Source organism: Dermacentor variabilis, chromosome 2 (assembly GCF_050947875.1).
Source record: "Dermacentor variabilis isolate Ectoservices chromosome 2, ASM5094787v1, whole genome shotgun sequence".
In the NCBI taxonomy this organism is placed as follows: Eukaryota; Metazoa; Arthropoda; class Arachnida; order Ixodida; family Ixodidae; genus Dermacentor; species Dermacentor variabilis.
The window spans coordinates 233,647,895-234,801,327 of NC_134569.1; the positions used below are offsets into that span (position 1 = coordinate 233,647,895).

Below are 1,153,433 nucleotides of genomic sequence, written 5' to 3' on the forward strand. Positions count from 1 at the left end.
CGGTCTATAATTTTTCAAGTCTTTGGCGTCCCCTTTCTTAAGTATTAGGATTATGTTAGCGTTCTTCCAAGATGCCGGTACGCTCGAGGTTATGAGGCATTGCGTATACAGGGTGGCCAGTTTCTCTAGAACAACCTGACCACCATCCTTCAACAAATCTGCTGTTACCTGATCCTCCCCAACTGCCTTCCCCCTTTGCATAGCTCCTAAGACTTTCTTTACTTCTTCTGGCGTTACCTGTGGGATTTCGAATTCCTCTAGGCTATTCTCTCTTCCACTGTCGTCGTGGGTGCCACTGGTACTGTATAAATCTCTATAGAACTCCTCAGCCACTTGAGCTATCTCATCCATATTAGTAACGATATTGCCGGCTTTGTCTCTTAACGCACACATCTGATTCTTGCCTATTCCTAGTTTCTTCTTCACTGTTTTTAGGCTTCCTCCGTTCCTGAGAGCCTGTTCAATTCTATCCATATTATAGTTCCTGATGTCCGCAGTCTTACGCTTGTTGATTAGCTTAGAAAGTTCTGCCAGTTCTATTCTAGCTGTAGGGTTAGAGGCTTTCATACATTGGCGTTTCTTGATCAGATCTTTCGTCTCCTGCGATAGTTTACTGGTTTCCTGTCTAACGGCGTTACCACCGCCTTCTATTGCGCACTCCTTAATGATGCCCATGAGATTGTCGTTCATTGCTTCAACACTAAGGTCCTCTTCCTGAGTTAAAGCCGAATACCTGTTCTGTTGCTTGATCCGGAATTCCTCTAGTTTCCCTCTTACCACTAACTCATTGAATGGCTTCTTGTGTACCAGTTTCTTCCGTTCCCTCCTCAAGTCTAGGCTAATTTCAGTTCTTACCATCCTATTGACTTCCATACTCACTGGTTCAGCGCGCTTAGTTTGCACGTTTTCTAGAACTTGCACTCTAAAGAGCAGCATTTGATTGCCCTTGATCAATTCATTCATGGATTTTTGTAAACGGTCCAGCGAGCGTTGCATCGCTGCCTCTGCCGTGGCAGTTTCTTCGGCTGCCTCCTGCGAGGACGTGGCCCTACATTTAGCAGTACGCGCCTGTGCTTCTCCGTTTGCCGAAGAGAACTCTTGCCTTTGTTGTAAGTTTGCTTGCCGAAAGGCCTCGAAATCGGCCTTCATCTTTTGGATTTCTGCCTTGAGGTTAGCGTTTTCTTGCAAGAGCTGTGTTACTCGGGGGTCTTCCCTATGCTCTGGCAATGTTATCTGTGCACGCCAAAGTGCACGCCAAAGTGTTATCATCAGTGCACGCCAAAGTGTTCCATCTGCGGGGGTCCTCACCTCACTGCGGACCGCAAGTGCAAGCAGCGATTCCAGCTGCCTTACATAGTGACACGTGTACTTATCTTTATCGGGCGACCACGATTCGCGCTTAACAAACGTAATCGCACAGCGAGGGACGCGCCTGCATGTATCCGACGTTTCTGGAAAGTTATCGACGCTTCTACCCGGCTGTCTGTTGTCGCCAAACCTTGTGTTATCTGATTCCATCGCGTAACGCGAATGCCCAGGCAGCACACCAGCAATGGTCCAACCATGGCCCAATGCTGGCAGAAATTGGTACCAATATTGGACCAATGTTGGCATATTGGCAAAGTGCAACCCAATCCAATGCTGGCCCAGCGTTAAAGCCAAGATGGGACCAATGTTATGCCAATGCAGCAGCCATTGTGCTGCCAGCGTAGGACCAGCGTTAAAGCCAAGGTTGGACCAATGTTATGCCAACGCAGCAGCCATCGTGCTGCCAGTGTAGGACCAGCGTCAAAGCCAATATTGGACCAATGTTATGCCAATGCAGCAGCCAGCGTAGGACCAGCGTTGAGCCATATCGTTGCCGTTATTAATGCCAGCTTTGAGCCAATGCAGCAGCCATTGCGCTGCCAGCGTAGGACCAGTGTTGAACCATATCGTTGCCATTATTAGTGCCACCTTTGAGCCAATGTCCTTTGCATGACGAATATTTTATATACGCTGGCTCTAGAGCGCGCAGCCATTCTTACCGCAAACGTTTTGCTAGCGGCATTTTTATAGCAATTGTCCCCATACCATCTTCCTCAATAATAGCTAGGAAAGCTCCACAAAAAGATGTTAAGAAGCAGAATTCATCTATACTTGCAGCTAATAATAAAAGAATACTGAAATTGAGTTTTATGACAGTTTATTTGCCAATAAATTTTCACAAACAGGCATTTTCCGTGGATGGGTGACGCTCGGTTATCTTCAACCAGTTTATTTACAGGCACTTCCCTCAGGATAGGAATTGGGCAAGGTGCCGAGGACGGTGGGCTGGCCAGGGGTTTCAGGGCAGGGAGCTGACGTCGGTAGGCAGGTTGGTCAGTGCTTGGATGACGGCGGGCTGACAGGCCCCGAGGACCACGATAACGCGGTGGTTTCTTTGAAATTGCTACCACTTCCCATAGCGACTTCACCATTACTTGGAGGAGATACTTGCACTGTAAAATAAGAAGCAATATTATCAGAGATGTTGGTATGACAAATGTATGCGGCAGTGTTTTCACTTGAAAAATCGCTATACCGCAACAGTACTATAAGTCTGAGCAGAGAGTTCGAAGGGGTGAATCAAGAAACTTTCTTGCAAGATATTTGTCAGGTAACGCTTTTTAATATTTCGACATATATGGCATATTTCGTAAAAGGCGTAACAGAATATTTAGAACAAACATAAAATGCGCAGGATCCGTCCGCCTTGTTTACACTCCACATCTAGTCAGCGTAGCACTTTATAATTAAAAAATTGCAGCAAGACCTACTACAGCACAAAAAGCCTAGTTTCCGACTGTCTAGACACAATGCGGCCTTCGTGCGAAATTTTTAATGTGAAAACCGAGTACTTCCGTCAGGAAGCACTGGCAAAAGAGGCATTTATTATACGAAAAGAAAGAAATACTGCCGACTGGAAATGATGCTTGACCTAGAACAGTGAGAAGAAGCGCGGTTCCTCGGTATGACTAGCAGGATCAGGTCGGAATCAGGCAGGATCAGGAATTTGGGTGAAATTCACAGAGATTTATACGTGTTCTACTCCAGGCACTATTCAAAAGCTGCGAAGAAAAATTACCTATGTAATTACAGGCACTCTACATTAGCCAGGGCTGTTTCAGTAATATATATATACCGCGTGATATTGCTCCTTATAAAACTTATAACATGCGCAAAACAAATTCACTCACCATTGTAAGATCCATGCTTCTGTGTGTCCGAGTTCACCCCACATCGAAGACGGTAGCCACGAGCGCCAACTTTTTTCTAGTTGTTCTTTCGCATATATTAATTCTAACACACACAAAAATTCGTCGCCACTTTGCTGCGTATTTCAAGATGTAGGCTTCTCAGTAGGAATGACGACCGCAAGCGAGCATTTTTCACGATAGGAATGCGCTGACAAAAACGAACAAGACGGCAAGCACTCGGGCGGTGTTGCACCCAGTCGGCGTGCTAGCGATGCCTAGAAGGAAAAATTGAAAGGAAAGGGTGAATGAAGAAAACGCTGTAAACGCCACTCCCCCCCCCCCCCCACCTGGTCTAGCCCGACCGCGTTTTATGGGTGGCAGCGACGGAGGGAGACGAGGACAATAGTGACCTCGCCACTTTCCTCCGTGCTTCCGAAAGCAGCCAATTCGACACAGGAGCTTATAGCTATCTGAGCGCTTGACTCATAGCATTGACCAGGCTCACGTGGGTGCGTGTGGGAGAGCCAAATGGGGGCTGAAGGACGGAAAGTTAGGTAAAAAAAATTCCGGAATGCGCCCTGCCAAATACAGGCAATGACAAGAGGTTGTTGACATGGGAAAGCCAAAACCTGCAATTAACTTTTTTTGTCAGGGGCATTCATACAAGGAGCTTACTACACATGCACGAACAAACAAATATATTGGAATAGGAGCATGATGATTATGTGACCGCAACATACCGTGCATGCTAAACCAACAAAACTTTCAATAATACATATGCGCTCCATCTCGATGCAATATAAAATCGTTCCACCAGCTCTGTGGCACTGTAATTCTCGATTCTCCTCAGGATCCTGATCCTCCAAAGCCGCGCAGCGTACATGCAAAATGTACAATGTGCAGGCAAATTCGCAATACAGTTGCTTCTTATGGAAAGCTCATGTTCCCATGCACGATCAATAAAGCAGCGGCGAATTTTATGCGACTTCCCCTGCTTGCAACGTGGTGCACTGGCTTTTCTCTTTAGGGGGCGCATTTCGGTGAAGGCGAAGAGCAAAAATGGCGGCGTACCATGCATGACATGGGAGAACCACACGTGGTTCCACAGGTGGTCGCAGCTTACAAACATATTTCTGGTTCCTGCGCAGTGTGCCTGTGATCACTACGTTAGTTTTCAAAACACGTTGTTCAATCTCAGCAAGTCGTAGAACACTAAAAACCGACAAGGCAAAAATTGGCTTATTACGGGCCAATGCCTCCAAAGAAAGTCTACAAGTAACCCATATTAGCAAATCCGTACGAAAGTCGGTCCGATAATTCCCGCCTTGTTGAACGGCAGTGCCAATATTGTTTACTGACTGTGTCATGTCGCCCAACATTGGATCTCTATCAGAATGGCACAGCCAATATTGTTTACTGACTGTGTAATGTGGGCCAACATTGGATCTCTATCAGAATGGGACAGCCAATATTGTTTACTGACTGTGTAATGTGGGTCAGCGTTGGATCTCTATCATAATGGCACATCCAACATTCGCGCCACACTGTTAACCTTAGGCCAACATTGGGCCAGGAACCAGAATGGCGCTGCCAATATTGGAACCACGATGTTAATCTTAGGCCGTCATTGGGCCAGGAAGTGCCAATACGTTTCCAACGTTGGCCCGACCTGACGTGCCGCCTGGGTGGTGTAGAACATTGTGGAAGGCACACGGGTCCGAACGATTAGTCTGGAACATTCGACGACTGCTCTATAAAAGGCGACGCGCTTGACCCGCTGATCAGATTTCCGACGATCGCCGACCGTGTTCGCCGCTATCGTTGTGCTTTAAGTGTAGCCTGTTTTGTGGCACTAGGTTCACCCAATAAAAGCTAGTTTTGTATTCCACCGTACTGCTTCTTTCTTCACCGTCACTACCACTTGACATCTGGTGGAGGTGCTTTTCGTTCATGTACGGGACGCCCCCGACAAGCCGTGATCCCAGCCCAGACCGCAAACAGAACACCAACGTAGTCCCGGACCACCCAGCAAGCCGCCGTCTTCAACAGCTGCCCCCGGAGCACGGACTTCTACCTGAGAATACCAAGAAGATTGTGGCCAAGGCAACCCCAATGGCAGCCCCAGCGTCCCCCATCGTGCTGTAGCAGCCCAGGGAACCACCGACGTTCCGCGGTTCCACATTTGAGAACCCGGAAACCTGGCTGGAAACGTATGAGAGGGTCGCTACGTTTAACAACTGGGCAAGCGACGACAAGCTACGACATGTCTATTTCGCATTGGAGGACGCCGCCCAGACGTGGTTGGAGAATTGAGAAGCCACCTCGACGACGTGGGACCTCTTCCGAAGCGGCTTCCTGCAAACATTTCAAAGCGTCGTGCGAAAAGAGCGAGCCCAAGCTTTACTGGAGACAAGAGCGCAGCTGCCGAATGAGACGATCGCGATCTTCACTGAGGAAATGAGCCGTCTGTTTCGCCACGCCGGCCCCGAAATGTCCGAGGAGAAGAAAGTACGTCTACTGATCCGTGGTGTAAAAGAGGAACTTTTCGCCGGTATGGTAAGAAGCCCACCGAAGACCGTCGACGAGTTTCTTCGTGAGGCGACGAGCACCGAGAAGACACTGGAATTGCGGAACCTGCAATTCGACCGACGCACCAAGCCAACAAGCTACTCCGGAATTCAATCACTGGCCACGGACGATCTATGCGAGACCATCAGGGCAATTGTGCGCGAAGAACTGCGCAAGGTCTTGCCATCGTCGCAGCCTCAAGTGGCCTCGATCGCCGACATCGTGAAAGAAGAGGTGCACCGATCGCTAGGAGTTCCTGAACTGCAACCACAATTATCGCAGCCCCAGCCAGAAGCGATGACATACGCCGCCATCGCACGCCGTCCAGGTCCCCCTCCGCGACCACGCCAGGGCCCTGCAACGACGCAATTCCGTCGTCCACCGCCGCCGCCGCCAGCACACCCACCCGTCGCCCAGCGCACCTACGCGAGGAAGACGGACATTTGGCGCGCCCCCGATCACCGCCCGCTCTGCTACCACTGCACCGAAGCCGGCCATGTGTACCGCCGATGCCCATACCGCGACCTGGGATTGCGAGGCTTCGCCATCAACGCACAGCGCCCGATGGAAGGTGAACGACCTCGTGACATCGCCGACTACCTCGCCGCTACTCAGTGGAGCACTCGACGACCATCGCGTTCGCCATCACCAGGCCGCTACTTGTCGCCGCAGCGCCGACCATACACTGGCCCAGCCCGGGACCGGTCAGCGAGCCCATATCCGGAAAACTAAAAGCAGCAACCGATGGAGGTGCGGTTGCTGTTCGTCGAACTGACGAAGATCCTCCGCCGCCGACGAAGACGACGAAGAAACGATCTTGACGACATAACAACGACACGCCGCCGTCCCGACGAAGTCAGGAAGGCAAGACTACACCGACGAACGACGACTTGACGACGCGACGTTCCAACTTCAGTTCAACACAACGCAGCCGTGATCCGACGCCACGACCTGACCGCAGCGCCAGACAAAGAACCACCGACCTCGACGTGCTTCTGGACGGTCACGCAGTCACTGCCTTAGTCGACACAGGGGCCGATTACTCCGTAATGAGTGGACACATCGCCGCCCAGTTGAAGAAGGTTAAGACTGCATGGGAGGGCCCCCAAATTCGGACCGCTGGAGGACACCTCATTACGCCGACTGGAATCTGCACGGCAAGAATTACCATTGATGACCGGACTTACCCTGCCACCTTCGTTATCCTCCAACAGTGTTCACGAGACGTCATTCTCGGCATGGACTTCCTGAATGAACATGGCGCAGTCATCGACCTGAAGTCGAAATCGATAACGCTGTCACAAGATCAAGCGATACCGCCGGAGAGCTGTCGTAGTCACCACGCCTTGAGTGTGCTCGAAGATCAAGTGAGCCTCCCGCCGCGTTGCAGCATTATTATTTCCGTCGGCACTGAAACACCCGCTGACGTAGAAGGCGTCATCGAGGGCGACCAACATCTACTGCTCGACCATGAAATTTGCGTCGCAAGAGGGATCGCTCGACTCCACGGAGGGCAAGTGGAAGTTATGCTAACCAACTTCAGCCAAGAGTTCAAGCACATCAACAAGGGCACGACAATCGCATACATCGAGGAAATTGTGGAAACCAGCAATGCATTTGTCCTCTCGGATTCAGCCGCATCTACCCAGATGAGCATTATCCCCGAACCAGACTTCGACGTGAATCCAAGTCTTCCTATGAGTAAGCAGCAACAGATCAGAAGTCTTCTCAGACGATACAAACACTGCTTTTTGACGTCACCGAGCATTCGACAAACACCAGTTGCAAAGCATCGCATAATAACCGAAGAGAGCGCTCGACCACTCCGCCAGAGCCCTTACCGAGTTTCGACGCGAGAACGTGAAGCTATTACGCAACAAGTCTATGAAATTCTGCGCGACGACATCATCCAGCCGTCGAAAAGCCCGTGGGCCTCTCCTGTAGTCCTGGTAAAGAAAAAGGACGGAACCCTACGCTTCTGCGTCGATTATCGTCGACTGAACAAGATCACGAAGAAGGATGTGTACCCCCTTCCACGGATAGACGACGCATTGGATCGGCTCTGCAACGCTAAATACTTCTCGTCGATGGACCTCAAGTCTGGCTACTGGCAAATAGAAGTAGACGAGAGAGATCGCGAAAAGGCTGCCTTCATCACGCCAGACGGCCTCTACGAGTTCAAGGTCATGCCATTCGGACTATGCTCGGCGCCTGCAACGTTTCAGCGCGTTATGGACACGGTGTTAGCCGGACTGAAGTGGCAGACGTGCCTTGTTTACCTGGATGACGTCGTCGACTTCGCCGGAAATTTCGACGATCAGCTAAGGCGGCTTGAGACAGTGCTAGAGGCCATCATGTCATCAGGACTTACACTCAAGCCGGAAAAGTGCCGGTTCGCTTACGATGAACTTGTGCTTTTAGTCCACGTCATCAGCAAATGTGGTGTCCGCCCTGACCCGCGAAAGACAGCTGTTATCGCAAAGTTCCCGCAGCCATCCGACAAGAAGGCAGTGCGCAGATTCCTTGGCATGTGTGCCTACTATAGGCGCTTTGTCAAGGACTTTTCACGCATCGCGGAGGCGCTAACACATCTAACCAAATGTGATGTCGCGTTCAAGTGGGAAACGCCTCAGGCCAAGGCATTTCAAGAACTCAAACGACGCATGCAGTCGCCGCCGGTACTTGCACACTTCGACGAGGACGCCGATACCGAAATCCAAACTGACGCCAGTAGCCTAGGCCTCGGTGCCGTCCTAGTCCAGAGGAAAGAAGGACTTGAAAGGGTGATATCGTATGCTAGCCGGTCGCTGTCAAAAGCGGAAAGCAACTATTCTACGACTGAAAAGGAATGCCTCGCCATCATTTGGGCTACAGCTAAATTCCGCCCTCACCTCTATGGCAGGCCATTCAAAGTCGTCAGTGACCATCACGCACTGTGTTGGCTAGCAAACGTAAAGGACCCTTCAGGACGGCTGGGGCGGTGGAGCCTCAGACTACAAGAATATGACGTCACGGTAATATACAAGTCCGGAAGAAAACACTCCGACGCCGACTGCTTATCGCGCGCCCCGATCGATCCCCCGCCGCAAGCCGACGAGGACGACGACACCTTCCTTGGGATAATAAGCGCGGAAGACTTCACTAAACAGCAACGAGCCGACCCGGAGCTAAAAGGCCTCGTCGAGTATTTGGAAGGGAACACCGGCGTTGCCCCTAGGGCATTTAAGCGCGGGTTGTCTTCGTTCACGCTACAAAACAACCTGCTCGTGAAGAAGAACTTCTCACCAGTCCGCGCCAGCTACCTTCTTGTTGTACCGTCAGCGCTGCGTCCAGAAATACAGCACGCCCTACACGACGATCCAACCGCTGGGCACCTCGGATTCTCCCGGGCGCTGTCGAGAATACAGGAAAGGTATTACTGGCCGCGTCTGACCTCCGACGTCGCCCGTTACGTCAAGACATTCCGAGACTGTCAACGACGCAAGACACCACCGACAAGGCCAGCAGGATTACTACAGCCGATCGAACCTCCTCGCCGACCATTCCAGCAGATTGGGATGGATTTGTTAGGGCCGTTTCCGATATCAACATCCGGGAATAAGTGGATCATCGTGGCGACAGACTATCTCACCCGTTTTGCTGAAACTAAAGCTGTACCAAAAGGCAGCGCAGCCGAAGTGGCGAAATTTTTCGTGGAGAACATCCTGCTGCGACATGGTGCCCCAGAAGTCCTCATCACCGACAGAGGAACGGCTTTTACAGCAGAGCTCACCCAAGCCATTCTGCAGTACAGCCAGACAAGCCACAGGAGGACAACTGCCTGCCATCCGCAGACGAATGGTCTCACGGAGCGCCTGAACAAGACCCTCGCCGACATGCTAGCAATGTACGTCGACGTCGAACACAAGACGTGGGACGCGGTCCTGCCGTACGTAACCTTTGCGTACAACACGGCGGTGCAAGAAACAACACAGATCACGCCGTTTATGCTGGTTTACGGCAGGAACCCGACGACGACGCTTGACGCCATGCTGCCGCACGTAACTGACGAAGAGAATGTTGACGTCGCTAGCTATCTCCAGCGCGCCGAAGAAGCCCGACAGCTCGCCCGCCTGCGAATCAACAGCCAGCAGAGGACCGACAGCCGACACTACAACCTCCGACGACGCTTCGTCGAACACCAACCTGGCGACCGTGTTTGGGTCTGGACCCCGATACGCCGACGAGGACTCAGTGAGAAACTACTCCGACGCTATTTCGGGCCCTACAAGGTCATCCGACGTATTAGTGCTCTTGACTATGAGGTCGTGCCAGACGGCATTTCGCATTCACAGCGGCGCCGCGCACGATCTGAAGCGGTCCACGTGGTGCGCCTTAAACCCTTTTACGGACGCTGACAAACTTCGCCATTTTTGTTCTTTTCTTTGCTACGAGTGCTTTTGTTTATTACCTTCGTTTGTTTGCAGCATCGGATCGATGCTTTTTAAGAGGGGGGTATTGCCACGTGTACTTATCTTTATAGGGCGACCACGTTTCGCCGCTTAACACATGTAATCGCACAGCGAGGGACGTGCCTGCATGTATCCGACCTTTCTGGAAAGTTATCGATGCTTCTACCCGGCTGTCTGTTGTCGCCGAACCTTGTGTTATCTGATTCCATCGCGTAGCGCGAATGGTGTAGAACATTATTGAAGGCACGCGGGTCCGAACGATTAGTCTGGAACATTCGACGACTGCTCTATAAAAGCCGACGCTCTTGACCCGCTGATCAGACTTTCGACGATCGCCGACCGTGTTCGCCGCTATCGCTGTGCTATTAGTGTAGCCTGTTTTGTGGGCACAGGTTCGCCCAATAAAAGCTAGTTTTGTATTCCACCGTACTGCTTCTTTCTTCACCATCACTACCACGTGACAATAGTACGACAAAGACGACGACGGCGCAGGCGCGCCAAGATGTCACAGGTGGCCCAGGAAGTTCGTTCACGTGACTCCAGTCTCACAAGCGCGCCTGGACGTGCGCGTTCGCTGACGCCAGCGGATCGTCAACGCAGCCTCTCCAGAGGGCGCCCTCGGTCTCGCTCCAGAGACCGCTCACACTCCAGAGGGCTTTCCCGCTCCAAGGGGCGTTCCCAATCCCGGGCGCGCATCCAGGACCTGAACCCTCATGGGCGGACCGAGTAAAGTCCAAGACTGACAAGGCGCCAAAAAAAGGTAACGCAGATAACATTGCCAGAGCATAGGGAAGACTCCCGAGTAACACAGCTCTTGCAAGAAAACGCTAACCTCAAGGCAGAAATTCAAAAGATGAAGGCCGATTTCGAGGCCTTTCGGCAAGCAAACTTACAACAAAGGCAAGAGTTCTCTTCGGCAAACGGAGAAGCGCAGGCGCGTACTGCTAAACGCAGGGCCACGTCCTCGCAGGAGGCAGCCGAAGAAACTGCCACGGCAGAGGCAGCGATGCAACTCTCGCTGGTCTGTTTACAAAAATCCGTGAATGAATTGATCAAGGGCAATCAAATGCTGCTCTTTAGAGTGCAAGTTCTAGAAAAAGTGCAAACTAAGCGCGCTGAACCAGTGAGTACGGAAGTCGCTCCAGCGGCAGCTAGAGAAGCTACAGGTAGCGTCCTAGAGGCCCTCTGAAGCCTTAACAATGGCGGGCCACATTAAAGAATTTGTCATATGGCAGTGGAACTGCGCCAGTTTTCAGAGGCGAAAGGCACCACTGCAGCAATTTATCGCGACACAGTCGAACAAACCGCATGTTATCTTACTACAGGAAACTAGAACTGAAATTAGGTCATTTCCAGGTTACCGAGCTATGTCGGCAACCGGAGAGGGCGAACTCGGCCTGGCGGTCCTAGTTGCAAGGAAGTGTTCCTTTCAAGAGCAGAAATTGCAGTTGGGCAACACGAGGGCGGCGGTAATATTTATCGAAATCATTCACGGCAGCTGGCTTAAAAACAGCGTTTTCATTTTAAACATTTACAGTTCCCGGAGAGACCGTCACCAGGCATTCTTGTCGATTATAGCTAAGGCGGCGGCGAAAGCAAGGGATGCTCCACTTGTGGTAGCTGGAGACTTTAACGCAACGCATCAAGCGTGGGGTTATATGAGACACTCCCCTAAAGGAATAAATCTCCTTCAAGTGGTTAGAAACTGCTCATTAGAGCTAGTTACGGACCCAGTTTCCCACGCGCATCGGTAATTCAGTCTCGCGGGACACCACGCCGGATCTGGCCTTCGTTAAGAATGCCACCTCTGTTAGTTGGCACAATAAGCAAGAAAACCTGGGAAGTTACCATTTTATTGTGGATATTTCTCTGGAAGTTGCTGCAGCCCCCCTTAGGGCTTTCACCGTAGTAGACTGGGACACCTTCCCTAAACGCCGGGGGCAGGACTTGGAGGAGTACGCGTCCTTCAAAGATCTCTTAAGGAGAATGAAAGAGGACGTCAAGGCTGTTACTAAAACAGTCGAAACTGACTTAGAAGTAAACAGGATGGATGCTCACTTGGCGCACCTGGTAGAGGCCAAAAACTCCTTACTCGCCAGATGGCAAACGCAGAGGCTCAATAGGAAGCTGCGTAAGAAAGTAGCGATGTTAAATAGTGAAATCGAAGCGTATTGCCAAGAGTTGAGCAAGCAGCAATGGAACGAGGTTTTCTCGGCAGTTGACGGACAGATGCGTACGGGAGGCAAATGGAACCTCCTGAAGCAACTGTTAGATGACTCATAATCCAAAAGCAATGAGGGCCTAGCTATTGATAGAATAATTCATGATCTTAAAGGAAAGGGGCTAACAGATGTAGACATACTTCAGAGCCTAGCAGACAGGTATCTCCCCGTAGGCCCCACGGGGAACGAGGACTACCCAGAGTATACAGGCGAACCCATGGAGGAGCTTGGTGCCCCGGTGACTAAAGCGGAAGTCAGAAAGGTGCTACTTGAGCTAAACGGCCTCTCAGCACCCGGGCCGGATGGCATTTCCAACAGACTCCTGCATAACCTCGGTGAGAAATCAATCGAGAAGCTTACGGAACAGATAAAAGGCACGTGGGAAACTGGCTGGGTCCAAGAGGACTGGAAAACGGCCTCTGTTGTGCTTATCCCGTAATCAGGTAAAACACTCACACCTGAGAATCTTAGACCAATCTCGCTCACGTCCTGCGTGGGCAAGGTGGCTGAGCATGTCTTCCATGAGAGAGTAACGAGATACATAGAGGAACAAGAACTGTTCCCGTATAACATGGTAGGCTTCAGGCCCTCTCTATCCGCGCAAGATATCATGCTTCTCATCAAAAGGCAGATAATCGACGTGAACGCCAGGGATGTCAGAGGCATTTTAGCGTTAGATCTCGCCAAAGCCTTTGACACCATCACACACAGATTCATTCTGGAATTCATCTCGCACCTAAACTGAGGGAAACGCTTTCACGCTTACGTCAGCTCTTTCTTAAGGTACCGTAAAGCCACTATTAAAATCGGTCAACTAAGATCCGACGAGTTCAAGTTAGGGGCTAAAGGCACTCCGCAGGGTGCAGTGATATCACCCCTTCTTTTCAATATAGCGATGAAAGGCCTCTCGGAAAAACTGGCTAGGGTCGAGGGTGCGAATCATGCGCTCTATGCGGACGAAATCACCGTTTGGAGCGGTGGGGGCCCGAGGGGGCCGTGGAGCGTGCCTTTCAGGAGGCCTTGGATATTACGGAAGAGTACTTAAAAGGGACGGGCCTTTGTCTATCACCTTCAAAGTCAGAACTACTGCTTTATAGACCGGATCGCAGGGGCAAGAGGCACTCTACCCCTCTCGAACAGATTCCTATTAACTTATACGCTGAATCTGGTCAGATGATCCCTAGAGTCGAATCGGTCAGGATTCTAGGTCTGATCCTAAATGCAAAGGTAAGCAACAATCAAACTGTTGTCCGCGTCAAGGCAAAAACGGAAAACATGCTCCGATTAATCACAAGAGTCTCGAACCGCAGAGGCGGCCTCAGTGAGAGCAATCTCCTTAGGCTGTATCATACGTTCCTCATGAGTCACATAAACTACGTAGCATCGGCGCTCAACTGGTCCCGCTCGGAGGAGGCCAAAATTGATGCGCTGGTGAGAAAAAGCATTAAACACATACTGGGAATTCCCACTAGCACCAGCACGGAGAAGCTCCTACAATTAGGGGTTCACAATACCCTGACGGAGGTAATCGAGGCTCAAAGAACGGCACAAACCGTCCGCCTCTCGTCTTCGAAGGCAGGCAGAAGCATATTAATGTCCACAGGTTTAGCCCCCTTGGCGGTCGACGAGACTGCCATCATGCTCTCTCACACCGTTAGGGCAACCTTTCAAGTTAGCCCTTTCCCTCGGAATGCACACACCCAATATAATACAGCTAGACGCAAGGCACGAGCCCGCCCTCTCATTGACTTTACGCACAAAAGCCTGCAATTAACTACCTATGTAGATGCTGCCCAGTATGGGCGCACGGATTCATTTGTAGCTGTTGTAGCTGATCCTCACGGGAAAATCCTCAATGCAGCTTAGTTAAGACACACCGCGGTAGCCGCGGCTGAACAGGCTGCCATCGCGCTAGCTATGAATGACCCCTCGCGGCCTTACATCTTCACTGACTCGAGATCAGCCATACGAGCCTTTCTATCTGGCCTAATCTCGAAAGAGGCGGTGGCTATAATCAAGCAAAGACCGCCTGATGCTGTTCACACTATCGCATGGTTCCCGGCGCACATGGGAACCAATGTACATTCCAGCAAACCCGACCCGAATGAGCTAGTTCATGACCAGGCGCGAGGTCTAACTTTCCGCAATGGTCCTGATACGCTAAGCAGTCGGGATTGGGAGCATAACTCTGATCCTCTACTCTCTTTTAATGAAACAGTTAAACACTATCAGCTTGGGCGCAGGCACTTCCCACTGCCACACCCACAGCTAACTAGACCTCAATCTTTCACATTGAGAATGTTACAAACGGGATCTTTCCCTTCGAGAGGAAAGTTTAGCCGCTTTGCTCCGGACATCGACCCACACTGCCCCGAGTGCAATGAAGAGTATTGCTCGTTAGCACACATGCTCTGGCAATGCTCTGCGTTACAAAACGCATCTTTTAATAAACAAGAGGACTGGGAAGAGGCCCTTAAAAGCGGCGATCCCCAGGACCAACTAAGGGCTGTCCAAAGGGCCCGCGAACGGGCGGAGGACCATGGTCTTCCGGCCCCAACGTGGGAGCGGCCCGCAACTACGACTTAGTAGTTCCTTAGGACCTTAATAAAGTTTGTTGACTGACTGACTGACTGCTATTACTTCCCGAATTGAAATATGTATGTAGCCAAAGCAACATGAATTCGAAGCAGGCAAAGATGGCTCGAAGCTACTTTGCATCCCAAAAATAACTTCTGTTCCAACCGTACAAAAGTGATGGTGATGGATTCTTCACTTCAGCTACGCCTTCCCGACAGTCGGTGCGACAGAACCATGTTCTACAAGAAATTACATCGCCGCTGTCGCTTCTTCTACTGCATGCTCCAATCTCACAACCCATGCCATCGCTGGAAGACAGCCGCCCGGTGAGCCCTCGCTGACGATGGTTTTTATAATTTAGAGGCATTCCCTTTGAGACTGGGAAGGGATTAGAGCGCGCAATGGGTCACTAGGCTGCCTGCGCTAACCAGGCAACATATGGATTTTTATATGCCTAACATTCTGTTCATATCTCCTTAAAACCAGTATATCCACCTTCTATAGTTAGTTGCCTGCGTCTGTAACCTGGCCGGCCCTATAAATCTCTTCCCTCTTTTATTGTTCCGCCCATATTCTAAGCGTATCTTGCTTATCATAACTGCTGGCCATTTAATCCTTCTAACCGCTTCACATGCGAATGCTTCTGGAGGGTGGACGTTTTCTACGGATCTCACTGGCTGAATACTTTTGTATTCCATGTGGATCGCAGAGTTTTCTCTCGCTTTTAGCTGCACCACGCACATGCCTATTCCTGTTGCGATTAGTTGCTGCGGTATTTCTTTTTGTCCTTGGGCAACCAGCCTGGGCCTGAAATAGCAGAGCACAGACCGGTGTCTTATAGTAAAGATTGCCATCCATAATTTTTTCTCGTCTTTCTTGTAAGTCCCCATGACCTCCTTTGTTTCTATCCTTTGCATCCAATCTATTGTCGCTGTTCCTGTCATTTTTTATGACTGGTGGTAGTCTGTGTACATTTTCAATTACTTTGTAAATGAATGTTATTCACTTGACTTATTCCCTCCATTCTGTGTCCACGCTACGCAGGCTAACCACCCATATATTTTCACCTATGTTCCTGAGTATTTGCTCAAATTTGCTTCAAGAGTGACTTCAAACGAAGCCTCAGCGAGGTCTTACCGCAATGCCTCATTTGTGGTTTTATTAGATGCCGACACCAGCGCTACCTGCGCAACTGTCATTTCCGACCTCGGTCCAGCACTGTCTGCTACACTTTGGCAACAGCAACAGTCCTGTGTGGCCACGCACTGAACCGTACATCTGATCCGTCCAGGCACTGAAACTGTTTCCCTATGACTGATCCTGCTCTCAAAGTGTGGTGTGATTCCTGTCAGACCTACACGAACACACCTGGACCCACCTAACACCGGGTGCGACAGGATCTGTTGGTGCTGTGCAATATTTCAAATCACTGCATCCGCTTCATCTACTGCGGGCAGAATTCTCATTGCTGTGACGATCCGTCTCCTCGCTGGAAGGCAGCACCCCAGCGCTCTACCATTCGTCCGCGCGAGCGTCACCTGCTCGAGCAGGCCCCACACAGTGGCGAGTTTGTTGTCCTTTCGAGTGATGGCACCGCAATTGTAAACTACGCTTCATAGGAACCACAATTTTTGTTTTAAAACTGTGCTCTACTGCGTATGCCGGCCTCACAAATTTTCGTTCGCGGAAAATTTATACAAGAGTGTACTAAAAATAACCAACAATTTGCTTTTGTATCTTTGCGATTGCAAGCTGAAACAATCCGTGTCCATAGTCTAGCCAATTGTGCCTGCGTTCTTGCCTGGTGGGGCTTCACGCCCGCTTTGTTCATCATCGTTTGAATCAGAAGTGCGGCATGCGATGTTTGCTCCAGGTTTCCGTGCTTTCTGAAAACGCATGCGAACCAAAAATTTTGAGCGCATTGTAGAAGCGGCTCAAATACCCAGAACATATTCAGGGAAGATAATTAAGGCGTTGCTCGTTTTAAGCTTCAGTTTCACATCGCCCAGGCTGCAGTGTACCGTATGTATTCTTCAGTATCACCACCGATGTAGCACTTTAAATAATTTGTGCTTACCTTTAACATGCTGTTTCAATACGCTAATGCCGTTTTGAACGAGTGTTTATTGGCAAAAAATGTATGGACTTAAAGTGCAAGGAAGAGTAGAAATTGTTCTCAATAGAGCAATCACAAGGCAAGATCGCAAGTGATCCCAGAACAACACAGCAGTCGACATGCAGAAAGCACTGATGTCAGATGGAATGCGCGCAGATACCTGGTAAGTGTTATATTGCATTGTAGTAATTCACTTGTGGCTGCTGCCAAATGCAGCCTGTATTTCCCGTGGCTGCTACGTGTCATCAGTCATAAATTCCACACTACATCATGCCTTGCTTTTGCAGAGTTATTTGTGCTCCAAATGCTGCACGAAACCAAACCACACTTATTTCCTGTTTCGTACGCTTAGAGTCTTGTGAATAAATGTATAAACAGTCATACCAAGGACAAGTAACCTCATATTGTTCCTCTATAAAAACAAATAATGTAAATTATTATTTGAAAACTTATCTTCGCCGATACCTCTGGCATTTACAATAATTAGGCTGCCTGCTTAATACATTTCTTTACCCCATATGTTGCTTACAAAAGATGTAAGTTTTATTTATTCCAGAGCAATTCTCGCATAGCTGAAACTTCCTAAGCGCGTTAACCACAGAAACGATATACACAAATGTGATACAAGAATATGTGCTGATTAAACAAAAAACTAGCGTATTAAATGTCCCATCTTGATAAAGTGCTCGTCCCAAAGAAAGATTAAAATTGGATATGCATGAAAGTGCTTCATCACACAACACGCACCAGTGCATCCGGAAACTGAAACCGGAAGTAAAGCCGAAAGGTGGCCCGGATTCCACCACGACTTTCGTGAATGCAACATTACCACTGCTGCGTATGCATGCACTGTTCACGCTGACACCAGTGGCCAGATGAGGACAAGAGTATTGTTCTGTGCCCTTTAAGCTCCATGGGAGCTTCTACTTGTCAGCTAAGTGTTCTGAGGTTCAACTGTCAAGGTCAATCTGTGTCGAGCAGTACTGTCTACACTTTGGCTTTTGTGGCAGGCAGCCCTAGGTGGTCGCGCACTGAAACGTATATCGGAACCTTCCAGCTTATTCAGGGGTGGACTCTTATAACGATTCGGAAGGCGAATAGTTCAGTTTGCACCATGCCATTGGTCAGAAGTGTGCATACTTCACCGGTTGTCAGAGCCTGTGGGGTGGCAGAGTGAATTATGAGCACGTCACGCATCTGCCAACCATTTCCAAAACGAACCCTAAGTTGGCTAGGAGCGGCACCGGCAAAGAGGTAGTTCGTTTGGGTTCAGTTGCTGCGGCTTGGCTGTTGGCTTGCGACCATGGTCGCATGCGCCGGCCGGGCTACTCCGGAGGCGTCTTTGCAACTGCTAGCAGCTACAGCGGCGCGTGGCTTTTCCAGAGGCGCCCGAGGTATGCGCGCAGCTGGAGTAAGAGCGGGTGCGAGAGATAAAATTTGGGGGCTTTTGTTCCAATGCAGAGAAAGGCAGGGAGGTTAACCAGAGGCAGTTTCGGTTGGCTACCCTACGCAGGGGGAAGGGTTAAGAGGGTAAAAAGAGAAACACAGTGGAAGGAAGAGATAGAAAGAAAGAGAGACAAGCACGAACAAAGCGCGTACACTACAGAGCGATATGGGGCGGCATTCTTAGAGTCTGTCTTGAGGCCACGTAGACCGCAGGAACCTTAATAAGACGAGTGAGGACTTCAACGCGGATGTTCTTTCGGATCATTGGCCTAAAGCTTTTAGTTCTGATAGTGGACGATTGTCCAACTGGCCCAGTACTCTGCACATCACTTGTCTCTGAGCACTGTATCGTGGGCAGACACAGATAATATCTGTGAGCATCTCGTCGATGTTGCATGTGTCGCACGAGGGGCTGTCGGCCATTCCAATGAATAAAGCATATGAGTTTGTAAAGGCAACGTCTAGCCACAGATGGTAGATCATGGTCTGTTCACGTCGTGGTAACCCAGGCGGGAGGTGCATGCGTATGTCCGGAGACAGCGAACGCAACCGACACATGGTGAAAACATTTGAGTCCCACAGGGGCAAAGTATAATCCCGGGACATCAATCGCAGCCCAGCCGCAGCGTCTGTTCGCGAAAGCGCAATGAAGACTCGTTGACCACTTTCATGTGCAAAACGGGCGGCTTCATCAGCGTGGTCGTTCCCGCTGACGTTACAATGTCCTGGAAGCCACTGAAAGATTATGTGTCCCTTCTCATGGCTTTGATGATATATGTGCCGAATTTCTGAGGCCAGTTGTTCATTGGGTACATTGGGCATGCTGATATTGCGGAGCGGGATAGAGTTTACGCTCTGACGCTGGCTGCCGGCGCGGTGAAGCAGGTGAAACATAGTTAAAGGATGGCCCCATTTGGCGATCGCTGTGTCTAAGGGTACGTCGGACGTACGCCACTGCCAGAAGCGAAAGGTATGTCGGACAGACTTTCTCGCACCTCTGGCTCTAGTGATGACTAAGTCATACTAGAATAAACCTTCCTTGTGCCTTACGGCTCTCTACCTTAAAAATATCACTGATTTTCTCGGGGATACAGTAGGGGCCGTATTAGAGGCCGGGCCTGCTCTGCTGGAGCAGTATCTGCGCTCATGGCAGGCTTTTTGTACGCTGTTGTCCGCGACTTTTCAGGAACATTTTTGATTCGGCCTCTTTTAGGGACATAAACGCACAGCGCCTTAGCAACCGCGGTTGAACACGATTGGCTGAAACGCCTGAGGCGACGCCTTGACGTCACGCCGTGAGGTTTACTGGCTTTGCGTCTCGCCCGCATTAGGTAAGATTAGGTGAGGTTAGAAGGGTGTTAGAGTGGTACGGCGTTTTCTCACATTGCTTACGACGTGAGGATAATTGCCTTGGAGTCTCGCCTTCGTTAGGTTAGCGTAAAAGGCGTTAGGGGTGAGCGGCGTACTCTCATGTGGCTGCAAGGGTGGCGAGCGGCTCCGGCGGCATTTCAGCCAGTCACTTTCAACCATGGTTGCTGAGGCGCTGCGTCTTCTTGATCTTTGACATATGCAGCCGGGCCTCTAATACGGTCCCTACTGCTCCTTCGGGAAAATCAGTGACGTTAGTTTGAAGGTAGCTTGCCGCAGAGCGCGAGAAAGGTATAATCCGGCATGACTGATTCAGCACAATTGCCGCAGGCGCGTGAGGATCTGTCTGACCAAGCCATCACCAAATGGGACGACAGCGCCCACTGCATCACCTGTTTCACCACAGCAGCAGCGAGCGTCCGAAAGTAAACAAACTCGACGCCACTCTGGAATGCCGGCAGGCCTAGCGACAGACGAATACAACACGAGTAAAGAAGCTTCTCCTGCATACTGCCTAGGCACTCAGATATTCAAGGAAGAAAATCTCCCACACTTCCTCCCTCTAAGCCGCTATATCTCGCCCATGCGCACAAACGTCTGGTGCCTCCGGAAATGCCACGCCCTGCTCGTACTTACTAGAACTTGTAAACTCGCACTGCGTAGATACGCGGGCGCCGAGCGAGCGTGCGTTGGTTGCATGGGAGACTGTCACTTACCCCTCTTGTTTGCTTGGCGTTGCTCTTTTGTTGTTGACGATGGCAGGAAGTGCGATATGCGTTCGAATAGATGGCGGAAAATTATTTGCACGGTCACTGTCGCCTTTCCAAGCAGACCTTCTACAGGCTACGCTACGAGCTGGAGGAGACTCGGGTACAAGCGTAACAGTGGGCATTAAACACAGAGGAAGGAATTGGGCGCTGTGGTTCATCGCCACCGGCTTGCAGCTTTCAGAGTTGTGTTGCAAGAGAAACATTAATTGGAACGGCCTAGATATCTGTTACCAATACTGTCGACGAAGATGTTCTCGCAATTACCGCGTTGTATTGCAAGTAACATAGCGCAGTAAGGACCAGGGACAAGTCTCGGGCCGGTAGAAGGGCTGAGTAAGCTTTTCTGCGAGTACCGCTGTCAAATACAATACCAAGGAGAACTTTGCATGGCGTGATCGAGTTCCCCATGCTATCGCCCCCATCCACAGCTTGCACATCTCCCTTCAACAGCCACAAGTGTCCCATGCACATCGCCGATACCGCAATGTTGCTGTGCCGGCGAATCGCACCAGATCCTGGAGCCGCAAAAGGATTACTCAGAAAATCGATCAGCGTGGTAATGCACGGGTCAAGTAGTTGCGCTGTTGCCAAGCCCATGGTACGGAGTAGTAAAATAGTATCTAAATTCGTGTTCTTTCTACCTACAATCTCCCAATATTTTGTGCCAGAAACACTGTCACCAACGAGGTCATTCGTAGTAGCCCAATGAGCAGTACGTCAGCATCAACTCTTGCTTGTCAGTGCACGTAAAAGTCGTTATTTAGTTGACTGCAATTAGCCATATGCTAGAAAAGTCATGCGCGTAAATTAAATTGGCTTAGTTTTCACAGAGACAGTAGAAGCACAGGACACAGGAAAATACGCAAACAACACTTTTATTTGAAGAATATTCGCAGTTGTAAGTGGATGAATATGTAAGGCAACACTCCATGGTCGGTACAAATGTCTGTTCACGTGAAAACAACGCGCATAAGAAAACCACTTCACAGGTTGAATTACGTCCGCACAGACGAGTAAGATGGGAGTAAAATGCCATTGCCAGCGACTACCGTTTAAGATGTCGTCCTACCTGCACCAGTACACTTCAAGATATAACAAGCACTAAAACGCTCTCGAACAGATATACTTGGAAGCCATGCGTAAAACTCCCACCAAAAACCAGGCGTCTTCCCTTTTGCATTCGTTTTCTATACCTTTCTGCGCCGGAACAGGCGCAGCTTTACTTTTCTCGTGCATTTATTTTATATGCATTCTTGTCACGCTCAAAAAAAGTCGTAAAATTTGGAGCCACCTAGTCTTTCTTTGCTTAGTGCAGAAATAAAGGAAACCTATGAACAACGTCGCATTGAGAAATTATCAAATATGCCAATTATAAGTTATTTATGACGATATGTTTAAGTCGTGAGATATAATCGTCGTCTAGTACCATTACAGTACTGAATACTGGTAACGTTTGAGGACTTCGCCGGTAGGCCCGCCAATTTTAATCGCTTACAAGAGGAGCAATTACTACAAATATATTTACATCTATGAATTAAGCAGCAAAAATTTGTGGGTTTTAGGTTTATACTACACGAATTTGTCGTACGAGAGGCATAGTTAGGTTGCTTGGACTTGATATGGACTAGAAAATATTGATTTTCATGTTATCAGGAGCTCTTCTTGAAAGATCCGTTCAAGTTCGTATGCACTGAAACATTTATTGACTAGAAGTTTCGTATTTTAGATATTTCTGCCCATGCTTCTAAAGGGGTACTCCAACGGGAATAATAAAGGTGCACTGTAAAGTTATGAGACCTTTTAGCAATGAAAAACCTGTTCAAGTTGGTTGTGGCTCCTCGCAACGTTCGTCGTTACGCTCTAAGTGGTAAGTAGAACGCGAACAATTTTATTGATAACAAGTTCACAAACCTTTACGTCAACTACTGGGTTGGTATCTCTATTCAACGTTTTTTTTTCAGTATCAACGCTACCGCTTGCTACGTTCTCGATGGGCGATATTGTGACCATGCCTACGCACACGAAATGTCGGCAAGTGCTGAAAACACCTGTTTCGTAAAAATACCTGTTGTGCCACTTTTTTTAGATTTTCATCTTTGTTAGAGTTCAGCAGCTTGCTAAGTGTGCCTTCATTGCGTGTAATCTAATGCAGCATGGTCGACTGTTTGAAGCCTGAAGTTTGATGTTTATTCATAGAGCAGCATACATTCATAGACAACCCGCCCACCCTGTGTGCCAGGTTTTAATAGGGCAGACATATAAACTTGCTTAAATTGAAGGATGTACAAGAATAACAGCAATTGAACTACAACATTACCTTTGGGAATGCCCTAATCCCTTCAAGCGTTATTGTATTTATGACAAGTGATTGCATAGCTTTGATTTAACAATGACATACAAACGCTTCCTGCCAGTTGTAGATTCATGAAGTATTGATGAGAAAGAGCAATACTCTGCTTGTGGACCTTGTTCACCATGCCATTATGCCATGCCACGTCAATGTGAGAAATAATCCTAGCGCTATATACACTAACCAGCAGTAAGCTATTTTCAACTTTTGCGTCGTCAGTTCACAAAAACATAACAATGAATGCCTCAAGTTCTAATTATGTCCACGTACCTAATATAACCCTATAATCATTTGCTCTAATCCTCAGAATAAAGACCGTAGACGAAATGGCTGCCCTGCTGGGAAATTAGACAAAGGGCTTTGCCTTTCAAAGTGTTTTTAATGAAATATACACGAATACATTTTTTTACCTAAAGCTCTACGCTACTGTAAGTATGCGCAGGAAAACTGTTTTGCGTGGAGATCACCACTTTTTAGAATTTTTTTTAGAAATCAGTACCACCAGCATAATTGCGGTCTCGCAGCTGCCGTTGGCAGCAGGGCTTCGAAATAATGCAGCTTTGTTATACGCAGTTCACGCGATAGTACCATCCCCCTCTCAACTGGCTTGCTCAGTATGCGTCTCTGAAATAATTCCTTTTACCAGTTTTTTATGCCACAGACTAGCTGCTACTCAGATTTAAAACTCTTTCGGTGTTGTGTAGGAAACAAAATTCATGGGTAAATAAGCTGCGCTTTCGAAAGTTTATTATTTTCTAGGTATTTAACCATGTGATCAAGGTTATACTGGTATATCCATTTTATGTGAACCGCCGACAGCCTCAGAGATCCATGCTGTATGATGTTTGTAGTCGGTCCGCAAGTATTTCGCCTTCGCAGGTAACGACGATTGGATGCATGCATTTATGCTGTATGCATATGTACACACGTCGTTATTCATCTATGTATTTAGTGTACTGAACTGAGATTACCTAAAGTAGCTGACACTACCTCAAATATTGCTTGATAAAATAAATTATCTTAAATTATCGTGCTCTGACTAGACAAGTGGTAGCTGTTCTCTCTGCTATAGTTTCAAGTTTTGCAGCGCAAGCAAATATTTCATCCACTTTTAGCGGTGTCACGCCGGCCCTGTCTATCCACGCTTCACATAGGAAGAACCTTGAAATAAATGTGTATAGTTTTGAAAAAAATTTATGTGGTCTTTTCACAAAATCATTCATAATATGCTGAAGCTTAAGGCGCACCACTCTGCTTACTTGGAATGCATTGTGCTGAGTTTAATGGGGAAGTCATTGCTTCCTTTATCAGTCAAGGCAACATTTAATACCTTTAGAAAATCCTGTCATGTGGCATTACTCTTTCAATAAGATAGACACGTCATTCCTTGGCCTATCCGCCAATATAACCAGGTCTACACGCCAGCACCTTCTCAAGGATTGGTCCTCCCGTGGCATTTTCAAAGGACAGCATTTCTTTGTTCTTCTCTCACCACGAACTACAATGAGTACTTGTGTATAACGTGACATTGAGTAATCCCAACAAGGAATAGGAGCGTTATCACAAAGCCTTTGGCTCTGCTGTGGTGGACCGGACCTGCCACTCTAAAGTACGAGGGTTGTATTCCGAAGCGATGGAAATCTTAATGGGAAGGCACGAGCAATGTTCGGGCGCCGGTCCATGGTTATGGCTAAACAATCGCCCTCAGACAACTCTAGCACAAACAGGGTCATGAATGTAGGTGAAACACTCTTATACAGCTACACTTTCTTACCACGAGCCAAGCGTCAGTGCCTCAACGAATATGAAGGTGAGCTTCACGGCAAAACAGTTACGGAAAACGGCTCTCACAAAACACGTAATGCACAGGTCATTGGGTTAAAACAGTACGTATTGTCTCCTTGGACAGTGCAAATTTTCGATGACATTAACTGATTACACAAAATTAAAGCGAGATCTGGCAAAACTGGGTCGTAATAAAGCAGTAAATACTAATGTTATACAAGCTAGCAATTCACATGTAAGAACCCACAAATGATGCTCTGCATTAGACTATTTGCATGCATAAGAGACATCGCATGAGTAACAAGTGTGCTTAAGAAACACATATTTATACAAAAGCTTCGTATAGCGTGTTTCGCGAACAGCAAAGAAGCAAAGCTTAAAAGAAACCTTAATGATAGAACACTGGAAAGGCGATATAATAACAAGCGCAGACAGAACACTGGACAAAACGCCAAGATCTCCATGACACTACGGAAGAAACAGCATAATCAAAATACTGACCCGAGCAACCACACTAATGCATATTATTTGCTGCACAGTACAAACCATACCGAGAGGATGCAAACATCACAAAAACCATGGTGGCTTTCAACTGCGACGTGTAATTCACCTGTACCGTGGCGCTTAGGCAGCTGCATATTGCAACTACCCAGATTTAGATCATTAAAACTATGGTTATTATTCGCAGCAAAAGGACCACTAGCCCCGCACAAGACCTATAGTATTAAATCTTGCGAAAAGAAACTATTACTGCTTGCTTCATGAAAGCCTTACATTATCAACTCCCTAAGCACGCGCTATTACTTAGTATCGCAACGACCAACTAACTGGTCAAGATCATTATTCTGTCATCTGCGTTTGAATTTGCTTACTTTCCGGTGGCAAAGGTGCCAACCATCGTGTTTACCTACTTCATATCGATTTCAAGGATAGATCTTAGCACAGCTTTGCTAGTAAATCAGGGCTTGTATGTAATGTGCTCCTGATCAAATATAGCGCAGCTGTTCTATATCGACAGCCTATTTTGGAAGGCACTGTGACTACTTAGGGCTTACTGAATTTCGCTTTCCCAATGAAGAGATGGCTAACATAACTTCAATTATTTCGAAATGAAAAACGAAAGGTATTACCGTGTCATCAGAACCTATCAGTTGCACAAAAAACGATGCTGAAATCTTATTCGTACTATGTGTTTTATTAAACGAAATATTTCCATCAAATAGTGTGTCCCCGGCATAAGCAGGACAATATAGCTAAACACCGTTGTGAGAAACGTTACTAAACTGCATCGAGAAAATAAACAAAATCCGATAATTAAAACTATTGCATATGACGCATTCGAATATTGTTGTGCTTTCTGAAAGTAAGTTCGGAGCTGCCACCTCCCAATACCTATGAGTTAATGCTAGTAATCGCTTTAAATACGGTCAAGTCTGCGATTAACGTTGCACTTTATTTGTAAGTGTGTGATGTATGATATATGCGACGAAAATTTCGTTTGCGTGGATAACTTTCACTAAAGAAGAAGGTGGAAATTCACATACAGAGCACATAATTAACCAAAGTTTTTATCCAAAAAGAATGTTCTTCACGCTAGAAATTTTAGCGCCAGCTTCTCGTAGACTGTAAATAGGAACACTCATCGATCAGTAGACATAGGCGTTTGCATTAAATACCTTCATCAGTATAATTGCAGTTCTACTTTATGACTTCAGTTCTGCGTTATCTCGCCCTGCTTACCTACGATATCGCGTGCGACGGGTGATGCTTGTACGACAGTGCAATTTATTTACTCGTGCCTTTTGTGTAGGAAATAGGGCACCGTCTCGCACACGCTTTGCGTCTTCTTAAACAACCTACGTTTTGCAACAAATTCAGTTAATCGTACTGCAGCATTAGCAGTAAAACACAAAAATTAACATGCGACTGACCTTAGGTGGATCACCTTATAGTTTCATCAGAGTAGTCACGTACATACTTGAAGCCAGGCGCATTGATTCTGTAACCTTCAATTTTCAATTTTACGCAGATAAGGACAGTTCTTTCAACCTTATTGCACGCCAACAACATTACTCGCAACACCACAGGTAAAACGAAAGGAAATTTGCCCAGACTACAACGTTCTTCTTTGAGGGTTGAGCGGCTTTTGCAGTGGTTAATTTGACATTTTAACTTTTCGTACAGCGGAATGAGTGGAGTATCGATTGTTCCTTTTATTGCTCATGTCTTCCACGGAAGCGTCATTTGACGGTCGCGTGCGAATGGCTATACCATCCCACAGTGATGCCATCTTATTTTTTCCCGTATCCTTAAGTCGTACTTAAAGTTCAGCAGCCGGAAATTGTAACCCAAGCTACTTGTGAGTGCACTGCCAGCTACACAGATGTTTCCAAACACTGAAATGCCGTTTTGCTTATTAAAGCAAAACTGCGCTTCTTCCGTATGAAAGAAGAAGTTCTGTTTATATCTCTAAATTTTAGGCTGGCACCTTTTTGCATTCTGATCTGTTCCTTTAACAGACTGACGAGACAAGCGTATCACTGGTACGAACACAGCATTACCTGTAAAATTAGCCGCTTGGCTGGCACCTCAACTACACTCGAAGTCTTGCCTAGCCGATTAAAATTATTATGATTGTATTCAACATTTTGTATATGATTTGACGCCCGCCCCAGGGTTATTGTTTCTGAATGAGTTTTTGCCATTGCACATGAAGTGCAGTGGTGGTCGCACATCAATTTCTTTGCGTTGCGAGTCGGCGCCCTCATCCTGAGAGGAATGCTCAAAGCAGCGTCTCCAGCATCGCGGTGCCGGACGCCAGAGCAACTCCAATACGTGACGACCCGGAACGCGGCAGCACCACCAAACAGGCGGCGGTCGAGTCGCCGCCGCCTCGCCGCGGCTACCTAGCGTCCACTCCGCAGTCGGTGGCCTCCAGGTCGTCCTCGTCGTCCGCGTCGTCGTCGTAGTCGTTCACCACGTCCTGGATGAAGCTGGGCTCGGCGAAAAAGCTGACCGAGCCAGAGCGCGGTGAACACGAGCGAGGAGACGTTGAGCGCGAACCGGAGCGGGGGGAGCCCGACCGAGGGCTGGGAATGCCGGGCACTTGCAAGATGGCGGCCGTGGCGCCAAAAGTGACGCGGCTGCTGCGACGGGAACTGCCCCCGGCGAGGGACTTTCGCTTGCTAGACGCCAATTCTTTGGCGAAATCCAGCTCGTCCTCGTAGTTCTCTCCCGATGAAGATGACGAAGACGAGGCTGCGGGTCCCGCCGTTCGCGGGTCTTCCTCGATGTTGTTGGGAGGCCGGGAGCTTGTGTCGCCGGACGAAGAGTCACGCGAGAAGAAGGAAGGCCTCTCGCCCCCACGGCCCGGGATCTCCAGGCGTGCCGCCCGCATCCTGCAGTAAGGCATTGGCTATTCGTTTAATCGACACCAGAACAAATTTTGATTATAGTCAACAGAGAAACCAGTAGAAGGCACCAAACAGCGATTTCGCTAAAACGTCTTCCCAAGAGCGCACTAGTGACAGAACAAAATATTATTCTGCGGTGGCTTGGTGTCTGCCATCCCTTGATTTAACTGGAATGCAATTGTGTAAATGTTAAGCTATTCACTAGATCTCTCGCTCCTTTTTGAGAAATGTTGGCGTTGACTATAAGAGAATCTTGCTGTCAGTGATGTCAATTTTACAATTGTTTCATAAGTTACCTACCGATGTATGCAAGGAACTTTGGCGCCACCCTACTAAGTTCGAGGTCGCTGGTTTGATCCCGGCTGCGCAGGGTCCATTTCGATGGGGGTGAAATGGAAGAAAACACCCGTGTACTTTGAATAAAGTGCACGTTAGAAACCCAGGAAGCAAAAATTATTCCGCAGTGCCCCACTACTTCGTCACTCATAATCTTATAGCACGCGAAAATTGTCACGTGAGACCCTAAAATTAATTTTTGTTTCACCACTGAAACATACGGAGCGATAGTGTTAAAATATGCATAAAAACATTTTAAATTTGCTTCACTGCCATCGTTCCTCTGACGTTGGCTCGAATTATGGCGGCTTCCTTGTACATAAGATAGTGTTGGAACTATTGCCTGCTCGAACGCGAGTCTGTTGCACTTAATATTCTGAAAGCATCTGAACCACCTTCAACGGTGTTATTTGCAACGAACTTGAGAAAATTCGTTGAAGCAAGGATTCCTTCTGCCTTTATTATTGTTCATGCTTTGTGTAAAGTGCATAGAAGGACGATTGCAAAACAGTGAATCGGGTTTTGTCTTATCTTACATACGTAATGGGCAAAAGGTGCATCATAAGGTCCTCTAGATTAGGTATGCGGGCGACACTGTGCTACTACAGGACGATACAAAAGACCTACAGAGACTTGGGAATATGCGGGGTAATGGCTATAAATCAATGTCTTAGTTTAATAGAGATAAATCGATAATTACGAACTTGGCTGAAGAGACGAGCAATGGCGTGGCATCAATTGAACGGCAAGTCATACCCATATTCAAGCAATATAAGTAGCTTGGTGTATTCATAAATGAAGAAACTACCTATACTAAAGCATCCACAATGGTAATCTAAGAATGAAATGGAAGCGGAATGCAGCAGTGAGAATACATAGAGCACTTTGGAGCTACAAAAATATTGAAGGTGGTGTGAGTAATCTGGAAAGGAACGATTGTGCCTGCGCTACCGTTGGAAAATGGCATTGTGCCTTTAAAATTAGGCATCTAGTCGGGGTTGGAAGTACAGTGGTCGGTCGGACCAGAAATGAGGCAGTCCAGAGAGGCATGACTTGTGCCCCCTTTTGAAGTCAGGAAAGCACGGGGAAAAATTAGTTTTCAAGAAAGACTCGGGAACGAGGATACAAATGAAGAGGTGGCTAAAGTGCACAAATATCTATACCTCAAAAGCGAAGACACAGAATGGAGAGAGAATTTAGTCTGCGTAGGAGATTCGTCAAACGAAAACCGCTGCTCTTCTGTCAAAAAGACATTCACTGGGTGTTTCTTCCTTTTTAAATTTTGCCGAAGGTTTTCTGCTTTCTCCCAGGCGTTTTTAACGGCCCTAGTAAGTCATACGTAGCAACTTCATCCAGATATTCCGCAGAGCTCTCCCTCCCCCCCCCCCCCCCGCCACTGTGTTTCGCTTGCCCATTGATGTATATGATAGTTTCTTTTTAGCCCCGCAAGTGTCCTGCGTCGTCAACACAGAAACATTAAAGGGTGCCTAAACCGCCTCTTGGGACTACATCCCATTGTTATTCCAGCAGCCTTGATGACACTTCGAAAACATTTTACCTCGCTAATGGCCAAAGCATCGTACGTAGTGCGCAATCTTTGATACCCCAATATTATGTTTCAAGCATGTGAATACGAACGCTTAGAGTTTAGTAGCATTCATCGTACGTTGTAGTTTTCAGCTGTATATAGTTAAGCAAGTAGCTTCTAAATAATTAATATGCTAACTAGGTATTCGCTCATTTTTTTTAAATATTTGCACAAATCTGCTCTACACAGCTAGAAATCATGTTGAGCAAGTTCAAATTTTTCTTGAAATGCAACTATGTAAGGCAATACAGAGAAGAATCATAAATAGGCGCATCCTATATGGAATTTTATGGCTGCAATCGTTGGTGTACATGCCAGCGCTACTAATCACTATGCGCTAATTTTTAAAAAAACGCAGGATCCATCAAAAACGACTGCGAAGGTAAGCTTTATCATTGGAATGATGCGCTTGCCCGCGTATACTTGTTGTGTACAGGATATTTGGGTAGCGTTTGCGGTTTCATCACCCCATTCTGCAGAAAAGATAGTCCTTAATTAGCCCATCGGCGCCTGTAATAGGGGTTGACAGCACGCAAGTCCACCACAGTTGGCACTCGGTGATAAATTCACTGAATTAAGACGGCAAGCTGGGCGAGTTGGTGATTGAACATGTTCCTATGGGTGGGCAGCGCAACCCGGACGAAGGACGAGAGGAAGTACACAACACAGAGGAAGTACAGTCTGCGCTCGTGTTGTGTACTTCCTCTCGTCCTTCGTCCGGGTTGCGCTGCCCACCCATAGGAACATGATAAATGCACCCCAAAATTTGTTTGAGCCAGAGGGTGCGCCCTGTGTACCGGCGCATTTGAAGCGGTGGAGAAAGTCCGACCACGAAACTGGGAAAAAAAAAGGGCGGAACGCAGGTGCCCCTCTTCTTTGGAAGATGTGATTTGTAAAGCTATCGGGACTTCTCCGCCTTTGGCGAGATTTAACTTTAACAAAAAATTAAGTGCATGGTGAGAACCACACTATCCTCATCAGCTGTCACACGCCATGGTGGCTGTATGGATATGGCATTGCGCGGCTAAGCACGAGGTTACGGGATAAAATCTTGCCGAGCCGGCAACGCTTCAATGGCGGCGAAATGTAAAAAAAAAGCCCGTGTGCCGTGCATTGCGCGCATGCGTAATAAGTAATCCGGAGTCCCACACTACGGCGTGCCTTATATCAGAGCATTGTTCTGGCACATGTAACTGTGGAATTTCATTTATATGTCACCTATCAGCTCTCGTGGGATACTTCTGTACTTATCGCTGCTCCGTACCACAGAGGAAAACACGCATGCAACATACTGATTAAGGCATTCGTCTTTAGCTGCATCGTCATAAACAGCGCCGTCTCGTGAAATAAGAGCCGGAATACCCACTGCCGTTTTTTCAATTCATTTCACATGCTTCCGAAATTGCTCGCGGTCGTCGTTTATGACCGACTGGCAATATTCCCTAAAGGCGTATTCAGGTAAGCGAACGGTCTTCTTTATTTCTGACGTAGCTGTTTCTAGCTTCTCCCAGTTATAGCTCATTCGTACTAGACGGAAAATACTATGAAGTCTTTGCCTCATCTGCAATGCTTATAAAAATTCAAGGCTTACATCGCCTTTGTCTTGCATTTTTGACATTGCACGGTATTTATTTATTTATTTATGCCACCATTCGCAAAACGCCCCTGCAAGGGATAGGCCTTGGGGGATTGGTTGGTTTAATGAAGGAAAATGTTTTCTATAGTGTCCTTGAAGTTCGCCGTTCTGAAGTGGTTTAGCGCTCCTTCCAGCCGATCATTTCATTCATTTGCTGTTTGAGCAGAAAGAACCAAAAATCGGAAGGAATGCGGGCGTGTGGAGTATATACAGCTCCCTGGAGACTGATGCGTAAGACTACCGATGTACTGCAAGCATGCAGGTTTACTAGCCGATTAGTGATCAAGCTTGTCTTAAAGGCCCAGCCTTGTAATTCTGCGTCATTGCTGTAAGTTGAGAAGGCCACGTCGAAATTTTACGTTAGAGGCACTGCTGCAGTGGGAATAATCATTATAAATAAACCTCGCTTCACGGTTTAGATACATTTGAGTGCGCTATGAAGGATAGATACCTGAGAATCTCGGACTGCGCACGCGTGTTTTTGTCTGCTGTCGATGTTGTAGCAATTACTTTTTGGACAAGTCCATACTTCATTTTTCTTTTTACGAAGAGCTTCTGTTGCAAAAACGTAATTATAGCGATCTAAATCCTCATTTATCATACCAACCAGTGCTTTCGAATAGTTATGCAAACGTCTAGCCACACTGCGCCCTTAGCTTACATGTGTAATTTGTATTTAACATAAACAGCACTGTGCCAACCGATTACAGAAATAACCACCATAGAAGTCACCAACTTAGGTTGATTTTTTAGCAGCAGATCCAGACCATTATCCAGAACAGCAGATCCAGAACACGTACAGCCACGAGAAAATACATCATTATGAGCTGTATCTTTGACTAAATATGACAGCTTTAAATGAATTATAGACGGCTTGATCAACTCAAGAAGCGAAACTAAGTACGTCATCTTTGTTTTTAACGTTACAACAACTTAGCGCAAAAAGTCACAGGCCTGGGCGGAACGCGCATCACAGTCACAACATAAGCTGGATGCGTCTCCATAGAAGCTACAGTTTCAGCAGCACGCACTAGAGGGTAGCGGCGAAATATGTTCCCACCATTTTCACGAGAACGATCTCAACTGTCCACCTGGCGTCGATGGCGAGTTGCGGCTTGTGCTGCGGCTTGTCCTGCCCCGTGCACAGCGGTCTGCTAAACCCGATGTTGCCTGCTTGCGGCCACGCACTCAACTCTACGATTCTCTTCTTCACGAGTGGCCTCTACCTTGCGAGGAGGTGCCATACTGTGTACGGAAGAGTAAACACAGGTACCTAGACTTCGTGGCGCCCATGTCGCATCCGTTGAGTCGCGGCACGTTATGTTGCTGTTGATTACGACGATCCTAATGATGGTTTATTGGTGTCCCCTTCGAAGCGGGGTGGTGACAAATAGTCCCATAGACTGCTCGAGTTAACGAGGTGCAGCTACATGCAGCATGCAACTGCTGTATCCAGTTGCTACATGTGGGGCCACCTGGTGGAATATAATAGAACTGTAACGCAAATTTTGTACGTATCAATGCTACATGGCGCTGCATTTCGCATCGCGTGACAAATGGCACGATATGACGCTAATGATGATAATTATGAATATTTGCCATTCCCTTTGAAACGAGATGGAGACAAACAGACACTTAGCATATTTGTGGTAATCATCTGTAGATTCTGAATAAAGGGAAAATCAGACATCCACCCGTTCGTAGCAATTGCTACAAAGGAAACCCATACGGGTTCCTCGAAAGAAAAGCCTCAAGTTGGAGAAAAGAAAGGCGGTAGTCCCGGGTTCGAGTCCCGGACCAGGACGAATTTTTCTTCAACTTGAGGCTTTTCTTTCGAGGAACCCGTATGGGTTTCCTTTGTAGCAATTGCTGCGAACGGTTGGATGTCTGATTTTCCCTTTATTCATTACTTCTCTCCACCTTGCGGGTTCCCGCAGAACGACCACGTCAAGCTCTTGCCTTTGCTTCGTGTTGTCGACAAATTCGACTTCGCCCTGCCATCTGCTAGCCGCCTGGTTAGCTCAGATGGTAGAGCGGCTGCCGCGGAAAGGCGGTGGTCCCAGGTTCGAGTCCCGGACCTGGACGAATTTTTCTTCAACTTCTGGCATTTCTTTCGAGGAACCCGGATGGGTTCCTTTTGTAGCAATTGCTACGAACGGGTGGATGTCTGATTTTCCCTTTATTCATTACTTCTCTCCGCCTTGCGGGTTTCCGCAGAACTACCACGTCAAACTCTTGCCTTTGCTTCGTGTTGTCGACAAATTCGACTTCGCCCTGCCATCTGCTAGCCGCCTGGTTAGCTCAGATGGTAGAGCGGCTGCCCCGGAAAGGCGGTGGTCCCCGGTTCGAGTCCAGGACCAGGACAAATTTTTCTTCAACTTGAGGCTTTTCTATCGAGGAAACCGTATGGGTTTCCTTTGTAGCAATTGCTGCGAACGGGTGGATGTCTGATTTTCCCTTTATTCATTACTTCTTTCCACCTTGCGGGTTTCCGCAGAACTGCACCGTCAAAATTTGTAGATTCTGGCTCGGCAGACAACCGAATCGCCGAGTCGGTACCGACGGAGATGCCCATGGCGGGTGACTGTGACGGGAGAGGCTTGATAAAATGAGGGCCATTGCTAGTGAGAAGAAGAATCAGCGAGTAGATCAATGTCGGAGACTCGCGAGATTCTCTTTTCTCTGAGCGAGAGCATGAAGCAGCGGAGCGAGGCCTCTCGCACCTCCAGGGCAGCATGCTAGCAATGCAAGACAGGTACAATCTGAAGTCCTGCAAAATATAATTGTACCTAGAGAATGTGGTAGCTCGAATAATTGGCCCGCGGGCGCTGTTGCTCCTGGCAACGGCCTGGGCCAGTTAGAATGTCAGGCCTTCTCACGCAGTTAGCCCACAATTCAACCACAGCCACAACAATACGGCAATGGAACTGCAGGGGGTTTCTCCCACAAGAAAACCCCCTTGCAGCAATTTATTCGCTCACACGCGGACAAACCGCACGTGGTCCTGCTGCAAGAAACACTAGCCGAAAGCGTCGCGCTACCCGGCTACCAATCTGTCGCGAAGCACGAATTAGGAAGAGACGTCGCTGTCCTGATAAACAAGAACCGTCACACGTCACACTCGACCTCCAAATGTTGCAGAGCAAGATCAAACACATCATGATCGAGTTCATTCCCTAACCCGCCAGCAGGGGCAGCCTCTTCATGTTGAACGTCTACAGCAGCCCAAAGGACCTGATACAGCGATTAAGGACTGTAGTCTGCAGGGCTGCGCAGCTTGCCAGGAACTCCCCCTTTGTCATTGCAGGCGACTTTAACGCTCAGTATCACACCTCGGGCTACCCGTATGGCAGTGTCATGGTGCGGCATTATTCGATTCGGCAAAGCCCCCATCAACGGGCACCAAAAGGTCGTAGGAATATGAACCAACGAGCAAGACGGTTATAGCCGGCCATGCGGGTAAGCCACCGAAAGAAGTCGAAGGCAGGTTTAGAGATTATTTTTTGTTGTTGTTGGCGCGACTGTGACGTCCTGACGGCCTTCTGTAGGAATCCCTCTATATTCTCTGCCACTGGCCAGCATTGAGAAGCTTCCTAAGAAAGCAGGGGTGCGAATACTCCGAAATATGGGCTCTCTCTGTGAGGATCAACGAGTTTCTGACAGTGCATGTGTGCCGATAGCACCGTATAGCCGGCTGCCATCGTTGCTCCTGTGTTTGTGAACGAACAATAGAGGCCCGGCATGGGCTCAAGGGTGTGCGTGTGTAGTGCAATACAAGTGCGCGATCTTTCAAAGCACGGGGCAATCACCCGTTCTCTCACCCCTAATTAAAAGGGGCGTGGCGAAGACCTTGGGAGGAGCCGCGATACAAATGGGTGAACTTGATTAGATCATCACCAATATCTGCCGTTCCCCAACACAGAGAACAAGGAAAACGAGAAGTTATTCAAACGCAGGTTTTAGATCGAGCTAAGCAGTCTGGAAGCTGAGCCTACAATCTGCTGAAAAGCTTCAAGGGCCTATTGCTTCCAGTATTGCTTGGACCACCTAGCCGCGTCTGAACTTCGAGTTACTAGTTGACGCAAGAGACGAGAAACGAACGTCTGCAACGAAGCTCACGGTAGCTCCCCTCAAGTTAGCTCAACCTGCTCGAAGGAAACGTCAGACCTGGACTCCCGGGAAATCGAGCCCAGCAATCGCATCCACCGCAGCGAGATCGGCTTGCCAGCGTTCTTCCGGAAAGCTCTGTCGTCGACTCCAGGCTTTATGGACTTGCTGCTGGTGCCTCGCCATGCGTATGCCATCATTTGTTTTCTTTTGAACTTTGTTTAATTGATCACCGTTCAGTGCATTTTGTGTAGTGGTAATTTCTATATCCACTGTTGGCTGTTCGTTGTATTTCTTTTGTCTTCATCATTGATCTAGATTAAGTGCATGTGTGTTAGTGTTCTTGTGTTTTTTGTTTCCTATAAATTGTGGGTCGCTGTCAGTCGAGAAATGCATTTTTTTTCTTTTTTCCTCCCGACTCTGACTCGTTCGCTGTGTTTGCTTGAGTAGAGAACGACCAGCGGGCTTGTATACCCCGTCGACGACTTCGCGCCGACGGCGAACGGGTGACAAGCCACGACAGATAGCCACAAACGGGAGGACTTTGGGGAGAGGTGCTCAACCTGGACCTGATACTCGTCACTGACCTGTCATTCCCTATCAGATGCAGTACGCCGGCCAGCAGGGATAAAACTCTGGACCTCTCTTTGTCGAAGGAGCGGCGGAAGCTAAGTGGGCCAACCTCAAAATAGACCTGGGGAGCGACTACTACATCCTTGCCATAGGCTTGCGGGTAGAGCAGAGAAGAGTGCGGAGGTGCTGGCTCACGAACTGGGGACAAGTTTCGCAAGATTAAGGAAGAATATGCGGAAGATGTGTAGGTAAAGCCTGATCTGGAACGCTGGACTGAACAGATCGGAAGAGATATCGAGGCCGCCGCCAAGCAAGTTAGCATGGATCTCCCGGTCGAGAAGATGGATAACAGGCTCACCCATCTGCTCGATGCCAGCAGTCCCCGCTGTCCAGGTGGAAGGGGCAGCGTCTCTCACGAGAAAGCTCTGAAAGAACATTGCCGAAGTCAACAAGAAAGTAGAGCCCCATTGTATGGTCCTCTCCAGACAGCAGTGGGACGATGTCTACAATTCGATAGACGGTCACATGCGCGAAGGGGCGTCTTGAAACCTCTCAAGCACTTGCTAGACGAGACGAATACTAAGTCGAACCAACGAAGTACGATGGCACGCATTTTGCACTCAGTCAGGCAAGAATCCTCGGACAACAAAGTCCTAGAGAAGCCGGTGAACAAGTAGCTACCGGTGGTTTCTGGCCCTGCGCCTACCCCCTCAAGGTTTACGGGGGCTCCGACAACCCGTAGCTGGACGCGGAGTTTCGGGTTGAAGAAGTCAGACGGGCCCTACACGACTTAAGCAGCGGACCAACCCCCGGTCCGGACAAGATCACGAACAAGGCCCTGAGGAACCTGGGCGACAAATCTATAGAGTACCTGACCGAGATCGTAAACCAGGCGTGGAGCAGCGGCAAAGTTCCGAGAATGTGCAAGAGGGCCACCACCATCCTCATTCCCAAGCCCGGCAAGCCGCCCAGTCTCGACAATCTCAGGCCCATCTGGCTCACTTCGTGTGTGGGCAAGGTGGCCGACTACGCAATCCACAACAATGTCTCCCGGTAGTTGGAAGGCAAGGACGTCTATCCCCACAACTTATTCGTGAGAGCGGGCCTTTCAATACAAGACGCCATGAGGTTCATCAAGTATCAGGTCATCGATCGCAACACGAGAGACACGCGAGCCATACTTCGCTCGGACTTGGAGAAGGCCTTCGACCACATCCTACATTCCTTTGTGTTGGGAACGATCTCGAGGTTGGGTTTCGGCAAACACTTTGATTACTTTACGAGAACTTTCCTGACGGACAGAGAAGCCATCCTCCAAGTGGGAGACTTCGTGTGAGACTCGGTTAGGTTTGGTTTTAGAGGGACGCCACAGGGGTCAGTCGTATACCCGACCCTTTTTAATCTTGCCATGATCGGTCTATCGAGGAAACACTCCAAGGTCGACGGCATTTAGTACACGATATATGCAGACGACGTCACCATATGGTACAGCGGTGGCAGCGACGGACGATTACAGGCTCCGCTTCAATAAGCCATCGAGGCCACAGAAGACTACCTGAGACCGACCGGCCTCCGATGCTCACCGCCAAAATGAAAGCTACTACTATACAGGCCCAAGCGCAGGGGCCCTAAACCGAAAGGTTGGAGGCCTATGGAGGACATCGGCATCACTCTAAGGACAAGTGAGGACTCTCCTCCCCAGGGTGGACTCTCGCAGGGTTCTGAGTATGACGATCGAATCGAACGGCTCCAATAACCAGACGGTACTGAAGCCCACCAAGAAAACGGACAATGCCATCAGGTTGATAAGAAGAGTTACCTATCGGCAGCAAGGAGTGAGTGTGGACAACCTCATTCAATTGGTTCTTGCTTCGTGATGTGTCACTTTACCTACGTCGCGGCCATGCACAGCTGGCAGAGGTCGGAACGGGACAAGCTGTGCGCGTTGATCAGAAATGCGGTCAAGAGAGCCCTCGGACTGCCCATGCGAACGAGCTCGGAGCGACTACTCCACTTAGACAGGCACAATATGCAAGAAGAGATAGCAGAGTCACAGGAGAGGGCGCAGGTTACTAGACTCGCTACCACCAGTAACAGGAGAAACATCCTGAGAGAGCTTGGAGTTCCCCCATCGGAGATCATGACCAGTTTCTGCAGCATACCTCGAGAACAGAGAGAGCGCATTATTGTTGCCCCTATTCCTCGGAATGTCCACCCTGAGTACAATGTGGACAGACAAAGGGCTAGGGCTAAAGCCCTCCTGGAAGAGGCCGGCGCGCGCGCCCGGAGTTGCTGTTTCGTCCATGTAGCCTGGTACCCTGAAGGAAAGTTGTTCGCTACAGTGAGCGTCGATCAAGAAGGGAAAATCACGAGCTCCTCGACGGTCCTGATGACCGCAGCTGAGGCTGCGGAACAGGCAACAATAGCGTTGGCCCTGATGGACGATGGGAGAACGACGATATACAGCGACTCAAGATCGGCGGTCCGAACATTCGCCAAGGGCCCCGCCCCGAAACCGGTCTTGCGGATCCTACGGGACAAGGAAATCAAGCAACACACGATCGTCTGGTTCCCCGCTCACATGGGACAGATCATGCGCACCCCGTCCAAACTCAACCATTTGGCTCACAGAGCTCCACGAACAGTCGTCGGCCGCGTAGCTCTCACATGGCGCAGTGCTGAGGTGCCCGACAAAAGGGATCCCCACGTCTCATGCAACGAACTCAGAAAGTAGTTTTATCTGAGGAGGTGGAAGTATCCGCAGCGGCAGAGTAAATTGAACAGACCTCAGGCGTTGACACTCATACTCTTGCAAGTCAGGGCATACCCTAACCCTGTCCTCTTACACGGGATCTATCCCGAAATTCAAACGTCCAAAACTGAAGTGCTGTCCGTACGCATATCTACACCTTCTCTCTCCCTTCTTTCTCTTCCCCTTCTCCCATCCCCCAGTGTAGGGTAGCCAACCAGACTATTGACTGGTTAACATCCCTGCCTTTCCTGAATTCTCCTCTCTCTCTCTCTCTCCAACACTTGCATTCTTTACTCAGACTTTGTCAACTTAGGTCATGTGCTCTGGATGTGCCCCGCGTTACGGGGTGACGAAGATGTTACATCGTCCAAGTGACGTCCAAGTGCGTCCAAGTACCCATTGCCGATTTTGAATCCCAACTATGGGCAGTCCAACGGGCCCGCGACGTCACGGAGAGGCTATGTCTTTCTGTCCCGACGTGGGAGCGGCACGCTACGTGCACGTTACGATGGATCTCCACAAAGTGTTAAATCCAACCATCAATTTTCTTCTTCAAACGTTCTCCATCTGCCTTGTTCCACTAGCTATGCAACTGCTACATGGCATGTCACCTGGTATAATAATATGCAACTGCAATGCAAAGCGTACATGTATCGAAGTTGCGTGGCACATACCTCACATCCATTAACAAGTGTCAGGATACGATGATAAAGAAGATGATAACGACGAGGACGATGAGGATAATTTATTGGCATCACCTTTCAAACGGCACGGTGACCGTCACCTAGCCTGGTTGATTTAATCAGATATGCCATAAATGTTCTTCTTTATAGCAATTTTTATACATCTCCATAATTTCCTGTTTTATTCCTCAACACTTATATACCTACCTTGTACCGCTACCTATGCAACTACTATATGATGTGCCATTTGGTGGAATTATATGCAATTGCAATGCAAAGGGCGCCCGTATAGACGCTACGCTGCACGCATCTCAAATCACAAGACAGGTAGCCTTATTTGATGCTAATGATGATGGTGATGATTCATTGGCATCCCCTCTGAAACGGCGTGTGACATAGTCGCATAGCCAGCTTGATTTATTCAGGTATACAACAAGTTCGAGGACACTTAAACTTCGCCTTTAAGAGGTAGCTATAGCTCGGGCCCAACTCCCACGTCGCCTATTCAAATATATGCAAAAATCAAAAACGCTTTTCTGAAATAACGCTTGAACCGATTTTGATGAAAGTTGTATTTGAGAGAGAAACTTAAATTCTACTGAATGTTGGTAGCCTAATTTCGATTTAGGGCCTTAATTATATTATGAAAAGGATCTTCAAAAATTTGAACGTGTGAAAAAAAAATAGACGCACGAAGTTTATAAATTAATAGCTCTCCGTTAAAAACAGTTATTGCGGCTCTGTAAACGGCATCCATTAGGTAATTCAAAGTGGACAAGTTTGGTATGTCAATTTTTGTCTTGCGTGAATTCGCTACGTTGTGTATAAGCGTTCTGCAAAAGCTGTATTTCCGTATTACTACATTTTTTTGGATTCATGTGTAACATATCAATTTTGCCGCTTTAGATGTAATATCAGCTCCAGTTCACTGAATTGTGAAATCATTTTTCCTAGCTCAGTTAGAGAGCGTGAACTTGATAGTTTCGTTTTCGAAGTTTCCGATTTTGGCCATTTCTGAATGAAAATTTCACGATCTAAATCGAAAATTTGAAACCAGCAGTCACTAGATTTTAAGTTTTTCTTTTAAATGCAACAAAACTCTCCAAATGTGGTGCAGTGATTGCTGAGAAAAACGGAGTCTCCTTTTACATGTATTTAGATAGGGGCACCCGAGCTAAAGCTCCCTTTTAAAAGGGAGCTTTAGCTCGCGGGGCTTGAAAACGCTATAGCGTTTTCAGGTCCCGTTGACGCCGTCACTGACACCGGATATTGTGCGGCACGAGGCTCGGTAGAAAACTAGTGGGCCAATCCCGGTGGCAGTGCAGGACAGAGCAATGGCTCATACCCCTGTAAGGCGGAGGCTACAAGCAGTTAGTAGAGTGAATGGCTCAAACCCACGTAAGCAAGAAAGAAAGGGGCCTGTGTATGAGTTTCCGCGTAACAAAATAATGCTTTATCGTGTATTCGAATCATTTTCTTCTATATTCAAATCGCAATCCGACGCTATCTTGTCTGTAGGTTGCGTGTTAGTCGGACTTTACAAATTTTGTAGCGCATATTACTTTGAGAAATTGAATTGGTTCATTAGCGCCTCTGCGTCACGCGGAGGACCTGCACGGTTGTTTTTCTGGATGATGTCTTTATGACACGCCGTCGCCGTCATATGACGTCGCTGTCGGTGGCGGACGCCGACGACGGATTTTGTGCGACACGGTGTCCATATCGCTATCGCAGAAATGCATGGTTCTTTTCATTCCTGTATTTTTGTATACATCCTTATAGTTTCTCCCTGAAACGTTCCGTGTCTGCATTGTATCTAGCAACTGCTGCATGGCGCTCCACCTTGTGTGCTGCAACGCAAAATGTGTACTCGTTATGGTTGCGCAGGGGTTATGATGTTGGACTGCTAAGTACGAGATCGTGGCATCACATCCAGGCCATGCCGGCCGCAGCTCAATGGGAGTGGAATGTGAAAACACCCGTTAACTCACATTTAGGTGACAAAAAGAAACCCACGTGATCCAAATTATCCCGAACTCCCCCACTACGGCGTGCCTCATAGACGGATAGTTGTTAAGGCACGTAAAACCCCAGAATTCATTTTTCCCCAAATTGTGTACGTATCTATCCTACGCGGCACTCTTTCACTCCTCGCAGGCTACGAAGCATTTCAAGGGCATGCTTCCACTGCAAGCAATGGCGTGGCTCAGTGGTAGCGTAGCTGATTCCAGCGCAGCGGGCCCGTGTTCGATACCGGCCGGAAGTGTGTTTTTTCTCATTTCCGGCGATAGCTGCGACGGACACCGGCGGCGCTTGCGGACAAAATCACCAACTGAAACAGCTATTGGGATGAAGCAATAACAGCTTGCGTTGTAAAATGAAATATTGCCCTTATTACGCTGGCGCAGTCACTTCTGGCGAACAACCTGATTTGCCTTACCATTATAAACATACTTTGTGCCAATAAACAGCAATATATGGTACCGAGATATCAACTTATCGCGATCCATTTAAACGAATCTGCGTTATCCTGCAGCTGTTTGCTTTCTGGGCGCACTACGTCTGAAAAATTCGTCAGATGCAGCATTCAGACTACCATTTAACTTAATATTGTTGCTTAATGTTGACTATTTCCTTTGCACGATGTAAACGTTTTATAAAACGTTTTTACTATTTATAAACGTTTTTTACTATTTAGAAACTTTCCAAGGTAGGGACAATGTTCAATGGCTTGATTTTGTAAGCTCAACTTCGATCCAAAAAATTTAATGTTTCCCACTCAGGAACTGCATCCGCTTCAAATATATTTTTATATAACGTCATACAAAATCCCAGCGCCGACTTCTGTATTCCTGATTTTCGACTTCCAACCAATGACTCGATGAATCGACACTGTTCACATTATTTCTTGGACTCGTTGAATCTTGCGCAAAGTTTATTGAATCTTCAAAACTGATTCCAGTTATGTGATGCGTCTGCTCACGTTATCTATGACATGCCTAATCTCCACCCGTGTTACTTTATTAGAAGCAAGTATGATTCAATATATCCCTGACCACCAAGCAGCAGCTGCCAAGTCTCCTGCATTGTGGGTCCCAGTTCAACATCAACGTGACCATATAACAGAAAAGAATAAATTAAAAATTAAAAGCATTATTTTGTAAGAGACACAAATCACATCTTGTCTTTCGCGTAAGTTTATCGTACTCCTCTGCACATAAGGGAGTGTTTGGAGTGAAAACAGTTATTCTGTGCATGTCGCATGAACAATAATCTCTCCACTGCCAATGACTGATGACAGTTTACGATACTGACAAATGCTATTATTTCAGTGCTGAGTACTCAGCTTTGACCCATATTCCCTTGCACTTTGATCGTAGCTTCAATAATGAAGAATTCTAATAAAAAGTCTGCTTCAGACGTCCTAATTGTGGAAGTGAACGCAGCCAGTATAGAAATCAGCGCACTTTGTTATGACTTCTGTGTCTAGCACTACTTTCGAAGTAGCCTGTACTTCATCTTAGATTATATTTGTTTATATTATTTTATTTTATTTTTATTTATTACGTACTGCAGACCATTGGGTCCAAGCAGGTGGATAGTTTTAAAAAAGAGTCATAATACAAAAAACGACAATACAAACTGTTTGAAAAAAATTACATAGATAATAAAACACAAAATATCAACAATGGAATCTGTTTCAAGATTAGTGTAATAAAATATAATGCAACTGAGTACAAAACAACATCGGAATCTGTTTCTAGATTAGTGCATTAATAGTGCTACAACAACAGATGTGAAATGGTGCAACAGTGATATTTCGGTGTGGTAGGAGAGACTAAGATGTCTGGATTACTTCGTTCCAATATAAGACCATGCGTGGAAAAAAGGACTGCTTATAAGTGTCAGTTCTAGCAAAATAAGTGTTAAATTGTTAGGCTGATGGTGCCTTGTGGGTCTGGTTAGTAAGGGCGATAGGTACGGTGATGGATCTATCGCAAGCTTGTGGTTAAAAAGCAGTGAAAGGAAGTCGATTCGGAACTGTTTTCGACGCAAACGTTTGGTCCCTTCATTTAGGCAGCTATTCTCCCGTGGTAGAGACTTATAAAGAACACAGTAGCAACACTGTAAAAGACGAAACTAACTTTTTTTGGGCAAACCTGAGACCTCAAAAGCAGGCTACACCTAAATAACGGCGACATCGGTGAACACAGACGGCGATTGTTAAAATATGATCAGCGGTTCAAGTGCGTCGGCTTTTGTACATCAGTGATCGAATGTTCCAGAGTAATCGCTGGGACCCGTGTGTGGGTCCCAGCGATTCGAATGTAGAACGTAGCGATGTAGCGATGTAGCGATGTAGAACAAAGTTCTACAGCGTTGGCGTCGCGCATACATGCAATCAGATTACACAAGGTTCGGTGACAGACAGCGGATGGAACCATCGATAACATTTCAGAAACATCTGACATGCAGGCCCATCCTGCGCTATGCGATAACATTTGTTAGGCCGTGAAACTTGGTTACCCGATAAAAATAAACATGTACACGTGTTGATACACCCCCCCCCCCCCACCTATTCAAAAGCACCGACCCGATGCCGCAAACAAACGAAAGTAATAAACAAAAACACCCGTAGCAGAGAAACAACAAAATAAGGAAGTTCGTCAGCATGCGTGAAAAGGTTTAAGACGCACCATGTGGACCACTTCAGATCGTGCGTGGCGCCGCTGTGAATCTCATAGTCCTGATCTCAGGACGATCTCATAGTCCTGTTTGCCAATACCTCGGCTGATCTTGTATTGTCCAAAATAGTGACGCAATAGTTTCTCATTGAGTCCTTGTCGGTGTGTCGGGTTCCAAACCCAAACACCGTCGCCAGGCTGGTACTGGATATAGCGTCGTCGGAAGTTGTAGTGTCGGCTCTCGGTATGCTTGCTGGTTCTTGATCCGCAGGAGGGCGAGCTGTCGGGCTTCTTCGGCGCGATGGAGATAGGTCGCGACGTTAAGATTCTCTTCATCGTAGACGTGCGGCAGCATGGCGTCGACAGTAGTCGTCGGATTCCTGCCGTAAACCAGCTTGAACGACGTGATCTGTGTTGTTTCTTGCACCGCCGTGTTGTTAGCGAAAGTTACGTACGGCGGGACGGCATCCCAGGTCTTGTGTCCGACGTCGACGTACATTGCTAGCATGTCGGCGAGAGACTTATTCAGGCGCTCCGTGAGACCATTCGTCTGCGGGTGGTAGCCAGTTGTCCTCGTGTGGCTTGTCTGGCTGCACTGCAGGATGGCTTGGGTTAGCTCTGCTGTAAAGGCCATTCCTCTCTCGCTGATGATGACTTCTGGGGCACCATATAGCAGCAGGATGTTCTCGACGAAACTTTTCGCCACTTCAGCTGCGCTACCTTTCGGCATAGCTTTAGTTTCAGGGAAGCGGGTCAGTTTGTCCGTTGCCACAACGATACACCTATTTCCACATTTTGACGTCCAAAACGGTCCCAACAAATCCATCCCGATCTGCTGAAAAGGTCGGCAAGGAGGCTTAGTTGGCTGTAGTAATCCGGCAGTTGGTGTCGGTGGTGTCTTGCGTCGCTGACAGTCTCGGTATTTCTTGACGTAACGGGCAACGCCGGTGGTCAGGCGCGGCTAGTTATACCTTTCCTGTATCCTCGATATCGACCGGGAGAAACCGAGGTTCCCAGCGGTCGGATCGTCATGTACCGTGCGTAGTATTTCTGGACGCAATGCTGAAGGAACAACAAGAAGGTAGTTGGTGAAGACTAGTGAGAAGTTCGTCTTCACATGTAGATTATTTTTAATCGTGAACGAAGACAATCCGCGCCTAAATGACCTAGGGACAACGTCGGTTTTCCCTTCTAAATACTCGACGAGGCCTATTTAGCTCCGGTTATTCTCGTTGTTGTTCAACGAACTCTTCCGCACCTATTTTTCCAAGGAAGACATCGTCATCCTCGTCGTCTTGCGGCGGTGGGTCAATGGAGGCGCTTGATAGGCAATCGGCATCACTGTTGTCGTCAAGACTTGTAGATTAGAGTGATGTCATGTTCTTGCTGTCGAAGGTTCCACCGCGCCAGCCATCCTGAAGGGTCCTTTGAATTAGCTAGCCAACACAACGCGTGATGGTCGCTGACGACTTTGAATGGCCTGCCATATAGGTGGGCGGAATTTTGCTGTAGCCCAATAGGTGTCAAGGTATTCCTTTTCAGTCGTAGAATAATTGCCTTCCGCTTTTGAGAGCGACCAGCTAGCGTAAGCTATCACGCGTTCAACTCCATCTTTACTCTGGACTAGAACGGCACCGAGGCCTAGGCTACTGGCGTCAGTGTGGATTTCTGAATCAGCGTCCTCGTCTAAGTGCGCAAGTAACGGCGGCGACTGCATGGGTAGTTTGAGTTCTTGAAATGCGTCGGCCTGAGGCGTTTCCCACTTAAACTCGACATCACATTTAGTTAGATGTGTCAGCGGCTCCGCGATACGTGAAAAGTTCTTGAGAAAGCACCTGTAAGAGGCACACTTGCCTAGGAATCTACGTACTGCCTTTTTGTCGATGGGCTGCGGGAACTTTGCGATAACAGCTGTGTTTTTCGGGTCAGGGCGGACACCACATTTGCTGATGACGTGGACTAAAAGCAGAAGTTCATCGTAAGCGAACCGGCACTTTTCCGGCTTGAGTGTAAGTCCTGATGACTTGATGGCCTCTAGCACTGTCGCAAGCCGCCTTAGCTGATCATCGAAATTTCCGGCGAAGACGACGACGTCATCCAAGTAAAGAGGAGAGTTCTGCCACTTCAGTCCTGCTAAAGCCTTGTCTACCACGCGCTGAAACGTTGGAGGCGCCAAGCACAGTCCAAATGGTATAACCTTGAACTCATAGAGGTGGTCTGGCGTGATGAAGGCGGTCTTTTCACAATCGCTTTAGTCGACTTCTATTTACCAGTAGCCAGACTTGAGTTCCATCGACGTGAAGTATTTACAGTTGCTGAGCCGATCCTATGCATCGTCTATCCGTGGGAGAGGCTATACGCCCTTCTTCGTGATCTTGTTCAGTCGACGATAATAGACGCAGAAACGTAGGGTTCCGTCCTTTTTCTTCACTAAGACAACAGGAGACGCCCACGGGCTTTTCGACGGTTGGATGATGTCGTCGCGGAGTATTTCGTCGACTTGTCTTATAGCTTCACGTTCTCGCGTCAAAAGTCAGTAACGGCTCTGGCGGAGTAGTCGAGCGCACTCTTCGATTATTATGGGATGCTTTACGACTGGTGTTTGTCGAATCCTCCATGACGTCGAAAAGCAGTGTTCGTATCGCCGAAGCAGACTTCTGAGCTGTTGCTACTTAATTACGGGGTGACTTGGATTTATGTCGAAGTCTGGCTCGGGAACTACGGTCGTCGGGGTAGCTGTGACAGAATCCGAGAGGACAAATGCGCTGCTGGTTTCCAGGATTTCCTCTATATATGCGATCGTGGTGCCCTAGTTGATGTGCTTGAACTCCTGGCTGAAGTTTGTCAGCAACACTTTCATCTTTCCTCCGTGCCGTCGAGCGATCCCTCTTGCGACGCAAATTTTGCGGTCGAGCAGTAGACGTTGGTCGCCTTCGATGACGCCTTCTACGTCAGCGGTGTTTCGATGCCTACCGAAATAACAATGCTGGAGCGAGGCGGGATGCTCACTTCATCTTCGAGGACACTGAGGGGTGGTGACTACGAGGGCTCTCCGGCGGTATCGCTTGGTTTTCCTACAGCGTTACTGACTTCGACTTCAGGTTGGTGATTGAGCCGTGTTGGTTCAGGAAGTCCATACCGAGAATGACGTCTAGTAAATACTGTTGGAGGATAACGAATGTGGCTGGGTAAGTCGGCTCATGTATGATAATTCTTGCTGTGCAGATTCCAGTCGGCGTCATGCGGTGTCCTCCACCAGTTCGAATTTGCGGGCTTTCCCATGCGGTCTTCACTTTCTTCACCGGGGCGGTGATGGGTCCACTGATGACGGAATAATAGGCTCCTTTTTCTACTAAGGCGGTGACTGCGTGGCCGTCGAGAAGGACGTCGAGGTAGGTGGTTCTTTGTCTTGCGTTACAGTTAGGCCTTGGCGTCGCATCACGTGTGCGTCGCGTTGACCTGTGGCTGGTACGTGGCGTCGTCAGATGATCTTTAGTTGGCGTATTTTTTGCTTCCAGACTTCGTCGGGACGGCGGCGTGTCGTTGTTATGTCGTCGAGGTAGTCTCTTCGGAGTCTTCGTAGGCGGCGGAGGATCTTCGTAATTTCGACGAACATCAATCGCACCTCCATCGGTTGCTCCTTTTAGTTTTCCGGGTATGGGCTCATGGACCAGCCCCGAGCTGGGCCAGTGTGTGGACGGCGCTGCGGCGCCAGGTAGCGTCCTGGTGACGGTGACGGTCGTTGAGGGCTCCACTGAGTAGCGGCGAGGTAGTCGGCGATATCACGAGGGCGTTCACCTTCCCGAGGGCGCGATGAGACCCTCTCGTACGTCTCAAGCCAGCTTTCCGGATCTTCGAATGCTGAACCGGGGAAAGTGGGAGGCTCGCTGGGCTGCTGCAGCACGATTGGGGGCTCTGGGGCTCCCAGTGGGGATGACTAGGCGGCGATCTTCCTGATCGTCTCAGCCAAAAGTCCGCGCTCGGGGGGCAGTCCTTGCAGCATGCGGCTACCTCCCCGGTTCTTGGCGACGTTGGTTTTGTCTTCCACGTTCCTTAGATCACGGCTTTGTGGGGGAGTCCGGTACATGAACGCAAATCACCCCCACCAGATGTCACGTAGTGACGTGTAAAGAACACAGGAGCATTAATGTGAAAGACGAAACTAACTTTTCTTGGGCGAACCTGTGCCCTCAAAAGCAGGTTATACTTAAAGAATGGCAACAGCGGCGAACACAATCGGTGATCGTCGAAATCTGATCACCGGGTCAAGCGCGTCGGCTTTTCTACATCAGTGATCGGATTTTCCAGAGTAATCGCTGGAACCCACGTGTCTCCCACAAAGTTCTACAGGGTTCGCGTCGCGCATACATGCAATCAGATTACAGAAGGTTCGGTGACAGACAGCGGATGGAACCATCAAAACATTCCAGAAACTTCCTATACATGCAGGCGCGTCCTGCGCTTTGCTATAACATTTGTTAGGTGGTGAAACGTGGTCACCAGATAGAAATAGTCATGTACACCTGTCAATGAATCGAGTTTAATTATTAGATGTTTGGGTTTCATCTTGCCTTGCTCAGGAATTCCTAAAAATTAAATTATGGGGTTTTACGTGCCAAAATCACTTTCTGATTATGAGGCACGCCGTGGTGGAGGACTCCGGAACATTAGACCACCTGGAGTTCTTTAACGTGCACCTAAATCTAAGTGCACGGGTGTTTTCGCATTTCGCCCCCATCGAAATGCGGCCGCGTCGGCCGGGATTCGATCCCGCGACCTCGTGCTCAGCAGCCCAACACTATAGCCAGTGAGCAACCACGGCGGGATTAGGAATTTTTGACATTGCAATCGTATTTCTAGTCTAATATTTTATTTATACGCCTTGTTTGCTAATTGTGCCAATAATGTTGAACAGATATATTTGCGAAGTTTCCCCAAAGCATATTCTTATATACATGTACCCTGTTTCCTTCAAATGGAGTTTGTTTACCTTTATTACCCTGCAGTGGTAATAAAGGTAGACAGATGATGATGGTTGTGGCCGATTAAGCGCGAACATGTTGTATGCCGCAGTATTAAACGTAAATAGCGCTTACTTTGCGACTGTAGGGGTTAAATTGTGACTTGACATCATGTGGCGCACGCTTTGACAAGGTGGTTTCTATGTTTTTTATTTTCACATGTTCTAAAGCACTCTGCCATAATACTCGGTTACCTTAAATGTTAACGCCTCTATTCCTGAACACTCATTGATTATCAGTAAATGAGAGGTCATGACGGCTAAGGTGAAAGCACCCTTTTTAAATTCCAGAAAGACGATAGGTAATAAAATTCCGTTCTGTGTTCTTGCATCACCGATGTCCGTATACACAAAGAAGCATCCATTTACCACGGAGTATACTCTCCTCCCCATTTTTTATTTGAGTTTGAATAATGTTCATTTTCTACACGAGCTGATAACGTTGTAAAATATGTCACGTGTCCCGAAAGTCAAGCATAGCGTCTGTTCGCGTTTTCTCGCGGCTAGGTATACTTCTGAAATTGTGAGCTCCTGCTACTCGCTGTAGAATCCATGGTTCCCCTACTGAGAATGTCTTAACGAATCCTGTGTTTTCTTTTAGGTTAACCAATTACTCTCTTAAAGGACACCCCGAAAAAAATCGAAACAAATCCATAGGTTAGGGACCATATCTAAAGCAAACCACATTTTCCATTCCATTAGGCACCCATAAATAAGTTTGCATTCTCAACCGGCACATTAGTTCATCGACAGCTCTCACGGACACTGATACCTTCATTATACCACGTGCACTGAAAAAGTAACACCTGAATCTGCAGTCGTCGGATGTGGCACCTTTCTCTCCTCCTCCTCCTCCTCCTCCTCCTCCTCCTCCTCCTCCTCCTCCTCCTCCTCCTCCTCATCATCATCATCATCATCATCATCAGCCTGGTTACGCCCACTGCAGGGCAAAGGTCTCTCCCATACTTCTCCAACAACCCCGGTCATGTACTAATTGTGGCCATGCCGTCCCTGCACACTTCTTAATCTTATCCGCCCACCTAACTTTCTGCCGCCCCCTGCTACGCTTCCCTTCCCTTGGGATCCAGTCCGTAACCCTTAATGACCATCGGTTATCTTCCCTCCTCATTACATGTCCTGCCCATGCCCATTTCTTTTTCTTGATTTCAACTAAGATGTCATTAACTCGCGTTTGTTCCCTCACCCAATCTGCTCTTTTCTTATCCCTTAACGTTACACCTATCATTCTTCTTTCCATAGCTCGTTGTGTCGTCCTCAATTTGAGTACAACCCTTTTAGTAAGCCTCCAGGTTTATGCCCCGTAGGTGAGTACTGGTAAGACACAGCTATTATATACTTTTCTCTTGAGGGATAATGGCAACCTGCTGTTCATGATTTGGGAATGCCTGCCAAACGCACCCCAGCCCATTCTTATTCTTCTGATTATTTCCGTCTCACGATCCGGATCCGCCGTCACTACCTGCCCTAAGTATATGTATTCCCTTACGACTTCCAGTGCCTCGCTGCCTATTCTAAACTGCTGTTCTCTCCCGAGACTGTTAAGCATTACTTTAGTTTTCTGCAGATTAATTTTTAGACCCACTCTTCTGCTATGCCTCTCCAGGTCAGTGAGCATGCATTGCAATTGGTCCCCTGAGTTACTAAGCAAGGCAATATCATCAGCGAATCGCAAGTTACTAAGGTATTCTCCATTAACTTTTAACCCCAATTCTTCCCAATCCAGGTCTCTGAATACCTCCTGTACACACGCTGTGAATAGCATTGGAGATATCGTATCTCCCTGCCTGACGCCTTTCTTTATTGGGATTTTGTTGCTTGCTTCTCTCATCGGTTGCATCTATTTGTATTAGCACGGATGTCACGCTAGTTAGGCTTTAGAGAGTCATTCTAGTACATTGTGCTGACAAACAGGAGCGTAATCTCAAACCAAGGTGTAAAATCACAACCTACTGTGAACGAGTGCGACTATGACATTCAGGTGGAATTGCAAACCCACATGCAATGTGCAGCTCTCGCAAGAACAAGTGACGGCAGATGCATCAGTCCATCAAATCTTCGGCCTCTTGCCTCCGCTTGATTCTTCTAAAAAGGAAGAAAAAGAAAGCAAAAATAGGCATAACGATAAACAAAGCATATCAACAAACTAGAGAGAATAGAAAAGCAACGAAAATAGATTGAAAGAAGGGTGGTTGATTTCGCACAGGTATTACGCAAACTTATGGGAGAAAACTATCAGGAAAATTGAATATATAAGTGCTATGGAGCGCCTTATTGGTGGAGTGAATTCTTACAGTATTAATATTGTTACGTGTAGAAAGACACAGAAGAAAGAGGCTATTTACAGGCTATTTACACTGGACTGGAGCCATAGCGCCAGGCCGACATTCACTCGCGCCAAGGGCACCGACCCACTTCGTCGTCGTTCTCGCGGCGGCTCGTCTCTCGGGTATCTACCAATAATATCGTAATACTACCCCCCGGCGACAAAAGTGCCGTCACGGTGCTTTTAAATATCCAAGGCACGTGGAGAGTTGTAGGGCTTGAGTCGGGTGACGTGGACAATGTCACTGGTTGTCACACCGGAGGACGTAGCGGGCGCGGCTAGAACAATTTCATAGGTGACATCGGTCACTTGGCGGAGCACGCGATATGGGCCAGTATAACAGGAAAGCAGTTTCTCACAAAGGCCAACTTTACGCGATGGTGACCAAAGCAACACGAGGGGGCCGGGCGCAAAATGGACATCACGGTAAAGGAGGTCGTAGCGTCGCTTCTGTTTGTCTTGAGAGATTTGTAGACGACCGCGCGCAAGTTGACGAGCATGGTCAGCACGGGCAATTGCATCACGGGCATAAGCGCTAGTTGAAGCTGTGGTGGACGGAAGCACGGTGTCTAGTAGTAGCGTCGGTTCGCGGCCAATTCGGCGGACATTCACTCGCGCCAAGGGCACCGACCCACTTCGTCCTCGTTCTCGCGGCGGTTCGTCTCTCGGGTATCTACCGATAATATGGTAATAATATATAATTTTTGGGGCAATAATAATTCAACTTTCACACCTATTTCAATGAGACGTATCTCGCGCCTGATAAAGTGGGCAGAAAATTAGAACGCACACAGGTTGCTCTATCTTCGTGTTGTCGTTCGAGTTTCCTGTACATGTCTGCTATATATTTTTGTCAGGCTATCTCTATTTGTCACTAGGCTCAAACGAACTGGTAAAACAGGCTCAATAAATTGTGTGTTGCGCTCTATGCGTCAAAGCAACAATAATTTTACTGTGTAATTGGAAACTCATAATTAATTTCAACCACATGATTGCCACGTTACCTACTGTTACTCCCTAGATAACACGGACACGTGCCCTCATACACGGGAATTAGGGCCATTTCGTTCAATTTCATTTTTTCTCCACCATGTGGCATATGGACCTATACAATTCCAAATTCCATCCATGACGTATACGCCATGAGGCAAAACTAATGAAAACGCAATAAAAAGAAGCACAGACACACCCCGTACTCAGAAATGCAACTTAAGTCGAAGCGCGTGCTTGACTTGATTTAGGTGACGCCAGGTGTTAACGTGCCCGAAGACGCTCACTGCGTTTCTTTCGACGCGTTCACGATAGGCGCCGCTTAGATCGAGTCAAGCATGGGCTTCAACTTAAGTTGCATTTCTGAATACGGGGGTCAGACTATTGCTTCACCTTGGTACTTGAAAACTAGCGCGCTTATGTATCAGCGTTATCTGGAAGACGACCAGCTACTTGCTCTACTTTCAATGAATCAAAAATTTTGCTAGACATCTGGCCGGAGAGCTAGTCGGCAATCCCGAGAGATGTCTGCCCGAGATAACGGCTTCCGGAAAGCTTCCGCTCTGGAGCGTATTTTTTAAAAATATTTATGGAGCACACTGGCCACAGGCCCGCGTATACGTAAGAGTGATGTTTAATGGATTTCCTATAGAATCGGCGCAATCCATTAAGCGGAAGCTTTAGCTCGGGCTTCGATGCCGCCTACTCAAAGAGATGTAAATTGCAGGAATGCTTTTATGAGAAAACTGCAGAACGGATTTGAATAAAATTTCTTGCAATTTGGAGACAAAACTAAATTATAGTGACTGCAGCAAATAAAATTTTTGTTTAGACAATAGAATTCTTTACAAGAATTACAGGAAATTGGTAAATCTGGAGAAAAAAAACAAAAGCAAGCATGAAGCATGAACTCAGCCATCAAAAACAAATACCGCGTTTCTATAAACTGCATCAGTTGTGGCAGCAAAAGCGAGCATTTTTTGCCTGCATTTACAATTTATGTGAATTTGTTACAATATCTGGAAGGGTTTTGAAAATGCCACATTCACAAATTATTGGTACATTTCAAGGTGACGTATGATTCATCATTGCTGTTCGCTTTAGATTTATTATTAGGCACAGTTTGCAGAATTTCGATATCTTTTTTAGTTGCTGAGATACATACATTTTTATACTTCTGGCTCTTTTCTTTATTTGGAAATTTTTTAAAAGTTTCGGTAAGAACGTATACAGCCTAATTAAAATATCGCTTCTAGAAATCACCACATCTTAGCTTTTCTTCAAAATTCAACATAACTCATTCAGGCTGGAGGCAGTGGTTGCTCTGAAAAACGAAGCCGATTTCTTGTGTATGTAGATAGGAGCCTCAGAGCTAAAATTTCTCCATAATTTAGAGTTACAATAATAAACTTGTTGGTGGGATATGTTTGTAAAAGTGCTCGGTAAGGAAGAAGAGGAAAGAAAGGGAGGCATGCACGTTAATAAGAAGAGTGTCTGGCGGGCTAAAATTACTAAATACCGATTTCTAGAATTCCACAACTCTTATACTAAATTATTTACATGGTATCTCAGTGTGCACCGGAAAATTGCAAAGCGCCACTTTGCAAGATGCATTGCAGAACTTTGTTTCTGCTCTAATTATTCTTAACATAGGGATGTAGTATTATCAAGGCACAGCTCGACAATCTAAGAAACGTACAGCCTGTGGGCGAGCTTACAAAATGCAGCAAAATTCCCAGCGAAGCTGTTTCTGTAGAGCAGTTGTAGTAGAAATTTTAACACCAGTAAGGTTAATGCACAGCTTAAAGCTTTGCCTGCATATGATCTTGAAAAGTATCCATGCTTGAACTACGCTGCTTCCCCATCGAAAGCCAGTGACCCGTCACGTTGTCCCCATGCGGTGCGCTGGCTTAGTTGCTATCGTGTGGCGCTGCTAAGCACGAGGCATCAAATACCGGCCCCGACGACCACATTAGATTAGGGCGAAATTCAAAAACGGCCGCGTCCAGTGCATTGTGGGCATGTTAAAGATCCCCTGGTGGTCAAAAATTATTTCAGAGCCCCAACTAGGGCGTGCCTCATAGCGCTTGTATAACGCTGTAATTACCCGACACGAATGACAATTTGCGCGCAAGCGGAACCTAAGAGGCGCCGTTTCCAAAAATATGGAGTCGTTCCCTACTTCACCTCAGCGAGGACAATGGGGTGCCTACTATGTGTCTCGTATTGCGTACTGACGCGTGTATTCTATGCAGAAGACAACGACGATGGGGGCAATAACAGACTCCGTGTAGTGGGTTACTGAGATTGGGCGAGGACGAAGAAGACGTGCCTCGGTTCTGTTTGTTTTGGAATAGGTTGTCCTGTTGTTCTTCAAGAACGTCTCCCTGTCTTCTGTCCGCGTTGTACCGCGACACTGGTGGAGGCGCTGGGTACTGAACTAGCCTGATGCTCCGGAGTCCTTCTGGGAGTCGTTCATCTAGCCCGGGCGCATTTTCACCTGTTTCGACACCCGTGCATTGCTTTAGTCATCGACTGCTAGGCCTTGCCCCGTAATTATAACCTCTTAAACCACCTCTCTACATGAGCTGCACACATCTCGCAATGGTCGAAACCAGCCCCCCGCAAGCACCTTAAAGAAGCCGGTTTCCCAGTCTACAACAGGTAACTGTTCTGCATCAGCTGGTTACGATTGCTATCGCGGTGCCGTCCTCAAACACATTGAAGACTGGCTTGACAACTATGAACGCGTCGCACAGATTAACCAGTGGACTGATCAGCAAAAGCTCTCCCACGTCTATTTCGCCCTTGAAGACAATGGCCGTATATGGAACGCGAACCGTAAAGCTTGCCTATAGGCAAGCTTCACGGTTCGCGTCTTTCAGTATACTGGAAGACTACAAATGAAAATTGCAGCGTGATATGGGCTGGACACGTATTGTAGTGCTGGACGCTCAGAGTAAAATTGTATATGAAGAATCACTGAGGAATAAGGAAGAAAGAAAATTGCATCGGAGAGTTTTCATATATTTGTACATAATTCAGAAGGAAGGAAAAGAAATAGGAAGCATACATGCAAGTATACGACCGTTATGGTGAGCAACATGACAACAAAGAACGTCGAGCTAAAATTCAGAGAGGCTGAAATAATGTCATAGATGGCAGAAATGAAAAAAAAAAGCTGCTATGAGTCACTATAGTTAAGAGGAAAAAACGAAATCACTAAAGAAACAATTTATGATCACTCAAGGGGAAATTCAACACATTTAGAAGCTCGATCCGGATGTCTTCGGACACGAACTTATAAAGCGAGATACAAAAAGGAAGAAGCGTGTGCTTGCTGCAGCAAAGCAAGGGAAACGGGAAATGATAGAGCATGTTTCATTAGAATGTGAAGACGTCTGCGCAGCGGTTGATGTAGGCACCTCTGGCCTCCTTAAAGCCATTGGGTTCAGCGAGAGCAGGGAACTGCATTTATTTCTTTATTCAATCAATCATATGCACCTTCGGCGGTGATATGGTACCTCCTAGCTCATGGTCATCCCCAGACGCAACGCTGCTTCTAGCGACCCCTTTTCAGCGCAGTGCTGTAACGTTATCGGTGGGCCACCCTATGAAAGAAGCGCCACAGGAATTTTCAATCTGTCGCCAACGTTGACGGGGAACTGCCATAGCACTGACGGGAGCAGTGTTCTTCATCGTGCAGGACCTTCTAGGATTTGCCGTAGTATCAACTACTGTTCGTTTTGTCTACTTTCGCTGCGTTATTCGGCCACAATAAAATCCTCTCTATTTCTTCGTGTTCCTCACCTCTTGTCAGCCAAGTGGATTTGAAAAAAAACTTGCCAAAGTAGCCAGCCCTATTCAGTTTCAAACGAAGCAAAAGTGACCGCCTGTGAACGAAGAGAGCATTTCATTGGATGGTTGGAGCTCTACTTGTGATTGTCCGATGTTTACATCGGTGGTTACGTGTATGTGACGTCAGAACCCTGGAATAAAAACAATTTGGACTGGCTGCACGGTATACGGCCCATGTCGCGCACAGCAATGAAGACCGTGGCGTGGCGGCACTCTGAAAAAGAATGAACAATAATGCGAACGTTTATTGAAATGTGTAAGCCTTTTTAGGCATACCCAAAGAAAAAACTCATCCTTCACGTAAGACTATCGCGCTCAAGGTACGGCCCGCAGCATCGAGCGAATTCACCTTCGCGCTGCCTCTCAGTTTAAGGCCAACCAAGCGGCGACACTAGCTCTCGGCGCGCTCTGTCCGCGTCGCCGATCGCTTTCGGGGCAGTGCTCGCGCGGCCGCGCCATACGTCGCCGGAGTGCGGGTGTTAATGTTTCGACGCCGATGGGTAAGGCGTAAAGAGCCGTAACGTCTTATAATGGCAAGCGAAGTACCTACAGTATTTTGCTTGCGCCATCAATGCACCTTACGCCACCGTCCGCATTAGTCCCTGTCGCCGCAGCACTGTCGCTTATACGGGTCGGATCAAGTTTCCTGACAGTGATAATGACACCGGGCCGCGTGGAGGTGAACACATGTCACAATGCTTACGCATACCCAGGCAACTCGCGCAAGAGTTTCTGGTTTACTTTATGTGAACCAGTAACTCTTGCACCGGGGCGGTTCAGTTTATGTGAACCACTCCGGCGCATTGTAGCAAACCAGAAACGCTTATGTTGTTGCTTTCCTTGCTTCCCCTTTATTTATCTCTCTTTCTCTTGGCTGGCACCATGCACTCCTCCGGAGGCTTGTGTAAAAGCAAGACATCGTACTCTTTATTTCCGCGAAGCGTGGGGATTGTCCATCGAACTACCTTAATTATTGGAAGAATCCCAGCCGGTGTAGTTTGTTGATGTGGCTATAATTCACAGAAGTGCGAAATAGCGTTGCGTTAGAGGGCTAGTATAACAGGAGCTGTGCTTTTAGACGGAGCACAAATTCAAGACAGCGAGTCATGGAATTTGCACGTTCAATTTGGCCACAAAGCAGCAGTTTAAAGTATATACTTTGGTGCGCAAGCGAAAGCTTTGGGTGAGCCGCTCGCTTCTTGATTTTCCTGCTGATTGAGTCCAGTGGAAAGGAGGACCAAGTACATCGTTGGTACAAATGGGGTAGTATGCAGACACATAATCTTCGTATCATGGAATGCCAAAAGTAAAATCTCATGGAAAGTACTGAGCAAATATGTACATAGATTGGCGGCTGAACTTTCTGTGTAGCCAAATAGAAAAAGCGCCATTCCGAGTGGAGTAAAAGAACCAGAAAAACGCACGACAAGATACTACGCTACCAGGTGAAGAGGGTTAAACTTCGACTTTATAATAAACTTAAAGTTACAATATGTCAAAGTACAGCGCACTACGGTTCGAAGCCCTAGTCTGAAACGCGGTATTAAAGAAAAGTTTTCTTATGACAACATCACATGTACAGCATCTTGAAGTAACCCCGAAACTATCATAGAGCATATTTTCTTAGCCTTGCGCAGCATTCGTTCTCGATGAGGACGTAGTAAATCTTCCAGTGGTCTTAAATATTATGGGTGACAGAGGTATGGATAAAGAACCTAAGGAGGAAAATAATAGAAGAGAGGTGAAATATTGGTAGTGAGCAAAAATGGAATACACAGACTTTATTTTAGGGGAAAAAACTCCGTGAGGTTCAAGAGTTTGCTAATAAAACCAGAGATAATAAGCGCAGGTGACCAATAAGAATAGAAAGGTTCGTTTCATCCAAGCGAACACTCAGCTTGAAAGAGTATGCTCACTATATTCATCGATGCGTCTGTTCATCTGTCCACACTCTTCGTTAATATGAATTGTGATAATGAGTAGGGTTGAAAACTTAGCTAGTTGTTGGATATTTACGCAAATACTTGGGGACAGCGCAGGGAAGAAAATGGGATATTAAGATAACACAGGTCTATTAAGGCCTAATATCGATCACGACGAAATTAATCCCCAAAAAGCCATTTTTGGTGCAGATTATTATTTTGTGGAGGAAATCATCCCTTAATCAGCAGGGCAACCTTGAAGAAGAAGCGATGTGAGTTCAGTCGCCGGATATATAAAACGTCACCAGTATATTCGCTGACAGTCTCGGAAAGAAAGGCAGAGGATAGAAGTAAGCACGAAATCCTGTGGTAAAAAATTTAAGTGAATAGAGTGATTCAGACAGTGGATATATAATGTCGTACATTTCCATGTCACAATATGCTGTAAACATGAGAAAGTGACGTCAGCGAAATATTCCTGCGAATGCGCATGGTAGTAGCTGCAGCACAGCCGGGACCTGGAATGCAGCCGCCAATTAATGGAGTGTTCTTTCTCGTTTTAGCAATGTAGGACGAAAGCACAGTTGACTTCGATGGTAATAAGAGTGCAAAAAAATGGCACTTTTACCCGAACAACTAAGCACTGACGATGATCACAAAGTTTGGTTTGCGCTTGCACGAAGGAAATTCTGTGAGTCAATCAGGCTGAAGGGGTGGGTTAACGGGACAGGGTCGCAGCGATCGCAGGTTGAAAGATGTTGCAGCATGAAGCAGCTAACACTATAAAATCAAAAGTTTCGTACTGTTCAGGTAGATTCAAGCCTGGTTATCACGAAAGTACAAATTACACTTTTTTTCTTTCATAGGATCACAAGCGACCGCGATCATAGAACGTCTCCTAATTCTCAAGCATGTTTTTCCCTAATGCACAATTTCATCTCGCAAATAGTAGTTTTCAGCTTAAGAAAAAAACATTGCAGCACTTTGCAGTAGCTCTTCTGAGGGGCTCCCGAACTTAAATGCTACGACCTGCTCAAGCGTAACTCTCATCCGCACTCAAAGCGGAAAAAGAAAACGCCTTGATGGTCTAAACGAAAGCTGCAGGATGGCAATACAAGTGAAACAAGGCTGTGCCTACGCAGCAGGTGCCAGAATGTCAAAACTTACACGGTAAGCATTAGTGCTTATTTACGTAGTGAAGCTTCTGCTGAATATATCGGTAATCTTGATTACTTGATGACATCAGTCGAAGCGCGGTGTCTCGCGCTTCTGCTGGATTTGCCACCTCGCGGGGCAGGCTCCTCAAATCTGTAAGCGCAAAACTGCTTGACGTGGTGCTGACTTTTTCAGCAATTCTTAGTCGGCAAAATTTACGCTCATAATGACGTTTGTTGTGTCGCATGTCGTTCCGCTAAATTAGTACTATTGGTTTTAATAACGACCCTGATTTACCTAGAAAGCTCCACTGCTCATCTAAAATAGAAAGGTACACGCCATCGTCATATGACGAACACATATTTGTTTTCATAAAATGCGCAAAATCGCAGTTGCTGTTGCCCATCACGCACGTACCCTCCTCCACGAAGCCTTCTCATGTGCTCCTTACGTCGCAGCCTCAGCGCCCGGTAGCGCAACGCACAGATCACAGCCAGAGCCACGATCGGGAAGCAGATCACCGAAGACAGAATGGGGATCAGCACGGGCCGAGCATCCAGGGACACTGCACAGAGAAGATAGAAGTCAGTCGTGCTTGGGGGTATTCAGAAACTTAGGTTCCCCAACGCAACTTTCTTTCAAGCGTTATACACCCATATTCTGGCGGGTCATTTAGCGTATAAACAATCCGATTCTGAAGCAACTGAAATTTATTTGCAGGGTTTAACGCTTGGAAAATGGAGTTGACGTATCAAAAAGGAGTATTTGTTCTAAACAATAAAAAAAGAAATCAGCTGCCTTTTATCGCTAATTTTCTTTGGGAAGCTGCACAGTCAACACAAATGGTGAAAGGAGAATTGAAAAGGAACGCTGACTCAGGTTTTATTTTCTTGTCAAGCTATAGAACGTGCCTTCAGTTAAGACAAGGAGTAAGTTGGTGACAACATTAGATTCAGTTCATACGCTCTCGATGTGAAGAAAAATCACCACGAAAAGTAAACTTTATAGCGTGTTTGCAATACGAATTTTCGTCACAGTTCTTTTTTTTTCAGATACAGTGAGTTTTGGAGCTAAATGTTTACCAGCATCTATAAACAGGACTCCGAAAAGTGCTAAAACTTGACTTTGGTGCGTTGGTTTTCAATTAGTAGAAACGCAGTGCGACTGGGAAGAAGATAGCAGGGCACCACAACCGAGCACAAGCGCTGTGTGACAATTACACATTTCCAGCAACTGAGTTGTGTGATAGCGCTTGTACTGAGCTTCGGTTTTCTTTTGGTGTCGGAGTCGTGCTGCGTTTATACTAATTAAGGAATGGCTGGTGGTAGGTGCAGGGCTGGGAAAACATACTTCCAAATTTTATATCATACGAGCACAAGATACCGAGGCCATAAGCATTTGAGATTTCAATATAAGATACCAGAGGACTAATTTTGTGAGACCGATACCTGCCATTTCAATCTTGAGATACTTCGATGAGGAGCAGGAGGGATAATCTTTATTTGTAAAAATGAGCTGACGATACATCGATGAAATCCTAAATTTATAATTATATATTACGCTGGCCCAGAAGTTCTGGAGTTGATATTCAAGTTGAAATTTCTACAAAATTAAACAAGAAATGAACAAGAACTCAATCAATAATGCATTTTCCGTTGTTGTTTACAACGTTGTTTATATTGTTGTTTACAATGTTGAGCAAACTGGTCAATGCCTAGACGGTAGAAATCATCTGGTTTCCACTCAAAGAAATTGTCCATGCAAGCCTGCAATTTCATGGCGCTATGGAACGAAATGACCGTCCCTGAAGCTTTTAGACCAATGTTGAGCCATCCTAAATGGCGTCATTCCTTCGCCATACACTTCACAGATCTATCCAGTTGCGTCTTTGGCTTTGGCACCTCGAATAAACACAACAAGAAGAAGGTGTCGAAAATGCTCTTTTTTTGTCGACTTAATACTCCTTTTTTATAACTTAAAAAGAACAAAAAAATAGCAAGATTCATAAATTAAACACACTATTTTGGAGGGCATATAATTGTCTGTAGAATCATATAAAACTCTTTACCAACAGATTTTCTTTTACGCGGATAATTACCGCTTAAAAAAAGGCCAGGACTTCCGGCCAAACGTAGTAAGCTCCCTTCTTGGGGCTTGTGCATGTTTCTGACAGTTCACATTGCAAATTTTTTTAGTCTTAACGACAGAGGATGTTGCTTTCGAATTTTCCATATTAGCGGCACTTAAGCATGTTTTCCGCATTCTAACCCGGTAATATATCATAATTCCACAGCGTTAGATAAGGCCGGCAGTATCTACATCAGTGCAAAGTACCTTATGTGTTTCTGATACGTGGCCTATATGATCAGCACAAGGCACTGCGCAGCAGGCCATTCCGGAAGTGGGTGGACGTGTGATTTTTCAACCTGTTTACCTCGTTTCATAATAATTACGCATCACGATTCTGTATATGCACTAAATGTGTAGGCCTGTTTTCCTCGGATACACCTGCATATTTAAAGCAAATTTTGAAACGCTTATAAAGGAATATTGCGGGACTTTCCTCAGCGGCAATCAAGCAAGATATCCGTGGTGTTATATTTGGCTTCAGCTTGCTCCTGCTGCTATTGCGCCTGCTTTGTACGGGTATTGTGGGAAGAGTAATGTTTGCGTATTTGCATAGAATTAAACCCAACGTATGCGCTCACGTAGTCTATATTCCATACGTGTATAGTCTTCTTTTTTCCTCGTGTGTGCGTGGCATACTTCGTCGCGTTTCTTCTTGTACCTGTTTGGTGCAAGTATAATGAACACAGATCTGTGGGTGCAGAAGTAAGAGACGTAATTAAGTGGTTTCACGTCGTGGACACCCCGTACTGGTACGTGATGACTGGCTTCTCGTTGTCTTGTGGTAGGTACGTAGTTGTCTGTGGAGGGTGTTAGACTGGCGCATATATACCGTTTTACACCGATACGCTTAATGTTCGCGCCAACAGTGAGTCGTTATCCCGCCACAACTGCGAACTACCGTATAGCGCGCACACAACAGGTTTAAACTGTGCATTATCCCTATGTATTGGAAAAGTGTTCAATACCGAGTCAAAGACCGGCCAGATGTTGCACTATCTCTGGGATCTGCGCGATATTTTTTGGTGATGGATGGGGGGACAGAAGTTTTGGACCCACTGGCCCTATAATGCTAGGCAATAAACTTCAGCGGATCCTTCGCTTATGTTGGTATCTGTCTTAAGCGAATGCTTCTTTGGTGTCCGCGCAAATGTTATAGCAAACGTTCTGCAAACATAAGGTTTATGACGTAAATATCTGTCCAATACGACACAAATGAGATGTAAGCTTACATGCTTTTTTACAGCCGGTATCTTAGTTCTGCTGCTGACATGGTATTCCATTCTGTGTAATGCAACGCTCACTCTATGCCCGCCTTGGCGCCATTTTGCTCATTATTTGCTCCACACTCAGCTGTTTCGGTCGCCGACATCTTCACTTCTTACATCTTGTTCTCCTTCTCTATTTGGGCGCGTGTCGAATGTCATATACCCAGTGACGCATTTCGTCTACACGGCAACACAGTGGCCGCAAAGGGGTCGGGAAGGGAAGAAAAAAAAAAGGGGACTTAAACAATACATCGTGCCGCAGACTTTCTAATACTAGTAGCATTTTCTGTGGGAACGCCACCCAGTTTGCCGTATATATCCATGTATGTATGTATTTCCGCAGACAACCATTTCTCATCAGTTAGGGTCACGGGGCGGACCAATGTCAAATGCCTAGAGGAGGGCCACTGTGCTCAGAGAAGTGATCATAAGTAACAGCTAGAATCATTAGTTATGTTGCTCAGGGTATGTGGTATTCTTCAACGACCCTCTTTGACGCAAACTTGGATCACAGAAATGTGCCAGTGTGTGTGTGCCACTCAACAACAAACCTTCTTGATTGCATATCCATGACTGGTTATGTGTCACTTAGTATATGCCACCTTTCATAAATAATCATATCATAATAGTTATGCAAAACATAGCGTCAATAATTACCCACCGACCATTGAAGCTACGTACCATTTTATTGCTAGTAGTATTAAAATCATCATTCATCTCTAAAGGGTGAACTCGCCGCTGTTTTATTTTTAGACGGCAGCAAACGCGCCTGAATGACGAGAAACGTACAAGATTTGCACGAATATTCACAGTCTGCGTAATTCAAGGCGAAAATTGAAGTTGGAAGGAGACCTGTGTATGCTTCCGATTATGGTCTTGCAGGAGGCGCGTCTTGCTAAAGTCAGTATGTTGACTATGATCACCGTGCTGAGTTCTTCGATAATAAACGTTAAACATTTGCTTGCAAAAGGTACAGTTGACCTCCAATTTGCCGCCTTAGACAACCTCCCTGCTTTACTGTTGTGCTACTTTATAGTATCATGAGAGGAAATCAAATCACACAAGGTGGAGAGAATTCACCGATTAAGACTGTTCATGTATTCGCAGGGCATCGAAGCATATTCATCCAGAAATAAATGAAGATGCAGTTATCACATCCACGGATTTGGAGTATCTATGAATGAACCTGTTGTTCGAGACGGTAAAAGCCGGTTGATGCCATAGATAAACGCAAAGTAAGACCCTAGTGCGAAAGCAGGCTGCACGTTCCGCTCTACAACCTCTCACACTACTGGCTAATTGTGACGGCAGCCATAATGTTCTGACTCAGGGTATGCACATCATACTACATGGTAAAGTGCACAACAAAATAATTGCAGCTGCCACGGAATAATTTGGCACAAGTGCCATTTGAAATGACGTCAATTTGAACAGCATGGCGGCTCTTCTATATCTGTGTTGGCTGTACTAGAATATGGCACGCTCTACTGGGTTCTTTTAGCTGCACCAAATTTTAAAAATTATAAAAATATAAATCACGGTAACGTTATTTAGCATTCGAGTGTACGGATCGGCAGCCTCTAAATATGGAACAATTTCCACAATTACGTGCGTAATTAGCGAAGTTACGATAATTAACTTTATAATTATCAACACTAGGTGGCTACAGCAAATGACTACTTTGGGCGCCGTCCTCGACCCTACCTATCCCAACGATCAACTTTTAAATAGCGGTGTTCATGTGGGAGCTACGCGAACAATTAGTTCCACTTGGCAGGCTCCTTCAAACCGAAACTGGCTGGCAATAGAGCGCCTGCAAAAGAGCGCCTGGCAAAAGAGTGCGTCTCCGGTTTACTCATGCCTTTGTAGCTTGGAGCTTCATTACGTGCGACTGTGCTAGTGCTTTCCCGCGCGTGTAGCTGCATTCGTAAAGTGTGCAGTATAGAAATCCTCAGCAACATGCATTGCTGTTGCTGAGCAATTACGAAAACTGGAACACAAATATAGCATCTAAAACATCGATGCATTTCGCAACATTATATACGTCCCCGTTTTACGAAAGTGGTGCAACACAGTGTTTCTGGCAGAAGGACACGCTGTATTTTGCAATTACGATGCGCCCCTGAGGCAAATAGTTACAGCTTAATTAAAGAGCGCTTGTTGTTAGATATTATATTTGCAATTATTGCGGAAATTATTACGCCCAGTCGCTGAAAAAATCCTTGGTAATCTAAAATGGTTATTATCTCTCGAACTGGTACTTTTATTATTCAGAAACCAGCGTTAAAGAAACATGCGATGTGCAAAGTTGCATAAACTTGCTATATAATGCTGTCAAACATGCGTTGAATGATTTTACGTTCGTGTTACTTATTAGCGAGTGCTGGTCCCATTTATTTTTTGTAAACCCCCTTTCTTGCATTTCGCATACTATCACCCCGGCCCCCCCCCCCTCAACCGCACCTTATTCTCTCAATACAGTAGGGCCGGCACTCCATAGTCATTAATGTTGCAAATGGGGGAGTTTATAGACCGCACTGCATTGCGCATTGTTCACATTTACTGCCGTGAGTAGTTAATAAAAATATGAGCTAACAGGAAGTCGCAATTATTCGCTATGCTTTGCTGGTTGTGGGCATGTTCGTGGATTTAGCGACATCTTTATCTTGTAACCTATGCTGCACAATACATCAACCGATGTATCAAAAATGCCGATGCCGGCATCGAGCTTGACGATTTCATCGCGGTACAGGTACTAGACACCCAAAAATTGTCTTAAGATAATTGGTAACATACACGTATCTTCGATACGTGTATGCCGAGCTCGGTCGGTGGCGTATATGCATAGTGCAAGTACCGTTTCCTCATAACCTCGATAGCTCCCGGGGTATTTCGTCACCATTTGCCACGTATCGACAGTAACACTCATCTCAAAGAGACTCGTTCCAAAGGTTTCTTCTCTGCCATAAGGTACTCAAGCTAGGCGAAGGATACCAAAGAACACAGCGATCGTTTTGAGCAGCCAAGTGACATAAACAATTGAGTCTTTCTTTTTTCTATCAGTTACGCACCATGTATGTCATTTTTCCTCGATCTGTGCCTTGAGAAAGAGAACATTGCTCGTATGTATATCAGCCGAGATGAGGCTCATAGTCAACAACGCAAACGAATCTCGCACACCAGAACAGGCGGAGCTATTCGCATGCATCTGACGAACCTGGATACCTGACGACTTTATGTAGTGACACTAGCAAAATAATTCTGGAGTTTTACGTGTCAAAATCACGATCTCATTATGAGCTACTGGGTATTGGGGGACTGCGGAATAATTCTGAGCACCTATGGTTGTTTACCGCACACCAAATGCACAGTGCACGGGTGTCCTTGCATTTCGGCCTCATAGAAATTCGGCCACCGTGGCCGGGAATTAATGCCCAGGTCTCGGTCTGAGAGCGCAGCACCAAAGCTAGTACGCCAAGACGGCGGGTTCATACCTGGTAAGAGGACATTGTCCGGCTTCTCTTATTTTGTTTGAGAACGATATTAAGGAAAATATGTGCTCTGGAACTCCGTTCCAAGCCGTTTCTCTAATAGCTGGAAAAGCAGGGTGGCAGGAGGAAAGGTATGCGTATTCAGCACATGTTAAATATTGATGACAACTCTGAGTCAGAGTAAAGCATATGTGTCACTTAGCGTGACACACAAGTCGGAGGGTGCATATTTGTGAATTCCCAATCCGCAAGCAGTGCTGTGTGCACATTTCATTGTTCATGTGATGCATACACGAAAAAGATTGGTTCACATCAGAGGCATAGATAACTGCAAAGCGGAAGGTAAACATCAAGCGCTCTTATTGTTCACATGTTGAATCTCTGATTCGTTTAACGCCAGCTTTTCACAGCGATACTGTTATGCGCTCATTCCATAGCCGTTTCGGTTGGCGATGATGCCCATTGCCGCCGCCTGCTCCACCGAGTCCGGTGAGCCTGCCGGGAATGAACCTGGGCCCGCTGCGTCTGAGTCAGCTACTCGATGACCGAGTCAAGCGACGAAACATGGGCGCCGCGCAGCGTTGATACGTGCATATTTTGCATCGCAGTTGCATATTATTGCTCTATGCAGAACACCATGCAGCAGACGCACATGTAGCGGTACGAGGTGGCTAGAGAAGGTTTGAGAAAGAAAAACAAATTTAAGCATATGTATGTAAAAATGCAGTAAAAACATGTATTTTGCACCTGATTGAATCAAGCAGGCTAGGTGAATACGTCCACACCGCATTTCAAAGGGGATGCCAATAAATCATTCCCGTGATTAATATCGTATCGTGCAGCTTGCCTTGCATTATAAGATGAGGGCTGCGTAGCATCTATACGTGTGCCCTTTGCATTGCAGTTACATTTTATCACAACAAGTGTCACAGCATGCAGCATTTGCATATCTAGCGGTACATGATAGATAGAGACGTCTTTATGAAGAAAAAGAAGATTACATAGATGTACAAATATTGATTTAATGAAAAACATGTATGGCATAGCTGATTAATTCGAGCAGGCTAGATGACTATTTGTGACTGTTCCGTTTGAAAGGCAATGTTATTGAATCCCACTCTGTGGGGTTGAAGATTAACATGCAGAAGACAAAGATAATTATCAATAGCCGGGAAGGGTACAAGAGTTCAGGATCGCCAGTCAGCCTCTAGAGTCTGTGAAAAAGTACGTTTACCTAGGTCAATTACTCGCAGGGGACCCGGATCATCAGAATGAGATTTACAGAGGAATAAAAATGGGTTGAAGCGAATACGGCAGACATTGTCATATCTTAGCTGAAAGCTTACCGTTATCATTAAAAAGAAAGGTGTACAATCAGCAGAGTCTACCGTTTCTAACTTATGGGCCAGAAACTTGGAGATTGACAACAAAGAAGCTCGAAAACAAGTTAAGGATCGCACAAAGAGCGATGGAATGAAGAATGTTAGGCGTAACGTTGAGAGCCAGGAAGAGAGCGGTGGGTGGATCAGCGAGCAGATGGGATACATTTTTATTGACATTATGAGCAAAAAAATGGAGCTGGGCAGGTCATTTAATGAGTAGGTTTGATAACTGGTGGGTAATTAAGGTAACAGAATAGGTGCCAAGAGGAGGCAAGCTCAGTCGAGGACGACAGAAGACTAGGTGGGGTGGTTAAATTAAGAAATTCGCAGGCGCTACTTGGAATTGGTTGGCGCAGAACAGGGGCAATTGAAAATCGCAGGGAGAGGCCTTCGTCCTGCACTGGACATAAGATAGGCTGATTATGAAGATGATGCCATTAAATTATAATCATAATCATTAGCATCGTATAGTACCATTTGACACGCGATGTCACATGCTTGCCGCGTAGCGTCAATGCGCACAAACTTTACATTGCAGTTCTGCTATATTCCACCAGGTGACCGACAGGTAGCAGTCGCAATACCATTTCAATGCTCCAGATAGCTAGACCTGCTTACCTCAAGCAGGCTAGGTGACTATTTGTCACCACTTCGTTTCGAAGAGAATGCCAATAAACCATCACTATTATCATCATCAGCAAGAACAACAGCAACGTACCGTACCTCCGATGGGTACGACCCATCTTTTGAGGCAACAGCAACAACATGGGTTAAAGGATGTGGCATCTACGCCACATAGTATGGATAGCTCTGTTTACGATTCGGTACACGCTATGGCGCCTCCTGGTAACGATATGACCAGATGCTGAAGAAGCGAATTGTAGAGCTGGTTACGCGGCTGCAACCAGGCAACATCGGGCTGAGCAGGCCGCTGTGCAAAGAGCAGGACAAGCCGCAGAACAGGTCGCAGCTCGCCATCGGCGCCGGGCAGACAGTTCAGATCGTTCTCGTGAAAACGACGCCAAGAGACTTCACCACGAAGACCCTGTAGTGCATGGTGCCGAAAATGAAGCTCCTATGGAGCCACTCCTCCAGCTTACGCTGTGACGGTACTGCGTTTGCCGAGCAGGCCTGTGACTTTTTTCAATGAACCTCTTGTTCTAGGATTGATTATTCACTTCGTAATCGCGATAAATACGCCTATGCTAATTCTCAGTTTTCAGCATTATGTCCTAATATTTTAGGCGTGCATCAGGGCCCGTTTCTTGGTGCTTGGGTATTGATAAATTTTATCATGGAATTTTACCGCAAAATTGGTTTCTGAGTTAGACTTTTCACAACCAACGGCATCACTTGTCGTTTAAGAAGCACACTGTCGTGTTCTCTCTCCTTTCAAATTGAACCTATGAAATTTATACATAATGTGAAAAATGGTCGACATTCCTAAACTCGAACAGAACATCGCTGCTTTCCCTTTACCGCCGGCAATGCTACTCAACATGACAGCGATGAGCAAAACGAGAGCAAGGTAAAGCGAAAGCCAGTATCACAGGGCTATTTACAAATCCGAAATTTCCTTGACAATTACGTACATATACAAAAGCATATACCTGTAGTTAGTACCGACATGATATTTTCACACGATGCACGTGAGAAACGGTGCTGACTACATTTTTGATAAGCTGCGTCGCACCATTTGCCTCCGACATAGGTATGCGCTACAAACAAGGACATAAAGGAGAACGTCGCCAGCGTAAATTACCCTTCCTCACTCATCCATGCCTTCTGAGCGCCTTGAGTGCTAACTTTTTTGACGTAGAAGCAACATATATCATTTTAAGCTGATGCGCTCCTGACTGATTTATTTTTGAGGCAGAACGTGTGCTGCTTGTAAAAGGAAAGCACAAAATCCCGCTGCACTTAAAGTACATTCTATAACATCCCGGTGCCATGGACCGTCATGCTCGCAAGAGGTGTGTAGTGAATTCGGGCATGCCAAAAGCGCCTTCAACTCTGTGTCGCTTCAGTGGGCGTACAGAATGGAGCAGCCGTCCGGACCTAGCATCGGCCGGGCGTTCTATCGCCTTAGTTATTGCGTGCAATGAACGTAAAACTATACAAGCTTCGAGCAATGCAGAAAGACATGCCCTCGCAAGATCGGGCATTATTAGGGCGTTTTCGAAACATCAACCAATATGTCCATGACATTTTCGACAGCCAACTGGTTTGTAGTTATGTGTTTAGGAATGCGTACCGTTACAGCAGAGGACGAAATTATGGACATTTAAACTACCGGAAAAAGATCCTCATACAAAAAAAAAAGATAGTCTAAACCACTGAAAGCAAAAGTACTAGTTGCATTCTCCCACGAATCATTCAAGCCTCTAATCAGAGTCAGAATGCGAGACCGATGCACGCAACTGCTTTGAACATCGACAAAATGATGCATGAAGAGGACTGGCGAACGCACCCTGAGCAGCGAGACGCTCGTTTTCCGTAATCGATGAAGCGCGCGGAGTCCCGCGCCTTTTATCCCGCAGACTGCTGAAATGGCCTCGTTTGATGTTGTTACTTGACGGCGTTTGTCAAGAACAGAACGCGACATTGCCTTTCGGGGAACTGCACACGCCTCTTCTCAAGGGCCCATCTATTGACGCTTTCCTGTTCTTCACGGTGAAGAATGCCTGGATGTGCTCGAGTCGTCTAGCTCCGAGCAAAGAGCACATCTTTTTATAACCAAGGCTAACTTAAATATGAAAAAGGCAAGCTGTGAATTCTTGCTACGCCACCTTCGCTTATTTTACTTTTCAAAGGATCAGAGAGCTGTTATATATAGTGGAGCAACGAGCTATTGAACCTCGCTTTTGTTTCTTTAGTTCTGTTGTATCTCTTCAATGAAGAGTGTATATAATATTACTCCAAGATACAAATGCCTCTTGTCAAGAAACGTTATTGCTAAAGAGCAGGGTAGTCTCATGAGCAGGGTAGTCTCCACTTTCCTAAGTCTACGGAGTTGCTATGCGTTCATCGATGACAGGATGCGCAACTATGCAAAAAGAGTAACACGCACCGTGTCCGTGCCATCTTTCATCTGTGTATTAGTGTAATTTAAAGGGAATAGATGTCTATGGTATTCTGAGCCGTTTTTTTGGGCGGTGAATGGTAGTCAGTGGTTGGTGGTCGAAGGTTGACGGTCAAAGTTTCATCGCTCATACGGAGACGCCAATGCAGAAGGCAACTGCAATCAGACAACCGAGTTGTGGAGTGCGTTTGGCGTTCATTTTGACGCGACAGCGTTAAGGTCTCTTGTGTCGCAGAAAATCTGGCATCGGACGTCTTGTCGGCAAAACTAATTTTGCAGTACTCATGCCCAAGCCTTCCATTTGGCGCAAGGAAGTTCCTGAAGTAATTGCATTTCTCAAGTTAAAATGCGCCGAGGAACTGCAAAGTACGAATTTCCCAAAACCCACAGACATGAGAGCGGAGAACTGTAATTTGAATTTACGAGAAAACACATTTCTATTACCAGAAAGTTCAAACAAACCCCTTTTTCAACGTTTCTACCATAGATAGACCAGCCACGGCGTCCGCAATTTGCCCGTTATGGTACACGACAATCTTTGAGCCCACGGAGCGGTACGCCCGGTTCCTTGCAAGACCTTCACATGAAGCTCGCCTCCCCGCATCGCGGCCCGCGCAAAAGGCCATGTTTCTACGAGAAAGCCTACCTTCGTTCGGCGCCTGCGTTACCCGGTAATCATTACGGTTACATAATCTGCACTTCCTGGGAAACGTGAGAAGCAGTCATGGATCTTTGAATGCTATCGTGTTCCACTCTTACATGCGAAGCTTAAGCGCCCTCCACGTTTTCCATGTGCTAAAGGTTTCAGAGACGTATGTGCTGTCCACATAAGCTTGCCCCGCAGATATGCTGGCTTGAACAGCTCTGTTCTCGACAGAATCGGGTAAAGGAAAAACAACCAATACCTAATAACATTAGCGATACGAATATAAGACTTCTAGCGCATTCTTCGCTGCTACATTTGTAGTTGGCTTACATTTATCGTTATCGTCAGTGGTTCCAGAACATTTCTTCATGACCATGCTACTCGTTTAAGCATTGAATAACGCCTATTAGCTAGTATGAAGCAGGCATGGAATATCCAGCACTATGTGAAATTTGTACACGGTCCGCAAGCTGCTTCACAGAATTTCTTAGATCTGAATAATGTTAAGAATTACTCACTTCATTAAAATCTCATACAAAAATTTCACAGGCATTTGAAGGATATGGAATGTTGTAGACTCGATGCAGGATATCTCTATGTGCAAAGCCACAAAACAATGTCCCTTGCTTTCTCTATATGGCCATAGATGCTCTGCTAAACCCATGGAATAGGTGACGTATGATGTATCCCGGACAAATCCCGATGGTAGCAATATTGGTGGCTGTGTGTAACCTCTCCGAATTCGATCGAGGAGCACATGCGGCGGCGGCTGCGCATGGTGCGGCCGTGCGGGCGCTAGCTTGAAAGGATCTGCGATGGGGAAAGAGGGCTCCGAGTACCGATAGCTTAGTGCGCGATGTGTTCTCGCTGCTTAGTTGGCGTTGAAGTGACAGGCAGCACGAAGGTCACTTAGGTCGCTGCTGCTGCAGCGCTTCCTCGCGCGACCGCTTTTTGACAGCGAGTTTCACGGCCATCGAGTGAGATGTGTTCATGTTTGCTTCTGCTCAAGTGATGCCATGCTTGCTAATTTAGTTAGTAGACGAATGTTTACAAGTTGATACTGCCTATAAAACCACTATCCGTACTTCGTATAGTTGTCTAATACTTTGCTATGACAATCGATGGTTCTCCTTTAGGGCGACACTTCAGGACTTTTTTGCCACACGTACACGGCAAGAGCTGGGGAGGTCGCATTATTTGTAAAAGGTAGTGTATTTCGAACGAATTTATATGATTGCAAAAATATTTGTCCTATCTATGGAGAATTTTAGCCTAATATATTAAGATGGGCGCCAGCTTTTAGCGAACCGCAGAATACGCTTGAGAAATTAAAACTTGAATAATCCCATGTTTTCAAATATCTGTATTGACTAAATTAAATTCTTTAACAGACTGGTATTATTGCTGCATGGTATGTCCGCAACGTGCATGGATACACATTGCGTAAAACGAAAAAAGCCGCAATGATAGTCGAGAAACGAAGTCCTAGCTTGCCTTTGCACTCGTAAAAACGAGGATTTTTAATGCCATATTTAAAATGATATTATACAAGAACTTCGGCCCTCTCTTATGATAATTAGTGCAAAAAGTTCATAAAACAACCATCTTGGTGGGCCTCTCATCTACTGCACCTGAACGGCTGCTCACCGATAACTCCGTGGTCACCGATAATACGCCCATTCAACGTCAGTTCATTTCAGAAAATAAACACAAAATCCACTTTAGTCGCAGTTATTCGTTCTTACTGTGGAAAGAGGAAGTAACTAGCTCACTAGCTAATATATCACAGGTAATAACTAGCTAATATACGACAAATTAAGGGCACAGACATCATTGGACCCTTAGTGATCGAGTCCTTAAGAGAAACTTTTATTTCGGGCCTAGCTCCAATGCCGCCGATTCAAATACGGGGAAAACACAGAAACGTTGTTCCGAGATAACCCTATGGCCAATCTCAATGAAATTTGTTAAATTTATGGAGAACTTAGTTAGTAGTTATATTTAGTTAGTTTAGTTAAATCTATATTTTATAGGGAAACCGAAATCCTAGTGACTGCAGGAAGCAAAATATTGATCTAGACATTAATTTTCTTACAGCGACTTTCAAACACTGTAAGTGTAAAAATATGGAGGCCCGAAGTTTACAAATTTTCTCTCTGCATGGAAAACAGACATCGCCCTTCTGTAAGCTGCATCTGTTAAAGCATCTAAAGTGGACAAATTTGATCTATAATTGCACAGATTACAAGGATTTGTTACAATGTTTACAAGCAATTTCCAAAAGTCATACTACCTTTAGAACTCTGTATTGAACAGCGGTGTAAGTTGCAGCAATTTTGTCCGCTTTAGATCTACTATTAGGTGCAATTTACAGAATTGCGAAATTATTGTCTAATGCTGAGTTATGACGTTGTAAACTTTGTAGTTTAGTTTCCTAACAACTTGCGATATTTGGAAATTCTTACGAAAACATCAATGCTTAAAGTAAAAATACTCTTCCAACATTCACTAGATTTCAACTTTCTCTTTTAAATCAAAGCTCACCAAATTTAGTGCAGTAGTTGCTAAGACAAATGATTTCTCCATTCCCATGTACTTGATGGGAGCCTCTGTGTCAACGCTACCTCTTAAGGGAAGCTAGCAACCCGTTTAGAAAAACGCTTACTTGAAGCTGCCATTAACGTGGAATTCGAACACTGCCATTTTTAATCGGACGACTGCCGCTATATAAAAACAAACAACACCGATATGCTTACCAAAATGACCCCTAGTTTTAGTAATATTCTCAGGACACCCTTATAAGTCTGATTCCTTGAAAATTACTTTTTCACATAACCAACATTTGACGGCCGAATTCTCGACGATCGCTCATAGGGGATGTAATTAAGAATGGTTCTTGCACTTTATCGCAGTATTATATGGCCTAAACTAACCCTTTTGCTTAAATAAACGCAAGTTTCTTCACAGAAGCTCACTCGGCCGCGGCTTTCACATTACACTAATATAATCTCGGCTTCATAGTTACTCTGCATGGCACTCTGTAACCAGCATTTACATCGAAGCTGTTTAGCGCGACTAGAAGTGCTCGAAAGCGAGCCAGCTTTGATGGCTTTCTAAAAAATCTACATAACTCACGAGGTGTGTTTCTTGGTAAAATATGACTAATTATAGGATAACTATGCAAGAATAGTTCGATGTATACTCACCAGTTAAGCCACAAATGAAAATTGCTACACCCTCGACTTTGGCCGGTATACAAGCGTTATATGAATTGTTTCAAAAGTTTTTCTGGGTGCCGGAGAGGGTTGAAAACGGCAGAGATTTTATATTTTTGGCACATGAGGCTTGAAATGCATAAATTATTTATGTGTTATAAAAATATTTGCTAAAATCGCGTTTTACTCAGTTTTATTGCCACATACACAAAAATGAAATTTGATGCCCCGACTTCCTCGGTTGGCTATGCGAGGCACGCTGTTTGTATTTTGTTGAAGTGGGAGCATTTTGAGACAAGTGATAAGTGATTGATTTGAGTAGGTTATTTACAGATTTGGTGTACAGCTACTTAATAAAGCGTTTCACAGTGTCATGCTGCCGTTATCCCCACTGTTTCCTAGGGTAAAAAAAAAACAGCGGCGCTAATGCCAGCATTATATTTAGTATAAATAACTGGAATTGAAATTGTGGTGCGTAGCCAAATTTACTTGTTCAAGGTTTGAACAGATGTGTTGCAAATAATTATTATACCTCAGCTGTTTCAATATTTCCATGTGTGATACGATTATACTTGGCTTCTCAGGTGTAGTCGATGAACTATACAAGCCACTTTGTTTATATTTGGTGAGATTAAGAATCAGGTTATGGGAAATGTGCACGCAAAGTTTGAATTCTATGATTTAGTCATGGCTTTTGTAATAAATTACGTATGCAAGTGTTTCGGCGCACTACGAGTTTGCGCTACTCGTAAAAGAAGGACAGCGCAAAATTTCACCAAGATACCCCAGCGTAACCTACAAAGGGCACTAATATCAAATTCAGCGAACCTGGGGGGAACGCTATCGGAAATGAGTATGCGAAGTTACACGCATATGGATCACATACAGCTGCTGCTAAAGGTTCCTGTATCAAGTGCTCGAAAGTGTCACGTTGGCGTTTTCTGTTATGTTTCCCAATGTCCTGAGAAAATTCTGCGTTCCAGATAAATTGCGTTCTATAGAAATGCACGGAATTTAAACTGTAATTTTTCCCGGAGTAATCTCATTCTTGGCTTTGGATGATTCAAATATTCAGTCACCCTTACTTTTTTTTCGATTTTTCGTGCGTCATACGATGTTCGCCTGATGTTTTCGGTGAAATAAGGAAGGAGCTTATATGTGTTTTGCGACAGTAGTGACCAGATAATGGATGACGTTTAGGTAAAGTTAAAAGTGGGCGGGTCATTTGGGGCTTGGGCAAATGATTACGTGCGCAGGTGCTCCGGATCATTATGAATGTTTCTTCCGAGTGGCGTAGAAGTAAGTCTCTTGTCCTCACCCAACTATAAATACCACACGATCAATATTTGCGAAAATGGATGGAGCACTGTGAAAAATGGCTCAGTCACTTGCTTCTGATCCTGAATTCTTAAAAATTCTTAATCAAGCGCTGAAAATGTCATGACGCCTTCCATTAGCTATACTTCATAATATCCCAACATAAATGCACGTTACACTAGGTTTTCTATTTCACGGTCATTGCAGGTTTGAGTTGTGGCAGGACTAAGCGAAAGCGTTGCAAATAAATACTGAACACGCTTTTTTTTCCCGCACATTTTCATGGATCATACGACGTTCATAAATCCTTTCTCTGGTATGCTCGGTTAGCTAAACAAGACACTTTGTTTATAGTTGGCGAAATTAAGGGGCCCGGTTATGGAGGTTGTGCACGGGATACTCAACGCGTGCGATCCACTTAAGGACTATGCTGTAAATTATGTATTCAACCGATCCAAAGCATTATAAATGTGCATTTTATAGCGCTGCTGAGGGAAATGTGAACGAGATCACAAGAGCAGATATTTGGGCGAGTGGGTACAGATACGGGATGGAAATAAAGAGCGCAACTTTAACGCAAAATCAAATATAGGTAAAATGGGGCGAGGGGGCGGGGGGGGGGGAAGGGCACACACATTACGGGTTACGTTCTGGTGACGTAAATTGCGTGGGGGTGAATTACTGCTTCCTTAAAGATTGCTTAAAAAGTGCTGCCAATTGTTACACGTGGGTCAGGTTTCGAACGGAACCGTCATAAATACAGCTAGCGTTTTCAAGTAAGTGATTTTCTCGTAGATAACTGGAACTCTTATTTTGACTTGCCAAAATAAGAACCTTGTAAGCAGCAAGTAAGGAAATTTGTCTGAGAGGCCAAGGGAGCCTGCTGTGATATTTTTTTTTCGCTGTTGACATTAATACCGAATTTTAAGGAATTCTGCAACAGGAACCAGCCGCTGTATGAAAAGAAGCGACTACTCTCCATGACATGCAGTTGTTGGGATGCAAGAATAAAAGCAACGTACAGGACACTGCTGACGCAGAAGTGCTCGCTCTGAATTGTAGGTTCATCGTGCCGCCAGTGTGTGCGTGCCACTTTCAGAAGCTACTGGGAAAAACAAGTAAATTCGAAAAGAAGACACACAGATATACAAGTGTGCGCCTAGCGCTAGCAAGGAACCAGACGGAAACATCTTCGATGGTGTGCTCTCATAGAGATTTTTTTCCCCTCGTAAGAAAACTCTAGCACCCGCCAGAGGCAGCTGATATGATTCTACTCCTTCAACTGAACCCTTTCTGTACTGGGAACAGGTCTACTCTTTTAACTATATCGCTAAATAATGCTTGTATAATTCGCAGGGGAAAACTAAAACGCGCAGTGAAATATTTAGCATCAATTTACAAACTATCTAATGATTCAGTTTAGGGCACATATCACGATAGGTAAATATAAGCCTACATGTTCTCATGACACACTCCCTTTTACCAAGTCTTCAATGTAGTCCAAGTTTTAATATAGGTAGCCTTCAAACTTGCAACAAAGTGCGATTCTTCCACCTCCATTCAAAGAAATCTAAGTAGCGCAATATACACGTGAATAGAACGCCAACGTTTTTTTTTTTTTTTTTACTATCTGGAGGCACACATCCTTAAACGCATGCAAGCGCAGAATTTGATTTGGGTGACAGAACAAACATTTCATTTTAAATTACGGCGTACACGTGACTGCTTGGAACACAACGATGGCTTAATGAAGCGCTGTAAACTTATTCATTCCCCCAACAAGTTTCGTCATTTTAGCTTCTTTTTTCCAGGGAAACTGAGTAGTCTGAGTGTTCTGAGTGAACTATTAAGCTTTACGTCACCCTTCTCCGTGTCCCGCATTTCTGCTTAACTAAAGCGTCTTGCGTAATTGTCAAATTATATTAGTAATCAAGGGTCGCTTTACATGAATTCAAGTCACGGTAGACGAGCAGCGTGATATTGCGCTACCATCATAATGTGGTCACCGCGGGCAGGAACGAAACCTCTGGCATCGTGTCCAGTGCTAGAACGCCAAGGACACTAAGCGCCACGGCGTCATAAGCGCCGCGGCACTTATGGGCTGCAATTGGAATGCTGCGTTTACATTAAACACCAAAAATCTAAGACAATGTTGATCAAAAAGTTTAATTTTAGTGCCAATAAACAACGTGCAGACTCCTTTTAAAACTTAGTTTACAGGAAACAGTAATTACGCTATTTCATGAACAGGTTTGTTAGTGCCACTGCATATGAATTACTAGCGAAAGTTGCGCTTAAAATAAATTAACACAAAGACAGTAAAACGCTACGTGAGTGACAGCGATGCTTTTAGTTCGCAGATTTATAAGATGCGAAGTGACTCACGCATTGTCCCATAAAAACATGTTCTACCGGTGTATTGCAAATCAGTATTTCTCGCTGCAGGTGAAGTACACTCATGTGATAACGCATACGAAAAGCGGGTCGCAGACAGACACGCCCCTCCACTTTTTTGTTGGGCAAGTTTCGTTCCAATGACTGGTTTGTGTGGCAGGAGTACGTACTTGTTTTGTAGCACGCTGGTCTCAAACCTCTATATCCACTAATGGCTTTGTCCGCATTATAAACACAAAAACAAAACGCAGGTGGTCAATTTACTACGCCTCACACAAGCACGTTTTCAATTAACCGCGATGACACTGTCTACCGCTGCCGTGGTTGCCAAAACGCCCCGTTGCTTACACGCTCGCAGTTCGGCAACACTGCTTGACGCATTTGGGGCAATTAAACGTCGTGTGCGAGAACTTGTGGCCGCCACCCCTGTGTTCGCCTGTGTCACCCGTTTTTCTCTCTCCCCTGCTTTCTCCTTAGTGTACCAGGCTAGCGTCTAGCAACAGGCCTCATGCGAGTGTCGCTTTCGGTTAAAATATGGCATGTGTTCTACTTCGCGCAAAAAAAAAAAAATCAAGTTTCGCTATTGTTAACTAGGGTTAACCAGCAGCGGCTGTTAACCACGAGGCTAATAGGTCCAAACGGAAGATCTGCCGAAGCAGCTTTTCGTGAAAATGCTGTGACACACTTTATGAAGCGGAGGTGTTGCGTGTGAATTCAATGTTATATACAATGACCTGTTTGGCCTATGACTTGTACTTTATCATGTGCCTCGATTTGTTGCAATTGCTTTAGAACATTTACGATGCAAATTCTCTATAGCGTCCAGTTGCGAGCAGACCACCCGATTAAAGAACACATATTCTCATATTCACAGAATCCCGAGAAACCATAGCGATAGTGCAAGAGTTTCCCGTTGATGTGTTTCAAGCAGTGCATCTGTGTGGAATATACTCTTGTTTTTTTTTTTAACACTGATAGTCAGCTGGTCGTTTTGGAACTCTCCGCAACACATCATAAGGAGGCGTTTAACGCGATTAGCCATGTCTGCCTACTTCAGTCGTTTTTTGCCTATCTCTGTATCAACCTGTCTAGCCTCTTGCGCCGACTCAGTGCACCAAGTCATGTTCCAGCTTGGGCCATTAGGTAGGTGGTCGTGGTGCTGTCGTGGTTTTTCTAGCGTCGTCATTCCAGCTTCGTGACTACACTCTCGTTATCCCGTAATCGCCCTCCCTCTACGCCAACCGTTGCTTAATAAATTGAACTAGCGTTGTCTAATAGCTTGAACCACTCTGTTTGTGCTTGTGGTGATGATGCCATTGTGGTCGTTCTATCGCCGTCGCTCCAGCTTGGATGTCGTCTGCGCCATCGTCGTGTTACGGGCTTCCTGATACCATAGTCCTTACGCCATTGTTGTCATACAGTCACAGTCATTCCATTTTCCTCATGTCATTATCATTTAGTCGTTGTCATTGTGTCGTTCTCGTACTGTCATAATGCATTTCTTGCCATACCATTGTCCTGGAACTCTCGTGGTTGTTCATTCGTCGTCATTATAAATCGCGACGCGTCTCTCATCACGCCATTGTCGTCACACCGTCGTCATGCTGTCGTTTTACCACAGTCGTCACTTCAGCAACGTCATCCCATTGTAGTCGTGTCATCATCGTCATACCACCTTTGTCGTTCCATCGACATCAATGTTTCTTCGTCATTCTATTGTAATGATCCTGTAGTCATTCAATCGTGATTATGCCGGCAATATTAAGTCACCATCCTCATTGCGTCATTGTCACATACTCGCAATCATGCATCTGTCGTCATATCGTCGTGGTCGTGCCATCTACGTCTCTCCAGATTTGTCATCTCACTCCCATCTCATAGCTTCGTTGACATACAGGTTTCGTCACACCATAGTCGCATACTCTTGTCATCACGTTAACCCTATATTTTTTTCATGTCGTCGTTATCACTGAGTCGTCTTCAGATAGTCGCTATCATGCATCCGTTGTAATACCATAATCATCATGCCGTCGTGATGACTCCATCGTTGTCAACCCAGCTTCGTCATCCGGTTGTAGTGATATACTTGTCGACTTCCCATTGTACTCATTTCGTAGTTGCCATGCTTTTATTCTTGAAAGACCCCTCACCAGGTCTGGGCATTTTGAGCTGACAAGCGCAGAACATACAATGTACGATAACAATCGTGTCTGCAAATTATTACATCGCTACGCGCCAGGGAAAAGTCTAAAATTTCAAACCCAATGTCGTTCTTCCTTCGGTTCGCGGCCGCCGCGCTCCAAGCCAGAGGAGGATGCACTCGTTCTAGTGCGCCTACGTACATGAGTTCACGCTGTGACGTCACTCATGTTGACATCTGACCTAGAGAATTATTCAATGCAACATCTCTTACTTCTGTCATGTGTCGCTTCAATAGGCAAATTAAACTTTAGAGAAATAATGAAACACAAAAACTGAATGTCTGCATCTTTTTCTTTCACTTCACACCGCAGCCAGAGAGATGTGCTTCCATTTCATCTGCTTGTTCCTACCTCGAACAGTCGCGCGCGTAGACACCGAAAGTGTCTCTTCTTCTACCGTGTTCCAGCGCGGGATCATGCCCTGTGATCCGTTATGTATGCCTCTATGTTCGTGTAGCTCTGAATTATACCGCTAGTCAGGTTCCCTCGTGTACAGCGCGCAAAATCGTGCGCTGCGCGAAACGAGACACAACAGCTCGTGCGCGCCGCGCCGCAAGAAAGCGAGGAGAAAAAAAATCGCAGTTGCACATGAACAGAAGGGAATTCCCAGTGCCACACGATAAGCTCAATAGAGCGCAAGCGGTGACTCTGAGATTGTTGCAGACAAGAGCTTATTCAAGTCCAAACTATATTAACAAGCTATATCCTGAAAGAGAGGTACTAATCAATTGCGAGAAGTGTAGTGGCATCATTAGTCTTGATCACATGCTTTGGCAGTGTCCTGTGTCTTTCACAGACTGTGATAAGGACAAAGACTGGTGGCGGCGAGTCCTACGCAGTGGAGTTCTTTCAGGTCAAGTGCAGGCCGTCCAGAAGGCCCACGATACGGCGGTAAAGTTAAACCTTACTGTCACGACGTGGGAGCCGCCTGAAGATCAACCTAATGGTTGATCTTGAGGACATAAATAAAGTTTATGATACCATAGCATACCATGCCATACCATACCCGAAAGGGGAAGCACCCATTGCGATAGAAGATTAGTAGATAGCTGTGTCAAGTAAGGATAGTGGTTTTATTGGCCGTATAAGCTTGTAAACACCCGCTAATATTCAAATTTACAAGGATAGAATATGTAAGCCTGACTAAACGAGGATCTAGAAAAAAACAGAGACACAGAGACAGCGCTGTCTTTGTGAGTGTGCTTTTTGCACGTCGTTGTTCAGTAGCACTTACACATTCTTTTTTTGGATTCAGACCAACTAGCACGCCAACGTGTTTTAACTAAATTGACCACCATGGTGTCACGGGCGCGCAGGTAAGCATGAAATCCCCTCACTCGATGAGCGCGTAAACTCGCTGTCAAAATACTGGAATGAGAAATTGCGGCAGCTGCAAGCGAATAGACCTTTATGCATCCATCGCTTTAACGCGAACTAAACGTCCAAAGCACAGCGCATACGAAGCTGCCGGCACTACGCGCGCACTGATGATAGTGATGATAGTGATTTAAGGAAAGGAAGGACGCTTGATTCTGCAACCCGTGAGGGAGCACGGCGAACATCGCAGATCACTTTGAAGATTAGGCCCGTGCTGGTGCGCACTTTGGCCACGTCGCAGATAGCTTTCAAGACATACGAGCGCCGGCAACGCGTTCCTACTGCGTGCGCGAAAAGGCGTCTAGTACGGCGTCCACGATTCACGTGGCCAACGCCGTAGAAAACGCCGCACTTGGCTCCACTATGTACGGAGCGACGGGCGAGGCATCGAGGCACCCTAGCTGCCGCCGGAGAACGCCCCTCCTCCCTCAATGAAGAAGAAGAAGATGATGATAGTGATCTAAAGAAAGGAAAGACGCTTAATTCTGCAACGCGCGAGGGAGCACGACGAAGCGTCGTCAGGGGAGAGGGAGTGGGAAGTGAAAGACAATAAAGGAAGAGGGTGGGTGTGGCCTAATAGACACCACTACGCACGACAGGTGGCTGTCCTCAGTAAATCGGCCAGCGCTGTAGCGGGCGCTTACAAGGTGTCTATGCCAGTGGAATTTATATATAAACTCCAGCACGCTTCGCAACGCAGGGAACCGGGGGCACACCGGGAACAGCAGGTCAGTCTCTGTGGCCGCTGGAAGGCCGTGGCGTCTGTAAATGTAGATCACTACGGAGCGTTCCTGCGCCAAGAATGGGCAGGCACAGAGAAGGTGCTCCAGAGTCTTGGGGTCCCTGCACCTCTTGCAGGCAGGTGACGTTGCGCGGCCCTTGGCGTACAGCCAGCCTGCAGTCCTGGTGCAGCCAGTCCGCAAGCGCAGGAGCGTGGAACGGTCTCTTCTGGAGAGGCCGTTCTCTGGAAGCGGCTTGGTGTCTCTGCCGCTATCCACTCAGGGGTCCGGGTGAATGGAGGTGAGCAGGCACCGTAGCCAATACCTCGAGTAGTCCGAAGCCGCTACCACTCTGGTAACCGGGACTACATCATGGTGGGCAGCTTTGGCGTAGGTATCCACCTCCTCCACCACCCCGACATGAGAGGGCAGTCAGTGAAATGATATTGGGATTCTGGCAGTGGCTAGAGCCGTTAATTTGGCAAGCAGCAGCCAAAATTCCTGCAAGCCCTGCCCGCCATGGGTTGACGAGGGCCCGGAGCGCTGGCTTGAAGATGCACACCACCGCCGCCGGCTGCTGTGGAGGATGCTCAGCAAGGAGGTCGGCAGCCAGGTGCAGCCCCGCTTCCTCGCTTGACCCAACTGCCTCGCGCGCGACAAGAGAGGGAACGCATCCGGGCCTTTCTCACGCACGCGAGATATCTGCTATCCACTCTTGACCCAGCATCAAGAGTTCTTACGTTGACCCAGCGTGCGGGTGCAGTGGTAGTGATTCAATCCCTAAATAAGTAAGTCTCTCGCTTTCGATATAAAGTTTCAATGCGCTTCGCTGCTCTCCAATTGTGCTTGATGCTGTTTAGAGTCTGACGCTCCGCAGGCACTGACGCGCGAGCTCTACAAACGTCCTGGTGTTTCAGCCTTTAGTTTCGAAGCGGCAAAATTGACGAGCTCAACCTTTAAAACACTGCATGCGTGCTCTGCACGTTGTTGGCTTGCCACCCACCGTTGGCGAAGTTTCTATTATTGTACGATTATCATTACCTTAAAAGGAAACTGTGCGGTGCATTGCGAAGCAGGACAAGGGACACAGAGAAATGAGGACAAGCGCTTACAGCGGACTGAAATGTTATTGTCCCATACAATCCTGTATATTGAAATAACAGAAGAAACCTAAAAATATCACAGTCATTCCACTCTGTGATGGTGGATCACTAGCGGAGCCCTTTATATTTATTTATTTATTTATTTATTTATTTATTTATATGGTGATAATTATGTTGATTGAAGATAAAAAGCAAATACCACAACGAATTTCGTTGTTTCATGATTTCTTGTTGCTTTATTACATTCCGTACTCAACGTTTATTTTTAATTTTTATAGTTAGTTTCTTTGCTTTTTTGCATTTATTATTTTGAACTGGGATAAGGTTGCGTGGTTTGCCTGTAGAGCCCGTGGCATCAAACCGCATCCCATACTAAACAGTGTCTTTTGTGGTTTTACTTTTTTATTACGATATTTTTTTATCACAACACGGTTTGACAGTTCTCCCTATTAAACGCAGCCGTGGCATACCCCGGCGATGCGCTTTTGCTTTATGCTTCAGCTATTTTAGCTTTGGCGTGGCCGCTATATTGTTTGCCTATGCGCACAAACCGCCGGAACCGAGCGTATAACAGCTCCGTTGTAAAAATAAAGATGCCGTCACGTCTCTCTGGTCGCACTTGCGTTGGCTAAGAATTCCAACAAAACTAGCCCACCTTTTAAACCTTTTAAAAGGAAGGAAGGAGTGATGACGGCGTGCAGTAAGCTTAGACGGTGTGAAGAGAAATGTGGAAGCGTAGAAAGCAGCACAGGAAACGGGCACAAGGATTCAAGATAAAGGGGTGATATCAGTACCAGTGGCAACCAACACTCGAGCAGAACATAGAGGCATAGCTTGAGAAAGACTGCCGCAAAACGGAGACAGCACACGTTTTGCACGGGGAAAACTGATGACTGCGTGATGAAACGACAGGAAGTCCTAGCTTATAATGATGGCATGAGAGCACCGGGGAAGAAGGAACAATTGAATGTCGTATAAACTCTGTTGTTTAACGACCCGAGCGATGCATGTTCCTAAAGGCCTAATTGGCTCAGCGCATGCTGTACGTATCAAAATGGCAGAAAATGGCGTTACTAGTTTTCGAAGCGTACGGCGAAGCTTGTTCGACACGGCCGGACCCGTGTCGACAAGCACGTGAATGCCGATTGCTTTGGCATAAATTATAATTACGTTGACAGGGAATAAAGGAGGCTTGAGCAGTTCGATTAAACCACAGTTTGTTGCTCCGGAACTGCGCCTTTTTAGGTTTCCTCTTGCACGGCTAGAGGACGACGGCTAATGGGGAAAGTGAACATCGACATAGAAATTGGGACCGACGAGTGTTGAAGCTTTGGGGAAGAGGAGACGAGCGATCAAAGTGCGGATCTTATGGAGCATAGCGGGATGGGGAGTCGGGAGCGTTCCCTTGATGTCTCGCATAATCGGGAGGGTACCAGCCCTGCCGTCGGCAAGACAGTACACGTGGTCAGCGAAGCCACACGCCAAGCAGATTGACCAGTTGCCCTGGGTACACCACGGAATGAGGACAGGATAGCCAGGTTTGGCTACATATTGCTAAGTAGGGCGTAGGGGCTGCAGAGGCGCGCAGAAGCCGCTTCTCGGTGTGTAGTTGGCAGCTGGAAAAGACGACGCGTAGAAGCCGCTTGCGGGCGCGTAGTGTGCAACTGCAGACGCAGGTCTTGGCCTGGCGACGACGGCAGCATACGTGAGCGGAACTGAGGCCGGACGTGACTGTTTAGCGAGTGCTAGTGCGTCGCTGCCTTATTCATCTAAGACACATATGCGTTTCGGGGATAAACAGGACTGAGACGCCTGGACGGCAGGCACAAGTGATAGTCGGCAAGCGCCTTACTCATGAACGAATTGTTTGATTTGGTCGAAGAATTAGGAATGGGCTGGAGCAGCACTGGAACTGTCGGTTAGCGCCAAAACCGTCCGGTGCAACAGTTCGGCGCGCACTAAGGCGCGGTTTGCAGAGTTCGCCATGGTTCTGGCCCAGGCTAATGACCTCGTCAGCCTTCGTGCATTTTTCGCCAAGGGCATTTGGAAGGAGTCATCCTCTACGCATTTCATTACATTCTTTATCTTTTCATTCTCGAGCATAGCGCTATTAATGCACCAAAAAAGGCCAAGTACATCTTCAATGTAACTTGTGGTTTTCACCCTTTTGCTGAGCGCCACCACAGAACCAGGTGGAAAGGTCGAATTCATGATTCTAGAACGAGAGATTGACGACTCCAGAAAGATAGAAGATGACCTTAGTAAGTTTCGCTGTGCCATCCCATTTGTTATGCGCACTAACGCGGTCGTAGGACGACAGCCCATCCTCCACGTCCTGGTCTCCGGTGCCGCTGAAGACAGTAGGATCTCATTGACGTAGACCACCGGAGCCGATGACAGGGGATGCCCGAGGAGGATCGGGTCGCGCGGCACTCTCAGGCATGGCAGAAGCGGGAGGGAGCATTCGGCTGGTGAGTTCGAGGTCTGCAAAGGGCGCAGCAGCTCCACCATTTTTGTCGAAAGGTGTTCTGGGTTAACTAATGAAGCCCTATGAGAGCAGACCACCAGTGAGAGGTAACACAGCCAAGACAATGCAGAACAACTTGTCATCGTCCTCTTTCTCGGAACAGTGCATACTGCTTGTTCTTCTCCAGTACAATATGAAGGATGTGAACTTTTTTGTTAATGCAACCATGACTGAATGCTTTTTGATGCATTTCGCACCCCATAGCTAATTTTCGAACTGCATTATTTTACTCTTTCTTTCCGCAATGTGAAGACATTTCTTATAAAAAAACCTAGCCACTCTCTTCTTGCTTGCCATTCCTATTCAGGCTACATTATCTTACGCAACCTTTATGAAAACCACTGCCCTAAAGCCCCACTCAGCTTGTCCCAGTCTGGTCAGAACAGGTGTCGTCTTTCTTCCTCTCCAGTCAACCTCACCTGTACATCACTGTTTTGTCTGCGCGGCTTCTTGCCATTATTGTACAATCAAAGTAAAAAGAACACGAAGAAAAGAGAACTATGAATTTCTGCTTGCATAATAATGCTTTCCAGAAGAGGGTTGTGCCGCCGAAAAAGACAACACATAGCAAGCGAGACGGCTGCCCACGCAACATACAGATGTCGCGCGTAGTGGTATAATGTATCATCATGGTATCATAAATACAGAGAGCATGCTTCTACTTGTTTCCAAAATTATGAAAACACTGTATACGCTTTAAATGAATATCGTAACACCTTAACTATCACAAAAAATTCGGCAGAAGCCATCTCACGATGACTGTCAACGGTAATGCATTTAGCATTGAATCAAGATAGCAACACAATGTATTGCCACCACCGAAACGAGTAATGTACGAGGCGTGTATTGCAGAGCGATTCCTCTTTCGCGCTTCCCTAAGAACAACTCGGTGCCATATACCGACATCACTGTGAAGCCTGCGCCTGGCGTCCGGAATGCATGGCGCGCCGGAGCGTGCGGACGCTGAGAAACGCGTCATGCAGCGAACGTGCTCTTCTCTCGCGCTTATTTCTAGACACGTTGCGCCATCTAGTACCACTGCCGTGAAGTCTGTGCGTGGCCTCCGAGACGAGAAACGCGGTGTGCCGGTCCCTGCGGACGCTGAGGATTGTTCACTCGCTTGCCACAGACTAACCCGCGTAGTCATAAATGCGTCTTAACTTGAAGCCCATGCTTGCCTTTATATAAAGGACGCCTATGAAAGGCGCCGAAGGAGACGCAATGAGCACCTTCGACACGTTTACGCCACACATCATTTAGATCAAGTCAGGCATTGCCTTCAAGTTAAGATGCATTTGTGAATACGGGGGTAAGTAGTGACTCAAGTTGACGAGAGGTTCATTGAAGAGCGCCACATACCCAGTGCATTCGTGGCGCAGCTCACTAAAGTGTTGGGCTGAAAGACGTTCGTTTAAAGTGACACATACCCAACAAATCTGCCCTGCAGCCTGCTAAAGCGTTGCGTTGCTGTCCTTGAGGGGACTTTGTGACGGGGGTTCGATTACGCTCAGAATCGAAGAAGTATAAATTATAGTTTTCGTCATTGTAGTCTGCCACAGTGCCTGTGACACATACCTGGTTACTCAAGTTGCCATCCAAGACGGTCATTGAATAGTGACATGCGCCTACTGACACATACGTAGTGTCCCAAGTTGGCATCAAAAATGTTCATTTAACAGCACAGACGGCGTGCCATATATCCAGTGCACCAAGCCAGCGTGAAAAATGTTTGTTAAAGAGCAGCACACATTGCGACATACAAGGTGGTCCAGCTCAGTCCGAGTGTTGGTTTTGAACCCTGTTCCCTCAATACAGCCACCCGATGCGCTAATTAGTCATCCACGAACCGCCCATAGACACATGTACATATATGTGAGGAAACGGCAAGGTATAAACATATATTACAAACACACATAGCCGAGTAAATTGCTCGGAGTACCCTAAGAATGTAAAACGTGTCTACATGGCAGTGCTACTTGCTTTCAAACAAAACGAAATATGTTATCGAATGAACGAGCAGCGCGTTGGATAGGGCTGTTGGAACAAAGCTGTGGGTTACTGCTCGATGCTTGAGTAAGTGGCCGCGGAAATTTGACGCCAGGAGATTGTAATAATTTCAAAATGGAATATTTTTACAATGTACCAGGTATGCTCGAGACAGCAACGGCAGCCGAGCAGATTTCAAGTGACGACAGATGACAAAGTCAAACTAGCAGCAACTGTTTGGGAGTGTCTGATGTGAATCAAAAGCGAATGTTGAGAGTGCATTTGTCTCGGGTGAACAGAAAGCTCGCTGTGATGGTGACGTGTGCGATCATGAAACGCGAAAGCCGGTGGGCAGCAAACTGAAGAAGACCACCTCAAAATTTCACGCAGACACAACATGCGTCTAGGTTTTGTTAAAGATATCTAGTCTTGGCCATCCATGTTCCTGCATTTATAAACAAGGTTCCAGCACCACATCGTCGTGCTATACGAAGAAAAGCAATCTGTAAATAATGAAGGGATTACAGCGTCCAAGCGAAGTGAGCTCATTTTAATCCAGCCAGTAAGAGGAAGGGCGAAGCAGCTTTCTTTCGAAGACTTACACACGACACCAGCACCGCATAAACATTGCCTCAGCCGAGTGCAACAGCATAAACAACGTTCCGCTGACTTGCGCATCGCGTTTCCCTGAGACCACTATGCAATTCGTTCAAGTGCGAAGTTTGCTTCAAGTGCAGCTTTCAAGCAGCGCTTTGTCCGTTCGCGCGCACTTCAGTGATGGGCTCGCAGTCGTCTAGACTAGGGAGTGAACGAGCGTGAGTGGCAACAAGCTACACCTGCAGGAAAATTGCAACAAAAGAAAGAAGTCGGAACGATGCAGCACCTTGCAAAAGTGCTTGCGCGCAGCGGGATCGAAAGTGTTGCAAGGAAAGTACGCCAGGCAAGAAAATGGTGCAGCGCTTAGATCCTCCTGATGTCTCCTCGGAACGTGCCGAGAATTCAGTCGTCACACGCTACCGCGCCATTAGTAGCTTTAGAAAACTTTGTTCCATGCTAGACGGCAGTGCTGAGTTCCACGCAGGAGATGCTGCGCTGTCAGTGCTAGTCCATAAATTTATCAATGTGATGTCATGAAGAATATTATTTGCAGTGAATTCGACGTAACAGGTCAGGTGTTGTCAGTTATTTTATGCAGCCAACAACAAATCTTATCCGAGAAATGTATGTGTGATCTTGATTTATATAAGAGCTCGCCAGTGGGAGGGGGTGAAGGCTTGTCACGGATAATGTCACGTTGTAGTGACCACCAAGAACGCAGTAGCAGAACTGCTAATAACGAAAGTAACTTTTATTGAACGAACGTGTGCCCACAGAAGCAAGTCACCATCAAACCACACAGAAAACGGGGAGCACAGCCGGCGATCGTCGAAAATCTGCTCTGCAAGTCAAGGGCGTCAGCTTTTATGTATACATTTATCCTCAAAGGTTCCAGAGTAATCGCTGGTGCCTCCGTGTCTTCCATAAAATACTGCGCAAGTCGCGTCGCGCATACAATGAGACTCCACGAGGCTCGGTGACAACAGACAACGGATAGAGCCATCAACAACAGTCCAGAAACTTCCGATACGTGCAAGTGCGCTCTGCACTGAGATATTACGTTTAACATTTGTTAGCCTGTGAAAAGCGGTCACTGAAGGAAGATACACAAGTGAACGTGTCAGTAGTGACAGAAAATAAAATTTTTGAATATTTGCGCTAGGGATGGTCGTTTATTTTTTAATTAACGATTAATTATTCATCATCTTAAAAAGCCTTCAGTCTATTATTCGATTTCGATGTAGAATTTTCCATCTATTATTTCATTTAACTTAAGTTTATGTCGGGCGCTTATAAAGGTTGAAACAGAGTTACCTATTTGTGTAGGACCCTATTTATATGTTTGAGAGCTGGAACCATGTTTGAAGCACCAGTGTAAGACGTTTGATAAGGCATAATCTCTAATTTGTTGAAACCTAAATATACTTGACGATAGTGGCTTTTGCATACATAAACGAAACGTGCTCCAAAATGATACTTATTGCCGACATAAATAAGGTGTGAATTCACTAGTGAATCTATAGTGAACAAGAAATAAAAAAGGGCAAAAGTGAAACGTGAAGTCCAACTTACACATACAAGAAATAGCAATATGCATACGGGGAAAGCAAATTTCTGGCTCAGGATTTTCAGTCACTGGCTCTTTTCTACAGAGCGAAGGAATGTCAATTGGCTGGGATGTTTGGGTGAAACAGATTCCTTCTTTGAATGGACACACAGCCAGCATGCAGAATAGATGCTCGGACGCTATAGATTTGCTGCAATCGATAGGAACTCCATCGCTATGTCAAATAGATGCACCAAACCGGCACGCATGCTGTGCCACGTCTTTAGTGGACTGGGAGTGGCCCGATGGCTAACGAATGGATTGCTACAGTATGCCTTGAATTGCGAGGGCATTTTGAGCCTCAGTTTTCGCCTGGCGTGGAGGCGTGTGCGGTGTGGGCCACGAGAGGGGAAGCGCTCGGCTCGGCATCACTCGGCACTCCGAAAACAGGCGACAGTCGCTCCAGCACTGCCGCACAGTCACTCCTCGTGAATCGTCATTCCAAAACGATTTGAAAATTTTCGCGCCACTGGAATTGGAATTGGAAAACCAGTGGGAGGCTCTGCTGGTGACGCAAGACCCTGACAGCCAGCTGCGGTTGGTGAACAGGGCTCGGGCGGCGGCAGCGAGCCATGGCTGCCTGGACTGAGGAGGTCACCCACCTTTGGGCACAGGAAACCTGGTCGAGCAATAAAGTTGATTTCTCTCTCTCTCACTCCTGTCAAACTATGCAAAACTATACAAATCGAACACATCTGATTGATTAAGTTAAATAAATAAAAGCAGACATTCATAAAGAATAATCATTTTGCGGGTTACAGTAGATAGAATAATTGATTAATCATTAATCCACATTAGCAACCCTAATTTCCGCTGGTAACAAACGTAATATAGTAACGAGGCTAATGGGATTGAATTCAACCTTAATATTGTATCGGGGTACACAGGAGTCGATAGCTGAAGCTCGATTTATTTTTTAACATTAGAACAAAAAGTGTCGTTGAAAAAATTCGGCACAACCTATCTCATGACGACTGTTGATGGTAATGCGTTTAGCATTCGATCAACCTACCGATACAACGAATCGCCACCTTCGGAAGTTATATATGAAGCGTGAACTGGCAGCGGGACTGCTCTTTCTTGCTTCGTTTGTTGTTGTTGTTGTTTACTGAGATCTCCTTCATACCGGGACGGTGAAAAATAGACACCTAGCCTGCTAGAGCTAATTTTGTATGCTATTCTAGTATTTTTCATATGCATCTCTTCATTCTTTTTTATATTTCCCAAAAGTTATCTAATGTTCACAGCTACCGATGCCTGTAACAGATTTGGTCGTATCAATCTTTGCCTGCTTGTTTTTTCACCAATACCTTAAACCTCTATTGCCTATGTCAACTGCTGATCGGTTGATTCTGCCATCCACATTAAATCAAAGCGCTTCGGGAAGGTCTACGTTACGAACGGTAGATGATTTCGCGTCCCATTAGGGTGTGCTAAGTGGTCGCCAGGTCACCTTCCCTAACAAAACTCGGTGTCGTCCAGCTGGGAGGCCGCAAAGCGTGCGAATGGTTGCGCAATGTACGGCGCGCAGGTGGGCGAGGACGCCGAGAAACGCATGACGTAGTAGCGGAGTCCTTTCTCGCACTTAATTCTGGACACGCCGCGCCATATAACGGAGCTGCTTAGGAGCCTGTGCGAGACCTCCGAGACAAGAAGCGTGGCGCCCCCGTGCCTGCGAATGCTGTGGATTGTTACCTCGCTTGCTGCCCATTCAGTCGCCCATATTCAGTGACCCAAGTTGGTGAGAGGTTCACTCAAGAACGGCACATACCCAGTGCGTTCATGGCGCAGCGCGCCAAAGCGTCGGTGTTAAAGAAATTCTCCTAAAAAGGGCACATACGCAGTGCATTTGTTTTGCAGCCTGCTAAAGCGTCTGGCTGCTGTCCTTGAGGCGTCCTTGTGAGGTTGGTTCGATTCCGGTCCACATCGCATAAATTGAAGCGATCGTTTTTTTTTTTTTTGTTAATATAGAGTGGAACAGTCCCAGTGGCACATGCTTATCTTCTCGAGTTGGCGCCCGAAACGTTCACTGAAGAGTGGCACGCACGTACAGGCACACGCCCAGTGACCCACGCTGGCATCACAAACGTTTATTGAAGACCAGCACAGGCCGGGTGGCACGTACCCAGTGCTGCAAGTCGGTGTCAGTTTCTTCAGCGGTAGCTGCTTTGTACCGCATCCCCCGTGACCCACTTAGGCATGAAAGACGTTTGTAGAAAACCGGCTCATATGTGCACATTGCCATACAGTTAGTGACCCAAGTTGTTCGGCAGTTCGTTCCGAACCCTGTTCCCTCAGCGCAGCAGCGTGATCCATTCGACTCCGGACAACCCAGTGACTCGAGTAGTCGGGAAAATGGTTAGGTACAAGCATAGATAGAAAGCTGGATAGGCGCACACACACACACACACACGCGCACGAACACACACACGCGCACGCACACACACACACACACACACACACACACGCGCGCGCGCGCGCACGCACGCACACACACACACACACACACACACACACACACACACACACACACACACACACACACACACACACACACACACACACACACACACACACACACACACACACACGCACGCACGCACGCACGCACGCACACACACACACACACACACACACACACACATCCCCCGAAAACTGCGCGGGGCACCCTAATAATGCGAACGCTTTAAACGCGTAGGAGTGCATACCACAGGAATTGCTGAAACCCTGACTGGCAGCTTACTACTGTTGTCGAAAACAAAAGTGTGCAATTATTGCATTCTATCATGTGAGGCAGAAACTTGCAAGCTAAGAAAAAAAGTGCCAGAGAACACGCTTAGGACAGTTTTGGGTCATATTTGGCGCTTGCGCCACAAAGCACTATACCCATCATGCTTAGCCAAATGGGGATGGCAAAAAGAAATATTGGTTCTCCCGCAATCGAGAGTAGATGTAAGCATGAAATGGCTACCGGCAAAGCAGTTTAGAGATCGTTCTAACAACAATCTTAAAATGGGTGCAGTGAATGTTCGCAACGGCACACCCCAACACACCACAACTTACCAGGCCATACTGTGCACTGGACCGTATGGACGCAATAGTTTCCTGTCACAGACAGAACCTCAATGCAAGTCTCGTCTCGGTCAAACAGCCATCCGTAGTGCGCCGAACACTACAGGCTTGGATTTCGCGGACCGGTGGCGTTGAAAAGAGCACGAGCAACTCTGTCTCATCTACAATAGATGCCAATCAAGTGTAAAGTGTCCTGTATCTGCATTTTGCACGTCGGCCTATTGGAAATGACAAATAAAGCTTCAGCGTACAACAAGTTACAGCTTGGGTGATATTGTGAACAAACAGCAGCAAGAACTCGGAAGCATTATTTTTTTTAATTTGTTTGGGAAGTAACTAGCGTATGTAAAGCAGTCTTGGCTAGTTGCTCGGCTGATTGCGTTTTTTCGCACAACTTCCGCGGATGTCCTTGTTTGAGTGCCCGGATAACGGCTCCGGATAAAAGCTCTGGCTTTTGTCTCAAGGTCACTTGAAGGATGCCGACAACGGGAGCTAAAAACATTTCATTCTTAAAATGTTAGGCGTAACGTTTAGAGATAGGAAGAGAGAGGTGTAGATCAGGGAGAAAATGGGGATAGCTGATATTACAATTTACATTAAGAGAAAAAAATTGACCTGGGCAGGCCATGTAATGTGTTAACCGGTGGATCATTAGAGTTACACATTGGGTGCCAGGGCAAGGGAAGCGCAGTCGGGAACGGCAAAAAAATTAGGTGGTGTGATGAAATTATGAAATTTGCAGGTGAAAGTTGGAATAAGCTAGAGCAAGATAGGGCTCATTGGAGATCGCTGAGAGAGGATTTCGTCCTGCAGTGGAAGTAACTACAGGCTTAGAATGATGGCGACAATAATGACGCTGACACAAACACGTGAACATACATGGATAGGCTGGGAGATAGTAAGCCCCAGAAAAATTCGTGAAGTATCCTAAGAATGCTAAAGTCTCTATATTAAACAGTTTTGAGATTTTTTTACGATTACCATTTTTAGAGCACATCGCGTAATTTCCGTGGGCTTCCTATATATCAATCTGTTGCGCCCACCGATGCATCAACGCTTTGGTTGGCACTCGGAAGAGAATAAAGTTGGGCGGCGCATGCAGAATGCGTAAGCTCGGCACGCAGAGTGCAGTTCTTTTTTCTTTTAATTCGGGACCATTCGGGAGCCCTTAGGCTTAATACAAATGATGTTAAAAGTCCTCAAACAGATTGGACTCGTGCAAAAAATCTAGGAGAGAACGATGATGTGGTCCATGAATCCAACGTTCAAGGCCGGGTGCGAGGCCAGGCGGAAGGCCTCTTGCCTTGCGGAGACGGCTTAGATGAAATTCTGGGCAGGTCATAGTAGGTGTATCACTGTCACATTTTGGATTTCTGAGTTACAAAATGGGTACGATGAGCCGTAAGGACCCTGTTATTGTTGTGGCCAGAGAGGGGTCACAGACGGGGTGAACGCGACCCCGACACGCAGCCGCGTTAACGTAACCTCCTCTCGGCAGGTTAACCCACCAGGCAGGTCTGACCCACACGGAGGTATGAGAGCTCGTGTGGTATGTCGGAGGTTTTCCTTTTCCCGGATTAGTCGTCCACATGCGTCTTCAGGGAAATGTGGAAATGGGTATGTCGTAATCTGTGGGTGGGTTGCCATGTCTGCTTCAAGGAGACCTGGCAGGGCTTCTCGAGGCACACACTGGACGGAATGCTATCTGAGAATAGAGTGGACCCAGATACCCTACGTATGTCGTGGATGGCTTGTATAGAGCCTGTGCGAATGATGAGCTCAGGGTATCGAGCAGCTTGAACAGTTGGTAGCAACGCGACCAAGCTGTCTCGTATGGCAGCAAGCTCGCCAAGACAGGCCGGTGGTGCACGTCTGGCCTGCTTCTGGTATCAATGGACACACGAGAGCTGTGTGAATCATGGTGCCATTAACACTGGCATTAGTGTAGGCTACAAGAGTCGCATCGTCTTAATTACCATCGGTGCGACGAAGGCGGCAAACTTGGGCATTCGCCTGGCGAGGAACCGGGCTATACAGACGACCAAGAGGATTATTGTCACTTAATCGTACGGAGCTACATCGGGTCTCGTAGGTGCTGGATTGTCTATTTCGTCTCCCATGTACCGGGCCAGTGAAGCAGCCGAGCTGAAATTTGATGGCTTTAGGGCGCGCACGCATCGACGTTGGTGCACGAGTTCGTCGATAGTGTTGAGTCGGGACTCGGCCTGTAGGGTTCGCAACGGAGCGAGACGTGGTAGTCCCGTTATGGCCCGCATGGCTTCGTTATTAATGACCTCAAAGCGAGCCCATTGTGCCTTCGTGAAATCATGAAACTGCGCTCTGCAGGCAAGTCGTGGCTGCAATACAGAACGGACAAGAAGGCGAGTCATGCTGGTGCTCGCTCCGCCAGATTTCTTCGCAACCCGACGTATCAACTACATTGTTTCTGCGGCCTGTTGCTTTGCATTTTTCACCCATGGTCCACCCAGATCCGGAGGAATCCATTTCAAGGCCGAGTTCACGGAGAGTTGAAGCCTCGTGTAGTGGTTGCTGACCCAGGGTTAACTGAAGAGGCCGGAGTACCAGTAGACGGCGCCCATACTTGTTCGCCACTGATGTACGTCATCCTGTCCTTAGAAATTTCAAGCCCTATCTGAGCACACTAGTTGTGCGCCACGTTTAGGGTCACTTGAAGCGCTCGTTCTTGGTGGCACATTTCCGGATCAACTGACCAGACAGTGATGTTATCCGCGTACATTATGTACTGTGCGTTATGTATCGTCGCTAGCTTCCAAGCTATTGGAAGGAGAGCAATATTGAAATGAACTGGTGTGAGCACAGACCCTTGTGGGAAACCCCGATGTGCGAGGAACTGACCTGCTGCTTGGCCAGCCAGGCGAATGGAGAAGCTGCGAGCGCGCAGGAAAGCTTCGACGAATGTGCAGACACGGCTAGGCAACTGAAGCCAATGGAGAATTCAAACAATTGCTTCATGACTCACATGGTCGTACGCCCTACGAATATCCATTACCAGAACGGTGTGAATTCTTCGGGAGCGGCCTCCGATGAGAACCATAGAAGTTAGGTACGCAAGGCCATCCTCTGAGCCTAGAAGAGGAGGGAACCCGATTTGGCCAGGATGATACGATGAGTACGGCTCGAGCCACGATGTAATACGTGTCGCGAGCATACGCTCCATCAGCTTGCCTAACATTCAGGTTAGTGCTATTGAGTGCATATGAGCGACATTATCTTGGGATTTTCCGGTTTGGGGAATAGAAACCATTTCTGCATGCCGTTAAGAATTGGGGATGACTCCTGTAGCCCAAGCTTCGTTTATGACCCCCAACAGCGCTTCAAGAACGTTGCCTTCCGTCTTTTTATAAAGTTCATACGGCAAGCCATCCAGCCCTGAAGCCTTGCATGTCTTCGACAGGTCGATGGTCGCTAAAAATTCCGCCACAGTGAAGACAGCTTGTACAACCCTCGATGTCGGAGAGCGTAGGCGGCGTGCCTGTGCCCGCGGGAAAGCAGTTTTGAACAACGAAAGGAGGCGGTGCTGTGTCCAAAGCCGGAAAAAAGTGTGGGCGACAGTTTCTGCGAATACTGCTGGTGTCTGGTCCGATGCTACCAGGGCTCAGGCTGCGGGTTCCGGAGGGCGATGACCACGTTCCATTACTTGGAAGGTGCGCAAAATAGAGGCATTGCACGACGAAGGTCCGAGAGAAGAGCACCAGTCCATCTAGCGGCCACGTTTTAAGCGGTGTTCATGGCGCCGAGCTACTGCAGTAAGGAGTTGGGCCTCTAACCGAAGGGCATTTGATGCAGGTTCACTTTCTGATGCAAGTTATGCTTTGCGGCGCGACGCCGATAGACGCAGAAGTTGCAAATCAGGAGCGGTTCGCGACTCATCTACCCAAGACATACGTGTTGCCTCAACTAAGGCCGCCTTAAGACAATGGGACAGGTCCCACATGGAGTTGGATACAGTGCTTTCTGATACCGCCCTGTATCGATCCCAGTCCACCACTCGACATAGTCGGCGGAGGTGGTCTGTTCCGCCCGAAGATAAGCCAAGGTGACTCGCATGATGGTCGCTACCCCAGCAGTCGTGTTCACATGACCACGAGATGGTCGTCCTTCCTAGACACTAAGCTAAGTCTGGTTAGTGTGGCGGCGCGCGAGGGTGGTCACGCCGACGAGTAGGCGAGGACACATCATTAAACAGAGTGAATTGGGCGTCCATAAATGTATCCAACACACACGTACCATACGCACTGGAAATAGGATATCCCCATGTGATGTGGGGCGCGTTAAAAGCTCCTGCTACCATAATGGCGCCACCAGGATGTTTCTGTCGTAGGTGAGCCAACCAGCCGAGACAAAACGGAGCCGCACGACCGCTGTAGAGGCGGACATAGTACGAAACGATGATAACGTCCGTGCGTTGGAGACGAACCAATACGAGCACCACTTCTTGCCATAAAGTACGCCACCATGAAAGATCCACGCGGGTCTGATGAAGAGTGCATCTTACATAAGCTGCAGTCTTTCCTGGAGGAACATCGGGCGGAGCACTCCTACGATCCAGCATTGAAGGCGATGAGTATGCCACAAATCGTGAAATGGGTGGCAGGCCGTTGGATCTTGATGCAGTGGAGCCGAAACACGCAGCTTCCCATATCTGAGACGCTGACGCAGCTCTCAACCTCCTCCACGATGTAGCGACAATTCCACTGTAAGATGCATTCTGGCACATTTGAAGACGTAGAAGCCATCATAGGTTAAGATTGGCCAGTAAAACCAAGGTGAGATGCTGGAGCTGTTGCGCCACGAATCGCAAGAGCTCTTGGGGTGAAAGAGGTTCAGACACAGATGCCGGGTTAGGCATATGAGCAGGACGAGACGTCGACGACGAATGCGACGACCACGCTCCGTCATGACGACGCCGGAGCACTGTACGGCGTTCCTTGAGACGTTGGATTTCCTTTTCAAGGGTGGCCTGGCGAGCGTCGATCTCGAACTCTTCGTTTGCCAAAGGAAGCGGCGTGTCTTCTATCGATTGTGATGCCCGTTGTGGCCGTGAAGTGGATGACCTAACAGCTGCGCCATATGTAGCAGTGGCAGCATCGTCTTGTTGCTGTACTTGCGACAGTGTCCTCTTCCAGCGAGGCCAGAATGGCGTGACGGTTGTACACAGCGACTTGTTTCATTCATGGATCTCGAGGGGTCCTTGCTGGCTGTCGAGACCGGCGTTGTCAAGCCTTCAACTTCGTAGAACACGTCGTGAAAGTGATGTCATGATCGCTTGTTTGGCATAGGCCGTATCTAAACGATGCTGACTGTTGAGGCTCCATGGTGTCCTCATTGGGTGGGTAGAGGCAGGATGAGTTCATGTGTCCCTGTCTAAAGCAAGAGTACGGAAGCCTTGAACGAACGCGGTCACAGTACGCAGCCGTAATACAGGATACGTTCAGGTGGGGAATTAGGATCTTGAAGCGTGATTAGGCACGTACGACCGCTGCCTAGGTAGCGAGCAGCCACGACCTTGTGTGTGGGTCACGATAGTTCCTGCAGGAGCCTCTCGGCTTCTTCGTCAAGGTCAATGCCATTAACCACGTAGCGTCTTAACTCGGTACCACTGGCGAGGTACGCCTGGACTAGAAGGACACATTCATCCGAGACTTGTATTTGTTGCAGTTCTTCGAGTTTATAAACTAGTTTCATAGCAGACACCCATACTGAGACCGTATTGGTAGGTTTGTGTAGAGTAAAACTTTGAAATCGGGAATTCTTGAGGCAGTCGTCCAGAGCCGCTTGAATGATACGGTTGGGCAGAGTGGACATGTGATATCTAGCACGAGGCTTGATAACCACTTCGTACCACGATCTCGTTGGTGACTCCGGAGAAGTACGTGTCGGTCGTGCGGGCAGGCCTTGTGATGAGCGAGGTCTTTTCGGGGCTGCTTGAACTACATTTTCGACCGATGGAAGGCCACTAGCTTCCTTTGTTCTCTTGGCCGAGGTGTGCGCCGTGACAGCAGCGCTGTTCTGCTCCATGTTGGTGGTATCCATCCTCAGGGTACCGTCTTCGCACGTTGCACTTGTCCCCACGAAGGAGATGCTCCTGGCTTGGATGCCAGTTGTATCGGTAATGTTCCGCTCCCTCGACGCTCCGGGCAACAGCTTGGCTACTCCGCGCCGACGCGGCGAGTGCCGCGGGGGCACTCGCACTGGTGAAGCCGCTCAAGCACTCGAGCTGGGCGACGCAGCAGGAGGGTGTAGATGTCGACGGACCTTGTAAATAGGCGCCAGTAGTAATTGCGAACCGCCAAAGCGGTCCATAAACAACAGGCGTCCAGTAGCGGGGAAAAAACCAGCAAACGGGGCGAAAATCCGGAGCTACGGAAAAACACGTCCGAGCTGAACAAGCGCTGGAACCCCCCCCCCCCCCCCCCGCCGCCATTGCATTTCTGAAAGACTGCCACGTGGGTGGCCGAAGCAGCCAGTGAGCTCGCCGCCGTTGTCCTTCGACCAAAAATTACTGTAGAGACAACGGCACTGCTCTTGGGCCACCGTCACGACGTCCTACCAATCTCACAGCTATAGATCTAACTAGAAAGCAACAGTTTGACTGGCTTAGGTCGCTAGGCACATAGGCCCACTACAGAAGTAGAACTACGAAGAGCAAAAATCCAAGCTGTCTTAACGTTTATGATAACGCAACACAACAAAGAATGTGCAAAAATGCTGAGGCACTATAAAAATGATATCTTCTCTATTTATTGTGATCTAGTACAACAAAAGAAACCAAAATTTAGTTGGCCGTCCCCACTGGGTCCAAACAAATTACGGGACATTCTATCGGAATTCGGGATAGTCCTGTTAAATTCGGGACGGTTGGCAACACTATTCTGGTTTCGTGCACCATCTCATATCGGCGCCTCCAACACCACCGGCGGCGATCATCACGCCAGCATTGTGAGATTGCTGGCTATTCCAGGGCACCGTTCCTTCTGCTCAGCAGGATTGGCCTTGCGTGGTGCACCCACATGTCGTACCATTGCAAGGTGAAAGATTTCATGACGTGTTCAAGCGCAGCGCAAAACGCAGCCATCGCTGTGAAAGCCTCGCCCTTCGGGTGAGACCGATATTTCGGTCGGTCGGTCGGTCGGTAACCATTTTTCCTCAAACTTTACGCACTTGGTTGTCCATGGCCTAATTATTAGAGCATCGAGCCGCGGTGATCAGGGAACGGGGCTCGCAACTAATCATCGGGGTAATTTTATTAGCTTCGTCACGCCACTTGCTTTACTTGGCATGAAACTGCTTATGGTCCAGTTTTCAAGTACGCTTCTTTCACCCCAACTTGGATCACTCGGTATGGAAAATCGGTATGTTCTGCACTTCAATCAGCCTTTATTGTCAATTTGGGTCACTGGTAATGGCCTACTGAGCCTGTGTCGCTCTTCGCTGAACCTCCTTACAACTTGGATAACTGGGTTTGTATGCGTTACTCTTCAATAAAAGTGTTTCACGCCAAGTCGAACCACTGGGTATGTGTCTAGGCTAGCTTGAGTCACTAGCTTAGAGCAACTTGGTAAATGCCGCTCTTCTGAGAACCTCTATGAGGCCAATATGGATCGCTCAGTATGATTCACTAGGTATTCGTCTCTATTCATTGACGAAAAAAAATCATTTAAATTTCTTCGCTAGTTGGTGAAGCGAAGCCGCGCCATATGTATTCAGACAATCTTATCCGTATATATGTACTTCTATGCGGCGGCGCTGCATGGCGCTTTGCCTAAAAAGGGAAGCGCAGGGAAGGAGCCACAAGTAATATAGGTATCATACATGCCTCACATATGAGGCGTTTCGGTGGTTGCAATACAGTGTCTCAATACATTACCTTCATTTTAATCGCATGAAGCCCTATATCCATTGCGAGCTTGGTTCTGCGAGATTTTTTTTTAATATTGACATGATATAGACCGAAGTAACTTGGCAAATACCGTTAGTTTAAGCTGGAATATTTCTTCGAAGTAAGTATACCAGCAATATTTTCCTTCAGCCAAATTTTGAATAATGGATCACAGCGCACGATAAACTGACTGGAACTCACAGGTAAGAACTCTACATAGCGCTCAGTGCAACTGGTTTATTGTCACGCGAAGCGATGGTAAAAAAACAATTCGACGCATACGCGCGCGCAGAAACAACAACAAAGCCAAGATGATACGTGAAGCCCCTCCTCGATAGCGGCGAAAAATCTCGTGGAACTAAAGCCACATCACATGCAAAACTAAATAAAAGGAAGACTGCACTACGAATTTACTCTACAGACCAAGTCCCCATGTGAACCGACAGCCTTGAAACAACCGTAATTGGGTCACTATGCCTAAAAAGAGGGCGCTCCTTATCCCTTAACAACTGGCTTTGATTCACATGAGATTTTCCACCGCTATGGAGTGGCTTCACTTATCATCTTGGCGTTGTTGTTGCTTCTGCGCGCGCCTATGCGCCGAATTATATATTATGAAGGAGATATACTGGGGTTCGTACCGACCGCTGGTTCTAGAATGCACCGAACACAGTCCCAGAGCTCGAGCCTCTGCTGCGCGCTTGATGCTGCCGATGCTGCTGACTCTGCGCTCCCGTTCGTTGTCTTCCTTACAATGGCCCCGCGGAAATAAAGGAGCCATCCTGGCGACTTAGTTTTCTGGAAGGACGGTAGAAGGGTGATACGGCTTTAGACGCTGAACGTGAACGACCTGGCGGTTACGACGTCGCATGTGGGACGGCGGCGTTAGCGGCTCTACTAGATAAATAACGGGTGATGCACTCTCAAGAACGCGGTATGGCCCGTCGTACTTCTTAAGGAGTTTTGAAGCGAGCCCAGGCGTGTGGTGTGGCACTAATAACCAGACGAGAGCACCCGGGAGAAAAGTGCGAGTCTAGAACCGGGCGTCGTGAACGGCTTTCTTACGGTTCTGGTCGTCCGAGGTGAATCGGCGGGTCAACTGGCGACATTCTTAGGCATGTCTGGCGGCTTCCGAGATCGGCAGGCATTCGGAAGGGTCCGGCCTGTAGGGCTGAATGATGTCGATTGTGTGCGAAGGATGACGGCCGTAAAGAAAGTAAAAGGGTGAAAATCTGGTAATGGTCTGAGTTGCAATGCTGTAGGCGTAGGTGACAAACGGAAGAACTAGGTCCCAATTAGAGTGATCAGGTGATACATAAATGGCGAGCATGCCACCAAGAGTTCGATTAAAGCGTTCCGTGATATATTGGTTTGTGGGTGATAAGCAGTGCATTTACGATGAACAATAGCGCATTCAGCAAGCAGTTGTTCGATGACTTCAGATAAGAAGGCGTGGCCTATGCCGCTTAAATGTTCACGTGGACTTCCATGACGAAGGAGAAAATGGCGAAATATGAAATTGGCGACCTCCTGCGCTGTAGCATTTGGTAGAGCAGCAGCCTCCACATAACGGGTTAAGTGGTCTACCGCAACGATTATCCACATGTTGCCGGTAGGAGTCAACGGAAGTGGCTCGTAAATATCTATGCCTACGCGATCGAAGGGTCGGGATGGGCATTGTAAAGGCTGGAGTTCACAGGCGGAGTTGTGCGGTGGCGCTTTGCGGCGTTGGCACTCATGACAAGAGCGGACGAAGTTTAGAACGAAATTGTACATTCCCCGCCAGTAATATCGGTGTCGAAGTCTTTCGTAGGTCTTGAAGACTCCCGCGTGGCCACACTGAGGGTCGACGTGGAACGAGGAGCAGAGCTCTGACCGCAATATTCACGGAATGACGAGTAACCAGGTGCGTCCCTCTGGGGCATAGTTGCGTCGATACAGTAGCTGGTCTCGAATAGCAAAATGAGGAACTTGGCGCCGAAGCGTACGTGACGCTGGAACTTTCGACATATCCGTAAGAAGGCCGAGCAGAGAAGCAGTCCAGGGATCATTACCGTTGTGCAGCAGTGATAGTGTCAACGTCCAGAGAGGACAACGTGCACTAGCAGGAGGAGTCATGACTGGCCTTCGGGGGAAGCGGCGATCGGGATAGCGCCTCAGCGTTGGAGTGCTTTTGCCCGGAACGGTAAACCACGCGGATGTCATATTCTTGGATTCGCAATGCCCAGCGGGCAAGGTGGCCCGATGGATCTTTGAGCGCCGACAGCCAAAGTAGTGCGTGGTGGTCGGTCACTATGTCAAAAATCGGCCGTATAAATATGAGCGAAACTCGCCAAGCGCCCAAACAATTTCCGACCACTCCTTTTTTGTAACGCTGTAATTGGTCTCCGCCTTGGTCAACGTGCAACTCGCGTATGCGACGACGTATTCTACGTGGCTAGGTTGACGCTGTGCCAACACAGTGCCAAGGCCTACACCGCTTGCATCGGTATGGATTTCGATTGGCGCTTGAGGATCAAAATGGCGAAGAATGGGTGGCGTCGTGAGAAGACGGCGCAAGGTTTTGACGGCGTCGTCACACTCTGGAGACCATGAGGAGAGATCTCTAGCGCAACCAAGAAGCTGCGTGAGAGGCGATATAATTGACACAAAGTATCGAACGAATCGCCGGAAGTAAGAGCAGAGGCGGATGAAACTGCGTAGCTCTTTCATAGTGGTAGGTTTTGGGAACGCAGTAACAGCACGTAGCTTCTCGGTACCCGGGCGAATGCCCTCCTTTGACACGACATGGCCTAAGATTGCGAGCTGAGGAACAGCAAATCGACACTTCATGCAAGTTAAGTTGCAATCCGGCGTTGGTCAAGTTCGCACATCCACGTTCGAACGTTCGGACCACGTTCGGACATCCTTCTCATGATTTCTGAACCAGAGACTGGCCACGCCCGCGAGGTAGAATGATACGTAAGCCAGCTTGTCCGAGTCATTCCATTTGTTGTGAACGCTCACCCGTTCGTAGGACGACATACCCTCTTCAACGTCGTTGTCGTCGGTTCCGCTGAAGATGGGAGGCTCCCGCTGGCGAACAATGTCAGCGCAAAGGACGGGTGGCGATGGAAGAGTCTGGTGGTTGGCGTCCGACATGGCAGAGGGTAGCATCTGAGAACAAAGTTCCAGGATAGTAGAGTGGCACGTTATCCCGCATTGCTCCACCGCTTATAAAGGAGATTTATTCGGTTTCGTAGCAACCGCTGGTCCTAGAATGCACCGAGCACAGTGCCCGAGCTCGAGCCTCTGCGGCGCGCTTGATGCTGCTGTTGCTGTTGACTCTGCGCTCGCGTTCGTTGTCTTCCTTACAATATTTACAAACGCTTCGCGTGGCAATAAACCAGATGCAGTGAGTGCTTTGTATAGTCTTTACCCTGCAAGCCTCTGTCGATTCATTGTGCGCTGTTATTCAATAGATATCTATAACCAACTAGCCCACTAGTTCGTTCTGAGCAAATCTTGAAGTGGCAGCCTTATTTCCAGATTGCGCCTACGACTTTATTCCTTGAAGCGGTAGCGTGTAATATACCTAAAACACAGAGAACATATTGAAGTCAACTCACCTCTTCTAGCGCCTGCCACGATAGTGTTATCAGAAAGTGTTATATGGGCAGAGAGGACCGCTGATGACATTACACAACTCAAGCACATTACTTAGAAAGATGGATAGATAATTTCTTTGAAAGAAAACAGACCAGTCGGGCTGAGCTAACGCGCTCTAGTTAGCTAGTCTGCACAGGGGGAGGGGGAACGGGGACATAAAGGTGTGATGCGAGAGGATGACGCAGAAACAGGGATGCTCAATGGTGAAAGCAAGTTCAACATTCTGGTGATAAACATTAAGAAATATCATCCATGAAGCCACTATCGGCTTCCGTATCTAGTCTGTAGTCGCTAGTTCAAGTGAACCTAAAGATAAAGGCGCTAAGACGAAGGTCGTGTGCGGGCCTCCCCTGCGTGAACAGCACAAGCGCCAAACAAAAGCTTTACAGCATGTAAAGAGCTGCGATAAGCGGCTTCAGCACGGCGAGCACTTGCAGGGCACTTTTAGCGGCCGGTTTCTGGAGACCATCGAGAAACGCATGCTTTGACTCTACCAGGTGCTTCAGTATTTTCTGAACGCTTTCCTTCTCATTGTGTCCACCTGCTTGCTTGCCCGTATTATCAGCGGTTTCATTGCCCCTATAATTCTCGGTTTCATGGCGCAAAGGACCACTAGGGCCCGCTTGCATTGCCGTGGGCCTAGAGGACACCAAAGGCTATTCAATGTCCGTATCAGCCAGTGGAGCTGAACATTCGCCGCGTGCTGTCATCGACCTTCAATTAGCAGTAGGCGCCATCACCGTCCTCGATGAACGCATAGGCAGAGGTGGCCTGCGCGCCGCTATGTAGTTCTTCTGAAATGGTTTTGTGATGCTTCTTACGCGAGCGTTGGTCACTTTGGCGAGTAGATTCAGCAGCCCCTTTAGGTGAAGATTGGTCTCTTGCCATTTTTCGAAGAACACGAACTTCTTGTTTCATTTTCGGGAATTCCTTCGTAGTCGCTTCGTGAGAGCCAGTACCGTTCGGGACATTTAAATGAAAACGCTTCACAGTCGGCGGTATTATGCTCTCCGCCGTAACGCGAGCAGGTGGCTTTACTTCTACAAACAGCGGTCACGTGTCCAATGTTTAGACATTTCCAGCCCTGAACAGGCCTTGGAACGAATGGTTGTACACGGTGCATCACATAGTCCACTTTGACAGACGCTGGTAATGTCGAAGAAGCAAATATTAACTTGGTATATCGGGAGTTCCTCAAGTGGTGAATCTCAAGAATGCACACCAATGACCCCAAAAGACTCTTGAGGTCCGCATACCTGATTTCAAGCTCCACGTTGGAAATCACACCAGTCGTTGTCTCCTTCTCGTTAGTAATGAAGGAGAGGACGGTGATTGCGCTTAACTGTGTAATGGTCTTTAACTGACAAAAATATATAGTTGAAATATGTAGTGGATCTGAAGATCCTCATGAAAATACTTCAGGTCAAACACTTTCCGCACTCCACGCTCCTTCGAGTGCCGAAACCGTCAAAATCGTGAACTTTCGAGCACCACAGAAATCTGTGTAGCAACATTAAAGCGAACTTTGGGTGAGTGGAAATGACAACTTTGCGTGCTGACATGAACAGCAATAAACAAGAATATGCTTCGTATAGTTAGGTATGCAGCTGGCGTTTTCATTTTGCCGCCTTCAAACATCAGTGAGACGGTACCTACCACATGGCTCGAGCTATTTCCGATGTCACGTAATGCAGGTGCCAGGGCGATCTTCAGGTTGCTCGAAAATGCTTGATGCTATAGGGCCGGAGCTCGCGACATATATTTGTGTGTGGTAAGTATGAGCTTACGTGACAAATACATACAGCTTATGCAGCATAATAAACGGAGTAATGGGCGTGATGAACAAACGCTTCAGCTGGCATGACGAGCGACAATATCGCACATTGGAATAGGACATTGTGCAGACTGTGCAGATGGCAGAATGGAGCAATACGCCAGAAAGCAACGCGAGAAATTGTGCACAACGAAAGACGCCCTAGAATGTGCCTCTCCGTTTCCAGGTCAGCCAGTTTGCGTTACGTTTAAGTGATTACATTAGAAAAACATGCTTACGTTTTGAGCTAGAGCACTTTGGGCACCTGGTTGCGCCATGGTAACACAAATCATTTGCAGGCAGTTAAGCCTACTTGCAAGTCTACTTATTGGGCTCCTATTCGTGTTTCACTAAGACGTGGTAGTGTTGGTTAGTGGTGTTTGCCGCATGCCACATGAAGAAAAAAAATTGCTCCTAACGGGGCAGTCGGCGTATGTAAAGCCAAGAATGCAGAACGGACACAAAATTTTGGCACGAGTACACCCTCGCAATTATATATATATATATATATATATATATATATATATATATATATATATATATATATATATATTGTTACGCCCACAAAAGGCGTTACTTTGAAGCCGGGAAGAGTTAGAAGCGATGACCTTGATCAGCTGAGCGCCTGTCGAGATTCAGCCAGCCAGCCACACGTCGTCTTCTTCGTTCACCACTCTTCGGTGCCCTCGCATACTGTTTGTTGAGGCGGGACCCCACTATGCACCTAAGAGCGTCACAAGATATATATATATATATATATATATATATATATGTTCATCTTAAAGCTTTTTTGTGCACAAACAGGGACGAAGATTAGGAGCAACACGAGGACGAGTGCTTTCTGGCAACTGGTTTTATTTTTGAAGAACCATCTGATTAAATACCCACAGATCTGTGCGATCTAGTCAACAGAGCACGCCTATAGCGCATATAAAACCCACACGTCTGCGTGATCTATTCAAGAGAGCACGTCTGTAGCACATATAACACTTGTGATAAAAAGACGTGGACCAAAGCCACCCAGTCAACATAACAGTAAGGGGCATGAAACCACCATTTACAATAAAATGCGTTAAAGATGTGATGATAGAAGCAAATTTTCTTCATCCAACAATGAAATAGAAGGATTGCTGGTGCATTTCTCTTTTTGTTTTTCAATATAGTGTGCTTCCACAGTTTCTCTGTAGCAATGTCCACAAATCGCGCAGATCGCGCAAACCAACAGATCGCGTAGATCTGTGGGCTTTATATGCGCTATAGGCGTGCTCTGTTAAATAGATCGCGCATATCTGTGGGTATTTAAGCAGGTGGTTCTTCAAAAAAAAAAAAAACCAGTTGCTAGAAAGCGCTCGTCCTTGTGTTGCTCCTATTTTTCGTCCCTGTTTGCTTGCGCACAAGAAATTTTAAGATGAACCTGTTCCAACTAGGCCGACTCGCAGTTATATATATATATATATATATATATATATATATATATATATATATATATATATATATTATTGTAGAAACAATGTCGGGAATAGCAGCACAAAGAATGGCGCCAAATGAAAACAGAGGTCCTCACGTTTCTTGCTACCAGCGAAGAAGCGTCCCTTTCTTTGTAGACGTTTTATGTCCGTAGAAAAATTTCATTCACACTTAAAGTTGAAACTCAAAACAATATAATTAATACGAATCTCGAAACCATGCTTTGGCTGAATACATGCAGTGGGTGCGATTGCGGGAACTGGAAGCACATCATGGACGTCTGGTTTTCGACACTGCCTATTACGACGACACGACAACGAAGACTCCGACACGGGCGAAGTTTGTATGGCAATTCATAAGTTGCGGACCCAGAATGAAATCATAGTGGGAAAACAACGATGTAATTTCTTTTCTGGTGACTTTTGCTGCTGTGTCAATGTGTTATGGCACGTTGCGAGTGACCCCATCAGCAGCTACAAGAACGCAGCAAGAGCTACGACTATAAAAGGAATGCCTGATGGCTCCAGAAAAAGAACCACAAATTGTGAAATTCTGTGCTTCGCCCTCTTAGCTTTGAAGCCGGTGGGAAAATAAAAGCTACCCTTTTTCGAAAGAAGGCCGCACTTGCCTATCTTATTTTGCAAGCATCTGCCTGGCAATCGCGGCAGAACCGCACACTTCGTCTACCGCGATGCATCCATCGAGCAAAAACTAGGACTGTGCAAAACAGAAGACAACCAATCTTTTTACCTTGCTTTGTTACTAAATTACAGAAATGCAAAATGTTGGTATTAAAGTTTTACGAATTGTTACCTTATAGAAAAAAAAAACAAGTGAAAAGAATTACTTTTAAGCAGAGTTGCTCTGGCCTTTCAGAACATCGGCGGGACACAGAGGATTTGATAGTGAATCTGGCTTCTCCCAAATACTCGCGCTCACTGAAACTTGTGTAAAATTAGGTAACAGCTAAGGGCTAATGTACTAGCTCTATGTACTAGCTACTCGCGCTACACTATCATTGAGGTGAAAGAGATTAGCCTGTCAAGACGTTTTCATAACGGCTTGTGGAAGTTATCCACCAAAAGCAGCTGCGTAAGTTCTACCAAAACAGTAGTCATAGTGTTGGGCCGTTAAGCACGACGTCACGGGATCGAGGCCCTGGCACGCAGCCGCATTTATATGCGCGCGAAATGCGAAAACACCCGTGTACCTATATTTAGGAGCACGTTAAAGAACTCCAGGTGGTCCAACTTTCCGGAGCCCCCCACTGCGGCGTGCCTCATATTCAGATCATGGCTATGGCATGCAAAACCCCATAATTCATTTTTTTCTAACATTAGTCACAATATCAGCCATACTGACTTACACGGCAAGCACGTCGACTGCAACTTCATTCGAGTGGTTCTTCACGAATGACGCAGATCTTATTCCATGCTCAAGTTGAAAATATTTAGTGACCAAGGAATTGAAACTGATTCCTTATCGTCTGTTCACTTGCTCATGACAAGGAAAATAAGTATGGGAACAAACACAGGACTAATGAACATAACAATGCAAACTAAGAAATGCTTCCTTATTCCTGCGGAAGGAAACTCTCAAGTTACTCAAGAACACCTCTGCCACATTGTTCAAACAGTTACGGAAGAGTTACTCTCAGCACTGCAGCATATTCTTCCTTTCACAACCCACATCGTACATTGTGCAGAGAAGATTAGTTATGATGCAACATGACAAATTTATTACACGATGTCAAGATTTCAAACAGTACATTCGTGTTGTTTGCTTCATTAGAAGCACGGGTTCGACTTATCAGGCAATTCATAGCTTCACAGGTAAACTTATATTGTTACGTGAAGCTGAAGCCGAATACTATATACAATTTATTTACAGGTAAGCTCACGGAGGCCAAAATGGCGACGCTATATCAAACATGCACACACGTCGTCTTCGTCCTCCTCAGTGCAGCCACACTGGGGCGGCTATTCCGTAGCATCAGCCCCGGCTGTAGAAGCACCGTCCCGGTGCTTAATCTACACATCCGCGGTGAAAGGTCTGTGGTAGGGTGCTGGTCTTGCCACGTCAACGATATCACTTGCAGCTGATGATGACGCTGAGAGATCGGCGGGGATGATTTCATACGTGACATCGGTTACGTGTCGTACCACGGTAAGGGCCAGTGTAGCGCGACAGCACCTTTTCGGAAAGGCCCATACGGCGAACGGGTGACCAGAGAAGCACCAGAGAACCCGGAGAAAAGTGCACGTCACGATGGTGGCAATCATAGAGGCATCTCTGATGCTCCTGTGAGGGCTCGATACGGGAACGGGCGAGCTGGCACGTGTGGTCGGCATGTGCAATCGCGTCGCGGGCATAGTCAGTGGCGGAACGTGTGGCCGAGGGCGGCAAAGTGTCCAAGGGCAACACGGTTTCTCGGCCATATAGGAGATAGAACGGTGAATAGCCGACGGTGTCGTGACGCGATGAATTATACGCGAACGTCATATATCGTAAGTGAAGATCCCAGTCGTGGTGGTCGGTCGCAACGTATTTGGAAAGCATGTCGGTGATGGTCCGGTTGAGGCGCTCCGTGAGGCCGTTCGTCTGGGGGTGGTAGGACGTGCTGAACTTGTGCGCTGTCGAGCAGGAGCGGAGGATGTCCTCGACGACAGCCGACAGAAAGCTGCGGCCACGTTCAGTGAGTATTTGCCGCGGAGCACCGTGCATTAAAATGATGTCATAGAGCAGAAAGTCAGCAACGTCAGTAGCACAACTTGTCGGGAGGGCTCTGGTGATTGCGTACCGCGTAGCATAATCGGTAGCGACGGCGACCCATTTATTTCTGGAGCCCGAGAGAGGAAATGGTCCAAGAAGGTCTAAACCAACACGGAAAAAGGGTCAATCGGCTGGAGACATCCAGCTGGAGGTTTGGAGGGCTTCTTCCAGCGCTGACGGGGCTCACAAGCGGCATCGCAGCGCCGCACGGAGCGGGCGAGACCCGGCCAAAAGAATCGACGGCGTGCACGGTGGTATGTGCGCGAGACGCCCAAGTGTCCAGCCAAGGGAGCATCCTGATGTCGTTGGAGGACAGTCGAACGCAGGTGCGATGGAATGACCAGCAGAAGGTCAAGGCCGTGTGGATTGAGATTGCGGCGGTATAATGTCCCCTCGTTAAGGAGAAACATCCGGAGAGAGGCGTCGCCAGGAGTTGACTCCAGACGGTCGATGAGGGCGCGTAATGAAAGATCGCGCCGTTGCTCGTTGCCGATTTGAAGCAACTGGGACACAGAGAAAACGCATGCGAAGGCGTCCGCATCAGCCGGTTTGTCGAAGGGGTAGCGGGACAAATAATCGGCATCCTGGTGCAAGCGTCCCGTCTTATATACCACGGAGAAGGTATATTCTTGCAGTCGTAAGGCCCAGCGACCGAGACGTGCCGTGGGGACCTTGAGCGAGGATAGCCAGCAGAGAGCGTGGTGATCAGTGATCACATAGAAGGGGCGTCCGTACAAGTATGGACGAAATTTCGCAACAGCCCACACAAGAGCGAGGCACTCGCGCTCTGTGATTGAATAATTGCGCTCGGCGGGTGATAGAAGTCGGCTGGCGTAGGCTATAACGCGATCATGTCCATGCTGACGCTGTGCTAACACTGCTCCTATGCTGTGACCATTGGCATCAGTTCGAAATTCCATTGAGGCAGACGGGTCAAAATGGGCCGAGATTGGAGGCGTGGTAAGGACAGTAGTCAGCTGTGAGAAAGATGCGGCATGGTCAGGACCCCAAGAAAAAGGGGCGTCTTTCTTCAAGAGGTCGGTAAGGGGATGTGCGATGGTCGCAATATCCTTCACAGAGCGCCGGAAATAAGAGCACAGCCCTACGAAACTACGAACGTCCTTGGTAGACTTCGGAACAGGAAAATTCGCAACGGTGCGAATTTTGTCCGGATCGGGTCGCACGCCTCTGGCGTCTACGAGGTGTCCAAGGACGGCGATTTGGCGGCGAGCGAAATGACATTTTGACGAGTTCAACTGGAGACCGGCGCGACGGAATACGTGAAGAATAGTTGAAAGACGGTCTAGATGCGTGTCAAATGTGGGCGAATAAACGATGACGTGGTCCAGATAGCACAAACAGGTGGACCACTTGAACCCCTGAAGCAAAGAGTCCATCATTCGTTCGAAGGTGGCGGGCGCGTTACAGAGACCGAAAGGCATCACCTTGAACTGATAAAGGCCGTCAGGGGTAACAAATGCAGTCTTCTCTCGGTCCATGTCATCGACGTATATCTGCCAGTAGCCGGACCGTAAGTCGATAGAAGAAAAATAGGTGGCACCGTACAGGCAGTCTAGAGCGTCATCAATACGTGGCAAAGGGTGCACGTCCTTTTTTGTGATTTTGTTCAGGTGGCGATAATCTACACAAAAGCGCCACGTTCCATCCTTCTTTGTGACAAGTACGACGGCAGATGCCCAGGGACTACAGGAAGGCTGGATAAGGTCCTTTGCGAGCATCTTTGTGACTTCCTGTTGGATAACAGCTCGTTCCGACGCAGAAACACGGCATGGACGTCGGTGAATAAGGTTCGGATCGCCAGTATTTATGCGATGGGTCACGACGGACGTTTGACCTAAGGGTCTATTGTCAAAGTCAAAAATGTCGCGATAGCCTTCAAGAACGCGGCAAAGAGCTTCAGCTTGAGCAGGTGTAAGGTCAGAGGAGACCATCTTCTTAATGTCGACATCAGTACCGTGCGATGACGTCACGGTATGGGCTGAGCTGTAACGATCTTCCACTGTGAATGGCTTGACCTCATCATCCTGCAAAGCGCGAATTATAGCCAAGGAGATCCCCTGAGGCAGAACTCGCGCGGTTAGCGCGAAATTGACAAGTGGAATGCAGCTGCGGTTGCCAGTAATTTTCAGCAAAGTGTGCGGCACGGTAACACCATGTGTAAGCATAACGGCCGGAGTTGTTGCGGCCACGTAATTGCCGTCAGGTACAGCTGGAGAGGACAACAAGTCGACGTGTGTCACAGAGCGAGGTGGTAGGCGAATAAAAATCTATGCAGCTCAGATGGCTTGGAGGTGGGTCCACAGGGTCGGCAAGGAGAGGCAAGTCAAGGCGAAGTGAGCCGGCCGAACAGTCAATGAGGGCAGTATGACGGGCAAGAAAACCCAGACCGAGAATGAGTTCGTGAGGGCAATGCTCGATGACGGGGAAGAGAACGACGGCGTGTCTCTCAGCAATGGTGAGTCGGGCAGAACACATGCCAACAATAGCGACAGTCCCTCCGTCGGCGACTTGTACAACTCTGTTCGGGGCAGGCGTAAGAACTTTCATGAGCCGACGGCGAAGAGCATGACTCATAATGGACACATGCGCCCCGGTGTCAATCAACGCGCACACAGGAACATTGCCGACGAGAACATCCAAAATATTCTTGTTCGTGGGTAAGGTTAAGCGCATATTTCGTGCCAATATCGTCAATGTAGCTTCACCTCCATAAGCTGCACTGTCTAGTTTCCCGGTCGAGGGTGCGGCGAGTAGGTCGGAGAAGGAGCACGGCGTGACGAGGGCGAGCGAGATTGGCGGCGGGAAGGAGAAGGCGAGTGAGAGTAGCGGGGTCCTGTCAAAGATGTCGCAGGGTCAGATGATGGAGCGGGCATAGAAGGGGCGAAGGAAAAGGATGCGCTAGAGGGGCGAGGGGGGTAATCAGGATAATAGCGCGCCGGAGAAGTCCAGCTGCTGCGGCAGTGGTGAGCGACATGTCCAATGCGTCGGTAGTTAAAACAAATCAGCTTGTCGTCCACGGTTTGCCATTCGGAGGGGTTGTACTGTCCATAAGAGGAGTAAGAAGAGCGCTGTGGGGACTTGCATGGAGACAAAGGTTCCGAGCGTACGGAACGAATGGATTGCACGCCGACGTTGGACAACTCTTGACGGACGACGGCCTGGATCAAGGAGATTGCCACAGGAGAATGATCAGGTAACGGGAATGGAGGGGCCGCCGGTTGTGCCGCTTCGACCTCACGACGAATGATACGGGTGAAGTTGTCACATCGCGACGGCTGGCGGAAGAGGTCGTCACAGAATGACGTAGCAGCTGTTTTGGGAAGTCGCGTGATGTGCTAGGATACCCGGCGGCTTTTAGCATGCTCGAGACGGCGGCACTCCTTGAGGAAGGTATCGATGCTTGTAACGTTCGTGAACACCAGTAAACTGAAGCCGTCGTCAGCAATGCCTTTGAGGACGTGATTAACCTTATCTTCCTCAGTCATGTTCAGGTCAGCCTTGGCACAAAGGGCCAACACGTCGAGAATGTACGACACGTAGGACTCGGTCGACCTCTGTACACGTGTGGCAAGGGCTTTCTTGGCGGTGACTTGTCGACCAAACGGATTGCCAAAAAGGTCGCGTAGCTTGTCTTTGAAGAGATCCCAGCTGCAAATCTCCTCTTCGCGAGTCTGGAACCACGCCAATGGAGCTCCGTCGAGGTAGAAAAGTACGTTGGCAAGCATAATAGTCGGATCCCACCTGTGACTGGTGCTGACACGTTCGTATAAGCACAGCCAGTCGTCAACATCAGGACTGCCGACTCCGTTGAAAACAGCAGGATCCCGAGGTGGGGAAACGTCGACGTAGGTCGGGGCTGCAGGAGGAGATGCTTGCGTAGATGAAGTGCCGCCAGCAGGAGCCGAAGTTGCATTGTCGCCGTTGCCACCGCTGCGAAGCCCCATGACGGGTACGGGTAAGGTCCACCTCCACCAAATTAATGTTACGTGAAGCTGAAGCCGAATACTATTTACAATTTATTTACAGGTAAGCTCACGGAGGCCATAATGACGACGCTATATCAAACCGGCACACACGTCGTCTTCGTCCTCCTCAGTGCAGCCACACTGTGGCGGCTCTTCCGTAGCAATATTATACCTACCTCATAAACCTTTATAAGCAGAAACCATAACACACTACGCTTAATGCATAGAATGAAATATAGTGATCTCTCTAAGTAGCTCTCCGCGTGTGTTTCAGCATGCTCTAGTGAATCACGAATAGCAAACCTTAACCTAGGCCACAGACTCCCCATTACATTCGTCTTACTAATAACGTTGAATGTCGCGATGGCCGCGATGAAAATCAAACTGCAAGAAACGCAGCGGAGTCGGCACTTTCAGGAAGATAACTTGACGAATCGTTTGACGTGTTTTGCCTCAAAAAATGGACATAAGTACTGAACCAAGCCAGCGTCAGGTAAAATTAGAAAGTCTTTCTTTTCGCACAGGAATTATAGGCGGACGCCCTAAACCATGAAATTCCAAGTGAAAATCTATGGAAGACAAACATTGCTTATCTGTGACGGCTGCAGCATCACGGTGATGATCTACACCAGTGATTAGATAGGTTGATGAAGGCAAACAGAATTTAGCAAAATTTTCTTTCATTAAACAAATGGCTTGGCCTCTTATGCACAGGCTTAATAATTGTCCTAAAATATTTACGTTTTAGTTTTTATTTTGCAGAGACCATCAGTTTAACTACTCTGTAACTAACCCCCGTATTCTAGAACACTCCTGCGCTCTACACTCCGCCTCCACTCCAGAAAGTAGATAGTAACGCCACTCCTCGAACAAAGTGGTCGCTGCGCTTCATGACCATTCAAGACAATTCATGATAAATGTGGCGTCTTTATCAGTCGAACAGATGCGCTGTGCTAACTTCGGTGGAGTGGAGAAAGAGCTTCGAGTCGAGGATTGTTTGAGAATGTGCAGGTAAAGAACTCATCTCGGGCAATTGCAATTGCTGACAGGAATACGTCTGGCAGAAAACAGAAAAGACAACTACGAGAAGGTGCGACGCGACCAAACATGTAGGATGAATCCAGTATCGGGTGCATGCTCTACCAACCCTGCGTGGCCCTCTTTCACGGAGCGTGCATACAGCATAAAATGCAATATACGCTACATGATGCTTCAGGGCTAAGGCAAGGGCTGAAGTGCTGGCGGTCAGCCTACCATCCCATACCCCAGTTCCCAATGGCAAAGACGCCTAAAATAAAACAACTCTGCGATAGGGCAATACTCTTAATAGGTGAGAGTCTCCCTTCCAACGCACACCACCCACACATTTCAGAAAAAGAGGGATATGTGCTATACGCAAGCCTGACATAGTTAAAGTCGGTGCTTGGGCCTGCGGTCGTTGCTGTTTGCGTCATGTCACTATGGCGAGGGTTACTATGTTGTAGCGTTACTCTTCGACAACGCCGTGATTAGTCTACATGCACGAAGATGGACGTATGAGCAACAAGCATAGAGTTTGCGTAGTCAGAGAAAGTCGAATATAAAAGAATATACTGTTGCATAGTCAGGACGCTATCGCCAAAGTAGTAAACGATGCTAAGGCGCAACAAAACTGTCTGTTGTATCAGGACAACAGCGGCAGCCTAGAAGTAAAACCAGCGGAGAAGGGGAATTCCTCTTTCTTTTTTTTTTTGAGGGTGAGGGCATGCTATTTGCAGCGGTTCAAAAGTGACTTCGCCCAGAATTATTATCCTGCTCTCTTGTTCTCCAAATGGTAGATTGTGGGGAATATTAAAATCATTTATGCCGCCCTAAATTTCCAGGAATACAATATTCTTCCTGTTTTGTCTGATGCTGGCGAATCTGCTCTCACTGCAAGAGTAGTTTATTCAGTGAAATGCACGGCTTTATGTATATATTGGTGCCATTCATTCTCGCCATGTTTTATAACGACGGACGGGCTGGTGGTGACTCGCTATCAGAAACAGGATCCGGCATGGCACAGCACGCATTATCAGACTACCTAATGAAGAAAGTATTTAAACTCTGGCCCATCCGTCGCTGCGTGCCTTCAGCGTTTTTTCAAACATCTAGTCTCTTGGGACAAGCCTCTCACAAACTCACTGTGAGTAAAACGGAGAAGCAATACGGTCGATACCGTAACTGACGAAATCTGATGTTTCGAGCTTCAGTCCAAATGTTTCAGAGTCACCTCGACTTCGGGTATACCTTAAAATGCCAAGCATTCAGTGTGGCAGAAACTCGAAACCATCACCTAAATATTCTTAGAAGCTAGACGCCGAAGCCAGGCCTACGTGACCAGGGTGGGTAAGACAGACAAAGAAAACGAAAGCCATGGTGAACCAAGACCCGCAGGGGCCATTCGCCATAATGAAGAACTTCGTGTCGTTTCTCTGCCAGACTATCGGATCAGGTGGAAAGCAGGAAACGTGACAATATTACGACAGTCGAGCCCGCAGAAGAGGGTTGCGCCATACGCACACTGTCGTTGGAATCCGCGGGCTGCAGGACAATGGACAGTGCAAGTATCCATGATGGCTCGGAGAAATGAGATGTCAGTGAGGTTTATAAAGATGGCAATAAGAAGGATTAGTTAAGTAACCAGCTGGAAGTTACACTAGATACTCATAAAAAAAGACCCACCATGGTTGCTTAGTGGCTATGGTGTTGGGCTGCTAAACACGAGGTCGCGAGATCGAATGTCGGCCACGGCGGCCGCATTTCGATGGGGGCGAAATGCGAAAACATCCGTGTACTGTAAGATTCTTCGGACGATCTCGCTGCTGCCACCATTTGTTAGAGTTGTCGGACAATCTATGAGCTCTAGGCCGATCTCACCGTTGCCATTCAGATGTAAGATTTGGCAGTCGTAGCTGTAGGAAGGAGCTTGACTCTTCGTCGGGACTTAGGAGAGCAGGATTTATTTACATGTTATTTACAGCTGAACATGAGATACATCGACAGTCTAGCGTGACTCCCAAATCGAGCCCACAAGACGAGCATACAGCGAACAGCTTACGAGCACACAGCTCACGAGTACATTTCGAACACGACAGCGAGCCCACTCTAGCAGCCGACAATCGCTGCTTATATGAACTCCGCTCGACGTCATAGTTCGACGTCATTGAAGATGACCCGCCCTTTTGGAGGAGGAGGGCTCTCGACTTGAAGGAGGAGGAGGGCTCACACACACGCCCATACACACACACGCACATAGGTGCAATGGTACGGAGCCGACGTCAGAGGGGCTTCGTCGAACTCGGAGCCGTACCGGGTGGCGCGACCGGGTAGCACATTGTCTGGTGTCTCGAAAACGCATGGGGAGGTTCCGCGAATTACCTCCCCTTGAGAACTCCCCTGAGCTGACCCCTCGCCACGTGGCTGCCGGTTATCCGCAGTTCTCTGAAGTGCGCCCGGTTGCGTCCCGGTTGGATTGGTGCATCGGGCTGAAATAACTGCAGGCGGATCCTAACAGTACCTACATTTAGGTGCACGTTAAAGAACCTCAGGTCGATCTTAACACCTCCTCCATGGCCCGGGAAATCTCGCCTGGTCAGTGCTGGCAACCGCTGGGAAGGAAGAGAATGGCTGGCGAGCAAGACTCTGGCTTTGCTCTCTGGAACCCCTGCGCACTTGGTATGCCTTCAACCATCTCACAACAACTGGCACAGAAGAGTCGACCCGGCGACACAACACCACTCAGCGTGCAAACGCCCGGAATCAGCTGTTAATCCACCAGGATTCCTATCAAAATTTCAATGCAAGCCACTCAAATGGAAATACCAAATTTTGCCCCAAAATTTTGTGCCGCCAAAGCGAGCGTTCACGTTCCCCTTGAGTTCGACCAAACCTGACTGTCGTGGTGCACAAGAGCAAAGGTTTACGCAGAACTAAAGCGAAGGCTCTCAAATACTAATACCCAAACATAACTTAAGCAGCCTAAGTTCAGGAACAGCCTCTTCTTATCCTATCACAGTGGCGTACTTATCTCATGTACTGTTGCCACTGAACCGTCTGGCCAACTCCACAGGTACGTAATCACAATGGCGCTAGCTTTGTGGTCTCTTTTCAGAACGCGCACTTGCGTCATACGTAAGCATTTCATCACGCTTACTCACATTTGTTCCTTTAGTCTATACAGGACACGTGCCTTAAAGGAGCACGTAAACTTGCGTAACTTACGCAACTCAGAGGAACCTTTAAACAAATGTGTCTTCTAATAACTCGTTCGCTGCACGATAACTACAGAAGTCGCAATACGGCTGCCCTAAAAACACACGAGCAACCCAGTCATAAACGATCTGCTTCCTTCCGTCCGCACAGGACACGCGCTAATGGAACTACGGACTCTTAGTGCAAATCACGCACTTACTGAAAATCTACGCGCTTAACCTTAGTAAATTCAAAAACACTTTAAAAAAAGAAGGTTAACTAAAACACACGCGCGTTACCATACGCCTCTCAACGATAACATTTACTCAGGTTACTCGCAAGCAAAAAAAAAGAAAGCCTATTTACTCATTAACTAACAACTCGCCAAACTACATGTTTACTTAAAACGCGTCTTTCAACTCTCGGAGCTTCTCAAACAAAACATAAACAAAGCCCATGCCTTATATACTGAAAGAAACTGCAGTCTTAAATCACGATATTTTACAAATGCTCAAAAATAAAACAAAACAGCATTTTCTTTCTTCTACGGAAGTTCCCTTGGCCTCACTTTCCAAACGCTTACGTCTGACTCATACTTTGAGCCGTACCCGAAGAGGTCGCGGTCCGAAAGCTACTCTGGCTACCGAGGAACAACAAAAGGGCTGACTCACTATCAGCTCCCCCAATACGTTACAGTCCCCTGCCAATTTGCGTCCTGGCGCCCCGCTTTCATCACGAACTCGATTGACCGCGTCGCTGCTCCCTATCACCTCGTTTCCTCTTGCCACCTTGCGCTCCCTCGCCCTACACGCTGAGCTTTGAGTAGAACGACGGAACGACGAGGAATTTAACTGCCCCGTGCCCTTTGTCCGCGCCCGTGCAGAACATTCTTCTCGGTCTCTCTTTGACCGGTGGCTCGAACGCGCTTGATGCGCACACGTCGTCAATGACGACCGCACCTTTCTTTTCTCCGCGCCCTGCCTTTTCGCGCCTGTCGCCGTCTTTGACTTCGCTACATTAGCCACCGCCTTCCGATCTTTACGGCGCTTCTTTCTGCGGCGCTTTCTCTTTGAATTCTTTTTCATGCCGTCATCTGGTGGCTCGTGCTGGCCGGTACACATCTCGTCGGCCCGGATCGGTCTCTTACCCGCACAATCTGAGTGATTCTTAACTAAATCCCGCCTCACTTGGTTACCTAGAGAGGCGGAGAGCCGCACCGATCCCTGAACAATGCAGTTGTCTTCCTTTTAGCTACGGAGCTCGCCATCCTGAGAACTACTCTCAACTGCATCGTCCAGCTCGCACTTCACTTTGGCACGCAGATCCGACTCGACATGGGTGCTCGCATCTGTCAAGTCCGCAGTATTCTGTACCTCGCTAACGACCTCGCTACCATGAGATGCGACGCACACGCGCGGTAACTGTACCAAATTGTTCGCAGCTGGCCTAGCTGTCTCTACAGCCCTCTGTTGGCACACTACCTCGTCGCTCTCACTCTGGCCTTTAAGGGCCTCTGTTGCCACTAAGGCATCGTTAGCTGCTAGCACTTCGAGTTTACATGCGAACGTGCTGCTAGTATCGCAGATACTGCTACTTCTCTCGGCTTTCTACTGAAATCTACTATTTACTTCCGGCCATTTTCGCTGCGCCAAGCCTACAGATTTCTCAAGCCGTTGTTGATTTGGTTCGATTCCCTGCTCTAAACCTTGAATCTCATTGTTCAATGCAGCAACGTACTGCCTCGTTACTTCTGCTAGGCCTTCTTCCAGCGAAACCCCTTTCAGTTTCTGCCTAGCTTCTTCCTGTTTTTGCCTAAATTCATCCTGTTCTTGCCTAATTGCTTCCTGTTCCCGCTTCTTACTTAGAATTTGTTTGCCCATTTCTTCTATGAATTTCAAATTATTCTCGCTTTCGAGAATTGTCTTACGCATTTCTGTTTCCGTCAAATCCTCCTCTATGTCTACCTCCATCTCCTCACACAACCACAACAGGTCAGCTCTCGCCAAACATATTAGGACCATGTTCGCTACTTTACGCTTTGGCTCTGCTGTCACACAATACTTGCTGCGATACCCACGCAAATCAGAATACAAGTAAAAAATCCCCAGCGAATCAAATCCAAAAACACAGAGAAATTGAAGCACGGGAAATATTACAGCCAAATCCAAACGCCTACCCACTGAAGTAGCACCATATCACCAGTCCTTCTCCGCCGTATCCAGTCAGTTGCAAGAGGTGGTCAATCTCAAGTCGCCTCCAACTTGATAAGGATACCGGTCGGTCACCATGTGCCAACGTACGTCAACTGCCATTGCTGTCTCCGAGTCGTAGGCCGATTATGAGCCGTAGGTCGATCTCACCGCTGCCAACCAGATGTAGGATTCGTCGGACGATCTCGCCGCTGCCACCATTTGTTAGAGTTGTCGGACGATCTACGAGCTGTAGGCCGATCTCACCGCTCCCATTCATATGTAAGATTTGGCAGTCGTAGCTGTAGACTCTTCGTCGGGACTTAGGAGAGCAGGATTTATTTACATGTTATTTACAGTTGAACATGAGATGCATCGACAGTGTAGCGTGACTCCCAAATGGAGCCCACCAGACAGCATACAGCAAACAGCTTACGAGCACACAGCTCACGAGTACATTTCGAGCACGACAACGAGCACACTCTAGCAGCCGACAATCGCTGCTTATAAGCACTCTGCTCGACGTCATAGTTAATTCAGGTCATTGAAGGTCATAGTTCACGTCATTGAAGATGACCCTCCCTTTTGGAGGAGGAGGGCTTTGACTTGAAGGAGGAGGAGGGCTCTCACACACGCACACATACACACACATAGGTTTAATGATCCGGAGCCGATGTTAGAGGGGCTTCGTGGAACTCGGAGCCGTCCCGGGTGGCGCGACCGGGTAGCGCATTGTCTGGTGTCTCGAAAATCGCATGGGGAGGTTCCGCCAATTACCTCCCCTCGAGAACTCGCCTGAGCTGACCCCTCGCCACGTGGCTGCCGGTTATCCGCAGTTTTCCGAAGTGCGCCACCATCCCGGTCGGATCGGAACATGTGCAGCGGGCTGAACTAGCTGCAGGCGGATCCTAACAGTACCTAGATTTAGGTGCACATTAAAGAACCTCAGGTGGTCGAAACTTCAGGAGTTCTGCAGTACGATTTGCCTCATAATCGGAAAGTGGTTTTGGCACGTAAAACCCTCTAATTTAATATTCATAAACAAAGGAATAGAAGCGTTATAATTTAAGCGAACTTTACAGGGTTTGGATGTCATATAGATATAATACATGACTATAATATTCATGCGCACGTACGCAGCACGTATGATTTAGAAAATAATTTTCGAAGATATGTATAAAACATAGTTTGCGGTAATTCAATTAAGGAATAAAAATGACAAACAAGAGCCCGTTCGAGGTAGCAGCGTTACACGGTCGTTCCGACCCATAAAAATGGACCCACATCGCTTCCCCTTTGACAAGTGTAGAAGCTATGAAAACATTTCGTACCTTCAGGAAATAGGTTATAACCGTCAACAATTATTGTCGGCGGAAACGAATAGCCGAAAGCTTCTAGAAACTATTCGCTTTCGGTGTTCGTCAAGGCCTATATTTGTTTCATAGAGAATGTTTAGGTAGGATTTCTTGTTTTATTTCGTAATTTTGCTGTAAAGAGAGCCGTTAACGAGCACAGTTGCAGCGGTAGTGTAAATAATGATGCATCTAAGCCATTTCGTCATATTAGTGTTGTCTCCAGTGACGCAAGCGCTGACGAAGCCGGTGACTACCCCCTCCCTCCATCGGAGCCCTATCTCGCAACCACCAGAGAGGGAAAAGGCGGTGCGAGAATAGGAGGGCATTTCTCGCTAGTGCTTCACCATGTACCTCAATCTACGGACGTCCAAAAGCTCTCGCGTAACTGCTCGTGCATCTCGAAGAGCTAACACACTCGGTGCTATGTGACGAACGTGGCGGTATAAGTCTCACCTCCATCCACCGCCAATTTCTGACCTCCGACCAACAACTACTGACCAACACGAAAACGCATGCAAGAGCCGAAGAAAGCTATCTGCTTTACATCATTTGTGTGCGCCGAAGTGGAGATAACGCCGAAAGGGGTCATGAAAAGGAATGGAAGCAAACTGTTCTAAAGCGCTTGGATGAAAAAAGGGTGGCGCCGGAAACCGCAGACTCGAATGGTGACGGAAGCTTTGTCCTGCGTCATTAAGCTCGGGACACTTATCCCTCTGGTACCCTTTCGCACAAAACAGCAGACGCCAAAGGTCGAGGCTGGTTAGTGAGTCTTCTGCCTTAGAGGATTCATTGCTCGAACCTTCCAAGGAGTAAAAGAGGGCCCCTTGCGACCACATTGGCCGTTGCTCGATGCTGCCTTGACGACTCGGCACAAGAAGGAAGAGGCCACGGTGCTAATTAGGAAGAGTGCTTGTCGGCACGCCTGCAATTAGTGGCTTGCTTTCACTGCGGCTGGTCGCACCGGCAGCCCGCGGTCAGTTTCGCGGCACAGGTGTCACCTCTGTGAAAAGACAGCTGCTGGCAAGGCTGTACCTAATATATCTACTGCTAGTTGGTGAAAACATTGTAAAATCCGGTCTGAATGCGCAAGAAATTTAGTGAGCCACGTGTCTTTTTCAAAGCGAATAAGTTCCATAAAGTTATCGGAAAGAATCTCATAGCCCAGATGAATATTCTTTGCATTTTAGTCCACACAGCTGGCAACTAGGAAAGCAGAAAGGATGTGACGGGTACGGGCTGGAATGGACAACGCTTGTCAGTTACATAGGAGAGCTCACAAACCAGAACTTCAGGCTGACAAGCGAGGAGAGGCATTGTTGCGGTCTTCATCAACAGCATTTTCATTAGGTTTCTTCCAAGCCTCGCCGTTCTCGTTTCCCGACTGAAGCGAAAGGCGCAGCGCACACGAAGCAGGACAAACGAAGGGCACGGACTACACAGACATTTGGCGCAAACCTACAACAACGATGTCTAATTGCGGGACTACAGCCATTATATACGTATCATTCAGCGAAATAGAACACGTGCTCCTGGCATCCTGACAACGCCACTTGTGATATGTATAAGACGCACTGGCATAAAAAAATATGCCATGTGCATACATTTCCACAATAAGATGATGATTTGCTGATGCAAACGCCACCAAAGATGGCGACGTGATGTGCTTCAGGGATGAGCCTAGTCATCTCGTTAATGCTTTTTCAGAGAATCTGAGCACGTGTTCCCTTGACGTCGAGTGAAAAGTATATGTATGCTGTGATCCTGCAATAAAAACTCGATGTTCAAAGTTAGCACCAAATCTGTGTCTGGAGTGTGTCGTTATTTTGTCTTTTTTCTGGTGCGCTACGCCTTTTGATTCCATCATGCTACACCAAAACGCCCAACGTGCAACATTGTTCAACTTTTGTTTCACCTCCCAATTATGAGATAGTTTTGTTCTGCGAAGGTAGTATTAAAGTGTTTTTATCGCAACAGTTTCAGTTTCTAATTTTATTACTCAAATCATGCCTAGTTCAGTTTTCCACTGCCTAGAAAACTACCACATCGTATAAATGTCATATCCGGTGCGAAAGTAACATGAAAACAATCTAGGTCTCGAAATTAACGAGAAACTATCGTGAAATGGGAATATTGACTGTTGCATCTGTATATGAATGTTGAACAGCAATCACTACACGTGTTGTTTAAGATAAAGACAAAGATTATAAAGCAAGTCACAACAGCGCAGTAATTGGTCGTTCACATGATTTGTCGTTTTTTTTTTCCTTTTTAGCGATACTCTAAAGCTGACATTAAAACAATTGTGGAGATGGCACGAGCTGTGGTAATCTATGGGATAGGATGCGTCATGCAGGTTAGGCGACGCATCAGGCATCAGTAATGCCGGCTATTCTTTACATTCTAGGCCCTTCTGAGTAAACTCAAAAATAGCGTGATTGTTTCGAATGTCAGTTTTTTTTTTTGAGTAAAGTGCAGTTATGCGGCATTAGGGTTTGGTATTTACATTTCTGCATGTCAATCCTGTCTGGGTAAATAAAACTGCATATTTTGGTAAGACTTCAAGTGTATAGCAATCTTTTGTTCAACCTTGCTTTACATTGCTCGCACAGCACATGCATATTCTGGCACCACTTGTGAGTGACATCAATGGTTGGTTTTAAATGAAGCTTTCATAACAGAAAGCATGAAGCAGGCAGCAATTATGAAAATTATTGTGAAGCGTAAATGGGCTGGCCTTCCAGGATATACAAGATAAGACATGAATGAATCCATGTCACACTAGTCTTTTGTAGCCCTGGCAAAGCACAATTGCCCTGATTGTCGGTTTTATATTAACCCGTTTTTCTTGGTGTGGGTAAAATACAAAAATGTTGCTTTTTAACTAAGATTGTTAGAAAAAGAGTTGCGCGACAATCTTTCTGGTACTGCGGGACCAATACATAGTACGCGAAGTTTTTGGTGCTTTCGCGTGGGTTTCTTTAGAAAGTAACAATGCAGTACATTCGTTGTTATTCATGTCTTCAATGTTGTGGATGACAGCGACTGAACGGCTGACAATAGCTAGTGCATATCTCTCTTGCTAGCGTTGCCATTGTGGTACGTGGACTTCCTCATCTATTGCATGTTGACAAAATTCAGATGCAGTGTTGATAAACTTGTAGTTGCAGTGTGCAGCTTACGCACATTATTAAAAGCTGGATGGATGGATGCTATGAGCGCCCTTTTTGATACGTGGCGGTGGGTTGCGCCTACCACGCTCTTCTTATTAGTTTGCTCAATGTCCTACCTACATATAAAAAGAAAAAAAACGAAAAAAGGAACGGAATTCCCAGCATCAAGCTTTCTTAACCATTATTGGGAACTTTGTTTTTGTACGTCCCCGTGAGTGATCTCCCCACTTTTCTGCCACCAAACTTCCAATCGCCTCTTCCTCATTTTTGTAGCGGACATGTTTACTTTCCCCTTGCTGTCGCTGAACCCAAGGGCTTCAAGCAGGCCAGTAGAGCCCAAACAGACCACTGAGTAGACATCTTTGGATTATAATAAAACATGTTGCATCGTTTCCATAGATTTACAGCAGCATGTACGTGCTCCTTCTTCGTTGTACCTCGTTTCATAAGGATGTGCTCTAAGGCGTCATGATCGCCCTTTAAGAACTAAATAGCGTCCCTTTGAGTTATCATAAAGTATTTCTTTCCTGATTTCGTTTTTTCTTCTTAGGTAGTTACTCAAAGCAGGTTTATTTTCCATTGGCGCCGTCCATGAAACTGTCTCAGTCTATCTGACTTTGCGTTTGACGTGCTTTGTTGCCATATTTCTTAGTGAGCCTCTCGCATATTTGCTGGTAAGCTTCCTAGCTCTTTTTCTCTACTGTGAGTCAGTGTTTTTCCCGTGCAAATATCTGAACACTCTGGCAACCGATTAACTATCTTCCATATTCCTAAGTTGTTGTGAAAAATCAATTTTACCGTCAGCTTCGCTCACTTCAATACTTGTCCGGCCCATGAAAGGGCCAAATTGTCACAAGCCCGAGTGGAGCACCAAGCTAAAGAGAAAGCCCAAACGGCTTTCACAGAAAAAACGCTTTGTAGCTCAGAAAAAATCCATCCGGGTCCGGGAGCCGAACCCAGAGCCAACGCCTTTCCGGGATGGTCGCTCTACCATCATAGATAACCAGGAGGCTAGCAGATCTCAGCTCGAGGGCGAATTAATCAACAACTCGCCGCACAGGGACAGAGAATCCAGCCCGTGTCACCCTGCACAGCTTCATTTGTAGTGCTCGCGTGAGCGCCCGATGCTGGGCGTCCGATTGACATTTGCATGTCATTGAGTCATGATTGCGCCCTTATTTCAAGCAAACAACCGCATTTCCCAATGTAAGTCTGCAACCATTACACCTTTCGAGATCTGCGTTTTCTGTGATGTCACTATTATTTCTCCCTGGGAGTTATCAGTCAGCATCTTGTGAGCCATTTTTTGCCTTATCTACTCTCGTTTCTGCGTGACTTGTCACATTCTACACACGAGGCTTCAGATAAGATCACACCAACTATCGCAAACACTAAGTTAATTTGAAGTAAAATGCCATATGAGTGCGCATCTAGACGCAGCTATGAGACACAAAGTGCTTTAGCCAAATAGCTCCACGAACAAGCGGAGACACTAACTATAACTTTCTTGGGTGTACGCATCGACGAGTTTGCAAATCATAATCGCCTAGGTACAGTCCGAAATGATACGAAGCACTAAATTGAGAGTGGTGCTTTGTGCGTATGTGCTTACTTTGTGTCTAGTCTCTGTGCAGGTTGTACGCAGCGGTTCACTGATTACAACGCGTACTGGTGTGGCATGAGGCTAAAATTGCCAAAGGCCTGACCATTGGCACGGAGGTTCCACTGTTCAGAAATGTGTCTTTACGTTTTAGTAAAAGCTACGCATGTTATTCAATAGGTTTGCGAAAGTTTGAAACAGTAAAGTTGTAACGACTTCCAAGGAAGTGAAGTGGTTTGCGTGAAAGAACACCAAATGTTTGCTCCCTGTCTTATACTCTATTTTTTTTTATCCAGACACACGCACGCCATGTAGCACAGAATGACAGACATTCCGAAGAGAAGAGGTACCGCCCTGAAACGCCTGGCAAATTGATTCGAGCGAGGCTTAAAATAAGTAATGAGTGAGTCCTGCTGCTGTGTATAGCGTACGCTGCAGTCACTAAGCAGCTCTTTCTTGTTTTAACGAGGGAGTGCTAACAAAGCTCGGTGATTCCTTTATGAAATTAAACTACTCGACTGGATCACCGATTACTTAGATGTGAGCTCCCATTTTGCAAGCTATAAACACGAAAACTAAACTACTGTGAAAGTGACATTGTTCATTATTTAATTAATAACACTGTTGAAGTTGATGATAAAACTTCTTTTAAAATCAGCTTTTGTGCCAATAACTGAGTCCTGTATTCTAATGTCACTAACATACGTGACCAGCACGTCCTCAACAACGTGTTTTCTTTACTCTAAATTAAGCCATAAGTGGCAAATGACAGTTTATGTAGATAAAAGAAAGGCAGTAGCAATTACTTTTTCAAAGAAAAACGTGCCTATGAAATTCGCTTATGGCAATACATGCAAAATAAAATATGTTAATGGGTTCAAATGTATGGGTGTTACTTTAGTGTCCAACTTAATATGGCCGAAACCTATCGCAGTACCAGCCGAGAAAGCACTATAAACGATGGGTTAGTTGAAGCACGCCTTGACAGACTCAGCTAATGAGTGGACGTTAACGGCATAGAAGGCTCTAGATCAACGCCTTTAAGAATGTGATTTTATAAATGCACACGGCATACTCTCCTCTCCATGCATACAATATTGCAAAGCTTGATTCCATTCATAAAAATACCATAGCATCCATCTATAGTCGCTGTGAGGGTAACTTCGCGCCACTCTCGTGCGCTCACCATTTATAAAAAAAATTAAATTATGGGGTTTTACGTGCCAAAACCACTTTCTGATTATGAGGCACGCCGTAGTGGAAGACTCCGGAAATTTTGACGACCTGGGGTTCTTTAACGTGCACCTAAATCTAAGCACACGGGTGTTTTCCGAATTTCGCCATCGAAATGCGGCCGCCGTGGCCGGGATTCGATCCCGCGACTTCGTGCTCAGCAGCCTAACACCATAGTCACTGAGCAACCACGGCGGGTGCTCACCATTAATAGCCTGAATCATCGCAGCAGAGGCGTGCGCGTGCGAGAGGCTTATCGCAGCGCACAAGATTGTTCCTGCGTCTTCGCAAATTAAAGCGCCTATCATTCTGATAGGTTATTCAGCCCGTCCAACTCGACCCGATAATACCTCATATATTGTGCCGTTTAGATGTCAACTGAATTGTTATGTATAATTTTTTTTCCATCCAACAACCGAGCTATGCAACAGCCCCAATGGCGCCGTTAGCAAATTGCCAAACAAAGCACTTGTTAAAGAGCTACCCAGCCACATTTATGTGTGCGCCCTCATACGTTGCTGCTTTGCTGTTGTACTTGTCACTAATATTTTATAAACTATGCTTTGATTTATTTGTCCCCACCTGGGCCTAGGTTTGCGTAAGTCTCGTTGTTATTGCCATTTCGTGTTTTACTTCTTCAGTTTTTAAAAGTTGTATTGTTCCTTCTGTAGCTCCTCCAGCTATGTATTAAGAAAAGACAGCAGTATGCGTAAACAAATAAATATAGCAAGTTACCGAGTAAACTTCGATTAGTTACCACCACTACGTTTCAAAGGACGTGCCATTAAATATCTTCAACATTATGATCGACCTGCCTACTGGTGTATCTTTTTACAAGCAACAACAGGCGCCTGCAGAGTATGTTGGCGCTAGCAAGCGTGCGAGTCGCCCTACGCTGTAATAACTACGCCTTGCAAGTGTTGAGGGCAATACCGCAAATCAGGGAACAAGCCGAACTTTCCTATACTGCACCCTGGTCAAAGGAAGAGCAGAATGATAAGGGAAACCAGTTCACTACGCATCTGGCTGATCAGCCATACTGGCGGCGTACGGAGACAGTAGTGGCACGTCTTTTTCTAGTATGAATCTCTCTGATTGAAAGACACCAAGACTTATCTGGTTTATTTTGTTTGTTACTGAAATTACGAGGATAATAAGTTTGTTTGTCTTCGGATTTTTTTTTCGGGCTCAACGTCACAAAATGAAATCCATATTTAGGCGCCAGCAGCAGGTATTTTGTGCTCACAGACTTCACCGCGCGCAATGAGCACTGCGTGCAAACTGGTTCATACGACAAGGAGGAGCAACTCACAGGATTCGGAATGTGAAAACCATGGCGTTGGTGCACCGTTTTCTCATTATGGTTGAGAGATAAAGAGATAGTGGGGGCAAAGGGGGGTAGCCGATATTGTAGTCGACATTAGGAAGAAGAAATAGGCTTGGGCAGGCCTTATAATGCATACAACAGATAACCGCGGGTGTATTAGAAAGGTAAAATGGGTGCCACGGCAACGAAGGTACCATCGATGACGGCACAGAACAAGCTGGTGTGACTAAATTAGGAAATTTGCAGTCATAAGATGTGGCCGGCTGGTGCCATAGAGGGGTTATTGCAGAACGCCGGGAGAACCATCGTACTCCAGTAGACATAGGTAGGCCGATGATGATCACCGTTTCGTCAATAAAGAAATCTCTTTGCATTTCATCATGTAGCCATAGTGAGCGCGACGCCAAACAAGCAAACATTGCAAATAGGCAACGTCAAGAGAAACAAAATCAACAAGCCTGCGAACTAATCCGTTCGCTGTTTGTCGGAGGACCGGGAGGTTTGCAGTTGGATATCAGCCACCGGACAGAGTATTTTGAAACTACACGACACGTGTGTTTACTTACTGGCGCACGTTAACTTATACGAGCAGGCGGCTGTCTGGGCGCTGTATGCACGTGTAAGCTGATTCCATCGGATTTACTTATAGTGTACATAAACCGAAACTTCGGTGCCTCATTTATATTTATTCAAGGCATCACGTTACCATGTGATTTTCTGTTTGTTTTTTCTTTTCTTTTCTTTCTGCTCAGGGTGTCTCCTTCTGGCGCGAAGAACGCACGAAGCCAAGAAGCCATGCAGTTGCGCTCATTATTTCGAGGTCTCGAGTTTGATCCCGGCTGCGGCAGCCGCATTTTGATGGTGGAGAAATGAAAACGCTCGTATGATTACATTTAGCTGCATGTTAAAAAGCTCCAGGTAATGAAAATTATAGCGGTATCCTCAACTACGGCGTGCCTGCTAATCATATTGTGGGTTTGGTACGTAACATCCTAGAATGCAGTCATTTTATGAAATATTGTTAAAAGTAAGAACGTGCTGAAACTAATGAATCTTGACGTCCTACATATGTGTCTATGTTCAAGCTTAGCTACGAAGTATATGCTCCTGCACTGCGTGTCTTTAGTGGCAGGTTGGCCACGTTCAGATAGGGGCGGGATTAGTATTGACGCGTGTACTTATCTTTATCGAGCGACCACGTTTCGCCGCCTAACAAATGTTATCGCACAGCGCGGCACGCGCCTGCATGTATCTGAAGTTTCTGGAAAGTTATCGATGCTACTATCCTCTGTCTGTTGTCGCCGAACCTTGTGTTATCTGATTTCATCGCCTGACGCGAATAGTGTAGAAATTTGTGGAAGGCACGCGGGTCCCAACGATTAGTCTGGAACGTTCGAAGACTACTGTATAAAAGCCGACGCGCTTAACCAGCCGATCAGATTTTCGATAATCTCCGGCTGTGTTCGCCGCAGTCGTGATTCTTTCAGCGTAGCTTGTTTTTGAGGGCACAAGTTCGCCCAATAAAACGCTAGTTTTGTCTTTCGCAGTTGGGCTGCTTTCTTCACCGTCACTACCACGTGACATCTGGTGGAAGCGCTAGTGCGTTCATGTACCGAACGCCCCCGCAAAGCCGCGATCTGAGCCCGAAGCCCTAGGACAAAACCAACATCCCCAAGACCAGCGTGCTAGCCGCAGACTGCAAGGACTGCCCCCAGAGCACGGGCTTCTACCTGAGACGACCAAGTAGATCGTGGTCAGGACAATTACAATGGCTGCCGCAGCGTCCCCCGTTATCCTACAACAACCTCAGGACCAACCAACCTTCCATGGAGCAGTGAATGAAGACACGGAATCATGGCTGGAGACCTACGAACGAATCGGAACTTACAACAACTGGGACTCCGACGACAAGCTCCGGCATGTATACTTCGCCTTAGAAGACGCCGCCAGAACGTAGTTTGAGAACAGGGAGTCGACTTTGACAACATGGGACCTGTTCCGTAGCGGCTTCCTGCGCACCTTTACAACCGTCGTGCGAAAGGAAAGGGCCGAAGCTATGCTGGACGCCCGAGGGCCGCCACCTAACGAGAACGTTGCCATCTTTACGGAAGAAATGAGCCGTCTGTTCCGCCACGCCGACCCGGATATGCCCGAGGAGAAGAAAGTACGCCTACTTATGCGTGGTGTGAAGGAAGAACTTTTCGGCGCAATGATACGAAGCCCACCGACGACCGTAGAAGAGTTCCTTCGCGAGGCCACCAGCATCGAGAAGACACTCGAAATGCGGAACCGACAATTCAACCGCCGCACGAACTCTACCAGCTACACAGGACTTCAATCTCTAGCCACCGACGATCTGCGCGAGACTGTCAGAGCGGTCGTGCGGGAGGAGCCACGGAAGCTATTCCCGTCATCACAGCCTCAAGTGGCGCAAGCGATGACATACGCCGCTGTAGCCCGTCGTCACGTTCTTTCTCCGCGCCCACGGCAGGACCCAGTGACCACACAGTTCCGACTTCAACCGCCACCCCCGCCGCCAGCACGCCAAACTGTCGCCCCACGTGGCATTCCAAGGAAGACTGATGTTTGGCACGCCCCCAACCACCGTCCGCTTTGGTATCACTGCGGAGAAGCCGAGCACATCTACCGCCGATGCCCATACCGGAAGATGGGACTCCGAGGGTTCGCCGTAAGCGCGCCGCCACCACACATTGGCCAACGATCTCGCGATATCGCCGACTACCTCGCCGCCACTCAGTGGGGCCCTCGACGACCGTCCCGTTCAGCGTCACCAGGCCGCTACCTCTCGCCGTAGCGCCGACCATACACCGGCCCAGCCCGGGGCCGCTCTGCGAGCCCATATCCGGAAAACTAAAAGCAGGAACCGATGGAGGTGCGGTTGCTGTTCGTAGAACTGACGAAGATCCTCCGCCGCCGACGAAAACGACGAAGAGACTATCTCGAAGACATAATAACGACACGCCGCCGTCCCAACGAAGTCAGGAAGCCAAGACTACACCGACAAAAGACGACTTGACGACGCGGCGTTCCAGCTTCAGTTCAACACGAGGCAGCCATGATCCGACGCCAAGACCTAACTGCAATGCCAGACAAAGAACCACCGACCTCGACGTGCTTCTCGACGGCCACGCAGTTACCGCCTTAGTGGAAACAGGGGCCGATTTCTCGTTAATGAGTGGGCACATCGCCGTCCAGTTGAGGAAAGCTAAAACTGCATCAGAAGGCCCGCAAATTCGTACCGCTGGAGGACACCTCATCACGGCGACTGGAATCTGCACGGCAAGAATTACCCTTCATGACCGAACTTACCCAGCTACCTTCGTTATCCTCCAACAGTGTTCACGAGACGTCATTCTAGGCATGGACTTCCTGAACCAACACGGCGCAATCATCGACCTGAACTCAAAGTCGATAACGCTGTCGGAAGATCGAGCGATACCGCCGGAGAGCTCTCGTAGTCACCATGCCTTAAGCGTGCTCGAAAGTCAAGTCAGCATCCCACCTCGCTCCAGCATTGTCATTTTCGTTGGCACCAAAACACTTGCCGACGTAGAAGGCGTCATCGAGAGTGACCAGCATCTACTGCTAGGCCGTGAAATTTGCGAGGACAGAGGGATCGCTCGACTGCATGGAGGGAAAGCCGAAGTGTTGCTGACAAACTTAAGCCAGGAGTTCAAGCACATCAACAAGGGCACGACGATCGCGTACATCAAGGAAATTATGGAAACCAGTAATGCGTTTGTCCTCTAGGATTCCGCCGCATCTACCCCGACGACCATGGTTCCCGAGCCAGACTACGACATTAATCCAAGCCTCCCCGTGAATAAGCAACAGCAGCTGAGAAGTCTGCTCCGACGATACAAAGGCGGCTTTTCGACGTCATCGAGGATTCGGCAAACACCATTCGCCAAGCATCGCATAATCACCTAGGAGCGCGGTCGACCACTCCGCCAGAGCCCTTACCGAGTTTTGCCGCGACAACGCGAAGCTATAAGAGAACAAGTCAACGTAATCCTGCGCGACGTCATCATCCAGCCGTCGAAAAGCCCGTGGGCATACCCTGTTGTCCTGGTGACGAAAAAGGACGGAACCCTACGTTTCTGCGTCGATTATCATCGACTGAACAAGATCACAAAGTAGGATGAATACCCCATACCACGGATAGACGACGCATTAGATCGGCTCTCCAACGCAAAATACTTCTCGTCAATGGATCTCAAATCTGGCTACTGGCAAATAGAAGTCGACGAGAGATATCGCGAAAAGACCGCCTTCATCACGCCAGACGGCCTCTACGAGTTCAAGGTCATGCCATTCGGACTGTGCTCGGCGCCTGCAACGTTCCAGCGTGTCATGGATACAGTGTTAGCAGGATTGAAGTGGCAGACGTGTCTTGTTTACTTGGATGACGTCGTCGTCTTCGCTGGAAATTTCGATGATCACCTTAGGCGGCTTGTGGCAGTACTACAGGCCATCAAGTCATCAGGGCTCACTCTGAAGTCAGAAAAGTGCCGCTTCGCTTATGATGAGCTTCTGTTCCTGGGCCAGGTCATCAGCAAGTCTGGAGTCCGCCTCGACCCGCAGAAGACAGCTACCATCGGAAAGTTCCCGCAGCCCATCGACAAGAAGGCAGTGCGTATATTTCTTGGCATGTGTGCCTACTACAGGCCATTTGTCAAGGAGTTTTCCCGCATCGCTGAGCCGCTGACACAACTAGCTAAATGTCACGTCGAGTTCAAGTGGGAAACGCCACAGGCCGACGCATTTCAAGAACTCAAACGACGCATGCAGTCGCCGCCCGTACTTTTGCACTTCGACGAGCACGCCGATACCGAAATTCACACTGACGCCAGTAGCCTAGGCCTCGGTGCCGTCCTTGTTCAGAGAAAAGATGGACATGAACACGTGATAGCTTACGCTAGCCAGTCGTTGTCAAAAGCGGAAGGCAATTATTCTACAACCGAAGAGGAATGCCTCGCCATCGTTTGGGCTACAGCAAAATTCCGCCCTTACCTAGATGGGAGGCCATTCAAAGTGGTCAGCGATCATCACGCATTGTGTTGACTAGCTAACTTAAGGGACCCTTCAGGACGACTGGCGCGGTGGAGCCTCAGAATACAAGAATACGACATCACTGTAAGCTACAAGTCCGGACGAAAACACTCAGATTCCGATAGCGTATCACGCGCCCCCATTGACCCTCCGCCCCAAGATGACGAGGATGACGACACCTTCCTTGGAGTAATAAGCGCGGAAGACTTCGCTCAACACCAACGAGCAGACCCGGAGCTAAAAGGCCTCGTCGATTATTTGCAAGGGCACACCGACGTTGTTCCTACGGCATTTAAGCACGGATTGTCTTCGTTCACGCTTCAGAACAGCCTACTCGTGAAGAAGAACTTCTCACCAGTCCGCGCCAACTACCTTCTTGTTGTGCCGTCGGCACTGCGTCCAGAAGTACTGTCAGCCCTACCTGACGATCCGACCGCTGGGCACCTCGGTTTCTCCCGGACCCTATCGAGGATACAAGAAAGGTATACTGGCCGCGCCTAACCGCCGATTTCGCCCGTTACGTCAAGACATGTCGAGACTGTCAGCGACGCAAGACACCACCGAGAAGGCCAGCGGGATTACTACAGCAGATCAAGCCTCCTTACCGACCTTTTCAGCAGATCGGGATGGACCTGTTGGGATCGTTTCCGACATCAACGTCCGTAAATAAATGGATCGTAGTGGCGACGGACTATCTTACCGGCTTCGCTGAAACTAAAGCTCTACCGAAAGGCAGCGCAGCGGAAGTGACGAAATTTTTCGTCGAGAACATTCTACTGCGACATGGTGCCCCAGAAGTCCTCATCACCGACAGAGGAACAGCGTTTACAGCATAGCTCATCCAAGCCATTCTGCAGTACAGCCATACAAGCCACAGGAGGACAACGACCTACCACCCACAGACGAATGGTCTTACGGAGCGGCTGAATAAGACCCTCGCCGACATGCTAGCAATGTACGTCGACGTCGAACACAAGACCGGGGATGCCGTCCTGCCGTACGTAACATTCGCTTTCAACACGGCGGTGCAAGAAACAACACAGATCACGCCGTTCAAGGTAGTATCCGGCAGGAACCCGACGACGACACTAGACGCCATGTTGCCGCACGTCACTGACGAGGTGAATCTTGACGTTGCTACATATCTCCAGCGCGCCGAAGAAGCCCGACAGCTCGCCCACCTGCGGATCAAGAACCAACAGAGGACCGACAGCCGACGCTACAACCTCCGACGACGCTTCGTCGGCTAGCAGCCCGGCGACCTTGTTTGGGTATGGACCCCGACACGACGACGAGGACTGAGTGAGACACTGCTGCGACGCTATTTCGGACCCTACAAGTTCATCTGACGTATTGGCGCACTGGACTACGAGGTCGTGCCCGACGGCATTTCGCATTCACAGCGGCGCCGCTCAACATCTGAAGTGGTCCATGTGGTGCGTCTTAAACCCTATACGGACACTAACGAACTTGTTATTTTGTTGCTTTCGTTGCTACGAGTGCTTTTCTTTATTTCCTTTGTTTGCAGCGTTGGGTCGATGCTTTTTATGAGGGGGGTATTGACACGTGTAATTATCTTTATCGAGCGACCACGTTTCGCCGCCTAACAAATGTTATCGCATAGCGCGGGACGCGCCTGCATGTATCCGAAGTTTCTGGAAAGTTATCGATGGTTCTATCCGCTGTCTGTTGTCGCCGAACCTTGTGTTATCTGATTTCATCACATGACGCGAATGGTGTAGAACTTTGTGGAAGGCACGCGGGTCCCAACGTATAGTCTGGAACATTCGACGACTACTGTATAAAAGCCGACGCGCTTGACCCGCCGATCAGATTTTCGGCGATCGCCGACTGTATTCGCCGCTGTCGCCATTCTTTGAGTGTATACTCTGTTTTTGAGCGCACAAGTCCGCCCAATGAAACGATAGTTTCGGCTTTCGCAGCTGGGCTGCTTTCTACACCGTCAGTACCACGTGACAGCATTGTTACGTCCAAGCGCGTAAAAGGGACGCGTGGATCGAGAAAGAAAGAGGAGAACGAAGAGTGTGCAGCGGCCATTCCTGTTGTTCGAAGCCTGCCGTTCCTGCTCTCGCACGCCTAAATAAACCCCTTTTCCCCGTGCTTGTAACAAATTGGTGGAGGTGCGGGGTACACCTCGTAACCACGGAGCCTACGCTGCTACAACTTCGCCGAAGCCGTCGACTTGCCGGACTTCCGCCACCATCACCTGACATGACTGAATACGCCTGCCAGATTCCCGAAGGTTCTGACGCGGCTTCAAGGCCAGCACCTGGCGTTCCGTGGCAATACTACCGGGTGCCACTCACTTTCGGAGGAAAAGCCGGAGAACATGTCGACGAGTGGCTCACAAACTACCGAAGGGTGAGCCGATCTAACGGTTGGAGCACGACCGCACAGTTGTCAAATGTTGTGTTTTCCCTTACCGACACAGCACTCGTCTGGTATGAGAATCACGAAGACACGCTCACTTCATGGGAGCTGTTCGTAGATGAGCTCAGAGCGTGTTTTGGAGACTCTAGCACAAAAAAGAAACGCGCCGAACAGACGCTTTCGCAAAGAGCTCAGATTCCCGGCGAGACCTGTACGACTTATATCGAAGAAGTGCTGAAACTGGGCAAAATAGTGAACTCACAAATGTCTGAAGAGGGCAAAGTTGGACATTTGTTGAAAGGGATAGCCGAAGACGTCTACAATTTTATGATCGGCAAATAAAGCGTGGATTCCGTGTCTGACGTCATTCGCCACTGCAGGACCTTTGAGACGCTGAAGATGCGACAGATAATACCGAAGTTTGGTCGCCTGGCTAATGTCACAACGGTGGCAAGTGTAGACCCGAGTTCGTGTGCTGACCTTCCATCGGCAGATTGGCAGTACGGCATTACGGCAGTACGACAATACGGCAGATTGTTCGCGAAGAGTTGCTCCATCGGGAAGAGATGTACCGTTGCACACCCGGCATCGCTGGTGCGTACTTACCACACGAGATGCGAAACACGGCCGTTTCGACCGCATGGCAACCCACGGTTCACTCAGCGACCGTCGAATATAGGTCTACCCCACAAACGAGAGGGACCCTAAGCTATCAAGATCATGACTACGACCAACGCCCTCGCCGCACGCACGCCTCCGGGCGGCCGATGCCTAGCCATGATGAATGGGACCCACCTGCTGGCTATGCAGTCGACAGCAACATGCGTGACTACGTGCAAGAACATCGAAATTTGCGGCATCTGCCGGTGTGTTTTCAATGCGGTGTCGCGGGCCACATAGCGAGATTTTGCAATCGTCGCCCAACAACGTGGAATCGTCGATCGGGGTCTTCAACAAGGACCACACCTCCTACGAGGACAACTCAACAGCCATGCACCACCTCTTGGTCAGCTGGCGTCCCTCCTGGCAACGATTACTGGCAGAGAAGCTTCCGGAGCCGCTCGCCGGCATCTGACAGGAGTTAGACGCCACCGCCAACTTCTCGTGCACCGCGTTTACGGCAATCTCCATCGCCAGTGCGCCGCTCAGCCTCGCCTTCACAACCAGAAAACTAGCTAGCGCGGCCGATGGGGGTGAGGTCGCTCGACACGTGCTATCGACAGAAATGCCCCCTGCAGTTGCTATGATCAAGAACAAAGTGCATGTACTAGTTGATGGTGTTCCTACAATGGCTTTACTGGATACCGGGGCAACTGTATCCGTAATGAGTCTCGGTTTTAAAGGTCGGTTGGGGCGCAAAGTTGTATTTCCGTGGGACCAGGCTGCAACATTTTGTGGAGTGAGCGGCGAGTCGTTGCGCCCTGTTTGTGTGTGCACTGCTGAAGTGTCCCTGGCTGGTGGAGTTTTCGCGACGGAGTTTGTAGTTATTCCCCGATCGACGCACGAAGTGATTTTGGGCATCGACTTTTTGCGGAAGTGTGGAGCGACCGTTGATTGTCGCACGGGGGAAGTTTGCGTCGATGACCATGTTTCATCCGGGCTCTTAGAGGAGACTTGCAGTCAAGGTGAACTTTGTGTGTCTGCAGATACTGTTGTGCCTGCGTCCACCTCGGTGTGCGTGCCGGTTGTATGTCGCGGTGAAGTTCCAGGCAGTTTCGATGCCTACGTAGAGCCAATGCATCTAAATTGTGTGAAGAAGAACGTTTTGTCCCTCATTGTGTGGTATCCATCGGCAACGGGCGTGCTGGCTTGTGGACGGCCAACTGCTCGGCAGAACCCGTCCTGCTTCCAGACGGCTTGAAACTCGCCTAGTTTACAGAATACACGTCTTCGTCCGTAGCCGTACTAACAGACTCGCCGTGTGAACCTGCTGACCCTCGCCTAGTCTCAGACAAAAAGCTTCTGTCTATGATAAACAAGTCGCTCAGCACAAGGGAGCGCCATACCTTGGTGGATACGCTTTCTAAGCATCTATCAGTGTTTGACTTTGCGCAGCCGGACAAAGCGTTCTCGATTCCCGAGTCACGAACGCGCCATACTATCGATACGGGATCTGCGCGCCCGATCAGGCAAAAGCCTTATCGCGTGTCGCCTAACGAGCGCAAGATAATCGGGGAACAAGTGAGTGACATGATGAAAAATGGGATAATACAAGAGTCCTCGAGTCCTTGGGCAGCTCCGGTCATACTCGTCATAAAGAAAGACGGTAACTGGAGATTTTGCGTCGATTATCAAAGATTAAACGCCGTGACTAAGAAGGATGTCTACCCGCTGCCCCGGATTGATGATGCAATTGATTGCCTTCATTCGGCCTCTTATTTTTCTTCAGTGGACCTGCGCTCAGGATATTGGCAAATCCCGATACACCCGACAGACAGCGAGAAAACAGCCTTCATAACCCCGGATAGATTATTCGAATTCAATGTGATGCCATTTGGGTTGTGCAACGCTCCAGCAACGTTTGAAAGGTTCATGGACACCAGTCTGCGTGGGTTAAAATGGAACATCTGTATGTGCTATCTTGACGACGTTGTTATATTCGGGCGCACATTCAATGAGCACAATACGCGCCTGGATATTGTCCTCGACTGCATCAAAAACGCCGGCCTGGTTCTGAACTCCAAGAAATGTAAATTTGGTGACCGTCAAACCCTTGTGCTGGGTAATCTTGTTGACAAAGACGGTATCCGTCCTGATCCCCTCAAGACGGCAGCTGTTGAGGCATTCAGTGCGCCGCAGTCAGTGAAGCAACTTCGTAGTTTTCTGGGTCATTGCTCTTACTTTCGCCGATTTATTCCTGGTTTTGCTGACGTTGCTTATTCTCTGACAAATCTGCTGCATAAAGACGCACGGTTTGAGTGGACACCCGAGTGCGAGTCTGCATTTCGTCAGTTGAAGTTCCTGCTGACCTCCCGACCTATCCTTCGCCACTTCAATCCTACTGCGCCGACAGAAATCCACACAGATGCTAGTGGCGTCGGTTTGGGTGCCGTCTTGGTCCAACGTTATGACGACCGTCAGCACGTGATTGCTTATGCAAGCCGCTCATTAAGCAAACCTGAACGAAATTACACGGTGACAGAGCAAGAATGCCTCGCTGTAATCTTTGCAGTTCAGCGATTTCGCTCGTACTTGTACGGACGCCCTTTCCTAGTCGTCACAGACCACCATTCCCCGTGCTGGTTTGTGAATCTTCGCGACCCTTGTGGTCGCCTTGCGCGCTGGGCTTTGAGGTTGCAGGAATATAACTTCACTGTTGCCTACAAGAGTGGCCGAAAACATGCTGACGCAGACTGCCTTTCCCGTATGCCGCTTACTACGACGGACTGCGACGCAGACGATTTTGATCATCTCGTCGCTTCTGTGACATCCGCTTTTCCAGAAATCGATGCGTTCAAAGCAGAACAACGGACAGACGCCAAATTGGAGCCACTCTTCATTTCTGCCCATTCAAGTGCAACAAGCAGCTACTGTCTACGTGACGGGCTCCTGTACAAAAGGAACTACTCAAGCACGGGTGCACGCTTCCTTCTAGTGGTGCCGGAGCGCCTCCGGCCAGCAATCCTTCAGGCTATGCACGATGACCCTACCTCCGGTCACTTAGGCACTGTGCGCACCCTTTATCGCATTCAAGAACGCTTTTACTGGCCCCGGATGCGACATTCGGTTGAGTTGTATGTCGCCAGCTGCAGACAGTGCCAACGTCGGAAACGCCCAACCACTGCCCCATCTGGTCTCCTTCAACCAGTGCCGCCTCCCAGCTCACCCTTTCGGCAAGTTGGAATTGATCTGTTAGGCCCTTTTCCAAAGTCATCTAAGGGGAACCGCTGGATAATTGTCTGCGCCGACTATTTCATGCGCTATTGCGAGACGGCGGCTATACCATCAGCCACCGCCACCGAAGTATCGCTCTTCTTACTTCACGCTATTGTTCTGCGACATGGACCGCCTGGTGTTATTATAAGCGACCGGGGACGTCAATTCACGGCGGATATCGTGTAAGAGCTTGTGCTTTTATGTAACTCGCACCTCAGGCACTCGACGCCGTATCATCCGCAAACGAACGGCCTCACTGAGCGCACTAATCGGACAATCACAAATATGCTTTCCATGTATGTTGCGTCCGATCACAAGAATTGGGATGAAGTTCTACCGTTTATTACTTACGCCTACAACATCGCCAAGCACGAGACAACCGGCTACAGCCCCTTCTTCCTTCTATATGCTCGGGCGCCCCGGTATACGCTAGACACTGTCCTTCCTTTTTACCACCACGACAATCCTACGGTCGCCGATACGCTATGCCTTGCTGAAGAGGCTCGGAGACTTGCGCGTCTGCGGACTTTGGCATCACAAGAAAACTCCAAAGCCCGCTACGACATCGGCCTGTTGCATATCACCCTGGTGATCTCGTTTGGCTTTGGACTCCTACAAGGAAGCGCGGTTTGTGCCAAAAGCTGCTGGCAAACTACGATGGACCGTATGTTGTCATCGACAAAGTCAGCGAAGTGACCTATACTCTCGCGCGCCTCACGAACAATGGTAGACGTTCTGCTAGGACACAAGTCGCGCATGTAGCACGGTTGAAATCATGCACGCCACGACAAGCTTGTTGACTCGCCCAGTGGGCTTTGTCTGCGAGGAGAGGTATATGTTACGTCCAAGCGCGTAAAAGGGATGCGTGGATCAAGAAGAGAAAGAAAGAGGAGAACGAAGACTGTGCCGCGGCCATTCCTGTTGTTCGTAGCGTGCCGTTCCTGCTCTCGCACGCCTAAATAAACCCCTTTTCCCCGTGCTTGTAACAGTATTGACGGTACACTTCGGGTCCATGCGGATACAAATTCAAAAGGATTTCGCACTGAAGGGTGTCATGACTGAGAAAAATAAGGGGAAACCGAAAACTCCTCTCGTGGTATATATATGAAGAAATGGAGCCTGCTTTCAATTTTTATAATTAGTGAGACACAGAAGAGACGCATTTGGCCTAATACTATGATTAAGACGTCAGGAGGCACGGTTCTGTCGAAGGTTTTTTGGTAAAGGCCTTTCTTCTACGTCCCAAGGCTAAAATGAGAAGCACCCTTGCGATTCATACGTCAATAACAAACCGGTTCTACATAATGCTGCAACATGGAGGAATGCTCATCAAAGGGAAAATTTGTCACGCAACCGAGAGCAGAATAAAAGTACCAACGGAGCACATAATGGCTACAAAGAAAACGTCGCAGCGGAATAAACATTCGTTTTAGCTCCGAGACCGATCCAGGCACATACGGATTTCTATAGGCAGTCGTTCTAACATCTGAGCTAAGCAGAAAGTAGCAGGTGCTAAAGCGATGGCATCTAAATTGACTACCAGATTCGCAGGCCGAGAGGAAATCGAAGATCAGTGCTTGGAAAATCTAAAAGAGAAAGAGTTTGTTGAAAAACAAAACTCGTCACCCAGCCTAGAGTAGCACGATGCTACGAAATACATCCACACGGATGGCGCCATGCTACCCGGTGTTGGTTATGAAATCTCACTATTGCGATCTGCTAGACTTTGTTTGCTCAGATGTAAAGCGACCTCACAGAAAAGGCGAGACGACTGCGTGCGGTACAACCTGCGGAAGAGGACGATTTCTTTTTTCAACTGGGAAAGTTTCTGAGAAACCTTTACGAATTTTCTGCCTTCCTTCGTGCCAATATCGTGTCAATAATGATAAGTCCGGCCGTTTCACAAACATTAGTAGGATAGTAGCTTGCATTCGGATGCATTAATTAACACTATCAAAAATCTGTGACTGTAAACATTGACACGGAGTCATGTCCATGAGAACGCCCATGTTCCGATTAGACTCCCAACCGCATAAATAAATTAAACGTAGATGCCTGCCAACCAACCTTTGTTCGTGCGGTGATCATTTTGTTTTGCACTTGTAGATGTAAGTGTTTGAGCATGTGAAGATAAATTCGGCGTTTCTATCCTTGCAGAAGACTGACGTTCCACGACTACTGCGACTATTTCTGGCGTTCCGTCACAAACAGTGATACAGCTTACATTTTCAAATGCAGTGGCGCGGCTGTCACCTCCATAGCCCGTGAAGAAGACGACGGCTCACGTGCAAGTAGCGCTGGAAAGAAACGCGCTCGCGCGCTCGCCTGAGTGGCCACGTCTAGCTGATGCTCCTACAAAGCATCGGCACCATTGCTGACCGCTTTAACAAAACTATGGCCGTGCCGGCTAGCTCTTCGAGCCCACTTCCTTAAATTGGTAATGCCGAGCGACTGAGACCAGCTATGTAAGCGCAATGAAGCCACTCTACCAGCGTGGCAGTGACGTCTCCCCACGCGTTCCGGCAGACGTCCCACAGATGTGCAGTGACCGCGAATTGTACATCGACATTCGGAACGTATGGTTCATCTTGCTGGGCTACCACTTCCGCACGAACAAGTGACCAAAGTGCTGTTGCGATACTACCGCGCGCAGCGGATGCCGCCAGAACTGCGTTGCAGGCTCCTGTAGTGGCTCTCCGATCCCGACTTCTATGAGGAATAGCGGGCAGCCGTCCTTGATCCCTCCACCACTTCGAGCCCTAAGTGTCATCTTTTTTTAGAGCTCCGATACATTTGTTTTTGCCGTGGGAACAATTACCTCACACCGCGATCAAGGCTCACTCACCGGCTCAGCCATACCCAAATTTTGCTCACGCTGGCAAAGTGCCACCACACGCGCAATCTTCGCGATGTCTTCAGCGATCGCCACAGTCCTAACGTCTGCGCCACCCCATATTTGCAGCCAATACAAAACAGGTGAGCCTTCCGATTCTCTGTACTCGTATCTCCCGCGGATGCCTTCGCTACAGAAGTTTCTCAGGTGCAGCTCTGCCATCTGATGTCATCACCTCGAGAACCACTTTTACATCAACAACGTGAGTGACCAACAGTTGCACTATCTCCGTGCAATTCGCGAGCGGCCAGACTTTCTTCTTTTGGGGGCTATGACTTCCACTTGGCTCGGACATCTACGATAAGCTGCGGGAGGCCTTAATTTCGCACTACAGCATTGCTATGATTGCGCTTTGCTCACAATATACGCCACGAATACTGCGTGGTACATCTCTCTGGGATTGTCTGAACCCGGCGCTTCCAACAATGGTAGCATCTGCTTTCCGCAGCCCTCTGACGAAAGTACTGGCAAATTGCGCAACAGTCGAACAGTGGCTGGGTGGAGCACACTATTCCGAGACCAAAGTCTTGGTGACCAGAATTCGCCATCCTGCACAATAGTGCCTGCACCTCAAACAGCGACGCACCGTTATTATGCAAAGGCACCAGGAGCGTAGCCAGGGGGGGGGGGGCTTATGGGGCTTCAGCTCCCCCCCCCCCGAAATCTTTCGTGCTCGAAAACAACCCCCGGCGCCGGAAATCATTCTGGATTTTGTCTAGAACGTTTTTTTCGCGCTCTAAAGGACAATGCAAGCAGCGAAGTCCCATGAGACCAAGCGTTGTCGTGGTTCACTCGCGCCATTATGTCACATAAAGGAAATACCAACATTTTTTTTTCATCTGCGCCAAAGCATCCATGTCAAGACACTAAAGCCAGCGAAGGTAACTACGTTCTTATTTATTTTTTCAACTTTGACTTTTACGCGAGAGGACCACATTGAGCCTCTTCAATTTTTTTTTGTACACGCTACTCACAGTCTGCCAGAGCCAGCCAGAGCAAATGCATTCTTCTCGTGTTGCCTCGACCATTGCGCGGCGCACTTCGGTGTGCGTTCGGTTTTCTCTGGCCGAATGCATTTTCGCATAGCAGAGTTTTGTATGCTTTCTAGCTAGCAGACGAGAAAAAGAAACAATGGTCGCTCGCCGCCATCACTGTGGGGACTCGACGGATTGCACCGCGTTCGCTTGAGCGCAACCTCTTCAGAAAGTGTTGCCTCGCCGGTTTAGGATACCGAGCAGTGTGTGCATGGTTTTCGGTGGACCAAGCGTCTAGCATTTTCTTCGATATTCCTTTGGTAGCCACATTAGGTGCCCACAGTAAGCATTCGATTGTGGCCGACAGACTTTCCTTTGCGTTTTTCCATTTCAGCGCCCCCGCTCCACAAGAGGAAAAAAAGAAAAACATTGTTGGGGCGCAGAGAATTGTCGCATGGCGAAAGTTCGATTTTGTCACTTCTTTTGCGGAAAGTATTGGGCGATGGGACGCTTTAATTGCCGGATATTCTTATTATATTATTTCGATAGAAATTATACGGACACTCAGGCGTATTCCTGTCGTCGCCGTCGCCCACATGTTTCGTATAAAGTCCAAGGGCGTTAACATAGTGACCGTGCGCCGCATGCTATATGTGCGAGTAAAAGCGTGTGGGGGGGGGGGGGGGGATGGTTGAACCGTCGATGATGGCTCAGTCTTGTTTGCGCAAGGGAGAAAACGAAGGAGCAAGTGCCTTCCGTCGCGCGCGATACATCGGGGGCAGTGGATAGAATGGGGGCGGGATCTAGGATTCTGTGAATCTGTGATTTCACATCTTCATTTGCCTTGTTTGAAATATTGCATACAGTGACCTTTTTCTTAAATACGTAGATTGATTGGACACGTATACATATAATTAGAGGTGTTGTTGCGGGGTTTTGTGTATACGTGCAGTGAACTTTGTTTCCAGTGACACTTTCTTGCCCTTTATCAAGCTGTATCTTCGCATCTATATATTCTATTGTATCTTCGCGTTTATAATGTACGAGGGCGAGTCAAATGAAAGTGAGCCTACCCACCCGGCACGAAAATCGTTCGGTTCATTATCTGCGAGGCATGCGCGTAGCACACAGGCATCTCTCATTTAGAAAAGTGACACGTAGGTGGGAGGATAAATGTTCTTTAATGATCTCATACACTGGGTTTAAATAGTTGCGCGACGTAATCGACGCTCCAGAAGTTGAGCAGCGTGGTACCGTTAGGTTTCTGACAGCTGAAGGTGTTTCCCAAAAAGAAATTAGTCGACGTATGGTGCCGTGTACATTGTACATTGCATTTCATTGGCCAATGTGAAGCGCTGGAGTTAACGTTTCAAAGAACGACGTGAAAGTTGCAAAGACGATCCGAGACCGGGCCAAAGCCATCGTGCAATCACCCCTAACAAAACTGCAAAGTTTGATGAGCTGATGAGACAAGAACGACAAGCATCGATGAACTGGCAAAGCGTGTGAACATCAGTCACGGTTCGGTTGACGCCATAATTCATGAACATCTCGATTATCGGCTCTTGTGTGGGCAATAGATGCCCAAGATTTTGAACCACCGCCAGAAGACGGAGAAGTTCGGCGCCCACATTACTCATCTGATCCGGTATCACAATGAGGGTGACGATTTTTTGTATGCAATTGTGATCGGGGACGAACCATCATGTCACTACTACGAGCATGAAACACAACGGCAGAGCTTACAGTGTAAACATTCGAATTCACCACCGCCAAAGAAAGCAAAGGCTGTCATTTCCGCCGGAAAGGTGTTGTTGACTTTTTGTTCGATCGTCAGGAGCCATTACTGATAGAATTCGCTATATCTAGAGAGACTATCAATTGTTTCCGATATTGCCAAAGGCTGTGTGTCGCAATCAAGAACAAACTACGTGGAAAATTGACGTATGGGGTCATCTTGTTCTACGACAATGCCCGTCCCCACGTCGCTGGTGTGGTTAATACAAAACTGGCAAAGTTCAAGCGGAAACCCTGCAACATCCGCCATACATCTCAGGCCTGTCGCCTTGCGACTTCGACATCTTAGGGCAACCGAAAAAACAGCTCAAGGCAACCAGATTCGTGTCGAACGATGATGTGAAAGAGTCAGTTCCAGTCTTTTTGAAGCGGCAACCCAAGGAGCTTTATGAGACGGGAGTCACGCGACTCGTTAGTCAATGGGACAAATGTTTAAATACTCATGGAGGCTACTTTTAAATAAAGTACCCCATTTGTCATATATTCGCATTGGCTCACTTTCATTTGACTCGCCCTGGCATACTTTGCAGAACTCATGCTTCTTATACGTGCTCTCTGTTGCGACTATAATTTCGGTGCAATTACTAACGATACACGACCGCTGACAGCTGCTCCTTCGTAATACATTAGAACAAATGACAGCGTCATTGAGCTTTTTCACTGGCCGTTGCAAATGTACAAGAATGTAAACAAGGATCTTGAATGACAAAGTTTCATTAACATATTCGTCCTCAACTTGTTCATTTCATGCCGTTACATTTTTCATATCAGCGGAATGCACTGCTTTGCTGATTTCGAACTGATATAGTTCTAAATTTCGTGTGATATTTTTTAGTTAATAAATAGACAAATTACTTGGAAGCATTGATACCAGTTATTCGGGCACAATTTTTGACACAGACGAGTATATTCTTTTATGAAAAAAATACAAATTTTACTTGTATTGACAGTGGGTAGCGTGCAAGAATTCGTTTGCAGCATCTTTGGCAATAGCAGTGCAGTTATTATTCATGTATTTGATCCCTAGACAAATTTTTTAAGAGGAAGCTATAGCTCGGGCCCAACTCCGATGCTCCTATTCAAATACGTATAAAACGCACAAACGCTTTTCTGAGATGACCCCTCGATCGCTTAAATGACATTTGTTGCATTTGAGAGAGGAAGTTGAATATAGTGCCTGTTGGAAGCGGAATTTCGATTTAGGGCCTGAACTTTGTTTAGAATATTTTGAAAAATTCATAAGTTCGAAAAAATAGAAGCACGACGTTTACAAATTAATGCCTCTGCATCAAGAATAGATATCGCGGTTCTGTAAACGGCATCCATTAGACCATTCAAAGCGGACAAATTCGATATGTCAATTTGTAGCTTACGTGAATTGGTTACGTTATGTAGAAGGGTTCTGCAAAAGCCGCATTTCCATAATACTTAATCTTTTTTACGTTCATGTGTAACATATTAATTTTGCCCGCTGAAGATGTACTGTTATATGCAATTCACAGAATTATTATGTAATTAATCGTCGTGGAGTTACAGAGTTTCTTCGTGCACCTTTTGTACATACTTCAATTGTTCTTCGCGCAAGGAGGCGAGCTCAGTAGCAACGCGAGTATCGCCTCCAGAGCCGGTGAAGAACAACGCGGCTCACGTGCAAGTAGCACGAGATAACACGCTCGGGCGCGCAGGCTTCGCGCCTGCGTCTATCTGCGCCTCGTGGAAACCATCGCAACGATGGCTGGTCGACTGAACCAGACCTTGGATACCCCTTTTTTCACCCGCCTCCCACATAATCTATGGGGAAAATTTGCTTTGGAAGTTCCGGAACGGTAGTAAAGGCCGGAGCGCTGCGGGACAGCACGCGAACTTATTAAATAATATTTATGTATTTATTTATTTATTTATTTATTTATTTATTCAACTGAGATGTAGAAAATTTTACTCAAGAAGAGTGTGTTGGGAGGCTAGTGGGTAAGACATATTTTTGAGAACTTAAACTGCGCTAAGGACGAGACTCGAAGTAGAAGACAGGACACAGCATTCGCAAACGCATTTACGTTTCCGATAATTGCGCTCCAGTATGCGCAGGTTGACGATGAATAGCCAGGCAAGGGAACAAGAGTTCAGGATCACCAGTCAGCCTCTAGAGTCAGCGAAGGAGTACGTTTACCTAGGTCATCTATCCACCGGGAACCCTAATAATGAGAGGAAAATTTATAGAAGAATAAAAATGGGTTGGATTGCATATGGCAGACATTGTCAGCTCCTGACTAGAACCTTACCATTATCATTGAAAAGGAACGTGTACAATCAGTGCATTTTACCAATCCTGGCATAAGGGGCAGAGAGTTGGAGGCTCACAAAGAAACTTGAGAACAAGTTAAGGACCACGCGAAGAGCGATGGAACGAAGATTGCTAGGCATAACATTGAGAGGCGGAAAGAGAGCGGCTTGGATCATAGAGCAAATCGATATAGACGATATTCTAATTGACAAGAGAAATAAATGGAGCTGGGCAGGTCACTTAATGCGCCAGTTAGATAACCGTTGGAAAATTACGGCTACACAATGGGTACCAAGAGAAGGGAAACGCAGTCGAGGACGGCAGAAGACTACGTGGAGAGATGAAATTAAGAAATGCGCTGGCACTAGTTGGAATCGGTTGGCGGAGGACAAGGGTAATTGGAGAGCGTAGGGAGAGACCTTCCTCGTGTTGTGGACATAAAACAGGTTGACGATGTTGTTGCTGCTGCTGCTGATGATGATGATGATGACGACGACGACGACGACGACGATGATGATGATGATGGACAGGCTGCGCATCTAGCATTTTAGTGCAGAATATGGAAATGTAAAATATAATTAAATATTTGGCGCGTTTAATAATGTTATTCCCCAGGAGGCAAACCATATAGACGTCAAAATATGGACTGCTTTAACAGTAAAGAGTGGCTTTCGTTACAGAAAGTGCAAGCTTAGTATTTCAAAATTGGTTGATGTTCTAAAGCGTAGCTTTCTTTGCGAACTCTCCTAACCTTTACTGGCCATGGCAGGTGAATGGGTCAGTGCTGGTGCTGGTGATTTTATTGTCTTGCTGATTATTAAAAACTTACAGAGGTAGACATACGAAAGACGTAGAAATAGAAACTCCCACCACACGCGCTGACTCACACTGATGTTTAATGCAGCTATGGAAAAATACATATATAGAAAGTGGACGCATCGCGCATGTCAAGATGAGGTATAAAAACAGCATGCATATAAGGCGCGTGTGAATATCGATTAGTAAAAGTGAATTCTTTATTATGTAGTAATACGGATGGTTGGCTTACACACAGCGCGGAATTTTTGGTGATATGATAGGCTTCCGAGATTTCTCTTCTGGTTTGGTTAAGGTGACTAAAGAACATGACTGTGCTTTCGAAGATGGGAAGCGGAGACGGTGTAAGGCAACTATCCGTATTACTACAGGATAAAGAATTCAATTTTACTAATCGATATGCACACGTGCCTCAGGTTCATGCTGTTTTATAGCTCATCTTGACATGCGAGAAGAGTCCACTTTCTATATATGTATTTTTACCTGCGTGCATTAAACGTCTGTTATGAGGGAGCGCGTGTGATGTCCGTTTATTTTTCTACGTCTTTCGTGTTTTTAGCGCACTAAGTTTTCATTAATATGCGTTACCAACTATCCCACCCATCCATCCGTTTGTCTTACTGAATAGCTCAAACCTAGGAGAGAGAGAGATAAAACTTTTATTGTATCCAAATGAGGCTAGAGAGAAGGGGGTAAGGGACAATCCTCCTCCTTCCTTCTCAGGCGGCTGCAGCAGTACTAACAAACTATTTCGCGCCTTATGTTGGGATGCAACCTCCGCCCCCAGCACAGCATGCCGACGTTCTAACCATTATGCAGAAATCGTAAGTATACGTGCCCTGCCAACGGCCACTAGCTCTTAGATATGATCGCTGCCTGTAGAACATAATGAAGATTTCCATGTTATGGCAGATACTAAAAATAGGAGATTCGCCAAAAAGAGTGTGATACATTTAAAACCAATAAGAAGAAATAAATGAATACAAGACAATATACAGGTTGTCTCATTCTGGAACACGGATTCGTGAAAGCACATGCGCGCGCTTCAGTTTCCTTTACGCCAAAGACGCAGAAATCAAATGGGCTACTTTAAAGCATTTCATTAACCACTCCAAGAATTTACGTTCAACGCTTTTCATAGATTCCGAAATGTACATTTGATCCGCATACTTGCCAGATTTTCTTTCTTCTTTGTACTAACCGACGCTCGTCCCGGACTGAGAGAACGTGGTTCCCAATGGTATGGGTGTCACAGTGGCCATGACTGCAGTTCACTGAACACGTGGCTACAGTGGTTACACTTCCATCTGCAGTCTAAGAAAAAAGGGGGGAATGAGGTATCGAGGTGAATTCTATTGGGGAGTACGTAGCTTGCCACAGGTATTCGCCCTTCAAGCCAGGAACTGCGAGGGAAGCAACTCTTGCAATACATATAATAATTCGTTTAAGGATTAACAGTGCTCTTCCATGTTCCTCAAAGGAGCAATACTCCTGAAAAAAAAGAAGCAATGAACGATTTTACTGCCATATTATCATAAAAAATGGCCAGGCTTAGCTTGGTTAAGCCAAGAATGCGTTGCATATTGCGCGGTCAGGTAGTGGCTGCGGCCGCGCGCGACCGCGCCAGTTCGGGCCCAGCTTTTCCTCCGTGACGTCACGCGCCTGTGCAGCGCCCCTAGCGGGAGGAGCGGGAGTCAGGTGGTGGCAGCGGCCGCGCGCGACCGCGCGAGTTGGGGCCCAGCTTTTCCTCCGGCTGTCGTGACGTCACGTCATGTGGTTGCGCTAAAGGTCAATGGTGGCTGCCCGGCCGCGCCCAAGGGCTGAACTGAGTGATTGCAATATGCAACGCATAAAACTATTGGACTGGAAAAGGAATTCACCAACGAATACGATACTCCCTAATGCTAAATTCGAGCGTAGCTCTATACGTGCTTTAATTAGGCGATATAATGGCCGGTGCGTACTATCTGCCTCGTGCGGCACGTTCCGAAGGAAGCGAAGTGTGGCGCGTCTGCCTCGCTAATCAGGAGATCGCGAGAGGCAGCTCGTGGGTGACGCGTGGCTGCGACTCACAGCAGCCGCCGCAGACGGAGCTGCGCTCATCAGCGCTTAGTTTCCATACAGACGACGTGCGCTACCGGGGCGCCATATCGTAGCCATCGTCGCCGCACAGTCCGTCTTGTATGGCACTACGCTTTTTCTTCGCACGCATTCATCTCACCAATGACGAGAGTAGGCCTTCGTCGCGGGTAAGTCGCCTCACCAATGTCAGCGGCGACAACACCAAAGGCAGCGTCACATCGAGCCTTACTCGTAGCCGCTTGCCATTACCTGTTGCAGGAGCGGTGATCCCCATTACACACGCTGGTTCCGCGGATTGCCCTAAGCAGCAGACGCTAAGGACGAGCGTAGCCCTCCCTACTACATCGAACACTGGCCCACCCTCGGAACGCAGATGAGATGGCCCGCGCGGCTGCGGATGCCGTGGCCACTAGTAACTCAGCGCTCGCGCAGGCCATCTCTCCACATTTTCACACAATTCACCGTAGATACAAAGTTGCATTTTAACGTGATGACCATTCATGGCCTACTTCAGGCGTTTCCAGACAATATATATATATATATATATATATATATATATATATATATATATATATATATATATATATATATATATATATATATATATATATATATATATATATATCCCATTACGTTAACGTAGTGCCCCAAGATGGCTTTGGACCTTTAGGTAAGATAGGAGGCCGCAATGCCGCCGTGGTCGTTTCATCTTCGTCATTCGAGATTCGCTATCTCACCCTCGTCATGCCGTCATCGGCACGTCCTCTACGCCAACCCAGTGGCCCAATTTTGTCTAATAGGCTAGGCCACTACGTATGAGCCCATGCTCGGTCCCGCGCTCGGTGTATGAGCCCACGCTGTGGTCGTGATGCAGTCAATGCCGTTGCGTCGTCGTCCTTCCAGGTTTGTCATCCGACGGTCATCATGCCATCGTCCTCATACAGTCGTCATGCATTCCTTGACATACCGTCGTCGGGATGTTGTGGCGCTCGTTCCTTCGTCGTCACTCCAGCTTCGTCAACGTACTTTCGTCATGCTGTCGTCGTCACGGTATCTTCGTTATAGTTTTTGTGATAACTCGTAACACCACACCATCATCGTCATGCACTCGTTGTCATCCTATTATACTCATTGCGTTGTCATGCTATCTTCGTCATTGTGTCATCGTCATTCGTCCTTTGCCATACCATCGTTGTGATGACGTCGGGGTAATTTTATCGTCCCCATTATCAACTTCGTCTTTCCGCTTTTTCCATTCCATTGTCATCATTCCAATGTCGTCACGATAAAATTCTCGTCCAACCATTTTTCTAACTCCATCGACGACATTTCTTATCCCTTATTCATCGTAATCATGCTATCGTTCTTCAGGTTGCTGCCCGTTGAAGACGGGCAGGAACCTGCTCATCTTGACAGAGACCTGGCTGACTGATAATATAAGCGACGCTGAAGTTCTTTGTAACCTACCTAACTTTGACCTTTTCCGCACTGATCGCACAAACTCTCGAGGGGGTGGCGTCCTTATTGCTACTAGCAATAAGCTACAGTGTTCCCACATAAACATCTCATCAGACCTTGAAATATTATGGCTCATTTGTCGCGCCACACCAGTATCTATATTAATTGGCGTTTGTTATAGACCCCCTCACAATAGCCCCGAACTCCCCCGTAAACTGCACAACATTTTAAACGAACTTAAAACTAGACACCCTAAGGCACACATTCTCCTTTTTGGGGATTTTAACTATCCTGGCATAGATTGGTGTGCCCCTAATTATCCTATTTTTAGACAGGATGAATCCCGTGAATTTATGGATGTCTGCTTAACTTTTAACCTAGCCCAACTAGTAACCCAGCCTACACGCATCGCCGGAGATACTGCTAACATTCTTGACCTCATACTATCTAGCCACCCCGACAGCCTGAACGCTATTACTTATCTCCGTGAAATCAGCGATCATAAAGTCATTCATGCATGCTTTAACTTCACCCCAATAACAAAAGCAACTTGCCAAAAAACAATTTCTCTCTACAACAAAGGAAACTATGAGGCCTTCAACGCGGAATTAGAGGCCTTTTTTCCATCATATCAGGGGTAATTTGACGAACAAGACATCCACACAAATTGGTTAATGTTTAAACATAAAATGAATGAATTGACTAATAAATATATTCCCAAATGCAGCTTCCGCGCTAACCACCACAAGCCATGGTTCACCAAGACTCTGGGAAGATTAGAAAATAAAAAGAAACGCCTTTTCGGTAGTGCTAAACTGAGCAGAACAGACTGCGCATGGGAAAAATATTACGCTGCTGAAGAGGCGTATTTGGTCGCAGTAAAAAACGCTAAACGTTCCTTTTACCACATCGATTTGCTAAACATACTTACAGATAACCCGACTAAATTCTGGCAGCTTTTAAACCCCCAATCTTCGCGCGTTGTTACCCTGACTGACGATTCTGGACGTGTTATTTCAGACGTTGAGTGCGCTAACATATTTAATTCTGCCTTTGCATCTGTATTCACTAAAGAACAAAAACCATCACCCCTCATGACAGCCAGTGACCCCACAATTGCAATGCCAGCCGTTACGTTCTCAGAAACCGGCATATCCCTTCTTATAGATAAGTTAAAACTTTCTTCATCTACCGGCATTGATGAAATCAACACAAAGGTCTTGAAAAACACTCGCCACACGTCTGCCAAGTTTTTATGCTTGCTATTTTCGCAGTCCATTTCTACAGGTATCATACCCCACGACTGGAAAGTGGGGAAGGTCGTCCCAGTCCACAAGTCGGGTAAAAAAGATTCACCACTTAACTACCGTCCCATATCACTTACCAGCATACCCTGCAAGCTCATGGAACACGTCATTTACTCTTTAACAATGCAGTTTCAGGACTCAAATAATTTCTTTCATTCATCACAGCATGGATTTCGTAAAGGTTACTCCTGTGAGACTCAACTAGCCATTTTCGTTCACGACCTGCATGCCAACCTTGACGCTAATCTCCAAACCGACGCAATCTTCCTCGACTTTGCTAAGGCATTTGACAAGGTACCCCGTAACCGCCTATTTCTGAAACTTTCCAGCCTAAACTTGCATTGTGACATACTAGCATGGATAAAAGAATTCTTGACTCACCGCTCCCAATCAGTCGTCATTAACAAACAAATGTCTAACTTACTACCAGTTTCCTCAGGGGTACCCCAAGGATCCGTCCTAGGGCCTCTCTTGTTTTTAATTTATATTAACGACCTACCTCAGAAATTAGATTGCCATATTCGGATGTTTGCCGACGATTGCGTTATTTACAAAACAGTTACTGACACCTTTAACCAACAATCCCTACAAAATAACGTAAATCTGGTAGAAAACTGGTGCAACGACTGGCTAATGACACTTAATATAAACAAATGCAAATATATATATTTCCACCGTCACAGTAATCCCCTCCTGTCTCCCTACACTATCTCTAACGTCCCTATCGACCCTGTCCAATCATATAAATATCTCGGTGTTCATCTTAGTCATGATCTTACGTGGAATAGCCATATCGCGAATATTATTTTATCTGCTAACAAAACGCTTGGCTTCTTAAAGCGTCATCTCCGCTCTGCCCCCCTGCATGTTAAGCTACTCGCATACAAATCACTAGTTCGACCAAAATTAGAATACGCATCGCCCATCTGGTCCCCGAAACAAGTATATCTTGCTAATTCACTTGAATCAGTTCAAAATAGGGCAACTAGATTCATTCATTCCTCGTACTCTTTGGATATCAGCATATCATCTCTGAAATCGCAGTCCAACCTACCTACTCTTGCACTTCGTCGCCAAATTTCTAGTTTGGCCTTATTTCATAAATTCTTTTATTCCGAGCTATCACAGGAACCCTACATCTGCCCTCCCCCACCACGTTTCTCTCTTCGCACCGGACATCAGCAGCAGGTGTCTCGACCACGAGCACACACAAAAACTTTTGCTTCGTCATTCTTCCCCCGGACTGCTTGCGACTGGAACGGCCTTCCCCAGGAACTTGCTGCCATCACATGCCAATCTATGTTCCTTAACCAAATTACGCGGGCGCTTGCATCACAATAATCATTTTTGTCTGTATAACTCGTTCAACATTTTTCTGTTTACTGTTGTTAACCTATATGTGTCCCACCCCTTATGTAATACCCTCACATGAGGGTCTTTAAGGAAATAAAGTGAAGTGAAGTGAAGTGAACTGAAGAATCATGATTATTTCGTCGTTTCATGCCCTCGTCGCCATTGCGTTCCCGTCACACAGTTGCTATGATGCATCTGTTTCCCAAACAGTCGCCGTCAAGTACCTGCCGTCGGGTCATTGTAGAGCTCGAGCCTTCATCACCTGTTTGTCGTCATCGTCGTCCCATCATTGTCGCCGTACACTCGTCATCCTCCCATTGTCCTCATGCCGTCATCTTAACGACGTCGTTGTTACGCCATCACCATTATTTCAGAATTGTCACGTATCTGTCATCATGTCGTCGCCGTCGTATCGCGCGTGTCGCTTCATCGATGCCAGCCCTTCGTCATACCATCATCGTCACTTCGTCGTCGTCATACAGTCGTCGTCACCCCACTATCCTCATACCGTCTCGTCACGCTGTCGTCATTATGCCGTCGTAGTCATATCAGAATTGTCATTTATTGGTGGTGCCATCGTTGTCACACTGCCTCTCGAATTTCATTGACGTCATTCCTTCGCCTTTCCATCGTTGCGACACAGTCGTCGTCGTGCCATTCTGCTCACGGGCGATCTTGGCAAGCGAGTGTCTTAAGCAAAGTGGACCGATAACGGAAACAGTTTATGTCCCTATAGTCAAAGCAACGAATGTGTCAGAATGAGCACTACATATTTTATACAAACATTACCTCAGCAAAACGTTGTGTCGCTTCATTGCTTGACTGCTAATCGCACTATTGTCGACAATCATCGTAAGATGCATTCTACCTTTTAGCTATTTTGCCGCTAACATATGCGACGAGTGGTCGTGCAAATATTTAAATGCTCCCCCGGTTCACAGACTTTTACGATGATTGTTTGTCACCTACCCCCATTCGATTTTTCTAATATACCCGATGGTGGTATTCGAACCAGGGCCCTGCCTACGGTACTTATTAAATTTTACTTGTATAGGCTATGTGTTTTATACAAGCCGCTAATATACCGTATAGAAACACTCTGGGAGTTTCCTGATATTAGTATAGAAGCATGCTTGTAAAGGGATTGGTTTGCGTCATCTCCTGTCCGAGCTTTCCTAGCCTAATATATGCAAATATGCGTGGCTGCTTCATTATTGCCTAAACCAAGAGATGCAAGCCTCTCCGGCTTGAAATTGAAGCAAACAACGGGTAGGTAAATATAATTGCTTGCGTTATTCACAAGCCCTTGTTTCTTTCGCCTCATTGCACCGAGAAAAAAATGAATCTAGAAGATAGAAATACTTGATTCAATCACTGTACCAAGGAGGATATCTCTAATGAGCAAATTCAGGTCCTGTAAGTGGTTAGCATTACAGATAAGTGCTTTCTTTGTCCTATCAGGAGGGGCTAAATTATGTGGTAACTGGAGCAAAGCACCTGCAAGTAATGAAAATTGCTGCTTTCTTGTGAATTGCCGCCCTCTAATAAATGTGTCGGGGTAAATGAGAGTAACTGCAAACTTCTCCAACAAAATACGTTTTATTCCCTCAAGGGACTAACTGTCCCCGATTACCACCGTGTCTGTGACTATACACCTCTCGGCCACGCATCTATAGCTTCACTATCACCACCAGTACTTGCAGAGCCGTGTTACTCCACTTGACATCCTCCCAGCCCTACTTATTATTACTGTGGCTATCGAGCGCACACCTTCCGGTTCTGTCGAAGGTGCCAGCAGTGAACGTCGCGGCTACGCTCCTGAGGAACGAACTAACATCCGCCTAACCGTAAGTTACCAGCGGACGCCCTCCCACTTTTGCAACAATCTCCTGCCGATACTGCCGATATGCCTAAAACAGCGAACCTCCGCCCACGCCACTTTCTCCCCCATCGTCACTCAGTTTCACCTCTTCGGCCCGCCTTTAACTTCCTTGACGCCTGCTCCGAAAACTCGAAGCTTTAGTTTTGGGAGGGAAAAGTGCATGAGTCAGGCAGCCTACAACGCCCACAGAGCGACTGTCGAACCATTTATTATAGATTGTAGAATGTTTTCACCGCGAAGCATATATTGATACTTGGTGCCGCAATTTTTAACACTCGTGCTGATTTGTGCGTTCAAATTTTCAATGCTCGCTAGTCGGGAAGGTAGCTACGGGAGGATGAACGGTAATAGTTACTCTCCAAGCCCTTCACTATTTTTCCCCATGTCATCGAATAAAGAGACGGTAACAGTAGTGTTACCAGGTAGTGAGGCACTGGAAGTGGTAAGGGAATACATCTACTTAGGACAGGTAGTGACTGCTGATCCGGATCATGAGACTGAAATAATCAGAAGAATAAGAATGGGCTGGGGTGCGTTTGGCAGGCATTCTCAGATCATGAACAGCAGATTGTCATTATCCCTCAAGAGTAAGGTTTATAACAGCTGTGTCTTACCAGTACTCACGTATGGGGCGGAAACCTGGAGGCTTACGAAAAGGGTTCGACTTAAATTGAGGACGACGCAACGAGCTATGGAAAGAAGAATGATAGGTGTAACGTTAAGGGATAGGAAAAGGGCAGATTGGGTTAGGGAACAAACGCGAGTTAATGATATCTTAGTTGAAATCAAGAAAAAGAAATGGGCGTGGGCAGGACACGTAATGAGGAGGGAAAATAACCGATGGTCATTAAGAGTTACCAAATGGATTCCAAGGGAAGGGAAGCGTAGCAGAGGGCGGCAGAAAGTTAGGTGGGCGGATTAGATTAAGAAGTTTGCTGGGACAACATGGCCACAATTAGTACATGACCGGGGTAGTTGGAGAAGTGTGGGAGAGGCCTTTGCCCTGCAGTGGGCGTAACCAGGCTGATGATGATGATGATGATGATGATGATGACGATGATGAGGAGGAGGATGATGATGATGAACAGTAGTGTCTCCCAAATGCAGAAAATGGTTCTCGCACGCCCCGACGAGGGCCTACATCATCTACGAGGTCGCCGTTACTCGGCGCCGGTCTCCGCTCGCCGTTGCCGGCTCGCTGGGTCCCTCCCTTTCGAGCGCCCCGAGAACCTGCCGGACTGCCCAGAGCTGTTCCTCTTGGTCGTAGCTCTTCGCGGCTGCCTCGAGCCGTGGTGGGATCATTTTTTATCTTGCTTCTTCTGGATTTTCAACGCAGTGCCACAAGATGTGCGTGCAATCTGTCGTCTCCCTCCGGTAGACTCTGCACTTATCGGTCGAGTATGTCTTGTGCTACATGCGATGCATCAGTCCCGGGCTCGAAAGCGATCCGGTCTGGAGCTGTCTCAGTAGTACCGCCTAAGCTCGACTCAGCCTCGAGTGTGGGGGTGGGAGAGTCCTGCGACCCAGGTGGTAGGTCTTCGTGATTTCGTTGTAGTTGTCATGCGGTCCTTGATTCCGAACCATGTCGGACAGTCTGTCGCCGGGGTGCGGTTGGTTAGCGCTCGCGCCGCTGTGTGTGCCGTCTCATTGGGGTTCTCATTGCGTTCCGACGCGTGGCACGCGTGCGCCGGGAACCACTTGAGTCTTACTTTTCTGTTTTGCAGTTTGGCCGCTCGCAGTACGCGCTCAGCAGCCCTGCAGATTTGGCCTCTGGCGAAGCTTCGTACCGCATGTCTCGAGTCACTCAGCACCATGTGGCAGTCTGCGTCGGCGATGGCCAGGGCGATGGCTACATCCTGCGCTTCTTCCGCTCCGGCGCTTCTCACGCTCGCTGCCGTCCTCGTGGCGCCGGTTGACGCATGTATGACGACCGCTGCGAAGGCGTTCCGTTGCTATTCGGCCGCGTCCACGTACCGCGCGTGCTCGTCGTTGGCGTGCTGGTCGATGAGAGCCTTGGCCCTCGCCGCTCTTCTTCCCTTGTTGAACTCTGGATTCATGCTCTTCGGTAGGGGGTCCATTCTGGTCTGCCGTCGGAGCTCTTCGGCAACGGGGATCTTCATCTTCACCTCGTTCGAGCATCCTTATTCCCAGGTTGTCAGTATCTTCCTCCCGGCTTTAGTCATGGACCGCCGCTCAAGTTGAGAGGTCTGTTGTGCTTCGGCTATTTCTTCGAGCGTGCTGTGTATCCCGAGTTTTAAAAAGCGGGTCGTGCTCGTGGACTCGAACAGGCCTAGCGCTGTCTTGTACGCTCTTCTGATGATCAGGTTGGTTTTGTTACGTTCGTGTTGCAGCAATCTGTGGTAGCCTGCAACGAACTCGATGTGGCTGATGATGAAGGATTGGACGAGCCTAATTGGGCTCTCCTCTCTCATGCCAGCCTTCCGGGAAGTCACTCGTCTAAGGAATAGAATCACGTTGGCCGCTTTTGCCGTGAGACGGGTGATGGTTTCAACGTTTCTTCCGTGCTTTTCGATGACCATGCCTAGGATTTGGTTACAATTCTGATTTTTTCGTATTCGCGTTCTGATGTCTTGTCTCTGCCGTTTTTGGCAATTGGGAGTATCACAAGCTCCGATTTGCTCGGCGAACATCTCAGTCCGATGCCTTCCAGCTAGTCTTCTATTTCGTCGACGGCGGCTTGCTGCGCGCCCTCGATGTGGGCGTCGCTGCCACCTGTCACCCACGGCGTGATATCGTGCGCGTAGAGGGTGTGCCTCACGTCTTCGATGTCCGCGAGCTTTTCGGCCACTCCGATCATTACCAGGTTCAACAACATCGGCGAAATGACCAATCCGTGTGGAGTGCCGGTTCTCCCGAGCTTCTTCTTTTGCGTCTGTTGGTTGCCGGCTCGTGGCTGGGCGGTCCTGTCCGTGAGGAAGTCCTTCATGTAGTTGTAGGGTCATTCGCCCATGTTGAGTTTGGAGACTTGGGACAGAATCGCCGAGTGTTTCACTTCATCGAAGGCGCACTGCAGGTCGAACCCTAGGGTCGCTTTGTTCTCGTGGGCGCTGCCGCCATCATCGATGATTTGGTATTTGAGCTGCAGCATCGCGTCCTGCGTGCTTAGGTGCTGTCTGAAGCCGATCACCGTGGCCGGATACAGCCCTTCTCGTTCCAAGTAGTTTTGACACCTGTTGAGCAGGACGTGCTCCTGCACCTCACCCACGCTGGACGTGAGCGAGATGGCCCAGAGGTTTACAAAAGTGTTTACATGTGCAACCCAAACTATTCTACCAGTATCGCTGCTAATGGTGATCTGTCCGAGCCGGTGCCTATACGTTCGTTGTAATACTGGTGTCAAACGCACCCCTCTGATCGCGATCGAGGCCGATCCGTATACGATTTCTTGGTCGCGATCAAGAATGCTCGCTGCTACACAATCCAAGAATCTGGATCGAGTTATCATCGTCTGCTGATTGTCGGCAACCCTCAGTAAAGTATAGCAGCTTGGCTACAAATTCAGATTGGCAAAATGTTAATTAGGACATCATTTCAGTTTTACCGTTTACTATTTTTTGATAAAAAGCGGTTTCTAAGTGTTTATTTATAGAGCTGACTTCACTTTTTGTTTTTGGTTATACTGCGCTAGAGGGCGCAGATATCAGCTGCGATGATACGGATCCGGATCCCGTCAGATCAGAATCACAAATGACCGTGCAGAAACACTCGATTCGCATCAAGCTCAATGCTGGTCAGCCCCGATCGCGATCAGAAGTGTATGTGTCACACAGGTATAAAACAGGCTTATTCGTAATAGCCACTTCTATTTGCTCTTTATTTAGAGCCAATGCGCATGAGCTTTCTAAAGTGCAGTAACATTCATGGTCCAAACATTTTGGGCAACAAACTATTGATTATTCGCTCACGCAGACCACCTCAGACAAACCGAGCATTGGCAAAATTTTATCATTCACTGAAAAAAATTTGTACAGTTTCTGATGCTCTGAGAAATTGGTCATAGAGCTCAGGTCCTTCGTTTGGTTTATGGGGATCTATACTGACTCATTTTGATGGTATAGAATGGACAAGCGCACCACTTCAATATCTTGGTGTTATTTTTGATGAATATAAGCTCGGTGCACATTTCTGGCGAGAACATGTACCTGCACTCATACGCCATGCTGATAGTCTTACTCCACGGTGCCTTCTATATTTGGCAGGGGGCGGCTAGAACCTTGTATAAAGTTACAAAAATGATTTGTGTACTGCATACGCTTCATTGTATAAGGAATTGCATTCGACGTTTTCACAGAACAGGCGCTATTTTTGTGTCCTACCTACGAGCCTATGAGGTCAAGAAACATCTTCAGCCTAGTCTCCTCCATCTATTTGTGCGACAAATTGATTTTGGTTTCTTCTTTTATCGCGATATTTCACACCTCGGATTAAGATCATTCACACAAGGTAATTTAGTCGATGCTTTACACAACGTGATAGTTTGATCCCAATATTCTGAGCGCCCTTCTTAGTGGGGTTTTGTGTATGAAGTACAATTTGGCGTACAGTTCCTCTTGGTTGAGTTTTCTGCTGAAGATCTCTACATAATAACCATATAACCATGTAAAGGTTTATTAGCAGTGATTTCCCTGCCTCCTGTTTAGTGCTCTCCATTCTCTTGTCTTCCTGTGCATAGAGTACTTCAGCGACTCCATAAGATGCCTTCATCCCCATGCATAAAATTACTTTTCCGTTAATTACGTTGTGGCACGCTACAGCGAAAACTTCGTTGCAAAAAATATTAGGACAGAGTGCATCTTACGATGGATTGTCGACGATAGTGCGATTAACAGTCAAGCAATGAAGCGACACAACGTTTTGCAGAAGTAATGTTTGTTTAAAATATGTAGTGCTCATTCTGACGCATTCGTTGCTGTGACTATAGCGACATAAACTCTTTCCGTTATCGGCCCACTTCCTTCTAGATTCATTTTTCTCTCAGTGCAATGAGGGGAAGGAAACAAGGGTTTGTGAATAATGCAAGCAATTATATTTCACCACCCGTTGTCTGCTTCTATTTCAAGCCGAAGAAGAGAGGCTTGCAACTGTGGGTTTAAGCATTAGTGAAGCAGCCACGCATATTTGCATATATTAGGCTAGGGTAGCTCGGACAGGAGATGACGCAAACCAATCCCTTTACAAGCATGCTTCTATACTAATATCAGGATACTTCCAGAGTGTTTCTATACGGTATTGTGGCAGCTTGTATAAAATACATAGCCAATACATGTAAAATTTAACAAGTACCGTAGACAGGGCTCTCGTTCGAATACCATCATCGGGTATATTAGGAAAATCAAATGGCGGTAGGTGACAAACTATCATCTTAAAAGGCTGTGAACCGGGGTAGCATTTAAATACTTGCACGACTACTTGTCGCATGTTAGCGGCACGATAGCTAAAAGCACTATTCCTGTTCGCATCAGTCTTGACTTGTGCGAACATTACGTTTTTAGTGCTGGATGCTTGCATGTTAGCAAATACCTTGAGGGCGTGACAGAAGCACTTTTAATGAAAAGTTACTGGCCTTGCAGGGATCTCTAGCCATAACGAAGTATCGGAGTACTACCATAACGCCCAAGACCGAAAACATCAAGTTCCCATTCCGGTGTAATGGAGCGCCCGATAGTAAAAAATGATGGATAAAAACATACAGGACCCAAGTGCTGCCCCGCGACAACGCTGCATTTGAATCAAGCCATTCCAACAAGCCCAACTTTCAGTCCTTCTTGACCTCTTTTTTTGGCGATGCCGTTATGCACTGCAATTACAGAGGTGGTCCATGCCTGATTATTTAGGATCGGTGACAGCACACGGAGAAGGATAACGATTTATATATACACTGATTGTTGTCGCTGGTCGCCATTCTCATTATATATATACAATAACCTAACGGGAGCTTCGCAGTTTGTTTTGGCTTGTTGTAAATTTGTTCTCTTTATATACTTACTGTTTGAAATGTCCCCTTACTTTATGCCGTAACATAGGGCCTGTAAGGTTCTTTTAAATAGATAAATAAATAAATAAGTGCGCTCACCTGTGGGCCTCGGGATGCGCAAGTCGTGCCCCTGTAATGGAGGAGTGGGCATCGTAGTCGACTGCGACTCGGCGCTGGCCATCACGGTGGTGGCGACGGAGCTGGTCCCGGTTGTATCGAGCCCACCGCCGATGTCGTTGACAGTCCGGTTGCGAGCGGCTCGCATGGCCAACACGCGGCGCCTATGCGGACCGCCATGCCTCCATCACGGCCTCAGCGGCGACGGCTCACCGGGCGGGCGGCGCACTCGCCTGCGACTCGGATTACGGCCGAAGCGATGCATTCGCTTGTTCGGAAACGCGCAAGAGCCTCTGTGTTCCCCGCACAAAATAGTACTCAGGTTCAGCGCTGGGCGATGGAGGCAAATGCACCGCCGCAACACAATCACCGCCGAAAGACCACGTGTCGCGTAGGGACCGGCAGTGATGGCTTCTACTTCTTGCAGCTGCGCTGAAGTTTCCAGAAAACGTCTTCGCTGGATTCAGAGCTTGGCAACTGACGCTGTCCTTGGTTTCATGTCCGCGAGGAGTGACACCGCAAGAGCCACATCACGAAGCTCAACTAAATCAAACATGCTTACGCGAAAGACCATTAGCGAGTTGCTTCTTTGTCAGTATTCAAACTTAACGTAACCATTCAACCTATGGTCGCAGACACTGCGTTCAATGATTCCTACGTTCGGCCAAACACGTTACACTGTGACCAAACGACCAGCTGAACGGTGGAGCTCTCGCACAACGCTTTCAAGAGAGGGCCTTGCCTTGTCTTTTATCTCAACGACTAATCCACTTGGTTCCGTCGGACCTACATACAAATAAATCTGCACCGCTATGGTTAGAGTTGTAAATATTTGCTTTTAGGCTAGAAAGGGAAGCACTTTTAGAAAACACGGTGTGGCAGCTCTCAAACTGTTAGCCGAGCACGAAAGTTGTCGTCGTAAGTGCTCGAACTTAGCTTGGCTTTAGTGTCTCGCTTAGCGTTTTCCTGTGGGAGCCTACAATTTATATAGCAATGCACTCTAAGTTGAAGTTTGCTCTCTACCGAATTCTAATCTCATTTGAGTGAAATCCCTTTTAGTCTTTCTGCTTAGAGCGTCGAGAATGTACAGGTCGTTGAAGGTGCGCCTGCGGACGTTAGTGGCTGAATTTAGGCTAAAGCGTCAGACGGCCATAAACTGCGCCATTGGAAAAGCTGTACGAGATAAAAAACTTGCTTGGCAGTGCAGCAAAATTATCTCGAGAAAGGGCACTAGACGTGGCGCCACCTGCGTCATCAGCCTCGGTGCGAAATAAGCTGAGCAGCACGCAGCACGAAGATTGATGCGATGCTCTCTTGCATTGTTGCCGTTCTAGCGAAAGTTACGCAAGTCGCTGTTGTCGTAGCCAAATCCAAAGCTGCACTGCAGTGGAGGCATCTTTATCGCCCAGCATCCGTTTGCTTCGACCTGCAAATATAAGGAGAGAATTTAAATAAACGACTAGTTTATTATTACAATGCAGAAATAACGTTTATGCAGGTAGCACACAGCTTCAGCATGACGCGGCTGTAGAAGTGAGCCTCTAGTCAAATGGTACCGAAAACCCGCCGTGGTTGCTCAGTGGCTATGGTGTTGGGCTGCTGAGCACGAGCTCGCGGGATCGAATCCCGGCCACGGCGGCCGCATTTTGATGGGAGCGAAATGCGAAGATAATCGTGCATACTTAGATTTAGGTGCACGTTAAAGAACCTCAGGTGGTCGAAATTTCCGGAGTCCTCCACTATGGCGTGCCTCATAATCAGAAAGTGGTTTTGGCACGTAAAACCCCATAATTTAACTTTCTTTAATGGTACTGATAGTACAAACCCATGAAACTTGAAGAATAGCTTGATGCTCCACAAAGTGTAATACAATTTAAGGTGATGGACTTTATGTGAACAAACCGGAAGGCATCTGTACGACTTCGTAAGCAAGCCAAGGCGCCTGGTATTGTAGATACGATACACCCAAAAAAGGTGTGTCGGGCAGGTAATGTAATGTATAGAACAAATAATCGGTGATGCCTCAGAATAAGCAATTGTATAAGAATGAAACGGAAATGCAGTCGAGAATAACAGGGAATTAGGTGAAGTAATCAAGATAATATAATGAGCAGAACCAATCGCACAAATTCCGACGGTAATGCGCTTACATATGAATAAATACACAGGGCGTTTATTAAGCAGCACAAAATTTATAAAATTGCATGTTGCACATAACGCAGTTCTAACCCTTGAGCTAAATTACTTGTTGAGGCGGCCTCTACTTCCACGAGAAGTGAAAATGATCAATTGAATAACTAACTTAGTTACACTAACTCACTTTTTAAAGAATTAGATTACGGCGCGTATTTCATTCTACGAGTTGTAGCCAGCGAGTTAGCATGGCATCTCTCCTTGTAACGAATTCTGAGGATGGCACACATTTTGAGATATGCGGCGTCAAACCTACGGTAACTACAATTATAATAAAAATAAAAATAATACTAATAATAATATTATTAATAGTCACTTTTCATCACCACACTGATGAAGGACGAAGTAGGTAAAAGCTACGCTCCGAAGAGGCAGCTTGACAAAGGCCTGCAGCTACCTTTACAAATCAGTCAAATCAGTAAGCAGCGGCATTAACAATAACATGCAACACACAGCAAAAGAAAAAGGAAAAAGAGACATACAGAGGATATCTTAATTTCATAAGCGGACAAAGCACAAGAACAAGTACAAGGGTTACCAGAAAAGCAACACGATTTAAAAACCTAGCATATGCAGTTTTCGCAATTCGATCGCTGTATACTACAGAAAATCTATACACGTTTTCGCGTATTTATTGAATAGCGTAGGCGTTATTTAGGGTAACTTATCTTTGGAATACTTTCTTTCCGTGGTTATAACTTTCGAAATTTATTGATATCTTGTGTTAAGTCATGTAATGTTTTGCTGTAGATGTGAAAGTTCATCTAGAAAATGTCGAGTTTCTTTCACTTCGCGCCTAGGCGTTACGGTTAACTTAAGGTGTAGAGGTAGTGGACAGGTAAACTTCGAGCCTGCTGAAACAATTCACCCGTGTGGGCATTACACGGTAAGTTTAGCATTATTCTGATATATTTCTTTGGCGTCAGGTATAGTTCTTGCAAGTTGGTATATATATATATATATATATATATATATATATATATATATATATATATATATATATATTGTTACGTGTAGAAAGATAGACACGGAAGAGGCTATTTACAAGATATTACACTGCACTGGAGCCAGAGTAGAAGGCCGACATTTTCTCGCGCCAAGGGCACCGACCCACTTCGTCGCCGTTCTCGCGGCGGCTCGTCTCTCGGGTATCTACGGATAATATCGTAATACTACCCCCCGGCGGCAAAAGCGCCGTCACGGTGCTTTTAAATATCCAAGGCACGTGGAGAGTTGTAGGGCTTGAGACGGGTGACGTGGACAATGTCACTGTTTGTCACACCGAGGGACGTAGTGGGCATGGCTAGAACAATTTCATAGGTGACATCGCTCACTTGGTGGAGCACGCGATATGGGCCGGTATAACAGGAAAGCAGTTTATTACAAAGGCTAACTTTACGCGATGGTGACCAAAGCAACACGAGGGTGCCGGGCGCAAAATGGACATCACGGTGACGGAGGTCGTAGCGTCGCTTCTGTTTGTCTTGAGAGACTCGTAGACGAACGTACGCAAGTTGACAAGCATGGTGAGCACGGGTGACTGCATCACGGGCTAGTTGAAGCAGTGGTAGACGGCAGCACGGTGTCTAGTAGTAGCGTCGGTTCGCGGCCATACAAGAGGTAAAATGGGGAAAAGCCGGCAGTTTCGAGACGCGAATAGTTGTATGCAAAGGTAATGTAGGGTAGAGCCAGGTCCCAGTCACGGTGGTCGTCTGAAACGTATTTGTATAGCATGTCTGTAAGGTTGCGGTTCAAACGCTCAGTGAGGCCGTTGATTTGAGGGTGGTAGGAGGTAGTAAACTTATGCTGAATGGAGCAGGGCCGCATGATGTCGTCAATGAGTTTCGCCAAAAACCTACGGCCACAGTCTGTTAGCAATTGACGCGGAGCACCATGCATCAAAATGATATCATGTAGAAAGAAGTCCGCAACGTCAGTTGCGCAAATAGTCGGAAGAGCGCGGGTTACGGCGTAGCGGGTCGCGTAGTCAGCTGCGACTGCAACCCACTTGTTTCCTGATGTAGGTTCCGGAAATGGGCCGGGAAGGCCTAAGCCAACACGATGGAAGGGCTCGGCAGGGATGTCGAGCGGCTGCAGGTAACCAGCGGGGGGCTGGGAAGGCTTCTTGCGTCGTTGGCAAAGTTCACAAGCGGCGACGTAACGTCGTACGCAACGGGCAAGGCCCGGCCAGAAAAAACGGCGACGTACACGGTCATAGGTTCGAGATACGCCGAGGTGTCCTGCCGTTGGTGCGTCGTGGACCTCTGCTAGAACGGTTGAGCGAAGGTGTTTAGGTATGACAAGTAGGAACTCAGAGCCGTCCGGATGAAGATTATGACGGCACAGAGTACCGTCGCGGAGGACGAAGAGGCGTAGAGCGGCGTCGGCCGGAGAGTGCTCAAAACGGTCGATGAGTCCTCTGATGTTGGCGTCACGACGTTGCTCGTCGGCGAAATGAAGCAGCTGCGACACAGAGAATACACAAGCAGCACTGGTAATATTGGAGGAGTCAGGATTGTCAACAGGATAACGCGACAAGCTGTCAGCGTCTTGTTGCAGGCGGCCAGACTTGCAGACCACAGAATACGAAAATTCTTGTAGTCTCAAAGCCCATCGACCAAGCCGGCCTGTAGGATCTTTTGGGGATGAGAGCCAGCAGAGAGCATGATGTTCAGTGACTACGCAAAAAGGGCGACCGTAAAGGAAAGGACGGAACTTCGCAACCACCCAGACTACAGCAAGGCATTCTCGTTCCGTAATGGAATAGTTGCGCTCCGAATAGTGCGGAGGCGGCTCGCATAAGCAATAACGCGATCCTGGCCACGCTGACGCTGGGCTAGGACGGCACCTACGCCATGACCGCTGGCATCTGTACGCAATTCTGTAGCGGCTACATGGTCTAAGTGGGCGAGAATGGGTGGCGAGGAGAGAAGAGTGACGAGGTGAGAGAAGGCGGCGGCTCCTGCAGTACCCCACGAGAATTGTACGCCTATCTTCAAAAGATTAGTGAGGGGTCTAGCAATTGCCGCAAAATCTTGAACAAAACGACTAAAGTACGAGCCTAGCCCGACAAAACTTCGAACGTCTGCGGCTTTCTTCGGAACCGGAAAGTCTCGGACAGCGCGACTTTTGTCGGGATCAGGCTGTACTCCGGAATCATCAACGAGGTGGCCCAGAACAGCCATTTGGTGGTAGCCGAAACGACATTTCAACGAGTTAAGTTGCAGCTTCGCCTTTCGAAATACATCAAGTATAGCTGTCAGACGCTCAAGGTGAATGTCGAACGTGGGCGAGAAGACGATGACGTCGTCGAGGTAGCAGAAACATGTGGACCATCTGAAACCACGGAGCAAGGAGTCCATCATACGCTCAAATGTGGCACGGGCGTTGCATAATCCAAAAGGCATTGCTTTAAATTAGTGTAGGCCATCAGATGTGATGAACGCTGTTTTTTCTGTGTCCATATAGTCAACAGCAATCTGCCAGTATCCAGAACGAAGATCGATAGAAGAGAAATAGCTGGAAAAGTGGAGGCAGTGAAGGGCGTCGTCTATACGTGGGAGCGGGTAGACGTCCTTCTTAGTAATGTTGTTCAGATGGCGGCAGTCTACACAGAAGCACCACGTGCCATCCTTTTTGTTAACCAACACTACAGGTGACGCCCAAGGACTGGAAGACGGCTCAATGATGTTTTTGTCTAGCATTTTGTTGACTTCGCTTTGAATTACTCGGCGTTCCGACGCATAAAGTCGATACGGTCGTCGGTGAATCGGAGTAGCATTGGTAGCATCGCCAGTAAGAATCCGATGCTTGACCGCGTGCGTCTGGCCTAAAGGGCGATCGCGGAAGTCGAAAATATCTCTGTAGGACGATAATACTTGGTAAAGGTCTTCAGCTTGCGCAGAAGGCAGGTCCGTCGTAACCATTTTCTGTATCTTGAGATCGGCGGCCGAGGCTGGCACGATGGGCCTGCTAAGCTCGCAAGAAGCATCGGTTGATAACGCTGCCACGTGATGGTCGCCGAGACAATCAACGTTGGCAAGGCAAATACCTTGCGGTAGAATTTGCTTTGCCAATCCAAAGTTAAAGATAGGTATACGAGTGCGGTTCGCAGTAATAGTAAGTATACGGTGAGGCACGGTAACGTTATACTGTAGTTGAACGTCGGGCAGAGGAGTGACGAGGTACTCGCCATCAGGGACTGGTCGGGAAGACAAGAGTTCAATATAAGCTATTGACTTTGGCGGCAGGCGAATAAAGCCGGTGGGGAGTAGGCGGCACTGGGGTGCGTCAGAAGGTTCTGCGAGAATCAGCAACTCAAGGCGAAGGGTACTGTAAGAGCAGTCAATAAGAGCAGAATGCACGGAGAGAAAATCGAGGCCGAGAATTAGGTCGTGGGGGCAATGAGCAATCACGGTGAAGAGGACAGGGGCGTGGTGACCGGCAACGCTGACTCGTGCCGTACACATGCCGATAATAGGCACAGTACCGACATCCGCAACGCGGACGACGCGTGCCGACGCTGGGGTCAGGAGCTTTTTGAGTCGTCGTTGGAAGGCAGAACTCATAATAGAAATATGTGCGCCTGTATCGAAGAGTGCAGGGACAGGATAGCCGTCAACGTCAACGTCAAGAAGGTTTTGGTTCGTTGGTAACGCGAGAAGAGGATTTGAGGGCAGGGTCGACAACGCAGCTTCACCTCCAGAAGCTACAATGCCTAGTTTTCCGGCTGGGTCAGGGAGGCGATAGGCGGCGATGAGAAGCGGTGGTGTTGGGGCGAACGAGACTGACGGTGTCGAGGTGAGGGCGAGCGGCTGTAGCGAAGGTTTGGAGCAGCGGCATCACCAACAGTGGGTTCATGGCGGGTGGCATAGGGAACAGAAGGTCCAAAAGTGCGGGAATAAGTGGCGGCGTATGTCCGAGGAGGTAGTGGCCAACGGTTGCGGCAGTGACGAGCGACTTGGCCGATGCGACATCAGTGGAAGCAGATCGGCCTGTCATCAGGCGTACGCCATTCGGACGGCTTGCGGCGAGATATGGCAGAAAAGGACTGTCGGGGACGTGGAGGGCCGGTCGAGAACTGGGGAACTTTGGGTTGAGACGTTGTACACACGGAGTTCAGACCCATGTTCACAAATTCCAGTCTGACTGCGGCCTGAATCATCGCAATCGTGGCTGCTGGCGGATCGGGAGGCGTCGCGGCGAAAGCTGGCGGACAGGTGGCCTCGAGCTCGCGGCGAAGAATACGGGTGACGTCGCCACAGGTGGTAGTCTGACGTGGTCGACCCTCACATGTCGACGTAGCAGCAGTGTTGGGTAGCCGCGTGACCTGGTGTGTGATACGGGGGCTCTTAGCCTGTTCAAGGCGACGGCATTCGTTAACGATGGCGTCGATTGTCTAGACGTTTCCGAAAACAAGAAAGTTGAAAGCGTCGTTGGCGATGCTTTTTAGGACATGTGACACTTTATAAGCTTCAGACATAGCGTCGTCAGTTTTTCGGCATAGAGCCAAGACGACGAGGATGTATGAAACGTACGGCTCTGTAGATGTCTGAACAGGAGACGGCATTCTCGCGGTAACCTTGCGGCAAGTGGGGTTGCCAAACAGTCCCCTGAGCTTTTCTTTGAAATTGTCCCAACTGGTTATCTCGTCGCCATGCGTCCGGTGCCACACGCGTGGGGTGCCGCCGAGATAAAAGATGACATTGGCGAGCATGATCGTTGGGTCCCACCTGTTATTAGCGCTGCCATGTTCATATAGCTTGATCCATTCGTCAAAGTCCTGTCCCTCCAGGCCAGAGAACACACCAGGGTAGCGATGTTGGGCAACCGTGATGACGGGAGCAGTCGGACAAGCCGAAGTCGTTGCAGAGGTGGTCACGTATACGGAAGGCATGGTGACAAGCTCGATGTACCGACCACTCCGGAGTTCCGTGGCGAGGACGGGGATCGGTTACCTCCACCAGAATGTTACGTGCAGAAAGATACAGACGGCAGAGGCTATTTACAAGCTATTTACACTGGACTGCAGCCAGAGCGCCAGGCCGGCATTTTCTCGCGCCAAGGGCACAGACCCACTTCGTCGTCGTTCTCGCGGCGGCTCGTCTCTCGGGTATCTACCGATAATATCGTAATAATTTATATATATATATATCATCATCATCATCATCAGCCTAGTTACGCCCACTGCAGGGCAAAGGCCTCTCCCATACTTCTCCAACTACCCCGGTCATGTACTAATTGTGGCCATGTTGTCCCTGCAAACGTCTTAATGTCATCCGCCCACCTAACTTTCTGCCGCCCCCTGCTACGCATCCCTTCCCTTGGAATCCAGTCCGTAACCCTTAGTGACCATCGGTTATCTTCCCTCCTCATTACATGTCCGGCCCATGCCCATTTCTTTTTCTTGATTTCAACTAAGATGTCGTTTACCCGCGTTTGTTGCCTCACCCAATCTGCTCTTTTCTTATCCCTTAACGTCACACCCATCATTCTTCTTTCCATAGCTCGTTGCGTCGTCCTCAATTTCAGCAGAACCCTTTTCGTAAGTCTCCAGGTTTCTGCCCCATATGCGAGTACTGGTAACACACAGCTGTTATACACTTTCCTTTTGAGGGATAGTGGCAACCTGCTGTTCATGATTTGAGAACGCCTGCCAAACGCACCCCAGCCCATTCTTATTCTTCTGGTTATTTCAGTCTCATGATCCGGATCCGTGGTCACTACCTGCCCTAAGTAGATGTAGTCCCTTACCCCTTCCAGTGCTTCGCTACCTATCGTAAACTGCTGTTCTCTTCCGAGCCTGTTAAACATTACTTTAGTTTTCTGCAGATTAATTTTCAGACCCACCCTTCTGCTTTGCCTCTCCAGGTCAGTGAGCATGCATTGCAATTGGTCTCCTGAGTTACTAAGCAAGGCAATATCATCAGCGAATCGCAAGTTGCTAAGGTATTCTCCATCAACTTTTATCCCCAATTCTTCCCACTCCAGGCCTCTGAATACCTCCTGTAAACATGCTGTGAATAGCATTGGAGATATCGTATCTCCCTGTCTGACGCCTTTCTTTATAGGGATTTTGTTGCTTTCTTTGTGGAGGACTACGGTGGCTGTGGAGCCGCTATAGATATCTTCCAGTATCTTTACATATGGCTCATCTACACCCTGATTCCGTAATGCCTCCATGACTGCTGAGGTTTCGACTGAATCAAACGCTTTCTCGTAATCAATGAAAGCTATATATAACGGTTGGTTATATTCTGCACATTTCTCTATCACTTGATTGATAGTGTGAATATGGTCTATTGTTGAGTAGCCTTTACGGAATCCTGCCTGGTCCTTTGGTTGACAGAAGTCTAAGGTGTTCCTGATTCTATTTGCGATTACCTTAGTAAATACTTTGTAGGCAACGGACAGTAAGCTGATCGGTCTATAATTTTTCAAGTCTTTGGCGTCCCCTTTCTTATGGATTAGGATTATGTTAGCGTTCTTCCAAGATTCCGGTACGCTCGAGGTTATGAGGCATTGCGTATACAGGGTGGCCAGTTTCTCTAGAACAATCTGACCACCATCCTTCAACAAATCTGCTGTTACCTGATCCTCCCCGGCTGCCTTCCCCCTTTGCATAGCTCCTAAGGCTTTCTTTACTTCTTCCGGCGTTACCTGTGGGATTTCGAATTCCTCTAGGCTATTCTCTCTTCCACTATCGTCGTGGGTGCCACTGGTACTGTATAAATCTCTATAGAACTCCTCAGCCACTTGAACTATCTCATCCATATTAGTAACGATATTGCCGGCTTTGTCTCTTAACGCACACATCTGATTCTTGCCTATTCCTAGTTTCTTCTTCACTGTTTTTAGGCTTCCTCCGTTCCTGAGAGCCTGTTCAATTCTATCCATATTATAGTTCCTGATGTCCGCTGTCTTACGCTTGTTGATTAACTTAGAAAGTTCTGCCAGTTCTATTCTAGCTGTAGGGTTAGAGGCTTTCATACTTTGGCGTTTCTTGATCAGATCTTTCGTCTCCTGCGATAGCTTACTGGTTTCCTGTCTAACGGAGTTACCACCGACTTCTATTGCGCACTCCTTAATGGTTCCCATGAGATAGTCGTTCATTGCTTCAACACTAAGGTCCTCTTCCTGAGTTAAAGCCGAATACCTGTTCTGTAGCTTGATCCGGAATTCCTCTAGTTTCCCTCTTACCGCTAATTCATTGATTGGCTTCTTGTGTACCAGTTTCTTCCGTTCCCTGCTCAAGTCTAGGCTAATTCGAGTTCTTACCATCCTATGGTCACTGCAGCGTACCTTGCCGAGTACGTCTACATCTTGTATGATGCCGGGGTTCGCGCAGAGTATGAAGTCGATTTCATTTCTAGTCTCACCATTCGGGCTCCTCCACGTCCACTTTCGACTAACCCGCTTGCGGAAAAAGGTGTTCATTATCCGCATATTATTCTGTTCTGCAAACTCTACTAATAATTCTCCTCTGCTATTCCTAGAGCCTATGCCATATTCCCCCACTGACTTGTCTCCAGCCTGCTTCTTGCCTACCCTGGCATTGAAGTCGCCCATCAGTATAGTGTATTTTGTTTTGACTTTACCCATCGCCGATTCCACGTCTTCATAAAAGCTTTCGACTTCCTGGTCATCATGACTGCATGTAGGGGCATAGACTTGTACCACCTTCAATTTGTACCTCTTATTAAGTTTCACAACAAGACCTGCCACCCTCTCGTTAATGCTATAGAATTCCTGTATGTTACCAGCTATTTCCTTATTAATCAGGAATCCGACTCCTAGTTCTCGCCTCTCCGCTAAGCCCCGGTAACACAGTACATGCCCGCTTTTTAGCACTGTATATGCTTCTTTTGTCCTCCTAACCTCACTGAGCCCTATTATATCCCATTTACTACCCTCTAATTCCTCCAATAATACTGCTAGACTCGCCTCACTAGATAGCGTTCTAACGTTAAACGTTGCCAGGTTCAGATTCCAATGGCGGCCTGTCCGGAGCCAGTATTCTTAGCACCCTCTGCAGCGTTACAGATCTGACCGCCGCCGTGGTCAGTTGCTTCGCGGCTGCTGGGGACTGAGGGCCGGGGTTTGATTGTTGTATTCATATAGGAGGTTGTGGCCAAGTACTGCACCAGGGTGGCCAATCCTGCTCTGGTGAGAGAGTGCGTTACCGGTTCTGGTCACCGGGATCAGGCCGCACTCCAGGCCTGTTTGTGCAATTTCTCAACACACGGTTTTTTTTTTTATTTCCCGGAGGAGAATTGCGTGGCACCGGGATTTGAATCACGGTCCTCTTGCACTGGAGACAGATACTCTACCGTCCCCGCAGGAGTTAAATTAAAAATTGAATTATGGTGTTTTGCGTGACAAAAACCACTTTCTGATTATGCACGCCGTAGTGGAGGACTCCGAAAATTTCGACCACCAGGGGTTCTTTAACGTGCACCTAATTCTAAGTACACGGGTGTTTTCGCATTTCGCCCCCATCGAAATGTGGCCGCCGTGGCCGGGGTCCGATCCCGCGACCTCGTGCTCAGCAGTCTAACATCATGACCACTGAGCAACCACGGCGGGTCCCGCAGGAGTTGTACGCCTGATTTAACCTACAGTGGCGCCCTATTTGATCAGTCAAGGTGGACCAATCTGAGCTCGGTTATACCGCATGGATGGCACTCGGCTAGAGAACCTGGTATTTATGACCTGCACATGTGTGGCCACACATAATTGAGGATATATAATTTTTTTTTTTAGGAGGGTTTCCGTACAGTGATAAAAGGAAGGAAAATACCTTTAAAAAGAAAGAAAAAAAAAGGAACATAACATGTGATTTGAACTCGTGATCCTTCAATGTTGCCCGGAAAGGTAGCTCAGTCGGTTGGTTCGTCAAGCCAGCGGTTACTTTCAAGCGCTATAGCTCCTGCTCCGAGCCTCATACTTATGTGGAAAGGGGCTGGTGTTGTCCGCGACAGTCGATTTCTGAGTGGTTGGAAGGCATAATTTCTTGGAAAAATGGCCGCCAGAGGAGCAGCGTGAACTCGAGCGGCTTTAGAGACTAGGAAAACTGCCTTAAAGTATTTAGAATTGAGGGGTAGTTTCGTTAACAAACTATAACACGGCAATCAGCACTCGAATATAATTATAACCCTAATAATAATTGTAAATATTCATCTCATCTATAGTATCTAAAGCGCGCGCTGTTTCTTGCCTCTGCGTGTAGTATTTAAGAGAGCCAGTTTAAGGGCGGAGAAGAGGGAAGGAAAAGAAAGCAAACTTGCAGCGCCGTGGTTTTAAGGCGCAACCGTGGTAGAGAAACGGAAAGGCGATATAAGCATGCGTGGCCATGATACGCACACGACAAACTGCCTTACAATATTTAGACTTGAGGGGAAGCTTCGTTTACAAACTATAACACGGCAATGAGCACTCGAATACGAGAGAAATAATTGAGACGTGGAAAATTCCCTTGAAATAAATCTGGTTTGCGAGACAAATGCTTGTATGTATTGAATCTCTTAAAAGATGAGGGGGGAAATATGCGCTCACCGAGAGGGCATCGTCCGTACGAGACCACCACCAGGCTCCTTACGGGGATGTGGAGAGCTTCGCGGCCGGAACGAAGCCCCCCCTCTCCGCCGGCCAGGCGTGGAAAACGCGCTTTCCGATCGCTCAAGGTTGCGTAGGAATAGTATAGTTCTAGCGTCTAGGAAAAGTTTTAACAGGTGCGAGGACGGCACGCATAGCGTGGGAAGCTAGCCGCCGGAAAAGCTATCTTCGAGAGCTATTCTATATTATATTATATTATACTTCGAGAGCTATGACTGATGCTTTTCTATATATATGTATTCATCTCATCTATGCGATCGCATGCGCGTGCTGTTTCTTTGTCTCTGCGTGTAGTAGTTAAGAGAGTCAGTTTAAGGGCGGAGAAGAGGGAAGGAAAGGAAAGCAAACTTGCAGCGCTGTGGTTTTAAAGCGCAACCGTGGTAGAGAAACGGAAAGGCGATATAAGCATGCGTGGCCATGATACGCACACGACAGACTGCCTTACAATATTTAGAATTGAGGGGTAGTTTCGTTAACAAACTATAACACGGCAATCAGCACTCGAATATAATTATAACCCTAATAATAATTGTAAATATTCATCTCATCTATAGTATCTAAAGCGCGCGCTGTTTCTTGCCTCTGCGTGTAGTAGTTAAGAGAGCCAGTTTAAGGGCGGAGAAGAGGGAAGGAAAAGAAAGCAAACTTGCAGCGCCGTGGTTTTAAGGCGCAACCGTGGTAGAGAAACGGAAAGGCGATATAAGCATGCGTGGCCATGATACGCACACGACAAACTGCCTTACAATATTTAGACTTGAGGGGAAGCTTCGTTAACAAACTATAACACGGCAATGAGCACTCGAATACGACGAGAGAAATAATTGAGACGTGGAAAATTCCCTTGAAATAAATCTGGTTTGCGAGACAAATGCTTGTATGTATTGAATCTCTTAAAAGATGAGGGGGGAAATATGCGCTCACGGAGAGGGCATCGTCCGCACGAGACCACCACCAGGCTCCTTACGGGGATGTGGAGAGCTTCGCGGCCGGAACGAAGCCCCCCCTCTCCGCCGGCCAGGCGTGGAAAACGCGCTTTCCGATCGCTCAAGGTTGCGTAGGAATAGTATAGTTCTAGCGTCTAGGAAAAGTTTTAACAGGTGCGAGGACGGCACGCATAGCGTGGGAAGCTAGCCGCCGGAATAGCTATCTTCGAGAGCTATGACTGATGCTTTTCTATATATATGTATTCATCTTATCTATGCGATCGCATGCGCGTGCTGTTTCTTTGTCTCTGCGTGTAGTAGTTAAGAGAGTCAGTTTAAGGGCGGAGAAGAGGGAAGGAAAGGAAAGCAAACTTGCAGCGCCGTGGTTTTAGGTGGCGGTAATTAATACAGAAACGCCACGTGCCATCTTTCTTTTTGACGAGCATGACTGGCGACACCCAAGGACTCAACGAGGGCTCAACAATGCCTCTGGCGAGCACCTTGCTTACTTCCTGCTGAATAACTTGCCGCTCTGCCGTGGACATGCGGTAGGGTCGGCGATGAATAGGAACAGCATCACCAGTGTTTATCCGATGCTTAACAAGGGACGTCTGACTAAGTGGTCGATTGTCAGTGTCAAATATGTCGTGGTAGGAAAGCAAAAGGTGATATAGGGTGGCTGCTTGGTCAGGTGCGAGGTCTGAAGCGACAATGGGACGTAATAGGCCGTCAAGGTTCAAGGCATCCTGCGGGTAATCGGGAGGATCTGGAGACGCGTTGGCTGCAAAAGCAGCGACGTGGTCGTCTGTCACTGACCGGAGCGTGGCCGCTGCTATACTTTCAGGTAACACTTGCTTAGTCAAATCAAAATTGATAACGGGGAGACACATCCGATTAGCGGCAAGGGTTACGACGGAGTGTGGCACAGAGACGTCGCGCGCCAGGAGGACATCATGAATAGGTGCGACGACATAGTCGCCATCAGGCACGGTTGCCGTTGAGGCAATTCGATGAAGGTTAAGACTTTTGGAGGCAAGCGAACAAATGCGGTAGTGCAGAAGGTGTTCGGTTGTTCGGGGTGAATGTCTGAAAGAAGAGGAAGCTCGCGGCAAAGTGTACCTGTGGAACAGTCAAAGGCAGAATGCGTCGTCAGAAAGTCGAGCCTGAAGATTAGGTCATGAGGGCAACTGGTCAGCACGGTGAACAGGACTGGAACCTGGCAGCAAGCAATTCCTATGCGAGCAGTGCACATACCCCTGACAGCAAGAGTGGTGCCATTGGTGACGCATACGGCTCGAGTGATGGCAGGCGTAAGAACTTTTTTTGAGGCGACGACATTGGTTAGCGCTCATTATGGACACTTGGGCTCCAGTATCAATTAATGCCATCAACGGAACACTATCTACGTCTACTTCAATTAGGTTCGTGTTGGTGAGGACCGTCAATGGAGGATTCGGACAGGACAAAAGTGATGCAGCACTACCTCCAAGAGCTGCATGGCCTAGTTTTCCGTCCGTCGGTTTGGCGAGAAAAAACGGTGAGGTTGGGGTGACAGGGAGCGAGGGCGTTGAGGCGACAGTGATCGCGCAGAGTAGTGGGTGTCAGGGGCATCAGAAGTAGGGTACAGACGGCGAGGTGAATAACGGTGAGCGTCGGCGTATGGGCGAGGAGACGGGGAAAAGGAGCTCGAATACGGCGACGTCCAGGACGAGTGGCGAGCGACGTGGCCAATACGGAGGCAACGAAAGCAAATGGACTTGTCGTCCGGAGTTCTCCAGTCGGCAGGGTTGCAGTATCTGGGAGGGGAATACAGATACTGCAACCCTGCCGACTGGAGAGTATATATATATATATATATATATATATATATATATATATATATATATATATATATATATATATATATATACATGCATACATACATATATAGCTATATATATATAATTCATGAACACCGACTTCGTGAAATATATGCAGCAACAAGGGATATTCCCTCAGCTTACCACTGCGTTACAACTACACGCACTCGCGACAAACGCCACCAGTAATCTCCAGCGGTAATGCAGTCGTGCAGATTGCTCTGCTCGATCAGTTGGTGAGCGTGGTCAGAGAAACGGCAAAAATATAACACAGCTGCTGCAAGGTGACGTTGTTTGGGAGCGTGGCCCTGAAAGCAAGCTACCTTCTTTTATGGGAAGTACGGCTATCTCATGACACTTGACATTGGATGGATTGCCGTCAGTAAGAGCTTAGAGATCCTTAAGCACAAGTGACCATTTCGTGCACGGGGTAATTTCATACCTGGGAAAGCCATTGCAACACCCACGATGTCCTATTTTCAGTTTCTACTGTTGGCCTTATTTGTCCAACCACGTCTTCCCCAAGGTGCAGAAGCACCTTGCTTATACGCCCGCTGACCATTTTACACAGGACTGCGTGGAATGCAATGTGGACTCTTCTTTTTCCGAAGGAGGAGTCGTTCTCTTTGCTGAATGTCCCGCAAAATACTGCAGTGGGATTAAACGCTGCAGCACTCGTATTGGCTTACTCCAAATCATCTATCTTTAACAGCGGCACGTACTTAACTCCCATATTTATGTAGCTTAATATACATGTGTATGTGCTTAGTAACTCAGGGGACCAATTGCAATGCATGCTCACTAACCTGGAAAGGCAAAGCAGAAGAGTGGGTGTAAAAGTTAATCTGCAGAAAACTAAAGCAATGTTTAACAGTCTCGGAAGAGAACAGCAATTTACAATAGGTAGCGAGGAACTGGAAGTGGTAAGGGAATACATTTACTTAGGGCAGGTAGGGACGCCGGATCCGGATCATGAGACGGAAATAATCAGAAGAATAAGAATGGGCTGGGGTGCGTTTGGCAGGCATTCTCAGATCATGAACAGCAGGTTGCCATTATCCCTTAAGAGAAAAGTGTATAATAGCTGTGTCTTACCAGCACTCGCCTACGGGACAGAAACCTGGAGGCTTACAAAAAGGGTTCTACTTAAATTGACGACGACGCAACGAGCTATGGAAAGAAAAATGATGGGTGTGATTTTAAGGGAAAGAAAAGAGCAGATTGGGGGAGGGAACAAACGCGAGTTATTGACATCTTAGTTGAAATCAAGAAAAAGAAATGGGCATGCGCAGGATATGTAATGACGAGGGAAGATAACCGATGGTCATTAAGGGTTACGGACTGGATTCCAAGGGAAGGGAAGCGTAGCAGGGGGCGGGAGAAAGTTAGGTGGGCGGATGAGATTAAGAAGTTTGCAGGGACGACATGGCCACACTTAGTACATGACCGGGGTTGGAGAAATATGGGAGAGGCCTTTGCCCTGCAGTGGGCGTAACCAGGATGATGATGATGATGATGATGATGATGATGATGATGATGATGTATTAGCACCGTATTAGCCCTGAACTCCTCCTACAGGGGTACTGCGAGCACCAGTGGCGTGACATCAGGGCTAGTACTTGCGTGTTTAGTCTGTTACAATGCTGGCATCGTATACGAGCGCGCGTGCACAGTGTTTTTGTTTATTCACTCTGGTTCTCTATGCTAGAACACTTCTGACAGTCCTTTTCGAATAGTTTCTTTTCTGGTAATTTCGTATTCAAAAATTTTGTAAAAAGGCGCAAACAGTTTATTTCTCAAAGGGAGCGTTTTCAGTGCCGGCCGCCGAAGCTCTGTGCAGAACGTTGCGAACTCGCCATCCGTGTCTGTAAGCAGCCCAGGTGCGGCATTTCAGGTTGATCAAAACACAAACGTGAAAAACACTTTAAAACGATTGACTAGGAGACGAGAGGAATAATTGCTGAGGCAACAGCATGTAACAAATGCTTGCTACATATGACCTCTGCAACATTTACATTGATTCTAACCAGCATAACATGTTTTACATGACTAGTGTTCCATATGGCAAAATATCTGATTTCCGCATTTGTGGACTGAAAGGTCCTGCAGTCGCACGAGTACTGAACTAGCCTAAAGTCGAGATCCTTTCGGCGCAGTTTGGTGCGGACAAATTTCCTTACAAAAACATACGTAATTCAATGCGGGTTATTATAGGAGGCAGTAACTTAAAGGGACCCTAAAATAGCTTTGGCAATTTGATACAAACGTACTGAGCCGTTAGGGTAATTACTTCTGATCATTAAGTGACGCATATAAGAACTGCGCGTAAAGCGAAGCATTCATTGTAAGATTTTAAATTTGTGCATCGCTGTCGATGCGAGCGGCGCTGCACCGCCGAGTTTTCCGCTGCTACGTCGCCACCTGAGTAGACGGCGCACACGATGCCAGTGAGCGAAGCTATCCGATTGACTTTACCTTCCGCTTCGCGGGCCATTAAACAAGAGACAGGCGGTGGCCATAGCCCCTCCTTTAGAAACAAACGTTCCCAAGTCCACTAACAATGAATCACTACGCATCGGAAATTTATGCAGACAAATGTAAATTCTGTAATAACAGCGCGGACCTGAGCCACATGCTCTAGGCCTGCCCGAAGGCCCTCATGAGGGTCGAATTCCTAGACGGACGGTGGTGGCGGACCGCGCTCCTCAGCTCCGACCCAAAAAAAACAGGCACGCTTGATCCGGCAGGCCAAAGACGCCGCCAGGCCCCACCGGATCATGGCCGACGTCTAGGTCAGGTTCCCCCCTCTCCTGCAAGCGGCAGGGGGGGGGGGGGGATGGGTCCCAACCTACACGCAACGCAACCCTTCTGCAAAGTTTGTTCCTCCTCCTCCACTATAACGGCATGCAAATCGCCGGTATTTTAAACCTGACGAACGGCACGAGATGGAAAACAGCCACGCATGCACGTCCTAGTCGTCATCTCAACGCATCCACCCATCCCCTAAACAGGCATGCGCAAGCATCGAACCTTTCATTTGATCTGACGTTCGATGTATATAACGCGATAGGGTTATAGATGCGCATTGAAAGGTTACGTATATGCAAGCTTGAAAATGGCACGGAAGCCACAGTGCAAATAAGAAATATGCAAGACTGCTGTCTGGCGATCAAGATCGCTCAGAGGGATAGCAGTGACCTCTAAGATGATGGCGCTGGACCTTCACTAAGGCCTGTCTATGGCACTGAAAGTTATGAAATGATTAATCTGTACACCACTAAATTGTGACTAATGCATGTTCCGTGTTTCTTTCTTACAATTCAGGGCTGAGCCGCGTCTCACGCTCGGCCCACCGGTTGATTCGGTACGAAATTATCACAGAAAAGACTAGTACGTCATAATATACCAGCAGCACAGTACAAAAGATATTTTCCAGGCAGCACATGAGCGATTGCTTGCTTACCGACGGTTAAGCAAAAACCCAATGTTTTTTTTTTATTGTTACCGACTTCATAAACACACGCATCACATTTCAACAGACATCTGTACTCGCCATCTCCATACTTTATCCTTGCCTTTCCTTAAATGACCGATTCTTCTGCTCACGCCTATGTTCATTTTTTGCTTCTTTTGTCCGTTCGTTATTTTCTTGATTCGCTCATTCATTCGTTTCTATTGTTCTCTGATCGAACTTCATAAAATTTATGCAAAAGACGGCGATCAATCTTACTGCCGCCTTAGGTCACGCATCTTACCTAGTCACGCCCAAAAATATTTTAAGTGAGCAAGGTACCAAGAAGAGAGACGAGTTCCTTTCGACGTATTCTAGGGGTGGGCCAGTTTTACTAAAGCCTGCTCAAAAGGAGAAGAATGAGCAGAATACTGAAGGCATAAAAACGGGTAAGTTAACCTGTGAAGTGTCTTTCCAAATAGTGCACAGCCCTCGCGAGGAATCGCATTGTGCTCTGCCAACGGGCGGGTGCTGGTTTTGAGGAGAACTTAAGAAACTTTAATCTCCTTAGTTCCGTACTTCCATAAAACAAAAAGAACGAAAACCCAAGGATGGAGCATCAAGCCCAGAAATCCCCAATCACCTCATACCATTTTCCCCCCTTTTTAGCCACAATAGGCCATGCCTAGAAGCCAGGAAAAGCGCGCAGGGAGTTGTATTTTCAATTACAAAGAGCTTGCAGTTAGTCACGGTTTTTTTTTCTTTTTGCCCCAAAGTGCTTTCGTTGGTGCGAGCCTCCATGCAGGTTCTCGACGTTTGCACAATAAATACAATTTCGGTGCGCGGCTTTCAGAAGGGAGCATGCTTTCCGCGCGAAAAACACTTAAGCCTTTTCTGGCGCATTTTCCGCCAGTTTCTATCGGCCTGATGGTAGCGCAGGGGCTCCGGGGAAAAAATAATAACGGCGAAACAGCTATCCGTGGCACGAAGTCTCGTTCAAATCACGCGCTGTTGGGTTGGGTTTTTCCGGCCAGTGCAAGCGCAAGAACCGAAGTCGTTTGTTCAGGAAGGACACCGGCGTAAATTGTGGCGCGCCGTGCAACTTTCACTATGCTCATGGTTTTCTGTTTGCTCTGCCGTATCATTTATTCATGGTTCTGAAATACCATTCGTTCACGTTCTGCTGCCAAAGTTAGCAAGAAACTTTCGTAGCCGAGGGAACGCTTTTGTGCTGTACCGCTGAAACCTCGAAGACATTCACAGCCTCCCCACCACTGCACAGAGGTAATCGGCTGGCCGGAGGACGTCACCTGTAAGTGTGCACTTCTTGCGCCTGTGCGCAAACAATGAATGGAAACGGCGAAAGAAATGGCAAAGCGCCATAAGCCGATCCCGTGACTCGTCCCACGAAAAGCCGGTTGCTGCCGTACCTACTTTCCGCTGCACTCCCGAATCCACTTATAAGCTACTTCTCTAGTTTGAACTGTGCATTTCTTTTGGCAAGAGAACTTCATCTCTTTTTTGCCTAAAGTTTCATTTTTATCCTTCGTGGCATGGCTGAGAAGATGCCTCTGGCAATATAGGATATAGGGTTCTGCGCCATTATTTCTACCGCTATATATGGTAAAACTAAAAATAGTGCGAGGTGCAAGTGGACATCACGTCAGAAACTATATATATAGAAAATTCCTTCGCTCGGAGCTCATTTTCGTTGTTTGAAGTTGTGCGGGGAAAAGAAACAAAACCTGTCATTTCAATGTGTTCCTCTGTTATTGGTGCCAAACTTCGTTGGTTCTATATTTTCGCAAGTTTTTTTCTTATATTCAAAGAAATTTTCATCACTCCTGAACTCAAAACAACACTTACAAAATGACTTTGGACTGTCTATAGAAATTCTATAGATTTTTTATATAGTACCTTGCTTTCTATAGATTTGTACTTTTGCTGATACAAAGTCTATAGGCTGTCTATAGACGAAAGTCGATAAAGTTTCTATTTCTTTTTGTCTAGTCGCAGTCTATACCCCGCCTATAAAAAAATGTCGATAAGGTGTTCGTTTCTTTTTGTCTACTTCCCCTCTATAGACTACCTATAGACGAAAGTTGATACAGTCTCTATTTCTGTGTATTATTTGTCTATAGACTTTCTATTGACGAAAGTCAACAAGGTTTCTATTTCTTTCTGTCAACTCGCAGTCTATAGACTGTCTATAGAGAAAGGTCAATAAGGTGTCTGTTTACTTTTTGTCTACTTCCCCGCTATAGACTACCTATGAACAAAAGCCGACATAGTCACTATTTATTTTGGTCATTCTTGATCTTTAGACGTCCAATAGACGACAGTAAATAACGTCTATATTTCTTGTCTATTCGCAGTCTACGTAGTTCATCACAAACACGCACATGCGCACATTCACGTACAGCCCCCTTCCCCCATATATCTATATGTATGTATATATATATATATATATATATATATATATATATATATATATTGATGCGCGACCGGCCGCTCGAGCCACATCTCGTGTAATCGCGGGCTTCTTCACGCTCCCCGAAAACACTTCTATGGATCACGTGTGGAGCAACAGTAAGCTGTATCAGGAGTATCTCATGTAGCTCTACAATTTTATCATTGAGAATTTTCATCTATATATAATAATTGAGAAATTAAAACTAATCGCCTAATCAGAGGGAGTGCAAAATATAATCTGAGTATCTCCAAGCCACGGCAAACATTACTTTGGTTCTCTCCAGCTACGTAGCATTTGAATATATTAAAGTCTGGCTCAAATTAAGTGAAAAACCCCGTATACGTCTTTGCAATTAGAATTATTTTCGACGGTTTCCTCTACCACTGCTGGTGAACGCCATAGGGTGGGACGTCACCAAAGGTCATGTTAACTTGTGCGAAAAGCCCGTATACCGATTCTGGTAAGGAGTGAGATGAAGTAGAAAACAGTCGCTACTATAAAATTCGTATTGCAAGTTTACATGCCGTCTATAGATTGACAATAGACAAAAGTCGTTAATCCCGGCCCAACCCGTGTGGGCTGTAACCAAGCGCAGGTACCGGTGGATAATACCAAGCTGCGTTTGATATAAGCCACTGAAGTTGTACACTGCTGAGATTGCTGTAGAGCAGACATAGTGTATACCTCCGCTTCTGCTGACCATATGATATGATCTACGTGATCGCTGTCCGCAATCCCAAGACAGTTTTCACAGTTGTCATAGCATGACTTTTGCGGCAGTAGAATAAAGAAAGCGAGAGGCCGATCCAATCGTGATGATAGATGCCATGAACGCCAACTTTAACTACAAGTGGATTCCAAACAGGCATCAAGCTAACAGCACAGAGAATCGTAATGTCTGTAGCTGACAACGTGGGCTTTGTGAGTGTGCGATGAACCGATGCAGCGCATTTGGTGTGCGCGTTGTGTGTCGTCCGATTCTCCGATACTTTTCACATTGTCCTGATATCTCAGCTGCATCACTAACATCGGGTGGCTTTTGGTTCACTCGTATCCTGCACTATAAACTCATGAAAGTTTGTGATTCACTTAAAATATGTGCCAAATTCTCTGAGCCCACCCAGTATTTCGCAGGCGGTATGCCTGCGCCACCAACGCAAATCAGTACGTCATTGCTGTAGTGATTGCTTTGACTTATCACCAAAACAGAAAGTTGGCACTAAAAAAACGAGCGGGCATCACATTTGGCGGTACGCGGGAAGATATGCCACAAATGCACTGTATTACTCATCGTCGCTGGCGATAATGCAAGCGCCTGAAGGGCCCTGTAACAGCTTTTACAAAATGCGCATTGATCAATGTGTGCGTTCCAGTCTCATACGATAGCCCACAGCGTTTGTAATACAACTTGCCAGCGCATTTGCCTCCTCTATGAAAAAAAAAGAAAGGGGAAAACAAAAGCAACCCGTTCAGCGCGCATGACGCGCAGAGAGGGAGAAAGAGACAAAAAAATGAAAAACGAAAAGGCGCTGAGACTTCTCGGAGCGCGCACGTCCTCGACGCGGAGCTGCTGCGCATGCGTCATGGTGGTGCGCCATCTGTAGGCGTTAATTTGGATTTCCAACGAGTGCGCCAGGCACATAAACGCTTTTTGCGGTGTCTGCCTGAACCTTGGTGTCTGTGTATGCGTATCCTCTTTGTTGCATCACCCGTCAACTACATTGAACGGTAAGCCACGGTTTTAGCAAAGGTGTTTTCCGTCAATAGCGCATGATTAGGTGAGCGCATTTCATAGTGCGAACAGGCTGCACGTAGCACAGGTGACTAAGGCCTAGTATCGGTTTGTCGTTTTCATGATTTGGTAACGCGCTCTTGTTCTCGCTTCTACTATACGGAATGTTTTACGGCAAGCGATCGCTCACGCTTGTTAATTTCAGCGTGATAGTTGATGTACGTAAAAAAAAGAAAGTACACCATGTCTTAACTTGATACTGAGCGGCCACTAAGCGGATTGTGTGTGTTGAGCAGCCAGTGTGGTAGATCTCATTTCGTGGCGCTCGATCCGGCCGCGATGAATTTTGCGCCGCATGTGTAGTGAAATTCTCTTGACACAATTTACGTATATATGTCTAAATTGTGTTAGCATGAAGAATTTGCATACAGCGACATATAGTTGAATAAATGCTAGCGTACTCGGATGAAAGGCCGTGTTTGCGGGGCATGCATCAGCATGTGTGCGCTGCCATTTTCGTATTGTTTAAAACTAGCAGTATATTTAAGGTTCCTGGCCACCAATCTAAATAATTTTGGGAAGTTAGCGCAAGCAAAACACGAGACTTGAAGAAATATCTAGATTCACCCAATCTAACTATACGCAACCGCAAGAGCTTTTGAAGCATGAAACCTGCGATAAGCTCGCGGTCACTCACAGCTTCACAACTTAGCGGAAAAAAATTGAGAACAATAATTTAGTCGATCGGGGAAGCACCTTCACATGTTTCAAACTAAAGGCATTGCGTTTGACGGTAGTTGCGAAATTTTTTTGGGGATGTCTTTTATAAACAGTTTAGCAGCGGAAGCTATCTTTCCGGCTATTTGAAAAACGTTAAGCGCCTATCGATGTTTCGGCGTTGTACAGTTTACGTGCTGTTAATCACTAGGCAGCTGCTGGCGCAGATTCGCATTCTGCCAATCCTGCATGTATGAAGCCCTTGTCGTGCGTAATAAGTGTTCCGGTTTTCATTACTGTTGCATTTAGTGCCGCCGTCTTGGACAGACTGTATACTGCATGCGTTGTACAAAGGAAAAACCCAGATTATCCATTTCGTGGACTTTTCTGAGTAGAAAACGCACAGATTATGCAAATAAATTAGTAAACATTGTACCTCTACTACCCTTATCGACACACCTAAGAGATCGTAACATGTCTTAGCTGATAAGTAACCTTATGAATACGCCTCCCTTCATGTGCATTGTACTGAAAATTGTGGCATGTGTATTCATCTAGAAGTATGAGAAAAGACGCTGCAGACTGTTCTAAGTGGAAATAAATTGCAATTCTTAAAGTGATTGTTCAAAACTGCAGTCACTATGCTGAGCACGTTTGTTCGGCTCGGGCATATTGCATTAACACCCGAAAAATGTGCACAGACCAGCCGGGTATTTTTGTTTCAGCAATTATTATTATAGGAATCGTTTGGGATTCTCCCATTTCTTTTAGTCATATAAGTACACTGTGTGTCACATGAACCTGTCTTGAAACGAAACGTCCCGTTGCTGGCACCGGCGACCATTACGGTTACCTAACTGCTTATCATACTGTAATATAACGAAGCGTCCTAATGGTACTGATTCATATTGCCATGTAGTCTTAAGTCAGAGGTAAACACAGCTAAGTAGAGGCACAAGTGATGAGAGCAAATTATATAGAAAACTACCATGGAACCATAAAAATAACTCATTAAATAGTTTTACCTCACATTGTTGCATTTGCTTTACGTGTGTGTCTCTGTGTCCTTGTCTTCCGTGCTGTGTTCGTGTGGCCATCAATTACGAACTTGCCTAAGCCCTTGTCAGCTTGAATAAACAGGAGATTCAATTCAGTTAAATCTAATACTGCCCGTCAAGTGACTGACGTATTATTCTTTTTATCTAAATATTAAGGACTAGCAGTACTTGGCAAGCACTAAACCACAATATTTTTTATTGCACTTAAGCTGCGGGTGTCATATATCGCCGGGGAACTTTTATGAAAACAGCCAGGGAAGGCTTGGAAGAAGATCGGGAAATTTTAAAATGACCACATAGGTGTGATGTCTTGTTAATGTCTTACAAAGTTTTCAGAGAATGTCTGTGCAATATATTTTTAAAACGTTTCACCTTATAAAAGTAAAGGCAAATTGGTCTCATTTATTGAAAAAAAAATGAAAGTCAAGCATACTGACATGGCATTTCTTGCTCAATTTGTGTTTTTTTTTTGCGTTAACTTAAATCGTGAACCTCGACACCCTAGAAAACGTTTTATCTTTGAGAGCACCTTAAATAATTTACAGTGATAGCATTCATTCGAACCATAGTTTCAGTTTTGTTTCCTAGGAGGTCCATATCTGTCGTGCCATGAAACAAAGTATTCGCGTGATATTTCAGGTGCTCATGTGGTACACCTAACTTGCAAACGTGTTAGCATGCTCAAGAGGCCTCATTACCTGTAAGAATCCAAGTGGCCATATCAGTACATTCAATCGATCAGCCTTCTGTTGAAGTTACGGCCAATGACCCATTCATTTAAGAGTATGAGGTACACATTTAAATCTGTATTGAGGAAAATAAATTACAATATTTGGCATGATACTGTGAATACTCCAGTAAGTCTCCTGAGCATATCCTTCTGCGCGGGCATATTTAATTACCAGCCAAAAATGCCCAGCCTAACTCACTAACCTTGTTTCAGCAATTAATATAGAGACCATTTGGGATAATTACAATAATGTGTCATATATGAACTTGTCCTAAAAGCAACATACTGTTGCTGTAGCACCAGCAGCAGTCGGGACTGTTTAATTGTTCATCATGCCATAATATGAAACATTGCATAAGAGTACTAATTTGCATTCCCAAGTAGCCATTACACATACTTAAACCGCACTAAGTATTGACCTAAATGGTTTCAGTAAATATATGAAGCTGCTTAATGAACATACAAACAATGTGCAATTGTTATTTTTGCCTCATATTGTTGCACCTACTCATTTGCAGCATACACTTGCAACATCTTGAAACATATAACATGAAGGTCAAGGCCGGCTTGGCGGCCTTGCTTGACAAGGGCAAGTAGTTTGTAAATCTGTAAATAGACTCTTTCGATCATAGCGTAGGACCTGCATTTTAACAAAATAATATACCGCGCAATAAAAAGAATTAATTCAATGCTAGTGCACTTGTTTTCTTTTTTGCATTGCATGATTCAGCACTAGTGGAATTGCTTCAATTTTTTTCTGCTTATGCAACATAGGGTGCAGCTGGTTCAGGAGCATTATTAAGCTATCGACATTGATGTATAAGTGCAGATGAGAAGCAGCACGTGAATATACATAATGTACTTTCAAAATTTTTTTGCCGCCATATGTAAACAGAAATACAAACTAACTTGTAAATAGCAGATAGCTAGGAGATTTTATTCAATCAGATGCATCGCATGTAACTATAGTATTTCCTAAATGTGCTCCTGCACAAATACTCATGCAGTCTTGCATAAACATTAGCGGCTACATGCATTTGAGATTTTTCGATTGCTTCAATCCGCATGCATGATTTTCTGTATACAGTTCCCTGGGTATGTTCCCCTTTGTATGCTGGATGCAGTACATATTTATAGACATTTCCAATAGAATGCTCAATAGCAACTCCAGCAGCGCGTGCAGCGCGGCTATTTTAGCCAATCTGGGCAATGAAAATACAAGATTTAAAAAGAACATGGTGCAAGGTATACTATTATAAAAAGACCTACGGGTCAGATTTCTGACGGCTGAACACCGTTCGGTGTTCGGATCTAAAATTAAATTCGGATCTAACTGCACCGTCTTTTTTACATTATTCTTCATTGAACAGCTTCACTGAATTTAAGTTAGCTCGGACACCTTGTATTGACAATAATCGACAAATAGTGTAAGGCTAAAGTGTATGGATTACTAAAGTCTATGGATCGACTGATCTGCAGGAATGGTCTACAGACAGTCTATGGACCTATGACCTTACACTTTTTGTAGACTAGTCTGAAAATTGTATGAGTCTATAGACACTCTATAAACTGTCTATAGATTAAAGAAAATTAACATTTGTAGACAAATGTTTGCAGAATGTTGATAGAGAAAAGTGTATAGGAATATACAGTTCTGCTTTTGTAGACTGAAGTCTGCAGAATGTCTACAGACAAATGTCTAGAGACAGACTGTAGACAGTTGCTTATAGACATATTGTAGACCTTACTCTACAAAAGTAAAACTTTATATAGCTCTATAATTGTACACTGAAGTCTATGGGATCTCTATAAGCAAATGTCTATAGAAAGTATATAGACATTGTATAGATTTCAGTCTACAAAAGTATAACTGATGTATGGAGTTCTATTTTTGTAGACTGAAATCTATAAAATCTGTATAAGTAAATGTCTTTAGGCTATCTATAGACATTCCATAGACTTCAGTGAACAGAAGTTGAACTGTATAGCCCTATACACTTTGTCCATAGACATTCTGCAGACATTTGTCCACAAACGTGAACTTTCAATTCTCTGTAGACAGTCTATAGGGTGCCCGTAGACTGAGACATCTTATAGATTAGTCTATAAAAAGTGTATGGCCATAAGTCTATAGACTGTCTATAGACTCGTCTAAAGAAATATCTATATATAGTCTATAGACTTGATGCGCAAATATCTATAGACCATCTACAGACTTTCTATAAAAATTTTGTAAGGGAAGGCCACTTTTTGGGAACATCCTCTTTTCGAATATTGCATCCCAGCAGCGGCAAAACAGCGTTGTCACTTGTACCACCGCGCAATTCAACAGACAAAAGCAGTAAATGTCTCTAGCTCTGCTATTCCACACAAGGCTCGACGGAGAGGAGTGGCACCAAGAATGACATCAGTGGCGTAATTCAAACATATGGCAAGAATCATAGCATTTGTTAACAAACACCATGTACTGTGCATAAGACACTATACTACACTTTCCGATAAGGTTTTAAATGCGAATGTTTTGTGATTGTTTCAAATTGTTCATAAAATGCTGTAGAAGATCCAGACTTCCTTGTCGCACCGTATTAAGAAGGCTGGCTGAGAAATAAACCTCCTACCGCATGCTTTACCGACTTATCACTTCAGAAAACTTTCTCTTTTTTAATCCTCATGCTTACTTTTATTGATAATAATATCCAATAGCTTGCATTTTGAAAAGTTATATTATAGTGCACTACAGTTATGTACAGCAGCGGCAAAATACTTAATCGTTTCCGATGACATGGAGGGATTTACCTTAACGTGTCCTGAACTCTCATCGTTGCGAGTTGATCTGCACGACGCAAACGTGAGAGAAAACTAGCTACAAGAAACATTTCCTGGCAACACAAAGATGGGAATACTCAAGTTATACTTCACGCACAAATAGTCCATTATCAATACCTTCTATATACCCATGAGGCTAGTGGCGCGCATATGCTTTTATTGTGTAAACGAAATTCATTCATTCGTACTGTAATTTTTCGCCTGTATGCTCTGCAGTGATCGAATACATTAGTAGGAGGCATAAACAAAAGAGCCTTGTCGTATCGTCCTTTTTTGAGCTATTTCCTACCTGCTGATTTGCAACGTCGACAAGACAGTTTCAGATTTGTTCGCAAAGCAAAAGCGCACTGTCGCGAAATTATTGGCCGTATATGGAGAACGGGGCAAATTGTGCCCTTCGGGTTTCTGATGGAAAGGTAACGTTTTATTGTTGTTTGCCGGTAATGGACCTTAAGGAAGGTGCGTACCCAAATTGTGCTGCAGATTCTGCTCCCGTGCGCTAGAGACGAAAGCTAGACTGAACACACCGTGATTCTTTCGTGTAACCACCCTATACATAGTCATCACTTTCGCACCCTCCCTACTGCATAGTCTATGAACCGTAAACGTACATAAAAGGCGCTAATCTATTATGGTGCTCTTACTGGGCTGTCCTGAGATAGTGAGCGTCGATGGCGAGACGGTTGGAAGAAGAGTTGGGCTGAGAGAGGATCCCGTTACGTTGAAGCATGCAGGGACCCCTAACTGGCTCAGAATGGCTGCCCTTTCAACGGGTAGATGCACTTTGTGTTTTTCGCTTATCGTAGACAAGCCTACGCTTGGCAGTATTTCAGGATAACCGATGCGAGCATTAGTTCGACACACGTTTCGTCAGTGCGAGTCCCAGCGCCTGTTAGCTGCGTGCTCATGGCGCTCGCCGTGTCCCTTATCGCCCCGGTGCCACTGAGGCTCTTGCAGTATGATATATAGCGCAAGAAAGGAGCACTGCTTCTTTTATAGTACGCGTCCCGTCATCCTTTGTTGGAACACCCAATAGAGTTTTGCGGGCTCCGTGCTTTATCGCAAAGTTCTTTCATCGTGTTGTGCGCACCTTTAACTTTTTTCTCGCAGAGCTGCCAGCGCGTTACACGGATGACGCTCACTTGTGATGCTGTTCGCACCGAGATCCTTTGAAGGCTTAACGGGGCAATCACAGTAATAAAAGCGCACAAAACGATACGTGGTAAATCTGGGGAATGAACTGTGACAATTTCGAACGGTTTGCATACCTACAAAGAAGAATTCTTTGTCATCTGTTCTCGAATTCAGCGAAATTAGGCAACCTTGTATCCATAAAACCATTATGGGGAATGATTGCCCCTATTTTAGTCATTCTCATGAAATGTTGTCAGTGCAAATACCCATTTCCAAGGAGTCGCAAGAAAACATTCGGCATTCAACTTTGAAAGTTATCGCCTTGAGGAGCTCTGATCCCTTCGAGCGCCTGGCATCGCCAGTACACGATGGTGCACGCAAGTGGAATATCAATGCAAATTATTAGATGGTACGACCACCGCCTCCTAAATCTGCCGGACTAGAACGTGGAAGGCGGTGCACTACGGTACACGCTAAATGTATTAGGGAACATTGTGTTTTTGCTGTCTGCGTTCGCCGTGCGCACTGCTTTTCATTCGTGCAATAATCGATTATCTATCATCCCTTGCTTTGTAGACACGAATACAACCGCGAAAGGGTTTACTTTCGGTTTCGTCGTAAGCTGAAGCTTTTGCTTACGGTAGGAACTTAAATGTAAGATAAGAGGTGATAAAATATTCTTTTGTCAAACGTATTCACTTAAACATACCTGGCCGTCTGGCTTCGTGGCCAGTTGTAGAATTCCACTTAACACAACTAAAGTTGCAAACGTGAACAACTAAAAAGTAAAACTATACCAGATTGTTTTTATTCCATTTCTACCCCCCGCTCTTCACGATCGATCAAAAATATTAAGGGTCCCTCCATACTTCGCCTGTTTTCACGTGACGTTCAGAAAACCACCAATAATCATCTCATCTCATATTACGTACACGCACAAATTATCATCAACATCATCATTTATTATTCCCTTAAGGGCCCCATGTGGGGTATTACATAAGGGGGAGGCAAAACAATAATACAAACATCGAATGAATAGTCATGTACAAAGCAAAAAAAAACGCAACAACTGAAAAGACACTAAAAAGAACAGGTTTTTGCATAATTAGGTGAAAATATGAGTGGTTAGTAACTCTCGAAATTTGGAAGGGTTTCGCTCTACAACAATGGATTCCGGGAGCGAGTTCCATTGTTCTATTGCAGAGGGAAGGAAGGATTTGTTAAAAGCGTTTGTAGAACCATGAAGGCGTTGGATACATAAAGAATTGGATAGACAATGTGATGAGCGAGTGGGTGGAAATAAAAGTGAGGAACGAAGGTCAGGAAAGTTATAGTACAATTTATGGAATCGGCAGAGTTGCGAAATTATGAGTCTTGATGCTAAATGGCTGAACAGGCTAACCAATCGCCAGTGCTATTCATAATTGCACGTCTTTTTTGCCTTTAATCCTCCCTCGTTGTTCAAACTTTTTTAGGCCGGCGCCTACTTCCTTTGTCTCTCACGCGTTGTCATAAAACTACGAAAACGCACAATTTGAAAGTGACACTTACGCACTATGGATGCATTATTAAACCAAACAAGACTGAATTTTTGTCCAAGAACCGGAGAAGGCCCTGCTCCGAAAGTAACAAAAGAATGCTTCCAACTGATTTCTCTGGCACTGAATAGTGAGATCCGCTGGGGAGAATAGGATTCTGTGCGCATGATAAAAAAGTCGCAGTTGCGCACGAAACGAGAAGCAACGATTGCGATAACAAATTAGTAGGCAGCTATATGAAGTGAGGATAGTAGCTTTAGCAACCGTAATAACTTGTAAACATTCCTTACGAACTAAATTAACAACACTGGTGTCTCGTGCGCACAAGCAAACATGAACATCTCACTCGATGACCGGGCACACTCGCTGTCAAAACGCTTGAGGGAGAAAGTGCCACAGCAGCAGCGAGCGAATTCACCTTCGTGCTGCCTCTCGCTTCAACGTGAACTAAGCGGCAATAAAAAAGCGCACACGAAGCTATCTGGAGACGTCGCGCTCTGTCTTCATCGCAGATCACTTTCAAGATATGCGTTACTTGGCCGCGTCAGACGCAGCAGCTGCCCAAGTAATACGTCCCCATCTCCTTCCCCCTCCTGGTGCCTCGCGCACGAAGGAAGACGGTACGCTTCCTTTCCGTTTTCCTCCCTTTCGCGGGCCCGAGTGAGCCTCCATCGTGGGCTCACGTTCGCACGATTTCACTTCCACATACAGCAGATAAAATAGTCGACGCACGGCTACTGTGTTATCGTCCTTGGGCTTCATACGGAACAGCGCAGCGACGTGACGACAGAAATTCGATTGAAGTGTCCATATAATCGGCATCGCAATAAAAAATGTTGCGTAACAGTACAACGTTTTCGAACCCTCTTAGAAAATATAAAACATCGCTCTGCCAGCTCTTATTCGTGAGTGCCATTTTGAACCTTCCGGTACCCGCCGCCGCGATTTTCGACCAATCACTACAAGAGCAGTAAAGCAAAGCGCACCAATGACAATTGCAGGCACCGCCCTCCTTATTGTACGATATATTTTCATTGATGAACTAACTATACAACGCCGAAGAACGAGCAGAGACAAAAAAAAGAAAAACATGCCGGACGAGCGCTGTTCTACCTGTTTTCCTCTGTTCTCGTTGGTCGGCGCTGTACAGGTATTGCATCATGTCTTAAAAGCTCGCCCAAGCTTCTGTGTTTTTAATATTTTTTCACTGCGCTAACTTGATCCCGGCGACACCCTCCACACTTCAGTGCGCTCCTCACCTCTTGCTAGCTAATTACGTACCTTAAATTCTCAATGTAGGTAATGTTATAGGTTTTCAAAACAAGCAAATTGAGCGACTATAAACTACGAGAGTGTTTGATTGGGCTTCTCTAGCAAGGCTACGCGTCATTGCCCTATAGTTAAGTCTAAAGAAATTGAAGGTCAGGCTATTGGAATATAACCTTAATGCAATAGTTTCAAAATAATTTCAAGTTTTCTTTTACTTCAGGGCTTATCCTGGACATGTAGTAACTATAGTTCTGACATCGACACTGAATTTACCGCATATCGTATGGTGCATCACGAAGGTTTGTTCCCATTTCACCCAAGCTTAATGTTGTCCTTTACTGCGAAAACACTGATCATCAAAACGTAGTATACATCAACAGCGGTGTGCTGGAGGAAATATTATTCCTTTTCTCGTCGATACGCTATAATGTAGTAAAATATGTGACATATCATGGCACGTAGTAGTGCCACATTTTTAAGGCGATAGGAATTCTATGAACACTCTGAGTGAATTTTTGCCGTTGTCGTTGCTGCCGTCGTCGTGATGTTGCGTGTAAAGCCCAAGGGCGCTAACACCGTCGCCACGCGCCGTATGCTGTATGTGCGAGTGATAGCGTGCCAGGGTGAGCCGAGGTTCGGGGCTCAATCTGGCTCGCGCAAGGGAGGAAAGTGAAGAGGAAGCGGTGGGAGGGTAGGTAGGGGAGCATTGTACTTCGGCAGCAGCTGCGTATGGCGTGCGGTCACGTGGGCACTATCTTTAAAGCGATCTGCTTTGGGGATACAGTCTAGGCAGGCCGACGGCTGGTAGCTTTGCAGGTGCTGTGTTCTCGCCGCTCAATTTGTGTTGAAGCGATAGACAGCACGACGGTCATTTCGCTCAGTGCTGGTGCCGCGCTTCCTCACACCAGCGTTTTGAGAGCGAAAGTGTGCGGTCATCGAGTGCGATGTGTTCATGTTTGCCTGTGCTCCCTGACATGAGGCTTTTTAATTTAGTTAGTTAGGGAATGTTTACAAGTTTACAGGGCTGACAAGACTTCTATGCTTCGTATGGCTGTCTACTAATTTGCTATCGCAATCGATTCTTCGCCTTTCGTGCGAAACTACCACTTTTTTTTCTAATACCTTTCTGCACACAACACGAGTGTAACCGGAAGCTCGTAAGAGTTCCCCAGTCACGCTTTCGTGTGGACGGACGTGGTCCTCTCCGATTCAACTCAATCCGCATTATCCGAGCTCTCGCCGATCCTTCCCTACGGAACAATGCATGGGGGAGTGCGAGGAGAGAGCCGTGTTCGATCTGGTCGGAGCGGTAAGTGCCCACAGGGCGCAAGGGCGGGGAAGACAAAGTTCGAGGCATGGTGTCCCCGTCTGTGATAGAGGGCGAAACGTGAGGAAGAATGCGCCAAGCGAAGAGTGGCCGCTGGCGAAAGTGCGGGCGCCAGCCTCCTCTCCAAGGATGCTGGCCGTTGGCGCTCGTCGCTTATCGAGCGTGCGTGAGCATTTGGGGAGCGTACAAGGGGAAACGCCCGAGAGCTGGCGGTGCTGCGTGCTGAGTAGCGGTGCTCTATTACGACCGCCATGTAGAGCACAGCCTTTCCTTCTATAGCGGTGCACAAAACTAGTAAATGCTTCGGTAAGCGCGTCCACGGCTACTATGAAATTGTGCTAAAGAATAGGCACCGGCATACTGCAGTAGTTATGTCGTTCTCTTACTTTGATAACCACAGTGAAGCAATGCAGTTCTTTAACGGCGGTAGCTGTTATGGGCTCACTACCCTACCCGTGTTTTCCACTGCTAGCGCTGGTGTTCTTTGAAAGAATCCGAAGGTCTTTTTCGAGCAGTGTAAAGAAGTAAACTATGAAGTTCTTCAGTGAACTTGTGGCTGGGTCCGACTAAGTAGCTGGTCCAATGTCTTACATCTCACTCATTCCTCCGATACTGAAATAGAGAAGCGTGCTGTGGCCTGGAGAGCACTGTCTCGTGGAGAGCTGCTTTAACGAGCTGACTCTGGGGCTTATTTAAAAACCACCACCTAGGTGAAGTAGCCTGGACGAAACCGCAGATGATTTGCGAGAGGAAGAACGAGAAAAATCGAGAAAAATATTGCCATGTCTCTGCAATTCATCCCTCCGCAATGGATCAAGCTTTCTTCTTTTTCCCCTCCCGACGTGATTTACCTGCGCCTACTGCGAATATCTACAAGCGAGAGTGGTACCACAGGAAAGTTTGCAATACTTGCTGCTCATAATATTGCGCTTCTGCCGATGCTCGTATAGAAAAAAAATCTAATGCAGCTGAAAATCGATTGTTCGCTTACGCCATGTCTGCAGATGATGTATAAACTAGCACCCAGATAAAAAATTAAAACGAAGTTTGCTGTAAATGGAGAGGCGGCATAGAAAAGCAAAAGCAGCCGCGTCCCTCCACTTCTATGCAACAAGACACCGCCACCTCTACAAACAAGAAGGAAGAGGATGAAAACTTTATCGCGACGGGGGAAAGGGGAACTGGGAACGTTATGGGTTGTGCCCCAACTCGAAGACCCCACTGGCTTTAGCCACCCGCCTGACGTAACCCAGAAGTGCCACTTGCACCTCCTGGTCAGAGCTGACGAGTTGTGCCTAAGATATAATATTGTGGACTAGGGTTGGCATTGAAGAAAGCTCATAAGCGAACACCTCAAACGCATCTGCGAATGTTAACTCTAACTCATATCAGATGCAACAGTGCGAGACTTACGGCGTAGAATATTGCGCCAGGTATTGCGTAACTGCTACGTAATATGGGATTAAGTTTTATTGGTTTTACTTTGAAACAATTTGCCTACAATGGATAGCTCATAAAGATAAAGGTGGACAAAATATTTCTTTTAAAAGTTCTGAAAACAACCACTTTATGGCTCTTGAGTCTGGATGGCTTTCTGATAATGAGAATACGCGCGGGTTATCTGCTCCGTCGGCGCTTGAAGTTTATATCAACGATGACCAGGTATCGCCATAAAATTTGTTAACTTGAACTGTGATATGCAAAATCAGCACTGAAAAGGTGCTGTTTGTGTAGGATAAATATCCAGTCAGTATCGAGACCTGAAGCCAAGCCTAAGAACACTTTCCGCTGGAAGGCTAGGCCCCGTTTATCTTATCTGCTTTCCTACTGTGCTCAAAACTTTAGCATTAGCAAGTGTAAAGTGTACTTGGATCTGGAGCGTACGAAGCTTACTTTTCTAAACCGAGCGTGGAAAACGCGTTTTCTGCGATTTCGATGCATCTTCAAGTAATCCGTCTGCCATATCCGCAGTTATGCTGACATGCGCTAATATTTAAAAGGGCAGCGTGGCCAATATTTGCCACAAGTATAATAGCAAATGCACCCTTTCAATAAAGGTTCTTACAAGGAAATGATATTGAGAATTCTGGCCCAGGCGCTGGAGCCTAACGAAATGCCAACAAATGGGACTTCTCTGAAAGAGCAAAGCGCAACGACATTTCTTTGCTTCTCTAATGTTTCTTCTTTTCATTATTGTTATGTGTACTATGCCTTTTTCATGAAAATACACAAACATCGCCCAACACAGAAAAACTGTTGCAGCTGTTGTCCGTTGTCTCCTATGAGGTATATCACTCTCACCTGCTTGTAAAGCATATAAAAAGAAGTACAATACAAAAAATGAAGACTGAGTACACACGATCACAGCAGTCACACATAAAGGAAGAGCACTAATAAGGAATGTTCAGTGGCGTACCTCCAAATAACTCTGAAACTGCTTCTTTTAGCCTCGAGTGAACTTGGAGTTCAACTATCTGCAAATCATATATTTGTGCGCAACGGACGCGAAAGGCAAATCTGTTGCGAATTACTTAGTGAGACTTCTTAGTGAGTCTTCTGAATGCTAGGCAATATATAAGCATGCGCCCAAAGACTTGTCTGCAGCATCCACAAGGGCACAGATCATTTCCTTGCCGATTCAGGCGATCTGTCAGATATCTCTATATTGTGATGATGATCTGCTGAGAAAGCTCTTTATTCTTGAAGATTCGGCGCTATGACCAGAAAGCAGTCGTAGCTGTGTTGATGATATGTACATTGCCCACAATATATATATATATATATATATATATATATATATATATATATATATATATATATATATATATATATATATATATATATATATATTGCGGCTGAGGAAATCACGCTGGCCTCGGTAGACAAATGAAGAGAGAGTGCGGCGTACGTTGGATTTGCACAGTATATGTCATTGACGTTTCGGCTGGTCCTCCAGCCGAAACGTCAGTGTAATTATACTGTCAAATCCAACGTACGTCGTACATACACACACACACACACACACACACACACACACACACACACACACACATATATATATATATATATATATATATATATATATTGTTACGCCCACACTGTTACGCCCCTTAACTAACAATTGTCCTGTTTATTTATTCGACAAGCGGGATACGCAAAGTTGTGGAGCACCTTGAGAAACCTCTCAATAAGTTGTTTCTAACAAGATATATCTCACGTGGTCTTTTCTTCCTCGTTCCAAAGAAAGCCCGCGAAATATGAAGAAATACCACGTGACGGGGCGCTTGTGCACTGCTAGTGTGCTGCTCTCTAGGGAGCGATAGGTGAACAACGTCCGCTGCAGCGAGACTGGCCAGCGACAGGGCTTTATGCCTGGTACTGGCCGCAAGCCCAGTATCTGGTCATGCGGCTCTTATTGCATGGCGGCGCAAATGCATGCTGTTAGCCGAGCGTTTCTGAAGCGATAAAGTGTCTAAAGAGACGAACAAGAACATAGCTTTATTTTTTGATGCTTGATATGGTGAAGAGCTGGCAGGCTGTTGACGTAGTCTAATGGGGTTGGGTGGACAGGCGGCGTTAGGGGGCCGGAATGATTTTCCAGTGACCTTCGATCCAAAAAGCGCCTTTGATTATAATGCTTGTTCGAAGAGGTCACCATCCGCTGCAATGTACATTTCGCATCGCATAGGCACATTTTCCGAGGCGTTCTTGTTCATGGTGTAAGGGATGGAGTCGCAGACTTGTCTTCTTGTTTCCTTTAGGTTCTATGATGTTGTGGTTGGTGTCCGGTATACTTGATCGTTGACATAGCCACAGAGAACGAAATTCAAAGGAGCTGCTGCCGTCCGTGGGAGCAGCACTATCATGCTGACACCAAATATCCTTTGCCCTAGCCAATGGAACTTCGCAAAGAAAATCCTCAAGCGCCTCGTCAATGGTGTGGTTTACATATGTTTCGCCTGTAGGCGTTTTATCAAAAAATACGGGGCAATGATAGTACCACCGTAATTTCCACACCACAATGTAACTGACCACTGATATTAGTGATGTACCTTCAATACCCAGTGAGGGTTTTCGTCGCTTAAATAGTGAGTGTTGTGGATGTTCACTTGGATATTACGTGAGAAGGTAACTTTATCGGTCCAAGGTATTTTGTTGACAAAGCCTGGGTCCTCTTCCGTCTTCATTATAACCTGGCCTGAGATGTCCTTTCTATTTTGGAAATCGCGGGGCTCAAACATCTGGCGCAGCTCCAGGTGGTACGGATGAAGTTGCCTGTTCTTAAGTACTCTCCACACTGAAGACTTTGACATTCCAGCTTGTGGGGATTTGGGGAATACGACGCGCCATTGCGCGGGCGCATTTCACCTTGTTCTGCAATCCGTAAGCCACATCGTTCTCGCTCCGAACCAGTTTTAGCGGTGGCGCTCCCCTCGCGGTGGTTCGCGGTGAGGGCGGAGCTAGTGACGTCACGGAGCGGCCCCTGGTGGCTATTGCCGTGACGGTAGCGTCTCTCTTGCTCCTTGGGACGGCGCCTGGTACGTACATGCTTCCTCTCGTCCGCCGACACCTTTGTGACTAGGACTGAGCTCACGCACGGTGCCTTTGCCCGTGCGGGGAGCGCGTACCTCGTGTTGTTCCTATCTCGACGCTAAGCCGAAGAACGGGTGCCTAGTGCTCGCGCGAGGTCGTACCATGCCGAGCCGCACTCATCGGAGGCCCAAGCCGAAGGAGATTGCCCGAGCTCTCGCGAGTTGGCCCATCGGTTATCGCGAGAGCAAGTAGCATAGCCGCTGGGACTTTTGCTAGCGCCGCGTCCCAGCTTGAGCCTGTGCTCTCGCAGCGACGTGCTACAGGCGCCCCTAACTGTATTTTTCGCCCTTGGTGCGGGACCCCTTTGGTTCCCCGCCGTCCCGGGACCGGGCGTTCGTGCAGTGTTGGGTGCCGTTGGAGACAATAAACGGTTTCCATCAACTTAGGGCAATACTGTGTTCTTGCGTGCGTCGCCCGGTAGCCCCTTGTGGCGTGAGCTCGCGCGCAGCGGCGCTAGAGGCTGACGGCTGACGCGGCCCTGTGGCTCGCTATGCTCGAACCCGCGGTGGTCGGTACTCCTGTGAGACCCGAAGACCCCACGAGCTTCAGCACCCACACTACGAACTATTGCATGTGGGTCTGAAGAAAAATTTGACAGTATATCTGTCGCCTCGTCGTATGCCAGGATTAAAGATTTATGCCGTTTCTCCGTAGAAGTGCCAGTATGTCTCAGTGTTTCATATGCACGTACAATCGTCATTGAGATAGGACGCGTACCTGGATGGCAGCGTTGAAATAGCTCAACTGCTCGCCTTCTATATCCACTTCACGCACCTAGAGCCAAAACGATATCCTCTCTCTCCTCATTGGAGTAAGGCATATCTGTTGCTCAACGTTGGTAGCAGCCAAATAGCGTTACGGACGCCTGAGGAGCACAGCATATATTGCAGTTCACTGGGATTGGTGCAAACGAGGTACATAAGGTATGATCTACATCCGGTAAACTAGAACAGCCTGCGGGCGCACTCTCAGCGACTGACGCGCCGCTCATTGTGCACAAGTGTGAAGCCAAACGCGGCCGCCCGGTACTGCGACAATAGAAAAAGAAATTCAACAAGAGGGTACACTCGGCGAAAACTGGCAACAGGAAACACGTCACGCCAAGTGTCCACCCCATCCGTTAGTTGACGCGACCATCGAAAAAAAAAGGATGTGAAACAAACCTACAAACAACGTTTTATTTTTATTCTTTGCTGCTAAAGCTAAAAAGTTTTGCGTATAAATGAATTTATACATCGCGACTTACTTTTCTTGCGTGACCTAGCAACAAGCTAACGGCACTATACATGTGTCATTCGCAAGACGTGCCACAGAAGCGAGCGAGGCCAGCTGCACATGTGAAGATCACCTGCTCGGCAACCAGTCTCTTTTGTTGGGCTCCCGGCGTTTTCTTGCGTTCCGTCTGCAATTTGACACGGCACCACTACACTACTGTAAAATGGGTTCTTCTGATTTGACTCGGCTAGTCTTACCACTTCTTATTTTTCTGCTTTGTCTGTTGTAGTTTTTTTCTGTTTGATGGCTGTGCGCGAAAAATTTCGTGATTTTCCTTCTTTCTCGAGTTTCTCTTCAAAAGTTGGCGGAAATGGTTTCACTGTTCTTCATGTTAACGTGCGCAGTATTCGCAAGCACTGGCATAAATTTTGCTTCCGAATTAGTACTGTGAAGGACAAAGTTGATGTTTTCGTATTAACTGAAAGAAATATTAGGCAAGGGCATATTGGTCTGTTTTCCCTCCAAGGATACCACAATCATTTTTGTACGCGAAAAAGTGGCCGTGGCGGTGGAATTGCTGTTTTCGTCAAAGATTGTTGTATTTGGAATCCTCTGAGCATAACCTTTACAACTGCTGAATCACTAGCGCTTTGCATTTGCACACGATATCTTCCATCACTTTTCGTTATCTATAGGCCGCCAAACCAAAGCGTCAGATAGTTTGTGGACGACTTGCGTCTACTTACTTTTCCATGTGGTAAAATAGGTGACATTAACATTGACTTACTGAAGAAAGAAGGGCAAATCGTAGCTGAATACTTGAACACGCTTGCTGACTTTAGGATAGAAGCCGTTATCAACCTTCCAACGCGTGTAGGCATTTTTGAGGCATCAGTCATGTCTTCATGTTTAGATCACGTAAATGTCCATACCGAGAACGACCAAGCCTTTCCGTTTATTATTGAGCAAAAGCTGTCCGATCACTTCTTTGTGGTATGTACTTTTTTATCGTCACAGCATATTACCGTCCGAAAACCGATATGAGAAATAAAGTTTAAAAACAAGAACTTGACTTCTGTCTACAGCATTATGATTGGCGATCTTTACTTGCGGATGTTCACGCAAGTAAACTGTATCAATTTTTTACTGCCTTCTACGCACAGATAGTACACACAAGTAAAAGGGTGGTCACAAGGGCAGAAGAAGAATCAGCTTGCGGGCGTTATCGTCTTTCCCCTAAAAATAGCTTTCTTCGCGCAGCTTATAAGATGGCTAGCAATAAAGTTATTGCCGTGCTTAAAACTGGAAGACGAAAACACTTCCAAAGTAATTTTTTTACATGTAGGAATGATCCAACTAAGGCCTGGTCTGTTGTTGACCAATTAAAGGGTCGTCCCCGTAGAGGTGCGTATGAAACCATCACTAAAAATTTCGGACCTCCGTCTATTCTTCTAGCAGATCAATTTATCATTTTTATCGTCTACTCTCCTGCAACTATCTGTTAATAACACCAGCCATCTTGTTCCGCAATCGGTGGCCGAGTCTGCCTTTCTGACAGAGTGCACGGAAGACGATATTCGTCACATCGTTTTCAACTTCAAACAGTGCAAGTCAGTGGGATTAGATGGCGTGTCTGCGGACGTTCTTAGCAAAAACTTTCAGGCCTTGAAGGGCTTTCTGTTAGCAATCATAAACGATATTACAGCAACACAACTCATGCGACCTGGCATCAAGGTGGATCTTGCAGTTCCCCTTTTCAATAGCGGACCGGTTAATTCTGTCACAAACTACCGACCTAGTTCGATATTTTCATGAATTGCTCTGATACTTGAAAAGTACACCTTTCGTGTAATGCCAAACTTCATTGACGCACATAATCCCCGATCGCCCAGCCAATATGGATTTAGCTCCGGGCGCGGCAGTAGGTTAGCGTTTAATGAACTAACTGATTTGCTTAACAATGCTGTTGAAAACAGCAAATTTTCTTGCGCATTATTCTTAGACATATCAAAAGCTTTTGATTCCGTGAACCATGATGCTCTACTTTGTAAACTTCATAGCTGTGGCTTCCGAGGGCCTTTATTATCCTCGATGCATGGTCGATTTCCAGTTGTAGTAATTGGAAATATTAAAAGTAGGCCTACACAGTTGTCCAGCGGAGTTCCTCAGTGATTGATTTCAGCACCCCTTTTATTTAACTTATATGTTAACGATGTCACTCAATCAATTCTTCATTTTCGAGCTTTTCAGTATGCTGACGACACGTTTCCAGTATCCCGTCACGCTAATTATGATCAAGCTGAAGCCTAATTGCAAATTGACGCTGTAAATATCATGAGCTGGTACTGTAATAACTTAATTTCCATCAATCATAATAAAGCTAACCTCATATGTTTCCACAAGCCACTCAAACGTATTTGTCTCATAATTTTATTGTTTCTTCATTCTCCTCAGAGTAATAGTTGCGCCTGCTCTCCTATTCCATACATTTCAAGTGTCAAATATCTAGGTGTTCTTTTTGATTCCAGCATATCATGGGACAATCATTTGGTGAACGTTTGTGAACGGCTGCGCAAAATGGCGTGTTTCCTATACTCTATCAAAGCACCATGCCCAATTTATATAAGAAAATGATAGTCCATGCTATAAGATACAGTGTGCTGCGCTTTGGAATTTGCTCTTCTTCTGTTGTTCAGTGTTTTGGCGCAATTAGCTTTATTGCTTAGTAAAATCTATAAGTCGTGTCGTGATGTATGGTGTTCCAACGCCCAACAATTCTAGTCTCTTTCTTTGTTCAAGTATGCCTTCATTCAAGTTATTTTTTAAAGAATGTTATTCTCACGTGCCTGTGGAATAATGAATTTTCCTTCCCACATATCCCTGCTCGAACATTGCGTCCAAGAGATCATTTCATTTTGCCCAGAGTGCGGACTAGATATGGGGAACGTGCTCATTCGTTCTATGATGAAAGTAATCTGAATGACCTCCCAATTAGTGTGTTCTCTTCAGGCAGTCGAAAAGATGCAATGCCTGTTATCTTGGATTTGTATGCTTGATATTTTTTTCCCTTTTCTTCCAGTCATTTTAGTGATGTAAGCCTACAATGGGGGGGTGGGTTGTATTTATTTATTTATTTATTTATTTATTTATCATACCCTCAAGGTACGGTTGTACATTGCAGAGGGGAGGGGCAAAGTAAGTAAATACAGAGGCAATCACAAAATAAAGAGGGAAGGCAAACAACATGGCAAAAAACATCGTATACAAAACAAGAATGGTAAATAGAAACTTGTGAGCGTGGCCAAAATACATGGTGGAACAAAATAAAGAAAGGAAAGAACATACGATATAAAAATACAAGCAATAATGTAAAACAATGGCATAAAAGCAGTTATTATACAGAACAAGCAAACGCAACAAGTATTTATAACATGAAGCTTTGAAGTGTGTTTTTAAAGTTATTGGTGTCAATAATGCTTGTAAGTAATGCGGGTAAGTTATTCCAATCTTTGCTCGTTTGGGGAAGAAATGAGTATGAAAAGCCGACGGTGTTGCAGTGCGGAATGTTTACCTTTTGGCGGTGGTCTATGCGAGATGAAATGTATGGTGGTGGTTGGACAAAGATAGAGCGTAAATATGTGTTATGGTAGTAGATTTTATGGAAAAGACATATGCGAGATAGTTTTCTACGGGTTGATAACAGCTGGAGGTGAAGGAGAGCTTTCATATTAGTGACACTCGCAGTTCTTTGGTAGTTGGTGAGAATGAAACCGGCTGATCGATTCTGTATTGCCTCTAGAGAGTGTATGAGGGTGTCATGATCGGGGTCCCATACTGATGACGCGTACTCTAGTTGTGGGCGAATGTAAGTTGTGTACAATAAGAGTTTTAGTGATGATGGTGCTTGAGAAAATTTTCGACGAAAGTATCCCAGCGTGCGAGTGGGCTTAGATGTTATGTGATCAATGTGAGTTTTCCAGGATAGATTGCTGGCAATGTGAACCCCCAAGTATCGATATGACGTTACACATTCTAGTGGGATGTTATTTAGCGTATAGGTGGGGCAGATGACGTTAGTACGAGAAATCCTCATAGTCTTACACTTTCTAATGTTTAATTCCATGCGCCATGTACGACACCACTCATTTATGTTATTGAGATCCTCCTGAATTAGTAGAATATCTGAAGAATTAGTTATTTTACGATACAAGACTCAGTCATCCGCAAAAAGACAAATGTTCGAGGAAACGTGAGTGGGCAAGTCATTAATATAAATTAGGAATAATAAAGGACCGAGCACAGACCCTTGCGGGACGCCGGAGTCAACTGGCGCTAAAGGTGAGTTAGCGTCATTAGTGGTTACATATTGAACACGTGATGTCAGAAACGCGCGAATCCAATTAATTACGGAGGGGTCGATGTTTAGAACGCCTAATTTATGAAGAAGCAATGCATGGTTTACTTTGTCAAATGCTTTAGAGAAGTCGAGAAATATACAATCTGTTAAAAAACCAGAATCTAAATTGGCATGTAGGGCATTAGTGAAGAGGATAAGCTGAGTATCACAAGAGAAGTTTTTACGGAATCCATGCTGCATAACTGTGAAGAAGTTGTTATTTTCAAGAAAATTAACCAGATGTGTGTATATTATATGCTCCATAACTTTGCATGGTACAGATGTAAGTGAAATAGGTCTGTAGTTGTGTGGATCATGGGTTGGTCCGGTTTTGTGAATGGGGATTACTTTGCCAATTTTCCAATCATACGGTAAGGTGCCAGAGTTGTAAGATTGTGAGTAAATGCATTCTAGTAGGATTGAACAGTATTCCGCTGTGTTTTGTAAGAATATAGTGTTAATTTCATCTACCCCACATGATGCTTTAGGTTTTAAGTTTTGTACTATGGCTTTGATACCAGTTGCGTCGAAAACGATGGGATCCATGAAATGGTAGTTAGTTGATTTTATCTCGGGCATCGGATCAGGGGTCTGAGGTGATGAGAATGACTGAGTGAAGGTATTGTTAAGCACGGTAGAACACAATAGGTCAGGTACTGGGTCCCCAGAAGTTGTTAGCAATGAGATTCCAGTTTTATGGTTGTTTCCTCGTATGGCTTCCCAGAAGCGTTTTGGATTAGTCTTCAATAAATTTGGAAGTGTACAATTAAGGAATGAAAATTTGGCTGACCTTAGGGCTTTAATATATGAAATTGCTGCGTGTTTATATGCTAGCCAATGTGTCTGTTTTGAGGAATGTTTCGCTGTACGGAATAAACGTTTTTTCCTGTTCGATAACCGATTAAGATATGTGCTGTACCATGGTGCTTTATTGTTAGCATAGACGGATCGAAGGGGTACGTGTTTGGTGATAAGCTCACTTATTTTATTTTTCTGATCCGACTTGTCTCCTTCCGCCGGGCACTGCCACGCAAGCCATCTGTTGGCTTGGGCAGGCCCACATTTGTGGGCTGTAAATCCATCAATAAAGAATTTTTTATGATTATTACCCGACTAAAGCAAGGTAAGGAATTTTTTTGACAGTCTGCGACGTACATCAAGCACATTTATGCTTACTGCACAATACGGAACCATTATAGTGACACATTTACAAATAAACAGCTCCGCCGTCCAGGCCTAGTTAATTTGAGTTAATTACTCGTACTGAGAGATGTTTGCGACGCTTTCTATAAGCCCCAGTATTATTATTACTTATTTCGGTAGTGTTTAGGCACGCTCGCCGCACCAGGCTTGGTGACGAAAAGCACCACTGCCGTGTGACGCATTTTCGCGTGTACTGAATCTTACCGCGACCAATTTTGGCGCTTCCTCTGAGCCCGGATGTAATTGTAACGTATCTCGTTACTTTTTGGGGCACTTTTCGAGCACCGTGGCAGCGCCAGTCGTTGTGGCGCAGTTAGCAAAAAGCAGCTCGACTGTGTGCAGCAGTTAGTTTAGCGTGTACTGAATCTCACTGCGACAAGTTCGTGGCGCATTCTCTGACCCCAATAATTATTGTAGTGAATTTTGTAGCTTATTCGGATACTTTTGAGGCACACTCGTCGCGCCTGGGGTTGTGAAACAGTTAGCAAAAAAGCAAACCAGCCGTGGTAAGCTTAGTTTAGCGTGTACTGAATCTTAGTGAGAAAAGTTTGGGAGGCTTTCTATTGCCCCGAAACATATACCTGCTTTCGATACTCACGCTTGTCGAAAACGCGACGAACAATGACCAAGAGTAAAAACACTGGAGTGTGTAGCTTGCGCCAGCAGAATGCGCAAGAAATAACGCCGAGCAACTCAAAAACCAAGGCTCGAAAACTCTGTCTTCTGAACGACTGAAAACAATGGCTTCAGCTGAGGCCAAGTTGTTTGGCAACGCGCAGTCGCCCGTGTATTTGTGCTCTTAAAGTGCAGGAAATAATACCCGGCAATAGCGGGAATGCTTGGGAATCACGTTTTCTTCCCAATTTATAGTACGGCTTGGAATGAGACGGGTATTTTCGATGCCGTATATATAAAAACGAATTGCTTTTGTTTGTAATGTCGCAGATTCACCAGCTTCGCATGCTTACCCTCTACACGCCGTATTCCTACAAGGACTAAACACCGAAACGACAAATGTTTGTAATTTCCTTTCTTCAGCTGATGCCGTTTGGTGGAGCTTCGTACGGGAACTGCTGCTGCTTACCTGGTGCCACAACGTTGGATGAACGCGCAGAAAACCCGGAACGAGCATTTATATAGAGCGAAATACATACTCCCTCATTTCACAGTGCCTTTTGCGTATACCTTATGATATTGCACGTGGCACAGATTCGATTGAGGCTTGTAAATTACATTTGCAATCATTTTAATTAAATGAACGATTCTGCACTAAGACCGCGCGCGATTAAGCAGCAGAAATGAAAAAAAATTGGAGGCTTATCAAGGTTAAGCCCAGTGGATGCGAAGCATCCATTGGGCTTAACCTTAGCGTATCCTTAGCGTTTGGAGGCATCTTGACCGCATACACGCCCGGCGCAAACACGCTGGCGCGGTTGCGGGCACAGAGACTGACGCGACGGCGGGCGCGCGCCGCTTCATCCCTGGCATGACGTCACATATCACGTGATGCAGCGATGGTGGCGCCGCCGCCGCGTCGCGCGCGACGGCGCGAACCGAAGCGTGGAGGCCTCCGCCGGGCGACGTCCGACGGCGCGATATGAGGCCCCATCTGCAGCCGGTGTGACGTCATCACGTGACGTCACATCATGTGATCTCACTTCAGGGTCAATGGTGGCCACCGCCGGGAGGCGGCCGACGGCGCGATGTGAGGCCCCATCTGCAGCTGGTGTGACGTCACCACGTGACGTCATGTCACGTGACCTACTTGAAGGTCACTTGAAGGTCAATGGTGGCCACCGCCGGGGGCGACCGACGGCGCGATATGAGGCCCCATCTGCAGCCTGTGTGACGTTATCACGTGACGTCATGTCACGTGACCCCACTTCAGGGTCAATGGTGGCCACCGCCGGGCGTCGTGCGAAGGCCCGAAACCTACGTTAATATGCTTCGCATAAAAAAGAACGCCGAGTAGCGCAGGCGGCGTAGCGCCTGACAGCTAGCGTTCAAAACTCGCGGTCAAAACCGAAACAGGGAGGAGTTAAACCCCTACGCTTGCTGCGCTACGTTCGGTTCGACCGCTGTGCTCTACGGGCGTGTCCGCTCTTGGTGAATGTCTTTCTCGATGCTGCGGCCACGAAGCGGTGAGCACGTGCGGGGTGCGAGGTCAAAAAAGAACGTCTGGTAGACAGTATGTGTGAGACGGACAGCAGACGGGGCCAGTGCGGAAAGAATGATCGTGCGAAGAGATGCATAATTTTTCTTGAATATCGCTAAGATTTGTTTTAGCATTAGTTTTTTCGCCGTGTGATTTATTCGCAGTTATTGGAGCCCTAAGGTTTAAAGTTGTAGCATTACTGTTCAATTCGAAAACTACTACAAGGTCATTTATGATCAAAAGCAAAATTGTAGCAGCCGTCATCGCCTTCCATCATTCCCATGTGCTTCGCCCTTTCCTTCTTGAAAGCAGAATCAAAATACTCCTTTCGTCTTTTCTTTTTCGCGGCCTTAGACTGTTTATCGCTTCCGCAACGCTCTGCCAGCAGCATGTATTTGCGCCGTCATGCGACAAAAGCCTCATGCCCAGAAACCTACACCAGCCATAACGCCCTGTCGCTGCCAGTTTCGCTGCAGCCGACATTGTTCATCGATCGCACGGTTGAGACCTAGCCCAATAACACTACGCAAGCGCCTCGTCACGTGGTATTTTTCATATTTTGCGGGCTTTGTTTGGAACGCGGGAAAAAAGGACGACGTGAGATATATCGTGTTGGAAACAATTTATTGAGAGGTTTCTCAAGGGGCTCTACAACTTTGCGTATCGCACTTCGGGTCTGCAGCCAATACTTAAAAAATGGATTAATTAAACATAACTAATTCTTAGAACGACAGAAAGCTGGGCTTATTGGTAAAGATTCATTATGCAAAAAAGGTGAGGCGTGCAGACAGGTGACAAGAGAAGAGAAGTCGACAACACCAACGTCAGCGTTCGCGTTGTCCACTTCTCTTCTTTTGTGTCCTGTCTGCCCGCCTCACATTTTTTTTACTAATTCTTAGTAAGGGAAAAAATAAAAAAATGCCTGAGTACCTCTAGGCCAGTGCCAACATTATGCATTCGGTTCAACTCGCACCTGGAGCGCCTTTCAATTCTAAAGCTTTGGCTCAAGTTATGTGGACAATCTGTATATGTATAGATATATAGACAAATCGTTTCATTAGGAGGGCCTTTCGTGGTCAGCTAAAGCGCGACGAGAGATAGCTGTAGGGCACACGGCACAGACGGTGCTGTTACATGCGTGTGACGAACACAAGTGACATACCATAATAGGCTAGAATAGCATGCTTATTTGGGTAGAAATTATTCTGCACAAGTAAGTCACAGCCAACGTAAGTCTTATAGGTTGCGTACGTAACTACAGTGTCTCGGCTTAGAACTACATAAACCGCGCAAGGAGGTGCATTGCTCCTCTAAGAAAAAAAATCTGAACCAAGATTTCGTAATATAACTATACGGAATTATCCAAGAGTTTCATAAGACGTTTCGCAACTGCAAGTCAAAACACAGGTAAGCATCGATGTGAATAATGGTATGCTATTTAAATATACATATTAAAGAAAAATAATTTTAAAAATTTATATTAATGTGTTTCAGGTACATAGTGACGTTGATAACAAATAATCTTACAACATACAGTCGGAAGAAAGATACCCATATAGAAAAGTACGCAGATATTCATCAATAGTAATAATAATAATAATAATAATAATGTTTATTGCCATCAAAACAAAAACAAAAGCAGGATTTGGGTGAGGGCTAGTTGGTATTCCATTGTTTAAACATCACTTACAGCGCGTACAGGGACAAGAAACCAAAACAACGACGAAGACAAGCGCTGACTTCCAACTGATTTTTATTTTGAGTAACGCCGATATATGCTGAGACACCAAGGCAAAAGCGACCCCCGCCCCCCAAAGCATAACACCGCCATGAGTATGCACTCATAATTAAAAGAAACTATGACCGCCGCGTTAAGATGAACGATAGCGCATGTGCGACCTCAAAAAAAAAATAAAAAATCAGTTCTTTATCTGTTAACGCAATCGACGGCTTAATAACTGAGTCACCTTCAGGAATCGCTGCTGTTTCAATGATAAGTCCAGTGCATTCATTAGAATGCCTAGCTAAGATAGTGGTTTCTTCAACAAGCAATAATAATAATAATAATAATAATAATAATAATAATGATAATAATGATAATAATGTTAATAATAATAATATTAACGTATTCAATGTTAATATTCGAAGTGTGCGTAAATACAGGAACGAATTTAAATTTCTGGCTGAGTCGGCTGCTGGCTTTGTAGGCATTTTTGCAGCAACAGAAATCAAGGTTTTCCAGGTTGCCCTTGATGCATTTACCTTGCAGGGTTTTTCCGCACATTTTCTTACACCAAGCGGGCCTCGTCGCGGAGGTATTGCTCTCTTTGTAAACGACAACTGTGAAGTTTCTTCTGCTGATGCATCTTTTTTTCATGCCGCATCCCTGATGGTCCAACTTTGTAACAGGTCTTTTTCTGTGCATATCTTATCGACTTATCGACCACCCTCATGCAGGCTTTCACGGTTTCTTGTGGAACTTGATGAAACTCTGCAGCAGTGGAGCTCAGTGGACTAATTGTGCTCGATCGGAGTCTTTAATATCAACATTTTATGCACTGAAAAAGTGACTGTTTATGATTATGTATCCGCGTTACGGGCTGGAATGTACAATTGGTGCTCCGACTAGAGTGGAATTAGTTAATAATAACGTAATGCAATCGTGTTTAGATCACGTAGTGGTGAGAGCTGCTAGCTGTTCATTTAGGTCATGTACTAGTCTAAAAAGGTTGGCTCAAAACTACTTTGTAGCATGCCGTCTTGTATTGCCAGACGCGTCTGGAACACCGTCGGTCGAAACTGCATCTGGGCAACGCAAATACTTTGTCCCTATTGTTAATCAATCCAACCATGATAAGCTTATTTTTTCGTTTGGCTGGGCCTCCTTAACCAAGGAATGTTCGTCGGAAAAAGAGTATGAAAGGTTCTGTACGCAAATGAAAACTGTGACGTCATCTTGATACACTCTGTGTGTGCGTGAGCCACAGCCACGCGCTGAGATAAGCACTATGCTTTCATTTCCTTTAACCAGTTCTCACACAAGTCATGGCACCATTCTGGCCGTACATATTTCGCGACGGTACATTAAAAGGGATCATTCTTGGTCACGAGACGACGAGCGTCCATCTGTCTAACCAAAACCTTTGGATTACATTGCATAGGCTAATAGCTATCCGATAAAGAAAGGGTCACTGCAGGATGAAAACCGAAATTCTTGCTTCTATTTCGTATCGAGAGACCTTGTGGAAACGCGGGAAAAGAATATCGAGAAACTAAGAACTTTGATTAGAATACAAGTCGGCAAGAAATAGGATTGTTGCTCTTCTGCGTGGCTCCAAACGCCATTACAGTTCTTGTAAATTCCAAAAATCTTCAAATAATGTTAAGCAAAACTTGGTCTTTGGCAAATCATCGGAGAGGAGTTATTTCCAGTAACAGGTCTGTTTTCGATTATTTTCAGCAACCTCGCACAGCAGTGGCTGATGCTTTCAACGGGCAATTTGCAAGAGCGTCGCAAACTGGTCTCTCTGCATCCACAAACACTCTGTCATTAGACCAACCCGTATCTGCATCAGCTTTTCTTCCGAGAATTTCGAGGGGTGATCTCGAAGAAACTATTTTCTGTTTCCATCCTAACAAGCCCACTGGATATGATGGAATTTCTCTTGACACCATCAGAAAGAATTTAAATGCGCTGTCAGATATTATCCTGCATATATTGAATGATTTTTTAGAAGGCGGCAAAATTCCGGAATGACTGCAGTTGTTGACTGAATTCCGGAATTACTGAATGAACTGCAATTCTTTTACCACTACATAAGTCGGAGAAGAAAGATAATATTAAAAACTATCGGCTGATCTTTATACTGTCGGTAATTGCTCTGGTCCTAGAAGAATTTCTTTTCCACAGTACGTCTTGTTTTCTTAACAAATTTTCAATCTTGGCTGGTCGAAATTTTGGCTTTGTTTGAGGGCGTGTTACTGTAGCACTGCTTGAGGAATTTTCAGATGAACTGTTCTCGGTATTAGATCAGAATCTTTTCACGTGTGCGCTGTTCTCAGATGTAGCGAAAGCGTTTTACACCCCGAATAATCAAATCTTGTAAAGCAAACTGTATTTTTCAGGATTTTGTGAGCCTTTTTACAACATGCTCGAAAATTACTTGAGCAACAGATTTCATGTGGGCGCTACCGATGATACGGGCGTTTCAGCTCTAAGCTTTTGCTGAAAGCTGGAGTTCCTCAGGGGTCAATTTTTTTTGCCACTGTTGTTTAACATCTTCGTTATTGACTTTCCTTAGGCTATTTCTAAATGTTACGTGTTCCAATGCGCTGACGACACTGTTACTGGCGAAACATTTTCCTTACAAAAGCTCCACTGAAATGTTGCAAAATGACGTGTACAATGCGATGCTTTGGTTCACTAATAATAGAATTGTCGGTAATGCCCAAAAAACTCCCCTTTTTTGGTTTCGCTCTCTTCTCAAGAATAGTGTAACATGATTCTCTACTTATATGAGTCGAACTGTGTTTCTTGTAAATGTGCGCATGTTCCATACGTGGATTGTGTGAAATATGTCATAACATCTTTCGATAGTAACCTATCGTGGCAACATAACTTATCACTTAATTGTTCTAAACTGAGGTCAGTCGCTTGGCTGTTGCTTAAATAAAAAGTTTTGCACCACTGTCTGTAAACAACTTGTTGTGCATGCACTGGGCTACAGCGTGTTGAGATACGCCATTACAGTCATCGGCTTCTGTTCGGGCTGTAGAATATGCAGGATAAACTGGATTATAAAAAATATTCGTAAAAATTTTGCATAGCATTCCCCAATCATAACAGCTGCAAATATCTTCCGAGAACTTGGTCTACCGATATTTGAATCATTGCTTAAAGAAACAGTTGTCAAACATTTTTGGATGTTGGCATTCAAACAAAAAAGTGTCGCCACAAGAGAACTTAGAAACACATCCATTATGTAGTTTCTCGTTCAGCCACAAGGCATGTTGCAGCCAGACCCTGCGCATATGTGCCGGCTATCTTTAGCGAGTTACCCGATTGAATTTTTAACACGATATCGAAAAGCACGATGAAAGAATTATTGAAGGATCTAAGGTGAAAGTGTCCTCCAGAACATTTTGGATCACACAATTTATTTCAATTTCCTTTGTTTTAAGTAGTATAACCAAATGTTTTCTCCTCCTTTGCCATTTTTTTCATTCATTTTATTTCTTTATTCTACTTGTCTCATGAATTTATGTATTTTCCTTCCCCATCTGTATCGCATTCGCAGGCGCGGTCCTACGAGCCAAATGAGGCTTAGACCATCCTGTTTGTGCTGTTTTGCCTTTTCGGTGGCGATAAGCATTATTATTATTATTATTATTATTATTATTATTATTATTATTATTATTATTATTAGTTTCCCACGAAATATTACTTCACAAATTATATCTTTCTGGTTTTAGGGTCCCCTTCTATACTCTATTTCAAAACTATCTCACCGACAGATCACAAATAGTTGTTATGGGTACCAAATACTATAGCAGCCAATTATCCCTTGGTGCTGGTGTCCCTCAAGGGTCAATTTTATCGCCCGTTCTCTTTAACATATTTGTGAACGATTTCATTTCAGTAATGCCATGTAGTAAAGTGTATCAGTATGCGGACGATATCGTCCTTCTAACAAAACATGTTAATTACAAAAAGGTTGTTGAATATCTGCAGCAACCGGTGCATGAAGCTATGCTCTGTCTCCTTAAAAGCAAACTTAACAAGATATAGAGCGAACAAGTGGGAACAAAACACACCCGCAGGAACAGAAAAGAAAAACACGCAGACAGCAATTATTACACAACAATGTAAAATACAAAAACGAAGTTAGCACAAAAATATTTCGTCTTTTGCAAAGTCTCGCAAGAATGGGAAGCCAAGCCAGTTTCTTGTAGGAAATTAAGTAGGCTGCGGCGTACCTGGCCACGTCGAGAAGCACAGCCACTCGGATGCAGGCAATGTTCAAGCATCCTACACTGCGGACCAACTAGGCTGTAGTCCCTCAGTAGCACCGTGCACTTCGAAAGAAAAGCAAAACACTTTAATGTAAGCTGCTCAACTGTCTTGCAGGAACCTCGAGAAGCAGACGATCGACTGTCTACATGTTTCTACCGGTATAACCTTTAATTTACCGGGCCACAACTAACGCTGAACTTGAGCAATAGAACTCTAATACCACGGGCAACCCTCCACCAGGAACAACGGTAGGAACGGATCCTTTTGTAACACGCTGATCTGGGTGCTTCTTTTGCAGACATCGACGAATAAACAGACCAGCATCAACAAGCCTTCACAAAATTTCTGGACAGCCACATTTGTTGCGAGCACAAAGTGAAGCCAGTCAATCGGCCTCTTCGTTTCCGTTGTTACCTACCTGCAAAGCTTTACAATGGCCAACGAGGGATACTCCGCGAGATGTAATTCTACTGGCAGAAAAAGTGGCGCTACGCACAACTGGGCCATCAGCGCCACTTCTCTGTAGTCTGCTGAGGGCAGCGGGATAGTCCGCAAAGAAATCACGGAATAATGAAGACACTGCCTCATCTCCACAAGGCGCAAGCAAAGCTGATGTCGTCAGTAGTGTCAGTATTGCATGCTGAAGTCGTAAGAGCGCCAGCTGCTTTATTTCGTCAGATGCGAATGTGCGATCGAATCTATCTGAACCAGTAGCATTTCGCTGAGCTGGAAGCATATAGCGTAAATTACAGGCAATACTCGCTGTATCACTTCAAGATAGCTCTCCTCTTGCACCGTCAAAGTGATGATTCTCGGATGCAAATTCTATTTCTCGACAAGAATGGTGCTTTGGAAACGCCTTTTTCACGTATCTTTTCTTCATTCCAATGCATTATATTGAATGCATTAGGAGTACAAGGTCTCCATGACATGATGCTTCGCTAAATTTGTAGCCACCTAAAGAGCAAATCATTATTACTGCTCACCGAGGATGATCCGAACACCCAGTATTACAACAGTTGATGAATTCTTCGGGATGGAGCACTCAACCCTATGGTCTTCAAGCTAGCCATCATATGGGTCGTCAACCTTCGTGCAAGGTACGTTTAGATCTCCATCGACGATTGAGGCATCTCATTTAGAACGCTGGGCTTGGCAAGATGTCCACGTCGTTCTCGGTTTCATGAGGCAGTCACGCTGCTGGCATAATTTTAGCTTCACTGAACAAGGGGTAGCAATGTGCCATGAAAACTTTGCAGTGTTGGCTTTTACGAGCCTCCCTCGCCTTACCTGGTACTTAATAACACGCAGCGTCTGTCGCACAAAAGAAGACAGTAATATTAAGAGGTGGAATTGATAGAGGGCTCGTTGACCTACGATAAGATATTATAAGCACTCCAGCTCGGTTTTCTAATGCACGGATAGTTTGTGCAGTAAGACGTAGTTTGCTTATTCGTTTCTTTAAGTGTACTCTAGTGTTTCAAAAATTATAATTAATTTTTCACGTTCAGCGCAGCTAAAAGGTTGGATATAATGCATAACTAGTATCACCACAGTGAACTAAGCACGAGAGCACGTTTCACTAAAACGGCCACAAAATGACATGCCTTGCCCTCGCACTGCCTGAATGACGTCACCTTCGTTTCGCACCATATGGTAATCACGCCGTAAATGGGTTCGGGCGTGCACAGACGCGCCATGAAGCCCTGTAGGTCGCGTTCCTGCGGCGATAAAAGCGTGGCCATGGCACACGGCCAAATCAACTCCGCTTGCGCACGACTGCGCCAAGTCCGAAATGTTTTCGCAAACACATTCCGTGCACTCGCTGCTTAATTGAACTACAGAAAGCCACGCAGGAACGTCAGCAACTGCCGACAACTACTTCTAGCTTACAAAGATACGCGCCCACAGCAGGCTAGCACTCCAAAGGAGATGCCATTATGAGCCATTATCTAAGAACAGGAGTGATGCTAATCAGTTATCACTCTGCTTCATGTGTACTAAAGGGAGGTGGCTTTACCCGGATACATTTAAATTTAGGCTTTGCGCGCGCAAGCGCGACTGCATGGTTATAAAGTTGGCTGGACAACACCGCGAAATGCTCTGACGCGCTGGGCTTTTCTCCTCTTGCCACCTATTCAAATCAGTAAGAGTGCATCAAATATTCTTTGCGCATTACATAATACCTAGCTCCGGTTCTTCGTCAGTCACAGCAGGAACCACACCACGAACGTTGTACACACACAGTCACTTATCCACTGATTCATTTTACTCGTGCCTTTACGGCTGCCATTTATCGTTGCACATTTTTTGAAAGAAATAATGTTCTTCAAGCTGCGGTTTACCATACGGTAATGCCGTTTTTTGATTATGTCAACACAGGAGCATGTCGGTTATTGTGTCTTACAGGTGGTCATTTCTTTTCTAAAGCTGTGCGAGATAAACAGGTGTGGCTTGAGAGAGTGGGAGAGAAAAAATGAGGGCTTCAGGCGCATATGTGATATCAGTGATTGAATAATATCAGTCGACACTGCGGCGTTTCCTTATTGCAGGGCAAATGTAGCGCGACACAGAAAGAACAACACATTTGTCACTTCACGTACATTTCTAAGTCGTGATACCAGGTGCGTTTTCCTCTGCTACCTGGAAAACACACACAAAACATTATTCGGATGGGCAGTTTCCTACAATATAACCACCGAATAAATGGGCTGGGCTGCGTTTGGCAGGCATTCTCAGATCATGAACAGCAGGTTGCCATTATCCCTCAAGAGAAAAGTGTATAGTAGCTGTGTCTTACCAGCACTCACCTACGGGACAGAAACCTGGAGGCTTACGAAAAGGGTTCTACTCAAATTGAGGACGACTCAACGAGCTATGGAAAGAAGAATGATAGGTGTAACGTTAAGGGATAAGAAAAGAGCAGATTAGGTGAGGGAACAAACGCGAGTTAATGACATCTTAGTTGAAATCAAGAAAAAGAAATGGGCATGGGCAGGACATGTAATGAGGAGGGAAGATAACCGATGGTCATTAAGGGTTACGGACTGGATTCCAAGGGAAGGGAAGCGTAGCAGGGGGCGTCAGAAAGTTAGGCGGGCGGATGAGATTAAGAAGTTTGCAGGGACGGCATGGGCACAATTAGTACATGACCGGGGCTGTTGGAGAAATATGGGAGAGGCCTTTGCCCTGCAGTGGGCGTAACCAGGCTGGTGATGATGATGATGATGATGAACCACCGAGTTTGCCAAACCTTATACAACAAAAAGTATGTCAATGAGAGACCAGACACTCGCGAAGAAATTCAAATAGTTTCTAGCGAAAGCCTCCTCTATACGCCGCCTATTATAACGTTCAAATAACTAAGTTCCAAATACTTGTTCGCAACGAAAGACGCCGTGGGATATGAGGCCTATAAAAAGGAATAAAGTGCCTTAGACAACCTCGATGACATTTCGATAGGTGGACCTAGCTTTGTCAAAGGCTGCCTTGTCATTCTTTGTGTGTTAGTTTTAACATGCTAGTAGAATGGCGTCATGTGGTGCCGCATTCTCAATTAGGAAAAGGACAAGTTTCGTCGCTGTCTTTTCAGGACGACAAACAAGAAAGCCGAATAGCCAGAATCTTCGCGTTCCACTGTAAACTACAAAGGCAGCTTTATGGAGTTCAAATGCGCCAACAAATTGTCCATCTTGCGTGCCTTCACCCCGCAAAAACAATCCTCCACGTAGCGCACGCGAATTTTTTGGCTACGGGGTGAAAGCGCTGAGCGCCTGCATTTCGGTGACCTACATGGCGAGTGCGGCTACAATGACGGAGATAGTAGCACCCATAGCACTTGCACTAGATATTTTATAGAACGGGTTATTCAGTGAGAAATGAGTGCGTCAAAGCCGTAATTCTAATAACTGGCAGATGTCATTATCGGATCGAGGAATGCAGTCATTCAGTGCGAGCTGAAGTTCAAGCGCACCGCGTGTCACAGAGACCACCAGGGCACAGGCAACCTGGTGAGCAGGAAACCTCATAGTAGTGCACCATGCAGCAGTTTTCGTCAGGAATCACATTAGGCGCCACTTTCACGAGGTGTACGGAGTGGCGAATGTAGGTTTCCATTTCTCTTGTGCAAGGAGCGACTATCTTGCGAAGGTTGGTTGCCAGTTCTCGTAAGTGTGAACAGGTAAAATCTACTAAGGGCCGTAGAAGAACTGTTTTACGAATAGTTGGGAGACCAAAGAAGAGTGAGGCGGAGCCGTCTTGCATATCAAACATAAAGAGAGGTAATGAATTGCAGAATTGTACATCTCGGGCCTACTTGGTTAAGCATGATTTATAAAAAGTCAGAACAGAGCAAGAAATAAGGGCTTAGTAGAGAGGTTTGAATTATGGAAGCCTAAAAGCATCGGAGATAATTTTGTTCATGTGGGTTTGCAATTGCAATGTTGGATCTCTCTTCATCATGGAGTGTTTCTCCATTAAGGCCCTCTGCTTTCTTCTTGTAGTCACCTCGACCTATCACGACAGCGCTTTTGCCTTTGTCAACTGGTAGGGCGGAAATGTTTCTGTCCTTCAGTTCTTGCAGTGCCTTCACCTCACCGTTTAGTAGGGTCTTGTTTTGACCCTCCTCGATAGCGGTGCCATGTCTCTAAGTCTTAACTTCGAAGGATCAGTGATACACCAGCTTGTGTGCTGGGAAAGGCAGAGGTGGTAGTCACTGAGAAGACTTTCCCCACTGTCGGAAGCCTCATTGCTACAATCTTAAAAACCACGCTCTTTAAAAGCGCAAGGCTTTACATACTACATTACTTGAGCCGATTGCACCTCGTCGCAGACTGGGGAGACCAAAGCTTAGCTGGAAGAATTCGTCAACAAAAGTATGACCTCCGCCGCTTAAAGGAAGATTGCAGGGCTCAAGGAGAACACTGTGGCTTTTTTTTTAAAAACCAGATTAGTCCCAATGGCGCCCTCATCTTGGAAAGAGAATACAACTACCAGCGGCGGCTTCTATTAAAGTCCAGGCATATTTAAAAAAAAGTCAGGAAACTCATGAACTTTTTCTGTTCATGCTGTATTAGCATGCTATTTTATTCATTCGTGCCATTCAACAGCACTGAATAATATTATTATTTATATCAAAAGTTCAATACCACGCTCCAACAGGAGCAACGCAGATTGCTGCAGCGTTCGTCCGCGGCCATATTATCGTTGTTCTCATTATTATTAAACGCAAATGCACTTCCCATAAAACTGCGTCCGTAAGGACGTTTCCATATTCAGGTCTTCCTTAGACAGCGCCACTGACATACGTACTGAAACCACTGACATCAATCGCCTATCAAGTTGCATGCCAAGGCGAAGGTCGCAGCAGCCCTTTTGAAAACTTTTTTTTTTACGCTGCATGATATTGCGCCGTTATCTTGCTCGTATTTGGTTAAAGACAGCTGTACTTTTCAAAATGTAAGTGTACATCTTTGTGCTATTTCCAGCCCTTTGTTTATAGCATGAATAAAACGTGGCACACAAGGAGCTCTAGATGAGCTTGCATGAACCTGTGCGAGTACTACATCGAACATGCTCTCGCCAATAAAACGCCCGCTGACAGGAGATCTTACAAGCCATGGCACGCAAGAGGCACCAGATTACAGGGGTCATAACCAAGTAAGAAGGCTTTCAAACTATCCAGTCTATTATCTGTTCCTGCGACATCAAATGACGTAAATTGGGACATCGCGTGTGGCCTAGCTATTTTTTCGTGAAGACCCCTATCATCATTTTCTTTTTTTTACATTAGAAACAAACATCACATCGACAGTTCGCGGCCCGCTTCTATGCGCGATGCTTTGACGGAATCGCACAAGTGCACAACTATCATGCCCTTCGGTGATAAGGCTGTGAAATTTTGACAGTTTGAGGTAATCTTATTGTGATTTTATTGCGAAATGCGCACTACAAGCGCATTTCTGCCATCACAGTCGCCATGAGGTTGCGTATAAAGTCCAAAGACAATAAAGTCGTTGACGCGCGCCGTATGCCATATGTGCGAGTAAAAGCGTGCGACGGTAAGCCGGCGATTGCGGCTCAAGCTCGTGCACGAAACAGCGGAAACACGCCGCCTCCATCATGCGCAAGGCTCCGGGCGCCTTCCGCGATTTCAAAATTTTATGTATATTTGGGTGCAGTTGACGTTTTCAAATATTCGAAAAGTATTTGACAAATATTCGCACTTATGAATATCCACTATTCGAACCGTTATTCGCATGTTCCGGGTATTTGCATAGCCTTAATTATTGCATTCCACAAGAAGACTAGGGCTGTTCGTTACCTACCTTTCTATCATTTGTGCATAAAGACAATTACAAGCAACCCATTTTGTAATGGTACTTACCGGTGCCCTTGAGCCCTACGATGATCCACAAACGCCATTGCACTATTTCACTTTCTGCTATGGGAACTATCTATTTTTTGTGTTTAGACAAAGTAAACTCTGTTACAACCAAGAAGCAATATTTTTGTTTATTCAAAGCAGTCTCATGCATGCTTTAGACACAGTGGACACAAAGGTTCGAATACCCTTAAGGGATAAGAATTCTTTGACGAGTACTCCAGCCCCGTCAAGCGAGAAGTGTAATGTCTTGTATCTGCAGAAAAATGCTTAATTTGTGAAGATATTTAATCGTTGTAGCAGTGTTAATGTAGATGTTTAGTAGCTTTATAAGCGACAAGGAACAACTTCAAACAAAACAAAGAATGAAAAGGGCATACCCATATGGATACACAGGCCTCCTTAAAATATACATGTGAAGTTTCAAGAAGCGTTGGGCCAATTTCAAATTTGGGGGTAGGCTACTTGAATTTAGAAGGTGGGCCAAATTAAATTTAGAGGTGACACTACATGAAATTTAAGAGTAGGGTTGGGCCAACTTGAAGTTTCCAATTGGGCGCACTTGAATTTGCAAGTCGGCGAACTTCAATTTTATGCTTGGCCAAGTTGAATTTGGGGATGGGCCCACTTGAAGATTTCAAGAGGGCCAACATAAATATGCACGTGGGCCAACTAGACATTTAGGGGGAACTCTTGGAATTTGCTAGTGGGCCAACCTAAATTTGGGGGTGGGCCATCTTGAAACTTGGAGGTTGGCCTACTTGAGCTTTTGGGGCGGGCCAACTCAAATGTCGGGGTGGTTCGACTTGAAATTAGGATGTGGACGAACGTCAATTAAGGCATGGGCCAACTTGAAATTTTAGGGTGGGCGAACTAGAAATTTGTGGATATGGTTATGAATATTTAGACAGCTCCAGTGGTGTTTCTGCATTTTTTTATACAGACAGAGGATGTGAGCAAACCGCTCCGAGGTTAAGCCTTCATTTAATTACAATGTTTCCTAAGGATTATTTTGGAGCACTGGCCACCTGCTCTTTGCTTCCTTTCTAAAGACGCGTTCATTCTTTCCAGAGTGGCCGACGATCGCATAAATGTCCCATGTCCATGTCATACTGCATTACTAGAAAGGTTTTCTGCAAATATGTATTTTTTACTTTGGCGAGTTTCCGGAATAAAACTTTTCTTGAGATGTGCCAAGAGTGTCACAGAGGTTATGTCGGACGGATTAGCTGAGTGGATCAATGTTCTTTAAACGGATAACAACTTTGTAAAGAAACACCATCACAGAGATTAAGTGAACATGAAAGGCGGCCGGGCCGCTCAGAACAGTTTCCAGAGTAAAGCTTGGTAGGGCGCTTGTGGAGAGAAGCTTTCATAGGTTAGTTCCGCGAAGCGATTTGTCAGAATAGCTGTAGCGCAGCAAAGTTGTGATGTCGACATTTTTTTAAAAACACTTCCCCCATTTTATTTATTCCCCACCACCCGCTGTGGTTGTTTAGTGGCTTTGGCGTTGGGCTGCTAAACACGATGTCGCGGTATTACATCCCTACCGCGGCAGTCGCATTTCGTTCAGGGGGAAATACAAAAACGCCAGTGTATCGCGTATAGGGTGTACGTTAAAGAACCACAGATGGTCGAAAATAATTCGGAGCCCCCACTACAGCGTGCCTCATAATCAGATCGTGGTTTTGACTCGCAAAACCCAAGAGCGCTTTAATGCGAAAGCTTTAAATGGTACATAAGGCGCGAAAATCCGGCACTGTGGGCGTGACCAAATGATGGTCCAAGAAGGCTACGAACCCTCTACCCTTGGTGGGAGTCAAACCTACAACGTTCAATTTTAACTAACATGAAGGTAATTAAGTTACAGGTAATTAACATATACTTAAAGCCCTCGAACGCACGACTTTGGCGGCAAATAAGGTTATGTTAATTAAGAGAGTTCAATTATACTTAGGTAATTATGGCACTCCAGCTGACAATCATTAATGTTAATTAAGACGATGTTAATTAAGGTACAGTGAATTAAGGTAGGGTTAATGAAATGCACTTAATTAAAGGCGACTCCTAACCTTTGTTAGGAGTCGAACCGACGATCTTGCGTTGTTGCATAATGGCTAAGCAATGCGTGGTAGTGAAAACTAAGTGCCCCTTGAATTTTTCGAAGTTCCCCCATTGAGTCACGTGACTGCTTAGGACTCACTACGGACTGCGGGTTATGTTCTGAGCATGAACGGAAATATTGCACACCACTTTCATTTTATGGGTCTCTAAATTTTTGGGAGTAAGTATTGTTACTAGAAGCCTTCAGCCTCACACTGTTAAATATTGTATTGGTTACTGAGAAACATACAATTTACTACTCGCCGCCAACACGTACGTATTTGAGAACAGAAGAACAGGAAAAACGGAAAGGTCGTAACAGGTTAATGCGGTAAGATATGCAGCCATTTATAGTCTGCAGCGCTGGCGTAGGCGTAGAACACCCGCCTCGCGTGCAAGAGGTCCGTGGTTCGAATCCCGGTGCCGACAATTTTCCACCGGATTAAAAAAAAAATCGGCGTGTTGATAAAATTGCACAAACAGGCCTGGAGTGTGGCCTGATCTCGGTGACCAGAACCGGTAACGCACTCCCTCACCAGAGCAGTATTTGCCACCCTGGTGCAGTACTTGGCCACAACCTCCTATATGAACACAACAATCAAACCCCGGCCCTCAGTCCCCAGCAGCCGCGAAGCAACTGACCACGGCGGCGGTCAGATCTGTGACGCTGCAGAGGGTGCTAAGAAGACCTGGCTCCGGACAGGCCGCCATTGGAATATGAACCTGGCAACGTTTAACGTTAGAACGTTATCAAGTGTGGCGAGTCTAGCAGTGTTATTGAAGGAATTAGAGGGTAGTAAATGGGAAATAATAGGGCTCAGTGAGGTTAGGAGGACAAAAGAACCATATACAGTGCTAAAAAGCGGGCACGTACTCTGCTACCGGGGCTTAGCGGAGAGACGAGAACTAGGAGTCGGATTCCTGATTAATAAGGAAATAGCTGGTAACATACAGGAATTCTATAGCATTAACGAGAGGGTGGCTGGTCTTGTTGTGAAACTTAATAAGAGGTACAAATTGAAGGTGATACAATTCTATGCCCCTACATTCAGTCATGATGACCAGGAAGTTGAAAGCTTTTATGAAGACGTGGAATCGGCGATGGGTAAAGTCAAAACAAAATACACTATACTGATGGGCGACTTCAATGACAGGGTAGGCAAGATGCACGCTGGAGACAAGTCAGTGGGGGAATATGGCATAGGCTCTAGGAATAGCAGAGGAGAGTTATTAGTAGAGTTTGCAGAACAGAATAATATGCGGATAATGAATACCTTCTTCCGCAAGCGGGACAGCCGAAAGTGGACGTGGAGGAGCCCGAACGGCGAGACTAGAAATGAAATAGACTTCATACTCTGCGCTAACCCTGGCATCATACAAGATGTGGACGTGCTCGGCAAGGTGCGCTGCAGTGACCACAGGATGGTAAGAACTCGAATTAGCCTAGACCTGAGGAGGGAACGGAAGAAACTGGTACATAAGAAGCCGATTAATGAGTTAACGGTAAGAGGGAAAATAGAGGAATTCCAGATCAAGCTACAGAACAGGTATTCGGCTTTAACTCCGGAAGACGACCTTAGTGTTGAAGCAATGAACGAAAATCTTGTGGGCATCATTCAGGAGTGTGCAATGGAAGTCGGTGGTAACTCCGTTAGGCAGGATACCAGCAAACTATCGCAGGAGACGAAAGATCTGATCAAGAAACGCCAATGTATGAAAGCATTGCACCCTACAGCTAGAATAGAACTGACAGAACTTTCGAAGTTAATCAACAAGCGTAAGACAGCTGACATAAGGAAGTTTAATATGGATAGAATTGAACATGCTCTCAGAAACGGAGGAAGCCTAAACGTAGTGAAGAAGAAACTAGGAATTGGCAAGAATCAGATGTATGCGTTAAGAGACAAAGCCGGCAATATCATAACTAATATGGATGAGATAGTTCAAGTGGCTGAGGATTTTTATAGAGATTTATACTGTACCAGTGACACCCTCGACGATAATGGAAGAGAAATTAGTCCAGAGGAATTCGAAATCGCAAAGGTAACGCCGGCAGAAGTAAAGAAAGTGTTGGGAGATATGCAAAGGGGGAAGGCAGCTGGGGAAGGTCAGGTAACAACAGATTTGTTAAAGGATGGTGGACAAATTGTTCTAGAGAAACTGGCCACCCTGTATACGCAATGCCTCATGACCTCGAGCGTGCCGGAATCTTGGAAGAACGCTAAGATAATCCTAATCCATAAGAAAGGGGACGCCAAAGACTTGAAAAATTATAGACTGATCAGCTTACTGTCCGTTGCCTACAAACTATTTACTAAGGTAATCGCAAATAGAATCAGGAACACCTTAGACTTCTGTCAAGCAAAGGACAAGGCAGGATTCCGTAAAGGCTACGCAACAATAGATCATATTTACACACACTATCAATCAGGTGATTGAGAAATGTGCGGAATATAACCAACCCTTATATACAGCTTTCATTGATTACGAGAAAGCGTTTGATTCAGTCGAAACCTCAGCAGTCATAGAGGCATTACGGAATCAGGGTGTAGACGAGCCGTATGTAAAAATACTGAAAGATATCTATAGCGCCTCCACAGCCACCGTAGTCCTCCATAAAGCAAGCAACAAAATCCCAATAAAGAAAGGCGTCAGGCACGGAGATACGATATCTCCAATGCTATTCACAGCGTGTTTACGGGAGGTATTCAGAGACTTGGATTGGGAAGAATTGGGGATAAAAGTTAATGGAGAATACCTTAGAAACTTGCGATTCGCTGATGATATTGCCTTGCTTAGTAACTCAGGGGACCAATTGCAATGCATGCTCACTGACCTGGAGAGGCAAAGCAGAAGAGTGGGTCTAAAAATTAATCTGCAGAAAACTAAAGTAATGCTTAACAGTATGGGAAGAGAACAGCAATTTACAATAGGCAGCGAGGCACTGGAAATCGTAAGGGAATACATCTACTTAGGGCAGGTAGTGTCGGCGGATCCGGATCATGAGACGGAAATAATCAGAAGAATAAGAATGGGCTGGGGTGCGTTTGACAGGCATTCTCAGATCATGAACAGCAGGTTGCCGTTATCCCTCAAGAGAAAAGTATATAATAGCTGTGTCTTACCAGTACTCACCTACGGGGCAGAAACCTGGAGGCTTACGAAAAGGGTTCTACTCAAATTGAGGACGACACAACGAGCTATGGAAAGAAGAATGATAGGTGTAACGTTAAGGGATAAGAAAAGAGCAGATTGGGTGAGGGAACAAACAGGAGTTAATGACATCTTAGATGAAATCAAGAAAAAGAAATGGGCATGGGTAGGACATGTAATGAGGAGGGAAGATAACCGATGGTCATTAAGGGTTACGGACTGGATTCCAAGGGAAGGGAAGCGTATCAGGGGGCGGCAGAAAGTTAGGTGGGCGGATGAGATTAAGAAGTTTGCAGGCATGGCATGGCCACAATTAGTACATGACCGGGGTTGTTGGAGAAGTATGGGAGAGGCCTTTGCCCTGCAGTGGGCGTAACCAGGCTGCTGCTGCTGCTGATGATGATGATGATGATGATGCAGGCATTCAGCGTGCAGTACTTCTGTGAATTAATAAATTCAACGGGTGTTTCTGAAACAAATACTGCCAATAGCTTTTGCCACCTTCATCAAGCGCACTGCAGGACGAAGACCTCTGCACGCCATCTCCATTTACTTCTTTCTTGCGCTAGCTGGTTGGAGCTTGCGTCTGCATATTTCCTAATTTCGTCGCTCCACCTCGACCGTCCTCGACGGCGCATCTTTCCCCTGGTACCCATCCTGTAACTCTAATGGCCCACCGCTTATCTATCCAACTCATTACATGGCCTGCCTAGCCCCATTTCCCCCCTTAAGGTTGAATATAGTATCGGTTGTCCTCGTTTGTCTCAGATTCAGAGCTCTTTCCTCTTGTCTCTTCAAGTTACCCTTAACATTTTTCGATCCATCGATCTTTGCCCGGTCCTTAACTTTTTCTCGAGCTTCATTGTTATCAAAATACCTGGCCCTTATTTTGGTGCCGTTACAAAGCAATGATTGTACACATTTCTTTTCATCGATGGTAGTAAGCTCCTAGTCAGTATTTGGTTGCCTGGCGTAAGCACCCAACCCCATTTTATTGTTCATTAAATTTTCATCTTATGATGCCACAAAGAGTAATTGACCAAGATATACGCGCTCTTGGACAAACTCCAGAGGCTGACTATCGTCAGTCAGCCGTATTCCTGTTTCCGTGCCAGGCTACTGAGCATTATCTTTGTCTTTCGCGTATTGGTCTTCAATATCACTCGTACACTTTCTTGTTTTCTGCGTTTTGTTGCTCATCATCAGCCTGGTTACGCCCACTGTAGGGCAAAGGCCTCTCCCATACTTCTCCAACAACCCCGGTCATGTACTAATTGTGGCCATGTTGTCCCTGCAAACTTCTTAATCTCATCCGCCCACCTAATTTTCTTCCGCCCCCTGCTACGATTTCCTTCACTTGGAATCCAGTCCGTAACCCTTAATGACCATCAGTTATCTTCCCTCCTCATTAAACGTTCTGCCCATGCCTATTTCTTTTTCTTGATTTCAACTATGATGTCATTTACTCGCGTTTGTTCCCTCACCCGATCTGCTCTTTTCTTATCCCTTATCGTTACACCCAACATTCTTCTTTCCATAGCCCGTTGCGTCGTCCTCAATTTAAGTAGAACCCTTTTTGTACGCCTCCCGGTTTCTGCCCCGTATGTCAGTACTGGTAAGACACAGCTGTTATACACTTTTCTCTTGAAGGATAATGGCAACCTGCTGTTCAGGATCTGAGAATGCCTGCCAAACGCACCCGAGCCCATTCTTATTCTTCTAATTATTTCAGTCTCATGATCCGGATCCGCGGTCACTACCTGTATGCCCTAAGTAGATGTATTCCCTTACCACTTCCTGTGCCTCGCCACCTACCGTAAACTGCTGTTCTCTTCCGAGACTATTAAACATTACTTTAATTTGCTGCAGATTAATATTTAAGCCCACTATTCTGCTTTGCCTCTTCAGGTCAGTGAGCATGCATTGCAATTGGTCCTCTTAGTTACTAAGCAAGGCAACATCATCAGCGAATCGCAAGTTACTAAGGTATTCTCCATTAACTCTTATCACCAATTCTTTCCACTCCAGGTCTCTCAATACCTCCTGCACTTGTTACCATTGTAACCCAAAGCTGCATCATAAGCTATGATAGGCATTGTATTGGAAATAACGGGTACAATGTTTTCCCTAAGAAATGCGCTCACTGCTGTCAGCAGTAGAACCTCGCCCCGAGTGCTCAGTAGGTCATGATAGTCAATAAAGTACCATGAAAAGTGCGATTTCTTTTTTACTAAAGTGTATTAGAATGCTAAATTAGAATGGTAATAATAAAATGTATTAGAAGGCTACAAATTGCCTGGACCCTGTCAAAGCCGGAATTACTGAACCTTCCATTTGTTTTAGCTCTTCGTTATTGTCCTGCTTTGCATAAAAAAATTTAGGGCTATTTCCTTTCTGAACAAAATTTGGTGACTGTAGAAACTCACGCTTTCCAGAACAAGGCCGACAGCCAAGGGTGTGCTTAGGCGTCGACAAATGTATATATAGAGGGTCTCCCAGTTAATTTTAGCCATACTAAATACATGCCGATGCAATCTGAGACGACACGACCAAATGCATGTTCCTGACTATTGTATAGAGTAAGTCACACTATTTTTTGAATTCTGCTTAATCGCATAAGTAGTCAAGATTAATTAGCTAACTTCGGAAGCAACGAAGTTAGGCAAGAAAACTCCTGTTAGGAAGTTGTACAGCGCTTGGCAAAATGTCCAATTAAACAGTTTCTAACTTTCTATCTATTAGGCACTAGTGTTTTTCCGCTTACTGCAGATGCCAGCGAAATACACGTGACATGTTCGCTTACGCGCCGCGATTGCAGCGCCGCCAAACGCTCCGCGTGCAAACCAACATCCCATTTAGCCAGGTGTTCTGCCGCTGTGCGTGCTTTTTGCTGTCATGAACCGCTGCGAGGGAAGCACATCGGTGGCGTAAATCGCACAGCCAACGCCTGCGTCACTGCCTTGTCGCCTATTAAGCGGCAGCACACCCTGCTGGATGCTACGTTCATTTGTGCGAGAAATGTTTGAGAGCGCTGCAATCATGACGCCCATGCGGCATGTCACGTGGTATATGCACCCGCCATGGTTGCTCAGTGGCTATGGTGTTGGGCTGCTGAGCGGGATCGAATCCCGGCCACGGCGGCCGCATTTCGATGGGGGCGAAATGCGAAAACACCCGTGTGCTTAGATTTAGGTGCTCGTTAAAGAACCCCAGATGGTCAAAATTTCCGGAGTCCTCCACTACCGCGTGCCTCATAATCAGAAAGTGGTTTTGGCACGTAAAAGCCCAAATATTATTACGTGGTACATGTGTTTTTTTTTTGTTTCGCAGGCATCTGCAATAAACGAAAAAACAATAATACCTAATAGATAGAAAGTTAAAAAGTGTTTAATCGGACGTTCTTCAAAACGCTCTACAACTTTCAAATCTGAATATTTTGCCCAACTTCGTTACTTCCGAAGTTGGTTAATTATTCTTTACTAATTATGCTATTAAGCAAAGTAAAAAAATTGTGTGACTCACTGCATACAATAGTCAGCAACATGCATTTCATCGCGTCATGCGTTCGCAAGCGTAGATCAATCAATAATTCATTATTTATTCATTTATCCATCGTTTACGTTGTAAAATACGCCTCCAGCAAACTTTTGTAAAACAATTTACGCAGCGCAATAAAGGGAAGAGTGCGAAAGCAAGACGCTTGGCGTTCCCCTCCTTTTCCCACAATCGCCAAAATCTGCCTGGAGCTTGTTTCGGACGTAGTTAGACGACGGTTAATAAGCTGCATGCAAACGCTGGCGCATCGCATAACGATGATGCCATAGAAAATGCGATGTGCCAACGTCGCATTTCACACTAACGCAGCTCAGGAACCTTTCAATCATTTTAACGTGTGAGATACCACTATGCTGTCTGAAGCCACACCAAGCTAAGCCACTGTGATGGCCAGTCATCTCTGTATTACCTGTTCCCATATCCACGAGTCATCGATAGTGTCTAGGCCTTCACTAATCGATATAGGGAAGCAATCTTCAGAGTATCGCCCTCCTAACGAACCAACTTTGATGCCGACGTGTTCTGAGGGGAAGCAAATGTCCACTCAATAGCTATCATTTTCTGAGAGTAGGGCAATGAGCTCAGAAATTAGTAGGCGTCAGGCATTAAATCCGCAGGCTGGACCCTGCCTTGTGCGGCCATGATGTCGCTTTGGTTTCATCACTATATCGGAAGACTCTGCGAGACGCATTACTCACAGTCTTTGTATTTGAAAAGATAAAGAAGATACAACAATGTCGTAGAGGCCGTGCCTCCTATAAGGAGAATTAGAGAGGGTTAGGTGGCACTGCTGACCTTTGGGTCCGCAATTTAATTCCGAAGCCGTCCACCAATGATTGGCGTTTCTCGAAACTCACACAATATCGAGGACACCGGAGGCGCGAACCTTTATCAACGATTGTTTTAAGCCGAATTCATGCAACCAAGCTTAGTCTATGGCCACTTTTGATGAAGGAGCACATGCTCCCTGAAGTCCTAACGCGTCTGTGCCTAGTGCGGTCACAAGCTGGACACTTGGGCCTGAAATACTGGCACTACATTTGTTGGCTGAAACCACGCCAGCGTTGCCAGAAACTGCTTTCTCTGCTTGAAGGCTCTGTGTCACGGCAATGCACATGCGAGGTTTTAGTGCTGGTTGTCAGTTTGGTTCTTGAATTCTGACTGCGATCCATACTCGGTTTATTATTTCTGACTGGCTGGTGGCATTGCAAGACCGTCACCAAACTCTGATAAACAATTAGTACTCCCCTTGGTCAACAACAACAACAACAACAACAACAACACTAAATAAAACAGATCTACGCCGCCTCATAATGATCATATGCTGAACTCGGTCTAAAAGAAAGCGTGTAGATTTAACTTGCGTTCTGTATGATTCTGATGCCCCAAGGATGTCACAGTTTATTTCGGCACCGATGCCTTTTGGCGATAGCTTAGCATTGCCGTGCAAGCGTATGGGTATGGGAAGTTGCCCCAATAGGAAAACACAATTCGTTTGAACGCATTAGCCAAAGAATGATTTTCTACCAAATTGCCGTACATAGTTATTTCCTCGAGAAACACCGTCCCAGCTGCTGCAAACAACCGGTGATGCTGGCGGCGCCGCGTAAATACGCGTGTCGCACTTTTAGCGGCTTACGAAGTATGCGCGATTTAATGTATGCGCAGTTTTTAATGTTACGTGTAGCAGGTGTTTCGACGTGCGCGTCCAGTATAATGTAAGGCCGCGTTTACACACACATGCAAATTTTCTTTCATGGACATCGTCAAATGAGCAGGCCTACACTATCCTATTATACAGTGGGAACGACTGTGTTACAAAAAGAGGATTTCTTTCGTTTTATATCTTAACGAAGGATATCCGCGTAATGCAAAATGTTGCGGCTTTTGTAAGTGTATGTGTGCTAACTCTTCATTTTCAATAACGGCACAATATTATGTGCTTTATGACAGATGGTATGGCCGGCTTATATAGGTAGTATAACACAATTTTTTACAGGTCCCACCCTTTCGGTATGCAACCAAATATTTGTCCAAGCAGTACGCGGATCGAGATTGCTCTACGCATCAGCAATCTATGGACGTTCTTAAATTTTGTATTTGAAATATTTCGCCTTATGATTCACACACATTGTATACCGTTGTTCTTGCTTGAGCAGTTGTTAACTTCTCTTCCCATAAGAGAGGTTACAGTGTGACGCGTGAAATTTGGTAGCAAATGTTCGCATGTTCGAAATCTTCACAAGAGGCTTCTTTTTCCGTCCTTTTTTATGTATTAGGTTTCTTAATTCTCGTTGGCAGGATGTCATGGTTGTGAGGACTGCTGAACACGCCGAGGAATACTCCTGGTGATGAGTATGTGGAATATACGCACGAGCGTACTAAATGTTGAATTATATCTCAGCGTTTAAAGTGACCTTCGTATAACCAAATTGTGTATATACAATATGTTTCATCGATTTCCACCTACCAGCCAGTGACATGTTTCGGGCGCAGGCGGCCTTTGCATAACTGACTCAAAACTTAAATGTTAACGTCATTCAACACTCTGAGGCTTGGAATACGTCACTGCTACCAGCTCGCGTGCCATGTTTCACAATTCCTCTACACCCCTGCATCTTGGGCTAACTTTCTTAGTCTGCTAGCGTCTTGTTCCATTCTTCTGTAGCTTCGACGAAAAGGAGCTGACCATAATTTATATCTAGGACACTATACAGAGTTCAGCGCAAGAACCTCTGCCAGCGTCACTAATGATTTAATATAATTCAGTTCTCGACAAATACAAACTCAGATAAAAAAAATGTGCGCGTTGTCAACCGTAACAGTCACTTTTTCCTAACGATGGAAATAGCGCCACTGTCCGGGCTTACTTGGCGAATTAAGTGGTGTGTATTTATGTGGCATATCAGATTCAAGCAAATATCTTAACCGGACAGTATATATAGCTGTTTGAATTGTGCGAAAAATTTTACAAAAAAGAAACATTAACGACAGCGACCATTTCTGCCCATAAACACTGATTACCGCGGCGTACGCCACGTCCATTCACGCTGTCGGCTGCCGCCTGTTTTAGTCCGGGATCACCAAATGACCATCAGCCCGATCAGAGATTCGCATAATCTGAGGCACACACACTGATTGAGAGACTTAGAAGGCTGCCACTTATCTACATTTATTAAAGCGATGCTCTCAGACTCTCGGATGAACTCCCCGGAGCGTCCTGACCACGGTTGTTGGGCGCTCCTAGAGGGGGGAAGGGATTGCGTATTAGGAGAGACGAAATACGTGCCCGACAGTGGGGTCCAACTTCGGTCCCTCAGCGCAGCAGCCCGACGCTTTAACCATTAGACCACAATCAACGTAGGTTATGAAAGGTGCTCGGGCTGAGCAATGCCTTGTCGGCGTGTCTTTCAAGGGTAGATATGCTTACAGCCTGCAACAACTTCCTCCTTCTCCGTCACGTTGAATAATATATCTGTAAGCATTGCGGAATGTGCTACGTAGAACTCATAAGAGAAAGAGGCCAAAAGCAAAAGTAATGATTTTCCTACGCAATGAAAAGAACTCATAAACAAGGATGGTAGTGAGAGCTATATCATAAGTGTTGCATAAAAACTACTACAGGGGCCTAGAGAACAGCGATAACAGTGAACAAATGATGTCCTGCGACAACCGGTCCCTCTTGTGTGTTGTTTTTGGTAAAGGAATATCTGAGAGCTTTGGTAAGAGTAAAATTAATCTTTCAATAGTATAAATGCTCTCAAGTGTTCAGTGAAAAAGACGCGTTTGCAGTAGACATTCGTATCTGATTCACTAAACAAATTATTTGACGTTACTGGCAAAGGGTCATGTATGGAGATCCAAGTTCTTAAAGAGGAAAAGAACCGCGACTTCAGACGGGACGCAAGACCAAGATCATAAGGAGATTCAAGGTCCAGGATCATATGGAGAACCAAGATTATAGTTATAAGAACCTTTGCAGTGAGCTCCTCTAACACCTTGGAATCAACTTTTGCTGAGTTAATCAGCAACATAAAGTAGGATGTCCTGTTTACCAAATCAACCACAATTCTATACTCATTCGTTTTTTCATATATCGATTGAGGAGATATTTTTCTTGTCAAATGGCGATAATAGAAGAACGCGTGGTTTTTTTCCAAACTTTCGTTTCATATTTCCATTCTGACAAAGCCGCGTGATTTTTTTTGTGTTATTATCTGTGCGTATCATAATTAATACTATCTTGTTTCCAATTGTAGAATTTTCCTTGTTCTCGTAGGCACATCCTATGTTCGGTGTTTTCATTTTTTCTTTCTCAATGGAGAAGTATAGAGATTAGAGCATAATTAGTAACGCGCAATGATTTCACTGACACAGAAAATTGGAGCAGCTTTTAGGGAAACTGCACGCGTGTTTTTTTTTTCTAGTTATCTGAAGTGTTCGTAAGCCTCAAATGGTTGGTTTTGATATGCGAGTGGCGCACCCACATGACAAGAGAATCGGCGAGTCCTTTGTAATGCACGTATGAACCACCAATGGCATGCAGCATTGTTTTGTTTTTGTATTTATCAGAGTACGTTGATAAAATACCTGCCTTGTACGTCAACCTTTTAAGAAAAAGATCGCAACCATTCTTGATATATTATAAACCCAAAGGTTCCTCGAAAAATATTATAATACAAGCAGTAACCTTTCCAATTGATTTTTTTTTCTTTTCTGATGGGTCATTGCCAATATGTACTTTTTTTTGTCACGAGTTAGCTTTTTCAGCGAAGAATCAAGCTTGCTTTCTCCCTTCAATTAAAGAGGGCCTGCTGCCGATGTCCGAAAAGTTATTTTCCTCGACCACACGGACAAATCAGCAGTTGACCATTGCTAATCGTGTATTATCAGTCTCCACTTCAAATTTTCCTACCTTCTAATTATCGAAGCAGCTTCCTTTAGCTAGATGGTGCGCGTTACATACTTGCCCTCTCTTCTCTAAAATGCCTTTGCAATTGAGTGTATGAAAATAAACACATAAATAAACAATATAATAAATTATTAGCTGGAATAATTAATCCATAAATAAGCTAATTACATAAACGGATGAATAAATAAACAAATAAATACACTACTTATTGATCTATCTTGGTTTGTTATTGAGAAGTATATATCGCAATAAAGATTCGCATTGGGCTACTTGCTTCATTATTCATGTACGGGCGCAGACTGCCAACTATGTGAATAGTTGAAACTCTGTGTCCGTACATTCGATGTCTCCCTTTCTCGTCCGTGTACTTGAGTGCTACCCTAGCTACAATATGATCAAAACGAGAACAAGGTGGAAGCCGGAGCCAACGTTTTGACAAGTGGACTTGTCTTCTTCAAGGCGATATATGCTTTCTTCGACGCAGTATATATAGGTAGGGTTCTTCTATAGGGGAGAGGGAAGGGAGAGCTAAGGTGTGTCCGCGTGTCGTATTGAGAGTAAAGGAGTGCTGTGCACAAGGCTAGTGACCCGGCCGTCTGTCAAGCGCGTGTCAACGCCCGCGCGTTAGCCGGCGTGTCAACGGCGTGTGATACGCCGCTTGAAATAAATAAATAAATAATAAATATGGAAAAAAAACAAAAATAAGAAAAAGTTAAGAAACCAAACTAGGTTTTGTTGTCTATAACTTGAAATTTAGCATAGCGAATAGATTCTAAAGCTCCCTTTGGAACATTTATGCCGATTGGTTGCAAGGTCTTGAACTTTTCGATAAGGTATGATTATCTGTATCTTCTTTCTGGTTCAGAGCGTAAATTTGACCGTAAGATGTAGTTTCAGTTCACCAAAGCTATGACCTGGTTGGTTGAAATGCTCGGCGACTGCTTTGGGAAGATATTAGCTGTGTCCGCGCGATGTCCGTTCAATCTTACGTTCACTGATTGTCCTGTTTCACCGATATATTGTTTCTTACAGAAGGAACATTCAAGCATATAAATTACATCCTAACTTGTACAAGTGAAGCTAGATTTGACGTCGTGTGTATAAATATTTGCGGTGATTTTAATTTTAACGTCACTTTGAAGGTGCCTGCAGGTTTTGAACGTGGGGCGACAACATGCTTTTATTACGGGGGAATGGTGTTGGCTGACTTTTCCGTGCACTAACATGTCTTTAGAAGTTACTGTTTCGGCAATAGGTAACCCTAGGTACATCCGGAAACGCTTTTCTCAGACGCTCGTTAGTTGGTAGTATTGGGTGGTATTACCGTAGGATGTTGTTTATGTTTGGGAGTCGATTAGGATATATTGTTATAAATGCCGGCGGTCTGTCAGATTCTGGTGTGGGCTGTTTCTTCGCCAACTCCGACTGTCTCCCCAATCTTGACGCTGCATCATAAGCTCTATCGAGAGCAACTTAAGGATAGTTCCTTTCTGCTAGCGCTGTTTTAAGGTCATTTAGGTGGTGGATATAATAGTGGTCTTCGCTGCATATTTTCTTATTCGTTTCGCTTGTCCGACAAAAATCCTTTAATTGCAGTGTCGCGGGTGATGACTGTTGTAGTCTAAATATTGCTGGCTATCCGTAGTCTTCCGGCAAAGAGTCATTCTCAGTTTACCGTTTTCTAGGTAGACCGTCGTGTCCAGGAAGTTGATCTGAATGGAGAGTGGTGAGCAGTAAATTTGATAGTCGGGTGAAAGCGATTGAAATGGTTAATTAAGTCAGTTAAGGCGCTTGTGCCGTGTTACGATATTATAAGTATGCCGTCAATGTAACGAAGATAGGCGTGGGGTTTTAAAGGGTATGATTTCAACAGGTCTGCTTCAAGCTGTCCCAAGAAAATGCTCGCCTACGTGGGAGCGAATGGTGTACCCATGCTAGTGCCGAAAGTTTGCAGGTAGTGAATAGAATAGAATTATAAATAGTTGAACGTGAGAACTAAGCTAAGGAGCGACTGGTAAACTTCAGGAGCGTGCGCTTGGGGATCGATGCGAGGGATTTAGAAAGGGCTTCAATTCCTTCATTCATGGCTATGTTGGTGTAAAGGGCAGAAACATCTAAAGTGACTAGAATAGCGCGGTCGGAAAGGATTTGGTTGGCGTTGATGCCGTCGATATTTCGACGGAAGTGCGGTGTGTCTTGAAGGAAAGATGGGAGGGTGGTGGGGATGTTTGACAGGTGGTGATTTAGGAATTTAGATAGTGACTCAGTAGGTGGGTTGTTATTAGACACAATAGGCCAACCTGGGATGTCTGCTGTAGATATTTCTTCGACCGGAACTTTATCTATTTGAGGAAGAAGGTAAAAGCGGCCTGCCTTTTTGTTCTCGGGCAACATGAAGCGATATTCAGATTGCGTGATTAGTTTCCTGGACAGGAGCTCCGCTATGGTGTTTATCACAATATAGCTGCAATCTGAAGTTGGTTAGTGTCGAGTTTTCTGTAATGGGTGTGGTTGCTCAGTTGTTTAGAGGCCTCATTCTTGCATTTTTCTATAGGCCAGATTACGATACTGCCGCCTTTGTCTGCTGGTTTTATTACAATGTCATTCCTGTTCGCAAGTTCTTTAGGGATTTGGTGTTGAGCGAGAACAAATTTTTGCGTTTCCGGCAATGCCGCGCTGACTCTAGAATTTCCTTTGATGTCAGCTTTATGTTTAAATCCAGGTCTGGGCATCCTTCGGTTTCTGGTGTCCACGCGCTAGGTGGTGTGAGAGAGTCTCTATCTTGTCTTCCTAGATCTCGTCTGTCGAAAAAGAACTCCTTGATGCGCATACGTCTTCAAAACTCTGTTATATCTTGGTGGAGTTCGTATTCCTTTACTGCGTTGTTCGTCGGACAGAACGTTAGACCAAGTTTCAGGAGATCAGCTTCCTCGGGGCTTCGACTCTATGATATGTCTACTACATTGCTGCAGTGCTCTGGATGCTCGCCTGTAGCACTATCGTTGGAGCTACGTGCTGCAAGGGTTACATTAGTTTCTTTGGGTGGATCTGCAGCTCTAAAATCTTTGTGCTAGTATTTATCTAGTAATTTTTCCTCCCTAGTTTGGACGAATTGTTTAAGTTCTCTTCTTTCTGGTTCAGATAAATTTATGCTGTCGAGTTAATCAGCAATTATCATATGTTATTCCTAGCAGTGTTCTTCGAGAATATCAATAAGAGAGAGCGATGCATTCTCTAGGACAGCATTCCATTTCAATAGTAGCCTGGAGGGTAAAGAACCAAGGGCGCATCTAGCCCTAATTCTGTGACCTTTTGGAATTTTCCTCTATGTATTGCCGATAGTGTAAGTTTTAGGTGAAATCTGTAATTTGTTGTTTGGCGGCGAGTTTTCTGGATTGGAGAAAAGGGCGAGATTTATTCTTGCGTGTGCTATCTATCCCTATAGACATCTCTACAAAGACGGATGGCCTAACGGCCATCCCACCAGCTCGGGCTTCCTGATCGGCCACTACTTCGCTTCCACCTCTACGACCCTCTACCTTTCTCCCTCCTACCCTCTTTCTCTTTGAACCCCATCCACTCCACCCTGCTGGCGCTGAGCCGTGCTCCCGCATGGGTTGCAGAAAATAGCGCTAGCCTTTTCTCTTTCCCCACAAGAACCACTTCTCTCTCTTGTTCGTGGTATTCATTTCTGTTTGGTTCGGGCAGACTTTCGGGGTGAAACTTCTTCAGGTGGTGTCTTTTTAAGCTTAATTTTCTTGTCGAGGCCTGCACTGATGTCTATCTGCGTATCGGTCTGCCTATTAGTGTACGTAGCTGTTTGCGTGAAGGCTTCCGTATGAGCGGGTGTTGTAAGGGCGGTGCTGCTTCCGCGTCCACCGTCTGTGTAGATGCTTCTTGGGTTCTAGCTTTGGTGGAGCGTGCGTGCGAGCTGGTGTTGAAAACTTCAGGCATCTGTTTCTGTGTTGAAGCTAAGTGAGACGCAGGATTAATCGGTGATGTTGATTGCGTCGATTTAAAATAGTTCCTGAACATGTATTCATGCTGTTAGACATTACCTTGACGCCAAAAATAAAAAGGGGGTGTAGTCCATCCGGGACGAGCAGAATGTCGGGGTCCTGGTGAAGTTCAGCGTGATTGATGACATCGACGTTTTCGTGTTGGTTTCCAGTGTCCAGAAGAAAATCATTCAGCTTACGTGTCCCTAGTGTGTGAGCTAGGAGTGTCGCTGATTGTTGAGTAAGTGGCCTGTGTTTGTTTGCGATACTGGGAAGTACTGTGGTCAGGGTGATTTCTGCGTTTGGGCTGTTCGTGTGCAAATCGTTTATGAGCGTTTTCATGGCCTCAGCTGTGTTGTCACCAGTGTCGTGGTTAAGTCATTAGTCTCGCAGTGAATGACGAAATGTACGATGTGCTGTCGCGCTGCGGCAATGAGGTCTCTGATGGTGTGTTTCTTCATCTTCCTTCGGTAGAAATCCAGGCAATACACGGGGAAGGCGGAAGATGGAAATTCAACAAGATGAACAAAACGAGAACAAGGTGAAAGCAGGAGCCAATATTTCGACAAGTAGACTTGTCTTCTTCAAGGCGACATATGCTTTCCTTGCCACAGTATATATAGGTGGCGTTCTCCTAAAGGGGAGAGGGTGTAAGGCGGGTGGGTGCGGCAACGAGCGAAGGTGTGCCAGCGTGTCGAATTGAGAATGAAGGAGCGCTGTGGACAAGGCCATTGACCCGGCCGACTGTCAAGCACGTGTCAACACTCACCACGCATTAGCTTTAAGAGCAGTGCCACAACACAAACAATCCGAGACCTTACTGCCGCAGTTTAACTACACATCGAACTTACGCCGCAGAGAAGGGTTATGTATGCGCTCTGTATGCAGCCGAATCCCTGCCTCGCGTCGCACTCATATGCTGCGTCATTCAGTGACACCGCTGCGAAGTGCGTGCGTAGCGCTTGGGTGAACAAACATTCAGGTACGTATGACGCGGGTTCGATTCCGTCAGCGCCGAAGATAAATTTTAAATCTCTATTTTATTAAACAGCGTATTGTAGCACTAAGTGGAACATACTTAACCAAGTTGTCGTCAAAAGCCTTCACTGAAGAGCGAGAAATACCCACGGTCACATACCTAGTGACGAAAGCTGGCATCAGGCGGTCATCGAATAGCAGCGCGTTTGAACAAGAGCTGCTGCACATCTCATCACTGCAAAAAAAGGTAGTACTCTGAGCTACTAATAAAGAAAAGTCAAGTGACGTAATCATCATAATCATCATCATCATCAGCCTGGTTACGCCCACTGCAGGGCAAAGGACTCTCCCATACTTCTCCAACAACCCCGGTCATGTACTAATTGTGGCCATGCCGTCCCTGCAAACTTCTTAATCTCATCCGCCCACCTAACTTTCTGCCGCCCCCTGCTACGCTTCCCTTCCCTTGGAATCCAGTCCGTAACCCTTAATGACCATCGGTTATCTTCCCTCCTCATTACATGTCATGCCCATGCCCATTTCTTTTTCTTGATTTCAACTAAGATGTCATTAACTCGCGTTTGTTCCCTCACCCAATCTGCTCTTTTCTTATCCCTTAGCGTTACACCTATCATTCTTCTTTCCATAGCTCGTTGTGTCGTCCTCAATTTGAGTAGAACCCTTTTCGTAAGCCTCCAGGTTTCTGCCCCGTAGGTGAGTACTGGTAAGACACAGCTATTATATACTTTTCTCTTGACGGATAACGGCAACCTGCTGTTCATGATTTGGGAATGCCTGCCAAACGCACTCCAGCCCATTCTTATTCTTCTGATTATTTCCGTCTCATGATCCGGATCCGCCGTCACTGCCTGCCCTAAGTAGATGTATTCCCTTACGACTTCCAGTGCCTCGCTGCCGATTGTAAATTGCTGTTCTCTCCCGAGACTGTTAAGCATTACTTTAGTTTTCTGCATATTAATTTTTAGACCCACTATTCTGCTTTGCCTCTCCAGGTCAGTGAGCATGCATTGCAATTGGTCCCCTGAGTTACTAAGCAAGGCAATATCATCAGCGAATCGCCAGTTACTAAGGTATTCTCCATTAACTTTTATCCCCAATTCTTCCCAATCCAGGTCTCTGAATACCTCCTGTAAACACGCGGTGAATAGCATTGGAGATATCGTATCTCCCTGCCTGACGCCTTTCTTTATTGGGATTTTGTTGCTTGCTTTATGGAGAACTACGGTGGCTGTGGAGCCGCTATAGATATCTTACAGTGTTTTTACATATGGCTCATCTACACCATGATTCCGTAATGCCTCCATGACTGCTGAGGTTTCGACTGAATCAAACGCTTTCTCGCAATCAATGAAAGCTATATATAAGGGTTGGTTATATTCTGCACATTTCTCTATCACTTGATTGATAGTGTGAGTATGGTCTATTGTTGAGTAGCCTTTACGGAATCCTGCCTGCTCCTTTGGTTCACAGAAGTCTAAGGTGTTCCTGATTCTATTTGCAATTAGCTTAGTAAATACTTTGTAGGCAACGGACAGTAAGCTGATCGGTCTATAATTTTTCAAGTCCTTGGCGTCCCCTTTCTTATGGATTAGGATCATGTTAGCGTTCTTGAAGATTCCGGTACGCTCGAGGTTATGAGGCATTGCGTATACAGGGTGGCCAGTTTCTCTAGAACAATCTGTCCACCATCCTTCAACAAATCTGCTGTTGCCTGATCCTCCCCAGCTGCCTTCCCCTTTTGCATATCTCCTAAGGCTTTCTTTACTTCTTCCGGCGTTACCTTCGGGATTTCGAATTCCTCTAGACTATTTTCTCTTCCATTATCGTCGTGGGTGCCACTGGTACTGTATAAATCTCTATAGAACTCCTCAGCCACTTGAACTATCCATCCATATTAGTAATGATATTTCCGGCTTTGCCTCTTAACGCATACATCTGATTCTTGCCTATTCCTAGTTTCTTCTTCACTGTTTTTAGGCTTCCTCCGTTTCTGATAGCATGTTCAATTCTATCCATATTATACTTCCTGATGTCAGCTGTCTTACGCTTGTTGATTAACTTCGAAAGTTCTGCCAGTTCTATTCCAGCTGTAGGGTTAGATGCTTTCATACATTGGCGTTTCTTGATCTGATCTTTCGTCTCCTGCGATAGTTTGCTGGTATCCTGCCTAACGGAGTTACCACCGACTTCCATTGCACACTCCCTAATGATGCCTACAAGATTGTCGTTCATTGCTTCAACACTAAGGTCCTCTTCCTGAGTTAAAGCTGAATACCTGTTCTGTAGCTTGATCTGGAATTCCTCTATTTTCACTCTTACCGCTAACTCATTGATCGGCTGCTTATGTCCCAGTTTCTTCCGTTCCCTCCTCAGGTCTAGGCTAATTCGAGTTCTTACCATCCTGTGGTCACTGCAGCGCACTTTGCCGAGCACGTCCACATCTTGTACGATGCCAGGGTTAGCGCAGAGTATGAAGTCTATTTCATTTCTAGTCTCGCCGTTCGGGCTCCTCCACGTCCACTTTCGGCTATCCCGCTTGCGGAAGAAGGTATTCATTATCCTCATATTATTCTGTTCCGCAAACTCTACTAATAACTCTCCCCTGCTATTCCTAGTGCCTATGCCATATTCCCCCACTGCCTTGTCTCCAGCCTGCTTCTTGCCTACCTTGGCTTTAAAGTCGCCCATTATTATAGTGTATTTAGTTTTCACTCTCCCCACCGCCGATTCCACGTCTTCATAGAAGCTTTCAACTTCTTGGTCATCATGACTGGATGTAGGGGCGTAGATCTGTACAATCTTCATTTTGTACCTCTTATTAAGTTTCACAACAAGACCTGCCACCCTCTCGTTAATGCTATAGAATTCCTGTATGTTACCAGCTATATTCTTATTAATCAGGAATCCGACTCCTAGTTCTCTTCTATCCGCTAAGCCCCGGTAGCACAGGACGTGCCCGCTATTTAGCACTGTATATGCTTCTTTCGGCCTCCTAACTTCACTGAGCCCTATTATATCCCATTTACTGCCCTCTAATTCCTCCAATAGCACTGCTAGACTCGCCTCACAAGATAACTTTCTAGCGTTAAACGTTGCCAGGTTCATATTCCAATGGCGGCCTGTCCGGAGCCAGTGATTCTTAGCACCCTCTGCTGCGTCGCAGGTCTGACCGCCGCCGTGGTCAGTTGCTTCGCAGCTGCTGGGGACTGAGGGCCGGGATTTGATTGTTGTGTTCATAGGAGGTTGTGGCCAAGTACTGCACCAGGGTGGCCAATCCTGCTCTGGTGAGGGAGTGCGTTACCGGTTCTGGTCACCGGGATCAGGCCACACTGCAAGCCTGTTTGTGCAATTTTATCAACACGCGGATTTTTTTTTTAATCCGCTGGAAAAGTGCCGGCACCGGGATTCGAACCGCGGACCTCTTGCACGCGAGGCGGGTGTTCTACCTCTACGCCACCGCTGCAATCCTGCGCCTGCAATCAGGCGTACTTAAAATGGACGACAGAAGAACCTTTCTCAAAGATGTGAAAAGTGCGCCCTCTGAATATACACGGATCAGCAGAACAAGAAAAGGAACCACCTGAAACATTGGATATTGTATTGCACATTCCATTGTTCTCTCTGCACATTGTGCACACCTTGCTTTGTTTTTGCAGCGCGCCATTCACCGAAACCAAGAGAGCTTCGCTTATATCGATAGACATCTGGGATGTATTCTGTGTGACTATTTCATAATTGACGGTCTCTTATTGCGCTGTTAAGTACATTAACAAAGCATAGAAAATGAATTTGTTGCCTCAGGCTGCTTCGTGGTACCAAACTTTAATAATTGTTCATCGTCAAGGTGAGATAAATTGGCATCAAGCATAGCTTAGATATTTATCTGTATATTTGTACTTCAGTTGCTGATGATTCGGCAGAATGCATTAAAATCCAACTAAGAGCACGCATTTTAGTGAACCATTATATGCTGCCTCTCTCAATGCTTCCCAGAGACTTGCAAGGTAATTATGAATATAACAAATGTGAGCTTTATATTAACATTTTCCTAAGAAACACAGGAAACATATTTTTCTAAACATCTTGTCCTCAAAGGTCATGTGCAAACAGGGAACGCCCCTGTAGTCTGCACATTATGACGATGCCTTAGATCACGAGTGGTTCTGTCCTGACGTTCGCCCATGAAAAAACAAAAACAAAAAACATCCATTACCGATGTGAAGTTGTGCAAGGTTGAGTTCATATCTGAGTGAGAGAGAGAGAGAGAGAAAGCTCTTTATTTAAAAACCAGAGTCTTTCGCCAGATTTCACATGTGTATTTATCTAATATTCTTTCGTAGTCACAGCTTTCTGCCCGCTTTTCCTGCAGGCCGTAAAAGTGATCTAGCATTGGTTTTTGCGTACCGTGCATAGGCACGTATACCGATGGATGAATTAAACGACAGCGCCGCAGATGTGTTTTTTGTGCTCATAACAATAGACCATATTTCGTTTCCGGTTAATGTTGCGTAGTTCCGTCAGTAGTCCCGGTATGTAGTACTTTTTTTCAGTTACGGAAACTTTGCTACCCCGTTAAAGCATCCGAAGCATCTCAATATATATATATATATATATATATATATATATAATCATGACATTCGGAACTTTCTTAGGGCACGCTTTATAACCAGCTTGTTCATTTTTGGTAGCTGGCTCCGGACGCAAAGTTTCTGGTCACCTCATTTTACTTCCTGCGCTGATTATTGACGAGGCCATCTAAAGCAGCGTTTACAGGCAATGAGCGCCCTGCCCCTGAGCAATGAGGGATGTGACAGGTAGAAAATATTTTTAACAAAGTAAATAACTTGACGAGGTGCTGCCCGGTTTGTTGCTTTGATCTTGTAAGAGGGGAAAAGATAAAAAAGTGAGAGTAAGATCAAGGAAGTTCAGACCACACACGCTCCAACGCTTGTGAAACTCACCTCTGTGATGGTGGTTTTAAAGCGTACATCAGTGCTTTCGTGGCTTTGCACATCTAAAACTCACGAGGCCGTTGTCTCATACTATTTTTGTTATCTGAAACGTCTGTCGTATAACTATATCGAAGCGGGGAGGAAGACCGAGCATGTGATAAGCCGTATGAATTACACTCACAAAAAGATCACGTACACGTGATGCCTGCGACGAAACGAATGATGTTCTACATCCACCGTCAATGCCGGGAGCTTCAGCGCTCGCTAACGCTACACCGTTTAGTTCTTGTAAATATACATAGCTACCCCAGAAAGTAAACCGGAAAATGGCGCCGCGGTAGCTCAATCGGTAAGACCATCGCACGTGTAATGCGAAGACCTAGATCGTTCCCCACCTGCGGCACATTGTTTCTTCATGCACTTTCATCTGCATAAACTTATCATTTCTTTAATTCAATCAATCTGTACATGTAATTTCACCTGTTCAGTCCTTGATGTCTTTGTTTGTTAGCTTTTGATGACACTCACATATCACGTGTTTGAAGGTTTCCTTTTCTTCATGCATTACAGCTGTCACCGTCCGTCATTTGAAATAGGAATTACGGACCCAACTGTACATGTTGAACATTAAAGTGTGTTTTTTTACTCAGACGCGCACCGGATTAGACAAGTTTTGCAACAGAAATACCTAAGAAAAAGCTCTTCATACAAGCACGCATTTCAGTTATGCTCCAGTGCGACTCTGATTTTTAATATGAGTCTTCACATTGAACTACTTATTCACCTTTTCCTTTCCTTTAAACCTAAATTAAAGCTCCTCTCACATCTAAAAAGAACATGTTTTTGCGATTTTGCAGTATAGAAAAACGACATAGTTCGGTTTTACGAATAATCTGCCGGGATTATAAAACATTATTTCCCGAATAGTAATTCATTGTTTCACCCATATTTTCATGCCAGTTTTGACGGAATATATATGAAATTCTTATGCCAATATTCTGTGCTGAAATGTCATAAATTTGTTTAGGTGTACTTTGCTTTACCCCTTTCCTTCTATGTTCCCTTATGAGATGAGCAGTATTCATAAATAATCAAAAAATGCAAAGAATACGAAGTTCTCGTTGGATCAAGATAATATTTCCTACATTTTTCTTAAACGTACTATACCAGAAGCATCAATCAATCCAAAAGGTACCACTGATATTTACGCATGCACTTGTTTACCTTGCAAATAACCGCGCACAAGATGGCGCACTTAAATAAAAAACTCAGCGCCCTTCCACTCTGTGAAGAAGGATGCCCAACGAATCTGTGTATGTGGGCCCCTTAATGGCGAACTGTACCTCCGCAGTATGTCCGGGATCGGCCCACGTTTACTGCTTACCACGACTCGAAAACTTCCAGGACGGTAAAGGTATACAGCTTCGCTGTAAAACGCGCGCCTCGAAAGGCGCTTTCGCGCCAAGAATTCTCTGCCGCACGAAGATGGATCCCGAACCCATATTTTTTCACGGCGCCGCGTTTCCGCTAACCCGAGCGAGCCAATCACAGGCGCCGAAGTTGTCACGTGGGCGGTAAGGACAGTGCTTTGGCCGGCGAGCCCACCGGCGCGCGCGCCGTGTCCCAGCAGCTGGAGAGGGAGAACGACTGAAACACGCGGGAATTCTCGCGGGCTCGCGAGGAATCTCGAGAGAGGGCGAGAACTCTCGCCTGCCCGCCTCTCTCCGCGACCGCGAACGTGGAACCTACGATGACTCAGGTACAAAAGCCTACGCGCTTGACCCACTGATAAGATTTCCACGTTCGCCAACTATGTTCACCGCTATCGTTATGCTTTGAGTGTAACTTGTTGTTGTAGGTTTTTGCAATTTCGCCCAATATAATGTTACTTTCGTCATTCAAGGTTGGGCGACTGTTTTCTTCATCGTCACTACAGCGTAACAATATACAAAATGAATATGAAAAAAATAGATAGTAACACCTGTTTTATAATTGAAGCATCTTACCTCAGAAAATAAAGGTGCATCGTTCTGCGAGTCTAGACCGAAGATTCCATGAACTGCAAAGGAAGAACAAGAGCAGAGTTTAGTGTGGGCAGATGTCTGGGTTAGATAGGTACAGGCCTTGTGTTTCAGCAATATTAAAAAAAGACAGTGTCTTGAAAAGCAAAACTAGAAAAAAGAAATGTTATGTTTTCTTTTCTGTTTATTTCTTCTTCTGCAATTTCACTGCTATGTTCTGTTGAGAGTTTTTACCATAGACAGAAAGAAGAAGGTGTTACATAGTCGATGCCTATAGTAACTAGTAACTATGTTATGCTTAGTAACTCAGGCGACCAATTGCAATGCATGCTCACTGACCTGGAGAGTCAATGCAGAAGAGTGGGTCTAAAAATTAATCTGCAGAAAACTAAAGTAATGTTTAACAGGATCGGAAGAGAACATCAGTTCACAATAGGTAGCGAGGCACTGGAAGTGGTGAGGGAATACATCTACTTAGGGCAGGTCGTGACGGCGGATCCGGATCACAAGACAGAAATAATGAGAAGAATAAGAATGGGCTGGGGTGCCTTTGGCAGGCATTCTCAGATCATGAACAGCAGGTTGCCATTATCCCTCAAGAGAAAAGTGTATAACAGCTGCGTCTTACCAGTACTCACCTACGGGGCAGAAACCTGCAGGCTTACGAATAGGGTTCTACTCAAATTGGGGATGACGCAACGAGCTATGGAAAGAATAATGATAGGTGTAACGTTAAGGAATAAGAAAAGAGCAGATTGGGTGAGGGAACAAACGCAATTTAATGACATCTTAGTTGAAATCAAGAAAAAGAAATGGACATGGGCAGGACATGTAATGAGGAGGGAAGATAACCGTTGGTCATTAAGAGTTACGGAATGGATTCCAAGGGAAGGAAAGCGTAGCAGAGGGCGGCAGAAAGTTAGGTGGGCGGATGAGATTAAGAAGTTTGCAGGGACGACATGGCCACAATTAATACATGACCGGGGTTGTTGGAGAAGCATGGGAGAGGCCTTTGCCCTGCAGTGGGCGTAACCAGGCTGATCATGATGATGATGATGATAATAGTCAATAAATATTACTCTCCTGACTGCAGCGAGTGCGAAAGTGTCACTTCAAGCACTGCGCTAAGGCTCGCACAGAACATTCTAGCCGAGCCCTTAAACACTTTAGTGTTCATGAAGCTTAGACGTAACACTATGGGATAGGTTCGCTTGCTGTCTGAAGCCGTTGCACCATTGCCCTTGTGCTCACGAGGGCAACTTAGTCAGGCAGCTGCAGCGGGACCAGCGTGCGGTGAGACGCCACTTGAGTTTCATTGTGCTTATGAGCTGTCGCAGTTGTTGAAATGGTTTAATTAGCGCAAGACGGGGCACTAAGAAGCACTAAGAAGGAACCGGCCTCGTCTGGTTACAGTGACAACAACGAGGTATCGCTGTTAAGTTTTCTGTTCAGATTCCAAACAACGCGAAATAAGAAACGGTGATATACATCGCAAAGAAGCTGGTGCTTCATATTCAGATAACCACTGGTCCGTGTGCGTGCAAATAACTTCGGTACCGCAGAGACTGATCGTTTTTATGCGCACGTTGTAAACGGAAATATGTTATCTCTGCGACGCCACCTCCGACAATTCGCCGCTCAAGCTGTTCCAAGAACATTTGAGGGGTTTCCTGGCTACCTGTCAAAGCAAAAACTGCCTTCTCAGTTTGTATCTCAGTTGGGTGGTAGGTCAGGCAACATGGCACAACTGTATTCGTTACGCGAAAAGTCACCGAAACGTGTATACTGTGTAAACAGAAAGATCAGAACATGGGAGTGATAGCCAAAGCAGCTCACATCGTATGCAAAGATGCTTACTGCATTGGCATGCTTCTATATCACTCTCGCAAGAAGAACTGGCAAACCTTGATAGCTCAGTAAACTTTATAGCTGGGAGAATTGGCTGATAACTAAGAAATATATATTAGTGCTTTAAGAAAACAAAGATTTAGGAAAGTGGGACTAAAAATAAAAGAAAGAGAGCATAGCAACCCCTCTCCCTCCGTTCCCAAGCTTTTATTTCCACGTATCGCAAATATATATTCCTTTATACCTCGTTTACTAAGGGGGTATTAAGTGGGGACTCGTGAAATTGCTTGTGAACATGAAAAGAACCTTGATTTCATATTTTCTCTCATGAATACAAATACTTCGTTGCGTACAAATAAGTCTTAATTACGAGTCAACGCTGAAACCGTGGGGTTCTCCGTCTTTGTGACATGCATATTTTTTTTGCCCTAATGTTAACAATATGCCCTATCTCAGTCTCTCCCTCTATGGCGTCTGGTTCCTCACCTATTATAAGTTTGCAAGAAACTGGTCTGCAGCCAGAATACTTTGTTACTTAAAAAATGTCTTGATCTACTCAAAGGTTCATCATATGGCTTGTGAACATACGTAGCAGTTTTTTTGATAAATTTTGTCAGTGTGGGAAAAATCACACCGAAGGGCCGGCTATCTCAAGTACAGAAATGAACGTATAGAAAAAAAAGGAACGCAAAAATAAAGCTAATCAAACTTGAATTAAGAAGGGGAGAAGCAGTGAGAGAAGATAATCGAGGTGTGCAGCAGCACGGTAATTCAGGCGCAGCGTGCCACATGGAATACAGAGCGTACCATATCAGTGGTGAACTGGAGGAGCTCGTGCAGGGCCCGTATCAGTTAGTGGCTGACAACCCGTGTTATCAGTACGAGTCGAATACTACTGAACGGTGCCTAACAACCACCGCGTGTCGTATTTATAGAGCACCGTTATCGTAATATATAAATGCAAACTATGCCATGTTGTATTTTAAGTCTAGTAATCTGGTATTCATTGGCATACCCCATCACACTACCACGGAGTTTGTGACAAATTTTCCCCTTTTCACGTTGAAGAGTGGTAGCATATGCGAGACAGCTCCTCTCACACCGAAGCAATTTTTAGGCTAAAATATCAGTGTTTCTGGCTGTGGCCCGCTGCACACATCTAAATATACTAGGCTGAACATAAAACTACTTACACAGCCAACGCCGCAACACTTCGGCCGCGGCACATAATCGTGCAGGTAATTACAATAAAGGCGCCGTATTGTTTGTTTGTTTTCACTTTCTCCGTCAAGCAGTATAACTGCCAAAGTACGTATTTCCAGTACGTTAAACTACTCAACTAACAGCGCGCAAACTGCATGCTACGAGTTCTAGCTTACTCTCTACGTGTGGAGCTGATTTTTTATATACGCGAAACATTGCCTGTGCACAAGCTTGCGAGCCGTATAAATGCTGCCAATAGTGAACACTCAGAGTGGCAATTATGATAGCACATTTGTAAAATGAAAGATATTAGAAATATTTAAAAACATGGAAGGCGCCTAAGTTTCGCCTTTAAGAGTGGAACGTGACAGCATTCAAAGAACCCAGTCTGCTTCTCACAATTCCCGGCCACGGCAACCTATGTAAATGTAATGTTTACCGCGAAGCATTGTCGGCTAATGCTACGCACGCAGGCGAGCTATCTGGAACAAATGCGGCCTTTGCGTGGGCCGCGGATGCGCGGAGGACAGCGCCATCTGGATCGGGCTACAAGAAAGTGCGCGCACCACTCTATGAATGATAGAAACGCTGGAAATGCGGTTTATGCTTGAGTTTACGAGTAACAGAATTACGTTTTCTCGTATATTCAAATTACTCTCCGGCCGTATGATGCCTGTAGGTTGTGTGTAAGCTGTAAGGTTGTGTGGAACGGATCCGGTACTATCAAGTTCTTCCCTCCCTTTTTCTCCACCAATATTCTAAACGTCTCTTGCTTATGTGGACTGCTAACCAGTTTACGGTTTTCTCAACTTTCAGTCCAAGTGAATCTTGAGGGCGTACGTTTACTAAGGGTCTCACTGGGTGAAAGCCTTCTCATTTCATTGGAATGTGCTGACTGGTTCTCGGATTTTTTCTGTAGTATGCACATGCCTCATTTTGTTGTAAATATTTGCTCCGGTATGGTTTTATCCTTATGCAACCGGCTGGAGCCTCAAATAGCAATGCACTAATACTTGTGTTATCGTAAGGATTGACCTTCGAATTTACTTCTTCTTAGTCTTGTAAATCTCCATGGTCATTTTTGTTTCCATTCTTCGCATCCAATTCACTATGTCTATTTCTCTCACTTCTTTTGGAACTCCTGCTCCTCTAATTGTGCTTTTAATTATTTTGCGCTTCGTTGACAACTTTCTTGACCTGTTCATTCTGTGTCCACGCTTTTCAGGTACAGATAATTGTGCACTTTAGCCGCCCATTTACTTTTATCCGTGTTCCTGAAGTTTCTTCAAAGCTGATTTTGCTATGCGCTTCTCTGACTTCAAAACAAGCGTCACCCTGCGCTGCCTTATTTGTGGTTTTGCCGTGGGCTCCCAACGCCAACCGGACTACCGATCCTTTGTTCACTTCCAACCCCGACAAGACATCACATTTTTAGCACAGACAGACAATTGCGAACCTTAGTGCCGAAGTCAATACTCCTTTTCTTGATTCGGCGAACCACCTGACGTTTACTGTAGCCACAATTTGCTCTATGTTTCATTGTTGCTGCCTTCGGCTTCCCCTTAATTTTCAGATTATCTTAGTGGGGGCTTCATAAGGTCTTCCCTTCGTTTGAAACGCTGAGGTATTTACATTGCTTGACTATGAATATGACTTGCTGTTGAATTGACATCACGGGTTTACATGTCTATTTATTAAAGATCCTAATTCCCTATTTCACTGTGTTAAACGTAAGGCCTCGATTTGACGTTGCGTAGCCCTACATATTCGCCAATCGCTTAAGCTCCTTGCATTGGCCGGTAGTAGCACTGTGCCGTCCGCATACATTCAGTCAGCCGCCTCCTGTTGCACCCATTGTCCATACGAATGTATAATTATCACACTTTGCGTCGCAGTTTTCGAGCCGTCCTTCTGTGATCTTAACATAAAGCGCGAACAGTGGAGCCAGACGTCAGAGTGATCTGTGAGTTTCTAGAGTGATCGATGAGTTTCCACCACTTCATCGCATCTCCGGTCATCGAATACAATTTGCATTCAGTTATCAGTCTCACCCCGCAGCTCCAAGGAATGATCATGTATGCCTTCGTGCTTCAGAATATCCCATTACAATTACCTGCATACATTATCGTAAGCGCCTCTCTTATCTGGAAATGCTATCCATGAGGTCTATTCTAGGCTATTGAAATCGCTATGAACTGAGTTAGTACACACATTTTACAGGAGTAAGGATCGATGGCGAATATCCCAGCAACCTTCGGCTTCCGGATGACATTGTTCTAAAAATAAACTCTGCAGACGGGTGACAAAAAATGATTGAGGAACTTAACAGAGAGACTATAAGAGTGGGCTGGTAGATTAGAACACAGAAGCCAAATATAATGATGAATATATTGGCAAGCGAACAAGACTTCAGGATCGCCAGTCAGCCTCTAGAGTCAGTGAAGGAGTACGTTTCCCTAAGTCACCTAATCACAGGGAACACTGATTATGAGAAGGAAAATCATAAAAGAATAAAAAGGGGTTGGATCGTATACGGCAGACATTGTCAGCTCCTGAGTGGAAGCTTACCATTATCATTGAAAAGGAATGTATACAATCCGTGAACTTTACCGGTGCTGTCATATGGGGCAGAGACCTGGAAACTGACAAAGAAGCTTTAGAACAAGGTAAGGACCGCGCAAATAGCGATGGAACGAATAATGCTAGGCATAATGTTAAGGGACAGGAAAGGAGCGCTTTGGATCAGAGAGAAAACGGGTATAGCCAATGTTCTAATTGACATTAAGGGGAAAAAATGGAGCTCGGCAGGTGGTATAATGTGCAGGTTAGATAACCGTTGGACCTACCGTTGGCTTACAGAATGGGTACCAAGAGAAGCGAAACGCAGTCAAGGACGGCAAAAGACTAGGTGGAGCGATGAAATTAGGAAATTCGCGGCCGCTATTTCGAATTGGTTGGCGTAGGACAGGGGTAATTGGAGATCGCAGGGAGAGGACTGTGTCCTGTAGTGGAGATAAAAATAGGCTGATGATTATGATGGTGATGATGATGATATTTCCTCCAAAAGCTGCCTAGTCAGATCCAACTCTACCATTTTCGCACAATATCATGTTATCATTTCATTTTCTTCCTCCCACTTAAACAGTTCAAATTTTATGAATTGCATTGCCAATCATCGAGGTTTCCGCAACTGACCTGTACAAACTCATCCTGTCTTTATTAAATTTGCCTTGTAGATGAGGTTACATTTGTATTCGCGCCATATACGCAGAATTTTCTTCGTTTTAATCACTTGCTGAATTGCATCAGTCAACAGTGCCTTGCTCTTTGGACCCAGCTATTTCATTAGGTGTATTGGAATGTCATCGGGTCTTGTGGCGGTATTATTTAATTGAAATGGAATTCAAATCTGTTTACCAGACAAAACGCTAGAAAGTCCGCTGAGGTAGAAGCCATGAGAACGTCTTGACGTGGCCCACATGACAGTTATAGGGAGCAAGGTGCATAGGTTTGGATTACAGATGCGCATTAACAAAGGTAAATTAAAAGATACTGATTTCAATATATCATACAACATAGTCATAAATCACACAATTACACTTAAAGTTACAATGCATAAAGAAGCGCACGTGCGTATGATAACACATTATACCGCACATTTATCAGAACGAGAAGAAAGAAAACCGGGGCCGCGATTTTTATTACTTATATAATAATAAGGCCACAAAAAGACACTAGCGATAGCACAAGAGAAATTACATGTACTTATTAAGTGAATGAAACAAATTATATATTAACGGAAGTGCAAGTGGATGAGAAAACATTGGCCGCAGACGGGACTCGAACTTACGCCTTCGCATTACGCTTGCGATGCTCTTGCCAGTCTAGCTACCGCGGCGCCGTTTACCGATCCCCTTTCAGTGGTATGTTTATCTAATTGAAGTAAACCTGGGAGTGTTAGCCAGCGCGACAACTCATGGCATTTATGGCGGATATGGAACGTCCTCTTTGTCGTAGGCGTCGCGTGTACGTGACGCCTACGACACGTACACGTAAGAGCATCGCACGCGTAATGGGAAGAGGTGGGTTCGCGCCACACAACCAGCCATTTGTTTTTTCATCCACTTTCATTTCAATCAATTTATCATTTCTTTAATTCAATTTATAAGTACATGTAATGTCCTCTATGCTCTCCTTCATGTCTCTGTTTATTGGCTTCTTATGATATGAAGCATATTTATCAGTCACACAATTACAGTAAACGTATAGTAAAAAGTTTAGGAATTATGATTAGGAACATTTCATTAGGAATTTTTCTTGTAAATGATTTCCGCCGTACATTATGATCTCTTGGGTTCCTTTATTGTTGCTGGATCTCCTAGAGTCGGACTACATTTTATTTTTGGCTGAAGTTATCCCACATATGTTACAGCGCGGGGCTCCTTGAGAAAGGATGCAGCCTTCATCCTCTATTGCAATTTTCGAATTTTCACTTGGAGCTCCCAGTGCTCTTACAAGGTTGAAGAAATTTTTTTGGTGTGCCTTTCTCTCTTTTGCGAATGCTATGCAGCCAACGGTCCCTTGCACAGTTAATTTTCTCTTGTGTGAGTCGCTCACCCCTTCTTGTTCCATCTAAGGAGCACCTTTTCTTTCTTTAATCACAACTTTTCGGCTTTTCGATGATCCCTTGACGCTTGTCACGCTCTTCTATAGATCGCGTTATCTCCTTATTCCACCACTTTCATGGTCTCGATGGATCGACGGATGGTATCACGATCCCTTTTCAAAAGGGGCGGTGGTTTGCGCCACCAAGCTCTTGTTATTACTTAGCCCAATGTCCTACCTATAATAAAAAAAATTAAAAGAATGCGAAGAATTCTCGTCACCAAACTTTCCGCACCCCTATTGGAAACTTTGTTTTTGTACGCCTTCGTTGTTTGTCATCTCCCTACTTTTGTTACACCACACCTCTACTTGCCTCTAACTGCCACAGTTTGTCGACCGGTGGTCGCGCCCCTAGCGATAACTTCTGTCCCTAACCAAAATTTTGAGGCGAGCTTGATGATCAGTAAAAAAAGTATCAAATCACGGCGATACTAAGTTCAAGTAGCCACACTATGCCCAGGGCACACTAGAAATGACAAGACACGCGCTACTACACGACTGGATGAACTCTATCAATAAAGGTTAAGATTATGTTCTGAATTGCGTGGTTGCTTGATTGAGCAGTAGCATCTTCTGTAGAAATTAAGATTAGGTGGCTTGCATGTGTGAGATGTGTCAGCGTACACACACATGTTTGGTGAAGCTGCGCACAAATGGTAATTTATGATTATACCAATATGGAATGGAATGTTCACTTGAGCCTACTGGTAGGAATATTTATATACATCTTGAAGCCTAAACAGCAAAAAGCTATTCTTGAAATGAAACAATATGTGTAGTTTCCAATCGAAAAATTTTCCGTAGTAAAACTAAAATGTTCTCTCTTTTTTCCAATACGTGCGCATTTCTATGTTCTCGAAACAAAAAAAGAACGCCCGTCCGGCCATCTCTCTGTCCATCAGTCCCGTATGACGATCCCTTTCAACACAGAGCCTGAGGCTGCTTTACCTTTGAGCTGCGTGTCACATCAACGCGAACGTAGCGATGAGAACACGAAGCTCTCTGCACGCGCCGCAAACAGCCTCTTTCGCAGATCACTTTCAGGATACGGGTCCGAAGCGGCTCATGATGGTTCGACGCGGAGGGTAAGGTGCTAAATAGCCATACCGGCTTATACCGATCGAAACCTGATCAGCGCACCTGTCAACGCCACCTGCAGTAGTTTGCTTGTCTCATCAATTCACCTTGCGCCACCATCCGCAGCAGTTCGTGTTGCCACAGCGCTCTGGTTCGTAGTCCTCGGATTAAGCTTCATAACATTGGTAATGACGCCGCGCTGCTTGGAGATGACACAAGTGGCTCATTGTCTGCGCAACTCCCAGTGGAGTTTCTGCGTGATTTCAGTAGTTAGGACTATTTTTTTATATGTTTACATATTGCACAATGTAGCAGAATAAACTTAGCGTTAGGCACATCACAAAGCACTGCCTGCGGAAGTTTACTAACTCCGGTATCTGCATTTTATTACACATTAACAATATTGAGGTTCAACCGATTACAGCATATGATTGTATTTTAAACACCACCCGCCATGGTTGCTTAGTGCCTATTGGGGGCGAGCTCCACCACTGGAAAAGCTGGTGCCACTGTCGACGTGACGTGCATGAAGGATCACGTGAACACAGTGGCCGCGTCGGCTGCTTCGGAAGCGCCGAAGCCAGCTTAAAACGAAAGCTTAATGTCCCCCCTGGGCTGCGGTGCTGATTAGGTAGTTTAGGCTTTCCCACCTTCGGTGTCTCCTTGGAAACATTTGAAAGGACTGCACTCATTAAAATAGGTAGTGGCTGCCTTTGGAGGCACGCAGCATGGTAGGCTGCTGCTCGGTGCCGCAGTGCCGGACGTACACAACGGAGTCCCGTGTCAGCCTTATTCCCACGCTGCCGCACGACAAGAAGCTGCGTGAAGCTTGGTTCGCGAAACTTAGAACCGGCAAACAGCCATCGGCTACAACTCGGGCATGTAGCATGCACAGACGCGAGGAAGATTTCTGCTACGGCACTGGGACTGCGATGTTTGGTGAGTAGCAGAAAACGCGCACTAAGACGCTCGCCCGCGCCCGCTGCCCGGCTAATGTCATGACGGTTTGGCCTATGAACTTGTTGATGCTAGATACTGGCAAGTTCACTGGATTGGAAAGGGAATGGTAAGAAACACATTAAAAGAAAGGCATCGCGTACGGTGATGTTTGTGTTATGACTTAATACACTGGATTACGAAAGAAAGCAGCGGGAAATCGCATGTTGAGAAGACCGATAAACATACAGTGCGACGCAACTTAAGAAATAATAATGAAACGTCCAAGAATATAGAAGGGAAAAAAAAAAGATTCAGTCGTCGCGATGGTACATCACAGTCGCCGTAGGCGTCGAAGTCTCTAGAACGGAATTATTTTTGAACAGTTCTGACAGCGTCCACGCAACAATGCTTGCTAGTGTACTGTCAAATGCTCATATGCTGCGGCCTAAAGCTTACGGCACGGTTCGAAAACGCACTCGGAACGAAAGCAAAACATTGTACGCGGACATGCAGGCTGACGCGCAGTCGGTCGTTGTGAAGCCGTCAGATCGCTGCATTGAGGCTACATTCTGTTCTGCCCCATTTCGTTATAGAGACAGCCCACTATAAGAACGTATTTCACATTGTTTACTCTCAGAGTTTGCCTACGTTTCGTCCAAGAAGCCGGTTTGGGAGGCTACATCGCGGCGACCACGCGCAGTGGCGTTCACTGTACGTGTTCGGTAAAGAGATAACGTGTTTGAACGATTCTGTGCTTTCAGTTTGCCCAAGATTATTATTTCGACAGTAAAAAACTGCCCTCGTTTTGAGAGTTCTTACAGAAATGTCAAGGAGGGCTGTCGCGTGGTGTTTTTATTGAGCGCCGTAAGCGAAACCTCGTCATCACTCATACTACGCGAGGGAGGCGCTTAGGACAGATGGCGATTCCGTAAGTCCTCGCCCTTACTGGTGTTGCGCTGCTAAGCACGATGTCGCGGGATTGAATACCGGCCCCGGCGGTCGCATTTAGATGGGGGCGAAATGCGAAAACATCCGTGTGCTTAGATTTAGGGTCCACCTTAAAGAACCTCAGGTGGTCCAAATTTCCGGAGTCTCCCACTACGGCGTGCCTCATAATAAGAAAGTGGTTTTGGCACGTAGAACGCCATTACTTTTTTATTTGAAACATTTGGTATAGAATGAACCATTTCGCTCCAAATCTTATCGCAAGTGCCTCAAACACACACTTTTGAACGCGATCAGATGCGTTACGGCAGGATATTGTAAAGCGTTCGGCTTCACAATTAGCCAAGCTACTGAAGGCGTTCCCAGTCAAAGGCTGATACTTAGCGAGGTGTCAATATAGCACCGCAATTGATTGTTAGGCATGGATAGTAGAGAAACGATAGAAAGGAACAAATGCATATCAACCGCCAAGAATTACCTGAGTGTGATGTTCCAGTGATATACCGGACATTTTATTTGAACTGCGTTCACTACGGAAACCTTTCGCAGTGTTTATCCTCACACAAGAGTTTGTCAACAACGTGCCGACAAAACAGCAGACACCGCTGCATGAAATGACGCTGACAAGTTCACACATTGTGGTGGGAACATACTTTTTTCATTAGTCCCATTACTCTTCAGAAATGGCATTAGGCAGTTGAAGGAGCACGCCAGCTTGAGAAGAATTGTTGGCGATGCAGTTACGAGACCGCGGTATGACGGTGGATCATTGCCGAGACCGATGGAGTCGCACAAAATGAAATAGCCAGGCTGCCAATTCTGACACATCAACCTTGTGGTACGGGACCGATTGGATCCAAAAAGCGGCCCAAGCTGTTCGTTAGGACGCATGCGCCGATGAACAAGCGTCTCCATTCCAACTTTTCCTTACCGCCAGCGCAGGGTCGCAAGTCTGACGCCGGCCTGCACGGCCTCCCTAGCTTTCATCTTCTTGCCTTCTCCATGTCTGGTTCTGAGTGCACAGTGAACGAAGTTTGCGCACATAACCAGTGACACATACGCAGTAGTCGAAGTTCTCGGGTTATGTCGCACACAGGGTGTCGCTGTATACGACGAAACGACAAACGGCTAGACACATGTACATCCGCAAACTGTAATGCGATCAACAGCCTCGTCGAAAGACGCGATGAACGCTTGTATTTTCTATGCTGGGAAGCGGCGCGTTAAAGCCCCTTATCGTGTGTGTCATGAACTGACTACCGGAGAAACCTTCAGTATACCAGCAGCTATACTTCAGCGCCTGTGTGAGGGTGGATGAAAGGCTGGATACGCGCGTGGACGGATGGAAGCACGAATGCCATGTACGGATGGATATGGATGGTCAATGCCGGACGAAGGCCCCTTGCGATCTCCTGTTACTGCTGTTGTTACGCTAGCTAACTCGACCTTGCGCCTCCAAAGTGTAATAGTTGCTTCGCACCGACCACGATTCTCACTTCGTCGACTTTTTGGATCGTGCCATTTCGATGGCAGCCTTGTTTCCATTGTTCCTCTCTTTTCTCTTAGACAACTCCCAAAGCGATTCTTGTTGCCCAACCTTTCCCAGTTATCGCTAAGGTGACATGTCGCGTATGGCTGTACTCGATAAATACATATACTAACAATAACCTACTGAACGTCACCTGAGCCATGGCCTTGTGTCTGGAACACCAGGCTGGAATGGCTCAGGAAGGTAGCAGGCGTCAGCCTGCTGCCAGTGGGCGACCAATGTTTTCCGCTATCTCGGCGCGCTAACTGTGTGCTGGCTGCTACGCTGCTGGGCAGACATGGCCCACTGGATATGTGCCCGAACACACAAATTTGGCACCTTTGTAAAGAACTATACGGGCCCATAATAAACGTACTACGCACCCCGAAATTAACGGCGTCTATTGCCGACGTCTATACGCGGACTGCGATAGCGATGCTTGCCAGCGATACCCGCGTTCTTTACTGGTTCTTATTGTTTTGCCTAAGCTTAGTGGCCATTGAAGGAAGTGCGATGACAGCGTTGTGCTGACGACGTGATGATCCCGATCGAGCCACCACAACCTCAAAAGCACGGCGCGAACAGTGCGAAGTTACCACAGCTGCATAACGTGGACGAGAAGCCGACGACTGCATGATTAGGAAAGCAACAAGCCCGCTTAAGATGAAATGCTGGCGACGCTGTTTCGAAACAGTGGTATGACGGTGGATCACTGCGAAGACCGATGAAGTTTCACATGACTAAATGCCCAGGCTGCGAATTCTGACACATGAATTTGGTGGCACAAGACCAATAGGGACACTATAAGCGGCCCAAGCTGTTCGTTTGGCCGCATGCCACGGTGCACGAACGTGTTGAAAGCTTAACGAGCCATTCAAGGGAAAAAAAGTACTGGGTCATAAAAAAGTTAGAAACAATACCCTGCATTCCACGTGCACGCAGCGTCTTCGAAGTTTGATATCTCTTTCCTATCGCTATCTCTTTCCCGTCTCCAGTGTGATTTGGACATGCTTGCCAGTCTTTCCTATTCTATGTTACGCAACCTCTCTGCTATACGTTTCAACTCGACCAAGAAAAAAACTGTACAGAAAGTTTTCCGAATATAAGCGCTGATAACAGAGAAAAAATGCTGAACGTTATTACACTTGAGTGGTGGAGTGGCCAGCGCTCCCCATCGTCCCAGTACGCAAGAGGGCTCGTTGTCCAGAGGCAGTCTATGCAACACGTATTTTTTTTTCTTGTTTTTATTCGAAAGGAACGAACTTTATGTTGGGCCAAGTTGATATTCGCTCCATTTAAGTCCTCTTTGCCACGCCACCAAGCATATCTATTACTTTCTTTTTTTATTCAGAAGATGGCTCTCCTTCGAGTTAAGAGAGGCGTGGGCCGGTGGAGCTCACCGTCTACTTATCGCGACGACATAGGCAAAAATAAAATAACAACATGATGTAAGCCAGACGAGCACTTCCCGTCTTCAAGCTTGCGAACCTCGAAGAAAAACGAGTAAGAATCTACCACTATGAGGTAATCATTGCCTTCGTGGTGAAAAAGATCGACCCCGACAACCTGCCAAGGCAAACTCGGTAGCTCGTGGCTCTGCATGGACAGCCTTGCATTTCTTTTTTTTGTACTTGTCGCAAACAGTGCATGACTTCGCTACATCAGAAATGTTGGCGTTCATGTTTGGCTAGTACATTACCTGTCTTGCTCTCGCCTTCATTTTGTCTTCGCCACAATGTGCAGCGTGGAGCAAGCCGAGAACTTCCTTGCGTTTTGATGGAGGAATTACAAGCTTGTTGCTTCTGAGAAGCAGCCCATCCTCGACGTGTAGCTCATCACGGTAGCTCCAGTATGGCTTTAAGGCATCCGGGAGCTGCTGCTTGCTTTTGGGCCACTCTGTACTCGCGTAACGGCAGAGTTCGGTCATGGGGGTGTCCTTATCAGTCTCCGTTGTGATACTGAGCAGCTGTTGATCTGAAACAGGTAACGAAGAAACAACATTGACTTGAAAGTGCTCTGTTTCATCCACCAGCTCTGTTTTGCAAGGAAAGCGTGAAAGTGCGTCGGCCAAAGACAGTTCATTTCCTGGTTTGTATAGCACGCTGATAGCGCATCTTTCAAGCATGAGGCGCATGCGTTGAAGGCGAAGAGGGCAATCGCAAAGTGGTTTCTTGAAAATCGATTCCAGTGGTAGGTGGTCTGATTCTACCGTGACTAGTGGCTGACCGAGTATGTAGTCGTTGAATTTCATGCAGCCAAGAACTATGGCAACCGTTTCCTTTTCAATTTGTGCATACCGCTTTTGTGTGGCATTTAAAGAGCGGGACGAATATGCAATGGGGTGGTTATCTTGCAAAATGCCTGCTCCGACGCCGTACTGGCTCGCGTCCATGGACAGTTTCACTGGCTTGGACTGATCAAAGTATGCTAGGACTGGTGCTGTGGCAAGACTAGCTCGTAACTTTTGGAAACTGTTTTCCTGCACTTCTGTCCACGTCCAAGCGATGTCCTCCTTGAGTAGCTGCCGAATAGGTGCAGATGCGACTGACAGGTTTGGGATGAACCGAGACACAAAGTCTATCATTCCAAGGAACGCTTGAAGCTCCTTACGGTTCTTCGGCGCTGGAACTTGATTGATGTCGTGAACTCTGTCTGGGTCCAGTGACAGTCCTTCAGCGGTGAGAAGGTGGCCCATGTAACGTACACTGGCCTGCGAGAATTGACACTTGTTTTTATTGAGCTTTAGATTACGTTCCCTACAGCGTTCGAGCAAGGCGGTGAGGTTCGTGTCATGCTCCTGCCTTGTCTTTCCCCAGACCAATATATCGTCCATTACGACAGCTACGTCAGCCAAGCTTCCAACGACCTCGTGCATGGCCCGTTGAAAAACCTCTGGTGCTGAAGTGATGCCGAATGGCATGCGCAGAAATCTGCACCTTCCGAATGGCGTGTTCATGGTGCAAACGCGCGAACTTTCTTCGTCGAGGGTAATTTGCCAGAACCATGGCGCGGCATCGAGGGTGCAAAAATATTTGGCCCCTTGCAGCCGCGGCAGTACGTCTTCCAATGTAGGCATATGGTAACGCTCCCGCAAATCACCTTGTTTAAGTCGGGAGGATCCAAGCATATGCGTACCTCATCCTTTTTCAGTACTACGACCATATAGCTAGACCACGAGCAAGGCTCTGTCATCTTTGCAATGACGCCATCGCGTTCCATCTCGCCGAGCTTCGCTTTCACGGGCTCTTGGGGGGCGACGGGAATAATCGTCGCTGGTGTTATGGTTGGTCGTACATCGGGCTTCAGCTGCAGGCGATAGGCGATGCCCTCAAGTTGTCCTAGACCCTGGAAGGTGTCTTCAAAGCCAGATATGAGGATCTCGGACACTTCGTTGACGGCATCTATGCGTTTTATCAGGCCCAGTTTCTCAGCGACGTGTCCGCTTAATGTAACTGGTACATCATGGACAGCAACAAAAAAACGTAACCTCGGTGCTTCGAGTCTTATTAGAAACGAGCAGGTTTATATTTCCGATTTCTTGTTCTGTGTGGCCGAAAAACGTACGCTAGGTTGCGTAACAGTTCTGCGCAGGCACCGCGGACCACTTTCGAAAGACCGTTTCTGGCATAACACAACAGTTCGCCCCTGTGTCTATCTTACATTTGGTCATGATACCAGCCACATTTAACGCTGAAACCCAGTGCTCGTCACTCGTGACCGCTTGATCTTCCAACGCTTGAAGGAAGTATGTCTCGTCGCCAGCCCCATCTTCGTCACCAGTGATTTCCACCTGTCGCACGTGCCGTCTTTCTGGCCATGTTTTCGAGCTTCGTGTGCGGTATACACTAGCAAAATGGTTTCGGCCGTTACAATTTTTGCAATACTGCTGGGGGGCATCTTGCCACTTTTTGATGTTGTAAGCCACATTTCGGACAGGTGGCAGTCTTTGCTTTTACAGCGTCAATGTTGATTTCCGAGTCAAAAGAAGTGCCGCCGCCCTCGTTGCCTTGGATTTCAGTGACCTGTTCTTTGCTCTGTTCTTTAGCACGGCAAATCTCAACCGTTCTTGTGTAATTCGGATTTTCAGAAATAAGTGTCTGCTGCAGTTGTTTGTCTCTTATTCCAAGGATTATTCTACTGCGTAGAAGTCTATCTTCAGTCGCGCCAAATTCACAGTGCGCAGCTAAAGTCTTCAGTTCTGTGAGCCATTCGTTAAATGACTCGCCCTCGCGCTGGTTCCTGGAACCAAACCGAAACTCCTTGTAGGTGAGATTTGTAACTTGTCTGTAATGTTCTTCGAATATCTGGATTAATACTTTCCGATCATTCTTCTGCTCCTCTTTTTCAAACTTGAAGGTGCGGAAAACACGCCTTGCAACTTCACCGATAGTCATTAAAAATGTAGCGGTCTGAACATCCTGGGGCTGTAGACTCAGCCTTGTGACTGTTGCAAAAAGTTCAAATTCACTTTTCCAAATGTTCCAGTTGTGGAAAATGTCGCCAGTAATGTCGAGCGGCTTGGGCGGTGGTAGCAAAGTCGAATTCATGGTTGTGGCTTGTGGTTCTCGTTCCGGATGAGCCCTTCTCTAGTTCATGGGAATTAATACTGCTGTTAAGCTGGGATCCTATGGCAAAACTTGCCGCACCGGGCAGGAACTAACTGCCGATCCCACTTCTGACACCATGTAAGCCAGACGAGTAGCAGGTAACAAAAAACACTTTATTCCGAAACGCAGCCGGGTATATAAGGAGCGCTGCGATAAGTAGTGGGCGTATTGCACATGCGCACTGGTTGACTTCCAGGCATGATATTGCGCTCCAGTACACATGAAAGCAAGGGAGGGAGAGGAGGGTAGCGGGAAGGTTGAGAGGCTCACGCGGATTCTCCTCACCGTAAACAGGAAAAGAGCGATCGTTGAAATGCACGGCCACGTTTCCAGTCGACAAAAGACCGTGTCTTGCGAATGCTTCGCCGCACGTATCCTCCGAGTTGTGTGAAAACGATGTTTTCCCTTTTGTTCTTTTTATGATAACATCCCTTTATTTTTTCGCTAAGGCTATCCTCTTCATAACGCAAGAAAAATGCGCGTTCGCTCGCGGACGGGATCCGCATCGGATTCCTTTCCTCAGAAACTGAAATCCGCGTGCGCGCCGACGCGTGGCGCCCCCGGTGGCAACGAAGCGCTGCCTTTGTACTCGGATTTGCGCTCGAGAAAGAAGCGCGAGATAACTCGCACACTCGCACCGGCGCTCGCGCTGCCCGTGATGGAGAAGGAATCCTCGCTCGACAGCGCAAACTTCGGGCAATTGGCGAGGCGGCGGGGAGCAGATTGGGACCCAAGAGCTCGTCCTCGGGCTTCCGGCAAACCGCAAATTGCACTGAGTATGCGCACTCCAAGCCCGACGATAGAAAACAAAATCATCCGTTCCGTATCTGCAATACTTTGTAGATATCACCGAGATTGCGGCAAACGGGTACAGGTACACTTCGCATCGGATAGACAAAGCAGATAAAGGAGATGAAAGAGGCGCGTTTTCATGAATCTGAGTGGAGAGCCTAAGCGAGCTTCCAGGATAGCGCTGCGAGAAAGACAAAAAAGTACTGCAGAAAATACTGGCGACGATGTCTGCTATGTTAAAATTTACCTTTGGTCGCTACGTAAACATCCAGCTTGGAATTCCGCAGTTAAACCCACGATGCTGTGTGGCCAAGCAATGTGTTCCACCACGTTCCTCGCTCCAGCGCCACACCAGACGAACACTCAATATTTTAACAATTTCCGTCTCCGCATAAAGTTGTTGAGACATATTTGCTGCCAACGCTAAATCAATATTACGTAAATATTGTAGCACGTATTTATTTTCCGTGCATGTGGTAAACAAATATTTTTTTCTTTCTCAGGACACTCATGCAAGAATAATCGCTCTATTTTCTCAAATAATATAAATAATTTGTTTTGCAGAAAACTAGAAAAAATTAGGAATATCTGCCCCCAGTAGCAATTAAAATCTTGTAGATATCATTGGAACTGAAAATACACTTGATATTATAACGTGCTCAAAATATTCGTTTATTAGGTTTGGATAGCAAGCATTTCTTGCTCTGATTCACATGCGCACCATAATCCACTGAAGATGGGCCGTCACTTGTTTAATAAAAGAAAAAAATTACATTTTTGTGGGCAGCATTTGTTTTCTGATTCCTGTGTCTTCCTCTGCATATGCCGTGCATATATATCTCTATAATCATGCACCACTTCCTGATGTGATTCGCAGCTTTTGTCTGACTCGTTTATGTGCGTTGATTTTAACAATACTGGCGGCGAGAGAAGTGCTCGAAGGCTTCCTAAATAACAGGAAATATAAATGCAGTAAAAACCGCAAAATTATGTTCCGAACAGCCATATCACATAAAGGATGCTAACTCCTTGAGGAAAGGAACCATGGTGCAACAGCACACGGCGATGTGTCTGGCTGTCATCAAAAATCTGCACTGCTAGCATAGTAGGAGATTTCTCTGCCCCCTTCTCTTTTGTTCTCGACTGAACGGATAGAGTAGACCAGCTTCCAACGCTGCGTATATTGGTTCTAACTTAAGTGTTGTACACAAACTGGTTTAGTACTTTGTTCTTTGCCAGGGTTCCCGTACAGCAATTGCAGTTTAAATTTGAAAAAGAAATTGAAAAAAAATGCTGTATAAAATGTATTGAGGATAGCAAATAACAGTAGGTGGCTAGTGGGGAGGAGGGGAGTTCCATGGTTGTCGATTGGTTAGTGTCTGTTTCTTTTTACAGCAAGGCTGAGTTCGGCTAGTATCCCGGGATTCGTGCGCGGCGTAACAGAGAACTATTATCATCCACGGCTCATACCGCCGTATGGCAGAGCAAAGCGAACGCTGCGTATATTCCTTGGAATCTTGGAATCACGCATACAACCATAGGGGCCGACAACTGGGGTGGGGGGCTCCGGGGCCCGAGCCCCCACTGGAGTTCTCGGGGGGGGGGGGGGGGTGAGGAGCTGAGTCTTGCCCCCCTCCTGGGTGATGCCGGAGCCACCGCAGGCCCCCACACATACCTAAAGTGCTATTACTAAAGTTTTGTCGCCCACATCGTTTCAGGTTTCTTTTGACTTTCCTCCACCTTTTCATTTGAAATTTTACTTGGGCTAATAGCTTACGGCGTCATTTTTTGCGTGGACGTGCAGGGGTTTTAATTCATACTTTCGCTTTAATTCTGCAAATCCTGGCAATAGGAGAACACGCGCATTAGAAGCACTAGCGGCGGCTGCCTCATCCGTATTTTCTCACTTCAATATTGTATTAAATTTCCACGGTAAACAGCATGCACACACACAACATCTTTAAATAAACGCACAGGACAAAGTTTATTATATTTTTAATAGAGATAGGAGGTAGCCAATTAAAATTATTTCTAAAGATATCGATAGTGTTTGCCTAGAGAATGAATATGTTGCTGTATGTTCACCACGCTTCCAATTTCCTTGCGTGATTTTTTTACCATGAAAAAAGCCTATTGACATCAGTGACCCCTTCATCAGTCTTTTATCTATGTTGTGTGAAATGCAGCGGAATGCTGAGTGTCCCAGCATTCGTTCTCTTTACAGTAAGCAATGCTAACGACTCATGAAAAAACATTTCTAATAAATTACAACAGTTATTAGGGATGGAAACATCGCCAGTTGCACGCAAAGAGCATAAATATATAGAGGGTGTCCCAATTAATTATCATGCACGAAGATTTAAAAGAAGAGCAACGTGTTACTCGAACGAAACCCAGTGCATATTGTTTACAGTATAGGAGAGAAGCTGTCAATAATTTTTTCGTTTCTCAGATTTCATTAGGTAATTGTAATTAATTATCTAACTCGAGACGTAGTATCCTAATAATCAAAGTGTGAATAAGTAATTTGAAGGCACAGCTAAGGGACATCTAGCTGCGGTATCTTGAGCGAAGTACTAATTGGGTAGAAATGTTTTTTTTACCGACTGATAAATACACAACGCGAAATATGAAAAATATCACGTGACTGCGCTCTCAACCTCATCTAAAGCAGCGCCCTCGAACGGCCTCCCTCTGAATTATCGAGGACGGAATAAAGGAAATAAAGAAAAACATCATGATCAAGCTACTGCCTTATCTGCCGCGCACCGGCCGAAGTAACACGTCCACTTTGGTGTTAGTTGGAAAGAAGCTGTGATAGCTGTTGTCTTATCGTCGATAAAGTGCATGGATCTTTTTTTTTGAAACCTATCATCTCAAAAGCGAATTGACAACGTCAGTATAAAGGTTTAAAGGTGCGTTTTGTTTCGTCACAGGCGCCATGTGTTTCTCTAATGAGCAGAAGGTAAACATGATCCTTGCCTTGGGATCTGCAAATGGCAACAAGACGAAGGCCGCAAACATAGACACCAGTCATGGAAGTGTGGCGGTAGACCAAACGCATCGCCTGTGATCAGAAATTATTATAACCTGAGACAAACAGGCAGTTTCAAGAAAGAGTGGCGGAGGACTCCATCTTTGAGGCCTAGCCTACGCATGGATGTTCTAGCATTTATGGCCTCGAATCCTCATGCTAGGTACGGGACCTGGCCACCCAGGTACAAATTTCCAAGACATCAGTTTGTAGGATTCTAAATTGCGGCCTTTCACCCGTACCACCTTAACCAGTACCAACACTTAGAAGATAGGAACCTGTAGAATCGTCTAGATTTCTCGAATTGAGTCCTCACGAAGGCCGATGAGTCACTGAACGTTTTTAGCAACATCACGTGCACAGATGAAGCCAATTTCCGCAGAAATGCCTAGCTATATTTGCAGAATGCACACCCAGTGTCATATCCACACTTGGTAAAGCAGATTCGGCACCTGTACCAGTGGTCGTTCAATGCCGGTTTCAGAATTTACGTCGTTGCTATAATTGGTCCCGTCTTCTTCGGTCACACACTGACTGGATAGCGTTGCGTGAATGAAATCCTTGAGGGATTGATGGATGAGTTTCTCAGCGAAGTCCCGCTGTCACGTCTTCCACTATTGTGCTATCAGCAAGATGGGGCACCCGCACACAGCAGCAGCCGAGCACGAAAGCGGCTACTTTATGATCCGAGTGAGAGCGTAGTCACATGGTATTCTCCACATTTCATGGGGCTTATTATTAAGTCCGAAAAAAACTAGCACACAGTTAGTACGTCGCTTAAGATAGCGCAGTTAGATGTCCCTTGGCTGAGACTTCAAATGCTTCATTCGCACTTACATAATTAGGATATTACTTCTTGAGTTACACACTTAATTGCACTTACTGAATTAAATTTCGATAACGAAAGACTCGCAGCTACTCAACTGTACCCGACACAATACGCACTAGATTTTCTTCGAGTAACGCAACTGTTCTTTTTTGGTATCTTGATGCATGATAATTGGGGAAGACTCTATAATTCACTCCTTAACCGAAATGAGGCCAAGCCGGATTCACTCAAATTCATAATCAACAGCATTCTTGTGCAGGAGCACTTATGCCCAGACTCAGACAAAAAAAAGAGTGAGTGAGGCTACAGTTTCGACAAGTATGCGACAATTTCACCAAGGAAGATTACACCACCGAGAGGCCTCAGGCTGTGAAATTGAACTGTGTCCTGCGATAAGGTCTTGCATATTCTGAATAACACCGTCACTTCAGAGCTCAATTCTTCGAGGTCACGCGAAGTTTCAAGAGCAAGAAATATGTAGGGTGTCCCAGGTAACTTGGACCAAGAATTTGAAAAAACCTAAGCGTTCTTCAGAACAGTAATCGCGTGGATGTTGTTAGCGTTTAACTAAACTTACAGTACCATATTATTGCTCGTCTTTTTTTTAGTAATTAGCAGAGATAAATTAACTTCATAGCTTGACTAAATATAGCTAAATATAGCTTGAAACGTTCAGGCGTCACTAGGAAAGCATTGGAGCTCTCCAAATATTGCACAACCCAGGCACTTTCAACGAGATAGACTTAGTGTGGCCGTTTTTATTCGAGTAAAACGAAGCCCGCGGAGATTAAAAAATACCGCGTGAGAGCGCGCCCTGTGCTCCCGAATGCGCCGCGATTACAGCGCTCTCAACCGTGCTCTGTAAAAAACATCGCTCGCTTCGCCCTTTTCGTGCTGCCCACGACAGAGCTTCGCGCTGTGCTTGGTTCCGAGGTAAACGCCAGTGGGTTCGGGCCGAAGTGGAAATACAACGCGGCTCCCGTTTCTGCAGCGATATTTGCACTCTCACGCTAGTAGAATGCATGTGGAAGAAAAATGACAAGCTCAACAGCTTGAATTTAGGAGCAAAACTCCAACAAGCAAACACGCATTATAACAAACTTGATAACGCTGAGTGAATTATGCTGGTTGTCACAACAGCAAGAATTCTAAACTGACACGGAAGGTTTCTTTTTAGCTTCTTATCAATTCCTTGTCTGCAGAGAATTTGTAATTTCATATTACTTACGTGCATTTTCCACGTTGTGCAAAAGTTTCACACAGATGGCTCTTTGGTGGATAACGGTTGTAGAGATTTATTCGCTGTGATGTCTGTCTAAATAATGTGTTCAAACAAGTCGCCCTCTGCCATAATGCAGTATGGGCACGTTTTCAACACGTTCGATGTAGCTTTTTTGATGACGCAAGACGGTATCTCGCTGCAGGCCTCAGCAATCTCTGCCTTTAGTGTTTCTGGTATAGTTGTAGGTTTGCGGTACATTCGGTCTTTGACATGCCCCCACAAGAAGAAGTCAAGAGGTGTCAAGCCCGGTGACCTTGCAGGCCATGTCACTGGTCCACGCCGCCCGACCCACTGGCGTTTGAAGGCTTCGTCAAGCCAGGCTCGGGCAAGGCTGCTGCTGTGAGCTGGTGCACCATCGTGCTGATACCAAGTTCGCTTTAAAAACACAGGAGGAAGATCAGAGCGAAAATCTTCGACTGGACCTTCTAATATGTTGTTCACGTACCGCTGAGAAATGAGCATCTGGTCAAAAATTATGGGGCCAATTATTCTTCCGTCAAAGATACCGCACTACACACTGAATGACCATTGGTATTGGTTTCTGGTCTGCGCCACCCAATGCGGGTTCGTATCGCTCCAGTAATGCGCATTAAGGATGTTGTGGGGATGCGCGACTCTCACGCGTCCCCTGATATCTTGTTTTCCCGCAAAGCTCCTGCAGTGCGGCTTCGCCGCGTGGCATGGCGCCCGCGGCGGTAGGAGTGGTACAAGCGCAGTGCGAGAGATGGCGCGAGTGTCGTGCTGCTGTGGGGTTACTTGGGTGCGGGCAAGACAAGGCGCTCGCTCTTGGATTCGAGATCGTCAAGCGGCGCGGACGTCCCGCGCGGGCGCCGATCCATGCTTCTGCGAGACCGCCTCACGTGGCCTGCCTTCGAACGCTCCACCGTTCGCGTGACCGTACGCGCGAACGACCAGGTGCTGGGACCCAGCATGGGGCGAACATATTCGCTCGCTATATGGTCGCGGTGAGTCGGACTTCCTAGATTTGTCGCGCGCCCATCGGCATGTTTTGGGGATAGCAACACGGCTAGCAGGCATTGAAAGGTGCAATAAATGCCCTTGTGATTGTTTGCAGTACTGTGTTGTCGTTCCTTTGTCCCAAGAGTACGGAGGAGAACCCCACATCTGGCTGCCCAACGTGGAGCTCTTGGGGCATCGGACGATAGATTTAACAGTTCTGCTTCGTTCGAGACCTTGGTTTGAACCGAAGCGTAGGGTTAGCGCGGATTTTGATCGCTAGCGTTGGTGGCGTGCTTTCTTAAGCGAGGCGACGGTGGCTGTAGTGTGTTTGAACATGTCAACATGCTAAGCCTTTTCGCAAGTGTTTTTTAATGGCATTCGTCGGTACGAGAGCCACGTGGTCTGCATCCTGGGAGAGCGAGGCTTAGCGCCCGCGGAGAATTGCCAAGCCTGAAGCGAGTGAGTACGGAAGCCTCGTGGGTGGTCCGAATTTCTTATGTAAATAGCTTCTTCTATCTCTTTGACTCGGATGAAGTCGCGGCTCTGGGAGCCGGGTGGCCGCAGGCCACGGGTGCCACTACGGGCTGACTGGTATTGCGGCCTGGCACCGGGTGCTCTGACACCGTCTGGGACGGTGGGCGCCGTCAACTCGGATGCTGTGTGCACTGAGCGGGGTAGGACCATCTAACAGAGCTGACGTCTCCTCGCGGCTGCCTGTTTTGCATTCATTTTGGGTGTTGCTTTTGGATGCCGGTTGTTGTTAGGGTAGCGACGCTTTAGGCCTAAGGCTTTACGAAGCTGCCTGTCGCACGTGGAGGGACACAACCTAGTGGACCGTGGCGTTCAGGTGTTGCACTTTGCTTCCCTCATTTTAGTTAGCTTCGCACGAATTGAAATTAATCGTTCGACTCAAGGAAGCGAGCTTCGTTCACGTGAACTTAGCATCTGAGTAGCTGCCCGATCTTTTGCTAGCCGAGTTGAACATCGTACCACGTGGGCGATGCGCCTGCAGAATTCCTCTCCCTTGCCCTACTTTAGTGTTTGCCAAGTGTGTTGAGTGTATGCAGCGTGATTGGAGTCACCCCTGGTTTGCCGTCACCTGCATATCGTCTGCGCTGCTGCCCCGGACTACGATCGAGCCACCGGGCAATGGTGATGGTGTGGCGAGTTCGGCGCAGCGACTTCGGCGGCCGCCTGTATCCAGCTCGCAACCCTCGGCGGCGGAGAAAAGAGCCGCGGTCACCAACAGCTACTGCGGCTCTCGCCAGTAAGGCGCGTCGGCGCGAGCGACGCTTGCGCGTTCCGACTACTGCATCGCCGTTTCCGGAGTCCTGGCCTGGAATCGTGCCGTCGAGTCTGCAAAGCTGCTGCTGTGACCGGCGGATGCCAGCGGTGTACCCAAGGACAATGTCGGCTCGCAGGCTATGGACAGCGTGTCGACATTTCCTCTGCGCGGCCACTGTTGCATGTACTACTTGTTCGCGAAGCACGGGTTAATGTTAGACCGTGTCACATGTTTCGCTGGAAAAGAAGTGATTTAAGGTTGGGGGGATGTGGGCATGCGCTACTCTCACGCGTCCCCTGATATCTTGTTTTCCCTCAAAGCTCCTGCAGTGCGGCTTCGCCGCGTGGCATGGCGCCCGCGGCAGTCGGAGTGGTACAAGCGCAGTGCGAGAAATGGCGCGAGTGTCGCGCTGCTGCGGGGTTACTTGGGTGCGGGTAAAGCCCCTCTTTAGGAGCGGGCAAGACAAGGCGCTCCCTCTTGAGTTCGAGATCGTCAAGCGGCGCGGTCGTCCCGCGCGGGCGCCGATCCATGCTTCTGCGAGACCGCCTCGCGTGGCCTGCCTTCGAACTCGCCACCGTTCGCGTGACCGTACGCGCGAACGACCAGGCGTTGGGACCCAGCATGGGGCGAACATATTCGCTCGCTATCTGGTCGCGGTGTGTCGGACTTCCTAGATTTGTCACGCGCCCATCGGCATGTTTTGGGGATAGAAACTCGGCTAGCAGGCATTGATCTATGAAAAGTGCAATAAATGCCCTTGTGATTGTTTGCACTACTGTGTTGTCGTTCCTTTGTCCCAAGAGTACGGAGGAGAACCCCACATTGTTGACTTTAAAATTTCTGGAGAAAGTTGCCTCATCTGTCCAGATTACTTTGTCAACAAAATCCGGTATTTCGTCACTGTTCGGAAGGATCCAACTTGAGAAATCAAGCCGCCATTGATTGTCTCTTTCTTGCAGCTTTTGATGCAGTTGGTGGTGATACGCATGCATTTCAGCCTTCCTAACAACAGTTGGCACTGAAGACTTTGAAATGCCGACCTCATCACTCACATCCCGCACGCTGGAATGAGGGTTTGCAGTCATCAAAGCTAAAATGACCCCTTCAGCCGCTTCACAGATGGCGCCCTTTCTGGGCCGCGTCTTCTTGAGGCTACCTGTTTCTTTCAGCGTCAAGTAACTCCTCATAATTGCGTTCGCGTTAGGTCTTCCCTCACACTGCCAATGTCGGTATAGCTTGGCAGCTTTCCTCTTGTCGCCCCGTGTCCCAAGGCTAAGAGCATATTTGCCGCGTTCTGCTCGCTTGAGTACGGCATGCTTTATGCACTGCAAACAAATTCTTCGAAACGGTTGCGTGGTACGACAGTAATAGACAGTCAAGCTCACATGCATCTAGCCGCTGGCAGAGCTTAGAAGCAAAGCGGCGTTGCAAAAAATGATGCTCTCTCTCGTACAGGTTCCAGATGTGTGATGCATGTTTTGTGTGTAGTTTTTTATCTATTCCGCATCGACTTGAACGCTGGAATAGGAAAATGCTCTTCTCGTCCTATGGGAACAAACAGCTGGTGACGGCGCGTTCTTCGGCGACCGGCGCGAGCGTCTGCTGACGAAGTGCTTTTTCGGAGCGCCGTTGCCAGCCGCTGCCGGTAATATCAGAACCGAGCAAAGGTTGAAACCCTTTCTCGTAAGTGAAGGCTAGGCGCGGCGCTGGCAATGTTTTTACAAATCACTCATGAGAGCGCTGTAATCGCGGCGCATTCGGAGGCACAGAGCGCACAGTCACGTGGTATCTTTGAAACTGAGCGGGCTTTCGTTTCTCCCGAATAAAAATGGCCACGCTATGTCTATCTCGTTGTAAGTACCTGGGTTGGGCAATATTTATGAAGCTCCAAAACTTTCCTATTGAAGCCTGAACGTTTCAAGCTATATTTAAAGAGTGAATTAGTTTATCTGGACTCATTACTCAAACAAAGACGAGCAAAAAAATAGTACTGTAAGTTTAGATAAACGCTGGCAACAAGCACGCGATTTCTGTTCTGAAGAACGCATAGGTTTTTCTCAAAATCTTGGTCCAAGTTAGCTGCGGCCCCCTGTACACACACACACACACACACACACACACACACACACACACACACACACACACACACACACACACACACACACACACACACACACACACACACACACACACACACAAATATTGTGTGTATATATATATATATATATATATATATATATATATATATATATATATATATATATATATATATGAGATTGGAAGAGCTGGTTGGGCTCTAAGCCCTCCCCCCCCCGACAAAATGAAAACTCTCCGCCTATGCATACAACACAAAGAACAGCATTCGTTTCCCGGTAAAGACTGCTGCTGCGCAAGATACCGCGTTGACGGCAGCTTCACCGTAGCATGCGAAGCAGGGAATCACGTAACTACATTTTCGTAAGGAAAAGATGAACCCGCCTAGAAAATGGTTTATGTTGTGACAATGCTATGTTAACACCACATATAGTGTAGACTCCTGAAGAGCAGCGTGCATACAAAGCGCCGCAAATTTCTCTCCTCCCTGGTCCACTCTTTGTAAGTGCACGAAGTAACGGCGCAAGTCAACGCAGAACCCGTCGACACGTCTTAGGCTACTAATTGGGTAAAGTGTATGCGAACGTTGCCACGTGAATAATATCATCCTTCGTCGTAATGGGCATTCGTTCTAGTTGTCGTTTACAGCTTCGCTGCCCAACCACCGTAACAGCGCGGATTGGAGACCACGCTTTTCTTTTAGAAAAATGTTGCACCAATTTCATCAACAAAACGTATTAAGTTTGTCGTGCGATTCGGAATGCGCATATCCCACGCGGTTGCGCATAGTGCACTCAAGGGTTTTTAGATTTATTTCAGTGCCTCTTCGATTTTAGTTGAAGAATCCTCTTAATTTCCAGAGGAAATGGCAAAACTGCTAATGCATGAACACAAACACAGGACCAGTCTTCTACGCACCACCGTAGTCGAACCAAATATTTAGACTTCACACCCGTAAAATAAAGCTAATTGTCTTGATGCAATAACCGGTCAGGAAATTCGACGTTAAAAGTAGCGCGAGTTCACGTGGCGTTAGTGTAATGACGACAGAATACTGCATCAATGCAAGCGCGGAGTGACGCGAAGTGGGAAAGCCATACTGAGGATGCGAGCGCGTGTGTCGCGATGCTGTACCGAAAGAGGTTCTGCGCATGAGCTATGTAGGCGTCTGCTTAGGCATCGATGGGCTGCGTCCGAAATGCAGACGCCGTTAGCTGCAGCGTCGTACCAGGGGCGCTATAACGTAAAACTATTCCAAACTTTTCTATTCCAATTCTGCTATCAGCCCTCGGCGATTGGTCAAAAACATTTTTCGACCACCCCCCACTTCACCTGTTTGTCACGAGACGTCACGAAAACCGCAATACCTCCCCATCTGATATGATGCGTACACACTGATTATGCATGATTTGACAGAAAAAAGAAAAACAGTTATTTCTGATTCGACCCCTTTCCGCCATTAGCCCTCGGCTATTGGTAAAAAGTTATCGGGCTGGACCCACTTCACCTGCCTGTCACGAGACGTCACAAAGCCGCACAAACTCACCACGTCAAAGTGACGTGTACGCGATAAAGATGCATTAATATGCCGAAGAAAACTGAATTTTTTTCGGAATAGCCGCAGGCTGCCCCGTTCAGAAAGGAATAAAAGATGGCTGCCGCCGATCGCTGAGACGCTGGCTACTCGCACCTGCAGGAGAGCATGGGTGTATTTGCGTATAATAAAGCTTCTTGCATGGCCGTGTAACGTTTTCAAGCACTTTCGGCACGTTTACTACCTCTTTCTGCCAACTCTTCTTTGCTGAGGGTCAGTTTTAGCGTCATTCTGAAGCTTCCGTTGCATGCCGCCGCGATTTTCCACCAGCCACCACAAGCTAAGTAAGGGAAAGCCGACCAATCGCAGACGCCGACACCCCCCCTTTCATCCGGTTATCGATTTTCAGTGCACTGGCTCTGCCCCAGTGAATCCCTCTCCACTTAAGCGTTCTCCTCGCCTCTTGTCAGCCAATTAGATACGACAAGCCGCTCAGTGTAGGCAATGTTATTCGTTTTTCAAGCAAACAAAAGTGACGTCCTATGAACGAGGAGAACGTTTGATTGGTCTGTTCAGACAACTCCTGCGGGTGACCGCCCGATGCTTGCGTCGGTGGTTACGCAAATTTGACGTCACGAAATTGGAATAGAGACATATTGGAATAGTATTACGTTATAGGGCCCCAGGTGCAGTTTAGAAATGAACGGATGTTTTCACGTGTTAACAGAGCGCATGAATAGGATAATAACTTAGAAGCAAATATATAATATAGAAGCAAAAAATTACTTGCGCATCTGCGGATCAAGCAAGGACAGCAGCAATGTACGCGTATGTGATATCGTAGTGCCTTTTAACTAACGGGACGCTGTTTTCCACTAGAATATGTTTAAATCTGGCTTTTCGTATAATCGCGAACCTCAAAGCAGGCGCCGAAGGAAGCAGTGAAAATAATAATGGTATATTGGTCACTCGAACCTGAGGCGGTCACTTCGAACACGTGTCGTGGTTGTCTGCGGTTGCATATGCCAGGTCCATGTGCTGGATGATTTCACGGCAGGCACATGTTAATTGCCTCTGAACATGTTTACTGTGCTTCTTTAGGGATATGTAGAAGGGAACACAAATGCAGTGATATAAATACATGCTTGTTGCAGATAGTGAGGATTATGAAGGAAAGGAAACTGGTGACGCTGACAAGAGAGGTGATCGAGCCAATTACAAGAGTTCAATGAACACTGAATAATTATTTCGTTGTATGCAACCCACGTCAACTTAGTGGTGCGAGGATTTTCGTAAGCATCACACTTCTTGGCAGACTTGCAAAGCTTTAACTTATTTTACGCGCTTCACTGCTTTGTTGGCAGCTGTGACACTCGGAAGCCTGTCCAGCTCGGTTATGCCTGCTATCTCGACGCACCTGCACACGTCGCAGAGGAAAATAAAAATAAGTCATCCATTGAAGTGAGTCTGCAAAATTTGTGGAGGGGATTGCTCATGGTGTTCTTGGCATCGTCAATCTCTTGCTCCTGCTTGAGACGAATATTTTGGTTGACTGACATTAAAAATCACGTAGAATGGCAATTTCGCGACGTACTCTGTGAAGTACGCCAATGAAAATTATTAAACGCACATGCTGCAGCACTACTGCAATAATTAAGTAGCTTGTCCACGTTGTCAAAAGGAAACAAGAGGCACAAAACAACGAGAATAGGAGAACAAACTGACAGCAGATACTCTGACAATGCGAACAAGTTAAATCACGAAAACTATCGCCTGTAAACGTAGTCGAAAGATTATAAGAAAACTTAAATCAATACGAAGACTAGTAACAAACCAGTCAACAAAGAAACACATATCTGGTTTCTGCCTTGCGGCACTAGAAATGACGAGATTAACGGAAATGAAAACAGCCTGATAAAAACCATTCCTTTTCATGGCGAACAAGGAAGCCATGCTCACGTACTTTTAATTTTCCCTAATACGATATGCTCCGGTAACCTTTCGCTCTATCTTCTCCATATATTTTATCTTTTCCGGGAAACAATGTACATCAACTACGATGCAATTTGCAACTGCATTGCAACTGCATTGCAACTACAATGCAACTACAATTTGCAATATGAAGCTATGTGGCCATTTAAACCGTTTCTAATGTTTAGTCTACGTTGCGTGAGTTTCCACTGAACGCCATGTCTGGTTGCTACAGCTGAGTTGTAATAAAAAGCTAGTCCCTACGCTCATACACTCACTCCTTGTCACACTGTTCGTGTCGTATACATTTAAGGTTAGACGGCTCATGATGGCGCATAATTTTAGCGGAATTTTTGAGCAATGGAGCGTTCTAATATGAGGTAAATATTAGCAAAGGTCATTATTTTTTTAACGAGTGTTCTACACCACGCTCGCCAAACATGGAAACCCTCTATTATGGAATTTAGAATCCTTGGACTTTGCAACCAGCCAACGTCAGCCAGGTTATTTAAAAGGTACTGCTGCAGCTTTAAAAGCTTCGTAACTATATGAAAGATGGTAATGGACGGGAGGTGCCTTTATTGTGTTTGGGCGAACAGATTCTCATATTCTCTGTTTTTCTTTCCGCCCTTTCTGACATTTCGTCGCCTACTCCGGGTAGAGCAGCCAAGCCGATAGTTGCTCGGTTTAGTCTTTCTGCCATTCATCTCCTATTTTCTCCATATTCGTCCCCTGTACACTGATATCGTCACTTTAGATGTGCCCGATAAAAGTCCCATGTTCGGTGTCGTATGCCATTGAGACACACGTAGTAACTACAGTCGCATGCGGGATCTGCGAATCGGTACTCGAACAAAACCCAATGCGAGCCGGATGTTTTCACAAAGGCAACAGAGAATTGAATTCATGAATACAATGCTGCTTACAAAGAACGCGACCTAATCCTAATGAAACAGAGCGCGCAGAAAAATCATGTAGCCTTTGAGGGCTATAGTCAGCAAAGCAATACAAAATCCAATGAGCAACTGCATCGAGTGATGTACAATTTGGCCCAAGCTTGGCACCACAGCTCTTTCTTTGACTTCGTGTTCTTGGACAAAATAGATGTGGCAGGTGCCTCCCACGCGGGACAGCTATAATTCAGCATTACATGTCAGTTAGTGGTCAAGTTCACATAATTAAGCATGCCTCTAAAATGAAGCTGACATTAAAAGCTGACGTTCACGTTACTGCGCTGCGCAATGAAATACGAGTCGCCAGCTCAAGAGGGAGTAACAACTCCGTGACAAGTTTGGCAAGCAAATTTTAACACTACAGAATGCAATTAGAGCTTTTGTCACTTTAGGCTAGAGTAGCAACACCGATATTAAACAAATCTCATTTTAGCTTGTCAATGATAAATAAAATTGATCCAGACAACTGCAAATATTGAGCGCCCAGTAAAAGATTGATCATCAACAGGTGCATCATGAGCCCTGCAAAAATATGGTGTTATGCAAGTTTATTGATGTCCGACTGACAGTATTTTTCAGAATACGGCAGAGGATGGTGCGGTTGCTGTGAGAGATATTACAATCTTATGACAACATATTTTCATAGCAAAATGTAAACAAATTGTATGAGCTGTAGAATCAATTTCTGCACTTCGAGTCTTGAACAGTTCACGTACCCTCTCAACCTGAAGAATTTGCAAAAAAATAAACGACCAAGGGAGCGAACGTACTATACAAACTATTAAACATGACGAAAGCACAGAGAGTATGCACATGTTGCCGTAAACAATGCAGCGGCCTGTGCCAGTTCAAAACCCTGCGTTCCTAAATGTTCTTGTACTGAATAGTGTTGTCCAAGGTAACTGTGCCTGGCAAGCCAAAAAATAAGGAAAAGAAAAAAACCGCAGCAAACATACTTATTACCAGCGTCTCGGTGTGACGTTTCCCTACTTGTAAACTTATTTACTGGCGGGACTGAAGTTCAATTTCACATTTTCTTAACTAACCTACGGTTGCAATCTGAGGAATTCCGCTGTTCTTAAAAGATTCTTTCAAATGGAGGGATAGGCATATGCATACACTTTCGTTCAATACTGATGTATATATGCATCACTTACATACATAAAAATTGCCGTCTATGAATATGAAAACTCTATGACTGCTGTGGGACGTCATTGCGATTACATAAATATCTATTGCGTCGGACAACAGTGTTCATCTCTGCCACCTGATAAGCATGGAGAGAATGTCCAACAGAAGGTGTAGTGCCTCTATCGCTTCGACATATTTAGTCAACCACACGGACAGAGGGAATCTATTTGAAGTTCTTCTATAATACCAGATAGAACTCCACTTTTTAGGCGAAAGCTTTAGACGGCTCATGTGAGGAAAAATCCGATGTCTGGCGTTGCGCCATGCGGCGTTAGGCACTAAAATCCATAGGTCGAACGCTCGACCTTAGGTGGGAGTCAAATCCTCGAACTTTGTTGGGATCCGGACCCACGACTGTTCCTATTAACTAGGGCGATTAGGTCGTCAATTCCTTTATAATAAAGCGTGAAATGAAAGCGAAGAAGCTTCAGCACGCACCATGATGTTAACTAAGGCAATGTTGATTAAGTCAGTTAAGATTTATAGGGTGCTTTAAATTAAAGTTTATGGCGTTCTTAAAATTAGGCACTGGGAGGCACGCGAAGATCACCTGTGCAAATAAGTTATGGGCCCATGGGGACACATTGTGAGATGATAATTATCGCTGTCAGCAGCCGAATTACCGAAAATTGAACAATTAACTTTTTGTGGATGAAATGAGTGGATATGTTCGTATTGAAAAGTTAGAGGCAGTCGTGTTTCTACACAGTATATGTCTCGGTGTTTTTATTCGTGCTAAGTTACTACTACACAGTATCAGTCGGAAGAATTCTACTAGCGCATCTGTGCTCCGATATATCCGACTCCAATTTTTATTTGTCGTTCACATGGTTACGCATGCAAGAGAGTTAGGAACGGCGCAAAGCTCCTCCCTGATCTGAAGCTGCTGTTGCGTGTAAGGTTTAGCCTGACAACGGGGTGGAGGCATTGGAAAAGATGATAACAGCAACCTTCCCCTCTCGCCTGGCGAAAAAAAAAATGAAGAACGCGGAACCGCTGTGGCCACACGCGACCGCGCAGCCTGTAACGATGGCGGGAGCTGCCATGCCGAGGTTATGGTGCTAGCGGAGAAGCCGGAAGGCAGTGCGCGTGCGTGATGGTGACTAGACGAGCGGGCATGGTCCTTGCCTGGGCTACACAAATAAAATGACTACTGGTTTCCAAGTAAAGTATGTTTTATCGAAATCAAAAGCGACAACTGCATGGCACACCGCGTTGCCCTATCTTGATTTCGCCAGCCAAGAGGGGAAGGGGAACAGATATCATTTTTGCCTATGCCTCCGCCCTGTTGTCAGACTAAACGGCGCAAGCAACAGCCGCGTCCCATCAGGGAGGAGCTTTGCACCGATCCTAACTCTCTTGCATGCGTAATCATGTGAACGACAATTAAAAATTGGAGTCGGATATCTCGGAGAACAGATGCGCTAGTAGAATTCTTTCAACTGATACTGTGTAAAAGCGCGACTGCCTCTAACTTTTTAATAGAAACATACCCAATTACTTCAATCAACAATAAGTTCATTATTCCATTTGAGTTAACTGGGCTGCTGACACCGATAATTATCATCTCATTCCGTGTCCCCCTGGCCACGTAACTTATTTGCACAGGTGGTCTTCGCGCGTCACCCAGTGTCTAATTTTGAGAAATTCATAAAGCTTAATTTTGAACACCCGGCAGTTAATAAAGGCACTCGAGCCCACGACCTTTAGTGGGATTCAAACCCACTTTGACATATGGTCAAACCGGCCACATCTCAAGTTTAATTCCAGTTCACATCGTGAAAGACGAGAGATGAACGCACTACCTTTGGTGTTAATGAAGGCTAATTTAATTAAGGTACGGTTAATTAAGAAATAGTTAATTAAAGCACTCGAACCCACGAGCTTTGGTGGGAGTCAAATCGGCGGAATTTGTTGTAAGTTGGGCCGAAGTTCATCGAGGCGCTTAAACTAAAGACCTTCGGTGGAAGAAAAGAAGTAATAGGAAGCAACAATGCATTAGAATGAAAATGTCATGTAACGTAATGTCGAAGGGCAGACTGTCGCCTTCGTCCTCTTTAAAGTATGCGAAAGGGAGTATCAACTTTTTCAGTGTCCTTGCCATGCATACTTGTCCTTTCCGAATTGTCCTTTCCATTTTATTTTAATAAACAAATAAATAAAACTTATTCGCTGACTCTCATACATGATATGCACCGCGCACGGGGATGCTATATCTGCCCTTCCTGAAGATCTGGTGACAATTTTATTATTATTTCTACAAACTTAAGCAAAAAGAGTATGCGTCTTCTCGTGTACCTTGAGTGCTCTAACGTGTTAAGCTAAAGCCTATGCGAAAGAAAAACTGTGGTGTAGGAGTTGTAGTGGAAACAACATTGCTTTGTTTAATATGACTTTCAAGTGGCTACCTGGACTCAGAATACCACCCGCATTGGGTGAAGAAAGAACTCTCTCTCACTGATTCGCATTAATATATGTTTGTTCGCTCTTCCCTCAAGTGGATCCAACTTGGTTCCTTTTTTTAGGGGGAGCGATGACGGGGATGTCGAGGGGCAACCTTTAATATTTCATGGTCGAGGTGGGGGAGTGGGTGGAGGGGATGTGGGGGAAGAGGGCTTGCGGAATTCTTCTTGGTTACTTAAGGGCACACTTTCATATGGTTTTGTGCTTACACCGTGAAAATAAACTGAAGACAGGTTTCCTTTGGAACAGTTTAGACTGTCGCTAGTTGTATTGTTATATGTTACTTGTATTCGCTTGTAGGAATTGTCGTTTCTTTGAAGAAATTTTAAGGTCCATGTGTTCGCATTGGTAGCTACGAAAGGGGGGGTAAACGTATGCTTCCCCTCTCTGGAGAACGTTCTGACATAGTTCTTGTCTTGCTGAGGTGGGGTAGGGGCATGGGAGTTGCAGAGAGGAGGGCTGTTGGACTACCCTTATCTAGGTAAGGGTGGTAGGCTTACACTTGGAGCCATTTCAAAGTCATAATTAATTAACACAACAAGATGGGCAATTATGTGAAAGTGTTTAGCATCTAGTTAATACGAGCATATTTCGGACTAGAGCCAGCTCAACTTGCTAAGAACTATATAAAATCCCCAAGAGGGATTTAAACCTGCCCTGCAACACAAGAATGATGTCGGAGCGTTCTCCATACAGCGGAACACCCCTACAATATAATCAGAAGACGCGGACCATAAAATTGCGTCGAAGAAACTGAAATTCTTCCATCCGAGTCCAACCAACAAAGACAATAGCTTAAACCATACCAAAAGAAACCTGCTGTCAGGTTATATTCACGGTGCAAGCACAGAACCAACTAAGGGCCATCCAGAGGGCCCATGATGTCGCCGAAAGGCTTGGCCTGACAGTGCCAACGTGGGAGCGGCCCGCCTTGACTTAAGAAGTCGAGGCTCCGGACCTCATTCCAATAAATGTTTTCACACACACACACACACACACACAGAACCATGTCAGACCGCACACAGTCTACCACGCTTATGCAGCCAAGAATTCAGCAATCCCTCTTCCCTTGCGTCCCCTCCACCTCCTATACCCTCCACGACCATGAAAGTTGAAAAGCTTTGCCTCGACTATTTGTCGTCACTCCTCCTAAAGAAGGAACCATGTTGGTTGCGAAATGTCAGGAAAAGAAGCTTATTTCTTTGGTTGGGGCCAATTGAAAGTCACAATTAATTAGCCCAACCTGACCAACAAGTCTGTCAAATCTTTAGCTTCAAATCATTGTTTTATTCACGCTGAAAGAAAACTTGGGCGCAATTTGGCTATAGCAGGTGCCGTCATAAAAAGGCAATGCATGCTTAGCTGCGATATCCTTCCGTTCTATAGGCACTTCAATACGATACCAGGAAACATGTCAAAATTAAAGAAAAAGAAATTAAAGAGGCCCCTGCAGAGAAGTGATCGCGCCAGGTGTTGACGTGCCAGTCCTTAGGCGCGCCGAACCCAGAAAAAAAATTACCATTTTCCGTCGGCTCCGAATCGATAGTTGGCTGTCACACTGAAAACGTGAACAAAATTCGCACCTGTTTTTTTTTTGCTTTTTTGAGAGGCAACGCAGCGCCTTTCCATCAACGCTGCAGAATGGACAGCAGCGTGTTTCCAGCGCCTTTCAAAAAGTGTGCGCCTTCATTGATGCAGCAGTAAGAGCGAAGTAAAGGCGCAATGTTTCCAGTAGGGTTAACCAAGCATTTTTTCAAATGGCTTGCTACATGATATAAAATTACTAAGCAGCAAAACGAGAATCCTTACGGTACGACTCTCAAATAGATAAAGAAAACCACACAGACGAGCGAGAAAGAAAATTTCTAGTGGTTATCACTTTCTTATTTTGTACAAACTCGAATGTCCTGCGGTTTCTTCGACCGAAACCTCCAACACGAACAGCTCGTTTCACCATCCGCACTTTCGTTTTGAGCACAGTGCCACGCAGCATAGCGCTAGAGTTATTGGAGCTCAGAAATGGCCACAAAGTTCGATATTGGTGCGACTGGAGGAGTGGGATAGGGGGCACTTTTATAGATGTTTAAAAGTTTAAGAAGCACCTTTTAATTCGAAAACGGCATCAGTTGCAGTGACATTTAATTATTTCCAGAATTCACTGGCCCAACGACTTCTGCTTGTTAGAGGATACTTCATAACTTGGGGCACAGCAATAGAAGAAACCGCTAATGAAACATAGCAGCTTATAAATGCCGGGAATTTTCAATGAGATGGCATTTTCTCACCACATAAAAGCTCGAGAAGGGTATGTAATGTAAGCAAGACTCGCTGGTGTGTTGATAAGTATGAGTTATTTGAGTGCCTTGAAAAATTCTTGTTGGTCTATCGAAATGTCGAAGAGTTTAGCCGCAGCACCTAGTTCTCTACTCGCTGTACTCGTTCCATCTCCCTGCCTGAGGATATTGTTGTTGCCGTTGCCTGAAAACATGGCTCGTACCCACAGGGGTCACACTAGCTTTACTGAAAAGAGCGTACCACCCGCATTTTCTCAATACGGCGGTGCCATAATATGCGCCATAATATGGAAATCGATCATGATCAACACGTGGCGACCACATGAAGGAACTCGTTGTTCTTGGGATGGCAGAAGCATTTCTTCTTTACGTTGTATTTATTTGCAATGCACTCACTGCACCTTGCCCGATGCCCCGTTATGTACCACAGTATGGAAAATAAGATCATCGACAACACCCGGTGATCATCGCAAACAGCTACTTGGTTTTGGCGGGATGTGTAAAGACCGTTTCTTGGTCAATCCGCTGTTGTGGGTGTGTGATATAATATGTAAGACATAATCATCATCAACACATGGCGACCAACTGAAAAAGCTCATTGGTGTTGGCCCGAGAGATGCGTTTCTTAATTACCTCTGGTTTATATTGAATGTACCAAGAGCTTCTTGACCGATTTCCCCTTTGTAGGTATGTGACATATTATGTAAGTCATAATCATAACAAACATGTGCCGACCATCTGAAATAGCTATTTGGTGTCGGTACGAGACGTGTCTACCTGAGATTGTGGCCAAATGGTTAAAACTTCGCGCTGCTACATTGGGGGAGGGCCAGGGGAGAGGAGTGCAGTTAGTTGATTACTTTGGAAAATCCTTGTCGGTCAAGCGAAATTCGACGAGTTTAGCCGTAGCATATGGTTCTCTGTTCGCTGTGCGCTTTCGATATACCCACCCGAAGGTCTCCACTTTAAACGGTCAGTCAAATATTCACGTTCCTTTGCTGTGTAAAACATAGCTAGATTGACGAATGGCTCATTTGTAGTGCAGAATACTATATTTGAGGAATCAAATGCAACCGACATGGTTAGGACAGTCGAATATGACATTTCCATCCAGTTGAATCTTAATATTTCGTTGTTGTCCACAGGCAATCTTTTCCACTATGTTGCGCACAACATAGAGAGATCATTCCTTGTCCGGAGAAGTTATTCGTCCGGAGATAGCAGCCCGATTTTTTTCCGACAAGCAATAATTATAGGAATATGGAGACTGCAGGTGAATCGCCTTATATTTATTTACAAAAGGAAATGCACATGGTTTAATGGCCCACTTTAAGTGGTAATATTAACATATAACCTAAGTTGGCCGCAGTTTCTTCAAAGCCACCACGAAGGCCAGAATTTTTTGCTCACTGCCACTATTAGATTGTTATATTGATGGCGATTTTCGGAAATTTATCCTGTTGGTACAGATGCGAAAGCTGCAGAAGTTGCACTTTTGTTGGTGTGTGCGCATGTGCACGTTTATCACTTTGGATTCCCCCTTCATGTGCGTTTGCCAAAACTGTTATGTGGCTGGAATGCTCTTGTATCTCTTCATGTTATCGCCCTATATTGATTCAGCAATTTATTTTTTGTTGAACAGCCACAAAATATAGTTACCTGCATTCCTACCTTTAGCGAGCTAAATCAAGTGTATATTGAAGCAACCTTCACTAAAGCATTACTCTTTCTCTATTAAAAAAATTATTTGCTACATTTTCCCGCACTGAAACTAAAACTGGAGGGTCTGGAAGTGCTCGACGCTTTAGCTTTAGCGGTCCGGTCGAATAAAATTTCGTTTCCGTTAATCCAGCTTTTTGGTACACTTAGGGCCATGAAGCATGAGGTAGAAATTGTCTGAAGGTTTTCGCTAAAATAATCCACGCCATGTTTTGTCGAAGCCTTGGTTAAATCACCTTCTACTGTCACTTTACTACTCGCCATATATTCTTGCCCCTTCGATCTCATCCAGTTACACATGCAACGTTTAATGGCAGCTACGTTGCTGATCTTGGTACTCTTGCCACAATGCTGCATAAATTTGTTCCACTATGCAATGTTGGTTGAAGGGGCCATTCACACTTGCAAGTCGCAAAGGTCTTGCGACCGTTCTGGTCGCCAATGAGCGTATTGCTCGAAAAGCGAGGGTCGAAGGCCAGTCGCATGCTGCTCAATTTGCCAGCCTTGCGACTGCGAGTCGGAAAACGCTAAACCTATCAGCGATGCCCCAGAAGTAGCATACGAGACTTTGTGCATTCCGTTGCCACATCCCGGAAACGGAGGCACGGGCAGACCCATCACCGTCACCTTCTTCTCTGGCTACACGCTTCAAGTGCCTGTACAGCCACGGTGCACATCAAAGCCGTCACTACATCCTCCTCTTCTCTTAGGTCGTCGTGGTATATCGCGAACCGCGAGGGACCAGAGCACGCTGAGCTCGAATGCGGGAGACGCGGTCACAGCAGACGAAACGCCCACTAGTGCACGAACGGCGTCCTTCACGAGAGTTCACGTTTCGAACGAGAAAGCGATCCGCAGTTCGCTGAGGTGACAGTTCGCGCAGTTCGCTTTCAAGTTTGAACGTCTGTGTTGTCGAGCCGCTGCCTGGTCGTAGGCGACTGACGGTCACACGACCTCTGCGACTCGCAAGTGTGAATGCGCCCTAACATGAGTACTCCCAGGTATTTGAAGTCCGGATGCATCGTAAAACAAGTAATGCTTGTAGCCGATTACAGTAGGTTAGATACGCTTTCTGTACGGTAACTCGCTGTTCTAGCAACACACTCCGCCGGACAAAATCCGCTCGGTCAATGGAGCCTGTCGTTGTACTGCGGCTCGGCAATCAATGAACTCGCAGTAGACTCCTTCAGCTTGAATAGAAGTGGTCGTAACTCTGTTGGTGTTTCCACACGGCCCCACGACGCCATTCTGTTTCTGAGGGAGTGTTTGCCCATGCCACTGCGCACATGTTTTCGGTTGTACCATCCCAAGCAAGGACTGGCGTAGCACATTGGTACGTGCGCCTTCGCAATAGCTTCGTCTGGCTTTCGTCGTCTTGTGATCACACGATGCGTTACCGGAAGGGCCAACTTTGCAGCTGCTACTGCATTAGGTGCCTGTTAGTTGTTGTTGACGCAAAAACGTGATATGTAGTGCATCCGAAATGAAACAAGAATACCGCCACGTTCCGTGCCGCTTCTGTACTGCTTGTCAACCACAAAACTGCCAGTTTGATCTGACCGCCCTGTCAACCACAAAACTTGTTTAGGAAAATAAAGAATTTGAATTTGAATTTGTATGCATATGTTCCTCGGCAAATTCTCTGTGCTCAGCTTCTTCGGTCGGTATGAGACTGATGCGCAGTCATGCATCGTGAAAGTGGCAGTGGTGATTGCCACACAGTTATGATAGGCCTCATGCACACAGATCCTACATTGGTTGTCACTGGAGAGTCCGTCACCATGAAAGTATGCGAAACAATATGCTAAAAAGCCAACCAATCCGGTTAACTCCACTTACAGCATGAGATAATCAAGTACATTTGAAGGTAAGTAATTAATTTGACTACACTCACTTTCCCCACTTCCCAAAATCTTACGGAAAAAGAATGAGGGCTCATTGCAAGAAAACAGAACGTCGGATCGGATTGAAATGCTTCAGCAATACAGGAGCGCGCGCTGACGACTGCGTGAATATTACAAAGACTGTTTCTAGCCGTTCAAGTCCCAAAAAGATGTCGAAATGTTTCTCAGTGAACGTAACACCTAGAAAAATATCTGAAAGAATTTCTGTCAGAAATATGAAGGCCAGCTCGGAACCATACTTTCAAGGTATGGAACGTGAGCAATAGATGATACAAGAGAAGCTCTAGGCAAACGAATTAAAACTCTAAAATGTACGGTAACTGGTAGACACCGCATATATCACAGAGAAAGGTATGATGGCAGTATTAAAACAAGTCAAATCGACAATGACCTCTTGCTAAATATCAGAGAAACTTCATTCTAACCATCAAAAGCTTTTAAAATATGCGGTCCATTAAGGCATGCAAGGGAAATTGACAAAGTACAAAGAAGCGGACCGAAGGCCTTTCCGCATGCAATCAAATTATTTGACCAATAAGTTAATAAACGCATATAAATGAATTTCCGCTTTATTTACTGCGACTGTTGAACACGTTTAGGAAATATAAAAATATTTGATCGCTGTTCATCAGAAACTATAACATGTATTTTCTTAAGGAGCCATCTTCTTACATTAATGGCATTGCGAATTTTATGACTGCATTTCGCTAACGCACTGTGCTCCATTCATGCTGCAAACTATGGAGCGTTGGAGTGAAAACGTGTGCAGTAGCTGGATGCGTAAATGTGATTGGCATAATAAAGAATGGAATGAATCTCTGCGTCCAAGTACAGGGACCGCTGCTACATAAAGCCTGCCTGTGTAGCCGGCCCTTGGCAATGCGCGTATTCCCACGAGGATTAAAGAAAAATCAATTATTCGCCAGCCTAACTACGCCTAATTATTCGCCGTAGCTCTAACTTCCAAGGAAAGTACTTCCACCCCAGAACGTCGGCAAGATTGAGTACCGCTCGTTATATAGTCACAAACGGAGTAGCGCTGCTTCTTGACATATAGTAAGTTTCTCGCACGCTATGTACACGCATCCACCTTAATTCACACGCGAACTGGAGCACGCCTTTCGCCACCGTCTCAAAAAAAGGTGGATGGGTGCACAATTGAGTCAATGCGTCAAAGTCTGAGTGACAGTGGCTACAGAGTAAGCGAGTGACTAGCAATAAGATGTCGTTGCTACAAGCTATTAAAAAGGACAGAATGTCTGCATTCCAAGCCTTGTGCCCAGCAAGGACAAATCTATCGGGACTGACCACACCTGCGAGCGATCAAGCATGAGAAAAACAATGAGATAGTGACCGCCTTGAGAACATTACCGAGTCAGAAACGTGACCAGCCGCTCTTTAAAAGCGTTCGCTAAATAAAGAGCGAAGAGCGATACACATTGATACTCATTCAATCTATAAGCGGAAAGTTAGGATAGCTTAGAATACATTTTTATTCCCGCTTTTATTACAAGTACTGTGTAAGCTGCTAGCCCCCTTTGGACAAAGCGCAATGAGCTCCGAAAGCGCTTCCATGTCCTTTGAAGCTGTGACCTAAGATTCTCGTGTCCTGCACCCAGTCACCGTTTACGATATCCGCTGACACAGAGGTTTGTCGAGCCGCACTGGCGTCATGTACATCCATTGTAAACATCGAGGCAGCTGAGGCAAGGCATGGACGCGTCACCACCACGCCAAACATGGCAATGCCCACGGGATCGCCGTTAAAAGGGTCAATAGAAGCAGACCAAACAAAACTTACAGGAAAGATAAGTTCAATACCTGGGGCTCTAGAACGTAAAACTATTCCAGTGTGTTTTTATTCCAATCTCCTTCCGTCAACTTTGCGTAAACGCCGACGCAAGCATCGGGCTGTGACCCGCAGCGTTACCTGACAAGCCCAATGATATGCTCTCCTATATTATAGGAGGTTACTTTTCTTTGCTGTTAAAATGAATAACAATGATTCCATTTGAGCGGTTTTTCATTTATAATTGGCGACCAGGACGCGAGGAGCAAGCTCAACTGGAGAGGGTTCCGATGGGGCCAAGCCAGAGCGCTGAAAAACAGATAAACGGATGAAAAGGGTAGCGACGATGTCTGCTATTTGTCCGCTTTCCCTTACTTAGCTTGCAGTGGCTGGTCGAAAATAGTGGTGGTGTGCAAAAGAAAGTTATGAAAGCCGCTAAAACGGATCCTGAGCAAAGAAAAGTTGTCAGAGCGATGTCCTAAACGTGTCGAAAGTGCCCGAAAACGTTTCACGGCCACGCAGAAAGTTTTATTATACGCAAATAAACCCGAACTCTCCAGCAGCTGCGAATAGCCAGTGCCTGAGTGATCGGCGGCAGCCATCATTTATTCCTTTCGGAACGGGGCAGCCTGCGGCCATTCAGAAAAAAAAATTCAGTTGTGTTCGGCAAATTAATTTACGTTTAACGTGTACACGTTACCTTGACGCCGCGACTTTTCGCGGTTTTGTGACGTCGAGTGGCAGGGAGGTGATGTATGTGCAGCACAAAAGTTTTTGAGCAATAGCAGAGGACTGCGATGACACCTGCGGTAACAGAAGCAGTAGTAGAACTCTGTCTATTAAATATAGCCAGCTCATGCACGCCGACTAATCGTACAGGTGTGTTTATTAAAATAATGATTTTATATCATTCATATTTTGTGTCGACTGCCACAGTTATCACGTTGTTTACTTGCAAAAAAAAAGGAAAAAGAGAAACTTCAATTTACCCATATTTTTTCGTACCCCTTAAGTACAAGGGGCAACGGATAACCATGGGTCAAAGCAGGCCTTATAAAGTACAAAAAAGTTCACTCTTAGTGTTTCCGCTATAGAGGAGTGTATTGTAGCCCATGCCACATATACATTTGTGCGTCTGCCTGCAAAGATCTGAACGCTGATGACATAAAGATAAAAAAGAGAGATGGACGTACAATAAATGGAGCCTGATAGCAGCATACTCAAATAGAGTGCGAGCAATAGTTATCAAGTCCGTCACAACAACGTCCGTCACAATCTTTGGTATAAATTCTATGAAAGCCCACGAAGCGCGCGCACGAGCGTCGTAAACCGTTTATATTGTGGGGTAGCTGAAGAGAAGCGGAGCAAGTTGAAACGTAAACAGGCGTTCTGGCGGATGGTCGATCGTCTGTTTTATTACAATGGCGCAGTCAAAATCGTTCTTATGCGCCTAGAGATATTCCCGGATTGCCCTTCCCCTCTTAAATGTACTCTGTAGCCTGAGAGTAACATAAATAAAAAAAAATAAAAGCTTAATTTCAGAATTCTTCTGAGACGACGCCATTCACAATTGGGTATTCGGACGACTGCCGAAACGAAGATCACTCAACGTAGGCACACCCGTAAATGCTGGACACTCCGTGGCAAGAGAGCCATTGTTGAGCAATACGCGAGTCGAGGCACGCCGGAAAGCTGCCGGTGCACAACAGGCGCAGAAGCGCTATTACGACCGACCTCATCGTGCAGCGTGAATGTACGAAGTGAGGAACGAGGTGTGTGCGTAAAGCGGCCAGCGCCGACACGCAGTCAGAAGCTATGTGCAAAATATGAGGGACCTTCGGTGATCACAATACGGCGCGGCTCAAATACTTGGCCGTTAAGTCGTAGAACGTATGGAAGCGGCCCAGAGACACGCGGAAAAAAAATTGCTGGTGCACGTGTCTCGCCTGAGAAAAAAAAACGTTCCCCGTCCGAACTAACGCCAAGGTGGTTCGCTTCGCCTGAGCGAACACAGTGCGGCTAAGTGCGGCGAAACCGAGGAGGAGAAGCGGAGGAAGATGAACCGAAAAATCAACATGCGTTTTGGCAAACGGTTTATTGTCTGTTTCACTACAATATCCAAATTTATGCGCTGCACCGACATATTACGGAAGGCCATTAGGCCTGATTTCGAGCAAAATTACACACACACGTCGTTTGTTTACGGTGTTAATTATGCGCTTTCCGCATTCATATTCAGTTTGAGGGAACAGTTAGGCTGCGATATTTACCTTAATAACGCACCCCCCCCCCCCCCCCCCCCACTTGACTGAATTGTGCGTTCGAAGCCCAAAATGAAGGTTATATTATGCAAAGAAGTCTCCAGAACCAGCGGACTAAAAAGCTTGTGTCACGGAATACTTTGTCACCGAGGGCGTTATAACGCAAAACTATTCCAAACTTTTCTATTCCAATTCTACAACCAGCCCACCGACATTGGTCCACCTGCTTCACCGGTCTGTCACGCAACGTCACGAAAACCGTCATAGCTCCCAAACTGATATGGCGTGTACACACTGATTATGCATAATTTGACCGAACTAAACAAAAATAGGCATTTATGATTTGACGCCTTTTTGTGATTAGCCCTCGGCTATGCTTCAAAAGCTTTCAGGCTGCACCCACTTCACCTACCTCTCACGCGACCTCACAAAACCGCAACAACTTACCGCGTCAAAGTGACGCGTACGCGTTAAAGATGTATTATTATGCCGAACAAAACTGAATTTTCTTCTGAATAGCCGCAGGCTGCCCCGTTCCGGAAGGAATAAAAGATGGCGGCCGCCGATCGCTCCGGCACTGGCTACTAACCCCTGCCGTAGAGCATGGGTTTATTTTCGTGTAATAAATCTTTTTGCGTGGCCGTGTAATGTTTTCGAGTACTTTCGCCACGTTTATGACCTCGTTCTACCAACTCTTCTTTGCTGAGGATCCGTTCTAGCGTCATTCTTAAGCTTCGGTTGCATGCCGACGCGATTGTTGACGAGCCACCGCAAGCTAATTAAGAGAAAGCGGACCAGTCGCAGACGCCGGCACCACCCTCTTTATCCGCTTATCGATATTCAGTGCACTGGCTCGGCCCCATCGGATCCCTCTCCCCGTGCGCATGCTCCACGCCTCTTGTGAGCCGATTAGATGAGACAAGCCGCTGAGTGCAGGCAATCTTATTCGTTTTTCAAGCAAAAAATAGTGACCTCCTAAAGACGAGGGGAGCATTTGATTGGTATTTTCAGACAACTCCTGCGGGTGACCGCCCGATGATTGCGTCGGCTATTACGCAAATTTGACGTCAGGAGATTGAAATAAAAACATATTGGAATAGTTTTACGTTATACGGCCCCTAGATTGCCTTGCGATGATAAATTCGAGACTTGAACATAGCCCTTTTGCAAGGTGCTTTCATTCTGCGATTGTCTTAGCTAAGTTATGCCGCAACTTATCGGTCGCTGAGGATTTCATTCTTTGTGCGTAATTACGAGTGAGCGCATGTCACCTCACCTAAGAACCTATGAGGCTTGAACGTCGGTAACACACTAGCGGCATAGATGGCGATAATGACCTATCAGCCGGCTAATTAGCTGAATGAAGAAATGCTGATCAAGTGTAGCTGGACGGCGAGGCCATAGCATCGAGGCGAGTCTTTTCGAAAAAAAAAAGTGCTTATGAATGCTTAGTAGTCATCTCTAAGTACCGGTACAATGAACGTTGGTTAGCATCGCAAGGTATAGCTAGCGAGTAGTTCAGAGCGTCAGATCAGCCGTGGAGTACAATTCCTTAGGGAAGTACCGTTCATATTTTGTTGAGCACTTCATGAATCAAAGCTACATTTTAGAACTCCCTCATTTATTTAAATAACGATTGAACAGATTGTGTACCGTATATTCATTGACTGGTTGTTATGCCATCATTTTAAGGTATTTATAAAAATTAAAATGTACCATACTTTTGGGCACCTAACCCGTAATTATCACAATCGCAGAGATTGACACAAAAATGGCGGCCTCATAGCCAGCGTCTTCGGGGACATCATGTGCAGCGCTTAGTGTTTAATAAGCTGCTATATAATAAAATATTGATATATCAGCCATTAACATATTAGCTACTAAAACTTGAAAGCGTCTGTTCAGTTCTTCAGCTACAATAAGCATGATGTTTTTTGTAAACGCCATAGTTAGGCGAGTTAATGATTTATTAAACAAGAGCACCCACTATATGAATTTTTCTTCCGACACAACTTATGACGTCACACAGACACAAAAAAAGAGAAGCCCTCCGTTTGAATCCATCGGTGCAGGCCACGACTGCATTACAACCAAGAAACCCACATGTCGATGATTCGCAAAGATTTTACCCTCTCTTGGCTTCTATTTAGGCGCCCGGCCACAAGAAGCTTCGCTTTTCGTGTTTTTATAACATCAGCAAATGTGATCAATGCAGCTGTCTCACGCTTCAGCACAACCACGCACGCGAAGAGCCTTTCACGTTCCGATGGCAAAGGCAAGAAAACTTCAGCGACCGTTTACTACTGCTTCTGAACGCGGGAACGTTGCGCTACATCGACTGCTTTATGTGTAGCGACTGGGGCAAAGAAAAATCGTTGCTTCAGCGCCTGCCACGCAGGGACTTTTGTTAACGCATGTTGGCGTGTGCCGACACCCGTGCGATTTCCTTCATGGTGATGGCCAAGTTTGCCCCCTGCTAAAAAAATGTTTACGCATGTAGTGTTATGAAAAGAACAACACGGATACCTGTGAAATCATTGTAACTATTTTTAAAAGCGAGGCGTTTCTGTGCCCAGTTGACCGCGCGACCTGCAGCGTGGCTGTTCCCTTGCCGAATAGACCAACCAATGACAACGGAGCCCGTGCGCCGCACGCGCTCAGCGCTCGCCTCCGCGAAGAGCCTGGCGGCGCAACCCACCGCGCCGTTTCAAAGGGGACGCTCATGGCATCCATGCATCCATCCTCCGTGCATTGCTCGGTTAGCCGAGTATTCTTTATAAATTATTTTGCATGCCTTTCAGTTTCTCAGGCTTTTTGCTTGGTTATATTAAGCTAAACGAATAATTGTATTTTCTGTCCAAACATTGGGTTACATTGTACTTCGCCTTGTTAGTGCGAGATAATGGTTGGCAATAGGGGAAACACACGCGTGCGTTGTTCTGAGTGCGAGCGCTCTTATCTGTTGAAAACAAAAACAAAACGCTGTTTGAGTCAGTACGCGAATGGAACGATGCAGCTTTTTTTATGTAGGATGTACTACACGCTATGGTCGCGGCTGGACTGTCTATAGCAGGAAAAGGATAAGCTAGCTAAGCGGGTTGTAAAACTATAAAAGGAACTCAAGAGCGAACAAAAGCAGAGGAAGGTGGTAGAAGATAAGCTAGCCAACATGGAAATGAACCTGAGGGAAGCCATTCTGTAAAAGAGTGGTGAACGTTTCGATGCGAGCACAGCGAACGGCGCTGGCTCCGAAGCGAGAACCGCTAAGCAAGCCGAAATCACCACGCCGGAAAGCAGGGACGGAAACGTCAGTGGTGGTCACGAAGCGGCTAGCACTGACGTTCCAGCCACGGAAAGAGAAAATAAAGCAAACGGCAAGGATAAGAACAGGAGGGGAGGGCATCACGGCCTCGGGTGCAGCTTTTGGCGGTGAGGAGGAAAAGCATCGAGTTAACATTCTTGGGGATGCCAACATGTGTTAAGTGTAACCGGTGATAACAGATAGGGTAGGCGCAGGCGAACAAGTCCAGGTTAGCGTGCTTAATGGAAAACCGATTAAGGAGGTTATAACGTAAACTAAGGAACCAATGTGAGGCACAATAGAGGAGAGGCACCTAGCGCTGATAATGGGCAAATTGATTGACGTACTACAGGGACGAGGGGCAGGGATCACGAAGCATATTGACACGTGCAATTGTCTATAACGGGCGACCACGTTTTTCCGCCTAACAAATGTTATCGCACAGCTCGGGACGCGGCTGCATGTATCCGAAGTTTCTTGAAAGTCATCGATGCTTCTATCCGCTGTCTGTTGCCGCCGAACCTTGCGTTATCTGATTTCATCGCGTGACGCAAATGGTGTAGAACTTTGTGGAAGGCACGGCGGGTCCCAACAATTAGTCTGGAACGTTCGACGACTGCTGTATAAAATCCGACGCGCTTGTCCCGCTGATCATATTTTCGATGATCGCCGACTGTGTTCGCCGCTCTCGTTGTGCTTGAAGTGTAGCCTCTTTTGTGGGCACAGGTTCGCCCAATAAAAGCTAGTTTTGTTTTTCACAGTATTGCTACTGCGTTCTTTAACGTCACTACCACGTGACAATATTGCCGAGGGGGTCACCGACCTCTGGAATGTTTCAAAGGAAATACAAATCGCCGTGTGCCTGGTGCCAGAGCTTGAAATGCAGGGATATGTAATTGAAATAGCAGTGCTTGCACTAGACAGAGAGATCTAGACGCTAGCAAAAGCTATTAATTTTACGGTCATTGACATCAACGGAGAAGTGCACCGAGCAGGCCGTGAAGGCGCGTTTGTGAGTGACGGGATGTATTTAAGCGAAAGTGTAGCAACGCCGTTTGGACGTCGATTCGCGTCGCGGTCTGTAGCTTTTTTTGAGGCGGGCACCAGGCAATCAGGAACGAAGATTAAGTATTGACCGCACTGACGCACCAGTAAAGGGCGGAATTAAAGCACTAGGACTTAGAATAAGTCGCTATAATAATAAAGATACAGAAGGTAAAATGTGTTACATAAATTTACAGTTTGGTCGCTGGAAAAAAAAAATGGCTGGAAAAATGAACAGTCGCTGGATATTCAAGTTCAGCTGAGTGACGAAGTGTATGCCTTGACCGAAATGCATCTACAAGATTTGGAGCAGCCGCCTGTTACTGACAGTTTTCTGTGGGAAACGTACAACACAATTACTGGGTCAAGGAATGGCGGAGGCGTAGGCATGTTAATTAGGCGAGGTCTGAATTGGAAAATGGTAAAAGAGACATGTAAGGAGCATTTACGGATTAGCAGCACACGGTAAGTCAAAAATACGTGACTGGAGTAGCTTACCTATGCACAGCCACTGAAAGTCGAGACAAAAATAAGGAATTGATTGATTGCATTAAAAGCGATATTGATGAGTTCAAGAAATCGGGCCATGTGGTATTAGTGGGAGTTATGAACGCGCACATGGGCGATTTAGATAGATATATTGATTACGGCGGTTCTCTTCTGCTGTATCTGTGCGATGAGCAGAACCGCATAGCAGTTAACAGAGAGAATAAGTGTGATGGACAGCTAACGTGGCAGTGTGGAAAGTGGCATTCATGTATAGGTTACGCCTTACTCTCAGAAATGGCCTACGAACAACTAGACCAAATCATAATAGAAGAACATGGTAAAATATAGCCTGCGTAGCGATCATATGGTATGGTATGGTATGATGAACTTTATTTAATCTCCTGAAGGTCAGCCCTTAGGTTGACGCAGGCGGTTCCCAAGTCGGGACAGCAAGGTTTGACCGTACCGCCGTATCGTGGGCCTTCTGGATGGCCTGTACTTGATCGAAAAGAACCCCACTGTTTAGGACTCGCCGCCAACAGTCTCTCTCCTTCTCACAGTCTGTGAATGTCACAGGACACTGCCAAAGCATGTGACCCAGAGTAATGATGTCATTACACGTCTCGCAATTGATTGGTACCTCTCTTTCAAGATATAGTTTGTATGGGCGTTAAACATTTAAATTTGATACTAACGCTAACAATGAATAAATAGCAAATAACAGAGGTCGCAAAAAGCATAGAGAACGAAATGGAGGCTTTTGGTACAGCACTATGAGGAACTGAGGAATATGAGGAACTGGTCGACGTTATGCAGCCGGAAATTAAACAGGCATGGCATAATAATGCTCCAATACAAAGAGCGAACCCCGTAGGTGGGTGAACAACGAAATGAAGTAAGCTATAGAAGTGCATACGCCGGTGTCTAGGGCCCATCGGGTAGCAAAAAGTTGGGATTACACGATGAAGCTTAGGTGAAACAAATGCCGGGAAAATGATAGGGTGGCGAGTGAGCTCGTACAAGAGAAAATTAAATGCTCATGTGAACGTTGTGTGCATAGCATTCGCAAAAGAGACAATGACACCTTAGCAGGATTATGGAACCATATAAAAGCATTCAGAGCTTCAAAAAGAAATTCGCAAACGGCTATAAGGCATGAAGATCATAACAACTACGAAGGGAGACGATGTACTGCGGTACATCACAGACGTTATTAGGGATAACTTCGGCACGCAAAAAAACGCAATTCAGACTCAAATAAATCTAGCTACAGAGAAGTCTGAGAGATCAAAATTTAACATCAAAATCTTTGATCGGTAAAAAATTTGAAGAAAGTATACCTAATAAAACGGCATCGGGACCTGATGAAATCACAATACAGCTAATCAAAAACGTCGGTTGAAAGAGCGAGGCACTGCTGACTAATGCCACTGAGCAAGTGATTAGAACGAAGCAAATTCCGGTTGGACGGCGTGAAAGTAAAATAAGCCACATCTTCAATTAAGGATAAGACTTCCTCGCACAGACCAGCCACGGTAACGTCGGTGATATAGAATGGCAATGCAAGCAGTAAAATTGCAACTGTTGAAGGAGGTGGAGAACAATGCTGCAGTGAGGGGACTGAAGAATGGGTTGAGGCCAGGCAGATGCTTGGAGAATAATATGTTTGTACTAGCTCGGTGCATAGAGACTTTAGTAGCTCAGGATAGGCCTTTATTGACAGCACTTCTACAAAAAGAAGGCTATGACAAGGTAGACAGGAAATTGGCATGGGATATTGTTAAGTACGAAGGCATAGAGGACGATTTCGTGAATCTCCTGAGGAACATGTATAGAAATAACGAAGTGCCAGTTTTATGGGAAGACCAAAAAGGTAATGAAGTGATTGGAAGTCACCTAGAAGTGAAGCAAAGATATTATTAGTCTCCATTGTCATTCGCGCTTTATGTTAAGCACATAGCAAGTGAACTGGAAAAGGCGAAGCAGGGTTCGGTTTATCCTACGTGCGTAATGGATAGATAGTGCCAAAAAAGCTCCCTGGGCTGATCAATGCGGACGAGACAGTGCTACAAGGACACAATAAAACGGATTTTCCCGCTACTTTTACCTTAGTTGCTAATTGTATTTCTAGATTTTTATAAAGGTAGTAACATGAGGTCCTCGTGGCAGTTTTATCTTTGGGACATCCTTCTGCATTACGCTTACTTTGTAGTTGAAATAATGTCAAATAGCAATAAATGAATAATTGATTGAAAAACAGGCTTACAGACACTTGCGAATGTCTGTGGCAACGCAGCGACAAATCTAGGGCTCAAGCATGGTGCCACCCTGGTGCAGTACTTGGCCATAACCTCCTATATGAACACAACAATGAAACCCCGGCCCTCAGTCCCCAGCAGCTGCGAAGCAACTGACCACGGCGGCGGTCGGACCTGCGACGCAGCAGAGGGTGCTAAGAATCCCTGGCTACGGACAGGCAGCCATTGTAATATGAACCTGGAAACGTTTAACGCTAGAACGATATCTAGTGAGGCGAGTCTAGCAGTGCTATTGGAGGAATTAGGGAGTAGTAAATGGGATATAATAGGGCTCAGTGAAGTTAGGAGGCCAAAAGAAGCATATACAGTGCTAAAAAGCGGGCACGTCCTGTGCCCGCGAGAACTAGGAGTCGGATTCCTGATTAATAAGAATATAGCTGGTAACATACAGGAATTATATAGCATTAACTAGAGGGTGGCAGGTCTTGTTGTGAAATTAATAAGAGGTACAAAATGAAGGTTGTACAGGTCTACGCCCCTGCATCCAGTCATGATGACCAGGAAGTCGAAAGCTTCTATGAAGAGCTGGAATCGGCGATGGGTAAAGTCAAAACAAAATACACTATACTGATAGGCGACTTCAATGCCAGGGTAGGCAAGAAGCAGGCTGGAGACAAGGGAGTGGGGAAATATGGCATAGACACTACGACTCGCAGGGGAGAGTTATTAGTAGAGTTTGCGGAACATAGCAACATAGAATAATATGCGGATAATGAATACCTTCTTCCGCAAGCGGCATAGCTGAAAGTGTACGTGGAGGAGCCCGAACGGCGAGACTAGAAATGAAAAAGACTTCATACTCTGCGCTAACCCTCGCATCATACAAGATGTGGACGTGCTCAGCAAGGTGCGCTGCAGTTACCATAGAATGGTAAGAACTCGAATTAGCCTAGACCTGAGGAGGGAACGGAAGAAGCTGGTACATAAGAAGCCGATAAATGGGTTCGCAGTAAGAGGGAAAATAGAGGAATTCCCGATCAAGCTACAGAACAGGTATTCGGCTTTAACTCAGGAAGAGGACCTTAGTGTTGGAGCAGTGAACGACAATCTTGTGGGTATCATTAAGGAGTGTGCAATAGAAGTCGGTGGTAACTCCGTTAGACAGGATACCAGTAAGCTATCGCAGGAGACGAAAGATCTGATCAAGAAACGCCAATATATGAAAGCCTCTAACCCTACAGCTACAATAGAACTGGCAGAACTTTCGAAGTTAATCAACAAGCGTAAGACAGCTGACATAAGGAAGTATAATATGGATAGAATTGAACTTGCTCTCAGGAGCGGAGGCAGCCTAAAAGCAGTGAAGAAGAAACTAGGAATTGGCAAGAATCAGATTTATGCGTTAAGAGACAAGGCCGGCAATATAATTACTAATATGGATGAGATAGTCTAAGTGGCTGAGGAGTTCTATAGAGATTTATACGGTACCAGTGGCCCCCATGATGATAATGGAAGAGTGAGTAGTCTTTAGGAATTCCAAATCCCACAGGTAACGCCGGAAGAAGCAAAGAAAGCCTTGGAAGCTATGCAAAGGGGGAAGGCAGCTGGGGAGGATCAGGTAACAGCAGATGTTTTGAAGGATGGTGGGCAGATTGTTCTAGAGAAACTGGCCACCCTGTATACGCAATGCCTCATGACTTCGAGCGTACCGGAATCTTGGAAAAACGCTAACATAATCCTAATCCATAAAAAAGGGGAACCCAAAGACTTGAAAAAATTATAGACCGATCAGCTTACTGTCCGTTGCCTACAAAGTATTTACTAAGGTAATTGCAAATAGAATCAGCAACACCTTAGACTTCAGTCAACCTAAGGACCAGGCAGGATTCCGTGAAGGCTACTCAACAATAGACCATATCCCCACTATCAATCAGGTGATAGAAAAATGTGCGGAATATAACCAACCTTTATATATAGCTTTCAATAATTACGAGAAAGCGTTTGATTCAGTCGAAAAATCAGCAGTCATGGAGGCATTGCGGAACCAGGGTGTAGACGAGCCGCATGTAAAAATACTGAAAGATATATATAGCGACTCCACAGCCACCGTAGTCCTCCATAAAGAAAGCAACTAAATCCCAATAAAGAACGGCGTCAGGCACGGAGATACGATATCTCCAATGCTATTCACAGCGTGTTTACAGGAGGTATTCAGAGACGTGGATTGGGAAGAATTGGGGATAAAAGTTAATGGAGAATACCTTAGTAATTTGCGATTCGCTGATGATATCGCCTTGCTTAGTAACTCAGGGGACCAACTGCAATGCATGCTCACTGACCTGGAGAGGCAAAGCCGAAGGGTGGGTTAAAAATTAATCTGCAGTAAACTAAAGTAATGTTTAACAGTCTCGGAAGAGAACAGCAGTTTACGATAGGTAATGAGGTACTGGAAGTGGTAAGGGAATACGTCTACTTAGGACAGGTAGTGACTGCGGATCCGGATCATGAGACTGAAATAATCAGAAGAATAAGAATGGCCTGGGGGTGCGTTTGGCAGGCATTCTCAGATCATGAACAGCAGGTTGCCATTATCCCTTAAGAGAAAAGTTTAGAACAGCTGTGTGTTACCAGTACTCACGTACGGGGCAGAAACCTGGAGGCTTACGAAAAGGGTTCTACTTAAGTTGAGGACGACGCAACGAGCTATGGAAAGATGAATGTTAGGTGTAACGTTAAGGGATAATAAAAGAGCAGGTTGGGTGAGGGAACAAACGCGAGTTAATGATATCTTAGTTGAAATCAAGAAAAAGAAATGGGCATGGGCAGGACACGTAATGAGGAGGGAAGATAACAGATGGTCAGTAAGAGTTACGGAATGGATTCCAAGGGAAGGGAAGCGCAGCAGAGGGCGGCAGAAAGTTAGGTGGGCGGATGAGATTAAGAAGTTTGCAGGGACAACATGGCCACAATTAGTACAAGACCGGGGTAGTTGGAGAAGTATGCGAGAGGCCTTTGCCTTGCAGTGGGCGTAACCAGGATGATGATGATGCTGATGATGATACACAGACGCGTAGTTACGTGGCGTCAATTCGACAGCAAGTCATACCAGTAGTCAAGCAATATAGAGACCTCAGCGTTTACATAAGCGAAGGAAAGTCTTACTCAAACACCCCGCAAAATAATCTGAAAATAAAGGGGAATTATGTAACGCAGAACATTATGGGGCCACAATAAGTATGAGGTGGTGCGCGGGATCCGGAAAGGAGTTGTAGCGACCGTCCGTCACTTCGCCTTGCCTCGGCGTGGGGTCCTTGCCCCCTGCTTATTCTTGGAACCGAGGTGGCTGCCTGAATGGGACGCCACCACAGCCACTCGGCAAAGCTGCTTTCAATTTTGAATAAAACCAGTTGACTCTCCGTTCTGAAGTTGTCAAAACAAGTATTCCTTGCCTCAGCCAAACCGAACTTGCAACAAGTGTTGATGCCAATTGCGGGAAAAAATCTCGTCGCTCCAGCTTACGGAAGTTCTGCTTCCCGCAAAAGAACATTGGTTACGTGAGACACATCGCAGGCGGGCGGTTCAACCTTCCTGCCTCATCAATTTTACCAGCCCATATTCAATTCTCTGCTCCAGCTAAGCCATCCCGGCATCAAAGAGATACAAATGCTTATCACAAACCGCTTCGTCTGGCCAGGAATGAACAAAAATGTTCGAAGCTGGGCAACAAGCCGCCAAGCTTGTCAAGCCGTGAAAGTGACACGGCAGGCGTGTTCTGCGGTGCAGCCGTTTCGACCCTCAGAGAGACTTTTCGATCACGTGCGTTTAGACTTGATGGGGTCTCTTCCGCCCTGCCAAGGTTTCAGGTACCTCGCATGTGTCGATCGGTACTCAAGGTAGCATGAGGCGACGCCTCTACAAGACATCATGGCCGAAATAGTGGCGGAAGCATGTGTTGCTACGTGAGTGTCGCGGTAATAATATTTGGGGTTTTACGTGCCAAAACCACTTTCTGATTATGAGGCACGCCGTAGTGGAGGACTCCGGAAATTTTGACCACCTGGGGTTCTTTAACGTGCACCTAAATCTAAGCACACGGGTGTTTTCGCATTTCGCCCCCATCGAAATGCGGCCGCCGTGGCCGGGATTCGATCCCGCGACCTCGTGCTCAGCAGCCCAACACCATAGCCACTGAGCAACCACGGCGGGTAAGTGAGTGTCGCGGTACGATTGCCTATTGCGCATAACAAATTACCGATGGCGACAATTACAAAGCTCGCTTTTTTCCGCCCCAGCGAGACAGCTCAGCATGCGCGTTCATAACACCACGGCTTACCACCCACAGAGTAATGGCATGGTCGAGCGTCTCCACCAACAACTTAAGACGTCATTGGCTGCCTCATTCGACATTCAGGACTCGGTTGAAAGGCTACGCCTTCTACTAGTGGGGCTGTGAACATCAAGGATTATCTAGGAGTAAGCTCTGTTGAGATGTTCCATGGGTCAGCAATCGGCTTTCCAGGCCACTCTTTCGGCACGCCGTAATAATAATAATAATATTTGGGGTTTTACGTGCCAAAACCACTTTCTGATTATGAGGCACGCCGTAGTGGAGGACTCCGGAAATTTTGACCACCTGGGGTTCTTTAACGTGCACCTAAATCTAAGCACACGGGTGTTTTCGCATTTCGCCCCCATCGAAATGCGGCCGCCGTGGCCGGGATTCGATCCCGCGACCTCGTGCTCAGCAGCCCAACACCATAGCCACTGAGCAACCACGGCGGGTCTTTCGGCACGCCGTAAGGCATTTTGCCAGCGTCCGCGCAGCACTTCTTAGAGGCTACGTTTCTGGCTCGACCAGCTTCGACCTACACCCCCACGTATCGCCCGCGGGCAGCCTGTGCTTAGTCTCCCAACTATGGACACAACCACGAAAGTCCTTCCGCAAGGAGACATCCAGCCACCATTGACTACTTCTTTTGAGACACCTTTAGTGTCGTTTCGCATTAAGAAAAAATAGCTTGAAATTTACCTTCACGGGAAAGAAGAGACAGTGTCGTGCGATTGCGTCAAACCAGCCAGTCTTCAGCATTAACTCTTAATTGGTCAGCCCTATAGGGGATAATATAGAAAGTACACAAGCTAATGAAGAGGTCAGGAAAGCACGTGAGCCAGAAATGTATCGAGAGGCAGAATGCAAAGAAAAAGTTATTGAATGTAAGCCCTGCCACATTGATTGCTGAGCACGAAAAAGATTCTACCATGCGTAACCTAAGGCCAGACGTGAACGAAGGTGTGGCCAAACAGAACGTAAAGTTCCTCGAGAAGGAAGGCGTCCTCTATAGAAAGTACACCAGTCGACAGGGAGTGCACTTCGACCGACTCGTGGTGCCGCATCCCTATCGTGAGCAGCTCCTGCAGCTGGTCCACGGGGGCGTTTCAACAGGGCGTCTGGGCATTGGAAAACAAAGGACCGCTTACTCCTAGAATTTTACTGGCTCGGCTGCTTTCGAGAAATTGAAGCAGTCGTAAGAAGCTGCGACACTTGTCAACGCATGGTCAAGCCTGTAGATAAGGCTAAAGCGCCATTTGTAGTCCGGCGTAACGCCCGCACGGGCGCACGCTACGTCACGTCGGCGAAAACGACCCCTCTATAGTCGGGCGCACTGGCGCACCCAACGTAACCGGCGGCTTCCGACGACGCGCGCCGACGGGCCTGGCGCCGATATGGCATTCGCGCGTCGGAGTCGATGGAACTCTCGCACCACAATGCATTGCGCGCGAAGAAAAAGGCGCCACTCCGCAGACGGCTTTTGTAGACGGCGCGCGACTTGGCGAACGTTCTGCGCATGTTCCGAAGATAGCAGCCGACGGCGATGGCATCTCGGCTGGCGCAGCGCAACCGACGTAGCGTGACTGACCGCGAACGACGCTCGCCCGCGCGCCGATAACGTCGGACTATAGGCGCCGTGCACGCCGACGGACGCGCCACTGGTGGCGGCCTTACGCAAAATACGAGGGAGAGGAGCCTGGCGCGCTCCGTAGTTTGTTGTGTCGTTGATCGTGCTCCTCTGTATTATTCACGTTTTCAGAGCAATATAGGGAACACCATTCGCACGTGTGGGGTGGCCAAAGCTTCAGGGAATGTCGAAGAAGAATTGTTGCAGGGCGGGGGGCTCAAATACCGGTGAAAACGTGCCGGGGATACGATTCTAATCATTTTCGGCAAAGCCTCATCAGCGGAAGCAACGGTAGCAAAAATTGATCGTCGCTTCGAAGAGAAATTTCTTGTTCTCATCCTTTCCTTTGTCACGTCGGTGTTTTTTTACCTCATAGTTAGACGCGTGAGCAACGAAGTTCGTCTGGAGTGCAGCATGAGGTTTAAAGGCATTTCGCTAAAGTTCGGAATGCTGTTTGCCGCCTATATTGTTTTCCGCTTCTTTACCGCGTTGCGCTAGCTAGGCAGCACGACTGCACGAGCACATTGCGTTGTATGCTAAAGCTACTGAAGTATGCAAGAACTGAAATGTTTGTTTTCGTGTGGCGCGGTAAATCCTCGCACCAGCTGTCGCGCACTTCATGTTTTTAGATCTATTTTCTGCGTGGCTTTGCACATGTCTAACTGTTGCTAGTTGCTCCATGCATAACTCTTGTCGATTCTTTTGAGCTGCGAAGTTTTCACCCTGCCTTGCTTGTAAAGGGTATATGTGTCTTATCGGAATGATACCAAGGAAGTGCTTCTTTAACAGTTTTATTCTTTTCGCCCGAAGGCATCATAGATATTGTTTGCGTTTTTGGAAATGTGCTTAGAAAATAGGTAGTTCAGGGCGAGAATTGCTAATAGCTGCTGCATATGTTATTTCTGTTATATTTCTCGCTGAAATGTTCGCGTCCCGTTTGGGAAGTCATCACACCTGGATGCTGCCTGAGCAAACTTAACACGCCGAGTGATTTGTTTGTTTCACAACGTAGTCCCTTCTTGCATGTGAGTTTTGTACTGAACTGAGTTCTTTCTTATACTTACGCTGCAGAATAAACCGGGCCTTGCCACCAGCGCTCATCTACTTTGACTGGCACTGCTCTGCCTTTAAATATATCCATCTTGCACCTCTCTCTAGTAATATAAAAAAGTACCGAAAAGTTAGTCAGTCTTTAGCTTTGTACGTTTCCAAGCAGCTCCCTTGGGGAACTTAAATTGCACAAACTGCAGCGGGAACGGTAGTTCATCGGCGTATGCAGCAGAATTGCATCGGCGGTACAGCACTAACATGCGCTTTTATTAACCCGTGTGTTTGGTGACTTCGTTGGCTAGTGTACGCGTTTCCATCAATAAATTCGCAATTATTCTTCTTGAGGCGACTTCGACTGCACTTATTCGGCGATGTCACATGTATTCATCGGCAGAAAAATCACAACGGCATATGCAGAGATTGCACCGTGCGGATTTGTTTGATATAAGTCTGCACTAAAGACGGGTGCTTAATATTCAGGTACAGAAGCAGCATTGCGGCAAGGGTAGAATAAACAAAACCATCGAGAGATCGCATCACTCAACGAAATTTATCGGCTAGTGAACATGAGCTCCACGTCATGTAAGTGGGGTTCATGGCGTTTGTCTGCGGGACACACCTTGCACGTATGTGGACCATGTTGTCCCAAACACCGGTAACATCGTGTTCATACCCACTCGCACAGAGGTCAGCATCTTCCCTACAGCTGTCACAGCAGAAGGAGCAGCCTGGCACACGAACAAAGGAGAAATCGCAGCCGCGAACTTCAGCCATCCTTGATGCAAACAGTTGTCGTCTCCTACTGCTCCCGCGTGTACTGTTGGCAGCGTCCGCTAGGTGGCTTTCAGTGGCGCCTCTATAGGCGGCGCACGAGGCGTATACGTGCCTTAAAGCGCCAATGAAACTTCTTCCCGTTATCATGGAGCCGTTTCGCAGGCTCATAATAGACACAGAGGGACCACTTCTTGCCACGCAGTCTGGATATCGGCATATTCTCACTGTACTATACCCCGCAACGGAATTCCCAGAGGCAGCGCCCCTCAAAGAAATAAGCTCGGTGGAGATTGTCAACGCGCTTTTGTCTATATTCGCGCGAGCAGGGTTTCCCGTCGAAATCCAGTCACATCGAGTATCCGTCTTTACGAGCGCACTGACCTCGACATTTCTGGAAACGTGCGGTATTAAAATCATTCATAACTCAGTGTGCCACCCGCAGTCAAACGCGTTAGAGAAAGTCCACTCAGTCATGAAACGGCTTTTGCGAGCCTTTTGTTATGAGCACAAAGCTGATTAGGAAGTTTGCATGCCGGCAGCAATGTTCGCGCTTCGAACTGCACCGCACGAGTCAACAGGTTTTTCGCCTTCGGAGCTCCTTTACGGTCGCTGCCTTCGCTCCCCTCTCCGCATTGTTCGAGAAGCCTAAGAAGGTCGGGCGGACGATCCTTCGGTTGTGGCATACTTGCTAAAGCTGTTAGACCAACTGCACAGTTCTCAAGAATTAGCAGGGCAGGAAATGTGTAAGGCACAAAGCAATGCTGAGCATTACTATGACAGGATGGCTTTAACGTGACGCTTTGAAGTTAGGGAAAAGGTTATGATCCTGAAACCCTCATTGAAAAGCAAACTACAGATTCAATGGGATGGACTGGTTGACATAATTCAGAAATTACCTGAAACAAACTACGTAATCACGCCACCGGGAAAACGAAGGACACCACACCACAAGTGTACCATAGCAGTTTACTTAAACCCTACCGGCAGAGAGAAGCCATTGTGAACATGTCCCTTAACCAACCTGGGGAGATGCCTGTCAACTTTCCGGAATCAACAGCAGTGACGGAGGTAAAAGACGTTCACGAGACCATTGACAAGTTAGTAGAACAGGCGGAGTAGAATCCCACTCAGAGGGCCGAACTGAGGAAACTCGTGTTTGAATTTAAAGACATATCTTCAGACACATCGGGCAGGACCACTGCGATCGTTCACGACATCGAGCTAACCTCATCGGACCCAGTTTGTTCGAAAGCTTATCGCGTTTCACCTCGTCAACGTCCGTCAAGTCATGGCCGCTTAAATAAACAAAATGGTAGAGCTACGTGTAATCGAGCCAGTAGAGAGTGATTATACCTCGCCTCTTATCTTGGTTGAGGTCCTAGGAAAGAAGCCGCGACCATGTATCGACTACCACAGGCTCAATTTAATCACGAAGGACCAGACCTACCCAATACCGCATATCGAAGAAAGCCTTGTGAGAGTTAGCAGTGCTAATTTCATCTCCACGCTCGATTTAGTCAGAGGGTACTGGCAGGTTCTCTTGACCGGGAGGGCAAGCAGGCTTGCGGCGTTTATTTCTCGGATGAGAACCTTTCGGCCGAAGGTCCTGAGCTTTGGATTGACGAATACTCCCTGTTGTTTCTCTAGCCTTATGGACCAGGTGCTACGACGAATGTATGACTTTGCACTTCCGTATCTCGATGACATAACAATCTTTTGTTCATCATGGGTAGACCATATAGAACACTTGCGAACCGTGTTGCGTCGTCTACGAGAGCCAACTTAACTGTCAAGGCTCCCAAATGCCAGTTAGGGCGCGCGGATGTAGCTTATCTAGGTCACGTAATAGGGCAAATCCTTCTTCGGCCTTCCGGGGCTAAAGTGACCGCAATAGACAATTTCTCGCAACCACGCACTAAGCCGGACATTAGGTCATTCCTTGGCTTGGCAGGTTATTACCAAAGATATATCCCGTATTATTCCGAGATTGTCAGTGCTTTAACATATGCTCTCAGGAAAACAGAACCACCAACGGTAAAGTGGGGTGACGCAAAAGAAAGGGCTTTTTGTATGCTGAGGAAAGCACTAACGAGGCAGCCAGTGTTGAACGCGTCCGACTACTATAAGCCCACTACTACAGTGTGACGCTAGCGACCGAGGTATGGGTGTGGTGCTTTGTCAAAAGAGATATGACGAAAACAAACAGCCTGTACTGTAAGCCAGTAGAAAGCTTTCAGTTTGGGAGGTAGCATACAGTGCATCAGAAAAGGAATTTGCCTGCGTAGCATGAACGATGCAGAAGCTAGCTTGCTATGTCGCTGGTTCAAGGTTCCCCATAGAGACTAACCACAGTCCCCTCACATGGTTGCAGTCCATGTCTACAAAAAACGGTCGTCTTTTGCGCTGGAGCTTGGCTCTTCAACAGTACACCTTCGATATTCGCTACAAGAAGGGTAAGCTCAACGGCAATGCCAACGGTATGAGTCGTTGCCCCTAGAGTAATGAAATCCTTATGCTCACAAGGGTTTCCGTGGCATTCTTACGTTTGTATTTTTGTCTTCACACGTTTGTTTATTATCGCGAAGTTGTAGTCTTTTGTTAGCAGATTTTAGTAACCACATCTTAACGCTTTCAAGAAATGGCGGTTTTTATTGTTCAAGGTAAAGGACACGCGAAAGGAATGGGAAAGAAGTAAGCGGGTTTTCTTTTTTTTAAAGCCTGATGTATCTTGGAGGAGGGCGGCCTTGTGCTCGCTGCTTTGTGGTTGTGGGTCCGGCACTGTTCTGGAGTGATTGCTTGCCCAAACAGGAGACAAAAGGTTGCGAGACCTGTTTGCAAGTCCAGTTTCACCGGACCGGACCAGGAAGAAAAGACACAAGAGCGCCACGAGGACTGATGAACGACTCCCAGGAATCTACCAGCTACTAACCAAGGGTTCGTTACCCCTGAGGGGAATTCTGCTACTGAAACACCGATCCCTCGACCAGTGGCTGCTGACCCCTATACGTCGGAAACTCCCTCCCCCGCCGTAGATGCTGTTACGGTTGGCGTGTAGCACGCCAGGCGAAAAGTATGCTCGACCACCGTGCCTCATCGAAACGAAGGGCGAATTCCCAATTTGTTGTGGTTGTCTCGAGGGTTTGCCAGTCTGGCTGACACCTTGCAGTGCTTACAGGCCCCTTTGTGTATGTGGGACTGTAGAGGGACCCTTCCCCCAAATTGTCAATCTCTACAGCAGAACTTTTGCGAAGCAGCATCACCTAGAAAAATGGACGAAGCCACGACGAGGACTTACGTCAGCTGGGACAATCAGCCGCCTATCCACAACCACATGCCCTTTCCGCGAACCAGCAATGTACGAAAGATAAGTGATCAGCTGTGTACTATTCCCAGGACTGCGGTCTGCCACCAGCAGAGGCGCGCTCGTGAAGACGTCAACTGGGAGAATGCATCAGTCGCCCTTCCGCAACTAGACGCCCTTTACGCGAACCAACGTCGCATAGAAGAAAGGATAAGCGTCTACTATCCCGGACGTGCGAGTTGCCAGCTGCGGAGGTGGGTCCGTGTAAGCTCACCGGAGAAAAGTGGGTGCCGCCTCCAAGCACCGTGGAACTCAGTGCATGTCACGTGACGTTGACGTAAGCAAGATCCCGTCAACCATTCTAGAGGGCCTATTTAAGGCGCCCCGCAATGTATGTTTTTATTTCATTCTCTTCTCAGCTTTCATTTCACTGACCATTGAAGAAACCGTGCAAGTTTCGCACTAGAAATCGTCTCGTCGTTGAATGGGTGCCATGGTCTACTGGATGCTTGCAACCCGCCGACAGCGCCACGCTCCCCAATAGTAACGCCGGTCGAGCTGCGAGAAACAGGCGTCTCAACAACTCGGCAGCGGTGGGGTACGCTACCCTGGAGAACGCAACACCGGTCAGCAGTGGACATAAGCAAGAGGCATTTAGAGTAGCAGTGAAAAAGAAACAGGTAAGAAATTGATACGACCACATTTGTAACAAGCACACGCAGCGGTACAAGATAGAAATGTTTTGATGAAGAGAAAATAAAAACGTTTTAGAGATGTACACAAAAATGCCAGAATAAAAAACTTGTATAGCATACCTGAGTAACTCAAACCGGCTAGCTGACTATATGACACCACCCCGTTTCAATTGGGATGCAAATAAATCATCATTGTCATCACAGCCGCGGCAGCGATGGCACGGGCCGTGTGGATGAAAAAAAGGACCAGAAAGCTCGATTTCACGCCTCCACAGCTACACGGTAAGGTGGAAGTAAACGCTTCTTGCAGATAGAATGGATTAGAATTGCGTATGTTTACGTATGCACCTGTTTCCTTTGGAACCATGATGCGTTCAAGACGTCCTTTACTTTCGCTAGTAGTCCGCAACACCGCTTAACAAAGGGCTTGGTATAATTTTTGTGCGCCCTCGCTTGTGTATCTGTGCTGGTGCGTGTGCGTTCGCGTGTGTGTGACGGGAGGGGGGGGGGGGGCGTGCGAGCGTGCGTGCGTGCGTGCGTGCGTACGTGTACTGATGCTTCGAGTCTTCATGGCCTCACACTAAGCATCGCTGTATATAGATTCGAACTCGATGAAACAGCTGCAATTTTCATATAAAAGTAACGTATATACCATATGCTCTGCTGTCTCTAAACGCGTTGATCTTTAAGTATTTCCTACTCAGGAGCACCGGCGAAAAAAGAAGCGTCGGTACTACAATACATCAGGAGGAAAATCCACATATTTTGACAGCGCTTGCTGCCGTCGCGCGTGCGATCACTCCGATGGCTATGAAAGTGTGACGTCGCGAAGATCTTGCCGTAACACAGTCGCGGGAAGCGCGCGCCGCTCGCGTCTGTCGCGAAGCGACAAAAATCATTCACCGCATTGTTGAGTTAAAGTTGCGCCATGCGAAACAGCCTTCTAACGTAAAACTGAAGGACAACCCACCGGTAATGAAATATGTCACCACCATTGCCTTTAGGAAAGAGAAGACCACAGCTCATTAACACGGTGCCGCTTCCCTTCCTACTTGTTCATGTTGACGAAACGTCCTTGAGAACTCTAGCATACATTGGTACAAAGGTTTCTAATGATCACTAAGTGCGCCAGTATAAAGTAAGGTGGCCGTCTCCTACTGTCTGAAAGCCAGTAAAATGCGTTTTCATCACAACCGTTTCTTTTCACAGAACCTGCCATGGTTTCTCAGTGGCTATGGTGTTAGGCTGCTGAGTACAAGGTGGCGGGATCAAACCCCGGCCACGGTGGCCGCATTTCGAAGGGGGCGAAATGCGAAAATACCCGTGTACTTAGATTTAGGTGCATGGTAAAGAACCCCAGGTGGTCTAAATTTCCGGAGTCCTCCACTACGGCGTGCCTCATAATCAGAAAGCGGTTTTGGCAGGTAAATCCTCATAATTTAGTTTCAATTTTTTTCTTTTCACAGTGATCGTTCTTCGCAAGCAAAAAAGTGGTGTATAACAACTGCTCCTTTGCTAATAAGAACGTTGCAACATATTTTTTTCAATATGTGTTTGCTACCTCTTTCCTGCGTGCCATACGCCACTGTCTTACATCAAAATTATTACATTATATTGTACTCTGCTTTATGTGTTGCCTGATGTGACTGTAGTGGCGACCTAGCTATTAGTTGTACCCTTGCGCCTTAAACGGCCCCTAGTACTCAGAACTCGAAGTCCAGCAAGTCGTTACTCAAACCTTCGCTTTCATTCCCTACGAGCGCTCTCTCCTACTCACTGCTTATTCTTCTCTTTTTTTTTACATAAGGGAAACGCCGCCAATGTGTCAGTATACAGAACATCACGTCTCCTGTTTGAGACGGTATGGGAACCAGGTTACCGGAGCTCTGTGTTTTTCGGCTACGCACTCCGCACCGCATGTTGCTGATTTAGCAGTAGTTAGGCTACAAGAGGTGCAATTATTTCGTTGTTCACAACGAACGCAACGTACAAGTGACCGGATGGAGGACGCTCATGCGGTTGCATGGGAACGCACGCTAGCAGGCGAATCGGAATTGATGCCTTCTGTAGCAGAACAAATGGCCAGCGTTTACCCACGATGATATCACTTGCATGAACCTACTGGAGCAACGATACGTGAAAAAGGGCCCCAGAAATCCCAGTGAAGGTAGACGCCATTGTTTCTTGAATGTGTGGCTTCTCGAGAAGCATAGTGTTACGTTATTCTACCTGTTCGATCACTCAACTCTTTGACGCTATTAGTGCACATATCCGAAGTGCAGAAAAAATTGGAACACGCTAAAGCCTAAATTGGCAACAAATTATCGTGACGGAATTCTGCATACGATGCACATGCTTATTTAACGTGTTCAAAGTGTTAAACATGGTTAGGAACCTTTTGAAAGGTGTTTGTTTGCCTGACCTTCAATCAGCGAGGGCAGGCTATAATCATTCGGGCTAAATCCGCTAGTTTAAGGCCGCAGCTGAATCAGCTGATGCTTTAACGTGCTGATGAGATTTTCAGATGTAACCATGTTGCAAACAGACAGGAAGTTTTCACTGGCCCCCCTCCCCATCACCCGCTCCCCCCCCCCCCAAAAAAAAGCGCTATGAGATGTATGACTACGTGTGGCGGACGTCTTTGCAGCATCGGAATGTTAATGCCGCAAGGACATGTTTCAGCGACCATTGTGGCAGAGCATCAGCAAAAAGAAGTCACATATTGATTGTAATCCTTCATAACAAATAACGCACAACTACACGAATACCTCTCTCGCTTTCTAATGAAATGAACACCGTGCAAACAATCCACTGCGGACGCAACTAAAGTGAAAGCGGCACACAACATACCGGACACAATGCCCGCCGTGCATGCATATTTCGTGGAATTGTCCATTTTTTTCGCTGGTAGGAAGCGCTTGCGATCGCTTGACTGACTTCGCTAGCAATAATTTCGCTCTATCTATTGAACGATGTCTTTTGTTAGGCAGAATTCTAGCATATGAAGTCATTCGCAAATACAAACATATGATTCGAGCCCGTCACATGTACTGTACATTGGAACGTTTTTGTTTGTTCGCTTGTTTTTTTTGCATTCTATGCGTTGGAAATGCCGTTCCTTTTATCTTCTGCAACTGCGGTGTTCCTGGAACACAATCTGTTTCCTCACGTTGCTAACTAGAGCAACAGTGCACAGACCAGCATAAATTGAAAGAACCAATAAAGCGTATTGCGCTTCGTTAGTGAATTTTGTTTAACCAGACCCATACGTTCATATTTTACTTAGTGACACTACTGTATCAAACAGCGCCAGTTTTCGGACTTTTTGTTCAATCTGTATTTGTCAAGAAATTATTTTCGTTTTCTTTTCTGATTTAACATAATAGAACAACATGTTGGAGCATTGGAGAATACATAGGGCGCCCTAGAACAAATGGTATTACATATAATTACGTTATCACAAAATATGAAAAGAACACTGCGATAGTAGCAAGAAAGGCTCAAATGAATACAACACGAACGATATACAACGCTTAACGCTTTGTCATTAGAAAGGAACGAAAAGCCACTTTGCAAACCTGAATAATATAATATATACACACTGACTGTAAAAAATCAACAACACACTTATAAAAAAAGCATGCGTTAAAAACGCGTGACAACGCCTTCTCTATCGCATTGGGTACTGTGTTATCTCTTTTTATTATTAGCAGGAGTACAGATAGCATTTAGGAGTACTGAGTTCGGTTAATGCCTGTCAGTTCAAAAAGACAAACATTTGGGTGAACTGCGCGAGGACGGGACAAGAAAGGAAACAAATACCACTCTGGTTGTTTGCGCTCGATTTTCTTTCTTGCCCCATCCTCGCGCAGTTCACCCAAAAGTTAATATGCACAAACAAGCCTAGCTAAAAAGCCTTCTTCAAGAATACTAAATAATAGATTTTTGAACAGTGACTTATCATGAGAACTTCGAGTTAAATTCGACCACCTGGAGTGAATCACCTTAAGCTTAAATATACGTACACGAACTTTTGTCCAGTGCGCTTCTACAGAAATACGACCTCCGCGGCTGTGTACCGAACCCGCGCCAGCACAACGTCGTAGAAGCTAAAACATTAGAGTCAATTAGTTTTAAAATTCTCATTCTTAGCCTGTGTTGTGCAGCACGGCATTAGTGAGTCCCGGAGCCCATGAGCAGTGAGCCGGAGCTGTAATATAACACTGTATATATCGAAAGCGCATAAAGAAGCGGCAAAACGGCTAAATCAAAATGTTATACTGACCAAGTTCGGTAGCTCGGAAATCGTTCGTCAGGGATAAGGGGATTCCCCGAGGAAAGGGCGGGCGATTTCGCCTGCCCACGTCTTGAATTCAATACTCGAGGCTGGTGACGCCGCACACCCCTCGCGGCCGAGCAGTCTTATTGACGATGGCAGTGGTGGTAAACAAAGCGGCTCGGCAAGCCGGCGACATTTTTCTAATCTCCCACCGCCGTCAACGGGAGCAGAAAATTAAAACTGCGCCGAAGCCGAGCCGTTCATCGCATTCGTTAACATCATTGACCGTGCGAATGCACAAAGCCCTATAGGGGACATCGACAGGACGAAAGTAAACAACTGCGTTTATTGCTCCGCGTTAGAATACACTTTGATGTTATGTGGCTAGCAAAAGTAAGGACAATGACACAAGAGAACTTTGCAGCAATTGCTACGAACGGATGGATGTCTGAGTTTCCCTTTATTAATTACTGCTCTCCTCCTTGCGGGTTTCCGCAGAACTATTACGTCAAATTCTTGCGTTTGCTTCGAGTTGTTGACAAATTCGACTTCACCCTACCATCTGCTAGTCGCCTGGTTAGCGCAGATGGTAGAGTGACTGCCCCGGAAAGGCGGTGGTCCTGGGTTTGAGTCCAGGACCATGAAGAATTTTTCAACTGCGAGGCTCTTCTTTGGAGGAAACCGTATGGGTTTACTTTGTAGCAATTGCTACGAATGGCCTTTCGTATCTATTGCTACAAAGTAAACCCATTTTGCCTTTATTAAGATAACTAATAGTAACATGTCCCAGTAAGAAAAGAAGAATAGCCTTCTTGCCCCACAGATGAAACGGCAGCAAGCGCTGTCAAATTATACGGACTTTCCCACCGGCGTATTGTCGCTGTGTATTCTTGTAGTATTGCGAGGTTGCATTTTATATGTGGTTTCAACAGGCTGCAGCGCACTGCTCATTTAACTGCATTATTGATTCTGAGGCACGAAGCAGGAAGCAAATTGAACGATTGTTAGCGCTTGTGCAGCCCATTTCTCATTGCGTAATCTGTGTTTAATCCCACAGTTCATTACAATTAGAAAAATGCACCAAAATATCCTAAGCAAATATTTCTTCATGTCCGTTTGATTTACTTCAGAACTACGCACGCAAGTTTCCAACCAGAAAACACTTCTTAGGATAACTTGAACTGAATTCCGAGGTTTCACGAGCCAAAGCCAAGAATATAATCAGGCACGCCGTAGTTTGTGACCATAGATTGATTTTTTGACGACCAGGCCTACAAATATTTTAAAGGGCAGCTTCCTTTGCCTCTTCCCTCGCCTTTTCCACTGCTGCTGCTTTTGCTAACGCTTCGTTTCCAGCCGCGTCCGGGGGCGGTTGAGAACGCGCGTAGTACACATGGCAGGGACGCGGGCGAGGCGTCTGTGAGTCTTTTCCTGCGAGAACTTCGTTGACGCTGGCACAACAAACTGTGCAGCTCTTGGATGGTTGTCACAATGACTTCTGTAACCTCCTGGTCATCGGCACAATGCCCTCTAAATAGCTGCATTTACGCGTTAGCCCCCCTCAAAAGCATTGCAGTAGCTGCAGCAATAACATTTGTACTCACATAAAACAGCTCAAAGTGAAGACAGTATAGTAGAAGGAGAAGACAAACAATGCGGAAAGCCAACGCCCTGACGGAACGGGCGAACAAGTCACTCTTCTCTCGAGGCAGCTTGCATACATGGGATGCTCGCGACAGAAGTGCAATGCTCCGTCACAAGCATGGTTTCTTTGCGGTATCGTTAATAAAAGAAGGTGTAATACTAGGCATGGGGGGGGGGGGGGGCAACCGTTGCGGGCAAACAGTGAAAAATTTTGTATACATTTCGAGACATGATACGGCACGGTTCTGCAATTTCTGAATAAAGTCGCAGGTTTGCCGGAGAGGCGAAGTGTTGATTGCGATGGCAAATTAGTGGACAGCTTGCTATACGAAGTAAGGAGAGTAGTTTTATCAGCAAACTTGTAAACATAGGCGCACTAACTAAATTAACAGACCTGGTGTCACGAGCATACAAGCAAACATGGGGCCCTATACCGTAAAACTATTTCATTATGTTTTTATTCCAATATCCTGACGTCAAATTTGCGCAACCGCCGAAGCAAGCATCGGGTGGTGACATGCAGGGTTGTTTAAAGAGAACATTCAAATGCGTTCCTCGTTTATAGGAGGTTACTTTGTTTGCATCTAAAACGAATAACATTGCATACACTGAGCGGCTTGTCTCATGTAATTGGCTTACAAGAGGCGAGGAGCCCGTTCAAGTGGAGAGGGATTCAACGGAGCCGAACAACTGCACTCAAGATCGATAACTGTATCAAGAGGGTGGTGCCGGCGTCTGTGATTGGTCCGCTTTCCCTTACTTAGCTTGTGGTGGCTGGTCGATAATCACGACAGCATGCAACGGAAGCTTAAGAATGACGCTGAAACGGATCCTCAGCAACAAAAAGTTGACCGAGTGAGATCGTAAACGTGCCGAAAGTGCTCGAAAACCTTACATAGCCGCGCAACAAAGTATTATTGTACACAAATAAGCCCATGCTCTCCGGCAGGTGCGAGTATAGTCAGTGTCTGAGTGATCGGCGGCAGCAATCTTTTATTCCTTTCGAAACCGGACAGCCTGAGGCTGTTCAGAAAAAAATTCAGTTTTGTTCGGCATATTAATACATCTCTAACGCGTACATGTCACCTTAACGCGGTGAGTTTTCGCGGTTTTGTAACGTCGCGTGAGGGGCAGGTGAAGTGGGTGCAGGCCAAACTTTTGACGAATAGCCGAGGGCTAACGGCTAAAAAGCTTCGAATCAAAAATAACTCTTCTGTTTTTGTTTGGTCAAATCATGCATAATCAGTGTGCACACGTCATATCAGATTGGGCGCTATCGCGGTTTTCGTAATGTCGCGTGACATACAGGGGAAGTGGGGGTAGATAAAAAAGTTGTTGGCCAATGGCGGAGAGATGATTGCAGAATTGGAATAGAAAAGTTTGGAATAGCTGTACGTTATAATGGCCCCTGAACAAATCTCACTCGATGACCGCGGAAACTCGCTATCAAAACACTGGAGCAAGGAAGCGCGGCAGAAGCAGCGAGCGAATTGAACTTCATGCTGCATCTCGCATCATTGAAAACTATGACGCGAAAGCGCGCGGCCGGACTCTGTCCCCGTCGCAGATTTATTTATTTATTTATTTATTTCACAATACTGCAGGCCAGATTGGCCCAAGCAGGAGTGGCATGAAAATACAAATCATAACAGCACGCAAAAGAAAGAAAAAAAGATTACGTTGCATGTAACATACAAGAGAATCAAAAACTAAAAATGACAGAGCAGAAGATAAAACAATGAACATTGAAATTGCTTACTTTCTACTGAAGAAACAGCCTGAAGGACCTCTTCCTCATCAGGAGAGCGAAAAATCGATTCAGGAATTGCGTTCCAATCAGCTATTGTTTGAGGGAAAAAGCTGCTCTTAAATGAGTTTGTTTTAGCAAATATAGGCTGTAACGAGTGTTCGCTATAATGTCGGGTCCTTCGAGTAGTGGAGTGCCTGAGGAATGAGGGGGGAGCAATGCTAAGCTTTCCTGCCAAAATTTTATGAAGGAAAGAAATGCGGCTCAGTTTTCAACGTGTACTAAGCAACGGGAAATTATTGCCCTTCATAAGTTGTGTAGGGGAGTCTGACCTTCTGTATTTATGAAAAACGAAACGTACTGCCTTTCTCTGAATGAGCTCTAATTGATAGATGTCTTTCTTAGTGTGGGGGTCCCAAATTACGGACGAGTATTCAAATTTGGACCTGATGAAAGTTTTATAAGCCAAGAGCTTAATATGGCTAGGAGTATGTTTTAATTTTCGTCTCAAGAAATAGAGCTTCGAGAATGGAGTTGAACAGATCTCAAAAATATGAGTGCCCCAGGTTAATCGGTTGTTGAGAGTTATTCTAAGGTATTTATATTCTGAGACCTCGCTAATGTGACTGTTGTGGAGGCAATATTGGTAACAGCTAATATTCCTTTTTCGCGTAACTCGGAAAAGTACACTTTTATCAATGTTTAAATCCATATTCCATTCTTCACACCAGTCACATATTTTAAGCAAAGATTCTTGGAGCAATTTATGGTCTTCTATTGATGTTATTTCTTTATATACAACTCAGTCATCTGCGAACAATTTTACTGACACTGACCGCGGAATTGCATTTACTAAATCATTTATATATATTAAAAACAGCAAAGGTCCCAAACACTACCTTGCGGAACACCGGAAGTAACAGCAAGCGATTCAGAAAGCGTGCCATTCACATCAACAGACTGCGTTCTACCACTTAAGTATGCTCTGACCCATTCTACAAGATACAGCGGAAGACCAATCAACTGTAATTTACAAAGAAGCTTTGAATGCGGTACCTTGTCAAAAGCTTTCGCCATATAAAAAAAAAGAACATCGAACTGTCCCGAGTTATCCAGTTCGCTGAGAAAGTCATGAACCGTCGTAATTAGTTGAGTAGTGGTTGACATGCCCTTCCTGAAACCATGCTAAAAAGGTGATAGGATGTCCTTTTCCTTTAAAAAGTCATTTATAAAGCGGGCCACGATCTGCTCTAGGAGTGTGCAGGATGTAGAAATAATTGACACCGGTCGGTAATTAGTCACGAGTAGCTTATCCCCTTTTTTATAGATCGGTACAACACGAGCCCTCCTCCAATCCTTAGGCAACTCACTGGTTTGCAGAGATAAAGTGAAACATTTAGCAAGATGCTCCGAGATATGGTCGGCATAACGCTTTAAAAAAGCATTTGGAATGCCGTCAAGCCCATGACCTTTCCGAATATATATTTTACGAAGCAACGACAAAGCCCCTTCTGTGGTAATGACAGGAACCTCGCTAGGATCGATGGATGGTTTCGGTGCATCAAAAAACATATCTGAAAGGCCCCCAAAAACAGTTTGAAAGTATTCATTGAAGAGCTGAGCTATTTCCTTCCCGTTGGTGACGAGGCTCCCATCTTCACACTTATTTGTTTTATGACCTCTTTTTGATGGCCAAGGTAATTCCAAAACTTGCAGGGGTCTGTTTTTATGAATGAAGGAAGAGTAACCCTCAAATAATGGGATTTCGAAGTGGACAGTTTCTGTGCTAATTCATGTCTTAAATTCTGCAAATACTGAGGAGATGTAAAAATATGTCGCCTAAGACTTTGAAGTCTCCGCTTCAAATGAATAATATCCCGACTCACCCAAGGGTTTCGACGCTTACTTCTCACTCTCCGTTGAGGTACAAAATTTGTGATACAAAATAATATGCCTTCCTTGAGGCGTTCCCATAAGCTGTGTACATCGCCCTCATTAGTACGCAGCAGTACATTATCCAAATAATCAATAATAGAAGCGTCATCAGCATGGTCAAAATCATGGACGCGGTGAAAATCATGGAATGGCTTTGAACATAGAACTCCCTGAAACGGCTTCCTCCCCGTTTTCCTCGCCTGCGCGCACGAGATTCTGCCGCGACCGACGGCTAAACCTGGCCCGCTTTCACTCGCACATAAAGCACATGGTGCGCGACCAAGTTTTTATTGCCCTCGAATTTTATGCCGAACCTCACAGCGACTGCGACGGCTGAAACGCGCCTGGAATGCCCATGCAATTGAATAAATAAACACCGTGCAAGTTTATACATGGGGAGAAGTTGCACAGGGCGGGCAGGCGCAAAGCCGCACTAAAGCACCGCCGCGTCACAACGACAACACACAAGTGGCTATCCAGCAAATCAGTACTGCAGCCACGAAACGATATGTCCGTGTCTGTGTCAATATGTCTGTGTACTGCGTAGAGTAACACAAATGGTGCACGCGAGGTAGCGTTTAACATCACATCACGACTGTCCTAGGCCATCAACACCACCGCCAAATATCATTAATGAACGGAAACAGCAAAGAAAGTTTCGCTTGCATCGATTCCCACAGTGCACGGAATCTGCATAACTTTCTTTTCCTGCCGAGCTTCCATTCTGAGTCAGTATTTTTTTGGCTAAATGTCTTCGGATAGCAATGAATGATAGACAGCAGTGTAATTTGTTGGATTAGAGCGAACGCAAAAACAATGTACGAGTTTGGTGAGCGACTGCCTTTGTCTTGAAATTACGTTCAGAAGAGACTGTTGCAAGATCTCCGTCTCCAGCGACATTACTGGGATAATGTATAGGAGATACATGGCACGCCTTTGTTTTCCATTCGACGAGAACTGTCTGCGCAATTTGCCCAGGAAGCGATAGGTGGCTTGGAGAGAAGCTCGCTTTATGCCTGTTGTTGCGCACCGCCAACAAACCTACTACTCAAAAAGTTTGAACACAATATCCTTGATAAAGGCAAAGTCTTAGCAAGTTGCAACTGCTTTTCCGTACAGCGCATGTTTCTAGCCTTTTTTGTGGGCGGATCCTCTGAACAGTGCTGCCGAAAAAAAGTCGGCCGGTATGTACTACTCGGTATGTGCCCCAAGGACAACTGGTCGCCCAGATGTTCCTAATAAAATAAATATGTACATATTTATTATCTGCAAACGGTTATATTAGTATATAATGTATAGCATGTTTATGAAGCTGTAGGTATATATTGTCGCATAATTTATCAGAGATACATCTTGGCCTTCTCTTATGTTCATGTTTATTACTTCATGTAACGTTTTATCAACTTTTTATTTTATTTCTCATACACGGATAGATTTCTTGTAAAAATTAGTGTGCCCGTAGTCTCAACAGAAACGAGTTGTGCAAAAACAAAAAAGCAGTATAATGCAGTTCGCGGAATTCAGAGCTTAGAGGAGGTCGAAGTATAGATGTGATATAGCCAAGTATTGAGCGTCTTCGCGGGGTCAGAAAAGTTGCGGTAACCTCAAACAAAGAACAAAAGCAACATTCATCTGGCGCCTGCGACCGCTCGCACGTTCTATGCCAGCCCGTGAACGCTCCCGCCTGCATTCCACTGGCTGCGTCTTTCCAACTTACATTTCTTACCTTTCCCTCTTGTGGACGCCACGGAACGCACGCTTGTTGGTGTTCCTAGCACGCTATTTTTTTTTATCTTTGATTTGCTCTTACAGAGAAAGTGTATAACTTGAGCTCTGGGTAGTTGTACTCGCCCCCTTGATATATATATATATATATATATATATATATATATATATATATATATATATATATATATAAGCGTTTCGTAACGTTTTATAGGGGACTCGGAAACGACCGATCATATTTTTGGTGGCAAAATACATGCTGCGTGGCGATCTTTTTCGGCATTTAAAGAGAGCCCGCGAAATATGAAAAAAAAAAACACGTGACTGCGCTCATGCACTATCCTATTGCAAGGCTCTCAACCGTGCTTTGAGCGAAAAAGCTGCGCCCGCGGATTGTGCCGCTGTAAGCGGCCGCGGCTATAGGCGTCGGCTTCACAGTGCGTCAGCTTCTTTGACGGTGGCACAGGGAAGGGATGTTCCGCCGTTCCTGAGAAGCGATACTGAATTGAACTGAATTGAATTCTAGGTTTTTACATGCCAAAACCACGATTTAATTACGAGGCTCACCGTACTGGGAGATTCCAGATTAATTTTGACCAGAGGGTTTTAACGTGCCCCCAATGCACGAGACACGGGCGTTTTCGCAATTCGCCTCCATCGAAATGCCGGCATTTCATCGGCCTCCACGATTGCTACCGTCGACCTCTCAGTTAGCAGCGCAGCACCATAGCCGCTAAGCGCGCTAAGCCACCGCGGAGAGCCAGTAATGCGACAGGCACGAAGCACGGTTGAGAGCGCTGCAATGCGACAGCGCATGAGCGCCGTCAGGTGGATTTATTTCATAATTCGTGGCCGTTCCGAAAAAGATCATATCGCAGCATGTATACATTGCAACAGAATATCGGATCGGTCCTTTTTGAACGCCCATAGCGTGTAACGAAACGCACTTGGCCTTTAGTGAATATTAAACATTTGAAATAATTGATCTCAGTTCATTAACAAATTAAGCGGAATGTAAATATATCTTTAGGAGCGCCACGTGACGGTAAACTATATGTCGTCGGTTACACACGCAGTTTCTATAGTTTCTAACTATATTACCTTGAAGGAAAGCTGGCCCTGCTGCGCTGTTGTATGCTTGGAAACGCCGGTGTATTGTGACTTCGGATTGGCATCGTTCTCGCAGAGCCAGAATACCTTGAGGATGCACGTAGCCGGCACCGATCAGCCTATCACAATGATTCGTTTCCAACTAAAGCAGCACGTAAACAGCTGTTTTAACAAAGAAACATAATACGCGTAATCATGACGACTTGTCATTGGATGTGCTATTATATAAAACCTAAAATGTATCCGCGGCACTACAGAAACTGATGACAAAATTCGCGGTTGCTTTGGAACGTGCTTGCTTCGGAACAGAAAGAACAGTTGTTCTTTCTTTTAGTCCCTTGATTATGCACTGTTGGTTAGCAAACTTCATTAGAATATGTAACAGAGTGCAATAAGCACTTCGTATAGAGATTTTATTTGAGAACGCTTTACCCGTGTAGCCATATCCACGTTTCAGACGACGGTTCGTACAGCACGGGATAACACTTGCCTCGCACACCCATATGCCGTCATTCCTCTGGCGGCAAAGTGGCGTAAACGCCGAAAGACAGTGGGCCAAGACCTCCCAACAGGTAACATAGTGAGCAACTACACGCGCACGCGCACGCGCACACGCGCACGCACGCACGCACGCACGCACGCGCGCACACACGCACGCACGCACGCGCGCGCACGCACGCACGCACGCACGCACGCGCACGCACGCACGCGCACACACACACACACACACACACACGCGCGCGCGCGCGCGCGCACGCACGCACTCACACACACACACACACACAAACACACACACACACACAAACACACACACACACACACACACACGCACGCACGCACACGCACGCACACGCACGCACACGCACACGCAATGGTAACCATGACAAATTGTTGCATGGAAGAATATCCCGCGTGCAAGCCAGCCACGGCATTGAGTCCCTTGGTGCGTTTTAAGGCTGTATCAAGTATTTTAACAATGCGCGCATTTCATCGCCGACTTTAATAATTAAGCATCTAAATACTGACTTCTTTAGTTTTAATACGTTCTCAGAAAACTTTTCGTACGTACATCAACTGCACTATTTACCTTTCCCTCAGAATTTCAACTCACAGACACTGGTGCCCCCAAAAAAACTGCGTACTAAGAGCTCAGTTGACACATCTGGTGCTGTGCTAGAACGAATTGTAACACAGTTACGCAGACTGTGCCAGCTTGTGCAATCACTTTTCTATACGTAGTAGCCATGTTAGAGCGTCTAGAATTGTAGCTGTCAGGAGGGGGGGGGGGTTAGTTGCACCGAAGCACTGCATACCTGACATCGCGCAAACATGCACCGCGTGTTATCATAACCCCTGCTGAGGAGCTCCAGCAAAGCTGTAATTGCACTAAAGCAAGGCGGGCCTGCATACGCGCGTCTTCGTTGGTGCAAGGTCAGAAGAATGTGCTGCTGCTATGGAAACAGGAGGCCGAGGATGAGTGGCAACGTCGATAGAATCCTCCAAGTCAATAGCACGAGCGGCCGCACACATCGCGCCAACCCCGTGAGCATGCTGTAGTACGGGAAGACGAGGCCGACACAAGGCGACAGCGTCGACAACACTCTGTAGATCCCTTAAACACCCTATAGTTCTAACCGATGCGGCTCGTGGTCATCGAGCTCTCGTTGAAGCCTGACCGTTGCTCGTCGCAACGGTCAGCTCCAACATCTCAGACGCATCAGTCGAGGCTGCTCTGTATTCTCTCGTATTGGGTACCCCGAGGCACCCACACACGTTCCACAATATTGTCTCGTGCCTGCTCTACGCGGCAGCATTCAAGTGGTTCCGATTCCCCGGAATACGCATCTCGAGCGACACGCCGGCCGTAGATGGGCCGGACCTCAGGCCCTGGCACGCATTTTTGGAGATGGCACCACAATGACACCGGTTTTGTGCCATGTGCTTAGCTGTACTTGACAATACAGATGCGCTGAGGTAGAGTGCCACAGTTCTCACAACGGACAGCTGCTCAGCAGAGGAGGGAGCTGTCGCCCTCCTCTGCTCAAACCTTCCCGCACACGACACCCCCGTCACCATAGTGACGGACTCGCAGGCTGCGTGCCGGGCTTTCACGCAAGGATTTGTGACTGCACGCACACACATCGAATCCTCTCTCCGTCCCACCTCCCGCGTTGCGCGGGGTGCGTACAGCCTGGACTCCTGGACACATGGTAATGATCGCGTTAATGCCGTAGGCCGAGGCCTGTCCGGCCGGCAACGTCAAAAGACCTGCGCAACCTAAAACGACGCACCGCCACGACCCCTAAACTGCACCGCGACGCTCGAGTGCTACCGACAACTATCCACCTACATATCCTTAGTTTAAGAGGGCAGACGCGGCTACCTCGCGGCAGCTGCAGATCAATTCCTTTGCTTGTCTCGACATGCTACATATCTTTCATCCCACCTATTCCTACTGGAGAACCTTTCTTTTATATTTCTCTTTTAGCTCCCAAATAATATATGTCCCTATTGTGGGGCCAAAGCCAGGGTGAACCACTCCCCATGGGAATGCCCTGACCCTTCCTCCTATACCCAACCCTACTCTTTCTTCTTGGGAGTCTGCGCTGCTCATCATAAGCCGGCAGGAACAGCAACGGCTGATCCAGCGAGCTCGCGATGTAGCGCATGGGAATGGAGCCCTGAGCTGAGGGCTCCACTCTTCGAAGAAAGTTTCCTACTTGTTTCCCAATAAAAGTTTATACTCTCTCTCTCTCTCTCTCTCTCTCTCTCACTGTTCATGTTTCTACACACGCCGAAGCACCCGTGTTTACTTAGTCAACTTAGGTTTATTGCAATTCATATTACCAGTACAGCTACCAACTTCACACTTCGTGTAACATTCTGACATGCCTCTATCACATTCATTGCTTGGCCGTCATGGCGAAATTGTGATTATTGAAATAAATATATCACTAAAATAGCCCAGTGGCCGTATTCCAACAGGGAACCTCTTGCATAGACGCCCGATACTGCAGCAATTGCAAATTGTGGCTTTCGCAACATCATCGTGCCTCATAAGCACGTCATTCTTTTGGCATGATGAACCCAGTAAATAATTTTACATTGTATTTGGAAAGATTGGATGCGCTTTGTAGGCGATCACAAGGAAGAAGACAGCACAGGCGCAAACTAACAAGTGTAAACTTGCCCAACAACGCATTCTGCTAAATTTTACATTAGTTAACGCATCATTATACTTAAAATGTGCATCGATCCTAAAAATAGTGCGGTGCAAAAATGTAAGCCGATCCCAAAGATCGGCTTACATTTACCATTTACAATTACATTTACAATACCGTGTGAAATTGTGGGCCATTCCCTAAAATAATGCAGTAAAAATATTTTAGTGTTTGACGTTCTTCCTAACAAATTCATCCGTGGACCGACATGGTAAAGTGTGCTGCGCGAAGGCTCCAATCCTATCTTACTCAAAACTTGCTCAGGAAGACTTTGTCTTTCACCTAATTCAACTGGAGGTCGAATCGTCTTGCAACTTTTTGGTTTTCATTGAATTCGTTACTAAAGGCGTACTGCACAACATTTCCATGAAGAAGAAACATTTTTAGAGGTATCTTTATGTCTCATCCTGAAAGGCTAAAAGCGAACGCCGCAAACGACTTCCTCTGAACCTAACGTCAAACCTAGACAAGGGCGTAGGCGATCCTTGAAATTAAATGTAGTCTGGCATATTCCGCGCGCAAAAACTATTTCTCGGCGGGCTGCTACTGAACTCCGAGAAGAAAATTCCGAAAAGCACGAGTCAAGAAATGAGTTCCAACACCGTCCGCACTTCTATGTCATTCACCCGCGTTTTAAAAGACGGAACCTGGATAGAGACACCGAAGAATGTCTAAGCAACACTACCTGATGCAAAACAGGAGAACCAAACCAGCCCAAACGCTCCTCAGGACTGCGCAGAAGACGTCGCTTATCCGGGACTGGCGCACCGTGTGATAGAAACGCTCAGCCGAGATCGCACAGCCAGCGCACCGATGGCTGTGTCGACACAAGTGCAGAGAGGCCGCCTGGCCAGCCGACGAGCGAGCCACCCGCTGCGAACCTCCGCAGCTCCGCAGACACCGGTGCGAGGGCTGGCCACGCGACGCGCGTGTCCGCTACGGCGACGGCGTGGTTGTAAGTAATTGGGAGGCGCTCGGCGTGCCTACGTGACTGCCGTCGTCCGATCAGCTGCGCCAGCCAGCAACGGATGGCAGGCTGCCAGCGGCAGCGCTGCGACCGACGACGGCTGCACTGCCTCGCCCAGCACGCGGTGCAAGCACTCCCCCATTTAAAAAGAGACATAGGCTCAACCGATGGATGTCGCCGGAGGGCAAGCGTACTACACTCAGCTCTTCATAGCTCAGTTTAGAGGCGTGTCGTTACCAAGAGTTTTTAAATGCATAAGCATTTCTACGCTTAACGAACGAGGAAAAACGTCCACCCGTCCGTCTGTCACATAAGACGATCGCTTTCAAGATAGGGTCCGCAGCAGCGGTCCGATTCACGTTAGTGCAGCTGCCTCTCGCTCCAACGCGAACTGAGCGGTGAGAACAGAGCACTCACGAAGTTATCATCATTTGCCGCACTCTGCCCCCATCGCAGGACGTTTTCAAGATAGGGCCCGCGCGGCCGCGTCATATGCAGCCGCCACAAGATTAGAACGCCACCTCCCTTCCCACATCCACAACCTTGCGCGCGATGAAGGAAGGCGGCGCGCCACCTCCCGTCTTCCTCCCTTGTGCGGCCACGCTACTCGCGGAGTCTGTCGGAGTACAATTCATCACGGTTGATAATGGTTTAAGGCAGATGAGAAAGACGCTACAGACCGATAACGACTTCATGATGATGACAATAATGAATAGATTTTATTGGCACAAGGGCTAGATATGGGAAAAGAGCGCCAAAACAATAACGGCTTGTGATGATTGGAACGTTATCAGCGCACCTGGCACCGCAAGCTGCAGTAGTTTGCTCGCGTCAACAATTCACCTTACGCCGCCATCCGTACCAGTTCGCATCGCAGCAGCGCCGTTGTTTATACTATTCGGATCAAGTTTCATAACGTTGACAATGAGACCGGGCTGCGTCGAGGTGAGCAAGCGGCACAATGCGTACGCTTACTTCGAGAACTCCGGGAGGAATTCCTGCGTGAATTGTTTTCCCCTCTCTTCCATGTGATTCCATGCGTCCATGGATTCTTACAATGCTCATTTGTCAAATGTTTGTTATTTCTGTTCTTCCAACCTGTTCTTCGACAGCTGAATTCACCCAGGGAGCTTAGTGTTCCTATTCGTCAACGAATGGTTTCATCAGCTATGTGTTATCCGTTATGAGTGTTCGTGGCATAAGCACATTGGTTAGGGAACCAGTTTCTACAGCACATTTTTTGTCGGGCTACAGACACCAGTACAAAACTTAGCCGTAAGGAAATGCAATGGCTCTAGTTTTCTGTCACTCGCTATTTTGCTCTCATGAAGCACAACCTTGCAATAAAAAAAACTTGAGTATTGCGTAAACCAATGCAAGGCAATGGGCATTAGCGTAATACAGCAAACACTTGAATCATCTTATTCTATTTCAATAAAGGCAATTTAAAAATTTTTTTGTAGATTATGGGTAATAGAGACATAGTCCTGGTTTAAAGTTTTATAAGGTGTATTTACAGGTTATAAAGGTATCTTACATTATTTCTTCTGCAGCTGCATATGGTGCGCCCATACGCGCGAAACAAAATCTGCGGAATTTCCAATTATGCAGTTTCCTTCGATTGAATATAATAATAGGCATTCTATTACAGTCTTCACTTTCTAAACGAATTTAGCTGTTGAAAATACGCGAAGTTTCTTTCTTTTCATAGCTCTAGTCGCGTGTCCCGCTTACATGAAATGTATTGCCACCCTTCAGGACTCATATCACGCACAAATAAAGTCGCAAAGTGGACTACGCCCTCGAAAGAGCTGTTTGTCACTGCAAAGCCATTTCTGGGGACTTGTTAGCCGTAGCGATTAATCTGCGTATGTTCATGTCAAGCCACACTAGGGCAAAATAAAAAAAAACATTAACAGATACACATACACCTTGGTTAAAAAGAACTTTCCCAAACAACTTTGTGAAGCGGGTTGGTAGAAATGCCAACGAGGAAAATATTTATAGCATTATTTAGAAAAATAAAAAGGAGATTTGAGCGTGGCGAAACTGCGATGAGAACGTGCGTTAATTTATAGCCAGACAGGGGAAAGAAGAAGCAGGCGAATGCTGCGCGTTCGCCAAATGGAAGGCATATTCATTCATGCATATTCCATATTCCATATTCATGCATATTCATATTCATATTCATATTCAGGCATATTCCATATTCATGCGTTCCTGATGGTTCAGCTCGCGTAGTCCTCAAGCTTTCTCCATCCGAATAAGACCTGTACAAACACGCAGTGAAGTAGTCACTCCATTAGTAAATGCATCAACTAGCGACATTGCAGGCAATGATCAAATGAACAAAATTGATAGAATCAAGCAATAAACATATCCCCAATGACAGGAGATTAGGCACATATCAGGTAATGTGCGCCTGCTGCCTATTTGTACTGATACAGAAATATAACCCTCCTATGATCGCACACCTAGAGCACTTTTAGACGAGGTACACATCTTTCGGTAATGTTTATGAGTAACCAAACTTTATTCAATACTGATGTAATTTACAATAACGTTTTGACAGACAGCTTAAATATAGTAGCTCATCGAATACCGACTATATGCATGCAGCTTATGCGTAAAGGAGCGAATAATGTTAAGTCGCTTTGCACCATGGAGTTATTTGCTAGCATTCAAAGAGTTTTTTTTATCTTATGGTTTCCAGCGCCACGATGTTGCCAGCGAAAATATTTGAGGCATTCTAACTATCAGAGCCCTAAGATATAAAATATCGCATTACAAACGCGGGTTATATAACGTCACAAATATCAGGCCAGCTTCCCATATTCTGGTGATTCACAAGCTCATAAATACGTATGTTTAGGAAAGCGCACCAGAGCCGCCTTGCTGTCGGGCTAAGAATGCTGGCCCATGAATCTCCACACAGATGTCCTTTCTTACAACAAAATGATTTTTTTTTTGGTTCTACGTGCCAGAAGTACGTTACGAATACGAGGAACAGCGTAGTGGGAATCTCCGGTGTATATTTGACCACCTGGAGTTCTGTAACGTGCACACGAATCTAAGCACCCTGACTTCTCCCTCATCGAAATCCATCCACAGCGGCTGCAAACGAATGCACTACATGAAGCTTAGCAACGCCATAGCCGCTAAGCTTCCACAAAGAGTTGTGCTTGGGTCATCTCCTCTTCCTGCCCAAGCCGAAATCATGCAGAGCTTGAACTAATGCTGTTTGTGGTGACCTGAATGGGTGCCAAGAGAAGGGAACCGCAGTCGATGACGGCAGAAATGGCAGAGGACGGCGGGGTGATGAAATTAAGAAATTCGCAGGCGCTAGCTGGAATCGGTTGGTGCAGGACAAGGGTGATTGGAGATTGCAGGGAGAGGCCTTCGTCCTGCAGTGGACATCAAAGATGATGATGATGACGATAATAATAATAGTAATAATAATAATAATAATAATAATAATAATAATAAGAATAATAATAATAATGACGACGACGACGACGACGATGATGATGATGATGATGATGGTGATTCGTAGACCTACAGTGACTTATTTATCTTGCGGCAGCATACTGCCTATGTACCAATCTAAAGGATGCGATTCTCGCAACAGAAATGCAACTAACATCAAACAATCAGGAATACTAATGTGCGAAGGCAGATGTTTCTCGACGTCACGTAGTTCTTTGCTCTCTCTTGACAGTGGTATTGGGGTCTCGCAGCTTCCCTTCCGAAGTTACGATTTTATAAAATTATCCATGCAATCGTATGCAGTTAACGCTCATGGTCAGTTCTTTCTGCAATTCCTCTTACAAAAATTTCCTCTTAGATTGTGCCTGTCGCAGATTCTATAGTTTCAACTTGGGCAGCCACCTTATCGTCATCTTGCTTGCGCGAGCGGAACCACAAACTACAAGACTAGCCTTTCATTGATTATAGTAACTGCGGTCACAGAAATCTTAGGACACTTCGGCAACAACGTCTGTATAGCATGCAAACCTCAAATGCAGCTCGCTAGCACTATAAAAGTCCTACACTGAAGAAATATATATCCAGAAATAACAATGACACAAGCATTGAAATACTGATTAGGCACTCTATCTGCATATTGCCTGCAGTCATAATACCCCGCACAAATGCCTCCGTAGGAGCCAAAATTGATATCACCCTCCTTGAGATTTTCATCACCTGCATGATACGACTAAAATATTTTGTTGGCTGTTTTGCATGACCTGCGCAGCCCCAAAGAAAGCTGAATAACGATAAGAAACTTTGATGCGTAAATACAAATACCTCTACAAAATTGCACAGTTTACAGAAACATTTACGAACTGTCTAAAGCTACGTCGGATGTACGCGCGAACAAAATACTTCGAGATAAGGCCGGTTCGCCGATATCTCCAGGTGGGTTCCACTCGCACCAAAGGTCGAGGGCTCGAGTGCCTGAATAACTCTCTCTCAGTTAGCTGTACCTCAATTGACTTTCCCTTAATTAACAAGGAAAGTAGTGGGTTCGACTTTCGACTTTCTCAGTATCAATTGGGATCCAACTTGGAGGTATGGCCGGTGCGACCCTTTCTTATATGGTTTCGACCCTCACCAAATGTGGTGGCTTCGAGTGCCTAATTAACTCTACCTTAACTTCCGTTGCCTGAGCTAACACCGCCGGTCGTGCTGACGCTTCTTCTTTTCCTCGGCTTCGCACATTCTCATGCAGGAATTGTTGGCCAAATTTACTCTAAGTAACAGCAAACGTCGTGGTTCGACTTCCACCAGCGGTCGTGGGTTGGACTCGCTATGAATTCTGATACCATGAATTTCGGCACACTAACGCTGGACGGCGTAACGCAGGACACCTTATTTTTCGCCCCATGAGCCATCTAAGCCTTTTGCCTTAATGTGTTCTCACACAAGAACACCTGTATTCATTTGATGAGCGTGCCCGACGTGTGCTAACGCACGACATGAAGCAAACCAACGAGAAACGTCTGAAGAATGCCGATTAAAAGAAACTGCAGGATTTTTTAACAAACCTGTAAAGAACGTTAGAGGTAGGCGTGAAGACGCTTTAGTCACTGCGATAAATTTTACCACTTCAGGCATCATTTATTCTTGTCCATAAAAGTTTAGTTTGAATGCATTTCATGGGTCCTAAAAATCTCAATATACATGCAGCTGTAAGAAAAGTCGGGCAATTTTCACTTCTGCAGTTACTTTTGCGAAGCTTACAGAATGTGGACTGCACGCGAGCAATCTCTAAGTAAACGGCAAATATAGGAACATCAACAATGTCTAGCCTGTTTGAAATTAACTTACCGAAAGAGTTAAAAATGCGGTTCATGTAAAAAATTCTGACGAACAATGAAACAACTGCGCCCGCAACATGAAGTCATAGTCGGCGAAGCGGCGGGAACTATGTCGCTCACTAGGAACATTTTTTTCTTGTACAGATTTTTCGCAAAACCATGGCTTCGACAAAAGCCAGAAGCTTCGGCAGCGGTTGTTACTAGCATGTGCCAATTTGCGGCAATGACGACATGTGGCCAGTGCTCTTGCATTACGTTACGAATATTGGATGACGTCATGAAGCTTTTCAACGAGATCAACACATGTTCACTGGGTCACAAGCCACAGAACCTTTAAAAGGTGATCTCCAGCGCTTCTCCTTCATTGAGCCCGGCGAAGCGGCTGTATCTATGTCGTTCACCAGGCATTACTTTTTTCGCTTTATAAGTTCCTTTCTCTCAAACATTAGATCAGGGTATGAAAAGATAGTTATTGTAGTACCGATCCGACGAACTTGCATGTTGATTCCACATGACTGCTACTTATTTTTTATGCTTTACTGCGCTGCAATTTTGAAAACCCAGCGTAGAATAATTTTTTTCTGACTATTGTCACGTGGTCGTGACGTGAAAGAACACAGTAGCAATACTGTGAAATGCAAAACTAGCTTTTATTGGGCGAACCTGGTCCCACAAAACAGGCTACACTTAAAGAACAATAGTAGCGTCGAACACGATCAGCGATCATCGAAAATCTGATCAACGGGTCAAGCGCGTCGGTTTGTACACATCAATCGACGAATGTTCCAGACTAACCGCTGGGACCCGCGTATCTACCACAAAGTTCTACTTTATTCGCATCGCGCACACATGCAATCAGTTTACACAAGGTTGGGTCACAGACAGCAGATGGCACCATCGATAACATTCCAGAAACTTCCGATACATGTAGGCGCGTCCTGCGCTGTGCAATAACATTTGTTAAGCGGTGAAACCTGTCGCCCGATAAAGACAAGTACATTTGTCAATACCCCCTCTCAAAAAGCATCGACCCGATGCTGCAAACAAACGAAAGTAATAAAGAAAAGCACTCGTAGCAAAGAAAACAAAATAAGGAAGTTCGTCAGCGTGCGTAAAAGGGCTTCAGACGCACTACGTGGACCACTTCAAATCGTGCCCGGCGCCGCTGTGACTGCGAAATGCCGTCTGGCTCGGCCTCATAGTCCAGTTCGCCAACACGTCGGATGATCTTGTAGGGTCCGAAATAACGTCGCAATGGTTTCTCACTGAGTCCTCGTCGACGTATTGGGGTCCGAACCCAAACACGGCCACCGGGCTGGTACTCGACAAAGCGTCGTCGGAGGTTGTAGTGTCGGCAGTTGATACGCTGCCGGTTCGTGATCCGTAGGCGGGCGAGCTGTCGGGCTTCTTCAGCACGCTGGAGATAGGTAGTGACGTCAAGGTTCTCCTACTCAGTGACGTGCGACAGCATGGCGTCGAGCGTCGTCGTCGGGTTGCTGCCGAAAACCAGCTTAAACGGCGTGACCAGTGTTGTTTCTTGCACCGCCGTGTTGTAAGCGAAGGTTACATACGGAAGGACCGCCTCCCAGGTCTTGTGTTCGACGTCGACGTACGTTGCTCGCATATCGGCGAGGGTTTTATTTAGGCGCTCCGTAAGACCATTCGTCTGTGAGTGGTAGGCAGTTGTCCTCCTGTGCCTTGTCTGGCTGTACTGAAGAATGGCTTGGGTGAGCTCTGCTGTGAAGCCGTTCCTCTGTCGGTGATGAGGACTTCTGGGGCACCATGTCGCAGCAGAATGCTTTCGACGAAAAATTTTGCCACTTCGGCTGCGCTGCCTTTCGACAGAGCTTTAGTTTCAGCAAAGCGGGGGAGATAGTCCGTCGCCACGACGATCCACTTATTTCCGGACGTTGACGTCGGAAACGGTCCCAACAAGTCCCTCCCGATCTGCTGAAAAGGCCGGCAAGGAGGCTTGATCGGCTGCAGTAATCCGGCTGGCCTTGTCGGTGGTGTCTTGTGTCGCTGACAGTCTCGGCATGTCTTGACGTAATGGGCAACGTCGGCGGTTAGGCGCGGCCAGTAATACCTTTCTTGTATCATCGATAGCGTCCGGGAGAAGCCGAGGTACCCGGCGGTCAGATCGTCATGTAGGGCGCGCAGTACTTCTGCACGCAGGGCCGATGGAACAACAAGAAGGTAGTTGGCGCGGACTGGTGAGAAGTTCTTCACGAGTAGATTCTTTTGAAGCGTGAAGGAAGATAATCCGCGCTTAAATGCCCTGAGGACAACGTCGGTGTACCCTTCCAAATATTCGACGAGGGCTTTTAGCTCTGGGTCTGCCCGTTACTGTTCAGCGAAGTCTTCAGCGCTTATCATTCCAAAGAAGGCGTCGTCATTCTCGTCATCTTGCGGCGGCGGGTCAACGGGGGTGCGTGATAGGCAAACGGCATCGGAGTGTTTTCTTCCGGATTTGTAGGTTACAGTGATGTCGTATTCTTGTATTCTGAGGCTCCATGGCGCCAGTCGTCCTGAAGAATCCTTTATATTCGCTAGCCAACAGAACGCGTGATGGTCGCTGGCAACTTTGAATGACCTGCCATATAGATAAGGGCGAAATTTAGCTGTAGCCCAAACGATGGCGAGGCATTCTTTTTCGGCCGTGGAATAGTTGCCTTCCGCTTTTGACAGCGACCGGTTAGCGTAAGCTATCACCTGTTCGACTCCATTTCTCCTCTGGACTAGAACGGCACCGAGGCCTAGGCTACTGGCGTCAGTATGGATTTCTGTATCGGCGTACTCGTCCAAATGCGCAAGTACCGGCGGCGACTGCATGCGTCGTTTTAGTACTTCAAGTGCGTCGGCCTGCGGCGTTTCCCACTTGAACTCAACATCACATTTATTTAGGCGTGTCAACGGCTCAGGGATGCGTCAAAACTCCTTGAGAAAGCGACTTTAGTAGGCGCACATGCCAAGGAATCCACGCACTGCCTTCTTGTCGATGGCTTGCGGGAACTCTCCGATGGCAGCTGTCTTTTGAGGGTCAGGACGGACACCAGATTTGCTGATTATGTGGCCTAGGAACAGAAGTTCATCGTAAGCGAAGCGGCACTTTTCCGGCTTCAGAGTGAGCCCTGATGACTTGATGGCCTCTAGTACTGTCGCAAGCCACCTCAGGTGATCGTCGAAATTTCCGGCGAAGACGACGACGTCATCCAAATAAACCAGGCAGGTCTGCCACTTCAATCCTGCTAAAACCGTGTCCATCATGCGCTGGAACGTTGCAGGCGCCGAGCACAGGCCGAATGGCATAACCTTGAACTCATAGAGGCCGTCTGGGGTGATGAAGGCCGTCTTTTCGCGATCCGTTTCGTCGACTTCTATTTGTCAATAGCTAGACTTGAGGTCCATCGACGAGAAGTATTTAGCGTTTTAGAGCCGATCCAATGCGTCGTCTATTCGTGGGAGGGGGTATACGTCCTTCTTCGTGATCTTGTTCAGACGACGATAATCGAAGCATAAACGTAGGGTTCCATCTTTTTTCTTAACCAAGACTACAGGAGATGCCCACGGGCTTTTGGACGGCTGGATGATGTCGTCGCGCAGCATTTCGTCGACTTGGTGCCTTATAGCCTCATGTTCTCGCGTAGAAACTGGATAAGGGCTCTGGCGGTGTGGTCGAGCACACTTTTTGGTTAATATGCGATGCTTTGCGACTTCCGTCTGTCGAATCCTTGATGACATCGAAAAGCACTCTTTGTAGCGTCGAAGTAAGCTTCTTAGCTGCTGTTGCTTAATCATGGGGAGACTTGGATTTATGTCGAAGTCTGGTTCGTGAACTACGGTCGTCGGGGTACAGGCGGCAGAATCCGAGAGGACAAATCCATTGCTGCTTTATAGAATTTCCTCGATGTATGCGATCGTCGTGCCCTTGTTGATGTGCTTGAACTCCTGCCTGAAGTTTGTCAGCAACACTTTCATGTTTCCTCCGTGCAGTCGAGCGATTCCTCTAGCGAAGTAAATTTCACGGTCGAGCAGAAGACGTTGGTCGCCTTCGATGACGCCTTCTACGTCAGGGTGTATTTCGGTGCGGAAATAACAATGCTTGAGCGAGGCGGGATGCTCAATTGATCTTCGAGCACACTCAAGGCGTGGTGACTACGAGAGCTCTCCGGCGGTAGCGCTTGATCTTCCGACAGCGTTATCGATTTTGACTTCAGGTCTATAATTGCGCCGTTTTGGTTCAGGATGTCCATGCCGAGAATGACGTCTCGTGAACACTGTTGGAGGATAAGAAAGGTGGCAGGGTAAGTCCGGTCGTGAACGTTAATTCTTGCCGTGCAGATTCTAGTCGGCGTAATGAGGTTTCCTCCAGCGGTCCGAATTTGGGGGCCTTCCCATGCAGTTTTAACTTTCTTCAACTGGGCGGCGATGTGTCCACTCATTACGGAGTAATCGGCCCCTGTGTCCACTAAGGCGGTAACTGCGTGGCCGTCGAGAAGCACGGCGAGGTCGGTAGTTCTTTGTCTGGCGTTGCAGTTAAGTCTTGGTGTCAGATCACGGCTGCGTTGTGTTGAACTGAAGCTGGAACCTCGCGTCGTCAGGTCCTCTTTCGTCGTTGTATTCTCTGCTTCCAGACTTCGTCGGGACGGCGGCGTTTCGTTATGTCGTCGAGGTAGTTTCTTCGGTTTCTTAGTCGGCGGCGGAGGATCTTCGTCAGTTCGACGAACAGCAACCGCACCTCCATCGGTTGCTGCTTTTAGTTTTCCGGATATGGGCTCGCTGACCGTCCTCGGGCTGGGCCAGTGTATGGTCGGCGCTGCGGCGACAGGTAGCGGCCTGGTGATGGCGAACGCGACGGTCGACGAGAGCTCCACTGAGTAGCGGCGAGGTAGTTGGCGATGTCACGAGGGCGTTCACCCTGCTGCGGGCGCTGAGCGTTGACAGCGAAACCTCGCAGTCCCATCTCCCGTTATAGGCATCGTCGGTAGACGTGACCCGCTTCTCCGCAGTGGTAGCAGAGCGGGCGGTAGTCAGGAGCGCGCCAAACGTCAGTTTTCCTCGGGTAGATGCGCTGGGCGACGGGAGGGTGTGCTGGCGGCGGTGGTGGTGGTCGACGGAATTGCGGCGTTACAGGGCCCTGGCGCGGTCGTGGAGGGGGACCTTGACGGCGGGCGACGCGGCGTAGGTCATCGCTTGCGGCTGAGGCTGCGGCGATTCAGGGGTTACTCCGAGTTGTCGTTGGAGCTGCTCACGTACGGCGTCGGCAATCGAAGCCACTTCAGGCTGTGATGATGGGAACAGCTTCTGTAGCTCCTCCCGCACGACCGCTCGGATAGTCTCGCGTAGGTCGTCGGTGGCCAGTGATTGAAATCCGGCGTAGTTTGTCGAGTTCGTGCGGCGGTCGAATTGCCGGTTTCACATCTCGAGTGTCTTCTCGATGCTGGTGGCCTCGCGAAGAAACTCGTCGACGATCTTCGGTGGGCTTCGTTCCATTCCGGCAAAAAGTTCCTCCTTCCCACTACGCATGAGTAGGCGGACTTTCTTCTCGGGCATTTCAGTGTCGGCGTGGCGGAATAGACGGCCCATTTCCTCCGTAAAGACCGCGGTTGACTCATTAGGTAGCTGCACCCGGGTTTCTAATAGCGCTCTTTCTCGGTGCACGACGCTTGTGAATGTCTGCAGGCAGCCGCTTCGGAACAGTTCCCTGGCCGTTTAAGTGGCTTCTCGGTTCTTGAACCACGTTCTGGCCGCGTCTTCTGATGAAGGCCGGACCCCGGCCGAAACGTCAATAAACCGCTTCATATGGGCGACTACTTCACTGTGAATATTTACCCGGACTCAAAACTGCTTCTTTTCTGATATATATATATATATATATATATATATATATATATACACACACACCCAGCCTAGCAACTCATTTCAGCCCCGCTATGGGTAGGCATCGCATAGTTAGGGCCCCCGAGGAGTAGCGTGAATACGGGGAGCGGCGAGAAAAGAAAGTGCAATACGATCAGCGGCGGCCTAGCAATCTTTTACTATAGAAGTTAGCACTCTAATGCCACCAACATGGTTTTCCTAAAGGCATGTCCACAATCACACAGCTTGTCACTACTGCGCATGATTTCTCATGTGTTCTAGATGTGCCGGGTGAAGACGCTTTGTTTTTAGAGTTGTGTAAGGCATTTGACAATGTGCCCATGGAAATATGTGGTGTTACTTTCAGCGCAAAGCGCTTACCAGGTTTATTGTTCAATGAAGAAGTTCTTACCTTTGTAATCGTTGTAACGAGAACCAATTTTTGCTGTAAGAAACTGCGGGTCTAGACTCGTAAACAAGGGTACACCCTTTCGGTCGCATCTTGCCACACAACAATAATCGTCATCTGTCTTGCTTGCATTTCCTTTCTTGAAAACGCTGCGCTCGCTACTTTCCTGTCGAGAATGCTCTGTCGTGCTGACGACACGCATGCTTTTTGCGACTTGGAAGTACCGGGCTCGCCGCGTTAAAGAAATGAAATGCGGACAAGGCAGATGACGATTATCGTTGTGTGACAAAATACGACAGGAAGGATGTAATTTCGCTCAAGAGTGTAGCATGCTTCGCGTCAACATCGGTGTTCCCCAGGGAAGCGTCCTATGCCCGCTGTAATTTCTCATCTACGCCAATGACTTAATGTATGTTGTACCCCAGTATATAAGCATTAGACTATTTGTAGGTCATTGTGCTTTGTTCAAATAAATGTCCGCATCCGATCAGAAAGGCCTACAGACAGCGCCTGTGGCCAACGATGATTGGTGTAGAAAGTGCGAAAGTGCGACTACGAAGAACTGCTCCGTTACGCATTACTCGGAAGAAAAATCGTGTCATGTTTCTCTACATCACTCGTGATTGTTCAGTGGTACAAGTGGATTAATATAAATATTTAGGTATTATTCTTAGTGACAATCTTAAATTTGACACCGCACATATCAGGTGTTTGTTCTGAAGCGCTTCGTACACTATGGCTTTTAAAAAAAAGTGAAAGCATTTACCCTCTAACACAGAGCTCTCGACCTATAAATATGTCATTCTGTCTAAATTAGAATATGTGACAGTCATACAGGACCCTTTTACAAAAAATCATATTATGCTCCTTGAAAAGGTACAACGGGAAGCAGTAAGATTCATGTTTCAGAAGTATCGAAGTGTGACTCACCTAGTTAATTAATGCAATTCCGTAACCTTCTTTCGTTATAAACATGCAGCAGCTTAACATGTCTATACGAAATTCTCCCGTGGTAAACACTGTCACTCTTTATCACACGCATTTGCGCGAACTAATGCTTACAAATATAGTTATTTCCCCAGAACAGTGACAAACTGGAATTTACTACCACGTAACCTTTTCTGTTTGGAGTTTTTGTGGAATGCTTGAGAATTACTCAATTAGTGATTATTGTCGCAACGTAAAGTACTCTTGTTGTCATTGTTACTGTTGGCATTGTCTTTCGCCCCGTCTTGCTTAGACCAAAATGCTGGTCCGCAATATTTGTAAACAAAAATGATAAAATGATGACATTGAGAGCAATCATCCAGCTCCACTAACTTGTTAAGCTAAATTATTTAAAACATGTTATTTAAACTGGTGGCCAAGGTCCAATCAAAATCGCTTGATGATGTGTGACATACGTTTTAAATAACATTATCTTCAATAATACTTTTGCTTTGGAGGAACTATTTTTGTGTTTATGGTTAAGCACACAGAGCCTAAAGCGGTTGAAAAGTGTTTTTTAGGTACATTTGTTGCTTGAAATGATAATAAGGCTAACAAGGAAACAATACTTTGTACCGAGACATAGCCAGACCGCCTTTCCTACATGTTTACCTAATTTGAGTTTTCTGAGAAGTCTAAATGTAAAAAAGCGATCGCGAGACATCGCTATGTAATGAGTACTTATACAGAATCACTGTACATTTTCTAACAATGAATTCGCTGTAAGAATCATTCGCAGCGATTTTTCGCTTGCATGCAAGCGTGTCGTAGACAGTATGAGTACCTATACCACGTGCATGAGCGCTTCGATAACTTAGTCGAATGAGTAACTAATAACAAATCCAATGCTGCTGTATTTCAGGTCCCGCGTTTCCTTGCGCAGATATGAATGGGTTGTAGAGGACAACTCTAATATTTACTCATACCATAAATCGTACCCAACAATGTGCGTCAAATAGCAGCGCCATAGACAAACCATCATACCTTACTGGTGAAGCAGCGCACTGACACGGACACGGCGAAGAGTCACAAGAATTCCTAAGTACAGAGAAGTGTACTCTCGTGTGTCTTCGCCGTGTCTGTGTCAGTGCGCTGCTTCACAAGCAAGGTATGATGATTATTTACCAACTAGCCCAACTTTCCACATTACTGGAACATAGACAAAGTTGAGCCATTCTCGAGAGCTTTAATCTACGACAGGGTAATTAGTCACTGCTACTTTACTTATCAGAGATGTACTGCATACAGTTTGTGATGATTAGCGCGAGGTAAAAACTGCAGATTGAAGATTGAGCATCTTGACCACCCTGATCACGTGGCATCAATGAAAAAAAGAAAGAAAACTTGCTCAGCCAAGCACTTAGTTACAAATACGGCTAACCAGGTTGCGCGAGCAGGAAAAAGAAAAAGCACAGGAGCAGGTCAGAACTAAGAAAAATATCTAGGCACCAATGACATTACAGATAAACAAATTCTTTTTTAATATAAAAGGAAATATTGGATTAAAATGCATTTATTTGGGGTGGGATTGATGCGAAGGATAGGAGTGCCAGGTGACAATCGCGAGGCAGGACGTGGAAGTTGGTGAACTTGACTATAATTTATTGGGTAAAATAAAGCTACAGTGCATGGCGTAGTGCTACGTGGCATGGATTATAGAAGAGAATGAAGCGCACCGCTGGCTTCAATGGACCGCAAGACCCGGCGAGGTTGATCCTTTGCAGCCAGTCAGGAGGGAGGCTGCCAGTGTACAGTTATCGTTAGGCCCCTCGGGCCTAGCGGCTCAATGAAGAACCGTCCGGACAGCAGAAGAAATCTTTTTTTAGAGCTGGACACTCTAAGCTGGTGTTTGGTTCTTCTTCTCTGTGTGTGTCGTCATTTGCGCACTCTTTTCACCCATATATGGATACCCTCATCTCAAGGGCTGTTATGAAACTTTTACATTTGTGTTGCGCCTCGAGAATCGTTCTCTTTTTTTGTATTGTTTTGCGGCGTGGCAGTCGCGATATTTTTGTCTTCCTGCGTTTTCGTCTCGGTGAACATGTTGTCGTTTTGTGTCTTAGTCATGGGTTATTCGCTTTCTAACTTTGAGCGCAACCCCGCATTGCGCTTCGAGGAAAAGAATTACACACGCGGAAATGGTTTGCGTGCTTTCTACGGCCATATTACTACGCACGCTGCAACGGCCTGCTATTGCCGCCATCCCGTTATTAAAAGTGTATTTTAAGCTATAGCAAACTGAAGCTTGTTCTAATCTGTACTTGTATTTCGTTTATATGTTTTATTTTGCTCTGTCTGTTATAATTGCTTTCTAGATGGCCCATACACATCAATATATAATTTTTATTATAAAATATATGTAAACAAGTAAAGAAAGGTGTCAGTCGATATCTTGATTTCCTCTCTAAAACAGGTACAGGAGAACCGAACGCGGGCACCGAAGTAAACGGAGGCGTTTCTACCTGATGTATACTGTGCACGATTTGGCATTGATTGCAGTGTGCTAATGTTTTCTGTACAGTGCAAGGAAAAAGATGTAAGTACAACAACACAAAATGAGGTCGCTTGACCGACCATAATTATATTATTTAAAACAACAAAACAGCGTAAATATTGACTGAACCATTGCTACCTTGCAACTTATAAAACAGATAGCATGAATTAATTCCAACGTTCCAACTATCATGCACCTAGATTTTAAAATGTGCAAATGTCACACAGTTCGACGAAACCATGGTAATGTTGTTTGCCGTCGCTTGGATATACTCAGATTATTTATGCATTGCGTCTAATTGTATATCAGTCTTAATTAATTAATCAACTTATCAAATGCTTTAATTAGATTAGAAGTGTGAACGAGAAGATTGCAGAGCGACATAAATGGAATGGAATGGAAAAAGTTTATTTCTCTATATCCCTGAGAGATTAGCGGTGGGCCGGTGTCTTCATGTCTTGAGTCCTGCCGGCTTCACAAGGTCGGCGCCCCTATTCCAGGGCACCGCTGAGTCTTGCTGCCTCGCAGGCGTGCTGCACAATTGCCCGTTGGGCTGCTGGTGAGCAGACCCTCCCATTGTTCCGCACTTGGGTTATTTACTTTATGGAATGCGAAATTACGCTTGCATTCCCACGTGATGTGGTATAACGTGGGGGTTGTCCCGCACCACGGACATGTATCCCTGTACTGGGTAGGGAACATATTGCGTAATGTGTGCAGGTTGAAGAACGTACCTGCTTGCAGTCTTCGCCAGCTTACTGCCTCATGTTGTGTGAGCGATGTGTGGGGTGCGGGGTATTTAAGTCTCCTTCCTCTGTAGTGGTTAAGTATTTCTGCATACGTCGGCTCCACCGTTAAGGGGACCTCTAGGGTTTCCGACTGCCCTGCTCGGTGCATGAGTTCGCGAACTAGGCGGTCCACCCTTGAGTTGCCCTCTATCCCGGTGTGTGCCGGTATCCAGAACATCCTATGTTTTATGTTTTTGTTAGGAGGCTCTGTTTTGAGGAGGATTCTCAGTGCTTTCTTACTAACTCTGCCTTGTATGTAGTTCCTGCATGTTGCTTTGGAGTCCGTTAGAATTATTAGAGATTTGTTCCTGCGGTAACCTGACATGAAAAACTCCCGAAGCAGCTTTCTCTTTCTCAAGACGCGCGACATAAAAGTATTCTTCCGAGCGTGAAAGAAGCTCGCGAGTACACGCAGATTGCCTCGAGCGGCCAGTCGCGCGGCAATTTTGCGAGTATTCACGGGATTCTTTCACGCTCGGAAAAACAGTTTTATGTAGCACGTACTAAGTAACAGAACGCTGTATCGTGAATTTTTCATGTTGCTCCACCAGTCACCATTGACAGTAGCAACACCTTCACAGCGTGTATTGGAGCCATTTTTTTTTACAATGCACTTGCCGAAGCCAGATCTCGAACCCACGACCTCGTGAATGCGTAGTATAGGTTGGACAGACCATGTGCTTTCATGTAATGAGGATTGACATTGATAATAGCAGCTTTGTCGCAATACCTTATCCTTCCGTATACTCGTCGCTAAACAAGTGCGCATCTCGCGTAATACTGCCCTGCAAGCTCCGTCGCATTCATACTTTACCCTAGCGGGATAATTTATGGAGGCGTCAAGAGGAGCGAAAAGAACCTATCATGAAAAACCGCGTTAGCAAATGAATACTAACTAGCCCGGTCTCACACCATACAAAAAAAAAGGTCGTTGTTCACGGATGCAATTCCTCACGGGCATGTAATACGAGTAGTGCGTTGCCGCTGTAATCAGCTTCGGGCGCCATAAATGATCCCCATTTGTGCCTAGAAAGTTGCCCGTAATGAGGTCTAGCAGCCCTGCGTAGAACGTTCAGCCTTCATGGCGAAGTTGACGTGATGTAAGCCACGGAAATTGCCGCGTTCGTTATGAAATATAGCTGGAAACGCAAACAGTGAGGACATCCTTATTCTTCTGGGGAAAGAGTTTTTATGTCAATTTCTTTGTTGCAATGTGCAATGGAAAAAACCGAAAGTATACACAACTACGTGGATCGCAAACAGGAACATAAAAAGGACTAAGAACCACAGGAAACTCACTGGTCACTACTGAGTATACGTTTTCTGAAGCTAACGAGCATGGCGCATAGCCTCCGACACTGCATTCATCAATTGAACTCGTAGCGCTGGATTGAGACGTACAAGACAGACGACAGGACAGCGCACATCCTGTCGCCTTTCATGTCCGTGTCAATCCAGCACCATGACTTCTTTAGATACAACGCACCAACTAGCCAGAAAATCTGCACTACGAGACTGCGCTTCGCTTATTTACGAAAAAAAGCAACGCAGACTTGGCATTTTCGATGAGTTCAAGCTAATTTGTTCACTTCACAGCGGTAATGGTGCTCGCGTTAAACTTTTTCACGCATCCAATCTACTTGTCACTCTCTGCGACACGTGGTAGGAATCACATTTATCCCGCGAAGTGAAATCACGTTTATTAAATACCCGACTTCTTTTCTATGCATGTCGCGGCTTTGCAGTGGTTCCTGCCTCCGAGTTGGAGATTCTCTGGGCCTCACGAGCGCCAGATTCGCAAACAGGCGTCGGTCCTTAACGCGACTGCTAGAAAATGAAGTCATCAAAGACGGTCGCCACTGCCCGCTGTAGGGACAGATTCGCTAGCACGGAGCCCCTAATCCCCGCCGGTCTATTAAAAGCGGGCCGCGTTTTGCGCAGGGATAGAGTTCCCAATATAACTGGCGCCATGCCAGTAGTTTCGCGTATTCGGTGGGAGGATTAGCTTTCGGGTGGCAAAACATCCTTGCGTCTAGCTGGCGGAGGAACAAAATTCAAAATAATGGGACATAATGGAAGGCTTAGAGATCGAACTTTCATCCAAGATGCGTAAGCCCACATAGCCAAGCACAGCGGCTACACCGAAGACTTCATTTGCATTGGAGATGGCTATTTCGCAGTCGCTTAGGACGCCGTTTGAAATGAGGAAAACGAGTCTCGCCTTTAGCTTTTAATGCCACCGTGTCTGCATGCCAGAGCCAGGAGGTTCTATGTTACAAATCGACTGTGGTTATTTATGGCCGGAATTTTTGTTATTACCTTAGAATACAGGAACCCTTTACGTGTCTGTACGTTCATAGGTGTTCAAATAACACAGAAATATATCCGGTCGAGGATTATAAGAAACAGAGACATGAATCCAAATATTTGAAAATTGGTTATCAGATATATATATAGAACACATGCCAATTTTGCATCAGGGTTTAAAATTATCTTTAACGGACCTCTGGAAGTGGTGTAAAGAAGTGGTCAATTTTATTGCGTCTTCAACAATTTTTTCCATAATCACGTTGTTCCAATAAACTCCCGGTCGCAAGTAAAATGTGTACTTCGCGATAAACATGCCCGATTCACTGGATCCTACCTCAGACATTGAGTTTCGATCATGACTTCACCGAAGAGCGTAGGCTAGGGCGTGTATTCATAACTGACATATTTTAGCGCGCGAAAAGGGACGAGAGACAGTGGCAAGACGCGGATACAGCGCATCGAAGAGATAGGCACGACGTTTTTGTGTGGCTTACGATTGGGAATTGTGGCTAGCAACGCCTACGTGCTCCGGAATGAGATGGCCGGCACTGCAGCCTGTGGCCACTGTGCTCACGAGGAAACAAGACACCATGTTCTGTGTCGGTGCCCGCCGCACAGTGTACGGCCGTAATCGCTCTCCGTCGTGCTCTGTCGGAGTAAACAGAGTCCTAAAGCATTGCATGAAAATGCTGCCGATCTGTTGAACAGTTCTTGTGAACAATTGAGCCAAATAGTATTGCTGTGCATGCAGCAGGTAACTTAGAAGTTTTTGTCAGTCCCAAACAGTGAAAAATCGCTTCCTCTAGCCTTCGCAATGTCCTCGTCGCAAGCAGCGCCGCCGCAGAGCAGCTATTGACTCGTTTGGTTGTCGCGAGAACATTGCCAGTACCGGTATTTGAGGTAAATAAATGATATATATGTATATATATATATATATATATATATATATATATATATATATATATATATATATATATATATATATATATATATATATATATATATATGCAATATCAAAAATATAGATAAAGCATTTCATCTATGCATTGCCGGTCTACTCGCTACAGTGGCGCGTAGCTGCTTGGCCTTAGAATGTCATCGCCGGGCTGCGTAGCATAGATGCCGTGGCGGCCACGGGGCGCCGAGCCGTATCGCCGGTGAGACGCTCATCTTTTGGGCGGAGCCTTACCCCGTTGCCACCTCCCCTGTATAGCTTTCAGGGTGCTGTTGACTCTTTTAGCGAAGCAGCTTGCTCAACAGAAAACGAGATGGCGCTTTCGGCGGCGCACCGCACGTTGCCTCACCAAAAGCTCAGGAATAATTAACCATTATCTACTCCACTCTGCTTCTGTGCGACACTCTGTCGGAAATGCAACTGTGTTTTCACTACCGCATTGTGCTCCATTCATACTGCAAGATACGAAGCGGGGGAGGGAATATATGTTCAGGTGTTGGCTGCAAATAATTGTGACTGGCCTATTAAGGAATAGAATGAATCTATTTGTCCAAGTTCACGCACCGCTGATACACGAAGACTGCCTGCGTTGCCCGCTCTTCGCGATGTACGGCTTTCTTCGAGCATAAAAAAAAAAGAAAATCGCTCACCCGCTAGCGTTGTAGCGCTAACATCCAAGGAAAGGACTTGAACCCCGGAACGTCTGCACGGGTAAGTGTCGCTCGTTATGCGGTGACAAAGAATGTAGCGCCGCTTCTTGTCCTATAATAAGTTTTCAAAACGTTGTCTACGCATGTGCACCCGAACTCACACGCAAACTGACGCCCACTGTGTCGCTAACGCCTCAAGAATAAGTGAACGGGCGCACACTTGAATCAAGGCGAAGCAAGGGTGACGGAGACAACACCAACGGCACACATTTGTTCAGTTCCGAACGTTTCGCAACGGTTCACGCAATAAGTTAGCGACTAGCAATAATACGTATTTGCTACAAACTACTCCAACGCAATGTGTAGAACATCTACGTTACAAGCTTTGCGCCCAGCAAGAACACATGGCGAGCGTTCAGGCAGACAATAAACAATCAAATAGTGACCACCCGGAAAGTTTACTAAGTCAGAAACGTGACAAGCCGCTGCCTAAAAGTATTTGTTAAATAAAGAACGGAGAGCTAACACACCGATAATAATTCACTCCATAATGGGAAAGTTAGTGCAACTTAGAATACATTTTTAGCCCCACGATAGGTGCAAGCACCGTATACGCTGCTCGCGCCGACAAAGCGTGTAATGAGCTCCGAAAGCGCCTACATAACCTCTGAAGCTGTAGCCAAAGCTTCGCGTATCCTACACCCAGTCACCGTTTATGATATCGGCCTAAACAGAAGTTTGCAGAGCCGCACCGGCGTCATGCTCTTTTATGCCAACGCCCGGATTCTACAGACGCCGATGGTTCTTTCTCTGAACTTTTCCGGCATTCGCGCTGGTTATCCCAAGCAACATCCACATCAAGAAATCCTTCGTAAAGTAGCCCTCAAGATTTCTTCACCAGTGGGCCAGGCAGCACCCGTTGGATGCTGTCCCGGCTCAACCTGTTAGTCGTTTCATGCAGGTTGGTGAACCTTACAGTTTCTCTGTACTTAAAAGTGATTCATTTCGTTCGGTTGTGTTGCATGCCGAGGCGTCTTGACTGAATGCTTTACAGAGTGTTTTGACTCATTTTGCCTTCTTGCTCTCTTGTTAAGCGGAGATGTTGAGTTTCAAACAGGGCAATGGATAGCTGAGAAACTCGAAGAAATTCTCGCAAATCAAGACTCCTCATGTGAACAAAATGTATCGGAGTTAAGCTAGACTGGCACATGTCCGCGACAAATGAGGGACCGACTTCCGTTGAAGGTAAGCAGGAAGCGCTCTCGCAGACACCTCAAAGGATGGCAACATGCAAGCACTTGCTTACATATTTAAACAACGAGATTGTTTCCTTAAGGAAAAAGGCGGATTATACCTTAAAAATTATTTTTGGCGAACAATCTGCTTCTTAATTGTAGTCAGGAGTCTCAGACAGATATTATAAATAGTCTTAAGAGGAAGCTTTAGCTCGCGCCCAACTTCGACGCGGCCTATTCAAATACATGTAAAACGCAAAAACGTTTTTATGAGATAACCCCTGGACCGATTTTGATGAAATTTGTCGCATTTGAAAGAGAAAGTTAAATTCTAGTGACTGCTGGAAGCGGAATTTCGATTTAGGGCTTGAATTTTCTTAAAACGATTTTTAAATATTTGACCGTTAGAAAAAAATAGAATTACGAAGTTTACAAATTCATAGCTTTGCATCAAGAACTGATATCGCGGTTCTGTAAACGACATTCATTAGATCATTCAAAGCGGACAAATTCAATATGTCATTTTACATCTTACGTGAATTTGTTACGTTGGTTACAACGGTTTTGCAAAAGTTGTATTTCCCTATGATTAATTTTTTTTATATTCATGTGTAACATATCAATTTTGTCCGCTTTAGATGTACTATTAGGTGCGATTCACAGAATTGTCTTATCATATTTAGTGGTTAAGTTACAGAGTTGTAAACTTGATAGTTTCGTTTTCTGAAAATTTCCGATTTTTGCCAATTTTTAATAACAAATTGACAATCTAACTCAAAAATTCGAAGCCAACAGTCACTAGATTTTAAGTTTGTCTTTTAAATGCAACAAACCTCGTCAAATTTGGTGCAGTGGTTGCCGAGAAAAACGAATTCTCCTTTTACATGTATTTAGATAGGAGCACTCGAGCTAAAGCTTCCTCTTAAGGCACATGCTTTATTCAAGATTTGTTAACCCAAACATTAAATAAAGGTAGATAGCCCATAGACAGAATACGCCGCTTGGGGAAAAAAATCCTAGGAACGTACCCGGCGTTATATATATAAGAAATCTGTTAGAAATGTATCCGACCTTTTTTTTTTTGTGGACACCTGATGGATATGAAACAAACGCGCTTGCATCAGCCTACCTTGAACATTCGTGCGCATACGCGAATTTTTTCCCTCCTGCCGATTGCGTCAGTCGCTGGGACGCAGCGTTTGATTGAGGTAGTGCGCAGTGCTCTCGTCGGTTTTTCATTGCAAGGAAAATGGCGGAGCGACTGGAGCGCCGCTACTGCATCAAATTTTGTCATAAACTGGGTTACAGCCGAGTGGAAATCATTGTGAAGATTGAGACGGCTTTCGGTGACGATGCTTTGAGCAGCACACAGATTAAGGAGTGGTACAACGACTTTAAAGACGGCCGCACATCGGTGGAGAACGAGCCACGCTCCTGTCGGCCATCAACCTCCCGAAATGACTAGGTCATTGCTGAAGTGAACGCTGTGGTGATGCGGGACCGTCGTGTGACTATCCGAGAAATTGCAGACTTTTTCTGCACGTTTCATTATGACCGAAGATTTGGCCGTGAAGAGAGCTGCGGCAAAATTCGTGCCGAAGCTGCTCACGGTGGAGCAAAAGCAACTTCGTGTTGAAGTCTCACAGGACATGCTGGATTCCACAGACAGTGACCCCGACTTCATGAACACCTTAATCACTGTTGACGAGCTTTGGGGGTACGGGTACGACCGGTAAACCAAATACCAGTCGTCACAGTGTAATCATTCCACGTCACCAAGACCAAAGAAGGCCCGTCAAGTGCGCAGCAACGTCAAAGTGATGCTGACGGCTTTATTTGACTCCCGCGGTGTTTGTACACCACGAGTACGCACCACACGGTCAAATAATCGCCAAAGAGTACTACAGGGACGTCCTCCGTCGCGTACGTGATGCTGTGCGACGCAAGAGACCGGAGTTGTGGTCAACAGGAAATTGGCGCATCCATCACGACAATGCTCCTGCACATTCCTCGCACTTGATTCAGGTTTTTTTTGGCGAAAAGGCAGACTCCTGTAGTTCAACAGGCTCCTTACTCTCCTAATATGGCCCCCTGCGACTTCTGGCTGTTTCCCAAGATCAATAGGCCATTGAAAGGAGCGCGATTTCAGACAAGAGAGGACATTATGGCTGCAACGATAGCTGAGCTAAACTCCGTTCCGAAAGATGCCTTCTCCGAATGCTTCCACCAATGGCAGTACCACTGGGAGAAGTGGGTGGAGTCCCAAGGAGATTGCTTCGAGGGTGATTACGTGTCCAACGCTCCAGTTATGCCGATTTCTTTTCTTTGGCCAAAGGTCGGGTACTTTTCTAACAGACCTCCTATATATATATATATATATATATATATATATATATATATATATATATATATATATATATTGTAGTGGGTAATATGCAAGTGGCACTGTACTTGTAGTGGGTAATATGCATGTGACACTGTGCGGTCTGCCACCGCTGCGGCGCGAGACACGAGCGCGGGTTGTTGATGCGAAGAGCTAGGACTCGTGATCTAGAGCTACCTGCGATCCCTCGAACGAGCTACAATAAACCCCATTTGATTTGGTGGAGCTGCGGGGTAACCTCGAAAACTGGAACTCCGAAGCCGGACGCTACCGACTGCTGCGACCATGCCTGACGAAACCACCCAGGAAGATGCACCACAGCCTCCGACGGTAATCGTTTCCGGTGCATTGCGCCAGCGTGATCCTGCCATCTTTAGCGGCACCGATGATCATGACGTGGAGGATTGGTTGTCATCTTACGAAAGGGTGAGCCAGCATAACAAGTCGGACGACGTCACGAAGTTGCACAATGTGCTGTTTTACTTAACCGGCGTCGCGAACCTCTGGTTCCGAAACCACGACCACGATTTCACAACGTGGAGCAGATTCAAGACAAGTTTCACAGAAGTGTTCGGGCGCCCCGCTGTGCGCAAGCTTCGCGCACAACAACGCTTACGGGGGCGCGCGCAACATCACGGTGAAACGTTCACAAGTTACATCGAAGATGTCATTGACCTGTGTAAGCGCGTGAATCCGTCAATGGCGGAACAGGACAAGATAAAACACATTATGAAAGGCATCGATGAGCACGCATTTCAAATGTTGCTAGCGAAGGATCCGCGTACCGTGGCCGAAGTTATCAACTTGTGCCAAAGTTTTGACGAGCTACGGAAACAACGCATCTTAGCTCGGCGCCCACCGCCTACGGAAGATTCGTTAGCAGCATTGGTTATTGGCGACAACCACACAACTTTGCTGACGCAAATAAAAGAATTTGTGCGCGAGGAGGTCGCGCGACAGCTCTCGATTTTGCCGACCACGGAGAAGCCTTCTCAATATTTGGCTCCAGCGATCCGACACGTAATTCAAGAGCAAGTGACCGAAGCTCTTCCACCTCCGCGTCAGCCGGCTCTCGTGGCCGCGCCTCTGACGTATGCTGAAGCCGCTGCACGGGCGCCTCGTCTGCTGGGATTCTCGCCTCCGCCTTCAGCGCCTCCCCAGCCGGTGTTCTCTCATCCGCCCTCGCCTCGCCAGCAGGTCGCTCCCTTTTTCAGCGCACAGCAGCAAGGCACAAATCCTTGGCGCACTCCTGACAACCGCCCAATATGCTATGCCTGCGGTACACCGGGACATGTAGCGCGCTTCTGCCTCCGGCGCTTGCCGGCCTTCGTGGGCACCGCGCGACCACCCAGCTCCGGCTTCCGACCATACCGTATGCCTCAGCGACCACCACCGGAAGTCTACGCTGCTGATGACATACCAGCACCGCAGTCACAGCTCTACAATACTCGTCGCTCGCCTTCCCCTCGTTGGCGCTCACTCTCACCCATGCGTCGTAGGCCCAGTGCCAGTACTACTGAGGCGGAAAACTGATTTCCGCAGTTCCTGAGGCACGAACTGCGTCATCGTCGGAACATCAAAGTCCTCGTTTTTCCCCCGCTAACGTTATTGAAGTGTCTGTTGATGGCATCAAATGTCTTGCGCTCGTCGATACAGGTGCTGCTGTATCTGTGATTAGTGAGAAACTTTGCCGTGCATTACGGAAAATGACCATGATGCCTTCGGTATTATTGCTTAGAACAGCCAGTGCACAACAAGTTCAGCCTGTCGCTATGTGCACTGCCAGGGTGTTGATTCGAGACATTTTGTATTCGATTGATTTCTTTGTGCTAACTTGTTGCTCCCACGATGTGATTCTCGGTTGGGATTTTCTGTCGCGCCATCACGCCGTCATTGACTGTGCACGTGCTGAGGTTCAGTTCTCCGTTCTGTGCGATTTGCCATCTCACGACTTTCAAGTTCATGATGTTACCAGGATCTGTGTAGCTTCAGATACTGACCTTCCCCCTCACAGCGCGGTATTTGTCCCTCTTTCATGCGCATCGCTTGCCGAAGCGACGGTCATGTTTTTACCCGCTGCCGTCTTCATTCGCCGCCTACCTATATTGTTGCCTTTCGCCCTCCTCACAATTCACCATGGGGCTGCAGCAATACTGATTTCTAACCCCAATTCGTACACTTTGGCTTTGCACTGTGGCGAGACTATTGGTACCAACCAGCCTGTGGACGCTGACGTTATTGTGCATTTCCCTGTTCCCGACGACGTGGATACTGCCAACGTAAGAGCACTGGCACCCCATGTGCCATCTAACCGAGTACCACCGGATGTTTTTTGTCGCTCTATTGCCGATGACCTCGAGCCGACACAACGTGAGCGGCTTATTACTCTTTTAAATGATTTTCACGCCTCTTTTGACTGCAACCAAGCATCATTAGGCCGCACCAGTACAGTCTCTCACCACATTGATACGGGACACCACGCACCATTACGCCAGCGTCCGTACCGCGTGTCATCCACCGAGCGTCGTGTCATCGCCGAGCAAGTTGAAGACATGCTTGAACGTGGTGTTATCAAGCCATCCTGCAGTCCTTGGTCATCTCCTGTAGTACTCATTAAGAAAAAAGATGGCTCGATTCGTTTCTGTGTGGACTATCGTCGCCTCAACAAGATTACACGAAAAGATGTCTATCCTCTACCGCGCATAGATGACGCCCTGGATTGTCTTCATGGTGCCGAATTCTTTTCTTCTTTGGACTTGCGATCGGGCTATTGGCAAGTGCCAGTGGCTGAATCCGACCGCTCGAAGACAGCTTTTATTACGCCTGATGGCCTGTATGAGTTTACAGTAATGCCATTCGGCCTCTGCAATGCACCCGCGACATTCGAAAGGATGATGGACAATCTTCTACGAGGCCTCAAATGGAAGACGTGTTTGTGTTATTTAGACGACGTGGTAGTTTTCTCCCCTGATTTCACCACTCACCTCTCTCGTCTACGCGAAGTCCTTACTTGCCTTACCACCGCCGGCCTTCAACTTAACTTGAAAAAGTGCCGCTTCGGAGCCCGCCAGCTGACCATACTTGGCCATGTCGTGTCCAAAGACGGCGTCCTTCCCGACCCTGACAAACTTCGTGCTGTCGCAGAATTTCCGCGGCCGACTACAGTGAAAGAGCTCCGCAGTTTCGTCGGTCTTTGCTCTTATTTTCGCCGCTTTGTGCGCAATTTTGCCTGCATCATCGCTCCCCTGACGAAGCTCCTGGCTGGCTCTGGTGACCTTCGCGATTGGACTCCGGCATGTGACCAAGCCTTCACCACTTTGCGCCGTCGGCTTACCTCACCGCCTGTTCTACGCCACTACGACCCGAGTGCACCGACTGAAGTTCATACCGACGCCAGCGGCGTTGGTCTTGGGGCCGTCCTTGCACAACGGAAGCCTGGCTTTCCAGAATATGTGGTTGCATATGCGAGTCGTGCTCTCACGAAGGCAGAATCCAATTATTCTGTCACGGAAAAAGAATGTTTAGCTATAGTTTGGGCCTTAAACTAATTTCGCCCTTACTTGTATGGCCGTCCGTTCGACGTTGTGACAGACCACCACGCGCTCTGCTGGCTTGCGTCACTGAAAGACCCGTCGGGGCGTCTTGGACGTTGGGCTCTTCGGATCCAAGAATTTGACATTCGCGTCATTTATCGATCCGGGCGCCAACATTCTGATGCCGATGCGCTCTCCCGTGCGCCCATGCGATCCGACGAAAGGCCACCTTCACCCATAGAGTGCCCGGTTGCTACGCTTGCCGTTAGTGACATGCCGTCTGAACAGAGAAAAGATCCGTGGATTGTATCTCTTATTGACATTCTTAGCAGTTCTACAACGTCTACATGCCCTCGAGCCATTCGTCGCCAAGCCACCCACTTCGTGCTACGGGACGCCATCTTGTACCGCCGAAACTATCAGACCGACGGTCGCAAATGGCTGCTAGTCATCCCTCGCCATTTGCGTTCCGACGTATGCACGTATTTCCATGCAGACCCACAACAAGCTCATGCTGCCGTCCTGAAAACCTACGAGCGGCTCCGCCAGCGGTACTACTGGCGCGGCATGTATTCTTATGTCCGCAAATACATTCGGTCCTGTGCAGCCTGTCAGCGACGCAAGACATCTTCTCATACGACAGGCCCTCTGCAACCTTTACCTTGTCCTGCACGTCCTTTTGATCGGGTTGGCATCGACCTTTATGGGCCTCTTCCATGCAGTGCTACCGGCAATCGTTGGATAATTGTCGCAGTAGACCACCTGACCAGATATGCTGAAACTGCTGCACTTGCTTCGGCTGTTGCTCGCGACGTCGCCGCATTCATCTTACGGCATTTCGTCTTACGGCACGGCGCACCGCGAGAACTGCTCAGTGACCGAGGCCGTGTCTTCTTGTCCGAAGTTATTAATGAGCTCCTCGCCGCGTGCCGCACTATTCACCGCACCACTACGGCGTATCACCCACAAACAAACGGTCTGACGGAACGATTCAACCGCACCCTTGGGGACATGCTCACCATGTATGTTGCGTCGGATCATTCCAATTGGGACGATGTCCTCCCTTTTGTGACGTACGCATACAATACCGCCGTTCAGGCTACCACAGGCTTCTCACCATTTTTCCTTCTTTCTGGCCGTGAACCATCCACTACCCTTGACACCGTACTACCATATCACCCGGATGCCTCTGAATTCACCCCTCTTTCCGAAGTTGCTCGCCATGCTGCAGAGTGCCGCCAACTTGCTCGCTCGTTCACGTCGGATACCCAAGGAATCCACAAAGATCGCCACGACAACGATCAGCCCACACAGTCCTTCGCCGTGGACTCTCACGTCTGGCTTCGGCTGCCCTTCCAAGCTCCAGGCCTTAGCCCAAAGCTTGCTCCAAAATATCAAGGTCCGTACCGGATCGTCGCGTGTACTTCGCCTGTGAATTATGTGGTCGAACCGGTGACGCCATCTCCGGACAAACGCCGCCGTGGCCGCGAGACTGTTCACGTCAGCCGCCTGAAGCCGTACCACGACCCCCTTATCGTATCATCGCCTTAGGTCGCCAGGATGGCTCCTCTTCGCCCCGGGGGAAGTTGTAGTGGGTAATATGCAAGTGGCACTGTAGTTGTAGTGGGTAATATGCATGTGGCACTGTGCGGACTGCCACCGCTGCGGCGCGAGACACGAGCGCGGGTTGTTGATGCGAAGAGCTAGGACTCGTGATCTAGAGCTACCTGCGATCCCTCGAACGAGCTACAATAAACCCCATTTCATATATATATATATATATATATATATATATATATATATATATATATATATATATATATATATATATATATATATATATATATATATATATATATATATATATATATATATATATATATATATATATATCATGGGGTTTTACGTGCCAAAACAACTTTCTGATTATGGGGGACGCCGTAGTGGAGGACTCCGGAAATTTCGCACACCTGGGGTTCTTGAACTTGCACCTAAATCTAAGTGCAAGGGCGTTTTCGCATTTCGCCCACATCGAAATGCGGCCGCCGTGGCGGTATATATATATATACATATATATATATATGTATATAAACGAGAAAAAAGGTGGTCAACTGAGGGGCCCGATGACGCATCGCACCCGTAATGCGAAAGCGTGAGATTGTTCCCATCCTGCGGCAAGTTGTTCTTTTCTCCAAGTGCACATTGCCATATATTTATCATTTCCTTATATAAACTGGTATATGTAAGTAATTTCCCCAGTGTTTTACGTGGTGCCATCTTTTGTTGGCTTCTCATTATATATCTATTTATCTATCTATATATATATATATATATATATATATATATATATATATATATATATATATAGATAGATAGATAGATAGATAGATAGATAGATAGATAGATAGATAGATATACATGTCTCTGTTCCTGTATTCTCTCGTCAAATAAAAAGATTAAGAAGATGTATAGCAAATGTTATATTGAAGAACGTCTATAGCATAGCTGATTCGATCAAGCAAGCTAGATAACTGTATGTGACCGCCATGTTACAATTTGGCTGCCAAGAATTCATGGTCGCCAACCGCATTGTATCGTGCCACGGGTCAAGGGACTTGGCATGTGCGCCGCGTAGTCACACTACGTGTGCTCATTCTTGGGTACAGGTTATGGCGCCTCCTCGCAAGGTACGCACCGCTGCTGAGGAAGCGAATCGCAGAGCTACACGCGCGGCAGCAACCAGGCAACGTCAGCCTAAGCAGACCACTTGTGCAGAGAGCAGGACAAGCCGCTGATCGCCGCCGACACCGGGCGGACAGTTCAGATCGTTCTGCTGAAAACGACGCGAACAGATAGCGCTGCGAGGACCCTGCAGTGCGTGCTGTCGAAAACCGAGCTCCTGGGGAACGGCTCCTGCAGCTTTCGCTGTGAATGTGCTGCGTGTGCTGCGCAGGCCTGCGACATTTTCGTTTCCTTTTTGTTTCTGGCTGCTGTTGCTAACCTAGATTTCCCCCAGCCCAGTGAAGGGCTGGAGCAAATCACGAATTTTCACCTGGATATTTGAAAGGCTTGTTTTGAAACAATCAATGCAGTACAGTATATTGATATGAACTTGTACGGAAGCAGGTGCCAATGGAAATCTGTCAGGAGAACTTCCTAATATAAAGTGCTCAAGCACAATGCATAGTTAGCAAACTATGTAGATACACCTGAAACAATATAGAATAGTGAGTCAGCATAATTGCAACAGTGTACCTATGTATGACACAACAAGGAATGAATAAACAACGCGGGAAAAGCGGACATAAACAATAAATATAAGGATAACTACTGAACTGTGATATTTACTCTTTAAAAAAACAGTAGCAGAAATGAAAAGCGCTGTTGTAGTTCAGTAATTAAAAAAAATTAGGAGCACTACGGAAATAAAAAAAACTTTGAGGAACGATATTATAGAAATGGGTGTCCTCCGTTTCTAAGAGAAAAACTGAGAAAACAAGTGTTTGCTTTCCATATTATGTAAAATTACAATGGGTTGTATTGATATGCGAATCTCATTATGTTCGAATTAGGCAGGTTTGACTTAGGTAGGTAGTTGGCACGCGCATTGAAAAAACTGGCAGAACGCCTAAGCTTCGCCTTTAGGAGTCGAAAACGACCGCATTCAAAGATCCCTCACTGCTTCACATGCTTCCCGGCAGTCGCAGCTTACGTAACCGTAATGTTTACCGGGAAACTCTGGCGGCGAATGTTATGCACGAAGGCGATCTTTCTGGTAGAAACGCAGCAGGCTGCGCGTGGTTTTCGCGTGGTTCGCACTACCCCGGAGGTAGTGCGAACCATGCGAAAACTTGTTTACAGGGTTCGGATATCTTATCGCTGTTTTCATATTTAAGCCTGAGAAGATTTAACAGAAAAGGCATGCACGGTCGGTCTTTCGTGACATTTGTCTGTCGGCTGTCATTCCCGACATTCTGAGGAATAACTTTGTCAAGAATGTAAGACCAGGTATGAGCAACTTTAGTGTATAGAATGGTGTAACAATTTAACCCGCATTTACCGCATGTCATATAGCAAGACGTGGCGCATACGTATACCAAAATATATACGGGAGTTTTCGCTCAGCGGGACGCCGACACCAGATGTTCAGCTGCTCGGGGCTCTGAATGCTATTGCGTTAGAATTATACTACGAGGCGCCCATTGGTAATATCCCTGAGCATTGGAATATTGGTGGGACTCGACTTATTTTTCCTTGGTACAGAATGTTACACAGATACATGATACGTTCCGACAGTTGCGTGTGCACGTCGTATACCATGAAATAATTTGTCAATTAGAGCTGGTAACCATTATAACCACTCTAACCGTGATTACGTAGCAGCATGGCAGGACCCATACTAGCCAGACCGCCCGATGCGACTCAGATTCGGCCTTGTTACTGGCGCTTCGCCCTGACAGCAAGAAATTAGAGGTAAATTTCTCATCGCCTAGTCTCATCTCACGCTTGAGGGCACATCATTCGGCGTGTGTTGTCATAATTATTGAGATCATCTGTTTCTCTTGAAGCTTCTAACACTACAGAGACGTTGCCCAGCCGTAGATGTAGTTTGCTTTCCAGCTCTTAGATGGAGCTACCACATTGTCACTGCTGATGCGCGGAAAATGCAGAACGCTATAAATGCCTAAATGTTCGCTGCATTATTCATTTATTACTCCGCTATAGCACAGCATGTGATGACGGTGGCAAGCAAACGCCATACAGACTCCGATCAGAAGATGCAGCACGGGCAGCACAGGGCGCAGTTTAAAGGGCCTCGGCATTGTTGCTAGCTGAAGGAGCAACAAGGAAGTGCTTTGAAAGCGTATAGATGAGGCAAAGCCCCGCTGTCCAATTCGTGTAAACGCAGCTTACGTTCACAACGCCAAAACATGTGCTGCGCCCGTCAACTAACCATGGAACACGCATCCACAGTATCGCAAGGCAGACGCTTAGCAGGCGATAAGGTTCGGATGAACTTATCTCGAAGGGCATTGGGCCGTCCTATTGGCGAAGGAGTTTTCCAGTTTCCACAGTGCTGCAAACGTCACGTGGTGAGGAATATAGTAGGCAAGGACAAATGTGGTTGGGGTAAGCAAACGGCGGGCGCTATAACGTAAAGCTATCACAAACTTTGCTATTCCAATTCTGCAATCAGCCATCCGCGATTGGTCAAAAGCTTTTTTGCAACACCCCCACTTCGCCTGTCTGTCACGCGACGTCACGAAAACCGCGATAGCTCCCCATCTGATATGACGTGTACACACTGAATATGCAGTATTGGACCGAACAATAACAAAATAGTTATTTATGATTCGACGCCTTGTTGCTAATAGCCCTCTGCTATTGGTCAAAAGTTTTCGGGCTGCACCTACTGCACCTGCCTGTCACGCGACGTCACAAAATCGCGAAAACTCACCCCGTCAGGGTGACGCGTACGCGTTAAAGATGCATTAATATGCCGAACGAAAGTGAATTTTTCTGAAGCGCCACAGGCTGCCCCGCTCGGAAATGGATAAAAGATGGCTGCCGCTGATCGCTCAGGCACTGTCAACTCGCAGCTGCCGAAGAACTTGGGTTTATTTGCATACAACAAAACTTTTGCGTGACAGTGTAATGTTTTCCAGCACTTTCGGCCCGTTTACGACCTCGCTCTGCCTACTCTTCTTTGCTAAGGATTCGTTTTAGTGGCATTTTTAACCTTCCGTTGCATGCCGCCACAATTTTCGACCCGCCACCGCAAGCTAAGTAAAAGAAAGCGGACTAATCGCAGACGCTGGCACCACTCTCTTCATCCGGTTATCGTTTTTCAGTGCAATGGGTAGGCCCCATCGAATCCCTCTCCACTTGAACATGCTGCTCGCCTCTTGTTATCCAATTTTGTAAGACAAGCTGTTAAGTGTAGGCAATGTTAAGTGTTTCTAAAGAAAACAAAAGTGACCTCATATAAAAACGAGGAGGGGGCTTGATTGGTCTGTTCAGAGAACCCAGCTGGTCACCGCCGGATGCTTGGCCGGTGGTTACGAAAAGTTGACGTCAGGATATTGGAACAAAGACATTTCGGAATAGTTTTACGTTATAGGGCCCTGCATAGACGCAAACCCTAGGGTTTATTGTATGGTCGCGTTTTAATAGTAGCGGAATAGTATTTTTGTTTATTGATTGCAACTTACATATGACTCCTGACAGACTGCTTACAGAAAGCTCAAAGAGGCTTAAGAAGAGTTAGAACATGTGCTTTTATAAACATCAGACCCAAGAATGGGAATGCTATTTTTTAAAAGGAATTCTGCCGAAACTTCATGCAAGTGCAGAAGAAATTCGGAAGCTGCACAAGTGCACAGGAGCAAATATCCGCATATTCGCGACCACCTGCAATACTGCGCTGAGAACTTTCGGCGGACGCCCGAAAGAGGCGCTCTCCACCCGCGTTCCATTTGCTTTTTGCCTTGGACGACCGCTTTTGTTAGTGCGTGCTCGTTTGCGACGAGAAAAAATGTCAGAATAATGACACAAAATACTCACAATACCATGCCCGGATTGTCATCATGTGCGTATCGCTGTTCTTCTTGCGTACAGTGCTATTGGCGTGTATACAGGATGTTGTTTTTTAGGTGCGGCGAAATTTTTTAGATTGCCTATGGCCGATACCACAATTCTAAGCCTTGGTTAGAATTGTGCACATGAGGATGGCTTGCAAGACTTCATTCCATTCTCAAGAACAGATGCTGCAACGAAAATTCGTGTGCTTGCAAATGAAGCCATCAAAACGTTATGGAACACACCAAGCTTAAAGCATACACGTCTAGACCGACTGGACCCATCCCTTCGACTTCGGCCCCCATCTGGACTCTCTAGACTCGAAACAGCAGTACTTTGCCGACTGTGGCTTGGTGTCGCCTACACACGATCCTTCGCCTTCCGAGTCGGTATGGACGACAGCGCGGCTTGCAGACACTGCGGTGGCGAAGAGACTATCGAACACGTGCTTTGCCACTGTCCTCGATACAGCGCGCACCCGCTGTCACTAGCGACCGCGTTGGCACGCCTTGACGACAGGCCACTTTCAGAACAGTCAGTTTTGGAATGCCGACGTGAACTGTCGTCGCAGAAAAAGTCGGTCAAGGCTTTGTTGACTTTTCTACGTGACAGTGGCCTATTAGAAAGACTATAATGACCCCATTTCGTCCCTTTTCATATTTTTTTCTCACGCTTTTATTTTTGTCACGCTTTTCTTTCCGTCTTTACTTCCCTTTTCCCTTCCCCTAGTGCAGGGTAGCAAACCGGATGTTTTAAGTCTGGTTAGCCTCCCTACCTTTCTCTGATTTGCGTCTCTCTCTCTCTAACCCTTGGTCTAATATACTCGATAAGGTGGCCATTACTTCTACGAGAAATCAAAATTTGAATTGAATAATTACCGTATTTACGCTAATTAAGTTTTTTAATCAAATACATTACGCCACATATTTCAGTTTACGAATTATGGCCGCTGGATTCATAAGGTAAATCCACTTGGAACGAATTCCCTGGACAGCACCAGTTCCGAAATATCAATTTTCAAGCTATCCGTCGACATTGATTATTGTTCCAGTTACTTTTGTGCTTCAGTTCATACAACAGCAGTTTCTCACCGGCTGTAATTCGTAAATAGAAATAGCGGCTGTAATGTTACTAAATGAAATGTTATATGCCCTAATTATGTTAATTATTTAATTCGGTGTTTTGCGTTCTCGTAGAAGCAATACCCGCCTGATCGAGTAATTTAGATGAATGATTATAATTGTGCTATCTGCCACAGGCAATTTAAAATGAAATAGCGAAGCTTAGAAAAACACCCGTATATTGCTTATTAAGTATTCGTAAACTATATAATAACTAAGCAAAACAAAAAACTGGTGCAAGACCATTCTTCGTTCAATTCTCACCGGAAATATATCTTCCTCTCCTTGTGCACCCAAATAAATGACACAAAGGACAATCTGATCATGGCTGCCATGCTCTCTCTTTGATGCATGATCACAGGCCTACCTTCGGGTTAACAATACTTCAGCTGCAGAATGTTTAAGTACCGATAAAAATGCGAAGGCGCTCCTTGTGTGAAATAGCGACGTGAGGAAGGAAAAGAAAAAGGAAATAGAAAAGTCCAGTACTTCGAAGGAATGCAGGACAAAGTAGAAAAATGCGCGGTCTGGAAAAAGGAACAGGAAAGCTAGGTACGAAGCCAGAATGAAGCGTCATGAGTCGCGTGTGTGTGCTTTATTCCACAGGCGCCGAACTTCATAACTACAAGACAAATCGTTGTTCGCGCCGATGGAAGTTGTGGAGTCCGCAAGACAATTTGTGATAGCAAGCCAAGGAAAGCGTTCTCCGCTTTCTGCCGTTTCAAGTGGTATTTGTCAGTTACTGCTTTTTTTGGTTATGCTTAAAGGGTTCCTGTGCTCTGGCATCTTTACTCTTTGAGTGGTGTTGCATCGTGGCGTCCTTATTTCTCGCTTTATAGCCAAATAAAACAGATGCGCGCAACGTAAGCCGCGCTCATCAGTCTTTGTCAGAAAGCGTTCGGCAGAAGCAGCTCAATACCGAAGTTGCATTCTTTCAACGGAACGTCCCTATCCCAAGCCGAATGCAGGCTATCCTGAATAACATTTGTGCAGTATGCAGCTTCGGAATGCTTAATTCTTACGACGGCCTCTTGGGTATAGCTTTTTGAACGATTGGCTTAGTAGTCTTTCTTCCGGCTCTTTGTTTTATAGCCCTATAACGGCTCCCTATAAATTCGAACTCGCGCCGTATTATCAGTTTACTCCAAGCAGATGGAAGGAAAAAGCCGAATAAGTTGCCCCACCGCCGGATTAATGAAGTGATTACGTAAAATCTCACATACAGAACTCGAGTCCAATGAGAAGGGAGGCATGATTGTTCGACTGCGCAATCGCACTCACTAACCGTGGTAATTTTCTGCAGCTAAAGATACACCTCCGATTCTGAAGATGAAACGTTCATATGCCATTCCATTCCTAGAGATGATCATTACATACATTTGTAAAAAGACGGAGGACGCATAAGCTTCGGCTTTGAGAGTAACTCGGTAGCATTCAAAGATCCTCGACTGCTTCTCACACTTCCGGCAACTCGAGCGTATGTAACCGTAATGTACTCGTATACCGGGAAACCCTGGCCGCGAGCACTGTGCCCGAAGGCGGGCTTTCCGGTAGAAACACGGCTTTTTGCGTGGGCCGCAATGGATGGATCGATGGATGTTATGAACGTCCCCTTTGGAACGGGGCGGTGGGTTGCGCCACCGAGCTCTTACTATTATATTGCCTAATGTCCTACCTAAGGTAAACAATAAAAAAGAAAAAGAAATCACTATGAAATCCCACAACCAAATTTTCTTATACCCTATTGCGAACTGTACTTTTGTACGTCTCCGTTTTTTGTCGTTTTCCTACTTTTTTCCAATCCTCCAATCGCATCTTACTAATGCCTACTGCGGACATGTTTACTTTTCCACTGCTCTCTCTGAACCCAAGGGCTTCAAGGAGGCCAGTGGTGCCTAACTCGGCCGCTGGGTAGACGTCTTCACATTCTAATAAAACATGCTCCATAGTCTCCCTAGCTTTACCGCAGCAAGCACATGCTTCTTCTTCCGTCTTATATATCGCTTTATAGGTGCGTGTTCTGAGGCATCCCGATCTCGCTTCGAAAAGTAATGAGCTTCCCTTTGAGTTATCATAAATTGTTTCTTTCCTGATTTCGTTTTTTCCTCTTAAGTAGTTTTCTCATGGCAGGTTTCCTTTCTATTGCCGCCACCCATGAGATTATTTCAGACTCTCTGACTTTTCGCTTGACCGTCTTTGTTGCTGTGTTGCCCACCCTACAGGCCGCATACTTGCTGGTAAGCTTCCTAGTTCTTTTCCTCCACTCTGAATCAATGTTTTTCCTGTACAGATGCCTGAACACTCTCCCAGCCCATTTACTTTCTTCCATATTCCTGAGGCGTTCTTCATACTCCATTTATAGCGAGCTTCCCTCACTTTAAGCTAGTCTAGCCCATATCACCCTGCACAGCTTCATTTGTAGTCTTCCCGTTAACGCCCAATGCGAGGCGACCCACTCACCTTTGGTTCCCATCGAGCCCCGATTGTACCCCTGATTTAAAGCAAACAGCCGCATTTCCAAAAGTAAGTCCTGGAACCATTACACCTTTCCACATACCTCGAAGGACTTCGTACCTATTGTATCCCCATAGCGCTCTGTGCTTCATTATGGCTGCATTTCTCTTTCCCTTCACTGTTATTGTTTGTTCCTGTGTTTCCATATATCTATTGCCCTCATTTATCCATATACCATGGTATTTATATTCTGTTACCCGAGGTATTTCCTGGCCCTGTATCTCCACTTTCTGTTCACCGTTTTCGTTGAATACCATAACATCTGATTTTCTAACACTAAATTTAAAACCTAAATTGTTGCCTTCCTGTCCACAGATATTAGCCAGACGTTACAAATCACTTTGCTTGTTAGCTAGCAACGCAATGTCGTCCTCATAAAATAAACCCGGAAGCTGCTGATCTAATACAGTACCCGCCTGTTTGTATGAGAGATTGAAGCCGATACTACTTCCTTCTAGCGCCCTCTCCATCCACACCATGTACATCATAAACAGCAGCGGGGATAAAGGGCACCCCTGTCTCAGTCCCTTGTTTACACGAACTTTCTCCTCGCTTCTCATCCCTTCCCATTCAATGTAAACGGTACTTTCTAGGTAAATCTCTCTCAAAAGCTGTAGACAATCGTCACCTAAACCTCCCCTTTTCAGAATATCCCACAAAATTTTGCGGTCTACGTTGTCATAGGATCCTGTAATGTGTGAAAAGGCCACGTATAACGGTCTGCTTTCTACTTTTGATATTTCAATACACTTAGTAAGAACAAATAAGTTATCATCAAACGCCTACCTATTCTGAAGCCATTCTGAAGTTCTCCCAAAATGTCATTATTCTCTGTTCAAGTTTGAAGCTTTAATTCGATTGCCTGCATTGCTTGCCTGTATATTACCAATGTAATGGTCAACGGTCTATACGACAGAATTCTATCTTTCTCCTTCTTGCCTTTATAAATGAAATTCGTTCTACTTTGCCGCGAACTGTTTGGTATTCGTCTATCTTTTAAAGTTTTTTCAGCTGCTTTCACCAGAGCTTCCTTACTTTTTGGTCCTAGTTCATTAATAAGCCTAACGGGAACCTCATCTAGCCCTGTGGCTGTGCGCATAAGAATTTTCTCTTCCGCTTTCTTCCAGTTTAAATTTGTCAGCACGAGCTCCTTTTCCACTTGGGTCTCTTTCATGCTCTTTTTTTCTTCAAATACAACTTCGTCTCTGCCATGGAAAGATTCGGCTGTTATTTTTCGGATGTAATTTATTGCCGCTTCTCCTTCCAATCTGTTTTCATCTTCGTCTGGGATAGGTTGTATTGTTGTTGACTTCCTGCCTAATAGTTTTATGTAGTTCCAAAATATTCTATGTGCTGCCTTCTTTTTCTCACGTATTTCTTACAACCAACGTTCACTTCCACCTTTTAATTTTGCTTGCACCAGTATTTGAACCATAGACTTTTTCTCCCGGTATATTTCCCATTCACTGGTTACTTCATCCTGCGGCAACTGCGCCTTCTTTGCGCGCCTGTGCTCTCGAGATGCTTTCCGTCGTTCTCCGACCGCTTCTTGTATCTCCCTGTTCCACCAGCTTTTTAGTTTCTTTGTTGGTCTCCAACAAACATGTTGTTTCTCTTTCCGTATTTCTGTCGTTATTACACTTAGAAGCTCACCATATTCCCACTACTTACTTGGCCATTTGCCAATTTCTTCCTCGACTATAGTGACTATATTTGCTATTTGTTCAGCCTTCAGATTTGGACTGGCCATTTCGCGCTCCTTGCTCTCTTTCCCAGCTACATATCCCATTTTTAAAATGATGCGTTTATGGTCACTCCCTATGCTGCTACACCCTTACTCATCAATGACCATTTCTCTCAACTTATCATGAATTCCTTCTGTCATCAGACAATAAACAATGGTCGATTTCCGGTTTCCCACTTCCCACGTGATCTGCCCTTCACACTTAGGCCCTGTATTAACGATAACAAGGTTATGTTGCTCACAAAGGTCCAGCATTCACTTCCCGTTGTTGTCGCTATTGCCATGTAAATCCTGTATGCAGGCATTCATGTCACTTAATAGGACAATTTCAGCACCATTCCCGAAACGCCTAATATCAGCGCTTATGCATTCCACTAACTCTTTATTATTCTTTGTGCAATTATTTCCGGCCCACAGATACGTAATGGCCTGCCAAGTTTTTTTCACACTCATTGTACCTGATCACCAAAGATGCTCTTGACATTTTGAATGTACTCTTTTCCATTTTGCTCCCTGATGGATGAGCATTCCGACTCCCCCTCCCTTTCTTTTCGACTTAGTTCTGTTGCACCCTTCCCAAATATAATTCTCAATAATTGGCGGCTCCTCTGAGTCTCTAAGGTGCGTTTCTGTAACCGCATACACCCCTATTTGTTCTCTATTTAACTGCTACTCAATTTCTGCCCACTTTTCCTTTCTTCTGCCGCCCTGCATGTTTATGTAGCCTATTGCATGGCGAGCTCTCTTTCTTGCTTTCCTCCTTTTCTTGCTATCGACGGCGATGCTCTTCTGAGGTTCCCCTAGGGGACCTTCTTCGTTACTGTCTACTCGGGCCTCCTGAGCGCCCGCGGGCCCCCTAATAAATCAAGAGCGCGACCACCAATTCTCCAGCCCACTTCCTGTGCCAGCCTGTAATTGAAGTGGATCCCGTCTCGTTTAAAACCACCGCACCTTCTCACTTCCCTGGTTACTTCGACCACCTCGAAGCCTTTTCTCGGCTCATTTTCCATATTGCCTCATTAGCAGCCATTACGGCTCTTTGTACGTGACTGTCACATACAGGCACCTCCGGCATTGTGCACACCACGATCTGCACCTGAGGGGGTATCTCGCGCAAGTCGTCCACCCCCTTCGCCAAGCACTGGGCGAGCCCTGTCCCTTTCCTGTTCAGGGCGTCATTTAGCCCCCCTGCTACTATGACAAGGTTGCGCACGTAGGGATTTTCCACGAGCTTTTATTTTGCTCGCTCCATGACAGAACCCAGTGTCCGCCCTGGAAATGTCCCTACTGCCACTTTTTTATCGCCTTTCACTCTCTCCACAATTGCCTTTGAGCAACTAGCCATGTATGAGTCGCCGGCGAAAATCACCCTTTCACTCTGTCCTACCTCTCCCTGCTTCTCTTTGCAATGCGGCGGATGCGAGCGCCATCTGGAGGTATTGCGAGGAACCGGACGAGCCACTTCGTGGCCCCCGAGATGCTCACGCTCCGGCGTGCGCAAATGTTGGACGCCATGGCGAGTGTATGATTAGTAAAAACACTGGAAAAGGGGTTTGTTTGAATTTTCGCGTAACATAATTATCTTTTCTCGTATAGTCAAATTACAGACAGATTCTATCATGTCTGTAGGTTGTGTGTAAGTCGCACTTTATGTTTTTTCTACGTATTTTAGTTTGAGAATTTCAATTGGTGTAGTAGCTTCCTTGCGGCACACGGAGGGCTTAGGTATGGTTAGTTTACAAGCCTTTTTGCCGAAACTGTGTCCGACGCTAGGTTTTCTGCAACGCAGAGCCCTTAAAGTGTCAAAATTTTGCTTTCCCAGAGTATACAATAGATATATTTACGTCACTTGATACTCAGCCTGCATTGGCTCACTGATTGTGCTTCTGACCGTGTCTTGAATGGTGGTTACGCCGTACAGAGCAAAGCACGCCCAACGTGCTTCATTACTGACGCTAATATAAACTTATGGAAGTACACAGGTGTGCTATGCCAAGAGTCCCAAACCGGATGTGCCAAGAGAGAAGTGGTTGCACATTGTTTCATTGGCGTTCTACCAGATTTGATGCTCACATCGAGCTCTATCTGCACTTTTGATAGCAGCTGCGTGCTGAAAGTGCAGTCCTGCAACACTGTTTAAGATGAGTTACACTGCACTTAATTCGGGATCCGCCAATAAAGACGGTAACACACCCAGTAAGAAAATTCGGTGCACATTCGACAGGACTGCCTTGCGCTCAAATTGTGTATTTACTTATTACTTATAAAGTGCGGCAACGTTACATAAACAAGCTGTCTGCCCGAGCAAGTTGCGCGCTCTTCCAGCAAAATTGTCCCTTTTGTTGCGGAACTGAAAATTGGGCGAATCGGTGATGATTCATTGTTAAGTGCAGCGGGCGCAAAAGTTGCCGAACACAGGCAGAGTTTGAACACGCTCGGAGCTTGTATGTTGATTCTGCTTGTGTTTTTCGTTTTTTGTGCACGCTGAAGTTCAGCAATGATTCTTCTAAGTCGACAGACAGCTGCCTCTTCTGCGACAGGCCCTACTTCTCCACCAAATTGTAAACGTTACTCACTAAAAGAGGTCTTGTTCTCATGAAGACAAGTCGTCTTGTCAAGAAAGATGAATGAATGAATAGAATTTATTGATAGGAAAGACAGAGAAGTGGACCTGAGCTAGTGTGCTTTAGTCTGCTACTCTGCACTGGGGAAGAGGGAAATGGAGTGAAATTATTGGGATGGATTATGATGATAAGAGAAGTGGTGTGTGCTTAAGTACAGGAGGCAGTTGTCTAGCTAGAGCCGCTCGTAGAGCTTGGTGTCCTGCAGAAATTTCAACAATACTTTTGTGGCACGCATTGAAATCGCAGTGTCAGGCCATGGGCCGAGGATAGCTTCCTCCGACAGTGGTTGCATGCCAACGCTGGCTAGGAAACTGTCTAACGTCCTTCACTCCAGCATATATGCTGGGCAGTCGCACAGTACGTGTTGCAGTGTTTCGGGCATCTGGAAGTGTTCACAATCAGGGCTGTTCGATTGGCCGATGAGGTGTGCGTAGCGACGGGTGAAAGCAACGCCGAGCCGAATCCCGTGAAGCAATTACGTTTTCCTCCGTGTAAGCTTCGCGGGCAAACAGAATTTACCGTCTGTGTTAATCATATGTAGACGTCTGTGAATGTTGCCATAGTGGGCTCTGTAAGCCTTTGTAAGGTCCTGCATGAGTGCCTTGATCATTGAGTTGGTGTCAGGTCGCGAGTAGGCAATCCGTACTTCATCAGAGGAAGAGGAGGCCGATCTCGCCTCACTGTCACCGAGTTCATTGCCAAAAACACCACAATGACTAGGCACCCATTGAAAGGTGATCACGTGGCCACTTAACTCGGCACTGTGATGATGTTCGACGATTTCCAGCACGAGCAGATTGTATGGTCCTTTCTCTAAAACGTATTTAGCGCCTGTAGCGCTGATTTGGCATCGCACAATATCGTGCATTTATGGGGTGTCTGGGTTCTCATAAAACGGACAGCCCCCAGTATTCCCGCAAGTTCCGCAGCCGTAGGTGTCGACTTGTGGTCTAATAGAAATCGTCGAGTAATTCCAAGTTGTGGTATGACAAATTCGGCCGTTGTGGCCCAAGAGAGAAAGAGAGAGAAATAATGCAGAGAAAGGCAGGGAGGTTAACCAGAGGTAGTTCCGTTTGGCTACCCTGCGCAGGGGGAAGGGTTAAGGGGGATAAACGAGAAACAGAGTGGAAGGGGGAGATAGAAAGAAAAGGAGACAAGCACGAATAAAGCGCGTACACTACAAAGCGGTAGGGGGCGGCATTGTTAGAGTCTGTAGTGAAGCCCCGTAGACCGCAAGAACCATAATAGCGCGAGTAAGGCCTTCAACGCGGATGTTCTTTCGGAGCATTGGCCTAAATCTTTTAGTTCTGAAAGTGGACGATTGTCCAACTGGTCCAGTACTCTGAACGTCACTTGTCTCTGAGCACTGTATCGTGGGCAGACAGAGATAATATGTGCGAGCGTCTCGTCGATGTTACATGTGTCGCACGTGGGGCTGTTCGCCATGCCAATGAGGAAAGCATATGAGTTCGTGAAGGCAACGCCTAGCCACAGACGGTAGAGCATGTTCTGTTCACGTCGTGGTAACCCAGGCGGGAGGTGCATCCTTATGTCCGGAAACAACGAACGCAACCGACACATGGTGAAAACATTTGAGTCCCACAAGGGCAAAGTACGCTCACGGGACATCAATCGCAGCTCAGCCGCAGCGTCTGTGCGCAAAAGCGAAATGAAGACTCGTTGACCACTTTCATGTGCAGATCGGGCGGCTTCGTCGCGTTGGTCATTCGCGCTGATGTGAAAATGTCCTGGAAGCCACTGAAAGATTATGTTGTGTCCCTTGTCATGGCTTTGATGATATATGTGCCGAATTTCTGAGGCCAGTTGTTCATTGGGTCCATGGTGCATTGGGCTTTGTATGCCCTGAAGGGCTGCCTTGGAGTCACTAAAGACTGTCTATTGTTGCGGTGGCTTCTGCTTAATGAAATCAAGTGCAGCACGGAGCGCCGCGAGTTCTGCACCTGTCGATGTGGTCACACATGAAGTTCTTAATTGTATTTCCTCAGATTTTGTCGGGATGATGACTGCAGCCACTGAGCTGTTGAGTTTTACTGAACCATCTGTGTATACATGTTGCCGGAATCTGTGCACGTTGTGATTGTGCTCCAAAGTTGCTTATTTCAAAGCTTGCAATGGCGCTTCAGTTTTCTTTCTGATTCCTGGAATTGTCAGTTGCGCTTGCGGCCGGTGCAGACACCACAATGGATCTGACAATTGTGTAGCGGGCGTAAATTCTGATGGCAGGTAGGACTGATGTGTTACAATAGTTCTAGCAAAAGTTGAAAGTGGCCTTTTTGCTCGCAAGCGAGATGGTGTGAGGGAATCCGACTCAGGTATCGCATGTGTGCTCTCAGCACATCTGCATCAATGTATACTGTCAAAAGAGCGTCTCTCGCTATGACCACTGTCGCAATCGATGACGTAGTTTTGAGAAGACCGAGACAAGTCCTGAGTGCTTGGGCTTGCACACTCTGGAATTTGCAAATATTCGTAGTGCAAGTATTTCCTAGTACAGGTAAGCTGGTATCGCGGGAAGCCCAAAAACAGTGTTTTATATAGCTGCAACATTAACGGTCCTGTTGCGCCCCAGTACTTCCCTCCGAGAAACGCAAGAAGGTCCACAATGGCGGCCAAACGCTTTGTCATGTACGACATATGAGGGCTCCAAGACAAGTCTCTATCAATGATGACGCCAAGAAATCGGTGCGTTCGTCTATATCGTGTAATTTGGTCATTAATCCGCAAAGCATACGGGGCCATCGCTTTGCGAGTAAAAGCAACGAGTGAACATTTCTCTGCGGAAAGCTGCACGCCTTGTCTTCTTAGGTATGTTGACACAGCTGTTGAGTCTTTCTTAAGTCGTGCGCGGACTTGCACACGTGTCACGCCTGAAGCCCATATGCAAACGTCGTCTGCATATACGGAGAGCTGAACGGTTTGCGTTGACGAATAAGCGAGACCAACGAGCACCAGGTTGAAAAGGGTAGGGCTGAGTACTCCGCCTTGCGGTACACCACGACTGGTGTAGCTAGATGGCGTTGGTCAGTCTTTAGTCAAAATAAAGAAAGATCTTCCATTCAAATAGTTGCGTATCCAGCGAAAGGTGCGTCCACCATTCCCTACAGCTTCTAAGGTGTCCAGAATCGCATGATGATCTACATCGTCGTACGCACCTTTAACATCAAGGAATAGGGCCGTAGTGATTCGTTTCAGATGTTTCTGGTGTTGTACGTATGTTACCAGGTCTATAACGCTATCTATGGACGAGTGGCCGCGTCGAAAACCAGCCATTACCTCTGGATAGACGTTGTAAAATTCCAAGTATCATTTTAACCGTGTAAGGATCATGCTCTCTATTACCTTGGCGATACAGCTGGCCAGTGCTATTGGATGGTAAGATGACAATGCCAACGGGGATTTGCCAGCCTTGAGGAGTGGAACAAGCCGACTGGATTTCCACGTTTTAAGGACCAGGCCGTCACGCCATAATGCATTGTATAGGCGAAGAAGGGCATCTCTGGCCTCTTGACCAAGGTTTGCAAGCGCAGAGTATGTGATGCCATCGTGTCCTGGTGACGAAGATCGCCTGCACCCAGCAAGCGCGCCCTCCAGTTCTTCGATGAAGAAAGCAGCGTCCATACGAGGATCTCGGGAGCAAGGGGGCACAATGGGAATAGGTGCGCAAGGTGAATACGTGAGCGCCGGACCCGCGATCCTTGCGCAGTAATCTTCGGCTACCTTGAATTCTCGGCGTCCTTCATGTAGGGCTAGAGATTTAAATGGACGACGCTGTTGAGGAGCTGTTCGAAGTCCACGGATTGTTCTCCAGACAACCGACAAAGGTTTACGCTGGTCGAGAGACCCAAAACGATTTCCAGCGTTGATTTTCCAGTACAGCAAGGCGATGCTGAATTTTCTTTTGAATGCGTCTGGCCTCTCTAAGATCGTAGAACGATTTAGTGCGTCTGTACCGTCGCTCCACTCGCCGGCGGATTGCACGGAGGCTCTGTATTTCCAAATCAAAATCTGTGTATTTCTCTAATGGCCGAAATGAGCGCATAGCATCCTGCATAGGCGTGGCGATCTCAGATTCTAGTGTGGACGAAATGCCTTCGTGACATGCATCTTCCATAAGTGATTTAAACACGGGCCAATCTATTGTTTGTTTAAAATTTGATGCAACGGAATTGGTGAGGCCTTTTATCATCAGGTAGGTAGGAATGTGGTCACTTCCGTGGGTTTCTATATCTGCGAACCAATGGACGCAGCTAGTGAGGCATCGCGAAACAAATTCTAAGTCTAAACAACTACTATACGTCCGGCCGCGCAGACACGTGGGACTGCTATCATTTAGCCAACAAAGTGCATGGTCGCAAGCAAAGGACATGAGGTTTCTTCCTTTGGAATTTACCTTGTTGCTTCCCCAAAGTGAATGATGCGCGTCGAAGTCTACAAGAACAAGCCATGGACCAGGTGTCGCATCTATAATGTCACGCAGTGTCTGCCTATTGAAACTATTTCATGGGGAAAGGTAAGCGCCCACTAAAGTGAACGCAAGTTGTTGTTTTTTCACGGTGAAACACACATACTAATTAGTGTCATGTGGCCGCACTGGATGAACAACGTAAGTCAATTCACACCGTATGTAGATGATCATTTTACTAAGGTCAGTACAAATCGACGACACATGAGGTTCATAGCCTGAGATCCGGACGGGTTTCTGAGCTTCGGTTCACAGACGACAATGCCGAATCGATTGGTCAAAACGTAATGGCGAAAATCACTGCGGGATTTCAGGTGACGGGCATTCCAATGCATAATAGATGCATCCTTGACTTGTCTGAAAAACGGCTGACGCGGTAGAGCCATTATGCTTGCTACTCGAGGCTCGCAAGAACCGGATCCAGGCCGTCCAGCATTTGTAGTGCACCTCGAGCAGATGGCGTGTGCATGTCAATTATCAACACGCAGATGGCTTTCATTAGAGATTTTATCATGGCGATTACTTGCTTGTCTTGACCTCGCAGGTGTTCTGTGCAGTCATTGGTTCGTCGGTAGTCCATCGTCGACCTTTGTTGGGCTTAAAGACTTAATGTCGGGAGTGCACACCAGTCGTTTGCAGTAGAGGTATTCACTGCGTCATCAGGCACCATGTTGTTAGTGTGGGTGAGCGCCTTGGGAGCACCAGCCTCAGGAAGTAGCGTCTGTCTTGCGACGGTATCAGTATTTCTAGTAGACGAAGATCGTCTACGGTGACGGCGGACACTCCGCCGTCGCACTTTGGCGGCGGCCACTCTGTGAGTTGAGTTGTCTCTCGCCATTTGTTTTAGGACTTTCCGCTCTGTCTTATGTCTCGGGCAGTCTTACGACGATGCTTCGTGGAGACCACAGCAATTGGCACACTTGAAGTGAGTCGCGCGGCAGGCATCAGCGCTGTGCTGCTCAGAACATCTTGCGCACACGGTCGAATTTTTGCATATGCCACTGACATGCCCGATCTTCAAACAGTTATGGCACTGAAATGGTCTTGGAACGAACGGTCGCACTGGATGATGAAAAAATCCAACTTTCACGTGGGACGGCAAGCTACCTCCCTTCAAAGTTATCCTCACACAGCGTGAATCTCCTAGGCGACGGATTTCAATAATTGTTGCATCTGCTGTGGCGGGTTTGACCAAAATAGGCAGATGGTTGTCGTCTATTGACTCATCGACATCATAAATCACACCTGATAAAGTATTGCTGTCCTGTGGTATTATGGTGCGAACATTTATCTTGCCCAGCATTTTCATTGTACTCAAGATATCCAATGCTGCTCTGTTCTTGACATCAACCGCGAGAATGTTCTTACGGGTGTTAATTCTCATATCCGTGATCTCATTTGGAACAAGAGCCTCTAGTGTTAGAGATATGGCTTGCCTATTCAGCCGATTCAAGTTGTCGGTCGGCGTCTCCGGCAAAAAAAAAAAAAAAGGATGGTATGAGCCGTGTCATTGGCCTTTGCTGCCGCCATCGTCCTTGTTGAAGACGAGGAAGCAGTGACGATTCTCCTCTTTCCTTTTTCCCTCACAATTGTCAAGTAGTCGCCGTCATCCAACAGATCTTCTTCTGAAGCGGAGTAGTACAGCAAGGTGTACTCGCTGCCTGTGTCGCTCATCAGGTGATTGCGCTTTCTCGGAGCGCTTGACGCTGTAACGTCGGTCTCCCCCGGACCTCTAGCTGACTCCGCTTCCATCACCGAAGGTCTCGAAAGCAGCGCCTCCGAAAAATACGCAAAAATACTGGCAAAATGGGAGCAGTAGGAAACGGGGTTCCACACAAGAGCCACTACTTCGTCTTCCTGTCTTGTCAAAATTTAGCCGGCCTTTCTTTTTTTGCGGTGACTGTTCATTGTTTTATGCAATTAATATTTTATGCGAACTTCACCCACTTTCCGGTCTGTCTGCCCGCATCTATCTCTTTCACGAAAACTTGTGGCTTTTGGTAGCGCATGCTCTATTGGATAGATAATCGTGTTGGCGTGCTGAGCGAACACGGTTCGAAACGAACCATCGCACATGTATTAATGCGATTATCATTCTTTTGGAGCTACACGCAGTTTGTGGTAGGTATGCTGGCTCTATCTAAGACACTTCACGCACACTAGGTCACTGGGTATGTGACAATGCGTATGTGCCGCTCTTCACGGAACCTCCTGCACGCCAAGTTGCGTCACTCGGTACTCACCGCAGTACATGTGCCGTTGTTCAATGAACCTCTGTGACGCCATTGGGCACTGAGCATGCGTTGCTGGGCATGCGGCGCTGGACCTGCTCCACACTTCAATGACAGAAATGAAATCCATGAAGATTTTCTCAGCGCTAGATGGAATAAAAGCGCTTCATGTATGTTCAGAAATTCTGTATATACAGAGTGCTCTTTTTTATCGTTAGGATAATTTTTAAAGTCGCCAGTGACATTTAGCACAATTATACCACTTCAGCTGAAACACTCTCAGAGGCGGAGATTATTAGCACCAGAAAGGAAAATTATTGTTTGACTAGATATGAATGTTTGAGCTACCAACATTTAAATTATTAGTTTTACAGTACAGGCTACAGTTTGAGAATTGTTGCCGGTGACCCTAAAAGTCATATCCGCTTCGAATGATCTCTGTGGATAAAACCAGTTTTGAAATACGCGTACGCGCAGTTTGCGACGAAATACATTGGTGTTGCAATAACATTTCAGCTTTATTGCTTAGAAATACGTTTTGTGAAAGAAGTATAATTTGACCAGCAGTGCATTTCCGCATCATGTTTTGTCTGCGCTCATCTCAAATCTGGCGGTAATCTCAAAACTCTTTCAAAGTCTATTTGCCCTCTGAAATCACTGTTTTCTAGACGTATATTAAGATGTATAGATAAACATTTACTTAATTTGTTGATTACTAAAGCTTTGTTGATTTTTTGATTTCGCAGTATTATCTCCCGCGTAACTAATGTCTGCTAGTATGAGTAAGGACGCTCAATAGTTGGAGCAATGCCAAATGCCACAGGCGGTTTATAAATTTTTTAACGTTAAAATAAAAAAAAACATGCTATATTGAGGCACGCGCAAAGCGCGGACATTGCAGGGGTGCCGTTAGATGGTGCAGCGTGTCCACAGGAAAACTGAAGAGTGAAGAGCGACCGCACTACATGCTGTTTCGGAAGGTCTATAGAGAACGCATACCGATGCGTTCTATGCTTATTAATGCTATTACTCTTTTTTGGGTACTTACCGCTGTATGCGACATGTCTCTACATATCTATGTCCGCGCCTAAGCTCTTTCCTATCCACTTGGGTCACTACGTAGTCAATGGTGAAATTGTTAGATCACCGGGCAGATGCGCTGGCGGAACAGTGTTCAAAACCAAGTTTCAGAGTAACTTGGGTCGCTTGGGGCGTAACTATGGGCACGTGGTGCACTTCAACAAATCTTTGGTGACAACTTCGATCACTACATATGCGCCATTTTTCAATAAATAGTTACGCAAGACATGTAACAAACAATTATCTAATAACCGTAAGGTGCAGTGATAATATCATAAAAGTTGCCAACAATCTCTAAATAATAAGTAATTCTTACTTTCTACAAAAAAAAAACACAGCGTGCCCCTAGCAACCTCTTTATTTGCCTCTCCCCTTTCACTTCCGCGTGTTTTCTGCATCTTCTGACCGGCTAGTTTCAGCTCAATCAGCCCTCCAACGACTACAGGAAGTGAATTAGTCTTTTGACCTATTTTCCTTCAGCTATACAAAAAATGAATGCCCTTACTAGGTCATTCTTTCCTGGGAAATCTTTTCGACCTTCCAAAGTTTCCAATGCGTTCTGTTCTTTCTTATGCTTCTCTGAGCAGAAGCACGCGTCCTCGCTGTTCTTGTACTGTCATTTTAAGTTCCGTTAGATGCTCTCGTTGCCATTTTCTTGACCGGAGCAGGGACTTAGAATAAAGCTTTCTCTCTGTCTGTCGTTTGCACCTTGTCCACCATGTTATGATTGCCGCTTTTCTCTTTCTTCAGTAACTGAACAAATCGCGTTGTATGTAGTACCATTCTAGCGTGGGTGTAGTACACGATGTTTGCTCTCCAGCGCGCCCAGCGATGAAATCTGACTGTCCAATGGTGTCACGAGGGCTTTGTAGCTTACGCATGCATGTAGCTAATAATCAAAGTACGCAGGTGACCCTAGCGACTGCAAAAACATTTTGTTTCCAAGTGGTGGAAAAATATACTGTTTTTCCAATTTGACTTTCAAGTTAGCAGGTGCACTTTCTGTAAGCAGCTGTGATGTTCTCTTCGCGAGTATTGCGGATGGCCTAATGTTAAGGTTCATTCGATGCCCCTATAGGTAAAGTAATGTGGCACACTGTGATAACTGGAATGGAATGGCAAGTAATCATATTTGTAAACTAAACTCACGGGATCGGCAGGTGGTTTAATTCAAATTGTAGCAAAGAGAAGGTAGGAGAAGCATGACAGCCTTTTCTACGTTAGGGCAAAGCCTAGTGGGGACAGGTTTATTTTTTCGGGGACAGGGATAGGATCGGGTGAGGACCTAATTGAGTCGTAAGTGTGAGGGATGAAAACTAGAATTGAGGGCATATGCCCACCTCTGCTGATAGGTAGCATATCACGTCCAGCGTTGTCGTTACTGTCTTCCCATATGGAAGTTGGAGCGACTCGCTTCCTTTACGGGGAAAGGTAACATATGGTTGAAGTTTTACAATGGTCTTGTACTCTACGTCCACAACCATTGAGCCGTTTGGGCAGGCCTTTCTTTTGCAGGTGATAAGGCTCATTTTTCTATAGTTTAGAAGCAACGCTTTTATTTTTTCTATTAAGACAACTGTAGGCATATGTGCCATGTGCTACGTAGTAGCTCAAAAACTGGATACTTTCGAAGTGATTCCACTTGTGACGGGCGTCTCAGCACACCGCGTCAGGACACCGGTTACCACTTCAATGCATCATTTTGTTTACGATCAAGGGCGAAATGATCTAATCATATTAAATAAATGCCCACCTGCTGCAATGGCGTCGTGGGTGGCTCGATATATTTGTCTGCGAAAACGGGCACACTGGAGAGACGTTCTACTCCGCTTTTCTCATTCGCAACAACATCTGACATAGTGCTGGAGTGAATGTATCATCGTTGGCTTGTAATAGTTTTGGCACGTTGTGCCTAAGTTCTTTAAGTTGAGTGCATGCTGGGCCGGTGGTCGCATTGTAATTTGAAACCCTGAGCACGCATTACTGACGGGATATAAAAGAGGAAAGTCTTTCCACTGTGTTGGCTCTTCCTCTCGTAGAAGACGTTGTTGCAGAGGACGTACGGCCATCAATCGCAAATGAAAATCGGGTTTTATTTGTCGACTACCCAAATACTACTGGCTGAGGAGGTGTATTTCAGAGTGCTTACTGTGAAGATGAGACATTTCTGACATTGTTAGAGGCTTCCAGAAACGACATATCTAACCCATGCTCCAGCCGGTGTAGAATAGGTTGGTGCACACGACAAGCAATCACACCATCATAACGTCCTTCCGACAAAATTTGTACGCGACTGTTGCGTCGTGTTTTTGTAGACATATTCCCCATTTAGTGAACCTTAAACATGGGTTTTTGAGTTTGGCCAGCCAGGGCAGTAAATGATGGGCGCTGACTAAGATATCGAACAGGAACTAGAGTAAAGACAGAAACCACTACAAAACGTTATTTTGGGCAAATCCGAGCTGAACCTGAGTATTACGAACTTTTGTTCACTCTGGAGCAAAACCGAAAAGAAAGAAATAACAGTTTTTGGTCCATGCGGGCGACTTTCCCTTCACCTTTGCTTTCATGCATTGCCTGCACTTTGGACTCAAGTATCCTGTATGCTGCCTCATTTGTAAGTGCACGCGAACTCCTCTCTATTGCAGAAGCGCCATTAGCACGGTTTTGAGCGTGCCTTCCCGGCAGGCAGGTATGTGAATGATAAATTCGTGAATGTTAAAAATTAAGTACTCTCTGCGCAAAAATGCGCTTCTTCACCGATCGGGTCGCTTTTCATGCCGTATGTAAATTGAAGTACATGGGATAGAATTGATGTATTGTTTCGCAACATAATTTCTGAAGAGAAACATGCTATACTTATTATGCCACACTGCCGTTAAAATATTTCTTTATAATAAACGGGTACGAGTACGACCTCCCACCAGGATATGTTGTGACTATGTGCGAAGGAACGACAACTAGGCAACTGCAAGTTATACTTGCACCCAAAAAACCGTTTCTCGCAGGTACTTCAGAAAAAGTGTAGGATTTCGCTTCTTTGCTGTGGCTCCACGCGGGGCCTTGTCCGTTGCCGGCAACTTCCGGAAGGGATAGCTGCGAGTACGCTACGGATGCTTTTGTGCTTGCTTAGATGCTAAGTAAAGGTGGCTTATTACAACACTAGGCGAAAAGCGTGGACTCGCTTTCCGATATTGCGTCCTAGACAGCGATATCCGGTATAGAGATCTTCAGACCTCTATGACTATTCCGTTTGGAAAAGAGTCCCAGCCTCCCAGCGTGTGGGTTCTCTCCATTGTGTCCCTTCCCATTGAGCTCGATGCAGTAACGACACAAGGCTTTCTTGATGTATACCTAATCCACTTGCCATGGTCCACGGTCCAATCCACGGTCAAATGTACCTGCTTCTAAAAAAATTGCGCTTCCATTGTTCTCGTCTTTCTACAGTAATAAAAGACATCTCAGACTACAGTTGTCACATAATAAAGCTTCCGGCTTTTTACAATTTGGATGAGGTTTTCTAATTAATTTTCTTGCCTGTTGTTTCGCGCATTGTGTTGAGTTGAATTCTGGGATTTTACGTGGTAAATGCACAGTTTCATTATGAGGCACGCAGTAGTGGGGCATCATCATCATCATCATCATCATCAGCCTGGTTACGCCCACTGCAGGGCAAAAGCCTCTTCCATACTTCTCCACCAACCCCGTCATGTACTAATTGTGGCCATGTTGTCCCTGCAAACTTCTTAATCTCATCCGCCCACCTAACTTTCTGCCGCCCTCTGCTACGCTTCCCTTCCCTTGGAATCCAGTCCGTAACTCTTAATGACCATCGGTTATCTTCCATCCTCATTACGTGTCCTGCCCGTGCCCCATTTCTTTTTCTTGATTTCCACTAAGATATCATTAACTCGCGTTTGTTGCCTCACCCAATCAGCTCTTTTATTATCCCTTAACGTTACATCTATCATTCTTCTTTCCATAGCTCGTTGCGTCGTCCTCAATTTAAGTAGAACCCTTTTTGTAAGCCTCCAGGTTTCTGCCCCGTACGTGAGTACTGGTAACACACAGCTGTTATAAACTTTTCTCTTAAGGGATAATGGCAACCTGCTGTTCATGATCTAAAAATGCCTGCCAAACCCGCCCCAGCCCATTCTAATTCTTCTGATTATTTTAGTCTCATGATCCGGATCCGCAGTCACTACCTGTCCTTAGTAGATGTATTCCCTTACCACTTCCAGTGCCTCACTACCCATCGTTAACTGCTGTTCTCTTTCGAGACTGTTAAACATTATTTTAGTTTTCTGCAAATTAATTTTTAGACTCACCCTTCGGCTTTACCTCTCCAGGTCAGTGAGCATGCATTGCAGCTGGTCCCCTGAGTTACTAAGCAAGGCAATATCAGCGAATCACAAGTTACTAAGGTATTCTCTATTAACTCTTAACCCCAATTCTTCCCAATCAAGGTCTCCGAATACCTCCTGTAAACACGCTGTGAATAGCATTGCAGAGATCGTATTTCCCTGCCTGACGCCTTTCTTTATAGGGATTTTGTTGCCGCAGTGGGGAATTGCGGAATAATTTTGACCTCCACGGGATCTTTACCGTGCTCCCAGTACACGGGGCATGGGCGTTTCTGCACTTTGCGCCCATCGAAAGGCGGCCGCCGCCGTAGCGATTCGATCCCGCGTCCTCATGCTTAGCAGCCAAGTGCGACAGCCGCAAGCTTTCATGACAGGTCTAACTGTGGATAGTACAGGTTTATACTTTCTTATATAAAAGACCGAAGTACAGGACAGAACAAACTTGAAACAAAGTATTTGCTTCCTACCCATATACCCAAGTACTTTATTCGCCATAAAAATTTCATAATGGTAAATTTCTTATAGAATAGGCTACGAGACAGAAACAGTATGGATGGATCATTTAAAGTATGATTGTTCAAACCAATTTTATAGAATCGGTAAGTGTTGTCGCCGTATTGATTGTTATGGCTTCAATACTCGAGCCATTCGATGCTGAAGTCGCATTCGATTTCCCGCTGTTCACTGTGTAATAAGTGGTAAAGTTGAATCCACAGGTCATAAAGTGAACAACTTCGCCCATTTCGCTAGTCGGCAACCGGACATTATCCAGCGAGGCAGAAGGGCTCGTGCTTTCGTGCAACAGAGCTGCGAGGCGCATTCGTTGGCCAACCGCAGTTTGCTCTTGAGACACGTGCTGTCGCGCGAAGGCTTTTTGGCGTGTAAAGGTTACATGCTGTGGTCGGCGGTGGCCCTGTGGGACGTTTGCACGGCAAGTCACACCCACAGTCGAGCAGCATATGTACATCGACGGATGTATTAAAGAAGGAAATGCTTACTGATGCGCACACGAAGATGACAATAAATGGGAAGCGGAATGCAGCGATTATAAAGGATTTGGGGCCGCAATATATAGGAGGCTCGGCGTGCAATCTGGAAAGGGGTAATGTTGCCAGCGATAGCCTTCGCAAATGGCGTTCTGTGCTTAAAATTGGATATCTAGTCGGGTTTGGAAGTTAACCAAAGATGGGTAAGCAGGTTGGCTTTAAGATCCCACAGTAAACCACAAATGATGTAGTCGAGCGTGACATGGGTTGGTCCTCTTTAGAATCTTAGAAGCACAGAGCAAATTACATTGAGGAAAGACTGAAGAATATGGATGAAAATAAATGGGTAGATAAAGCGCAAACGCATCCGTATCCGGAAATCCTGGACACAGAATGGAGGAAGAGGTTAAGACAGTCGGTAACCAAGTGCTGGATAATTCAAAGCGTAAATAGAAAACCAGAGTTCATGAAAACAAAATTGAGAGAAAGAAAGTCTGCGAATTTCATGGAAAGAACAGGAACAAGAAAGACCATGACGATTTACAGAAATGGGAAGAAAGAACTTAAAAGGAAAACTCTGCACGATAAGACAACACGCAGTGCCTTGCCATTTGATGCTCGAGCTGATTGCCTAAGAACTAACACAAAATGCGAACGAAGTCAGTCTGTGGGACCCGCAGGTAATGCACACCTTGCAGAAGCGATTGGATTTGAAGTGTTAAAAAAGAAGCACCAGCCGGTCTGCAGTCGAGATAAGCAAGATACATGTAGAGTATCGGTGAAATAAAGAAGATCAACACAAAAGAGTAATACGACCAGATAGGGTGCAGAGCGGTACAGGGCATATCGAGAAATAAAGAAAAAGAGATATGTACAAAATGCTAGGCGGAAAAACCTGTATAGCATACGTAATTAATTCAAGCAGGGTAGGTAACAATAAGTTATTGCCCCTTTTCAAAGCAGATTCTAATAAATCATCATTATCATCACTGTCACCAGGGCTGTAAGTTGCGGTGTGCAATTGTTGCCGAAGTCTGCTGCAGGTCTCTTGTTGGGATGCGTCATTTCATCCTCTCGCCTACCACAGCTTCGCGTTGACAGATTTCCGCAGTGTGTGCGATTGGCCTGATATTGAAATGGATGCTCGGAGGAGTGTCTTACTTTCAAGGAGTAAACAGCGCTGTAGAAAGCGCAGATGCGCATCCGTCCTCATGTCGTCCACGTCACGCAGTCGTCTTACCGTTTAGTCATGCCGCCGTCGTCGTCACGGTGTCATGTTGTCTACAACGACCTGCCGAACATAATTCGTGCAGCCTGCACCATCACCGTTATCGATGTCAAAAGTACGCTTCGGAATTAGTGCTGCTGTCGCTCTTTGATTTTGCTGCGACAATCATCTTATACTCCTGTCGCGCGGACGCGGTTAAAGTCCTTTTAACTACCTTCAACCAAGTACGTCTTTATCTCGAGGGAGATGCGCGCCGTGCCACACGGCTGTCCTTTAGCAAAGGAAGTTCCCAGCTACAGGAGATGAAAGATCTGCCTTGCAGACTGAACGAACGGAGCACTCTTGTTCCCAGCGTGCTTGAATTTCGAGTCAGGAAATCACCCTCATTTTTATTAATTTCACTTTTACCAGCAATTATAACTGTTTTATTGCACATAATATAGTATTTGAGCACTGACAAAGATATTTGAGTTGACCAGCTACATTTGAATCTCAAACCGGGCGTTCTCGGAATGGCTGCTGTGTTTGCCCTGACTGCGCCATTTTTTGTTCTTTTGGTTAACGCCATCGCACGTCTCACGCATGCGGAATGAGTGAATTAGAAATATATAACGTGTTTCTTTCATGAATGCGTACGAGGTGAGCAGCGCCTAAGGGGCCCCCAGCGGCAGCTTTCAAAAGCTCGCTCATAGGCCGTGTGGCACGGAGGTAACTCCTTTGAGGTGAAAGCCCCTTGCGGTCCTTTAAGGGGAGGAAGTTCGAAGGAGATCCGAGTTTCCCGTGTGACACGGGTATTAGACGGTTTCTGCAACAATTTCTTGCTGCTGCAGTTTTCCGCATGTCTCAGGACTATCCGTCGGCTATCTCCGCAACATTGACAAAGAACAGTTGACGTCCTCTGTATTTTAGGACTGCACTTTTTTTCCTGTACGTGCCACGTACGGAATTACACACACAAAAAATGTTCCTTCACTCAGTGTGCTTCATAGTGTCAACGTGCGCTAAAGAAGTTATCTGCTTTCTGACAGGGTCACTTGATAGGCTCCCGCATTAAATAAAGTTGTGCGAAAGGTCCTCCATCCCACTCGCAAAACTTATCACGCTGTTAAGGGAAAGCCACACGTCACGTTTGCCGGAGCCAAGCTCGTCAAGATAAGAACGATCGCGGTGGACCTGCGCTGCCTGCGTTGTTTACTCGCTTTATTTGGCACACTCGAGGTCACTTTGCTACAAACTTACATATATTACCTGTGGCAGTTGTTCGATAGTTCTTAACGAATAGAAAAGTAACATTGCACGCGCTGAGATATCGCCTAGCGCCAGGTTTATTTGTCGCGCTCAGCGAAGCGGCGCCATCTCCCAGAACACATGCCAACCAAGAACCCCTAATCAGTTGAAGGCGCAAAAAAATTCTGTTTATCATAGTTTTCTTAGACCGAAAAGAAAAATATGAACGATCAATTTAGTAAGCAGTCATCTGGACATTCACTAGTCATCAAAGAAAGCACCTAACTGTGGTGACGCGTTGGAGCTGTCAGCAACCACTTTTTGTCTGCGTCTTCGAGGCAGATTATCCGAGGTGCGTGGTTGCCTTTGGAACCACACGAGTCCTCGTTACGAATAGGGGCGTGAGCAGTGAGTGGTCAGATGCATGGGCCGCTCTAGCTACGGCCATATACAGTAACGCTGTATATGTCCGGAGCGTTGCATGTTATGAATATCCCAAAGCCTGTCCGATCTTGCAGGTCCGCATCTTTCGCAGCATCGTGTATATAATTGATTCCTGCTGCAAGATAGAAAACACACAAAAGGAAGGCACATAGAGGACAACTCCTACTCCACGTGCCTTCCTTTTGTGTGTGTTTTAACCTGCGGCAAAAACATCTCTTTTAGCAAGCACCAACTATGCCAACGAGCAGTGCTGGTGTATATAATTATACTGTAATGATCTGCAGACACATAATTACATATGTTTAGATACATGACCGGGGTAGTTAGAAGAATGGGAGAGGCCTTTGCCCTGCTGTGGGCGTAACCACCCTTGTGATGTTTGTGAAAGGCTCTCAAATTTCACGGGACGAGGGCTCCGCGAAAAATAAAGCTATATTTCAGTGCATCCAGCTTTGGGGAGTGACCTGCGCGAAAGCACATGTTTTCCTAGTACGTACTAGTACAAACTTCACATAATATTTCGAGATGGCGTGAGCAACTATACCAGTAATTCCGATTTCTTTGTGAAGCCCTTGTCTCGTAAACATTCCTGGTTCATGTGAAAATGAAATAGAATAGCAGCAGTCACGTGCTTCCGACTCTATCTATCTATCTATCTATCTATCTATCTATCTATCTATCTATCTATCTATCTATCTATCTATCTATCTATCTATCTATCTATCTATCTATCTATCTATCTATCTATCTATCTATCTATCTATCTATCTATCTATCTATATCTATATCGAGTCGGCTGAACGTGTCTGTATCTGCAAATTTTTTTCCATAGAATTTCATTAGTCTTTGTCCGCATAAATTGTAGCATGTAGGCAAATTAAGATTGTCTTTTGATGCGTGGCAAGTGTGACGAGATGATCACATGAGTAGAGCGACAGATGGAGGAAATCTAGTGCCTGTTTCTTGCACTAATCCACTAAGTTACCAGCCCGAACGGGATGTGCCTGCCGTGTCTCTAAGCACACCCAGCTCACATCAAAGCGAGTACGTGCGAATGGAGCAACGTCTGCAGCGTCAGGGTCACGTTCGTTTCGACGCTGATCTCGATTCAAGTCGCGGGCCATACGGATGGAAACTGAGTGCCACGTACTTCGACAGAAAGGTACGGAGCAGTGCGGCTGGAAGCCGGAAATGCCGCACTCCAGCCCATAGATGGGGCCGCCTGCCTAACTAGTTCCTTAAAAGGGCGCGTAAGTGTCTTTTTTGGTGGTAGGCTTTTGAGACTTTTCCTATAGAAAGAAAGGCCGAGCAGCAGTAATCGCTGAACTGGACGAATAGCGTATCGCCACCACCGGCGCTATCAATGCATGCTCCGAATTCTTAACGACGTTCAGAACCGGGGAATTCCCGCAGGAGTCGTAAGGTTCGGCCGTTATTTTCAATCCTTGCTAAGCTGGGTGGAAACGAGATGCAAATAAAGCACGGATAGCGGCTTAATATGTGGATTCCGAAAGCAGAAAAGAAATGGAATGAAGACACGATGAAGATTTAGTATGCCAGCTTGTTAAAGCTTACTTTGACTGCTCTGATAGAGCAAGTACGCAGGAGCGCATAAAATGTAGAATATTATCTTCGAGAGGAACGACGCCTTAGGACTTTTTGGCCGTTGGAATCACGGCATCTTCCAAACCTTCGTGCTTCCTGCAGACCGCGTCTCCAGGCGAGGAGTTTGCAGCTCTGTAAATACTCTGAAACTGCGCAGGCAATAACTATGCTCTTTACCTAGGCCCTTCTCTACTGCAGGGAATTTCAACAGCGCAAACTGGAGCTAACGGCTCGGTAGCAAGGTTCCCTACCATTTTTTTGCCGAAATTTGCCGATGCCCACTGTATCTACCCGACACCCCCTGCTAGGCCCACTGGGTGACTATGCAGCGTCTCAAGATGGTGCGTTTGCAAATACGCCATAATGTCTTCTGCAGCGCTGTGCAATGTGTGTAGACAATATCTTGAACCGTCAAGGTAATCACGGACATGTCGTCAATGCAAGTGTTTGTATGATACCGGAAAATGCAGGGATGCGCTGCAGAATACAGTTCAGACAAAACGTGAAACGTAGCGTAACGCATGGAGCTGCACGGCATGCCGTAGTCACAGGGCGCCATCACAACTTCAAAAGGCCTGTCAGGAGCCTGATGAGCTTGACATACGCATATCTCACAACGAAAAATATCGGTAAACTGTGTCAACTAGTACCACCAAGAGAGATAGTCGTGAGCACGGAGGATACAATGTCTTTTTTGACTGAGCTCTATGACGGGCTATTAATGAGGACTGAAAAAGCGAGCGAAAAGCAGAGAATTCAACAAACTGAAACGAGAGGTAAAGAAGGGAACAGCGCTAGAATTGACAATTTCGAATGCAGGACATCAAAAATTAACCTCTAATTTCGTGATATCCTTCAAAGACAGAAGAAGAAGCTGCTTGAAAAATAAACAGGGTAGCTGAACGACGCAAACTTCCACAGCTTTCACGTTCTAAGGTCTTCGCGGTTCACCGTCACCCAGCTGGAAAACAAGAAACACCCCAGGTGACATATTTTGCTTTGAAAAGAAATCTATGCGAGCTATTTTTCGGTAAGATTTGAAGAAGCTGTTCATTAAGATGCCACTCCATTTGTGCTGGAAAACTCAAGTAACTGAAGGAAAAAACTACGTTCTGTGACGGTGCGGCGTGAGCCGCCCTAGAATGAAGGGAAACGAGAAAGTCAAGGCCAGAAACGAACAGCTCTTTATTGAATGAGGCAGTTGATATATATATATATATATATATATATATATATACGTCTACTACTGGTAATGGGCGGATAATCGTCGCCACGCTTCATCTCACTAGATATGCCGAGACAAGTGCTCTGCAACGGGCAACAGCAGATGAAGCGGCACGATTTCTTCTGGAATCCATCGTCTTAAGGCATGGCGCTCCCGCAGTCGTCGTCAAGAACAGAGGTACTGCGTTAATGGCCCAGTTTTTACATATTGTTCTAAGTGGTACCGCCCACTGGAAGACAACGGCGTATCACCCTCAAACAGACGGACTGACAGAACGACTCAATAGGACATTGGCTGATATGATAGGCATGTACGTAGATATACGTAGATAAGAACTGGGACGAGGTTTTACCTTATGTCACCTTCGCGTACAATAAGGCTCGTCAAGGGACCACTCGCAAGACACATTTCAGTCTCGTATACGGCCATGAGGTTACAACAATATTAGACGCATTGCTCCCTCATGAATTTGACGACAACGAGATGGGTGCTGAAGAGATAACACCCCGAGCAGAGGCAGCTAGGCAGCTTGCGCGTCTGCGAATCCACGAACAACAGGACTGTGACGCCAAACTCTACAATCTTCCGCACAGAGCCGCAACATACAACATCGGCGACAACGTGTGGGTCTGGACACATATTGGACAGCGTGGTTTCTCTGAAAAGCTCATGCGCAAATACTTCGGGCCCTACATAGTTCTCCGATGCATCAGTGACATCAACTACGAAGTCGTTCCAGACAGCTCTCACTATTCAAAGCGCCGAAGGCATTTACCCGAGGTCGTTCACATGCTACGTATGAAGCCGTACTATGAGGACCCACAAGAATGCGCAGTTCTTTACCGCTGCTTTCCAAGCCTCTATCATCGGGACGATGATCTTTTCTAAAGGGGGAGGAATTGACACAACTATATTTGGCACAACCATAATGGAGCGGGTATGCGCCAGTGGGGACGATGCTGAAGTAGCCCGGGTTTTTAGGGGAAGCAGGGAAACGAAGAAGACGTTGTTGTTTTCCCTTGGACGACTGATAAAGTGCATAGCTTGGCGGTGCTGCTCCACATACTCGTCGATCCCACGTAGTTACAATATATATATATATATATATATATATATATATATATATATATATATATAATTCTTGTTTCTTCTGCAGCGTGAACTGCGCCAAGGGCTCTCGTTATATATCTGTATATATATATATATATATATATACATGACTGTAGCCCTTGGCGATGGTCACACTGCCAAAGAAACAAGAACTAAATAGACAAGTAAAAGCTACATACTGTTTCAGGCAGGAAATTAGGCACAAGCTGCCAATTTCGAGCATGCCTGGCGCAGCCATGCAAAGTTCCGCGCGAAAAAGTACAGCAAACCATTGGTTTGTTTTGTGACAAAACAGCAGGAACATCTTGAGAAATAATTATAAATTAAAGAAGGCACGGTACAGTTAACGAGAAATTCATGCATACAATGTAACTAGTTTCCCCGGTCTGTTTAGTATATGTATGCATGAAGTGAGATATGAAAACTCGTAAGGAATGGGGTAGTGTCAATTTAAGCTGCAAGAATACACAAAGAAATCAGGAAAGCTAGCCATTTACCCAGTTTGGCAAAGCTAAATGTACTGAAACATGTAGAGTACAAAATGTATCGAAACAGCTTGGAAAAACAAATTAAAAAGCAAAGCGTGATTATATTTCTTCTATGTTCACAGCCATTTTATGTTCTACAGAAACTATTTTAAAGAGGTTACACGCAGTATTAAAGTTTAACCCTGATAATTATAGCATTCACAGAATAACACACCATAAAATACAGTGAAAAGGTAAATTATTGGCGGATGCATTTAATGAGTATTCTTTAAGGGCTCTCGGAGAACTTGCCTTATAGCTAATCACCTGGAGCACATTTTTATAACACCAACACTATTTTTCTTGATCCTGTTACCGAAGCTGGGGTGGCTGAAACAAAGAGCCTAAAGAGCCTAAGAGCTGATTGGAGCCAAGTGATAGATTCTACTGAACCAGAAGAATCCTTTACAGATCTCATAAGCGTCTTTAAGGCGGTGTATGACCAAAGTTCTCCATGTAGGTTGAGAAAACGAGCTCGGAAAGCCCGTAAGCCATGATTCACATGGGGAATACTTGCAGAGTATGAAATAAAAAGATAAGCCCTACCAGCGTTTCATGAAAACAAGACACCCGGCTGACCTGCAAATACTTAAGCGTTTCCAAAACGATCTAAACAAACAGCTCCGAGAAGCAAACCGGATATACATGACCACTCTGTTTTCGAAGTGTAAAGGAGACCCCGCCTCGTCTGGAAACCACTTAATACTGTACTGCAAGGTGACCCCAAAGAGGAATAAATTTTATTAATCACCAATAGTGATTAACAGATACCCGATTAGCGGAGTCGTTTAACGAATACTTGACATCATTAGTCAAGAGTAAGAACGATCCCAAATGCCTTGAGTACTTAAAAACACGAATAAGGGATAGTGCATTTTTGTTTCCCATAACGGTGTGCGAAATGGTAGGTTCGTCATGTCCCTGCGGTATAGCATTTGTACCGATGCTGACGACTTCCAGATACAACCTGTAAAATATGCCATCAACATTTTCGCACCTATATTAGAACATGTAGCCAAGCTTATGTTTTCCATTGGCACTTTTCCCGAAGTACTTGAGACATTAAAAGTACCGGTGTTTTTCAAGGGCGGTGATATCAACAACTTCTCTAATTACAGGCCAATTTCAATGATTCCCATGTTTTCAAAATGCATTATAAAGTTGATATTTGAACGCATGTCCAGCTTTTCAATAAAGCAAAGAATTATCGTGCCATGTCAGTATGGTTTTAGGAGAGGTTGCTCAACCGAAACGGCCCTTCTAAAAATGAGACATTTTGCAATCCTTTGAAAATCGACTATGCACACTAGGCATTTTCATTGATTACTCTGAAGCATTTGACTCAATTAATCAGCAGTCCTTACTTGAGAAACTGCAACATTATGGCTTTAGAGGCACTTTCCGAACACTCTCACATCGTATTTGCATCATCGTCGGCAGCAAACCATTGTTGACGTTTTTCTACCTGAAGTAAAACTAATCCATGCTGGTGTTCCTCAGGGCAGCATGTTAGGCCCATTACTCTTAAACATATATGAGAACCATAGAGTAAACATAGGCAGTAGCACAAGATTTATTATATACGCAGACGATACAAGTATTTTCATAACAGGGTGTGATCCGTCTAGGTTCATAGAAAAGGCAACGTCGTGTTAAATAAACTTCACGCTTGGAGTGTCGCTAACTCATTAATCTAAAATACTCCAAAGACGAAAGCAATTTTATTTCGCCCGCAACATAAAGCACTCAATATAACCAGCAGAGCAAAAATTGGGTCATCAGATATACCAATATCGCGCGAAGCTAAAAGTCTTGGCGTCGTTACTGAAGAACACATGACGTGGAGAGTTCCAAGTAAATGAAACATTAAATAAGCTTTCGAAAACTCTAGGGGTTTTATGCAAATATCATCACACCTTGCCTAAAAATATAAAATTGTTAAGTTACAAATCCTTGTTCTTTTCGAAATTATCGTACTGCTATTTAGTTTGGGGCACGACAACACAAACTAGCACTTAGAAACTACATTGACTTCGAAAGAAAACCCTTGGCAACATCGGTAATGCTGCATATGACACACACACGAACCAATTTTTAAGGCTCTAAATCTATTACCAGTGAATGAGCTTTACCCTATAATGTTAAATAAACACTATAAATTGGAAGTGAAACATAGCAATTCATTTCTTACTAAATTGTCCGGACTATGCCGGCTTGAGCATGCCTGTGCATTGAGAATGCGTGAACTTTGGAAGGTGCCTAGAATACGTAGAAAGTACGACACTCAGATTTAAAATACCAAATACTTGCGCTGCTTAATAATCGAGAGTTCCAAATATAACACAATGCCACACCTAATTGCCTTATTTGCTTTGCTGTGACGTTCTATTTTTGGATACTTTTTTGCTTTCGCAACAGAATGTGTAATATCATGCAGTATTCATGTACTCATGGGAACCTGTCGTGTGTTGAAGCGTATTTCCGTTTTATTTTATTATTTTTTACGCAATGATTTGTTGTTATGCTTCTATTACTAGTATTTACGACAACAGCAACTGATTTAAGACCGTGCAAAAAATACACCTGACTTCCGTACACTTGTCGATTTATTTATTTATTTATTTATTTATTTAAACTGTCAACCCTCTGGTGAGGGTTCTTACAGGGAGGGTTTTAAATACAGGCAGACCATATATACAGTTTACATCAAGCAGCAGCGGAATCACAAAAATACATGTTTAACACTTTTTCAAATTCAAAAACATGACTGCGATTTGCCACAAAGCTTGGTATCGCGTTACAGAGTTCGATCACTGCAGGGAAAAAGAAAAGCAAAACACATCACTGAGAGAAAAGTATGGGCGTAAAACATATTGGCGACCAACACGTCTACTTCGTTTTCGTGGAAGTTGCATATACTCATCTTTGTTGATTTTTAAATGTCCATGTAGTATTCTAAAAAAAAACACTTTGAGACGATTTTTTGCCTTCGTACTTCTAGTGTTTCCAGTTCAAAAGACTGCAACATCAGTGTAACGGAATCTGAACGGCGGTACTTTGAGCATACGGAGCGCGCGGCACGACGTTGAAATTTTTCTGACCTTGTAGTCATTTCTTTTTGATGAGGGCTCCCGATGACTGAGACGTATTCAAGTAAAGGCCTAACAAACGTTTTATAAGCCATCAAACATCTCGCGAACTTTGATCTAGGTTTTGCCTTAGGAAACCTAGTTTCTCGTTCGCCTTCGAGCACACATTTTCTTTGTGCGTATGCCATGTCAGATTATGTGTGACTGTAACACCCAAATATTTAAACTGGTTAGCACGGACTAACAAATTACCATCGACGTAATAGTTAAAAGGCAGAACGTTTACTTCCTTAGTCGCGTGTGCGTATTTTTCATTAATGTAATTTATATTCTTACGCCACAATTTACACCATCGGAGAAAATTTTCTAACAACGACTAATTCTGAGTTGATCCTGAAGATAGGTTACGGCAGAATAAATTAGCCAGTCATCTGAAAAAAAGCTTCGTTATCACAGGTTCCTCAACAGAGGAGCTATCGTTTATATATATATATATATATATATATATATATATATATATATATATATATATATATATATATATATATATATATATATATATATATATATAAGAAATAACAGTCGGCCCGAGGCTGACCCCTGAGCAACACCTGAAAGCACTTGGAGTGGACTCGGCAGGCTGCCGTCTAAACTTGCGGTCTGTTTACGATCACTTAAATATCCTTTTATTCATAGCACAATCGTTCATCGATACCTATTTCTCTCAGTTTAAAGATCAGCTCTTTATGCGGATCATTATCAAAGGCTTTCGCAAAATCTAGACAAATGACGTCAATCTGGTGCTTCTCATTTACCGCTGCAGCGAGATCATGTACTACTTCAATTAATTGTGTAATGCTAGATAGTCCAGTATGGAAGCCATGCCTGAAATGAGTAAACTATTCACTTCTAGTAATTTTAAATTATGTTTTGCGATAATGTGTTCTAGAAGTTTACAACTGATACATGTGAAATAAATGGGACGGTAACTATTTACAAGTGTGCGATCACCGCCTTTTTACACTGTTCTAACTACGGCCCTGCGCCACTCTGTGGGTAGACAATGCGTATGTAATGATTTCTCGAAAATTATCGTAAAGTAGTAGGACATCCTTTCAGCATAGCGTTTCAGAAATTCAGGAAAAATTCTGTCAGTTCCACTAGATTTTTTCCATGTAAGTTCAGCAGCAATTCGAACCCTCGTGCTTGTTTGATTACCAGATTTTCCATTGGGTAACGTATAATTTACTGTAAATGCTCGCCTGTATTCATGTTTGTATTGTTAGTAAACACAGATTGAAAGAAGTAATTAAAATATTCGGCAATGTTCCCAGACTTTGTTAACTTTATATTGTCTTTTACAATTGCTTCAATTTTATCTTTCCTACTGCTGAGATATCTCAAGAATTTTGTGGAGAACCTTTTAAGAACCCTGACACTATCCAAAAAGAATTCCTTTGTTGATAGTGTCAGAGTAAGCGTTAATTGTGCGCGAAGTCTCGGTATTTCGTCGTAACCTTTTTTCTTCTGCAGTCGCTTTAGCTTTCTTTTTATGTGAATGAGGCCGCGGTTAATCCAAGGTCGGCGTTGTTTACACTTTTTTTTCGCGTTGGCACACATTGGTCCACACAATGGTTTACTATATACTTAAATTCATTTGAAAGGTCATCTACCCTTCTTTCTTTTTCATGGTGCTCAAATTCGCCAAATGAGATTTCCAAAAAAAACTAAAATAAAATTGAATTGTCATCAGCACGTTTGGAGTCCTTTATCGTAATTACAGGGGAGCATTCCATGCAGGACATACCGTCAGCAGTCACATTTACTGCAGTCATTCTGTGATCGATAATACCGTCTTCAACTGTCAACAAATTATTTTCTACATTATTAGAAAGGAACACTAGGTCCAACAAATACCGTGACCTAGAAGTTATTCCATTATCGTCTTGAACGATTTCATTTAGATTAAAAGAAAACATTATATCTACACGTTTATCAGCGCTGGATGCTTCAGCGCCGCTGCAGAGTACGTCCTGCCAGGTAATTTGCGGTAAATTGAAGTATCTGGCCATAATCAACCGTGTGTTCCTATGTACATTGTTGCACAAGAATGTGTTCAATCGGTTTAGGAAGTCCAGCGAAGTCGAAAGTGGCTGATATATTGCACCGACTAGATAAACGACACTTTTGAATTAAATTCTGCACAAAACTGTTTCAGAAGGAGAAGAAGAAGCCGCAGGGAGCGGATGCACATCACGTCGGCTCCGTATTCCACGAATGTTCTTGTAGTGCAAATCGCCAAAAAGCCACCCGCTATGGCACGCCAACGGACTCAGCTCGTTCCCAGGAACAAGTGGATACCGAAAGCCAGGTGGGATTCTCATTTTTCAAGCCTCTACGACAATATTTTGGCCGGACCTCGTGGCTGGAGAGGAGCGAGGCCACGCGCCGGAGCTGGCTTCCTCAACAATTGCCGATCATTTTCGCAATGATGGAAGTCACCGTAGAGGGGCGCAGCATATGCCAGAAAGAAATGGATACATGCAAGGGATGGAAGGAGGTCAGACACAGAAGATCAGACCGGCGAACCTCCCAACATAGCGAGAGCACCCTGTCGCCGACGCGGGTCGACAAGCTCAACAATAACCCATGGAAAGGCAGGCTAGAGCAAATACGCAAGGCACGCAGAATGCCACATTTGCCAAGAGGGGATTACAAGATTGTGATCAGACCGCGTGGAGGACTCAAAATATCCGAGCACGGTATAGTTCACCTCACAGCTGCGGTACAAGATGCGGCAGGCATTCCTCGAGACGAAAGGCAGGAGGACATTGTCTGCCCCAACAATTATCAAAATATCCTCATCGTCAGTACATCGGATCAAGAGCGTGCAAACAAATATTAGGAAGTAGAACGTATCAAGATTCAAGACACGCTTTACGAGACTAATGCTTACGAGACAGCGCCTGACATGACGGCCAAAGGAATCATCAGAGGAATCCCAGATGACGAGGGCCCAAGAGACATCACAGCAGCGGTGGTTACGAATAAAAACCCAGCGGCGATAGCAGCAAAGAGACTCAGCAATGCTACCACAATGATTGTGCTCTTTGAAGGACACAAGGTGCCCACGTACGTCCGACACAGAGAAGCGCTACTCCCTTGCTCCTTGTGCAGGAAACAAGTGGATTTATGTCACCAATGCAACAGACTTGGACACAGAGGAGATATATGTCCCAACAAGATTTGTGCTGGATGTGGAACACCAAACCCAGATAAAGACCACAGGTGCCAACCTAAATGTCAGTTATGCGGCGAGGACCATCCGACCGCCGACAAGACGTGCAAAGCCAAATTCAAAAAGCCCTTCATCGCCAAACAGAGACAATGGCACAGACTGCAACGAGAACGACAAGAAGAACATGAAGACGCTATCTCATGAGAAGACAGAGCAGAGTCTGGCGGAACGCCTGGCCTCCTAAACGCCAGGGAACGACGCTCCAGGTCGAGAAAAAAGTCTCCATCCACCACCAGATCCTTACCCCGGTCCGGCTCCAGGACACCGGGGACACGGTGCAGATCCAGGTCCAGAACTAGGCCATCCTCTTCAGCAAACCAGACAAACACGGTGAGCTGGGCAGACGTGGTCGACGGCGGGCGCCCGGGGGCTGGTGGGGAGACTGCCATTAATAACGAGATCAAGCAACTAAAACACGAGAACGCGCAGTTGAGGGTTTTGCTAGCAAGTATGAGCGATGAAATAAAAATTCTCAAGGAAGGAAAAAATCAAATAAATCACGTAAATCCCGCTCCACACGCGAGCATGGAAGAGCCATCTGAAATCCCGGACAATAAGATGGACGAAGATGATGACCCCCCTCCACTCAAACGCAAGGCCCAAGCCATCAGTGATAGCCAAGATAACGCAGTGGTAGATAAAGTATTAGCCGATATTGAAAAGACAGTAGCAGAGATACAAAAGTCAAATGAAAAACGGGACGAAATGATGAATCAAATGGCAAAGGCAATAGCAGCAATTATGAGTAGATTAGACATCCTAGAGGCAAACCAGTCACCAGGTAATGGGCTCCCCTCCGTTGCGTCAGAAGCACCACAATCCTTACCCACCTCACAACCACATAATTGTATAAGATCAACTTCTCTCCAACCTCCCGTCTCCCTCCCATGGTCACACCCGAAATGAGGCGCGCTAAAAAAGGGTTCAGGATATGGCAGTGGAATTGTAGAAGTTACGAAAACAAAAAGTCAGTTTTGCAGCAGTATTTAAAAGACATGGATACACCGGACGACATAATTCTGCAAGAAACACACGGGATTGCAAAGCTAGCAGGATACAGATCTTTTGGCTATGCCGAAGATGACACCAGGGCATTGACCACGCTGGTAAAAAGAAACATAACTTGCGTGCAGCACAACACAGGCATAACGCACATTGACAATATTCTATTGGAACTCATCCCACAAAAAAGACAGGACGTACCTTATTTATTCTCGACATTTATAGGCGCCCCATGCTACATAAACACAAATTCAAGAACCTATTCCAGAAAACACTCAGACTTCCTGGAGAAAATCCGATAGTTATAGGAGGAAACTTTAGTGCCCCACACACCGCGTGGGGAACTTATATACCAGAGCAAAAGGAAGGGACTTATGGAACGACTCGCAAGAATTAGGCCTCGCGCTCGTCACAGACCCCGCCACTCCAACCAGAGTAGGCACGGCGCTAAACGGGGACACAACCCCAGACCTAACCTTTACCAAGAATATTGAAAAGGCGACGTGGCACAACACACTGGAAGATTTGGGTAGTGACCACCGCATATTGGAGTTACACGTCAGAGAAGGGCCGAATCGACCCAAGGAACGACAAATCAAATTAGTAGACTGGGAACTATTTCGTAGAACGCGAGAGACGGCACAGCAACGATCAATCTCAGAGATAGAACAATGGACAAAGGAGCTCAGTGATGACGTCAAAGCTGCCACAAAATATAGCACCATCTGAATCTAACTTGGATAAATGCGACAGCAGACTTCTCCACATGTGGGAAGCTAAGCAGTCGCTTCAGAATAGACTTAGCTGTCAGAAGCATAACAGAAAGTTAAGAAAGCGCATAGCGCTCCTAAATAAGAAAATAGCAGAACATGCTAACCAATTGGCCAAACAACAATGGGACGAGATATGTAATTCCATGGACGGACAATTAAGCACCGGCAAAACCTGGCACATGCTCAGGTTCCTGCTTGACCATGACAATAACAAGAAAAATCACATACAAGCCATTAAAAAGGTAATACACGCATATGAGGGCACCGAAGAGGAATTTCTCAATGAATTACAGCAGAAATACTTAACACAGGCACCCCCTTGCATCTATCCTAGCTACAACGGTACTACAAACGCAAAATTAGACGAGCAACTTAAGGAGGCAAAAATCCGCGCGGCCTTACAAAGACCAAACACCAAATCCGCCCCAGGCCTCGACGGTATAACAAACAAGACTCTCAGGAACCTCGATGATTAATCGATAGCCAAACTAACAGAATACATAAACGAGTGTTGGGTAAAGGGAGAAGTGCCAGCTCAATGGAAGAAAGCGACGATAACGCTCATTCCAAAACCTGGTAAGAAGCTTGAGATCGACAACCTCAGACCAATCTCCCTAACATTCTGCGTCGGAAAATTAATGGAACATGTAATTTTAAACAGAGTAGACAACTTCTTAGAGGATAATGACATATACCCCGATACAATGATAGGATTTCGCAAAAATCTTTCGACACAAGATGCGATGCTCCAACTTAAGCGTCACATAATCGATTATAAAACGCGCTCGACAAGGGCCCATCTTGGGCCTTGATCTTAAAAAAAGCTTTCGATAATGCCAACCTCGCAACCATATTGGAAAACATCGAACGAATAGGACTAGGGCAACGGACGTATAACTACATCAAGAGCTTCCTATCAGATAGGAAAGCAGTCATCCCCGTCGGAGGGCTTAAGTCGCCCGAGGTCGACATAGGAGGGGCCGGCACGCCACAAGGTGCTGTCATCTCGCCGATGCTGTTTAATCTCGTCTTGATGGGACTCCCCGAAAAATTAAATCGCATAGAGTCTCTGAATCACACAATCTACGCGGACGATATTACTATCTGGACCTGTGATGGCGGCGACGGATCAATAGAGCAACGACTCCAGACTGCAATTAACACAGTAGAGGAACACCTCATAGGAACAGGCCTCAGATGCTCTGCAGAGAAATCTGAACTTCTATTGTACCACCCCACACTTAGAGGCAGGCCTCCCAAAGGATACGACAGAAACAAGTCTCATGAGGAAATCAGGCTACACACCAAGATCGGGCGCAATATCCCAAAAGTCAACCAGCTCAAGGTGCTGGGTCTGGTAATCGAGAACAAAGACACAAATAGGAAAACCATAAAGAAGTAAGACACAAAGGTAACGAACACCATGAGATTGATCAAACGAATTGCTAACAAGCATCAAGGTATGAAGAAAGAAAGTATCATACGGCTGATACAATCATTCGTAATCAGTCAGATCGCATACATAGCAGCCTTCCACAACTGGTCTGCAGCTGAAAAGCGTAAAATTAACAACATGATAAAAAAGCATACAAACTAGCACTAGGGATTCCCATCAGTACGAGCACGAATCTTTTGCTAAAGTTAGGACTCCACATCACACTGGACGAACTCATAGAAGCACAACAAACATCTCAAGCAGAGCGACTAACCGAAACCAAAATGGGACGGCATATACTAAGCAAACTAAGAATGAATTACCACAATCTATACGGGGAAAAGTGTACGACAACGAGAGAAATTTATATTAAACTCGGTATTTATAAGAGGAAACATAAGTAGTTACAGCTTATGACTGAATAACTTGCGTAAAGGTAAACATTTAGGGAAAGGAATGTGCGAGCAGATGGAGATGTATGCGAGTGGAATGCAATTAATCGTCATGCCTGCTTTTGCAAAACTTCTAGCTGATGAAGATGTGTGGCATACGTATTGCCCCAAGATGACAGGCAGTATGAGAGATGACTGTGTATATACGCGTAATATAAAGACATGAGAATGGTTTGCTGAAAAAAAGGGCGAGTTTTTATGTTGTTGTGAATCCCATTGAGACTTTTTGAATAAGTGATTGAATATGGCACTGGAACTTTAGGTTCTCATCTAGCACTACACCAAGAAATTTAGTAGACGCGGATCTTGTAAATACATTATTATTTAGAGACACTATAATAGAGGCAATGTGAAAAGTTTATGAAGAATGGAATATCATAAATGTTGCCTTACATCGGTTAATGGTTAGCATGTTTTTTACACACCATAAATGAACATTCACTTGGTCAGCGTTAAGTTTATCCTGCAAAGCAAATAAATTTTTATCGGATGCGAAAATAGTGGTGTCAGCAGCATAAACAAGGCAGTGCGCATGTGTTAATATTTCTGCAAGTCATTAATGAATATGGGAAATAAAAGTGGCACAAGTATTGATCCCTGAGGGACACCTGCATTTACAGTTTTTGATGAGGAGAAGACACCATTAACTTCGACCATATGTTGTCGGTCAATTAGGTAGTTGCGAATAATTTCTAAAGACGGCCCAGAAATGCCATACGAATAACGTTTACTTAGAAGAATACGATGGTTAATCCGATAGTTATAGGAGGAAACTTTAGTGCCCCACACACCGCGTGGGGAACTTATATACCAGAGCAAAAGGAAGGGACTTATGGAACGACTCGCAAGAATTAGGCCTCGCGCTCGTCACAGACCCCGCCACTCCAACCAGAGTAGGCACGGCGCTAAACGGGGACACAACCCCAGACCTAACCTTTACCAAGAATATTGAAAAGGCGACGTGGCACAACACACTGGAAGATTTGGGTAGTGACCACCGCATATTGGAGTTACACGTCAGAGAAGGGCCGAATCGACCCAAGGAACGACAAATCAAATTAGTAGACTGGGAACTATTTCGTAGAACGCGAGAGACGGCACAGCAACGATCAAACGCCCTAGTGAAATTAATAAAGAGAGCACCGACTAAGAGGCCTTCATCGATGGCTAATTTAACCTTCGCAGTAAAAGTAATAACTGCTAATTCAGTTGAAAAATTGTCACGGAAACCCAATTGATCAGGAGTTGAAAGATTAAATTTGTATAAGTATTTAGTTAAGCGATTATGTATTAGTTTTTCGATGACCTTACTAAAGAAAGACAAAATGCAGATAGGACGATAATTACTGATGTACTTATGGTCACCTTTTTTAAATACTTGGATTATTTTACCAGTTTTGAGGCGATTAGGAAAGATGCCATCTATAAATAATCTGTTTCCTATATGGGCTAACGCAGGTGAGATTTCGTTAGACACAAGCTTAATGCTAGAGGGGCGTATCAAATCAAGGCCCAGACCGGTTGTTTTAAGAGAATTGATAATGTTACATACTTCTAGCGATGTTTTGTTGTTGATAAGCATGTACATAAATGTAGAGCACAAGAATTGGGACGAGGTTCTACCTTATGTCATCTTCGAGTGCAATACGGCTAGTCAAGAGACCACTCGTAAGCCAACCTTCAGTCGGGTATACGGCTGTGGGCTTACGACAACATTAGACGCAATGTTCCTTCATAAATTTGATGACAACGAGACGTGTGCTGAAGAGATCGCACAACGAGCAATTGGAGCTAAGCAGCTTGCGCACCTGCGAATCCACGAACAACAGGACTGTGACGCCAGACGCTGTAATCTTCGGCACAAACCCGTAACACAAAACATCGGCGACAGAGTGTGGGTCTGGACACCTATTCGTCATTGTGAGTTCCCTGAAAAGTTCCTGCGCAAATACTTCCGGCCCTACATAGTTCTCCGACGCATCAGTGACGACAACTGCTAAGTCGTTCCACACGGCTATCATTGTTCAAAGCGGCGATGGCGTTTACCCGAGGCCGTTCACGTGCTTCGTATGAAGCCGTACTACGGGGACTATCAAGACTGCGCAGTTTTTGTATCGCTGTTTTCCAAGCTTCTATCATCGGGAGGATGACCTTTTCTAGAAGGGGAGCGAATGGCACAACTATATCTGGTACAACTATATTGCCGTGCGTATGTGTCAGTGGGGACAAGGCTGAAGTAACGCGAGTATTTAGGTTAAGCGTGATGACGAAGAAGACGTTGTTGGTTTTCTTTGACAACTGCTAAAGTGTGTTTGTTGGTGCTGTTGGTGTTGCTGCTCCGCATCCTCGTCGATCCCACGTCGTTACAATGTATGTTTCAACAAAGCTTTGGATTGCTTGAATCATGAACTTTTAAGAAAACTATAGAAATATAGAATTGGTGGTGTAGCCGCAACACTTAGTACATATTTAGGGGGCTGAATAGAAGTAGTCAGCCTAGATGGCTGGTATTTAAAGTTGCTTTTACACAGGTACGGTGTACCACAAAAGACTGTTTTGTGGGCTGATCTTATTCAACATCTGCGTTATTAGTATTACTACTCCTTCTCCGGAACTAAAGTATATAACTTACGCTGATAATACCAGTATAATATTACCGAGGAGAAAGACAGATAACATTATCAAGGGCGCGAATGCGACCCTGCATAGGATAGAAAAACGAGCAGAGCAGAACACTTTAAATATAAACTGTCCAAAGGCAGTAGCTACGTTATTTCACGCGAGAAATCAAAATATAATCATCCAACAATCCATAACATTACAATCCAGCACAGTTGGAATTGTATTTACTGTTAAAATGCTAGGCGTCACCTTCCAGGAGTCGATTTATTTGGATGCGCACATTGACCAACCAGGAACTAAGCTGTCTCAAATAGCTGACCTCTCATATCGTAACCGGCATGTCATCCCACACAGCGTGTTGATGCCAATAATATTTAGATTATTCTATTCCAGACTTAGTTACTGCTATTAAGTCTGGGCCCCTGTCACGCAAGGAAACATAAAAAAAGATGCACATGATGCCAAAAATGGTTTTTAAAAGCCGTCGCAGGCGTACCTTATACCTATCACTCAGAGCAGTTATTTATGAAATACAATATAATTCCAGCAGCACGCACTTATGAGTTTAGTCTTTTAAAGCAGTTTAAGCAAGAACACAGGACACACGGCGATTTCGTAACTGAATTTTGTTAGGAACGGCTTATCTACACATATAAAGGCAAGGCAGGTGCGCAGAAGCACTGCGCATAACAGGCACAATTGCATCATCTCGGCCAGCATGCAGTGATTACGTTAGTTTTTCTAAAAAACTTTTTCCTTTTCTGTGCTGCAAGATATATGTCTGGCTTATGCAGGTCTTCTCATTCTTTCTAATACAGTACCTTTCCATTATCTCTATTGCAAGCATATACCGGCTCTTGACAGGAATATGAGTGCTTGATGCTCACGGTTCACAACTGCTCACACAAACAGGACCGACAATGCGCCGATAAAGTCAACAAAACATTATTCTTAACCGATCGCTAACGTTCCCTTGCTCGATCCTCGATCCAACGATCATTTTGTCCCGAGTCGACCTTTCCACGTGTGAGCGGAATTTCGCACACAACTCCAATAGCGCACGTGACGTACGGACTGGAATGTTTCTTCCCACAACTGAATTTCTTTGGTGGCCCAGAAATTCGCGGCCATAGCCCAGCCAGCTTACGTTGCGCAGAAAAACAATAGGTGCTTTTATACCTCTTCCGTTATTGTCGCGTTTCTCAGATTTAGCGACACTTCGCGCACAATAGGTACCCCTTCAAGCCTTTTTGCTTTTAGAGCAAGCTGAGACTTCTTTGTCCCTTGATGTTCTGAAGGACGGTCTCGGACACGGCTATCGATATCGAGCAGAAAAAACTAGCTGACTGGAGGCGCGCAATATCGACTTGTTTGGGCCATGTAAAGACAAAACTTCACTAGCACCGATTCAAGGTATACAGATGCTATTTATTTATTTATCTACTTACTTATTGAGGTACTCTTAAGGTCGCGAGGCGTTACAGAGAGGAGTGGTAGATGAAGAAACATTCCATATATATATATATATATATATATATATATATATATATATAAGCACGTACACTTGATTACAAATTGTCTTGCGCTGCTAGATTTGAATGATGCTGGCGCCGCGAGTGAAACAACGTAGGTAGGCTGGTGATTCCACTCGATGCTGATTTTTGGTACAAAGTATTCGTAATAACGTTTAGTATGGCAATTCGGCGCCCTACATTGGAGATTATGGTCAACGCACCATGATGCGTTATGAGGTGCGGTGAACCGAAGCTTTGAAGTAAGGAAAGTATTGACCAAGTTTTGAAGTGAGGGAAGCCCACTGTAAGATTGATTATGAAGAACGACAGAGGAACAAGGAAGAAAGTAAATGGGCTGGGAGTGTTGATGTATTTGTGCAGGAACAAATCACTGATTATCAGTGGAGCAAAACAACTAGGAAGCTTACCAGCAAGGGTGCGGCCTGTCGGGTGAGCAACACAGCAACAAAGAACGTCAAGTGGAAAGTCAGAGAGGCTGAAATGATCTCATCGGTGGCGGCAATGGAAAAGAAACCTGCCATGAGTAACTACCTCAGAGGAAAAAACGAAATCACGAAAGGAACAATTTATGATAACTCAATCGGAAGCTCTTTACTTTTCAAAGCGAGATCAGGATGTCTTAGAACACGCATATATAAAGCGAGATATAAGAAGGAAGAAGAAGCATGTGCTTGCTGCCGTGAAGCTAGGCAAACAATGCAGCACGTTTATTAGAATGTGAAGACATCTGCCCAGCGGTTGATTTAGGCACCAGTGGCCTTCTTGAAACCTTTGGGTTTAGCGAGAGCACGGGTTAAGTAAACATGTACGTAACAGAGAATAGTAAGAGGTAATTGCGAGATTGGTGGAAGAAAAGTAGGGAAACGGCAACGAACGGAGACGTACCAAAACGAATTTCGCAATAAGGGGACATGAAATTTGGTTATGGGAATTCATCGTGTGTGTGTGTGTTTTTTTTTTATTTAAACCTAGGTAGGACATTAGACAGTATAATAGCAAGAGCTTGGTGGCGCAACCCACCGCCCCGTTCCGAAGGGGACGCTCATAACATGCATCCATCCATCCATCCATCCATCTTAATTCCTCGTCATTATTGATATTTCAACTGTGTTGGCCAAGCATGTGACTTGGCCAACGAGCATTAGGTTTAATAGTGTCGCCCTCAACACCCCGCCTTGCGGAACGTCCGGTCGTTCGTCCTGGCGCCATCCTCGGTCATCACTAAGAAATCCCTGCTGGTCAAATGATTGCATATTCACTGAAAATTGCGGCCACCAATTCCAGCTTAAATGAGAGCCTCTATAATAGAATAATGGGCTACATTATCGTAGGCACCTTTTGTGTCAAGGAACAATGCTGCAATGAGTCGTTTCGGACGTTTTTGATGTTGAACAAACGTGACCAAATCACTGATATAATGGATGAGCGACCACGTCGGAAGCCAGCCATATCACCTGGGTACACGTTGTAATTTTTCGGGAATCATTCCAGGCTCGTGAAAACAATTCTTTCCATTATTTTTGCGATGCAACTGGCCAGAGCAATGGGGTGGTACAATGAAAAATGTAACGGTACTTTACCAGGTTTGAGGACTGGAACCAAGCGGCTGCATTTCCATTCACTTGGAACCAAACCAGTGCGCCAAGGCTCGTTGTAATAGTTTAGCACGATGAGTCGTGCTTCATGCGCAAGATTGTCGAGCGATGCATAGGTAACGCTGGCCGGCCTAGGGGATGAAAAGCGCCTGCAAGTCATCAGCGCTGCTTCAAGCTCCTCGACGTAAAACCATACACCCATACGACAGTCCCGAGACACAGGAGTGACACATGGTGTAAGTTCACGTTGGGTCTGCAACCTGGCAAGTCTTGAGCAAAATTATTCAGCAGTCTCAATCTCTCTTCGACGTTCGTGCAAAGCGAGAAATTTGAAAGGAACATGCTGTTGCTGTGACACGCGTAGTCTACGCACGGTTCTTAATATCTGAGGTAAGCGCTGACGTGTATACAACTGCTCACGGAATCGTTTCGATCTTTGGTATTGTAGTGAACCAATGGGGCGCTGAATTTTCTTTTGTATCCGCATTAGCTCACTGAGTTAGTGGATACATTTAGTTCTCCTGTATCTTCTTTCAGCCCACCGGCGAATCGCTCATAGTTGCTGCAGTTCGGCTTGAAATCCTTCATAGTTCAGGAAAGGCTAAAGACCGCGCGTAGCCTCTTGCATGACTTTTTGAATTTGGTGCTTCAGACTAGAATCGTTCCCTTGCTGACATACTTTCTCCATGTGTGACCGAACCGCCGACCAGTCGATTCGTCTCAAAGTCGTGAAGGAGTATTTAAATAGTCCCTTGATCTTCAGATAGGAGGGAACATGGTCGCTTCCATGTGATTAGATGTTTGAAAACCATTGCACGTTTTTTTTTTCAGGACCCCGAGAGGCCAGAGTCAATTCGAGGCAGCTCCTGTATGTAAGCCTTTGCAAATGTATCGGACTATCACCATTGAGGCTATAAAGATTGTGCTGCGTGGCGAAGTATGTTGGTCTCCTTCCCCTTGAGTCTATATTCAAGCTCCCCCAAAGCAGATGAGGAACACTAAAACTTCCGATAAGAATCGTAGGGCTGGGTGTCACTGATAACACGTCGTGCAGTCGGTTGGAGTTGAAGCGACTTGAATGAGCAATGTAAACAACGACAGTAGTGAACATAAGCTCCTTTGCTTTTACAATTAAACAAACGTACTGGTTTTCGTCGTGAGGCGGGACTGGGTGCAACACGTATGTCAGATCACATCTAATATTAAATGACCTTGCTGACATTACCACTGATAGAGGACATGAACGCCTCATAGCCAGAAATGCTTATGATGTTCTGCACGCTTGGTTCGCAAATTACGAGGATGGGAAAACGGTTTTAGACGACAAAGTGTCTCAAATCTGAAATTCTCGATTTGAAGCCCCGAGCACTTCACAGCAATAGAGACGCTTTCTTGACTTCCTTGTGAAAGGGTAGCGAAAGGTGGGTCGCGGTATTATGTGAAGCTTTAAAGAACTGTAGTCAACGTGTCTTGTACTTGCAGTGTGCTACGAGCAGTCGGAGTGTCCATGTGTGTGAGTAAAAATTAAATTATGGGGTTTTACGTGCCAAAACCACTTTCTGATTATGAGGCACGCCGTAGCGGAGGACTCCGGAAATTTCGACCACCTGGGGTTCTTTACGTGCACCTAAATCTAAGTACATGGGTGTTTTCGCATTTCGCCCCCATCGAAATGCGGCCGCCGTGGCCGGAATTCGATCCCGCGACCTCATGCTCAACAGCCTAACACCATAGCCACTGAGCAACCACGGCGGGTCGTGTTTGTGAGTAGCAGAGGCACAAAGACAACAATCATCTCTGCGCTAGCGCCTGTTGCTGCCAGTGCCAGTGCATCGCATATGCTTGCAAATATACTTGTATATATCATTCCGTCTACATACTTCCGCGTAACATTTTCATGGAGGCCCGGAGTAACAACATTTCGGAGTTTCGTAACTGTCTCCTCACAACATAAGTTTTTTGCTCATTATTCTGTGGTTTACCGGGAGATAAGCCACAAGACACAGCTTAGCTCCCCTACCCCCCTCCCCCCTTCAAACTGAGCTTATCGAAGCAGGGTATTTCATTTTATCCATGTAACTAAATGTTAATAAATCAAAAGTTGTGCGCATATCTAGTGCTATAGTCGCGCGGCCTCTATTCTGTATGCAGTTATTCATCCTGTATTAGACTTTTTAATCTTTATAAATACCTCGGTTGGGCCAGATCACTAACAATCTTCATTATGCCATCGTGGCTGGCAGTAGAACTTACAATACAATACAATACAATCGCATGCTAGTCTTCTTTCGTCACAACTTCTCGCAAGCAGCTCTTTCAGTAAAACTGCTGCCGGACAAGCTGCTCGTCGCGATCAGAGTGAACATGCTGCATGCTTTTGGAATCGCCACTTTCCACTTCTAATCGCTTCAAGCCATCCATACCCGCACCACTTGTTCCATGATTTTATATTATTCCCGTACTGGGAATTTAGCTTCCCTAGAAACATAGCTTGACTCCCCTAATCTAAAGTAAAGCAAAAGATCGTACAACTTCTTTTGCACAAAATCTGTCATGTGAATTATGATAACAGAAAAAAGTAGTCCTCAGAACATCCATCTCAAATGCTCATCTCGCATCAACTGCAAAGTAAAGGCCAATATCTCAAGCTGCCGCACCAATCGCCATTCATAGTATTCCATGCCAAGAAGCGAAGCGTCTAGCTGGGATCGCCTCTATGCCTTATCTGCAAGTAACACTACTCTATCATCTTGAAATCAGATCCCTGTTATGTTTTGTGATATGCAATCTCTTTTAGCGCACTTCTGTTTTTGAGAAGCCACTGATTAACTAACTAAAAAACTATCTACCTAAGTAACTAACTAAACTACCTAAATAGCTAGCTAACTAAATGACATGAACTAACAAACCAACCCACTAATAATGAATACCAGAAGAATTCGCAAATCAAGAAGGTGACGCAAGCCGCACAAATAATTCTCAAAGACCGATGGAGTACGTCGCTGCAATATTTTTCCGACAGAAAGGCAAGGCTACTATTTTTCTCAAAGGAAAATTGGAGAGCGGCTAGTTCTTCGGGGTCAGTGAAATTCAAGATAAAATATTGGGCCGAGATTCAGAAAGAATATTTAGACGGCGATGTGCCCTTTGCGTGTAGGCGCATGTGGCTCCAAAAGCCAGGTCTCATCTTTGCGCAAGCATATCCCGAGCAGTCGACTGCTTCCCAGCCAGACATTTTCGAGTGGCTCCGCTTCGGGTTAGAATCCCGGCCATAATGCTCTCAGCACAGGGGTTTCGAAAACGAAGGTTACATCTCCGGCATTCGCAGGCGTCATCACATCTTTGACCCGCGATTTCGCGATGTTGCCCGCACAATGTTTGCTCGAAGTATTTGCACATATATATATATATATATATATATATATATATATATATATAAAGATCCGGCAAGAGCTCAAGACGACGGCCCGATTTTAAATTGCGTCGTTTAGAGATGCGGAAAGTAGGCGTCTAGGACGCGCACTTTCATCTCCGAGAGAGACGCTGCTCGTCTCCGTTGGAAGCCCTGTGCAGCGCGCTGAGCCAGTACTGGGCACAGACATCCAAGGGAGAGCAGACCCGTTGTTGCGTGCAGCATGCCGTAGGGCAAGCTGAGAGAACCTTCCGGCGCGTGCAAGGATTTTGCACGGCATTATGAGTGGAAAGAGCTGCACACCTGGCCACTCACTCAATGAGTGATGCATGTGGACTTTCGAAGAGCCATACACTGCAGGGGGTCCTGAAATCATTGCGGACGCGATCAGTTTCTAATGCGTAACCATTCTTCGGCGAGTTCCCCAGCAAAACCAAAACCAACGCGAAAGGTGTCGCACCCTTCATCTACAAAATCAATGGATAATTGACAGATTAAGACATTTAATCGTTTGTAGATTAAATGTAGTGATTGGCAGCTTCAGAATTGATAAGGTAGGAATGAGCAATGAAAATAAAATAGATAACCGGTCATGTCATGCTTCCTTGAAAGCATCATTTTCCGCACTACTGATGTGCGTGCATAGAAGTATGCTTTGAGATTCTCGGGGTATTAAAAATTGGGCTCGAATCAACTCTGCGAAGCTGCTTGGCTAGCGAAGCTGTGCTATCACCTGATCGGATAGACCAATGAATGTTAGCTTTGAAATGAGTCCTGCGGAGTCTCAGCATGACGCCGTTGTGCACATCGACGTTGCTTTTGCTTTCATCAGGCATCGTATTCGTGCTGCTCTTCAGGCGTCCTAACTGTGCGTAGACTCACCATAGTGCTATGAAAAGACCAGTCGTATCTTGCTAGGTGGACAATCTTTACTAGGAAACCCTTGCGGCGAACGCTACGTGCGAAGCCGAGCTTTCTGGTTCTTCGTTTTATTTCCCCGGCACGCCCGGTGCAGTTACTGCCACGGATTGATGGATGGATGTTACGAGCTTCCCCTTTAAAACGGGGTGGTGGGCTGTGCAACCAAGTTCTCCCTTATATGCTACCTAATGTCCTACCTAGGTTAAAAAAAAGGAAAACAAACCCACGATGGATTCCCATAACAAAGTCTCTGACCCCCTATTGTGAACTTTGTTTTTGTACGTTTCCGCTTTTTGTCATTTCCCTGCTTTTCTTCAAGCAATGTTCCAATGGCTTCTTACTAATTTCTATTGCGCAAATGTTTACTTTCCCCCTGCTCTCGCTGAACCCAAGGGCTTCAAGGATTCCAGTAGGACCGTCACCAGGAACGCACCACCTAGCGCCTTGTCCTGTCGCCTTTTCTTGTGTCCGTTGTTTTGCGCTAAACGAAGTATTTATGATTCCAGTAGTGCCTAAATCGACCGCTGGACAGATATCTTCACATTCTAATAAAAATATGCTCCATCGTTTCCCTAGCTTTACCGCCGCAAGCACATGCTTTTTCTTCCTTCTTATATTTCGCTTTATAGGTTCGTGTTCTAAGGCATCCTGATCTCGCTTCAAAAGTAATGAGCTTCCCTTTGAGTTATCGTGAATTGTTTCTTTAATGATTTCGTTTTTGCTCTTAAGTTTTTACTCATGGGAGGTTTCATTTTTCATTGCCGCCACCCACGAAAAAGAAACAACACGGATGCGTTGAGGTGAGCACCATCCTGTGGCGCTGCAAGGAACCAAGCTGCGCCCGCGGCGCGCGCCTCCTGCTTTGATTAGTTGAGTTTCTCGCCGACGCACACGATAAATTCATTGGTGTAAATAGGTATACAGCTTCGGGGAAAATTGTGGTGTCACAGAAAGAAAAACACCGGTTGTTACGGCATTTCGACTTGACACAGTATGTCTGCAAAATAAGTGCATAATTGGTGTAGCTAACTATGTAATCGTTAGAAAAGTGCAGTAGTAAATGAACGGCGGTGACGGTGAGACATACATAAGCTAGATAATAAGTAAGCAAATGCGAAGCAGCAGCCTACACTCTAAAAAAAGTTTACACCCTTTGGACTGCATATTTGCCACACAACAATAAACGTCTTCTGTCTTGCCCGCATTTCGTTTTTTTTTTAAGTTCCGAGCCCAGTACTTCCAAGTCACGAACGGCATGCGCGTTATCATAATGACAAATCATTCTCGACAGGACAGTAACGAGCGCAGCGTTTTCAAGAAAAGGAAATGCGGGCAAGACTGACGAGTATTGCTGTGTGGCAAATATACACACCAAAGGCTTTAAACCTTTCTTAGAGTGTAGCCAAAGAATGCTTTCGCATTAGCAGACAATTCGCAGAATTTTTGTAGCATTTGTTTTCCTTGCGCTTTACATTCTTACCTTGTGTTCAATGAAATGTGCATTAAGTGGTTCTAGAAAGACGTCGACAAGCCTCGTTGTGCGGGTGCTCGCGCAGATGTCTCTCCTGCATTCCAGAATTGCGTTAATTTAAACAACGCCTGCAGATAGCAGTTAATTCGCGACTGCCCTTGCGCACGGCTACGCTGCAAAATTTGACCTGAGCGGCCGCAGTTTCTTGAAGCTTTTCAATTATATACATCTCTCGTCACCCGTCGCAGCGAGCTGCGGATATCGGCGATAAAGTAGGCGAAGTGGTGCGCCTCAAAATGAAAAAGGAGAGAAAAAATCGAAAATAAAAGAGTGAAGTATAAACACTCTATTCCAACGTCACTCCTTCTGGCAGTTCGTCGCTGATTTGAGTGACGCTCCACCCAACGAGATCGGCTGGTCGTGAACACCGGGGGATAACGAAGGAATAAAATCGAGCGAAAGGAATCCTTACATTATACCAGCTCAAGTCTCGATTCTGACGAAGTCAAACTGACGACTCTCGGATTTCTTCAGTGCACACTACTGGCGAGGCCGTCGAGGAGCGCTCGTTCCAACCAACGCCGCGCAAACAGCTCTCGCAGGCTCGCCGCCGTCAAAACGCTCGTTGTTCTTCATGTCCGGCGGGCTGATGCGTCGTATATAATTTGCGGCAAGCCTGCGTGTTAGTCTCGGTGCCTTCGTTGAGCACTTGTTTTCCGAGGCATTTATTTCTTTATTTTCCGGTTGCTCTTTTCCTTTCTCGTCTTTAGCAATGACGCTCCGAGTTTAGTTCTGCAGGTCGTACGTGCCTCACGGAACTCGAACCTTGCGTCGAGGAGCAAACACAATTTTACGTCGAGAGTCGAGCTGCAGCTAAATGCGTTCTTTCTGAAACGCGCAGGCACTGACTAATACGTAAAAGTGTAATTTTTCTTGTTCTAGTCTTCAGAGCGAATACTGGAAATTACGGGTTCTGTTTCAGCAGAGGTGTGTGAAAGATGCTGACTTGTTTAGTCAGGATCTTGCGGTGCCGCGAAATTTGCAACGAGGCTGTTTAAATATATTAGATTAGTTTCCGGGCAAATGTTCATTTTATTGGCAGTTTTTCTTGAGCGGGAACATGTTTAGCGATGTATGCTGGCAATGAATGAGCCGAGCACACAGAACTAATATTTCGGCAGATTCTTTGGCGAAATTAATCTTAAGTTATAGCAAGAGTGCCACCGAAGTGGCACTTACCTTAGGGCATCGTGGGAGAGAGAAAGAACAAAGAAATGTTGGATGAGCCACAATAAAAAAAAGAAACATGGTCCCTCGATGTCACGAATGCGCATAATGCGTCTCTTGTTGAGGCTATGTTAAAACACTGCACACAACTCTTCGACAGCTTTGTTTTCTGAGCGCCGCGAGAAGAACGATCACGCTCGCCCACTCACCGCAATGTCAAAACAGTTGTAGTGCTTATGGTATAAGGTGTCTAGAATTCTTTATTTCGATACTACCGAAGGAAAAGTAAAAGAAAGAGAGAAAACAGCACAAGAAATAGTCCGCAAGGACAAATACTTATTGGTTAAACGCATTCCTAAACAGGAGATAGAAGCGTCAAAAATCTAATGATTGTACAAAAAATATATATTATACAGCTTGAAATAGATTTGGCAGCTTCTTACTAAAGAAAGAAGAAAAAAGAGATGACGACCGCTACATAGTGCCACGCCAGAAAAGGCGCGCCAGCAAAAATTACAGGTCATGCGGTCAATTACAGGTCCCTGTGGTGCTTTTTCCGCTGAACTTATTTGTTTGCGTGCTTTTCCAGATGAGCGAGCGAGCGAGCTTGTTCCGAGAAAATGGCACGCTGTGCCAAAGGTACAGTGTACAACACATTAACGACAATTTCAAAGAAACCGCCGAAGGAATTCTCATATATGCTCAAAAAATTAAAGGTATGTGAGTCTCACGAGTAATGCTTTTTTGGAGCTAGACCGGGGAACACAGTGTGCAGTTCTTATCTGCCCTCTTTAGTCGTTCATACAAAGCATTTTACGACTAGTTCCAAACACAGAATTGTGAATATACTCCGCGTTTTCGGCGCAATCGCATCACGAAAAGCTTTGGTATCGACATTACGTGCAAAACGAAAGCTTCGTGCGATGCGACTGCTGCGATAAAGTTGAGTTTATTAACAGCTTTGACTTTCAATCTGGAGTGAGTGAATAAACTTTATTACGGAGACCAAGCAGCTAGTGGCCGAAGGTGGGCGGCCACCATATTCCACTCTGAAACTAGCGGCAAAATGTATTGCATACAAAACGGAGCACATTAGTCGTCCACGCTGCCTGCCCGGGCCATGCCTGAAAAGGTTTCATCGAGAATACGTAGGCACATACCTTCTATGTTTATGCAGCTTCAAATTAAAAGAATAATCTTCGTGCATTCCCAATGTATGCTGTCGATAGAACCCATTATACGGAACCTAGTTTACACCACAAGTGCGCGCCATAGTCAAGGTCACGTGCATTGCCGTGTACTGCGTCGACCAACAAATAAGTTGACGCGTCGAAATTTCATTACGCGATTAATTTTCCTCTTAACTTCAGGCGTCAAGAGTACGTTGCATATGTACGAGTGGTGATGAATGGAAACAATTTTGCTCTCGCCTTTACTCCTTTAAGAGCGAGATTGTCAAAGACGCCACTTGCCTTGGACGCCTATGACAAACCTGCGAAAAAAACAATTCTTAATCGCGGTGCCCAAATTTTTTTAACGCCAAAATTTCTGTGCTCGTTTACAAATACGCCTACTGGGGGTTGCAGTACCTTTATGGTGCCATTGAATGCTTTGGTGCGACAGCTTTCCAGAATCGCACTATGTTTGAAACATCAGCCTTATTTACCGTTTGTTGTTTTACCTAAAATTCGCTTTTCTGTCTTTCAATTAGTGGAACTACATAGAAAACAGTGGTGTGTGCTCTTGGTTATGTCAGGCCACTGCCCTAAGTGACATCTACCTTGCACATCATGATCGGCTGCTATTGAGTATGCAAGATAATCGAAGCGCAGTCAAAGTATGTCTTTCTTCACAGTAAGTTAGATTTCTTAACCAGTTTAACCGGGCATGACATAGCTGCGCGTTCTGTGATTTATGATGGTGAGGTCTTTTCTCGGTGTGGCGTTTTGTGACGTGTTATGACGACATAGCTTGACGCTTTCTTGTGGCTGTATATTTCGTGCAGTCTGCCAGTAAAACCAGTTGGAAGTCAGCTCTCTGTTACTTCATCTAGACTGCTCGGCTTGTTATTTCCTCTACACGTTGCGCTGTACCAGTTTTAGAACATATTCTGGGGTTTCACGTGCAGTAACCACTATCTCTTGTCGGGCCCTTGGGCCCTCTCTGCAGCGCGCACGGGGGAAGCCTTTGAAACGCGCGCCACAACGGCACTCGTCGCATGGAGCATGCGCACCGATCGCGTTATCGTAAGAACTCGCGCGGGGACTGCCGGGAAGGGAGCTGCCCGATAAGGAGGCAGCGAAGACGGTACTCATGGCTTTTATCCGGGGCGCGGGCCCGCGGAGGCGCTGGTGGGGCGTGGCCCGTCTAGGTTTCTTTCCGAGCGTGCTGCAGAGCTGGGGGAAAAGCGTTTCTGCATTGTGTCCGCGGAAAGAGTGCTCTTGTTGTTCGCTTTTGGAACTGTGTCTGCGCACCGTAGACTACTTCAAAAATAGGGCACGCGCGGCCGAGTTCAGCCGCGCCATGAGTAGCCACGGAGGCACTAGAAGATGAGGCCTGCGTTAACATAAGCGCAGTAATGAAACAATGTGGTTTTTGTAAGCCGAATGCTGCAAATACCCCGCCCTTTGTGCGAAGTTAGTTCACTCTTTCAGTAGAAGCCTTACAATATGCACTTACACTGCTAATTACACAAATGTCGTAGCTTCGTCCAAGCACACTGAACGAAGTTATGCAACGGTGCACTACCAGGAGCGCACACAAGACAGCGAGATTCTTGTGGCGCAACGACATAGATCTTGCTGATGTGGGGCTTTGTGACGACGATAATAGTCGTGCCCAATTCACGTCGTGAAAGTACACTAAAAATGTGATTGCAACTTCGGAGATGCCAGGTTGTCGTCGCCGTTGCCGACTTTTTCAGGTTGCCATGTTGACTCGACTACTGCGCAGCAAGCGCGCAGCACCGCAAAGCCCCAACCGGATGTGCGAGTTTGAACGCATCAGCGCGCGCCCCGGCTGACGCGCCCTTGTGGCGTTGCTCTCGTCGAGCTTGAGCTACGACGGAAAAGAAGACGCGACGCGTGCTCATGACGAACTGTAAAGATGATCAAGATAAAAGTCCCATGTTGCACCTACAGTACGATGACGTAAAAAGTGTACCTGCAATCCCAGATTTGATAGCTGCACCCTCATAGCCCGGAATCATAATCAATGGACGAGGACTATTACCGAGGCGAAGGCGGTGCGTGACGAAACAGAAAAAAAATTTAGTGTATCGTCCAGGACGTTGACAGAAAAGGAACATTGGTTTTTGGACGCGCGATGAGTGCCGTGCGCATGTGAAGTTTCACGCCAGTAAGGGTATATAAGCGACGAGAGGATTTTCGAACAGAGAAGTTGAAAGCTGCGCTTTCTATGCCTCGTCGTTACACATCGTGCACGTCTTTCAAACGCATTTAAATCATCATCATTTCAAACCAACTCCCCCAACTCTTCCTACTGAACGCCTACACTATTGCCACGCACGAAAATGCAAAAGAAAAGATTAGGAGATAACAGTAATCTTCAACAACCATATTTTTAGGCATCGAGCGAAACGTCGCGTTTTAATGAAGCTTTTATAGCACTGCATTGGATCTTTTTCGGATGTAAGTTTCTTAAACAGTAACAAAATACTGCCGACTTAGTCTTCTAAAGAGTGCACGATAATCTCACATGCTGGTATAGCGATTCGTGCAAATGAAGTAACACATGTTTCACCACAACGTAGCGAGTATCATTTCACAACGACATCGCTCCCGCTGCGCCGGAACTATTGCAGCATATGCCAGCGCCATATTGTTGATGACGCCTAAATGAACGGCGTAAGCCCGAGGGTAGCTGTACAGATTGCGGGCTGGCGCCATCGCGCAATAGCAGCGTTCCAAGAAGAAGCAAGGATCGGCGGTTATGGATTTTGCAATTGTGCTTATAATGCCTACACATCTACGCCTCCGCCGAATATTTTTGCTCATCCTCTAATGACGTCGTTTGCAGCCATCCTGACGAGAAAGATTTGGTGTCAAGAACAATGACAAAAGCGTGTGCTTCAGTTATATATATTGTGCAGGGCGAGAGTAATCAATATTTTTCTTTGCCTGGCTTCGAAATAGGAGAAATGACATTCACGCTGATGACGATGCACTAGAAACGCTATGTAGGACATTAATTTGTTTATTTTTGCCAATGCTAACTTCCCAGTGAAAAACAACCGGTAAGAAGAGCGTGGAAAGAAGATTTATGTTTTGTCTGCGTCATTGGGCAGAACCCGCTTTGAAAGCACGTACAGTTACATCAACCGACGGACTTTCCGTTCTGTAGAGGTAGGCATTTAGATTGGGAGCCACCATTTTATACTTTTACAGAATTACGAGGTGGATAACAAGAAGCTACAAATAGTCCTGGTGACAAAAATTTAATGGATATGCTGAAACAAACAAGTTTGGCTATCATCTCGATATATCTGCGAATTAGGCGCTATATATTTTGAGTGACATGCTTACTTTTACAGTTTTATACCGTTACGCAAAAGTGAAACAGCATAAGTGACACGCCATTCCAAGAACAGCGAAATTCAGGTGCGTTCGATGAAACAAATATTCGAACCTTTCTTTCACTTTTCTTCCATTTAAGGAGATGATCCACGCTATTAATAATTTTGGTTCTCATTGAGATGTATTCGAATACCACGTTTAGATAAACTGACGCACGTACATGCATACGATTGTTCATGCCAACAATAATTGGAACTATCAGTCCAACGTTCCAGCCATTACATTCGAAGGTGGCCATCCGTCCCGCAACATCCCATGGCGGGACAGTTCTGCTGCGCCCGCTGCAGAAGGAGGAATCACGGCAGAGCAGGAGGAATCACGTGGAACCGTCTCGTTCGTGTCCGGCCCTCTTAGATATCGAGTGAGTGGTGAGCGGGGTAATTAGAGAGGATGATGCACGGTCAGTGGCTTTCATACAGAACAGTAGTAGTAGTCCCAGTAGTGAGAGAAGTAGAATAAGTTCTATAATTATCGCATGCACGAACGAAATCAAATTGTTGCTCACTACACTGCCACTGTTGCCGCCGTGGCGGTGTAGTGACTACCGCGTTGCAGTACCAAGCGGAAGGTCGCAGCTTTGATGTCCGGTTGCGGCGGCGGTATTTCGATGGAGTCGAAATGCAAATCGCTCAAGTGTTTTTATTTAAATGCACGTTAAAGAAATTAAGGTGGTGAAAATTATTCCGATGTTCAGCACTGCGAGAAGCCTCGTAATCAGATTGCGTTTGTGGGAAGTAAAATATCCGCAGCTTTTTGTTTTTTCTTTTAGTTATCTCCATGAGCCAAGTCAGCCAGACTCTACAGCACAACCGATTTGAACTACTGCCCCGATGACCGGCCTTATCAGGGTATCGAACCGAAACTGAAACGAAAACCGAAAACTGGAAAGACATGTTCTTGCTCGAAACCGGAACTGACCCGGAACGTAACAATCTTTTCAGTCTGCAGCGAAGCCGTAAGAATAAAAAGATTTTTGCAGATTGCACGTAGTATGGTCATCTTCGTTAGGCGAAGCATCTTGCAGGTACGTGGGCATCCAGCATTGTTCGCAGTTTCGCAAAACGACACCAGGTGGACCAGCGTCTTCCTGTGAGTTGAGTAGATGTTTGTGGCGGTTGCGAGCAAGGTCGATCCTAATAGGTCGCGAAGCTTCGGGCTAAACGCTGTTCAGTACAGATTGTCACCGACATCAGCAAGGGGGGTTATGGGAGCAGTGATTGAAGCGCGACTATGTTTGGTGGGAACAAACATTGGGAAAGAAAAAAGCCTTTTTTTCATTCAAGCGAGACACAGTTAGATTCATTCAAAGAAAATAAAATTCCTGGTCAATTTTATATATTCGTGACGAGTTAAGAAAATCCAAGTTTATTTATTTTATTATTAATAATATATTCATTTCTTTTCAGCGCCCATTGTTACAGGGGGCGTTGACGCCACTATCACTCGCAATGCAATGCGTGTCTTGAAATGGGCAGAAAGGCGCACTCGTAAAGTTCACCTGTTGAAATACGCCCCCCCTCACAGGTTGTGCTTTCTTGCTTGTCGAAGTTTGTCTGAATTTGGCGACGCGGGTAGCTTCATCGCTTCTTAATCTGTTCAGTTAAAAGTAGTGAGTGACGACCGCCAGATAATTGTGTAGTTGTTCTCGTGCGACTGCGCTGGCCGACGGGCTTGGCATCCGACGATGGGATCAGCACTCTACACCTAAAGCTTTCGTCGGCGTCCAAATAAAGTATGTTTTGTGCAGGGGTGCGATTTCGACAACCGTACGGCTGGCCTTTCCCTGCATCGCTTTCCGCGCTGAAAGCTCAAAACGCCTATCAAGTTGAATGGCGGGACATTTGAATATATAGCTCTAAAGGCAGGCTAACAAAACAAATATTCGCGCCATCGAAAACAAGATTACGTCACTTCTGCTTTTAACGGACATGGCGTCACACTATTTTTTCCTTCCGCCCGAAGTGTTCTCACCACATACAGATGGCGCTAAGCCCCATGAACTACTGACGGACCGCCATGTTTTGAACGTATGGGCTCCTATGGAAGCTTCGCTACCAGGTATATTTACCTTGGTTGCGAGCGTATCCGTATGCAACATCAGTACTAGGACAACCACGTTGTCGACAATCCTATGACCGCAATGGCATGATTTTTACGCAGGCTGTTCCAGACGAGCCTATGACATGGCGATTGCTGGTTTCTGCACAGGCAGCGTACGAGCGCAAGCGAGATAAACGCGCATTGCGACGTCATCAGCGACTACATGCTAAACAAGCGTAAGAATAGGTGGCTCTTTCATGTGCTGTATAATAAGATGACAACAGCATTTGTAATTTGGTTAAGCAATTTTAAATCTTGATTAACATGGGTGATCATGAAGTTGGTACAATGTTGCTCAGTTTCTGCGTAGGGTAACCTGTTACGAGGAAAGTGCTAGGCAAAGTGGGCCTGTCCCAGAGATATGCAGTCTAACACGGCACCCTCAATTGCGATCTCTCACTAAATAAGAAGACAAAGGGGACCCGCCGTTGTGGCGTAGTGGCTTTATTGCTGCACCAGGGTGCGGAAACTCCCTTTGTGTCCCTTTGGACAATCGGTGCCATGCCGATATGCTGCGGCCGCACCGCTTCCACCACTGGTGATTGCCGGATATCCAATTGGCAATATTTCACAAACCAAACAATGCCTCCCCAACGTCACTGATGAGGTCAGAGGGAGAGGGCGCGCCCCCGGGAGGAGGAAGCTTGCCGCGAAACCCTGCTTCCGCCTGCAAGTAGACTGTGTTCATGCTCTCTTGCAGGTCCGCTGGCCTGACGGCGACATAGGCCAAATCGCGGAGCAGAACCCGCCGAAGTGTGCCGGGTTTACGATGTGCTTTGTCTCTGCAGCGTTTATCTTGGAAGCTTCTATTCATTTTTAAAGCACTGGAACAGTACTTGTACACGCCGGTGCCAAGCAATTATAATGAAAAATATTTATATAGCAAACCGTCGTTAACTACCAATATTCGCAGGTGATATATTACATTTGGTCATTTCGCGAAAGTAGTCACTTTGAAATTCCTAACTTGTAGTTAAGTTTAGGGCTACAGTTCAACTAGTCGTCAGATATAGTTAGGGGTAGTATAAAGAAAAGTTCCTCGCACCATCAATCGTTTGGTTCGTGTGTTGTGAAGTGCATCAAGTAAAAGCTGGCCGATTTCTCAGTATGCAAAAGCTCAACACAAGTAAACGCTGAACGTTATTCTTTCTATTCACACATTCCGTACTGGAAAAAGACTGACCTCTACGAAATGCGAAAGTATCAATCTGCAGAAGCATTTCTCATTCACAACTGAAATTCGTACATAATGAACGAACATAGGTTCCAGAAGATCCAAACCAATGCGAAAATTACCCATCACGGATTGGTCACACTGAACGTGACTATCAGGCATGTTATGACGGCGACACATTTTGTGGCTTACAGTAAGATGGTAGAGTACAATACATGTATTTCATTGACAGTATGAGAAGTAAGAAGTAAACAAATCTGGCTACATACATCTGCACGAACAGGAAGCAGCCTATAAGTGCTATCATTATTTGAACTACATGTCGAATGAGCGCGCATTCTTCTGCAGCGCTTACAAGTGCATATAATCTGCCTGTCATCATACTTCGCGTCACATTCATATAAATAGATAAGCACGACGAGTATTTGGACAATGTTTTGATACAGCAGCAACCCAATCAAGCAGCTATTCCTAAAAAAATTAAAAGCACTCTTCATCCCAACGGGTATTAGCAGTTCGCACCTCATTAGCATTACATACTCTATACTTGTATTACTGGGATTATGAAATACATTTTGCCGACAAAACAAATTACATTGCGCCTCGTTTATACCAGAGGTGCTCATACACTAGCACACACCGAAGTTGAGCTTAAAGCAAGATAACTGAGCGTATTAGCACTGCCGCGCTCAAAATTTATATAAAATAGCTCCAACCTTTGTCAGTACATCTCAGTAATGATGCATCAGAACGCAATAAGAAATTGCGTGCGTGCATTTTTTTGCCGTCATTGCTCTTGAAAATTGATAAAACATCATGGCTGTGACATTTTTTCTTTACTCTAGCCTTGGTTCTATATGTTGACAAAGAGTGCACAAAATGTATACCCCAAATAAACACGCACACAAGCCCTTTAGTACAAGTATTTCACCGATAACAAATGGGCTGGCGTCAGGACGAATGGATCGAGCGACACTGCTCCCATGTAAGTCCACTGAGGCGTGCACGGAACTGGTTTACTCATGCAAAATGAATACCTGCTCCGAAAATAAAGCGAAATACTTGTGATTACCTGCTGTCATCAGCAAACCTCAAAAACTTCTCACAACTGGAAAATCCGGCGTTAGCACACCACAGAGCCGCGCAACACATGTGAACACAAATTAACCCTCCAGAATTTAAGGCTTTTCTGCGCTCTTATACTTAGGTGTTACTATATCAAATGTAACATATTCTCCCCTAAACAATTTTTCAAGAAATCTGCGATATCGCGCATCTCTTAAAACTGATTTGGAAACCTTACATTGCCTTCTTTACAAGCTTCTTTTGACCATTTTTGTACTTTGGAACCTCTGCTCTTCCAAGTGCATAGGATGCAGGGCCGTTCTAACCTAAAGAAAGGTTTTTACCTGTCATCGTCAACATTGCATCTGATGCATTTGATTTGTAATGTTGGAATAAATATTTCGATTTGATGACTCGATTTAGGCATCTTCGTCTATTGCTTGGTTGACCTGGTTTCCTGCATCTCCTGTTCGCAGAACGCTTTATAAAGCTTCACTGTCTTATCTTTCCCATCTTCATACTTGAGACGACAACCGAAGCAGATCACCAAGCGCGATCGGACTTCTGATATCGCTGCGTGAGTGGCAAGGGTGAGCGGAGGTAAGCTCGAGGGACGCACGAAGACAACCACTTCCCGTGCTTCGCCCGGTTTAAAATTCACAAAAAGAAAAATAGAAAAACTCAGGTAGGATATCTGGCAAGCGCTTGGAGCACGCTTGTTCCTTGAGACCGAAAACAGCACTCGCCGTCCGAGCGTTGGTTGCGCCGATAAGCCCGGAGGGCAGGGGATCAAACTGCGGTCGCGGTGGCCGCACTTCCATGGGAGTCAAATGCAACGACACCCGTGTACTGTTTATTCGGTAGACGTCCAAGGACTCCAGGCAGTCAAGATCAATCCTTAGTATCCCACTACGCCTTGCCTCATAATCGTGTCGTGGTTTTATTATGTACAATTCCAGACATTAACTTCAATGAAGGCAAATTGGTGCAGGGTGCGCGCTCCAAGTTCGTCAAAAAAACTGGCTGGCTTTGGAACGAGAGAAGCGTGTGCGCCATCGTGGCTTAACGGTTAAGCACCCGGCTGATGGGCTCGAAGCCGGGGGCTCGATTCCCACATCGGTCACACCGTATATTTCTCACGGAGAGGTGAGACCGGAACCCCCCTACCGCAATGTGCTGAGAGAGAGGCAAAGACAGCTTCGCAAGAACGTTAAGGTCGGCTTCGGTTCAGGCTCGCCACCTTTTCTGGAGCTTTTCATCCATGAACTGCCTGCACTTCGTGGGTCAAACATGCCACCGCACTTCTAAATACGCACCATTTTCACGTGATTCTACAGGTAGCGGCACCATTAGTACGGCTTTCAGCGTACTGCGTTAGGTGCCAGGCTAGGTGTTGTGTTAGCGCGACAACATTTTCATCATATCTGACGCGTCGACTCACCAGACCTTGATGCGTGCAAAGTACCCGAGAGAGTGGAGCACACATGTACCCGTTTCTTGTTATAATATTCAACGGCCGGCACTGATCACATCCTATGCACCAAATAACAACAGGCTGTTCAGATTAAAAATGTAGAGGGCCGTCCACCGGAAAAATCAATGAATTCACCCAATAAATTAAGGCTCTCGTAGAATATTTACTTAACACACCCTTACATTAAAAGCTGCGAAAAGCTTCGAGCGCGAAGTTGTGTGTAATCACATCCTACTTTCTATCCTCGCCGTTATTCCTCGGTGTCTTATTTTCTCATTTTCTTCTTTTTCTCTAAGCAGAGTAGCCCGCTGGATGACTCTCTGCATTTCCTAAATACATTCTCCTCTCTCTCTGTCACTCAATAAAGCTCCGCTTCACATAGCGTCGAGCTCTTCCACAAGATAAATTTGTGCTGTTTACGTGTAAATGTTATAAAATTATGCAAATTAACTTGAACCGGTTTGAAACGTTATTTTTTTCTTCCGGAGTTGAATAGGAACTGAACCGTTTTCACTCAATCGAAACGAAAACCGGGGCGAAAAACGTTTGGTACGATACTCTGGGTCTTAGGGTTTTGCAACAAGCGTTAATAAGTAGAGCTGCGACGAGTGCGGTATGAAACTTGCTTTCAACTATGAACAAGAGTCCGCAAAACGCTGTATTTTTCTTTTAGTTTTGTAGTTGCATTGTCTGTATTTTAAGAGAATAACCTTTAACTTCAACTTGACCTTGTGAATACACGTTTTGAATCTGCAAAAATGTTTTCTAAGCTATATTCACATACTGGATACAGAATTTCTTACCATATGCACGCTGCTTCCATGCTAAAATACACTGTGTAAGCGAATTTTCATGTTGTTAAACATTTGTCCTCGGTTATATTAAAAAATTGTCAGTAACAGATAAACACAATCTGTCGCGGTCGGATAAAGGAAAACAAGTAAGCGCTTCGGCCACGTTTTCTAATTTCAATAAGAAGCAATCGCACACGTAGACGCAACACAGTTCTCGAAAGCTGAGAACACGCTGCAATGCGTGCGACGCCTTTCGATGAATGCATACTACCTCAAACAAGTTTAAAAATATGCCTAAACAATACAGGAAATATAGAGCTCGCGGTGTCCACTTCCCCCTCCCTCAACATAATGCTCTTGTCAACTGAAGCGGTGCCTTCTTGCCTTGTGCTCCTTACAAACTTACTTCTTGTTTTCGCGGCGCAGTCGTCGTAGCCTTTCAAGCTTGGCGACTGGCGAAAGCGCCGGAGCTATACAGGAGCGTTGACGGGACGGGCGGGAGAAGACGCGTTCACAATCGCCCGTTGCCCGTTTTGCTGCAAGATTGGATGGGGGCGCATGCATGCGAGAACTGCTTCCGCTCGAGAGTAACGCCCTATCACCGTTAGAATGGCGTCATACGGGCTGTGACGCGGGTCTATGACGTCGTATTCGGGGCATGATAAAAGGTGTCTAGAAAGCCGCGAGAGATCATTTATGCCAGATTGGGGGCTGCCGCCTGCATGTGGCGGAGTAATATACCGCTTGCACGCAATAAAACTTCTTGCATCCCTATTAGCGCTGCTGGGTCTCATGTATAACATCCTTATCCTTAAAGCTGTAAAATATTTATGCGGAAGATCAAGCTCAAACTACAGCTGCGACGATAGAAAACCATAGGCTGAAAGCTTTCATTACACCGGAGGGGGTTGGGAGCTAGGGACCGACCAGCTTTCCAAACTTGTGTGTCAGTTTCACTTGAAGAAACTTTGTGTGACCTTGAAAAATTATTCATAGAAGTGATGGGCTTATATGCGTAATTACCAGACTTCACATTAGGAGACAGTTCTGTTTCCCAGCCTGAGTCCTCTCGCACCAGCAAGAATCTGGCCTCTTTCGATGGTGTAGTCTTCCATCGTGTAATTGTCTTCTACTCTGCTATTAGTATTACTACACCGCCTTTTCGGCGAAACTGCAGCCACTAGTTTTTATTTGATCTTTTTTTTTTACTGTGACGCCGAGTATAAACGCTGCTGCGCATCACTGCTATTGATTCCCATTTCGAGTGAGTATGACTTGACCTCATTTCAGTTACTGAGTGAATTATATATACTCATGACCTCTGTAGGCAAAGGGTGATGCTTCCGTCCCGAATACCTGTTGTAAATTATAACAACATTTTTTTTCTTCATGAGCCGTTAGGATTGTCTAGTGAAAAAAAGAAGAAATATCATTCATGTAGATCTCACACACCGATGATGCAAGACTCTGGCGAAAGAGTCAGTTAAGTCTGCAAGTTTTTATTTCCATCGTCAAAAAGCATTCAAAGTAATTTCAAGCCAGATGAAGATACAACAACATAATAGGCATAGGATATTCATACCATTAAACATGATTGTTTGTTGGTTACCTCCTCTTCAACAAATATAATAAACTTTGTCCTGTGTATATAGACGGCCCGCTAGGGGGCTATGCAATGCTGACGCACTTCGCATAAGCTCCTGCTTTTTTACGCCAATTTTCCGGATACCTGCTTTTATTCATCGAAACTGTGGCATCGACAGAATCGGCGCGGAAGTGGAAGCGATGGATATCAAATTTATGAGCGGTACGTGGAATTACCTTCATTTATTGCCTTTTGAAGATTTCAGGCCACGCTAACGAACTTAACCCTACAAGAGTAAGCGGCCAGCCGAACGGCTGTGACCCGTGACCCACGGAGCATATCCCGTGAGCCGCCGCTCGCTCTCTTCAAGCGCGACTCGGCGCTGCCGCTGAATATTAATGACTGACACATCCGACGCAGCAAGAACTGCACGAGAGCTGAACCAGGAAAACAACAGCATTCATATGCATGTGGAGACGATACAAGAGCAGCAACAACTAGCAGCGGAGTGAACGTATAACGAGAGCAGCGGAAAGGCGATAAACATCCAGGAACTATGGCACACGTGGGAGAGGAGAAGCAAGTAGACTCAGCTGCATATAAAACCCGCAGCCGAGGAAGCAGACCAACTTCGATCGCAGCAATCCGGACTAACAATACCTATTGCGGAAAACATGGCACATTATAGAAAACCGAGACTTCTGCCTTTGCCAGAGGACGACACGAAGATCATCTACAGACGTAAAGCGGGATTACAACTTTCCAAATGGACATTGGTGGTAGTGACACATGCCGTCAGCCGAGCCAGCAAGTTGTCCCAAAACTACTTATATGACAACACTTGGATTCAAGTGCAACATGTCGAGAATATAATCATCGCAAGTACACCAAAGGCAGCGTACGACATGCTCCTTAATATCACCAGCATTTAGCTAGGAAGGGCCATTTACGAAGTTATAGCACATGTGAAGACACTAGAGGGCATCAGCAAAGGCGTAACCTACAACATACAGCCAGGCACAAGCGAACAAGAACTACTACAAGGGCTACGAGTATCCGCAAGATACACGGTTCTCGCAGCGCGCTCGCTGGGAAGATTTTCAACAGCACTCATCTATTTCGACGGGCCGCACGTCTCATACAACGCCATATATAAATGCTGTGGCTACCGCTGCAAACCATACAGGAAATACGTGCAATACTGCTGAACCTGCGGAGAGCGAGGACACCGGGAAGATATCTGCCCGAAACCCCTTATTAACTTCTGCTGCATATGCAGGATGGAAAATCAACCGGAAGACCATGACTGCCAACCCAGTTGTAAAATCTGTCAGGAACACTATGAGACAGCAGGAAAGGAGTGCCGACATACACTGAAACCAAATACACCACTGTACAAGATGAGACTGCAATGGGAAAACAAGATCCAAAAGCAGCCACGTAGATGGAGCTCAAATTCAGACTCAAACTTCGCGGCACTATCAAGCAGTACCTCACTACGCAGTCCACGCAGATTCAGAAGTGACTTCAAATCAACAAGCGGTCAAGCAAACGAAGGACCCCGGTCGAGATTACGGTCTGGATCCCGCACGCCCAACCCACAAAAGCTAGTCACGTATGCAGACGTTGCGGGAGGAAAAATACGTGCACAAGAACCCACGGAAAGCGAATGATATCTGTGAGCACAACGCTAAAATCAGCAAGCCCTCCTTGATAAGCTCATGCAAAGGTACAAAGAACATAACACCGCCAATAAAGCCTCGAAACCTCAAGGAATGCCAAACATTCCACCCGAATGTTTACGGAGGAACGAATAAAGGAATTTCTAACAATGGAGGTGCGCAAGCAGATAAAGGAGGCCATGGCCACTTTTTCAAAAGAGATAACGCAACAGCTCCAGCAACACATCACCGCTCAGCTTGCCCCGATTCATGCTACCCTTCAAGATCTTAGCAGCTTCATGTCCTATGTCAAGCAGAAACACGTAATGAAAGCCACAGTAGAAAAGCTACTCAACAACACCAACATGGCTCGCCAAGAAGCACGTGAAGACCTCCACAATGCAGCCAGACCGGAATCACTGGCCCGGTGCTAGAACAACGATATCGAACAAGATGGCGAGTAATTCCAAGAAGAGATTCCCAGAACTCCCAATGAAGCTGTGGCAATGGCATTGTTGCCTTATCCGAACCAAAAGAATAAACCTCTAGGAACTCACCAAACAGGAAGAACCAGATATCACCACTATCCAAGAAAATTATCACACCTATCTGCGCATATAGGGATACAACACACAAACCGGATGTCAGAGAACAGCCATCCTGACGAAGAAAAATCTCACCACGCAAGATCACACAATCGAGGGAACAACCGTGGAACACACCCTAGTGGAAGTGCAACCTAAGAAGAATTACCAAGTAGTATGCGTTCTATGCTCATATTGTCGACAAAAGAGTATATCGCGGGCCCCTTTTCTTTCTTTCCGCGAATGTTGTGGCTTCCTCGATGCGGAGGAAGCCTTTGTGCGGAAGTGACCGCGGCGGATGTGCTCCCGCCCACCCGGCCGACGCCGCCGCACCTGACAGTAGTACTAGTCACTGACAGGGCGGTATACGTGCACTACGTGCACGTATCGCGCCCTCTTCTCACACTCGGCTGTATTAGGCGTTAAAAAATTGATTAGTTGTGGACAAATTGATTGTATATGCTGAGTGTTCTCGCGACTATTTTTGGCCTCTTAAACTCTGGCCCTTATTGGATCCTGGCTGCCCGTCTGATTGGTCGAAATACGTCATTGGTGGAAACGCCTGCGCCTCACGCCAGTCCGGGGGTTCCTTGAATGGGGCATATAATGCTCACGCGTTTAAATACGATGAACAAGCCACCGCGAGTGCTTCTGAAGCGTTTCTCCTCCTATTGTCAGGATTTGTAGAAACAAATCAAAAGTATGAATTAAAAGCCGTGCACATACACGCTAACAATCATGCTGTGCGCTTTTAGCCACAATAAAATTCAAAGTGAAAAGTCAGAGGCAAGTCAAACGAAACCTCAAATTATGAAGGTAACAGAACTCTCGTAATGACACTTTAGAGGGCAGGGGGCAGGGTTCGGCATCGTAGGAGAGGTGCAGGAGCTCTGCGCTCCCCCCCCCCCCGGAAAACTTCGGAGGGGGCTTGGGCCCCAGAGCCCGCCCGTAGTAGGCGCTATGATAAAAACTGAAGCTGAAGACAGTGTACTCAACCTGACCATCCGATATGGACAAAAATATCTGGCACGAGTGTTGGACAGTGGTAGCTACGAAACCTCACGGAGTTATCGCCATTTCATGCCCGCTTGCTGCAAAAGCTGGCTATAGAAGACCACTTCCCGTGTCTTCATCGATAATACGATATTGCTCCTGAAGTGTAACGAAGAGTGTGCGTTAACTGAGCATTTTCTGTATCCACTTGTTCATGTCCACTTCATGCGGCGCCCTTTGTCGTGAAATTGTGAAAGTTGCCCAATAGGCAGGTCTGTTGACCAGGCTCCTCTCATTGCTTCTCGTTCTCTTTTCCTGAAAACGTCTTGAGCCATCGTGCTTGATAAGAATCTTTGTATTGATATTGAGTTTTGCCTTCCACTCTAGTGCGTTTATTGATAAGGTGACGGTTCTTGCGCTAGTCGAGGTGTAATTGCCTCCTAATAACTCAAGCATAGTGTGTTCGGCGTCGAAGACCACCGAACTAGGGACTTGATCGATGCCACAAAAATATAAAATGCCCTCATTTTCTTCAAGGGTAACGTGCGCGGGAACCCTTCATGGAAATACAACCAACACAGTTCTAGTTTTCTGTTTGACGCACGCTTATGAAAACATTTGTGAAATGAACTTGCAAATCTTAGTCTCAAGTGAAGGGCTTGATGGTTCATGCGCTTTTTTACAGCGAACGTGTTTATGGTTAGGGTTCCATGGATTTTTCGTGTCCATCGACAAATCTGCGTGTTCAAAAAACTGAGCTCCCGAATCTGATACAAAGTCTGTTCATTCTTTGCAAAAGCTTATCTCATCACTTGGATATGTATTTTCAGTACATCAATTATTAACAGGCACCATATTCAATATCAGTAGATTCTCAGGTAGATATTTTTTATTGCTTACGAGGTTATGAGCCATTGCTTAAGGAGGTATGAGTCATTCATCGTCTTACATGACGTACATGTTTCTCATTGTGTAGGCACAGAAATACTTACACGTTTAATACCAGAGGTGATACGAGAATGTGCGCTTATTTATCATCATGCTGACCACCAATCAGGGCAATAGATGTGCTTCGACTTTTGTTCAAAATGCTGTGGCTCCTCTGTGTCGCGTGCTAAAGAGCTTCGCTAGTCCTTCACCTTTACAGAGTGAAATGGGTCATGATTTAATTTTGTGTTCTTAGTAATAAGAATATTTGTTGAATTACTGAATCAGTGAATTTCTAGCAGCTAGGTGTGATGGCTGTAATGATGCCGACAATAACGTGGAAAAGGAATTTCATTGCTTCACTGAATGCATTTTGGCTTCATAGTTGCAACACAGCAGGCGTCCCAGATAGAGGTTTTAGGAAAGTTATAGGAATAAATGCAATGGGATTACGTTGGTGTGCAGAGGAATGTCAGCGACCAGCTGACAAGTACGAATAAGACGATTTAACATAGCGGTCATCGTTTTTTTTTTCATAACCGTGAACAGTTTTTAGTTATGGTAGGTATATTGAAAACGGTTCTTCTTGCATGCGTAGAAAGGAAAGCGAAATAAGAGCAGTGATATCTTTTAGCTATTAGTGATCACTGCCTAATATAAAGGAAACTCGTTATCAATGCCAAATAAAAATGAAAGGTTGACACCAAAAAATGGTCCTTTAGTATTCGTGCTTACCTGCATGGGGAGACTTGCTTATAGAAATCCTTCACAGGTGGCCTCTGTAAAAGAAGGACGAAAAAATTTACCATTAATTGCTTCTAATCGTAACTCACGTGGGGTATCATATGGTACAGAGCCGTTGAATAATCTCCCCTCTTTCGCCGGCATAGCGCAGGCGCTGAAAGGAGTAATCTCCGCTCGCGGCAAGTTGCACGCAATCTGTCAGTTTATGTGCGCATGCATGCTTCTAGGCTCACTGCCTGGAACACCTGCTGTGTTCGAGACGGCGAGCCTAGATGCATGCATGGACACTTCTGGTGCTTCTACATAGTAGCAAAGCGGTCTGTACACTCCTTTTGAGTGCATGTGGCTACATGGAGGAAATGGCCTTATCAAGGGTAATAAAGTGGTTGCGAAAAATCGTAACCCTTGTCGGCGAAACACTTCTTCCTCGCTATTCCACAGCGACTACCAGCAGACTCTAACAAGAAACCAAAAATGCAAAGTGGACATAAACTACGCTGGTATTGCCTCGTCCACTAAGTGCTTCATTGCCGCTGCTTTCTATTTTTTTTTTTTGGCTAGCCGTACTCGTAAAATCATGAACCAACTAACCCAGGAAGAGAAATAGACGGAAAGACAGGGAAGAATCAACTAACTCAGCTTCCGCTCATGTTAATGTTCTCTCAATAAGCACAAATAAATGGCTGCGTGGAGCACCTTATGGAGTCGCTCTTATTTCATGGCCGGCAACACTTCCTTCACATTTACAGTGGGTTCACATTTACCCTATAATCTACATTCACTTTGAATATGTGCTTCCAGAAACATTCCGCGATTTATATCGGAGCCAGCACTTCTCGGAGGGCGGACTCCTCCCGGTGCAGGTACGGCATGTACTTTAATTGGGCGCGTGTTTTCAATGTGCCTCGTCGGCTCGTAACTCCTCGTATCTCTTCCCTCTGCTAGGCCCGCAAACTCAATCTATCCTTCCTCTCAGTGCCAAACACCCAGGACCACTCAACAGGCGGCAGTCTTGTATCGCGCTCTTCCACCTCTTCCACCACCTTCGCTCGTACGCACGCACTTCTCCTTTGCGTCGTTTACTAGTACTTGCAACATTTCCTTTAGTATCTCTAAAAGACCTTCAACACTTACACGCACGTCATATCAAAGCGAACTGGATGTTTAGAAGTACCCTTATTAATAACAGAATAATTAGTATTAATCATTAACAATAAAAGTGCCATTATTACCAGCATCACTGCTGCGAACGAAGGTCTCTCGGTGCCCCTAGTGTTCACCATGCGGAAATAAGGTGCTTGCTACGAAAGTATTATGCAGACGCCACGCTTACAAATTGACATAGCGAGTCAAACGCCGTTGTTCGAATATATAGCATGGAAGTTGAAACAAAGAAGGGTTTATAAGGATCTTTGAACAACCATATAAATGTTTTCGTCGTGGTTTTGGCTCATACACACGTTTTCGATGTAAGGCTATCGCATCGAGAATGCGCAAATGCGCATATGTTTGCCAAATAAATACTACGCAGAGAGCAACGAAGGCCCTTTCGGTAAGAATTTAGTTAAGACTAGCCCAATAAAACACAGCTATGGAAGGCGGAGTTTATGAAAGGGTTATCAGCATAACCTTATGCTCAGAACGAAGTTTCCTCCCCTTGGACAAGGCCTGTGCTCTGAAAAAGAAACGTTATTATTGTTTAGCAACCATACAATGAAAATGTGTGTAACTAAAGCCGTCTCTATTGTCTTACGAATTTTTTTTTACACGAAAAATTACCAGCTACCTGCAGCTTGTTTTAAAACTCTTTGCTTTCCCGAGGTATTCCTTATATACGCGAGTAAATTTTCCACTCCCCACTGTTTTATTTGAGGAATGATTTTTTTAGCATGGACCTTGCATCCAGTGACCCGACGTGACCGCTTCACTCGTAGTCATCGTTGACTGAGCGTGGGTGGGCCGCGAGCCACATTGGCGATAAAAGAAAGAATAAGAATAAGCGGTATTGAACCCTTCAATTTACTGGGCATCGCGTCTTTCAAAGAATATTCCCTAACTGGCAGTTCACTTTTCACTTTTCCGACACCACTTTTCACTTTTCCTACACCAGAAAAGCTTGGAAAGACGTTAAATATTACTTATTCAAGATCCAGCGCCAGTAAACCATACAATAGCGAACAAACTATTTTGACTTCGTTTAATCTATACTTTATCCCTAACCACTATCCTGAAGTCGGTTTTAACTTAGCCAGACCGGCCGGTGTCAAAACTATAGGCGCCGCGAGCGTGCACATAACTTAGAATGAAGTTGGACTATCGCTTGTTATACACTTCCTCGATTGCCACTATGAGTCAATAGTCTTTCACTGCATGGAAATTGCAAGAAGGTGGAACAAATTCGAAGCACAAGATACGTTAAACTAAGGGGCAGGTTCATGAGGACAGCATCCATCTCCTCGTCTGCTAAGGAATTACGATTTTTCTTAGCAATGACACACGTGTAGAATACGCTCCACAATATTTTGTTAACATGTGAATGGGTGCTTAAGAAGTGGTTGTTGTGTTGCTTCTTGTCCATTGTTTTTCTTGTTGCTGTTGTCATTGCTTGACATGCACAGTGAACCCGTATTCTATAGCCTGTCACAAAGGTGGTGACCAGCTTCGAAATTACCTCTTGTCTGTTAGCGCCAATCGTGCATAGTTTTTTCCTTGTTTATTCTTGTCACCAACTTCCTATGTTCACTATTCATAAGTAATAACTCTTTATCGCAGTGCATAGATATTAGCCCGTGCTAACAAAAATTGATGCCACAAATGACATGACAAGCTTTTATGAAGCATAAGTTCTTCGTTCAGGTCTGTTCCGGTAAAGCGGGAATAGATAAAGATTTGTAGTTTCTGCCAGGGAATTCCGCATTTAGCCGTCGACAACATGCTATGAAGTAGGTAAGGTTGCTGACTAGGCTGTAGTTGTGAATCCACGCTAAACGTGAACGCCGCAATAGCAGCAGTTTTCATGCCTGTGCTACTCTTAAGAGGAAGCTTTAGCTAGGGTGCTCCCGTCTAAATACATGTAAAAGGATAATTCGTTTTTCTCGGCAACCACTGCACCAAATTTGACGTGGTTTGTAGCATATATAAGGAAAACTTTCGATCTAGTGACTGTTTGCTTAAATTATTTTATTCATGCAGTCAATTTCTATTAAAAATGGGCGAAATCACAAATTTTCAAAACGCGAAATGTTTACAACTCTGTAGCTATGCAATAAAATATGATATCACAACTATCTTAATTGCATCCAATAGTACATCAAAAGCGTACAAAAGGTATATGTTACACATGAATCTAAAAATGTAGTAATATGGAAATAGAGCTTTTTTAGAACCCTTGTACACAACGTAACAAATTCACTTAAGATATAAATTGACATATTGAATTTGTCCGGTTTGAATGATCTAATGGATGCCGCTTAGAGAACCGCGATATCCGTCCTTGATGCAGAGCTGCTAATTTGCAAACTTCGTGCTTCTATTTTTTGGAAATTTGGAATTTTTCAAAATTATTTTCATAAAATTGAGGCCCAAAATAGAAATTCCGTTTCCAGCAGACACTAGAATTTATTTTTCTCTCTCAAATTCAACAAATTTCATAAAATCGGTCCAGGCGTTATCTCATAAAAATGTTTTTGCATTTTAGATGTATTTGAATAGGCCGCGTCAGAGTTCGGGCCCGAGCTAAAGCCTCCTCCTAAGCTGTTCACGTTTAACATGCCATGGAGGTTGGCGAATACTTGAGCCGCAACAAGGTTATTAAAAGTAATTGTTTTCCACAGACAATTACAATGTGCAATGAGTTGCCGCAAGCTGTTGCAGCTTGTGTTACCGACTGTGGCGAGGAAGAAAACGAGTGGGCTGGTAATGTGCATCGCACGGCGGATATCCGGTGGTCTATGCCCGCCTTTGAAGGGCAGTGGAGATTGGGTCCTGCTGCTGAGCACCTGGTCGATGGTTTGATTTCCGGCAATGGGGGCGGGAAGCTGTGAGCTTAGATTTAGCTGCGCCGTAATGAACGTGAGACTGTCAATGCTAACACGGAGACCTCCGCCACAACGTTTGCTTACACCAAGAATGCTGCTCGTGTCCTTATGGATAGCATATCAATAAGCGGTGGTCTATTTACGAAATTTGCGAAATTTACGGAATCGTTGACAAGAGAAGAGAAGCGCACTCGGGGTTGTGATGAATTGAGATAGTTTACAGCAAATATAAAAGGTCAGCTAGCCCAAGACAGGCGTAATTGGAGATGGCTGGGACAGGCCTTCCTACTGCAGAGGACATAAAGAGGCCAAGGATGATGATGCTGTTGACTACTGCGGACGACAATATGTACATAACAGAGAAGTTGTTCTTGAGTGAGTGGCGATGTTTCTAGAAACAGTCTATAGGAAGCATGTATATCGATAGATGTACGCTTCTAAGTAAAAATTAATGCCCTCATGACAAGTGTGGCGTATTGAAAATATTGTCCTTTACTTGCCCTAGTATTCAGCTTTACTCATACTGCTACTGATACCTTGACAAACTCTGGTACTATGAAAAATGAAGTACGTAACTGATGCTTACTGTACGCTTCTTCCTCGACTTATCGGAAGCAGGCATAGATGACTTATTCTCAGCGCGACAAAATGAAAAGAAAGAAAGCGACTTTCTCACTTTACCAACGCAAGTAAGAATAGAGCGACTCAATAAAACTGCCACGTGTCGACAGAGGTGATGAAAGACAGCCTTCGCTCGGGACGTACTGCGCAACACGGAACAGTGCGCGCGGGAAAGCAATCAAAGAGACGCAATCCCGTGACGGAGATGGAAGGCCTTTCCCCACGTCTGCGTTCCTTCGCTACGTCTTCAGCAAAGCGAAGGTGCGCCATTTCATGTTTCAGCCTGCGCGCTCGGGGCAGGCCACGTGCGCAGAAAGCGGCAATTCTTGGCAGAGGCGCGCAGAAGGAGCATTCAGGGGTGTCGGCTGCGCAGGCGCGTTTCCCTTCCACAGTGCGCTGTCATTTTCCCACATAAAACGCACTACCGGGGATTCGAAGGGAGCGACGTCGTCCTTGTCGCCATCTCTGTCACCGCATTGATCCGTCCGGAGGATGACTGTCATTTCGGCCCGCTCGGCAGATTGGCGTGCTCGTCCATTTTGCGCCAATTCTGCTTTCGTCGCTATCGCGAAAGAGAACTTTGCCGCGTGCCTCGTATCCGTAATTCTCAGCTCTGCTACGACAAAATCTTCATCCACACTTGGCAATTAGGGCAAAGTGCATTTGGACGGCTCTATGTCTCACCTGTCGGTACGTCCGAACGCTTCATTATTTGTTACTGTGAAGAACAAGAACAGCAGGAAATGAAGTATCACTCCTTCATAAAAGAAAGCAATTGTTGCACGAAAATCAAAAGCAATTGCGGACTGTTTCATTTCTGATCCAAAGTAGGTTACCGCGAAAGCATGCGGCCATTGACTGCCCATAGCGACAGTCAACGCCTAGGAAAAGAAAAAGAGGTTTCCAACCATATAACATCAAAATTTTTATGAGCGCTTGGTATCCAAGCTGCATGGTATCAGCTATTAGTCCTGTCCGAGCAGTCCTTCGTTTTGGACGGTTCTGTTGGTGTGTCGGCCATACGCTTTTGCTGCCGGTGCAACTTTGAGCACCTCTCTGATTATTTCGCCGTAAATGCAGCCACTCTTTCTTACGGAGAAATGCGGGGTTGTCAAAACGTCAATATTTTAACCACTCGAAGTACACACATGTAGGGTGCATTAAGTATTCTTAAAATATATATATATATATATCATTGGAATTTGACGTGTCCGACCATCGAAGCACAACCGAACGGAGCTGAAGCTCGCGCATGGTGCCTGAAGCACAGTGATTTGAAGGCCATAACAAGGCTAAAAAAATAGTGATTTCACTGCAACAGAATGGTAACGCAACCTGTCAATGCGCGGAATGTTTTGTCGGGCTTTTTCGTTCTTTTTCATGCCATAGCCAAGACAGATGGCGCCACCACGTTGAATGATACCGCGAGCTGCTTCTGTGTAAGCACAGGCTCGGACTTAATCCTTCGATATCAAGAACTAGTCTAAAGACTACGTTCGAGATAACAAACAAACGTTTCTGGTAAGATTAGATAATCCATAGTAAAAATGTACAACACTATAGGCTACTCGAGAAGGGGACAAACGGGCTAGAAAAAGGTTACCCGTCCAGCCTCAAGCGGGCCACAAGTGTCAGGTGACGAAGTAATGTCCACTGCATCTAGAAGCCTGCGGCAAACGTCAAAAAACGATTCTGTAGTGAAATAAAATTATATTGAAAATATGGATAAGATGTATGTGCTAAGACCAGATTATTTTGTCGTCTTGTCAGGCGCTTTTCATATGATATTGTATGCACAATGCTAACGTTGCTCTAAACCTCTGCACTGCAATCGTCGGAGCAAGCTAACATCGCGATTAAATTTGTCGTCAAAATTAATGCCCAGGAATTCAGGACATCCCCCTACGGTAATTTGTTCAGATTCACGGCATTGCGCCAGTGCAACTCAGTGGGCAAGGAAGGAAGGAAGGAAAAAGTGGAGAAGGAAAGGCAGGGAGGTTAACCAGTTTAGCTTAACCGGTTTGCTACCCTACACATGGGAGAGGGATGGGGGCGATGAAAGATGGGGAAGGCGAAGAGAGAGAGAGCACATAGCAGAACACACACACATCGTCCGTTAGAGTCCATCAATCTGGCATGGTACGCGATATCACTGTCACAGCCGCTTGTCGAATCCCGTGTCTTTCAAAAACCGAAGTAGTCCCGTCGTCGCTTTCACCTGCGATGTCTTCTGTCGGCGGCGTGTGAAACTCGTGTCGAGGGACAATGGTCTAGTGTCAAGGTGCGCTAGAACGGATTCCAGGGCCTGTCGCTGAACAATATATTCAGGACAGTCGCACAGAATGTGTTCCAGCGTCTCCTCCCAAAGACAGGCATTGCAGAGAGCGTTGTCGGCCATTCCAATGCGAAATTAGTAAGATTTCGTGAAAGCCACCCCTAGCCATAAGCGATAAAGCAGAGTCGCCTCTCTTTGACGGAGTCCAGTTGGCATATAGAGATGCATCAAAGAGGGCAGGTGGTATTGACGGTTGCTCTGGCTGGTCTGGCTGTTTGGTGTGCACCACAGAGAGAGCATGATCTCCTGTGCAAGCACTGTGCAACATTTTAGGAAAACTATAGTTGAAAAAATAAGCCGAGTATCTACAAACAAGAAATAGAAACGTCGAGAGGGTACTTCTGTCTAATAACACACAGATTTGCGGCACTCTTCCGTGTCGCGCCGGCGACCAGGGGAGGGGAGGGAGGGAGTTGGAAGCTGCGAATGGCGCGGTCCTGCGGGTCCCACAGTGTCAAAGGTACCACGCTTACTATCACGCTAAACTAGAAGGTTAACCGTGACGCCTATGTAAATAAGGCGTGGATGGCATATCAAGCACAACTTGACCGAATTCATTCGTGTCATTCCTTCATGTAAGCGTGAGGACAAGACTGCGTGCCATGGTTAGGTCTTCGGCAAGTGCGAGCAAACCACGTACGCAAGACAAACGCAAACCACACGCTTAACATAACGGAGAGCGCTCGCGCGAGAACTCTCCACGACGCATATCCGAACAGGGGAGCCGCAGTGGCGTAGCGACAAATTCGTTCGGAGGGGTCACGTTGCAGCTTGGCCTTCAACTTATAGAATTTGTCGAGGGATCAAATGCGGGAATAATAACTACATTGTCATTGCCAAGGATGCTGCAAACGAGTTCTTGAACGCTATGTACGGTCAATACAAGTAAAATATGTATTCTTTCATAAAAATAATGTACTTGTATTTCTCAAAAATTGCGCCAGAAACAAATGAAATCAATGCTTCCATGTTTTCTGTCGAATAAAGAAGTAAAGAAAACGTCACACGAACTTTAGAACTATATCAGTTTGAAACCAGCAAAACAGTGCATGCCGCTGATATAAAAAATGTAAAGGCCATGAAATGAACAAGTTGAATTCAATTGCTTTAACGAAACTTTGTCGTTCAAGCCTTGTTTACATTTTCGTACATATGCAACAGCCAGGAAAAAATCTCAAGGAGGCTGCCCTTTGTTGCAATTTATTGCGCAGGAGCAGCTGTCAGCAGTCGCATATTGTGAGTTATTGCACCGAAAATATAGTCGCTACACAGAGCAATATAAAAAGCCGGAGTTCTACAAAATATACAACAAACGGGGTACTTTGTTTAAAAGTACACTCCATGAGCATTTAGACATTTGTCCCACTGATTAACGAGTCGCTTGATCAAGCACCTTGGGTTGCTGCTTGAAAAACCCTGTAACTGACTCTTTCACGCCATCGTCCAACAGTAATTTGGTTCCCTTGTGCTGTTTCTTTCAAATACCCCAAAATGTGGAAGTCGCAAGGCGACAGGTCTGAACTGTATCGCGGTTGTCGCAGCTTTTCCCAGTTGAACTTTACCAGCTTTGTATTACCCACATCAACGACATGGGGACGGGCGTTGTCGTGGGGGAAGATGACCCCACTGGTCAATTTTCCTTGTCATTTCTTTATGGTTGCGACACGCAGCCGACCCGGCGTTTCAAAATAGCGGAAAACGATTGATAGTGTCTGCACGTTTAGCAAATTTGATCACTAATGGCCCCTTACGATCGAAAAAAAAAATGCCAACAACACCTTTCTGGCAGAAATGAGTGTCTTTGCTTTCTTTGGGGGTGGTGAATTCAAGTATTTCCACTGTAAGCATTGGCGTCGTCTTTAAGGCTAGTAGTAGTGGCACCATGATTCGTTCCCGGTCACAAATGCAGACGAGAAGTCGTCACCCTCATTGTGATATTGGATCAGATCAGTCAAGGCAGCGCCGAACTTCTCCGTCTTCTAGCGGTGGTTCAAAACCTTGGGTATCCGTTGCGCACACAAGAGCCGATAGCCAAGATGTTCCTCAATTATGGTGTAAACCGTACCCTGTCTGATGTTCACACGCTCTGCCAGTTCATCGATGCTTATCCTCCGTTGTTCTCTAATCCGCTCATCAGCCTTTGCAGTTGTGTTTGAGGTGATTGCACGGTGACTTTGGCCCGGTTGTATCGTCTTCGCAACTTTCACGTCCTTCTTTGAACCGTTTGCTCCAACGCTTTACGGCGGCCAATGAAATGCAATGTTCAGCGCACTCGGCAGCCATACGGCGAGTATATTATTTTGGGGAATTTGGGACCTTCAGCTGGTAAAAGCCTCACGATGCCACGCCGTTCAACTTTCGAAGTGCCCATTATGTCGCGCAACCTTGTTCAACCCGTGTATGAGAGCACTAAAGAACATTTACCTTCCCACATGCGTGTCACTTTATAAATGAGAGGTGCCTCTGTGCTACGCGCATGCTGCGCACATAATGAACCGAACGATCATTGCGCGGGATGGGTTGACTCACTTTCATTTGACTCACCCTCGTAGATTAGAAATGCCAAGGTACAATGGAATGTACAAATGCGAAGATACAGCTTGGAAAATGGCAAGAAGTGTCACTGGAAACATTGTTCACTGCACGTATACACAAAATCTCGCAACAAGATATTTAAGTATACGTATAAGTCCCAAATAAATCTATATATCTAGCAAAAGGTCACTGTATATAAAGCGTCAAACAAGGCAGATAAACATGTAGCGCAACCACAGATTCACAGATCATAGCCCCCCTTCCCTCCACTCCCCCTGATGTATCGCGCGCGACAAGAGGCGGCAAGCTTGCTCCCTGCTTTTCTCGCTTCTGCACACATGACTGAGCGACCATCGTCGGCTCACCCATGCCACCCCCCCCCCCCCCTACGCTTTCACTCGCACATACAGCATGCGGCGCACGGTTCCGACGTTATTGCCCTAGGAACATGAGGGCGACAGCAATTCCTGTCGCAACAGTACAAGAGCACCTGGGAAGTGAAGTATCACGTGGCCATTACTTTCCGCAACAGAAGAAGTAACAAAATCGAATTTTCACCATGCTACAATTTGCTGCGCCGAAAAAAGTCAGTTTTTTTTTTCTTTTGTGTGGTGGGGGCACGGAAATGAAAAAAAAAAGACGCCAAGGAAAACATGTTGGCCGCAATCTAATGCCTACATTGCGCACCTAATGTGGCTACCGAAGCACTGTCGAAGAAAACGTGAGACGCCTGGTCCACAGGGAACCATACGCATACTGTACGGTATCCTACACCGGCGAGCCAAATTTTCCGGAGAAGTTGCGCTCAAGCGAACGCGTTGCAATCCATCGAGTCCCCGCAGTGATGGCGGCGAGCGACCATGCATTGTTTCTTTTTCTCGTTTACTAGCCAGAAAGCGTGCAATACTCTGCCAGGCGAAAATTCACTCTGCCAGAGAAAAACTAACGCGTACCAAAGTTAGCCGCGCGGTGGTCCGGGCAACACGAGAAAAACGCATGCACTCTGGCTGGCTTCGGCAGCCCGAGAGTAGCGAGAAAAAAAATTGAAGAGGCTCAATGTCCTCGCGAATAAAAGTCAAAGTAGAAAAAATAAATAAGAACGCAGATACCTTTGCTGGATTTAGTGTCTTGACATGGATGCTTTGGCACACGTGAAAAAAGAAATTTGGTATTCTTTTCTGTGACATGAAGGCAAAAATGAATGACCACGGTGCTTCGTATGGTATCGTCTCATCAGACCTCGCTGCGCGCTTTGTCAACTTGTCTGATAGCGTTTTGAATTGGCTTGTCTGGTTGCATGGTTCCATGTATGACTTTAGAAAAGTCGATGCACCTTTGGCGTCATTGTTTATGCGAACATTCAACACACAAAGTTTCGGAATTGAAAATCTAAAGCACGACTTTACAAATGTCAAATGCACATTTCGCATCAAAAGTTTATGAGAACTTTATACCCATAGAGTTTCAGAACTGAAATCCATGCGCTCCGTAGATTCCGCGGCTTCCGCGAGACGCCTCGAGGAGCCCGCTCGTCATTACAACGCCCTTGAAACTTTGTGATCGGATGGGGCTCCTTGCGTTATGAGATCCAAGTGCATGGGCGTTTCCGGGAAATCCAGCCCGATTTGGCAACGTTCGAGATGGAATGTCTTTTCGAGCGGGAAAAGGACATTCTAGACAAAATCCAGAATGATTTCTGGCGCCGGGGGTTGTTTTGCTTGGCGGTGCATGACAGCACGAAAAAAATTTCGGAGGGCGGGGGTGGGAATGAAGCCCGATAAGCCCTCCCCCGAGGCTACGCCCCTGGGGTGCCGGATATATCACGTGATCTGCGCGGAGCATGGGCAAGAGAGAACAACGCTTGACGCCTTTTCAGAACCTTGCGGGGAATATTAAACTTTTCTTGGGGAGGCTGATGAAGACCGTGGTGTTTGGAAGACTCTCCACCATTGTTAGCGCGGGTTCTCCTGTAGGTTGCCACGACGTTTGTTCATTGCGGCACAGAGTGTTCAGTCTAATTGTCAGAGCTGCTGTGCATCGCCGTGTTCACTTCTACAGACATTCTTGGCATACCTTCTGCGCTAAATGCGCAGAGGCGCGCATGTAGTGTCTATTTATGCTACTGCCATAAAGCAGTAGCCCTATTAGGCAAAGCTTATTGCCAACTAAATGCCGTAAATTTCCGTGTTATTAGAAGGAAGTATCCTCTCGACGTTGTTTTGATAGAAATAAAGAGTAGTCAGCCTCGCGCTTTGTACAGCGTGAGCTCCTATGGGATCATTCCAATAGCCGTTTTGATTGGCGATGGTGTCCGCCACCGATCTCCGGTGCCCGCAGCAGCTACCGCCGGAAATGAGCAAAGAAGATACCCAATGCCCGCCGGGATTGAACCCGGGATTGAACCCGGGCATGCTGCGTGGGAGTTAACTGCTCTACCACTGAGCCACGCCAGCGCTTGCTAGCATGCAGCGCGTCCTAGCGTGTCCTAGAGCGCGAGGAGACAAGCGATGGCACATGTGCGTCGCGTAGCGGCGATGCGTTCACATTTTGCACTGCATTTGCATATTATTACACCAGCTAGAACGCCATGCAGCAGATGCACAGGTAGCGGTGCAAGGTAGTTTAGAACGTTTAGGGAAGGAAGAAAAGTTTAAGGAGATCTATACCAGAATGCTAGAATATGTATTATTCACCTAATTAAATCAAGCTGGCTAGGTGATCATGTCACCGCCGCGTTTCAAAGGGGATGCCAATAAAGGATCATCATCGCATCGTGCCGCTTCCCTTGCCATGCGAGATGCGTGCCGCGTAGCGTCTATATGCGCGCCATTTGCATTCCAATTGCGTATTATTACACCAGGAGGCACCTCATGTAGCAGTTGCTTAGCTGGCGGTGCAAGTTATACCCGCGTCACAGGGGCGTTTGGAAGGCCTTCCAACCAACAGTCACTAGACTCAAAGGTCAAGTTCGAGCTGCTACATGGGCGGTTTCGAAGGCCACCGAGTGAATAGTCTATCGAGTCAACAGAGCACGCTACAACTCTATGGAAATCTCGATGGCCTGTCTGCAACGGAAGCGGAAACTGCGCGAACATGCCCTCTCGTTCACAGTGCGCTCGTACTCACGATTAGAAAGAACAAATCAATGCAAAATGCTCTAAAAATACTATATATAGAATATCGTAGCGGCCTTGTCATCTTGAGCGTCTGTCTCTCTGTCACCCACAGCGGCAGAGCAAGAGTGCAGCCACAGCGCACTTTGAAGTTTGAAACACGTAAACACACAACAAAATGGCTGCCGCATCGAGTGCCGCAAACATTGCCGCAGTTTCGCTACTCAACAACTTGAAAACTAAACTTATGTATGGCAATGTATAAATTTTCTTTAATGTATAAACAAACATAAAATAATTTATAGTGCTTTTAAGTGGTTTTAATGCTGTTTAACTTTTCGCGACATGAAAGGGAAAATAAAGATCGGCAGTACCACACAATTTTGCCAGAAACGCCTGAACCACTCAACGGCCTTTCAAAGGTGCCGTGTAGCAGCGCGACAGCTCCTTTGAGTCGATACAGTTGTGGTGTTTCGAAGGCCGTCGACTGGAAGGCCTTCCAAATGGGCCCGAGTGACGCAGGCATTGCATAGGGAAGTATTGAGGAAGAGAAAGGACGATTATGGAGATGTAAAAATATTGATGTAATGAAAAACATGTATGGCATACCTGAATAATTCAAGCAGGCTATAGGTGACTGTTCTTCCCCGTCCCGTTTATAAGGGAATGCCATCAAATGATGGACATCTTCCTCATTAGCATCGTATTGTGCTATTCGACAGGTGATGCGACATGCGCGCCGCGTAACGTCGATACGTACACGCTTTCCATTGCAGTTCCGTTATATTCCACCAAGTGTCCCGACATGTAGCAGTAGCATAGAGCAATTGCATTATGAGAGTAGGCGGACCTGGTTAACTCAAGCAGGCTAGGTAGCTATTTGTGACCACCCTGTTTCGATGAGGATACCAATGAACCATTATTACCATTGTAATCAACAGGAACGTACCGTGGCACGGGTCAAGGGATGGGACATCTATGCCACGTAGTCTGGACACCTGTGTTTACTCTACGGTACACGTTATGCCGCCGCCTCGCAAGGCACGAATCGCTACATAAGAAGCGAATCGTAGAGATACGCACGCGGCTGCAACCAGGCAACAACGGGCTTAGCAGATCGTCGTGCAGAGAGCAGGAGAACCCGAAGCTTGCCGTCGACCCCGGCCGGACAGTTCAGATCCTTATCCCGAAATCGACGCGAACAGCTTTCGCAGAGAATAGCCTGTAATTGATCTGCCATGGAGCCGCTCCTCCAGCTTACGGTGTGACTGTGCTGAGTTTTCGAGCCTGTGACTTTTTACAGCGAAGCTGTCTATGGCTAGGATCTAAAAAAAAAAAGAAAGTCTGTTCGAGATGTTGACAAAAATAAATCATCTTGTGGACCGATCTTGGTGATAGCGCAGAAAGGTTCCAAGCTTAATGACACATACCTCTGCGGGCTCAGGGACCTGTAACGCGCCCTTAAACTACACTTGTCACACGGGGGGCGTAAAGATATCCCAGACACAACGGTAAAAACATTTGTTTTCGCAAAAACATTTTGTACAAGTTTTTCGAAAAGCACTGTTGAAAAATGCCCGGCGCCAACCGCGCAAACGCGCTAGTGCCATTGCTCGCGCGCTCCTCGTCGTCCTCTTGTTCCACAGATGGCTCCGTTGTGCAAAAAAGTGTGATGATCAGCAAAGGCTCGAGCATGGTCGTCTTCCACAGCTGGCTCCGCTGCCACTCACCATTCCAGCGTAGAATTTGACTTCTCTTGTGTCGTCGTAACGGGGAGGCTGCGTTTATGCTGGTATGAGCCATTGCTTAAAGGGGTATGAGCCATTCATTGTCTCACGTGACCGACATATTTTATAACATCGATGATACGCGAATCTGTGTGAATACCTATGTCGCCACGATTACCACAGATTAGAACAATAAATATGTTCGTACCTTTGTTAAATTTTCTTGGTCACCTGTGTGTCGTATGCTAAACAGTTTCGCTAGTCATCCACCTTAACTCAGCGTAATCAGTCATGAAATTTTTTAGCGAGTTTTCACGCCAGAATCTTGAATTCCTCTGAATGTTTGTAATACAGAGAATTCCTCTTTAGTGTTTATTGTGCTTTAGGACGAAATCAAACGTGAAGTCATCAGAGATATTTGTGCAGTCGGTTTGCGCCTCGCGTTATATTCTGTTTGACGACACGAAGGTAACATGTTTACATATATATATATATATATATATATATATATATATATATATATATATATATATATATATATATATATATATATATATATATATATTGCAACGGGGCTGTTCCCCTAGCAGCACTAGCTCTATGTTGCAGCGGTAGGCTTAAACAGGTCGGTGCAATATCGAAACGGGGAAGCAAGCACTCCTCGTCTTCTTCTTCTGATTCACTAGCACCATGCCCACTGCCGACTGCCTTCAGTACAATCACTCCCCACCGAAAGAATAGCCATCGTGGCGACCTAAGGACAGGAAAACACAGAAGGGTCATGGCACTGCTTGGGCCGGGAGACGTGGACAATTTCCTGGCCGCGACGACGGTGGTTGTTGGAAGACGCTTCCGTTGACTCGATGAGGTAGTTTGTTTCAGTACCCGATAAGGACCGTGGTACTTGGAGAGCAGCTTAGAGGAAATGCCTGGAGGATTAGAGGGTACCCACAGCCAGACCAGCGAGCCAGGCGCAAAGCACGTAGCCGCAGTAAATGAATCGTGGCGATGCTTTTGGCGCCACTGGTCCTGGGATGTCGACGAACGAGCGAGCTGGCGACATTCTTCGGCGTAAGCAGCCACTCTAGAAACAGTCGTGCACTCCGAAGCATCTGGTCGGTAAGGCAGAATTCTGTCCATAGAGCATGAAGGTTCGTGTCCGTAAAGGAGAAAGAAAGGGGAGAACCCAGTGGTGCTTTGCGTGGCGGTATTGTAAGCGTAGCTGACGAAAGGCAGAATGCGATCCCAATTCAAGTGGTGAGAGGAAACATACATGGCCAACATGTCGCCAAGGGTGCGGTTGAAACGCTCTGTCATCCCATTAGTTTGAGGATAATATGCCGTGGTAGTGCGGTGAATGATGCGACACTCCTTTAGCAATGCTGTAATGACGTCGGAGATAAAAACGCGACCGCGGTCGCTCAGTAATTCTCGAGGTGCTCCATGGTGTAATATCAGGTTTCGAAGGATAAAACTGGCGACGTCTTGCTGTGGCAGATGCTAGGGCTGAAGTTTCGGCGTACCGCGTGATGTGGTCGATAGCAACAATAACCCAGCGGTTGCCGCTTGGAGTGTTGGGAAACGGACCGTATAGGTCAATGCCGACGCGGTCGAACACGCGCGCGGGGCATGGTAAAGGTTGCAAGGGGCCGGTGGCATGTTGAATTGGCGCCTTGCGTCGTTGGCATATGAGGCAGGACCGAACGTACTTTAGCGCTGGCGACTGGCTAGACAGGAAGTCAATAACCGAAGAGATACATGGGTCCTTGCGCTGCTCTGATGGCATGTCGGTAATGTAGAGGGCGAAGGCTCCATATGTGGAAATAGACGAGTGGACAGGACCGGAGGGCAGGGGTTACCGGGATAGAGCGTCTGCGTCTGAATGTTTTCGGCAGGAGCGATAAACAACGCGGATGTTGTACTCTTGTAGGCGCAATGCCCAACGGGCGACCCGACCAGTTGGATCTTTTAATGAAGATAACCAGCATAGGGCATGATGGTCGGTCACGATGTCAAATGGACGCCCGTACACATAAGGACGAAATTTTCCGATTGCCCAAATGATGGCCAGACATTCCTTTTCAGTAACCGAGTAGTTCGCCTCGGCTTTGGTAAGGGCGCGGCTGGCATACGCGACGATGTACTCTTCGAAGCCATCCTTGCGTTGTGCAAGAACAGCGCCGAGCCCGACACCGCTAGCGTCCGTATGGATCTCAGTTGGTGCAGAGGGATCGAAGTGTCGCAGTACTGAGGGAGAGGTGAGAACGCGTCGCAGTTCTTGGAATGCATCGTCGCACGCCGGGGACCAGGCTGATAGGTCAGAACTGCCGGTGAGAAGCTGCGTCAAGGGGGTGATGATAGAGGCAAAGTTACGGATGAAGCGCCGGAAATATGAGCACAAGCCGATGAAACTGCGAAGCTCTTTCATGGTGGTTGGTTTAGGGAACTCAGTTACGGCGCTAAGTTTCGTGTGGTCCGGGAGGATACCGTCTTTGAAACTACATGGCCGAGAATGGTAAGCGTGCGAGCGCCGAAGTGGCATCTCTTCAAATTTAGTTGCAGTCCTGCAGTGGAGAGGCACGCAAGGACTTGCTCGAGGCGGCTGAGGTGCAACGCAAAGTCGGTGGAAAAAATCACAATGTCATCCAAATAACAGAGGCACGTTTTCCACTTCATCCTTCGAAGAATGCTATCCATCAGTCGCTCGAAAGTGGCAGGCACGTTGCAGAGGCCGAACGACATGACGGTGAATTCATATAGCCCATCAGGAGTTACAGAAGCTGTCTTTTGGCGATCGGCCTTTGCCATTGGCACTTTCAAATACCCGGAGCGTAGATCCAGCGAGGAAAAGAATTCCGCTCCCTGCAGACTGTCCAAGGCATCATCGATGCGCGGCAGAGGATAGACATCTTTGCGCGTTATTCGGTTAAGGCGACGATAGTCGACGCACAACCGAATGGAGCCATCTTTTTTTTTTAACAAGGACAACCGGAGATGCCCAGGGACTGTTAGAGGGCTGGATGATGCCACGTTCCAGCATGTCGTCAACGTGCTGGTCGATGACACGGCGTTCAGCGGCCGACACATGATACGGACGCTGGCGCAATGGTGTTTGTTGGCCGTTGTCGATACGGTGAACGACTGCGGACGCCCGGCCCAAGGATGGTTGGCCAATGTCAAATGAGGCACGAAAACGCTGGAGGAGCTTGATGATTTCGGTGTGCTGCGCAGGTGTGAGTTCTGCGTCGACGGCACGAGCGAAACCGTCTACAGGGGCATCGGTCGCGGCGGGAGGAGTTACGGCACCAATCGGAATTGATGCCGTATCACCAAACATGGTGGCCGGGAGAACGCTATCGAAAGCTTCAGCGGTACCCAGGCACTCGCCGCGGAGTAGCGATGATAGGCACGCGGACTGATTGCACACGTAAAGGGCAGCAGAACCTTCGCAAAAAGTGACGACAGCAAACGGAAGCAGAAAGTTCCGGCGGCGCGAACAAGTGGCCGACGGCGTAAACAGAACAGATGAGTGCGCAGCAGAGCTACATAACGCAGGAACCAGACCAGCGGAGAAAGGTGTGATATCGATGTCAGAGGCGGCAACAACTTCAGGAGAATAATGGTTGTTACGGTCAAAACACGGTACTGATAACGTAAGTTCGCAACGAGCGCAGTCGATAAGAGCTTGATTGACAGATAGGAAATTCCATCCAAGAATAACTTCGTGCGAGGAACGAGCTAGGACGACAAATACGATAGCATGCATAACGCTTTGAATGACCACCCGGGTTGTGCACGACGCTGAAGGCTGAATGCGATGCGTGGTTGCCGTACGCAGAGAAAGAGAGGTAAGGGGAATGGTCACTTTGTTCAAATTGCGGCAGAGCTTCTCACTAATAATAGAAACGGCGGCTCCGGTGTCGATAATTGCGCGTACGCTGACGCTGTCTACGGACAGTTCAATTTCGTTCGCCGGCGCAGAATGAGGCCTTGAAATGTTCGACGTAAACGCAGTTCTTGCCTCTGGAACTGCGACTGTTAGTTTTCCTCTCGGGCTGGGCTGGGTCGGCGAACCATCGGGGAAATGGATCGGCGACGTGGGGAAGACGACCGGCATGAATCGAAGGGGAGGAGACTGTAAGAGGTGTTCGGAGGAAGGTTAGATTGGTCCTGACGCGGAAGTCGAGCAGGCCTGTAGCTTGAGGCGGCAGAATCGTGCTACGCGGCCCAGAAAATGGCAGGAATAACATATTGGCCGGTTATCAAGTGTTCGCCACGGGTTGTCGACAGGGGCTCCAGCAGCCGAGTAAGGAACGACTATCGGACGCGAAGGTGGCGGCGGTACATCGAAGGTGCCGGTGGCCCGGTAGGAATCAGGAGCCGGAGGAGCGTAAGGCCGGGCGACAACGTCAGCGTACGTTAGCGGTCCAGCTGCGGGCGGCGGTGGAGGGGCAGATGGCAGCGCCGCGGCAACTTGCGTCTGAATGACGTGACGAAGCGAAGGAGTCAGGGTTGTCGACGGCTCGGGTGCGCTATTCGCCAGAGAGAGTTGGCGTGCGACTTCCTGGCGGATGAACTGCTTTATCTCCGGCATTAAAGCAGAAATGTTGGCAGCGTCGCGACTGAAGCCCAACGGGGATAGATCCGAAGTGTCCTGCTGAGCAGCGCGTTGCTTGCGCAGCTCGTCGTACTGCTGGCAAAGCTGTATGACCTCGGCAATCGTCCGGGGACACTTCGCGACGAGCACCTCGAAGGCATGCTCATTGATGCCTTTCAAGACGTGTTTGATCTTGTCAGCTTCGTCCATAGATGAGTTGACGCGCTTGCAGAGCGAGAGCACGTCTTCAGTATAACTGGTGAAGGTCTCGTCCTGGCGTTGAGCTCGACCACGCAAGCGCTGCTCAGCGCGAAGCCGGCGTACTGCAGGACGGCCGAAGACCTCAGCCAAAGTCGTTGTGAAAGCCGATCAGGTGGTAAAATCGGTTTCATGATTGCGGAACCATAGGTTGGCCACGTCAGTCAAGTAAAATAGGACATTTGTGAGCTTGGCGCGGTCGTCCCACTTATTACAGGCGCTTACACGGTCATATTCGGCGAGCCAGTCTTCCACGTCGTGGTCGTCTGTGCCGCTAAATATAGCCGGATCGCGCTGGCGGATAACGCCAGAGCAGGTGATGGCCGGGGGCACGGGAGCAGCAGCCTGGGACGGTCCCGGTTCATCTATTGCAACAGCAGGTGGTAGCGTCCGACTGCGGAGTTCCAGGATGTTGAAGAGAAACCCAGCAGCTCCACCAAATGCAACGGGGGTGTTCGCCTGGCAGCACTAGTTCTAGGTTGCAGCGGTGCTATATCTAAACGGGGAAGCAAGCACTCCTCGTCGTCTTCTTCTCATTCACTAGCACCATGCCCACTGCCCAGTGCCTTCAGTACAATATATATATATATATATATATATATATATATATATATATATATATATATATATATATATATATATATATATATATATATATATATATATATATATATATATATATATATATATGTCCTCCAACTCGCGATTCTTCCCGTGCCCCTCGGGCAAGGGTGGCGAGCTGTGAATTGCCATTGCGCATATTGCACCCTCTTTCTTCTCATGATTTTGAACGCTGTTATCGGTTCATCAATGTGGTTAGGGCGCACTATACCCACCCTTGAGCAATATGATAGGCGCTGTTGTGCAGGGGCGGCAAGGGAGCGGTCTTCGGGGTCACGCGGCGCACCACTACGCAATCCGTGAAGGGATTTGCCGTGTTCCATTGTACCGGGGCGCTTCCGAGTGACGTTAACCCGATAACATTGGACGGTGTCACGGACGAGGACGACGACGACATTCTCGCTGACAGTGACAAAGTCCCTCAGCTGTCGTCCTTTCACTTTATTCTGCGACAGCAATTCCGGACAACGGCGAATGAAACCCTGCGCGCGTGGCATAAGTTCGCGTTATATGCACACCGCACAATATTTTGCCCTTTTTCTGATAGTCCAAGAGTCACACAGCGCATTATATTTGTGCTTGCGTTATCTACGTGCAAATACGGCATACACATCTATCTATAAAGATAACATTCGCGCGGTTTTCCAGCCAGTGATAGCGATAAAGACTATTTCACAACTCCGTCAGAAGCACTTTTACCGCCGACGTTCTCTCCGTACATTTTTAATTACCGTCTGCGGTGGCCAGCTAGAGAATCGAAGTCTTGTATATTGTACCGCTGTGACCAACGGTAGCATTTGGCGCCTAATGCAGGTGCTTCGCATTGCGCGTGCTCCGCATTCTGTACGTATATGCTCGACAGACCTATTCCTGGTGAGAAAGGTTACTCATTGAAGTAAATAATTTCATTCTTCCAGCCTACGCTGTCTCGTATTTGCTGTGGTGAAAGCGGCTTCGAGCAGGGATGCTACAAGAAGCGACATCTGATACAACTCATCTCACGTGTCGTTCCCCACGAAGGGTAACGGGAAATATAATTGACTAAAACGCCGAAAACGGGGACCATAAATTTTTCAACGTAATTTTCGGAAGCTGCGGTATAACGGGCTAACGGAAATTAAGGCGCAACCAATACTGCAAGCTTCCCGGCGAATCGCACGCCGGCCGGCGGTGGATTTTCTGTAATTTCTCGCGTGAGGTGGTTCTCTGTTGCACGTCGCTGATGTCTCCCTAGTGCCTAGTTGTGGCGTATGCGGCTAATAGTATACCGCTAAAAAATAAATTATGCGGTTTTACGCGCCAAAACCTCTTTTTGATTAGGAGGCACGCCGCAGTGAAGGACGCCAGTAATTTCGATCACCTGAGGTTCATTAACGTGCACCTAAATCTAAGTGCACGAGTGTTTTCGCATTTCGCCCACATCGAAATTCGGTCGCCGCGACCGGGATTCGACCCAGCGACCTCGTGCTCAGTAGCCCAGTACGAGAGCCACTGAGAAACCACGACCGGTTATTATACCGCTACCGATAATCTGAAAATTCATAATTTTGTCAACCGTTTGTCAATTGACAGTAACATGCATCTGGAGAGCGCTGCATGCAATGTTGCAAACACACGTGCTGCTTAATTTGCACCCAGATTTGGAATCTGAATTACGATATCTATGTGTAGCCCCGCACATTTTACATTTCGCGCTTTAAAGAGTGGGAGTCTCGCTGTGTTCAGTGAACATGAATATGCTCTGCGTGTAGTAAATATACTCCTGCAGGTCTTGATTTCCGGCTGCGAACCCATATATGCACGCAGATAGAGTGTACGTGCGACCAGTGCACGCGGAATGCCATTCCTGTTAAAATGTCCATCTTCATTCTGTTGACAATTATGCATGAGTACGTTCTTGTAGCTCATTTTGCTTACGCGTCCGATATACTCAAGCGTTTTCAGTGCGCGGCGCCACTCGCTTGAAGCTACCTACATCGCATCACCCACGGTGCGCTGAGCAAAAGCTGGACGCTCTAAGACTGTTTTATCGGCGAGGAGGAACCTAACCTCGAACCAGGGCGCCGCTCCGCTGTCCTCCTCTCACTGGTATGGGCGGATTCCGCTTGAGCACGATATCGTTAAGGTCCCCATGTAGCAGAATATCTGGCGTCAGCGTCTGGCGTCGGATGTTACGGGAAATAAATATCGCACCAGGTACACCCAGGCCCTCCTTGCGGTGCAAGGAAGGTACTAGACTAATTGAATTTCTCAAGCTAAAATGCGTAGAAAAATCATAAAGTACGACATACACACAACCTAAAGAAATGATAGCATTGTATTGGAGCGTTTCTCTTTCCGAGCATTTCCACAATTCATAGACCGGCCACGGCGTCCGCCGCTTGCGCGCGCCGGCGCGTGCTTCTTGCAATGCCTCCAGATGGTGCTCACCTCCGCCGCAACCTAAGTTCCCTGAATAAAACTAAAAGGTAGCGAGATGTTTTTACCTCGCCGCCGCCGCTGCTGCGTCTCTGAATTAGCCTGCGTCATTTCATGCAATATTGTCAGCTGGAAACAAGGGTCGCAAGGAGTTGAGAAATTAAGCGATCTACTAAAGGAGTGAGCCGAGGCAACATCCAAAGAGGAAGGAAAAACGAAAATTAACAAATTTAACCGTTGCTTCATAATCTATTTGCGGATCAACATCTTTTTATTTAAAGAGCAAGTAGTGAAAACGCCGCCGGAAATGGGTAAGGATTCCGTGTGTTTGGATGGCGGTTGTACCGTTATCATTCTAACCACCTGACGTAGCCACTTCTCTGCTGTGCTTATGTGGGTGTTTTTTTAACCTTCCGTGTTGGGCAGTGTACGTCAAGAACCGCAGCGTTCGGCGCTCTGTGCGGCTGTACGGGACTGGCAGCCAAGCATCGTTACGCAATTTCGCAAATAACAATACGAATTTGTTTTGGCACTTGGTAAGCAGTAAACTAGGATCAAAAGAACTGTGGTTGTTTCGCAAATATATATTTCTCTGTATTTGTTCCAGAACTAATTATGAATTACGTGTTTTAATTAAACACGTAATTATAATTACTTGTTCATATGGCGAACAGTGGGCATTATTCACATTTACACTAGTAAAGGTAACCCCCCCCCCCCCACCCTTATTTGGACAGAAATCCGAAAAAAAATCTTGGGTACGTGCCTGCTCCCGCACTGCGAAACTTCGGCGAACTCTCCGGCAGCGCGGCCGCGGCCTTCGCTTCAGGCGGCCATTGCGTCATTCTGCCCGCTCCGCGCGAAAAATTCTGCCGGCAGGCGAAAAATAGGATGGGAGCGCCACCAACCTTGGAGCGCCGGTTGCGTCGTTGGAGTATAGACGCCGGTTATTCGCCAACGTGACGTCACGGAGCTCAACGCGCGCGCGCGCGGGTTACGTCGGACGACATCTGCGGCTTTAGACATTACAATTTTCGTTGCCCTTTCTGTTGGAAATTTTAAACTTTGTTTTAATGGCGAGCATCAAGAACTAAAATTAGTTTGAGCTATATGTGTCTCATGTAAACGCGTTTTGCACGCTGTTCCTTTGTTATTTTCTTATTCCAGTCGCATTTAAAAGCGAAATGTGGTTTGCAAGCAGGATTGATTGAAATGAACAAGAAGTGTAAAGTTATTTCTGACCGTATCAAAAATACTGAAATTTCCTGAGCCATCATACGTTGCCCGGCTTGCACAGCGTGCTCTCAGTACTGCGGTGAGTTGACCATCTTTCCCACATCACTTGCTTCTAAAAACTTCCAAAACTGCAATATTTCAAGAGCAGTCAGTAGCAGAACTGTCAGAATAACTGCAGTGAGTACTAAAGCAATGAAAAAAGAAGCGGTAATTAGTTACCGCGTTTAGCCTAAACGACACGTGTTTTTACCTCTAAAGCATTAGACTGGTTATAAGGGCTTTTTTTTTTTTTTCAGGTGACTGGGAAGAAACAAGGCTCGTCGTTTGCGGTGCGGTTTGGAGCAGGAAAACACTGAGCTCAAAGATGACACCTCTTTAGAAAATGCACTAGTGATGTGCCTATGCCTTCATTCTATGAAATGTAATACGTAACATATTCGTAAGAATAGGGCCAATTTTTCTGCAAGCAATTAGACAGCCAGGAACAAGAAAACAAATGTCATAGGTGCAAAAAGACAAACTTTCTTTGACTGCTTTTCGCATTTTAATCATGTCCATATAAGTTTATAGGCTTTCTCAGCGATCTGAAAAAAATTTGCCATGTATGTTTTAATTTTAGACATCAGCGTTTCATTGTAAGCTATCTTCTGGGAAAGAATAACATGCACGAAAGGTTTGCACCAGGGACAAATATGGGTGTCATATCTTTTGGGGCTGCTCAGACTATTCGCCTTTCTTAGAGAAACAGGCCCGTGAAAAATAATTTGCTCAAGTATTTTGGGCCAAGAATCTGAAAAATAGTGCCCTAACATAAAGATTTTAATGGGAGAAATGTTATCCCGACGTCCATGTCCCGTGCATGGCTCGCCATCTTCCAACGCATGGCGCCGCCGAGCGCGGTTGAGAAAGTATTCGTCCTTTCATTGATTTTACAAATTGACTTGTTTACGCCTTACCTTCCTTGGCGTTGTTGAAATGTGCCAGGGCTTAAAGCCCCTTCTTAGTGGAATGCTTTCAGTCTCACCGGCGGGGGCATCTTGTGCAGTCTCTTTACAGCATACTCAGCTTTTACTTCGCCGGCCTGCTGTCACTGCCGCAGCGTCATGGTCCATCATAGTCTGCGCCGGCGAAGCAGAAATTAAAAGAGAACTGCGGTGAGCTTGTTGAGCAAAGCGTTGAAGCGGCCCAAGCTGGAAAGAGCCAGTGCTTCTTCGTTGTCCCCTCGCGCATGCAGAGAAGATGCGAGGAGGGCTGGGGAACTCTCCTCCCCCAATCCCCCTTTCCCCCCCACCGCTGTCTGTAAGCGTATACAACGGTCACACCATAAATAAGCGTGGGAACAGGGGTGCCAATCATGTCTGGTAAGCGTGCAGAGGGGTTGCCGATCACTCCTAGTAGGCGTGATCGTTAAGCGGGGAGTAATACCACGCTTAGTTTAAGCACGTAGAAAAAAAACTGCAAACGCACGCTTAGATCAGGGTGGACTTTTTTTTATGTATCTTGAAAACTACCTGCGTTAAGGAGAGGGTGCGCAGAGTGCTGATAGCTTCGTGTGCGCTGTCCTCTCGCCGCTTAGTTCGCGTTGGCTACAAGGTCAGTTCACTCGATGCCGCTGCCACGCTTTCCCACGGCTGTGCTTTGACAGCTAGTGTGCGTGGTCATCGAGTGAGATGTGTTCATGTATGCTAGTGTGAGCGGGACAACGTGCTTGTTAATTTTGTTAGTAAGGGAATGTTTACATGTTCATACGGCCGATAAAATTACCGTCCTTACTTCGTATAGCTATCTACTAATTTGCTGCCGCAATCAATGCCTTTCCTTTCGGGGGAAAGTGCGATTTTTTTATCCTGGCCAACACGCTGCTAAAGGCAGCAGTAGTTGCCGACAAAGTGCCCCAGGCGCGTGTGTTATTCGAAGGAGGTACCCTCTCGACGGAACTATTTCAAACTTGTAGAAACTCGGTTCTACTTCTCAAATATATTTTCTTTAAATGTTCTTCCCTAAGTCTGTATACTGCGGTGTAGTCCAGTAGATTGCAGAATGAGCAATTAATAAGATTCCTTCGGATGTAAAGAAACCTTTGATGCAAAGTATATTATGTGGGTGCATGGTGGCTTCGATTCGGTTCCATCTCTAATTATGCTCAACAAAGACGCTTAGAATCATTCTGTTTTTGCTCAACCCGATTTAAACAGAGCGGCAGAAATCTCACAAAACAGTTCTCCCTCCATCAGGGATGTGCGCCACTTTTTGTTTCCTAAATATTGTTATTTTTGACAATAATTGTGCTATTATTTTAAAAGTGTTATTATTATTATTATTATTAGTAGTAGTAGTAGTAGTAGTAGTAGTAATAGTAGTAGTAGTAGTAGTAGTAGTAGTGGTAGTAGTAGTAGTAGTAGTAGTACCAGCAGTAGCGCATTAGCATTGTAACATTGTGAGAGTATGACAAAAATGACCACAGTGCTTTTATCGCGATGCAAAGTTACCTGATTGCTTCAAGCTTCATGCAGTATGAACAGAATTATCGGGGTCTGTGTGTTAAATTAGACAAACGTCGGTCTCTGCGTGTTTCGTACGCCGCACAATATTGTATAATGTTTAATGTACCAGCGACAAGAGCTGTTTATACCCTGACAAGGTAGTTAAAATGAAGTCTCTTCATGTATGCAGCATACGGTTAAAGCTGTAGTCTTCGTAGCCAATGGTCTAGTAGGTGAAGCCAAAATTAAGGCGCACGAAACATATTTGCCCAGCACCTCCAGGTAATACTAGTGACTTTAGAGCAGTATCGCGTTATGCTAACGAAATCTAATATTCGGGGAAAAAAATGAAATCGATCGTAGAAAGATCGTAAAGAGCTCGTAATAGGGGCATGGGGACACAATCGTATGGGTTCTAACAGCACTCGTGTTGCGAGCGTCTAGTGCAATAAAATAGGTGCGACGCTGTCCATTCGCTGCCCTAGAACCGCGCGACATACTATGGCGAGACAACTCCAGGTCTGCAAATCCTTTGGAAACAGGGCCCATCCGTTCACGTGTAAAGCTAGGCTATGACGTAAGTACCAGCCGTTTTTTATGGAGCGCGCAAACATTTGCATAAAACAAAGTCGTATCATGGCAGTGCTCGTGTTTGGCAACGTTTTCACTAGGTTAGGTCTGTACTCCATTGTTTGCAGACTACCCACTTTGCATTCGCCCCTTTTTTTTGCTCTTCTCAGGTAAATGCGCAATTTGTGCTTTCCACACTTAGAGCATTCGAATTATGAATTTGTTGCTACAGAGCTGACATCAGCGTATCTGAATAGGTCCACCGAAACGTTTATCTGTTGTTTGTTGCGGTGACCGCAACAATCTTCGATTATAAAAGTGTCTTGAGTAGTCTCAGTTTATATCCGTTGCCTGAACACTTCGTAATTCCATATCGCACCACCTAATTTGTTTCCGCGATTCATTACATTTCCTTTCCGTCGGCACCTATTACAAGGCAATTAGGTGCATTACTGTCTTCAAGTATCTGAAGTAATTTCGATGAAGTCACTAAGCCTGCGTCGAAGATTCTGTAAGCTGAAAGAGCCTGTAAATATTTCTTGTGACCGGTCTCTTCAATATTTTTGTTACACTTTGCGTCTATGACGCCTATTATGTCACTCCAATGAGGAAAACGGCGCATACAGAACTTGTAAATTCCGTGTTATCTCGCAATGTTACCTGGCGTGAAGTAGGTGTCACATAATATGACATAACCACATAATTGCAGTATGTAATTTTCACATAATCTACTAAACAGTAACCGTCATATTACGCTACGATGTCTAAAAATGCATGCCTTGCTGATCCTGTCAAAGTATTCCGCTATTATACATCAGTTTCGTATAGACTTCACACCAACTGTATGTTCTCATTCGTTGGAATAGCCCCATCAGCTGTGCAGCGACAGGGATACCTCTAAATGAGCCGATTAATTATAGTCGTCTTGAGGCAGTCAGGCCAGAATTTGCGAAAAATTCCTGAGGGGTTGCGGTCACCGCAGCCATCGCCGCACTTCAGGCTTTCGCTTCGCAAACCCCCTTGCGAGGGTAATGCGCGTTCATCAAAACTTTATTTATCTTTTCATGTTTTTTTCTCATAATTTATATTCTATAACAAAGGCACATTCATGAGCATTATTAGTCCTAAAGTTGCGGCTAAATGTGGCTATTTTCTCCTTATACACAGTGCCGAGCTTTTTCGCAAAAAAAAAAGAAGAAAAGAAAGGTGAGTCGCCGGAGCTTGGCGTAGTTTTCGAGTGGTCAATCTCACTCGTTGACCAATCTATCGGGTGATTGAAGGAAGATATTGCTTTACTGCAATACATTCAAGCGGCGAGTTGTTGCTTCTATTGTGACGAGGTGTTTGGATAGGTTCGTCTCCTCAGTTCATCTCGCACTACATGTACGTGAACCGCTGGTGTCCATGGCTCGTGTGCCCCAGGAAACTTCTGTGAAAAGGTAGAAGCAAACTTGGCCTCAAAATATAGCCTCCAGCTATCCCGTCTGCAAAGGTCAGCGCGCTTTGCAGTTCGCTAGAGGGGCTGCCACTTTTTTCTTATCTCTGTTCCCTCCGCACAAAGGCTGCTTGAGCCCCGCGGCAGAGGCCGTGTATAACCAGCTGGCTTTTTCCTCACTCGTTTTATTTTTATTTCCTTTTTTTGCAAGGCTCGCGTGCACGCATTGCTCTGTTTTCTTCAGGGTCTAACGCATTGTGACGAGCGCTGAAATATGCCCCGCCAAACGGGTCCTCTGTTTGCCAGAGGCAAGCATTCCGAGTAGGGGCCCGATGCTGAGTGTGCCTCGAGATTGAAGGAATGCTTGTAGAAGGTTCGCCGTCAGGAAAGTTATTACGCGGGCCTTTAGTTGAACCTCATCGACACCGCGGTAATCACGAGACAGCTGAGGCAAGCGATCCCCATTACGTCAAGAAACTTCGCAGATTGAACTGTAAATGACGGCTCTAGTTATCGAGAGAAACGGGGATAGGAGAGCTGTGGAATTTGTGCCTTAGCGAGTAATATTTATCCAGCACGTGTGACGCACATGGATCTTGAAAGGCGTCTTTCTTTATACGTTCTGTACGTTTTCCTACACCTCTTATGGCTGGTGAATTAGGCATTGTGAAAAAATTATTGGTGCTTAGATACCACTTCATTACAGTAATTTTTTAAACTGTTTATTAGAAATAAAGGACGTGTCTCTCCCTCTGCTGTTAGTCGAAAGTAAGCTCAAAACAAGGTGAAAATCCATTGTAGAAATAAAAAAGACTACCGCGGACATAGCGCGCTAAAATGTAAAACTATTCCACTGTAATTTTTACTATGAACTAATGGGGTCAAACTTACGTAAATGCCGACGAAGGCATCCGATGGTGAGCCACAGTATTGTTTGAACCACCCAATCAAAAGGAATCCTCGCTCAGAGGAGGATGCACCAATGTACGAGCAAAAACCGACTATATAAAGGTATTCTTTTCCGTCAAGCTGAGCGTGCCCAGAAATATTCAGTTTGTGAAATTTAGTTACCTATTTGTCATTCATTTAGTGATCATGCAATATAACTCCAGCTAATAAGCTGTCAATCAAAAAGAAATAGGCAGTTATAAGCCACGTCGAGATCATATGTTCTCAGAAAGAAGCTCTTTGTTAGCACTTTTTTTATTTTCGAATAATGGAAAAGCGCTTTTGATAGCTAGTGTTGCTGCTGAAACGTTGTTATTATAAAAATGACATACTGGTCTTCGGCCCTGGGTGGGTTTCGCACCTACTATTTCCGGAAATCCAGGCAGAAGTGGGGAATGTAGAAGGGAAGTGAGTAAAAATGGAGGCTGTGAACGCACGCGTGGAGGCCACCCGCGTCAGTAGGGGACACTAGTCCTCGAGGAAATTGGCTTTTTTGAATGTACCTCGTGGCAGTGCACTCACAAAGGAAATCCATCTTATAGACCGCTTGTTCGCTGGTGCATTTTGAATTAAATTTTATTTACAGTTCATTCAAACGAGGGTAGGCTCCGATTAAAGGCATAAAGCGTCAAAAAGGCATCAGCCCCCGTAAGCGACAAGTTTGACAGCAGATTGCATACACATGCACAGTTTGGCAAGTTACAACACACTGACTTCATTACGGCTAAAAAATCATAGGAACACTGTCTTTTATCATTGTATTCATATACTTTCAAATTTAAAAGCAATGTAGAGCACGGCTAAGTAGAAGTGAACATTTCAAGTGATAACGATTTTCTAAAATTATGCCAATAAATACTTTTATAAACGTAAACGTTTTGGAATCTATAGAACCTAATAAAGCAACGCCATGCTCACGATAAAATCACAGAATCAAATTGGATGCTAAAATAATACAAAATAAAATCAAAAAGAAAGGAATTTGGAAAACCGGACGTATATGTAGCCAAATATATATGTATTGAAACAAGAAACACGCCACAATAAGAACATGACATGAAATGACATTATGTGAATCCTGAAAAATATTTATGGGTAATTCATGGCAGAAACGTGGTTCATTAAACAAACTCATTTATTAAATTTTAAAGTATATATTTTCCTTACTTAAAAATTATCTCATTTATTTTTAAATGGCCCTCAAGAAGTATTTAAGGGTACAGATTTACTGTATCTGTTGTCTGTATCTGCATCTGTAATTGGTCCTTGTTTTTGGTGCATCTTTTGGGCTGTGTCGCAACAAGTTTCCAGAAAGCTTGCGTTCACTACATTGTGCGCCAGGGTTTTCTTTTCGCATTTTAGAAGAACTCGCGCAATGTCTATCCTGTGCGCACGGTGTATGCCATATTTTTGAAATAATGGCACTTGTGAGATGGCAATAATGGCAGTTGTGAATAACAGCCATACACAGAGAGAGTGAAAGGCCAAGGAAAGACAGGGAAGTTAACCAGAGATTATCTCCGGTTGGCTACACTGTACTGGGGGAGGGGCAGGGTGTGCAATAGGCGAGAGAGAGAAGGATAAAATAAGAAAATTAAAACCTAAACACACACACGCACGTACACACGAACTGTTTCTGTGGGCACTGTCAAGCAGCCAGCAAAGGCGTTCCTAGTCTTACGCAGTGTCACCGTGCAGTCCTGCGTCCCACAGTGTACAGTCACACTTTGTCAGAGAGTCTCGTGTTTTTCAAGTATCGCAGCAGCGCCTTCATAGCAGATCGCGCTGATTTTCTCATAGGCCAGTTTCCAAGGATCTTGTTTTCTGACATTAGGCGCTTGTCCAGTTTGTTTAGGGTGGCTGAGAGGACCGCTCTTTGTGGGCTAAAACGAGAGCACTGACAAAGAAGATGCTCGATTGTTTCATAAATTTGCATATAGGCGAATAGCCTTTTTTGTAAGGCTATCAATTTTGTGTAATTTGTCCTGGTGGTTGCATTGCATACCAATATACCGTAGCAGAGCTTTGAATGAATAATCCCACTATACAGTTGTTCAGTTGACAGCGTAATTTTGAGCAAACTGAACAATAATAGCTATAATGAACAGGATACAGAAACTCCTCCTAAACCTAGGGATGAGGTCAGAAGGGGCTTCAAAGACATGAAGCAGGGAAAAGCGGCAGGAGAAAATGGTATAACACTCGGTTTACTCAAAGATGGACGAGACATAATGCTTGAAAAACTGGCGGCTCTCTATATGAAATGTCTTTGAACTGCAAGGATCCCAGAAAATAGGATGAATGGAAACGACATACTTATCAAAAAAAAAAGGGAGACATTAGAGAACGGAAAACTTATAAGCCTATTAGCTTACTCCCAGTATTCTATGAAATATTTACCAGAATAATCTCCAAAGGATAAGGGCAACACTCGACTTTAATCAACCAAGGGAACAGGCGGGCTTGAGGAAAGGATTCTCTACAAGGGACCACATCCATGTCATTAATCAGGTTATCGAGAAATCCGCAAAGTACAATAAGCCTCTTTATATGGCTATCATAGATTAGGAAAAAGCATTTGATTCAATAGAGATATCAGCAGTCATAGAGGCATTGCGTAATCAAGGAGTACAGACCGCTTACGCAAATACCTTGGAAAACATCTACAGAGTTTCCACAGCCTCCTTAATTCTACGCAAGAAAAGTAGGAAGATACCTATAAAGAAAGGAGTCAGACAATGAAACATGAAACAATGAAACTCCGATGCTATTCACTGCATGCTTGGAAGAAATATTCAAGCTTTTAAACTGGGAAATTTTGGGAGTAAGGATCGACGGCGAATACCTCAGCAACCTTCAGTTTGCCGATGACATTGTTCTATTTAGCAACACTGCAAATGAGTTACAACAAATGATTTAGGACCTTAAGATAGAGAGTGTAAAAGTGGGGCTGAAGTTTAATACGCAGAAGGCAAAGATAATGATGAACAACCGGGCAAGGGAACAAGAATTCAAGATCGCCAGTCAACCTCTGGAGTCTGTGAAGGACTACGTTTACTTAGGTAAACTAATCACCGGAACCCTGACCATGGTATGTAAATTCACAGAAGAATAAGAATGGGTTGGTTCGCATACGGCGGGCATCCTGAGCTCCCGACTGGAAGCTTATCGTTATCATTGAAAAGGAAGGTGTACAATCAGTCCATTTTACTTGTGCTGACATATGGGGAAGGCAGTTGGAGACTGACCAAGAAACTTGAGAACATATTGAGGACTGCGCAAAGAGCGATGGAACGAAGAATGCAAGGCCTAACTTTAAGAGACAGAGAGTGAGAGCGGTTTGGATCAGAGAGCAAACGGGTATAGACGATATTCTAATACACATTAGGTTGAAAAAAATGGCGCTGGGCAGGTCATGTAACGCGCAGATTGGATAACCGTTGGACCATTAGGGTGACAGAATGGGTACCAAGAGAAGGGAAGCACAGTAGAGGACGACAGAAGACTAGGTGGTGCGACGAAATCAGGAAATTTGCGGGTGCTAGTTGGAATCGGCTGGCTTAGGACAGGTGTAATTTGAGATCGCGGAGAGGCCTTCGTCCTGCAGTCATCATAAAATAGGATGACGATTATGATGATGATGATGATGATGATGAGTTGTTTAATCATAGAGGCATCAGGTGTGCAATTCTGAAGATTACACCAATATTTCTTAATATTTCACTGCAAATGAAGTTTACATGTTTATTCCACGATAATTCTTCCTAAAGTGTATTCCCAAATATTATTCTTGCTTGATCTCGTTGATACGGAAGTTGTTGAACTTTGCTTGTATTCTGTCTTCATTTTTTTTATTCGGTGCACTAACTGTAATATAGGTTCTTTTATTCGCGTTCAATTGAGTTTGTTGGTCGTCGACCAGTCAGATAACAAAGATATATATTAATTTAAACAATGCTGTAATTATGTTGTTTTATCGGCTGTAAAGAACACATTGGTATCATCTGCATACATCGCGAAATTTTGGGAACCTGGAAGATCTGTAATATCATTCACGTTAATTGGAAATAATAGTGAACCTAACTTTGAACCCTGTGGCACATCTTGCTGTAGTGTAAGCATGTCAGATTCAGCAGTTCCCAGCTGAAAAAACTCTTTTCTATTGCATATATAACTTTTTATGAAATCATTAGCAACGCCTTGCACTTCGTTCTATACAAATTTTTCATTTAGAATATAGTGGTCAATTGATCAAATGCCTTTCTCAGATACAAAAACAAGCCAAGTGGCAACTTCATTGGGTGTTTATAATTATTTGATCCTTAATAGGCAGTAAAGCTGGCGCAGTTGACTTGTTCATTCTTTTTTAAGCCGCATTGGCATTTCGCAACGGAAGGATGTGCCGTGAAAAAAATTCTCCCTTACATAGATGCCACTGTGAAACAGCTTCTAAAGTACAGCGAAAACTAAAATCTGCCTGCAATTTGACAACTGGTCAACGCTTCCACCCTTGAAAATTCGCGTGACGCGTGATACTTTGGGCTCGTCTGGAAAACGCCGGTGACAAGAGGCAAGCTTATAACATGTACAAGCGCTCCTGGCCCTATTTCGTGAGACACATATTTAACCGAAAAAGGACTGATAACATCTACGGCAGCTGAAACATCATGCTTTCATGGCATGATAAGATCACATACTGAACCGAGACGAGTTCGGTTCAAGAAAACTGAATTCGACAAATGTGGTGTTGAAAACCTCTTAATATTTCCCATTGCAACGTGTGCAGGGTTCGTGCGAGCGTTTATAAAATGCGCGTACATGCAGCTAACCAATACCGCGCGTTTTATTACTCGTGCTTTTAAGTTTGTGATTTCTGGATGCTTGTTTTAATTTTTCACTGCTACTTCATTAACCGCATCCAATAGTTGCTCCGAATTGCTTCGTATATTCGAGAAAAGGCACTCATAGTCATCACACTTCGCTTTCTTTAACTGACTTTGTAGTTCATATTTAAGTTTTGGTCCATCACGAGAAAGTCTGGTTACCTTTCCTCTTGTTCCCGAGTTTCTGGGATGCTGTCGCCAAGGTTCGACGTTGTTCTGTGTGAGTGCGACACGAAGTCGCAGGCGCCGTAAAATCACTTCTTCCTTCCTCTTCATGCAGACTGGTATGGTGACGGAGCATGACGAAATTGTTGCCTGAACATTCGCTCTGACGCACCAAAAGAAGCGTTTTCGAATGGTCGCTGGTAAGTTCGGTGAGGTGCGCATAAATGCTGATGTGTTCCCGCAGCGCAGTGCAATGCGAACGCACGTACTCTTCGACAACGAAGGTAAAGTCACAACCTTACCCGTATATAAGCACAACTTTAACAGCATAATGTGAATTATGTAAGACAATCAACAACACTGTTTAGTGTATATAGGTAGGACGCCTGTCTAGTACATGAAAATAGCTATAGCAAAGTGCCATAACTGAAACTGAGGAGTAGAGTGAATGTTCCCTGTTGTCTCCCGATTCGCGCTTCTACGACGTAGAGTAAACTGGTTCTGTGCTTATCATGCAAACGACAACTGATTTTGGCGGTCAGCACATTACCTGCTCATCCCTCTCACTTTTATCATTCCTGGAACATTTGCCGAAGTTACCTACAGTCAAGCGCCGCCGCGCACATTGCAGTGCGCGTAGCCGTTCACCTATTTTCGAACTGGTGCTGCTAAATCTCATCAGTTGATATTGCTGCAAATGGCCTGATGCATGCAATATTGACTCGGAGGCAATAATGTAATAATGTCATAATGTAATGTTGAGGCAATAATGTAATATTTATTGCCTCAACTACTGTTGTTGAGGCAATAAAAAAATTATATTGAATTCTTCCATGCTAGCACGTACCATTTTAATGTTATTCATGTATGCGATTGTGTCCAATGCTTTTTACCGAGACAAACGCTTGCGACAGCGCTAGTTCACATTCACAAGAGACCATTCTCTGAAGAAATTATTTTGCAATAGTGACCTCATAGGCCGTCGCAGCAGAGGGCTAGAAATGCATTGCTGCAGTTATTACGGATAACAAAAGTGCCCAGCGACTCTAGCGCTGAGAAGAGCCAACTGGAGTCGTGCGTTGTGAACAGCAAGGATAATGTGGATGCGCGCTCTGTCTCTCGCTCCATATTCTTCTTATCTTTCCACGTCGCCCTACCTCAACCCCCGTGTAGGGTTGCCACACTGATTAACCTTCCAGTCTTTCCTTTGTTTCAGATCTCTTTCTCACGTGCGCTTCATTAAAACCTGCATTAATATCTCATCACAGCAGCTGTTTCTTGAATTTTTTTCTCTACGAATAAAGGCTTTAATATTTACAACTGCACCATAGGCGCAACTATATTTTGACTTGGAATGCCTGACATCTGTAGTTATAGTCGCTAGCTAGGCGCAGTCCAACCAGCGGTGTCAAGGTGCGTCCTCCTTAAAAGAAACAACTCTCTCAGGTTGAGTTGGCAGCCGAAACAGAACTGAAAGCCTGACGCTGTACTACAGCAAATCAGAATGCTTCGGCGACAAACTGAATATTCAGGGCTGCATATCCCCAGGGCTAGTCTGATTGAAATCTCAACAGGAAATAAAAGAAAAAAAATCTCCGACTATGACTACACGGTCCTTGCTGCGGCACTGGAATAAACACCGTGAGAGCTGGCAAAAAGAATAAAAGCCACGTAGATGAAGACAACAAGACTAAGACACCGAAAATAAAGAAATTCAGGTCCCCATTAACGAGTTACAACGAAAAATGCCTTCCTGATGAATATCATACGCTTTTAATATCTGATGCATGTTCGCATTCAGGTATCGTTTCAGGATGTCGAACATCGACGAGCAATCACGAACGAAATGTTATTCAATACTTTGCACAAATGCTGTCAAAAAATTATTCTTGCATGCTTGGCTCCTAACCTGGCCTCCGCGCTGTAGTCTGTCTGCCCTTTAAAGACCACCCACTCCGGCGTGCCGAAATATGTTGATAAGCTACATTTCTGTTAAGCGCAACCTTTAATAATTAAAAAGCCAATTATTTGCGTAGTATGTGCTTGGTGACCCGTTTCTGCTTTCGATTATTGCCAATAATTGTTAGCATGCATTTAGTAAACAGAGCATACATTTCTCAGTTTGTTAAGCGCAATGAAGAAAACTAGCAGGCCGGCCTAACGTGCCGCTTTATTTTTTGAGTGAAACTTGTTGTCCTGAGAAGCCTTCAAGGGAAACCAGTTGAGCACCTGGAGTTGCTTTTCCGCTCTTGTGAAGTAACGATAACGCATATTTACAAATATCAGGGAAGGAAACGTAAAATTAACAAAGGTTTTGTTTGTAAAACATTACATATTCAACCTGTATGTCAGTGATGTTGTATTCGCTTCCAATTCCAATTATTCCAATTACCGTTATTTTGTATGAAATCCCAGATGTTCACGTGCGCCGGTTGGAACAGTTGCCACAAAATAGCCCATTCGTTATCTAAAAAAGAAAACAGAGAGAGAAATTCAAATGAAAGACAGGGAGGTTAACCAGAGGTTATCTCCGGTTGGCTACCCTGTACCGGAGAGGGAAAAGGGATGCGAGAGAGAGAAAGAAAGAATGAAAGAACTCAGTGCCCTTCCACTCTGTGAGTAAGGATGACCAGCCAAGCTGTGTATGTGGGCTCCTTAAGGGCGAACTGCACCTCCGCCGCGTGTCGGCCCGGTATTCACTATCTTCGGGTGAGGCCCACGCATGGGGCGCTTTGTGTCTACACATGGACATGATCCTGGGGTAACTAGCCCTTAACAGCTTCGCTGTAAAAATACCGCCCAAACACTCCGTACAGATGGTTAATCAGGGAAGCTGAAACGTGCGGCCCCGGTGTTTATCACTGGGTTAATCCCGACGATAAATTAAACGACAGCTTGGTAGACTCCCAGACCCTCGATACGCAGTCGCGGCTTGCGCTCGGCTGCACGAGCCTGTTCTTGTGCCGATGCTGCAGCATCGGTTCGGCGTAGACGAGTTCGTTCCCGGTTATGCTGACCGAACGCTGCCTGCTCCTCAGGAGTGTGTATGACGCATGACCTGCCCTTTTCAGAGCCGGAGAGAAACTGCTTCGCGCGCTCGGCTGTGACGGAGAGCAACGGCGTCACTACTGGCGCACCTAATCCAACGCCATAAACAAGACCTTTTCACTTCGATCCATGACGTCATGTTACCCAGCCAGACTACCATAGAATCTAATGGGAATGCTCTTTAGTATGCAACAGTGATTTTGACGTCACCGCTTTTATCACGCAAGCTTTCTCTATGGAAATTTCGGGCCAAGTAGCGTGACGTCATGGATCGCAGTAAACAGGCCTTGTGCTATCTAGGTGGTGGCGGCTAATCGCGCGCCTATTTTTCTCTCTTTCTTTCGGGCATGCGCATGTGGTTGCGCCAGAGGAGTTTTCGGTATACAGGCGACCGACAGACAGACGGACAGACGGACGAATGGGCTAGCAATATACAGCTTCGTTGTAATACCTATACCGTGTATTCTCTGTAAATTGCACTAGCATGATATTTTTACTAATGTAAGAAAATTTTAAATTTAATTCATCTTTAGCGACTTTAAGCAAAGCTTTTGCAAGGACTACTCGTGTAAAATGCAGCCTTCTTTCACCCATAAAGTAATTTCATCTCTTGATCGCGGTTTGGAGGTTTAGTGCATACTTCTCGATTTCGCCAAAGCGTTCGACAAGGTGTCTCGTTAGTTACCACTCATTAAAACGAGCGTACTAACTGTTGACCCTAACATCTTAAAATGGATTGAGTGTTTTCTGACTAATCGCACTCAATATGTGACTAGATTTCCTCGTGGTTCTGTGCTCGGTCCTCTGCTGTTTTTAATTTACATTACCAACCTTCCCAACAGCCTCAACTCCTCTATAAAATTGTTCGCTGATGACTATGTCATCTATCGCCCGATAAACAATAAAAATGATTTTTCTGTTCCTCAATCTGATCTTGACGTTTCTAAGTGGTGTTACAAATGGCTAATGCCACTCAACGCAACTAAATGTAAGATAATGACTATTACTCGCTTCTCCGTTCATTTCAGTTCTTTCGAAAACCTCATTAACGAAACTAAATTAGATGGTGTGTGAACTTACAAGTTCCTGGAGGAACAAATAACCAGTATTCTGTCGTGGTCTGATCACGCAACCTACATTACTAATGAAGTTAACAGCTCACTGAGATACCTTCGCACAAACTTTAACTAGGCCTTAGCCGACTTTAAGCTGCTGTTATACCAAACAATAATTCGACCAAAGCTAGAATATGCAGCAGTGATATGGGCTCATCGTCAAAACACTCTAGTTGACTTAGTAGAATCGATACAAAACAGAGCGGCGAGATTTATCTTATCGCCTCATAACCAGAATGAAATCTACCCTTAGCCTTCCTAAGCTGATAATATGACAAAACGTTTTTAGCCTTTCTCCCTCTTATACGATTTATTTTCACAGTCCGATTCTTCCAACTGAGTTAGTCTCAGCACCATCCTACTTGTCACCGCGCGTGGACGATTCTTACAAAGTTGTCTTACCTTTTTTTCGCACTGAGTTTTCCCTACATTCATTCTTACCAAAGACCATCATGCATTTGAATCATCTTTCCGCCTTCGCTGCTTGAGAGGATAGCAAGTGTTTCAAGACTGGAATCACACTTCTCCTTTCTAAATATGTGTACTTAACTTTTTTCGCAGAACTTCTGTGTGATGTATAGATGTAATTAGCTGCTCTGAATTCTATTGTTTTGTTTTGTTTATTCTACAATCTCACTATTTGTTCTACTAATTCGTGTATATTATGGCGGATATTAGGATGCATATTTGAATGCATAGCAGGATGTGTATTTTTGGTTCTGTTTTATTTGTTTTACTATTTCATAGCAATGTAACCCACCCCCTGTGTAACGCTCGGTGGCCTTGATAGTATTCAAATAAATAAATAAAAAAAAATAAAAAAATAAACAAATATGTTAATTAATTATTTATTCATTAATAAACGTTAGCTAGGGCACCCGGCCTAGCTCCATTGATGAAGTTTACAAAATAACTTAGTCATTTTGATTTCCTGAGGTAATAGATGATCTTTTTGTGATTTCCTAGACTTCTACAACAATAAATTGCTGAAATAAAACACTTCAATTTACATCACGTACACTTGTCTATTTCATCTAACTCAACCTTGTATGTACATCTGGTGACATGCTGTTTCTTTGTTTAATTGCTCCCGAGAACTTAAATAAGGTCTTTGCAATTGACAAGTTCCCCAGTTTTCCGAGCCTCTAACTTCGAAAGGTGTCGCATGCACTTGTTAATGTATATGTGCCACATTTTTGTTTACCAGACGTTCCATGCACGAGCCTCATATATCATGTGGTTTTAGAAATGAGAAAGCATAATAATTATATCTGGTATCCTTGCAGTCGTTGTTTCGTATTCGATTTGATTCATACATTTCGTTAGTCAAATGCCTCTAATACAGTCCATTCTTTTCTTTCGCTTTCGTTTGACAGGCGTTGCACTCGATGGTGCCCCCGGAGAAGTGCCGCATTGCCCTCAGCGAATCAGAGGTTCGACGTCAGTCAGCCAACTTGCGGACGGAAGCTCTCCATTTCGTAGGCGGTGCCACGCGTCCTCCCAAAACGTGCGTCAGCGTCGGCGAAAGCGAGACGATTCGCGGAGGGGCGGGCAGCTGCGGCATTGAAGAACTCGCGGGGACTAACCTAGTGCGGTGCGCTTGTCCTTTCTTTTCGCAAGCTACTGCGAGCTGCCTAATGCATTGTCATCCATTACGGGCAACGGGCAGCGACGTGCGCGCTCCAGTGCTCTCGCCTTATAGCTCATCCTTTCAACGATAATGGCTCCCTCGCCTCCCGTGCAGCCGCCTCACCTGGAATGCGTAACAAGTTCGGCCACCGTCGTGTTTCGTGATTCTCGAGAGCAAAGTCTTTAATTCCGACGAGGTTTCGGCTTCGGAAATACACACACTCGGATGTAGAAGGCAAGGAACGAAAAAGGTAAGTGCCGTGGTCTTCGACAACTTAGATGCAAGTTTGATACCAGCGTTTTCATTAAGTATGAAGGCCAAGGCAATGCTCTCTACAGCGTTGCTATATCCCAGTCATAGAATATTTATCGCTTTACGCGAGGAAATCAAATTATGCGGTGGCAGACGGCTTCTGGCTGTGTCACAGATAGGTAAGCAATAATATTCCGCCTATTTCTTCGCAGGCTTAACTTCTCAAACCCTGTAATAACAGCGTGTGTTTGCTTAACCTTTGTTTGTGTTACCGCGTTCTGAATTATTCCTGCATTTGTAGAGGAAGACGTGCGCCTTAGGGTCACACACCCGTAGCAGCAATAAAAAAGAAATATAGGCATCTTGCAATTGAAGTTTTGATTCATCAGAGAGTGGAATGCTTCGTGACATATTGATGAATGCCTCTGCTTAGCGAAGCGCTCAAACGAGGTATTTTCACATTTGTTTTAACATTCTATTTCTTCATTTGATTTCATGTGTTATTAGTCTCAGGCCTTAACAGCATTACAGAGAGGAAAGTTCAAATGCAAAAATAAGATAAAGGGCCACAATTGTAAGATCAGACACAAATAAACAAAGTAAAAAAATAGATAAACATTTTCGCACAATTGGTACAATAAAAAAAAGTATCGGTAACTCGCGACTAAAGAAAAAGACTCATCTAGCGCATTTAGGAAACAGCAGGAATCAGTTATAATAACACTGTTTGGGGGGAGGCGATTCCAATCCATACATGTTTTTGGCAGAAAAGATTCATAATATATTTTCGTTTTCTACCTCAGCTTCACCAAGCTCCTGCACATGGCCCATGCGTGGGGAGATGCGCGACGGTGTTCTTATCAAAAACAATTGAAGGCAGCGATTATGGTGGGATGCTTAATGGAACAAACAAAGGCGAGAGAGCCGCTGGCGTTTCCCGAATCAGGGTGCACTGAGCTTCGACTGCATGCATGGTACGCTAGACGTGCGGTTGTATTCGGATGACATGACACGTGCAGCCATTGCCTGTTGCATTTCGTTCGTTAGCTAATGTGATGCTATCGATGCGTCTTATACTGCTGAAGCGTATTGAAGAAGCGGGTGAACCTTTTTTTAACGGGAGTCGTGCCAGGCAGAATTTTCCTTAGATTTGCCGTAACTTTCGGTAAGGTCTCTAGCAGCGCTTCTTGCTATTCTTCTGTTACAGGTGCTTGGTGATGCGTAGTAAAAAAATATTTGCCAACTTTGACTGCTGATTTACCTATGGCAAATAACTGTGCAAAACTAAAACAGGTTACATTACCTTTAGCAGAAGGTAAATTTGAGGCTTGTTAGATGCATAATTTGAACGAAACGCCCGAATAGAACACCAGATGCAGGAAAGGCACCTTTTCAACAGAAGCAATCAGTGATTCTAATAATTTAGAATTGTGAATATACACACACACACACACACACACACACACACAAACACACACACACACACACACACACACACACACACACACACACACACACACACACACACACACACATATATATACACACACACACACACACATATATATATATATATATATATAACAAGCCTGCCTATAGTAGTAGCATTGTATTGCATTTACCATTGCGTCAATCATAGCTTGATTGATCACAAACAAATATTGTCCAATGGAAGGCTTACCGACACACTCTAGAGACTGTAAGTGTGCTCCTATATTTTCAGAGAGCAATATTTTCATGAGACATTACGACAAAGAAAGATGTATTTAGGTCCAACGAATATATATTAATAACGCTGCTAGGATATGAATAAGTATATAGATTGTATTGCGTGTTTTGCATAACTATCCTTAGCATAAATTCATACTAAGTGGATCAGCTTTTTGTCAGTCGATGTTTTCAATAGACACCCAGTAGAGGGTGCCTGTCTTCTCGCACAAAAAAAAAGACGGCAGAATAATGGCGCGGCAGCCCCCACGGTCTTTCTTAGTTAAACAGTTAGACATAGAGCACGGCATTTTTCTCGTACTCACATATATCGTAAAAACAAGCGACAAAAGATCAGGGAGAGATTCTGGTTGTGTTGCAAGTTCCCGAAATTGATACATAAAAGTTACACAAAGATAAGACCCCATCAAATAGTGGTTTCAAGAACGAAGAATTCCGATTTGTGCATCAATTGAAATATTGAGCATTCGAAACTGCGCGATAAAAAAATCAATTCACAAGAAAGTTGTACGCTCTGAGTTGGAACAAATAATGGCTTTTTCGACGGTGTAAACCAGCCTCAGTAATTTGTTATTATTTTCTTTTTCGCAATAACATTTATATGGACGCTCCAGGCGAATTTCCACTGTGATGTCCTGTATACAGTGCAAGTGCGATGATTTCGCGACCGCACTCTCTATGCTGCAGGTGCGAGCGAAGCCTTGCGAGGGTTGTGACACGGATGATGGCTCGATGTATCCTCGCACTCTCAAGAGAGCACGTTGGGGTGCGTGCGTGCCGTCTTCTCACGCGCGCAGGAGGAGGGGAGCGGGGAGGTGCGCGCGCGCTGGAAGCGGAGGGTGGCAGAAGGGGGTACCTCCTTTCCTATACTCCAGCTGCGGCGGCCATGCGCGTGCCGTCTTGGAGGCAACACGCGGTGGTTTCGAAGGCTGGCCGAACTCAGATGGCTGATGGCTTTGTGTGCGCCGTGTTCTCGCGCGCCTAGTTCGCGTAGAAGCGAGAAGCCGCCCGGAGCGGATTTCACTCGCCGCTGCTGCCGCTCTTCGCCAGCGTTCGTACAACGAGTGCCCGTGATCCTCGAGTGAGACGCATTTTCGTGCTTACCTCTGCACGCGTGTCAACGGGCTCCTTAATTTAGTTAGCGAGCGAATGTTTGCAGCAATTTATGCAGGTGATAAAGGGAGCAAACTCACTTCGCATAGCTGCCTAACAATTTGCTATCGCAATTAATGGTTCGCCTTCCGGAAGAAATTTGACTTCTTTTTTACACCCACGTGGTGTGTCGTCACGTACGTATGATTGTCAATTCACAAGCACGTATCCACATTCAGGCAACATTTCTTCGTTTATGTGGTATTCGCCTAGTGCAGTTACTGGCTTTGAAGACTTCAAAATGATCCAAGTTTACGAAGGTCTCCCGTATAAGGCGGAACTGTAGGTACTAGCAAGGACCCGGCAAGCGAAGAAAAAAAAAAGGGAACAAAACCAACACTGCTCGACAACGCCTGTTGCCGACGTTTCCGAATGACTGCACAGCATCCCTTCTCGTTGAGAGCCCTGCTAAGCTCCTCGCTTCCGCCCGGATGTCTTACTAGATCTTAGGAGGACGGCTGCTCAAGTGCAGCGCTCCTGATCTTCCCTCTAAGTCTGTACTGCCGCGATCACTGGCAGCGCTGCAGAGTTTTGCACTGCAATGCTTTCGCTGGGAAAAGCTTTGTTCCTTGGCCAGGCACCGTTCTGAACAATTTTATTTCACTTTGCACTTGAACTCTGAAAACATCTCTACCGTCGTACTAACCATCTTCGCAAAGCGAGAACTTCGTTCTAATCCCGGCGATGGTATAACCGCGGCCAAAGGACTCGACATGAAATATTTTAAACTTAACTACTTAATCATAAAATACGCACACAAAGGGGCGGCACACTTTCTAACACTTCTTAAGCCTGGTTCTGAACTGCCTGCTAGCTATCCAGTAGAGGGCGCTCACTTTATTTTGCGTTAGTAAATTTCTCCTGACAAAGAAATCCAATAGTTACACCATTTTACCGAGCGCACAGCGTAGGGGGTTGTGATTTCTTGTATAAAACAGCGTCTAGCAACGCTCTCTAAAGCAACGCGGTAATGAGCTCGAAATGACGAATTTCTTTACGAAGATAGCGTGCTAAAAATGAGTAATTCCAGGCCTCGCGTAGCCCCTGACTTCGCGACTTTGCCGATGCGTTTACGTTATACTCGAAACGGAATCGCTTCCTTATCCGCTATGCGAGTAATAACTGCACATTACTAAACATTGCTGCATTGAGCTTTTACTAGCTCGAAATAAGGACATGTCTCACGCAACATTACGATCGAATACTTCGGAAATGCTACAGAAAGTTCTCTTACTTAACTGTATTTGAACCAAGGTTTACACGGCTGTGACATGGACGGTAATGGTACATGTAATGGCACATGTGACGTGGTAATGGTATTTTTGTATTAGAAGGTGTTTATTGCAGCAAGTCTAATATTGTATTAGATCATTATAGAGGCAATAGCGAAAGCAGCACCCTTCAGTGGCTTTATGAGGGACCAGAAAGCAGGATGCACATAAGTAGAGCAACGAACACACACACACACACACACACACACACACACACACACACACACACACACACACACACACACACACACACACACACACACACACACACACACACACACACACACACACACACACACACACACACACACACACGCACACACACACACACACGCACGCGCGCGCGCGCGCGTACACACACGCACACACGCACACACGCACACACACGAGTGCGCGAACACCGATATCTGCACCTATGAGGGAGGCAACAGCAGAGACCGTACGAAGTGAAAATGAAAATTCCAGTTTAAGCTCCTTTTGAATAGACATGTCTTTTAGATTAACGATCATATAAATAAACTGTGCTTTCCAAAAAACAATTGGCTCATGGTTTTGGTCCAACGTGTGAGTATATAACATACGCAGTCAAATAAGGCAAACATTATTTCGGAGCATCTTATCCATATCTCACTCAATCGAACATCGCGGATTTTTCCCAGCGCGTCCTGAAATAATTTACAATGTATTGAAGCAGCACTTTTACAAATTCACCCACAAAAATGCGTGGTCCGCAAAAAAGAAAAGACAATAAACGACGCGTTCTTACCTAACTCTCAGAGTTCCAATATTGTTATAACAGGCGGCATTCAGTGAAGCATCCCATGGTGTAAAACAGTACCTTTCGTGAATTACGCAGTAAAGACCAACGTAAGATTGCTGCTTTACTCATTTCGGTACCTCAACACTACTATTTAGAATTGGAAAGCATAAGCGCCCATAGCAGCGCTTTTGATAAAGTGGAGCAAATTCTCAGGTATAAGTAGCTGAAAAACGGCCCTTAGACACCATTTAATTATACATCATATTTTTACTGTAATGTTCCTTCGTCGGGATATATATATATATATATATATATATATATATATATATATATATATATATATATATATATATATATATATATATATATATATATATATATATATATATATATATATATATATATGAACTAGTGTTTAGAGCGTGTTTAGAGGAGGTGTTCATAGACCTGGATTGGGAAGAATTGGGGATAAGAGTTAATGGAGAATACCTTAGCAACTTGCGATTCGCTGATGATGTTGCCTTCCTTAGTAACTCGGGGGACAAATTGCAATACATGCTCACTGACCTGGAGCGGCAAAGCAGAACGGTGGGTCTAAAAACTAATCAGCAGAAAACTAAATAATGTTTAGCAGTCTCGGAAGAGAACAGCAGTTTACGATAGGTAGCGAGGCACTGTAAGTGGTAAGGGAATACATCTACTTAGGGCAGGTAGTGACCGCGGATCCGGATCATGAAACTCAAATGATCTGAAGAATAAGATAGGGCGCCTGAGGTGCGTTTGGCAGGCATTCTCAGATCATGAACAGCAGGTTACCATTATCCCTCAGGAGAAAAGTGTATAACAGCTGTGTCTTACCGGTACTCACGTACGGGGCTGAAACCGGGAGGCTTACGAAAAGGGTTCTAGTTATGTTGAGGACGACGCAATGAGCTATAGAAAGAAGAATGATGTGTGCAACGTTAAGGGATAACAACAGAGCAGATTGGGTGAGGGAACAAACGCGATTTACCGGTAGTAAATTGGGATGCAAGAATCCCTGGGATACTTGAGAGGCCACATGCGGAACTTATGGAAATGGTTCTGGTGAACCATGGTGAATCATGGTGAAACATGGCATAGTTCAAGTGGTTGAGAAACCTGCGCGAATTCAAGGAAATTCCAGCGCCCTTTTTAGACCTCTTATTCTTATCAGAGAGTACCTTTGGATATAATATTGAAGTGGAGGAGGCAATCTCGGACCATAACATGGTCGTAGCCACTCTCAAAAAATATAAAATGTTTAAATAAAAACAGGATAGCTCATGTCTATAATTTTAACCGAGCCGATGATACGGCCGTCTTAGATTATTTAGAATTGTCTTTAGACCGTATGCCGGAAGAAAATGATGTAGATGAATTATGGAGGTATTTTACAGAGGTGGTGACCAGCTCATTATCTCTGTTTCTCCCAAAAAGAGCGAAGCGTTTACATAAAAGCAATCCATGGGTTTCTCGTGAGTTAATACATTTAAAACGTCAGCTACGTCGTGCGCGGCAACGAAAACCCCAAAATCCCGAGAGAATATCGGTCCTTAGCACTCAAGTTCGCCAGAAATTAAGAGCGTCTAAAACGTCTTTTTTCGCTACAACACTGACCAATTAGCCTAAAACATCACGTCAAAAATTTTGGCGATACGTTGCCCGATCAAAGCCTTCAATCAATGGAATAGTTGTAAATGATACCGTGTGCAACAATCCCCAAATTATTGCCCAAGAATTCAACACTTTTTTCGGTTCTGTATTCAGCCGAAGAGATCAGAGTGCTGCAATAGATTTAGAAAGCGAGGACCATACTAACGATAGCATTTTTATCTCTAAAGAAGGTATAGTCAATATGTTGCTAAAATTGGACGTAAGAAAGTCTCCTGATCCCGACAAAATACCGAATGAGTATTTAAAGCGACAACGGTAATGGATTGCATGCTTGTTGGTTAAAATCTTTTCTGTGTCATTAATAAATGGTGCATTACCAAGTCAATGGTTATTAGCCAGGATAGTGCCTGTTTTTAAGGCTGGAGACAGGCGAGACATCGGGAACTACCGTCCGATTTGCTAACTTGTACGGCTTGCAAAATCTTAGAGCATATGATTAGTAAACAGTTAGTAGAATATATTGAAAACAATAACATTTTTTAAAACAAACAACATGGTTTTCAAAGGCGTCTGTCAACTGTCACGCAATTATTTGAAACAATACACAGTTTTGCAGAAGCCCTTAATTGTCGCGAACAAGTTGATGTCATAGCTCTGGATTTATCAAAGGCATTTGATAGGGTTAGCCATAGCAAGCTAATTGAAAAGCTTTACGGGTATAATGTAAATTCAAACATTATTAATTGGATTCAGGCTTAATTACACAACAGACAACAGTTTGTTGAAATAGATGGCGAGTGCTCCTCTTTCCTTCCTGTATCACCAGGTGTACCTCAGGGGTCGGTTTTGGGTCCAATTTTGTTCCTAATGTATAATAATGATATAGCAACTGATGTACATCCTATGATTGAAGTGCGGTTGTTTGCCGATGACTGCCTCTTGTTTTGCCGCGTTAAGAGTGTTTCTGATCAAGAACGGCTAAATGCTGCTTTATGTCAAATTTATACCTGGTGTGAAAAATGGCATATGCAAATCAATTTTGATCAATCTGTTTGCATGACAGTTACGAATAACAAAACTTCATTGATGTTTTCGTATGCTGTAAATAATAATGTTATTAAGCGTTCCACAAAGCTGAAATATCTTGGCGTAACAATCACTAGTAAGATCAACTGGAATGAACACGTCGAAAGCATATGTGGATCAGCCCAGCGCAAGCTTGGTTTATTACGGCGTAAATTGAGAGATGCTGCACCAGATATTAAACTTAAGGCATACACTACCATTGTTAGACCAAATTTAAAGTACGCTTGTATAATTTGGGACCCTCATCAACAATACATAACAGATAAATTAGAGAGCATTCAGCGAATGGCGGCTAGGTTTATTTTTTTCTGATTACGACAAAACGCACTCGGTAACCTCCATGCTCGTCAGGCCTGGTATCACTATGTTGGCTGTGCGCAGGAAAATCGCACGCCTTAAGTTTTTATATCAACTCTATCACAATAAGCTGAACCTGAATTCCAGTTTCTATTTGAAGCCTCCTGGAAGGGTTTCACCGCGAACTAACCACAATTACGCTATAATGCCTTATGTGCCAAGAGTTGATGCCTTTAAGCTCTCTTTTATTGACAAGACAATTGTTGAGTGGCATAACCTGAATTCTTGTGTGTTTCCGAGTAATAACATGATTAACTCTTTTGAAGAAAACTTGACTGCGTTCTTTGCGTGAACTTTGTGCTCTGTATTCCCACCCTGTAACAGCCCAGCAGGGCTCACAGTATTGGAAATAAATAACGTCTTAGGTGAAATCAAGAAAAAGAAATGGGCATGGGGAGGACATGTAATGAGGAGGGAAGATAACCGATGATCATTAAGGGTTACGGACTGGATTCCAAGGGAAGGGAAGCGTAGCAGGGGGCGGACGAAAGTTAGGTGGCGGATGAAATTAAGAAGTTTGCAGGGACAACATGACCACAATTAGTACATAACCGCGGTAGTTCGAGAAGTATGGGAGAGGCCTTTGCCCTACAATGGGCGTAACCAAGATGATGATGATGATGATGATGATGATGATGATGATGGTGTAACTCTCCATGGCCAGATATATAGAAGAACAAGTTGTTGCACTTTTTTTGCCGCGGCAGTGTTCCTGGGCATTATTAGAGGGTTAAAACGACTCCGAAAATTACCGTAAAATGGACGAAGCGTGCTATGTTTGCAGCTTACAAGTTCCATGAAGTAGAGTGTTGAAAATATTACTAGCCAATTCTATGGCCTCTGAAATTTATGACCCCGTAGTCCACTCTGCTTTGAATTGCAAGGACCGCGAAGGCTTCCATTAAAGAGAGCATATGAGAGTTCTATGTGTCACTGTTTCGCTTTACCAGCTAAAAGTTATTCCCGGAATGTACTGTCAGATATGGACAGATTTTGCTACATCTTTGGTATATTGAGTGCGGTCATGTGGCGCCTGCGGAACAATAGTAGTTAAGTCAGGGCTGCCGTGATTCGCGATGTTTCACTCTAGGTCGCCTGAGGGGCACACGCCCACAAACACATTGCATGCTTCCGCTCGAGTCCAAGTCCCCGAACCATGCGTTCGGGCGGTCGTAATCCCTGCAGGATGTAACGTTATTGAGATGCACGTCAAGGAAAAGGCGCTTCCCTACACTCGCATCTGACACTGCAAAATGGTTCTTGCCACTCACAGCGCATACATAGACGACGGACAAAAAAGGACGACGAAGACAAGCTCTGTCTTCGTCGTCTTTTTTTTCCTTCGGCTATGCATGTGCTGTAAGTGACGATCGATACTATGGAATACCAACTAGCCCGTACCCAAACCTTGCTTCAAATGGTTCTTAGCCGGGCTGAATGGCATGGCAACGTAATACGGTAAGAAGTGCAATAAACATAAAGGCGTGAAAACCAAGGACGACAACCATCGCCACCCTAGCCAGTTTATACTGTCTCATACATTATTGTGCTCTTTAGCGTATTATGCCAGCTCTGGCGCGGAGAAAGAAAGCATGGAACAGCTGAGCCTTAGCGTATACCAGTACCACTACGCACTTGCGTAGTGGTACTGGTTTTTAGATACAAATGCCGCTCCTACAGAGTTGGGCATATACGCACGTCTTGTGCGGCAGCCATTATATGGACACTGAAGGCGAATTTTCGTCGGGGTCGCCGTGAAGTTCCATACTATAGTTCAATTCTACGAAATAGCGCCCCACGCGCCGTATGGTGCGGGTTCTGGGCAAACCGTGTGAGGGTGAGTCGAGACGGACGGTAGCGTTAGGAGCTCCGCGTTATGTCCTCAATTTCAGTATCGGATTGTTTTCACCGTTGGTGCCACGCAGCGCCCAACCTTGTAATGTACTGCGCCGTGTTCCCTTTCGCATCTGTTGAAATAAACGTCAGTCTTCGTTTGGTCCCCGTACAAGGAAGTCCTCTCTTTTTATGCGGCGCTACGCGCCCCCGGCCGTTCGCCTTGCTTCACAGGCCCCGTGACCCAGTATCCCCGACGAGGCAGCGCTACAACACGGAAATGCAACAACCGGCGACATGGGTGGGATTTTAGTGTAAAGTGCAATATTTACATATGTTCATTTTCCATGTTTTATTCCAAGTGTTTTCCCTTTTCAAAAATAGAACAAAAACGTGCTGCTTTCAGTTTGCTATTGTATAATTATGTTCAATGTAAACAGCTCCTTCGGGGAAACGTAGTTATAATTTCATTTTCTATTCAAATCTACGCAGAGTGTGTCATTTCCACAGCATTTATTTAACATTCGTTCACTTAACTTGTACTGTAAGTGATACGAATTCTTCTCAAGAATGTTATTCGTTGTACAACTCCGTACATTTATGTATTGTCCCTTGCAAGACATTTGAGCGCAATTAAGTTCTATGTCTTTTAATAGCGGCTAACATGGTCTACTTTTCTTTTAAGGGAGAGTTCATGCTGTATTCTAAGTCTAAATTCAGATCGTCTTGAGCGATAGCGCCACACAGCTCCCAACTTTGTAAGCGCACACTAGGTCGTCTTCCCTTTCCCCTCTTTTGAAGTAAACGTCCGTCCTTGCCAGAGGATAGTCGTCTTTCTTCTGCCGCGTTCCGCTCTCCGGCCGTTAGGCTTGCTCGGTAGGCCTGCCCCCACGGCCGGCGTCCTCCTGAAGGCACGTCACAATACATCGTCCAACCGCGTGTGCAATGTTGAGGTCACCTGCGAAAACGTGTGCTAGGGTGGCGGATGGAGGTGAGCGTGCATCTCATCGTCTACGTCGGCTGTGGCCGAGCATGGCTGTCCACGAGGCTGGGCGCATGGCTGGCCACGCGTCGTATTGAGGTAATCTGAGGCTCGTGCAAACGTTGGGCGAGCTGAGACGACTGGTCGCGTTACGTGCACTGCCTACCCTCGCCCCCTAGTGCTGGACATTGCGTAATCTTTCTTTGATAGGGTTTTATGTGCCAAAACCACTTTCTGACCATGAGGCACGCCGTATAGTGCTGGACTCCGGAAATTTCAAGCACCTGCGGATATTTAACGTGCACCTAAATCTAAGTACACGGGTGTTTTCACATTTCGCTCCCATCGAAGTGCGGCCGCCGTGGCCGGGATTCAATCCCGCGACCTCGTGCTCAGCAGCCCAACACCATAGCCACTGAGCAACCACAGCGGGTACGCGTAATCTGAAGTGTCATACACGCATTGATGTGACAAGCAGCCCGATGCGTTCTCTCCTCTAGGTCGGCGCTATTCAACACGCCAGCCCTGTGACAGCGAGTGTTCGCGGTCATTGGGTGACATATGTTCATGTTTACCTGCGGGCGCGTTACACCATCCTTGTTAATTTAATCAGTAAGTGAATGTTTACTGCAATATATGCGACTGATTGAGTTAACAAGCATGGCGTAACACGCGCACAGGTAAACATGAACACATGTCACCCAATGACCGCGAACACTCGTCACAACGATCGCGTGCTTTCTCAGTAAGTGAATGTTTACTGCAATATCTGTGACTGATAAAACCACAAGCCTTACTTCATGCAGTTGTCTGGCGATATCTTGATTAGCAAACGGAGCACAGCAATGTTCTTCCCTTCTGACAATTTGGGATGCTTTGTTTAGCTGACGGAGAGCCGCAACCAGAATAACATCCAGTTATTATTCGGCTGTTCGGAAATGTTTGGCTAGTATCAGATACTCGTGAATACCGTATAATTCCATTCGAACGCGAACACGAATAAAGAGTGCTTAATACTCAATTCGTATTCGAATTATTGAATATACCTCCCCCCCCCCTCCACAAACACACACATTTCCCACAGTCGGCTACGACGCGAAAGACATTTGCCAGTGTCTAGATAGGGAGGATCGACAGATAATCCAATGTGATGCAGTGATGATCGCTTATTTCTTGTAAAGAATGAAGCTGTCACCCTAAGTTATTCAGGTGTGTTGTTTTAACACAAGAAATGTCATTAGATACCATTACATCAAAATAGCATTTATTAAAAGGTCATTAGATCAAAGTACCATTTACGTAGCGCCACAATTGCACCTACACATCGTAACATAGTATCTGCAATGATGTACCGCCCCAAGTCTCGACGCATTTACCACTATCCACTACCACTAATTGAAAGCCAGCGGGAAAAAGAACGCCTGTCCAGCGGATTTCTGGCTCCACATTTGTCTGTCTCCCAACTTCAAGTTATCGTGGCTAATGTGCTATGAGCAGCAAAACGATTTTTATTTAATTCGTTAAGCACCAGTAATTTCCCCTATGTTGTCCTTGGTGTTGTCCCAGTGTTTGTTGGCTTCCTATGATATCACTAATAAAAATCCGGTCCCTAAGTTAACCACCTTTCTTCTCGTTTATTACCTAACGAGGGTCTCGCATCCGGCAACATTGATGCCTTCAGGTAGCATGTGTGGGTTTACTGACTGTTTGCCTTCACCCGAAAAGATCACGTTCTCGTAACGCCTGCGGCAGAAAGGATGCTCCACATCCGCCGCCAAGGTCTGTGAGTGGTGGCGCTAGCTAAAACTCCCAGAGTTCTACAAGGGAGCCTAAATACCCAAGAAAGTGGGCGGGGAAACGGCGCAGCGCAAGCTGAACTGGTAGAGCATCGCACGCGAAATGCGACGGCCTGCGGCAAGTTGTTTTTTCATGCACTTTGATTTCTATTATTTTATCGTTTCTTTATTGCTTTTATTAAGCACAAGTAATTTCCCCTATGTTGTCCTTAGTGTCAGTCTTTGTTGGCTTCTTATGATATGACTAATAAATATCGGGCCCCTCGGTTAACCCCCTTTCTTCGCGTTTATTTATAATATGGGCGAGATACGTTAAAACCCCATCACTTCCTGCCTATCTATTACACAACGTCGACGAGAGTGCCCTGATTAAAAGCGGCTTAAGGATGCCTGCTAATGGCTTCCGTGAAAACCATCTGCCCGCGCTGGCGAAAAGCATAGCCTTAATTTGCGGGAAACGCGGTCAGTGTAGGACCGTCGACTCAGGCAAGTATTTCATGCGTTCAAGAAAAAAAGCACTAGTGCTACATATTTACTGACTTCTTCTGAATAACAGATCCAGTCCACTAACGTATAGCTTTGTTCGTATACAGAGCTTATGTGCCCATATACGTCCCACTTAATCTTAAATTTCCGTCGTAATAGGGAGATTACAAGAAAAGATGCATATTATCATGAGAAATAAATCTATACGGTGTGTCTGTCTTGCTGCCGCAATAATAATTTTAATCTATGATAATGACTAAAACGTAATACATATTTGCTCAGATGATAATAAGTGGGTGCTGCTCCCATAGAAAACAGACGAACACCAAAGCATCGTTAAACAGCTCCAAGGCCGTATTATGATTTCGTTGTTTTTTTTTTTTTGACGTGAAAGTTTTTTTAGTTTGGTCAGCACAGGGAGTCGCTTGCCAAAACCGGTTGTAACGAAAACATCAAATAATAATATCGCTTACATCTTTGCAACCGTACCAGCCCCGCGCATTGCTTTGGTGTCGTTGTGTAAAGAAAGGAATCTCTTACCCAATCCTGAATGTGCCGCATTCACAAAGGGCGCCATTTTCGTGAGAAAAACGATGCAGTCGGAGCTAAAGTTTGCCTCTCGCTCGGCATTCAGCGAAGGATAGCGCGGCAGCACGTTGACGATACGAGCGAAAGTGATCGCGCTTGAGAGGCCTCACTCAGCCGTAATAGGTGCAATTAATCAAACTCAAACCTTTGCTCATTGGTAGGTATAGGGCTTACAAGTGTGGCAAGTGGTTGCAGGAACGTTATGGCTGCTCGCCTAATGCGCTCCCACGCTCGACACGTAGGTTAAAAAACTGAAAGGCGGTAGCGCCGAAAGACACGGGTGGAGACGAGACAAGGACGAACGCTGACTCTCGTCTCAGTCCGTGTCTTCAACACGCCCGATTCGCCACCTTAGTAAAAAAATGGCGTGATGAGACTTAGGAAGGAAGACAGAGGTATGCCAATCTGCGCCCATTACCTTTGTCCACGGCAGACCTAGTACAAGTACTGAGCGAGCGTGATTTTAAACTTAGAGCGTAAGACCCTCTCTACCGCATCATACGTTGATCATGTACGCTTTGTTATGCGTGAATAAGTGCCACTTGTGTACTTTGTTACTTCGATTCAGTACCCTTGTGCCGACACACCCTCAGCACCACGCACGAGACGCTGCACTGGCCCCACTGCACTTCCGTCCCCGCTAAAAACTACCGGATATTGTACTTTTAGAGCGCAGCTCTTACGCACCTTTTCCTACGTTGAGCGTCGGCATGCCTCGGCGTTTTTACAACTCGTAACCGAGCGAACGAGCGCAGCGAAAGATGAAAGCGAATGCGGAGCGCATCGGGAGAATAAATACCATAACGCGAGGAGGAAAGTGCAGGAGGAGGCTACACTGAAAGCATGAGGCGAAAAGCCGACACTGAGCTGAGTGGAGACGGCCTGCGCACGCGCTGAGTGGCCGGCGGAAACTGCATCCGCAGCCGCATGGGCGACCTTATCTGCGCCTCAAAGGGGCGGCGGAAGGGGGGGGGGTGAGTTGGGAAGGGCTACGCTCGTCCGCGGTATCTGCTTCTGATGTCAGTCCACGGTACCAGCGTATGTGACAGTAATCACTGCTCCAGCAAGGCGCGTTGGCGAGAAGCTATCGAGTAAGGCTCGATGTGTCGCTCCCTTGGATGTTGTCGCCGCTGACACTGGTGGCACGATATCGCCGCGACGAAGGGCCACCATAGAGAAAGAATTTCAACTTTTCTTCTCTCTGGGGCCACTCTCGTACTTAGTGGAACCAAGGCGTGCGTAGAGAAGCGCAGTGTCGTGCAAAGCGGGCTGGCGGCGACGATGGCTACGATACGGGGCCAGAGTAGCGCGCGTCGTCTGTATAGAAAGAAAGCGCTACATAAGCTTCATGGTGGCCGCTATGAATCACGCCCAGCCGTCGCCCACGGGCTGCCTCTTGCTATTTCCCCATTAGCGAGGCATTCGCGCCCCACTTCACTCCGCTTGCAATGTGCCGCACGAGAAAGATTGTCCGCGACAGCCACGCTACTCGCAGCGTTCTATTCCTAATATAAGCTGTGTATCTATATAATGACAATGCAGAATTGTTACACGCAAAAAGAAAACGTGTATAGACCTGCGCTCAAATTTCGCATGAAAGATTATCGTAATCGTCGGCGAATGTTTCTTTTTCTTGTCAATATCTTGTATTATGATGATACAGGTAGATGGTTTGTATTAGGAGGAGAACGCTGTGAGTAGCGTTGTTAAGCTGCCTAGGGGTATGTAGGTGACGCTAGACGCCTTTCTAAAATAGCTTTCGTCATAGTAAATGATTGTTGAAATGTCCTCTTAAACTCGCATCGATTATACTGACGGAGTGAACTGCCCAAGGTAAACAAATGTTTTCTTTTTAACTTTATGTCGAGGTGAGTGCATTTATTTTCACCACATCGGGTACACACCAAAATGTACCTTGTTGTCAAGAATTGTGGGCTAAAGCAGCGTTTCAGCAGCTTGACAAACCCCGCTCCCCATAAAACAAAATGAAGCAGAACAAAAGCAGCAGAGCGCAATAATAAAGCAGTGTTACCATAGTTCCCATAGCTTAAAATATTCTTCACAAAGCGACTATAGAATAAGCACAAGCTAAAACTACGAAACGCAAGAAAATAAAGAAATGATAAACAAGTTCTCCACTTGGAGTAAATGCACATATGACATTCAGCAAAACATTTGGAATGTTCTCTTTCGTGAAACAAAGTATACCTTCATCTATTCAATAACGCTTGTTTACTATGTTTGGAATCGAATAGGCGCAGCTGTTGATAGGCGCAATTTGTAGGCAGCCACAGGAAACACCAGTGATCAGAGTTTTATTACAGGAAAGCCGGAATTACGTCGCAGGTTGGCTAAACTGCGTAAGTGAGTCACGTTAAGGATTATTACATATATAGATGCTTTAGCCGCTGGTTTTCATAAAGATTAGCAATTTTGAAAACTTTAAATATCGGAAACGACTCACATGTATGTGCGTGGTATGGCATGCTGGAGACGGTGCGCAAACACTCTTTTTGTAATAATACAAAGCGGTTCAGCGGTATCTTAGTGCCGGTAGCCCAAACATAGGGCCCTATAACGTAAAACTATTCCAATATGTTTCTATTCCAATCTCCTGACGTAAAATTTGCGGTACCACCGACGCAAGCACCGGGTGGTCACCCGCAGAGTTGTCTGAACACACCAATAGAACGCTGTCCTCGTTCATAGGAGGTCACTTTTGTTTGCTTGAAAAACGAATAACATTGCCTACACTGAGCGGCTTGTCGTAACTAATTGGTTCACAAGAGGCGAGGAGAACGCTCAAGTGGAGAGGGATTCGATAGGGCCGAGCCAGTACACTGAAAATTTATAACCGGATGAAGAGGTTGGTGCCGGCGTCTGTGATTGGCCGGCTTCCCCTTATTTAGCTTGCGGTGGCTGGTCGAAAATCGCGGTGGCATGCAACGAAAGCTGAATAATGACGCTAAAACGGACCCTCAGCCAAAAAGAGTTGGCAGAATGAGGCGGTAAACGTGCCGAAAGTGCTCGAAAACTTTACACGGCCACGCAAGAAGTTTTATTATACGCAAATACACCCATGCTCTCCCGCAGGTGCAAGTAGCCAGCGCCTGAGCGATCGGCGCCAGCCATCTTTTATTCCTTTCGGAATGGAGCAGCCTGCGGCTATTCAGAAGAAAATTCAGTTTTCGTTCGGCATATTAATGCATCTTTAATGCTACACGTCACTTTGACGTGTGGAATTTTCGCATGTTTGTGACGCCACGTAACAGGCAGGTGAAGTGGGTGCTGCCCGAAAACTCTTGACCAATAGCCGGGGGCTAATGGCAAGAAGGCGTCGAATCAGAAGTAACTGTTTTTCTTTTTTCTGTCAAATCATGCTTAATCAGTGTGTACACATCATATCGAATGGGGAGGAATAGCGGTTTTCGTGACGTCGCGTGACAGACAGGTGAAGTGGGGTTGGCCGAAAAAAGTGTTTGACCAATCGTGGAGGGCTGATATCAGAATTAGAATAGAAAAGTTTGGAATAGTTTTTCGTTATAGCGCCCATAGTGACATTAGCGTAAGCGAGAGGAAAAATGAGTATTAAGCAATGAAGGTTATTGCTGTACTGGGGCGCTATAACGTAAAACTATTCCATACTTTTGTAATCCAATTCTGCAATCAGCTCTCCACGACTGGTAAAAAAATTTTCGACCCATCTCTCCCGCGCCTGTCCGTCGCGCGATGTCACGAAAACCGCGGTAAGTTATCGTATATGATATTTAAAGACTGATTATGAATGATTTCGTCGAACGAAAGAAAATTTATAATCCCTGATTCGACGCGTTTTTCGCCAGTATCGAAAGAAACATCGTTTGACCAACTGCTATTGATCAAACCTTTCCGCGCTGCGCCCACTTCGCCTGTGTGTCAGGCGACCACAAAAATCCGCGAAAACTATCCGTGTTAAAGTGACGTGTACGTGTTAAAGGCGCATTATTATGCACTGCAAAGCTAAAATATTTTCTGCATAGCCGGAGACTGCCAAATTCTGAACGGAATAGAAGGTGACTGTCCTCCGTTCATTGTGGCACTAACTACTCGCAGCTGCCGGGGAGCTTGGGTTCATTTGCGTATATATATGATAAAAAAAAATGCGTGGCGGTATAACACTATCAAGACCTTTCGGCACGTATACGACATCGCTCTGCCAACTCTTCTTTGCTGAGGATCCGTTTTAGCGGCAGTTCTAGCATTCCGCTGCCCGCCGCCGCGATTTTCGGCCAGCCAGCGCAAGCTAAGTAAGCGGAAGCGCAACAATTCCCAGACGGCGGCACTACCCTCGTCATTCGTTTGTCTACTTTCACTGCGCTGGCTCGGCCCGATCGAAACTCTCTCCACTTGAGCCTTCTTCTCGCCTCTTGTAAGTAATTAGATAAGAAAAGTTTCTCAATGTAGGCAATGTTATTCGCCTCGAAAGCAAAAGAATGTGCCATCCTATAAACGAGAAGCGCGTTTGATTGGTCTTTTCAACAACGCTGAAGGTTACCGCCCGATGCTTGCGTCGGTGCTTGCGTAAATTTTACGTCAAGAGATTGCAATAAGAACAGGGGTCCTATAACAAAGAACTCTTCCAATAGCGTTTTATTCCATTTTTCCATCGAGCGGCATTGGCGGGAAGTGCAGGCGTGGCCTCGGAGACTAGAAGCGCGGCGCGCAGCTGCCTGCGAACACTCAGAATTGTTCCCTTGCTTGCCGCACACTCAGTAGCACATACTATGTGCCACAAGTTGGCGAGAACTTCATTGAACTGCTGCGTATGCCCAGTGAGATCATTTCGCAGCTCGCTGAGGCGTTGGCGTGGACGGCGTCCATTGAAAAGCGGCAGATGCCCTGTTCATTTGGGGCGCAGCCTCCTGATGCGTCGTGTTGCAGTCCATGAGGAACGCTTGTGACATAGGCGCGATACGGCTCAGTATCGGATAAATTGAAGGGATCTTTGTTTAATGACAAAGGATCATATGCCAGGTGAGGGGGATAATCCAGCATCCATCCGGTGTTAGCATCCGATAGTACCAAAACCGACGCGACCAAGTGTTGAGTCACGTTCCCAGCGCTGAACCTGCGACGGCTTGCATTTGGAAATCCCACGGCGGACAACTACGGCGTGGTACGGAAGCCGTATCCCACATCCCAAAACACCTTGCCCAATTAAATAATTGTTTTGAGCCACGTTTAAAGCAGAACGCGCCCATACCTAAACTTGACTTGACCTACACCCGAAATTTCAGTGGCCCACCCCCATATTGACTTGCCAAATAGAAAATTGAGTCGACCCACATTCAAAACTGTGGCCCACTCCGAAAACTGAGTTGGCCATCCCACGGAATTGATTTTGCCCAATTCACGAAATGAGTTGACTCACATTGAAAACCGACCTGACCTGCTTCCAAAATTGAATTGGCCCACCCACAAAACTGATTTTGCCCAATTTCAACATTTAGCTGACCCCCGATCAAGACCGACCTGTCTCATTGCAAATATTTACTTGGCTCACCCCCATAACTAAGGCGGGCCACCCTCAAAATAGACTTTGGCCAATTTCAGCACATGTCCAAGTGTTGCGCGGAAGAGTCATGCTGCTTTCGCATTCGATGCACGTAAGGACACTGAAGTGCATGTGTAACATTTCTAGTGTTAGAGAGTGGCACAATCTCAGTGACACACACCTAGTTACCCAAGTTAGCGTCAAGGACATTCACTGAAGGGCGCCACCCACCTACTGACGCAGACCCACAGACCCAAGCTGGCACCGAAGAGGTTCATTGGAGACTAGGACAGACCGAGCGGCACATACCCAGTGCTCAAAGTCGACGGCAAAGAGTTTTTTTGAACAGGGTTGCCTACCCAATGCCCCGTCTATATAGTGACCCAAGTCGGCATGAAATATTTTCTTTGAAGAGAGAGAAACCAGCTTTAATGGCATGGCAACAGATGTTAGCCTGGTTGTTCTCCTGGCATGCTACTACAGGTGCTGGGTGATTTTTATGACATATACAGTGATAAACACTTTACACCATGTACAGTCACACACACACACACGCGCGCGCGCGCGCGCACACACGCTCTCACTATAGAGATGTTTACATAGTTTCGTTAAGAGGAAGCTTTAGCTTGGGCCGAACTCCGACGCGGCCTGTTCAAATTCATGTAAAACGCACAAAAACTTTTCTGAGAGAACCCCTGGATTTATTTTAATGAAATTTGTTGCAATTGAGAGATAAAGTTACTTTCTAGTGACTGCTGCAAGGGAATTTCGATTTAGGGCCTGAATTGTGTGAAATAGATTTTCAAAATTACGAAAGTATGAAAAACATAGACACGCGATGTTTATAAATTAATATCTCTGCATGAAAAACCGATATCGCGGTTGTGTAAACGGGATCCATGAGATCGTTGAAAGCGGACAAATTCTATATGTGAATTTTCTTTATGTGAATCCTTTCGGGAATTTGTTACGTTGTGCACAAGGTTTCTGCAAAAGCTGAATTTCCATATTAATGAATGTCTTTAGATTCATGTGTAACCTGTCAATTTTCTGGGCTTTAGATGTACTATCAGAAGCAATTGACATAATTGCGAAATAATTTTTCCTTGCTGAGTTAGAGAGTTGCAAACTTGTTAGTTTAGTTTTGTGAAAATTTTCGATATTAGCCAATTTTTAATAAAAATTGATAACCTAAATAAAAAATTTGAATCTAAAAGATATTATAGATCTTAAATTTGTCTTTTGAATGCAACAAACTTCGTCAAATTTGGCGCAGTGGTTGTGGAGAAAAACGAATTCTCCTTTTACACGTATTTAGATAGGAGCACCCGAGATAAAGCTTCCTCTTAAGGCTCGTCGCCCGCAAGAAGGTCAGCAGCGGCCTCGTGATGCATAACGCACAGGTGGTGTTTTGCCATGGGCTGAGAATGTGCTGTAGCGCCAAGGTCTAGTCCCGTTTGAAGGGCGGCCCGTATGTACGCATTGCCATATAGTCTGCGACTCAAGTTGGTGCGTTGGTTGGTTTCGAACCCTGTTTTTTCCGTAGAGCAGACTGATCCTCTACGGACAACCCGCAAAACCTGAACGCCCATTCTATCACTGACTACCCAGTGATCCAGGTAGACGGGAAAAACGGTTAGATATAAAGGCACAAACATAGGTACATAGACAAATAGCCCCTGGAAAATGTGTGAAGTGCCCACAGAATGCTAACGCGTATTTTATTTACGGGATGCGTTCGTCTCCGAAATTAGCGGCGCCTCTCGCACCATGCTGTCGCACTGTGGCACGTTTCTACGACGAGGACACGCTTTGATGACGACTAAATATGCCGCATCCTTACGTGTGGTGCGCCATGGTGGCTGAGAGGTACGTTCATTACTGAAGTCTGTAGCGCGTCTCTTGATGTAATGCGCAAGGACGTCAGCCCAAGACTGCTTCTGTCGGGATATCTTGTTTTCTTTTGTTTTCTTTGTTTTCTTTTGTTTCAGCCACGGGCCCTTCCAGAACACACTACCCCCTTCTAGTAGTTGGCGCGCCAAAGCTTAAAGTGCTCCAGAACTTAATGAGAGCAGCATTCCGGGCAAGTTGGTAATCCATTGCTTAAATGATATTGCGCGACATAAAAAACGACACGGACGTGCCGTCCGTGTCGTTTTTGGTCCCGCAATATCATTTGGTTGGTGTGTCGTCTTCTTTCACGTCCGTGTCGTTTTTTATGTCGCGCGATATCATTTATGCTCCAGAAGCTTTATAAATCGCGACAAATCCTGCGACGGCGCATGCCAACTGATTTCGTGTCACGGCTGCCGCTGCTTCGAGCTCCAGGTGATTACCATGGAGGTCACAAGATGTCATTGCTTATAGGTCGCTATAGCTTACAAAATACTGCAGCGTTGAAGAACAATGAAACTCACGAATTTGATATCCCCGTTATGATTACGCTTGAAATGTCACTGATAAGGGAGTGCACCTATCGCCTTTGGGGATCTCTGAGAAATGCCTAGAATTGATGCATTGTTAATATTGACAAATCCGAGAGCTGCCGGAAGTGATAAAAGCAACAACGCTGACGAGGTGTTTGTGCGGGTGGCCTTATGCGACTTTACCTCTATGCGAACAACTTGGCTTGTGCGCGTTGCCAGAATAGTATTCGTGATCCCCGCTCTACGCGGTCATTGTGTGTGCACCTGCGGTACAACTGTTTTGACTTGTGCGGTAGTCCGGGCACAACAATGACGTTTCTTACAAATACCTCGGGGGATGTAAGGTACATCTGAGACGCAGCCACAGTAGGAGGGTACGTGAAACGTTTTGTGCCTACTGCAGACGGTGTGTGTGCAGTATTGTACAGAAATGCATCAGAAATATTACGTGCCCAGCTTATGAGCAAAACGAGAACCAGGTGAAAGCGGGAGCTAACGGGAGCCAAAGCGGGAGCCAAACGGGAGCCAAAGCGGGAGCAAGACAAGTGGACTTGTCTTTTTAAAGACGACATATGTCGAGATATGTCGACATACGTCACCTTGAATAAGACAAATGCACTTGTCGAAAGGTTGGCTCCCGCTTTCAGCTTGTTCTCGTTTTGCTCATCGTCTTTAATTTCCAGCTCCTGTCCTTTCTCTTTTTTGTTTTTGATGCATAGCTTATGTTACAAAAAGTGGGGAACTTACGACCTAATTTTGCGATCATGTTCACTTCTTGTTAGTGTTTAGTGTTGGGTTCGTTGCTTTTGCGGAGGGTGTGGGCCTTAGGTAAGTAAATTGCCCCCCCCCCCTAGTGATGGCATCCGACACGTCCCTGCACCGCTTGAGCCCAGTCCACTCGCAGACGGTTCGCACTCTTGCCCACGGCGAAATTGCCGGCCGGTACGCCCGCTATGGAGACGGGCAGGCTCTGCCGTGGTCAAAGGGTTGTGTATCCCTGCGCCTTGCTGCCCGAGTCTTGCCACGCTATTTCGGCACAGTACTATGTTGAACGCAATGGTGCCATAGTCGAGAAAGCGTGAAATTCTTGTAACCAATTGTGCACTTCTATGCATTACAACTCTTAATGAGCACCAGTTTAAGCTTGTTAATTTATTCCAAACTACGGCATTTTAGTTTTTCCAAATACTTCCAGTGGTGGTCGGATCGACTAATGTACTGCCCAGCAACGCCTGCCTGTAAGTCTCGCGTTAGACTAGATTTCGCTCCCATCGCGTCATACCTGGTGCAATAACTGCACCATCTTTCCTCGCGACACATGCATGATCAACTAAGTGCGTTTTTTCTCCGCAGCGATATAAAAGTAAGGTGCATGTCTGGTAGGGTGGTTGGAAAAATGTAATCGACAATTACATAACATCTTTTCGTTACATGGACTTTTAGCCTACGATATTAGCAAGCATTTTCTCGCCGAATTTAAGCAAGTTTCACGTCAAAATCACGTCGCGCTCTCTCTATGTCTTTTAGGCACCTATAGATGAATAAGCAGTTGTACATTCGATAGATAGAGCATTTGCAGAGATGAGGAGACAAGAAGGTGGTGTGATGAAATTAGGAATCTTGCCGCCATTTTGTAAGATCAGTGGGCGCAAGGCAAAGGTAACTGACCGTCGCTGGGAAGTGTCTTGCTATGGACATGAGATCGGATAATGCTCATGATGTTGATGACGATGGGTTCAGTAAGGAAGGTAACGTTTGAGAAAATATGGGCAGACGTACTATACTGAGAGGTGGCGAATGCTTGTGAAATCACGAGAGAGAGGAAATAGTCACAAGGGGGAAGCGTCAGCAAAGAGAGAGAGAGAGAGAGAGAAAAGTTGTACCATGTCGATAGAAAATGCACTACCTTAAATCGCCTGCTAATTGCCGCTTGATTTCCTTGTGTATCTTCTCGGCTTGTAGTCTATGCTTTACGATGGAATTCAACGCTAGGTTTCCCAAATAAGTGTCACAAACTTCTCCCTCAACAACAACATGAGACGGCGAGACAATACTTAGGAGATCGGCCCAAGGCAGCGTGAAGTCGCGGCAGCCTGAAAAGCCCTCAAGCCTCTATTCTCCTCAACAAGTCGTCCTGTCTAACAGTATCGGTCAACCTACACGAGTCTTCTTGCAATTTTACTTGCTAATCTTTTGAAATATGGCGCATCGCGCGTAACGTCTGTTGAATTTCGTAGATCCTGATAAAGAATATCTTAAAGTGAAGGCGGTGGCAAGAGTACTTATATATCCTTTATTTCACTAGTCAGATCATGCTGATGACGCGTAGGCTATTTGAAGGCGTGTTTCCGCACCACGCTGCCTAATGCGAGGGGATTGGAAACTTTCGTATCTTTTCTAGCTCTTGACAGTGTCATTGCAATAGTAGATTACCTGCACTAAAAATGTAGTGTAATGAAACGTGCCTCTCGAGAAAAAATTCATCCGTTTGCTCTGCCGAGCTATTTGCGCGAACATTCCGCTGCTTTGCTGATTTATTGCCCCGAACGCGGGTGTAACTTTTATAACAGGCACAGACGTGCTTTGTCACTACGAGCTGCTACTTCTTTGATGTTGCAGCTTTCACGTAGACTGTATACTCGCTGCTGTATACGTCGAGTCTGTTCTAGGCCATCTCGAAAGGGTAATTGTTCTGGCATCTATAAAAGTGAGCTGCACAGTGAAGCGCCGACAGAGCTTTGCTTTCTCTGTAGTTAGCTCCAGTCACGTTCTAGACTGCAACACATTTTATTGACTAACGTCGCTCGATAGCACAGTACGTGACTGTCTTATATCGATACTCTACGCGTTTGCGGAACTTAAACATTAATATCTGGAGTCAGAAGTAGCCATTGTGGACGTACGTACATTATTTCTCTCCGGAATGGCAGATATAACCTCGCACTGTATCATCGGTAATCATCAGCGCCCTCACAAAGTAAACCATAATACTGTCATAAAGGAAGCCACGACGTGTCGCAACTTCCATTCTTCATTCAAAGGCGGCTGTCGCTTTGATTAAATCATTTCATTCGATTGTAACAGATCGTGTCGTATGGTCCTCTTATTCGCGATTAAGTGCAGCACCATCATATTCGCTTCGCTCATAATCTGGCTCATATTAGGCCTACTTGGGAGTGTATTTTATGAAACAAATAAAGAAATAGAACTGTTTGATATGTTAGAATGTTAAATGCGCACACTGTGGGAAAAAACACGAGCAGGAGAATCAGCCAGCAATATTACTGTCATTCTTTTAGAATATTTCTTAGTTCACTAAAGTCGTCCTAATAATTTTACGTCCTTTCTTTTTATTGTATTATTCCAATATATTTGATAGATTATTCATCACGGAGCACAGCATGTCGGAGGTGCACTTGCGAAAATTGATCAAAGGGTATATCGTTCGTCTGCAATGAGCTCATTCAAATGTTGCAGTTACAAAATTACTTTTTTTTTCATCATCATCATATGTACTTTATTTCTTTAATCTGGAATGAAACGTTTAATTGATTTTGACTGCCTCACTTTGACCTCGTTCAGGTCGTATCTTCGGAGATCACATTTTCCTTTTCTCTGGTACCGCCGCGCGCGTCCTTTTTTTTTTTTTGAAGAAAGAACCATGTCTGTCTTAGTGATCCCAGGAAGCCTAGTAAACCTGTAAAATTAGGCTTATTCGGGCACTTGTATATTCAAGTGCACATGGTTCATTTACCCAAAGATTTTTGTATTCAATTTATAATATCTTCGCTGCTTTTAGAGACCAAATACACCAATGGCTTTTAGCAATTTTCCTTGCCAGCGATTTCACTTTTTACGAACGTTCCAGCATAAAACATTTCTACAAAGTAGAGCAATGTCAAAGAGCAGCAGTGACAACAGTGCCCTCCGTGCACCGGAGCAGTGAAACCTGTTCTGGGGCGGCCGCGATAAGGTTGCCTGCCCAAATGAAGCTGCATAGAACTTCCACCTCCCGCTATGCGAAACTCGTTCGAAGACGGAGCCCTTGAGACGCACTCGCACATCTCTGTCGTGCGGCGACGTCGACAGCCGTGGCCTCGATGACGACGATGCGCGCCACAGGGAGACAGCTCGGGCTGCATAGAGAACGCGTGCGAACCGCCGGTCAAGGGGCACCTTTGAGCCATTCCCAACAGCGTTGTTACTGCTAACTTGCGCGTGAGCGCAAATTTCACAGCGCTCTGCCATGTTATACGGGCACTTTCATTTACACTGAATATTTATAGCTCTAAACAACCTACTAAGAGGTTTCGCCTGAAGCGCAATAACACGAAGCACATGGCTTGAGACCATACTTTGCTCCATCCTTTTGTCAGATCTCGTGTCGCTCTGTCATCCACTGCTGAACAAACCAACGTCTTCCCAATACTGGTTGTTGGCACCATGTGTAGAAACTGTGGCCTGGAAAAGTGCTTTGTAAGTAGCTCATAGTTTAAGCCGTCAACAATAAAAAGAGAACTATGAAATTTACGTGGTTGTGACGTGCATCATAAAGCGCAAATTGCCTCATAAATATGGCTAATGATGCAACAAGCATATCCTGCAGGAGTGCGAGCGGCATAGTTAGCCTCTTTTTATCGGAGGCTTCTAGGCTTCACTAAGATCGGCTGAATTAAATTGAAGCACAAAGGGCTGTTAAGAAACGCAGTCACCATTCTAGCCTCGACAACGCCTTTTGAAATCTTCGTGTTTGCCATTGTATTTTTGCACTCTTATTCTGTAGCCACATTTCAATGCGGAATTGAGTTGGCAAGTGCGCGAAGTAAATTGCGGCAAGCTCTGGAAAGTGCCTCACATTACACGTCACGTGGACTCCCTCACTATTCGCTACCTCAGATTACGAATCAACCTAGGACATTGCAGTAATTTCGGCGTTTCAGGAAAGTTACAAAAATTGTTGTGGGAGCACACTGACGATCTCCCGCAACAGCTTGAAACTGTAAAATCACTTGGTCTATCATATTCACGAGTTTGAAGCATATTTTCATCTTACCTTGTCGCGCTGGAACATAACTAAGACAAGCGGGACTAAGCAACGCGAGCGGACAATTTCCGAGCTCAATCAGTAAAAACTAAGTTGTCGTGTGGCAAGTTCCTGTCTAAAATTCGCGAAATCAATTGAATACTGCAATGTTGCGATGAATCCAGTTAAATTTCTACTGAAACGATAGCATGAGATCGTTGTAAGTTGTTTATTGCATAAGGCCGTTTAAACAACTGTGCTCGTTGCATGTAATTTATAACCCTTGATTTCTTGTGGTCTTTGATTCGTTCATATTAGTCACTTGTGTAATGACATTTTGTGACTGCAATATGAAATTTATCGGAGCTATGCAACCTGTAGTATTATGTTTTTTTATATGTAAGGGTTTGCTTTAGCTCCACCGAATTAAAATAACATCCATGTGGGAGGTAGCACAATCTCGCCCTTGAACTAAATTACTTGATGAGCTAGCCGTTATTTTAACTGGACGCCAAATGCTCAATTGACTAACTAACAAAGTTTAGCTAATTAAGCTCTTATAGTTTACTGTGCATATTGTAATCTGCGAATTGTGGTTAGTGAGTTTGCAAGGCATACATACTTGAAACGAATTTGGAGGATGGCACCGGTTTTGAAATATGCACGGTCAAACATGTGGTAAAAATGCAACCTTGTTCCACTTACATTTGTGATGTGGAAGGGTCAAATGGCCTATTGAACGAAAAGGTCGGAGTCTATCGTCTGGAGCAGCGAAACGTACCTGAATTCCCATTAGCCGCAATGCCACATCCCATGCGCGCCTCGACACAGCAGAGCCGGCGAAAGGGAACACCTGCTGGGGTGATAGCGCGCCAGGCGTTGCGCTAGGGGAGAGGGCGTCGCCGCTACGCACGTCACCCTCGTTCTCGGAAGACTGTCTTTCGGATCCACAAGTCATGAGCAGTGCTTAGGTGTCCTTGGATTTTAAGAAAACAACGTTTTGCGCATTCAAGCAAAGAAGTAACTACCAGTGCACCAGTGCGTCAAGTCGGACATTTTTAAAATTATTACCTCGATACTCGTGCTCTCTAATGAGTTCGCTTGAACTGGACACGTCGTGGAACTCCCCGCATAAAACTTGTAAATTTGAACATGTGAAGCAACCAAATATACATTAAAAGTTAATTAGTTCCATTATAGTAACTCTTCATTGAAACATTTTGATATCCAACTTACCGAGTAATTATCTGCATAGCTTGCAATTGTGCTACCTGCAGCACGTAATTTTTCAAAAAAGTGATTCATGTAAAGAACAAGGACATGGTATAGCCAATAATGCGTGTTCAATGTAACACACACGATTCGTCATATAGGTCTCTCTCACTCATACTTTTCATCAGGTGCTCAAGCACGACACATCTTCCTCGCCTTAAGACGGGATAGAACTGCATCGAACAACGCAGACCACATATAGACGTTTCCACAGAAGTGACACGCAATGGCACTTTGCTGGTGCTTGTACCAGGCTTAACACAATTTTTTCTGTCTTCTTCAGGTCTCTTGGACTCCAAGGCGTGGGAATGCCTTGGGAGGCATTCACACGGCCGAGCCATTCGGCCACTGGTGGTAGCAATCGCTGGAAAGAGGGCGAAGGCAGGCACTACGACAAATTTCTCCACCGCAAGAAAGTCGGGAGTAACCAATGCGCCATTTTGATCAATGTGTCTGCCGTCTAGCGGAGCGATGAAAAAGCCATTATAGCCCGTTTAAAGCAAGGAAAAAGTGTTCTAGGGCTTTTCAGTCAATCACTGCGCTACATCAAGTAATGTGTGATCCTCACCACGTGATTTTGGACGAACCGTAAGAAGTCACCTCCGTCAATTCTTACGCCTTTCCAAGTGAATACGAGGTACACTGTAAACGAAAATAAACCCACCTGGGAGTTTTTAAGAGGTGATGTGCCCTAAAACCTCCCCTCTCAAATATTTACTCCGATGTATGGGAGCAAAACAGCGCCATCCCCTCCTTTCACTCCGCTGGCTAGCTGCGGGAGTATTAAGGCGACATGACGCGATTTTACTCCGCTTAAAAATCTTGTTCTCCCGTGAAACTCCGACAGGGAGTTTTAAAAAACTCCCCTCCGCCGATACAGGTTGGTCACGTGGCGCTTCCCATGAGGCTGTGCGCCTCGCAAGCGACCGGGCGCGTTCGGCGGAGCGGGCAGTGCTCATGGCTGACGGTTTGTTTACGTCTGTGAAGTGTCGTTCCGTGACAGCGTTTCGTCAATTTGTTTCCCGTATTTCCTTCGAGAAAGTGTTATAGGCATGCCTGAAGCTCACTGTATCTTAGCATCAAGTACATTAGCTGTGATCGCTTTGCTGACAACGATGATTGCAAGAACCACGTTTTCAAGTGCGGAAAAAGGCTTAGGTATACCTCGAAGCTGCTCACTGGCTCGTGATGTCGGCTCACGTTCTGGCTGTGTTTTCGTGCTGCGTCACCCTGTCTTGTGTTCTTCAGTACGTGAAATGCGACTTCTATGTCCTTTTGAGTACATGCTGACAACGTCCAGTGTAGTGTTTGAAAGGACCGCGTAGCAATGGCAACATTAGCCACTGTTCGAGCGACGACATCCGTGCTAGTCGCGCCTGAATGGCGTAACCCAAGTTCGTTGCGGTGCTGTGTTGCCAGTGAGAAAGACCGGAGTGCAAGCAACTGTTTTTATGTATCTGTGAACGGATATCCTCGCCCGAAGAAAAACGGTAGGACATAAGTATGCGTACTGAAAATAAAGCTTCTTATTGAGCGATGTGAATCGAATTGTTATCGCGTATATATGTTTTGGTCACGTCATTGCTTCCTATATTGCATTAACATTACGCTCTATCCGAGACACTGATTTAGACGCATGCCTGCTGGCTCCGAGTTTAGGGATTCACTCGACAGATCAGCGATGTAGCTCCTTTTCGCAACCGAGACAGATTGCTCGGACGCAGAGCAAGTAGTGCGGTGTATAAAATATATGACTGTGCATTTCTCGGTGTTATGTCGGCTGCTGCGGGTCATGCTCAAACGTAATAATTTCTTGCTACGCTACCACTATATCGCAATAATTTAATTTTGCTATGCAACACATGCACTTACATTTTTCTTGCTTACTGTAACTAACGCACTACTTTTTGGCCGCGAACGCCGGCAGTGTGCGAAGTCGCTTCAGCACTCACAGAATGGCATGATAATTTTGAAAAATTACGAAATTAACTTTTTTTCTCTCACTATTTTGAATTAACAGTTTTGTGTTGCTTAAGGTATTCTGTTAATTCCAGAGAGAGAGATCTCGTATGAACGAGCATGTGAGTCGTAATTCTGAAAACAGCACAGCTGCTCCCTAGACGGTTTCGAGGCACACAATATCGTGGCTATATATACTGGCACCGTTGCTTCTTGAGTATCGCGTGTACGTGTGATGTCTTTCAAATTTCTGCATTGGGCGTTTCTGAAATGTTTATGTATGTCATGATATATGTGCTTTCATTGACTTGTTCCGTCGAATTCGACGCGGTCTCGTGTGCATATTTCGAAATTTGACCAGCAGCCTCTGCATGTAAACATGTTCGCGCAAACTCACGCGATGGCTCTTTTTATACTCCCGTTGCACCTCGAAAAAACTCCGTCAATAGCAAAGCAAAAAATAAAGAAAATACAGAAAAAAACTCCCATAATTCCACGCGAAAATTCCGCTCGTACGGAGTAAAAATTCTACTCCGATCATACGGAGCAAAAAAAACTCCGAACCGGGGGGTCGCTATAGGACAAGCAGTATACTCCCACCTCGGAGTTATTTCCGTTTACAGTGTAGCGACAAAAGCGCGCAAAGTGAGACGCGGCTGAAATAAGTTCATTCGAGCGTAAGCTGTGTTTAGAGTGATTCTAGCAGGAAAACTATGTCTTTCAAAGCAACTACTGCTGTGTGTCGGAAAACCTGAATGAAGCGGTCATGAAACTTTGGGAGGGAAGGCTGCAGTGTCATTAATGAAATGTCTATATTCCGTTCTACGCAAGAAATCAGTAAATGAGCGTTCGCTCCTTTTTCTTTTCCTTTTGCTGTGGATATATTTTTGTCTTTTAGGTAATTTAAGAGGAGGGTGTCAGGAAGCAATTACTTACAAATTGTTTCTTTGGACTAATTGTGTATCAGGACCAATTGTGTAATTAGGCGGCATACAAAAATGCACTGCGTATTTCGAGGCCACGACAAACATTAACTTGGTTCCGTTCAGTCACGTGACATGTCCATATTTTTAAATCTTGGTGCGTGACAGTTTCGACATTATATATATATATATATATATATATATATATATATATATATATATATATATATATATATATATATATATATATATATATATAATGCAAGGAAACGTTCTGTAGGTCCGGTGCATAGGTAGTTGAAGAAACGGAGCACACTTACGAAAATTGCATTTTTAATGGTTTAACGTTCCGGCCGTGGCACGGCCTTCGTCAGAATTCTGACGAAGGCCGTGCCACGGCCGAAACGTTAAACCATTAAAGATGCAATTTTCGTAAGTGTGCTCCGTTCCTTCAACTATAAATATATATATATATATATATATATATATACAATTCAAAGAAAGCCAAGGAAAGCACCGGGAAAATGAGCTGTGGTTGGAATGGAATCATACATAAGCGTGAAGAAAAGGGAAATGAAAGAGAATGAAAGGATGACGTGTCGCTGGTGGGAGCTGAACCCACAGCCTCCGCATTATGCGTGAGTTGCGCTACCAATTATGCTACGGCACATCATGCATAACACCCCTTTTATGCGCAACCCTGCGGTCGGATTGACAGCCGTCGCGGCTGTCAATACGACCACAGACTTGCGCATTATAGGGGTGCTATGCAGGATGCGCCAAGTTTGGCGAAACCCGGGATCTTCACGAGCTCTGGCGATACCATAAGACGAAAGAACTAATTGTACCAAGAGAAAGTTTATCCGTCGGCCCGCCTCCAGTTTCATTGGTTCGTCTACATTCACTCTGAGCGGCTATCATCCCTCGGGCTGTTAAACTGGAGCTCACGTGATTACCCCGTTGGTGCATGGTTAGTGCCTTCTTTCATTTATTTTTCGTTCCACCGATGCGCAATCTTTCAGTACAATATTACTAGTCACATTATTGTGGTTTATAAGCATGTTAAGATTCGCAAGATCTACACTGTGTTTTAGACTAATTTGTAATTTATTTCGTTTCACATTATTGAAATTTGCGATTTAATTATAGGTTATTTAAATATTTCGCGATTTATTTATAAATAGCATCTTGAAAGTGTTGTTAAACTTTATATCACGGTGTTTTCCTTCTACCCAACTCATATCTTCTTCTTATATTCATATCTTTTTCTTCTTGTTTGTTCAGGTGTTGCTATATAGGACGCAATAATATTGTATTAGCACCCCGCCCCCCTATGTATTGAATACCCTTAAGGACCTTTAGGGCACGAATATAAATACATAAATAAAAATACCACGAGGAAACGCCCTATCCGCCCTCCTTTTTCATCTTTCCGCTCGCATTTCGGAGCACAGATTGGTGTGTGCCTTGTTTTCGCACTGGGCTTTAAACAGGTCGCTGCAATTGCTCGCACTAAGGTAAGGCTGCGAGCGTAGTGAGCTTTGGATACCGCAGAAGTGGTTTGCCGCGGGCTTACCGTGCAAGTGGCTTGCCGAAAAACACTCATACAAGCAAAGGGTCCGAAAGCAACACTTTTTTTTTTTGTGAGGCGTCCTCATACCCGGCAGCGCCGAGCGATGGCTTCTAACAAACGCGAATGTCTTTGCAGCGCACGTGGCCGTTAATTTATTGCAACCGTATCTGTGCGCGGTTTGACCCAAGTAGCAGTGCAGTTACCTTTACCCGCCACTGATTGGGTGCCGCTTCACTTTTGGACAATAACTTTCTATTTTTCTTGCTTGTGAGCCGTTGTGATGGGTTCCACCAAGTTCTCGCTGTATTTAACTGTCTCCCAATACAGATTGAGGATCGCCCAATTAGCACCCACTACATCTTGGATATAGCTGTATGCGGCCCATTCGCCACTGTGAACAATGGTCCCCGGTATTACGTTGGCTGTAATAAGGGGGCCTAGCGTCGCCGCCTCTCGTCAATCAAACTCGAAAAGTCGCAGCTCCCCTGTGGTCGTGCAGACCGTGCCGAGGACCCATGGTACACGATCTGCAACACCTCCGTAATTTTGGCGGCGGTGTACGAGTTTGGCAAGTGTTCGCTGGTCACTAAGAACCATAGTTAACGCCCCGCGTGATGCATGTAACTCATGTGCGCGCACCCCTCATGGTTGGCACACGCCCAACTTATTTTTTTCGGCAACAGCGACGCGGTGCTGAGCTGAGAAACATATCTTGACCGCCGAAATAAAACACGCTCAACGCACTTTCTTTGTACTGAGCACCACTACCAAAAAACAAAGCGTCGACTGTCGCTAGCTTATCCATATATCTTCTCTGGCTGTGATGGCCCCACAACACGGTTCCATTGCCTGCACTGTGGCGACGTAGCGCACAGCAAATGATTATCCGCACTTCACTATAGATGCTTGCAAGGCGCCTATGCACCGTGGTGGACGACGGTGCTAAGGAATGCGTTGTCTTCTCCAACGGCAACGTATTGCAGCTGTAGTGTGAGATGAATGCTCTGCAATCGGTGATGTATCGGAGCTGCAGTATCGCAAACACGGTCAGCGTCCAGAATCGCTCGCTTTTGCAGAGCCAGTGCTATCGAATTTCATCGTCACAAGCACTGCGCACTCGACAGTCGGAACACGTTCGTCCATTAGAAGTCTCCTTCCATAACTGCACACAAGGGCCCTCACCTTCCAAAATACGATTGCAGCGGTGTCGCAACGATATAAATCTGACATCGCTGTTAGCTCCAGCTGAGGCAATCCCCAAGCACCTTGGGGCGCACAACAAACTCAAATACTGACGGAATAGTTCTGCGGAAACCCGCAAAGTGGAGAGAAGAAAGGGAAAATGAGACATCCACTCAAAAGTAGCTAATTGCTACAAAGCAAACCCATACGTGTTGTTCGAAAAGAAAAGCTAACAGTTGAGGAAAAATTCGTCCTGGCGCGGGACTCGAACACGGGATCACCGCCTTTACGGGGCAGCCGCTCTACCATCTGAACTAACCAGGCGGCTAGCAGATGGTAGGCGAAGCCAAATTTATCAACAACTCAGATGAAAAGGAAAGAGTTTGACGTAATAGTTCTGCGGAAACCCACAAGGTGGAGAGTAGTAATTGATAAAGGGAAAACTTCCTTTGTAGCACTTAGCTACACTTGGGTGGATGTCTCATTTTCCCTTTAATAAACTCAAATACTGCATACCTAAAGGGGTGGTCAAAAGTTTCGAGGCCACAGCTTGCGCGAACACGTTGACTTCGTGCCCATGTGGCTTGTCACGTATTGAAATATAAGACCCCCAAGGTTTTTGTGAGGCAGCAAGGGACAATGCCTCTCGCCACCCATAGCTTACGATTGCCAAAATTACTCCAAGAGCTCCGCAACCTACTATCTCTATTCACTGATCTCTATTCACTGAGTATCGTCGAACAAACACGGGTAAAACTCGTTGGAGTGGAAAGTCAGCGCATGCGGCATAGCACCCTATGGGATCTAGCCCTGGCAATGTCAGGCGGCGCCACAGGTGGTGCCCCGTACGCGTAGCGCGGAGGTTGTGGACTTGGCTCCCATCGGCGACATCTTTTCCTTCACTTTCATTTCCCTTTTATTTATAATTTTCAAAACTTCAATTTTAATCACAGCTGATTTTCCATATGCTTTCCTTGGCTTAGTTATCTGCTAGCTTTATATGGTCGTGATTAACAAAATCAAGCCCCTCGGTTTTGTTTCTTCTTTAGTTTTTACGTATAAACGCGAGCAGCACCACTTTCGTTTTGTTTTTGTTTATTTACTCAAAAGTATCAGTCGGTAGACCAACCTTTCTCAAGGTATCAGTGCGACATGGCTATACTACACAGCGTGGTTATTTTTAAGCCTTCTGGAATTTTGAAAAATCGCCTCTGGCAGATCACACAATCCTTGTCCTTGAGCTGGATTATTCGAAGAGGCGGACATTGCCAGCACAAAAAATTGAACCACATAGTCAACTAATGAACAATATTCACTATTTACCTTAATTATAGTAGATATCGCAATTTAGGCATTGTAGCCGGTGAGCTTGCAAGGTGTATCCACTTGAGGCGAATATTGAGGATGACACCAGTATCGAGATACTAAGGCGAAAGCCTGAAGTGCCTCATGGGTCGAAAATCCCTTGTCCGGCATTACCGAAAAATTGACCGTCTGGCGTTATGGCACCACGATTGATCGTGCCACCCACGATTATTGGTGGGAGTCGAACCCACAATCATTGGTTGGAGTTGAACTCATGATCTTTTGTGTTTATTCAGGCAAAATAATTAAGGCACAGTTAATTAGGAGATAGTTAATTAAGACACTCCGACGCACAACCTCTGGTGGAAGAAAAAAGTAATAAGAAGTAACAACTCATTCCAATGAGAATGTCAAGTAATTTAATGAATGTCTGAATAATGAAGTGCACAGGCTTTCGCCTTCATCCTCTTCAGCGTAGGCTCAAGTGACTGTCACCTGTTCTTTTTAGTTCCCAAATTGTTGAACGAAATACACGGACATTCCAGTTACTTCTGTGCTTCAATGCATAAAATATCCTTTGTTAAAGTAGTAAGTGGAACAATGCAATTTTAAGGCAAGTTTGATGGCGCTTATCTCTAAACTGGCGTGATTCTGAAAATTCTTTCCAAGCTCGCCGTCTGCAGTTCGTAGATTCCAGTAAAATAGTTAATTCAAGAGATCATTGGTTGGTTTGAAGACGAAAGCCTTTAGTGGCTCACGGGACAAACGGTGCTATAGGAAAAGTGGCCGTCCGTAGTTGTTGCACCAATATTCAAAGGCAACAAAATTGATGGTGCCAACCACGTCCTTTGGTGGGAGTCGAACCCACGACCTTTGGTGGGACGAAAATTCAATGGTAGGAAGAGTGATGGTGCCACTGTTGATGATCGAGACTAAGACCAATGGTGTTAGTTAAGACGGGGTTAATTAAGACAGTTAATCAAGATAGAGTTTGTAAGGTACTCGAACCCACGACTTATGGTGGGAGTCAAACCATGAACCTTTGCTGGGAGCCGAACTGTCTGTTAATTAGAGAAATATGTGTTCCGACTTATACTACAAGTAATGTCCACCTCTCTGAATAATCCAGCTGAAGGATTACATTAATATTGGCTACGTTTAAAAATTCAATAAAATTTAAAAATGGTCACTCTGTATAGTGCAGAAGATGGTTCCGGACCACCGTCATTTGCACTTCACTGCTGAAACAGGCAGGGCTTGTGTCGAATAAGCTCTGAACAGCAGTTTGCAATGTGGTGTACGCGATTTAGATGCCTGATCCGGGCCGTCTATGAGATGCGACGCAATATTAAAGTATTTCTCGGACACATGCAGCTACCTTGCACAGATTATTTTTTTAAAACACAACATAACCAGATAAGTCGAAATTGGAAAACATTGCCCACCTCCTTCCATGCAATGAACCAGCTTCATACTTCTGAAATAGCACTTGATTATCGAATGTTTTATTATATCACTTACATTTTGCTCTCAACTTAGATCTTTAGAACAGTGCTTTCTTCCACATTGTCCTCATTGCCGCTTCTCTTCTTGTATGTACATTTTGTTCAACTCCCTTCTCTAAAGCCACCTGGACTTTGAAGGCATTTCAATAAATTAATAAAATAAATGAATAAATGAAACATATTAATAAAGAACGGGCCATTGTTGAGCTGTTCACGTATACTAGCCCAAATGAATCGCACAGGAGTTCGTATACGCATAGTGGGAGTGGCTATTCTGGGTTTTTTTATAACATTTCTAATATGCAACGCTTCTGCGCTAGCGTAACCAATACGGTCGGATGAATCTCCTTTTGTATGAATCGAGTAGAGTGCATATCCCGCGAGTGCTCAGGATGGTAAGGTACAAGATTACGCACGCGTATTCCCAGTGAAATTCCTTGCGAACCTGCACTTTGGGCTTTTCATATGGTCACGTGGTCGTGACGTCAAAGAACACAGTAGCATTACTGTGAAAGGCAAAACTAGCTTTTATTGGGCGAACGTGTACCCACAAAACAGGCTACACTTAAAGAACAACGAGAGCGGCGAACACAGTTGGCGATCGTCGAAAATCTGATGAACGGGTCAGGCGCGTCGGCTTTTATACATCAATCGTCGCATGTTCCAGACTAATCGCTGGGACCCGCGCGCCTTCCACAACGTCCTACATTATTCGCATCGCGCACACATGCAATCAGATTACAGAAGTTTCGGTCACAGAAAGTGGATGGAACCATCGATAACATTCCATAAACTTCCCACACATGCAAACGCGTCCTGCGCTGTGCGATAACATTTGTTAGGAGGTGAAACGTATCGCCCGCTAAAAACAAGTACAGGTGTCAATACACCCCTCTTAAAAAGCATCGACCCGATGGTGCAAACAAACGAAAGTAATAAAGAAAAGCACTCGTAGCAAAGAAAACCACAAAATAAGGAAGTTCGTCAGCGTACGTAAAAGGGCTTCAGACGCACTACGTGAACAACTTCAGATCGTGCCCGGCGCCGCTGTGACTGCGAAATGCCGTCTGGCACGACCTCATAGTGCACTTCGCCAACACGTCGGATCATCTTGTAGGGTCCGAAATAACGTCGCAATAGTTTCTCACTGAGCCCTCGTCTACGTATTGGGGTCCAAACCCATACACGGTCACCGGGCTGGTACTCGACGAAGCGTCGTCGGAGGTTGTAGTGTCGACTATCGGTACGCTGCTGGTTCTTGATCGGTAGGCGGGCGAGCTGTCGGGCTTCTTCGGCGCGCTGGAGATAGGTAGCGACGTCAAGATTCTCCTCGTCAGTGACGTGCGGCAGCATGGCGTCGAGCGTCGTCGTCGGGTTCCCGCCGTAAACCAACTTGAACGGCGGGATCTCTGTTGTTTCTTGCACCGCCGTGTTTTAAGCGAAGGTTACGTACGGCAGGACGGCATCCCAGGTCTTGTGTTCGACGTCGACGTACATTGCTAGCATGTCCGCGAGGGTTTTATTCAGGCGCTCCATAAGACCATTCGTTTGTGGGTGGTAGGCAGTTGTCCTCCTGTGCCTTATCTGACTGGACTGAAGAATGGCTTGGATGAGCTCCGCTGTAAAGGCCGTTCCTCTGTCGGTGATGAGGACTTCTGGGGCGCCATGTCGCAGCAGAATGCTTTCGACGAAAAATTTGGCAATTCGGCTGCGCTGGAGAGGCCGAGGAGTGCGGATGATTTAATGTCGGCTCCGGCTTTCTCAAATGTTATCGCAGATTTCTCTGTGATTAGCGACCTAAAGTTTTCACCAAACGATTCTTGAAGTTCTCCGGACTCTGTGGACACCTCGCTTTCAGGTGGGACTTTCCATTTTCCTGGGAACCGCACCTTTTGTCCACCCGCCACGTCGCCGCCGCGCTAAGCCTAGCTGGCCGCTCGTAAACCTCCGACTGCACCGACTGGGTCTCGGCGGCGTGTCGCGCCTCGGCGCGCGGCGTTTACATCTCCCACCAGAGTGATCCCGCACCTCTGTCTTCGCTATGGAGATCCAGGTCGCCGGCTAGGATATTTCGCTAGAAGTAGTGACCGCCCAGTCTGGCTGGCTCACTGCACGATCCCGCCGCTCAAAACGCGGCACGGACAACTTGACCCCGGCCGATGAATCATCACAAGCCCCAAGTAGCCGGCCCCGCTCTCGGGTGAGGCAGCCCGTTAAAGCTCAAGTTTTGAAGGTGGGCCGCATGCCGCCGCTTCCGACGGAGGATATCAAGATTGTCATGCGCCCCAAGGGCGCCCTTCATATAGCCAAGATCGGCAGTCCCGTGGTAACCGCCACATTCTCCTTGCAGCCAGCCTCACTGACGAAGAAAGCCCAGAAGACACTGTCTGCCCGAATACGCAAAGAAAACATCGTTGTCGTCAGCACACCTCGCCCGGACCATGCAGACCGGTACGCTCGCATCCGCTCTATCCATGTGAACGGCGTCAACCACGAGGTCAATGCATACGAAACCGCAGCGGAGCACACGACGGAGGGGGTCATCCGTGGGATCCCACTCACGGAGACTCCCCAGCAGATCCACAACAAAATTGTCACTGCCCGAAACCCGACAGCCTTGGCAGCCAAGCGCATCGCTTCTACTACAACAGTGATCATCGCTTTTGACGGACCGGGTGTGCCTTATCAGGTCCTCTACGGTTCCACGTTACTCCCATGTTCGCTATATCGGAAGCAAATTGACATTTGTTACCAGTGTGGCGGCCTCGGACACCGTATGGACGTTTGTCTCTACCCAAATAACAAGATATACCGGGGTTGCGGTGTCCGCAACCCCCCCGCCGACCACAGCTGTAACCCTAAGCGCTCGCTCTGTGGTGGGCCCCGTCTCACCGCGGGCAAAAGATGTGCCGCTCGATATAAAACCCCGTACGTCATCCGCAAGCGTATCGGAGAGCGACGAACAACCAGCCAAGACACCTATAAACAAGCCGGCCCCTCAACCCTCAAAACCAGAACCAGGCCAAGTTCCCGCACACCGTCAAGGTGAAGCCTTTCCCGCTCCAGAAGTCCATCTCGATCCAGGCAACAACGCTCAAGATCCCGGTCTGCATCGGCTTCACGCATCACATCTACCAACAACAGCAAGGCGAGCTTCGCAGAGGCTCTCATGGGCACCTCGCGAGAGGGTCGTAAGATCGCCAACACACAAGTCACCTACCCTCCTCTTTCACCAGAAAACCCAGAAATAGCTCAGCTTAAGCGCGAGAACGCCATCCTACGCTATCTCTTAACTAAACTCTCGCAGGAGGTCAGAGACCTCAAGCAGTCCCACACACCAGCCCCTACACCTATCGCACAGAACGTCCCTGCCCCTAGTCAGGAGGCCCCCTCGACTCCCGCCCCCAAGAAGAGAGCCCTGCAAGATGGAACCACGGGCCAGGTCCGCTCTGAAGATAAAGACATGCTCATCTCACTTCAAACAACTATTAGCACTTTCCAACATGCACTGGACTCCATCCAGCAAGCCTTCATTGGTATTGTCCAACGCGTGACCAACCTGGAAATTTATATTCTCACGCCTCCTAGCCATGCCGCCCCCGTCTGCGACCCTTCCGGGACGCCGATGGCGTCATTCACCATCTCCCATCATGGCTCAAACTAATCAAGACGCCCTCATTTGGCAGTGGAACTGCCGAGGCTTTCACCAGAAACAAGCGGTACTCAACCAATACCTACGCCAACATACCCGCCGCCCGGATGCTATCCTGCTTCAAGAAACCAATAACGCCCCGACCACGCTCCCCGGTTATCAAACCTTCCATACCACCCACCCTCTTCGCCGGGTCTCCACCCTAGTACGGCCTCGTATTCCTGTTATTGAACATGATCTCAATAGTCCTCACATAGAACATCTATTCCTCGAATGAATTCCCAATCGTAAACGGAAAGAATGCATCTTCCTTCTGAACATTTACAATAGCCCCGAGGACAAAGCAAGGTGTCGCTTCCTCACCCTCTTTAAGAAGGCTCTTCCCGTAGCTGGAACGCACCCTCTACACATCGGCGGTGATTTCAACCTCGCCCATACAGGCTGGGGCCACGTTCGCACGGAAGCTGCAGCTCGCAACCTGTGGCAAGATTACCACCCTTAGGCCTACGCTCATCACGGATCCCTCCTTTCCTACATGCCTCAATACCTCCACTACCCGGGACTCTACCCCCGACCTCACTTTCATCAAACATATCAACTATACAGACTGGACCAATACCCAGCGAGACCTGGGCAGCGACCATTATATCCTTGCTCTCTCTTTACCCCAACTCGCTGCCGCCCCTGCCCCGACTAAAGAAGTCACCATTACCGACTGGGATGTTTTTCGAAAAATACGCATAGGTTCTACCTCAGCAGAAGGCATTACCGACATTAACACCTGGATGCAAGCGCTACGCACTGATGTTCAAACGGCCACTCGGGTGGTAACTACAGATGCCTGAGTTGAACGCATGGATAGCCGCCTCACCCATCTTCTGGAGGCTAAAGCCTCCATCCTAGCTCGATGGAAGGGGAAGCGCCTAAACCGTCGCCTCAGAAGTAAGATCTCCAAACTCAACACATCCATCGAGGAGCATTGTCAAACCCTCAGCCGGCAACAATGGACTGAGCTGTGTAACACGGTGGATGAACAACTTCATCGCCCTTCCTCGTGGAAACACCTCAAACGTCTGCTTGATAATGCCACCACTTGCACGACCCAACAGGATCAGCTGCAGAAGCTCCTTTATACAGAGACACTTAAGCAAGGTCCACAACAGGTGCTTGACTACCTCTGCACCACATATATCTCCAGGGGACAAGTCAGTCCACAAAGCAATTACATCGGTAGCCGCAACCCTACACTAGACGCCGATTTCAGCGTATCTGAAATACATGCTGCTCTACGCAAGCTTAACGGTCGTTCTGCTCCAGGGCCAGTCGAGGTCACTAACAAAAGCCTTCGCAATCTGGATGACGAGTCCGTGTCCCATCTGACTGACTACATCAACGATTCCTGGCGCAGTGGTGCCCTTCCAGCTGCCTAGAAGACTGCCAACGTTATCCTAATCCCAAAGCCTGGCAAACCATCTAGCCTCAATAACTTAAGGCCCATCTCCCTCACTTCATGCGCAGGCAAGGTGATGGAGCACGCCTTCTTAGCACGCATCAACAGTCACCTCGAGGACAACTCTAACTATCCCCTCACCATCATTGGATTTCGCCCTCACCTTTCTACTCAAGACGCTATGTTGCTGCTCAAACATCAAGTCCTAAACGATCGTTCCCGTAACATGAAAGCCATCCTCGGACTCGACCTCACTCAAGCCTTTGATAACATTTCCCAGGCAGCTATCCTTGACCAGGTCTCCAACCTCCACCTGGGAGAGCGAGCCTACAATTACATCCGTGACTTTCTCTCCAATCGCACGGCTACCCTCTCGGCCGGGGATTTACGATCAGACCAGCTTCCCCTTGGCAGCAAAGGCACCCCGCAAGGTTCAGTTATCTCTCCCATGCTCTTTAACTTCGTCATGATTGGCGTTGCCAAGCAACTACAGCAAGTCGACAATATCAACCATACCATCTACGCCGACGACATCACCATCTGGTCGTACCGAGGCAGTGATGGTCAAGTGGAATCAGCCCTCCAAACGGCGATTGACATGGTTGAAGCCTATCTCCAAGGGACCGGACTGCGCTGTTCGCCGGCAAAATCGGAGCTTCTGCTATACAAGCCCATTCTGCGGGGTCGCCCTCCCAAACACCAATCTGATCACCGACCCTGTGATGCCATCACCCTACGCCTTCACGATGGCAGTCCTATCCCACACGTACCTAGTATCCGCGTTCTCGGTCTCACCATCTCTACCAACGGCTCCAACGCCTTGGCTCTCAACAAGATCTGTGCCCAATCTCAAAACACCCTACGACTTCTTAAACGTATATATAACCGACGAGGGGGACTCAAAGAAGAAAGCCTTTTCGACTCCTCCAATCCTTTGTCATATGCCACATTACGTACGTTGCTGCGTACCTCAAATGGTACCGGGCTGAGCAAAACAAGCTCGACACCCTCATACGAGGGGTCTACAAGCAAGCACTTGGTCTCCCGCACTGCACCAGCATTGAACTTTTCTACCAACTGGGAGTTCACAACAACCTTTTCGAACTCATTGACGCCCAACAACGTTCTCAGCTTGAACGGCTCACCCTTACTGAAATGGGTCGCTTTATTCTGTCCAAGCTTGGCTTCACCTACCATCAGCAACAGGGCCCCAAACAACCGATCCCGACCGACATCCGTAGCTGGACCTACATAGACCCTATCCCTAGAAACATGCACCCTGAATATAACAAGGCCCGGCGCCAAGCTCGGGCCGGAGCTATCATAAAAGACCTTGCCCACGTACCTGGCGTCACATTTGTTGATGCAGCCCAATACTCCCATGGCACACGATTTGTGGCCGTCGCCACACGCGATAGGGTCGTACACCACGCATGCAGCGTCACTACCCCCACTGCCGAGACGGCTGAAGAAGTGGCCATCGCCCTGGCCACTTTAGATCCCACCTGTCACACCATAGTGTGTGACTCTCGCTCAGCCGTTAGTAACTTCAGCAAAGGCCGTATTTCTCCCCAACCTCTTTGCCTCCTCTGCCAGGCACCACACTCGAAAGACAGCATAATCTCCCTAACATGGATCCTGGCCCATGTGGGCCCTGTCCACTCACACCTCCCCAATCTCAACGAGGTCACCCACTCCATTGCGCGAGGCCTAGTCAACCGCGCCGGAGTCACTGGAGATGAGTTGGACACCAGGGACAATCTGGCAACTTATAACGATCTCGTTAAGGCCTTTTACCTCAGTCGCCGAACCTTCCCCCCGCCTCACCCAAAGTTCAGCCGGGCGCAGGCTACCACCCTGCGTCTACTACAAACAAACACGTCCGCCTCACCCGCCCGCCTTCACCTTATATTTCGGACGTCTACACTAGCCCCAACTGCCGGTGTTGTGGAATTCAACCCGGCTACGCTTCCGCATATGCTATGGGAGTGCCCAGCACAGTACACACAGAGTAACACCACGACTCTCTCGTCGAGGTTGCATGAGGCTCTGCGGAGCTCCGCCCTCGCCGACCAAACCTGGGCGACCCAGCACGCCCGCGAGGCGGCGGTGAGGCAAGCCCTCGACGTCCCTTCGTGGGAGGCTTAGGCCCGGCCATCATAAAGGGCTGGTTCTACAATAAAAGTTTATTCCTCCTTCTCCTCGGCTGCGGTGCTTTTCAGCAGAGCTTTAGTTTCAGCGAAGCGGGTGAGGTAGCCCGTCGTCACGATAGTCCACTTACTTCCGCACGTTGACGTCGGAAACGGTCCCCACAAGTCCATCCCGATCTGCTGAAAAGGTCGGCAAGAAGGCTTCATCGGCTATAGTAATCCGGCTGGCCTTGTGGGTGGTGTGTTGCGTCGCTGACAGTCTCGGCATGTGTTGACGTAACGGGCAACGTCGGCGGTTAGGCGCGGTCAGTAATACCTTTCTTGTATCCTCGATAGCGTCCGGGAGAAACCGACGTGCCCGGCGGTCGGATCGTCATGTATGGCGCGCAGTACTTCTGGACGCAGAGCCGACGGAAAGCAAGAATGTAGTTGGTGCGGACTGGTGAGAAGTTCTTCACGAGTAGATTGTTTTGGAGCGTGAAGGAAGCTAATCCGCGTTTAAATGCCCTGGGGACAACGTCAGTATGCCCTTCCAAATATTCGACGAGGCCTTTTAACTCCGGGTCCGCCCGTTGCTGTTCAGCGAAGTCTTCCGCGCTTATCATTCCAAGGAAGGCGTCGTGATTCTCGTCGTATTGCGGCGGCGGGTCAATGGGGGCGCGTGCTAGGCAATCGGCATCGGAGTGTTTTCGTCCGACTTGCAGGTTACAGTGATGTCGCATTCTTGTAGTCTGAGGCTCCACCGCGCCAGTCGTCCTGAAGGTCCTGAAGGATTCTCTATATTCGCTATCCAACACAACGTGTGATGGTCGCAGACGACTTTGAAAGGCCTGCCATAAAGATAAGGGCGAAATTTAGCTGTAGCCCAAACGATGGCAAAGCATTCCTTTTCGGTCGTAGAATAGTTGCCTTCCGCTTTTGACAGCGAACGGCTAGCGTAAGCTATCACCTGTTTGACTCCGTTTCTCCTCTGAACTAGAAAGACACCGAGGCCTAGGCTAATGGGGTCAGTATGGATTTCTGTATCGGCGTACTCATCGAAGTGCGCAATACCGGCGGCGACTGCATGCGTCGTTTGAGTTCTTCAAAAGCGTCGGCCTGCGGCCTTTCCCACTTGAACTCAACATCACATTTAGTTAGACGTGTCACCGGCTCAGCGATGCGTGAAAAGTCCTTGACAAAGCGCCTGTAGAGGGCACACATTCCAAGGAATCTACGCCCTAACTTCATGTCGATGGGTTGCGGGAACTGTGCGATGGCAGCTGTATTAAGCGGGTCTGAATGGACACCAGATTTGCTGATTACGTGGCCTAGGAACAGAAGCTCATCGTAAGCGAAGCGGGGTTTTGCGGCTTCAGAGTAAGCCCTGATGACTTGATGGCCTCTAGTACTGTCGCAAGCCGCCTGAGGTGATCGTCGAAATTACCGGCGAAGACGACGACGTCATCCAAGTAAACGAGACAGGTCTGCCACTTCAATCCTGCTAAAACTGTGTCCATCACGCGCAGGAACATTGCAGACGCCGATGACAGTCCGAATGGCATAACCTTGAAGTCGTAGAGGCCGTTTGGGTTGACGAAGGCGGTCTTTTCGCGATCTATTTTGTCGACTTCTGTTTGCCAATAGCCAGACTTGAGGTCCATCGACGAGAAGTATTTAGCGTTGCAGAGCCGATCCAATGCGTCGTCTATTCTTGGGAGGGGGTATACGTCCTTCATCGTGATCTTGCTGAGACGATGATAATCGACGCGGAAACGTTGGGTTCCGTCCTTTTTCTTCACCAAGACTACAGGAGATGCCCACGGGCTTTTGGACAGCCGGATGATGTCGTCGCGCAGTATTTCGTCGTCTTGGTGCCTTATAGCCTCACGTTCTCGTGTAAGGACTCGATAAGGGCTGTGGCGGAGTGGTCGAGCACACTCTTCGGTTATTATGCGATGGTTTGCGACTGGCGTTGGTCGAATCCTTGATGACGTCGAAAAGCACTCTTTTTATCTTCGAAGTAAGCTTCTCAGCAGTTGCTTAATCATGGGGAGACTTGGATTTATGTCGAAGTCTCGTTCGGGAACTACGGTCGTCGGTGTACATGCAGCAGAATCCAAAAGGACAAACGCATTGCTGGTTTCCACCATTTCCTCGATGTATGCGATCGTCGTGCCCTTGTTGATGTGCTTGAACTCCTGGCTGAAGTTTGTCAGCAACGCTTTCGTGTTTCCTCCGTGCAGTCGAGCGATCCCTCTTGCGACGCAAATTTCGCGGTCGAGCAGTAGACGTTGGTCCCCTTCGATGACGCCTTCTACGTCAGCGGTATTTCGGTGCTGACCGAAATACCAATGCTGGAGCGAGGCGGGATGGTCACTTGAACTTCGAGCACACTCAAGGCGTGGTGACTATGAGAGCTCTCCGGCGGTATCGCTTGATCTTCCGACAGCGCTATCGATTTTTACTTCAGGTCTATGACTGCGCCGTGTTGGTTCACGAAGTCCATGCCGAGAATGACGTCTCGTGAACACTGTTGGAGGATAACGAAGGTGGCAGGGTAAGTCCGGTCATGAACGGTAATTCTTGCCGTGCAGATTTCACTCGGCGTAATCAGGTGTCCGCCAGCGGTTCGAATTTGAGGGCCTTCCCGCGCAGTTTTAACTTTCTTTAACTGGGCTGCGGTGTGTCCACTCATTACGCAGTAATCGGCACCTGTGCCCACTAAGGCGGTAACTGCGTGGCCGTAGAGAAGCACGTCGAGGTCGGTGGTACATAGTCTGGCGGTGCAGTTCGGTCCCGGCGTCGGATCACGGCTGCGTCGTGTTGAACTGAAGCTGGAACGTCGCGTCGTCAGATCATCTTTCATCGTCGTATTCTTTGCTTCCTGACTTCGTCGGGACGGCGGCGTGTCGTTATGTGGTCGAGGTAGTTTCTTCGGTGCCTGCATCAACGGCGGAGGATCTTCGTCAGTTCGGCGAACAACAACCGCACCTCCATCGGTTGCTGCTTTTAGTTTTCCGGATGTGGGCTCTCTGCCCGGTCCCGGGCTGGGCCAGTGTATGGTCGGCGCTGCGGCGACAGGTAGCGGCCTGGTGATGGCGAACGCGGCGGTCGTCGAGAGCTCCACAGAGTAGCGGCGAGGTAGTCGGCGATATCGCGAGGGCGTTCACCTTGCTGCGGGCGCGGAGCGTTGACGGCGAAACCTCGCCGTCCCATTTCCCGGTATGGGCATCGTCGGTAGACGTGACTCCCTTCTCCGCAATGGTAACAGAGCGGGCGGTGGTCAGGAGCGCGCCAAACGTCTGTCTTCCTCGGGTAGCTGCGCTGGACGACAGGTGGGCGTGCTGGCGGCGGTGGTGGTGGTCGAAGGAATTGCGGCATTACGGGGCCCTGGCCCGGTCGTGGAGGGGGACCTTGACGGCGGGCGACGGCGGCGATTCAGGGGCTACTCCGAGTTGTTGTTGGAGCTGCTCACGTACGGCGTCGGCAATCGAAGCCACTTGAGGCTGTGATGATGGGAACAGCTTCTGTAGCCCCTCCCACACGACCGCTCGGATAGTCTCGCGTAGGTCGTCGGTGGCCAGTGACTGAACTCCGGCGTAGATCGTCTAGTTCGTGCGGCAGTCGAATCGCCGGTTTCGAATCTCGAGTGTCTTCTCGATGCTGGTGGCTTCGCGAAGAAACTCGTCGACGGCCTTCGGTGGGCTTCGTTCCATTCCGGCAAAAAGTTCCTCCTTGACACCACGCATGTGTAGGCGGACTTTCTTCTCCTCGGGCATTTCAGGGTCGGCGTTGCGGAATAGACGGCCCATTTCCTCCGTGAAGATTGGGGTTGTCTCATTAGGTAGCCGCACCCGGGTTTCTAATAGCGTTTGGGCTCCTTCTCGGCGCACGACGCTTGCTAATGTCTGAAGGAAGCAGCTTTGGAGCAGTTCTCAGGTCGTTAAGGTGGCTTCTCGGTTCTCGAACCACGTCCTGGCCGCGTCTTCCAATGCGTAGAACACATGTCGCAGTTTTTCGTCGCTGTTCGAACTGTTAAATGCAGCGACCCTCTCATACGTCTCAAGCCAGCTTACCGGGTCCTCGAACGTTGAACAACGGAACGTCGGATGCTCCCTAGACTGCTGCAGCACGACGGGGGATGCTGGGGCTGCCATTGAGGTGGACTTGGTGGCGATCTTCGTGGTCGTCTCAGGCAAAAGTGCGTGCTCCGGGGGCAGTCCTTGCAGCCTGCGGCTACCTGGCTGGTTTTTGGCGACGTTGGTGCTGTATTCCGCGTGAGGGCTTGGGTCACGGCTTTGTGGGGGCGTCCGGTACATGAACGCAAAGCACCTCCACCAGATGTCACGTGGTCGTGACTTCAAAGAACACAGTAGCAATGCTGTGAAAGGCAAAACTGGCGTTTATTGGTTGAACCTGTGCCCACAAAACAGGCTGCACTTAATGCGCAACGAGAGCGGCGAACACTGTTGGCGATTGTCGAAATTCTGATCAACAGGTCATGCGCGTCGGCTTTTATACAACAATCGTCGAATTTTCCAGACTAATCACTGGGACCCACGCGCCTTCCACAAAGTTCTACATTATTCGCGTCGCACACACATGCAATCAGATTACACAAGTTTCGGTCACAGAAAGTGGATGGAACCATCGATAACATTCCAGAAACTTCCCACACATGCAAGCGCGTCCTGGGCTGTGCGATAACATTTGTTAGGATGTGAAACGTATCAACTGATAAAGACAAGTACACGTGTCAAGATGTTTTGAAAAAACATTTTCACCGAGGTATGCAGCGAGGTGTGGCGCCAATGGCGGCCTATATTTCAAAATTCTCTAGCCGGCCCCTTTTAGGCTATCCACGTGATTTCACTGCTTTGAGTAGGTTTCCAGAAAAGTTGCACACGCGAAAAATAGGCATTCGCTGTGGTGACTGTGCACCAACATCTGCGCAGTTCTGTTTGATTCTACAAATTAGAGGGTACCATTAACAGTTATACGTGCATTGATCGTAATGGTGCACGATGTCCAGCCCTGCCAAAGGTATTTTTGTTTTGATAGGTTTTCCGAACAATACTAAAAGCTGTGAATAAGCAGAAGTGCAAGTAAGCAATGAATTTCGCCGGCAATGCGCGAGTGCAATCTAATCAGGTTTGCGACCGGACTGGATGGTGTTTTTCACGCAACTATGCGGAACGTACTTGAACACTTCTTGATGAAGGCAATGAAAAACCAATAATAAAGGCGAGGGCGTTTTGCGAACACGCAGCAAGCGAAAATATATTCTTACAAAGACAATAAACAACAATTCATACCAAACAAACTAAGCGTTCACGGCACGCTTGAAAACCACTCTAACTGACACTAAAAAAGTGTGTCAGCAGGTCGTAGTAGACAAGGTGGAGAAATTATGGACCTTGGGGAAACGGCGGCCGTGAGTTTCGCCTCTGTAGCCCTGAGCACTCAGCGACAATCGAGCTGGTGGGCGTTCGTAAAAAACGTTTGCACCATTTGGGGCTTATCTTATCCCGGAACGATAATCGTCATCTATTTCGCCATTATTTCCTGTCCTTAACGCTGCGAGCCCGGTATTTCCTAGTCACGAAAGGCTTGCGCGTTATTTGCTTGACACACCATTCTCGACAGGAAAGTAGCGAGTGGCGAGTTTTCAAGAGAAGAAACGCATGCAAGGCAGATGATGGTTGTGGTTTGGGGACAAGATAAGCCCAAAGGGTGTAAACTTTTCTTAGAATGCGTGGTGCGTCGGGCTGGATAAAGTCATGAACCCACCTGGGCGCCCTTTCGGCGTGCGCCCGTCGCAGCTAAGGCACGATGGTGGAGACGCTTGCCTGGCCCGGCTTGATCGCCTTAGCAACGTTCGCCACCCGCGGGCAATGGCGAAGAGCTTGATAATGTGCTTGGACACAAAGAGAGAGCCTGCAGCGAGCTTTGCCCAGTACGTCAGCAGTCCGCTACTGCCGAACCCTAGACACCATCTTCTTGAACCCGCTACGTCTGCCACGCTCGCCGTCAGCATCGGAATAATTTTCTGCGCTTTGCACGTGCTTCGTTTTCTTCGCTGCGCTGCGCAAGTGCCGATGGCGTGGATGTGCTGTGGCCGCTCTTTTTAACACGTCTTCGGCTTGTTCTCTCACCAATCGTCACTCATATAAACACCTATGTCCACTCCGCACACGTCATGGCAGTGTTCCATCTTACTGTGAAGTACAGCGCACACTGGAATAAGGGCGCGAAACGTCGAACACGAGGCCTCATCAAATAATCTAATACCTTCCCATCCTGAGCCCTCCCCGGATGTGCACAGTACATACCCATACCAAAGCCGTCGCGTACTGCCATGTTTTTTACGCAAGAACAGAAGCACGGTAATTGAGAAAGGACCACAATAAACGCGACGATCCGTTAGAGTAGGAGAGGCAAACAATATAATGGACGAAAGCGTGTGATATTAGCTTACAGTAGAACTTGCAGCAAACTCTGGCAGCCTTATGACCCACGTCAAATTCATATGGCAGCGGAGGTCCTGCATCTTGAAAATTCTCAGACCATTTTAGGGTTAAAGATGTCACTGGCATGATTTCACGCGAGGTGAGATTTTTTTTAATAGGACACTCAACAGCCGGCGGGAGAAGAAAGCAAGGGAACTTGGGTCACCATGAGTACGAGTTTCGCGTGTTTTGGCGGATATTCAAAGGTCTTTCTGGTGACACTGAAAATAAACGCGAGGGCATACATCTCTACAGCGCTGTTGTGTAAGACAAATATTTCTTTTACAAAGTGAGAAATCCGTAAGCCATCGCAATGTGAAATCCGACGGCCTTCAAGGCCCGGCTACACAGAAGGAAAGCGGACGCAGTGCGCCGCCGGCGGTGACACGCAGCTGCGGCGGCGCGGCAACACCGACACGCGGCGCGCCGTTGCGGCACACACGGGGCAGCACAAAAATCTCGGGTCCTCTCTCTTAGCGCGTAGGTGAGATTTGTCGCGAGCTATTTTCTTAGTCTGCTGAGAGGTAGGCGTTGTGTGCACGTTGGCCGGACTTAGTTCTTAGCGTGACTTATGCCCGATAATGAGGACGACGTTGCTAGCACCGATGATAATCGTGTTGGCCTGCTATTTTTGGTTGAGGCGTCGTCGCGTTCAAATGACATGGAGAATGAATTACTGGGTGCCGCTTGCCCGTCCTTGCATTCTGACTCTGTCTTGTCATACAGAATTGGATATGGCGTACTGTTTCACAAAACCTTTCCATAGAGACGTCAAGATTCAGGTTTATCATTGTAAACACAACCGACTATCGGGCCAAATAAAACACGCGCAAATGACACGTGACGCGAGCAGAGGACAGTGCAAAACGAGTCGTCCGACTGACACCAAATGAGAGTGCGAACCGAACGGTCGGGCGTGTCCAGATTACATATGTTTCCCGCGCGGACGTCACTGAAGGAGCCGTTGTCATTGTCAAGCAGCGAGAAATGTGTCCAGGACCGAAGGACCAATCCCACCCACGGCACGCGATACTGCTCGCGTGGCAGCTTCCGTGGGGAGGGGGGGGCGTTCCACTTGTGTGTGTGTGAGCGGGGGGGGGCGTAGAAAACTGAGACAGCGGTTTTGACACAATAATTTTAGATTATTCATCTTATCAATGACTCTTTCAAGAACTTCTACTGCACTTTCGGTCGTGCGCATCAACTTTAGGAGTCACTATGAAAACCATGTGCTGTCATATATTTAGTTGTTACTGATTTCGCGTCACTTTTTTACATATTTAATGTTGTAAAGTGAACTGCTTTACGTTTACACTAATTTCGTACTCGACTATTGCTCTATATTATTCGCCACAGTCCTTGATCGATATAGAGTCTCAGATTGCGTGAAGCCGGATTCTTCAACTTTTGGCTGCGATGAACAGCATGTGGATCAATGATCAAATTAAGGTGATTTAATGATTGTTTAAGAGAACTATCCCACATGTTCCAACGTAAGATTACTGCGTTCTGACACAAGGAATTTCACTGCCTTTTGGCGAATGATGCGCCTTTAAAAGTCCTTCGCGACAAAGGGAATTCACAAACATCAACTAATAGAACTCCTTTGGCCGTTAAAATAAACAGCCATAACGAATAAAAGATATATATCTCCTGTATCCTGTCTCCTAGTTGCTTGCGAAGGTGCAATCCTGTCCTCTGTTTATATTTCGCCTATATTCGTAAGCCTGGGCCCGGATAAGATAAAACTATTGCACACTGATTTGATTTCAATCTGACGCGAAACTTCAGTAACCGCCGACGCAAATATCGGGTGGCGACCCGCATCTTTGTTTGAAATGTTCAATGAGAGGCTCTCCTCGTTTATAGGAGATCACTTTTATTTGCTTTGAAAGGAAATAGCATTCCGTACATTGATAGTTTCTTGTTATCTTATTGGCTGACAAAGGCGAGGAACGCACCGAATTGTAGAGGGCTTCGGTTAGTGCGAGCTAGCGAAGTGAAAGACGATAACCGAAGGGGGGGAGGTGGCGCTGCCAATGTCTGCGATTGGTCCGCATCCCCTTGCTTCGTTCACGGTGGCTGGTCGAAAACCTCTCCGGCATGCAAGGGGAGGTTAAAATTCCGCTGAAATGCACAATGGGTGATGAAGAGTTGGCGGAGAGATGGCGCATACGGGCCAAGGAACCATGAAAACGTCAAACTGCCATGCTATTTGTTTTTCTTTTAAGCTTTTAGTGGGTGATGATTGCCCGGGCGCAGTCCAAGGTGGACGCAGAAAGCCGTGATCACCGGCGAGGGGAAGAATGAGAGGAGACGCCATGCCAGTATTACTGTGCGAGTGGGCACGTGGGGGTGCGCGCACATCGGCGAAAAATCTCGCAGCCATATGCCTGTGATTGCATCCCATGCGCGGCGTTCATTCGCAGAACAGTGCAGATAACAGCAACAGAGGCAGTTATAGATAGGCTTTCACCTATCGCAGTTTAGCCCTGCAAAGTGCCCATAGATTATTGTTTTTTTTTTTTTTGTTTCCGTGCAGCCAGTTCAAGAGCTATCAGCGGGCAACCACTTATTATTCCTTTCACAGCGAGACAGGCTCCCGCTAATCGAAAAAAAAAAGAACACATCTCTTTCGTTGCGCACATGAGTGCATCTTGAGAGCGGACACGTCACTTTCCGTGGTGAGGTCTCACGTTTTTCTGAAGCCGCTGACTAACAGACGAAGTTTGCACAGCGCGATGAGATTTGACTAAATACCTCGGGTTCATGGCAAAATAAGTGTACAATCGTATATAACTACTTTATTTTTGCTCGGCGTAATCATCCATAAACAGTTTGTACACGTAATTTTAGTGCCGTTGCGTGAGAGTGAGGCGAAGTGGGGTGGCCTGAAGTTTCGGTGCCAATCTTGGAGGTATAGTGGCAGACATATAGTAGAAACGGATGAGGATAGCTTCAAGTTATAACTTTCCTTGTAGCTCTAGCGCTGGTTTATTGCTAGAATATTCGCTAAAGTATACAAGAAACGTATTGCTTTCAAAGATAGACAATCGAAAGCGGTTTAAAATGCACACGGGTCCACAGATTCCTAGGCCAACCAAGGCCGCACCCTACCGTTCAACAAAAAAGGAACGGATGCGACTGTCGCCCCGTTTGATCACTCCCCAGCTGGGAGGTTTCTAGTTCTATTGCGATAGCAATTATATGGACACTCCAGCCGCATTTCAGCCGTCGCGTTAATGTTCCGTATAAAGTCCAAACGCGACAACGCTGTCTCTGTGCGCCGTATGTTATATGTGCAAGTGGGAGGGTCAACCGACGATAGCGGCTGAATCTCACGCGTCTTCAGCCGTGCACGAGATACTGGGGGAAAGGGCGGAACTGGGGAGTAAAACCCCTTGATAATTTGAAAGTAGCCAAAACCTCCTCCCCGCGGCGCTTTCCTACTCGATTCTGTTCGCCTTTTCGCCTGGGCTCCCACGGACCGGACGCAGCGTTCTATGGAGGCTCGTTATTTTGGGCCAGTTGCACGGCCCAGTGGTGTTGAAAACTTTGAGAAATGCTGATAACTGCATCGATAACGCTGAAGGCAACGTTTATGAGCAGCTTGGTTTTCCCTAAAGCAGTATGAACGGGGCATACTGATGTAAAAGGAGCTTTGAGGCGAGTTAGATACTTCGGACAATTTTTCTGCCACAATATGAGATGCTTTACATTGTGCGTCTGAAAAAGTAATGCTTGTGGCACATCCCTCTGCGTGTGGATTATTAAGCGAAATCCTTAGATCTCAGTTTTTAGGGCGCGTTGTGGAGGTATAGAATATATCACGGGACCCATGGAACGCGTGAAGCGAGCCATAGCATGTCTAGCCGTGTATAAGAGGTGAGTCCTTACTAGCAAAGTTAATTATTTATTTATTAGGGAGTGTATTAACATGTATTAAGGAGGAATGAGGTGTGTTAAGGAGAGTTAAGGTAGATGAAGGTGAACTAGGGTTTATGAAGGTGGATTATGGTGCACTAAGGAGTATTAGTGTGGGCTAAGGAGGATTAAGGTGAATGAAGGAAGATGAAGGTGGATTAGGATGAAATACGTTGAACTGCTAAACATTATTGCCTGCAGAATATTTCTTGCATTACTACATCATGACCACAATTACGACTGATTGCTCAGCCTCCGTAATCAAAGCACATTGATGCAATGATTTGGGCTCGTGTTAAATCAATGAAAAAGTTTCCCTACAGAACGAAACCGCAGTAAGGTGGTTTTAAAACCTTCGCTCTTCAAATGAAGATTCCCGGCCTTCGCCTAGACGCCGATATCAACAGCATGAGTGCGAGATCATGTGAACACCCCCTGCACATCATCTGTATCGGTGAGAAAACCAAATAATAATCATGGCCCACTCATGCGTGCGTGGAACTGCAGGTCAATGCAAATTCCAAAAGTCCAAGTTGTCCTTAGGTATCGCCTAAAAGCCGCGAATGCGAAAGCCTTGTAAAGCCTACTCTAATTCACCTTACCCCACCTCCATCAACCTTCATCGACCTAATTCCACCTGAATCCTCCGTAATCCACTATATAACACCGGGTGGATTAGGGGGATTAAGGGGAATCGGGGTTAATGAAGGAGGAATAGTAATATTCCTCCTTCATCAAACTTAATTGACCTTCATCCACCGTAATCGGCCTTAACCTTCTTTCAACCACCTTAATCCACCCTAATTATCTTTAATACCCTTAATCACTGTTCGTGCACCTTAATCATCCTTTATATACCCTAATCGCCCTTAATCCCATTAATCCATCATAATGTACCTTAACCTTCCTTCATCCACCTTAATCCACATTAATACACCTAATCCATCATAATACATCCTAATCAACCTTAATCCTCCTGTAATCCCCCTTAATTCAATTCCTAATGAGTCAATAATTAACTCGACTAATCATTATGCTTTTCAACGCAGCACGACATGCTTTGGGTCGTTTGTGGCCTTCCTATATCGCGTGATATTTTCTGTTCACAACGCGACCTTGAAACAGAGATCTAAAGGCTTTCGCCTTAAATCTTAAAAAAGGCGCAATGAGGACTAGCTAGAGGTCATCACCTGCAATACTACAGGTATACTTGCCGCTAACTCTTTTGGGGCCTCCATTCATTGTATGACTTACGCACATATCGACGTAAGCTGAAAATAATAGCTCCTCTACAAGTCGCTATGTTGATTTTCAGTCAAACAGGCAACGTACCCTAACAATAACGAAAAGTGCGATAGAGAGGCTGTATGATCGCTCAGAATTCTTCACAGTCGGAAACAACCTTCAGGGCTGCATTTCCAATGAATAACAACAGTTGGCGACGTGCGAGGTGATGGAGTCCCATCAGAATATTAAGCATACTGAGGACAACCCCATTTTTATTCAACATACAAATTGCCGCAGCAAAAACGCTGGTGAGCAGGCCGAAAGAAGTACAAAAAATGCAGCATTAGCGTATGCTTTGATATGATCAATAAGAAAGACGCGTCCTCTCGCAAACAACATTGTTCTTTGTCTGAAGTTCTCACGGCCAATGTTATGCAATCACTGCTTCCTGCGCAAGCCGTCAGGCTTTCCTTGTGGTAACACAGATATCTCATAACCATCTTCAGGCTTCTTGCTGCACTTATATGCGCAACAGTACGACATAGCGCTGGCACAGACAGCAGGAAACACAGCGTACAACGTTCGGTACGCCGAGCTAAAGCGCGAGCCGGTTGAGCTGAGGAGAAAAATGGCGCCGACGAAAAAGAAAAAATAAACACAAGAAAAACGCAAAATCCGCGCGTTTCCAAGGGCAACGGAAGGAAGACCAATCGCCCTGCTGAAAAACGGGCGCAAGACCGCTTCCAGAGGGACGGGGCACGTAGGGGCGAGGAGAAGCCGAGGAGGTTGCGCGGCGGCGGCAGAGTTCAAAGAGTGGCGGTACTTTCAAATTGTCAAGGGACTTTAGGGGGACAGTTACTGCGGCGGCGGCGATGTACGGCGCGGCTGCGCAGACGCCTTATCTTGAAAGCGATCTGTGATGTTGACAAAATGTGCTCTCGTGCGGGCGACATCTTCAAAGCAATCTGCGATGTGAACAAAGTGTGCCAAGCGCTGGTAACTTTGTGCGCGCTGTATTTTCGAAGATTACTTCGCGTTGAAGCGAAAGCCAGCATGGAGGTCAATACGCTCGCTGCTGCTGCCGCGCTTCCTCATTCCGGCTTTTTGACCGCAAGGTTCCGCGCTCATCGAGTGAAATGTGTTGATGTTTACCTCTGCGCGTGACACCGTGTTTGTTAATTTAGTTCGTCAGTGAATGTGTACATGTTTATACGGGCGATAAATCTACTGTACAGACTTCGTATAGCTGTATACTAATTTCATATTGCAATCGGTGCTTCGACTTCCGGGCGAAACTGCGACCTTTTTTTTCTTGCTTTGTTAGAAACCTATCGCTATCCCTGTATGCTCGCTAACATAAAGTTCAAGAAAAGCATAAGGGCTTTACGTACAAAATTACCCCATTTGCACTACCTCACCTTGTGGTGGACATGACTGTAAATATTTTGTGTGACGGGCGGGCACATAAAATGCAAATGAAAGGTCTGCAGAAGTGGCGCAGCCTTGTTCCTGGGGCCTAAGATGTCATATTCTAGACGGTCCTTTAATAACGTACGGGGAATCGTTATGCCGACGCCTCTCGTTAGGCTTACGGACGCCAGTATCGTCGAATTACCTCTGAAGTTGGGCTGGCTAGCTGCTCATTGCTTGTCATTAAGGAGACCAAAAGGCATAATTTATATTTGCTTGGGTCCACGATAGAGCGAGCCATACACACCACAACATCTCATGTTTAGCAGTGCGCCACCGACATCGCCATATTTTGCATATCGCTATTAACTTACTACCAAACTCCCAAAGTAACAAAATGATGCAAACAGCGTTCGCAAGCCTCAAAAGCCTGTTGACTAGCCGAACATACGCACTGAAGAAAGTACAGTTTCACGGTTAATATAAAACACATCAATTTGCTTTAGCATGCTATTCTCAAACTACCTCAATTGGATGTTTAACCAGTCCGTCTACTAGTACTCGTTACGGAATACAGGAACACCGAAGGCGTAATAGGCAGCTGCCGTGCTAGGAGCGCAATCTTATTGCCTTTAATTCAGGCAGAATACTTTCATTAATATTACTTGGTTGGGTCTGAATTTTTTCCCTAAAAAATACAGGAGAGCTTCCATGCTCTTTACAATATAGCGCCACCTGCATTGCTGCGAACGCTTGGATACCCGGCATCCGCGCATTGTTTCTCCTATACACCAGAAGTGATGCATAGGGCAGTGTTAGCTATTCCTGTTCGGAACAGAAAAACGAAATATACGGCTATGTTCACAAAGTTGAATCTGCTTTACAGGTTGTTCTTGTTGTGGCATATGTGCTGCGCGTGTGGTACGTTTATTAAAGAACAACACCTGGATATCTTTTACCCTTATATTACTACTTTCAGAGAGCGTCAAACGGGATGCAAAAGAGTGACTATTCTATAAACAAGACTAGCGATGAAATATCTAAATTTTGTGGCTGCATATTGACCATTCTCAAATAAAAAAAAACCTACCAAATTCAGTGGTTGCAAACCGAAAAAGATAAATATATGGAGGCAGGCGGCCGCAGCTATTATGTTATCGATTATGGAGCCTTGCTCGAACCGCACTTCTCCGCCGCCTCGCTATTTGCTGGCGTCCTTTGCAGGCCGACACTCAGGCATCTGCATTGAAAGGCGTCATTAACAAATCGACATGCACCTCAATTATAATCGCGTCCTAGAAAGTGACACACACTAGCGAAGAGTCATAGAGGCGGCTGGTTTGCTCCTCGGCAGCGTCCATCTTTGCCAGTGATGCGTTGTGCATGGCGTGCTGTAAACGACGTTCAATCAGGGCGTCTAAGAGGCTGGCGCAGTAATGCAAGGACCTTCATGGTTCTGTAATGGCCTGCAGTCATCGCCGGCCGTGCGGCATGCATTAGGAAGCTGTGCAGGCGCCCATATGATATCCCCCCGGCTTCTTAAGTAATGGCGGTGGTCAAAGAGGGCCACTTAGACGAGTGACGCCCCAACAGCAACTTCAGATTATCCGGCAGCACAGGGTCCGCCTTCGTGTGGCGCGATTTGCTGCGGCTTACATGTTTAAGTGTAAACAAACACAAACTTCTGTTGCTTAAGCGGCGGCTGTTCGCGGAAGGCCTAAGAGTAGACGCTTTGGAATGGATGCTGCGATGTCTTCTGTTTTTCACTGGGTTTAGAGTTGCGGTATGTTCAAGGCAACGATGATTATACCGCAACAAGAAGTCAATGTTGCCGTGTTCTCAAGAAATGACTGGTACGTTTTTTTTTTCCTTTTGATCACTGAGCTTTATGGAGTAAAAGAAAGAAAGAAATTAAAGAGGTGTCGGCACAGTTAACTGCTACCGCTTCCTCGCAAAATGTGATTATGTTTGGTTTACACTGTCCAATACACATGAGAATTGGCGTTCATGGAAGAGATGTAAATGTTCAGGCAGCAGCAGAATAATTTGAAGGAAACGAATGGACCTTCCTCGGTCTCATGTACGATTTCTGCGAATACTTTCTATAGAATTATACAATGCCTCTGAACTATGTCGTTATGCATGCGTACAACGTTCTCTGGCAATGAAAGGATAGGTGCAGAGGCTGAGCTTCAGCACGCGTGTTATCGCAACATGCAGTCTCGCAGTGTTTGACAGCGCTTTCGATTTCGCAGGGCACGCATTGAATCGACGCATCTTCCAGGTGCGACGGTTTTGTGTTTGCCCAGCCGCAGAAAGGACAAGCCGCAAAATAAGCCAACTTGAACACTCGATGGTGTGTTTTGTCTTACTTAGTTGCTGTAACTAAAGTGTTTACGTTTTCTCTTCTTCATTTTGAAGTACCGCGGATGAAAATTGGGTCATTTTTTTTTCAGAAGCGCTCCTCCGTGTGTGCGCTTTGTCTTCATAGCGTTGGGCATCCCGTCGGCTCAGAGAACGTCCTCCCGCAGAAAGTGTGATTGGTGTAAATCAACCACACAAAGTTTAGCTGTGCTAAAATCAGACACGATGCGACAATATAACTGAGTGTAAAGGCCCAACTTCAACATGATGTAGTACCAGGCGAAAATTTTAAGTGATGACCACACCGTTGCGCCACCGTTGCACTGGTGCAAGAAGCAAGATTAAGAAGGATAGCATAAAGTTTAACATAAAGGGTGCAAGGAAGAATAAGTTCCATTGTGCGAAAGGTATAAAATTAGGATATTTAATTCTGAACCCTGCCTACAAGTTACAGAGGTGGCGCCCCCACGCACAGCAACCTATCGCGTCACCCCTAACGTGAGGAGAATATGAAGATCGTCGTACCATACTATGCACAAACTTCAGAATCTGCCTATATTTTCAGACTACACAATTTCCGGCATTGGTCCACGAAACCTACTGCAAACACGCATGCCGTGAACGGAGAAGTGGGGTAATTCACAAAACAGATTGTTGTTTTTAACAATATCGAGAGACTCCGGCCGAAAATTGAGTTTACTGTCCTGTCTTAGTGCCGCTGAGCTACCAGTCCCCATGTTTCTAATCAGTAGCCCAGTTGTTGATTTATCTGCATAAATTTACTCAAGGTACACCATAACTAAAGTAAATCAGTCCATAAGCTGTGCAGCTCACCTAGTGTACCTTCTGATTTAATGCACTTGCACTATCATCAGTTTTTTGTGTTAGATTTTGATTTCAGAGAAGCACAGTTTAAAGGGCGTGTTGGTATAATCGTATTTATCAAAGAACCATTACTGTATTTGGCTTATTCAACCATATATTTGACGCAAATCAACAGTAGTACCTTTTCCTAACACTTTTGGACTACATTAGAAACTGTTCCAGGCGCCATTCGAAATATGGCTCAGCTGCAAGCCGGCGTCGAACAACCTAACCGTCTGTATTCAATAATTATGTACGTGATGGCCGGAGTTGCCAGAAGGAATGCATATTAGATAACGTGCATGCAAAACCTTAGCCACACGTGACACCTGTCCAAGTCGAACCGCAAGTAGCTGTATGAAACACCTGTACTAAACATGTATAGACACACTATGTGTCTTGTGTGGCCATGGAGCTCACCATCTCCATGGTGAGCTCCATCGCGATCTCCACTACGCGAAAGCTCTCCATACCAGCATGTGATTTCTATTACACATGATAAGAAAATAAAATATTACAGGGTCTCTTAAAGTCTCTCTTAAGGGTTGAACGGCGAAAGCCTATCCTTCCTCCTCTTATTATTCGCCTCTTTCTTTTTGCATCTTCTCTTTATCTTCTTTCTTTTAGTCATTACTGCTCACTACTAAGCATTTTAGTCATTTGTAATCAACTATGGTTGGTCATATGAGAGTCATCAGTAGTCATTACGAGTCACTACTGGTCATGATTGAGCATTTTCAGTCATTTCCAATCAGTTGTACTCATTACAATTCGGTGTGAGCCATACTGGTCATATCGTAGTCATTAGTAGTAATTACAAGTCATTGTTATTCATTAGTGGTCATTTCTAAGCATTTTATTCATTTATAATCAATTGTAGTCGTTAAAAGTTGTCGTTAAATATATTGGTTATTTCATGGTCATTACTAGTTATTAGAAGTCATTTCAGTTATTATTAGTTATTACTGCTCACTAGTAAGCATTTTAGTCATCTGTAATGACTTTTGGTCATTACAAGCGGTCGTTAGACATACTGGTAATTTCGTAGTCATTATTGGTCAATAAAAGTCATTAATAGCCATTTTAGTCGTTACTACTAATTACTGGACATCTTTAGTCATTTTTAGTCAAGTGTGGTCATTACAAGCCGTCGTTAGACATATTGGTCACATCTGAGTCATTACAAGTCATTAGTAGTGATTAGAAGTCATTATTAACCTATACCAATCTCTATTATAACGTTCGCATTCACTAGCTGTCACTATCAATCATTTTTCATTATGTAATCTGTTTTTAATCTGTCTTCATATGGCGTGATGGTACTTCGGCGGACACTCCGGCGGTCAGGTCTGATGACACAAACTTCACCATGAGTCTAGAAAGGCTGTCGCCTTAAGAAATCGATCCGCATTCAGAAAACATCGAATGCAGAAGAGCCTGTCTTCATCAGCCGGCGCTCCAGTGCGCGGCACTGAAAAATGCACTCATCGTAATAACAACATTGTTGAAGTGGCGATTACCAATCACTGAGCAGCAGTTGCATGCAAGTTATTGGAATACAAGGTCTTGTAAAATTATTGTAACATGGCTTAAGAAATAAATATATATGTTTTCAAATTGAGTCTCAAACATAACATTGATGCATTTGGAGCGAAGTGAATAATTTAAACATGTAGGTTTCCTATCGAATTGTTTGTCTGGCTCACACCAACAGATTTCTTGGTTGTTTCACCAGGAAAAACCGCTTAGTCTTTCTATTCATTTTGCCTGCTGAAACGCAGTGCTTAAGCAAAAGAAAAAAAAAAGCTGACAGGAAGGAGACTGGATCAGAGCAAGAACGGCGGTAAAGGAAGTGAGCGGTGTAGCGTTAAGTGTTTAATTGCGGGGAAGGCCCCATTTCATCCACAAGACTAGCGGTGTTGCACATGGCAATGTGCAACAACCGTTACTAGGAACGCTCTAAGTTTCGTCTAACATCATAAATTCTATAACATTTCTCAGTATTTGTTGTTATGCCCATTCGAAGAACGCGGATGCGCACTGCATTTTAGGAGCTTTCCAGAAACATCGTTATAAACTTGTGAAAGCAGGCTTGCAAAAACAAACCCCCATCCCGGCACGTCGGCAGCGCTCTCAGAACTGATGAAGCTCAGCGCCATCGCGATGGTGCAACGTCTGTGCAAGAATTGAGAGTGGCTGTCAGCGCGCTTGCGGCGAACCGCAGCGTGCTCATTTCGCATTCCACGCATTCCTATATTTCGATTAACGGGAAGCGTCCGTGCCATCCGTAATTATGCAGAAACGCATCACAGAGGCTGCCATTTTCCTCCCATCGGTGGCTGATCGGTTGCGTGAGCACAGGTGCAGGCTTTGAAAGGTGAATCGCCAGCGCTTGGGCGGTGGTTCTTGGCAAGTAGATGCAGCTTAACTTTTCTTATTAGAGCTTTTATTGTTAGGATTGTGTTTTTCTTTGCTTGCGGTACTTGGTATAATGGACGTTTAATAGTATACAACATATTGTTAAGCGCTATTTCCGCGCACTGATGCACCCATCCTGCCTAGCGTGGAAGAATGCGCCACAAAGACGGTTAAGACGACGATCAGAGTAGCGCTCGTGTTGTGGTTCTGCCATCTAGCTTGCAGCCGTCTCTCTCAGTATGTATTTTGTAAATACAGTTTCCTATCCCTCCTTGGCTACTCTTATCCTCGTGCCATATTGGTGGGAGGTGTGGGGTACCCACACGGTCCAACGGAGCTCCGCAGCGGCCGACGCTTGGTTTTCTCCGCGATGGCGGAAGAGGGGCCGGCGCACACCGAGGCGACTGCAACGACAATAGTCGTCCTTGCTCAGTTAAAGGACCCAGGCACATTCTGCGGGACTGACAATGTTGACATCGAGGACTACTGGCTACCCCTGTACGAGCGTGCAAGTAAGAACAGCCACTGGGATGAGACGATCACGTTGGCAAACATTATTTTACCTCGAAGGAACGGTGAAGGTGTGGTTTGAGGATAAGAAAGACGAATATGGAACCTGGGATGCATGTAAGGAAAAGATACGTTCCTCGTTCGGCAAGTGCTCAGGTAGAAAGGCAGCAGCAAAGAAGAAGGTGGCATCTCATGCGCAGACAGCGACAGAGTCATACCTGACTTATATAGAGGACGTGCTTGCCCTTTGCCGCCAAGCCGGCGACGGCATGACGGAGTCTGAGAATGTGGGCCACGTGTTAAAAGGCATAGAAGATGACGCCTTCAATCTGCTAATCTGCAAAGACTGCGACACCGTCGATGCCATCATCCCAGAGTGCAAGCGCTTTGAGGCCGCCAAAAGTGGACGCATTGTCCATCATTCCGCTTGACTGCCGAAAACGGCTGCAACGTGGTCATGCGAAGATATACCTGAGCCACCGGCGCCGCTCACCGTAGAACACGTGAACATTACCCGACATTAACTTGACGCCGTGCCTCCTGCTTCTACGTGCGGCCGTACTTGTGACCATAGCTCCAAGATGGTGCCACTAGTCCAAGCGGTCGTTCATCATGAGCTCCCCAATGCTGGCCTGGACTCTGTGTGCGCCACAGCTCCTAACCAGCCGATTGACTGCCGTCCCTCACTTTCGCACGCACGCTCAAGGTCTAAGGCCACCATTCCGTATTCGCAATCCAGCCGAGTGGAGGACTGCTGATGACCGTCCATTTGCTTCAATTGCCAGCGTATTGGACACATGGCCCGCCATTGTAGTAGCTGGTGGTATTGGTATCAGGCGCCCTACGGATACAACCGTCGCCCCGACATGGATCGTGGCCGATTCCAGCCCTATCGCGAGCCTACCCAAACCACCGGCGACGACGCTCTCTTCATGGCGCATCATCGTTCACCCTCCCCACGTGGTCGCCAGTCCCGTTCGTCGTTGCCTTGTCGCCAGTCATCTCGCTCGCCCCAATTCCGCCGCCCTGCGTCGCCGATTGAACGCCTCGCTTGGTAAAATTAGACGATACCGCTCCCTGAGGTGATTATGCATCGACAACTCGCCTGCCAAATCCTCTGACCACACTGCAGGGCAGAAGAAACCTGATAGACGTTAAACAGGATGACGCACGTGTTGTTGCTCTGGTGGATACTGAGGCTTCAGATATCAGTAATGAATTCGGAGCTTCGTCGCCGCTATAAGATCCTAACACCACCTAAAGTACCGTTCATTCGTGTCGCCGATGGCGGAACGTTTCCCGTGCTAAGGATGTGCTCCGCTCGAATAAGTGTTGCTGACCAATCCACAAGCATACTACTTGCCATGCTCGAGAAATGCTCCCATGAACTCATCCTCGGTATGGATTTTATGTCTGCCTATTCAGCCCTTATTGACTGTGGAACAGGCTTGCTTCAGCTAGACCTAGAATGTTACAATGACGCTCCTACTTCACGCCAACCGCGCTTGTGCTCCTTGTATTACGTTCGTCTACCTCCTCAAGCCATTATATATGTGAATTTGCGGTCTTTTTTATCCCATTAGATATGGTGATTACATCTTTACCCCGACTGTTGACGTCTTATTCGCCAAAAACGTACGTCGCTCTTCCTCACACCTTTATTAGAGTCGCGGATAATCAAACGTCTCTACCCATATTGAACTTTATCTGGTGAACGCAACTTACCCCAGGTCGCATGACTCTAGCCCACATCTCTTCTATCGATGAGTGTGCCGTTTCTTCATTTGCCACCGACGTTTCTTTGTCCTCTGCCTCTTCCCCTTCCTAGCACAATCTCGTCGATGGTTATATTGATAATATGATAGCGTCTGACCTCCTTCTTGCTTAGACAGCCGATATGCGCCGCATATTGCAGTCCTAACGCGACATCCTTGACTTTAATGACAGGCCTTTGGGAGAGGCATCTGTGGTCACTGATAAGATCAATACTGTGGACGCCAGCACATTCACATAACATTCTTATCGCGTGTCCTATGCCGAACGAGAAGTGATACAGCCTGAAGTCGACAAGATGCCCCCCAAGGACGTCATTGAACCTTCATGCAGTCCATGGGCATCACCGGTCGTCCTAGTCAAGAAGAAAGATGGCAGCTGGCGCTTCTGCGTCGACTACCGCCACTTAAACAACGTAACGCGCAAGGACGCCTACCCTCTGCCGCGGACCAATCACGCTCTCAAATGTCTACCATAGCTCTGCCTACTTCTATTCTATGGACCTGAGATCAGGATACTGGCACATATCCGTCGATGATGAAGACCGTGAAAAGACCGCATTTGCTACGCCCGATGGGCTTTACCAGATTAAGGTAATGGCCCTTTGGACTGTGTAATGCCCCAGCCTCATTTGAAAGAACGATGGGCTCCCTCCTTCGTGGATACAAATGGTCAACATGTCTCTACTACCTCGACGATGTCATCGTCTTCTCACCGGTATTTCGAAGCCACCTGAGCCGCTTGTCGGCAGTGCTTGAAGTTTTCCGGCAAGCAGGCCTTCAGCTCAACTCTGCCAAATGGTGTTTTGGCCGCAGCGAAATCATTGTGTTTGGCCACCTTGGGAGTGCTGAAGCGCTGCAACCTGACCCAGAAAAAATTAATGTTTTCTAAGACTTCCCTGTGCCAAGTTCCACTCATGACGTATGCAGCGTTGTCCGCATGTGCTCATATTTTCGACGTTTTGTTAAGAACTTCGCCAACGTTGCCCGTCCAGTCACGCCACTCTTGAATAACGAAATGTCATTTTCTTGGTGTCCTGAAGAGGCCACTGCATTTCACACGCTCACGACTTTGTTTACGTCACTAACCACCTTGGCCCATTTTGACCCATCAGCCCCCACTGAACTTCGCACCAGCCCCAGTGGACATGGCATCGAGGTTTTCTCGCCCAGCAGCCACAAGGACGAGACCGCGTCATCACCTATGCCAATCGCCTTCTTTCCACTTTAGAGTGCCAATTCTCGATCACTGGGTGCGAGTGCCTCGCACTAGTTTAGCATGTCGGCAAGTTTCGACCATACTTGTTCGTCCGCATCTTTTCGGTCATCACAGACCACCAAACGTTTTGATGGTTGTGTTCCCTCAAAGGGACGCTCCAAGCGTCTGAGAGCAGTGAGTATCAGATCGCATCACGCTCCGTTTTTAAAATGTTATCGTGCGGAAATCTTGCTGAACACTACGAATATATTATATCATCGTGTTCGTAAAGTCACAAGGTTTCCGAGGATACCGAATTCTTGGACCTACGACGACTTCACGAAGAACTATCGTCACCAGAAGATTCGACGCACATGTGGAAGTACTAGCGCTAGTCGACATTGGCCAGCGACGCGGCGCGGGAAGACTCTCACCTGTTCCGGGTGCGGTGCTTGTGTGTGCTCGCAGGACTCCAATCAACATTTTACGGCCTCTACGGACTTTTCCTAACGCCAGTAAAGTCGAAGGTGAGCCGTTCCCCCCACTTTTCAGACTTTTGAGTGGGAAAAGACTCACGTTTTGACGGAAAAGCCCAAGCCTAGGATTAGGTTTACTGCTGCGGACGGCCGCGGTCGATCCTTTTCCTTTGGTAACCGAGCATGCCGGTTAGGGCTTAACAATTCTCAAGTCCATATGGACGTAGATGAGCCGATTCCGGGCCCCTCTCGGGCGTCAGACCTTCAACCAAATGAAGCGGGGGACATCCTGCAACATGTAACCTCAAATAATGAGGCGCGGGGAAATAGCGACGCGTCTCTCGAGAACGCCGAGGATATCTCAGCGTCTCAAACATGGACGGAGGACGGGTGGCACACCGTTCTATCACGTCGCAAGAAAAAGAGCTGTAAGAAAAGCGAAAAGGAACCCGAAGAGGGAACCGAAATGAATATCAAGAAATTCGAGGGTGACTCGACAAAACATAGAGAGAGCCAGGCTAACAGCGACTTCCGACGTAGGAAACGCCGTGGACCTCCGCCTCTCCCGAAGGATGACATCAAGGTCATTTTGAGGCCACACAAGGGCCTCATGGTTAAAGATCTGCTTGGATCGGAGCTCGCTATGGCAGTGATAGAGGCCTGCCAGAATACTTTTGGAGGCAGCAGTTTTTTGCTGCGGATCCATCCCGGATCCAATATTGTCATATTATCAACACCACACGAACAAGTGGCGGGAAGGCTGCGCGAAATCAGACAACTGAAAATCAGGGGGCAACATCACTCCTTCAATGCATATGTGGCAGACCCAGAAGATGTTCTGCGAGGCATTGTTCACGGGTTACCACCTGGAACACCTCAGGCGGAACTAATGGAGAACCTGCGGATCCGCACTCAAGGTGTGAAGATTGAAAGAGCCCGCATGCTGGGCTCGTCCAAATCGGCGATAGTGACTTTCACCGGAAAGGTGCTTCCAAGGTGTGTGTACTTTATGGGAGTGGAAGCGATCTGTTACCCATACAAACCCACAATACAGGTTTGCAAAATATGCCGTTCAACGGGTCATCGTACCGATGTGTGCCCAACACCCGATATCAGCATGTGTTCCAAATGTGGGGTAACTGAACCTAATCAGGGGCACGAGTGCTCACCAAAGTGTGCAATCTGTGGCGACGAACACGCGACGGGCGACAGTTCATGCCGAAAGAAGCTAAAGAACATCGCCGCCCGAACGTCTAGAATCGAGCAGCCTCGACGGAAATCGGGGTGGGTAATTCGAAAAAGGACTTCCCCGAACTCGAGCAACAAAGGCACCCCCGATGGTTCAGCTCGGAAAGGGAGGAATCAATGAGTCGAAGGAAGTCCCGATCAAGATCACGATCAGGATCAAGACCAACATCGAGGGCACGCCAAACCAAAGCCAACAAACCCGAGGACAACCCTTGGAAAACAAACCTCAAGAATACCTCGACCAACATAAACGACAGGAAGACGTCCCCCCAGACCGGAACCGGAGCAGAAGAAGCAGCTGCAAACCGACCAAACAATCAGGTGAGCTTGGCGGGGGTCGTGTCTCCCAGTGCTCCAATAACAGACAATAAACAATATAGAAAAATCATTGATGAAAACAAAAGACTAACGCAAGAAATTGAACAGCTTAAGATCCAAATGGCGGCAGAGCGCCAAGAATTCCAATTGGCAATCTCCTCATTGCAAAAGAAGTTCGAAAACACAGTTAAAACGCTGCAGGCCTCTGGCTCGGCGGTCAACCCTAACGGACAGGAGTCACAAATAGATCTCACCCAAGAAAAGGAAATGGAACTAGGCGGAGGAAGAGGTGATGAGCTTCTTGGCATCCCCACGCACACGAACAACCTTATAAAAGAAATCCAGAACCAAGTCCAAGAAAATAGGAGTAGCATTGCGAATCTCCACGACCTTTTAACAAATTTCATGTCAGACATAAAATCACTGATCGGCGAGGAATTAAGAATCCAGAAACAATATGTAAACGAGACTGTGGGGGGCTTGCAGAGAGCAATTAATAAGCGTCCTCTTGCTACCCCAATCACCCATAAACCATCAAAGGCGGGTCGGGACGACGCGGAGGCTCTCGTACATCATGGCTCAAACTAAGTTGAAAAGTGCGGAACAATTAGACATTTGGCAGTGGAATTGCCGCACTTTTCACAAGCGCGCAGCCGCACTCAAAAATTATATAAACGGTGCACCAATCCGACCAGATGTAATATGCCTGCAGGAAATTGGCCCCAAAGTGGTCAAGTTGCAGGGATATTACACCTTGCAAAATTCAAATTATCCCCGCGTTGCCACCCTGGTGAGCAGGACTATCGCGACTAAAGCAGAACAGATAGAAAATCTTCCGATCAATCATCAGATTATAAGCTTATTCCCTCTAAAAAGAGGCAAGGCAAGAACTGTAATACTAAATTTGTACAGTCCCCCCAAAAACAGGAATGAAGATTTTAGCAAACTCCTTGCGGAGGCTCTTAAAATCTCGGGTACCAAGGACCGCCTCGTGGTGCTGGGAGATTTCAACGCTCCCAACACCGCATGGGGCTACCCAAAAGACACACCGAAGGGAACGCGTCTCGAACACGCTGCATCCAGGCTGGGGTTGAGCCTGATCACACTCCCCACCATGCCCACCAGGATCGGCAACAGCGTGAGTAGAGACACGTTCCCGGACCTCACTTTCACACGTAACGTCACGGACGCTACCTGGACCAACCTAGAAGAAAATCTAGGAAGTGATCACTTTCTCATCAGCATTTCCCTATCGACTCCCAAACTACGCCGGGTGGCGGGGGAAACGACTCTGACAAACGACAAAATTCCGACTACACAAACCTCCACCCAATGCTGAGCCGGATTCCATGGGTGAATGGTCCAATTTCATTAAAGCAGCACACGGGCGGGCATCTAAAAAGATTACACGGACGGTGGAAATACCAGCGGTAGACAGCCACCTCCTAAGCTTGTGGGAAAGCAGGCGTAAGCTGCTAAAAAGGTGGCGAAAACAACGCTTGAACAGAAACCTTCTGCGTAGGATCGCAGCTCTGGCAGAGGAAGCAAATCAGTATGCCAGTAAATTGGCAACTGAGGGCTGGATCGAGTTTTGCAATTCGCTACAGGACACACTGAGCACCGCAAAAACCTGGGCCATCCTGAGGAATATCCTAGAGCCGGAAAAGTCCAAAACCGCCACCAACCGAACATTGCAAAGGATCGCGGAGGAATTTCCAGGCACGAATGAGGCATTAATAGAGGCTCTCAAGGAAAGATATGTCGGAGGAAGCGCGATACAGTCAACAGGCCAAATTAATTATACGGGCGTCCAGAATGTGAAGCTAGACGCCCCAATATCCACGGAAGAGGTTTTTGCGGCAGCCCAGGCGGCCAAGAAGAATACAGCCCCTGGCGCCGATCAGATTACCAACGCTATGATTAGAAACCTTAACGATAAAGTCATAGAAGCTATCACTAGTCAATTTAATGAAAACTATTGGCTTAAGGGAGAGATCCCCGAAGAGTGGAAAACTGCAACAATTATTACAATACCAAAACCCGGAAAGAAGCCATCCCTGCAGGCGCTCAGACCCATTTCACTGACGTCTTGCATGGGAAAGCTCTTCGAACGGGTCATACACACTAGGCTTCAAAATTTCATTGAAGACAGGGGTTTGTTCCCGGCCACCATGCTGGGCTTCCGCAACGGCCTCTCGACACAAGACGCGTTTCTCTTGTTACAGGAAGAGGTACTTAAAGGCGTACCCAAGGGTGGGGAGCACCTATTGTTAGCTCATGACCTGAAGGGCGCCTTTGACAATATATCACATGAATCGATACTTTCCGAGCTTAATATAATTGGCTGCGGAGAAAATGTCTTCAATTACATTAGAGCATTCCTCACGGGGAGGAAGGCTACGATAGGAATATCGCATGTCAGATCCGATCCGTTTCAAATGCCCAACAAAGGTACGCCTCAAGGAGCGATCATGTCTCCTCTACTTTTTAACATCGCCATGTGTACACTTGCGCGGACCCTAGACGGTGTCCCGCGACTGGGTTATACTATTTACGCGGACGACATCACTCTTTGGGCTACGCGCGGCTCTCTAGCAGAGAAGGAGCAGACCCTCCAAGAGGCGGCCACTGCAGTTGAAAACTTTGCCAGGGCCAGCGGTCTCAGCTGTGCTCCTGAAAAATCGGAGATAATACGCATCCACGGGAAACGATATAAAAGTAATGGGAACATAGAAATTGAAATCGAAAATCAGCAAATCAAAGAGGTCACTGTTGCTCGGGTTTTGGGATTCTGGGTTCAGAGCAATGGCAGGGCCAGCCACACCATCAATTTACTAAAGTCGGCAACAAAACAAGTGGCAAGGATGATTCAAAGAATCACCTTTCACAAACAAGGCATGAGGGAAAGCGACACTGTTCGTTTAGTACAGGCGCTGGTTATCAGCAAACTAACATACAGCCTCCCTTTTCACACACTCAACAAGAGTGAGGAGGAGCTGATTGACACTATTATCAGAGGCGCCTACAAGGTGGCCTTGCGCTTACCGGTAGGCACCCCGACAGACAAGCTCCTTGGCCTTGGGGTATACAACACATACTCCGAGCTCAAGGCGGCAACTTTAATTTCACAAAGAAGCCGACTTAGCCAGACGAGATCGGGCAGAGAGATCCTGGTGAGGGCGGGTATTCCACCACACCCCCAAAACTTGGACGAGGTACTGGTGGATATTCCCGGTACCGTCCGAAGCAGAATCTCGGTCGCTCCTGTCCCAAGAAATATGCACAAAGACAGAAACAAAAAGCGAAGAGAAGAGAGAGTGAAATGGCTAGGCAAATTAGTCAAAAATAATGAGAACACCGTTTATGTTGACGCCTCTCAGTACAACTGGAAGCGTGCAGTAGTCACTGTCATAGGCAATGACAAGACTAGCCTAATCTCAAGCGCTTCCCTGATCACGTCCTCTATTTCCAAGGCAGAATGCTTCGCCATCGCCTTGGCAATCAAGGACCGGGAACGGACGGGGCCGTCGTACAATACCATCATCTCGGACTCTCAGGAGGCGTGCCGACTCTTTATGAACGGCCGTCTCCCTTTCAAGGTTAGCCACCTCCTGGGAAAGGAACTCAAGAATACATACAGACTGGTCTGGTGTCCGGGACACGCAGGCCTGGAGGGGAATGAGAGGGCTGACGCTCTAGCTCGAGAGCTCACGAACCGAGCGGAGCAACCATCGCCCTCCCATTCACAACCCGCCACTTCACAGGAGAGCCGACGCGAGGAGGAGGATAACGATCCGGCACGTATGGTACCACGCGATATTCTTGCTCACCAGCGCGGCATGCGGCAAAAATACGGCGCCCCCCACGCATCTTTGCAAGGGGAAGACGCAATAGATCTCCGCAGGATTCAGACGGGGGTCTACCCAAATTTATTAAGATTAAGCAAAATTTTCCCAACGATGTACGGGCGTGCCTGTCCGTGGTGTAGCGACTCACCACCGTCTTTGTACCACATCTCATGGGGATGCCAAAATAGACCGCCGAATTTAAATGCCTACTTAGTTAGGTATAATCTAACCAACACACTGGAGCAATGGGAGGCACAACTCGCCAGCTCAGACCCGAGGGTGCAGAAGGCCCTTCTTGGTCACGTTCGGCTAGCGGCAGAAGCCAGTGGAGCCCTGGACTTGGGGCACCACCCATCAAGCTCCTAATCCCCTATCCCCATTTCCCCAATTCAATAAAGTTATTCTCTCTCTCTCTCTCTCCCTCAAAGATCCGACTGGGCAACTTGGTCGCTGGGCACAGAAACTGCAAGAATACAGCTTTGACATCACTTGCAAGTCTGGCAGACTGCACCAGGATGCGGACTGCCGATCCTGTCATCCAGTGGATCCTCCCGACTTGTCAGCGCATCATTCGGACGGATGCCTGTGTTTTCGCAATATCCGATTTAACCGACATACGCAGCGAATAGCTCCGTAATGCCAACTTGCGGTCAATTGTCCACCGTCTACGTTCTCATCACACTGCCCCGTCCCTACGATAATTCGTGCTTCGTGACGGAAACTTACAGAGACGCAGCACCAGCTCCGATGGCCCAGAGCCTTTTGCTGGTTGTTCCCGAAAGACTCCGTTCCACTGTTCTCCAACAGCTTCATGTAGCCCAAAAAACCGCTGGACATCTCGGAGAAACTCGCACGTATGATGGCGTTCGGCGTCGGTTCTTCTGGCCCGGTCTCCACCACTCTGTGAGCCGTTACGTTGCTGCTTGTGTGTCCTGCCAGCGCCACAAGCGTCCATCCTTGTCGCCAGCCAACCTTCTTGATGCCATAGACATTCCCGGTGTCCCGTTCTACCACGTCAGCCTTGATCTCATCGGGCCATTCCCAGCATCTCTGACTTGGAACAAGTGGATTGCCTTAGCTATGGACAACGCGACACGATACGCTATCACGCAGGCACTGCCGACAAGCTGCGCCACTGGGGTTGCGGAATTTTTACTTTACGACGTTATTCATCACCACGGCGCTCTTCCACAGCTACTGACCGACCATGGCCGCTCATTTCTGTCCCAAGTCGTCAGCGACATTCTTCGTTCGTGTTCCATACGTCACAAGCTAACCACTGCTTACCAGGCAATGGTTGTGTGTTTGTGTGTGTGTGTGTGTGTGTGTGTGTGTGTTACGAGAGGGATGAGCCATTGCTGACGATCGTAGTTTTTATTCATGCAGAAGAACAAAAATGCAGGGAAGCGTAGCCAGAAGCAACTTCGCTGTAAAAGCAAGAACGCGCGTCACGACGAAGTTGAGCACCGGTTCGGGCGCCGGAAACAGCAGCCACGGGGAGCGGCTCCCGCGACTTCACCGCCGCCCAAGTGCTGGCGCCCGTGACGGCTGCCCTAATTGCATTAGACGCACCTTAGGCCGCCGAGTCGGTGCAGCAGCGCGTCGCGGCCGGCGCGTTCTCTCGCAGTCAAGCGGCGGCGGAGAAGGCGAACGCGCTGTCTCGTGCGAAACGGCCGCGTCTCGCGAATCGATCGCGCGAGAGGCCGCTAAGCAGCTGGCCTCTCGCCCCCTCCCTTTCGCTCGTCGGAGGAAAAACGCCACGACGCGAAATTCCGACAGGCTACTTCGGCGATTATTGCGCATTAAACGCGACGCGATTACTGCGAAAACTGCTGACGAGATGCGCGCCGCAGAGTTGAAATGTCCGCACTCCCTATTTACTTGCACCGGGGCAAAAACCTAAACCTCGGTTTACTGAGTCCTATGCTCCGTTCCATAGATAGCAGTCAACGATGTGGAGGCTAGAGAGACTTCGTGCAGTGGCTTCGTTCACAGTTGGAGATAGCTCGATGTTTTTCGACCACAATTGGGCGCCAGTGTTGTTTATATAGGCTCAGTATTGAATTAAACAAGTTTTAATCATTGGAAACACACTGTGGTATGCGGCTGCGAACGTCTTGCTTTATATCATTTTTATTTTTTGTTCTTTTCTAGTTTTTTATTGGAAAGCCGTCGCGAATAGCCGCACGTGCTTGCTTGCGCGAGCTAACGTCGTTGGCGCCCAGCGAAGCATAGACGCAAGGCGCGCAGTGATAACCGAACTTCTTGCGTAGCTTCCACAGCGTTGACTGCTACGTATGGAACGGAGTATACCTTCGAAGAATTGAGCCGCGTTATGCATTGTCAGCTTTACGCGCTCCTGCGCCACTACGCGAGCTAAGCATTAGGCATTTATTTGTCATTACGATCATCATTACAGCATCCGTGCGTACTGGCAGTAAAAGTCGGCACGCAAACTTTTTAATGCGTTGGAATGAGGAGTGTCCAATGCCAAAAGAAAGTTTATGTATGTGACGTGCGGGAAGACAATGACAATATATATATATATATATATATATATATATATATATATATATATATATATATATAATGCAACAGAAGCTTGTTAGGATTGCGTCGCTCCTCTTTGAAGCCCCGGATCCGTGATTTAAGCCGCGCTCACCCGACTGCAGAAGCGGTGCTCAGAAGCGCATTCGACACACGTGCTGGCGCTTCGAGGACTGAAGTGCAACTGATGGTGGTACGGAGCAGATCAGCCTTCAGTTGTCCTCTCTTACTCTCTTTCTAATAATTTATATATTGTCGCGGTTCACTGAGAATGGGAATTGCGAGAGGTCGTCCTTTCGCACTCTATCGGCACACCCGACAATAGGGAGCGCACCCTTCTTCTACTGAGCCTGCGCGCACTCTCGGCCAGATCGTCTTTGTCGTCACCATCGTGACTAAATGCAGACATGGGCGCTGCACTGGCGTGCCTCGAGAGCGAGCATCGTCCCGATGCGCGGCGAATACTAGTGCGTGCACAAGTGCAGCCTGTACATGTCATTCGGAGAGATGAGGCTTCATGCACACTACGTGAACAGCTTGAGGTACATGCTGGCAGCGCTGCGAGCAAGATGGGGTGTCAGCAACGACTTCGTACGTGATGTTGCTAAGCCGGCGCAGAAATTTATACGGTCCGAAGTTCTGCCGTTGAAGTTTCTCAGAGAGGCCACGGCGTCTAATAGGTGCCGATACCCAAACTCTGCGCTGAGTTCAAAACAACAGATCTGTGGTTGAGGTTATATCTAAGGGCGTTGCACGACCTTGCTGGATGGTTATTCGAACACGCGCAAGCTGTTGGGCTTCCTCGACGGCGTCAGTCTTCGTATCGCTACAATCATGGGGCAGCATAGCGTCAAGCATCGTGGTTACGTCTCGACTGTTGAGAAGACCGAACGGCGTCATTATTGTAGTTTCCTGGCGGGCCGTATTATATGTAAAGTGACATACGACAGAGTTTTGTTCCAATTCTAGTGCTCCACATCGAAATACATACAGAGCATGTCAGCGAGGCTCTGGTTGAGTCGCTCGGCAAGCCCATTCGTTTGATCATGGTATGCTGTCGTCCTGCTATAGGCTGTGCCGTTGAGCTTGGGCACATTTCTTAGAAGCTCCGCTGTCAAAGTGATTCCGCTGTATCTTATGACGACAGCTGGAGCACCGTGTCTTAGGACAATGTTCTCAATAAAAAATTATGCTCCTTCAACTGCCGTGAGACCCGGAAGTGCCTTGGGGCGCTATAACGTAAAACTATTCCAAAATTTTCTATTCCAATTCTGCTATCAGCCCTCCACGATTGGTCAAAAACTTTTTTCTACCACCGCCACTTCACCTGTCTGTCACGCGACGCCACGAAAACCGCTATACCTCTCCATCTGATATGATGTGTACACACTGATTATGCATGATTTGACAGAAAAAAGAAAAACAGTTATTTCTGATTCAACCCCTTTTCGTCATTAGCCCTCGGCTATTGCTAAAAAGTTTTCGGGCTGCACCCACTTCACCTGCCTGTCGCGCGACGTTACAAAACCGCAAGAACTCACCGCGTCAAAGTGACGTGTACACGATAAAGATGCCTTAATATGCTGAACAAAACTGAATTTTCTTCGGAATAGCCGCGGGCTGGCCCGTTCCGAAAGGAATAAAAGATGGCTGCCGCCGATCGCTCAGACGCTGGCTACTCGCACCTGCCGGAGAGCACGGGTGTATTTGCGTATAATAAAACTTTTTGCGTTGCCGTGTAACGTTTTCGAGCACTTTCGGCATGTTTACTCCCTCATTCTGCCAACTCTTCTTTGCTGAGGGTCCGTTTTAGCGTCATTCTTGAGCTTCCATTGCATGCCGCTGCGATTTTCGACCAGCCACCGCAAATTAAAGAAGGGAAAGCCGACCAGTCGTAGATGCCGGCACCACCCTCTTCATCCGGTTATCGACTTTCAGTGCACTGGCTCGGCCCCATCGAATCCCCCTCCACTTGAGCGTTCTCATCGCGTCTTGTCAGCCAATTAGATCCGACAAGCCGCTCAGTGTAGGCAATGTTATTCGTTTTTCAAGAAAACAAAAGTGACCCCCTATGAACTAGGAGAGCGTTTGATTGGTCTGTTCAGACAACCATGCGGGTGAGCGCCTGGTGCTTGCGTTGGTGGTTACGCAAATTTGACGTCAAGAGATTCGAATAGAAACATATTGGAATAGTTTTACGTTATGGGGCCCTTGGTTTCCATGTACCTGGTGAGGTAGCCTGTCGCGACTATGACTCATTTATTTCTGGTGGCGGATGTCGGAAATGCGCCGAGAAGGTCGATTCCAATTCGGACAAACGACGGCTCCGGCACTGCAGCAGGGTGTAGGAGCCCGGCGGGTTTAGTGGGTGATACTTCGCATCCCTGACAGTCAAGGCGTGTTCTGACGTAATGCTTCGCTTCTGGTGCAAGCTTTGGCCAATAATACTTTCTACTGAATCGTGCCAACGTACATGTGCAGCCTAGGTGGCACGAGGCGGTGTCATCGTGGCATGCTTGCAGGATTTCTTTGCGGAGAGTATATGAGACGACGAACAGGTAACTATGCGATCGCTGATAGGCCCTTTCAAAACATTGTCGGCACATTTGTAGGTCGGCCTTCCAAGATATTATGCGTGGCTCTGCTATCGCAACCACCAGAGACCAGCGGAGCTGAGGGAAGGCCAGTAATGTAGTGCCAAACTAAACACTTAGTGTAACTTTGGCTGGGATTACACCCGCTGTACTGGTCTCGGGTGTTTACGATAGCAGAGCCACGCATAATTTTTTTGGCATGCCACAGAAGATTGAGAATGCAAAGACTAGCAATCTGTGTTCTAGCAAAGCCACAGTAATTACGGAATTAAGTATGGTAAACCAAGTATGTTATAGTCCAATTCAAAAATTAAGTTATGGGGTTTTACGTGCCAAAACCACTTTCTCATTATGAGGTATGCCGTAGCAGAGGACTTCGGAAATTTCGACCACCCGGGGTTCCTTAACGTGCACCGAAATTTAAGTACACGGGTGTTTTTGCCCCCATCGAAATGCGGCTGCCGTGGCCGGGATTCGATCTAACGACCTCGCGCTCAGCAGCCCAACACCACAGTCACTGAGCAACCACGGCGGGTTAGTCCAATTGGACTCCTGAATTATTCTTCCCTGTCACTCATGCTTTCTTCACATTCACTAATCATGCTACTTTCACGATCTACCTTCATCTCTTTTATGTGATCCGCCTGACGGTAGACTTCGCCATTGCTAAGCAAACGCCACGTCATTTTTTTTCCACTGCAAGAAAGAGAACTGCCGAAGCGAGAGCGCGGTTTCCTGTCGGAAAGCAATGACGTTACGCGACCTGATTCCCCGCCGCGCCGCTCCTTCTGCCCCGCTAAGCTCCACCCACTCTCCCCGCATCGTTATGCTGCGCGATGCTATTCTTATACTCTGCTTTCACTCTCTCAGCTCTCTCTACCCAAGCTCGGCGAAGCTGCGGACATCAAGAGAAACCCAGCGGAGTTCTAACCGCTGTTCTATATTAACAATGAGTGATGGTGCTCTTGATAGTCTTGTTCACGAGACAAGGTGGCGGCATCAACAACTGCTAAAAGGGCTACGCTTCATGATCACCATTGCTTGGTTATTAAATTGGTGACCTTCAGAGGAAGTCGGCATCGAAGTGTTGCTTCCCCAATTTATGGTCTCCTGTCATGTCGCACTCTTGAAGTAGTGGGCTCCAGCGTGCCAAACGTGCAAAGGGGTCTTTCATGTTTGTAAACCAGGAAAGCGAATAATAGTCGCTCACTACTTGGAAGGAGCGGCGGTATAAGTACGGGCGAAACTGAATGACTGCGTATACTACAGCAAGGCATTCCTTCTCCTTGGCCAACGCTGTGGATCGTTCCCGAACTCAATGCATTCTAGCACTGCGTCTCAAAGCGCTATAGCTACGCGAGGAAAGAATCACGAGAAATTGCACACGACACATACGCCCGACGTTACGTAGAGTGATCTTGGCACGAAAAGAGCATACATGTGAGTTGCTGTGCTGGAAGAGAGAGGTCGGATTCGACGCCTTTCTTTATAGCATTATCGGCGCACTTCAGCCCTTTCGAGGTTTGCAAAAATGAAACATGAGGTGTGTTGAGTGTACGCAAGCGCGTCACAGCATGCACCAATATAGCAAGCTTGTAAGAGACACGAAGCTACCAAACGGGACGCCTCTTAAGAAACGGGAGCGTGCGTGGTCGCTCGAGGCGCACCCTCACGTGGCTGTCTGGACGTCACCATCTTCACAGTCTCCGTATGCTGTCGCATACTTCGCGAGTTGGCTGTGCTCAGTTCTGCTCTAGTTTTTTTTTCTATGAAACCTTAGTGGAAAGTCAACGCTCCGTACTTTTGTAGGTTGTCTTCGGCGTGTTCTTTCGATCTCTTTGAAACTACCTTATTACAAGAATGAGTGAATTGAAAAATCACCCGTTACAATCATTCGGCCCGTTGTCTAAGAAGCAACACAAATAAAATGAAATACGCTTTCTCATCACTGTCATTTCGATTGGCGAAATCTGCGATTGAAGCCTGTGCCTTGGCGAAATGTACTAAATAGACCTTCCAGCCAAGGACCCCATATTTGATATCTTTGACATCAGATGAGCTGTAATTACAGTACAAAGGACAACGGGGTTGTAAACAGGACGTTTAATATAACGCCATCAAAATTTATTTTATATGGAGAAGTTGTGACATGCAATGTTCTCGGGTTTGTGTTTACTGTGGAAAGCCATTTGAAAATTAGTCTGTGTAGCAATGAGACGTATGATTAGGCATATTACACTGAATACCATTTTAGCCGCATCAATTCGTCATGTGAAGAGTTCATTACCAGTTCAAAGTACACAAAAATTGGGCGCTACTATTTTCTTTTGGGGGGGGGGGCAATTTTATACACAAAACTTAGTCTCAACTGCCTAAGAGCGCAACCCTGACCACCTCAGCAGACACCCGTAACATGACCGTTTACACTTCACCGCCAGCCGTTCATGAAGCTAGCGTATACAAAGAGCGTCGATGTTACTAGTTATTCGATAGAACACCCTTGTGCAGTTTACAGCTATGAATACAGAAATAAGATATTCCGAGATGCAAAGCAGAAGATGTTACCAGAATAAATATTGTGCACCTGCACTTACTGTTGTGCCGTGGATCTCCAAGCTTCCTCACTACCTTGAATCCTCCGTGGTCTTGCCAACCTGCGCAGGAGTACATATTTCTTTTGTTATATCCATCTTCAGTTATTGAAACCTTTTGCAGTATGCAAGCGCAGTAATAAACGGGGGGGGGGGTGTGCTTCATTGTTAATGTGTGTGTATTTACACTGAAATAGGACCAGGAAGTTTAGAGAAATGAAATATGCAGCTCAAATCATCATGAATTATGTAAGCTTACCGTAATATGCAAACGTGTTCGTCAAATTTCAGGGCTATTTATGTACTTTAGAAGCTTCAGAGCTCTAACAGGAACTACAGACATAACAGTTGTCACTCAGCAGCGTGGTTGTACCGGGCTGCTGATTTCATGCAATTGTTGTGAAAAATTCAATAGAATAAATAAATATCCCATTTGCTGGCACCGTTATTTAACTTCCTGCCTAAATGAAACTAAGTTCTTTCTAATCAGTTCAGCTGTTTCGTCATAAAAGCGTTCATGCGGTTTATATGTATTTGACTAGCAGGCATCGTAGACAAGCTGGAGCTAGAGCTTCTATTTAAACAATGGGTCATGCCAGTTGTATAGGAAACCCAAGAAACAGAAGCCTGATGTATCGGCAAACTTGTGGCCGACGAGGTGCCGAAAAAGAACGCTTAAGAAAAACAAATTCAACGCAAGCTTCGCGGCCACACATCTCTCAGAAACGACGACCAGCCGTCTGGCCAGGTATCTAGCAAAATCATCGGTTTATTGCTAGTAAAGCAAGTAGTTGGCCGTCTTCGAGATAACGCTGATACATAAGCTCACTCGTTCCCATGTGCCGAGGGAAAGTGGTAGTCTCAGGGTGTGTCTGTGTTTTTTTATTGTGTGTTTTTTTAGTTGTGCGTCATAGCAAACATCATCGCGCAAAATATTCCTCATTCCTGGGTATGGTGATATTGCGTCATCTTGGAGATGTGAACTGCGAGATCGCTCCGCTGGACTCGTGTGTCCCTACGGACGTTATGCATGCGTCCCAGCTGAAGTCTTGCTTTGCCGCGAGTTCACCTCCCATATAGTTAGCGCCGAGACGTCGCCTTTAAGGCGGGGATTATAGCCGCGTTTACATGAATGCGACAGTGTCGCATTGCATCGCATTTCTAGGGCGTCGCATTCATGTAAGCAGTGGTAATGCGCTAGGAAAGCGCATCGCATTAATGCGCCAGGCGAGGGTAGATTTATGGGCGCGAGTCGACTCTCGCAGAGCATACAAACGCAGGATCGTCGCATTAGGAATTATGGGAAGGAATTAGCTGCGGGACTGCCGCGCTAGTGAAGCTGCGAGACAGCAACGCCCGAAGCAGAAGTAAAATGGCGTCCCCCACGGCAACTTCACTCGCCGCAGCGTGCTCTAATTAAACTATTTCTCGGCACTCAGCCACCAAAGTGCACTCGGCCCACTACCGGAAACCAGTTACACCGGAAGTAGGCTGCAATTCCCTTATACGACACCATGTGGCGGTACGTTGTCGCGAGAGTTAATGCGCTACAGGCAAACGGCGTCGCATCGCCTTTCCCAAATGCGCTTGGAAATGCGATGCGCCACTGTCGCATTCATGTAAACGGGGCTTATGTTACGGAGCAACAAGAGTGGCACCATTCAGAAGAAGACGGTTTCACGTGAAGAGGTGAAACCGGTCTCGACAGCCATCTTATTTATGCATCGTTGGCTCTCTTGTAAATACTGCCAATGAATTATAATATATATATATATATATATATATATATATATATATATATATATGTATATATATATATATATATATATATATATATATATATGTGTGTGTGTGTGTGTGTGTGTGTGTGTGTGTGTGTGTGTGTGTGTGTGTGTGTGTGTGTGTGTGTGTAAACACACAGTTCGTGGTAAGGCGTCAGAACTATGTGTCGTGACCGAGGAACGTACTTCTTTCTTTTGTACGTAGTCGACGTGAAAAGTTGAGTACTACAAATATCTTACTCGGATCACTCTGAGTGCAGCCTTTGTTAACAAGATTGTCAATTATTTTGATCTTTGTGCTAGCGAAGCTGCAGCTCGTGTTTTGATTTACGACAAGGATTTGCATTACACCTGAGCACTTCGAGGTTCTGCAAATTCTCAGGGAAAGTCGAACAACAGGCGGTGATCTCTACGAGATAGGAGAGCCAGGCATAAGTTGTGGCTTCGAAGGGCATTTTCAATCTTTATTTGAATTGTGGCGAGAGCAACGTATCAGGCGAAAGGCATTAGGCTGATCTTTGTTTGCCAGCATCGTGCATTGAAATGTGCCATTAGCCAGACGATCTAGGCTTGATAACTATTGCGCCCCTTGCAAAGTATCAAAAGTAACACAGTATGCGGCATCCCTTACACATCCTTCCGGGTGATCTCATTCAGAGCGCCGTAATTGACAAAAATATATGGATCCATCTCTCTTCTGTAGTAAAACATTAGGTGATGAACAATAATTTGCTGACTGGCTGATTGTGTTCTTTTTGTGCAGGTCCGTGACGCTCGGTTTAGGAGACGTGGTAGGAGCCACAATGTACAACGTAACGCCTTGGTGTGGATTCGATGAGATGCGATGGAAGTGTGTCCGACTAAAGTGAAATTGGCGTCAAAGGATCCCTGCTACCTCGTGAGAAACTCTAGCAATGCCTAAGTCTACGCAGCAGTGAGTACGGGGTTTATTACAGAAGAAAGGGCGGATGGAGGAGCAGACGCGTTAGTTCTAGGGAGAGCTTTAGAAGCACGAGTGGGGACAAGGGAGTCTGGTTGAATGTCCACACAGCAAGTTACACTGCTGCCGCGAGGTATAAGAATTGTCTCTGGAGTTTTATTGACTGCAGTGAATAAACCACCAGTCGTGAAGCGAAGACAACCCCACAGGAAGGATAACGGCTGTAAGTAGTGATAAACACGTCACCATCATTGGTGATGGCGGTGGGAAAGACGGTAACAAGTAATAATAAGAAGGCGCAGAGACTCGGCAGCTGTCAGGAAATGCAATCGTCGTTCGTCGACACAAGTACAATAGCAGATGTAGGTCACTTGTACGACACGTTGACGGCCAGAATTTAGTGGGGATGCCAACGAGTGGAAGTCCTAACCGAAAATGAGCTCATGAGCTCACGGCAATAAAATCGCAACAATAATGGGATGACGGATACCGTCAATGAAGGTACATGCAGTAAACTGTGGGGATGATACATCCCCACAGTGTACTGCATGTTCTGGTGTTGCGTCATCAGTTCGAGCTGATGACGCAATTACATTAGATTCCACATTACAGAGCCTTACATTAGACTATTTCTGCAAGGATCCCTGCAGAAATAGTTGTAAGGCGTTTTTACTTTTTTTTCAGTCCAGAGCACATGTGCGCACGCATAAGAAAAACCACAGCTTCCATGTCAACCAAAGCTTGGCGCACGCACAGGAGGGATTATAACGGTTAGCAAACGTGCAGCTTTCATTCCGAAAACCACATTGGTTACTTTTCCTAACACTGGACATGGAGTTGGGAAACGGGGAGGTGCGGAAAAAGGAGAGCGTCGGATTCACAACGGGGAGCCGCATCTCGATGTGCATGGACTCGGGGTCGTACTGGAGAAGTATTCGGAAAATGGAGATTGATGCGAGAACTGAAGAAGGTACATCAAACTCAACAGCAGCGTAGCTGTATCGTTCGTCAAGGTGGCGGTGTCTTCAAAACCGGGAAATGTTTCTTCCTATGCCGCAGTAGTAGCACGTCAGTCATGCTTCATGCCAGGCAATGGAGTAAGCTGGATTTGGCACTCGGGTAAGTAAAGGTGTCAGATGACCTTCAACCGGTAGAGGCGACTCGGCTAAGACTAGGGTGCCAACTCCGCTTTAATGATGCCGCGTAGGCAGGAAGCAGCAGGATGGAAGTGAACTCTAGGCGAAGGTGACAGACCGTCTGATCGCACTTGTTCACGAATGAGAGCTCGAAAGTGACGTCGAAGCTCAACACTGCATGCTAGGGGGGCGTCGGACGAGTAAAGTTACAAACACACATAGATGGCGTCATGTGCACACGTCCAATTTCACGCCACGAGACCGATAAAATCGGTAGACCATGTCCTTGAGAAGGTAATGCCCATGGGCAATTTCTGGCACGACGTTGCCGACACGATTTGCAAAGCCAGGAAATATCCTGAGTATACGACGTGTGTTACTCGCCATAATGCTGCACGCGTTCAAAGAGCTTGTTGGCATCTTCCAAAAGGAGCGTTGGTGTTGCAAAACCCTGCCGAAGATGCTCTTCGAAAGAGGACGAGTCAGAGAAGTTCCGTCTCCGATTATTGGACCATGCCTTAGCGACCTCCATGACGTAAAGAGACGTTACATGATTTAGAAGCATCGTCCAGTCATTGCAGGAGCTATTCGACCATAGTTTTCCAGACAATCTGCAATGTCACACCAAGCAGGCCAGCCAACATCTGAGGAGTGCGCTGACGTCTGCTTATAGTCCGGAAGGGCGCTCGAATCCCTCCATCATCGACTATAAGCATTTAGCTGTTTTGTATAATTTAGCTAGGTATAAGCTATTCCCAGTGCCTAGTTACTCAAGCTGGCGTCAAAGACATTTATTGAAGAACCGCACGCACTTACTAGGACATACCCAGTGACACAAGTTGGCGTCAAAAAGTTTCACTGAAGACCAGCACTGAACGAGCGGCACATAGGGATTCAAGTCAGGGTCAACGTTTCTTCGAATAGCAGTACCTAGCCTGTCCCGCATCTGCAATGAATCATGATGGCTTGAAAACGGTTACATACATACATACATGCATGCATGCATGCATACATACATACATACATACATACATACATACATACATACATACATACATACATACATACATACATACATACATACATACATACATACATACATACATACATACATAACAACGGGAATGTGAGACCTATTTGCAACTGCGAAGATATTTCTGCATTAATGCTTGAGAAAATGTGGCAGGACCCATCTTAGAAAGGTTATCGATAGTAGTGAAATACCACTAAATAAATATTGCGGCACAACATATTGCCACCATCGAAACGACCTATGTACGAGGCAAGCATGTGCTACAGCAGGAGTCCTCTTTCGCGCTTTCCTAAGGACAGTCAGCGTCATCTAGCGCAGTCGCCTCGAAGCCTGCTCGTGGCGTCCGAAATGCATGGCCTGCCAGTGCGCGCGAACGCGAGAAAGGCATTGTGCGGTCAACGGGCTCCTCTCTCACGCTTCTCTTTGGAGATGCTGCGCCATCTAGTGGCACTGCCAAGAAGTCCGCGTGTGGCCTCCGAGATGAGAATCGTTGCGCAGTGGTGCTTGCGAATGCTGAGAGTTGTTCTGTCGAGTATCGCACCACCAGTGGTACATGCTTAGTGACCCAAGTAGGCAAGATATTCATAAAAAAGTGGCACATATCTAGTGCAGCCATGGCATAGCTAAATAAAGCGCTGGCGCGAAAGGCGTTCATTGAAGAGTGGCACAGACCTACTGCCACATAAGCAGCAATGACCCAAGTCCGCATAAAAGAGGTTCTTTAGAGATCTGCACACATCGAGTGGTACATAACTAGCACTTCAAGTCGACGTCAAATACTTTCTTGAAACAGCGGCGCTTAGCTAGTCCCGTATCTGCAGTGCCCAATGCAGGCATGAAAGACGTTGGTTAAAGTGTGGTATGTACACATTGTCACGTGCTCAGTGACCCAAGCTGGACAAATGTTTGGTTTCGAGGCCTTTTATCACAGCCATGGCCTCTGCATTATTGAATGAAGAAGGCCGCAAAAGCCCTTCTGCACTTCGTGAAGGATGCAGGAATGTACGAATGCTCGTGACAGCGGAGGTTCCTCTGTGACTGACTCTGGGTGACAGTCACAGAGTCAGTCACAAAGCTTAAACGCTCATGAGGAGAAAATTCCGGCGTTGACGGCTTGACCACACGATGGCACAAAAAAGATAGGAACCTTCGAACTTTGGTGGCCGTCGAACCAACGACCTTTCGTGTTTATTAGGGATAAGCTAATTAATACACTGATAGCTGAGACAAATATAATTAGTGCACTAGAGCCCACGACCTCTAGTGGGAGTTGAACCCAAGACCGTTGGTGTTAAGACTAAGTTAATGATGATACAGGTAATTAGAAAGTAAATATGAAAGTCGAACCCACGATTTGAGGTGGGAGTCGAAACCACGATCTTTGGTGGGAGTCGAATCCACTACCTTTCGTGCCAATTTAGGCGCAGTTAATTCGTCGTCATCATCATAATCATCTTAATCATCATCATCATCATCATCATCATCATCATCATCATCATCATCATCATCATCATCATCAGCCTATTTTATGTCCACTGCAGGACGAAGGCCTCTCCCTGCGATCTCCAATTGCCCTGTCCTGCGTCAACCTTTTCCAACTACCACCTGCAAATTTCCTAATTTCGTCGCACCACCTAGTCTTCTGTCGTTCTCTGCTGCGCTTCCCTTCTCTTGGTACCCATTCTGTAACCCTAATGGTCGAACGGTTATCTACTCCACGCATTACATGACCTGCCCAGCGCCATTTCTTTCTCTTCATGTCAATTAGAATGTCGTCTATACCCGTTTGCTCTCTGATCCAAACCGCTCTCTTTCTGTTTCTTAAAATTATGCCTAGCATTCTTCGTTCCATCGCTCTTTTCACAGTCCTTAACTTGTTCTCAAGCTTCTTTGTAAGGCTCCAAGTCTCTGCCCCATTTGACAGCACCGGTAAAATACACTGATTGTGTACCTTCCTTTTCCATCATAACGGTAAGCTTTCACTCAGGAGCTCAAGATGTCTGCCGTATGAGATCCAACCCATTTTACTTTTATGTGAATTTCCTTCGCATGGTAAGGGTTCCCTGTGATTAGTTGACCTAGGTAAACGTACTCCTTCACAGACTCTAGAGGCTCACTCGCGATCCTGAATGCTTGTTCCCTTGCCCGATTATTCATCATTATCTTTGTCTCCTGCATATTAATCTTCAGCCCCACTCTTACACTCTCTCTGTTAAGGTCCTCAATCATTTGTTGTAACTCATCTGCAGTGTTGCTGTACAGAACAATGTCATCGGCAAACCGAAGGTTGCTGAGGTATTCGCGGTCGATCCTTACTCCTAAACGTTCCCAGTTGAATAGCTTGAATATTTTTTTCCAAGCACGCAGTGAATAGCATTGGAGAGATTCTGTCTCCTTGTCTGACTCCATTCATTATAGGTATCTTCTTACTTTTCTTGTTAGAATTAAGGTGGCTGTGGAATCTTTATATATATTTCCGAGGTATTTACGTAAGCGGTCTTTACTCATTGATTACGCAGTGCCTCTATGACTGCTTCTATCTCTACTGCATCAAATGCTTTTTCGCAATCTATGAAAGCCATATACAGAGGCTTATTGTACTTTGCAGATTTCTTGATTACCTGATAAATGACATGGATGTGATCCATTGCAGAGAATGCCTTCCTGAAGCCCGCCTGTTCCTAAAATCCAGTGCTGTCCTTTTCCTGTCGGAGAATATTTTGGCAAATATTTTATATAATACTGGGAGTAAGCTAATAGGCCTATAAGTTTTCAGTTCTTTAATATCTCCCTTTGTGTGGATTAGTATAATGTTTGCTTTATTCCAGTTTTCTGGGACCCTTGCAGTTGATAGACATTTCGTATAGAGAGCCGCCAGTTCTTCAAGTACTATGCCTCCTCCATCTTTGATTAAATCAACTTTTATTCCATCTTCTCCTCCCGCTTTTCCCCATTTCATGTCTTGCAAGGCCCTTCTGACCTCATCTCTAGTCATAGGAGGAGTTTCTGTATCTTGTTCATTATCGTTTCGAATGGAGTTTCAGCGCACACATCTTGGTTTGTCCTATGCCAAGTTTCCTTCTCACTGATTTCAAGCAGCGTCTATTTTTTACGGTTTCCTCAGTACTTCTCACGTCAAAATTTCGAATATCAGTTATTTTCGCCTTGTTGACCCGTTTTGACAGTTCCCCAGAATTCTATCTTATCTCTTGAGTTGGACACTTTCATTCTTTGTCGTTTCTTTATAAGGTCCTTTGCTATTTGGGAGAGCTTGCCTACTGGTTGCCTTGGTGCCTTGCCTCCCACTTCAGTTGCTGCCTCTGAAGCCAGGCTTGTTACGGTTACATTGATTACGTCTTCGTCATCCACCATTTCTCTGTTCTAAGGCTGCAAATTTGTTAGCAAGTACCAGCATAAATTTGTCTGCTTTTAACCTTACTGCCTCTAAGTTTACCTGTTTCTTCTTCACCAACTTTACTCTTTCTATCTTCAAATTTAGGTGAATCCTAGCCCTCACTAACTTATGATCACTGCACTTTACCGTACCTATCACTTCTACATCCTGCACTATGCTGGGATCGGCCGAAAATATGAAATTTTTTCATTCGTTCTTTCACCCTTAGGGCTTTTCCAGGTCCAGTTTCTGTTGCTACGCTTCCTGAAAAAGATGTTCCTTATTCTCATCTTTCCTTTCTGCGAATTCTACCAGCACCTGTCCTCTAACGTTTCTAGAATGGACGCCGTAGTTGCCAATTGCCTGTTCACCCGCCTGCTTTTTCCGTACTTTTTCATTGAAGTCACCCATTACTACTGTATGCCGAGTTTGCACTTTTTTCATCGCTAATTAAACACCTTTATCAAACTGATCTCCTTGCTCATCGTCGTGACTGGAAGTTGGAGCGTAGGCACTATTCGTCAATGTTGCCCGCTATGTCCTTAGTGATTAAGAATCCTACTCCGTATTGCTTATCAAGGAGACCTCTATAGCAGAAGACATGGCTGTTATTCAGCAACGTATAAGCCTCACCAGTTCTTCTAATCTCACTAAGGCCGCTGATATTACAAACAATGTCTGATAGTTAATTGAGGTATAGTTAATAATTTGGAGTTATTTACGGCACGCGAATTCGCCGGACGTCACAGCGCATCTGCTGACGTAGCCAGAATGCTTTCGGATTCATCGACATAGGGATAGGTGCGCCTCGATTTTCTTTTTCTTTTCTTTCCTTGTTCATTCTTCTGTTTCCTCCCTACCCAAGTGTAGGGTAGCGAACCGGGCACGCCCTTGGTTAACCTGCCTACCTTTCCCTCTTGCTTTCTCTCTCTCTCTGTTACCTCAGCACAGCTGCCCGATGCGCTACCCATTCGACCACTGCATACCTAGTGACCCTGGTTGGCGAAAAAGCGGTTACGTACATACATACATACATACATACATACATACATACATACATACATACATACATACATACATACATACATACATACATACATACATACATACATACATACATACATACATACATAAATGGCCCCTTTTAAAGTGCGTGAAGTACCCCAAGAATGCGAACGCATTAAAATTGGCGCGTCTTATCTATAAATGCTACTCGGGCAGTATGAACGCGAGCAAGGACTTTGTGGTACACGCAGTGGCGTAACCTTGGATAGTGGTAGTGGCGGACAAGAATTATATGGCCTATAGCCAGCGGGAGTAAAAAAATTCACAGGGCACTTAGCCATCCCAACGCAGATGAATACGAAAATATTGCACCCACGCCAGAAGAAGCGAGGCGACATCCGGTAGTGCACAACGCAAGGTCTTGGGTTCTGGTGCCTTAATTAACTCCACCTCAATAAACTGTGGATTAATTAACTGCGCCTTAATTAACGCTAAAGGTCATGGGTTCAACTTTCATCGAAGGTCCAGGGTTCTTAGCATTTTTGGACCATGGCGTGGTCATGCTAACAGCGCCTACACCAGATTTTCCTATTCATGACCCATATAATGATTTCTCGTTAATAAATTTACTCCTCCGGGATATTAAAGGCAGATGAACTAAATTGGACACGTGTGTAACACGAAAAATGTGCAAAACTGATGCACGTAGCATTATTGTAAATGTACGGTGGAATAGTTCGCTGATGCGCCTTAAGCTGCAATATAGCTTCGGAATGAGGGTTTCAAAGCGAGAAGGAAGATTTCAGCAGCCGGTCCTAAATTTTGGAGAATCTGTTATGAAAATATAGATCAACAAGAAGCGCTTTTCCACGATAATAACGATTTCCGAAATAGCCTGTCTTAGATAATGCATGTCCCGCTGCAGCCCACGAAGCCTATAGAGAAGGAAAAGGTAGAAACGCGCAACGGCCGGATACGAGGGACGTAATACCTTTAAAAATGATTGAGCGGCTGCGCTTAAGAAGTGACAGGCTTTCCAACTCGCGGAGCCCTGAGAAAGCAACGACAGAAATACACCAGGTGAAGCAAGCACCCTCTGCAGTCGCCAGACGCAGGAATCGATTTCCTGCCACACGTTACTTTCCCGGGCTTTTATCTCACCCTCCCTCTCTGCGTTGGGCTCAGTATTTTCATTCGCTAACACTCCATAAACCGCGCTCATCGTAATTTTATAAATAATATTTGCGTCTGTATTTGTGTATGCTCGTGCACAGTTGAGGAAGATTTCGCATAAGACGTTAGCAGGCAAATTTTCCCGGGTGTTCGACTGGCCGTCAAAGAAGTGTTTGAAAGCTTTACACCGTAACGCTCTTCCACGTTCTCCTGACTGTCCAATTAGCGCCACGTGTTGTGAAAGAGGTTGCGAAATTCAGAACGCGCTTTCGCAAGCAGACTGGAATGTCACGATACCGTTGAGCGTTCCCTTTGCTGCGCCCTTCTGTCCCGTGTATGGACTGGAGTAACATATTCAAATAGGAAGTTTTTCGTCATTGGAATTGCCAACATCCCACATTTTGCGTGTGCAGTGAAAGAACCACGCGCCTTCTGTGTGACGGCACTCTTGTCTACCAGCAATGGTGGGGCACTGCTTAGATCCACATTAGACCATTTCGATGGTGGCCTGCTCAATGGAAGATAAATTCTTGCATCCTTGCTTACACGCATGTCAGCGAAAGTGTCCATGACGGGCAGCCGCGTTTCGTAAGAAAGATTGGATTTCGAAGCCAATTGTTACTTTCGTAAACTGCGCATTGTGCGAAGTTCAATGCGTCTGTGGCGCTGACAGTGCGTACGAAGTGCAGCGCGTTGATGAACTCTCTGACCGCACCCACACAGACGCTTTGATTTACCTGCACCCGCCGGCGGTAAATAGCGTTGGTTTGCTGAGCTAAAGGTGGCAGGTATTGTCATAACTTCGTCGGCAGCATTTCACTGAGGCCAAAATGCAATAACCTGAAACAAAGAAGACTTCACAGTAGAAGGGCGGTAAAAGCGGATTTTATTGCCCGTAGTGTGAGTGAACAAACTTTTATTAGGTCAAGCAATACGCGATAAAACGCGCACCCGGCCAATCCCACGACAGGACCGACAGGTCTAGCGTGCCAACCCAATTGCGGGCGTGCTGGACGGCTAGGATTTCGTCTTCAAAGACGGGACTTCGCCGGAGCGCGTCCCACTCTTCATTGGTGAACTTCGGGCCCAACGACCAGCACTCCCAGAGCATGTGAGACAAAGTAGCAGCTTCACCACAGGCCACACAAGAACTATTCGAGTAAATGCCAGGATATATGCTGACATATATTGCCGTAGAACACAGCAATGCATGTAAAGGCCGCTGGAATCAGTCAAAAAGCACGCGTCAACACGAACGCGCCGCTTGCGCTAAACCCGCTGGTCCGCGTCATCGTCGACGTCTCGTAATATTTAACATAGTGTGGAGCCTGATATGGTGGATACTAAAGGGTACACATTCTAAAAGGGTCGGATCAGCTGTGAGCCACGGGGTATTTTAACTTTACCGGAACGAACGATGCTGTCTTTAGATTGTATGCAGTTGGTCACTACACCCTATCTCGAGAACAATTAGGGAGCGTTGTCCTCGTCAATAAACATGTCACCTTTATTTATGCTACAAGTTCTTGACGTTTCCGCGAGTGAACGCCTTGAAGTGTCAGGCGATATTCACGAAGCCATCCCTTCCACAGTCGTTCCCTCATTAGCTGACCGTTGACCCACGAAATGAGCAGCTATGTATCGTTTTCTTCCCACTGATCCGAAGTTTTAGCATTGAACAGGAGATATCTGTCTAACAAAAAATGAGACGGGGTTAGAATATCTGCTTATTTAGAAAATGAGCTGTCTCGCTTTTCACAAGAAAGTTATGGGTCTGTAGTTGACAACAGCTTCAGTTTCAGTTAGCAAACTACTCAGATGTTGAAAGTCAACAGACGCCCTTTGAAATAATTTGCGAAGGCATAGCTTCACAATCCTAACTAACCGTTCCCAAAAGTCACTCCACCGTGGAGCTCTCTCTGAAATAAGTTTCCAAGTTAGGCCGTGGGTAGGGTAAACTTGGCTAGTTCCTTCGTTCCTCAACGATTGGTGCATGGAAGCTAGCTCGTGTGCAGCTTTCTTAAATCTAGTAGCCTTGTACGAGTACACTATTTGCGGTATTCTACGTCTTGCATAGGCGAGGTCATGGAAAGGATAGTACTCAAATGCGCCCAGCAACACCTAGACGAAACTCGACAAATGCCGGACATCATGTTTAGCTTTAGGCGACATCTCGGGACACAGAATGTGCTCATTCAATTAAGGAAGAATATAGTCGTCCATGCCACACGCCACGCACAACAGGCCGTTCTCGCGCTAAACCTGTAGGGGGCATTTGACAACGTGCCACACGACGCGATGCTTCGGAATCTAAGCAACACAGAATGCGGGGAGAGAATACACATTTACGTTCTTGATTTCCTATTTCACACCACAGTCATACTCAAGGTCGGGAATATAACCCCTGACCCCATCACACTGGGTTACAGAGGCACTCCCCAAGGCTCGGTCCTCTCCCGGCTTCGCTTTAACATCGTGCTCTTGGGTATCCCGGGCAGGCTGGGCAGTATACCCAACCTACGCCATGCACTATACGTAGGTGATGTGACCCTAATCACGGATATGGACTCGCTCGGGAGTCTACTAGACACTTCGCAATGGGCAGCGGGCATGGTAAACAAATATGCAGAGGAGAACGGACTTGTCTTCTCGCCTAGGGAGGCAGAGCTTCTTGTGGTCTGGCATAATCACACTAAGAATGATGAAGATAGCATACGAATCATCCTACAGGTTCCGGTTATAAAGCCCTAGAAAAGCCTCAGAATCCTTGGACTCCTTATAACCTGACGCAAAATGCGACCAGATACTCCAATGTCTCTGCAGGACGACGCAGTAGGTCTTGCCCATGATTCGTAGCATAACAAACAGGCATCGAGGCATGAAAGAGAACGACACTATCCGCCGCGGTCGAACCCTCATCCTCTCTAGGAGTATGCAGCGCCGTACGTGGTACTGACAGAAATCGGCCAACTAAACAAACTAATTAGAAAAGCCACAAAGCAAGAACTTGGTCTCTCTATGAGCACGTTCACGAGCAGCCTTCTCCGTAAGCGTCTCCATAACACGGTTGAAGAACTAATAGAGGGCAACTGCTCTTGTCATAAAATGTGCCTGGCTATGACCCAAACACGACAGAAAGCCCGGAAAGAAATCAAGTCAAATTTCCCTACAGATCCTAAACCACCCGGACTACTTCCAGGAGATTGGTGACGTCACGTCATGATCCGTCCCTTACCGAAAAATATGCCGCTGGCCCACTGCCAAGGGCAGTGCAAAGCAAGGGCCAAGGCCCTGGGCAAGTTTCACAGATCTTTCCAGGAGGTCGTCTACACGGATGCAGCCGCATACCTTGGCAGAGAAGCCAAAGCCGTCGTAGTGACTACAAAGGTGGATCTCCTCGTCAGCACCATGCCTGATGCAACAACGCAGGAAGTAGGGGCACTAGCCGTGGCATTAACCCCCACACAGTCAAAGGCAAATGTCATTATAACTGATTCTCAAGAAGTGTGCAGGAGCTATACGTCAGGCTGAGTTGCACCAACCACTCAACGCATACTAACTGCGAAGCTGCAAGAAAGAAATGTTGGCATAGTGTGGATACCCGCTCACGCCTCCGTTGAGGAGAACAAGCTTGCCCACTCCAAGGCCAGAGAATTCTCGACCAAGGCGTGGAGGACACGGAAGAGCTCATTAGGCAGACAACATACGCACAATTTACTCAACACCGACTCAATCCCACAACACTGCCACCACCGCATCCACAACTCACGAAACCGCAAGCGACATCACTCAGACTCAACTATTGTGAAAATGGTTGATACTGCCGACAACTAAGACATCCTCAGCGACATCGAATCCTAGCAACCGCCGGCCAAACTGGTTTCTTTACGTTGCCCAGCGGTCTAAGGTAGAACAGGCGTCTTGACCACAGATGTGTTTCTGTACAATATGCGTCTCACAAACTCAGGCCAATTTGAGATCTTGCGAGACGTCGTGATTGAGATTGTGCAAGAAGTGGAGAAGTTGAGACCTTCGACAGGCGCATTTTATTTCACCTATTCTATTTCATTGTTTCATTTTCGCACTTTTCCAAGTCCACTTTTCACTACGTTTCCGAAAGAAAGCATTCATTATTGGAAATTGCTTGCTCCTCACTAGGGCTACCAACACATGTACTCTCGTATTTCTCGAACCAATATCATATTTCACATTTGTTTCTCGTCCAGCCTGCTTCTTATTACTTCATCTTTAAACTACTCTTCGGCACTAAAAAGTCTGTCCTCTCCACCCCACCACCAGGTCACCGCAGCAAGGGATAAAAACAAACAAAAAAACAAGCAAACGAAAACGAGAAACCAAACTCATGTCCCAATGAAGAGCATCATTTGACAACAGCCAATGGCAGCCACTATAACGGCAAAAGGATGTTATCATACTTACCACGGCAAGGCTTTCGAGGTTGCTGCTTAAATTATTCATTTAAGACAGGCGAAAATGCAGAGAGGCACTTGGTTGTTCAGTGGTTAGGGAGCTGTCCCACAGAGTGCTTGCATGGTCACCAGCTGAATTCCCTGCCGCCACGGGCACATGTTGATGGAGTAAAAGCGCAGAAATGTTCTTGCAGCATGTTTTAAGTGCCCGTATGTATTCCCATGTGAACGTAATTACTACGGCACAAGCGTGCGGCACTACTTTGCAGCGCTGGGAAGCTAATTTCAGGAATCTTATCTTAATTTCAAGTATGGACAGCCAATGGAAGCACCCCGTTGTGCATATACAACGAACATAAAAAACAAACGTGTACAAGTACTTGTGCTTCTGGCCTTTATGCTGAGTGTGTTCACCAAACTTTTCGTTTATCATAATTGTTTGTCCTTGAAGACCAACATGTACTATTGTTTTGAATCACATGTGTGTTTTTTTTTTCGCTGGACATTAATACGCTGTTAAGCAGGTGATGACGTAGAATGGCGTGAGCGGCCGATGTTTAGGCTTACTTCAGTATGAGGATCTTTTCGGCAATTTTTCCTGCCCCATCTGACGGTCTAAATGGGCATCGCCCCGGCGTGAGCATCGTTTTTCCGAAATCTTGGAAGGCGGCGTCAGGCGCAATCCTGCACTCTTTCCTAATCCACCGCTCCCCTCTTTACACCAGGCACTGAAGAAAAAAGAAAGAGGGTCGGCATAGGTGAGGTGTGCCGTGCGCCATTCGGGGCGTCGGCTCGCGTTCGAGAAGAGGAAGGACCGCTGTGCAGACGGCGGCGCCGGGTATCGATTATTTTCCCGAGGCGGCCCGAGTAGTCCGCCGGATCGTTCGTGGTACAACGCGTCGGTCGGGAATTTCTCAGCAATTAACGAAGCCACCTAGTAGGTCTGACACGGCGGGATACTGCGGGCATTAGGTAAAAAGCGATCCTAAGGAAAATGACGTTGAAAGCGCGATTGAAGAAAGTGCTGAAACGGAAAGATCGAGTGGATTTCTCTTAATTTACGGACTCAGTCGTTGTTTATAAAATCACGGAGAGCACAAGCCACAATGGAAACAGTACTACTGCGTTGTAAGGGACTTCTAAGAAATTGCAAGAAATTGCAATTTCTCCACCGCAATACCCAGTTAGCAAAATAATGGAGCTGGTAGTCTTTTGTCGCATAATTTGGGATGAAGAAAAGTCGGAACACTGCGCTTCAGGTGTCATAACACCGCATGCTGGTGTTCCAGGGAAAGCAACGTTAGTGGCTTAGGCACCACATAGCCGACGAACTCACAGCGGTTCCTTAAATTTCTTAGAAAATGCCCACAAGGAACCCCGCAGAAATGTCAAGATTGATCTTGCAAACCAATGCTGTGTAAATGGAAGATACAAACATGTCGCTTCTTCTGTCGCTTTACCACAAACTTGCCTCCAGGAGACTGATATAATATTTGTCCAATTCTACGAACCACCACCACAGCAACGAACAACGTTTCTGACGTGCCCTACAGTTGTTTTTGAACGCTCGTATTGGGCATGCAATATTGTTTATTTTCATAGAATTTCTGTGCTCTCCTACTTGCTCGCTCAAGGCATAAAGAAAAAGTCTCCGTAATAGAGGCATGTCTAACAATTGCGTTCTTTTCAATTTTTCCGTCAAGCTCCTGAATGCTGGTCACGTAACGAAGGCGTAAGTCATTAGAGCGACAGGCCTGCAGCGTGTCGCGGAACGCGCAAACCACTAACACTAACCGGCGAAATAACGCGGCACCGCTTCAGTAATCAGAACACGAAAATAAATTTCTCGTTGCTGAACTAGCCATTCATCAGGAGAGCGTGCGAAAAAGGAACTCCGAAGCTGCCATTTCATGCAAGGAGCGCTATATTGTTGCAGTTTTCTGAGTACTGTGGCCTAATATTTATGAACGCCAGAATGGGTGCTCTTAGTTTCCTGAGCCTGGAGAGATATCAGCTTCGCGTGCGTGGATGTGCCTTCACGCATTCGCTTGCATTTAGTAAGAAAGAAGAACTGAAATAAAAAAAACGACGAAGTAGGAAACAAGCCTATTGCCTTTTGAACGTCCTGTGAAGCCACCGTTAAAACGTGAGAATCGAGTGTGACTACGTTAAACCATCGCCTATAGGCACTCGCGGGGAAGGTAAGCCTAAATTGGATCCAGGAAAACATGAGCGTGCCATCTATATGGCCAGGAAAATTTACCACCGCCTGTAAAATTCAAAAGCTCATACTTCATTAAATAAGCTTATCGAAAATAGGTACATGCTTGACTTGGGAATCGCAAAGCACGACCTGCTTATAAAGTCTATACGTTGGCCGCGGCTGAACAGCAAAGGTCAGTTCTCGTCTCACGTGATAACGCAACAATAATGCGCTTTATAATCTGCCCTATAATTGTGCTATAAATAACATTTGTCGGAAAATCATATAAAGCTAGCAGTGCCTTTTTTGTATTTGAAATGTACAAATTTTAAAATAAAGGCAAATGAAAGGTAATAAAAGAAGCAGCTTACAACAGTAGCGAAGGAAAAATACCTCGCCTTAATGTGCGATGCAACGCTGTGCAACAGAAATGCTTGAGAACTAAGGTCTTAGAACATCTTGTATTCAACTTACACACTAATGACTCTGTCTCGTCAAAGTAGTCACATGGGCTGTCTACGCACAGGTTCCACCGTCTTTGGAGGTCATGCCAGCAATCAGGAAAAGTTTCACATGAGATGTCCACCAACACATCAGTCACAGCAGTTTGAATAGCTGCCACATTGCAATGACTTTTCCATTCACTAGCAATTTGACACGGAGAAACAGGAAATAAATTACACAGCGGCATGTCAAGGGAATGTAGCATATCTGGTAGACAAGGAATATGGTGTTGGACCAGGTACACCGGGACTGAAACAACAGTGACGTAGGGATGCGGGGCCCTGGCGTTGTCTTGCAAGAAGAATTACTGCCCACTATGACGGCGCCACATGATCGCTTGGTGGAAACATTAGGCACGTGAATATAATTTTCGTATCTGATCCCTTCACGCCTGGATCTATTCATGATAGACCAAACTACCACCTGAAGATGTACCGCCAACAATACGGCATTTTGTCTTAATTGTATCACGGTCCATTATATTATCCAATACAACGCCAAACAACCACGACGCATATTGTTAAATTCAATAGAGAGTTTTATAATGCGTTTGCAAAAAGTTTTGGGCCCCATAGAGCTTTGCGGGCGTTAGCGTTGCGGCACGCAGGACTGAAGTGTTCTACAACAGGGCTTTGCGTTTGCGGAAAGCGTCTGACGCCGTAGTGGCGCTTGCAGCACCACTGCAGTGCCAAATAAAAGCTATTATATATACTGAAACAAAATATACCATTTTATGACAAGAATAGTAATTTTGACTTTCGTCTTTTCGCATTCAATCACAATTTAGAGGACATTTTATTAGCAGAAAGCTATTTGTTGCTCTTAGTTTTGCGTAACCAACTATACGCGCCTTCAACAACTAAGTTAAGCCGTGTTGGGCCTACAAGCCATGAAATCGACAGTCGAATTCGGAATCAGCGGCGTCTAATGAATCAATCTTCATCACTCACGTTAGTAAAGAGAAAGCGATAACAGCACCCACTTCTCCCATCTTACAGACTTCACGCGTTACCCCAAATGGGGCCCAGTTTGGTGCTAGCTTAAAGTCATCGCTTCGATGGGTGCCGCCCCGTTTCTCGACCCTAAGCTTTTGCGGTAGCTCTTGTGGGTCAGTCAGTCATATAGCGGACCCGACGCAAAGCCCAACCGCAGTTTGCGTTTCGCGCATGCGCAGTGGCTCCGATGATATGTCATTGGGGCTCCAAAACGGTTGGGCCCCCTATTCTAAAGCTCTCTAATGACGCTCAATATTAATATACGTAAAAGCATGGGTGTTTCACGGACTTCCCCTAGTCCTGTTTATTTCGGCTATAACATCAATAACACACCATTAGCATCTGTAACATCTTGGAAATATCATGGGATACATAGCACATGTAATCTCTCGTGTAACGTACACCTCCAATACATATTTCATAGCGCTAACCGCAAGCTCGGTTTCATACGTCGCAATTTTTTAAATGGGACTGCTCACGTTAAGTCACAATTTTATGAAAGCTTGGTACTTCCCAACCTTGAATGCGCCTGCTCCATTTGGGACTCTGATCAAGTTACTGTAACAAATCTTCTCGAATTCCTTTTCACCCATTTTATTTTGTCAAATAATGCATGTCACTCTAGCGTATTATCAATGAAACTGACACTAGATTTGCCAGGCCTTGCAATACGTCGCACGTTTATATGTTTACGGCTTCTTGATAAGATTTATTGCGTTAATCCCGTTCTTAAAGATGAGTTGCTCCTTCATCCATCCTACATTTCACCTCGTATCGATCGCCAGATTAAGGTGGGGGTACCACCATGCAACTCGCACTCTTACTTTCATTTATACCACGCACTGCCGACGACTGGAATCAACTACCCGCCTCCATAGCTACCATCTGCAACGCCATTAACTTCAAGAACATTGTCAACGAATTCATATGTACTCACCGCTCCACTCTGTAACACTCCCTGGTATTGAGAGTAGGGAAATAAATAAATAAACAAATAAATAAAAAATAAGAGACGCTTTTGACTTCTACGACACATTTGTCCTTACTCCTAACGTAGCCTAATAGGGCCCCTGTCACAAGTACATTGCAACTCTCAAGTGCAAAATCAGCTCCATTTCTACGTTAATTTGTCGTTGCCTTAAGGGTAACACAGAGATCAGGTAGAAGCTTCTCCCGAATCGCACTCGCGCAGTCGCCCCCAGGACATACAAAGTTCCTTTGCGTTCGAAAAGCTCCCGCGGCTGGGGCCAACCATTTCGCACCACTGCGCATACTCGCCACTGCTCCCTTGCGTAACCAACCTAGGGGTCCGCGTCCGGCGAGTGAAGCGATCGGACGCATGTCACCACGGCTCCGTCATTTTTCGACAGGAGCCACGGACGAATTCGTCGAACCCTGCCAATTTTGCATCCATCGGACGCAGCAAGTTGCCCGGCACACAAGAACATCACTTTCATCCAGGTGGGCCAAAGTTTTCGCCAATTTAGAGCGGACTTTCACTCGTGCTTGGCGGCGCCGCCGCTAAGCCTAACGGCTGCACCGGCACCCGGCGTCGAAGAAGCCACTCTCCGCACCAACATGGCGAATTCCCCACCTCAACGTAGCTACGACCCGGAGGCCATGGCCTGGTCGACGATTCCTCAAGCCAAGGAACCGAATTAGGCAACATCGGACCAGCTCCGGAACGAAAATCTCCTGCGTCTCGTTGAGAGCCGCTCTCAGCGCCGGCACGCCAAAATGACGGCAGACGCCACAACGACAACCGGCAAGTCTACCTCACCTCAGCACGGTCCCGTCTCGCGTGTGGCTAAGGACCGCCAACTTAAATCAACATGGAGGCCCAAACCTCTCCTCAAGTTCCAACCCGACGATTTCGTAGTGATCATCAAGGCCCGAGCCGCTGTGGCCATCGGGAGTGCCTTCCAATATGGTGAGCTGGGCCTGGCCTTGCGTGCCTACCTCGGCGCGCAAATGGCGGCGGAACTCAGCTTCGTCTTTTCCCGCGAGCAAAATCTACTCATTGCGAGCACAAAGAACACCTACGTGGCGGACCGCCTGCTTGGTGATTTCGTGATCAAATCGGCTCATGGAGACGTGCCACTGCGGGGCTATCTCAAGCAAAATGGCGAAGAAATATGCTACGGCGTCATCCCTGTGGCAAATCAAGAAGCAGGGGAAACTCTGAAAGACGGTATCCAGTGGAGGCATTGCTCCATCTTAGAAATTCGTAAATTTGGAACCTCCAATAGGGCTCGCCTGACTTGTGCCGGAAAAGTGAGGCCCCGGACAGGGAACTACAACTCGGAGATTGTCCAAGTGCAGCCCTACCTACGCACTATCCCTGCCTGTGGTGTGTGTGGCACCGTGGGCCATAGAGCAGATTCATGTCCAAATCCAATGCAAGACAAGTGCGGCCTGTGTGGACTGCAGGGTCCTTTCGTGGAAGAGTTGCGGGCCCCTCATGAGTGCAATCCGAAATGTGCTATTTGTGGCGGCGGCCATGCCGCAAGCTCCAGAGACTGTACCGCCAACTACCGCTTCGACACCAAGATGGCCGCCCAAAAGGCGGAAAACCTGGCGCGACGAGGAAGAAGCCACGTCAACAGCACTGCGCCAGCGGCGGTGACCCCGCTCCCCGCGGTGACGTGACTAACTCCAAAAAGTAAGCGCCCCCAAGCGGGCGTGACGCTAAGGGTGACCAAGCGCCACCACCGCCCCCACAAGGCGGATCGGGAAAGCAAGCCCACTACCAAGGCGAGACCGGTGCCTGGGCAACTGCGGTCAAAAAGGGGAAACAGGTGAGCGGCTCGGGCAGGGTTGCCTCCTCCTCCCAACCACGTTCTCCTTCCCCAAGCTCGGCGACCGACGCCGAGCTTCACAACTTGGTAGCATCAATCCGGGTCCAAAACGAGATGCTACTTGCCAAAATTGAAGCCTTAGAAGCTAAAACCGCTGATCCCCTCCCAATCTGCATCCTTAGTAGAAGCCATGGAGAGCGACGCGGCGGCGCCGGTGACGTCGGGCGCCTTTGTGGCCAATTTTGAAGCCCGTCTTAACGCCAAATTCGAGACGCTTATCGGGACGGCAATGGAACGCATCATTGCCAAGGTCATGGAGGCCCTTCCACCATGATTTCCCAACATGTCGCGAATCTCCCCCGCACGTCTCGCCGGGCCGGTCCTCTTAAATATGTATCCGACCGACCCTCCAAATCGTCGCGTCGAGCGATTGATCTGGGAGATGATGAGGACAGCTGCCCCCTATCAGGAGCTGAATTTCAGCCCCTGGTTGCTGGCTCCGGGACACCTACCTTCCCTCCTCTAACCCCTAAATCCGAACATGGCGGTACAACCTCGGTGTAGGCGTTCCCCCTTATCTAAATTGGCATATCCTGTCACTGTAACTCAATGCAACTGCCGAGGACTACGGTCTCGTACTAAGCGGGCCAACCTTCGACTTTTCCTTTCAAGTTTTGAGCATATGCCCGCCGTGGTGGCCCTTCAAGAGCCAGGAAGGGGCGCCACCTTAACAAAGTATACGACGTTTCAGCAGGACCCCTCGTCTTGTATATGCGTTCATAAAAATTGTACTGCAAATATGGTCGACTTAGACCTCCACCTTGAGTTTTCCCATGTAATGGTGACTCTCCTCCGCCTCCGCAAACAGGACTCACCATTGCACATTTTAAATGTCTACTGCACACCCAAATTGCCGAATGTATCATTCTCCGACCTTTTTAGCCGTGCGCTAAGAGTTGCGGGTCGGGACCCCCTCTTGATTGCTAGCAATTTCAACGCCCCCAGTCGAGTCTGGGGTACCGGCGTGACGAGAAACGGGGACGCAAGTTGGCGGAGCTTGCGTCAATGATGGGCCTCACTATTCACACGGACCCCGTCCACCCAACCCGTATAGGCAATGCCGTGACACGGGATACGTGTCCGGATTTGACCTTTTACCCGCAACATTCAGTATGCAGACTAGGTCAACACAGAGGAGACCCTCCGTAGCGACCACTGCATCCTAAACACTACAATTCGGACCAAGCCATTAGCAAAACCCACAACACAGGCCCGACTCCCAGATTGGTCCATGTTTAGGCAAAATTACAACACAGCGACATCTATACTCGAGAAAGGCTACCAGTCATGGTCCCAACAATTGGTTTCTAGCCTTCGCCTAGAATTGAGCTAACGCGGCGCTGTTTCCCCATCGACTTTCTTGGGTATTTATGTGTACTAGTGAAGTACTACTAGTGTACTACTAGTGAAGAAAGTGGATGGGGAAACGGCGCCGCGGTAGCTCAATTGGTAGAGCATCGCACGCGAAATGCGAAGGTTGTGGGTTCGGTTCCAACCTGCGGCAAGTTGTTTTTTCATCCACTTTAATTTCCATTAATGTATCGTTGCTTCATTCCATTTATTAAGCACAACTAATTTCCCCTATGTTGTACTTGGTGTCAGTGTTTGTTGGCTTCTCAAGATATGACTAATAAAAATTGAGCCCCTCGGTTAACACCCTTTCTTCTCGTTTCTTCCAAGAACAGGTGATACGTTTATGTAATGAGAAACGTCCATCGCTTTCTATAAAAAGAGACACTGCAAACTTCTAAGCACACCAGGCTGATGTCAGCTGGTACCAATAGGCCACGACAAACATAAACGGTATTCAAAGTATGCAAAAAGCTATTCGCTTTCTTCATAAGACCTAACGCAGGCAGTCCTCTTACAGTGGCCTTCGAGCGTGATCGGATTGTCTTAAACTACGCCGTGTTTATTATGTTACGAGTAGTGGAAGAAAATTCAGCGGTGACAGCTGCATATAATTTAATAAATTTCTATAAACTTGAAGAAATGCAGTAAAATTATCACAATGCCAGAAACAAGAACATGCGCTTATCGCTTATTTTTTGACGGACAGTGGCTAGATGGAATTAGGTTCCAAATGAGAGAAAGTGCAGGCGAGACTTTATCGGCATTGAAGGCGTGTACGAAGTTTTCTCCAAGATGTGCTCGTTTTTCTATTAGTGCAATATAAATCGCAGTGGCGTTCTGTTGAAGAGTACGAGCCTCCAGATTGGGTAGCGCGTAGGTGTGGAGTTATGCATTGAAAAAGATGCAGTTCGTGGCGCTTTATAGGAACTGGTAGAACAGGAAAGTGAAACGCACGTTCACAGAAGCTGTCGCGTGCTTGCGTCCTGACCTCACGGCTTGTGGGTCGACGACCGCGTCGCACGTGTTCCTGACGAGCGGCGTCCCGCTGCCGAGTCGCTTCGGCGAAGGCGCGAGCACTCAGCTCCGACCCCGTAGTGTCTTGGGCGGCCAGTTGAGACGCGCTCAGCATCGGGAATGCGAGCGGCAGAGTTCGCAGCGTGCGCCGCCAACGAGCGATGGCGTTGTGCTTCACGCTGGCGCGTCTCTCGCCCGCCCGAAGCCAGAATCACCCGTCGACGTTGACTAGACATATAGAAATGTGGTTACTTCCGACCCCTAGAGCAACGAACAGTCTCTCTCTTACAGTCTGCAGGTTTTATAACTAAGTTAAACCAAGAAATGTTTGATCCTTTGGAGCATTCTAAAATTGTTATTAAAGATATTTTTTTCTGAACAAGTTTATGTGATGATACCGTACGCATTTTATAATTATATTGTTTTTTTTTGCCGTAGCGCATTGCTATTTTATTTCGTGCTGCAATAAAATGCGCTGTTTTTTACCTGGGGCTTTCTCTTGTCCTTCGAATGTTTGCTGAGTGAAAAAATTATCTTTTGTTGTTCGTCTGTTGTATTTCCAAGTTAAAGAGCGGCAGGACCGCTATCAAGCTTGCGAGCTTTTAGGCCAGCCTCCTCTCTTTGAGGGAAAATAAATGTCTGATCGATTAATTGTTTGATTGATTGATCGATTGATTGATTGATTGATTGATTGATTGATTGATTGATTGATATGTATTTGTACTTATCACTATCTCCTCCTAAAAAAACATTTGGGAGTGATGTCATTGTTTTCGTATCTTTTTATTGTTTGCTTTTGCGTCCTCCGTGTTCTTTGCCTATTCTTATCTGACCACACGTTCTCCTACGACGCTCCTGTCCAAACAACGAGTTCCTTCCCGTCGCCATAACGAAGTGTACTTGCCTGTACTCATTGCCATTCATTGGCCTTGTTGCTCTCGTTACTCCTACTCCTGTCTTTGGCGTGAAGAGACAGTACTGACTAAATAAATAGACACGTTTTCGTGAACCACTGAGACAGCTTAGCTGAAAAGAAAATCAATCCATGCTTGTAACGCCACTTCCATTCTGAGGCAAAACTTCGTTTTTTTGCGCGCACCACTTCTGGAGCTGGCTGACCATCGTTGGTTTGTGTGGCTTTTCTTCTTTCTGTTTCTTGTTTGGAACGTTGAATATACATCCGAGCTTTGTACAGTGCAAGCTATCCTGCTATATATTCGTACAATTCTGCACTGTAATTAACGGTCGCTGTGGCTTAGTGGCTGTGGTGTTAGGCTTCTCAGCTCGCGGTCGTCGGTTTAATTCTGGCCTCGGCAGCCGCATTACATGGGAACGGAGTGCAAGGAACGCTCATTTTTCGGGCACTCGCGGCGCACTAAAGAACTCCAAGTGACCAAAAATATACCGGAGACGGTAACTACGCCTTGTCTGATTAAGAGATCACAGTTCTGGCACTTAAAACCATGTAATTTTGCAAATTAATAAGTGCCCTGAAATTAAAGCGGTCGTCTTCGCATAGAGAATCACCAGCAGATTGGAACAGAGATGTAGAAACCTGAACCGATTCTGTAAATCATACTAGATCAAAAGAAAACTACACAGTTTAAATCCTTGTAACTATTATGAAACACTTAATGTTCTTGTCCAAATGCCTGAAAGCTGTTATCGCACCAAAAACATTTATTACTAGGCACAGTAACATGCCGAGGAGCAGAACTCTTATGACGCAGCTAATTGCTGAGGTTCCACATTACCTGTATTGGAACGAAATGCTAGTTTTAATAAAAGGAAATTTACCTACCGAAGCAACAAATCCTCTCACAAAATGAAGTTGCCATTCTTTTTCCGCGGGGAAATGTGTTCGCATCTTTAAGGTTTAGTTTTGGCAGCAATGTAGTGAAGCATAAAATCTTTTTCCGAACTATGTAATTCCAGACAAGCGACTAAATGCGAGCTAGGAAAAGATGTCCATGCGTAAAATATGCAAGTCACATCAGTATAATACAAAGAAAGAGCAAAAGTATGTGGCATCGGCTAGCGGTCAAAGAACAAAAACACACACAGACAATACAGTGAACTCGAGAAAATGCTCAGCGAGTGCTTTACTATTGAAAGAAGGAAAAATAACGAAAGGCAGCGCGGCAAATAGCAGCATCTCGAGAGCATAAGCCAGCGAAGAGGTGTTGGGCAGCGATTCGGAGGTTGGTTGCTGCTCTCTTGGGACTCTGACCACCTGCGTCGTATAAATAAGCCGAAGGTCGCCGAGGGAATTCTAAGCATGCCACGGTCGTTCCAGCGTGATGCGCCGCTGGCGAAAGCGAAATCGCCCTTTTGGCTGAGTCACGTGGCAGCCAGGTCCTCTATATAGTGAGTTTGCTTGTGCGCCTTTATTTAAATTGACTCCAACGTCAAGCAGAGTTAAGCTCCCTTCTGGCTGCCACCATCAACGCCGCAGCCGAAATTACCGCAACCTGTCCTCCCTGGTGGCAGGCAGTGGCTGCACAGAGCTAAGTGGCGCCAACTGAGCACAAAGTACAGATGTAGTTTAAGCATTAATTTAGCGGCTCTATTTTCATTTTTTTTTGGTTCCACGTGTCTTTCCGGGGCAATTTGAGCAACCATTGTCCGCAGCGTGATCGCCGTCAAACGTCATCAACGAGCTTTTTTATCCCGTTGTTTGGTGAAGCCTGTCAAAACTGCACGTAATATTTAACAAGCCATAGAAGCAAGACGCCCCCCAGCAAGGCAACGATTGGAAGGTCGCACCGAATGGCTCTTTTACATAGCGCCATTGCGTGTAAAAAGGGGGGGATAGTACGCCAATGTCTATGTGGATCACATTCGAACTTATCATTTAAGAATGTACTTAAAACACACATGCCTCTCCACCGGAGGTATGAACTAGAAGTTCCCTATTAGTAAGGCGCGCGTATGATTTCATAATGCAGGTGTGAAGAAAGTTCATTTCATGTTCTCGCTCGTCCAAGGTTTACCATCAGCATCGAGGGATGCTAATGATGTAATGGGTGTGCAAATTCTAGCCCGACAATATGCTCTTGCGCAGATTTATTATACATCGGCCAACTTTCTCGTAGATATTCTCGATTACAAAATCGCTTTCTTGTGGTGCTCTCACTCGGGGAAGTCTTGCTCGAGTGATGTGTCCCCCTCTGGGTCGCTAATGCAAACGTGCGAGTTGTTGATGTATTTTAAACCCGGTCAGCAAGTTAGGGCTATATATGTAAATCGCTTTTAAAGTCACTATCATAACGGGTTCTTATGAGTGGCATTAGTCGCTCTAACTAAGCAAGTAACGTCTGGGTACTCGAAATAACCGGACATATCTGCTTAATAAATCGCAGAAGAATCATGGTAATACATGCGAACCAATTAAAAGAGTACAGAAAAAGAAGCGTTTCAATTTAGCGCTCGCCTTTATCAGGAGCTGTAAACTGCGGTGTCCTTCCTGGCCTGTGTCCTAGTTTTGGACGTTCACTTCCACAATTTTGGATTTCACTAAAGAAAATACTGTCAGAACAAGAGAGAGATGCACACGGTTTTACTAAAAATAATTTTAAAAAGTAGCCACCCCTGTGGTGCGCTCAACGGGTCGCCTGGATAGCGCATGTACTTCCCTTTCTTATCAACCAGAACAACAAATTCTAATCTTACGACTCGTTCCAACTACCGTTGTCCTAAGATTAAGTAGTTCGGGAGCATGGAATAACCATTTCTCTGCACACGTGACTCAACCCAACATTAAGTTTACCGCTCACTAAACTCTAGCACTGGTGTTTACTAAATCTGCTACACCAAAACGAAGTAATCAAGTTTCAAATTTCAAATTTATTTTTTCACTTGTACATTACGTCATACAAATATGCACAATGTGTTTGGCCCTATAATCAAAGGCTAGTAGCGGCTCGTAAATAAATTCATATGTGAGCACTTTTCTCCTGGTGCACGTGGAGCCAGACATCATTAGAAAGAATAGCTCAAAGCTCAGAACCTCCCTTGAAATTTACCTCATTGGAAAGTAGTGGCGAGCCGGAAGTGCTGTGCCTACGAATGCGCTACACACGCGATATGAAGTACGGCTTGTCGCGACTTTCACTGAATCTGCCACCAGCAACTTGCCCTCTTAGCAGTCAGTTTGTGTGCATGCCCCCTAGTCACTAGTGACCACTAGTGACGCATTGTCGCTGACCAAGCAGTAGGGGAATTCATAAAATGCATGCAGCTCCTTAATGTGCATTCAATGTGGTAATATTAAATAGTAGTATGCATAGCATTGTGTGAAACAGGATTACCTGTGCACGAAAGTCAATTACTGCAATGATGACGCTGTTGCCTTAACACAAACCTGATTATCAGCGCACCGAATCACTATCTCTTTAGCGGTTCATCAAATTGCCAGTTATTTATTTGCGATAAACTTGGCTGAGTTGGCCGCAGTGTCCTGATCGCATTTATTCATTCAGTCTCTTCATTTCACTTAATAAAAGTGCAGCGTTACAATTTATAACGCGCTGTTTTGAGACAAACTTTAGAAAATTAGTATTGGGCATATGTTTGCGGCAATTTTTTCTAAAGAATTATTTGACTTTACAAATATGTAACGGTTCAGTTCCCTGGCGTAGCACACTTTTTTAGTTGACTTTAGTTGACTAGGTACCTCGCATGCAGTGTGTTATGAAATGAAAACTCATATTCGATATTGAGCTCACCCTGATCATTCAAATAATATTTAGACAGACTTCAGAAAAAAGACTAATCATATATGCAACACATATAACATTCTTGAAGTCACCACTTGTTGATCTTAGTGTCATCTCGTGATAGCTTTCATTGGAAAATGTCATTCGGGTCCACAACAGTCATAAAAGGAGTTTATGTAATGCTTTTAGTCCTTGACTATAACGCTCGAGAACATTTCCGTGCACCCTGTGCCGTTCGCGATTCATTCCGGTTAGAAAGGGCTGGAATGGCTGGTAACAAATAAGTCATGTGTACCAATAGTCATCCACACCACAGTGTTTAATTAGCCGGAATGGCTGTGGCAGCGAATATGACTTATGAGGGCAGTGCCGCGTCGGATCCGCCTGCTCTTCCCCGCGAACATTCGCGCTTGTCGGCCGGATTTAGACGACACTCAAACCCAGCGTGTTTCACCTGAAGCCCACGACGGAATGCGGCGGTTACCGTGGCGTTGATGTTGCTCGCCTTCTGGAATAGTTTCATGCTGAAACGCGCACGAGCTGTGGCGCCACATTTCTTTCTTTTTCTTTTTTTTCCACCGGTGGATTCATGCGACATGCCCAGCCGTTTCTTTTACCTGTGTCTCATGTCAGTGAGTCAGCTGGTGTGCCCTGTCATCTATTTCAACATTCATGTTTCTTCCATTGAAAACGGAGCTTCTAATGCACTTATGCCGAATGCAAAGACCGCAGCAAACGTAATCTCACGACTGGTTGCACACACAATTCGTGCGTGCTTCGCATGCAGGTTTTGCAGGAACACCCCCGTTAAAGACATCAATATGCACATGCCTTAAAGCGAAACATTTACGAGTGTATGTACAAGAAAGCACTAAAATATGAGTACTGGCATCAGCTCACTTAAATACCCAGGGTGGGTAAACATATTGAATTGTTTGAGACGAATCGAATACTATGTACAGGCACTACTATTGATATCCGATAATTAACTAATCTGTATTCTTCAGTATTGCAAACTATACAACTATTTTGCAGCAACTGACTGGTAAAGTATGGTTACTGTTCTCCGTCTGCAAAACAAAGCATCGCAACATAACCACGAATGAAAGATGACAACAGTTTTCGGAGCACTGCAAAACAAAATTCGAAATGCAAGATTTGCTCTTTGATGGCGGAAGCCTACATGACAACGTGTGAGTTTTTCTTGCAGTATCTCAGATTGTGGTTTTGACACGCCGGTCATGTGGTAGTTTTATCTTTCACGCCACAAGCCATGAGGCTTTTCTTGCAAGAAGCTCCTTTAAATGTGCCTACGACACACATGTCCGTTAGCATCTTCATTATTCCTACAACACGCAATCTTTTCTTTCCGCAACCATTCATTTGGCGTTTCTAGAAAGCAAACCATAAAGGATTCAGAAGTCCCCGACCTAGTTCACCGTGCGGCAAAATGTCCACTACGCCCACAGACGCGAAGTATAGCTGCACGTAAGCATGGTTTCACCGTTAGTCAATTCACTATAAACACCACAAGGTGTTTGAACCCCCTACCTCCCAGCTTCGAAGGAAGAAGCGTTCGTTAAAACATAAAGGATTCATTCCGTCATTAAAAACTTGTTTGTAACCACGCCCTTAAGTTGTTAAGATGGTATTTCTTGTGCAGTCTTGAATGACAAATTAATAGGAATCTTTAAAACTTACGTTACGTCCGAGTTAGAGTGCTGTCATTTTTGCTCCATCAGTTCAAAGGCGGTACATAATTAAAGCAATTTAAATTATTTTGCTGGAAACATCCGCGTCCGCCACTTGAATATTCGGTATTCCATAATTGCCAACCGTAATCAATTCGCAGTAAAACAGTTGATATCCCTCCCCACCTTAAGAAACAAGTGAGCAGTATGCAAACAGTTGAAACAAATATTGCAAGGTTTTTGCAGAGACTAGCAGACAGGAAAGAGCGCGAATATGTACTGTCCGAAGAAAAAATCCAGAAGCCTTTGCATCAGGATAAAAGTGTCACGTTTTTTTCTAGCAAAGCCATCCAACATGTCTCAGTGCATTACAATAGTCGAACATGCACACGTAGGCTGTACAACATGACTTCAGTCTGCATGCCTGGGGCTCGAAAGGAAAAGCAAAGACTCACCGTGTGTGGTCTCCGGACTTCCGCGAGCTACTGTACGACTGACTATAATCTCTTACTAACACCTCTGGGGATATATCAGTATGGTAAATGTCTGCAGCATTTGCTTTGTGCTGAGCTGGGTAAAAACGTTTTGTGTAAACTGTTTGTGCACATTGTTTGCATTTCAATGTTTTGGTATAGTACATGGACTGTAGTATACCATGGACCGTATAATGTAAACCTATTCCAATCTGTTTTGATGGCAATCTCCTGACGTCAATTTTAGCTAATCGCCGAGGCAAGCATCGGGCGGTGACCCGCAGCGTTGTTTGAACAGACAAGTGGAACATTCTCCTCGTTTTTAGGAGGTCACTTTTGCTTCCTTTCAAAGAAAATAGCATTTCCTACCTTGACAGCATTTTCTTTTTAAACCCAATTAGCTCAAGAGAGGCGAGGACCATTAAAAAGTGTAGAGTGGTTCAATGGGCCGGGATAGCAGAGTACACGTAGATAACCGGATGAGAAGGCCAATGCCGGCGTCGGCGATAGGCACTCTTCTCCTTGCTTAGCTTTCGGTATCTGGTATAAAATCGCGACGGCGCGCAACGGAAGGACAAAAATGAAACTGAAACGGATCCTGAGCTAAGAAAAGTTGGCAGAGCGATGTCGCAGGCCGTAAAGGCCCAACAATTTTACACTACCATGCAATTTTTTTTTTTATGAAAGCCGGTTTCATTAAGTTCTTTCTTCACGGCAGCTTCGAGTAGCCAGTGCCAAAGTGATTGGCGGGCAGCCATCTTTTGGTCATACCGGAACGGGTCAATCTCCATAAGTAAAAAAAAAAAAACATCAGAGGCTTAATCCGCTAAGATGCGCTGTTCGTACGTAATTGTTTAGCCAAAATGTTCTTGCGCTGAGATAAGGGTGCAAAGGAAGTGGCAGCGCATTTAACTTACGGCGTCGTATAGAGCGAGGGGGAATCGTAGCTCGGAATAAACGACAACAAATTAAAGAACTGATAATGAACTGATAGCATGATCGCACATCATAGATATGTAGTTGAGACTATCTATATTCTTACGGCAAATGACTGCACACCCATATTCGACCACTTCCTTTTCCCGGCGTCTGCTAATGCACCGACAAGCGCTATCGCGCTCGCCCCTTCACAGCACCGCTGTCAAAAGAATTGCAGCGAGAATGTTACGCATTCTTCTCACATTTCTTCGAGAGGCCAGACTGATGGTCACATGGTGACATATTTGGTGCACGAAGGGACGCTGAGTCGGATCAATGTGCGGGAAAGGTATGTCAGGCTAATCCCGCACGTATAAATCACCATCACCACCACCACCGTATTACAAAGCGACTAAATTCCTTTATTTCGATACTAATTACGAAAGTGAACGAACTGAGCTTGTAATACATAGTCGTGAGGCCTCGAGGTACAGGGGCACAGCACACGCACATTCATCGCTATTTTGTGTGATCGTATGACACACGGTTGCAGGAGCGGTTCTAATGTCACGCGTTCGGCCAATATCAGCTCCTTCGGTAGCCGGTACCGTCTAAGGTGCTGGTCGACGGCTAAACGTGCGCTCTCTTTACGTAGGAACCCTGTCGAGGGAGTGGAGAGCTATCACAGCATGTCTCAAGAAGAAATGCTTAAAGTAGCCGTGGCGACCCGTACTCCCAAATTATGACAGGGAAATTCACTACCTGAAATCCACACCTGCAAGTTTCACTGTATATCGCCCTTTGGCATCGTATTAGCGTTCATCGCTGCTTCTTGGATTCTCCACAGCTGTAAAAACACGATGACACCTCGCATCAGGTAAAGATTTTGTATTTGCAGGTTCAGGCGGCCACATTCGAACAGAGGCCAAATGCAGTAAGGTGCGGACACGCTAATTTCGGAGACCGGTAATAAATCATAGGTTGGTGATATCAGGGCCTGGAACCCCTTACTATGGCAACTGCAGTGGAAAAATTACAATGCGTGGCAGCAGCACGACCGCGGATGCGCAATGGACCGCGGATGCGTGTCACGAGAAGAGAGCACGCGCTGTGATTCAGAATCCGACGGGCCAGTGACTACTCGCAAGGACGCGTTCCAGTCGCCTGTTCCGAGAGCGGGCAACACGTAAAAAAATATTAGAGGAAAAGAAGAGCTGTGCAGGCAGGCGTAATTCATAAGGCCGATAATTGGTGGTCCCTTAGAAATACAGAGTGGGCGGGGCTAGGGGGAAGGAAGCGCGGTAGAGGACAATGTAAAATTTGCTGAGGTAATGAAATCAGGCGATTTGAAGGCATAACTTTGAATGAGCTAGCGAAGGTGAGGGTGTAATTAGAGAGCGCGTGGAGAGGCCGCCGTCCTGCAGTGACATTAACAGTACGCTGTTGGCGTTTTACAACATCCAAAATCGTGCAGAATTTTAACGGACTCTTGATTCTCAGTTTTCTCCGTACAGCGGGGCTGCATTCGCGTGTTTGCGTGTTTACGAAACCTCGTTGGGTGCCGCTTGGACGTGACGACCCCCACCTTGACATAGTACTACATGTGCAGTGACTGCTCTGAACAAAGTGCGTCAGTGTCACAAGATCGACGACTTGAATCAATTTGATCCGAAACCAGCTAGAATGTAGAACCATTGCGTGCTACGCGTACGGTGCTGCGCAGTATAGTGATGTGCGCTTGAGCGTGCGTTTTTATGAGGCTGATAAATTGATGGCAACGTTGGCGCTGAGTATCGTGGTGATGTTGACTGATTAGCCGCGACTTCTATGAGATGCTACTTCTACGATAACAGACAGCGTAGATATGGGCTCCAGGCCTTGACATCAGCAGCCGATGATTTATTGCGGGCCCCGAAAATTGGTATGTACGCGCCTTTAGCTTTTCGTCTCTCTGAATACGGTCGCCTGAACCTGCAAATAGAAATTTCTGAACTGCTGCGAGGCATCATCGTGTATGATCAGCTGAGGAGAAGCTGAGAAGAAGCAATGAACACTGATACGATGTCAATGTGTGATCGGCAGCTAAAGTTCAGGTGTGGATGTTACGAAGTGAATTTTTCTGTCGTGGCACTGAATTGGCGCTCTCAGTAGCCATGGCTCCTTTTTGCATTTCTTCTTTACGGCTGCTTTAATAGCTTTGCGTGCACTCCAGAGTGCCGAAATGCAAAGAGAGCGCGCGTTTCGTCGTCGGTTGGAGGTCGACGCCATCGTCGACCAGCCCCTTGCCGCGCCTTTCGACAATGCGCGGTATTAGAACCGCAACTGCGACCGTATGGAGCGCTGTCACTCACCACACCAGTGAACGTACGGGTTATGGGCCTATAGCCTTGAGGCCATATGGACCATACAGTAGGAGCTCATTTAGTTCATTTCCGTAATTAGTATGGAAATAAAGACATTTAGTCGTTTTGTAATACGGTGGTGTTGGTGGTGATGATGATTTATACACGCTGGGTTAGCCTTGTAGACCTGGCCGGCATTTCCTCCACTGTGCGTCTCATTCTGCGGTAAACAAGTCACCATGTGTCCATCAGCCCTGTCTCTCGCAGAAATGTGAGAAAAATTTGAAACAATTTCGCTGCAATTCTTTTGACAGCCGTGCGGCGAATGGGCGAGTGCGGTTGTGCTTGTCGGCGCTGTAGCAGACGCCCGGAAAAGGAAGTGGTTGAATATGGGTGCGCAGTGATGTGGCGTAAGAATATAGCCTCAACTACATATGCACGATGTGCAATCATGCTATCGGTTAAGCGCACTTCTTTCAATTCTCGTCGTTTAATTCGAGCTTTGCTTCCTCCTCGCTCCCATGCGACGCCGTAAGTTAAATGCGCTGCAACTTCGGTTGCACCCTATCTCACCGTGAGATTTTTACAGCAGAGCTGTTAAGCTTTTCGTAAGTTGGTTTCTTGGCGACAGAGAACTCGGCCCAGCTGTGCGTCGCCGAGCCACGCAACTTCCTCACATCACACACGTCTGTATAGGGCACAGTCTCCCCGCGGCATGCGCGCGCTTCCCTCTCCTTAACCAAGGAGAAAGAAGTGTCCTCTTAGCCGTGACGTCACTGATAAGCTAGAAAGCTCTGAGCAAGCGGCGCGCCTGCAGACGCGTTGCCTCTCTCGCTTAGTGAACTCGCATGCACAGCGACCACGGGCCGACCGATGAAAGTCGAGACTCCCAAGGAAGAAGCCGCCTACAAGGAAGCTGGGCGAGCGGCTCAGCTGGACTACGATCGACGAAGGAGGGCCGATCCTGCCCATCGCTCCGAGGCCGCCGCCGACAAACGCCGAGCCGAGGATGCGGAGTTTTGGGCCAGAGCCTACGGGCGCTGCCGAATGAATGCTCGGCGTCCCCGGGAATCGGTTCGGGGCCGGCGCGTCACCGAGAACTTCCAACCCCAAGCCTGCAAACCCGTGGGAGGTGCGAACAGAAACTTTCAGCTCGGATTCTTCGCCATGAAGTTCGGGCGCAACTGGCGCGTCTGTGACCGGCTCTGCGTCGACGTGAATCTCTCCACGGTGAGTTCGGTGCGGAACTTTGAACGGAAGAGCTCTGCCTTGCAAGTGCTTCGCGAAGCCTTCCCCGAAGCCACTGACCTGCCACTGAAGCCACTGAAGGTCTGCCGGACGTGCCGAGACTCGCTGCTGCAAGGACCGTATTGACGATGATTACGACTGCTACTTAAGCACTGTACGTAATAAATTGTGATGCACGTACTGTGGCTTGTATGCGTGTGACTTGCAGGGACTAGTGTGGCTTACCAACCTGGCAATGTATGACCTCGCAAGAACTTGGCGAAAATTATGAAATCTTGGCGATACTTAATGTGAGCACAGCTAAGCCATGGATAACCTTGTAAGACTTGGAAAAACCTAGCAACGCTTCCTATGAGCTTAGCCAAGCCATGCAGAACATCACAAAACTTAGCAACACCTAGCAACACTTAGTGCGAACCTATCCAAGCCATGCATAACCTCGCAAAGCTTAGCAAAACCTAGCAACACTTAGCAAAACAAGAAACTAGTTGAGCTGTGACCCAGCCTTGCACCACTAGTGTAAACTGTCCACACTTTTTCGAATAAAAAAATGCCCACGAACCGCGCCGCTTAGTGAATTCCACCCCATATCCATAAATCCTAAAGAAAAGTCCTGAGTGGTATTTACCATACTCCATATTCAATACACGGTCAACGTTTTTTCTCTTTCGTACTATGATATACTGGTCTTTTTTCTTCCTAACCCAACCCTCCTATAACGTAAAACTACTCCTATCTTAATTTATTCAAACCTCCCGATGTCAAATTTACGTACCTGCTGACGCGAGTGCGACAGTGACCCACAACATGGTTCGAATAGTCTAATCGAACGATCTTCTCGTTTTAGGAGTTCACTACTGTTTGCTTTGAAAGCATTGTCGGCTTCGACGACTTTTCTTTATCTAATTGGCTGACCATAGGCGAGGAGCCCATAGGAGTAGACTCAGATTCAGTCTGGCACCTAGCACGGTGAAAGCAGATTTGCGGCTGACGAAAACGCTGCCAGAGTCTACAATTGGTCGGCTTCCCCTTGCTTAGCTTGCCGAGGCTGGTCGGAAATCGCGGCGGCGTGCAGCGGAGCATTAAAAAGGCTGCTTAAACGGAGTCTCTGTGAATAACTCGCAAAGTTCTGCACGTTTCCGAAAGGGCTCGACGACGTTATATTACGCGCAAAAGTTTTCATTATACACAAAGAAATCCATTCTTGTCGGCAGAACCTAGTAGCCACCGCCGGAGCGGCGTGCAAACAGCCATCTTTTCTTCCTTTCGGAACATGGCGGTCTTCTGCTATTAAAGAAATTATTTTTTTTCGGCATAATATTGCGTCCATATGCGTAGACTTCCATTTGACATAGTGCGTTCTCGCAGCTTTGTGACGTCGCGCAGGAAACAGGCGATGTGGGCAGGCCGGAACAATTCTGAGAATCACGGATGGCTAATACCGGAATTGGACTAGTTTTAAGTTACATCAACCCCAACCAGGTACATGAGAAAGAATAATCTGTATGCCATAACTTCAACTTTATGCTGCTGTAAGTGCTTAAATTCTAAATGGACCGCCAGCTATAAGCATGCAGCATTGCTTTGGGGCACTATTTCGTGCATGCCGCAATTGGAACCTTACCAAAGTCACTGCGCCTATTCTTCTAGGCTATATCACTACCTTTTTAAACAAAGGACAGAAAGCCCTGCCAGCCCGGCACTAGTATTTCTTTCAAGAACAGATATGATGTCTCTACGCAACACAGGTCTGGGCTCCATAGTATGCAGTCTGTGTTATTCAGTGCGAAAACTGAAATAGTCATCACGTTGTTTTATTCCAACTACGGAGATCTTTCACTACAGTTATCATCAATAGGTGATGTCCAGGTCCCAACACCAGCTGTGGTTGCCTCTGCATAGCAAAAATAGATATTGAATGTTATGCTTTTGTTAACTGCCTTCGTAGGTACCAGATGCGGAGGCGGGAACACGCCATAGACGCCATCTTTTGGAAACAACCTGTTCTTATCTCATTCTCTACACTGACACAATCCTATGCCTGGAGTTTAGGTAACTAATCACACGTTGTGATTTTGTGCCGCACTCAATTACATTTCCCTGCGCCCAATAGCTGCTGGCCAAATTCAAACCCAGTGACAGTTGCCTATAGGGTAACAAAAACAGATCTCGAAGGCTATGCTTTTGCTGGCTGCAGGCGCGGAAAGTGATTAGGCAGCCGGTAACGCGTGGTGGTCCGGGTAGGAGGCGTGACGGCGACGGCACGACGACAGCGGACAACGAAGTTGGAATTGCGAGAATGGAACGACCACAATGGCATCACGACCAGGAGCACATAATTAGTGGACCAAGCAGACAACCTGGCCCCCTAGGTCAGCGTAAGAGGACAGACAGACAGACAGACAGACAGACAGACAGACAGACAGACAGACAGACAGATAGATAGATAGATAGATAGATAGATAGATAGATAGATAGATAGATGGATAGATGGATAGATAGATAGATAGATAGATAGATAGATAGATAGATAGATAGATAGATAGATAGATAGATAGATAGATAGATAGATAGATAGATAGATAGATAGATAGAAAGGCAGGCAGTCAGACAGGCCGGCATGTAGGCTCGAAAGACTGAAGTAGGCGAAGAATTCTATTCGCATAAAATCATCCAGCAGTAACAAGAAATATCAACATTCTGTTTCGTTATATGAGAAATGCCGTGGAAAACTCAGTTTAAGATGTATAGTTACTTTGATTTTTACTTATAGCTCATTCGACAAGTTTGGACCAGCAAACCCATGTAACCATTCATCCGTACAAGGCGGTACATTATGGTACAGTCAAACTGCTATTTGCTATTAGAGGCTTGTCCACTGATACGGATTGGGAAAAAGAAAATACTCAATGGTAATGAAAAATTAGTTCGGACACTGTTCTTTATCGTGATGCAGATTTTATAATTTTGCGATGACTTGGGATAAAATACGAAGTTATTGAAAAAAGTTTGTGCTTCAGAGTCACAATCGATTGGAGCTAATAACACTTAAGGCCCATTTTTGGATCCGCACTAACGGTGACAAATATCTTATATATGTGAGTCCCCAAGATTAAATGTAATACCTAATGTGAAAGTGACAATATAAAGTACGATTGAATAATTGCGCGTTTCGCTATCCATGCTACTGAAAGGCGCAATGTTTTAAGCATGTTATTATCAGTTGAACATCAGCAAAACGCATAATACAGGGGAGAGCTCAGAAACGTGGCACAATCTGAATTTCGAAACGCAAAATATGCTTTTATCCAGCGAGCCTGTCTCCACTGCGGTAACAACGCCATGCACAAGATATATTATGCACACTACGGTGTCACGTGGTGCACGCCACACTATCAAAAGTGACGTGAAAGGTGCTGTGTCCTTTTGTACTGCTTCGGTTACAGCGTCTCCTGCAACAAGAAGACCAAAAAGCTCACACGAACTGCTTCTAACACCATAGTTGCAACTAGCGGTTGGGCGTCAAAAGGGCGCCCTGTTGCCGTTCGATCGACGCACTTCGCCTGCTTCCATTGAAAGACAGGCCGAAAAATGCCACATTCACGTCAGGGCGACGTGCAGGCGCCAACCTTCCGGCCTCGGGATCAGCGGCGCCTCTGAAAGCCTGCCCGTCTCCGCTGCGCGATTGCTGGCCGGAACGATGCAGCGATGACAGATGTTCGAAAGCTGCGTCGCCAGCTTATTCAACGAGTAGATTTGAGCGTAGGGAATGTTTATGGCGGCAGGAGGCACTTGTCAGTAACCGCTTCTGATCGCTGCACAACGAACAATCATAGACGCCAGCGCGACAGTCGAACGCGCCAACCATGTCTGCTTCTCTCACCTTAAATTCTAGTTAACTTTTCTGTTGGGCACAGGCTAGAAAGCGGGCATTTACCCTAGCTAACCTGCATTTCCCACTTTCCTGCAAGGGGCCATGCTATCCTTGTTTCGCCTGCCTTCCCAGTCTCGCATTACATTCACTAAACCATTCTCTCTAATTAACTCGAACACACTGATTTACATGTGAATTCCAGCAGTAGCGCTTACCTCATGATGTGTCAGAGGGAATGTGGGAGCGGGAGAAGGCCATTTTGCATATAATCCCTCCTGCGAATGTCCAATCTGTATTGAGCGAAAAGCCCAGACTGCTGGCACGGACTCAAGCAGCCACGGCGCTGCACAATTTTGCTGCAATGCAGTCTGCTTTGCGACGGCCCCTTCATTCGTCGTCTGATGCGTGGCCAAGCAGCGCACTTCTCGCCTGTCGGCGAGATCCCAGCCCTGCGCACAGAGAAGCCAACGACGCACGCGATGCACCGAGCGCGTCCACTGGGAGACGCGCAAATCCCGGCTGAACGTGCCGCGTCAGCCACTCTGCATCTCAAAAGGACCCGCTCGCCCGCCCAAAAATAACGCCTCCATTCATCACATGCAAGAACACGCACGCGCGTGTTCAACTTGATCGCCGCGCGAGCGCTTTCGCGACGCACTCTCTCTTCCTCAGTGAGCGGCGGCAGGGGCCGCACGCGCGAAAAGCCTTCTGTCGGCATAGTGGAAAGTGGTCTTCAAGCAATTCCTTATTTAATTGCCTTGAAGACTACCCACTTAAGACTCATTACACTACGTATATATATATATATATATATATATATATATATATATATATATATATATATATATATATATATATATATATATATATATATATATATATATGCAGGCGGTTTATTCAAAGTTCAGCACGCAGAAATTGCCATTTGTTGGGCGTGTTGCTTGTCCTTGTTTGCTGGCGCTAAATATGCCTTCAATACGCAGGAAAGAGACGAGGAACTTTTTGGAGGACTTATTCACTGAACGTTTTCGGCTGATGAGCACAGAGTACTCTGACGAATACAGGTACACCAGCCGAAAACATTGGGTACATGTCTTCCAAAAAGTTCTTCGTCTCTATCCTCCTGCGTATATATATATATATATATATATATATATATATATATATATATATATATATATATATATATATATATATATATATATATATATATATATAGAGAGAGAGAGAGAGAGAGAGAGAGAGAGAGAGAGAGAGAGAGAGAGAGTACAATTTATGAGGTGAGTTATGGACGCCTTCTGAAAGTACTTCAAGCACGCAGCGTAATTCTGAATTTCGCCTGAATTTCGGCAATCACGAGACTTGATCCAGGTGATTCAATGAATGTCACGCATGCCCTTTCGCCGTACATAAGATGCGGAGCGTAGTTGCCAAACGCATCGCACGGACAGCAAACGGTAGGTGCCGAGCGCAACTTGTAATGACCATCAACCTTCCTGGGCACCCAGGGCGTGTGCCTTGTAATGAAACCGTGGTTTTGTCATGTAAAACCAAAATACAATTTGTGATCCCAGGTTAGGCAATCGATGGATATGCGCCGGTTACGTCCATTCTGTGAGCATCACTTTTCAGACGCTCTTTCAAGATGTAGTCGTGTAAATTCAGTTCTGAGTATGACGACCACCGTATAATACCTGGAACGTTCCAATCTTGAGCCTCCCCACATGCCTTTTTTGCCGTGCAGTTTCTCAGTCGAATGTTGTACGCTGTGATACGCCAGAATAAGCTTCCTAGTTTCGCTTAACCTCACTGGGTCCATCCATATAACGTAGAAAGTTGTATCATCTACCACTTCGACTTTAATACTGTAATATACACGCTTAAATGAAGTTACAAACAGTATTATACAAAAATAAATTGCGACACATTATTCTGTATGCCTCACGATTGGAAGTTTACTAAAAAGACGAGGAACAATGACAACACCCCATCATTATTCCATAGTACGGACGTCGCTAAGCAACGGAAAAATTACAAGCGCATTAACTTGCCTCAGTACGGTACACTCTATTCTGCAAGGTAATTTCTTACAGAATCAGAGCAACACCTTTCTTCATTCCAATAGAGGAAAAGACTGCCTTTAGAAAGGGACATTCTATAAATTATCGCGTTCATGCCACCAATCTTGTTTGATATTATTTATTATATGTTTTTTTCCAAATGTCTACTCCTGCCTAAGGTCTGGTAACAAGGCTGGCAGTACTTGTAAAATAAATAAAATAAATAAATAAAATAATTTGCAAATCTGTGAAGACCTAGTGGTCTCTCTAAATGGATTTCATAGATTAATATGAGATTAAGATTCAGCGTAAATAACAGTAGTGATGAAAATATTTTCACGTCAGGGGGTGCTGGAGGCGTACGTGATCATCTAACCCAATGCCTGTAAACATTCCACGGCTTCCTCAGTTATGCACAAGCGAAAAATGTGAATAAAAAGAAGTGAACAAATCTACAAGCCTGTCATGTTTGTGTGATCGAGGCGATGCTCCAGGACGCGTATTATGGGAAGGAGTTAACCCATATACTTGTTTTTCATAGCTTTTTACACTAGTTCTCACTTAGTTTAAATGCTCTGAGTGGTCTCCCCTGTTATAGCTTGTGCTCAATAATGTAACTGGTTCTACGTAATTGCTTACTGAAAAGCGCTTTTGAATTACAATGAGCGTTCTTAAGCTAACAAATTATTCATTAAGCTAAAAACCTAATGAAAAGCATAACTGATCACGAATAGCTATTTACATGTAATTAGTTACGTATAAGTACGCCCGGCGCACAACCACGCAGGCTTGCCAGGTGAAGCACGCCGTGACTGCCTCGACTGGCCGAGCAGTTGTTTCAGACTTCTTCTCGCTTTGAGTTAGTGAGCGTTTCCGTCTTATATGATTGCGGGGCAGCCTTTTTCGCTCTGCCGCTGTGCTCGATTTCGATACTGCCTGATTTACAGCGTGAATAAGATAATGCATATCCTGAATTAGGCGAGCCTTTGAAGACTGAAAAAAGTCGCAGTTCCGTCGGAAAGGCGAAGCACCGATTGCGATAGCAAATTAGTAGATAGCTGTACGAAGTTAGGAAAGTATCAGCAGTATCGGCTGTATAAACGTGTAAACATTCGCTTACTAACTAAATTAACAATAATAACAATAACACAATAACAACGTGACAATATGCAAGCGTGACTCAACGTGGACGTAGAAAGAAACAGACACACGGAGACAACGCTATCTTTGTGCGTCTGCTTCTTTCTACATCCTTGTTCAGTCGCGCTTACACATTCTCTCGCGGATTCAAACCAACTAGCCCGTCAACGTGTTGTAACTAAACTAACAAGCACGGTGTCACTCTCGCAAAGGTAAACATGAACACACATCGCTCGATGACAATGGAAATTGTCTGTGAAAGCGCTGGAGTTAGGAATTGCAGCAGCAGTCGCGAGCCAATTGACCTCCATGTATCTGCCGCTTTAACGCGTACGAAACGAAGAAAGCACAGCGCATACGAAGCTACCTGCACTGCGCGCACTGTGCAAGCATCGTAGATCACTTTGAAGATGAGGCCCGCACGGGCGTACACTTTAGTCACGTCTCAGACCGCTTTGAAGACACACGAGCGCCGGCAACGCGTCCCTGCGGCGTCCGCCCAAGGCATCTACTAGGGCGGCCGCGATTAGCGTGGCCAACTCCGTCGAAGACGCCGCGGTTGTGCACAGTCTGTACGGAGCTTTTACTTTAAAGCCCTTATTGAAAACAAAAAGAGAGGTGAAGCCCTTAAGGGGCTCTGCAATGGGTGCAGTACCTATACCAGGACGCCATTGGTACGAGCCGTCAGCTTAGCCCTCCGGACGAAGGCTTTTTGTGCCTGAAGGTCCGAGCAACCGAGCAGCGTCGCCTCCCACTCCTCTCGGCTTGGGTTAGCGTTGAAGGAAAGAGTTGATCTGAGCTGACAGGCCCGCACCATGTGGTAGGTATCAGCCACCTCCCCACAGTTTTGGGACTTGCCAGTGAAGGAAAAATCGATATGTTTCAAGATTGCCGGGCACAATATAGTGTTAGTGAAAAGTCGGATCGAGGTGTGTTCATTAGCCTTGCCAAGCCCTTTTGCAGGAGTTGGGAATTGGCGATGCCAATCTTTGTAAAAGGTCGTGATATCTTTGAATGGAAGAGGATAGCTGCCTTCGGATTCCATGTACTCACGGTCTAACTGGGGCGCCCTGTAGATGAGTGCTCGGGCCGCCGTGCTCGGTGCTTCATTCCCTGCTAGGCCCTGGTGGCTCGGAGTACAGACCAGGCAATGGGAGGTAGGATCAATTCCCCCGTTGCTAGAGTTCTCCAATATTTGTTCCACTAGTGGGGTGACCCAATCAGCTTCATAATTTCGTGAAGTCCCACGTGAGTCGGTTATGATATATTGAGACCTGGGGGTCAGAGGCAGCTAGGGCAACAGCTACTTCTCTGCATGTGTTGAGCCCGAGGCTTTGAAAGTGAGCCCATCAACTTGCCCATCAACCCGCGGCATGGACCGGCCACATCCACGTAGAAGACTCAGCGTTTGTTGCCATAGTAGCGTTGCAAGGCGTCCGTCCTCGCCTGGCGACGACCACTGTGCCCTTCCCTATCTATTTTTGTGGGGAGGGGTCGAACTCTGATGGCGCGTCTCCAGATTTCGGTCACTCGGACCCGCTCCTGAATGTGAAAGCTGTGTTTCAAGTGGAAACGGTCCAGCAAATGCCGTTCCGACTTTGTCTGAGCTAGACGTGTGTATTGGCTGGTAAGGTGGGCTTCCTTGAGCTCCTGAAAGGTATTGGCTACTCCCAAAGCGAGAAGTCTTGCGTTCGGAGTTGCGACAGGGAGGTCAAGGACCCTCTTCATCACTTTGCGGAGGATGACCTCGAGTTTGGCTTCATCATGTTTCCGCAGATTGAGATAGGGGACAGAATATATAATTCCGCTGGTTACGAAAGCATTAGCTAGCCGCAAAGCGTCCCTGCTTCGTAATCCCCTTCTCTTCTTGGAGGCACGCCGGACCATTGGGCCCACTTGTTCCTTAACCTTGCGGAGCTTTTCCAGTGTCGTGTCGACTCTTCTTTGATTGGGCATAAAGAGTGAGAGAATTAGGAGCTCCTTGGCCTCGTGTGTGGGACCACTAGCCAAAGAGAGACGTATTTGTGTAGTGTCCTTAGGTGTTGCTCTAAGGTGCACAAATACCAATTTGTTTGGTGCACACTGGAGTGCACAGCGCTCTGCGTAGCGGTCTACTACGTGGGCGGCTACTTCCAGGTTGTCCTCCATATTACCCATGTTTCCCTGCGTAGTCCAGGTGGTAATATCGTCAGCGTACAGCGCGTACCACAGGCGTTAATAACGCTTAGCTGGGCCGGAAGATGCACCATCACAAAGTTAAATAGCAGCGGGGAAATCACAGGGCTTTGTGGCGTCCCCCTAGTATCCATTTCGTAAGGTCCGTATTCAGTGTCTTAGATTATGACGAGTGCGGCTCGATCCGTCAATAAATCCTTGATATACTTGAATGTGTTTGTGACAGAGTAGACCTCACTGAGGTGTGCTAAGATAGTGCTTTGTTTAACGTTGTCGAAAGCTCCCTTTATATCTAAAGCCAGGACAACTTTGTCGTTGTGAAGGTGCTCCGTTGGCTGTATAGTATGTCGTGATTGAGCTGTAATAATATGTCTTGGGCCGACTTGTGCGGGCGGAAGCAGAACATGGTGTCTAAATGTGTTACGCTCTTCCAAATATTCTGAAACACTATCTCGCAATAACGTCTCCATTAGTTTGCCCACACACGATAAGAGCGAGATAGGTCTCAAGTTGTCCGTATTAATTTCCTTTCAATGAACGTGGCAAGGGATGTTTTCCAATCGAGGGGGATGGGAGTCTCTCCATTCCATATGGCAATGATGTAGTCAAGAAGAGCTTCATACTCGCGATCCGGGAGGTTGGCCAGAAGTTTCACTGTGACCTTGTCCCAGCCGGGTGCAGCGCCTCTCTTAATTTTGGTTCTGTACGGAGCGGCGGGCGAGTAGGACTTCAAGCACCGCAGCAGCCGCTGGAGAAAAACGTCCCTCCTCCCTCGCCTCCCTCCCCCGTGCCTCGCGCGCCAAAGGAGACGGCACGCATCCGGGCCGCATTCCTCGCTCGCGCACGCGACATTCAACCGCGTTCGCCGGCTCACCCTATCACCGTTTCACTTATACGGAACCTCACGGTGACGCCGACGACAGAAATGTGCCTGGACTGTCCACATAATTGCTATCGCAATAAAAGAATCACCGCCCAAGCACTCTGTACCGATCGTTAACCAGCGAAGCTGAAACGTGCGGTCCCAGTGTTTATCACTAGCCTAATCCCGACGGTTCATGAAGCGACGGCGTGGTAGGCTGCCGGATCATCGGTACGCGGTTGCTGGTTGCGCTGGGCTGCGCGAGCCTGTTCTTGTGCCCGGGCTGCAGCATGGGCACGGCGTAGGCGAGATCGCATTTCGCGAAATGCGAAGATTGTGGGTTCGGTTCCCACCTGCGGCAAGTTGTTTTCTGATAAACTTTAATTTCCATTAATTTATTGTTTCTTTATTTCATTTATTTATCCCAAGTAATTTCCCCTATATTGTTCTTGGTGTCAGTGTTTGTTGGCTTCTTATGATATGACTAATAAATATGGGGCGCCTTGGTAAACCCCCTTTCGTCTCGCTTATTAAAAAACGAGGGTCTCGAATCCGGCAACATTGATGCCTTCAGGTAGCATATGTGGGTTTATTGACGAATTGCCTTTACCCAAAAAGATCACGTTCTCGTGACGCCTGCGGCAAAAAGGACGTTTCACATCCGCCGCCAAGCTCTGTGAGTGGTGGCGCTGGCTAACATTCCCAGGGTTCTACTAGGACACATAAATATCCAAGAAAGTGAATGGGGAAACAGCGCCGCGGTAGCTCAATTGGAAGAGCATCGCACGCGAAATGCGAAGGTTGTGGGTTCGGTTCCCACCTGCCGCAAGTTGTTTTTTTCATCCACTTAATTTCCATTAATTTATCGCTGCTTTATTTCATTAATAAGCACAAGTAATTTCCCGTACGTTGTCCTTGGTGTCAGTGTTTGTTGTCTTCTTATGATATGACTAATAAAAATCGGGCCTCTCGGTTAACCCCCTGTGTTCTCATTTATGAAACTGCAAAGAATTTTGAAGCGTTCAAAACCGCTCAGTGCAATTTTGGGGAAATGATGCTTCATGTTCACTGAAACTCTGGCAATCACTCTTCACCTTATTATTCTATTCTTTTTATTTAAAGTACGCTCAGGGTCGTATGCCATTAAAGAGGGAGTGTTTACAAAGTAGTAGAGTAAAACAAACAAGAGCAGTGAGTTTTGGTAACACAATGATTCTCCTGATTATACAATGTTAGCTAATGTTTTGCAAAATAAGTTTGTTATCGGTGATGGCGACGATACTTGAGAGAAGGTGGTTCCATTCCTGAGATGTACGGAGGATGAAAAATTGAAAGTAAGGTTTCGTGCAGCAAGAACCAATCCCTGCGTTGTTGCGATGATCGATGCAGTTTGAAATGTACTTGAGGCCGCGGTATGAAGTCGTCGTGAGGTGTGGTATGACGGAAACTTTTATGAAATAGCCAAACATGGCGACTATCTAGGCCAATAAGTGCTGGTTAGCTTTATTAAGGTTACACTCGCGGTACAGTTATAATTAGAAAAAATAAAACGAGCAGAGTTATTTTGTACTAGTTCAAGTGGAGTAGTAAGACTAACGCGACTGGGATTCCATATTGCAGACGCATATTCAAGTTTTGAGCGTATCAGCGTCTTGTAAAGGTGCAGTTTTAAACTATACACAGCTTTGGAAAAGTTGCACTGTAAGTACCGGAGCAGGTGAATTCTAGTCCTATCACTTACCATCTTAACATTGCTCCCTGAGATTTCATCATCTCCAATAAATATATTGGTGTACACATTACAAATAACTTAAATTGGACCAATATAGAGTAGGTCAATAAAAATTAACTCAACTGACGTGTTCATCTCCTTGTAAGCTTCTTGCAATGTTTGAACACGCAAACCGAGATGTTTTTTCAACATGAAACCGTAAACTGCATTTTACAAGGATCCGTGAGCATTTATTGGGCATACTTATATATTTATTTAGTATCGTTGTTTACACACAATATTGGCAGACGTCCTTGTAAGCACTATCGTCTCCATAACGTTCCTCGCCTTCCTACGTGTACTCCACTTGTGACAAAGCCTTTACTGCCGCAGCTGAGCACCAAATGTGCAGTAGAAATATCAAGGACACACAATATGTAATCTCAAATTTAGCATAACGTTTTTTCCCGTCTAGACTTCGCGCCTATCGCCAATCTGTTATGAAAACAATGCGATATTGCAGCTCGAGCTTGCCTTACTGACAGCACATGCTTGCTGAGCACTTCTTATGTTTGTTTTGTTAATCTAGCTGAAATTGTAGAAGGCAGACAACATACATATAGTATGGAACACGTCACACAGCACTGTATGAAACACAAGCATAGGCGAACACAATATCGTTGTCCTTGCTTTAGCGGCACGCCAAACGCGATAAGAAAACTTCGCTCGATTTCAGCTTTCAATTCCGTTAAATAGGTTACTATCTGTGTTTCTGTATGTTGTAAACTCAGTAATTGACAGCATTAGCTCCACCTGACCGGTACGAAAAGTGTGGTCATGTAGAGCTTCATTCACGTTTGACAATAAACAATCTAAGCTTACTTGTCTGACGTGTTTTTTTTTTGCCAGTTCAGGCCTCTCGGTCACCTGGCGATATAATAAAGGTATCGATAGTCATCTTAGAGTATCGTACATACGAACACCGCTCCGAAAGCGGTAGCGAAACACACAAAACCAGCGAGTGAGCAGCACAACGAACCCCACCAACCACTACCATAGCGGCCATATTGCTCACTACGTAATGATGATGATAATAGTGCCAGCGCCATCTCTCGGTCGCATACTTTAGTTCGCAATGCCACCTCTATTCTTATTTCTGTTGCACTGCGGAAGGGGGAAAAACCGCTAGGGGGCCGTGGAGAACAGACGTGCTTCACATGGGCTCCCACTTCTCGTGCCTGTCAACCAGGATCACGGCCAGCGACCAACCTAATTTTGCCAACTGCATAACCGGCAAGACGAGAGAAATCGGCGGACACTAGCCACCACCAAGTGAGTGTCATATTTACTGATTTCTGCAACGGCTGCACAGCTGCCTAGCTAAGCCCAACGTCGAACGAGCGGCTGCAACGCCGTGGCGCGTGCTCGCGCAGCTCGAGCGTATCTGCGAGCATAGCACGGGCGCCTGCCCAGGCAGCGACGAGCTCTCGAGATGAGCGAAGCAGCAATCGAAGCAATCAACATACCAAGAGGATCACTGGAAGATACAAACACAATGCAGATGGACCCGACTGAAGTAAACAACACAGAAAGTGTCTGGAATTATGACGCAAGCAGCGGAAGAGCTATTGAACGCGAGAGAATCTCGATTACGAGGGGCAGAAAAAGCAAGAAGGGCGCAGAACATCAAACGACATAAGAAAGCAACGCAGCCAAGCAACAAACGAATGTAAAGCCACGACCACCTCAACAGCGAAAGCCCCGAATGCCGCCTCTACCAGTCGACGACTACAAGGTCGTATTCCGCCCACAACCAGGCCTCGACCTTGCAAAACTTCGGCGCAAAAGTGTGTGTTCAAGTGCAGAGAATTGAGAAACAGATTATTGCAAGCACGGCCGACTGGGAGGACGCGAAGAAACTCGAAAATATCAGCACAATACAACTTGCCGGCACTTTCTTCACTGTAAAAGGCAACACGACAACCCCGGACGATGTATCCAGAGGCGTAATAAGCGGGCTCTTGCTCGGCACGAGTGAAGAAGAACTCAAGGCAAGTCTTCGCGCACCAGCGAGGTACACCGTCCTCCACGCTCGTATGCTCGGGCAATCGTCAGCGGCCGTGATCTTTTTCCAAGAACCGCACGTACCTTATCCCGCTCCCAGAGTCTCGCCTTTCGATGCCGACCCTATCGCAAGACAGTGCAATACTGCAGAACCTGTGGAAACACGGGACACCGCCAGGACGTCTGCCCAAGGCCATTGCCAGCCTTCTGCGCTAAATGTGGCAAAACCGATCAACTACCCGACCACGAGTGCAAACCCGCATGCAAGTTATGTGGAGAAGGGCACGAAACCGCAAGCAAACATTGCAAGAAAAGACTGAAACCCAACCCGCCGCCATTCAACATATGACAGATACGCATCGACAGGCTCAAAGTGAGGGACAGCCGCTGGAGCTCAGGCGGAGAACAATTCCCACAATTAGGAAGCTCAACCAGCAGCTTGAGGGGCAGTGATGGCAGCACCCCGAAACGAAGTAGTTCTAGATCTATACTCCGATCGCCTTCCCGATCAAGCTCATGCTCGCACTCGCCCGAACGCGTGAGCTACGCGGATGTGGTAAGCGGATCGAGTGGATCGAGAACCACGAGCAGCTCCAAATTCATGTCTGCCAAAACTGGGGCCCTTCAGGCTCTGGAAAATAAGATGCAAATTCAACAAAACACGTTCCACAATCAAAACAGTCAACTACAAAGCCAACAGGCCCTCATCGACAAGCAAATCCAATGTCAACAGATACAGCAAGACAACAAAAACAGGCTTCTACAAAAGTGCGAGGAGCAAAAAGATATCATTGATAAACTGCAACAGTGATGTGCGAAAGTCCAAGAGAACATTGCACAGCTGCGACCCTCACTTCCCGACGCAGATGTCCAATACGTAGTTGACGCAAGATTTCAAATCCTCCAAGACACTCTCATGAAAAGTATCCGCGACACAATTGAGAAAATCGTCCTGGCAGCAATAACGAATGTCGCCGCAAGTATGGCCAACAAGGTCACCAAGCTAGACGCCAAGGTGGATGGACTTGCAGCGCAACAAAACAACTTCATAGCACATCAAGAAGACGTACGTAACAAAACAGCACCTCAAGACGTCACTAAATGACATTCAGCCCGACAGAAAGCGGCCGCGAGCAAACGACCAATGTGCCTCTCGTTCAGTTTCACCTACCCGCGAGCGCCGGCAGGGAACAGAAACCACCGAAGATGGCGGCCCCTAATCACAGGACTACAAATGCGCTCTCGACTCTCCGCATATGGCAATGGAACTGTCGTTCCTATCGACCACGGCATGCTACCTTACAAGAATTGGTCAAAGAAGGCCCACCCTACCTCATAGCGCTGCAAGAAACAAATACACAAAACGTCCGGCTACAAGGGTACAACGCCCACATACAAACAAAACGCACGCCTATTCTAACCAAGAAGAATCTCACTGTACAGGAATTGGAACCCGTCAATACACCGACCGAACACACCTTAATGGAAATAATACCGGAGAGGAAATCGCTCAAGAGCGTATTCTTAGTCACTGTGTACAGCCCTCCCAGAGACCCCCTTTCAGACTTCGACCACCTTGTCCGAGAAATTAAGAAGCGCACCGATGGTCATCAAGTCGTTATAGTAGGGGACTTCAACGCCCCACACACGGCCTGGGGATACCAGACCACCACGAAGAAAGGAGCCCGAGTGCACGACACTGCACAACAGCACAGACTCACCATGTGGAATGACCCACTCCAAACAACGAGGATAGGTAATAGTGTCTCCAGAGACACAAACCCGGATCTCACCTTCACGCTAAACGTGCCCTCGGCAGAATGGAGTCGACTCCCAGAAACCCTGGGCAGCGATCACCACATCCTCCAACTAACCATGGCTCACGCTCGCAAGCAAACAATACAGCTTAATGAAGTAGTGCCAGGCGTCGACACGCACCTCCTCCACCTCTGGGAAGCCAGAAGAGCTCTCCTCAAAAGGTGGAAGAGACAGAAGTTAAACAAGAAATTAAAGAAGCGAATTGCCCTCCTCACCCAGCAAGCACAGGCATACGCAGAGAGATTAGGAAGACAGAACTGGCAGGTATTTTGCGACAAACTCCAGGGAACCCTGAGCACAAAGAGGACGTGGCATCTCCTGCGCGCCCTTCTCGACAACGGCCCCACGAAGACGCAGCAGCGACAGAACCTCTGTAGGCTCGTGTACAACCACGCCAGATCGAAAGAGAACCTACTCCGAGAAATTCAGAAGAAGCTGTGCGGCGACCCACTCGTTAATACGACGGCACATGACAAAGTTTACGGTGGGAAACCGAACCCCGACATTGACCAACCCTTCACGCATGCTGAACTCTCTGCAGCACTATCGACGCTCACCAGAAACACCAGCCCGGGCAAAGATCGGATCATGAACAAGCATCTTCGGAACCTTCCGCAGCAGGCTACCGCAGCCCTGCTCCAGTACTTAAATGTATACTGGGAGAAAGGAAAGCTACCGGCTGCCTGGAAGCACTCGGATATTAGCGTCATACCCAAACCAAATAAACAGCTCAGCATCGAGAATTTGCGCTCAATTTCCCTTACCTCGTGCGTAGAGAAACTTTTCGAGCATATGATTCACAACCGGCTAACCTCGTACCTCGAAGACAACGGATATTTTCCAAACACTATGTTCGGTTTCAGGCAGAACCTGTCAACGCAAGAAGTCTTCCTTCTACTCAAGGCAGACTTCATTGGCCACCTCAGTACCAGAAGCAAATCATCGATTTTAGCCATCAACATAAAGGGAGCTTTTGACAACGTCAGTCACGAAGCTATCCTCGGCAACCTCGAAGACCTGGGCTCCGGTTCTCGGACATACGACTATGTCAGGAATTTCCTCACGGGCCGCACGGCCACAGTTGGAATATACAACCTGCGCAGCGACAGCTTCCGACTACCGAGCAAAGGCACCCCGCAGGGTTCGGTCATATCGCCGTTGCTCTTCAACATCGCAATGATCAATCTACCCAGCCTCCTCGATGCGATAGCAGACGTAAGGCACGCTTTCTATGCAGATGATATCACTTTATGGACAAGAGCCTCACACACTGAAACACAAGAAACACGCCTACAGGAAGCAGTAGATACCATCGAGAGCTACTTGCACAAATGCGGCCTCCGCTGTGCTCCCGAGAAGTCCGAACACCTTGTCTTCATGTCAACAACGAGAGGCAAACGATCCGGCTACTAAGAACCCGATCCTAACGTCACCCTCAATGGAACGCCCATTCCAAAAGTGGAAACCCTACGAGTTCTGTATTGTATCAGACGCGCATGCCCTCTATGCATGTGCCTTGGCCAGCATGCTATCTGTAACACGTGGCTGTTATCATGCAGCCGCCGGTACACAATATATGTTGGGAAGCAATCTCGAATAAACGTTCTTCTTCTGGTTGTTTCACGCTGCGTGTTCATTGTTGGACGCCGGAACATGGTGTCAGAAGTGGGATCGCCCTCACGTATGCAGTAACACGCAGGTAGAAGAGGCGTTGCTGTGCAAGGGCACGATGGATTTAGTGAAGCCACCGCAGCCGCTGGTGCTGTCCGGTAGCACCGCGAAGAACTGGAGCCTCTTCAAGCAGCGGTTGGAGCTGTTGCTACAGGCCACGGAGCCGCCGAAAGAACCACGGACGCAGGGAGCTAAGACCGCACTGCTACTCGCCGTGGCCGGAGAGGACGCCCTAGAGGTATTTAACAATTTTTTGTTATCGGAGAACGAAAACAAGGAAGATTATCAAACAGTTGCTTAGAAGTTTGAGGAGTACTGCCAGCAGCCGCAGAACGAAGTGTACGAACGGTATGTCTTCCGCTAAAAAACACAAGTTGAGGGCGAATCTTTCGAACATTTTTCACGGGACTTGAAGAGACTTGCACGAAGTTGCAATTTTGGAAGCCTAAGTGACTCCATGGTCAGGGACCAAATTGTCTTTGGAACAAAGAATGCGAAGTTGCGCTAAAGGATGCTGAAAAGTTAAGGACCTTACGTTACTGAAGGAGGAGGAAATTTGCAAAGCTGAAGAAGTATGCGGCGAGCAAAACAATGGGCTCAAGTGAAGAAGCAAGTAGCACAAATTAAAACGTGCCAGCAAGGCAAATGTTCAGCTTGTGAACAACCTGTAGAAGGTTCGGAGCATGATGAGGCTCAACGAGAACAGGAAGTGGCTCAGATCAAAGCACGCAGGCAGTTCAAGTGTTCTAAGTGTAACCGCGTCCCCGAACGTGGCAGATGCCCAGCATTCGGCAAAACATGCTTTCGGTGCCGTGGCGCTGGCCACTTCTCAGCCTGTTGCAGAAAAGGTTCTCAAGTGAGCGAAGTACGGGACGAGCAGGAAGGATTCGAAATCCTCGACGTCAACACAGGCAACAGAGCCGATTGGGTCGTCCACGCGAGAGTGGCTTCCCAACTAGTGTCTCTGAAAGTAGACACAGGCTCACAAGCGAATTCGTTGCCTTACTCCGTTTTTGAAAGACTCAAAGCGAAGTCTGCTTTAAGAGCAAGCCCCTCCGTCCTACGATCGTACACCGGCGACGTTATAAAGCACATCGGGGTCGCTACGCTACAAGTGGCTGTGAACGACCGAAGTGGGCATTTCGACTTCTTCATTTTAAAGGAGAGCAGCCAAGCCATACTTGGGCTGTCTGCAAGCGAAGCGTTAGGACTGGTGTCTCGTTCTGTCAACGCTGTGCACACGAACAGCACTGACCAACTGGTCAAGGAATTTCCCGAGCTGTTTCAGGGCATCGGCTGTCTAGCACGCCAGTACCACATGGTTCTGCGGGAGGATGCAACACCGGTAGTCGAGCCGGTGCGACGGGTGCCCTTGGCGTTGCTCGAGCCCCTGCGAGAAGAGCTGGATAGGATGGAACGTGCTGGAATCGTGGCCAAAGTCAGCGAACAGACGGACTGGGTGAGCCCGTTTGTTGCAGCACGCAAAAAGGATGGGAAACTGCGTATATGCATTGACCCGAGTCGAACTAACGAGTGCCTAAAGCGAGAGCATTATCAAATGCCGCAACGAGAAGACATTGAGGCTGAGCTTGCCGGTGCCGCTTTCTTCTCTCGCATCGACGCCTACTCGGGCTTTTATCAAATCCCCTTAGATAAGGCTACGTCGAAGGTGTGCACAATTGGAACGCCTTTTGGACGCTACCGTTTCTTGAGACTTCCCTTCGGCATTGCTTCGTCGCCTGAAGTTTTCCAGAGAGCTATGAATGAAATATTCGACCAGGCTTCAGGGGTGCGAATCTATATCGATTACATACTGATATGAGGGAGCACAAGGGAAGAGCACGATACTCGCCTCCGCACAGTCTTGCAACTAGCTAAAAAGGCCGGCCTAACGCTCAACGCGGGGAAATGCAAATTCGGTCTGACCGAAATTGACTTCTTGGGTGATGTCATAAACAAAGACGGAAGAAGACCTAACCCCGCGATGAGCAAACCATTAAGTGATATGCCTCAGCCAAAGGACAAAGCCGGTGTTCACAGAACGCTCGGGGTCGTGAACTATTTCGGAAAATACATACCGCATCTGGCGGAAAGGACGACGCTCCTACGAAGCCTCATTAAAAAAGGCACCGTTTTTGAATGGTCCGAAAACCACTCCAAAGAATGGCAGGCTGTCTGCGACACATTGAGCAGTCCACCTTTGCTAGCCATTTTCGATCCTGCTAGGGAGACGAAGGTCGTTGCAGATGCTTCCAAAAATGGAATTGGTGCTTCCCTTCTTCAGAATTATGGTGGTAGTTGCTGGCCGGTCGTCTATGCATCACGCACAATGACTGATGCTGAACAAAGATACGCGCAAATAGAGAAAGAAACGATGACCATTACTTTCGGTTGTGAGAAATTTTTTCATTTCGCTTACGGCCGCATGTTTGTAATCGAGACCGACCACAGACCACTGTTAGCAATTGCTTTGAAAGCCATTGGCGACATCCTACCAAGACTGCAACGGTTCTTTCTGCGCTTGCTAAGGTACGATTACGTTCTTCACTTTGTCCCAGGCAAACAACTGTTCCTGGCTGATATGCTATCAAGATCATCGCCGACCCTTCCAAACGACAAAGATGACTTCACTGATGACGTTGACGTCCAAGCAGTGAGCGTGACGTCGGAGCTGGTAAGCAAGAAAATTCTTGATCGTCTGGCAGAAGCGACGGCCGCTGACCCAGACTTGCAGACAGCGTTGCGGCAACTAAGGAATGGAGAAGAAATTGAAGGGTGGATGAAACCATTCGGTCCTGAGTTATCACAAGTCAAGGGCATTGTTATCAAGGGGACCAAAGTCGTCATCCCAAAGGCTATGAGAGCTGAAATACTCGGTCGCATTCATGAAGGTCACTTAGGCATAAATAAGTGCAAAGCGAGAGCCTGTCACTTGGTTTTTTGGCCGCGACTAAATACGGACATTGAAAACATGGTCAAGACCTGTTCTGTTTGTCAAAAATACGCTTACAAACAACAAACCGAACCAGTGGTGTTTAGGCCGATCCCAGACCATGCCTGGTACAGGGTAGGTGTTGACATTTTTATGTACGGCGGAAACTCCCACCTGTGCGTGCTTGACGCGTTTTCAAACTTTCCTGAAGTCGAAAAGCTAATCGACACAACGACGTGCACTGTCATTTCTACACTTAGCTCAATTTTTGCAAGGTATGGAATCCCGTTGGAAGTCTGTACCGACATCGGTCCTCCGTTTTCAACTGATCAATTTGCTTTGTTCGTATCCAGATACGAATTCAAGCATGTGACATCGAGTCCGAGATTCCCACGATCCAATGGCCTCGCCGAGAAAGGAGTCCAAATTATGAAAAGAATAATGAAGAAGACTGGCGAGCTCAACGAGGACTTCTGGTTGTGTCTACTCGGCTATCGCTCGACTCCACTAGCCGAAGGCCGGTCCCCTGGAGAACTCCTCCAAGGCAGGAAGTTACGCACTCAGTTACCAGACTTCATGTCATGCTCCAGTCAACTGACGTCTCGGCGCCAACCACGCAGCCAAAGGCCGTCCAAAGAGAAAAACCTGCCAGCACTCAAGAAAGATGCAGTTGTACGAGTACGAGGGGATGCATGGGACTGCAAAGCTCTAGTCATGGACCTGGTGGCACCAAAGTCTTATCGCGTCCTTGCTGAGGACGACAAGGTGCTTCGACGCCACCGACAACATATTCTAGCCACACGTGAGCCATTCCGGCGTGACTTAACGGATGATGATTCTGAGAAAGGAGACATTTCCCAGGAAAACGCAGGAGCACCACAGTCTATAACACAGCCCACGCAAGCCCAGGAAAACGCTGGAGTATCGCAGCATACAACCCAGTCCACCCAATATGTGCCAAGGCGGTCCACCCGACAAAAGCGACAGCCCGGTCGTCTTCACTACGACCAGGATTTCCACCAAGTGTCCCGTGCTGTGCTCGCAGACATATAAATATTGCACTGAGGGAGATGCATTGTATCAGACGCGCATGCGCTCTGTGCATGTGCCTTGGCCAGCATGCTATCTGCAACACGTGGCTGTTATCATGCAGCCGCCGGTACACTATATATGTTGGGAAGCAATCCCGAATAAACGTTCTTCTTCTGGTTGCTTTCACGCTGCGTGTTCATTGTTGGACGCCGGAACAAGTTCTTGGGCTACACATACACAAAGACGGGTCCGGAGCGGCCACCCTCCCGCGACTACAGTGAACGCTATCGCAGCTCACGCATCTCGTCAGGAGAGTTCTAAGCCATAGAAGCGGACTTAAAGAACAAGACACGCTACGCGTGATGCAAGCACTCCTCACCAGTCGAATAACATACGGCACGCCCTACCTCGCGCTGAAGAATGTAGAGGTAGAAAAAATTAACATTAAAATGCGGAACGCCATCTAAATCGCCCTGGGCTTACCATCTACGGCTTCGACTACGAGACTTCTCAAGATTTGCGTACACAACACCTGGCAAGAACTAGCTGAAGCTCACAAAGCCAGTCAATTAGAACGACTGAAGCTCACGCCCACCGGAAGATCAGTGACCACCGGAAGACCACCGGAACGGCTGAGCTACGGTGAAACCTCTATAGCCACCACGGACCGAAAAGAAAGAATTCCTCCAAACCTCCGCGTATCCCTGTGCATGGCCCCGATTCCACGCAACATCCACCCCACGTACCACAAGGAAAGAAGACAAGCCCGAGTGGATGCTCTTCGGTGAAGACACAGGAAAGATCCGGACGCCAGATACAACCACGCAGCCAAATACCCGCAAAGAAATGCTCACGCCCTGAACGCTGTAGATTCTCAGGGCAGAGAGCTAGCGTCTGCCACAGTCCGTGCACAAAACCCCGAGACTGCAGAAGAGACGGCGATCGCCCTAGCAACTACCACGTGCATGGACGCAGCTGTTGTCTTCTCCGATTCTCAAGCAGCCGTCAGGAACTAGGCTAAGGGTCGCGTGTCAACAGAAGCACTGAATATTGGAGCACCGCAGTACTCCGATCCCCTACAACTGCGTGACGTGGGTTCCTGGGCACGAGGGGCTGCAGGGGAACGAAGCGGCACATGCCACGGCCCGAGGCCACACCTGCCGGGTGAACCCTTCCTACTCTCGAGACGGCCGGTCTGCGTCAGCGGAGGCAGAAACCGTACCCATCACGTACTCAGGGATCCCTAAACATCACAGGCTGGAACGCAGGGTGTACCCACCACGTCACCCAAAGCTCAACAAAGAAGAAAGCACTACACTAAGAAGACTGCAAAGTAATACTTACATCCACGGAATCATCATGTATAGACTGTACCCAACGCTACAGGGATACCACTGCCCAATGTGCTGCGTACCGGACACCTTAGCACACCTGATAATACGCATCGCCTTCACCGAGAGGCTGTTGCAACGCCAGACAAAGCGAAGACCTCATAGAAACGTGGGAGGCCAAGCTCGTCTCCGAGGACCAGGAACAACAACGACGCCTCGTCGCCAGGGCCAAGGAGGCCGCGAAGGCCAGAGGGTTCCTGGAATGAGGAGACCTCCCACCGATAGTAGAACCGGGGCTTACCCCGGAATACTATTTCCAAAATAAAAGATTATTCCTCCTCCACGTGTGGAAGGTACAGTTTTCATTCTCTAAGTTTGTATAGATGTTCTGTGGTTGGGTCAGGCGAGAGAGGAGGGTCGTTCTACTCCGGCGGCTGCTAGGTTGCCTCCATGTCGTCCTCGCCCGCCGGTCAGTGCAGAGTCGAGCCAACTGCGGCGTTTACTACAGCGTTGGGCACGCCAATCGCGGATGCCGTAAAGGACGCCTTTGGCAGACGCCGTAGGGACGCGTTGCCGGCGCTCGTGTCTTGTGTGCTGTTTGGCTCTGCACTGCTGACCTTCCCCCAGCTCCACTGATCTCTGGTGTTGCGATAGCAGAGCCATGCATAACTTTTTAGCGCGATAGCGTTAAGGAGCTCGTGTCGCAGAAAAGCCGGTGTCGTCGGCGTCGGTGTCGGTGTCGGCGTCCGCGGCGTTGGCCGTGAGCGATAAATCACGGCAGGCACTTCATAAATAAAAAGCAACTTCCAAGATGGGCTGGGTGGGAATCGAACCAGGGTCTCCGGAGCGTGAGACGGAGACGTTACCACTGAGCCACCAGTTCGATGCTTCAAAGCGCTACAAAAGCGCCTCTAGTGAACGCGGTGTTGCCTTAGAAACGAGCTGTTTCTAAGGCTCAGGCGTGCGTCGCTTGCTCAGGCGCACATTTCGTTGTCGCGCCGAACGCTGCGTTGCTCGACGCTCACCGCGTCCGATGCGGGGCGCGTAGTCGCTGCGCCGTAGCCCATTGTCTTACACCCCTTGGCGGGTCGACGGGAACGCTGTCGCGTTCAACTCTTGAAGGCGAAGCTTAAGCGTCCTCCAATTTTTTTTTCAAGCTGGGTACCGAGAATATATTTAATTATAGCATTATATTTGGGATATTTTATTCTGATAGTCATGCGGACAATCTAGGCAAATTTTTACTGTCGTCGTCGACGATGCCGCCATGTTTCATATGAAGTCGAACTGCGATAACATTGCGGATGCGATGCTTATGCTGTGGTTGCGAGTGAAGGTGTGCGAGAATGAGCTGAGAAGGATGGTGGCTTGATCTCGCGCGCGCAAGAGGGGGGGGAGGAAGCGAGCCATCTTCCATCTTGCCCAAGAAAGCAGGGGGAAAGGCCGTTTAACTACGGCGGTGCCTGCGTAAAGGGCGCCGGAGGGTGACCGCGCAGTCTATCTTGGAAGCCATCTACATGGGTACAGATGGTAGGCGCACAGAGGGCTGATCGCTTCGTGTGCGCTATGTTCCCGTCGCTTAGTGCGCATTGAAGCCAGAGGCAGCAAGAAGGGCAATTCGCACTCTGCTGCTGCTGCTCTTCCACACGTGAGCGTTTCGGCAGCGATTGTTCGCGGTCATCGAGTGAAATGAGTTCATGTTTGGCTGTGCGAGCATGACCATTTGCTTATTTATTTACTTAGTAAACGAATGCTTACAACTTTATACGGCCAATAAAACTAATATCTCTACTTTGGATAGCTGTCTAATAATGTGCTATCGCAGTCAATGAACAGCCGTTTGGGCAAAACTCCAGCATTCGTTTGCTTGTTTTCCCTTTTACAGTGCTTTTCTTTTCTTTTGGGCACACACGTAACTTTAAAGTGCAATATGAGCGTATAGAAAATATTTTTTTAGCATGTGCGGGTGTTCTGAGTGCCTGGCCTAGCCATTGTGTATGGCATCGCTCAGCCAGAAAACTTTTTTCGAATGGGATCAGAAGAGAACGAAGAAGTGGATGCGGCTAAAACACTGCAATATAGAAAAAATTCCCTACGAATTTCATATCTCATTGCTAGCCGCACATCAACAAATAGGTGTTTTCCTTGTCTTAATGGCATTGAAAAGTGTTTTTTATCGATTTTGATAATTCCAGCTGTCTTTCAATAACAGGCGGACGTGTTCCTGCTATATCTTTTTTTTTCAGGCGTGCGCTGTATTTGAAGGATCACTGATCCGTAAACATGCTGCGGAGAAAAAAAAGAAAAGAAAGGAAAAGTTGAAAGAAATATTTTGCAGCGTATACACTTGCAAATGTTTGGCCAGCCTTTATTTTTTTTTATTTTTGTTTCTACAAAGACAGACTTGCTGTGAAACGTATGTCACTGCCAGGAGCGCAAAACAATCAACACTGTTTCCCTTGGCAAGAGGAATTCCCATGTCTCTGGCTTGAAGCTATCTTTGTACAAATAAATAACGTCGAATGGCATGGCAAATTCTAGAGACCCGTGATCGACCCGATTTTATTTGTGAATTAGGGCTAGATACGTGTTGGTAAAGAAAGTACAAAGTGGCATTGCGATTTCCTGAACTTCTGCAGAAATTCAACTCAGCACGTATTTCTATAATATTATTTCATTCGGAGATGACAGCTCGAACTCACGACATAATGATCGAACTCAAAAATGTACAGAATGTTTTATTTAAACGTTAACAGAAGTTTAAAAGTTCGCCCGTGGCATATAGCACACATTTACTTATCGAGCTAGAATACTCCAAGAGCCACAATTGATATCACTACTCATAACGGAACAATTATGAAAGTTTCAAAAATCTACTTTTCAATTTATTAGTTTATCGCACATATTGCAACATACGTAATAAAGCCAGAAATTTCACAAGGCAGATCCACTTGGAACATATTTTGAAACAAGCACCAGTTTAGAATTAAGGACAGTCAAACTTGCCGTAAAAATGCAATGTTGTTCCACTTACTTTTTCAAGAAAGCATTCTTTAATAAGTTCTTCTTATCAAATATGACTGTAAAAGTAACCGGCTACAGTTCGTAAGTTACAATATGTAGCGTAAAATATTTAGTTTGAAACGTAATTAGCAATATTTATTTATTTATTCAAATACCCGCTTTCGGTTATTGAGCGACTGATGTGTGCATCAGAGTGTAATCTATCTCAAGGATCAGAATCGTGCTGCCGATCAGAGGTCACTTGGGAAAATTCTGTTAGCGACTAAATGAAACATTCCGCATAGCAGCCGATGGACTATTATAGGTTCTTCGTTGGCCTGTGGCGTCAAATATGTGGCACTTGCGATTTATACATGTGATTTGAAGATCCAAGGCTACTCTGGGTTTATAAAATAAGTGCTGGCTCTGCCGTAATGGAGAGTAGATGTGCGCATTAATTGGCAACCGGCAAAGCAAATTAGTTGGAGACCATACTAGCCACAATATCAAAATGGGTTTAGTGCATGCTCGCAACGGCCCATCCCACCACACCACGCCGCACCACACTGAACCACGCCATGCTGTGCACGGATCCATATGAATGCTGCCAAGCTAGCACAAGAAAACCCGCTGAAGGCGGCACGACAAACAGCGAAATACCCCTGGGAGACGGGCCGCACTACTCAGGTATAAGCCGAAAATTTCCAGAAAAGCGTGTTGCCATCTCTCGAGGCGACGCAGAACCCACACCACGGTACTCACGGACCCCTGACATTAAAAAGAGCCCAGGCAACCCTGTCTCAGCGCCAAAAGATGACAATGAAGTGTATGGTGCCCTGTATCTACCTTTTGAATGTCTCTATTGGAAATGAAAGATAAAAGTTACAGCTTGAGTGATATTGTGATCAAACATTATGAAGAACTCGGAAGCAATATTTTTTGAATGAATGAATGAATGAGTGAATGGATGGATGGATGGATGGATGAATGAATGAATGTGTGTTGTTTAGTGGCAGAAAGGCCAGGTATGGCCAAAGAGCGCCAAGACAGTGTTAGTGATTTCACGGTGGAATGATGAGCTCTGTGATGTTGATATGACATGGTTGTAAAGAGGCCTAAAAATAGTCGCTGTAAAGTGCGTAAAATCTACGTGCAATAAGACTATGGCGATGATTAATGACGAGTACTATGAGCCTTACACTGCATTGCGGAAGAATGATATCATATACAGAAAAGCTAAGAAGCTGAAATTAACTACAGCACAACTGCCTCACCTGAGTCCTTGAAACACGAGGGCCTGGAGGCTATCGACTATCGCAGCGGCATTCTCTGAAGAGAAGAAGCGCTACGAATGTATGAGACTAATAACATGTAAGACATCTTTGAGGAAACCTAGGACTGTGTTTGTATAAAAAAGCGGTTGTGAACCGAGAAACATTACTGGATGAAGATTAATGTGCTGCCGGTATGCTAAGGAAAAATGTCTCCTACTCTCAGATTCGGTTCCCGACACTCCAGGAGGACATGGAGGACGGTCAGCCTCTCCCCGCATCTACCACAGGTTGGAGGGTCATTTCCGGTGAGTAGAAAGTTATGGGTGCCATATGTGTGCCCTATCTGAGACGACGGAATGGGACATGTGTTAGGCGTGATATTGTTGCGGAGGGCCAGAATCCTAACTGTGGCTCCATCACGTGAAGCTTATTATTTGTTTCCCCGTCCCACATGCACTGCCAGTGGTTTCGCATTTTCTATCGTAAGAGAGGCCTCAGATTTGTGACAGGCGCATCAGCGGTAGGGTTAACAGCTTGCGATGCGATTGACGTGGTCATCTCGTCCTCCAGAACGTTACCTTAAATTTCCCTATGGCCAGGTACCCAGCATATAATATGCTGGTTAGATATGCACGCTTTACACAAGAAGGAATAGAGTTCATTAAATATTGGATTTATGGGTATAGAGTGAAATCAAGGCCTTCACGACGCTTAGGGAGTCTGTATATATGGCTGCTTTTTGAAGTTTTGGTTTTCTAACATGCTTCACAGTAGAGAGTAATGCGTAGGCCTCAGCCGTAAAGATCCTTGTTTCCGGGTGCAGTACATCGGATACCGACAAGGATGGGCTGACGGCTGCATAGGACACCCCGGCATTAGACTTCGACGCGTCTGTGTAGAACTCTGCGCAGGAGTGCTTGTGCTGGAGTCCTAGGAAATGCATTCGGATTTCGATCTCTGACGCGTGTTTTGCTACTTCTAGAAAAGATATGTCACATTCTACCACCTGCCACTCCCAAGGTGGTAACAGCTTGGTTGGATGCATTAAGCGACGCTCCAGGAGTGGGACATGCATTTCATCACTAAGCTCCCTCACACCCAACGATAAAGGCTGTCTTACAGAGGGACGATTACGGAAAAGTGTAGCACACGCTATATCGTTAGCAGTGTTAAAACATGGATGCCTATAATTGGAGCGTACTTTCAGGAAATATGTGAGGCTGATGTAAATTCGCTGCAGATGGAGTCTCCATTCATCTGATTCCGGGTATAAGCTTTCAATAGGGCTTGTCCAGAAAGCGCCAGTGGCTACGTGGATACCTAGATGGTGGACAGGATCTAGAATGTTTAGTGCGCTCGAAGCGGCAGTTATATACGACGGCACCATAGTCCCATCGTGATAAACTAAGTCCCTTATAAACATTCATTAGACACTTCCTGTCGCTACTCCATGTTGTGTGGGACAGAATTTTAAGTAAGTTCATTGTCCATAGACACCTTTCTTTAATATATTTAATGTGCGGAATGAAAGTAAGCTTGGAGTCAAGTATAATATCTAGAAATTTGTGTTCTTTGTTGATAGGTATTTGACGTCCACACATTTGAACACAAGGATCTGGAACCAGGCGTCTCTTTGTAGTAAAAAGAACACAAGAACTTTTGTGGGGGCTGATTTTAAATCCGTTTTTGTCTGCGCACTTGGACACCTTGTTCAAGCCATGCTGTACCTGTCTCTAGCATACTGCGAGGTTACAGGATTTGAAGACGATTTGCATGTCGTGCACGTAGACCGAATAAAAAATGGCAAGCGGTAATGAAGCACGAAGCGTGTCCACCTTCACGATATAGAGCGTACAACTGAGCGCGCCTCCGTAGGGTACACCTTTTTTTGTGTGAAAGGTCGCGACAATACAATGCCCATTTTAACGCGGAATATAGGATTCGACAAATAGCTTTCAATAATTTTCAGCATATTTCCAGAGATGCCCATTCCCGACAAGTCTCGCAAGATCTCGTAACGTCATGTTGTATCATACGCCTTCTCCATATCGAGGAATATTGATAAGAAAAACTGTTTATGTACAAATGCATCGCGGATATATCCTTCAATGCGTACAATATGATCTGTTGTCGAGCGGCCTTCTCTGAAGCCACACTGATAGGGATCGAGCATGTTGTTGAGTTCAACGAAATGTATGAGTCTGCGATTAATCATTTTCTCAAAAAGCTTACACAGGCAGCTTGTAAGAGCTATCAGGCGATAACTTGCCGCCATAGATGGGTCTTTCCCTGCTTCGAAAGAGGGACCACAATCGCTTCTTTCCATGTGCGTGGAAGGTATCGGGCAGCCTAAATAGCGTTGAAGAGTGCGAGTAGTCTAACTTGTGTGTCAGTGTACAAGATTTTGATCATGTCATACTTTACTCGGTCAGGTCCCGCTGCAGCACTCTTGCGTGGGATGAAGGCAGCTCTCAACTCGGCAATACTGAATGACCGGTTATACGCTTCGTCGTGTCTGCTTTTACGTATGAATGGCTTAAGTTCTTCTATTTATTTGTATTTAAGGAAAGATTCAAAATAGTGTATTGAGCTCGACACACGCTCAAAGTGTCCCCCAAGAAAGTCTCCCTGGTCTTGCAAGGTATCCCCTTGGTCGTTCACCACAGGCAACGGATGGACTTGTTACCCTTTTAGCTTTCTCAAGCTATTTCCCACTTTTGCCTCCTGCGTGTATGCATTAATGCCGGAGAGGAACCTTGCCCAGCTTTCTCTCTTTGCCTGACGCCGTCTCCGCCTTCCCTGTGATTTAATTTGTTGAAACTGAATTAGATTTACGGCATTAGACCATCTGCGCAATACACCCCATGCCTTCTTCTGTCTCTTTCGTGTCTGTCTACAGTCTTCGTTCCACCAGGGAACACGTGTTGTTAGTGAACCCCCATTCGTCTGCGACATAAACTTTTCGGCTGCATCAATAATAAACGCGGTAAAATTTACAACGGCATCATCTAGAGTAAAATTATTAATAAAATGTGGTGGTAAATAAGATGACTCTTTAAAATTCTCCCAATCCGCCGATGCTAATTTCCATCGAGGAATATGTGGAGGGCTCTCATGCAGAGTTATCACGTTGAAAATTACAGCGAAGTGGTCATTTCCATACAATTTATTGATCACGAACCATTATAAGCAGAAGATAAGAAGGACCGACTGCTAGATCTATTGCTGAATATGTGTTCTGTTGGACACTGTAATACGTCGGCTCCTTCTTATTAAATAGGCAGGCACTAGAGGTCAGAAGAACATTTTCAATCAATAAACCTCTCGCGTTGTGGGCATTAAAATCTCCCACGAGTATGTAGGGGTATGTATATATGTATATATGTACGCGGTATGTATATCGAACACACAGTCACCAGTTTGTTAAAAAGGATTGCCCAAACTGACACTGCCTCAAGGGGCGTCTGGAGGCCGATCTGCTGTCAAGCTAAAGACTTATCCGTAGCTATTGCAACACTGCCGGAGGCGTTAGCCTCGTTGCGGTCATTACGATAGATTATGTACAGACGTAGAAAGTTTGCCTGTGTGGGTTTCACATGTGTCTCTTGAACACACAGCAACCTTGGATTATGTTTGTTTAGTAGTTCTCTAATGTCATCGAGGTTATGTAGAACTCTTCGTACATTACACTGCAGTATTTGTGTTTCCATTATGATAAATGTGTTGCGTGCTGTGTGTTTAAGAGATTGAGATTAGTTCACGGGCCCTTTGGAGGCACCCTGACGCGAGTTCTGTCTTTTTCGGAGCGATCGACAGAGCCTCGCCCCTCCTTACGCGCTGGTGGCGCCTTCTGGCTGGTGGTTGTGTCCATCGCCTCTTGCGAGGCGCTGGACATGCGCTTTTCCAGCGCTTTGTTTGACGTGAACGACTCGGCACGTTGGACGAGACCTTTGAGGCCACCTGCCCGGAGGTGAATGGCGCCTTCTGCTGGGTTGACGGAGCAGCGCTAGCTGCAACCGCCGCGGGGGCAGATGGCGTAACTGCCGACTCGCTCCTTCCCGGCCGGACAGCCGCCGAAAGCCGTTGTGTCACTGCCTCCTGACGCGTCAAATCGGTAAAGGTGTTCTTAGGCTGGTATGAAACTTGCCTGCGTGCCGCCTTAAAACTTATGTTCTCTTTTACTTTAACTGTCACACTTTTCATTTTTCCGAGATGGCTACGACCGAGAGTACGCGGCGTGCTCCCCATCACAGTTTACACAGTAGAGAGTGTTCTCACAAGATTTGGAGGTGTGTTCACGGGCACTGCATTTCACACACGTTTGGCGGCCTCGGCAGCTGTGCGAACTGTCGCCGAAACGCTGGCATTTGAAACATCGCAGGGGATTAGGCACGTATGGCCTAACACGGAGCTTGATGTACCCGGCCTCGACTGACTCGGGCAGGACACTTCAATCAAAAGTGATTATTAGGTGCTTGGTTTGGATCTCTTTGCCATCCCGCCTCATCTGAATTCTTCTGATATTGATCACATTTCGTTCACTGAAGCCCTCCAGGAGTTCCCTTCAGTTAGCTGTGACAGATCATCATTTGAAACTACGCCACGGGTGGTATTCATAATACGATGCGGGGTTACAATTACTTGGGTTTCCCCAAATGACAATCGGCAGTTCGTATCTCTAACCGTATTGCTTCTGATCGCGGAGCTCCAGGAGGAGATCAGCGCCAAACATCAGTAAAAGACTTTGATACAAGGAACGGTGAAATGGTACGCAGTGGTTTGTCCGGTCTTTCCGAATGAACTACATAGAGACGTGGGAAGTTGTGGGCTTGGCGTCCAAAAAACTGGAAAACTTCATGGGTGCGCAATGTTTTCTTACGGCCATCAGGGAGTGGAGGAAAGGAGCTGTCCATAGAAGAATGTGTAGTTTTCGGCAATTACGCCATCTACCCACCGTGGAGCCCAACAAGGGGACGCTACAGGGACTGTAAGAACAGGTCCTGTTAACGGCAGCTGTACGCTACCCCTATAACCAAATGTGACATAACCTAGGTTGGCTACTCACACAAGGTTAACCCTTGCTGCCAGGAAGCTCGGAAGTAATAAAGAAATGAGAAGGAGGCAGGAAAGATGGAGAGTGAGAAAAAGACGAAGGTTGAGTGAAGAAGGAGACAGGAAAATGCAACTACCAATTTCCCCAGGTTGGGTCGTTCCGGGGGTGCCGTCTACGTGAAGCCGAGGCCAAAGAGGTGTGTTGCCGCCGCCGGGGAGCCTTAGCGGTCCGAACACCTGGCATGAGCTCAACCCCCAGGATACCCTTTCCCCGGACACGGCTAAGCCGCGCAAAGCTACACGCGGGATGGTCCAACCCTCGTCTGCTCGAGTACGTGGTGTCACAACACACCAAACGCCTGCTGCCACAGACGCCCCTGCGGGGAAGCAATATTTTTCCAACTTCTTTGAGCAGTGACGAGCGTATGTAATGTGGTCCTGTACAAATGGTTGGGGCCAGGGTCCACATTTTCTTACGTTTTGACTGCTTAACCGGATGATCTCGTTTTGTTCTCGAAACTTGCCCGTATGTTCTTGTTTCAGTGCCCGTATAACGGTTCTGGCTTTCGGCTGAAGGTCACTTGAAGATCACCAACAATGGAAGGTAAAAGCATTTCATGTCTAAAACGCCGTAGTGGATGCCTCCAGACTAAACTTGACCACTGGGGGTCCTCCAACGTACATGTAAATCAAAGTACATGAACGTTTCTACATTTTTGTCACTTCAAAATTTGGCCAGACACTGAACCGGTCACCCATGCGTCATAAGAGCGTCATGCCCACAAGGTCACCGCAGAGTTTGCGGCTGTTACGAGTTTTTCCTCCTGATCGAGGACACTGCTCAAAAGATTAGGTTCTGGCTATGAATGAAGTTGTGCGTTCGGCATTTGAGAACTTACTGGAAAATTCATGTTTACAGTAACCGAAATCTACGAAACAGTAAGTGAAATTTATTATAAATCTGGCGCCATATGATTGCCTGCGGTAGAATCAAAAGCTTTCAATTAAAATCTCTTTTTTTGTAATGACTCTTGTAAGAAAGGCTTTTTCAAGATTTTTGTGGCAGAAACAGAACGTACTGTCTGCTCATATTCAAATACGAGCAGACGTAAGTGGCTAGTGAGCCTTTGCATGGCCATGTGCGCCCGCATTTAAAACAATGGCTAAATTCAGATACAAAACAAGCGTTTCGTACCGTATTATGCTTCCAAATTAAGGAGTTATAAAGCAATTAAAACAATTTCAAGTCGCACTCGCGCAATCCTGCAATTTAATTTGCTTAAGAGCTGTCCACAAAATGTGTTCCAGTCTCCATTTCAATTTGCGCTGATTATTCATTTATAGTGCGACTGGAGGTTTTCTGCAGATAGCAATAACGGAAAGTTGCTAAACAAATCTATATACCGAGGATTCAGTTTAGCAAAGGCAGAGCGCTTAAAGAAAATAGGGACTCAAACGGGCTGTATGATGTCCCGTGGATGTTCCTGGGTTCGCTTTGTTCAAGACCTGCCCCAGGCATTGCCAGATCCTCAAAACATCGCGCTTTACAGTTTTCTTGAAGTTGCAATGCATGTACGACAGGGAACACAAATTCAAAGCCACAACACGTCGCAGTGTTGTTCCGGCTTGATTTATGGGAATCTATACAGTGAACGCATTCATTTAGCCCACAATAACATAGAAGTGTGCCGCGAAGACACATTGACAAGACACTAAACAGCAGATGTGCTCACAACATAAAGCGCCTCTGCTGTACTTTTCATCCGTGCCTGTATTGGCGCTGTGTTAATTTATTAATAAGGCCTAAATAAAGCGCCCAACAATGTCTTCTTCTAGGATATCAATGTCCGTGGCTCAGAAAAGTTCCCTACGTCAAGAGACTGAAGTTCGCCCAAGCATAAGTCAAACAATACGTTAATGTGAAAACATTATGAGTCCCATGAGGCAGAAAATCCGGCGTGATCAAGCGACGGCAGTAAAAGTGGCTGACGGCGCAAAGAGTAAGAGCACGCGATGAAATGCTGGGTTCCTGTCGAATTTCTCAGGGAGGTTCCTTTTAACGAAGTAAATTAACCGCTTTCAAAAGAAAATTTGGCTCTCGGTGAGAATCCAGCTCGGGCCTTCTGAGTGCGAGACGAGCATGCTTCGCAGCGGCGCATGCAATATTCTGGCTCACTAAAGGCTAGGCCTAATGCGTGAGTCACTGCGCACATCAAGTCGCAGCCTTCTGGCGTTAGAGCAAGGGGGCTTAGGTTAAAGTAACTCGAGATTCAGTAAAGTGAATCAAGCCTAAATAATGCCAACGAAGGTGAAATAAAGCGGAACAATGTTGTTTAAAGTGATGACGGGTCCACGGCTCTGGCTGACTAAAAATGCGCCTAGTACGTGTGTCATTGCACACGTCATGTCACAGCCAGATCAAGGTGATTTAAACTAACTTAAGGTGGAGTATAGTAAATTACCGTGAAGTAAAGTGACGGGAAGGTAAATTAAGTGGATCAAGGTTGATTGAAATGGATAAAGGTGCATTGAGGTTGGTATGAATAAGAGTAAGGTACATTAAGGTTGGCACACATTAGAGCAAGGTGGATTGAGGCAGATTTCTGAAGGACGCATGACAGCGACTGACGTCACGCATCACGGACGTAACCAATCCATAAGAAAAGTAAAAAGAATGTTTTCGAATTCAATTCACACTAGGATACCTAAGGGACTGCCAATTTTTGCCTACCAAAGCTGCGCTTGCGCCGCTACAGCGAAGCAGTGGCGCGACTAGGCCAAATTGACAGCATTGTCTGTGCACTGCCCTGTTTACAGAATTAAGCTCCGCCACCAATTCTACGAAACAATCTGCTGTAGGCCTGCAAAACAAGACGATTCAAAAAGAATAAAATATGCTGCTAATCAATATGTGAGATGATATATAGAGTGGAAGATATGTGCAGTACTTCTGAGCGCAGGCTCGCGTTCCTTTTTTTTTCTTTCACTTCAGTTTGGCATGCACAGCGGTTCCGTAGTAAGCAATGTAAACGTAGTCCGGCTTAGCCGAGCCGACATTCTGATGCATTCACGGAGGAAGGAAACTAAGGAGAGGCCCTACCCCCTCCGCGCGCTAGGAAAAAAGTGTGGCGGAAATGACGTAGTAGGTTCTCATTTTTTTGCTGCTTTTTTATTTTTTTTGTTGTATGGCCACGCCTTTTGGGCCACAATGGCGGCGTTGTTATGGTTTTGAGCGCTCACACGTGTTGCTCTGGTAGGTTTTGGGCCGTGGCAAAGGCGCTGAGTGGGCGGGTTTGCGTTAGTCACCGTGTCTTGTTGCGCTGTGTTACCTGCACCGTGCTCTGCCAGATGTTGCGCGAGCGCGCGACACCACGCGCAGCGCGGCGTGGTTTCGCGAAAGATGTAAACAAGCGAGGAGGGTGGCCCAAAAAACGGAGCATCGCCATGAGCAACGCCAGATTCCGGCTTCACTTTTGCTTCACAAAGAGTGACGTCAGGGCCTCTCCTTAGTTTCCTTCCTCCGTGGATGCATTGGTAAAAGTTCACCTTTTTCTTGCGCAGCCGCACGAGACGGTGTTTCTTCATCGTCCTCTGTGATTTTCTCAGTTCGAAGATGAATACTTTTGTGAAGGCTTCTAGCGTGAAATGTTATGAGGATATCCACTGCAGAGCGAAATGCCTCAGCTTAAGCTGTTTTTACACCATATAGTGTAAAATGAATATTTTACCTAACGTACACGCGAGCACATAGCAGGGCGCATTAAAATATGTTCGTTCATCATATACGGCAAATACCTCCACCATCCTATGCACGTATTCACGCTCAGCTTCACTGAGGCGTAAACGCGGCGATGTTTTCTTGCTACCCTAATATTCTTTTGTCAACTAGGATAATAAGCTGTTGATGTAATAATAATAATAATCCGCACTTAATAATAATAATAATAATAATAATAATAATAATAATAATAATAATAATAATAATAATAATAATAATAATAATAATAATAATAAAATACTGTCTTGTGATGCAAGCCTTGTGAAAGCACACCCTAGCGCTTGTGGAAGCGCTAGGTTGTGCAGCACACCACCAGTAAAGTATAGAAACGGCTACATAAACGTTGCTAACATACCGTGACTTCCGGTACACAATTTAGGTCAATTTCAACGGGATTGGCATTCCTGGCACATTTCACGCACTTACCGGTGACTATTTCTAACCGTTTCCCTGCAAAATTTGGCCACAGTGTTGTCCATGGTGTTGCGCTGTAGTCCATTGTGTTCATCTAATTTTTGGTAGCGCACTTCTATCCGTGCTTCGAGGAGCGGCAGAAACTTGTGCGCATCTTCTGCACAAGCTAGGAGGCTATCGACCAAGGGCCCTACAACGTAGAACTATTCCAATATGTTTTATTCTATTTACTTGATGTCAAATTGCGTAACCGCCGACGCTAGCATCGGCGGTCACCCGCAGGGTTGTCTGAACAAACCGATCAAACGCTCTCCTCGTTCATACGAGGTCACTTTTGTTTGCTCCAAAAATGAATATCAATGCCTATACTGAGCGGCTTGTCTTATCTAACTGGCTGACAAAAGGCGAGGAGCGCGCTCAAGTGGAGAGGGATTCAATAGGGCCGACCCAGTGCACTGAAAATCGATAAACGAATGAAGAGGGTGACGTTGATGTCTGTGACTGGTCCACTTTGCCTTACTTAACTTGAAGTCGTTGGTCGAAAATCACAACGGAACGTTAAGCGCTGCGCGGCATGCAATGGAAGGTTAAGAATGCCGCTAAAACGGATCCTCGGCAAAGAACAGTTGGCAGAGCGAGGTCGTAAATGTGCCGAAAGTGCTCCAAAACGTTACACTGCCACGCAAAATGTTTTATTGTACGCAAATAAACGCATGCTCTCCGGCAGGTGTGAGTAACCAGTGGCTGAGCGATCGGCAGCAGCCTGTGGCTATTCAGAAGAAAATTAAGTTTTGTTCGGCATATTAATGGATCTTTAACGAGTACACGTCACTTTGAGTCGGTGAGTTTTTGCGTTTTGTGACGTCGCGTAACAGGCAGGTGAAGTGGCTGCAGCCTGAAAACTTTTGAATAGCCGAGGGCTAATGACCAGAAGGCGTCGAACAAGATATAACTATTCTTCCTTTGTTCGGTCCAATGATGTATAATCGGTGTGTACGCGTCATATCAGAGGGGGAGCTATCGCGATTTTCTTGACATCGCGTGACAGACAGGCGAGGTGGAGGTGGTTCAAAAAAGCGTTTGACCAATCGCAGCGCGCTGATTGTAGAAATGGAATAGAAAAGTTTGGAATCGTTTTACGTTATAGCGCCCCAACACTCCAACCTCTTCAGGCACAGGGTGTGCGTGTTGCACGTTTCGCTGCGCGAGGTCTATCGCGACTCTTTTGTCGGCATCGTGTCCACTAAAATCTTTCTGGCCGCACTCTTTCAGAACATTTCCTAGTCCAGTCTGCCTGATGATTCGCAGAACGACAAAAACATGAAGGCCAACCACTTCAGGATAAGTTTTACCAATTTGATGGGTGGAGCTTCGAGGGAAAGTGGGTGGATGGATGTATGGATGGATGGATGTTATGAGCATCCCCTTTGGAACGGGGTGGTGGGTTGCGCCACCAAGCTCTTCCTGTTACACTATCTAATGTACTACCTAGGTTAAACAATAAAAACAAAAAAAAAACCTATGAACTCCCACAACCAAATTTTTTGATCCCCTATTGCGAACTGTGCTTTTGCATGTCTCCGTTTTTTGCCGTGTCCCTACTTTTCTTCCACCAAATCTCCCATCGCCTCTTATTAATCCCCATTGCGGACTTGCTTACTTTTCCACTGCTCTCGTTGAACCCAAGTGCTTCAAGGTGGTCAGTGGTGCCTAAATCGACCGCTGGACAGACGCCTTCCCGTTCTAATAAAACGTGCTCCATCGTTTCCCGACGAAGGGAAACGATGGGGGAGTGCCCGATGGAGAGCACCCGGTTGCGGTGAAATTGGCTGGTGTTAACTGAGATGTGATTGTGTCACAGTAGGTGTCCAATTTGTGGAAGCTTTAGAATGAAAGGGGCTTAAAAAAAGTCAATTCCGGAAAAGAAAAGTTATCGAAATCCGCGTTTACTGTTTCTATCTAGTACTGCTTGCCTGACTTCCCCATAGGGTGTGCAGCATTAGGGTGTCGTGTAAAGGCGACCTTTTCAGGTTCAGGACATAGCCACCTTATCGTTCGGCTGTAAAGGTGTCGCAGCCTCAACAAAAATGAGAACAGGTTTTATATGTCTTCGTTACAGTAGCCTCACGTCATCCCTGGTGTAGGGCATAGTCCACTGCACTGGTATGTGTAGGAGGGCGTTGACGGCCAGCGCTAATTTACCAGGCGCACTTGCGTGCGGGGTAAAACATAATTTTCACCTCCTGCCACCGCGGCCCTCTGTGGCATGCACAAGCAACACGAGCTCCCTCTCCTAGCCGTGCAAGGATTCCAGGCCATCCGAACTTAGCCCGCGACACTTCCATGGAGGAGGGGAGTGCTGCCGTCCAGCAGCCGCGAATCCGCCCTACCTGGATTAAAGGCACACGCAACCATCCGCACCGTTCAGGCCCCTATGGACAATGAATTGACGCCGGGCTCTTCTGAGGACTGACTCATGAGACCCGACTTTCGCGCTGCGGCCAAACTTGCAGTCTTGTACAATGTACGTCATCTGGAAAATGCATATCTGTACACTTTTATTTTACTTCCAACGAGAAAGTATAGGATAGAGTAATTCAGCGCAATTAAGTAAGCTCCATTAGATACCTACGTAACCAACCACCATACCTAATAGCACAGCTACTGAACTCTCTCGCAAGGACCGCAATTCCACACCAAACCCTCTTGTAATTGGATTTCAGGGGCCCACCAAAGCCCTAGCCATTTCACTATAGTTCCTGTGCACCCGAGAGTGGCATTTCCCAGGTGAACAAAGATTTTTTTCTTTCTTGGATACAATCAGTAGAACCCGAATTTTTCCGACACCATTCGTGTTTGTGTTGATCGACACCTAGACCCCAGACAATGAGTTAGAGAGGCTCGCCAGAAACCTCCGGCATAGACCAGCCAGCCGTATTACAACACAATGCTGGAGCGTCGGGCTGCTCTGATGAGAAAATTTATTCTAGGCCAACCATCGAACCAAATTTCGTTAATCGGTATATGATGCTGGTTATGCTTAGCTCTTCAATAATTTTTTTTCCGGCCAACCTCGTTCGCCGGGTGTGTGCCGCTGTTCAGTGATTCTCTATGACTCGAACTTAGGTCACTGAAAACGTGCATCAGCCATTCCTCTACAAATCTCTTTGACGTCAATTTGGGTCACTGGCACTTTTCACGATAATCATCATATTATTAAACATATCGTCACAAAGTACCTACCTATCGTAAGTTAATTGGTAATCGCATGAGCATCGCCAGTGATCTCAAAAGGGTGGATGTGTCGACTATTTTAACGCGACAGCGTTAAGGAGCTCGTGTCGCAGAAAAGTCTGCATCGTCGGCGTTGGCCATGAGCGAAAAATCCCGCAAGGCAATTCATAAATAAAAACAACTTGCGAGATGGGCTGGGTGGGAATCGATCCAGGGTCTCCGGAGTGTGAGACGGAGACGCTACCACTCAGCCATGAGTTCGTTGGTTCAAAGCGCGACAAAAGCGCCTCTAGTGAATGCGGTGTTGCCTTAGAAACGTGCCGTGGAAAGTTATACTGCGGTGTACATCATCGGTAATTATGAGTATGAAAATTACAGAAGTCACAGTTAAACGAGTAGCGACGTACGTTTCCGCTACATTCCTTCTGCGCTTGGTGCTCCCACAGAGCCATCTTGTGGCAAACACAGAAGACCCCCTCCTCGCAATGGACGGCGCTGCCCCGACAGGTGGCGCGCCACTCGCCCGCTTCTCTCCTTCGTCTCGTCAAGAGCATGCCGAGCGGATGACTCGGCGGTGCGAACGGGGTGCGATAACGCTATCGCATTGCACTCTTGAAGGCGACGCTTAAGCATCCTCCAATTTTTGTTGATAATCTGGCGAAGGTTCTAAAGCTGCATAAGCCTTTGTGACCGCTGGGGCTACCAGCTCAACTGAGTGAGTGCACTGCAGGGCGGCGTGGTGTGTCTTACTCTTCAGATAAGTGGTGTTGTCTTTTATTTTGCATAGACTAAGGCACGCGCAATGCATAGCTAACTAGAAAAATACAAACTAATTGCAGAGAATCCGGGTCCCGATAGCTCCAGATATATGTCCAAAGAGACATATTTTACTGACGGAAACTGTCATGCTACTCTACATTTGGGGCAGTGAAAAGGAAAATATAGGAACTGAGGGATGGCGGAAAACGGCTAGGAGGCGACAATGATGACGAAATAATCTAGGCGAGAAGTTCACATTGCTAACTCGCTAAATATGCCATACATAGATTGTGACGCCGTGAAAAATGCACGCACGTGCGTCAAGGGCGAACTCGCAGCCTCTCATTTAACAGTAACATTTGTATACCTTTTATCTCTTTTGCAATTTTTTATGCACTGCGACGTGATAATGTGTACGCACAACACACGTCCACTTTTCTGTTAGATGCGTAAACAGTAGTTCGAAATCCGCCTATAACGTTAAGTGCTATGCACAAATGTCTGGCCGATGGTAGAATTGAATGTCTGCCTCCCAGCAAAGCATCTGAATACGCCAACTATTAGGTCACGACCTCACGCATGCTTCTCCAAGGCAAACATTTTCTTTGAAACATCTGGCACGTGCGTTAGACCGCACGCGCCAGACACTGTGTTAGATCATACTGCCTTGAGGATGGGACCACGTATTCCACCGGATGGATGCCTAGAAAGTTTGTGAGGTCGGAATATAATCCAATCGCAACTAAAATTAATGGTGTGCTATACTGCGTTGCATATGCAGGCATGCTTCGCTGCATGCTTCGCAGCATTCCCCAAGCCGCACATCGTGCTGATGATCGGCGGTGTCTCTGCTGCGTTATTTATGTGTGTTGACGTTTCTACCAGGCCACGCTCACAAAAATTTTATAGCATGTCTATAGACAGTCTATAGACTGTCTATAGAGTTTCTATAAAAATATTTGTACGGGCAAGCTCAAAACCAGCAAGTCCCTGCGGTAATTCGCCCGTAATTTATTCGGCGTCGTCTTGATACTGCAATACAAAGCTGTCATTGCGCAAGTTTCGACTGCCTGTAAGAGACTCACTGATCCCAAGAGCACAACTGCTCGATGTTTCATCAGTTTGTCATCCTTCGCGGCCTTGGAAACCGCTATCGCCCACTCAATTAGGGAAATGACCTTCAGATTGCCTTTATTATGCTCTGTCACTAAATTTGACCGCTCACCTGCAGCAGTAACCGTGCTGCCGGTGTCGAACCAGTGTGCCTATGCATCCTCGAGAATATACTAGCATAACCGGACCGTATGGGGTTCCACTCACTGACCCGAGGCATTATGTGTAGACACTGTCGTTTGTTTTAGGATGACCGAAAGAAAACGTTCCAATAGGAACAGTATTCTGGAATTTCGTTGCGGCTGAGTTACATGTCGTTCCGCACTAGTGAATCGGAGCTCGGGCCAGCTACTCACATCTGAACACGCTGTTGTTTTCAAAAAAACATAAAATATAAGGTTCTTGTTCAAGTGTTCCTCGTATACGCGCTCTTATTTGAAGTAACCACATATTCGGACGATACCCAGTGTCGCTAGAAGTACATACATTTTGTTTTCCAGTTGGGCGGCAGGCCGCTGGGCATCCGCGATTGCTACAGCCGGTGGCTGCCGCTGCCTGGCGCTCCTCCTGCATCGGCGGCCCCTCGGAACCAGCCTCGCATTTGGAGACCGAAATGACGGGTTGTGCGGCGGTGGGATGGAACGTTTGCTGTTCTTAGCAGCGCAGGGCAAAGAACAAAAGCGGTGCTGCATTCCATCTGGCTTTACATGCTGCTTCCTATCGACAATTCTTCGCTCTATTACGGTATCACATCTTTTTTATTTCAACAAGAACAAAAGGGTGCACATATGCCCTTTCCAGTTAACGTATGTTGTGCAAGACTGAAAGGTTGGCCTTGCTTTCTTATTTCCTGCGATTTTAAGCTTCCACAAGGCTCCTAAACGGTAGTAATGGCTGCCGATGAAATTGAGAAACACTGTTTACCGTTCGTTATAACTTGAAGAGCATTTACACCTAACAAAATATCACATACGCCAATGTCAAACAGCACCGCGCTGGGTGCGATTCCAACGGCAATGTTCCAGTAAGTCAATCCCTGTTGCAAAATGTTCATTTGTACATTGAAGGTAATATAAAATAATTTATTCTCTTCTTAGCGTGCAACGTACAAAAATGCTTCATTGTTTGGTTACTGATCGGAATAGGGACAGTTGCGTTTAGACAGACAGTCATCAAGATCACCATCCTATTTTATGCCCACTGCAGGACAAAGGCCTTTCCCTGCGATGTACAATTACCACTGTCCTGCGCCAACCGATTCCGAATAGCGCCTGCGAATTTCTTAATTTTATCACCCCACCTAGTCTTCTGCGGTTCTCTGCTGCATTTCCCTTCGCTTTCTTTCTTAATGTCAATTAGTCTATCGACTATGCCCATTTGCTGTCAGATCCACACCGCTCTCTTGCGCGCTCTTAGCGCAGTGCTTAACTTGTTTTCGAGCTTCTTTGGCAGTCTTCAAGATTCTGCCTAGCATGTTAGCACCGGTAGAATTCACTGATCGTACACCTTTCTTCTTAAATGATAACGGTAAGCTTCCAGACAGCATCTGACGATGTCTACCGTATGCGCGCCAACCCATTTTTATTCTTCTATATATTTCCTTATCATGATCAATGTACCCTCTGAGTAATTGACTTAGGTAAACGTACTCCACAGACTCTGGAGGCTGACTGGCGATCCTGAAATCTTGTCCATTGCCCGTCTGTCTTCTGCATGTTAATCTTCAACCCCACTCTTACGCTCGCTATGCTAAGGTCCTCAATCATTTGTTGTAACAACTCGCCTGCAGTGTTACTGGATGGAACAATGTCATCGGAAAACCAAGGGTTGCTGACATATTCACCATTGATCCTTACTCCTAAGCCTTCCCAGTTTAATAGCTTGAATAGTTATACCAAGCATGCAGTGAATACCATTCGAGAGATTGTCTCCTTGTCTGACCCCTTTCTTTATAATAGCACAAAGATGTGGGGCTCCCACACCGCAGAACGGCGCGCACCAAGGTCGGCGCCACAAAACACAATGAAGTGCACAAGCTACACGCTCTTCTCCTGGCCCGCCATTAAAGAGAACCATCTATTTTGTAAGACTCCGTCTTCAATCTACGTTGCATTTTTCTGGTGGATGTGCTGGGTACATGCTACCACTACCAGATCGAACGCCGCCTACAAGCCCAGTACGAGGTCCAGTCGACCTGACTCCTGTTCACGTACGGACAAGCGGTCGACTTCAAGGACTGCCACCTGAGCACGAGCCTCCACCGAATACAGTCAGAGGGACGAGTACACCGGTTCCGTCTTCTTCCTCAACGGTACCGACCGAGGTCGTCCTTAACCAGCCGCGAATCCCCGCATCATCCCATGGGGACACCTTCGAGGATGTTCAGGACTGGCACGATCACTTTGAGCGTGTCTCAGAGTTCAACGGCTGGACTCCAGAGCGCTAGTTACCCAACGCCTACTTTGCCCTCGAGGACTATGCGCTGACAATGTTTGAGAACCATGAGGCGGCCTTGTCGACATGGGACGAATTACGACGGCAGCTAATCAGCACATACGCCAGCCTCGATCGCAAGGAGCGAGTTGAATCGGCAATTCAGGCGAGAGTACAGCGGCCGAAGGAAAGCGTCGTAATGTTCAATCACCCACCTGAAACAGGTCTTCCAGCCCCCTATTCACGCCGAAAGCAACGAGGCGTCGCTCACCCAGCCCAGCCTCCCGGGAAAACTGAGTCGAACGACCTTCGGAGGTGAGGTAGCTGACGTTGCGAACGCTGAAGACCCTTCACTACGACGACCACGATATGACTTAATAGAGACGCAGAGAAAGCAGTGTAGTTCCGTGTCAGTATCCTGCGAATAACCAGTTACCGTAGATGACCACGAAGTCACGGCGTTAATCGACACTGGTGCGGACACGTCTGTTATGAGCCAGAATCTCGCGCGTATACTGAACAATGTTTCGACGCTATGGACCGGAACTCACATTTGCACTGCAGGAGGGCATCTCATAACTCCAATGGGCCGGTGCACGGCACGAGTCAACATTCGGGGCTTCATGCACATCGGCGACTTCGGCATTCTTCTCAAATGTTCAAAGGACCTTATACTCGGCATGGATTTCCTTCAGGCGAACGGTGCCGTCATCGACCTGCAAGAGTCTAGAGTCAGCTTCGCTACTGCGCAAGCCATAGCGAACAGTAATGACAACGACTGTGATATAGCGCTTCGCGTAGATGACAATCACGTCACGTTGCCACCCAAGAGCAGCGTGCTTACCCTTGTCCGATGCGACATGGAGGACGACGCCGAAGGAATTGCTGAGGCAAACATGTCCCTGCTTCTGGAGCACCACATTTGTATAGCCTGAGGGCTTCTTCAGGTGCGAAACAAATGTTCAGTCGTTTTGCTAACAAACTTTAGCAACGAGTATCGGCATGTACCGCGAGGAACGACAATCGCATTTCCTCGCGAAATCACTGATGTTGCTGACATTGCCACGTTGTAAACCGCATCGTCTCATTAATCTGAGTTACTCAGCCTAAAAGAACGAATTAACGTTAACGCCGCTCTGCCAGACCATAAGAAAAGCCGTCTACTGAGTCTCGTGAATGAATTTGCGGACTGGTTTTTAACATCATCCAAAGTGCGGCGCACGTCCATCACAAATCACCGCATTATTACGGACGAGTCCGCACGTCCTGTTCGTCAGCACCCTTACAGATTTTTGCCAGTGGAAAGGGAAGCGGTCAAGCATCAGGTGAAAGAGATGCTCCAAGACGACGTGATCCAACTGCCCACAAGCTGCTGCGGAACGCACCATTGCTTATGCAAGCCGCAGTCTCACCAAGGCTGAGAAAAACTACTCAATCGCTGAAAAAGAATGCTTACCGGTTGTGTGGGCAATTGGTAAATTCCGACCCGACTTGTACGGTAGACCCTTTCAGGCTGTCAGCGATCACTACGCCCTGTGCTGGCTTGCCAACCTCAAGGATCCTTGAGGCAGACTAGCCCGTTGGAGCCTGCGCTTACAAGAGTACGATATTACAGTTGTCTACCGATCTGGAAGGAAGCACAGTGACGCTGACTGTTTGTCACACGCACCACTCCTTACGACTTCATCGGACCCTGACCATGACTTGCCATTTCTCGGCGTTATCGACGCCATAAAGATGGCTGAGCACCAGGGTGCTGACGCTGAGCTGCTGTCGCTGATCCAGCACCTCCAAGAGGTTGAAGGTGTTTTATCCCGCTCGCTCGTGCTCTGTTTATCATCATACTACTTGCACAACAACGTCCTTTACAGGAAAAACTGCGGAAGCGGTCCCAATACGTACCCCCTTGTCGTGCCGTCGGCGCTACGCCAAGACATTTTTCAAGCCTGCCATTTTCAGCCGTGTGCGGCACACCTGGGATTCGCTAAGACATTCGCAAAGATACGGCAGCAGTATTACTGGTCCCGGCTTTATTCTTCTGTGCAACGGTACGTGAAGACCTGCCGCGATTTTCAGCACCGCAAGAAACCGCCAGTTAAACCGGCTGGCTTTCTCCATCTTGTGGACCCTCCTCAAGCACCGTTTCAGCAAATAGGAATGGATCTACTTGGGCCATTCCCAGTGACCTCTTCGTGTAACAGATGGATAGTCGTCGCTACCAACTACTGAATCCGGTACGCCGAAACCGAAGCTACACCACATGAAAATTCCTATGAAGTGGCCAAGTTCTCTGTACGCCACATCGTCCTACGACATGGTGCACCGTATGTTCTAATCACCGACCGCAGTACAGCATTTACAGCGGTACCTATGCCGGACGTTCTCCAGCTGACGCATAGCTCTCACCGCAAGAGCACTGCGTATCCCCCTCAGACTAATGGATTAAGGGAACGTCTGAATAGAACGCTGGCTAATATCCTCTCCATGTATGTCGACGTAGAGCACAAGACGTGGGACGAGATCTTACCCTATGTGACTTTCGCGTATAACACTGCTGCACAGGAGACTACACAGTTTACGCCGTTCGAACTTGTATACGGGCACAACATCACGTCAACACTTGACGCCATGCTACCTCTGGCTGATAATAGCCCGACCAGCGAACACGTGGAAGAGTTCGTACAAAGAGCCGAAGAGGCACGCCAGCTTGCTCGGCATCGTATCCGGAGCCAACAGCATACCGACGCCCTTCGATACAACCAGGGTCGACGCGACGTCCATTACAATACCGGCGTCTGCATGTGGGTGTGGACGCCCGTCCGTCGCCGTGGACTCTCGGAAAAGTTGATCTGCCAATATTTTGGTCCCTGCGAGGTTACACGCCGCCTCAGTGACGTACCTACGAAGTCGTCCCCTGAAGTTCTGACCCCGGTTCACTCCGTCGTCGTCCTCGCGCTAAAGGTGTTCATGTAGTGCGCATGAAAGCATACTGTGCGCGTACGTGAACGCCGAAATGCACCTGAGGAGCTCAATTTCTCAAGTCGATGAAAGAACTTTTTGACGCGACCGAGATGGTCGCTTTTCGCATTGGGGGCAATTGACACAAAGATCTGGGGCTCCCGCACCGCAGGACGGCGGCGCGCACCAAGGTCGGCGCCACGAAAGACGATGAAGTGCGTAAGCTGCGCGCCCTTCTTCTGGCCCGCCATTAAAGAGAAACATCTATTTTGTAAGACTCCTTCTTCAATCTGCGTTACAAAATGTATCTTGCTACTTTTCTTGTAGAGAATTAAGGTAGGAATGGAATCTCTGTAGATATTTATGAAGATGATTACGTTAGCCTCCTGAATACCTTGATTACGTTAGCCTCCAGAATACCTTGATTACGTAAGGCCTCTATGAATGCTGAAATCTCTACTGATCCAAACATCTTTTCGTAATCGATGAAAGCCATATAAAGAGGCTGATTAGATGTGATTCATTGCAGAGTATCCTTTCCTGAAGACAGCCTGTTCTCTTGGGTGACTGAATTCCAGTATTGCACTTATTTTAGTGGGCAATATCTTGGAGTATCTTGAAGTATCTCTTGGAACTTATCTTGGAGCCACAAGCTTTTCAAGCATGATGTCTCCTCCATCTTTGAATAAATCGGCTGTTTTTCTATCTTCTCCGGCCAACTTTCCACGATTCATGTCTTCTAAGACCCTTGTAACTTTATCTCAAGCTATAGAAGGCGCCTCTGTAACCTGTTCATTACTGCTCTAAATGAAGGCACCCTGGCTGCTCTGAGTGTTGCACAGGCCAGTATAAAATTCTTCCTCTTCGTTTACTATATCTTCGGAATTGCTGATGATATTACCCTGCTTACCTTTCAGTGCATACATCTTGGCTTGACGTATGCCAAGTTTTCTTCTCACTAATTTTATGCAGCGTCCATTACTGCTTCCTCAGTCTTACTTAGGTTATAATTTCGAATACCCTTTATTGTCTCCTTGTTGATCAGTTTTTGCACTTCCGCTAGTTCTATCTGATCTGCTAAGTTAGATATTTTCATTCTTTTTTCGTTTCTTCATTAGGTCCTTCGGTAGTTGGGAGAGCTCACCTATTGGTTGTCTTGGTGCGTTAACTTCCACTTCTGCAGTTTCTGAAGCCAGCTCAGTCACGGTTTAATTCATTACGTCTATGTCATCTTTATCTCTTTTCCTAAGTCTGTATATTTTTTGCAAGTACCAGCCTACATCTGTCTGCTTTTACCCTTACTCCCTCTAAGTTGACCTGTTTTTTCTTGACCAATTTTACGCTTTCTCTCTTCAAATTGAGGCCAATCCTAGACTTCACTGACCTATGGTCATTGCACTTTACCCTGCCTAACACTTCTACATCCTGCACTACGCTGTAATCGGCACAAAGCATGAAATCAACTTAATTTCTTGTTTCACCATAAGGGCTTTTCCAAGTCCACTCTATATTGCTACGCTTCGTGAAGAAGGTGCTCTTTATACGCAGCTTATTTCCTTTCCGCGAATTCTAGCAACCTCTCTCCTCTAGTGTGCCTACAAACGCCCATAGTTCATGGACCTGTTTTTCCCCACTTTTGCATTGATGACGCTCATTACTACATTACATTGAGTTCGCACTCTTCTCATCGCTAATTCAACATCTTGATAAAACTGATCTATTTCATAATCATCATAACTGGAGTCTGGAGCTTACGCTTGTACTACCTTTTTTCTACACCTCATATTAAGTTTTATTACAACTACCACTACCCTTTCATTGTTGCTGCATAATTCGACAATGCTGCCCCTTTGTCCTTATGGATTACGAATGCATACTGTTTCTTATCTGGAAGTCATCTATAGCAAAGGACGGGACCATTAGTCACCACTCTATAAGTCCCATCAATTCTAACATCCCTGAGGCCAATGATATCCCAAACAATGCCTGATAGTTCCTCAAGGACTCCTGGTAAGCCAGCTTCGCTAAAAAGAGTTCGAGTGTTAAGCGCTGCGAGGGTGATAGAGAGAGTCATAGCACCCGAAAACTGCGTATTCTTGAGGTGCCTGTCTATGGAACATGCCATTGTTGGGGAAAGGGTGGAGGGCCCCGCCTTTGTGCTCATATAAGTGCATATTGCCCGAGGGAATGTCCCTTCAAGATATCTTCGACGTCATTGAATACAAACAGCTCTTTGGGTAGAGACATTTCTGAAGATCAAATAATATAATTACATCAGTCCATTATATTAAGTCTGTGAATATTTGCCATTGAACACATACACACGCAACGACCATTACTAAGTGAACAATGGTAGTGTCACGTCGGAGCCTGCTTGGAGTTTGAGCCTGGGGCTTTCCTTGTTTCTCCACTGTTGATCAATTGAAGAGATTATTGTTCCATGTTTTGATAAACGTGATGTTTCGGAAACGAACAAAATCACTCGCAGCGCACACCACACGGAGATCGTTTGTGTTTTTTACGGTTTAGTCCCTGTTAATAACAGAGCGCTTATCCAAACATCTTTAACAAACTGGCCCAATGGCTGCCCTACATCTTTGTGTAATGTCATTGCCGCGTTCAGATATACATACCTTGAAAATAATAGCCTGTACAACGAAGAGTTCAATTAATCAGCCTGGATTTTGTCAGCATTCACTCAGCCGGTAAGCAGCATTACAAATAAAACTTAATTCACGTAGTTGGGCCTACCTGTGTGCGAAGAAATCTAGTGGAATGAACTAAGGTCAGTCCTAAAAGTTGCTGGTTATTGTAGTGCATATTACTAATTTCTTTAAAAGTCTGCTGCATTTATCCCACTGCCAGAAACATGTTGAGTAATGCCTGTCTTCTGTAGCCGCGCAAAGAACCGCAAGAGACAGTGCAATTTGCCCCAATCTCAAATTTATTTCTCTCTTAATTCCTTCATGAAGCGCTTCTCTCACTTCCTTCGTTGAATATTGTTACGTTGTTTGTCCTTTGTCTGTCATTTCGAAAGGTTTCGCAATTATGGCTGAAGGGCGCAAGCTGCCAGAAAATCCGCATTCAATAACTAAATTATGCCCATGGCATTATGAATGAAACACTTCCCTGGTGGTGCCTTCATTTAGCATTTCTTTGTCTCTCGCTCTAGGAAGCAAACGGAAACAACATACCCTCAGATTTGCCCTTCTCGTGGACAAGTTAACAATGCTAACCTTTCTCTCACTCGTGCCACGTGATGACTACAGTGAAGCAGCAGTCATTCTCTTGGCGCTGAATGGCACTAGGAACTTCGAGCTGTGCAGAATCGTCCATTGTGCAGATACTATAAAGAGTGCGGCCGTTGAGAGGCACAAAAGCCGATTCTAGCTGTGGGTAACAGCGTGATCGCAAAGAGCTGCTGCCGGAGCTCCATCCAATTTGCATAATTAACGCCGGACGAGCATAAAGACTTCTATGGCGGAGGACACGTGAAAAACACAATTAGCAGCAATCGTCTCGACTTTCGACTGTTATATCGGTGCCGAGAAGGACGTGACCGAGTCGAGCAGTGCGTTGATGAAACGCGTAACACTCTTAGTTTTGTCTATTATACATTTCTTATGAGCACTGTGAAAGCGTAGTGTCCAAATGAAATGTAAACTGGAAGCATCTAATACGCTGTAAAATTACATTAAATATGTCTGTACTAACGTTTTTTTACCACTATTTGTTTTAATTACCTATGGTCAGACCGTTAGTTGCACTACACCAGAATATTTATGATGCCTTTTCTGGAAGACTGTTCAGAGAAACCTCGTTTCTTTGCTAGTGTCCTGATATCACGAGGTCGATACGTGCCTTACGGAGCAGCTTCTGATTGCATATTTTAGGACTAGGTGGTCATTAGGCCGGCTCTCGTCACACCCTGAAAGCAGCTTGGGCAGGCAATGTTATCCGCGTATCTTGATTCTTTTTTGCAGCAGTGCTTTGCTAGAAATCAAAGTTACATTTTTTTGCTTGCTTCCATTTATTGACAATAAATCTTCCAGATTGTGTACAGACTGCCAGTGAAAATTCCAGACTGGTGTTCGGGAGCGTGTGTTTGCAACGGAGAAAAATGCAAACTCTATCACAAAGATCTATCCTATTTAGAAAAGTGACATGCCGTCATTCCTTGAGCGTTATGCTCTACTCGATGCAGCAAGCAGCTCAACGAAGAAGACACGTATTTGCTGCCTTGGAAACCGTAAATAAAAAAAAAACTGCATAAAATGAATTGTAGGGTAGAAGAAGAGGAGAGATTGAATGAGAAGAGCAGGAAGAAGTTACAGCGAAATTGCGGACTACATATCCGTATTTGTGGCTGAATTTCTAGCTGTAGCGTCAGCCTTACTTAAACTAAATTCATCAGTATCAATGGTAGTCATAATAACGGACTATTTATGGTTGTGTACATCGCTCCCAACAAATACGGGAACTAACCTTCCAGGTACATTTCGTTTTCTAGTGCCTGCCTGCATAAATTTAATTTTAGCAATTTGGCTGCCTGGTCATAGCAGATTATACATGAACGAAATGGCTGACAGTCTCTCGACAGTGGTCCACAATGGCCCTTTTCTATCATTACTTCCAGCATCAGCTTACTTCAGGAGACTCAGGAGATATGCAATTGCTCCAGTCTTTTCGAACCCAGCGATAGAAAAATTTTTAGACTATTGACACCTCGTTTTCCATTGGCACAAGAATTCATTCCACACCAGAAAAACTGAAGTAATGTTTACTCGAATACGCTGTCAAACACCATTATTAAACTTTTATTGCCGCAGGGCTGGTCTGGCAACCTTCCTTCCGAGACCATTGAAATGTTTTTTTTTCTTATTCGGCACCCTTTTTCTTCTTTGAGAAAAAAAAACATTTTAGAGCCAACGTTCAAGCAACTTGGTTTAAAATTTTCTATTTTAAATATCATTTCTCTAGGAGCCTTAGGAAACCACTACAGGGATGTCTGCTCAGCCGTGGAGGAATTCATAGCGGTTTCAAGACGATTCTCTTAAGTTCTTCATCCATTAATTTTATCCGTTTCCACCTTACACTTTATCAGTTTTTTGTAGTACCAACATCTTCCTAATACCATCCAAATCTGGGCCTAACCCTCACAGTGGGTACGCGCCATTGAAGGACGATATCCTATCCTATACTATCAGAAAGCGAACTAAACAAGGATGGATACCTTTTCATGCTGATTTTCTTGCCTTCTTACACATCTGGCGCCGTCAAGGATAGGAAAGGAACCTGTGTTCCGCACCTCATCTGCTTCATTTCACCGAGGATCATGTGCTTGGACTTGATTGAAGTCTCCGCTGACGGCGATAGGCATGCGAGCGTGACAAGCTTTTTCAGCGCAGGGCGGTTCGCTGTTGCGGCTGAGCACTTGTTCAGCACGCTCACGAACACGACCTTTTGCTATTAGTGGTATGGTGTAACCATGTACGACAGCATGAGTGAACAAGGGCGAAAAAACTAGAGCGCGAAAGATCTTCGCTTAATGAAACTCGAGAAAAGAACCGTGAACACCAGGAAAAATTACTAGAGCTGGTGATGAAAAACGTGCTTCGGCATTCTCGGATGCAGGGGATGGAAATGGTAAAACGAGATTTTTATGATGGCTCGTCATCTGCAAACGCTCAAGCCTGGCTAAGCTTCAATCAGTACGCGTGCGACCAAAATAGTTGGCGACAAGACATTGACAAGGTAGTCATCCTTGTTCACTGTTACTTCTTCCTCCTCTTCTCTCTAAACTTTTCCTATTCTTCTTCTACCTAACACTAACCATATTTAAAATATCAACATACGTGGGGTGACAAGGAAGGACGTTGCTAACAGCTGAAACCTCTATTTGTCCACTGTTCATGCACCCAACACTCCTGAGAACGCTTTGCTGCAAGCGTTTTCTCGAAGGGTGGGCCAAGAATTTTTGCGTCGGTTCCTGGTAGTCCCTTTCGGAGAAGCACAATGTCGTTTTCATTTATATGGAGTATTTGCCCACTATATTTCTTGCCGAACAGGCTTTTCATCGTTTAGGACACCTGTTGTCCTCCTTGATGGTTTTTTTTCGTTGAGTTAGCTGAAGTTTGTCTGAAATTCCAAGGTACTGGTCGGCGGACAGTTTCAGCACTTCACCATAAGCGGCGAAACGGGGGCTACATCCAAGGCTTGCGGTATGTCTGCAAGGTATGTCTGTTGTGGTGTGCAACGGTTGCTTCTAGGCAGCACTTCCATCCTGCTCGGAAATTCGGATACGTTGACAAAAATTGCTTAGTGTCCCGGGTAACTCTCTACACCGATCACAGGCTTGCAGGTAATATGGAGAGCAGCGCCGTAACACAATCCCGCGACTGTCTGCCCATGGCTCAAACTTATTACTCATGCACGCACATCCATTGTGAGAGACTACGTCCTTCAACTTCGAAAACCTGGCTCGGTCAAGAAGAGGAATAACACTATTTGTATATTTTCCAGGGCGTGCAGCTAGCGTTCTTGTGCATCGGTCGTTTTCAAATATGGATGGATGGAAACAACTTTATTTTGAATCCGGCAAATTTGAAAAGAAATTACTGTGTTTGGCGCATACCTACCCACTTCTTTTTTAACTAGGCAAAGCGCACATGCCCTGCTTGGAAAGATGCGTCTCGGTGAAGCGGTAATACGAGCTCGTCCGTTCGTGGGCGGTTCTTTGCCTTATTGACCTGGTAGAAGTGGCATGACCGAACATAGGTGTCTAAATCTCTATTTATACTGTTCCGTGTGAAGCTCTGGAGAAGCTTATTATAAGTTCGCGTAAACCATCCCAACCACGAGAGTCGGGAGTGTCATGGCACAGAGTTTCTCATTATAACACCTTGAGGAAAAACTGGCGCCACCGTTTATGGGAGTTTCTTAAGGGGCGCTGTGCCATCATGGAAATGACGGTATATGTGTCTGCGAGGCGTGTGTTGTAAGAGGTTTCGTGTAAAATGCGGATATGGCTACACAAATAACGCGTTCTTGAAGGAAAATCTTCATAAAATGATTCCATTCATGCATATTACATTTTTACTCACCTAAAATGCATGACCAAGCGAAGAAAAGCAAGAACAGAAGAAAACTGTCTTAAAGCGAGCGCGAATCTTGTCGTCTGTCCTCCAACTTTAGCAGTCCGCTAAAACTTTTTACGTGTCTTATAATTGTACGTGCAACAACAAGTTTCCCTAGTTAAAGAAAACTTTTTTTTTGTGTAATAATGAAGCTAAAACCGCATTTTACGTGCTGTTTTAGTAGAAAATTAATGATTGTGACAGCCGGAACAGTGCTTGTCTGGTTCTCCGAGAACTATGCCAATCCGAAGTCACAATATACCGGCATTCCCATGCATACCACAGCGGAGCAGCGCCAGATTTCCCTCTAGGTAATGTAGTGAGGAACTCTATGTGCCATGGTGCACGTGCGTCACTTTTGGAACGAGGGTCTCCGTAGACTTTGGCATCGTTCCCATTGTTTCCTCACGTTAACACTTAACGCATAACTTCAATCGCCAGTCTATATAATGCATCTGCGTCCGTCAACCCGCTGCCTGTCCGGTGCATAACCTAAAAATCGTACTGCTGCAGTTCGTTTATCCAGCGCGCCCAGCTTTACTCTTGCCTCAAACTGACTGAGGAGAAAGGCGAGAGCCTGATGATCCGTATGTAGTTTCAATTTTCTCCCGTCTATGTACGATCTAAAGTATCGCATCCATGAGAACAGCAAGGACCTCTTACTCCGTCCTAGAGTTTTTCAGCTGAGAAAAGTCAAACGTCTAGGAGTAGTACCATACGACTCGAAGCTGTGAATTTAGTGCAGAAATGCAGTTCCTCCACCACTGGTCCTGTGCCATAATGCAATGCATCTGTGTTCATTTCGAATGTCACAATGAAGTCAGATCACAGCAGTGGGTCAAACTAAACGTGGCGCACTAGTTCTTCATAGAGCACTTCGCAGTCATCGATCGCACCTTTAAGCCGCTGTCGGAGATCGTTGCTCGAAGCGCGCGTTCGGTTGCGCCGCGCGTGATTGGCCAAGGCCGCGCAGTCTTCGAGCGGCTGACAAAGTCGCCGCCGCCTAGGGCAATCGCGCGCGGCGCAACCGAATGCGTGCTCCGAACAACGATCCCCGATCCCGCACCGAAAATGAAAGAAAAATAGTTTTTTTTTTTTTGTTGGCTCCGTCAGGCACTTTGTCATCTATGCAAAATCCTTATTGAAAGCTCTGAAGTCGCCTGCTACTCGAAGGAAAACTCGCCGCGAATAATTGTCACGCGGCTTCGTACGTGTCGAAATCCCATGCATACGGACCCTTGTTTGGTACTTTTAGTAGCACCGTCAAACACTCGAGAAAAATAACCTTGGGCGGAAAGAAATCACTTTTTTTTTCATTTATCTTCCCATCGGCTTTACTGAGTGCTTGTAAGACCATCGCTAAGTGTTTGGTGGGCTCTGTAATGGTTGGGGTCGGGCATGAAATAGATGGTAGCTGGCCCATGCCGTCGTCCAACTTATCCGCGCTGAGGACGTTGTTGAAGGGAGAGACTTGTTCTCATCGAGAGCGAGGAATATGGGATTTATTTACAGCATTTACATGAGAACGTTACCACTCATCAGTCTAACCTGACTGAAGGAGGATTGCACACTAAGGAGCCGCCAACGGCTCCTTAAGTACACTATGTCCTCCCTAGAACCCTAGGTGACGGAAAACGGCTGTTCAACCTGCTACCGATTCGGAGCTTTCAAAGTCATCGTAGCCGACCCGCCTTTGAGGGGGAGGGTTTACACGCACTTCCGCACAGGTTTCACTGAGCCCGCCGAGGTGAGAGGGTTCTCACAGACCCGGGATTTTGCACCGAGCAGGTGCCTCATCGTCCAAGTGTTGACTCCGCAGGCAATGGACGCCGCGTCTGTCCATGACTTCTAAGCCCCGTGAGACGGTCGCCAGACATCTCCCAGGAGTTCCACCGCTTCTAACAAGCCGTGGCGCCCACGGTGAATCTACGAACAATAATACTTGGTCCGCCGACCGCGTTTAGTCATAACGGCGCCGAGGGTGTGTTGATGCGGCACACCGTCGTCCCTACAAAACAGCTCCTACTCAGCCCTCAAATACACAATGAGGTCCCGGTGCAAATATTGCCAAAACCCAGTTGAAGAAGACAACAGAAATTTCACTCGCAACTACAGAAATTTTTGTAGCGACAACGCAATTTTTTATCGTACGACAGAAATTCCTGATGTTTCTGTAGCTGGAACAGGCATTTATGACGTTACGACAAAAACTCCATCGTCGTAAAAGAAACATACTGTCACGACGAACAAGAGTTTGGAACTCGCAACATAAACGTTCTGTCGCGACAACAAGAGTTCTGAAATCGCAACAACAACGTTCTATCGCGACAATGTTTCTGGCGTGGCAACAGCAACGCTCTGCCGCGACGACAGACCGTGTCTGTCGTGGCGTTAGAAATGTGCCACTTTCTATCGCAACGGCATAAGTTCTGACGCCGCGACAGAAGCGCTTTCTATTGCGAAGCTTTAATATCTTATTTTCACATCGGTGGTGCGCACCGTAACATTCTCTTGCGCGGTATTCAATGGTGCGTTTTCTGCATCGGGCAACGCTGATAGCACCGACACCGGTGCTAAAGTGGACGTGGCCAATTATCGTAATTGTGCCGTGATGACGAGACACCAGGAATCGCCCTATCAGCCTCCTCAAAATTGGCCACTGGTCGAAATCATAGGGCATGCGAGAACGGCTGCGTATCCATTCTGTTTTATTTGGTAAGATACGTCACACAGGCCGGTTACCTTGCACGTGCTGTTACGCTGACCCATTAGTTTCCCAGAAATATCGCATCAGCTTTTGCCAAGCGGAAAAGGAGTTCTATGTTGTTCCGCAAAGTTGCGTGATACATATATATATATATATATATATATATATATATATATATATATATATATATATATATATATATATATATATATATATATATATATATATATATATTGACACGTGCGCGCGTCTTTATCGGGCGACACGTTTCACCGCTTAACAAACATTATCGCACTGCGTAGGACGCGCCTGTATGTTCGGAGGTTTCTGGAATGTTATCGATGGTTCCATCCGCTGTCTGTGACCGAACCTTGTGTAATCTGATTGCATGTGTGCGGCACGCGAATAATGTAGAACTTTGTGGAAGGCACGCGGGTCCGAGCGATTACTCTGGAACATTCGACGACTGATGTATAAAAGCCGACGCGCTTGTCCCGCTCATCAGATTTTCGACGATCGCCAACCGTGTTCGCCTGTATTGTTGTGCTATAAGTGTAGCCTGTTTTTCTGGGCCTAGGTTCGCCCAATAAAAGTTAGTTTTGTCTTTCACACTATTGCTACTGTGTTGTTCATCGTCACCACCATGTAACATCTGGTGGAGGTGCTTTTCGTTCATGTAGCAGACGCCCCCGACAAGCCATCATCCAACCCCGCACCGCGAAGAGAACAACAACGTCGTCCCGGACCAGCCAGCAAGCCGCCGTCTTCAACAGCTGCCCCCGGAGCACGGACTTCTACCTGAGAAGACCAAGAAGATTATGGCCAAGGTAACCCCAATGGCAGCCTCAGCGTCCCCCATCGTCCTGCAGCAGCCCAGGGAGCGTCCGACGTTCCGCGGTTCAACATTCGAGGACCCGGATACCTGGCGTGAGACGTATGAGCGGGTCGCTGCGTTTAACAGCTGGTAAAACGACGACCAACTGTGACATGTATTCTTCGCATTGGAAGATGCTGCCAGGACGTGGTTCGAGAACCGAGAAGCCACCTTAACGACCTGGGACCTATTCCCAAGCGGCTTCCTGCAGACATTCACAAGCGTCGTACGCCGAGAACGAGCCCAAGCACTACTAGAAACACGAGTACACCTGCCAAATGAGACAACTGCGGTTTTTACAGAAGCAATGAGCCGCCTATTCCGCCACGCCGACCCGGAAATGTCCGAGGAATAGAGAGTCCGCCTACTGATGCGTGGTGTAAAGGAGGAACGTTTCGCCGGAATGGTACGGAGCCCACCGAAGACCATCGACGAATTTCTTCGCGAGGCCACCAGCATCGATAAGACACTGGAAATGCGGAACCGGCGCGAGACTATCCTAGCAGTCGTGCGGGAGGAGCTACAAAAGCTGTTCCCTTCATCACAGCCTCAAGTGGCTTCAATGGCCGCCGCCGTACGTGAGGAGCTCCAACAATACCTCGGAGTAGCCCCTGAATCGCCGCAGCATCAGCCGCAAGCGATGACATACGCCGCTGTAGCCCGCCGTCACGTACCCCCTCTGCGCCCACGGCAGGGCCCAGTGACGACACAGTTCCGTCGTCCGCCATCACCCCGGCCGCCCGCACGCCAACCCATCACCCCACGCAGCATTCCAAGGAAGACTGATGTTTCGAGCGCCCCCGACAACCATCCGCTTTGCTATCACTACGCAGAAGCCGGGCACATCTACGGTCGATGCCCATACCGAAAGATAGGACTCCGAGCGTTCACCGTTAACGCGCTGTGACCACAAATTGGCGAACGATGTCGCGATATCGCCGACCACCTCGCCGCCACTCACTGGAGCCCTCGACGACCGTCCCTTTCGCCGTCACCAGGCCGATACGTGTCGCCGCAGCGCCGACCATACACCGGCCCTGACCGGGGCCGCTCTGCGAGCCCATATCCGGAAAACTAAAAGCAGCAACCGATGGAGGTGCGGTTGCTGTTCGTCTAACTGACGAAGTTCCTCCGTCGCTGACGAAGACGACGAAGAGAACATCTCGACGACATAATAACGACACGCCGCCATCCCGATGAAGTCAGGAAGCCAAGACTATACCGACGAAAGACGACTTCACGACGCGACGTTCCAGCTTCAGTTCAACACGACGCAGCCGTGATCGGACGCCAAGACCTAACTGCAACGCCAGACAAGAAACCACCGACCTCGACGTCCTTCTCGACGGCCACGCAGTTACCGCCTTAGTGGACACAGGGGCCGATTACTCCATAATGAGTGGACACATCGCCGCCCTGTTGAAGAAAATTAAAACTGCATGGTAAGACCCTCAAATACGAACCACTGGTGGACACCTCATTACGCCGACTGGAATCTGCCCGGCAAGAATTACCGTTCTTGACGGGACTTACCCTGCCACCTTCGTTATCCTCCAACAGTGTTCGCGAGACGTCATGCTCGGCATGGACTTCCTGAACCAACACGGCGCAATCATAGACCTGAATTCAAAACCGATAACGCTGTCGGAAGATCAAGCGATACCGCCGGGGAGCTGTCATGGTCACCAAGCCTTGAGTGTGCTCGAAGATCAAGTGAACATCCCGCCGCGCTCCAGCAATATTATTTCCGTCGGCACCGAAACACCCGCTGACGTAGAAGGCGTCATCGAGGGCGACCAATATCTACTCCTCGACCGTGAAATTTGCGTCGCAAGAGGGATGGCTCGACTCCACGGAGGGAAAGCGGAAGTTGTGCTAACCAACTTCAGCCAAGAGTTCAAGCACATCAACAAGGGGCATGACAATCGCTTACATCAAGGAAATTGTGGAAACCAGCAATGCCTTTGTCCCCTCGGGTTCTGCCGCATCTGCCCCGATGAGCACAGTCCCCGAACCAGAATACGACGTAAATCCAAGTCTTCCTATGAGTAAGCAGCAACAGATCAGAATTCTTCTCCGACGATACAAAGGCTGCTTCTCGACGTCACCAAGGATTCGACAGACACCAGTCGCAAAGCATCGCATAATCACCGAGAAGTGTGCTCAACCACTCCGCCAGAGCTCTTACCGAGTTTCGACGCGAGAACGTGAACCTATTAGGCAACAAGTCGACTAAATGCTGCGCGTCGACATCATCCATCCGACCAAAAGCCCCTGGGCATCTCCTGTAGTCCTGGTGAAGAAGGACGGAACCCTGCGCTTCTGCGTCGATTATCGTCGACAGTACAAGATCCCGAAGAAGGACGTGTACCCCGTTACACGGAGAGACGACGCATTGGATCGGCTCCGCAACGCTAAATATTTCTCGTCGTTGGACCTCAAGTCTGGCTACTGGCAAATAGAAGTCGACGAGAGAGAGATCGCGAAAAGACCGCCTTCATCACGCCAGACGGCCTCTACGACTTCAGGGTCTTGCCATTCGGACTGTGCTCGGCGCCTGAAAAGTTTCAGCGCGTCGTGGACACGGTGCTAGCAGGAGTGAAGCGGCAGACGTGCCTTCTTTATTTGGATGGCGTCGTTGTCTTCACCGAAAATTTTGACGATCACCTTAGGTGGCTTCCGACAGTATTAGAGGCCATCAAGTCATCAGGGCTCCCTCTGAAGCCGGAAAAGTGCCGCTTCGCTTACGATGAGCTTCTATTCCTAGGCCACGTCATCAGCAAATCTGAAGTAGGCCCCGACCCGTAGAAGACCGCTGCCATCGCTAAGTTCCCGCAGCCAATCGACAAGAAGGCAGTGCGCAGATTCCTTGGCATGTGTGCCTACTATAGGCGCTTTGTCAATGATTTTTCACGCATTGCGGAGCCGCTAACACATCTAACCAAATGTGGTGTCGAATTCAAGTGGGAAACGACGCACGCCGACGCATTTCAAGAACTCAAACGACGCATGCAGTCGCCGCCGGTACATGCATACTTCGACGAGGACGCCAATATCGAAATCCACACTGACGACAGTAGCCTAGGCCTACGTGCCGTCCTAGTCCAGAGGAAAGACGGACTTGAACGGGTGACATCTTATGCTAACCGGTCGCTGTCAAAAGCAGAAGGCGATTATTCTACGACTGAAAAAGAATGCCTCGCCATCATTTGGGCTACAGCCAAATTCCGCCCTTACCTCTATGGCAGGCCATTCAAGTCAACAGCGACCATCACGCATTGTGACTATCACGCTAACTTAAAGGACCCTTTAGGACGGCTGGCGAGGTGGAGCCTCAGACTGCAAGAACATGACGTCACAGTTATATAGAAGTCCGGAAGAAAACATTCTGACGACAACAGCTTATCACGCGCCCCCATCGATCCCCTGCCGCAAGACGACGAGGACGATGACGCCTTCCTTGGAATAATAAGCACGGAAGACATCACTAAACAGCAGCGAGCAGACACGGAGCTAAAAGGCCTCGTCGAGTATTTGGAAGGGAACACCGACGCTCTCCCTAGGGCATTTAAGCGCGGGTTGGCTTCGTTCAAGCTACAAAAGAACCTGCTCGTGAAGCAATTCTCACCAGTCCGCGTCAGCTACTTTCTTGTTGTACCATCAACGCTGGGTCCAAAAGTACTGCACGCCCTACACGACGATCCAACCACTGGACACCTCGGATTCTCCCGGACGCTGTCGAGGATATAGGAAAGGTATTACTGGCCGCGTCTGACCGCCGACGTCGCCCGTTCCATCAAGACATGCCCAGACTGTCAGGGACGCGAGACACCATCGACAAGGCCAGCAGGATTACTACAGCCGATTGACCCTCCTTGCCGAACATTTCAGCAGATCGGGATGGATTTGTTGGGGCTGTTTCCGACGTCAACATCCGGGAATAAGTGGATCGTCGTGGCGACGGACTACCTCACCCGCTTCACTGAAACTAAAGCTCTACCAAAAGGCAGCGCAACCGAAGTGGCGAAATTTTTCGTCGAGAACATCCTGCGACATGGTGCCCCAGAAGTCCCCATCACCGACAGAGAAACGGCCTTTACTGCAGAGCTCACCGAATCCACTCTGCAATGCAGCCACACAAGCCACAGGAGGACAACTGCCTACTATCCGCAAAAGAATGGTCTCATGGAGCGCCTGAACAAGACCCTCGCCGACATGCTAGCAATGTACGTCGACGTCAAGCACAAGACGTGGGACGCGGTCCTGCCGTATGTAACCTTCGCTTACAACACGGCGGTGCAAGAAACAAGACAGATCACGCCGTTCAAGGTGGTGTACGGCAAGAACCCGACGACGACACTCGACGCCATGCTGCCGCACGTCAGTGACGAGGAGAATCTTGACGTCGCTACATATCTCCAGCGCGCCAAAGCCCGACAGCTCGCCCGCCTACGGATCAAGAACCAGTTGCGTACCGACAGCCGACACTACAACCTCCGACGACGCTTCGTCGAGTACCAGCCCGGCGACCGTGTTTGGGTATGGACCTCGATACGCCGACGAGGACTGAGTGAGAAACTATTGCGACGCTATTTGGGACCCTACAAGGTCATCCGACCTATTGGCGCACTGGACCAACGCCACCTAGAAAAAAATTTTTAGGTAGCGTTGGCCAGACGGCGTTTAGCATTCACAGTGGCGCCGCGCACGATCTGAAGTGGTCCACGTTCTGCGTGTTAAACCCTTTTACGGACGCTGACGAACTTTCCTTATTTTGTTGCTTTCTTTCCTACGAGTACTTCTTTATTACTTTCGTTTGTTTTCAGCATCGGGTCGATGCTTTTTAAGAGGGGGGTATTGACACGTATACTTGTCTTTATCGGATGACACGTTTCACCTCCTAACAAATGTCATCGCACAGCGCAGGACGCGCCTGCATGTATCAGAAGTTTCTGGAGTGTTATCGGCGGTTCCATCCGCTATCTGTGACCGAGCCTTCTGTAATCTGATTGCACGTGGGCGCGACGTGAATAATGTAGAACTTTGTGGACACAGGTTCGCCCAATAAAAGTTAGTTTTGTCTTGCACACTAGTGATACTGTGTTCTTCAACGTAACCACCACGTGACAATATATATATATAATGTAGTACCTACGCCATACAATGCATGTCGTAGGTACAGTTTATAAACCTGCGCATATCACCCAGATGAACATGTGCTTACATAAAAAGCCGAAGAAAATGCGCGAAAAGAATGCGTGTTCATTCTGACGAATAATTAATACATGTCTAAACAGATGGCGTTTGCAAGCACATCATTTCAAGATACGCACAAAATAGAATTATGAGGTGACAACAAAGAACGCCACCGAATAGGTGCTATGTCACCAATCAAGAACAACAATAGAAAACAAAAGAGAAAAATAGTCAACTGCTAGTAAAAGGGCTAAGTAGTGCCGTACGGGTAAAAATGAAGGCAAACGTGCGAAAATGTGACGGGCTATGTGGCCAGGCAACTCAATTTTCCCACACTTTCATTAAATCCAGACGTGACAGCATCAAACTTATAGATAAGGAAGGATTCACGTGCTTCTCTATCGTAACTTGAACGAAATACAAATTTATGCAACCTGAGCTTCACCTTATCAAATGAGTGGTCAGGGAGATGTACAGTCGCGATCAATATGAAGGTGATCGCGCGAGCATCGACCGGCGGGCCTTTCCAGTTGCATAGTGGCCGATATCGGAACTGCGACGATAAAAGATTGCGGTGCCTTCTTTCCCTCGTAGGCTCTTCCGAGCTACAAGCGTCACCCCTATCACTACCTCGCCACATTTTTGCTGTGTTTGTTCTGTGGGCTTCCGTTTATCTGCATTGCACATCATTTCTCATTTCATTTCACTTTATTACCTTAAATACCCCATTCGGGGTATTACATCAGGGTTGGTTAACATGTGAACACAAGAAAAGGCAGGTGTTACATTGAAGTACAAGTTTCAACAGTTTCTAAAAATTGTGAATGCACCCGCCGTGGTTGCTCAGTGGCTATGGTGTTAGGCTGCTGAGCACGAGGTCGCGGGATCGAATCCCGGCCACGGCGGCCGCATTTCGATGGGGGCGAAATGCGAAAACACCCGTGTGCTTAGATTTAGGTGCACGTTAAAGAACCCCAGGTGGTCAAAATTTCCGGAGTCCTCCACTACGGCGTGCCTCATAATCAGAAAGTGGTTTTGGCACGTAAAACCCCAAATATTATTAAATTGTGAATGACGTGTGATGGCAGCGACATTAATGGGTAGGTCGTGCCAGTCCTTCGCAGCTCGAGGAAAAAATGATGATTGAAAAGTGACGGTTCGTGTTCGAGGACGAGAAACGAATTGATGGCTGGTGCGCTGTGACATGCGTGAAGATGATGGCGTGACGTAAAGGGGGCGGCTTAGTGAGCTGTAAAAGAATTTGTGATAATGAGAGAGCGTGCCGATGCGACGACGAAAAGCAAGAGATGCCAAGCTAGATTGTGCCTTTAAGTGTGAAATGCTGATGTTATATGAATATGAAGAATGGATGAATCTAGTCGCACGATTCTGAACTGACTCGAGTGCATTGATGATATATGTTTGATGAGGGTTCCAGATGGCGGTAGCATATTCCAGTTGTGGTCTGAGAAATGATTTGTATGCGAGTAGTTTGACGTGCTCTGGAGCATGACGAAGATGACGCCTCATGAACCCAAGGGACTTGTTCACTGACGAGATTACGTTAGTCGCATGCGCATTCCAGGAAAGGTCGTGGGACAGGGCTACGCCTAAGTACTTATAGGCTAGAACTGATTCTACTGGGACGTTTGCAATTGTGTAAGTAGACAGATTAGGATTACGACGGCGGGAAATTGAAATAAATTTGCACTTGTTAGGGTTCAAGGCCATTTGCCAACGGTCGCACCAGTCCTGCACGTTATTAAGGTCATTCTGGAGAGATGCTTGCTCAGAAATGTTAGTCACAGTACGATAATTCACACAGTCGTCAGCGAACATGCGAATAGGACAAGATACATGCAGCGGAAGATCGTTAATGTATATTAGGAAAAGAAGCGGTCCTAAGACTGAGCCTTGAGGGACACCTGAAGTGACAGGGAGGGGTTCGGAGGAGACGTTATTGAGAAGGACGAACTGGGAACGATTATTAAGGAATTCTTTTAAAGATTTAAAAATTCTTTAAAAGATTTTTAAAATTCTTTAAAGAAAGATGGCATCGGTTTGAACGTTGTTATCAAGATTAACGTGGAGATCATTAAGAAAGATAGCTAGTTGTGTTTCACATGAAAGCCCTTTACGAAAGCCATGTTGAGAAGGACGAAACAAGTTTGCCGAGTCTAAAAAGTTCATGATATGCGTGTATATGACATGTTCCATGATTTTGCAAGCAACACTAATTAACGAAATGGGGCGGTAGTGTAAGGGGGAGTCTTTGTTACCTGCTTTGAATACTGGAACGGCCTTTCCCAATTTCCTATCATCCGGTAATGTACCTGTAGACAATGATTGCTTCAACAACAGAGTGAAACAAGCCGCGGATATGTGCTTAGTATTCATTAGGATCTTTTAGTTAATTTCGTCTACACCACAAGAAGTACATAATTTTTTTTCAATGATTGATAGTACACCATCTATCGAAAATACAATGGGTGGCATATGTGATGTTATGTTAGTAGGTAGTGGAAAGTCTGGAGTGGTAGTTTCTTTTGTAAACACGGAAGAAAATGCTGTCTTGAATAAAACAGCGCACTCGGCGTCCGTGGTGGTGTCGCCTGCTGCATTCGTCACGCTGATGGTACGAGCTTCTTGGGTATTTAAAATGCGCCAGAACTGCCGAGGATATTGAGTAAGTAGCTGGGGCAGGTCGACGTTATAAACAGATTTTTTAGCAGTGCGAAGGGCACTCAGGTAGGCGTTCTCTACTGTGTAGTATTTTGACCAAGCGCCGCTGCTTCCAAGACGCGTGGCTTGCCGGAAGCGACGTTTCTTTTGGTTTTCAAGCTCCTTTAAAGCTCTGGTGAACGGTGGCTTATTTTCATTAGTGTGCATAGGTATTTTTGGCATATGTTTGTTTACTAATTGATTAATTTTATTTTTACGTAGTGTCCAGTTTTCTTGAGGCGAGCGCATACGGAATAATGTATCAAAAGTTGAAAACAAGTCGCCCAACTCGTAATCATTAGCTTCGTAGTTCTCTTTATCATATAGGCATATAGCTTTTTTGGATTTTCGTTGTCGCATAGGTTGAAAGGTGAAGGTGGCACGGATTACTTTATGATCACTCATCTCACGGAGGTAAGTTATGGATGATAGACAGTCAGGATGGCTGCTTAGTATAAGGTCGAGTACATTAGATGTGTCTTTTGTAACCCGCGTAGGCTCTAGCACAACTTCAGTTTTTTTTTCATTTTTGCCGATATAGTAGGGGCGGGTCTTTCCGTCGTCACCAATTTTGATAACACTGTCACTGTTTCTACGGCCCACATGCGCCGGACTGCTAATGCGTAGAAATAAAAGTCACGGGGCGTCGTCAGTGTGCAGCTTCCGGCGAGCATTTCAGACTTATCAGAGCCTCTTCGTGACACATAAATGCCGTTTCTATTGTTACTGCCTCCAGTCACTCCGAATATGCCACGGCGGTTAACTGCGGAGGACAGGAGCGAAATAATCGGTCTAGGAAAGGCAGGCTTCCTTCAGAGGAAAATTTCTGCCATAGTAGGCCGTCCACAGAAAACTGTAAACCGTACCCTCAATGCCTATTTCAGAGAGAACTTTGTAGCGTATGCCCCTCATCGTCGCAGGCCCAGGAAAACGACTGAAGATGAGGACCACCTCATCGCAACTGCAGCCGTCCAAGACCCCTTCACAACAACAAAAAAAATTGGCGAGCACCTCGACGTTGATGTTAGACTGGCCACTATTCGAAGGGGACTTCATGAGGCAGGACTAAAGAGTCACGTAGCCACGAGGAAGCCCCTCCTCACAGGAACTCACCTTCAGAAACGGTTAGAATTTGCCAACCGTCACAGAAACTGGACGTCGCACCAATGGAAGCAAAATATATTCAGTGACGAGTCCACATTCTCCACTTGCTGGAATCAGCGCATCCGCGTCTGGAGGGTCTCCGGGTCCAGGTAAAATAGTAAGGTAGGAATGCGCATGCTTGTGGCGCATTTCAAAATTGATTTTTTCTTTCTCTTTTCCGGAAGGTGCGACGAGGACAACGTCCTGAACTTTGCTGCCAGCCGACGTGTCTCTGTGAACGTGTGGGGTGCCATCACCTACGCCGGTCTTGACCCGCTGTACCGCATTCCGGGGAGGCTGACAGCTAAAGCTTACTCAGAAATTTGTAACATTCTTCTCCCATATGCTATTAATGTACCCTTCCCGGACGGTTGCTCTTATTTTCAACACGACGGGTGCCGCGTACACACTGCATCTCTAGTGCAGGAGTAACTGAACAGCAGTGGCATCGCACAGCTGGAGTGGCCACCACGGAGTCCAGACCTCAACATAATTGAAAACATTTAGGGGATTATAAAAGCTAACCTGGCTTGCATGCATCCTGACACAGGGAGTCCAGAAACATTGTGGCAAGCAGTAGAAAGCGAATGGAATCGCATTCCAGCAGACCCGGCCATAGCACGGTCACTCTATGCATCTTTGCCCAGGAGAATTGAAGACCTCCGAAGAAAAGGAGGGATCCCTATCAAGTATTGATAGAAAGTCAATGCATGTCTGAAGCGGGCATTATCGACAGAGTTTATGTTGCATGTTATGGATGAGTACAGCGTGCTGAAAGTTATCCTTTGTTTGCACTGAATAAAATATTGATCATATTATGCCTCAATTCGTTTTGACTCTTTAATAGCAACTTGTGCGGCTGCAGGCAAAGATTAGAAACGAACGGCAGTGTTAAACACCGAGACAGTTGATAGTACTATAATATTGTAGTATTGTAGTTACAGGAAAATGAAGGTGCAGTAGTTGTCACCCCTGGTACAGAAGGGAGTGAAGAAAAGGACGGAGAAATTGCGTAGTAGAGGGCACCGGAACGATACGGGGGCACTTGAGACTATTTTCGTGCTGTTAATGTGAAAGTGCTGATTCGAGATGTCATAGATCAGTATCTGATCTTTAATCGGTTGCCTTAAATAATCGCAGCCATGAGTATTCAATTATCACTCCCCCCAAAAAAAGAATGACATAGATCATGCCTTCACTTTCTTGATTTTCCTCCATGCACTCTATTGCTAACCGAAATTCAGGTGTGCAGTTATCCCTTATAGCGAAGTATCAGAGCCCACGTAAGCAACGGGCTAGAGAAAGCACCTTTCCATTCCTATGACCGACTACCTTGGGCGGTTTTCGGTGTCGTTCTTTTCTGGACGCTGCCACGTGCGCCACTTTCTCCTGCCGATTACTCATGTATCGCTTTTGCGTTAATAATTTCGATCAGCTGGGAGCTTCAAAATGTGCTGCCCTCACAGAGCTAATAAATGCGGCAGTGTGCAGTGCAAATGAGGAATTAAAGAAAGAAAGTGAAACCTGACACTATCGTTACTGAGAAGACCACCCGCCCTTTGTGGAAGAGCCTGAGTGTAATGGAAGCTAGCGTAACTTTATTCCTGGAAGATAAAGAAATGCCGCGCAAGGCGGCTTTTTCTAGCATAGGTTGACGCTCGCACGATTAACTACCAATTGAGTGCGTCTGGTCTAGCAGTACACCCAAGATTACAACGTGTTGACGTGTAAAAAAAAACGAAATTTGGGACTTGCTAGAAGGGAGTGACAGCAGCTCAAGGAGTAGCTAAAATAGAGAGGGAAGCTGCTCTGATGTTCTCCTTGCCACGGAGGGTGATGACGTAACGTGGCGCTGCTGGTTTCCTCGGTCGCCGCTCGAGCGATCACCTTCATATTGATCGTCACTATGCGTGTCTTGACATGGGTAGGTTGGGCAACGTATTAGTGGGGTATTTGTGAATGTTGAAGCGCAATCTAAAAGGCCCATCTATTTGTCAGATATACTGTTTCTTGCACAGTCTACATTCAAGCATGTATATTACGTTTTTAGTATTGCAGCTGAAACCGCCTTCGATTTTTAAATCAAAGTTTGAAGCCGTACTAGTGACCTGCTGCAATGTACAGATATAGAGGGATACTTTGCACCGCGGTTTTCGGTAAGGATGGCTTTCGATGGCGTCAGGGCAGTCATTCATAGAAAATGATGATAGTATATCTCGAATATTTATTGCTCTAGGATATACTACTTTAGGCGGTTTGGTTACATAGCGCCTATTCGGTGACGTTTTTTGCTGTCACCTCATAATTCTTTCGAATTTAATATTTTATGCGTACTTTGAAATGAAATGACGCCATCTGTTTAGACGTGCATCAACTGTTCGTCAGAACGATTGACACGCATTCTGTTCTTGCATTTTCTTCGGTTTTCACGTGAGAATATGTTCATATGGTTGATATGCGCACGTATATGAACTGTGCATACGCCATGCGTTGTATTCTGATGAAGGCCGGACCCCGGTCGAAACGTCAATAAATCGCTTCATTCGCGCAGTCTACTTCACTGTGTTTATTTGCCCGGATCCAGAAACAGTTTTTCCTGGTATAACATATATGACTTGGCATAGATTAGGTATAAAAACGGGCAGTTCGAAGCAATAGTGACAAAACATTAACAACAAAATCATGAACAAAACAAACAAAATTAACAAAGAAACAGGGCAATATTTCTACAGACATCCTCTTTGTCTGTCTTTAGTAAATTTATTTGCTGGTACCAATCACTGCTCTCTGAAGCAAAAGCCAACAGAATTAACTAGTTATTTAGCGCCGATCTATATAAAGTAAAGGCCATCCGCCGTTGAAGGCAATGGGCGGCTGTCGTTTACCTTTCCGCGCTAGGCTGTACTTTCTTCTTGCACCAAAATGTTTTTATTTTGCAGCGTTTCATTCAATGTGAATGCCCGGCAGTCAAAAAGTTGCTAAGGGAACTAGTAAAAAAATAATGGGCAATAACATATCCGCACAGTGCTTCCACTAGCGGTCATCGTTTTCGCCATATGAGTACTGAGGAAGGGACACCTATCATTTAGCAAGATACCCATGAAAGACTCTGTGAAGCCGCGCTTCTACGACGAGCAAGATTTCCGGCATTCACGACAAACCTTTCACTGTTTCTCGTCTACTCTGATGCCGTCCTAGTTGAATTTTGTTTGCTAATGACGTACTTGTGTAGCAATGTATAGGGATATAGTCAAGTTTACAGTTAATTTGTAGAGACCAAAGTATATTGATGAAATTTTCACATCAGAGGTCTGTAGTATTACCTCAAGAAACGTGACAACGTGTGAACTATGGGACGCAAAACCAAAACAAAGAATTACTTCATTAAACAATTTAACGACTAGAGACTCTTGTGGAAGCGACCAATTGTGCATAAGATAAAATCGCCAAGTGACAGTAATGCTTTCTTGACAAGAACTCTGAAGCTATGCTAGCTATAGTCGGTACTGTTGAACAAAATATTAATTAGCCTGTTTCTGTATACATAGTCGTTTATATATTTTTGAGCACTAGGCATTTTAATGCAATTAAATTGATTCCGACGAGTTGTTTCTAATTAAGCACTGATGAGTCTTTCGCGGGTCTGCTTAACTCTGCTTTCTTGGCAGAATGCAGGATCATCACTATAAACTGAATGCTTACGCTTCTTTACCCTTTAAAAACTTTGCGCATGTAATTTGGACGCAAGTACAACCATTATCCCCTACATTAGATCCGAGATAACTCTTGCTCGTAATACATCGCAGAAACTTCGGGCGACACTGCGGAGTCATAGAACACAAGGTGAGCCACCGCAATACCAGTCTTTCAGAAACTGCATATACGGCTGTGTTAAAAGTCTGTACTACACTAAATTTAAAGCTGCTTTTGAGATAGGATTAACTTTCAATGTCCCTATCCATAGGTACAAGCATGGCGATGGGCTTGATGGCTCATTTATTCGCCAAGAACCTGAAGTTTAAAGCAGCGCCGGATAGTGAACGCGAGCTCTCCTAAACAAAGCGCTGCGTAATATTATCCCTCTTTCAAATGCCATCAATCCGACATAATTCCCGCTTGAATCAGTTTGTGAGCGCGTTAAAATTCTGATGAGAGATTTGCAATGAGACGGTGCGGCCACATTTCCTAAATTTAAAAATTTGAAGGTACGTAAGCCCCGATACCACGTTCATTAAACATTTCCTTCCTCTCGTTCTGATGTTTTCACCTTGGTCGGTTCACTCGATGAAAGTTTAATGGCGTCAATTTGAGCCCGCTGAAGTCCATGAAAATCTGGATTTCATGACATGTGTTGCGCAGCCGTGCTGTGTTTTCTTCTTACGCTCTACCACGCCGAAGCACCTTTCTAGCAGCAGCACAATGCACTTTACGCAGGCCCTTCCCCCCCAAATGCATGCACACGCACGCAATACTTGTGGAAGTAATGATTTTAATTGTGGTGTAGCAACATCGACGCAATATTCCGTCACGGTCAGTATGTCCTCAGCAGTACTGATAGAATAGCCGTTATATCAGGGCAAAAGCACTTCAACTGAATTTGTCTCAGTCTTCAAAGTTTAATATGCAATGACTTTTTATTGTGCAGACGTGCTGTTCAGAAATTCTAAGATTTCAATGAAAAAAAAAACAATACTGCTACCTACATCCGAAAGCGGTCAAACCTATTTTGCTTTGGAACCATCTGTAGAAACAAAATACCCAGAAACACACTAATGCCCATACATATACAGGGCACAAGCGCATACGACAAGAAAATATCACCAAGGGACATTTACGCATTTTAATGTTTACGTGTTAGCAGCATACAGGTCTATTATTTCGCTGTGGGTAATCACGTTACAATAATTTCAAAATCCATAAACATTTGGCGGAAAACTTACCGTTGCTGCAAAATCACATAAGGGATTCAACGCCTTTCAGTTTGGAAAAAAGAGCACGCAAACTTCACAGAGCATTTGTATTTATAATTTTTCTTCCTCGTATAAGTGTATTCATTTACAATTTGTTTTCTGAATCAGTGAATGATCGCAATTTTTTAGTTCATCATGTTATGTACAAAGCGAGAATATAGAAGCAACGTGTACTTCCACATGTCTGTGGGCTAAAATTGTATTTCACTCTACGTATTTTTACACCATATTGCTGTAATTTATCTCCATATCTAATTTCCCTACAACGTACCGACAACTATTGCAATACTATGTACGTTATCAGCCAAAGGTCGCAAGAAAAAAGCCACTCGTTTACTTCACTAAATGCTTAAAAGAATATCCACGTGGCTTTCATTATTTATGCTTTGCTTGACTGCTGGAAGCATGTTCATCCTTTTTTAAGACGCTTCTGTAGTGATATGCGTAGTGAAGACGTATCAAGTGTGTTTGTCCGTTTTCTATAATATATTTGCACGAAAGATGAGCATGTGTCATTGAGTGAAAGATAAAAGAAGTTAACCCGAAGTAACGGCTGCGCCGCATAAAATTTTCTTAAAAGTGTCTTTCGCTATTCGACGGCACGTTTTGCAGCAAAGTTTTTTTCTGGTGCAACATCGGGGCAGGTGCCATTGAAAAAAAAAAAAAGCTTCGTTTAGCTTTCACACCGGCCTTTGTGTGCCTACTCCGATGGCTCGGCAGATATTTCGACGGCGCATTCAGACGAGAAGACCGAGGAACACCGGCACGCACCTTATAGTGCTTACCTAATTAGCAGCGTCAATGATTTGGAAATTTTGCTGCAGCCTGCTCCTGCGCCCCAACTTGCGGTTCGATCCGAGCTGCGGTTTCTAAGCAATCCCTTCCGTCGGCATTTCTTATCGGTAATTGGCGCACGGGACCGGCGACCTTTTCACCTTTCCGTGCCTGTTCAACCTCCCCCTGCGCCCCTCCCTTTCTGCACTCCAAACAACTAAGGAAAACGCAAGGCGCTTAAGCACCGGTGCCCTGCACCTCCAAGTAAAAAGAAAAAAAAAGGAACGAGGCTTAATCAGGTGCGCAAACTACCCGACTCAGGCCCGACGTCGTACTCGTAAGCAGCAGTGTCCACCTCCGGTCGACCCATTCACGACGGGAGATCGATACGGGAAGCGCGGCTCTCTTCCTCAGCGGCCAGGTGAGCCTTTGCGCGGGCACTGGGCCGTGACGCGAATGAGCCCTGCTCGCGGGGCGCGCCGCTTTCATTATCCAAGCTGAGATAAGGGTTTTGGGACCCGAGAATGCGAGTGCTAAGCTTGGCGACGAAGTAGAGGCAGATAGCCGTTCACTACGGTCTTGTAAATTAAAGAGCGTCCGAAGGTTAAAGTTTAATATAGCTTAGCTCGGTCCGCCTTTGGCGGCCGACCCTCGGGGAAAACAATGGTGTCCAGTGTGCGCTCGTAGGGGGCGAGCGAGGAAGTTGGGAACTGGTGATGACGGGGATTATGGGTGAAAAGAATTATATTCTGTAGTTTGACGTGCCAAAACCAATTGAGCGCGCCCTTTTACGGGGAGAGGGGTAAAATTTCAAGCACCTAAATCTAGCGACACGGGCGTTTCTTATTTTAACTTCACTGAAAGGCGGCCGCCACGGCTGCCATCGAACTATCGACATCCAGATGAGCAGCGGAACGTCATAGCGACTAAGCTATCGCGGCGGTATTATTGGTGAATCCAGAAGACCCTGGACGCCGCCAAGCGTCCTTATAAAGCAATGGTACATATCACATGAAATGATCGGGTGCGGTGAATGAACATACTGATGGACACGCAGAAATTATAAGTCGTTTGGCCATGCAGTTTTTTTTTCCTCGGGTGAACCTGCATCTAGCACTGAGCGCTATAAGAGCAAGCAGTTCTCGTCGAAGACATTCCCAGGGAATACAATGCTGCTCTGTGCATATACTCTTCCGCCATAGTAGGATATCATAACATCATTAGGATCATGATCATCACCATCTTAGTTTTATTTTATTTCATATACCAATACATTTTCACTTGCACGCTTTAGCAAATGTTTTGCAGACAAGGTGTTTTTAGCCGACTTCAGACGGATTTGGCGTGCCTAGGATCTGGGGATCTTGCAACCACTTCAACAAAGGACTGGTTGGTGAATTGTGCCTTGCAGATGTATGAACATGGCAATTCTATGAAATAATACCTGGGTATGTCGAGAATACGTAGCAATAGTCAGCTACAAAGAAGATAAAAAAGAGGGCAAGAATTCATAAACGGGATGTAAAGCGACCCTCTACGTCGATGTCATCGTCGGCCGTGCCACCGCCAAGTGCCATCTAACGTAATCGTTACACCCTCAACGAGATGGCCTACCGTGCCCAAGTGTAGCGGGAATTATGATCTATAATGAAGAGACGAGTATTTACGTGGTGTCAATCAAAAATCAAGTGATAGCCATAGTCAAACAATATACATAACTGTGCGTATACATAAATGAAGGAAAGCACCTACCAAGCACCTACCAATGTAAATTGAAAGTAAAGGCGAAGCAAAATGCTGCAATTATAAAAGATAGAGCACTTTGGGGCCATAATAAATATGAGGTGGTGCGTGGAATCTGGAAAGGAGTAATGGTGCCAGCGCTCACGTTCACAAATGTCATTCTGTGCTCGAAATCGCATATCTAGACTGGTTTAGAAGATAACCAAAGATCAGTAGGACGGTTGGCTTTGGGAGGCCTCAAGAAAATCAGAAGTGAGGCAGTACAGGGTGACATGGATTGTGTCTGCTTTGAAGTCAGAGAAGCGCCGAGCAAAATTAATTTTCAGGAAAGATTCAGGAACCTGCATAAAAAAAAGTTGAGCCGCTAAAGCGCACAAGTATCTGTTACTGAAATACGCAGATACAGCATGAAGGCAGTGGTCAAGAAAGCTGCCCACCAAATACAGGGTAATGTTAAGTGTAAATAGACAACCAGGAGTCACCAAAAAGCAAGTGAGAAAAACAGACGCAGTGAATTGGAAGGAAGCAACAGAGACGATGAGTGTGTGAGTAAAGACTTTATTTGAAAACAAGTTATTGACGGGTGACCTTGTTGTTAGGCAGCCACGAGCTCCTTCCGGGGCGGCTTCTTCAGCTCCCTTGATGACCTTGGCCTGCAGGTCAGGGTCGGAGCTTAGCAACACGTCCTCGCACTGCTCAATATTACTTCTTTCGTGATTTGTGTGATTTTCCACTGGGCACGACCACATAATATGGAACAGATCCGCTTTTTGTTACAATGGTTACATGTATTAGGGTATTGGTCCGGGTAGTAGTAGTGATAGGCTACGGGGTTGGGGGATAGGTGTATGGCTGAAGTCGTCTCTGAACTACTTCTTGTCGCTTGTTTAGCAATTTGTGTGCTGGCGGGTACAGTGCCCTAGCTAACCTGTAGTGCTGAGCTATTTCCTGGTAACTGACCATGCGATTTGTCTCTGATCCTAGCGTGAGCCGTCCGGGTGCCCGGTTGGCGAGTCCTCGAGCGCCGGTGTGGGCGGCATCGTTGCCGGGCAGGGAGGAGTGTGCTGGTGCCCAAATGATCTGGATTCGTCGTGGGTGTTAGTTGGTGTCTACTACGTGTTTTAAGGGAGCCGAGACCCGACCTTTCGCAAAATTGCGTACTGCTGCACTGGAATCGCTAATTATGTAATGACAATGTGTGGAGGCTATTGCCACAGCGATAGCCGCCTCTTCCACTGTTTCGGAGCTTCTGGTGCGAATTGAACCGCCAGCGCGTGTTTGACTTCAGGAGTGCACCACTGCAAGGGACATACAGTTGCCTTCTATGTAAATAAAATCCATGGAAATTTACAAGAATGACAAAAAGAAATTCGAAGAGCAAATACGTCCGATGACACAATGGGCAGTGCCTTGCTCTTTGAGGCTCGTGCGGGTTGCCTGCGGACAAAACATACTGCAGCAAATATTAGCAACAAGATGAGATGCTGAAGCGAAAATTCGGAACGAGGAGGGATTCATCCAGTGAGACCCGTAGGTAAGGCACACGGTCCAGACGTGTTAGAATTTAAAGTAGATGGAAGCATCAACCGGCCAGCAGTAGAGTAAAGAAAGAGATTCAGAGTATTGCTGAAGAAAAAAAGCAGGGAAGAGATTGGTACTACCACATTTGTTAAAAGCATGGCTAGCTGTGCAAGCTAGATCGAAAAGTTTTGAAGAAGAGGAAAAAGGTTAATGAGAGGTATACAAAAATTCTAGGATGAAAAGCGTGTATAGCCTACCTGATTATCTAAAACAGGCTAGGTGACTATTTGTCACCGCCCGGTTTGAGGGGATGCCAATAAGTCATCATCATCGTAGAGCAGGACAGTAAATAGGGATAACTTAAGAATGGTTTCAGAATCCGTAGGAGTCTGCATGGTGACTCATTAGTGACTTATTGGTGACTCAGCGTAATGAAATATCCAGAGAAGAAAGAAGCCCGTCATAATTGACTGTTTTTAGACATTACCGGAGCGTATTACTACATAGACCGCAACATCTTGTGGGATATTGTGGAAGTGGGGGGGGGAGAGAGGCTTAGGTAACAATTGTATTGAGCTTTCGAGGGAGATTCACCAAGGAAATGCCATTTTTGTTGAATGGAAAGACACGAGGAGCAACTAGAAAGCTGATATTACTAAGAGACTCAAACTGGGGTGCCCTCTTCCCCACTGCTGTTTATAATATACATGGTAAGAATGAAAAGCACACTAGAAGGAATCGACGTCGTGTTTACTGTCTCTTACAAACAGGCGGGCACAAAAGTAGAGAAGCAGCTTCCAGGTTTTTCTTACGCGGACGACATTGTATTGCTTGCTAACAAGAAAAGTGATATGCAATCTATGGCTAATATATGTGGAGAGGAAGGATAGAATAAATTTTGCGTTACAAAGTCTTGTTTTAAGGTATTCAATGAAAACAGTGAACCTACAGTGTCAATAGATGGTGAGAAAATACCTCAGGTAAAAGTATACAAATACCTTGGTGTATGAATAAACGAAGGCAATAGATATATGGGACAACAGGTAAAACAATAATAGCAAACGGGAAGAGAAACGCGGACATATTGAGACACAGAGCGCTATGGGGATACAATTGGTACGAGGTTCACCGGGGTATGTGGAAAGGTGTTATATATACTTATATATATGGAAATTGGTTTGTTGGCGTGAACTCAATGATACAATCAGGACTAGATGGCAACCGAAGATCAGTGACGCCTCACATTGGGCGCTCACGGGAAGACTACAGATGAAGCTGTACCTGGGAAAAGCCATGGGCTGAAAAAGTTTTGAAGTGAGAGAAGCCAATAAATTTGATTTAGAAGAACCTCTGAGGAATATCAAAGGAAGTAAATCGGTTGCGAGAGTGTTAATGTATTTGTACGTTGAAAATATTGACTTCCAGGGGAGAAAAAGAACTAGGAAGCTCACGAGCAACTATGCGACCGGTATAGTAAACAACATGGCATCGGTGAGCTTCAAACGCAAAGTCAGGGAGGCTGGGACGATCTCATGGGTGGCGGCAATGGAAAACAACCCTATTACAGGTAACTGCCTAACAGCAGAAAAATGACATTAGGAAAGAAACAATTTATGATAACCCGAAGACAAGCTCTTATTTTGTCGAACCCAGATCAGGATGACATAGAACGCGTAGTTATAGAGCGAGGTACATCAAAGAAGGAGAAGCATGTGCTTATTGCAGTAAAGCTGGGGAAACGATGGAACCAATTCTATGAGAATGTGAAGATATGTACCCAGCTGTCGATTTAGTCTAGATTCATTTAACCACTTGGGTTCAGGGATAGCAGGGGAAAGGAATACATGTTAGCTATACAGATTAGTAAGAGGTGATTGGAGGTTTGGCGGCAGAAAAGTAAGAAGACCACAAACAACAGAGGCGGAAAAAAGAATGTTCCTAGTAGTTATTCGGAAACTTTGATGCTGTGAATGTTATGTCTGTGCTTTCTTTGTTCGAAAAGATAAGCAGGACATAGGCTCAGTGGCGGAACCCATTGCCGCAACCCACCGCCTCTTTAATCCATCTATCGAGTCACCAAGTACGCTAGGTGACTATTAGTGGCTGCTCCACTTAAAAGGGGATGTCAATGAGCCATGATAATCATTATCATCAGTAGGTTGCTGTGCGGCACGCGCTCGATCACCATGCAATTGTGCGCATGCGCAGCGGTAAGAGCTGATCGCCGCGCTACTACGGGCCGTGTCCAACGCGCTGAACTATACATAGGGAAATGTTCGGCGAATCAGGTTACGCCAGGAGGAACGTATTGGACTTCACCGGCCGAAGCCTAGCACGCTGAAGACACAAGACTATCAATGGACCTCTGCGTTTTTGTAAACAGGGTGTAGTCTTAGGTCGCGTGCAAAGCGAAATCCTAGACGTTTGCAAAGAGCTGGTAGGCAGTACTTTACCTCGCGTCATGGCTATCATGCTGATCCGCTACGACAGATTTGTCCGAGTACTTGAAAGTTTGAAAGTTTGAAAGTTTATTTAACATAATGAACGTATACAATTGCAAAGTACACACTTTTGGGACCCAACAAATTTGTTAAAGGGTCCCTACCAATTGTTATCAGGAAAAAAAAACACTTCTATGGCAGCTGTTTGTTTTTATATTGCAAAATCACATAAAACCTAAATAGCTGAATAAGTAAAACAATAAAATACAGTAGTAGGAAACATTTCACAAATGAGATACATTTTTCTAACAATTTCCTTTGTTACGTGATCGAAAACATCGGCACAGGAAAAGAAAAAAAGAAAAGTGAGGGCATGTGCAAGCATGCGCAGTGTTACGCATTGTTAACAAGTGAGAGTTTTAATCATTTAAGAAATGTATGCGATGTTCTTAGAGTTGCCTTAAGTTGCCTTAAGTGAACGTGTGAACTATGCACACGATGAAAGCGTACCGGTCACTTTAGACGTAACGCTTTGCCATGAAGGGACATGTGCGGAGATTTCGCTCAGTTAACTCAGAATTGAGGCTGCAGGCAAGTGGCATCTACATTCGCAATTAAAAAGAAGCTCGATTACGATTGAATAGATACGGATCGGGTATATTTGCGAACTGAAGTGCTCGGTAGCAGCATTCTATCCGGATCTGGCTCTGCCGTGACAGAAAGCGTGCGTGTGACAAGGACATTAAACAATACGGCAGGAAATTTAAATGCTTTTTCGCACAGCAGCAATCCAATGTTCACGTAGTTCGCACTATTCTAAGGGAGCAATCAAGTAGAGTCCAGTAGAAATCTATCTACGTTTCAGACGCTATTTGCATCACGCAAATGCGAACGCGACTACGTTTGTTTCGGCGCTTGCCGGCTTGCCTCCTGTGTCCACACTCTAAATAATGATCCTGCACTAAAGCAGCAGTAGAGTGCCAAAACAGCAGCCGCTTAATTAAAGTTTTTGAAAAAGAACGCAAATGAACTCCGCAGATTCTGCAGGCGTCTGAGAGCTGCTATTTGTCGAGGCCCATTGCCAGCACCCATGTTTATCGCCACTTCTCGTGTCTCCATTTACTAAAAATGAAAAAAAATCTCAATGCTTTACTTGTCCGATTTACTCATACAGCCGCGCAACAACTCGCATCACGATCAAATGGCTTGGCGGACGTGCATAAATTGGAAACGCAATCAGAGAAAGAACACCCATGATACAAGACGCTTTCAGCGTGTGTCAACACGCGTCTGGACTGCTTTTTATTCATCCAAATCATCTCGTGTGCACTAAAACATCACGTGACTGACTCACCGGGACATAGGCTGGCGGAGCTATTTATACCCCAGAGAGTTTCGCAAAGGCAACATGGCGCCACATCGAAATATGGCTCTCGAGACCGCAGAGAGGAAGCGCGAGCGCGCGGAGGCTGTGCGCCTTCGACTGGCCAATACGCGTGCCGACGCGCGCCATGCACGCCTAAAAAGGCGAACGAAGCTCCCCAGGCCCGTCTCGCCCAAACGCGACAGTTCTATCGTGCCTAGCAAGAGCCACAAGACGTCGAGCACAGCAGGGGTTCCCTAGCAGAAGGCGGTCGCTCAACAGAGATGCGTGGCTGCCAAGACTGGTAAAGCATACAACGAGCTTCTCCTACGTTTCAGGACAGATCGCAATTGCGCGTGCACTAAGTACGATAAGGATACGCATTAAGGAAATATTACACATGAAAAAAGAGACAACAGAAAGACATGTTACGAACACTTAACAATCAAGTCATTTGAGCGATCATGTACGTCGTTCTTGTCTCCTTGAGCGTCGACTTTTGGTTGACACTTTCGTTTTTTATTCGGGACTAGGCCAGCCGTTAGTTTATTATTAATCATACATGAATAGACGACTGTATTTGCTATATACAAGAATAGACATACACGACAAGCTCTTCTGGTGAATTTCAATCGTATATATTCTATAAGGTTTAATAAAAGACAAATCATCGACTACATGGTTACACACCACTGCTGTGTTTATTCATATTGAAAACGAAATAGCATATGTTCACCGTCGCACCAACAATAGCGCATGAAAAATAGCGTGTTTCAACCACGACTACCCAGAAACTCAGCTGGTGTTGGTTCTGCACAGTACGTGACTTTGCAATGATCCGACATGCAAGAAATTGCGACGCATAGCGTCTGAAAAAATGCTGTAAAATGCATTTTGGCTGTGCGGAAAATATTTCCAAAAGGCAGTGGACACAGAAGAACAAACCAAATTGATTGTAGTCAGAAATGTTTAGCAGAAAGAAGCGGTAGACAGTTATGTTGTATGGGTGTTGGCAAAAAACAGAAAGCTTGCGTCAAAATAAATAACTGTAATCTGTGTGCGAAGAACATAAATAAAAAGGCTCAGTTGTGACGGCGTGAATGCAGAAAGCATACAGTGGCGGCGTAGAGATAGAGCATCCGCCTCGCGCGCAAGAGGACCGTGGTTCGAATTCCGGTGCCGCGGAATTTTTCACCAAATTAAAAAAAATGCTTGTGTTGATAAAATTGCATAAACAGGCCTGGAATGCAGCCTGATCCCGGTGACCAGAACCGGTAACTCACTCCCTCACTAGAGCAGGATTGGCCACCCTGGTGCAGTACTTGCTCACAACCTCCTATATGAATGCAATGATCAAACACCGGCCCTCAGTCCCCAGCAGCTGCGAAACAACTGACCACTGCGGCGGTCAGACCTGCGACACAGCAGAGGATGGTAGAAATCCCTGGATCCGGACAGGCAGCCATTGGAATATGAACCTGGCAACGTTTAACGCTAGAACATTATCTAGAGAGGTGAGTCCAGCAGTGCTATTGGAGGAATTAAAGGGCAGTAAATGGGGTACAATAGGGCTCAGAGAAATAAGGAGGACAAATAAAGCATATACAGTTCTAAAAAGCGGGCACGTCCTGTGCTATCGGGGCTTATCGGAGAGACGAGAACTAAGAGTCGGATTCCTGATTAATAAGAATATAGCTGGTAACATACGGGAACTCTATAACATTAACGAGAGGGTGCCAGGTCTTGTGAAACTTAATAAGTACAACTTGAAAGTCGTACAGGTCTACGCCCCTACTTCCAGTCATGATGACCAGGAAGTGGAAAGCTTCTCTGAAGACGTGGAATCGGGGATGGGTAAAGTCAAAACAAAATACATTATATTGATGGGCGACATCAATGCCAAGGTAGGAAAGAAGCAGGCTGGAAACAAGTCAGAGGGGTAATATGGCATAGGCACTAGGATTAGCAGGGGAGAGTTATTACTAGACTTTGCGGAAAAGAATAATATGCGGGTAACGAATGCCTGCTTCCGCAAGCGGGATAGGAGAAAGAGGACGTGGCGGAGCCCGAATGACGAGACTAGAAATGAAATAGACTTTATACTCTGCGCTAACCCTGGCATCATAAGATATGTGGACGTGCTCGACAAGGTGCGCTGCAGTGACCACAGGATGGTAAGAACTCGAATTGTCCTACACTTGAGGGAACGGAACAAACTGTTACATAAGAAGTCGATCAATGAGTTAGCGGTGAGAGCGAAAATAAAGGAATTCCGGATCAAGCTACTGAACAGGCATTTGGCTTTAACCTTAGTGTTAAAACAATGAACGGCAATCTTATGGACATCATTAAGGAGTGTGCAATAGAAGTTGGGGGTAACTCCGTTAGACAGGATACCAGTAAGTTATCGCAGGAGACGAAAGATCTGATCAAGAAACGCCAATGTATGAAAGCCTCTAACCCTACAGCTAGAATAGAACTGGCAGAACTTTCGAAGTTAATCAACAAGCGTAAGACAGCTGACATAAGGAAGTATAACATGGATAGAATTGAACATGCTCTCAGGGACGGAGCAAGCCTAAAAGCAGTGAAAAAGAAACTAGGAATTGGCAAGAATCAGATGTATGCGTTAAAAGACAAGGCCGGCAATATCACTACTAACATGCATAAGATAGTTCAAGTGGCTGAGGAGTTCTATAGAGATTTATACATTACTAGTGGCACCGACGACAATAATTGAAGAGATAATAGTCTAGAGGAATTTCAAATCCCACAAGTCACGCCGGAAGAAGTAAAGAAAGCCTTGGGAGCTATGCAAAGGGGGAAGCCCGCTGGGGAGGATCGGGTAACAGCAGATTTGTTGAAGGGTGGTGGGCAGATTGTTCTATAATAACTGACCACCCTGTATACGCAATGCCTCATGACCTCCAGCGCACCGGAACCTTGGAAGAACGCTAATATAATTCTAATCCATAAGAAAGGGGACGCCAATGACTTGAAAAATTAAAGACCGATCAGCTTACTGTCCGTTGCTCATAAAGTATTTACTATGGTAATCGCAAATAGAATCAGGAACACCTTAAACTTCTGTAAACCAAAGGACCAGGCAGGATTCCGTAAAGGCTACTCAACAATAGAACATATTCACACTATCAATAAGGTGATAGAGAAATGTGCGGAATATAGGCAACCTTTATATATAGCTTTCATTGGTTACGAGAAAGCGCTTGATTCCGTCGAAACCTCAGCGGTTATGGAGGCATTAAGGAATCGAGGTGTAGACGAGCCGCATGTAAAAATACTGAAAGATTCCTATAGCGGCTCCCCAGCCACCGTAGCCTTCCATTAAGAAAGCAACAAAATCCAAATAAACAAAGGCGTCAGACAGGGAGATACGATCTCTCCAATGCTATTCACAGCATGTTTACCGGAGCTATTCAGAGACCTGGATTGGGAAGAATTGGGGATGAGAGTTAATGGTGAATAGCTTAGTAACTTGCGGTTCGCTGATGATATTTCCTTCCTTAGTAACTTAGGGGACCAATTATAAATCATGCTCACTGACCCAGAGAGGCAAAGCAGAAGGGTGGTTCTAAAGATAGTCTGCAGAAAATAAAGTAATGTTTAACAGTCTCGGAAGAGAATAGCAGTTTACGATATGTAGCGAGGCAATGGAATTGGTAAGGCAATGCATCTACTTCGGGTAGGTAGTGACCGCAGATCCAGATCATGAGACTTAAATAATCAGAAGAATAAGAATGGGATGGGGTGCGTTTGGCACGCATTCTCACATAATGAACGGCAGGTTGCCATTATCCCTCAAGAGAAAAATGTGTAAAAGCTGCGTCTTACCAGTACTCAGGTAAGGGGTGTTAGGATGGGCCTGCAAGCATTTCAGCCCGCTGCACGTGTTCCGATCCAACCGGGACGGTGGCGCACTTCAGAGAACTGCCGATAACCGGCAGCCACGTGGCGAGGAGTCAGCTCAGGGGAGTTCTCGACGGGAGGTAATTGGCGGAACCTCCCCATGCGCTTTTCGAGACGCCAGACAAGGCTCCTTCCCACGCGCCGAACAAGACGCAAGACAATGTGCTACTCGGTCGCGCTACCCGGCTGACTCACAGTTCTACGAAGCCCCTCTGACGTCGGCTCCGTACCCTTACACGTGTGTGTGTGTGTGCGGCACGTGTATGTGAGCCCTCCTCCTCCAAAAGGGCGGGTTATCTTCAATGACGTCGAACTATGACGTCGAGCAGAGTGCTCATAAGCGGCGATTGTCGGCTGCTAGAGCGTGCTCGTTGTGGTGCTTGAAATGTACTCGTGACCTGTGTGCTCGTAAGCTGTTTGCTGTAGGCTCGTCTTGCGGGCTCCATTTGGGAGTCACGCTAGACTGTCGATGTATCTCTTGTTCAACTGTAAATAACATGTAAATAAATCCTGCTCGCCTAAGTCCCGACGAAGAGCCAAGCTCCTTCCTACAGCTACGACTGCCAAATCTTACATCTGAATGGCAGCGGTGAGATCGGCCTACTGCTCGTAGATCGTCCGACAACTCTAACAAATGGTGGCAGCGGCGAGATCGTCCGACGAATCTTACAGGGGCAGAAACCTGGAGGCTTACGAAAAGGGTTCTACTTAAATTGAGGAGGACGTAACGAGCTATGGAAAATAGAATGACGGGCGCAACGTTAAAGGATAAGAAAAAAGCAGACTGGGCGAGGGAACAAACGCGAGCTAATGACATCTTAGTTGAAATAAAGAAATAGAAATGGGGGGCATGGCCAGGATATGTAATGAAGAGGCAAGATTAGCGATTGTCATTAAAAGTTACGGACTGGACTCCAAGGGAAGGGAAACGTAGCAGGGGGCGGCAGAAAGTTAGGTGGCCGGATGAGATTAAGAAGTTTGCAGGGACGCTATCGCCACAATTTGTACATGACGGGTGTAGTTGGAGCAGTATGGAAGAGGCCTTTACCCTGCAGTGGGCGTAACCAGGCGGATGATGATGATGATGATGATGATGATGATGATGACTGCAGAAAGTCGACTTGGCTGACTAGTCAGAAGTGTCCAAGCAAGCACATCTTCAATTTTTGATAACAGTGTCCACGCATTCAATTCAAGGCCATGCGGTTTTTCTTGCTCGTGGTTCTGAAATACTGCGCAATGTTAGTAAAAAGTTGTATCCAAGTTACAGAGTTGTAAAAATATTTTTGTTTCTCCGTGTTTCACTTGAGAAACAGCTTTGCTAGGCCGTTACCAAAATGCGCAGTTAACACGAACATCCTCCTATGACGCTCTGCATTGCGGCAGAGTTATGCGGCACATACGCTGTTCTCGTCTATAGCCTGCTGACGTCATGCATCGCAGCAACGTGCAGCGTATTCGTTTGAACAATGTAGCTCCATTCTATTTACAGCACCCGACGTTATGACGATACTTAGTGATGCCCCATCTTGGAGTGCCTCGCGTGACTATATTGTTATGATTTCAGCTTTTCATTAATTCCTACCAAGCCGTCAAATAACTTTTCTAGTTCCGCAGCTAAACGGCTGGAGCTTTCACATTCTCTGTACAATGTTAAGCTTCGACAAGTCTAGTACTTTGTCTGCTGACATAGTATAGAAATCTCAAAGTCTTCTGAGGCCGATCAGTTTAGCGCTTGACAGCCCTATTAAGTGCAGTAAGTTTCGTGTTCACTTCGATTACTATAGTAGTTATAAAAGCGACTTCAGTCTGCCTACCATAATACTTTTCAAAGAGCTATTCAGTGTTATTGAGTGCTATTAGGAGCCGCTCTCGTGGCAAATATAGTGTCGCGTTGTAGTGACGGTGACGAACACATTAGCGATAACTGCGTATCACGAAAGTAAACTCTTTATTGGCTGAACCTGCTCCCAGCACACACAAAAATGCGAAACAGTCTTACACACCGATAGCAGCGAGCACACTAGGCGATCGCCGAAAATCTGATCTGCGGGTCAAGCGCGTCAGTTTTTATATATTAGTCGTCGAATTTTCCAGTGTAACTGTGGTGCCCGCGTGCCTTCCAGAAAGTGCTGCACAACTTATGTGCCGCATACAGTCTGATTACACAAGGTACGGAGAGAACATACGCAACAGGCAGAATCAACAATAATACTCGAGTAAGTTCCAAATTACGCCGGCGCGTCTTGCGCTGTGCGATAACCTTAAGTTCTAAGGGGATGAAATGCAGTCCCCGAGTACACGCGCCAATATTCAGAATAGCAGCTACTCGCCATTGTACTATTATGGCAGCTCGGTTCCTTTCGCACTAAGCACTACAGTGCGCGGAGTTGTGGCTCGCTAACCTTAACCGCAATTGTGTAGCAATATTTCTAAACTAGAAAGCAAATTTAGAAGGCATTTGCACGGGAATGACGTGCATGCCTATCCTTAAGCGAAACATGTCGTGAGAAAACTACATTAGCTGTCGACGCCGCAAGACGGCCGCATGGCTGCTAGGGCGAAATTGCTTGCCAAGTTCGTTCAACTGTCACGCGACTGCGGTGAAGAACGTGCGCGGACTTCGTTGCTTCTTTTCACATTTGGCACCAGCTGACGTGCGCGCTTCTTTTTAGAACGCAGCTCTTAGGCTTCCATTCCTGCGGCGAGCCTTGACGGCAGCGGCGTCGGCGGCGCGCGATCGAGCACACCGAAAGATGGAAGAGCGGAGCGGGAAATTCACGACGCGAGCCGCGAACGGCGGAGGCCAATGAGAGCGGCCCCTTAAGAGATGTGCGCGCGGGGAACTCGAACCACTCTTTTCGCACGATCGTCTGCTCGCGTCATCTCTCCTGTTTTAATTGTTTTCTTGGTTTTTTCTCGTTTGAGCTTCTTTCGATTGTCGTGGTTTGCTATTGCTTTGTAATCTGATTGTATGCGCGACGCAAATTGTGCAGTACCTCCTGGGAGCCACGCGGCACCACCGAGTGCGCTTCAACCTTCGACGACTCATGTATAAAAGCCGACGCACTTGGCCGGCAGATCACATTTTCGACAATCGCCGACTCTGCTGCATGCCTCTCTCAAATTCATTGCCTCAATATATCGCGATATGAAATCACGTATAGAGCTGCGCTCAATGTTGTCATTAGGGATTATTGCGATCCTCGGGTATTTTTTTTTAACTCGTACATTGCTTGTGCTGCTAGCGACACTTGCTGGTTAAGTACTTTGGCGTGTGTGAAACCAAGCCTTACGTAATATTCTTGCCAGTTGCAAAATAACGAATAGTGCAACACTAAATATAACGGACTAACAATTTGTACGCATGTTTTTACCTGTGGTGTTCGCGTACACCTAAATGCACCAGCAAACTCTAACATCTCCTTGATGGTCATATATGCAGCCCTGTAATCCTTGTTGCCGCACGCTAATGACCAACAGTTAGCACATACCGAGATTGTGGAATACTGTGCCGCATTGTGCTGCAGTGGCTTCGTTACCTTTCTCTTTGTTATAGTATTCAATGTTCACGTGGACTTCGCTTATTGTTCAGTACGCAGAAGATTTTAAGCGCATCTCCCAATACCGGTGTCTTGGGAGAACGAATAAGCTCATGTTCCGGCATGCATTCCTTGCTGTAGGCTTCCTATCGTAGCATATTTATTTGTTTTTTTCGCTCAAGTTTCTGTGTTATAATGATTAGGTTCCAACTATCTGAATTTTCTGCCCTTGGGACAACTGTTCTTTATTGTTCTTGGTCAGTGCACAGCGCGCTATTAGGACGGCGTCAAATGTCTCATTATGCAACTATTTGCACTTACGAGCCAATCTGTGAGAGCCACAGTCCACAGTGTCTTGACAGTGCGATCGTAGATGCCTGCATAGTATTTGTTGGAATGCTGTGAACGTGAAGGTAATTTAGAGTAAATCTAAAGGCTTAAGATACCCACGGTCACTGCCGCGCAATTTGCGGGTAAACATAACTTGAATTATTTGCTCTACCAGCCGCTTTTCTTGTATTTATTCTCAACAGAAACTTATTGACTGCGTCCCATTCATTTCTCTCGATCGTCATTCAATCTCGAGAAGCAAGGAGCGCGCGTAATTAGGCAGAAATGTTGACTGCACATTAAAATTTAATATCCGTGTGGCTCGCAGTAAAATGAAAATATAATTGGAATATGCTATTCTCATTAGGGATTGACATTTCTTTTCGCTTCCTTTACTGGTTTCACTTTACTACTGATGCAGGTTCTCTTGTTTAAAGGTACAGACGGTCCTCTCAGGCGAAGCCTCCGAGAACGCAATTGAGGACAAAGCCGTTTGTTTCAAAAAACACACACAAGCTCTTAATAAAACTAGAACGACGATAAAAAACATAAAATAAACACTCAAAGAGACATCACGGCAAGAAACGCGCTTAGGGCTGGGTTGGTATTAACATTACGCGAGTCCGGGCTCCCCACGACTGTGAGGGCGCGTAGTAGTCTCGACGTGGAGAAGCGGAGACAAGATGACCAGAGAAGTGGCGCCGGTCTCACCAAAGGTCGGGGTCTTGGACCGTTCGTCGAGCGACCAGAGCCCGGCAGCTCTGGCTTGGAGAGGGAAGGCAGGCGGCTTTGCGGCACGAGCATATGGCGGCGGAGTTCTGGCCAGGTAGCTGGGCGTAGAACTCGGGCCCGTAGCCCGAAGGCTCTCGTCCTGCCCACGGGCGCAGAAGTTCGCCGGCCTCGGACAGCAGTTCACGATCGGGTAGAGTGGCGATACACAGGAACGGGTTGGTAGGAGGCCCCGGTCGGGTGAAGTCCTGGTCTCTCGGGTCTGGAACCCGACGGCCTGACTTCAACTACCGGTCCGGTGACCGACCTTCTCCTGGCGTCGCTTCCTGGAACTCTCCCCCCCTTCTGCCAGCGTGCCTTGCTTTTCTGCCTCTCTGGCCGATTCATCATTTGCTCACTGGCTGCTTGAATCTCCGTGATCATGATGATGATGATGATGATGATGAATAAGAAGAAGCCTCAGTTAATGGCACGAACCTATTGTGGGGGATAGGCCACGAATCCGGTGGTAATATGATTCAATAAGTAAAATAAAATCAATTGATTAATAAATAAATAACACACGAAAAAAAGGAAAACAAATAACCCAACATGCAAAATAAAGTGTGAATACATGAGATAAAGTGATGATCAATACTATAGTGAGCCTTGCGTTGATAGGATTGTTAAAACGAAAAAAAAAGCAAGAAAAAAGTGAGGGAAATTATGAATAATAATGGTAAGATTTAAACTGTGAATTTCAGTTTTTGTTTTTGAATTTTCTAAACTGAAGTAAAAATAAATCAATTCTTGAAACTAAACAACTATTAACAAGGCATTCTTGTTGTGCCACATAGAAAATTATAAATGGCTAGGCAACGTTCCTGTGGCTATATCCCAAAACTGTTGCTCCAAGGGAGAGTATAACAGTACTGCTTAAAGGTAATCCTTAAGTTCGAAGTGGAATTTCTAGACCTAGTTTTCGATGCCAACCGCCGACATAATAATAAAAAATGATCTATAGTTTCCGATTCATTGCAGAGGTAGCATAGAGGGGATACCGCCTGTCCACATCTATGCAAATAAAAATTAGGTGTTGGAATACGGCACCGCAGCCTAGCACATGAAACTCCCAATTTCCGGTTAGGACACCATTGCCGGTTCTAAGAATAAGTTAGGTGTAAAAAAGCTGAAGATTTTGCTAATGACAGACCTTTTTTGTCCTCGCTCAAAGAAAATGGCCTATATCTGGCTGCTGTAGTGTGCGCAGTTGCCGGCAGCACACATAGCACAGGACCTGCTAAAGAAGCTCGTGCTAAGGAATCGGCTATTTCATTAATATGAATGTCTTGGTGGCGGGGACCCATACTATATGCACTAAACTTAAGTGACGCGGAGCTAATGAATAAAATGTGTTTCCTGTTGTCGACTTTGTAGACGCAGTAAGTGCGCTGCGTACAGATAGAGAATCTGTGACGATAATAACTCTTGTAATATGAATGGGTAATTGCCGCAAGGCAGTAACTATTGCCAGAAGTTCGGAATGAAATACTGATGCGTAATCTGGTAGGCGAAGTGAAAAAGACCAGTCGAGGAATGGTGAGTAGACACCCACATCTGCCTTCTCTTCACACCAAGAAGCATCAGTCGCTATTACGTTTATTTTGAAACTGGCCAAATATTCTTCTAAACGGTTATTCAAATATGTTGTGGGCAGAAATTTCGCATTGTGTGGAAAAATATCTGCAAATTCAATTTTGAGCGACACCGAAGACGCATGAAGCGGAATTATTTCTCTAAGGCGAACATTTAAAGGTGCTAATTGTGCTTGCACAAATACAACTTCTGGGGTATGAAACCGTGACCACGTGGTCTCAAAAAATGTACTTCGTTCACTAATAAATGCATACGGTCCACGTCGTGGCGAAGAATCAAAAGCTCTTAAGTAGGTTTGGACCGTAAGCATGCGAAATCATGTGTGAAGAGCAGGTAGGCACGCTTCCTGGTATAATACATTATTAGCAACGAATTTAGGAAGACCTAAACATAGTTGAAGAGCTTCTCTTTCTAACAGAACAAGGGGTCTTAACTTATTTTGCACTTCCGGAGAACAAAACACAACCAAGTTCTAGAATCGGTCGTACACACATACGATAAATCATAATCAATGTGTCACTTCGCATACCAGAACGTCGGTTACTGATTCTACGTAGTAAACCTACGGCTCGTGTCGCCTTCGTTCCAATATTTTCTACGTGAGGTCGTCAGTTAAGTTTTCCTCATATATGATACCCAAGTATTTAAGCGACTCTACCTGAGGAATGATTCTCTGTTCATATACTAATGATAACTGTAAAGGCCCGGAGAGCGGAAAAACAAGGACTGCATGTTTACGTTTAGCGACAGGTGCAGGTTGTAAAGCCACATCAGTAGAGTACAGAGGTACGTTTGCAAAGACAGGTGAAGGGAATTGATGTCTCTAGCTGTCACCAAAAATGCAATGTCATCTGCATGGACATACAGATTCACATCCAGGTGCAGTGGTACTGAACTCATCAACAGGTTATATAGTATAGGAGACAGAACAGTCCCCTGGGGCACCCCTCTTGTCTGATCAAACATTCTTGAAGGAAAGCCCTTTTGAAAACAATGAAATTTTCTGTTTCTTGGAAATTCAAAAATCCACGCCGTTATATATCTCGGAAAATTATAGGACTGTAATATGTCCAGCAGTAGAGAGTACTCAACGTTGTCATAAGCTTTTACTATGTCAAGTGCAACTAAAGCGCTAACTTCTTTTCTATGCTGACCAAATCTACATGCGCACACCAAATGGAGAGACCGGGCCGGAAACCTATTTGACTAGGGCTCAGTAACGAATTTTCAGATATATGATCCATCATACGATCATATAAAACTCTTTCAATTAGTTTTACCATATTTGACGTAAGGGAGATAGGCCTAACGTTGTCAAGGTTCTAGCCAGCTCCTTGTTTTTTAAGCAGCGAAATAATTTTGGCTGACCTCCATTCTGGTGGAATCCAACCTTTTTTTAGAGAATAATTCACCGTGTTCAGAATCTCATCAGAAACCGCTTCAAACAACATTTTTAGCATGGCATTGGAAATGCCGTCAGGACCTGGAGCTGAGGCAGGCTCCAGGTAAGGACATTAGGGAGCTCGGACACTGTGACTTCCTCAAAGTCATCGGCGATGGGAGGCCTTAGTGGCCCATTCGGCAAACGTGATGTTAAGCGTTGCGCTGAGCCCTTTCCTATGAATTCTAAGGAAGCAGATAACTCGTTTGGTGGAAGTATTGTCGATTCAGTATTCGCTGGTGTTGGTATGAATTTTCTATAGCGAAGGAATCTGAACAGGGCTTTTTGTTGCTGGGCTTAGAGAGGAATTCATGATGCTTTTCGTCATACTCGTGTTTGGCATTCGATACTGTTCTCTTCAACCCAGCAGCTGCGAATTTATAATCACTCCAGTTGCTCGGACATTGATTGTAAAGTAATTTCTTCCACGCGGATTTTCGTCTTCTATAATCCCGCGTGCAGTCCGAATTCCACCAAGGAGAGGTAGTACTTTTGTTTATGTTAATATTAAATGGGGACTTTTTAAAGGAACTTTTTACTACAGCGCAAAGCCTCATGGCTTTGACGTCATTAGGTACCGTTTTATGGGAATTGAGGACCGTTTTCAAGATATTCTGAAATTTCTGATAATTGCCAAAAGTACGCGTCGGAGACTCCAGGGGAATAACAGGGCGTACAATATCAAACCTAATAGGTATATGGTCACCATTTGAGGCTGAGTCGACAGTAGAACAGGAAGTTACGGAAATTCTTGAACTGGCAAATGTTAGATCCAAGGCCTATTTGGAAAGACCCTGAATAAAGGTAGCAGACTTCGTCTTTAGGCAAAAAAAATTATTAATTGCCCAGTCCGACAATCGCTTTCCATATGAGTGCGTTTTGAAATCCCAAGACACATGATGCGAATTAAAGTCTCCGGCTATCACAATTTCTTTCCTACAAGAGTTAACAACGGTATCGAAGAAACGAGTATCATGCACGCCTGTGGAAAAATATGTATCAACTAAGGAAAATGGGGAACAACCAGGAATAGTTACATCTATTGCTAGTATCGCGCACTCTGCAGAAATATACTGGTAGGAAATTTTTACTTTGTGGCATATTTTAGTTGTTATCAAGAAAACAAGTCCTTCGCCTCTAGATGGACGGTCCAATCGAAATAAATGATAATTTATATACGAAAATATTGGCCATTGGGGAGCCAAGTTTCCTGCAAAAGAATAATGTCAGGAGAAAGTTGTGAGCAAAATATATTAAATCGGTAACTGCAGAAATAATGGAACGGCAGTTCCACTGTAATACCTTTAAATAACCTATGATGAATCAATGCCTACTTTAGAAACCGTTTGCTCTAAAATACTGTCTTTTAAGAAATCTTTCTTCGAAAGACTGTCTTTACCGTACTTTGTTGGTTTTGATTGAGGGTCAGAGCTGGAAGAGTTAGGATTAGAATTTGACTTGGAAAGACAATCTTTCACAAACTTTTTTGGTTTTCGAGTGCGGTGCAGAGATCGATGAGGTATTGTTAGGTGATCTTGTGCGTTTAAGAATCGGGAGGTCAATTTACACATCCTGGTCGTTTTCCGGCACTGATCCAGAGAAGCATCCGTTGTCGGTCTGCTGAGTTGAAGTTGATGGCCTCGCATTGTCTGCGTCTTGTACAATAACTGATGAAGGATCCACTAGTTGCTCAGCATTCGATGTTAGGGTCTGTGTAATAATCTGCGAGCTAGCATTGGAACTCGCTAAAGAACTGAAAAGCTGAATCATTTGTGGTGTCAACACTGCGACATGTTTGATGTTAATCGCTCCATAGCGTTTGACAACGCCTTTTCGACCGCTGTCGTAATAGAATCGGAAAGGGCTGAGTCTGCAACTATTTGCTGACGGGCTGCCACTCCTGCATATCCCTTGGATCTCCCCTGGACCTCAACAACAGCATCACGGCGCGAGGAACGTCTCCTTTCAATTACATATACAATTTACATTTCCTGTGATCTTGCTGGACAGTTCGAGTAGTTGGAGCACCACCACACAGACAACATTTCTCTTCTTTGGAGGAACAATCAGTAAAACTGTGGCTGTCTCCACAAGCACGGCAGCGGGGTGCAGATCCGCAGCCCCTGACGCTGTGACCAAATCGCCAACATTTGTTACATCCTAGAATGCGTGGAGATAGAGCTTCTACCTTGTAAATTAGGGGCCAGACCTTAATTTCTGTTGGCCGCATCGTCCCAGCACATGTAGCTATGACTGATTCTGTTGGTATCTTCTTATTGTCAATCACTCGACTGCACCGGTAAACGGAGATGACGCCAGCCCACCGAGAACATTTCTAAAATCTCCTCAGGGGTTAAAGTGACGTCCACCCTCGTACAATGCCTCTAGAGCATGCGAGATGTGGTGGTACGAAGCAGCTCACCGATGGAAAGCGAATTCGGAACAATTCAGCAGTTCTTTCACACAGGTTTGGTCTGGCGAGCAGCACAATATGCCACCTCTGTGATCTGTCGGAAGTGGGGTGAGGCCTTCTGCGATTCGCCCTGAATCGTTTTTGGGTTTTTCATATTGATCGTACCACCGTCGGTCGGCACCATGGCCACAGGAACAGTGCCGGCTCCACTGCGAAGAAAAAACTCAAGCGGCAGCTCCTGAGGAGCTACCGACGCTGACCACGGGGAAGCCCCGCAGCCAGGTGAGGATACAGATATCAAGCAAGGCTAACACAAAAACACATAAGAAAAAAAATATATAATGGTACTGTGAAATTACAAGCTGAGCAAAGAAAATACCACCCGATACTTGACCTAAGCCCCACAAGCAGGAGAAGCCAGAACCGAGGAACGCAATTCCTAAGCGTGGTCCCGTGGTTTCTTCTGATTGGATTGGCTTTTTTTTTAGTTTCTTTTCTTGCGCCGCGTGTTCACGTGCGGGACGCTCTTCGATGTTGTCGTTTTACATCGAGCACGGAATTCGCCTCGGCGCGAGCACTACTTGTCGTCTGCTTCTTGTCCTCTCCAACCACCGCACCATGTCGCGCTCTACTCACATCACAGTGATCCACCCTTATGTTAGTTTTTCTATGCATTTGAGGTCACGTTCCATTAAAACATCTACGAACTGTTAAAAATCAGATCAGAATAATCGTCACTTTCAAATTGGATAGTCTATTGTCTGAATGCGATGTTGAAATTAATGATGGTCTGCGCGATCACAAGCTTGTTTTGGTTTGTATAAAAAAGAAGTTGCCCGCTAAGGTTGGTAAGAGACCACCTTTTACCTGCAGAAACTTCTCAAGGGCTGATGATGTCAGTACCATTGGTTACTTAGTGATGTCATTGTTTTGAACTTTTTTTGAGTGAGACTCGTTTAGACGATCGCCTCTAGAAGCTGTGAGACGTGCAGTCAGTGCGAAATGTCTTTGCGCAATAACTTTTTGTGACAAGATTACTTTTTGTATGGACAAGATTACTCTTACGTGTATTGTGTCTACAGCGCGCATCCGCATATTGGACAACGTGTATATAGTATTTCATTGTACCATAGCATATTCACTCGCCACCTACCTTTCCCTATATGTCCCACTTCCCCTTTCCCCAGTGATGAGTAGCAGGCTAGAGACACGCTCTCCAGGCCGACCTCTCCTCCTTTCTCTTCATTGAAATCTACTCCTCCTCCTCATCGTATTCGTTCAATCGGGAGATAAACGTTGATGCGCTGCGGAGCCGCTTTAAAGAAACAGTAAATAATTATTTTGGAAATTTCGTTCCTTTACGAATAAAAAGTGTTAGGAAGCATAACCCCTAGATAAGTCCAGAAATTATTCCTTTAAAGCGGAAAATAAAGCGTAAGAGAAGAAAGAAGAAGGTAAATCTGTGAGATGTTAAGGATATTTCGCTTACGCTTCAGCATAAATTGAAAACTGCGAAGGAAAAGTATTTTTCAGAAACACTTACACAATTCATGAGCGACTCCCCTCAGCGCTTTTGGTGCCACATTTCCCTCTCACAGAAGAATGTTAAGTATGTTACCGTTGATTAACGCCTCTTCCCCTATGGAAAAGAATTAGCCTAAAATGTATTAAATACTCCCACTCTGTCTTTGATTGTCTTGCCGAACCGACCGTAAGAACTGGTTCAAGTTTAGTAGTTGCCTACAGTCCAATATGTGGAAGTGCTCTTCTGTCCGAGCAAAGAATATTGTCGCTAATATTGTACTGCGAGACCAAAAAGCCTCCTGGACCGGATGGTATTCCGAATGAATTTTTGAAACGTTATGCGGAATGAATTTCAAAATATTTGCTAGTTATATTTGATGCATCAGTGAAACAATAGAGGTTGCCTCCTCACTGGCTCATAGCTAGAATTGTACCGCTACACAAAAGCGGTAGTAGGCTCAATATCGAAAATTACAGGCCTATTTCAATTACTTACACTACTTGTAAGATATTCGAACATATCCTTTCCAAACAACTCTTTACTTACCTAGAAAGCTCAAATCTGTCCTTTTCCAATCAACCGGACTTTCGGCATAAATTATCAACTATCACTCATCTTGTGCAGGCTACTCATAATTTTGCCAAAGTTTAAAATGAATCAGGTCAAGTGGACGCAGTTTGTCTAGACTTATCAAAGGTTCTTGATCTTGTGCCTCATGCTGAGCTTCTAGTTAAATTTAATCTTTCAGGAATGAATAGAGACCTTAATAATTCGATTGAATCCTGTCTTACGAGCAGATAGCAGCATGTTGAGATTAATGGGGCAAAATCTGCAATTTTAAAGGTTACGTCCGGGCTTCCCGAGGGGTCGATGCACGGTCCCGTTCTAATTGTGTGTTATGGTAATGGTATTGCAGAAGGCATTCACAGCTCACTCACGGTTCGCGTTTTCGCGGATGACTGTTTAATTTATTCTTAAATATCAAGCCAGAATGACCAAGGCACTTTGAACACAGCATTGGAAAGAATTCACGAATGGTGCACGAAATGGAAAATGAAAATTAACCTCGATAAAACAGTTTTCGTAAGAATAACAAATAAAGCTAAGAACACCCTTTCGTTTGATTATGAACTCAATGGAAAACGATTAAAGCGAGTTACCCACTTCAAATATCTAGGCGCTACAATAGCTGAAAAATTTACATTGGAAATTACACATAAATAAGGTACGCTTTCCACAGAAAGAAAATTGTGGTTCGTGAGAAGGAAACTTAAACTGGCTTTTCTGGAAGCTAAGCTAACGGCATATACATTTCTTGTGCGTCCTGTGTTAGAGTGCGGCAGCACAGTATGGGACCAGTCTCAAAAATACCAAGTTGATCAGCAGGAAAGAACCCAAAGAGCCGCAAGGTTCATAATGCCCAACTATAAATCGTCAATATCTGTTACAGAAACGTTGCATCAGCTCAAACTCCCTCCTCTTTCACAGCGACGTAGAGTGGCACGCTTAAAGTTTCTTAATGAACCATAAGTAGTTTAATTTCAACTCTTAGCTGTACTTAAAGCAGTGGTACTCGCGAACAGTAAGAAGTAGTCGTCAAGGTCAATTCATGCCGATAATGACACGTATAAACACTTTCACATAATCTTTACTTCCTAAAACAATAGAAGAATGAAACCTTTTGCTGCGAGAAATCGTAATTGCAGAAAGCCTAAATCAATTCGAAAGATCTTTGTTAAACCACTTTTCAATCGAAACTGCTGACCGGTTTTAAAGTTCCTCACGTTGGGTGCATCTTCCAGCCGTCCGCTCCCCTAAAATGGACGGAATATCATTGCACTTTCCTAGTTTGTGTGCCTAAGAGCGCCGAGTTGTTTTTGAACTTTTCTGTGAACCTTTCAAAATTATGTACTGCTTGTGCTTACGGATACTGTAAATGTACACTTCTAAACGTGTGGCTATTGATGAGCACCTTGGGGCTTTCTTTTTTTTTTCTCACATGTTAGCGGCAATGCGTCTCCGCGTAACGGGAGGGAATATATTTGAAATTATTATAAGGATCATTGAACAATGTGTGGCACATTAAGAACGATGTATCGATGTGCGCTTCTTCTCGAAAATGTATGAGTGTTTACGAAGAATCTGTTCTGAAGTGTTACTTATTTTATTTGGCAGCTACCTATCCTAGCATTGTTTATTACTTTTTCCACCCTGTATCGGCCCTCACGGGCTAACAGTATCGATAAATAAAAAAAATAAGAAGAATAATACGAATGCGCGAAAATTCCTACAAACCAATACCCTGCTGACAGCCACACACCCTTTAAAATATAATCTCGATTTCACTATTTATGCCTATATCTTCATTAGCGAGTACTAACAGAACAAGGTTCACAATGAATAACAACATATACGCATAAAATTCGCAATCCATGCCGCAAAGAAACCGCTCCCGTCCAAGCCATTTCACTATATTTGATTATGAAACTTCAAAAAGCGAGACATACTTATTAGAGTGCTAACAAATTTATGGCATGTGCTTCCATATTGAATTTTGATCAATCGCACTTTGTTTTCTACTACATGTGCTACCAATGTAAATACGCGTTTAAACTCTTTAATTATGTCTTATATAAACTTCTTTTCCTGCACATAGCTGCGAGTGTGCGCATAATAATTAGTACTTTTTTTTTCCTTTTCACTCATTTGATTCATATTCAATAGTTTATATAATATACTTATTTTTATTGTTATGTACTTAGTGAATGTTTTAGCAATTCTAAACATGTAGATTCCCTCAGTGCCTAGCGGATACCTTCGCACGTGGGTATCGCTGGAAATGAGGAAGCTGATCACCTCGTTTCAACTTGTGCTGAGAAGACAAGTGACTGCCCATTAATTGCATTTACCATTGGCAACCCCTGTGTGTTAATCAGCCGATGTCTCCTAAAGCAGAACCCAGACCACTGTGCTGCAAACACCTCATTTCCTATCCGTGTTCATTGTCGTGGCTCGCCTCGTAGCGCTAGAGCAGTGCTAGTGAAATTAAGAGTTGGCTCTTTGTTGGTGCGTGAACGCTCCTATCGTCAAGGAAGTGTAGGCAGTTGGTCGTGTACGTTCTGCGGCTCCTGTGAGACACTTTAACACTTTATATTGGAGTGTCCCGGGCATTCGTCACACAATGCCCACTGATAATTAAAGAATATTGGGCTCATTGGAGTCAAGTGTACGACCCTTGACCATTTCCTATTTCAGAGAGGGAGTGCCGCTTAAAGGCCAGAATACATGGAGCGAATATGCGACGAATAGTCGGCGTTCGACGCCCGGCGGCGTACGCGCGACGCGCGGCGGCGGAGAAAACGTCGTTCGCCGCCGATCCAGCTGGCGCAGAAAAGTTCGTCGGGCGGCGACGATACCGGAAGCGGCAAACGAGCGGCGCCCCAAAGCGAGCCAATCAGGTCTCACTGTCCGCCCCGACTTCCGGCTAGGCTTCCCCGCTTGTCCGTGTATCCCGATCCCCTTCTATCGTTCACGCCGGTCTCCCGCTTTTCGTATTCATGGCATCCAAAGCGGCGCGGCTGGAATTTAACAAATTAATAACAGCCATGGTTAGACAAGCTCACGTGCGCTACTTTCGGGTCTGCTTGTCTCGGCCGCGCGCGCGTTGAGCCACAGAACAGAGCCGCGGAGTTGGAGGAGCCAAAAGTTGTTTACCCGCCCAGTGTTGCCACAACGCAAAGCGTCGCCGCTTTCTTTAAACTACATCGGCGCATGAATGTCTCAAACACATAAAAAAGGCTAGAAATCATTTCTAAGTAAAATTTTACGCGTTTTTAGAGTGTTCCGTAATTCAAAAGCGATAATAATTGTCGTTAAAGTTTTTTTTTTGTCAAGTGTTTCACGACAGCGCATTTGCCTCGTCTAGCCACACTCATAACAACGCAGCGACTCGCCGGCGGCGGCCGGCCTGTCTTCCCTCCATGTAGCGCAGCCCGACGAACATACGGCGTCGCGCCGCGGCAGATTTTCTACCGCCCGAACTTCGTCGTGAAAGTTCGCTCCATGTATTTTGGCCTTAACACGACCAGGCCCATGTTGAGGTGTAAACCCCCTACGCATGTGAGAGCGTCACATTTCCCTCCGCGCAGACGAAGCCCGCCGGGCAAGTCAAACAGGCTGTCGAGAAATAAAGGGCATTAAACGGCATTGCAGCATATGTATATACATATGCTCTAATTGTCCCCATTTTTGTCATGAATAAAACTGATTGTGATTCGGATTCTGAAACGGGCGACATGCGAAAGTTCAGTTTTTGCTGACCGTCGGCCATTTGACGCTAGACGTGCTATGCGGTAGGTTAATTTAGCTGATACGCTCAATAATAATACAGGGTCCAACATAATGGACCAGTAGTTTTTCACATAATCCACGTTTTCTGGTTGGTTTCCAGAGCCACACTAAATAACCGGGGTCATATATGACGTGTCGTCGTCGGCGGTCGTAGCGTGCCTTCGAGCGGTCTTGTGAAACGAGTGCGCAAAGGAGCAAGTCGTCGGGCCTCTTCAGCAAGACAGACTCTCTCTGATATACAAAGATTATCGTGGCTGGAAAACGGGAAGATAGTGTCTAGTGTATAACGAGGCGTACGAGCGTAAAGAAGAAAGAAAGGACTGTAGCCCGTAACTTCATGCTTTGAGGTGTTAAATGCGTACGTAATGAAAGGTAGCACGCTGTCCCAGTTCTTATGATCTGACGCGACATACATGGGCAGCATGCTAGTAAGAGTTCTGTTCGTGCGTTCCGTAAGGCTATTTGTTTGGGGATGATACGGGGTGGAATGTCGAAACCCTGAAGCACATAGACGAAGCATCTATTCGACCACTCTGCAGTGAACTGCCGCCCACGATCGCTGATGATGACTCTGGGAGGCCCATGTCGGAGAATGACAAAACGCAGCAGAAAAATACACACTTCGGTTGCAGTAGCCGATGGTATTGCAGCTGTCTCACAGTAGCGTGTCAAGTGATCGGCACACACGATAATCCAGCGATTCCCATCGGATGAACGCGGGAAAGGACCGAGTAGGTCAATGCCAACTTGCTCAAAGGGAGTGCTGGGGGGTGGCACTGGATGGAGTTGAGCAGGAAGAGGACTCGTCGGACGCTTGTAACGTTGACACTCGCTGCAGCTGGACACATACTGGGCGGTCGTCTGGCGCATTTTAGGCAAGTAAAATTTTTCCTGAGGGCGGTAGAGAGTTCGCGCAGAACCCAAATGACCAGACGTTGGATCGCCGTGCATAGCGCGCAAGACGGAGACACGGAGTCTCTCCGGGACCACCGGAAGATATCGTGGGCCTGTAGCAGAATAGTTCTTTTTGTAAGGAACCCCATCACGAACGCAGAAACGAGTGGATGGTGATGAATGCATTGCAGTAATGAGCAGGGGTTCTAAAGTTCTGTCTTTTTGTTGCTCGACCTTGAAGGTATTTATATCAGGAAATCCCGGCTCCAGTGATACGATATTGCAGTCGAAGTTGCCCGCGTCGCAGTCCGTCGTTGGAAGCTGCATGCGCGAGAGGCAGTCAGCGTCGGCGTGTCGGCGGCCGCTTTTATAAGAAATGGTAAAGTCATATTCCTGTAAACGAAGTGTCCAACGCGCAAGCCGGCCTGACGGATCACGAGGATTAACCAGCCAGCAGAAAGAATGATGGTCTGTCACCACAGTGAAGGGGCGCCCGTAGAGGTACGACCGGAAGCGCTGTACTGGAAAAATAACTGCAAGACATTCTTGCTCTGTAACGGTGTAGTTACGCTCGGACTTACTTAAAGAGCGACTCGCATAGGCGACGATATGTTCTTTGGTGTCGACGCGTTGCATAAGGACAGCGCCGATGCCAATACCGCTAGCGTTCGTATGAACTTCTGTGGGAGCCGCATGGTCGAAGTGTCGGAGAATGGGATGGGACGTCAGACGAGACTTCAGCTCATGAAAACTACCTTCACATTCAGGAGTCCGTTCAAAGGGAACGCCCTTCTGGAGGAGGCATGTCAGCGGATACGCGATGTTGGCAAATCCACGAATGAACCGGCGGAAGTACGAGCAAAGCCCTAGGAAACTGCGTAGCTCTTTTACATGGCGAGGTTGCTTGGAGACTTCCACAGTAGCAGTCTTCGCTGGATCAGGTCGTATACCGTCCTTACCAACTAGGTGTCCCAGAACGAGTGTTTGGCGCTCTCCAAAATGGCACTTCTTTGAGTTGAGCCCCAAACCCGCTTTGTCCAAGCAGTCTAGCACAAGATCGAGAAGTGCGTTGTCCTCACTGAACGTGCGCCCGAAAATCACGACATCGTCTAGATAGCACATGCATACTTCCCACTTCAAACCACGCAAGACGTTATCCATGAAGCGCTCGAAAGTTGCAGGTGCATTACAGAGCCCGAACGGCATCACATTAAATTCAAAAAGTCTATCTGGTGTTACAAATGCCGTTTTCTCCTTGCCTGACTTTTGCATAGGAATCTGCCAGTACCCCGACCTCAAGTCAACAGACAAAAAGTAAGACGTTGATGAGAGGCAGTCGATAGCATCATCAATACGCGGAAGAGGATATACGTTCTTTTTAGTGATGGTGTTGAGGCGGCGGTAGTCTACACAAAATCGCCATGTACCATCTTTCTTTCTAGCCAGAATCACTGGCGCTGCCCACGGACTACAGGATTCTTGGATTACATTCTTATTTAGCATTTCGTGGACTTGGTCATTGATCACCTTGCGTTCCTATTGTGAGACTCTGTATGGTTTCTGTTGCAAAGGTTGGGCAGATCCCGTATCTATGCGATGGTGTATACGAGAAGGAGGAAACAATGGTGGCTCCTCTTGCTGGAAAAAGTCAAACAGTCGGGCATGTTTTAGCAGAATATTCGGCATTTCGTGACGCTGCTTAGTGCTGAGTGACTTGTTTACCATAGTCAGAAATGAGGAATGCGCCGCAGAGCAGGCATTAACGATATGGCGCTCATCCGCAGAATCAAGGGCCTCGGTAAGAATGGCGAGCGATAGCACTTGATCTTCATGGTAGGCGGCAAGTTTCAGACCCTGTGGTAGTATTGCAGGTTCACTCGAACAGTTTACGGCCCATAAGCTAGTGCGTCACTGAACAACTGACAGCGTGCAACATGGTACATTCCTCATGATGCAACTCAGATGAACGGGCTCCACGGTAGCATCAAACGTTCCGTCGGTGGTAGGGAAACAGGCAACTGAAACGAACGTTGCGGATAACGGAGGCACAACTTTATCCCGGGATACACAAAGCACACTTTCACGATACGGTGGGCCTTCCATAAACGCAGCAGAAAAGCTGGTACCTACACTGATTTCACCTGTTTTGCAGTCGACGGCGGCACCACACAGTTTAAAAAAATCAAGGCCGAGGATTAGGTCATGCGTAGAATGAGGTAGGAAAGCAAACTCCGCGTTAAATATTTGACCAGCCAAGGTAACGTCTAGATTACACACGCCCACAGGATACAACAACTCCCCACTCGCTCCGCGAAACGTATCGTCACGGTCCCAGCGAAACATCACCTGTCGTCCTAGGGGGCTTTTGAACGCAAGACTCATCACTGAAACGGTTGCTCCCGTGTCCACTAAGGCCTTTGTCGAAATTCCGTCAGTTAATACAGACGCGTTATTCTTAAACATTCAAATGGGTGGAGGTATTTCTGTCGACATCGAACATTGTCCAGCGACCTCACCTTCAGCTATTTTTCCGGAGGTGGCGACGGGTAGCGATGCCGCGGAGAGGGCTGACGGCTTACGCGAGGAGCGGGTGGTGGTGTCAAGTTGCGATTGGATGCTGGAGGACGGTTCCGCAGCGGCTCCGGGTGCTGGTGAGGTAAACTTCCTGGATATGTGTGCGAGGGCGAATACGTTTCGCCCAGGGGAGCGCAGTACCGCCTAGGCATCGTCGATCGGTCGAACCTCGGTGGCTGGCGGCTATTGCAGTACCTGGCAATGTGACCCAAGTCGCCACAGCTATAACACACAGGTAAACGACGATCGATGAACTGCTCGTCGAAGCGTTCAGCCGTGGGGAGTCGTGTACCAGAGCGAAGCGGCTGAGCCTGCTGCACAGGAGGAATGGTCGGTCTGCGTGCAAACCTGCTGGGGCGAGGGTGTTCGGCAAGTCGGTGTTCGGGCGTAAATGTGCCCTCACGGGGCCATGGAGCTCCTCTGTGGTTGACGTCTGTGACACATACCGCCGGTTGCCACGAATCGCTGGGTGCGGCAGGCATCATGTGTTGCGGGTAATCAGCAGCAGCTTGTTGTATGACGTTGCGCGCAATTTCCTGGTGTCGCAGCAGTTCCTCAAGCACGATCTGCCGTATAGTAGACGAAAGATCGGTGGACGGATTCTCATCGACGCTCGCACGGGCTCTCGCATTCGCCAGGCGTCGAAATTTCGGCACAATGCGACGTGTTTTCAACGTCTCAAACGTACGGCAATGACGTGCAACATCTGAGACAGAATCAACGTGTTCCCTGCTTATAAGAAAATAGTTGACTGACATCTTCTGCAATTCCTTTGAGGAGATGTCAAACTCGGTCTTCCTCAGACGTCTGCGAATTGACGATTTTGCACAGCTTCCTTCCTTCTATGTAGGTAGTGCATGTTTCTCCAGGAGCTTGAGCTCTTTGAGCTAGTGTTCTCTCGGCACGTTTCTACTACGCGTAGGAGTCTGTATCTGACCTCTTTCACATACGTAGTGCCCCAAGTTGTCTACTACCTTACGCCAGTAGGCTGCTGCCTTACTCAGCTGACGACATGGGCCGCAAGCAGGGGCGTAGCCAGGAGGGGGGGGGGCGCTTATGGGGCTTCAGCCCCCCCCCTCCGAATTCTTTTCGTGTTGTCCATGCGCCGCCGGCCAAAACAACCCCCGGTGCCCGAAATCAAGCTCAATTTTGTCTAGAATGCCCTTTTCACCCTCGAAAAAACATTTAGCTCCAACATTTCGAAATCGGGCTGGATTTCGCGGCAACGCCCATACACAGGAAGTCGCATATTGTAACGCAAGGAGCTCCATCCGAGCACAAAGTTGCAAAGCCGTGGCGGGCGGGCTCGTCGCGGCATCTCGCTGAGGCCGCGGAATCGGGAGCGCTTGGATTTCAATTCAGACAGTTTATAGGTATAAATTTCTAATAAACTTTTGATGCGAAAGGTGCATTGATATTTCCAAAGTCGTGCTTTCGATTTTCAATGCCAGAACTTTGTGGGCTTAATGTTGTTATAAAGATTTGACGCCAAAGGTGCATTGACTTTTCTAAAGTCTTAGATCGGTACATGCAACGAGACAAGTCAAATCAACACACTATTAGACAAGTTTACAGAACGCGCAGCGAGATACGATGAGACGAAGCGTTGTGGTGGTTCATTTGGGCCGTCATGTCGCACTAAATATTATCAACATTTTTTTTCACCTACGCCACAGCATCCATGTCAAGGCACTAAAGCCAGCCAGGGTAACTACGTTCTTATTTATTCTTTCTACTTTGACTTTTATTCGTGAGGACACATTGAGCCTCTTAAATTTTTTTTTCTCGCTACCTATGCCCGCGGGCTGCCAGAGGCAGCCAGAGCGCATGCGTTTTTCATGTGTTGCCCCGGCCACCACGCGGCGTACTTCGGTGCGCGTGTAGCTTTCTCTGGCCGAGTGAATTTTCGCCTGGCAGAGTTTTGGACGCCTTCTGGCTAGCAGACGAGGAAAAGAAACAATGGTCACGCACCGCCATCACTGGGAAGACTTGACGGATTACACCGTGTTCGCTTGAGTGCAACATATCCGGAAAGTCTTGTTTCGCCGGTGTAAAACACCGAGCGCTATGCGTATGGTTTTCGGTGGACCAAGCATCTCATGTTTTCTTCGATATGCATTCGTTAGCCACATTAGGTGCCCAAAGTAGGCATTGGATTGTGGCCAACATGCATTCCTTCGGCTTTATTTTTCATTTCGGTGCCCCCGCCCCACAAAAGGGAAAAAATACATTGTTGCGGCGCAGCGAATTGTCACATGCTGACAGTTTGTTACTTCTTTTGCGGAAAGTAATCGGCCACGGCACGCTTCGGTTGCCGGATACTATTATTATATTATTGTGATAGCAATTATATGAAGCCTCCAAACGCATTCTTGTTGTCGCCGTCGCCCTTATGTTTCGTATGAAGTCTCTGGGCAACAACGTCGTGACCGCACGCCGCATGCTGTACGTGCGAGCGAGTGAAAGAGTGGGGGGGAGGGGGTGGAATGGGTGAGCCGATGATGGTGGCTCCGTCTTGCGTGCGCAAAGGAGAAAAGCGGGGAGCAAGCGCGCCGCCTTCCGTCGCGCGCGGTACATCGGATGGAGTGGATGAAATGGGGGCGGGATCTAGGATTCTGTGAATCTGTAATTGCGCTACATGTTTATTGGCCTTGCTTCACGCATTATATACAGTGACTTTTTCTTAGATACGTAGATTGATTGGAGACTTATACGTAAATATAAATATCTTGTTGCGAGATTTTGTGTAAACGTGCAGTGAACTTTCTTTCCAGTGACACTTTCTTGCCCTTAATCAAGCAATTGTATATTCCATTGTATCTTCACATTTGTAATGAACGAGGGCTAGTTAAATGAAAGTGAGCCTACCCAACCCGCGCAATAATGGTTCGGTTCATTATCTGCGAGGCATGCGCGTAGCACACAGGCATCTTTCATTTACAAAAGTGACACGCAGATGTGAGGGTAAATTTTCTTTAATGATCTCATAAGTGGATTGAACATGGTTGCGTGACGTAATGGACACTTCAGAAGTTGAGTAGCGGGGTGCCGTAAAAGTTTTGGAAGCTGAAGGTGTTTCCCAAAAGGGAATTATTCGCCGTATGGCTGCCGTCTACGTTGAACATTGCATTTCATTGGCCACTGTGAAGCATTGGAGCAAACGGTTGAAAAAGGACGTGCAATTTGCAAACACGATCCAAGACCGGGCCAAAGCCATCGTGCAATCACCACCAACACAATTGCAAACGTTGATGAGCTGATGAGACAAGAATGGAGGATTAACATCGATGAACTGGCAGAGCGTGTGAACATCAGTCGTGGTTCGGTTGAGACCAGAATTCATGAACATCTCGGTTATTGGCTCTTGTGTGCGCAATGCATGCCCAAGATTTTGAACTACCGCCAGAAGAAGGTTCTGCGCTGCCTTGACTCATCTGATCCAGTATCACAATGAGGGTGACGACTTCTTGTCTGCAGTTGTGATCGGGGACTTACCGTGGTGCTACTACTACGAGCCTGAAACCCGACGGCAAAGCTTACAGTGGAAACATTCGATTTCGCCTCCCCCAAAGAAAGCAAAGGCCGTCATTTCCGTCGTAAAGGTGTGGCTTACTATTTTTTTCGATCGTCAGGGGCCATTACTGATAGAATTTTCTAAATCCGGAGAGACTATTAATCGTTTCCGATATTGTGAAACGCGGGATCGGCTGCGTGTCGCAGTCAAGAACAAACGACGTGGAAAATTGACGAATGGGGGGATCTTGTTCCAAGGCCTGGCTATGGTGTTGGGCTGCTGAGCACGAGGTCGCGGAATGGAATCCCGGCCACGGCGGCCGCATTTCTATGGGGGCGAAATGCGAAAAGACCCGTGTACTTAGATTTAGGCGCACGGTGAAGAACCCCAAGTGGTCGAATTTTTCAGAATCTTCCACTACGGCAAGCCTCATAATCAGAAAGGGGTTTTCACACGTAAAACCCCATAAGTTAATTTTAATTTTTGCACAATGCCGACAGTGCCGAGTTAAGCGGCCATGTGACCACCTTTCAATGGGTGCCTAGTCACTGTGGTGTTTTTGGCAATGAACTCGCTGACAGTGAGGCAAGATCGGCCTCCTCTTCCTCTGATGAAGAACGGATTGCCTACTCGCGACCTGACACCAACTCCATGATCAAGGCACTCATGCTGGACCTTACAAAGGCTTACACAGCCCACTATGACAACATTCAAAGGCGTCTACATATGATTGACCCAGACGGTAAATTCTGTTTGCCCCCGAAGCTTACACGGAGCAAAACATCACTGCTACACAGCATTCGGCTCGGGGTTGCTTTCACCCGTCGCTAAGCGCACCTCATCGGCCAATCGAACAGCCCTCATTGTGACCACTGCCAGATGCCTGAAACACTGCAACACGTACTGTGCGACTGCCCAGCATATATGCTGGAGCGAAGCACGTTAGAAAGTTTCCTAGCCAGCATTGGCAGGCAGCCACTGTCGGGGGAAGCTATCCTCGGCCTATGGCCTGACACTGCAATTTCAATGCGTGCAACAAAAGTATTGTTGAAGTTTCTGCAGGACACCAAGCTCGACGAGCGGCTCTAGCAAGACAACTGTCTCATGTACATAAGCACTCACCGCTTCTCTTATCATCATCATCCATCCCAGCACTTTCACTCCCCTTCCCTCTTCCCCAGTGCAGAGTAGCAGACTAGAGCGCACTAGCTCAGGTTGACCTCTCTGTCTTTCCTATCAAGAAATTATATTCTATTTCCACAATGCCCGTCCCCACATCGCTGATGTGGTTAATGCTCAATGCTGGTTAATGATGTCGTTAATGATCAAAACTGGTAAAGTTCAAGTGGGAAACGCTGCAACATCCGCCATAGAGCTAAGACCTGTCGCCTTGCGACTTCCACATTTTGGGGCAATTGAAAAAACAGCTTAAGGAAAACAGATTCATGTCGGACGATGACGTGAAAGAGTCAGTTGCAGATTTGTTGAAGCAGCAACCTAAGGAGTCTTATGAGACGGGCATCACCCGACTCTTTAGTCAATGGGATAAATGTCTAAACGCTCATGGAGGCTACTTTTAAATTAAGAACCCCATTTGTTATATATTTGCATTGGCTCACTTTCATTTGACTCACCCTCGTATATTTCAAAGAAGGCCTATATAGGCGCTCTCTCTTGGGACAATAATTTCGGTACAATTACTCACGATACACGACCGGCGATAGTGCTCCTGCGTAATAAATTAGAATATATGACAGCGCCATTGAGATTTTTCACTGTCCGTTAAATATGTAAAAAAAATGTAAACAAGGTTGTGTAATCACAAAGCTTCATTAACACATTTGCGCTCAATTTGTTCATTTCGTGGCCTTTATATTTTTTATATCAGTGGCATGCACTGCTTTGCTGGTTTCGAACTGATATAGTTCTAAGGATCGTGTGATATTTTCTTTACTTATTCAATAGACAAACCATGGAAGCATTGATATCAGTTATCTTGAGCACAATTTCTGGCACATACGAGTATACCTTTTAATTAAAAAATACACATATTACTTGTTTTGACAGTGCGTACGTTCAAGAATTCGTTTGCAGCATCTTTGGCAATGGCAATGCAGTTATTATTCATGCATTTGATCTCTTGACAAATTGTTTAAGAAGAAGCTTTAGCTCGGGCCCAACTCCGAAGCAGCCTATTCAAATAAATGTAAAACGCAGAAACGCTTTTCTGAGATAACCCCTGGATCACATTCAATGGAATTTGTTGAATTTAAGAAAGTTAACTTCTAGAATCTGTTGGAAGCGGAAGTTTGATTTAGGGCCTGAATTTTGTTTAATATATATAGAAAAATTTGAAAGAGCGCAAGAAATAGAAGCACGACGTTTACAAACTGAAAGCTCTTCATCAAAAACAGATATCGCGGTTCTTCAAACGGCATCTATTATAAAAGTCTAAGCGGACAAATTTGGTGTGTCAATTTGAATACCAAACGACACGTGAATTAGTTACGTGGTGCACAAGGGTTCTGCAAGAGCCGTATTTCGATAATGCTAACTTGTTTGAGATTCATTTGTAACATATCAATTTTGTCCGCTGTAAATGTACTATTAAATGCGATTCACAGAAATATGACATTATTTGTCATTGTGGAGTTATAGAGTTTTAAACGTGACAGTTTCGTTTCCTGAAAATTTTGGATTTGTGTCAATTTTTAATAAAAAATTTACAACTTAAATGAAAAATTCGAAACGAGATGCCAATAGAATTTCTGTTTTCTTTTAAATGCAACAAAGAATCAAATTTTGTGCAGTGGCTGCCGAGAAAAACTAAATCACCTTCTACATGTATTTAGATAGGAGCATCGCAGATAAAGCTTCCTTTTAAGGAGGAGGCCAAGTTGCCCCCCTCAACTTGAGCGCCCCCTCCCCCCCTCCCCCGAACGATATTTCTGGCTACGCCACTGGCCACAAGGTATGTTACTAAATAGACAACTTGCTGATGCCTGCTGTTTGGCCTAGTAGAAAACTTGGGTCACTCCATGGCCACTTGGACGCTCGAGGTTCGCAGTACTGCATAAACAAATAAATAAAAATTCGAGGTGCACTTAGTTGTCCCTATGTCGGTGAATGAGAAAGCACTGCGACCACAAAAGGCTATTTCAGTCGTTTTGTTGCAACTTTTTGGGAGACGTAGTCATTGGTTGGACTTCCACCAAATGTCTTGGGTCCGACTGACCTAATTAACTGTGCCTTAACAAACCTTCTCCTCAATCACCACCAAAGGCTGAGGGTTCAAATGCCACTAAAGTTTGTGGGAAGCCGTGGCTTGATTAACTCTTTCCTAATTAACTGTGTCTTCAGTAACTTCGCCTTCATTAACACCAAAGATCGTGGGTTCGACTCCCGCCACTGGTCGTGGGTTCGAGTGCCGTAATAAAGTTTATCTTAATTAAACATTTGCCTTAATCAAGTACCCCTTAATTTACAAGAAAAGTCGTGGGTTCGACTCCCACCAAAACGTGGGTTCGTGCGCCTTAATCTACTTGACCCAAATTAAACTCGTCTTAACACCAAAAGTCATGGATTCGACTCCTACCAATGATCGTGGGTTGAACTCTCAACAAAGGTCAAGGGATCGTAGCGTTTTGGACCATCTTGCGGCGACGCCAACGTCGACAACTACGCCGGATATTCTACCTCATGAGCCCTATAATGCTTTCGCATGAATAAAGTATGTGTCAATGGCGAGGTGCCCAAATGTGACACAATGGCAATGTGGCCCAAAATATATTATAACGATAGAGGTCCACACGCGCCAAGCGCGGCCATTTGATTCGGTGTAACGAGATTGCAGTGGCGCCAACATCGATGGACGAGACGCTGCTGCTTCTGCGTCTGACGATAGCTGGCCTTCTACTAGCTGTGCTGATGATTTAGGAATAAAAGCTTCATTTTAAAGTGTGCCATTACATATATGTAGAAACAGAAAATCTATATAAGGAAAAGTCGGTAGAAACAAAATGCATATACTACGACTAAGATCAAGCTTTTTAAGAGGCAGTCTGCAGTTGTCCATAACAGAACTCTGTCACTATGTCGTCATTTTTATTATCGTAATCAAAATAATCGTCACAATTAGCAGAACACCACACACAATATATCATCACCAATTACACACGCATCGTAGGAAATACTGCTCATCGAATTAACATCGCCAATCATCTCGACAGAATCGATGTGCCACCATTTTTGTTTTTACGAAGGAGATTCCCACTTCTCGTTTTTTTTAACCCTTCTTTTACGCGATTGAAGCAAATGCAGTGTACAGCCTGGATCAGGTCTTCGCGAATGCCTCACGCATGAGAGGAATGTGGCGCACAATAAAAGCTCTTTCAGAAGGCAGTCCCTCCACGGATCATATTCTTGTGACAGCGACTTGTAATTGTTGTTCTGCATCGACCGTGTGATTTTTCTGAGGACGCTTGTGCGTGGTATGTAGTGCGACGGATACAAATACTAAAAAAAGGAAGAAAGAAGACTTGTTCCTGTGTCTGACGTTTTGAAAGCAATAGCTTTCATTCGCCGAGTGTATGCTATAGATGGCGCCGCAATAACAGGCCGTGGCAAACGCGATGACTTCACCAATACTAGGAGTATACACGCATCTTAGAAGTGGAAATTCTATCGCTTCGACCTGAAACTACAATTAAAAAAAAAGGGAACGCATCTCTGCAGCAATGTCAGCAAGGCAGATAAACTTGCTATCGGGGGTCATTTCATTCACAGCTTCATGCAAATATTCTTTACGAAATATTTTCAAGTTTTCTCTTAATAACATTCTGAATGCAGGCTGGATGCAACAACTGAAACAGCACTCCTTCTCAGGTAATCGGCATCAGGAGCATCATCTGCAGCAGGAACATGTAGTGCGAACTTTGGTAATAAATATTCTACAGCGCTTTAAGGAATAGTGTTTAAGTTGGAGATCTGTATTTCAATGCATTTGGATTATGTGCATTAAAATGGCTTTAAGCTAAATAAACTGAGCTTTCGGAATTTCGCAGCTGAAACCAACGTTGCAGACATCATACAGGAACCCAAATGCGGGAACCGCGAGGGCGCACTTTCGATTATTGGAGTTTTAAAGTGGGTCATACTCGGTGTCACAATAGTCGATGAAATGGATACTTCGCGTGCGTACAAGAATCACACCGTCCTGTTACCTGTTTTTTTTTTTTGTGACAAATGACCTTGTTTCGAAAATGTGTTGTGATCACGTGTTCCTTTGTGTTGTAAAATTTAGCATAAACACATGGGCCGCGGAGGAGGCACCTCCTAGCAACGCCACGTTTTCAACTATTTCTGCTCATCTGCAGTGAGGTGTTAATGCACTTTTCCGTATCAATAGCATAGCGTTCAAGTCTTCTCGTAATTTATTCTAGGTTGGAGAGTTCAGATATGGAAATCTTGGAATTAACTTGCATATACATATTAAAGAAATACGGCCCTCTATTATCGAATATTACCAGCGTCCAAAAAAAAAGTTAAAAGGAAATTTCCCTGAAGACTACTTCGCAACAAGATGCTTCTTTATGTTATTTGCTACACGTAATACCGTTAACAATTTCACATCAGTAGAAGTGAGAAACTTGTAAATCAGAATCAAAGGAAATTAAAATGAAATCTAGTGCAACATTACAATAAAAGTAATCAAAAGAAAACGGAACCGCGATTCACCGCTGCACACTTCAGGTGGTAGTGCTCGTTGAAGAGGCTAAAAGCAATACTGCAATACCGCGCATCGTTTTTAAGCAGTGTAAGCATGTTGAGATTAGCCAAATTATTGAGTGCTTTGTCTAAATAGAAACGGCCAGTTCGTAGTGCTGCTTTTAAAGAACGGCTAGTAAATATATTGCACATAAGGGACTTTGTCCACCTGTTTCTTCAGGAACTGTATTGTGCGCACAATTGGGGTTCTGCGGCATCATAATAATTGAGAGGAGTCTCCAATTGTATCATCACTTCTCTCTGTAAACTCCAATAATGGTTGTCACTCTTAGTAATAGAACGAAAAGAATATTCGACAAATTGTAGTAGTAAATTTCTGAATTGAATAGGAATAAAATAGCAGAAGCTATTCGATACATGCTCAAAGATGTGTATATTTCCACACCCTTAAATTTAGGAGTGCAGACGTCAGTGGCTAGTTGATGATTCTTTGCATACGAAATCATTGCTCGTTTTCGAATTCTAAATCTAAAAATAAACAAAATAACGCATAACCGACAGTGCACTTACCCTTTCAGGCCTTTCGACGAAGTGGATTTTGTCACTGTTTTACGTCGTGGCTTGCAGCAAAATTCTTCTAATGCCCAACAAGTTTCACCGTTGGAGAAACATTAACTTTGTAAATAATAACAGTGCTATGCTTCAAAAGATGTTTTTTTGTGTTCATCCGGCATAATCAAAATTGATATCACCTCCTTCATGCGCAAGCCACGTCAATTCAGACTTGCTATCTACGTTCCCGTTAATTTGGTAGTGCTGTAAAGATCATGTGAATTAAGCAAATGAAACGACACTGGATACTTCACTGCAATATCTTGTGGTTTTGGTAAGCAGGTCTCCTAGCTACGAGCTAACTTCTATCAGAATGCATATGTTCACTTTAGTGTTCCCGTTTCCCAATGTTGGCCGAGGTGCTTGCAACAGAACGTTTTTAGGCACATTTTGTCGATAGGATTACACATTTGTAGCGGCTATGATTGAACAAATAAACGCTGTGCAGGAGCCATGGACGATGGCGGTCAATGTCAGCTAATAGCCGAACGCTTTTAGAAATCAATTCGAGTTGTTATAGGCACGATGCACTTGAAGGCGTACATTTCTTGCAATGAGGATATTTAGGTAGCATTTCATGTTGTGTTTGTTTATCATTTTGGGAAGGAAGCTGTTAACCATGCAGCAAATGTGAAGCAGTCGCGTAGGTGATCATACGAAAAAACTGGCAGCCATCACGTTGTCTGGGGCGAGGAAGGCGACTTCCATTATATTGGTCCACTATCGGAGCCCTCTCCCGCAGCTGCTATAGGAGGATAGGGCGGCGGACGTGGGCTGCGCAGAGCTTCAGGCAGCCCAAGGCTCTCGTGCGACCGCACGTGCATCTCCGAGAGCCAGTGTACTTGAGCTGAGAAGACGAACGCGCAAAGTCGAGCGAGAACACGCGCCCTTTGCTTGGCGCCTCTACATTGGGGGAGAAATTTCGACCACCAGCTACCACATACCAACACGACAACCGGCGATGTAGCCAAAGAAACATATGCACTTAAAAAAATGAAAAGATTTGAAAAACTAATTCGTAGCCGATTGTCATATGACCACGCGTAAAACAAGGGGCAAACGTAGAACAGACATGCATAAGCTCTTCTAAGTTCATCACGTGTTATTCCATGTTGTTATTTGACGATCACGAAGAGCCAACTCGCGCGAATTTCAGCTCAGGTGAGAACTGATGATTTGACACGGAGTGACGAGGCGTCAAGTGAAGTCGCAAAACTTGCGAACTTCGATTACGGAATCCAAAGAAGGCGATGCAGTGAATGCAAAGAAATATTGAAAGTCAGTGGAAGCCTGCTTAAATTACCCCTCAGCATACAACAAAATAAATACATGTTTTGCAGAGCAACAGCGCAGGATATCAAACACACGCCGCGAAAGGTAATACAATGTCGACTCCCTGCTTGCCATAGCCGAGTTCGAGCTCGAGTAAAGAAGCGTGACTTTCATTGGGGTGCGGTATCTGAGCGGCACTTAATGGAAGGCTACGTCATGCGCCTACAATGTGACAACAGCAAAACTGGCATTTAGAAGGCACAAGTGGCACTGCCAGCGCGCCTGTTGTCTTTGGGTCGTTAATAAAAAGCGCGAAACAAGGACGTCGTGCCCCCGAGTCACTGGCCCAGAGGCAATAAGGTCGGCGCCGGTGAGGCCTTAAGACCTTCAGGATAAGAGTAGCAGCGACCACACTGATACTATTCAAGCACGCACACTTTTCTGGGTAAATGCTGTGCTTCTTATAGCAGTCAGCTTTGGCTTGAAGATGCTCCTTAGCTCCGAATTTTGCATAATATTCTTGACGATTCCATGAAGAGCAGTGTTGCTGATAGGTGTAAACCGATTAGATAGACCATTTTCAGGGACTAAGGTTATCGGACCGTGGCCCCACGCGTCACAGGCTTACAAAGCTACGCGAGCATAGCTATGTTTCATGAAACTGACTGGCCTCAGTGACCGATTATCGGCACAAAGTTATGGACATCCGCGCGTCTTCACACTGAAAGTACCTGCTTCCCTCCCTGTCGTTTTCTTTTCTTCCCATAATCTCCTTCCCCTGTGTAGGGTAGCAAACCGGACGTGCGTCTGGCAGACCTCCCACCTTTCCTTCCTTCCTTTTCCTGCTGCTCTTCCTGTCCTCATGTCCAAATCCAACCAAATCAATTTGACCTTTTGTTGCATTGTACAGCCTTGTTCCTTCATTCTATATGGCGTTTGGAAAGTTACGGCTGTGGAAAAAAATTCCAGTCAATACTCCACGAAAATCTAGATGAATGAACAAGATGAATGCTTCGCATAGTCAGAGCGAACCTGGCGTCAGAGTCATCAACATTAGTCTTCGTGACGCAATTGCAATGTTCTGGTTAAAAAGCAGGGCAAACAAGGGTCAGGCGAGAGCAAATATTGTCAATTAGTACGCCATAGAGTGCGCACTGCGATTGCTTAACGCTTTCAAGCCAAAAAGGCACAACTACAATGCCCTTAGCAGATAAGCATTAGGTAGCTGATCCCGTCTCATCGTTTATTGAGCATATAGGGAACTTGTATTTGAAGCTGCCATCTTGGTCACCATAGGGTACACAAATATACCGTGTTTATTTGCTGGTCATTACATAGTTTCTTGTTTGTGCATGCGTGTGTGTGTGTGTGCGCGTGTGTGCATGCGTGTGTGTGTGTGTGTGTGTGTATGCGTGCGTGTGTGCATGCGTGTGTGTGTGTGCATGCGTGTGTGCGCGTGTGTGTGTGCGTGCGTGTGTGCATGCGTGTGTGTGTGTGTGCGTGTGCGCGTGCGTGCATGCGTGTGTGTGTGTGTGTGTGTGTGTGTGTGTGTGTGTGTGTGTGTGCGCGTGCATGCGTGTGTGTGTGCGTGCGTGCGAGAGAGAGAGATAGAGAGAGAAACGTCTACAGCGGTATTTTGCTTGTGCTGCTGGATTACAGAAAGAGGCTACGATCACTTGCGTGACAAAAGCGTGTGCTTCTATTTCATAGCACTGCCACTCGATCAAAACCTACTTCTTATGTTTTATTCTAGCGGTCTTGCTCATAGTTGCCTATGCTCAGCGAATTGTTGTTCAGAATGAAGCGTCAAAATGTGACCATGTCGTCACCATTTCTTTTGAAACGGGAGCTCTTGCCTGATCGTTATTATGAAGAGATTGAAGCAAACGTGATAGAGAATATTTAGCGAATACTTGTTTAATGTTGCGAAGCATGCATAGAGTAGATAAAACGAACGACAGCTCGGCAGCTGCTCAATGAACGAGATCAAATTTCTGCCTAAATAAATTAGTGAACTGAAAAGGCAGCTGGGATTCCTTGTAAAGATTACAGACGAACAACACGAGATATCTCGCCCCAAGAACCATTTTAAAGACATCAATTGCATGCAATAAAGTAGCGTGTTATTTTAGCTAGTAATCAAATGAAGTATAAGGCAGTGCGTTAAACAAAATGGGCAGTGGTTTCACTTCCTGACCTAGCGCAGATACACGTTTTGCCCATCGCGCTATTGAGCGTTTTGCGTCGTTGGAGATCTCACATTTAGCGGTTCTAATGTCAAAAAGAAAAAAAAAGACCACTTTGAAGCAATTCAAGAAATGTGACGCTGGTCTCTGTGACCAACAAGTTCCCAAAACAGCTTATTCGTTTCGAGCTCACTACGTTTAGTAGCTAGAAAGCCCGTAAGCGTATTATTACTTGGTACTTACTAAAAACGTCATCGTACTGCCTTTCCGGAATCTGCAGTACCGAGTAGAAGAGATTCTAGCGCAGCTAAGACTCTCCCGCTTTAGCATAGCTGCAGTGATCCCCGAGGAATCCTCGTCCATTTTTGCGCAGGCCTTCCAGATTGCTATCACACCACACTTGCTCCGATCACTCTTCATTAAGCGGAAGAGAAAGACGGCTGCCAGACAGGGATTCTGCGCGCCCGTCAGGCTCAATTTATCGTCTGACAAAGTAGAAGAGAACCCAGAAAATGCACGCACTTTCTAGGCACTTGTCTTTTGCGCTTTTCCTGTCAAGAAGTACTTTTTTCTCCTTCCTTGCGCTCAATCTCAGTTTAACCAGGGGACACCTAATGGAAAAAATTCACGCCAAAGAACGCCGCAGCTACAGAGTGATAGCAGACATAAGAATGATATTTGTGGGATTCTGGGTATCTGTGGACTATCAGCGTACACGGCTGCACGGCGCTGTGTAGTGACCAAGGACATAGATCAATATAGGGGTTAATACAGACATGCCAATTTATTCATTAGTACTTCACTGAAATACTGGAAACGTATTTTTATAGCTGTCACGAAAGCTCCTTTCGAGAAAGCAATGAAGGCTCCAGGATGTGCGCAACCGTTCACATTGCTTCACATGAGCGCAAGTTTTTTAAATGAAAACGAAGCTCCTTTATAGCAACTACCAGTTAAAAAAATCTAAAGCACTTTTTATATTGTATATTCATCCGTACGGGCACACTAATACAATTCATCCAGCAAAATGTGCTTTGTGTAACTTACGCACTAACACGTCACGCAGGCACGGGGCGGCCTCTTCCCGTGCCGAGTTGCCAGAGGTCACGGCATCCGCAGCCGCGTGGGCGATCTCATCTGCACTTCAGGGATAGGGGGTTGCAGGGTAACGTGTAGTGGGGAGGGCTACGCTCATCTGCAGCGTCTGCGGCTGAGGTCAGTCGCGGTACTAGCGTGTGTGACGGGGATCACTATTCCTGCAAGGGGCGATGACGAAGCACTACAATCAAGGCTCGATGCGACGCTCCCTTGGGTGTTGTCGCCGCTGACACTGGCTGCACGACTTGCCCACGACGAAGAGCCGCTCTCGTTGTTGGTGGAACAAAAGCGTGATAAGCAAAGCGTAGTGCCGCGCAAGACGGGCTTTTCAGCGACGTTGGCGATGATCTGAATAGCTCTCGTCGTCTGTATGGAAACAAAGCGCTGCACGAGCGGAGGTCCGGCAACGGCGGCTGCCGTGAATCGCACCCACGCACGCGTCGCCCACGCGCTGCCTCTCGCGTATCTGCCTGTTAGCGAGGAGGCAGACGCGTCACACTTCGCTCCGTTTGGAACGTGCTGCACGAGACAGAGCGTCAGCACCAGCCAATATATCGCGAAATGAAAACATGTCTAGAGCTGGGCTCAAATTTCGTATTAGGGAGTACCGTAATCGTCGGTGAACTTCCTCATTCTCTCTCTCTCGCTCTCCAATTGCAATTAATAAGGCGCACGCTTTCTGTTGAGGTGCTCTGAAGATCACTTAGGGTATGGTGCGGTCCATAACGGTATGCTGGAGCGTAGCACTAAGCGATTCGAGATTCTTTGGGCGAAAGATCTCTTCTACATACCCTGCCCTCAAGAGCAGTAATAGTATAGATCAAGAATCAATTAAATCTAATGAACACCTACTAGGGTAGTGCAGGGCTAACCAAATTCCATTGCCACTTTAAAATGAAATTATGACGTCTTAGGTACGAAAACTACTATCTTATAATGAGCCATGCCGTAGTATGAGACTCCGGATAATTTGACCACCTCGCGTTATTTAACGTGCACATAAATCTAAGTACACGTGTGTTCTTGCACGTCGTCCCCGTCGAAATGTGGCCGCCATAGCCTGGATTTGATTTCGCGACCTCCGTGCTTAGCAACGCAGCACTAAAGCTAATCATCAACGACGGCGGGTCACTGCCACTTTTGGGAGAGGCCGTACACCTCTGGACCTAACCTGCAACGGTAGCAGAGGCGGTTTAGCCATCTTGTTCACGAGACATGTGCGGTACCGTCTGAAGTCGCTGTCGATGAATTGGTCCTTTTGCATGTAGATTTGCAGACCATGACGTCGCGGTGGTATGTTTCGTTCCCTCCAATGGGCGCAACGTTGTTTCGCAATGTGGATAAGACAGCATAAATGCAGTCGATCGTTGTGCGTTGCTTTCTGTAACCACGGCGACGGAGGATAGCGCGATCTGTAAATGTAGAAAAGGTGGTTTCGCGAAAGTATTCACGACACTTTTGCCATGGATATAAGGCGACATATGTTCCGGAGATATCAGCAATATTAGTATTGCACGTTTTCGTTCCCTTTCGTCACATAGATGTAAATTACATGCAGTTTTAGCGAGCAACCCCTTATGATCGCGAAAACAAAATAAGTTTTACACCAAAACGCGGGTGTAGAGCAGTGGCATAGCACACCCTTCAGGGCGGATGTGATTTTGCTTGGAACACACGGAAATGCAACTTTTCTAGCATAATTTTTGCTACCGAGGCTTGTACGGTGATGTCACAAAAAGCCGCGATGTTGCACGGATACCGAATTGCACTGGTCACATGCGTGTGGCACAGTAAAGTAGTTGAGACTTAGTTTTCTGGGAGGCGCCCTTGCAAGTACATCAAGTAAGCCCCGTTCATTCATTATGAATTCTAGGTCGTGTAACCGGTAGACTACGCGGAAGTAAATCGGACGGGTTTTAATAAGGCAAAAAAGCGAGGTAAATTTATGTAAGTCTACCAGGTGTAAAACCATTTACTGCGATTACATCAGGCATTCGCAACAGACAGGGCTTTCTTCTCCTGACCGACCACCTGGTCCCTCAAAACATGGCCCATACCCACGATTTGAATTAGCCACGCTGGAGCTAATTAAAAGTGCTGACACACAAAAAGTGAACAATCATTATACAAAGAAATTGCCTAACGTAATGCTAACAAAAGTTTCGTAGCGCATATTTCACAGACAACTGCACACCACATTTAAAAATAATAAATATCTAAATGTTGGCATCCTGCGTCGCGCAACCTTCCTGGGCACTCTGACCACCTGGCGCTGTTTAACGTGCACATAAATTAACTTATCCAAATGAATAATACCCAACTGACACGCGCCAAAAGACGATAGGGTTGATGTCGAATGCGTCGTCAGAAAGTCAAGCCCGGAGATTGGGTCATGAGGGCGACTGGTCCGTACGGTGAACAGGACTGAAACTTGGCGGCCAGCAATTCCTATGCGAGCAGTACACATACCCCTGATGGCAACAGTGGCGCCATTGGCGACGCGTACGGCTCGGGTGATGGCCGGCGTAAGAACTTTTATGAGGCGACGACATTTATGAGGCGTCAGGTCGGGAGATGGAGTAGGCAGCAGGAAAACCTCGGTTTGCAAATTCTTTCCGTACAACTGCCTGAATGCGGGAGGTCGCTGGGGCTGGTTGGTCAATGGTGGGTTCAAGTGGGCGCGTATGAAACGGCGCAGGACTTGCATCCTCGAGTTCGCGGCGAACAATACGTGTGACATGTTCATTTAAAGGTGGTGAAGCGGTAAGGACAACGCAAGACGACGTCACAGCCGTGTTAGGGAGGCGGGAGGACTGTGGAATGATGCGGCGGCTTTTGGCTAGCTCAAAGCGGCAGCATTCTTTGGCAATGACGTCGATAGTGGACACATTCTCGAAGACCAACAAGTTGAAGGAATCGTCTGCGATCCCTTTAAGTGCGTGGCCGACTTTGTCAACCACGGCCATTTTCTCGTCAACTTTCCGGCAAAGAGCGAGCACGTCTTGCATGTACGAGACATACCATTCAGTAGAAGACCGAACTCGGGTAGCAAGCTCTTTTCTAGCAGCCATCTGCCGAGCGGTGGGATTTCCAAAGAGGTCGACGAGCATCTCCTTGAAAGCATCCCAGCTAGAGATCTCGTCCTCGTATGTCCGGAAGCAGACACGAGCATTTCCGCCAAAGCAGAATAGGACATTTGCTAGCATAATGGTAGGGCCACATCGGTTGTTTTGGCTAACACGCTCATACAGGTTGAGCCAGTCCTCAACGTCGACGTTACCTTGGCCGGATAATATGCCAGGATCGCGGGGATTGGTAACCGTAACGTACGTTGTTGTTGGGGTCGCTGGAGCAGGATACGAGGTGTCGTCACCAGGAGCGATGGCGGAAAGCAGGACGGTGCGACCGCAGCGGAGCTCCGTGGCGAGGACGGGGAACGGTACCCTTCACTTCACACTTCATGCTGGCATACTCTACCGCCACAACATCCACCCCGACTGCCCAACATTACTCCTTGTGATCCCTAAGCCCCTCCGATCGGCTGTTCTCCACGAACGTCAGGACCTCCAGGCTGCCGCTCACCTGGGTGTGTCACGTACCTACGACCGGATCCGCTGACGCTTCTTTTTGCCACGGCTTGCTCGCTCCGTTCGAAGATACGCAGCTGCGTGTGAGAGGTGCCAGCAACGCAAGACACCATCGACGCTCGCTACTGGGTACCTTCAGCTACTCGAAATTCCCGCGGAACCATTTTTTCGGGTTGGTTTGGAATTACTTCGGCATTTTCCTCTTTTTGCCTCGGGAGCAGGTGGATCGTTCTGGCCACGGATTACGCCACGCACTATGCCATCACCCGAGCGTTCCTACAAGCTGCGCCACAGATGTCGCCGATACTTTGCTACGCTATATTATTCTATTACATGGACCTCCGCGACAACTTCTCACAGACTGTGGCCGGACATTTGTATCAAAAGTTATCGTGGACATCCTTCAGTCTTGTGCCACGAGGCAACGCTATAGACGTCATAGCATCTGCAAACAAATGGCCTCACCGAGTGTCTCAATCGCACTCTCATAGACAGGCTCGCGAAATATGTCTCTTCTGACCACACTGACTAGGACCTCCCTCTACCGTCTGTCACACATTTGCGTATAATTCCTCGCACCGCGACACCGCCGGTTATTCGCCATTTTTCCTTCTGTTCGGCCGAGAACCAGTACTGCCCCTCGACACAACCCTCCCTGTTCACGCGGCACCGACCAGTGAATGTGCACTTGACGCCATCGCCCGCTCTGACCACGCAAGGGAATTTGCCCGTGACCACCTTCTGAAATCCCAAGAGAGTCAAAGGCGTTTGTACGTATGGCGACGCCGAGACGTGCACATCCAGCTGGGTTCTTTGGTGCTTCTATGGTCTCCGTCGCGTGAGGTCGGCCTGTCAGGAAAACTGCTGTCTCGTTACACAGGCCCATACCGAGTGCTTCGTGCCGTGACTCCCGTCTCCTACGAGATCACCCCTGACGCCCCATCTGCTTCCCAGTCCAGTGATGTCGTGCACATTACATGACTGAAGCAGTATCACCCTCCAAGTGATGACATTTAGACGCTCCGGGACGTCGGTTCTGCTGCCGGGGGATTATGCTACACGCGTTTGGTATTTGCTTGTTTGAACGAGGCGCGTGGGCGCCATCACTCGAGAAACGAGGAGGAAGAACAAACTGGGCTCGCACTCGCACTGCGACTCGAGCGGCCAGCGACCTTCTGCCCTTCTGCGTTCGACGCTGCAGAACGACGCTCTGTGGACGTCGGCGGTGCTCGGCGTTCGATCTCCGCCCCGGTGTGCCCAAGTTGGAACTTACTTGGGGGTTTGGCTGAGTTTTGGGTGGATTTCACCTTGTTATCTTACTTATCTTATTTTTGTAGGACTCATCCGTGATTGAAACAACGCTGATGTCTAAAAACTCTCCTGGGCAAGGGCCTAGCCCTTGGTCAGCCTCCCTTTCCCCTGATGATTTGCCTGTGCAATCTTTCTTCCGCAGCGGTGTTAGCAGCATCCCTGTCGCGCTGGTGCCCTCGAACGGTGGATTCATCCGGCTGAACAACCCACAAGCTGTTCAGGCCGAGCTCCAGGCCATGACGCGTCATTTCCAGCTGATAAGCGATGTCCGACAATTTGGAAGAGGTGGGATAGTCTGTAGGTCATCAGATTCGACCTGTGTCGCAGACCTCCTAAAGTGTAAGACTTTCGCATCTGTCCCGGTGAGTGCGTTTATTCCTCCACATCTAGCATGCACTAAAGGCATTGTCCGGGGCGTAGACTCTCGATTGAGCCCAACTGAGACTCTGGAGAAACTGTCTGATGCTGGCGTCATAGCTGTATACCGGTGTAACCGACTGGTAAATGGAGAAAAAGTGTCCACAGAATCAGTTATCGCTACGTTTGCTGGCCTGTCCTGCCCTTCTGAACTGAAAGTGTGGCCGCTTATTTTTAGAGTGGAACCTCTCGCTTCCCGTCCACTTCAGTGTCGGAACTGTTGGCGTTTTGGCCATAGTGCAGGAGGCTGCAAATCAAATGGACGCTGTCGCGCCTGTGGGGCCGATCATTCTCCCAATGAGTGCACAGCTGAAGCCGAAACTTGCTGCTTATGTGGAGGAAACCATGCGGCTGACTATGCAAACTGCTCGGCTAGAGCTAACGAAATACAGGTACTCGAGGTAATTGACAGGCGACGATGTTCGCGGCGAGAAGCTATTGCAGTCGTCAAGGAAAGAGCCTTTGGATACGCTGGCGTCACTGCGAGGCAATCTATTTTACAGGAAGACAACTTATCGAAGCTCATTGAATCAGCCGTAGAAAAAGCAATGACAAAGGCTATGCAGCATATTGTCACAAGTGTTACCGACTGTCTTTCCCAAGTGTTTACTGCGCAGATGACACAGCTATTGCAAACAGCTGCAACTCCAATCACAAAATCAATTGCTTGTGCTGCAGAACAGGTAGCCAGTTCAGTCCTGGTGCCGAGTACCACATCGGATCCAACATTTCTTGGATCCGATCCTTGTTCTTCGCGTCAGTCAGACTCGCAGGTCCGCATGCAAACAGGTCATGATACCAGGCCGCAAAAACGAACTGGGTCTCCAGTAACTGCTTCTTGTCCATATACCAAAAACAAAAAGGGTAATCCAATTTCTCATTCTGGCATCCAAGAAAGTTCATTGCGACGGTAGTCGCTGAAGTAACTATATCAGTTAGATCATCACCATAGCTTCTTTAAAAGTGCTACAGTGGAACTGTCGTTCCCTGTTTTCTGCTTCAACGGACTAATATTGCTTAACAGCTCATCTTAATCCTGACGTCATAATCTTACAAGAAACCTGGCTTACTCCTGAGAAAAATTTTCATTTTAAAGATTTTCGATCTTTTCGATTAGATCGCCTTACACAAGGAGGTGGCTTAATGATTTTGTTGTCATCTAAATTCTGCCATAAGGCGAAAATAGCTTTCAAGTTAATGTCTTCGGAATGTGAAATTTTGGCAGTGCACCTTAGTATCCCAGGCTACCGTACATTCTCAATTATAAATGCTTATTTCCCTACGGGCGTACACAGTACATATCAATTGGATAGTGCGCTTGCCAGCTGCAAAAATGAAGTCATTCTTACTGGTGACTTCAACTCGCATCACGTGTCTTGGGGTTACAAAACAGATTCAGGTGGGACACGTCTGTGGAACTGGACCATAGATAAAAACCTTTCATGCCTTAATAGCAGTGGACCTACATTTGTCCGCGGACAATCTCGCTCAGTGTTAGATTTGACGTTTTCTAGCACAAGTGTCACTGTGACATCTTGGACAACGATTGATTTCTGTACAAACAGTGATCATCTCCCGGTATACTTTGAAATTGCATGCCCTTTGACATCAGTTGAACGACAAGGCAGAATATTTGTTAATTGCAAAAAATTTAAAGACTGCTTGCGGTCCACCATTGCATCACTAAATAATAATAATGACGAAGAAATTGGCTTGAATGTTTGCTCAGCATTACAGACGTCCCGACAAAAGTCCGAATTTGTAATTCAGACAGCTAAGCGTTCCTCATCTAGTCCCTGGTGGAACAGCGAATGCACACGAGTTTATAGAAGAAGGAAAGCTGCTTGGAAAAAACTTCTACATAATCAGAGCCCACAAAATTGGAAAGATTATCAATTTATTTCGGCAACCTTCAAACGTACTATTAAACATGCAAAAGATGAGTACGATAAAAACCATTTTAATTATCTATCTAATTCCAAAAACAAACGTGCTTTATTTAATTACCTTCGTTTTAGAAACAAACTCCCAATGAGCATTAATGTAGACTCAGTCGTATATACCTCACAGGAAATGCAGGAGTCCTTAGAACTACTAGCTAAAGGACTGGAGAGTCGATTCGCAACGCGTCTTCAACCTTCTGCTTTTTCTCCTGCATTCTCAGGCTACAAGGAGATATCCTATTCGGAAGTAGCAAAGGTTATGTTACAGTTGCCAACTACAGCGCCTGGCCCGGACGGCATAACAAATGCAATGTTAAAGATTTTCTTTCAAGAAGCTCCACGTGAGCTTCTGAAGTTGCTAAACTACTCTGTTAGTAATGCATGGATTCCACAAGAATGGAAGATCGCCAAAATTATTCCGTTAATTAAAAAACCAGGGGCAGGGTATACTATCGACAACATCAGACCAATTGCGTTGACATCAAACATAGTGAAACTTATTGAAAGAGTGCTTCTCGGACATATTTTAGAGTTTATTGACGACAATCGATTGTTGAGTCCGTGTCAAATTGGATTTCGATCTGGCTATTCAATATGGCACGCGCATGTAGACCTTGAAAGTCGCATTAACATCGCCAGACAGGAAAAACAATACGCGGCTCTAGTTACCTTAGATATATGCAAAGCCTATGACAGCATTGAACATACAATTTTAACGAATCGGTTACAGAGCCATTGCTTTCCAGGCTATATAATAGCATGGGTGCATGAATTTTTAAAAGACCGGGAGTTCTATTGCTTTCGAAGCGGCTATTCTTCCAGTAAATATAAGCAAACAAGAGGTGTGCCTCAGGGATCGGTACTTTCACCAGTATTATTTAATATTTTACTGAGCAGAATCCCCGTTCACCCAGCTGTCAGTACATACGTTTATGCTGATGACATTGCCTTTTTTGGTATGGCTAGCGACATATACTCTCTTTACGAAATACTGCAGTCGTATCTAAGGGAACTGGAAGGCTGGCTGGATAGCTTACACTTAAACCTGAATGCTAATAAGTGTGCTATCCTCGTTTTTCCCGTTAAAGACCCAGTATACATATCGCTTAACTATCATCTCGAAGATATCCCACAAGTAGAATCGCTAAAATACCTTGGAGTGATTTACAACGGATATCTTAACTGGCGGCCGCATATTGAATATATTGCGACAAAAGGAGCTCGTTCAATGGGCATTTTGCGCAAGTTGAGCAACCGAAGAACAGGTATGCGAAGAAAATCCCTCTTGATGGTGTATAAGATGTATGTTCGTCCGGTGTTAGAATTTGGATGCGTTTTATTCTCAGGTGTCCCAGCATACAAGCTTCGGCCGCTAGTTTTGTTGGAACGAGAGGCGCTACGTCTGTGCTTAGGCCTCCCAAAATTCGTTTCGAATGCCGTACTATACCTGGAGGCAAGAATCCCACCCATAATATGCCGATTTCGCCTTCTGACAGTTCAGACTTTCCTAAGGCTATATGAATCCCCATTAAACCGCCTTCAAATTATTTTCCTCTCTAATCCAGAATTATTTTTTCCTATTCATTGGCCCAGGTTTCATAGACCACAGATTATATTTGTGCAAACATTACTTGAACCACTAAATGTGCACATTCGCGAGGTGCTTCATGATAATACGCATTCAAATTACCCAGAGATCAGGTTTGATGACATTTTCCCAAACCACGCGAAACTCCTCCCTTACGGCATTTTAAACGCCATGTTGCAAGACCACCTGAGCAGCCTAGAAACAAACGTTATCATTGCAACAGATGCCTCACAGTGCGAGGAAAAAGCTGGCATTGAAATATTTTGTCCTGCGCTCGACTGGTCTTTTTCTTTAAGGTTGCCTGATTTTGTGCCTATTTTTCTGGCCGAGTTGTTAGCAGTAATCCTAGCTTTACGTAAATTAGACCCAATTATTACAACGGCTGCCATTCTGACTGACTCCCTTTCGGTATGCTCTTGCCTTACCGCTACTAATGAGTCACCCATGCTAAAACTATTCTGCTTACTAGTTGCTGCCCATGTGCGATGTGTTCATTTGATTTGGGTGCCAGGGCATAAAGGTTTGTTTTTTAATGAAACTGCTGATTCACTGGCAAATGCCTCACTATCCGGCCCTGTTCTTCCTATTCTACCAGTGACAGCACAGATCACGGCGACAAGATTTCGGATGCGATCAATAAGATTAGCCTTATCAAACCCACATTTGACTGCTTCTCCAGAGTATAAGCACCTGGCATTTCCCTGGCATAGCGAATCCTGTGACACAAAGATGCTGGAGGTCTGCCTCACCAAATTACGCTGCCGCATACCCTCGCTGAATTTCTACTTACACAGGTCGGGTTTGGTTCCCTCCCCCCTCTGTTCTTTTTGTAATGAGGAAGAGACGATACACCACTTTCTTCTATCTTGTCGCCGCTTTACTGCGCTTAGAAAAAGATGGTTGGAAATACCTTTTCGAAGAATTGGCCTGGACTTGACAGAACCTGCAATTCTTTCGTTCGGAGCGTCCACTTTGGGATTCAGCCACACGGATGCATGCTTCGCTGTCCGAACATTCCTTATGGAATCTAAACGAATGCCCTGCTAATTTCCTTTATTTTTGTTTTTACTTTTAAGTTAATTATTACCAATTCAATATTACCTTCCTGATGTTATTTAACAGGCAATTCTGCGCTATTCAATGCTATTTCAATAACTATTAGGAAATTTATGCTTCATAATAATTTCGAATAATCCACCCATCTCTTGGCCAATCCCCCATCGTGGGTAGGAGCCACATGCATCACAGGCCACAACAACAACAACAACATCTAACCGGTCAGCGCTGCAACCGCTGTTGTAAATATGCCCTGTAAATAGTTGCTCGTCTTACCGACTCGTCCTTAGTATAACAAATATTTTGGCAGTGAGACTGACACGTACCTCCTTGTTGACTGGAGTGCTTGAAGGAATGACAGACAGGGCATTGTGATGTGAAAGGTTCTAAATATGTGCAGCAAATTATTCGCAAGGTGCTAAAGCCGGCCTCAAGCGAACGCAGAGTAAAACACATGTGCGATGCGGAGTTTTTTTGTACAGCACCCGTGCAGACACTCGTGGCTCGTGGCTGTTTCGGCTAATTGCGGTGTAGTTACAAGCGGTAATGTATCCATTGGGACCAATACGTGTCATTTATTATTTACAGGCTTCGGCCAAGGAACACCAATAATTACGACCACAATGAAATGCTTATAACAGCCATTACGGTATAAACAGTGCAGCTGCATGATGATTTCACAAGTTAAGGGTACGGTACAGCGGCGCTTCATTGCATCTTGAACATTCACCACACTAACTAGATCTTTCAGCTTCAGCTAGTTGTTGACGCATGCAAATGATTTCGCAACAGTGCACATATGTAGATGGCGCTACCGTTGACATTTCGTAAACAAAAACAATACTAAGTTCTGGCGTAATAGTTGTACAGAAACCCGCAAGGTGGAGACAAATATTTAATTAAACGAAAATGAGCCATCCACCCAACCGTAGCAATTGTTACAAAGGCAACCCATACGGGTTGCTATAAAAAAAAGCTTCGCATTTTGAAGCAAATTTTTTCCTTGTCTGGGACTCGAACCAGGGACCATCGCCTTTCCGGGGCAGCCGTTTTACCATCTGAGCTAACCAGGCTGCTAGCAGAGGGCAGGGTGAAATCAAATTCATGAACAACTCGAAGCAAGAGTTTCGCGTAATAGTTCTACAGAAACAAGGTGGAGAGTCCTTCGTAGCAATCGATACGTGTGAATGGATTGCTCATTTTCGTTTAATTAATACTAGGTTGTCTGAATTTGGCAACCATATTTTGTCTAAAGTGCATGCCATTGACGAAAAGTTCACACCATTTGACGGAAAGAAACTGTGAAATGTGTTCTATATTACAATTAATCATCTCGTACCCAGGCTTAACATAAGAACCGCGTTAAAACTCGCTTCATCCAACAAGTCCCTTCATTCCAACAGGGATTTTAATATTCCGTTTCTATATATTGTATTGTTATCTGGTAGTGTTCGTTTAATAATATGCAATATGTCGCATTGGAATTTCTTACTTTATATTTTGTTGTTTTCTCCACTGATATTCATTGCTTTTAGTATTTAAATGGTATATTGCGTTACCTAGCCACTGTATGATGTAATCTCCTTGTTATCCGCTTTTTGCATGGAATCTCCGTTAGAGTTACTAAACGGACTTTGCTGCACCCTATTATACAATCCCTTTTATGGGTAGCTGACATCCCTGGTGAAGCCGCTTAAAACTTGATACGTAAATGCCAAAGATTTCAAAGCGCAAATGCGTTAACACCAGGCGCCAAGCGTGCTCATCGCGTTTACAGTCCATCTCGGAAAACAATCCTTGCCGCTTGTACTTCTGTTCAACTTGAGCAATGCTGAGTGTTAAAGGACCCGCTGCTTTAAAGTACGTTATCAGATGGCACCATCCATTCACATCAAACTCGCAGAGAGAGAGAGGGAGAGAAACATTTACTTGTAATGAGATTGGGTGACTACCTCATACATAGGGTGGAGCCCTTAAGAATAGTGTGTGGTTGCAGTGGATCTCCCTCTAACTTCAACGCGGTTCGAGCCGTGCCGCTCCAAAATATAATCAATCCATCCATATGACAACTTAACCAAGTTTCTTTAGCTGCAAGGAGGCCTTCAGTAGATAATAATAAGTAAACCACGACGTAAGCAGCAATGCATGATAGCCTAAGCCTCATTACCGAAGCTAGGCCATAACCGCTGTTGGCTTTGTTTGATGTGTGACTACGGAAAGATGCAAAAGACTGGCCACAATTTTCTGTTCAAGAGCAATTTGCGTACTGCTTGTCATTTGTCAATTTTTAAGCTTCGTACTACGGCATGCGAGAAAACAGAAATTACAGAGCAACGAGATGAAGAAAACGAAAAGAAAGGCAACAGATCGATACGCCATGTTATACGGTTGGGCGCCTTCACTTCCGAAATGTTTGCTAAACTACTACGCGAAAAGTGCTTGAAAAGATGGCGCAGCTGTCAATCGAGTGGATATAAAACGTAACCTGCACCCTCTTCGTTGCTTGTGTGATCGAGATCGCGAACAGAAGCGTTATCCATGTTTGGGATAGAAAAACTAAGCCGGCGCTTTGTGGCCTCGCGGGAGGGCAGCTAATGGATCGCATCGGAAGTAGGTACGCTTTGGAACGACAGCGGCTGCTTCTGCGAGAGACCAACAAACGTTGGGCTCCGTGCTCTGCTTTAACAAAGCATTAGCGCCCGGCTTTGCGGAACGCCTGCCGTTAGCCTTGCAGCCTTTGCCGGCTTTTTGAGGCGGCGAAGTTTTCGAAGCTTAGCAAGAAGGGTTCGCGCCGATGAGAGCAGAGCTGGTGCCATATTGTTAGCGGATGTTGAGAGTATAAGGCTGTATTTACAATGTATATACAAGCAGAGTAAATGGGGTTAAAAATTTAGGCTGACTAGTAATAACACGCAGAGGCCAGCGTCTCGCGATGTTCTTCTACCTCTCTCTCTTCTTTCATCCTTCCGTAACAGGAACACCGGGTGGTGAAGTGCCGTCTCGGCGCATGGTAGGCGAAGAACTGCGAGCGAAGTATGGCTTCAGCCGCAGCATGACGCCAACAGGCGGCGGACTTGAGGATGGATGAAACTGTAACGGCGCGATCTCGTAATTGACGTCGTTAACTTGACGTAGGACTTCATAAGGTCCTGTGTAGCGAGAGAGAAGCTTCTGGGAGAGGCCAAACCGACGACATGGTGACAAAAGCAGCACCCAAGAACCTGGGGCGAACTGAACATCGTGATGGCACCGGTCGTAACGCTCTTTTTGCAGATGCTGCGACGCTAATAAGCGACATCAGGTGACTTGACGCACCATGTGAGCACGATCGATGACTTTACGAGCGTACTCAGTAGCAACGCGGGGCACAGAAGGTAGGATGGTGTCAAAGGGCAAAGTCGGATTGGGACCATATAAAACATAAAAGGTCGAATATCCAGCGTTGTCATGTCGGGACGAGTTATACGCGAATGACACGTAGCCCAGTTTGACGTCCCAGTTGCGGTGATTGTTGGAAACGTACATCGACAGCATCGCTGTGAGTGTTCGGTTGAGACTTTCCGTAGGACCGTTCATTTGTGGGTGGTAGGCGGTGGACGGCTTGTGCTCAGTCGCACAAGAGCGGTGGGGGTCGTCCACAACTCGAGACAAGAACGAGCGACCGCGGTCTGTAAGTAACTGTCGAGGTGCACCGTGCTGGAGAATGAAGTCGTGTCGGCGAAAATCGGCGACGTCAGTTGCGCAACTAGTCGGCAACGCCTTTGTTATCGCGTAGCGTGTCGCGTAATCAGTAGCGACTGCGATCCGCTTATTCCCTCCAGCGGTCATCGGGAAAGGGCCAAGCAGGTCAAGACCTACGCTAAAGAATGGTTCAGAGGGAACTTCACTTGGATGAAGCCGGCCGACAGGTGGCAGGGGAGGTTTCTTCCGGCGCTGACACACTTCGCAAGTTGCGACATAACGAGGCACAGAGCGGTAGAGACCCGGCCGGAAGAACCGGCGTCGTACGCGGTTTTATCTACGCAAAACACCAAGGCGTCGCGCCGTTGGTGCATTGTGAAGTTGTTCGAGAATGACGGATCGCAGATGACGAGGAAGGACAAGGAGCAACTCAGGGCCGTCAGGGTTGATATTGCGATGGTAGAGAATGCCGTCATGCAGCGCGAACATGCGGCACTTGCTGTCGGTGCTGCCAGATTGCACTCCGGAGATGATGGACTATAAGGATGCGTCGCGTTGTTGTTCAACGCGCACGTCGGTCATGTCAGTCAAAGCCATCACGCAGGTCACCAGAACATGCGCAACAGGATCGGCAGGATCCACGGGGTGACACGAGAGGCAGTCAGCGTCCTTGTGTTATAATTGACAACAAATGAAAATTCCTGAAACTGCGAAGCCCAGCGACCAAGCCGTCCTGTGGGTTGGGAGGGGGAAGACAGCCAGCTGAGGGCGTGGTGGTCTGTAACGACTGAAAACGCGCGCCCGTGCAAATATGGCTGGAACATGGCGACAGCTCAAACCAAAGCCAAGCACTCGCGCTCGGTGATGGATTGATTTCTCTCAGCAGGTGACAGCAGGCCCTGCCGTAAGCTATCACGCACTCGGTACCATTCTGGTGTTGAGCGAGAGTTTGTGCGAAAAATAATGCCAGTGATTATATTGTGAAACGACTATAGGTCGCAGCGCGCTAGGACCGGTTGCGATTGGCGGAGCGGAAAGATAGCGTGCGCACTCGCGATCGCTCAGTCGTCTGCGAGCGTCTAGAGAATAAAGTCACGCTTTTCCGCGCAACTCGTATTTATGTCACATGCGAACCTCAATGCAGCGCTCGTTGCAACAAAGGAAGTTTTGCATGAAACTCGGCGAGTCCGCAATGGAAACTTTTCCTATGAAAAAGCCGGCTTGTACTTATGATTCCTTGTCGGAACGGCAAGTGTACCGGTGGCACAATGCCTTTTAAGAAGGCCGTGAAGCGGTTAGTGATGCAGCCTGCTCTCGACGGCTATGGATAGACTAAATCAGCCGGGAAGAGTTACATGGTGTTGTTGATAGTGTCGCGCAGAGCATTAATGAAAGAACTGTGAGAATCCGGTGCTCGGCAGCAGTTACCTATTAGTGTCCTGCAGAAAGGGGGTCAACCGAGGGGCCCGATTTTTATTAATCGTATCATGAGAGTCATTATTTGTATCATATCGCGATTAATAAAAATCGGACCCCTCAGTTAACCCCCTTCCTTTTCGTTCTTACATAACGAGGGTCTCGAATCCGGCAACCTTCAGGTAGCATGTGCGGGTTTATTAACCAGTTGCATTCACCCAGAAAGATCACGTACTCGTGACGCCTTCGGCAGAAAGGATATTCCACATACGCCGCTTAGGTTTGTGAGAGGTGGCGCTGGCTAACACTCCGAAGGTTAGTTCTAGTAGTAACACGTAAATAACCCAGAAAAAGTGGATGGGAAAACGATGCCGCGGTAGCTCAATTGGTTATAGCATCGCACACCTAATGTGAAGTTGTGGGATTATTCCCCACCTGCGGCAAGTTGTTCTTTTCATCCACTTTCATTGCCATTAATTTATCATTTAATTCAATCAGTAAGCACAAGTAATTTCCCCTATGTTGTCCTTGGTGTCTTTGTTTGTTGGCTTCTCACGATACTATTAGTATCCTAGAAGATGAGAGCGTGCAAGCCACCCAAATAATCTCGAGATGAGAATTAATGTTGACAAAGAATGACGTATTGGCTTTCTTTACAACAGTCAAGACACCGCCCCATCTTTCACGAGAGCGGTCACACCTACATATGTGACACATCTTCGAAGAGGAAAAGATTTCATCATTCTTTATTGCAGAATGCAGCCAGGTCTGCGTGAAAGCGATAATTTCGGATTTACTGTCCTACCAGAAGGAAGAGATGAGATGGGGCTTTAAAAATATGCTTCGTATGTTGCCGAAGAAGAAGTAGAACCAAGAAGGACGATGAGGCTGAGACACACGAGCGCGGAATATACGTCTGCGCTCGTGTGTCTCAGCCTCTTCTTCGTCATCATCCAGTGAGCAAGAAGCTGCATTCATATCCTACCAACATGCCTAAACAGTCACCTTAATGAACTTCATTTCTAATACATCATGCGTTCGTGTGTCTCAGCCTCTTCTTCGCTTTCGTCCTCTGCGCGAAAAGCTGCATTCATGACTCTGTATGCACGCTCCTAACCGTAGCTATCTATTCAGTAGGACAACTGCACTTACAGAACCACCGAAGATAATCAATACGAAGCTTGCCCACTGAAAAGCTTAAAAGTTTTATTCTGGGTTTTCGCAAATTCATTTAGATTTTGTCTAGCCCGTCGATTTTCTTGTGAAACATCTTCGCTAATGAAATATGACGTTCTCTTTAGTTCGTGCGCGGAAGAAAGTGCGATCGTTGTCCTTAAAGTCGGGCAGATTGCCTATTATGGGTCTCCGCTTTTCTTCGCTATATTTTTCCCAACCGATGCATCTATTTAAATTGCTGCTCATTTACTTTGATGAATATCTCATCTGCACAGAAGGCGATAATTTTCTTTTGCGACTTTTCGCAATCTTCTCTAGCCTTATCTTCCAAACTGAAAAAAAAAGCAGGTTCGAACGTCGCAGCCTATTCTCAGAGTCATTACAGCGCACTTTAACAACCCCTATCTGCTCAGAAAAAAAGCGTACGGCGTCAGAATATGACCCACATTTACATGTGCGAGTTAACCCCATTGTCTTGCATAAATATTGTCACGTGGTGGTGACGCTAAGAACACAGTAGCAATACTGTGAAAGACAAAACTAACTTTTATTGGGCGAACCTGTGCCCACAAAAAACAGGCTAAACTTATAGCACAACGATAGCGGCGAACACGGTCGGCGATCGTCGACAATCTGATCAGCGGGTCAAGCGCGTCGGCTTTTATACAGCAGTCGTCGAATGTTCCAGACTAATCGCAGGGACCCGCGTGTCTTCTACAAAGTTCTACACCATTCGCGTCACGCGATGAAATCAGATACCACAAGGTTCGGCGCTAACAGACAGCGGATAGAAGCATCGATAACATCCCAGAAACTTCCTATACATGCAGGCGCGTCCTGCGCTGTGCGACAGCATTTGTTAAACGGTGAAGCCTGGTCACCCGGGAAAGATCAACATGTACACGTGTTAATATAATCTTCTCATTAATAAATTTAATTTTCTTGACAGCTTCCTCTTGGTTCTGACTGGCAGAGATCAAATCAGCTATCAAGAAAGATTGACCCTCTTCAAGCCTACGAGTAGAATCCAGAGCCTGGGCAAGTGAATGTGTTTCACTTTTTCTCATGGGGCCAGGGGTGAATTTTATATCTCCCGAAAGCAATAGTAAAAAAGCAGATAAGGTGCGAGATTTGCAAGCAAACAGAGTCATAAAAATTTCAACTTTTCAATATACTGTGGTGGGCACGACACCGCCAATAAAGAGTAATTACTACTTCTAAGACAACGTACTACACTTTTCAGGTAACTAACCTGTAACAAAAGCCAGCGTGAGTTCTGCATCTTAGGTGCAATGTCGCGCACGAAGTCGGAGCCACCCAAGTGTCCTTTATATGCTGCATCCGCCACCGTGAACGCACTTGATGTAATTCCAGGTTGCCAGGTGGACCAGTTGGGTTCATTGGGGACTGGCGGGTGATGAGCTCGATTTTGCAATTGTCGATGTGGGTTGGCCGGCGGCAGCAACAGGTCGGCAGGTGGTAGTCGGTCTTGGCGAAGATGCACGGACGATGCCATCACCATTATCGTAGCCTGTAATAACAGTCAGCGTGAGTTCTGCATCTTAGGTGCGATGTCATGCCCGAAGTGGGAGCCAGCCAGCTGTCATTTATATCTGCCGTAAACGCACTTGATGTAATTCCAGGTTGCCAGGTGGACCAGTTGGGTTCATGTGGGACTGGCGGGTGATGAGCTGGAATATGCTATTGTCGAAGCGGGTTGGCAGGGGGCAGCAGCAGGTCGGCAGGCGGTCGTAGATCCGGGCGAAGATGCACGGACGATACCATCGGCGTTATCGTAGCCTGTAATAACAGTCAGCATGAGTTCGGCTTGTTAGATGCGATGTCGTGCCCGATGTCGTGGGAACGGTGCGTGGTCTTCGTACATCGCTGCAACAGCGCAACCCCATCTCTGCTAAGGCTGCCGAGAGATCGAATTATAGCAGAGGACTTCTGTTCAAAGGTTCCTGGTCGACAGTCATCGTTCACCGCACATGATCCCCATGAAGTTCCAATCTCGCGCGATAGTTGTATGGACAATTTGTTTTCCACCGCAGTACTGCAAGCAGCGCTGGCTGCGTGTGGGTGTTCCTCATCGACTAGTCCTGACGGAATGACATACGAAGCTCTTGGCAACATCGGTCGAACCGCCCGCCAGGTTCTGCTGGTTGTGTACAACAACTTACGGTGCGAACGAGTGGTTCCTGCTACACTCAAATCCAGCCATCTTGAGACTTTTTGCTCAGACCAGGCAAATAACCCCCAGGCGTGGCGTCTAATCATCCCATTGCTTTGGCCAGGTGATCATGAGCAAAGGTGATGGAGACGATGCTGCTAACACGTCTAAAGTGATATGTTGAATATTACGAGATATACCCTGCAGCTATGGAGGACTTCCGATACGGACGCTCTTTCATAGACAACGGCATAGATCTTATGTCGTCTGTTCAGCTCGAAAAAAAGCTCAAGGAGACTGTGACCGGCGATTTTCCTGGACGTTAAAGGCACTTTTGAACACGTAACTCATCGTGCTATCCTAAACGCCTTCGGCGATGTCGACCACAGCGGCCTTGTTTTTCGAGGAATGTTAAGCCGCTTGATGGACAATTTATTCTATGCGCAAACAGAAGACATCGAAACAAAATACCCACCATGGCGTACAACAGGGTGGAATCTTGAACCCCACCCCATCGTTGTCCTACTCGCCCTTCATTCGCATCCGCAATCCTTTCATGCGTCGATATATGCAGACTATATGTGCATTTGGTCATTAGGAGTGACGCGTCCGCAGGAACCTGCCAGGCCCCAAAAAGCGGCCACACTAACGTCAGGTTCTCTTCAAGCATGAGACCTGGAGGTGTCCTTTGAGAGCTTCTCTATGGTTGCTTTCACGTGCAATGCAATAAGAACATATGTCATTTGAATTAATGGACAGCCGATCAGCTACGAGAAGGTGCTCCGCTTTTTAAAAGGTAATACAGATCAAGACCTTTCCTGGAGTCATCATATCTGCTACCTAAAAGAGAAGGCAACCATGATAACCCATGACCTCAAATTTCTCGCAGTAAAGTCATGGGGTGTACCTGTGAGGGCGGTGCTCCAACTATGTGACGCACTGTTCCTGGGTCTCCTACGCGATAGCTTATCTGTACTGGCTATGACCGGTAGAATCAACCTTCGTACCCTCCAGTCTGTGCACGCTTAAGCTCTGCGAATGTCTTGACTTTCCGAGGTGTGGTCCACGGCAGCAACAATAGCCATCTCGCATCACTACCCCATCAATACGTATATTCAGATCGACGATTTAAGGATGCACATCAGGCACTTCGCTCGATTTCCACTGCATCATCTCGCCTCCATTCCTGCCGCTCGACCTCGTTCAGCGTTTAGCAGGATTATGCTTAGCGGGATTACCTCTATGTTATCTTCATCTCTCTGTTCTAATGCTGCATATTCGTTTGCGAGCACTAGCCTGAATTCTTGTTTTACCGTTGTAGCGTCTACTTTTGGCAGTTGCGTCTTGACTAACTTTACTCTTTCTCTTCAGAAATTGAGAGTAATCGTGTAACCCACGAACCCATAGTCAGTGCATTTTGCCATAACAGGCGGTTCTACGTCCTGCATAGGCTGGGATCGGCAGAGAGTACAAATCTATTTCATTTCTTGTTTCTCCATTAGGCCTTTCTTACAACGACACACTAACAGTTTCAATAACCAGCGCAACGACAACAGAGAGGACAGAAGGGACAAGCGAGCGCTCTGTTCTCTCTGCTGTTCGTTGTGTTGTTGTGCTGATTATCAAAACTATAAGCTTGTTTTAGTAACAAGCTCAATTCTATAACCTTCTTAAGTACCGACGTGATGTCGCCCCGAATAATCATGCTTTAATATTTGTCCGCTGAGCACAAATACGATCATCTTATTAGCATACACCACTTGATATATCCACAGGTACGTATTCTTGCATAGCAGGTAGTCGCTGATGACGTGACAATCCGTGTTTCTCCTACTTAGGCTCATCCGCCACCTATATAGAAACAAACTATATTGTAAGCTCATGTAGAAGCACCGGCGTAGAAACGATAACGTCGGTGTCTGTGATGCACACGGGGGTTCGTGGGCCCTGGGCTCAACACACAGCGAGAAAGGCATGGAGAACTGACATTGTCTATATCCGTTTTTTCCAGGATGCGCAGAACATTTACATGCACACAAAACACAAGAACACATACAGCACTTAACAAGTATAGAGCAGGCTTCGCAGTTCTATTCTAGTTGTCCGTGTCTACGCGGCAAAGTTCGCTGTCATGAAGTGTCCGCGCTCACCCGACGGGCGACTAACTCACGCGCTGGACCACGGCGGCGTCCTCACAGTACTCCGAATACCCGAAGCCGTGCCGTCTAGTGGAGCTGCCACGCCCCGACACCAGGAAAGAGGGCGAAGAAGGCGCTCCTGGGCTCGAGGAGCGTGACAGGCCCGTTGGCGGCGAGCTCTGATGTTTCCAGCCAGCGTAACAGGACCGGAAGCACTGCTGGCGTCTCCCAGGCCCGGCGACCAATGCGGACCGTTAGCCGCCGGAGTCGTTCCCAGGTCCGGAGGAGCCTCGGATGTTTACCCGAGCGAACCGTTAGCCGCTCGCGCTTGGGCTGCCCCTGCTGTCCGACTCAATTGCTTCTGGAGCAGGTACCACCAGGTCGTCGCCGTCCCGTGATCCTTTTGCCAAGCCGGCCAATTCCAAACCACAGCTCGCGCTCCTCTCGCGTGCCGCCCGCCGCGCACCACCGCGCACTCTTCTTTTTCTTCCGTGTCCTCTCGTCCCGCCAAACACCCCACTTGCCACACTGTCATAGGCTCGTCTTCAACGGGGTCGTCGCCCTGCTGATGTTGTTACAGGCACGTACGCTTACGATCCACACGCACAACTACACATTTTACACAAAAGAAACGTTAGTTAACATGCTTTACGTAACAGTAAACAATGCTTACCAGCAAGGTGTATGCTACGTGCGTCACATGAGATTGATGAGACGTGCATGGGTTCCGCACAGTGTTTACTACAGAGGTCGGAAAGGTGGCGAGACAGGGAGTATATACGTACCAGTCTACTGAAATGTTCCTGAACTTAGGCACAAATTGTGTCTAAGTGATTGCATCGAGCGATTGCATCGATCTGGCAGCACATATTTAATGGATGATTTTGCAAGAACCCCCATACTCCGGAACGGATACCCACATGCTATAATTGTCATGTTTGTGTAGGTTTCACGCAGCTACACGACTTGTACTCTTACACGTCGTTCTGTCACATTATTCGACAGGTCTTCTCATCAGCACATTGTCAACACAGTTAATTTAGTTTATTACAGGAGCCCAAGGCGCATTTTCCTAAAAAGAAGTCGATTGTCTCTAAGATACGACAGAAGCCGTGTGCTTTCCCCGCCATTCACTTTAAGACCGTGTCTGGGTGCACTAAAGGAATGCCGGTGAGCGCAAAATGACCTCTTCCGCTAGGAAAGTGCGGAACGCCCACCATTTGGTTCAGACGTTTTCATTTGCTTTGAAACCCCTAACGAGTGCCGTCAGTGAAAGAAAAGCAATTGGCGAAGCGCCCCTCGCCTCTCGTCCTCCTCCTCCCCGGTCCGTTCATTTCCTACCATGCAGTTTCTCCGCCGATGCGTGACAACGGGCGCCGTTTTAACGCGCACCCCGGTGAGCGGCGGGACAGAAATATCCGGAACAAAATCCCGCCGCTGGGACCATTCCCTTCACGAAATTTCCGGCTCTAGTATTCTGGCGTGCACACGGACTTCCGGTACCCTATTCTAGTGCTCGCGTACGTCGCTGCTTACGGGTGCTGTGATACGCTGCTTTTGGCCCATATCTTCATTTCCTAGATTTCCTTGGTCCTCTTCCGTTGGATGCCGAAATGCGGCTCATGCGAGAGCGCTGTGTTGTACTGCCTGTTTTGCGAAAGCTTTCGTGCCTTCCTTAGCCTTACTATATACGTGTTGTTTGCCACCGCTATGACAGCACATGCAGCCTTGCATTTGAATTTATTTATATTTGATGCGCTTGCGCATTCAAAATTACGGTGAAAAGGGTGACATAAGGCAACATGGGAACGTGTTTCTTCCGACAACTGCATAATTCTTCTGCGCAGAAAATCAATAATATGCACGGGAATAAATAAAGGCGACAAAGGCCAGGACGAAAGGAAGCAATTCTTGCTCAAGCAAAGGTGAATAACGCGGTTCAAGCTAACAGCTGAGAGAGCAGTTTGAAAACGTGCGTTTTCCTCATATTCGCGCATGGTGCTAAGCATCGCTTATTACAGTTAAAACACGGTCTAACGAAACCTGATTATATGAAGTTCCCGATCTAACGAATAAATTTCCGTTGCCCGGCACGTACCCATAAGGTTCACCGTTGTCATCAACCAGAATTAACGAAACTAACGTGGCCGAAGTCGATTTAACGCAGATATTTTTCTGAAACAAATTAGTAAGTGCGGTGATTTCTAATTTTGACAAAGACGGATTTCTCTTCGAGCTAAAGCGTTAAACCATCTAGGTGCACTAGTCGTGGTGGTAGCTTTATTTTGACGAGGCTGCACGTCGCACCCATGCACGGAACTGCGATTAAATACCGCATCGGTGGGCCGCCGGTGGTTGTTTTCGTTACTTCATGGTTCATGCGATACATGGCTGGATTAGCGGCAAATATGATGTCGCAGTAGCTTCAGCACGCCGCTAAATTACAATTGTAGATTTGAAAAGACGGAAAAATTCCTTTCTCTATATTACACACTTCCAGATTTAACGATATAATTCGAGCGCGGTATCACTTCGTTAAATCCAGTTTCAACTTACATTAACTCAAACACGGCATACGTTGATCATGCATCTACATGTTCCTCTTCCGGAAGTTCTCATATGCGAAATTTCAATGCCAATAAAAACACATGTCTCGGCCGAGTGAGAAAAGTCCATGTTTACACATTTCCGCGTCAAGCGGAAAAGAAATATTAAGCGCAGAAGCGGCAATAATTATTAACCTTCAAATATAAAAAGTTCGCAGAGTGTCAAATTTTCGGGCCATCTCAGCCTCTATTTTATTATAACGTTTTTTGTTACACACACCATTCTAGCTTTGCTACTGATCCTCAGGACAATATTGTAGCTTCTGGACTCATTCGATAATTTTAGACGTGGTCAATGCGTTTGACAAAGTTAACCAAACACCGTGTGTGTTCTCGTAAACTAAATATGCTAAATATTGAATAAGGTATTATGAACTGACTTGTCGTATCTCAACAATGGTATTAAGCTCAGCTTGTTGACTAACACTCTGCGGAAGTGAGCAGACACTTATTTTCACAAGAGGAGTCACCCTTTACAACAGTCACCATTTACACATCACTGAAAGCATATTGTGTCTTGGTTAAGATTGCTTTGAGATTGCTTAAAAGCAATCGTTTAAATACATTTGAATGCATTTAAACTTTCATAATGCTACTCCATTTCTTCTGATTTAATGTAGAAAATGCATGCAACTCCCGCACTGACATGGGCTGATGCTGATAGAAGCACGTACAATAATATCAGCGTGTAGAATTGGGTCTAACTACTTAGCTTACAATACTTTGAGGAATACGGACCCTGATACTTGATTCTATGTTAAACATGTACAAGCACCTAACAAGTAGAATAAACGGCATAACAATGAAGGTTATGGGTATATGAGCCTTTGACAAAGCACACACAGCGCAAACTGCCAAATGTATTTCATTAAATCCTCGTGGTGGCACACACCGAGAAAGGACTACGAGGTTTCGCAATGTCCACAGTTCGGTGAACGACCTCGTGAGATCGCCGACTGCATCGCCACCACTTAATAAAGACCCGACAACCTTCGCGTTCACCGTACCCAAGCCGCTATATCCTACCACACCACCGACCGTACACTGGCTCATTCTTATGCCGGTATCTTAGCTATTATCCGGAAAACTGCCAGCAGCAACTGATGGAGGCGCGGTTGGTATTCGTCGAAATGCCGAACGTCCTCCACCGCTAACGACGTTTCAAGGTATACCTCCAGAACTTCGCAACGAAAGAATGCCATCTAAACAAAGCCTAAAGAAGGTATGACGACGCCACGAAACAGCAGCGGGACCGCGCTATGTATCCGTCTTTGAAGTAGTAACTTAGCGCAGTAAAAACACGCAAGCAAGAAGGGCGGACAAGGACAAGCGCTTGTCCCTGTCCGCCATCCTTGTTTCCGTGTTTTTATCGCGCTAAGTTACTACTTCATATAAGGACAACCAACTAGCCCAGCAGTCAACTCTTCTATGCAGCCGTGACCCTATGCCACGACCTAACTGCAATGCAAAACATAAAACCACCGACTTCCATACTGCTTCTCGGCGTGCTCAATGTCGCCGCTCTAGTGAGCACAGGAGCCGACTACTTCGTGATCCGTGGATCCTTTACCGCCAAGTTGAAAAAGGTCGGGACTGCGTAGGGCGGCCCCTAAATCCGCATACCTAGAGGTCACCTAATAACGCCGAGCGGAATCTGCAAGGGCAGACTGACAGTTCGTGACTGGAATTACCCTGCTTCCTTCATTATCCTCTCAACAATGCTCACGAGGCGTAATTCTATGGTCGGGCTTTCTGTGCCAAAGCGACACAGTCATGCACTTGAAGTCTAGCTCGCGGTGATACATGAACGCCAGTCAGCAGTGCGGGCAAAGACGAGAAATGACAGAAAGGCACATCGCAGAACTGGAAGCGCCAAATATGCACAACTGCCCTGCTCAAACGCCATTAGCTATTCTCCCTCAACTCCGCATGATTTCCCTTCTAATAGAGCGCGATTCACGTCGTCAGCCGTGTAAGCTCGCCGATCACACTGCAGGAGAGTCCACACTTCAAATGACAAGGGGTGGCCGGCGTTCAGCCGACAAGGCTTCGGTTTAAGTACTGTGCAGTTCGCCATAAACCAGTCCGCTGTCACTGTAATAACGTTCCAATTCATTCATATCCTGGAACGGCCACACAATCAACCCACAGTGTATACTTAACAAGCACTTTAAGTAATCAGCAAAGTTTAGCTCACATTTCATGTTAAGTTTGAATACAGAATGCAAAGCCAAAAAGGATAAATTTCCCTTTATAAACCGCAAAGGTAGATGAGGCACAGTATCAGCCAATCGAGACGAAAGTAATCACAAATGAAAGTGACCATAGGATAGGATAGGAATAACATTAATAAAGTGCCGGCAAACGACCGTTTAACGCGTCGTGACGCTGGCCAAGCGTCGACCCGGGGTTATACCCTACTCTGCACTAGCCCAGTTGGACACGTTTGTAGTGTGTCATGTGGCTTGTGTTTTTCGAGCGCACCCCGGGCCTGCTGGACGGCCCATAGTTGTGAGTCCTTGTCTGCAGACTACAGTGCACCTTGAAGTTCGGGAGGATAAATGCTGGAGGTAGCTGCCATAGGAAACCTGGCACAGTCCCACATGATGTGCCATTGGTCCACCGGACCCGCTGTACAAACACCGCACAGCCCACTCGGATAGAGCTGTGGGTGAAGCACGTGCAACATTGCGGGGGCGAGGAGTGACGTGGCCTGTATTTCCCTTAGGATTACGGCCTCCTCCCGACTGAGTGCCTGGTGGGGAGGCGGCATTGTCCGTCGAGCTAAGTGGTAACACTTCGTTACTTCGGCATAACTAGTCAATCTGTCCTTGGTTTCGAACCACCACACGGAACTGTCACACTCGGTGGCGCGGAAAGTAAGCGCTCGCGCCGCCGAATGGGCCGTCTCGTTGTGGTTCGGTGAGGATGCACACTGGCCGGCGTGCGCCGGGAACCACTTGATACGGACGGTGCTGCCGCGGTCTTGAAGTTGGAGCTTGCCGATAATGGCGGCCGCCGGCGCGCATATTCGCCCCTTAGCAAAGTTGCCACGGCATTTCTCGAGTCGCTGAGCACGGTGCGACACTCGGCCTCGGTGATCGCCAGAACGATGGCAACCTCCTCAGCGTCTGTGGCGTTCGTGCACCGCACCGCAACGCTCGCAACGCTCGTGCCGGTAGCCGCCGCAACGACCACTGCCGCGAAGCCTTCCCGCTTGTATTCCGCTGAGTCCACGTACCAGGCGTGTGGGTCTTGGGCGTGTTGTTCGGTGAGAGGCTTGGCCCGCGCCTGCCGTCATTCTTGGTTGTACTCTGGGTGCATGTTCTTCGGGATGGGGTCCACGTAAATGTGAGCCCGCGCCTCATCTGTGATCTCGCACGGTTGCCGGCTGGGAGCTTGGGGGTTGTAACCTACTGGACAAGGCTCTGGATCCAGGCTCTGGTTGCCGGCTGGGAGCTTGGGGGTTGTAACCCACTGGACAAAGCTCTGGGTCCAGGCTGTGGTTGCCGGCTGGGAGCTTGGGGGTTGTAACCCACTGGACAAGGCTCTGGTCGAGTTGGTTAATCCGTACAAAAATTACTATTGATTAACCATTGATATATTGTTGGGCAATTGTTGAAACAAAGGACTTCAACAAATTTTCAAGACCAATTAGGTTCTCAACCCTTGCACAGCAATATTACCGTTTATTGTTCTCCACAAACAATTTATTAGGTAATTTGTGTTGATCTTTTTAGTACTTTCTTGTTGTGTAGCAGTTGAGTCCAGTATACAATAATTATGACTCTCATATGAAGACATTCCAAGAAAAATTACCGACGATTACGTTACTTCCTAATGCGAAATGTGAGCGCAGCAAATAAGCTGTTTCACCTTTTGGATAGATTGAGGCAAAGAAATCGAGCAACACATGTATGCGCTATCACATAATTTTTTTTTATTTTTCACACGTATTCCTTTAACAAAGACTCCACTAACAGTTCTTGACAGTCATGAAGGAAGCTTTGTGGTCGGAGAAATAGACTGATATATGTTTGACTTCGCACACCAATGCTTGATTCTCAAAGACGAGATCTACACAAGTGCCTCGCGAGGTTGTCACAGCCGTGGGGGAAGCAGAGGCTAAGCGCCGCCGCCGAGAAGACCCTGCCGTTCGCGCCGCCGAAGCGGAGGCTCATCGCCGCCGTCGAGAGCAACCAGCAGTAAGCGAGGCTGAAGCAGAAGCTCATCGCCGCCGCCGAGAAGACCCTGCAGTTCGCGCCGCCGAAGCGGAGGCTCATCGCCGCCGTCGAGAGCAACCAGCAGTAAGCGGAAGCGGAGGGGGGCGGCGTGTACACCCAGCGGCAAACGATGGGGGCAGAAGCGCGCGCAGCAAGCGGACAACACGATAAAGGGAGGAGGGAAGAGATAGCAGCGACTGACTGATGCCGCTGACGGCGATAGTGAGTCAACCCCAGCTATCCGCCACACAAGAACAGGGGGGGGGGGGACCCTTTCCTCCTCTTTCTGCATGGCGGCGACGGTGTTCTATGCAGTCACGTTATCTTGACTCTCTAGCGGCGTCAGCGGCATCCAGCGGTATCAGTCGGTCGCTGCTAGCGCTGGGGGGATGAAAGGGGGGCGGAGCTGGTTACGAGGCCGACGACGACGCCGACGACGACGACGACGCCGACGACGACGCGAAACCCAGGAACGGACGCCAAAGAGCTGCGCTCTAAAATTTATTGCGAAGCGTTCGAACCTCATTCCTGTCACTCTGCGGCAGGTAGGTTCTTCTTTTGCCTTGCTTTCATTAAAAGAAAATAATGTGTGACCGATGGGGTGGAATCGAACGTCGGCCATCGAGCCCGGTGCTCTAACCGACAGGCCACGAGCGCGCGCATACTCCTCTCATTCGAAAGCCAGTAAGCCTGAAATGCTGCGAGGAGACGATTCAACGCCTCCTATGTGACTGTCCCCGTTACGCAGTGCGAAGAAAAGTGCTCGTGACCGCTCTCGCAAAACTGGACAATCGCCCCGTTACAGAGGAAAAAGCTCTAGGACATTGGTCCAGACGGGCTTCGGCACTCAAGGCCTTAAGGGCTTTGTTGAAGTTTTTAAGGACATGCGATTTGTGCGACCGCCTTTGAACGTTGTAGCGCGCAGTTTCGCGTTACTGTGTGAATTTTCTTTTTTTTCCCATTTTTTTTCCTCTTCTTCTTTCTCCTTTTATTCCCTTTACCCCTTTCCCCAGCACAGGGTAGCCAGCCGGTACTTACACTGGCTAACCTCCCTGTCTTTCCTCTCCTTTGTCTCCTCCTCCTCCTGAAATGCTTGGCGCGTGCCACTTCCTCGTGCTGTCACTACAGCTGGCGCTTTGAAGCGCTATCTCCTGGACCGCCCCACTTTCGTAGCCGTTTTCGCTAGATAAAAACTGCAACATTAGACTAGATTCATGACCGCCCAAGTTCATAACAATTTATTTCTTCGCCGGTGTACAAATGCCATCGTCGTTTTAGCATACACTAGATGACATAGCCATTGGTACGATCCAAAATGAGCACGTTTCAAGGAGCAGAAGAATGCGAAATTCACTTGCAAACACGGTGACTGCGCGCATGTGGAGTTCCCCAAAAGTAGACACGCCGGCAGCGCGGGCGGCGATACGACAGGCGCCGACACGCGACGACGCTACCTTCGAGTATCACACGCACTGGGGGAGCCGTAGGATGCAAGCGCAGACACGCTACAAATATACACGTGTGACGTCTTCGAATTTTCTGCGACATACCCTCTGTCCGTAAAGCAATTATAGTTTTTCTATCCAATGTCAGTGGTACTAGAGATCAAAGAACGAACGCGCTTTGAGATCGCAGCCGCTATAGCCATTGACTTCAAAGAGCTTCGGATTCAGCAACAGCCGCAACAGTATCACAGATAATCCTTGTATCTGCGGCTGCTCCCGACTCTCGCCTTGCAAGAAGCACGCGATTTATTTGAGCCTCGCCGAACTGTCGTCCTCTCATCTCACCCCCCCCCCCCCCCAAGCCTGCAGGTCTCGTTTGTTCAGTTACAGAGAATAACACCAAAGGGAAATGAAACAAATACAGGTAACGGACCCTTATGATACCTTACTTGTCACCTCGTCATCTGCAAACGCGCTACAAACTATTCCAGAAGCGTTACTTTTGTAAAAATAACGAAATTAGTAATAATTCTTATTTCTAGGTGGCGCTAAAAGCGTCAAGGTAGCGTTCGGGTGGGTGTGTGTGTGTGCGCGCGCACGTCGTTGCAACCGTTGTAGCTTCGTTTTGCGCACACTTTTGCAACAGTATACATGGTTACCGCTAGTATCGTAGTCGCATTTTTTGGTCGTAGTATTTATTGTTTACGCTACAAATTACGTTGTTCTTAAAATTTATGAAGGTTAGTGGATGAAAAATTATTGTTAATTAATGAGCGGTTTTTAGTGCCGTTATTTTGTGTTTGAAAGGTTTTTATAACTCAACAGGATAGTGAAGCTGTGAACGGCTTTCGGACTGAGTTACTTGGTTTCAGTTGTGCGGAGGTTAACGCCTCGTGCTTTTGATGAAAGTATGTTTTTTTCTGACATCATGACGCACATATTAGTGAAATGCTTTAACGACGGTAAGTGGGACGTTTATCCGTTGATGTCGTTGGCTAACCCAGCTACTAGTCTTCGAGTGATGTGTGAGCCTGGTTGTTTTCATGAGTTGCGCGGCAGAGGTCATGATGCCTGTTGGAGAGGAGGTACCCCGAAACAATCGCAGCCGAACTTCTGCAGATAGGTCAGTAATCACGTTTTCTTGAGCACGTAGCCTTATTTTCTATTTTGTCACTGACAAGCGTGAGATGTTAAGCACACCGTTCACTTTCTTCAAGCAAACCACATGCCCGGAGCAAAAGCGCGCGATAGTAACTCTCGCTGCCGCCGTCAGTTCGTTTGAAACAATGGTAGGCGAAGAGGCAGGGGCGCCTCACGTGCTTAATATTTCATTGCTTCATTTGTTCCTGTCTAATAAGGTTTCCTTCATTTGTATGAGAGAACACAATTGGAACATAAGGATCGGATTCTCTGCGCAGTGATAATTTTGCACAGTGGCCACGTCATCTTTCATAGGTGCTCACGTGGGCCTTCTAAGCGGTTGTTATCGCGTTCCGATACATGAGAGGCGCGCTGCCTTTCAAGGTATTTAGGCAGGCACTACGAGCTTAGAAGAACCGCGACAAATAATTGTGCAGCAGGTGTGCAGATGTGCTACGCTTGTACCACACTCGTACCGGAAGGCAGTGTTGCACTTCACGCTTACGCATTTCGTAACTATGGCGGCCGCCGTGGCATTTTGGGGCTCGAGGTCATGAATACGATACGATCCCTGCAGCGGCCGCATTCCAAAGGAGCGGAATGCAAAAACGCTCGTGCATTGTGCAATGTATGCACGTAAATATTTCTAGGAAGTCAAAATTAATACGGAGTCCCCAACTACGACCTGTCTCATAATCAGATCGTTGATTTGGCACGTAGGACATCAGAACTATCTTTTTTTAATCCGTAGTGGCTCATCGTATACCATACGCTTCGTGTGATCACCTTTTGTGCCGTAGCGGTTAAGCACGCCTCGATTTAGGTTGCGGCTAATGATGCGGCGCACCGCAAATTATATTTCGCCTCTTTGGGATTTGCGGACAACGGCCAACCGATTAGTCACAGCTTCCGCGCGGTGACTGTACACGGATACACAGCGTAAACGAACAGAGGTGGGGTGACGACGTCGGCAAAGAACACAGCCACCGACGGGCTCGCGTTATCGCCTATCACCGCCAAAACTACCGCAGTAAGCATCTTTATCTAGCGCGGCGGGTTGCCATTGAAGGCGTACTGTACAATTTTAATGGACGATAACCGAAACATGCCACCGTTCTCTGCTGCCTCTTTGAGTTGGACCGATCCGAATGTGCGTGGCTTGCAGAAGCGAAAGGAGCGCTAATCGGCGCCTAGTCGCCTCGAGCTAAGCGTCACACTCGAGCACCGTTTTCGCGGCGAAGAATAACGCGTGCATGAAGCTAGCTCACTGCGCAGACGCGACCGCGCAGAACGCGCAAGGGCGTGTACGCGACGTTCTGCGCAGAAATCGCATGGGATAATCAGCGGCTAGCTTCAAAGAAGCGGTTGTTGTGCTATTACCACCAGCCCGGATTCCGAATCTACAAGATGCAGAATTTATGTTGCGAACGCCTTTTGGACGAACCCGGGGCTGCGCCGAAAGGCACAGTGCCCTAATTCTCCCTTGACAAGTCAACATGCTGAGCCGTCAGGCAGCGGCGTGCCAGGAGAAGCATCGGCAAGCGACATGTCCAAACGTGCAACAAAGTGCTAGACAGCCCGGCGCCGTATTTCCTTTTCCCTGGAGGTCACCGCGCACGGCAACTTGGAAGCGGGTGGCCAGCGCGGTCGCTGGTTTGACCTCTCGGACGACCGTTGAGTGCTGGCTTTGCATTGCGCCGTTTGAGTAACAATCGTTTGTCGGAGCTTTATAAGTCCCGACGCCGCCGCCTGGAAAACCGGATCCACCGACCCACCGGGAGCCGAGTGCCGCTCTAGAGTGGTGAGAGATGTGTCACGCGTTGCAGTCTCACCGGACGTCGCCGAGCGGGAACAGTCGCGTTGGCTGTGAGCTCTCGGCACCCGTGCCGATCCGATCTTGTCCTGTATAATGACCTGTATATAGTGTATAAAGTCCCTTTCGTTATTCTCACCGACGCCTGACTCGGAGTCTTCGCTACCAACGCTCTGTCACGAAACGGGTGACGAGCGCTACGGGACCACCTCAAAGTCGTAATAGTGGTGGCAGCGGTGCAAAGTCGTAACACGGTACATGTTCTCACTCGTACAGGCACGCTCACGCTTGCGTCGCTCTCGGCGTATCTTTAGGTCATTCCTACTGCTGGACTTCTACACACAGATTCAATATCTGCTTGGTATCGGCTATGCACTGTCGCGTAGTCTTTGGGTATGCGAGAGAGCCGGGAATAGTTTTCCCTGCTGTGAAACTTCGCTGTGCGTGTTTTAGCTAACATTTACCGTAGCAACCCATTTCTTCCTTTTCTCGACGGCACTCGTAAAGAGTCGCAAATTTTTGCTTGCCAGTATAGTGTGTACTTCTATCTCGTGGGTAGTTTTGTGCAGTGTATGGCAGATTCTTAATCCACGTAATCTCATTTTCTGTCCGCATTCCCTTCTCATAGATTACGCATGCAGCAAATTCCCAGGTGCTAAAGTGTTCTACGTCAAGAGCACCTTGGCGTCGTGCAAGAGGCGCCCGTTGATATGTGGCTGATTCACTAGCAAGCTCGCATCTCTGTTGTCACTCTCCATCAAGTGGAATTTTCAACTATTTTTTGTGCTGCTCTGTGGTGTACTAGCTGCCGCATGGACGCCGTGAAGGCTTACTTTTGCCTTTCGATTTGCTCTAGCGTTTAGTAGTAAAGGATGGGCTACCTTTTGAGGGGAGGCATTTACTTTTGTTTGTGAGAATATTTACGTGTGCACTGTAAACATCAGCACGAACAGAGGCGGACGACGGACGACGAAATAAATAGCACACACGAGCGCAAGCTCAACTAAAAGTTTACTTTTGATGACAGAGGTATTAAAGACACTGGTAAACTTGACAAAGGTAAAAAGCCGTGCATGCGTGGCAGAAACAGTCACGCGCGACAAGAAAAAAATATGAAAAAGCCATGTCATGTAGAATAAACGTGCGTGAGAAACGAGACCTATCGGACAGATATTTCGAAAAAAGCGAAAGATTTGTCCGATAAGTGATACTACCCAACGAGAAATATTCTTTCGAGAACTGCAACTTTTCCCACTAAGGGCAACAGATAACTTGTTTATGCATTTGTTTCGTTCGTGATCAATGAATATTGCTTCTGTAACTCCTCTGGTATTGCGGTGTAAAGCAGAAAGAACGATTGTTTCATTACAAAGACCAAAACACAAGAGACTTATGGAAGCATTATTTATTGATCGCGAAGAAAAATTCATGAGGAAGATTTCTGTGACCCTTAGTGGGAAAGAGTTGCTGCAGTACTTCTCGTTAATATCACTTACAGGACAAACTTTTCAGTTCGCATGTTTTTGTTAGTTTTTGACGCATATGTTTATTCTACAGGAGGTCTTTCGGTGCTCTTTTTATTCCTGGGTGTTTCTGCTGCGCATCCATGGCTTTTTCTTTGTGAAGTTAGCCAATGTGTTCAAAATCTTTGTCTTCACGAATAAACTTCTAGTTGAGTCAGCGTTCATGAGTATTCTTTTTCATTCATTCATTCTTTATTTACACCATATTTCACAATATACGAAATCATTACTGGACCCATAGCCATTGGCTAGTCCCGTGTTGATTCCTACCTTAATTCATCCTTCTCGTCTCTATTTGGATGGTTGTCAAATATAAAGGTACGCCCATTTGGTGAAGTGTCCATACAATTGATACATAAAGTTATTTGCGCTGTTCATTTCAGGAAGAACGCTATAGGGTGTTCTCATTATTTTTAACAGTGATGTACATTTTTCTAGTTCAACTTCAAGGAGTCCCCTGAGGAAGCCAATAAGAGTGATGGTAACTTCCTTTGTGTGTAACATTTATGAATTTTATTCATGCCACATGCCTGTTTGTAGGCATGCAAGCATTTGTAGTTTTTAAACATACTAAGCTCTACTTTTCGGTTCTCATGAGGCTGCTTTGTACTGTGCTGCATTATCCATACGCAGGAACCTTTTTAAGCGGTAAGTGCATGTGTTCTTTTTTGTATATATTGGAGAAAAAATTGTGAGCTTAAATATGCGTGTATATCACTTGTATTTTTTTTTCAAAACGGGTGCTGTATCTCCCTCCGTTTTTGTTACTGCTTTGTCCCAATTTTTATGCAACCTTTATGTATTTATGCAATATTATTCCGGAAGCATTTTAATAACATTTTACCTGCGCAATTGAGGTCATTGGTGTTTCGTATACGCATTTATTTGCGTTTTTCACTGTCTCACCAATCTGGCTGTCCAGTCATTGGAACCTTTTCTCATCCTTTATGACTATTTCTGGAGTAGTTGATACTGCAAGTGCAGGTGACCATTTATTTGGGTGTTTGGAATTGTGTTAGCCGTGTGTTACTACCAATTTTCTGTGCTAAATAATTATTTTTTCTCTTATCGTTCAAGGTATCAGCCATGCCCTATCTCTTTATTGACTGAGGTACTGCTTAGTTGCTGGGTATAGGGAAAAAGGCCCCTATAAGTGCTCTAATTAGCGTTGTGCAAGTCCAGAAAAATTACCTGAAAATGAGCTCACTAAATTGAGGAAATGCCACAAACAAACTCTTCTGTACCCCAAATTACTATAATCAAATGGTGTACTGTTTGTTCTTAACTTGTGCCAGGGAGATAAGCTGCATTCAATACACAAAGTTTTACAAATTTATTTTTGAAGAAAGCCAACCTGACTCGTCAGAAACATGATTCAGGTGTTCACCACGCCCGCCAACTTTCTAAGTGATGTCTCGTCATTTAATAGCTAAGTTGAGGGATGTTATCAAATAATTGGGCAACATGAAAATATATTCATCTCGAAGATAAAAAGCTCAGGCAAGTCTACTTTGGTACTTCATTAAATTTTAATGACACCGAAAGACGTGTGCTAAAGCTTGTATATATTTATGTGAAGTCATTTGTTTCAAGTCTGTTATTTTGCCTTCTCACAGTCAGCCGCAGTTCTTCCTGTGATGTGTTAGTGTGCGAAACATTTTAATGTAACATATTCAGATGTCTTTTGTGTATTCACACGCAAGCAGCTTCAAGTGTTCATATGTTCAAAGTTGGTTGTTAAAGGGTATGCTTAAGCCCTGCCTTTTGAGTCGCTTTGCCTTCTAGTCATAAACATAAGTCGAAAGTGACGACCACAATGATCGTTTTGATTGAATTCATATGTAGAGGTTTTTCAGATGTATTTACACGGCTAGAGTGCTGTAGGTACTAGCCTATGTCTCCAGGTTCGATGTAGTGGTGCCTTATGTACTGTAATGTTTCATGTGCCCGCATCTTTAGTGTAAATAAAGGTACTTCAAATTAATAATAATAATATTTCGGGTTTTACGTGCCAAAACCACTTTCTGATTATGAGGCACGCCGTAGTGGAGGACTCCGGAAATTTTGACCACCTGGGGTTCTTTAACGTGCACCTAAATCTAAGCACACGGGTGTTTTCGCATTTCGCCCCCATCGAAATGCGGCCGCCGTGGCCGGGATTCGATCCCGCGACCTCGTGCTCAGCAGCCCAACACCATAGCCACTGAGCAACCACGGCGGGTCTACTTCAAATTGATCAGTCTCTCCTTTGCTTTTGTTTGTGTTTGGGAAAGTTATGAGCAAACACCGGGGCATGCAAGTGTGAACAGCAAAGAAATTTCAATATATGAATGAAAATACACTAGCCCAACGAAACGTCAGTCATATTTCAATGGTGACTTCTGAAATCTCAATGCCACGTCAACTGGGCCACAATGTATTTTTCAGTGCTGTGGCAATAATAACTCAACAACAGGTCAACAAAACTACCACAACGTACGTTCAACGCAGAATCAATGGTAACCCAACAACCATTCAACAAAACGAACAACGGGCCGTCTAAGCACAACGAACTTTCAATGGTAACTTAATAATTATTCAACATTGAGACACCCAATGGTGTTTCAATTAAATTTCAATGGCCAATATTCAAGAGCCCTGAACACTCAACCCAACAGTTCTCCAACAAACGCTAAATATTTCCTCAATAAGAAAACTCAACATTCAACAACGATATTTCAATGCCTTCTGAAAAATTTTTTTGCAGGCGTTGTAACCCACTGGACAAGGCGCAGGAGACTGTCTTCATGTTCATCCCTGTATAAAGCTAACAGACAATGAAACCATGGAAAGCATCTGGGAAATTAGCTGTGCTTGAAAATAAATTGTAAAAAATAATAAAGAAAGCGAAACGAAAGCGGATGAAAAGATAACGTGTCACCGGTCGGAACCGAACGCACAACCTCCCCATTACGCGTGCGTTGCACTACCACTACTGCTGCGGTGACGGCTACCAAATAAACCGCCCACTAACTTGGGTATTTGTCCTTACTACATCGAGCCCGAGGAGTGTTCACCATCGCCACTCAGAATCACGTTAGGCGGATGTAGAACTTTTTTTGCCCGATAACGTAACGTAACGCGTGATCTCATAGCAGGCACGTGACTAATAAATATCTTTAAGCATGTGACAATATAGTTACATTGTGACGCCTCAGCCGCTGCATGTGTCCTTCATCAAAGTCTGTTTGATCAATGTTCATCAACTGTGCTTCATCAAAGTGACGTTTGCATATATGGCTTCTCTTACGAACTTGCGATTTTGTACACACGGTTAGGTGACCTGTCAAATACCTCCGAATTGGTAAAGTACGCCTATGATGCTATCAAGAAATGCGCGACCCAAGGTGGGATTGAGCCTGTCTTCCAGCCGAGAGGCCCACCTCTGCACCTACTAGGCCACGATCAAACCGCATTCCTCTCTCATTATTAAATTGTCTGGCGCGTGCGCCTCATGCCAGATTCTAGAATTCTTCGTTCCTTACGGTTAGCAATTAAAAACGTCGTGTTATACCACCCTAAAGAACTGTGCGTCCCGAATTTTACCGCCCGGCTCAGGCCCGCGACCAGAATGGGCCCAGAACGGGCTCGCCGGAAAAACTTAGTCTATGGCTGCCTGAAAACTGTTATCGGTTAATTTATCTATTCGAAAACATTACAAAAACAAAAAACAGCATGCAGTGACAATAAAGCATTGCGGAAGATCTTTTCCAGATAAGTACTTGCAGAACTAACGTGAAATTATCGACAGAAACAAAGCCTGGTTTAAGCATTTCTGGCAAGGCATTCTTTAAACACTGTTGAGTATACTTTAATGTTTTATACTGAAATAGTTATGCACACTTGCAAGATTAGGAACAGTTACGCCCACAGGCGAAGCATTGGTCGCAATAAGGAGGCTTAGCGTTGGAGTCTAGTTCCTCGTACTGTGCTCTCAAGATACTCGGAGGTGACATGGCGCGACGCAGCATACAATACTTCTGTTTGCAGCAACAGAGAAGAAGGGCCTTGGTAAATGTACCTGCATGTTGCACGCGACAGGACAGACAAAGAAATAACAACATTCTGGTGTTCGGCAGCACTAGATTTACGTTGAAGTGTATTGCCCTTTCTGCTAACACGTATGTATGCACCGTGGTGTGGAAAGACCACAGTTACTCAACAACAACGCTAATGTGTATACGCGCACAACGCTCATTGTAGAAGCCGAAGGCATGTTCCATCTTGTTCCACGTAATAGAAAAAGATGGAACCCTCCACGCGTCGGTGATGCATGCGAGTCGATACTGTGACAGCACAACCAATCCGGCGCTAGTGTCCCTTCACTGTCCCAATCGATATTGCCATAAAATTGCACTTACAACAAGAAATACTTTTAAAAAACATGTAGGTGTAAACGCAGCTGAAAGCTCAAATGTGCATATTCTTTTTCCGGCACAAAAGAATTTCCAGGTTGTAAGTGCACTACCATATCAACTCTCTTGAGCGCAGGACGAGTAAATTCCCATGAAAACGTTTTCTCATGATAAAGGCGGAAGCCATGCAAGTACACTACATCGGCCACAAAGCAATTGTCAATGGAGTGCAACCAAAAGAAAAGCGGTAATGCGAGACAATTGCCATAAAATATTGGTATCGCGAAGGGCGAAATACTGCAATCACAAAAAACGGTAAGCGTCTTACTGTGTAAAAAGCATTTTGTAGCGTGTTTTTATTCGCGACAGCAAACCTTGTTTTTGTGGCAATAAAACAATTGGAACAATATTTGCAAAAAAAATCTAGTAATGACATTGTACCATTTTTATTCAGTTTGTCGAAGTAATGAAGAGGCAGATTTTGCAACTCTTCACGTGAGCTTTGCGCAGAGTGCCACAGACTTACGAAGATCGCCAGCGTGTGCTCGAAAGCCCGACATAGGCTCATCACTGAACGGGCCCGAGCCCCGCCCGGTCCTGCAACTTCAAGCCCGAGCCCAGCCCTGGCCTGAAGGCGTAAGGTCTGGGCCTGTCAAAAACTGTTTTACACAGCACAGCCTGGCTAGTTCGGAACTTTCGCTTGAGCCCTGGCCCATGCGGTGCTCTATACTGTAGTACCTCCGGGATCTGCCGGCATTTTCAGACTGCAGTGCTTCCGGGATCGGCCAACATTTATAATTCAGAGGGGGTACCTCTAAAGCGGATGAAGACCGTCTGCAATGCTATCGCATTAGTTGGCAGTCCCGCTCGAAGGCAAGGCAGCGAGAGCGATGTGAAAGTGCTCGAGCTTGCCGAACGGCGTTCGTAACAACACACGGAGATGAGCCCGCGCGACGCCGCACGCGAGGGAGCTGCTGCTGTACAGCAGATGTGTCACAAAGCGGCTGCGATGAGGAACAGCGCTGTTACGGGCGCTGCGTTTTGATCGTGCACGAAATGAGGCCGACGGACAATCATCCGCGTTTGTCAGCGCCCATCGAGAGGGTCGAATAGATTGAGACTCCGCGGTTACTTAGTGCCTTTGTCGTAACGCTGGTAAGCACGAATTCGCGTGATCAAATCCCGGCCGCGGCGTCCGTATCACCATGGGGGCGAAGTGCAAGAACGCCCGCGTAACGTGCCCTTGGTGCTCATCAAAGTACTCCAGGTGGTCAAAAATTATTCCGTAGTCCCCCACCCCGATCGTGCCTCGTAATCACTCTAGGCACGTCAAACCCCAGCACGTATTTAATTCGAGAGATTTCGCTTGACAGCTTGTTACGAATTCCGATAATACCAATGTATGCAGAGTGGTGTGGCATGCACACTGCTGCTCACCAGGAGCGCAGTGTGTCCTGACAACGCGCATGGCGGCAACGGAAGCCAGAACGCCGTCCAAGCTCCGCCAGAGACTATTCAACGGACCATGATGGCGCGCCCACTTTTGCCCACGTATGTGGAGGCCTTGTAACCCGCCATGGCGGCTGAGGCGCCAAATGTGCCAACGCGCATTGAGTGTCCGCATAACTTGCTATCGCAATAAAACAGACATATATGCACGAGATCGCGGGATCGAATCCCGGCCCCGGCGGCCGCATTACCACGGGGGCGAAATGCGATAGAGCGCGTGTAGTTAGACTTAACTGCACGTCGAAAAATCACAGGTGGTCGAAATTATTCTGTGTTTGAGGGCGAACGAACAGGCGCACGCCCACGCACAGAACACGTCTTTCTTCTTATTTCCATTTTGTTTTTATTGTGTTCTACTCTTGCATCTGTCTTCCGCGTTTAGTGCCATCGTTTCAGGCTCAATAGGGAAGCACGTTACTATAGGTGGCGCGCCGATTCCTACTTTGATTGGGTTTGCTTTTATCTCATGGGAGCGGGCAAATATCTAAAACCACAAAAGCACGCATCATTCTTTTCTACTGAAAAAGCACACTTCTTGACAGTGTGCTTGCTGTCGTTCTTATGGCCGTCTGTTTAATTCAGTGGTACTTCCGCAGTATCTCTGCTAGAAACATAGCCGCTCCTCCCCACGGCCACTTGAGTGGAGGACACGCAACAACCCTGTCATGTACTGTTGACGTCTCGCACGTCATGAATATCTCTTGCATTGCGAGTGCTTGTGGCAGTAACAGCCTCACATGGCTGCAGTTCCATTGCAAGATGACACAGCAAAAAATGACAGCAGCGAAGTAAAGCGATAGAAAAAGAGTGATTCAAGAGGAGTGCTGGAAGGCTTAATGACTTCCAGTACGGCAACATAATATAGACATTGAAGGTTCAAACACTGCGTTTCCTTTGCATTGTATCAGGCCTCTAGATGCGCGTGATATTCCCTAATCCAGCTAGTCCAGCATGAAATAGATCATGTTGTCACAACATCAGACTACCCGTATTACGGTTGGAAAAAGAAATAGTTTCTCGGTACGTTGGGGGGGGGGGGGGTTTAGTATACATTCTTATTAACGGTAAAAGAAACAGACACCAGCGAAGGAACACGACACACACAAGTGCCACTACCAACTGTTTATTCAAAGGAAGACGTGAGGCTGCATAATTTTCGCGGATGCGCAATACATAGACACGGCCGCTTGATCAATTAAACACTCGAACAATTAGAGCTAATGTAATAACGGGCATATTGCGGCGCGTATTTCGCAAAAGTAGCACTTGTGTGCCTTGCTGTTCGCGTGCTAAAATTCTGTGCAAAAACGGGAAGCAAACAGCGCTAGAAGTATTACAAGTTTTTTTTTTACAGCAAAGCTGTATATGGCTAGCCGATTTGTCCGTCCGTCCATCCATCTGTTGCTCGCCTGTACGCCGAAAACTTCTCCGGCCTAACCCCACGCGCATGCGCGAAAAAAGAAAAGGACAGAGAAGGAGTGGCGCGCGATTAGCGAACACCATCTAGATAGCACAAGGCCTGTTTACTCCAATCCATGAGGTGACGCTACCTTGCTCGAAATTTCCGTGGACAAGGCTGGCGTGATAAAGTGGTGACGTCAAAATCATATTTCTCTACTAGGGGACATCCCCATTAGATTCTAAGGCTGTCAGGCCAGGTAACATGACGCCATGGATCTGAGTGAAAAGGCATTGTACTATCTAGGTGGTGTTGGATTAGCTGCGCCAGTATTGACGCCGCTGCTCTCCGATGCAGCCGAGTGCACGCGCAGCAGTTTTTTTTTTTTCGACGACGAAATGGGTAGGCCACGCGTCATGCGTACTCCTGAGGAGTAGGCAGCTTTCAATCAGCAACGCCGCGAGCAGAACCGGGAATGAGCTCCTCTAGGCTGTGCCGATGTTGCAGCGCGGGCACAAGAACAGGCTCGTACAGCCGAGCGCAAGCAGCAGCTGCGTACCGAGGATCCGGCAGGCTATAGCAAGCCGTTGTTTAATGAACCGTCCGGATTAACCCAGTGACAAACACGGGGCCGCACGTTTGAGATTTGCTGTTAACCATCTGTACAGAGTGTTTGGGCGGTGATGCTTTGTACAAAAATTATTGTTGATTCATCTTTCAAAGGAAGCGGTAGAACACGAAAGAGAAAGGTGTCTTCACAGAAGCTGTTCATTGCGCGCGCCGGAGCACTGCGCGAATGCGCCATAAACCACAGGTGTTCGCAAACCGTAGAAGCAAAACTGACCGGGTTATTAGCAAATTGCTTCGTGAACTTACAGTCCGCTGCCGCGAAAGGCGCACGATTTGCAGGTTTGCTTGGCGCCCGGCGTCCTCTTGGAAAGCGGCGTCCGGCCTGCCGCCGAGCCGTCTCGGCGAAGGAACTACCATTTTGGTCGGGCAAAGCGAACGTGCGAAGGCGTTCTCCTTCACGCTGGTGTGTCTCTCAGCGGACGAAAGCGCGATTCACACGTCGACGTCGTTGTCCTTCAGCGCCACCTAGCGCATCACTTCTCTTAGTTGGTGCCATTACATGCGAAGCGGTAAGCGGCGTATAAGCACTGCTGATACATATTGAAGTTGCACTACGTAGGGCGACGAGACGTCACAGGCTAATCGGATGCGAAAGAAAAACCATGTGCGGAAACTGCGCCGTCACCTCAGCGGACGGCCTACACCGCCTACGCCATAGAGAAACATACAGGTAAAGAGCGAACACTACAGTTGGGCCCTGCCGCCTAGTTACTCCACTGCCTCCAGCGCACCGAGCGGCTCGTCAGACCGCTAAGTTTGGCTTCCGTGATTTCGGACCCGTGGTTCAGTTGTGTTTTTGTTTCGATAGCGATGCTCTCGATTGTGGTTTAGCTTTGGCTGTTAAAATGGTGAAATATGTTGTCTGTAGTGGAGCTTCAGATCTTTCATTCATATTTAAGCACGCACTACATACAACGTAAAATACCTCGCAGATCGCAAAATTTTTAGGGCAAGAACCATCAAGCTTCTAGAAGAAACAAAGCAAGACTGAATTACCTCATGCATATTGGAAATATAATGCGATCCGAGCAGTTTTCATTGCAACTTTTTTGCCGTTGTTGAGCCGCTTTTCTCAGCTGCACACAATAGGAAGCACTGGTACAAAAAAAAATATTTTTTTCTTGTTTATATGGAGAATAGCCAAGAAAAAATACTCGATAACGCACTTCATATAGACACAGATAGAAGCGAAAGACACCTACCAAAAAAGAAAGAATGTTTTCGTCATGACAACCAACGCGTCAAGTAAAACAGGCAATTGCGAACCTGCCCAGGTGCATGTATCGTTCATATACAGTGAGGCAAACAGCCTTCACAAAACGATCCCAATTGCGCATTACATTGTTGGAGCCACACCAAATAAAACATTTGTGTGATGATACGGGTGAACCACAGATAACAAATACTGCGCTTTAAACCGAAGGTGCTCTGAGGGACCTCTGGAAATTTACCCGTTATAAGCATTGTGCATGCTCTTATTGAACTGTCGGCTGTTTAAACAAACGGGTAGCTGCATGGATAACGGGCACCACGGCTCATATCCTATGCTGCACTTGCAAAATACGCTCACTCAGCATAACAAGCGTCTTGCTAACAATGTTCTTCATGCAAGAAACAATAAAATTATTCCTGCGTACAAAAGGAGGCACCTTATCACAAAAGCCAGGCCACGCGTTGAAAAGCGCCGTGGGGTGGACTTAACCAGCCGCAAACGACCAACGTAGCATGGTCGTCACTATGGAAACGGGACGCGTAGACACAACCCGGTGTATGCATAATAAGCTGTCTACATTTGCGATGAACTGGAAGCGGACATCGTCATGCCGCCTGTTGGGTGGTCAGATCTTTATTTGCTCGGCTGTGAAACGGCTCGAGTGGCCGTGCTTTGCGTAGGCATGCATCTATGTGGCCTACAACAAGCTGCACCGCGTTGGAGGCTCCGCTGCGCCGAGGCGACCCAAGCGCTCACTGTCGGCGCTCGTTAGTGTCGCTTCACTGGATGGCGGCGCCGCCCCTCTCAAGAAGGAAATATTTTGCGCGTTCGCGCTGAGGTCACATCCCTTACGGGAAGTTGATGGCGGACCCCGGCATCAAACACTTTTGTGCTAAAAAGCAAAATGCATCATTCTCCAAGCGATGCGAAAAGTTTAGGGTGTCTATGGATCGAACGTGCAAGAAAGATATTCCCTTTATTAATGTCTTCTTTTTATTTAGAATCGGTAGAGGTGCTTGTCTATGTTGTGTTTTCTATTGTGGAATTTGTTTTCACGTAGCCTAATAGGAGGCCATGCATTATGGGGTATTTTTCTTGTTTTAACAATTTTGCTTCAGCGAATTTTACTGAATTTGTTAGATGCAGCGGTGAGTACCTAAAAGAGTGAAATATGTTGTGTTATAAGGAACTGATTTTTAAGCAAAGCCTCGTAAGACAATATTTGCTGCGAATGTGTGACATTCGTCATTCATTGTCTCCATAAAAAATTCGGTAGTGCCCAGCTATCACTTTACGGGCATTTATGTTTATTGCGAACGGAATAGCCCCGTCTTGTCATCGCTAGCAATATTAACTGTTTTGCCATACTTTTATCATATTTCGTACAACTAGCTATGCAAAAGCTCACTCAATAATTTATTACCTGCGCTGAGGTTTCCTAGAGGCGTGCAGTAACTGTGTTGCAAAGTCTCCAAGGTGGAGGATAACCAAACCGCCATACAGCAAGCTGTACCTATCTTTTTCTAATTAAATGTTTCCACGCTACATCTAGATTTCATTAACTCAAACTCCACAGCATTATAGGTTCCTAAGGCCGCATTGCGAAAAAGCTACGTATACATGGGAAGAATTTATATTTATTATGTTGGACTAAACTAATTGCAATATTCCTGGTTATGTAGCGTCGGTCCCAAAAGTACTCGAGGAACAAATGTATCCGCTTCCACTCGAGGCTGGAAACTAGTCGCAGGAAACCACGCAGCCATCTGAGCTTAATGTCGCAGTCGCTTATTCGTTCATTTCCCAACCAACTTTTGCCAACGGTGGACTCATTTCTTTCAGCTACTCGCAATAAAAGAAGGCAAGTTACTTGGAAGCGATGTAGAACCTGGCAGAGTACATTGGCTTTCGCCAGTGACAGATGTCTGTTACGGTGTGTAACTATTGTTTCGTGAACCAATTGGCTAAATTGCCTCGTTCAAGTATGAATATGTAAGCCTCATCTCTGTACAATATGTTAGGGAAATCGCAGCCAAAGATAATTCTGGAATGAATTTGTTCTTCTCGCAAGTTACCTGGTCAATGATGCACTCTTTAGCGCTTTCATTTTTAAAGTGCACGGTTAATGCATGTTCTGTAGTTGATGCAATGTGTCACAGCCAGAAAGGGCAAACTTAACCTCTTCTTATTTAAAGCCGCGAGTAACTACCTCTAAAGAATAACGTTAGACTAATTGTGACACTCCGCAGATGAAACGCACCTATTTCATCTCGTGAAAAAAAAAATGAGAAAGAAAGCTACGAACTGATTCATCAGAGTCAATTAAAATTTTGCCGTAACCATTTCCAATCAACTCTTTTCCTAATCAACCCTGTATTCTTCGCTTCCTTTTGTGCAATTTGTAAAACGGATTCCTCTGTCACGATTGCATTATTTTAGGCAGAAGCGAGACAAACGCTTCCATTCTTTCACAGAAAAACATCTATATCTTTCTTTTTCCTTTCAGGAGATAAGATAACTCTTGCGTATAAGTTCAGGCCGCCCTTGGGTTATTAAGTCCCGAATATATTTCTCAGTCAGTAGATGAGAACATCTCCTCCTATCTTTGTGTCTGCGCTTCTTGAGGCAAGGTGCCACGCGACTCCTACCGGCGACAACGACGTCGTGTGGCAGTAAATTGAGGGTAAGCATAACAAGACGAAATAAATTGAAGCGGTCTGCCTTGTTGGTCAGGGCATGCAAATGCGTCAAACAGGATTAGACACAGGTAAAAAAAGAAGAAAACAAGTACGCAACGCACATTTTATTTTCCTTTTAATGTCTATATGCGCTGTTTGCGCCTCTACAATATATACACCGTCATAGACCACTTTTCTGCAACTCTTACGCGTTACAAGGTTAGCGGTGAGGCAAACAATACTCAGCCATCTACACAGCAACATAAAATAATTAACACTCCTACAGATCCTACGCGAAAATGGTTCTTGCGCTAGAAGACGCGTAATCAGAAAGGGGGGGGGGGGGGCACATGACACACGAAGCGCTAATTGCAACTCGTTTATTTTGAAACGAACCATGTGCAAGTAAGCAATTTTCATGTTGCAAAGCGAGAAGAAAGGCGCGCTGACACAATTGTCACTCTACTGTCTAATCACCACGGCTTCGGTGATTTTTCTAATACATTTGTACTCGCTCTGGCCTACTACCGGACTTGCGTATAGATTCGGTTTGTACAGGCAATCTCTGCCGTGAATTGCAAGATGATCGTCGTGTTTTTCTCTGAACTTTATAGTTGTGCTCTTCCAAACGTTCTTTAAGGTACCGCACCGTTTGACCAACCTAATGTTTCGCACAGGAAAGTGGAATCTGTTAGATTAAAGCCTGTCTCCAAAGCATCCCGAGACCTTCTCTTCCCAGGAATCTGTTATCATGCACGAGCGTGAAAGTTTCATGGGAGACGAAAACATCGCTTATATCCCGGCTCGTTGGCCGACCCTTTCAAATTGTGCGGCAGCAGATGAATATAACGGGAAACAACCGCCCTCTTCATTCTTTGTGAAATGGCTGTCCATCATTCGGATAACAGGCCATTTTATTACCAAATGTTAATGTGCGCATCTCGGCAGACCGGTCACGGGGCGTCATGTCGTCGCAGCCGAAAAGTGAAGGACTATAATGACGCCGTCAAATCATCAATATCCGCAATTTTATTCTTTATTCTGTAATTTCCCCGCTTTACCCGAACGCGTTACAGCAGGGGAACTACATGCTTGAAAAAAAAAATCACCCTCATTTATGTTGCACACGTGCTCAACTGACAGTCGACACTACTTCTCTATACTTTTTTTTACAAAAAAAAAAGGAATTTGCATACAGGTTAGCCCAGGCCTCGTATCTGCATGCCACACTCTCTCTTTTAAACACCAAATGGACTTATCAATTGGAGACGTGGCAGGCGCTGAATGATCAAGACGAAGCCGTTATACTTTTTGATAACCTAGTCGTTCAAAGATGTGCCGCTGCAAGCGGCAATATAGAAATTTTCTGCAGCGTGCATCACTCGCAGTCATTCGTGCAGGTTTACATCATGCAATGCAATCGCCGCACTGTGGTGTTCACAAGCAATGGGGTTCCCAGCGTGAGTATAGTAGAATACACGTACACTTCAACGTCCCTACTGACAGGAATAAACTGATTCTGATACATTCTATGCAACAGATGCCATGAGTGCGTCGAAACAGGATTGTTTACAGTAGTCTAAATTTACAAATGGGGCACATAATGGCAGAAGCGCGATCCCATATAATGTACACTATAAAAATGCTTTAAAATCTGCAGTATTATGCAGCCTTTGATTTTTCGGCAAGCGCATTACGGAACACATTTCGCACGTACTGTCGTTACCAGTTTCATCTTTGTATTGTGTTGGCAAGCGCGATTACGAGATATGACACTGTTCAATGTCATAATAATGTACAATGCTGTTACGGAAACTAGTTCTCGTGCTTGCGTGGCAATGCTCGCAAAAACTTATTCTTTTATTTCCGCGTGAGAAATCGTAAAACGCTAGTTTTCTTTTCGCCAGGCAGCATTTTGATATTCTTATTATGTACTTGGTGTGCATTGTCTAGATAACTAGGAGTTCGTTTGTTACACACATGAGTGAAATAGCTAGTGCCAATGCTTAACCACGACCATTATTCAATACATACACCCCCCCCCACCCTTTTCATTGGTGAACTAGGCGTTGATTCTGCGCTCACGGGCATATCGTCTTGTACAATAAGTCATAAAAAAGCACTGAATTCGGTATGCATGCGCATGCAGGGACTTTAAGCATTGCACAGTTGCGAGGAAGGAGACAAGTGAGAATTTTCTGTTGCATGATAAGTCAACTCACCCAGTGTATCCACCGCAGCTTCTCCTACAGAATTCCTACGTCAACACCACGTGGCTCCAAACTACTTTTCACCATTTGCCTCAACACTGATAGTACCTCCTCCACTCTTGCAGCCCCTTGCAGAAACGGGGTCGATCTTCCACCTTCGGGTTCGCAAGCTTCACCTACCCACTCAAGATATATTCATCAAAACGAGACGTCCTCAGTAACGATGTTTCAAAGTATTGATGCGCGTATCCTGCACACTTTCGTAATCACATGTGTTTCCCTTTTAACGAACCACGAAGCAGACGTGTGAACGGCGATGACCGGCCACTCAAAAGAGGTCTCCGCGTTTTGGCGGGAAAATTCGTCAGTAACACCAGTCTTCCAGTATCGAAGTCGAAGCGTAAATTCAAATTCGGCAGAGAGCCCGCCAAAAGGGCTTTCTCCCTTAGCACTCTGCAGCACAACTGAGCGGCGGCGGCGCCGCACAAAAAAGCCTCAGCGCTTTGTGGCTCGCAACCGGTGAAAGCAGCAGAGCACAAATCTCGCTCGCGAAAAGCGCACCACAAGAGAAGCGCCCGGTCAGCGTCGTCAGCTGCCCGCGGGAGCAGCGGGAAGAGTCGCTCCCCATGCGGCGTCGGGCCTCAACCCGGGTGTCGCGCACGCACGCTCGGCGCAGGCTCTGAACCTCGGTGGCCGACCGAGTTCCGAGCTCCTGTGGTGGCAGAGCGCTTCCACCGCGGACGACTTCTCGGGCGCGCACCTTCGCGGCACAATCCTCCCCTTCTCTCTCCTTCTTCGAGCGTAGAGCGCATGCGTGGACCCGTGACGTCATAGCCGAGGGATCGGTATAAAAAAAAAAGCGCGCCCTTCAGTTCCCGGGAATCTGCTCTTTTTTTTTTTTTTCCTTCTAACGTTGCTCTGGCTCTCGCGACGACGTTCTGCGCCCTTTCTCGACAGGCGTCTGGCTCGCCTGGCCTGCTGTTATTGTGCTTACCCCTCTTCATTACATGAATGCGCTTCAGGAATTTTCGTCCGCAAATGCCGGATGGTCCTTGGGGATGAAACAAGACAAATTAATCTATATCAACTTCAAAGCAGCGGCGAAGAGCGGAGCTAAACTTTTCACTCCTACATTGCTAGTATACATATAGGTTTATAGTTTCGCGATGAAGTGCACAGTAGGCTTGCTTGAATTGCGGAATCGCAGCCCAACGCTAACGAAAGTGCTGCTTGGAGCGGACGGATTTGAAGACCTTTTCAAAGTGTTCAAATTTTGTTGCACGTGACCGATGGCGCGGTCCGCATTTCCTCCACGTTAAAACTCGCTACACAGCCAATTAGTTTCCCCAGGACAACTGCAAAAATTGTATATAAAAACTCACGTCGCTTTAGAGCGCTGCAATAATTAATATTCTGAAAAGGCCGTAACAAATCCGCACTCACCAAACTTCGTACACGCACGAGCGCTAAGGTGCCCCCTGCTTTCTGTCAAACTATAGGTAGGTACAACATTAATTTCTTTCAAGACTGCGCGAGAACCTGCGGTAATATTGTACACCAAGCGCTTAACTCTTTCTGGCGAATCCAAATGTAATTTTTCTGCAAAGGCCTCAGTTACTGCACACCCTTTACAATAGGCATCGTGATTACCCGCAGCATGCGGCCTACTTCTGCGAACATGTTATGAATAAATAATGTTATGAACAATTACTTTGTATTTGCAACCATACAAAGCCCTTTGCACACAAAGCCCTTTAATAACAATCAGATACATTAAACAGTGGGCCAAATATAGTCCGATACATGCCTCCTATTCAAGTATAAACTCGGTCAGACATTCAGTTCTCACAGGATACCGCATCGCGTATGACGGCACTATATAGGGCTTTCGATGCTCAAAATGCTCAATTTCTTTAAAATGACCGTATTTAGCTGACACACTGACTATCTCTCCACCACAGAACCTATCATCACATCGATTAGCCCTAGATTTACCAAAATACACGCCAGCTAAAAATAATCGTACACTCTAGTTAAGCTTTCCTTGTTTCTTACAAGAACGTAAGAACAGGAATGTTGAATCAACGACAATTTCAGAACCAGGCTGCGTGCGAGTCTATACATTGCCGCTTGCGGTTACTCTGCTTTTGCAAACTCATTGGGCTGCGTAATCTGCCCTAAGTACGCGCTCTTTCATTATAATTTAGTTCATGATGTGGGTTCCAAACATGATAACGACAAAGCCAACTCTGCGCTTTCTTCGCATTGCTAATGAGTGAATTCAAAGGCGGACAATGTCTACACGTAGTTCTTTGGTTCACATTATTCCGACAGATGCAGTTATGCTAATGGCAACGCGAGAAAGGAAGAAAACCTTTATGACAAGGAAAGAAGCACAGAAAAAATTCACTATGCTGAAAGGTAAAACTGGATAGATCAAAGATAAGGTAAAAGCGTAGTATGGCTTACGTAAAACTTACGGAAACTGATAGCCGCAAACGCGGAATTGTGCAGACCGTGCGCAGTGCGTGAAACTCAGGCTGCTAATGACTTTTCAGCGGAGGGACATTTCTCTTGGTTGGTTCAATCAATCAAAATTAAATGCTGACCATTAGCAAAGTTTGTTGTTCTATAGAGCCAAGTGCCTGTAACATGTTGTGAACAAACTCTTGAGCTCCACGGTATGTGCGAAAACCTGGTGCAGTCTTCTTTCTATACGTGAAGCTTATTATGTGCTGACGGCCTAAAGGTAGGTCAATGTCTTTTACTGATATGATGCTTCCTAACACTTCTGTGTGGAAGTACCAAGGAATTCCACAATTACATGGCAAAATTACACAATGTTCAGGCAAATGAAGATTCAAGCAAGCTTAGGAATCCAAGCTAAGCTTCAACTATTGCAGGCCTTCTCGTGGAGCTAATTCTAATGAATATTGACCATGAGAGATTACCTAACGCGCAAGTAAGTAACGCGTCATTGTACTTGCAGTGCATGCCTCTCTACATGTTGTTAGTGAAGTTGCCAATTAAAATATCATATTGTACACGCTATAACAGAGAGAACAATCTGCGAAACCGATGCCTATTTCTTTTTCGTATGTTAACGTAGCATGAGCAGTCAGTTTATTCTATTTATAAACTAAAGCAGTGCTTTGTGTTTTCTCGTTTAGAAGGTTAGTGGCTTCGTGTAATCATCTTCCAGTTTCACGGGCTACTTTGCCGCCTTATTTTTCGTGTCTATTTCGCGCCCATTCGTAAAGCCCCGGTATTTATCACTGACTTTCTGGTGATCTATATAATAAAGGCCGCGAGCTGCATTGTTTTGTAAACCACTGTTGTAATATCCTATAGAGATGTTCAAGCGCCAATATTTTATTCCGCTCATACAAAGAAACTATTTACTACGAGCAGCCGGGTACAAATTTCCTGACTTCCGTTTTATCCTCATCTGCGATGTGCTGACGGCCTAAAGGTAGGCCAATGTCTTTTACTGATATGATGCTTCCTAACACTTCTGTGTGGAAGTACCAAGGCTAAATAATAGTTTGGCTTGAAAACACGTTGAAAATTTAAGAAGCCTTGGATTTTCTCGTTAATATAACGCGTCGTTAGGACAGTTTTAGGGCTAAAAAATAACGCTCTTTCTATCATTTGCTAAGCTCGCGATAACGTTTCTCCTTGCATAAGCGGACAAGTGTAGTTTAGGTGCTGCATAGTTAACATTACATAATGTTGCGACCGCCACAGTGACTCTTATGTATAACTTGACTTCATATACACCATTAGCACTTATCTGGCAGAATAGTCTGTGTGTGTGTGTGATTCTGTAAAAACAATTTAATGATCGTTGTGTTGTTTGCATCTAATGCAGAAATCTTCTGTGTACGTGCTATATGAGCAAGATTCATTCTCTGATAGTTTCCTTCTTTTTTTATACTGTCTCAATTGCGCACACAAAAAAACTATGTTTGCACCCAAATTACTTTAGGATCCTGATTATACACTACATGTTCTTCACAGTTGGGTTTCGTTAAACATATAATTTGAAATTTGAAGTGCCGATATAAACAAATGTAATACAGCATAGCCTTATGGTTAGTAAAACTTAGTAACATCTGCAATTCAGAGTGGCCCGGAGGTTTCACCACCACCGATTTCGAAAATAGTGGGGTAGGTGTGTGTGAAACAGAGAAATTGACTGCGGTAGATGTAATTAACTGCAATAAATAACAAGATATATGACTCGCAGTTAACTATTCTCGAGGACGATTAAAAATAATTAGACCAATGGCTTAGGCGGCAATCCACTATTGAAAATATAGCGAAAATATGAGCGAGACTAAAGCTCTCGTTTCAATGTCTCATTGTTTGAAGCTCCTAAGGCTGATAATGGCGGCTGAGTCTCGCGTGCGCAGCGGCTGCGCACGCGAGAAGGCACCGGGTGGAGGAGAGCGGGGCATTGTACTCCGGCAGCTGCTGCGTATGGCGCGGCCGCGTGATCCTTGCCTTGAAAGCAACCTCGGGCGAGCGTCGGATCTATGAGCGCCGAGGGCTCATACCTTCATGTGCGCCCTGTTTTTGCCGCTTAGTCCGCGTTGAAGAGAGAGGCAGCACGAAGGTCAATTCGCTTGCGGCTGCTGCCGCGCTTCGTCACTGCAGCATTTGGACTGCGAGTTTTCGCAGTCATCGCGTGAGATACGTTCATGTTTACTTGTGCGCGCGTGCCAGTATGCTTGTTTATTTAGTTAGTAAGCAAATGTTAACAAGCTTATACGGCTGACCAAACAAATATCCTCACTTCCTATAACTCTCTACTGAATTGCTATTTCAATCGATGCTACGCCTTTCGGGCGAAACTGAGACTTTTTCTTTACTCGACAAATCCTTGGAGAAGCAGAAACAGGGGCCAAAATGAAGCTGCAAAGGGCTTTGATTTGGTCAGTACTTCAACTTGGACAATTCTATCGTGTTCAATTCTAGGAGAAAACAAGGAGTTAAAGAATATAAACTGCATATGGCGGAAAAGCTACTGAGCAGGTGAAGGCATACAAATCACTCGGCCAGAAATAATAATAATATTTGGGGTTTTACGTGCCAAAACCACTTTCTGATTATGAGGCACGCCGTAGTGGAGGACTCCGGAAATTTTGACCACCTGGGGTTCTTTAACGTGCACCTAAATCTAAGCACATGGGTGTTTTCGCATTTCGCCCCCATCGAAATGCGGCCGCCGTGGCCGGGATTCGATCCCGCGACCTCGTGCTCAGCAGCTCAACACCATAGCCACTGAGCAACCACGGCGGGTCTCGGCCAGAAACTAGCCACAGGTTTAAATTGGATTCCTCATACTGACGAGATATGCACAAAGCTATCATTTGGTTTACACGAGAAATTGTAGCGTGCAGCAATTTTGCCTGCATTCGCGGGCTTGTTTCACGCTTGGAAAAAATAGTTTGATGTAGCACGCACTAAGCAACACAATACTGTATCGGAGTCGTCCATGACACTCCACAATTTGCTCATTCACTCTTTTTATGTAAATATAATATTTTAGATATTGGTTATCAATTTAGACTAATTATGTAATTTGACGCAATGTAAAAAATAATCAGAGTATCTCCAAGCGACGGCAAACAATATTACCGTGGTTTTGTCCAGTTATGTGGGCATGGGAGCAGTGACAACGGCATGGCTCCAATGCTTCGTTTTTTCACCGCGTAGGCTGTGCTGTCGCTCATCGTGACGACATCCTCGGCTGCGTCCTGTGGCTCGCCGAGTGATCTTGGCCCGGCGGCTGAACTTCCTGGAATTTCCTACACCGACAGCTTCCGCACGTCAGGCCGTGGTTTTCCGCTCACGGAGTGTCTCGCCCACAGCTATCCAGCGTCATCGACGACGCCATAACCACCCGCAGCGGATTTAAGAAGCCGACGCGCCTGCGTTTCCTTCAGTGGGCATGTGAGCAGTGACAACAGCATGGCTCCAATGCTTCGTTTTTTCTCTATGCAGATGTGTAGGCAGTATTCTTTGCACGCAAGAAGGAGCGACGATCGCTGTTTGTTAGGGTTCCCGTGCCCACGGGTTTGCTGTGATATTGCCTGTGATTGTTTTTCGCTGGTTCTCTTGCTATTGCGCTCAGGTGACACTTAGTCGAACCAGCGTCCCACAACTCGCTCCGAGGCCCTACTAGATGTTTATAGCCTACCACACAATCCACCTGATCAAATGAAGGTTATATTTCAGCTCCTGAAAGAAGTACACTCTCGTACGCTACTAAGCTCGAAAGCTCAGGCCTCAATAACTGGGGACATCAAAGCCATTAAAAATAGTCAACAGACCATTTAATGCAAGTTAGTTGGCATGCACAAGAGGTTTGATGAACTCGAGGAAAAGACCAAGAAATTTGACATCATTTGTCAAGAACTTTCATACGTAAAGAAATCGATGGATGAGCAGCGTAATCTAAATGATTCTCTGCAGTCTCGTCTTGAAGAAGCTGAAGATAGATCACGACGTGAGAACTTAATATTTCGGGGCATATCAGATGCTAAAAAATCTTGCGCAGATACGTTATCTAAACTATTGGAAGCATTGCCTGAGGTCGTCGACTCGTGCTCTGGTGCTTTAATCTAGAGTGCACACCGCCTGGGCATTGTTTCACATGATAAGTATCGTCATGATAAGTCAAATTTACCGACCCAAAAATGAATGAAAGGATACTCTCCTTGCGCAATGAATTCAAGTCGAAAGGCATCACTATCAGTGAAGATTTCTCGCCTGCAGCATGCTTGGCTCGAAAAAAAAACTGTTTGAATTAGGCAGCACCCACGCGGGCCCTCGCCCTTTTAAACTACGATACAACAATCTATGCTTCAATGACCGATGCTTTATGTACAACGCAATCACCGGCACTGTCGATGAGGTCGTGACACATGGCGAACATGGTAGGCAGGGGACAGTGACCGCTGACACTGCCAATGGGATTGTCACACATGGCGAAGCCAGTGGATTAGATAGCGATTCTGCATCGGAAGTTGTATCGCAGGGAATCGCGAGGGCCAGTGTAAAGTTGTCTCCTTTGTTTGTCATTTATACCAACGTCAGAAGTGTTCTTAATAAACATACTAACTTATATTCCGTCATTGATACATGTACACCTCACATTGTTGCACTAACAGAAACCTGGCTCCCAACGCACGTGTCTCATTTTGAAATAATTCATGACGCTCATCGTTACTCGATGTATCGTTCCGATAGGACGGCAAGACGTGGCGGTGGTGTTCTGCTTGCCGTTTCAAAAGATATTCCTTCTACATGCATTCAGATCTACAGCGAGTTGGATCTAGTTTTCGCTTTGGTAGTCATGGATCATCTGAAAATAATTATTGGTGTATGCTACCGCCTTCCATCCCATTCGTCCACATTTACTAACGAACTCTATGATGCTATAAACTTGGTTCACACATGCTATCCTACATCACCGCTTTTTTACTCGGAGACTTTAACTTTCCAACCATCTTGTGGACTGCCCAGCCGCCTTTCTCTCAAGCTAAAGAATTATCAGATCTAAGTACATTGTTTTCGCTAACTCAGTTAGTAACGCAAACCACTAGGACTGTAACAAGTACTGCAAATACATTAGATTTAATACTAACCACAAATCCAAAGCTAACTACAGATCTAAGGTATCTGCCATGTATCAGTGATCATCTCCTGATCAATTTCGTCATTAATACGCCACGTCCTAAAACGAATAAAATAAAAAAAACATCCTAGCTTACAAACGGGCTAACTTTGCCGCTATTAATAATGGACTACATGCATTTATTGGTCATTTTCTTGTTCATTTCGATACTCGCTCTGTCCAAGAAAATTGGCTACTGTTCAAAACGAAGGTGCACGACCTATCAGACAGATATATTCCTAAGCGCGTCGTCACCTCTAACCTTCAAGCAACCTGGTACAATTCATACATCAGGCCACTGTCTAACAAAAAGAAACGTTTGTTCCGCATTTCCAAACTGTCACCTTCTATTGAGCGATGGTCGACATACAAGACTGCATCCAATACATACGTGAAAAGCCTGAAACTTGAAAAGAACAACTTTTTGTCTTCTACTTTACCATCTATTTTGAAAACAATTGTTAAAAAGTTCTGGCGCATTATACTCCCTGCACACGACCCTTTAATTACATTGCAAGATACCTCCGGGAACATAATCCCAAACAGTCTTTGTGCTACCGCACTGCATAGAATATTCATAGAAAGCTTTTCCTCGAGCGCGACAGTTGATCTTCCCTGTATGCCGCACCACGGATTTTTAATTATGTTACCAATAACTATTGATGCTCCTGGCGTTGCTTATTTAATCGAGTGTCTAAAACACGATTCATCTCCGGGGTGTGATGCAATTAGTTCTAAATTCCTAAAAAGTATTCGCGCTTATAGTTAAATTATACTATCAAAACCGTTCCAGCAGTCACTCGATTCATCAAGCCTCCCTAACGACGGGAAAATCGGGAAGGTGGTCCCACTTGACAAATCCGGTGATGAGCACTTGCCTCAAGATTATTGTCCCATTTAACTCACGAGCACATGCTGCAAATTACTAGAACACATAATTTTTAAAAACATCGCCACCTTTCTTGATGATAACGCTTTTTTTTCTTCTGCGCAACATGGTTTCCGTCAAATATATTCCCACGAAACACAGTTACTGTCATTCACTGATAAATTACATTGCATTCTTCACCAGTCGTCTTGCTCCGATTGCATCTTTTTAGACTTCCCGAAAGCTTTTCATAAAGTGTGCCATCAATTGTTGCTTTATAAATTAAGTCATCCTACAATCTTGATAGGCATGTCTTCAGATGGATTCAATCTTTCCTTCTCAAGAGTTGGCAGTTTGTTTGCACTAATGGCACAGCCTCACCGCTTACTAACGTGCTATCTGGTGTACCGCAAGGATCCGTCATCGGACCACTTCTATATTTAATTGATATTAATGACCTTCCGTCCACCCTATCCTCTAACATCCATCTTTCTGCTGATGACTGTGTAATTTTCCGAGAAATATGTAACCTCAACGACATTAATACTCTCCGGACCGATCTTACTGTGGTCTCTAACTGGTGCACGACGTGGAAAATGGAATTAAATATTAACAAATGTAAGTTCATGCGCGTTTCTCGTTGCTCTAACACTTCCCCTTCTTATTGTCTTAATGGCATTCCTCTTGATTCTGTCACGTCATATAAATATGTAGGCGTGATATATAATATATATATATAAATGATATATAAATATTTATATCACGAAACTTAACATGGAATACCCATACTGAATACGTTACAAATAACGCTAATCGCATGTTAGGATATTTACGTCGCAACTTCTCTGCTGCTCCATCGTCCTTAAAACTCCTACTTTACAAATCACTAATACGACCTAAACTTGAATACGCGCCAGCTATATGGGACCTTGGGCATGAAAATCTTGTATCATCTTTCGAACTTATACAAAATAACTCCGTTCGCTTCGTCTTTTCAAATTACAACCATACCGCAAGTATCACAGCCATGAAAACTAACCTTTCTCTCCCACCATTAAAAACTCGCCGGAAAATCAGTCGCCTCACTCTATTCCTCAAGGTATATCATCACGTTACGCTACACGAAGATTTTATTTCATCACCAGTAATACATCTCACATCGCATTGATCATCGGCACAAGGTTGGCATCAAAAAATGCAATACTAATGCTTTTTTTGCAGTCCTACCTTCCCCAGACATCATTTTTTTTAATTTTCAATAGAGAATATAACCAATTATACAATGCAATCACTAGTACGTTTTGTCTAAGCCGTCACCAGTAGGCTTTGTCTAAGAAAAGGAGTTGTATGCACGGCCGTTATAAGTACTCTGTTATCCCGAATTTTTATTGCGAGAGCAACTTTATGGACACTCCAGGCACATTTCAGCCGTCATCGTCACCTTCGCCGTAGCCGTAAGGTACTGTATAAGGTAGAGGGGTGATAAAATCGTCGCAGCGTGCCGTACACTGTATCAGGCGATCAGGCGATCGCCGTTCAGTCTCGCACACGCAACAGAAGTAAGCGGGGAGGAAGCGCGCCGCCTTTTGTCGCGGCAAGGCTTCGGGGAAGGGAAGAGAGGGGGTGGACGTGTTCTACTGTGGGTTGCCCGGGCGCGTATAAAACATCGCGACAGCGGACAGCCGATCTTATACTCCCCTGGCATGCGCAGGCCTCTGCGAGCACCAACCCACGGACCAGTCCGGCTTCTAGCTTTGATATCCCCGTTGCCGCTTTGGTGTCCTGGAGGCGCCGCCAATAATCCGAAATAATGACACGTTGTTTTCATTAGTAAAAACATGATAGATTAAATATGATTGCGTCGAGCCGCCAACTTGCAATGCTAAGTTCAGCACAACCGCGCCCCGCGACTTCTGCCGACACGCCTAGGGACAAGCGCATACACCGCGCGCCAAGAAACTCCTCTGTAGTACCTAGGCAGAGTCGTATTTTCAAGGAGCAAAACTCCCCACATTTCCTCTCTCGAACCCGCTCTCTCTCGCGCATGCGCGCAAACGCCCGTCATCTCCGCAAGTTCCACGCCCCGCTGTACCTACGAACAGCTGAAAATACGCTGCCCGGGCGGCCACGCAGCTCTATCTTGAAAGCCACCTGCGACAGGTTCAGAGTCCGTGCTGCGCTGTGTTTTCGCTACTTAGTTACCGTTGATGCGCGCGGCTGTACGAAGTTCGCCTAGCTCGCTGCTGCTGCCGCGTTTCTCCACAGCAGCGTTTTGACAGCGAGTTTCCGCAGTCATCGAGCGAGATATGTTCATGTTGACGTGTGCACACGTGGTATTATGCTTAGTAATTTGGTTATTGTACCAATGTTTACAAATTTTTACGGCCACAAATGTTGCTATCTTTACTTCGTGTAGGTAGCTGTCCACAAATCTGCTATCGCAATCGATGGTTCATCTTTTGGGTGACGCTACGAATATTTTATAGCCGACAAAATGCATTTACGTTCTTTTTTCGTTGCCTGAGCTGTCGAGGTGATATCTTGCTTTCCAGTGCCTATGTAGTTTACCTACTCTAAGTGGAGCAACAATATTTTCCGCACATCTATTCAGGAATATCATTCATGAACTACATTTGTACTGTGTTAAAATTTTAAGCACTGTCTTATTGTTGTTTAGAGGACGATAACCATGCTTGTGGACGTGCAGTGAGTCGAGGAATGGACAGAAGAGACACAAGCGTTATGACAGAGCACACAAATGTATTTACAAGTATAAAAACGCATGTCTATCAACGCAAATTAGCGCTTCTGAGCACCACTTGGCACCCGCTCGCTGGTCCACATCGCGAAAGCACACGGCGCAATTACCACACAACTCCTCAGCGAATTCGACGTCTTTCAAGTCGCTGTACTTAGCGCACCCCACCTGCGGCACATTGACTTTTACGAGTCCCAGCTGCAGTACTTCATCTTTCACACCCGAGATGCACGTAAATGTTGCAAGTTGTCAATCATTGCAGATTGTTTTCTACTATATGTTTTCTCAGCTGCACCAAATTTTAAAAGTTGCCTATGGTAGATAGCACAGCTCCAACCCTTGATCTTAATTACTCATTGAGGGGGCTCAACATTCCGCGAGAAATCAGAATGCCTCATTGAGTATTTAGGTTAATAACGGTAAATGACTTTTAAATGAGTGCAGTACGGCGCATATTTTAGTCTATGAGCTAGAGCTGGTGAGCTCGCAAGGCGTATCCACTTGGAACGAATTCTCTGAACTACACCAGTTTCGAGATTTCGACTTTGATGGTGTGGTACGAAATGTATCAGCGTTCCAGTTATTTTTGTACTCCACTGCATCAGACAGTGTCTTCTTTAAAAAGTAAGTGGAACTACAATGAATCATTACCGCAGTGAACTAGGGTGGTTACATGGGCTAGTCGGTAAGTCATGATAATTCATGAATCATCAACGACATACAGCGCAGTATATGTGTATATCTGAAATATAACGTAAATATGGTGTATACGTTGAAAGCGGTGCCATCCGTAGAATTGGTTCAAAGCCGAAATGCCTTGCCAGCTGATTAGCTATTTGCAGATAATTTACAGATTTAAATATGTGCCGTAAAGGAATTAACAATAACGTGAATTAGTGCAATTAGCTTAATAGTACTGTTCGGGATTTTAATTTGTCGTACAACTAATAGCCCCTACATCAAGTAGTTTTAGCTCGAGCGTGGCAATTATACCATCTGCCACAGGCAACTTTTAAAATATTGTGCAATTAAAGAGCACAAGTTACATATATCAGTGTAACAGATATAATATTGGATGTACTAAAAAAGACAGGTTTGTATTAAAGACGTCGCTGACGTGTTTAGTATCAGTGGTCACTTAATCGTTTATGTTACAGCTCATGAATTGTTTGTGTAGACTGAGCTAGTAGTTGATGACTTTGTATATTCTTTACAAGAGTGCATGTCATTCCCTCTATGGTCTCGCATGAGATCGGTAGGGCTTATTTGTAACTACATAAATAAATAAATAAATTACTCAATAAAAATAAATAAAATATTTCTTACATGCTTTGAGAGCACAATACCGCAGAAATCATGGGAGTGATAGCATAGAGATCTCGGAAACAAGCTCTTTGCAATATCCGGAAACACTCCATACAAACGCTGGAAATTACAGAAAAAAACGTGGAACACAAAAACTAGCAAAACGTAAGGGCAAGTAGAAATTACCATTGACTCCATTCAAGTAATGCTCAACGGATTGACGAAGGAACATGATTCTTCCTGACTGGTAGTCACCGCCTTGAAGCCCATGAAGTACACGTGTACTTACACTTAGGGAAATGGAATGCGAGCCATCAGAAGGATGATTAAAGATTAACAAAATTTAACTTGTGCGTATTTCAAAACTTCTCGCAAGTCATGGCCGGCAGCCTGCCTTGATACATTAAATCCAAGTACACAATCGATGCGCTATGATAGTGCAAACGCTTGGCGCTGAAACTTTGTGAGATAGGCAGGATAACTCACTATTTTATTCAAGTTCCTATTATTTTCCTGCATCATAAATGCTCGGCGTATACCTTACAGAACATGAATGAGCTAATTAATTCCGCACAAAGTGCCGGCCTTAAACAGATCACTAGAGAGTTTGCAATGGACCAGCAAGCTATCGCTTAAATTGTAGGTGTTGCTCTAGAAGATAGGACGGGTGGCGCCATGGATATAAATGCAAACTTGCGTAGCTGATATCGCATTCAAGTTTAAAAGAAGGAAATGAAGTTGGATGTGTCATGAAATATGCATAGCAGGTATAAACAGCTTTATTAGATTTGGCAAATGAGGATTAGGAGAACCTCAGCACAACCGATGGCGAAAGACAACTAAGGGGCGTGATATTATCAGAAAATTTGCAAGCGCACGTTGGAGTTGGCCAAATCAAAACACATGTAATAGGAGTCTGACTGCAGAAGTCTTCTCACCGCAGTCGATATAAAGGAGTTATGTAATATGACAGGGAAGTCAATAGAACGTCGCACAACAAGCCTATAAAGCTCGAGGCCCTCAGCACACATAATATCGAAGGCGTCCTGCACTGATATTATAAACTAGTTGCGGCTCGCCATCGGTGTCTATCAGTGGTGTAGCCAGAAATTCAGTAAGGGGGGAGGGGGACTCACATTGCAGCTCGACCTCCTCCTTAAGAGGAAGCTTCAGCTCGGGTGCTCCTATCTAAATACATGTAGAAGGAGAATTCGTTTTCCTTGGCAACCACTGTACCAAATTTGAGGAAGTTTGTTGCATTTCAAATAAAACTGAAATTCTACTTACTTTTGGTATCGAGTTTTTCATTTAGTTTGTCAATTCTTGACAAAAATTGGAAAAAATGCAAAATTTTCAGAGAACGGAACTACCAAGTGTAAAGCTCTGTAACTCAACAATGAAAAATGATATCAGAATTATGGGAATTGCATCTAATAGTACATCTAAAGCGGGCAAAATTGATAAGTCACACATGAATCTAAAAAAATAGTAATATGGAGATACAGCTTTTGCAAAACCCTTGTACACAACGTAACAAGTTCACGTAAAATATAAATTCATATATCAAATTTGTCCGCTTTGAATGGTCTAATGGATACCGTTTGCAGGACCGCGATGTCTCTTTTTGATGCAGAGTTATTAGTTTTTAAACGTCGTGCTTCTATGTTCATTAACTTCCGAATTTTTTCAAAATATTTAAACAAAATTCGAACCCTAAATCATAATTACGCCTCCAACAGACTCTAGAATTTAACTTTATTTCTCAAGTGCAATACATTTCTATAAAAGCGATCGAGGGGTTATCTCAGAAAAGCGTTTCTGCGTTTTACATGTATTTGAATAGGCCGCGTCGTGTTCCTCTTAAACAATTTGTGGACGGATCAAATACATGAATAATAACTGCATTACTATTGCCAAAGATGCTGCAAACGAATTCTTGAATGCGACACCCTCTCAAAACAAGTAAAATATGTATATTTTCATAAAATAATATACTCGTATGTGCCAAATATTGCGCCCAAAATACCTGATATCAATGCTTCCATGTTTTTCTCTATCTAATGAATAAACAAAATATCACGTGAACTTTAGAACTATATTAGTTCTAAATCAGCAAAGCAGGGCATGCCGCTGATAGGAAAAATGTAAAGGCCATGAAATGATCAAGTTGAGCACAAATGTGTGAATGAAACTTTGTCATTCAAGAACCTTGTTCCCATTCTTGTACATAGGCAGCGGAATGTGAAACATCTAAATGACGCTGCCATTTGTTCGTATGTATTACGCAGAAGCAGCGGTCACCGGTCGTCTATCTTGAGTAATTGCACCGAAATTATAGTCGCAACAGAGAGCACGTATAAAAAGCAGTAGTTCTGCAAAATATACGAGGGTGAGTCACATGAAAATGAGCCAATGACAAACAGGGTACTTTATTTAAAGTAGTATCCATGAGCATTTAGACATTTGTCCCATTGACTAACGAGTCACGTGATTTTCGTCTCATAAAGCTGCTGGGGGTGTTGCTTCAAAAAGCCTGCAACTGACTCTTTCACGTCCGACACGAATATGGCCCCCTTAAGTTGTTTGTTCAGTAGCCCCAAAATGTGGAAGTCGCAAGGCGACAGGTCTGAGCTGTATGGCAGATATTTCAGCGTTTCCCGCTTGAACTTTGCAAGTTTTATATTAATCACATCATCAACGTGGGGACGGGCATTGTCGTGGAACACGAAGACCCCATTCGTCAATTTTCCCCGTCGTTTGTCCTTGATTGCGACTCGCAGCCGATCCGCCGTTTCACAGTATCGGAAATAATTTATAGTCTCTCAAGATTTATCGAATTCTAACAGTAATGGTCCCAGACGATCGGAAAAAAAAAGCTGTACAACACCTTCCCGGCGGAAATGACGGCTTTCGCTTTTTTTAAGGGTGGTGAATTCGAATGTTTCCACTGTAAGCTTTGTCGTCGTGTTTCAGGCTCGTAGCAGTGGCACCATGGATCGTCCCCGATGACAATTGCAGACAAGAAGTCGTCACCCTCATTATGATACCGGATCAGATGAGTCAAGGCAGCGCCGAACTTCTCCGTCTTCTGGCGGTGGCTCAAAATCTTGGGCAGCCATTGCGGACCCAAAAGCCAATAACCGAGATGTTCATGAATTACGGCGTGAACCGAACCGTGACTGATGTCCACACGCTCTGCCAGTTCATCGATGCTTATCCTATGAACCTTTGCAGTGTTGTTGGGGGTGACTGCACGATGGGTTTGGCCCGGTCTTGGATCATCTTTGCAACTTTCACGTCCTTCTTCGAACCGTTTGGTCGAACGCTTCACAGTGGTCAATGAAATGCAATGTTCAACGTACATGGCAGCCATACGGCGACTAATTTCTTTTTGGGAAACATATTCAGCTGTCAAAAACCTCACGGCACCACGCTGCTCAACTTCTGGAGCATTCCTTACAAGCAACCATGTTCAACCCAGTCTACGAGAGCATTAAAGAACATTTATCCTCACACCTGCGCGTCACTTTTGTATATAAGAGCTGCCTGTGCATGTGCTACGCGCACACCTCTCAGATAATAAACCGAACCATTATTGCGCGGGGCGGGTAGGCTCACTATAATTTGACTCGCCCTCGTACATTAGAAATCCGAAGATGCAATGGAATATAGACATGTGAATATACAGCTTGATAAAGGGCAAAAAAGTGTCACTGGAAACAAAGTTCACTGCAGGTATACACAAGACATGGCAACAAGATATTCAAGTATACGTAGAGGTCTCCAATAAATCGAGCTATCTAAGAAAAAGTCCGTGTATATAATGCGTCAAACAAGGCAAATAAACGTGATGCGCAATCATACATTCAAAATTCCTAGATCCTGCCACCATTCCATCCACTCCCCCCGATGTATCGCGCGTGACGGAAGACGCCACGCTTCCTCCCCGCTTTTCTCCCTTGTCCACGCAAGACTGAGCCACTATCGTCGGCTCACCCATTCCACACCCCCCACCCCGCCCCCACGCTTTCACTCGCACATTCAGAATTTGTCGCTCGGTCAAGATGTTAGCGCCCTTTGACTTTATACAAAACATGAGGGCGCCAGCGACGGCAGGAATGCGCCATGAGTGTCCATATAATTGCTATCGCAATAATATAATAAAGGTATCGGGCAACTGAAGCGTCCCTTGGCTCATTACTTTCCGCAAAAGAAGAATTAACAAAATCGAACTTTCACCATGGCACAATTCACTGAGACGCAGCAAAGTACTTTTGTTTCCTTTTGAGGAGTGGGGCGCTCAAATTATAAAAAAACGCCAGGGAAGGTATGTTGGCCACAGTCGAATGCCTACTTTGGGCACCTAATTTAGCTACCGAAGGAATATCGAAGAAAACGTGAGACGCTTGGTACACCGAGAACCATACGCATACTGCTCGGTATCCTACACCGGGGAGACAAGAGTTTCTGCAGAGGTTGCGCTCAAGAAAACGCGGTACAACACGTCGAGTCTCCACAGCGATGGCGGCGAGCGACGATTGTTTCTTTTTCTCGTCTGCTAGCCAGAAAAGCGTCCAAAACTCTTCAGGTGAAAATCCACTCGGCCAGAGCAAACCGAACGCGTACCGAAGTGCGCCGCGCGATGGTAGGGTCAACACGAGAAAAACGCATGCGCTCTGGCTGGCTCTGGCAGTCCGCAGGTAGGGCAGCCAGAGCAAAAAAATTAATGAGGCTGAATGTGTGCTCGCGAATAAAAGTCAAAGTAGAAAAAATATATAAGAACGCAGTTACCTTGGCTGGCGTTAGTGTCTTGACATGGATGCCTTGCCGTAGGTGAAAAAAAAATGCTGATACTCTTTAATGTGACATGACGACGCGAATGATCCGCCACAACGCTTCGTCTCACGGCACCTCGCCGCTTTCTTTGTCCACTTGTCTAATGGTGTGTTGATTAAGCTAGGATCGTTGTATGTTCCAATATAACACTTTAGAAAACTCACTGGACCTTTGGCATCAAATGTTTATAGCAACAATAAACCCACAAAGTTCCGCAATCGAAAATCTAAAGCACAACTTTGTAAATTTCAATGCACCTTTTCCATCAAAATTGTATGGGAACTTTATACCCATAAAGTTTCGGAATTGAAATCCATGCGCTCCGTAGATTCCGCGGCCTCCGCGCGATTCCACAGCGACCACGTTCGCCATCAAAACGCCCTTGAACTTTGTGCTCCGATGAAACTCCTGGAGTTATGCGACTCCCAGTGTATGGATGTTGCCGCGAAATGCAGCCCGAGTTCGCAATGTTCGCGGTGAAATGTCTTTTCGAGCTTGAAAGAACATTCTAGAAAAAATCGAGAATGATTTCCGGCGCCGGAGGTTGCTTTGGTCGGCCGTGCATGGAAGCACGAAAAAATTTCGGGGTTGGGGGGGGCTGAAACCCCATAAGGCCCCCCCCCCCCGGCTATGCCCCTGATGTCTATCTCTGCTTACCAAACCAGCTACAATCCTGCAGAACTGTGACAATATATCGACGCATTTCAGCTGTGCAGTCTAGACAAGTCCAAGAAGCTTTGAGCATGCCTTAGGCTTTAATGGAGTTCATGAGGGAAGCGGACCAACAATAACTGCTAGGGGTTACTCCAGGTTGTTCAGTAGAGGTGTTGTACATGCTGTAAACACTTCCTACCCGCTGATAAACAACTCACAGAGCCCTTCGAGTTTTGACGTCCTTAAGGCTGCGTCAATCTGAGTTGAATTCTATTTTATGTTCGACATCTGCATTGCAAGACAATGATCCTGTGGACAGCAAAGAAAAAGACTTGAAAAGCGCTTGGAAACGCTTACGGGCCATTACGCAGACAGACAGCAGTGAAACAGCGTAAAAGATAATGAAAATTAGCACTGCATGTACAAATACATTAAACAATCGACGGGGTAATAATATCAAAGGTAATCTCATGAGCGCACAGTTGAACATTTTCGTCCACTGTATTGTTCACAGGATGGAATGGGAAATAAATCGGGCCTACGCCCGTATACGGTTGCCATATGGTCTTGTCTTCTTACTGAAATTCTTAAGAAGGAAGCACAAGCTTTGTATCCCCTTCAGTGACGAATCATGATCGACTGTCTATACATACGCGAAGCATAGATAACTTTATGCCAGTGTGCTTGAGACTGCACTGAAAGCAAATCAATGTGGCGGAATGACTGTTTCTGTATTTTATAAGTCACCATTCTTACAGTGTAACTGAATATTCGAATATTGCAAAATCAGTGATGCTATGTTTCTTTAGAAAAAAAAGGTTGAATCATGCGCTCGAATTTCATGCACAAGTTATTTATTGGCCGCAAGCATTTCAAGAAAGAAAAAAAAATGTTTCGAGGTTACTCGAAATGACATGCCTCGTGTCAAACGTCACGTAAAACACGGTAATGCCCTCACCAAAGCGGGACTCTGTAACAATGCATATCACTTAGCAGTAAAATGAAAGTAATTTAGTTAGCAGAATGTTCAATTTACCCTAAGCTTAATGTTTGTGCTCTATTTCTCACTATCACTGAGCATAAAGGGCAAAAATAAGTCGAGTCTACAAATGTGGACGCCATGACTGAAGGGAATATTGTAAAGGTGTTTATTATTAGTCATCAGTGTTTGGACCGAACGTCAGTGCAGCGCATGGACTCTCAGCGCGAGCCATGTTCCCTGAGCAAAGGCGCTGGAGAGATTGATGCACTAGAAAGCGTCGGAGTGTATAGCCCGCAATAGCTCTTCTTTTCTTCGCTAAAATATTGTCAAGGGCTGCACTGAAGCTGCAAATTCAAAGCCGGCGTGCCTACTTCAGCAAACATGCTGTTTAGAGGGGCAAAGGAAGGCTTTGGTTCTGGTTAAAGCTGGCTCGCAGTGCAGGTCCTAAACGCTATAGCTGCTGAGTAAAGGAAGATGTTAGCATTAATTGATCCGCCCATGAATATTGGCAGTTCTTGGTCATGACTTCTGGTCTTATCTTCTAAGTGTTCAAAACACTTGGAACTGCCTACTTCACGAGGCATATTTTCGGAGAAATGCGAGAACAAAGGTAGGAGGGTTAAAAATACACACGCCAGAGTTACTATGCGTTGCGAAAAGGGAAAGCCTCGGAATGTTTGATGGACAATTCAGCCACCCTTAAATCTTGAGGGAATTGAAACTGCCGAGCACGTCTACGCGAAAATGCGAGAAAACTACTATTTCTGACAAGCTTGTACGTACCAAGGTGCAGTCGATGCCCTTGCGAGAACTTTAGGAGATGCTTCTTATTGTGTACTTCCAGTCGTTTCGATAGTTTGCGTACAAGAATAAAATTAAGGCACCATATTTCTGTAGGATCTCAGGAGAGTAAGAATCACAGCTGATAAACGATATCGGTGAAAGTGAATGGCTCATGTACCTAAGGGTGGTCGCACATTCAATCGTATCAGATAAATAGCAAAAACTCTGGCAACGCAGTTTAGGAGTGAAGCAGCTGATCATCGGCCAAACTGCGCGTTTCCCTCAGTTCCTAGCATCGAAGCAAGCCTCTCAGAAATGCATGGCACCTTCGACTGCTTCCTACTGCTTCCACGTAAGCTCGAACCGAATGCGGAGTCCTCTCGATATTAAAACCAGAGAAAGCTCGTCAATGCCGAACGTGTAGCTGCTGTCAAAGCCATCAGAGGAACCTCGCGATCGAGATACTGTCAGAATTTGTCCGCAGTCCTAGCTAGAGGATGAGAGCGCGTCCGAGCGCTGTTAGCTGGAGAACGGCAATTTGAATGAAATAGGCGAATCTGTTCATGGTCTCCGAAATTGAGCGCGCTGACAGGTTTTTGCTCCAAACGTCCCATTCGGGGTGCCTCCCACTACATGCCCCTGGCTACCACGAGATGGCGCTGTTTGCAGGAGGCTCTACAGAAGGCGATAATTTAGGATTGAAATCGAGCGTTAAAATCAAGCTTTTATGGTATATAATGCAAACAGTGAACAGACAGTTTTAACTCCAGGCCAGGAAGTAGCGCGGGTATAAGAATGCAAATACCTTGGTGTAATAATAAACAAAGGCGACATATATATATATATATATGTATATATATATATATATATATATATATATTAGAACCATAGGAAAAAGCAATAGGGAAAGGAAATAGGAACGCGGCCATAACATGGTGCGGTGATCGGGATGGTCAGGAGCCGATGACAAGGAGTGCGCGCGCCGAGGCGGATTCTATGCTGGAAGAAGGAAAACAACGACGCCGAAGAGCGTCCGGCACGAGAACGCGCGGCGCATGACAAACAACAAAAAGAAAAGCAAACCAATTAGAAAAGACCACGGGGCGTCAGGCAGCCAATCCGAGAATGCCAAATCGGCCAGATCAGAAGAAAAAGCGTGGTGCGCTGGCCGAACAAGCGGACACGCAGGGAGACGCAGAGGACACGCAAGGAGACGCAGAGGAGACGCCGGGGAGACGCCAGGAGAGTCCCAGGAAGCGACGGCAGGAGGAGGTCAACCACTGGAGCGGGCGTTGAAGACGGGCCGTCGGGTTCCGGACCCGAGCCACCAGGACTTCACCCGACCGGGACCTCCTGCCAACCTGTGCTTGTGCGTCGCCCGTCTACCCAAGCGTGCCGCCAGCTCCTCAAGGCCGGTGAGCTTCTGTGCTCGCGGGCACGACGTGAACAGTCGGGCTACGGGCCCGAGTTCTACGCCAGCTGCCCGACCGGAACGCCGCCCCCGTCTGTCGTGCCGCCTGCTGCCCGAGGCCGGCGTTCGAGCTTCGGTGCCCGTGGGCTGGACAAGAGCAGTCGGGCTACGGGCCCGAGCTCTACACCCAGCTGCCCGGCCAGAACGCCGCCGCCGTCTGCTCGTGCCACCAAGCCGCCTGGTTTACCTCTCCGAGCCAGAGCTGGCCAGCCCCGGTCGCCCGGTCAACCAACGTACACCACAACCTTTGGTGAGACCGGCGCCACTCCTTTCGTCAGCTTGTCGCCGCGTCGCCGCGTCGAGATGTGTCCCTGCCGCCGTGGCAAGCCCGGACTCGCGCACTACTCAGCTCCGCACTAGCCCCAAATGTGTGTCTTGATGTGTATTTGAGTGTTTCTTTTATGTTTGCTATTTTCTTCTATTTAATTTTAAGCCTTCTTTAGTTCCATTAAACGTTTGTGTGTGTGTGTTCGAAACGAACGGCTTTGTCCTCAATTGGGTTCTCGGAGGCTCAGCCTAAGAGAACCATCAGAACTTTATGAGTACACGAACCTTTGTACCATATTAGGGTCATCACAGACACACAACGTTATGGGGATACAATAAGTGCGCGGGGCTCCGGAATATGTGGAAAGCTGTAATGGTGCCATGATATACATTAGGAAATGCGATTGTTTGCTTGACGTCAAGGGTTCGATTAGGACTCGATGGCAACCAAACGTCGGTGGGACGCCTCACAATTGGGCACTCACGCGAGCACTAAAAATGAAGCTGTGCAGAGCGATACGGGCGGGACAAGTTTTGAAGTGATCGAAGCTCAGGGTAAAAGTGATTCTGAACATTGACGTAGGAATATGGAAGATAATAAATGGAATGCTACAGTGTTCAGATATTTGTACAAGAAAAACATTGATTTACACAGGAGGAAATAACTAGGAAACTTACCAGCAAATCTGCGACGGGAATATTAAGTAACATGGCAACAAAGAACGTCAAATGCAATGTTAGAGACGCTACAACAACCTCATGGATGGAGGTAATAAAAAAGAGAAACCTGCTTTGTGTAACTACCTAAGAAGAAAACACGAAATCAGGAAAGAAACAATTTATGACAACTCAAAAGGAAGCTCTTTACCTTTCGAAGAAAAATCAGGATGCCTTAGAACGCGTACTTATAAGGCGAGATACAACAAGGAAGAAGAAGCATGCGCTTGCTGCGGTGGTCACGGTGGTATTCTGTGCTGTTCTTCAGGCTAGGAATGCGTTCGAGACCTCCTCAACTGTTTCCAGTTTGCATCGAATCGGGTGAGCCCGTTTATTCCAGCACACCTTGCTTGCTCGAAAGGCTTAGTTCGAGGGGAAGACGTGAACCTGGACCCCTCAGAAGTATTACTTTTTTTCAGTCGCGGGTGCGTTTCTGTATACCGATGTAGCCGAATTATTGAGAACAAGAAGTCACCTGTGCCGTCTATGTGAAATTAAGGCACGACCCTTGATATACAGAGTAGAGCCACTTTCTCCACGACCACTACAGCGCGTTAAATATTGGCGTTACGTGCACAGCATCTAAGGCTGCAGATCAGTTGCTCAATGCCGACTTTGCAGAGAAAATCATGACAGCACAGACTGTAAATCTCAGGAAGAGATATGGTGTGTGTTTAATGAACCTCACGCTGCAGACTATTGTAATTGTTCTGCAGAGGAACGAGAATTAAGAATACTGGAAATGGTGGAACGCAGGTGATGCTCACGTAGGGAAGTAGCGACAGGTTCAAGGAAGAGCCTAGGGCTATGCATGCGTAACAGGTCGTCACACTTCTGGCGTAGATGTTGTTGTATGCAAGGCCATAGCAAACGCAGTAGAGAAAGCTACGGGAAAGGCTACAGAACGTCTTGCGACAAACATTTTTGAGTCTTTTGCACAAATGCTGTCTAGTCAACTGGCACAGTTCATTAGTGCTGCCTCTAACGAGGCCATGCTTCCCAAGTTTGTGATATTCTAAATCTAGCTCAAAGGCAAACATCGTCGTCTAATCCATTAGGCGATTCTCCTTGTGCAGGACCTTCTACTCATGTAGATCAGACGGAACCAGAACCACTAACGGACGATTATGAAGAGTTCCAGGATGTACAAACGGAAACTAGTAGTTTGAAACGCACCAGGTCTCCTTCCTTCAAAATTTTCCCTAAGTTAAAAGCTAAAGAATGTCCAAAACAGAACCTCAGCAAGGAGGACTTTTTGAATGAGAGTATTTTGGATCAGGCAGTTTCTGCTGCCGTTCTATCTTCAACATAGGCTCTCTAAAGATATCACAGTGGAACTGCCGTTCCACTGTTTCAGCTACTACAGATTTATCATATATTTCTTCGCAATTTTCTCCAGACATAATAGTCTTACAAGAAACCTTGCTCTGTAATGGTCAGAACCGTTTCCTAAAAAATGACCGATTATTTCGTTTGAATCGACCTTCCAGAGGAGGTGGCGTTGCTTGCTTGATTTTCAACTGAACGTAGTCACATGGCCACAATTTCGTATCAGTGCATGTCTGCTGAATGTGAAATTTTCCCATTAGACATACCACTCTCAGTCTGCTACCCTTTTACCTTAGTTGATTTATATTTCCCAGCAGGAGTACAGGATACCCCATCTCAAGACAACGCATTAGCTTCCTGCAGAAAAGCTTGAGTACTCGCTGGTGACTTTAGTTCGCACTACGTGTGTCACCTTTCGCCCTCTTCACCTGGACAACTGTATATTGTCACGTGGTAGTGACGGTTAAGAAGGCAGCAAAACTGTGATTAACGAAACGAGCGTTTTATTGGGCGAACTTGTTCCCTCAAAACAGGGTACACTCGAAGAACAACGGTAGCGGCGAACACACTCGGCGAACGTCGAAAATCTGATCAGCGGGTCAAGCGCGCTGGCTTTTTATACAGCAGTCGTCGAATGTTCCAGACTAATCGTTGGGACCCACGTGCCTACCACAAAGTTCTACACCATTCGCGTGTAGAACTTTGAAAAATATAACTCGAAGCTCCGCCCCGCAAGATTGGATTAGGGTTAAGTACACCAGCATTATTATCATTTGTGCCCTTGACACTAGGACATAGTCAGAGAAACGTTTGTTCCGAAGTGCTTGATTATTTAATGGAAATAAAACTATTGCCTTGCTAATTATTGCATGTATATTCTGCATATTAAATCTGCATTGATTTCACCTTGATTGGTTTCTCTAAACGACTTATTAAAATTAATTTCTCCTTGATTGTACCCTCTTTTGACATTCCCTTTTAAATTAGTTGACTGCTTGCTCGTATACTATTCTAGTTATTACACCATTTCCTTTTAGTGCATTGCTTTTACTTTGCTATTTTCGTCTTAAAGCAGGAATTTTCTTTAGCTCCCTCTTACCGCCCGATTCTCGGCCTATCCTTCTTGGTGGGTGCGAGCGATGACAGAGGTTCATCATCATCATCATCAAGCTGCGAAAACGATGGAACATGTGTTATTATAATCTGAGGATGTCTACCCAGCGCTTGGTTTAGGCCATCTGGCCTCCTGGAAGCCGTTGGGTTCAGCGATAGCAGAGGGAAAGTAAACATGTCCTCTGTAGAAATTAGTAAGCGGCGATTGAATATTTGCTGGCAGAAAAGTAGGGAAGGTCACAGACAACAGAGGCGTACAAAAATAGTCCCCTATATTGATTAAGAAAGCTGCATGTTGCGCATTCTGCTTTTCTTTTGTTTTTACACATAGCTAGGACACTGGGGAAAATACCAGCCAGAGCCCAGTGGCGTAATCCCGCGCCCTGTTTCAAAAAAGGGACGCTCATACCATCCATCCATCTATCCATCTGGCGGCCGTGGAGGCGACTGTAGAAGACCGGCATCGCCAAGTCTCAAGATTCGCATTGTGTGTCTTTTCACGTTTTGCGGAAAAATTGCACAGTGCATATCCCAGGCAATTTACAGCTCTGCCTCGTGCTCTACCTCAACCGTCGAGCCCTTTTGTAAATTGATTTTATCATGTACCTTTCAATATTCTTGACCATTGATATTTTGTTATGTATTTATTCTTAGATACCTTCAGGGCCCATGCGTGAATTACAGACAGGACTGCTAGGTCTTTTTTTGTCGAAGTACTGAAAACATCAAACACAATTTTGTAGAAAAGGTTGCAACATTATACATTTTATTAGCACTAGAAATGATTACATTTGTGTGGCATGGTACACTGGTGTGCACGAAAGAAAAACGCGGAATAATCACAGCAAGCTCACAATATTCACAAACAAATAAACATTCTCTAAAGGTGCCTTGAAGTGGAGAGTGCCTTGAATCACAGCAAAGGTGCTGGGAACGTGGTTCCAGTCGATGCAGGTTCTCATAACAATATAGTGCGTATACGCGCTTCATGCCACGAGATGGAATAGGTACTTTTTGTCTGTGGTCAGCATGAGAAGAAGTCTATATCACTTAGGCGATATTCAGACCACCGAAGTGAATGATTTTCCGGCTTTTCGTGTCGAAACAGCCACTTCCTGTGTTTGCGCAGGCGCTTTAGAGACCTATAGAACCAATTGAGGTGAGCGGTGAGTTTGGAGGAATCTTTCTTTTTCGGTGCTTAAACATCGATTAAATATACTATGTAATGCTCATAGCTATTCTACTTAGCATTAACAGGTCTTTCAGAAAAGTTTGCGATGTGTTTGGCAAAAATGCGTCGAGATAATTTGTGATGGAGGTAAAGTCACCTTTGGGGTAGTTACCTTTCCTAATTGAAACAAGCCCGCGCAGAGTGAGATGATGTATCGCGTGACTGTTTACGCCTTGCAAAGGTGTTAGTGGGGAGGCCAGGTCAGGCGCAGTCGTAAGAACGAGGTAGACAATTTTGCAAATCTAGGGATAATACTTGTAGGTCATATGAAGATGAGTGAAGTTAAAATCGCGACAAATATTTAAAAATTCAGTAAGCTATGTTGAGTTGCGCTCAACATTTATTGAACCACTGGCCCACACAATATTGCCAAAAATCACCTAGAACAATTATTGGAAGGTTAGGTACCTCATAAGTGTCCAGCTAATTACATCATGAAATTCATCACAAGAAGAAGGAGCAGATGAGGCTCTATAAAAAGTGCACAACAGCATTTGACGACTAGAAATAGTTACCCGGACAGAAACAATCCGCAAGGGTGAATAAACTGGAAAGGCATGAGAAACAAGTGAATTATTAATAGCGATCAAAACTCCCATAACTGAGTGAATATTATTATATTTGTAGGTGTTGTAAGACATTTCGCAATCGAATTTTTCCGGGTCTTTTACCGTCACCGAAAGCTATGTTTCAGTAAAGATAACAACGTCGGTTGAGCAAGAATCAATCATGGACGATAGCGTCACACGTTTTTTGGACATACTACCCGCATTTGTGAAGAAAATTGGCGCGTTATTAATGTTCGGTTCATCGACAGAGAGCTACGAAGACTGGACGAGGGCTATGTGCTGCTATCACGCACAGCTGCATTTCGCCCGGTATGGTTCGCCTCCGGTCGTCGTCCATTTAGGAGCAAGTGAGACGCGCAAACGCGGTCGGTAGCGCATACATTTTTCAGTAATTACGAACCTGTTAGCGCAAAGGGAATAGGTATGAAGCCGCTAGCCTTGCCATGCCATATTCAAATCTTTTTTTCTGGATTGACATGTGGCCTAGCAGAAGTCCTCACCTAGACATGTTTTAGTATTTACAGTATGTATATTATGTTTACCACTTTTTTTCCTAAACAAATCATGTGCGCCCTCGCACACCAGTCATTCCTGATGAACTTGCAGCTTATTGTTGGTGCTAAAGCCTAGTTGCTGCCTGCCTCTTTTTTTAAATATTTTAGTGCTCTGCGTTGCAGCGACACAACTTTTTTCCCGTTTGTTCACCATGGGATGCGACAATTTTCGTATCCTCCCGAGTTTACTTCTTTCTGTTTCAGTTTTCATTTCAATTGTTTTTTTTATTGACGATATGTATGTTGCAGGAATAATGTCGGCGTTGTGTGAATATTGTTTTTGTCAGGTTTATGCCCTATTTACGTTGCTTAATGACGCTTACTTTACATTGATTTAACCGAAGCTACCGCCTTAGCCAATGCCTTCCTGAGTGCACGCAAGGTAGTGATAAAGAATCACATAAAATATATACATGAGATAAATGTGCGGTAAGCAAACACGGTAAATACCGACCAGTATCTTTCTGTTCGTTTCAATGAATGTTTTAATCGATACTGCTTATAGTAATGGTTATTCCTGCTTGCATGACATCTAAGTGTAGTAATGAGCGAGTAATCAAGTGCCTAAGTTATTATTTCACGCCATGGGCACATTTCCCGTTGCTTCGAGTCGCGATACTCCGGCACGAAGCAAGCCCAATGGCATGCAAGTCACGCACGACAAACGGATTTTCCTTAATCTGCAAAGAAACGGCTTTTTATTCTTGCTGCGCCCTCAGGCTCAAACATTCTTTGTCCGGTCTGCGCATTTCAGCGACACTTCACTTTGAATAGCTATCCTTTGGACGGGCATGGTTAATCTTGCGAGTTAGGTTTTACCTTTGCTGGCAAAGCTAACGCTACTTGCACAGGAAAGCAAAAAAAAATTATTTATGTACTCTAGGATAATTATTCTGATGCTGGTCAATACGAAAAACACTGGTTCCTCCTTGTTAGCAGGATTCAAGTGGCGAAGGGACGACCATTACCTTTGGTGACTTTGCATTGCTAAGCGTTATTGTAAGAACTGCGACACGAAAAAAAAGCTAAATTAAATGAATTCGGGACACTGCCTACCAAAAACGCGATATAATTAGGAAGCGCACCGTAGTGGGCGGCTGCGGCTTAATTTTAACCACCTGGGCTTTGCCAACGGGCACCTAGACCTAAGTACGCGAACGATTCCGGCAGGTTTCATGGGGGGGGGGGGGGGTAGGAGTGGGCAGTGTGCTCCACCTTGATTAATTGACGCGCTATGATGATGAAGAAGTGCACATAAAACGCAAAGTGGCTGGCAATCGACTCGTTCGAGCATTTGCAATCAGGTCACAAAATGAAAGACATATAACCTGCGAAATTTGAAGTAGACTGCGTTTGTGGTACATTACGAAGATTTTCACCTATTATCCGTTTCTACATGCACACGTGATTGTACTTGGAGTATGTGTGCAAAAAGAAGCATTTGAGAATAAATAGGCACTAGGACGCGCTTTGCCTCTGGCCACCCTTAAGCTGTCATTTTCAAGTCAGTAAATGATCATATTGAAGGATGCAGAATATGTTTCTTGCGCCTCACGCGAGGCATAGCAACTGGACCGAAACCCCCGAAATCCTCCCCGACGCAAAAAAAAAGCCCTCGATTTCGGGCACCGTGGGGCGGAGGGGGACCTAGCCACGTCGCCCACTCAACTTACATTCTCACCGAGCAAATGGGGGTGCTGGAGCATAACCTCCCATCATTTGTTCCGAGGGCTCGATTTCGGCCCCCTAATTGTAAACGTCACCTCGAGAGCCCTCTAGAGCGCTCAAAAGCCGCCAGTCGAACGTAGCAATAGAGCGCATGCCGAGAACTCTGCTGCCGAGAAGTGGACCCGCTCAATGTAGCGGCTTAGGCGGGCTGCTCCATCGAGAGACATAATTTAATTGAAAAAAAGCAGAGAGGTCGGCCTGAGCCAAGACGCTCTAGCCTGCTACTCTGCATGGGGGGGGGGGGGGCGGACATAAAGGTGTGATGAGGGATGATGATGACATAGCAAGAGGGATGCGCAAAGGTGAAAGCAAGTTCAACACTCTCATGAGAAACATTCACAAATGTCATCCTAGAAGCCTGTATCAGGTTTCGTATCAAGTCTGTAGTCACCAATTCAAGTGAACCTAAATATAGAGGCGCTAGGACGAAGCTGGTGTGTGGGCCTCCCCTGAGTGAACAGCACAAGCGCCAAACAAATCTTTGTAGCATATAAGGAACTGCGATAAGCGGCTCTAGCACGGCGAGCACTTGTAGGGCAGATTTAGCGGCCGGAGTCTCGAGACCACTGAGAATCACGCGCATTTACTCTGCTAGGTGCTTTAGTATTTTTTGTACACTGTCCTCATTGTGCTCATCTCCTTGCTTGCCCGTAGTGTCACCGGTTTCATTGGCCTTTTATTCTTGGCTTGATGGCGCAGAGCACCACTAGGGCCCGCTGGCATGGCCGTGGGCCTACAGGGCAGCAAGGGCCGTTCCGTGTCTGTATCAGCCGGTGGAGGTGAACGTTTGCCGCATGCTCTCGTCGACCTTGAATTATCAGTACACGCCTTCACCGTCCTCAATGGACGCACAGACAGAGGTGGTCGTGGCACCTGTGCCACGCTAGGTAGTTCTCCTGAAATGGTTTTGTGATGCTCCTGTCGCGAGCGCTGGTCACTCTGGCGAACAGATTCAGCAGCCTCTTTACGTGAAGATTGGTCTCTGCCACTTTTCGAAGAATACGAACCTTTTGTTTCATCTTCGGGCATTCCTTCGAGGTCGCTTCGCGAGTGTGTGTGCAGTCGGGACATTTAAATGAGAACGCCGCACAGTCGGTGGTATCATGCTCTCCGCCGCAACGCGAGCAGGTGGCTTTGTTTCTACAAACAGCGCTCACGTGTCCTGTCTTGTGACATTTCCGGCGCTGACTAGGCTTCAGAACGAATGGTCGTACTCGGTGTGTCACGCAGCCCACTTTGACGGACGCTGGTAATGTCGAAGCAAATATTAGCTTGAAACATTGGGAGTGCCCCAAGCGGTGAAACTCAGGAATGCGCACCGAAGACCTCAAAAGACTCTTGAGGTCCGCAGGCTTGATTTCGAGCTCCACGTCGGAAATCACTCCACTTGTCTCCTTCCCCTAAGTAATAGAGGAGCGGACGGGGATTGCGCTTAACTGTGGAATGGTCTTTAACTTCTCAAGGATTGCGGAATTTTTCACATCTATTGTCAGGATGTTCTTGCGAGCGTTGATCCTGATCTCGTTGATTCGCTCAGGGGCCACACTTTCAAAATATTCGGTTAGAAACAGCCTGCTGAGGGAGTTCATGCTGTGTGACGTCGAGCGCATCACGTAAGAAACCATGAAGGATTGCTGCTCACTCTGATTTGATGAAGTCGCCTCAGTCGACATACGGCGCATCTGCTTCATATAGCGGCCCATGAGTACGGGTCCATGGCTTCTGGCGTTGAGCTCTCCCAGGAATCGAGCTGGTCCGAGCTTCCAACATCACGTCGTTCAAAAATTAGCAATGAAGTAGACGACTGACCTTGTTCAGGTGGTCGTGGGAACATCTTCTTGCTCATCCTTGATGAAATGACTCTCATTAAAATGGCAAGAACGTAAAAAGTGCATAACAGCGAGAGGCCCAGACCACCAGGGAGCTCTAGGCACTTCTTTCTCTTCCTCCTTCCTGCTCCATCGAGGAATGCAGAGACGCTGCGAACATTTAGCACTGTACAAGGTGTGACAGCGAGCACTTTCGGAATTGATTTTTCAGTTTCTTGTGGCAGATAGCGCAAGTATAGTTCATGAGCTTGTGTCTACTCGAAGAGGCGGACATTACGTGCACAAATATTTGAAATGAATAATCGACTAATTAACCAAAATTCACTAATTGGGTTTGTTCACGTAGACACCACAATTTGCACATTCCAGTGGTTGAGAGTTGTGCGAAGAATTGTGCGGATGACACCATTTACGAGATGTCCACCGTCACGCTTGCGATAAAAAGGCACTGTTGTTCCACTTGCTTTCATAACAAAATGCTTTTTTCTGCATTGAAGCTCCAAATTAACTGGAACGCCAGTCAATTTTTTTTAAAGTTCGGGAAATATCCCGAAACCGGTGTCATCGTAACAACTCGTTCCATGTGGGTACACCTTGTAAACTCCTCGGCCAGAATTTATAAATTGCAGTATCTGCCGTAAGGTAAATTAGTTTAGTAATTTTTTTATCAATCAGTCAATTATGCATTTCAATTTTTTGTCCAAGTAATGTCCGCCTCTTTATGTTGTCCAGCTCGTCGACTAGAATTCTGCCATCAGCCATAGGGAATTTAAAAAGAAATATGGAAATGTTCGCTGAAACAGCCCGTATATACTGTAGACAAAAAGCGAAAGTGCTTTTGTCTACCCTCTTAGGTTAGGCCTCACTGCTGTGGCAGCGTCGGTCGGCATCTCGGTGGATATATTTGTGAATGTACTGGGAGACTCAGGTAACTCTAGTCAAAAAGAAGGGACGGTTTACTACAGCCACGTGGAACCAACCACATATTCTTTGCCCTCATGAGGCGCTGCTGGGAGCATTTATTTTAATTATTGTGCCAAGTTAGTTAATTGCTTAGATGAATTATGAAAACATGTTATGTTCGTTTTACGGCAGCGTGCGCTTCATTACGTTGTAGAGTGGGTGGAGAAATAAACCATCCAGTTTCTTGTGATAACATACGGCGTGCCTGGTGTCATTTTGCGGCATTTAAGGAAAGCCCGCTAAATATGAAAAAAAAATGAAGGAAGAAGGAACAAACACGTGACGGCGCTCTTGCACTTTGGTATAGTAGTGCTCTCGGCAGTGTTGCGAGACAACCCGCGCGGAGTGGGGCCACGTCAGCGGCCGGAGGCTCCCAGCATCAGCTTGACAGAGTGCCGTACACGGTGACGGGCGGAATTGACGCGCTACCGTCTCCGGTATTGGTATTCTACGTCATGGCATGGCCTTCACGTATTACTTAGGCTGCAGAAACGTGGAATTCGAAGCACTTTGGGGCTACAAAAAATGGGCTACGCTTGATCTTCCTTCATTTATGTGCTACGCCTAAAGGCTCATTCACGCTAGGCCAACACGACACTGATTTCGGTCTCCCGACTATCGGCGACAGCGTTTTTTCGTCGTGTCGTCGCCTCTGTCACGCTGTACCGACGACGACAACCTGTCGACGGTCGGCGGGGAGCTCGGCGTCGGTACAGTGCGGCAGAGGCGCCGACACAAAGGGAAAAAGAATGTCGCCGACAGTCGGCCGACCGAAATCGATGTCGTGTTGGCCTAGCGTTAATGAGCCTTAAGTGAGCTTGCATAATTTAAACACTACATTGCCTTTTCAATAAATAAATAAATAAATTAGTTAATAAATCCATCAAGCGAACTTTTATTATTTACAAAGGTGGTACATGTTTGGTTGAATATACAAAAGGACGTCCCATAGCTCCAGGCCGCATGGGACCTCCTGTTTGAGCTGCATGAAGAGAAGTGAGTAAGCAACATTGATTATACATTAGCAATGACTAGTACGCACAACTAATAAACATGATTCACATAGAACAAACATGATAATCCTGAACTGAACCTTCTATTAGAAGAATCATTGGTTTGTGTTGTTGTTGTTGTGAAATGTAACAAATGATACACATTGTTTTAAGTCATTAGGCAGGTTATTCCACAATGATACAGCTGCAAATTGGGCCGTGTGCATTCCATAGTTACTGCGTACTTTTGACAGCAGAAAGTCCTTATTCAAAGCAAACCTGGCGTTATTCCAATTGTAAAGGCACATTTTGCCAAATACATTAATCGGAGTCAGGTTGTTAATCATCGTGAACAGTCTGATGCTTAGGTTATCTTTAACCATAGGCGGTAACGGAAGGATTTCATATTCCCGTAGGAGTGCAAGGGCGTTGGTGCGGAAAGTACTGAAGGTGGTTAACCGGATGGCTTCGTTCTGTAAATGCTGTAATGGGATACGTATTAACGCAGGATGATACACAGTAAGTAATATGGCTGCGAATGAAGGCGTAGTATAGGGATAGTAAAGAAGGACCACTGAAGTATCGTCGCGCATTTATTAGGATTCTTATCCTATAGTCCATTTTTTGTTTTAAGTGCAAAATATCTTTAGAATATTTTACATTTAAGTCCAAAATAACGCCTTGCAAGGAACATTGCTTAACAGCATATAGTTTAAGTGATTGAAACATAATTGCTGGAGAGAAGGGTGAAGATTTAGAGGTAGAGCTGGAAATCATAAATGTAGTTTTAGATGGATTAATTTGGAGAGCGTTGAGTTCGCACAATTATGTCAAGTTCTTGAGGTCATTACTAAGCTATGTAGTCAGGGAAGGAATTGATGAATCTATGCTATTATTGTCCTGTCATCTACATAAAGAAAAGGTGGGGAGTAGCAAAGAGCGATATCATTAAAGGAGATTAGAAATAAACAACTTTGCAGGCTTCAATAAACAATTTTGCTCGGACGCTGTAGCATTTAGCTCTTTTTGTAACTCAAGACGGTTACGACTTCAGAACTAGTGATTTCACTACCTCTCGTACAAGGTCGCAGCATGGTTAACAGCAGACAAGGCATGCCACTGTTTCTGAACAAGGTACCATTTATTTTTCGCCTATAGCCCATAACGTTATGACTGCTCAGGTCTTTTAAAAATAATTAAAATTTACTTATGGTTATGTGTGCAAGGGGCTTAGGGATGTTTTTTTTTCTTTGGTGTTACTTGCACTTAGGCTCCCATTTATGTATATTTTCTCCTGTATTTACGTGTCTCTTAGCAAACTTGTCGTTCCCTTCTATAGCTACGTCAATGCTATGTACGTCGCCGCTGGTGTATGACACTTTGGCTCTTATTTATTATTTTTACACCTGTTACAACAACCTTTGCCTGTGTACTAGAATACACGAGAAAAACTTTTTGCATGTTTTTATAATCATACGTCATTAAAACGTATATGTCCGTGCTGATGTATGTAACTTCGACAATTTCTTGCTCTTTATCACATGAGTTTCGACTTCCGCGTGAGGCAGGTATGATACCTGACGAGGATGATGCTTGGATGGTGCCTGACCACTGTGGAAGAACCGCAGGCTCCTCGACAGTGGCTATCGGCAGAAAAATTGAATTGAATAAGCGGCAATCAGGCCACCGCATGCTTCGTTCGATCGAAACACGGTTGAGTGTGATCATTCGTATTTAACATCAATAACCCTCACCAGACATGGGCATCCTGATGACAGTGAGGTGAAGGGAGTTTTGTGAGTGTGAGGTGAAGCAGGGCACACATTGTGAGGTGAAGGCGAGGGAGGGTGCGTTGACGATGTGAGGTTGCATAGAAGTGTTTTTCCGAAGATCTGAGAAGCCTGCCAATACACCCCAAATGCCTTAAGCGTCCAGTCGAACGGCAATTTCGCGTGTATTCGCGGGATTGTTTCACGGTTGAAAAAAACATTTCTATGTTGCACGTAACCCACCGTGCTTGCTTAGTGGATATGGTGTTCAGCTGCTAGCACGAGGTCGTGGGATCGATTCCCGGCCATGGCGGCCGTATTTTGATGGGGGCGAAATGCAAAAACAACCGTTTACTTAGATTTAGGTGCACGTTGAAGAACCCCTGGTGATCGAAATTTCCGGAGTCCCCCATTACGGCGTGCCTCATAATTAGAAAGTGGGTTTATACGTAAAACCTCATAATTAATTTATTTATTGTAGCACGTACTAAGCAACACAAAACTGTATCGGGAGTTTTTTATGAAGCTCTGCAATTTTCTCATTCGCACTTTTCATCTAACTATAATGTTTGAGAAATTCATAACTAATGAGGATCAATTGTGCAATTAGGCGACATGCAAAAAAATATGCATATCTGCAAGCAACGGCAAACAACATTAACTTGGTTCGGTCCACCTACGTGGCATTTGCGTGATTTAAGTTTTGGCTCCGGTTACGTGGGACACGAATTATAGCAGCCTGTACTATGTCACATAGTACGCACTTTATCACTGACACTGTCTTCAATGACTTCTGTCAGCATGGCCAGTCTTTAAGGTGCCCAAGTATTCTGCCGACCCGCTCTCAAAGCGCAGAACTTGCTCTAAATTTCTGCACCACACACAACGTTGCTTCGCTTTTCCGCAGTCTAATTTGGTGAGGCATGCATTCAGCAACGGAGCAAGCGTTCTTTTTTTGCTATGAAGCAGCTAGAAGGGCAAGATTATTTTACAGTTTCTTCGTGTATTTGTTTATGCCTGGCACGAAATTCTTGCCACACAAATTGCACCTACTATGAAAAACGATATATCGTAGCGGTGGAAGGTGTCGCGAATGCCCGCGGCGCTGTAGTTTGGCGAGAGCGTGCACCTAGATTTGTCTCTTGCATTTTTTCGAGCTATTTCCCATTTCACTCCGTCATCGCTGATCTGTTTTCGTCGCGGCATCAACCTTTTGCGCTGCGGTTTCTCTACCCAATCCCCTTCAGAGCAAGAGCCTGTGTCACACGCAAACTTGTTTAGGCGAGCGTGTCACGAAGTGTCACGCGAGTTTTGATTCGAGCGGAGAGGTGGCCCTCGTAAGACAATAAAATAAAGAACGTTGCCACTAAGAAATGCTCGGTGTGGAAGGGGAGGTGGGTTTGCCTTCTGCAAAACGAGCTGAGCCCGCGCAATCATCTGAGCCGATATTAAATTTCAGCTTTTTAGCCTTCCTGTCTTCTTGAAAGCATTCCTTCTTGTACCCTATGTAAGCATTTTTTTTACTTCTTGTTGGAGCTTTCTTGGCGGTGAAGTTTAACGTTTGATGTGAGCACTTGCGAAAGATTCGCTTATTCTTACCTTGGCGTTCTCAAATCATTGCTTCTCGCCACCACTCGCCTTTTAATAATGTTACCGGATATATTAAAAGGACTCGATCTTGTTCTTGCCCATGTTTCCGTTTGTCCCGGAGATTTACCGTTCGCGAACCTATGGCAAGGACTAAGCTTGAAAATAAAATCACATATTTCAGGTGCGGTGACGAAACGATGCTTTAGCACTCTGTTCGTAGTCGGGACTTCGTGCGCAGTAATTCAGAATCAGGAATCAGCAATGATGAAGTGAAGATAAAACTAACGTCCAGTAAATTATATTCAGAGCCTTCATAAACATAAACTTAATTTTGATAAAAAATGTGACCCATACAGAATGCGTATTTCGAATTGCTTGATTGCTGTTCCTAATAATGGCTTATTGCATTAGTATGCGCACCACGAAAAAGAATCAAGATTTTAGTTTTACGAAAAGCCTTCTTGTACCCAGATAGTCCTAACGAGAAATGCGACGTTTCATTGGGCGCATCACACACAAATAACTTCACAGCCAGAATAGAACTCAGCTGACCTATATTTGGGTGAGCTGGTTAAGCTAGCTCTTGGGTAAGCAGCACAACACAAGCACGGACAAGAGCTAAGGAAATAACCTGTCTGGCACCTGAACCGTCACTTCCGTAGCCCTTCTCCGGGTCTGTGCAGTGCTGTTTAGCAGGGATCAAGTAGAGAGTTTGCAAAGATATAAACAAGATGTGTTTGAAGCATTGATGTCTTATCTGTGCCCTCACACAACCTAAGCCATAGCTCTACAATGGCAATAGCCAGTCTCTCATAGTGTCTCAAAAAGTTTTGGCAGCGTCATTGAGCGATTCTAATATTACATTTACTCTAGAGGTTCACATGTTTTTGTAAGCTTGCGAATCCTTAGCATATACACTATCTTCCCATCATTGAGCTATAATGAAACTAAAAACAAGAAGAAATGACTTGTTTTTCAGCTTTAAAAGGCAGCGAAATGCGATAATGAGGCTTCATAACAATGACTTCCTGCGTACAATATAACTTATCTTCAATGTAAAATCTTTCACACCGCTCTTCTCTCTACTTTTATAAGCTGACCGGTGCATCATCCTTGATAAAATAAATCGTTCAACCTTGATTGCACTAGCTGCGAGTATTTTCTCACCTCAACTAAAACAGTTTCAAAGGGAGTCATGATACTTAGACTCTTTTTACCTGTTTCTCACTCTTATTTTAACCAAACGGTTGTCACAGAGAGGAGCTACCACTCACGCATGGAAGATGTGAATGCCGTGTTGGCTGAAGAGTCGGTTGAACGCCCCACAGGAGTATTATTGGTCAACGACTGCTTGGAATAATATCCCTTTTGTGTGACGTAACGTCCAGCATGGGGCCTTATTGAAACTACCGCTATCTTCTCAGCTGGTTTTGCGAACCAGAGTCCAGCCCTTCTTGTCGCTCCTTGACACGACGTGCAGGTCTGTTCACTGCCTTGCACCGATTGAAGAAGTAGGGCTGTGATGCCTGTAGAGTCAATCTCGCAATACGGGCTGACTTGCAGGCAAATGCCATATTCACAGGCGCAGTCTGGGATCCAGAGACGTTCCTAGCGGTACTGGAAGTCGTTAATTGGGAGCAGCGATATGTCTGGCTTTTCCTAGAGCAGCAAGAACTGACTATGAAGGCGCTTGAACTGCGCACCATCCTCTTTCCCATAGAGAGGCTGACCGAAGAGGCGAAAAAAAGGACGGAAGGTGAAAGACGTACGCACTTTTCAATATTAACTGAATCTTTAGGTGGCCCAAGTTTGTTGACAGAGGGGCCAAAAGTTGAAAGGCGGGTGTGGGATATTAAACTCCCGTTCGCATGATTTTGTCAGGATTGCGGCATGGTAGGGCTAGTAGGCCAGGTCTCGCCGAATTCGGGCAGGAGCGGCAATATGGCGGCCCGTAGCACAGCCAGCATGGCCTTATTTTCCCATTCATTCCCCCCCCCCCCCGGACCCAATCGGTCTTACGCGCCTGGACACGGATCAGGAGTGCTAGCGACTCAAATTGCAAGTGTAACGAGAGGTGAAGGCGAAGGTGCCACAAAGCGCGCACCCGTGGCTCTAGGGCTTTCCTCTAGGGAAGCAAGTCTTGGTGCGCAAGGCAAAGACAGGCGCAGGCCTCGCCACGTAATGGCTAAGTGATGCGCATATTTGGGTTCAAGGAAGGCGCGGACCCACCATCAGAGGCATCGCATCGTCAGCGAGGAAGAGACAGAACGGAACGCTATGTCATCGCACGTCATGAGTCGGAACGCCGATGCTCGTTCGACAGTAAGGTACCTATTGTGGGACTGTGCCGGTCTCGCGACATTAACAAGGGAGCACAATATACGTTGAATTACCTCCAATTCTTGGAGTCAAGGGCCATGCCGCCACCTCCGACCGATGTCTTATGAACTGTAAACTTTCTTTGGCAGTTCATCCGCGAGGCCGCCTATAGCGGTAGATTAAGATCATGTTCAGTTTTTAATACTTCTTTGTTTATTTATTTTATCATCCCCACCATTTACCGACCATCTTTGTTACTAAAATTTGTTATCTCTGTCTTAATGTCTTGTATGATTGTTCGCATCCCTGGGCACAGCCAAAGCAGGTGTCGAACTTCCAACGTAGCAACTCCAAGTTACCACCTCTTTACCCAAGAACGTGGACAGTTATATTTAGAATATAGAGAAAGGCTGGAATGAAGCTGGATGTACCTAAAGACTGTACTCTTATAATGACGGAAAGTGACTTGGCAGAGGCATTGCTGCATTTCTCGCACCATGCAGAGTTGAAATCTTTTATTGTAGTTTATATTATCCCCCGTGTGGGGGGGGGGGGGGAGGTACAGAGAGGAGCTGGCGGGCGTTCCTAAAACTGATTCGACAAAAAAAGACATCTCAACAACTCATCGACTCAACATGCTACGGAAGCTATCGACGAGAAAATATGTTCTGCAGCAGCTCCTATAAAGCAGCTGTCTAACAAACAGACAGAAACACTTGCAGCAGCTCAGCGCTTATATGAAGAGCTTGATTCTGAGTAGAAAGTAACTGCGCTGTTTGGCTAAAGGAACCTTTGTCTTTATATGAGAGGAATGTGCGGTCATTTTCTTTTGATGCATCATAGATGGTGTTCACGAACCTTGCGGGTATTCTCGTTCCTTTGACACGAAATATTGGACAATCCCTAGGGCAGTGCATGCCTACAGCGCCTCAAAGCTCTCACGAGGAAAGAATACTTGAAACTGGCACGTTACGCACTCACTATCTGCGAATTTGGAACGAGAACACCATGCGTGGGATTGGGGAGTATTTGTCAAAGCACTGTTCTGCTGCGCTTTAAGACCGAGCTTCGACCGCATGATCACTTTCGCCTTTCTTTACATCATTGTAGGCCTTTCTTTACATCATTCAACATTACGAACAGAAAACTCCAGGGGCTTTGAGCGTACGTGATCGCGTCACAGTGTGCACGAACTTGTGAATTTGTAAGAGGTGCAAGGAATAGAAATATTCCTTATATAATTGAGAGCGTACAGGGTCGCCCGTGGAGTACGCGCACGCCGGTGTGGAGACATCCCAATCACCACCGTCTAAGCACTCTAGCACGCAACCTATGAACTCGTGTGATGGTTGCACTTCCAGGCTGGCAGCCCTAAATTTGAGGAAAAAATTTCCAGCCGACAAGCAATCGCGTTCAGTGCCCTGATGCCGTCACTCACATCGGTAAATTTTCACATGCTGCGTACTTTCCCGTGCCACTGCTACATGGCGAAAGCCACCAAGCATCGGCTTCTAGTAGCGACCCTTAGAAGGGGGCGATCTAAACGGTTCAGAGCCATTTAAGCGCCGCACTTCGTCAAAACTGCGAAAAAAGTGCAGCCCTTACACGTGTCTATACGGTACTTCGGGAGTTAGCAGTAGTATGTCCTGGCCGTTATGGCCAATTTTTTTCCCTGATCCTCCTTTCAACTTGTCATGTACTACAATGACTCCAAACTCTCCAATATTCACACGCCCAGTCCTAGCAGGCACTGTTTTACTTTACTCTTGCCATTTTTCCCATCCTTGATTTACCCGCATCTAGGTTGGCTGTGCAGTAGAACGCCTAGACTTATCTTATAATTAGCCAAAAAAGTTTCAGGCCTCGATGATCCTGCAGAGTGGCCCACACTACCAAGCGCACATCCTACTAGGTAGGGAGAGGCCTCGAATACTACCGCCATCGACTACGTCACCAACCGCTGATGCACCGACTGATGATTGCCAGGTTATAATCATGTTGCGGTCACTGATGGATGCTATGCGGTATCTTCCCAGTAACATGAGAACCCCGTCGGCGCAGAGCGCACTGAAGGTGCTGGACAGCCTGAGTCTAGCGCTTGCGCCTCTAGGGTAAAGCAATGGCCCACCAGAAGTCATTGTTTCAAGAGCTGCTTTCCAGCTTTTGGGAATGACGCCGCTGCACCAGATTTCGGTCATCTTGTCTGTAAGAAACTCGATTGAGTCGTCATCGAGATGCTTCAGAATGTTGTTGGTGATCCCGTCGGGCCCAGACGCAGATCGGCATCTTTCCTTAAATTAAGTTTTCCTTAAATGGAAATCCAGATGACTTAAGTCACGCGTGTCGGACATTCGACAGTTTGTATTCGTGAATCAATTTCTCATTATTATCATTTGTGAGCCAAACCTGTCATCCCCCATCAAAGTGTCTGGGTATGAACACATTAGGTCCTCCACTCACGTTCAATGCAACAAGATTGCTGCTTTCAAATGCCGTCACTGGACATGTGTTCATCACCCAGTGTCACCTGACAAGGAAAACAATGCACGTGTTTAACCGTGAAGAAGCGCAAGGTCATTTTCACAATTATGGAAGCCTACTTATCAACAAGTGGTCTAATTTGAGAGTGCTTACGAAAAATTTTAACGACTCTATAGCCGTCGGTTATCACTGCAATGGCCACCATTATGTCTGGGGAAGCCCCAATATTAACTCGAGGGCCAAAGACTGGTAGCCATTGCCTCTGATCGAGAAATTTGTTAAAGGATGGAAGCTCTATCTATCTGCGAGGAACAGCGTACAGCAGCTGCCTAGGTGTTACCTTTATTTCGCGCCCATTTAAAAGAAGCGTTCAATAGTACTCGGACTCGGAAGCGCGGGGGAAGTGACCACATCACAACTTATCTGACGATTGAGGTGCTGACTAACTCTAAGTTCTCCGAAGCCGTCTATTGTATCCCCTGGCTTAAATCTAAGTCAATCCTGGAAGGCTGCTGTCGAGGTGACTTACCATCCAGCCTAGGGCCCGTATTAAATGGTGCGTTACAGGTTGCCAAACATTCAATTCATAAGAACTCCGCATGCACCGACTTCGACATCGAGCAAGAGAAACTGCGTCATGCTGAAAGAGATAAGGACGCGCAAAGTGGATTGATAATTTCACATGATCCAGTTACACATAGCAGAAAATATGGCTTCTTAGAAATAAGCTAGCTTCAGAACGATGGGTGTCTTTCGGCAAGACTGTGGATCCAGAAAGCCTGTGTCTCTTACATGGACAACTGTTCGTGGCCTCCGTGCTACCCCTGGACAGCACAACCCTTTTAATTCCCTCTCTCTTTATCTAGAATACAAACAGAGTGTAGTTGCAAAGTCCTTCTGCAGGAGGATTGCCGGTAAAGCAAGTTCCACTGGAATGTGGACTGCCGACCAATCACCGTTATCATGCAATCTCCGTATAGAGTTTCCTTTTTCTCTCGACGAACAACAACCTGCGTTTGCTTTATACAGGCGTTCCTCAGCGCCACGACCAGATATCATTACATATCGTGCTCTGTGTAACCTTGGTGAATGAGCTCGAAAGGTACTTCCGCTTCTGTACAGCGATTCGTGGCAAACTGGCACGGTTCCCCCAGAATGCAAGTCAAGTCGCCTCATTCTGCTTCTCAAAGCTGGCAAGTTACTTTTCTACATTGTGTCATAGCGTCCGATCGAGCTTCCTAGTTGTGTAGGAAATTAATGGAACGCGTGGCTCTAACGCGCTTAGAGTGGTACCAAGAGCACTATGAAATTTACCCAGACACGATGACAGGATAGAAGTACGGCCGTTCATCTATAGACTACTTTCTTCAATTTGGTAACGCACATAGAATTCCAACAGGCCTGTAAACGCTTGTCTGCTGCCTTGTTTCTAGATGTTGAAGTGCTTACTATAATGTTACCCATGAAGCCATCTTTAAAATGTTAGAAGGAATAGGAGTTGGTGGCAAGATATATATGCAGGTTCGTAGCTTCCTACCGATGCGATCTTTCTACGGGCTCACGGGGTATGGCCCTACAGCCCAGTATTGCAATAGCTGTGGAGTCCCTCAGGGCGGAGCACCAAGTCCAACGGTTTTTAATCTACACTTTATTGAACTACCCGAGGACCTGTCAGGCACCGTTTGATTCTCTATCTACGTCGACAACATCTGTATCTGGACGTCGGGGGTGACACAGCTTCAGCTTCGCAGTCGACTTCAAAAGGCCGCCTTATCCACATCACGGTATCTTCGTAAACATGGTATGGAGGTAGCGAGGGAAAAGTGCGCAGTCGTGGCATTTACCGCGAACCCAATGTGTGCATACGGCATATCACTCAATGAACAAGTGACTCTCCACGTGAACCACCTGAAAAAGCGACTGATTGCTGTTAGTCAGCTGTTGAAGTTCCTTGTAAGTTAGAACTGAGAGGTGTCTACATAATACATGTCACAGCTGTACAGAGTGTTGTTTGTTGGATTCCTCTGGTAAAGCCTACCTGGTAAATCCAACACCCGCAAAAGTAAACTGAGTGCAATTCAGAGCATTGAGGCTCAGGTCCTTGGGATATGCCTTGGAATACCATGCAGTACGTCAACGGCTGACACTATTACCATTGCTAAAGGTTATTTAACCACAACGGACATCGTAATCGAGAAAATGCGTACACGTCAGGCGCATTGCACGGACTCCTTCCCACCACCTCGCCAGACTCACCGTAAAAATACCTCGAATGTGATATGGCATAACTGTCAGTGCATATCGGGCCTCGCTTACATCGAGGTACACACCTATGACTAGGCCAGTGTCTCGTCCATGGTACTTGTGCCGTCCTGACGTATACCTCAGAATTCCAGGACTTTCGGAAAAGTCATATCTTCCACCGTCTCCACTAAAACAACTGAGCTTACTCATGTTGTACGAATTTTACACATCTATACTGACTGATTGATTACGCCGATGCGTTCTGATGGTGCTCTGTTTATACCGACAAGAGGAGGAGCACTGCTATTCAAGATACCACATGCGACGACGTCTACGGCTGCAGAGCTCACGGCTCTGCGCAGTTCACTTAAATTTACTAACGCAGTGATTCCTGGTACCTGGGCCGTGTTTTTAGACTCGACACCGGCTTTACACTGTATGTGGTCAGTCCTCCGACGCGGAGCTCATTAACAGCTAACGTAGGAAATTAAAAAAATTCACCCGACGTCAAACATAAAGGGCACAAAATTATTTCCCACTAGCTACCTGGCCATTGTGCAATCAGCAGAAATAATCACGCAGACAACGCTGCCCGAGAATGACATCAAGAACAACAAGGAGTTCGCCTTTCTCTTTACAGGACAGACGCTGCAAGGCAGCTTCGTCAACTGGCACGCAAGCTTTCTTTAACAGAGTGGAACAACCGAAATATACGGCGCACCAGGTTACACGAACTGAACCTTTTGCTCCAACTCTGACCTCTCCCCTTGCTTCACTGAAGTGAGGCACCATTCCTACACCAGCTGTGGTTGGCAGTGGCATTCGCGAAGACTTAGAATACATTGATTGGAATGACCGGCACTGCTGCCTGGGACATCTGCGCAGCGAAGAGCACATCGAACATTTATTATGTCACTGTCGTCAATATCAGTCGGAAAGAGAAACAATATCTATTGCAATGAGACGACTAGACCGTTTGACGTCCGTGCAGGCGCTACTTGAAGACCGTTCCCATTGCTCGTCAGACGACTCAGCGGTGGAGGCACTTTTGTCTTCGTTGAAGTCGACCGCGACGCCTTTGACTGGGTGGGGCCCTGCGCCGGCGCGCGTGCACTCAATGCGTGCACTCAATGCGTATACACCCCCTTGCCTACTAGCTCATCTTTCTATTCCCCCTTTTCCGTCCCTCAGTATAGGGTATCCAACCAGACGAATTTATGGTTAATATCCGTGCCTTCTGTCTTTCTTTCCTCCTCCTCGTAGATTTATCACTAAGGCTCTTTGGCACTAGCACCCAGGGTGACAGAACGAAATGTTTTTTGTCCTGGTTTTAGTTTCATTGCACTGATAAAGTTCCGTTATGGTTCCGCTCAGTAATGAAAAATGATCCGTTACGATTCGTAACGGTTTTGCTTCTCAGGCAAACATTTTCGAAGCAAGGTAACGATAAAAAAGCATAGTATCTATTTTTCTCAATAAGTGAATTATGAACTCTGAGATCATGCTTAGTGCGCTCAATCAAGGCGCCGAGCATGGTATCGGAGGCAGGACGTCATCAAGTGTATTCGTCGAAGTGCAAAGCGGCTGTACCGGTAGATCGAACTTAAAATGAATGATAAAAGTTCAGTACCAAAGCGTTGTACCCGTAGAAAACGGAACCAGTATCTCTTCAGCGCGCGAGCTCTGGCTTTCGCTACGATGCAGATCTGCTAGCGAACGGAACGGCAGGCTTACATTAGCGCAGCGCTCGACCGCTTATCGCTCAAACTATCTCTTCCTGAGATACGCGCCTATGCGAACCCTTCACATCGCTTGTTTCGGATTGCCAGCTTTCACTATGCATCTAATACCGACAAAATATATTTCTGTTGTAAACCGAAACAAAATAATACATAACCTTCCTGTTACGTTCTGGTTCCGGTCAAAAACATGGTTTATTTCTTTTTTCTTTTCATATCTTTCTGACACAGTGCTAGCACCCAATTCCCCTCCGAAGCCTAGACAGCAACTTCCTAACAGGGGTGTCCTTTAAACTGACCACATAAACTTAGTAGGTAACGGCCAAGCGCACACAAACAAGGACAGAGTAAGGAGTAGATAACACAAGCGCTTACTTCCAACTGATCGTTTATTTAGAAAATTGCGGCATATGTACACATTACTTCATGACATCACAAGACCAAAATGCCGAAATCACGTGGCCATGCTCACAAACTTAGTTTCTTTGGACGACAGATAAACAGAAGGCGCGCTGACACACTACACATTGACATTTATTATGCAACCCGGGGCGCTATAACGTAAAACTGTTCCAAATTTTTCTATTCCAACGGTGCTATGCAGGATGCGCCGAGTTTGGCGAAACTCTGGATCTTCACGAGCTCTGGCGACACCCCAAGATGAAAGCACGAATGGTACCGAGACACAGTTTATCTTTCGACAAGCCTCCAGTTTCATTGGTTTATCTAGATTCACTCTGGGTGGCTATCATTCCTTGGGCGTTGCCTTCTGGGCGGTCGACAAACTGGGGCTCACGTGATCATACCGTCGGTGCATGGTTGGGCCTTCTTTCACTTGTTTGTCGTTCCACCGAGTGCATTACATGCACAAGCGAGTTATAAAACAAACGCATTTAGTACAATATTATTAGTTAGTTTAACGTGGTTTAGAAGCATTTTAAAGCTTACAACATGTACACTGAAGGTGCGTTAGATTAATTTGTAATTTAGCACGCTTCGCATTATACCACGAGGGAACGCTGTGGTGGCGTCATCAAATCCATTCACCGGGCGAGCATGGCGGCTAAGCATCGGTGGCGCCCATTGTAAACAAACTCGTACAACGAGCTTGCAGTGCGCGACGTAGTGATCAGGCTCGACGATGACCACTATTTCTTGGATAGTTCTGTTCCTCCGTGAGCAATCTTTCCGTGCACCCCGTAAGACTGCCAATAGCTTCGGCGATTTTACAGATCGCAACGCGCACCTACTGTTCACGGCGCAGTGCTGAAGAAACAACTTGTCCGGTGCTGCTTCTGCGAGTGCGCCGAGTTCCTCCACTCTGCGTGACTGCGAGCGTCACGAATATTACATAGTGTGTGCAAAAGGAAGACAGCCTATATAGCTACGATGCGACAAGGAGGTGGTACCGACGATGGATCTCGCTACCAACACAGTGAAGGAGACATCGACAAGCTGCAGATAAGTATGTTTCTACTGTTTCATATTTAGCATAATAAGAGTGCACGGATTAATTCACTTTCGTAGTAACGAACTGAATGCCTTGCAGTTTAAAGAAGGCAGTGAGAACCAATGCGTGTTCGTGCTTTTACATGCAAGTGGGCCCGCGAAAATATGGAAAAGATGAAGGTAACCTTCACTAACTTGGTGAGATAACAGAAATTCATGAGTGACATTAAGCCAGCAAAATTTATGGAAGAGTATCTTTATCCAGGTGAAATATCAATAGCAGGTACTGATATAAAGCAGGAAACTTATACAAAAATTTCGTGGGTTGAACAGCACATAGAAGGAATTACCGAATCGTGATCGCCACGTTACCGATATCCTTGAAAAAAGTATAGAATCATTGCATTCTACCGGTTATGCAATATGGGACATAAACCTGGAGGTTAACAAAGAAACTTGAGATATCAAGGACTGTGCAGAAAGCGAAGTAACAAAAATTGTTGGAGATAGCATTAAGGCAGGAAAACAGTGGCGTAGTAAACCGTGGCAACTGATATGCTAGTTGAGATTAAGAAAAAAAACAAGGAATCGGCAGGCAGGCCATGCACGTATTCGATCACTTGTTGCCAATTCATAACAGGTGATTACATAAGCGTGACAGAATGGATGTCAAGGAGAGAGAACTACAGCCGAGGATGGTAGAAAATTGCGTAATGGTACAATAATATGATGTTTGTAGGCGTAGGATGCAATCAGCTCGTATAAGGCAGGATTGTAGGGTGAGGCATTAGTTTTGCAGCGAACAAAAATAGGTTTGTCGTGCTAACAGTAGAGACTTGTGAAGGTGCGGGGCCACCTCAGCTGCTGGCACACTAATCCACATGACAATTGGCTCTGAAAAAGAAAACCCCAGTTATGAAAAATAAAGCAACGTTGTCCCAACGCATTGTTTTATTATGCATACTACACTAGAGGCTTCCACAGTTAAGGGCACTTAGTACTAATAGTGCAACGAGCATTTTTCTTTGTAAATAATGGTTTGTATGCGGCTGATTCATTCCCATACACTTTTTTGCAGCAAAACATTCTGCTGCTGGAGGCACTCAACCGCTTGGTGGAAGTAGGCGAGCGCCAGGCACGTGCTCTTGAGAGTGTGGCAGAGGTCCAGAGGGCTGCTCTGCTACAGTAGTATCAGTGCACTCACTGCTGTCCTGTCGAGCCCACAGAAGGCGCCTTATAAAGGAGCTTTCAGTTTAACATTTTGTTTATTATTCAAGAACACGAATAAAATTATTGCAGTAAACATTGTGCTGTGCATATTAGGAGACTTGTAACATGCACTTGGTGCCACTTCAAAATAGGCAAAAACGTAAGACAACCTGTGCCACTCTTGGACCATGTAAATAAAAAATACACTAATGCAGCATACACGTCATTGTGCTGTTTGTTCTTTTTAGTGCGTGTTAAATAGCCACAAGATGAACGGTGTGTAATTCACAATGAAGACAGGAAACAGCAGGAGCTTAATAATGCTATCACCTATAGACTGTGCCTATGACTGCAACACTCCCCGATTCAAATGTGCCATTACAGGCATGTTCGATACCACATATTCTTTGACATTGTCTTATAATTGCATGTACTATATTTCACACATCTTAAGCCCTTGCACAGCACACTTCTGATGTATTCATTTCATAGGCTAAATAATCGTACACTTTGTCCTTTTGTGTTGTATGAAAAGCAGCATCCTTTAAAGTCGGATTAAACTTCAGAAGAGAGGAGAGGCCCCGCCCAGACCAAAGCACAGCAGCCGATTGCCTCCACGTCTAAAGAAATAGTCCCTCTCCAACGAGCAGGTATTAGTCTGTCCGGCGGCACGATGTCAGTCTAGAGTGCGTGCCCATTGGTGCAGGCTTGTGTTCACCTGCCTCAAAGTGCAGCTTCCACAGCCTCCTAAAGTTGCATCCGACTATAGAAACACGTAATGCCTTGCACCAGTTGCAAAGACTTCTGCAACTTGATAGCACACAATGATCAGGAGCAGAAATCTATAAAACCGTCCAAGCAAAGCTGGCTGGCCACACTTCCATTATGAGGGGCTGTAAGAAGGTCTCGCCAAATATTCCGATGATGTCCTTGAAAAAAAGGTGGTGTTTGGCACTTCTTTAGAATCAAAAACAGATTACAGTGAGTGTTGTGTAGCAGGTCAAAACAAACTGAGCTTGGTTATCAGCACAGCATGTAATCGGCGGTTGTGCTTCACATAGGAAACGAACTGCTCTGTCCAGTACAATCTTGAGGCCAGTATGGCACCTATTATGTCAACAGTGTCTATATACAAATTACACTTTTCACAGGCCACTGATTTCACCATTATTTTTGTATGATGGTTCTTTCAATCAGTGCTTGTATTACATGAGCAGGTGGATTTGAAAGCAAAGCTTTTTTTGCAAACCTTCCTACTTCCATAATTGTGTGGCAGGGCACTGGCATGTTGTCGAATAGCTCACACTTCCTCGGTCCTGCACCAAAGAAGCTCAATGCTCTATTTGAAGTTAGATCGCCAACAATTCAACGGCACACAAAGAAGAGTAACACACACAGCAAAGCATCCTGCTGTGTGTATTTCTCTTCTTTGTGTCCCGTAAAATTGTTGTGCAATTAAACTTCAAGCTTCTATACCAATACACCGTCTTCAACCTCACCAAGACTCTAGTTATTACGCCACAATGATGCACATCTTTGAAATTTCCCAACACAAATTAGATCTCCAAAAAATCACAAATGTTAAATTTTGCAGCACAGGTGTATGTATGCACGTGCCATATACTTTACCACTAAACTCACAGGAATCAAAGGGGCAAGCATTAACCAGACTTGCTGCTGCCGTTACCATTATCATCATGACACCAATGGAAAGACAGTCCCACGTTTCAGTAAAGGGAGTGCCGAAGGGAAAGGTGTGACAGCGAGGGCTTACAATAAAAATAACGGTTACGAGACATGTTCAATGCCAATATATGCTGCATGTCGCTCAGCCTACTTTGGCATTGCGGCAAGCGTTTACTCGTTTGAGCTTATCACGTTTTGTGTAATCATTGCTCTAAAGCTGTACAAATGGTCTATTTGCTCTGCAATTTTTATTTTTATCATGGTGGGTTAAAGAGCCACTTTTCATTGGCATCTGCACCACATTTCTCCCAATATGTAATTTTGCCTTGGTGGTTCATGACATCTTCACGTACAGAGAGTTCTGCAGAGCATTGGATGTGCATTGTTCTACTGCTTACGAATTAGAGCCCCATTATGAGACGAAAATATACAAGTTATCCATCCAGAATAATGCCGCCACCCCAAAAAAGGAAGATACACTGAACCTCTGGCACATGCATCGACAGTGAACAGAGCAAACAATCTGAAGTATTTTATTCATGCAATCCAGCACACTAAGATTCTCAATGCATTTTCATTTCGCCACAAATGCATAGGCACAACCGACTTGGCGCAACATCCACATCTCGCGCTGCAACAAATTGTGCAATGCCTCGCTGTTTCATAGTGCGGCTGATAGATTACGCATGACCAAAATTCAGCATTGTGCATACTAAGTAACTTCACCAATGAAGAACCTTAAGTTTTTTTTATGGGATTAGGATTCATAGGTTACTTTAGACAATTTGTGATATCCATTTATCTATTTATACTTAACTTCTTTCCCAAGAAAGTGAGCCATTTGGAAGGCACCCTCACAGACAAGTAGAACAATCGGCAAAAAGTCATCAACCAGCGAAAAAGTCAGCATCATAAGCAGCCGCATGTGAGATGTCGCTAACACAAAATTTAAGTCGGCTACACAGAAGTGACCAATTTGGCAATATGGCGTGTCTAAACATTGCTTCAATGTTAATCACAGTAACGCTGACATTGAAGGCGCCTTAATTCCTGCGTACGTTCCGTCGACACACCCGACTACGTTCGTAATGTTCCCACGAAGTAGGAAGCATTATTTTATATATGCCCGCTCAGCCGCAATATTCCGGAAACCTAGCCACCGCTTACGCACTGCCGCATCGATAAGCGCGTCAGACACATCTCTGACACAGTGGCCAACAGTAGTTTGATCGCTTCAAATGTAACGCTCGGCGCCGACGCTTCCCTGAAAACTCCCAGTCCCGTAGAAACGGAGGGCACAGATGACTTGCTCTACCACGGTGAGCGAATGAAGCCCGCCACGCTGTCTCCGCAGACGAGAGTCTTCGCCTAGCTCGTCACACAGCCAGCGCACTGATGTCTTCGACAGGCGAAAATGACGCCGAAACTCCCCGTCGGTCATGTAGGTTAACGGGTCCGGACGGTCATACTGACGCTTGCTGCCGCTGGATGCAATGAAACAGGCTGCTGCTGCCGCCGCCATGTTCCCGAGTTGAACTCGGAGGGGGTTTCGCGATGTACGAGTTTAGCACGAGTCCGCCTGTTCATCAAAGCCAGAGGTCACGCCCCGCGCGAGGCATGTAACTCTTGTGCGCGCACCCACTACAGTTAAGCCACGCCCATCTTCCGGCAACAGCGACGCGGTGTCGAGCTGAGAGGCATCAACAATCTTGACCACCGACATAAAACACGCACAACACACTGTCATCGGTGATTTACTGAGCACCACTCTCAAAAACAAAGCGTTGACTGTCGCTGGCTTATGCATACATCTTCTCGGGCTGAGATGGCCGCACAACACGGTTTCATTGCCTGCATTGTGGCGACGCGTAGCGCGCAGTAAATAATTATCGGCACGTCACTGTAGCTGCTTGCAAGGCGTCGATGCGCCGAGGGAGACGACGATGCTGAGGATTGCGTATTGCAGCAGTCGTTTGAGATGGCTGCTCTGTCATCGGTGATGAAACAGAGTCACAGCGTCGTAAACACGATCAGCGTCCGAGAATCGCTCGCTCTTCTAGACCCAGTGCAATGGCATTTCTTCATCATAAGCACTGCGCACTCAACAGTTCCAACACCTCTCTCCGTTCGAAATCTGATTTCATAACTGCACACAAGAGCCCTCAACTGCCAAAATGCGAGTGCTGCGGTGTCGTTACGATATCCATCTGCGATCGCTGCTGGCTCCAGCAGAGGTAATCCGCAAGCACCTTCGACTGCACAACACACTCATATACTGCGTACATGCGCTCAGAGGCACCTTCACTGGGCAAGCGATGACAAGCGATGAATTGTGTCGCTGGGGAAGCACGCACTTTTCGCAATGTATCGCAGAGGCTTCGCACACAAAGATAAACTGGTACATTTTCACTGAACTGCGTCACTACGCACTCTAAAATAACATACCGCCATTTTGCAGCGACAGCCGTTGTGTCGTTTTTAGTGGGTTAAGCGGTGGCCTTAATAGCCTAGTGAAACGCCTGCGATGAACAGCCGTACCGCGGCGCTGCGTTTCTATTCCCCTAATAGAGAAAGAGTGACCATGACCCTCCATGGATCATGACCGACATTATTGAGAATAGCTCTGCAGCGCCCCTACGCGACTTATCACCGTATGCACGCCCTCGTGCGTGCGACACGCTTCAATGTACCGCTTCTAAGCTTTCGCCTCACTTTCGCCACTCGCGGCAAGAAGTGCAAAATTTAATAATTTGCTCGATCTCCGTTTGTCATCACAAATTTCTAGCGTGAAAAACGAAAAACAGATACTTAAAGAAATAAAAATGTTCGTTATTTTATTCGTTGTATTTTAACGTATTCGTTTGAGTGGAAGCGTAAGTGCAAGAATGCGCCGCATGTACCCTGTTCGCATTCGATGCAGGAAAGGCAGATAGTGCCCGAAAGAGGAGGCACGCCCTTGACGCGCCCGGGAAAGGCGTGGCAAGCGGCTCACGGCAAGTGTGCAGACAGACAGCGGGGCAGTCACGGTATCGCTAAGTTGCGATAATCCGTTGATAACAATACGCGGCGCTGTCGCGTTTCGTTGTGCAGCCTTCTGCGCTTGAAACGTGGAAGCAGCGTGCCGCGCAGGGTGCGCTCATGTTGTCATACGCGGCTTTCTGTCTACATATTTTTTTGCCTGCACCTTCGGCGCGTTCCGCGCTATCTCGGTTCACTGACTGCCGTCGAGCAAACTCGGATAAAACTCGGGGGAACGAGAAACTCGGCGCATCCTGCATAGCACCCCAATTCTGCAATCAGCCCACAGCGATTGGTCAAAAACTTTTTGGGACCACCGCCACTTGTCTGTCACACGACGTCACGAAAACCGCGATATGTCCCCACCTGATATGACGTGTACACACTGATTATGCGTAATTTGACCGAACAAAGCAAGAATAGTTATTTCTGATTCGACGCCTTTGTGCCATTAGCCCTCGGCTATAGGTCAAAAGTTTTCGGGCTGCACCCACTTCACCTGTCTCTCTGCGACGTCACAAAACCGCAAAAATTTACCTCGTCAAAATGACGCATACGCGTTGAAGATGCATTAATCTGCCGAACAAAACTGAACCTTCTTCTGAATAGCCGCAGGATGCCCCGTTCCGAAAGGAATAATAGATGGCGGCCGCCGATCGCTCCGGCACTGGCTACTCGCCCCTGCCGGAGAGCATGGGTTTATTTGCGTGTAATAAAACTTTTTGCGTAGCCGCGTAACGTTATCGAGAACTTTCGGCACGTTTATGACCTCGTTTTGCCAACTCTTCTTTGCTGGGGATCCGTTTTAGCGTCATTCTTGACCTTCCGTTGCATGCCGCCGCGGTCGTAGTAAGAGAAAGCGGACCAATCGCAGACGCCGGCACCACCCTCTTCATCCTGTCATCGATTTTCAGTGCAGTGGCTCGGCCCCATCGAACCCCTCTCCACTTGAGCATGCTCCTTGCCTCTTGTGAGCCAATTAAATAAGACAAGCCACTCAGTGCAGGCACTGTTATTCGTTTTTCAAGCAAACAAAAGTGACCTCCTATGAACGAAGGCAGCATTTGATTGGTCTTTTCAGACAACCCTGCAGGTGACCGCCCTATGCTTGCGTCGGCTGTTACGGAAATTTGACATGAGGAAATTTATTTATTTTTTTATTTATTTCGGAGAACAATACTTGGTGTCCGCGGGGAGAGGGTAAAGGAGACGCAGATGTCTCCTGACGAGGCCTAACACCCGCACTACACGTCGGTGCAGATGGTGCGGAGTAACATATCAGTGAGAACAGCTGTACATCAAACACAGCGAGACAAGAATTCAACATAAGCAATTATACAAGTACTGTTCAGGCAGAAAATAATACTGAAGAAGTCATCAACAATTAGCCATTGTAAGTGGTGTAGAAAGGAAAAAAGAACACATTCGCACAGAGCAGTAGGAATAACAATGAAATGCAGCAGGTATGCATAACAAAATTTCACACGGGGGTGTTCAAAAATGGCTCATTTTCTTCTTGAATTGATGAATGTTGACACTCTCCTGGGCACAAGTAATTAAGGTTGGATGTGTGTCGCATAAAATTGTTATCTGGTGATCGGCAGTCTGGGTGCCGTAATTATTGCGAGAACTAGAACCAAAGAAACTGTGCCCAAGTTATGCGTGATTTCTCTATTCAAATAAGAACGAGAAAAATATTCAAAGTCATGTTTTATTTTTTGGTAGATTGGGATTGCTAAGTAATGTTTGTAGCACAGAAAAAAAGGTAACACCCTACAAGAGGTAAACATGACATTAGTACTAACAGGATATCTACCCAAAATGCGCAAGGCTCTTTTTTGCAGAGAGAACAACCTATCCGAGTCAGTTTTATTACATGTTCCCCATACAAAGAGAGTATACACAATATGAGAATGAATAAGAGAAAAATATAACTGTTTTTTTACATGGAATGGAAGAAGATAACGAAGTCGTTGAAGTATCCCAATTGATCTTGATATTCGTATCCGCAGACTGTTGACGGGATCGGTCTAGCCCAAGTCCCTGCGGAAAATAACTATAAACTTATGAGAATTCACCTGCTCAATTTCTGTGTTATTAAAATATAGTCGGATACTATGATCAAGAGGTTTAGTTCTAGCGCGGAAAAGCACATATTTAGTTTTTTTTTATATTTAGTTCAAGCTTTTAGGCATCAAGCCATTTCCGCAGTTCATTGAGCCAGGCATTGGATCGATATTCAAGCAAGCTAAGGTTGGAACCGGAAAAGAAGACATTGGTGTCATCAGCGTATAGGACCATATTTGTAGTGGAGTGTATATTTCCTGTATCATTAATATATAAAATGAAAAGTAGAGTTTCGAGGATAGAGTTTCGCGGTACACCGAATTTTGTTATACCTGCGTCAGATTTAAACTCCTGTAGCCATGTAGACTACCTCTGTCCTGTAGATAGCTTTCCTACAATTTGTGTGCGATACCGCAAATTCCATATTTTTGTAGCTTTAGTAATAAGATATCGTGTTTAATTGAATCAAAAACTTTTCGAAAGTCTAGAAATATTACGATGGCAAAAAGCCTCTTTTCGAAGTTAAAAAGAAGGCGATCTTTTATGTCCAGTAGAGCAGTCTGCGTGGATTCACCAGCCTGGAATCCATACTGTTCTTTACATATTATGTTTTTATTACCTAGGAAGTTTTGTAATCTTTTATATATCACACGTTCTGCGATTTTGGAAAACAGTGGCAATATCGAGATAGGGCGACAGTTGTTCATATCATTTTTGTCATCTCCCTTCTAGATTACTGTAACGAGAGCTGATTTCATCTTATCTGGGAAGATACCATTCAGGAGCATTCTGTTGCATACATGCGATAAAGGTGGACTAATGCTTCTGATAGCGGCTTTTACTGGTACCATACTTATATCGTAATCACCTGGTGAACATTTATTTTTAAGAGAATTAACGAGAGCTACGACTTCTTCTTTTTCAGACGCGGGGGTCAGAAATAGAGGCTCAGAGCAACTAGCTTTCATATAAACCTCTATAGGTCATGGGCGACACGCGCCTGCTGTGATATGACAAGTGCCTGCATTAAGAAAATGTTCATTAAATGTATTAGCAAGTGTTACACCAGAGCACGAAGTTCCATCAATCAGTAGCTCGGACGGTAGACGAGGTTTCGCATTGGATATCATGACATCTACAACGTTCCAAAATTGTTTGGGTTCGTCCACTATTGAAGCAAATTTGTTTTCGTAATAGGCAGTTTTCGGCTTTTTTAGATCCAGATTTAATTTGTTTCTGAATTTCTTAAATTATTCGAAATCGGTTGGGTCTCTCGTTTCTAAAAAATAAGCAAATAACAAGTTTTTATATCGAATGCGTCTGAGAATAACCGGCGTAATCCAGTCTTTCTTAGCTTTTTTGTACTTATGGACGGCAACCATAGGAAATTCAAGGTTGTAATTGTGTTGTACCTTTTCTAAAAACATGTCGTACGCTACGGACGGATCATTTTCCAGAGGTACTTCTGCCCAACAAGTTTCAGCCATAAGTGAACAAAAATGGGCAATTGTCTCATCATTCACTGTTCGTTGTTTGTACTTAGGTTTGACAGAGTGTGGCTTATTTGAGAACAGGCCAAAAAATGGCATATGATCGCTTTTGGTTGATGAAATGACACCTGCGGTAACTGTATGTGGGGAAAAATTTGTAAAACAGTGATCAATGAGTGTTTCTGTTTGCTGGCTTATTCTCGTAGGTAGGTCGATAACATTTTGGCAACCATGTAAGAACATCAATTCAAGTAGTTTAGTCTGCATCGGGTTTTTCTTAAGCAAATCGACGTTCACATCACCAAATATAATGACACGCCACCTATTTTGATTAGCTAAATTAAGGAAACTATCGGAGAAATCAAGGAATGCATCAAAACTACCATGAGGCCTGCGGTATACTAAAAGTCAAGCAATGTTGCGACCCAGTAAGCTAACAACTTTAATGTTTTCATTTGCAACACATGAGTCTGTAAGAACGTCATAGGGCAAACGTTCGTGCACGTATAGAGATGTACCGCATCCACACTAACCTTGTTGGAACATAGAAATGTGATTGTAGCATAGGAAACTGCACAACTTCTGCATCAGTGCTATACAGGTTTCCGCGAAACCGATGACATCAAAACCACGTTTTAGTTCCTCTAATTCAGCTTCAATTTCTTCGACCTTATGCTTCAAACTGCGTACATTTAGGTGACACAAGGAGAGGACCTCTTGAGGAGGATAAGCGATGGCATTGAACAATTGATTGAAAAGGTCAGGGTAATAGTAAGCCATCATTCCGAACAGAGATTTAGCAAGGTTGCAAATTTACGATGCCTATACTATCTTGCTTAGGTCCTCCTCTGAAGCTATCCTTATTGCTGGAGTGCCGCTCACCTTCCTCACAAAAAGCTTTCCCTCTGTTCACCATACGAAAGTGTAGTTCTGCTCGTGAGCTTTCGCGTTAGCTAGCCATCGAAGTTACTTGTTAGTGGCAGTCAAATTATCAAAATTTGTATCTTGTCATCCTGTTCTTTGAGGGCTGTGCGTTTTGCAAGCCATGCGTCTTTAAGAGCCCGCCTAGAAAACTTTATCAATGCCACAGGTACCTTCTTTTGGCGTGATGGGAGACAATACAGGCCTTCAATATCGGAGTCTGATAGGCAGGGTAGGTCAATCATCACTTGAAGATCATTTATTTTAGATAGCAAGTTTTATTTTTCCTCAAAGGGCAAGCCATGTATTTCCATGCTCTGTCTTGTGCTATATTGTTGTAGATCGTTTAGCTCTTTCTTTAGCTCGTTTTATCTATTTCAGTGCTTTCAAGTTTAATGCGTAGCCTTTCAACCTCTACATCATGCCTCGCAGAAGTCGTTAGTAGTGTGTCGTATGTCTCAGAAATATACGTAACAGATTTTTCAATGCTTGTTACGGTCTCAATGATATCAGACCATCTAGCTTGAGAGTAAGTGCAGCCAAATTCTTCTTGATTTCAGAAAATTGTTTACCCAAAGCAGGTGGGAGCACGAACGTTTGCCCACTACGAGAGGAACGTGAACGGCATGTTGGACATTTTAATGTTTTCTTATCTGCTTCATTTTTGCTTTGTATACTCTCTCGCTAATGGCTGCGCATTTACCAAGGTGGTAGGGCTGACAACAATCTGCACATGTCATGAAATCTTGATCATCAGAAAAATCCTCAAGACATGTAAGACAAGTATCCGTCGGCACAGTACTCATATTGAACACAAGCTAGGGCAGCAGCGGCAGCGCGATAGTTGGTTACTTGTTAAATACCGTAAAAATCAGCCAACCTGCGTAAAGCAAAGATGATGGTCAGGCGCTGCACGATTGTTCCTGCCGCTGCCTCTGCTGCCCGAAGAATGAAGAATCCGTCGTCAGGCTGGGCTTTTATAACAGCCTTGAAGGGGGCGTTGTCTTCTGTCCGTCCAGAATACCAGCAGGGCAAGAGATGCAGGAGTGTAGATAGTCGATGTTAGTCGGTAGATAGTCGGCACAGTGCTGGTTCTGCGTAAAGCAAAGATGATGGTCAGGCGCTAAAGGATTGTTTCTGCCGCTACCTCTGCTGTCCAAAGTGTCATAATAAATAATAGTCATAATAAATATTAAATAATAATAAGAAGAATAGTTTCACGTTATACGGCAGCTGCTTCAATCATCTCCCTAACATCCGGGTTCCTATTTTTGGCTACTATCTTACACATGTTGAACAAGGGTTTTCAAGGCTTCTTGTTCTTTATTCCACACTCATGACAATGCACAGAAAGATTCCCATTGCGGTAATTCCCCATCTTGCTCCTCTGTTCTAGAAGTCTTTCATTCAGGCAACTTCCACTCTGACCAATATAGCTGGAACCACACGACAAGGGAACTTCATATACCACGCAAGACACATATGTTACGAAAAGATCACGATCTTTGAAAATGCACGGCTCTTTCTTTTTCTGGAAAGGATTAGTCATTTGGCAATGTCAGAGTAGGCGGGAAAGCCCCACTCTCACATTGTTACGATTTCCTAGATTTGTTATGTAGTGTGAGTTATTGTGCATGTACGGAATTACTGCAGTGTGGAATCCATTTCCTCCTTAAAAGCATCTTTCAAGAAGGAAAACTATACAAACTTGTTAATTTGTTCTATAGATGTACTCCAGAACGCTGACTGGATGGTGGGTGTTTCAGAAAACTCGTTCAAAACTGCTTTAAAAGAAATAAAACGCGATTAGCTCAGGATTGTTCGTTTGCAACAGGGGCACATTTTAACAGAAGTCTAGGTAAAAAGTTTACAGTCACTTCAGCATTCGCTAAAGCGGATGAACGCGAAAGCCTGCGCTCTCGATCACGACACATTAATTAAATTACTTGACATTCTCATTATAATGCGTTGTTACTTCTTATTTTTTCCTTCTACCAAAGGTCGTGGGTTCGAATGCATTAATTAACGGCGTCATGGATGATTAACTTCGGCCTAATAACCACCAAAAGCGGTGGGTTCGGCTCCCACCAATGGTTGAGGGTTCGAGTGCTTTAAGTACATATATAATAATTAACTTCTTTACAATTAATACCAAAGGTCGTGGGTTCGACTTCCACCAAAGGTGTTATCATTAATTTCGGTGCCATTAAATTCTCATGGCATAATGCCGGAAAGTCCATTTTTCGATAACGCCGGACAACAAATTTTTCAACCCATAAGCGCCCTAAATCTTTCGCCCTAATAATTCGGCAAGGAAATATGCAAATTAAACTTAGTAACTTTTCAACCAAAAGTTCCCGATGGTTCATACTGCTTCAGGGCTAATACTTCTGGAGGTCCGATGAATTCGTAACGTTTGCCAGACATGTCAAAATGTTGCTCTTGAAATTTCTCCTGTTTCATAACTTTCCGTCAACCCCACGCAGAGAACATAAAAAGAAAGGTCGAAGAACCACTGTTACGCTGTGAGCAGGCGCCCAGGAGAAACCCGGCTTTGTGAGGCTCAGGTTCGGGTGGGCATGAAGCGATCGAGGTCGCCGCTCGCCCGACGTTGAGACGTGAGCAGTCAAACTACTCATGAGTTGTTTGCTAAGGGCGTGAGAATGGCGCTGTTCGGTGGTTTGTTTTCGATTTTATGGGTGAGATTGGCCGGAATTCAATAAACTGCGGAAGTTAGCAGAGCCAATTGTTGCATGTCTGGAAAAGCTTATAAACGCTTGGGATGACCAGCTCCAAGCGCTGCAATAACATCAATCGTCCTTCTATATCAGTTAGAAATTTGGCAGATTCAACTTTAGTTGATACGTACCTATTCGGAAGGAATGACTGAACTTTCCAGCACGAGAAGCCGACGCGTCGTCGACACGCGTCGAGCTCGTGGAGCTCTAACGGAAGTGGACGCGCGCGCTGGGCAGGCGGACGAGGGAAGAGTCGTCGTATTACACGTGTGCGATGAGGTTGCTAGGGTTGTGGCTTGGGCTAGCTGGTTCATGGTGCGAAAGCAGGGGTACAGCGGAAAACTGACGGAATGCAAGACGACGTTTTCGTCCCTTTTTAGTGCTGTGTTCCGTCCATTTTGCGCAATACCAGGACCCCATTTCATCCCTTTTCATATTTTTTTTCTCACGCTTTTATTTTTGTCACGCTCTTCTTTCCGTCTTTACTTCCCTTTTCCCTTCCCCTAGTGCAGGGTAGCAAACCGGAGGTTTTAAGTCTGGTTAACCTCCTTGCCTTTCTCTCATTTGCATCCCCCCCCCTACTTCTGCGGTGAGGGCAGTGAGGGCTTGACTGGTTCGCCTGCGCCGTCCCCCATCGGCCACCAAGGGAAGCGTCAGCGAGCAACCATGGCCTCCAAGATTGCTTACGCTCGCAGGTTTGCTTTGGCTAAAGCCCCTCCATCAGCTGCACGCTACGGTGGTAGTAGTATGAAGGTAGTAGTCCCATTCGGCGTGCTCCCCAGAAAATAAACTGTAGTGCGAAGGACGCGACCGGCTGTGTTTGAATGGCGCAGTTCACCGAGAGGGCCAGTGATCCAGCATACACGGAGGCGGCTGAAGGAAGACCGCGCGAGAATTCAACGTGCGCATTGGTGGTCTTTTCACGTGTTGCGGAAGATTTTCAGAGGACATATCCCAGGCAGTGTTTCACCACGGCCTCGAACATTTTCAAGTCTGAACCATCTAATTCACTGGTGCCCTTTATTTGGTCATTACTTTTGTATATTCTTATCCATGTATTTTGTACTTCTTGAAGTTTATTTTTCTAAATAAACCATGTGTGGGTTACATGTCATTAGTTTGCCTTGAACTTGCAGCAGATAGTCAATGAAAGAGTTCAGTGTCTGCTTTGTCTTACTTTGCATCATTGTTTCTTTTTTCTGTTTTGCACTATTTTGCTCACACTCAATGCGCTTCACCGGTTCTCCTCCGTTATTTTCCTCGTACGTGGCTGCCAACCGCAACCTTAGTTACTTTCCATTTCAATGCATAGCATTCCTTGGCGAGTACTCGAGCAATTTCTGTAGCAAAAGCGTGTCTGTAATCCAAAAAAGCGTGAAACCTTTCCCATAGGAATACATAGTGATCCATAGAAAATACTCAGGGTTGGGGTGAGCCAGCTAGAATTTGGGAATGGGCCAAACTGAATTAAGGGGTGATAAGGGGCGGGTCAACCTATATTTGGTGGTGATATGGGGGTAGGCCATCCTGAATTTGGGCGTGCTATGGGAGTGGGCCAGCCTCAATTTGGGGTAGGCTGACTTTAAATTTGAGGTTGTGCCAACTTGAAATATTTTAGTGGGCCAACTGAAATTTGGAGAAAATAAGCAAAAGCTGAGTAACAGCTGAGCCAAGCAATGGCACCCAATAGGAGATACTTCTCATAAATTTTGAAGCTTTTTTCACTGCAGGTAGCGGTTGTTGTCTACCCGCTGACCGACGACAGCAGTGAGATACAGAGATACACCATAATACCTGACGTCCCTTCGAGAAATATGGTGTGGCCTGACAGATTGCTTGCAGATACCAGTATACTCGTTCAATTCTTAAATCTACTCCTTTTATATGAATGCCTAGATCCTAGAATGGCTTGCATATTCAGGCGCTTCGAAATGTGAAAATTACATCGTACCAGCGCATTCTTTACCATATGGAATAAGCCATATGAACATGAGAATTCGAGGGCTTTCAGACAACCGTTCTGCATAGCGCTGGCTTGGCCAGTGTGGAATTCAATCACCAAGTAAAAGCGTTAGGGGCACGTATGTCAACCCTAAGAGAGAAAATTATAGCTAGAGGCCGCGCAGCGTAGTTATCCTCGAATTTATGGGGCTGAATACTTACCAATGCCAATTATTGATGGGGGCCGCAGATAGAAGTGACAAATTCTATTCATAATAAAATACTTTTGACCGCATTCACTGGACAAGACTACTTAGAAATTTGTACAGCCTCACGCGGCTTTCAGTCGCCCTCCATAAGGTTCGTGTAAAGCGACACAGTTTTGTTTTACTTTATTTATTTATTATCTGCTTCAAGCTCGGAGGCACATTACATGCGAGGTGATTACGTATGACCACATAAAATGCAAAATATAACACAGAAATACAAGGAACTGAACAAAATATCAATAATTATCATGCGTGTTGACTGAAGACGAAGCGAAAATAAGTGCAAGTTGGCGTCTCGGCGAGCTCATCGGAAGCAAATGATAAGAAATTACGCGTAGGGACAAGGGAAGGGCATGTTAAGGAAGTTTGGGCCATCTGATTAGTTAAGTGCTGCTGAGTAATTTGTGGTGGTGGCATGAGAATGATTTCTGGAAGGCGATTACAACAAGTTACGGCATTCGTGATGATTGGTTTAATACATGGGCATGTCCGATAATAATACTTGCAATTGTTACGTCCTATTCTATGTGGTGGTCATACAGGGGCTCGTGTGTGTGAGACAAAAAAAGAGACGTGAGGAGGAACATTGCTTCTGAAATTAAGATACGCTTTTATCATGGTTAAAGCGATTTCACTAGAATATTGAGAGGTTACAAACTAGGCAGCGCAGTTTATTGTTACTATTTCTATACTAAAGGCGAAGTAGTATCGGGAAGGGGGACTGGGCAGAATATACATGTTCTAGGTGCCGACTTACGAATGCTAACTATGCTAGCTCTTTTACTTCAGGACAGGCAATGTTTAAGTGCGTGAACCACACGACAATGCAGTTTCAATATTTGCTGCCCATAATAGCGAAATTCTTACGTGCACTCACAGGCATTTCTAAGATATGTCGTGATTTATAGGAACACGGCAGTGTTGGACGGAACGGCATTCCTGGAAATAGTTCCTTTTGAGAGAAAGGGAGGAACGTGACCGTTCCGTTAAGGGTCTGCGGAACTGTGACGGTAACTCGCTAAGCTTACGAAGGAACGGCAGAGGGAACAGCATTCTTTCTATGAACATTCCACGGCACTGAACAGACGCACCCAGTACGCAGGACATAATGCAGGGCGGACACCAGCATCGAGACGCAAATATTGCTGAGTTCAAACAAGTGACTTTACCAACTTGAGAATACGTATTCTGGACATTTTTTTTCCTATCCATACTGCAATATTGAATCAGCATTTATTGAACGCCTATGTATTGTTCCCTTCGATGTTGTTTCTTGTGCAAGAAAGTTAATTGTATTGGTGCAAGTGAGCAACTTTCTATTTGCACATATGAAACGCAGTATCCCGACAGCGCATTTGAAGACCTAAGTGGAAAGTGCCATATGTGTTGCACTTGTAATAGACAAGCACCAGTGTTGCAGTTAGACATGTTTAGAGTATGTCAGGTGCTCTTTGAAAAAAAAATCGTCTAGTAATGTTTCTTTGGATTCTCTTATCTCCAGATAATCTGCTGCCAGCGATGTTCACATTCCTATAATATACGTTGTTCGATGTGAGCTTTAAATTGGTCATTTTATTCTGCCTCGTCAGCATCGAAACCAATCTTTTCATTAAAAAAATGAACGTAACTTCTATGTTGCGACACGTTCCAATGTTCGAAGTGTAACTGGAATGCTTTCCTTTCGTATTAATGGAACTTGTAACGGGAAGTCGTTTCAAGATTCGGAAGGAACGAGGAAGAAGCTTTTGTTCCTGTTTTAGAGGAATATGTACAACACTTGAACACAGTAATGTGAATGCCAACAGTTACTCTGATTGTGGGCAATCGACACGAATGTGCACAGAGCCGCGTTAGGTGATATCAACCATTCATCCCTTCATGATACAATGGAGCCAACATTGGCTAAACGAAATGGGCCAACTCTGGCTAAACGTCAGTATCTATGTTTTTACTACATTAAAATGCGTTAAAAATAGTAAAATGCATACCAAGAGCAGTAACACATTCCGACGAATGAAATGTTTCTTGCTAAGGTAAACTGCAGTATTTTTCAATGCCTATGTAAGACTTATGGTTGCTGCAGCAGAGACAAAATTTTATATTAATGAATTACCTTTATTTTCCTTTCACGCAGACAGTGAACACAAAGTAGGGCCTCTCCTAAATCAAGGCTGGCATGAGCGGACCTTTGTGTTTGCGAATTCATGGTCGTAGCTATGAAAGGGATAGAGCCACTTTGCAGCATGAATCCTGTTTTCCTAGCGCGATTGTAGGAGTGCCAAATGAGCTGTGATTGCAGGGAAACCTTCCTGTGAGAACGGCTTCTCGCGAGAATTGATTGTGGCGTCAGGGACCGCGAGCGAAAAAGTGTGGGATGTTTTTTTGCCTGCCGTCACTGCCAGACACCCAGCAGTGCAGCTCGAATGACTTTCATATGCAGTTGTAAGATACTGAGGTGCTGTAGACGGCCACGTGTTAGCGTTAGTCGTTAAATGAGCTGAGGAAGTTCGTAAAGTAACCATGTTTTCAGACGCATAGGACCGGCGGAAAGTTAGTACAGAAGTGAGATTTCATATACCTATTTTGCACAAAGGCATGGAATCCCAGGAGACGGGGTCTCAATTACCGAGCACAATCATACGGATGTGTATGACGCCAGCCTGATGACATCTCTACAAGATTGTTGTGTGCTATGCGGGCCTTGCATTATGTGTCGACGTGTTCTGACTAATGAAATGACCCGATGCATATTTCCCTAGCGGCGTCAGTGCCAAACATCAAAAACGACTCCGTAGTAGGCCTTCAACCCAGAACAACAGGATCCTCTTATCACCACAAATGCAGGAGTGGACGCTATGCTAAACCGTCAGGCCCTACCAAATGAAGCTTTACGTCACAGCATTGAGAGCAGACTGCGCACACCGGCATGCATAGTACATAGCAGTTACTCCAACGCCATCTTTATTTACTAGGAAGGATGAAAAGCTGTTGTTTTCCTCCCTTTTTAACTCGTCCAAAAAATTTCAGCTTCCCTTCTCTACTCCTGAGATAGTTAGCCCGCACCAGAGCAAGAGCTGGGCTCTACACTGTGGCACATCCAATGGTCCAGATGAGACATGTCACAAGTCCATACATGCGGAACCAGACGCACAACTAAGGGCGCAAGTGAACTCTGTCAGTGATGGCTTAGGGTGTCTTTCATAAAAATATTCAGATCTCAAGTATTTTGGGAATAGGTGTGAGCGAAGCTTTGTTTACTGTTTAGAGTGGCACCAGACGGCACTCAAAGATCCCTCACTACTTCTCACGTTTCCCGGCAACAGCAGCGTATGTAACCGCAATGCTTACTGGGAAACGCTAGCGGCGAACGCTATGCACGAAGGTGGGCTTTCTGGTATAAACACGGCTTCTTACGTGGGCAGCGATGGGGCAGAGGTGAGCGCCCTCTCGAGGTGTTGCAGGGAACCAGGCATGCCGCACCGTGGCCTCGAAGATATGCCTGCATCAGTGCGTGAAAATGGCGGATATCGCCGCAGGCCTATGCATGGTAGAAACGCTAGAAAATGGGTTTGTTTGAGCTTTTGCGTGACACAATTATGTTTTCTTGTATAATCAAATTATAGACCGACGCTATCATGTCTGTAGGTTGTGTGTAAGTCGTACATTCCAACTTTTCTATGTACCTTAGCTTTAAAAATACAGTTAGTTCAGTAATTTCCTTGGCCGACATAAAGGGTCTGGGTATGCATATTGAAAAGATTTTGCGCCAAAAAAACAACACACACCAGAAAGACGACGACACCACGGGCGCTACTTCAACTGTTTAATGAGGGTGGAAGCACTCGACATATATAGCCCTCCAAAACGCCGCGCATGCGTACAAGGCAACATGGAGTACAAAGTTTTATCAAAGTAGGCGTGATAGAAACTTCAACTCAGCCTCGTAAAGAAAAACCGATGTGTCACTAACACAGTTAGGACCCGCTTTCTTGATGTAGAAGGTTTCCAATGTTTCACGCGATGTCTGATGTTTGCCTCTACCCAAAATCCTCGCTTCGCGCAACCGTGGAACACAATCGGTGCAAGTCCTGCAGTGATCCACAAGTCGCTCATCTTCATTATTTTTTATACTTTTTGCATGCTCCCTAAACCGGTCGTTGACACAGCGCCCCGTCTGTCCAATGTAGGATTTCCCGCAGGACAGAGGAATTTCACATACGACGTTTGTGGCACACTTTACGAAACGCTGACCATGCTTCTTCTGACAGCCAGGCATTTGCCTTTCGTAAGTTATGCGATGGCTTATGCGGGGCAAGCTTTTGGGGAGCGGAGAACACCACCGGTACATTATACCGGTTTGCCACTTTTTTCAGGCTGTGCGTGACTTTATGGATGTATGGTACCACTACAGGCCACTCTTTTTTCTTCGGCTCTACCCTGCTTACCCCAGCCTTCACCTTCTTCAAAAGCGTTTCTGCCACAGGGACCAAGACCGACTCAGGGAAGCCAGCTGCGACGAGCCTGCCCAATTGGTTGTCAAAACTTCCTTGCATCTCAAGCACACACGACTTCCGGAGCGATGACTCCAGGCAGAGGTTAGCGATGCCTCTTTTTAATACCTTTGAGTGGGCCGAATTGTACGGCAGGAGCCCTTTTTGCGCACGAGGGGAGTAAGCCCGACAAATGTGCCCATCTGAAAACTACTTTAACTGTAAATCTAAAAACTGAAGCAAACCATTATCCGGTAGCTCATAAGTAAAACATAGCCCTTTCCCCAGGTTTCTAAAATCATCTAAAACACTGCTCACTGTAGCCTCATTCGAAACTGAACACTGCTTGTTTAAAACCACTAAAAAGTCGTCCATGTAACGAAACACTTTAAGGACTTTGTCATTAATAAAATGGTTAAAACGATCGTGTAGAGAGCGATCGATGGATGATAAAAAGATATTGCAAAGTATGGGGGCTATGCGAGAGCCTATGCATATGCCTTTCTTCTGCAGGTAAGGTTGCTCGTAAAACAAGATAAAAGTACTTCAGAGATAAAATTCTAAAAGGACTAAAAAGTTATCAACAGTGATACCCGCGGCGTTTTGGAAAGCCACTGGGCCGTGGGTATGTGTAGTTCAAAATTCTTTTTGCCACACTTAAAGCCTTCCCTACATCTGTTGGACAAATAAAGTTTTACAATCCAATCCAATTGCCACACCGACATGCGATGCCGGACATCGACGCGGGACGCCAACGCCGGATTTTTTTACATGAGGCCCTTAACGCTATCGCGTTTGTGAAGAAGACGCTTCTCGCGGTACAGCTGCATCGCCAACGCGCGGCTCGGCTCGCGCTGCTGATTGCTGGCGTCCTTTTGTCAGTGCTTCGGGCTGCCTCGCCGCTCCCGGTCGTTGTGGCTTTGCTTAAGGAGCCGTAAATAAACCTCTTCTCAATTGGTGGAGGAGCTGGGCTTCAAACCCCATCGCTTGAAACCCTGGAGCTGAGACCAAGAACGCTGCCGTCCACCATGACCGACAGTTCATCAGAAACGGTGGCGACGCCACAGTCCCTCGCCTGCACCGGCGTTCCACGACAACGCGGGCCCAAGGTCTTCAGTGGTGCAGACGACGAAGACGTGGCAGACTGGTGAACGTTATACGAACGGATGAGCGCTGTTGTGATCGGCCGTTCGCCCCACGACACCCCGCGGTCACTTCTCGCGCGATTATGGTGAAAGGACCGACGGCCTCGTCGGCATGCTTCTCGACACCGATGAGTTATGGCCAGTGTGATGAGTGTGCCTCGTTCAAGGAAAGGCTTCAGCGATTAGCAATGATACGGCTGTCACTTGTCAGCAGCACAAACTGGCGTGGGCAGAATTCTGACTGGTGTGGTTTAAGTTTGTTGCCAGCTTTGCGGGTCAATGTGTCCAGACTGCCTGCCAAGTTTGACGGGCAAAAACACCGTCAAATGTAGCGAATGCAAGGACGCCGTGTCCGAAGCGCACAGAGTTACCAGATCGCACACGCGCAGGCTCCCCGCTCCCGACAGTACCGGAAAGTTGCTGCATAACCCGCGCGCTTTCGAAGCGCTTGCTTGTTGTGGGCCCGTTCTCCAACGGTACGAAGCGCTTTTTTCGCTGCACACGCTGTGGCTGGTCCGCGCGGGACGAGGCTTTCGCTGGATCTGAAACTGACACACGTCGCATAAAAATCGGGGCGCTTTATATCGATGCGCGCTCTCGTTACCACGTTAGAAAAGGGCTGCATCGCCTTGATTTGCGCAGACAGTCTCCTGGGGCTTACGCCGGTCGCAATAAAGACTTTTCTGAAACTGAGACGCGTCGCATAACACTCGGAGCGCTGTTTGTCGCTGCGCGCTCTCGCTGCAGTGGTAGAAAAGGGTTGCATCACCGTGCTTTGCACATATAGTCTCCTGGAGCTTACGCCGGTCGCAATAAAGTCTTTTCTCAAACTGAGCCACGTCGCATAACACTCCGGGTGCTTTAATTTGCTGCGCGCAATCGCTGCAGCGGGGCAAAGTGTTTGCTGTGCCTTTATCTGCGTAAAGAATTTTTCTGAAATGCGACGCGAAACCCGCGGGGCTTTTTTTTCCTGGCTACGCGCGCGGTTTCCGCAGCAACTGCGTCGCGCGCCGGCCCGGATCTATTGCTACGTACCTGCAACTTATTTTTACCTGCATGTTTCTCTTTCTTGTCTGTCACCACGCAAGGGCTGAAGCTTAAGCGCTTCCAGAACTTTGTCGTCACAGCTGCGTAATGTTTTAAAATATTGTATTCAAAGCAGCGTAATCTCCAGGAGAGTGCCTGTGCAAAGCAAGGCAATGCACCCCTTTTGTAGCGTTGTAGCGAGGGCACGCATCGATATAAAGCGCCCCGAGTGTTACGCGACGCGTCTCAGTTTCAGAAAAGTTTTTATTGCGAGCAGCGGTAGCCCCAGGAGAGTACCTGTGCAAATAAAGGAGATGCAACCCTTTTCTACCGCTGCAGTGAGAGCGCGCAGCGATATATCGCGTCCCGAGTGTTATGCGACGCGTCTCAGTTTCAGAAAAGTCTTTATTGCGACCGGTGTAAGCTCCAGGAGACTGCCTGTGCAAAGAAAGCCGATGCAACCCTTTTTTAACGTTGTAGCGAGGGCGCGCATCGATATAAAGCGCCCCGAGTGTTATGCGACACGTCTCAGTTTCAGAAAAGTCTTTATTGCGAGCAGCGGTAGCCCCAGAGAGTGCCTGTGCAAGTCAAGGCGATGCAACCCATTTCTACCGCTGCAGCGAGAGCGTGCAGCGATATATCGCGCCCCGAGTGTTATGCGACGTGTCTCGATTTCAGGTCCAGCGAAAGCCTCGTCCCGCGCGGACCAGCCACAGCGTGTGCAGCGAAAGAAAGAGCTTCGTACCGTCGGAGAACAGGGCTCACAACAAGCAAGCGATTCGAAAGCGCGCGGGTTATGCAGCAACTTTCCGGTACTGTCGGGAGCTGGCAACCTGCGCACGTGTGATCTGGTAACTCTGTGCGCTTCGGAAACGGCGTCATTGCGTCCGCCACATTTGACCGTGTTTTTACTCGTCAAATTTGGCAGGCAGTCCGGCAACATTGACCCGCAAAGCTGGCAACAGACTTAAACCACACCAGTCAAAACTCTGCCCTGGAGTGTTCAAACCAGAGATGCGCTTAGTATAACCTCCTTGGTATAACCCGCTTGGTATAACCCGCTAAGTATGACCTTCTCATTGAACCGTCAGCGTCGGCGAAAAGGGTGACCTACCTCCGGATTGGTGGGACCTGATGTCATCAACCCCCTGGCACCGGATTGCAGGAAGTGACTAAACAAAGACCACACACGGCACAAAAGGAGCTACGGACGACGGGAGTGATCCGCGATTACCACTTTATTATCAACTTTTGTATTTCTTTGCATTGCTGTGTTTTACTTTGCATTTTCTTGTAATGATATAAATAAATACGTGTTCGTCAAGAGGGTATGAGCCATTGCGTTGCTGAATGAACGTCTTCCACGTCAGCTCTCTGCATTTTCACTAATTGCGCCGATTATTCAAATCGGATCTTCATGAAACTGCATTGATCGGATGTATGAACCTACGTGGACCACCGGGATACCCAATCCCGAGGTAGGCGTCCATTTCTTCGGTAATTAGAGCCGATTTTGTGACCCACGAAGAGCGTCCACCGGCCTCGGCTTCGGCCGAGGGAAGCGGTAGGCCTACTCTCAGGCCGCATCGAGCCGAAGCCAATTACCGACCAATCGCTAATTTCGCAAGCGGACAGTGACCCAATATGTCGACCGCTATGAGAATTGAGGTCGATGGTGAAGAAATTTCGCCGGATCAGCTCACGAGAGCCGAGGGGTAGAAAACCGCCGGCGAGAAGTTGAAGCAAAGGAGCCACGCAAGCCAAGATGGCGCCGAAGCCGCAGTTGACGTCAGCAACAGACGTGGCGATGACATCTATGACACCACCGTCATGAGCCTTCGTCACAGGATGAAGCGAGTAAACAAGGGCAAGCTGCTCAAGGGCGCGAGAATGCCAGACCTCCCGCGCGAAGACGTGAAGATGGTAATGCGGCCACGCGGCGGGCTTCAAGTGAGCGATGTGGCCCGGGTCGAAATCAGCCGAGCCATTACTGGGGCGGCTGAAGTCGATGCAATTGCAGCAAGAGAAGATATTATTTGTCCAAACCATCAACAGAACATAACCGTCGTGAGTACTTCGAAGAGGGAGCACGCCAACAAGTACGCCATGGTGAAACGCATCGACATTCGAGGAACGGCCCACGAGGTGAGCACTTACGAATCGGCGCCTCACGGAGCAGTTAAAGGAGTGATACGGGGCATCCCGCTAGAGGACACCGCCCAAGAAATTCGAGACCTAGTGGTGCACAAGCATAACCCGACGGCGTTGCAGGCGAAACGGATTGGCAAGACCAGGCCCGTGGTGATCGCCTTCGAGGGACCCAAGGTTCCCAATTACGTGCGTTACGGGAACCTGCTCGTTGAATGTTCACTGCACCACAAGCAGATCGACGTCTGCTACCAGTGCGGCCGCGTCAGACACCGAATGGACGTGTGCCCCAATCCCCAAAATAGCATCTGCCGGGGGTGCGACATCGCCAACCCGTACAAAGAGCATGCGTGCGTGCCCAAGTGCGGCCTGTGCGGCGGCAAGCATCTCACCGCCGACTGGGCCTGTAAGGCAAAATTCAAGACGCCGTACGTGGTGCGGCGCCGGCGCTGGGAGTGGCACCGGGCCATCGACGACAGCAGCCAAGAAGATAGAGGTCCTGCAGGCCGCGCCCAACGCAGCACCTCTTCGCGGAGCCGTTAGAGAACGCCGGCCCGCAAGGGCAGCCACCAAAGCCGCCAATGATCGAGATCCCGTTCCCGGGATGGCCCGAACAGGGCCGACCAGGGGCCATCGGTTGGCTCCAAGGGCGACTGCCGCTGGGAGACGATGGGAAAGGAGGCAGTCGTAGCTCGAGCGGGAGACGCCGGGGATCTCGTTCGAGGTCCTGGACCAGATCAAGAACCCGTGTCGAGTCCAACCAACGAGGGATACTCGCCGAGAAAAAGGTGGGCTGGACCAACAGGCATTCCGTCGCTCTAGGGAACGAGAGAGAGTTCCCACCCCTCAACCCTACCCCACCTCCCCCCTCTAGCGAAAACGCCGCAACACGCCAAGAGTGCGGCGAATGTACAGAACTTAAAAGACTAATCGAAAGGTAAAACGCCCAGATTCAGGAACAGAATGTGCAGATCAGAGCACTCATGAGTAAAATAGGTGCGCTAGCTAGCGGCAGCTCAGCGACTAAAATAACCAAAACGAGCACGGCGCCCGAAGACGCCAACGAGAAACGCAAGGTGCCGTGGAGGGACCCCCTCTCGTCCCGCCAAGAGCGGAGAGGAGAGGCGCAGCCCATACAACAAGCATTGAATGTTCAAGAAGCGATGGACGTTGAAACCACAGCTGACTGCAAGACGGCAGCAGCGGCACCGCAGACGTCACATCAACAACAGCAACCGCCGCAAGAGGGCAAACTGGCAGCGATACTCGCAGCCATCAATCAAATTAACGAGAATCTCGTCAATATGAATGCCAGGTTAGAGGTCTTCGAAGGTCAAATAAGGATCATGTCAGTCAAGCACGAACGACTGGCGGCGAGAACAGCGACGATAACCGTGAAGAACAAGTTCGCAGCGCTAAGGAAAGAACGCGCCAATAAAGTCTAGCAATCGATCCCGTACAGGCGCGGTCGCATCAAAACGTCAAAGGAAGATGGCGCAAACGCCGAACAGTAAAAAGCAAATCCGTGGGGGGGAAACAACGATCATTTACCAATAGAATTGCAGGGGCATCCGCACCAAGGAAGCCGAGTTACAACTTCACATAGATGGGCTCGACCAGAAGCCGGATATGATCGCGTTACAAGAGGCACACGGCAGACCCAGACTCCCGGGTTACGTGACCTACACGGATCCGACGGAAGGCGGGACGGCGTTACTGGTGCGCACCCACATAGCAGCCACCCAGCACCTCACGGCGCAAAAGGGCTGCGAAAACACGCTGGTCGAGGTTCACACAAGGACTATTGGCAGTGCCGGAAACCTGTTTGTGATGAGCGCATACTGCAGGCTGTCACAAAGGCAGTACGACTTTGAAACAACAGTGGGCCAGGCGAAGAGGTTGGCGGGGAACAGGCCGCTCCTGGTCCTAGGCGACTTCAACGCCCCTCACACTACATCGGGTTACAAATACCAATCTAAACGAGGCAAGGCTCTAGCAACGGCAATGGAGGACCAAGAAATGGCGCTCCTTAATGAACCGGGCGTCGTCACCCGAAAGGGAAACAGCGTCAACAGGGACACCACCCCAAACCTGCCGTGGATGGCGGGCTCCCTGGAAATGGCCTGGCGGAACGAAGACGTAGACCTGGGCTCCGACCACAGCATCATAAGTGTAACGATCAAGGGACCAAAGTGCCGGGCAGCCCTCGGCAAAGCCCGGATCACCGACTGGGAACGAATGCGCAAGCACACGGACGAAGAAAACGAGACCTCCGGAGAAAACGCGGAGGAGGGCAGACATCAAACGTACCCAGAATGGGCGCGAGAACAAAAGATCGCGCTCGACAGATTTACTCAAGAAGTTGTGACAACGATGCAGACGCCTTTCGTCGACGCCAAACTAGCACACATGTGGTAGGCGCGGCACTCGCTCACGCGAAGATGGAAGCGTCAACGACGAAACAAGAAGCTCGTCAAACGCATCGCGCTCCTCCACAAACAGATCACTGAATACGCAACCAAGCTGTGCCGAGAGAACTGGATGAGTACGTGCGACGGGCTGCAGGGAAAGCTGTCGGCGCGCAAGACCTGGTGCCTGCTCAGACACCTGATCGACCCGTTGAGCAGCAAGACCGCAACCAACCGCAACCAACCGCAACCTCACCAAAGTTCTGAACGCTTACGATGGCAACGGCCAAAGGCTCATTGAAGACCTCAAGGCGATCTACCTCAAGACGGAGAGAGGGCGATTTCCGACACCGGAGGAGTACGCGGGACCAGAAAATCCGGCATTGGATGAACCGTTCACCATCACGGAGTTATTAACAGCCATAGACTAGAGTAATAAGACGAGCGCACCCTGAACGGACGCCATTACATACAAGCGGCTCAACAACATGAGTGATGCGGCGGCACGCGGGCTCCTGGGTCACATCAACAGAACCTGGGAAAGCTCGAAGTTGCCCGCGGAATGAAAAGAGGCCGAGGTACGGTTCATACCTAAACCCGGCAAACCTCTGACCATCGAAAACATGCGCCCTATCTCGCTCACGTCCTGTGTGGGCAAGGTCATGGAACACATGGTTCTCAGAAGACTTCAAGCACACCTGGACGAGACAAATCAGATGCCGGCGACCATGTATGGATTCCGCCAGCACCTGAGCACCCAAGACGTCCTGATCCAGTTACACGAACTAGTGATTAAAAGAGCAACGAGGCACGCGCCCCGGGGTATACTGGCTTTGGACCCCAAAGGGGCCTTCCACAACGTGTACCACGCCACCGTGCTCGAGAACCTGCGCAAGACGGGGTGTGGCCGCAAGACCTACGGCTATATTAAAGATTTCCTAATCAATATAACAGCAAGTATCCGGATAGGAAATGAACGGTCAGAGCCTGTGGAGCTCGCAGACAGGGGTACCCCACAGGGGTCTGTCCTGTCGCATCTGCTTTTCAACCTAGCAATCCTGCCCCTGCCCGAACTACTCAATGAGATTGAGGGCGTGGACCACGCGTTTTATGCCGACGATATAACGGTGTGGGCGAACCGCGCGGGGTCCGATGCCTGGGCGGAGGAAGCCCTGCAGAGAGCGGCAACGACCGTCCACGAGTATGCCACGACCTGCGGCCTCAGCTGCGCTCCACAGAAATCGGAGCTGCTCATGGTACAGCCCGGAAGACCAAAGAAAGAGCCGCCGCCGAACATAATCATCACCATCGACGGCACAGAGATCAAACCAACGCAGCAGATCCGGATACTGGGCCTGCTGTTGCGCAGCGACGGCAAGGCGCACGCAGCCGTCAACAAAATCAAGACCACATCCTAGCAAGTCCTGAGCATGATCCGGAGAGTCACCAACCGGAACAGAGGAGTCAAAGAAGAAGACGCACTGCGCCTGGTGCAGGCATTCGTCGTGTCACGCGTAACGTTCTCCGCCCCGTACCTCCAGCTTGCGAAGGTGAACGGCGAGACGCTGAACACGACGATAAGGAAAGCAGTCAAACTCGCCATGGGCATCCCAGTCTACTCGTCAACGCAAAGCTGCTGGAAATGGGTGCCCACAACACGGTGGAAGAGCTGGTGGAAGCACACCTATCCCACCAGAGAGTAAGGCTGAGCCGGACAGAGCACGGTCGGGCCGTCCTACGCAAGATAGGATGGCAAATTGAACAGCTACCGACAACGGAGCCGCTCCCCACAACGTGGAGAGACGTTATTAAGACCAAGCCCCTCCCCCGGAACATGCAGCCGGGGAGGAACAACGAGAGACGCTCTGCGCCGGCCAAGGCACTGGCTCGACAGCTGGAAGAGGACCCCGAGGTCCTCTACGCGGACGCCACGCTTCCCAAGCACGGAACCAGAGCAACGGCGGTCGTCACCACCATCGATAAACTGGTCACAGGCGCGTCGGTACGGACGACGAATGCAGCCGAAGCAGAATAAGTGGCCGTGGCCCTCGCACTCGCACAACCAGGAGTGAGGACCGTGGTCACAGACTCCCAGACCGCCTACGCAAGCTACCGCAAGGGGAACATCTCTCCCGCGGCACTAGCGATCCTCACGAAATGCAAATCACTGAGACGGGCCGTTGAGCTCGTGTGGGTCCTGGCTCACTCGCAAGTGGAAGGCAACGCACTCGCCGACCACTATGCCCGAGAACTGGCAATCCGGGCCGAGGACGAGCCAGAGCTACCGCACCCCGTTACAAGCTACAAAGAAATCACGCAAATGTACAGAAGCGGCAGATGTAGGTGTCATAATATATGGTGCGCGGGAGTGCGAAGCCTAAATATATGAAGACAGCGCGCCGTGCGATGGCGAAAAGGACCATCATCATCATCGACACCAATTTGGGAGCGCCGGCAGTGGCGCCTCAAAAAGCGTGGCGCGAGAGTGTGGCCCGTGGCCCGTGGCGTGAGCAGTGCGAGAGGTTCGGCGGTCGACGGAAAAACAGCTTCCTCGCTGGGCGCCTGGTCCATAGAAGCTATCGCCGCCCGCGCCAATACGCCACACCCCAGTCAACGCTGTCGCCCGCTGGCAGGTTACCTCGCCCCGCTCTTCCGCTGGGCACTGGACCAGGAGGGCTGGCGGTCCTGAACCGGGGCGGTCGAGCATTCGGGTGAGCGACCACAGGGCTACCCCGCCAGCTGTGGACGCAACCCGGTGATTGCGGCCCGCCACCTGAGCCCCGCGAGGTGGTCCAACACGGCCGTCCGACGCGGCCGTCCGACCCGGCCGTCCGACCCGGCCGTCCGACCCTACTGGCCGACATCTGCTCCACGAGGTCTCCGACACGGCGACACGCGCTTCCGTCTGAACTGTAGGCCAATTATAAGTCACCGATGCATAGCTATAGCTGCATGTCATCTATGGGGTATTTGGGGAACTGTCACGCGTGTGTGCCGTTATCTGTGCGTCAGTACATGTCTGATGTGTGTTTGTGCTTCTGCTCGCTGCGTCTGCCTCTTACTGGAGTGATCCGGCCCCAATAACATCACAGTAGGCTTCCCCGTCCGCATCCGTAACTCAACCGATGCTGCAAACGATCGTGCGACGCACGCAAGCAGGGTCGCTAGCGCATCCCATGCTTTTGCACAAGTTGTTCCCAACAGAGCATGACACTTCATGCCCTTTTTGCAGACGGTCAAAAGGCACTCTAGCACACATCCTTGCAGAGTGCTCTAAGCTCAAGAACCCCTTACCATCCCTACTCCCCACCCTCCCCAGCCCCAACCCCCCGAGCAATGGGATACCTTGTTGTCCAGCCCCGACCTACCGACCCAGCTCGCGCTGGCGGCTAGGGGCCAGGAACTGCTGGACGCATATGGGACCTGAGAAGAAGGTTCCACCCCATCTGGGGCCAGCGCGCACCAACCGTCACTAAGGGCTCAGCACAAAAGTTGATTCTCTCTCTCTTCGTCAAAGGTCCTGAATATCGGACCCAGCCTCATGTTCATCTTACTCCTCCACAAAAAAGTGGACCCACGTCTTCGAACCCCGAGTCGCTACAGCGTGCACAAGTGGGACGACCCAGCCAAGTTAACCTACGTCATCTTTTATCTGACTGGCGTTGTCTAACTCTGGTTTCACAACCACAAAAGTGACCTACACACCTGGTCCGTCTTCAAGACGACCTTTACGGAAGTGTTCAGCCGACGCGCTGTTCGCAAGCTGCGCCTTGAACAACGCTTGCCCCCCGGAACACAGCAAACGGCAGAAATGTTCACCTGTTACATTAAAGACGTCGTGGACCTTTATAAGCGAGTCAACGCCGCCATGCCCAAAGCTGAGTGAATTCACCGCTTACTGAAAGGCATTGATGACGGCGCATTCCAGAGGCTCCTGAATGCCAGAATGCTCGCACCGTTTCCGGAGTCGTCAGCCTATGTAAAATTTATGATGAGTTAAGGAAGCAATGCGCTTCGACTCGGAGTCCTCCACGAAGCGTCGACTCGTTGGCGAGCCTTGATAGCATGTACTACCAATCCTTATTCTTTCAGCAGGTGAAGTACATGGTGCGTGAGGAAGTCGCCTGCCAACTTTCTTTAGTCCCCTTCACTCAGGAGCCCATATCCCGTCTTCCAAAGACACTCCGCACCCTCATTTCCGAAAAGATTGCTCAAGTTGCCCCTTCTGCGCACCACCAGCCACGTGCAGCCACGGATCTCAGCTCTGCGCTGGCAGTGCAGCCTGTCACCAAGTCCCTCACTTTTGAGCAGCCAGTCCTGCCTGTGGCCACGAGTCTTACGTATGCGTAGGAAGTACGCAGGCCTAGGCCGGCGCATTCTCGACCCAGTCCAAACCGGTGCCACCGGAAGCCCATGCTGCATCTTGGACGGAACCGCGAGCTAATCCTTTGAGGACGCCTGACAATCATCCCATCCGTTATTCCTGCTGCGCTCCTGCTGCCACCGCCGCCCTCAAGCGTTCGGCGACACCTCTCGGCCGTTCCAGTATGGCCGACAGCAACACGTCGCTCGTTCCCCCCAACCGCATCCTCGTGCTGACCTCCCAGAATTTCCCTCGCGTCGCTCGCCATCCACTCGCTCACGCTCGCTCCCTCCAATGCGCCGGCGACCCGTACCATCCGACCAGAAAAACTCAACGTCGCAGTTCAAGAGGCAAGAATGCCACGTTCGAACTAAGTCTTCGCGCCTGTCCTGCTAACGGGGTCGAAATTTCTGTAAAAGGTGTTCGAGCATTCACTCTTGTGGATACCGACGCAGCCGTTTCTGTGATAGCCGCCCGAGTGTGCCGTTTACTGCGCAAGGTGACGTCGCCGCTTTCTGGACTGTCGCTTTGTATGGCAAGCGCGGATCACGTCACTCCGCACGCAGCCTGTACTGTGCGTGTACTTATTCACAATGTTTATATCGTCGAGTGTATTGTTCTTCCCGCCTGCTCGTATGACGTCATCCTCGGATGAGACTCTCTATCCCGTCATAAAGCCGTCAACGACTGCGCACGCGCGAAAGTTGAATTTTCTCTCTGTGTGATGCACCATTGCATGAAAATCATGATCTCCTTTCGAAACTTACCATGGGCGAGGACACTGATATTACTCGCTCCTTCGCTCTCATGCCCGTATCCTGAGATGTCATCACTGATGCAGTGGTCCTCTTCACACTATCCGACGTCTCCATGAGCCGTAAAGCTTCCCCACTACCCTTCGCAACGCTAGACATCGCCTGCACCTGCAGCAATATATACTTCTACAATCCCCTCTGGGCGCCTATTACGTGGCTCGTTGGTGAATGCCTTGGCTTCTCGGAACACCTGGACTCTTCGTCTTTGGTTGACGTACCCGGAGACTGTTTTGATGTCGATTCCGGCGAACCATCTGCGATTTCCGCGCTTGAGGAGACGTCCAGGGATACGTTCTCGAGTGGCATCGCCGACACCCTCACACCTGCCGAACGGGCCGACCTTCTTCATCGCCTGCGCCTCTTTAGAAGTTCATTCGACGCTTCACAACCTTAACTGGGCCTCACGTCGGAAGTGCAGCCCTAAATTGACATTGGTTCGCCATCAGCCGTTACGTCAGCGACTATACCGCGTCTCTTCCGAAGAACCACGTGTCCTTACCGCCCAAGTCAAAAATATGCTGCGCCGTCACGTAATTCAACCTTCGCACAGTCCCTGGGCATCTCCTGTCGTTCTCGTTGGCAAGACGGACGGGTCTATTCGTTTTGAGTCGACTACCGTGGGTTAATTAGGGCAACGCACAAAGACGTCTACCCTTTGCTGCGCATCGACGATGCCCTCGACACTATTCAGGGAACAGAATTCTTCTCGTCGCTCGATTTGCGTTCAAGATATTAGAAGATCCAGCTGGCGGTGGCCGTTCGCCAGAAAACCGTATTTATTACGCCTGACGGCTTATATGAATTTAACTTGTTCCAGTTTGGGATTTCTTATGCCCCTGCCACGTTTGAAAGAATCATGGACAACACGCTGCATGGCCTCAAGTGGTCTATGTGTCTGTTTTAGCTCGACGATGTCGTGCTTTTCTAGCCTGATTTTCCGACTCACCTGCTCCGACTGATACATATTTTGACCTGTATAACGGACGTTGGCTTCCAACTCACCCTCACAAAGTGCCGCTTCTCCACGCAAGAGCTCACCATCGTAGGCCAACTTGTGTCCAAGCATGGTGTTCTACTCGATCCTGCAAAATTTCGAGCAGTCGCTGAATTTTCGAAGCCTAAGACTATCACAGAACTTCGAAGCTTTCTGGGCCTATGCTCATATTTCGGGCGCTTTGTTCGTAATTGCGCTTAGATCACGGCGACATTGACTCACCTTCTACGCGGAGGCGCCGCATTTGCTACGCTGCGTCGTCTTCTCACCTCCCCACCTACACTTCGCCATTTCGACCCGTCAACCCGTCAGCTTCCACTGAGGTATATACAGACGCCAGAATAATCGGTCTCGGCGCCATCCTCACCCAAGGAAAGCCCGGCAACACCGAATACGTAGTCGCCTATGCGAGTCGCACGCTGACGAAGCCTGAGGCTAATTAAAGCGCGAACGAAAACGAGTGCTCGGCTTTAGCATGGACACTTGGCAAGTTCCAATCATACCCATATGGGCGCCCATTCGACTTAGTCCCACATCACCACGCGCTTTGTTGACTCGCCAACGTAAAAGATCCCACTGGCCGCTTAGCCCGTTGGTCGCTACGCATCCAGGAGTACAATATTCGCCTCGTATACCGCAGCGGGCGCACACACTCAGACGCAGACAGCCTGTCCCGTTCGCCTTTACCTCCAGACTTAGCCTGCAGAACAACTTCCGCACACTCCGTGTCATCTCTCGACATGAATTCCTTTGCCACCGAATACCGTCATGACCGGTGGATCGCTTCTGTTTTCGACTATCTATCTGGATCATCGACTATCCCTGTATCCCGAACCCTCCGACGCCAAGCAGTTCGTGACCAGCTGCTTCACCAACCCAATTACGCTCCTGAAGGCCGTAGGTGGCTTGTGGTGATTGCCGCAGCATAAGGTCACAAATCTGTGCCTCTCTCCACAACTATCCGCAGTGTGGCTACGTCGGAGTTTTCAAAATGTACGAACGACTTCACCGCCGCTACTACTGGCGCGGCATGTACAATTTTGTACAAAAATTTGTTCACTGCGGGCTTGACTGTCAACGCCAAAAATTTCGCCCCTTTACTCCCGTGTGGTGCATTGCAGCCGCTCCTGTGCCTTGCCGAAGCCTTCCATCGCGTCGGCATCGACCTATACGGCACGCTTCCTATGACACCAGACGGCAATCGGCGGATCGTAGTTGCTGTTGGTCATTTGATACGCTACGCCAAAACTGCTACTTTTCGAAGTGCTACAGCGCGGGATGTATCCTGTCGAGAACCCCTCAGCAATAGATGTCGCACCTTCCTCTCCGAAGTCCTCGAAGGTTTGCTTTCGGAATGCCACATTATTCATCGGACAAGCACTGCATACCATCCCCAGACTGACGGGCTCACAGAGCGATTTAACCACACACTTGGTGACATGCTCTCGATGCATGTGGCATCTGATCATGGTAACTGAGACCGCATCTTCCCGTTCATCATGTTCGCGTGCAACAGCGCGATTCAGGCCACTATAGCCTCCGCGTGTCTCCCTGTGTCCGACGTCGCCCGACAAACCGAAGAATGCCGCCAGCTCACGCGCACCTTTACGGCACAGCCAACAGCATCGCCAGAAAGAAAACCGCACCGATCCACTTCCAAACACTACCTTCGGTACAGGCTCTCTTGTGTGGCGGTCGGTCCCTTTTCAAACGCCGAGGCTTTCCTCGAAACTCGTCCCAAAATTCGAAGGGCCTTACCGAGTCTTGGAGCGAACATCCCCGGTGAATTTTCTCATTGAGCCAATGTCACCACCTGACGACTTGCGCTGGAGTGGACGTGACATTGTCTGCATCTCGCGCCTCAAGCGCTACCACAACCTTCTGCCACCCAATTCTTAAGTCACCAGGGTGGCTCCTTTTGCCCTGGGGGAGACTGTGAAGAAGAAGACGCGTCTCGCGGTACAGCCGCAATGCCAACGGGCGGCTCGGCTTGGCTCGCGCTGCTGATTGCTGGCGTCTTTTTGGATGGTGCTTCGGGCTGCCTTGACGGACAGACGGAAAAAAAAATAAATGGGAAAAGTACCTGTGAGGTTACCAGCCCAGGCTAAGGCCACCCGGGCATCATGTGCGGTGAGGCATAGCCTTTCCACCGCTACCCGGGCCGGCTGGACAGCCCATAGATGGTCCTGTAGTTCCGAGCTATTCAGAGCGCTTAGCCATCACTCCTCGAGAAGGTCAGGTTCTATTGTTGTGCTTTGCTCTACATATATTGATCTGATCTCTGTGCATTTCCATAAGATGTATGCGATGTCTGCGTGTTCGTACTTGCAGAGCTTGCAACTCGCGTCTGGGTATTGTGTTAAATTTACTCTGAAGCATAACGGCGAGTCGGCCTAGTTGCAACACATTCATTTTTTTAAATGTTGTTAGAGCCCTCGTCTTTGCGTTACTCCTACTCTTCGTCCCTGTTCGCGCACAAAAAGTTTTTTTAAGATGAATTTACTCTGTTTAAGTGTACTGGGTTTCAGAACGTTCTGGTTTGCAACCTTCTCCAATCTGTTTCTTGAGACCTGACGAGTTGTTTGTGGGGTTGTGGGTATGCGTCTCTTTGTTTCGTGTAGTGTGTCAGTATGTCGTGGTACGTGACCAGTATGTGCCTGTCGTCTTTTATCGCTTCTTCGTCGTCGTCGCCTCCTTCGTGTTCGCCATCGCCTCCGCCGCAGTCCCTCCACCTTCCCCTGCGGTTGCGGGGTGTTGGGCCGTCACTGTCTGTGCCGCGGTGGGTTAGTTTTCGACGTTCCCGGTAGCTGTGACTCTGCATAAAAAGCCGGAAATAAACTACTACTCACGTTAATACCTGACGGTAATTGGCGGACATACTACAGAGTAAAGTTGAAGCTATTGAGCGCTTGTTGCAATACGAGAGTGGTTAGGAGATGGTAAACCTTGCCGTTGTTGATAGCCTGCACGCAGGTTAGTTCTATACTTGTATTTGCCTGATACAATGCATTGCATCATGTAATAAGTATAAAACATCGGGCTTTGCGCACCGAAACCACGATATGATTTTGAGGTGCGCCATACTGGGCGACTCCGGATTAATTTTGACCATCTTGGGTTCGTTAACGTACACCTAAATCAAAGTACATGAGCGTTAGTGCTCGTACACGATCCGCAGTAGGAATCAAACCTGTGAGCTCAAGCAACACAATAGCAACTGAACTATCAAGGTGGGTACCGAAGTGTTAATATGTTGGACAGTCGCTTGCGTAATGCAGCGGCTTTGAAAACAGAGAGAGAGAGAGAGGCGACTGAGGCGCGCGATTGGCAGCGCCAGTAGTGACGGCGTTGCCCGCCGTCGCCCGCCGTCGCAGCCGAGCGCGCGCGTAGCAGGTTCTCTCCGGCTCCGAAATGGGTAGGCTACTCGTCATACGTACCGCTGAGGAGCAGGCAACTTCCGTTCAGCAACGCCGCAAGCAGAACTGAGAATGAGCTCCTATACGCGGCGGCGAAGCTGCATCCCGGGCACAACAGGCTCGTGCAGCCGAGCGCAAGCAGCAAATGCGTACCGAGGGTACGGGAGCCTACGAAGCCATCGTTCAATGAGCCATCCGAATTCACCGAATGATAAACACTGGGCCCGCACGTTTCAGCTTCGTTGGTTAATCATCTGTACGGAGCGCTTGGGCGGTGAATGAAAGCCATCGTATGTGAGGATGGGATACATGGTGTACAAAATGTGCGGGATGAGTCTTTGAATGTGAAGCTGTTCCTAAAAGCAATGGACCCCGCTCACCCCCCCCCCCCCCAAGAAAACGAAAAAAAACGTGGTTTCGTCTTCGAGTCGCTGTGATTTGCGAGGCAGTTTCTGTTGTTTACGTTCATGTCTGAATGACCGCTTGAGCAAAGCAAAATTAGAGGACCAGCAGCTTTTATGTAATACTTCTAAACGATACTTGTTGCCTGGGGTAGCATCGGCAATAGCGAACAATGCCGGGCTGATTGGAGATGGGAAAGTGTTAAAGGCGGTGGAGGCAGAGTGTAATCACTGTATGTTGTTCCGATTCCATATTACAGCGCACACCGACTTCATTTTGACGACTGCGTTGCGATTCCGTGCGACAAATTTATTCGGCAATGCTCCAAACTAATCGTAACTTGACACGCATAGCCTGAAAATATGATATTTGACGCGCATTTTCATAACGTATGCACTTTCATATATAATATTGCTTGCTCCTAACGTATCACACTGTTTCGCTGGTTAATGATGGTTCATGGGATTTTTTTTAAAAATACACCATGTGTAAATTGTTTATATGCGCCGTCCACATGGTCCCTTTTGCGCAACCCTTGGGCCATGCAGCTCAATGCCGCTGCTTTTATGAAGTTTAACAGGTATTGGCGGATCAATTAGCGGACCATTCTTGTTGCAAAGGCAGTGCACTTGAGGAGGCTATGCAGTTACAACGTTGTTGTAGTCACCAAAGAAACAATATACGAGAAACTACACTTACCTCTTCTTGAAAGACGTAGAACGCTTTCCATTCTGTTCTTTTTCCACAGATTATATCACAGCTACTCTTCCTTTGCTATGTCCCGTCTCACGCGAGCGCCTCGCATATTGCCACGCATTGACCACCAATTCATAGTCGAACCCATCTCTGCTAGCACTAACCTCTTCTTTGATTCACCGCTCGTCCTAGCCATCCGTCGATGGAATCTTCAGCCAGGCACCGTTGCATCTGTCATTGATTACGAAGCGTTTGTAACCAGCCTGAAACGTCACCTTGAGCTGTAACCTTCATCCTTCCCCTCTCCCCATGTTATACATGTTTGTATATATAACGCTGCTCTCTGTAACAATTGAATGTTTGTCGATGATTGTTGCTATGTGTCTTTATATTTTAAGTTTTTCTTTTCAACATGCTGTTAACGGTCAGCGACTTCTGTACACATCGTAGTACTGCGTTGCTTTGTATTTACTGTTGTTCCTCCCCACTATGTAATGCCCACCGGGCCCTTAGGGTATTTGAATAAACAAATAATAAATAAATAAATAAATAAATAAATAAATAAATAAATAAATAAATAAATATCGTGATTTCACATAATTTTGCAATAGGTGCAATAGGTAATTTTGCAAAGCTTATCACTTAGGAAAAACTTGTGCGCCACACCAAGTCATTTGAACACTGCGGCGGTAAATTGCGAAGCTGCTCCATAATTAGCTTATTAGTAATTGAGGGCAACCACAAAGCTGTCGCCAACTGTGACCCATTTTGAAGTTTTTGGCGTACTTATATGGCAATATTGGTGCTTAGGCGCCACAGTGCGTTCTTTATTCTTTTCACGGATGTGTCATTTCTTCGGGGGGTTTGCGATTGCATGACCACAGCCTTTTAGAGAGTCACTTGTGTCATAGAGTAGTGGGGCATCTCTGTCACCTTCCTGATTTTTTCCCAGCTTCCCTATCGGCGTCCTCATGTCGACTACCATGTAGGGTGTTTTTAGTGCTTTCAGCAGTTATCGCTAGGTATCACTTTATTCATTTAACATCACTCTTGTAGCTTCGCAAACGATAGAAATGCAAAAGTCCACACATCCACATGAGTTTGAACTAAGACATCTATGTCCCTGAAGTGAGTGCTCTACCGCAATTTTATAAGTGCATTGTATATATAGTGAGAAAATTGCATTGTGAGTTTGTTCTCCGAGTTCACAAACTTGTTTTAAAGGGCCCGTCACCAGGCCACATAAAAAATTTTGGTTATACGCTGGGAAGTTCTTGCTTACCGTGCCCTCTACGGAGCGTTATACCGTAAGATTTTTTTAGTTCATTGATAGTCCAGATAGAAATATTTCAGTGCCGCGAACCTATTACTTCAGGAGACGAGGCTTACCACCAACATAACACTCTCTCCACTTGCGTCGTCTAGTCTCCACAAGCGAAAATCCTTCACTGCGTTTTCCCATACTGGCGCTCGAGAATCGCGTGACGCATACGTCACAGGGTCCTTCGCTTGTTTTCATTATCTTTTTTTTCTTGCTGCGCGGCACACTTCCGCTGTCAATGTCGCGGGCGAACTGTTGCGTTAGTCTCGTTTCGCGCAGCTAACGTTCTTGCGCACTGTGCTTGAGAGCACCGGACTAGCGGTATAAGCCAGTGCTACACGAACACTGAGGCAGACAAGCGGATCACAGAGCATGATCGCGCTCCGGAGCACGGTAGAAAAAAAGACATAGTTTCGTTATCTGCGCACTTGACTGCACGATCTCGGACCATGCAGAGGAAATTGAAGTGCATTTCTCTTGCTACGGTACAAATCTTTATTACTTATGGTTTCCCCAAAGTTGAATTCCTTTATTCAAGGCTTAGGTGACACAAATAACAGATGTCGCCTTAAATATTTCTCGAAATCACGTATCCCTATGGAGGACGTCACAGCATATACATGTTTGTGTGCGCACTTGCGCATATGCGTCATTTGTCCGGCTTGGAGCACGGCACCCGCAAGAAGCGCAAACGGTGTCTGTTTTCAAAATTCATCTTTCGGGGGTGCGTAGCGATGTAATGCTGAGCAGATGGGACCTTTAGGGCGCATTCTGTGCACTGCGCTTGTCAGCTCAATATGGCCATAGCTAGTGATAGTATTATGACATTCTTTCTTTAACAGCGGGGTTGTTTAAGCTTTTAGTTCCGCCGCGGATCTTTACCAGAAAACTCAGCCGAGCTTTGCTCCGCTTCGCCTTGCTAGCAACCACCTGCGAGAGCACCGAGCCACGCCACCTCCTCACACCTCACGCGCGCAGGGCGGAGTCGTGACGTCATAGGCGAGTAAGAGCTCGGAAAACGGGCGCGGAGCCACATCTCTCGCCTGCTCTAATCCGTGCACACGTGCTGCTGCCATGGGAAGGTCGAAGAAAGTCCGGACGCCCGAATAAGCGGCTTACCAGGAAGAGCGCCGTAATGCTAAACGAGAAGCGATGCGTAGCCGCCGCGCTGATCCGGAACACCGTGCCGAAGCTATGGCTGAGAAGAAGTGACTCCGAAGCTGAGGATCCTGAACTTTAGTCCAGAGAATGTGCGAGTCGGCGCCTGAATGCTCGACGTCACCGAGAAAGCGATCCCAGCCTGTGACTGCTCGAAAACTCCAGGCGTCAAGCCCGCCTAGACAACTTAGCAAAACCCAGCATAACCTCGCAAAACCTAGAAACAACTTAGCCAAGCCTAACGTAACCTCGTCAAACCTACAAACGACTTAACCAAGCCTGCCAACAACTTATCGAAACCTAGCATAACCTCGCAAAACCTACAAGCAACTTAGGCAAGCCACGTAAAAGCTAGGTGATCACAAGCTCCGCTGTTGACTCCAGCCTTGCAACACTAGTGCAAGCGGCGCATGGTTTTTTATTTTTTCATGAAACTTCCAAGTACATAACAGCCTAATGAAGTCAACTGCGGTACCCGTAGCATTCTTGAATCCTGTGATACCTCAGCCAGTATCATGTCACTGCCTGGTCAGTGAAGCAGATTAAGAAATGTGCACTACACATGAAATGGAATCTTTCTCGAACATATAATGCCGTGATTCCAGTGAGGCAGCTGACGTACAGAAGGATGCAGAGGTGGAGGATGAAGTGGACTGATTGGCGAATGATATTGAATAAACAATAAAACATGTGGTGTTCGTGCTGAAACTTTCTATTATTGCGGTTAGCATCATTTGCCTACTCTTGGAATTTCGAGCCTGCCTATCTATCTATCTATCTATCTATCTATCTATCTATCTATCTATCTATCTATCTATCTATCTATCTATCTATCTATCTATCTATCTATCTATCTATCTATCTATCTATCTATCTATCTATCTATCTATCTATCTATCTATCTATCTATCTATCTATCTATCTGTCAGTCTGTCTGTCTGTCTGTCTGTCTGTCTGTCTGTCTGTCTGTCTGTCTGTCTGTCTGTCTGTCCTCTTACGCCCACGAAGTGACCCAAGTTGTCTACCACTTGCGCTACTAAGTATGTGCTCGTGGTCCTGATGCCGTCATGGTAGTGTCTTCATCATTCCTACTTTCTCATGTGACTCCCGTTATGCCATCGCCGACATGCCTTCTAGGCCGACGTGACCAGTGGATCGAGTTCTCAAATAGCTCAAGCCACTAGGTGCGTGGTCGTGATGCCGCTCTGATCTATGGATCCTCATAATCGCAACTTCGTTGGCCACCACTTATCATGCCATCATCGTCACCTCAACGTCGTCCCGCCAACGCTGTCATACAGGCTTGGTGATTCATTCGCAACGCCATTGTCGTCATTCATTCATCTTCATCCGATTGTCCTCATATTGTCGTCATGCCATAGCCGTACGGTCGTCGTTATCCATTCTTTGTCGAAGCGTCATGGTGATGCCGTCGCGTTCGTTCTATTATTGACATTCTAACTTCATCATCCTATCATCGTCATGCCATCGTCGTCATATGGCTTGTCTTTTCATCGACGTCAATCCTTTATCATTCTGTCGTATTTATGCTGGTGTCATTCAATCTTGCAGCCGTGGTTATGCCGTCGTCATCATTCCATCGTCTTCAGGCACTCGCTATAATGCCTTCGCTCTCATACTGTCTTCATCACGCCGTCGTGTTCGTGCAATCGTCGTCTCGTCAGCTTCATTATTCGGCTCTCGTCATGCCGTCGTCGGCACGCCATCCTTGTCATGCAGGTCTCGTGACACAGTCGTCGTCATGACAGTTTTTTCATACACTCGTGGTCTTCTGAATTCCTTTTCGTAATTTCATCATAGCCACTTCGATGGCGTCACACAGTCGTCATCATGCAACCAAGCCCATGGGTGGCGTGCGCAAGCTAGTGCAATGATAACAAGGGGCGGGGGAGGGGGGCACCGGCGTATGTCCCATACAGCCGATGCAAATGAACTCACACAATGAAAACTACAGCTATTAAATAAACTTGACTTCAGAAATACAGCGCGTCGATAGATTCATCATCATCATGATCAGCCTGGTTACACCCCCTGCAGGGCAAAGGCCTCTTCCATACTTCAACTACCCCGGTCATGTACTAATTGTGGCCATGTTGTCCCTGTAAACTTCTTAATCTCATCGGCCCACCTAACTTACGGCCGCCCCCTGCTACGTTTCCCTTCCCTTGGAATCCAGTCCGTAACCTTTCATGACCATCTAAATCTTCCCTCTTCATTACATGTCGTGCCCATGCCCATTTCTTTTTCTTGATTTCAACTAAGATGTATTTAACTCGCATTTGTCCCTCACCCAATCTGCTCTTATCATAACGTTACACACATAATTCTTCTTTCCATTGCTCGTTGCGTCGACCTGAATTTAAGTAGAAACCTTTTCTTAAGCCGTCAGGTCTCTGCCCCGTACGTGAGTACCAGTAAGACACAGCTGTTAAACACTTTTCTCTTGAGGGATAATGTTAACGTGCTCTTCATGATCTGAAAATGCCTGCCAAACGCACCCCAGCCCATTCTTATTCTTCTGATTATTTCAGTCTCACGATCCGGATCCGCGGTCACTACCTGCCCTAAGTAGATGTATTCCCTTACCACTTGCAGTGCCTCGCTACTTATCGTAAACTGCTGCTCTCTTCCTAGACTGTTAAACATTGCTTTAGTTTTCTGCAGATTAATTTTAGACCCACCCTTCTGCTTTGCCTCTCCAGGTCAGTGAGCATGCATTGGAACTGGTCCCCTGAGCTACTAAGCAAGGCAATATCATCAGCGAATAGCAAATTACTAAGGTATTCACCATTAACCCTTATCTCCAATTCTTCCCAAATCCAAGTCTCTGATTACCTCCTGTAAACACGCTGTGAATAGCATTAGAGGCATCGTGTCTCCTTGCCTGACGCCTTTCTTTTGGGGGGGGGGGATGTTGTTGCTTTTTTTATGGAGGACTACGGTGGCTGTGGAGACGGTAAACACATCTTTCAGTATTTTTACATACGGCTCGTCTACACACTGATTCCGTAATGCCTCCCTCCATGGCTGCTGAGGTTTCGACTGAATCAAACGCCGTCTCGTAATCAATGAAAGCTATGTACACGGGTTGGTTATGTTCCGCACATTTCTCTCACTTCATTGATAGTTTGAATATGGTCTATTGTTGAGTAGCGTTTACGGAATCCTGCCGGTTCCTTTCGTTGACATCAGTCTAAGGTGTTGCTGATTCTGTTTGCGATTACCTTAGTAAATACTTTGTAGGCAACGGACAGTAAGCTCATCGGTCTCTAATTTTGCAAAGTCTTTGGCGACCCATTTCTTATGGATTAAGATTATGTGAGAGTTCTTCCAAGATTGCGGTACGCTCGACGTTATGAGGCATGGCGTATACAGGGTGGCCAGTTTCTCTAGAACAATCTGCCCTGTATCCTTCGACAAATCTGCTGTCGCCTGATCCTTGGAGTGCTCGTTTTGTCCGGCTATAACCGCTTGCCATGGAAAAAGTACTATTGGGACAGCGGCTTGGATATGCGCAAGACGATGGCCTACAATGCTATGCGAAGAAATTGCTTCGTACAGGTAATGCGATTCTTGCACTGTGCGAAATGCAAGCCTAAAGCTTAGTGACAAGTTACCAAAGTTGCGTCCATTGATGGCACTATTGAAAGCAAGGTTTCTGGAGCACTTTTAACCTGTGCGTCACCTGAGCTATGACGAAAGTGTGATTGAGTATTATGGTCGTCATGGCTCTAAACAGTTTATACGCGGAAAGCCTATCCGCTTCGGGTATAAAGTATGGTGCCTAAATGCCAAGAACGGATACCATATAAACTTCAAAGTGTATCAAGGCAAGCAGGGGATCCCGGATCATCTGAAAAATATGAAAAAGACCTCGGAAAAGCAGCGGTGCCACTTCTTCAAATGTTGGATGAACTCGCAGCCGAGACGCACGACCCTCCATTCTTTTTTCTATTTTGATAATTTATCGCAGGCATAACGTTACTCAGGCATTTCAAGGCACAGGGCTACGAAGGCACGGGCACAGTGAAGCAGAACCGTGCTCCCAAAGACTGCCCTATCGCTCGACCACAATTCGTCAAGAGCCAAACTCGCATCCACGAAGAGCCAGTGCTGAGCGACAATGGGATAATTGTTGTTTGCTGGATGGACAATTCTGTAGTAACGATCGTAAGCACCATTCACGGCGTAGAGCCAATGTCATCTGCAGACAGCTACGCTCGTGTTCAGAATAAGCAAATCAAGGTGGCCAGCAAAAAACACTGTTGCTCAGTACAAGTTTTATGGGAGGTTACGGACCAGATGGATACAAATGTAGGCGCCGAAACGATTGTAATCCGTGGCAAAAAGTGGTGGTGGCCGATTTTCACTTGATGATGATGATGTATGGCGTTTTATGGCGCAAGGGCCAGGTATGGCCAAAGAGCGCCATGTCTATGGTAATGATTTTGCAGTGTAATTATGGTTACCATGAAGTTGGTGTGACGTGGCTGTAAAGGGGCCTTAAAATATACGCTCTAAAGTGCGTAAAATCTGTGTAATAAAATTATGGCGATGACGTATGACTTGTACTATGGACATTTATATGCATTTAAAAAGAATGATACGATAGGTAGAATATATCAGATTATAAGAAATGCTAGAGCACTACTGCCTCCTTAGAGCCCTTGAAACACAAGGGTCTGGAGGCATGTGCTATACAGTACAACTATCCCAGCGGCATCCTCTAAAGAGAGGAAGCGCTACGAATGCATGGGGCTAATAACATGTAAGACCACATCTCTCAGGAAACCGAGGACTATGTCTGTATTAAAAAACTGGCTGTGGCTTAGCTAAGGTTAAGCCCAGGATGCGAAGCATACTAGCCTTTATTTTAACGCGACAGCGTTAAGGAGCTCGTGTCGCAGAAAAGCCGGTGTCGTCGGCGTCGGCTCAGGCGTGCGGCGCTTGCTCAGGCGCACATTTCGTTGTCGCTCCGAACGCTGCGTTGCTCGACGCTCACCGCGTCCGATGCGGGGCACGTAGTCGCTGCGCCGTAGCAAAGCCACCTAGAAACAGTCTCTGCAGCACGCCGCAACCTTCGCTTCTCATTCCAACGAGCAGCTCTGTCTCCAGGAGGCATCTCACCTCGTGAGTGTCTAGCAGAGGCAAGCGCAGCTGCTTATATACCGCCGTGACGCCGCGAGCGACGGCGCGAGTTGGCGCCCCGTTTCTCCTCTGTCGTGACGTCACGGTGTCACGTGGTATTGAAGGCGACACCGCCGCGCCTGAGGAGCTGGGTTGAGCTCTAGTAATATGCTTCGCATAAAATTGGAGGACGCTTAAGCTTCGCCTTCAAGAGTGGAACGCGACAGCGTTCCCGTCGACCCGCCAAGGGGTGTAAGACAATGGGCTACGGCGCAGCGACTACGCGCCCCGCATCGGACGCGGTGAGCGTCGAGCAACGCAGCGTTCGGCGCGACAACGAAATGTGCGCCTGAGCAAGCGACGCACGCCTGAGCCTTAGAAACAGCTCGTTTCTAAGGCAACACCGCGTTCACTAGAGGCGCTTTTGTACCTCTTTCAAGCATCGAACTCGTGGCTCAGTGGTAACGTCTCCGTCTCACACTCCGGAGACCCTGGTTCGATTCCCACCCAGCCCATCTTGGAAGTTGCTTTTTATTTATGAAGTGCCTGCCGTGATTTATCGCTCACGGCCAACGCCGCGGACGCCGACACCGACGCCGACGACACCGGCTTTTCTGCGACATGAGCTCCTTAACGCTATCGCGTTAAAAAGCGGTTCTGAACCAAGAAGCATTGCAGGATGAAGGGGAATGTGCTGTCGGTATGCTAATGAAAAATGTCTCTTTCACTCAGATTCGGCTTCGCGACACTCCAGGAGGACGTGGAATACGATCAGCCTCTCCCCGCATCTACCACAGGTTGGAGGCTCACTTCCGGTGAGTAGAAAATTATGGGTGCCAAACGTGTGTCCTATTCTGAGGCGACAGAATAGGACATCTGTTTGGCGCGATTTTGTAGTTGAGGGCCAGAATAGTAACTGTGGCTTTATCAGGTGGAGCTTATTATCCGTTTCCGCGTCCCACATGCGTTGCCAGTGGTCTCGCAATCTCCTTAGCTAGAAAGGCCTCAGATCTGTGACAGGCACTGCAGCGGTAGGGTTAACAGCTTGCGATGCGATTGACGTGGCCATCTCGTCCGCCAGAACGTTACCCTCAATGCTCCTATGGCCAGGCACCCAGTATATAATGATACGCTGGTTAAATATATACGTTTACACAAGAGGGTGTAGAGTTCTATAAGTACTGGATTTTTGTGTGTATAGAGTGACATCAGGGCCTTCACGGCACTTAAGGAGTCTGTATATATCGCTGACTTTTGGAGTTTTGATTTTCTTATATGCTTCACAGCAGACAGTAACGCGTAGGCCTCGGCCGTAAATATACTTGTTTCCGGATGTAGTACATCGGATTCTGAGAAGGATGGGCCGATGGCAGCATAGGACACCCCGGCATTAGACTTTGAAGCGTCTGTAGAGAACTCTGCGCAGGAGTGCTTGTGCTGGAGTTCCAGGAAATGGGTGCGTATTTCCATCTCTGGTGCGTGTTTCGTAACTACTAAAAAGAATATGTCACATTCTATGACCTGCCACTCCCAAGGTGGTAACAAATGGGTTCGACGTATTAGGCGAAGCTCGAGGAGTGGGACATGTATATCATCACTAAGCTTCCTCACTCGAAGCGAGAAAGGCTTTCTTAAAGAGGGGTGATTATGGAAAAGTGTAGTGCAGGTCACGTTAACAGTGTTAAAACATGGATGTTGATTATTGCAGTGCACTTTAAGGAAATATGTGAAGCTGATGTAAGATCTCTGCAGATTAAGTGGCCACTCATTCGATTCTACATACAAGCTTTGAATGGGGCTAGTTCTGAATGCGCCCGTGGCCAGACGGATACCCAGGTAGTGGGTGGCATCCAGCATTTTTAGTGCGCTCGGGGCGGCAGAGTTGTACACTCTGGCGCCATAGCCTAACCGAGATTGAATAAGCCTCTGATAAATATTCATTATACATTTCCTGTCGCTACCCCATGTTGTGTGTGATAGCGTCTTTAGTAAGTTCATAGTTTTTAGACATTTAGTTTTGAGGTATTTTATGTGCGAGATGAAGGTAAGCTTAGAATCAAGTGTTACACCTAGAAATTTCTGTTCTTTGTTGACAGGTATTTGTTGTCCACCCAGTTCCATGCACGGGTCTGGAACCAGGCCTCTCTTTCTTGTAAAGAGAACACGTGAACTTTTGTGGGGGTTGACTCTAAATCCAGTTTCGTCTGCCCACTTAGATATCTTGTTCAAACACTGCTGTACTTGCCTTTCGCACGCTGCAAGGTTACAGGATTTAAAACCTATTTGTATGTCATCTACGTACACGGAATAAAATATAGCTGGTGGTAATGAAGTGTGGAGTGTGTTCATTTTAACTATAAACAGCGTGCAGCTGAGCACACCTCCCTGGGGTACACCAGTCTCCTGCATGAATGGACGTGATAGTACATTCCCCACTTTCACGCGGAAGGTACGATTGGACAGGTAACTTTCTATCAGTTTTAGCATATTGCCACGGATGCCCGTTCTCGACAAGTCTCGCAAGATTCCGTACCGCCACGTTGTGTCGTACGCCTTCTCCATAACGAGAAATATCGATAGGAAAAACTGTTTGTGTATGAAAGCGTCGCGAATGTATCCTTCAATACGTACAAGATGATCAGTTGTGGACCGCCCTTCTCTAAAGCCACACTGATAGGGATCTAGCACTTTGCTCAGTTCAAGGAAGTGAATTAGTCGCCGATTAATCATTTTTTCAAATACCTTACAAAGGGAGCTTGTGAGGACTATCGGGCGGTAACTTGCGACTGAGGAAGGATCTTTGCCTTGTTTCAAAACAGGGACCACAATGGCTTGTTTCCATGCGGTTGGAAGGTACCCCACAACCCAAATAGTGTTAAAAAGTGCAAGTATTGTAACTTGCGTGTCATTGTGTACGTTTTTGATCATTTCATACATTATTCTGTCCGATCCTGGTGCAGAGCTCTTGCATGCGCTCAAGGCAGCTCTCAACTCTGCAATACTAAAAGGACGGTTGTATGGTTCATCCTGACGACATTTTCTCATTAGAGGCTTACATTCTTCTATTTGTTTGTGTTTCAGAAAGGATTGTGAATAATTTGTTGAACTTGACACGTTCTCAAAATACTCCCCAAGTGAGTCTGCCTGGTCTTGCAGTGTATCGCCCTGTGTGTTTACCAGAGGGAGTGAATATGTTTGCCGCCCTCTAATCCTATTAATCCTGTTCCAGGCTTTGGCCTCATCTCGGAACGAGCTAATACTCGAAAGAAACTTGCGCCAACTTTCTCTTTTGGCCTGTCGGCGGGTTCGCCTGCCTTGGGACTTTACTTTTTTAAAATTGATAAGATTCTCTGCAGTGGGAGAAGCGCGTAGCAACCCCCACGCCTTGTTCTGATTCTTACGGGCGATCCTACATTCGCTGTTCCACCACGGTACACGTGGTTTGCATGCCAAACCACTTACTTCGGATATGCATTTTGATGCGGCATCTATTATGAATGCTGTAAGATAATCCACGGCAGCATCAATTTCCATGTCAGCCCATGAGATGCTGGTGAGAGTTCAAAATTTTTCCCAGTCGGATGTGTCTATCTTCCACCTAGGACCTTGTGGAGGATATTCGTTTTCTTTAGATGTTCTTATCAGTATGGAGAAGTGGTCGCTCCCGTAAGGATTGTTTGTAACTTTCCATTCGAGTTCGGGCAGTATGGACGGGGAACTATGCTGAGATCAATTGAAGAGAAGGTTTTGTTTGCAAGACAGTAATATGTGGTTTCCTTCTTATTCAGAAGGCACGCACTAGAAGAGAAAAGGAAGTGTTCAACCAGGCGACCTCGCGCATCTATACGAGAGTCACCCCACAGGTAACTGTGCGCATTGAAGTCGCCAAGAACAACGTAAGGTTCAGGCAATTCGTCTATAAGGGACTGAAATTCAAGTTTGTTTAGTTTGTAGTGTGGGGGTACGTAAAGCGAGCAAATGGTGGTGAGTTTACTTAGAAGAACAGCTCGAACCGCCACTGCTTCAAGGGGCGTTTGTAGCTGTAAGTGCTGACAGGAAATGCTTTTATGAATAAAAATTGCAACACCGCCTGATGATACGACAGCATCACCGCGATCTTTGCGAAACTTGACATACGGTCGGAGAAAGTTTGTGTGTTGTGGTTTTAAGTGTGTTTCCTGTAGGCATATCACTTTTGGGTTGTGTTTTTGGATAAGTTCTTGTACGTCATCAAGGTTCCTAAGAAGACCTCTGACGTTCCATTGGATTATTTGTGTATCCATATTGGAAGTAAATAAGTGCTGTGTGTATGAAAACGGAGGTGATGCCTTAGGTTACAGAGCTCTTTCGAGGCCCTGTAACAGGAGTTCTGCCCTTTCTGGAGCATTCGAGAGAGCCTCGCCGCTCCTTAGGCGCTTGGCGCGCCGTGGGGATAAGTGTAGTGTCCATTGCCTCTTGTGAGGCGCCGGACACGTGCTCTTGCGAGCGGGAAGTTACCTGCGAGGGTCCCGCCTTGGATGGCAAGCCCTCTGCGCCCACCAGCCCGGAGGTCGATGGGGCTCCCTGGGGGATTTGGCTGCGGCGGCCGTTGCCAGCGCTGGAAGGGACCTGGGAAGTTGAGGCAGCCTCGGCTACGCCCACCTTCGGGGTCGATGGTCCCTTCCCCTCGGTTGACGGAGCAGCGCTAGCTGCAACCGCCGCGGGGGCAGAAGGCGTAACTGCCGACTCACTGCTTGTGAGTCGGACAGCCGCCGGAGGCCGTTGTGACGCTGCCCTCTGACGCACCACATCGGCAAAGGTTTTCTTGGGCAGGTATGATATCCGCCTTCGTTCCTCCTTGAAAGTTATGTTTTCCTTGACTTTGATTGTAGCGATTTCCTTTTGTTTTTCCAGGACGGGCACGACCGCGAGTACGCGGCGTGCTCGCCATCACAATTAACACAATGTGGAGTGTTCTGGCACGTTTCAGAGGAATGTTCTTTGTCACTGCACTTGGCACAAGTCAGCCGGCCTCGACAGTTCTATGAACTGTGGCCAAAACGTTGGAACTTAAAGCATCTGAGAGGATTGGGAACGTATGGTCCAACACTAAGTTTGATATAACCGACCTCGATGGACTCGGGAAGGACACTTGAGCCGAACGCGAGTATCAGGTGTTTCGTCTTGATCTCTTTTCCATCTCGCCTCATCTTAATTCGTCTAACATTGATAACATTCTGGTCACGGAAGCCTTCCAAGAGTTCAGCCTCAGTGAGCTCTATCAAGTCATCGTCAGAGACAACACCACTGGTGGTGTTCATCGTGCGGTGCGGGGTTATAGTTATTTCGGTTTCCCCAAATGACACTAGTTTTGACACTTTTTCGTATTGTTTTTGATCGCCGAGCTCCAAGAGGAGATCACCGCTTGCCATTCTCGACGCCTTATAACCAGGACCAAAGACTTCAGTCAATGACTTGGAAGCGAGGAAGGGTGAGATTGTTCGTACTGGTTTATCTGGTTGTGCAGAATGAATGACATGGAAGCGCGGGAAGGATTCTTTTTGGTGGCCAAAAAACTGGACTACTTCATCGGTGCGCCCTCTTTTCTGAGGGCGATCAGGTAATGGAGGGAAGAAAGCAGCCATGTGTGGATGTGTAGTTTTCGGCAGCAACGCTAGCTACCCACCCCCACCATGGAGTCCAACAAGGGGACGCTGCAGGGCCTGAAAAACAGGGCCTGCAAACGCCAGCGTACGTTGCTGCTATAACCCAATATGATATAACCAAGGTTGGCTACTCACACAAGGTTAACCCTTGCTGCCAGGAAGGGCGGAAGTAATAAAGAAATGAGAAGGAGACAGGAAAGGTGGAAAGTAAGGAAAAGACGAAGGTTGTAGGGAGAGAGAGACAGGAAAAGGCAACTACCGATTTCCCCCGGGTGGGTCAGTCCGGGGGTGCCGTCTATGTGAAGCAGAGGCCAAAGGGGTGTGTTGCCTCCGCCGGGGGGCCTTAAAGGTCCAAACACCCAGCATCAGCTCTACCCCCAGGATCCCCCTTTCCCCAGACACGGCTAAGCCGCGCACGGCTACACGCGGGAGGGTCCAACCCTCGAGTGCTCGGGTACCTGGTGTCGCAACACACCAAACGCCTGCTTGCGCAGACGCCCCTGCGGGGCATTTTCACTTGACTTTGTGATGTATCTCTCAGCAACGCTCGGGCGCAAATTCGTAGCACAAGGTCCCGCAGGTGGAGTACCGCAGGCAAATTACACAAAGCTACCTGATGCGATGGTACAATAATCATAGAGGACCTGGTCAACACAGAATCCCAAAGACTGGTGATGTCCTGACTGGCACACGGTATGACCAAGTGGCCCACTTTGTTGCACCAATACCTAATGGCAAGAGGTGGAGTTGTGCATGAGATAATTGAAACAGCGCAGTGCACACACAATGCACAAAGTATGACGATGGCATGTGTATTCCATGATTTAAACCATATCACACTAAATATGTGCTCGACTATTCGCTATGTATGTTTTTTGTGATGTTTCATGGCTTGAAATAAATGTTTTACACTTCGCTTATTTTGCTGAAGCGTAAGGGCCCAGTGTGACCATTTGGCCACGGGCTATAACTAAAAACTAATGAGGCAAGAGTAATAATTTTTTGCATGTGAATTAGTAGTATAAAGGGAAGGTAATATATTAGATTTATTTCAAGATAGCAAGAAAAGAAAGAAAGCGGTCCCTAATGGGTTGTTTCACAACAAGGCCTGTCACCCTCTCGTTAATGCTATAGAATTTCTGTATGTCACCAGCTATATCCTTATTGATAGATTGCTCGAACACTAATCGCAACACCATCAATAGTCCCCATGCGATAAGTTCTGCAGTAGCTCTCTTTAATGTCAGCGGATAGGTAGGCACAAAGCACACCAACCTCTTTATGAAACATCTGCTTTTATTCTGAGGTTCCTTCGATGTACATCGTTTGCATCGATTACTGTATCATTACTTCACAATAGGTATATGCCCCTGCTACACAAGAGGTGCAGAATGCCTAAGTGTAGATATGTATGCTTCATACTTATATGTGCACATGCCTGTCTTTACCATTCTGCTTGCAAGAAACATCACTCACGCCTTTCTCCTCCTGAAATCGCTGCTGTGTGTTCGTCGACCAGAGTGCATCCGTGTGATTTGCTGCATGCACTTCGGCATACGTTGCGATTGGTGCAATTCACAATTTAAAAATTGATTATTTAGATTTTGACCTCGGTTGTAGATAAACAATAATGCTGCATAAAATTACACGCTGCACACAATAGATGTATACACAACGAGATGCACAAATGTTAGTGGTAGAGCATTTATACATCCTCTTTACTAAGGCTCACTTCACATAGAGTCAAGCACGTGCGTGGAATTTGCGTAACTTTCATGTAAGGATTTTGTCTCTTTCTACGAGATTTTTGAGAGCTTTCAACCAGGTAGGGCGCTGGTCAATTACAAACCCTTGCAGAATACGCGGATTGCTTTGGTTTTGCTGTGTAAGCTATTTTGTTGTGACAAATCTTTCAATCGTTTGATGTTTGCATTCAAATCAAATGTTCTTCTAGAAGTAATGTTAAAGGAAACGTTCTTTTTCTCCTCGATAAGGTAACATTGTGTTCTTAGAATTCCAACTACGTTCTGGGAAGCTCAGATTACAGTTTCCGTGAAAATCGCACGTTATACTGGCTTCGTGGAGTAAACGGCCTGCTTCCATAGATTGAACCGCAAACAATTGAAGACGTAGGCGTCAGAAAGTGCCCTTGCTTCGCAAGCATACGAGAGCAGAGAATGAAAGAAAAACATCCGTTGTTGGTAGCTGAAAAAAAAACATGTCACGCCGAAATGTCCTTTTGTGCAATAAGCCTTCTGTCCGACAGCTAGGTAAACCAAACTTGATCGGTATATGGTTTCGCACTATCAAAGAATGCGCTTCATCTTTTCTCCTGTTTGCGAGTTTCTTTGCGCTCTTGTTGGCTTTATAACGTAAGAAACGCTAGTCCAACAGCACGCCCTTGAGCGGAGACACAGATCCATCGAGACACACGAGCGTCTCCGAAGGAAAAGGAAAACTATCAAAAACGAAAGCTCGTATTCTGTGATATGCAGCTTGACTCAACCGTTCCAAATAAAGTGAAATCAGAAGTGTACAATTCCAGAAAAGCCTGTCATTGCGAAAGCACCCTGTGAAAAGTGGAATGTGGCAGCACCCCGATTGCATAGATCCGTGCCTGGTTCTGAGGCACAATTCAAATCGTAAACAACAAGAAGCAAGCGCAAGAGCAAATGCAATGGTTGTAGTGGCACAGACACACCGTATATTGAAGATGGAGACAAAAAAAGACACCTAAACACGGGATCGGTGCGGCTTGTCTGACAGCTTTCTTAGAAACGACAGAGCACTGCCATGGTCAATGCGAGCTACAAAGCCAAGGAACCGAACCAAACGGGAGACTTGTCTCTTCTTAAACTGATATGTCGTAACCAAGAAGTAATTCTGAAAACGCGGCGACGTCGGCCATTGCGCTTCTTTGTGTATTTTTGTGTCGCTGGGCAACTGCTCTCTTGCTGGATCTTTTTTCTGTACGCGTTCGTTTTATGTTTGCAGCAGCTAGAGTGGTTTCTGCTGTGCAAATCAAGAGTGAGGTCGTAACTATGACCGCGAAGTATAAGGACGAATGTACTAAACAAATAAAGAAATATTGGTAACGCTTTTACTTATCTATATATTGAATATCAGCATTTCACTTTCGGCGAAACATGGTAGGCAGAATTAGCTTTGTAAAAAAAAAAACTTTCTCTGGGGCATTTATTTATTTATTTATTTAGTTGGATATTTATACTGTTGATCGCATCAGGAATTATAAAAGGAAGTGTACAAAATCACTGTATGTCCTGTTTCTATTCATGTGTAATGAAGAAACAAGTACGTTATGTAACGCCATTAATATCACTTCTATTTTGAACACGCAAATCTAACAATGACACTGAAAAATAAAATTTATTGATACAAATCCGGTTCCATAATCGCTATGTTTAACTATTTCTGCTAGTTGTTTAACCGGAAAATTTTTATGCTGAGATAAGAGCTTAAGTGGAAGTTATTGTCATGCTGAGATAACAATTTAAGGGGAGATGAAAGTAGCCTACGGCATTTAGCATACCGCACAAACGCGAGACCGAACGGCAGCTAAATATTACGACAGAACCCATCTCACGATGACACTCGACGTTAATGGGACTAGCATTCAGACGATGTAGGGACACAGCGTATTGCTGACCACAGCTTCACTTAGAATATGGAGTGATAATTCTTAGCTTTCCACTGCTTCGTCTATATCCGCCATACACGTTCTCTGGCATCGGTTTACTTTGTTATGTCACTCGCCTACCAAGGCAAGGTATGAGTGTGACGGCATGACGACGACTGTATAACGATGACGCAGTGGCAACATTGGAATGGCGCATAAGGATTGGCGTCTCTAGAATGATCGAGGTGGTATGACGACAAGGGCATAAAGAGAATGGCACGACAGTTATGAAATGAGTACGACAGTATAACTACCTCTTACGACGCATCGTCGTAGCAGGTCGGATAGATAGATAAGACAGAAAATTAGTACTCTCACTTCTTTGACGTCTTCTTTTGCAGTGAGTGCCCTACAGCGCCGGCAAACGCGATCAGCCCACGCCAGTCAAAGCTAAGATGGTGCGGCTAAGATGGATGAGGTGTTTACATCTCAGTAATTGCAGGACAAAAATCGCACACGCCGCTGCGCTGCCTCAGGAAAGAGCGACTGAAACGCATGGCCATTACATTCGATGCGACGTCAATATGTGTTCACCATTAGAGAATAGAAGTACAATAAGGAGGGCTATATTCTCATAGTGCGTTTGGGAGAAGGAATTAAGTGCGAAGTTCGCTAATTAGGTATGCGGGCACCTGCTGAAAAGCTTCCTGGTATTTGGAAAGCCCGGCATTATCCAAAGAAGAATTTGCGAGGAGAAACAGAAAGGCCTGTACTATAGTCATATTTAGCCCATGTTCTTTTGTACTAGCAAGAAAACTTGACTATCCACGTTCTGCTTTTTGGGCTTCATAGTGGCAGACTTTGTTTTCTCTGCAAAATCAGTGAAGTTGTACCGCTCCCGCTTTGCCCTTGAAATTGTATCCATGGTATATTTCTACCCCTATACCTGAATCAAGAGAAATGCTGACATGGTTGGGCCACCTTCCACATGCTTTGCAACACGGTTAGTCTACAACGTACACCGCGCTCGCTATTGCAATTACGCTGATAAATCGGTCATGCCTGTGTCGTATCCCGGTAACGATTACCACAATCAAAGCAAAGCTCAGTCATAGCGCCCCTACCACAGCTTGTGCTAGCTTCATTGTGAGGAGTTTCCACTTATATCTTGTATCGGCCAAATTTCGATGGATGCTACACAGTGATTCTCCGGCGGCTCTAGAAAGCCTGACGTGCCCAGGTATGTAAGACTACCAAGTCGATGACACTGACTGATTATCCACACTGGACAACAGGTTAAGCTAGAATGTTCACTGGTTGACCGCCTACTGTGACGTAGCAGCAGACTTCTACACGCTAGAGAATAAGAGGAATTGTTCACATATACAATACCTTAATTAAAATATAACTGATTACAAAGATAAAATCTATCCCACGATAGTAATCGAGCAATTACAAAAATCTATTCGTCTACATTTCATTCGTGCCAACTGTGATTACCGTTACAGATAAACAATTTATAGAACGATCTAGCCCGGCTATTTCACTGCGCCTCCTGCAGCCCTGCACACGTCGTTTATCCTCTTTAACAATTACTTTTCTAAATTTTCACCAGTCATCTGCTCGCTGTTTCGTGGGAGAAAGTAAATTATGGCGTTTTACGTGCCAAAACCACTTTCTGATTATGAGGCACGCCGTAGTGCAGGACTCCGGAAATTTTGACCACCTGGGGTTCTTTAACGTTCAACTAAATCTAAGTACACGGGTGTTTTCGCCTTTCGTCCCCATCGAAATGAGGCCGCTGTAGCCAGGATTCGATCCCGCGACCTCATTCTCAGCAGCCCAACACCATAGCCACTGAGCAACCATGGCGGTTTGTTTCGTGTGAAGACATTGTGTGTGTGGGGGGGGGTGAGGTGGGGGTCAGCCCCTGTGACAGCTCGCTCCGTGTGCATGATAGAAGGAAGGGCGTTGTCGCAATGTGCTACCACCCGACGGGCAAACATGCAAACAGAACTTGGCAACTATGAAATGAAAATGAAAGACGCAACATGTAAACTGGCTGAACACGATCGTTCTGACGGTGTGGCGCTCGTGCTGCACAGAAAGGCGAAACCATCCTGAGATGTGGATTGTACTTCCAGCAATACAAGGAGCGACATCCGCATTGATAAGCGGCAACAGAAGGCCGGGTTAGCCTCTGTGAACACGGAAACCGCTGACATCGAAACCACGTGGCTTCACTGCGGGAATACTATTGTAGTTGGCCCCAAATTCAAGTAAAAGAAAGCTGCGATGCCTGTTAGAGCTTCTCTCGTGAATAATGTAGCTGATTGTATGCAATCAATTACTGAAAGAAGTAATTGGATTACAGAGGACCTTACTGCGTAAAAGGTAATCGATCAAGTACAAAATTACCTGAAATGTAACTGATCACAAGTTATATATTTGTTAATATAATTACATACATAAATATTAACACACGTAATTCATTACGTACAATTCCGCATAGCAGGCCATGTCAAAGCCGACTGTGCGGCTGGAACTGCATGCGACGGCTCGTGCAGGTTGACCGTGATACGATTTTCAAGAAGTGACGCAGCGCCGCTTGCGTCAATCGTTGCGCGACACACGCATCATAGCGTGTAACACGGTGAGAAATGTATCTGCTACAGCAAATGCCTGGAGACAACCCAGAAAATGGAATCGGGAAAGAGAGAGAGGGGTACATTTATTTAAAGAAAGGCAGAGAGGCCGGCCTGAGCTATAGCTCGCTTTGCTCTGCTACTCTACACCGACGGAAAGTGACTCGGAGGAACAGGGCTGATGAATGATGATGAACAGAGGAGGAGGTGCCTCTCGGGGACAGTCGGAAGGAATGGGACACTTTTCAAAAATGTATTTTTGGTTTTGTTTATTTTGAACGCGAAAGGTGTTTGATGGATTATAGTGCAAGTTCTAACACGCTGCACAAATTCTGAGGAGCACTGGTTACTACCGCTCCTGGCGCTGTTTTAAAAATATAGTTCCTAAGAGGTAAAATGTGTGCCAGTCCTCCCCTCCCTTACGGTGGAGTGGGACATGAATGGGGAGGAATGGGACATCTCTAACGCATTGGTCCCAACGCCTTCAGCGAACATTATCAGTCAAGCTACGTCGGTTATAGAAAAAAAAAACATTCTACGGCAAAAATTTCTTGTTAGGCCTAAACTTTTTATTGTTTGAAGTACGACGCTGATGTGTGTTTTCGGCGACAAATTGGTAAGAGCCTCCGCGGTGAGATAATTTGGAAACGTGAAAGATGCGATTTCTAGTCACAGAAAGCTCCTTCCGTGTTAGACTTCCGCCATTGCAGCCAGGCCCTCAGTATGCAAGCGCCGTCTCGACAGGTGTTGGTGAACGTGTCTGAACTACCTGCAGAAGAGATACACAAGCTGCCCCGTTCCTCCAACTGTCCCAAACCTCCCGACACTCCCCTATACAAGTTCACAAAGTTGTAGCGTCCTAAAGCCGTGCATCAGAATGCCAAGAAATCCATGCAGCCAGGCCTGTAGCAAACGTCAGCCTCCTAGGAACACTTGTGTTCAAGGAGCGTTGATTGGTCAGTGGCCAGGACAAGCAAGAGGCGCCGCCCTCCCCTGGGCGGCGCCTAGAATTCGAATACACTCTAAAAACTAGGGAGGGTATCGCAGGAGTGAAGCGGCCGGTTTACTCTTCAAAGCGTTGTTTTACTCTCTCAAAATGTCGAGTGGAGTGAAATGCATTGTTCACTACGTCAGCAGGGAGCGTAATCTTCTGCTTTAACAGTAGGAGGCTGGCCCCGAACATGGCGATGTATCACTCACGCACGCGGAGCAAAGAACACGCCGTTTTGCTTCTAAGACAACAGGCAGCCACAGTTCAAAGGAACGCGTAGCGAGCGCTCTACTTTTTCACTCGGAGTTGCTCTACCGCGCGCGCTCTCAACACCGCGGAACAGCACAACACCGGAGAAAAGTTATCCGTCCAGCGAGCAACAACGAAGGCCATCCAAGGGAGATTGTTTGTCAGCCATCTCGCGTCGCCGCGAAAACACGACAGTCGTTCGTCATTTGTTGGATATAACAACAAATCTGCCACAGTAAATGAATTCTAACTTAGATGCACATTCTGCGTATATGACATGCTATCGCCAGGAAGTCGTCGCGGCGCTTAGCCGACACGATTGACAACGGACTACGCAAGCGCGCTGTGTCTCTCGGATGTCAATCGAAAAAGCCAGTCGTCGCGATAACTGCATGTGATTTTATCACTTGCCGCTATCCTTAAGAGCTCTGAAAATTTTAAACGCTGCCAGAACCATGGTATGTTGAATAAGACGTGAGGCGAGAGGACGCTTAATATGGTTTGTTCACAAGACCTTGATTCTGAGCCTATGCGGAGCATGCTTAGCGTGTGTTTTGTGTGTTTGAATTTATTCAGTTTGGCAGTCTACTGTGTACGGAACGCTGTTGAAATAAGCAGTCACATGACAGAAGGCGTCATATCGCTGGCGGCATGTTTTCGTTATAAAAGCCGCGCGCTCGATGGTGTCTCGCCCATGGGTATTCTACGACCAGTGAAGTTACGTGCAGCACCAGTCCTAGTTAGAGACTTTGCCGCAGGTATTCAGCTGCATGCAGCAAGAGGTCAATTGGGCGCGTTGTCTTGAACTTGCTCAAAACGCATGAGGAATCCATGTTTTATGCTAAACAAAGTATAAAACCCATATAAGCGATCTTGCGCGCGACAGCTACAAGCGATGCGATGGAGATGGTTGTCGCGTTCGCTCGTCGCCTACAAGTCGTACTCCGTGCGAGCGGCGATTTTCAGCGACGCCTCCCCGGTGTTGCCGGTATGAGGCCTGCAAACAAGAGTCGAAACTAGCGTGATGCGTGCTTTAGTAATTTAAGTTGATGCATGTTACTGTAAAATGTAGCATAAGATATTTCCGAAGATCTCGCAATAAGTTCTTATCCTTGCATGTATAAAAATTCAATCGTTTGCTCGTTCCACGCGAGAATCTGTAGTATTTGAGCGATGTACATCCAGTTCCGGCTTCGCGCTATTGGCTAGTCGCTCATCGCACATCCGGAAGACGAGTGACGATTTCTAGATTTCGAGAACCGAGCGATCTGTTCAAGCGACGGCCAGTATTGTCGCTCGAAGCCTTCGCTCATCGCTGTCGCGAACTAAATCGCTCCCATGGTGTTTAGCCCAAAGACTGAACAGTTTTTCTCATGTATTGAAATGGTGTGATTGTATGTTTGATTTCATGGCTCCTGTTGCGGTTTTCGAGCATGGTGCGAATCTGAAAGGGTGCTTACTCACAAAGTCGATGAATTGTCAAGCACAGATTTATGCATCGGCATCGAATATCACGGCTGCTGTGTGGAATTACAGCTGTAGGGGCGCTTTGCATGCGCTTATTGTTTTGGACATATCTGTGCATTTCTTATATAAGTTGGCGTTTCAGAGTTATGTCATATTACCAGCTAAATCACCCTTCCTGTGGGGGTTACAAGCGTAATGTGTGCATCTTGCTACTGCATGGCAGATCAGAATGTTTATCGCATGAATATTTCTAGTAGAGAAATAAAGTATAATAATAAAACTTTGCTTTTATTCCGTGTTACCAGTCGTCTGTCGTACACGAAACGAAAAGTTGGTCAAATAAACCAATAACTGCTGTCTAACTGCAACTTTTACATGCCTTCAAGAATGTAAAATGCTAGATTTCAAACTGCAGCAGTAGTCGAGTCTGTGAAAAATGAATTCCTCATAAATGAAAATAAGTTCGTGCCTTTCAGTAAGCTTAGATGCAGGCCGCAGGTAACTTTGTTGTTATTATTGAAATGTGGGTAAGCTTACCATAATAAGCATTGTTGCCCTTTCTTATAGGCACATCCAGACAAGTCCATTGAAATGGAGGACAATATTTTCATCGCTAATGAGCATCATGTTGGCGGATCTTATCCTCAAGTTATGGCTTGAGCAGTGGCACAACCAGAGATGCTGTGGGTGGCACACTTGGCACGTGCTCAGGATGTGTCAGGAGTGGTGTTTGCGACACAACAGACTAATGACAGACCTATGACATCTGACAATGACCAACATTCTATTTATTAGCAGGAGTATTTTAACATGGGTGCTGAATGGGGATGAACTGTCGGTTATTCCTTTTTCGTTTAAATCACAAAATTGAAGTTAGTTTAGCAGTTGACTGTTGCAGTCATTTATATGTCTCGCATGCATTTCATTCAGAAGTAAGAGCTAATATTTTCTTTTAGTGCCATGACCTTACTTCTTGACTGTCTTGACGATGTTTTACACCATTTCCTCGTGTTGACTTTTGGACCCGATATTTTTCAGGCACCCGCTTTATATAAGGCAAGAAGGCAGCGGCAAGAACACAAGGATGTCAAAGAGCCTGCCCAGCTCGACTTCACGTAGTACAGAGGAGCGCACGACAAACAATAAAATGCATTGCCATGCAATTTGGACGAGAAAACTAGAATGTGGGTATATTGGGTGTACTATTTGACTAAATGTCAACAAAATCAAAATACAGTATGTCACACCAAGATGAAAATTATCACAATCTCTAAGCAGTCATCTTAACATGGTATATTTATGCAAGGTCTTTGATGGGAAAGTCAAAATCAAGTGTGCTCTCTGGAGACAAACATATAGGAGGAAGTGTCATTGAAAAGTTAGAAATGTGTTTAAAAAAAAGCTCCTTAGTTGTGAGAAGCGGCTGCTTTTTGTTTTGCCTCTCAACAGATATATCGATGTGATAAAAAATAGTGGTACAATGAAATTTCATATTTGCTTAGTGACAAGATACCTACTAACAATGCGCAGGGTGCCTGTGTTCCCTATAGAAAGCAACAGCTCATGTTTTGTAAGGCGCTTACATTTAACATTTAACAGCTTTAGTAGCTCACATTTAACAGCATGTGAATGCAAGGGTGCAAATACAAAGCACTGTGATTCGGTATTTAAAATGCTGATATGAAGCAGGCAGATTTTCATGTCTTCCTTTTTATTTATTTTCTAAACTTAATTTTAGAATTAGGGTTTCCTTTTATGTCCCTGAAAGAGGAAGCATTGGGGGAAAAGAATCCAATGTTTAAGAAGTCATTATCCTTTACGTGCACGCACACGAAACCAGTTCATTGGAACCGCTCGTGCCTCCCGAAGCGAAAGCAAGGAGCAATTAAGGCCTTTCACTGCGTACACCGTGGCGCACACCTTACATCTTAGAAGCCAGAGAGTCACTTGGAATTGAAAATTATTTTTAAAATGTAAAATTGTGGTTTCTTCAATCTATTTGCCAACCAAGTATGCTAGGAGGTAGAGGTGCGTTCAATGCAAATAACTGAGAGCATCTCTGTAGAACACTTGTTCATCAATTGGTGGAGGTTAACGCACAGCGTTAAGCAATAGCCCCTCAGTTTCATGGCTTCTGTAGACATAATTCTTCTGGACTTAAGATAGAGTGCCCAGTCAGGCGATGTAATAATCTTCCTAGGCCCATACGTACTTGTTTTGAGACGAAGATTCTGGGAAATGGGATAAGTTTTCTTTAGCGCATCTTAACCACTTCAGTAGGAAAAAAGCTTTGGTTTCAGGTAGTTGGTTCATTGTGCTAGCAAATGCATAGTTGCATGCAAAATCGACGTTCATGGAAGGGATATGTGAAACAGTGAAACAGAATGGTGTCATTCTCAATTTATGTTTTGCTTCTTTGTCTTTTTCGTGCACTTCCCTGCCTGTACTTGTGTTTATGACGCCTTTGGTGCAGCACATTCATCACGTCTGATTTTTGGTTCACACCTGGAGCCAGCTATACTTTAGTTTGATTGCATATTATTTATTATTTTATTTTATTTTCAAATACTGTTGGCCGTCTTGGCCGTAACAGGGTGGGTACAGCAGGTTTGCACATAGCGTAAGAAATGTAAACACTTTACAAACATAAATAGGACATGAAGCAATGAACGTTGGAAATACAATGCGAAACAAAGAACGAAATACAAATACAATAGTTTGGCTAAGAAATACATGTTTCTAACATTGTGACAGTGATATTGGAAGCAGCATAAAAGAAAGACTATTGTGTGTATTTCTAGAATAGTGTGACAATGTTTGCACGGCACCACTAAGATCCAATTTCATAAAAGGTTTTTAACGCGTTCCTCAAAGATTTTAATGGTACTCGACTGCAAAACAGACGCCGGCAAACTGTTCCATTCCTTAATCGTTCGCGGAAAAAATGAATAAGCGTAGATGTCCAGATATGCTTTTGGAATTGAGAACATGCAATGATTGCTTGATCTGACGTTTCTAGCCTGTCTGGGAGCCAGATAGGGTGTGGTTTCAATATTGAAGTGGCCTTTTGATAACAAAAAAAGTAATTTAAGTCTAGCCAACTTCCGCCGTTGAGCCAGTGGTGGCAAATCAAGCAACCGAAGCATTTCGGAAACAGAGTCAGTACGATAATACCGGAAAAGAATGAACCTTGCAGATTTTCTCTGTATCTTCTCAATGCGGTTTATTAATCCTGATTGAAACGGATCCCAAATGACACTGGCATACTCTAACGTTGGTCTAATGTAAGTTAAATATGCAAGTAGTTTGACGGGTGTCGTTGCTAGCTTTAATTTTCGGCGAAGGAACCATAACTTTTTTTCTGCAGCTCCACAAGTTCTGTCTATATGTGATTTCCAACTTAAGTCTTTCGAAATTGTTAAACCTAGGTATTTTATCGTTTCAGCTTCGGTTAGAATTGTTGAGTTCATCTCATAATTACAGTCAATAACACGCTTTGTTTTGTTTGTAACATTGAGCATGACTGATTTAGATTCGTTAATCTTCATTTTACTTTTTGCGGCCCAGACTTCTACAGCTTTAAGGGCTTGACTAAGTGATGCCGGATCGTTTTGGTTATTGATTTCACGATATAATAAACAATCGTCTCAAATAACCGGATGGTCATGCCGTTACTTATGTTATGAGCAATATCATTTATGTAAACTAGAAAAAGAAGTGGTCCTAAAACGGATCCCTGTGGAACGCCTGAGGTTATTTTTAATTGGTTAGATTTGTTACCATTTATTTCAACGTATTGTGTCCGGTCTGTAAGATATGAAAGATATTCAACGAGGCACAATAACTGATCATGTAAATATGCAAGCTGCTCAGAATTACAGCATTCTTTCCGTAATGGAAATGAAAAACTACCATATATGACAAGAAATTTGATGGGTAAGATTTTAATGCCAATGCTCCTTGCCGTTTTATACTCGTTTGCTACACACTAGATAATATTCTAAATTTAATTTTATTTATTTTTTAGAAAGTGTAACGGATCAATCCCAACAGCACCAGCAAACTACTTTCGCGAGGAGGCCAACCGAGTAGGAAATATGATACGCCTCTGTACCGGTTTGAGACCAGGCAGGCTATTGCTGCAGAACCAGGACAAGACACACTTAGAAACAATGGGGTGCAGCCCATGCATCAATAACATTATGTGAAATATAAGCAAATCTAGCTAGACCTGTGGTGTTAAATGAGAATATACAAGAAATTTCTAAATGCACTGTACTCTCAGTCAGGAACATCCATACGCTCTCCAGCGCGTTGTAAAATGAGCTGCTGTCTTAGAATATGGCACGAAAAACAAGTTTCTTGCACAATTTATCTACATAACCACCCTATGCTTAATAGCTCATCTGGTAACCTGTGCCATATAAGTGCACGTGTTTTGTGTCAGAAATTTGTTTGCTGGCCAATAATGTGGCATATTTTTCTCTTCAATCATAGTGTCAATACTCTGTGAGTTTGCACGCGTTTGTTTTATGTTTAATTTTCATTGTATACTTTATTTTTGAAAAGGAGCCAATTGAATTTAAATGATATTTCTACACTGTAATACTGATGAAACTTTAGAGAATGTATTTATGTTTTATTACAATATGTGTACTGAAGTTCGTGGGCATCATTGTAATGTGATTTTGTGTTTCTCAAATTATTAATCAACTTGTCTTGTGACTGATCAATAAAGATTTTGGCCTTATAAGAAAGAAAATGTTACATTTGAGTAACTCGGTGACTACAGATTACATACCATTCACCAATAATAACTGCAGAAGCTGCTTATGAAGCAATCAAATACTTCCCAAATGTAAGTATTGCGAATCGCTTCAAACGTGACCATGGACCCACATCGTGCTTTCGCATTATTGGGAAGTGTAGTACCACTGATCTGAAGGAGTACAAGCACTGTTTCGGGGAGTAGAAACACTCGGCTTGGAGGCGCAGAAGTACTTGGTTCGGAGGAGTAGAAGCACTCGTTCTGCGGGAGTACTACTATTTCTGTGGGCAGAGTATTAGCACTATGCGGAAGAGTACTAGCACTCCCTTGCGGTGGAGTAACAAAACTCTCTCAGGAGGAGTTTACCTATACTCTCTCTCAAAGAGGGTCCTTCTATTCTCGAAAAGAGTGAAATATGGAACGAGGAGATACTCCATCGAAGAGAGTGCCCGGAACTCTGTCTTTAGAGTAGCGCACGCCCGCATGAGAAGAAAATTAAGGCGGTGCCTGGTCGTGGCACGCGAAGCCAAGGCTCGTGGTTCTTTACCAGCGTCGATTCGGATCAGCTGTCTTTTCCTTAGCTCCTGAGGTATCAAGTTCCCAGTGAACCCATTGACACACCTAAGACCGCCATCACGACGTCCATTGGTTAGCTTGACTTTGTGCGGGTGTCTTTTGTACTCCGCATATCGGCTAAAACTTTCCAGTGGTTCATCACCCAGGTCACGCGGGTCCTTCCTACTGTGTTCGCGTACCTAGATGATGTCCTCATCGCCAGTCCTACGCCTGGAGATGATGAGCGCCATCTAAGTGCTTTGTACCAACGTCTACAGCAAGCAGTACAGCACGGTTGTGGACCCCTCCAAGTGTGTTTTCAGCGCATTTGAGCTCGAGTTTTTGGGCCATCACGTATGGGCTTGCGCTCCCTCGTCTTACGTGAGGACCATCCAGGATTACCACCCAGCCTACAACACAGTGCCATTCACGTCAATTTCTGGGGCTTGTGAATTTTTCTAGGCGCTTTATACCGCACTGCGCGGAGATGCTTTGCCAGCTCATCGGTCTCTTTCGATCAACCGCCGGCCCGTCTTCTGCGATTTCCTGGTCATCAGAAGCCCAAGCCGCCTTTACTGCTGTCAAGCAAGCAGCCGCGAACACCGTGCATCTTATCCATCCGGGCAGCAACGCCCCGACTCGGTTAATGGTGGATGCGTCCAGCGCTACGTTGGTTCCGTCTTACAGCAGTGCATTAACTCCGAGTGGAGACTTTTGTCATTTGTACCCTCAGAAGCTACTTCCTGCTGATATCCCGCTACAGCGTCTTCAGCCGAGAGCTGCTAGCTATCTGCACTGCGATACAACACTTTCGGCGTTTTCTGGAAGGATGCCAGTTTTACGTGCTGACCAATCAAAAGCCACTGGCTTGCGTTTTCCGCACTAACACATTAAAATACATATCTTGCGAACTCCTACATCTCGCTTACATTTCAGAATTTACGGCCGAAATCCGTCACGTGAAAGGTGCCCACAACACCCCCGCTGATGTCCTTTCTCGTGTAGCTGCGGTTGAATCTCCACCTCCAACCATCGACTAGGCCGCTTTTTCTTCAGCGCAGCAAAGTGACAGAAAGGTCGCCGCTTATGGGGAGAACCCCCTTGCTCTAAAAATATGGCTTTTGCGCCATCCATGCTCGCCTGAGCCCTTGTGGTGCAATGTCTCAGCAGACCTTCCGCACCCTTTTGTTCCGGCTGCACAACGTCGCACCATTTTCCACTTTCTACCCGATACATGTCACCCAGGTATTCGGGTTACTCAGCGCCTTCTCACCCAGCGCTATGTCTGGCCCGGAATTAACGGTGATGTGCGCGCTTGGGCACGCGCATGTCTGCCCTTCCAGATGACAAAGCTCTGCCGTCAACCAAGACGCCTCCCTGAGCCTTCCTTCCACCCAACCCACGTTTCGACAATGTTCATCTCGACATCGTGGGCCCTCTACTCGTGTCTCAAGGTCATCGTTATATCCTCACCATGGTCGACTCTTTCACGTGCGAACCGGAAGCTGTTCTCATGCATGATAGCACCGCTGAGTCTGTTTTCCGCGCTTTCATTTCTGCGTGGGCATCTCGCTTTGGTTGCCCTGGCACCGTGACAACAGTCCGTGGATGCCAATTTGAGTCCTCCCTGTTTCCTTGCCTTGATCGCATTCCCGACGCGGGACATTGTCGTACCGCTGCATGTCGCGCGTGTGCGAACGGCATATAGTGGAACGCCTTCACCCACAACTGAAGGCCGCCCTGGTTGCCCGCCTCAATTGCGCCACCTGGTTGACAGACCGTCCTCCGGGCAAACAGTGCTCCGTCCTACAGGGCTCGGACGCAGAGCTAGTGTATTGTAGTTCTCTGCGTCTGCCTGGAGACTTTTTTGCATCACTTCAGCTACCAGCGCAGCCACAAGCATTTCCACGATGCCTCGTGGAATGCATTAAGACCTCCGGCCCATTCCTCCCGGTTCTTCTGGCCACAGTACAATCTTTGTGCACCCCCAACCTGGCCACTTCAACGCACGTTTTCATGCGCTGTTTTCGTGCATGGCGCCGCGTGGCCATGTTGTGCTTCGCAGGTTTTCCTGTCATCCTTCCTGATGCTGCATATGCCTCCTGCTCAGACGGCACTAAACGTTTATACAAGACTGGAATGCCTTGACTGCACCAAAAAATGGTACGCTTTTCCTGGTATTATCCCGTATGATGACCCAGCACCGCAGCTCGCTGTCTATAGGTAGTATTCACCAGTTCACTAGCATCAGTTCCTGAGGCTACCTTCATCTACTGGCCGCAATCTCGCCACTTTATTGGACAAGAGAGCAACGTAGGCAGCGTGGATCACATTTGGACCGTTTGCGCTTCGTAGGTGTGTAAACGATATTCGTTAGGTGCTGAAAAAAGCGACAACCCGTACTTGCTGTTGCTCCCTTTCCCACAAGTGTTTTATGAAATTGCGTGTGACGGTTTTTCGGTAATATTTCTGCTAGTTAGCTCCGATGATGTGGAAACGAATCCCGGGCCTGACACTCGTTCGGCACATTCTTTTGAATACTTGGGGCGCTATAACGTAGAACTATTCTAAACTTGTCTATTCCAATTCTGCAATCAGCCCTCCGCGATGGGTGAAATACTTTTTTGAACGGCGTCCACTTCGCCTGTACGTCACGAAAAACGCGATAGCTCTGCATCTGATATGGCGCGTACACACTGATTATGTACAATTGGAGCGAACAAAAGAGTTATTTCTGTTTGAGGCTTTTTATCCATTAACCCTGAGCTATTGGTCAAAAGTTCTCGGCCTGAACCCCCTTCACCTGCCTGTCCCGCGACGTCACAGAACTGCGAACACTCACCGCGTCGAAGTGACGGCTACGTGTTAAAGATGCAGTAATGTCGAACAAAACGGAATTTTTTTCAGTATAGCTGCAGGCTGCCCCATTCTGAAAGGAATAAAAGATGACTGGCGCCGATCACTCAGGCACCGGCTAGTTGCACCTGCCGGATAGCATGTGTTTATTTGCGTACAATAAACATTTTTGCGTGGCATTGTAACGTTTTCAAGCCCTTTCGGCACGTTTACGACCTCGCTCTGCGAACTCTTCTTTGCTAAGGATCCGTCTTAGAGCCATTCTTAACCTTCCGTTGCATGCCGCCACTATTTTCGACCAGCCACCTCAAGCTAAGTAAGGGAAAGCGGACCAATCGCAGACACCAGCGTCACCCTCTTCATCCGGTAATCGATCTTTAGTGTACTGGCTCGGCCCCATGGAATTCCTTTACACTTGAGCGTGTTGCTCGCCTCTTCTCAGCCAATCATACAAAACAAGCCGCTCACAGTAGGCAATTTTATTGGTTTTTAAAGTGAACAAAAGTGACATTCAATCAACGAGGAGAGCGTTTTATTGGTCTGTTCAGACAACCCTGCGGGTCATCGCCTGAAGCTTGCGTCGGCGGCGACGCATATTTGAAGTCAGGGGATTGGAATAAAAAGATATCGGAATAGCTTTACTTTATAGAACCCTTGTCCGATTACCCCGCAGAACAAATGCGGGATATTTTTCATTTGCTCGAAGATCTGCATACTCGTTCTGTCAAATGAGGAAAAAGTGTGACTGAGCTGTCCGCTGTCATAAAAGCCATACAAAGCATTCCAAAAAGTATCGATATGTAAATTGGCAACATTCATGATATTGATTGGATAAACCTTAATAAGCAAACTTATACGTTGGGAAATATGTCTGAATAACTTGTCGGAGTACGCCATACACCGGAAGGTGCTACCACTCGGCCTGACTCCTTCGTGGCTTGTCCACACGATTTGCGTGATAGATCGCGCCGTGAGAACTCAATTTTCCGTGGTTCCGAATGCGGTTTAACATGCTCCGAACTTGCTGATTTTGCCAAAAGTCAGCAAGCCATATAACTTTCGTCCAAAACCTTAGTCATGAATGAAAAACAATACGTGTGTCTTTCAGAAACACACAGCCTCACTGAACGTAAGCAAATTGCAAATAACCGCCGTAGAAAAGCCAATGCAACTAGAGGTGCGCCCAACCAGAAGTGCGCGAACGGCCATCGGCATAATCAGTTGCACAAATCTGCACTTTTTACTAATGGCCGATGTAACATAGTCTAAATTATAGTCCATTTTTATAACTACCATTCCCTGTGAAATCATCAAACATATTCTATTTTCAAATCTTGTTTCTTTCCTTGAATCGAACTCATTTTTTTCGACTTCAGAACACTCTTTGTACAACACATTCTCGTGCTAAACTCAACTCGTATGCTTCACTCACCGTCTTCATGCTATCCTCTGTCTATGTTTTTTCGCTGACTGAATATATTACGATTTTTCCAAAGCCTTGGATAAAGTGTGCCATAATTTGTGTTTCTACATTTGGATTCTAAACTGTTTTCATGGCTTGGATGTTTCTTCCTAAATGGTTTGCAGTTTGTCTCTTTTAATAACACTGACTCTTCTCCGAATCCTGTTTCCTCGGGTGCACCCCAAGGATCGGTACTTGGCCCTCTCCTATTTCTAATGCACATTAACGACTTACCTTCCTTCGCTTGTTCCCATATGAACTTGTTTGCAGATGACTGTGAAATATATTGAGAAACAACTAGCCCTAACGATACTATATTCGACAGCCTGATTTCGATGCTATGTCGGCTTGGTGCAAGACTTGGTGCGTAGAATTAAACACTAAATGCAATGTTATGCGTGTAACGCGATATAGTAATACAACAGTTTCGTATCATCTTGACAACTTTCCTTTAGAAGTAGCATAGTCATACAGATATATTGGCGTCACAATATTAAAAAACTAACCTGGATTGATCACATTAAATCGATAATCGCCAGCGCCAACAAAACACTTCCATATCTTCGCCGGAATTTCTCACGTGCTACTGACTCCCAGGAAGCTTGCCGTGGCTACGCGAGAGGCAGAATATCTTGATTCGCCCACAGACTCGTCAAACAAGTCTCCCGATTCCCGGACGTTGAAACAGTATGGACTCCAGGACACGAGTCCTTGCGTGGAAACTTTTATTTACGTATTGCCAAGTGTATGTAATGTGGTGGTGCGTACTATCTGCATTGCTTTTATTTGTCATTATCCCATTTCATTGTTCCTTTTTTGTTTGTTCCACTATAGAAAATTCTCTTGAATTGATTAACGATTGTACTTATTATTTATATGTAATGTTCTTTACGTACGGTTGATTACACTACTCAATTCCACCATGTAACACGGGGGCTAAGGGCTCCTCAAGCTGCCTCATTGCAGCTCTTATCTTAGCCCCCGTCATTGTATTTTAGCAATAGAAAAAACAAAGAAAGAAAAAAAATCCGCGTACGCACGCTGTAGCTGGAGCTCATGCCTCCTGGGCGCCACAAGAGAGGGATACAGCCGCATCTATGGAGCCCGTACCTTTACAATACAAAGCCATACTACAACACCACAGACTGAACAGACGACAATACCCACCTCCACACAAGATTCTCTCCCGTGAAGACGCAGTAACATGGCGACAATTACAAATCAATACATACCGCCATTTAAGCAGACTACACGCAATACACCCTACACTATACTCATACAAATCTCCCCTTTGTGACGACTACGCATCCCTATATCACACCACATGGGCGTACCTCAACGTGAAGGCAGCCCTGCAAATACCCAACCCCACAACCGTGCAATGGGAGGCCGCGCTGGCTATTTCGAGCCCTCGTAACCAGCAGCAACTGGTGCGGTGGGCCTGTGAGACAGCAAGAGCCGCAGGAGCCCTGGACTAAGAGCGCCTCACGCACAAGCAGAAAGACACCTGCTTGCCCTTTCTCGTTTTTCATAAATGTTCCTCCTCCTCCTCCTCCTCCTCAGGCTCTTAAACATTTTCTTTATAAAACACTAACTCGCTCGAAGAGTAAACATGTAGCCTCTCTTTGGAATCCACTCGCTTAAAATGATTCAAAATAATTCTACATATTTTATTATGCCTAATTATGGTCGAACAGCAAGCGTGACTAATATTATATCAAGCCTTGAACTACCATCACTATCATCTCGCCATAAGATTTATCGCTTGTGTCTTTTTCACAGCATATTTCACCGTCGTTCACTGCGCAATGACTTCATCTTTCCTCCATAGCTTGTATCATCACGCATTTACCACCGACATAACGTTGCTGTTCTTCTTTGTAGGACTTCTACTTTCCGGCATTCATTTTTCCTCAGGATTTGTGAGGAGTGGAACCATCTTCCTACTGTCACTGCAAACATTACAGACGGTTAACGTTTCAAGAATGTTTTAACTAACCGTAACCAAATAGCTTATTACCTAATGTTTCTTCGTTGTTTGTTCTTGTTTGATTTTGCTTACCTGTATCATTTACTTATGATTTTACATTGTTTCATAATTTGATGATTTGTATTGATGATTTAATTTTAAGATTAAGTGTTTGCGCTTCTATTGTATTGGTACATTATATACCTTCTTGTATTGTTCTATTCTTTCACATAAGTGTCGGTTTTTAACACTCCCTCTGTGATGCTTCGGCCCTGAGGTTAGAATAAATTAACTAATAAAACATATGCTAGAATAAACGTTCCTAGATCTAATGAGCATAAATGTCGGTTCCACGAGACACCATGTTTATATAGTTTGTTTGTCCAGCTCGTCATTGTCTGCCACTTGGTATGGTGACGAGGACTGAGACATCTAAATATGTGCATGTAGATACCAAGCAAATTCAAGGGCTGTATTAAGAAATTCTTTAAACATGCGCAAGGACACGCGACTTCATTATCCGGACGTTCTTGTCTGTGACAGTGTCTGGAATCTGAACGGCATCTCACAAACGCGCTTGCTCTATTCCTGCGGTATGCAAGCCACAATAAAGCTGTGTAAGTAACATATGTGTTAGCGAATTTTGCACTCCGACGTGTCTGAAGCTATCTCGGACGTACGCATGACCAATCCAGTTTGTCACTTTAATGGTACGGCAGAATGGTAAATTCATAAGGAAAATGCTCTTCAGTACCCGCATTCCGCAAAGCTCCACACTACCTTCAGAATACAATGATTGGAAGATGTACGAAGCTGCTCCCCATATTGTAACAATTGACAAGCAGTAGGAACTGGGAAAACAGGGCAGGACACTTTAATTATAGGCAAACTGAAAACGATTTGGCAGGGACCTCGCCTGCTCTTCTGCAGCGAGCGAAATCTTCGTTTTTCGCTACGTGCCGCATATTGGAGGTCACGGCATTCATTTTCCGAAGTGTGGGCTCGGAGATTGCCCTGGGGCCACGTCGGTGGAACTGCATCTTGCAAGTGGAAAATAATATCCCTGAGAGAAGGAGTACGACCGTTAACCTGGAGGATCGGCTCGCCACCACATCGAATTCGCGTCGATGTTCGTTCAGCTGCCGTGGAAAGCACGACGAGAAGTGCATGGAAATGCTTGGCACCGTGCGACACGGTAAGGGCAGTGACGGCAGATGTGGCCCGCTTCACCGCAGTGGAAGCACAAGGGCCTATAAAATGTCGGTTCTACGAAGTGGTGGTCACGTCGGTTGTTCCCTATGATACAAAGGCAACGCCGTTGGTGACTGCTAGTGATACTGCGGCGTTGGCGTCGTAGGTGGCGTTCAACGGACAACATCTGCGTAGTTGAGCTGCCACGTCTGGGGCGTTGGCTCGGGATTCGAAAACGCTTCCCTTATTCTTTGACGCACAAGTTCAGTCATTGGCGCTACTGTGCATTCACTTCGCGTGGCAGTGAGCTCTTCCTGAACAATTACAGCCGCACAGCCGGCGCTAGGAACCCTCATCTGTAACCATCGCTGTTGCGGCGCTTGTCGGCCCACCACTCGTCAAGTGATCATACTGGCAGCAGCATAGTTGTAACACGCTCTCTCTGGCTGTCAATTCCTTAATAAACTCAGCGACACTGGTCGGCAGATTTCCCACAAGACGAGCAAATAACTGCTCCTTTATGCCGGGCATCAGGTGGGGGAGTTTCTTTGTCTCAGACACACCCCGCAGGGGCGTCTGCGCAAGCCGGCGTTTGGTGTGTTGCGACACCACGTACCCGAGCACACGAGGGTTGGACTCTCCCGCGTGTCGCCGTGCGCGGCTTAGCCGAGTCTCGGGAAAGGGGGATCCTAGAGGTTGAGGCGATGCTGGGTGTTTGGACCTTTAAGGCCCCCCGGCGGAGGCAACACACCTCTTTGGCCTCTGCTTCACACAGACGGCACCGCCGGACTGACCCACCCGGGGGAAATTGGTAGTTGCCTTTTCCTCTCTCTCTCCCTCAAGCCTTCGGCTTTCTCTCACTTTCTATCTTCCCCGTCTTCTCCTAGCTTCTTTTTACTTCCAATTTTACCAGGCAGCAAGGGTTAACCTTGTGTGAATAGCCAACCTAGGTTATTTCATATTTGGTTATAGTGATGACGTACAGCTGGCGTTTACAGGACCTGTACATACAGTCCCTGTAGCGTCCCCTTGTATGACTCCATGGTGGGTGGGTGGCGTTATCGCCTAAAATTCCATTTCTTTATGGCTAGCTCCTTCCCTCCGCTTCCTGATCGCCCTCACAAAAGAGGGCGCACCGATGAAGTTTTCCAGTTCCTTGGACGTCAAAGACCAAACTTCCCACGTTACCATGTGATCCACTCAGAAAAATCCGATAAACAAGTACGAAACATTTCCCCTTTTGTAGTTTCCAAGTCCTTAACTGATGCCCTTGGCCCAGGCTACAAGCTATCGAGGCTGGCAAGTGGTGATCTCCTGTTAGAGCTCCATGATCAGAAACAGTACGAAAAGTTGCCCAGTCTAGTATCATTTGCAGACGTTCCACTGACAGTAACCCCACACCGCACTCTCAACACCACACGGCGCTCCAAGCGCCTAAGGAGCGGCGAGGCTCCCTCGAACGCTCCAAAAACGGCAGATCCCCGGTTACAGGGCCTCGCAAGAGCTCTGTAATCTAAGGCATCACATCCGTTTCCGTAAACACAGCACCAATTCACTTTAAATATGGATACACAAATCATACAATGAGATATCAGAGGTCTTCTGAGAAACCTTGATGATGTACAAGAACTCATCCGCCAACACAATCCAAAAGTGCTGTGTGTACAGGAAACACACCTAAAATCAAAACACACAAACTTTCTCCGACAGTATTTAACTTTTCGCAAAGATCGCGATGATGGTGTCGCATCATCGGGCGGCGTTCCCATTGTCATCCATAAAAGCATTGCGTGTCAACCTTTACAGCTACAAACGCCTCTTGAAGCAGTGGCGGTTCGAGCTGTTCTTCTAAAGAAACTTATCACTATTAGCTCTCTTTACATCCCCCCACATCAAAAATTAACGAAACATGAATTCAAATCCTTTATAGATCAATTGCCAGAGCCTTATGTTGTTCCGGGTGATTTCAATGCACACAGCATCTTGTGGGGAGACTCTCGTATCGATGCGCGAGGTCGTCTCGTTGAACAATTCCTTTTTTCGTCCGGTGCGTGTCTGTTGAATAAGAAGGAACCCACTTGTTACTGTGTCGCAAACAGAACCTTTTCTTCAATTGATCTTAGCCTAGTTTCACCGTCAATACTGTCTGAATTCGAATGGCAAGTTAACAACAATCCCTACGGAAGCGACCACTTCCCAATACTGCTTAGAACACCTGAAGAAAAGGAATATCCACCACAGGCTCCTAGGTGGAAGATTGACACTGCCGACTGGGAGAAATTCCGAACTCTTTCTAGTATTTCATGGGATGACATGTCCTCGCTAGGAATTGATGCTGCTGTCGAATATTTTACAGCCTTCATAATAGATGCCGCATTTAAATGTATATCACAAGTAAATGGCCTGTCGTGGAAATGGCGTGTCCCGTGGCGGAACGACGATTGTAGGATCGCACGTAAAAAACAGAACAAAGCGTGGGGGTTGCTACGCGCCTCCCCCACTGCGGAGAATCTTATCAATTTTAAAAAAGTAAAATCACAAGGCAGGCGAGCCCGTCGACAGGCCTGAAGAGAAAGCTGGCAGAAGTTTTTATCGGGCATCATCTCTTATACAGAGGAGGCGAAAGTCTGGAACAGGGTTAACGGGATACAAGGACGACAAACTTATTCACTCCCCCTGAGTCTGCTTGAACAAGCAGACTCACTTGGGGAGCACTTTCAGAGCGTGTCAAGTTCCACCAATTATTCCAAACCTTTTCTCAAATATAAACAAATAGAAGAATGCAAGCCACTCATAAGAAAGTGTCGGCAGAATGAACCGTTCAACCGCCCCTCTAGTATTGCAGAGTTGAGAGCTGCCTTGAGCGCATGCAAGAGCTCTGCACCGGGGTCTGATAGAATCATGTATGAAATGCTGAAAAACACACACAATGACACGCAAGTTACGCTACTTACACTTTTCAACACTATCTGGGTACCTCCCGACCGCATAGAAAGAAGCCATTGTGGTCCCTGTTTTAAAACAATGCAAAGATCCTTCCTCAGTGGCAAGCTACCGCCCGATAGCCCTCACAAGTTGCATGTGCAAGGTATTTGAGAAAATGATAAACCGGCGACTCATCCATTTCCTTGAACAGAACAAAATGCTTGATCCCTATCAGTGTGGCTTCCGAGAAGGGCGCTCCACAATTGACCATCTCGTACGTGTTGAAGCAAATATTCGGGGCCCACTTATACATAAACAGTTCTTCCTATCGACGTTTCTCGATATGGAAAAGGCGTATGATACAGCGTGGCGTTACGGAATCCTAAGAGACTTGTTAGAAATGGGCATCCATGGTAATATGCTAAACCTAATAGAAAGCTATCTGTCCAGTCGTACCTTCCGCGTAAAAGTCGGTAATGTACTTTCGCGTCCTTTTACGCAAGAAACGGGTGTATCCCAAGGAGGCGTGCTCAGCTGCACACTCTTCATCGTGAAGATGAACACGCTTCGCGCTTCATTACCACCAGCAATCTTTTATTCTGTCTATGTGGACGACATACAAATAGCTTTCAAATCCTGTAACCTCGCAGTGTGCGAGAGACAGGTACAGCATGGCCTGAACAAAGTGTCGATGTGGGCAGAAAAGAATGGATTTAAGATCAATCCTAACAAAAGCTCTTGCGTTCTTTTTGCAAGAAAGAGAGGAATGATCCCAGATCCTTGCTTAGAACTGGGTGGACAACAAATACCTGTAAACAAAGAGCACAAATTTCTAGGTGTTACATTGCACTAGAGACTCACTTTCGTCCCCCACATTAAACATCTTAAAGAAAAATGTCTAAAAACAATGAACATAATTAAACTTCTATCCCAGACTACGTGGGGCAGTCACAGGAAGTGTATATAGAAACTCTATAAAAGCCTCATTCGATCACGACTGGACTATGGTGCCGTGATTTATCACTCTGCCGCCCCAAGCGCACTAAAGATGCTAGACCCAGTCCACCATCTAGGAATCCGACTGGCCACAGGCGCTTTCAGAACAAGTCCCATACAAAGTTTATATGCAGAATCAAAAGAGTGGCCACTTCATCTTCACAGAACATACATCAGCCAAACATATTTTCTGAAAGTCCACTCAAATCCTCAACATGCCTGTTTTAATACCATTAATGACCTGACATATGCTACACTCTTTCGCAATCGTCCCTCCGTAAGACAGCCGTTCTCGCTGCGTGTTAGGGAGCTTAGTGAAGAAATGCACGTTCCACTCCTCGAGCTTCGCCTAATGCATCCAGCCAAGCTGCTACCTCCTTGGGAGTGGCAGCTCATACCATGTGATATATCTTTCGTTAAAGTCACAAAACATGCTCCAGAGATTCAAATCCAAATGCATTTCCGGGAACTCCAGCACAAATACTCCAGCACGGAGTTCTACACAGACGCATCAAAGTCACACGACGGGGTGTCCTATGCAGCCGTCGGTCCATCCTTCTCGGAATCCGACGTACTGCATCCGGAAACTAGTACCTTTACGGCTGAGGCCTACGCACTGCTGTCGGCCGTAAAGCATATAAATAAATCACAACTCCACAAATCAGTTATATATACGGACTCCCCAGTGTTGTGAAGGCCTTGATGTCTTTCTGTAATCACAAAAATCCAGTATTTAATGAACTCTACTCCGCACTGTGTAAAAGATATATATCTAACCAACATGTGATTATATGCTGCGTGCCTAGACATAGGGGCATCGAGGGTAACGTTCTAGCCGACCAGATGGCCACATCAATTTTATTGCATGCAGTTAATCCTACTGCTTCGGTCCCTGTCTCAGACCTGAAGCCTTTCTTAAGAAGGAAACTACGAAACCACTGGCAACGCATGTGGGACGAAGAAATAAATAATCAACTTCATGTAATAAAGCCACAATTAGGTTTCTGGCCTCCTGTAACAAAATCCCGCCGGACAGATGTCCTATTCTGCCGTCTAAGAATAGGACACACTTTTGGCACACATAACTTTTTACTCACGGGAAACGAGCCTCCAACCTGTGGTAGATGCGGGGAAAGGCTCACCGTCCTCCACGTCCTACTGGAGTGTCGGGAAGCCGACTGTGAAAGAAAGAAACATTTTCTCTTAGCCTATCGGCAGCACATCCCCCGTCATCCTGTTATGTTACTTGGTCCAGAACCACTCTTTGACACCAACGTCGTCCTAGGTTTTTTGAAAGATGTTGTATTGCATGTTATTAGCCCCACACGTTCGTAGCGCTTCCTCTCTTCAGAGGATGCCGCTGTGATAATTATTTTGAATAGCACATGCCTCTAGGCCCTTGTGGTTCAAGGGCTCTGGCGAGGCAGTAGTGCTGTAAGCAATTTAACATCTCGCATATTTTAAACAATGCATCGTTCTGCTACGATGGATTTTAATGTTCATAGTATTCGTCATTAGTGATCGCCATAATTTTATAGCATGTAGATTTTACGCACTTTACAGCGACTATTTTAGGCCACTTTACAGCAAAGTCACATCTTCCATAATACATGAACATTACCACTTGTCATGGCGCTCTTTGGCCAAACCTGGCCCTTCCGCCACAAAACACGACACATCATCTCAGACACATTGGGGTCTGCATGACGACAAGGACGAGTCATGTCCTCAGCGAACATGGCAACAGTATCATTCGGTTTCTGAATCCGTGATTCGAGAAGACTGTTCGTGGTCACCTTTCGGTGCTCCCGACTGTATGGAGGAACTGGTGGCAAAACTCATCCCAGCTTAGCCAGATTCCCTCGCGATTTACGAACCATGTGCAGGCTCCGTCTTCAAGAGAGAAATACACGTGTTATAGCTTCTGTCCAGCATGCCACTCACTTGGTTACGCGCTCGCACTCCTCAAACCAGTCTTCTGCATCGTCGTAGCCATTGCCGTGGAAGCTCACTGGAGCTCGAGGAGTGAAAAGAGCCGCCTGTGCAAGGCCTGAGTCCGCCATGTCTTGCGCATTCGTGGTAACAGGCAGACGTAGTGATAGGGGACTAAATTCTGGGCTTAGGCCTAGTAGGCGATGACTGGTGTGGGGAACGGGTGTTTCGACACCCGCAAAGCCTCCTCGGCTTGATCTGGGGCTGAAGACAGGCGTCCAAAACATTTACCCAGCACCTCGATCAGTTTCACGACTGACAGGCAGCAGAAACTGCGAAAACAGGGCAGGACACTTTTTAACGCGATAGCGTTAAGGAGCTCGTGTCGCAGAAAAGCCGGTGTCGTCGGCGTCGGCGTCCGCGGCGTTGGACGTGAGCGATAAATCACGGCAGGCACTTCATAAATAAAAAGCAACTTCCAAGATGGGCTGGGTGGGAATCGAACCAGGGTCTCCGGAGCGTGAGACGGAGACGTTACCACTGAGCCACGAGTTCGATGCTTCAAAACGGTACAAAAGCGCCTCTAGTGAACGCGGTGTTGCCTTAGAAACGAGCTGTTTCTAAGGCTCAGGCGTGCGTCGCTTGCTCAGGCGCACATTTCGTTGTCGCGCCGAACGCTGCGTTGCTCGACGCTCACCGCGTCCGATGCGGGGCGCGTAGTCGCTGCGCCGTAGCCCATTGTCTTACACCCCTTGGCGGGTCGACGGGAACGCTGTCGCGTTCCACTCTTGAAGGCGAAGCTTAAGCGTCCTGCAATTTTTTTATAGGCAAACTGAAAACAATTAGGCACGGACTTCGTCTTCCCTTCTTCAATGCGTGCGATCTTCGTTTTTCTCTGCTTGCCGCATATTGGATATTGCAATATTAAAAAGGAGAGAGGCTTACTCGAACACGCAGGTCCCGCTCGAACCTCATCCGCCTTCTCTTTTGTGTAGGAGCGCTCATTTTTATACTAGCAATGCTTTTTCAACATTCTCCCGGCACGAAGAAACAGATGTCATCTCGAGTGGATAGACAGGCCTTGTCAACTTCCCGTCCTGAGTCTGAAGTTGGCAGGCTCGTACCTATCTGCCAAGTCAAGGATTGGCCTCCATTATTCTTCCGAGCGGCCAAACACATCGTGAGGCATAGGGTTTCTCGACGATCACTATGCCTTTATGCGCTAAATCTTTATCTATCACTGCTGGGTAGCGATGAAGCAGTTCCAGTAGATACTCTTTTCCAACGAAGCCACATGTGTTTGAGGATCTTGTTCCGATTTCGTAATCTTTTAATGATATCTTCTGAATACTAGAGCCGAATTTCGCTTGTCTGCGAAATTCGGCTCTAGTATTCCTCGTCGCTGTACTCCGGTTCAGCTAACAAAGATTTTTGTGGACTAAAACATTGGGTGGATAGATCGGAGCAACCTCTATTCCATCAATGTGGGTATAGGTGAGTGGTATAGAAGAAATTACGGCCTTCACTTCCACAAGTAATGCTGTTGGTTCTTCACTATCAAGCGCGTGTTTTCTAAGTGTCTTGCGTAGCCCCTACTTCATTCACTGTACAAATCTCTCCCGCCAACTTCTACACCATGCTGCCCTCGATACAATGAATTTGCAGTCGATGCGGTGGGAAGCAAGGGAAATGGCAAAAGGAGAGCCGCTCCAGAAGTCTTGCAAGTCTCGTTATGTTGTCAGATTATATAGTTAGAGGAACTCATCTGCGACATAAGAATTTGCGGAAAGCAATGAGGAAGACTATTGTTGACAGGTGACTAGTGAATTCAATGTGCACCGCTCGGTACCCACCCAATTGAAAGACAAAACGAAAAACTTAGTGGTGCCAGATTCAAGCTCCCTTTGTTTTACGTAAAGCGGGCCTGCAAAATCTACTCCCACAACTTCTTAGGGTTGAGACATTCTTATCATACGTACTGGTATATGGGCATACTTCACATCTGTCGATTTTGTATTGTACCATTGTCACAAATACAGGCGTTGATTACCCTTTTTATCTCTTGCCTAGCCTCTGTAACCCCAATGCTCTGTGGCACTTGCATCGTTGTGCTTGACACGACACCATGTAAAACACGGCAGTGTGCATCTTTCATAATCAGCCTTGTAAACACATGCTTACATGGAAGAATGACAAGATGTTTCTCCTTGTAGGTACCATCCATCTCTTGAAGTCGTCCGCCAAGGCCAAGTACTGCTCTCGGAAAAAAATGGATGCAGATCTCTGAGTGCGCAATTCAGGTTCACGGTATTTCCGTGCAATGATTGACAGATATCTTCTTTGAGGGAGTGAGTAAAGACTTTATTTGAAAACAATGTATTGACGGATGACCTTGTTGTTAGGCAGCCACGAGCCTCTGGGCCCGGGCGGCTTCTTCAGCTCTCTCGATGACCTTGGCTTGCAGGTCAGGGTCCGACCTGAGTACACGGCTTCCCACTGCTCAGTATTACTTATTTAGTGATTTTTGTGATTTTCGGCTGGGCACGACCACATATCATGGAATACATCCGCTTTTTGCTTACAATGCTTATATGTATTAGGGTATTGGTCCGGGTAGTAGTAGTGATAGGCTACGGGGTTGGGGTACGTGTTCGTTTGAAGTCGTCTCCAAGCTACTTCTTGTCGCTTGTTAAGCGATTTGTGTGCTAGCGGGTACACCGCCCTGGCTAACCTGTAGTGCTGAGTTATTTCCTGGTAACTGACCCTGCGATCCCTCTCTGATCCTAGCGTGAGCCTCTAGGTGCTCGGTTGGAAAGTCCTCGAGCAGCGGTGTGGGCGGCATCGTTGTCGGGTAGGGAGGAGTGTGCTCGTGCCCAAATGATCTGGATTGGTCGGGGGTGTTAGTTGGTGTCTACTACGTGTTTTTTGCGGGAGCCGAGACCCGACCTTTCGCAAAATTGCGTACTACTTCTCTGTAATCGCTAATAATGTAATGACAATGTGTGGAGGCTATTGCCACAGCGATAGCCACCTCTTCCACTGTTTCGGAGCTTCTGGTGCGAATTGAACCACCAGCGCGTACTTGACCTGAGGAGTCCGCCACTGCAAGGGACATACAGTTGCGTTCTATGTATTCTGCTGCGTAGACATAGACTACGTCTTTGAAGGCTTGGAATTTCTGATGTAGGGCTTTGGATCGCTCGGCCCTCCTTTCCTTGTGGAATTCAGGGTGCATGTTTTTAGGGAGTGGATTAATTTTGAAATGGCGCCTCTGATCGTGAGGAATGTCTACTTTAATGCTTTGCATCGACTCGTAGTTGATGCCGAGATTCTGGAGGATGTTTCGCCCGGCGGCACTCTGAGCTAGCCTTTCGTATTGAGATATAAGGTGCGCTTCTACAAGTTCATGGATGGTCTTGTGCACACCTAGGGCTAGCAATTTAGCGTTGGCCGTTCTTATAGGTAGCCCAAGAGCCTGTTTATAGGCCCTCCGGATAATTCCCTCTATTTTCTCTCTCTCAGCCGCTTTGAGGCAGAGGTACGAGGTGATGTAGGTGATGCGGCTGAGAACTAAGGCTTGTACCAATTTTATGAGGTTGGCTTCTTTCATGCCAGGGTGTCGGTTGGGTATTCTTGAAATGAGTCGCATCGTCTGCTTAACGCATGCTTCCACTTTATGAATTGTGTTGCCGTTGCGCCCGTGAGCTTGCATGAAGAGGCCTAGTACACGGATGGTGGTCACCACCGCGATCGCGCCTCCTCCGGCTCGCACAGTGATTTCTGGGGATGGCGCAGTGTCGGATTTGCGGTTTGTAGGGGCTCTGAGTAGGAAGAGTTCTGATTTTTGCTGGGAGCAGGCGAGGCCTTCGTCGGTAACCTACTTTTCAACCGTGTCTACAGCTTGTTCCAGCGTGGTGTCTTTATCTCCACGGCTACCTTTAACCTCCCACAGGGTGCTGTCGTCGGCATACAGACTGTGGTGTAGATTTGGAATCTGATTAAGTTGTTCCGGTCATCGGATCATCGCTAAATTAAAGAGGAAGGGGGATAAGACTGATCCCTGCGGTGTGCCACGATTTCCAAGAGAGATCTTGTCCGATTGTAGTTCTCCTATTCTTAGTTCCGCTGTGCGGTGGTTGAGGAAATCTTTGATGTAGTTGTAGGTCCTCTGGCCCACACCTAGGTACGGCAGATTCTCTAGTATAGCCTGATGCGCTACGTTGTCAAAGGCCTTTGTAAGATCAAGGCCCAGGACAGCCCGGGTACCATTCTTGGGTATGTGGTCGAGAACTTTATGTTTAAGCTGAAGCATGATGTCTTCCGTGGAAAATTTTAGACGAAACCCTATTATGGAGTTTGCGAATAAGTTATTGTCTTCTGCACAATTATAGAGGCGGTTGAGTATAACGTGCTCCATGACTTTTCCTACGCATGAGGTCAGAGAGATGGGTCGTAAGATCTCGAGCTGTAGTCGCTTACCATGTTTAGCTATCAATATTATTTGTGCATGCTTCCATTGCGAGGGGATAGAACCTGTTTCCCAACAGCGGTTGAAGTACTCTGCTAGGGTAATACGTCGTCTAGATTCCGGTGGGTCTTATTTTGTTATTCCATCGGGGCCTGGTACAGATTTAGTTCGGAGTTTCAGCAAGACGGGTCGTACTTCAGCCTGAAGGATGGGTCCGTCTAGGTTAAGATTCTCCGGACCAGTGCATGGCTTCTGGGGGATTTGTGCATTTGTGCCTATGTACCGGGTTTTGGGCTCTGTTAGGAGCTCGTCGTTCGTGCCCTGGTATTGGTGAGTGATCTTATTTAGGCATTTCCTCTGCTCGGATTTACGCTTATTCGGGTCCATAAGATATCGGAGGAGATTCCACGTTTTGGCTAGACCGAGTTGTCCCTGCGTGCTGTCGCATACCTTTTCCCATTGGTTTTTGGTTAATTTGTTAACGCATTCCTCGCTTTCTATGTTGACTTGCGTGTACGGATTAGTTTATTCTTTTTCCAGCAGGTTTGCATGCAGTTTTTGGCTTCCCACAAGTGTAGGAGGCGGCTATCCACCTCGACCAGACCATCGTCTTCAGGGATTTCCCTCGTGGCGCGTTTCACACAATCTCTGAGATCTTCGATCCAGGCCTCAAGATCGTTTATATGTTCGGTGGCGGTTGTCTCCCGAATCTGGCGGAAGCGGTCCCATTCCGTGAGCGAAACTCGTTTGCCCTTCTTGCGGGGTGGACCCACCTGAATGTGGGTTTCTATGATATAATGATCGCTACCGGGGCTTTCCCCGGTATTAGTCCAATCATAATTGCCTATGTTTTTGATGAAAGTTAGGTCGGGAGTGGTGTCAACACTCACACTATTCCCGATACGGGTAGGTGTCTGGGGGTCTGTGAAGAGAGTCAGTCCCTGTTGTTGGGATTCTAGCCGAAGATTACGACCTTTGACTACCGCTGTGCGGTATCCCCATGCAGTGTGGAGAGCGTTAAAGTCACCTAATAATAATAAGGCTCTTTGTTGGGAGATTCTGAGAGCCTTCCTGAATAGAGTTCCGAACTTGTGACGTCGGCACTTTGGACTACTATAGACATTAAGAATGAATATGCTTTCATCCTCCTTACGTTTAGGGATGAGTTCAATAAAGACGTGGTCTATGTCGACTTCTTCAATATCATGTTTAATGGCTGAAGCATTATAGGATTTGTACCCTGCCTATTTGCGTGGCATCCCGTCTCCTGAAAGGCGATGATATCTGGGACTGCCTTACCCCCAAGGAACTGCTGAATGTTTCCCCGTTTGCGGCGAAACCTACGGTAGTTCCACTGCCAGATCTTGTAGTTAGGAGTGTGGGCCATTTTGAGGTGGCGGGGGTTCAGCGATCGGTTTGGAGATTTTGGATAGGGATGGACGGTCATAGGGTTTGGATGCCACGCCCTTAAGGGAGCCGTAGGCTGTGGATGTAAATCTCGACTCTCAGCGAAGTACTTTGGCTTCGGTCGCGGCTACCCGAGACTCTAAGTTGGTGGTTCTGGTTCCCAGAGCGTCTAGATGTGCGCTTATTTGTTGCAAGTGGGCACCATTCTCCTGATGTTACTGAAGCATCTGGTTGGCAAGTTCAGCAATTTTATGTTCTAGTTTCTCGAACTTTGGGGATATGTCTGAAGAGTTGTATGATCTTCTGCCTTACGTTTCTGTGGTGGTGCTGTGGTGTTGTGTGAGGGATTAGATGGTGGGGTTTGGCGCGGCGTCTGACTGCGCCCCTGTTGTCTTTTTTGTAGTCCGGTGATTTCTGCACGCTGCTTAGTGATTTCGGTTCTCTGTTGTTCTAAAAATTGCCTCATTTGTTGGAGTTCTGCCCCGAGAGCCTGCATCTTAGGATACTGAGCAATGGGAGAAGAGACCATGCTAGCCCATCTCACCTGTGTACCGCTGTTAGTCGGGGTCGTTCGTCTCCCGGAACTCGACCGGTTCCGCGACATTCCGTCGGAGTCGGTGGCACTCGGAGTTGAGCTTAGCCTCTAGTAAGATCGACATCGGCTCCTACTGCTCGATCCTCCGGGAAAAAAGCTTGCACTGATTTCTTGGCTGTTCTGCGTCGATCGGCGTTCTCGCTATGTACTTTGCCTGCCCTCGTTGGGGTGGTTCTGTTCTTCCACCGACAGTTTCTGCCACTGTCGTTGTCGGATGATGTCGGGGATTTGGAAACGCTTCTTGCATTGCTTTGAGCCGGAGAGATGGTTGCCGTTGCAGATAGTGCCTACTAGTCCACAGTCATGGTCCGGTGACGGGTTTTGCTTGCCGCACCGGATACATTTTTTGTTCGGGGTGGGGCACACATCGTTTCGGTGGCCGACTTTTCGGCAGACTCCGCACACTTCGACCTTCTTCTTGTGCAGAAGGCATCGGTACGTAGTATTTCGGTAGTTGACGTAGTGTGGTACTTCTTCACCTTCAAAAACGATGATAACTGAGGACGTCTCGCCCATGCGCGTGGCGTGCTGGACCCGGGGGGTATTACGCGCCAAACTTCTAATAATGTCTTCTTATGTGTCGTAGTCCGGAATCCCATAAATGATTACTTTGGCCGAGTTTTCGGGCGCCGTAATGTGGGTAGTCATGCTGAATCTCTTCTCGTAATTTGAGCTCCTTGATTTGGCTGTGATTGACGGCGTTGCCTTCTCTTGGTGTGCTGACAATAATGATATTTTGGCTGGTGTTGATTCGGATCGTGTCTTCTAGTTGCGTCGCCGCTTCCAGAGCAGCCGTTCTCATGATGTTGTCGGAGATGAGCGCAGAGCTCCAGCTGGTTGTATTGAATGAGTCATGCGGTCGGAGAACCACCTTGAAGTCGTCTTCCGGCTGCGGTGGGGGCTTCGGCACTTGCCGACGCGGACGGGACGACGGCATCTGCGCTTCCGAATTAGTTCTTGTACGTGGTATGGTGTTCGATTCGTTAAGGCTTGGTTTGCTTCGCTGTAGGTTCTTATGGGCGGCGAGCCATCCAGCCTCGTTTAGTTCTTCTGGGGCGATTTCTGTCCCCTCCACTTCTATTTCCATAGGTGCCTGATGAGTTGGTAGAGATGCCGGACTGCCGAACCGGCGTTAGGGTTAACGCGGCGGCCGGCGAACCGGGCACAAAATGTGGTGTTTTATGGACGGATATGGAAGCACTTGCCGAGATGTTGATCTCTTCGTGGTCCGGATGACTTCCCGCAGTAGTAGCGATGGTTGCTTCCAGAAAATCTATAGGTTGACGGTCGCTGTGAGAAGAAAGAGCCGGAGCTCATGTGAGGCACTTCTACATTTGTTCTACTGCTTCTTCTTGTTCCTCTTATTTGAAAACTTCTTTCTAAACCAGTAGGATGCATAATTATTATGCCGGCCTAATTTCTCCTGCATAATATTTTTCCTCGACAGGGTTCTTGCGTATGATGGCATCTATCAAAAACCGTAATCCTAGTGCAGTAATCCTAGTGCAGTAATACGTAGCAACTTCTGTAAATCAATGAATCTCGTTAAACTGATGAACGCGTCATCGTTCTTTTTGGTCCTGTACGAGGACGCTTAGCACTGTAGGCTGAGATTTTAGCTCAACCTTTTTCTCTGATACTATAGTAGGCTCTGCAGGCCATTATGAACAAAGTCGCGTTGGCCATTCTGGACCACTCCACCAGATGCGGCTATCTAAAAGAGTCTTTGCAGATACGCCGTGTATGAGCATGGCTGCTGGTTTCGCTTGTCTTCGACAGTAACGCCAAACTTCAGGGATTGTTACAGCTTAAATTTTCCTCACGGTTTTCTTGCCGAACTGGTTTAGCTTATCTCCGCTTCCTCGGATCTATCTGTGAACAATACGTTGTTTAGAAGAACTTGTTGTTGGGCGAGTTGGTGCATATTAGCAAACCTTTTTTTTACCTGCGCGAATAATTGATATCAGAGAGCGCACGCGAGGACAGGCGCAGACTTGTGATTAATCTTTATTCCACAAATACCACATCCCAGAAATACAACATTCCTCGTGCACGGCAAAAACAGAAGCACAAAATAAACTTCCTGTCTGTGCAATGCAAAGCCTAAGTTCGCTCATCAGTGATCATCATCTCACTATTGTGCAGTAAAACTGAGGTGCCGCTGATACAATGATATCACTTCTTTTTTATATAATACGCCTGGCGTAATTTTTTTGCTCGGCTATCTCGGCACCGATTCAAAATCTTCGCTTGTCTCAGGAATAATTTACACGGGCACGCCAAGCAGCAGGTAGGAAACTGCCCACTTGCTTTATTCCTAATTCACAATTCATGCTAGCGCAAGCGTACACTCACGCACCTTCCTGTTTGGCCTACGCAGAATTCGCCACATGAAAGACGAATCTGATAAACTACCTCAACACTGTAACACCATAGGAGATATGGTGGATTCCGCACCTTTAGGACCTGTTTGTACTTCTCGCTATGCGCGAGCATATTCCAGCAAGCTTGCTGGAAGCCCAAAACGCCACCTCAACCCCACATCATTTCACAACCATGTTTAACTTGTGGGAAACCTTGTGAAGATGAAGCAAACTTTAAGGATTCTTTTTTCCCTTTGCAGTAGTTGCAGCTTCGCTAGTATTGTTTCGCGATTTCATCTTTTCTTAAGCACTGCCTCCATTACAGCTGAAATTAGATTGCTCGCAACCAACTTCTTCTAGCCCTACAATCTCCTTGTCAAACCTTTCCTGCATTTTATGGGTACATGACTTCTTTAAGGCTGACTTTACACACTGGCTGGCTATTAGCCGCTTCACCGTTTTCGAATGAGCCGAATCGTAAGACAACAATTTCTTTGGGACCTTGGTTTATATTCGCAGCACACATGGTTGTCACAAAAGGTTATCGCGCTGTCTAAAAACGGGATATTTTTGCCCTTTCTTAGTTCGTGAGGGAAGGTCAACCCTTTGTCAAGGTGCTGAATGATATCTAGCACATCTCCAATGGCGTCGTCATACGGGAAACTGCCTCGCGGTTTAACAATACAAGAAAACTGTCAACCTATTAAAAAACAGTAACAACCTAGTCACGGTTGATTCCTTCGTTCTACGCTCTCTCAAATTCTGATAAGAAAATAGTGCACAAGATCAGAGCGACAGAAGTACCTATGTCTATGCCTTGTTTCCCCTCGTAAAATTCTTCAAGCTGAACGAATGTAGAGTTGAAGTAAAACTCTGGCAACGCTCAAAACCGATCACCAGTCAACCCAGCAGGATTCTGAAAAGGCACTTTGCCATTAAGTTCCATACATTTTCTAACAGCTTGAAACAGTGGAACCTGAGCGACAGAACAAAGCAAATCTTCTATGTTAATGGAAAAAGAATGGCGAATGTCAGAGCTAGACTGTATAAACTTAGTAACAGCTTCCCAGTCAGCCCACATAACCCAAGGCAAATGTGGGAAATCCAACGCAGATCGAATTTACTTTAACAACCTTGCTCCTATTAATTGCGCCCATTAGCTTCAACTTCAGCAACGTGAGCATTCTCATCGGTGCAACTCCAAATTTTGCTGCTGTGAGAGTAGCAATAAACTCGCCTTGCAGGTTGGTTGCATTCAGATATGGGTGTGCATCATACGCTCGCAGATTAGCCTCCACAAAACAGTGGAGTTCCGGCGTAACCGGGATCCCTACGATGCTGCTTCTTATGCAATGGAGAATTCTAATAGAACCAAGTTGTAGGGCATCCACGCACCATTCATTCCAAGGCGTACTAATTTCCTCTGGTAACTCTTCGTCCCACGAAACGTTCTTAACCCACAATTCTTGAAATAAAGGTTTCAATGTGAGTGTGAAGGGTGAGAGTACTCCCAGAGGATAAAAAATCCTGGACGCCGCGTCTAGTAAATATTGCTTCTTTTCTTTGTTGACGTTAGGCATTCGAGTACCGACTTTAGAGTAAACTCAAAATTATCATGATTTCTATCCCACTGCACGCCTAATACAACCGCAACATCGCTAGTGCCTCCGCCTATCGGATTTTCTTTTCTTAGTAAAGCTCCTTCCAGTGTATCGTTATTGGTTCTCCACTTTCGGAGGTTCATTCCGGCGTGATTCCTTATTGTTTTTGCCCTTTCGTAAATACAAAGGCCTTCTTTGTATGTAGCTACTCGAATAAGCAAGTCATCAACGTAATATGACATGTTCAGACTCGCCGACAGCTTCTCGTCTTCAGTAACGTTGTCTAGATGGTTGTGAATATTAGCCATCAACACAAAAAGGCTTGACCTTGACCCAAAAGGCACGTCCGTCATGCACCAGTCGACGACATAAGTGTTCTTCTTTTCGTTAGTGGTATCAAACCAAAGAAGTGGAAACGCGCCTCTGTCTAGCTCTCGTGTTTCAATCTGAAGGAACGCTTTTTCGATGTCCGAGTTCAGAGTGATTAAAAACGAATCAAAACGTAGCGGGGGAGCAGGATCTCTGGATTTAGGTTAGTTCCTTTTTCCAGAAAGTTGTTTGTGAGTTGTCCTGGGCCATGGGAAGATGCATCAAACAGAACCCTTAGTTTGGGGGTTAATGAGTGTTCTTTGATGACCTCCCGATGTGGCATGTACTAAAACGAATGGTTATAGCGGACATTCTTGGGCAGAACTTCCGCGTGACCATGAGACATACACTGTCGTATGACTATCGCAGCGTTCATGCAAGTCGTCGTGTCATGATATTCTATTCACAAGGTACAGTAGACGGTTGACGGCAATGTCGCGATTGTCAACAATGAGGTGTTTGCGATCAATAGGAGGCTGTGGGTCTTCATTCGTTGGAAGATGTCCATACCAAAGAAATTGGAGGGCATCGTGAACCGCCGGTTCCATCGAAATTTGCAGAAATGCTTTTTCGATGTTTGCACTTAATTCAATACGATCAATTCTGAAGTTCAGCAGCGCGTTAAGCAAATCTGGATTTAAGTTCGGTCCTGGTTCTAGGATTTCGTTTAGAGATATACAACCTGCATCGGGAGAAGATGCGTCAAATGCAACTCTAATCTCGGTCGAAAGGCTGTCAGGTCTAAAAACTGCACGATGAGGCATGTAGTATAATCTGCTTACATCGTCGTTGGTTTCTTGCGATGGTAGTCATTCTGCGAACCCTTGTTCCAAGTACTGACGCATAGCCTCGTCATATTTGATCAGTATCATCTCATCCTTCCTGAAGTTCTTCGTGAGGTTAGTGAAGCGCTTCTTTGCAACAGCTTTGTTGTCGGCGAGGCGCATGTTCAGGGGTTTCCAGGGCAGTGCTAACTCATAGTGCTTGTACATATTCTCTACGGTTGCCGAGAATGTGCTCATGAATTCTTTGCTTTCTTCGCTCGTTTGGGCACACGGGTTGAAAATTCCACCCCCCCCCCCCCAATGCTCACAAATTCCGAAAACGATTTAAGCTCCTTGGACAAGCTGGTTGTGTCGGCGAACACGCCGGCTCGAAGCACTGCCACGGTTGAGCAGCAGGCAGCTGAGCTACTGCTGGGAATCGCTCCTTGCAGAGTCCAGCCAAATTCGGTCTTTACCGCTACTAGAGCGCCTTTTGCAACTTCTTGAATTCACCACACACAAAAGTCCAGTAATAGTTACCCCCGATAAGAATGTCGATACCGCTTCCCATCAAATGGGCTGGTGCAACAGCCGCATCGCCCAGTTCATCGTGCACTTGCACTTTTTTACGTCCTCAGGAAAACGAAGCCGATCAGAGCAGATCTGTAGTATTTCTAGAGCTTCGACAGAGTGCTGTTTACGATCGTATTGACTTCTTAGTCAAACTGACTCTTCTACGCTTCTCTTTGATAGTGCTTCCTGCTCCTCCGAATGGGTTGATTGTGATGCCCTCTTGACATTCGACCTCTAGTTGCAGTTCAAGTGAAAGCTTTTAATGACAAAGCTTCGTTGGCTACCTCCGTCAAAGAGGAGACACGTGAGCGCTCTTCTTCTTCCCTCTGCCCATACTTCAGTGGTCTGTAGTAGCACAGGTGGTACCTTTTCAGATTTGTTTTCTGTCCAACAGTGCAACTCTGGGGCTTTGTTCTCGGGTGGCTTCCATGCCGGATCACACATCTGAGTCAGATGTTTTCTGCCATATTCCTTGCATTTTATACTTTTGTTGCGGGCTTCCCTTGAAGTGTGCCCTTTTATACAGCATCGGAAGCATCGGCCAGCTACAGGGAGCCTTTTCTTCTTTTCATCCAATGAGATATTCGCCTACAATCGTGAGTCGCATGATCTTTTGCAGCACAGAATGCACACGGATCGGACTACTTCGACGCACCTGCAGGAAAAACAGAAGCTGCTGACCCTTTTTGAAGTTTGCTGTTTTCTTTTTCTCGATGTTCTGAGTCTCTGGCTGCGAGATTACCAGGTTGCAGTGCCTTTTCCTGGCTCTCTACTTCTGTTTTAAGAAAATCTGCAAACTCTTGATGCTCATCCGGCATCTTTGCTTGCAGCGGAAAGTTCTTTGTGGTATCCGATAACAAGACGGGTTGGCCGCATTTGCAGGAGTGCGTAGGAGAGCAGGGCACCGTAACGGTCCGTTTTGACTTCGAGCGTCGCGAGACCAGCGATATTGCGTTGCAGGTGGTCATAGAGCCGACGTAGGTCGATGGGCTCCTTTTCCTTCTATACCGGTGGCAAGTCGAGTAACTGAGATGGATGTTCTTGAATCAGCACATTTCGTTGACTGAAAAACTCTTTTAAAAGCTTGATGACAGTGGTGTAATTGGTCCGAGTCTCTTGAATGCCGACAATGGCCGTTGCGGCTTTTCCCGGAAGCACCAGTCGCAAGTTCAGAAACTCCTCGGCGTTCGAGAGGGTGTCGTTTCCGTGCACCGCTTTCTTGAACTGCTCCCAGAAGGACTGCCACCCCGTGGCGGCACCGCTAAATTGTTGTAACTCGAGCTTCGCCAGTTCACTTGGAGTTTGCCTCCGCCGGAGGGCCGTCGCTCTGCGCCGGAGTCGCCGCCGTTTCTGCTTGCTTCGTTCGCAGGTCTTTTTCTGCTTCTTGGTGGACTTTTGCCGTGTGTGCGACGATACTGTCCTTGTATTCTATGGTAAGTACATACTTTTGCTCTGCGTCTTGGTCTTGCACTAAAGGCGCTATGGCTGCGTCCACCTCATTTTGCTGTATTTGGAGGGCGCTAAGCCTCGCAGACAACATATTAAGTGCTCCTTCTTCTGCATGACTATCCAAGAATAAGTCATCTTCATAAATCAGTTTGGTGACTTGAGTTCTCAGTGCACTTCCTTTCAGTTTGAGCGGTTCCATCTTGGCATCATTGTTTACAGTTCGCTTACCGCGATGGGGCTTGAGTCGTGGAGTCGGTTTCGGTTGGGTGTGGCATCCCTTGGCCTTGTTGTTGAAGGCGCGCCTCGTCGACTGTTTTCTGCCTGAGGATCCTTGCTGGTTTTCCCCGAACTCCTTCTACTGTCGACATCGCTGACCTCGTTGCCTCAATAGTATGTTCGATCGTTTCTCCCGGGTTTCGGCACCAAATACTGCGAAAATTATGGCAGCTCAAGAAAAAACCGACGGCTCCGTTTGAGGTGAACAAAACAACTAAACTTTGTTTCCATAGTGATGTCCGTTGCCGAGCGAGTTCGGAGTAACACAGGATTGCCCGTTGACGAAACGAATGGGGCTAAAGTTGGCAGTTTCTTCACAACATCCTGTCATAATGTGCAAAAGAATGGTCACTTAAAGTTGGGTCGAGGCAAGACCCTATGCAAACGCCGTCTTTCTGTATGGACGTTGATTCACCCCAAGCGACAAACGTAGATGACAAAGAAAAATTTTGAAGTTCCAAGAACTGATTAGCGGTTAGAGCGGCTTCATTCTTAAATCATGCCACATCCCGATTGTCAATGGCGTCCTCCACGCATTCAAAAGCTATATTGTGGTAAAGAGTAAAATAGATTCCTAATGTCAAGCGAAAAGGCACAGAAGTTCTCATGAGCGTTGTTTTTCAAAATATTGACTACCTCGTCGGAAGTGCTGATCATATAAGGATCGTCCATAGTTAATATATTGAGTTTAGCCTGCTAGAAACACGCAACAGATTTCTGCCAGCAGCCTTTCTCCGAAATATTCTCGCGGAATGGACAATCCTCCTTGTGTGTTTTTTTCAGAAAAGGACATTTGCAGACAGAGTCCCTTAGTCTTATTTATATCACTACCGAGGGCTTCTAGAATAAATTTCTTACAGAGCCGACGGGCCTCTTCCTAGACCTTTTCAAGACTAAGGACATTTAGTTTGACAAACACAGTATGTATAGCTGCTAATGCTTTGATACTGTATGCGCCTTTATCTAGTACGATAAAAACACATTCTTTGTCAGGCGCAAGTAGGCACAAAGAGTAATGTTTGAGGTAAGGAACAGCACCATTAAGGGCATGCGTGCTGGCCAGTGCAGGCGTTCTTTCAAGTAGGTGTGCGCCTTTAGAGATGCATCGACCAGCGTCGGTGTGAGATGCTTTGCTGCCCATCTTCCTTACCACCTTCCTTACCATGGCAAGCACTTCCGGTGCTGCCTTTTTTGGCTGAACGGCAAGCTTTGGTCCTTCGCTGAGAAAATTCATGACGTTGTCTGGCACGTGGACGTTGCCGACCATGTGGACGGTGTTGCGAGCTACAGGTGGCTTTTCTGGACGGCAGGCCCGAAGCTCATGCAAAGAATGCTGCCGGAGCCACTCCATCGTGGTGTAGAGAATCCCGGAACGTTCGACCAAATTCGTACGGGCCCTTTTCCCCCCTCCCTTGGTGCGCCTGAATAAAGAGGGCCTCCTTGTACATCAGTGCTTGCTGCTGCAACTCTGACTTCAGGATCTTGGTCACTAGAGAATCCCGAAACGTTCGACCAAATTCGTACGGGCCCTTTTCCCCCCTCCCTTGGTGCGCCTGAATAAAGAGGGCCTCCTTGTACATGAGTGCTTGCTGCTGCAACTCTGACTTCAGGATCTTGGTCACTAGAGAATCCCGGAACGTTCGACCAAATTCGTACGGGCCCTTTTCCCCCCTCCCTTGGTGCGCCTCAATAAAGAGGGCCTCCTTGTACATGAGTGCTTGCTGCTGCAACTCTGACTTCAGGATCTTGGTCACTCTTGTTGGCAAGATTTTTGACAACAGCGTTTCTCCTAAAAAATCACGCGGAACGGACAAGCCTTCGTGTGCGTTTTGGCAGGAAAGAACATTTGCAGACAGAATCCCTTAGTCTTCTTTAGATCATGACAGGGAGCTTCTAGATTAAGGAGGAGGAGGAGAAATAAACCGAAATACAAGGAGGTTAGCCACCAGTTATCAGACCCGCAGGCTACCCTGTGCTGGGGAAAAGGGGTACAGGAGTAAAGGATAATAGAAAAGAGATATTACGAAAACAAGGAACTAAGGAAGGAAGAACAAAATTTAAAAAATGAAAAAGAAAGGAGGACATGGTACTGCTTAAAGTCCGTCTCTAGGACTGGTCCTCTGGAAGAAGCGCAACCACGCTTTCAAAACCTTCCGTCTTAAGGACGGTATCGGCCAGTGTCCCAGGACCGTTTCATCCGACAACGGGCGTTTGTCAAGACTATCTAGCACTCCTGAAAATTCTTTCCTGGGCGCCGTGAAGCGGCGACACTCACAGAAAGGTGGGCGATTGTTTCCTCACGGCTGAAATTATCACATTTCGGGCTGTTGGCCATTCCGATTGAAAATTAGTACGCATTCGTGGAGGCCACGCCAAGCCACAATCGGCACAGAAGCGTCTCTTGAGCTCTAGGTAGTCCTGGCGGCAGGTGGAGCCTCAGATTCGGATCCACGTTGTGGAAACGAGCGTTGGCAAATTCCGTCAAGTTTAACTGTGCAAGTCTAAGTTCACGTGTGAGCGAACGAAGCCGTGTAGCTACGTCTGTTCTGGATAGCAGCATAGCCACATAGTAGGAACCACAATGAGCAGATCGAGCAGCCTGATCTCCATAGTCGTTTCCGCGGCTACCACAATGGCCCGGTATCCACTGATATGCTATGTTGTGTTTTTTCTCTAGTGCGTGGTGGTGAAGAAGTTGTATGTCAGTGACTAAATGCTGGTTCGGTCCAAGACTAAATGGAAACATAATGCACTGGAGAGCGGCATTGGAGTCGGAGAAGATTGACAATGCCTGCGGCGGTTCTTCAACTACGAGCTCTACAGCGGCACGGAGGGCGCTGATTTCTGCAGCTGTCGGTGATGTAAAATGCGATGTCTTGAATTATATGGTGACAGACTTCGAGGGAATAATCACTGCTCCTGCTCAGCTTGGCAGAGGAAACTACCATCCCTGTAAGTGTGAAGGCGTCCGCTGTGTTTCTCATACAGGAGCAGTAGTGTGGCTTGTTGTAGGGCTAAAATTACGATTGTGTTTTCTTTTGGATTCCAGGAATGGTTAGAAAGGCTTCGAGGGGATGTGGGCACCACAGTGCTAATTGTGGTCTTGCTGCAGGTGTGAAGTTCGAGGGAAGCACTGCACGATACGAAGCAATAATATTGCTGAATGCAGAGTGTGGCCTAGAAGCAGGAATTGAGGCGAGGTGGTGTGATGGAATCCAGGCGAAATGCCTGATGTGCATTGCTAAGGCATCGACGCGAATATATGTTGTGACTCGGTGATCATTCGTGCGCAGTGGTTGCTGAAGACGCACATCTCGGAAGGCCAAGGCATATTCTCAGTGCTAGAACTTGAACTGTCTGCAGGACGTGCACGTTTGTTATTTGGGTCCTGCCAAGCCCAGGTAAGCTGCAGCGTATGAACCCGAGGAAAAATACAGTATAAAGTTGAAGCACCGCTCGAAAGCCACAATTTTCCCGCAAGAAATCTGAGCATGTGGGTGATCATGGTGGGTTTCTTTTAGAGCGCAGCTCTTTGGCGTCCGTTCCTGGGTTTCGCGTCGTCGTCGTCGTCGTCGGCGTCGTCGTCGGCCTCGTAACCAGCTCCGCCCCCCTTTCATCCCCCCAGCGCTAGCAGCGACCGACTGATACCGCTGGATGCCGCTGACGCCGCTAGAGAGTCAAGATAACGTGACTGCATAGAACACCGTCGCCGCCATGCAGAAAGAGGAGGAAAGGGTCCCCCCCCCTGTTCTTGTGTGGCGGATAGCTGGGGTTGACTCACTATCGCCGTCAGCGGCATCAGTCAGTCGCTGCTATCTCTTCCCTCCTCCCTTTATCGTGTTGTCCGCTTGCTGCGCGCGCTTCTGCCCCCATCGTTTGCCGCTGGGTGTACACGCCGCCCCCCTCCGCTTCCGCTTACTGCTGGTTGCTCTCGACGGCGGCGATGAGCCTCCGCTTCGGCGGCGCGAACTGCAGGGTCTTCTCGGCGGCGGCGATGAGCTTCTGCTTCAGCCTCGCTTACTGCTGGTTGCTCTCGACGGCGGCGATGAGCCTCCGCTTCGGCGGCGCGAACGGCAGGGTCTTCTCGGCGGCGGCGCTTAGCCTCTGCTTCCCCCACGGCTGTGACAACCTCGCGAGGCACTTGTATAGATCTCGTCTTTGAGAATCAAGCATTGGTGTACCAAGTCGAACATATATCAGTCTATTTCTCCGACCACAAAGCTTCCTTCATGACTGTCAAGAACTGTTAGTAGAGTCTTTGTTAAAGGAATACGTGTGAAAAATAAAAAAAAAGTTATGTGATAGCGCATACATGTGTTGCTCGATTTCTTTGCCTCAATCTATCCAAAAGGTGAAACAGCTTATTTGCTGCGCTCACATTTCGCATTAGGAAGTAACGTAATCGTCGGTATTTTTTTCATAGGGGGCAATATAAGGGCTCTAGGACAGGTCGTGATCTATTATTACTTCTTGAAAGCGGTGGGAGTCTCTCATAGCTAATAACTTTTCCATTGATTTTAATGACGTATAGATTCATCGCCTTGCGCATAAAGGCAACCAGCAAGCACTTCTCAGATGACAGATTTAGTCGCCGCCCTTGAAGGTAGTTAGGCGTGACTGTAGCCGTTCTCTGAAGCCTGGCACATACGTGCAGACGCGTCACTCCTGATGGCAAGATGCTGATGTCGTCTAGCGTGGAAGAACATCAACACGGCCGTTGAGCGCAAAGCTAAAGAGAGTGGAGCTCAGGACTCCACCTTGAGTCACACCGCGACAAGTACAGAGATGCGTTGTATGATCTTCCGCCTGCACAAAGGAGTTCTGCCTTTCAAATAACTCTAGATATATTGGTAGACACGGCCCCCCAATCGAATTTTCCCCAACGCGTTCAGAATGGCTTCATGCGATACACTGTCGTACGTACCTTTCACGTCCATGAAAATCGCCGCTGATAATCTCTTTAGGCTTGTTGTCGCTGTACAGATGAGACAAGGTGAACAACATTATCTATAGAGGACCGTCCATGCCGAATTCCGGTCATAGCATCAGGGTATATGCTCCAGGTACCACTCAAGGCGAGTCAGTGCCATCCTCTTCATCACCTTCACCAAACAGTTGGCTAGCGCGATGGGGTGATAGGAGGCCAGGTCCAGGGGAAATTTGCCTGATTTGAGTAGATGAAAGAGGCGCCTTGATTTCCACGAAGGAGGCACCAATCCGTTGCACCACCAGTTGTTGTATATGGTTAGAAGGACACGCCGAGCCGTTTGACCGAAGTAACACAGGGCGATGTGACACTGTCAGGTACGGGTGATAAGGAATGACTGCATGGTGCCAAAGCTGCGTGAAGCTCCTTTACAGAGAACAGATTGTCCCTCCGGGAATCTCGCGACATCAGTGCGTTTCCTAGATTACTCGCGGTGAACGCGGACCCGCCAACCCTTGCACAGAGGTCTTGTGCTGCTTCAATTTCGCGACAACCTTGGTGGAGCGCAGGCCACTTGAAGGGGCGATGTTGCTGTGGCAATTTTTGTAGGCCGCGGACAATTCTCCATATTTGAGATAGAAGCTTGTGTGGATCAAACGACTCGCATAAAAATTTCCATATTAGAGAAAGGAGTACATTGACGGCGCTGAATCTTCTACAGCGGTCTCACCTCCCTTAAATCGCAGATGGATCTTGTGCACCTGTAGCGTTGATAGGCAGGGCGACGGATTCCTCGGAGCTGCTACAATTTTATTTCATATTCGCAAAACTGTGATAAAGATGTAAAATTAGAGGCAGCGTTTTGAGTAGCAGCTTTGATTATGTCTTCTAGCTTTTCAAGAGAACCTTCTTCATTTTCCAGGCACCGCTCCTCTGTGAGTGACCAGTAGTTTGACCAGTCGATGTGTGAAGAAACGATGATGTGCGACTTGCCTAGCCTCTTGATGTTTATATATATGGGATTATGGTTACTTCGATGGGTTTCATTATGCGCAAACCACTGCACCTTGTTACTTAGGCTGCGTGACACAATCGTCAGGTCGGAACAGCTGTTATACATGGTGTTCAAAATTAAGCTTGATGGTTTTCTTGAAATTAGGCACTGGGAGGCACGCAAGGACCACATCTTCAAATAAGTCAAGTGGCCAGAAGGACACAAAATGAGATGAGAATTATCGCTCTCAGGAGCCCAAATATTTAAAATTAAGTAATTAGCGTTCTGGTGACTGCAGTATGTGGTTATGTTTGTATTGAAAAGTTAGAGGCTGTCGTCTTTCTACACAGTATCACTTGGAAGAATTCTAGCATGTCTGTGCGCCGAGATATCCGACTCCAAATTTTAATTGCTCGCATGACTGCGCATGCAAAAGAGGTAGGATCGGCGCAAAGCACTTCCCTGATGTCAGGCGGCTATTGCGTACGGCTTTTATTCTGACAACAAGGCGGGAGCATAGGCAGAGATGATTTTACAGCTTCTACATCGAACTATAATTTTAAATGACCGACGGTACTGCACCGCAGCTTTCACAACGGATGTCGTAGCTTTGGGTAAGGTGCTTTCTTTTTCTCGAGTATGCTCAGGAGCCAAGACCTTCCTCTTCACAAGGAAGTGCAGGTGAGCAATAGCTTATCTTGATGATGCATTTTGTAAGTTCGGGTTTGTGCTGCTCACGAACACAGTTCAGAAGGCTTGCGTTCAAGGAGGGAAGAAAAATCTGCCGGCGCCAATGCGTGCAGCAGTCGTTTCCTTGTGAACTGCGGGCGCTGCACTTACTGAATTTTCTGCTGCCGTGTGGTTGCTGATATTTGTCGTCGTACAGAACTTGGCGAAATTCTTTCAATCTTCTCACACATAATAATTTTGTGGACCATATGTCGACAGGTTCACTTGATCGCTTGTGTACAAACACTTAATCTTGTATACAAAACGTGTCATTGGTGTTCACATTCCATTTGCTTGAAGAGTGTACAAGTCTGCCTCGCTGTCTATTCAAGCTTACTTTCGCAGCCGGCATCTCGTCCGGGACTTGTTGTCTTCGCGGAATTATTTTCGCGATATGCAGGGCGGAGCGTCGGATTGCAACGAAGAAACAGTCTCATTCATTAGCCACAGGTACACGCTCGGAATTGGCGCAATATTCTTGCCTATCACACGAACAATGAGAGAGAGAGAGAGAAAAAAAAGCTTTTATTGTCGAGGTTGAGTGGAGCTTTTTTCCCAGCGGTGTGGGCTAGCGTGGCGTCTGCTTCGCCGCGACGCTATCAGCACATTCCGCCGAACGTATCGGGTCTTGCGGGTGGGAAGTTTTCGTCTTCATCTCCCACTCTTCGTGTGCAGAAGCTCGCCTAAAGAGTTCTCTCGGGGGAGGGTTCTTTTGGCATTCCACAAGATGTCATCTTGGTCCGCCAGGGGGCAGTTACAATGTTTGCAGTTTGGTGGATATTCACCACCGGTCACTGCAGCTAGCCTTTTCAGACTAAGTACAGATCTAGTCTGTACTCTCCTGAGGTTAGTGGCCTGTATTCTTGTCAGCGTCTCATGCGGGGATGAATATATTCGCCTGGATTCGCGGTAATAAACGTTCATTTCGTTAAAGGTGTGGATACCTTCATGTCGGACAACCCCGTCGGGCAAGCCCACCTCCCGGTTACTAACTGCTCGGGCGACTAGGTGGGCGTCCTCACTCGGCTCAGAAAAAAGCCTGGATTAGCCTGCAGGCAGACTCCGTGCCGTTGCTTGGAGACCCTCCTGAGAAGGTTCTGTAATTGCCCAGCTGTAGTTTGGAGTCGTGCTACGGCTTCTTGGTTGTGCGTGTTTTGCTGGATCCACAATCCTAACACTCTGATTTTAGGAACGGGTGGGACTGGTTGTCCAGCTACCTGCACCTGAATGTGTGCGGGCATGTTGGCAGCCGGATTTGCGGGATTTTTGTTCCGGACTATAAGCAGTTCTGATTTTTCCGGCGAAAAGCTGAGGCCATTGTTGCGAGCGTGTTTCTGCACTGCGTCAGTCTCTGCCTGCAGTAATTCTGAAATTTCTTCATCCGGCCCAGTGCACGTTCCAGATCGTTACGTCATCTGCGTAGATGGTGTACCTGATATGAGGAATCTGTTTGAGCTGTCGCAATAAGCCACTTATGCTGGTATTAAAGAGGAAAAGAGAAATTACTGCTCCCTGTGGTGTACCTCTAGTGCCGAGCTCTATGTTTTTGCTTTCAATATCGCCTATGTTTACGGTGGCAGTACGTCCCTTGAGGAATGTGGTATTATAGGTATATGTTCTCTTACCTACGTTCATGTTGGATAAGTTTTCTAGAATAGCTCGATGTGAGACATTGTCAAACGCTTTGTGTATGTCTAATGCTAACACTATTTGTGTTGCGCGTATAGTCGCTGGGTTAAGGATATCATTTTGTACTTGCCACAGTATGTCTTGGGTGCACAGTTTGGGTCGAAAGCCGATCATTGTCTCTGGGAGGAGGTGGTTGGTTTTGGCACAGTGAACTAGCTTATTGAGAACTACATGCTCCATAGCCTTACCAAGACAAGAGGTAAGGGATATGGGTCTGAGGTTCTCTAGACTGAGTGACTTGCCCGGTTTAGAAATGAAGACCGTGCTAGCGTGCTTCCACTCTTTCGGGAGTGTACCGTTCTGCCAGTGCTGATTAAAAAGCTTGGTGATCATGGTTATGGTAGGGTCATCTAGATTCCTGAGAATTTTGTTAGTGATCTTATCTTTACCGGCTGATGATGTCGTGCGTAGGCAGCTGAGAGTGGCGCGTACTTCGGCCTCGGTGATGTCATCGTCTAATATTGTTTCTTCGTCTCCTCTGTACGCTATATATGCACCCGGCTCCCATTCTGTACTAAGATATTGCCCCATCAAGAGGTTTACGTGAGTCTGTTCCCGGTAAATTGTGTACGATTTTCTGAATCCTTTTATGAGCAGCACTTTTAGAGTGTTGTGGATCTAGCATGTGTTTAAGCAGGGTCCAGGAGTTCTTTTTGCTCAACTGGCCATTCATGCTGTCGCATAATTGATTCCATTGCATTATGTTGAGCTCGCTAGAGTAGTCCTGAATCTCTTTCTCTAGGGCGGCGAGTTCGTGGCGCAGCGTGTAGTTGATCTTATTCTTTAGCGATCTCAGCTGAAGGTCTTGGCGCTTTTCCCATAGACCTAGGAGTTTTGAGTCTGGCACGGGGCCTTCTTCTTCTATCGGTGCCATGGTTGTGGCGTTGTCCCATCCTGGATAAGCTCATTCGTCCAGGCAGTGAGGTCTGCTATATCGGTTATCTATTTGCGGTTTCTTACGTATCGGAATACATCCCATTTGGTATGTGGAGTTTGCATCATTTTCCTTTTATGCCCTTTGGAAGGGATAGTGATAACAACGAGGCAGTGATCGCTCCCAAGACTAGTTTCGGTGTTATCCCAAAGAGCACCATTGGCATTTTTGACGAAGCATAAGTCGGGTGTGGTATTCCTGCTTACACTGTTGCCGATACGCGTGGGCCTATCTGAGTCAGCGATGAGTGTAAGTTCCAAGTCACTTGTCACTGCGTATAGCGCATTGCCTTTCCTAGTGCAGGTTTGGTATACGTATACCCAGACTGTGTGCGGAGCGTTAAAATCTCCTACAACGAGTTGTTACTTCTCTGCGGCTTTACAAGCTTTTTTCAAGAGGGCAATACCTCAATTGTTTTTAACATTCGGGGAGCTGTACAAGTTAAGGATAAAAACGCATCTGTGTCCCTTTTTTCTAGGCAGTAGCTGTACAAACGTGTAAGGAATTTTCTCTTCTTCCAGATCAATTTGCATTGCCGTAAGGTTGCGTTGTATCGCAACAGCCGTAGAAGGTTTGTTGCCGGCGTCAGTGAATTCATTGAACGTGGTATACCCAGTAATTTTGACTTTCGTGCCTGTTTCCTGTAAGGCTACAATATCTACCTTCGGAACAAAGCTAGTGAGTTGGAACTGCAGTGATGCACGCTTTTGTTTAAAGGATCTGCAATTCAATTGTATAATCTTAATAGTTTCAGCCATCTTTATTGGTGTACAGTTCTGCCCTTACCGGCAATACAGATGTCACATTGAAGCCCTTAGTGTTGAGCACTTTGGTGACTGTGGTGGCAATTTGTTCGTGTTCCGGGCTTTGTGTAAAACCCTGGGTACATTCGACTCTATACACAGTGCCTATCCTGGTAAGCTGGTGGGCTACCATCTGCTGAAATTCTGCGGTAGACTTTATGTGATTGGAGACTGTCTCAGCTAGCTGAGCAATTGCTCCTTCTCACTTATCTACTCTGTCCGTAGGGTTTGAGGCTTCGGACTCCTTGGGTGTGTCCCGTACTGACGCTTTGCGTTTGTCGGTTCTGCCCCCATCGATTCAATTTCATCTTTCCGAACACAGGCCACTATTTCGCGTGCAGCCGCGTCATTGAGGCTCCTGCAATCGGCTGCCTACTTTCTAGGGCCCTGATTTTGGCACTGGCTGCCTCTAGCTGTTGTCTCAGTGCTCTGAGTTCTTCAGCGAGCTCCCTGACCTGGTTTGCATCCTGCTGAGGTCGTGCGGGCGAGGGGTTGGGCTCAGTATTGGCTGACCAGGCGACCTTCCATGATACCGCCTGGTCACTGCGTTGCTTGGAGTTGGAGTGGTTGCGAGACTGGCTGTTCCTCCGGCTGCGCTGCCTGCTTCCACTCCTGCTATTTGAAGCTTCGCGCTGGTCGGAGCGTACGGAAGGGCGGCAGGAAGACGAGTTACCGTGCCCGACGGCGTCTCGGTAACTCGTTCCGCTCTCTGTATCAGCGGCAGATGCGTTTGTTGCGCCACTGGCCGGTGACCCTGCTGTCGTCGACGTGGTCGCGCTTCCTCTTTTTCCTTCCCCAGCTGGTTGTCTGCGCTGCGCAGATGGATACAAGCAATAGCGGCAGCTGGGAGCGCCGGTAGGGTGACCGCCGCGGCAGATGATGCAACGCGCTTTGCACGCTGCCACAGTTCCCCATGGCGGCGTCTCATGTTCTTCGTCGCCACAATGGCGGCATCGTTGTCGTCTTGGGTCCGGACAGGCATCGGAGTGATGGCCATTCCGAAGACAGTTAAAGCAGGCTTCAATCCGTTCGCTGAATGGATGCACATTAAAGATTGAGGCCCAAAAGCGGACGAGCTTGGGCAATGTTTTTCCGGCAAAAGTCACCGCAATATGGCGAGAAGATCCTATCCTTCTTGCTCCAGCGATTTCCAATCCTGGATTTTTCGTGCATATTTTCTTGAATATGTCAGCGTCAGGCTCGTCCGACTAAGCGCAATACACAACACCTTTCACAGAATTTTCTGGGGCCGGTGCGTATGCAAATACAGCACATTGCTGTTGCTCAATTTTAAGGCATTTGATGTTATTATAAGCTTCAGCTCTTACCCTGGGTGGGGAGCTTATCAGCGAAGTGTTGCTGGTAGGGTTTACTCTGACTTGATCTTCTTGCACCGCTTCATCCAGGTTAGCTTGGGCGGCAGCACACACTGTGCGCAGAATCTTGGCTGGGCCGTAAGATAGCAGGTTGATCGCGCACTGTGGGCGTAGGATGATCTTGTAATCTTCGGCCGGGAGCTTCGGTAGGGGTCTTCTTTTCGGTAACGACGGCGGCCGAGCCCGATATCTTGGTGCGTTGCTTGGCGTTTCACTCAGCGTCCCTTTGTTCCCTTCGGCGGCTGGCTGCGTCTCGGCGTCAGTCTTGCGCCGGGCATATCGCCGCTGCGTGTCGAGAGCGGTCCAACTGCCGTCGTTCAGTTCTTCGTCGGTGATGGTTTCCCCGTCCACGACGATTTCCATGCTGCAGAATTTTCGGATCACTAGGGTAATGCAGTGGTGCCTGCCTGGAGTCCCGACCACGCCGGCGCCGATAGACTTGTCGATGAGGAGAGCAAGACGTGAACGCCCGTTCAGGCGAAAAACACTGGTAATAAGGCGAAAATCCAACCACCGACCAAAACTTGGTATTAGTGTTGTCCTCTCATCTTTAGGCTTCCGTTGGTAACGAAATCTACTCAGACACTTTCAAAAATCTGGCCGAAATGAAATGCTCCTCCAAGGGGCGCTCGTTCAGGACTACACTTGTTGAAAGAATGTCTCAGCACAGTTAAGTGCAAGCTCAGGTTTCTCGGAAAGTTATGGCTGTGGCACTGTCGAAAGCAGTGACATTTTAGGCCATGGCTTGCATGTTTGTATTGGAATTCACAATTCGATGCAAAGTAAGTGGTGCCTCCCTGGCTAGTTTTCGTCTTTCCAGGAACATTTTTGCTGTCTCACAGTCTCAGAAGCTTCGTATTCGCGAACATCATCCATAGAATTTGTATCGCTCCATAAACTTCTAAATTACGCGAACGTGGAGAACTATCGTAACAGCGAGCGCAGTGTATCGTGCGATGTGCGTGCCAACAGGCAATATAAATCACCGTTTCTAAAAATGACTCGGTGCACGAACAAACATCACAGACTAATACATTTTCTTAGCGCTAGTGAATGACCATGTTGCATGTCTTAGGATGAAAACAAAGAATTTTAATTACGACAGGCGCGCAACAACAACAGACTAAGTAGCAGACCACGCAAGCATCGCGACAGGTCTCTGATCGCAGGGCCACTCATGCTTACGTGACGTGGAGAAGCAACAAACTTCAGTGGTTACAAACACAACCTACTGAATTCCCAAAATTCACAGATGTCCCTGTTCCATAGCGCCTGTTCTAGTTTATCGCCTTTGCCGCTAGCTATAGAATGTACGACCGGAGTGGCGCTAGGGTATAGCATGTTCGCTGTCGTCGGCTTCCGTGGTCCGTTTCAGCGCTCGCGCCATTAGCCCGGCTGGTGGAAAGAACTTTCATCGTGTTCGGTGCATCATCCACGACAATAAAAATTAATGGCATATTTACGAATGTTTCGCATTTGAACAGGGAGTCAGAGTAGGAGGAGCCGTGCAGGGAGAGTACAACTGGTAAATGGCAACCTTTCCTTTCTTTGCCTCCACAGAAGGGACAATCTTCCCATGAATTCTAGAACTGGTACAGCACAACAAAAAATAGGAAGAAACAAGCCGAGCCGGCAAGATGAAGGTACAGAGCGCTGCCCTGAACCTGCGTTCTGTTCCTTTATCTGGCCGGCTCGGCTTGTTTCTGCCTTTGTATGTTGCGCTGCACCAGTTCTATAATGCAATACCAACTCGCCCAATCCTCAACCCTAGTGAACTTCCCATGCAGGTAACGCCATCCTTGATTGCATGCAGCTTTTATAAGCTGGTTATGGATAGGCTAATATCAATAATATCATTATGGTATACTGTTGTGTGCCGTTATACGCAAGCGTGAACAAGGCGAATGATTTGCCATAAGTTTTCACAAGTTTCTTGCAACGGAAATACACGCCACAAATAGATCCAGGCTGTTTCAAGGAAAGGTGACCGCATGTGATGTGTGGTGCGCGACAAGGTGCGGTGTTCGGGACGGTCAGGAGCAGACGACACTGAGTGCACGCGCGCCGAGGTGGAAGGAGGGAAACAACGACGCCGAAGAGCGTCCGGCACGAGAACGCGCGGCGCATGAAACAACAAAAAGAAGAAAAGCAACCAATCGGAAAAGACCACGGGGAGTCAGGCAGCCAATCCGAGAATGCCGAATCGGCCAGACCAGAAGAAAAAGCGTGGTGCGCTGGCAGAAAGGGCGGACACTCGAGGACACGCAGGGAGACGCCGGGGAGACGCCAGGAGAGTCCCAGGAAGCGACGGCAGGAGGAGGTCAACCACCGGAGTGGGCGTTGAAGACGGGCCGTCGGGTTCCGGACCCGAGCCCACCAGCACTTCACCCGACCGGGGTCTCCTGCCAATCTGTTCCTGTGCGTCGCCCGCCTACCTGAGCGTGCCGCCAGCTCCTCAAGGCCGGTGAGCTTCTGCGCCAGTGGGCAGGACGAGAACAGTCGGTCTTCGGGCCCGAGTTCTACGCCAGCTGCCCGGCCAGAACGCCGCCCCGTCTGTCGTGACGCCTGCTGCCCGAGGCCGGCGTTCGAGCTTCCGTGCCCGTGGGCGAGACGGGAACAGTCGGGCTTCGGGCCCGAGTTCTACGCCAGCTGCCCGGCCAGAACGTCGACACCACCTGCTACTGCCACCCAGCCGCCAGCGTTACCTCGCCTAGCCAGAGCTGGCGCGCTCCCGGCGCCCGGTCAGTCAGCCTACGCCGCAACCTATGGTGAGACCGGCGCCACCCCTACTGCCAGCTTGTCACCGCGTTGCCGTGTCGAGACTGCGACGCGTCCCCGCCCTCGTGGCAAGCCCAGACTCGCGCCCTCGCTAACCACATGCAAGCCCTATGTGTGTTCCTTACCGCAATGTCCGCTTGAGTGTTTATCTTATGCATGCTTTCTGTTTCTTTTTATTTGTTTTATGCCTTCTTTAGTATGATTAAATGTCTTTGTGTTTGTGCTTCAAACCAACGGCTTTGTCCTCAATTGGGTTCTCGGAGGCTCCGTCTAAGAGAACCGTTAAAACATTGAGTACCCGAACGTTTGCGCCCATAATTGGGTCATCACACCGCAATGATCGCAGTGTTATTTCACGTCTGGGAGAGTTGAAGCTTGCAACGGGTATCTCAGTGCTTTAAAGCACACTGCCCTGATCCCGATAATTTCTACCAAGATAGCTTCCCCACATGGCACAGTGGCAGCATAATAGTGGTGCCACGGATACGTGCGCAATAAACATGTATGACCAAATCTATTTCTGAACTAGCAGGCATACTTCACTTGTTGACCTTCTATTGCATGAGTTATGAAAAAGTCATATTAAAAATTATTTTTTTTTAGTTTTTTTATTGATTTAATGAACAACCAAATATACAAAAAGTTTCAGAGTTATAACGACTGTATTAATAAAGATACAGCTTTGTGCCAAATCTGGCACACCATGGAGATGGCCGAGTGGTCTTGCTGCCATGGGCGGAAAACAAAGCTTGACGGAGGGCGGTCTTTCTAGCGCGATGTGTGGAATGAAATGAAACAGTTGTTTGCTGCGTTCAGGCACAGATGAATGCTGCACTTCCTCTATCTTACCGACGACTTAATTGTGCGAGATGGCCGCTTACATCTTCCTTTCTTCTCATCAAATTCTCGCCAGTGACCGACTTGGTAGATCGTTCGTCTTTGGGTGGCATTGCGGGAGATGGTCTCTGTGCTTTTCTTTACTTGAACCTGGAATTCGATGTCTTGACTAGAACGCCTTGCTAGTCGTTTGTTGGGTAGGCACTTCTTATGCGAGGTAAGACATTCTGCAAGTTCGGCTTTGAATTGAGCCAGCGGTAGTACTTGTTTCTTCCCAAGTTAGTCCTGCACCCTCCTGTACAATAGCCATGCTGCTACTACCGATAAGTCTAGCATATGCGTAAAAATTCGAAAGTGCCATTTCTTCGACCGGATATGTATGCGGTAAAGTCAAAGCAGTGAGTCCAGCCGGTTGACCCTGCCCATGTGCCTGTTATCGACTTTTACTACGCTGGGGCAATCAATTTCGCGAAACTCTTTGGCGGAGGTAAACCAGCGCTTAGTCTTTTGGACTGGATCTCTCCCAACAAAACGCGACAGAAATGTCACGGCACGGTTACTGTACCACCGCACACATAATAACTCCACGTCATCTATCGCGCTTGTGAGTTCCTCTGAATCACCACGTCCTTTACATTTCAGTTCCTTTTCGCTTTTCAGGAGACAGTTTGGTAGGCGATTCGCCCTCACCCTACCTATTGACAAAATTACATCTTGTGATAGAGTGACCTGCCGCTTCGCGCTATTGAACCGATGGCAGCACGTTACCATATTTTGTATTTCAAGTTCATACTGTGCCAAATATGGCACACACAGATTTCGGGTTCTCTGCTGTAGTTGCAGAGGAAATTGAGAAAAGTAATAACTGGCTTGAATTGTTGAGACCATAAAATATGCCAAAATAATTTTTCTGTGTTTCTGCGGTGAAAATTTTCAGAGATAAAAAAACCAATTGCTTGTGTTTGCCCCTTCTGAGTTTCACGTCGCTTCCCCAAATCTACTTCACCTCTGTTTTGCGTATCCCTCAAGAGATGGCAACACTTGCCCATAATAAGTGCGCATAACTATGACTATTACTCTGAAGGTATCACATTCTCAACTGGGCATCTCACACACGCGGAAGAAATGGTAACCGGTATGTGCCAAATATGGGACGCCATGCAATAGAGGGGTTTTAATATAAGGGTGCCTTGTTCCGTACTCGAACGTTCGTTACGGTGCATGCTCTTTCACCATAAACCCCCGAAAAGCTATTATCTTTATAGATTCGACAAGGAAATAAACTGTTATGAACTATACAATCTGTAATAATACTACGAAGCTTTTCGTAAAAATAGCGCGGTTCGTAACTCCGTATAAAAAAGCCGAAGTTTCGCTCGCAGTGGGCGCTCACGGGAAAACTACAAATGAAGCTGTGAAGGGTGATATGGGCTGGACAAGTTTTGAAGTGAGCGAAACTCACAGTTAAATTGTTTATGAAGAACGATTGAGGAATATTGAAGAACGTAAATGGGCTGGGAAAGTGTTGAGGTATTTGTACAGGAAAAAGAGATTCACAGGGGAGGAAAAGAACTAGGAAGCTTACCAGCAAGTATGCGAGCTGTATGACAACAAATAACGTCAACACAAAAATCAGAGAGGCTGAGATAATCTCATAGGCGGCAATGGCAAAGAAGCCTGCTATGCACAACTACTTAACAGGGAAAAAGGAAATGAGGAAAACAACAATCTATGATAACTGAAAGGGAAACTCTTTTCGAAGCGAGATCAGGATGCCTGAGAACACGCGCTTATAAAGCGAGATACAACAAGGAAGAAGCCTGTGCTTGCATCGGCAAAGCTAGGGAAACGATGGAGCATGTTTTCTTAGAATGTCAAGATATCTGCCTAGCGGTCGATTTAGGAATTACTTGCCTCCTTGAAGCCCTCGGGTTCAGCGAGAGCAGGCGGAAAGTAAACATATCCGCAATAGAGATTAGTAAGCGGCGATTAGAGATTGTAGAAGTGAGGCGTACAAAAGCAGAGTTCCCTGTATAGATTCAAAAAGTTCGATGCTGGGAATCCTGTCTGTTAGTGCGTTTTTTCAATAATATAGGTAGGGCATTAAGCAAAATAAGAACAAGTGCCTGGTCGCGCAATCCACCACCCCGTTCCAAAGGGGATGCTCGTAGCATCCATCCATCCATCCATCCATCCATCCATCCATCCATCCATCCGGGCTACACGGTAATTAGGAAGTAAACGCGTCTTGCAGATAGCATGGATTCGAGCTGCGGTAAACACTACGTGTCCGCATGCTGTCTCTGAAACCATTATGTTTTCAAGGCGTCCGTCGTACTAGTAAGAAGTCGGCAACTCCGCTTAACAAAATAATCACTGTAGTTTGTGCGCACCCGCAATTGTGTGCGTGCGTGCACTCGTGTTACGACTTTTTATGCCCTTACACAAAGCTTCGAAGTACGTAGATTCCAGCTCCCACTCTGCTGCATCTTTAAGATACATTTAGCTGTTATACACTTAGAAGTACCACTTAGCCGTACACCTGAATTGAAGATATTATAAAGTAGAACAAGCAAGTGATACATTTTAGTATATATATAGATTATTGATCCGAGGCTCATTAACTGTCTATTTTGATCGCTGTCTTTATTTTCGCCATATCCCTGTTCAATTCTCTTCTCAGAGAGCAGCTGATAGGCGCCCGTTGCTGCGTTGAGCGCCCTTCCATGGCGTAACGGAGCGAACATGCATAGCGAACGATGAAAGCGTGAACGCGGAGTGCAGCGGCTGATGAAAGACGGCGACAGCAGAGAGAGCGCGAGGAGGAAAGCGGAGGAACCCATCTTGAAGCACCACGAGACGGCGCTCACGTCCGCGGCAGTGGCGGCACCGGCCATGGGGGGAATAAATAAAAGGAAGCAGAAAGTTTGTCTTCGCGCATGGCTTTTGCCGCAAGCATGCCCCGACAAAGATTACGTTTGCTAAGGTGCAGTTTCCGGGAAGTGGCAACTGTGTGGCCGGCTTATGCATAGCGTCGCGTGTCCCGGTTCTGCCAGTCGGTGCGGTGATCGGTGCGATGCCTCAATATATCGCGAAACGATAACACGTATGAAGCAGCGCTCAAATTTCGCTTTAGGGATAATCGTAATCATCGGTATAGTTTTTGCTTTTCAGTTTCAGTTTCAGTTTATTGATGCGTTTGAAATATTTTACAGAAGTAACTCTAGGAGGTCCCATAGTCAAAGACTGGGGAGGGACCTCCAACAATAAATACATAGAAAAAGTATACTTAATCCGGTTATTCTCCATTACAATACACTACACTACACTACATTCTCCCCGTTTGTGAACCTCATCCTCCTGTGGACAGTATACCACGAGGATGGTATTTTGTCGTGCCTGCTCTTCGTACGACGTGCACTGATCCCAGTATTCGGTACTGCTTCGTTGGTTTGAGGACAGAATAGGGGCCGTGGAGGCATTCCTTTACCGATCAAGGTCTTTTTGAGCTATCATCCTATCACTGCGTTGATTTTCTGGCATGTGAGCTGTATAGAACAGAATGGAGCGCTTCTTCCTTACACGCTTGTACCTGTTCTCTTCCAGCGACTTCCTGTGGTAATAAATGATTATCATCCCAACTATGCCACGCTTGCAGTGTTCTAGTAGCACATTTGGCTTATGAAGGGCAGCATGCTGACGAATGCAGCCGAATCCACCTTTATCAGATTGATTGTGATATCTAATCGCTACATCAGGGGCGCACATCCATCCGCTACGAAATTGACGGTGCATAGAAATGAAGGTATTTCAAGACGCGGTTGAGATGCTCACCTAAAGCAGTTCCTTCACGCTGGTAGCATGATAAAAATGTTACAGCGCCACCCCTCTTTTCTGTTCATTGTGAAAGCTTCTCAGAGAAGAATGCTAGGTCATTGTTTGATGCAATAACTTTTGTCTGTCTGAGCGCTTGTCTTTTCACCAGCGCAATAACACTGTTCACGTCTTGTCTTCCTGGTTCTGCCGCAGCCTTAAGCCTACATTGGAAAACATGCTACTATGAAAGGTTGTCGTGCGCATGACCTCCCGTTTCTTTTTGATTTCGGTGAAATAGAGATGCGGGATTCGTACGTTACATAGTAAAATGAAGGAAGAACCAACCGGTTTTGTTTTTGGGCAGAACTTAGTTTTTTTTTAATCTGGCACTCATGACATGTCCTTACGCAATTCTAGCGGGCACTGTTACCGAGCAATGCGTATATTGGCAAGTTGGGATGTGTACTGGGCCGCTGTGGATCACATAGCAATCCCCAGCGACTCGGTATGGGAGTTCTGGGCTGATTGCATGCGACCCGAGAACTGCCCATTACCGGTATTGCTGGGTGCCCAGACACCCGGACCAACTAAGAAGTAGGCCTGGTAGGTGATAGTCGGGACTCTAGTTGTGGTAAGATGCAAATTGTTGAAAAGGAAATGCCGACAAGCTGCTGGGGCTCGATGAGAATAGGATTGGGGCTTGTCCTATTATTATTATTATATGATTGTCCTATTGTTAGCACCTTCTCCTAGGACGGAAACATTTGATAAGCCATGCTCCAAGGCTTGCGAAACGGGGATAAGGTCAGGGTTCATTACTACCGTAAACATACCGTGAACGTCCGCGTTCATGCCCCAGACCAGCGTCAGCAAGAATGCGCGAATGGTACTGACCCCCACGCGACATTCGCGCCGCAAGTGGCACAAGCGATATCACGGCGTGCGGTATTTTGAGCAGCATGCACATGGCTGTAAACAGGAGATATCGTGAGTTTCTCGCGCGGTGCAGGCAACGAGGGCCGCAGATGTAAGGACAGAGGGACCGGGTGTGGTTGCACCCCCCCCCCCCCATATCCTGGGAGGAGAGGCTAAACTACACGGCGTCCAGTGACCAGCAATGGCTGGTGAACCATGCCGAGGCATTGCCTTGTTGGTATGGGGTCCTGTTATTGCTATTCCACCTTTGAGTCGCAAATAGTCTCCATGATCTTGCGTTAATAGGTATTCAACTAATCGTCAATAACGCGCAATCGAAGTCTGTGTCAGTCGAGTCAGCGCAGCATTCATTTGTACGCACCGATGGTTGTAATTTCCGGATAGGTTCGTTGCACACACTTTTGTATGCATTGTGAGCCATTGTTTGCTCAAGTTGTTAATCAGACCCTCAGAAATAAAGATATGTTGGGCAACAAGCGACAAGCACTAAAGAGAAAACACGGGCGCCAACTTCCCTACGAGCAATGCGTAAAACCCGCGATAGCTTTGCTTGCGAGAAAAAAGTGTGTGAACTCTCTGACTTCGTCGAGAGTGTAACGTAAATGCTGCTATTTCCGGTGTTGGCGTTTGCGAAAAACTAAACAAAACTCAGAGGCTGCCACCTTAAAACTTTGCCGAAGCAGCTCGTCTACTGGTAACCAGTGAAGTTCATTTTACGACGCCCTCCGCCTGTGCGGGCACTGGCTATGATCCTAGAGTGCATGTGCACACGGCGAGTACATCCGACAGGCGTGACCTGTTTATAAGGATAGCTATAAATCTAAAGACTGGAGTTTACCATCCCTAGATAGCCCATGGGGGAAAGTTAAACCTTTGTTATTGTGACTGAGCAGAGTTAAAATATCAGCTATTTCAACATATCAGCAGAGTAAATATCATTCTGTTTTATCACAACAAGAAAATCGTCAACGTATCTAAAAATTTTAACCAAGTCATTGCCTAAGCACTCTTAAGAGCGCGGTCGACAAACGATCAAAAAATATATTACAAAGATCAGGCGCCACATATGAACCCATGCACACGCCATTTCTTTATAAATAGCTTATTTTCGAACCAGATAAAAGCTGCACTTAGATAAAATTTGAGAAGGAACAAGAAAGAAAAGGAGAAGAGGTTGTCCTCGGAAAATATATTCTCCCTGCTCGAATTTAATCTAAGTGCAATTTTTATCTGGTTCTGTTTATATAGAAAGACGGTTTCATTAGGAAGAAGCGCTGTGAGTAGCGCAGCTGCGTGCACGGAACATTGCTTACGGAGCAAAATGTGGCGGACTTCCTCGCTAAGGCGGAGACCGCGAGAGGCAACGTGTGGTTCACACGTCGGTGCGATTCACAGCAGCAGCCACAGAAAGGCATCCGCTCATGCCGTGCTTTGTTTTCGTACAGGCAACGCGCGCTGCTCTGGTACCATATCGTAGCCATCGTTACCGCACAGCCCGTCTTGCGCGGCACTACACTTTTCTTCACACGCTTTCGCTCCACCTACGACAAAAGCGATCTTTCGTAGAGGGGATATCGTGCCACCACTGTCGGCGGCAACAACAGCCAAGGAAGGTTCACATCGTGCGTTAGCTTTAGCCACTCGCCATCACCCCTTGCAAGAGCAGTGATCCCCGTCGCACACGCTGGTACCGCGGAGTTACTGCGTGCGACGCCGAGGCACGGCGACACTCAACGCAGGAACGGGCAGCTAAGTGCTGCGCTCCAAATGTTAGGCAGAAACACTTAAGACTGCTTACGTGTGAAAATGCTAAAGCAATTTAGTATCCTTGCTGAAATGTTTTATTGCGATAGCAATTATACGGACTCTCCAGGCGGATTTCTGCAGTCGACATCGCCGTCTTCGTGAAATTCTGTATGAGTGAAAGCCTGTGAAGGTGAGCCGGAGAACTCGGTTAAATTTCGTGTGCGCGAGCGAGGAACGGCGCCCAGATGCGTGCTCTCTCCTGTGGCGCGCGAGGCAGAGGGTGAAGCGAGGGAAGAAGGGTGTTCTTCTCCACCGGCTGCTACGGTACCTTGCGGCCGTCCTCCCCCGCCGCTCCGTACAGAGTGGACACAACCCCGGCGTCTACTACGGCGTTGGCCAGGCGAATCGCGGACGCCGTAGTAAGCCCGAGACACATAGTGCGATTTTCGTGCGATCGGTCGTACGACCATTCGCATCGGCAGCCGCACTCAACAGGTTCTCAACCAAATCCACCGCACGCGGCGCCGAAACGCACGCCGCGCATGCGGCTAATGCGCGAGACACATGGTGCGAATTTCCGTGCGATCGGTCGTACAGGGTGTCGTGTGCTACTTGCCGCACGCGGTGATACGAGACACATGGTACGAATAGATTTGCCCTGCGTCAGTCACTGAGCTCCGCCCACATTTTCACTCTTCCATTGTTGCTTCACAAATGTCGGTGTGCGCCGTGTTGACGTCAGAAACAAGACTAGTAAACCCGTGCATTTTTATGTTGAACACAAAAGTTATGGTTTCTTCTTGTGAACTATAGTCTAATATGTCATGGTTCGCCAGAATAAAAAATAGTTTGTGAATGCGACATAACTATGCCCTAAAGGTGGACGAATTCTCATAAAGGTGTTGGCAACTGCAGTCTAGTCACAGCACGTGATCCCGATGTTTCACGAGTAGTGTTGGTGTGTTGGTTTTGTGTTGAAAGGGCCATTCTCGCAATGTTGCATATCGACCGCCGCAGAAGACTGCTTCTTCTTAAAAAGAAGGTTCTTCTGATTCAGAAGAAGCGGAAAGAGAAACGAAAGTGGTGGGTGCGGCCGTCATGGAGAGAACGGCACACGGGAAGCCAATATTTTACGACGGTGAGTAGCGTTCTCAAGGAAAACTATTTTCGGCATAACACTTTTAATTAACAAATTTCACAACGCGATCGTGATGAAATAGCTAAATGCCGTCACTGCTGCATTCCTTGGGAAATGTTACTTCATAATTCCGTATGTGACCTTGACATTAAGGAATCTTTAGCACTGGACCAATTAGGATTTTCCTAGCAAGATACTTGTAAAATGCAGAAATGCTCTCTGGAAACAACAGCTGGACCAATTCGACTAAATTTGTGTTTGAAAGGCAACGTGAAATTCTCGACGACAGAGGAAGCACAATTTCGATGTAGGACATCATACTTGGAGAAATTGGGAAGTATAACAGATTTAGACACAATGTTTACAAACCCGCAACGCTGCAGCGAAAGCAGATGTTAGAACGCTCTAACCTGTATAGGTACAGCTTACGCACAATTCTTACAATGCTTACGGGTGTTTCGCAAAACTCTTACAAATTGGTAGTACTGTTTGATGGCGTTGCATATATTACACGTTCCTTCTGTCCATTCTGATGTTCACATGCATTTAATACATCGTTATAGCTTTATATTCTACTAAATTACAGATTAAAACTTAGCACTGTAGCCGTTCTTTCCAATTTGGCAATTTTAAGGGCTATTTGTAAAGAGGCTGATGACTGAAGTAAAAAAAAAACTTAGTGAATTAGTGAATTTCTAATTTCATTACAAGAGACCTCATAAAGGTCTGTGCTCTCTATGTCTAGAAAAACGTTTTCTCCATTATTCATGCAACTACAATAGCTCCTGAGCTAAAGGTATATCTTGAAGCAATGTTTCGTTAACACAAGTTGCTGTAATCACTAAAGAGACACGGAATGCGCATCTCTTCCTCAGATGCAAAGGATGCGTAATGGCGACATTGAATACTTCAAGAAATATTACCGAATGATGCCGTAGCAGTTCGATTTTCTGCTGAACCTTTTGAGGGAAGACCTCCGGAGAAAGCACGTCGTCAGAGAGCCAATACTCCCTGCCGAACGACTGGCCTTGACACTAGGGTAATGTATACCACATTTGCGTAAGGTGTTGAATTTGTAATAAAAGTTTTATGTCCCTTTGCCACTGCGATACTGATTCAGTTGAATTATCGGAACGTCTATTTGCAAGTAACAAAATGAAAGAAAAATAAAATTAATGCATTGACATGCTAGATGGTTGTTATGATAATTAAATTTTAGTGCAAGCAGGACAACAATGGGAGGATATAGGACAACTACCAACAACAACAGGGCACTACCGTCAACTGACTTAATATGTCAGACCCTTGTTTATAAAAGAAACCTAAGGAGCTGGCACAGAGGAACCATCATAAGGGCAGATTAACAGATGAAATCAAACAAATTATTTAAAAAAATCGTGTTGTGCCAAACGTGACAGAAGCAACAAGGACAGGCACACATCCATGTCATCCCGTTGGTTGTGTGACACAATTGTATGAAGCAACAGAGCATTGAATTGTGCTGGTTGGTGCACGTTCATTGTTATTGCGCTATGAGCAGCACACACTAGCAGAGACAAAAGGACACAGTTATAGCCATCATTTGCACAATGTGCGCATGGTGTCATTAGAGCTGATTCTATACTTTGGGTATCAAGGTTGTGCATCCATGTATCACAAAGAGGTATCAAATCAATTTGCGAAACGAAGCATTCGAAGTTTGTAATATGTACTGTTGGTATACTTTATAAAATTCACTTTACATGTGACAAGGCATCCATGGGCCAGGCTGGCCACTGTATGGATAACTGAGAGCACGAGCGGCCTCTACCAACAGAAACTGGCTTGCCATTAGCAGAAGGCGGCAATATGCGCACGTGTTACGCTGTTTTCGAGGAGACCGTGATATTGAAAAGGAGCCAAGACACCACTGCCCGAGCATTGTCAGAAACATATTTAGCAGGCTTCTTTCAAATTTTGTTTTTAAGCAATAACAATTTTGAAATTGTCTGCTACAAGCTTTTAAAGTTGCCATTCTCACCCCTGTTGCAAGTACCTATCGTGTGGTGATGCCATGCAAGATATCGCCCTTTCGTTCAGAGTGGGGATATCAACGGCACGCATGGCTGTCCGGGTCACATGCCGGGCACTTTGGAGCAGACTGCAGCCGCTCTACACGCCGGTTGGTATTCTGTGTTAAATCTCTTGCAGGCAATCACTTCCAATGTTCAAGCCCTAGTTGAATTAACGAAAAAAGGTACTTCGACCTTGTGGTAGTAACAAACCTAGACAAGCTGAGGAAGACAGTAAAGAAATGCGATGGAGACAAACTTTGGGTATTTATTTCAGGAAATACAAACCGGACTGTACGCTTGGAGCGTTAGTCATTGAAAAGGCTCAAGAGGGGACGTGGCAAAGGACTGTTGGAAGACACCTACAGTGCAAGGTGAACACTTTTTTCCGGATGACCCTTTCAACGTCAGGAATTTCGTGACCCTAGTAGACAAACTGTGACAAGAATTGTCAGAACCACGGTAGCCTTTTTCGTTAACATACAGCACTTGGTTCTGCTCAATTGTGAAAATGAACATGTTACAGTTAGAGACTTATTGAGAAATCTGGTGAACTGTCCTTCCAGACGGCCTGTAGTGTAAGTTTTATGTCAACGAAAAGCGAGATTGCATCGCGTCATGTATAGCACCACTGCTTTGTAATATCTTTCAAGCAAACTGTGGCAGCAAGCTTAAACAAAAATTAGACGACGAGCACATGCTTAGAATACTTAGGTACGCTGATGATTTTCCAATTACGTCCCCCATGTTTCCCAAATGCGTTGCTGCCTTTTCTGTCTAACCATTCAAAGCTATTCAAGAGAGGAATTGTTAAATTGTTTTCAAAACTCATTAGGTAAAAGTTGCTCACATAGTGTTATGACAGGCTTTCGATCAAAGCTGCAAGGTCTGCCGGGAGCTGGTTATCCCCAGGCACTGCAAAAACCAGTGTCCGAGGCACAACCGAAGTATTTTTTTCTACACTCGCTAATCTGTCAGAAAGGTTCTCAAATGTGAGGAATAGTGAAAGTTAGGTCCTCATTTCAGATGGTGCATGATGTCAATAGTAGAAGAATTTCAGTTAAAATGATTAAGAATGCGTAGAAAACTGCTGATCGAAGCGATCAATTGCTGTAGGCGTGGTAAAGATAGGGTTAACTCATTATTGACTTGGGGACAACTTTCTTGGGAAGTCTCACGCTCTATTACCTTAAGGGAGTTCATGGGTGCCCCTGTGACACAAGTATTACGCACGGAAAACATAGCTTCATTCACTGCAGTTACTGTTTTAGGCGAAGCAATCGTGATGTTGATTCTTAAAAGTGCTCTATACTGGGCCACATAATATACTCACCAGCAGCTATAGCTTTGAGGTATTGCATTGTTAGCTTGTACAACATGCCCTAGGTACATTCCGTATTGTGTTATCGGTCACCTGACATGCCTGGTGAATCTGAAAATGGCATTTCTCAACTTGCAGTACACTGACCAATTGCTACCCTTCACTGTACAAACTGCTTCGAGTTTCTTTTTTTTTTTGCCGCATACAGAAACCTGAAACTGCCACCTGGCTGCAGATTGCGGAGGGATTTGGGCACACCTGGAAGTTTCCAAACTGCCTTCGAGCTGTCGAAGGCAAGCATGTGCACATCAAGTGCCCTGTCAAATCAGGAAGCATTTACTTCAACTGCAAGGTGAGAACAATTTCGCAATATACAATGGGTAACCTGAAGTAATTGATCAGGCCTGTTGGTATGCGACGAAAAAAAAAGCTCGTGGGATTATCTAGCCTGTAACTGCTTATCTTCTGCCTTGAATAACAACACCAGGAACACAACAAGACAGGAACCAGCTTACAATGTGTAAGGAATGCTTTAAATAAAGCTTAGATAAGGTATGAGTGTAGAAAGCGAAAAGAAGTGTCAGAAAAAAATCAAACCTTTCTTCCTCAAAGGCCATGAGTACTAGTATTTCTCAAGTACGTCAGAAGTGATGTCTGCTGCTTTATTTGTCATTTCTCTGAGTTCCGGGCCAATTCCCATTTCAGGAAAAGTTCAGGGAGTTCTGGTGCCAAAAACACAATGCGACTTTAGGAACCTCCTGGAAGTCCTAAATGCTGATTTACATTTTGAAGGGAAGGAATACATGTGGTTGTTCATCACCTTTGACGGAAAGGTAATCTAGTTGATCATGCCTCAGGCTTTTCGCGGCTCGGAGATAGACTTCCACTAATCTCGATGCTCATTTTTTTCTTGCGGAAGTTTCTACATACTTTAGCACATTCCACACGCGCAATACCACAGGCCCGTGGCTCCTCACTACACAAACGAATAGTTACAGACGACACACAACTATTTGACTTGGCATGCTTCATTCCTCCTTTTTTTTCGTACTGTCTGGGCTTCTGCTGACAGTGGCTCTCATTTGTAATGTGTAGGTGCTTAGCTGAATGCTTTAATGGTGACAATACAGGGAGCAGTTTCTGACTATGCATGAGCTGGTTGTACACTTGTTGGTGTGTTATGCAGCTACTTGCTTTGTAAGTACACTCTTGTGCATGCTCTCCACAACATTCTGGTACACTCTTGTGATTGCTTGTTTATTGCAGGGCACTTATTCCATTGTGCTTCTTGCTGTGGTTGAAAGCAAACTACAAGTTCGTTGTTATTGATGTGGGTGCATACGGCAAACAGAGCGACGGGGGAGTGCTCCAGCAGTCTATATTCAGGCAGTTACTGGACAAAGCAAAGCTGCAGCTTCCCCGGGACCTACCACTACCGAACACAGCCCTGCCAGCTCCTTGTGGCATTACCAGGGATGAGGCCTGAGAACCGATGTTTTGAGGCCATACTCAGGTCGAGGATTGAAGGCCAGATTATTCAATTACCGCCTCAGCAGAACAAGGTGAGTTGAAATGCTTACCATGCTACTTTGTAAGAACTGTAGGCTCATTATTTACTGCGAACAATCTTTTTGTGAATCATGCGGAAGGTGTATCGAGAATGCTTTTGGAATCTTGGTGACCGGTTGGAGGATCCTCAAAAGATCAATGGGGGAAAGCCCAGAAAATGCTGAGCAGGTGGGGAAGGCAATGTGCGTGCTTCACAACTTCCTGATGTATGCGCGCACAGCGAGTGATGACTTTTATTGTTGGCCCGGTTATGCGGATTCAGTAACTTCACTGGGTCAACGACAGAGCGGCCAGCGGCGGCAATTACTTCTACAATCACCCATGCAGGTGGCCCGCACCAGGGCACACAACTTCAGTCACATGGCACGATATGTCAGGGACATATAGTTGCAATACTTCAACAGCACTGCGGGGCGTGTTTCCTGGCAAGCTACCGTGGTCTGAAGTTACAGCCTTGGTGTTGTCGTACCTTTATAAAAGTCTGTGGTGTTTGTGGAGCATGTGCATCAAAATGCCGAGGCGTTGAGTAGCCGCAGAGAAATTACTTGCTGAGTCCTTCGTTTTCTTCCAAGGAAGTATAACTTGATAGCAACCGTCCTTGTTATATTTTTCTCGAGCGTTGTAGTGTCAGTTCACTGTATATCACGGTTTCTTCATCGGCTATGACACCGCCACTTTCCATGTCCCAATATCGCGCAAGAACCTCCAAAACAGTGTCCTCTTCTGTGCAGGTTCAGAGCGCAATAGGGCTGGAACAGTGAACGGTGTTGCCTTGGAAAGGAAGTGGCCTTTACGCAGTCCACCCTAATTTAATGCGCAGAGCTCCTAGGTACTTCTGTTTTTTCCACACGGTTTTTACGTCACTAATATTCTAAACTTCTAAGTATTGATACAGAATTTCCGCTGTTTCCATCTAAAGGGTTCGTGTATAAAAAATGCAGTTTCTTTCATCTTCTTCAAAACTTCATCTAGTATGGTGATGTGCTAGCTACAGATGGCCTCTACTTCTATAGCTTCGATTTCAATAAGTTTATCCGTCTTTCTTTAGGAAGACGATCACAAGGACTCTTCTTATTGTTTTCCGAGTCTTCTTTGCTCTTAAAGCTCTTACAGACACAGTTTCCTCTTGCAGAAATTAGCAACCGAGTGTGTATTATGCCTCTATATAGTATTGAAGCGTTGACTTATGCTGTCCAAAAGCGTCCTGTAGTCAAAGGCTGCAATAATATAACGGGGCTGCTTGTAGAGAAAGAAGGCTAACTGCTGTTGCAGAAGCCACATTGTCTTCTTGAAGCCAGGGTTACACATAGCAGTGGCATGTCGTCGAGAGCATCTATTGCATCTTCGTCTTCCTCTGCAATCCCTTGCCGTGTGACCTTTATTCAGATATCGATAACATTGCCTTACCTTAGTCGGAATCTGTTTCCTGTATGTGAAATTAACTTCTTTATTGTCGCAGACTTCGGCAGCATGCTTAGATGATTTGCAAGGAGGCAGTCAGGCTTCTCGAACACACTTTGTAGAGCCGTTTCTGTACGATGCTGCACAGGCCGCGATGTCTATTTTTCTGAACAACTTTTGGAATTTTTAGAAGCGCATATGCTGGCACTGTTTCTCGGCACTGAAGTTAATCGAAGTGCTCCAGAAGACTGTAACACTTTCTCTGCTTTCGTCATCCGATGCACTGAGTCAGTCTCTGCTTGCACCGTTGATACCACTGTGGATGCTGTCGTTCGCTTGCGTAGCTCGTGAAATTTAGGCGCCAAGACTGACAGCAAGACTCATAAGAGAGTCCCCCAACATGGAACAATAAGTGGGGGTAGGCTTATTCCAAGAGATTTGACTCCTTACATGCGCCTGTACTTGGTCAGAGATGTCTAAGTTGCCTGACATTCAAAGAAGACGAGACTCCCCTCGGATCTCAAAGTCTTCAAATGTGCTCTTGAACAATGATACTTTCATCTCCAAAACGTTTCATGAGAATATCGGTAGGGTCCTGATAGCGCTCTTCGGTTATTTCGAGTACAGATATCGTTGAAGTGGCTGCTCCACTGAGTAGAACTCAGGTAAATAAAATTGTCAGTATTGCTGAGCTCTTCCGTAATGTACAGGGGCGTCTGCTGCGGTACAGCATGTAGATATTCTAGTCCTGCAGGCAAAGTGCCTATTGGGCAAAATGGCCCGAGGTATTCTTCAAGAACAACAGCCAGCGTAGTGCAAGGTGGTCTGTGACAATATCAAATGGACGGCCATACAAATAAGGCCGGAACTTAGAGCCTAGATGATGGCCAGGCATCCTTTTTTGTCACAGGGTAATTTGTCTCTGCTTTTGTAAGCCTACGACTTGCATAAGCTACAACATATTAAGGAAACCCTTGTTTGTGCTGAGCAAGAACAATGTCAAGGCCAACACCACTGGCATCTGTGCCGACCTCTGCAGGGGCTGATGGGTCGTGACGGCGCAAAACTTGTGGAGACGTTGGCAAAAGACGGAGCCTTGTGAAAGCCTCGTCTGACTCGGACGATCACGAAGTAAGGGGCTCGTTGCTACTAAGTCGTTGGTTCACCATCGCAAAGGTGGCGCCTCTCTAAGTTCTCAATTAGGCTTGTGATGTCTTCGGGGGTTGATACCTGTTGGCTGACTCCCAGCAGTTCCAAGAAGGCTGGCTTTCCCATCAGGACAGCATTCACTTTTGTGTCGCTGAATTTCAGCAAGTTTCCATGTCACTATGTGGTTTTTTCAGCGGTGCACTGCGGTTCTTGAAGGTGGCGCAATTGAGAGAACACAACATTACGAAGTTCGTCAACGTGTAGTTTGTGAAAACGCCAAGTTGCGGATAGACGCAGAACACGGGCTGGGCGCTCAAACAGTTAATCAAAAGTTCACGCTGCAGCCAAGGGTACCAAGGCAGAATCATGCGACAGCATGTCCGAAGCACTTGTGACACCATTGATTTCATTCGCAACATCGCTTTGCAAAAGCGAGTCACTGGGTTCCTGGCTTTGCTTACGGTGCTTCTAGAAAGGTGCGGTGTTGTCATGCTTCTCAGCTGGCCTCTTTCACAGTTTTTTTCTGTTTCGACAGATAGCTTGGCTAGTCTGGAAATATAGCAGGCAGTGCAAATCTGGATAAGGGCGCTTTCCAGGTTGTGCAAAGCAAAACATTACCATTATAGACAGCCTCCCAGGTTTTGGTCACCAAATGTGGCTCGAAGTATTGTTCGCAGAGATGGTCGGCAGATTGCAGTATGCGACACTTACGCAATATGGTATTCCTGCATGCCCGAAGCAGCTCTTCTTTCTGCGCACAGTACAACGAAAGTTTTTCAGTACACAACTTGTACCCTTAGGAGGAACGTGGGGTGAAACACTTTTTCTCCGTCGCTTCTGTGGTTGCTCGCACCTCATATAAATTCACACGGTCAAGGAAAATTGTCGCAGATTGCGACTAGTTTCACGAAACAGGAATAAAGATATTTAGATGTCAAACATGTCCTCGTGGTAGAGCAAGCTGAAGTGGCGCCCCACAGATTTACGCCTACTGGTATAGGGATGGCGAACTTGAACAACATTTCTGCGTGGCTGCTCCGCTGCGCCTTTGCGCCGATATGTCGCCTTCTTACACCATAGACAGGGGCTATATGATGGTGGCAAAATTGTGTATGAAGCGTGTGAAAGACACAATGTCATCGTCAAGCTATCACAAGCACGTGTGCCACTTCAAGCCGTGCAGAACTGTGTCTATTGTGCACTCAAGAGTGACAGGCGCATTACATGATGGTCACTGCTGCAAAACGTAGCAGCAGACCTTTTCGAGTTGTAAACTGCTCAGGTGGGAACAGTAATGTTACAGCATCTGAAATTCTGCTGCAATACATGGACACGACCATTGATGCATTCAGAGGAACGTGGGTGTCGGCTTGGACGAGTAGTTTCCTCGAAAGTGAAGATTTCTCAGTGAGCAGTAAACCTAACAGTGGCGAGAGTTCTGTTTTGGCCTGTGCACAATGCCGTTGGCTAACGGCATTGTGGCGTGAGAGCAAATCCGAGCCAAGGATAACGTCACGAGAACACGGGGAAAGGATGAATTCTATGTCGTATAGAACGTCGTCCATGACAACACAAGCAGTGCAAACCACGAAGGAGTGAATGTGCTGAGTACTATGCAGAGGGACAGCCCAGAAAGGGGCATCGTAACTTTCTGATGTAAGCTACAAAGCTTAGTGTCCGTAACACATACGGTGGCTCCTGTCTCCACAACTGCATATACGCGAGTGCGAACAACGTCTACAAACACAACCAAAACATTCGAGGGACTGCATTGAGGACTTTCGCATTTCGATGGCGCTTTAGCCCTTGCCTCTACGACTGCGACAATTAGTTTTCCTCCTTTTGCGCTAGGGGGTGAGGCCGAATTGGTGACATTGAGCGAGGGTGAAGAAACAGTGAATGGCAGGCAGTTGGCATTGGGCACAGTGTCGGTGACATAGCCGACGGCAAGCCGTAATATAGACGGTTGGCTGGCTTGTCACGGGTGGTGCGGCTCTACGCTGCTGCATTGTGCCGCACACGGTTACAAAAGTGTACTAAATGGCTGGCGTAGCCGCACGCAAAGTATATTAGTCAGTTGTCGGGAGTACACCACCGGCTTGCTGCGGCAGGTCGCATCCATGCCAGAGGATGCATAGTACGAAGCAGCTGCTTCTGACTGCATGGCAGGCTGCAGTCGGGACCTAGCCACGACGTTGGTATTATGGAGAGGCATACCTGGAGAGAGAGGTTGGGTCTTTGCAACGACTTAAGCATAGCCGAGTGGTGTATTTACCGCGACCAGTTGGGGCGACGGAACAACTTCAGCGTAGGTTAGTGGTGCAGCCGCAAGAAGATGTTGGCGCTGGTCTGGCGAGACCTCGGCACTTTCTTGCTAGATTGCGTGATGGAGCGGATGCATAACATTTGAGGTAGGTTGTTTTATGTGTAGCGGCTGAGCGATGTTCTTCAAAGAGAGCTGGCATGCAACTTCCTGACAAATGCTTTAATTTCTGCTAGAAGAGCTGGCTGATCGGAGGTGGTAGCCAAACCAGCAATGTGTTCATTGCACAATGAAGGGCAACGTGTCAATGAACGCTGTCTGCGGTTGTCCTCCTAGCTTTGGCATAGGGTGACGATGTTAATCCCGGACTGAGGATTCTTTGTAAGTAGGTGTTGAAAGCATCTTCCTCCATTTCTATCATGGCACTTCGGATTTTGTCGGACTCCAACATTGCCACAGTGACTTCCTTACAGAATTCCAGGACATCTGCAATGTAGCTCATAAATTATTCACCCGGCTGCTGTGCAAGTTGCAAACGCGACATGTTTGTTTGAGTTGCCTACATAACCTTGTCTCCTTGAGGTGGCTTCAGGGGCACCAAGCTTGTGGGCACAATTCCTGCCTGATAGTGGTAGAGAATGTCGAGCATGTGGATTTTGCACAATCCCAAAAGATGTTCGGGTGCCATACTCAACTGACCGTTGAGAGATAATAAAACGTGTTCATTATTTGATATATTTACGTGTAGTTCTTTGTTAATTTCACCGAGAAGTCTGTTTCACCTTTCCTGCGTTTAGTCTTTGGTGTCTTTTCGAGGGAAGAGGTTAGCGAGTTGTGTGCAAAGGCAGTAGAAACATCTTGTGGAAAAGGCAAAGATAGAAAAGATTTCGAAGAGGAAGAATGAGCTATGGAGCCTCAAAGACGAGTAGCGGTAGAAGGGGCATAATTAATAGAATTTGTTTGTGTGGTGTCTATGTGATGTACTTGTACCATGGGCAGAAGTATTTGTGATGGGCTCTCCGAATATTGACTGAGGATTTCTTGCGCAGAATCGTCGTCAAAGAGGTCGAGGTTGGTTGTCATTCTGCAAAACAAGACACTTTAAATTTGACTCTGTTGCTTTGCAATTTGTGCGTTGAGTGAACAACTGCTTGATACATAAAGCCTCTTTGACATATGGACTTGTCTTCGCCAGGGCAACAGCTGAACGTGTTGTCATATTAAAGAGAAGTTCAATTGTCGAAATGTTGGCTGACTTGCTTCCCTAACTCATGCCTACCAACTCTGTTGAAAATGTAGAAATTCAAATAAAGAAATTCTGATGGTACCTGTACTGCCCTTTTATGGCAATGCAAGGCACTAGACGGAAGCATTACATAATCAAGAAGTACAGGAGACATACGTGAAATTCTTGGGAAATATTTAAAATTACTAAACAGCTACCTTATTCCTGCACAAGTAAAAATTGCCAATCAACAAGGTCAGACAAGGAGACACAATGTAATGCCAATCACTGCATGCTTAGAGTAAGTATTCAAGCTTTACACTGGGCAGGCTTAAAAGATCAACTGCAAATATCTCGACAGCTTTCGGTTTGTACATGACATTATTCAACAACAATGGGGATGAATAGCAGCAAATGAGTTAGGACTTTAAACCGAGAAAGTGTAAATCTAGTTCAAGTACTAACAGGGATCCCTGATCATGAGAAGCAAATTTACAGCATATAAACATGGATTTGAATGCATACGACAGGCATTATGAGATCTGACTGGGTGTGTTCAAAAGTGTACAGTCATTGCATTCTACCGGTGCACACATATAGGGTAAAAATGTTGAGGTTAACAATGAAGCTCAAGTTAAGCGCTGTGCAAAGAGCGATGGAATGAAAAATGGCAGTGTGTGTGTGTGTGAAAACATTTATTGTGATGAGGTCCGGAGGCTCCGCTTCTTAAGCCAAGGCGGGCCGCTCCCACGTTGGCACTGTCAGGCCAAGCCTTTCAGCGACATCATGGGCCCTCTGGACAGCCCTTAGTTTGTCCTGAAACAATGGGCTTTGAATCCTTTTCTCCCACTGTGTCCATTCTTTAACGAGGTTGAGGAGAGTCGCGGGACACCCCGCCAGCATATTTCTGATTCCAATGATGCCATTACAATCGTTGCAGCCCATCTTAATCTCCCTCTCTGGATATATTTTATTAATGGTGTACGGTGTGGGATATGTACCTGTTTGCAATAAACGCAGTGAGACTGCCTGAGCCCTGTTCAGTTATGAATGTGACAATGGGAATTGCCTTCGTCCTAAATGGTAGTGTTTGGTAATGTCATTGTATGTTATTAGATGATCTCTAGATTCCCTGGCTTGATGGCGAACGGGTCGGTTGTGATTGTCACGGTTAGCAACTCCTCCTGCCAAGTCATGAGCAACCTCATTGAGGCTTATCCGAGTCTTGTCCACTTTTCCCATATGCGCAGGAAACCATCGGATTTCAGTTCTCATAATCCCAATGTTTTCAAGAAGTTTAGCTGCAACACCAGCTACGTAGCCTTTATCAAAACACTTTATAGCGGATTTCGAATCACTGTAAATGCAGGCCCACTTATTACTCCTGATGGCTAGAGCAATTGCCACTTGTTCCGCAGCCATGGGGCCCTTGGTAAGAATAGTGATAGCATCTTGCACCTTTCCTTGATAATTTGAGACAATGGCCGTATATGATTCTTTACCTTTCACCTAGGCTGCATCAACTATAGCTGCCAATTGGTTCTGCTGTTCTATTTCCTGATAAAGTCCCCGCAGGGGCGTCTGCGTCAGCAGGCGCTTGGTGTGTTGCGACACCACGTACTCGATCACATGAGTGTTGGACCCTCCCGCGTGTAGCCGTGTCCGGGGAAAAGGGGATCCTGGGGGTTGAGCCAATGCCGGGTGTTTGGACCTTTACGGCCCCTTGGCGGCTGCAACACACCCCTCTGGCTTCGGCTTCACGTATACGGCACCCCTCGACTGACGCACCCAGGGGAAATCGGTAGTTTCCTTTTCCTATCCTCCTCTCTAATCTTCGTCTTTCTCTTGCTTTCGGTCTTTCCTGTCTCCTCCTAGCTTCTTCTTTATTTCCACTTTTCCCAGGCAGCAAGGGTTAGCCTAGTGTGGTATAGCCAACCTTGGTTATAACAGATTTGGTTATAGTAGTGTCGTACAGCTGGCGCGTGCAGGCCGTGTCTTTTCACGGTCCTGCAGCATCCCCTTGTTGGGCTCCATGGTGGGTGGCTGGCGGTGCTGCCGAATTTCCGCATATATCTATGGCAAGTTCTTTTCCACCCGTTCCTGATCGCCCTCATAAACGAGGGCGCACCGAAGAAGTATTTAAGTTCTATGGTCGTCATAATGAAAACTTTCCCAAATTTCATGTCATCCACTCGGAGAAAACCGCAAAGTCAGCGAGAATGATCTCTCCTTTTCTAGTGTCTAAATCAATAACCGATATTCTTGGCCAAGGCTTTAAAGTAACCAAACTTGCAAGTGGAGATCTCCTTTTGGAACTCCAAGATAAAAATCAGTTTGAAAAGCTGCCGAATCTTGTCTCTTTTGGGGACGTTCCAGAGAATGTGACACCGCATCGCACCATGAACACCAGCCGTGGTGTTGTATCAGATAGTGACCTGATTCATCTAACAGAGGCTGAACTACTTGAAGGCTAAAGTAACCAGAATGTGATCAGTGTAAAACGAATCAAAATGAGGCGCGATGGTAAGGAAATTCGGACTAAGCATCTTATTCTTACATTTGGTTCAAGTGTCCTGCCCGAAACAATCGAGGCAGGCTATGTGAAGATCAGGCTGAGGCCGTATATCCCAAATCCCCTCCGATGTTTTAAGTGTCAAAGGTTAAGCCACAGTTCCCAGAACTGCCGTGGCCGATTAATCTGTGCCAAATGTAGCGACCATGAACATCCGTCCGAGTCATGCCAGAACACTCCACACTGTGTAAATTGTGAAGGGGAGCACCCTGCGTACTCGCGGTCCTGCCCACATTGGAAAAAAGAAAAGAAAATAGTGGCAATCAAAACCAAAGAGAACATTTCGTTTAAGGAGGCACGCAGGCGCGTATCGTTCTTACCGAAGAATAGCTTTGCCGAAGTGGCGCGTCAGGGGGCAGCGCCACAACGGCCTCCGGCGGCTGTCCGACCCACACCTAGTGAGCCGGCAGTGACGTCACCTGCCCCCTCGGCTGTTGCGGCTAGCGCTGCTCCATCATCCGAGAAGGGGCCGTCGACCTCCGGGCTGGTGGCCTCAAGGGCCTCATCGTTTGAGAAGAGGCTTTCTCAACAAACAAATCGCTCACAAGAGCAGGTGTCCAGCGCTTCGCAGGAGGCGATGCAAACGACACTAAGTCAAAGGGCGCCACTAGCGCCTAAGGAGCGGCGAGAATCGCTCGACCGCTTTAAAAAAGAGAAACATCGCATTACAGGACCGGAAAAGGGTCCTGTAACCTAAATTCTCTTTCTAGACACACAGCACTAACCTCGTTCCCGTTATGGATACCCAAATAATACAATAGAACGTGAGAGGACTTCTTCGCAATCTTGATGATGTTAAAGAAATCCTTCGCAAATTCGCTCCAAAAGTGCTGTGGGTCCAAGAAACACACCTAAAAGGAACACAGACAAACTTTCTAAGGCAATATACCACTTTCCGCAAAGACCCCGAAGATGCACTCACCTCCTCAGGGGGTGTAGCCGTAACAGTCGATAAGGGCGTTGCATGTCAGCAAATCAAACTCCGAACTCTCCAGGAGGCAGTTGCAGTCCGAGCTGTGCTGTTTGGTAAGTTAGTCACAGTTTGTTCCATATACGTCTCCCCCTCATGTCACTTTTCTAAAGCAGAGTTTCAAAGCCTTATCGATGAACTTCCTCCACAATACATAGTCGTTGGTGATTTAAACACACATAGCCCCCTGTGGGGCGACTCGCGTTCCGATGCGCGTGGGCGCCTGATAGAAAATTTTCTGTTTTCTTCAGGTGCGCGTTTATTGAACAAAAAAGAACCAACGTATTACAATGTTACACACAACACAAACTTGGCCATAGACTTGAGCATCGTTTCGAGTTCACTATTTCCTTACCTGGAGTGGTCTGTTTTCAAGAACCCCTATGGGAGTCACCCACTTCCCAATTATATTAAACCTAACCAAACCAGATGCAAGTTCCAGCATTTCCCTCAATGGAACCTCGAATCAGCAAACTGGGAACTGTTTCGAGAAATCACGTGTTTTGGATGGGACGACATTTCTGATTTTAATATAGACGATAATGTGGCATACCTAACTGGTTTTATTATTGACACAGCAACAAAGTGCATTAAAGAATTTAACGGACTGGCAAAGAACCATCGCATCCCATGGTGGAATGACGAATGTCGAAATGCACGCAAAAATCAAAACAAAGCTTGGTGATTGCTTCGTAATTCTCCAACAGCTGAAAACCTTATTAATTTCAAACAAGCCAAATCTCAAGGCAGGAGAATACGTCGACGTGCGAAGAGAGAGAGCTGGGAGCGGTACATATCTAGAATAAATACTTACAAAAACGACGCAAAAGTGTGGAATAGGGTAAATAAGCTAAAAGGCCGAGAGACGAACCCCCTGCCCTTAGTAAGTACCCATGGAGATGGCCTGGAAGACCAGGCAGACTGTCTGGGGGAACACTTTGGGTATATCTCCAGTGCATTGCATTACTCACAGTCATTCGTGAAGTTCAAGGAACGCGCAGAGCGACAGCGCCTTGATCGGAAATGTGCCCAAAATTAAGATTACAACCGCCCGTTCAGTTTAGCTGAGCTCAAAACTTCTCTTGCTAGTTGCAACAGCTCAGCACCAGGTGGTGACCGTATCATTTATGAAATGATCAAATATCTGCATCCTGAAACACAGAAAACACTCCTCTCACTTTTTAATGTCATGTGGGGCGCTGGGTATATTCCATTTTCTTGGAAAGAAGCTGTAATAATATCCATACTCAAACAGGGTAAGGACCCCTCCCTTCCTAGTAGTTACAGGCCTATAGCTTTGACAAGCTGTTTCTGCAAGCTTTTTGAAAAGATGGCAAACCGGCGCCTAATCTATATTCTTGAGAGCAATAGAGTACTAGATCCTTACCAGTGTGGTTACAGAGAAGGCATGTCGACCGCAGACCACCTTGTCCGCATTGAGGCAAATGTAAGGGATGCCTTCATACACAAACGGTTTTTTCTTTCTGTATTTGTTGATTTGGAGAAAGCATACGACACCACATGGCGCTTCGGTATTATTCGAGACTTTTCCGTTATGGGTATCAGCGGGAGCATGTTAAGTATCATTGAAAGTTACCTTTCTAACCGCACATTTCGTGTTAGGGTGGGCCATGCCTTGTCAAGGTCTTTCACCCAGGAAACTGGTGTTCCACAAGGTGGTGTGCTAAGCTGCACACTCTTCATTGTGAAAATGAATTCTTTGGGCATGGCTATCCCACGAACGATCTCATACTCTGTGTATGTAGATGACGTAATGCAAAAGGATAGACATTTGGGCGAGTTGGTACGTTAACATGATTTTGGGTTCTAGCACGAAGTGAAACACGGACACAGAAAGGAAGCAGACAGGACAAGCGCTAACTCACAACTAAATTAAACAACTAAACAACCCTAACGCATCACATTTAGCGGCACATTGTTTCGATTGTGGTTGCAATCCTTTCTTTGAAGACACGAAAATTCTTTCTAGACATAGATGCCAAACCACGCGGGAAATTATCGAGGCTTTCCACATAAAAAGATTAGGAGACACTTGCGTCAGTCATGCTTCGTTGTCTCTGTTAGATTGCGAATTTGAGTACCTTCGCAATACATGTACTAATCTGAAATAATTTTTGTTCTTTGACTTCCATTCCCCCTGATATGTTTAACTGATGCTTTTTACTTTGTCATGTTCTCATGCTACGGTTTTTGCAATCGCCCTTATATATGTTCTTCGTTTCAATAAAAATTTAGTTGTGAGTTAGCGCTTGTCCTGTCTGCTTCCTTTCTGTGTCCGTGTTTCACTTCGCGCTAGAACCCAAAATCATATGTAGATGACATTCAGCTTGGTTTTAAATCATGCAACTTAACTATCTGCGAACGACATGTCCAACATGCCTTAAATATAGTGGCAAAATGGGCTGACGAAAATGGTTTCAGGTTGAGCCCACAGAAAAGTACCTGCGTTCTTTTCACGAATAAGAGAGGAATCGTACCACGTCCTGCTATTGAGCTCTCTGGAAGCAGATTACCTGTAAGTGCCGAGCGCAAGTTTCTCGGCATCATACTGGATTCGAAACTGACATTCATCCCGCATATGAAATACTTGAAGGCTAAGGCCTCAAAACAATGAACTTATTGAAACTTCTATCAAGTACAACATGGGGCAGTGACAGGAAATGTCATTTGAACTTCTATAGGTGTCTTGTCTGCTCACGTCTCGACTATGGCGCTATAGTATATCAGTCTGCTACACCAAGTGCTTTAAAGATGTTGGATCCTGTCCATCATTTAGGAATCCGCCTGGCGACTGGAGCCTTAAGGACAAGCCCCGTACAAAGCCTCTATGCAGAAGCAAATGTATGTTCACTCCATTTTCAGAGATCATATAGCAGTTTTACATATATCCTCAAAGTAAATTCTAACCGCGAACACCCCTCTTATTCATGCATAAACGATATGACCGATGCCATACTCTTCAATAACCGACCTGCAGCGAGAAGACCGTTCTCTTTGCGCGCAAGGAACCTCAGTCAGGAAATCGGTGTTCCGGTGCTTGAACATTGTCTTATGGCTCCAGCGAAACTGTTAGCGCCGTGGCAGTGGCAGCTGATAGAGTGTGACACATCCTTTGTAGAGGTCACTAAACATGCGCCAGAGACACATATCAAAATGCATTTCTTGGAGCTCCAGTACAAGTACTCGTTCATAAAGTTCTTCACAGACGCTTCTAAGTCGCATACCGGGGTGTCCTACGCAGCTATTGGTCCATCCTTCTCGGAATCTGGTGTACTGCACCCTGAAACAAGTATATTTGCGGCTGAGGCCCATGCACTGTTGTTGGCTGTGAAACATATCTGAAAACCAAATCTTCAAAAATCAATTATATTTACACTCCTTAAGCGTCGTAAAAGCCTTGAAGTCACTCTGTAAACACAGAAACCCTGTACTTACTGAGCTCTATTCCATTCTCTGTAGAACGTATATGTCTAACCAGCATGTCATTATATACTGGGTACCTGGCCATAGAGGCTTCGAGGGGAATGTACTAGCTTCCGGAATGGCTACATCAATCACCTCGCAAGCTATTATTGTTACGGCTGCTGTCCCAGTCACAGATCTGAAGCCTATCTTACGGACGAATCTGCGAAGCCACTGGCAACGCGTGTGGGACATGGAAGCTACGAATCAGCTTCACTTGATTAAGCCAAGGTTAGGTTTCTGGCCCCCAAAAACAAAAACACGACGAACTGATGTCCTGTTCTGTCGACTCAGGGTAGGCCACACCTATGACACCTACAATTTTTTACTGACCGGAAATGAACCTCCAACGTGTGGTAGATGTGGTGAGAGGCTGACCGTTCTCCACGTCCTCCTGGAGTGTCGGGAAGCCGAAGCTGAGAGAAAGATACATTTTCCCCTTGTATATCACCAGCACACCCCTCTCCATCCAGCAATGTTTCTTGGTGAAGAACCGTTCTTCGACACCAAATCAGTTCTAAATTTCTTGAACGATGTCGACTTGCAAGTTTTTAGCCCCAGATATTCATAGCACATCCTCTTTCCAGAGGATGCCGCTGTGAAGGTAGTCTAGCATAGCACATGCCTACAGGCCCTTGCATCCCAAGGACTCTGTTAAGGCAGTAGTGCTTATTGGAAACAGTATATCTGTGAAATATATCACTAAATCATCATTATTTCACAATGTGTATTTCGTGTCCATTGTACAGCCCATTAACCATCGGCATAGTTTTATCTTGTATAGGTTTTATGCATTTTAGACCGACTGTTTTTAGGCCCCTTTACAGCCACCGTAACATCTGCCCTTCGTTATTCATACCTCCATTGCGAACGCATTACCACCGGCCTGGCGCTCTTTGGCCACATTTGGCCCTTGCGCCACGAAACACCATATTCATGATTCCTGCAAGAGTGCTTTAGCTCTTGCCTTTCTCCTTTCGACATTATATTCTGGATGCATGTTTCTGGGGAGAGGGTTGGTTCAGATCTTGTTCCTAACGTCAGTCCTTAATTCTACTTCAGCCTCTATTAGGCTCCTTGATGTATTCATTTGTGCACCTATTGCCTGTAATATGTTCCTGCCAGCTCGTGATTTTGTCAATCTTTCGTGTTGCGCTAGCTGTTGGGCCACCGCGATTTATTCCATTGTTTTGTGCACCCCTAGACTCATGAGTTTGTCAGTTGCAACGTTGCTGGGTATCCCTAGGGCTACTTTGACGAGCTTCCTGAGCATCACAATGAGTTTGTACAGTTCTGCCTGCTTCCATTTTAATAATCCAGCCACATAAGTGAAGTGACAGAGAGCAAAGGCGTGTATTAACCTCAAAGCGCTCTCTTCACCTAAGCCTCTGTGTCTATTGGTAATTCTCCTTAGTAACCTAATGACTTCATCTGTTTTATTCGAGATATGTTGTATTGTTCTATAGCTAGTATTGTTTCCGTCTATGTGATACCCAAGAACCTTGATTGTTTCAACTAGCCTGACTGCGGATCCATCATGAGTGTATAAGCACACTCTTGGCTCATCTTCCGGAATGTAACCTCTTGGTTTGCGACCTTTTCTGCGATGTTTAATGACCAGGAGTTCTGATTTGGCTGCCGAGCATTTCAACCCCATGTTTTTCAGTGTGTTCTCTACAACATACAAACTTTCCTGTAATCTGGTTTCTGTTTGTCCTGCATAACCCTTGGCACTCTATATGGTTATGCCGTCGGCATACACCACATAATGTATACCCTCAATTTTCTCCAAATTTCTTGCACCCTTGGACATTGCTAAATTAAACAGCATGAGTGAGAGCACAGCCCCTTGTGGAGTGCCCCTATTTCCCAAACTCTTAGCTTCTGATTTAAGCTCACCCAGCAAGAGTTGCGCAGTTCGATTTCTAAGAAACTCCTTAATCGTGTTAAAAAGTCTCTTACCTAACCCCATCTCCGAGAGGACGCCAAGTATTGCCTTATGCTTTATACGATAAAAAGCTTTTTCCAGATCCAATCCCAAAAGAGCTTTCGTATGCGCTGGGCTGGCCTGTATAAGTTGGTGTTTGATCAGCAGCATAGCATCCTGAGTTGACAGCCCGGGACGAAAGCCGATGGAGTGGTATGGGAGGATCTAGTTCTGCTCAACGTATTTAGTGAGTTAATTTAGGATGACATGTTCCAGAGCTTTGCCTAGACATGACGTTAAGGAAATAGGACGGAGGTTTTCCAGAGTTTTCCTGGGTTTGGTATGAGGATAGTATTGGCCACCATCCATTCCTCTGAGTATACCCCTTTTCTCCAACATTCATTGAAATGTTCAGTTAGATAAGAAATTGATTCATCATCCATATTTTTTAATATCTTGTTAGTTATTCCGTCAGGTCCAGCCGCCGATCTACTATTAAGACTGTGAAGAGCCGCCCTCACTTCACTCTCAGTGAAGTCCCGGTCAAGTTCTTCACATATGCCTCCCGTATATTCGGGGCTCTCATCTTCTTCGTTTGATTGTTTAAGTGGGGGATATTTGGCTGCGAGACTATTCATGATATCCTTCTGTGTTTTCTCTGGGTTTTCCTGATGAACCAACTTAGATATAGCTGTTCTCTTGCTTGTCCTTGTTTCATTCTCGTTGAGCAAGTGCTTGAGGAGGTTCCAGCTACCTCCATGTTTGAGTCTACCATCAGCCGAATTACAGATCTCATCCAACTGTTGCTTCACGAAGGTCTTCGAGTGATCATCAATTTCTCTGTTTAATTGCGCTATTTTTTTTCCTTAGCCTCCTGTTAAGTCTCTGCGTTTTCCATCTCTGCAATAAAGACTGTTCGGCCTCAATCAGATGCGCCAGCCTGCTGTCCATAGCCTCAATATTTTCCTCTGTCCTGATTTCTTTAGTGGCCTCTTTGACGTCGTCTCTGAGCTGGATGACCCACGTCTGAAGGGGATCCTGCTCGGCATCTAGAGGCCCCACTTTTCTTCTGTTCGCCCTGATTTTTCTGAACTGATCCCAATCAGTGAATTTCAAGATTCTAGCTTCCTGTCTCGGTATGCGTATGGTTATGTGTATGATATAATGATCGCTCCCGAGATCCATGTTCGAATTTTCCCAATTGGCTTCTCTTGAGTTGTTTACAAAAGTAAGATCTGGCGTGGAGTCCCTGCTTGTGGACGTGCCACAACTTGTGGGATACGCCGGATCAGTAATCAAGCATAACCCGAGATCCATGGCAAGACCGCATAGCTCGTCTCCCTTCTTCGTGTTCCAAGTGTATCCCCATGTGTGATAGGGAGCATTAAAGTCCCCTCCAATAATGAGCGGGGAGTTTTTGGCAACCGAAAGCACCTTGTTGAAGAGTGCTCTAAACCTCTGCCTCATGTTGTTAGGACTGCTGTAAATATTTAAACAGAAATGCTTTGCGTCTTACCTCTGTTCCTTTTAAGTATTATCTCAAATAGAATAAACTCAAACCTGGAATGTCTAAGATCAATATCATGCTCAATGTATGGCAACTTATTGTCAATGGGGGTCGCCAACCCCTCCTTGTTTTTTTTTGTCTCTACATATAACTTTGTACCCAGTAAGCATAATTTCGTCCGCTAAGGTTTCCTGCAGCATAAGTACTTTTGGCCTGGCCTCATATTGACCTGATCACCTGTCGCAGTGCTGCTTCTTTGTGTTCGTACCCGCGACAATTCCATCGCCACACGTTAAATTCATGATTACTGTCCATTGTTATTAGGTGAGGCTGCCTTTCTATTACCCACTACTTTCCTCTTTGTGATGGCCCCCGACAATCCAGGAATGGACCTTATACTATCCACCTCCGATGGCAGATACTCAACGTCGTCATCCCCTCGCGCCTCAATTTTCCTAAGTCCTTCCTCCGCCGTTAGCCTCCATTTCCACAATTAGCCCACATTAAAGTTGGTCGTTTCCACTATCTCTCTTATCGCTTTAATTGCATCTTTTATTTCACTGAGGGCTGAGAAGACTGACTCATCCTCGGAACTCACCGCCCTTCTTTTAGGGGCAGGAGAGCTGCATTCCCCTGGATCGCCGGTTTTGCTTACAGGTCTATCTATCTATACTCTAGCAGGGCTCAACTGCTCTTTTTTACGAAGCTCTGCTACCTGCGTGGTTAATTCTTCATTAGCTTTTCTTAAGTAAGTTACTTCTTCAATTAATTGCTCTATTCTGGCATCATTGTCATCACCCACAGCAGCCGAGGCGCCCCCAGCGACTCTCGCCATACCTTTTACTTTGTCAGCCCAAGTGGTTCCTGGCGTCGTCTTCTCGCCAGGTATTGAGTCCTTTTGCACGAAGCGCACCTGCGCTTTCCTTGACTTGGAGCGCCTTCTCTCCCTGGATAGCGAACGATGCCTGGATTTGGTGCGACTCCTGGAGCGTGAGTGCTCCCTGTCCTCGGGGCGATGGTTGGGCACCAGCTGTTGCGCTTCCGACTGCACTTTGTTGACGACCGAGTCCTCTTGCGCTCTCTTCGACGAAGTCGTACGACACACATCAGAGTGGTGCCCGACCCTTGCGCAGGTGAAGCAGACGTCGAATTGCTTCCTGTAGAGGTAGCATCTCACTAGTGTGGATCCGTACCTAATAAAATTGGGCAATTTGAGTCCATCGAAAAGTACAATGACCGACCCCGACGTCTTGATGCGCTTCGCAGCCAGTGCAAGCGGGTTCAAGTCATGCACGATGTTTCTTGTTATCATTGCTTGCGAGTCTCTGATGTCCCCTCTTCGGATGACGCCTTTGCATGTGACATTTGGTGCCGCTTCGTATGCATTTGCATCGTATTCTGCTTCCATAATCTTAAATGACTTGATTCTAACGTGCTTCGCAGCATGTTCGGGCTTAGGTGTGCTGACTACGAAGATATTTTGAGTGAAGTTCGGGCAGACATCCTCACGGGCCTCCTCTTCCGTTTGGAAGGACGCCTCGATGACTGCGGAACCAATCGTTGCGGTGCTCAGCTTGTGCAAATTCAGCCCTCCTCGAGGTCGTATAATAATCTTTCTGTGCTCATCGGGCAGTTGCGGCATCCTCGAAGCTTTTATAACCCTATTCTTGACCATTCCACCGACGGCGGTTCCCTTGATTCCATGCTCTCGCTGATTACGTGGCAATGTACTCTCCTCATCCACAGCCTTTGTGCTAGCTCGTGATCTTCGGCCAGCCACTACTTCGCAGCCGTAATCGTCCTGATCATTGTTTCCTTCATTTCCAGCAAAATCTTCATCTTCCAGGTTTGTATCCGCCATGGCTGCAGTCGGGTGGGCTTACTAGGCCCAACAAAGGCCCTCCTCCTCACTAAGGAACACAAAATGTTCCGTAAAATTGTGAAGAGACAAGCCCCACCTCGAATCTTGGTGTCAGTAGATTCGCCGTCGCTTCGCGGATTCAGTGGTATGCTTCTTTTCGTTGCACTCTCAAAATTGGCGAGCGGAGCACGGAAAAAGAAACGGAGCCGATCAAAATGTCGGTAGGCGTAACATAATAAGACAGCAAGAGAGCGGTGCAAATCGGTAAGCAAACTAGAATAGCCGATGTTCTAGTTTAAGATAAAAAAATCCACTTGGGGCAGGCCATGCAATGCGTAGGGCATAGACTTACATAATGGGTGGCGAGAGAAAGGCGCTGTCAAGGACATCAGAAAATGAGGTGATGAGATGAGATTAGGCAGTTTGCAGCTGGAAGTTCAGCTAGTTTAGCACGGGTAAGATGAGGCTTCGTCCTGCAGTAAGAAATGGCAGATTATGTTGATGCTTAGGGATTGCTAACACCGAGCAAGTTTACCCTGACAACAAATACAACTGGAACCTTTCTCTAAATGGTGCTTGTCATGATGCTCTGAACAAAATGCAATGACTTAAGGCGTTCATGCCAGGCATATCAAGTCAAGCATGGGCTTAAACTTAAGATGCATGTCTTAACCCAAGGGCAGCCGAGCTTGCTGCTCCTCGAAGTGTATAAATATCAGTATATAAGTAAATAAAGTACATTCATCGCCCCCCCTCCAGAAAGGAAGAAGAGGTGTGCTCAGGGCAACCTTCCAACCCTTGTTCCTTTCCTTTCTTCATGTCCGTATTTTAAAACTCAGACATTTGCAGGTATGCCTATATTGACTGCTCCAATTTTTAATGTTCATGTGACCCCCCGTCTTGTTTAGAGCCATAATGCATTAAAGATAATGCGTTCAGTAAAGATTTGTTTACTCACGGTCGCGGTTCCAGAATGTCACGCAGAAAAAGCATATCGTCGAAATGCTTCCATGTGCATGGAACCGCACCACTGTTATTTTTTACATCCCTTAGCCTCTTCTTGAAAGTATCTCTTAGATTCCGCCACCTCTTGCTGATTTTTCAGATTTTGTCGGCAGGGAAAAGGCAAAGTTAATGCATTTTCTCTCAATAAAGTCACTTAGTAGCGCCGTAGTATTACCAGCACATAAATGTTCACACGCTACTTATTAAGTTATCTTTTTGACCTGCTACTGAAGTTTTCCTGAGCACAGAATGTACACAAAGTTACAACCGATGGACCTGCCCTTTACTAATTCACCAGTGAACATAATTATAGGGTTTCTGGCAAAACCGTTAGAGAATGTAACTTGTTTGCGAGCTGCATGTTCTGAAAATGTTTGTGTCCGTCTCTGCATTTGATAGTACTTAGCTATGTGTACGTTCTTTCAGTGAGTGTATGTGACCACTACATTTTTCGGTATTGGGCCGGAATTATTTCACAATTCTACTAACATGCCGTTCATTTTAGCGCTTCGCCAGTAGTCGGAGCGGAGCTCCGCCGGAATCATAGGCCGTGAAAAGAGTACGATACATTCGCGTGCAATAATAATAATAATAATAATAATTATAATAATAATAATAATAATAATAATAATAATAATAATAATAATAATAATAATAATAATAATAATAATAATAATAATAACCAGCTCCTTAATAGGCTCGTCTGCAACATCAACTATATGAATGGTCTAAGCTACAGAACAGTCCTTCAAAACGAACGGGCGTGTTTGCGAAACCCCAGAAACAGGCAGCTGACTTTCACGACACATGGCGATGCAATGACAATTACCTGCGCGGTTACACACGCGCACGCGCACACAAATTGAGCTTGTTTCTGGGCTACAGAATAGATGTTTGGTAGTTAAACACTGAGCACTCACCGTTCGTCCCTGATAGCCCGTGGCTCTTGGCAAGGGCAATCCAACTTGCGGTTGCGAGCTGTGGAATTCTTGTAGTCGACGCTTGTCTGATCCCACAGCGTGCGGTGCCCGCGAACTAATGAAATCAGCACTTCATTTTCGCTGGCCCGAACGTCTGCGGCGTTCATGGTGATTTCCATTCGACCGACCAGCGCTGCTTCTATCAAAGAAATTGCAAAATGGCGTCCTTTGAGCAGCAGGGCTGTCGGATGTGGGGGGCTACGTCATCTGGATGCCGCCGCCGTAGGGACACGTTGCCTGCGCTCATGTGTTTTGAAAGTGGTCTGCAACGTGGCTAAAGCGGCTAAAGTGCGCACCCGCGCAGGCCTTATCCTCAAAACGATCTGCGATGTTTGAACAGTGGGCGTAGTGCCGGTAGTTTCGTATGCGCTTTGCTTTCAAAGTTTCGAACGCGTTGAAGCGTCATGTGCACGGAAGTTCATTGTCTCGCGGCTGCTGCCGCGATTACTTACTCCATCGCTTTCACAGACAGTTTCCGCTGTCATCCAGCGATGTGTGTTCATGTTTACCTGTGCACGCGTGACACCATGCTGGTTAATTTAGTTAAAACACGTTGATGGGCTAGCTGGTTTTAATCCACGACAGAATGTGTAAGGCGATCGAACAAGGACGTATAATGAAGCAGACACACAAAGACAGCGCTGTCTCCGTGTGTCTATTCTACATGTGTCGTTCTACGTCCTCTTTGAGTTACCCTTACGTACTTTATCATTTGTAATTTAGTCAGTACAGGAATGTTTACAAGTTCATACGGCCGATAAAACTACTATTTTTACTTCGTACAGCTATCTACTACTTTGCTATCGCAGTCGGTGCTTTGCCTTTCCGGCGGATCTGCGATTTTCTTTTTTCTTTTCGCGCGTTCTTAGTCTGCGCAACTTCTCGCCTGCGTTCTAACTGGGCCTCGGTAAGGCCAAATAAAAATTGGCAGTGGCTTAGCTCGGCTATGCCAGGATATACATAGCGAAAGCTAAGGCATAGCCTGGTTATCCTTGGTTAATCTTGATTGCAAGTCCAGGTTCGTCTGGTTGTCTAGCTATGTTGCGGCGTTTAGTCAGTTGTTCGGCAAGCTGTTCTTCTTTTTCCTCGGCGATTAGTTTCCTCTTTATCTCATTCCGATGTCAATTCCAGGCCTCCTCCTGCTTACCAGAATTGTTGCTGTCCATACTGCCGCCTCAAATTTGGTTGCGGCACACGCGAGCTCTCCTTTTCAATCCTCCACATGTTATGAGGCGTGCGACGCAGCTGGTGAAGCGAGCGGAGGCGAGCGCAACGACAAGGGACGCGGTGTGACGTCATACCAAACGGCGGATGCGGAAAGGCTCGGCGCTGCACAGTGGCGGACCACCTGTGGCTCGGTGATACTAGTGACGCATGCGCAGTAGTGACTAGGGAGCGAGAAAGAGAGAAAAATATCCGTGGCAAGGCGCCCGTTGTGACGTCATGTGCCTCCTCGGAGCACCGCCAAGGCGAAATCGCGAGTTCGCAAGTTTTACGTAGAACTCATGCCTGGCATCATTTGGAATATATTGTTCATCGCGAACACTCGGATGAGATCTGCCATCATCACTTTTGCATTTTTCCTCATGAACTGGAGAGGGCTCGGTGATGTCGCTTATTTCGGGAGTTCAACTTGCTCTTTATATGCATAAGCAGGCAGTGAGAACAGGCATTCCGAGTAACACCTCATCTCCAAGGCAATTCGACAAAACGCGGCAAGTTGTCGTACTGCTGCTTCCGGTCGTGTCGGCTGGCTTCTCATGAGATGAGCACGCTGTTTATAATAATCAAGTATGGAGATGAATTCTTCGGTACACAGACGCTGAAAAACTCGGAAGAGCACTCGAGGAAGAAGCGTAGGGGTGTAAAGGCCGATGAGCATCCGTACGATGAATTACAGTGTTTAACACAGCTATTTTGACAGCGTTGGTAAAAAGTAGCTACCACACAGGACATTCGCATTTTTTAAGCAGCACTCAAGCCTTAGGGCTTTATGCTAACTCGGTTCTGTTCTTATTGCATACAGTCATGTACACCCTTTTAAAAAAGCCGCCTGCATTTCACACTGTGAGAGTGGATCTACAACGAAGCTGTTGATGATGCTATACAAGGACCACCTGCACAGCCGACGTACGTCGAGCCCTCACGTACGGATTCGGAACTGCAGCATGCGTCCACTTTCTCCTAGGCACTCTGCCAAGCGCAAGTAAGGTATTGCACTTATTGAATTTGTCAAAGTAGATTGCGTCAGAAAATCCGCAAAGTAGGACTTACACACAAGCTGCTGACATGAATGCTTCGGGTTGTAATTCGAATGTACGAGTAAAAGACATCGTCACTTGACGATATCGCCTGATGACCCAATTTGATGACCTCATGCCGTCCAAAGTAACGTCACGGGTTGATGTGTTGGTCAAGTGATGATGTCAAGTGATGGCGTCGCGTCATGCCTCTTGAAGAAGCAGCACACTGTGCGCTTCCCGCTTCTTTGCATGGTCTCCGGGATCGGCCCACATTTTTTGCATGAGCTCCGCGCACGCGGACCCGCACAATCCCGACCAACGAAAGGGTAGCGGCTTCGCTGTAAAATTTGCACCCTCTGTGGCTTTCGTTGTCCTGGTCACGAGTTGGTGGAAGTTCTATTTAGGAACCGAGGTGTCAAAAAGAAACAAATCCAGCTTTACCAGAGGCATCTTCACATCCCTTCACTCTATTACATTAAAGGCACCCAGGATTGGGGGTAATACATCAGGGGTGGGTAACAAATTAAGTGCGCAAACAAAAGATAAAGTACACGTTTGCTCGTTGTTAAATATTGTAGTTATACAGTTCAAAAATGTGGATGGGCAGGTGATTGCGGCGATGTCGTGTGGAAGAGGCCGTTCCAGTCCGAGGCTGAACTGAGAAAGAATGATTAGGCAAAGTGTGAGCAAGTGATCGGGCAACTTGAAGGGGAGGACCAATGCCAAATGAAATCTGGGAAACTAGAAGTGGTTGAGCGGAGGCCTTGCACGCGGGGGTCCTCCTGGCCCTACGGCTGCGCACCTTTGCACCCCAAGCCTTGCATCACCAGTACCAACTCTCGACGCAGCTCTCTTCTTTCTTTTAGTCGCCCGTGTGCTTTCTTTATTGGAAGTTTGATTTGTATTCTCTGGCAGCCAAGGTGTATATAGCTACGGTTTCATGCATTTTTGTTCTTCGTCAACAAAAACTATCATCAGCAATGCTCATAACACCGTAAGCATTCATGCCCCCGTTAGTAAGCAAAAAATGCAATTGCTCATATCACCGTAAAGCAGAGGCTACAAAGAGTGCTTACACTCTTTCTAATGACGCATACAACACACAGAACAGTGTGTCGAAAACTGACGTCATCAATGGCTGATACCGCCATAAGCAATTACTCATACCCTCGTAAGCAAGCAAAAAATGCAATGACTCATATCCCCGCAAAAGTTACGGCTATTCCCTTTGCGTGGGCTAGTTGCGATGACACTACCCCTGCGATCGTTGTCGGTGATTTCAATGTGTCGAGACCAACAAGGGTTGGTTTATGCGTTTCGTGTTTCGAGACCTATCGCTGGCGATGCCATCCCGATCAGGCCCAACAGGTCACCCAGTGGCCTACATGCATCGGTTTTACATTGTCAAAGAATGTGTTTTCAGTTAGGAGTATGCCCATCAGTGTATGTCACAGCGACCACAAGGCCATTCTGACAGTCCACAATAAGCGACAATGAGTGGTGCAATAGTCTTTACCACAAGTTTTCTTACTGGTCCATATACAGGGTGTGTTTTTTTAGCTGCCCCAGATTTTGTAAAGGTTGCCTATCGCAGACAGCACAATTTTAACCTTTAGTCTAAATTACTCAATGAGGCGGCCATTTCTTATACGAGAAACCAATATCTACAATTGATTTTTTAACGTAATTGCGTTAATTATGTTTTTAGTTGATTACTTTGCGCCACATATTGCAATCTGCCAATTATAGCCGCTGAGTTCTCACGGCATATTCACTTGGAACGAATTATCTGTGCAGCATCAGTGCGGAGATATTAATTTTCAGTGTCCGTCGAAATGTATTGGTGTTCCAGTTTCTTTTGTGCTTCAAGACATAAAACAGTGGTTTGTTAAAAGGCAAAAAGAGCGTTCTTTAAAAATAACAATAAAAGATCGCTTAAGCCGATTTCCGCATCACGTGAGGTTAAGAGATTTCTATGTTTGCGTTTGAAGCATCATGCATAAGCGTAACATCTTGACTGAATTACTCTAATACTTGTCCTCAGTTTCAGCTGCTACAACGTGCTGTGTATACGACCAGTAGAAAAATACCAGATCCTAGGTGTTTTACCCAGAGAAACACTGGTAATTGTAAAACTCAGTAAACCGAAGAAAATACGGCAAAGCTCAAGAGAAGAACGGCCAAAGTAAAAGATACTAAAGGCTACGTTTTTATTAGGATGGGAGATGGTGGAGCATATTCGTGACGGCAATAAAATTCAGGAGCAGCCGGCTAATATCTGTAGGAGAATCTTATTCAGTATTTTTATGGCTCTCCCGTGCCGTTTCCGCAGGAAAGAAATTGCTGCTAACGACACCGCCGTTGTTCCTAATAGGTGCTCATAAGCAACGGTGAAGCGCTGCGAAGAGCCATCTGGCCGGGAGATACTGCCCTACTAAGAAAAATGAAGCGGAAAAGGTCGCCATATGAGCGCGATGAACTCTCTGTCGAGCGTGTGCAATAGACCTGCCAGTACTGCGAGTCTGAGAACATCGCGCGACAGTGCTCAATAGAATCAGTGTATAGAACAGCGCCCTTCGGCGACGTCGCCGAGTGTTTGGCGCATTGCGTCTTTCGCGAGCTCAGCGGCGATGGACGATCGGGTGCAGCTGTTGCAGTAACAGCCGGCTGCGCACGAAAGCTATTTTCTCAGGTCTTGCGCAAGCTTGGCGGACGTTCCGAAATCAGACGAGGTAATATTCTGCGCAAAGAATAACGCGAATCGTGATTCTTTAACCACGGTCATCGGCGCGCAATGTCTTGGTGAGCAAATTTCTTAAGATCGAGCGAACGAAAACTGTTATCCAGCTTTTTGAACAGTCGGCCAACAAAGGCCAGGATAATATTCAATGTAAGTCTCTTGAAGGCGAATAAAGCCAGGCATACAAAGAAAGTCAGGCTTAGATATTTTGCAATCAAACTGGTCGTATTATAAAATTTGAATTCAACAGTATGCGGGAAGCTTTTCTTGATGTTTGCCTTATCTTTCATGAGAGGGCACTTCTTCCTATAGGCGTTAGGTAACTACAAGAAACAGAATGAAAGGCTTCACTATTTTCTGATTCTCGCTTGTGACTTCGGTCCCTCGTATGAAGGGGTGTGTTATTAGCTGCGCCGTGTGAGGGCCGACACCGCTGCCCAGCAGCACCCGCATGACTCCAACGCTAATGGCCATGCGCTTGATCCATAGTACTTATGCGAGCGGCGCTTCGGTGACAATAGGAATTGGACGAGCGCCAGAGTTTACAACGTTGACTGAATATTTTCTCAGAAATCGACAATTTTATATTGCTTCAGTGGTATCGTACGGCTTTCTTAGAGTCAAGTGAGATACAAGTGATCAGCCGCGTAATGAACAGGCTCACATAGCCCCTATCAAACAACTGGCAGTCACCATGCAAACGCTGGCAGACCACCGAACGGCAAATAATTTTACATGTATGTGAGTTTTGACAAAAGCAATACATACGTAATTTATTTACAAGTACGCCTTCCTTTAATCACATATTTACATATAAATATACATTTATATGAGAACTATAAACATAAGAAGGGAGTGTACGCCAGACGAAATTGTACGTATGTGCATATTTCAACAGGGGCCAAAGCTCGGCTGGTTTCTGCAGAAGGCTAAACCTCAGCCATCTCTGGTCCCTGTATATCCCGAAGGCTGCTCTCATTATATTTATTTATTTATTTATTTATTCAAATACCCTAAAGGCGCGGCAGGCATGACAAAAGGGGGGGGGGGGAACAACAGTAAGTACAAAGCAACGCAGTACTACGATGTGTACAGAAGTCCCTGACCGTTAACAGCACGTTGAAAACAAAAACTTAAAATATAAAGACACATAGCAATAATCATCAACAAATATTCAGCGGTTTCTTAAAAGGCAAGAAGAGCGTTCTTTAAAAACACCAATAAAAGCTTCTCTTAAGCCGATTTACACATCGCGTGAGATCTTGAGATTCTTTATGCTTGCGTTTGAAAAATTATGCATAGGCGTAATATCTTGACTGAATTACTCTAATACTTTCCTCACTTTTAGCTGCTACAACGTGCTGTGTATGCGACGGGTAGAAATATACCAGTTCCTATGTGTTTCGGTCGAAGAAACGCTGGTTCTTGTAAAACTCAGAAGACGGGAAAAATGCGGTGACGGCAAAGGTATAGGATATATATATATATATATATATATATATATATACCGTCAGTCGGTAATAGCGAGGCGCTGATAAGCACACAATCGCCAGCTGAATGAATTCGCAACAGTCACGAACACAGATTTGCATTTTAATAAACTGCTACATTATGCAAACACAGGTCTCACGCACGCTAAAATATTGTTGGAAATCAGCGCTGTGTATGTCGTCTATCGCTGTCCTGGTCCTTTGCGCTGTACGTTATTTTTGATCATGAATTACCAACTAGCCCAAGCAACCACCCTAGTTCGCTCAAGTCGTTATGGTTAAGCGGAAACATTCGATTTCCGTCCTCCAGATGAAGTCGCTTTGAGTTCTCCTGGAAGGAGGCGTAAATAACATAAGGAGAAGAAGCTTTAGCTCGGCCAAACTCCAATGCCACCAAATCAAATACATGTAACACGCAGATACGCTTTCCTGATATAGCAACTGGGCCGATTTTAATGAGATTTGATGCATTTGACCAAGAAAGTTGTAGTGACTGTTGGAAATGGCATTTTGATTTAAGGCTTAGATGTACTAAACAATTTCAAAAATTGGTAATTTCAAGAAACAATATCAGCAATATGTTTGCAAATTCGGAGCACTGAACCAAGAACAGATATCGCAGTTCTCTAAATTAAATCCTCCAGAGATAACCCTAAGCGCTCAAATTTGATAAATTAATTTATATATGGCGCGATTTTGACGCATTGTTTAGAAGCGTTTTGCAAAAGCCCTATTTACATATTGGTGGCATATTTGATAGCCACGTGTAATACATACATTTTGTCCGCCTTATGTGTATTATTAAATAGAACTCGCAGAATTGTGAAATAATGTTTCTTTTTTTATTGCTGAGTTACAGAGTTGTAAACCTGATAGTTTCGTTTTCTGTAAAGTTGCAATTTTCAACAAATATTATTGAAACATTGATGGCCTACCTCAAAATTTCGGAACCAACAGTCACCAAATTTAACTTTATTTTTTTTCAATGCAGCAAACATTATCAAATAAAATGCCGTGATTGCCGAGAAAGCATTTCTCCTTTCACGTGCATTTAGATCGGAGCCCACGAGGTAAGGCTTCGTCTTAAGAGCAGAGGCTATAATTGCGCAGCGCAATCCAGATCTTAAAAGTACGGCAAAAATATAAGCTGTGCGACGACCTGATTATGTTGTTACCGGCATATGGATTGGAAAATAAACGGTCATAATTGTCGTGACATGCAGATTCCCGAACAGCATTTGTGAAAAATGGCGCTTTATCGCAATTGGTTCGAATCATACCCTCCATGCTTCTTGTTTGATTATGTCTCTGCATTTTAATGCTTCCAATCATGGTGTCAGTATTGCCCGTTTTTCTATTATACCTGGTGTTGAAAAATTTCTAAGCGCAGCTGTCAGCATGAGCAAAGATTATGTAAGCAATTTTAAAAAAATATCGTCTGCATCGAAACCTTGGGTGGAAATGTTATCTTTGTTGATACTGAAGAAGTTGCCTTTCGATAAATCTTACATTGGTGCCAGGCACATTATTCATATTTTAATATTTCGACTTTATTTATATGATCCAATGTGGCTCATGCCCTTTGTAATGACGGATTCTCAGTTATGGTAATGAAATCGACAATGATCTCTTGAATCTTATTGTTGACCACATACTTAATATAGAAATACAAATATTAGCGAAGTGATTGCAGTGCACGGTAATATTTCTTTATGCATTGCTATCTGAAAAAAAACAAATAGTGGCAAAAATACGTTATCATTAGGGCGTGTGCCAGGTGATTGACAAGAGAGAGAGAGAGAAGTTTAATGATACGAAATGCTGAGAGGTCGGCCTGAGGTATATTCCTCTAGCCAGCTACCAGGCATTGGGGTAAGGGGAAGAGGGAAAGAAAGAGGGAAGAAAGAGGTGCATGATGGGCGAAGATGACGATAGAAGGAAGATGTAGAAGATATGGCAAGCAATTTGGCATGCTCAAAGTCTGCAATCCAGGCCAGTCATTTTTAAAAAGTTCAGTAATGCCTGGATGGCCTTCAAACTCGATTGAGCATCTGGCCAAGGGCCGAAAATAACATCCTCCGACAACGGTGCGCTGTCGAGACGCTTAAGGTCGTTATCCAACCTTTCACGCTCTTCCACGTACTTAGGACAGTCACAAAGACAAATTCTCCTAACAGGGTATACATACAAGAGTGCATAAAACAGAAGCAAAAAAAAAGTAAAAGTTTGTACTCAAACCAATATATCCCGCAGTATTGGCATCAAACAATTCCCACAGCGAGAGAGAAGGGAGGGAGGAATGGCAGGGAGGTTAATCAGATTGAGTCCAGTTTACTACCCTACACATGGGAAGGCGGATGAGGAAGGGAAAGAAAGAGATGACATGAATCTATATCACACTTTCATATGCACCAAGCTAAGTGCAGCATGTCTACAGTCGGGCATTCAAGTCTGTTGCCTTCAGGTACTGAAGAAGCGCTCGAATGATTTTATGGGTTGAATAACTATGAGACAAGGGTTCCGTTCATGGCTTATCTTCCTAGTCTTTTCAAGGCACACTGGAGAGTGTGCCGTTGGTTATCGAAGCGAGAACAGCGGTACAGAAGATGGCAGATGGTCTTTTCACACTTGCGCCTTAGCCAACATTGGTGAGTCCGCCATTCCAATAAGATAGTTGTAGGAGTTTGTGAATGCTACTCCTACCCAACGTTAAGAGATAAGGGATAAGGGATAACGTTAAGGGATAAGAATAGAGCAGATTGTGTGAGGGAACAAACGCGAATTAATGACATCTTAGGCGAAATCAAGAAAAAGAAATGGGAATGGGCAAGGCATGTATTGAGGAGGTGGTCCTTAACGGTTACGTACTGGATTCCTTGAGCAGGGAAGCATAGCAGGGGTCGGCAGAAAGTCAGGCGGACGGATGACATTAAGAAATTCGCAGGGACAACATGGCCACAATTAGCACATGACCGGAGTAGTTGGACAAGTATGGGAGAGGCCTTTGCCCTGCAGTGGGCGTAGCCATGCTGATGATGATGACGATGACGACTCCTACCCATAGCAGGCATAGCATAGCCACAATTAGCACATGACCGGGGTAGTTGGACAAGTCTGGGAGAGGCCTTTGCCCTGCAGTGGGCGTAGCCATGCTGATGATGATGACGATGGCGACTCCTACCCATAGCAGGCATAGCATGGCCACAATTAGCACATGACCGGGGTAGTTGGACAAGTCTGGGAGAGGCCTTTGCCCTGCAGTGGGCGTAGCCATGCTGATGATGATGACGATGACGACTCCTACCCATAGCAGGCATAGCAGTGTTGCGTCACGTCGCGAAAGGTTTGCTAGTAATTTCAGTTTCAGTGATATGCCGAGGCTCTATAATCGGCAATTATAGTTCTGCGGTGTATACCAGTAACTCAACGTGATGGTACGAGCGTGATTGCGAAGCTGTGTTGCAGCGTCTACTCTCGATAAAGGTATAAAAAGTATCGATGCTCCAGCCTGGGCAAGTCAGGCAACGTCATCGGCGAGTCAGACCACTGAAGGTTCGACATGGAATGACCAATGAATGGGATATTGAAGAGCAAGCGGACAGAGTGAATTCTGAATGCCTTGAGAGGAAATAGCTATGTATGCAGTACGCAGGACACTAGTAGCAGTTCAGGTTACGGAACTAGCTCTGCCTATCATGCCATGGTCACTGACACCGTCGATATCTGCTGCCAATGGACATTATTACAATTATCTAAGGTCTATTCGCCTTCTCGCAAAGCGCACTCTTTCCTGGTTCACATTCATTGACAGAAAAAGAAAAGAGGTCAAGACGGATTATAGATGTGAAGACATTCCCCAAAAACAAGTCCATAATTCTCGGTTTCCCGGTTTCACAATGGAAACGCCTTGTACTGAAGTTTTCTTTGTGCATTGGAGTCTCTGTGAGCAAAATCAAGACCGATGGGAGAAACTTGAACCAAACGGCAAGCGGAAGCTCGTGATGAAAATGGAATGTCACTTCCGCTGCTCTCTTGGGATAGAGGACGCCAGCAACGTTTTTTTTTCTTCGTGGTGTTCGAAACCTTGCCACATAACTTGCTATTGCGTGACGCCAGTTGTCTGCAAGGAATGTGAGCGATGTATTGATCGTGGTGTGACAAGTCTCTGAATAAAAACAAATCCCGTTTTTAATTCTTTATCCAGCTGCGCGTTCTTAGGAGAAGACGGACAAGAACATAACTTTTTTTTTCGAGAAACCACGCTGTAGTTTACAAAGAAGGAAACTGCGCTTGGTATCCTATGTGCGCACTAGGCATCTCGGCATACATACATTTTTTATGCGTTGCTAATCCTTAACGAAGAAACATGAGGCTGAAGCAAAGCCAACTGTCCAGTTTCAGTTTGTTTTCTGCGTGCTAGTAGAACGGCGGTCAAGTCGCCTGTTTTTATGGCTCTTGCTGGTACGTCACGCAACGACTGCGCCTACCTATTACTCACTCGTGCAAAAAACATTCTCGTTGGAAGTCAGGGCCCTTTTCTGTGTCCCGTCTTTTTTTTCCCGCTGTTTGCCAAAGTATGTGTTCGTACCAGCAAGCCCGGCTAGCTACTATTCCGAAGCGCAATGTTCAGTGTGGTAGGATCAAAATCGCGGCATTAGGAAAACAAACGTAACAAAGGCAACTGAAGGTTGGCATGGGAGCAAGATCCGTCCAATCGAGGAGCGGTGATCACGCCATCTACCCCAGTAAATCAAGTCTCGGCGTGTGCCTTCCTCTAAATCCCTCGTAGGGGCGTCTGCGTCAGCAGGCGTTTGGTGTGTTGCGACACCACGTACCCGAACACACGAGGGTTGTACCCTCCCGCGTCTAACCATGCGCGGCTTAGCCGTGTCCGAGGAAAAGGAGATCCTGGGGGTTGAGCCAATGCTGGGTGTTTGGACCTTTAAACCCTCCTGGCAGAGGGAACACACCTCTTCGGCCTCTGCTTCACATAGACGGCACCCCCAGACTGACCCACACGGGGAAAATCGGTAGTTGCCTTTTCCTGCCTCTCTCTCCCTCCAGCCTTCGTCTTTCTCTCACTTTTCATCTTTCCTGTTTTCTCCTAGCTTCCGCTCACTTCCAATTTTTCCAGGTAGCTAGGGTTAACCTTGTGTGAATAGCCAACCTAGGTTATCTCATATTTGGTTATAGTGATAACGTACAGCTGGCGTTTACAGGACCTGTTTTTAGTCCCTGTAGCGCCCCCTTGTAAGGCTCTACGGTGGGTGGCTGGCGATATTGCCTAAAAATGAATTCTCCTATGGCAAAATCCTTCCCCCCCCCCTCCTTGATCGCCTTCAGAAAAGAGGGTGCACCGAAGATGTATTCAAGTTCTTTGGTCGTGAAAGACCCAACTTCCCACAATTTCACGTCATTCACTCGGAAAAGTCAGATACACAAGTACGCACAATCTCCGCATTTCTAGTTTTAAAGTCTTTAACTGAGGCTCTTGGTCCAGGTTACAAGGCAACAAGGATGGCAAGTGATCTCCTCTTGGAGCTCCAGGATATGAAACAATTTGAAAAGTTACCCAGTCTCATGTCATTTGACTGGCAGCAGCGGCACTGCATGACCCACATCTGAATCCTGATTCCTCTGTTTGCGCAGCTGTCCTTGTCGGCCGCTGTTTCTTCGGTGAACATCTTCGTGGTGCCATCCCGCCGCCTTGCTTCCCTGGACGGCGCTGAATCATCCACACTGGGTGAGTCTGCGACTGCGTAGCCACTTCGTGGTCTGCTGCTGGCATCGGCTAAATCACCGCTGGAGATCGCTGCTATCGCTGCGCGCCCTATAAACAAGCCGACATCGACGCCTGATCTTCACTGGCAGCAGCGGCACTGCATGACCCACATCTGAATCCTGATTCCTCTGTTTGCGCAGGTATTCCTGAGTTTTTTTGTATCCCTTTTTTTTCTGCCACTGCTGCTGCTGCTGCTGCTGCCATCAACTGTTTCTTTTTCTGTTTTTTTCCCTATCCGAGTCTCTGTTTAATACTCATAACATGCCAACGAATGCAGAACTCTCAAAGAAAACTGAGGAGCTGGAAGTTAAGATTATCAACATGACTAAAAGCACGCATGAACTAGTCTTTGGTAAGATCTTGCTAAGAATGAAGGAGTCTGGGATTGACGTTGTCGAGCTAACAAAAGAAGTTGATTCCTTGAATACAAGTGCCGAGCACTTGAACGGTCTAGTTGAAGAACTGCGTAGCCAGAATACAACCCTAATTGCTGAGAACAAACAATTAAAATCTCAAAACCAGTCATTGACTCGCAGAATGGAGGAGCTCGAACAGTACTCTCGGCTTGGCAATGTTGAGATCAAGGGCATTCCCCGCTCCCAAGGAGAGGACTGTATCGCAATAATGACGGCAGTAGGAGACAAAATTGGCTGTCCCGTATCGCCTAACGATCTGGACATTGTTCATCGCGTACCCACCAGAGCTAACGACAAAAAAAATATCATTGCACGGTTCTGCTCCAGAGCTAAGAAAGCTGATTTTGTGAGCAAGGCGCGTAAAGCCAAACTCTTTCTTAGTGACATTGGATTTTCTGGCTCATTTAATGCTCCCGTCTTTGTAAATGAGCATCTAACCCTATCCAACAAGGCTCTCTTTTCGAAAGCCCTAACTTTGAAGAAAGAAAGGAACTGGATGTTCCTTTGGACGGACAACTGCCAAATCAAGGCTAGGAAAACCACTAACAGCAAAGTTCTCCGCATTCGAGACGAATCTGACCTAACCAAAACAGACTAGAGCTCATTGTTTAACCAATTGACATAACAATTATGGCTTCCCTACTGAAACCTCATCAAGTGAATTCCTTTTTGAGGGGATTTCATTCCATCATTCATTTTAACGCGAGGAGTCTTCGTAAGCACTTTGACTCAATCGATAATTTCCTCGCATCGCTAACTAGTTCGTTTTCGCTAATTGCCATTACTGAAACTTGGTTATCTGACGACGACAAAAATTTATATTGCTTCCCTAACTATAAATTGGAATACTGCAATAGATTAACGAGCTGTCACGGTGGTGCGGCCATATTTGTTTCTCCTAATATTGCTTATCGAAGAAGACATGACCTATCCTTAACCATTACTAATTGCGAATCTGTTTGGATTGAATTCAGTAACTGCTTTCTTGCTCAGGATAACAAGGATTTCATATTTGGCTGCATTTACCGTTCTCCTTCATCATCAGTTAGTGATTTCTGTACTAATCTTGATCATATCTTACACACTACATCACTAGAAAATAAGAATGCTGTTATGATGGGTGATATAAATATTAATTTACTAGATGAAACATCACCCATATGTATTCACTATACTAGTTTGTTCCATAGCTACGGATATGATTGTTTGATTGACGTCCCCACACGGGAAGTTTCTAACGGCACTGGTACACTTATTGATCATGCTCTTTCTAATCTCCTTCATTCACCAGAGGCAAGAGTTTTGCACATCGACATTACTGATCATTATCCCCTGCTCTTACGCTTCAACTCCAACGTACGACCTTGCCCACTTACACATACTAAAGACGTTCTGGACAAAGTCGGCTTCATAACTGCTGTTGCTAATACAAATTGGTCTGAAATTAGATCACTAAACGACCCACAGAAAGCATTTTCCACATTTTTTTCACGTATTATATCATACCTACGGCAGTTCACCTGCAAAAAGAAATGTAAAAAAACTGTATCATTTTCTCACAATCCATGGATCTCGCAGCAGTTATTAATAGCTTTACGTAAACGGGATAACTTATATAGGAAGACCAAAAGGCAACCGTTTAACATGAACTTACGTGCCCGATATAAAAACTTCTGTAACACTCTTACCTGTAAACTAAAATCAGCTAAGCGACTGTATTTCGAGCAAAAAATTTTACAGGCGGCTAATAACAGTAAAAAAAAATGGGAGATTGTCAACTCTTTCTTAAACAGGAACACACGACTAAACCAAGTATCTAGAATTTTAGATAGGGGAGTCGAGCTAAATTCCCCTGCAGATATGGCTGAGGCTTTTAGTAGTTTTTTCTTTCCTAACACTTTACCTTCCCCTACATAGACCATAAGCATGAACCGTCTACTTCATTCATTCTTTTTATTTCCTACAACGCCGGAAGAAATAACTGCAGTTATAAATAATCTAAAAGTAACAAGCGCTGGAATTGATGAGGTCCACCCTGCTAACATTAAATTAATTGTGCACTTAATTTCAGATATACTTTCATTTATTGTTAATTAATTTTTCAAGACTGGTTTATTTCCTTCTGAACTTAAGCGTGGCAAAATCATCCCAGTTTTTAAGAAAGGCGATAGCTCATTAATAAATAATTACAGACCTATTTGCATTCTACCATTCTTTGGGAAAGTTATTGAGAAACTAATTGAAATACGGCTAACGAAATACCTTTCTAAATTTAATATTCTCTCTTCATGCCAGTTTGGTCTTCGCCACGAATATTCCACAGAGATGGCACTTATTCATCTTACTGATCAACTAAAAAAATTAATCGACGAAGGATTTCTCGCCGCTTCAGTTTTTATCGATTTAACGCAAGCATTTGATAGCATAAATCATAATATCCTTTTTTCGAAGCTCGAAGCTATTGGCATTTGTGGGCCTGCCCTCTCACTACTAAAAAGCTACTTATATAACAGAGTTCAAGTTGTTTCCATTTCCAACGCTTATTCTAGACAGCGAATTGCTAACGTTGGTGTGCCCCAGGGATCTATCCTGGGTCCACTTCTATTCTTGGTTTATATTAATGATTTACCTAACTGTCTCTCTTCCACAAAATGCATTCTGTACGCAGATGACACCACTATATTCACATTTCATAAAGATATCTCATCTCTCGTTAATAAGTTAAACGCTGACTTTGAAAATATCCTAAGGTGGTGTAATCTTAACATGTTATCTATTATTGCAACTAAGACTAAATTTGTTGTATTCTCTTCTCATCAGCGAAACATACCATCCATTCCACCTATCACTTTCGGTTCTCACCGCCTTCCTCCAAGTTCATGGTCATCTTTTCTTGGTATTCTACTTGATTGTAATTTGAAATATCACAATCATATTGCTCACATAAAAAAGAAAATAAATTATGGTATACGCATCTTAATTAAAACATGCCCTTACTTCTCACGTGCCCCATTACTCTCGCTTTACCACTCTTTTGTCCACTCTCACATTACTTATGGCATAATATGTTGGGGTAACACCTATAATACTCATACTGCATCTCTCCAGACAGTTCAGAACCGAGCCATAAGAATAATTACTTACAGCCCACGCTTTTCTAATGCCACTTCCCTACTACACGAGAATAACATTCTTACCATATCTGGACTCACTAAAGACAACCTAGGTATTTTTTCTACAGATTTGTGAATAATGAGCTACCATCGATCCCATTTTCGCTTTCTAACCTGATGATTCATAGTACCACCAGATTTGCGTTGAATAACAATTTTCTTTTACCAAGAATCCGCACTAACTATGGTAAGCAGTCTGTAGAATTCTCCTCCATATCAATATGGAACACGCTTCCTTTCACAATAAAAAACTCAAGATCTTTATAACATTTTAAAAGAGAACTAAAAATGCATCTTTTATTGACAGATTAACGACAAGGATTACTGTAGTCGGTCATTGTTCGCTTTTTTCTTCTCTTTTTGTTTTTCTTTTTTTCCCTCTTTTTTTGTTGTTGTAAATAAACTGCTGGTATTTTGTTCGCGCACAATTTTGCTGCTACCATGAGATATGCTACACCTTGTTATTTTTTGTAATCAATCATGTATTTTGTTCTGTAACCGTTCTTTTCTTGTTGCTTGTATACTTCATTATTATATGCTGTTGTTGCCTTCAGATGTTAACTACAATAACCGTTCTTGTACAGGAGGTCCCGATACAGTCTTTGACTATGGGACCTCCTTCTGCATACTATGTACTTGCAATTGTGACCCAACTTCTAATAATAAATTTTTGATTCTGATTCTGATTTGGGGACGTTCAAGTGACAGTGACTCCGCACTTCACTATGAACACCACCCGCGGCGTTGTCTCAGACGATGATTTGTTTCAGCTGACAGACGCAGAGCTCTTGGATGGCTTTAGTGAGCAGAATGTTGTCAATGTGAAAAGAATAAAGATGAGGCGGGATGGTAAAGAGATTGCGGGCAAACACCTAATGCACACCTTGAATTCAAGTGTCCTACCCTAGTCAATCGAGGCCGGGTACATAAAGCTCCGTGCTAGGCCTTACGTGCCCAATCCACTCCGATGTTTCAGATGCCAGCGCTTCGGCCACAGTTCGCAGAGCTGCCGGGGCCGCCAAGCATGTGCGAAATACAGTGCCCACGAACACGCCACTGAAGCTTGTGTGAACGCTCTCCCCTGTGTAAACTGTGATAGGGAGCACGCCGCGTACTCTCGATCGTGCCCATCCTGGAAAAAGGAAAAGGAAATGAATCGCAGTCAAGGAAAACATAAGTTTCAAGGAGGCACGCAGGCGGGGTTTATACCTGGCTAAGAAAACCTTTGCCGATATGACGGGTCAGGGGGCAGCGACACAACTGCTTCCGGCGGATGGCCGACCCATAGGCAGTGAGTTGGCAGTTGCGCCATCTGCCCCCACGGCGGTTGCAGCTAGCGCTCCTACGCCAACCCAGCAGACAGGGCCATCGACCCCGAAGGTGGGCGCAGCCGAGGCTGCCCCAACCTCCCCGGCCCCTTCCAGCGCTGGCAACAGCCGGCGCATCCAAATCCCTCAGGGAGCCCCATCGACCTCCGGGCTGGTGGGCGCAGGGGCCTTGCCCTCGAAGGCCGGAGTCTCTGGTAACTTCTCGCTCGCATGAGCACGTGTCCGGCTCCTCACAAGAGGCAATGGACACTACACCTATCGCCACGGCGCGCCAAGCGCCTAAGAAACGGCGAGGCTCCCTCGAAAGCTTCAGAAAGGGCAAAACCCCCATTACAGGGCCTCGAAAGCGCTCTGTAATCTAAGGCATCACTTCCGTTTCCGCACGCACAGCACCAATTTACTTTAAATAGGTATACACAAATTATTCAACGGAATGTCAGAGGTCTTTTCAGAAACCTGGATGATGTACAAGAACTTATCCGCAAACACAATCCAAAAGTGCTGTGTTTACAGGAAACACACTTAAAATCGAAACACACAAATTTTCTCCTACAGTATGCTGCGTTTCGCAAAGATCGCGATGATGCTGTCGCATCATCGGGTGGCGTTGCCATTATTATTCATCAAAGCATGGCGTGTCAACGTCAGCAGCTACAAACGTCTCGCGAAGCAGTGGCAGTTCGAGTTGTTCTGCTGAACAAACTCATCACCATCTGCTCGCTTTACGTACCCCCCATTACCAATTAAACAAACATTAATTTCCGTCCTTTATAGATAAATTTCCAGAACCTTATGTTGTTCTGGGTGATTTCAATGCACACAGCAGCTTGTGGGGAGACTCTCGTATTGATGCGCGAGGTCGTCTCATTAAACAGTTCCTTTTTTCGTCCGGTGCATGTCTGTTGAATAAGAAGGAACCTACATATTACTGCCTCGCAAACAGAACCTTTTCTTCAATTGATCTTGGCCTTTTTTCCCCGTCTGCGCTGCCTGAACTCGAATGGGAAGTTACCAACAATCCTTACAGAAGCGACCACTTTCCCATACTGCTATGAACACTTAAAGAAAACGAATACCGACCACAGGTTCCTAGGTGAAAGATTGATACAGCTGCTTGCGAGAAATTCCGAACTCTCACTAGTATCTCATGGCATGACATGCCCTCGTTAGCAATTGACGCTGCTGTGGAGTATTTTACAGCTTTAATAATAGATGCCGCATCTAAATGCATATCAGAAGTAAATGGCTTGGCATGTAAACGGCGTGTCCCGTGGTGAAACGACGAATCCAGGATCGCTAGTAAGAAAGCGAACAAAGCGTGGGGGTTGCTACGCGCCTCTCCCACTGCAGAGAATCTTATCAACTCTAAGAAAGTCAAATCCCAAGGCAGGAGAACGCGCCGACAGGCTAGAAGAGAGAGTTGGCAGAAGTTTTTATCGGACATCAACTCGTATACAGATGAGGCGAAAATGGAACAGGTTTAATAGGGTAAGAGGACGGCAAACATATTCACTCCCTTTGGCAAAACAGCCAAGGCAATACCCTGCAAGACCAGGCAGATTCACTTGCGGAGCTCTTTGAGCAAGTGTAGAGCTCAACGCACTATTCCCAATCCTTTCTTAAACATAAAGAAATAGTAGAGCGTAAGCCAATCATACGAAAGTCCAGGCAGAATGAAGCGTATAACCGGCCTTTCGGTATTGCCGAGTTGCGCGCTGCCTAGAATACATGCAAAAGCACTGCACTGGGACCTGACAGTGTCATGTATGACATGATCAGAAACTTAAATACTGACACACAAGTTACACTACTCACACTTTTCAACACTATTTGGGCTGTGGGATACCTCCCATCTACATGGAAAGAAGCGCTTGTGGTTCCTGTTCAGAAGCAGTGAAAAGACCCTTCCTTGGCAGCGAGTTATCGTCCGATAGCTCTTACAAATTGTCTGTGTAAGCTTTTTCAAAAAATAATTAATCGCAGACTCGTACATTTCCTTGAACTCAACAATATGCTCGATCCCTATCAGACAAGGGCGGTGCACAACCGATCATCTTGTGCGCATTGAAGGATATGTCCGCGGTAGGATATGTCCGCGGTATTCCTCGATATCGAGAAGGCATATGACACAACATGGCGTTACGGGATCTGGCGAGACTTGTCGGGAATGGGCATCCGTGGAAATATGTTAAAATAATTGAAAGCTATTTGTACAATCGTACCTTCCATGTAAAATTCGGTAATGCACTGTCACGTCCTATTACGCAGAAAACTGGTGTACCCCAGAGAGGCGTGCTCAGCTGCACTATATTTATCGTTAAGATGAACACACTTCGTTCTTCACTGCCACCACCCATTTTTTATTCCGTCTACGTAGACGATATACAGATAGGTTACAAATCCTGCAACTTTACAGAGTGTGAAAGACAGGTACGGCAGGGCTTAAAGAAGGTGTCCAAGTGGGCAGACTAAAATGGATTTAAAATCAACTCACACAAAAGTCCTTGTGTTCGCTTCACAAGAAAGAGAGGCCTGGTACCTGATCCCTGTGTAGAACTGGGTGGACAACATAATCCCTTGAACAAAGAGCACAAATGTCTAGGTGTTATTCTTGACTCTAGGCTCACTTTCACTTCTCGCATAAAATGTCTTAAAGATAAATGTCTAAAAACCATGAACTTACTTAAAATTATATCCAACACTACATGAGGTAGCGACAGGAGGTGCCTGTTGAATCTTTGCAGGAGCCTGGTTAGATCACGCTTAGATTATGGTGCCGTAGTATATCACTCTGCTGCACCGAGTGCGCTAAAGATGTTAGACCCCGCTCATCATCTGGGTATCCGCCTGGCCAGTGGCGCATTTAGAACAAGCCCGGTGGAAAGTCTATATGCAGTCAGACGAGTGGTCACTACATTTTGAGAGAACGTACATCAGCTTTACCTATTTCCTCAGTGTGCACTCCAATAAAGAACATCCATGTTTCAAAACTCTTAACGACTTGACGTGTGAAGCACTTTTTTATAATAAACTCTCTATGACACTTCCTTTCTCACTGCGTGCAAGAGAACTTAGCACGGAAATGGATGTCCCTGTTCTCGAACATCGCCTAATGCCTCCAGCTAAGCTATTACCGCCCTGGGAGTGGCAGGTGATAGACTGTGACGTATCCTTTGTAGAGGTCACAAAGCACGCACCTGACCTCGAAATCGATATGCATTTTCGTGAACTTCAATCGAAGTGCAGCTGCTCCGAATTCTACACAGACGCGTCAAACTCACATCCTGGTGTATCTCATGCTGCTGTTGGTCCCTCTTTTTCTATATCTCACTTATTGAACCCGCAAATAAGTATCTTCACTGCAGAAGCTTATGCAGTACTGTCTGCAGCAAGACATATACAGAAATTAAAACTCGACAGAGCAATTCTGTACACAGGCTCGCTAAGTCTTGTAAAAGCGTTAATTTCATTACAAAAGCTTAAAAATACTGTTTTCATTGAACTTTACTCCCTCTTATGCAGTATTTATATATCACATATACATGTAGTAATATGCTGGGTACCTGGCCATAGAGGTATCGAGGGTAATGTACTGGCTGATAAAATGGCCACATCACTAAACACTTTTCCTACAGCTGCTGTCCCTGTGACAGATCTGATGCCTTTCTTGCGCAAGAAACTGCGACAACACTGGCAACGCATATGGAACGCAGAAATAAACAATAAACTGTACGTTATAAAGCCACAGTTAGGCTTTTGGCCCTCCCCAACAAAATCACGGCGAAAACATGTCCTATTCTGCCCCCTCAGAATAGGGCACACATTTGGTACTCACAATTTTCTGCTTACTGGAAATGAACCGCCAGCCTGGTCGATGTGGTGAGAGGCTGACCGTCCTCCACGTCCTCTTGGAGTGTCTCAAAGCCGAATCTGAAAGAAAGAAACATTTTTCTCTTGCATATTGTTATTGCGTGCCTCTTCACCCAGCTATGTTTCTTAGTAAAGAACCATTTTTCAACACAAAGGTAGTCCTCAGTTTTTTAAATGAGGTTGTCCTACATGTTTTGAGTCCAATAAATTTGTAGCGCATCCTCTTTCCAGAGGATGCCGCTGTGATAGTTGTTTTATATAGCACATGCCTTCAGGCCCTTGTGTCTCAAAGGCTCTGACGAGGCCATGGCCTCTAGCGAAGTTTAGAAATTTGTGCATTTTTTATATCGTATCATGATATTGAAATGCACCTTAATGCTCATAGTACACGTCATTTGTCATCGCCATAATTTTATTACACGTAAATTTTACGCTCTTTACAGTGACTATATTTTAGGCCCCTTTACAGCCACGTCACATGAACTTCACAGAATTCATAACTCCACTGCGAAATCACTAACACTTGCATGGCGCTCTTTGGCCATACCTGGCCCTTGCGCCAATTAAAACCACAAATTCATTCATTAATTTCTCTAAATCCAGTGAGATCCGGTACGTTTTCGTCGACATCCCCTATTCCTCAAGCACCGCTGCCTTCTTACATTAGAAAATTTTGAACTCAAAATCAAGCTGGATATATATTTTAATGAAGCCGGCAGCCGTTTCTCCGCCATTTTCAATACGTCGTATGTGGTCTACGCGTGGACGCTGGGTTGAGCGATACATAGTGGTTTTGCATTCGCGCAATCAGCCACCTCGGCTGAAATGGTCACATATTGTCAACTTTCTGCCCAAAAAGGCCAAGCAGTCCTACTGGTGTCCTCAAGATTAGCTGCTCGTTTAGACTCGAACTCATATTTATCATCCAGGCATAAACAGTTACCAATTACTCCATGCGTTAGTTCGATACCCTATGCCAGCGTTTGTCTAACATGGCTCATGCAGCATTTGCTTTTGTGGCGCAAGTTCCTGCTTTTATCAATCTCCCTTCATTTGATAGTATTTCACTTGCAAGCTCTCGTTACATAAGCACCTGGCTTAATAAGTAAATTCTTTGATGAAATCAGCACATGTCCTGTTGGCACCATTCGTTCTGGTCGTTGTTTTGTAGCATTCCGTGAATCAGGTGTTAGTGTCTTTAAGAAATTGGCACATGCGTAATCTCGCTGCCCATCAGGGTCGCCGGTAGTTAATGTGACGAAAACGAAAATTGTTTTATTGCTTCGCAGACAAGCGGGAAGTGCTACACTCTCATTGGTCAGTTGGCAAATATTAGATATTTTAGCTCAAAAGCTGAATTGGGCACATTCAACGTGATTGCGTTTATTTGAATGAAGTACGCGGTCATTTGCGCTAATGCAAAGCGCCTACATTGCGCCGCATTCGCAAAGTTAGGAATATTTTTGTTACAATCATTCGCGTATATTTGTTACCTCTAACAAAGAAAGAAGTACAGCCTTGCGAACGTTTTGAAATACAATGTTCACCTACGCGCTGCAGAAGTGACTTGTAAAATGCACGTGCCCCTCTCTAATCATACGCAGCATCACATTCAGCATGGTTTGACTTGAAAAACTATTTTCCCGAATTTTTCGCAGCAAGGAATTGCGCGCAAAGTTAAGGCTGTTCCACATCTCAATCAATACGCTAATATCAGTTCCATTTTACTTGTTTTTCAGAACGACGGGGCACTTTCGCTTGCGCACCCCAGACACATACGCAGAAAATTATCACAACAAAAGAAAAACAGAAACTGGGTAACACAGGTATGGCACCAGCTGCGCAGTGTGCAAGAGTTAGATATCCTGGTGACGTGTTAAGTGTGCCGCTCCCAGATAGTTCGATAGCTTAACGAGCGACCCACAGGAGCATATATTATCGACTAACAATCACGGATACCTTTAACGTATCCCTTTCTCAAGTATTATTCTTCATACTAGATCTCCTTCGCAAGGAAACTTTACGAGAAGGTACTGTTGACGGGGAGGGCAAAACATATATTTTTGTTGCAATCGATAATCCTGGAGTGTTTAGCTGAGCGCCCTTACAGCTTCGCATTGACAAGCCATTTCTATGCTCTTTGCTTTAAAACCTGATGGATAGACACGGGTGGCGCTAAAAGTGAAAAATAAGCGAATAGCCTTCGTCACAATTTCACCACATTGACACTCCACGCTTTGTCAATGAGTTTTAACAAGTTTCGCTTTCCAGTGTTCGGTTTTGCTTGTCGATGTCTGTAAGCGGCCAGTATTTTCTTTATGGGGCTCTCCCTCCGAAGAAGAAGAAACATTAGAAACAGAAAGCATGAATAAAGTCATTGTTTTGTGATCGGAATTGAGCGATCAAGTCCGTTCATTTTCTATGCATGCGTAACCATACCTTCCACAGCAATACTGGTCCTAGAGTATTTCGTATATGTATGTGTGGTTGTATAATTGGTTAGAGCGTTCACGAATTTTCTGTTACAGCAAGCACATCATGCGCCGAGCTAAATCTTTTCCCGCCATTATTTGGCGACAGCGATTGCGAAAAAAAAGTAATACAACCACGTGTGACGATACCTACTGTCATTCAAAGGTCACGACAAATCTCGACAAGACAATTCGTTCAAGCGGCTTACCTGCACAAATGCTGCAAAAGGTACAATGGAGGAAATTCATATTAGCTGCCATTAAGCCCCATTCTGCCTTTATATCTGAAAGGAACTGCTACCATAGTGGCCATATTCCTCTTCTATTACGCGTTGATTCATTCCTTCATTTTATTTATTTCACGTTGCGGATTATCGAGATACATGTCTCCAGTAGAGTTTTTTGATGAGCGTTTTCGAGTGTTCTAATGCGCTCCCCGAAAGCCGATCTTTCTCGGATGGTCGAAAAGGGGCGTTTCGACAACATTCGGGTGGTCCTCTCCGATCGCGCTGTCCCAGATCAATGCGATGAGACGCGCGCCCAGTATCGCCATGGGGTGTTGCGTACTCCAGGGTAGCGTATCGTACTGCTGCCAAGTTGTAGCGACACCTGTTTATCGAAGCTCGACCGACGTTACTATTGGGTAGCGTGGCGTTTTTGGCAGGCTGCGGGCATCCGGTAGTCCATGGCGACCAGGCAAGGACGAAACGATTTCTACTGCGAAACTTGCATGGCTTATTTAAAGGTTGGTGAAAGATGATAAGAAGAGAATGAAGTGAGGAAAAGTACATTTCGGAATCCCTTAAGTAGGCTCTCTAAAATCGTGGGAGGGATCTTGCTCCCGTCGACGTCACGTGACAGACACGGAGTCTGGTTTGTGAATAGGCGTCCCCCCTCCGTAGATACTAATCCTCCAGCGAGGAAAGAGCGTCCCGCCTCCGTATATACCAAGCCGCATGTCCGGGAATGTAGATGCTTTTCTTTAATTCAAGACATCTTACAGGCCTGAAGAATGGGCATTGGGTAAGGGAAAAAATTTTACATAATATAAAGAATAAACAATTATACTAAATTATACAATGCTTTGTTAATAATAATACAACGAAGAGTCAAGTTTACACCAAACTCTGAAATTCTAAAATAAAAAAAGCATACAAGAAAGAACGCAGACAAGTTCTTATTAAATCAGAAATGAATGTTTATGACGGAATTTCTCTTTGTTAGCTGCAGCCACCAGGATGTCGGGAAGGTCGTTCCACAAGCGGAAGACACGTGGAAGCGCAGATGAGTTAAAAACGTCTGTTTTGCCGTAGATGCGCATGAAAGAAAGATGATTATGCAATCTTCGTGAGGTGAATGGAGAAACTTGCAAAGCTATTGGTGATGGCCTCGGTCCGGGAACGTACTTGTGAAACAGCAATATAAGTGCTACATCACGACGAGTGTTCAAAGAAGGAACTGATAGATTGTTTTTAATTTGCGTTATACTTTCGTTCCAGTTGTAATTTGGTAAAATGAATCGAGCGGCTCTATTCTGAACTGATTCTAGCATAGTGGTTAAATAAATGTAATGAGGGCACCATATTGAAGAAGCAAATTCAAGTTTAGGGCGAACAGATTTATGATAGACTAATTTACGGACATTTGTCGGCGTCTTACGGAGGTTCCGGCGTAAATATCCAAAGGATCGGGAGGCATTTCCGCAGATGTTGTTGATATGTGTAGCCCAGGAAAGGTTTGTTGTCAGGGTTACGCCTAGGTATTTGAAAGAAGTAACTACAGACACATGATTGTTATTAATATAGTATGAGAAGTCGCAAAGGAAATGTTTGCGAGTGAAAGACATTACTTTACATTTTTCTGGATTAAGCGAAATTAGCCAAGTGCTACACCAACTGCTAATAAGGTCAAGATCATTTTTAATTTTTACGTGGTCATCACTACTAGCAATTTCTCGGTAAATTATAAATCGTCAGCAAAGATCCGCACATGAGAAGAAATGTTATTCGGTAAGTCGGAAAGATATGCCAGGAAAAGAAGTGGGCCAAGGACACTGCCCTGTGGCACACCAGAGGAAACGTAAGAGAGTGGGGAGGAAAAATTATTAACCAGGGTCAACTGCTGCCGATTGGTAAGAAAGTTCCGAATCCAAGATAACGTTAGTGAATCAAAGGACACCGAAGACAGTTTAGAAATTGGTCGATCAAAGGCTTTCGAAAAATCTAAAAACATGCAGTCAGTTTGCAGATTTTTGTCCAGATTAATATGTTATTCAGTCGTCAACTCAAATAGTTGCGTGTCGCACGGTCAACCATTCCTAATCCATGTTGGTTCGCGAAGAAAAATGTATTATTCTCTAAATGATTGTAAATATGGGAGGTGATTATATGCTCTGGAATCTTACAGCAGATGGAAGTAAGTGAAATGGGTCTGTAGTTTAGTGGGGAATTTCTATTGTGTGATTTAAAGATGCGAATGACCTTCGCGACCGACGTCGTCCAGCAATATGCAAAAACAAGTGGTCTCCGGCGCTCCCCCGAGAAGTCAGAACTATTAGTCGTTCGACAGAAATCCCGAAGAAAACTCAATGAACTACCAAACATCACACTCACCCTCGACGACAAAGAAATACCCACAGTAAACCGCGTCCGCATTCTCGGACTCCACATACAACAGGACGGCGGAGGCGCATACACCATCCAACGTCTCAAGCAGACCACCTTCCAGATCATGCGAATGGTCAGCCGTATCACCACCAAACAATACGGACTGAAAGAAGACGACATAATACAGCTCGTCCAGGCCCTGATAATCAGCCGCATTGCCTACGCTGCCCCGTACTTGCCCCTCACTCCCAAGGAGATAGATCAATTAGACGTACTTCTTCGGAAAGCCTACAAGCAAGCGCTCGGCCTACCCCCGGGAACAGCGACACTCAAGCTTGAAGCCCTAGGAGTCCACAATACTATACGAGAAATTATAGACGCACACCTCACAAGCCAACGAGAACGACTAGCCCTCACACCATCAGGAAGAAAAGTCCTAGCGCGCCTAGGCTACCCCACACACAGCAAAGGCCACGAACAAGCAATCCATCTGGCCCCCAACTTCCGAGAGCACATCAAGGTAGCCCCTATCCCCAGAAGCATGCACCCGGAACATCATGCCGATCGTCGCCAAGCTCGCGCAAAAGCTCTACAGACAAGATATGGCAGTCTCCCCACCACACTATACACAGATGCCGCGCAGTACCCCCAAAAAGCAGCCATGACGGCCAGCGTTGTCGACTATAACCTACAAGAGGTGGTCTCGATGACTGTCCGCACTGCCAGCGCCCTCGTAGCGGAGGAGACAGCCATCGCCTTGGCCATCACCTCTAATCTGACCAACGAGTACATCACCATTATTACCGACTCCCAGGCAGCTTGCCGTACCTACGCGAGAGGTCGAATATCTTCAATCGCCCACCGACTCCTCAAACAGGCCTCCGCATTCCCGGACGTTGAAATAGTGTGGACTCCAGGACACGAGTCCCTCCGTGGACATCAGCTTATGCACGCTGTAGCCCGAGCTCATGCCACCCGGGTGCCACAAGAGAGGGATACGGACGCATCCATGGAGCCCGTACCTTTACAATACAACGCCATACTACAACACCACAGATTGAACAGACGGCAATACCCACCTCCACACAAGACCCTCTCACGTGAAGACGCCGTAACATGGAGACAACTACAAACCAATACATACCCACATTTAAGCAGACTACACGCAATCCACCCTACACTATATTCATACAAATGTCCCCTTTGTAATGATTACGCCTCCCTATATCACACCACATGGGCGTGCCCCAACGTGAAGGCGGCCCCGCAAATACCCAACCCCACACCCGAGCAGTGGGAGGCTGTGCTGACTAGTTCGGACCCTCGTAACCAGCAGCAACTGGTGCGGCGGGCCCGGAAGACAGCAAGAGCCGCAGGAGCCCTGGACTAAGGGCGCCTCCCGCACAAGCTGAAAGACGCCTGCTTGCCCTTTCTTTTTTTTTAAATAAATGTTTCTCCTCTTCCTCCTCCTGGGGAAGCATTCCTGTCGATAGCGATTGCCGGAATATATGAGATAATATTTTACTCGAGAGTGATATCGTGTTTTTTTAGTATCTTTCAGTTTATGTCGTCAACGCCTGCTGATGTGGATACTTCCAGATTATTTATAATGGATGCGATGCCGTCGACAGTAATGTCGATGGGCTGTAAAAATGGTAGTCAAGATAAGCTACCTCAGGCACGTTTAAATTGTCTTCTGTGGTGTATACTGATGAAAAGAAAGAATTAGCCGCCATGGTTGCTCAATTACTATGGTGCTGGGCTGCTGAGCACGAGGTCGCGGGATCGAATCCCGGCCCCGGCGGCCGCATTTCGATGGAGGCGAAATGCGAAAACACCCGTGTAATTAGATTTAGCTGCACGTTAAAGAACCCCAGGGGGTCGAAATTTCCGGAGTCCTCCACTACGGTGTGCCTCATAATCAGCAAGTGGTTTTGGCACGTAAAACCCCAAAATTATTTTTAATTTAACAATGAATTGAGGGCGTTTGGACAGTCATGGTCTGGAATAGGAATGTGGTCGGTATCATGCAAAATGATGTTGCTGTCCTGTCGCTCCGTACAGACTGATTCAAAAATTTCTTTGTGTTAGTTGTGAGCAGGGATGGTAAATCGTGCAAAAAGGACTTATCTCGGGCAGCTCGTACCCCATAGCAGCAGCTTTTCAAGAAGTCGCTGTATTTTTTCCAAGATATTGGAGTGGACGCGCGTTTTGCGGCCGCTTACAATTGTTTCTTTTTATATCTCAGTTTGCTACGTTACTTAGCGAACCACGGGTTGCGTTTATCATTTGTTATTTTAATTAACAGAACATGTTGACTAACCAGTGTAATTAACTTATTTTTGAACAAATCCCAGTTATCGTGAACTGTTCGGTTACTGAAACAAGGAAGTTATACACTGACAAGAAATGTTTCAAGTTCAGCGTTAATAACACTGCAATTTATTCTGTTATAGTCACGAATTATCTTAGTTGTGGCACCAGAAAAACTGAACGGTACTTTAATGTTTACTTGCATTAATTTATGGTCACTGAGACCATCTAAATATGGTATTTTTTCAACAATATTAGGGACCGTTGTCAATACTAGATCCAGTATATTGGAATCACGAGTGGGCTGACTTACTATCTGTGACAGGTTGAAATCCAATGTTAAGGCGATGAAGTCTGAAGAAAGGCGGCAGGTCGATGACAACTGCTACCAGTTTATGGAGGGAAGATTAAAGTCGCCGAAGAGAAAAATACCTTCAGCCGGACAGACCCTAACCGCGTGAGCTATTCTGCTTCGCAGGTCGCTAACAAACAACACACTTGAGTCAGGAGGACGATGACAGCAAACCAACAATAACTTTTGAAAACGAGTAATGCACGCAACCCAGACAATTTGTAGGCTAGTGTCGGAATCAATTAAATGAGATGTTACCGTCTTCCTAATGTCTATAAGTACGACTCCACCTCGTTTATTAGTGCTATCACATCGGTAAATATTATACGTGGTATGTATGGGACTTGTCAGGATGGAGTCATGTTTCCAGGAAGATGATAATGTCAGAACCTGTATCGTCTAGGAAAGAAGAGACTTGACCGAGTTTGCGCACCAGGCTTCGAATATTCTGTAAATGATATTGACAGTGACGGTATGATCCGAGGTTCTGGTGCCTGCTGGCAGTCATGGGTTCGAGTGCTATGCTTAAGCTATCTGCTCAGCTGCACTACTGTGCTAGTGACGCCATCGTGCACGTAGGTTGTGTCATCTATGCGCATTCTGTAGACGCTGAGCTTGAAATACAATCTTTTCATCTTCGCGAATTCGATAAGTTTTCTTTTTGGTTCTCGTGTAGCTGGGGAGAAGTCTTCTCGTATCGAAAACCCAGAGCCCTTAGGCTTTCGTGCAGCTGACAAGATGAGTTCTTTATGCTTATAAAAGGTCAATTTCGCTATCATGGGTCTCTTTTTGTTATCGGCGTGCTTTCATAATCTATGCACCCTATCGAAGTGCGTGCCTGATAGGCTTAAGTCAAGTTTTTCGGCACAGAAATCGACAATTTTCTGCTCCGACGTAGCCCAGTCCTCTTTTTCGTCGTCCGCTATGTAAAAGAAAAGCAGGTTCGAGTGTCGCATTCTATTCTCAGTGTCATCGCATCGTGAAGAAATTGTGGCCAATCGATCAGATACACCGCGAAGGCTATTAGTGCCTGCTGTTGTAACAGCATGAATTTCCGGATGCGGGAGCATCGACCAGCACGGCGATCTTGGCGTTCAGCAGCTTGATTTCACCTTCAGCAGCCTCCTGTTTTTGTTTCAAAATTTTTAGTTCAGCGAGCAGTGTTACCTGCTCGTTTTCTAGCTTTTGAAACTTTTTTATAACTGCCGTATTACTGGCTTTGAAACTAGTTAGTTGAGAACGCCAGTGTGAGTGCACTTCTAATTTCCTAATAGCGTCTAGTGCAGCAGCAAAAGCTTCTTCTTGAGCCTTAGTCATTGGTCCAAGATTTGTTACAACGTCTCCCGACAGCATCAGTGTTATTGCAGACGAGGTATAGCATATTTCGCCCGCAAGAGCCAAGAACTGTTTCAACACATCATTCAGGTCTCGCGGGCACGACACCACCAACAAGAAATAATTACTGGATTTAACGCAAGTAGCACCTTTCAGGTAACTAACCTGAAAATGCAACGGACGTAAGCCTGCCATTCTGGAAGTGGTGTCGTGCCCAAGTGGCTGCCAGCTGACGATTATGAAAGCAGCCGGTTGCATCTACCATAGTCGTGCGGGATCCATGTTGCCAGATGAGCTGGCTGGATGTACCCAAGCTTGGCGTCCTGCGCAACCATTATGGCCATGCTGTAAGCCGATCCTCTGCAGTAACATGGCACGAACCGAGCAGTCCGGAACACACGAGCGAGGTGAGTGTGATGTGAAAAGACAACGGACATAAGCCTGCCATTCTGGAAGTGTTGTCGTGCCCCTTCCATTCTTCTAGGCGACGTTGGTTCGCGGAAAGGGCGTCCAGTTGCGGTAGGACGACTGATCCATTCTCCCAGTTGCCGTATACGCGAGAGCGCCACTGCAGGCGGCCGTCTGCGGTCCTGGGAATAGTAGACAGTTGCTCCGTTCTCTTTCGCGCGTTGCTAGTTCACGGAAGTTATCCTGTAGAGCTTGACTGTTCGAGGAAAGGGTCCCTCTAAAGTCGCACACACACAAAAGGGGCCTGTATACACTGCGGGGCAGCCGCCAGACCGGCATACACTCGAGAAAACCATTGCGAATTAGGAAGTCACACTTCGTTTCGATGAGGCATGGTGGGCGAGAATCCCTTTTTTTTTCATGGGGTGCTAGACACCAACCGTAACAGCATCTCCGGCGGGGGTAGGAAGACCCCGACGCGTAGGGGCCAGCAGCCACTGTGCGAGGGATCGGCGGTTCAGTAGCAGAATTACCCTCACAGGTGAAGAACCCTTGGTTCGTAGCTGGTAGATTCCTGGGAGCCGTTCATCAGTCGTCATTAGTCTATCAGGTCGTGTAGTCTGCCGCGATTGCCACCCACTTGTTTCCTGGTGTAGATTCCGGAAATGGGCCGAGAAGATCTAAGCCGACACGATGGAAGCGCTCGGCAGGGATGTCGAGCGGCTGCAGGTAACCAGCGGGGAGCTGGGAAGGCTTCTTCCGTAGTTGGCAAAGTTCACAAGCGGCGACGTCACGTCGTACGGAACGGGCTAGGCGCGGCCAGAAAAGCGGTGGCGTAGTCGCGGAGCTCCATCTAATAAAATCACGTCGCGTAGAAGATAATCGGCGACATCTGTGGTGCAGCTTGTAGGAAGTGCTCGGGTGATGGCGTAGCGCGTGGCGTAATCCGTGGCCACAGCGATCCACTTGTTCTCAGAGGTAGAAAGAGGAAAAGGGCCAAGTAAATCCAAACCAACCCGAAAGAATGGTTCCTAGGGAATGTCAAGTGGTTGAAGGTATCCAGCAGGGAGCGTCGATGGTGTCTTGCGCAGCTAGCATTTCTCAGACGCAGCTACGTTTCTTCGAATGGAGCGAGCTAGACCTGGCCAAAAGAAGCGTCGGCGGATTCGGTAGTGAATGCGTGACACACGAAGGTGACCGGCAATGGGGTGGTCGTGAAGTTCGTCGAGAGCAACCGATCGAAGGCGTTTAGTGATCACAAGGAGTAATGCAGGGCCGTGGGCGTGAACGTTGCGTTGGTAGAGTATGCCATCTTGAGTGTGAATAAGCGAATGGAACTGTCGGCAAGTGGCGATTCCAGGAGGTCAATGATGAAACGCAAGGACAGGTCATGGCGCGGCTCGTCGGTGACATGGAGCAGTGGTAAAACAGTGGAAACACGGGCGTCGGTGTCAGTATCAGACGTAGATGTCGCGTCTTGGACTGGGTAGCGAGAGAGGCAGTCTGCGTCCTGGTGTTGGCGTCCCGACTTGTAAGTCACTGTGTAGGGATATTCTTGTAGACGGAGGGCCCAACGACCGAGCCGGCCAGTAGGATCCTTGAGCGACGAAATCCAACACAGCGCATGATGGTCTGTGATTACTGAGAAGGGCTTCATATAAATATGGGTGGAACTTTGAAACAGCCCAGACGAGTGCAGTACATTCACTCTCGGTAATCGAATAGTTGCGCTCTGCAGTTGTCAGGAGCCGGCTAGTGTAGGCTATAACGCGGTCATGTCCCTGTTAGCGCTGCGATAAGACGGCGCCGATCCCATAACCACTGGCATCGGTTCGGACCTCTGTAGGTGCGTACGGGTCAAAGTGGCCCAAGACCGATGGATTGGCGAGAATCGTGATAAGGGGTGAAAATGGGGCAGTCTGAGGGGGACCCCACGTAAAAGGCACGTCTTTCTTCAGAGGTTCAGTGAGTGGTACGCGACTGCTGCGAAATCTTTCACGAACCGTCTGAAATAAGAACAGTGCCCCACAACACTCCAGACGTCTTTGACAGACTGAGGTAAAGGAAAAGTCGTTACTGCTCAAACCTTCTCCGAGTCGGGTTGTACGCCGGAAGCATTGACGAGATGGCCTAGCACTGTAATCTGTCGGCGCCCGAAGTGGCACTTCAATGAGTTTAATTGGAGCCCAGCCTTGCGGTAGACGTCAGGGATACCTGCGATGCGCTCAAGGCGTGTCTCAAATGTGGGAGAAAACACAAGGAGGTCGTCGAGGTAACAAAAGCAAGTTGACCATTTGAAACCGTGATGCAGAGAGTCCATCGTCCGTTCGAACGGGGCGGGGGCATTGCATAAACCGAACGGCATAACCTTGAATCGATATAGCCTGTCTGGAGTGACGAAAGCGGTCTTTTCTTGGTCTTCATCATCGATGGAAGTCTTCCAATAACCAGATCGAAGGTCGATAGACGAAACGTATTTGGCACCGTGAAGAAAGTCAAGAGCGTCGTTCGTTCGTGGTAAAGGGCAACCGCATTTTTTAGTGATTCGGTTGAGGTGGGGCGGTAATCAACGCAGAAACGCCACGTGACGTGCCATCTTTCTTTTTGACGAGCAAGACCGGCGACGCCCAAGGACTCGACGAGTGCTCAGCAATGCTTTGGCGAGCATCTTGTTTACTTCCTGTTGAATAACTTGCCGCTTTGCCGTGGACACACGATACGGTCGGCGGTGAATGGAACCAGCACCACCAGTGCTTATTCGATGCTTAACAAGGGATGACTGACCAAGTGGTCGATTGTTAGTGTCAAATATGTCTCTGTAGGAAAGCAAAAGGCGATATAGGGCGGCTGCTTGGTCAGGTGCGAGGTCCGGAGCGACCATGGGACGTAATGGGCCGTCGAGTTTCAAGGCATCCTGCGGGTAATCAGGAGGATCTGGAGACGCGTCGGCTGCAAAAGCAGTGACGTGGTCGTCTGTCACTGACCGGAGCGTGGCCACCGCTATGCCTTCAGGTAACACACTTGCTTCGTCAAGCAAAAATTGATAACGGGGAGACACATCTCATTAGCGGCAAGGGTTACGACGGACTGTGGCACAGAGATATCGCGCGCCAGGAGGACATCACGAATAGGTGCTACATCTATTTGCCACACTCCGACATAGTCGCCATCAGGCACGGTTGCCGTTGAGGCCATTTCGACGAACGTTAGGGCTTTTAGAGGTAAGTGAACAAACACTAGTGTAGAGGGTGTTCGGTTGTTCGGGGCGAACGTCTGAAAGAAGGGGAAGCTCGAGGCAAAGCGTACCGGTGGAACAATCGATGAGGGCAGAAGGCATCCTCAGAAAGTCGAGCCCGAAGATTAGGTCATGAGGGCAACTGGTGAGCACGGTGAACAGTACTGGAACTTGGCGGCCAGCAATTCCTATGGGAGCAGTTCACATACCGCTGACTGCAGCAGTGGGGCCACTGGCGACGCGTACGGCTCGAGTGATGGCAGGCGTAATAACGTACTTGAGCTGACGACATAGGTTAGCGCTCATTATAGGTAGTTGCGCTCCAGTATCAATGAATGCGGTCAACGAAACACAATCTACGTCTACTACAATTAGGTTCAGGTTGGTGAGGAGCGTCAACGGAGGATTTGGACAGGGCGAATGTGATGTAGCACTACCTCCAAGGGCTGCATGGCCTAGTTTTCCGTCCGTCGGTTTGGCTAGGAAAAGCGGCGAGGTTGGGGCGATGGGGAGCGACGGCGTTGACGCGACGGCGATCGCACGGAGGAGCGGCTCTCAGGGGCATCAGAAGTATATAGGTGCAGACGGCAAGGTGAATAACGGCGAGCGTCGGCGTATGGGCGAGAAGCAGCGAATGAGCTCTAGTACGGCGGTATCCAGGTGGTGCGGCAGCGGTGGGCTACATGACCGATGCGGTGGCAGCGAAAGCAGATCGGTTTGTCGTCTGGGGTTCGCCGTTCAACAAGATTGCGTGGTCTTGGAGCGAAATAATGGTCATTACAGGTTGTGGACGTGGGAATAGGTGCCGAATCAGGTTGGGAGACAGAGCAGGCGGTAGGTATGCCAAGGTTTGCTATTTCTTGCCGCATAACTGCTTTAATAACGGCAATAGTGGGGCCGCTTGGTCGAAGGCACTGTCAAGGGATGGTGGATGAAGGGGGGGCCGGACTCGCCGCTTCAATCTCACGGTGAACAATACGTGTGACGTTCGCTTGAAATAGTCCTGTGGGGGTAAGGGCGGAAAAGGAGGATGTGACAGGGGTGTTTGGGAGCCGGGAAAACTGTGGGTGGCGAAGGGATGGTTCCATGGGAAGCCATGGCTGACAAGACGACGGTGCGGCCGCTTCGGAGCTCCGTGGCGAGGACGGGGAACGTTCCACCTCCGCCACAATGTTACGCGAAGGACGAGTCAGTAAGACGAGCAACTATTTACAGGTTATATTTACAAAAGCGGTTGCAGCGCTGACCAGTTAGATTCACCACTTCTTCTTCCACTTTTCTCGATTGATGGCGCCCATGCGCCTCGTTCAAACAATCAAATGCCACACGCGTGTAGCAATAATGTTCTTGCTTGCACAGACAGCCAGAAATTGCAATAAATTACGCAAACATGGCGCCGAGACGAGTAAACATGTTTTGAAATTCTGAGCTGCTGCCGTAGGCGGCGTAAAAGAGTACTATGCCAACCCATTTTACGTATTCTGCTATAGCAAGAACAGCCTCAACGCCTTAAGTGTTATTTGCCACTTTGAAATGCAATCTCAGGGTAACGCGGATGCCTCAAGGTGTGTCTTGCATTTCTGGGACAATCGCTGTCGAGAAGGCTTCTCTAAGCTGGTCACTTTAAGTAACGGGATTGCGGGAAGTGTCAAAACCACATTTTTTTTCTCGCGGACTGAAAAACCACCACGAGAGCCTTGTTGAAGAAAAGCTGAAATGGGATAACACCAAAGCCCCAGAAAAACACATTTCGAACTTATTTCCCATTTCTGCTTTTGTGGCAGGATGTGCACAACAGAGGATGCTTTTGGCAGCCACCTTCTTCCCTCAGCCTTATCAGTCAAATGGCATGCTTGTCCTGCTCAGTGAAAACTACAGAGTCATCCACTTGAATGTCACGCTGGAGTAACTTCCTGTCGTAGGTGACTGTATTTAGGCTATTGATAAATGTACACCTGACGTCCTTTCAAAGTTTTCCGTCGAAAGTAGTACTTTCGACGGATCGCACAGTGTTTTTCATGGAAGTACTTCGGACGCTTTTTTGTTTTTATTGCAATAACAATTAAGCGGACACTCCAGACGCGATTCTGCCGTCACCGTGAGGCCCCGTATAGTGAAAGCATGTGAGGGCGAGCCGGCGAACGTGTTCAATCTCGCGTGCGTGAGCGAGAGAAAGAGAGAGAGTAAAACAACTTTATTAATAATAGTTGAATGGCGAGAGCAGTGTGGGAGGAACCCTCAGTCCAGGATCCCTAAGATGATTCCGGCGATGTTTCGAGCCCGTTGTATCAATGCTCGGAGGACCTCGGGTGGACCATCGCGGAGGGCATCGTCCCACAGCACTTTGCTGTGTAGGGGGTAAAGGAGAGTTGGCAAGGGAGGAAAGACGTTTGCAGTGCACTCAGTCATGACGTGGAAGATTGTGGGCGAGCTACCACAGCCAGGGCAACTATCTGCATAACAGTGTGTGTAGAATTTATTGAGAGAAACAAGATTTGGAAAAGCTGCGGTTTGTAACTGGCGTAATGCCACTGCTTCCTCCCGCGAGAACGACGGCGGTGGTGCGGCGTGGGTGCGACGAATGCGTGTATAATGACGGAGTATGTCTTTATAACGAGCAAGGGATCCCCCCACTCTGAACTAGTCGCCTCACCACGCAGAGTCGCCCGGAGGGAAATTTCTCGGGCAACCGCATGTGCGCGTTCGTTACCCGGCAGCGAGGTATGACCAGGGGTCCAGACTAAGTGGATGTGGAGAGGTGTGGTTGGTGTATTTTGCGGGATCTGTTTGAGAATTTGGTGCGCCGCCCTCGGGATACCATGTCCTGATAGGAACGCCCGGCATGCCTGTTGCTAATCTTTCAATATATACACTTCCTCAGGAACACGGATGGCGTATCGAATTGCAAGAGCAAAACCGAGAATTTCTCCGTAAGTGGCATTCGTTCCGCACATTGCAGCAGAGTCTCTCAGGGATTCGGTGCCATCCAAAACTACCGAGGTTTAGCCCTCTTGAGTGCGTGATGTGTCCGTGTATAAAGTATATGTTTCCGGGATGTTTGCAAGCATGCGGCCAAAGCATGCGGCCAGAATTTGCTCAATCTGGCTGGATAGAATGGAAGCAGTGTAGTTTCACCTGCCATCCGCTTGGACGTGTAGGCCGAGGATACGAGCACGAATAACCTGTGGTATCGGTGTGCCATCCACGTGCACAGTGATAGGGGGAGTAGGAGAACGGCTCCGGGGGTGAATGATTATGAGCTCCAACTTTTCCGGAGCACATCATACGCCGCATTTTCTCCCGTACTCGGAAACTGTATAGACTGCTTGCTGCAGTCGGTCCTGGATGCCTCCGTCGGAACCCCGTGTCGACAAGATAGTAATGTCGTCCGCATAAATAGCGTGAGCGACATCAGAGATCTGGTCGAGTAGCCGGGGGAGCCCTGCGAGCGCGATATTGAATAGAGTAGGGGAAAGAACTCAGCCCTGGGGTGTCCCACGTCGTACAAGGCGAATCGTACCGGATCGATGCGGTCCCATTCCTACAGTGCCTGTGCGATCTCGAACAAATGCACGGATATAGTTGTACATACGAATTCCACAGTGTGAATGTGCAACATTGCGAAGGATGAGGTCATGTTCAACATTATCGAATGCCCCTTTTAGGTCTAAGGCAATGAGTGCTCTCGTTTGGGCGGACGACGGAGGTCAATCAATCAATCAATCAATCAATCAATCAATCAATGAACTTTTATTTTCGCCGCAGACAATACATTGTTACTGCGAAAATAGGAAGCCAGAGAAGAAAGCTGCATCTGTGCAGCTTGACTAAGCTCTAACCACCCGTACAGCAGCAGTGACACGACGATTCCTTATCCAGATTTAGTTATATAAACATATCAGCAAATAAAGAAACGATCAGACAATCCCATCACAAATGACAATTACAAGAAGAATTAGAAGCATAAGCAGTTTCAATACAGTCAAACAAACAGGTCAAATAAGGTTTTGTTAGTAAGGGCCAGAACGTCTAGATTTTTCCGATCTAGCTCATTTAGTGTAGTTGCTAGGGCGTAGTCAAATTTTTCTTTCCCATAATGGGTGCGCGCGGAGGGAACTTAGTATGGCGGATGATATCGGAAAGGGTAGGAAATTGTACTTTTCCTGAGATTTGATAATTCTTGGAATAGTTCCGCCCTACCTAATGTGGCGTTTTTATAGGGTCTTAATAATTTGTATTTGTATATATTGTGGATTTTTACAATTTTATGTTTGTGAAAGAGTGGTTCTGTGTGCTCTAAGAACGAGGAATTTTCCTTTGATCTAAGTGCTTTTTTCTGGATAAGGAAGACTTTCTGCAAGTTCGATGCTGTCGTGTTTCCCCATATTAGCATGCAGTAATGTAAGTGAGAGTTAAAGAGTGCAAAATATCATCATCATCATCATCATCAGCCTAGTTACGCCCACTGCAGGGCAAAGGCCTCTCCCATACTTCTCCAACTACCCCGGTCATGTACTAATTGTGGCCATGTTGTCCCTGCAAACATCTTAATTTCATCCGCCCAGCTAACTTTCTGCCGCCCCCTGCTACGCTTCCCTTCCCTTGGAATCCAGTCTGTAACCCTTAATGACCATCGCTTATCTTCCCTCCTCATTACATGTCCTGCCCATGCCCATTTCTTTTTCTTGATTTCAACTAAGATGTCGTTTACCCGCGTTTGTTGCCTCACCCAATCTGCTCTTTTCTTATCCCTTAACGTTACACCCATCATTCTTCTTTCCTCTTTCATTCCCCATCATTCTTCTTTGTGCAAAATATAACATCTCTTTAATGCTGACTGGAAAAGTATGACGGTTCTGGCTTAATACACCGGCGGCTGTACTTATTTTGGTAATAAAGTTTTCGCATGTTCATTCCAAGACATGTTTTCTGAGAAAATGACACCTAGAATTTTAACAAACTTTTCTATTTTTATTTTGAATGGCCCGAGAGCAATTTGGTGGTCTATATTTTCTAAGGTGCCTGGGGTGCGAAACAACACACACTTAGTTTTTGACTCATTAAGTATGAGCCTATTGTTCTGGCACCAAATCTGCAAGTTGTGACAGAACGCACTCCCCTTTTGTTTTAGTTTTAAAATATCAACGTTTTTTCCCTTCACGAGCACCGAGCAATCATCGGCGTAAATAACATATCTACAATCCTCATATATTTTTACAATATCCTTAATATAGAAAAGAAAGAGATCTGGTCCCAGTATGCTACCCTGTGGAACTCCAATTTCAATACTCCGTAGGTGAGATTTATGCTTATTTAGCTCAACATATTGATGGCGCGCACTCAAGTAAGATTTAATAAGTTTTAGTGTTGTGCCACGAAACCCATAATGCTCTAATTTATCTAACAATATTGGATGGTCGACTCGATCGAAGGCTTTGCTAAAGTCTAAGAGTGTACCCAACGTCATTAACTTATTTTCAAAATTCTTTAATATTTCTTCCTTCTGAGCTAGAAGTGCTGTCTCGGTGCAGCGTCCCTTTCTGAAACCAAATTGGTAGTCCGTTAAGAAGTTATATTTTCTAGTAAATTTCTCAAAGCGAGAATTAATCACTTTGTCGAGTCCCTTAGAGAATACAGGCATGATTGACACAGGGCGATAATTGCCTAAACAATTTTTGTCACCATTCTTGTAGATTACTCAAACTCTTGCTACCTGCATGTTGTTTGGAAAACTCCCCGTCGAAAGAGAGACGTTATATATGCGTGTAAGCGCTGCCGCTATTAAATCTATGACGTATTTGATCGGTTTTTATATCTAGATCATCTACATCACGGCTACGGCTGTTTTTGAGCTTCTGATACAATGTTGGTTGTTGGCAGTAAGTACATTGTGTGGAATAATCTCGGAATATAATTAGCAGCTTCATGACAGTATGTACTAGTGCCAATTTCAACAAAGAAATCGTTAGAAATGTTAGCTAGTTCCTTTCCACTAACCTTTTTGTTATTTATAACAAGGTTGTGAATGGTGGAATCCTTAGTGCTCTTGTTTAATACCTCGTTAATGTTCCTCCACACTTTCGCCGCTATCACGCAAGCAATTGTTGTCAAATACACGCTTGTAATATTCGCGTTTTGATATTTATATATCTTTATTCAAGCTATTTCGAAACATTTTAAATTCTTTTCATTTTTCCATGCCACGTGACTTAAGAAAGTTGTCAAAAAGTTTGTTCTTATGCTTAATAAGCTCGATATGTTCATGTGTGATCCATGGTTTACGCAAACTTTTTTGTTTACGGTATGTGCGTAATGGGAAGGACTCAAAATAACGTTTCTTGTAGATTTTTAAAAATGAGTCATAGCACTTGTTGCTGTTTTCAAAAGTGAATGTTTCCTTCCTGTCTGTTTGAGCGATCTTATCCCTAAAAATTTCTAACGTGATATTTCCCGGTACGTGAGTTCAGGCCACTCCTTTTGTTTCAATGCGCTGTTACGCTGAAGCATACAATATGTAAGTAAGCGATCGCTGATGTCACTGTTTATGACACCAGAGAAAACTTTATTAGGGTTTAAGTTAGTAATGAATAAATCTAGCACAGATGCAGTTGAAAGAGTAACGCGTGTTGGCGTTGCTATAACATTCTGAAAACCATTACTCTGCAACACAAACAAAAAGTCATTCGCCCGGCTCGAGACCTTTTGAACATCGATATTCATATCATCGCCTATTGTTAGTAACCATCCATTTTCATTGACACAAGAAAGTAAAGACTCAAGGAAGTTTAAGGACGTGACGAGATTGCCGCTTGGCGGTCTCTACAGCACAGCGAACACATTCTTATTTTTCTTAATACAAATTACTTCAGTATCACTGGTAACGGTGCTAAATTCGTGTATCATTTCAAAACCTGGTACAGCATCCTGAATAGAGACTCCACCGCCTCTAATTTTTGACTTCCTCCCGCAATTGACTTCCTATGGCACATCTTTGGCAGACAGATGAGCCCGATATTCGAATTGAGAGTTATAAAAGAATCATTTTTCTTCGAGGAAGGGCTGCAGACGCCGCAAGAGTACATGCTCCATGAGCTTACCAATGCAGGATGTTAGGGAGATGGGTCGTAAGTTTTCAACCTTAACAGGCTTGCCCGGTTTGGGGCTCAGTGTGATGTCGGCGTGTCGCCATGCTTGGGGAAGCATGCCCTTGCACCAGCAATTATTGAAGATATGGGTGAAGTGGTTGATATTCCGTGTCACTGAGGTTACGAAGGGTGGCAAATCGGATCTCGTCGGCTCCCGATGCCGTGTTGCGGCGTAGGTCTTGTAGGACCACCCGCACCTAGTCAGATGTGATGTCTGCATCGAGCAATTCGTTCGTCTCGCCTACATAAGGATAGTCAGGGTACTGCGGCGGAGGGCCTGTGGTTATGAAATGCTTCTCTAGCTCTATGAGGAGTGTCGAGACATCGTCCCTGTACTCGTGCATTAGGATGTGCAGCTGTTGAAATGTTTTTCCCTTTGTTGTGGTGGGATCTGTGAGTGAGCGAAGAATCTACCACGTTTTTGCTGTGCTCAATGTGCCTGAGAGGCGATCGCAAAATCCTCTCCAGTTATTCCTCGTAAGGATCTCTGCATACTCCTGAGATTCCCGTGTAATTTGACTTATCCGTTTCCTAAGTTTGCGGTTGAGACGTTGTCGTTTCCATCGTCGTGTCAACCCTCTGCGGGCGTTCCAAAGATGAAGTAAATGCGGGTCTATGTCTGGTGTCTTCGTTGTGGTGCGCAGTGTGCTCGTGGTGGCCTCTAGATCTTGTGCGAGAGAGTCAAGCCAGCGTTCGTACCCTTGGCGCTCAGGTGGGTCCTGGCGACGTTCCCTGAATTTCGCCCAATCCGTTATACGCACATTTCGCTCGCACCTCTGCGCACCCCGTAATGACAAGGGGGTCGCCACAATGTAGTGGTCACTACCAAGGTGCTCCTCTAAAGGCACGTGCGCAACGACTGGGCCAGTATTGCGCACAAAGGTAAGGTCAGGGCAGGTGTCACGAGATACACTGTTGCCCATCCGAGTGGGGTGCTCTGGGTCGGTAAGCAGTGTGTATCTCATGTTACAGATGGCATTCCATAAGCGGGTCCCTTTAGCCCGCGATTTAACGTAACCCCATGCAGTATGCGGAGCGTTAAAGTCACCGGCCACCACACAAATCCATCCAAACGTACCAAATTCTGTTACTAGGTGCTGGAAACAGTGCGTTCGCGAACGGGGGGAACTGTATGTATTGAGTATAAACAGACTGTCGCTGCGTTACCTTGCGTAATTATTTCCAATATTTGGTGAGGAATGTCAATGTTAGTGGTATGCATGCGACATGTAATGTGTTTCGAAACTAAGGCTCCCACAAGAGGACAGACACCCGAGAGCGTGCTGTAGCCGGATAAAGAAGGGGGGCAATTGGTCTACAGTAAGAGCATGACATCGGGAGGGTTCGTGGATGTGGCGATATACTGCTGTAGGGAACCTCGTTTTCGGCGGAATCCCCTACAATTCCACTGCCACACCACTAGTTGCTCCGCGTTACGCGGCGCCGTCATCATCGCGAGAGAAAGCAGGCGGTCGTGCATAGGGATGCGGGCGCCAGGTGCCCACATTTGAAGGTTGCGGACGAGAGCCTTGGTCGTAAAGCGCGCTTTCGTTGTTACCGCTAAGCTCAGGAACTTGCATGCGTGCGAAAGTGCACTCTATACATGATTTCACTTGCTCCGTAACCCCTATTAGAAGGGCCTCCATTTGGCGTTCTATTCTGTCCAGAGCCGCCTGCATACTAGTGCTCATGCCTGCCACCAGCACGTCCAATTGTTTTTGCAGGCGCTCACAGCACGCCTCCATGTCACGATGTAGGCGGGCTATTTCTATTACAGGATCGGGATTTGGTAACGAATAGGGAAGCGGTAGGGGGAGATTTACGGGCACAGCGAACTGTGGGGGACCATTCGCCCGACCTACCTCCCGAGGCGCCTCCATTGCTGTTTTCTTCTCCGGGGTCCGCTGCACCCCTGAAGGGACCAGGGTCACCTTGGCTGGGGTGTTCGTCCGCAGGGCCTTCTTGTAGGGTTGTTGGGAAGATGGGGAAGGAGCGCACTTCTCTGGGAGGCGCACCGATGCCTCGCGGGATCGGGACCAAGACTTGGAACGGGTCCGGAACTTGCGACGCGATCTCGAACGGGTCTCCGACCGGACTTTTCTGGTTTCCTTCGTTGGGGCGCGCGACGTTCGGGTCTCCGCCGTATCTGTGGTAGTGGTCGGGTCGCTGGAGGATTGGAGTTCACGCTGCTCTTTCTCGAGACCTTTCCGCATCGAAGCTATACGTGGCCCGGCTGCATGCCCTCTCCTGTGAGGCGCGAGGCAGGGCGCTGAGGCGAGGGCCTCCGGCGGCTGCCACGGTGCTTCGATGTCCTCCTCGCTCACCGCTATATCCAGAGTGGGCATAACCGCGCCGTCTACTACGGCGTTGACCACGCGAATCGCGGCCGCCGTAGTAGACGCCTTTGGCTGACGCCGTAGGCACGCGTTGCCTGCGCTCGTGTGTCTTGAAAGCGGTCTGCGACGTGTCTAAAGTGCGCGCCCGCGCGGACCTCATCTTCAAGTCTATCTGCGATGTTTACAGAGTGCGCGTAGGGCCGATAGCGTCATATGCACTGTGCTTTCGACGTTTCGTACGCGTTGAAGCGACAGATGCACAGAAATCAATTGGCTATCGCGGCTGCGGCCGCGATTCCTAACTCCAGCGTTTTCACAGAGAGTTTATGCTGTCATCGAGCGATGCGTGTTCATGTTTACCTGAGCACACGTGACACCATGCTGGTTAATTTAGTTAAAACACGTTGACGGACTAGTTGGTTTGAATCCATGATAGATTGTGCAAGCGCGACTGATCAAAGACGTAGAAGAAAGCCCAGACACCAAGACAGCGCTGTCCCTGTGTGTCTGTTTCTTTCTTCGTTCTAGTTGAGTCAGGTTTACGTATTCTATCATTGTGAATTTAGTTAGTAAGCGAAAGCTTAAAAGTTTGTACGGCCAATAAAACTAGTATCCCTACTTCCTACAGCTATTAACTAATTGGCTGTCGTAATCGGTGCTTCGCCTTTCTGGCGGAACTGCCAGAAATTTCTGGCGGAACTCTTTGTTTCACGTTAGGATGCTTAGCGCATAGGCGTTAAGCACAGATAAATGTTTCCTTCGCGTGAGTGCTTTTTCTGTGTGTGTTCGGCCGCGGTGTGCCTGTTCCGGGGTAGCCCGCAATGACCGGCGTGCTCGCCATTGCTGTAAGAACTATCGCATTTTCTTCCAAAACGTTGATGTGTGCTTTCACAACGAGAAAATGCATTCCACCCAGTGGCCCTCGACGCGATACTATGGCAACGCTTTCTCGCCGATAATAGAGCGATGCTGCAATTAATAATTCACCAAGTGATTGTTGCCAATCCGTTCGTGTTGCAGCATTTCCTAAATGCGATGATATGGAAGCCAAAACTGCAATCCACAAATTAACGGAATCCTGAACTAAGGAAATCAGAGAAGCACAACGCTTTTTCATAATGTAATGTGCGCTTACCACTCTCCACGTCATCTTCAATTTTCATTTGCTAACATGTGATAGAGGCACTTGTCGCACGGTTTACTTATTTACTCTAAGCACTTCTTTCTGGACGCTTCGCCGGGAGACTGCTTGAATCATACTGCTCGAATGACCACTAATAGAGACCTAAAAATTGGTTGCGCAAGGTACGGCGTTGTATAAGGCATCGTGAACCTGCATACGTTAAATGTATTTTCGACCCTGTTAGCAGAATATACAGGCGTCTACTTTGATGCTGCTTTGTCTGTTTAAGGTAGTGAGTGGTGCATACATTGGTTCTGTGCAAAAGTGATTACAATTAAACGCACAGTTGCTCACTTTGATTCTACGTAGTTCCGACCCGCCTTGTGGCTCGTGTTTCTAAGGAAGCATGCAGTGGCTCTTTGAATTCAATATGTGCTTTACAGTAAAGGTTATAATAGAACGCACGTAAACAGGAGAAAGATTGCTTTAATAAAAAACACAATCAGCGAAAATGCGGCGGAAAACAGTTTGCCGTAGATGGTTACTATATAACAAGCAGAGAAACTATTGCAACTCTGCCGTTTTGTTAGCGTTGCCGCGAGAACTGCGATTGGTACGCGGAGTAGCTGGGTTGGGTAGAAAATAACAAAATTGTTTGTTGCTTTATTTCTGTTTTTTTGTGTGTGCATGTGTGTGTGTGTGTGTGGCCGTTGGCCTGATGTATTGAAATGTCTTTAGCGTTTAGGTCCGACAAGGGAAGATGACACGGAGCAGTGCATCATCACTGCTGCCGGCCTGCCACAAGCACCGGATCACAGGGTTAAGTGAGTTTCCTTACACGATTGAATTAAGTTGATTTTTTTTTGTTTCACGTGCCAAAACTACGATTTCATTATGAGGCACACCGTACTGCGGAACTCCCGGTTAATTTTCCCCACCTGCTGACCTTTAACTTGCCCCCATTGCACAAGACACGGGCGTCTCCACCGAAATGCGGCCGCCGCGGCAGGGATTTGATCCCGCGTCTTCGTGCTTAGCAACGCAACACTATAGCCGCTAAGCGATCGCGGCCGGTCGCTATTACATGCCTTACAAAGGACATGTAAAAACAGCGGAATGAGCGCATAGTAGAAAAAGCGCTATAATCTTCTATGTGCGCGTCACCCGACGGTGCTTAAGATCTGGTTGTCGAGCATCCGTGAGGACGCGTTGCTTCTTCTGACTTCTGATCAAATCTAAGTGGCGAAAATGTTTGCGCCACGTCTCAGACACTGCCGAAAAGAAAGATAGTAGAAAGGAAGAAAAGACGAAAAAAATACACAAAAATATATCGAAAAACAAATTTGTAGTTTCGACGGAAATTCGGACCTCGGATCCCGGAATAGGAGAGAAAAGACATTACCTCAGCAACACGGCTGAATTCTTGGGCTGTGTGTTATTTATTAAAACGGGTTAAAATTGTATCGAAGCTACTCAGCAAACGGCGATAAATTACACATTAGAAAGACGATTTGTATAAGTACCAGTTGATAAAGAAAACAATCACAGTTCCCTTAAAAAGGAGGAAACGACACACACGTAATGAATCGAGCACACCAGACAGATGAAAATTGCGCTTGGTGATGGGCGTCTTTCAGGTGAAAAATCATTCTGCTAAACTGCACTGACGAAGAAAAAACAGGCTTAGCACTATGGTCCGTCATTCTCATCTGCCATAAACTGTCTAACCAAATTAGCAAGAAATCCTGCAGAACCAATCTGACGATCACCGCGCACAGTAATGCGTTTAGCAATGAATCAATATAGCGACACAACGGATTGTCGCCATCAAAACGAGTTATGTGGGAGGCGTGTACTGCAATCGGATTCCATTTTCATGCTTCCCTAAGAACACTCGGTGTCACCTAGCATCGCCCCCGCGAAGGCTGCGCGTGGCCTACAAAATGAAAGGTACGCGCGTGCGTGGGAACTATGGAGTTATTATAACAAACGTTAGGGGAGAAGCTTACAATAGGGTTCGTGGCATTCAAATCGGTAACTGCAAGAGAGCCGCCATTTTGCGACTCTGTGAAATCCCACATGCGAAGACGACGAGATGCCATTCTGAAGAGTAGTGTTTCTGTACGAGGAACGGAAGCGTTGGCACTGCGTTCTGCTGCCCTTAAGGGAGCCCGGCTCAGAGCCAACGCAAGCAGCGCAATCAACGCGACCCTCAGTCTCATCTTAGTGGGGTGGCGGCATCTACTTCAGGAACCTGCCATTGCAGCGTTCGCGGCAACATAAATTTTACAACACAATTTTATAGTTAGCCATAATATTTTGCTGAAAATTATACGCAGTGTACTTTGCATATTGTGCATACGTACAGGCGCCCAAATCTTTAACTGGCGTGCGCGAGCGGCGACTTTTCCGTGCGTCAGCACCGTATGACCGGGCGAGGCTGGAAACAGCTTAGCAGACGATGGGCCCAGCTGAGCGCGCTTTGTCCGTATGCACTTAGCCTCAGACTCTTTGCAGCCGCGCCCCGTCATACGGCGCTGACGCACGGAAAAGTCGCCGCTCGCGCACGCCAGTTAAAGATTTGGGCGCCTGTACGTGCTAACCCTAAATGCTTGTTCTTGAAAAAATATTTTGGCTGCTGATATCGTTAAGGAAATGACGCGTAGCAACATGGTTACGCCTTTGCTGCTGCCATTTTTCCCGCTCAGCATTTCTTATAGAGTTAGTAGACTAATTGGATGGTGTGAACGCTTAAAACACGTTACGCTACAACCGAGTTTCTCTCTTGCGCTTCTTTCTGGACACGCTGGGCCATCTAGCGGTGCTGCCGAGAAGTACACGCATGGTGTCCGATACGAGAAAGTTGGAAGGCCGATGCCTGCTCATGCTGCGAACATTTTCCTTGCTTTCCGCACGCCCAGCTGCACATTCCTAGTAACTCAAGTTCGCCATATATTCACTGAAGAGCGGCACATATCCAGTGCATTCATGGCGTAGTGTTGACATGAGAGACGTTGATTGAAGAGCAACACATACACAGTTCATTTGGGGCGCACACTGCTCAAACGCCTGGTTGCTGTCCTTGAGGAACCCTCGCGACGTGGGTTCGATTTCGTGCCGCAGTGGAACAATTTAAGGGATCTATCATTATTCTAGAGCCGTAGATTCTCAGTGTCACATCCCTTGTTATTGAAGTTGGCGTCGAAGACGCTCATTGAAGAGCGGCATAAACAAAGTGGCACATATCCAGTAACCGAAGTTGGCATGAAAGAGTTTCACTGAACACCAACACAGACCGAGTGTCCCATGCCCTGCGCTCCAAGTCAGCGGCAAAGAGATTCTTCGACGGTGACTATCTATCTATCTATCTATCTATCTATCTATCTATCTATCTATCTATCTATCTATCTATCTATCTATCTATCTATCTATCTATCTATCTATCCATCTATCCATCTATCCATCTATCCATCTATCTATCTATCCATCTATCCATCTATCTATCTATCTATCTATCTAATCTCTTTTTTTTTCAAAAGGGCGCCGAGTAGGGACGCCAATATTTTGTCCTAATACGTCGAAGTCGTATTCGACGCACGCGAAGTCTACTGCATGGCCGGACAACAACCTCGAGCTGCTGAAGTCGGGTGAGCAAGCATTCACCTGTAACTTGTGCCTTAAACCTGACTATTCTGTGCTTAGGCTCCGCGGCATCAACACACTAGCCTCCCCATCGGTGGCCGAGTCTTCCGACGTGAAAGATTCCAACGCAGTCACTGACCTGACCACCCATCGCGGCCTTTTCCTTCAGGCGCTTGAGAGGATATCTTACCTCAGAGATGAAGTGGCGCTGCTGCGTAATGACGACGCATGGTTGCGTGGGGAAAGCGCGCAAGCATATGCACAGCAAGCTAGTGCTGTGGGTGCCGTTCGAGCCGAGTTGCACGTTCTACGAGACAAGCTTGACAAAGAGCGTAAGCCGTCATCACCGACTTCTGCTGCTGCCCCACCGGCACAACTGTCCAAGGCAACGACGTATGCTGCGCGGGCGGCTTCGCCGAAGACTGCTGACCGTCTGCCGCGCTTACCTGCTGCCCTGGACCGGCCTGCTTCGTTGAAGGCTCCCGCTGCGGACCAGTTGTTGTGCCTACCTGGTTTAGTGGTCCTGTCACCTGCCAGTCAACCAATGTTGAAGCGAAAGTCTATATTGAGTGCTGCCTGTTCTGAAACCGCTGGGATTGTTGCTGTTTCTCGCTCTGTGCGCCTTCGGGCTACCTTTGTGTCAAAGCATAAATAACAAAAAAAAAAGATTATTCAGGCAAGCTGACAGAAATGGATTATCTAAATCCTGGCATCGGTGCAAAGCATGTGACGATGAATACCAAAGTTTACTCAAAGCCACGCGCAGACAATTCCATAAACGGGACCTTTCATCAATGTTAACAACTAACCCTCGGCGCTTTTGGTGCGTCATTAATCCCAAGCATGATTCTGACATCGTCCTTACTGATCATGACGGCGCAGCGTTAACTGACACTCATTGTTCCCAACTACTGAACGAAACTTTTTCATCGGTATTCACGCGCGAATATTTGGAACCGTTTGCCACCATGACTCGCACTGATTCGTTTATGCCGGAAATAATAATTACCGATTCTGGAATTTATTCTCTCCTCACTAATCTTAAGATTTCATCTTCCGCTGATAATACTGGCTTAAATAAAACAATTCTGAAAAATATTGCCCCAAGCATCTTCCCAGTATTGTCCGCCTTATTTTCACAATCACTATCAGCAGGCGTTATCCCTCACGAATGGAAGGTGGCTAATGTAGTGCCATTTTTCAAGTCTGGGGATCGTTCTTCACCGCTTAACTATCGACCAATTTCTTTAACAAGTAACATTTGTAAATTAATCGAACACATTATACATTCCCAGGTCATTAACTACCTTGAAGAACATAACCTCATATTTAAGCAACAGCACGGTTTTCGCAGAGGCTATTCATGTGACACTCAGCTCGTTGGTTTTATTCACGACATACATTCATCAACAGACACTGGAATTCAAGCAGATGCCGTATTCCTAGATTATTCAAAAGCATTCGACCGTGTCCCTCATCGTCGACTTATTCACAAATTTACAGAGCTGAACATTGACTCTACTGTTGTCACATGGATAAAAGACTTTCTTTCTAACTGGATGCAATTTACATCGGTTAACAATCACAACTCATCTCTAGTCCCCGTAACATCTGGTGTACCACAGGGAAGTGTGCTTGGGCCCCTACTTTTTCTAATTTATATTAATGATCTACCAGACGGCATAAAATCCAATATCAGACTATTTGCTGATTGCGTCATATATCGTAATATTCACTCTAACTATTATCCCGGCATTCTTCAATCTGACCTAAACGCAATAAACGCATGGTGTTCAACGTGGCTAATGCCTCTAAATCTTACTAAAACTAAATTCATGTCTTTTTCTAGTCAGGCGTCCCGAACATCAACATCTTACATCTTAAACAACAGCCTTGTTGAACAAGTTTCCAGCTACAAATATCTTGGCGTACACTTAACCCCTAACTTGACGTGGAATAATCACATTAACCATATCCTCGCTTCTGCAAACCGTTCGCTTGGTTTCCTTAAACATAACCTCAAACAAGCTCCCGTACACTTACGCAAATTGGCATACACAACACTAATACGCCCTAAAATAGAGTACGCGTCAGCCATATGGGATCCCCATCAAGCATACCTAATTATACCCTAAGCGTACAGCCCTGCAGAACCGTGCTGTACGCTTCATCTTTTCAGATTATTCACGAGAAACCAGTATAACAGCATTAAAAAATCGCGCCGAACTTGAAGCCTTGTCACTTCGCCGTAATATATCTCGTTTAACACTATTCCATAAGCTCTACTATCACGTATCCCTTCATAACGAGTTCATGCGTAAACCCTCAGCAATTTTTCCGCGTCTGGATCATTCTTGCAAAGTTAAATGCAAAATGTGTCATTCCCTCGCATTTGGTCATTCATTCATACCTCGCACCGCGAAAGAATGGAATAATCTTCCATCGCACATTGTCACCGAAACAAATGCCTTAAAATTTACAGACGCTCTACGCAGTACCATGAATACCTAATATATCACGTCTGACTCTCTGATTTGTAAGCATTTCTTTTTTTTGTTAATGCGCCGTTAACCAAGCTTCCACGATTGTCACATTTTGTACAAACCATTTAGAGTTGCTGTACTGATAACTATCAATTTTTTTCGTGTTTGTACGTTGATGCACTGTAATTAATTTTTTCCCAGTTTTGTTTTTCCATTGTATTTATATTACGCACTGTTCACCTCACCTATGTAACATTTACCCTATGTAATACCCGCCCTAGAGGGCCTTTAGGGTTATTGTGAAATAAAATTTAAAAAATGATAGCTTGCGCCTGACACCCATTCCTTACAGCTCGCTGCCCACCTATCAGCCGTTGGTGCAAAGCGCCTGTGCTGCACTCGACTAAAAACCGAGTACGATTCCTACGCGTCGTTTCATGTGTCTGTTAATGAGGACTCCTATCAGCGTCTGAGGGATCCTTCACTGTGACCCCGGTCTTGCTTCTACAAAAGCCTTCATATGAGAACCTTACGATGCTGAGAAATGTTCACCGAGATGAGACGCAGGGTCAGTGACGTGAGAGTCTTCTATAAGAATCTTCCTGGATTAATATCCTGAACTCTTGTGGAAATGTAATAGACCTATGCCTTTTTAACACGGAACCTGTGAACGTTTCCTGTGGGGATTTTTTCCTCGCTAAGCCAGATAAATATAATCCGCCGCTTGATATTGCATTACATTTCGCGATACATATTAGCACGAGATTAAAGCACGCAGCAACACCTCGGTCTTTTAATTTCTAAAGCGGAGTAAAAGCGGTCTTTACCACTATCTTAATAATGCGGACTATTCTTCAACAGTAGAGCTAAGACATGTTGATGACCAAGTCACGGCACTCACGAATATTATTCATGGTGGCATAAAGAACGTTATACCACCAAAAAGTGCCAAACTGCTCTAAATTTCCCCACTGGTTTTCTGTTCAGCTGAAAACAGCTTTGAAGGCTAAAGACCGTGCTCACAGGAAGGCGCCACATACAAATCAGGAAAACTGGCGCATAGGTTTGAAAATTTACAGGGAACTCTCTATATGTCTTTACAGATTTGATGATTGCATCGATATAGCAGATGCGGAAGCCAGCACTTTTAAAAATTCAGTCTTTCTGGTGAAACGCTCGTGAACAGTCTAGATGACTCTTCGCGAGATATCTCTGTACTTAGCGATGGCAGTCAACTTGTTTCAGGTGTCTCGGGGGCCTTCGCCCTACAGTGCGGGTCTGTGCGCAGTGAAGAGTACAGTGACGAAGTTAGTGAGCTTTCCAATTACCCTTCCCTGGATTAAAATATATCGGTATCAGAGGAACTTGTCGTTAAGAGGATCAAACTCTTAAAAACGTCTTAATCGTGTGGTCCTGATGACATTCCACCGGCTTTCATTAAAATGTACCGGTCCTTGCTTGTTCCAGTGCTTACATGCATCCTTTTTCTGCTTTAAATAATACCCCTGTCACACTGGGCGTTTTAATGTCATTCGAACCGAATGGCATAAGCATCGAATTACATTATTCGGTTGCTACACAGCGATATTTAATACCATTAGCACCTAATGACTTCCGCAATAGAATGAGTTCGAGGAACTGATTCGGCTTCGTACTCGGAGCGAATGTGTACTCTTAAGCCCAGAAACAGAGCAAAACAGGACAGAGCATTTGTAAATTGAAAACCGTACTTGCACAGAAATAATAACATTTGCGTGTTTTAATGCACTTGTTACTTTAAAGAGACAAAATCTGCGCGGCAGGCTGTCGCAAAATGTTGTTACTCTCCTGCTCAGCAGCGTCTGGCCGCCGCTCATGCCGCCGCCACTCTGATCGTCGGCCATAAAAAGTCTAATCGCTTCCTCCGACCATTACGCCTTGCTCGTAATGCAAAGTACGCAGCAACTAATCGCTTCACCTCCTTCACCACCTTCAACTTAGCGTCGTCGTCCAGCGTCTCCATGTCAGTCATTTTGTTTGTTTTCAGTTTATCGGCTATTCAGGTGGCTAAGCCTTGTTTTGGCTTATAGTGGCCACATAGTCTATAGAACAACTTTTTTTATACGCGTTACTAAATTTTTTTTCAGTGAAGTCGCGTCCCAGAAACATATCTAAATATATGGATTGCTTATGCAAGCACTTTATACCTACCTTGTTTTTCTTTAGTTGCCACGTTCTTTTCGGAATGATCGCCATTGACATCGCCACCGAATGACATCAATTTTCAGAGTGTAGCACGTCCGCGGGCGAATGACATTCGTTGCACCGAATGCCATTCGATTCGAATGACATTCAAACTCCCAGTGTGACAGGGACAACACATTCCCAAGGCTTGGAAAAGAGCGCGTGTCGTTCCCGTCCTTAAGACAGGGGTAAAAAGTGCTGCGAATAACTACAGGCCTATTTCTTTCCTATGCGCAGTATGTCAATTATTAGAGTCAGCTCTGCACCCTCTAATTTTATTCTCTATTAAATATACTATAATTCCACAGCAGCATAATTTCATATTTGGACGCTCCACAACTACCAACCACGTTAGCTTCATGATGCATGCCTCTCAAGCAGTGTATATGAATGGACAGCTGGATGTCATTTATGTTTACCTCTGTAAGGCGTTTGATGTTGTGTACCACGAAATAGACCTTCAAAAGTTGACACAACTTGTTCGGCTCCACTCTGTCACAGCGCTCATAAGAAGCTACCTACGCGGCTGGTACTACCATGTTAGCGTAAATGCTGAATCGTCAGAACTTTATGCGATTCCAAGCGAAGTTCCTCACGGGTCTGTCCTTGGTACTCTTCAATTTTGTTATGTGCTGATGACGCTATACTTTTCAAAGCAGTATAAAATTCTAATGACGGCGCCGCCCTTCAGGACACCGCGAATTTGGCGTCATGGTGCGCTGGAAATATGATGGTCATAAAGGCATCAAAAACGAAAGTTGTAAGCTTCACGTAGGAGACTAACATGACTTTATTTCCCTATAGCGTTAAAGACGTTCTCCTGCCTAGAGCTCAGGGAACAAGGTACTTTGGAGTACACTTCGGTAGCTCTCTCAGTTTCTTGCCCCACGCTCAACAGACGAGGCACCGTGCTCTTCGAACACTCCGCATAGTATGTCGGGTGACGAGAGACTTCAAACAACCTGGACAATTTGTAACCTTATTTAAGAGCGTAAGCCTTCCAGTTCTTGAGTACGCCCGCGTCGTTTGGGGCGGCACGTGTAGGTGAAATCGTGAAATTTTTGAAAGTGCGCAAAAAAAGTCCACATCTGTACTTCAGGTTTACATATGCATCAATTCTGTCAAAGGCTTCGATCTCCATAGAGCTAACACAGACGTGTTACCTATCCTAACTCTAGACGCAAAAAATCGGATGTTCTTTTTCCTTGCGGGACAGAGTGTGCGCAAGAGTGGTGTGCTGCAGGGTCTACAAGGCAAGGGCCCCATTGGAGCGGCCAGTGGTACTACCTGGGCGGAGCGCACAAGTGCTCGAACGGAGATGCCTAGTTTGGTAAGGCCAGAGCAAAGCAAGAATGAGGCGAAATTCAAGAGGCTAGAACAGGAAAACGCAGAGTTGAGAGAAACGGTGAGGCTGCTTAGGGCAGAAATCTCGGCCCTTAAGGGTGTGGCAGGACCTGCACCGGCCGAGAGGGCAAGGCCTGAGCCCATAGAGAGCATGGATTTTGCTGATGTTGGTGAGGCTAGTAGGTCGCGCCCCTCCAAGAGGAAGGCGATGACTCATGAGGCGGAGCCCGCGTCGAGGAAGCTGAGATCTGAGGTGAAGGAGAAGCTACCGAGTGTTGTAGATAGTGTTAAGTAGGGCAACGATGGTCTGGCGCAGCTAGATACGTGTCTCACAGAGTCGCTCGGCTCGATTGATGGGAGGTTCAAGGAGCTGCAATGTAGAATAGAGGTGTTCGAAAACAAATGCAGTCTGAGTGCCTCTCCCCTTCTTAGGACCGGATCTCAGTCGGCTGGTTCCTCGACAGGGAAGAGTCAGGTTCAGCAAGATGGCTCGCAGCAACTGCTTCAACATGGCGCGACAAAATGAGGCTTTTTGTGTGTGGCAATGGAACTGTAGGGGGTATGCTCGTAAACGGGTGCCTCTACAGCAGTATATTCGCGCATATAAGGGTAGGCCGCAGGCTATTCTACTGCAGGAGACAATGACGGAGAAAGTTTCTCTCGCGGGCTACCGAACCGTCTTCGGCGGATCCAAAGCTCGGGGGACCTGCATTCTGTTTGATAGCAAACGGACGCATGTGATCCTTCATCTTAAGATACCTTTACGTTCCCTGGAATATGTCATGATTGAGGTGATTCCTAACCGGGTGAACAAGAAAAGCGTGTTTATTCTGAACGTGTATAGTGCCCCGAGGGACAGGGTGCAGAGTTTCAAGCTGCTTCTGCAGAAGGCTTCTAAGCTTGCCGGGGACCATCCGCCGATCGTGGCTGGGGATTTTAGTGCTCCGTATGACGTGTGGGGTTACAAGCATGACACAGTAAAAGGGAGAGACCTTTGGCAGAACGCTGCGGAATTTGCCTTACGCTGGTCACTGACCCTGCCTTTCCGACACGTATAGGGACGTCGACGTGTAGGGATACTACCTCTGACCTCTGCTTTGTAAAGAACGCAGCCAAGCCTAGTTGGTGCAATCTTGCCGAAGACCTAGGTAGTGATCATTATATTAACCAAGTCGTTTTCACGTTGAGGGTAGGCGCCCTAGGGCGTTAAAGTTTATAGACTGGGACAGGTTTCAGGTGATCCGGGAGGAGAGAGTAGAAGGGGGGAAGGATTTCGAAGGCCTGTACCGGCCGTCCCTGGAGGATTGGGTCACCCAGATGAGGGAGGATGTAAAGGAGTCTACGAAGGAGATCAGTACGGATTTGGAGGTGGATAGTGTTGATAGCAGGCTGGCCCATCTGAATGAAGCCAAGCGGTCTATGCTGGCTAGGTGGAATGGGCAAAGGCTTAATCGCAGGATGCGTAAAAAGATTTCCGAGCTGAATAAGCTGATTGAGGAGCACTGTAAGCTTTTGTCTAGGCAACAGTGCGATGAGGTATGCAACTCGGTGGACGAGCAGGTGCGCAATGGGAGGTCGTGGGGCTTGCTTAAGCATTTGCTGAACGACTCCAATACGAGGGTTACTCAGGGGCACGTCCTTGCTAGAGCTGTACACGAAGCAGTGGGGCCTGCCTCGGTGGAAAAGCTGGTTGAAAAGATGGCCAAGAAATACGTTCCTGTTGCGGACCCGGATGCTTTTCTGACGGAGCAGGCCTATACGGGAGAGGACAACTTTTCCCTAGATGAGGACTTTTCTGTGGAAGAGGTACGCACGGTTTTGCGTAACCTTAAGAGTAGGTCAGCTCCCGGAGCGGACGGGATTTCGAACAAGCTTTTGAAAAATCTGGAGGATAGGTCAATCAGGTACCTTACAGGGGAGGTTAACGCGATGTGGAGAGACGGGGTGGTTCCGGTGCAGTGCAAGACAGCTCTCACGGTGCTGATTCCCAAAGCTGGCAAAGTCCCGAGCATTGATAACTTAAGGCCTATTTCGCTCACTTCTTGTGTAGGCAAGGTAGCCGAGCATGCGGTGCTTAATCGGCTTACAGGGTACCTTGAGGAGAACCAGGTCTACCCCCACACTATGATTGGTTTTAGGGCCGGGCTGTCGACTCAAGACGCAATGAAGCTCATCAAGCATCAGGTCATTGATGGAGATGGAAGGGGTGTTAAGGCCATTCTAGGGCTGGACCTGGAGAAGGCTTTTGACAACGTTCGGCAATCTTATATTCTTAAGTCCATTTCGGATCTTGGCCTCGGCGCGCGCTTTCATGACTATGTCGGGTACTTCCTGTCAGGCAGGAAGGCTACCTTGAAGGTTGCGGAGCTGGAGTCAAAGATGTTAAATCTTGGAGACAGGGGCACTCCTCAAGGGGCCGTCATCTCGCCCACATTGTTCAATCTGGCCATGGTCGGATTGACCAAGAAGCTCTTGGAGATTGAGGGGATTAGGCACACCATGTATGCAGATGACGTGACCATACGATGTCCCGGTGGTATTAAGGGCTACATCGAAATTGTTCTGCAGGAGGCAGTAGATGTAATTGAGAATTATTTGGACCCGACGGGGTTAAGGTGCTCCCCCTCCAAGTCGGAGTTGTTGCTGTACAGTCCCACTAGAAGGGGACGCAAGCCAAGGGGATGGATCCCCGTGTACCCGCTGAGCATTCAGCTTCGTACAAGAAATGGCGATCTCATACCTAGGGTTGATAAGATCAGGGTTCTGGGGATGATTATTGAGTCGAACGGCGCCAACACGCTGACGATCAAGAAGATCTTTGCCAAGACAGAAAATGCGGTACGCCTAGTGAGGAGGGTGGCCAACAGGCAGACGGGGTTCAAGGAGGATAGTCTCATTAGACTTATGCACGCATTTGTATTGTGTCACTTTACTTATGTGGCGGCCATGCACAAGTGGAAACCATCGGAGAAGGAGAAGCTTGACACGCAGATTAGGAAGATCACGAAGAAAGTGTTGGGAGTGCCAATGTGCACCAGCACCGACCGACTTCTCCAGCTGGGAATTCATAATACCTTGGATGAGATAGCTGAGGCTCAAGAGAGGACGCAGATGGTGCGTCTCTCTACGACTAGCACGGGTCGGCATATTCTGAGAGAGTTAGGTGTTCCTCAGGAGAAGATTTCGCAGTTTCATGTCGGTATTCCCGTGAAGATCCGTAATCGGTATCACGTCAAGCCTGTTCCCAGGAACATGCATCCGGAGCGAAATGTTGGTAGAAGAAAGGCCAGGGGAGCTTGCCTACTGAGACTCATTCAGGATGAGAATCAGAAGGTTGGCTTCGTCGATGCTTCTTTTAACGAGGAGAGGAAGGTGTTTACCGTAGTTGTCGTGGACAATGAGGGCAGTCTCGTTAACGCTGCTACCGTTCGGACTGATAGGCCAGAGGTCGCGGAGCAAGCGGCTATTGCGCTCGCCTTGGTTGACAGGCGCAGGCCTTTTGTATATAGCGATTCAAAGTCGGCCGTTAGGGCCTTTGAGAAGGGCTCGGTGGCTAAGGTTGCTTTTAAAATTATGCAGACATGTGAGATCTCTCAACACTACTTATGTTGATTCCCTGCTCGCCTTGGGATGATCGAGGGAGCCCCTCCGAATCTCAATGAGTCCGCTCATGAGGCAGCGCGAGATCTTACCCTCCGCTCTGCCCCGCGCAACGGCGTGGCGGTACTCCCCGAGAACAGAGACTCCCCTCCCATATATAATGAAATCACGAAGTATTACCTTCTTAATCGCAGGGTTTACAGTGTGCCGCATCCTAAACTAAGCAGTGCTCAGGCACTTACATTACGCTTACTACAGACTGGTACTTATCGTTGCCCACGGTCACTGAACATGTTTTATCCAGAGACGCATACAGAGCCTTATTGCCAAGATTGTGGTGCTTTAGGCACGCTCGAACACATGCTCTGGTCTTGCGAAAGAATTCAAGACTCGGCGATCAAGGATGCGTCCAGGTGGGAGGCTGCACTTCGCAGCACGGACCTGGATGAACAATTCTGGGCTGTCCAGCAGGCTCACGACGTGGCCGTGAGGCTTGGCCTTACGGTCCCGACGTGGGAGCGGCCCGCTTAGTGATTAATTATCACTACTTGCAGGACCAAATAAAGTTTTCCTTCCTTCCTTCCTTCCTTCCTCCACAAATTATTAAATGAAAAAATCTGCTGCTCGTACTTCCTTTCGATGTGCGCTTTTACATTCCGCAGAAAGGCACAATGAAACAACGCACCTTTCAGCCTTCAGATTTTGGTAACCCTCTGTCTAAAGCGCAGGAGACATATAACGCCCATTATATATCATTGATGTATATCTATTTACATTCCTGCATATCTTAATGCCTAATTTTGATGTTTTCCTGAAAGAATTTGCAGAGGCATTTCAACAAATCAAAAGTATCCTATATCTTGTGTGTTCCCTCATTCTCTAATCCTTTTTCTGTCTCACCACTTTTGCTTTGTATTTTCTTCGTGTACACATTTTATGCTAAGTTAAAATCTGAATTAGCGACATTATTTTTTTTGTGCGCACGTGTTTATGTGTGCTGTGTGTTTGTGGGCGTGCACTGCTTTCCCTGTGCATTGTTTTGCCGAGTGCGCCAGCGCCAAGACCCTCGAGACGCTTTAATAATGACACTTTAACATATAAGACACTTTAACAAATGCATTTCTATGATGGGAGGAATGACAGACAGACAGACAGACAGACAGACAGACAGACAGACAGACAGACAGACAGACAGACAGACAGACAGACAGACAGATAGATAGATAGATAGATAGATAGATAGATAGATAGATAGATAGATAGATAGATAGATAGATAGATAGATAGATAGATAGATAGATAGACACAGACAGACAGACAGACAGACAGACAGACAGACAGACAGACAGACAGATAGATAGATAGATAGATAGATAGATAGATAGATAGATAGATAGATAGATAGATAGATAGATAGATAGATAAATAGATAAATAGATAGATAGATAGACAGATAGACAGATAGATAGATAGATAGATAGATAGATAGATAGATAGATAGATAGATAGATAGATAGATAGATAGATAGATAGATAGATACTACAACGTGGCCGTGATGCCTTCGCGGTGGTTCTATCGTCGTCATTCCAACTTCGTGATCGCACTCTCGTCATGTCATCGTCATCAGGCCCTCGACGCTGACCTTGTGTCCAAAGTTCTGTAATAGTTTGGGCCGCTGGGTATTGCTGGATACGGACCCTTTTCCTGGCATCACTCAAGTTCACTGACCACTTCCAATCGCCGTCCCATACCAAGTATGGTGCGCCGGGTAGCATCGACCACGTTACCAGACCCGTCAGACAGGTTGGCGACCCCCACTTCATGCGTCGCACTTCGGGCCATTGTCTCCCCCTGCTTGACTCTTCCCGAAAGTGCAACGGGAGACTGGCATGGTTCCAGGTAGTTGATCATGGTCCCGAGCAAAGCTGTTTTGCGGCGCTGGAAGGTCGCTCGAGAACAACCCGTCTCCTCCAGCTGAGCGCTTCCAGGTGAGGAGGTGACGCCGGAGGCAAGAAAGCCGTCGGACAATGGAGCCGTTGGAGCGTCCCTTTGCCGAATGTGACGGCACTTGCACGGGCGCCTACTACTGGAGGCAAATGACGCCTGAGCTGGCTCAACGATTGGCCGAATATGACGTGACCTCGAGAGACCAAATGGGTTAAAAGCGAGAGACAGGGAGAAGAGTTTTTTCGTTCTTCTTGCCACGGGCTGTAGCATCCGATTTGCGGCCGGCCTACGATGACTTTATGACTGTTCATTACTTTGTGTTATTACTGTAAATAATGTCAATAAACCTTCAGTTCTCAAAATCCTTCTCAATGTCGGCCAACTCCGGTACCTAACGGCAAGATCTAATAGTATATGCTCCTGATAATGATAATAATAATATTTGGGGTTTTACGTGCCAAAACCACTTTCTGATTATGAGGCACGCCGTAGTGGAGGACTCCGGAAATTTTGACCACCTGGGGTTCTTTAACGTGCACCTAAATCTAAGCACACGGGCGTTTTCGCATTTCGCCCCCATCGAAGTGCGGCCGCCGTGGCCGGGATTTGATCCCGCGACCTCGTGCTCAGCAGCCCAACACCATAGCTGATAATGATGCCGTAGCGGTCGTTGCATCGTCGTCAGTACACCTTTTTCATTCGATTGTCCCCATAAAGTTTTCACGCCGTCATCGTTGTACAGTCATCAAGCATTTGTTGTCACACCGCCGTCGTGGTGCGTTCCTAGTCATTCCATTGTCGTTACTGCAGCTTCATCACACGGCTCTCGTCTTGGCGTCGTCGTCATACAGGATCCGTGATATAATCGTAGTAGCGCAATAGTCGTCATACAGTCGTGTTCATCGCATTGTCCTCATAACTTTTTCATGTCATCGTCCGCAATGCGTCATCGTCATTCCATCTCTGTTATCCGGTTGTCGTCATACCGTCGTCGTAACGACATCATCATCATCACGCAATCGCCATCATCCCATTGTTCTCATGTCATCGTCACGGTGACGTCGTTTAATCATCATTATATCATCGTAAACTGAAAGAATCGTTATCTCATTGCCGTGATGCCCTCGCCACCATACCGCTTTTGTCGTTCGATGGGCGTCAGTACTTCGTCATTCTATTGTCGTCAATGCACCCGCGTTACAATCGTCGTCATAATGTCATGCTCATGAATGGTCTTGACAATTGAGTGGCATAGCAAAGTGACACGATACCGGTGAGAGAGAGAGAGAGAAAAGAGCTGAAGAAGAAAGGGAGGTTAACCGCAAGATAGATATCCACTTTAATACCCTGCGCTGGAGAAGGGGTATGGGGAGACAGAAAGAGGTTTAAAAAAGAGAAAAAAGTGCAAACGCATAAAAAGAGTGGGAGAGGTAAAAAGAAAGACAAACACACACACACAGGTACGCAGGAGTTTCACAGACGTTCAAGCAGGTCGCTTGACTGGGGAAACCTCAGTAGCACTTTTACCGCCTTCGGGGGCCCTATAACGTAAAACTATTCCAATATGTTTTTATTCGAATCTCCTGAAGTCCAATTTGCGTAACCGCCGACGCAAACATCGGGTGGTCACCCAAAGGGTTCTCTGAACAGACCAATCGAGCGCTCTCCTCATTCAGAGGAGGCCACTTTTCTTTGCTTCAAAAAGGAATAATATTGCCTATACTGAGCGCCTTGTCTTATCTAATTGGCTCATAAGAGGCGATGAGCTAACTCTAGCACAGAGGGATTCGATGGGGGAAAGCCACTGCACTGAAAATCGATAACCGCATGAAGAGGGTGGTGTCGGCGTCTGCGATTGGTCCGCTCTCCATTACTCAGCTTGCGGTGGCTCGTCGACAATAGCGGCGGCTTGCAACGCAAGCTTAAGAAGCACTCTAAAACGGATCCTCTGCAAAGAATAGTTGGCAGAACGAGGTTGTACACGTGCCGAAAGGGCTAGGAAATGTTACGCGGATACGGAAAAAGCTTTATTACACATAAATAAACCCATGCTCTCCGGCGGGTACGAGTAGCCAGTGCCTGAGCGATCGGCGCCAGTCATCTTTTATTCCTTTCGGAATGGGAGAGCCTGCAGCTATTCAGAAGAAAATTCAGTTTTGTTCGGCATATTAATGCATCATTAACGCGTTCACGTCACTTTGACGCTGTGAGTTTCTGCGGTTTTGGGACGTCACGTGACAGGCAGGTGAAGTGGGTGCAGCCCGAAACTTTTGACCAATAGCCGATGGGTAACAGAGAAAAGGCGTCGAATCAGAAATAACTATTTTTCTTTCGTTCGGATGAATCATGTCTAATCAGTGTGTACACGTCATATCAGATGGGGAGCTATCGCGGCTTGCGTGACGTCTTGTGGCAGACAGGTGAAGTGGGGGTGCTCCAAAAAAGTATTTGACCAATCGCGGAGGGCTCATGACAGAATGGAAATAGAAAGTTTGGAATAGTTTTACGTTATAGCGCCCCTGGTGTGAAGATTGCATCAGCGGGAACTCAGATCGTCTGCTCAGATAGCGGCCAGTCATCGAGGCGTGCCTACAGCGTCACGAGCGACTGTCTCTGGAAGCTGTGCAGAGGACAACAGAGGATATGTTTGATTGTTTCCTCGCTGCCGCAACTATCACAGGCAGAACTGTTAGTCATTCCGATGCCGCAATCAAAAGACATTCCTATCCGTAGTCGGCAGGAAACAGATGCCTCGATTCGGGATAGTCAAGGTGGAATGCGTAGCCGGTGGGATGGGCCCAGGCAGTGCAGTCGAGTATGTCGGAAAGTTAGCGTCTTCCATATGGATCATGTGGCATCATGCGCTAGTATGCGGAGCTTTGTTGCTGCGTCAGTTTTTTCATAGCCAGATGGGTTCTTTCACGGCATCTTTGTTAGCCCTTCTAGCAGCTTCATCGGCGTTTTCGCCGCCCTGGAGGCGCATTGGCCTGGGAGCCACTGAAACGTTGTCATGTTCTTTCTCTGCTAGCTGGTGATATAGCTGCCTTAGTTTTAGCCCAAGTTGGTCTTGTGGTCTACAACGTAGAGCGGATAGCAAATAATGCAGGGCTGCTTTCAAGTGAGTGAATATGCTCCATCTTGGTTGTAGATCTTGATGCATCACGCGAAGTGCACTGCGAAGTACAGCAAACTCCGCAGCAGTCGACGTTGTCCGGTGAAATATCTTAAACTGAATGGCCACGGACTTCTCGGCAAAAAACACAGCTCCTGTATATCCGACCGCAATTGTCGAGCCATCAGTGTAAATCTGGAGATGGTCCTTGTATGTCTTGTGCAGCATGAGGAGAGATAGCTGCTCGAGAGCTGGCGGCGAAAATCCTGCTTTCGTTCGAATTCCCGATACTGAGAGTTGAACTTAGGGTCGAGCCAAACACCAAGAAGGTGCTAGGAGCCTCTCAGCAGGCGCGTAATCTCTAGGGAGGTAATCACGGTGCGCCGATATATTGTTGCAAAAAGAGGCACTGGGCCTGTCTTTTGGCAGCGCGGCAAGGTGGGGGAAAGGGGCGCGAGCTATGGCAATTGTCTCACCTGTTGACGTGCAACGCCACAATCCAAGACGAAACCTGAGTGCCTGCGCTTGTGCACTCTCGATTGTGTGGATGTCACTTCTGCAGGTATGGCTCAGTACAGGTAAGCTGTACCTCATATACCCGAGAAACATCGCATGTACTCACGTAACCCACGTTTTCCGGCCAATAAATTTGAAAAGGGCTCAACTGGCCGTTAGGCATTTCTTCAGGTAGGCCACATGGGGACTCAAGCTGAGGCCTCGAATAATCATCACCCCTAAAATCTGTGCGTGCTGGCGTAACATAGTTTTTTCGTTGATAAACATGGCATAGGACGTCATTGGCTTCCGCGTAAACGCGACCAGTGCACGTTTCTCAGGTGAAATCAGGAGACCTTGTTCGCCAAGACATGCCGATATTGAAGTCATGGCTTTATGAAGCCTCGTGCGCACCTAAGGGTGCGCTACCCCTGATGTCCACACGCATATGCCGTCGGCGTACATTGATATCTGGACAGCACTTGGTATACGTTCCACGAGACCAACAGTAATAAGATGAATCAAGACGCTACCGTGGGGAACACCATGTTGCATGTAGTAATTAGAGGTCGGACCGCTATCGGTCAGCACATAAAAATACCTGATGTGTAAGTAGTTGCGGGTCTACCGGCGCACTCGACCACCAAAACCAACCGATTCAAGAGTGTCAAGCAAAGCACGATGAGTAACAGAGTAACATTGAAAAAGCTGCTTTTACGTACAGAAACATGGAAACAGATAATCGTTAATATCTCTTTTGATGTTTGACGTAAGTGACCAGATCGACAACATTATAAATGAAACTGCGGAGACGTCGCCAACGGGCCATAGCGTTTGAATAACGTTTGTAGCCTTCCAAGTACAACTCCAGTCTGGCAAGGATCATGCGTTCCATCCCCTTCCCTACGCAAGCGGCCAGCGCGATTGGCCGGTATGACGTGATCTCTAGTGGTGACTTGCCAGTATTAAGGAGTGGTAACCGACGGCCTGTGTTCGATACTTGAGGTATGTTTCCATATCGCCAGCATTCATTGAATAGATCTAGCAATACACTTCGTGATCGCTCACCCAGATGGCACAAGATGCAGTACAATATGCCATCTTGTCCAGGCGACGATGACCGATTACACAAAGCAACAGCCGCATCGAGCTCCACAGCGGTGAAAGGCAGCTGCATACGTGAATCCCGTGAATGCGGCATAATGGTACCCGCACCAAGGGAGCTCGTGTGCAGTGATAGACCGGCCGTCTTCCTGCATTCGCATCGCAAAAGCGCCAGGGCTTTGAATGGCAGGCGTTGTTCGGGAAGTACAGGTAGGCCTAGCACACTTTTGTGTATGTCAGAAACAGATTTTAGGCGGGTCTAGGGATTCACAGTTTTTTGCCTGCCGTTGGGACTCCAGTTTGTCCATTCGGCACTGGATCTTCTTTGGCGTACGTCTGGCTATTCTTAATAATAATAATAATATTTGGGGTTTTACGTGCCAAAACCACTTTCTGATTATGAGGCACGCCGTAGTGGAGGACTCCGGAATTTTTGACCACCTGGGGTTCTTTAACGTGCACCTAAATCTAAGCACACGGGTGTTTTCGCATTTCGCCCCCATCGAAATGCGGCCGCCGTGGCCGGGATTCGATCCCGCGACCTCGTGCTCAGCAGCCCAACACCATAGCCACTGAGCAACCACGGCGGGTGGCTATTCTTAGACCATGGATATACCTTGTACGTCGATATCTACGCTGCGCAGGCCGACGAATCGCACGGAGTAGCTTCAACTGCACGTCGCATTCTGAGAACATTGGAGCACATGTCAGCGTGCACATCGCATTCTGCGTTGCTTCCTTGATCGCTTGTCGAAAGCCAGAAAGGATGCCCTTACGACAAGCTTTTAATACGACAAGCTTTTTACGACAAGACCCAATTAATTCGCCGGGTTCAACTCGGCGAATGAAAGCTGGCCAGCCCTTTGATCTTAAGGCCACTGGGAATATGAACACTCCCATGTCTCTCAATGTCTAAAAACCACTTGACAGGAGCAGCGAAGTGACGTGTCCCAAACGCCGACTCTAAGCAGCTGCTTCACGGCGGGCTTCGTAGAAATGTAGGGCTCCCATCGTTAAGCAGGGAGAATACATAATCAGCTACAAGTGAATCCAGTCGCCGGCCCTTTGCGTTAATTTTGGAGTTTCCCCAAATAATGTGATAGGCGTTAAAATCTCCTGTGACAGTCCATGGACCAGGAGCTGCTGTCAAGATGTCTTCTAGTCTTGCTATCAAACCGTGTTGAAGGGGATAAGTAGGTACCCACTAGTATGAACGCTAGCTTTTTCTTCTTAACAATCAAGGCGACATACTGGGTTTCATCAAGAGGCAACACATGCTGAACAGCGTAGCTAAGCTCCCGATGAATAAACGGAAAGACCTTGCTGCTTTCGCAGTAGCTTGAGGAGATAATTGACTCAAGCCGGATAGCTGGGTTGGGTTTGATAATTTCAATTCACAGATTACGATGATTGAGAAGCGGCTCGCGTATACATACAGACGAAAATCAGGAATCCGACATCTAAGGCCTCTGGCATTCCACTGGATAACCTATGCTTCTCTGAACGCTACCGGTGTATATCACATGATGCCAATGTAACCGACGTCTCACAGTGACTACCACAAATGTTAAATAAAATGTCTTCAGGAATATGGTGTGTCGATCATCATCATCATCAGCCTGGTTACGCCCACTGCAGGGCAAAGGCCTCTCCTATACTTCTCCAACTACCCCGGTCATCTACTAATAGTGGCCATGTTGTCCCTGCAAACTTCTTAATCTCATCCGCCCACCTAACTTTCTGCCGCCCTCTGCTACGCTTCCCTTCCCTTGGAATCCATTCCGTAACTCTTAATGACCCTCGGTTATCTTCCCTCCTCATTACGTGTCCTGCCCATGCCCATTTCTTTTTCTTGATTTCGACTAAGATAGCATTAACTCGCGTTTTTCCCTCACCAAATCAGCTCTTTTCTTATCCCTTAACGTTACACCTATCATTCTTCTTTCCATAGCTCGTTGCGTCGTCCTCAATTTAAGTAGAACCCTTTTCGTAAGCCACCAGGTTTCTGACCCGTACGTGAGTACTGGTAAGACACAGCTGTTATAAACATTTCTTTTAAGGCATAATGGCAACCTGCTGTTCATGATCTGAGAATGCCTGCCAAACGCGCCCCAGCCCATTCTAATTCTGCTTATTTCAGTCTCATGACCCGGATCCGCAGTCACTACCTGTCCTAAGTACATGTATTCCCTTACCACTTCTAGTGCCTCACTACCTATCGTAAACTGCTGTTCTCTTCCGAGGTTGTTAAACATTACTTTAGTTTTCTGCAAATTAATTTTGAGACCCACCCTTCGGCTTTGCCTCTCCAGGTCAGTGAGCATGCATTCCAGCTGGTCCCCTGAGTTACTAAGTAAAGCAATATCATCAGCGAATCGCAAGTTACTAAGGTATTCTCCATTAACTCTAATCCCCAATTCTTCCCAATCCAAGTCTCTGAATACTTCCTGTAAACACGCTGTGAATAGCATTGGAGAGATCGTATCTCCCTGCCTGCCGCCTTTCTTTATTGGGATTTTGTTGCTTTCTTTATGGAGGACTACGGTGGCTGTGGAGCCGCTATAGATATCTTTCAGTATTTTTACATACGGCTCGTCTACACCCTGATTCCGCAATGCCTCCATGACTGCTGAAGTTTCGGCTGAATCAAACGCTTTCTCGTAATCAATGAAAGCTATATATAAAGGTTGGTTATATTCCGCACATTTTTTTTATCACCTGATTGACAGTGTGAATATGGTCTATTGTTGAGTAGCGTTTACGGAATCCTGCCTGGTCCTTTGGTTGACGGAAGACTAAGGTGTTCCTGATTCTATTTGCAATTACCTTAGTAAATACTTTGTAGGCAACGGACAGTAAGCTGATCGGTCTATAATTTTTCAAGTCTTTGGCGTCCCCTTTCTTATGGATTAGGATTATGTTAGCGTTTTTCCAAGATTCCGGTACGCTCGAAGTCATGAGTGGTGCGTCGATACTTTGCTCTAATGCTAATCCCATTCTTGTCGACAGTTCACGTGAGATGAGTTCTTTCGTAATTGTTTTGTGCACTCGTGATGGCGTTCGGACCAGCCCTTATGCAGACGCTGCATCCGACGTAATCAGACAAATGGCATTTTGCAATTCGTGAATGATATCCTCAATGTATGGAATTGGTTGGTAGTCGAACGCCGTTATGGAGTTCAGCTGGCATCCGGTAATACGTAAAGAAGCAAGCATCTCGGCCTTCTTTTTCCTTCTTGAATAGAAGGTATGTGGCGTAGCTGAACAGTTAGGCGCAAGAATACCTTGTTTAACACGGACATCGACGTGTTTGTCTATTTCCATGATGTGTATTTTTGAGCCTATCTATAGTGCTTGATGTTTTGGAACTGAATTTGCAAGTTCAAGCTTACCTTTACGAAACTATGTTTTGTATGCCCGATGAGCGATGAGTTCGTAATTGTATCCTTACGAATCAAGGACATAAATCAGGTGCATTCGCTTCACAATAGACATCATGTTTTATTCATGGTAAAGTACGTGGATTCTTTGTGTAACAAATTATGTGTAAAGTCATAATGTGCTTCAGCATTGACTTCACAAGAAGCATTCATTCGAGAAAACACAAAAAAGTTATTTCTTTTTTTAGGAAAACTAAGCAGACCGTCTGGGCCCTGCGTCGTGAGTGAAGCCATATTTGTTTTATCACTGACTTTACAACAACCACTAACGCGATAATAGACACACGTTCTTTTTTTCGTTTTTGTTGAGATATTAGCATGCTTTACGTGTGGTGCATTGGAAACAAAGCCATGTGTGCTTCACCACTGACTTCACAAAAAGCATTCACTTGATAATACAGAAAATAGTTTCTTTACGGAGAACTAGGCGCACATTATGTGAGGTGCGTTATGAGTAAGGTCATAGGTACTTTACCATTTACCTCACACCAGCATTCACTTCAAGTTGCATACAAGTTCTCGTGACTGAGAACTAAGCGGTCTTTATGTGTTTGTGATGCATTAGGGATGAAGTCAAGATGTGTTTAAGCATTAGCTTCACAACAGCCATTCACATCAGAATACACACAAGGTTGTCTTCGTCAATTGTACTAATTTTATTGTATTGACGTCCCATAACACGAGGTGTCGTTTCATACGGCAGCTTCACTAACTGTGGTCCTGAACTTTAAAAACAATATTACTCAATAATCATCCCAGCTTAGCCTGGTTTCTGTAGACAACTAGTCTACCGGCTATAATATTAATTTCTAGTCAAGAGACGGCAATGATATAGTCGTTCGAACGGACGCCACGGCGCGGCTTGGTCGGAATTATGCCGCCATAATTGCAGCTGTGACAATGTTGACAGTGGTATTCCTCTAGCGTTTACTGAAAAAGAACACCAATAGGCTTCTGAAGCTGAAAAACACAACTTCAGCATCCGCCAGTGGCTTGTGCCGAGTTAAAGTCGATATTAATTCCTTCAACCAGAAATTAGGCCTAGCGAACTGGCTTAGTTAGTGAACGGTGCACTTTGCCTCAAGTACGAACATTTTTGATGAAGAGAAATAATTGTGCAGTTCAAATATAACCACGGTGAAATGGTCACTGGTAATATATGTCCTTCTTACCATATCCGCTCAACGCTCAAAATTTGCGAGTGCCGACAGCACTTTGCAATAAAATGGCAGCAAAGTATTTCGGTTTCTAGTTGTGGAGGGGGAAGTTTAATTCACTTACCGTGTAAATTCAGCGCAATCTAAACAACAGCGTCGATAGTGCATGGCATTAGTAAGGCGAAAGCCTTATCCCCGGATGGTCTGGAAAAATTTGGCAGTTCCGCCGGAAAGGCGAAGCACCGATTGCAATAGCAAATTAGTAGATAGCCATACAAAGCAAGGATAGTAGTTTTAAGGGCCTTTTAAACTTGTAAACATTCGCTGACTAACTAAACTAACAATGGTAGAATGCGTAAACGTGACTCAAACGAGGACGTAGAAAGAAACAGGCACACAGAGACAGCGCTGTCCTTGTGTATCTGCTTCTTTCTACACGCTTGCTCAGTCGCACTTACACATTCTGTCATGGATTCAAACCAACTAGCCCGTCAACATGTTTTACCTGAATTAACCAGCATGGTGTCACGCGCGCACAGGTAAACATGAACACACATAGCTCGATGACAGCGAAAACGCTAGAGTTAGGAATCGCGGCGTAGCAATAGTTGACGAATCTATAAATTGTAGAACAATTCACAAATTTATATATGCAATGTAACACATGCTATTTTCTGATCATAATATGTTTAACGAATGTTAACGCAGTTTTAAGTTATTTGATGCCAATATTGATGTTATAAATGTTATATTCAGAATCTATAACTTCTTAGTAACAGAATTTTCTTATTTTCTGCGTTGCGGTATTTATTTATTTCTTGCTATTTTGCAAACAGTCTATACTTTGCAATGTGCTGAAAATGTTGCTGTAAATAGTTTTCATGTTTTCTGTCTTATTTGGTTTTACTAATAAGCTGCTACTTCTGCTGCTGCAGCGAGGTAAAGGCCTTAGTGAGGAGGTTTACGCCCTCCTTTTACCTTATCTTGCGAACAAACCTTGCATTTGTTTTGCCCAAAAGAAAACTTACTTTCGAGGCACACGAGCACCAGCAACGCTCCCCTACGGCGTTCGCCAAAGACTTCTACTACGGGCTCCACGATTCTCGTGGCCAACGGCGTCGTAGACCCCGCGGTAGTGTCCACTCTGTACAGAGCGGCAGGAGAAGAGGACATCGAGGCTACGTATCATTTGAAGGAAAAAACCAGTCAAAAAACACAAAGTCCTTTGAGTTTTTTTTACTGGTTTTTTCCTTCATGTATGTACCAATTGGCCCAGACTTCAACCCGTCTGCTACGTATCAGCCGCTCGAGAACAACGCCCCTCCTCCCTTGCCTCACCCGCATGCCTCGCGCGCCACAGGAGAGGGCACGCATCCGGGCCGCTTTCATCGCTCGCGCACACAAGATTGAACCGCGTTCGCCGGCTCACCCTCACATGCCTTCACTCATACTAAACATCACGGCGACGCCGATGGAAGAAATCCACCTGGAGTGTGCATATAATTGCTATCGCAATAAAATGCAGTATGTACGTAAGAAAAAATAATTCGACCACTACAAATTTGGCAGAGACACTTAGGAGCGCTTACGTGTGGGAATGGAACAGTACCATAGTCGCGTTTGTGAAATGTTCTTTCCGGCGTGTTGACTGCATTGCGTTCCCTCCTACGTATCTTTCCTTGAGAGCCTCTGTTAATGCTTTATTCATGCCTGGAAATTCCTCCGCGATCCTTTGCAATGTTCTGCTGGTCGCGGATTTGAACTTACCCGGGTCGAGCATATTCCTCAAGATGGCCCAGGTTTTTGGGGTGCTCAGTGTGTCTTGTAGCGAACTGCAAAACTAGATGCAGTCCTCAGTTGCCAACTTACTGGCATATTGATTTGCTTCCTCTGCCAGAGCTGCGATCCTGTGCAGGAGGTTCCTGTTCAAACGTTGTTTTTGCCACCTTTTCCGCAGCTTACGCCAGCTTGGACGCGTCCAAGGCATCGAGGAGTGTGGACGCACTCGCATCACGCTCCGCAATTTCCATGTTTTTCGTGTGGTCCAGTTCTTCGAACCTACGAAAAGTGCACCTCATCGTTTCCGGGAAGTCAAGCGGCAGCCAGGGAGGCCAGAATTTTGGCCCTTGGACCATTTTTCATGGAAATACGACCAAGGGATTGCTACCTCCACAAGTGAGCCAGTGTAGGCCTACCGACGAGTAGCGAGCGGCGGCAGCCGCGACGCCGGCTGCGACTCCGCCACTGCCGCGACGCCGACGCAGATGGCGTCTCAAACTCCTGCGCGTTGTGCGAAAAGCGGTTCAGCGGGAAGAGCCTCGACCAGCCATGATTCCAACACCGAAGAGCACATGGATTGCACGGACATCCGACCGCACCAGGCGATGGCCACCGACGCAGGGATAAGCCCATCACCATCCACCATCAACAGCGGTGAGAATGCGACGGACAAACGCATTCAAGACGCCCAAGAGGGATGGACCACAGTTGTGTCCGTCAGGGAAAGAAAAATGCAACGGAGAGAACGTGCGCAGGAGCACCGGAAGAACGAATCTCCAAAGAACGCAGACAAGCCAAGATTTCGCACGAGACGCAACGGGAAGAAACTACCACCCTTGCCAAAGGACGATTTCAAGGTCATTGTGAGACCGCATCAAGGACTCCCGCTTCGAGCAATTACAACTCCCGTGATGGCCCGTGCTATTATAGAGGCTTGCAATGAAAAGATCCAAGGTGAGCAGTTTCTGCTACGTATTAAGCCTGGATCGAACATTGTAATTGTTTCAACCCCAGAAAAGGAAGTCGCAAACACATTGCGCCAGATTACATCACTCAAGATAAATGGAAAACCCCATGCGGTGAAAGCGTATGTAGCTCTGGGGGACGGAGCAGTTCGGGGGGTAATCCATGGACTCACCCCACATACGCCCTCAGACGTCCTTAAATCGAAAATCAGAGTGCGCACGCTGAATGTGGAAGTCGCTCACGCGCGAATGCTGGGGGACACTAAGAGTGCCGTCATTGTATTCTTCGGAAACCTAGTACCAAGATATGTGTACTACGAGGGAGGCGAAATGGCCTGCTATCCGTATCGAAATACAGTGCAAGACTGCAAAACATGTCAAAGGGTGGGTCACAGAACTGATGTGTGCCCACAACCGGAACTGTGTGTGTGTAGGATTTGTGGAACGGCAGATCCTGCAGACGGACACTAATGTAACCCGAAGTGTGCCTCATGCGGTGAAGCCCACCTAACGGGGGACCGAAGCTGCAGAAAGCGTCTAAAACCGGTCCGCCGACCAGAACCGTCGTCAGGACGCCAAGAATGGAAGCCATCAAAGGAACGCAGCCTCAAGCGTAAACAAAGGTGGTTCGAGTCGGAGGAAGAAGAGCACGGATATACCTCGGAAGGATCTATTCCCTTCGACCAGGAAAATTTCCCGGAAGTACACCGTCAAGTAACCGGGCGGGGACCAGAGAAGTCCAAGATGAAGAACGCAACACCTCAACACCCTCAGTCCAGGGAAACCATTGGCCAACCACAAATGGCGGCACCAAAGGTAAGCTGGGCACAAGTTGCAGCTCCCACTGCACAACATCATGCGAATCACAAATCGGTAGCGGATCAGAAACTTATCGAAGAAAATAGATCACTGAAAGCCAGTCTGGCAGAATTGAAGAAAGAGATGGCTGCCCTTAAGCAAACAATACGCGACCTCGCAAACAAAACAAAAGAAGCGTCTACAACACATGTTAGTAAACCGACACCAAAACCAGAAGAGCCCATAGGCAAGCAGCTGGAAACAATCACACATCAAGTACAGATAATGTTCGCAGAATTGCGTGCTCTTAAGAGACACGTAGACGACTCCCTAAGCTGCATCAAAGTAACCACACGAAAACGCATTAATGATAGCCCAGGAGCACCTACCCGTAGTCCTAAAGTGATAGAGACGACGGATAGCGATAGTACCATTCATGGCTGACACGACACACAGAAACACTGAAAACCTTGAGGTATGGCAGTGGAATTGCCGTACGTTACGTAACAAACATGCTGCCCTTGCACAATATATACAGTCAGCGCCAGTCCTACCCGACATTATATGCCTACAAGAAATTGGGCAAATTACACAAAAACTAAAAGGATACGAGACGTATTCCAATCCTGATTATCCTAGGGTCGCCAGCTTTGCGAGAAAAAACCTGGCCCTCAGCGTCACGTATATGCCACAGCACGAAACACAGCATCAAATACTAACGGTGTGGCCATGCAAAAGAAATAAAGCCAAGACTGTAATCGTAAATATATACAGTCCTCCTCGAGAGCGAGCACCATGCTTCGATACCCTACTAATTTATGCAATATCAGACATGGAGCGAAAAGACAAGCTGCTAGTGGTTGGTGACTTCAATGCACCACACTCCGCCTGGGGTTACAACAAAGACTCAGTGAAGGGAAAATCACTAGTTGAGACGACAGATCGATACGGGTTAGAACTCATTACAATACCGGGGTGTTACACACGTTTAGGCAATAGTGTAGCGGCGGATACAACCCCAGATCTAGCTTTCTCGAGCCATCCAGGGGAGACGCGGTGGACAAATTTGGAGGAAAATTTGGGCAGTGACCATAACATTGTCTCGATAGGTATCAATTCCCCCAAAATCCGTCGCTCCCTAGGGAGGGCTTGCATTACAGACTGGACTGTATATCGAGATAAACAAGAGCAGCTCATTTTCCCAGAAGATATTGAAACCTGGGTGGAGCAAATACGCGAAACACACGAAAGAGCAACGAGGGAGATTGCTACAACATCGGATATAACAGCGGTAGACAGCCGCCTCATACATTTATGGGAAGCACGCAGAAGCCTGACGAGACGATGGAAAAGACAAAGATTAAATAGAAAGCTCAAAATACGTATAGCTCAACCAACACAGGAGGCTAATGCTTATGCACAAACACTAGAAAACAATAATTGGCACCAATTCTGTGAATCTCTACAAGGAACCTTACACACAAAAAATACATGGGCCATTTTGAGAAGCATGATAGATCCTGCAAGTACAAAAACAGCGACGAACCGAGATCTGCGATTGCTTGAATGCGAATTTCGAGACGCTGACACCCATCTCCTACACACACTAGAAGACCTGTATATAGGAGCAAATTCCACGCAAAACCATGATACTCCCACATATTTAGGAAGGAACAATGAGGAGCTAGATGCCTCTATATCGGTGGCAGAGGTTTTCGCGGCAGCGCAAACTTTCAAGAAAAATACGGCGCCTGGACCGGACAAAATAACAAACGCCATGATTCGCAATCTTAGCCTCAATGCTTTAACAGGGCTAACAGATCTTTTTAACAAACATGTATGGACTGAAGGAGGTCAAATCCCACAGGCATGGAAGCATGCAGAGATAATTCTAATACCGAAACCAGGGAAACCGAGGGACATAAAAAACCTCCGACCCATATCCCTTACCTCATGTCTGGGTAAGCTTTTTGAAAAGGTTATACAGATGAGACTCACTAGGTACATAGAAAACAACAACCTTTTCCCGGAAACTATGTTCGGCTTTAGACAGCATATGTCGGTACAGGACGTGTTTCTCCTACTGAAAGAAGAAGTATTAAACACAGAGAGAGGAAATGCAGACAGATTCATAGTAGCATTAGATATCCAAAAAGCTTTCGATACCATCTCGCACGAAAGCATTTTAACGGAACTATCGAACATGCACTGCGGACAGCGTACTTATGAATACATAAAATCCTTTCTAGACAACCGCACAGCCACGATAGGGCTAGGATCCACCCGCTCAGATGTTCCACAGACCCCCAAAAGAGGAACGCCGCAACGTTCAATTCTTTCACCGCTACTTTTCAATATAGGGATGAAAGGACTAGCAGTGAAACTACAACGGATCCCAAACTTAGGACATGCGATTTACGCGGACGACGTAACTCTCTGGACCGCAAAGGGATCTCTAGGGGAACGTCAGGAAACCCTCCAGAAGGCAATTGGCATTGTTGAGGATCATGTAACACAAGCTGGCATGAATTGCGCCCCGGAGAAGTCCGAACTAATCCGAGTAAGAGCGCCTTATACACGAAAGGACGATAGACTTCCGATAAAGCTTGCTCTGGGAGGTCAAACTATACAGGAGGTATCTAAAGCTCGGATACTAGGACTATGGATACAGGAAAATGGAGCAGTAGGGCACACGATCGCAAACCTCCGGAAAACGGTTAACAGCGTGTCTAGAATGATAAACAGAGCAGCAAGAAACAGAAAAGGCTTCAAGGAGGAAGAGACGATAAGGCTCGTACAGGCATTTATCATAAGCCGTGTAACCTTTGGCCTTCCTTTCCAAAAAGTCTCAAACTCAGAGGAAACTAAAATAAACACCCTTATACGCACAGCTTATAAGGCGGCGCTTGGTCTACCGATTTGCACTAGCACGACCCTTTTTAATGCAATGGGTATTAGCAACACGTTTGAAGAACTCGTGGCTGCAACACTGATCGCACAACGAGAAAGGCTCAATTCCACGGAGCAAGGTCGAACACTTCTCCGTCGATTAGGGTATCGACTCAGACCGGCACATTGTAACGACCAAACAGAACTACTCCCACCGAACATACGAGCGCAGATCTCTGTGTCCCCAATCCCTAAAAACATGAGCGAGAAATACCACAGACAACGGCGCCTTGCACGGGCCAGGACACTCGAACGCAGGTTCGGTAGAAATCCGGAGGTTTATTACACGGACGCGTGCAAACAGGATAGCAAAACTTTCACTGTGGTAGCCACAAACGCACAAACTACTATTTCCGCAACAGTCAGAACAGGGTCGGTGGCCACAGCAGAGGCTACTGCGGTGGCTCTGGCTATACGTGACGCTGAAAATAGAGCACGTTCTGCGGTAATACTAACCGACTCGCAGTGGGCATGTCGCCTTTTCATGGCAGGCACCCTGCCCAAACTCACCGTCAAAATCCTAGGAAGAAATCTCACGGAACACCACGCTATTACGTGGTGTCCGGCGCACGCCGGAGTGAGCGGTAACGAGAGGGCGGACCGCCTCGCTCGAGAATATAGCATCCGAGCGACGGAACGCACTCTCGTAGAATCTCCGATCACAGCAAAAGATATCTTGGAGGCACAGAGACGAGGAAGGCAACGGTATAGCTTTCCAGACACATCCTTGGACTCAGCGCAAATGCGGGACTGGCGCCGACTACAAACCCGTACATACCCACACCTACTCCTACTACACCACATACACCCCACCCGGTATCCCAACACTTGCCCTTGGTGCGGAGGGCGGCCATCTCTTGACCATATCACATGGTCGTGCCAGAGTCGGCCACAAGAAATCCAATCACCCCTTATGGGGCAAAATTTCAACATTAGGCAGTGGGAGGTGCGGCTAGCCAGCACGGTGCGGGAGGACCAACTGGCCCTTCTCGACCAAGCCCGGCGTGCCGCGATCGCCAGTGGGGCCCTGGACTGAGGGACCCACCCACTGGACCTGAGTGTGATTTTTTTTTAAATAAATGTTTTATACTACTACTACGCCAGCTTTCCCACAGGCTTAGGAGGTGGCTGTCCACCGCCGGTGTTTCCACCGTCCTTGCAATCATTTTAGATGTCCACCCATGTGCTGCTTTAATGAAATTGGGCCTTCCCCGATGGTATCCGGTTTGGCATTGGGTGGAGGGTTGTGTAGTCGGAATTTTGTGCAGTCTGTCAGCGTCGTTTCCGCCACCACCCGGCGTAGTCTGGGAGTCGATAGGGAAATGCTGATGAGGAAGTGATCACTTCCTAGATTTTCACCTAGGTTGGTCAAGGTGGCGTCCCTGAGGCTTCGTGTGAAAGTGAGGTCCGGGAACGTGTCTCTACTCACGCTGTTGCCGATCCTGGTGGGCATGGTGGGCAATGTGATCAGGCTCAGCCCCAGCCTGGATGCAGCGTGTTCGAGACGCGTTCCCTTGGGTGCGTCTTTTGGGTAGCCCCATGCGGTGCTGGGAGCGTTGAAATATCTCAGCACCACGAGGCGGTCCTTGGTACCTGAGATTTTAAGAACCTGCGCAAGGAGTTTGCTAAAATCTTCATTCCTGTTTTGGGGGGAACTGTACAAACTTAGTATTACAGTTCTTGTCTTGCCTCTTTTTAGAGGGAATAAGCTTATTATCTGATGATTGATCTGAAGATTTTCTATCTGCTCTGCTTTGGCCGCGATAGTCCTGCTCACCAGGGTGGCAACGCGGGAATAATTTGAGTTTTGCAGGGTGTAATATCCTTGCAGCTTGACCACTTTGCGCCCAATTTCCTGCAGGCATATTACACCTGGTCAGATTGGTGCACCGTTTATATAATTTTAGAGTGCGGCTGCGCGCTTGTGAAAAGTGCGGCAATTCCACTGCGATATCTCTAATTGTTCTGCACTTTTCGATTTAGTTTGAGCCATGATGTACGAGAGCCTCCGCGTCGTCCCGACCCGCCTTTGATGGTTTGTGGGTGATTGGGGTAGCAAGAGGACGCTTATTAATTGCCCTCTGCAAGCCTCCCACAGTCTCGTTTACGTATTGTTTCTATATTCTTAATTCCTCGCCGATGACTGATTTGATGCCTGACAAAAAATTCGTTAAAGGATCGTGGAGATGCACAATGCTATTCCTATTTTCTTGGACTTGGTTCTGGATCTATTTTATAAGGTTGTGCGTATGCGTGGGGATGCCAAGAACTTCATCACCTCTTCTCTCGCCTACTTCCGTTTCCCTTTCTTGCGTGGGAAGCATTTGTGTCTCATGCCCGTTAGGGTTCACTGCCGAGCCAGAGGCCTGCAGCGCTTTAACTGTGTATCCGAACTTCTTTTGCAATGAGGTTATTGCCAATTGGAATTATTGATGCTCTGCTTCCATTTGTATCTGAAGCTGTTTAATTTCTTGCGTTAGTTTTTGTTTTCATGAATGATTTTTCTGTATTGATGATTGTCTGTTATTGGAACACTGGGAGACAAGACCGCCGCCATGTTCACCTGATTGTTTGGTCGGTTGGCAGCTGCTCCTTCTGCTCCGGTTCCGGTCCGGGGGGGAGGGGGGGCGGGGTGTTTTCCTGTCGTTTTTGTTGGCCGAGGTGCTCTTGAGGTTTGGTTTCCAAGGGGTGTCCTCTTGTTCGTTGGCATTGGTTTGGCGTGCCCTCGATGTTGGCCTTGATCCTGATCGTGATATTTATCGGGACTTCCTTCGACTCATCCATTCCTCCCGTTCCGAGCTGAACCGTCGGGGGGGGTCTCTGTTGCTCTATTTCAGGGAAGTCTTTTTTCGAATTATTCCACTCCGATTTCTGTCGAGGCTGCTCGATTCGAGAAGTTCGGGGGGCGATGTTCTGTAGCTTCTTTCTGCATGAACTGTTGCCCTTTACGTGTTCATCGCCACAGATGGCACACTTTGGCGAGCACTCGTGACCCTGATTGGGTCTAAGGAAAAGATTCTTGCGGCAGCCCAGGCAGCCAAGAACAATACAGCTCGTGGCGCCGATCAGATTACCACCGTTATGATTAGTATCCTTAACGATAAAGTCATAGAAGCTATCACAAGGCAATTTAAATAAATCCATTGGCTTAAAGGAGAGGGTTTACGTCATCTACGAAGTCGCCGTTGCCGGCTCGCTGGGTCCCTGCCTTTCGAGCGCCCTGAGGACCTGCTGGAGGGCCCAGACATAATTTCTTGCACTTGAAGAAACTTCATGGGACCTCGAAGAGTTGTTCACTGAAGTGACGGCCTTATGTTAGAATATACAAGACCACATACCAGAAGACAGCTATATTTCACAGCCCGGGTCCTCTACCACCACGAAGTATCTGGCGTCTTTCGGTGGTGTAATCTTCCATCTTGTAAATGTCGTATACTTCGCTATCACTAATACTGCTTCTTCTTTCTGCCGAAACTGCAGCTTCTCTCTGTCTTCTTTTTTTATCTTTCTGTGAGCCCGAGTACAAGCGCTCCTGCGCATGACTGCTATTGATCCTGATTTCGAATCAATCCGGCTTGGCCTCATTTCAGTTACTGAGCAAATCATACAGTGTTGCCCAATTATCACGCACGAAGATTTAAAGAAAGAGCATTTGCGGTACTCGAAGAAAACCTAGTGCACACTGTTGCCAGTACAGTGGAGAAGCCGCCAGTAATTCTTTCTTTCCTGAAATTAATTCGACAATAACAAGGAATTGTCTAAATTGAGAAAAACTATCCTAATTATCAAAGTGTCAATGAGGCTCTTGTAGGCATTCCCAGACACACCCAAATTACATCACACTGCTGTGTTTTCAGCGACTAATTGCGTGCAATTTTTTTCAACTGGCAAACAAATCTCACGAAATATTAAAAATACCAAAGAAAGGGCTACGCTCCTACCCGCAACATAAAGAGTGTGCTCAAATAAGCTGAGTGAAAGCAACTTCATTGCCTTTCGTGAACCCGAAGATACAACGCATCACCTTGATAATGGTAAGGTAGGAGCACCAACAGCAAGTTTAGCGGCTTTGCAGCTATTCGTTCCTCTCTACGTCACATTTATTATCTGTCTCTATCCGTAACTTATTATGACATTGATAACAAAACCCCTTGAAAACGCGGCCGAAGCGCCGCTCTCACCACGCCCGAAACGCAAAAAGCAATGTTATAAGCATTGCGTGTTTCAAGATCCCGGCTTTGCTGGCACCAGATCGAAAAAGTGTGCACGCCGCTATATTTGGCGCCAGAAACTTGCTTAGGGCCGAAGCCAAATTAAAGTTCTGGTTTCATTTTTCGCGAGAGTGTATGTGTTTTGCAAGAACAAGGTCGTGGGAATAAATAAAAGCGAAATAAACAGACTGGGAAGCGACCCAGGTGTAGAGAAAAGGGAAAACCGATGCGTTCAAGATAGTAAATATAGCACTTCTGAATGAGCCGAATTCGCCAATCGGGACGCCTGCACGAAAGCAAACAAACAAAAATACATCAGATTTAAGTGTGTCCTTATATCTATACATTCATAAGCGCCGTTGAACACCAGCTGCTTCCTGGAGGGCATGTTCAAATAGGTCTCCTTCTGCAGCCATGCAAAAATGAGCCCGTTTTATCATATCTTCAGTGGCTTTCTTGATTACCGATGCTCAAATTCTACGACAGACATCCATTATCCTTGTCTTGAGCTAATCCGACGTCCATCTCGATTATGTAAGCACGGTCTTTCTCGTAACCCCACAGAAAGAAATGGAGTGGAGAGAGCTAGGTCAGGTGACCTAGCTGGCCAATTTGCAGGCCCATGCCTTCCAATCTGCTGCGCATGAAATGTCGCATACAACCAGTTTCGCGCTTGGCTGCTGCTGTCTGCTGGTGCTCCATCTTGCTGATACCAAAGAAGCGGAAGACGTGACAGCGGGATTTGGCTGAGAAGCTCATCCACCACTCCTTCAACGATTTCGTCCACATAAGGCTTTCTACACAGTGAGTGATCGAAGAAGATGGGTCTGATTATAGCACCAGCTGATTATAGCACCTGCGCAAATGTTGCATCCAACATTGAACGACCACTGGTACTGGTGGCAATTGCGCTTTACGTAGTGTGCATTGTAGTAACTTCAATAGTGTGCATTATGCAATTTTACCTGGGCGTTTCTGTGAAAATTGGCTTCATCTGTGCGTATGATGTTGCTCAAGATGTCCGGTGACTCATCGGCTGTTTGAGGCCCCAATTCGAGAAATCTAGACGATTCTGCAGGCCCCTGTCTTCCAAGCATTGGTGCTCGTTGAGGTGGTACTGGGGAAAGGCCGTCGTTTAGAATCCCCCAAAGAGGCGACTTGGAAAGTGGTACCTGGGCGGCCACATCCCGCACGCTAGCATGGGGGCTTGAGGCCATAAATGCTAAAACATCCGCGTGTAGGCTAGGACTCAAAGATAGAGTCCTATGCCGATGATTCTTTAGGCTGCCGGTTTGTCTCAGGTTTTCATCGTATCTGATTATAGTCGTAGCGCTTGGTCTACCAACACGCTACCATGACTGATATGTACTTGCGGCTTTCCTCTTGTTATTTGCAGCTCCCAAGGCAAGGATTATTTTTACCTTCTGCTCATTAGAAAAAGGCATCACGACTGGGGCGAAACAAAACGCACTTTTAAACATTGGCACTGACGTTGTCAATTTGCTTTTGTGGTGATAGGTCTTGCGGCAAAAAAAGAAAACCATCCGTGCAGTTTACCTATGTTAAGAACAAGAGCTATCACAGTTGCTTTCCAACTAACACCAAACGCGACGTGTTACTTAGGCCGAGGCGCGGCAGATAAGGCACTAGCTCGATAACGATATTTTACAACAAAGCTGTATATGGCTAGCCTATTCATCCGTCTTTCCGTCTATTGCCTGTACGCCGAAAACTCCTTCTGCGCAACCCTATGCGAATGCATGAAAAAAGAAAGTGATAGAGAGGCGCGCGATTAGCTGCGCAGTAGTGATGTCGTTGCTCTCCATAGCAGCCAAGGGCGCGCAGCAGTCCCTCCGGCCCCAAAATGGGTAGGCCGCGCTTCATACGTACTACTCAGGAGCAGGCTGCTTTCGATCAGCAACGCCGTGAGCAGAACTGGGAACAAGCTCGCCTATGCCGTCCCGATGCTGCAGCCCTGCTAAAAGAACAGGCTCGTTCAGCCGAGCGCACGCAGCAACTGCGTATCGCGGATCCGGCCGCCTGCCAAGCCGTCGTTTAATGAACCGTCACGATTAACCCAGTGACAAACAACGAAGCCACACGCTTAAGCTTCGCTGGTAAACCCTCTGTGCAGAGTGCTTGGGCGGTGATTTTTTTTTGTTTATTTCTTTCATTTCGTTCTGGCTAACTCTGAAGGACCCTGTTCTGGGGTGCTGCTTTATGGTGCGGGTGGAAGCGCAGTCACTTAGTATTCACCACATTTCGCAAGGTTCATTTATCAGTCGGAAAAAATTAGTGCGCAATTAGTACGTCGTTCAAAATACCGCGGTTAGGTGTCCCTTGGCTGTGCCTACAAATGCCTCATCATTCACACTTTGATAATTATTATAGTATGTCTGGAGTTTGATAAGTAATTAAAAATATGTAATTAAATATCAGTAACGAAAAAATTACTGGCAGCTACTCCACTGTACTGGAAACAATGTGCCCTAGGTTTTGTTCGAGTAACGCATTGCTTTTTGTTAATGTTGTTGCATGATTGTTAACTGGGACATCCTGTACATATTTATGACCTCTCCATGCAAATGACGATGTTTTCATCACTAATAAATGTAGTAAATTATTAGAAGTGTCCTTTTAATGAATTGTTAGCTTTCCTTACTGGAAATATAAGCGATAATAAGCGATACTGATATACATATCATTCCCGTGCATTTTACACACCATTGATAAAAGACTCTGCCGAAGGCCGGGTCACTAAAGTCTACAGGTTTTTTTCAGTGTCAAAAAAAAAAACACGCAAAGCATTTTGAAGCGAGGTGAGCATGCAGCAAAATATTCGTATTATAGGCATGAGCTATCCATACCTTTAGTAATAATTGTTAATTGGCTACCTCCTTCTCTTTAATGATATATTAAATTATGTATATATTGCCACGACCTCGACACAGCTGACAGCCACTCGGTGCAAGTCGGTGCCACATGCTAGGCACGTTGGGTGGCTCGGAGAAGAAGAGAACGACGAAGGTGCCAGGACAGCGATAGATATAAAAGATCGCTAGCGTCGACCGAAGTCTTTTGTGGCTTTGTCTGTGACAAACTGGTGGAGGTGCTGGGTACGCGTCTATGTACTCTGACCCCCAGGAACAGGGAGCGGACAACCTACGCAAAAGCCGACGGCTTCAAAGACTGCCTCCGGAATACGGCCTGCAAGATCTGCCGAGGATGTCCACCACAACCGCAAGCCAGACACAGGAGACGTACGGTACGGGACAGCCTCCTGCGTCGCTGGTTCTCCACACCCCACGCTGGCCGCGGCCGTTCCATGGTGAGCCTTTTGAGGACGTGGAAGACTGGCTCGACGACTTCGATCGTGTGGCTGACGTCAATTATTGGGACGAGCAGAAAAAGTTAAGGAACGTGTACTTCGCCCTAGAGGACTCTGCCCGAACATGGTTCGCTAACCACGAGCCATCCATCACCACCTGGCAAGAATTTCAACGGCAGATACGCGATACGTACAGCAGCCCCGCAAGAAAAGAGCGAGCAGAGCAAGCCCTTCAGAATAGGGTTCAAAGGCCGAACGAAAGCGTAGCCATGTTCGTAGAAGACATGTCGCGGCTTTTCAAGCGTGCTGACCCTGGCATGACAGAAGCGAAGAAAGTACGCCTACTGATGCGTGCGGTAAAAGAACAGCTGTTTGCTGGACTGATGCGAAGGCCTCCAGCTACAGTAACTGAGTTCGTCAGTGAGGCGACAACAATGGAGCGAGCCCTTCAACAACGCTCCTCGGTCTACGATCGCCAAATCAACCTGGGATCAGCATCTTCTCTCTCGTTACCCTATGACACCGATGCGCTTCGAGAGCTTGTGCGTAGTGTCGTGCGTGAGGAGCTCGACCGGCTACAGGGAGTGCGATTTCAACCGACCGTAACATCCCTCACAGATATCGTCCGCGAAGAAGTTCGCCAGGCAGCACAGCCATTCGTGCAAACCAGACCTGAAGCCGCCCCCGTACTGACTTATGCGCAAGCAGTGAGGCTACCTGCGCAACCCGGGAACCACCGTAACCCGCCTTCTTCTGAAGAACCGCTGTGCCACTTCCAGGGCCAAGGTTCACGTACAAATATGTACGGGTCCACGAGCCCCCGAATCAATACGCGAAAGTCAGACGTGTGGCGCACACCTGACTATCAGCCACTCTGCTTCCACTGTGGCGAAGCGGGCCACTTGTACCGTGCCTGCTACTACCGAAGAATTGGACTCCAGGGCTATCACCCCGGCGCTCGTCGCCCACGTGAGGGAGAGCGTCCGAGAGAAATCCAGCAATATCTGGCCAGTCAACCTTCGTCGCCGTACGTGCAGTTCCCACCGGTTGAACAGTCCCTGCCAACGACCCGATCTCCGTCTCCGCAGAGGCGCCAGTCACGATCACCACCTCCTCGACGATCGGCGTCACCTAGCCGCTACACTACGTTCTCCGCTTCCGTGGGCAACCGGCCCACGAGCCCAAGTCGGGGAAACTGAGAACAGCGACCTCCGGAGGTGGGGCCGCTGTCCAACGCACTTCGAAAGATCCTCCGCTGCGACACCCCGACGACGACGATAACGACGGAGACAACGACGACTGCGTACCTTCGACACCTTCCTTCGAAAACCGTGAGCCTGTTTCAGCCGACATACTCGTTTCTGTCGATAACCACCCGGTAACCGCTCTTGTCGATACTGGCGCCGATTATTCTGTTATGAGCGGACAACTGGCTACGGCACTTCGCAAGGTGACGACACCGTGGCCAGGACCTAAGCTCCGTACAGCCGGCGGTCATGTCCTCACGCCGATCGGCAAATGCACTGCGAGGGTACAAATTCGTGAGGTCACATTTGTCGGTTCATTTATTATACTGGAAGAGTGCTCTAGGCAGGTCATACTCGGCATGGACTTTCTTCGGGAGTACGGCGCAATCATAAACCTTCGCGAGTTGCTTGTCACATTTTCCAGCGAACACGCAACTATTTCGGACGACTACCACCCACAGTCCACGGTGTTACGCGTTTCGGGTGACGGTGCTACTTTACCACCTCGGAGTACTGCGTTGATCACCGTAGAAACAGACGATGATCCTCCCCATCTCGGAATCGCTGAAGGCAATCTGTCAGTCTTGTTGGCTCGACAAGTTTGCGTAGCCCGCGGCATCTTGCAGCTTTCGTCACGGACTGCTCAGATTTTAGTGACCAATTTCAGTCGTGAATACCAGCACTTCGCCCCACGAACTGCCATCGCCTATTTGGAGCCAGTCAGTGATTTTCCCGCTTGTTTAACAGTAGGGCAAACTGATGGAGATTCTAACTGTGACGTACCAGCCAACAGCAATATTGATGTGAATTCTAAATTATCGGGTCAACAACAGGCTAGCATTCGAAGCCTTTTACAGTCTTTTGCGGACTGTTTCGCTTCAACATCGAAGGTCAACCAAACGCCTATTGCGAAACACAGAATTATTACAAATCCCAATGAAAGACCCGTGCGCCAACGTGCTTACCGTGTTTCTCGTAAAGAGCAAGACGCCATCCGAAATCAAGTCCAACAAATGCTTACCGACGATATCATACAGCCCTCCACCAGTCCATGGGCGTCACCTGTGGTTCTGGTGAAAAAGAAAGACGGCACACTGCGCTTTTGCGTTGACTATCGCAAGCTTAACAACGTTACGAAGAAGGACGTTTATCCCCTTCCCCGCATCGACGACTCTTTGGACCGCCTTCGAAATGCTCGATACTTCTCATCGATGGACCTTCGCAGCGGCTACTGGAAAATAGAGGTTGATGAGCGTGACCGTGAGAAAACCGCATTTATTACGCCTGACGGACTTTACGAATTCAAGGTCCTTCCTTTCGGATTGTGCTCTGCGCCTGCTACTTTTCAGCGCATGATGGACACGGTTCTATCAGGTCTCAAGTGGCAGTCATGCCTTGTCTATTTAGATGATATCGTTGTCTTTTCAGAAACTTTTGAGCAGCACCTCCAGCGCTTACACGCAGTTCTAGACGCAATTCGTACTGCTGGTCTGTCTTTAAAGCCTGAAAAATGCCATTTCGGGTATGACGAACTCAAATTTTTAGGCCATGTCGTCAGCTACGAGGGCATTCGACCAGATCCCGACAAAACCATTGCTGTTGCTTCGTTTCCAACACCTTCGAACAAACACGAACTCCGCCGTTTTCTAGAGCTTTGCGCATATTATCGACGCTTCGTGGCCAACTTTTCACGAATAGCCGAACCGTTGCAACGGTTGACTAAGGATAATGTTCCGTTTGTCTGGGAGCAGGACCAACACGAGGCCTTTTGTGAACTCCAGAAACGTCTGCACACACCTCCTGTTCTAGGACACTTTGACGAAGACAGTGACACCGAGTTGCACACGGATGCCAGCAACGTTGGCCTTGGTGCCGTCCTCGTACAGTGGCAAGATGGAGCCGAGCGCGTCATTGCGTACGCAAGCCGCACTTTGTCTCCAGCTGAAAGGAACTATTCCATTACGGAGAAGGAATGCTTGGCCGTTGTGTGGGCAATTGCTAAGTTCCGACCATATTTGTACGGCCGATCATTTCGAGTTGTGACAGATCACCATTCATTGTGCTGGCTCGCCAATGTCAAGGATCCATCTGGCCGTCTTGCACGCTGGAGTCTTCGCTTGCAAGAATACGATATGACGATAGCGTTCAAGTCCGGGCGTAAACACACCGACGCCGACTGCCTGTCACGTGCTCCACTTCAACCGTCGCCATACGACTTTGATGAAGAGGACGCATTTCTGTCCATTATCACAGTATCAGACATCAGCAAGCAACAGCGCGATGATTCAGAACTCCGGCCTCTCATCGACTACCTTGAGAACCGTCTACCAGAGCCGCCTCGTATGTTCATCCGCAAATTATCCTCGTTTTTTCTCCGAGATGGCGTTCTCTACAAACTGGGTTTTCACTCGACTGCAACCGCCTGCCTTCTTGTAGTGCCGTCTTCGCTGCGTGACGATATCCTGCGGGCCACTCACGACGAGCCATCTTCGGGCCACTTGGGATTCGCACGGACGTTTTCACGCATACGCCAAAAGTACTTCTGGCCTAACCTTCGCCGTGACGTAAAGCAATACGTGAGGACATGCCGCGACTGCCAGAGACGCAAGACACCACCCGCGCGTCCGGCTGGCCTTCTCCATCCCGTGGATCCTCCGCGGATCCCTTTTCAGCAGGTTGGCATAGATTTGCTTGGGCCATTCCCCACGTCGAAGGCTGGTAATCGTTGGATTGCTGTTGCCACAGACTACCTTACACGTTACATTGAAACCCGAGCACTCCCACGAGGCACTGCTAATGATATTGCTACCTTCTTTGTACATGGTATCGTACTCCGCCACGGTGCTCCAACAGTGGTTATAACCGACCGGGGCACAGCATTTACAGCGCAGCTCACAGAAGATATCATGCTTCTCAGTGGTACAGTTCACCGCAAAGCCACTGCTTACCATCCCCAGACGAATGGGCTCACAGAAAGGCTAAACAAAACGATCGCTGATATGATTTCCATGTATGTTGACGTCGACCACAAAAACTGGGACGACGTTCTCCCATACGTTACGTTTGCATATAATACTGCCGTTCAAGAAACTACCGGCTTCACCCCTTTTCGCTTAGTACACGGCCGGGAAGCTGTTACAAAGTTGGACGCAATGCTTCTACCCACCTACTGTTCTAATGTTGCCACTGATGCTGCGGAATTCGCTCGATGTGCCGAAGAGGCACGCCAGCTCGCACGAATGCGTATCTGCCACCAACAACACAACGACGCCAGCCGGTACAATCTTCGTCACCGCGACGTCACTTATCAACCCGGTGACAAAGTATGGGTGTGGACACCGATCCGCCAGCGTGGTCGGTCGGAGAAACTTTTGCGCCGCTACTTTGGACCTTATAGGATCGTTCAACGACTCGGCGACGTCACATACGAAGTGATTCCTGAAGGAGAAGGCACCACTCGCCGTCCCCGACGCCCAGGCCTGTCCGATGTCGTTCACGTCTCTAGATTGAAGTTATACCACTCCCGCTGAACGCAAAGCTCCGCACCTCTCTCACCATCTACGTCTGTCTTAACCGTATCACCGTCGCTATCTCCAGTGCGTCAATGTTCCGCATCGAGACGATGCTTCTAGGGAGGGGGGTAATGCCACGACCTCGACACAGCTGACAGCCACTCGGTGCAAGTCGGTGCCACATGCTAGGCACGTTGGGTGGCTCGGAGAAGAAGAGAACGACGAAGGTGCCAGGACAGCGATAGATATAAAAGATCGCTAGCGTCGACCGAAGTCTTTTGTGGCTTTGTCTGTGACAATATTTACCTATATTTTGCATGTTCGGGATGTTTAAAGTGGAAAATTAAAACAATGTTGAAGTGAGAAAATACCGACGAGGCAGCCGCCACTGGTATTTCTAATACGCTTGTTCTGCTTTCTTGAAGAACTTCAGAAATGAAGGGGAGTATAAATTAACATCCGTGCATGTCCGCGCCAACAATAAGCTATTACGCACAGTAAAATTTTAAGCGGAAATGTCGAGGCAAGTAAACAGAAACTTCAACTGATATGATAAAAGTCTGGCAGTGACACGATGGGTGTGAGCATTCGGAGTAGGGCCTTGAGGGCGTCGGGGGGCGTATATAGTTCGATGCCATGTATGACCCCCTCATTCGGTCCTTCCCCGGTTGCCACGTACGTGTTGACTGCGTGCGCATGGCCATTCAAGTTCAGTTCCCCGATTCGGCGAATTTTGTTTGCCGTTTCTTGGCTTGGCGTTGATATAATAAGCATGTTCGATCCGTGTTTGATGTGGAGTAGGAATTGGTCTCCGCTTACTTGACCATTGCAGGCCGCAGTCACTACGTCCGCTAGTTGCGGGCTGGTTAAATTTTTCGCGGGTAGCCCTCGGTGCGGGTGCACAACGATTTTGAAGTCTTCTCTGGGAAGACGGGGCAGCCGCCGATAGTTGGATTTCCGTTTGGGCTTTTCGCATGCCCGTGTGCTCGACGTGTGGTGTGCGGTCAATGTTCCGGAGTTTTCCGAGAAGTGTTTCTTGTTCTTTGTTTGTGCTAGAGCTTTCTTCTGCCTGAGCGTGAGCACTGTTCGCCAGTCCCCATCCGCCTGCTTGGCGTTTTCCGCACAGTGCATTTGCGTCTGAGGCTCTTGCGAGCCAGCAGGGTCGTGCGTTTCGATTTCCTGGCAGTCCATGCTATCCTGGTTTTTATGCGGGAGTTCACAAAGCCTGGAGAGAATCGGGGTCGTTTCGAGAGCCTCCGATGACGACACGAGCTGGCGCGAGCACCGCACACTCGCCGGCGCGTCGATGGCCGCCTTCGCAGCGGCGTTTGGCTTAGCGAGGCGCGCACGTGGGTGAACTGCGTCAGCGCTCGAAAAATAAAAAGTTTCAGTTGCTTACAAATGTGGTTGGTATCCTCTAATACGGGTGAACTTCACGCATCCATCGGAAATGGTGAAAACAGTCTTACTTTCAGAATTCCACTGAATAACTGAAGAAGTGAGGAGCTCATCCGAGTGCATCCGCGCTCTCCAACGCCCCGACGAAACGCCGGAAGGAATCTCAATTGGTCGTCGCAAAGCGCCATTCCATTCCGCGCTTGAATCTGTTCTAATCATTCGTTGTTCCTGAATAATTTTGTTATGTATCGCCTGAACACTTACCTTTCGGTATTGAAGCAATCGATCCCACTGCGCTGCGTTCATGATGCTTCAGCCGCCGTCACCTTCAAAAGACGGAACCACTTGTTGACGGGGGCATCTTGTGGCACTCCCTTGCACTAGGCGTCTTGAGTGGAAGTTTCAGCATAGCCATGGCAGATTCGTGAGGATATTGTTCTGGCCTTAAGTGATGTCAATAGCGAGAGACGTGCCGTAGATGAGACGCCTTAATAATAGTACGACGTTCGGCTAGTTGGTGTAACGAAAGATCGACAACACATGCGCTGACTAACCTAAAAGGTTAGTCAGCGGTGCGGGTGCACAACGATTTTGAAGCCTTCTCTGGGAAGACGGGGCAGTCTCTGATAGTTAGATTTCCGTTTGGGCTTTTCGGATGCCAGTGTGTTCGACGTGTGGTGTGCGGTCATTGTTCCGGCGTTTTCCGAGAAGTGTTTCTTGTTTTTGTGCTAATGATAATCTTGTTTTAGGATAAGCTTGAATATAAGACATAAATAATGTATATTAACACGTGAACTCGTGTATCTTTTACGGGTGAGCGCTTTTACCGTATAAGAAATGCTATCGCTCAGCGCAGGAAGTGTCTACATGTATCGGAAGTTTCTAGAATGTTATCGATGCTTCTATCCGCTGTCTGCTGTCGCCGAACGTTGTGTAATCTGATTGCGTGTATGCGCGACGCGAATGGTGTAGAAGTGGAAGGCACGCGGGTCCCAGCGGTTACTCTGGAACATTCGACGACTGATCTATAAAAAAAAGCGATGCGCTTGACCCGCAGATCCGATTTTGACGATCGCCGACTCTGTTCGCCGTTGTTGCCGTTTTTAAGTGTAGCCTGTTTTTTGTGGGCACAGTTTCGCCCAATAAAAGTTAGTTTCGTCTTTCACAGTATTGCTTCTGTGTTCGTCATACGTCACTCCACGGACAACATATATAATATATAAAGGATAAGCTTGCTCAAGACGGAATATAGTTGGCGGTAGTGGCTTTTGAACAGATAAACAATATATGTTATAAAATGGCACATAGTGCAGAATTAAGATACATGGCACTAACCAGTGAATCCCTGTATACAGCGCAGTTGAAGAAAAATCACCGCCCCTGCCAGTCCATGAAGGTGGTCGAACAGCGAAGCTGTGTCAGTTACACCGAGTGTCACACCATGGAAGCCAAACTTAGCAAGCAGTCTTTATTGTACATATTTTGCTTCACCATTATTTCAACTTACTTTCTCTTTTGCGAGCTTCACGTGGTAAGCAGGCTTTAGGAGTGCCTTTTTGCGGTAATCCCAGTGCATTTTTTTTTGCGCGTGAGGTTGGATTGGTTCGACGATTGAAGTCTTTTTGTTCCTTATTGAGGTTACACACACTTTCGGCTATCACGGAGAGAACGACGGCAGTGACAGTTTACCCGCAGTCCGACGTTATCGCTTGCGTTCGATGTCTGGAGTTTGCTAGCTGGCGTCGTTAGCAGCATCCACCCGGCTTTGCCGTTTGCGATTCTTCGAAATTATATTTCTTCAAAATTTCATTCGTCCGTCACCTAAAACAATGAATGGTCCATACTCTCTTAAACAATGGCTCATACTCCCCTTAAACGCGGCCTCCCTATCACGACGACAGAAGTTAAATCCTATGCTGGAACGACGAGCAGTAACGAAGCCAGCTCTTGAAAAAGACGTTCAGGCTCGAATCATTGCTGATGACGCTAGCTTTAGCGAAGGCCGACAACGACGGCATGGGGTCCGCATAAACACCTTCGCTGAAAAAATAAGACACATGGCAAAGGTGAAAGGCGAAGTTCCAATGAAATATGCAAGAGGGAGAGAGAGAGCAAATAATAAATGAAGGGTAGGTAGGTTAACCAAGGACCGAGCCCAGTTGGCTACCCTACACTACGGGAAAGGAACAAGGGGACGGGAAGATTAAAAGAAGAGAAAGTCCACTGGGTAGATCATTCGGTCACTCAGTTCGGATCACAGACGGTAACTCACTCCGGTAGCTTTCAAATGTCGCAGCAGTGCTTTAATGGCTTTTTGTAGCTGCGATATGCAAGGCCATGGTTCCAAGATCTTGTTCAAAGTGAACCGTTTTCTATCTAACTGATTGAGCTGTACAGAGGTCATGTCTCTCATTTTCAAAAGATGGGCAGTAGCACAGTAGATGTTCAATAGTTTCCTCGACACCGCAGGCATTGAGCTCGGCGCTATCAGCCATTCCACTCAAAAACGTATATGCCTTGGTCAATGCGATGCCCAAGCGTAAGCGGCACAGCATTGTTTCCTTTTTTCGGGGAAGCCCTGGTAACAGCCAGAGTTGCATAGATGGGTCGAGGGAGTGCAATCTATCTTGGGTGAATTCAGGTGTGTGCCACTTGTCCAATGTCATAGGGTGCGCTAGCTTGCTGAAGCGTTGGGCAGCGTCAGTCCGCGATAAAGGTACAAAACAAGGGTTGCTCCTTCGTGTGCTTTACTAGCAGCGTCGTCAGCGAGGTCATTGCCGGAGATACCGAAATGGCCAGGCGGCCACTAAAACACGTGTCCTTTCGTGTTCATATGATGGTGCATTTCTTGCATCTCCGACACGAGTTGTTCACAGGAGCCACGACGAAGGGATGACAGAAGACATTGTAAGGCCGCCTTCAAATCGCAGTATATTGCCCACCAATTAGCAGGTTGGTTATCAATATAATCAACGGCATCTCGGAGGGCAACACGCTCAGAACCGGTAGGTGTTGTCAAGTGAGAAAGCTTGTTTCGGATGCGTATTCATCGTGATGGTATAACCACTGTGCCGGTGGAGCTGGTTTGAGTGGAAGAGCGATCTGTATTTATGTGAACTCGGTCGAAGTAGAAAGTGTGCCAACCATCCAGAGCTGCTTGCTTCGAGGCCAAAGTAGGCAGGTAGGTCTTCTTTCTTATCCCTGGAACCATAACACGCACTTGAGGTTTTTTTAAGCACCACAAAGCTGAGGAGGTTGTACGTGCTGAGGGTGTGAAACGCGATGGTAGGGACGCCCGATGGAAGCTGACCTCATTGGAGATGGACGCCCGTGGTACTCGTTTTGGCAGGCAGGCAAGAGAGCTTGATTGCATCCGTGAAACATGACTAACAACGGCCCTAAGTGTGTCGGTACTAATGTAAGCCCTGATCGGATGGCGTTGAGCCATTATAATGGTTCCTGCTGTTGAGGCCCTCTGCGGAAGGCCTAGGCAAACACGTAGTGCCTCTTCTTGCACGCTCTGAAGTTCTCGAAGATTTGACTGGCATCTTTTCGCAAGCACGGGGGAGCTATAGCGTAGGAATCCGACAGAAAGTGCTCGATAAAACTGTAGCATGGAGCCCATGACGATCCCCATGTTTTGCCGGCGATGAACTTGAAGACGTGAACAATTGATGTGAGCTTCTTCTTCAAGTGGGGAACCTGAGGGCTCCAAGAGAGGTCCCGGTCAACAATGACACCTAACAAACAATGATTCCTTTTGTAGGAGATAGGCTGGCCGTTGATGCATACTGTATAATTAGACATCGCTTGTCGAGTAAAAGCGACTAAGGCACGTTTTTCTGTTAAGATGGAAAGGCCTTGCCCGTGAAGATAGTCAGATGCCTGTGTTACTGCTTCTGTAGCCTTGCGCGAAGCTGTAGGCGAGTGACCGCTGATGTCCAGATACAGATGTCGTCGGCGTAGATTGAGACACTCACTGTTTCCGGTAGGGATTCGGCCAGCCCAAGAAGCGCGAGGCTGAAAAGAATAGCGCTTAGAACACCGCCTTGGGGAATGCCTCGGTATGTGTAGTGGTCGGTAGTCGGACCATCTTCCGTGCATACGAACAACGACCTTTGTGTCAAGTAGTTTCTGATACATCGATATACTCGCACTCCTAGTTCAATTGTCAAAGGTGCGTCTAGAATGGTTTGATGGGAAACGTTGTCGTAAGCGCCTTTCACGTCAAGAATGAGTGCTACTCATAACCGTTTCCACGATTTTTGCTGTTCTACAGATGACACTAGATCGATGACCTAGTCAATCGATGAATGGCCTTGTCAAAATCCCGCCATAGAGTCAGGGTAAATTTTGTGTTGTTCAAGGTACCATTAGAGAGCCATGGGGGTTATATGTTCCATGAGTTTCCCGACGCAGCTGGCAAGTGCTATGGGCCGATACGATGCCAGTTCGAACGGTGACTGTCCCGCTTTTAGCAGCGGCACCAGGCGGCCGCGTTTTCATTCCTGTGGGACGACACCATCTTTGCATGAACTATTAAAAAGGATGAGGAGTTTTCTTCGTGCTTCTCGACATAGGTTGCACAGAGCAGTAGATGTTATGCCATCAGGCCCTGGTGAAGACGAACACCTACCAAGCGCCATAGCAGCTTCTAACTCTTCCATAGAGAATGTAGCATCCATACGCCTATCTCGTGGAGCGGGGATGTCGCCTAAACCAATGTCAGGGACTAAAACTGTGCCGCCGGTGACTTTCACACAAAATTCCTCAGCAACGTCTTTCTCACGGCAGCTTTGATAGAGAGCAAAGGAGTTGAAAGGGCGTTGTTGCTGGAGACTTGAGCAAAGACCATGTAGAGTACCTCACACACGGGACAATGGCTTGCGGGAGTCCAGTGACTCGCAAAAGCATTCCCATCTTTGCTCCTCTAGTTTATCCATTGGGCGTTTTATCCCCTTTTGCATGCGCCGATATTCTCTGAGGTCAAGAATTGACTTCGTGCGCCTGTACCTTCTTTCATCTCGGCGACGTAGTGCACGATACCTTTCCAAGTCAATGTCATTCTCTGTATGCTTTGATGAATGGGTGAAGCAACGCGTACAATCTTGCATTGCGTCTGCAATTATGTCTTGTAATCTGCGGGCGATATGTTTCTTGTATGTGTCTTCTACACGATCTTGACTGACCAGACGATTTGGCGAGATACAATCGGTAATGTGGTGTCTAGTCCATCGATTCTCACATAGGTCGGTATATGATCACTTCCATTGGTTTCAATATCAGTGAACCACTGCACGCTCCAAGTCAGCCAGCTTGACACCAAAGTCAAGTCAAGGCAGCTGCTGTACGTTGTTCCTCGCAGAAATGTCGCGCTTCCGTCATTTAGAAGACACCGGTTGTGGCTTGATGCAAACAAATTAGTGACCTGCCCCTCAAATTTATCCTCGAGCTTCCCCATATTTGGTAGTTAGCGTTGAAGGCCCCTGTTATTATCCAAGGACCGGGAGCAGCAGCCATACTATCCTGTAGTATGCACACGGGAAAAGGAAATTACTGGTTTAGGATTTTAAACCACATGCACTTTTCTACAGAGCGAAGGAATGTCTACCAGCTCCGATGTTTGGGTGAAACCGACACCTTCTTTCAATGGCCACACCAACAGCATGCGTGAATAGATGCTCGGGTGCTATAGATTTGCTATAATCGATAGGAACTCCATCGCTATGTCAAATAGAAGCTCCAAACCGGCACGCGTGATGTGCCACGTCTTTAGTGGGCTGAGGGTGGCATAACAGTCAACGGATGGGCTTCTACAGTACGCCTTGAGTTGCGAGGAAATTTCAGGCATCGGACTTCGGGCGGCGTGGTGGCGCGTACGGTTTCGGGCAAGAGAGGGGAAGCGCTCGCCCCAGCTTCAATTGGGGCTCGGAAAAACAGCCGACAATTGCTCTACCACTGCCACGCAGTCAATGCTCGTGCGCTGCCATTCCAGTACGTTTTCAAAATTTTAGCGCCATTCCTGTCAAGCTACCGAAACCAATTATTCAAACAGATCTAATCGATTAAGTTGATTAAATGAAAGGTCGACATCCATGAAGATTAATCGTTTTGCGGAAGGCAACTGATAGATTAATTGATTAATCATTCGTCCATATTACCAACCCTAGCGCCGGCTTCCGTCAAGAATAATTTTATCTGCACATGACAGGTCTTTTATACGCTTGGTGTAGTGTAATGCTGAAGAATTGCGCAACTTTTTCTGAAGAACTTGTAAGCACAATGAACGAACTCAAAGCAATGATACACAATGCAGAAAGACTTCCACAACTTCCCCATCAATCACGTGCCTCTATGACTGCAACTAACATGCTACACGGCGTCATTCCGGCTGCAGGATTTCTCTCACCGCCAGGCGAATTCAATCTCCCAACTCATTAGTACGTTCCAACGCCAATGTCACCCTGGTCTGCTGCTAGGCTATGCAGGGCGACAGGGCGACGGAAACACAGTCAGTGTATGGCATGCGCACGCGAAGATATATTCTACATAATATGCACTGCCTGCGGCCTCTCTCCATACGAAGTTTCTCTGTCCCAGAGAGCGTTTATGCCGTCGTAGATGACGGAAACGCACGTCATTATTACATTTCCATTTCTATTAAGGTCGCGGTGACATCCCGTGATTGAATTTGGATCTTTCGTTCACTTCGAGGACACCGTACTCGAGTGGGCTGGATGCTGCAAGTCATTTGCGAGGCGCTCTGCATGTATGCATTTCATGCGGCTAGCGTTCCCCTCAGTTTCCTTCCGGCACAGGGTGGCGTTAGCTTTAAGTTTGTGTGTAGAACCATAGCGTATATGCTTCGCTGTTAATGTAGCGTATCTAAAGAAGGTGTTCTTCTTGCACAGACGTTTGCTTTGTGAAGCTAGTTCTATGGAAATACTCAAAGTAGCGGAAGAGTTCTTTGAGAATGCATGTTATTGGTTAGTAGTAATGCCGACGAGGTGAGAAGTGACTGTTTTAATTTAGGATCAGCGGCCACGCAACATTGCTCAAAGGTGGCATCAGTCGATGTGCTAGCTAGATCCCTTCGACGACCAGCGACAAGCTGTATGTGAGGGAGGAAATAGTTGAGCTATATTATTTTGCGTATCATTCTTCATATGCTTCCTTTCTCTTTTGCGTCGTTATGTTATCTATGATGGTACACCTCCATCTCTGCCAAAGTGGTTGTGTAGTGAGTCGCGGTTTTGCCGATTAGTCATCCAGTCTCTCCTCTCGTATTCGCCAAGTGACGCGTCTACATGCTTAGCGCTGTGCGTTCTTGGCTAGAAGGCGTTTCAAATCCTAGTTTTCTTTGCGCCGCTTCTCGCCTCGATGTTACAGCACAACCTGTCACTCAGTAAACAAAAGGCGTGGCAGGTGGCGTGTATTAAATCAAGGTTCTGCCTTCTTTAATTTTCTGCCTAATGCAGTACAATTTCACTTTCAACGCCAATCAAAAAAGAAATAAAGAAAACGGGCAAGCGTTATTAATGAATTAATTATGGGGTCTTACGTGCCAAAAAGAGCCCCTGGTGCTGAGGCACGCCGTAGTGGGGCACCCCGGATTAATTTCGACCGATCTTTAACGCAGGGTGCAATGCAGGGTACATGGCAGCTTCGCCACCATCGAAAGGCAGCCGCCATGGCCGGGATTTGATCCCGCGACTTTGTGGTTAGCGGCACAACATCACAGCCGCAACGCCATCACGGCAGGTGGGTCAACGCAATGTTTCAAAAAAAAACGTCGGTTATCTACCTGCCTTCATCACAAGGTCAAAATTATTGCGTAGTGACGAATTTTTTGACGCATGCTTACCATCGAGGTAATTCTGCTTCTTTCGCGATTATAAATATTTTCTGGTGCTTTTTTTAAAGTACGGCTATGTGAGGCTCACGTCTGTGTGCGCTGATCTTACAGCTACTTTAAATTTTCTTACCATATGCTGAGTGCAAAGCACTGCAAGGTGGAAATAAGCGTCATTTTTTGTTTCCACGTTAAAAAGCACAATCTTCAAGGGTGAAGTGGGAGACCTCCTGCGATTGTAGGCTGGCTGCAAACGCACACGCCATTTTGCCATGCCAAGGCCACTTATCGCTTCGAGAGGACTGGCGCTTGCGTCAGGCCCAAGAGCTAGAATTTCATGAAAAAGAAAAGCAATGGCAGGTGCGTGCGCCATCAGTTGAGACGAAAATACCCTCTGTCTCGGGTACTCATCCATGAGACCGGAATTTTGGCAACCAAATTCAGTGGTGATATAGAGATAAGTGCAAGAGAAAGGAGTTAGCGTTACGTCGCACGTCTTTGAGTTCCCGCATCCATCACTTCACCCGCGTTCAGCACAGCGCAAAGTGTTGTTTAGGAGCTTGCTCGATCGACACACGTCCTGCCTTTATGAGGAACGAAGTGAAGCTGGCGGTGGTCCGTAGCAAACCACCGTCAGTTGGACTATATAAAAGCTGTCTCACATAAATTGAGCCAAGAATTTAAGAATGAAAGGCGCGTCGCAAGCGAGTTGAACCGAACGCATACTATTCGTAATAGCCTATAATAACTCAGACATTTTTTGTTTTCCCCATAACTCACTAAATACTTAACTTTAATTACTCAAATTTTTATTTATTGGCTGAGGACCCCAAGTATGCAGAGATTTGAAGATTTGTTGCAGATGTATGCAGATTTGCAGAGCACCTTCAGAAAACGCCGATCGTGTTGTTTCCTTTACGATGCGTCTCACGTAGCCCTTTTTTCCTGGTTGCGAAGAAAGCCCTCGAAATATGAAAAAGGCTATGTGGCGGAGCGCTTGCGCAGTAGTACTGTGCTGCTCTCTAGCGTGCGTTCGGTGAACAAGGTCGGCTGCCGTCGGATGACTGCAACAATGCATGCTGCTGGCCGAGCTCTGCGGACGAGATAAAGAACGCCCTGCCACTTCCTAATCGCCAGTCACGATGCAGCCGACCTTGTTCACTGTCTAATAGACAGTTTTAGAATAGAGTTTGTCGCCTTACGTACGTTAAACGTAAGCACCTTTGCAGGACGTTAGGTTGCGCGTCCTTTCAAGTACGGAAACGCCAACGTAAAGAACACCTATTAAAACAGGGCGCCATATCGTGCCTCGTGTCAAACGTATTCAAGCCAAGATGATCCATTAGTAACTATGCTGCTGTTCCTATGCGGACACATCTCGACAACGTTATTTCTTAGCGACCGTAAACATTACGAGCGTGAAACTCGCAAAATAACGTACGTTATGATAGCGCACTTAAACCACAGAAACCCGATAATGCTCGGAGCATGTGCAGTGAGGACGACGGTATTTGTTTACGTTTGGTAGCAAACGTGGTTCTTAAACTGCCTAATGTCGAGCCCTTTCGACATGTATACGGCATCACTCTGCCAGCTCTTCTGCAGTGCGGATCCGATTTAGTGGCATTTCATCCTTCCGTTCGATGCCACCGCGACGTTCAACCAACTAGCGCAAGCAGACGCCGGCAGTACCCTCACCATCCGGTTGTTTCATTGCGCTAGCTCGGCCCCGCGAACACCCTCGACACTTCTGCGAGTTCGGCGCGTTTTGTCAGCCATTTGGACAAGAAGCACTTATCTAGCTAAGCGATGCTATTGGTTTTTAAAGCAAACAAAAGTGATCTTTTCTAAACGAGTAGAGCGTCTGGTTGTGCTGTTCAAACGCTGCAGCTGGTCACCACCCAAATCTTGTGTCGCCGGTTACGTTCATCTGATGTCAGGAGAATGGACTAAAAACATTGTAGTAGTGTTACGTTATAGGGCCCCAGCAGTGTGTTTGGCCGCTGATGTTGAATAGGTATTTTTTCAGAACTGATACTTTACGATTCCAGGTTTCATAATTCAGCCTCCGTGCGTTTGTCGAGTTAAAGAAGATTAAGTAGGCGAGAAAATTTTCACACATTATTTTTATTTCTTTGTGCTGTCATGGTGCGTCAAAGCTACTGAAAGTATTAGCAACCGCTCAACAAAGGAAACAAGATAATATATGCAGCTCAAACGCTCAAGTTCGTGCTAATAAATAAATGTAAGACACAACGACGAGCACTAGTGCGTAGGCGCCAGTGGCGCGCTCGTGTCTCGAGATTCTGTCTACAACAATGCTCACCGCTACGTTTGCCGTCTCGTCGTGGCTTACGGTGGTGTTGGACGCAACTGCATGTACAACAGACTCAAGACAGTGATGCCATTGGCATTTCGCATCGGCTGATACTGCAGTGAATTTGCAGGTATACGTAAGTGCCACAGGGAAAAGAAGTGTCGCCATTTGGAAACCGGCTGAACGGCCACAGGCGAAACCCAACGATGTTTCAAGGGACCGATCACAATGAGTGACTCGGGTTTGGAGAGGATGTGACGTGCCTGACAAAGGTGCTTCATCGCAGCAAGCATTGCGTAAGATACTAGCGCTTGCGAAAGGGCTAGTACGAAGGCTTGCGCTCGTCATATGCTTTTGGACTAGGAAGGGGGGGGGGGGGAGGCAGAGGCAAGATTGATAAAATCGTAGTGTAGAAGAACGCGCGCCTACTACCAAGTAATACCGAGTAAAACGCCGGTGACACGGGATATAGCGGAATCTGGACGGACTTCCATACTCGGGGTGAGATGTGTCAACATGGCATCCATCATGCATTCAGACGAAGAGCGCAGATGAAAACCCCTGGGTAGGACAGCACGTGTATATTCTTGAATCACTCACAGTAAAAGTTGTTGGAAGTACAACGCTCGTGCTTTTCGTCTTGTTTCCATCCGTGTCATTTTTTTTCGCTGCCGCCTTTTCAAGTAGCACCGGCTTTGCTGTGATGTGTTGGCTGGGTTGCAAAATTTTCTCCAGGTTTTAGGAGCAGAACGGTCCGGCTCCCAGACGAGAATTCCAAGTATGGTGTTGGTGCCAGTATGCAGTGTACCATCGTTTCTTCAGTGGGAGAGACAGGGGCAGAATAATTTATTGAGGAAATACAGAGTGGTTGGCGGGAGGTTAAGTTCATTCTGGCGTTATGAGACAAGGCATGGGCTTTTAGGAAATAAAGGCGGTAGCAGGGTTGCAACCCTAGTCCTGAAGGTGCCTACTTCAAGTACACACCCTTAACAAAAAGAGCCGGTGATGTTATATATCTCACGGCAATACGTTGTCCCGGTATTTGCAATAACTGAGCAAAATTGTCGTTACTTCGAGCCCGATGTTGTGTCTTCGGTACCAACATGAGGTTGTTATGACTGCAGGATACTGTTACTGAAACTTAGTTTCTGACGCGTGGTTGCTGCAGAAAGAGAATGCAGAAATCTGGACTGTGCTGCGAAATATACCAGGATGCTCTGGACATATAGTGTTTGGACCCGGACTGCTGGCACGATCTGTTGGGAACTCGGCGCTGACGCCCGTGGTTGTACCTGGGTCGCAAGCCCCAAGGGTAGCGTTGGCCTGGCGGCCTGGGGTACAACTGCAAGCATCCGAAGGTCCCGGCAAAGCATGAGTCGACAGGTAACAACGAAACAACTTGTTTATTTTAACATCGCAAAGAGTTGGCGGTCAGGTTTGACCGAAGTAGAGAGACGGGAGAGCACTTCACTCAACGGAAGAAATCGGAGCCCTCCTCTGGCGTCCGGGGGCAGCTGTTTTTATACTCTCGCAGTTGAGGGCAAGAAGGAACCCCTCAAAAGACGAGCACGTGAATGTACAATGGGCTAATGGTGACGCACACTGTCGTAGCGATGCCGTAGCACCATGTCGTGGCGCTGCGCAAGATCTCGTAGCAACTGGTCGTGGCGCTGCGCAGCACACTGTCGTGGCGCTGCGCAGCACACTGTCGTGGCGCTGCCGGTCGGACACAATGACTGTAACGAGAAGATGGTCCCTGCTTTGGCTTCGCCTGTTTCGGGCACAATGACTGGAACGAGATCCCTGCTTTGGCATCGCCTGTTTCGGGCCCAATAACTGGAATGAGATCCCTGCTTTGGCATCGCCTGTTTCGGGCACAATGACTGGAATGCGAGGGGGATCCCTAGGCGGTCGCATCGCCGCAGACGCGCCTGGAAACACCTGGCGATGAGTGTTGCGGCGACGACGATCGGGCCAAAATGTCTGCCGCCCCGCCGCAGTTGGCGCCGGCAAAACCACGTGTCGCAGGCGAATCGTAACAGACCGCCCCGCCGGGGGAAGGAGATCCCGATGGACAGGGGACTGCATCCGCTGTCCGGAGGGATGTCGCTCGATGATGCTCATAACCGAAGTCGGGCGTCCCTTGACGTTTCTTGAGCGCAGCGCACAGAGAAGGCCTCGTTCTCTCGTTCAGGTTCGCACGGGACACTGCAAAGTGACTTCGGGAGAGTTCACATTTTTGTTCTCGTTCCCGGCAAGCGTTAGAACTACGCTGAAAACTCAACCGCTCAGTCAGCAAGCACGGCACAACCCTCACTAAGCCCTGCCAGGCTCTTTCCCCTTTTTATACCAATGCCTAGTTCCTTACAGTAGTCTAGCATTACTCAGAACGCGTCCACAAATTGAAAAATTGCACTAGAAAGCATATCATCACTTTGAAACACTAAACAAAAGCAATATGTTAAAAAAAAATCCTGCCTCAGGAAGAAAAACATCAGTAACAAACAATTTTGAGGCTGATTCCTACGTTAGGGGCTTCGACTTAAGCCATCGGCGTTACCGTTGAGACTCCCCTTTTTGTAACGCACCTCAAAGGAATATTGTTGTAAAGCGAGGCTCCAGCGCAGGAGGCGGCCATTTTTGGGAGAGATGGTCTGCAGCCATTGGAGAGGGCAGTGATCCGTCTCAATGATAAACCTCGAGCCGGCTAGATAGCATGACAATTTCTGAACGGCCCATACGAGACACGCACACTCTTTCTCGGTGGCGCTATACGCCTGCTCACGACTGGTCAGCTTACGACTAGCATACAGGACGGGGTGTTCTACTTCTCCATTTTCCCGTTGGCACAGTACAACGCCCATGCCTCGCTCACTAGCATCGCACTGAACAATGAACCCTTTTGTATAGTCTGGCGATCGTAGCACAGGCTGGCTTGTTAGGGCACTCTTTAGGGCGCTAAAAGCTCTTTCCTTGGTCTCGTCCCAGACGACTGTTTGAGGCTCTGTCTTTCTTAGAGCATCCGTCAGGGGAGCCGCGATATCAGAGTACCTAGGGATGTACCTCTGATAGTAGCCGGCGACACCTAAGAACGACCGAATATCGGTCTTTGTGCGCGGTTGCGGAAAGTCTCGCACAGCGGCCACTTTTATTTCAGAGGGGCGGCGACGACCCTGACCAATCACGTGACCGAGGTAGACAACCTCGGCCTGTGCTAACTGGCACTTAGGAGCCTTTACTGTCAAGCCTGCTTCGCGCAGGCGGGTTAGCACTGCCCGCAAGTGTGTCATATGCTCAGACCAGGATGCGGAGAATATCGCTACGTCGTCTAGATACGGTAAAGCGAATTCTTGCTGTCCCCGCAACACTTTATCCATGAGACTTGAAAAACAGTATGGCGCGTTCTTCAAACCAAAACTCAACACTTTAGGACGGAATGTTCCCATTGGTGAAATGAACGCCGCATACCTACTAGCCTCTTCTGTAAGTGGAACCTGCCAATAACCCCTGACAAGATCTAGGGTGGAAATAAACTGAGCGCTACTAACTTTCTCAAGGCGCTCCTCGATGTTAGGGATCGGATAAATTTGATCCTTAGTGATGGAATTAAGCCTGCGGTAGTCGACGCAAGGACGAGGTTCCTTGCCCGGTACCTCAACTAAAATCAAAGGGGAGGTATAATCACTCTCACCTGCCTCAATAACACCGAGCTGTAGCATTTTCTTTACCTCAGCCTCCATAATATCGCTCTGGCGGGGTGACACCCGATACGCCTTGGATCGTACTGGCTCTGGGGAGGTAAGTTCTATATCATGAGTAAGTACCGAAGTCCTACCAGGCCTCTCAGAGAACAGACCTTGAAACTCTTGTAATAGCTGGTGTAGTTCGGTTTTCTGCTCGGGCGACAGCGGTGCTTTACTGATAAGGTCACTAATGACTTGACCGGTGTCTTCCCTGTTCGTCACTGAGCCTAGTCCCGGAAGCTCGACTGGAAGCTCTTCAGGAACGTTTACCATCATGCACACCACTGCTTCCCTTTGTCTATAAGGTTTGAGCAGATTACAGTGGTAAACTTGCTGTGCTTTCCGCTTTCCTGGCAGACTTACCACGTAGTTAACGTCCGACAGTTTCTGAACAATTCGTGCTGGGCCCTCCCACTGCACGTCTAGTTTGTTGTTTAGCGATGTGCGCAATATCATGACCTCATCGCCAACCTCAAAACGACGGGCCCTGGCTGTCCGATCATAATAAACCTTGGCCCTCTGCTGGGCCTTTGCCATTGCTTCACCTGACAACTCCTGTGCCCTTCTTAAGCGTTCGAGGAGCTTAAGCACGTACTCCATCACGACTGGGTCGTCGCCCCTACCTTCCCATGATTCTCGAAGCATGCGAAGCGGAGATCGAAGCGAGCGACCGTACACCAGTTCAGCTGGCGAAAACCCCGTAGCCGCATGCGGCGCGGTCCTTAAAGCAAACATCACCCCAGGCAGACACAGCTCCCAGTCAGTTTGATGTTCAAAACACAAGGCTCTCAACACGCGCTTCATGACGGAGTGGAGCTTCTCAACGGAATTCGACTGTGGGTGGTACACTGAGCTGTGTAGCAGCTTTACCCCACACCTTTCGAGAAAAGTTGTCGTCAAAGCGCTAGTAAACACTGTGCCCTGATCTGATTGAATTTCTGCAGGAAAACCAACTCGCGCAAATATGGACAGTAGTGCATTGACTATCTCAACTGAGCTGAGTTCTTTAAGCGGCACTGCTTCAGGGAACTTTGTCGCTGGGCAGATCACAGTCAAAATGTGTCTGTACCCCGTGGCTGTTACCGGCAGAGGTCCCACAGTATCAATAACGAGCCGTCTAAAAGGCTCCGTTATGATAGGTACCAATTTCAACGGCGCCCTTGATTTGTCCCCTGGTTTGCCCACCCGCTGACAAGTGTCACATGTCCTCACGAAATGGTCTGCGTCCCGAAAACACCCTGGCCAATAGTACTCTTGCAAAAGACGGTCCTTAGTTTTCTTAACTCCTAGGTGTCCGGACCACGAACCCCCGTGTGACAAGCGCAACAGATCCTGACGATAGCATTGAGGCACGACCAGCTGATCGAACTCCACTCCTCTTCGGTCTAGATACTTCCGGTACAGGACTCCACCCCTTTCCACAAAACGCGCAGTTTTCCTGGCGATACCTTCTTTGACATTGCAGCGCACGTTTTCCAGGCTGCCATCCTTTTTTTTGCTCGGCTATCAAAGCCGACCGGCTGACTTTTAGCAACCTATCAAGTCCGTCTGACGTAGGCGCGATGAGCAAATCAGTAGATAGCTCTTCTAACTTTCCCGTGTCGGGCATTTCCTCTCCAGTATCTGGCGCCTTTAACGTTACAGACTCAAGTTTATTCAGTTCGGGCGTGCTCGGAATATCAGCTTGCTGCGCCTCTGACCCTTTTTCGTTGTTTGATAACGTCGGCCCCGCAACTACCGCCTTTGCAGCGAGCTCCCGAACCTTCGATCTGGTTAAGGCCTGAACACTAGCTTCACCAAACAAAAGCCCCTTCTCGCGCAGGAGGTGATCGGACCTGTTTGAAAATAGGTACGGGTACTGGGTTGGCAGCATAGATGACACTGCCGCCTCCGTCTCAAGCGCTCCGAAAGGTCCTTCAATAAGCACTTTTGCTACCGGCAGACACACGCTATGAGCTTCCACGGCTTGCTTGATCCATGCGCACTCGCCCGTGAACATATGGGGTTCTACGTAAGATGGGTGAACTACATCCATCGTAGCTGCGGAATCGCGAAGCACTCGGCACTCTTTCCCGTTTACGAGGAGGTCTCGCATGTAAGGCTCAAGAAGCTTCATGTTCTCGTCAGTGCTGCCTATTGAAAAAAACACAACTTTTGGTGTTGTTTCCGGACACTGCGCCGAAAAGTGACCCGGCTTCTGGCACGTATAACAAACGCCCGCTCGCCTCATCTCGAACCGCTTTCTGCGTTCGGCTTCGGCTGCCGTCTCTTTACGTTTGGTCGGATTGCTTTCACTCGCATCCTCACTACGCGTGTCCCCCTTAAATCTCATGGGCGTGAACCTTGGCCTCTCAGACTTGGAGCCAAATTCACCCTTTTGACCGTCCTTAGCTCCGCGAGCTCGACGCGTCACAAACTCCTCGGCTAGCTCAGCGGCTCTAGCCACCGTACTCACGTCTGGCCTATCCAAGACCCAGTATCGCACGTTCTCCGGTAACCGACTATAAAACTGTTCTAGCCCGAAACACTGCAGAACTTTATCGTGGTCACCAAACGCTTTCTCTTCTTTGAGCCACTCCTGCATGTTCGACATAAGCCTATACGCAAACTCTGTATATGACTCACTTCTGCCTTTCTCATTTTCCCGAAACTTCCGACGGAACGCCTCCGCAGACAGCCGGTACTTTTTTAGCAGACTCGATTTTACTTTGTCGAAATCCTCTGCCTCCTCTCTATCCAAGCGAGCGACTACGTCGGCCGCCTCGCCGGGTAACAAAGTGAGCAAGCGCTGTGGCCACGTTTCCCGAGAGAACCCCTGCTTCTCGCACGTTCGCTCAAAGTTAACCAGGAACAAACCAATGTCCTCTCCAAGCTTAAACGGCCGCATTAGGTCAGTCATTTTGAACAATACGCGTTCTCCTGCACCGTGTGCCTGACTTCCATTACGAGCGCGTTCCATCTCTATCTCGAGACGCTTCATTTCCAAAGCGTGTTGACGCTCTGCTTTTTCTTTCTCTGCTTTACGTTCACGCTCTTCTTTCTCTTTCTGTTCTTTAAGTTCGCGCTCCTGTCTTTTTGACCTCTCCTCAATAGTCTCAAGGCATTCCGACAGCTCGTCATCCTCAGCCTCTAACTCAAGAATAGCCGTTATCAGTTCCGGTTTTCTTAGTTTGTCTGAGACATCCAGACCCAACTCTCTTGCAAGCTCCAACAATTTCGGTTTGCGCAACGACTTCAAATCCATGGCTGCTCTGAATGCTGCTTTCTCTACTGCTTACTATTGTCTTGCCGCAAACTAACCCGGCAGCAACGACAACCACAATTACCAGCTCTGTTTCTGACACTAACAAAAGCCTGGCAAAGCTCAGAAGAAGAAAGTCCCGCACTCACCAGTCTCTTCGGGGGCGTGGGTTCGAATCCCACCGCTGCCACCAGATGTTTGGACCCGGACTGCTGGCACGATCTGTTGGGAACTCGGCGCTGACGCCCGTGGTTGTACCTGGGTCGCAAGCCCCAAGGGTAGCGTTGGCCTGGCGGCCTGGGGTACAACTGCAAGCATCCGAAGGTCCCGGCAAAGCATGAGTCGACAGGTAACAACGAAACAACTTGTTTATTTTAACATCGCAAAGAGTTGGCGGTCAGGTTTGACCGAAGTAGAGAGACGGGAGAGCACTTCACTCAACGGAAGAAATCGGAGCCCTCCTCTGGCGTCCGGGGGCAGCTGTTTTTATACTCTCGCAGTTGAGGGCAAGAAGGAACCCCTCAAAAGACGAGCACGTGAATGTACAATGGGCTAATGGTGACGCACACTGTCGTAGCGATGCCGTAGCACCATGTCGTGGCGCTGCGCAAGATCTCGTAGCAACTGGTCGTGGCGCTGCGCAGCACACTGTCGTGGCGCTGCGCAGCACACTGTCGTGGCGCTGCCGGTCGGACACAATGACTGTAACGAGAAGATGGTCCCTGCTTTGGCTTCGCCTGTTTCGGGCACAATGACTGGAACGAGATCCCTGCTTTGGCATCGCCTGTTTCGGGCCCAATAACTGGAATGAGATCCCTGCTTTGGCATCGCCTGTTTCGGGCACAATGACTGGAATGCGAGGGGGATCCCTAGGCGGTCGCATCGCCGCAGACGCGCCTGGAAACACCTGGCGATGAGTGTTGCGGCGACGACGATCGGGCCAAAATGTCTGCCGCCCCGCCGCAGTTGGCGCCGGCAAAACCACGTGTCGCAGGCGAATCGTAACAATAGGTAAGCTGCAAATGCTCAGCAATAGGTCCCTGAGTGTGCTGTCGTCTTCGACAGCTATACGTGTCATCCATCAATTGCCGCCATATATTACACGCACGTGTATGGCCTCGCGTTTATAATTTTGACCACATTGATCAATGTAACCATAAGCTCCAATTATCCATGTAAATACTGGGATGAGACACAATGCTCACTTTTTCAGCCTTATTACTGGAACTACAACAACAAATGTCACTGATACTAGACGCAAGCACCAACACTGCACAATACAACCGAATTTCCGTGTTGTGTTTGTGCTTAGGCGTTAGCACAGAGAGTAAGTGTCGAGGGATCGACGCGTTGCGCCACTAGAGGCATCCTGTGCCAACGCACCCGGGCTCTAAAACATTTAACTGTGGCGTACGGTTCCGCTATCCTGCCATCAGAGCAAGAATTTTAATCCAGTAGTTGGATTTATCAGAATGCGCTGCTCTAGTGGCATACGTAACGTAATATTACACAGGTCCCGACAGGTGACCGTAAAATTGATCTGTTTCAGCATTTGATTCATTAGGAAGAACGTGTTTAGTTCGGGGGTACTCTAATTTCCTTACATAAAATTTGCAGAAGCAAACGTGTTTGCGTTATTTGATTATAATCTGACACCTTCTGTTTCTCTCAGGCGGTTGGATATATGGCTGACCAGCCAAGAATTATTGTACACGTCTAGGAGACGCTCATTACTGCGGGAGTGGTCCAAACGTTGAAAAATATCCTTGCTTATATGAATCGCACTAGTATGCTTGCGTACGAGATTTTAAAGTTGTATACGCCTTGAAGTGTACACTACTGCTTACACTGTGCACTAAAACGAGTTCTTGGGAGAGTTGGTCACTTATTTCAGGCATAACAGCATCGACTGGCAAATAGCAGCGATTTTCCGTGTCTCTCAGTGTTCCTCTCTTTTCAGTGGGCTTTTTTTTGGCGCTGCTGTTCACTATGTGAACAAAAATTAGCCGTATGCGTTTTAGCGTTGAACGACACATCTGGAAAAACGCATAAACTCGCAACGCTCGCAAGTGTCCAAGCGTCGCTTAGTTACCTGACATGCTCAGTGTGGATAACGGAACGCTAACACTAAATCATGGCGCTCGCTATAGTAAACTATACTAACACTGCCTAATGGTGAATTAGGGACACGGTAAAGATCCCCTTGTGGTCCTAATTATTCCAGAGTGCCCCCACTATATACGGCGCGCTTCACAATCAAATCGTGGTTTTGGCAAGTATAATCCCAGAATTCACCATCATCATCATCATCATCACAATCATCTTAATTTATGCCCACTGCAGGACGAAGGCGATCACCAATTACCCTTGTCCGGCGCCGATCGATTACAACTAGCGCCCGCGAATTCCCTCATTTCATCGCACCACCTACTCTTCTGCCTTCCACGACTGCGCTTCCCTTGGTGCCCATTCTATAACCCTAATGGTCCAACGGTTATCTAACCTGCGCATTAAATGACCTGCCCAGCTTCATTTTTTTTCTGTTATAGTCAATTAGAATATCGGCTATACCCGTTTGCTCTCTGATCCAAACCGCTCTCTTTGTGTCTCTTAACGTTATGCCTAGCATTCTTCGTTCCATCGCTCTTTGTGCGTTCCTTAACTTATTCTGAAGCTTCTTTGTCAGCCTCTAAAACTCCGCACCATATGCCAGCACCGGTTAAATGCAGTGATTGTGCACCTTCCTGTTCGATGATAGTGGTAATCTTCCAGTCAGGAGCTGACAATGTCTGCCGTATGCGATGCAACCCATTTTTATTAATCTATTAATTTCCTTCTTATGATCCGAGAATTCAATTCAATTTAAAACTGCCTCACGAGGTATAATGTTCGTGAGTAGGCAAAGCCCACCAATGACAGCAAGTCTCTAAGATCAGAACCACCATTTAATTTGCAGGGATTAGCTCAATGTCAAATTTGGCGATTTTAGATGCTGGAATAGGTATAGGTTCTACATAGACTATCCTTTATATCACTGAATCGTTCACTCCATCCCCTTGCTATTAGATCACATATAATTTCCAAAACAACTCGACTACTCTATATATGGAACATGGGCTCCACATAAATATACGAAAGAAGGAATCCTATCATATTCCAAGACGAAAACAACGTCGTGTGCGACGGGTGCTCGTTATCGAAATCGCATCTCCGCTTTTAGAACCTGGCTTCAAAAGAATGCCGCCTAAAAGAGAACTCCCAGAATAGTTTTATGTCTTGGTTTTCTTTCTGTAACGCTATTTTCAGGGTCGTGGAGTCGCTCTTCTCATAAAGCCTCCCTGCAGTTATTTTAGACGTGTTCAAGTGAGTTTCTGTGCTTCCGTTCTCCACATAATGGTCTTTGATTCCAGGTGAGACCATCGTTCCTCCACTTATTCTTCCTTTTTTTCTGTGCTGCCTAGGCGCATGTCAAGTGCAGCGCCCGATTTTTGTAATTGGAATGTTTTCTCTCCTTTATTAGACCTGGCGTGGATAAGCTTTGTTGTAGCGTAGTCACTTTCAACTTGTTCTAGTGGCTCTTTCCAATTATGGATTAAGAATCGCTACTTCCGCCCGAGCACTTATTTGCCAACTTAAATTGTTTCTTCAAAGTTAGGACACGTCTCCGTGCAAGCGCACTCTCTTCGTCTTGTTTAGCTTTGAATACGAAGCAGAAAAGGCGTGCCTCTTTAGGATTATCAAGAGCCGCAGACGCAGTATAGTCTGCAAGCTTGCGGCTAACCGTAAAGCAATCGCGTTTAGGTTAGCTGCCAGTAAAGCTCCGCAGGATATTAGAATATTTTGCATTCCATGTTTCTATCCAAACCATCTATATTTCGTATTTCAATCATTGGATTTTATTTCTTTATATTACGTGTATACGGTAGTTATGCCGCCTATCATAACGAATACTGCCGTTAAATAAATAAAAACAAACACGACATGTTTCGGTTGACTATTCATTGTTCGCAATAGACGTTCTGTTGAAACGCAATTGAATAGCATGCACGATTTTTTGTAACGCTAGACATGTGTCGAAAAAGTCGTAGTTTCGCCCTGAAAGGCCAAGCATCAGTTACGATGGAAAATTAGCAGACAGCTACAAGGAGTACAGATAGTAGTTTTATCGACTGTATAAATTTTAAAACATTCACTTACTAAGTTTCAAGCATGGTATCAGCGCGCGCAAGCAAACATTAACATATCACACTCAATGACCGTGGACATTCGCCGTCAAAACGCTGGAGCGAGGAAGCGTGGCAGCAGCCAGCGAAGAAAATGACCTTCGTGCTGTGTATCACTTCAGCGCGACATCAGTGGTGACAACACAGCACACACAAAGGCATGAGCCGCCTAAAAATCGCTATCGAGGTAAGGCGTGCACGCCCGATCAAAGTACGCAGTTGCTGCCGCAGTAGAACGCCGTGCCCCCTCCCTCCCGCGCTGCATCTCCACTTTCCTAGGAAGATATAAAACAGTTTGCTGGATTGGAGGGGCGCTCTTCAAGTAAAGCAAGCGCCGCCAGCGGCAAGCGCCGCCGAGCGGAAAGCTCGGCGACAGCGGATTGTGCGCAGTGACTGCAGAGCGCGGTTATCTTTCCTGGACAAAGGTACATGCGTGCAGCTCAATTGCAGCGAGCATGGCTCAATCCTGCGTCTTGGATTAAACGATGCTCGCCACCCTCAAAAATTATATTGCCACATCCTCAAATTTCAATTTGGCCCATCCCCAAATTTAAGTATGCCGACCCACAAATTTCGAGTTGGCCCACCCCCAAATGTCAAGTTCGGTCACCCCCAAATTTGAAATTCGCCCACTCGCCATTTCAAGGCGAGTGGGCCACCGTCAAATTCTAAGCTGGCCCATCCCTTAGTTTCAAATTCGCACGTCCCCAAATGTCTATTGGGCACATCTCGGTCACCCCCCAATTTCAAGTAGGCGCACCCCGAAATTTCAGTTTACTAATCACGATTATTTGCGGCAAAAAAAAAAACAGCACCGAAAGCGCACGATATGATGTGTGGCTGGTTTCCTACTCCCCAAAAGATGGCCGCCAGCAGTTTCACGGTCCTCTATGCGGAACGTCCTTTCTGGATGTGGATGTAGAGATGTGGAGAAAGGATGTGGAATATCCTTTCTACCCCAGACGTCACGAGTAAGTGATCTTTTTGGGTGAAGGCAACTGGTCAATAAACCCATACATACTACCTGAAAGCATCAACTTTGCCAGATTCGAGATCATCGTTAAGTAATGAACGAGAAGAAAGGGGTTAAGAAAGGATGTTCCACATCCACTAGATGTTTGTGAGTGGTGGCGCTGGCTAACACTCCCAGGAATAGTTCTAGTAGCGAAATCACAATTAAATACCCAAGAAAGTGGATGGGAGAACGGCGCCATGCTGGCTCAACTAATAGAGCGTCCCACGCGTAATTCGAAGACGTAGGATCGTGCCCCAACTGGGGCAAGTTTTTTTCATCCACTTTCGATTCCTTTAATTTGTCATTTCTTTAATTCACTTTGTACGTAAAGTGATTTCCCCTGTGTTGTCCTTGGTGTCTGTAGGCATATATATATATATATATATATATATATATATATATATATATATATATATTACGATATCATCGAGCGATGCTCAAGAAACGAGCCGCCGCGAGAACGACGATGAAGTTGGTCGGTGCGCTTGGCGCGAGCGAGTGTCGGCCTGGCTGCCTGGCTCCATCTGTGTCTTTCCACACACAACATTCTGGTGGAAGTCAGTGAGGCCCGTCCTCAACACGGAACTCAGAAGTCGTCGGCACGCCGAGCTTGTCACCATGCCTCCTGGCGACGCGCCCACATCTGCAGCGGCTTCGGCTTGTCCCACTGCTCCAATCGTCACGGTCGCCCCACATCGCGACCCAGGTGTGTTCTCTGGCCTGGAGGGCCAGGATGTTGACGACTGGATCAAACTCTATGAACACGCCAGTGCTAATAACAGGTGGGACCCAACGATTATGCTCGCCAATGTCATCTTTTATCTTGGCGGCACCTCACACGTGTGGCACCAAACGCATGACGATGAGATAACCAGTTGGGACAATTTCAAAGAGAAGCTACGGGAACTGTTCGGCGACCCCATTGGGCGCAGCGCTGCCGCGAGAAAGGCTCTTGCGGCTCGTGTTTAGTCATCTACGGAGCCGTACGTTTCCCACATCCTCGACGTCTTAGCTCTATTCCGCAAAGCTGACGATGCTATGTCCGAAGCCGATAAAGTGTCACATATTCTAAAAGGCATCGCCGACGAGGCTATCAATTGGCTTGTTTTCGGCAACGTCTCGACTATCGACGCCATCATCAAAGAATGCCGTCGCCTTCAACAAGCTAAGAGCCGCCGTATCACACACCACATCACGCGGCTACCCAACACTGATGCTACGTCGACATGTGAGGGTCGACCACGTCAGAGCACCGCCTGTGACGACGTCACCCGTATTGTTCGCCGCGAAATCGAGACCACCTGTTCGCCAGCTTTCTCCATGACGCCTCCCGATCCGGCAGCAACCACCATTGCGTTGATCCAGGCCGTCGTCCGACAGGAATTTGAGAACATAGGTCTGAACTCCATGTGTTCCACGTCTCAACCCAGCGTTCCCCAGTTCTCTAGCGGCCCTCCTCGTCCTCGGCAGTCCTTTTCCGCCACATCTCGCCGCAACCCGTCCGACTGGCGTAGCCCTGATGATCAGCCGATCTGCTTCCACTGCTGTCACATCGGCCACGTCGCTCGTCACTGCCGCAACCGATGGCCACCACCTCCTCGGACATACACCGCCGCTTGTTCCCGCACCTTTGGACCTTCCGTTCCCTGAACCACCCGCCATGAATCCACTGCCGCTGATGCTCCTGCTCCGAACCTTCGGTACAGCCACTCGCCCTCACCTCGACGCCATCAGTCTCGTTCGCCCCAACCCCGTCGCTTCTCTTCACCCCCTATCGCCTCCCGGATACAGCCGGAAAACTAGGCACTGCAGCTTCTGGAGGTGAAGCTGCGTTGTCAACCCTGCCCTCAAATCCTCTGCTCACGTTACCCACGAACCGAAACCTTCTTGGCGTTGACGTTGACGGCTATCCTGTCACGGCACACATCGTTACAGGAGCACATCTTTCAATTATGAGTGCTGCCTTCCGACGACGACTGAACAAACTCCTCACCCCAGCGTCGGCACGCGTCATCCGCGTTGCGGTTGGCGGTACTGTGCCTATCATCGGCATGTGTACGGCACGCGTCAGCATCGCCGGCCGCCACACTCCTGTCCTCTTCACCGTAATTGCTCATTGTCCCCACGACCTCATTCTCGGCCTCTTTTTTCTCTCCGCACATTCTGCATCGGGAACACCACAGGGTGGTAACCCAGCTCTTCGAGGATGGTTTACCTGCCGCTGTGGTGGTCAGGCGAGTGAGTTTCGCGCGTTCTTTGGCTTCGGCAATCTCCTCGGCGGTGTTATGTACATCCAGCTTCAAGAGATGCTCGGTATGGGTCCTGATGGGTAGCCCGAGAGCCCTCTTGAGTACTTTGCGGATGAATTCGTTGACCTTGTCTCACTCCGCTCTGAGCCACTTGTGCATAGAAATAGTGTACGTGAGGTGGCATAGTACGAAGGCATTGATCACCCTGAGAAGATTGTTTTCTTCATGCCTCGGTGTCGGTTTGCGGAGGACCGGGTAAGGACCGGAGAAGCGAGACATTAGCATTTCCGAGAGGCGGAGGTGGCGAGTGGGAGACCGTAGCCCAGGAACATTGTCAGCGGAGGAATATGCCCAGGAATATGCCCAGGAACATATTCAGCGTCACGGTGACGTCTGTCATAAATGCGTTTCTGCTTATTCAAAAAAGCACGAAGGCGGCGGTGAGCAACTTGGCGTACTTCTTTGGCTCGGACAATGACATCACAGGTATACCCAGACACAGATTCTTGAGAGGTTGAGAGGCTGAATAGTATCAAAAGGCAATACTGGATCTCAGCCGTACGACAAATAAAATGGCGAGTATTCTGCAGTGTCGCGGAGTGAATAATTGTACACGAAGGTGGCAAAACGGAGAAGAGTATCCCAGACACCATGGTAATCAGAAACATACATGGAGAGCATATCCGTTGTTGTTCGATTAAGCTGCTCCCGAGAACGTTGGTGTACTTATCGTATGCAGTATTGTGTTTTGTTTGGTAGAACGGGAGCGCAAGCCAGCCGTCCACAACTGTAGAGAGGAAGGAGCGGCCGCGGTTAGTCAGAAGTTGACGAGGAGCGCCGTCGTGGAGAATGATGTTGCGCAATAGGAAGTCGGCTGCGTCTATGGTACCGGAGGTTGGAAAGGAACTGGTGATCGCGTACCGAGTCGTACGGTGGTGAATCAGAGAGTCGCGGCACCTATTTTTATTGGCCGGAATAGGGCACATACATGGAATTACAAATATACGTAATATTCTACTACCTTACACTATTTTCCCACATAGTCCCCACATCGGTTCAGACATTTGCCCCATCGCCGCACTAAATTTGAAATACCCCCGTCCTCATTCAGCACCGCACGCGGCCTCCCCGAATGCTCATTGTCATGCAAGTCTCCACGGCCTTTGCGCACTCACAACACCACTGCCGCATACGTCTTTAAGCAAGACACCTTTCCGCATACGTGGGCTGCATTTCCATGTGGATTTCGATGGGCGGTCGTCCGTTGCTCCATTGAAAGCGAATCACACTTCGTTGCTCGTACGCGCTGGGTGTATGAAGCACAACCGCCGTCCGCGACAACTGAGAGCACCGCCGTGCCGCGAAGCTACCGGCAGATAAGGTCGGGCCGGACCAAGAAAAATCCACCGCTGGGAATGGATATGTTGACTTCGCATTTACGGTCGTAATGTGGCTAAAAAATGGGAGCAAAGACTTTCTGACACACCCTCGCATAATCAGTTGCGACGGCAATCCCCTTGTTGCCTGAGTCAGATGAAAAGAAAGGTCCCAGGAGGCCCGCACCAACACGATAGAAGGGTCCAGCAAGAACGTGAAATGGTTGCAGTAGACCAGCAGGAAGCAGGGACGACCTCTTCCGGTGCTGGCATAACTCACAAGAAGCTACATAGCGGCGGACAGATCGGTACGGACTAGGTCAACAGAATCGTCATCGAACACGGTCGTGCGTACGAGATTCCTCGAGGTGACTAGAAGTTGCTGCATTGTTTATCTGGGACGCAACAGTGGTACGAAGATGCCGGAGAATGACAAGCAGCATCTCAGGTACACTGGGGTGCATGCTGCGCCGATATAAAGTGCCGTCCTGGAGTAGGAACATGCGAAGTGAGGGTTCACTTGAACCAGATGTGAGCTTCTTCATCACACCACGTATGTTTGGATCTCGGTGCTGTTTGGTAACGAGGTCAGTGAAAGCAGATAGCGAAAATACAGAAGCAAAAGCATGAGTCACCGGAACATCCGGAGGATCCACTGGTTGGCGGGACAAGGAATCGGCCTCTTGTTGTAAACGGCAGGGCTTGCAGCCAACTGTGTACGAGTATTGCTCTAGGCGTAGTGCCCAGCTACCTAAGCGACCTGTAGGTCGCTTAGGCCTGCCGTGTTGTCTTTATGTGTCTTCCTTTTGTGTGCGTTCAATTGCGGCAAAAAACATGTATTTTAGCAGGCACCAACTAGGCCAACAAGCGGTTCTGTTGCGACTGGTAAGGTCTCTCAGGGACGAAAGCGAGCAGAGCACATGGTGGTCTCTGGCCGATCATATAAGGGCATCATATAAATGGCCGATCATATTAGGGCAAAATTTCGCCACCATCCAGACAAGTGCAAGACACTCACGTTCGATAATTGAATAATTCCGCTCAGCTGGAGAAATCCCTCGGTTAGCGCATGCAATAACTCGGTCGTGGCTTCGCCAACGTTGGCATAAAATGGCACCGATTCCATGACCACTGGCATCAGTGGGGGCTTCTGTTCAAGCAGACCGGTCGAAGTGCGCCAGAATGAATGGAGATGTGAGGAGAGAGATAAGCTTCGAGAAGGCGGTTGCTTGTTCAGGTGCCCAAGAAAATGAAACGTCTGCCTTCAGAAGAGCAGTAAGAGGACGGACCACTTCCGCAAAATTGTGCACAGAGCGGCGGAAGCAGAAGCACAGGCCCACGAACCTCCAGACATATTTAGTACATGTTGGCACGGAAAGCTTCTGTATGGCACGAACTTGTTCCGAGTCTGGGCGCACACCAGATGAGCCAACAGGATGACCAAAGATAGCAATTTGGCGTCGTCCAAACTGACATTTAGACGAATTAAATTGAAGGCCATCATTACGAAAAGCAGAAATAACGAGCGAGAGGTTCTCCAGGTTCGTGGCAAACGTAGACGAAAAAATGATGACGTCATCCAAGTAACACAGGCGAATGGACCACTTGAGGCGATGCAAAAGTATGTCCATCATGCGTTCGCAGGTAGCTGGAGCATTACATAAGCCGCAACACATCACAGTGAACTCGTATAAACTATTGGGTGTTATAAACGCGGTTTTCTCGCGGCCCCTGTCGTCGACGACAATCTGCCAGTAGCCAGAACGAATGTCGGTAGAAAAAAAGTACTTCGCACCGTGGGAGCAGTCAAGGTGGTCATCAGTGTGTAGAGCATACACGTCTTTCTTGGTGAGCTTGTTGAGCTGCTGGTAATCGACGCAGAAGCACCAGGTGTCGTTCTTTTTAGCGATAACGACAGGTGACTGCCAAGAACTGGATGATGGTTCGACGATTCCTCGACAGAGCGCCTTCTCGTCCTCCGTTTGAATGAATTGACGTTCGTGCGAGGACAAACGTTATGGTAACCTGTGAATAGGTGAACGTCACCTGTGTCAATACGGTGTGTCGTGAGAGGTCCGGTCTAAAAGGCGACCATTCGAGTAAAAAATGTAACCGAACGAATGGGGATTCCGAACTTGAAGAGAGGGTGGTTGGTAGAGTTGTTGGTGATACTGACGACGGTGTGCGGAAGGGCAGCGTGATGGCTAAGGAGGATGTCCACGAGAGGAGACACAACATAGTCACCGTCAGACACAGGTGGAGCTGGAAGGGAAGCAGGACGCAGGGGGCGTGCTTTGCGTCCTGCTTCCCTTGTGGGGCGTGCCGAATGTGCTCGGCCGAGCAATGTGCTGGGAACTTCCTCCGTAGTGTCAGCACAAGGTAAATCAAGTTTAACAAGTGCAGCCGAGCAGTCGATAAGGGGGGCAGTGAGTGGATAGCAAATCAAGGCCTAGAATGACATCATGGGGACACTCTTGAAGAACAGTAAACAAAACAGTTGTCTGGCGGCCCCCGACACCAACGCGATCGGCACACATTCCTATTCTAGGTAGTTTTCTTCCTTCAGTGACTCGCACAGCAGGTGTCAGGACCTTAGTCAGCCGTCTACGAATCAGGTCGCTCATCAGAGGGATGGGCGCGCCGGGACACCATCTACGTATGCATCAAGTAAATACCTATCCGTCGGTAGGCTGACTATAGGAACTGCAGTCCGTGTCGTTCTAGTAGCGTCACCCCTCGGAGTTGCACCCGTCAGTTTCTCGTTGCGAGCCAGTACTTGAGTGACGGAGAACGGCAAATAGCGGGTGAGCGACGCAGGGGTCGTCGTGGTGAGGGTAAACGACTCTGCCTTGTAGATGAAGGCGCATGAGTAGATAATTGCTCGAGATTTAAAACACAATATTAAGCAAAATATTGGCATCATGTTACGCTCTTGTAACGCGTGAAGGCGAAAGCGTGCTGCTACACATGCGTAATGAATTGAGTTATACGATCGGAGGGGTCAATTATCTTGCAATACATAACGAGCCGCAGTTTGAAGTGTACGTATGGCGCTGTGGGGCCACCTCCTCAACGACACATGCGAGCGCCTAATGCACTATCTAAAGATTCTTTCCTTCTCTCTTTGTGTCCATCTTGCTTTCTTTCATTCATTCTTTCTTTCTTTGTTCTTCTTTTTTGTGTTCTTTCGTTCGTTCTTTCTTTCGTTCCTTCTTTCGTTCTTTATATTCGTTATTTCTTTGTTTCCTTTCTTCATTCACATTCGTCCATTGCGCCGTTGCTTGCCTAGGGGCGTATGAGCGATTTCTAATGATGATATTTCTTGCATCACTGGACTAAGTGCCGCTTTCTTCTGGTGTGAGTCATTGCAAAGAGCCACTTAAAGCGTTTGCTGTACTAATACGGTCTTTTTAACTTCTCCCATGCTTACCAGACACGTACCTCTATACAGGGTGTCTCACATTACTTGAACCAAATATTTAAACATGAAAGGCGCGCCGGAAGCGAGTTGAACTGAACGCATACTATTCGCAATAGCCTATAGTAACTCAGACAAGTTTTTGTTTTCCCCATAACTCACCACTTGATTAAGTTTATTTACCCAACTTTTTAATTATTGGCTGAGGACCCCAAGTATGATACGCAGATTTGTAGAGAACCTTCAGAAACCATCGATCGAGTTGTTTCCTTTACGATACATCTGACGTAGTCCCTTTTTCCGGGTTGCAAAGAAAGCCCGCGAAATATGAAAAACACCACGAGACGGAGCGCAGGCGGAGTGGTATTGTGCTGCTCTCAAGCGTGCGTTCAGGGAACAAGGTCGGCTCTCGTCGGATGACGGCAAAAATACATGCTGCTGGCCGAGCGTTTCCGATGAGATATGAACGCCCTGCTGCTTCCTCGTCGCCAGTCACGATGCAGCCTAATATTGAAATTCAGGCCTAGCTCAAGAACAGGGGCCTCAAGTCTGTGCGAAGACAGATTATATAACGCCGCAGTCGCGCCGTGCGGACGATGGGGCTTGGCTATGTCCGACAGTCGGTGAAGTTTGACTTCGTGCGTAGACTCGGCATGCCGTATCCCTATCTTGGCCTGGTGATTTGCGGGTAGCTGGATGCTAGCAAAGGGGCCCCGACCGCGAAACTCAAGGAGAGGTTGGGCCAAAAACGTCTCGTTTTCAAGTCTCCGAACGGTGTTCCCGCAGTCCAGGATCCTTGCTTGCAGCAACAGTCTATCCGCCTTTGCGACGACGCTCAGGCCAAACTTGGAAGGTACAGGCCGGTTCAGATGCAGAGAACGAAGGATGAGTCCCCGTCCCTTTGCATCCTAGGTTGAAGTCAAGGTATCCATTGAAAGCTGCTACTCGGGTTGTCAGGGAAATGAAAGGGCGAATATCGGTGATTACAGGTTGACCATACGCCCGATGAAGGTTGATGTAATCGAGAGTTCGATGGAGAGAGAGAGAGAAAATAATGCAGAGAAAGGCAGGGAGGTTAACCAGAGGTAGTTCCGGTTGGCTACCCTGCGCAGGGGGAAGGGTTAAGAGGGATAAAAAGAGAAACAGAGTAGAAGGGGGAGATAGAAAGAAAGGGAGACAAGCACGAACAAAGCGCGTACACTACAGAGCGGTAGGGGGCGGCATTCTTAGAGTCTGTCGTGAAGCCCCGTAGACCGCAAGAACCTTACTAGCGCGAGTAAGGCCTTCAACGCGGATGTTCTTTCGGAGCATTGGCCTAAAGCTTTAAGTTCTGAAAGTGGACGATCGTCCAACTGGTCCAGTACTCTGCACATCACTTGTCTCTCAGCACTGTATCGCGGGCAGACACAGATAATGTGTGCGAGCGTCTCGTCGGTGTTACATGTGTCGCACGTGGGGCTGTTGGCCATTCCTATGAGGAAAGCATAGGTGTTTGTAAAGGCAACGCCTAGCCACAGACGGTAGAGCATGGTCTGTTCACGTCGTAGTAATCCAGGCGGGAGGTGCATCCGTATGTCCGGAGACAATGAACGCAACCGACACATCGTGAAAACATTTGAGTCCCACAGGGGCAAAGTACACTCACGGGACATCAATCGCAGCTCAGCCGCAGCGTCTGTTCGCGAAAGCGGAATGGAGACTCGTTGACCACTTTCATGTGCAGATCGGGCGGCTTCGTCGGCGTGGTCATTCCCGCTGATGTTACAATGTCCTGGAAGCCACTGAAAGATTATGTCGTGTCCCTTGTCATAGCTTTGATGATATATGTGCCGAATTTCTGAGGCCAGTTGTTCATTCGGTCCGTGGCGCATTGGGCTTCGTATGCACTGAAGGGCTGCCTTAGAGTCACTAAAGACTGTCCATTGTTGCGGTGGCTTCTGCTTAATGAAATCAAGTGCAGCACGGAGCGCCGCGAGTTCGGCACCCGTCGATGTGGTCACACAGGAAGTTCTTAACTTGATTTCCTCAGATTGTGCCGGGATGATGACTGCAGCAGCAGAGCTGTTGAGTTTTACTGAACCATCTGTGTATACATGTTGCCGGAATCTGTGCAAGTTGTGAATGTGCTCCAAAGTTGCTTGTTTCAAAGCTTGCAATGTCGCTCCAGCTTTTTTTCTGATTCCTGGAATTGTCAGTTGCACTTGCGGCCGGTGCAGACACCACAATGGATCTGCCAATCGTGTAGCGGGCGTAAATTCTGATGGCAAGTACGACTGATGTCTTACAATAGTTTTAGCAAAAGTTGAAAGTGGCCTTTTTGCTGGCAAGCAAGCAAGATGGTGTGAGGGAATCCGAGTCAAGTGTCTGATGTGCGCTGTCAGGACATATGTATCAATGTATACTGTCAAAGGAGCGTCTCTGGCTATGGCCACTGTCGCAATCGATGACGTTGTTTTGGGAAGACCGAGACAAGTCCTGAGTGCTTGGGCTTGCACGCTCTGGAGTTTGCGAATATTCGTAGTGCAAGTATTTCCTATTACAGGTAAGCTGTACCGCAGGAAGCCCAAAAACAGTGCTTTATATAGCTGCAACATTGACGGTACTGTTGCGCTCCAGGACTTCCCGCCAAGAAACGCAAGAAGGTCCACAATGGCGGCCAAACGCTTTGTCATGTATGAGATGTGACGGCCCCAAGACAAGTCCCTATCAATGATGACTCCGAGAAATCGGTGCGTTCGTCTATATCGTATAATTTGGTAATTAATCCGCAAAACATAAGGGGCCATCAATTTGCGAGTAAAAGCAACCAGTGCACATTTCTCAGCGGAAAGCTCCAGGCCTTGTCTTCTTAAGTATCTTGACACCACCGTTGAGGGTTTCTGGAGTCGCGCGCGGACTTGTACACGTATCACGCCTGAAGCCCATATGCAAATGTCGTCTGCATATACGGAGAGCTGTACGGTTTGCGGTAACGAATCAGCGAGACCAACGAGCACCAGGTTGAAAAGGGTAGGGCTGAGTACTCCGCCTTGCGGTACACCACGACTGGTATAGCTAGATGGCGTTGGTCCGTCTTCAGTCAAAATGAAAAAAGATCTCCCATTCAAATAGTTGCAAAAGGCGCATCCACCAATCCCTACAGCTTCTAAGGCGGCAAGGATTGCATGATGATCTACATTGTCGTACGCGCCTTTAACGTCAAGGAATAGGGCCGCAGTGATTGGTTTCAGATGTTTCTGGTGTTGTACGTATGTTACCAGGTCGATAACGCTATCTATTGACGAGCGACCACGTCGAAAACCAGCCATTACCTCTGGATAGACGTTGTAAAATTCCAAGTACCATTCTAACCGTGTAAGGATCATTCTCTCCATTACCTTGCCGACACAGCTGGCTACTGCTATTGGACGGTAAGATGGCAGTTCCAACGGGGATTTGCCAGCCTTGAGGAGTGGAACAAGCTGACTGGATTTCCCCGTTTTAAGGACCAGGCCGTCACGCCATGATGCGTTGTATAGGCCAAGAAGGGCATCTCTGGCCTCTTGACCAAGGTTTGCAAGCGCAGAGTATGTGATACCATCGTATCCTGGTGACGAAGAAGATCGCCTGCACCCAGCAAGCGCGGCCTCCAGTTCTTCAATGGAGAAAGCAGCGTCCATACGAGGATCTCGGGAACAAGGGGGCACAATGGGAATAGGTGCGCAAGGTGAATACGTGAGCGCCGGACCCGCGATCCTTGCGCAGTAATCTTCGGCTACCTCGACTTCTCGGCGTCCTTGATGTAGGGCTAGAGACTTAAATGGACGACGCTGTTGAGGAGGTGATCGAAGTCCACGGATTGTTCTCCAGACAACTGACAGAGGTTTACGCGGGTCGAGAGACTCACAAAACGATTTCCAGCGTTGATTTTGCAGTGCAGTAAGGCGACGCTGAATTTTCTTTTGAATGCGTCTGGCCTCTCTAAGGTCGTATAATGATTTAGTCCGTCTGTACCGTCGCTCCGCTCGCCGGCGCATTGCACGGAGGCTCTGTATTTCCGAATCAAAATCTGTGTATTTCTCTAATGGCCGATATGAGCGCATAGCATCCTGCATAGCCTTGGCGATCTCAAATTCTAGTGTGGACGAAATGCCTTCGTGGCATGCGTCTTCCATAAGTGATCTAAACACGGGCCAATCGATAGTTCGTTTAAAATTTGATGGAACGGATTTGGTGAGGCCTTTTATCTTCAGGTACGTAGGAATGTGGTCGCTTCCGTGGGTTTCTATATCTGCGAACCAATGGACGCTGTGAGTGAGGCATCGCGAAACAAAAGCTAAGTCTAAACAACTGCTGTATGTCCGGCCCCGCAGAAACGTGGGACTGCCATCATTTAGACAACAAAGTTCATGGTCGCAAGCAAAGGACACGAGGTTTCTTCCTTTGGAATTTATCTTGTTGCTTCTCCAAAGTGAATGATGCGCGTTGAAGTCCCCAACAACAATCCATGGACCAGGTGTCGCATCTATAATGTCACTCAGTCTCTGCCTATCAAAACGACTTGATGGAGAAAGGTAAGCGCCCACTAAAGTAAACGCAAGTTTTTGTTTTTTCACGGTCAAACACACATACTGATTAGTGTCATGTGGCCGCACTGGATGATCAACATAAGTCAGTTTACACCGTATGTAGATGGTCACTTTGCTAATGTCAGTACAAGTCGATGACACATGAGGTTCATAGCCTGAGATCCGGAAGGGTTTCTGTAGCTTCGGTTCACAGACGACAACAATGGAGAATCGATTGCTGAAAACGTAATGGCGAAAATCACTGCGGGATTTCAGGCCACGGGCATTCCACTGCATTATAGATGCTTCCTTGACTTGTCTGAAGAACGGCTGACGCGGTAGAGCGATTGTGTTTGCTACTCGAGGCTTGCAACAACCGGATCCAGGCCGTCCAGCACTTGTAGTGCACCTCGAGCAGATGGCGTCTGCATGTCGTTTATCAACACGCGAATGACTTTCATTAGAGATTTTATTATGGCGATTACTTGCTTGTCTTGACCTCGCACGTGATCTGTGCCCTCATTGGTTCGTCGGTAGTCCACCGTCGACCTTTGTTGGGCTGGGGGACTTAATGTCGGAAGTGCAGGCCAGTCGTTTGCAGTAGAGGTATTCACTGCGTCATCAGGCACCGTGTTGTTAGTGTGGGTCAGCGCCTTGGGAGCACCAGCCTCAGGAAGTATCGTCTGTCTTGCGACGCTATCAGTATTTCTAGTAGACGAGGATCGTCTACGGTGACGGCGGACACTACGCCGTCGTACTTTGGCTGCGGCCTCTCTGTGAGTTGAGTTGTCTCTCACCATTTGTTTTAGGACTTTCCGCTCTGTCTTGTGTCTCGGGCAGTCTTTCGACGATGCTTCATGGGGACCTGAGCAATTGGCACATTTGAAGTGAGTCGCACGGCAAGCATCTGCGCTGTGCTGCTCAGAGCACCTTGCGCACACGGTCGAATTTTTGCATATGCCGCTGACATGCCCGATCTTCAAACAATTACGACACTGAAGTGGTCTTGGAACGAACGGTCGCACTGGATGACGAAAAAACCCAACTTTCACGTGGGACGGCAAGCTACCTCCCTTGAAAGTTATCCTCCCACAGCGTGAATCTCCTAGGCAACGGATTTCAATAATAGGCACATCTGCTGTGGCGGGTTTGACCAAAATAGGCAGATCGTTGTCGTCGATTGACTCATCGACATCATAAATCACACCTGATATAGTATTGCTGTCCTGTGGTATTATGGTGCGAACATTTATCTTGCCCAGTATTTTCACTTTACTCAAGATATCCAATGCTGCTCTGTTCTTGACATCAACCGCGAGAATGTTCTTACGGGTGTTAATTCTCATATCCATGATCTCATTTGGAACAAGAGCCTCTAGTGTTACAGATACGGCTTGCCTCTTTAGCCGATTCAGGTTGTCGGTCGGCGTCTCGGGTAAGAAGAGGATGGTATGAGCCGTGTCATGGGCCTTTGCTGCCACCGTCGTCCTGGTTGAAGACGAGGAGGCAGTGACGATTCTCCTCGTTCCTTTTTGCCTCACAACTGTCAAGTAGTCGTCGTCATCCGACAGATCTTCGTCGGAAGCAGAGTAGTACAGCAAGGTGTCCTCGCTGCCTGTGTCGCTCATCAGGTGATTGCGCTTCCTCGGAGCGCTCGACGCTGTGACGTCGGTCTCCTCCGGACGTCTAGCGGACTCCGCTTCCATCGCCGAAGGTCTCGGAAGCGGCGCCTCGCGAAAACACGCAAAAATACTCGCAAAATGAGAGGAGTAGAAAACGGGGTTCCACCCAAGAGTTCGATGGAAGCCCGTCTGGTCGGGATGAGGCATGACAAAGAAAGACGTACACCAACCAAGTGAAACTTATATAAAATACAAGACGTTTCGGCTTCCATACGGAAGCCATATTCACAATGGGGCATTGAGAACTTCGTTGGTTCAGAAATTGGTTATTTAATCTTCACTAATTATCTAATTAGGCATTTATGGTTATAGAGCGCTCCGTTTTACACAAACGTCCGTCCACGTCCCGTCCTTCCTTAATATCGCCTGTGTAAAACTGAGCGCAATATAACCATGAACATTCACCAACTAGCCCCCTTCATTGCTTTACCCGATATAATCAGTCATTATGTAAACATGTCGAAGCTCTTACACAACAAAGCCTCACTACCAAAAGCAAACAATTTTTAATTAAAGAAATTTGAGTTTTATTGTACGAAGTATGGATGATCTAGCGGTTTTGTTGCGTCATGCTAAATCTTCCACATAGGCGTATGCTGTGTTTTCTTTGGGTTTTTTCCGTATTTAAAATTGATTGCAAAATCACAAGGAGTTATACGAATATCTTTTTCCTCAACCCTTGCATATTTAGTAATTCTATACGTTAGCCAGAGCTGAACGTGGTTTCTGCAGTTAGAATATATTTGGTGCTTTCTGCGATCGTGGTGCGTGTCATAAATAATCTGTATTATATCTTCAACAATATAGTTTGCAAATGCTGCTGACGGCTGTAGAATGTGAATGTGCAAATTTCTGTTTTCTGTAGCCTTACTGCATTTTCCTAACAGTTTGTATTGTCACTGGGCTATGCGGGTTGACATTGACTCATGAGACACTCATATATTTTTATCCTCGCCTCCGCATACAATTTATAAGTTTTCCTAAATAAGTTTATAAAGAAAGAAAAAAATCCTCGCGCGCCTGCATATCAAGAACCAGTAGAGGACCGACAGCTGACACTGCCGTCTTCAACGACGCTACATAAAATACGAGCCAGGCAACCGTGTTTGGACTCCAATATGCTGACGAAGGCTTAGCGAGAAGCTTTTACGACGCTACTTTGAACCGTACAAGATACTCCGATATCTTGGTGCACTCGACTATGGTGTCGTGCTGACCGCCATTACGCAAGCACTGCGGCGTCGTACACGAACTGAAGTCGTTCATGTAGTGCGTCTTCAGCAGTTGTACGCATGCGAACAAGCTCTAACTGTAATTCTTACTTACTTTGTTGGTTTCTTTTATTTCGTCTAGTTTTCCCGCTTTCATGTCTTGTTTGCATCATCGGTACGATACTTTTAAGGAGCGAGCATCGACCATCGGACAGTGTATATCCTTTTTCCGTTGATCGCTGCATTATCTGCAAGAACAAAAGTAAGCACGATTAAAGGAATTGCTGGAAAAGGGTAACACACTGTGGTTTTGCAAAGGGCTAGTATCTATTTCTGAAATAATTAGACACTAATTAGACACAGAATTAGACACTTGGTGGGGCTAAATTTTTTGTGACTCGCCACCACACGAAGGGACAGGCAATGAAGCCAGAAAAGAAATATGCAGATCCCGCTCACTCTGACAATCGATGTAAGCGAAGCATTCTGTAGTGTTTGCGTTCGTTGACGGTAATTGGGAAGGATGTGCACGGCATACGGCAGTCGTTATGTGATGATGAATGTTGGCTCACCTGCATCACTTGCGCTTGTCCACGTAGTACACGGAACACAGAGACGTGTGATTCATGCACTCATTCTTTTACTGAAGAGAGCCCAAATGAGCAATGCTTATCGATGATGCATATTCTTTCTCCTGTGTCACGTTCGGTGAACTGGCACGACCGCAAAGCAGTAAGGTTAATCACCCGCTTCTTGACTGAATGGGTACGCGACGCGTACCCCATGGCGCGCCAGAGGGCATTGCGGTCCCGCCCTACCGAAACGTCATAGGCGTCGTCTACCTCGTCGCCCGCACCCCGGCTATGAGCTCTCAACCAAGGCGGCCTGCAAGGTGACGGCGGCGGAGGAGGCAAAGAAAGCTTCGCTTTAATCGTATAGTCGAGGTTAATTGCTATCCTTAATTGAAATGTAGAGATACTCAGGTAAAGAGAAGTGAAAGTGGGTGAAAACATACTTCGCCCAGAGCGTGGACCAAGTCATTCCGTATTTAGAGCTTTACCAATTAGGCTATACCACGGTGGGCAATTATTCATCCTTTCTATTTTGGGGGGCGGGGGGGCGGCGTTTGCGCACGAAATTCGCCCTGGAACTGTAAGCGAGTGCCGCTCACCGTCAACGAAGCCCTGGAACGCCCTTCTAACTGCATGTGTCGCGTAGTACAGGAGCTTAGGGGCAGCCAACTGGTGTGCTACTCCATTGCGAAAATCAAGAGTCAAATTTGTTCCTCCTCACTATGGAATGAGCAAGCACAATGGAGGTTTCCAAGGTGTTCCACTTTTTTTTTGTTGATGTTGTTGATCACAATAAAAAGATAGCAGGCAAAGAAGCCATATAAATGACAGGGAAATGGAATAGTTATGTTTCATTGAAATGTAGAACACGACTGAGGTAACAGGTTTAAATGATAAAACTCCGAGTTATGTTGCACATAACTTCTAATATTAGGGCGTGGTACTCTAATGAAACCGTAATGATCTGAAAATATCTCCTCCCTTGGCGTGACACGTATATTCACAAGAGTTTCAATGTAGTGAGTGCGCACAGAACGGAAATTCTGAAAAACATCATCACTTACATGTACAATGAAAATACGCGAATTCATTGAAAGGATGGTCTTAAGTTATCCGGTATTGTCGAGGTCAGAAAATTTTGTTTTTAGTAATACTGATGGCAAAGATTTCTGTCTCAACAAGAGAACGCGGCAGAATTACATGCAGCTTTGACTTGAGGTTCTTGATGTGCACTGTGTTACTCTATTTATTTTCAAAGAACAATACTTTTTCTCGAGCAAAGATCACTAGACGAACATCTCCAGCGCGCATAAATAAAGTTTGTAGAAACAAATATTGACAAATATATATATAGATAAATATTTTCTGATACATCTCTTAAATAATACGAGAATGGTGGCACAGAGGTAATAAAGGTTTACGCGCTAAAGTCTGCTGTGAGAGCTTATTTTCCTAGCAGACATGCTACGTGCGGAATTCTAAGAATTCGCCAACAGGGAAACTAGCTGGCACGTCTAGAAAAATGCCGTACACCTGTTATGTAGAAAAAGTACGTTAGGCATAAAGGTTTCCAATAGGCAACCAATAGGCATAAACGTTTCAAAGGAAGCTTTAGAATCTATTCGCTATGTTAAATCTCAAGCTATAGGCAACAACACTTAGTTCGGTTTCTTGGAGTTTCTTACTCTTTTTTATCCTTTATTTTCTTTTCTCTCTTCTTTTCCTTCTTCTTTCCGCTTTTCCTTCCCTTTAATTATTTATTTGTACAATTTCAGCATTTTCCTTTTTTTGCGTGCACCGGTTTCTGCCGTTCCTTCTATTATCTCTTTCAGAGAGATGATAGCCTATGACCACTAGTGAAACAGGTAATAGAGGGTTGCTGTGCGCGCCATCGATACGCCGGCTGACGCACGGGCGTTGACACGTGTTGACAGACAGCCGGGTCCCTGGCCTTGTGCACAGCACTCCTTTATTCCCAATTCGACACGCTAACACACCTTCGCTCGTTGCCGCACCCACCCGCCTTACGCCCTATCCCCTTTAGAAGAACGCCTCCTACGTATACTGTGGCGAGGAAAGCACAAGTCGCCTTGAAGAAAAGTCCACTTGTCGAAAGGTTGGCTCCTGCTTTCACCTTGTTTTCGTTTTGCTCATCGTCTTGAATTTCCATCTCCCGCCTTCCGCGTGTTTTCCCTGAAAAGCACCTTTATCATTTAGAGGATGCAGCCGTCAAACCTAAATTTAATTTGGGTGGCAACCGGTAAACTCTAATGGTGGAACCCACACAGACAAGGTCTGCTTACTGCTCCTCTCCCCCTGCCGGATTTTATCTTTACCCGAAGTTCTGCTTCTATGTCCGCTCCCTTTTCTTAAACGTCGTGAAATCAATACTGGCTTTGCGCGTGAAGGTTTGTGACAGTCTGACATAGGCTTCTGCTTACGCGATATCTAAACGGCCACTGCAGAGGCCTAGGCAAAGACAGTGCAGGTACAGCGGAATGACGTTGCCATAGTAAAAACAGATCAGTGGCAAAGAATGTAACACCAAACACTGCGGCTGGAAAAGGAAAGACATGTAAGCGTTGTAGGACCAACTTTTGTAAGCACAGAACCACAAGAAATCGCTAAACCATACAAAGCGAGTTGATGTATGCCTCTCAGTGAATGATCGATGGATGCTCCGTACAAGGTTGTTTGTGTCTTGAAAAATGCGGCTTCGAGTGCTCGCAGGTAAAAACCCAAGTTACGAGACGGGAATATTTGTGAGTACTTCAGCTGTACCAGGAGCAGAAGGATGCCAGTAGCGATATTAGAAAATCGTGATGGATGTGGCGTGGACACCAAGAAGTACCCAGAAGGACGGGCAAACTCAACATTTGTTACCACTTTACGGGAGCTCTTATGGTAATAAGCTGGTTTTTTCAATGTTCATCGCGTTGATATTCGTGTAACAACGTGTTATGGCGTTCGTATGTTAACTAAAAAAATACGGCCGAATTCACCTAACGATGAATGTCGATGATAATACGATTAGCAATAGACTGCATCCCCATGGTGATTGGGACAATCCATGGCTTTCACTGATTGTAGTGGCGCTTTGTGATCGACGCGCGGTAATTGGCCTCTAGAATGGATGACTTTCCTATCAATGCATTTCCAAAGTAAATGGGCGGTATGACCCGGGAAAACATCTTTGCGAGCTAAATGTTGCCTATTTCACAGACATTTAAGCCGCGAATAAAAGCTGCCCTTAGGCAGCTTGACAAGCCCACTGCCCCCACTACATAGGTTCAGAACAGCAGAGACATATTTAGAAATCACATAAAAATGAACACATGAAAGATCACATTGTCCACAAGAACAAATATATATAATCATACAATGCACGAATTATCCGCACTATCAAATTATGTTCTCACATTTAAAGCTTTCAATCGTAAGTTGTTCGAAGCAAAATACAAATACAAGTTAACAGAATCGCAATGATTTAGAAGACACGGCAACATATAGCACAAGCGTTGCATTTCCGAGTTGTATGTACCCGGTCGGTATCAACCGTATTTCGTGTCTCCTTGTCTCATAACCCTGTTTTTTTTCTTTGCTAACAAAAAAATGCTGTCCAATTTAAATCGCACACCTAATATATAGTGGTACATCTCGAAGATTCTAATTACACAAGCAGTGATCAATAAATCATCAGTTGGTGTCCCAAAAGTTGTATTGTAAGCATACCGAATGAACTGTTCTTACATTGTATGCATGTTCATGAGTTAAAGAATATCACGGATGATTACGATACTCACTAAAGCGAATTTTGAGCGCAACTGTTCAGGTGTTTTGAAGTCGAGATATAATGTGGCAAAAAATTTGATTCTGAACGAAAGGGTCCTCTCGGCAGCGGCGCTGATCCTCTGTTCAGGCAGATACTTTGGCAGCTGCAGCAGACGAACTGCCACCATTTGCGCCGTCTATTGTTTAAAAAGAACTGGCTTACACTAGTTCGTATTACGATTATATTGGCACGTGGTTGCGACAGCGAAGAACAACACAGCGTCGAAACTGTGTGTTAGAAACTTATCTGTTCATTAAGTGAACTTGTGGCCAGCAAAATAAGCAACACTATAGCACAACGATAGCGGCTAGCCCACTCAGCGATCGCATGAAATCGTATCTGCTCGTCAAGCGCATCGGCTTTTATACATGACTCGTCGAAGGTTCCAGTGTAATCAATGGCACCCACGTGGCTTCCAGAAAGTACTAAACGATTCGCGTCGCGCATACAATCAGATTACAAAAACGCAAACCATGCCAATAGAAATAAGCGCGAGCGATACCAAACCAAGCAAACCAAAGACGCACGTGTGAGAGCTAAAAAAAATTATAGGGTTTTACGGGCCAAAACCACGATCTCATTATGAGGCACGCCGTAGCGGGGGACTCCGGGAATTTCGACCACATGGGGTTCTTTAACGTGCACCAAAATCTAAGTACACGGGTGTTTTCGTATTTCGCCCCTATCGAAGTGGGACCGCCGTGGCCGGGATTGAATCCCGCTTCCTCAAACACTGAAACTAGAAAACTATGCGAAAAATAATGTTCGAAATTTTCAATCAGAATACTGTCATACGAGTAAATATTTCATTTGAAATATTTTTGTAGTACTAAAACAACAAATGTTAATTTTTTTTCACAATTGATTAGTTCGTTTTTGCTGACTCCTACCAACCCGTGATTCTGGTACAAGACTTGGTAAGACTGTAAATCATCTATTATGCCGTGCGGAATGGCGTTGCTCACTTAAACGCGACAGTTTCATCCGAGTTTTTTTTTTTTTTGCTTTTCTAATTCCTTGCGTGTTTGTTCAATGTGTGGCGTGCGCTTCTCTCCAGATTTTTCGTGACCTCGCGCACGGCATCAGTGGCGAAACGTGTGAGTTGAGGCTTTTTGTTATCGCGAAAGTTCACGCTTCGGCTTCGAACGCGCTGTCTCGTCGTGACGATAAATACGGAATGCTCCGCGAGGAAAACGTCGCGTTGTTTCTTCACTCTCCTTAACACAGGCTCTGAGTGTACGACGAGCCGCAGAATTCGTAAGTGAAATGTCTTCTAAATGATAATGTGCGGCAATGTTGTCTTGTCTGATAACTGTTAGACATGAATGCATGGTATCGTCCGGAATTGTGAATGGTTCTGTCAAAACGTTTCGTTGTGTTGCTGCAATTACAACTATGTGCTGGCCATAGTACTTTTCATGAAGGTCAAACGCCCGCCGAGATTGAGCTAGGGAATTGTACCTCGAGGAGTAGAGTTTGCGCTCTAACATAATGCACCGGAGCGATGAACGCTGTTACCAAACGCTAGTCAATGACGATGCGTGGAGAAACGTCAGTGTATATGTATATAGCAAAACAAAAAGGGAGAAACTAAAATAAAGAATAAAAAATAAAATAGCAAGAAACACGAAACAAACAACGAAGTTATGCGTTCGTGCCTTTACTCAACCAATATAGCATAACCACCATAAAAAACCTAATATAGCTTTTGAGCAATACACCTTCGCTGGTCTTCAATCTTCACATAGTGGAAGGCCCATGAATTTTTTATTTACTGTGCTATGAACCATTGCTTAAGAGGGTATGAGCCATTCATTATCTTACATAGAGGAGGAGAAAATAACTTTATTGATTAGTGAGGAACCCCTACCCACCCACTCTTGGATTAGTGGTCGTCAGGGGTCGCGGGCTGCACCCACGTTGGGACGGGAAGCCCGTGAGCCTCCGCCCTTTCGTGAGCCCTCCGGACGGCCCGGAGCTGCGTCTGGTGGTCGTCGCTTCGCAGGGCGTCCACCCAGTCTTCTTCTTTACTGAACACGGTACCGCTTAACGCGGAGCATTGCCAGAGCATTTGCGCTAGCGAGCAGTACGACTCGCCACAATCCGGATATTGCGGCTCTGCCTCTGGTGAATAAAGTCTCAGTCTGCCTTTCGAGGGGAACGACTCTGTTTGAAGCATTGTGAATATCAATGACTGTGTTCTAGTGAGTTTAGCGTGGGGGAGCGGGAAGGTCCTGCTCGACAACTGATAGTGCGTTTTATTTCGTTGAAAGTGAGCAGCGGGTCTCGGTGCTCCCCTCCCTCCCCGCCACTTCGCTCGCCACGATCGCCATGGTGAGTGAGTTTCCGCGCGCGGCCGCGCGCCAGTATATTGGAGCTGGGAAAGTCGGGGTGCACGTCGGCCCCCGTGTGGGCCGGAAACCATCTGACGATGTGATGACCCGAGGCTCCCTCGTTGCCCAAGACGGCCGCCGCTTCCCGCAATATCTAGCCCGAGGCGAATGCTCTGGCCCCCGATCGCAAATCTGTGTACACGTTAGGACGTTCGGGGTCCCTCATTGCCATGGCTATTGCCACCTGTTCGGCCACTTCGGACGTTACCCCCTTGAACGATGCCGCGTTAATGATCATCCCATCCCAGCCTATCGAGACGGCCACGTACCGGTCGCTGCGTCCGTACTGGACCGCGTTTACAAATGCCGCCAGTCCCGGACACTTGGCGGTCGATTTCAGCAGTGCTCGGTCCCTCGCCTTTCGGCGCCCCTCGCTGAATTGCGGTGGCCGTTTCTCGGAAGCTGTTCTACCTTGAAAGTGCCCCTGACCGCCACGCTGAGCGCGATCTTGCGTGCGTTGCACTCTGCCTCTGCATTTATGCCTGCTTCTTCTAGGATTCGTCTGCCGGCCCTGGTGGTCGACATCCGCACGACCTGTGCCTTGGTGTTTACTTCAATGATTTCTGCTAGCGAATTGTGGACCCCTAACCGGTTGAGCCGCTCCATGCGAGCTTATAGTGATCGGAAGACGTACGACTCTTTTGATGTTCCTGCGCATCAGTGTCTCTATCTTGGCCGCGTCTCTCTTGGTCCATTTTAGCGCCGAGGCTACGTAATTTACGTGACTCATGAGGAAGGTGTGGTAAAGTCTGATGAGATTGCTCTCGCTGAGCCCTCCCCTGCGGTTGGTCACCCTGAGGATAAGCCGGAGTATGTTCTCCGTCTTGGACACGAGTTTCATGACCGTTTGCGAGTTACCGCCTTTAGCCTAAATTAGTAGCCCCAGGATTTTTGTGGTGCACACTCTCGGGATCGGCTGGCCGTCGCTCGTGTGTAATTTGACCGGTATTTGATCGATCGGCGTCAAATTCCTCATGCCTTGTTTCGAGGGCCTGTACAGGAACAGCTCCAATTTGCTGGGTGACAGGCGGAGTCCAGTTTCCTTCAGGCACTCTTCCATTGTGTCCAGCGCCTCTTGAAGAGCCCGCTCGACTTCTGCGTCGGACCCTCCTGGGCAACACACCGTAATGTCGTCTGCGTACAGGGCGTCACTCACGTTGGTCACTCTCCTCAGCCAGTCAGAGAGCCATTTCATTGCTTGATTGAATAATATTTGGGAGAGCACCGCCCCTTGTGGGGTGCCCCAAGCTCCCAGCGTGTACCAATCGGGCGTGACCTGTCCTATTTTGTTAGTGGCCTTCCTGTCTTTGAGGAAGGATCCTATGTAAGAGTAGAAGTTCCGGCCGAGCACCATCCACAAGATCGTTTCCATTAGAAATATGTGTTTGATCGTGTCGAACGCTTTCGTTAGGTCCAGGGCCAGTATGTCCCTGGTGTGTCTGGTCATGCCGTCAATTATATGCTTCTTGAGTAACAACATTACGTACTGTGTGGAGAGGCCCGGTCTGAAGCCCCCGATGTTATGTGGGAACAGGCCTTCTCTCTCTATGTACCGCGATACTCGGTTATGTATGGCATGTTCCGCCGTCTTGCCCACGCACGAGGTTAGCGATATTGGCCGCATGTTCTCCGCCGCAAGCAGTTTACCGGGTTTCGGTATTAGTATGACCGAGGCCTCCTTCCAGACGTCTGGTACTCGTCCCGTTTCCCACGCTTTGTTGATTTCTTCGGTGAGCTTCTCGACCGACTTTCCGTCTAGGTTTCTCAGCAGTTTGTTCGAGACACCGTCCGGGCCCGTCGCCGAGCGTCCGTTTCGATTAGCTCTTTACAGCTAATGGTCCCGCAACTAGCGAAAAGCATGGTAGTGCTCGCGGCAAAAGTGACGTGTATCGAAGCCCACATGGCGCCTGCAGGTGCTAAACAAATCCAAGGTATCAATCATGGCGAACAACACAACTAGAGAGCTGGTCGTGTGGCAGTGGAACTGCGGTAGCTTCAAAAGTTGCAAGGCTCCGCTGCTACAGTTCGTTGCCTCACAGGCGCACAAGCCGCACGTCATATTCTTACAAGCAACTTTGGGTAGCGAGGCGACCCTGCCCGGCTACTGGGTCGCCTCGTCGAAATTCGAACAGGGTAAGCGCGGAGTGTCGACCCTCGTCGCGAACAAATGCTCTTTCCAGGAACGAGATTTGAAATTAGGCAACGCGAAAGCAGAGGTAACGGCGATAGAAATCATACCGAACGGTTGGCTGAAAAACAGCGTATTCGTAGTGAACTGGTACAGCCCGCCCTCTGACTACAGACAGTTGTTCGCATCGATAATAGCGAAGGCGACCAATGACCAATGACCAGGGGGCCCCGCTAATAGTGGCGGGAGATTTTAACGCGCCCCACGAAGCATGTGGTTACGCAAGGTCAATGCCTAAGAAAGAGCGGCTATTGGAGGCAGTCACTAAGTGCTCGCTAGAGCTGGTGACGGACCCCCGCTATTCGCCTCGACCAGGCACGTGGGGGGCGCGTGATACGACGCCTGACCTTCGTCAAAAACGTGCGAGGGGCCGAGTGGCGCTACCTGCACGAGAACCACGGCAGCGACCACTAAATACTGCCGGTGACGATCCCCATCAGGGCGGCACCACCGAGTGGATTTATGGTCACCGACTGGGACGCATCCCGCAAAATAAGGAAGGAAGACACAAGCGAATACGCGGACCTAGACAGCCTCTTTAGAAGGCTCAAAGAGGACGTTAGCACCGCGACGACGCTCGTGCAAACCGAACTGAACGTGGAAAGGATGGACGCGAGACTGGCAGAGCTATTAAAGGCAAAGAATTCCATCACGCCCAGGTGGAAAACGCAAAGGCTAAATCGCAGACTGCGAAAGAAAGTAGCGACACTAAACCGGGAATTCGAAGCGCACTCGATCGAGCTTTCCAAGCAACAGTGGAACGCGGTGTGCGCGTCGGTAGAGGAACAAATGAGAGTCGGAGGCAAATGGAACCTCCTAAAGAAACTGTTAGACGAGAGGCAATCCAAAGGCAATCAGAGATTGGCAATCGACTGGATTTTACACAAGCAAAGGGAGCAGGGCAAAACGGAGAGCGAGCTCCTAAAGGAGCTGGCGGAGACGTATCTGCCACTGGGCCCGTCAGGCGACGGCGGCGATCCAAAATACGCCGGCGCAGAGGTCGAAGAACTCGACGGGCCCTTCACGGAATCGGAAATTTGGGATGCCTTACAAGGATTATCTCACATGACGGACGCATATAATAACCGAGGTGATAAGAGAATGCGTATGTCTACCTATCGTCACGATGATCACCGATCAAGACAATAAATACGTTTGCTCCTTTGTTCAACATCCTATGTCACCTCTGTGTCGTGCGCTAAAAAGTTTCGCAGGTCATCCACGTTCGCAGAGTGGAATGGCTCAAGACTTCTTTTTCAAAGTCCTTACGTGCTGCAAGGTGGAATATTGCATGAGGGGGTCTAAGAAAGGCTAAAAATACTGAAAAGGGGAGCGAGCCGACTCGTTACATAAAATTTGGCAATATGAAATCCAGTGTTACACAATAGTTGGCCGTAGATATCACAATCGTTGCCTACACATCGTTAGGCTGCAGAAAATCAACTGTGGAAATGTACATGCAATTCTTACAATTACGTCTCACACAAGACAAATTAATCAATGAATACCTACTCCTTCGTATGCAGGTATCAGCTAAACAATACATGTATATTCTGTAATGAGACTGGCTACTTAATTTATAGAATGTCCAGGATCAACACGCTATTGGAGATAGCAGAAGTAATTAATACCAAAATGATTACTAACCTAGTTACCCAATATTTAGGTTACATGAGTAATGCGAACCAACAGCCTACTTAGTTGTAATTATGTATTGGATGAATATATCAACCCAGCAAATAATCAATTGGTAAATTAGTTACCCATCAGTAATAGGCATTTTATTTATTGAATAATTGAATACCCAATTATTAACCCAATACTTATTATTTTCGCTTACAGGAGTTAGTTCCAACTTGGATAATTAAAAGTAATTCAATACATTATAAGGCATTCAATTCGTTATAGTGTGGTGACAACCGCTGTGAACAAGTAAAACTGGAACAACTCGGGGAAACGCAAGCCTTCATTTTAAACGAATGCGCCTTTTGAACTACATAAACTACAAAAAGACTAAGAGAACAAAGTTTGACGCACGCGCTAGCGGTGCACAACCAGCTCAACTGAGAACAGCACGAACGAGCGATGAGGAACTCTATGCGATGGATGTTGGCGGTGGCGCTGCTATCGCATGGGCTGGTATCCAAGTGCCACACCTTTTGACCTTTCCGCCTTACGGCAATGCGTGGCTTGTGCCGCCCCCGAACGCACTACCCCCTTCTAGTACACTGTACTATAGGGTTGCAGAAAAAGAAGAGTAAACGTGCGCAGGCTAGGAATGCGTGAAAAGAGGAGGAAGTTAAAAGCGCAAGGAAGCATGGCTCGGTGTATGACTTCTCGTATCGGTATGTACAGCACTTAATGCACCTTGAATTCAAGAATTCCAAGGACATTGCGTTCGACGGTACCTCCGTACTTACGGAAAGTATGTTTCCTTTGGGTACCGGGACATCGTGGTTTGCACTTGAATGAAATGGCTAATTCACTCGCACGAGCATCTCGCAACGGCCCTATCATATCTGTTTTGCCCGACATCAGCTTATGTCACCGCGGCTAGGTACATAAATTTCGCTATATCTCAAAACTCTGCAATATCGATGCTAACACCGTCTTCTGAATTCCGCCGTCTTGGCTTCACTTGGAATTATAATTGATGTCCTTCAAATCTAATCGACGTTTCTTTTACAAAATTGAGATGTCATATACCTCCTCTAAACTTTTACTTTCACAGGTCTGGTCTCGATATGTCCCCTCTATGTTATTTTCGCAGCGCACCTGAAACTATCGAACTATATTTTCTCTCGTACCACCACTTTCTAAGACAAAGAAAACTATTAGAATACTCATTTACCAAACTTTGGCTATCGCTAACCTTGCCAGCCATTCTTTCTCTTGTGGCGACTTCACTGGTATCCAGCCACAGGGATGTTTTGCTTTTTAACAGGGATAGGCGGGCTAGTTGGTGGCCGATATTGGAATGCATCATGTAACCGCGCAAACAACAAAGGTCTTGTGTGTTTCCTTCTTTGTCCTTTGTTGTTTGCGTGGTTACATGATGCACTTCAATATGTTTTTTTTGCAGTTTACAATTTTATTAGAGAGACAAAAATAGTACCTTGCTGATTTTCTAAAATTACCAAAAATTTTTATTATTTCATTTCTTTATCTTAACTTTATCAAAATTCTTAATATTTTTATTACACTTCTAAATTACAGTTCTATCGCATGGTATGGTATGAAGAACTTATTTAGGTCCTGAGGGATCAGTGTGGAACAGAGAGGCCGAGCCCCTCTGCCGTCACACGGGCCTTCTGGACAGCCCTGAGTTGGTCCACCAGCACTTCACTGTGCATCATCCGCTGCCACCACTGTTCACCTAGAGAGCCATCACCGTCCCACGTTCCAATATTCAAATCTAGTTTCGCTTTACTTCTAAGCACGCAGGAAACCGCCTGCTTCTTGGCCAATCCCCCATTGTAGTATGCGCCACTGTTGAGGATACAAGACAAGACAAGACTTCTCGTGTCGGCTTGTAGTTTTCTTATATTTATGGTGCCGAATGCTCCGTGCGGAACGCTTAGTTTCTTCGCAGGACTCGCGGGAACTTCTACTCGACCGCTTCGCGTTGTGGCTGGCGAGGATCGACAGGCTGAGGAGTGCTTCCCCGAGCATCGCCGTGGAAGTCGGACGCCTCCTTACTCACAGCTGAATAGTTTCACTGATGGACTGAGCGGGCAGGGCAGCGTGCCCAGAACACCAAGCTGCTACAGGAGGCCCGAGCGCTGCTCAACGACTCGAACGCTGTCATTGCCAAGCTCACAGGTATCTTCGACCGCCTGAGTTCCAGCAATGTTGAACTTTCAAGCCTTAATGCCGCTGTTGAAGAACACATTTCCGACAAACAGCTTGAAACAGAATATAGCGCTGCAGCAAATTATGACGATCAGATCATAAGCATGTTGGATGAAGTGCATTGTCAGATCACCGCTTTGGAACGACCTGAAAGCAAGCCGCAACCAACAGTTTCTGCTCAACCAAATCCGGCGGTAAGTAATACGGCAACCTCGCGTTCATGATTACGATTACCAAAGCTTAACGTTCCTACTTTTATAGGAGACATTCTACAATGGTCAGGATTTTGGGAACAGTTTGAGAAAACTGTTCCTCTCAGCGAGATATTATCTAACACGACCAGGTTCTACTACTTTCAGAGTTACTTCGCGGGTTTATAAACCATAGAATCTTGCTATACGGACGCCATCGAGCTTAGTAAGGAAAGGTTCTGCGACCGAAAGAAGATCGGACAATATTATTAGTCAGTCTGAGAAGCCTTCCGCACGTCGTGTCGGGAAACGATGTAAGAGGTCTCCGGAACTTGTAGGACGCCACGCAACCTCATATGCGTTGCCTGACTGCATTGAACGCGCCAGTCCCTAGTTTTTCGGCAATGCCGGTAGACATCATGCGGAACGTTGTGCCACCTGGCATTGTACTTGCTTTTCTGCGCGAGAAGCGGAGAAATGCGCTAAAGGAACCTACCATTGCCAATCATCCGGCAAATATTTCGATACAAACGATAGCGACTTCGACTTGAGAAGCTGAGCTGAAAGATATGCTCAACTTCAGGGTAAAATTTGAGAGCTGGGAGCAGTTTTTCACATCCAAGCAAGCGTTCAAAGAGTACAAATCGAAAAGTCACGATACTGCAGCCTCGCTTGTATTCTGGTTATAGCATCATTGGCAAGACTCGAGTGTTTCTTCTGCCAACCGCATAAACATGACACACGTACTTGTGAGGTTAAGCTTCCTCTGGCTGAGAAATGCAACAGCCAGTTAAGGACAACCGTTGCTTCAGGTGTACGTCATGAAGTAAGCAGGGACGGTCTTGCCCTCTAAAACTCACATGTTCGTTTTGCCACGGGAGACACGCATCCAGCATGTGTGACTCGACCTACCAGAAGCAGGACATGAAAGGGTAATATTGGCATCAACTCGGATGTGAATATTACCCTTATTGTAGCGCGAAGCTACAAAGGAAACCCGTACGGGTTTCTCAGAAAGAAAGTCTCGCAGTTGAAGAAAAATTCGTCCTGGTCCGTAACTCGAAGCCGGGACCAACGCCTTTCGGGGGCGTTGTTCTTCTGTTATTGCTTTCAAAAGAAACTTTTGTTTTAGTATTCTCTCAGTAAAGGTGTACATGCAAGTAGTACAAATTGCTGTGTTTGAAATGAAAGAAAAGGAAGTTTGCAATGGTACAAGAGTGGTTGTCACACCAAACTAATGAGCATCACTGACCATCAATCCTTGGTAATGTACACGATTTATAACCAGTGTGGGACTTGTTTGGGTAATACCCAATCCTGGCTAATAGAGAGGCAAATGGGTAACTTGGTTTAAAAATGGCCAGATATGCAAGTAATGACTACCTTGTTAAAAAAAGCAACTAACTTAACATTGAACAATGCAAAATGAAAACATCTATGGCTATAGTGTGCAAGAATTGATGACGAATTCACGGCTTGCGTGTATGTCATGAAGCAGTGGACCTTTTAGGTACCCTTCCTGTGTGTGACAGCATTTCCACTGTTCTTGTATTATCAATACTTACTAGTTAACTCTCTCCTGATGTGAAATTTTGTTCAGAGCGAAACGCTGCTTTTTCTTGCATTCGACAAGCAAAGCCGCTCTGACTTTCAACATCTACGAAACTCTTAGTCATTATGCCATGCTTGATGAAGAGCCCAGCATTCACCAACACCTCCAGTGCAGTTTCTACTTTCTGCTGAAGGGATGATTTTGCTTGAGATAGTAAAGCGCCCCGACATGGAGAGAATGATGTTTGTTTTGAAAGTGGCAGGAAACACCTTTTGTAGCAGCTGTGGCGCACATTAGCGAAAATTTATGCAGACTGAACTTTGAAGTAGTGATCAAATGACTGGAGTATAAAATGTCTTAATTGTCTGTAAATGAGCGGGAAATATCACATTGCAGGGTACCAAAGCAGGTATTTGGGGTGTTTGATTACCAATATTTTGAATATTGTCCTTAGGAACATCAGTATAATCAAGAACCTCCAAATGAAATTCAGTACAAATATGAAAAAGGGCTTCTGCACCAAATCAGTACAGTATATTTTCTTATTTCCAAACAGAGTGAAATATAAAGGGGGCATGAAGCATGTGTTTATTTCAGACACTACTGTACTCACTGATATGTTACTGCCTCAGCATTACAGGTATGCTGTAAAACTGTACTGTACGTGTGGCATCCCTCCTCTCATCCACCAGAGTTTCTTTCTGATACGCCTTTACTTTTAACACGGGTGTCGTTGCCTGTCCGATCATCTCTTTTACATCACTATCCGCAGCCTCAGCTGCAAGGGCCATCGCTTCAGCGTCTTGTAGCGTTAATTCCCGCTTTGCCAGTGGCTGCTTCTGCAGGGCACCTGACCGTATGCCACAAACAATGCAATGTCGTAGCATGCGATCCAAAGCACTGCCAAAATTGCAGTTGTCAGCTATTCGGCGAATGTCTACCAGGAATTCATTAATAGGCTCGCCCTCGGCTTGACAACGACTGAAGAACTTGTAGCTTTCGGTGATTTCATGTCTCTTGGGACTGTAGTGCTCACTCAAAACTTCGACGACTTCTTCATACGTAAACGCATTTGGCTTGCGCGGAGCCACCTTCCTTGCCAGCACTTGGATCATATGCGTATTTAACGCAGCAACAAGCAATGCTATTTTCTTAGTCGAGTCTTCAAGCGCATTCGCTTAAAGTATCCTTCTACTTTAATAAGGTACGGCTTCCACTTATCTTTGCCTTCTTCGAAGTCGGGAAGTATTGGAGCCATGATGGCCTTGGTTTCTTGGTTCTGCGTGGGTTCCGGTTTAGCGTCGACTTTCACTGCATGGGCGATGTCCATCCTCGTCGCCACTGTAGCATAGCCATGGCGTGCTCGCAGTAACGCCAACCAGTGAAGCATCTGCGTAGTCAGTAGAACAAAGTGAACGTTTATTCAAAGGTGTAGAGCGTATTTATAAGTAGCCGAGTAGCAGGAGGATAGGAAGGAGCACGTGTTAGTAGTGATAATCCGAACTCTGAAGGATCGCCAGATGAGGCGATAAAAGGAGCGCGCACTCCGAAAACACGTGAAGTTGCAACAGTGAGCAAGCGCATGAGATATTAAAGAAAAAGGTGATCCAAGAGCCCTCAAGCCCACGGGCAGCGCCATTTTTCTTGGCGAAGAAATAAGCTGGCCCTTGGAGGTTTTGCATTGATTACAAGCGACTAAACGTGGCCTCAAAGAAAGATGTGCACCCGCCCTCACAAATCGATGGCGTAATAGACTGCCTGCTTTCTGTCTCCTTTTTTTCGCTTGATTTAATGCAATGTTAGTGGCAGATACCAATAGATCTCGCCGGCAAAGAGAAGACTGCATTTGTGACACCGGGCGGTCTCTTCGAATTTATAACATTATGTCTTTCGGGCTTTGTAACACGACCGCTACTTTTGACAGATTCATAGGCACAATTTTTCATGGAATAAAGTGGGAGGTATGTCTTTGTTACCTGAATTGTGTTGTCATCTTCCGCCGTGCGTTTGAAAAGCACAACACCCGCTTCGGCCTGGCTTTGGATGGCATGGAGAAAGCTGGCTTGATTGTCAACGCGGCTCGTGCCCCCTCCGGAGTATTCCGAGGGGAAGAGGGCTAAGCTTCCTCGGGCGATGCTCAAGACCCCCCCCCCCCCCCACGCACACAACTAAAGTGCCAGTACCAGAGCTTTGTCACCCACATCATTTGAGGTTTCGACCTTTTCACTTGAAAATTTACTAGGGCTAATAGCTTACTGCATCATTGTTGGCGTGGACGTGCACGGCTTTTAATTCCTACTTTGGCTTTGTTTCTGCGAATGATGACAATAGGAGGAAATCCGCATTAGAAGCACTAGCGGCGGCAGCCTCATCAGTATTTTCTCACTTCAACATTGTTGTAAATTTCCACTGTAAACACCATGCTCATACACAATATATCTAAATATACATGCAAGACATGTTTAATATATCTTTCGAAGAGAAGGGGCTAGCCACTCACCAAATATTTCTAAAGGTATGGATAGCCTATGCCTAGAGAATAAATATCTTGCTGTATGTTTACCACGTTTCAAATTGTCTTGCCTGCTTTTGTGACCACGAAATAAATCTATAGATTTCAGTGTACCCTTCCCTGCCTTTCCCATCCCGTTTATATATATACATCTTGACAGAGTTCTTTATCAATGGCGTGAGAAATGCACGTGAATATTGTGTGTCTCAGTATTGCCTCCAGTAAGCAATGCTGAAGTCTGATGAACAAAAAACATTTCTAATAATTTGTAACATTTATTATGGAAAGAAATATCGTCAGTTGCTTGCACAGGTCATAAATATATGTGGGGTATCCCAATAACTATCATGCACGATGATTTAAAAAAAGCAACGCGTTACTCGAAGAAAACTATGTGCATATTGTTTACAGTACAGTGGAGTAGGTGCCAGCTATTTTGTTACTGATATTTAATTAAATAATTGTTATTAATTATCTAACTCGAGACGTACTATCTTAATTATCAAAGTGTCAACAAGGCATTTGAAGGCACAGCTAAGGGACATCTATGTGCGGTATTTTAAGCGACGTACTAATTGCGCACTAATTTCTTTCTGACTGATAAATAAACCCCACAAAATGTGCGTTCCCACCCGGATCAAAAAGCCGCGTCCTCAAACAGGGTCCCTCTGAGTCATGCAGAAGAAAATAGAGGAAATAAAGAAAAACATCGGGATCGAGCTCGTGCCTTATCTGCCGCGTCCCGGCCGTAGTTATACATAGCGTTTGATGTTAGAAGCAAGCTGTGATAGGTGCTGCCTTAGCGTAGATAAAGTGGACGGATGTTTTCTTTTGTTTTTTTTGCCAGAAAACCTATCACCACAAAAGCGAATTGACGATGTGAGTGCAAAGCTTTAAACGTGCATTTTGTATCGTCCCAGTCACCATGTCTTTCTCTATTGAGCAGAAGGTAAACCTGATCCTTGCCTGCGGGTCTGCACATGTCAACAAATGGGAGGCAGCAAATATATATATATATATATATATATATATATATATATATATATATATCAGTCATGGAAGTATTGCGGTAGACTAAATGCATCGACTATGATCAGAAATTATTATTACCTGAGACAAAAAGCAGCTTCAAGAAGTAGCGGCGGAGGACTGTATCTTTGAGTTCAAGCCTACACACGGATGTTCCAGCATTTATGGCCTCAAACCCTCATGCTAGCATGCGGGATGGCCCAGGTACCAATTTCCATGTCATCAGTTTGGAGGGTTCTAAATGACGGCCTTTCATCCGTATCACTTTAACCAGGACCACTGGTTGGAAGATATGGACCTGTACAATCCTCTGGATTTTTCGAATTGGGCAACATCATGTGCACAGATAAAGCCAATTTTCACACAAACGCCTAGGTAAATTTGCATAATGCACACTTTTGGAGGGACTCCAATCCACACTGGGTAAAGCGCATTCCACACCAGTACCAGTGGTCGTTGGATGTAAGGTGTGGAATTTACGCCGGTACTATAATTGGCCCAATCTTCTTCAACCACACACTGACTGGACAGCGTTGCGTGGACGAAATCCTTGAAGGAGTGGTGGATGAGTTTCTCAACGAAGTCCCGCTGTCACGTCTTCCACTTCTGTGGTATAAGCAAAATATGGCACCCGCACACAGCAGCAGCCGAGCATGAAAGTGGCTGGATGCGACTTTTCATGCCCAACAGATTGGAAAGCACGGGCCTGTACATTGGCCGGCTAGGTCACCTGACCTCTGTCCACTCGACTTCTTTCTTTGGGGTTATGTGAAAGATCATGTTTAAATGATTGAGATGGACGTCAGAATAGTTCAAGGCAAGGATAACGGATATTTGCCGTAGAATTCCGACGCTGCTCATCAAGAAAGCCATTGAAGATGCGATAAAACGGACACAGTACTGTGCACCTGCAAGGATGCCTATTCGAAAAATGTCCTCTAGGCTTGTGTTCAACGGAGGTTATGAATTCATAGATAATAAGGGCACACTGATATCCGATGTTCTTTTTTTTTTTTTGCGCAGACATCCAGATTGCGAATTCGGCTCACTCATTAGAGGTATATTTACTTTCTTGAACGCGTCGCTTTTGCCTTTTCTATACACGTGGGTCGCTTCTCGGTCCGTTTGTTTTGCTTTTATTTTTTTGACATGATCATGTTTTTGCAGCTCGTATACAGTTTAATGAAAAATAAAGCGCGCACTTCAATTTGGCTTTGGTCTGAAGGTAGTTTCTTGCGCGAAATATAGCTTGGCGCGCACTCTTTCGATGCGGTGCAAGCAAAGCCGTGATTTTGAAACAATCTATGCCTAATATACCCCTGTCACACGGGAACATTTAATGTCATTTGAATCGAATGGCATTCGCATATATTCCACTAATCGGGATATACACGGGAAAATTTAATGTCATTCGAATGGAATGACATCTGCGAACCAATGAGTTAGGGAAACTCATTTAGACTTGTAAAAAGAAATAATTATTTTTGCCGCGATGATATTTTCCCCACGGGCTGTGCTCAAGCGCTATTACTCTTTTGTGGTGGTCGGCCATATTGGATGTGTTGATCGAAGTGCTTTTAGTTGTGAATAATTGGCGTCAAAATGTTTTCGTCCATTTTAAAAGTACTCGCAACAGTTCTTAAACAGGTTTAATAGGCACAAAATTTCTTTGAATTTCACAAATTTTGTTCCAGATCGTCATTGCTATCATTTGCGAATGCCATTATATTTCAGTGTGTAGCACAGCAGGATAGTGAATGGCATTCGATGCATCGAATGCCATTCGATTGGAATGACAATAAATCTTCCCGTGTGACAGCGGTATTACATTGCTTTTCCCATCTTCTGCTTGGTCAGCGCGGCTCTTCAGCCGCGTCATCAAGGGGCTTTTGTTATCAATGTGATCAGTCAGCCTTGAGAGACGAATAATAAGTGGGACGTAGACATCAGAGGAATGATTAGCTGCGCAGCCGCGGAACCTGCTGTTGGGGCTCCTTCTTTACCATTATCAAGGTGATGCGCTGTCTCTTCGGGATTTCGACAGGCAATACATTTTCTCTCAATCAATATGATACGGATGGGAGCGTGCTCACGTGGCATTTTTCAAAGATGGTGAGGTTTTTTTGCAAGTCGGGAAAAGTAGTACGCAATTAGTACGCAGCTGAAAACACAGCAGTTAGATGTCATTTCGGGGTGCCTACAAATGCCTCATTGATACTTTGAAAATTAGGCCAGCACTTCTCGAGTCAGATAATTCATTACAATTACAGCATTGAATCTCATTAAGGACACAAGTACTGGTTCTACTGCACTGTACTGGAAACAATATTGCTACGGGGTAGTATTCCCACTGACGAAGAGCCGAGTAGGAAGAAGACGAAGACGACGATTGGAAGCTAGCGCAGGCTGTTGCCTCTTGGTCAACTGCGGCGTATTGCCTTGTAAATATACTTGTAAATAACTTTTCGTCGGCGTCTTCCTACGTAACATATTTGGTGGAGGTGGACGTTCCCTGTACCTCGTCACGGAGCTTCGCAGTGGACGGTACGTCGAGCCTACCTTCATGGCTCCCGGCGACGACAACCCGACTCCGCCGGCTCCGACACCTGCTGCCACTTCGACGACCTACATCACCCTCTCCGCTCCCCGTGATCCTGGCGTATTCTCGGCAAAAGATGGGGAAGACGTCGAGGACTGGATCAGCCTGTACGAACACGTCAGCCGCAATAACCAGTGGGACCCTACTATCATGCTCGCCAACGTCGTCTTTTACCTCGGTGGCACACCTCGAGTTTGGCATCGGACGCACGAAGATGAGCTGACCAGTTGGGATTGGCTTAAGCAAAAGCTTCGAGACTTGTTCGGCAACCACTACGGTCACCAACTTGCCGCGCAGAAGGCGCTTTCCGGTCGTGTGCAGACGTCAACGGAGCCCTGCGTCACGTACATTCCGGACGTCTTGGCTCTATGCCCCAAAGTTGACGCACACATGACTGAGTCCGACAAGGTCTCCCACATCCTCAAAGGCATTGCCGATGACGCCTTCAACTTGCTCGTATTTAACAACGTCGCGACGGTGGATGCCGTTATAAAAGAGTGCCGCCGCCTGGAATTCGCTAAAATCCGACGTATCGACCAACAGTTTCCCGTCTGCCCAACACCCCCGCGACATCTTCCTGTGCCGACGCTCCTCATCCCAACAACACTGGCGATGTTACCAGGATTGTCCGGCGTGAGATCGAGGCCGCCTATCCGGCTGCGTTCTACTCCAGCCCCTCCCATGCACCTGCAGTCACTGTTTCCCTGATCCAGGCAGTTGTCCGCCAGGAGTTCGCCAACATGGGTATTCACACCATCTGCTCGGCCCATCGCCCTGATCCCCACCCGGCTTCTTCGATTCCACCCCGTACCCCACCTTCTTACCCACCACGTTTCCGCAACCCCTCTGAATGGCGCACTACAGACGACAAGCCAATTTGTTTTCACCGCCATCGAATTGGGCACATTTCTCGGCACTGTCGCAGTCGCTGGAGTTCCCTGAACCAGTCTCCATTTACTGCGTACTCTCGCCCACCAGGTGGCCTTTCTCGTCCCTATGCTGCCCGCTCAGATAATGTCGCCACCGATTCTCCTGCGCCGAACCGCCCTTATTCTTGTTCACCTTCGCCCCAACGACGACAATCTCGCTCTCCCCAGCCCCGTCGCTCCTATTCGCCAACTCCCTTCGGACGCCGCTCCCAGTCGGAAAACTAGACGATGCAGCGCCTCGACGTGACGCTGCATTGCTCCCTATGCCGCCAAATCCTCTCCTGACGTTGCCCACTCATCTGAACCTTCTTGACGTGCAAGTCGACGGTGTTCCTGTATCAGCTCTCATAGACACTGGGGCGCATTTGTCGGTAATGAGCGCGGATCTTCGTAACCGGCTGAGGAAAATAATAACGCCCGCCAAGACGCCTGTTGTCCGTGTCGCCGATGGCGGAACAGCCCCTGTAATTGGTATGTGTGCCGCCCGCGTCTCCTTCGCCGATCGCTCCACTACCGTGCTATTCACAGTCATCGCTCACTGTCCCCACGACATCATCCTCGGCCTCGACTTCCTCTCCGCCCATTCTGCTCTCATCGATTGCTCCGCCAGTACTCTCCGCCTCCACCTGCCTGTTCTGGATCCCGCTGAACAACACTTTACTCGCCTCAGTTCCGTCGACTTCGTTCGCTTGCCACCTTCGGCACTGACTTACGTTGACTTCGTGTCATCCCCACCAGTGCCAGATGGTCACTACATTGCGGCTCCTATGCAAGACGTCCTCCTTCCACACTGGATCACACTACCTCATACTGTTTTATCTATTACGGCAAGTTGCGTCTGCCTGCCAGTGGTCAATTTTGGCTTGACGACACAAGTGCTGCCACGCGGGATGTCTCTGGCCCAACTTTGCTCATTCGAGGATCACTCTGTAGCATCGATTTCAGTAGACGACAATTCAACCGATCCTCCTCTACCATCGCAGTCGGCAACTTGTAACATCGCCGACTTACAGAAAATGACTGCACCAGACATGCCTTCCGAGCACGCTCGTGCGCTCTACCGCGTTCTGATTTCATACCAAGATATTTTTGACTTTAACGGTCGTCCTTTGGCCCAAACAACAGCTGTTAAACATCGCATTAACACCGGAGATGCCCCTCCTCTTCATCGCCGCCCGTATCGAGTATCACCGGCTGAGCGTCAAGTTATTCACACCGAAGTTCGCAAAATGCTTGCCAAGAACATTATTGAACCGTCATGTAGTCCATGGGCGCCACCGGTTGTGCTGGTGAAAAAGAAGGATGGCTCATAGCGTTTTTGCGTGGATTATCGGCACCTTAACTGGGTTACCAAAAAGGACGTGTATCCCCTACCTCGGATTGACGACGCCCTTGACTGCCTCCACGGTGCTCGCTATTTCTCCTCTATTGACCTTCGCTCCGGCTATTGGCAGATTGCCGTGGACGATGTAACACCCGACGGTCTTTATCAATTCAAGGTGATGCCGTTCGGCCTATGTAACGCTCCTGCCACTTTTGAACGCATGATGGACTCCCTTCTTCACGGTTTCAAATGGTCCACGTGTCTGTGCTACTTGGACGACGTTATAGTATTCTCCCCAACATTCGCTATGCACCTCGAGCGCCTCTCAGCAGTCCTGGACGTTTTTCGGCGAGCCGGTCTGCAACTCAACGCATCGAAGTGCCAATTCGGCCGTCGTCAGATTACCGTCCTTGGACATCTCATTGACGCGAACGGAGTGCAACCGGACCCAGGCAAGATCCATGCTGTTACGCACTTCCCTGTTCCGAAGTGTGTCAAGGATGTGCGCAGCTTTATCGGCCTTTGCTCGTACTTCCGCCGTTTCGTCAAAAATTTCGCGGGCATAGCACGACCACTAACCGAGCTTTTGAAAAAAGACGCCCCTTTCCAGTGGGGCGATAACGAGGCCTCTGCATTCTCGCTTCTCATCGATCTTCTCACAACGCCTCCCATTCTGGCCCATTTCGATCCTTCTGCGCCTACTGAAGTCCGTACTGATGGCAGCGGTCACGGAATTGGCGCAGTACTGACACAACGCCAGCGTGGCCACGACCGTGTTATCGCTTACGCCAGCAGGCTCCTCTCGCCCGCGGAGCGCAACTATTCCATCACTGAGCGTGAGTGTCTGGCCCTAGTTTGGCCGGTTGCGAAGTTCCACCCATACTTATATGGCCGACCCTTTTCCGTTATCACAGACCATCACGCGCTTTGTTGGTTATGCTCATTGAAAGACCCTTCAGGAAGACTTGGTCGCTGGGCCTTACGCCTCCAAGAATATTCATTCTCTGTCACCTACAAATCTGGCCGACTACACAAGGACGCTGACTGCCTGTCTCGCTACCCGGTAGACGAGCCTGACGACGCCGACAGTAGTACCGCCGACGGCATTTTCTCTGTGTCTGCCTTCGCTAACATCGCCGATGAGCAGTACCGAGACCTATCGCTGCGAGTACTCATCGAGCGTCTGCGCTCTACACCTACTGACGCATCCGTTCGCCGATATGTCCTCCAGGGCGGCATTCTGTGCCGAAGGAGCTTCCTCCCTGATGGCCCTGATCTTCTTCTTGTCGTGCCAAAACATCTACGACAGACTGTGCTCTTTGAGATGCATGACGCACCCACTGCAGGACATCTTGCGGTAACCCGCACGTACGACCGCATCCGCCGCCGCTTCTATTGGCCTGGTCTCGCTCGCTCCGTCCGACGCTATGTTGCTGCCTGTGATCCCTGCCAGCGTCGGAAAACGCCTCAGGTCCTACCTTCCGGTCATCTCCAGCCGATCACCGTCCCTGTGGAACCGTTTTTTCGTGTTGGATTAGACCTCCTCGGTCCCTTTCCCACGTCATCCTCGGGGAACAAATGTGTAGCCGTCGCAACTGATTACGCCACCCGATACGCTATCACGCGGGCTCTACCTACCAGTTGTGCCACTGACGTCGCGGACTTTCTCTTGCGTGACATTATCTTAGTGCATGGCGCCCCGCGACAGCTGCTTACTGACCATGGTCGTAACTTCCTCTCGAATGTTATCGCCGACATTGTGCGTTCCTGCTCTATTCAACACAAGCTGACTACCTCATACCATCCTCAAACCAATGGCCTGACAGAGCGGTTAAACCGTACTCTTACCGACATGCGGTCCAAGTACGTTTCGAAGGACCACCACGACTGGGACGTTGCCCTTCCTTACGTCACCTTTGCTTACAATTCTTCCCGGCACGACACCGCCGGATTTTCTCCATTTTATCTACTCTACGGTCGCGAACCGACCTTGCCCCTTGACACGGTACTTCCTCCTGCTGCGACCTCAACAACCGAGTATGCGCGCGACGCCATCGCCCTCGCCGATCATGCACGCCAGCTTGCCCGTGCTCGACTGACGGACTCGCAAACCTCGCAGCAGCGTCAGTACAACGCCCGCCACCGTGACGTACAGTTTTCGCCTGGTGCACTCGTGCTCCTGTGGTCGCCCTGTCGTCACGTCGGACTTTCCGAAAAGCTCCTTTCGCGATACACAGGGCCCTACCACGTGCTGCGCCAGGTGACGCCTGTGACTTATGAAATTGCTCCTGTGAGCTCAACCTCGTCATCTACTCTGGCGTCTAGTGATGTCGTGCACGTCAGTAGGCTCAAGAGCTACTAAACTGCTTCAGAGCCCGGCCTTTAGTCGCTCCGGGATGGCGCTTTTGCCGCCAGGGGTAGTGCTACGGGGTAGTATTCCCAATGACGAAGAGCCGAGTAGGAAGAAGACGAAGACGACGATTGGAAGCTAGCGCAGGCTGTTGCCTCTTGGTCAACTGCGGCGTATTGCCTTGTAAATATACTTGTAAATAGCTTTTCGTCGGCGTCTTCCTACGTAACAATATGCACTAGGTTTTGTTAGCGTAAAGCAACTGCTCTTTCTTTGTCTTGGTGCGTGATAATTGGGTAACACTGTATGATTTACTCAGTAACTGAAAAGAGGCCAAGCCGCATTCATTCGAAATCGGATCTACAGCAGACATGCGCAGCAGCGCTTATACTCGGACTCACAGAGAAGAGAAAAAGAGAGAGGCTGCAGTTTTGCCGGAGAGGCGAAGCAGTGTTAGTGACAGCCAAGCATGCGATAAATACACAAAGGTAGTTTACACCCCCGAGAGAAGCCAGATTCTTCGTGGTGGGAGGGGACTCAGGCTTTAAGATTGAACTGTCTCCTACTATGAGGTCTTGTACATATTCATATAGCGCCGTCACGTCAGCGCTCAGTTCTTCGAGGTCATACGAAGTGTCTTGAAGTGCAAGAAATATATATATATATATATATATATATATATATATATATATATATATATATATATTGACACGCGTACTTGTATATCTCTATCGGGTGACCCCGTTTCACCGCCTAACAAACGTTATCACACAGCGCAGGACTCGCCTACATGTATCGGAATTTTCTAGAAAGTTATCGACGGTTCTGTCCGCTGTCTGTTTTTACCGAACCTTGTGTTACCTGATTTCCTCATGTGAGGCGAATGGTGTGGAATTTTGTGGAATACACGCGGGTCTCAGCGATTAGTCTGGAATATTCGAAGACTGATGTATAAGAGCCGACGCGCTTGAACCGCTGATCAGATTTTGACGATCGCCGACTGTCTTCATCGTTGTCGCCGTTCTTTAAGTGTAGCCTGGTTCTGTAGGCACAGGTTCGCCCAATAAAAGTTAGTTACGTTTTTCACAATATTGCGACTGTGTTCTTTATGCGTCACTCATACGTTACAATGTACATATATATATATATATATATATATATATATATATATATATTGCTACGGAATAGTATTTCCAATGACGAAGAGGCGAGCACCAAGAAGACGACGACGACGATTGTAGGCTAGCGCGGGCTGTTGCCTCTTGGCCAAGTGCGGAGTATTACTTTGTAAATATATTTGTACATAGCTTTTCATCTGCCTCTTCTTACGTAACATATCTGGTGGAGGTGGACGTTCCCTGTATCTCGTCACGGATCTTCGTAGTGGATGGTACGTCGAGCCTTCTTTCATGGCTCCCGGCGATGACAACTCGACTCAGCCGCCTCCGACACCTGCTGCCACGTCGACGACGTACATCACTCTCCCTGCTCCTCGTGATGCTGGCGTATTCTCGGGCAAAGATCGGGAAGACGTCAAGGACTTGATCTGCCTGTACGAACACGTCAGCCGCAATAATCACTGGGACCCTACTATCATGCTCGCCAACGTAGTTTTTACCTCAGTGGCAAACCTCAATTTTGGTTTTGGACGCACGAAGATGAGCTCACCAGTTGGGATACGCTCAAGTAAAAGCTCCGAGATTTGTTCGGCAACCCCTACGGTCACCAACTTGCCGCGCAGAAGGCGCTTTCCGGCCGTGTGCAGACGTCAACAGAGCCCTATGTCACGTACATTCAGGACGTCTTGGCTCTGTGTCACAAAGTTGACGCACGCATGACTGAGTCAGACAAGGTCTCCCACATCCTCAAAGGCATTGCCGATGACGCCTTCAGCTTGCTCGTATTTAACAACGTCGCGACGGTGGATGCCGTTATAAAAGAGTGCCGCCGCCTGGAATTCGCTAAAAGCCGACGTATCGACCAACAGTTTGCCCGTCTGCCCAACATCCCCGCGACATCTTCCTGTGCCGACGCTCCTCGTCCCAACAACACTGGCGATGTTACCAGGATTGTCCGGCGTGAGATCGAGGCCGCCTATCCGGCTGCCTTCCACTCCAGCCCCTCCAACTCACCTGCCGTCACGGTTTCGCTGATCCAGGCAGTTGTCCGCCAGGAGTTCGAAAACATGGGTCTTCACACCATCTGCTCGGCCCATCGCCCTGATACTCACCCGGCTTCCTCGATTCCGCCCCGTCCCGCATCTTCTTAACCACCACGTTTCCGCAACCCATCTGAATGGCGCACTGCTGACGACAAGCCCATTTGTTTTTACTGCCGTCGAATTGGGCACATTTCTCGGCACTGTCGCAGTCGCTGGACTTCCCCGACCTGGTCTGCTTATACCGGGGGGGGGGGGGGGGGAAACACCCTGGTTTAGGTGGCAGAGGTTATTGGTGCCATCTCTGTATTGGGCGAACCCGAAAATCCGTTTCCCTTCCATGGCCTCGTAGATCGTCACGCGCACGCGCGCCGATCCACGTGGCCGAGCCCTTCGCCCTCAACTCCTCTCCAATCGCCCTCCCTCGTTACCCCTTCGCAACTCCCTCACCTTCGACTGTCTCCGCGCACACGCCGTGTGGCCCCGCCGGCCCGGCGCCAGCTCAGCCCGCTGCATGACGTTTCATGTTTCGTTATCTGCTCTTATCGCGACGCGTGCGCTGCTGTGCGTTGATCGGCGTGGGTAGTTTTGTCAGTTTCGTGGTCCTCGGTAGCTGTGCGCTTGTGCTCCGCGATGTTTCACCTGTTTCACTACTCTTACCGTTCGTGCATCGTGTAGTGGTGCACAAATACCTCAAAAACAAGCCCTGCAAGGTTGTTCCGGGTGGCTAAAGACAACAGGTGAGCGCTCAGGCCCAAGTACATCAGAAGGCGCATGTACACGAACACCGCCCTGTCCATGTGTGTGCTCCATGAGGCTCCGGACGTCGCTGCCCCTTGATTGTGCTACACTTGCATTTTCCCGGTGGAGAAAGCTGACAAATAGATGTTCCTCCTCATCGTCACCTGGTCTATGACTTGTGCTTTTCTGTGCCAAGTCTTATTCCGGAACATCAATAACTTGCCCAGCTTTCCATAGCGCCCTCAGTGCTTTTTCTGTGCATCGCGTTCTACAAACGTACTAACAGCTGAAAGATTACTGTTCGTGTTTGTGTACTATCTCAGTAACCGCCGATTGGAAAACCGCGTGAACAGCCTTCATGTGTTGGCATGATACACTTTTTTTTTCTGGAAAGCATGAGCATTGCAAGTGTTTTGCAGTGCGTCTTCATTGTACAAAGAGTGCCCACTAGGTACGACTTATTGCCTTAAGTGACGTAATTTTCTCGCTTAGCATTGCATTCGTGTCGAAAGAAAAGTCGTGTTGTTGGCTTATTTTACCTTTGATTGAGGAATAAGCCCTTCTGCGAATGTTTTCTATGTGCTGCTGCAAAAGCCGACTACCTTCTGTTCCCCTTGCCACCGTTACTCATGTTGTGGCCAAGTGCAAAATAATGTGATAACGTGTATTTAAATTTTTAGTACAATGTTATTTTTGTTCTGCCATGTCTTTTTCAATTTGTTCAGGAGTAATGAACATGTCACGAATTTGATGTACTTTCGTTCAGATTTATAAGTAAGCTCTTTTTTTTTTTTTGGAATGGCTCTCAATGAAACAATGTTAGCATTTTATTCTATTTTTTAGATATTTTGCGTATCATTGTTTTTGCCCTTACCAGTGAGTTTTCCCTTTTTATAGTTGTCATGACTATGTCATACATGTCCAATTTTGTGCAATATCTTAGTGCATATATCAGAAGCTCGTCTACATTTCAGTCTTGAGGGCGTTATATAAAAATCTTGTTTTTTTATATTTGTGTACATGAAACGGCCTTCGTGTTTTCTAGCACTTTCTTTTGTTATTTCACCGTCTGTGAACTTTTGTGTTTAGTACTCTTGTATGTCATGGCCCTTTCACTACTGCTCATTTTTGAGCGTGTATCACACCAAGTTATAAGAATAATCTGTTTTCGGAAACGAAGTCAATAAAGCGAGGCTAAACATCTGTTGTGTTGGAAGTGGAGTTTTTTTTTTAGGTCCCGGCACATGCTGGTATAATATAAGTATGGGCAAGACTGCGTGCGTGCCAACGCATAGCCCACGGAGCACAACGCGCCAGCTCGCAAGTAATGCGCTGGGTGCAATGCTCGCGAGCAATGCAATGCGCCACTTTTGAACGCATGATGGACCCCCTTCTTCATGGTTTCAAATGGTCCACGTGCCTCTGCTACTTGGACAACGTTATAGAAGTCTCCCCAACGTTCGCTACGCACCTCGAGCGCCTCCCGGCACTCCTGGACGTTTTTCGTCGAGCCGGTCTGCAACTGAACGCATCGAAGTGCGAATTGGGCCGTCGCCAGATTACCGTCCTTGGGCATCTCGTTGAAGCGAACGGAGTGCAACCGGACCCAGACAAGATCCATGCTGTTACGCACTTCCCTGTTCCAAAGTGTGTCAAGGATGTGCGCAGCTTCATCGGCCTTTGTGCGCACTTCCGCCGTTTCGTGAAAAATTTCGCGGCCATAGCACGACCCCTAACCGAACTTTTCAAGAAGACGCCCTTTTCAAGTGGGGCGATAACGAGGCCTCTGCATTCTCCCATCTAATCGACCTTCTCACAACGCCTCCCGTTCTGGCTCATTTCGATCCTGCTGCGCCTACCGAAGTCCGTACTGATGGCAGCGGTCACGGAATTGGCGCAGTACTGGCACAACGCCAGCGCGGCAACGACCGTGTTATCGCTTACGCCAGCAGGCTCCTCTCACCCTCCGAGCGCAACTATTCCATCACTGAGCGTGTGTGTCTGGCCCTAGTTTGGGCGGTTGCGAAATTCCGCCCATACTTATATGGCCGACCCTTTTCCGTTGTCACAGACACTCACGCGGTTTGGTGGTCATGCCCACTGAGAGATCCTACAGGAAGACTTGGTCGCTGGGCCTTACGCCTTCAAGAATATGCCTATACTGTCACCTATAAATCTGGCTGACTACACAAGGGCGCTGACTGCCTGTCTCACTACCCGGTAGACGAGCCTGACGACGCGGACAGTATTAGTGCCAACGGCATTTTCTCTGTGTCTGCCTTCGCTAACATCGCTGATGAGCAGTACCGAGACCTATCGCTGCGAGCACTCATCGAGCGTCTGCGCTCTGCACCTACCGGCGCATCCGTTCGCCGATATGTCCTCCAGGGTGGCATTCTGTATCGAAAGAACTTCCTCCCTGACGGATCTGATCTTCTTGTCGTGCCAAAACATCTACGACAGACTGTGCTCTTTGAGATGCATGACGCACCCACTGCAGGACATCTTGGGGTAACCCACACGTACGACCGTGCCCGCCGCCGCTTCTATTGGCCTGGTCTCGCTCGCTCTGTCTGACGCTATGTTGCTGCCTGTGATAGCTGGCAGCGTCGGAAAACACCTGAGGTGCTACCTGCCGGTCATCTCCAGCCGATCACCATCCCTGTGGAACCGTTCTTTCGTGTTGGGTTAGACCTCCTCGGTCCCTTTCCACGTCATCCTCTGGGAACAAATGGGTAGCTGTCGCAACTGATTACGCCACCCGATACGCTATCATGCGGGCTCTCCCTATCAGTTGTGCCACTGACGTCGCGGACTTTCTCTTGCGTCATATTTTCTTACTTCATGGCACCCCGCGACAACTGCTTACTGACCGTGGTCGTAGCTTCCTCTCGAAAGTTATCACAGACATTGTGCGTTCTTGCTCCACACAACACAAGCTGACTACCTCATACCACCCTTAAACCAATGGCCTGCCATAGCGGTTAAACCGTACTCTTACCGATATGCTGTCCAAGTACCTTTCCAAGGACCACCACGACTAGGACTTTGCCCTTCCTCACGTCACATTTGCTTATAATTCTTCCCGGCTTCTTCCTTATAATTTTCTCCATTTTATCTACTCTACGGTCGCGAACAGACCTTACCCCTTGACACGGCACTTCCTGCTGCGATCTCAACAAGCGAGTATGCGCGCAACGCCATCGCCCTCGCCGACCATGCACGCCAGCTTGCCCTTGCTGGACTGACGGACTCGCAAACCACTCAGCAGCGTCAGTACAACGCCCGCCACCGTGACGTACACTTTTCGCCTGGAGCGCTCGTGCTCCTGTGGTCGTCCTCTCATCACGTTGGACTTTCAGAAACGCTCCTTTCGCGATACACAGGGCCCTACCACGTGCTGCGCCAGGTGGCGCCTGTGACGTACGAAATTACTCCAGTGAGCTCAACCTCGTCATCTACTCTGGCATCTAGGGATGTCGTGCACGTCAGTAGGCTCAAGGCCTACTTCACTGCTTCCGAGACGGCGCTTTTGCCGGCAGGGATAGTGCTACGGAATAGTATTTCCAATGACGAAGAGGCGAGCAGTAAGAAGACAACGACGACGGTTGGAGGCTAGCGCGGGCTGTTGCCTCTTGGCCAAGTACGGCTTATTACGGTGTAAATATACTTATACATAGCTTTTCATCTGCGTCTTCTTACGTAACAATATATATGGGGTTGGGAAAGCTGGTGGGGCCCCAGCCCTCCCCCCCCCCCCGGGAACATGTAAGCTATCCGCCCATCATCACCATCATCAGCCTCGTTACGCCCACTGCAGGGCAAAGGCCTCTCCCATACTTCTCCAACAACCCCGGTCATGTACTAATTGTGGCCATGCCGTGCCTGCAAACTTCTTAATCTCATCCGCCCACCTAACTTTCTGCCGCCCCCTGCTACGCTTACTTTCCCTTGGAATCGTCCGTAATCCTTAATTATCATCGGTTATCTTCCCTCCTCATTAGATCTCCTGCCCATGCCCCCCCCCCATTTCTATTGCTTGATTTCAACTAAGATGTCAATAACTCGCGTTTGTTCCCTCACCCAATCTGCTCTTTTCTTATCCCTTAACGTTACACCTATCATTTTCTTTCCATAGCTCGTTGCGTCGTCCTCAATTTGAGTAGAACCCTTTTCGTAAGCCTCCAGGTTTCTGCCCCGTAGGTGAGTACTGGTAAGACACAGCTATTATATACTTTTCTCTTGAGGGATAATGGCAACCTGCTGTTCATGATCTGAGAATGCCTGCCAAATGCACCCCAGCCCATTCTTATTCTTCTGATTATTTCCGTCTCATGATCCGGATCCGCCATCACTACCTGTCCTAAGTAAATGTATTCCCTTACGACTTTCAGTGCCTCGCTGCCTATATTAAATTGCTGTTCTCTTCCGAGACTGCTAAGCATTACTTTAGTTTTCTGAAGATTAATTTTTAGACCCACTGTTCTGCTTTGCCTCTCCAGGTCAGTGAGCATGCATTGCAATTGGTCCCCTGAGTTACTAAGCAAGGCAATATCATCAGCGAATCGCAAGTTACTAAGGTATTCTCCATTACCTTTTATCCCCAATTCTTCCCAATCCAGGTCTCTGAATACCTCCTGTAAACACGCTGTGAATAGCATTGGAGATATCGTATCTCCCTGCCTGACGCCTTTCTTTATTGGGATTTTGTTGCTTGCTTTATGGAGGACTGCGGTGGCTGTGGAGCCGCTATAGATACCTTTAAGTATTTTTACATACGGCTCGTCTACACCCTGATTCCGTAATGCCTACATGACTGCTGAGGTTTCGACAGAATCAAACGCTTTCTCGTAATCAATGAAAGCTATATATAAGGGTTGGTTATATTCCGCACATTTCTCTATCGCCTGATTGATAGTGTGAATATGATCTATTGTTGAGTAGCCTTTACGGAATCCTGCCTGGTCCCTTGCTTGACAGAAGTCAAAGGTGTTCCTGATTCTATTTGCGATTACCTTAGTAAATAGTTTGTACGCAACGGACAGTAAGCTGATCAGTCTATAATTTTTCAAGTCTTTGGCGTCCCCTTTCTTATGGATTAGGATTATGTTAGCGTTCTTCCAAGATTCTGGTACGCTCGAGGTCATGAGGCATTGCGTATACAGGTTGGCCAGTTTCTCTAGAAGAAGCTGTCCACCATCCTTCAACAAATCTGCTGTTACTTGATCCTCCCCAGCTGCCTCCCCCTTTCCATATCTCCCAAGGCTTTCTTTACTTCTTCCGGCGTTACTTCTGGGACTTCAAATTCCTCTAGACTTATTTCTATTCCATTATCGTCGTGGGTGCCACTGGTACTGTATAAATCTCTATAGAATTCCTCAGCCACTTGAACTATCTCATCCATATTAGTAATAATATTGCGGCTTTGTCTGTTAACGCATATATCTGATTCTTGCCAATTCCTAGTTTCTTCTTCACTGCTTTTAGGCTTCCTCCCTTCCTGAGAGCATGTTCAATTCTATCCATATTATACTTTCTTGTGTTAGCTGTCTTACGCTTGTTGATTAACTTCGAAAGTTCTGCCAGTTCTATTTTAGCTGTAGGTTTAGAGGCTTTCAAACATTGGCGTTTCTTGATTAGATCTTTCGTCTCCTGCGATAGCTTACTGGTATCCTGTCTAACGGAGTTACTACCGACTTCTATTGCACACTCTTTAATGATGCCCACAAGATTGTCGTTCATTGCTTCAACACTAAGGTCCTCTTCCTGAGTTAAAGCTTAATACCTGTTCTGTAGCTTGATGTGGATTTCCTCTGTTTTCCCTCTTACCGCTAACTCATTGATCGGCTTCTTATGTACCAATTTCTTCCGTTCCCTCCTCAGATCTAGGCTAATTCGAGTTCTTACCAACCTGTGGTCACTGCAGCGCACCTTGCCGAGTACGTCCACATCTTGTATGATACCAGGGTTAGCGCAGAGTATGAAGTCTATTTCATTTCTAGTCTCGCCGTTCGGGCTCCTCCACGTCCACTTTCGGCTATCCCGCTTGTGGAAGAAGGTATTCATTATCCTCATATTATTCTGCTCTGCAAACTCTACCAATAACTCTCCCCTGCTATTCCTGGTGCCTATGCCATATTCCCCCACTGCCTCGTCTCCAGCCTGCTTCTTGCCTACCTTGGCATTAAAGTCGCCCATTAGTATAGTGTATTTAGTTTTCACTCTACCCATCGCCGATTCCACGTCTTGATAGAAGCTTTCGACTTCCTGGTCATCATTACTGGATGTAGGGGTGTAGACCTGTATAATCTTCCTTTTGTACCTCTTATTAAGTTTCACAACAAGACCTGCCACCCTCTCGTTAATGCTATAGAATTCCTGTATGTTACCAGCTATATTCTTATTAATCAGGAATCCGACTCCTAGTTCTCTTCTCTCCGCTAAGCCCCGGTAGCACAGGACGTGCCCGCTTTTTAGCACTGTATATGCTTCTTTTGGCCTCCTAACTTCACTGAGCCCTATTATATCCCATTTGCTGCCCTCTAATTCCTCCAATAGCACTGCTAGACTCGCCCCACTAGATAACGTTCTAGCGTTAAACGTTGCCAGGTTCATATTCCAATGGCGGCCTGTCCGGAGCCAGTGATTCAAAGCACCGTCTGCTGCGTCGCAGGTCTGACCGCCGCCGTGGTCAGTTGCTTCGCAGCTGCTGGGGACTGAGGGCCGGGGTTTGATTGTTGTGTTCAAATAGGAGGTTGTGGCCAAGTACTACACCAGGGTGGCCAATCCTGCTCTGGTGAGGGAGTGCGTTACCGGTTCTGGTCACCGGGATCAGGCCACACTCTAGGCCTGTTTGTGCAATTTTATCAACACGCGGATTTTTTTTGTAATCCGGTGGAAAATTGCCGGCACCTGGATTCGAACTACGGACCTCTTGCACGCGAGGCGGGTGTTCTACCTCTACGCCACCGCTGCATTGCCCATGTATATATATATATATATATATATATATATATGGAGTTCGGAAACCTGGTTGGGCCCCGGTCACCCTCCGCCGCCGGAAAATGGAAACTTTCCACCTATGGAATCATCGGTCGCATAGTTGCTACAAAGTTGGCTGTGTAGATCCATGACCATGCATGAAGGACAAAAAGGAACTGCTCATTTTCTTCAGCTTACCTCCACATCTGCACGGTTCACTGGACACAAGTGCCCGCAAAAGAATTTCGCTGTTTCTGTTGGTATGAAGTGTACTGAGGATAATTTGTTTTACTTGAACACCTTCTGCGCAGGCTTCAGAAGATGTCCACGAGAGCCTGGAGGTTTGTTTACGGCGCATGCATACCATTAACGAACACATGAGAACCTGGAGATCCTGTAGGGCCTTAGGGCTGACCTGAACCGTGCGGGGCATGGAAGTGATGCAACTGGACTTGCGCTGGCCTTCAAGGCAACTGTTGCTGCTAGGAGGTGCAACGGGCGTCAAATGCGGGTGCGACTAACCAACATTGCCAGATGCCTACCTTTGAAGCTACACTCTTAAAAAAATGGAGGGAGAAAGGAGGAACAAGCCATTTTCCTCCTTCAGGCCGGTAAGTTCCTCCTTCACAAGCACTTCGCCTGTCGTGCCCTCTTGTGGCAATCAAAAGGGGAGGAACGTTTCTCCCTTGCGTGTGTATCTTGCGTCGCTGCCAACGGTGACGCGAATATCGGCTACCATAGCTTCTTTGCTACGGAAAGTACTGCTAAGTAGGAAAACCTGAGGTCTAAATGTTTCAGGACAAGCGACCACCAGTGTCAAACCTCTAGCTCGGGCGGCAGCTGCGATACGATAAATGTTCAATTCAAAGCAGCGCCCGGCTCCTGACGTACAGCGAGATAAGCCCGTATTCAGGCATCTTGGCCTAGACACCGCAGATAGCAGCCAACCTTTCTCGTTTTGATGCGTGAAATTAGGATGAGGAGAAGGTTAAGGTATCTAAAAGGTATGCATTTGTGACCATTTGAGGCGCCATCCGCAACGGCTTCGAAGCAAAACCAAAATACGTTCGCTGGCGGCTTCGGCACGTAGCTGCGCCGTGTGAGCGCATCACCACCGCAAGCGACGCCGTCAAATCCACAGCTGGAACACAATCCCTGCAACCAGAGCAAGGAGGCGCTCGAGCACGCCATGCAACCAGGTATACAGCTGTATATCCCGCGTCAATTGCGTGCCGGTTCGACTGCGCCTGCGCCCGCCAGCGGCGGCTTCTCCTTGATGCATCGTGTAGCGCGCACTACACTACAGAGACAGGAAGCACCGACCTACAATAGAAGATGTACTTCCTAGAAGACGTGGTACAAGCAAACGCACAAACAAAAAGTATCCAGAAATTAAATTTGAAAAATAAAAAGCTTTTAGAAATTGCTGACTTCCGCGTTGCAGTTTTGCACATACGGCTGTCGGCGTCTGTGAAGAAAAACGCACTCTCGAAGATAACATGTAGAAGGACAATTAAAACTAGAAAGTGCGAAAAGGATAATTAAACGCGGAACAGTACGGGGCAAACGGATATCCCCAGACGTGAACGGGAGACAAAGCTAATGGGACACACATGGGTACGCCAGCGTTGCGCGCTGTTTCGAGTGCCGGGATTCTAGAAAGCGGCAGGGCGCTGTCGAGCTCGAACCTCTCTCTAGCAGAAAGCACGGCGAGCACGGCAAGCACGGCGCAGGCACAGCTTTGCAGTAGAGGCGCTCACAGAGAGACGGCATACTCCAAAGCCGCACCTATCCTTCCCGGTCACTTGTCGCGACGGTTGCGCTTCAGCCACTTTATTTACGCTATGGTTACAGCATTTGTAGCCTAGTAGACTGTATCGCAACAATCTTGTTGCCGCGACACTCGTGGAGATAGATGTAACACAACAGACCCGAGCAGTTAGCCTTGTGATATCGTCAGTGGTGTGCCGAGCCTGTCACACCAACCGTGGTGAGTAATCTTTGGTTCTCGTATGTAGCAGTATCTTGACATCACGGCGAGTGACTTGTATCACAAGCTCCTTGGATGCTATGCTAGTATTTACGTCCGCTCTCCTGCAATATCCCTGCAAGTGGCACGCAGCGCTACTCAGCGTCTAGCAGCGAACGATGTCCTCGACGTAGCCGAATACCTTTAGTCTGTGGACAGGAAGACAAAACATGATTGCGAAAGTGGTGGCTTCAGTCATAGAGCTTCAGCGTTCCGGCAAGTCCGGCCGGAGGCACAGCGTGCTGGCTCGCACGTAACCGCTTGGCTGCGACGTACGGGCGCCGCGGATAACGCATTGTTTGCCATTTCTGCATGCAATTAGGCGAGAAAACGTTGAAGCGATCTCAACAGAATCTATTTCGTAAACGTCAGCGGTTCTTGAACTGCCATCCGCTACGGCTTCGTAGTGAAAGGCTTAGTTCGCCGTCGCCACCGTCTAGGTAATTAAACGTCGCTAGTCAAAAGCATTCTATGTAGTTCGGTTTTATATTAACATGTCTTTGTGGATTTGCCGTGCCTATCAGGTGACTATACGCAAACAAGTATTCTATCAAAATTTATTGCTCACTTTTAGAGCCACTCACTGGCACTAATATTCCCGTCGACACACCATAGCTATATAAGAAGGTTCCAAGGTACATGCATGTAGGCAGCTCGAGCAGTGTTTGTGTATGTGCCGTGTGTCGCAGTTGTGGTTACACTGTTCTGCGCAGTACACTAAGCTATGTTGTGGTGCTCTGTCGTGACTTGAGTAGGGTATGCGTTGTGTTGTGCGTAGTATGTCTGTGCTGCTCTGTTGTGACCTATCTGAACGGAAAATGCTAATAAAGCAGCAGATTTTTTTGGATGGTTGGATGGAGGTTATGAGCGTCCCCTGTGGAACGGGACGGTGGGTTGCACCACCGAGCTCTTGCTACTAACTGCCTAATGTCCTACCTAGGTTAAATAATAAAAAAAACACTATGAACTCATACAACCAAATTTTCTGATGCCCTATTGCGAACTGTGCTTTTGTACGTCTCCGTTTTTTTTTTTTGTCTTTTCCCTACTTTTCTTCCACCAATCCTCCAATCGCCTCCTACTAATTCCTATTTCGGACATGTTTACTTTTCCACTGCTCTCACTGAACCCAAGGGCTTCAAGGCGGCCAGTGGTGCCTAAATCGACCGCTGGGTAGACGACTTCACATTCTAATAAAACATGCTCCATCGTTTCCCCAGCTTTAGAGCAGCAAGCACATGCTTGTTCTTCCTTCTTATATCTCGATTTATAGGTGCGTGTTCTAAGGCATCCCGATCTCGCTTCGAAAAGTAATGAGCTTCCCTTTGAGTTATCCTAAGTTGTTTCTTTCCCGACTTCGTTTTTTCCTCTTAAGTAGTTACTCATGGCAGGTTTCTTTTCCATTGCCGCTACCCATGAGATTATTTCAGCCTCTCTGACTTTCCGCTTGACGTTCTTTGTTGCTCTGTTGCCCACCCTAAAGTCGTTCTTCATACTCAATTTTACTGCGAGCTTCCCTCACTTCAAAACTAGTCCACCCCACATCGCCCTGCACAGCTTCATTTGTAGTCCTCCAGTGAGCGCCCAATGCGAGGTGGCCCACTAACCTTTCGCTCCCATCGAGTCCAGATTGTACTCCTGATTTAAAGCAAACAACGGCATTTCCAAAAGTAAGTCCTGGAACAATTGCACCTTTCCACATAGCTCGGAGCACCTCGAAACCTATTGCATCCCCATAGCGCTCTGTGCTTTATTGTGGCTGCATTTCTCTTTCCCTTTACTGTTATTGTTTTTCCTTGTGCTTCCATATATCTATTGCCTTCGTTTATCCACATACCAAGGTATTTATATTCTGTTACCCAAGGTATTTTCTGGCCCATGTGTCGCCACTGTCTGTTCACTGTTTCACTGAATACCATAACACCGGATTTTCTAACACTAACTTTCAAACCTAATTCTTGCCGTCCTCTCCACACATATTAGCCAGACGTTGCAAATCACTTTGCTTGTTAGTTAGCAACACAATGTCGTCCGCATAAAATGAACCTGGAAGCTGCTGCTCTACTACTGTACACGCATGTTTGTATGAGAGATTAAACCCGATATTACTACCTTCTAGCGCCCTCTCCATCCTCAAATTGTACATCATAAACAGCAGTGGGGATAAAGGGCACCACTGCCTCAGTTGCTTGTTGATATGAACTTTCTCCTTGCTCCTCATCCCTTCCCATCCAACTTTTTTCTCCTAAAATCCCTTGATAATTTGAAAGTAGCGACACTCTTTGAACTCTGCCGCCGCCGCGCGACCTCCTCGCCTCCTCCTCGCCCCTTGCGCGTTCCCCCGCTGCAACCAGTTTTGCCCCCGTTTTTCTGCACGACGATTGGCCTCCCTGCCGTTGCCCTTGGAAACGCGCGGATCTTGAGTTTTGCTGGCTTTTATTTTTCGTTCACGCCATTTTCCTCCTGAGCACGGCTGGATCGGCGCTTTAGCTCGGCGTAGCGAACGTTGTACGCTGTGTCTCCTGCTGTATGTGCTAGCGCTATGCCGGGCTGTTTCGCATATAACTGCATCAAGAAGCCTGAAGATGGTTACACCATTTTCATGGTACCACAAGGAAAGCGTGACGGCTTGCGCAGGAAGCAGTGTCTGCATGACAGTGGCCGAAAGAACTTTGTTCTGACAAAGAACAGCGTTGTTTGCGAGCTGAGGCGTCTTTCTTATAGCTCGAAGCAAAGCATCCCGTAATGCTGCATTTTTTTTCATTCTTCTGGCCTGCTCACCAGCGTTTTTCTTGCGGTTGTCCTTAGTATGCTTAATATTCTGGGGCGGCTCCATCACCTCGCACGTCGCTCTCTGTTGTTATTCAGTCGGAAGTGCAGCATTATAGGCCGCGTGCACCGCCTATAGAGGCGCCACTGATGGCCACCTAGCGGGCGCCTCCAACAATACGCGCGTGAGCAGTAGCAGACGACAACGCTTTGCAGCAAGGGTGACTAAAGTTCGCGGCTGCGATTTGTCCTTTCTTCGGGCGCCAGACTGCTTCTTCTGCGGTGACAGCTGTAGGGAAGACGCAGACCTCTGTGGGAGCGGGTATGAACAAGATGTTACCGGTGTTTGGGGCAACATGGGCCACATACGCGCCAGGTGCGTCCCGCAGACAAACGCCATGAAGACCATTTACATGAAGTGAAGCTCATGTAAACTAGCCGACAAATTTTGTTGACTAATGCGATGTCTCGACCGTGTTTTTTTTTAATTCTACCCTTGTCGTAATGCTGCTTCTGCACCTCAATAATAAGCACCCGTCGTTAGTGCATACTTAGATAACAAATCCGCACGGTGCGATGTCTGCATATGCCGTTGTGATTTTTCTGCCGATGAATACATGTGACGCCGCCGAATAAGTGTAGTGAAAGTCGCCTGAAGAAGAATAATTGCGAATTTATTGATAGAAACGCGTACACTATAGTCAACGAAGCCACCAAACGCACGGGTTAATAAAAGCGCGTGTTAGCGCTGTACCGCCGATGAACTGCCGTTCGCGCTGCAGTTTTTGCAATTTTAAATTCCCTAAGGGAGCTGCTTGGAAACGTACAAAGCTATAGTCTGACTAACTTTGCAGTACTTTTTTTAAATGTTACTAGAGAGAGGTGCCACATGATATATTTAAAGGCAGAGCAGCGCCAGTCAAATTAGATCCAGCGCTGGCGGCAAGGCCGGGTTTAGTCCTATGCGGCGTAAGCTTAATAATAAATAATTCAGTGAGTACAAAATTCACTTGCAAGAAGCGACTACGTTGTGAAACAAACAAATCACTCGGCGTGTTAAGTCTGCTCAGACAGCATCAAGGTGTGATGACTTACCAAACGTGACGCGAACTATTCAGCGAAAAATGGATCAGCGAAAAATGGAATAAAAATACCATATGCAGCAACTATTAGCAATTCTCGCCCTGCGCTACCTATTTTCTAAACACATTTCCCAAAAAACCACAATATCGAAGATGCCCTCGGGAGAAATGAATAAAGCTGTTAAAGAAGCACTTGCTTGGTGTCATTCCGATAAGACACAGCGTGATTTATACCCTTTACAAACGAGGCAGGGTGAAAACATCGCAGCTCAAAAGAATCAAGAGTTATGCATGAAGCAACTAGCAACAGTTAAACATGTGCGAAGCCAAGCATAAAATAGATGTAAAAACATGAAGTGCGCGACAGCTGGTGCGAGGATTCGCATTGTGTTTTATGGTAAAGCTACAGAAGTTTGCAAGAACTGAAATTGTTAGTTTTATGTTAGTTAGTTAAATGTGGGTTTAATGGCGCAAAAGCGGCTAAGGCTATGCTGCGCCAAACACGAGGTGTTCTAAAAAACAGTTTATAAAGTGACAGACTATGTTAATAATCTATATTTTATGTAAAAATCCAGTGTCGTCTAAAAATTTACGCACGTCACCTAATGGGACTAGTGGATCATCGCCTAAAATTAGAGCAGGGTGTAACGGTATGTGTAGTTGATATAATTTGTGCAAAAGTGCTCGTCTGTGTGTTTCAATCTGCGTACATGTGAGTAATATGTGTATAACTGTTAGTGGCTGTTGACATTTCTCGCATGTTGGTGTGTCTTCTTTCCTAAGTAAGTAATTGTGTGTGATGTGTGTGTGTCCAATGCGTAGTCGGCATAAAACAACTTCGATGAACCGCTCCTGATGATAGCATGGCTTCCACTCCCCAACTATGGGTTTCGTGAGATGTAGCTTGTTGTCGGAACAGCGGTCCCATTCGCGTTGCCATTTTACCGTTAAGGCTTTTCTAATTGCGCGGATGCTATCTTTATATGGGAGTGTTGTGTTTGTAATGTCTTTGTGTGCTGCCATCAATGCATATGTATCAGCTGCTTCGTTACCCGGTATCCCAACATGGCTTGGGACCCAGCAGAAACGAATTGTCCTCCCGTATTCGTTAAAAACCACCATGTTTAAAATGTCTCCAATCAGTTAGTTTTATGTGGCCCGGTATACCGGGCCACATAAAACTAACAATTTCAGTTCTTGCAAACTTCTGTAGCTTTACCATAAAACACAATGCGCTCATGCAGTCGTGCTGCCTAGCTAGCCGAACGCGGTAAAGAAGCGGAAAACAAGTAAGCGGCAAACGGCATTCCGAACTTTAGCGAAATGCCTTTAAACCGCATGTTGCACTGCAGACGAACTTCGTCGCTTACGCGACTAACTACAATCGAGTAAATAAATAATAATAAAAAGGAAAAACACCGAAACGACAAAGGAAAGTATGAGAACAAGAAATTTCGCGCCGAAGCGACGATCCATTGCCACCGTTGCTCCTGCTGATGAGGCTTTGCGGGGAATAATTAGAACCGTATCGCCGGCACGTTTTCGCCGGTATTTGAGCCCCCCACCCTGCAACAATTCTTCTTCGACATTCTTCGGAAGCTTTGGCCATCCCACACATGCGAAGGGTGTTGCCTATTTTGCTCTGAAAACACAAATAAGACGGAGAAGCACTATCAGCGACGCAACAAACTACGGCGTGCTACGGCGCGCGGCTCGCTCCTCTCCCATGCGTTCTGCGCAAGGCCGCCACCAGTGGCGCGGCCATCGGCGTGCACGCTGCGTATAGATTCCGCTTTACGCCCTCAAAAAAAAATATATATATAGTGGCAAGTATACCCGTGGAATTGCAGGTGATGCGCGTTAGCTAGTCAACATTGAGTTTCTTTTTTTAAGTTTTAAGGCGAAATCCTTTAGATCTCTATGTTTCAAGGTCGCGTTGTAAACTGGAAGTATCACGTGACCCAAGGAAGGCCAGAGGTAACCCAAAGCATGTACACCCTTGCATAACAGAATGATTACCCAAGTTAATTAATGAATCATTAGTGATTTATATAGGGTGGATTAGGGAGAACTAAGGTTGATTAGAGTGTATTAAAGATGATTAAGGTGGATTATAGTGCATTAAGAAGGATTAAGATGCATGAATAAAGATTAAGGTGGGTGGAGGAGGATTATGGTGGATTAAGGTGAAGGGTTGATGAAAGGGTATTAAGACCGAGTAGGGTGGATTAGGGTGCATGAACAAGGATTAGGGAGGATTAAGGTGGATAAAGGAAGATTAAGGTCGATTATTGTGGATTAAGGTGAATTAGAGTTGATAAAGGAGGATTAAGACTGATTAGGATGGATTAGGGTAGATTAAGGTGTATTAGGGTGTATTAAGGTATATTGGGAGTATTAAGCAGGATTAAGTTTGATTAAGGTGCATGAATAAGGATTAAGGTTGATGAAAGATGATTAGGTGGATTATGATGGATTAGGGTTGATAAAGGAGGATTAAGACCGTATAGGGTAGGCTAAGGTGCATTAGGGGCGATATAGGTTGCTTAGGTTGTATTAAGGTGGATTGGGAGTATTAAGCTGGATTAAGGTGGATGAGGGAGCATAAGCTGGATTAGGGTGGACTAAGATGAATTAGCGTTCATTGAGTGTTAAGACCGGTTAGTCTGCCATAATCCTCCTAATGCACATTGATCCACCGAATCCACATTCATCGACCTTAATCCTTCTTCATTCACTTTAATCCACCATAATCCACGAAAGTCCTCCTTAATTCACCCTAATCCACCTTCATCGACCTTAATCTATTATAACCCTCCTTAATGTACTTTATTCCTCCTTAATCAACCCTAATGTTTCCTAATTCACTTTATACCACCCTAATCCACTATAATCGTCCTTAATTCACCTCAACCCACCTTCATCCACCCTAATCCACCTTCATCGACCTTAATCCAACCTAGTCCTCCTTTATGCACCTTAATCTACCTTCATTCACCCTAATGCACCTTCATCGACTTTAATCCACCTGAATCTTCCTTAATACACCCGAATTCATCTTCATACAATCACTAATCAATCATTACTTTTCTAATCATTAATCATCTCTTATACGCGGCTGCACATTCTTTGGTTCGCTTCCCGCCTTCCTTCGGTCGCGTGATATTTCCTGTAGCTCACAACGCGACCTTGAAATAGAGGTCTAAGGCTTTCGTTTAATAAACCACACATAAAGGAATGTGTCACAAGCAATACTAGATCAGACGCGCCAAGTAAAGCATCTTATCATGTGGCAGAAAAATTGTCTGGAGTATAGAACTCTCCTCAAAGCTCCCTTTACATCGGTGTACCCCGTTCATACAGCTTTAAGAAAAAACCAACCACCTCATAAAGGTTGCCTCCAGCATTATCGAAGCTGTTATTAGCATTTCTCAAAATTTTCAACCCCACTGGAGCGCGCAACAGGCCCAAGATAACATGCATCCATAGAATCCTGCGGCCCGTCCGCGGGAACTCAGGAGGAAAGCGCGCCATGCGCAGCCGACGGGCGAGGAGAATCGAAGAGGAATGCGCCGTGAGGAGGAGAGCGTCGCTACTTTCAAATTATCAAGGGGCATTATTTTCTCCGAGCTTTTAGCGCCATCTATGGGATCGCGCAGAAACTATAAACGGATGAGTAATTTGAAGCCTCTCCAGGCGCCGCTAAGCCCGCTGTTGACAAAGCCTTTCGGGGAGATTTACCTAGAAAATAGAGAGAGAGAGAGAGAGAGAGAACAACTTTAGTAAATATGCCTGCAGAGTCGCTTAGGCTCCCTCCACGCAGGGAAGACAAGCTTTTACCGCGACGCGGCCACTACGTCAGTCTCGTGCATTGTGCTCCTCGAGGTCTTGGTTCCTCGCTACTTCCGCGAATCCGAGAGGGCTGCCACCCCCTTCCTGGGGGTGCTGCCCCCCTTTTCCTCGGTTTCGCGAGGTCGCTGCCTCTCTAGAGCTGCCGAGACCTGCTGGACGGCCTTTAGTTGTGTATCTTGGTCATAGGTCCTCGTTGCAGCCTCTAGCTGCGGCGGGATCGTCGTCTCCTCACTGGCTTCTCGTGGATTTATACTACAGTCCCAAAGGATGTGAGCCGCGGTGGCTCTCTCCTTAGCGCACAGTCTACTGTTTGGATCCGACCGCTGGTACGATCTGTTGGGAACTCGGCGCTGACGCCCGTGGTTGTACCTGGGTCGCAAGCCCCAAGGGTAGCGTTGGCCTGGCGGCCTGGGGTACAACTGGAAGCATCCGAAGGTCCCGGCAAAGCATGAGTCGACTGGTAACAACAAAACAACTTGTTTATTTTAACATCGCAAAGAGTTGGCGGTCAGGTTGACCGAAGTAGAGAGACGGGAGAGCACTTTACTCAACAGAAGAAATCGGAGCCCCTCCTTTTTGGCGTCCGGGGCAGCTGTTTTTATACTCTCGCAGTTGAGGGCAAGAAGGAACCCCTCAAAAGACGAGCACGTGAATGTACAATGGGCTAATGGTGACGCACACTGTCGTAGCGCTGCCGTAGCACCATGTCGAGCACGATCTCGTAGCACCCTGTTGTAGCGATGCCGTAGCACCATGTCGAGCACGATCTCGTAGCACCCTGTTGTAGCGCTGCCGGTCGGGCACAATGACTGTAATGAGGGGATGATCCCTGCTTTGGCATCGCCTGTTTCGGGCACAATGACTGGAATGAGAGGATGATCCCTGCTTTGGCATCGCCTGTTTCGGGCACAATGACTGGAATGAGAGGATGATCCCTGCTTTGGCATCGCCTGTTTCGGGCACAATGACTGGAATGAGAGGATGATCCCTGCTTTGGCATCGCCTGTTTCGGGCACAATGACTGGAATGAGAGGGTGATCCTTTGCGGTCGCATCGCCGCAGTCGCGCCTGGAAACACCTGCCGATGAGTGTTGCGGCGACGACGATCGGGCCAAAATGTCTGCCGCCCCGCCGCAGTCGCGCCGGCAAAACCACGTGTCGCAGGCGAAACGCAACAGACCGCCCCGCCGGGGGAAGGAGATCCCGATGGACAGGGGACTGCATCCGCTGGCCGGAGGGATGTCGCTCGATGATGCTCATAACCGAAGTCGGGCGTCCCTCGACGTTTCTTGAGCGCAGCGCACAGAGAAGGCCTCGTTTTCTCGTTCAGGTTCGCACGGGACACTGCAAAGTGACTTCGGGAGAGTTCACATTTTTGTTCTCGTTCCCGGCAAGCGTTAGAACTACGCTGAAACTCAACCGCTCAGTCAGCAAGCACGGCACAACCCTCACTAAGCCCTGCCAGGCTCTTTCCCCTTTTTATACCACTGCCTAGTTCCTTACAGTAGTCTAGCATCACTCAGAACGCGTCCACAAATTGAAAAATTGCACTAGAAAGCATATCATCACTTTGAAACACTAAACAAAAGCAATATGTTAAAAAAAATCCTGCCTCAGGAAGAAAAACATCAGTAACAAACAATTTTGAGGCTGATTCCTACGTTAGGGGCTTCGACTTAAGCCATCGGCGTTACCGTTGAGACTCCCCTTTTTGTAACGCACCTCAAAGGAATATTGTTGTAAAGCGAGGCTCCAGCGCAGGAGGCGGCCATTTTTGGGAGAGATGGTCTGCAGCCATTGGAGAGGGCAGTGATCCGTCTCAATGATAAACCTCGAGCCGGCTAGATAGCATGACAATTTCTGAACGGCCCACACGAGACACGCACACTCTTTCTCGGTGGCGCTATACGCCTGCTCACGACTGGACAGCTTACGACTAGCATACAGGACGGGGTGTTCTACTTCTCCATTTTCCCGTTGGCACAGTACAACGCCCATGCCTCGCTCACTAGCATCGCACTGAACAATGAACCCTTTTGTATAGTCTGGCGATCGTAGCACAGGCTGGCTTGTTAGGGCACTCTTTAGGGCGCTAAAAGCTCTTTCCTTTGTCTCGTCCCAGACGACTGTTTGAGGCTCTGTCTTTCTTAGAGCATCCGTCAGGGGAGCCGCGATATCAGAGTACCTAGGGATGTACCTCTGATAGTAGCCGGCGACACCCAAGAACGACCGAATATCGGTCTTGGTGCGCGGTTGCGGAAAGTCTCGCACAGCGGCCACTTTTATTTCAGAGGGGCGGCGACGACCCTGACCAATCACGTGACCGAGGTAGACAACCTCGGCCTGTGCTAACTGGCACTTAGGAGCCTTGACTGTCAAGCCCGCTTCGCGCAGGCGGGTTAGCACTGCCCGCAAGTGTGCCATATGCTCAGACCAGGATGCGGAGAATATCGCTACGTCGTCTAGATACGGTAAAGCGAATTCTTGCTGTCCCCGCAACACTTTATCCATGAGGCTTGAAAAAAAGTATGGCGCGTTCTTCAAACCAAAACTCAACACTTTAGGACGGAATGTTCCCATTGGTGAAATGAACGCCGCATACCTACTAGCCTCTTCTGTAAGTGGAACCTGCCAATAACCCCTGACAAGATCTAGGGTGGAAATAAACTGAGCGCTACTAACTTTCTCAAGGCGCTCCTCGATGTTAGGGATCGGATAAATTTGATCCTTAGTGATGGAATTAAGCCTGCGGTAGTCGACGCAAGGACGAGGTTCCTTGCCCGGTACCTCAACTAAAATCAAAGGGGAGGTATAATCACTCTCACCTGCCTCAATAACACCGAGCTGTAGCATTTTCTTTACCTCAGCCTCCATAATATCGCTCTGGCGGGGTGACACCCGATACGCCTTGGATCGTACTGGCTCTGGGGAGGTAAGTTCTATATCATGAGTAAGTACAGAAGTCCTACCAGGCCTCTCAGAGAACAGACCTTGAAACTCTTGTAATAGCCGGTGTAGTTCGGTTTTCCGCTCGGGCGACAGCGGTGCTTTACTGATAAGGTCACTAATGACTTGACCGGTGTCTTCCCTGTTCGTCACTGAGCCTAGTCCCGGAAGCTCGACCGGAAGCTCTTCAGGAACGTTTACCATCATGCACACCACTGCTTCCCTTTGTCTATAAGGTTTGAGCAGATTACAGTGGTAAACTTGCTGTGCTTTCCGCTTTCCTGGCAGACTTACCACGTAGTTAACGTCCGACAGTTTCTGAACAATTCGTGCTGGGCCCTCCCACTGCACGTCTAGTTTGTTGTTTAGCGATGTGCGCAATATCATGACCTCATCGCCCACCTCAAAACGACGGGCCCTGGCTGTCCGATCATAATAAACCTTGGCCCTCTGCTGGGCCTTTGTCATTGCTTCACCTGACAACTCCTGTGCCCTTCTTAAGCGTTCGAGGAGCTTAAGTACGTACTCCACCACGACTGGGTCGTCGCCCCTACCTTCCCATGATTCTCGAAGCATGCGAAGCGGAGATCGAAGCGAGCGACCGTACACCAGTTCAGCTGGCGAAAACCCCGTAGCTGCATGCGGCGCGGTCCTTAAAGCAAACATCACCCCAGGCAGACACAGCTCCCAGTCAGTTTGATGTTCAAAACACAACGCTCTCAACACGCGCTTCATGACGGAGTGGAGCTTCTCAACGGAATTCGACTGTGGGTGGTACACTGAGCTGTGTAACAGCTTTACCCCACACCTTTCGAGAAAAGTTGTCGTCAAAGCGCTAGTAAACACTGTGCCCTGATCTGATTGGATTTCTGCAGGAAAACCAACTCGCGCAAATATGGACAGTAGTGCATTAACTATCTCAACTGAGCTGAGTTCTTTAAGCGGCACTGCTTCAGGGAACTTTGTCGCTGGGCAGATCACAGTCAAAATGTGTCTGTACCCCGTGGCTGTTACCGGCAGAGGTCCCACAGTATCAATAACGAGCCGTCTAAAAGGCTCCGTAATGATAGGTACCAATTTCAACGGCGCCCTCGATTTGTCCCCTGGTTTGCCCACCCGCTGACAAGTGTCACATGTCCTCACGAAATGGTCTGCGTCCCGAAAACACCCTGGCCAATAGTACTCTTGCAAGAGACGGTCCTTAGTTTTCTTAACTCCTAGGTGTCCGGACCACGAACCCCCGTGTGACAAGCGCAACAGATCTTGACGATAGCATTGAGGCACGATCAGCTGATCGAACTCCACTCCTCGGCGGTCTAGATACTTCCGGTACAGGACTCCACCTCTTTCCACAAAACGCGCAGTTTTCCTGGCGATACCTTCTTTGACATTGCAGCGCACGTTTTCCAGGCTGCCATCCTTTTTTTGCTCGGCTATCAAAGCCGACCGGCTGACTTTTAGCAACCTATCAAGTCCGTCTGACGTAGGCGCGATGAGCAAATCAGTAGATAGCTCTTCTAACGTTCCCGTGTCGGGCGTTTCCTCTCCAGTATCTGGCGCCTTTAACGTTACAGACTCAAGTTTATTCAGTTCGGGCGTGCTCGGAATATCAGCTTGCTGCGCCTCTGACCCTTTTTCGTTGTTTGATAACGTCGGCCCCACAACTACCGCCTTTGCAGCGAGCTCCCGAACCTTCGATCTGGTTAAGGCCTGAACACTAGCTTCACCAAACAAAAGCCCCTTCTCGCGCAGGAGGTGATCGGACCTGTTTGAAAATAGGTACGGGTACTGGGGTGGCAGCATAGATGACACTGCCGCCTCTGTCTCAAGCGCTCCGAAAGGTCCTTCAATAAGCACCTTTGCTACTGGCAGACACACGCTATGAGCTTCCACGGCTTGCTTGATCCACGCGCACTCGCCCGTGAACATATGGGGTTCTACGTAAGACGGGTGAACTACATCCATCGTAGCTGCGGAATCGCGAAGCACTCGGCACTCTTTCCCGTTCACGAGGAGGTCTCGCATGTAAGGCTCGAGAAGCTTCATGTTCTCGTCAGTGCTGCCTATTGAAAAAAACACAACTTTTGGTGTTGTTTCCGGACACTGCGCCGAAAAGTGACCCGGCTTCTGGCACGTATAACAAACGCGCGCTTGCCTCATCTCGAACCGCTTTCTGCGTTCGGCTTCGGCTGCCGCCGTCTCCTTAGGTTCGGTCGCACTGCTTCCACTCGCATCCGCACTACGCGTGTTCCCCTTTGCTCTCATGGGTGTGAACTTCGGCCTCTCAAACTTCGAGCCAAATTCACCCTTTTGACCGTCCTTAGCTCCGCGAGCTCGACGCGTCACAAACTCCTCGGCTAGCTCAGCGGCTCTAGCCACCGTACAAACGTCTGGCCTATCCAAGACCCAGTATCGCACGTTCTCCGGTAACCGACTATAAAACTGTTCTAGCCCGAAACACTGCAGAACTTTATCGTGGTCACCAAACGCTTTCTCTTCTTTGAGCCACTCCTGCATGTTCGACATAAGCCTATACGCAAACTCTGTATATGACTCACTTTTGCCTTTCTCATTTTCCCGAAACTTCCGACGGAACGCCTCCGCAGACAGCCGGTACTTTTTTAGAAGACTCGATTTCACTTTGTCGAAATCCTCTGCCTCCTCTCTATCCAAGCGAGCGACTACGTCGGCCGCCTCGCCGGGTAACAAAGTAAGCAAGCGCTGTGGCCACGTTTCCCGAGAGAACCCCTGCTTCTCGCACGTTCGCTCAAAGTTAACCAGGAACAAACCAATGTCCTCTCCAAGCTTAAACGGCCGCATCAGGTCAGTCATTTTGAACAATACTCGTTCTCCTGCACCGTGTGCCTGACTTCCATTACGAGCGCGTTCCATCTCTACCTCGAGACGCTTCATTTCCAAAGCGTGTTCGCGCTCTTCTTTTTTCTCTTGTTGCTCTCGCTCTTTCTGTTCTTTAAGTTCACGCTCTTCTTTTTCTTTTTGCTCTTTAAGTTCGCGCTCCTGTCTTTTTGACCTCTCCTCAATAGTCTCAAGGCATTCCGACAGCTCGTCATCCTCAGCCTCTAACTCAAGAATAGCCTTTAGCAGTTCAGGTTTTCTTAGTTTGTCTGAGACATCCAGACCCAACTCTCTTGCAAGCTCCAACAATTTCGGTTTGCGCAACGACTTCAAATCCATGGCTGCTCTGAATGCTGCTTTCTCTACTGCTTACTATTGTCTTGCCGCAAACTAACCCGGCAGCAACGACAACCACAATTACCAGCTCTGTTTCTGACACTAACAAAAAGCCTGGCAAAGCTCAGAAGAAGAAAGTCCCGCACTCACCAAACCTCGCAGCCAAGAGTCCAGCGCAGTCGTTCCGCTGCAGGCAACCAGTCATCACACAGGGCTCGTTGCACTGCTCCCGGATCGTCGATGAGCTGCTCAGCATACAGTCAACTGCATCTCTTTGCTGCTGGCCTCCGTTGTCGTGATCTCACCGCTGGCAGACAGTTGTTTGAAGTCGGAGGCGATCTCACCGCTGCCAACCAGATGTTTGGATCCGACCGCTGGTACGATCTGTTGGGAACTCGGCGCTGACGGCCGTGGTTGTACCTGGGTCGCAAGCCCCAAGGGTAGCGTTGGCCTGGCGGCCTGGGGTACAACTGGAAGCATCCGAAGGTCCCGGCAAAGCATGAGTCGACTGGTAACAACAAAACAACTTGTTTATTTTAACATCGCAAAGAGTTGGCGGTCAGGTTGACCGAAGTAGAGAGACGGGAGAGCACTTTACTCAACAGAAGAAATCGGAGCCCCTCCTTTTTGGCGTCCGGGGCAGCTGTTTTTATACTCTCGCAGTTGAGGGCAAGAAGGAACCCCTCAAAAGACGAGCACGTGAATGTACAATGGGCTAATGGTGACGCACACTGTCGTAGCGCTGCCGTAGCACCATGTCGAGCACGATCTCGTAGCACCCTGTTGTAGCGATGCCGTAGCACCATGTCGAGCACGATCTCGTAGCACCCTGTTGTAGCGCTGCCGGTCGGGCACAATGACTGTAATGAGGGGATGATCCCTGCTTTGGCATCGCCTGTTTCGGGCACAATGACTGGAATGAGAGGATGATCCCTGCTTTGGCATCGCCTGTTTCGGGCACAATGACTGGAATGAGAGGATGATCCCTGCTTTGGCATCGCCTGTTTCGGGCACAATGACTGGAATGAGAGGATGATCCCTGCTTTGGCATCGCCTGTTTCGGGCACAATGACTGGAATGAGAGGGTGATCCTTTGCGGTCGCATCGCCGCAGTCGCGCCTGGAAACACCTGCCGATGAGTGTTGCGGCGACGACGATCGGGCCAAAATGTCTGCCGCCCCGCCGCAGTCGCGCCGGCAAAACCACGTGTCGCAGGCGAAACGCAACACTACACACGTCACTCGCGTACACGCTCGGACACACGTGCTTAGCTAGCACCGGGGTGAGCAGGGACCCCGTCTGTAATTGCCTGTATAACACTGCCTCCTCCCGGGTAAGCCCCGGGTGAGGTGGCGGCATAGTCTGTCTGTTAAGTCTGTACCACTTCACTATTTCGTTGAAGGTGGCGCTGCACCGCGACCAACACTCCGAGTCGGCCGTGCTTGCAGCTGCGCGGTTGGTTAGTCCTCGCGCGGCCGAGTTGGCCGTCTCGTTGTGGTTCACGTTCCCGCGTTCCGACACGTCACTGCCCATGTGGGCCGGAAACCACTTGATCACCACAGCGCTTTTGCGTCCGATGTCTTCGGCCTTGCGCAGTATGCGCGCAGCCTCACTACATACCCTACCCTTGGCGTAGTTCTTCACTGCCGTTCTAGAGTCACACAACACTGTAGTGCATCCGGGGTCGGAGACGGCCAAGGCGATGGCCACCACCTCCGCCCGGTGTGCCTCTCGAGTCCGGACGCTCGCCGCGGTCTTCGTTGCACCCGTCGATTCCCCGACAGCCACCACAGCGTATGCGTCGCTGCTCCCTCAATACTCCGCCGCGTCCACGTAGATGGCGCCTTCTTCTCTGGCGTGGAGGTCCACAAGAGCCCTGGCCCTCGCCAACCTCCGCTCCTTGTTGTGCTCGGGGTTCACGTTCCTCGGGATCGGGCAGACCCTGAGCTTTCTGTTGATGCTATCCGGTATAAGTACGTCTTTCTGCTGCTCGCCTTCCCTCGGCTCGAGGCCAAGGTCCCGCAGTATCTTTCTTCCGGTTCTTGTTTCAGAGAGACGCTCGAGTTGCGCCGTTCTCTGTGCTTCGGCTATTTCGTCCAGCTTGTTGTGGACTCCCTGCGCCATGAATTTTTCGGTGCTCGTGCTCCCGAGGAGGCCGAGTGCCGCCTTATACGCCTTGCGTATGGTGGCGTCGATCTTGTTACGTTCGCTCGGCCTCCAGTTGTGAAAGGCGGCCACGTACGTTATGTGGCTAACTGCGAAGGATTGAACGAGCCTAGTCAGGCTCTCCTCCTTCATCCCCGCTCTTCTGTTGCACACCCTCTTGATGAGTCTCATTGCCGCGGCCGCTTTGCCCGCGAGCTTGTTGACCGTTTCACCGTTGACTCGATTTCACTGGATGAGCAGCCCGAGCACTCGAATCTTCTCGACCTCCGGTAATACTTGTCCTTCCGCTGTCTTGACCGTGATCTTGCGCCGCTCGTACTTGACTTCCATGTTCTTTCTTTTCCTGCCCGCTCCTGACGGTGGAATCACCAGCAGTTCTGACTTGGCCGGAGAACAAACGAGTCCAGACCCGCCCAGCTGCTCCTCGATGGCGTTGACCGCTTCTTGCAGCGTTGTCTCGATGTGTCCGTCGCTTCCTCCCGGTACCCATAGCGTAACGTCGTCGGCGTAGATGGTGTGCCGGACTCCCGCTACTCTTTCTAGCCGGCTGGCCACCCCGATCATCACGAGGTTGAAGAGAAGCGGGGAGATCACCGAGCCCTGCGGAGTTCCGACGCTGCCCAGCAGCACTGCAGGTCTCCCGCGCAGATTTTGGTGGTCCGTTCCGTCAGGAAGTCTTTGATGTACTGGTATGTCCTTCTGCCCATGTTTAGTCTGGATACTTGGGCCCGGATAGCCGAGTGCCTCACTTAATCGAAGGCGCTCTGCAAGTCCAGCGCGAGTATGGCTCTGTTGTCCTTGGTGCCCGTCGTATCGTCGATGATCTCGTTCTTCAGTAAGATCATGGCGTCTTGCGTCCCGAGCTTCTTCCGAAACCCGATGATGGGATTTGGGTAAAGCTTCGATTCTTCCAGGTAACGCTGCCACCTGTTCATGAGAACGTGCTCGAGGACCTTTCCCACGCACGAAGTGAGCGAGATCGGCCTGAGGTTCTCTATGTTGGGCGGCTTGCCAGGCTTGGGGATGAGGATCGTCTTGGCTGCTTTCCATTGCTTGGGCAGCCTTCCTTCTTGCCAGCACTTGTTGTAAAGGTTCGTGAGCGTTTCGATGGCCGCTTCGTTGAGGTTCTTGAGCGCTCTGTTGGTCACTCGATCGGGACCCGCGGCGGACCTGCCATTGAGGTCCTGCAGGGGAACTCTGACTTCCCATGTCTGGATGTCTCGATCTAGCGTCTCGTTCTCGTTGCCTTGGTAATCCGGGTGTCTTTCCGTGGGGGTGGTCGGTAGGTACTTGGCGTCCAAGCGCCCCTTGACCTCGTCCTCCCCGTGTTCACAGATTGCCTTGTGTAGGATTCTGGCCAGGTTGTTGTGTTGGTGGCCCTTGGTCTTGGTTTCGTCGAGGAGGTGCCGCAGCATGTTCCACGTCTTGCCCTTGTGCATGTGTCCGTCGGCTTCGTTGCAGGCCTCGTTCCACTGTTGGGTGAATAGCACCCTGCAGTGGACCTCGATCTGCCTGCTGAGCTCGGCGATCTTCTTCCTTAGATTTGGGTTGGTTCGTCGCTTCTGCCACCTCGCCTTTATGGACTGCTTGGCTTCTATCAGGTGGGCCAGCCGACTGTCCATCTTGTCTATCCGTTCGTCCGTCTCCAGCTCTTTAGTGGCTCCTTCCATCGTCTCAACGACGTTGGCCGCCCATTGCTCGATGTCCGTAATGTCCAGTTGCACCGCGGGTAGCGCCTTTCGAAAGGCGTCCCAGTCCGTAATGCGATGCTTCCTTATGCCGCTGTTGCCTTGGCGTTCGAGCGGTACGACGACCTCCACGATGTAGTGATCGCTGCCCAGCTCTTGGCCCGTGTTTCTCCATTTTGCTTCTCTCGGTCCTCCGTCGGTTTTGACGAAGGTAAGGTCCGGAGTGGTGTCTCTCGTAACCGATGTGCCGATCCTGGTGGGAAAGGCCAGATCCGTGATTAGGTTCAGTCCCACGTCAGTGGCGTCTTGCATGAGCTCTCTCCCCTTGACCGTCGTTCTGTGGTAGTCCCAGTCTTGGCTCGGAGCGTTAAAGTCTCCGCACACTACGAGCGTATTGCTCCCCGCGACTGAACTCGCTTTGTGGAAGAGTGCCTTGAATTTCTGTTGTCCGTGGGACGGATTGCTGTAGACGTTCACCAGGAAAGTGCTCTCCTTCCTCCTCTTGCCCGTGATTACTTCCACCATGCAGTGTTCGATGACGCTTTTGCCGATCATGTCGTGTTCCATGAAGGTGATCCCTTTCCTAACGAAGGTGCAGACCCCTCTGCCCTTGCCCTTGGACGTGTCCCTTTTGCTCGGCGGGCTGTCGTGCGACCGGTAGCCAGGTAATCTCGGCGTCTCTTCGCTGTGTGTTTCTTCAATCATTATGACGTCTGGTTTCCTCATTAGTTGCTGCAAGTGTTGCTGCAGCACCGCTCTCTTGCCGGTAAAGCCGTTGCAGTTCCAGTGCCAGACCAAGAGGTCTCTCACTGGTGCTGTGGATGCTGCTGTACGTGCTGTCCCGTCCATGATTGCTGCAGTTTGGCGATTATCTGTGCTTCCATGCCTTTTATTTGTGCCTGTATCTGCGTCTGCAGCTGTGCTTGCATCTGCGCCATCATGTTCTGGATCGTGCTCTGTATGTTCGTTGTCATCTGCTGAACTGTTTGCGCGAGCGTAGTGAGGCGTTCGTTGGTTACCTTGCTGGTCGCCTCAAGACGGTCGAGTCTGTCGTCCTGTTTTTCGATTCTCTCCATTATCTTTCGTTCCTTGGCGCCCTCTATGGCTCTCCTGTTGGGAGCCGGTCCCGCCTCTTTCGTGGCTCTCGGGTCCACCTCGACCTCTGGTTCGTCCGCGCTTATCTCATCTTGTTTCCTCTCTTGTGCGGGCTTCGGCAGCAGCTGCTGCTGTTGCTGCAACCCAATTAATGTCGTTAGCTTCTCGTTGATTTCCTTGATGGTTGCGTCCTGTTCGGCGATTCTCCGCTTTAGCATCTCGTTCTCGTCTCTCAGGGCTTTTACCACCCCGTTCTCTTCTTGGATCTTCTTCGCGGCGTTTTGCGCTGGTGGTTGTCTCTTATCTGCTATGTTTGCCTTGACTGCGTCGGCCCAGGCGACTCTCTCCCTCGACTGCGACGGTCTGTGGCGGCTGGCGCTCCTGCCTCCCTTGCTGTTGTCCCTCTTGCGGCTGCTGTCGCGCTGCCTCGATTCCCCGCGGGGTCTCTCGGCAGACGGCGCTCGCAGCGGCGGAAACCTTTCCGGATCCGGTTGTTGCTGCATGGCTGTCATCTTGCGTTCCCATTGCCGTTTTTCGACCACGTACGGCATCTTGTACTTGTTTTTGCATTCCCTCTCGCCCGTTCGATGCTGTCCCCCGCAGATCTTGCACTTGGGCTTGCATTCGTGTTTGTGATCCTCGCTGGGGTTCACGATTCCGCAGCCGAAGCACACTCTGGTGTTGGGATTCGGGCATACGTCTCTTCTATTTCCGACCTTGCCGCATTGCCTGCACACGTCAAAGTGCTTGCGGTAAAACCCGCACCTGACTAATATCGAGCCATACTTGACGTAGTTCGGTACTTTCTGTCCTGCGAAGAGTACTATCACCGTGGTTGTATTGCCGATTCTGTGCGCCTCCACCGCTTGGGGGTTGCACGGGTTCACGATGTTTTCGGCTATCTCCTCCGGGGAGTCGTCTACGGCTATGCCTCGGATGACTCCCTTGACCGTGCCGTCCGGCACCGTTCGGTAAGCGCTGACTTCGTATGTACTGCCTCCTATGTTAAGGGCTTTGACCTTAGAGTATAGCGTGGCACGCCGCTCGTCCGGGGTGCTGACCACGATGATGTTTTTCTGCGCGTTCGTGCAGATGGTGTCTGCTTTGCCTTCTTCCTTCGTTACTCGAGCCGCCGTCATGACTGCCGACATAATTATTGAAACCTCAGTTCTCGCTACGTTGAGACCTCCACGTGGCCTCATGACTATCTTGGTGTCTTCTTTCGGCATGTCTGTCGGCATCCTCGCCGCTTTCGTTACCGAGGCTGCAACTCTCTTAGCAAAGCTGGCCCTAATCTTGGGTCTAGACTGGTGAGTAATGGCGGCGGACTCACCGTTTGCCTTGCCAGCCATGATCTGCTTGATGCGCTTTCCGGAGGACGACCAGCCTTCGGCTTCTTCCGGTGTAATGTCCTCTCCGGGAACATCAATGCACGTGTGCCCGCCGAGACTGCCGATGCTCGGTGCTGACGCCATGTTGTCTCCCATTGACGTCGCCACTTCCATTTCGCACGCCATCTTGGTCGTACTCGTCGCCGGGTTAGGCCTAGCGGCCGGGCCCGTCGCCACCGGTGGCCGTACTCGTGGGAGGCCTACGTTAGGCTTGGCGAAAAGTCCGCACCGCAACAGAAAAAGTCCTCGTAAATCAAGAGAATCACGTACCGCTTGGTCAAAACTGGTACTGGTGGATGCCCCGCACCTTCGCGCACACTTTGATACCAATTATATCGCGGTAACTGCAAATTAACACTGAGGCAGGGGTGCCGTTTATCCCCACTGCTGTTTATGATGTACGTGGTGAGGGTGAAGAGGGCACTCGAAGGAAGTAATATCGGGTTTAATCTCTCATACAAATAGGCGGGTACAGTAGTGGAGCAGCAGCTTCCAGGTTTATTATATGCGGACGACATTCTGTTGCTAGCTAAAAAGCAAGGGGAATTGCAACGTCTGGTTAATAACTGTGGACAAGAAGGCAAGAATTTAGGTTTGAAATTCAGTGTTAGAAAATCGAGTGTTATGGTATTCAATGAAAACAGTGAACAGACAGGGGCAATACAGGGCCAGGAAATACCTCGGGCGAGAGAATATATATACCTATATAAGCGAAGGCAATAGATATATGGAAACACAGGAAAAAACAATAACAGTGAAGGCTAAGAGAACTGCAGCCATACTGAAGCACAGAGCGCTATGGGGATACAATGGATACGAAGTTAGTTAGTTAGTTAGTTAGTTAGTTAGTTAGTTAGTTAGTTAGTTAGTTAGTTAGTTAGTTAGTTAGTTAGTTAGTTAGTTAGTTAGTTAGTTAGTTAAATTGGGTTTTATGGCGCAAAAGCGGCTAAGGCTATGCTGCGCCAAACACGAGGTGTTTTAACATCTAGTTTATGAAGGAAAAGGCTTTGTTAGTAATCTATATTTTATGTAAAAAGCCAATGTCATCTAGAAATTTACTGAGGTCACATAATGGGACTAGCGGATTATCACCTAAAATTAGAGCAGGTTGTAGAGATATGTGTACTTGACATAATTTGTGCAAAAGTGCTCGTCTGTGTGTTTCAATATGCGTACATGTCAGTAATATGTGCATAAGTGTTAGTGGTTCTTGACATTTCTCGCATGTTGGTGTGTCTTCTTTCGTAAGCAAATAATTGTGTGTGAGGTGTGTGTACCCAATGCGTAGTCGGCATAAAACTACTTCGATAAACCGCTCCTGATGATAACATGTCTTCCACTCGCCAACTATGGGTTTCGTGAGATGTAGCTTGTTGTCGGCACAACGGTCCCATTCGCGTTGCCATTTTCCCCTTAAGGCTTTTCTAATCGCACGCATGCTATCTTTGTATGGAAGTGCTGTGTTTGTTATCTCTTTGTACGCTGCCATCGATGCACATCTATCGGCTTCTTCGTTACCCGGTATCCCAACATGACTTGGTACCCAGCAGAAGCGGATTAATCTCCCGTACTTGTTAAGGGCGACCATGTTTATTATATCCCCTAACAAGGGTTCACACTTAGATTTCAGATTTAGAGCCTTTAGTGTACTTAAGGAATCAGTGTATATGACGGTGTTTTTGTGCTTGCCAGTGATAATATATTTAACTACAACACATACACCATAAACTTCAGCAGTGAAAACAGAGGCATGTTTTGGTAGACGAATACTTCTTTCCCAATTTTCTGTTACGGCCCCTACACCCACGTATTCTTTTGTTTTGGAGTCATCAGTGTAGACTTCCATGTGATCTTGATATTTGTCCTGAAGAGCATGGAATTCCTGTATAATGTGTTCGTGTGGGATGTCTCTTTTCTTTAGATCTATTAACGTCCAATCACATAAGTGTGTGAAATCGTAGCGCGGGGCCAACCGTTGTGGTTTCTTGGCAACCTGGAGGACTTCGTGGGGGATGTCATGGTCCCGACAGTATTGCTCATACCGCAGGACAAATGGCCTAATCATGTTCAGTTTATTTGTATAGTGTAAGTGCGAGTTGAATTGTGGGAGGATATTGTAGCATATGTGTTGCGGTGATGGCTGAATTCTGAGTACGTAGGAAAAAGTGAGTAATGCTCTGCGCTGCTGCAAGGAGGGTTCATTACACTCGATATATAAACTTTGAATAGGTGAAGTTCTGTAGGCACCACTTGCCAGTCGCAGTCCAAGGTTATGTACTGGATCAAGTCGTTGGATGTAGGACTGTCTGGCTGAGCCGTAAACCACGGAGCCGTAGTCTAAAAGGCTACGCACAAGAGACCGGTAAGTACGTAAAAGACAGGTTCGGTCGGAGCCCCAGTGCTTATGAGATAAAACTTTAAGGATATTCAATGCTTTATTTCCCTTAATCTTTAGAGTTTTAATGTGGGCTAGGAAGTTTAGTTTGGCGTCGAAATTTACCCTTAAAAACTCATGGTCTTGTTTCACCGGCAATATGAAGTCATTCAATTTTAGGGCTGGATCGCTGTGTAGCCCTCCTTTCTGAGAAAACAAAACAGTAACTGTTTTCTGTGTGGAGAAACGGAAACCATTTTTTAGCCCATTGTGTAAGTTTATTTATTGTGAGTTGAAGCTGCCTTTCACAGGTTACCAAATTTGAGGCGCGGCAAGCCACTTGGAGATCTTCTGCGTATAAAGAGTGCATAACAGACGACGGTATGATCTTATTAACTGATTTCATTTTTACTATATAGAGTGTCGTGTTTAGAACAGCCTTGTGGAACACCATTTTCTTGTTTATAAGTATGAGATAGTACTGAGCCCAGACGTACCTGAAATGTTCTATTAGGCACAAAATCAGCTAGGCAGTTCAGAATTTTATCCGATTGCGAGGTCAGCAAGGTCTCTTAAAATTCCATATCTCCATGTGGTATCATAGGCTTTGTCTAAATCTAAGAAAACTGCAAGACAGTGTAGTTTGTGTAAAAATGCATATCGAATTTCATGTTCTAGACGGACAAGATGGTCTGTAGTTGAACAACCCTTTTTATACCCACCCTGGGGGGGGGGGGGGGTGAATCAATAAGGTTTCTTGATTCTAAAATAAATGATATTCGCATATTGATAATGATTTCATATGATTTTGCCAAACAGCTTGTGAGTGCAATAGGTCTGTAGCTGCTTGCGGATGTTGGGGATTTACCAGCTTTTAGAAATGGAACTACTATTGCCTTTTTCCACTCTATCGGCATTATTCCAGATTCGCAGATTAAGTTAAAAATTTAAGGACAGCGTCTACAGATGCTTGAGATAGATGAGCCAGCATGGCGTAGTGAATACGGTCGTGACCTGGCGCTGTGTTTTTCTCTGCAGAACGAGCTCTGTTTATTTCTTGTTGTGTGAGGGGGGAATTGTACGGTTAATTTGATGCGCCAGTAGTGGGCAGCTTCTGTATTTCAACAGACTGTTTGTATTGTAAAAATTCCTTTGTATAATTCCCTGAACTGGATACATCGCGGAAATGTTCTCCAAGTATATCTGACTGTTCTTGTATTGTTGTTTGTGTGCCTGGACTTGTAAGTAACGGTATTGTGTAAGATGAGTACTGTCCTTTAAATTTCCTCACCTGGTCCCACATTCGTTTCGATGTGACCGTACTATTAACTGAAGTTATATATTTTTGCCATGATGATTTTTCAGCCTGTCTTCTAATGAATCGTGATTTGGCTTTGGCTTGTTTGAAGGTTAAGAGGTTGCAATAGGTGGGGTACCTCCGTAGGATTCCCCAGGCCTTATTTTGTTCTTCTTTAGCGTTGGTACACTCTTTACACTCCTGCGCACAATACCCGATGACTGAGGTATCGCCTTTACTGCCGCTGAGATTATTACCTCAGTGAACTTTTTGTTAAGTTCATCAACGCTTAGGTCTGGCAAAAAGACATCTTCCAGTTTCGAATTTTCCTTAAAGAACGGCCAGTTAGCGAGCTTTAGTTTCCATCGGCGTGGCCTAGTGGTTTCGGTTGGTGGTGATGATGAGAGTTTAATGACTGCTGGTAAGTGATCACTGCCATATGGCGTATTCGAGGGCCCCCCACTTAAGATAACTAAAAAGAGATGGTGAGCAAAAAGCTAAATCCAAACAACTAAAACCGGGGGAAGTTGGTGAAAGTACGTTGGGGCACCTGAATTTAAAAAGCAGATATCATTGGATAACATAAAATCTTCAACCAGCTGTCCTCTTTGGTCAGTTTTGACGCTGCCCCAAAGAGTACAATGAGCATTAAAATCCCCTACTAAAACAAATGGCTCTGGTAATTGATCTGTTAGATTTTCTGATTGTTTAGTAGTGAAGTGGGTGTGGGGTGGAATATACAGTGAGCAAATGGTGATGGTTTTGTAAGATAGAATGGTGACAGCTACGGCTTCTAAGGATATATTCAATTGGACATTTCAGGTAGGAGTGCCGCCCTGCACGACTATAGCCCCTCCGCCTGACAAACGGCGGAACATTCGCGGTCCCGTCGGACAACGGTGAAACCTTTGAGAATTTGACTATTTTTCGGACCGAGATTTGTTTCCTGAAAACATACAGCAAGTGGTGAAAAAGATCTTGATGATATCTTTCATGTCACCTAGATTGTGTATGAGACCTCTACAATTCCAATGGATAATAGAAGCCATATTAAAATTGAAAGATAAAAATTGGCACTACGAAAAGAATAACAGGTGAGATGTTAGGTGACATGGATTTAAAAAGGCTTATACAAATAAGCGATAACATTTAGGTTATCGGTTTCTTATTTTGAGTGGTTATTGAAATTTTGTGCCTCTTACCGCGCTCTAGAGAGCGCTTGTCCTTCGGTGTCAATGAAACCGGGGTTTTTGTGTCGACCTCCATCGCTCTCTCTGAAGCGCTGGAGGACCGAGAGTTTGGCGCCGAAACACGTGCCTCGGGCCTTGGGGTTCGTTTGATCTTAGGGCCCTGCGGGACTGGTGTCTGCAGGGCCTCCGAAGATGATGGAACAGCACTGGCTGCTTCCACCACGGGCGCGGGAGGCGTCACTACGAGACCACTGTGCGTGGGTTCGCAGGACTCCTCAGACCTCTGTGACGATGCCCCCACCTTCGTCACATCGGCATAACTTCTTCGCGGAAGTTACGATAGCCGCTTTCTGGCTTCATAGAACGAGATTTTTCCTTGACAGTTAGAGCAATTACTTCTTTTTCTTTTTTCCAGCAAGGGCAGGGCCGCGAATAAGCTGCATGATCTTCCTTGCAGTTAACACAAAGTGGGGAAGAGGTGCAATTGTCAGTTTGGTGATCGTTGGATCTGCACTTTGCACAAGTTGTTCGTCCTCGACATTCATGCAACGCATGTCCAAACCTTTGCCATTTGAAACATCGTCTGGGGTTCGGGATATATGGTCTAACATTTACCTTTACATAACCTGCATCCAGCGTGGTAGGCATTTCACTTGTTCCGAAGGTGAGCATAACTATTTTGTGGGGATTTCTTGGTCGTTCCTGCAGATGACAATTCTTAGGGTTTTAGTAACATTTTGTTCCTGGAAACCTTCCAGTAGTTCTTCGTCGCTCATGCCAATAAAGTCTTCCTCTGATATCACACCCCTGCTTGTATTAAGTTTTCTGTGCGGTGAAATTGTCACTGTTGCGTTACCAATACTGTTAAGTTCCGTGAGCTATTGCGCTTGTTCTTTGTCATGTATTTCTAGGAGGAGGTCCCCGCTGGACATTTTTGAGGCTTTGTATGAAAGTCCGATTTTTTGTTTTAGACACTTGGCCACTAGGAATGGAAAGAGCTCTCTCAGTGGTACTTTGTTTTCGCTGTGCAGTACATAGAACTTGGGAAATGATGGGGCATTGCTCCGAAAAGAGAACTGGAACGTTGCTTCGGTGCGGCATCTTTTCAGACGCCGATTATTGAGAATAGAGGCTTGCGCTGCCATGAGAAAAATGTGTATGTTTGGCAACAGCGCCGACATCCCACCACGGAGCCCAACGTGGGGACGCGGCAGAGCTTGTGTACAAGTCTACAAGGCGCCAGTCGTACGCCGTCACTATAACCAAATATGGTGTACCCAAGGTAGGATAGCCACACGAGGTTAATTCTTGCAGCCGTGAAGAAAGGAAGTAAATGGAAAGGAGAAGAAGACAGGAAAGGTCAAAATCTGAGAGATAAAGACGAAGATTTGAGGAGAGAGAGGCAGGAAAAGAAAAAGGCGACTGCCGATTTCCCCAAGTTGGGTCATTCTGGAGGTGCCGTCTACTTGAAGCAGAGGCCAAAGAGGTTTGTTGCCTCCGCCGGGGGGCCTTAAAGGTCCGTAAACCCGGCATCGGCTCAACCCCCAGGATCCCCCTTTCCCCGGACACGGCAAAGCCGCCTACGGTTACACGCGGGAGGGTCCAACCCTCATGTGCTCGGGTACGTGGTGTCGCAACACACCAAACGCCTGCTGACGCAAGTGCCCCTGCAGGGAATAGGTACGAGGTGCTCCGGGGTATGTGGAAACTTCCAGGACTTACTTCTGGGAATGTGGTTATTCGCTTTTAATCAGGGGTACACTCAGGACTCGATGGAAAGCAAAGGTCGGTAGGACGCCTCGCATTGGGCGCTCACGGGGAGACTACAAATGAAGCTGTGCAAGGTGATATGGGCTGAACTAGTTTTGAAGTGAGGGAAGCTTGCAGTGAAATTTAGTATGAAGAACGACTGAGAAATATAGAAGAGAGTAAATGGGCTGGGAGAGTGTTGAGGTATCTGTACAGGAAAAACATTGATTCACAGCGGAGGAAAAGAACTAGGAAGCTTACCAGCAAGTATGCGGCCTGTATGGTGGGCAACACGGCAACAAAGAACGTCAAGCGGAAAGACAGAGCAGCTGAAATAATCTCATGGGTGGCGGCAATGGAAAAAGAAACCTGCCATGACTAACTACTTAAGAGGAAAAAAACGAAATCAGGAGAGAAACAATTTATTATAACTCAAAGGGAAGCTCATTGCTTTTCGAAGCGAGATCAGGATCCCTTAGAACACGCACATATAAAGCGAGATATACGAAGGAAGAAGAAGCATGTCGTTGCTGCGGCAGAGCTAGGGAAACTATGGAGCATGTTTTATTAGAACGTGAATAGATGAGATGAATACATCTATATAGAAAAGTATCAGTCATAGCTCTCGTAGTATAGCCTTCTGAGCCGTTTCCCTTTTCTTTTTGTTCTCTTTTTTTTTCTTTGAAAGAAGTCCTATTACGGTTATTATAATTACACGAAGGTATTTCGCCCTCGCCAGCAGCAGTACTTGAGATAGCTATTCCGGCGGCTAGCTTCCCACGCTATGCGTGCCGCCCCCGCACCTGTTTAAGCTCTTTCCTAGACGCTAGAGCTATACAATGTCCGCGCAACCTTGAGCGATCGGAAAGCGCGTTTTCCACCCTGGGCCGGCGGAGAGGGGAGACTTTGTTCCGGCCGCGAAGCTCTCTACATCTCAGTAAGGTGCCTGGCGGTGGTCTCGTGCTGACGATGCCCTCTCGGTGAGCGCATATTTCCCCCCCTCATCTTTTAAGAGATTCAATACATACAAGCATTTGTCTCGCAAACCAGATTTATTTCAAGGAAATTTTCCACGTCTCAATAATTTCTCTCGTCGTATACGAGTGCTGATTGCCGTGTTATAGTTTGTTAACGAAGCTTCCCCTCAAGTCTAAATATTTTAAGGCAGTTTTCCTAGTCTATAAAGCCGCTCGAGTTCACGCTGCTGCTCTGGCGGCCATTTTTCCAAGAAATTATGCCTTCCAACCACTCAGAATGCCGGTGACAACTTCACGTTTGATCAATTCTGGATATTGTAAATAGTAAACAGCTACTTTTGCTTACATGATCGGCCATGACATTGAAATTGCTGATACAACGGAAAGCATTGCACCGGATGCACGTATATAGAGCTGTGTATGTTGAGTGAGATAAGAGCTGCACTATAGGCATCGCAGGCAGTTTTAATTGGAGGCAAACTTGGCAAGTGCGCCTCGAATGATAAATTGTTTTGTCTAAACCGAAACAGCGCGAATTGGTAGGCTGCATGAAAGAGAGACATTCTTATTGAATGACAGGAAGTTATTCGGCATATATCTGGCGATCACTCAGGAAATGGTTGTTGTGGAACGACGAGTCGGTTCTGATGTACGTCGCTACAAAAACGCGCGAGATAGTGTCGAGCAGCCTATATTGGCTTTTGTGTGTGTATATATATATCAATTCTAAATATTGTAAGGCAGTTTGTCGTGTGCGTATCATGGACACACATGCTTATATCGCCTTCCGTTTCCCTACCACGGTTGCGCTTTAAAACCAACAGCGCGCGCATGCGATCCCATAGATGAGATGAATACATATATGTAGAAAAGTATCAGTCATAGCTCTCGTAGTGTAGCCTTCTGAGCCGTTTCCCTTTTCTTTTTGTTCTCTTTTTTTTTCTTTGAAAGAAGTCCTATTAGGGTTATTATAATTACACGAAGGTATTTCGCCCTCGCCAGCAGCAGTACTTGAGATAGCTATTCCGGCGGCTAGCTTCCCACGCTATGCGTGCCGCCCCCGCACCTGTTTAAGCTCTTTCCTAGACGCTAGAGCTATACAATGTCCGCGCAACCTTGAGCGATCGGAAAGCGCGTTTTCCACCCTGGGCCGGCGGAGAGGGGAGACTTTGTTCCGGCCGCGAAGCTCTCTACATCTCGGTAAGGTGCCTGGCGGTGGTCTCGTGCTGACGATGCCCTCTCGGTGAGCGCATATTTCCCCCCCTCATCTTTTAAGAGATTCAATACATACAAGCATTTGTCTCGCAAACCAGATTTATTTCAAGGGAATTTTCCACGTCTCAATAATTTCTCTCGTCGTATACGAGTGCTGATTGCCGTGTTATAGTTTGTTAACGAAGCTTTCCCTCAAGTCTAAATATTTTAAGGCAGTTTTCCTAGTCTATAAAGCCGCTCGAGTTCACGCTGCTCCTCTGGCGGCCATTTTTCCAAGAAATTATGCCTTCCAACCACTCAGAATGCCGGTGACAACTTCACGTTTGATCAATTCTGGATATTGTAAATAGTAAACAGCTACTTTTGCTTACATGATCGGCCATGAGATTGAAATTGCTGATACAACGGAAAGCATTGCACCGGATGCACGTATATAGAGCTGTGTATGTTGAGTGAGATAAGAGCTGCACTATAGGCATCGCAGGCAGTTTTAATTGGAGGCAAACTTGGCAAGTGCGCCTCGAATGATAAATTGTTTTGTCTAAACCGAAACAGCGCGAATTGGTAGGCTGCATGAAAGAGAGACATTCTTATTGAATGACAGGAAGTTATTCGGCATATATCTGGCGATCACTCAGGAAATGGTTGTTGTGGAACGACGAGTCGGTTCTGATGTACGTCGCTACAAAAACGCGCGAGATAGTGTCGAGCAGCCTATATTGGCTTTTGTGTGTGTATATATATATCAATTCTAAATATTGTAAGGCAGTTTGTCGTGTGCGTATCATGGACACACATGCTTATATCGCCTTCCGTTTCCCTACCACGGTTGCGCTTTAAAACCAACAGCGCGCGCATGCGATCCCATAGATGAGATGAATACATATATGTAGAAAAGTATCAGTCATAGCTCTCGTAGTGTAGCCTTCTGAGCCGTTTCCCTTTTCTTTTTGTTCTCTTTTTTTTTCTTTGAAAGAAGTCCTATTAGGGTTATTATAATTACACGAAGGTATTTCGCCCTCGCCAGCAGCAGTACTTGAGATAGCTATTCCGGCGGCTAGCTTCCCACGCTATGCGTGCCGCCCCCGCACCTGTTTAAGCTCTTTCCTAGACTCTAGAGCTATACAATGTCCGCGCAACCTTGAGCGATCGGAAAGCGCGTTTTCCACCCTGGGCCGGCGGAGAGGGGAGACTTTGTTCCGGCCGCGAAGCTCTCTACATCTCGGTAAGGTGCCTGGCGGTGGTCTCGTGCTGACGATGCCCTCTCGGTGAGCGCATATTTCCCCCCCTCATCTTTTAAGAGATTCAATACATACAAGCATTTGTCTCGCAAACCAGATTTATTTCAAGGGAATTTTCCACGTCTCAATAATTTCTCTCGTCGTATACGAGTGCTGATTGCCGTGTTATAGTTTGTTAACGAAGCTTTCCCTCAAGTCTAAATATTTTAAGGCAGTTTTCCTAGTCTATAAAGCCGCTCGAGTTCACGCTGCTCCTCTGGCGGCCATTTTTCCAAGAAATTATGCCTTCCAACCACTCAGAATGCCGGTGACAACTTCACGTTTGATCAATTCTGGATATTGTAAATAGTAAACAGCTACTTTTGCTTACATGATCGGCCATGACATTGAAATTGCTGATACAACGGAAAGCATTGCACCGGATGCACGTATATAGAGCTGTGTATGTTGAGTGAGATAAGAGCTGCACTATAGGCATCGCAGGCAGTTTTAATTGGAGGCAAACTTGGCAAGTGCGCCTCGAATGATAAATTGTTTTGTCTAAACCGAAACAGCGCGAATTGGTAGGCTGCATGAAAGAGAGACATTCTTATTGAATGACAGGAAGTTATTCGGCATATATCTGGCGATCACTCAGGAAATGGTTGTTGTGGAACGACGAGTCGGTTCTGATGTACGTCGCTACAAAAACGCGCGAGATAGTGTCGAGCAGCCTATATTGGCTTTTGTGTGTGTATATATATATCAATTCTAAATATTGTAAGGCAGTTTGTCGTGTGCGTATCATGGACACACATGCTTATATCGCCTTCCGTTTCCCTACCACGGTTGCGCTTTAAAACCAACAGCGCGCGCATGCGATCCCATAGATGAGATGAATACATATATGTAGAAAAGTATCAGTCATAGCTCTCGTAGTGTAGCCTTCTGAGCCGTTTCCCTTTTCTTTTTGTTCTCTTTTTTTTTCTTTGAAAGAAGTCCTATTAGGGTTATTATAATTACACGAAGGTATTTCGCCCTCGCCAGCAGCAGTACTTGAGATAGCTATTCCGGCGGCTAGCTTCCCACGCTATGCGTGCCGCCCCCGCACCTGTTTAAGCTCTTTCCTAGACGCTAGAGCTATACAATGTCCGCGCAACCTTGAGCGATCGGAAAGCGCGTTTTCCACCCTGGGCCGGCGGAGAGGGGAGACTTTGTTCCGGCCGCGAAGCTCTCTACATCTCGGTAAGGTGCCTGGCGGTGGTCTCGTGCTGACGATGCCCTCTCGGTGAGCGCATATTTCCCCCCCTCATCTTTTAAGAGATTCAATACATACAAGCATTTGTCTCGCAAACCAAATTTATTTCAAGGGAATTTTCCACATCTCAATAATTTCTCTCGTCGTATACGAGTGCTGATTGCCGTGTTATAGTTTGTCAACGAAGCTTCCCCTCAAGTCTAAATATTTTAAGGCAGTTTTCCTAGTCTATAAAGCCGCTCGAGTTCACGCTGCTCCCCTGGCGGCCATTTTTCCAAGAAATTATGCCTTCCAACCACTCAGAATGCCGGTGACAACTTCACGTTTGATCAATTCTGGATATTGTAAATAGTAAACAGCTACTTTTGCTTACATGATCGGCCATGAGATTGAAATTGCTGATACAACGGAAAGCATTGCACCGGATGCACGTACATAGAGCTGTGTATGTTGAGTGAGATAAGAGCTGCACTATAGGCATCGCAGGCAGTTTTAATTGGAGGCAAACTTGGCAAGTGCGCCTCGAATGATAAATTGTTTTGTCTAAACCGAAACAGCGCGAATTGGTAGGCTGCATGAAAGAGAGACATTCTTATTGAATGACAGGAAGTTATTCGGCATATATCTGGCGATCACTCAGGAAATGGTTGTTGTGGAATGACGAGTCGGTTCTGATGTACGTCGCTACAAAAACGCGCGAGATAGTGTCGAGCAGCCTATATTGGCTTTTGTGTGTGTATATATATATCAATTCTAAATATTGTAAGGCAGTTTGTCGTGTGCGTATCATGGACACGCATGCTTATATCGCCTTCCGTTTCCCTACCACGGTTGCGCTTTAAAACCAACAGCGCGCGCATGCGATCCCATAGATGAGATGAATACATATATATAGAAAAGTATCAGTCATAGCTCTCGTAGTATAGCCTTCTGAGCCGTTTCCCTTTTCTTTTTGTTCTCTTTTTTTTTCTTTGAAAGAAGTCCTATTAGGGTTATTATAATTACACGAAGGTATTTCGCCCTCGCCAGCAGCAGTACTTGAGATAGCTATTCCGGTGGCTAGCTTCCCACGCTATGCGTGCCGCCCCCGCACCTGTTTAAGCTCTTTCCTAGACGCTAGAGCTATACAATGTCCGCGCAACCTTGAGCGATCGGAAAGCGCGTTTTCCACCCTGGGCCGGCGGAGAGGGGAGACTTTGTTCCGGCCGCGAAGCTCTCTACATCTCAGTAAGGTGCCTGGCGGTGGTCTCGTGCTGACGATGCCCTCTCGGTGAGCGCATATTTCCCCCCCTCATCTTTTAAGAGATTCAATACATACAAGCATTTGTCTCGCAAACCAGATTTATTTCAAGGGAATTTTCCACGTCTCAATAATTTCTCTCGTCGTATACGAGTGCTGATTGCCGTGTTATAGTTTGTTAACGAAGCTTTCCCTCAAGTCTAAATATTTTAAGGCAGTTTTCCTAGTCTATAAAGCCGCTCGAGTTCACGCTGCTCCTCTGGCGGCCATTTTTCCAAGAAATTATGCCTTCCAACCACTCAGAATGCCGGTGACAACTTCACGTTTGATCAATTCTGGATATTGTAAATAGTAAACAGCTACTTTTGCTTACATGATCGGCCATGAGATTGAAATTGCTGATACAACGGAAAGCATTGCACCGGATGCACGTATATAGAGCTGTGTATGTTGAGTGAGATAAGAGCTGCACTATAGGCATCGCAGGCAGTTTTAATTGGAGGCAAACTTGGCAAGTGCGCCTCGAATGATAAATTGTTTTGTCTAAACCGAAACAGCGCGAATTGGTAGGCTGCATGAAAGAGAGACATTCTTATTGAATGACAGGAAGTTATTCGGCATATATCTGGCGATCACTCAGGAAATGGTTGTTGTGGAACGACGAATCGGTTCTGATGTACGTCGCTACAAAAACGCGCGAGATAGTGTCGAGCAGCCTATATTGGCTTTTGTGTGTGTATATATATATCAATTCTAAATATTGTAAGGCAGTTTCTCGTGTGCGTATCATGGACACGCATGCTTATATCGCCTTCCGTTTCCCTACCACGGTTGCGCTTTAAAACCAACAGCGCGCGCATGCGATCCCATAGATGAGATGAATACATATATATAGAAAAGTATCAGTCATAGCTCTCGTAGTATAGCCTTCTGAGCCGTTTCCCTTTTCTTTTTGTTCTCTTTTTTTTTTCTTTGAAAGAAGTCCTATTAGGGTTATTATAATTACACGAAGGTATTTCGCCCTCGCCAGCAGCAGTACTTGAGATAGCTATTCCGGTGGCTAGCTTCCCACGCTATGCGTGCCGCCCCCGCACCTGTTTAAGCTCTTTCCTAGACGCTAGAGCTATACAATGTCCGCGCAACCTTGAGCGATCGGAAAGCGCGTTTTCCACCCTGGGCCGGCGGAGAGGGGAGACTTTGTTCCGGCCGCGAAGCTCTCTACATCTCAGTAAGGTGCCTGGCGGTGGTCTCGTGCTGACGATGCCCTCTCGGTGAGCGCATATTTCCCCCCCTCATCTTTTAAGAGATTCAATACATACAAGCATTTGTCTCGCAAACCAGATTTATTTCAAGGGAATTTTCCACGTCTCAATAATTTCTCTCGTCGTATACGAGTGCTGATTGCCGTGTTATAGTTTGTTAACGAAGCTTCCCCTCAAGTCTAAATATTTTAAGGCAGTTTTCCTAGTCTATAAAGCCGCTCGAGTTCACGCTGCTCCTCTGGCGGCCATTTTTTCAAGAAATTATGCCTTCCAACCACTCAGAATCGACTGCCGCGGACAACACCAGTCCCTTTCCATATAAGTATGAGGCTCGGAGCAGGAGCTTTGGCGCTTGAAAGTAAGCGTTGGCTTGAGGAACCAACCGACTGAGCTACCTTTCCGGGCAACATTGAAGGATCACGAGTTCAAATCACGTGTTATGTTCATTTTTTTTTCTTTTTCTTCTTTTTTTTAATGTATTTTCCTTCCTTTTATCACTGTACGGAAACCCTGATAAAAAAAATATTTGGCCACACATGTGCAGGTCATAAATACCAGGTTCACTAGCCGAGTGCCATCCATGCGGTATAACCAACCTCAGATTGGTCCACCTTGACTGATCAAATAGGGCACCACTGTAGGTTAAATGAGGCGTACAACTCCTGCGGGACCCGCCGTGGTTGCTCAGTGGTCATGGTGTTAGACTGCTGAGCACGAGGTCGCGGGATCGGACCCCGGCCACGGCGGCCGCATTTCGATGGGGGCGAAATGCGAAAACACCCGTGTACTTAGAATTAGGTGCACGTTAAAGAACCCCAGGTGGTCGAAATTTTCGGAGTCCTCCACTACGGCGTGCATAATCAGAAAGTGGTTTTTGTCACGCAAAACACCATAATTCAATTTTTAATTTAACTCCTACGGGTACGGTAGAGTATCCGTCTCCAGTGCAAGAGGACCGTGATTCACATCCCGGTGCCGCGCAATTCTCCACCGAAAAAAAAAAACCGTGTGTTGAGAAAATTGCACAAACAGGCCTGGAGTGCGGCCTGATTCCGGTGACCAGAACCGGTAACGCACTCTCTCACCAGAGCAGGATTGGCCACCCTGGTGCAGTACTTGGCCACAACCTCCTATATGAAAACAACAATCAAACCCCGGCCCTCAGTCCCCAGCAGCCGCGAAGCAACTGACCACGGCGGCGGTCAGATCTGTAATGCTGCAGAGGGTGCTAAGAATACCTGGCTCCGGACAGGCCGCCATTGGAATCTGAACCTGGCAACGTTTAACGTTAGAACGCTATCTAGTGAGGCGAGTCTAGCAGTGTTATTGGAGGAATTAGAGGGTAGTAAATGGGATATAATAGGGCTCAGTGAGGTTAGGAGGACAAAAGAAGCATATACAGTGCTAAAAATCGGGCATGTACTGTGTTACCGGGGCTTAGCGGAGAGACGAGAACTAGGAGTCGGATTCCTGATTAATAAGGAAATAGCTGGTAACATACAGGAATTCTATAGCATTAACGAGAGGGTGGCAGGTCTTGTTGTGAAACTTAATAAGAGGTACAAATTGAAGGTGGTACAAGTCTATGCCCCTACATGCAGTCATGATGACCAGGAAGTCGAAAGCTTTTATGAAGACGTGGAATCGGCGATGGGTAAAGTCAAAACAAAATACACTATACTGATGGGCGACTTCAATGCCAGGGTAGGCAAGAAGCAGGCTGGAGACAAGTCAGTGGGGGAATATGGCATAGGCTCTAGGAATAGCAGAGGAGAATTATTAGTAGAGTTTGCAGAACAGAATAATATGCGGATAATGAACACCTTTTTCCGCAAGCGGGTTAGTCGAAAGTGGACATGGAGGAGCCCGAATAGTGAGACTAGAAATGAAATCGACTTCAAACTCTGCGCGAACCCTGGCATCATACAAGATGTAGACGCGCTCGGCAAGGTACGCTGCAGTGACCATAGGATGGTAAGAACTCGAATTAGCCTAGACTTGAGGAGGGAACGGAAGAAACTGGTACACAAGAAGCCAATCAAAGAGTTAGTGGTAAGAGGGAAACTAGAGGAATTCCGGATCAAGCTACAGAACAGGTATTCGGCTTTAACTCAGGAAGAGGACCTTAGTGTTGAAGCAATGAACGACTATCTCATGGGAACCATTAAGGAGTGCGCAATAGAAGTCGGTGGTAACTCCGTTAGACAGGAAACCAGTAAGCTATCGCAGGAGACGAAAGATCTGATCAAGAAACGCCAATGTATGAAAGCCTCTAACCCTACAGCTAGAATAGAACTGGCAGAACTTTCTAAGTTAATCAACAAGCGTAAGACAGCGGACATCAGGAACTATAATATGGATAGAATTGAACAGGCTCTCAGGAACGGAGGAAGCCTGAAAACAGTGAAGAAGAAACTAGGAATAGGCAAGAATCAGATGTGTGCGTTAAGAGACAAAGCTGGCAATATCGTTACTAATATGGATGAGATAGTTCAAGTGGCTGAGGAGTTCTATAGAGATTTATACAGTACCAGTGCCACCCACGACGATAGTGGAAGAGAGAATAGCCTAGAGGAATTCGAAATCCCACAGGTAACGCCAGAAGAAGTAAAGAAAGCCTTAGGAGCTATGCAAAGGGGGAAGGCAGCTGGGGAGGATCAGGTAACAGCAGATTTGTTGAAGGATGGTGGTCAGATTGTTCTAGAGAAACTGGCCACCCTGTATACGCAATGCCTCATAACCTCGAGCGTACCGGAATCTTGGAAGAACGCTAACATAATCCTAATCCATAAGAAAGGGGACGCCAAAGACTTGAAAAATTACAGACCGATCAGCTTACTGTCCGTTGCCTACAAAGTATTTACTAAGGTAATCGCAAATAGAATCAGGAACACCTTAGACTTCTGTCAACCAAAGGACCAGGCAGGATTCCGTAAAGGCTACTCAACAATAGACCATATTCACACTATCAATCAAGTGATAGAGAATTGTGCAGAATATAACCAACCCTTATATATAGCTTTCATTGATTACGAGAAAGCGTTTGATTCAGTCGAAACCTCAGCAGTCATGGAGGCATCACGGAATCAGGGTGTAGATGAGCCATATGTAAAGATACTGGAAGATATCTATAGCGGCTCCACAGCCACCGTAGTCCTCCACAAAGAAAGCAACAAAATCCCTATAAAGAAAGGCGTCAGACAGGGAGATACGATATCTCCAATGCTATTCACAGCATGTTTACAGGAGGTATTCAGAGGTCTGGAGTGGGAAGAATTGGGGATAAAAGTTGATGGAGAATACCTTAGCAACTTGCGATTCGCTGATGATATTGCCTTGCTTAGTAACTCAGGAGACCAATTGCAATGCATGCTCACTGACCTGGAGAGGCAAAGCAGAAGGGTGGGTCTGAAAATTAATCTGCAGAAAACTAAAGTAATGTTTAACAGGCTCGGAAGAGAACAGCAGTTTACGATAGGTAGCGAAGCACTGGAAGGGGTAAGGGAATACATCTACTTAGGGCAGGTAGTGTCCACGGATCCGGATCATGAGACTGAAATAACCAGAAGAATAAGAATGGGCTGGGGTGCGTTTGGCAGGCATTCTCAAATCATGAACAGCAGGTTGCCACTATCCCTCAAAAGGAAAGTGTATAACAGCTGTGTGTTACGAGTACTCACATATGGGGCAGAAACCTGGAGGCTTACGAAAAGGGTTCTGCTGAAATTGAGGACGACGCAACGAGCTATGGAAAGAAGAATGATGGGTGTGACGTTAAGGGATAAGAAAAGAGCAGATTGGGTGAGGCAACAAACGCGGGTAAACGACATCTTAGTTGAAATCAAGAAAAAGAAATGGGCATGGGCCGGACATGTAATGAGGAGGGAAGATAACCGATGGTCACTAAGGGTTACGGACTGGATTCCAAGGGAAGGGATGCGTAGCAGGGGGCGGCAGAAAGTTAGGTGGGCGGATGACATTAAGACGTTTGCAGGGACAACATGGCCACAATTAGTACATGACCGGGGTAGTTGGAGAAGTATGGGAGAGGCCTTTGCCCTGCAGTGGGCGTAACTAGGCTGATGATGATGATGATGATGATGATGATGATGATGATGATGATGATGATGATGATGATGATGATGATGATGATGATGATGATGATGATGAAGACGTCTACCCAGCGGTCGATTTAGGCACTACTGGCCTCCTTGAAGCCCTTGGGTTCAGCGAGAGCAGTGGATAAGTAAACATGTCTGAAAGAGAGATTATTGAGAGGCGATAGGAAGATTGGTGGAAGAAATGTAGGGAAACAACAAAAACTGGAGACGTACAAAAGCAAAGCTCGCAATGGGGGCACTGAAAATTTGGTTGCGGGAGTTCACAGTGCTTTTTTTTGTTTTTAACCTAGGTAGGACATTATGCAGTGTAATAGCAAGAGCTTTGTGGCGCAACCCACGGAGCGTTTCAAAAAGGACGCTCATAACATCCACACATCCATCCATACAAATAGCACAACAGACACCAGCAGTTAGCCTTCTGATATCGTCACTGGTGTGTGGATGTTAACTTATTTGCTCCTACTCAGTCTATTGAAATATCAAGAGTAAAGCAGACCGTTATAAGTGGCCTTTTTAGACACTACAGTTTTGTGGTATATTCTCAAATGGGAAGGCTTAGGTGACTATTGCCTACAGCTTTTATGAGAGATTTACCTAAAAAATGCCGTTTGCTTTGAATGGGAAAGGATGAGGCGCGAGGATAAAGTTTATAACAAGGGACTGAGGCCGGGGTGCCCTTTATCCCCACTAGTGTATATGATGTACATGGTGAGGATGGAGAGGACGCTATAAAGATTAAACAGGTGGGTCTGCACAGCAGTGGAGCAGCAGCTTCCAGGTTTATTTGATGCGGAGGACATTGTGTTGCTAGCTAACAAGCAAAGTAAATTGCAACGTCTGGCTAATATCTGTGGACAGGAAGGTAAGAATTTAGGTTTGAAATTTAGTGCTAGAAAATCAGCTGTTATGGTATTCAATGAAAACAGTGAACGGACAGTGGCAATACAGGGCCAGGAAATACCTCGGGTAAGAGAACATACATACCTTGGTATATGGATAAACGAAGGCAATAGATATATCGAAACACGGGAAAAAACAATAACCGCAAAGGGGAAGACAAATGCAGCCATCATGAAGTACAGAGCGCTATGGGGATACAATAGGTACGAGGTGCTCCGAGGTAGGTGGGAAGGTGTAATGGTTCCAGGACTTTTCGAAGTGCAGTTGTTTGCTTTAAATCAGGGTTACCATCAGGACTCGATGGGAAGCAAAGGTCAGTGGGACGCCTCGCATTGGGTGCTCACGGCTCACGGGAAGACTACAAATGAAGCTGTTCAGGGTGATATGGTCTGGACTAGACTTGAAGTGAGGGAAGCTCACAGTAAAATGGAGTATGAAGAACAATTGAGAAATATGGAAGTAACTGTGCTTGGAGAGTGTTGAGGTATCTGTAGGGGAAAATCATTGATTCACATTGGAGGAAAAAAACTAGAAAGCTTACCAGCAGTTTGTGGCCTGTAAGGGGGCGGGGGATTCAACACAGCAACAAAACGTCAAGCGGAAGGTCAGAGAGGCTGAAATAATCTCATGGCTTGCGGCAATGGAAAAGAAGCCTGCCATGAATAACTATTTAAGAGGAAAAAAACGATATCAGGAAAGGAAACAATTTATTTGGGAAGAAACAATTAGGGAAGTTCATTACTTTTCGAAGCGAGATCAGGATGCCTTAGAACACGTACCTACAAAGCGAGATATAAGAAGGAAGAATAGGCATGTGCTTGCTGCGGTAAAGGTAGGGAAACGATGGAGCATGTTTTATTAGCATGTGAAGACATCTGCCCAGCGGTTGATTTAGCCACCACTGGCTTCCTTGAACTCCTTGTGTTCAGCGAGAGCAGGGGAATAGTAAACATGTCCACAGTAGAGATTAGTCAGAGGTGATTGGAAGATTGCTGGAAGAAAAGTAGGGGAATGACAAAAAAACGGAGACGTAGAAAGGCGAAGTTCGCAATGGGGGGTCAGAAAATTTGGTTGTGGCAGTTCGCAGTTTTGTTTTTTTAACCTAGGTAGGACATTAAGGAGTGTAATAGCAAGAGTTCGGTAGCGCAACCCACCGTCCCATTCCAAAGGGTACGCTCATAACATCCATCCATCTAACCTAAGAATGTGTGTGTGTGTGCGTGTGTGCGTGTGCGTGTGCGTGTGCGTGTGTGCGTGTGTGCGTGTGTGCGTGTGCGTGTGCGTGTGTGTGTGTGTGTGTGTGTGTGTGTGTGTGTGTGTGTGTGTGTGTGTGTATGTGTGTGTGTGTGTGTGTGTGACGGATTGATGTATGGATATCCCTATGTTTACATAAATGGGAGTGATGGTTCTAGTGATGCCACTCTTTTCCACGCTTCGACAGCGGTTACAGCGACGCTCCGCCAGCGTTATGAACATGATCAGCCGGCCATCAACGATGGGTGATAAGCGGGGCAGTCGAGCGGAAGGAATCGCTACAAAATCACGTTGTACTTGCACCTGGGGTGATATGCAGCATACACCGAGTTTGGCGAAACTCGTGATCCTCACGAGCTCTGCGACACCCCAAGATGAAAAGACAAATGGTACCGCGACAGTTTATCTTTCGACAAGCATCCAGTTTCACTGGTTTATCTAGATTCACTCTGAGTGGCTATCATTCGTTGGGCGTTGCCTCCTTGGCGGTCAACAACGTGGGGCTGACGTGATCATACCACCGGTGCATGGTCGTGCCTTCTTTTACTCGTTCGTCGTTCTACCGAATGCGTTAGATCCAAAAGCAAGTCATAAAACAAATGCATTTTGTACAATATTATTAGTTACTTTAACGTGGTTTAGAAGCAATTTAAAGCTTACAAGATGTACACTGAATTCGTATTAGACTAGTTTGTAATTTAGTACGCCTTGCATTATACCATGATTGACGCTGTAGTGGTGTCATCACATCCATTCAACGGGCGAGCATGGCGGCTAAGCATCGAAGAGGCCCAATGTAAGCAAACTCGTACAACGAGCTTGCAGTGCGTGACGTAGTGATCAGGCTCGACGATGGCCACTATTTCTTGTATAGTTCTGTTCCTGCGTGAGCAATATTTCCTTGCACCCTGTAAGACTGCCGATAGCTTCGGCGATTTTACAGATCGCAACGCGCACCTACTGTTCGCGGCGTAATGCTGAAGAAACGTGTCCGATGCTGATTTTTTGAGTGCGCTGACTTCCTCCACTCTGCGTGATTGCGAGCGTTACGAATATTACATAGTGTGTGCAAAAGAGAGACAGGCTATATAGCTACAATGCGACAAGGAGGTGGCGCCGACGATGAACCTCGCAAGCAACTCAGTGAAGGAGACATCGACAAACTGCACATAAGTATATTACTGCTGTTCCATATTTACCATAAAAATAGTGCACGGATTAAGTCACTTTCGTTGTAACAAACTGAATGTCGAGCAGTTTAAAAATGACACTGAGAACCAATTAGTGTTCGTGCTTTTACATGCACGTGGGCCCGCGAAAATTTTAATGTGATCGCCTTTGCCCGAGCTTCGAAGGCATGCCGCTCCCCCCAGTAGGCATATGCCAGAGCCAGAAGCATGGCGGAAAGCGAACTTGCACCACCTGCAGCAAGAAAAGGCTAGGTCGGGGCGTCATGCGTCTGCTCTCCAAAAAGAATTAGTGGCCTTCTTGGAGAGGCATCCCGACCTAGCCGGGCCAAGCAGCGAATTGTCCGCGTGCTTCACGGGCTATGAGCGTGAAAAATTGTGGGCCCAGCTGGCGGAGCTTCTAAACGAACTTCGCCTCGCAAAGAAGAGTGCGACAAATTGGCTGCTGTATTGGTCCGAGCTTGTTGCACAAATCAAGCGGGATGCAGTCGTTTTGTCGGAAGCTGCGTAAGTTGCACTGGTATTATATATAGTTATTTAAGGGAAAATACGCTGCTGTTGTCGGTCTGCGTTATGCTCACTGTTAAATGTCGCCTTATTCGTTAATTCATTAAATGTTGACCAACCTAGAGCTGCGGGGCCGTGGTGTCACGGTAGCTTTCAGTAGTACTTAATCGTATTAAATACCTTTTCGTAAGCGATTAACCAGTTATATTCGCGAGTAACTTTCCGATTTGGAAATTTTCTGCGTACCTCCTTCTTAAAGGCGTTTTGCCCTCAATTTCAGTGGCATAGGGGGTGAAAAGCTAACAGGGCTCGGAGGGAGAGTTCTCTCCTTGATTGGCCGTGAATGGGCCGTGGGCTTGGGGCCTTCACTGTTGCTAAAAGACCCCACACCGGTTATTGCGGTACTGCGTATGCAGTTTAATTGTATTTGTTTAATCTCTATTGTGAAAATGCAATCCATAGACTGCATAAAATCTTGCATCTCCGCTCTACTACAGCAAACGCCATGTGAGGAGCGCAAAAAGTTCCATTAGCTCACAACTGTAGAGCTTGCACTCAACTGCATAACATACAGTATGGTTTAGCATTGTCACACTTTAAAAGGGTTTGTTTTCATGCTTTTATTTAGGCAACTTATTTGTTTCTTTAGCATCTTTCTGCAGGAGTCACAGCCCTCTACCAGCTAGTTGGACCTCCCAGTAGCCCCACTGCAGCAGTCGATTTCCGGTGTGTCATTGGCATTTTTGTGCAACTAGATTTGACTTATTAAATTGCAGCTCACCATTTCTCTTTTTACAAGCTAGCACAAGCATGCGTGTAACATGCCTCACTGTGTTGTTTAAATTCCTTGTTCGTTTTCTCCTCATAATACACCACAGTCCCCCACACAAGCACAATGCCACAAGGCTTGCAGACACCACCTAAGGCTGGTACTCTGCGAATAATTGGGGAATACCAGAAGAGGCTGGCGGAGGCAGTTGAGGGTCTGCGGGCTGACACAGCACAAGCATGTATAATTTTTAATTGCAAACCATTCTGCCACCACACAAAGTGCGTGGCTTTTGAAACCATAAGACAAGGCCTTCATACAGCTTAGGGGCTTCGTGGCTATTTCTGAAAGAGGTCCTGTGTTAGCCTTCCTTGCTCCTTTGCTATTTACTTATCAGTTTATTCCCATGTAATGTTTACTAGGAAAACAGGAATTTCACACGGTGTAATGCAGAGAATGTCCAGAATCTAGAAACGCATCACTTTGTGCAACCTGGCCTATGGGAAAAGTATTGCAAGCCATTGCTTGTGTTTGCAAATGAACATAAATGTTTTTACCATCCAAAGCAGGCGAAACAGGCAATTGGTGACTGTGTAGAGGGGAGATTGGCAGAATTTGAAAGGAATAGGCTGAATAACGAATACTTTCTTCTAAAAGTGCAATAACATGATGTATACCTAGAGAGGCACCAGCAGGAAAACAAAAAAAAATGAAATAACTTTCATTACATACGCCATGTCTTTCCCATATTACATGAAATATGGGAAAGATACGTAGTGCGAGGCGTTGCAAATGATTTGATAAAAAGTTATATATGTAATAGAAAACAGTTCTTGCAGCTGGAAACTACTGCATCTGACATGCTTACCCTACATCAAGGTGTCCCACAAGGTTCAATGTTAAGACCGTTACTATTTCTAATATATGTTAATGATATTACAGATTTACCAGGTTCCCAAACGTTGGCAATGAATGCAGAGGATACATACGTGTTCTTTACAGTCGATAACACAACAGAATTACAGCTGTGTGTAAATTCATATACAACTTTGTTATTTGACTGGTTGACGACCAAAAGCTCCAGCTGAACGCAACTAAAACAACCTATATTATATTTAGGGCACCTAATAAAAGAATTGAGGGCAGAATACAAGTAAAATTTAACAACTTCTTTATTAAATTGGTCAAAACACAAAAGTTTCTCGGAATACATTTTAGCGAAAAATTGTCGTGGAATTGTAAATGTAAATGTGAATTCCCTTTGCGGTCAATTGTCAAAAACATCGGTGTAATCTATTGGATTGCACACCTGATGCCTTTTTGCGACACAGCACACGACACACACCAAAACCAATGACAAATTACGGGAAACAACCATTTCTATATTAGTCCACAAAAATAATGAACAGATACAGTGCATCTGTATTCTTAAATACTTCTTTGCAGACAGTTGAAAAAGAAATAAGAGATTGGTTAGATAGGAAAGACATATACTTTAAAATTGAATAAATGAGCGTCATAAAACGAAAAATTTTTCTGCCATGAATTATATATTCTTTCTTTTCAGGATTTACATATGATTTTATCTCATATCTTTTTTGCGTTTTGTATTAACACAAATATATTTGCATCCTCGTCCTGTGGCCAGTTTTTTATTATTTTTGTCCAACAATAAGGATGTGTTTTTGCGCATGCTGTTGTTCCTTATTGCTCTATAAATTCGCTGACATTTATTTCCCGTATAATGGTACAAATTGAGCACACCATTAGAATCTCAAATGCTTAGTTGTACTCAGCCGGTGGTCTACATTGTACTATAAATTTGAAAAATCTAATGACCATGGACATTGCTACCATGAATTTTCACGGTAACCAACGCTGTTGTAACGCGCAAGATTGTGCATATGTGTGTGATCTGCTGTCAAACCTGTCATTCGCGGGGGCCGAGACTTTTGTCAGGCTTTATGCCTTTAGTCTCAGTGTACCCTCGTTTGGATAAACGAGAAATAACATTTAATTCAAATTAAATTCAAATTAGTCAATGGAAAAATAAACCAACGTATATAAACCAACGTGTAAACCAACGCACTCGGCGGCACCGTGCGGCGCACGATGCTGAATTTCGTGTTCTGCTTTGTACAGGTGTTCCTGTGGCTACCTGGATCCGCCCATGGCTGTTCCTTGCCACCGACTGACTACACATCCCGTCCAAGTACAGAGGCACCAACAGCATTGTGTCTGCACAATCACGTGCGGTCTACTGATCCATCCGATTTCCCACCGAAAGCACCGCCACAAACGGACAACTGCGCAGGGCTGCTCAAACTGGACATCTCGCACTGCGCACGACCCAGGCGAATTACGTCATCAAGTGGGCATAAAAAGATGGATCGACCGGCTGCACCTTTCAGTGGACTCGGCGGCACCGTACGGCGCACGATGCTGAATTTCGTGTTCTGCTTTGTACAGCTTGGTGGAAAACAATTTTGCAGTAGTCCTTTTAGACGTAACTGTGTTGGATTACTGGTGCTGCCGAGTCCCCACTGCTTCTTCCAGTGTTGTGTTGACCTATCTCGTGTTATTTTCGTGTTACTAAAGCTTAGTGGTGACATTGAAGAGAACCCAGGGCCCGATCAAGACAAACTGGATGCGATCTGAAGTGCTGTTACCGCAATTAAGACATCACAACATCAGTTAGAGTCAGGTCTGCTGAGTGTCCAAGTAAGGCTTACGGGAAGAGAGACAAATCTTGCTTCTCTCCAGCTTTATAATGAAAAGGTTCTAAAATGCGAGGAAGCTATTAACACTATGAATCGGGAGATGGCTCGGTTAAGCAATAAATTAGAAGACCTGGAAAACAGAAGTCGTCGGAACAATTTAATCATATACGGTCTCAAAGAGGGAGACAACGAAAGCCGGCAATTTCGGAAAAACGCGTGATACATGACATTTTCAAAGACATTCTTGCAGTTGAAGTTAAATCTATTAAACGGATTCATCGTATTGGCAAGAAACATACTGCACGTGAACGCCCAGTAATCCTTCGTTTTTCGATTTCACTGAGAAAATGTCTGTTCTTCGAAACTGCTCCAAGTTGCAAGGCGAAAAGACATCTATCTCGGAAGACTTCTCACCAGCAGTACGGGAAATGCGCCGGAAACTATGGCATTCATCCCAAGAAAATCGTACCAGAGGAGACAAGGTCAAGCTTATATTTGATAAAGTGACGATAAACAGCGATCTGTATGCCTGGGATAGCACTGAAAATAAGAGGACACTCGTGAAGCGCGAAAGCCGTATGGCTTATGAAAACAGTCACTCCAGCTCGTGACAAAATTCACCTCAACTCTCGCTATTATGTTTGAATGCAATAAACATTGTCAATAAATCCGAAAAATTAGAAGAAATAGTGCTGGCATACAGCCCCGATATAATTGTCATCACTGAAACCTGGTTGCATTCTCACATTGACGATTCAGAGGTGCTTCCCAATTCCTATTCTATCGTTTGTTTCGACCGCGATGGCCGGGGAGGGGGCGTTGCTATAGCTATTAAAGAAGGCTTATCATTTAAGAAAGACGAAGGAATACCAAATCAGGAGAGTCTGTGGTGCAGTATCACTATCAATGGAATGTCAGTGTTCATTGGCGGCATATGCCGACGACCAAATGCGCCAACTGACTATCTTGCTGAATTGCACAACTTTCTGTGCCGTAAAATTAACGAGCGTACTAAGCTAATATTAGTCGGAGACTTCAACTTAACTGGGATTGACTGGAGAAATCTGACAATTGGTGGAAACGAGCACAATAGTTGCCAAATGCTTCTGAATATTATGTTTAGTTTTTCTTTAACCCAGCTTGTTAGGGAGCCAACGCGTATACAAGGGCAAGCAAGCTCCATTCTTGATCTTGCTTTCGTTTCCAAGACGCTAAACCCTGATATCAGTATAGAAAATGGAATCTCGGACCATAAAATGCTTTCACTTACTTTTGATAACTTCAGTTTTAGTCCCAACCAAATCACCAGTATATATCGTATATCTGTCAAGGATTACAGCAGGGCAGACGCTGTCAGTGTTATTGATTACATTGAAATAACGCTAGATAGTCTTTTACAGTCGGGATTTGAAAACGTGAATGACTTATGGTTAAAGCTGAAGCGAATAGTAGCGTACTGTGAAGAAAAATTTACCCCCTATCAATAAAAAAAACAAGTAAACAGGAAGACACCTTGGATTACACGCAGTATTCTCCACCTCAAAAGAAAGTTACAAAGAATGCGTAAAAAGAAAACCAACGTCGATGCTATAAATCAACTTTCGCAAATGCTCTGAGCAGAAATTTCTTCAGCAAGAAGCAATTTCTTCACAAATACGCTGACCAATTTTATGACACACGAGGCAAGAAAGTTCTGGCGTTACCTGGCAAAACTGGGGGCGTCTATCGACCAAATGGAAATAGACGCAGCCATTACGGATAACACAAATTGTATCGCGAACGCCTTTAATCACTATTTCCAGTCTGTGTTCACCTGTGCTTCTACCTCAGAGTTCAATCAAGCGGAATACCACTCCCGCATGCCTGACTTTGTCATAACAGAATGCGGCATTCTTAACTTACTGCTACAGCTTGATGAAAAGAAATCGCCTGGGCCCGACGGATTACCCAATGCTTTTCTAAAGCGATACGCGCAACAACTTTCTCCCTTCTTCAAAATTTTTTTTCCTTATCCATGGCAACAGCATCCGTGCCCGCCGACTGGCTTTGTGCGAAAGTGGTCCCGGTGTTCAAAAAAATAGGAATAGGCTCTTGCTAAGCATGTACAGGCCTATATCACTAACTAGCTCTTGCGGCAAATTAATGGAGCATGTAATTAACAAAGCAGTGATAACTTACCTAGAAAGCAACAAGCTTTTATATGTAAACCAGCACGGCTTTAGGAAGGGACTATCAACAGTTATGCAATTACTTGAAATTACACATGACTTCGCGGCTGCTATTAACTCTGGTTTGCAAGTGGATGTAGTGTTCGTTGACTTTGCAAAGGCTTTTGATTCTCTGCCACATTGTAAATTAATTGAGAAGCTTAATATGATTGGTATTAATTCAAACATAGTTTCCTGGAGCGCAGCTTACCACTCAGGCCGTACTCAATACGTCGAAATAAAAAATGCCAAATCCATTAGCCTAAACGTTTGCTCTGGTGTTCCACAGGGATCAGTATTAGGACCTACACTTTTTTTTAATCTATATAAATGACATTTTTTCCTGTGTCACTCCAGATGTTGTACTGAGATTATTTGCAGACGACTGCGTTGTGTACGCTACGGTTCGTTCACAAGATGACCAAAATAATCTTCACTTAACACTAACATTGATTCTTGGTGTAAAACTTGGGATATGAAAATAAATGTGAGCAAAACGTCATCTCTCACCATAACAAGGAAAAAACTGCCATCTATTTTACTTACCTTTTACCAGGATCTGCTGTGACGCGTATTAATGAAGTAAAGTACTTGTGGGTAACGTTTACTGAAAAATTGAGTTGGGAATCCTACGTAGATAACATATGTACAAAAGCATACCGACAACTTGGATTCATTCGACGAAAATTGTCAGCTGCACCAGCGCATATAAAACTAAATGCCTATATGACTTTAGTAAGACCCATCCTGGAGTACAGCGCCATAGTTTGGAACCCCCATCAGTCTTACCTGAAAACGAAACTTGAAAGAATTCAAAGCCTAGCACTCCGTTTTATTTATTCCCGTTACTTATTTATTCCCGTCACTTATTCTCGTTATTCCCGTGACACTTCTACGTAAAAGGGCTAGCATCTCGACGTTAGAATGCCGACGACTAACTGCATGTATAAAATTTCTTTTACTGTTACATCATGATTGCATCAACATAACTAAAGACGTGTACCTAAAGCCACCTCATCACCGCTCCAAAAGAATCAATCTCGACTTGTGCACACGGCCATTTGCTGCTAGATGTCTTTTATTCAAACTTTCTTTTTTTCCTCGATCCATAGAACTATGGAATAGCCTGCCCCGCCATATTGGAAATGATGTCTCAATTGATGTTTTTCTTGCGAATGTTGAATCTTTCTTTGAAAATGCTTTCGTAATGTGTTGTAGCCATTGCCTTCTTGAATATGAGTCATGAATTGTATGATTCTACAGCTCTGCACACTTTTTGATTCTATTATTTATATAAGTTATGTATCTTTTCATTCATGTTCCGGAACGCCAAACCAGTTGTACCACTTATTATACATTCCACTCCTATCAGAGCCTGAGAAAGGCTCACAGTATTATGAAATAAATAATAAAAATATGCAGTCAGGGTGAGAACAGATTATATCATGCTGTTGACAAATAATTACGCACCTATAGAACAGGAAAACGGAAAGAGTGTGAAGATGGTATCCTCGATTTAATGAATGGAACATTACAATATTACGAAAATGAAATTTAGGGAGGATGTAAGGCACCAGAGCAACAAATGGACAACTTTTCTGAAGTAACAAAGTATCTGATAAATGAACATGAAAGTGTGTAGCCTCAGAAATAAAACAGAACTCACTAAACTGGCAGAGCTGATGGACAGAAAGATTATTAGGGATAATGAATTTACAGCATTGGAAGGAGTAAGGAAACAGTAAAGAATTCAAGCAGCACGACTTCTTCGAGAAGAAATTTGGCATAGGAAAAATTGAGATGTATGCACTGAAAGGCAATTAGGGCAATTCAATATTGTACAAAACATTCACGAAGGTGATTTTCAAGAAAGTCAGCACAACACTTGATTCGAACCAACCCACACAGACGCGGCCTCCAGGTATGAGCTTTGTTTAGTGGAACACATTCATGTCATCAATCAGGTAATTTAAAAATCTGCTGAGCACAAGAAACGTTTTACATGGCTTCATTTATGGCAAAAAGGCATTTGGTTTAGTTAAATACACATACAGTCATAAACGTTGTACATCATAGAGCACAAGAAGCACAATACCTTGGGAAATATTGAGACAATACAGCTATAATAATTCGACACTAGCAAAGTGGAATAGCAGTCACGAAAGGCGTCGGGCAAGGAGACAAAATCATCCAGGTGCTATTCACTGCACCGTCAGAAGTATTTGAACTATTACACTTAAGCGGACCTAGAGTGAGCATAGGAAGGTTGAATAATACGAAAAAGATAAAGGTAACCTTCACTAACTTGGTGAGATAACAGAAATTCATGAGTGATATGCAGCCGGCAGAATCTATGGAAGGGTATCGTTATACAGGTGAAATATCAATAGCAGGTCTGACATAAAGCAGAAAACTTATACAAAAATTTCATGGGTTGAACAGCACATGAAAGGCATTACCGAATTGTGATAGCCACATTACCGATATCCTTGAAAATAGTTTAGAAGCATTGCATTTTACCGCTTGTACAATATGGCACATAAACCTGAAGGTTAACAAAGAAACTTGAGAAGTCGAGGACTGTACAGAAAGTGAAGTAACAAAAATTGTTGGAGATAGCATTAAGGCAGGAAGATAGTGGCGTAGTAAACAGTGGCAACTGATATGCTAGTTGAGATTAAGAAAAAAAATGGAGTCGGCGGGTAGGCCATGCACGTCTTCAATCACTTGTTGCCAATTCATAACAGGTGATTACATAAGCGTGACAGAATGGACGTCAAGGAGAGAGAGCTGCAGCCGAGGATGGTAGAAAATTGCTTAATGGGACAAAAGTATGATGTTTGTAGGCATAAGATGCAATCAGCTCGCATAAGACGGGATTCTAGGGTGATGCATTTGTTTTACAGTGAACAAAAATAGGCTTGTGGTGCTGACAGTAGAGATACTCGTGAAGGTGCGGGGACACCTCAGCTGCTGGCACACTAATCAACATGACTGTTGTCTCTGAAAAAGACAACCCCAGTTATGAAAAATAAAGCAATGTTGTCCCGACACATCTTTTATTATGCATACTACACTAACGGCTTCCACAGTTAAGGGCGCTTAGTACCAATGGTCCAACGAGTATTTTACTTTGTAAATAATGGTTTATATGCGGTTGATTCATTCCGACAACCCACTTTTTTTGCAGCAAAACATTCTGTTGCTGGAGGCACTCAACGGCGTGGTGGCAGCAGGCGAGCGCCAGGCACGTGCTCTTGAGAGTGTGGCAGATGTCCAGAGAGCTGCCCTGCGACAGCAGTATCGGTGCCCTCACTGCTCTGCAGTCGAGCCTCAGAAGACGCCTTACAAAGGCGCTTTCAGTTTATTATTTCGTTTATTATTCAAGAGCATGAATAAAATTATTGCAGTAAACATTATGCTGTGCATATTAGGACACTTGTAACGCGCACTTGGTGTCTCTTCAAGATGGGCAAGAACGTAAGACAAGCTGTGTCACTCTTGGGCAATGTAAATTAAAAATACACTAATGCAGCATACACGTCATTGTGCTGTTTGTTCTTTCTATGTGCAAGAATACAGTGCGTGTTGATTAGCAACAAGATGAATGGGGTGTGTAATGTAATGAAAAGACAGCAGGAGCTTAATAATGCT

At 46.6% G+C, this 1,153,433-nt stretch overlaps 2 protein-coding genes across 5 annotated transcripts; both read right to left on the reverse strand.

Annotated features, from left to right (window-relative positions):
* Positions 1-21,595: 21,595 nt before the first annotated feature.
* LOC142573155 (uncharacterized) lies at positions 21,596-752,975 on the reverse strand. 4 transcript variants are annotated; one of them, XM_075682708.1, is made up of 8 exons: positions 752,724-752,975; positions 553,191-553,250; positions 433,725-433,768; positions 250,511-250,563; positions 243,692-243,766; positions 165,014-166,457; positions 60,351-60,498; positions 21,596-28,269 (listed from the first exon to the last, which is right to left on the reverse strand). In XM_075682708.1, the coding sequence occupies exons 6-8, from the start codon at positions 165,177-165,179 to the stop codon at positions 27,774-27,776; spliced, it is 810 nt and encodes a 269-aa protein (XP_075538823.1). In that variant the 5' UTR covers positions 165,180-166,457; positions 243,692-243,766; positions 250,511-250,563; positions 433,725-433,768; positions 553,191-553,250; positions 752,724-752,975; the 3' UTR covers positions 21,596-27,773. The 4 variants fall into 4 exon arrangements, with proteins under 4 accessions (XP_075538823.1, XP_075538824.1, XP_075538821.1 ...); XM_075682709.1 differs by lacking the exon at positions 243,692-243,766; XM_075682706.1 differs by lacking the exons at positions 433,725-433,768; positions 553,191-553,250; positions 752,724-752,975 and adding an exon at positions 330,908-331,240.
* Positions 752,976-1,120,652: 367,677 nt separating this feature from the next.
* On the reverse strand, positions 1,120,653-1,122,458 carry LOC142570721 (uncharacterized). The gene has a single exon (XM_075679066.1). It carries the CDS (start codon positions 1,122,456-1,122,458, stop codon positions 1,120,653-1,120,655), a length of 1,806 nt encoding a protein of 601 aa, XP_075535181.1.
* Between the last annotated feature and the right edge of the window lie 30,975 nt (positions 1,122,459-1,153,433).

What these genes read in the sequence shown, in the direction of transcription:
- LOC142570721 (XM_075679066.1), bottom strand. Translation starts at nt 1,122,458, where the DNA reads ATGGCGTGCGAAATGGAAGTGGCGACGTCAATGGGAGACAACATGGCG.
- LOC142573155 (XM_075682709.1), bottom strand. Translation starts at nt 165,179, where the DNA reads ATGCGAGCCGCTCGCAACCGGACTGTCAACGACATCGGCGGTGGGCTC. An exon ending in GCGCATCCCGAGGCCCACAG is followed by an intron (nt 60,499 to 165,013) that starts GTGAGCGCACTT and finishes TTCTCTGTGCAG; the next exon opens with TGTCCCTGGATGCTCGGCCC. An exon ending in AGAAGGCTTCGTGGAGGAGG is followed by an intron (nt 28,270 to 60,350) that starts GTACGTGCGTGA and finishes GCCTTACTGCAG; the next exon opens with GATGCGGGCGGCACGCCTGG.